Source organism: Giraffa tippelskirchi, chromosome 11 (genome assembly GCF_054371585.1).
Source record: "Giraffa tippelskirchi isolate mGirTip1 chromosome 11, T2T-mGirTip1v1.2.pri, whole genome shotgun sequence".
NCBI lineage: Eukaryota > Metazoa > Chordata > Mammalia > Artiodactyla > Giraffidae > Giraffa > Giraffa tippelskirchi.
The window spans coordinates 20115979-21236673 of NC_137285.1; the positions used below are offsets into that span (position 1 = coordinate 20115979).

General features: G+C 47.6%; 13 protein-coding genes, 3 long non-coding RNA genes, 3 other non-coding genes and 1 pseudogene across 95 annotated transcripts; 12 read left to right on the top strand and 8 right to left on the bottom strand.

Annotated features, from left to right (window-relative positions):
* The first annotated feature begins 695 nt into the window (after nucleotides 1-695).
* Nucleotides 696-4428, top strand: SNRNP35 (small nuclear ribonucleoprotein U11/U12 subunit 35). Of its 2 annotated transcripts, XM_081540501.1 has the most exons (3): nucleotides 696-784; nucleotides 1456-1620; nucleotides 3547-4428. In XM_081540501.1, exons 2-3 carry the CDS (start codon nucleotides 1615-1617, stop codon nucleotides 4285-4287), a joined length of 747 nt encoding a protein of 248 aa, XP_081396627.1. In that variant the 5' UTR covers nucleotides 696-784; nucleotides 1456-1614; the 3' UTR covers nucleotides 4288-4428. The 2 variants fall into 2 exon arrangements, with proteins under 2 accessions (XP_081396627.1, XP_081396628.1); XM_081540502.1 differs by lacking the exon at nucleotides 1456-1620.
* A 3609-nt stretch (nucleotides 4429-8037) lies between these two features.
* Nucleotides 8038-51103, bottom strand: RILPL1 (Rab interacting lysosomal protein like 1). Of its 18 annotated transcripts, none has more exons than XM_081540458.1 (9): nucleotides 50541-51103; nucleotides 43050-43200; nucleotides 33815-33933; nucleotides 32933-33151; nucleotides 20636-20808; nucleotides 18114-18206; nucleotides 11072-11159; nucleotides 10771-10794; nucleotides 8038-8883 (listed from the first exon to the last, which is right to left on the bottom strand). In XM_081540458.1, exons 1-8 carry the CDS (start codon nucleotides 50847-50849, stop codon nucleotides 10792-10794), a joined length of 1155 nt encoding a protein of 384 aa, XP_081396584.1. In that variant the 5' UTR covers nucleotides 50850-51103; the 3' UTR covers nucleotides 8038-8883; nucleotides 10771-10791. The 18 variants fall into 18 exon arrangements, with proteins under 18 accessions (XP_081396584.1, XP_081396585.1, XP_081396581.1 ...); XM_081540459.1 differs by having other exon boundaries at nucleotides 10767-10794; XM_081540455.1 differs by having other exon boundaries at nucleotides 32930-33151.
* A 15573-nt stretch (nucleotides 51104-66676) lies between these two features.
* On the bottom strand, nucleotides 66677-71673 carry LOC145525999 (uncharacterized). The gene is made up of 2 exons (XR_014068567.1): nucleotides 71481-71673; nucleotides 66677-67933 (listed from the first exon to the last, which is right to left on the bottom strand). It is a non-coding gene; the product is annotated as an uncharacterized LOC145525999 (long non-coding RNA).
* Nucleotides 71674-71790: 117 nt separating this feature from the next.
* Nucleotides 71791-81367, top strand: TMED2 (transmembrane p24 trafficking protein 2). Of its 2 annotated transcripts, XM_081540503.1 has the most exons (5): nucleotides 71791-72071; nucleotides 73778-73970; nucleotides 74391-74411; nucleotides 76403-76510; nucleotides 79841-81367. In XM_081540503.1, the coding sequence occupies exons 1-5, from the start codon at nucleotides 71892-71894 to the stop codon at nucleotides 79963-79965; spliced, it is 627 nt and encodes a 208-aa protein (XP_081396629.1). In that variant the 5' UTR covers nucleotides 71791-71891; the 3' UTR covers nucleotides 79966-81367. The 2 variants fall into 2 exon arrangements, with proteins under 2 accessions (XP_081396629.1, XP_081396630.1); XM_081540504.1 differs by lacking the exon at nucleotides 74391-74411.
* Nucleotides 81368-83317: 1950 nt separating this feature from the next.
* DDX55 (DEAD-box helicase 55) lies at nucleotides 83318-100575 on the top strand. Of its 4 annotated transcripts, none has more exons than XR_014068566.1 (14): nucleotides 83318-83452; nucleotides 86594-86644; nucleotides 86737-86823; nucleotides 88209-88300; nucleotides 88378-88440; nucleotides 91065-91214; nucleotides 92067-92256; nucleotides 95003-95085; nucleotides 96301-96432; nucleotides 97295-97387; nucleotides 98088-98202; nucleotides 98659-98827; nucleotides 99157-99436; nucleotides 99841-100575. XR_014068566.1 is itself a non-coding variant. In XM_081540442.1 (14 exons), the coding sequence occupies exons 1-14, from the start codon at nucleotides 83345-83347 to the stop codon at nucleotides 100012-100014; spliced, it is 1791 nt and encodes a 596-aa protein (XP_081396568.1). In that variant the 5' UTR covers nucleotides 83318-83344; the 3' UTR covers nucleotides 100015-100575. The 4 variants fall into 4 exon arrangements, 3 of the variants coding, with proteins under 3 accessions (XP_081396568.1, XP_081396567.1, XP_081396569.1); XM_081540442.1 differs by having other exon boundaries at nucleotides 98659-98831; XM_081540441.1 differs by having other exon boundaries at nucleotides 99141-99436.
* Nucleotides 93322-93394, top strand: TRNAC-GCA (transfer RNA cysteine (anticodon GCA)). The gene has a single exon. It is a non-coding gene; the product is annotated as a tRNA-Cys (tRNA).
* Nucleotides 100576-100694: 119 nt separating the features above from the next.
* EIF2B1 (eukaryotic translation initiation factor 2B subunit alpha) lies at nucleotides 100695-112964 on the bottom strand. Of its 2 annotated transcripts, none has more exons than XM_081540482.1 (9): nucleotides 112824-112964; nucleotides 111858-111959; nucleotides 110096-110232; nucleotides 109866-109982; nucleotides 106464-106576; nucleotides 105733-105801; nucleotides 104406-104481; nucleotides 102331-102456; nucleotides 100695-101643 (listed from the first exon to the last, which is right to left on the bottom strand). In XM_081540482.1, the coding sequence occupies exons 1-9, from the start codon at nucleotides 112834-112836 to the stop codon at nucleotides 101479-101481; spliced, it is 918 nt and encodes a 305-aa protein (XP_081396608.1). In that variant the 5' UTR covers nucleotides 112837-112964; the 3' UTR covers nucleotides 100695-101478. The 2 variants fall into 2 exon arrangements, with proteins under 2 accessions (XP_081396608.1, XP_081396609.1); XM_081540483.1 differs by having other exon boundaries at nucleotides 105733-105797; nucleotides 106460-106576.
* An 88-nt stretch (nucleotides 112965-113052) lies between these two features.
* Nucleotides 113053-134178, top strand: GTF2H3 (general transcription factor IIH subunit 3). 3 transcript variants are annotated; one of them, XM_081540480.1, is made up of 13 exons: nucleotides 113053-113123; nucleotides 116654-116733; nucleotides 120579-120685; nucleotides 121116-121282; nucleotides 124429-124491; nucleotides 125747-125784; nucleotides 125933-125961; nucleotides 128391-128465; nucleotides 129662-129715; nucleotides 131636-131704; nucleotides 132105-132240; nucleotides 132502-132538; nucleotides 132631-134178. In XM_081540480.1, exons 6-13 carry the CDS (start codon nucleotides 125766-125768, stop codon nucleotides 132698-132700), a joined length of 489 nt encoding a protein of 162 aa, XP_081396606.1. In that variant the 5' UTR covers nucleotides 113053-113123; nucleotides 116654-116733; nucleotides 120579-120685; nucleotides 121116-121282; nucleotides 124429-124491; nucleotides 125747-125765; the 3' UTR covers nucleotides 132701-134178. The 3 variants fall into 3 exon arrangements, with proteins under 3 accessions (XP_081396606.1, XP_081396605.1, XP_081396607.1); XM_081540479.1 differs by having other exon boundaries at nucleotides 125755-125784; XM_081540481.1 differs by lacking the exons at nucleotides 113053-113123; nucleotides 128391-128465; nucleotides 129662-129715 and having other exon boundaries at nucleotides 116647-116733; nucleotides 125755-125784.
* Nucleotides 134179-135352: 1174 nt separating this feature from the next.
* TCTN2 (tectonic family member 2) lies at nucleotides 135353-163715 on the top strand. 10 transcript variants are annotated; one of them, XM_081540437.1, is made up of 18 exons: nucleotides 135353-135549; nucleotides 135726-135833; nucleotides 136276-136352; nucleotides 137642-137841; nucleotides 139798-139898; nucleotides 144076-144266; nucleotides 145572-145698; nucleotides 146760-146901; nucleotides 147118-147183; nucleotides 148735-148869; nucleotides 149122-149199; nucleotides 153143-153223; nucleotides 153853-153964; nucleotides 157024-157130; nucleotides 160491-160647; nucleotides 161998-162123; nucleotides 162772-162860; nucleotides 163494-163715. In XM_081540437.1, the coding sequence occupies exons 4-18, from the start codon at nucleotides 137793-137795 to the stop codon at nucleotides 163595-163597; spliced, it is 1665 nt and encodes a 554-aa protein (XP_081396563.1). In that variant the 5' UTR covers nucleotides 135353-135549; nucleotides 135726-135833; nucleotides 136276-136352; nucleotides 137642-137792; the 3' UTR covers nucleotides 163598-163715. The 10 variants fall into 10 exon arrangements, with proteins under 10 accessions (XP_081396563.1, XP_081396565.1, XP_081396564.1 ...); XM_081540439.1 differs by having other exon boundaries at nucleotides 136276-136349; XM_081540438.1 differs by having other exon boundaries at nucleotides 135353-135547; nucleotides 137628-137841.
* Nucleotides 163716-168254: 4539 nt separating this feature from the next.
* ATP6V0A2 (ATPase H+ transporting V0 subunit a2) lies at nucleotides 168255-210194 on the top strand. Of its 2 annotated transcripts, none has more exons than XM_081540423.1 (20): nucleotides 168255-168798; nucleotides 173696-173774; nucleotides 176537-176634; nucleotides 178026-178163; nucleotides 179477-179565; nucleotides 180781-180907; nucleotides 189589-189671; nucleotides 191657-191750; nucleotides 192426-192638; nucleotides 195040-195190; nucleotides 195589-195725; nucleotides 196242-196429; nucleotides 196533-196623; nucleotides 197856-197974; nucleotides 198657-198867; nucleotides 199561-199680; nucleotides 201470-201589; nucleotides 203940-204057; nucleotides 206111-206282; nucleotides 207185-210194. In XM_081540423.1, exons 3-20 carry the CDS (start codon nucleotides 176629-176631, stop codon nucleotides 207282-207284), a joined length of 2277 nt encoding a protein of 758 aa, XP_081396549.1. In that variant the 5' UTR covers nucleotides 168255-168798; nucleotides 173696-173774; nucleotides 176537-176628; the 3' UTR covers nucleotides 207285-210194. The 2 variants fall into 2 exon arrangements, with proteins under 2 accessions (XP_081396549.1, XP_081396548.1); XM_081540422.1 differs by having other exon boundaries at nucleotides 168255-168588.
* On the bottom strand, nucleotides 171060-171364 carry LOC145525998 (small ribosomal subunit protein eS27 pseudogene; annotated as a pseudogene).
* Nucleotides 210195-210918: 724 nt separating the features above from the next.
* DNAH10 (dynein axonemal heavy chain 10) lies at nucleotides 210919-367897 on the top strand. 2 transcript variants are annotated; one of them, XM_081540402.1, is made up of 79 exons: nucleotides 210919-211187; nucleotides 216092-216178; nucleotides 218878-218978; nucleotides 220834-220942; nucleotides 223663-223778; nucleotides 229915-230131; nucleotides 231879-232036; nucleotides 232759-232989; nucleotides 236194-236384; nucleotides 238047-238245; nucleotides 240322-240516; nucleotides 241265-241435; nucleotides 243748-243924; nucleotides 245039-245164; nucleotides 246684-246856; nucleotides 247884-248035; nucleotides 250445-250609; nucleotides 251213-251420; nucleotides 251559-251715; nucleotides 255008-255484; nucleotides 255649-255807; nucleotides 257763-257879; nucleotides 257963-258065; nucleotides 259451-259629; nucleotides 261515-261726; nucleotides 263538-263691; nucleotides 264890-265123; nucleotides 266515-266637; nucleotides 268154-268387; nucleotides 271077-271300; nucleotides 273940-274209; nucleotides 274362-274545; nucleotides 275633-275767; nucleotides 276904-277056; nucleotides 279660-279848; nucleotides 281329-281475; nucleotides 282425-282616; nucleotides 284387-284505; nucleotides 286718-286876; nucleotides 287332-287467; nucleotides 288182-288304; nucleotides 290286-290420; nucleotides 290720-290936; nucleotides 295084-295203; nucleotides 296483-296628; nucleotides 300503-300655; nucleotides 301995-302255; nucleotides 304799-304971; nucleotides 306312-306405; nucleotides 306773-306940; nucleotides 307635-307823; nucleotides 312507-312678; nucleotides 315385-315588; nucleotides 316503-316583; nucleotides 320095-320292; nucleotides 320971-321132; nucleotides 324549-324723; nucleotides 331769-331950; nucleotides 333988-334124; nucleotides 335712-335929; nucleotides 338042-338263; nucleotides 338462-338609; nucleotides 349400-349679; nucleotides 350999-351228; nucleotides 351944-352217; nucleotides 354189-354293; nucleotides 354697-354851; nucleotides 355501-355655; nucleotides 357567-357750; nucleotides 358527-358727; nucleotides 359741-359950; nucleotides 360084-360179; nucleotides 361262-361433; nucleotides 362763-362894; nucleotides 363080-363291; nucleotides 363384-363551; nucleotides 364982-365162; nucleotides 366655-366800; nucleotides 367486-367897. In XM_081540402.1, the coding sequence occupies exons 1-79, from the start codon at nucleotides 210974-210976 to the stop codon at nucleotides 367630-367632; spliced, it is 13773 nt and encodes a 4590-aa protein (XP_081396528.1). In that variant the 5' UTR covers nucleotides 210919-210973; the 3' UTR covers nucleotides 367633-367897. The 2 variants fall into 2 exon arrangements, with proteins under 2 accessions (XP_081396528.1, XP_081396529.1); XM_081540403.1 differs by lacking the exon at nucleotides 241265-241435.
* Nucleotides 367898-368894: 997 nt separating this feature from the next.
* On the bottom strand, nucleotides 368895-403767 carry CCDC92 (coiled-coil domain containing 92). 13 transcript variants are annotated; one of them, XM_081540478.1, is made up of 6 exons: nucleotides 403642-403767; nucleotides 386935-387082; nucleotides 381040-381110; nucleotides 372885-373031; nucleotides 372219-372260; nucleotides 368895-370318 (listed from the first exon to the last, which is right to left on the bottom strand). In XM_081540478.1, the coding sequence occupies exons 4-6, from the start codon at nucleotides 373012-373014 to the stop codon at nucleotides 369543-369545; spliced, it is 948 nt and encodes a 315-aa protein (XP_081396604.1). In that variant the 5' UTR covers nucleotides 373015-373031; nucleotides 381040-381110; nucleotides 386935-387082; nucleotides 403642-403767; the 3' UTR covers nucleotides 368895-369542. The 13 variants fall into 13 exon arrangements, with proteins under 13 accessions (XP_081396604.1, XP_081396597.1, XP_081396601.1 ...); XM_081540471.1 differs by having other exon boundaries at nucleotides 380958-381110; XM_081540475.1 differs by lacking the exon at nucleotides 403642-403767 and adding an exon at nucleotides 403277-403474.
* On the top strand, nucleotides 387230-399829 carry LOC145526000 (uncharacterized). The gene is made up of 2 exons (XR_014068568.1): nucleotides 387230-387371; nucleotides 399267-399829. It is a non-coding gene; the product is annotated as an uncharacterized LOC145526000 (long non-coding RNA).
* ZNF664 (zinc finger protein 664) lies at nucleotides 403498-439857 on the top strand. Of its 13 annotated transcripts, none has more exons than XM_081540497.1 (6): nucleotides 403498-403596; nucleotides 404753-404889; nucleotides 418607-418694; nucleotides 419366-419679; nucleotides 435846-435908; nucleotides 436016-439857. In XM_081540497.1, exon 6 carries the CDS (start codon nucleotides 436525-436527, stop codon nucleotides 437386-437388), a length of 864 nt encoding a protein of 287 aa, XP_081396623.1. In that variant the 5' UTR covers nucleotides 403498-403596; nucleotides 404753-404889; nucleotides 418607-418694; nucleotides 419366-419679; nucleotides 435846-435908; nucleotides 436016-436524; the 3' UTR covers nucleotides 437389-439857. The 13 variants fall into 13 exon arrangements, with proteins under 13 accessions (XP_081396623.1, XP_081396622.1, XP_081396619.1 ...); XM_081540489.1 differs by lacking the exon at nucleotides 403498-403596 and adding an exon at nucleotides 404083-404167; XM_081540491.1 differs by lacking the exon at nucleotides 403498-403596 and adding an exon at nucleotides 404083-404167 and having other exon boundaries at nucleotides 419522-419679.
* On the top strand, nucleotides 403498-682601 carry RFLNA (refilin A). 3 transcript variants are annotated; one of them, XM_081540485.1, is made up of 9 exons: nucleotides 403498-403596; nucleotides 404753-404889; nucleotides 418607-418694; nucleotides 452736-452845; nucleotides 664271-664361; nucleotides 664850-665049; nucleotides 667469-667791; nucleotides 679167-679276; nucleotides 681020-682601. In XM_081540485.1, the coding sequence occupies exons 6-9, from the start codon at nucleotides 664899-664901 to the stop codon at nucleotides 681351-681353; spliced, it is 918 nt and encodes a 305-aa protein (XP_081396611.1). In that variant the 5' UTR covers nucleotides 403498-403596; nucleotides 404753-404889; nucleotides 418607-418694; nucleotides 452736-452845; nucleotides 664271-664361; nucleotides 664850-664898; the 3' UTR covers nucleotides 681354-682601. The 3 variants fall into 3 exon arrangements, with proteins under 3 accessions (XP_081396611.1, XP_081396612.1, XP_081396610.1); XM_081540486.1 differs by lacking the exon at nucleotides 418607-418694; XM_081540484.1 differs by lacking the exons at nucleotides 403498-403596; nucleotides 418607-418694 and adding an exon at nucleotides 404083-404167.
* Nucleotides 538383-538455, bottom strand: TRNAF-GAA (transfer RNA phenylalanine (anticodon GAA)). The gene has a single exon. It is a non-coding gene; the product is annotated as a tRNA-Phe (tRNA).
* Nucleotides 682602-688305: 5704 nt separating the features above from the next.
* On the bottom strand, nucleotides 688306-923878 carry NCOR2 (nuclear receptor corepressor 2). 15 transcript variants are annotated; one of them, XM_081540410.1, is made up of 49 exons: nucleotides 923587-923878; nucleotides 890520-890566; nucleotides 845580-845797; nucleotides 838636-838763; nucleotides 836356-836533; nucleotides 828922-829101; nucleotides 824365-824478; nucleotides 816221-816277; nucleotides 808616-808668; nucleotides 797190-797256; nucleotides 789045-789217; nucleotides 787798-787888; nucleotides 784524-784702; nucleotides 781003-781057; nucleotides 778481-778579; nucleotides 763815-763951; nucleotides 761897-762069; nucleotides 759915-759977; nucleotides 746206-746348; nucleotides 737667-737814; nucleotides 734133-734183; nucleotides 732384-733017; nucleotides 725025-725145; nucleotides 723686-723854; nucleotides 719027-719191; nucleotides 717776-717915; nucleotides 717006-717108; nucleotides 716697-716801; nucleotides 716294-716397; nucleotides 713055-713205; nucleotides 710276-710416; nucleotides 709821-709907; nucleotides 708896-709194; nucleotides 706736-707090; nucleotides 705451-705672; nucleotides 704629-704880; nucleotides 703581-703730; nucleotides 703295-703444; nucleotides 702974-703199; nucleotides 699832-700373; nucleotides 698522-698671; nucleotides 698207-698352; nucleotides 697513-697706; nucleotides 696506-696655; nucleotides 695733-695881; nucleotides 694258-694311; nucleotides 691376-691600; nucleotides 690047-690226; nucleotides 688306-689488 (listed from the first exon to the last, which is right to left on the bottom strand). In XM_081540410.1, the coding sequence occupies exons 3-49, from the start codon at nucleotides 845682-845684 to the stop codon at nucleotides 689307-689309; spliced, it is 7740 nt and encodes a 2579-aa protein (XP_081396536.1). In that variant the 5' UTR covers nucleotides 845685-845797; nucleotides 890520-890566; nucleotides 923587-923878; the 3' UTR covers nucleotides 688306-689306. The 15 variants fall into 15 exon arrangements, with proteins under 15 accessions (XP_081396536.1, XP_081396534.1, XP_081396541.1 ...); XM_081540408.1 differs by having other exon boundaries at nucleotides 723686-723857; XM_081540415.1 differs by having other exon boundaries at nucleotides 699946-700373; nucleotides 787798-787891.
* Nucleotides 905918-905990, bottom strand: TRNAE-CUC (transfer RNA glutamic acid (anticodon CUC)). The gene has a single exon. It is a non-coding gene; the product is annotated as a tRNA-Glu (tRNA).
* Nucleotides 923879-1061142: 137264 nt separating the features above from the next.
* Nucleotides 1061143-1080694, top strand: LOC145525628 (uncharacterized). The gene is made up of 3 exons (XR_014068333.1): nucleotides 1061143-1061294; nucleotides 1066219-1066322; nucleotides 1080159-1080694. It is a non-coding gene; the product is annotated as an uncharacterized LOC145525628 (long non-coding RNA).
* Nucleotides 1080695-1120695: the final 40001 nt, after the last annotated feature.

A 1120695-nucleotide genomic window follows, 5' to 3' on the forward strand; every position in this document is an offset into this window, starting at 1 on the left:
TATTAACCTAACAAACAAGAAACCTATACTCTGAACCACACATCTATCGGTTCTATACAGATTTATTGATTGCAAGACCTTCCCTTCTCTCTCTTACGCCCAGGTTTTAAATCTACTCTTCTTAACCGTAAAGGCAGGGGTCCTAAAACAACCGTTTGGGAACTTGCAAAAAAAACAAATTTTCAGAGATCGTTCAATTCACAGATCGCTATGGGCGCCAGGGAAAGGCATTTAAACCAGCTCCCAAGCGATTCTTAAATCAGTCTCCAAACTCACTTTCTTTTTAAAATTTAAAATTTATTTAATTGGAGGATAATTGCTTTACAATATTGTTAGAAAAACTCTGGCAAAAAAAATACGTACAACGTTTCCTTGTGAACAGGCACACGCATTTTCTGAGGGGGGAAAAACCGTAACATGAATCGAATTCTCAAAGTGGGTCTAAGAACTGAAACTCTCTCTGCGCTGAAACATCTCCTCGTACGGAAATCCAACGGCTCCCAGTCAACTAGCTGCACTTTCGTTAGTTGTTCAATTCAGCATTTCTTAATATTCATGAAAAATTTTAGAAAAGCGGAAAGTTCACTCTCTTCGGAGACGATACGCCTCTGATGCTCAATGCCTGTGATTAAATTTCCTACAATAAAAGGAAAGACGAAAATAGGGCCTGTGGCGAATCTGCTGCTTCAGATGTTAAGGTCCGGTCGGTCTAAGAAGAAGAATCTTCCGTCGCGACGAGCTCGGCACAGGTCTCGGTGGGAAAAGGAGACCGAGCTTTGCTGAGGTGAGAGGGAGCGGCTAGGTGGAGTAGGGCCCAGCCTGGCGAGAAGGACGAGGGGAATCGGCTTGGATAATGTGTCGGCTCGAGCGTGGGCCGCCATGTTGAAACCGGGCACGGCGGTGGCGGGGAACCTTTTGGGGTTGTGTTGAGGGGAGCAGGGGCGATAGCTGGGTTAGGCTTTCCTCCTGTGTGCACCCAAATGAGGGGCTGGCGGATCCAGGGCCGGCGGCCAAGACGAACGTACGTGCTTCAGGAGTGACTGGAAGTACAAGCTTTTTCACCGAAACTTCCGCCTTAGCGTCCAGGTCCCCACTACGCATGCTCTGACGGCTCAGTGAGCCAGCTGTCAAATTGTTTCCCACTTGGTGGGAACCGCGGGTAGTTTTGTTCTGTAGTTTCAACCTGGGGAGGCGTTCGTTGTTTATTTGCTTAAGAATAGATTTTACTTGCATAATAATTTGTAGTTATAAAGCGCTTTCAAAGACACTACCTTATCTTATTTCATATAAAACCCGGTGAAGAGGCATTTAGCAGCATTTAACAAATGATTTAAATTTTGCCCAAGAGAGCACTAGGTCTTAAACCTGGGTTTTCTGACTCCCAGTCCAGAGCCTTTTCAGTTTGTACACTTCTGTTTTTAATGGCTAATTGCCCAACCCACCTCCACCTCGCAGGATTCATCTCACATCCCATTCCCGTTTATGAAGTAATGACTGAGAATTGAAAAAGCCAGAATCTAAAAATTAGTAGGAAATCTCAACGTAATGTTACAACGGAGGAAATGAGAACCCGTGAAGTCCGCTGTTCGCTTGGTATTTAGTATTGATAGGAGCATGCAGGTGAGGGAGAAAACAAAATTCATCTTTTATACCTTTGTAATTCTCTCCAGATTTTAATTTGAAGAATTCTTACAGCTTTGAACAGGAGCTCTGACTGTGTACAATAACGTCAGGTTCATTTGGTGGATCTTTGCAACCTTTTCCTGTGAAATAGGGACGGGTTTCCTTCTCACTTGGTTGGGGTCATGGTCAGCCTTCAATACCTAGACCTAGCCTGCTTTTTCCTATCCCCATTTCAAGCTTTATATTTTATGATAGCCATCTAAGGAAATAGTTAAAGAGTTCAAGCTCTGGAATCAAAAAAGCCCTTGGTCCTAACTCCACAGCTGGGCTACTTCTGTGATTTGGGACAAAAGATAACCTTTTTGCATTTCACTTTCCACATCTGAAATGGCAATAGAAGTACGTGTGTCCTGTTATTGCTGAGAGGTGAAGGGAGATAAGTGCTTAGCACAGTGCCTGACACCTCCTAAGTGTTCTATACAAGATAACGATAATCATTACGTTTTTTTTTTTCCTCTGCAACCTTGTGATGGAGGCAGGAAGTAAGATTAGAATTTTAAGAATTTTAGGGCCATTTAGAGAATACCAGAGCAGAGATCAACCAAACAAGGCAACGATGGGACTTCCCAGGTGGTCCAGTGGTTTAAGACTGCTTCCCTTTCAGAGGGTGCAGCTTCAATCTGCCCTTGGGGAACTAAGATCTTGCAAGCCAGGAGGCAAAAAAAAAAAAAAAAAATGATATAGCCAATGAAGATCACCAGATATACTCAAAAGAGCCCTTATTTTTAAGTAACATATTTCAGCATTGGCTCTAAAGCTTCACAGAGGTGGTCACATTATTAGCAGGATATGATTTATTCCACAGATTCACATAAGTCAGTTATCAAGTGTCAGACTCAACCTTACCTATACTGTTAAAAAAAAAAGAGAGAGATCTTGTATCAGAATAAATGGATGACTGTGTGCTTGCTGGACTCAAATTACCATTGCAGTCAATACTCAACCCCTAAAGCATAAATGGATTATCAGCTAGGGAACTGAGAAGAAATTCCATCTTCCTTTTGAACTGAAGAGCCTGAGGCTGGGTCACTGTCATTTTGACTTTGCTACCTGTTTACTGCATTCAGAGCACCATTTTCCCTTGTAGCTTTTTTTTTTTTTAAGTCCTTATCCCTTAGTAATGCACACTGAGATATTTACAGATGAATGATGTAATATCTTGAATTAGGTTCAGAATAATCTGGGAGGGAGATGTGAGTGGGGGGCACAGATGAAATAAGATGGGTCAGGTGTGGGTCATAGTTGGAGCCGGGTGAGAAATTCATGGAGGGTTATGCCATTGTTTATGTTAGTATGTGTTTGAGATTCAGAGGTAGTCAGAGGTGTTTGTTTTCTTTTTTAAAAATTATTATTATTGGCCACTCTGCTTACAGGGAGGATCTTAGTTCCCCGACCAGGGATTGAACTCCTGCCCTGGCAGTCCTAACCACTGGACCACTTGTAAAGAGTTTCTTAAAACCCCCTTTTCCATAGAAGTTCCCAGGCTGGTTTTCCTAGGACCGTTTTAAAGTTTCTGAAAGGCAAGCCTGGATTTTGATTTTGGATTTTGATCCATATTGCCACATTAAAAGAGTTTGTACATGCCCTACTATGGCTAAGCTGGATAATAAATGTATGCCTCAGACCCCAGCATGTTGTCTTCCCTGGAGGGAGGGTGGGGGAGTAGGTGTGAGCACCCTGGAGACCCACTGCCTGGCTGTGATCCTGTCGCCCCTGCTTTCTAACTGGGAAGTCTCAGCCTTTGCTTCCTTCCCTATTGGAAGAAGGGATTTAAAATAGTATCCACTTCATGGGGTTGTTGGAAAGACTGAAGGCAGAGCTCATAGTAAGTGCTACATAAACGCTTGCTGTGCCCCTCCTTAGAACATGAATGATTGGATGCCCATTGCCAAGGAGTATGACCCGCTCAAAGCTGGCAGCATTGATGGCACCGACGAAGACCCGCACGATCGCGCCGTCTGGAGGGCGATGCTGGCACGATACACCCCCAACAAAGGTGTCACAGGGGACCCCCTCCTCACCCTGTTTGTGGCGAGACTAAACCTGCAGACCAAAGAGGAGAAGTTAAAGGAAGTGTTTTCCCGCTATGGGGACATCCGGCGGCTTCGGCTAGTGAGGGACTTGGTCACAGGCTTTTCGAAGGGCTACGCCTTCATCGAATACAAAGATGAGCGTTCTCTGCTCAAAGCTTACCGGGATGCTGACGGCCTGGTCATCGACCAGCACGAAATATTTGTGGACTATGAGCTGGAGAGGACTCTCAAAGGGTGGATTCCTCGGCGACTTGGAGGAGGTCTGGGTGGGAAGAAGGAATCTGGGCAGCTGAGATTTGGGGGGCGGGATCGGCCTTTTCGCAAACCCATTAACCTGCCAGTTGTGAAAAATGACCAGTTCCGAGAGGGGAAGAGGGAGAGGAGGGAGCGGTCTCGGTCCCGAGAAAGACACTGGGACTCCAGGATGAGGGACCACCACGACAGGGGCCGGGAGAAAAGGTGGCAGGAGAGAGAACCAACCAGGGCGTGGCTGGAAGGTGACTGGGAGAGAGAGAGGGACTTCAGAGATGACAGGGTCAAGGGGAGGGAGAAGAGGGACAGAAGCAAGTAGACCATCCCTCCCCCTCTTCCTCCCCAAACCCAAAGGAAGGTGCAGGACCAGTAAGAGTGCAGGGATACCGCATGGCCTGTGTACAAAGTCTAAGTCCAGTGGTTGAATAAAACTTACTGCTGAAATGAAAACAGAACAAAACCTTTCCAATGATAATGGGGTTGGGTAAGTTTTCTTTTGACTCTGGAACCCAGGTTCAAGCTGAACACGCTATTATATGAATTTTCTCTTCTTCATCTTACGTGTGTGTGTTAGTTGCTCAGTCATGTCTGACTGTTTGCAACCCCGTGGACGTAGCCTGCCAGGCTGCTCTGTCCATGGGATTTTCCAGGCAAGAATACTGGAGTGGGTTGCCATTTCCTCCTCCAGGGGATCGTCCCAACCCAGGGATCAGGCTTGGATCTTCTGCGTTGCAGGCGGATTCTTTACCATCTGAGCCACCAGGGAAGCCCCTCTTCATCTTACAGTTTTTTAGTTTTTATTATTTTTAAAAATCTTTTGCCACACCTCATGGTACGTGGAATATTGGTTACCAACCAGGGAACCTGGGTCCTCTGTATTGCCAGCATGGAATCTTAATCACTGGACTACCAGGGAAGTCCCTGTTTTTGTTTTTGGGCTTATAGGCAGCTTGTGGGGATCTTAACTCCCCCACCAGGGATTGAACCCGCAGGCCCTCAGCAGTGAGAGTGCAGAGTTCTAACCATTGGATCTCTAGGGAATTCCCTTCATCTTACAGTTTTAAGGACCTGTTAATTGATAAGCTTGAGAAACAATTTTATAGTCGCCATCATCTGTACAGAAGGACCTGTGTAAGGAACCATTACTCATTTAATTTGGTAGTAGACAGCTTTGTTTTGATTTTTTTTTTCTCCCATCTATTGGAAATGACCTTTTTGAAGGTGTAGCAAAAAGAGGTGATGCCTGGAAACCATTTGCATTGATCTGTGACTCCCAGGAACCTGAATCTGGTCAGGATCAAAGTTGTATCTTCCATCTTTATGTCCATAGTGCAAGGGTTTGGTTAAGTGAAATAAAAATAGGATAGAAAAGTGAATCCAAGGAGATTGTCCAGAGATGGAGAACCAAAAGCCAGTCCTCGAAGTGTTCTGGGTCAGTAGGCAGCTTCTCTTGAACAAATATAACTACATTCTCCAGCCAAATGCTGACTACTTTTTTTTTCCCTTTCCTTTTCTGGTGGGGTGGCTGGCATTTAAAATGAAAAACCAAAGTTGCAGGGCTGTGAGGCTATGGACTATGGCAATCTTCTAGCCCTTGGAAAAGAGAAAAGTTCAAGAGAAGTGACAGTAAAATCAAAGTGAAATCCACGAAAGGTCAGTATCTAGTTCTGATGGACTGACTTGCCTTTTCCCTCGACCATCTGGCCTCTGGTTTGTTTAAAAGCCAGATATATTGACCTTAACTTCTGAGGACTTTGAATCAGTGCCATACTATTCCTATGGTTTTCAAGAAAGTGACATTTAACATTTTTGTTTTATTCATGACTGTATCTTTGAAAGTTTAGTTCTTAAAATTCAGGATGTCTCATACAGAATAAATGCCTGATTTAGTATCAAGAGTCACACATTCATTACTAGGTTTTTGCATCAGGAGTATGAATCTCATTGTTACATTGGGGACCTACAATATCTTAAAATTACTGTTAGCACTGTTTTAGAAAAATATACTCTTTCTCAATTTCCAGTGCAATAATTTACAATCTCCCAAATCTCAACAATCTTACAGGAACACCTTTCTGATTTCACCCACATTTCATTTAAAACATCTGTTATGGGCTAGAGTTAGTTAGCAGGTATATTAGGTAAACGAGAGATCCCCATCCAAGAACATGAGTTGTGAGATGGCTTCAGAAGTAACACATCCAGTGGCAGTGTTTTGTTTAGTTCTAATTTTTATCTTTTGACTGCCACAGAGCATGTGGGATCTTAGTTCCCCAACTAGGGATCGAACTTTCACCCCCCGCATTGGAAGCACGGAGTCTTAAGCACTGGACCAACAGGGAAGTCTCCAGTGGCAGTGTGTACGTAGTCTAAGCCGGCATTTACCAACCCTGAGTACCAGAACATGAATGGGTGAAAAAAAACATACAAACTCAGACCCTGCCCCTGGACATTTGGGTTTAGTCTTGTATCAGCCCTGATAACTTAAAAAAAAAAAAAAGGAGGACTACCTCCCTTTCCCCCCCGCCCTACCCTGGCAGGGACTGTAGCCATTAACATGGCAAAGGCCGACTCCCTCTGACCCAGCAATTCTGCTTCTAGTTGATTCTGCAGGCCGATGCACAAGTATGAAAGCGTGTAGTGCTGTTTTAGGAAAACTGGAAGCCATCTGTCCACCCATGGGCCTGGACAAACATAAGCAAATTACACTCTGTATGGTTGACCAGGGTTCCTAAGTACTGGCACCATGGACATTTGGGGCTGGAATATTCTTTGGTATCGGGTGCTGGGTTATGCATTGTAGGATATTTAGCAACATCCCTGGGGCCTACCCAGGATGGATGACAGCATCCGCACCCACCCCCCACCCAGTTGTGACAACCAAAAATGTCTCCAGAGAGTGCCAAACATCCCTGGGGGCTAAAATCACCCCTGGTTGAGATTCAATGTCTCTTATACTGCTGTGGAGTTATATCCGGGGTATTCTAAGGAATGAAAGGTACAGAAGGAGATGCGTGTCATATGCTGCCATTTATGTAAAAAGAACAGAAATACATCTGTTTTTTACATGACTGCATATATATTTATAAATTATTTCAGGAAAGACACCTAGGAAACTACCAACACTGGTTACCCCAGGGAAGGGCAATCAAACATGATGGGGGGAGTTTGATAGGGGATCAGTTTTGTTGTTAAGTTGCTCAGCCGTGTCTGACTCTTTGCGACCCCCTGGACTGTAGCCCACTGGGCTCCCCCGTCCATGGGATTTCCCAGGCAAGACTGCTGGAATGGATTGCCATTTCCTCCTCCAGGGGATGTTCCTGACCCAGGGATCAAACCCGAGTCTCCTGCATTGGCAGGCTTTCATACTCTCTGAGAGTAAACTCCAATAGTTCTAATGGCAGTCAGGTTGGAGAACCACCACTCTAAACCAACATTATCCTGTCTGATTATTTTTCTTAGTGATCGGTAAACAGAGTTCATGTAGATTCTGTAAACCAACCTGATGATTTCTTAGCTGCTGCTGCTACTGCTGCTAAGTCGCTTCAGTCGTGTTCGACTCTGTGCGACCCCATAGACAGCAGCCCACCAGGCTCTGCCGTCCCTGGGATTTTCCAGGCAAGAATACTGGAGTGGGGTGCCATTGCCTTCTCCGGATTTCTTAGCACAACACAGTAAAACGTGTAGAAAGCAGCCCAGTCAGATGTCCTTGAGTGCTCTGTTGGGAAATGGTATCTCTCTCAAGCCTTGCACCCTAGGTGCCCTGTTGGGTGGAGAAAAAGCATTATTTGGGCAAACCCCCAACTTGCCAGTTACAGACAGGGCATCCAGCTGTCCACCACAGCCCCAGAAGTCAGCCAGACATCAGTGGTCCCCAAGCCATCTTTTTACCCACCACCCTCTCTCTGCCAAGTCTACCCCACCCACCATCCAGCATCCCTTAGGGCTCCACACCTCACTCTCAATCCACTTTGGGATCTTTGTCTTCTTCCCAGGGGACTAAGTATTTGACACAGTAAATGCTGAAAGGAAACAAGATGCCAACAAAAAAGAACACACACAAGAACCATTGCAGTGTCTCATCCTTAGCAACTTTGTTTGGTTAGTACTGCATAACTCACAGCAGATTCCAAGGCACTGGCCTTGAACATTGCTACATGCTCTAGGCATTATCAGTAACAAGGTGCAATAGAGAACCACAGGCTCTTGCAAACTTGTCTCCAGTTTCTGGGTGGGAGGACTGTCTTCCCTGTTTTCTGTTGCTTTGTGTCTCAGCAGGGCCAGTGTGTCCTGTGACTTCGGAGGCCCTCCCTGTCTAGTCAATGCATCCTATATATTCTGCTACCACCATGACAATATCATGAATGCAACTAATGAAAACCTACCACGTCCCTGCCTCCCATGTCAGTATGACAAATGTGATCATAAAATTTCTACACAAAGAATTTCATACAAAGCGAGTCAAACAGCAATTAGAGCAGCAGGTGATGTATCTGGCGAAGCTCGTGTTACTGAAGTTAATGCAAAAGTCGGCCTCTGCTCATGGCCTTATTAAATATATATCTTAAGGGATTGGAGTCATCTATTAGAAACGGTGGTAGCCCTGGTATAAATAAACGTCTCTTTCGAGTTTGGCATCAGTTTTTCAACGTGCTTCCTCGAAGCAGACAGTCTGTTGGAGGGATCAGTTTTGAGGGTGTGATACCCGAGGTGGCCATGTTCCATGGCAGCCCCTGGTGGTTCAGGTCCGAGGACAGAGGTGGGTCACGGTCACAGGTGCTGCAGGGCCTCCTGTCCTTGCTCCGTGTAACCGTCATCGCGGTGGCAGTTGGCCCACTGGCCGAAGGTCTCGTGGATGCGCACATTTCTCTGCGTGTTGGCCAGACGCTTCTTATCTCGGGAGAAGAAGCTAAACCTTTGGGAAGGGAAAGACGGAAATGAGAGGCTGCCCTTGGCTGTGCACGTCACAGGTTTTGCAATTGCCAGGGACGTACAGCAGCAAACGTGAGGGGAGTGAATCAACTCAAGGTGTGAAAGAAAAGGCTGGGGGTGCGGGTCAGAGTTATTCCGGAAAGCAGCGGGGGGTTGATTCTGCATGTGACTGTCATGGTACCTTGGAGGTGACACAGTGTGAGCAGAGCGTGCACGTAGGTGATGTGTGATGTACCTCCCCCCTTAAGCACTACAGGGGATTTCTTCTCCTTACCAGTGGAAATAAAAAGCTACTGGAAACATACGTCATGGGTTTCTTTACCTCAATGATGCAGAGAAAGGAATACTCAGAAGCCATATGAGATGTAAGATGATTCAGATGTAGAGAGATGAATGTTTTTAAAAGTAACTATGTATTTATGTGATGTGAATTGAGAAGCTAGATAAGTAGCACCTCAAAGTCCAAATTTCATGGACATTTCTACTGCTTAGAATGAGCTGAAAGTAGGTAGTTAAGAAAAGAGATTAAAATACATATTAAGAAATATATATCAAGTAATAGTACACATGTGTACTGATTAGATAAACACTGTGAATACAAACTGTGAAAGAAATTTGGGAAATATCAATTTGGACAAGTGACAAGAAGTGATTTAATGGTGAGAGCCTTTATAAGTTGTCACAGTTACTATCTACATGGCTACAGTAGACCATGAAGTCTTTTTCAAATAGCTGTGACTGTTGATCACTGATCAATCCGAGTGAACCATCAGATGCCTGAATGATAAAAGTGGAAATCTCAGGCAAAAAGCTGACAAAGCAGCCCACTTGAAACAAAGGCAGCTTAAACTCCACCTCAAGAGTCAAGGACCCAGGGCAGTCAACCCGAGCTGGCTCACGTTGAGTATTTCTGATAAGTCCTTTCTAAGCTGCCAACTGTCCTCCTGTACTCCCAGCTTCTAATTAAAGATGATTTCTATCCTTACTAAGTTTCTCTACTCTTGAATTTTGGTTTTTGAACTTGGTCAGAGTTATAGTAATTCAGTTATGTTTTCTGAGAGCAGGAATAGGAAGGAACCCCTGAAAAATCAAAGCTTCAGGTCAACTATTTTTAGTTCCCTCTGTCCGTTTACCTATTAGGTTTTGTTGTTTGTTTGTTTTGTTTCTGTTTTTTAGTGCTGTGGCCTATGGAGTTCAGTTTTAGTCACATTTGGATGAAAATGATTTTCCTATTCTGTGGTTACTGGATCCTACAATCACTTCCTACCAGGAATGAAGTAGTCTTTCATTGTAAAGCTGGGGCAAGCCAAGTCTCCCTGGAGAAATTCTCTCTACCAGCTAAAGTCTCTCTCTCTCTCTTTTAATGATGTCTTCTTGGACTGTTTTTGTTTGTTTGTTTCTAAACTTTTTACTTTGTACTGGGGTATAGCCGATTAACAATGTTGTGATAGTTCCAAGTGAACAGCGAAGGGACTCAGGCATATATGTACATGTATATGTAAAGCCTCTTTTTCTTCCTGCAACCAATATATGTACTGGCAAATGAAGGAATGACTCTCATTTTGGGAGCTCTTTCCATAATGTATTTGAAGCAATTAAGCTGGCCATAAATATAGCAGCATTCATCACTGATACATATCATGTCTGCTTGATTCAAGCAGGAAAGCCACTTGCCACTTCCTGTCCAAGTGGACGCAGAAAGAGGACTTTCTGTGTCCCCTCTTCTGCTTTTCCTGTTAACAAGCTCAAACGGCTTGCTGATGATGGCTTGGCAAAACAAAGCAGTTTAGAAAGCCAGGGTGTGAACATCGAAAAATACAGCATTAGTGTCACTCAGGGGGATGGGTCATGGTGGGTGTGGCTTACTGACCCGTCATTTAAAGGACCTTCTTTACTGGATCATTGACAAGGTGGTTTTAGAATGGAAACAGAAAAGACAAAAAGAATTATCGGTGAGAGAGCCCAGAATTCCAAGGCTTCACTCGTGCAGATGGAGCGTTCATGAGTGGCACGTTTGAAATCACACTCAACACCCACTTCCAATGGGAACACGCAGGGAGATGGCCATGCAGCTAAAGGGGCCAGAGGAGACAGGCCAGCCCCAGCGGTAGCCACAGCAGACATCGCAAAGGCACAGCTCAAAAGGAAACCAGAAAAAATCCAGTGCCTACGAGGGACACAAGTCGTCGGACAGGCTGCAGGGTGGGGTCATCTATTATCAGTCCGGCTGCTACCATGGGCATTATGGCTGTAAAGATCCTGGTTAGAAAAGTACAGATAGACACAGAGAAGATAAAAACAGGGGAGGTTGGGACTTCCCTGGTGGTCCAGTGGCTGAGACTTCTCAATCCCAATGCAAGGGGCCCCGGGTTTGACCCCTGGTCAGGAAACTAGATCCCACATGCTGCAACTAAGAGTTTGCATGCCTCCACTAAAGATCCCACATGCTGCAACAAAGACTCGGTGGAACCAAATTAAAAAAAAAAGGGGGGGCGAGGCATGAAAAAGAAACACACTCCACAGACAGGTCAGCTGAAAGGTTTGCTTATAGTTTACATGGAACTGTGCTGCCCACCTACCACCCCGCCTCCATTCATATTTTGGAAAGTCCTAACCCCTAGCTCAGAATGTGACCTTATTTAGAAATAGAACCCTTGCAGATATAACTAGTTTTGGTGAGGTCATACCAGAGTAGGGTGGCCCCAATCCAATATGACTGGTGTCCTTATAAAGGGGACATGTGGACACAGACATGCACACAGGAAGAAGGCCATGTGAAGATGGAGACCAAGTTTGGGGTGATGCTTCTATGAGTGAACAAAAGCCAAAGATGGCCAGCAAACCACCAGAAGCTAGGAGAGAGGCATGGTGAAGACAATCCTTCACGACCCTTTGAAGGAACAGACCCTGCCAAACACCTTGATCTTGGCATCTAGCTTCCAGAACTGTGAGACAATACATCTCTGTTGTTTAAGCCAGCTTGGTTTGTGGTACAGCAACCCTAGCAAACAAACAGCATGTGACAACCACCTAGAGAAGATAGGCTGGCCTTGAGGGCTGAAAACACAGGCCTGGGTGTGGAGAATGGTGGATCAAAACCTGCTGTGGGATTCAGTGGTGACATCGTGGGTATCTTCCAGCCCGTCTCCCCCAGCTGCCACAAGCTGCAGGCTCGGTACCCTGAAGGCAGCCAGGGGAGACCCAAGAGAGAAGATGAGGCAGCCAGGATGGGCCAGGCAGGAGAGAGGCTGCACAATCGCTCCCCTGGATAAGCCAGAGCCTACTCAGCAAGCTCCGGGAGACAGTGGACGACAGGAAGCCTGGCGTGCTGCAGTCCATGGGGTTGCAAAGAGTCAGACATAACTTAGCCACTGAACAACAAACAACAGTGAATGCTCATCGGTTCCTTGTCTGGGCAAGGAAAATGAAGAATAAACTCTAACCACGCCTCCAGAGCTTATTTTGAACAGCTTGGTTTTGTTTTTGTTTGTTTTGTTTTTTTAAAGAGGTTGGCTGGGGAAAAGATATAATAATACGATGATCTCAAATGAGGTTTGAGAATTCTCTGTGTCTGGATCACCTTTGATGCAACTCCCCAAAGTAGCTGGGAGCTGGCATCTCAGCAGAACCATCTGAACGGCTTCTCATGGTGACAGTGAGGGGCTTCCCACTGAATGGGCCCAGTCCCCAGAGGCCAGGGTAGCGGGCACCATTAGCTTCTTGGCCATAAGGCTCTGTACTCACCTTTATGCTCTCTCTAGCACAACAGGGAGCCCCCAAAGACACAGTCATTGTTTGGGGGATGGCCCCAATGCAGGCTGGGTATTTTGCCTGGACAGATGTTTGCCTACTGGGAAATGCTGGACTTCATTTGGGGCCCAATAGGGCCATATTGATGCATCAGAGCCTTGGGACACCTGGCTGGGAGGCAGGAGGGGGTTCTGGTTAAGCTACTCTCTGTAGGTCTTGCTGGGATCCCTGACATGGACAGCCCCCCTCCCCTCCCCATTCCAGGTGCCTCCCTGCAGAAGCCACCTCCTTCAGAGGGACAGCCACTGCCATGAAAAAAGACTGTTTTGGTCAAAAGTTATATCCTGGATACAATGTAGCTGGTTTCAAGCTTCCCCCAGCCCCCACCACCGCCCCACCCTGTGACAATTATTTCTGGAAGACTCAAAGCAAATGAGGTTCTAACAGTGGCATTTCAGGCAGTGCAAGGGTGGCTATGAAGAAGTTATTTCTGGGCTGCAGTGAGCAGGGTGGCAGGTAGGAGGACAGGGAGAGATTGCACCGTTGTCACTACCGTTGGATACTCAGGTGACCGCCTGCTCCAAGGCCAGCCTTTCCAGTGTGTGAGGCCAGCTGTTCTGATTTCAGCTTCCCCAGCTGAGCCTCTATGCCCACTGCCAGCTGCCTGCCTCCCTGGTCAGCCCCCTGCCTCTGTTCAGCAGCCCTGTGTGTGCCTGTCAGCCCGTGATGGAGAGCTGCGAGCGACACAAAGGGGGCGCTGGTGCCTGGTGTCCACTGGGGACGAGGGTGGAGCCACTCAGGCGCTCCCTCGTGACCTTCCCAGGCAGTGCCAGCCCAGACTCTCTGGCCAGCAGCTGCTCAATCACAAGCTATTCTTGGAACGTCCTCTGGGCACGCTGTTTGGACAGGCGGCTTGAGTTTCTGGTTCCCTCGACCAGTTCAGCCCAGAAATGTAGACTCTGGCGTCTCTGGCTGGTGGTGCATTTGAGAGATAAGGGAACTGGGCAGTCAGCCCACAGCTGGTGACTCGGGAAGTGGGGGAGGTAAAGAAAAGGAGGGGCACGGAGGCCGAATGAGGTGGTTGGGGCAAGCATGGGGCTGGGTGGCAAAAAAAGGCATGGGTTCCAGTCCATCCCAACTTTATCCTTCCCAGCAAGTGATTGCAGTGAAGTCAATGGGCTTCTCTGGGCCTCAGTTTCCTCATCTGAGAAATGGGGCTAAACGTCCCAGCTCTGAATCTCCCGACAGGGTAGAACCTCCAAAATATTAAATAGTTACTGCTTACTCATTGGTGGGTGGGGAAAGTGGTCGAGGGCAGGAAGTTGAGCTGGGGAAGGGCTGTGAGCTGCACTAAAAAGGCCGTGTCAGGACTTCCCGACACACTGGACACTGTGGTCCAGTGACTGGGACTCTACGCTCCCAATGAGGAGGGGCCTGGGTTCCATACCTAAGTCAGGCAACTAGATCCCAAGTGCAGCACCTAAGACCTGGAGCAGCCAAGTAAATTAAAAAAAAAAAAAAAAGCTGTATGACTAATATTCCACAAAAGCCAGGACAAAGGGACCAGACAGACCCAGATGGGTGCCTGAGAGTGAAGGATGGAGAGGGAGACAGGCGTGGAACCATCTTAAGAATGGCCACTCCCTTCCCTCATCCCCAGGGAAGATCCATTTCTGCCCCAGGCTCTGAGCTCGTGGTCGCCCTGATGCAGCTTCCGGTCAGTGGCCAAGGCGGACAAAGGCAACCGCTGTCCTGTCTGGGCTGGTCAAAAGCCTTTTGTGCTGGTTTGATCTCCCACTTATCCCCCAGAAGACCGGGGCAGCCATGGGACTAGCCACCTGCACTCCATGGAAGAGAGATTCTGAATTCTCTCTCCCTCTCTGTCTGTCTCTGGCTCCCAGATTCCAGCTGCTTCTCCAGCCAGGCTCAGAACCCCAGGTCTTGCTGAGCAACCAGAGGCCAAACTAAAGGGGAGATGGAGTTTGAGAACAGAGTCCTTTCTGGAAAAATCTGGAAAAAAGAGGACCAGACACCACAGCCAACTCACGTGTGGGTAGAACTAGTAGAAAAAAAAGAGTGTTAGCTAATTCTGATACCTTTCCTCTGGATTTTACCTAGTTTGAGATTTGCAAAAACCAACACTTAATTACCTGTTTTAGAGAAAGGGGGCTGGAGTGGAAAACTAGAAAGTCAGAACAACACTGCTTCAGAAGGAAGCCTTAGAATTACATGTGACTTGGAATTACAGTGCTGGAGATGCTGTAAATGCAGTACTGGTGGAGCAGAGATGATGGAAAGGTCTGACTGCTAAAGGGAAGGAACTGCTGAGGGAAGAAGATGCTGCTTTCTTGGTCTTATCCTTCCCTTAGCCAAGGGAGGAACTGTGTGAGCTCATAAATGTTTTCTCTAGTTCCCTAGGATTTAAGCCAAAGCATGTAAGATCCCTTCTGCTTGTCCTAGGGCTTCCTTGGTAGCTGAGACGGTAAAGAATTTGCCTGCAATGCAGGAGACCTGGGTTTGATCCCTGGGTTTGGAAGATCCCCTGGAGAAGGAAATAGCTACCCACTCCAGTATTCTTGCCTGGAGAATTCCATGGACAGAGGAGCCTGGCAGGCTACAGTCCATGGGGTCGCAAAGAGTTGGACATGACAGAGTGACTAACACTTTCACTTTTCACTTCCTGCTCATCCTTACATGCAAGTGGGGCTGGAGGACAGATCAGGGTCTCAGCTAAATGAATCCCACTTCTTACGAAGTGCTGAATGGGAAATCTTAACCAAGGATACTGAGTACATCAGAGAATCAAGACCAAAGGGCTCCTTCTCCCCGAAGATGAGGTTACAGTGGATGCTGGTTACTTCTCTCTGCTCAGCAAACTGATCTCGCTTGGGGCCTGTCCCTCCCTTAACTTCAGTCCGTGGGAACTGGATGCAGTTAAAGCTATTCCAAGCTTCAGGTATGAGAATGAGAGCAGATCAGACCTATGGATGCACTGCCCTGTGATTGGCTTAGGGGGTGGTCATGTGACCTGGTCAGAGCCAATGAGACTCAATTCTGTGACCCTGTGGGAGATTCTGTTTTCCAGCTAAAGTTTCATACCAGAAAGCAGAAGCCTGAGCTGATGGCGGCTGTACTGCCACCCAAGAATACAGCACACAGAAAGGAAAACCAGGGTAGAGGTTGAGGGAACGAGGCAAAGCCCTGATGACAAGGTCTGGATCCAGCTGAATCTAAAGCCAAGATGACCTGAAAATTGTTAGTTGCTTGACCGACAGTTTATTTTAAGTTACTTAGAGGTGCGTTTCAAGTGCCATCGTTAGATTACAAACTAATACATGGCCGACATGGTGTTGAGATCCAGAGGAGGCCAATTAATTAATAGTTCCAAGCTTCACCCCCAGGAAATATTTATCCCTAAGCAGAACTGGGGACCACACCCCCTCCCAAATCCAGCAGATGGAGGGCCAAGCAAACAACGTGTGAAGCTGGCCAAGAGCAGCTTGGAAGAAAACCACATCTTTAACCCCGCACTCTAGAGGGAGGCCAGCCTTTCCCAGGGCCCAGCATTTGAACAAGTCATCCCTTTCTAAGGGCAAAACAAAAACAAAAACAAAAAACAACCCAGGGACTTCCCTGGCGGTCCAGTAACCACTGGACTTCTAACGTGGTGGGTACAAGTTCAATCCCTGGTTGGGGAGCTAGGATCCTGCATGCCTCAAGGCCAAGAAACCAAAACTTAAAACAGAAGTAATATTGTAACAAATTCAATAAAGACTTTAAAAATAGTCCACATGAAAAAAAAATCTTAAAAAACCACTTCCAATGCAGGAGGTGTGGGCTCAATCCTTGGTCAGGGAACTAAGATCCCATACGCCGCCCAGCTCAATCAAAAACTAAAACCAAAACCAAATAAAACCAAACAAAAACTAAGAGCAGAAGGTCCAGCAGTTATACACACTGTGCATTCCCTTCCCATCCCCCAACCCTGAGGCTTAAGTCAATTCACTGGATAAGAACTAGTCGAGGATTTTCAAACATAAATGGGCTTTAAAGTTTGAGGCATTCAAGCAACACCCCAATTCCCCTCTCCAAACACTCCAGCTAGCTTTCCAACCCATGCCACTCGCTTTCACAAAGCTTCTACCAGGGTTTGTGTGGAAGAACTGAGGCCTCTTTTACAATAAGTTGTAAGGCTGAGAGCCAGGAAGACCCTCTTAGGGGACAACAGGAGGCCACAAGATAACTGGGAGTGGGAGGCCCTCCTGCAGTTTAAAATGGGAGCTCTGGGCCAGGTGCCTGGGTTTGAACCCTGACTGCCTCTTATTAGCTGTATGACCCTGGGCATGTGGCTGACTTCAGTGCCTCAGTTTCCTTAATTGTAAAATGGGAATGACAATGCCCCCACCTCACAGGGCTACTGGAAAAGACCCTGATGCTGGGAAAGACTGAGGACAGAAGGAGAAGGTGACGACAGAGCATGAGATGGTTGGATGGCATGACTGACTCAATGGACATGAGTTTGAGCAAACTCTGAAAGATAGTGAAGGAGAGGGAAGCCTGGCATGCTGCAGTCCATGGGGTCGCAAAACGTCGGACATGACTAAGCGACTGAACAATAACACAGGGCTATGGTGAGGACTCAATCTGCCGGGACAGTACTGGGCACATAGTACATTCTTAGTAGGTATTAGCACATAGTAGGTTCTTAGTAGCTATTAGCTAATGAGACTAGAGCTTTAACTCTTTATCTGAAGGGTTGCAGAGGTCAATGAACCAAAAACTGTTTGCAAAATTGTTTGATTTCCTACCCCCACCCCTCCAGGAAATGGTCTGCAACCTCTCATCCGAGTCTCAAAGGAGTCTTTTGATGCGAGGATCCCTGAAGTAGCTTTAAGTCTAGTTGAGGGCAACGACTAGGTTGCTCTTTTTCTTGTGTGTTCCCCACAGCAACCACGACCTGCCTCTGCATGTATTATGCACCAATGAATACTTAATAGAAAGATGGAGGGACAGCTAAAGTCATCACAGAAAAGCATAGATAGGGTGGACCTGCGGCCATTCGGACATCTCAGAGCTGGGGTTTCAAGCCCTTAAGATGCATAAACCTTCCCCACCATGCATTATTTGCTGTCTTCAGAGACATGCCCCACCTTATACACTCAAGCAAGCCCTGAGCTTCAGCCATAGGTCCCAGCCCTTTCCAGCCCCCTCAGCCTTCCTCAAACCTCTCTGCCCAGGGACCAACCCCCATACCCCTAGGAGGAACTCAGCCTGCAAGGTACAGAGGTGAACGCCAAGTCAAGGGCTAGGCCCAGAGTCCCCCAGGGTTAGGTCCATCTCAGTGGGAGGTGGTTAGTGACAAGCCCCAGCCTGGAGCAGGTGCCCAGGAGAAGTGAGAGGCCGTGTGAACCACCAGCTCAGCCGCCAACGAGAAGCTCCAGTCACCGGAAGCGCAGCACTTACAGTCGCTTGATCCCAGACTCGGGCTGGGGAGACATTCTCGGGTGGGCAATGGGTGGAGGTTGGGGTATTCGATTCTCCTCTTCGATTTCTTCACTGGAAGGAGTTGAGAGACATGAGATTAGAGAGTCAACAATTCCATGAAAGCTGGAATATTCCAAGGGCACTGTCTGGTGGTCTGAGAGGGCACATACTTTACAAGGGAGTGATAATAGGGGACCCAGGAGGCCAACAACGGTGGCCTCTGCCCCACAAGCTCTCTGCCTCAGGGGCTGGCTTCTGGAATGGCCAGTTAAGAGGAAGGATATGTCCTGGAGGCAATGCACACAGGTGCCTGCAGGTCCTTTGGCCCAGTTGGCCATGCGTGAGAAATTTCAGGAAGGTACCCACATCTCTATTTTAAGTTTACTTTGGAGAGTTTAGCCAAATAGAATGATTTCCTATTTCCTGTTCTTGCCAAATGTTTCCTTGTCTCCACGCCTTTGTGATTCATTCTGCCTGGAATATGCCACCCACAACATCTCCCATATCTGAAAAGTACCCTGTCCTTTAGAGAAGGCCCAGTTCAAATGCCACCTCCTCCATGAAGCCTTCCTGATTTCCACCCCATCCCCAAGCCAGAAGAGATTTCTCTCTTCTTCAAGCAGCCAGTGCACACACTGTCATAAAACTCTCTTACATGGCAGACCCGCAGTGGGTTTTCAATAAGCGTGTATGGCATTGTATTTTCTCTGATGTCTTATCTTTCCTATAAGGGCAGGGACCACACTGGTCCTTCCTTCCAGTTTTCTATTCAACAGGCACTTGTGCACCTACTCTGGGCTAAGCTGCATCCTGAGTGCTGGGAACTTAGTCATGAACAAGACATGTAAGGTTTCTGGTGCCATGATGGTGCAGTCTGGTGTGGAAACAGACAATAAAACCAGCATGTTTCTGAACAGGAGAATGTGAGATGGTGAAAAAAGCCATGAAGAAAGTAAAGCTGAGGGGGGTGTGGGACTTCCCTGGTGGTGCAGTGAGTAAGAATCCACCTGCCAGTGCAGAAGGACATGGGTTGACCCCTGGTCAGGGAAGATTCCACATGCTGTGGAGCAACTAAGCCCGCATGAGGGCCTGAGAGCCAAAACTACTGAAGCCTGTGCTCCACAATGAGAAGCCTGAGCACCACAACGAGGAGTAGCCCCTACCTGTTGCAACTAGAGAAAGCCCACACAAATCAATGAGGACCCAGCACAGCCAAAAAGAAAGAGCAAAACTGAGTAAAATGACAGACAGTGACTAGGACAGAGTACTCCTTTGAAGGGGTGATGATGGTCAAGGAAGGCCTCTTTCAGGACGTGACATCTGACCTGAACCCTGAGTGACCAGGAGCCAACTGTGGGAAGAGTCATGGGGAATGTTTTTCCACCTGTAGGAGCATCATGTGCAAAGGTCCTGAGGTTACCTGAACTGAGCAAGGTGTGTTTTGAGGAACCAATAGAAGGGCAATGTGTACAAAGCTGGGGCTTCCCAGGTGGCGCTAGTGGTAAAGAACCCACCTGCCAATGCAGGAAACATGAGACATGGGTTCGATCCCTGGGTCAGGAAGATCCCCTGGAGAAGGGGATGGCAACCCACTCCAGTATTCTTGCCTGGAGAATCCCATGGATAGAGGAGCCTGGCAGGCTACAGTCCACAGGGTCACACAGAGTTGGACACGACTGAGCGACTAAGCACATGTACAAAGCTGAATGAGTATGAGGTGGCATGGTATGAGATAGTTGTTTAAGTCAGGGAAGTGCTGTGCATGGAACTTTCCAGGAGAATGAGAATGTTTTTCTTCACTGTTCAATATGGTGGCCGTCAGCCACAAGTGCTGATGGAACACTTGAAATGTGGTAAGTGCAACTGAGGAACTGAATTTTACATTTTACTTAAGTTTAACGCGTTTAAATAGCCACACGTGGCTAGTGGCTACTGTATGTGCAAGGACTTCATTGATCACGGATGAACTAAATGATGAAAAATATTAGGCTGGGTAGCTCCATCATCTCTGTTATTTTTTTTCCTTTTTATCCCCCACCATCTCTTATCTGTAATTCCCAAATCCAAACAGCTCTAAAAACCAAAATTCGCCTTTTCGGTCATTCATTTGGTGGCAAACTCTGAAATGAAATCTCGTGAGGCTGTTTATCATCTTGACTGATCTCATTGATTCCGTATGAATGTTCACATCTTTTGCGGCAAAAATATTCTTGTGTTTGATTTGGGGGGAGCCGCCCCAGAACTCACATATAGTATAAGGTCATAAGGTAATACAGTATTTATAATATTCCTTTCTAACTGCGGGAAAATTCTGAATTGTAAGAGGAATCTGAGCCCCAGAGTTTCAGAAAGGAATTCGAGTTGGTATGTAAGTACTTCAGGCCAGCGACGATCCCCACAATGAACACAGATGCAGTCCTCGTCTTCCAGGTGTGAACTTGTCCCCCAACTCCGAACAACCTCAGAATGGAGCCAGCCTGGGAGCTCCGCGGAGCACTCACCTCTTATAGTATGCCAGCTCTTCTTGCAACAAAAACACTTTGGACTTAAGCTCATTCCTTTCATGTAGCACGTCCCGCAGCTCCTGCAGTGTGAACCTGGGGCGGTTGGGGTCCTTGAGATCCATGGCCACCTTCTCCGCCTCGGAGACACACTCTTCTCCACCCAGCTCTGCCTGGAGGGGGCAGAGATGCTGCTAATGAATTCCTGGCCACAGCCACTAGCACCCACTCTGCATCCTGCCGGAGTCTGAATTTCCCACCCTCCCGGGGGCCTGAGCAGCTTGCCCAGGGCACTATTTTAAGAACTTGCAGGCGGCCTCTGCTCACGTTCTGTGCAGTCAGCATTCATCCCTCGGGAGAGCACAGCCAGTGGCCACCTGCGCTGTTTGCCTTCTCAATACCCAGACCCACAGTCTTGTTGCCTCCCCAATTGACTCAGGGTTTTAATTACAAGTAACATTAAAAGGTTTCAGAGGAGAAGAAACTCAATGCTCCCCCAATGCCACCATCCTCTTAAGTCCGCCTGGTTTCCCTTTCCCATGTTCTTGCTTCATTTTCTAACCAATCGGCATTGCATGCATACTCAGTCCTGTCTGACTCTTTGAGACCCCATGGACTCTAGCCTGCCAGGCTCCTCCGTCCATGGAATTACCCAGGCAAGAATACTGGAGTGGGTTTCTATTTCCTCCTCCAGGGGATCTTCCTGTCCTGGGAATCAAACCTGATTGTCTTGTGTCTCCTGCATTGCGTCTCCTCTTGCATCCACTGCACCACCTGGGAAGCCCTTTCTAATGGAGGCTATTGCTAATTTGGCCAAAGTCGTTGGAATCAGATCCAATGTGCCATTCTCTATTCCTTTTTTCTTTGATAAGAAGTTGTACACAGTCTCCTATTTTGTTACTGGCCTTCTGGTCAAGCCCACCCCTCCCCAGTGGCAGTGGGGATCTTTTCACTGGAGTTCGGTGGAAGCCCTGGTAGGGGTGGACGTGGGAGGTTAACATCACAGCTGACGCAGGGCATTTACTTCTCTTCCATGTGGGTCACACAGATGGATCCTAGTCTGCTAAGTTTCCAGACTCAAATTCCATACTCCTGCAAGGAGTTTGTTTTTTTTTAATTGTGATAAAATCCACTTAACATAAAATCTCCATTTTAAAATGCACAATGGCGGTCCAGTGGTTAAGCTTCTGCACTCTCAGTGCAGGGGGCCCAGGTTCAATCCCTGGTTGGAGAACTAATATCCTACATACCACTTGGCATGGCCAAGAATTAAAAAGAAAATAAAATTCAATATAAAAAATCAAAACCCTATTAAAAATAAAATGCACAATTCCATGGTGTTAGAAGGCACAGTGGTAAAGAATCTGCCTGCCGATGCAGGAGACTCAGGAGACACGGATTCAATCCCTGGGTCAGGAAGGTCCCCTGGAGAAGGAAACAGCAACCCATTCCAGTATTCTTGCCTGGAGAGTTCCATGGAGAGGGGAGCCTGGCGGGCTACAGTCCATGAGGTCACAAAGAGTCGGACGTGACTGAGCATGCACGCATGTAGCACATTCATGGTGCGGTGCAACAACTTCTAACTAGTTCCAAAACATTTTCCAGAGGAAATGCCACACCCATCAGCAGTCCCCCTTCCCCCAGCCCCTGGCAACCATCTTTCTGTTTCTCTATGGGTCTGCCTTTTCTGGACATTTTCTAGAAATGGAATCATATAATATGTGGCTTTTGGTTTCTTTCACTCAGATTTTCAAGGTTCATCTACATTGTAGCCCGTGTCAGTGCTTCATTCCTTTTCATCACTAAATAATATTCCACTGACTGAACAGACCACATTTTGTTTATCCTTTTATCTGCTGATGGACATCTGAGTTGTTTCTACCTTTCCGCTATTGTGAACAATGCTGCCATGAACATCTGTGTGCGAAGATTTGTTCGAACACCTGTTTTCAGTTGCTTGGGGTATATATCTAGGAGTGGAATTGCTGGGTCATATGGTGACTCTATGTTTAACTTCTGGAGGAACTGCCAAACTGTTTTCCACAGTGGCTGCCCCCTTCTACATTCCAGTAAGCAGTGTAGGAGGGGTTTGATATTCTCCACATCCTTGCCAACATTTTTTTCTTTTTTGATAGCAAGGAAGTTTTTGCAAGCTTTCCAGGTCCAAGCTGGCCATATAGGCAGGTGGCCCATACTCTACAGGCAATGTACTATTTCTGACAGTATTGCGTTGCCAGTGTCCCATGATCGTCCAGAAGGAGTGGACAAAAGCTTAGGACAACAGTGGGAAAGCTTTGGACCGAGGGAAAGAGGGATTGAAATACAGAACTGGCTCCTCCCCCACCAAAACCGCACAGAAGCACAAGGAGAAAGGGACTCCAGCCTAGCTGGGCCAGGTGGCTGAAGGACTACAGGAGGCAGGGCTGAGATGCCTCACGTCCAGAGAGAGTCAGGGACGTGCTGTTCTGGGAGAGGACAGTTGAAAGGAGACACCACCCACCAGAGGAGATCAGGTGACAGCAGAGCCACCCAGCAGGCGTGGGATGGGAAGCGGGTCTGAGCCGGAGTCAGCACTGAGCAGGGGGCATCAGGGGGCATCAGGGGAGGTGTCTGGAGGCAGCAGGAAACTGAAACCTGACACACGCCGCCCACCTAAGCCGGCTGGGCAGCTGAGTGGGGCCTCTTCCTACCCAAGAACTAGGGGAGGAAATGGAGGAATTAACATCCCAAGAAGGCACTCTAAGGTGTTTGCTGATGCCACACCTTCAAAGGACTATGTTCTCAGGGTATATCTTCAATGGGTTTTTTTTTTGTTTTGGCTGTACCACTGGCATGTGGGATCTTAGCTCCCCAACTAGGGATCGAACCTGTGCCCCTGGCATTGGAAGCATGGAGTCTTAACCACTGGACCACCAGGGTCCAGTGAAATCCATCTTCAGTGTTTAACTCCCTCTGCAGAGCCTTTGGGGCTGCTCCTTGGACCACCTGATGGCCATACATTCAGACAGTATCCTCTACCCAAGATCATGTAGAACAAATGCTTAATACACAGCAGGCACTCACTAATGCCAGTTCTCTTCTCTTCCTCTGCCCAGGTTAACCACAGAGCATCCTGAGAGGGGTGTGTGTGTGTGTATGTTAGTTGCTTAGTTGTGTCTGACTCTTTGTGACCCCATGGACTGTAGCCTGCCAGGCTCCTCTGTCCATGGATTTTCCAGGCAAGAAGACGGGAGTGCATTGCCATTCCCTTCCCAGCCCAGGGATCAAACCCAGATCTAATATTCACTTAATATGACTGAGCACCAACTTTGTGCCTGCTGGTCACTGAGCTAATGAGACGAATCAGACAGGTGGAGGTGGAGGAAAGATACACACAAATAGAAAGGTATAAGACAATATAATGAAAGATGCAAGGACATCAATTCTGAGGAGGACCACAGAAGATGTTACTGCAGATGTGGTCTCTGTGCACAGGGTCTTGAGGGATGTGTGTTCACCAAGAACTCTGGGCCCACCCCAGTGGCCCCACTTCCACCCCACCCCCTTTTTATTTGGTTCTCACTGTGTTTTAAAACTCCTTTGAAGTAGTTGTCAATCGTTTTAGATCAGGAGATTTCACATTGAAGTTTGGGTTTAGGGCTTCCTTTTGGGAAAAAAATTGGAAAACTAGGTCACATGGAGTCTATATGGCAACACTGGGCTGATGCTGTGTAGTAGCTACATCCTTTTATGTGCTATTTCCATGGCTGCACACTCACCTCCCCTTTTTCCTTCTCTGCCTATATCCCATAGGTGTTAATGGCCATAGACTGAAATCTCAGGCTCACACACTCCCTTCCAGCCCTTCCTTCCTCAAACAACTTAGGCTCTTACGTTCGCTGGGCAAGTCCCCTGCCTCTTTCTGTCTCTGGGAAGTGCCAGCTGACAGATGACCACATGCCTGGGGAAGACGTAAAGCCCTTCAGGAGGGCTCCCAACCCCTCATGTTCTCAGAGAGCTCTGGGCAAGCTGCCTGCTCCTTTCCGGGCCACTGTTTCCCCATCGAGCCCTAAAAAACCCATTAATATTTCTAAGGGCTCTTCCCACCCCTACATCAAGGCATTCCTATGAATACAGGCTTCCAAGGTATGGTAGTTCCCTGCTCACCTCCATGGGTTGTCCTCACCCAAGACACCAAAGGGCTTGCTCAGAACCTGAGTTCTTTATCTCTGGAGAAAAGACAGCTCTTTTATCAGAGGAGCAACCTGATCCCCTTAGAGCTGAGACAGGTGTGGAAAAAAAAGTCCTGACTTCTGGGATTGCCACCTGGAAGTGCAGAAGAAGATGAGATTGGGGCTTCAACTTTTCCGGAGGCCACCGGGCACTGCTGCAGTGCCCTGGGCAGCCCAGTCCTCGAGAGACGTGGCCAAGGCTCTTCCCAACATGGCAGCAATCAGGTCAATCAGCAGCGAGCCTTCTAGACTTACCCCATGAGGGACCACAGAGGTGGCTCGGGTTATCGCCGATTGTCTGTGGTCCCCTGAGGCTCTCTGGGCACAGCTTGAGGGAGATGCCTGAGGTCCCAGGTACTCCCCAGGGAGGCCCAAGAGACCAGCCGACAAGCAACGGGGCCTGTCCAGAAGCCTTAGGAAGGCAATACCCTTCCATCAGGGCCCTCCATCCTGAGGCCTGGCTTCCTGGCTCCACCCCGCCACCACTGCCTGGATCTAGCAAGATCACTTCCTATGCTCCCAAGGCCCCTGGAACATACATCTGAGCAGCCCTGGCCCAGCAATGGGGAATGACTGTGCTCTGGGCACCCTTGGTAGCTCCAGGCTACCATGGATAAATTCAGCCCCCAAAACCCTGGTTCACAGGCCAGCCATCAGGCCCCTCTCTGCTTTTCCTGTACACTTAAAAACAAACAAACAACTAGAAACAGGCTCACAGACTTAGAAAACGAACTTACAGTTACGAGGGAGGAAGGATGAGGGGAAGGGATAGTTAGGGAGTTTGGGATCAACACATACACTCTGCTGTATTTAAAATGGATAACCAACAAGGACCTACTGTGTAGCACAGAGAACTTTGCCTTATGTCATGTGGCAGCCTGAATAGGAGGGGAGTTTGGGGGAGAATGGATACATGTATAGGTATGGCTGAGTCACTTTGCTGTGTACCTGACACTATCACAACATCGTTAATCAGCTATACTCCAATATAAAAGGTTAAAAAACAAACAAAAAAACTCCCCAACTTACTAAGAGATCAGAACTTAAAAGGAGGAGACACTGACGTCAAGGAGGTACTATTAACTTTAAGTTTTCTTACTGGTTTTATATAAAGTCTTTTAGACAAGAAGTCAACTTCATTTTCTTAAGGGTTTATATGTCCAACTGTCAAAGGCAGGACAACCATCAGTTAAACTATGAGAAGCTAGATGAACTAGAAAACATGCTGAGTAAGAAGGCAGCCAGGATCACATGGTGCACGAGTCCATTTCAACGAAATGTCCAGAAGAGGCAAATCCACAGAAACAGAAAGTAAATGAGTGGTTGCCAGGGGCTGGGGGAAGGGAGATGGGGAGTGACTGCTAATGCGTAGGGGGTTTCTTTCTGGGCTGATGGAAATGTTCTAGATAGTGATGACGATCACACAATAGAGTGAATATATTTAATACTAAAAACCACTGACCTGGGGACTTCCCTGGAAGTCCTGTGGATAAGACTTTGCCCTTCTGGGACTTCCCTGGTGGTCCAGTGGCTAAGACCATGAGCTCCCAATGCAAGGGGCCTGGGTTTGATCCCTGGTCAGGGAACTAGATCCCACATGCTGCAACTAACACTCTGTACAGCCAAATAAATAAATATTATTATTATTTTAAAAAAGACTTTGTGCTTCTAATGCAGCAAGTGCAGGTTTGATCCCTGGTTGGGGAACTAAGATTCCACATGGCACAGCCAAAAAGTAAAAAAATTTATCTGTACATTTTAAATGGCTGGATTGTATACCATGTGAATTACATCTCAATAAATGTTATAAAAATATACAAAGAGACCTGCCTACTGGAGACCACACTGAAATGACAGCGCTAACATCTCAGAAAGAATCATATGAATCAAGAGGCAATGTTAAGAACAGATTCCTCTAGGCATACACCCAGAGAAAACCTTAACTCAAAAAGACATGCACCCCAGAGTTCACGGCCACACTCTTTAAACAGCCAGGACATGGAAGCAACCGAAATGTCCATCAGCACAGGGATGGATAAAGAAGGTGTGATATGTATACACAATAGAATAACACTCAGCCATAAAAAGGAATGAAACAGGGTCATTTGTAGAGGTGTGGATGGAACTAGAGTCTGTCATACAGAGTTAAGTAAGATAGAAAGAGAAAAACAAATATCGTATATTAGCGCATATATGTGGACTCTAGAAAAATGGTACAGATGATCTTATTTGTAAAGCAGAAATGGAGACACAGAGAACAAATGTGTGGATACTGAGGGGGAGGGGGTGGAGTTTGGTATGAATTGGGCAATTGGGACTGACATAGATACACTATTGATACTATGTATAAAATAGATAAATAAGAACATACTGTATAGCTCAATGCTCACAGGAAATAAAAAAAGTGGGGGAATACATGTATACATATAGCTGGTTCACTCTGCTGTACAGCAGAAACTAACACAACACTGTAAAGCAACTATACTCCAATAAGGGCTTCCCTGGTGGCTCAGCTGGTAAAGAATCCGCCTGTAATACGGGAGACCAGGGTTCGATCCCTGGGTTGGGAAGATCCCCTGGAGGAGGGCATGGCAACCCAATCCAGTATTCTTGCCTGGAGAATCCGCATGGACAGAGGAGCTTGATGGGCTACAGTCCATGGGGTCACAAAGAGGTGGACACAACTGAGCGATTAAGCACAACACGGTACATACTCTGATAAAAGTTTAAAAGAAAAAGAATGGATTCCTCCCCGGCTCTGGATCCCTGCATAGCTCCCATCTTCCCTCACCGATCTGTTGCCAGGACTAACTACCACCCTAGCCTCACCCTGCACAGTCTCTAGTCTGGGTTATGCTGTTCCTCTTGCTCCACATTCCATCCCCAGACATCCTACCCAGCCCACAGACCCTTCTCAAGGCCCTGAAGCCCTGCATGGCCCTCTCCTCTCCACTCGGAATTCACTGTGCCCTTCTCTGATCACCACCCTCTATCCAGCCACGCTAACTTTTTTTATATTGGAGTATAATTGCTTTACAACATTGTGTTGGTTTCTGCTGTACAATGAAGTGAATCAGCTATATGTATACACACAACCCCTCCCTCCTGAACCGCTCTCCCACCATCCCCATCCCACCCATCTAGGTCATCACAGAGCCCGAGCTGAGCTCCTTGTGCTATACAGCAGCTTCCCACTAGCTATCTGTTTTACACGTGGTAGTGTATATATGTCAATCCTAATCTCCCGATTTGTCCCACCCTCCCCTCCCCCCACCCTGTGTCGACACGTCTGTTCTCTACCTCTGTGTCTCTATTCTTGCCTTGGAAATAGGTTCATCTGTCCATTTTTCTAGATTCCACATATATGCATTAACATATGATATTTGTCTTCTCTTTCTGACTTACTTCACTCTGTATGACAGATTCTAGGTCCATCCATGTCTCTACAAATGACCCCATTTTGTTCCTTTTAGTGCCAGCCATGCTAACTTTTAGATCTACTGAATCAAGTCAAGTTCGTGTCCCTCATTTGTCAGATAAGAACCTATTACCAAAGAGATGCACGGGCCCCAAGTCACATGGCAGCAGGTGATGAAGCCACCACTACCTGCAGCTTCCCTGTTTGAGTGACAAGCATCCTGAACGCCACTCAGCTCCAAGGGATGGCGTCAAGCCCCCAAAAGACGCCCTGAGCTCGGGAACAGACGCTGCAGAGAAGCTTAGTGGGTTAGTCATAACTGCTACTGGATTTTACTCCCCTGTTTCTGTCCCAGCTCCGTGGAGTCAGAAAGGAAACTGAAACCTACCAGCAGCTGGGCCAAGGAGGTGTGAAGTGTCCTTGTCCAAAAGAGATCTGGAGCAGGGCTCAAGAGTCTTGTGGCTAGGAGTGATGTCCTCAGGACCCAGGTCTGGACCAGCCAGAAACAGGCCTGAGCTCTCGTGGGGCTCAGGAGGCTGAAAGGGGGACCCGGGGAGGTGGGCGGGAGTGACCACCCCAAGCTTCGCCTGCTGGCTCCTCCCCTCCATCCCAAGGCTATCGACTTTGTCCAGCCCTCACCTTTCTTGCCCGGATTACTGCAAAGGGCTCCTGACAGCCATGGCTGCCATTGTCTCCTTGTTCAACTGTCCTCCATATAAACTCAGCTGATCTTGTCACCCCTTTGCTGAAACCCTGTGAAAGAATCCACATCCTTCACTGCTCAGAGTTTTGTGTGTGGCATTCTCAACTCTGACTCTCTGACACAGACAACAGCTGTTGTCCTGCCTGGCCTGCACATCTCTGGGCTGAGTCATGGCAGTTTTCCTCTGGAGAAACTCCTCTTTCCTACTCTCCATGCATGTGGCTTAGATTGGCACCATCATGGATAGCTATGTGCTCAGAAGTGGACAACATGTATAATCTAGACCTCAGACCACAATGACTGATTCAGGTGAGGTAATGAGAAGGTTCCTGAGACTTTTGCTGAGAATTTGAGAAAGAAGCAATTTCTTTCCACTGGGGTTGCAAAGCTGGTTGAGTACCAGGGGCCACTATATGGCAAGAGGCTGCTTGAGAATGACACCAACACAGAGAGAAGGGCTGAAACAAATTCCTGCCAGTGTCATTAGGGTACCTGGAACCAGCTATACCTGAAGCCATCAGTAACTCAAAGCTTTTAGTTACACAGTCCCAAATTCCTTTTTTTTTTTTTTAATCCTTGAACCATTTTAAGCTAAGCTTTTGTCACCTGTAGCCAAAAGAAGATTCTACTCCAGTTTCCCTTTTAAGACTTCTGTCTCTTCCTCCCTGTCTGCATCTCAGAGGTTCTTGTCCTTCAAAGAACCTAGTAGTGTATGGCCCAAATTCATAAGATATTTAATGACTCTGCTGGGACTTGTGCCAGCCTGATAGAAAGCTCCTCTATCTTACCTCCCTCACCTGGAACCCAAGAGACCAGCACAGTGCCTGCAAACTGGAAAGTCAAAAAATATGTGCTGGAAGAAATGGGAAGCTCTGAGCTTTTTCCTAACAGTTCACTACATTTTTCTGAAACAGTATATCCATCTTCTACATCTGCCTATCACAATCTTATCATTATTATAACTGACATTCAGCTGAAGCAACAGCTGGTCCGTGAAACTCCATGCCACCCCCATCAGGATTAACTGCCCCATCTCTATGTTCCTGGAATATCCCAGGGGCACATCTACGTGGGAGATACTTCTGGTGCCCCAGGTCACATACTGGGCCCACCCGGATTTCCGCTGCAGCTGTGGTGTGGTTCCATTCATGTGGACAGGGCCCCGCCTCGAGCACCCACTGGATGTCTTTCCTTTTTTTTTAAAAAAATATTTACTTCATTTATTTATTTGGCTGCGCTGGGTGTTAGTTGCCACACGTGGGATCTTAGTTGTGGCATGCAGGATCTAGTTCCCTGAGCAGGCATCAAACTCAGGCCCCCTGGATTGGGAGCTTGGAATCCTAGCCACTAGACCACCAGGGAAGTGCCCTATCTTTCCATTTTCCCCCAGTTTCTGCTCCATAAGTTCTGCCTGGGAGTATTGGGAGGGATAACACCCCTGGGAACTCCCTCCCCTTAGTAACTGGGGACAGGCATTTGTAGATCATTGCTCTAAGACTTTCTCCTCCAAGAAGACTGTTCTGGGAGGACTTCTCTGAGTTCCCAGAGGGACTAAGCTTCCCCATGGTGACCTCGATGACACACCCTCAACTTCCCTTTTCCTCTTTCCTTGTCTCAGTTCTCTGGTTTTTGCGATCAATCACCTCCCCAATTAACCTCCTGCCCATATTTTTCTTCTCAAGCTCTGCTTCGAGGAACCCAGACTGAAACAACTTCTTAGTGCTAAGACAATCCCCTCCCACCTTGAGTGTGGCTGCTGGTATCCAAGACTGTCTCCTGCACTGGGCTGTAAGCTCCTCAAACCCCACAGCTCCCAGCACAGTGCTTGCAAATAAAAGCCAAACTCCACTCTGTAGCACTGGCCCCTGCCAACCTCTTTGACCTCATTCAGACCCTCTCCCTCCCCGTCAGCTTGCACACCAGCCATCCTGGCCTTCTTTCTTTTTTTTTTGGCTGTGCCATGTGGTATGTGGGCTCTTAGTTCCCTGACCAGGGATCGAACCCTTGCCCCCTGCATTTGAAGGGCAGAGTCCTAACCACTGGAGCCCCAGGGAAGTCCCTCACCCTTGCTTTCCTATCCTTCCTTGAGTGCACTGCGGTTTCCCCTGCCTCAAGGCCTTGTACATGCCACCCCCTTCACCTGCTTCACTCTCATTCTTTCCATCACCTCCTCAGCAAAGCCTTGACTCCCTCAGACTATCATGGTAATAATAACAGCTAACACTCTGAATGAACTAACTCATTTAATTCTCATAATAGCAATCTGGGAATAAGTACTCTTGTTAGTATCCCTTTTTTTTTTTTTTGCCAAACCACGCAACTTGTAAGATCTCAGTTTCCCCACCTGGGATTGAACTCAGGCCACTGCAATGAAAGTGCCAAATCCTAACCACAAGGCCACCAGGGAACTCCCTAGTATTCCCATTTTAGACATGAGAAAACTGAGATGCGAAGAGGCTAAATAATTTTCTAAAGTCATGGCAGTAGCATGGAATAGGCTAGATGTGAACCAAAGCAGACTGGCTCTAGAGTCCATGCAGTTGGGGCATTCTGGCACTATGGCTCTCCTTTAACATAAATTGCTGGTTTGCTTTTTGGGATGTAATTCACATACCATAAAATCCACTCTTTTGAAGTATAAAAATCAGAATACATTTTAGTGCATTCAAGGCCGTGCAACTATCACCATTATCTAATTCTAGAAACACTTCCATCACCCTAAAAAGAAACCCTGTACCCATTAGAAGTCACACCTCATCCTCCCCTCTCCCAGTCTCTGCAACCATCAATCTTCTTTGTCTCTCTATGGACTTGCCTATTCTGGATATTTCAAACAAATGACTCATACAATATGTGGCCTTTTGTCTGGCCACTTTCACTTAGCATGTTTTTGAGGTTCATCCAAATTGTAGCATGTCTCAGTATTCCATTCCTTTTTATGGCTGAGTAATATTCCACGATGTGGACAGACCATATTTTGTTTATCTAGTCACCAGCTGATGGACATGTAGGTTGTTTCCACCTTTTGGTTGTTGAGACTAGTGCTGCTATGAACATTTGTGTACAGGTCTTTCTAAAAATATATTTATTTATTTGGGTGTGTTGGGTCTTAGATGCAGCACATGGGCTTCTTTAGTTGTGGCACAAGGGCTCCAGAGTATGCAGGCTTGGCAGCTGCAGCACACAGGTTTAGTTGCCCTGTGGCATGTGGAACCTCAGTCCCCTGACCAGGGATTAAACCCTGCATTGTCTCCTGCATTGGAAGGCATTCTCCCAACCACTGGACCACCAGGGAAATCCCTGTGTACAAGTCTTTAGGTGGACACATATCTTCAGTTTTCTTGGACATATACCTAGAAGTAGAATTGCTGGGTCATATGGTATATTAGGGCTTCTCAGGTGGCTCAGTGGGTAAAGAACCTGCCTGCAATTGCAGGAGAGGCAGAAAGTGTGGGTTCAATCCCTAGGTTGGAAAGATCCCCTAGAGGAGGGCATGGCAACCCACTCCAGTATTCTTGCCTGGAAAATCCCACAGACAGAAGAGCCTGGCGGGCTACAGTCCATAGGGTCGCAAACAGTCAGACACAACTGAAGCAACAGAGCATGCATGCATGCGTGGTATATTATGTGATTATCTAATGTCTGTCTCACATACTGGCTGTAAGCCCCATGTGGACAGGAACCAGGTCTCCATTTTATCCCCCATGCCTACAACATAGTCAATAATAGTTTGAATGAATGAATGAATAGCAGATGCCCAGTAACCACCACCGGGCTGGATACCCTGGGCTAGAATGCTGGGAGTCCTGGGTGCCAGGCCCAGCACTACCTCTGCCCAGCTGTGTTTCTCCTAGCCAGAACCTGGCTCTCTCTGGGCCTCCCATTTCCCTCAAGTGTAATGGCAAAAGCAAGGCAGCCTGGCCCACCTTGAGCCAGCCTATAGAGGCCGGCTTCCCACTCACCACAGTCTCCTCCTCTCCATTTTGGTTGAGTTCGCCTTGCAGCCTCTCTCGAAGCTTCCCAAGTTCTGCCCGCAGGCTGCCCATCTCCTGCTCCTTGGTTTGCAGGTCTGCCTCCAGTTCTACCTTCTGTTCAATCAAAGCCTTCCCCTGGGCCTCTACCACTGTGACACGATGCCGGAGGTCGTGGTTGATCTTCATCAGCCGGGTCTGCTGCTGCTGCAGCTGTAGAGAGAGAAAGCCAACTGGATGAGGCCGCCACATACAGTAGCTCATGTTGTGCACTGAACAAGGGCAAACCATCTACAGGCATGCCATTCATACTGTAGACGCTTTGATTTGTTTGAAATTTGTTCACATTCTTAGAACTCTGTTGATGCCAGAGATGGGCAATTTATATATTTACTATGATAATTTTATGACAGGTGGAAGATAAATGTCTTGTTAGTATATCATGACAATTTCCCAACAGATGGAAGTAACACGCTTTGAGAAAGGGGTGTCTTTTTCTAATTTAGGCAAAGACAAAGTATAGGTTCTTGGAGGGGCCAGGACAATGCTGGGGCATGAAGGGGGTGAGCTGGAGGAAGCCTCAGGGTCAGAAAAAGGCTGACCAGGCCCTGGAACTTCCTCAGTGTGTGTCCATAGTCAGGTCACTGGGCATTGCCATGTTCCCTCCTACTACTCCAGTGAAGACTTGGCCGAGGGTCCTACCCGTGGCGACTGTTTCAGGGCTGGGCCCACCAAGCCATGGGCAGGATCCCCACATCATGGAGCCCATGGAGGGAGACTGAGGGGGAGAAGGGGAGCTTTCGGAGGGGAGAATGGAGTCCCTTGCTGGTACCTACCAGCCAGGGGTGGGCATGGCAGGCAGGGCTCAGCACTCACCGCCTCAACATCCTCATTCTTCAGGCCCAGCTCCCGATCCTTGGCGCGGATCTCATCTCGCTGTTTGTCCACCACCTCCTTCAGCTTCTTCATTACCTGCCGCTCCCGCTCTGACATGCCTGGAGAGGGGTGAGAGGGACCAGCAGGTGAGTCTACCTCCCTCCCCTGCTTAAACCATTGGCAAGGATTTCCCTGATGGTCTAGTGGCTAAGGCTCTGCACTCCCAATGCTGGGGGCGTGGGTTGGATCCCTGGTCAGGGAACTAGATCTCACATTTCCATGTCGCAACAAAGAATTTGCATGCTGCAACTAAGACCTGACAAAGCTAAATAAACAAATATTTAAAAAATGTTCATAGCAGCCTTATTTGTAATAGCCCCAAACTGGAAACTGCCAAAATGTCCATCAACAGTAGGATGAATAGATAAACCTTGAGAGTAACAGGCCATGGAATGCTACACAGCAGTGAAAAACAGTGACCACCAGCTCCATTTGAAATTGATAAAGTCAGTTATTTCTCCAGACACTCCCTGCTCCTCAAAGGATACTCTTCAGCTGGAGTCCTGACTGACAGGCCCCCAGAATGCTGATGAGGAATCACAGGGCCATATGAGGATTCTGGGTACTGGGTATCCCCCTCTCAAAACTCCTGGCAACTGCTGTGAGGCGGGGCCTGGGCCTGGGATAGTGGAACAAGAAGACATGACTAACATTTCCAGAAAAAGCACACCTTAGATACAATGCAAGAACGAGTGTGTGTGTGTATCTGTGTCTGTGTAGGAGAGGAAGGGTGAAATCAGGAGTCTGTGAAAAAGCCACAAAAACATTTGCTGTCTGCTTTCTGAGCCCCCATCCTGCAAAGCCCCGGGGCAGGAGTATCAGGGGCTTAGCTCAATCAATTTAATCCTCAGCAGGGCAATTTAATCCTTGGAGGGGCAATTTAATCCTTGGAATCCTTGGTTCCACTCCAGAGAAATCAGATAAGAACTAAAGTGGGATGGGGGCAGGGGAGCACGAGATCCAGAGGAAGGAAATCTGTATTTGGGACCCACCTACATCTGAGTTCCCCAACCAGGGACTGAACCTAGGCCACCAGAGTGAAAGCGTCCCAACCCAACCGCTGGACCACCAGGGAATTCCCAAAGAAAGGATTTTTTTTTTTGGCCACACCTCATGGCTTGCAAGATCTCAGTTCCCAGACTGGGGATTAAACCTGGGCCATGACAGTGAAGGTCCAGAATCCTAACCACTAGCCACCAGGGAACTCGCCATCCGTCACCTTCATGGGTGTTGGTGGCTGTAGGATGGAGCAGTCACAGAACAAATGGTCAAGGGCTGGGAGTCTGGGGCTAGGTTACTTGGACTCATTCACAGCTGACCTGGTACCTGTTTTCTGACTTGCAAATGGGGGTCATGTGGCGGCCACACCTGTGGGTCTCTTGTGAGGCTGCATCTGTTAATCTACATGAAGTACTCACAATAGGCCTGGCGCAGAGTGAGCATCTCCAAGTGTCATTTTATCTATAAAATAGAAATATCAGTTCTCCCTGCTCCAAACACTCTGCTAAGACAGAGTCCAAGAGTGCTTGAGAAGTGGTTTGAAAATCTAAAAGGTTAAGTGTTTTGAAGAGATTCACAGACATAGGTAAAAGCCAGGAGTTGTGTTGTTACTCCCTCAGTCATGTCCAACTTTTTGTGACCCCAGGGACTGTAGCCTGCCAGACTCCTCTGCTCATGGGATTTCCCAGGCAAGAATACTGGAGTGGGTTGTCATTTCCTGCTCCAGGGGATCTTCTCGACCCAGGGATCCAATCTGTATCTCCTGTGCCTCCTGCCTTGGTAAAGGATTCTTTACCATCTGAGCAATTATTTAAGTCACCCAGCAATTCAAGACTCTGGGAGCTAAATTTACGAGACATTCAGGGGACTTCCCTGGCTCTCCAGTGGCTAAGACTCCATATTCCCAATGCAGGGGGCCTGGGTTCAATCCCTGGTCAGGGAACTAGATCCTACATGCCGCAACTAAAGATCCTGCATGCTACAATGAAGATAGAAGACCCCAAATGCCGAAACTAAGACCCAGTGCATCCAAATAAATAAGTAAATAAAAACATTTTAAAAAAGAAAGTGCACCCTTGTGCCCAAGGGCAGGGAGACTCTTAGGTGTAACTTATACTCCAGAGCTCACTGCCCTGCATGGATTTTATTTGGCTTCCTCCTTTCCCTGTCCTGATCCCTCCACTTCCCCAAAAAATCTTTTCTAGGGGGCACTTCCTTAATAAATCACCTGCAGAGGAACATCCTCGTCTCAGGGTCTCCTTACAGAAGATGCTGATATAAAGAGATTAGCTCATTCTATCTTCAGAATACTTTACAAAGTAGGACTCCTGCTGTCCCCACTGTACAGTTGAAACTGTGGTGCACAGTAGCTAGTGAACTTACACAAGATCACACAGCTGATGAGCGGCACTACCAGGATTCAGGCACTGTTCAGGATTCTAGACAGCATGTTAAAAAGCAGAGATATCACTTTGCCAACAAAGGTCCGTCTAGTCAATGTTATGGGTTTTCCAGTAGTCATGTATGGATGTGAGTGTTGGACCATAATGAAGGTTGAGTGCCGAAGAAGTGATACTTTCAAATTGTGGTGTTGGAGAAGACTCTTGAGAGTCCCTTGGACTGGAAGGAGATCAAACCAGTCAATCCTAAAGGAAATCAACCCTGAATATTCATTGGAAGGACTGATGTTGAAGATGAAGCTACAATACTTTGGTCACCTGATACGAAGGTCCGACTCATTGGAAAAAACTCTGATGCTGGGAAAGATTGAAAGCAAAAGGAGAAGGGGATCGCAGAGGATGAGATGGTTAGACTTAATGAACTGACTTAATGAACATGAATTTGAGCAAACTCTGGGAGACAGTGGAGGACACAGGAGTCTGGTGTGCTGCAGTCCATGGGGTCACAACGAGTCAGACATGACTTAGCAACTGAACTGCGACAACCAGGATTGAAACTCAGGTAGCCTGGCTCCAGGGTCCACACTCTTGCAACCACTTTGTCGCCCCTCAAAGTGCTGTAAATGTAAAATACACATCAGCCATCAACAGATGGGTGGATCAAAAAAGTGTGGTCTATCCATACAATGGGATATTCAGTTCAGTTCAGTTCAGTGCAGTCACTCAGTCGTGTCCGATTCTCTGCGACCCCATGAACCGCAGCACGCCAGGCCTCCCTGTCCATCACCAACTCCCAGAGTCCACCCAAACCCATGTCCATCGAGTCGGTGATGCCCCAACCATCTCATCCTCTGTCGTCCCCTTCTCCTCCTGCCCTCAATCTATCCCAGCATCAGGGTCTTTTCAAATGAGTCAGCTCTTCCCATCAGGTGGCCAAAGTATTGGAGTTTCAGCTTCAACATCAGTCCTTCTAATGAACATTAGGACTGATCTCTTTTAGGATAGACTGGCTGGATCTCCTTGCAGTCCAAGGGACTCTCAAGAGTCCCACAGTCCCACCACAGTTCAAAAGCATCAATTCTTTGGCGCTCAGCTTTCTTTATAGTCCAGCTCTTATATCCATACATGACCACTGGAAAAACCATAGCCTTGACTAGACGGATCTTTGTTGGCAAAGTAAGGTCTCTGCTTTTAAATATGCTGTCTAGGTTGGTCATAACTTTCCTTCCAAGGAGTAAGCGTCTCTTAATTTCATTGCTGCAATCACCATCTGCAGTGATTTTGGAGCCCAGAAAAATAAAGTCAGCCACTCTTTCCACTCTTTCCCCATCTATTTGCCATGAAGTGATGGGACCGGATGCCATGATCTTAGTTTTCTGAATGTTGAGTTTTAAGTCAACTTTTTCACTCTCCTCTTTCACTTTCATCAAGAGGCTTTTTAGTTCTTCTTCACTTTCTGCCATAAGGGTGGTGTCATCTGCATATCTGAGGTTATTGATATTTCTCCCGGCAATCTTGATTCCAGCTTGTGCTTCCTCCAGCCCAGCGTTTCTCATGATGTACTCTGCATATAAGTTAAATAAGCAGGGGGACAATATACAGCCTTGACGTCCTCCTTTTCCTACTTGGAACCAGTCTGTTGTTCCATGTCCAGTTCTAACTGTTGCTTCCTGACCTGCATACAGGTTTCTCAAGAGGCAGGTCAGGTGGTCTGGTATGCCCATCTCTTTCAGAATTTTCCACAGTTTATTGTGATCCACACAGTCAAAGGCTTTGGCATAGTCAATAAAGCAGAAACAGATATTTTTCTGGAACTCTGTTGCTTTTTCGATGATCCAGCGGATGTTGGCAATTTGATCTCTGGTTCCTCTGCCTTTTCTAAAATCAGCTATTATTCTGCCTTAAAAAGGAAGGAAATTCTGACACATACAACATGGATGAAAGTCAAGGGCATTTATGCTCAGTGAAGTAAACCAGTCACAAAAAGACAGATATCGCATGATTACACTTCTGTGAGATACCTGGAGTAGTCAAAATTATAGAGACAGAAAGTAGAATGCCAGTTGCCAGGGGCTGGGGAAGGGAGGAATGGAGAGTTATCATTTAACGGGACAGAGTTTTAGATCTGCAAGATGAGACGAGTTCTGGAGTTCGGCTACACAATGTGAATGTACTAGACCCTGCTGAATTGTATACTGGGTAAGATGGTTAAGATGATAAATATTATGTGCATATTACTACAACAAAACATATATACGACTGTCCTGGTGGTGCAGTGGATAAGAATCCATATGTCAATGCAGGGGACACAGGTTCAATCCCTGGTCTGGGAAGATCCCACCTGCCACGTAGTAACTAAGCCCGCGTGCCACAGCTACTGAGCCCAACCTCTAGGGCCTGCAAGCTGCAACTACTGAGCGGGCATTCCTAGGGCTTGTGCTCTGCAACAAGAGTAGCCCCCATTCAGAGCAACTAGAGAAAGCCCTAGCACAGCACTGAAGACCCAGCACAGTCAAAAATAAATAAATAAAAATAAAACATATATATAATATTGGAGAAGGAAATGGCAACCCACTCCAGTATTCTTGCCTGGAAAATCCCTTGGACAGAGGAGCTGGGTGGGCTACAGTCCATGGGGTCACAAAGAGTTGGACATGATTTAGCAACTAAACATCGACAACAACATATATGTATAACATTATATATAAATAAATAAGCTACCAAATTTCAAAGACTTGATATGAAAAAAAGTATGCAAAATATCCTATGGATAATTATTTATTGATTTGGCTGCATCATGCAGTTTGCAGGATCTTGGTTCCCTGACTAGTAGTGAACTCAGACCCTTGGCAGTGAAAGCATGGAGTCCTAAGCACTGGACCGCTTCGGAATTCCTCTACTGATGATTTTTTAAATCGATTACATGTTGAAGGATGATACCTTGGACCTATTGTTTTAAATAAAAATATTAATGAAATTACTTTCACCTTTTTACTTTTTTAAATCCCACCCCTAGAAAAATTATAATCATATCTGTGACTTGCCTACATTTTTTTAGTAAAAGATGTTCACGATTGAAAGAGTAACCAGAATATTGCCTTATATATATATTTTTGAACAGTGCTGTTCTCAGCTTCCCTTCAGAAAATGTCTAAGTAGTCAGTCTTCAGCCTCTCCTAGTGACAAGAGTTGTTTGTCCAGAGCCCAAGAGTTTTTCTCCAGAGGCCTGAGCATATTTTTGTACCCCTACCCCCAGTCCCAGCGCTTCCATATCTGTAATTCATCTCGGCATGTGTTAACTAGTAGTTTCCAAGTGCTGACAGGACGGTTTCCAAATACAAGAGGCAGTGAAGTGCTTTTTCATCTGGAGACTTTCGGGGAGCTGGAGACAAGAGACTGGTGGGTGCTCTGAGCCCAGCGCCCAGTATCAATGGCTGGGACAGCAGTACTGTTCCAGGCAGGGTGGGCTCTTATTTTTGTTTTTCTTTTTTGATGATTTATTTATTTATTTTTGGCTGTGCTGGGTCTTCTGGCTGTGTGGGCTTTTCTCCAGTTGCGGTGAGCAGGGGCTCCTCTCCAGTTGTGGTGCCTGGGCTTCGCACTGTGGTGGCTTCTCTTGTTGCAGAGCACATGCTTCAGTAGTCGCAGGGCACGAGCTCAACAGTTGCAGCTCCCAGGCTCTAAAGCACAGGATCAGCAGTTGTGGCTTAGTTGCTCTGCAGCATGTGGGATCTTCCTGGATCAGGGAAGGAACCTGTGTCTCCTAAATTGGTAGGTGGATTCTTTATCACTGAGCCGACAGGGAAGCCCTCTTTTTTTCTTTTCATAGTTTTTTTTTTTTTAATTATTTTTTGGCTGCCCTGTGTGGCCTGTGGGATCTTTGTTCTGCAACTAGGACTCGAACCCGTGCCCCCAGCCATGGAAGCCGGAGTCTCAACCACTGCACCGCCAGGGAAGTCCCAGGGCCGGCTCTTCTAAGCGGGCATCCCACCTCCCTCATCCCCTATATCTCCAGTTTGCCCCAAGTGGTGCCAGACACACAGTCTAACTTCATGGGGGCACCTCTCCCCAGGACCTCTCTGTCCTGTGTCTGTTCCTCTCCCAGGTGGAAGAAATGCTCTTGTCCCTGTTGCTTTCCCACGGCTTCCTGTGCAAAATAAAAATAACCATGAGAAGCATGCCTGGCATCCACCCAGTTTCTCCACTCGGGGGGGGCTGCTGCTGCGCAGAACACCCGAGCCTCCCTGAGCTCAGCCCTGGGAGCTAGACCCATGCGAGATGCCAATTAATTGGATCTCAGATGGCACCCATGTGGGCTGTCTGATAAAGAGCCCAGCAGGGATGCAGAGAGCCGAGGCACGGCCCTCCCACACTGAGGGTGCCGTGTGCACACAGATGCAACGAGCCCCGAGGAAGCAGCTCCGGGTGTTGGGACACATACCTGGCAGACCTGAGGCCTCCGGGGCATCAGTGAGGCAGACAGGGGAGTTCCCACATCACCCCTGGAGCCCGCTGGGTGACCTCCAGAAATGTCACAGACCAAAAGATGGCTAAGGGTGCCTCACGAAGTTCAACAGTTACCACAGGCCGCAGCAATTCCACTTTGAGGTATATACCTCTCAAAGCACCGAAAACAGGGACTTCCCTGGTGGTCTGGTGGATAAGACTCCACGCTCCCAATGCAGGGGACCTCGGTTCCATCCCTGGTGGGGGAACTAAGATCCCAAATGCCCCAGCTAAAGAAGCCCGAGTGCAGCAACGAAGACACAGGACAGCTACAATTTATTTAAAAGAAAACAAAAAACATCGAAAACGTTATGTCCACATCAAACATATACCAGAACCTTCACAGTGGCACTCTTTACAACAGCTGAAAGTTGGAAACAACCCTGCGTCCCTTAGTGGAGGCATGGATAAAAACAAAATGTGGTCCAAACAGACAAGGGAATATTATTAAGCCACAAAGAGGAAGGATGCACCCCCTCAGCCTGTTTTCCTCCTCTTTTTCAAAAAGGAGATTGGATAACAATAGCTCATAGTGACAATAGTTAGAAACTTTCAGAGTGTGGGCACCTGGTACTATTTTAAGCAGTTTACATGTATTAATGCATTTAATTCTCACAACAATCTGATGACAGAGACAGGATTATCTGCCCCATTTTCACATGGGGCACTTAGGCACACCAAGGTCAAATGACTTGAGCAAGGTCACTCAGCAGGTAAATATCAGGTTAGGAATCACGCCTGGTTAGCATGCCTTGAGCACTAAAGCTTATCACCACTAAGACTGTTCATGTTTCAACAAAGGAAACCCAGGGAAAAGAGGACAGCAGCACCTGGATCAAACATTTCCTTTCTCCTTGGTCCCTACAGTCCTTATACAGTGCGGTACTTGATACTCACAAGAGTTGTAACCTTTGAACTTCAGGTCTCCTCCCTGAAGTCCAGTCCCCTTCATAACAAACATGAGGAGGGGTTTGTGTTGGGACCCAAGGAGTTTACTCAGACTAAACAGATGGGTCTAGGACTTCCCTGGTGGTCCAGTGGTTAAGACTTCAAGCTCCTAATGCAAGGGGCCCAGGTTTGATCCCTTTTCAGGGGACTAGATTAGACATGCTACAACAAAGAGTTTGCCTGCTGTAACTAAAGATTTCAAGTGCCCTAAACTGATGCAGCTCATCAGGGACCAGACCAAATCTTTCTGTCTTTGCTTCCCCAGCACCAGCAGAAGGCCTGGAGTGAAGGTTCTAGATAACTGTTGGTAGGATGAATGATAGCTGGGGTGCTCCAGTGCCATTAAGATCTGGGCGGCCATCCTGGCTTGCTCATTGTTAAACATGTGTCCATGACATGAACCTCAAATCTCTTCCTAGCACACTTAGAATAAAATCCAAACCTAGGTCTCTAAGGAGCTATGCAATCTGATCCCTGCTGGACCCTCTGACTTCATCTTTAACCACCTTTGGCCTTGATCATCTTCTGTGATGCTGGCCTCCTTGGTTTTCCATAAACAGTCATGCCCCAGGGCCTTTGTACCTGCTTTCCCCCCAAGATATTTGCATGGCTTGCTCCATGACTTAACTAGGGCTCAGATGTCACCTCATCAGAGAGGCCCTCCTTGATCACTGTATCTAAAAAAGCTCCCCACCAAATCAACTCTATCATATTTCACCCACCTTTCTTTTCGGTCCTTCCACAACCTGGGTCAGAATCAGGACTGTTATCTGTTTACATATTAATCATCTATCTCTTCTGCACTAGAACATAAGCTTCACGAGGGCTGGGGCTTTGTCTTGTCCAGAGTATATCCCCAGTGCCTAGAAAAGAGTCTGGAAAAGTGAGGAACCTCTAACAGTTTATTAAATGAACCTCTCAGTTTCATCACCTGTAAAGCAGGCTACACAATTTCTCTCGGGCAGAGTGATGGTGGGAATGGCTTCCCCAGTGGCACAGTGGTAAATAACCCACCTGACAATGCAGGAGACACAGGTTTGATCCCTGGTCCAGCAAGATCCCCTGAAGGAGAAAATGGCCACCGAACTCCAGTATTCTTGCCTGGGAAATCCCATGGACAGAGAAGCCTGGTGGGCTACAGTCCACAGAGTTGCAAAAAGTCGGACATGACTGAGCACGCACGCCTGGCATGTGATAGTGTAAATGCACGTGATATGAGACATGGTGCTCGGGGACCATCCTCAGGACCATCACTGGTGATGCTGGTGATGACAATGAGAAGAGCCTTTCCCCTCACCTCCCATGCCAGCCCCTCCTCTTACCTTCATGTTTCTGGAACTCCTCCTCGGAGAAGCTGACGTCCTTGTGGGAGAGGTTGGTCATGAGCTGCTTGTTCTCCTCCTGCAGCTGGGCAATCTGAGAAAGGAGGTCTTGTGCTTCCCCTCGCCACACATCCTCCACCAGCTCCAGCTCCTGCAAGGGCGAGGGGCCGGCGTAGGGTCACTCACTGCCTGCCCAGGGCAACAGCCTCACCCACCCCACCCCCGACCCTCAGGAGCAGCTCAGAGATGCTGGAGCTTTGGGGTTGTTCCCTTCTCCATGAGAACCAGGCATCAGCAGGTGAGCAGTTCAGGCATCACTCACCCACAAGGCAACTTCACAAAAACTAGAAGGCACCCTTCCTCTGGGCAAAGCCTGCACTTACACGCTGTTAGGACCCAGGCAGGTTAGAACTGCCCTAAAAACAACCATGGCACCAGATCTGCACCTTTTAACAACCCAGACAGGAGACAGAGGATGGAGTGGCAGCCCCAGGTTACAGGGGCCTGAACGTAACTGCCCTCTGGGGAGGCCACATCCCTGATCCTCGGACAAACTTTCCATACCAGCAGGACAGACCTCTTTCTGAGAGAGAGAGGGCTGCAAAGATCCCAGGGATGCTCCCTGGCCCCGAAGCTCCTAGTATACCTGAAACAGGCACCTCTTCAAGTAGCCTGAGCAACTAACTTTAGAACTCTGAGGCTCAGCTTCCCTTAGCTGGGGAGCCCTAATATCAAGGCTCACAGTGAGAAAACAAAAACACTAATTTGAAAAGATACATGCACCCGTATGTTTACAGTAACATTATTTACAACAGTCAAGACCTGGAGGCAACCGGAGTGTCCACTGATAGATGAATGGATAAAGACGATGAGGTATATTTACACAATGGAGTATTACTGAGCTGTAAGAAAGAATGAAATCTTGCCATCTATGACATGGATGGACCTAGAGGGTATGATGCTAAGTGGAACGAGTTAGACAGAGAAAGACAAATACCATATGATTGCAGTTATTTGCAGAATCTACAAAACAACATAGATACAGAGAACAAACAGGTGGTTGCCAGAAGGGAGGGGGCTGGAGAGGGAGTGAAATACGTGAAAAGGGTTAAGAGGTACAAACCTCCAGTTACAAAATAAATAAGCCACAGGGATGTAATATATAGCATAAGGAGTACAGTCAATAGTACTGTAATAATTTTGTATGGGGACAGATGGTTACTAGACTTATCATGGAGATCGTTTCATAATGTATGTAAATGTCAAATCACTACACAGCACACTTGAAACTAATATATAATATTGTGTGTCAACTATATTTCAGTAAAAAAAATAAATAAAGGCCCACCGGTTGAATGTGAGGATAAACAAGATGCCTATTAAATTATTTTGTGGATGGCTGAAATCGGAGAAATGCGGTGATCAGAGAAACAGATAATAACAAGTATTGGCAAGGATGTGAAGAAATTGGAACCCTCCTGCATCACTGGTAAGAATGTAAAATGGTGCAACCACTGTGAAAAACAGTCTGGCAGTTCCTCAATAAGTTAAACATAGTTACCATATGACCCATCCGTTCCACTTGTAGGGTCTGAGAAATGAAAACGTGTCCACACAAAAACATGTACATGAACCTTCACAGCAGCATTATTCATAATTGCCAAAAGGCAGAAACAACTCAAACATCCATCAGTTAATTAGCAGGTACATAAAATGTGGTGTATCCACACAATGGAATGTAATTCAGACAAAAAGGAATGAAGCACTGACACAGGCTACAACTTGGATGAACCTTGAAAATATGATGCTGAGCGAAAGCAGCCAAATGCAAATGGTCACTCAGTGTGTAACTCCATTGATGGGAAACGTCCATGATAGGTAAACCCACAGACACAGAAAGTACATTGGCAGCTTGGCAGGGGCAGAAGGGTTGGTGGGGAATAAGGAATGACTGTTAATGGGCCTGGGTTTTCTTTCTGGAGTAATGAAAATGTTCTAAAACTGGGTGAAGTAATGGTTGCACAAATCTGGGAAAAAACTAAAAAAACATTGAATTATATGCTCTGAATGGGTGAACTGTATGGTATGTGAATTATATTCAATAAAGCTGTTGCCAAAAAAAACCCAGGTATTTTGTAAAACCATTAACTGTATAGAATGTTTGCTTAAAGCATGGATATCAGAGCCTGTTGACCTAAGCATGAATTTAATTTCTGCCACTTACTAGCTGATCTTGGACAAGTTATTCAATTTTTGGGTGCCTTGGAAATGAGGAAGATAGTGTAATATCTACTCCACAGGTTGTCATGAGGATTAAATGGTTAATATACGTAGATGTTTGGAATTATGCCCAGTACCCAGAAAGTGCTAAACATATGTCTGCTGATTTTTGGTCCTCCTACAACCCATCCCAAGCCAGCCCAGGTGGCCAGATGTCAGCATCGCCTCCGTTCATCTTTTAAATAAGTTCCTAAATCCCATCGCCTTCATCAGGAAGCCTGCTGAACAGGGGAAATGAGAGGTAATAAGTATTCCTACAGCTGGTTCAAGGTCACCGGGAGAGGTGAAGGGTGGGGCCTAAGGGCAGAAGCAGGGATTGAAAGAGGGAGTGGCCATAGGACCTTCCCACATGCAGGTAAGGACTGGAAGTAGAGTCAGGCTCTTCCTGCCCCAGTCCTCTCTGCTCCCACCTGACAAAGGCTGGGCACAGAGAGGGCGCCAGTGCTATCAGCATATCAATCAAGTGTAACTGGCTGGAGGAGGCAGAACAATGGCCCCCCAGAGATGTCCACAACCTAATCCCCCTGGAACCTGAGAATATGTGACCTTGTGCTGCAAAAGGGACCCTGAGATGGGGAGATGCTCCTGGGTTATCACAGGTGGACCCAATGTAATCACAAGGGCCCTTAAACATGAAAGAGGGAGGCAGGAAGAGCAGAATCAGCGATGAATGATGGGGGGACTTCCCTAGTGATCCAGTGGTTAAGACTCCATGATCCCACTGCAGGGGACATGGGTTCAATACCTGGTCAGAAAACTAAGATCCCACATACAATGTGGTGACAGAAGCAGAGATCAGAGTCAGAGGCCACAAGCCAAGGGATGCAGGTGGCCCCCAGGAGCTGGAAAAGGCCAGGAAATGGATTCTCCCCTAAGGTTGCCAGAAGGAATGAATTTCCTGACACCTGTTTTTAACCCAAGTGAGACTCCTTTCTGACTTTTGACCTCCAGAATTTTATCCGATATTCTTCATATTGATATTATTCATAGTATCATATTATCCAATGTGATAATAAATTTGTTTTTTGAGTCAGTAAGGCTGTGGTAATTAGCTACAGCAGCAATAGATGAATACAGTTCATCTATTATCCCTCAGTTCTTTTTTTTATTCTTCTCTCAGTGAACTGAACTTGATGCTGGGGGAGCTGGTTCTTGCTGCTGAGCTGATCAAGGACAATTTGATCAGCTAAAAAGGCTTTTCCCGGAAGTGGCCCCTGACCGATCATCTCCTTCACCTTTTCTCAGCACTGTTTTCAAATTCCTTATGCTGGCCAATAAGGCCCAGAGTTATCAGATCCCTGTACCTCCTTGAGGGATTCCCAGTTGGCTCAGTGGTAAAGAATTTGCCTGCCAATGCAGGAGGTACAAGAGATGCGGGTTCAATCCCTGGGTCGGGAAGATCCCCTGGAGAAGGAAATGGCAACTCACTCCAGTATTCTTGCCTGGAGAATCACATGGACAGAGGAGCCTGGCTGCTACAGTCCATGGGGTTGCAAAGAGTTGGACACAACTTAGCCACCAAACAACGTCTCCCTGACCTCTTCCACAACTTGCTCAGCTCTCATCATACCAGCCTTCTTTGTATTCCATGCACACACTAACCTCCTACCTCAGGGCCTTTGCACTTGCTACACTTCCTGCCTAGAATGCCCCTCCCCTATATCTCCCTACCAGGGTAGGCTGGTACCCACCCTTCATTCAGATCTCAGCTCAGATGGCACCTTCTCAGGGGAAGTGTTCCTGAATGCTCCATCTATGAGACCCCAATGCTGACCAGTCTCTTTTATATTTCCCCGTTTTATCTTCTTCATGGCACTTATGATAAGCTGAAATTTTTTAAACTGTAAGAAAAACCTATCTCCTCACGCTAGAATCATATCATTCTATTAGAGTAGCCATCAGTCATATGTCTACTGAGCACTTGGAATGCATCTGAAACATGTAGTGAGGGTTAAACACTCACCGAATTTCAAAGACATAGTAGGAAAAAAATAATGCAGAACACCTTATTAATAATTTTTTGGTAACTGTGTGGTGATGGATGTTAATTGACCTTAGGTGGTAATCATTTTACAACACACACATATATCAAAGCATAATGCTGTACACCTAAAACAATGTTATCTGTCAAGCACATCTCAATAAAAAGTATCTTTACATTGATTACATGTTGAAATAACATTTTGGAAAGCCTGGGTTTGGTATGTTATTAAAATTAACTTCATCTGAGGAATTTCCTGGTTGTCCAGTGGTTAGGACTAGGTATTTTCATTGTTCTGGGCCCAGATTCAATCCCTGGTCAGGGAGTTAAGAATCTGCTAGCCACAGGTGAAGTAAAAAATAAACCTTACCTTACCTATGTCTTTGTATCAATGTGACACATCACATTTATTTCTATGGGACAGCACTGCACTAGAAAGTCAAGCCCTTGAAGACAAAGACCTCATCTCTTGTGGTCACCGCTGTGGCCCAGAATAGTGCCTGGTACTTTGTAGGTACTCAATAAATATATCTGTTGAATGAATAAATGAATAATGTATGCTGTTTACATGATATGCATCTGCCACTGCTTTCTTAAGTCTCTTTCTGTGTTTTTCCTGTCTTCCCTGTTATGCACCCTCTGCCTGAGATGAGGACCTGGTCTTCCTTTCCTTTGCATCACCCATGTCACCTGGGAAGGCACTGTGCAAGCTGTGGTCGGTCAATGGGGTTGCAGACTGAGCAACCAGGTAGTACCTGATAAGACAGTGGCCTAGGTCTGAGTGATGAACAGAACTGAGTCTGAGGGTCTTTTGGGAGGAGGAGCTGAAGAGAGGGTGCAGGCTTTACTGGAGCCATATTTGCTTTGTTTTTGTTTTTCTGACTGCAGCATGCAAGATGTGGGATCTTAGTTCCCCAAGCAGGAATCAAACCGGTGTCCCCTGCATTGGGAGCTTGGAGTCGTAACCACTGGATCGCCCGGGAAGTCCCTGGAGTCAGTTGAAAGAGAGAGAAAGAAGAAAGGAAAGAAGGAAGGAAGGGAGGGAGAGAGAAAAGGTGGGAGGCAGGAATGAACAGACAGACAGATAAGATCAAGGACATGCTAAGAAGATTTTTGTGGAAATAACACCTTGAAGATCCTTTGAGGCTAATGAGGGGGTGGAGTGGAGGAGGGAATAAGAGGAGTCTCTCTTGATCTCAAGAATATGAAGTAAAGGGGACTGGAGCTGGGTTGGGAAAAAAAAAGGATTTTGTCCTCCGAATTATAAAAGATCATCCTCAGTGTTTACAAACGAGCCCTGGCTCTGAACACACGGGTGTTTACTTCCTGGCCAATAGCATTCCAGAAGTGACAAGTACAGCTGGCTGGGAATTCCACCTGACTCCAGGCCTAGTGGTCTTCGATGGCTCCCAAGGGTGTCTCCCAGCCCGGCTGCAGCAGAACTTAAAATGCTAAGGATGGGGACACAGGTGCTATGACTTCTTGTGTGACTTGGGCTAAGGCCCTTAGTCCTTATCACGAAGAAGCAGTTTGCATGCGAGCATCTCAAGATGCCTTCCTTTCCCGACCTTTTGGGAGAGATAGAAGGGGTAGGAGTCTGGGTACCTAGAGCGGGGGGAACATTTCCAACATCAGCCTAAGAGAACTCTGTGAAAGCCCCTCCTGACCCCAAAACAAAAGTCAACACTTGGGGAAGCCCTCAAAGTGGGCCAGGTTTTGTCCTGAGCACCGTAATCCTTGGAGATGGATACTATTTTATTATATTTTCCTATTGCATAGCCTATTATTAATATTCTCTATTATTAATATTTCCCTATAGCCTGGAAGCTGAGGCACAGAGAGGCGAGGTGATTTGCCCAGGGTCACACAGCCCATGAGTGAGAGTGCTTTAAACCAGGCTATCTAACTCCTAAGGCCCTGCTCCTGGGAATCTTGACTTTAATTACAGGGCAGGGGACATTTTCAAGCTCCCCGTGAGATCTTGGAAACACTGTCTAAGGTTTGGGAGCTTGAATTTCCTACCTGACCTTAGGACACAGGGACCTCTGAGGAGAAACACAATCAAACCTCCAAAACATGAGCGCTCTGAATCACCCAGGGATCTGCCCTTAACCTTAAGGTTAAGACTGTGAACACAGCCCAGGCCCTCTTCTTGAAAATACACAGACCTCAAAATGCACAGTAGGTTGATGGCTGGCCAGAGAGTTTCAGAGAGGCCAAGGGTATTTTCCTGAGGGCACACAGCGAGTCAGAGTCTGCTCAGACACCCTGAACCTCCAAGGAGAAGCGTTTCCTCTCATTCTCAGTCTCAAGGGTCTGACAGGAGCTTCCCTGGGCTGAGGTTGGGACAGGAAACCACATGTCTCCCACTTCCTTTTCCCCAGCCACCTCATGTGGACTGTGAGGAGTCCCTGATTCATGAGCCGGGAAGGATTCTTGGTCGCAAGCAGAGGCTTAGCCTTAAAGGTGCCCCAAATCATCTTCCTCCAATTCAAAGAGGGCGGGGAAGAGACACTAGAATTACTTCCACGGGGGGCTGAGAGCCTCAGCACTAACTTGGGGCAAATCCCTCCACGCAGATCCTCAGTATCTTCATCTCTAAAATGAAGGGAATTATCCCTACCTCACAGAATAAAGTCAAGGTGGGGAAACCAACTCAGGTTAATAAACTCGAAGGAACTCTGGAGAGTCATTGGCAATTAAGAGCCCAGAGACTGAGGATCAATGAACTCAGTGGCTGGAAGTCCCATCCCCGGGCTCTGAAAAGGTCTGGAATGGGATGAAGAAAGGAGCCCTGGGTAGCACTGAAAGGTGGGGGCGCTTATTTCATTTCTGGAAAAGAATAATATTATCTAAGCACTTTAGATACTATTCCATTTAATTCTTGTAAGGCGGGTCCTATTCCTATCGCCATTTGATACCTGAGGAAATGAAGCCCAGAGAGGTAGACTAACTTACTCAAGGTCACACAGCTATTAAATGGTAAAGGTGGGGTTGGAACTCAGGTCTGACTCCAACCAACTACCCTTAATCCCTACGGGTGGTACATGCCAGGTGCCCAGGTTGTGTAAGCGAGGGCCAGGGGCCTTGCTCCTTCCCTCACCCAGTGGCATCTTCTCTCATGTATTCCCTGTACACATACTATGCACCTACAGAACCCCAGTGCTGAAGGGCCCCCTCGGTCCCAGCGACCCCATTGCTCGGATGGGCAGACTGAGGCTACCGCCCACCTTCTGATGCTTGCGCTCCTTCTCAATGCGGTCCATCCTCTCCAGGCGCAGTCGGTCCAGCTCGAGGCGCAGCTCGTCCAGTTCGGGAGCGACGTGGTGGCGGCTGACGAGCACCTCCAGGATCTCCAGGACACGCACGACCTTGGGCATGAGGCGCGCGATGGCCTCGCAGCCGTGCTGGTCGATGACCCGCTCGAACTCGTGGCCCACGAGCGACGCGATGTCGTACACGTCCATGACCGTCAGCTCCGCCACGTTCTTCTCCAGCGCCGACTCGGCCGCCAGCGCCGACCCCCGGTCCTCCTCCATGACCCCTCCGCCCAGCCTCTCCCCCACCCCGCAAACTAGTGCAACTCCCAAACTTGCTGCTGTCGAGGGCAGCGCCGGGGCCGGGCCCACCTCTCGCCGCCGCCGCCGGCCCGCGCTTAGCTGGCCCTCGGGCGAGGGCGCACCTGGCGGGCGGCGGGCGTCGGCATGGGCGGAGGCGGCGGGCCGGGAGCCGGGGGTTAGCGATCAGGGTGCGGGTCTCGGCGCCCGGCTCGGCCCGGAGCCTGCTCCCCAGTGAGGGGAGGAGGAGGCGGCGGCGGCGGCGAGGAAGGCGCGCGCGTGCGCAGGCCCGCGGCGCCTCCCAAGTTGGGAATTCGAGTTGGGCGCAATGGAGGCGCAGGGTCTGGCTGGAGAGGGGGCTCCGCTGCCCTCTCGCAAGCAGTCCTCGCCCGAGGGCTTGCCCCCACGCCTGGGGCCTGAGAAGGAAGGGCGGCCGCGGCTCCTCCGGGAAACTTTGGCGGCGGCGACGCCGGCTGACTAGCTCCCCCCGCGGGGATGCCGCGCGCCCCGCCCCGATCCCGGCCTGGAGAGGGGCGCGCCCGGCTGCCGCCGCCCGAGGGCGCCCTGGGGTCCCGGCGGGCACCGCACCCCCACCCTCCGACTCTGCAGCCCCCCGCCCTCCACCCGCGGGACCTTCCTTCCCCGCCTCCAGCCGGCGCCCCCCGCGTGTCCGGAGGCGCCACCCCCGCCTCCGGCGCGATCCTGGCTCCTCCTCTCCCAATCCCGCCGCGGAGGGGTCGAGACTAGCCCAGAGGATAAGCGGCGGGGTTGCGGGGGTTGGCGGAGGCGGTGGGGCTGTGGGTCTCAGATCTCTTGAGACCACTCACAGCGTCGGGGGGACACCCGGCGTTGGAGACAAATGGAGGGCTCAGGAGGTGGACTCCGGGATGGGGCCCATCCCGGGGAAGAGTCGAGGACCCACGGCTCGCCTACCCTCCTCACCGACTGGGTCACCGGGCGGACCTGGCGGCGCCGGGCCCTGAGCTTCAGGAGAGGCGCCCAGGAGAGGGACAGGAAGATCGAGGGGTCCTCTGGTCCCTAAGCCTCCGGGCTGCCCCGCTTGCCGGTCAGCCATGTCCGTTAGCGGCTCCTTGTGACACCTACACCACTTCACAGAGGCGGTGAGAACAGGGTTTGAATTTCAGCTTTCTTGTCACAAGCCCCCTGTCTTTTTGACCTGTCTAAATCTTTTAGTCCATCAGACCACCCTTCCTCGTCCAGGTGAGCCTTCCCGGAAGCCACAACCCCATCCTTCACACCCCCTCCTCTGCATCCCCACATCCCACCTCAATACTCCCATAAAACTGCTCTTAGCACAGTGAGTTTTGACCAAGGTTACACTTACTTCCCCCATCAGAGCTTCTTGAAGTGAGTAAAAACCCTGAACGCTATTGTAGCTATAAAGTGCACCCTAACTTGACACACGTTATTTAAAACTAAAAATGCTTAAAGTTTATGTATATATATATATATATATATATATATATATATATATATAATTTTTATGTATTTATTTTTGACTGTGCTGGGTCCTTGTTGCTGCATGGCTTTCCTTCAGTTGCAGTGCGCAGGCTTCTCTTTGCAGTGCTTCTCTTGTTGTGGAGCACAGGCTCCAGGGTGCACAGGCTTCAGTAGTTGTGGTGCGTGGGCTCAGTGGTTGCAGCCTCCTGGCTCTAGAGCACAGGCTCAGTAGTTGTGGCACACGGGCTTCCTTGCTCCACAGCATGTTGGATCTTCCCAGATCGTGGATTGAACCCGTATATCCTGCATTGGCAGGCGAACTCTTTACCACTGAGCCACCAGGGGAGCCCTAAAAATGTTTAAAGTTTAAAATGTATCAAGCATTTGCTTTATATTTATTTTTGTTGTTGTTCTTTTTTTTTTTAATAAATTTATTTATTTTAGTTGGGGGCTAATTACTTTACAATATTGTAGTGGTTCTTGCCCTACATTGACATGCATCAGCCATGGGTTTACATGTGTTCCCCATCCTGAACCCCCCTCCCACCTCCCTCCCCATCCCATCCCTCTGGGTCATCCCATTGCCCCAGCCCTGAGCATTTGTCTCATGCATCAAACCTGGAATGGTGTTCTGTTTCACATATGATAATATACATGTTTCAATGGTATTCTCTCAGAACGTCCCACCCTCACCTTCTCCCTCAGAGTCCATAAGACTGTTCTATGCATCTGTGTCTCTTATTCTGTCTCACATATAGGGTTATCGTTACCATCTTTCAAATTCCATATATATGCATTAGTATACTGTATTGGTGTTTTTCTTTCTGGCTTACTTCACTCTGTATAATGGGCTCCAGTTTCATCCATCTCAATAGAACTGATTCAAATGTATTCTTTTTAATGGCTGAGTAATATTCCATTGTCTATATGTACCACAGCTTCCTTATCCATTCGTCTGCTGATGGACATCTAGGTTGCTTCCATGCTTTATATTTATTTTAAAAAAATAGTGTTTACCATGTGTCAGGCATTATTCCAGGTACTTTACAAATATTTCCTAACTTACTACTTCTTAAAGTGTGGCCTCACGACCATCAGGGTTCCTCAATGCCCAAAGGGTCTCTTTGAGGTCCCTTTGCTAGTTCTACATCAATGACAGGCTAGATGTTCTTCCTATAGGTAGTACAAATCAGCATATTATGATTGACTGAATATGCAGATATAGATCTTAGGGGCCAGCTCTCTGATAACGAGCTAGATTTTAAAGAGATTTGCAAAAATACAGAACAATGCCACTGTCCTCAACACTTGTTTGTTTTGGAGCATTAATTTTTATTTAAAAAAATTCATGTTAACATGTCATGTATCTATTTTAAATTAATCAATTTTTTTAAAAACAGCTTAAATTTCTAATTACAGTAGATATCAATAGATGTAACATGTTTAACAAGATCTCTTTAAGGTCTTCATTGGTTCTTAAGAGTCCTCGAGAGCGAAAAGTTTGAGAACCGCTGCCTTACTACTTCCTGAGAAGTATTATTATACTCTACAACAGAGGAAACTGAGACACAGAGAAGTCGAGGTCAGGCAAGCTGGTAAGTGTTAAAGCCCGGGTCAGACCTGTGCACAGCATCCCAATAAAGTGGATCTATGATTTGTAGTTTAGTCATTAAGTCTTGTCCGACTTTTTGTGAGTCCATGGACTGTAGCTGCCAGGCTCCTCTGTCCATGGGATTTCCCAGACAAGAACACTGGAGTGGGTTGCCATTTCCTTCTCCAGGGGATCTTCCCAACCCAGGGATTGAACTCAAGTCTCCTGCATTAGCTGGCGGATTCTTTACCATCTGAGCCACTTGGGAAGTTCTGATCTATGATTACCTCCATCCTAAATCAAGAACAGTGAGGAATAGGGAGGGACATTAACTTCCTGTAGCTACTGTAACAAATTGCTACAAACTTGACTTCAAACAATAGAAACATTCTCTGACAGTTTTGGAAGCTGGAAATTTGAAGTCAAGGTGTGCTACCTCTGATGGCTCTAGAGGAGGATCCATCCTTGCCTCTTCCAGCTGCTGGCTTCCATAGCTCGTGGCAGCATCACTCCAGTCTCTGCCTTTGTCTTCACATGGCTTTCTCTGTAGTTCTGTCTTCTCTGTGCCACAAGAACACTTACGGGACTTCCCCGGTGGTCCACTGGTTGAGACTCAGCACTTCTACTGCAGAGGGCAAGGGTTTGGTCCCTGGTGGGGAACTAAGATCCCACCCACATGCTGCTCAGAGCTGCAAAAAAAAAAAAAAAGGAACACTTGTCTTAGATTTAGGATCTACCCACACAAACCAGAATGATCTCATCTTGAGATACTTAATCACATCTCTATAGACACTTTTAAAAATAAGGTCACATTTACAGGTTCTGGAGATTAGGACAGAAACATAGCTTGTTTTTTGGGAGGAGAGGTGTCAGGAGGGGTGGCACCATTCAACTTGCCACAGGAGGTTAGGTAACTTGTTTAGGGTCCCACAGCTAGGAGGGATGGAGCTGAACCTTGTGTGCCCCCATGGTGAACTAAGGGATAAGTAATGGATGCTCAGATTGGGGCAACTTTGCCTTCCTCAAAGCAGGCAGCAAAGATGTACTGAGAATCTGCTGGGAGGGGACAAGGCTAGAGAGCCACAGTGTCAGCCAGCAGTTTGAGCCTCAGGACCAGGACAGGAAAGGGATGGGAGAGTGGAGGAGATGGAAATGACTTTAGGAAGGGAAAGGGGAGGCAGGAGCCCAAGGTGACCTCCCCACCCCAGATGATGATCCTGCGTTCTTCAGAGAATGTTTACAATCTTAAGAAAAGTAGGGAGGGGCAGTTAAGCTCTCTGATGGTTAAGCTTCCAGACCTTTCTACATTCTAACCTTGGTGCAGTCACTGACAGGGTATGTGGCCTTGGGCAAGTCACGTGACTCCTTGGGGCCTCAGCTTCTCACTCTGTAAAATGGGGTCACAAAGGGTAATTGTGATTATTGAACAAATCAGCATATGTGCCAGCCACACAAAGTTCTATAGAAAAACTAGATGAAGATGATGAAGATGAAAGAAACCTGGAGGCAGAAATTCCCTGCTGTCCAAAATTAGGACCCCATGCTTCCGCTGCAGGGGATTCAGGTTTGATCCCTGGTCAGGGAACTAAGATCCCAAAAGCCACATGGTATGGCCAAAAAAAAAGAATTCTGGAGGAGATGTCTGGGTTGGTTGCGTGTAGATGTCTGGTTGACAGGCGGGGACCTAGAGCTGAAACTCAGGACTAGAGCAGTTGATGTGGTAAGACCAATATTGACATTCATGCATTCAATAAATATTTAGCTCCTAATAAATTGCCACGTTCACTGCTAAACCTGTGGGCTATGGCAATATCTGAGAGACAGGATTACTGCTCTTGTGGGAAACAGATGGTAAACAAGTAAAACCAAAAATAAACTAATTTCAGATAGAACAAGAGAGGGTTGAAAAAGAGGAGGGGAATTAACAAATTACTGTGTCACAGGAACTAGATGTGTTAACACAATTCAATTTCAAAAAAGAGTTCCAGACACCATATTGTCTCACATACAAATATTTTAATATGTATTTCTAAAACATAATGAAATTATAAATCTACAGTATCATGATCATACTTGAAAAAATTAATAATTTCTTCATATTAAACATCCAGTGTTTGAAATGTTGTCTCATGAGTTTATTTTTTAAGTTTGTTTAACTCAAGATCCAAATAATATCCACATATGGCAATTGGTTGCTATGTCCCTTAGTCTCTTTAAATCCTCCTCTATCTCTTCTTTTTCTCCTTCCCTTGAAATCAATTTGTTGATGAAACAGGATTGTTTGCCTTAGAGAGATTCTCAGTCTAGATTTTGATAATTTTACCCCTGTAAAGTCATTTAATATGTTTGCTCCCTGTCTTGTCTTTAGACTGGTGTTGGACTGAGAGGTTGATCTGATTGGAATTCAGTTTATTTGGTGGTGATGTGTTCTAGCATTTCCTTTTGTTAGGAAAGATTCTTTTTTGTTTAGATGTAAACCACCTGCAGTGATACTGGCCCTTTTAATGCGTGCAGTTTAGTAGTTTTTAGTATATTCACAAGGTTGTACAACCATTGGGCTTGTGTGCTAAGTCACTTCAGTCGTGTCTGACTATTTGTGACACTATGGACTGTAGCCCACCAGGCTCCTCTGTTCATGGGATTCTCCAGGCAGGAATACTGGAGTGGGTTGCCACGCCCTCCTCCAGGGGTTCTTCCCTACCCAGGGATCGAACCAGTGTCTCTTACGTCTCCTGCATTGGCAGGCGTGTTCTTTATCACTAGTGCCACCTGGGAAGACCCATGACCACCCTCTAATCTCACATTTTCATTAACTGCCCCATAAAATCCTGTACCTATTAACAGTCACCCTCCGTTCCTCTCTGCCCGAAGCCCCTAGTCACCACCAATCTGCTTTCTGGATCTACAGATTTGTCTATTCTGAACATTTCATATAAAGGAATCATATACTATGTGACCTCATGTCTGACCTCTTTCACTTAGCATCATGTTTTTCAAAAATATTTCTATTTGCTTATTTATTTGGCTGTGCTTGGTTTTGGTTACGACATGTGGGATCTTTGATCTTTGTTGTGGCATTTAGGATCTAGCTCCCTGACCAGGGATCGAACCCAGACCCCCTGCATTGGGAGCACAGGGAAGTCACTGCACTGGACCACCAGGGAAGTCCCTTTAACTCATTTAATCCCCACAAAAATTGATTATTCCCATTTTACAGATGAAAAACTGAGACAAAGAATGATTCAATGCCTCACCAAATGCATATAACAAACAAACCTACTGCATCAAATATGAACTTGGACCCAGAATCAATTTCTGGTCCTCTCTTCAACCTCCCTCCCCCCTGCTCTCCAGTTTGCCCCATCCAGTCCAGGCTCAGCCTGCTGACTCACACTCAAACAGAGCACATTTGTTCCCTGGGCTTCACACACATGGCCTGTGGTCTTCTCTTATTCCCTCCGTATCATATGATTCCATTTATTCAGAATGTCCGGAATAGGCAAATGCACAGAAAGCAGGTTGGTGGTCGCAGGGTTGCCCCACCTGGCACACAAAAGGTACTCACTCAGTAGTTGTGAGCTTCTTGGTTGGATAAGGGCCTTTTCCCTTTTCCTACTTACCCTCTTCTGGAGCCTGGTTTATCTCAGAGAAACAAGGAGTTCTGTTCTTATGAAGTGATCTGAAGAAAAGTACTATTTAACCACAGGCAAAACAACACAGAAGGTGGAAACAACCCAGAAGTCCACTGTTAGATGAGTAAACAAAATGTGGTCCATCCCTACAATGAAATATGCTTCCTCTGTAAAAAGAAATGAAGCACCAACAATGGCTACAACAAAGATAAACCTTAAAAACGCAATGCTGAGCCTTCCCTCATGGTCCAATGGCTAAGACTCAGCTCTCCCAATGCAGGGGGTCTGGGTTCGATTCCTGGTCAGGGAACTAGATCCTAAATGCCACAATGAAGATCCAAGATCCCACATGCCACAACCAAGACCCAGCACAGCCAAATCAATAAACAAATAGAAATACATATTTTTGAAAAATATGTTGCTAAGTGAAAGAAGTGAAAGAAGTCAGACCTGAGGTCACATAGTATATGATTCCTTTATATGAAATGTTCAGAATAGACAAATCTATAGACCCAGAAAGCAGGTGAGTGGTGACTAGGGGCTTCAGGCAGAGGAGAATGGAGGGTGACTATTAATAGGTACAGGATTTTATGGGGCAGTTAATGAAAATGTGAGATTAGAGAGTGGTCATGGGCACAAATTCGATCCCTGGTTGGGGAACTAAGACCCCACATGAAAAAAAAAAGTTAAAACATGTGAAATGTCTAGATCAGAGGCTGGCATGTGGTAAGAGGTACATTAATGTTAGCTACTGCTCTTTATATTATTGTTGTTGTTACTATTACATTTGCTGTTTCTGTTACCACTGAAGCATTTCATTCAGAACAGTGACACCATGGAATCAACACTGTTCTCTTACTGTGGTGTTTGAAGCTACTAGAGGAATTAGAAATTAGGGCAACCTAGTCCTATCAATTGCACCTGCAACACATCTCAGAAATTCTTCTTCCTCATCTCCCTCCTACCACCCTAGCTCCACTTAATATTATTTCACCTCCTGGAAGGCTACAGTAGGCTTCTAACTGAGTTTTCTGCTTCATCCCTTCTTCCTTCTAATCTTCTACTCAACAGTCAGTAATCTTTTTTTTCCTCCACTACATGGCATGTGGAATGTTCCTGACCAGGAATCAAACCTGTGCCCCCTGCAGTGGAAGCATGGAGTCTTAACCACTGGACTACAGGGGAAGTCGGCATTCAATAATCTTGATAAATACATACATTGGATCACACCAGGTATCAATGCCAAGTTATAATATGCCCAAAGTCCTTCCCAGGGCTGACATAACCTTAATAGTCCATCTTCACCTCACACCTAAGCAGCTCACTGTCTGAGCACCAGCCACCCTTCTGTTTGTGCAGTCCTTCTATGTACATGGTTCATCTAGTCCAAACTCACATTCTTGGTGAGAGCGTCCAAATGGCTGAGCTTGGGTCATAGCCCATGATCAAGGGAAGTGAAGTTTAACTGTTTTTGGTCTTTTTTTTCCCCTTAAGTTTAACTTTTTAAACTTCCATAGAAGGAAAAAAACTCTGCTTTCATCAAAAATCACATAGGGATGGACAGCCCAAACTTAGAAAGCGAGTTTAGGTGCTGAGTGGGAAACAGCATATGACTTGTTGAGGAGGGCATGCAAATTTGAGTCAGAGCTGAATTGTTGGGAAATAATGGAAAGGTGATTAAAGGTCAGTCCACTAGAGGGTCTCTTTCTCCATCCACTCGACACACAGCACTCAACCTTCCCTCCCAATATCATGGAAAAGCTATTCAAAGATTATGGGCTTGTGCTTCCAATGCAGGGGATGTGGGTTCTCTCCCTGGTCAGGGAACTAAGATTTCTCATGCCATGTGACCAAAAGGTTAAAAAAAATAAAAAAATAAAGACTATGGGCTTGCTAATATATTCATGAATAAAATGATGTAATGTCTGTGATTTTTTTTGCTTTAAAATAACCCACTGGGAGATGGTTGGGAATGTGGGGAAGATGAACACTCGCCTTTTTGTTAGTAATTGTTGAAGCTGGGTGATGGATATATGGAACTCCATCATACTATTTTCTCTCCTATAATATTAGAACATTTTCATTAAAAATTAAAAAAAATTAATACAGACTGTGGGCTTGAGTGAATGACAAAATATTAGCTTTCCTGGGATGAGTTTTGCTTCAGCCATGGGTAAAAGAAGAGGGACTTGATGCCACCAACAAGAATAGAAGATCTGGAGTGGGGAGAAGGGTGAGTGGGTGCTGGGAGCTCCCATACTTAGCTGCAGGAGGAAGAACTGAGCCAGAGGCTCCCTGAGCCAGTTGCCTGGGCACGTGGCAGAGAGAAGCAGTGATTATGTGGAAGGAGAAGTTACTGCTTCCTGGAAAATCAGGCCACTGGCCCCTGAGAAACCACCGTAGGACCTGAGAGGGAACCTTGGGGCACTAGAGAATAGCTCCCTGTGCTGTTGCCATGGACTGTCTAAAAGACTGAAAGTCTGTGCCCCTCAAATTCATGTGTTGGAAACCTAACCCCACAATGTGATGATGGTAGGGGGAGGGGCCTCTGGGAGGAGATGAGGTCTTGAGGATGCAGCCCTCAAGCATTGGATTAGTGCTCTTACAAAAGAAAGAAATGCCAGGGGGCTTCCCTAGTAGTCCAGTTGTTGAGACTCCACCCTTCCACTACAGGGGTTGTGAATTTGATCCCTGATCAAGAAATTAAGATTCCACATGTTGCTAACCTTGGCCGAAGTTTAAAAATAAATGAATAAAAATTTTTAAAATGCCAGAAATTCCTTTTTCCCACCATGTGAAAAGACAGAGGTCTATGAACCAGAAAGGGGGTTCTCTCCAGACACCAAATCTGACAATGCCTTGATCTTGGGCTTTCAGCCTCCAGAACTGGGAGAAAATAAATTTCTGTCACTTATAAATTACCCAGCCTGAGGTACATTTTGTGGCTTCCTTTTTAAAAAATTGAGGTGTAGTTAACATACAACGGGCTTCCCTGGTGACTTTGACGGTAAAGAATCTGCCTTCAATGCAGGAGACCTGGGTTTGATCCCTGGGTGGAAAAGATCCCCAGGAGAGGGAAATGGCAACCCACTCCAGTATTCTTGCCTGGAGAATCCCATCGACAGAGGAGCCTGGTGGACTATAGTCCATGGGGTCACACAGAGTCAGACATGACTGAGCCACTAACACTTTAACATACAACATTGTGTAAGTTTAATGTATCAGTTCAGTTGCTCAGTTGTGTCTGACTCTTTGCGACCCCATGGACTGCAGCATCCCAGGCTTCCCTGTCCATCACCAACCCCCAGAGCTTGCTCAAAGCTCAAACTCATGTCCATCTAGTCACCGATGCCATCCAACCATCTTATCCTCTGTCGTCCCCTTCTCCTCCTGCCTTCAATCTTTCCCAGCATCAGGGTCTTTTCCAAGGAGTCAGTTCTTTGCATCAGGTGGCCAGTATTGGAGTTTCAGCTTCAGCATCAGTCCTTCCAATGAATATTCAGGATTGATTTCCTTTAGAATTGACTGGTTTGATCTCCTTGCAGTCCAAAGGACTCTCAAAAGGCTTCCCCAACACCACAGTTGAAAAGCACTCAGCTTTCTTTATGGTCCAACTCTCACATCCATACATGACTACTGAAAAAACCATAGCTTTGACTAGACAGACCTTTTTTGGCAAAGTAATGTCTCTGCTTTTTAATATGCTGTCTAGGTTGGTCATAGCTTTTCTTCCAAGGAGCAAGCATCTTTTAATTTCATGGCTGCAGTCACCATCTACAGTGATTTTGGAGCCCAAGAAAATAAAGTCTGTCACTGCTTCCATTGTTTCCCCATCTATTTGTCATGAAGTGATGGAACCGGATGCCACGATCTTTGTTTTCTGAATGTTGAGTTTTAAGCCAACTTTTTCACTCTCCTCTTTCACTTTCATCAAGAGGCTCTTTAGTTCCTCTTCACTTTCTGCCATAAGCGTGGTATCATCTGCGTTATCTGAGGTTACTGATATGTTGGCCAGCAATCTTGATTCCAGCTTGTGCTTCATCCAGTCTGGCATTTTGCATGATGTACTCTGCATATAAGTTAAAATAAGCAGGGTGACAATATACAGCCTTGACATACTCCTTCCCCAATTTGGAACCAGTCTGTTATTCCATGTCCAGTTCTAACTGTTGGTTCTTGACCTGCATACAGATTTCTCAGGAGGCAAGTTAGGTGGTTTGGTATTCCCATCTCTTGAAGAATTTTCCACAGTTTGTTGTGACCTACACAGTCAACGACTTTGGCATAATCAATAAAGCAGAACTTAAAGTAAGATTAAGGCATACAATGTGTTGATCTGATACCTATATGTGTTGCCATATGACTGCCACCATAGCATTAGCTGATCTCTGAGTGTCTATGGGTCTTTTTGTTATAGCAGCTCCCACTGACTAAAACAGACCATTTTACAAAGACTTATTTTTCAGGAGTCTGAGTAGTCTTCTGCTTTACTTGCCCTGTCTCTTGGGCTCACTTCCAAGGGCTGACACCCTGAAATAGCCTCAGATCCATTCTTCTACCCATGACAGCCTTGACTTCCCAAAGATGCTAATCTGGATTCTCATTCCTCTTTCTCACCCTGTCCTTCTCCTCCTCTTCCTTCTCCTTTTCCTCCTCGTCTTTCTTTAATTTGATAGACTTGAGAACAGTTCTGATGTCATCATTGCATCTTTTTTTTATTAATATTTTTAAAAATATTTATTTTACTTATTTGGCTGCACCTGATCTTAGTTGCGGGATCTTTGATCTTCCTTTCGGCATGCAGGATTTTTTTTTTTTAGTTGCATCATTTGGGATCTAGTTCCCTGACCAAGGATTGAACCCGGGCCCCCTGCATTGGGAAAGCAGAGTCTTAGCCACTAGACTATCAGGGAAGTCCCCTCCAGAAATGTCACAGGAGACTCAGTCTGTTCTGCTCAATAGTCACCCTCACTAAGTCAAAAACATTATATGGAAGATAATAGCATCCCCAAACCCATCTTGGAAAACAGGAAGATCAAACCTTAGCAACACGGTTGTTTGAAGTGCATTGGGCATGCTCTCTGAATTTCAATATCTATTTCACCTGAAGAGAGGTTACTTGTAAATACTGGCTCTGTGTAGATTTTCCATTACAGTTACATTCATTTGGTAGCACTTCTCTGCTTTCAGTGTCCTCATCCACTTTTTTTTTTTTTAAGATTTTTTGGATGTGAACCATTTTTTAAGTCTTTATTGTGTTTGTTACAATGTTGGTTCTGTTTTTATGTTTTTTTTCTTGTTTTTTGGCATGTGGGTTCTTAGCTCCCCGACTAGGGATCAAACCACGCCCCCTGCATTGGAAGGTGAAGTCTCAACCACTGGATGGCCAGGGAAGTCCCAAGTGGTTGGACCCTTAAAAAAAAATGTTGAAAGAAAGATAATTAAAATGTAAAAAAAAACACCACCACCCATTGCCTTTGTATGGGCTCCTTAAAAAGAATATGAGTTAATGCTTTGTTGGAGGGTATAAGACGAGGGAAGCAAGAGTCAGGGAAGAAGGGAAGTGAGGCTGAAAAGGAGGGAGACCAAATTTAAGGTGGAATATTGCTGAAGTTGGTCCAGCTTTGCAAGAATGCTCAGCTGGTTGCTTAATCCAATGGGCACTGAGGTGACCCTGGCGCTGCACAGGGCTCTGCCACTGATGCTGTTCACTCCACAAAGCCAAGTATCCAGGTGGGGGTAGGGAGGGTACTGGTGGGATGGATGGACCTGGGTTTTCCACACCCACAATCTGACCATTTACAAAATTATATATTTAGTAGGATTCTTCCTATCCCATTTCCACTCCTAGGTAACTACTGTTAAGAGTTGACTCATGCTCTTTCTGATTTTTCTCCTGAGAATATGCACATATATATATATATAAAACACACATTTATTTTTTATGGAAGCGTGACAAACATATTAGTGTACAATTTGCCTTTTCACTTCACATTACCCTGTAATCATCTTTCCAGCTCCAGCATATATACATCTATCTTGTTCTTTTTTCTTTTTTAATAGATAATCCCTGCCTCATTCTTTTAAATGATTGTATAGTTTTCTGTTTTATGAATGTCCTGTAATTTACCTGATTATTTCTTCCCTTGATAGACATTCATGCCATTTCCTGCTTTGGGCTATTTTAAACAACCTTGCTGCGTAAGTTGATTTTTGGTTCTTTCATTTTTATGGGAAGTGAGTGGCCAAAATATGTTACATCCTTGTCTGCCCAGCACCTCTGTTCCTGTGTATAATGAGGCAGTAAGGCCACAGCTCACCCACTGCAGCCAGACAGCCTCAGGCTGTGTTGGTGTTTTAGGGGCTGGGGCCCGGGGCTGGGGGCTGGTGAATTGGGGCTTTGGTTGGGTGGTTCTGGGGAGAGTTTAAGGATCTGGGAATTTGCTCTAGTGTGGGTGCTAGCAGGAAGCAGGAATGACTCTAGGATCGAGGCTCTTAATAAATCTCATCTATACGACCTAGACAGCACATCAGAATGCAGAGACATTACTTTGTCAACAAAGGTCCATCTAGTCAAGGCTATGGTTTTTCCAGTGGTCATGTATGGATGTGAGAGTTGGACTATAAAGAAAGCTGAGCGCCAAAGAATTGATGCTTTTGAACTGTGGTGTTGGAGAAGACTCTTGAGAGTCCCCTGGACTGCAAGGAGATCCAACCAGTCCATCCTAAAAGAGATCAGTCCTGGGTATTCATTGGAAGGACTGATGTTGAAGCTGAAACTCCAATACTTTGGCCACCTGATGCAAAGAGCTGACTCATTTGAAAAGACCCTGATGTTGGGAAAGATTGAAGGTGGGAGGAGAAGGGGACAACAGAGGATGAGATGGTTGGATGGCATCACTAACTCAATGGACATGGGTTTGGGTGGACTCTGGGAGCTGGTGTTGGACAGGGAGGCCTGGCATGCTGCGGTTCATGGGGTCGCAAAGAGTTGGACATGACTGAGCGACTGAACTGAACTGATACGGGGGACAGACTGGTGAGAAGCTGAGGCTGTAATTGGTGCAGAAGCAGCTGTCACTCATATTCTCCAGGAGAGGGTTGGATCTGGCATTCTGTGGCTTGGACCACGTTCACGTTTTGTCTTGTTCCATCATGATCCCAGAGTGGCCTCGGCTGATGCTGCTGTTCTGTGAAATTGTTATCTCAGTGGGAGAGCAGCAAGGCCAGCTGATGCCAGGTCAGCAGGTGGATGTCCGGCACTGCTCCCTCTTTGTCAAACTTGTGAAGGCTGTTTGGTATTCAAGATGGAAGTAGTTAGCTGTGCTCAGTTGCTCAGTTGTATCCAACTCTTTGCAACCCCACAGACTGTACCCTGCCAGGCTCCTCTGTCCATGGGATTTTCCAGGCAAGAATACTGGAGTGGGTTGCCATTTCCTTCTCCAGGGGATCTTCCTGACCCAGGAATTGAACCCACCTCTCTTGCATCTCCTGCATTGGCAGGCAGATTCTTTACCACTAGCTCCACCTGGGAAGCCCCAGAAGTAGGATCTAGGGGAAAACTCGACCCTGACCAACTTTGGAACCTGACCTAACCTCAAAGGCACCACCTCTCCTGACTGTCCTTTGTACCTGAACCTGGCTGTTTCTGGACCACACCTTGGCCAGCTGAAAATTCTTCCTTGTTTTAAACATATTTTTAATATTTATTTTTATTTATTTGGCTGCGCTGGATCTTAGTCATGGTATGCAAGATCTTCAATCTTCATTGCAGTATGTGAAGTAGTAGTTGTGGCATGTAGAATCTAGTTCCCTGACCAGGGATCGAATCTGGGCCGCCTGCATTAGGAGCACAGACTATTAGCCACTGGACCACCAGGGAAATCCCCCTTGTTTGTTTTAAATAGCTTATTGAAATATAGTTCATATGCCATAAAGTCCACACATTTAAAGGGTACAGTTCAGTGACTTTAGTATGTTCACAGATATGTGCACCCATCACTACTATCTAGTCCCAAGCCTTTGTTTTTTTTTTGGCTGTACCCCATGGCTTACAGGATCTACAGTTCTCCAAGCAGAAATCGAATCTGGGCTCAGGCAGAGAAAGCGCTGAGTCCTCATCACTGGACTACCAGGGAATTCCCAGAATATTTTCATTGTTCCAAACAGAAGCCCCTACCACGTGAGAAAGGAGTGGGTGAGGGATAAACTGAGAGACTGGGATTGACATATACACATTCATTGTTGTTTAGTCACTAAGTCTTGTCTGACTCTGTGTGACCCCATGGACTGAAGCACACCAGGCTCCTCTGTCCTCCATTATTTCCCAGAGTTTGCTCAGATTCATGTCCATTGAGTCAATGGTGCTATCTAACCATCTCATCCTCTGCTGCCCTCTTCTCCTTTTGCCTTCAATCTTTCCCAGCATCAGGGTCTTTTCCAATGAGTTGGCTCTTTGCATGGGTGGCCAAAGTATTGGAGCTTCAGCTTCAGCTTCAGCATCTGTCCTTCCAATGAATATTCAGGGTTGATTTCCTTTGGGATTGACTGGTCATATACACACTACTAAATATAACAGAGATAACTAGGGGGATTTGCCTGGCAGTCCAATGGTTAAGATTCCATGCTTCCAATTCTGGGGGCACAGGTTCAATCTCTGGATGGGGAACTAAGATCCCACATGCTGTGGAGTGCTTCCAAAAAAAAATAGGCAACTAATAAGGACCTACTGTAAAGCACAGGGAACTCTACTCAGTCCTCTGTAATGACTTACATGAGAAAAGAATCTAAAAAAGAGCAGATATATGTGTAACTGATTAACTTTGCTGTACAGAAGAAACTACACAAGGTAAATCAACTATACTAAAAAAAAAACAAAAAACCAAGCCCATTAGCAGTCACTCTGCATTTCCTCCTTACTTCTGCTACAGCCTGAGGAAACCACTAATTACTCTGTCTCCATGGACTTGCCTGTTTTGGACATTTTATTTAAGTAGAATCATACAATGCATAACTCTTTTGTGACTGACTTCTTTGACTTAGTTTCATGTCTTCAAGGTCCGCCTTGTTGTAGCTTGAATCAGTACTCTATTCCTTTTAATGGCTGAATAATATTCTATCATAGGTATAGACCACATTTTCTTTATTCATTTATCCATCAGTGAACTTCTGGGTAAATTGGAGTTTCCCTATTATTTGCTTGTGGTAAAGCAGTACTTTCCTTCTGGAAGCTCAGGTGCCTAAGTTATCCACTGCTGTGTAACAGGTTGTCCCAAAACTAAATGGCTTAAAACAATAATAATCATTATCTCTCATACTTTTTACAGATATGGAGTTCTGGAGCAGTTTGGCTGAGCAGTCCTGATACAGGATCTCTCAGGAGATTGCTGTCAAGATATCAGCAGGGGCTGCATCACTATCTGAAGGCTTGACTGGGGCTGGAGGAGCCACTTCCAAGATGGTGCCCTCACGTGGCTGTCAACAAGAGGCCTGAGTTTCTTTCCCTGTGGGACTGTCTCCCAGAGCTACTTGAGTGTCCTTATGACGTGGTAGCTGGCTTCCCTCAGAGGAGTGTCAAGAGAACACTGAAGCAACAATTCCTTTTATGACCCAGCTTCAGAAGTCATAGACGGTCATCTCACCCACATTCTCTTAGAGATCAGTCACTAAGTTCTGCCTCTCATTCCAGGGGAGGGTAATTAGGCTCCAAATTTTTTTTTTTTTTGGCTGCTGTAACATATGGGAATCAAGCCCATGCCCCCTGCAGTGGAAGCGTGGAGCCCCAACCACTGGACCACCAGGGAATTCTCTAGATTACATCTTTTAAAGGTAGGAAGATCACAGAACTCCTGGATCTATTTTGAAACCATTGCATCAGGCTATGGTAGAGCTGAGGAGCCAAACAGGATTGTGAGACAAAGGCATAGATTATCAACAGCAGAAAGGTATTAATCCGTTTAGGACTAGAGAAAGGAAGGGAGGAAGTAGAACTATCAGAGCCCAGGAGCCAGGACCATCCAGTAGAAACTGGACTTTCAGAGGATCTGGAGCCTCGAACATGCAGTCATCTCTGCTAGATGCTTCCCAAAGCAGCAAGGGAGACAAATGCTCTGGCTTCTTCCTTCCTCGGCCCTCCAATCTTTCGCCAGTGCCTGCGACTGGCTGAACCTACCAGGGAGCAGAGTGAAAGGGAGCCTGGGAAACAGATTTCCTTGTGATACAGAGCTGAGCAGAGTGGGCCAGGATGGGTGTGAGATGAAGGTCCCAGCACGGCATTTCCCAGGATGGCTTATTTGATTAGGTGGTGACATTATGGTTAAACTTGTCTTGAATTTTCATGATTTTTATATCAATATTGTTCTTCATAAAGTAACATTTGAAAACTGAAAATGAAAGAAAGAAAAGAAAAATGAAAGAAAATTCTCCAGTCTCCTTTATTCTTCCCTACTTTGAAGAGAGAACTTCCGTGGGACCAGAAAGGAAGGGGAATGTTAATACCCAAACAGCAGAAAGCTGATCTAGCCTTTCTGGGGAAACAGCCTTTGTTATTCCCTTTAAAACCTGTCAGCATCTGAGAACTGACTATGCAACTGATGCAAATGCCTCATCAGTGTCTAACCTAGTTTGCTGGTTTCTGCCACAACAAGCTTCTGATTCCCAGAAAAAATAATTTATCTTGTCCTCTCCAGGTATATACCCAAGAGAATTGAAAAATCTATATCCATACAAGAATATGTAAGTAAATGCTCATAGCAACGTTCTTAACAATAGCCCCAAAGTAGAAACAACCCAAAGTCCATCAGTGGGTGAATGGCTAAACAAAATATGGTCAGGGGGAGTGGGGAATGGGATATGACTGCTAATGACTCAGGATTTCTTTTAGGGATGATGAAGTGTTTTGAAACTAGACAGTGGTGATGGTTGAACAACTCTGTGGGTGACAAGTCCTGAGAACTTGTAGTTCTTTGAATTAATTTGTTTTCAAATCCTGAAATATTGTTGAAAGATACCTGATGACTAATTATGCATGCATGCATGCATGGGTGCTAAGTTGCTTCAGTTTTGTCTGACTCTTTGCAACCTCATGGACTGTAGCCCGCCAGGCTCCTCTGTCCATGGGAATCTCTAAGCAAGAATACTGGAGTGTGTTGTCATGCCCTCCTCCATGAGATCTTCCGGACCCAGGGATCAAACTTGTATCTCTTACATCTCCTGCATTGGCAGGTGGGTTCATTGGCAGTCAGGTTCTTTGTGGCTAAGGCCACTTGGGAAGCTCGAGTAATTATGACAAGGATGCTAAAAAAAAAAACCTTGGCAAAGAAGAAAATATACCAAATAGTTGACAGATTTTATAGTATTGTGATCAGAGTTACTTTTGTCTGTTTTCCAATTTTTAGATATCATTGTTACTTTTATAATATAAAAATTTATAGATGACTTCTGGTGTCGTCTTTGGCTTGGCCACCACCATGTTTTCAAAAATTAGAGTTGAATGTATTTATTTTATTCGCTACACTGAGTCTTAGTTGTGTCATATAAGATTCTCAGTTGTGGCATGTGGGATCTAATTCTCTGACCGGGAATGGAACCTGTCCCCTGTATGTAGAGAGCATGGAGTCTTAGCCATCGGACCACCAGGGAAGTCCCCTGAATGTATTCAGATACAGAATCTATGCTCCAGTTTGCCACAGTCCTTTCTACTCCTTATTGCCTTAAGCTGGTGCCATCTCTCATATAAACTGCCTGATCCCTAAAGTGAGTCCCTTGACTTACATAATAAAACTCCCATAATATACAATTCACTGTGGTCCACTGATATGATAAATATCCACATTTTATTTTATTTATTTATTTTTATATATTTATTGGACATGCAGCATGTGGGATCTTAGTTCCCCAACCAGGGATTGAACCCATGCTCCCTCCACTGGGAGCTTAGAGTCTCAACCACTGGATCACCAGGGAAGTCCCAATATCCACATTTTAAATCCCTGACAAGTGGGGTTAGAATGTTATTGAATCACTTTGAAAATGAAAATTAATATTTAATGTCTAGATAAAAACAGAATTGTTCTTGTCACTTTTCTACAGAGCTGGGTTGCTTGGGAAGTCAAAAAGATGATATTCACCAGTTTAATTCAGTTTAATAGGAAAGCTCTGATGGTATTATAAGCAAAAAGAGATTTACTATAGGGAAGTTGTTGGTGTTGTTGTTGTTATTTAGTCGCTAAGTTGTCGTGTCTGACTCTTTTGTGACCCCTTGGACTGCAGCCCGCCAGGCTTCTCTGTCCATGGGGTTTCCCAGGCAAGAATACTGGGGTGGGTAAGCCATTTTCTTCTCCAGGGGATGTTCCTGATCCAGGGACTGAACCAGCGTCTCCTGAATTGGTAGGTGGATTCTTTACTACTGAGACACCAGGGAAGCCCACTATAGGGAAATAGAGGCTTCCAAATGGATTGGTGAAGCTGGAAGAGCCGGCTCTAGGCTGAGCCTCCCTCCAGTGATGGCTGCCGGGATGACACTACAGAACTGACCTGCCAGGAGAAGTGGGGCCCTTGACAGTTTGCAAGGTGCAGAATCAGGGGACCATTATTAGAACTCTTGAGTTCAATAACATATCAGCCTAGCCAGGAAACTTCCATCATCACCCTAATTGTACCTATTTCTTGACACCTGCCCAGGAAATTGGATATTGGGCTACTACTGCCCCCTATTGCCTGCTAGTCTTTGAAGAAATAATTCCCCAAACTTGCACAGCACATAGTGTCATCTGATTTTCATGATAACTTTACCAGAAAAGCAGAGTGTGGTGTCATATTTTTTACAGATAGGGAAATTAAGGTTCAGAGAGGTGATGGAACATAAATAAGGTCACACAGCTATGTGCAAAGCTGGAGTAACAACCCAGATCTCCTCATGCTCAGGCCAGTTCAGTGAATTTGATATGTCAACTACCATGTCATGGGTGAGGTTTTTTTGTGGCCCTATGGTAGGGCCTGAGAGTACAGCACACAAGCACACATATGCCAAGACTAGTGCCTCGGGAGTGACAGAGTGGTAAATGACTGTAACTCAGTAGGCACAAATCTGCCTTGTAAGCACAGAGGAAGGGGCTAGTATTTCTCAGGAGGAGGTCTAGAGCTGACATTTGAGTTGGGTTTTGAGGGATGTGTAGGAAGGAGTACCTCAGGAGGCAAAGGGTGGGGAAAAAATTGTCTTAGTAGCTGGCAATATTTAAGGGGGTGCGAGGTGTCAGCAAGACTTTTGGGGAGGTGAGAGACTTCTAATTTTGGAGGATGTAGCCAAGGTAACAGAGAAAGCAATGGTAACCCACTCCAGTGTTCTTACCTGGAGAATCCTAGGGACGGGGGAGCCTGGTGGGCTGCTGTCTATGGGGTCGCACAGAGTCGGACACGACTGAAGCGACTTAGCAGCAGCAGCAGCAGAAGCCAAGGTAAAGTTTTTTGTGTGTGTATTTGGTTGTATTATAGACATACAGTAAAGCAAAAAATATGGAGCACTACTCAAGTATACAGCTTGAGTTTTCAAAAAAAGCATATGTAAACACTCGTGTACCCATCATTTAGTGACGATATGATAAAACATTTCCAACATCTTCCTGGAGTGGGTTGCCATTCCCTTCTCCAGAGGATCTTCCTGACCCAGGGATCGAAGCCGGGTCTCCCACATTATGGGCAGGGTCTTTACCATCTGAGCCACCAGGGAAGCCCTTTACATTATATCTACCCATCATTTAGTGACGATATGATATAACATTTCCAACACCGCAGAAGCTTCTCTCATGCTTGTTCCCAATCTATACCCACCCCCGCCTTTCCCCTGTCTTTTTTTTTTTTTTTTTTTTTGAGCTAAGAGGAGGCTAACATAAAAGTTCAAAGCCTTTCGCTTCAGCCCCATCTCCTCCTTACACTCCTATTGCTGCCTCCAAATCCTCCGCTGTCTTTATGGATAATCCTAAGAGCGTCTTGCACGAGGTAGAGGAGGTTTCTTGATACTACCGCTTCCTAGTATGGCCCGTGGAAATTTAGGTAGTACACGAATGGAGTTAGTGACGGAGACGATGGTTTCTGCTCCTTCTGAGCCACCGTCCAGGCTCGGGACGCGCGGAGCCTTCTTGTCCCTCGGCGGCCGCCGTGCGTCCGTTACGTGGCAGCTACGGGCGCCCGCCAATCCGCGGCGCCCGCATCAGTCCCTTCGGGTGGCGCAGCCGGAAGGGGCGGAGCTGAAGCGGCGGCGGCTGAGAAGGCAGCGGTGGCGGCAGCGACGACGGCGGCTCTGGAGGCCGCAGTCCCGGTCCTGGCTTCGGCCCCAGCCCCACCATGGTGACGCTCGCTGAGCTGCTGGTTCTCCTGGCCGCCCTCCTGGCCACGGCCTCGGGCTACTTCGTCAGCATTGACGCGCATGCAGAGGAGTGCTTCTTCGAGCGGGTCACCTCGGGCACCAAGATGGGCCTCATCTTCGAGGTGGCCGAGGGCGGCTTCCTGGACATCGACGTGGAGGTGCGGGCGCGCTGCCCGAGGCGGGGGCCCGCGACCGCTCGGGGGTTGGCGGCGCCCGGGGCCCGCGCGGGGCCAGCGTGGAGAGCGGGACCCGGAGGTCGCTGTCTGAGTCCTGGGAGGGGCCCGGGCCGCCACCCGGCGACCCCCTAACGGCCGTTTCCCTCGCACCCGCCCGGTTTCCGAGCTCCGCTCGGGAGACGGAACCGTTGCTTGGCTGTTTTGGATTCTCAGCTTGAACGGCTGGTTCCCCTTAGAACCTCTCGCCGAGCTTTGTCTACCAGGCGCCGCGTGTCATCTCCGGGCCCAGGAGGCGCTACACGGTCTTGTTTAGCTGATGGCAGGTCTCGATCCGGGCAGCAGCTACTTTCATTCTTAGCGCGAATTAAAGTTGGGACGTGGCATGGAAACTTCTGAAAAAGTAAATCGGAAACTGTTGAGGAATGCTAGGTAGACGTTCGCGTTGTGTTTGCCTTTATTTTCCGTAGAAACGACCCGAGTTAACCCGATCTTACACAGACCTTCGGATACCTCGTTTAGTCATCTCTGACAAAGAGAGTGGAGTTGGGTCATGCGTTTTAGAAGTGATAGCAGTGAAGTATCTATGGAGAAAACAGAAAATCGTTTTAAGAAACCAGCAGTCCCTAAATTTTGTCCTCTATCATTTTCTTTAAGCCAAAAGAATGACTCGCCTCTAACTTTTTTAAGGAAACCAGGTGGAATTAATATTTAAACTCACCGGTTAGCATGATTAATTTTTTCTATGGGTTTTTCCATCTAACAGTTACCATCAGCAGAGTTAGGCATAAAGTACACAAAACAAGTGAAGTTCAGAAATAAGGGGATAATGGAGGTAATAACTGTTAAAATTAGCTAAGCTGTTAAGAGATCAGCTCTTCCTGTCTGCAGGTGGCACGGGCTTCATAAGAGGAACTACTTGAGCAAGGTCTAACAACTGATTTGGAGCACACTGGGATGAGAACATGGGTCTCTGAATTTCCAATCTAGTCTTTTTCCCTAAGCCTTCAGGCATATAAGATAAAGCAGATTCCTTTACCAGTAGGTAGTAATCAGACAGGAAATCCTCTATGTGTAGGCTTGCTCAAAGTTCTTAGTTTTAAAAGAGATTTTTTTTTTGTTTTGATATTAATAGCTACATATTTGTCTGTCTGTTGGTGGTATTGGGCCACTTGAAGACAAGTGTATGGTGTGGTTTCTGTTTCTGATTGGTTTACTAAGTTGGAAAATTAAGACAAATGGAGTCAGAGTTGAAAGGTATTCAGAGAGCCTTGTTTCTTAAATGGGAGAACTGTAGCCCAAAGAGATTACTGTCACTAACTGAAGTGGATCGAAGTTCAGGTTACATTTTCCTAGCGAATATTTGACTGTCAATAGACATCACTTATGATTTTATTTTTAAAATTATTTTTTAATGAAGTATAGTTGCTTTACAATGTTGTGTTTCTCCTGTAAAGCAAAGTGAATCAGCTATAGGTATACATATATCCCCTTTTTTGGATTTTCTTCCCTTTTAGGTCACACAGTATTGGGTAGAGTTCAATAGGTACAATAGGTTCTCATTAGGTTATCTATTTTATAGATAGTATCAGTAGTATATTTGCGTCAATCCCAGTCTCCCAATTTATTCCCTCCTTATTTATGATTTTGAATCTTTTGAGTTATCTCATGAATTTCTCTTCTGCCTCCAGATTACAGGACCTGATAATAAAGGAATTTATAAAGGAGACCGGGAGTCCAGTGGGAAATACACATTTGCTGCTCACATGGATGGAACATACAAGTTTTGTTTTAGCAATAGGATGTCTACCATGACTCCAAAGATAGTGATGTTCACCATTGATATCGGGGAAGCCCCCAAAGGACAAGACATGGAAACAGAAGGTGAGATGAACATTCTAAAGATTTATATCCCTTTCTCAGAGTTAATATTAATCCTGTACATTTTCTCCACCTGAATGTAGTATTTTTTTGATGGCTTTATTAGGTTCACTGACTGTCTTTACAACCAAAAACCTTTTGTGAAATACACTTTTTATTTATCCAGATCTCCTAATTAACAAAGAGAAATTATTGGAGGTTCATGTTTATATTTTAGTTCTTTCCAGTTGCCATTTCTGGCAGCTTTTCTTAGTCACTTTATCCTCTTGTAAGCAGGTAGGTTACACGTATCCTAGGTTGGTTGTTCTGTTAATTTGCCTATTCTAGTATATGTATCTTTAGTTGCTCATTTGTATAAATGACTACTTTAGCTAAACTTCTTGTATTTGTATGTGTGTGTTTATATCTTACACTCTTCTTCAGGTGGTGGAGATACCTGGGATGGTATGTGGATTGCTTTCTGACAGTCTTTCTGCATATTTTTGTTGCCTACTGTCTAATTTCTGCTTTCCTTTCTAACCTCAGTCTGTTAGCATGACAGTGTTTTTTCTCCTAGTTTAAAAAAACCCTACAACTAATTTAGAGTTTTAGAGTGATTGTTTTTTGGTGGTTTTTATTTTGTTACACGAGATAGAGGGTACGTCATATGGAAACTTGGTTAGAGGTGAAATGCAGTTCTAGGAGCCATGTTTACCCTAGATAAGGTGACAAAAGCTTTGTCAGACATATGTTGCAGGTGGATTAATTTTTATTGCTCAGCTTATCAGCAATGAGCCCTAAATTGATTCTTCTGGATAAATCACTTACCAGGAGCCTGCATATAAGGATTTTTTGGCAGGGACCAGGGCGGGGGTGGGCGGGGGTGGGGGGGGCACGGTATGTTTCAGGACTTTTGGAAACTAGTAGTTTACTTCATAGTATTAATGTGATATAATTTGCCCTAGATAGTGAGCACTTCATAGAGTATTTACGTAAGCAAGGTGAGCTCTTTTTAGGTTTTGAAATCTATAGGATTTAGAGAATCATACTATTAGAAATTTCTGTGCTAGCTTTTCAAGGCCATTTGCAGTTCAGGATTTGGCTAATTCTCAAGGAGAATTAGTTTTGAAGGGCTTTGATTTTGTTCATTTTCTGGAAAATAGTCCTTTCTAAACAGTTAGCTATTTAAATGTTGGCTGGTGAGTGTGAATATTTTCCTTAAATAATCCTTTAACATGGTGTTTAACAGTCTCACTTTTGCTTGTTCATATTGGTGAATGACAGCTATAAAATCAAGCTTTCCTCTAAAGCAGTGGTTCTCAGGATGATTTTTGCTCCCCAGGGTACACTTGGCAATATCTAGAAACATTTTTGATTCTCCTGAATAGGTTGGTGGTTGTACACTGCATCGGACACCTTCCCACCACAAAGAATTACGTGGTCCAAAATGTCCACAGTGCTACTCCTGAGAAGCTCTGCTCTAAAGGTTCCATGTAGTGCATGGGCTTCTGACATGAAGCTGGTGAGGGATTATTTGTGATTCTAGCCCAACTGCCTTAAAATGGTAGAGGCTCTTGGCTTCTCATAAGAAATTTAGGATTATTCGTGGCAATTTGGAATTCTAGATGAGGCCAGATCTTGGGCAATAGTGAAGAGACCCCACTGATGGCAGTCTTCCCTTGTGGTATATTTTTTTCCTACCTGTTTGTACATTGCCATAATATAGCATTACCTATAAGCATACACTTAAATTCTTCAGAACTGTTAGTTTACTTTGCTAAAGAGAATGCCTGGTTCTAGACCTTGAGCAGTTGAGAACTTGTATTTTCACTTGCAGTGCTTGCTGTTCCCCACTGTAGTGAAATGATTGCTTTGACTATAGTACTAGAATGTTGAATTGGTATAGATTTTCCCTAGAACATCTTCATGTTTTTCTCTGCTTAGCTTCATAAAGATTAAAAGTTAGCTTTGATACTGCTCCTAAATTAACATTAGAGTTACATAATTTTTAAGACTAAATTTTTACTTAGTTTAAATACTGTTATTTGTAGAATTATTACTAGGATGTTATTATTATGGTTTTGTTTAATTTGTATTTTGTACCACTCCTCCATCTTTTCTTTTTAATCTCCACTATGGTTGGCAGTGAGTCTAGTGAACTTCATTTAGCAATTCCTTAGAAGACATTTCTTAGAACTGTGTTCCTTTAGTTAGTAAATGTTGTATAGTAGGTTTCCTACTCTGAAAGAGGTCTCTCTACTGGGAATGAACTTTTTAAAAATTCTTGGGGAATTAAATTGTCATCAGTGGTCCAAAATGATGTCTGAGTCATTTATGAAAAATTGCTTCTTTTGTATGCCTTCTCTGGCGGAGGTGTTTTTTTTTTCCTGGTTTTAAGAATTTTTCAAAAAGAGATTGCCAAATATGTTCTAATCCATTTTTAAATCCTTTTGTAGCTCACCAGAACAAGCTAGAAGAAATGATTAATGAGCTCGCAGTGGCAATGACAGCTGTGAAGCATGAACAGGAATACATGGAAGTTCGAGAGAGAATACACAGAGCGAGTGAGTAAATGCTTTGACTTTGTAGCAGCATCTGAGGGCCATGAATTGGTGATGTGTGTTATCCAAAAGCTGGGTTGTGTTTTCCCCATTTGGAAATTTTGGACACACAAACATACTAACGGATTGACTTTAAAAAAGCACCTATGCAAAGATATTTTTTGAGTATATACTTTTGTTTGTAGAGCTTTGTATTAGACTAATTTATTATTGGGACATTCATTCTAAACCAAACAATGCTGTTTAGATTGAGCACTAGCTCTGTGGTCAGCTAGGGAGTAAGCTAATGGTTTTAATAAAGCAGAAAGGAAAAACATAAAATGGGCATTGCGTTGGTTTTGAATCTGATATCTGAAACTTTTGTGATCAATAATGACATGCCAAGGCTTAGCTGTTCTTCTAAAACCTGGGGTGTGGTTTAATTAAAAAGCATTAAAACATGAATAGAGGTATTCACCAGGTAAAGATCAATTTGGCTCCCAAGTTTGCAAACCGGAAACTGTGAGTGTATTTGTCTTCAGAAACATTGATAATTGGAATCCCACCCTAGGTTGCAAAGCCTGTTTTAACCCATGGTATAGCACTAATTATGATAACTTTTGCGTTTAAAATTAAAGAGGTACCATATTGATCCACAGACCAGATGATCATATTTTAGACCCATGTCCACACCTGTTCAGTGTCTTCGTCCTTCAGGTCATCCTTGGGGATGGGCCTCACTGGGCGCAAGCTCGTCTGTAAATGCAAAGTGGCTTATGTCCGGAGTCTTTGTTCTGAAGGTGGGGTAGGGAGTGGAGAGAGGAGTGACTCAAATACATGAGAACAGGTTGAATTTCTCCAAGATGTAGTTTCCTTCCCACCCTCTAGTCTCCATTCTTACCAGTGATGGAAAGGCATCTTTAGGACCTAGAGCCCAGACTTTACCTCTCCTTGGGAGACTAATGAGTAGATGTGACTGACTGGACAGGTGCCTCTGTTCTTAACTTTTTGGGGTGGATTGGGGCATGAGATGGACTGAGGCTTATATGCAGCCTCTCTTGCCTCTTCCACCTGATTCCTTCTGGCCTGTGCTCTTAATCTTCTCACCTTCTAGGATCCCTACCTTCTCTCCATCACCTGTTGGTTATTTTGCTCCCAGGAGGGGGCCAACCCATTCTGTGATGAGGAAATTTCACTGCTTTGTAGCTCAGCTAGCACAGCAGCCAGAGGAGGCCCCCATCTCCTGGTCTCTGGAAGCATCCAACCTTTTTCTCTCATCCTTAATTTGAGCGGAGATACTCCTGAATTTGTTTCATAAACAAAATAGAATTTTAGACATTCAGTTTAATTTTATAAATCCAGTAGTTCCCACAATGTTGTTTTTTGTACATCCTCCTATAACACTCGCTCCTCAGAGATGGGTATAATGAGATTTGTTTTTCAACTACAGTGTTGTAATAGTACTAGTTTTAGATCAGGCTAATGTGTGAACCGGGCTTCCCTGGTGGCTCAGTGGTAAAGAATCCACCTGCCAGTGCAGGAGACTTGGGTTCAATCTCTGGGTTGGGAAGATCCCCTAGAGAAAGAAATGGCAACCCAATCCAGTATTCTTTTTTTTTTTTTTTTAATAAATTTATTTATTTTAGTTGGGGGCTAATTACTTTACAATATTGTAGTAGTTTTTGCCATACATTGACATGAATCAGCCATGGGTTTACATGTGTTCCCCTTCCTGGCCCCCCCTCCCACCTCCCTCCCCATCCCATCCCTCTGGGTCATCCCATTGCCCCAGCCCTGAGCATTTGTCTCATGCATCGAACCTGGAATGGTGTTCTGTTTCACATATGATAATATACATGTTTCAATGCTATTGTCCCAGAACGTCCCCCCCTCACCTTCTCCCTCAGAGTCCATAAGACTGTTCTATGCATCTGTGTCTCTTCTTCTGTCTCGCATATAGGGTTATCGTTACCATCTATCAAATTCCATATATATGCATTACCAATCCAGTATTCTTGCCTGGGAAATCTCATGGACAGAAGAGCCTGGTGGGCTAGAGTCCATGGGGTTGCAAAAGAATTAGACGTGACTTAGTAACTAAACAACAACAACAAATACGTGAACGACATGAGAACAGTGTCTTATGTACACATATTTTCCTCGATGATTGCTTTCCTATGTTATATGCTTCAGTGTGTTCTATTTAAGTTTAAAGATGCTTTTTTCTATTATTGAAGGGAGAGATAAATACTTGTTTTTATATGGTTAAGATGCTAGTCACTAAGTTATGCTAGAAATGGGTTATAAAGTTTGCAGCAGAAAAATTTCATGCCATGGAAAGAACATTAAAATTTCAGTGTTGGTGGTTTTTAGAATTCTAGTTAATGGTTTTGGGCATTTGTCTATTCTTACTCTGGGGGAAAAAAGTAATTTTGTTTCCTTGAGTAAGTATAACTTACCTGTCTGGAGTCATTTAATTGCTTTTCACTTCTTTCTGAGTGATCATCAGTCCAGCAGTTATTGAAATTCTAGTTTCTCTTTTTATAAATGATACATATACATCTAAAAATATGCCAGTTACTTATTCATCTCTATTACTGAATTGCTAATTATAACTGTTTTTAGTGTTGGCCACTTGCAGAAAAATCAGAAACTACCCAGCAGTTTTTAAAAGTTAAGGAATTTGATCAGGAACTTGAAAGAATGTGACATAAATTGAGTGCTATAAATTAATACAGCCATACTATTCCTTTGATCAATTTCTTAGCTTAAAAACGGGGTCAGTGCTGAAACTAGTTTAAGTTTGTCTGGTAATAGCTGCCAGCATTGGTCTGTGAAACTGAGAAACCTTTCGATGTAGAACCAGTGCCAAATACATAGTGGGTGCTCAGTAAATACTGAATAAATGTTTAAAGAAAAGGCACTTTGAAACATTTTAACTTAGTAGGTAGTGCTTCTTGGGTAACCTTTATCTTGAAAGAATAAGGTTGAATTTTCTGATTGAGCAAAAAGGATTCTAATATTAGGGACTTTCTATGTGTAAGAGAGAGAAGGTTGGATTGGGTTTTAACTCTAGAATGTGACCTTGGGCAAGTCGTTTCTTCTCTGTTCTGCATAAGCAGAGTGGACTTGACTGCTCCATTAATCTTTAAGGTCTCATTTAAAATGTAAAACTCTGTTTCTAAGTATGTTTAAGTGCTTGGGGACAAAAGACAAAGGTATTCCGATTACTGTGAATGTTGTGTGAAGTATTAACTTTCACATGGAGTTAAGACTGGGGGTAATTTTGGATGTCTGTGCTGTTTCTTTTGTTTCTTTTGTTTTGGTTAAATTTTGTTTGTTTGTCCTCAACAGTCAATGACAACACAAACAGCAGAGTGGTCCTTTGGTCCTTCTTTGAAGCTCTTGTTCTAGTTGCCATGACATTGGGACAGATCTACTACCTGAAGAGATTCTTTGAAGTCCGGAGGGTTGTTTAAAAGCCTTTTTCCCCATAATCCCAAATTCATAATTCACTGTTTACCAAACATCTTGGTCATAATAATGTCATTAGTTTCTGTGTTTTTATTTTCTGAACTGTATCTTCACAGCTTATGTTTCTTTGTGATTAATAGATATTGGGGGAAAACACTTTTTTAGGAAAGCTATAGTGAAAATTTGACATTTGATTGGCATAAGTTCATATTTGAATTCTGCCTCCGTTATACAGGCCCTCCCAAAACTCAAACACTGTAAGCTGAATATAGGTGTAGAGTCCTTAGTTTTCTTTCCTTTTGTTTTCATAATAAAATACAGTTTGTTCAGGATAGTACTTTACCGATAGATAGTACTTTACTAAAATGACTCTCTTCTTGGGATCCCTTATCCTGCAGTTCAAGTCATTAGAAAGATTCATTTTGTTGAGAAACAACAATCTGAATCTTGACATTTTCTATCCAGCTTGATGGTAGAGCTCTGTGACTAGAGTATGTGACCAGGTTGGTACTTTTACACTTTGTCTATCTTGTTTTTGCTTTAAAGATAAGACTTAAACCAACAACCTTTACCCACCTCCCCAAAGTTTAACTTGGAACCTTAGAACTCAATCACCTCCACTTAAAATTGTTGACACAAGCAGCTAATAACCATTTTTTGGTTTTTGTCTAACCCTGTAAGAAGTCTATTAAAGCCAATTCTCTGGGTGTTTCAGCAAATAGTAGCTCTTTTTCTTTCTATGCTGGCACATCCACCTTCTCTACTCTTGGCACGTAGAAGGTATGCATTCACGTAATTGGAAAAATCTGGATTTCCGATGCCAAAGGGTTAAAGCCTCTTGGATTTCTTTGCAGTGATATACAGCCACTATTTTATTTTTGATCAGTGGCATTTTGGCCACTGTTTAATTAGGGTACTGAACATCACTGTCAGTACTAGGGTTTTTGTTTTTGTTTTTCTTGGGTCTTTCTTTTTTGGCACATGTGAATTTTGTTTTGTATAGAACGGAACGACTTTCTTTTGGTCTCTGATGATGGGTTTAAAATTCAAAGAGCATCTGGTTTTGGTATGGGGATGATCCAGGATTATGTTGTGACTGATGTATATTGGTTACTTGTACATTTTTTTTGGATCTTTGCAAGGGGAAAACTACAAGTAATAAGTTTTGTATAATTAAATTTGTTACAGGTTTTCATGTTCAGGATAAACAATTTTTCAACCTTGGGTGAAAATACTTGCAACAGTTTAAGGTGACTGAGTTTTACCTTAGGACAACTGTTGCATGCCAATTTGTGTGCGCGTGTGTGTGCAAACACTTCAAAATTGAGTTAAAAGATGTAAATTTAAGATTGGTTGTGTATCTGATCTGCCCCAGGTTCAGTAAATAAACAGTTCTTTTAAAAAACAGTCTTGGTATTCTGTGTTTTATATATTTATGATTAATTCACATTTGTTAAATACTAGCTTTCTAATCAAAGCTGAAATGAGACATGTCATGTTTTCCCAGTGATGATGCCTGTTATAAACATCTGTTCCTTTTTATGTCTGTTAACTTGAGAATAGTAAACAGGAATCCAATTTTAGATTTCCCTGTGTGGTTTCTTTGAGGGGTCAGTATTAACATCTGAAGTATTTTTTTCTTTGGAACAAAAGTTTATTTTCACTCAGCCACCTGGTTTATGGTAGTGGGCAATAAATTTAGAAGGAATTAAATGATTCACCCAAGGCTCACAGATAAGTGACTGATGTGACCAGAATCTAGATCTCTGCCTTTAGGAACTGTTCCTTTTCCTCTATTACACTAAGGGCCTGCTGGTAATAAAACTACCGTTTATCCAGCACTGTAATGTCCTGTCCCCATGGTAAATGCTTTAGGTGGTCTGTGTCATTTATTCCTCAAAACATCCATTACCTTGGGTACTATTATAATCCTCATTATGGAAATAAAGTCTTGGAAAGGATCCCAAGATCAGAAAATTAGTAAATAGACCCCCAAATGCAAATGCAGCTATGCTGTTTCCCTCTGTCTTGGCTTTCAGACCTGCTTGGAAATAGCTGTGAAAGGCATTTTAAGGATGTGATGATCCCATTAAAGTGAAAGTGTTGCCTCAGGCTTTACCTTCTAGTTTGAGATGGCTGCAGTTTACACGAGTATTACTCCCATTTATTCATTCCCCAAATATTTGGGTGACTGCCTCGTGCTACTAGTTGTAGTCACTGAAATAAAATAGAGGAAAATCCCCTTTATCCCACTTTTAGTGGGGGAGATGAACCTAGTCAATATATAAATTATATGGCATATTAATAATGTGTTATGGGGGAAAAATTAAAAAGGGCAAACGGTTTTAGTGATTAGGAAGGGAAGGCATCACTGGTGACATTTCAAAAGTCCTCATGGATGTAAGGGAGCAAGCCAAGCTGAAGATACGGGCCCAAGGCATAATAGTCTTAAGCCCAACACTGAGTCGCGCCCGAATCTTTGCGACCCACCCAGGCGCCTCCATACATGGAATTTTCCAGGCAAGAATACCGGAGTCTGTTGACATTTCCTCCTTCAGGGGAGCTTCCTGAGCCAGGGATGGAACCCAGATCTCTCCCATTGCGGGCAGACTCTTTACCGTCTGACCCACCAGTGAAGCCCAAAGGCGCGTTCTTAACCACCAGGGAAGTCCCTAACTGGAGTGGGTTGCCATCCCCTCCTCCAGGGGATCTTCCCGATCCATGATAGAACTGTCTCCTGCACTGCAGGCAGATAACTTCACCGTCTGAGCCACTAGGGAAGCCCAGCCACTGGCGAAGCCCAACGTGTAATAGCTGGTCGGTAAAAGCTTCCTGAATAAATTGTACACGTGTATGAAACAATCCAGTGGTGAACACAGGAATAAGATACAGTGTTCTTATTTAGGTCTCTGACCTAACTTCATCTGAAGTAAATCAATATTTATTTTGTCCCAGGCAGTGGATCCCCACCATCAGTCTATTTTGCATATCTAGGGCTCCGGGATTGGGGTACATTTCTGTCCACTCCCTCCGGACCTACTGTCGTTTGGCCAGGACGCGGTGTTGTGCTGCCATCTGCTTCCGACCGGCGGGGAGAGTGTGAGAGCCGGGGCAAAATCCCTCCCGCCCAAATGCCTGCTCGGTGTGGAAGGGCGACCGGAGCCTAGGTGGCTACACTGGACGAATGGCACTACTCCAGTCGGGTTCCCGTCGCCCGCTTTTATTCGCCAGAAGTCGGCTTTCCACTGTCCTGCTGCAAGGGTGCCTTTCCCGCCCTCCGGAACTTTGCGAATGGAGCGCGGTTTCCGGTCGGCCGGGTTGGCGACCGGAAGCGGAAGTGCTCCCGGGAGGCGTCCGGGTAGTAGCTCGGTGGCTGAGCGCACCATGGAGCACGTGACGGAGGGTTCCTGGGAGTCGCTGCCGGTGTCGCTGCATCCGCTGGTGCTGAGTGTCTTGCGGGAGCTGGGTTTCCCGTACATGACGCCGGTGCAGGTACTTGGCATGGGTCGTGGAGGAGGAGGGCCCTCGGTGCGAAGGGGGCAGGTTGGGAAAGGGAGACTCAGAGCTGGGACTTGTTTGTCATGTCGTGTTTCTGCTTCCCCGACTTGGGTGATGCCAAGCTGGTTAATGATCGCCAAGCAGAGGCGGCAGGCGGCAGCGCGCCTGTACCAGGGTTTACATAACACTGCCCCTCCATCCGCTCTTAGGTGCTGGGACTTAAGTGCCTGGCTCGTTCAGTTCAGTTCAAGTCGCTCAGTCGTGTCCGACTCCTCGATCTCATGAACCGCAGCACGCCAGGCCTCCCTGTCTATCACCAACTCCCGGAGTTTACCCAAACTCATGTGGATTTATCCTACTCTTAAGTTAGTATCCTGCTCTTAAGTACCAGATTCGTATCCTGGCCCTGTCCTCTCTAGATCTGTGAGACCTTGAGCAAATGGCTTAACCTCTCTGTGCTTCATTTCCTTTCCGTGTGAAATGACAAAAATAGTATTACCTAAGAGAGGTGTTGTGAGGATTACCTAAGACAATGTTATGGACACTCAGTAAATGTAACCTGTTGTCTTGTTATGTGGGCTAAGTGAAGTGTCTTGGTCCAGGTCACTCATTTATTCAAGCAGTTTCTAGAGGACAAACTGTGTATCAGGTACTCTTTTAGGCTCTGGGGATTTTGCAGTGTTGGTCCCCACTCATGGGCCTTGCTTTTTAATGCAGAAGAGAGAGAAGGGAGTAAAGAAATAAGGTAATTTCAGCTGGTGATCAGTGTTGTGGAGGAGACAGTGACAAGAAAGTACAGGGCAGAAGGTAAGATAGAGAAGGCCTCTTGGAGGAGGTGTCAGTAAGCTGATACCTGAATGAGAAAGGAGCTGGCCAAGGGATGACTTGGGGGCAGGATATTCCCGCAGAGAGAAATGCCAGTACAAATGGAATGAGCTTGGAGGAACAGAAAGAAGGCCTTTGTGGCCGGGGCACCATGAGTAGTTTAAGAGGTGAGCAAACTGAGTGCCGACCATGCAGGGTCTTAGTTGTGGGATCTTGTATTTTATTCTGAATGTAGTGAGAAGCTGTCTTACATGGGAGGCTGCAGGAAGAGAAGGGCTGTGACTGCTGTGTAGAGAGTGGACTTTAGAGGAATAAGAGAAGCGAGGATGTCCATTAGGAGGCTGTTGTCAAGTTAGAGGTGATAGTGGCTTGGAGTAGAGAGGAAGTTGTGGATATTGAAGAGTTGCTTTTGAGATAGCTTTAGGGTTGCTGAGGGACCAGATGTGGGGGTCAGGAAAGAGGAATCTAGAGGGACCCTGAGGTTTTTGTCTTTAGTGACTGGGTGATTGGTGGTATCATTTACTAAGGTGAGGAAAGCAGGGAGGTGTAGCAGTCTTCAAAGGAAGAATCTAGAGTCCTGTTTTGAAATGTTGAGATGTGTGTAGGCTTCTCAGGAAAGATGTGGCGGAAGCAGGCAGTGCTGTGTGTCATGCCTTGGGACTGTTGGGCAGAGAGGACCCAATATTTGCCAATGGAGGCTGTGGTCTAAGTGCTGTCCACTATGGTAGCCACTCACAGATGACTATTGAGAACACTTGAAACATGGTGAGTCCACACTGAGATGTACTCTAAATATAAAAATCTATAATGGATTTTGAGAACTTAGGAAGAAAGACAAGTGAAAAATATCTCATTCACTTAAAAAATATCGCTTACACATCGAGCTGACGATATTTTGGATGATATTAGGTTAAATAAAATATATTATCAAAATTCATTTTGTCTATTTCTTTTTACTTAAAAAAATATACATATATATTTATTCATTTGGCTGCATCGGCTCTTAGTTGCATTATGCAGTATCCTTCGTTGTGGGCGCAGACTCCAGAGTGTGTGGGCTTCAGGAGCTGTGGTGTGCAGGCTTACTTGCTCCACAGCATGTGGGTTCTTACTTCCCTGACCAGGGATCAAACCCAGGCCCCTGCACTGCAAGGTGAATTCTTCACCAGGGGAGTTCATCTTTTTACTTTTCTTAATGTGGCTACTAGATATGTACGTGGCTCACATTAAGTTTCTTTCTTTCTTTCTTTTTTTAAAGTATAGCTGATTTACAATGTTGTGTCAATCTCTGCTATATAGCAAAGTGACTCAGTTTTATACATAGATACATTCTTTTTTAAGTATTCTTTTCCGTTATGGTTTATCCCAGGAGATTGGATATAGTTCCCTGTGCTATACAGTAGGACCTTGTTGTTTCTCCATTTCTAAATGTGATAGGTTGCATCTATCAACGCCAAATCCCCAGTCCGTCTCCTCCTTCCCCCACTCTTCCTTGGCAACCACAAGTCTGATCTCTTATCATATTTATTTCTGTTGGGCAGCAGTGGTCCATAGCAGAGTTCTCAGTCTCTGCGCTCTTGATATTTTGGACTGGATAATTCTTTGTTATATGAAACAGTCCTGGGTGTTGTGGGCTGTTTAACAGCATCTCTGGGCTCTACTTACTAGGGGCTAGAAACAAACCACCTCCAGCTTCTCCTGCCCTGTTCTGACTACTTAACAATATCTCCAGGCACTGCCACATGTTCCCTGAGACTTACTTGTGCCGAGGCAGTTAGGAAAGTCCTGCATGTGCTGCGATGGGTGAGCTCAATCCCTGGGACCCAGGAGTGGAGTCCTGGGCGGTGGGGAGGGGGACACTTTGAAGCCAAGATATGAGTGTGCTTCAGGTTCAGCTGCTTGTTGCTGCAATAAAAGGGCCAGGCCCCTGGTAAATCTGCGGGTTCTCGGTGGTGTTTATAATGAAAGAGTCCATTTGAATCATTTTGTGCTATGAGGGCCTGAAGGAACCTTAAAACCACTGTCTTCAAACCCTTCCTGGTCTAGAGAGGAAGAGTAGGCGAGGCAGGGCTAGAACTCAGGACTTCCACCTCCCAGCTCAACTTGCTTCCCCTGCACGCCATCTGCGTAGACACCACGCCGTGTTACCTGTGACCTGACCACACTGAGGTCCCTGGTGGTGACTGATCAGAGTCCACTTTGCGGTGGGATCCAGTGTGACCAAGGCCAGCGCTGTGTTCCTTGGGCTTCGGGCCTCATCTGTGGTGTCACGGCATCCCATAACTGGTAATTTGCCATCTCTCTTTTCAGTCCGCAACCATCCCTCTGTTCATGAAAAACAAAGACGTGGCTGCAGAAGCGGTGAGTACCTTATGTCAGTGCAGCCTGTCCTCTTGTTTGCCCTCCAGAACGAACTCAGAGGAAAAGCGAACCATAGCTTCCTTCCCTTTCAGGTCACAGGTAGTGGCAAAACCCTCGCTTTCGTCATCCCCATCGTGGAAATTCTCCTGAGGAGGGAAGAGAAGTTGAAGAAGAGTCAGGTGAGCAGACCAAGTGCTTTATTTTCCCTTAGTCATCAGAGAGGTCACGGCTGAGGAAAAAGCTAGTCAAAAGCTTGAAAAAAGAAAGTACAGTGTGTCCTCATGACTTGCAGATTCTGTATTTATGAATTTGACTGCTCCTTAGCATGTATCTGTAGCTCCCCAGGCAGCAGTCACCATGCTTTCGTGCTCATGCGTGGCCTTGCCCGGGGCAGCAACACTGATGGCACATTCCCAGCTGAGCCTGAACAGGGTGACACTGCCTTCTCGTTCCTGCTCTCAGACTGTAAACAGGGGTCCTTTTCCTGGTCCACGTACTGCTGTGATGGTTTTTGTGTGTGTGTGTGTGTGGTGACTTCACTGTTTAAAATGACCCCCAAACATAGTGCCGAAGCACCGCTGAGCATTCCTGAGCACGAGGAGGCTGTGATGAGCCTTACAGAGAAAATGTGTTACATAAGTATCGTTCAGGCATGCATGATAGTGCTGTGGCTCTGAGTTCAACGTTAATGAATCAACGGCATATAGTCAATGTGATACCTTTATTTATTTAATTGAGGTATACTTGACTTACAAAGTAAGGTGTCTTTAAACAGACATGTGTGTAAAACAAGCTTATGTACTGTTAGTTTGACAAAAACATGACCAGAGGCTCACAGGAACCTAACCCCACTTCCCTAGGAGCCATGGTTCAATATTTGCTAACATAGCGTTTGGCCACTTTGTAGAGAACTGACTGTAATTCAGACTACAGCTGACCCTTGAAAAACATGGGTTTCAGTGGTGCAGGTCCACTTAAGTGTGGGCTTTTTCAGCAGTGAATAACTATAGGTCTTTGCCAACTGATAGTTTAATCCCTCCATGTGGAATGGGGTTACAGAGGAACCAAACCAGTTATACCCTGTTACATGGAGGGCTGACTTTAAATTACAGGTGGATTTTCAACTATGCTTCTGAGGTGACACAGTGGTAAGGATCTGCCTGCCAATGTAGAAGATGCAGGAGGTTTGGGTTCAGTCCTGGGGTCAGAAGATCCCCTGGAGGAGGAAATGGCAACCCACTCCAGTATTCTTGCCTGGAAAAATCCCATGAACAGAGGAGCCTAGCGGGCTCCCGTCCATGGGGTCACAAAAGAGTTGGATACGACTGGAACACGAGCACTTTTTTGACTGTGCAGAGGGTTGGTGCCCCTAACCCCCCCACCACGCCCATCATTCAACGGTCAACTCTGGTTGATAACGCACTATGGCCACGCACTGCTGGAAAAGCCCAGGAAGTACTGTTTCTCTGGAAACTTTCCTCCATGAGGTGGAGGGTGCCAGTTGTGGTTTCAGCTCTGTAAGCTGCAGGCTCTGCTAATCATGTCCTTCCCGCCACGTGGGCAGGTGGGCGCCATAATCATCACACCCACGCGTGAGCTGGCTGTTCAGATAGAGGAGGTCCTGTCTCATTTCACGAAGCCCTTCCCACAGTTCAGGTAAGTTGGGGGAAGAGTCCTGAACTTTCAGCCATGGGCTGCAATCCCTCACCTCAAAGACCCTTCTCTCGTTTCAGCCAGATTCTCTGGATTGGAGGCAGGAATCCTGGAGAAGATGTCGCCAGGTTTAAGGAGCTTGGGTAAGTTGCCTTGCTGCTTTGCTTGCTCTTGATGTTGAACTTGATGCAGGATCAAGACCTAACCGGAAACACCCCCTTCAGTCACCCCGTTCCCTACAAAAGGTATTTTCTTCCTGCTAACCTATTTTGCTCATTAACCTATTTTGGTTAATGGTCTTGTCTCTCCCGAGGTGGTCCCTGACCTCGCCTCAAGCCCCAGATGATATCTGGGGCATCTGACTGGCGTCTCACAGCTTTTGCAGAAACATCTAAAACAGGAACTTGGAATTTTCATCCCTACACTTGTACCTCATGTGGAGTTTCCTATTCATCTTTGCCCTGTACGCTTCTCCTGAGGTCGGGGAGTTAGCCTTGACTCCTCACCGTCCCCACCATCCCTCCTCTCAGTTAACCATCACCAGATCCTCAGCATTTTCTCTCTGAAGCACATCTCTAACCGGTCAACTTTCCCATCACCACATCTCCTGCTCGTTTCTCCCCTGGACTCCTGTAGTAACTGCTCTTTCTCTCTCTTCTGTGTGTTTCTTTACCTTTTAAAAAAATTAATTTGTTTATTATTTATTTTTGGCTGCTTGGGATCTTAGTTGCAACACACAGGCTCTCTAGTTGTGGTTCGAGGGCTCTGTTGTCCCGCTGGCATGTGGGGTTTTAGTTCCCCAACCAGGAATCAAACTCATGTTCCCTGGATTGCACGGTGGATTCTTAACCATGGAGCCCCAGGGAAGTCCGTCTGCTGTATGTTTCTCCTGTTGCCTCCTGGTTATCCACTCTCCCTCCATGTAGCCACCAGAATGCCAGTTAGGTCGTGTCACTCATGGAAAGCTCTTTAGTGGCTCCTGCTGGCCCTTAGGATGGATCCTAATGTTGATGTCAGCACTCTGTACTGCCGCTCTCTCCCAGGCCGCCCTGCTGACATGGTGAGCTGGCTTTCTCCCAGGTATTGTACGTGCCTGGCTCCTTTGCATCCCCGAGCGGCTCACAAAAGTCAGGGTGGTGTTGGTCTTGCAGCGTTTTACCTTCAGGGCCTAACAAGGAGCAGAGCATACAGCAGGTGTTTACTAAACATTTAGAATAAATGTTTGAAAACATGATGGCAGTCAGCCTGTGGCATTTTATTGTCCCATTATGAATAATAGTTTGTAATAAGCAGCGATAGATTTTGTGCCCAGTTTATCAGTGAATTCTTGATAAAGAAAACTCCTTTTCTTGAGTACTCGCTGTGTCCAGCTACAATGGGAGACGCTTTGCAGCGGGGGTCACAGACTCGAGTTCCTACAGGGGTCGGAGGAAAATATAAACGTCTGAGTGCAGAAGAATTGATGCGTTTGAACTGTGGTGTTGGAGAAGACTCTTGAGAGTCCCTTGGACTGCAAGGAGATCCAACCAGTCCATTCTAAAGGAGATCAGTCCTGGGTGTTCATTGGAAGGACTGATGTTGAAGCTGAAACTCCAATATTTGGCCACCTGATGTGAAGAGCTGACTCATTTGAAAAGACCCTGATGTTGGGAAAGATTGAAGGCGGGAGGAGAAGGGGACGACAGAGGATGAGATGGTTAGATGCTATCACCGACTCAATGGATGTGGGTTTGGGTAAACTCCGGGAGTTGGTGATGGACAGGGAGGCCTGGCGTGCTGCGGTTCATGGGGTCGCAGGGAGTTCGGCACTACTGAGCGACTGAACTGAACTGAAGTGGGGCTGAGTGGGGATTGGAAGAAACTGGCTAGTTTATTCCCGAATACTCATCTCCAGCTGACATGTTGCTCACAGGACTCTGTATTGCCAGGTTTTGAATTTTTTGTATTCCAGATTTTTTTTTTGACGTTTGCATGTAATTCACATTAAAAAATAATAATAATAACTCCTGCAGGGACGCAGTCTGTGTGGGGGCCACATTTGGCCTTCAGTCTGCCAGTTTGTGATCTTTACATAAAATTGTCTCTAGTTCTGTTGACATTCACATTTTATAGATGAGTGACCTGGGGCCTAAAGCAGTCGAATAAAGCCAGGGTCCTTTCAGTAAAGGCCTGGATAGTAATTATTTTAGCTTCGTCAGCCACACAGTCTGGGTCATTACATCTCCTCTCTGCTGTTAGTGTGTGAAAGCCTCCAGAGGCAACCCATGAATGAAGGAGGATGCGGAGTTACGTGCCAATAAAATGTCACAGAAACAGCAGAGGCCCGATTTGGCCGAAGGGTGTTTGCTAAGCCTTGCCCTCAATCTCAGCCTGGAACTCAGACCTGTCCCCTCATGGCGCAGCTTTCTCCTCCCAGTCTGGTGGTCTCACTTCTTGTCTATGGGATTTTAGATGACGTTTTTGGAGGGATAGGGCTTCCCAGGTGGCTCAGTGGTAAAGAATCCAGGAGACTGGATTGAACCCAGGAGACTGGGTTCAATCCCAGGGTCAGGAAGACCCTTTGGAGAAGGGAATGGCAACCCACTCCAGTATTCTTGCCTGGGAAATCCCATGGATAAAGGAGCCTAGTGGGCTACATTTTATGGGGTTGTAAAAGAGTTAGACACGATTGAGCGTGCATGCACAGGGGGATACAGGAATTGTGTTTGGAATCACAAAGGTCCCTGAGAGTCATTGAGTGCAGTAAATGGTAACTTTCCTTTCCTAGTGGGAACATCATCGTGGCAACCCCAGGCCGCCTGGAGGACATGTTCCGAAGGAAGGCTGAGGGCCTCGATCTGGCCAGCTGCGTGAGGTCCCTGGAGGTCCTGGTATTGGATGAAGCAGACAGGCTTCTGGACATGGGTTTCGAGGCAAGGTACTGGAGTTTGGACTTAATGGGCGTTGGGTGACATAGGGTGGAAAGGACCCAAGGTGGAATTCCTTTATCGCTTGGTGACTAGGTCTCTGTTAGCTGCACGTGAATTTCATATCATTAGGTTGTTTGATCCATCAGATGCTCCCACACTGTTTAAATTTCAGTTGTTCTATCTTTGATGCATTTTCCTTCATGGCTCTGTAAAAGTTTTTGTGTGTTTTAAAGAATTAAATAGCTTTGCTGCTGCTAAGTCACTTCAGTCGTGTCCGACTCTGTGCGACCCCATAGACGGCAGCCCACCGGGCTCCGCCGTCCCTGGGATTCTCCAGGCTAGAACACTGGAGTGGGTTGCCGTTTCCTTCTCCAGTGCATGAAAGGGAAAAGTGAAAGTGAAGTCGCTCAGTCGTGTCCGACTCTTAGCGACCCCATGAACTGCAGCCTACCAGGCTCCTCTGTCCATGGCATTTTCCAGGCAAGAGTATTGGAGTGGGGTGCCATTGCCTTCTCCGTTAAATAGCTTTATTGGGATCCAATTCATATGTTACACAGTTTGCTCAATTAAATAGTGTGCAGCTCAATAGTTTTTAGTCTCAAAAAGTTTTGTCTTAATTTTACTCTTTTAATTGTCCCCCCATTATAAGAGTTCACTTATATGTTTATGTTGAAGAAACGTTGGGAATAGAAGAGTATAAAGAAGAAGTAAAGATCACCCATAATCTCATCTTCCAGTAATAGCTACTGTAAATATTGTGATGGTTTCCAGTCTTCTAAAATCCCTGTTTAGTATCATAAAACACCCTTTGTTCATTATGCTGATCAGTAAGGGGTTAAGGTGAGCCCTTCTCTTTTTAGCATAAACACCATCCTGGAGTTTTTGCCGAAGCAGAGGAGAACGGGCCTTTTCTCGGCCACTCAGACCCAGGAAGTGGAGAACCTGGTGAGAGCAGGCCTGCGGAACCCCGTGCGCGTCTCAGTGAAGGAGAAGGGCGTGGCGGCCAGCAGCAGCCAGAAAACCCCTTCCCGCCTGGAGAACCACTACATGGTGAGCACTGGGTGTTTGCACTGACTTCTGCCCGTCAGTGACGGTGATGACTGGGGTTAACAGTGTGATTTACTTGAGACTGAAATTTGCTAACAGTGGTTCTGAAGTGTTCTCACAAAAAATTCAAAAGGTGAAGTGAAGTGATAGGTGTATTAACTTGATTATGACAGTCATTTCACTGTGTATATGTAGGTTAAGTCATCACATCGTACACGTATATATTACTACATGTATATATTTTTACTATATAAATGTGCTTAAATATATACAATTTTTATTTGCCAATTGTACCTCACTAAAGCTGGAAAAAAGTAGAACCAGTATTGTTAGTCAAAGCAGTTTACTGAAAAAATCACCAATTTTTTTGACTTGTACTACTTTCAATAAGCTTAGTTCCATTTTTCCTTTGAAATGATCAGCTCTAAGAATTGTTTGAACAGCTTATTAGATTTTCAACTAAGTAAGTTTTTACTTACTTGAAAAATGATTTTCAAGTACTTTTTTCTTAACTGTCACTGTATGTTTTATCAATATGATATACTGTGTTGCCACTAATATGTGTTAACTCTTAGCAGTTAAAACAAAAAGCAAGCAAAAATTAATGATGAGTGCTCTATGGATTAGCTTTCAGTTTTCTAGGTAACTAAGTCTGTAAGATGATACCCTGAGGCACCTTTGAAGTGCAGCATTTGGGGAAAGGGCTGGGATACATGGTATGTGTGATGATACTTGTCATTCAGCAAGTAAATGAATAAACAAGTTAACACGGGCATAACTGTGTTTTAAGCATACTCTCCAGGGATGGTGTCCTTGGGCCTCCTACCCCCAAGTGATCAAACTGTTTGACATGTGCACAGGGTGTGCTGGGTACAGGCATGGGACACACTGGGTTCCCGGCCTGTCAGTATGAGCCTGAGTTAGAGAAGGGCACAGCCAGACAAGCAGCTGAAACACAAAATCTAACGATAGACTCTCTGAAGGAGCCCTTTTGGGTGACAGTGTTCTGCTCTGGAACCTAAATGTTTGGTGTGTTCGTTTTACAGCTAGGAGTTGCTCACTTTAGCTTCCCTGATGGCTCAGATGGTAGAGTGTCTGCCTGCAATGCAGGAGACTCAGGTTCAATCCCTGGGTCAGGAAGATCCCCTGGAGAAGGAAATGGCACCCCACTCCAGTACTCTTGCTTGGAAAATCCCATGGACAGAGGAGCCTGGCAGGCTACAGTCCATGGGGTCTCAAAAAGTCAGATGCGACTGAGCGACTTCACTTTCACTTTCTTTGAATTTGCAGCAGTAAATCCTAGCTGCTGCTGCCCTTCCTCACCAGGCAGCGGGAGGGCTTTTCTGAATGTGATTGTTAGTAGTGAATCCCCTCCTTCTGTCCTCTCTGGTCACTGGCTCAAGCCAGGAAGCATCTAGAGAGGATGGTCAGCCAGGGTGGCCAGGCCAGTGTCCCTGCTCGATAGGGCACCTCTATATCGTCAGCCAGGGAACAGGGTTTTTCTTTTGGCTGAGAGGGGCTCCCCAGCTCCTGAGCACGGTGATGTGTTTGCAGAGAAGTGGGCCATTTCCAAACCAGTGTCCCTAGTGCTGTGGACTGTAGGGCGATGAGGTCGTCGTTCTTTGTGTCAGTTCTTGGAGGGTCCGGGGGTAGGTGGGTCAAGGCAGAAGAGTTTGCAAATGAGAAAACTGCCTCTGGTGCAGCTGTCAGGAGGATGTTTTTGAAATCAGACCGGGGGTGTTATACTTGGTGTTGCTGTTTCTGCTTGCTGCCAGGCTGGTGAAGTCGGGTGGCCAGCTCTTCCCAGGGGAGAGAGGAGGCCGTGGACAGTGAGGTGGTTAAGAGCAGGGGTGCAAGGGCTCGGCCGCCCAGGTGCACAGCTCAGCTTTGTCCCTTCCTAACCGAACCAGGTGGACTTACCAGTTCATCACCAGTAAAATGGGGGCTCAGGGAGCACCCACTTCATAGGGTTGCTGTGAGGGTTGGTTTATTAAAACACATGAAGGTTTTAGGCCAATGCTTAGTATGTAGTATGTACTAATAAATTAGCTTTGGAACCCACTGTGGCTGCCGTTGCATTCTGCTCTTTTGCATTCATTTAAGCAATTGTATTTAGAAATGTCTGAGTGTGTGAGAAAGAAAGTCCCAATTGAGGATTTGGTTTTAGTATTAATAAAAATGGGGAGAATGCATTCAGGTAGATTGACATGTCTTCAATTTGGGAGCCTGAAAAGGAGCTCCAGTCTGTCTCCATGGAGGTCTGTGAAGTAATTCTGTACAGTCCATTCTGGAAATCTGTGTTCACCTTAGAGCAGTGATTTCTGAACATGGCTGTGCCTCAGAATCTCATGGGTGCTATTAAATGATAGTGACCCTTGGGTCCAATTCCAGAGCTGCAATCTGTGGTCTGTAGGCTGTATCCGAGGACCTGTATTGTAGAGCCCTCCCCTGGGGATGGTGTTACGGCCGGCATGGTGCTGTTGGCATGTTGGAGTTTGGGAGGTACTTACTGCACTGAGTGACTCGCTGTCCTCAGTTACATGATTATGTGATTTAACATGTGACAGCAGCAGGGGCGATGTTAATCCTGAGCTCAGTGGACTGAGTAACATCCTGGTGAAAGTCTTCCTCTTCATGGAGGAAGTTAGAGTCCTTAAAATTTAAGGCCCAAACTGAAAATAGCTGTGGGGTTGTTTTTATTGTCAGCAAATTTGTCTTTATTTTATTGGTTTTCCTTTTTATTTTGCAGGTCTGTAAGGCAGATGAGAAATTTAATCAGCTGGTACATTTTCTTCGAAATCATAAGCAGGAGAAACATCTGGTCTTCTTCAGGTAATCCTTCTGGGGTTCAACTACACCTGGAATGTGCATGTGTGTGTAGCCTTGAGGTTTGGAATTTCTTTTAGGTTGGTCCTGTTAGAAGTGTGTTTAACTGCAAGTAACTGAAAACCCAACTTCTGCAGCTCAAGCAGGAGGGGTTTATTTTTCTCCTGTAAAAAGGAGTCCAGAGGTAGGCAGTTGCTAACATTGGTTTCTGTCTCAGCAACGACAAGGCCAGTGTTTCAGTGACTGTCTTGGCCTTTCCTTCCTGTAGGTCAACTCTAACTTTGAGATGACCACTGTGACACCTTGTCACATCTGCACTGGAAGCAGATAAAAGAGGAAAGGCAGGGGGAAGGGCAGAACACCTGCCCCTGCCCCTGGCTGACTTCTGCTTTCATTGCATGGGCCAAAGATGGGCCACCTGGCAGCCCCTCACTGTGAGAGGTGGATAAATGAGTGGGTAGCTGTCCCAGCCTCTGTAGTAGAGGGAGATGAGGGAGGAAGTGGTTGGGATGGTGTTTAATCAGCCAGCCTAGTGTCTGTCATGCTGGGATATGTCCTGTTGTCAGAGTGCAAGAGAGGAACAGATGCGTGCATTCTTTGGGCTTTTTCCTCTGTATATACCTACAGTGGTGTTCTTTGGCATACCCAAAGAATTTCATGTTTCTTTTCTACCCATCATTTCACCAATAAAATGCAGTAACTATATTGACACATAGTTAGAAATACAACCTGGTTCTCTCTCTCTCTCTCTCTCTCTCTCTCTCTCTCTCTCTCTCTCACACACACACACACACACACACACACACATGCAACTGAAACAAAGATTTCACAGAACTGCACCTGACTAGGTGGGAGGCATTCTGATGCTTTCTTTTCTGTTCTGCTCTGATTTTTTAAAAATGCTGGTCCAGACTCACTAAATTGATTTCAGGACTCACCAGATTGCTTTCAGGATCTGTGCCTTGTGGCCTTGGTGTGTAAAACCACATCCTTATATACAGTGTGACTCATGGAAAACAGTGGGGAATCCAGCAGTGGTCACTTAGCACAGTCTTTAAAAATTTTTTATTTTGGCTGTGTTGGGTCTTTGTTGCAGCACATGGCCTTTCTTTAGTTGTGGCGGGCAGGCTTCTTTTATTGTGGTGCAGGGGCTCACTTGCCTTGTGGCATGTGGGATCTTAGTTCCCTGACCAGGGATCAAAGCCCTGTCTCCTCTCCCAGCACCTGCGCCTGCGTGGAATACTACGGAAAGGCTCTGGAGGCCCTGGTGAAGGGTGTGAAGATAATGTGCATTCACGGAAAGATGAAATACAAGCGCAATAAGATCTTCATGGAATTCCGCAAATTGCAGAGGTGGGTTGGCTTCCCTGGAGATGGCAGATCTCCAGCCTCTGCTCTTCTGCAGGTTGCTCTGCCTCCAGATCTTCTCATGTGTTGTTGGAACCCTGTTCCTTCTCTAGCCCGATTATCACGTCTTCTCCTGCCGCCCTTTGTGCTGAGCCCATTACACTTTGCTACACTGACTTCCTTCGTCAACTTCCCTGCTCAGTTGTAAGCTCCATAAGAACGGGAACCTGTGTGTTATGTTCATTTTTGGATTCCCCACTATCTGGCTCAGGTCTGGCCCAGGGTTTGGTAAGCTGTTTGTTGAATGAATGGGTAGACAGAGTGGATGGGAGAAACCCATTGAAGGTTCCGGGTTGACTACATTATAGGGAAGCTGTGTTTCTGGAGACTGTAACTTGACTCTGTTTGTGGATAGAAATAATACTTTTTTGTTTTTCTTGATCACTGAACATTCTGGCTATATTAAAAACAATCTTTTAGGCAAAGTGGTAGACTTGATGCTTACACCTCAGTATGAGAGAGAAAATTTCATTTGTTTTTTTTTAAATGGCTGCTAAGGATTAGACCAAATACAGTGTTTTTGGGGTTTTTCTTCCCCAAGCGAAATATGCTAATTAAAAAAATCTTTTCGTTATTTTTCATTCATCTTTTCATTATCTCCCCACCTCTTTAGAAATTTCACTGAGAACTTGTGAAGTCCTAGAGATTCTTAGGAGGAAGAAAAATAAAAATGTTATTACTATATATTTGCTTCCGTGAGAGATTCTGCAACTTGTTTTTACTGTCATCATCTTCAAATTAGTAACAACTGCTTGGTGGTGAGGAAATGGTGGTCTCCTTACTCAGATGGTGTTTTCTTATTTTCTAGTGGGATTTTAGTGTGCACTGACGTGATGGCCCGAGGGATAGATATTCCTGAAGTAAACTGGGTTTTGCAGTATGATCCTCCCAGTAATGCCAGGTACAGAGAATGTTACTTGCTCTGTGTAGGAATCTAGTCTAACGAAACAGGAATCGTGAGGAAGGTAAACATAACGATGGTTGTCAAAACATTATGAAATAGCAAACGTCGGGGAACTGGTGCATTATCACTGATAGGTCAATAGTGATACTGTATTGTATTTTCAGATACCTTTTTAAGTTCTTGCAGAAATGCACATGAATAGAGTGTTTAAAGGAAAACAATATATATACTACATATGGAGATTTCAGTTATTCTGAAAGCAAGCATATATTTCTAGAAAATACCTCCAAACGTAGGAAAATGCCTGCAAATACAAACTCTTAAGCAATACTAGTTAATTCTGGGTGGAGTCAGGGGTTGGACTCACAAATCACTTATATTTTCTTTTTTATATTATACTTTTCATTGTTTTCCAAAATTTCCACTGGGACCACGTCTTCCTACCTGTATCATTAGATGAGCATAAATTTACAAGTTTTATAGTTGACATTAAATGTCTAAGAGATTGTTCTCTGGTCTGCAGTGTGTATATTTAATTGCCAGCTCTTCTGTAACACTAGTAAGTGGCAGGGTTGGGACTGAGCTGTGGAGTCGGGCGGCTCCTCGTGTCATTTTAGGCGCGTCAGCTGCGTGGCCCGAGGCCAGTGCTCTGCTGAGCTGTCAGGTGGTGACTGTGCCCGCCCCGTGTCGTTCCCAGTGCCTTCGTGCATCGCTGTGGCCGCACAGCCCGCATCGGCCATGGCGGCAGTGCGCTCGTGTTTCTCCTTCCCATGGAAGAGTCATACATCAATTTCCTTGCAATTAACCAAAAAGTAAGCTGTCTTCCTTTTTTCTGTGGAATTCCCAAAGCCAGGGTAGTTGTAAAAGTTCTCTTCCAGAAAGTGGTCCAGAATGTAGATTAGGGTCCGGGCTGGCGGTGTCAGTGTGGGAAGCTGTCTAGCTTTATAAGGCTGTGGAGAGGCTCTGGGGGTCCACTGCTGGCCCCAGCTGAGCATCATTACTTGGGAACACAGACCTGTGTTACCATATTTTCCAACCAGAAATCAGGATTGTTATGTAAAATCTGATTTTAAACTTTGCTTTAACAAATTTAAAATACTTTCTGGACCAAGTGAAATACTTGGGTTGGATTTGGACTTCAAAGCCTCCACTGTATAAGATTAAAATGAGTGGTTTTGCTTTTGATTTTACTGGCACTGGCTCTGATGGGGTAGCCTTGGCGGGGGGAGGCGGTCCCAGCCAGAAGTGATGATGTGGTCCCTGTGCAGTGCCCCCTGCAGGAGATGAAACTCCAGAAGAACACAGCCGACCTCCTTCCAAAGCTCAAGGCCATGGCCCTGGCCGACAGAGCTGTGTTTGAGAAGGGCATGAAAGCTTTTGTGTCATATGTCCAGGCTTATGCCAAGCATGAATGCAACCTCATCTTCAGATTAAAGGGTAAGTTGGATTTGCTCACCATCTGAAACATTTGACGGTGCTTCCATTGCAGGGGGTAGGGGTTTGATCCCTGGTCAGGGAACTAAGATCCTGCATGCTGTGTGGCATAGCCCCCCCAAAATAAAAGTCTTCCTTGGGTTTGGCTAGCTACTGGCTGCTGAGTATTCTTTTAGTAAAAATTAATTATTTTAATTTTAATTAAAATGAGTCCATTGGATCACTTAGAAAAAATTACATTGCTATGAATATTCTATTGGTTGATGCTTACAGTCCTGTTTTGGGTGTGCTAACTCTGATGTTTTGGTTTAATCAGATCTTGATTTTGCTAGTCTTGCTCGAGGTTTTGCCCTGCTGAGGATGCCCAAGATGCCAGAACTGAGAGGAAAGCAGTTTCCAGATTTCATGCCTGTGGATGTCAACACAGATACCATTCCATTTAAAGACAAAATCAGAGAAAAGCAGAGGCAGAAGCAATTATTGGAGCAGCAAAGAAAAGAGAAAACAGAAAATGACGGGAGAAGAAAATTCATAAAAAATAAAGCTTGGTCAAAGCAGAAGGCCAAAAAGGAAAAGAAGAAAAAACTGAATGAAAAAAGGAAAAGGGAAGAGGTAAAGCGGGCAATTTTTAAAATTAAATACTCAACTTAGAATTCTGAACAAATCTCACAGAAGTGTAATGTATAGTGCCTTCTAATAGGAACTGCATAGGACTCTTAGATTTTTGTTCTGTCTTGGTGGCTTGGGTTGGGGAATGTGCTATTTGTGAAAGCTGATCTAAGAGCATGTAGTTCCCGATTGATTAAAAAGTGCTGGTTTGGGACTTCTCTGGTGGTCCAGTGGTTAGGACTCTGCACTTTCACTGCCGAGGGGCCCAGGTTCAGTCCCTGGTTGGGGAACTAGAATTCCAGAAGCCTCCCAGAGCGGCCAAAAAAAAACCCCCAAAATTTTGCTGGTTTCACTTAGAACACTGTTGCTGAGAAATTCAGTAGCTTGTTGGTCTCTTCTGCACTCAGGGTTCTGATATGGAAGATGAAGACATGGAGGAACTTCTGAATGACACAAGACTCTTGAAAAAGTTTAAAAAAGGCAAAATTACTGAAGAAGAATTTGAGAAGGGGCTGTTGACAAGTGGCAAAAGATCAACGAACACAGATTTGGAGATCTCAGATTTGGAAGATGACTGCTGATTCCCGCCCCTCAGGTGAAATGCACAGGAGTGGGGGATGCAGGAGCGGCCCCCACTTGGCAGACAGCTCGAGCTTCCTTCTACTGAACATCAGAACTGCAGCAGCCATTGGGGAGCTGCTGTTGCAGCAACGGCAGATGTGAGGGGTTTCACGCTTGCGAGCCTTTTACTAAAATCATACCAGCCTTGAAGTCTAAGAGAAGAAAACGTAAATTTACTTAACTGTAAATAATAGATGTCAATATTTATTTTGATGGGTTACTTAAAGAGCTCATTCTTTGGTGGCTGTTTTATACTTATTAAACTTATTTAATATAAAGGTACTGAAGTAGATTTGATTTGAGAGCTTTCAATAGTTCCTCAGTGTTTTCTGGCACCTGATCTCCCTTCCCTGGGTGTCTTTACCTCTGGACACTCAGTTCTCTCTTTGATGTACTGGACTGAACAGTCACACAGCCTGTAGTACCGTTTTATTGGTGAATATATGAAAAAGCAGCAGTAAGTCATTCTGGGAAAGAAAATGATTATACCTCCTGTTTAATAAACTGTAGTTCTAATCGACTGTGCCTTAGTATGTGAAGGTGGCTGCCCAGTGTCTTTACCAAGATGGATAATATATCTAGTGTCAGAGCCCTCTGGCTGGGCCTGGGGTCAGCTTGCAGTGCAATGCAATGCCATATCAAAATTTTTCATGTAATTTATTTGAAAAGATGCTGAATTTGTTCCCAAGAACAACTTAAAGAAGCTGTTCAGGACCCAAACATGTTTCAAGACACATCTTTTCCCATATACAGAATTTTAAGTTTGCAAATATCCTGGAAGGTATCTTCGTAACTGATGAGGCGTGCAGGATACTCCAGCCAAAAAAGGCCATTAATACCTGTTCTTGGATTCTTGCAGTAGTATCCACTCTCTTTGGCTTGATCCTTTTGTGGAGATGACGGCCCTCAGCTCGTATTCACCGTTGGGAGCCTGATTCAGTGAGTGTTGCCTGCCTTTTTCATCCAGCACTGCGTGGAGCCTGGTCCAGGGCAGCTGCTGGTTGCTGGAGGGGCACCTGGCTGTAGTTTGGACAACTGCCCTCTTGGGCCTGCTTGTCTTTCATGGATGCTTTTGGCAAATCAGTCTGGAGTGTGGGGAAGATGAAGGGAGGGGGAGTGGGCACATCTTCATCCCATTAGTCAAACAGCCAATAATCTTATATTCCTGGAAACTGGACATGAATGGAAGTGTCTGGAAATATATGGAAACCATAAGAGCACAATTTAGGCTGGGCTTTAGGGGAAACCATGAACGTATTTTAGATGGGACTGAAATGAATAAAAAATTTCCCAAGAGTTAGGATTTTAAGTCCTTAGTCCATAAAACTTCAGAAAAAAACAATTTCAGTTTTGGCTTGGCTCACTTAGGAGCCAAGAGACTACTCCCCATATAAGACATCCACCAGCAGGAAAGGACCCGGTGTTTACAGGTAGAGCTTGATGAGTTCGTCGCTGACGGCCGAGGGCGTCAGCACCCCCAGGTCTGTAAACAGCAGCGTGATTAAGGAAGGGGAGGTGTAGTCGACCCACGGGTGCTCCTCTCTGAGGTCCTGTCCAGTCTGTACAGACTTCAGAGTATCCGCCTTGTACTGAGGAGACAGGAAGCCAACGTTAGTCTGCCCCACAGACTGAGGGCTCTGAACTGGTGAGGCCTTAGCCTGAGTGATTGAGGTGCTCCTGCCTGAAAGTGCCCTCTGGAAACGGGGAAGCCAACTGTGTGGCACACTGGCCAGGGGACCGAGTGTGGCTTGGGTCAGCCAGGTCATTAGAGAAAACCTTAAGCCATGTGTCCCCTCATGAATGTGCTGGCGTAACCCCTCCAGACCTCTCAAGACAACTGTTTAGAGCAGTTACAGAAAGCTTACTAAGTGCCAGGTGCTGTGCTAAATTCCATAGATTATCTCTGAAGCATCACAACCCTTGTACAGATGACTGAAGTTCATAAACCTTACAGTGAAAGGACCTGCCCAAGATCACATGGTTAATAGGTGATGGAGGTGGCAGGTGAGCCCAGAGAGCTGACCCAAAACTTTTGACTATTACCTACCAACTTTGCCTGCCTGCTTGGCCTGTATCTAGCGCTAAAGTGAGACAAAAGACCGAAATTCTGAACACAAGTTAGACTGTTCAACAACCACCAATTTATCTTTGTATCCTGTATATTAGAAAAAATAGCAATGTGAAGTGAATAACTTATTGGAACATTCTTAGCACTGCGTTTTTTCAAAGGTTTCAGTTTAGACTCAAATACCCCTTATAATATGTAAAACTCTTGCCTTAAACTTATCTGGGACATCTTGCTGGTTTAGTGGGAAGAGTCGTACAAACTTGAAACTTTCCGCAACAACATAAAATGGCTTGTTCTGTGCTTTGGCGCAGACGGCCATCTGGTTAGTTCCAATCTGGGAAGTCAGAGAACAGTGGAGAAAGGTGAGATCTTATAGCACGTCTGTAGTGGAAGCAACAGAAAGTCTATTGAGTGAACAGAAAGCAACAGAAAGTACATGAGTAATATATGTACTGCTGGCTTTGGAATTAAAGAGGATCTTTTAAAAAAGAAAGCAATAGACATTTCTCCAAAGATCTACAAATAGCCAATAAACACATGAAAAGGTGCTCAAGAGTCTTAGTCATTACAGAAACACAAGTCAAAACCACAATTAGATACTGCATCACCCCTACTAGGATTGTTCAGTCGCTAAGTCCTGTCCAACTCTCTCTCCTAGTTTACTCAAACTCATGTCCATTGAGTCAGTGATGCCATCCAACCATCTCATCCTCCATTGTCCCCTTCTCCTCTTGCCTTCAATCTTTCCCAGCATCAGGGTCTTTTCCAATGAGTTGGCTCTACCCATCAGGTGGCCAAAGTATTGGAGCTTCAGCATCAATCCTTCCAATTAATATTCAGGGTTGATTTCCTTTAGGATTGACTGGTTTGATCTTGCTGTCAAAGGGACTCTCAAGAGTCTTCTCCAGCACCACAGTTTGAAAGCATCAGTTCTTTGGTATTTAGCCTTCTTTGTGGTCCTACTCTCACATCTGTATATGACTACTGGAAAAACCACAGCTTTGACTATATGGACCTTTGTCGGCAAAGGGGTGTCTCTGCTTTTTAATATGCTGTCTACGTTTGTCATAGCTTTTCTTCCAAGAGCAAGCGTCTTTTAATTTTGTGGCTACAGTCACCATCTGCAGTGATTTTGGAGCCCAAGAAAATAAAATCTGTCAACTGTTTCCACTTTTTCCCCATCTATTTGCCATGAAGTGATGGGACCAGATGCCATGGTCTTAATTTTTTGAATGCTGAGTTTCAAGCTAGGATGATTATCATTTAAAAAACAACAAGTATTGGCAAGGATACAGAGAAACTTGGAATCCTTATGTGTTTCTGATGGGAATGTAACATGATGCAGCTGCTGGGGAAGTTTGGCAGTTCCTCAAAAAGCTAAACACAGAAATACCATATGACCCAGCAATTCCACTCTTAAGTATATATGCCAAAGATCGAAAACAGAAACTCAAATAAGTAACTGTACACCTATGTTATTAGCAGCATTAGTCATAATAGTCAAAAGGTATTCATCAACAGATGAATGGATAGACACCTATGGTCCAAGCATGCATTGGTACGTTATGCAGCCATAAAAAGGAACGAAGCGCTGACACATGTACAGTGCAGGTGAGCTTTGAAAACACGCTAAGTGAAATAAACCGAACTCAAAGATAACTGTGATTCCAGTTACATAAGGTACCTAGAATGGGAAAAAATCATGGAGACAGAAAATAGCTTAGAGGATGGGGGAAGAGAAAAAGAGTTTTGTGACAGTTCTTTTGGGTGATGGAAAAGTTTTGAAGACAGTGCTTATGGCTGCACAACAATGTGAGATGTGATTAATGACACTGAACTATACACTTAAAAATGATTACGATGGCAAATTTTACATTATACGTACTTTATCAAACACAATAGACTATCATGAAGTCTTTCCATGTGAAGCAACAGATAAATTTTAAATATTATATTGATGTCAAATATGCTCCATTAAAAAGAAAAAACCCAATTCCAAGTAAAGCATGTTTTGAATAAGTATAAATACGTTCTTCTAACCTACACAGATCAATCTAACCTACACAGATCAATCTCCAAAGCAGAAAGAAATCTGACCAGAATCTGACTGACCCCACTGCAGTGGCTCAGGGGAACTGGGAAACCACTGGTTGCAATGGTGGAGTCCTGAGGCTAAGCAGGGTTAGAGGAATGAACCATAATACACAATGTGGTTGGGTGTCCGAGGTCATTAGTTGAGCTCCATGCCCTGAGCAAGGACCTGTGGAGAACTGATCCTCCTACCTTGTTAATGATTCCTCCGTTTTCAACAACTCCTTCAGCACCAACTATGACAAGATCCACTTTCTCCATGATGTAGCTACAGAAATGAAAAACAAATTTTTAATGCTCCCTTTCTTTGCTCTTGCAACATCACCTGCAAAGATTAATACTCCCATTTTCAGCAAAGTATGTGCCTCTCATAACCTTCTTCCAAAGAGCACTGAACACCTGAGACAGCCCCTGGCACTGTGACCGGTTCTGCTACAGGGGCGCCAAGACCCGTTTGGATGACACCATGATAAGATGTATAAGTCATGCTGCTACCCAGTAAGCACATGCGTACGTGTGTAGCTGAAGCAAGGATTTCATGACCCAGCGTTTATCTTTACTATATGTGGCACACTAATTTTTGTTCTTCGTCAATACAAACAAAACAAAAATTTAAACACCTGATGTGATCTGAAGTTGGAAAAATATGTAATTCAAGAATTTTGCAGGTCGGGTAGGGGCCAATTTACCTTTTAAAACTAGCAATTACTAGAATCATTCAAAATATTTACCCCCCCACACCCTTTTTTTAGCCACAGTGCACAGCATGCAGGATCTTAGTTCCCAGACCAGGGACTGAACCCGGGCCCATGCAGTGAAAGCACAGAATCTTAACCACCGGACTGCCAGGGAAGTCCCCAAAACGTTTATTCTGAAACACATTCCTAATTTCCTTAATCATCTCTTTATGTGTTTTCTTTCCAAGGGATTATTATTCCTGTTTTCTCTTATGAGCCACGCTGCCAACCCATGGAGCATGTCACCTCAGCTTTAGGACTGAAGTTGTACACAGGAGATGAAAAATTCTGGAGTGCCACTGATGACAGCCTGTGTCTTTAGATGAAGAGAGAACACTGATTAGGAGTGCTGACCCCTTCACTGCACCTTGCTCTTAAAATGCACCACGAGGGACTTCCCTGGTGGTCCTGTGGCTAAGATTCTGCATTCCCAATGCAGGGGGCCTGGGTTCCACTGCTGGTTGGGGAACTAGATCCCAAATGCTGCAATTAAAGATCCCGCATGCCATAACTAAGACCCAACACAGTCAAATCAATATTTTAAAAAATGCACCATGACACCACGTATCCGGCTCTTCCCAGCATCCTACAGGCCTGTCCTCTGTGTACACTATCAGGCTCTTATCATGAACTTGCTGGTTTAGTGCTGCTGTCAATTAGGAGGCAGGATGCTGCCCACTTTTGTTTTATGAATGAGACTGGGACCCTCCATCTGGAAACCCTGCTCCAAGCCAACCCTGGGAGTGGGTGGGTGAGGAAACGTAACTGTGCCGGGTGCTTACCCAACTGCAGCATCAAGGACCACAGTGACAGGGACATTGAGGTGGCAGAGGGCTTTGGCCATCTTCTTACTGAAAGTGATATTTTGAGAATGTTAGAAAAAGTCCAAGAAAGTCCCTATCATAGAGACTTGGTGAGTCACTTAATTTGGACAATGATAAATCACATTAGCTAGAAACTCAGTTATATATATTTTTTTAATGTGGGCCATATTTGAAGTCTTAAACCTGCACCCCCTGAATTGGAAGCATGGAGTCTTAACCACTGGACCACCAGGGAAGCCCCTTCAGTTAATGTTAATGGACTAAGGGGCTGGACTAAGGGGCTGAGCCCAAGATTCTGGACTAAGGAAATAAGCATTTGGGTTCTTTATGTATTTTAGGGAAACTGCTCTTGGGGCTATGCAGGGATATGTAAATTCAGGAAAAAAAGGGGTTTTATTATGTTCTGGATACATAAGAGATGTAACTATCTATTCCTTGACATAAACCTTTCAGTTGCTGTTTAAGTACTCTGATTTAAGTACTAAATAAAACCCCTAGACGCTGTACTGTGACCTACTTCAAATTCATGGTGATTTTTCTTCCAGGAGGAGGGATGGGTACTGTGAAAGGCAATGCTGACTGACAGATAAATCGGAGGCTTCGTCTGACTCCTTTTACAATGGAGTCTCATCCTCAATTTGCTCATGAAAGGGACTGCTGGGCACATGACCACATGGAAAGATACTTGCCCTGATAAGTCAGGCTGTGACTCTGTAATGTACACACTGAAACGCTTCTTGGCTGCCACAGCAGCTTCCAAGACTCTCAGGACCACTCTGGAGTAGGCGTGCGTTAATATTCTCTGTGGGTAGAGAAAGCTCCGTCAAAAGTGCAAACTTCCAACGATCACTCAGACTCTCCACCACTCCAATGCGTGTTCCTGGTACCCTAAAGCTTCCTGTATGCTTTTGCACAAATCAGTTGTAATCAGAAAGCAGATCCTTGATAATACACTGAGTTTAAGCCCATATAGTGATACTTTTGTTTTTGCCACACTGCGCTGCATGTGAGATCATAGTTCCTCAACCAGGGATCAAACCCTTGTCTCTTGCAAGGAAGCTTGGAGTCTTAACCACTGGATGGTCAGGGAAGTCCCTATTGATACAATCTGAAAAAGTTTTCTGCCAGAGAAATATATCATGGGTCTCCTTTTCCCACAACAAGCACAGAAGTGGCATCTCCACGTGGTGTCACTCAGATACAAAAGCCTTTATGTGTGAAGGCTGTTAGGTTCCTTTGGGTTGGCTTCCCTAATTCTAAGACCTAGTCTGCACACCTGGGCCTTCCAGCACCAGGCAGCTGGCATAAAGGGATGCAGAGGCTGGGGGGACCAGCAGCAGAGTGTGAAGGCTGACCTCTGGGTGTTGTCACATGGGCCCACTGTTGCTGGATCATCTGATTTTTCTGGAGGAGCTAAAATCCAGTATTACAACGTTGACTCATTTTTTAAAACTTTTGTACACTGTTTGGGGTAAACACAACCCAATTGTGGACTGGTCACAATTTGCAGATACTTAGATGGAATCAAGATGTTCTAAGGAACAGAGTGCAGAGGACAGAGTAAAGCAAGCTGGAGGGACCAGCTCCCTGGCTCCTTTCTGGGTCTTGCCTGAGAGCTTGTTAGAAATGCAGGTTCTCAGACCCCACCTGTCTCACTGAATCAGAATGTGCATTTTAATTTATATTTACACATTTATATTAAAATAGAAAAAAAAACATTTTGGCTAGGCTGCATGGCACGGGGGGAACCTAGTTCCCTGACCAGGGATCGAAACCATGCCCCCTGCATTGGAAGTGCAAAGTTTTCACCCCTGGACTGCCAGAGAAGTCCTAGAATATGCACTTTAAAAGATCTCCAGGTGGTTCACCTGCATGCTCGACTTTAAGCCGCTCTGCTCATAATTTACCTTAAATAGCTCCGATGCAGGTGGTCACTGCATTAAACTCCACGAGGACAAATGAACCTTGCAGTGCGACTGCTGGGAAGGCGGCAGCCTCGGCAAGAAGCAGCCACCAGCTCGCCTCCGCCTGGCCTCAGAATGGCTTTGTTTGAAGCTGGCTTTTGTACCAGTGCCAGCTGCATCTATTACGTCATTTATTTAATAACATAATTCAGAGGCTGGGAAGGGAGTAAGTAATAAAACAGAGGACAAGATTTCAGAGTCCAGATGCAAGTAAATACTTTTACAGTCGGTGGAGGCTTAGTTGGCAGAAAGGATGTGTGCTGGTAGAAAAGATGTCATAAAAGTTTTATAATCCCTTTGCTGGGAGACTGACTTAATCGGCTGCTCCTGTCTTTCCTCACTTAGGTTATCGACACCTGGCAGCTTTGCATCTCTGTGACTGCATTTGGAATGAAGATGAAAAAATCTCAATCCAGTGCTAACCTTCAGCAGGAAAAGAGTCAGGATGAACCAGTGACAAGAGCTGTGCTGATTTAATTTGGATCAGTTTAGTATATATCCAGTAAGAAAAAAACACTTCTTTAGTAAGCTTATCAAATCGAGAAATCCATGTTGTCCCAGGGTTTTCCTTTGCCTCTTTAAAATGACAACCACCTAGTAAAGTAATGCTTAAAATTCTCCAAGCCAGGTTTCAGCAATACGTGAACCGTGAACTTCCAGATGTTCAAGCTGGTTTTAGAAAAGGCAGAGGAACCAGAGATCAAATTGCCAACATCTGATGGATCATCGAAAAAGCAAGAGAGTACCAGAAAAACATCTATTTCTGCTTTATTGACTATGCCAAAGCCGTTGACTGTGTGGATCACAATAAACTGTGGAAAATTTTGAAAGAGATGGGCATACCAGACCACCTGACCTGCCTCTTGAGAAACCTGTATGCAGGTCAGGAAGCAACAGTTAGAACTGGACATGGAACAACAGACTGGTTCCAAATAGGAAAAGGAGTACGTCAATGCTGTATATTGTCCCCCTGCTTATTTAACTTCTATGCAGAGTACATCATGAGAAACGCTGGGCTGGAAGAAACACAAGCTGGAATCAAGATTGCCGGGAGAAACATCAATAACCTCACATATGCAGATGACACCACCATTATGGCAGAAAGTGAAGAAGAACTAAAGAGCCTCTTGATGAAAGTGAAAGAGGAGAGTGAAAAAGTTGGCTTAAAGCTCAACATTCAGAAAACTAAGATCATGGCATCTGGTCCTATCACTTCATGGCAGATAGATGGGGAAACAGTGGAAACAGTGTCAGACTTTATTTTTCTGGGCTCCAAAATCACTGCAGATGGTGACTGCAGCCATGAAATTGAAAGACGCTTACTCCTTGGAAGGAAGGTTATGACCAACCTAGAGAGCGTATTAAAAAGCAGAGACATTACTTTGCCAACAAAGGTCCGTCTAGTCAAGGCTATGGTTTTTCCAGTGGTCATGTATGGATGTGAGAGTTGGACGGTGAAGAAAGCTGAGCGCCGCAGCTTGATGCTTTTGAACTGTGGTGTTGGAGAAGACTCTTGAGAGTCCCTTGGACTGCAAGGAGATCCAACTAGTCCATCCTGAAGGAGATCAGTCCTGGATGTTCATTAGAAAGGCTGATGTTGAAGCTGAAACTCCAATACTTTGGCCACCTGATGTGAAGAGCTGACTCATTGGAAAAGACCCTGATGCTGGGAAAGATTGAGGGCAGGAGAAGGGGACAACAGAGGATGAGATGGCTGGATGGCATCACCGACTCAATGGACACGGGTTTGAGTGGACTCCGGGAGTCGGTGATGGACAGGGAGGCCTGGTGTGCTGCGGTTCATGGGGTCGCAAAGAGTTGGACACGACTGAGCGACTGAACTGAACTGAACTGATGATACTAACATCTACCTTTAGACACTGCTTAGTGTGTGCCAGGTATAGTGCAGAGTCCTCACACATACCCTCTCATTAATCCTTACAGCAGCCCTATGAGGTGTACTATAATTACCCTTATTTGAAAAGATGAGAAAAGTATAGCACAGAGAGCTTAAGTAACTTGTCCAAGGTCACACAGCAAGTAAGTGGCAGAGGAGGGATTTTACCCCAGGAGTCTGATGCCAAAGTCCTTGCTCCCGATCACCACCCACGATCAAGACATACTCACCGCCCCATCTTTGATGAAAGTATGGCACAGATCTGCAATTTTACTTCTTGACAGTGATATTCTCCTGAGGAAAATCTCTCCCCGCTCAATCATGATCTTTTTACATTTGGAGTAATCCTAGGAAAAAAAAAAAGAGCAACATGAGGGGAAGGGGAGGATCCAGGTCAAGCTGAGAATACTTGTGGCTAAACACAGAAGCAGAGTGGTGACTGGGGGAGGGCAGGGCTTACAGAGTATTCCAGGGAGGTAAGGCTGATGAAGCGCAGGAAGAGCTCCCCGCCCGACGACACGGCCACGGAAGAGTCCACGCCACACAGGGTTTCTATGGCACTGGTGAGATTCGCCCTCAGGCCCTGGATTGTCTCCCCTGGAATGATCACATGAGCAACATGATGTTCATTTCAGTATCACAGCCCCTTGATGGGTCTGCGATTCATTCACTCATTCAGCCAGTGTGGACTGGGTGTAGGCTGTACACCAGGCACTCTAATGGCTCAGCAGATAAAGAATCTGCCTGCAATGAAGGAGATGTGGGTTTGATCCCTGGGTCAGGAAGATCCCCTGGAGAAGGAAATGGCAACTCACTCCAGTACTCTTGCCTGGGAAATCCCATGGACAGAGGAGCCTGGTGGGCTATGGTCCATGGGGTCGCAAAGAGTAGGACATGACTGAAGCGACCGAGCACACACACACTTCAGAGATGCCAGAGATAACATCAGTGAATGTGACCAGCCCCTGTTCTGATGGAACTTCCTTTCTTTTCCTTTTCTCTTTTTTCTCTTGGTTGTGCTGCCTGGCTTGCAGGATCTCAGTTCCCCTGATCCCCCAGCAGTGAACCCAGGCCCTCGGCAGTGAAGTGCAGAGTCCTGATCACTGGTCTGCCAGGGAATTCCCAGGACTCTCTTTCTACTGGGAGAGGCAGACAGTAAAGAAGCACACAAGGAAATACACAAGTTATTCAGATTGAATTGAGGACAGAAAAAAGCAGAATGATGAAAAAGATGGGACTACTTTAGACAGAGTTAACAGGGATGATCTCTTGGAGTGCGGGCCTTTTAACAGAGACCTGAATAAGAAAGTATCCAGCTGAGTAAAGATGCAGTGGGCAAAGTCTCAGATGCAGACTATACCAACACAAAGGCCCCAAGATGGGAATAAAATTGGTATGAGAAAGGCCAGAGTGAAGCACAGTTCAGCGAGGGACAGCATGGAAGGAAATTAAGTAGTGACAGAAGAGGTCTGCAGGGTAGTGCAGGTAAGGCTTAGATGTTTGGATATTAGTATAAGTATAATGGGAAGATGCTGGAGGTTGTCTTAGAGACATGCATCTCTAGGTCAGCCCTTTAAATTAAAGAACACTTTATTATTTGTATTATTATTTTGTTTATACCCAGATGTTTACATTTAGGATGACTGAATTCGCAGTGCTCACAATGATGACATTAAAGCTAGAATTTATATTAGAACATTCTCTATGGCAACTGCAAAGAATATGTCACAAGACAGAAGCGCAATAAACACTTGTAAAGCTGAACGATTGCTATAATTTAAGCTTCACTGTTAACCTGGCATAATATGGCTTCCCTGACAGTCCAGTGGTTAAAGACTTCACCTTCCGATGCAGGGGGTGCTGGTTATCAAACAGCTCCCTGGTTGGGGAGCTAAGGTCTCATATGCCACACAGTCAAGAAACCAACACATAAAAACAGAAGCAACATGATAACAAATAAAGATTTTTTAAAAAATGGTTCACATCAAAAAAAAAAAAAAACTTAAAAAAACCCCACAGTATATTTCATTTGTGAAAAGAGACCCATTTGATCCTAACTTGAGGGCTCTGTCCACACTGAAAGGACTGAAATGAAGGGAGAAACTGAGATTGAGGCTGTATTACCTTACATCAGCACACACCCATCTCTCACTTTCTACACGGTTAACAGTTACAAGCAGACTTGCCTAACACCTGGAGTGATGGAGGCAGACCCTCTTTACCTGTATCTCTTCTCAAGTATTCCAGTAAAGTCCGGATGGCAGCTACTGCTGAGGCCATGTCAGGATCTTCTTTTATCTGAGACTTAAAGTATTCGATTAACTCTGGGAAGGGTGAAAAAAATGATTCAGAGAATTCATTTAGCAAGAGAGACAACCACAGAGCTTATCAATGACTGCTGACTTTAAAAAGCAAACTAATTTAAAAAATAGTTCCTTTGCAGGGTGTTTGTTTTCAGGGACACCGAAAATGTTGATGGGACTAGAGATGACATCACTTTACTATTTGCAAGCTCTTTCTCATTTTCAAAAAGCTAGTCCGTGTAATATGGAATAACATTTAAGCCCCACCAAATGAATGAAAGGTCATTCTCACCCTTATTCTTGACCCCAAGTCTGCAAAAAATCCCAGAGCCAACCTGCTTACTGATTTCTCCTGCACCCCTCCAGAGAGTCTATGCCAAGTCAAGCCTATTCACCTACATACACATGTATGTGATGTAGAAGTCTACTCTGCTTTTACTTTTTCACACGAAAGGTACTATATACATATTAGTTTGCCCTTGTTCTTCACTTAATAAAACACCTTGATAACCACTCTAGACAGGCACATCAAATACGCCTTTCTTTTGATTCTGGTACCAGTTTCAATAGGACAGGTTCAGGGAGTCTTACTCATACTTCACATATGAAGAAATCAAGACTTCGAAGACCTGCACATTCGTCCGAAATCTCACGTTTTTGGAGGGCACTGGAAAGCGTGGGCAGAAGGGATGTCTGGGGATACACCCAGGACCTGGATACATCAGCAGCCAGAGGGTTTTAGTTGTGACTAGAGGGACCACATCCGACCAAACACCCTGAGCTTGAAAACTGACCGCGCCCGGAGCCCAGTCTGGGCGTGGGAGGTGGAGGGATCCCTGTGCGGCTCCGCTTTAGGCCCAGCAGGCCCGACGCGTCCCAATTTACCCTTGTTGTCCATGGTGCCCTCTGGACCGCGGAGCCTGAGAGGCCCAGAGCCGCACAAGACGCGTGGACTGGTCCCACCGCGCGGACTCCACACCACACTGACTGACAGCGCGCAGCCACGCTCTACACCCCACTTCCGGCGCCTTGCGGGCGGGGCTGTGGGTAAGGCGCGCGGCCTGAGCCACGCCGTCTCTTACGTCACTCGGCGGCGCCGGAAGTCGGGGTTCGTACACTCCGTTAGGGCTGCTTGCTTGCAAGGGGCTGTTCGCCGAGGGACTCTGGTCGCGATGGCCTCAGACGGTGAGGGCCGCGCCGGCGGGAGCCGGACCCCGGGACTAAGCAGACTTTGCCCGGCGATGACCTACCAAATGGACTGTATTTGGGGGGCTGGGTGGAGCCTGTTTGGTCTTTAAAGGAGTAGCAAATGTATTCATTCGTTCATTCATTCAGTAAATATTTTTGGAGCGCCTCTGTGTGACAGGCGTTATTTCATGCCCTGGGAGATACATAGAGAACATGACATACTAGCGGAGGTTACAGTCTAGTGAGCGAGACAGACAGTAGGCAAGTAAGTAAAAATAATTTCGAAGGGTGACAAGAGCTGTGACGACAGTATAAAGTGATGATGGTGTCGATTGCGATTCGGGGATGATCCAGGAGGAGCTGCTTTCGATATGGATCCAGGGAAGACTAGTGATACTCAGACGAAGACTTGAGTGACTTTATAAAGGCTCTGTGAAGGCCTTGTGACAAATTGAGCCAATACATTGCAGTGAGAAGACGGAAAGGAGACACCTGCGGGTTGAGGAGGGTGGAGACTTGCGTTCATTAATAAACTACCAGTTACGAAGCTTGATGTCTTAAAGGGAGAAAAAAGAGGCCAGGGTGGTGGGAGCAGGGTGGGATAGAGGGATGAGATCCGAGAGCTAGCTAGCCAGGTGCAGGTCCCTTGTGGGACCGGATCTCTGTTTCAAGTGTAATACAAGCCGTTTTAGGGCTCCTAGCAGCAGCAGCAGCAGCAAGGAAGTATTACTGATATACGATTTATTTATTTATTTTTTTGCGAAGTCTTAGTTCCCTGACCAGGGATCCAGCCCATGTCCTCTTGCAATGGAAGCATTGAATCCTAACCACTGGACTGGCAGGGAATTCCCTGATTTACTGTCTTAAAAGATTACTTTGACTGCTGTGTGGGAAATGGACTGTGGAGAGGAAGAATAGAAATAGATCCTTTCAGGGGTGGTAACAATTGTCCATGCATCATTTATCTGTTTTAATATCACAACTCTGTGAGGGAGGCAGATCTGGTATGGCCCCTGTCTACAAATAAGGGGGTAGAGACCCAAAGAAAGAAATCCACAGGGACATTCCATGTGTATGGATTCACACCTCTCCTGACAGGCAACGCTTTGTTTTTCTCAGGCTTGATAGTAGCAAGGAATGTATGGCTCTGAGAATTGGGGAGTGGGACCTGATGGAGATATAAGGCCAAAGGCTTTTGGGCAGAGGAATGAGGGCTTGTGGGAGAGACAGTTATTAAGTGGCTCTTCTGTGCTAAACACTTTGTTCTGTGATTTACACAACATTCCTCATTCTCTAAGAAGTCCACGATTTAGAGGACTGAGTGGGGAAGAGAGATGAGAAGCACAGCTAAGTGTAAAATGAGGTCGTGAGTACTGTCATCAGAAGAGGGACAGCACTGTGGGTGGTCAAAAGGAGGCAATAGGGCATTGAAAAGCCACAGTGTTTATTTCAATTTTTTTGTTGGAGTATAATTGCTTTACAATGTTGTGTTAGTTTCTGCTGTACAACAGCATAAAGTGAATCAGCTATATGTATACATATATCTCCTCCTTCGTGGATCTCCCTCCCTCCCACCCCCAACCCCCCATCTAGGTCATCACAGAGCACTGAGTTGAGCTCCCTGTGCTATACAGCAGCTTCCCACTAGCTACCTGTTTTACGAATGGTAGTGCATATATGTCAGTCCTAATCTCCCAATTCATCCCCCCCAAGTGTGTCCACATGTCCCTTCTCTATGTCTGTGTGTCTGTTCTTGCCCTGCAAGTAGGTTCATCTGTGTCATTTTTAGCCACAGTCTTTAGAGTCAAGCAGATTTATCTTCAGAGTTGGGTGTTAGCTTTGCTACTTGTTAGCAGGCCATGTGACTTAGAGCAAGTTACTTTCTCTTGAGAAATAGGAATGCCATATTTCATCTAATCTAAGACAATATGATTATGAAATGTGCTTTCATTTTATCTAATATATCACTAAGAGAGAAAATGTGATCAGTCATAATGGTAAGATAACATCCTGAGTTCAGCAACTGTCAAATGTAAAAAAGAAAAAGGAGGGAGTACATCTTATAATTGGTGAAAGATAGCTTCCCTGTGTCTCATTGGTAAAGAACCCACCTGCCAATGCAGGAGACATGGGTTCAATCTCTGGGTCAGGAAGATCTGGAGAAGGGATTGGCTACCCACTCCAGTGTTCTTGCCGGGAGTATCCCATGGACAGAGGAGCCTAGCAGCCTACAGCCCATGGGGGTCACACAAGAATCGGACACAACTGAGCGACTCAACAACAACAAGCGAAAGATGACATTAAGTCCCTTTCTGAGCTGTCAGCAATGGGACAGGAAGATAGGATTACATGTGCTAGGTTTGACACAGAAAGGCTGACATTTCCTCTCTTCTGAGATGAGGGAGCCAGGACCTGTTGGAAGACCTGGGGAGGACTTTTGGATAAGGAGGTAGCAAGGTTTGGGACCTTGGAGAGTAAATAGGATATGGGTATGTAAGCAAGGCATTGCTGCTTTCTGCTATTAAGTGAGCATCCTGGGTTTTTCATAGCAATGTATGCTTACTGGTTCACATGTCTGTCACCTCAGAATATAGTCTCCCTGAGGGCTTGGATCCAGTATCCCCAACACCTAACACTGGTACTTCAGTGTAAGTGTTTGTTGAATTAATTAATGTGTTAGCCTGTTTTGTTGTGTCTTTCACTTTGTAGAGAGTAGCCTAATTTTTTTCACAATAAAGTCTTTACACAGCCATTGCTTTTCACTCTGGTTTTTACCTTTTGAAGATTGATTACTAATTATAATTAGCCTTTCTGGAAGGTGATTTGATGGACCTGGAGCCAAACTGATTCTGCGTCTCGCTTTAAATCTCTCCCCACCCACCCCTACCCCATGCCTGAAATTCTACTAGCGATTCTTAGTACTGGTTCATCAGTGCCTTCTGTCCTTGACCAGACATCTGTAATGCATGTATCTTTGGGTTCATAAAATATTTATTGAGCATCCACCCCATGCTAGGCATTGTATTTAGAGCAGAGGACAAACAGTGACAAAAGAGACAAAAATCCCACCGCACGATGTTCATAGTCTACTGCAGGGGTCCCCAACCTCCAAGACCTAATGCCTGATGATCTGAGGTGTAGCTAATGTAACAATAATAGAAATAAAGTGAACAGTAAATGTAGCGCTCTTGAGTCATCCTGGAATGAACAATCACCCCCCTACACACACAACTTGTGGAAAAAATTGTCTTCCATGAAACCCGTCCCTGGTGCCAAAAAGGCTGGAGGCTACAATTTCAGTGCATGAGAGGTATAAATGTGCAGAAGGCAAGCAAGAGCTCACTAAGGGCCTCCAGAGTTTTAAGTCTTTAAAAGAACTTGATCTTGTGTTGCTTTCATGATTGTAGCTTATATACATAGAAAGGCATGTAGTGGTTGGTGCTTGCTTTGGATTTAATTTACAAATTGGAAATGTTAGCTTTGTTTCACTTTTATGAGGCTAATTTTTTTTTTGTTAATATTTTCAGAAGATGAATTGAATCTTCTAGTTATCATAGTTGATACCAACCCTATATGGTGGGGAAAGCAAGCATTAAAGGAGTCTCAGGTAAGGCTGCTTGGGAAGGCTTTTGGATAGTTCTGATTTGACTGAGTATACATGTATATTGCTTTTTTATTAAGGTATAATTTCATACCATAAAATTCACCCATTATAATGTATAATTCAGAGGTTTTTAGTAAAAATCACAGTAAAGTTGTATAACCACCCCTACCACAATTCCATTTGAGAAAACTTCTATTTCCAGAAGGTTCCCTCGTGCTTGTTTGCAGTCAGTCACTGCTTCTATGCCCTAGCTGTTATTGTTGTTTAGTCAGTAAGTCGTGCCCAACTCTTTGCGACCCCATGGACTATAGCCCACCAGGCTCCTCTGTCTTTGGAATTTCTCGGGCAAGAATGCTGGTGTGGGTTGCCATTTCTTTCTTCAGAGGATCTTCATGACCCAGGGATTGAACCCACATCTCCTGCATTGCAGGTGGATTCTTTACCACTGAGCCACCTAGGAAGCCCTCCCCCCAGTTGTAGGCAACCACTTGTCTGGTTTCTGTCTCTCTGTTGCTTTTTCTGGACATTTCGTATATTGATTCCATATAATATGTAGTCTTTTTTTTTTTTTTTTTAATACTTTCTAGTTTGAAATAGTTATGGAATCACAGGAAATTATAGAAACTGGTACAGAGAGGTCTGTGTGCTCTGGCTACAGCTTCCCCCAGTAGTAACATCTTCTGTAACTGCAGTACAAAGAGCAAAACCAGGACATTGACATCAGTACCATCTCCAGGCCTTATTCAGATAACAGCAGTTTTGCATGCACCTGTGTGTGTATGTTGGAGAAGGCAATGGCACCCCACTCTAGTACTCTTGCCTGGAAAATCCCATGGACGGAGGAGCCTGGTGGGCTGCAGTCCATGGGGTCACTGAGTTGGACATGACTGAGTGACTTCACTTTCACTTTTCACTTTCATGCATTGGAGAAGGAAATGGCAACCCACTCCAATATTCTTGCCTGGAGAATCCCAGGGACGGGGGAGCCTGGTGGGCTGCCGTCTGTGGGGTCACACAGAGTCGGACACGACTGAAGAGACTTAGCAGCAGCAGTGTGTGTATGTTTAGTTTTTGCAGTAAGACTGTAAGCACATGTAAGATTTGTGTAACTGCCACCACAGTCAAGACACAGAGCTGTTCTATGCCAAGGAGCTCCCGGGTGGTCCCTCTTATGATTGTTGCGACTTTCTAGTCCCTGGTACTAATCTACTAATATGTTCTCCAGATCTCTAATTTTGTTACACAAATAGATCCTATAGTATGTAGCTTTTGAGGGTAGCTTTTTCCTCTTATTATCTTTTAAGAGAACTTGGGACTAGGCTGTTTTATTTATTTAATTAATTTGTTTATTTTGGCCATGACCCAGAGCATGTGGGATCTCAATTCCCCAGCCAGGGATCAAACCCATGCCCCCTGCAGTGGAAGTGTGGAGTCTTTAACTACTGGCCTGCTAGGGCAATTCCTGTCCTTTTTTAAAAAATTAATTAATTTCATTGATTTTTTATTTTTGGCTCTGCTGGGCCTTGTGCTGCATGCGGGCTCTCTCTAGTTTTGGTGAGCGGGGCCTACTCTCTAGTTGTGGTGTGTGGGCTTGTCTTACTGCGGAATGCCAGCTTTAGGGTGCACAGGCTTCAGTAGTTGCAGCCCGCAGGCTCAGTAGTTGTGGCACACTTGCTTAGTTGCTCTATGGCATTTGGAATCTTCCTGGACCAGGGATTGAACCCATGTCCCCTGCATTGGCAGATGGATTCTTAACCACTGGACCACCAGGGAAGTGTCCTGTCATTTTGATTATAGTCATTCTAGGGTAGGTGGTAGTACCTCATTGTGGTTTTAATTTGCATTTCCCTAATGACTAATGATGTTGAGTCTTTTGTTCATAAGCTTATTAGCTATCTGTATATTTTCTTTTGATGAAATTCATATAAAAATGTTATGTCTAATTTTTAAATTCTTAAATTGGACATGTTCTTAATTAAATTCTTAAATTGGACATGTTCTCACCATTAAGAACAAGTTATCTACTTAATAAAGTACAGAACTTTATCAAGTTGATGTACGATGAGCTGAACATATTGAAAGTGTTATGTTTTCACGTATGTATGCATTTATGAAATTATCACCACAATAAAAATAATCAAATATAGATCCATGGGAGTTCCCTAACGGTCCAGTGGTTAGGACTCAGTGCTTTCACTGCTGTGGCCTGGCTTTAGTCCCTGTTTGGGGCACTAAGATCCTGTAAGCCGATCAACATATCCAAAAGAAAAAAACAAAACAAAAACACACAAATTCATCACTCCCAGAGTTTCTTCATGTTCCTTTGAATTTCTCTCGCCCGTCTCTCTCCCTGTTCCCTCCCAGAGGTAGCCACTTATCTGCATAGTATCACTATAGATTAGTTTGCATTTTTAAGGTGTGTATATACCTGGAATCAAACAGTATATAGTTGGTTTTTTGTTATTGGGTTTTTTCTTGTTTGGTCTATTGGTCTGTTGTTTTTACTCAGCATAGTTACTTTGACATTTGTCCATGTTGCTACATGGATCAATAGTTCATTTCTTGTTATTGCTGAGTAGAATTCCGTGTGTGGCTCAACCAGCATATCATTATGTATTATCATACTCTCCAGGAAGACTGTCTTATTTTGAACTCTCATCAGTGGTGTATGAGGATTCCTTTTTTTTTTTTTTGGTACTAACACAAGATGCTCTGTTTCCTTATTTTATCTTTTGCCAGTATGATGTACCAAAAATTCTCTCACCTTCTTTTAGTATATTTAATGGCCCTTTGTATTTCTCCTTTGTATTTTTCTTTTGGGGAATTGCCCATTTTCCTCTTTGGGTGTTCCTTTTTTTTTTTTTTTTAAGAGATTGAGTGAGTGAAATTTATCAGTTTTGTCTTTTGCTTAAAGTATTTCTTTCTTTAGTAATATTAATACTTGTCAGAATGTAAATTCCATGAAAGAAGGGGTCTTTACATGGCACATAATAGGTTCTCAGCATATTTAGTGAATGAATTAATTGAAAGATTTTACAATTACCAATTTAATCAGTATATATTATTTATTCTATGTGTAACAATAGTTTGCTAGTAATTTTATCATAGAAGGTGTGACATGTTTACTATTCCCTGAATGTTATATAAAAAACATTTGTGGAATATTGTACTGATGAGGAAGTAGTCTCATACGTAAGATTAGAAAACTATAGTTTCTTTTTCAGATTTGATTATCCATATTTTTGCTATGAATACATTTATTTATGAACAAATAAGTTGTATTGATTAACAGTATAACAGCTGGAACAATAACAGTGAAAACGAATGTCTTTGCATGTCATTTCTTGTGTTGGTTGGAATTTTTGTCTTTCTTGAGTTTATATTTCAAATTGGACAGTTTTGATTATCGGGGAGGATGAAATTGTACCTGGTATACAATTCTGTATGGGAGGAGAAAGACAGGACGATTCTCAATAACTAGTATTAGTAAAGATTGATTCTACTGACTAAATTTTATTTAGGTCAACTGGAGCGCATATCAATCATCATGTTTGTAAAAAATGAACATATCTCTTCCCGCTTCCCCAGTTCCATCCCAGCCCCCGATAGCAGCTCTTCCTGCATTTCGCGCTCTTCCATGAGACCTGACCTGCCATGTGTTGTTTTTCTAAGCAAATCAGAAATGGGCAAGTCTTTGCTGTTCAGAATTAGAAAACTATACCTTTCCAATGTTTTGCTTATGATCTTGAGGAAGGGAACTCCATAGCAAATGTTTAGCATGAATAATGATCTGACATAGTGGTTTTGGGTAGCTGATTTAGATTCTTTTGTCTTCTGTATTTCAACAGTTTACTCTCTCAAAATGCATTGATGCCGTGATGGTGCTGGGAAATTCTCATTTGTTCATGAATCGTTCCAACAAACTCGCAGTGATAGCAAGTCACATTCAGGAAAGGTATGACCTTTATGATTACTCTTCCTGCTCAGTGCTTAAGGACCCTGAGATGAGATATTACTGGGGTAGATAAATATACCTCAAATAATAAACTAGTAGGAAATTAGAATTTGGTAGGAATTCTCTTCAGTTGTCATCTGAAGGATGAAAACCACCGTAAAGCGTTTCAAGAGACTGTAACCGAGTACCTTCTTTATTTCTCTCATTTTTTAAGAAAACAGTGGAATCATCAAAACATTCCATGGTGGTAGACTCATGTTTGCCAATTTGCCTGTTTTATACAATTTGTAAAACTGAAGTTTATGATGGAATCTTGAGAATTTGGAATTGGTGTGTTTTTGTTATCTCTGCTGAATTTTATTTTGATGTTTAGTGAGGGCACTGAGTCCCGGTGTAACTAGGGGGTTTTTTGTTTGTTTTTCTATTTCAGTCGATTCTTATACCCTGGAAAGAATGGCAGACTTGGAGACTTCTTTGGAGACCCAGGAAACCCTTCTTGTGAGTTTACTCCCTCAGGAAGTAAAGATGGAAAATATGAGTTGTTGACAGCAGCAAATGAAGTTATCACTGAAGAGATCAAAGATCTAATGACCAAAGGTAATTCCTTTCAGCTTTTTTTCCTTCCATTATTTCTATTTGCAGATGGAGTTGAATGTGGAAGTCCTTGAGGTTTTGAGTCCAAAAGTTTGAGATTCTTGATATTATCTACTTAATTTTCTCTCTCTCTCTTTTTTTTATTAAATCATGCCCACAAAAGCCTGTGTGATACTTGCCCGACCACTACAGCATGGACACTGTTCACCAGCCTCCACTTGAAACACTCTAGTGTCTAAAGAAAGCCTGTTTTGACCCACTTTTTCCTCTTTCTCAGGCCATTCTTTCTTCCATTTTTGAATTTTCCTTCATCTTGTTTCTTCATTTTTTAAAAATATTGATTTTATTTATTTATTTTCAGCCGTGCTGGGTCTTTGTCACTGCACTCAGGCTTTTCTCTAGTTGCAGTGAGCAGGCTTCTCATCGTGGTGGCTTCTCTTGTTGTGGAACACAGGTCTAGGTCTAGGGCCCGTGGGCTTCAGTAGTTGTGGTACACGGACTTAGTTGCCCTGAGGCGTGTGGAATCTTCCCAGACCTGGGATTGAACCAGTGTCCCCTGCATTGGCAGGCAGATTCCTATCAGGGAAGTCTATCATCTTATTTCTTTAAAAACTGTATTTTTTTTTTTTTTTTATTCTGCATGGTGTTTTTCTTCCTCTGTATGTTCTCATCCAACCTTCCCATTAATTATCATTTGTGTATGAACACTTCCCAATCTTTGTCTCTAATCCATCCTTTCTTTCAAACTGCAGATGTCTCCACTTAAGTGTCCCTCAGCCTCATTAATAAGCCCCATACCAGTTTCATTTTCTTTCCCCTCAGTTACACCACAACTTCCATTTCTGTCACCCCCATCCACCTGCTTTTCCAAAAGCTTTCATTTTGACTGCTTCCTGCTAAACCAACATCTAATCATTTATGAAATCCAATTAATTTAGTCTCAGAAGTACCTCCAAAGTCTGACCCCTTATTACCTGCCATCTAGCTCAACCTTGGGACTGCTGACATCTTGGGTAGGGGAATTCTTTGTTGTGGGGGGTTTCTTGTGCTTTGGAGGATAAGGGTTAGTTGCTCAGTCATGTCCCACTCTTCGTGCCTCCATGGACTGTAGCCCCCCAGGCTCCTCTTGTTCATGGAATTCTCCAGGCAAGAATACTGAAGCAGGTTGCCATTCCCTTCTCCAGGGGATCTTCCCAACCCAGGGATTGAACGCAGGTCTCCTGCATTGCAGGCAGATTCTTTACCATCTTAGCCACCAGGGAAGCCCTTTGGAGGATACTTACTTAGCAGCATCCCTGGCCTCAACCAACTGGATGCTAAAATATCCCCCAGCTGGGGCTTCCCAGGTGGCGCAATTGTTAAAGAATCTGCCTTGTAATGCAAGAGACGAAAGAGACATGGGTTCGAAACCTGGGTCAGGAAGATCCCCTGGAGAAGGAGATGGCAACCCACTCCAGTATTCTTGCCTGGGAAATCCCATGAGCAGAGGAGCCTGGTGGGCTCTAGTCCATGGGGTCGCAAAGAGTCGGACATGACCGAGCACGCATGCAGGTCCAAACCGAATGACCTTCTTGGGGCACAGTTGCCGTGGTTGAGAGCCTTTGCTCTGGATCATTGTAACAGCTTCTTACTTACTCCTGTCTCTCCCCGTTCAAGTCCTTCCACTCAGTCCTCTAGAGTTATCATTCTAAAAATCAGAGTTAGTATTCCTCAAAGACTTGCTAATTCCCTATTGCCTGCAGGCAGTGGTTTTAAAATGTCTCCTTTGTCCAAATCACTGGTAGGGAAAAGGCAACTCTAGAGACAGATTAGTGATTTCTCCTGGGGCAGCGGGGGGAGTAGGAAGGGACTGGGAATGGGCCTAAGTGATCTTTTGGAGTGATGGAAGTGTTCTACAGTTGGATCATGATGATGATTTCAACTCTGGAAATTTACTGGAAATCATTGACTTGTGCACTTGTGTGAATTTTGAGATCTGTCAGTTACACCCCATAACATGAAATACTAGGCGCCACTTCATCATTTCTGATTCAATGGGTCTAGGGAGGGCTCAGGGACTTCCCTGGTGGCTCCCATGGTAAAGAAACTGTCTGTCAATGCAGGAGACTAAGACCCTGGTTCGATCCCTGGATCGGGAAGGTCCCCTGAAGTATGAGATGGCAACTCACTCCAGTATTCTTGCCTGAAGAATTCTGTGGTCAGGGGAGCCTGGTGGGCTACACTCCGTAGGGTTGCAAAGGGTCAGACATGACTGAGCATAGCACAGCACCAGGGAGAGCCCAAGAATTTGTATTTTTCTTGAGTTCCCAGGTGATGTTCCTCCAGTGGGTTCTAGAATCACATTTTGGAAACCACTGGCCTCCGGCGTAAAGGCCCAACTTCTCATTACAGTGTTCCAGGCCTTTCCCGGACTGACCTCCCCGTGGGGCATCACCACTCCTGGACCAGTTGCAAGCCCGGTTCCTACAGGGTGTTAATCTGGACTCCCACCTTGTTGAACTGGATGTTTAGAATTTTGATTTTTATGAGTGATTTTTTTTTTTCCCACTCAAGTCTCCAGATAAGCTGTGAACTTTGTCCCTACCTCCCACAGCCAGGGGAATTTCTCCAGTCCTCTTTTCGCTGGTCCTTCGGGGCAGTGGGAAGGAGGAGGTAATAGGGAAGGCTCAGAGCCTAGCCAAGGACCTCTGTGCAGGCTGCTCTCGGTCACACAGACTTTTGTACCACTCAGATCATTGAGAAACCAGAACCTTCCCCAGTAACACCAGGATACTTTTTAGTATTTATTTTTTTGTAACATAAAATTTACCGTTTTAGCCATTTTTCAGGGTACAGGTTGGTAGCATTAAGTACATTCACATTGTTGGGCAAACATCACCATTATCCATTTCAAGAACGTTTTCATCCTCCCAAACTTAAAACTTTATACCCATTAAACAACCACCCCTCATTCCTCCCCGTTCAGCCCGCAACCACCAGGGTATTTTAAATTGAGAAAATGTTTAACAATTGCTTATCTGTGCTTATAAACCCAGTTTTGAAAATGTTATCTGATTTCCTTCATGAAGATGAATGCTTTGGTTTAAAAATGATTTTGGTTCAAGAAAGTACCTAAAAATTCTCTTTTTAATGTTTTTTGTTATTTACAGGTGACATAGAGGGTCAACACACAGAGACTCTGCTGGCAGGATCCCTTGCCAAAGCTCTTTGCTGTATCCTTGGTGTTTTTTTTTTTTTTTTTAATATTTATTTATTTATTTAATCTTGGTTGTGCTGGGTCTTTGTTGCTGTCTGCGGGCTTTCTCTGGCTGTGGTGAGCGGGGGCTCCTCTGCACTTAGGCGCTCTGGCTTCTCGTTGCCGTGGCTGCTCTTGTTGTGGAGCATGGGCTCTAGGGCGCACAGGCTTCAGTGGTTGCAGCATGTGGGCTCACTAGCTTCAGCTCAAGGGCTCCAGAGTGTAGGCTCATTAGTTGTGGGAGTGTAGGCTCATTAGTTGTGGCCCACGGGCTCAGTTGCTCCCAGCATGTGGGATCTTCCCAGACTAGGGATCAAACCAGTGTCCCTTGCATTGCAAGGTGGATTTTTAACCACTGGACCACCAGGGAAGCCCCTGCTGTATCCTTGGTGTTTTAATCATTCAGAAGTTTGTTTTGTTTTTTCTTTTAATAAAGATCCCTTAACTTGTGATATTTCTTAGAACCGTGGATGCCCACATTACTGGAAGGCATGAGTATTCTAAAGCGGTAGATAATAAAAAAGCTTTAGCATGCTTTTAGGAGAAGCTGTAAGAATGGGAAAACTCTACTTTCTCCAGTATGTCTTGCTCACAATGAATTATTCTTCAGGATGTTTCTCTGTTTGTCATTAGACAGATTAAAACTTTTTTTTCCTTCTCTCATGTTAGAAACAGTGTTTGATTTTAAAAGTTATTTACTGACTCTGGAACTTATTAAATGAGTAGCTGGCTTTCCCCAGGAGAATGAGTTACTTTGCCCACCTTTATAAGCATGTTGATAATCTATGTTTGTGTGACTTTTTTTTTCAGTCTTATGTAATTTAATTTGTTTTGTACAGTATCGAGTGATCCCTCCATCCCCAGACGGATTGGGGGTGTCTGATTGTCTGTGTATGGTTTACAAATTTGTCATCTAATTTGGTTGGCGTATTGATTTACTTGTGCCAGTATTCAAATGTAGGACATGATAGATAGCCGCAGAACAATCAAATCTATTAATTTTAGTTTTCTGGGAGAACGATCATATTTTGGTCAGGTTACAAAGCCCACTTGATTGCAGAGTCAGTAACTGGAAGCTCCCAATCTCTTTCATGTGTTTATTGTGAGTCATGGAGCTTTTCCTTTTTTTCAGGTAGGTGGATACTAAATTTATTTAACTCTGATTTGAATTTATTTCTTCTGTTTACTGTTATTATTTATGAAACAGCATTTTTAAATTCCTTAATGCTAAGAAAATAAGACATTCATAGAATGAACAAGGAAGTTAAAGGTAAGAGCCTGCAATCTTCTATGAGACTGTAATTCTTATTTTACTACTATAACTTTGAGGGACTGTTTTAAAATTGGTAAGAAAACTTTATATATAATATGTTCAGTGAGATTCAGTTGTAATGTAATCTGCTTTTATCTCTTTATAGATAATCAGGAAATGAAATCAAGGATATTGGTAAGATTAAAAGAAATCTGTGCTATTTTTTATACCAGCCAGAGCCAGTTAGAAAACAGACTGAGAAATAAGACCTGTTTATAATAGAAGCAATAAATATTAAGATTCTAGAGTTAATTAACAAGTAATGTGTAAAGTTGATTATGATGAAAAACTGAAATTCTGAGGGACATAAAAGTATTGAATAAACAGAGCCATATTTTTTCTTTTTTAATTTTTTCAGTTATTTTTATTGACGTACAGTTGATCTACAGTATTATATAGTTACAGGTATATAATATAGTGATTCACAGTTTTTTAAAGGTTATATTCCATTTATAGTTATTAAAGTATTGACTATATTTCTCATGTTGTGTAATATATCCTTGTAGCTTTTTTTGTCTGTAATATTTTGTACCTCTTAAATCTCTACAACTGTATTGCCCGTCTCCTCTTCCCTCTTCCCCACTGGTAACCCCTAGTTTGTGGAGAGCCATATTTTATTCTTGAATGTCAGTTTGTCCAAGATTAAACTGTAAGTTCAGTGCAACCTCAGAATATTAATCAGATTTTTTTTTTTTTTCCTGGCAGAGTGGGGGGATTTAAGAAAGTCAAGAGTTTATCTAAAAGAATAAATCAGTGGGAATAGCCAGGAGCTTTCTGAGAGGAAATAGTAAGTAGGCACTTGCTCCAGTCGACTTAAAGAAAAACACACAACATTACTGTTGTGAGTTTAAGTTTTATTCAGGGTTTTACTGAGCATTATGGCCCAGGAGACAGCCCCTCAGCTGTGAAGAAACTGCCCCAAAGAGGTAGAGGAGAGACCAGTTTATGTGGGGGTTTTTTTGGCTAGGAAATTCACACAGTCAAGCATACATCTTGGTAAAAGATGACTGCTAATCACAAAGAAGAGATATCTCAAGATAGTGATTTTAGTGCTTTTCTATTTTTTTCAGTTCTTGCCTACAAAGAGGCAAGAATCTGGGGTTGTTGAAATTCTTCCTGAGACACCCATCTGACTGTCTAAGGGCCTGTTTATCCAAAGTACTGAGTGCCTCATCCTTTCATCCTGGACTCCTTTCAGGGTGTGTGGTTGATGGGCAGCTGCAGTGGGTTCCCACTTAACCCTTGCAGAACTGGGTGGTGAGCAGTACTCTTGGTTCTTCTTTAGTCACACTCCTTTAGGCATTCAAACACATTATAAAGCTACAGTAACAGTGTGGTTCTGGTACAGTAGTAGGCAAACAGATAATGGGTACATAGTGGGGTTTGACACAAGATAAATGAAACACTTCAAATGCGTGGGAAGGAAATGGATTATTCAGTAAAAGATACTGGGATAGTTGGTTGGCTGTTGGGAGGAACACAAAGCTAGATCTTACTGCTTCCGCCTAAGCACATTCTAGTAATGATCAAACGTCAATGTAAAAATTTGAGTCGTAAAAGTGCTGGAAGAAAATACGTGTTTATCATCTTCAGTTGGTGAGTATCTTGCTAAGCATGATGTGAAACTTTAAAAGGAAGCTTAAGACCTCAAAAAAATAAAACCCCCAAAACAAGGATGGGAAAAGAAAAAAATCTATTAGGAAAAAGTGTTTTCAACATAACTACATGACCATCTATGGGGTCGCCCAGAGTCGGACACGACTGAAGCGACTTAGCAGCAGCAGCAGCACATGACAGGATTAATATTTCTAAAATAAAAAAGAGCTTTTGTAAGTTGATTTTTAAAAGTCAGGGTTGACTCCAAAGAAACAGGTGGGAAACATGAGCAGTCTGCAGAAGAGGAAATGCAAATGACCAGGCAGTGTTTGGAAATACGGCAGCCCTACTAGTGGTTCTTCTCTTGGGTTGCCCATGAGAGGATAAATAAATACAGCTTTTCTGGAAGGCAGGTTGGTAATATGTATCAAAATGAAATGTGCAGACACTTTAGTAATCTCACTGGTTACCTTAGGAGCTAATCAGTTGTGCAAAGGGTAGATGGGAGTGTCCATCAGAGCATTGTCTAAAATTGAGGTTTGAAAAAACACAAACAACTGAGATGTGGAAACTACTTAAATGTCTTCTGTAGGTAATTGGTTAAATAGTCAAAATCTAGAAACTTAGCATGAAGGATGATATACATCCATATTTATTGACACAAGGTTGTTTCCCCCAGATATTAGGGACTGAAAAACCAGGTTGCAGAATATTAGGGTATCATCCTGGGTGTGTGTGTGTCTGTGTCTCTGTTGGATGTGAATGTATACACATGTCCACATAGATGCTCTTTAGAAACCGTTAACAAGGATTATCTCTTGAATGATAGGATTTGGGGGAGATTTTTAATAACTACAAAAATAAATTGGAAAGATGATACTGACTGTAGTTTGTTGTATACTGTGATGACATTTGAGTAAGAGTACTAGAATGTGGCCGAAAGGTATTAACATGCATATGATTTTTAGGTGATTAAGGCTGCAGAAGACAGTGCATTGCAGTATATGAACTTCATGAATGTCATCTTTGCAGCACAGAAGCAGGTGAATTGAGAGCCTTCTTTTTAAAGAATATTGGTTTCATAATGAAGGAATTAATTTTACTGTTTGAATGGCCTGCTTAAAGAAATAGTCTGACTGAATACTTACTAAGGGATTGGGAATCTGGAATCCATGTTTTGTACTAGTCATTTTTCTATTTTGAGTCCTGCACCCTTGAGAATCTAGTGGATCCTCAGAAAAATATGCACTCAAACTCACTTTTGTTTATAGTTACATGGTTTAACTACATATATAGTTACAACCCTGTTTAGCCCATCCTTAGACTTCAGGCTAAGAATCCTGAGTTTTATAACAGTTTGCTGCATGTGTTGCCTCAATTTCTTTGTCTCTCTGCTTTAGGGAGGTTTTAGGTGGCTCAGTGGTAAAGAACCCTCCTGCCAGTGCAGAGATGCGGGTTCAATCCCTGGGTCAGGAACATCCCCAGGAGAAGGAAATGGCAACCAACTCCAATATTCTTGCCTGGGAAATCTTACGGACAGAGGAACCTGGTGGGCTGCAGTCCATGGGGTCGCAAAAGAGTTGGACACAACTTAGCAACTAAACAACAACAATAAATATTTGATATTTTTACTTTGCAAATAACTGACGTGTTCAGATGAGTTATCATTAATACATTTTCTTCTTTGACATGTTGAAAAAAAACTTTCTTAAAACTTTAGTTTAAAAAAAAACAGCACTTCAGTTTTGGGACATCTGTGGTGGTCCAGTGGTTAGGACTCCCTGCTTCCATGGCACGGGGTATGGGTCTGATACCTGGTCAGGAGACTAAGATCCTGCGTGCTGTGGTGGTATAGCCAAAAAACTTGAAAAAAAACAAGCTTCCGTTTTAACCTAAAATGCTGCTATAGTCACATTAACCTAAAATGCTGCTATAGTCACCTATATAATATTTTCCGTCTTGGAGTGGCAGCTTGATATAGTGAAAAGGCCATGGACTTTGGGGACAGGCAGATTGGGGGTGACAGCATTGTTTCCCCTTGGCTCTGTGACTACCACCAGCCAAGGCCTGGGTGTTTCAGTGTAAAATGCAAATCAGATATCTATCTTGCAGTGTAACCACGCATATTAAATGAGCCGTTTTAAGAATAGAGTCTGGCATATAGTAGATTCTATATAGTAGACTACTATAAGGTAGTCCTCATTATTCCTGTTAATATTTTTTGAAATGTCCATTTCAGAATATTTTGATCGATGCCTGCGTGTTAGACTCCGATTCAGGACTCCTCCAACAGGTATATTTTAAATGAATGCTTGGTGGTGGTTACAAAAGCATGGTGTGTTCTGTTACCTGTGGTAAATGCCTCTCACCCACCACTCTTCACACAGCTTTAGGGATTATCCCTTATGATGCTTTAGATTAGAGCACCAGCATCTTTCTGGTTCCTTTGAAATTTTTATTTATATTCTACATAATGATTTGATTGACTTTGTAAAAGTATTATAATTCACACATTAAAATGAATTCAAACAGCACAGAAAAGTATTTTTAAAAAGAGTAAAAAACAGAAAAGAAAAATCTGTTCAAATCCTTTTATCCCGAGGTTATTGTTAATGTTAGGTGACCAGCATGATCGCTCTATACATACAGATGGAAAAATAGATCACTAAGCAGAGAATTTTATAAAGATAGAATCCAGATCTGTGCTGTCCTTAATGGTAGCCATATGACTATTGAGCTCTTGAAATGAATCTGATCTGAATTGAGAAGTACATGAGTATACAGACTGAATTTCAAAGACTTAGGATGAAAAACAGAATGTATAATATCTCGTTAATGATTCTTATACTGGTTACATGTTAAAATGATAATGCTTTGAATATATTGAGTTATATAAAAGATGCTACTAAAACTTTATCTCTTCATTGTTCCTGTTTTATGTGGCTGGAAAATTAAAAATTACATGTGTTGCTCATATTATGTTTCTCTTGGACAGCACTGTTAGATGTTACTTTTAATCAAAACATGAAAATGAGTTTTACTTTAACCAAAAAGGAAAAAAAAATACTGGAAATAAGACTGAAGACAATGCTAAACTTTTGATAAATGTTTTTTGACCACAAGGAACATTATTTCCTAAAAGATCAGTTAAAGCATAAAATTGCAGAAAACTTTGAGTTTAGGTTACTGCTGGGGATTGAGTGGGGAAGAGGGATACAACCAGAAAGCACACCAGCCTCAAAAGTTCTAGGATTGTCCTGTTTCTTAAGCTTGATGGTAGGTGCATGGTGTCTATTAGAATGTGAAGTGGTACAGCCTCTTTGGAAAACGATCTGAAACTTCCTCAGAAACTTAAGCATAGAATTACCAGTTGAGTCTGCAATTCCATTCTTAGATATTTATTCAATGAAAACGTGTCCACACAAAATACTGTCCATGAATATTCACAGCTGTGCTATTCTTAATAACCCGGAAGTGCAAACAACTCAAATGCCCATCAACGGACAAATGGATATACAAACTGTGGTCTATCCATGTGGTGGAATATTATTTGGTCATAAAAAAGAATGAAGTACTGATACATGCTACAATATGAATGTACCTTGAAAACCTTATCCTAAGTGAAAGAAGCCAGTCATAAAAGGACATAGCTTGTTTGATTCTATTGATGCAAAGTGTCCAGAATAGGCAAGTCCGTGGAGACATAAAGCAGATTGGTGGTTGCCAGGGGAAAGGAGGGATGAAGAATGACTGTTAATGGGGATGTAGGGTGATAAGATGTTCTACAACCAGATAGCGGGGACAGTTGCACAGCTCTATGAATATTCTAAAAATTAGTAAATCGTACACGTTAAAAGGATAGGTTTTATAGTGTGTGAATTACATCTCAAATTGTTAACTGAAAAATATAATCAGAGTGAATAAGCATGGCCAGAATAAAAATTTACCTACCATCAGCAAACAAACAGGAAAAAGGACATGTAGTGGCTTATAACTGCAGGCTTCAAAGGGTGAAAGGGCGTGGACCAAGGGGAAGACACAAGCTATTTGAACATCTGGAGGGGTGGCTACAAGATTCCAGTCCTTCCTCCCTCTGGGAAGAGATGCCCTTTTAATTTGCTGTGTCATAGACCTGAAGAGTTGGTGGTAAGAATGACCTCCATCTGTAAAAGCTAGTGCTCGTGTGGTAGTGAGTCCTTTGTGTGTCTTACAGGCTTGTGACATCACAGGGGGACTGTACTTGAAGGTGCCTCAGATGCCTTCCCTTCTGCAGTATCTACTGGTAAGGAAACGTCAACAGTGAACCTAATGCCTTGAGTCAAGCGAGACCCGTGTTTCCTGGGGAATGAATGGGAACAAGATGGCTGATGCCTAGTAACTGGAACAAAGGAACAGAGGGGTGACCTAGGGAACTCCAGCTTCCAGTAGTCTTTGGACCCTGTAGGCTCTATGCAGAATGTTGTATGACTGTTTACAGCACAGTGCCTGTGTGTGGAGGTGCTCAGTAATTGCAGAATGAAAAATACACATTTCTCAACAGACATTCAAGGGAAACCCAGTTTAGTATTCTCAGTGTTTACTGGCTGATGTCTAATATCTGTATCTTGGCTTCTGGTTGTTTTCCCCCATGTTTTAAATAAAAATTTCTTGTTCATTTTTGTTTGTTTGTTTGTTTTATATAGTGGGTTTTTCTTCCCGATCAAGATCAGAGGTCTCAGTTAATCCTCCCTCCCCCAGTTCATGTTGACTACCGGGCTGCTTGCTTCTGTCATCGGAATCTCATTGAAATTGGCTATGTCTGTTCTGTGTGCTTGTCAAGTAAGTTCGTGTATTGAGTTTTTCTTTTTTACGTCTTTTTTTGGTGGGGGCCGGGGAGCACTGTGTGGCATGTGGAACCTTAGCTAACTGACCAGGGATTGAATGCATGCCCCCTGCAGTGGAAGTGGAGTCTTAACCGTTGGACCACCAAGGAAGTCCTTATACTTAGTTTTTCTATGTTGGAGGGGAGTGTGCAGAAAATACCTTCAACTGTGTTGCTTCTAAATCATCCTGGTGTTTTTTTTTGGTTTCAATTTACAGTATTCTGCAATTTCAGCCCGATCTGTACCACATGCGAGTAAGTATCTTTGGGGTTGTGTGGCTGGCTCCCACTCTACAGAGATTTAGAGCACTAAGAAGTGTTTTATTTTTTTCTGTGCATTATTTCAGGACAGCCTTTAAGATTTCTCTGCCTCCTGTACTAAAGGCCAAGAAAAAGAAACTGAAAATGTCCTCATGATAATAAAAATCATTTCCCCATCACTTAGAGCTGGTTATAGAAATTATATGGCAGAATCTTTGTTAGGGAGGCTCTGAAAAAAAATAGAGGTGTGTGTAAGATAATGAGCTTTCTTACAGGAAATACTGTGAAACATCATCCTTATCCTGTGCTTCTGGGGGGCTGATTTGAGGGAGTCATTCTATGCAATATACCCTAAAGTCTATTCTGGCTGGGTTTTGTCCAGAAATGGGGGAAGAAAGCACAAAATTTGAGACTTTTTTTAAAAATGAGATGATCATTTGTCAAAGACAGTCTGTCCTGGCTGATGGAAGGTGTCAGAACCTACCCAAGTCTGGGTCCTTACTATGAAATGTACAACATGAAATTTGAACCCAGTTCTGGAAAAAAGTGACTATTTATGGAGTAATGGCATTAATCAAGATAGAACATCTTACTTGAGTCAACACTTAGCTTCGACAGTATTCATGTAAATAAAATCCTTATTTTCTCGATTGAGATTTAGCTCCATATATGACCAGATATTTATTCTTTTGTCTGATAGTACATTTTTGGACAGTTACCCAAATGAGAGTTTGTCACTGAGTATCTCTAAAATCTGATTTTAAACGAGTATGGAAAGCGAGTGCAATAGTCAGAAAGGAACTTTTTCTTCAGAAACACTTGTGTGAAGAGCTTATTTATGAAAGCCAAAGTCTGGGCTCCCAAGGGGAGTTTGTTCGGGAGAATGGATTCTTTCCAGCTAAGTGTTGCCCCACATAGAATTCGTTCCTTTTTTAGAGGAGGGGAAAAGCATTAATACTGGAGAATAGTTCTCTGGAAACTTTGGGCTTAATACTGAAAACTTGTATCAATTCAAAAGAAAAATTATTTGTAATTTCAACAATAAACAACTTATTTTTCTATATAACCTTGAAGTTACTAAAAGTCCTTACAAAAAGTCCTTTTAAATTCCAGCATAGTGTAGAAAGGGTTTTCAAGAATGTTGGCCAGTTTGTTTTTGGAAAGTATACTGACAGAAACCTATATGTGTATACACCATTGTATATATAAATAAGATTTTAATTTTCTCTTGATATCGTCTCAAAAATTGTCTCAAATATTTAAATAATTGGGTATTTGGTTAGATTATTTCAGGTAGGTTTTATATTCTGGATTTACAATTTTGTTAACAGATACACAAAGATTTTGGTGGTCACTGCAAGTATTTGTTAATCTCTGAGTTTAAGAATGTCTTTTTAAAATAATATTTAATATTTCACAGCCTAAGTGTAATGGAGATCACTATTTTTAAGTCTAGAAAATAAAGCATCATATATCTAAAGATGACTAAATTCAAACAAGCTGATAAGGTTTTTGTTACTACTTTTTCATTTGAAATGTTTTATGAACTGGCTTAATTCTGTTTAAATTTTAACTGTTGTGTTTATGGTTTATTTTGTATAAATTTTTATAATAAAATAATTTAAATTTTCATATTTCCCTCAGTTATTGTTTCTTACTGGTTGTTTATTTCATGCTCATTCATCTTCAACTGTGTACTTTTTAACTGGATTTGTTCACATGTCAATTTTTTATTCAACTCTGAAGAACTTTAATTTCAATCTTGCTAAAACTATACACAAAAATATTGTTACAAATACTATACAATTATAGATTGGTATGAAGTTTTTAATAGATTTTTTACACACTGTACATGGATTCTGCCCGTGAATTGGTTTACTGCTCATCTGATAGCTGACAAAATGAGTGAACATTTATTGAGTACTTACTGTACATCAGGCATTAGGCTAAGCTCATTAGGTGTGTTGCCTCATTTCTCACACAACCCTATTTGGGAGGGACTATTACCTCCTTTAAAGATGAGGGGGGAAAATAAAGCTGAGGAAGCCCAAGCTTAGAGAGGTTAAGTGACTTTCCCAAGATCACTTAACATGGAAGGTGAGATTCAGACCAGGCAGTCCAACCTCAGACCCTGCACCTTTGAGTCACCGAGCTATGATAACGCTTGCGATCCTTTGAGGCTACTGACATAAGAAAAATGAATTTTTTTCCCAGGCAGAATTTTGGTAATTTCGCATCTGTTCTAAGTGGTGCTAAAACTTCACGTGTGTAGTTTGGGAAGACCTCAGAGATCTGAGAGCTCTGTGTGGTGGTTGGTTCAGTCGCTAACTCGTGTCCCACTCTGCAACCCCGCGGACTGCAGCACGCCAGGCTTCCCTGTCCTCCACTGTCTCACTCTGTGTGGTACAAACAAAACCTGAAAAACGGAGAATAATAAAAACAATACAACAGTACAGTGACAGCACTGCAGCCTCACCCCCTTTTTGTCCCTCCCCCTAAATTCTCATAAAAATCAAGTTTATTAAGTTGCTTGTTTAGAACCCAGTGCCTGCGGGCTCGCATTTGCATTAACTCCAGGTTGACTGAACTAACTCCATGTTGGAGAAACTCGGGGTTTTAAACTGGACACGGACTCTTTTTCGTGATCCTTTACATGGAATGATGCAGCTAGAGGGACCTAAGGCCTGTGGCAGGGATAGGCCGCTGCGGATGGGTTTGAGGGCGGGCTCTCTCTGCTGTTGGTCCAATCACGGCTCGCCTTTCGTCAGACCGGCGGCCGATTGGTGGTTGCCATAGCTCCAGGCTTTCGCTTGACAAGATGGTGGCGGCAAGGCCGCCCGGGCAGTGCTTCCCAGGCCCCGCGCTTCTAGTCTTCTAAGGCTGGCGCAGCCCTGTTGTGCAGGCCCGGCGAGCCCCCAGGCATGCGTTTGTCGCCGCCGGTCCCTTTGCTTTGGGGGCTTCTCCTTCTGCAGAGCGTCTTGAGGCCGCTGAGGGGAGATCTGGGTGTGTAAGGCGGGGCAGGGGCCTGCAGGACGGGGATGAGGGAGAGGGCGAGTCTTTTGAGGCCAAATCTGGGACTGCCGCCAGAGCTGCGGAAGATACCGCCAAAGAAAGCCACCACCCAGCGTAGACAGGGGTTCTGCAACTATTAACTCCTCCCTGTCTCTTTCTTCCCGCCTAGTTTTCATTCCTTCTGTCATCCGCATGTCCGGCCCTGTGGTCAGCGCGTCCCTGGTCGGAGGCACCGAGGATGTGACCGTGTCCCTGACCCAGCTGCGGGACGAGATGGGTAAAGAGTCTGACCTTTCCTATGGGGAGGGAGGAGGTTGGGCCGGCTTCAGGCCGCCCCAGAAGCCTGGCCAGGTGGCATCCTGAGTCCCTTGGCGCTGTCCCCTGCAAAGTCGGGATGGGGGCTGCTGCTGTGGACCAGAGGACCAACAGACAGGGTGAGTAAAAGAAAGCTTGAAATTAAAAGTTAGCATTCACTGAGCTATCCCATGTACTTAAATACATCACTTCATTTTCCTAATAAGAACAGTAATGTCTTTTAATTCCATTTAACAAATGAAGACACTGAAGTTCAGAGAGGTTGTCACTGGTCCAAAGTCACACAGCTTGTAAGGAGTCCACTCCTAGGCTTGGAAAGGTGTTCCATCCTGGAAAACCTGACTCAAGAGTGCACTACCTTGGTGGCTGAGCAATACTCTCTTGCGTTCTAATCTCTCCTGTAGGTTTATTACCAGTTCCCACCTGTGGCGAGTTGAACAATGAGACAGGAGACTGGAGTTTGACTGTCACCCCTACTGTGGTAAGGCCAGAGGTGAAAACCTTTTCAGTGGCATCTGCGGAGTCCTACATCTGGTGCTCCTGCAGTGTTGTTTTCTTTCTTTCTCTCTCTTTTTTTGACTGCGCCCAGCAGCTTATAGGGTCTTAGTTCCCTGATCAGGGATTGATTGAACTTGGACCAAGGCAGTGAAAGCGCTGAGTGCTAACCAGTGAACTGCCAGGGAACTTCCCCTGCAATGTTCTTTGAATCAGATAAGATGGAACTTCGTGCTTGGAACCACCATGAAACTGTGGGCTATCTGATCCTGTAGGCACTCATCCAGCCCAGAGATTCTTGGATGAGTTTCAAGAAGCTTGTGAGGGAATTCCCTGGTGGTCCCATGGTTAGAACCACATGCCGTCACTGCCAGGGGCCCAGGTTCATTCCCAGGTTGGGGAACTAAGATCTCACAAGTTGCATGGCACAGCCAAAAAAAAAGCCTGTGAACTCTCTAAAATTGTGTGTAAAATTATCTGTGTGTGCATTTTTTTCTGATGAGAGGCTTGTCAGCTTCTGTCAGATTATCAAATGAACCTGTGACTCAAAAGAGCTTCATGAATTGCTGGTCTCACCCAGCTCTGGGCTTATGTGTAAGGACACTCAAGCCTGGAGAGACGAAATATTTTCCACTTAATGGATGTTTCATTGAGTGCCTAGTATCTGCAAAACATCAACTCCTGACATAAAAGATGAGACAGACAAACTTTGCTTGCATCCCAGAAACCAGGGCCTGTTTCCATGGACTTTTATTTGTGTGTATTTAATCTGCTGGTTGGATAACAAAGGTGCCAGACAAATACCTTTATCAGACCTGTGTTCAGCTTTCTCTAAACAGCCAAAGGGCTTTCTGGATGGCTCAGTGGTAAAGAATCCACCTGCCAATGCAGGAGACTGGGCTCAGTCCCTGGGTCGGGAAGATCCCCTAGAGAAGGAAATGGCAACCCACTCCAGTATTCTTGCCTGGAGAATCCCATGGACAGAGGATCCTGCCTGCCTACAGTCCATGGGGTCACAAAAGTCAGACACGACTTAGTGACCAAACAACAGGCAGCCACAACTTGCTTGCTTGTATGTTCAGCTGAGGATTAGGAATCAGGGCTTATGTACTGCTGTAGGTTTACAGGGTAAAATTGAGCAGGATGATGTCATCCTTGGGTCCAGTTTGCCTTTTGTAAAATGAATGGAGGCAGATTGAGCTTCCTTACCCTTATGTGTTCTTATAGATGCTGTTTTGAGTCACCATAAAAAGTACAGCAGTATTTTCCTTTCAGAATTCGTTGGAAGTGACCGTGAGGTTGAACAGGGATCTGCAATCATGTTCCTCTAATGAGACAGATCCCTTCCCGGAGGTCCCGTGTATTGTCCAAGCTCTTCTTATTTCAGCCTTTCATAATACATCCTGTTTAGCACATCTGCTCATTCATGTGGAAATTTATGCCAACTCCTCTCTGGGCCAAAATGCATCAGGCAAGTAAAGTCTCCGACTATCAAAATGTTTACTGCAGATGTTTGATGGTAAGTAGGTGCCACGCAGTTTGTGTGCTTCACTCGTGAGTCTATCTTGCTTTCCTTATTTTTCTTTTGTTTAATTTTCTTATTTTAAAAGCTTCCAAGGAATTCCCTGGTGGTCCAGTGATTTAGGGGTCCTCACTTCCAATTCAAGGGGCACATGTTCAATCGCTGGTTGGGGAATTAAGATCCCGTAAGTCACATAGCATGGCCAAAAAAGAAAACTGACAGGAGGGCTTAATAGTAGCTATACCACTCAGAGAAGCAGCTTTTTTTTCTTTTAAAAATATGCTTGAATATAGTTAGGTAATATTTCAGGATGTCCTTGTACAAATAGCCAAACTTAGGAAAATTAGAGTCTCTGTATATTGGTAATTATGAGATGTCCACTTTGACCCCATGAAGGTACGAAAAATTTTGTACCTAGTCAGACAGAGATCAGAACAAGAAAGAGGATGGGAGGACAGCCAGGAGGTAAGCAGTATGCTTGGTAACAAGGAAGCTAGCAAACAATGTGGGAGGCGTATAGATAGATTCACAAACATCTATCTATATATCACATAGTAAAACCCTATTCTAAAATGCCTTGCTTATGTGTCATGGATTTGATTATACTGAGGGTCAAACCCTTACTCTTGTGACATGGTCTCTTATTGGGACTTTCTTGTTCTTGATACCACTGACATACTAGGGTTCTACTATAGTATAGCATAGAATATATAATAGTTGTTCTTTAGAAGCTGCAGTTATCCTGTCATTGAAGTTGACTGATACAGAGTTTACACAAATAGTCGCTACATAGCTTTCCAACTGTTAGTCTCTGGATTCCGAATTAGGAGGCTAAAATGTAATGTAACATATTCCTTTTCCAATCAGTGTGAAAATTACTAATTTGCCCCACACTTGAACCGGAATCAGGATGTGAAGATTTGCATTCACAGTGTGATGGGAATTGAGGTTGAGTGTGTAGCTCAGTTAAATGAGATCTTGGGGTCAGATGGCTTCCAGATAAACTGAAATGTCACCGTGGCTTCAGATTTTTTTTTTTATTGTGGTATAGTTCCTTTACAGGGCTGTACCGCAAAATGAATTAGCTATATGTATGGATACAATCCCTTTCTCTTGGGTCTCCCTTCCCACTCATCTAGTCACCACAGAGCACCGAGCTGAGCTCTCTGTGCTTTATAGCAGGTTCCCACTAGCTATCAGTTTTACTCATGGCGGTGCACATACCCACACCCAATCTCCCAATTCCCCCACCTTCCATGTCCACACCTGTGTTCCGTTCATCTTAGTCTCTGTTTCTGCCCTGAAAATAGGTTCATCTGTATCATTTTTTTAGATTCTACATACATGCGTTCATATACGATATTTGTTTTTCTCTTTCTGACTTACTTCACTCTGTATGACAGACTCTAGGTCCATCCACATTACTGCAAATGACCCCATTTTGTTCTTTTTATGGCTGAGTAATATTTCATTGTCTATAGGTACCACGTCTTCTTTCTTCATCTGTCGATGGACATTTAGGTCATGGCTTCAGGTTTATCTGTTGAAAGAGATGATGAATTTGGAGGAGTAAATGCTTACAGTCTGTATTATGAAAAGAGTTGTGCAGTGTATTGAAAAATCAGTGCATTGCATTTGTCTTTAACTTGCAAATCTTAGTGACTTGATCATCTTCAAGATCAACTGTGACTTCTTCAGTTTGTTATCTAGGACATTCTCTTCTATTTGGGTTTTTGTTGGAGGAGTAGATACAGGCCTCAGTAGTATTACCCCATCTCAGGGATACCTTGATGTGGAATACTGGTAATGGTGATTTGTAATACAACTCAGCTTTCTTTGAGTGTCTAAAATGTGGCCATGTCTCATCAGTGTTTCACAGCTGAACTTCTCTGTTGTTTGTACTTTTCAGAAAATGTGACTGTCATTCCTAACCAGGTGTATCAGCCCCTTGGTCCTTGCCCTTGCAATTTGACAGCGGGGGCCTGTGACATTCGCTGCTGCTGTGACCAGGTATGGCCTTTCTGATTATTGGGTGCAAAAACTGTGGTACCTGATAGCATGTGGGGGGCACCAGCAGCTCCCCATCAACAGCTTTTTAGTGCGTGGTCTTTCAAAAGCTGAGATTGTATGTCATGTTTTCCAATTGACTATTTTCTTATCTAGCCTTTTCAGCCTAGTTTATGGACAAAGGGCTTTCCAGGTGTGACAGTAGTCGTAAAGAATCCCCCTGCCAATGCAGGAGATGCAAGAGACACTGGTTCAATCCCTGGATCGGGAAGATCCCCTGGCATAGGAAATGGCAACCCACTCCAGTATTCTTGCCTGGAAAATTCCATGGACAGAGGAGCTTGGCCGGCTATAGTTCACGGAGCTGCAGAGAGTCGGACACGACCGAGTGATTAAACAGCAATTATGGACAAAAAAAATGTGTCTGTTTGGGTAAAGTCCTGATTGTGATGCTACTGAGAGGGTGATTTTAATGTCTTACTTAGGAAGCCTTTAAGAAAATATAAAAAGGAGAGAAAAATAGATGTTTTCAGTGATTTTTTTTTTTTTTTTTTAGTAAATTTACAGGATTGTATAACCATCTCAATAATCTAATTTGAGGATGTTTCCAACACCCCTGAAAAAAAGCCATATGTCCATTTGCAATCGCTCTCATTCATGCTCATCATCCCCAGACTATTTATTGTTTGTTTGTTTTCACTAGAAATGAAGTATATTTGTTTACCTGGGTATAGTTGATTTGCAAATTATGTAAATTTCAGGTGTATAACAGTTACAATTTTTAAACATTATACTCCATTTATAGTTATTATTATAAAATATTTATAATTATTATAACATTTATAGTTTTTTTATCATTTTTTTGGGCTATATTCCTTGTGCTGTACAATAATATATGCTTGTAGCTTATTTATTTTATACGTAGTAGTTTCTACCTCTTCATCCCCGACACCTGTGTTGCCCCCTGCCCCCATCCCTCTCCCCACTTGTGACCACTAGTTTGTTCTCTGTATCTGTGAGTCTGCTTCTTTTCTGTTATTTTCACTAATTTGTTTTCCCAGGTCACTGTTAATCTACTTTCTGTGTCTGGATTTGTCTCTTCTGGACACTGCATATAAATGGAATCCTTCAGTCTGTAGAATTTGTGTTTGGCTTTTTTTTTTTTTTTTAATATTTATTTATTCCCCTGTGCCAGGTCTTGGTTGCCTCATGTGGGGTCTAGTTCCCTGACCAGGGATTGGCCCAGGCCCTCTGCACTGGGAGCCTGGAGTCTTAGCCACTGGACCACCAAGGAAGTCCTGTGTCTGGCTTCTTTTTCCTAGCATCATGCTTTCAGGGGTCACCTGTGTGTACCTGTGCGTGCGTTAGTGCTCCATTCCTTTTTATGGCCGAATCATCTTCTGTTGTGTGGATATATTACAGAGCGCTTAACCATTTATCAAGTGAGGACATTTAGATTGTTTTGACTTTTTGGCTACTATGAAGAGACCTTCTATGAATACCTGTATACAAGTTTTTGTTTGGATGTGTGTTTCCATTTCTCTTGGTTATGTTACCAAGAGTGGAATTGCTTTGTCACATGGTAACTGCATGTTTAACCTTTCAGGGAACTGTTTTTCTTCTTTTTGGCTGAGCCACATAGCTTGTGGGATCTTAGTTCCCTGACTGGGGATTGAAGCTGTGTCCTTGGCAATGAAAATGAGTCCTAACCCCTGGACTGCCAGGGAATTCCCTTGAGGAACTGTTTTTCAAAGTAGCTACATCATTTCACATTCCCATCAGCACTGTATAAGGGTTGTAACTTTCCATGATGTCACCAACAATGGCTATAATAATCTTGATTACAGCCTTCCTTGAGGGTGTGAAGTGGCATTTCATTGTGATTTTGATCCGTATTTCTCTACTGGCAAATGATACTGAACATCTTTTCAAAGGCTTATTGAATGTTTATATGTCTTCTTTGAAGAAATGTTTGTTGAGACCCTTTGCTCAGTTTTTAATTCGGTTGTCTTTTTGTTGTTAAATTAGATTGTCTTTTTGTTGTTCACGTTCACTATGCACTTTGGATTCTAGTCCCTTATCAGATATATGATACACCAAAAACTTCTCCTATTTGTCTAGGAAGTCCATTTTCCAGTTGGTGTTCTTTGAAGCCCAAAAGTTTTAATTTGATCAAATCCAGTTTGTGATATAATTGACACAGCCACTGTACGAGTTTAAAGTTTAAAGTATGATTATTTGACTTAACATACATCATGAAGTGGTATCACAATAAGTTTGGTGAACATCCATCATCTCATATAGACACAAAATTAAAGAAATAGATGGAGGAGAAAGTGGCAACCAACTCCAGTATTCTTGCTGGGAAAATCCCATGGACAGAAGAGCCTGGCGGGCTGCAGTCCATGGGGTCGCAAAGAGTCAGACAGGACTGAGTGACTGTACACACGCCCATGCATTCTAGAATCCAGTACAGACCCATTTAGATATGTGTATATATGTCTGTGTTGTAGTGAGGAACCTTCACTCCTGTTATAGTTTACAGAATACATGGTTTAAAATAGGTTTCTAGAATTTAAAAATATTTTTAAATCAATTTGGAGAGGATTCAGTTTTCTGAAAACAAAACATCTTTTTCTCTCTTGACGTTGCACTACTTGAACTCTATGGTTTTCCAGTTCATTTACCATTTTGAGGAATGTGGCCTAAACACACTGCTATATTTAAAAAGGATAACCAACAAAGACCTGCTGTATAGCACAGGGAACTCCGCTCAACGTTATGTGACAGCCTGAATAGGAGGGGAGTTTGGGGGAGAATGGATACATATTTATGTATGGCTGAGCCCCTTTGCTGTCCACCTGAAACTATCACAGCATTGTTAATTGGCTATACTGCAATATAAAATAAAAAGTTTTTTTAAAAAAGGACAAAAAGAAATAGAAAATTTTACTTGTGATGAGAACTCTTAGCAACTGGCATATGTAGTCTACAGCAGTGTTAATTATATTGTTTTTGTAGATTACATCCTTAGTGTGTACTTATAAGAGGAAATTTGTACCTTTTGACCTCTTTCATCTAATTCTCCCTCCCTTTATTCCAGTTTTTGGTCATTGTTGTCGCTTATGCTTTTGGTGTCATTTCTAAGAATCCATTGTCTAATCCCAGATCAAATACATATTTTTAATTTTTATTTTTAAATTAATTTTAATTGAAGTATAGCTGCTTTACAATGTTGTGTTGGTTTCTACTGTGCAATATACATACATCCCCTCTTTTTTGGATTTCCTTCCCATTTAGGTCACCACAGAGTACTGAGTAGAGTTCCCTGTGCTGTACATAGGTTTTCACTGGTTATCTGTTTTATCCATCGTCTCAAAAGTGTGTGTCAGTCCCAATCTCCCAATTCATCCCACCTCTCCTTTTCCCCATTGGTGTGCATATGTGTGTTCTCTATGTCTGTGTCTCTAGTTCTTCTCTGCAAATAGAAGAACTGTGTCTTTTTTGCAAAAGATCATCTGTGTCTTTTTTCTAGATTCTATATATGTGCATTAATATACGATATTTGTTTTTCTCTTTCTGACTGACTTCACTCTGCATAACAGGCTCTAGGTCTATCCAGATAAAGGACTTCTTGATATCAATTGGGTCATGATATAACAAGAGTGATTCAAGGATTCTTCTGGAATATAGACTCTGCCCTCTCTCTCCATGTCCTTAGATTTCTCTGGACTAGGAATTTGAACGCTGCTGCTGTTGAGTGACTAAGTTGTGTCCTACTCTTTGCGACCCCATGGACTGTAGCCCGCCAGGCTCCTCTGTCCATGGGATTTCCCAGGCAAGAATACTGGAGTGAGTGGAGATGCCAGTTGAAAATTCTCCACCTGTGGTCTATTTCATATTATCTGTTCTTTTTCTCATCTTATTTGTAGGCATATCTTAGGTCCCCATTTAAGATGTAAATTCTATGAAGGTTCAAAGTCCCTGACTTGGAACCTCGTAGGGAGCTGACTTGCTGTGAGCGTAAACACTCTCAGCCTGGAGGCCAGCTGTTTGTTTCCTGCTTCCTCTACAGTGTCCTGCTGGTCTCCAGCAGCGAGTGCATCACGCTGGCCAGGAGATCCTGACGGTGGGCAGAGGAGGGATTTAATCTTCTCTATGCTCCTCTACGTCTTTCCAGGAATGCTCATCAGATTTAACAGCGCTGTTCAGGGAGTCCTGTTTCCCTGGTGTTTTTGGAGGAGATGTTAATCCTCCCTTTGATCAGCTCTGCTCTGTGCAGATGGCACGTGGAGTCCCTGACTGGTTTCCATTCCTGTGTGTGCAGCTTGCCAACTCGCCCTTCCTCGGGTACTTCTACCATGGTTCTGTGTAAGTGTCCGAAGGGCTGCCTGGGAGAGGGATGTGCACCCAGGTGGCCCTGGAATGTAGCCATGTCCTCCTCGGGACCCCTCCAGAGGCTCCATGCTTCAATCCCTCCATTCTAGATTCAATTCTAGGTTTCACATAGTAAGTTTATTTTGTGTTAAGTATTTGAAAGAACTGGTTGTTCAGTCGCTAAGTTGCGTCCAACTCTTTGCGACCCCATGAACTGCAACACACCAGGCTTCCCTGCCCTTTACTATCTCCCAGAGTTTGCTCAAACTCATGTCCATTGAGTTGATGATGCCGTCCAGCCATCTCATCCTCTGTCACTCCCTTCTTCTGCCTTCAATCTTTCCCAGCATCAGGGTCTTTTCCAGTAAGTTGACTCTTTGCCTCAGGTGGCCAAAGTACTGGAGCTTCAGCTTCAGCAGCAGTCCTTCCAAAGAATATTCAGGGTTGGTTTCCTTTAGGATTCACTGGTTTGATCTCCTTGCAGTCCAAGGGACTCTCAAGAGTCTTTTCCAGGGACTTCCCTGGTGGTCCAGTGGTTAAGAATCTGCCTTGCAATGCAGGGGACTCGGGTTCAATCCCTGGTCTGGGAGCTAAGATCCCACATGCCACAGAGGAACTAAGCTCACGAGCCACAACTAGAGAGTCCATGTGCCGCCTGACTCAGTGAAGATCTGGGTGAGGAAACTCAGAACAAATGCAACCAAATAAATAAAATAAAAAATAATAAATTTAACAAACAAACAAACAGACAAAAAAGAGTCTTTTCCAGTACCACAGTTCTAAAGCATCAGTTCTTATGTGCTTAGCCTTGTTTATGGTCCAGCTCTCACATCCATACGTGACTACTGAAAAAACCATAGCTTTGACTATAGGGACCTATGTTGGCAAAGTCATGTCTCTAGGTTTGTCATATCTTTTTTTCCAAGGAGCAAGCGTCTTTTAATTTCATGGCTACAGTCACCATCCACAGTGATTTTGGAGCCCTCACTGAAAATAAATTAATTGATACCACAAATGGTTAATAGTGGTTCTCTGGATTGGGGGAAAGAGTGGTGGGCTCATGGGGAGCTTTAACATTCTGTCTTTTACATTTCTGTCTTGTTGACATTTTAAAGCAACATTATTATTAGCATTGAAGTAAAACTCATGGAACGTAAATTAACCATTAACTACTTTAAAATGCACAGTTCAGTGGCATTTAGTACAAATATTATTTTGATGATTAAAAAAGCAGAGAAAAAACTTAAAAGAAGAATTGCTTTTAGCATGTTAATGATGGTCTCTCTCATCAATTTGCAGTTCCTCTGGACATCACGCTTCCTTTGACATGTATTTGCATACTGATCTAAAAGACTTTTCAGACTTTGGTTACAAACAAGGAGACCCCGTTATGACCGTAGATAAGGCATATTTTACTATTCCACAGGTAATCATTTCAATTTTAATATGCTAGAAGCTTTTTCTCACTTTCCCCTTCCTCTTACTAATTTAACTCATGTTACTCTAAAAAAAAAAAATCTGTTCCTGAGTTACGTATTTTTCTCCTGTGGACTTTTCAGGCACTCAGCCATTTAAGGTCTCTGGATTGTGTTTTCTTCTTTTGATAGTCATTGTTAAATCAATCTGTCTTTGCTAAATCTCAGCGTGAACTTACTAAATAAAAGCAAAAGACTGTCTAGAAGTTTCCATGGAAGTAACTATCGTTTCTCACTTGTATTAGTTTAACAGCCAATGTCTAGTAAGTCATAAATACTTTAAAAATTTTATTTGTTTATTTTTTTATTGAAGTATATTTGGCTTAGGTGTTGTGTTAGTTAAATATTTAATATAATAGAATTTTGAAAACTATTTTAAGAGTTGAGTTTTATGTGAAATCTTAACTTTATTAAGTTCAAAATTATGAGGAAAAAGTATTTATGGGGAGAAGACATGGGAGGCTAAACTGTTTCTCTTTACTATCCACATGAATCCATTCTTATGGCTTTAACAAAAACGCATTTGTAATGAGGGAGAGAAAATGAAGTTGAGGGAGCTCCCTGGCAGTCCAGTGGTTAAGACTCTGTGCTTTCACTGCAGGGGACACGGGTTCCCTCCCTGGCCGGGGGAGCTAAGATCCTGTATGCTGCATGGAGTGGCCAAAAAGTGAAAAAACAAAAAACAACAACACAAAAGAAACTGAAGCTGAATGTAATCATGTTTCTGCAAAGTAAATGATGCAGAGCAGGGAATTTTCCTTAGCAATTGTACTTACTGTGACCCTGCAGCCAGTGGCCTCCAGAGTTTGATTAGCAAGTCAAGTAGATACTCTGCTAAAGTCAGTTAACTAGTGAATGCCCTAGCCATTGTTGGAGCTAACCCAGCAGTAGAAGCAGGGTGCAGAAAGGATGCTTTTCCAAGACACTGATCTCTTTTTTTTTATGATCAGAAAGGAGGTCATAAATCTGTCGCATTTCCCGAACCCCCCCCCCCCGCCCTCGCGGCCCTCAGGTGTCCCTGGCTGGGCAGTGCATGCACAGCGCTCCTGTGGCCTTCCTGCAGAATTTTGATGTTCAGTGCGTTAGTAGCCTGGAGGAGTACCTAGAACGAGACGGAATTACCAGTGCAAAGATAAAGAATGGTGCTATGGGAGGTAAGTTACATCCACTTGAGCAAAGAACATGGATCTTAGATGCCAATTAGATGCCAAGAATAGTGGGTTGTTTGATGGCATTTGGGGAGTGGAGGGGAGCTGAGTGGTTGGCGTACAGGGCAGGCATAGGCACTGTATTTGGCAAACTTTCATTTAAATGTGAGTATATGAGGTTCGTGTTCTCCTATGGAAGTTCATTTATGTATGTTTTTTCAGGCATAGTTACACCGAAAGTAATCTATGAGGAAGCAACTGACTTAGACAGATTCATCACCAATACAGGTATTTTAATGTTATACTTTTATACCATTTCTATGGGGATATATATCATTTCTCACAAGGAATATATACAATAAGTCCCTATATACGAACCTTCAAGTTTCGAACTCTGCAAGACGCACACATGTGTTCCACCACTGTCAGGCCTGAGTGAAATTTCATCTCGTCCTCTGTCTCCTATTGCTGACGATCCTATAGCTCTACCACCTCCCAGCTCCTCTTCCCTCCTCGCCTCTTCACTCGATGCTAGCCCCTGTATGCCAGCTCTGGTACTGTACTTTTCAAGGTCCTGTACTGAAGGATTAGAAATGTTTTCTTCATTTTTTGTGTTTGTTTTTAATGTATTATTTGTGTGAAAACTGTTATTAACCTATCACAGTACAGTACTATAGAGCCAATTGCGTCAGTTGTGTACCTAGGCTAACTGTGTTGGACTTACGAACATGCTCTTGGGATGAAACTAGTTCGTGTGCAGGAGACTTACTGTAGTCCCAGAGTAGAACACATTTTCATTAGGAATTTTAGGAGATTTGTAGTTGTTAGAGAAATCTCCCATTAGCATTTTGCTTGTTCCATCTTGACTTACTGTGGAGTAACATCTGTGACCTTGAACCCAATCCTTCTCAGTCCTGGATTATATGGGTTCCAGGGTCTCTCCTTGTTCTCTGGGTGTGTGGGCTTTTTCTTAAGTGTTTTTCAGAGAGTTAAAGGGTTCTTTAGGACCCAGCATTTTCACTTCTTGCTTGCTTTTCTTTTTCCAGTCATTAAACTCTGTGATTGTAATGCAGCCAACAGTACATAGAATTTGGCCAATATTACCAGGACTTCTGTTTTTCCATGAAGGATACTACTTGTGTTTCTTTTCAATGTGTTATAATTCTCGGAACTTATTCTTTCCTTCCATCAGCTACTAGTACAATATAGTAGTGAATAGACATCAGGCCCCTGCTCTTAAAGAGCTGACATCCTGTAATCTTTCCTTTAACAGGTGTAATCTTTACCAGATGTAATCTTTCTGTAATCTTGCATTTAACAGATACTCTTCCAAGCCCATGCTCTGCATTAGGCTATGAGCTGGGTACCAGGGATGCTGAAATAAGAGGACAGGGGCAGGGACTTTCCTGGTGGTCCAGTGGTTAAGACTCCATGCTCCCAATGCAGGGGGCCCATATTTGATCCTTGGTCAGGGAACTGTGTCCCACATGGTGCAACTAAGAGTTCCCATGCCACAACTAAGACCCAAAGCAGCCAAATAAATGAATGAATAAAAAATAAATGTTTTTTAAAAAGGGAAGGGATGGAGCTCACTCAGGATATTGGGATGGTGTGGAAAGAGGACATAGCTAATGCTGACTTGGGTGGAGATCTGAGGACGGCTTCTTGAGGAGGTGATGACCCTGCTGTGTAAGGGAATTGGGTCTGCAGGGCAGGGATGGGGGTGGGGGATGGCCACCCAGGCAGAGAGAACCATCAATAATAGACTTGAACCCAAGGAAGGTCTTTAATTTTTTTATTTTGGGTCTTTAATTTATGGAAGTACTCTCTTATTTCCAGAAACACTTTTAAATGCTGGACCAGCCCCCAGGAATGTGAACGTGGAAGAACATTATATTTTCAGGTGGAATAATAATACAATCAGTGAAATAAACGTCAGAATTATTAGAGCAGAAATTAATGCCCAGCAGAAAGGTAACTTTGTGAAGGGCAGTGAGAATGCTTTTAATTTAAAGTGTTTTTTTTCTTTCTTCACGATTCTCATAACAGATAAACTAATTCAGACCTGTTTTTCTTATTTGTGTTTATGAGTTAATCAGAAAACAGTGGGTTTTTTTTTTTTTTTTTTTTTGCATGTCAAAATGCAATTATAAGGTAAAGAAAACTACACTCTGGTAGATAATTTCTTAGCGAATTGGTGACATTATATTTTTATTTTATTTCTAGGAATCATGACACAGAGATTTACAGTGAAATTTTTAAGCTATAACAGTGGCAATGAACAGGAATGGTCTGGAAACCCAGGTGAGACAGTGCATATCAATCACTGATCTTACAAACACATTTTAGTTTGATGCTCCTGTGCTATAATGATGATTGTAAATAACTGTTTCCAATTTTAGTTTGTGACTCTGACCTTTCTCTTTTTCTTTTGTGACACTGTATTCTTTTCCTGCTAACAGCTTAATTTTTTTTTCATAAAGTGTTATATATAGTCACAGTTGTAAAGCTAAAACAGTCTTTCTCTTTAGCTACTGGTCTTTTTTTAAATAAAATAATTTATTTGATTGATGTATAGTTGATTTACAGTGTTATGTTAGTTTCAGATATACAGCACAGTGACCCAGTTATACACACGTGTATATACTCCCCCCTCGTATTCCTTCCCACTATGGTCTAGCACAAGACGCTGAATCCCTGTGATACACAGTAGGTCCCCACTGTTCATCTGTTTTATGTATATAATAGTTCGTATCTCCTAATCTCAAACTCCTATTTCCTCCCTCCCTCCCTCTTTTTTTTTCTTGGTTGGGGCGGGGGGAGGCTGTGCTCCACCGCTTCTGAGATCCTGATTCCCTGATGAGGGGTTGAACCTGGGCCTCAGCAGTGAGTGTGTGGAGTCCTAAACTTGATCGCCAGGGAACTCCCTTACTATCCTTCAACATGCAGTAATTAATCGTGAAGGAACAACATTTTTAAACTTTTTAGTAACTTTTTGCTTTGCATGATCCTCAATATTTATGTATACTGATTTAATTATACACAATCCTTTATATATATATATATATATTTTTTTTTTTTTCTTTTAAATAGGATTTTAATGTTAGGGTTTATTGTTGGCTTTTAAGAGCAGACTCCTGGTTAAGTCAAGGTACTGTATAGAAGTTATGTAAAATCAGTATGGAAGTTCAGTGTTGCTTTTTCTACTCGGTGATTTTGAAGAAATGAAGTAGTTCCAGTGTGATTTTTTTTCTTTATTTTCTAAACTGCCTGCCTATGGCCGCCTAAGGCATGCCTCTATGTATTTATTGGCTACTACAGTATTTCAAGAAGTGTTTGGGACATTTCTTTAAATTATGTACAACCCAAAATGTTGATGTTTTGTATGGATCACAAGTGCAGCATTCCTTAATTATTTCTGTTGTAAGTCACAATTGTTATTTAAAGAATAACGTATGTACTGCATGAAAACATTATGACCTTTTTCTCTTCGTTTATGTAAACTCCAAGGTAACTGGGGGGAAGAAAGAAGAGACCAGGCTCCTGAAATTTAAGAATTTTTATGTCACTGACTTAATTTGACAAGATTTCTGAGAAAACCTGTCAGAATATATGAGAAATGTTGATGCTCTCATCAAAAAAGAATACATCAAGAGCCAGAACCAATCAGGCAGAGACACAGCTTGTATATAGAGAGACACTGTCTCTCTAGTACTTTCTGAGGCTGGACAGGGTTTTTGGAGGACTATCTCACATGGGCCCTGTCTTCAGGGGCTCTCTTATTTGGAGTGACAGCACTAAGTCACAGGAAACAACAGTGAACAACCCAAGATAATTAATAAGTGAGGTCAGTTACTAGGGTCAGTTACTCCAGGATTCAGAAGAGTAGAATGTTGACCATTCACCCAGACTGCATCACTAAGGAACAGTGTTGAGTGTCCAGCACGTGTTAGGTTTTGTTTTGTTTTTTAAAAAAATATTTATTTATCAGGGTGTATTGGGTTGATAACGTGGGATCTAGTTTCCCTGAGGCGTGTGGAATCCCGACCAGGGATCAAACCCAAGTCCCCTGCATTGGAAGGCGATTCTTAACCACTGGACCACCAGGAAAGTCCCCATGCCAGGTTTTGTTCCTAGGCTGGAGGAAAAGCACCAAGCAAGTCAGAACCCTGCCCTGGGTGTGTTTCCACTCTGGGCTGCGTGGAGGAGACTGTGCCTTGCTGCTGCTGCTGCTGCTAAGTCGCTTCAGTCGTGTCTGACTCTGTGCGACCCTGTAGTCGGCAGCCCACCAGGCTCCCCCATCCCTGGGATTCTCTAGGCAAGAACAGCGGAGTGGGTTGCCATTTCCTTCTCCAATGACTGTGCCTTGAGAAGCAGATAATTGGAAAGGGTGCTGGGGATAGGAATAACCTGGGGGAAGCCGAGGAAGCAGACATGAGCATGAAGCGTACTCTGGCAGGATTAGACCCATGGCCAGAGGGGAGGCCGCTTGTCGGGAAGGGTGGGGCGTAATGCAGGAAACACAAACACCAGGCAGGAACCTCGATGGTATCCCAGTTTATATGAACAAAGTGAAAGTGAAAGTCGCTCAGTCGTGTCTGACTCTTTGCGACCTCATGGACTGTACAGTCCATGGAATTCTCCAGGCCAGAATACTAGAGTGGGTAGCCTTTCCCTTCTCCAGGGGATCTTCCCAACCCAGGGATCGAGCCCAGCTCTCCTGCATTGCAGGCAGATTCCTTACCAGCTAGTCACAAGGGAAGCCCAAGAATACGGAGAGGGTAGCCTATCCCTTCTCTAGCGGATTTTCCTGACCCAGTAATCAAACCAGGGTTTCCTGCATTGCAGGCGGATTCTTTACCAACTGAGAACAATGCTACTGTAATATGCATTTTTGGAAGGGACATAGGAAATATGCATATGAACTGGATATGATATGGTATGATTATAAGGGGTTATTATTAATTTTCTTAGGAGAGATATTGACATCATGATGATGTAGGGGAATATCCTTAATTTTGAGAGATGTCTGATGAAACTTTCATGATGTGAATGTCACGATGCCTACACCTTATTTTCAAATAGTCCTGCCCCTCTCACCCCAAATATATATGCTTTTATAGTAGATAAGACAAATATCTATTATATTTTTATATTAATATAAATTAATAGATTGTGCCATTTTTATTGGAATTTGTGTTTTGATGTTATAAAGCTTCTAAAAATGGGAAATATTTTATCTATCCTGAAGGAAAGATCTTTGGGGTGCACATTAGATATGTGAAGATCAGAAGAGCAGTGGCCCCTGAATGGCTCACAGTCTAGCAGTCAGAGGTGCTTTACAAAGGAGAGGAGCACCCCAGTAATGAACAGGCCCAGGGGTTCCCTTGTACTTGAGGCGTCCAATTCTAATTTTCCCTACGGGAGCCCTGGAGAAGGAGATGGCAACCCATTCCAGTATTTTTGCCTGGAGAATTTCCTGACAGAGGAGCCTGGCAGGCTACAGTCCATCGGATCGCAAAGAATCGGACATGACTGAATGACTAACACTTACTTAAGAAGAATACAGCTAAATATTAACAGTTGTTGAGTGTTAGGTGGTGGCTGTATTGAGTGAGATTCATGGTATTACTTTTAACTTTTCTGTGCTTGTGAACTTTTTCGCATTAAAAAGGTGGAAACCATAAGCTGGATTACTAGGAAATGGATGGGAATAGGATTTAAATCAGACCTTGGGGTTGAATTAGTTTACTGGAAAAAGGCTACATGGGAAAGTTACTCTGGTTTTAAGTTTCCTTTATGAACCCCTGTGATAAGCCGTACTAATCACTCAGTAAGTATTCATGAACTGGCCTGCCCAGCAGCTTATTGTTCTCCAAGGTGAGAGGTCTAAGACTGACTCCTGCCTAGTTTTCACTTCTCAGATTTCACTTTAAAAGTGTCTTCAAAAAACCACACTAACATCTGTGTTTTATAATCTCAAAAAGAACATGTCTATAACTGAGTCTCTTTGCTGTACACCTGAAATTAACACAGCATTGTAATCAACTATACCTCAGTAAAAGATGAAGCAAATGAAAGGAGTGATGTTGATGTCCTTCTCCTGAGGGTATTCTGAAAAAGAGCTTTGAGTGCATATTTCCTTTCGTTGTGGATTCCTTCCTTCTGTTATTTGACGAGGTAGCGCCTGTTGCTTTGAGATAAACTCAGAGGGAAAGATGCTCATTCTCCTGTGCTGTTTGTCTAGGTTACCAACTTGGCAAGCCTGTTCGAGCTCTAAGCACCAACGGAATGAATAATGTCACGACTTTACACCTTTGGTATTCTGGTAATCTGATTTGATGATAATATGACTAGCTCTCTGGTGAACTAGAATTGGAAATATTGCCATATTTTGAATCTGATTGAGTAACCAGTTACTTTAAAGCCTGGTGTGTTTATTTAGCCTAGGGGTGGTTGTTTTCCATGCTTCTACAGCTTCCTTTTCCTTTTTCTTTCTTTCCATAAAAAATGTTAACATTGTTTTCACTTGAAGTGCTGATTTTCAGTAAGAGAGATAGATTTAAATAAGAAAGTGGCTGGAGAGTCCATTGTCATTGTTGTCACTGATTAACCCAAGATGGTGCTAATCAGAGACAGGAAAATAGTTTCATTCCAAACTATGGAAAATCTTTGCATCAGTGGTGATTACCCACAGGTGCCAGAAGGCATTAAATTTCAGGTTCAGAATAAACCCCTGATCCCTGTCCAGGTATTTCCATACAGAAAGACGCCTTTGTTCCGCTTTCAAAGGATTAGAGTAACAATGACCTCATTTCTAGAGAGCTGGAAACTATTTCTGCTTATTGTTCTCTGTTTTTTTGGTTTGTTTTTTTTTTTAAGAAAAACTTTGAGGTAAATCTTTTACTTACTTTTGTTTTGCAAAAATAGCAAGAGAATAATCTTTTTATTTTATAGCCGGAAGGAGTTTGTGTTCAACAGCAACTCTCAAACCCATTTTATTTGGAGAAAATGCACTATCTGGGTGCCTTTTAGAAGTTGGAATTAATGAAAACTGTACTCAGCTTAGGTGAGTGTCTCACTGATGGAATTATCTACGTTTTGAGTGGTTTGCTTAAATTTAATTCACCGCCCTCCCCCATGAGTATTAAAGACAGCATGAAAAACTTCAGTCTGAATGAAAACTTATATGAAAGTGATAGTAAACAGTACAAACTTCGATGGACTTCCCTGGTAGTCAAGTGGTTAGTAATCCATCTGCCAATACAGGGGAAACGGGTTTGATCCCCGGTCCAGGAAGATCCCATATGCTTCGAAGCAGCTAAACCCTCAGGCCACAGCTAGTGAGCCTGTGCTCAAGTAAGAGAAAGCCCGCATGCAGCAGCAAAAACCCAGTACAGCCAAAAAATAAATAAATTAATTAATTAAAAAAAAAAAACAGTACAAACTTCCAATACAATTTAGAGTTGATTCAAACATCAGTATAAGTGCAAATAGACATTCTCGGAAGTTTCGTCCGTATTTATGCAAATTTTTCTGGGAAGTTTGTTCATATCATTGGAAACCCCATATTCCTAGAAAATCAGAGAAAGGGTTGGAGCCAAGTATCATTGGTGATTAACATTTAAAGAATTTTTAAGCTTTGTTACATGATGTATAAAGAATTTCCCATTTAATTAGCTGGGTGGTGTTTGGAAAATTCATGGATATTCATATGCATTCTTTTTTTTTAATTGATGCAAAATTCACACAACATAATCATTTTAACAGTTGACTGGCATTTAGTACATTCATAATGTTGTACAACTACCACCTCTGTTTACCTCCAACACATTTTTGTCTCTGTGACATGAAACCTATACTTTTTATTTTTTAATTAAAAAAAAATATTTATTTGGCTGCAGCAGGTCTTAGTTGCAGCATATGGGATGTAGTTCCCTGACCGAGGATCGAACTGGGGCCCCCTGCACTGGGAGCTCAGAGCCTTAGCTGCTGAACCACCAAGGACATCCCTGAAACCTGTGCCTTTTAGAAGTCACTCTCTATTCCTCCCTCCCCTCAGCTCTGGCAACAACCAATTCACTTTCTGTCTCTATGGACTTACCTATTCTGAATATTTCATATAAATGGTCTCCTATACTTTGTGAATTTTTATATCTGACTTTTCTCACTTAGCATTCTGTTCTTGAGATTCATCTATGTTTGTAGCCTGTGTCAGTGCTTCATTCTTTTTCATGACTGAATCATATTCCATTGTATGGAGAGAGATACATATATACGCTGCTGCTGCTTCTGCTAAGTCGGTTCAGTCATGTCCGACTCGGCGACCCCATAGACGGCAGCCCACCAGGCTCCCCCATCCCTGGGATTCTCCAGGCAAGAACACTGGAGTGGGTTGCCATTTCCTTCTCCAGTGCAGGAAAGTGAAAAATGAAAGTGAAGTTGCTCAGTCGTGTCCGACTCTTAGCGACCCCATGAACTGCAGCCCGCTGGGCTCCTCTGTCCATGGGATTCTCCAGGCAAGAGCACTGGAGTGGGGTGCCGTTGCCTTCTCCAATATATATATATGCGATATTTGTTTCTTCATTCCTTAGTTAACGGATATTTGAGGTATTTCCATCTTTTGTGGAATAGTGCTTTGTGAATTGTGTTTTGAACATTCTTGTATCACGTTTTGTTTAAACACCTGTTTTCAGTTCTTCTGGGTGTATACACATGAATGGAATGGCTGGATCATAGTATTTTAATTTTTTGAGAAATTGCCATGTTGTTTTCCACAGAGGCTGTACCATTTTGCATTCCCACCAACAACGTAAAAGGGATCCAATTTCTCCACATCCTTGCCAACCCGTGTTTGTTTTTTTGGCCATGCCATTCAGCAGGAGGGATCTTAGTTCCCTGACCAAGGATTGAACCCTCACCCCCTGCAATGGAAGCTTGTAGACTTAACCACTGGACTGCCAGGGAATTTCCCTTCGCCAGCACTTGTTATTTTCCAGTTTTCTGAATAATAGCCAACCTAGTAAATGTGAGGTGGTATCTTCTTATGGTTTTGATTGCATGTATTGGAGAAGGAAATGTACTGGCAACCCACTCCAGTATTCTTGCCTGGAGAATTCCATGGACAGAGGAGCCTGGCGGGCTATAGTCTATGAGGTTGCAAAATTTGAGCAACACGGACACAACTGAGCAACTAACACTTTCACTTTCATTCTTACACCCATCTCATCTGAAATATATCCCAAGTGGTGTACTTCTTTGGGGAGCAGGGAAAAGGTGGAGGTGACATTGAGAAGGGAAGAAAAAGTGTGGGAATAAGTTACCCACGGTGGCTCCTGTTGGAAGGGTGCGAGGCCTGAGTCAACACTCAGAGTCTCTCCCTTGTGGTTCATAAGATTTGTACCTCCCGTGAGGTCACTGGAACAAGAGAGATGCTAAGTTCTAGTTCTTAATCTTAAACCTAATTTAAAAAAAATGTATTTGTTTTTGGCTGCACTGGGTCTTTGTTGCTGCATTTGGGCTTTCTCTAGTTGTGGTGAGCAGGGGTGATTCTTCATTGCAGAGCATAGGCACTAGGCACACGGCTTCAGGAGCTGCAGCACGTGGGCTCAGTAGTTGTGGCACACGGGCTTAGTTGCTCCTCGGCATGTAGCATCTTCCCAGAGCAGGGGTTGAACCCTGTCCCCTGCATTAGCAGGTAGATTCCTATCCACTGGACCACCAGAGAAGTCCTCTTCACCTCATTTCATAGCTCAAACTTCTAGCTAATTATTTAGGTTCCTTTTACTATGGGGTCACTCTGGCCCATGAACTTACCCTGGTAACTTGGCATGTGATCTACCCACCTGCCAAGTTCTGTGACACTCAAAGGAGCCTGCTCGTGATTCTAATATAAGTTACTAATGTCCTAAGTCTGAAGTGAAAGATTGCTTCCATATGTCCTCCCCTTGACAGCAAGGGAAGACCTTGCTCAGGAAGACCATCCTCAAGGGGTGAGTCTCTCAGCCTAGATCCCCTGGTGGTTTTTTTTTTTGTTTAGGCATCCAGCAAGCACAACCAAGTCCTCAGAAAGGACTTCAGGACAAGACCTGCTGGCTAGGAGCTGAGACATGTCTTCCTCTCTTGCAGGGAGAATGCTGTTGAACTGCTTGATTCATTAGTACAAGTGACTCATGTTGCAATGAGAGGCAACTCCGATTACAACGATCTCAGTGATGGCTGGCTTGAAATAATACGTAAGTCAAAGCTGCATGCGTGTAAAAGATGTACCTCGGTTGCTCTGACTATGTAGCGTCAGGTATGGCATTAAAGCCTGACTCAACAGTCATCTTTCTTTGCTGTGATCCAACAGACATTTGTTTAGAGGTTAGCTCTACCAGGTAGAAGGCTTTTCATGTCTTTTACCTCTTATTCACAATGGCTTTTTTTTTTTTTTTTTAAAGAGGAAATCTACAGGAAGTTCAAATTGCCCAGTTGTTTTACAAGCTAACAGTCTTTGGAAAAGGAAGTCTTAATGAAGTTTAAGGATTTTCAGTGCGTGTCAGTCTGCATTCCTATTTTTGATTGCCAGGAAAATGGACAGTTGAGAACTGGTTTTATAATTTACAAAAGCAATTTTGTTAACTTAAAAGAAAATTAAAAGGTGATAGAAAACACTGTGCTAAGTGAGAGAAGCTAGATACAAAGGAGCACATACTATAGGATTCCATTTATAATGCAGTGTCCAGAAAAGGCAAATCTATAGACACTGAAAGCAGATTAGTGGTTGCCCAAGGCCCAGGCTGTTGGAAGGAAATGAAGGGTGATTGCTAGTGAGTATAGGATTTCTTTTGGGGGGTGATGAAAATGTTCTAAAGTTGAATCTGCTGCTGGTTGCATAACTCTGTGAATATAATTAAATTGAATTGTACATTTAAATTTAAGTAGGTGAACTATATGGCATATCAATAAAGCTATTAAAAAAGAAAGAAAGAAATTAAGGTGTAACAGAGCTAATAATAGCAGGGTCACCAAGGCCAGAGAAAAAGATTTGACGTTCCAGCGTCTTTGGTCAGAGGCATTTGCTCTGAGTGTTGGGGTCAGAGGGGTTTGGTGTGTGAAGAGGAGATACACAGGGGTTTGGTGTGTGAAGAAGAGATATACCACAGGGAGTACATGGAACGGACTTAGCCCCGATAAGCCCGATTTCCACTCCAATTACAGAGTGTCCATCTGGTCACTGAGCTGTGGCTCACAGGGGTGGTCTAAGGTCACAGTTTGTTGTGGGAGAGCTAGAGCTAAACCCAGGGTTCCTACCTCTTCCTCTCCTCCCAGCCAGCAAGTCTGGTAGTGTTGCTCTGATTTCTCAGGGAGTCTTGAATGCATAAGGGGCTTCCCAGGTGGCACTAGTGGTCAAGAACCCACCTGCTAATGCAGGAGACATAAGAGACTCTGGTTCGATCCCTTGGTGGAGAAGATCCCCTGGAGTAGGGCACAGAAACCCACTCTAGTATTCTTGCCTGGAGAATCCCATGGACAGGGGACTCTGGCGGGCTACAGTCTGTGTGTGTGTGCTAAGTTGCTTCAGTCATGTTCGACTCATTGCGACCCCATGGACTATAGCCCGCCAGCCTCCTCAGTCCCTGGGGTCGCAAAGAGTCAGACAGGACTGAAGTGACTGAGCATGCATGCTTGAGTGTATAAAGGCACTTTGAATAGAGAGAGAGCTTCTTTTCTTCCTCTGCTTCCTGGGATTGCCTCTTGGGGCCTAAATGAGCTGTCTGACGCTGCAGCATCTGCTTTCTTAAGTCCCCTCCCCTCCCTGTGGATGCTGCTGGGAGTGCAAACCCTCCCCCTGCCCCCGCACACTGAGTCCTGTCTTTACCCTTTCCACACCCTCCGAGGCCACTTCAGCTCGTCAGGCTGGAATTCATACAAAGGACCAACCAGACACATGCCCCTGCACTTTCCCCACCCCTTGTGATTAGGGTCTGAATCATTACAACCCCCTCTGTCCTCTCCCCTGGGGGTGGCCAGGGATCACGTAATATGTATGCCTGGCCGAGGTACTGCTGACCACTCTCTGACTCAGGCAGTAGGGTCTGGCCAGCCACGCGGTTTGCCTGTCCCACCTGTGCTCAAGACCCTAAGCCCAGAGTTAGGTCCTCATTTGGAAGTAGAACCCTGGGGTCGGGGCTTGTCAACTCCTTGTTAACCTGTTGGCCAGCGAGGTAGGCCGTGGAGGTGCCTGTGGGATGCAGGGAAGGGGTCAATATAGCACCGGAGAAGTAAAAACCATGGGAAATTTCAAGACAGAAAACCAGAGTTGGGAAGTCAGAGGTGATGGCATTGTGTTGCCTTCATGGTGGAAGCTCTTAGCTTGTATTTCACGTCTAAGCTGCAAGTCAACCCTGATCCTTGTTGATAAACAGAAGAGAACAGTGCTGACCCCGTGTATCGAAGAGAAGGAAACTGTTGGTGACAACCTTCCAGATACCTGAAGGAACAAAGAAATCCCCTCTGGAGTGGCCCTAAGACTTGCCATCCACATCCAGCGAGTGACCTTGCTCATTCTTCTCCTCCTACCCCTACAGAGGCCAGTTTTCGAGATGAATGAAAATTCATCTCTTTTCCAGTTTTATCCTCTTCCATTTGTATTACTGCTATGGCAGCAAACCAGGAAATTGCTTTTGAACTATTTAATCTGTAGCAACTAAAGTTGTTAGTATGGATTCTAAATGTCTTACACAAGCTTTTACTAGAACAGTGACTGCGTAGAATAAGTCTCATGGCTTTTTACTGCAAGTCGATATTTCTGTTCAAGCTCTGGGTGGCTGTCAATGAAGAGCTTGGGAACTGAATCGTGATTTATGGTTTTCTTAGGTGAGTCAAAGATTTTAAAGTTCCAATGACTGAGTTAACATACAAGGGGACACTCTTCTTCAAATCTTTATTTTTTTAAAAAAAATTATTTGACTACGCTAGGTGTTCTCATTGTGGTGGCTTCTCTTGTTGTGGAGCACGGGCTCTAGGGCGCTCGGGCTGCAGTAGCTGTGGCACGTGGGCTTAGTAGATGCAGCTCCCAGGCTCGAGAGCACAGGCTCAGTAGTTGTCGTGCATGGGCTCAGTTGCTCCGTAGCATGTGGGATCTTCCTGGATCCGGGATTGAACATGCGTCTTCTGCATTGGCAGGTGGATTCTTTACCACTGAGCCACAAGGGAAGCCCAAGGAGACATTTTGAACACGAAAAGTGAAAGTGCAGTCGCTCAGTCGTGTCCAACTCTTTGCGACCCTGTGGACTGTAGCCTACCAGGGTCCTCCGTCCATGGGATTTTCCAGGCAAGAGTACTGGAGTGGGTTGCCATTTCCTTCTCCAGGGGATCTTCCCAACCCAGGGATCGAACCCAGGTCTCCCGCATTGCAGGCAGACGCATTACCGTTTGAGCCACCAAAGAAGCCATGGGAAGCATATAACTAGAGCCTGTTGGAGATTAAAGACTCAATCCTCTGATTCCTGCCTAATAATATTTCCAATTTGGGGAGTTACATTACAGTACTGTAGGAAAACTGCAACTAAATTCTTCTTTCCAAAATGCACAACTTAATATCTCTCCAGGTGCGGATGCACTTGATGCAGGCGCAGACCCACCTGACAGCAACGTGAGCGGCATCTGCCTGGATGTTCCCGCGCAGCTGAACATCCGCATCCTGTTCTCGGATGCTGGCGCCGTGGAAGGGATGACTCAGCAGGAGATACTTGGCGTCGAGACTAGGTATGATGGCATCGAGGCTAAGTGTGCTTTAGAGAGAGTCAGTAAAGTTGAGGGTGTGCCGAAAAACCAGGAAATAGTCATTTCGAATCTGATTGCCTTATTTACAAATTGCGATGATTAACAACATGATTACTTGTATAAATGGAATATGGATAAACTGGGTTTGTAATGGAAACTCATTCCCACTCCACTTTATAGTATTTGTAAGGCTATGTAGAAGGGATTCTGCCAGGTATTTCAGGGCTTACAGAGATGAATAAGGGGCTGCTTAGTGCTCAGCATATTTTGAGATTCATGAATATCAGCATGCCGATCAGGGAATATTGCCCTGTGGGTAGAGATTTTGGTGACAAGATAGGTGGGTTCAAACCATGGCTTTTCCAGTATGAGCTGTGTGACCTCATTGGTCAGATGGTGATAACACCTTTATATGTCAGAACTCTCACTTTTCAGTGACTGATTCCCAGTTGACATAGACTTAAGTAAAAGGAGATTTTATTAGTTCAAATTGTGAAAAGTTTGTATACAGTTAGTTCATGGTTCCCATGTGGTCAAGGGTCTTTTCCTCTTTATCTCTTGGCTCCTCCTTCCTTTGGATGGGCTTCATTCTCAGGGAAGTTTCCTCAAGAGGTGGCAAAGAAGAATACCAGCAACTTCAGGCTTATATCAGATTAGCAAGTCCAGGGGAAAGAGGGTGCCTCCTTTCCTCATCGTTCTCAAAAATGGTCTAGGAAGACTTTCGTTGGTTCAGTTTCAGTCATGTGCTCCATTCTGAACCAATCACTATGGCCATGAGAGTAGACAGATTTGATTGACCGGGTGTAGGTGATGGGCACATTCAGGTGAGTCCCCTCTGGTCTGCTCAACTGAGAGTGGGAGAGGGTTTGTTCCCCTAGGGAAAACTGGGGCACAATTACTAGAAGAAAGGCAAAGGGCTGCTGGGATAGGCAAAAAGGGAGCAATAACATAGAAAGCCCTCAAAAGTCATTAGCTACTGCTGCTGTTTTTACTATTACACTATTGTGTGAGACAAACAAGTGATAAAACAAATAGACTTTAAAAGCACCAGTATGAAATGAGATGATGGGGGAGAAGAGAGGAAGCAGAACTGGCAAAATGCTGGTAGTTGTTGCAGCCTGTGATAGGTCCACAAGGGTTCATTATACAGCGGTCTCAGCTTGTGTGTGCATTTGAAAATTTACATACTACAAAGGGGGAAAGGTAGCACCAGTAAAATGTGAAACGTGTGTAGGAGAATCCCAGCTCACGTTGTTGTGTCAGTTACCCAGTGTTCTTAACGGACCAGAAGTGAGTGGTAGCTTTGTTGCCTGTGTGACCTTTCCCTCCCAGGTTCTCCTCTGTGACTTGGCAGTTCCAGTGTGGACTGACTTGTGAGGACAAGGCTGACCTCTTTCCCATTGGCGCATCGGTCCAGTTTATTAAGATACCCGCACAGTTACCCCATCCACTTACAAGGTAATCTATTTGCTGACCTCAGTGACATGATCAGGAAGCAGAAAAATATATGTTCAAAACTAAGAAGTTTAGGGACCTCCCTGGTGGTCCAGTGGTTGAGACTCCATGCTTCCACTGCAGTGGGCATGAGTTTGATCCCTGCTGGGGGAAGTAAGATCCCACATGCCACGTAGTGCTGCTGAATAAGTAAAAGACAAAAGCAAACAAAAGCTTTATTTCTTTAATCAAGTTTTAAATGAGTTTTTTAAAATAGTTTTATTTATTTATTTTTGGTTGTGCTGGGTCTTCACTGCTGCTCCTGAGGACTTTTTCTAGTTGCAGAGAGTAGGGGCTACTCTTTAGTTTTGGTTTGCGGGCTTCTCATTGTAGTGACTTCTCTTGTTACAGAGCACAGGCTCTAGGCATGTGGGCTCAGTAGCTGCAGTTCTTAGGCTCTAGAGCACAGGCTCAGTCGTTGTGGCACACGGGCTTAGTTGCTCCATGGCACATGGGAGTTTCTCTGATTAGGAACTGAACCCACGTCTCCTGCATTGACAGATGGATTCTTTACCACTGAGCCACCAGGGAAGCCCTTTAATCAGGTTTTGATGCAGCTCATCAAAAGCATGCTTTGCTATAGCTATTGTAACCTTCTAAAATGTTTTGTAGATTCCAGATCAATTTTACCGAGTATGACTGTAACAGAAATGAGGTTTGTTGGCCACAGCTTCTGTATCCACTGACCCAATATTATCAAGGTAGGTAAAGCCCTTTTCTGAAATGGTTATCATTATGTTACGTCAATTAAAAAACTTTTGAAAAAAAGTATAAATGTCACAGAAAAGTTAAAACATATAGCAAAGTTTTCAAAAGAAAACATGTACTGATGTTGCCATTTAGAAATGATCACTATTTATGTTTTGGCTTATTTCTACCTAGTTAGCCAAAAAGTTAAAAAACAACAACATTCCTGGATATTCCCTGGTGGTCCAGTGGTTAAGACTGTGCATTCACTGTAGACGGCATGGATTTGATCTCTGGATCCCTGATCAGGGAACTAAGATCCCATAGGCTGTATGGCTCAGCCAAGAAAGCCCCCAAGACCAAAAACACATTGCTTACACTGTTGTATTTAAAATGGATAACCAACAAGGACCTGCTGTGTAGCACAGAGAACTCTGCTCAATGTCATGTGGCAGCCTGGATGGGAGCGGAGTTTAGGGGAGAATGGATACATGTATATGCATGGCTGAGTCCCTTTGCTGTTCACCTGAAACTATCACAACTTTATTAATAGGCTATACCCCAATACAAAATAAAAAGTTTAAAAAAATAATAATGATGATAATGACAAAAACAAAAGTTGCTTAGTTTGATTCACTGTCTTGCAGGGGAGCCTTACTCTCAGTGTGTTGCCAAGAGCTTACTACTGGTATCCTTCATCATATTAGCTGTATTCCTCAGTAACCCCTGGATCAGAATACACAAAGCTTAGAATTCAACTACCGTCTGACTTCTTACAGATCATCAGCTTCTACGTCAGGGATTTGTTGTCCTCCTGTGTGCCTCTCTGTAAAATCTTAATAAATGAAATGTTTTATTTTTATAGAAAATTTTATTAAGTGCTCCACAAATTAAATTCACACATGTAGCTATCCAAACGTTCAAAGCAATTCAGAGTGGGTGTTCTCACCGATGGAACAGAATGAGCAAAATGCATGAGAGGGTCAACTGTGTCAATAAGTGTAATTAGGAACGTTAGTTCATCACAGATTATGAAAGTCATAGGAGTTTTGGTCCAAATGTTATTCCTACCATAGAGAGTCAGTCTTTGAATTTTTTATATATTTCTGTTGAAATGATAAGTTTCCACTATTCCAAAGAAAGGATTAGAAATGCATTAAAGTCTGTTGACTTAAAAAATATTCACAACCTCTAAGTTGAGAGTTATGTTTTATTTGGTGGGAATTTTTAGGACTTCAAGCCTGGGAGACACCATCTCAAATGACCCTGAGAGAACTGCTCTGAGAAGGTGAGGAGAGGAGTCATGTTATATAGAAGTTTTGCAACAAAGGGCAAGTAGTTTGAACATCAAAAGATTATTGTTAATTAAAACCAGATATCCCAAGTTAAGGGATTTTGCACTTTTCTGTGTATGGGAAGATGCGGGAGTCTGTGCCCACTGAAATCATTCCTTTCAGATGTACCTCAGCTATATAGAGCCACTCTCCTGTGTTTTCAGACTTCCCCAGGTGACTCAGTGGTAAAGAATCTACCTGCTGATGCAGGAGACACAGGAGACATGGTTTGATCCCTGGGTTGGAAAGATCCCCTGGAGTAGGAAGTGGCAAACCACTCCAGTATTCTTGCCTGGAAAGTTTCATGGAGAGAGGAGCCTGGTGGGCTACAGTTTGCAATCCACTGGGCTGCAAAGAGTTAGACATGACTGAGCATGCATGCACATTCTGTGTGTTTGCATCCTAAGGTTGCTTTCTTCAGGGCTTACCGTAGGGAGTGGCCATAGTCTGATGACTGCTGGATTGCAGGTGTTCTGCTCCTACCTGAATTCCCTTAAGGCTCACCATCTCACATTGGAGGGCTGCGATTGCTGATGACTGAGATCCTTCTCCAGGAGATCTTTGATATGGCAGGAAATATTCCATTTCTGAAGTCTTAAAAAGTGTGTATAATACGAAAATCCAAAAAAATGGATGAGGCAAGATGTAGGGGTTAGGGGAAAGGACCTAACGTAGGAGCTAAGTAAAACAAAACCAGGAGTGAACATAAGCCCATGAAAAAATATGCCAACGACCTTCATTTAGTAAAGGTAGGTCCCTAATATAGTCTTCAGTTTGCAAAAAAATCTAAAATATGATTAGGTATAGGAATCATGGGGACCATTGATTAAAAAATAATCTGGATTTCAATGAAGTACAGTTTTTCCTAGTTGAGTCTTGAGAGAAATCCCTCCTGGGGTGTCTTACAAAGGGACAGACAGCACGATGCAGCATGGGGAGGGAGGCAGAGCGGATGTCTCCAACCACAGCCGTGTGGCCACATTGCCACCTCCAGTGAGGTTTCTTTGTGGGCTAGATAAATTTAGTCATTGTTTCAGAGGGACTTTGTGCACCGTGGGTAAATGGAATTTTCTAAAGCAATTCTCGTCTATCTCTGAGTTCTGAGCATCTCTTGACATCCTGGTGCTATGTACAACGTGTTGTTGTGTCTTTTTTGTTGTTATTGTTCACACCATGTGGCTTGTGGGGTTCTATTTCCTCAACCAGGGATCAAACCCATGCAGTACAAACTGTGTTTTGTAATACAATGAGAAATGGAATATTTTGTGCCATATCGGTAAACAAAGGATGTCACAGTGATCAGTGATTGCAGCTACCATGACTGGTGAGCTGGTGAGCCCCAGAGGAACTCAGGAAGGGAAGAATACCTGCCACCTAGAAGCTGTCAGATTGTAGCCACTCACTATGGTGGAGCCTTGAGGAATCTCAGAATATGATGTGAAATAGAGTCTTTCCTGCCATATCAGTAAATAAAGATGTCACAGTTAATAGCGGTTGTCACAGCTTGGTGTGAGCTGTTGAGCCCTAAGGGAATTCAGGAAGAAGGAGAATACCTGCTATCTAACAGCCAAGACTGTAGCCGCTCCCCATGGTGAGACCGGTGAGACCGAGGAAAGGATGCTCAGGATGTGAAAACAGGATACTGGCCCCAGACAGGTGAGAGATGCATATGAAAGGAATGATTTCAGTGAGCCCAGACTCTTGCATCTTGCCATACATAGAAAATCACTAAATTCCTTAACTTCAGATATGTTTTTTCTTAATTAACAATAATCTTTTGATTAAACTTCTATATAACTTCTATATAACCTGATTCCTCCCCCTGCTCCTCAGAACCATTCTCTCAGGGTCACTTGAGACGCTGTCTCCTGGGCTTGAAGTCCTAAAAATTCCCACCAAATAAAACATAACTCTCAACTTTTAGGTTGTGAATAGTTTTTTAAAAGTCCACAACATCATGGAAACACTGAATTTCTCCCCACTCTGCTGCACTCTTTCTTGGATGTGGATCTCTGTGGGTTGAGGTGATTACACCCCCTAGGAATTGAAAATTGTCTTTTATTAAAAAACCAGGTAGTTGAACATCAAAAGATTACTGTAATCACAAAGAACGGCCATCACAAGTTAATGGTTTTTAGTGCTTTTGTTGACAAGTCCAAGCTTGCTCTGCTTGCCTCACGGCAGGCCAGTGAATTGGAGACAAGGTTGAGGCAAGGAATATGACTATTCGGAAAGCTGGCTTGTGGAGAAGATGGCAGACTAATGTCTCAAAATAACCACCTTGTCCAGGTCTGGATGCCAGGTTCTTTTATAGACCAGAGAGAGAAGCCATAAGGAACTAAAGTCAAAAGGCAGAATAGAGAAGGAGAAGCAATGAGGAAGTAAAGTAAAAAGGGCCATCAAGCTTTCAGTACATGTCCAGGAGTGGCCAGCCTCAGGAAGGGATGTGTTCATCTCTTTTTTTCTCACAGCCATTCACAGGTGCGCAGGGTCAGAGTCTCTCTTTGAACTGAACAAAGGCACTTTAGTTTAACAGGCAGAGCAGCAGCATCCTCTGAGGCAGGCTATTTTGTATGATTATAATAACAACACCAATGAAAAGCAAGTCAAAGAAACAGTTGTAACATGGAGTCAGAATTGGTTCTTCTCTGCAACACTTTTCCAGGCATGGGAAGGTGGAAGAGTCTGGGCTCATGGAAATTATTTCTTAGATATGCATCTTAACTATTTAGGACCGGTAACTTGTTTTCCTCCTTTCTGAATCCCCTCAGGATGAACCCTTGGGGGTGGCTGCAATGGCTAATGGCTTGATGGCTGTGACATCCTTTGCTTATTGAAGTGAAGTGAAGTCGCTCAGTTGTGTCCGACTCTGCGACCCCATGGACTGTAGCCAACCAGGCTCCTCCATCCATGGGATTTTCCAGGCAAGAGTTCTGGAGTGGGTTGCCATTTCCTTCTTCAGAGGATCTTCCTGACCTAGGGATCGAATCCAGGTCTCCCATATTGCAGGCAGATGCTTTACCATCTGAGCCACCAGGGAAATAGCAGGCAATTTTTTTTTTGTCTAGGAAGTTATACATTCTAGTAGGGGAAAACTGGCAGTAAACATAGACAAGATAATGTCAGACAGTGGTAGGTGCTATGGAGAAAATAAAACAGGACTGCCTGGGGGGGTGGTAGGGACACTTATGCTAGTGGTGAGGACCAGCTTCTTAGAAGCAGTGACACTCGAGCTGAGACTTGTAGGAGCTAATCTTGAGAAGGTCCTGGAGAAGGGTGTTCTAGGCAGACAGAAGGGAAGAGTCAGCAAGTTCAAATGCACCGACCTGGAAAAAGAAAGAAGGCAGGTGGGTGTGGTGGAGACCAGGGCTTGGGGAAGGCAGAGGTTAGACCCGGTGGTGTGTCTGCCGGCCCTGGTAAGAAGTTTGAACTTTATTCGGAACGCAGTGGGAGAAGTCAGGATTTTAAGTAAGCTCACATCTGATTTTCGTCTTGTCAGAGATCTCTGTAGCTGCTGTGTGCAGGATCCTAGAAAGAGCAGTCTGGCACCAGACCCTGCTTTGTCCGCACAGGGTCCAGGACCCCAGAGAAAAACACCACACGGGGTGTAATTCTGTTGCTAAATGTCCTAACAGACAGATCTATGGAGAAAAGGTGGTTTAGTGGTTGTCGGGAGCCAGGGGATGAGAAGGGGACTGACTGCAGCTGAGCAGGAGAAATCTTTATGGGGTTGATAGAAACGTTCCCAAATTGATCCCGACGCTGAACTCTGTAACTTTACTAAAAATCACAAAATTGTAATTCTCTAGCCGGGTGAACTTTCTGGCACGTAAAATCAATAAAACTCCTCCTAAAAAGCTGTGAACGGCAGAAAGAGGGGCAGCTTTTGGTCAGGCTGGGTCTGAGTTCCTGAATCCCCCGCATTGACGCGGGGTTAGCGCCAGTTGGCCCCGCAGCCGCCATCGACCGTAACTCCTGACGCCATTGGTCTGCCGGCGGGGACGGGTGCGCGCGCCGGCGCGCGCGTGGGGGCGGAACCGGAACCGGCTGTAGCCGAGGGGGCGGGGCCTGGGCGGGGCCTCGAGGGCGGCGTTGGCGGCGGCTGGAGTGGCGGCCGCGGTGGTTGGATTGGGGACAGCTGCTGTAGCCCGGAGCCCCATGGTTCGGAGCAGCGGCCAGGCCGCAGGAGAAGCTCGATCCCCGGGTCACCCAGGCTGACCGTGCGGGCCCGCGCAGCCCGGAGCCGCCGGCGCCCGTCGGGTTCCGCGGGGGGGCGCGGGCCGGCCCCGCCATGGGGTCCCTGTTCCGGAGCGAGACCATGTGCCTGGCGCAGCTCTTCCTGCAGTCCGGCACGGCCTACGAGTGCCTCAGTGCCCTGGGCGAGAAGGGCCTGGTCGAGTTCCGAGACGTGAGTGTCGCCCGGGAGATGCGGGTTGTCGCTCCCCGCCAAGCTCCCTCAATGCACCTTTCGCTCGGGCCTCCTTCCCCGCGGGCACCTGGACAGGGACGCCCGTTTCCCAGACGGGAAAGCTGAGGTCCACCTTCCGGCCAGAGCTTCCGCAGAGCGGGGCCCGAGCCCAGGGTCGCCGGATGTCTGGTTCGCGGCCGCCCTGCCTGGGTTAGTTAGGAACGCTTGTCTTCATCAGCTCGGGTCGTGCCATCTGATGCTTCGGAGCCAGGCACTGGGCTAATTAAGCGAGAGAACAAATCTGTTAAGGCCTCTTGAAGCCCTTCTGGAACTTACGGGGGGGGGGGAGGAGGGGAGGAATAGTAAGTAATGATACGTAAACAGTAATACGTTTGCTATACTGAAAACAAAAGGGGATGGTGAGATGGTGCCTCCGGTAGGGGCGGTCAGGGAAGCCTCTCTGAGGAGGTGTCCTTGGGCTGAGACCTGAGTGAGGAGTGAGCCAGCCCTGGGAAGTTCTGGGGGACACGGACCCAGGTGGAGGGAACAAGAAGAGCCAGGAGACTGAATTAGGAATGAACTTGGTGTAAGCTCGCGGGCGGCGGGATTTTTTGTCGTTCACGGCTACCTGATAATGTATTGATACATAGCACTATCTCGTACGGGATAGGAGTAGAGTCAGAATTTGTTGAAAGGGAGCTGTCCCCCCAACAAATAGAAATGAACACTTGTTTTATATATCTGTTTATTTGTTTATTGTTTGTCTCCACCATGGACTGTCAACCCCTGGGGATAAGAGTCTTGTTCATTCCTGATTCCTAAGTACAGCCCCTGGCTTTGTGGGCATTAATAGGCATTTGTGGAATGAATGAACAAGCTTGTATCAAGTGCTTGCTGAGTTTGGTGCTGGAGACTCAGGGGTGAGCAGGATGGACAAAGTCCCTGTGTTTTTGTTGCTCACAATCTGGGAGGAGTTAATAAACATACTCTGATTATGAGCTGTAATAAGTGCCATGCAGGAAAAAACAGTGTGAAAAGGAGATTATGAAGCAGGACCTGGCTGATTGAGCTCCAAGTCACTTGACTGAACACTTTTTTTCTTGGGACCCGCCTTTCATCGCCTGTGGTTTCATTTCATCTTTCTGAGGGCGCTTTAGTTTCAAAAGGAAACTCTTCTACCCAATATTTGATATCAGCGATCCTTGGGTTGGTTGCAAGGTCAGAGAGAAACTCTTGAATGACAGGTGAGGCTGCAGAGAGGGCCCAGCTTGTCCTGGCTCTTGGAGCCACTTGGGCTTCAGCACATGATGCCCACTTTCCTGGCAGGGGCTGTGCTGAACTGTGAATAAGGAGCCCCCAAGAGATTCAGGAAAGAGTTGTTTGAGAAAGAGGCTCCCTTCTTTATAATAGATTTCTTCCATCCTGTTAGTCCTCAGGCCAAGAGATTCAGTCAAGCTGAAGTCTTAGAGGTTTGAACAAATGCTCCAATTACTGTGAAGATTCAAGTTTCGTCGAATGCTATTACATTAGGTAGTAGAGGATGCTTGAGATTCTTCTAAACTGAAAATCAGGGAAAGAAAAAGAAAGTGCTGTTCATCTTTTTCAGAAGTGAAATAAAGTGGAAATGCTCACATTGTGTGATGCTCAGTGTTCAGAGCTCAGGGGTGTATGTGGGTGTCTGTCTTCGGGATGACTGTCAAACAGCTAGAGCAGAGAGCTCCGTCATACCTGACCCTTTCTGTTCTCTTCTGGAGTTTCTTCCTGACTCTGTGGTCACTGGGTGGGATCACTGATGCCAGTCTTTTCTGGCTTGCGCGGGTGGGAGCGTTTCCCCCTTTTCTTTTAGTGATCCTTCTAAGGGAGGAGAGGCAGGACCAGAGTTTCTGCAATGATAGCCAAAGAGAAGACCTGGAAAAGAAAGGTGATTCAGCTCACCAGTAGGACTCAGTGAGGGGCAAGGCCATCCCACTTTTCTAAGGATCTGGAATCTGAAGACAGTGTTTATTTACCTTTTGTCTGTTAGCTGCCGGAGTGGGAAGATTGCAGGTGTGGATACTGGTGAAAACAGCACCAGGCAGCCTCTGCAGGTTTTTCTAGATTAATTATTAGTCTTAAAATGAATCTGTGTTAAAATGAACTTCATAGCATTAGCCTGGAATTAAGGTCCTGTTGCCACCTAAAAAGAAAATAGAAGCTAAACTTCACACAAGAAACCACACAATAGAAAAAAACAGTTACCATGCTGTGTAAGCCGGCGATGGTGGATGTCACATCCAGTCACGTGTGCGTTGTTGCCGCAGAAATTTGCCTCTTCATGAAGATCCTACTATTTGTGGAACCCTGGTGTCCAATTTGAGTTCACTAGTGTTTGATAGTGAAGAAAAAGACATCAAAACTGAGAAGCCGTGTCATTTACAGACAGCTTTTGATGGGCGGCGTCCTCTGCTCATTCTTAGTTCTTTTTTTTTTTTTTTAATCCAAAACTTGTTTATTGGGATGGTTTCCCGTTCATCTTGATACAGGGTACTTTTGGTGCTGCTTCTGTCTGAAAGAGCATCCTTCTGTAAGCCTTGCTTTTCCTCCTGTAGGCTGGCAGAGGACAGTAGAGCAGCCAACACACAAAACTACTGTTTGTGCATGGCTAAAGACGGTGGTGATTTTATAGCATCCTGGGCATTTTACATCCATGAAATAGGAATTGGGGCTCTGCACCAGGTGCTTCTTCTTGTGTTTCCTCTTCTGGAGAGGGATGAAGAAGATCCTTTGCGAGAGGCATGTTCTCGTGAGGAGGTCGTCACCGCCGGAAAAGCTCATTCTTAGTTCTAACCAGACAGAGGGTATCTGAATCAGTAGGAACTTGAAAGTGGTTACTAGTTTGGAATAGTGCAACTTCCAGAAATGAGTGCAAATGTGACAAACAGAAGTGAGATTAGAATTTTTGTCTTCTGGCTAGTTCTTTATAGAAGTTTGGAAAACTGAACAAGAACTGAGGCTTTACGGTAGATATTCTCAGGTTGTTCAAGCAGCTTCATGCCACGCTGTGTTCTCCTGTTTGAGAGCGCCCCATGCCATATGGGCTTCCCTTGTGGCTCAGCTGGTGAAGAATCTGCCTGCAGTGCGGGAGACCTGGGTTCGATCTCTGGGTTTGAAAGATCCCCTGGATAAGGGAAAGGCTACCCAGTATTCTGGCCTGGAGAATTCCACGGACTGTGTGGTCCATGGGGTGGCAAAGAGTCGTACACGACTGAGCAACTTTCCCTTTCCACCCCGTATAATGCTGTGTGGAGTAAATGTAAAATTCTTGCCCCACATGCCTTTCAACATAAACAATTACTGTAATTTAAAAAGTTGTGATGGTAATATATGTCCATTGTGGGAAATTTGGAAAACCTAAGATAATAACCTCCATGATCCCATTAGCTAGAAATGAACACTTTACCATTTTGGTTAACATTGGCCAAACATTATTTTTCTAATAATATTTTAATGTACATGCATAGATATTTTTATATAATTGGAGCCACACTAATAATGTGTGCACGCGTGTGTGCTCAGTCATGTCTGACTCTTTCTCACCCTATGGACTGACTGTAGCCTGCCAGGCTCCTCTGTCCATGGGATTTCCCAAGGAAGAATACTGGAGTGGGTTGCCATTTTCTCCTCCAAGGGATCTTCCTGACCCAGGTATCAGACCTGCATCTCTTGCGTTGGCAGGTGGATTCTTTACCGCTATATCACCTGGGAAGCCCCACACTGATAATATGTTTAATCTCCTTCCCACACACAAGTTGTGATTAATTTCCTCATTTTATTAAATATTCTTTTATAATATTTTTTGTTGTTTTAAGCTTTGTATGATAAGATATTAAGTAGAGGGAAGAGTATATGGAAACAGTGAATTCCTATATACCCATAATATAAACCCATAGTGGGAATTCCCTAGTGGTCCAGTGGTTAGGACTTGGTGCTTTTACTGCCATGACCCCAGAAAGCCATATGGTGCAAAAAAGAAAAAAAAAGAAAACTCCCATCAGACAAGATCATTTTGAAGCAAATCCCAGATATATTATTTCATTCATAAATATTTCAATAAGTACCTCTAAAAGGTAAGGACACTAAAAAGATACCATTATCATACCTAAAATTTTTAATAATAATTTTTTAATATAATCAAATACCTAGTCATTTAAAACATCATTTTTAATAAATGTGTAGTAATCAATTGTGTTACTGAACCATAATTTTTATACAACTTTATTGATGTGTATCATAAAGTTCACCTGCTGCAAGTTTTTCTGAGTACTGTGTCCATTGCCACAAGCCAGTTTTAGAACATGACATCATCCCAGTAAGGTCCCTTATGCTCATTTACAGGTCATCCCCCTCTTCACTCTAAGACCCAGGCAATCACTCATCTACTTTCTGCCTCTAGGTTTTCCTTTCCTGGACATTTCATAGAAATGGAGTCGCACAATATGTGGCCCTTTGTGTCTTCTTTCATTTACATCATGTTTCTGGGTATCTCCTCCCTGATATTGATGTGTTAGTGGTTTTTTCCCCCTCTTTTTACTTCTAGTATTCCAGTGTGGATGTAGACTATGATTTCCTTAGCCAGTTTTCCATGGTCAATAGTTTTTTCTCTATCCTTGAAGTTGATCCTCTTCTTCGTACATTTTTGTCCGTATCCATAGTTTTTTCTTTTAGGTTGAATTTCTTCATGCGATCGTTCTGGACTAGAGGATATTTTTCAGGCCTTTTTTTTAATCTGTTTTTATTTTTTTGGCTGAGCTGGGTCTTTACTGTGGTGCCTGCACTCTCTAGTTGTGGCGAGTGGGCTTACAGTTCCCCCGCCAGGGATCGAACCTGTGTCCCTTGCATTGGAAGGTAGATTCTTAACCACTGGTTCACCAGGGAAGTTCCCAGACTTTTTTGGATAACAGTTGCCAAATTGCTTTGCAGAAAATATGTGTCAGTTTATACTCCCACTCAGTAGTATACAGGGATATGCTTTTCCCTTAAACCCTTGGCAGTCGTACTTGATTTATAAAATCAAAGTTGTTTTTAAATTTTAGAAAATTCAGAGCAAAATTTTCATCCTTCTTCTCAGCTCAACCAGAATGTAAGTTCTTTCCAAAGAAAATTTGTTGGTGAGGTGAAGCGATGTGAAGAACTGGAGCGAATATTGGGTAAGTTTTTTTAAACAACTTAATTAATTATTTTATATAATTGAATATATAAGCAAACCTGTTCACTTTAGAAAAATTAGAAAATCTAGACAGGAAAAAAGAAGTCATCTGTATTCTCACCATTCATGTAATCACTGTTATGTAGATTTATATTATTGTTCCACACTTTTTACTGTTCATCTATAAAAGTAAGGATTCACATATATAATGATCAGGTTATTTTGTTATTAGCTTTGTTTCTCATTGAATGGTACTTTAACATCTTTTCATGTCAGTAAACAGATTGACTCATCATTGTTTTTAATGGCAGCATAGTTTTTTATGATATTAATATACTATGAGTTATTTAACCAATCCCTTGTAGTTTGTTATAACTTACAAACAGCATATACATATTAATATATTACTTAAAATTAGATCAGAGCACAAGGGAGGTAGGAAGTGGTAGATAGATTGGTTAATAATTTCCTTTTTCTCAAAGATTATTTCCTTTGCATACATCAGTGTTCTCTGACTGTTAACCGTTAAAACTCAGCAGCTCAAGGCTACTTCCTTTATCTGTAAAACTTTTAACATCTTAGCCTAAAATAAAATGTTATTGTTGTCCAGTCACTCAGTCATGTCCGACTCTTTGTGACTCCAAGGACTGCAGCACTCCAGCCTTCCTTGTCCTTCGCCATCTCCTGGAGCTTGCTCAAACTCATGTCCATTGAGTTGGTGATGCTATTCAACCATCTCATCCTCTGTCTTCACTCAGGGTCTTTTCTAATGAATCCACTCTTCACATCAGGTGGCCAAAGTATTGGAGCTTCATCTTCAGCATCAATCCTTCCAATGAATATTCAAGACTGATTTTCTTTAGGATTGCCTGGTTGGATCTCCTTGCAGTTCAGGGAACTCTCAAGAGTCTTCTCCAACACCACAATTGAAAAGCATCAGTTGTTTGGCACTCAGTCTTCTTTATGGTCCAGCTCTTACATCCATACATGACTACTGGAAAAACCATAGCTTTGACTAAAGGGACCTTTGTTTTCAAAGTAACGTATCTGCTTTTTAATATGCTGTCTGGGTTGGTCATAACTTTTCTTCCAAGGAGCAAGCATCTTTTAAAATAAAATAGTCTTTATCAGTTCAGACCTTGAAGTTCTGATTGAAATACAGAGAGGGGAACAATTCCAAAGTCACAGTCAGAAAAACCTGAGGATGAGAGAGTTGAGGAGGGGAGATAAGATGACTTTTGGAATGATTTCTAATAGTTAATTATTGTGGATTTTATATTTTTTTTAACTGGGATTTTTAAGATCAAAAGAAACCTTTGGGTCGTCAGCAGCCTAGTCCTCTGCATATTGTTTGAGATCCCAGTCATTTTTGTGAATCGTGAAAGACAGGGCAATATCACATTTCCTTCTTTGCCACGTATATGAGTCACTGTACAGGTTGTATATTTGGAATGAGTTTTCAAAGACAGGGCAGGATTGACAGGACATTAGACATGCCCAGGGCTTCCTGTAGCTTAAACTGTTTCATCAAGAATCCAGACTTAAAAAGAAAATGAACCATCAGGTAAATTTAGGTATGTGCTGTGCTATTCTGTGCTTAGTTGTGTCCTGCTCTTTTCAACCCGATGGACTGTAGCCTGCCAGGCTCCTCTGTCCATGGGGATTTTCCAGGCAAGAATATTGGAGTGGGTTGCCATGCCCTCCTCCAGGGGATCTTCCCAACCCAGAGATTGAACCCAGGTCTCCCACATTGCAGGCGGATTCTTTACCTTTTGAGCCACCAGGGAAGCCCAAGAATACTGGAGTGGGTAGCCTATCCCTTCTCCAGGAGATCTTCTCCATCCAAGAATCGAACTGGGGTCTCCTGCATTGCAGGCAGATTCTTTACCAGCTGAGCTACTGAGGAAGCCCAAATTTAGGTAAAATAGGTTAAAAAAATTTACATCCATTTCCAAAAAGCTCTTAAACCATTGCTTCCTTTGCTCTTATTGGTAAGACATTGTTCTCTTCCTGCCTGTTTTCCTTCCTTCTCTTTCTCCCTCTCTCCCTCCTTTCCTCTCCTTCCTTCCTTCCTAGTAAAATAACTAGTAAGACTTCTCCAAAACATTGTATCTGGTGATGATTTTTTACCAGGTGTTATGACTTTTATCCTACAGAAAAGGATGCTTCAAGGAATTGAAAATGTAAACTAAAGAATTTAAGTTATTTTTGGCTGTTTGCGTATTAGTTTCATGAATCTAGTGTAAGTCGTCCTAAGTCAAAACGTCACAGCTAACTGGTGACTCAGGAGAGCCAGGCTCTTTGCCCTGAGGTTTCTCTTTTTGCTGAGAAAGGTGGTTGTGTTTTTCCTGATGGATGTATATTTCCTCCTAATGGCATCTGCAGGGAGTTCACAGTGACATCTCTGGTGGCTTATTCCTGCACTTCCAAGTGTGTTCTTAACTTTCTGCTTCATCTACAGGTGGCAGAGGCAAGTGTGACTCCAGAGTTCTTTAACTAGAGTTTTAGTAATGAAGGACGGGGAATTTCAGCATATATGTATATAGATTACTGTCACTCTATGCTGATCTCTCTAGGCAGAATTATTTTACAGATCTTCAGAAGCAAGGTGACAAAAGTCATCTATCAGTCAGTTGGGACAATCAAGACTTTCGTGCCTTTAGACAGTTTTTAGATGATCTGGGAAAAGTGGGGACATGAAGTGTTCTCACTGAAATGTCCTGGAGTAAGTTTTTCAGTCTAATTTGTTTAACTTTTCCACAGCATACTTGGTGCAGGAAATCAATAGAGCTGATATTCCCCTCCCCGAGGGGGAGACCAGTCCTCCGGCACCACCTCTGAAACAAGTGCTGGAAATGCAGGTAACTTGGTTCTGAAGGAGGGTTTTAGGTCACTAACCTCAGATCAGGCTTATTCACTTACTTTATATTGTCTATTGCTTTTCTACCTTTCTTCTCAAGACTGTGGGATGAAAGTCAAAGAACCATATTATGGTTAACTCTCAGTAACAGATTATCTGTGATACATTTTAACTAGAATTCAGTTGTTGTTTTTTTTTTTTTTTAGTATAAGACAGGTGGTATTGAACAGAGATTGACAAGAATTAGATCCTGAGATCTGGTCATGTAACTTCTGGGCTTCTGCAGGCCGTAGCATGCTGCTGCTACTGCAGGTCATCGAGGCTTCAGGCCTGTGCCCTTCACATTCTCCCTCGATTCACTCTGACCCTTTCCCCTCGAATTACCAGAAGCTAGTGTGAAAGTGGTTCCCCATGGTCAGCCAGCAGGATTCCTTCTCTTGGAGTTCAGTGTCAGGGACACACTGTGAGAGCATGGGACCATTCATTCATTAGCATCCCCTTCCACCCCCATGAATTATCTGTTGAGATTTTGGTCTTCTCATCTGAGCGTTCATCACACTCGGAAATAGACTAGAGCTTTTACAGCCCTTCTAAAACAATTAGTACTGTATAACTAGGACCATTCCATTGCTGACTGCTTTATTTGTTTTACTGGGAGGAAGTCATTTAGCAGTTAGTATATGAATGGACTCTGGAGACAACTATACGTCCAATGAGAGCAGTCAGCTGGTTTGGCCTGTTTGGTGTGTTGGTTATGACGTAATTACAAATACAGTGATTGCTAGCTGTTTATCATTTCTATAAAGCAAAGCACAAGTAATAAATGTAGTGTGTCAGGGGATTTGTTTGAATACAAGTTTTCATTGAGTCAGTGGGTAAAACAACCCACAGATTTCTGCTTCTACTGTTGTAAAACTTAAAGTATCAGTAAGGATGCTTGGTGTGCAACTAATTGTTAAAGATTTGTTCTCAAGTATTTTTATGCCTAATTAATTGAATAAGTGCAAGTGCATAGAAACTCAGGCTAGAGACTAGGAATAGGTATGTTTGGGAAAGAGTGTTTTTCTGTGTTACAAATAAAAGGAAATGTAGTCTTAAAAGAGGAAGACTCTTTGGTGTATGGTAACGTGTAAGCAGGTGAAGGGAAACCAGAAGAAATGATAAGACCTGAGATTAGCATGCAGAGTCATCGTGGCACCCAAGTGCTTGCCATCACGGGTACCTGCATTAATATGAAACAGTAAATGATGAACTTTGAAAACCTGTGCATATTTTCATACCCCTGTCAAACTCTCATATGTATTCTGGCTATTAAAACTTCTGGTTCTGGGGTGCTGTGAAAAGAGTATTAGAGCCAGACTTGGAAGTAACCCAACTGTCGTTTCATTTCAGGAGCAGTTGCAGAAGCTGGAGGTTGAGCTGAGAGAGGTCACTAAGAACAAGGAGAAGCTGAGGAAGAACCTGCTGGAGCTGATTGAGTATACCCACATGCTGCGAGTGACCAAGACCTTCGTCAAGCGCAATGTGGAGGTACTGGTGATGCTTGGGAGGAAGTGCCTTTCTTTCTCTTTCTTTTGGCTGCACAGCATGCAGGATTTTAGTTCCCTGACTAGGGAGTGAACCCAGGCCCCCTGCATTGGGAGAGTGGAGTCTTAACCACTGGACCACTGAGGAAGTCCCAGGAGTGCATTTCTTTTATAAAAATCTCATTCCCGTAAGGTTTTCGGATTTTATTATCAACTTCTATAGAGATACTGCTTTTTAAAAGAGATACATCTTTAAAAAGTGAAAGAGATACATTTTGATCTTCGCTTTATTTTTCAATTGGATTCCCATGTTGGTTTTAACCATTTGCTGTTGTTTAGTAGACGGAGGAGCCTGGTTGGCTACAGTCCCTGGGGTCGCTAAGAGTCAGACAAGACTGAGCGACTTTACTTTCACTTTTCCCTTTCATGCACTGGAGAAGGAAATGGCAACCCACTCCAGTATTCTTGCCTGGAGAATCCCGGGGACAGTGGAGCCTGGTGGGCTGCCGTCTATGGGGTCGCACAGAGTCGGACACAACTGAAGCGACATAGCATAGCATAGTTTGCTAAGTCGTGTCCAACTCTTTGTGACCCCATGAACTGTAGCCTGCCAGGCTCCTCTGTCCATGGGATTTTCCAGGCAAGAATACTGGAGAGAATTACCATTTCCTCCTCCAGGGGATCTTCCCAATCCAAGGACTGAACCAGAGTCTCCTACTTGGCAGGTGGATTCTTTACCACTGAGCCACTTGGGAAGCCCCGGTTTTAACCATAACTACTTCCTATTTGTAAAATGCTTTCGTTTGCAATTGAAAAAAAGACTTTTTATGATCATGAAAAAAAAAATTGAACAGTGGAAATCAAACGCCAAAATTTCAGTTTTGTTCTTTCCTTCTTCTCAAATTCCTAAGAGTAATGGAAGTTAAAAAAAAGAAAATCTGTATAGGAATAAAGAACAGCCTATGCGGCAGTACTGTACTCAGCTGAGCACCAAAGAGGGGCAAAGTATATTCCTTCTGAATTTTGTTTCACTTCCTGTGGCAGGTGTGACCTCTGATACAGTTACTCTGTGTTTGGTAAAGGCAATGACATACGTTATAACCAGACTTTTATTATATGTAATTGTGATCAAGTAGTTTACAAATAAGGGATGGGGAGGTTATCCTCTTTGTTTATCAGAGCCGACTCACATGTCTGAGTTACCTTGGCACACAGATCTGAGTAGTTCTAATGCCCTGCAGACTTGTTTGGAAACAGGACTTGGGAATTAAAGTGTCACTTTCAGTGAGATACGCTTGGTTTCATGTCTCTTTGTAGTTCGAACCCACTTACGAAGAATTCCCTCCCTTGGAGAACGAGTCTTTGTTGGACTACAGCTGTATGCAGAGGCTGGGAGCAAAACTGGGGTAGGTGACAACTGGCCTGGCGAGCTTCACACTGTCCTTCTTGTCAGTGGGAGATGAGAGTAGATGAGCAGCCACCATCTGCAAGCCTGTGTGGAATGAAAGAAAGTGAATATTTGTATAAGAAAACACTGTGCCCTAGTATTTGTTGAGTTGAATCACTCAGCTGTATTGACTTTTTAAGTAAATATGATGGGGATTTCTTCTTTTGGTATCGTAAACTGGAAAGAAGGAACATTTATGCCATTCATCATTACTCCATAAGCTTCAAATAGTTGGTCATTGAAGCATCAAGCCCTGTTGTGCTTGGTGGAGACACAGGGGCTAAACTGAATTGGGTAATTTATTAATCATATTTTAAGGGTCTCTCTCTACTGTTTATTCTCTCTGTTTACTTGAACTAATGGTAACTTGTTTCCTCATGTGATTTGTAATCTCTTTTTACTATGAACTTTGGTTCCTTTGCTCCTTATCTGTAGGAATTCGGTGATGTTTAGTGTGAGGCCGTATTCCTTCAGAAGGAACTTATTTTTACATATGTCAGGTACTTGGGAGCACTCCATCTGTTTGAAATCATTTTACATTAATTTCTCTGCTTGAGTTTTTTTTTTTCCTGTTTGTTTACTCACCCTGCACATAATATGAATTTCATCCATAAATCCGAGTACATTCTAATCTGTGGTTTTAAATCATCAAGGAATATTCTCCCCCTACTCCCCAAAATCGAACGGAAATAAACAAGTTTGCATGTAGGCTCCTTTGCAAGATGGATTTTTTTCTAGTCTACCTATTCACTTAAGGTGTAGTCCTTTGTTGAGGGGGGTGAGAGTCCCAACTTTGAGGGGATTGTGGGGCTTTAATTCCAACTCCTCCTCACCTGATATAGACCCAGGGCTCCTCTGCCATGCTGGCCTTGAAACTCAAGGCCTTGAGATACTGGCTACATATGGATACTGGCTCCGTATAATACGTCAGGACATAACTATGAGGTCCTGTTTTATTTTTGGATTCCAAGAATTTCTCTAAATTATGAGCTCAGCTCTACATTGAAGAGGATGTTTCAAAAATATTTCATCCAGCATTTCAGATATTGTTCAGTTGGAGAGCTTTCAGGGTATCTTCCCCATTTTGCCAGGAATGAATGTCTTCATCATCCTTTTACTGCAGTTTGATAAAATTCATTGCTTTTACTTGACCACAGCCTTTATTGTTTCATAGATTTGTATCTGGCCTAATTAACCAAGGAAAAGTTGAAGCATTCGAAAAAATGTTGTGGAGGGTCTGCAAAGGGTACACCATCGTGACCTATGCAGAGCTGGATGAGCCCCTGGAAGACCCTGAAACAGTGAGTAAATGTCACCATCTCCTTTCAGCAGTGACAGACTTGCCCCAGAGCTGGAGGCACAGTCCAGAGTGAAGCATTTGAGTCAGTTGTTCACCAGATCCCTTCCTATCCTTGGGTACGTTTGGGGGCAGTTCCTGAGAATAAGCACTTTCTCCTGTTCTACCGAAGTACAATAGGGGCATTAACGTGGATACATCACTACCTTCTGAGCTTCAGATACAGTTTAGGTTTCAGCAGTTGTCCCAATACTGTCTTTTACAGCAAAGGATCTAGTTAAGAATCACACTTCGGATTTATTTGTCATGTCTTTTTTTTCTTGGTTGCCCTGCAAGGCCTGCAGAATCGTATTGAATAGATCCCCGACCAGAGATTGAACCCTGGGCCCTCAGCAGGGCAAGTGCAGAGTCCTAGCCACTGGACCACCAGGGAATTCCCACTTGGCATGTTTTTTTGGTCTCCTTCATTCTGGGGTAATTTCTCAGTCTTACCTTGACCTTCATCGTCTTGGCATTTGAAAATTATATTAGACCAGTGTTTTGGGTAGAATGCCCCCCTGTTTGGGTTTGTCTGATGTTTTCTCATGATGAGATTCAGGTTATGTGTCTTTGTCAAGAATGTCCTGGAAGTCTCACTGCTTCCCATCAGGGGCACACGATTCCTTTGTCCCATTACTGGTGCTGTTTACTTTGCTCTCTTGATCAAGATAGTGACTCCTAGTCGTCTCTGCTGTGAATTTGTAACTCCTTTTCCTTTGTATTTAATACGTGTTTTTGAGGAAGTGCTTTGAAACTCAGTAAGTACTCAGTTCCTCATCAGATTTTCATTCTGTTAATTTATTTCTTGTTTTATTCAATGAGTTATACTCTGTTACTTTAATTTTTTATTTTGATATTCAAATTCTCTAGATTTGGCCAGCTGGAGCCTATTCAGCTGGCTTTTATATTCTTTTTACATGTTCCCATCATCTTTTGAATACTTCTTTGCTTTCCTGATAACAATATATCCAGATTCATTTTGTAATTTCCCTCATACAGCTCTGGAATTAGCCATTTCTCTAAGGAGCTTAGTTCTCTTTAGTGGAGAATGGTCATTAGAAGCCACACGGAGGTTTCTGGGTGTGCCCATTGTGAATGAGGTGATGCTGTTCCCAGCTCTGTCAGTGGACAGAGGGTGCACACATGCAAATGGCTCTCCCACTCACAACTTATGTCTGTACCTGTGTGTGTATGTGAAAACTATGACTTTACATCCAACTCTCCTCCAGCACCATAGGGTTCGTCCTGATTTGTAGAGTTCATTTGTAGGGTTCATTTCTAGATTTGTAACTCCTTTCTTCAATGGGGAGAAACTCAACTCCCATTATTGTTAATATACTTATTTGATCAGTCCCTTTGTATGTGACCAGTCTGCCCACTGATCTCCTATCTCTGCTGCCCTGCCCTTCTCTCCATACGGAGCTTCAAGTTCTCCAGCCCCTAGACTGAGTGGCCCCTGGTGTGGGTGCCCTGCTCACCCTACCTGGGTGGCTCCCCTGCAGCATGTTTCCTCACTTTGCTTGGGCTCTGATTTTGCCCTGGGCCCTTATTGCCCTTACCTTTCCCCTCTCCAGTTCCATCCCCAAACGCACATCTAAGGCTTCAGGAATGAATTATTCAGGAAGGGAAGCAGAGGAACCAGAGAGGAAAGAGCCATAATTACCTTTTAAAATAGCTGTGATTTTTAAATTTTTTTTAAGACTTCAACCATAAAAATCCATGGGATTCTCCAGGCAAGAATACTGGAGTGGTTTGCTCTGTTCTTCTCCAGGGGATCTTCCTGACCCAGGGATTGAACTCAGGTCTCCTATATTGCAGGCAGATTTGAGGAAATAGTTTTGACACATAAAGTAGTTTGGCTGTGAAATGATTTTTATAAGGTTTAGCCCGAGTAAATCACACATGTTCGGTTCAGTTCAGTTCAGTTGCTCAGTCGTGTCCAACTCTTTGCGACCCCATGAATTGCAGCACGCCAGGCCTCCCTGTCCATCACCAACTCCCGGAGTCTACCCAAACCCATGTACATCGAGTCGGTCATGCCATCCAACCATCTCATCCTCTGTCGTCCCCTTCTCCTGCCCCCAATCCTTCCCAGCGTTAGGGTCTTTTCCAATGAGTCAACTCTTTTCATCAGGTGGCCAAAGTATTGGAGTTTCAACTTCAACATCAGTCCTTCCAATGAACACCCAGGACTGATCTCCTTTAGGATGGAGTGATTGGATCTCCTTGCAGTCCAAGGGACTCTCAAGAGTCTTCTCCAACACCACAGTTCAAAAGCATCAATTCTGCGGTACTCAGCTTTCTTCACTGTCCAACTCGCACATCCATACATGACCACTGGAAAAACCATAGCCTTGACTAGACGGACTTTTGTTGGCAAAGTAATGTCTCTGCTTTTAAATATGCTATCTAGGTTGGCCATAACCTTCCTTCCAAGGAGTAAGCGTCTTTTAATTTCATGGCTGCAATCACCATCAGCAGTGATTTTGGAGCCCAAAAAAATAAAGTCTGACACTGTTTCCACTGTTTCCCATCTATTTCCCATGAAGTGATGGGACCAGATGCCATGATCTTAGTTTTCTGAACGTTGAGCTTTAAGCCAACTTTTTCACTCTCCTCTTTCACTTTCATCAAGAGGCTCTTTAGTTCTTCTTCATTTTCTGCCATAATGGTGGTGTCGTCTGCATATCTGAGGTTATTGATATTTCTCCCGGCAATCTTGATTCCAACTTGTGTTTCTTCCAGCCCAGCGTTTCTCATGATGTACTCTGCATATAAGTTAAATAAGCAGGGGGACAATATACAGCCTTGACGTACTCCTTTTCCTATTTGGAACCAGTCCGTTGTTCCATGTCCAGTTCTAACTGTTGCTTCCTGACCTGCATACAGGTTTCTCAAGAGACAGGTCAGATGGTCTAGTATTCCCATCGCTTTCAGAATTTTCCACAGTTTATTGTGATCCACACAGTCAAAGGCTTTGGCATAGTCAATAAAGCAGAAATAGATGTTTTTCTGGAACTCTCTTGCTTTTTCGATGATCCAGCGGATATTGGCAATTTGATCTCTGGTTCCTCTACCTTTTCTAAAACCAGCTTGAACATCTGGAAGTTCACAGTTCATGTATTGCTGAAGCCTGACTTGGAGAATCTTGAGCATTACTTTACTAGTGTGTGAGATGAGTGCAATTGTGCGGTAGTTTGAGCATTCTTTGGCATTGCCTTTGGGATTGGGATAAAAACTGACCTTTTCCAGTCTTGTGGCCAGTGCTGAGTTTTCCAAATTTGCTGGCATATCGAGTGCAGCACTTTCACAGCATCATCTTTGAGGATTTGAAATAGCTCAACTGGAATTCCATCACCTCCACTAGCTTTGTTCGTAGTGATGCTTTCTAAGGCCCACTTGACTTCACATTCCAGGATGTCTGGCTCTAGGTGAGTGATCACACCATCGTGATTATCTGGGTCGTGAAGATCTTTTTTGTACAGTTCTTCTGTGTATTCTTGCCACCTCTTCTTAATATCTTCTGCTTCTGTTAGGTCCATACCATTTCTGTCGTTTATCGAGCCCATCTTTGCATGAAATTGTTCCCTTCATATCTCTAATTTTCTTGAAGAGATCTCTAGCCTTTCCCAATCTGTTGTTTTCCTCTATTTCTTTGCACTGATCACTGAGGAAGGCTTTCTTATCTCTCCTTGCTATTCTTTGGAACTCTGCATTCAGATGGGAATATCTTTCCCTTTCTCCTTTGCTTTTCGCTTCTCTTCTCTTCCCAGCTATCTATAAGGCCTCCTCAGACAGCCATTTTGCTTTTTTGCATTTTTTGCATTTCTTTTCCATGGGGATGGTCTTGATCCCTGTCTCCTGTACAATGTCACGAACCTCTGTCCATAGTTCATCAGGCACTCTGTCTATCAGATCTAGTCCCTTAAATCTATTTGTCACTTCTACTGTATGCTCATAAGGGATTTGATCTAGGTCATACCTGAATGGACAGTGGTTTTCCCTACTTTCTTCAATTTAAGTCTGAATTTGGCAATAAGGAGTTCATGATCCGAGCCACAGTCTGCTCCTGGTCTTGTTTTCGCTGACTGTATAGAGCTTCTCCATCTTTGGCTGCAAAGAATATAATCAATCTGATTTCGGTGTTGACCATCTGGTGATGTCCACGTGTAGAGTCTTCTCTTGTGTTGTTGGAAGAGGGTGTTTGCTATGAGCAGTGTGTTCTTTTGGCAAAACTATATTAGCCTTTGCCCTGCTTCATTCTGTACCAAGGCCAAATGTGCCTGTTACTCCAGGTATCTCTTGACTTCCTACTTTTGCATTCCAGTCCCCTATAATGAAAAGGACATCTTTTTTGGGTGTTACTTCTAAAAGGTCTTGTAGGTCTTCATAGAACCATTCAACTTCAGCTTCTTCGGCGTTACTGGTCGGGGCATAGACTTGGATTACTGTGATACTGAATGGTTTGCCTTGGAAACGAACAGAGATCATTCTGTCATTTTTGAGATTGCATCCAAGTACTGCATTTCGGACTCGTTTGTTGACCATGATGGCTACTGCATTTCTGCTAAGGGATTCTTGCCCACAGTAGCAGATACAATGGTCATCTGAGTTAAATTCACCCATTCCAGTCCATCTTAGTTCGCTGATTTCTAGAATGTGGACGTTCACTCTTGCCATCTCCTGTTTGACCACTTCCAATTTGCCTTGATTCATGGACCTAACATTCCAGGTTCCTATGCAAAATTGCTCTTTACAGCATCGGACTTTGCTTCTATCACCAGTCACACCCACAGCTGGGTATTGTTTTTGCTTTGGCTCCATCCCATCATTCTTTCTGGAGTTATTTCTCCACTGATCTCCAGTAGCATATTGGGTACCTACTGAATCTAATTGGTCAAGTTGTTCATTAACCATACACTTATAATATTTTTCGTGGCTCCTGAAATTGCCAGTAGCGTTATGTTAATTATCCATCACCTGTAACCACTGAGACCTCTCCATGTCAAGCTGAAGATTAAAACTGTTCTGAAGAAGCATTTACATATTCTTTGAGTTTTTTCTTTATTGAGAACATATCATTCTCGTGCAAAACATAAAATTTTTTAAAAAATACAATTTCTAAGCTCTTTGGTGCTGAGTTTATACCAGTATGTTAAAGGGCATTAAAAAAAATAAATAAATAAAGGGCATTAAATGTCTGTGAAGAAATACAGAGACATGGATAGACATGGATAGAGATGTGTGTGTGTGTGTATACACATATATTTTTTTTTTTTTTTTAATTTTCTTTCAAAAAATTTATTTCTGTATTTTTGATTGTATTTGGCTGCGCTGTGCTGTGTCTTTGTTGTTTTGCATGGGTGTTCTGTAGTTGTGGCAAGTGGGGTCTACTCTTTAGTTGTGGTGTGCAGACTTCTCATTGTGGTGGTTTCTCTTGTTGCAGAGCACACGCTCTAGGCTCATGGGCTTCAGTAGTTGTGGTACATGGGCTTAGTTGCTCCTTGGCATGTGGGATCGTCCCGGACCAGGGATCGAACCCGTGTCCCCTGCATTGGCAGGCTGATTCTTACCCACTGTACCATCTGGGAAGTCCCGTCCCCACTTTCACTTGTCTCCTTGCAGACCTTCTGAGAGGAAGCCATGGACAAGTGTCCATTGCCCATCACAGGAATGCTGTTTTGGACTGAACCCCACCAGGCTCCTCTGTCCATGAGATTCTCCAGGCAAGAATCCTGGTATGGGTTTTCATGCCCTCCTCCAGGGGATCTTTCCCAACCAGGGATGGAACCACGTCTCTTATGTCTCCTGAATTGGCAGGCAGGTTCTTTACCACTAGCACCACCTGGGGAAGCCCAATAACCATGATACAACCCTCCAAATGAGAAAAATGGACATGGATGCAACACTTTGGTACAATACAAACATGCCATTCAGGCTCCTCACAGTTTGCCTTGTTTCCTTGCTGGTCCACTGCCCTAGTGGAGACTGTGACTTGCATTCGGGACAGACATCGTGGTCTGTGGGCTGACCCCCCTTTGGGTCCATTCAGTGCTTCCTCACGACCAGGCTCTGAGCGCACGTTGCTGATGGGAACATGGATGCTCTGATCCTCTCAGCACCTCCCACCAGGGGACATGTGATGGTGGCCTGGTCATGTAGGTGTCCGCCAGATTTCTCCACTTTCATGTCACCCTTCTGCCCTATTTAACTGTTAAGTGGTTGCTGAGGAGGTAGTACAAGGTTATTGGTTACTGGGGCCTCATTCCTCACCAAACTTCTACACACCAGCCTCAGCCTCCGTGGCGGCTCTCTGGAACTCGTCACCTCTGTCGCAGTTGCCAGCATTTTCCCTTCTGGGCTCACTGGTTACCGTCCAGCAGAAGGCAGTGCTTTCCCTGCCCTCGCAGTCACTTACTCATTCATCCACAAACTCAGACCTTCCTCGTTATTTGATGACATGTATTCTGTTACAGTCCTTTTTTGTTTCAACGCCCGAACTGTCCCAATGTGCACTGGGAGTCCCTTTGTTCATGCTTCCCTGGTCTTTGGCACGTTCTCAGCATTCAGCAAGCAGTCCCTTACTTCCTGTCACCATAGGATGGTCCTGGTCTCCGCCTGGAGTCAGCCATTCCTTCAAGGACCCCCGGCACCTTTTAGCAGAGGATGGAATTTAGAAACCAGCATCTGGGTGTTCGAGTTTTCATTGTGTCCTGGAGCGCTGTTGTTTCTGGGCCCTTTCAGCAGTGACAGACACACACACACGCGCACACACACACACACACACACAGCTGTAACCACTTCTGCAGCTACCTGTGCACATTTATTATAGACCATTTGCGTTATTTCAAGGCTTTAAAGACCATCTCCCAAGTGGATATACTGGCTTGGACCTCTGCCCCAAATATCAGATTTCTGTTGAACTGGCTCCTCCATAACTTTGAAGTTCCCTGAAGACATTTCCACAGGACGCTTAAAACTGAACTCCCGAGCTTCCCCTGCCTCCCAGACCTGACCTTCCAGCTTGCCTGTCTCAGTCAGCGACAGCTCAGCTCTCATCCTTCCAGTGTCCAGAATGATTCCTGTGAAACTAGTCAAACTCCCCCTACCACACCCCCAGCCTAAAACCCTCCCTTGGCTTCCTGTCTCAGCCAGAAGCTCAGAGCGTCACAGTGTCCCATCCGGTCACCCCTCTGGCCCTCAGTCTGGCCATTTCTCTTCAGGCAGGCTGGCCTTCTCACTGCCCCTCATCTTGCCTCTGACTGAGCTTTGTCTTTGGCTCGAGAGGCTTTTCCCCAGGATTCATGCAGCTTGCGCCTCACCCCTTCACTCCTCTAGACCCAGATGTCACCTTCTCCCGGAGGCCTTCCCTGATTGCCTGGTTTAAAATGGCAGTCCCCAGCCCGCTTCTCCCTGTCACCACCCCCCCAGCTTTATTTTCTTTTTTATAATTATTTTTGCTTTTGGCTGCACTGGGTCTTTGTGCTGCATGGACTTTTTTCTAGTTTCGGCGAGTGAGGGCTACTTTCTGGTTGTGGTCGTTGGGCTTCTCTTGTTGCAGAGCACGGGCTCCCGGGCTCAGTAGTTTTGGTTTTGGGCTCTAGAGTATAGGCTCAGGAGTTGTGGTGCACGGGTTTAGTCGCTGCATGGCATGTGGGCTGGACCAGGGATTGAATCCGTGTCTCCTGCATTGGCAGGCAGATTCTTTACCACTGAACCACCAGGGAAGCCCAGCTTTATTTTCTTTATCACCCTTACCTCCACTTGGCATATTATGTTCTTTCTTTGTCTCTCACTGCCAACCTGAATACAAGCTTCCCTCCCCTCCTAGGTCAGGAACTTTCGTCTCTTTTGTTCACTGCTATATTCCTAGCACCGGGAACAGTGCCTGGCAAATAGGCCAAAAACCTATTCATTGTTAGTTGTAGAATACTTGTAAATACAGTCAGTTCTCATTATTTATATAGTTATGTTGTATAGTCTCCATGAGAACCGAGCCATTGATCCTAGGAGAAGCATAGGATTGGGTTCCTTTGAGCTTCTGGTCATAGTGTTTTTGTCAACTGATGAGTCCATAACCTCGTTTTATATGTGTTCTGTTTAAAGACACCTTACTTAATATATACTGTTGATTCATTAGCATTGAACTCACTGCCAACCCACGCTAGCATGCATGTCTGAGCAACTCATATGGGACACACTTAAGGGCAACTCACAGCCTTCCTGTGCTCAGGAACACTAGGCAGCACTTCAGCACCACCCCTGAGGACCGTTTCCAATACCGAAATTACCAACAAAAGGCACAGAAATGCGAAAAACTTGGAGCTAGACAAACAACAAAAAGGACACATGTTTATAGTATGAACTAATGGTCACCTTGTTTGACCTCAACGGGAATATGCACTTTGGGGAACTCAAAATTTTTGTCACTCTGCATGTCTGCAAATGAGTGAAAAAAATGCTACAAGTTTTGGTTTTGGGGGTTATATCTGGAGTGAATTTGCAGCTGTGGAATCTGCAGATAATAAGGACGGACAGTGTTTGTTGAATGAATGAACACGTTAATGAACTAACTGGCAGAGTATGAGCTGCCAGGGTTTTCAAAGTTCTACCTGCAGAAGTAACAGTCATCTTTATCCTTTGTAGGGAGAAGTCATAAAATGGTATGTGTTTTTGATATCCTTTTGGGGAGAGCAGATTGGCCACAAGGTTAAGAAGATATGTGATTGGTAAGAAAAAGAAATATTTTATTTCATTTATTTCTTCATTCTCAGTAACCTCTAGTTTTCCTTAAATAGGTCTCTGAAGAGTAACACAGCGGTTGCAGAGGCTGCTGGGCTTTGTTACATGATTTCTTTGCTGTAATGCCATGTTTTCAAACATTTAATTTGTCATCTGCCTTGCCAGTGTAATACTTAAGATAATTTAAAAGTAAACACATGTTTTTAACATTCCCAGATTTGATTTCTTTCTTGGGAACTAAGGCTTAAGATCAATCAGGGAAGGAATCCAGGTTTACTATTTGCTGCCTTTCTGTTGCTGTGAGCCATGCATCAGCTGTCCTCCTGCAGCAGACGGCTCATCCTTTGTCCAGCCCTCCACAGTTAGCTTCTTTGCCCTGGGGAAGGGGGCCTGGCAAGTGGTGGAGAGGGTGGGCTCAGAGGAGCCCGCCTGCCAAATGAGGTGGTACAAGTAAAAGGCTCTCGGACCACATGAACCTTCAAGAAACGCAGAGCAGTGTCCCAGCAAGACTCAGTCTGTGACTTAGTTTTGTCACTAGTGGGGAAATAAACAAGGCCACACCAAAACTCAAAAGAATGGCCTTTTGTTTTCTTATACTCTCGGAAATTTTAGCTGGCCTTGCTTCTTGCTGGGATAAGGGTGAGACTTGGTTATTTCCTTTGGGTCAGTGTTCACCAGAGTTTGATACGCAGTCACTGGTGTTATGAAAAGTAATTTTAGGTGTTACATGGGCAACCTTGTTCTTACTTTAATAGATGTACATTTATTTTTATGTAGATGACAAAAACTATAGCCAAAACACAAACCCCTGACTTCACAAATATCATTGCTTAAGATAAAGCTAGAGTAAGAATTTAATTTTGATGGTCAGAGCATAGAGAGAAATAGAAAGCATGGCATTCAAATACTGAGGCAGTGTGAGAGACCTTGAAGCTTGGGAAGTGTGGCCCTGCCTCCTCTCTGACCTGGTGTCAAATGGCCCCAGGGGATGTTTACTGTGAAAGTGAAAGTGAAGTCTCTCAGTTCGACTCTTTGCAACCCCATGGGCTGTAGCCTGCGAGGCTCCTCCATCCATGGAATTTTCCAGGCAAGAATATTGTGGGTTGTCATTTCCTTCTCCAGGGGATCTTCCCAACCCAAGGATTGAACCCCAGTCTCCCGCATTACATGCAGACACTTACTGTCTGAGCCATCGTAGCTCGTGTCAAGGGCAAGTGCCCGGAATCCAGAACTTTTTTCTGCCTTGATTTTCTCTCTTTTTTTACTTCAAAATTTTTTTAAAAAATTGGATTATAATTGCTTTACAATATTGTATTAATTTCTGCTGTAAACCCTGTGAATCAGCCATATGCATATGTATATCTCCTCCCTCTTGAGCCTCCCTCCCTCTGCCTCATCTCACCCCTCCTGGTCATCACAGAGCACTGAGCTGAGCTCCCTGTGCTGTACAGCAGCTTCCCACCAGCTGTGTGTTTTACACGTGGTAGTGTATATATGTCAATGCTGCTCTCTCTCAATTTGTCCCATCCTCTGCTTCCCTGCTGTGTCCACAAGCCATTCTCTGCATCTGTGTCTCTTATTTCTCTCTGCTTTTTTTTAAGATGATTATTATATGTTCTTTGACTTTGATTTATGTTATACACTTACTGATTCCCAGCTCAAGGGTCATGGTGAATTTAAAACGTTGAAATTGGGAATGAGCTTATAGGAATCATTGAGGGCAGAAATGGAATTTGGAGCCAAGAGAGAGTTGACTAAATCTGTGGAATTCAGTGGACATTTATCCAGTGTCCGTCTGCAAGGCCTTAACACGGCTAGGTGCCTGTGTCTGCACTTTCTTCTCCCAGAGGGCTGCTTTTATTCTGGTTTGGAGGAAATATGCCCAGACGGTGCATTAAATTTACCTCTAGTTTTCTACATAGCTTCTTATAGTTCTGACGGCTGCGGCGCTGTCTTGAATCCTGTCTTCTAGTTACCACTGCCACGTTTACCCCTACCCGAACACGGCCGAGGAGCGCAGAGAGATCCAGGAGGGACTGAACACCCGGATTCAAGATCTTTACACCGTGAGTGAACCAGAAACTCGCCTCCTTATCTGAGGGTTTGTGAAATATTTACACATCCATTTAGTTTCTTTTTTAATATGGAAAATTTTGGTTGTGGACAAATCAAGATGTTTTAGGGAGACTGGAATGTCACCTCCTTCCTCTTTGTGGAAGTTTCATTTTAGCAGCCTGTTAGAAACCTAGATGGTTTCTAAATGATGGGGCTTTAAAAAAAAAAAAAAAGAGCCTGGTTATCTTTGATCTGCTGAAGTGTAATTCTTCATCAGACAGGATAAGTGAGCCCCACCGGCACTGTTTTAAGTCATCTTTCTGCTTAGAAGTGCACTCTGACCCATTTGAGCAAAAGAGGGTTTCTTGGCAGAATGAGGTGGGAGTTGGTGACTCCTGGGGTTGACAGGAAGTGGGATAAGGCTGGAGTGCGTAAGAACTAGGGACCTAGGTCTCTGGGCCCAGCCAGGCCATCATGCTGCCCCAGGGACCACGACATCTCACTGTTTCCTGTGCCCTGAGCTCCTGTTCAAGAGAGGCAGCTCCAGGCCTGGAGGAGGAGGACTGAACTTCCTTAACTGTCCCCAGAGGCCGGTGCCTGGAATCCCCCCAGAGGAGGTCCCCCTAGAGGAGGTCAAGTGCCTGGCAGACGCTGTGCTGAGATCCCGTGTGTTTGTTCTCACCCAGGTGCTTCACAAAACCGAGGACTATTTAAGGCAAGTGCTATGTAAAGCCGCTGAGTCGGTCTACAGCCGTGTGATCCAGGTGAAGAAGATGAAAGCCATTTACCACATGCTGAACATGTGCAGCTTCGACGTCACCAACAAGTGCCTCATCGCCGAGGTCTGGTGTCCTGAGGCTGATTTGCACGAGCTGCGCAGGGCACTGGAGGAGGGCTCGGTGAGGCGGCCCTCCCCTCTCCACCCTCCCCTCCTCTTCATGCTGGCCCTTTTCTGCCCAAGGTTGGAGTGTATCTTATCAAACTCTGGGAGATGAGATAGACAGGAGAAGACACCATGTCAACGCTTTTGAACTGAAACTGCAGAGTCAATCACTGGAAGCTCTATGCACATGCATTCTTTTTTTCTTAATTGAAATTTAGTTGCTTTACAGTGTTTTCCTGTATACGGCAAAGTGATCTGCACAGGCTTTTTAAAACAAACTTTTCATTTTATATTGGAATATAACCGATTAACAGTGTTGTGATAGTTTCAGGTGGACAGGAAAGGGACTCAGCCATACCTATACAGGTGTCCATTCTCCCCCAAACCCTCATCCTAGCCAGGCTGGCACATAACATTGAGCAGAGTTCCCTGTGCTGTGCAGTGGGTCCTTGTTGGTGATCCATTTAAATATAGCAGTTGCAGTGGCATTTTTAATTTGCTCATTTGAGTAAGGAGTTCAGTGACATGTTTTAAAAGTCAAAAAAATACTAAAAAATATTAAGGAACCAGTGAAGGGACTTCCTCTTACTCAAAGCCTCAGTTTTGTTCAGTTCCCCTGCTCAAAGACAACCCTTGTTTTAGTTTTATTATGTCTTTGAATTTCTTAATCATAGATAAGCAGATAGGAATACATAAAATGGGAGAATTCCCTTCCTTCACAATAGATTGTGTGCTATTTATACTTTCTTTTATTTTGAGAAAACTTCCCTGTTTTTATAGCTATTTAATATCCTGCCAGAATGGATGTTACATGGTTTATGGAACTAGTCCCTGATCATTTAGGTGGTTTCCAACTTTACAAATACCACCAGCACAGAGACTAACACTTGACCTTTGACAGTTCATACTGTACAGATTTGCCTCTGGGTAAATTCCCAGGGTGGAATTGATGGATCAGTTTTGCCAGATACTTGCCAGATGAATGCAACCAATTGTTGCATTTCCCTTATTCTGAGTTAGGGTGAATATCTTCCTTTCATTTAAAAAAAATTTTTTTTAATTTATTGTATTTTTGGCTGTACTGGGTCTTTGTTGCCGCTCTCAGCCTTTCCCTGGTTGCGGCGAGTGGGGGCTGCTCTCTAACTGTGGTCTGCGGGTTTCTCACTGCGGTGGCCTCTCTAGTTGCAGAGCATGGGCTTACTTGCCCCTCGGCATGTGGTATCTTCCCAGAGCAGGGATCAAACCCAGGTCCCCTGCATTGGCAGTTGGATTTTTAACCACTGGACCACCAGGGAAGTCCTGAATATCTTTTGTATGTTTAAGAGCCTTTGAATTTTCACTTTCTGGTGAGCTCTCTGTTCACATGCTTTGCCCATTTTTCACTTGGGGGTTGGTCCTTTTCTTACTAATTTCCTTAGCTCGTTGTGATACAAGAACAAATATTCTCCCCCATTCTGTCACTTGTCTTAATGGTGTTTCTGTTTGTTTGCTTTGGTCGTGCGGAAGTTTTTGGTTAAATATACTTCCATTTATTCAACTTGGTTGAACCCATTAATCTCAGTTTCTATGGTCTCTGAACTTTGAATAATAGGTTATTCTCACTTTAGGACTATGGGCTCTGTCTCCCATGTTCCTGTGTGAGTTTTTTTTTTAATTGGGGTATAGGTAGTTTACAATGTTGTGCTAGCTTCTGCTATACAAGAGTTTTTTCTGTATCAAACCTTAGTTCTTTACTGAAAATAACAGGGTTACATACTTTAATAGACAAACATGTTTTCTTATGAGCTTTTGGTTAATCACCTTGTTTCTTTACATAATTCTGTGATGGTACAAAAACATCAAAATAATGATGGCATAAAAATAGTTATTTTGGAGTATGGGGCATCTATTGTATTTATTTAAAGATCTAGATGATTCTTGTTTATTGAGGTAGCATCAGTTTTGAGAGACATGACTGATACGCTAGTGCATATGTGTGTATATAAGTAGCCCCAGGGTCGCCAATATAAAACTGGAATTTAGTGGTTTATCTCCTAAAAATGTTCGAGAAAAATTTAGAGACAGCTACAATATTACCTAATAAAACTGAAATATAGGAAAGAATAAACCAGAATGTCCATATGGCAACATTTTGGTTTATTTTTGTTACACTCATCACTGACCACTTCCCGCCACTCATCCTTGCTAGAGTAAGGCTTCTGTAAGACCACAACCCCCAGGCGCCCCCCCCCGCCCCCCCCCCAGGAGCCTTCCTCAGTTCCCCCTGTCACTCCTGCTATACTTGAACCTCTTGGCTGGGGGTGATTAGTACTTCCCCACGTGGCCCTGCACAGGGCCTTGCCATAGCAGGCCATCAAGGTTTGTTGAAAGAGCTCTTGGGTGGTAATTTTTTCTTTTTCTTTTTTTTCATGTGAAAGAGAGAGAGAGGTGGTACGATCCCCTCATTCATGAACACAATCCCAACAAAAGAAACTCCCCCAACTCTGATCCGCACCAACAAATTCACTGAGGGGTTTCAGAACATCGTGGATGCCTACGGGGTCGGGAGCTACCAAGAAGTGAACCCAGGTTAGAAGCTTGAATTTGCCAGTCTTTGTATTTTATACATTCTATATATCACTGCTGCTTTTTTTCCCCTATAAGAATGTAATAGATATTTGGAAAAATAGGCTCACCAGTAACTGTTTTGTTATTTAGTATAAGCCGTTTGTTTTATTTTTGAATGTACCTGGCGGCATGTGGAATCATACTTCCCCCACCCGGGGATTAAACCCATGCTGCTGCTTTGGAAGCATGCAGTCTTAATCACTGGACCACCAGGGAAGTCCCTAAAGTGTTCTTTTTAACCTGTCAATTCTCTCCTGAGAATTTGGGAGAAAGTCAAGATCATTATATGTGGTCGAGTTTGCATTAACTAGAAATTTCTACCTCTGCTGCCAATCAGAAATCTCTTGCTTTTCCTTCAGCTCTCTTCACCATCATCACTTTCCCCTTTTTATTTGCTGTGATGTTTGGAGACTTTGGACATGGCTTTGTGATGTTCTTATTTGCCCTCCTGTTGGTGTTAAATGAAAATCATCCCAGACTGAATCAGTCACAAGAGGTAAAAACATAAACCTTCCAGCTCATTATTTCCAGTGAGGTAGCATTAGTAATGATTACCTTCTGTTTGACTAGAAAAAGAGACATTTAAAAATGTTTCATTTTTGGTGATAACCGTAACCCACCTGACTGAGACCTAGGTTGGGTGGGTCTTCATTCTTGTGTGACGGGAAGTTCTGTGCCATGAACTTGATTTATATATATATATATATTTTTTTTTTTTCTAAGTGTTTATTTATTTGGCTGTGCTGTGTCTTGGTTGCAGCATGCGGGATCTTTAGTTGTAGCGTGCAAACTCTTAATTGCAGTGTGGGGAATCTAGTTCCCTGACCAGGGATCAAACCCTGGTTCCCTGCATTGGGAGTGCAAAGTCTTAGCCACTGGACTGCCAGGGAAGTCCCCATGGGCTTGATTGTGAGCAGCCCGGAGAGGAGTTAAGAATGTGCCCAGACTAACTCGATCACTTCGGCTCCTGTTCCCTGTGGTCCTGTCGCTCACCACACTTCGCTCCCCACAGATCATGCGGATGTTCTTCAATGGTCGCTATATCCTCCTGCTGATGGGGCTGTTCTCAGTGTACACGGGCCTCATCTACAACGACTGCTTTTCCAAGTCAGTCAACCTCTTCGGCTCCAGGTGGAACGTGTCTGCCATGTACAGCTCCAGTCACAGCCCAGAGGAGCAGAGGAAGATGGTGCTTTGGAAGTGAGTGTCTGTCCGGCTGCCAGATGGTGTCTAAGGTGGAGGGCGTTGCTCCGAGGCTCCCTCCCCCATCACAGGAGGCCCTCACCCTTCTTCTGTGTTACAGTGACAGCATCGTCAGGCACCACAGCGTGTTGCAGTTGGATCCCAGTGTTCCCGGAGTGTTCCGAGGTCCTTACCCTTTTGGCATTGATCCCGTGAGTATACTCCTCCCCTTAATATCTCGAGTTTCTCGATAGTACCGCCTAATTTTTCAAAGAAAAATGTTTTTAGTTTTGACCACTCTGTGTGGCTTGTTCCCTTAGAAATTAGGGTCAGGGCCTTAGTTCCCTGACCAAGGATGCAGCACTTGCCCTTAGCAGTAGGACCTCAGTAGGATCCTAACCATTGGACCCCCAGGAATTCCCAGGATCACCTAGTTTTAACTGTCACAGAAGTTTCACAGACTGTTCAGCACGGTTCAGGTGGTTTTACCCGAGGGGTTGGTTCTCGGGGGTTTCTGCCTGGACAACAGAGGCTCACCATGTATTCGAGTCAGGCAGGTGTGCAGATGAAGCCGACAGTCCGTTTGAGAAGCCAGGATCAGTGCCTGAATACAAGTCCACAGAGAACTGGGGTTACAGTCTGTCCTGCTCCCTGACCCGCTTTATTCTAGTGAAAAGTGCCATGAAACATGTGCTACTTCTTCCATTTCTTCTTTGTGCACATTAATTGTTTTTTTATCTTTTGTTTTAGAAAGAAGTAGTGTGGAATTTTAGAATGGGAAAGGCAGTTTAAGCCTATCATTGTGCTTATTGAGGTGGTTGTTTGAAAGGGGAAAAGTGTGGGGAGAAGGATAGAGAGGCCGTGGCTCTGGGGCCGGGGCTGTCCCCACCTACCCGCCCCGCCATGGAGCTCGGCAGGCGGCTGCTTGTGAGGCCCAGGCAGCGTCTCTATGGACTCAGGGGTCTTCTTGAGGAATCTCAGCCTTCAAAGAAGAGCTTAGAAACTACCTTAAAGGACTTCCCTAGGGGTCCAGTGTCTCAGACTCCGCCGTCCTGATGCAGGGGACCTCGGTTCAATCCCTGATCAGGGAACTAGATCTCACATGCCACAACTAAGAGTTCACATGCCGAAAGTAAAACTGGGTACAGCCAAATAAATAAAGCTGCCTCAAAATTGGTTTGGAGGGAGGTGATACAGTAATGAAAAAAGCTCACTGACAGAAGTCTATCATCCCCTAATCTGAGCTCTCCAAGGTAAGCTCTCTCCTAATTGTTTATTCTTGTCTCTAAACATAATTTATATAATTGAATATTGTTGCCTCAAGTCTTAATATGATGGGAAACTTCAAAAAGCTTGACCACGGTTTCCTTAAGGAATAGCACTTTTATCCTAAGGCAGATGAAGGAGGTCAAAGATTTCTTTTTTGGTTCTGTTTTGTCTTTAGATTTGGAACTTGGCCACCAATCGTCTCACTTTTCTGAACTCGTTCAAAATGAAGATGTCTGTGATTTTAGGGATTGCTCACATGACTTTTGGAGTCATTCTGGGAATATTTAACCACTTGTAAGTACAGATTTTTTTTTAAACCAATATTTATAAGCCAAGTTTTTGGTATTGTATTTCTTAAACTTTGCTTGATGATAGATTGCCTAGATCTTAAAGGCAGCCAGTATGGGGGTATGTTGTATTCATATGATCCTGTTTTGATGATCAGTTTTTTGGCAGCTTCTTTGATTCAACAAATATTTGTTGAGCACATATAACGTGCCTGGCACTGTTCTAGGCTCTAGGAGTTGAACAGAGAAGTCAGAAAAAAGTTTTCACCCTCGTGGAGTTTACGTTCAAGTGAGGGAGACATGCCACATGTTCATTCACATTTATTTCCAGAGGTGATTTTTGTCGTATTCTTTTTTATTTTATAAATCAGAAAACTTTTGGTTTGTTTCTTATAGCTGGTATATTAGGAGTAAGAGATGATGTCTTTTTTTTTCTAATTGAATCTAATAGGGAAATACTAGTTTTCTCTCCTGTCCTCACATCTTTTCTTTGTGGTTATATCTGAATCATAACACAGATGATGTGATTCTGAGATAGACTTTGTCACGGAGAATTTAAGATAAATTTACTTTTTACTTTTTATCTTAGTCCATCTGCGTGCTGTTGCTAAGACTCGGTGCAGCCAAATAAATAAATATTAAAAGAAAACATTTGTTCATGGGTTAATCAATTCTGTTTTTGGCCCTAGGCATTTCAGGAAGAAGTTCAATATTTATCTGGTTTCCATCCCAGAACTGCTCTTCATGCTCTGCATCTTTGGATACCTTATATTTATGATCATCTATAAGTGGTTGGTTTATTCAGCCGAAACCTCCAGAACTGCTCCTAGCATTCTGATTGAATTTATTAGCATGTTTTTATTCCTGGCTAGTGATGCAAGTGGTCTTTACCCAGGGCAGGTAAACAATCTTTTTTTTTTTTTTTTCCCTATTCTTAGGAACTCAAGGGAAGTCCTCATGAGAGCCTTTTTGTTTCAATCAGTAGAATGATTAAAGGTGCTTTTCTCTCTGTTATCACAGTGGGGTGTCATTCTGCCGTGAGTGCTGTCTCCGGGGCTCTGGTCAGACCATAATCCAAACTTGCTGCTACTCCTTAGCTGTCAGAAGTGGAGGGGAAAGAATGTGTTACTTGAGGGTTCCCGAGTACTGTTCATTCATCTATCTTTCCAGTTTTTTTCTTTTTAAATAATTTTATTTATTTATTTATATTTAAATAATACCACTGAGCCACCTGGGGAAGCCCCTCCAGTTTCTTTAAAATCAACCTCTGACTAAGCCAGGCTCTCAGAAAACTGGCGCTTGGACCATGGCACATGGTCCTCTCCAGGAATGACTTTTCTATATAGATGCACATTTGTGTGATGCCACCCATATCAGCAATAAGTTTAAGAAACAAAAGGTGGATCTGACTGCCATGATGGATCTGGCATGGTGGATCTGACTTACCCTCTGACAAATGTAATTTAGCTTGCGTTTACTTTATGTTCCTTGCCAGTAGACATTCTACTTGACTGTCACTAGTCTCAGTGTACCAGTGACACTGTTGGTATGTCTTTGCGTTCCAACTGGCCTCCTCCCCGTCTGCACCAACAGGAGCACATCCAGAGGCTGCTGCTGGCTGTCACAGTGCTGTCGGTCCCTGTGCTCTTCCTGGGAAAACCATTCTTTCTGCTGTGGCTGCACAAGGGCTGCAACTGTTTCGGGGTCGGCAGGGTAAGTGTGAGTTCGGATGCACATTTGTTGATGTGAGCAAAGTCTGTTTTTAGCTGTGAAAAGTTTTGTAAGGAAAACACCTTCTGCGAATTCCCTGGTGGTCCAGTGGCTAAGACTCCATGCTTCCTCTGCGGCAGGCATCGGTTCAATCCCCAGTCGGGGAACTAAGGGCCCACTTGCTGTGCAGTACAGCCGAAGAAATAAATAAATAGATTTAGAAAAAAGGAAAACACCTTCCATAGGATGCAGGCTCCGATTTAAAAGCTAAAGCTTCCCTCACTGAGCACTCTGGTGTTGGCTGTTCTGCAGAGGTGTGGTGCCAGGAACCTGCACATCTGAGCGTGGGAAACTGGTCCCCCTTTAATGAACCCCAAACCTAGCAGGAGGTTGAACTGAAATCTGTCAGTGATGCTGGTCATAACTGAAGTGCTTTTGTTCCTTGTTCTTGCCTCTTCATTTTTTAAGGTGCTTTTTAAATTTAATAGTAACATAATTAAAGGAAAGGTGGGAAATACAGAAAATAGTGCCTTGAAGTTTTCCTATCCAGTTATAAACAGTGTTAACCATTTGTCGAGTTTCTTTTCAGACTGTTTTCTTGTTTGTCTAGTTTCTCTTTTTATTTCATTTTTTTAAATAATGTGGGGCTGGTGTGGGGGAAATATTGTGGTAAAATATACGTGACGTAAATTTTCTGTCTTAACTGGTTTTAGGTGCACAGTTCAGTGTACACCTGAAGTACACACTGGCATTAAGTATTTCACACTGTGCATCCAACCTCCCACCCGTCTCCAGAACTCTTTCATCTTCTTAAATTGAGACTTCATATCCATTAACACTAGCTCCCCATTTCCTCTTCCCTGTCCTTGGCAGCTACCCTTCTACTTTATTTGTGTATGAATTTGACTGCTTTAGGTATCTCATTACAAGTGGAATCAGGTAATATTATCCTTTTATGACTGACTTATTTTATTTAGCATAGTTTCCTCAAGATTCATCCATGTTGTAACCTGTGTCTGAATTTCCTTCCTGGGAATTCCCTGGCCGTCCAGCAATTGGGACTCTGTGCGCTCACTGCTGAGGACTTGCCTGAGTTTAATCCCTGGTCAAGGAACTAAGATCCCACAAGCTGTGTGGTGCCCCCCACCAAAAAAAGGAAGGAAAAGAATTTCCTTCCTTTTTTTTTTTCCCCCACTTTTTGACTGCACTCCATAGTATGTGGGATCTTTGTTCCCTGACTAGGGATTGAACCTGTACCCCTTGCACTGGAGTCTTAACCACTGGACCACCACGGAGGTCCCTTCCTTCTTTTTTAAGGCTGAATAATATTCCATTGTGTGGATAGACTACGTTTTGCTTCTCAGTTCATCCATGAATGGGCACTTGGGTTGTTTTCACCTTTTTAGCTGCTGTGAACAATGCTGCTCTGAACGTGGGTATATAAATATCTATTGGAGTCCTTGGCTTTCAGTTCTTTTGGGTATATACTAGAAATGATTGTTCTTTGTTTAATGTTTTGGGGAACCATTAAACTGTTCCACAGTGGCTACACCATTTTGTGTTCCCATCAGCAATGCACAAGAGTTCCTCCACACCCTAATCAACAGTTACTTATTCTCTGTTTTTTGAACAAGAGCCATCCTAGTGGGTATAATATGCTCATTTTCTTTTAAAGGGCTTTTTATTCCTAAAGAGCTGAATCTTGAACAGAATCGAAGAGGTTCTGACTTTGATGTTGTCACAACCTTGTGATTTTAAAGGCACTGACTCTGTTTTCTTGGGTTGTTTTTAGAGTGGCTACACACTTGTAAGAAAAGATAGCGAGGAAGAAGTTTCTTTGCTGGGAGGCCAAGACATAGAAGAGGGGAACAACCAAATGGAAGATGGATGTAGAGAAGTGACGTGTGAAGAGGTAACCTTTTCAGTTACTGTTGTTGATGTGAGGAGCCAGACTTGCACAGAGATGATCGTCACAATGACGGTGAAGAGAATTACCTTTTTTTTTTAAATTAATTTTTACTGGAGTCCAGTTGACTTATCATCTGTATTAGTTTCAGGTGTACAGCAAAGTGAATCAGTTATACATACACATATCAATTAAGTTCAGTCACTCAGTTGTGTCTGATTCTTTGTGACCTCATGGACTGCAGCATGCCAGGCTTCCCTGTCTATCACCAACTCCCAGAGCTTGCTCAAACTTTGTCCATCACGTCTGTGATGCCATCCAACCATCTCATCCTCTGTTGTCCCCTTCTCCTCCTGCCTTCAATCTTTCCTAGCATCAGTGTCTTTTCCAATGAGTCAGCTCTTCGCATCACGTGGCCAAAATATTGGAGCTTCAGCTTCAGCATCAGTCCTTCCAATGAATATTCAGAGCTGATTTCCTTTAGGATGGACTGGTTGGATCTCCTTGCAGTCCAAGGACTCTCAAGAGTCTTCTCCAACACCATAGTTCAAAAGCGTCCATTCTTTGGATGCTCTGCTTTCTTTATATAGATCCATTTAGATTCTTTTCCCATATAGGTCATCACAGAGTATTGAGTAGAGTTCCCTGTGGTATACAGGAGGTCCTTATTAGTTATCTGTTTTGTATATAGTAGTGTGTATATGTCAATCCCAATATCCCAGTTTATCCCTTCCCCCACTTCCCCTTGGTAACCATTAGTTTGTTTTCTGTATCTGTGACTCTGTTTCTGTTCGTTGATTGTAATCATCTTAAACATCAAAACCCAAAACAAAACAGCTGTTCCTCAAAGCTTTCCAAATACTATTCTCTTCATAGAATTGTCATCATAACATAAGGATTTGGGGTTAACATTTTGTGGTGCTCAGTCTTACAATGGGATTTATAGTGTTAACATCACAAGTTGTGATATTAAATGATTTAAGGTGCTGTGAACATTGCTTTCAGAAGATTCTCATCTCCATGAGAACTTCTCCATAGTTGTAAGAAAGCCAGTTCACACTGGCTTCAGGGGGAATCTGCTGGCCCAGGTCAGGACAGGGGTAGTGGGCATCAGGATGGTGGGCTTTGGATTCCAATCCCAGCAGGTCTAACTTGGGTTTTTTTCACAAGTTTGCTTCACATTCTGAAGCCAGTTGGCCCCACGATGTTGGAACTGTGGCTATAGTGAGCACTGGGCTCACTGGGCTCTTTCAGTCAGAGAAAAGCACTCTTACCTGCTTGTTACCGTGAGGAAGAATCCCAAGGAAGTGCTGTGATCGGCTTGGCTGGCGTCACTCGCCATCCCCAGACCAGTGACTCCTGTAGTTGTCTGCACCGGCTGCCATAACCACACACTCGGGGGCTTCAACTGAAGAAGTTTATTTCTCACGGTTCTGGAGGCGAGATGTCCCTGGTCAAGGTTTGGCAGGGTCAGTTTCTCCTGGGGCCTCTCTTTGTGGCTGTGTCTCTTCTTATAAAGACATCAAAAAGCCTCAGTTACCTTCTTAAAGGCCCCATCTCTAAATACACTTGTTGGGGATTAGGGCTTCAATGTACGACTTTTGGAGGGGACACATTTTATCTAATAGTAACTGTGGCTAAGGATCCAGGGTGAGATGGGAGAAGCAGCATTTCCTCCCAAGGAAGGGAAGCACAGTCCTGGCGGACAGAACCAGCATGTCTGCTGCGCTCATCTACTTTATTTTCTTGGAAGCTTTTTTGGCTGTTCAATGAGAACTAAAAAAGATTTCTTACAGTCAGCCTTTTGTAATTATTATGTAATTTAGTGCTTTAATTTGAGACAATTAATAATTAACTTCCTAAGGTCATAAAAAAGCAAAAAGCAGATCTGGAAGAATGTGAGAGGTATCTTGCCCAGTGTTCTACAGGTTTTTCACTGTTAGGGACTCTTTTTATAATTTCTCATTCTCAGTATTCAAATGCTCTTATCTATTAAACACACACATGCATTCACAATCTTCTAATCTTGTGGTTGGTGGATGTCTGGTTTTTCATTATACGTTTTATAATTACTAAGAGTAGCTCAAGAACCTCATTGGGCTGTCTGAGGGTTGTGGCATCAGAGGCCCGGTCCAGCGCCCTCAGCTTACCTGTGGGGCCACATCCTGGGGACAGGGGAGTGGGAGCTCCGTAGATCGAAAGCTGGGTAGTGGCGGAGCTGTGAGCAGAACTCAGGTCTCGTGACTCCCTGTCCCTCATGCTCCAGCACGTGCTCGGCAGCATTCTAGAAACCAGTCCTGTCACTGTCATGCATGTCATGTACAGAATCTAACCCAGGTTGTGTCATCTCTTGTAGTTTGAGTTTGGAGAAATATTAATGACCCAAGTAATTCATTCCATCGAGTACTGTCTGGGATGCATCTCCAACACTGCTTCATACCTGAGGCTCTGGGCACTCAGTTTAGCTCACGCACGTAAGTTTCTGCTTCGACCTGCAGTTCCCAAACTCTGGGCAAAGACACCCCGCAGCACCTCAGTTAACTCATGGGGGCACTGTGGGACACTAAAAAATTTTGATGGAAAGGGCACTGTCTACGATACTGTGTGAATGGGGACTGTTAGGTTGTTTGGACTTGACTACTTACTGCCCTGGTCTCCTGTGTATTTCTTTTGACTTCAGGGTGCTGTGAAAAAAATCACTGGGACACGAGTTGTTTTGAGGACCGAGAAGGCTTAGGAACCTCTGGCATAAGCGTTTTACTCCCTCTGCTCTGACCATTATTGTTTTTGTTTTTACTGTTATTTTAATTCAACCCTGCCTCACCAAGTGTGACGGTCTAGTAATGTCAAGCAAGTCCTGAAACAATGCTCATGAATAGTTTTGATTACAGACAGTCCTCCTTTTGCATGCTCTGGTGATGCATGGATTTCAGTTACCTCTACTTACTTAAGTATCACTAGTTGCCCAAAAACACAGTTGAAATTTCAGTTTCTACAATAAAATCTGAGTATATGGGTACAAAGCACAGGCTTCACTGCTGGCCTTTTAGCCTACAACTCTTAAGTAAATAATACACATGCACATCCTGACCAGAGACCAGCGAAATCACTTTTTCAGAGCCTGCTGTGATTGGTCCCTGTGTTTTTTCATTTCCTTATGCATTTATAAATAAGAATAAGAGAGTGTTTTCATGTTTTGATAATTTTGAAAGGTCCCAGAACAATTGTCATTTTCCCCATTGGTCCCTGAACCTGCTGCTCAGCTCGTGCTCAGACAGCAAAGCGCATGGTGGTGTGGCCTCCTTGTGGGCCAGTGGTAAACTTACCTGGCATTTAAAAATGGATCACTGAACTGAGGGAATTGGCCAACAAAGATGAAAAAATGCACCAGAGAAACAAACAGGGATATGTTGGAAGTGAAATGCAAATGGAATGTAACAGGAGTTCAGGAGAAAGAACTGATGTGGAGGTGGTGACACTGCTGCTGCTCGAGAGTGAAATTTGCAGCCAGAGGAACTTAGTAACGTACGGAAGATACCGGTGTCCCAGAAGTGATGCCGCAGAAACTCCAGGAGGTATTTCAGGACTTGGAAGGCGCAAAGCACACTGTAGAAGCCGATCCAAACTTGGAAAAGAGCAGGACAGCATGCTGAGTGCAGGACAGCATGCTGAGTATTAGGGAGGATGCTTGCTCTGTTTCCAGGCCCTGGCTCTCCCAGGTCATATGAGAAGAAGGCTGTTCAAATCACCCTTGATAAGTTCTTCTTACCAAAACCCCCCAACAATTTAATACTCAATGTTTCTAACATTTAAAAGATAGATTCGCTCTTTTTTTTCATTTCCTTATGCATTTATAACCAAGAATAAGAGAGTGTTTTAATGTTTCAACAGTAATTTTGAAAGGTCCCAGAACAACTGTCATTTTCTCCATTGACCATTAAGGATGCTTTTTGCTGGTCACCGTTCTGCCCCTGCTCCATTGTGCAAAGACTATCTGTACTTGTGAAAATCACCAAGTGATAGAGGTGTTCTTTTGCTGGTTGCTACACTGATATTTTTATAAGCATAACCACAAGTCGAGACTTTTCTGGTTGGAGGGGACGCTGTGGTCCACCATCTTCTATTACAGAGGAGGAGACTAAAGCCTAGTGAGGTTCGGTGCTGGTGCTGGATCACCTACCTGATCAGTTAGTGGCCGAGTCAGGACTGATGCCCAGCTTCCCACTGCCTGACCCAGGGCTGCACTGGGACTGAACCAGCCAGACCCCCATCTGGGTCAGGATCTCTCCTTGGCAGGCAGGCAGACCTCTGATTTCTCTGGAATGTCAAGTCATTCTCCACATTTGAGATGATCAAGTTGCTCACATAATTTTTACGTGAGGAGCAGATTATATCTTTTACGGGTGTTTATTTATTTTAGGGATAACAATTCAAAATTTCTTAGAAGGAAACCCAGTCTAGCTAGCTAATGGGAGTGACTCACTGAAGGTCAACAGAGGTTAACTCTGCAAAATGCTTCCCACACAGAGTTGTCTGAGGTCCTGTGGGCCATGCTGATGCATGTCGGCCTCCGGGTAGACACGACCTATGGGGTCTTGGTGCTGCTCCCGGTGATCGCTCTCTTTGCAGTGTTGACAATTTTCATCCTTTTGATCATGGAAGGGCTTTCTGCATTTCTTCACGCCATCCGCCTCCACTGGTGAGTTTGGAATTGAGCTTCGGAACTGTTATTCAAAACAATTTAACACCCACCTCCGCAATGTATATACACATAGAATGTTTCCAATAATATTTATGTGTACGTACATTATTTAGGCTAGTTCTTTCCTTCCCAGTATTGAGATCTGTATTCTGATCCCCTGAGTTAAAATTCTATTTTGTTTCTGAGCTGTTGTCCCTGACATGTAAAAAACAAGTTTATGCTTGATGAATAATTATGTGTATTTAATATTGTCAACTCACTTTGGGTCTGACAGGTTACTTTATCTCATTGTAAACCATATTTCTTAATGTTTTACAATATATGTCAGATTACTTGTCTGTGTGTCCAGTTACGAGGAGAGAGAGCTTCCTGATTCTCCTGTGAATGTCCATAGAGTGGGCAGTAACATGCTGCTGCTAAGTCACTTCAGTCGTGTCCGACTCTGTGCGACCCCATAGACGGCAGCCCACCAGGCTCCGCCATCCCTGGGATTCTCCAGGCAAGAACACTGGAGTGGGTTGCCATTTCCTTCTCCAGTGCATGAAAGGGAAAAGTAAAAGTGAAGTTGCTCAGTCGTGTCCGACTCTTAGTGACCCCATGGACTGTAGCCTACCAGGCTCCTCCGTCCATGGGATTTTCCTGGCAAGAGTACTGGAGTGGGGTGCCATTGCCTTCTCCGGGAGGTAACATGAGGTGTCAGCATTTCCTTCATGAGAAACCCAACAAAGGGTCAGTGTGTGTGAGTATTTTATCTCAGTAAAAGTACTTGTGCCAAGAGCATATATGGAATGAAGCACGTTTGGAAGTACAGGAACTTTTTTTTAACTTAGTAAATGTTGTTTTAAGAAATGTAGGAAATGTTATTCAGAATCTTTCATTAATACTTTTTTTTTTTTTAGGGTAGAATTTCAGAACAAATTCTACGTTGGTGCAGGCACCAAATTTGTTCCTTTCTCATTCAGATTACTTTCTTCGAAGTTCAGTGATGACCTGGCGTGATCATATTGTCATATCCAACAAGCTTTCAGATTTATGGAGAATTATCATGTTGTAGAATTCTTTATGTTAAATTGATGATAGGAAAAATTCCATCTTCATTAATTGCCTTATGAGATAGCCAAATCTGTAAGATATACCTCTCCCTCATATGTTAAGTATTTTGTAAACTTTCTCAATTTCAGATATATAAATTTCTTTCAGTTTTTATGATGAGCAAATGTAAGTTCATGCAAAAGTTATGTTATGGTTGTTTTTAAAAATACAGGCGTGAAAGAGAAGCCAGTTTTGAATGGCGAATTGAAAATAGTCTTAGATATTTGATTCCTTTTCATTTTATTAAAAAAAAAAAGCCAGCGTTATTCTGTCACCTGAAGTTGTCAGATAATATTTTCCAACAGCTGAAGCTAAGTACTTTAAAAAAAAATTAATGACGGATAATCAAAAGATTCACATTTATTATATTTTGCTTAATTAAAAGTATGCAAACTTTTTTATTGTATGCTATCTAGAATTACAAGTAGAATTGTTTCTACAGTTTTGTCTTGTTTTAATAATTGGAGAAAATGGGATAAAATAACATGCAACAAAATGGTTATCCCACTTGTATATTTTTTTAAAGACTTTTATCCTGTTATCTTTACATAAAACCAATTATGATAATTGTATATTTGAGAAGATAAACTGTGTACTGAGCCTTAAAATCCAGTGTGACTTTAGAAGACATAATATGGATATGATTTGAATTTAGTTGGCTGATGTTCCTGAACCAAAAAGGGTTTATACTAAGTGAAGAAGGAAAGGTAAAAAGTAGTATTTTGTGTATTTTTGTAATAAAATATAAATTAAGATATTTTGCCATGAAGAGGTTGCACCTGTCCTTGAGAACAGTATAATTATAATGTTCCACTTTCAGACTAATTCTAAATAAATGTCTGATAAAGGCACTTAGAGTTAAACTTTTAAAAACTACTAAGATCAGTTGAAAACCAATTCTTACTAAGCCATTAATGTATAATCTTCAGTTTAAATTCATCTTTTCACTTGACATTTGCGTCAGTCCAGTTGAACATTTTGATCTGTCCTGTATTATAAGTTATGTTCATTTTTCATATTTTACTGTAATGGGTTTTAGATATTTAATTTCAAAAGGGAACCTGCAGTGCTTTCCCTTTCTTAACATTTTGAGTTAAGTCACATGAAGAGACCTGCTTGTCTCCTTCACCCTGGCTGGTAGGAGAGAGTCTGGGACTCTCATTACAAGCTAAGATCAGGTGGCCCTGAATTTAAGTGTATCTTTTCAGGTGATTTCAAGGCCTGTTTGCTGAGGGGCATGAACTGAACATCATGACATAACTGTGACTGTAACATTAAACCTTTTTAATTGTAGTCAAGATTCCATGCTACTCCTCCATGAGATGTTGTCCCTCATTTTAAAGTATCAAACAAAGTGATGCTGATGAAACTTAAAAATGATTTCTGCTCTCAATGTTAAGTTTCCCCAGAAAGATATAAGGTTGGACACTTCTATTGGGTGAATACAAAATGTGGTTAATACCTTGCAGGCTTTCACAGGTTCTTATTTTTATTATTTTACTCCAAGGGTTTGTTGTAATAAGATAACTAATTCATTTTTAGGAAACCAACAATTTCAGGGCACTGTTAACTGACTAGTAAACAGAAAACCTACAGGATCTGCCAGAATTCTTTTCCACCCCCACTGGCAGTTGTCAGGGGGACCACTTTACCTTTATCAGGGCATAGAACAGAGAGTGAAGAGTCACTTTTCAGTTGAAACCTGTGTAGTAGTTCTGTAGGAAGTAATGGTATTATTAAATACAAATATTTAGTTCTAATTTTTGTGAAAGAACTCTGAAGAATTAGAGTTTGATGATATCTTGTAGGCTTCAGGGTAAATTTTCTTTCTTTATAAAGTTACTGGTTCTAATGTTGTGTTACCAGAGCCGTTGCTCTGTTTTGTTTGCAAGTGATTTGGTAGAAGTATTATGTATACGGTTGTTAAGATGTAACTTTGTTCCCTTGATAGCAAACTTCCAGAGGAAAAACAGTCAATTGTCTGGATGATGCCAAGTATCTGTTTATTTTGCTAACTCGAAATGTCACTACTGCCACATTCTCCACTTTCCATTCAGCTGTTCATTCTAAAATAAAAATCCAAGGGATTTCTTCAGTAAAATAGAGGTTGATTTTTCCCTGCAAGGATGAAGAGGGTCCTTGTAGTGGTATGATTGTGCTGAATCAAGGAGTGCAGAGAGGGTTTGTTGGAGGTCATGCTGAGCCTTGGATTGGCCATTGATCATGGCTAGGACTTTGAAGGGACTCACCTTTCACTGAATGCACCTCTGTCCTCATTTATGGAATGAGTATTTTATAACACTCTGATCTCAGTTTTCATTCTGCAGTAGTTTAATAAGGCATAGATTGTGTGTAGCATTAGGTAACTTTTATGTTTATGAATTAAAAATTCAGACACTTTAGGGCTTGATTCATTTTGGAAAAGAGAACAACATCAACTGTTCCTCAGCCTGCATTTACAAACAACCGTATTAAATTTAAAGCCAGGTTTGTTTGCATGCCATCTGGTGTATCTTCAGCAAGAAATCTTAGTTCAAGATGATGAAAATAAGACAGTCCGGAGTAATAATTTTCCAGCACCCAGGCTGAACTTTGGTTTAGAATTTTAATACTTAGAACATTCCACTTGTTCCTTGATGGGAAAATCCAGTAAGAAGGCTAGATTCAGCCTAATTCTGAATCTAGGGCCTCAATTCTGTGAGAGGAAAGGACTGAACAAGTTAAAAGATCCACAAATGCATGAAAGGACAAATTTGCATCTTCCTATCAGTATTCAACTTCCCTTTACTAATGAAAAATAAATATATCTATTTTTGAGACTGCGGGTGTTTTGCTTTATTATGCTTTGGCTTGGCTATAAGGCCAAAGCACTGGAAGCTTCTTTGATCCTGTAGCCAGTTTCCCTTCTTGGGGCTCCCCACTTCCTGACCCTGGTACACCAGAAGGAACTTGACCCTTATTGGAAATCTTCGCTATGTATTTGCTCTTCTGACGCCCTTTGATCCAGAGCGACCGAGGGCTCAGACTGAAGTCCTTTTGCCTCCCGTCCAATTTTTCCTCTACCACCTCCGAGATGCCGAGGCCTTGTCTGTCACCTGTCTTGCCCGTTTTCTTGTCGACAGTGCGGGCGGGACGCTCCCAGACAGGCTGGCGGTGGAAACGTAGGAGGCCTTGCGCATTCAGCACCTACAAGGCTCCTAGAGCACTTCCAGGCCTGCAGACCCTGGCGGCTGAGATTGGCCCTGGTCGAAGTCTTTCACTCCCCTTGCATGCGGCCGCCCTGCGCACCTCAGTCCTCCTGGAAGGAAGGGGGCGCCAATCCGGGAGAAGAGCACCGACCACCCTCCGCGCGCAGGCTGGGGCGCCCCGGCCCTTCCCCAGGGGCTCCGCGCCACCTTCCCGAGTCTCGGCTCGCGCCTCTGTGAGCTCTGGGCCGCGGTGCTGGCGCGCGCTGGGACTGCGGAGCCCGGGGCTGTGCGCCCCCGCGCCAGCGGCGGCCGTTGCCGGGGCGCAGGTTGCTAGGGGCGCCGTTGCCACGGACGCCCGCCGGGCGCTCAGCTCGCTGAGCGCTGAGCCGTGGTCGATCTTGCCGCGCCATGGACGACCTGAGAGTGCTGTGGATGCGCGACCGCGTGTACACCGCCTTCGGCATCACAGACCCTCAGCTCTTCGAGGAGCTGCTGAACCGCAACGACGGCCAGGCAGAGGAAATCATCCTGCACTTCCTCAACCAGACCAGCGACGAGGAGGGCGCCTCGACTCTCTTCTTCTACCGCAAGGTGGTGCCCGAGGAGGTGGAGGTGGAGATCGGTGAGCCCCTCGGCCGCCTTCCCGCCGCGCCCCCTTCGGCCCTGTTCGTTCCCACTTCACTCCGGCGAGGAAGACAGATCCCCGCCCACCCGCCGCTCTTGGCCTCCCGGGCAGTCCGCAAATGCTTGTTGCCGCCCACCCTGTCCAGGCACAGTCCAGGCACTAGGTGAACCGGACAAGCCCACTTAGAAAGTCAGACTTTGAATAAGTAATCACAGCAAACACTTATCGCTGAGTACTAGGTACAGTTCCTAACGCATATGTGTGCGTGCAATGTCGCTTCAGTCGTTCCCAGACTCTTTGCGACCCCATGAACTGTATCGCGCCAGGCTCCTCTGTCCATGGGATTCTCCAGGCAAGAATACCGGAGTGGGTTGCCCTGCCCTCCTCCAGGAGATCTTCCCGAACCAGAGATTGCCCCTGCGTCTCTTGTGTCTCCTGCATTGGCAGGAGCGTTCTTTACCGCTAGTGCCACCTGGGAAGCCCCCAAACGCGTAAATCAACTATTAACCCTACGAAGTGAATGTATTTAGTTCAGTTCAGTCTCTCAGTCGTGTCCGACTCTTTGCAACCCCATGGACTGCAGAACGCCAGGCCTCCCTGTGCATCACCAACTCCCAGAGTTTACTCAAGCTCATGTCCAGTGGTGTATTATTATCCCATTTTACAGATGGGCAAGCCATGGCACATAGAAGGTCAACGAACTCATCCCCACAGGTCACATAATAAAGACTCAGAAAAATATAAGTCACTGTCCAATGTGGCCCAGGGGCTGAGAGGGACATGCCACGCTCACTCGGCCAGATGATTACAGGATCCACCCTGGTGGAGAAGAGCACCCCTTCCTTTCTTCCTAGGCTCCCACCTGCCCAGCACTTGTAAAGTAACATCAAAACAAGGCATAAAAACAAGGTGTTAAAACATTACAGCAGATGTAAATGTTTATGTTGAACAATTGAGCATTTCAAAGAAAGATAGTAACAGTGACTGATGCCCAGAACTCTCCATGGAAGTGGCTGTTCCAGCCCAGGGACATGGAGAGGGCCTAGGGGTGGGGACAGGGGGAGACAAGACAGAGGGCGAGGGACGCTTAGAGAGGTGCTTGTTGGGGAAGGAGACTGAGAAACACGCAGATTCTCTCCCAGCAGGAGTATCGGCATCAGTGCAGTTGTCATGGACTGGGTTTGTGTGATGTGTCTCATTAACCAAGGGCTTCCCTGGTGGCTCAGTGGTAAAGAAGCTGTCTGCAAAGCGGGAGCCTCGAGAGACGCAGGTTTGATCCCTGGGTTGGGAAGATCCTCTGGAGAAGGAAATGGCCACCCACTCCGGTATTCTTGCCTGGAGAATCACAAGAACAGAGGAGCCTGGTGGGCTACCGTCCATGGAATCAAAAAGAGTTGGACACGACTGAAGCGACTTAATAGCACACACGTCTCATTAACATCGATGTCAGCCTTCTGGCTAGTGTCGCATCTTCAAGAGACTTTCTGGATCTCCTACAGGGCCTTCCACTGGGTGGGAAGGCAGAGCCACACAGAACTTTTTATTTTCTTAAAAGGTTGTAGTCACATTCATATATTTTAAGTATACCCTCTTCACACAAAATAACACACATACTCACTGTAGAAAAGTCCAAGCCCACACATAAACAACAATAACGAATTGTAAATGACACCCAGAGAGATGACTCTCATAACATTTGGAATCTTCCTTATTATCTGCCTCCTTCCTTGGCAGACCTTTGGATCTGGATGTTTCATTATAATAGGACCTCGAATTTAGACTTTTTCATTATCACCAAGTGAAATTATGGATACAAAGATAAATTAACAGGATTGACTATTTCACATGTGCCACAAAGTTCAGTAACTTTGATTTTGTGTAGTTAAAAAAATATATATATATATAAAAGCATAAATTTTAAGTATACTATATATATCCTTAAAAAATATGTATATATATATCCCAAGACCCTAAGAAATGGGTGTGACTTATGCAACTTGGACTTCTTGTGACCTCTGAGGGCTTCTGTTCATAGTTCGGTGGCTGTCTGTTGTGCTGTATATACTCACATATGTTTAGCCCATTGCCTCCTGGCAGGATGTCCCTCTTCTATGCAGGAGCCGATTTTAGACTCACTTCAGAGGGCCCCACTGCTTAATTCCTCCAAAGGGTGCTCAGAAATCTCCCAAGAGCTATGTCTGTTTCTGGTCTGTCTTTACAACCCCTCCCCCTTGCCCAGCATTCTTCCCCTCCTTTTCTGGGTCTTCTCATTGTCATTATATGTTGAGAATGCAAATATATTCCCTGCTGAGGATGCTGTTCCTGGAAACTCAAAGTTACTGCTCCTGGAGACACCAGGATGGTATTGGATGTTGGGTCCTGGGCAGAGGTGGGGAGAGGAGAGCTCTCCCCAGCTCAGGTCTCACACTGTCACTCCCCTTCTGCTCATTAAGCCTGCAGGCTCACAAAGACCCTTGGACAGTTTTATTGGATCCTTTATGGCAGTGGTCCTCAACCCCTGAGCCTGTTAGGGACCAGGCTATACAGCAGGAGGTGAGAAGCTGGTAGCGAGTGAATCTTCATCTGTATTTACAGCCGTTCCCCATCACTCACACGACTGCCTGAACTCTGCCCTTTGTCAGATCAGTGACTGTATAATAAATGTAACTTGCTTGAATCATCCCATAACCAGCCCCCTCACCACATGGGGAGAAAAATTGTCTTCTATGAAACCAGTCCCTTGTGCCAAAAAGGTTAGGGACCACTGCTTTATGGAGTCAAAACTTCTCTCTGCTCTTAGTTAAAAATTCTTTGGATGGAGACAAATAGATCGTGGTTGTGAGAAAAGAGGGGTGTCTAGACCAGCAGCATCTAGTTCAAGATGCTGTTCTAATAGCTAAACATGTGTTGTTTCTTGAAATAACAAAATGGAATCATACTGTCCAGATCACTTAATAACTTGCTTGCATTTTTACATCGTAATTTTTAGAAATTGCAGAGTTATGCAGTAATCTAAAAGTTGCACAGTATTAAGTAATGAATATTTCCAGCAAGTATAACTGGAAGATATCCTCTTAAAAATTCACATAACGTAGAACTTAGAAACATAGAAAGTAAAAGATAATCCCTCACTTGCCCCCAGGCCCTGCTCCCATTCCTATGTTGTTGCTGTTTAGTTTCTTAGTCGCGTCTGACTCTTTGCGACCCTATGGACTGTAGCCTGCCAGGCTCCTCTGTTCATGGGATTTCCTAGGCAAGAATACTGGAGTGGGTTGCCATCTCTTCTCCGGGGGGATCTCCCAACCCAGGGATCAGACCCACATCTCCTGCTTGGCAGGTGGATTCTTTACCACTGAGCCATCTGGGAAGTGCATCCCATTCCTATAGGTAACTATTATTGGTAGTTTGCTGTACATCCTGCCAGATCTTTTCTGAAATCAATTTATCTATATTCAACATCATTATCATCTTTATCTTTATATATAATGGTATGTATATAATGATAAGGCTTCCTTGGTAGCTCAGCTGGTAAAGAATCCACCTGCCATACAGGAGACCCCAGTTAGATTCCTGGGTCGTGAAGATCCGCTGGAGAAGGGATAGCCTACCCATTCCAGTCTTCTTGGGCTTCCCTAGTGGCTCAGCTGGTAAAGAATCTGCCTGCAATTCAGGAGACCTGGGTTCGATCCCTGGGTTGGGAAGATCTCCTGGAGAAATGATAACATATATTGTATAGAGAGAGCTCCTATAATCATAAATAAGGTCATACTATATATAGTATTTTGTGACTTGTCCTCCCTCAAAGATACCTTGGAGAATTTTTCATGTCCATACCTATAGATCTATGTAACTTTAGAGTTGTACCATATTTTATTTACTCATCCCCTAATGAATGGAGATTTATCATGCCACAGTATTTTATTTTACACACAATGACACAATGTGTCCTTTTGTACAATTTGTACACTTTCTTTATTTTATGGGAGAGACTTATAAAAGTGGAACTGGAGGTGTGGTGGGTGTGTGAATTTGTGGTTTGAATGAGTCCTGCCACACTGGTCTCCAGAAGGGCCCTGCCAGTCCACACCCGGCAGTGGTGATGGGGTGCCTGTTTGCCAACATCCTTGCCAACACTGAATATTATCATGAAAATTTTAACCAGTCCCCTAGATGAAAGGGGATTGGATGCACATTCTAATGTCCTCATTCTATGTACATTTTGTGATAATTAGTGGGGTTGAGCCTCTTTTTGGGTGCATGTTGGGCACTTATATTTCTTCTGGGCTGCTTGTAACCGTGTGATCATCCCGTGTAACCTTCCTCTCCTGGAGAATTTGCACAAATCTTCCTTTTGTGTCCCTTAAGGTTGTCTCCAGTAATTGGGATATTTCTGTGGGACTATGTGTTGGTTTGCAAACCACCCCCCATACACAGAGGGCAAGGAGAGACCAGAGAAAGATGCAGCCTCTCTGATCAGTAGGTGGCGGTCTTGGGTGTGGCTGGATGAGTTTACTGCCCGCTCACCAGCATGTAAGAGTTTATAGAGAGGCCTTCCCGGGATTCAGGCACCCACAGCACCTTGAAGTTCCCACCACAGCTGATCTATCCAGGTGCATCCTTGAAGTGGCTCCCAGGGTGGGCATCCCCAGGAAAGGGCAGGGGCGAACAGGTCCCGATTGCCTGAGGCCAGCACTCGGGTTGAGCAGTGGTCCCTCCTCCTGGTAACCTCCTTCAACAGACCATAATAGGGTATGGCCTTCAAGAGATTCTATGGCCTTCAACAGACTCTCCCGCGGCCACAGTCCAACCCTCAGCACCGAGGAGAGTGGTGATTCCCTGGGGCTGGCACAGTGAGACAATTGCGTTTTATTTTTCTTCTTTCGCTTTATGTGGCTGTAAAGATGATGACATTCCTGGCCTGTCTGAAGAGGAAGAAGAGGAAGAAGAGACTGAGTTTCAAAAAGTGGAGTCGATCGATAGAGGATCAGGTATGGAATTGGGGGTGAGGGAAACTGGGGGGTGTTCGCCCGTAGGGAGGGGTCCACTTGCTCAGACTAAAATGAGTCTCTGCTTTTTACTTATATGAAGCTGAGACTTAGTAAGAAGTTTTATACAAGGAGAAAATGCTGAGTGTTAATAGGTTCATTATTAGTTAGCCGGGGCTGCCATAACTAAGGGCCACAGACTGGATTGCTCACAACAACAGCACAGCCTCCTTTGCCAGTTCTGGGGGCTAAAAGTTCAAGATCAAGGTGTGGGCAGGACTGTGCTCCCTTGACACAGGAGGACCCAGCCCCAAGTGCTGGTAGACCCTAGATTGAAATCCTGCTCCAGACCATCATGTTGCCAGCAGAGCCAAACAACCGATTTCCTCCCCATTCTCCCGTAACTCACCTTCCCTTACAATAACAGAAGTTGTAGGTTAGTCGTGGCACTTTACCAAGATACTGAGTGTTTGAAAATCAGAGGGGAAGGACTTCCCTGGTTGTCCAGTGGCTAAGACTCTGAGCTTCCAATGCAGGGGGTCTGAGTTTGATCCCTGGTCGAGGAACTAGATCCCACATGCTGCAACTAAAGTGCCTGCATGATACTTTATGAAGATTAAGGATCCCGCATGCCGCAACTGAGGCCAAGTGCAGCCAAACAAATACATGCAAATAAATATTAAAAAAGAAAACAACTTGGGCTTCCCCGGTGGTCCAGTGTTTAAGAATCCGCCTTGCAATGTAGGGAACATGGGTTTGATCCCTGGCCCAGGAAGATTCCACATGCTGTGGAGCAGCTAAGCCCATGTGCCACGACTACTAAGCCCACATTCTAGAGTCTGTGCTCCTCAACAAGAGAAGCCACCCCAATGAGAAGCCTGCCCACAGAAGAGTAGCCTCTGCTCACTGCAACTAGAGAAAGTGGCAGCAACAAAGAGTCACAGTCAAACGGAAAAAAATCATTTAAAAAAAACCCTTAAAAATTAAAAATGAAATCAGAGGAGAAAAAGGATTGTGCACAACACTGTGATGTGCAGTGTTTCCTGTCATCTTAATTTTTTCAGAACAATTTGTTTTTAACCAAAACATAACCCCCTCTTTAGTGAAAATTAGGAGTGTTAGAGGAGAGGAATACAAATTTAGAAATACAGGACCTCCATTCTTACTAAGGTTTGTGTAGGTTGGGTTTTGATCAGACAGACGGTGGTCGTGAGGGACACAGTTGTGTTTACTGACGGCCTCCTGCTTTGGTACCAATAAATCCGTAATCAGGAAAGAATTGGGAGGGAGGAGGCTGCTTGGAGAGAAGGATTAGGACAGTCTCCAACAAAGCAAATTAATATTCCTTCTAAGTGTGTTTTTTTTTCCTTTTTATCGTGGTAAAACATATGCAACATCAAACAGCATTTTATCCACTTCTAAACATATAGCTCTGTGGCACTGACTGCACTTGGCAGTGTATTTTTTTTTTTAATCTCTTTTTTTTGGCTGCATTTCATGGCATGTAGAATCTTAGTTCCCCGACCAGGGATTGAACCCTCACCCCCTGCAGTGGAAGCATGGGGTCTTAACCACTGGATGGATCGCCGGGGAAGTCCCTCGACAGTGTATTTTTGTCTGTGGGCTGTTGCTCTTGCTCTGATAATGCTAGTTCTCCCAGCTGCAGACTGTTTCCTCTGCTAGCCAGCATGCTCGATACTCAGCCAACCTATAATCTAATCCTCCCAAATCTCACCCCAATAGATATTATTGTCCCGTTTTATGGATGAGAAAACCCACTGCTGAGAGGGTTCAGACCACACATGTTGATTTGTTCCAAAGCCTGGACTTTGTCCAGTGCCTTTTGGAGAAAGAGCCAAACAGTTTGAGAAAGCTCTCCCTTCTCTGTGGGCTTCTTCAGAAACTCAGGGTTGTGACTGGTAGGCTGTGAGGTTTTCAGACCCCATCAATAACAGTAGACTTGGGAGACATACGTTCATTCTATTTACTTTTCTTTCCATCCCCCACCTATTTCAAGTTTTATAGTGAAAAAGGAGTAGATGTTAACATGTTAACTATAATCTCATCCTAAGGATAAAGCCCCCCCTTTAAGTAAAAATCTCAGAGAAGTCACTCATTGGACACTGTAGCTGAAACAAACTTGTACACTCACACACATAAATTAAAATCCCAACTGAGGACCAATCAAAACCACAACACAATTCTTCTAAGTAGAACGTGAGTCAAGGCTACAGTAGGATTCATTTGTAAAAAAAAATGTACATCCAGCTATTTTTTTAAATATAGTTTTACTTTTTTATTTAGTAGTGGGGGTTACTCTCTAGTTGTGGTGATCAGACTTCTCATTGCAGTGGCTTCTCTTGTGAAAACAGGCACTAGGGTGCATGAACTTCAATAGCTGTGGCACTTAGGCTTAGTAACTGGCTCCTAAGCTCTGTGGCACAGGTTCAGTAGTTACAGGGCACAGGCTTTGTTGCTCCATGGCTTGTGGGATCTTCCTGGATCAGGTATCGAACCTGTGTCTCCTGCATTGGCAGGCAGATTCTTTACTACTGAACCACCAGCGAGGCCCAACACCCAGCTTTTTGATAACATGCCCACTGAGTGAAATATACTAACGTCCAAGATGCAAGTCTGATCTAGGTGACCAGAAACCTCATTTTCCAAGTATTTCATCTTGTGCATTGCATCATGTTTTGCAGGTAAGAATCTGCAGCTGAGAATGTATTCTGTACCTCATCCTCGCATCAGCCTTGAGGAGGAAGAGATGAACCTTGAGAGTATAGAGAACCTCCCCGTCAAAGTATGTGTGGCTCTTTCTCCTCTTGGGTGGGGTAATGGGAACTTCATGTCCTTGGATGAGTCTGGGTAACTGACACAGTTCATACAAGAAATGTATCCTGTTGGACTTCCCTGATGGTCCAGGGGTTAAGACTCTGTGCTTCCAATGCAGGGATTTCAGGTTCGATCCCTGATTGGGGAACTAAGATCCCACATGCCAGACAGTGTGGCCAAAAAAGAAAAAACAGAAAAAATGTTAAGGAACATATCGTGTTGGAATAGAGATAATGGAATCCTGTGTTGGGGGTCCCCAAGGTCCCCCTCAGATTAAAAGATCTGCCACAGTGACTCACAGGGCCCAGAAAATCTTTTGTACTCATCAGTTCAGTTCCGTTTATACTCATGGTTATAGTTTATTTCAGTGAAAGGATGCAGATTAGAGTGAACAGAGAACAAGGCATACAGGGCAGAGTCCAGGAGGAAAAAAGAACAAGTTGTCCTTTCCAAATGGGGCTGCCAGGGCAGCATTCATTCTTCTTCTTTTTCAAAAACTATTTTCCTTTATTTATTTGGCTGTGCCAGGTCTTAGCTGTGGCACATGGGATCTTTAGTTGTGGCATGTGAGATCTAGTTTCCTGATCAGGGATTGAACCTGGGCCCTCCTGAGTTGGGAGTATGGAGTCATAGACACTGGAGCACCAGGGAAGTTCCCAGTATTCATTCCTGCAGCAACCATGTGAGACACACATAGGAGGTTGTGCCAGTCAGAGGAGTTCACCTAAGCCTTGGTGTCCAGGGTTTTTAGTGGGGATCAGTCATGTCTGCATGAAGTCCGCACAGTTAGTCAGCAGCCCATTCCACTTTGCAGAGGTCAAACTGAGGGAGTGTGACCAAGTTCCCCAGGCAAACAAAATTAGTTCACCATAAATCACGTTTTTAATATAAATTCTCCAGCATGACCCAAGGGCCTAGGTCTACAGAGATGCTCAGATTAGCCAGGATGTTCCAAAAGCTTAAAGGTCATCACCTGGGAACTGGTTCAGGGCTAGCCTTTTCCTTTTTTTAAAGATTGTGTGTTTTTTTTTTTAATGTCAACCATTTTTAAAGTCTATTGAATTTGTTACAGTATTGCTTCTGTTTTATGTTTTGGTTATCTGGCTGCAAGGCATGTGGGATCTTAGCTCTCCAATCAGGGATCAAACCAACACCAACCGCAATGCAAGGTGAAGTCTTAAGCACTGGACCACCAGGGAAGTCTCAGGGCTAGCCTTGAGTGCCTTTGGAGTGTGTAGGGTTTGGACAACCCAGGCCTGCTGGGTCAACCCTTCACTGCACAAACCCCAGGGAGAGTTCATAAAGTTAGGATGGAAGCATTTGGCCTGAGCTGTGCTAATTGAAATTATGCTCAGTTGCCCTATGAATATGCCTCCCTGCAAAAAATCTGAATTCAAGACGAGTTTGTTGCAATTTGTGGTCCAGAGAAGCTTGATTAGGACATTGCCCAATTCAGTTTATTCAAGCGTACCTGCAGTGGCCATTTGGTGGAAGAGTCAGGCTTAGAGTTCAGCATATGAGTGAATTTTATTTTATTTTTTAAAGTTATTTTTTTATTTGGCTGCTCCAGGTCGTAGTTGCAGCATGTGGGCTCAAGTTTCCTGACCAGGGATTGAACCTGGGCCCCCTGCATTGGGAGCATGGAGTCTTAGCCACTGGACCATCAGGGAAGTCCCCCTGGATGGATTTTAGCTCATGTCTCTGGTCCACTGGGAAGTGAGTTCAGCCAGTGCATGGAGAGAGAGCTCAGGTGTACGCAAATATTAGGTGATTTGGGTGGGCGGATATATCTCAGTGTGACTTTTTTGGTCCCTATGTTTCAGAAAACTGTTAAGCAAATGGTGGAAAAGACATATCTCCAGGTGCTTTGTACTCCTGTTCCTGAGGAGTTTATGGACCAGAATGTGGTGTTTTTTCTCAGAAATACAAAAGGTATGTTTCCAGCGGGAGTGTGTGTGAGTGTGGGTGTGTATGCAAATGCATGTGCGTATGTCTGAGGCTCTTAATTTTTACATGTTCTTGAGAAGATACCTTTTTATCAGTACAGTCAATCCTCATTATTCACGGATTCTATATTTGTAAATTTACCAACTTGCTCAAAATTTTTGTAACCCCAAATCAGTACTTTCAGTGCTTTCATGGTCTTTGAAAGACACGTATGGAGTGGGGAAAATTTGAGTCACTAGCATGCACGGACCCAGCTGAGGTCAGGAAAGGCCATGCTCTGCCTTCTCATTGCATCACACACTATAGACAAGTGTCTTTATCGTGATCTCTTTAGTACCAGGGTTTTTTAGTTTTTGTGGGGCTTTGGGGTGATTTCACTGTTTAAAATGTCTCCAGGGTGGGGTGCTGTACTCAGAGTGCAGGAAGGCTGGGATGTGCCTGACGGAGAAAACTCGTGTGTGATGTAAACTTTGTTTACACGTGAGCAATGGTGCTGTTGGCCATGAGTCCAATGTTAGTGAATTGGCAATTATGTTAAATAAGGTGTCTAAACAGAAACACACATAAGGTTGTACAGTAAGTCCCCTACGTACAAATGAGTTCTATTCCAAGAGCATGTTCGTAAGACCAATTTGTTTGTAAGTCCAACAAAGTTAGCCTAGGTACTCAACTAACACAATCAGCTATATAGTATTGTGCTGAAATAGGTTTATAATACTTTTCACACAAATAAGACATAAGAAGACAAACACAAAAACTAAAAAAATTTAATCTTATAGAACCTTGAAAAGTATAGTACTACAGCTGGCATACAGGGATTGGCACTGAGTGAAGAGGCAAGAAGAGTTCCTGATGGAGAAGGGAGAGGAGGTGGGAGATGGTAGAGCTGAAGGATCATTAGCAATAGAAGATGGAGGGTAAGCTGCAATTTTACTCACGCCTGACATTGATGGGACAGGTTCTTGTTTCTTGCTGGATTCAATTCTATCTATCCTCTTGTAAAAAGCATCCAGTGATGTTTGGGTAGTACTCTGTATCAGCTATATCACCGATGCTATATTTCATGCTTGCTTCTGGACATCCTGGGCTTGAAATAAAGATACAGTTCGACTCTCCGCTATACAGTACTCTATAGTAAAGTACACAACACACATGATGTTGCTTTTCTTTTCTTTTTTTTAAACACTGATGGCCCTTTGGATCATGACCTCACTGCTAAGTTCTAAGTTTCTGTACTTTGTTCTTTCCAAATGAGAGGAAACATAACAAGAAGGAGGAAAGTTGACCGGCAGAGGCTTAGCATGAAACAGCTACTCTCGTTACAGTTCTTGTTTGAGGAGGGACCAATCTCAGCTCAGTGCTTCCCTATTTAACAATAATCACAAGCCAGGAACAACAATAATCAGCCTTAGCCAGAGGGTATGGTGTTTACCCTGGTTTATTACTATTTACTCTCATCATATATACGTATTTTTTACAGGTATCTTTCATTGATGTCAAGCTTTCTTTTTCACACTTGGTTTTTACATAATTTCCCTTTAAAATAAATTTATTCAGTAAAGAAGCATTTGATAGAAAGAAACCTATCAGGCAAAGAATAGTGTGCACATCTATACAGATGCAGGGAAAGGCATGCAGACTGAAGCTTGTGGTGTGTCCCAGTAAGACTCAGAGAAATGTCCCAGGGCCCTCTGAAGTGTTTACAGAGCTGATTGGTGGTGATTAATTTTTTGATGGGGTGGGGTGGAGTCGAGGGAGAGGGTGGGAGCGAATACACATCAAAGAAAACCTGGCCAATTCCGTGGTGACTCAGCGGTAAGGAATCTGTCTGCCAGTGCAGGAGGCATGAGTTCGATCCCTGGCCTGGGAAGATCCCACAAGCTGCGGAGCAATTGAGCCGGTGTGCCACAACTCCTGAGCCTGTGCTCTAGAGCCCGGGAGCCCCAAGTATTGAGCCCACGTGCCTTAGCTACTGAAACCTGCATGCCCTAGAGCCCATACTCCGTATAAGAGAAGCCCCTGCAAAGATAAGCACCAAAGCTAGAGAGTAGCCCCCTGCTCACTGCAACTAGAGAAAAGCCTGTGTAGCAACAAAGACCCAGCACAGCCAAAAATAAGTAAATAAATAAATAAAAGAAAACCTGGTCAAGAGAGAGACTGTTTCCAATGTGTCTTAAAAAAAACCCATGACTTGGGAATTCCCCGACGATCCAGTGGTTAGGACTTGACGCTCTCACTGCTGGAGCCCAGGTTCAGTACCTGGTCGGGGAACTAAGATCCCACAGACTGTGCAGTGGGACCCAAAAAACCAAAAACAACGACGCACCCCTCCCACTCCCCAAACGCTGTGACTTGAAAGGTACTTTGGCGATGAACTGGGGAGGGTTACTGGGAGTGGAGAGACAGACCAAGCCAAGAGCTCATCAGATGTTTCTAGAAGACCCAAAGTGTTTCTGTCCTTGTCAGGCTGTACACACTCCAACCAGATCGGTTCATCCACGTGGCCCTCGGGCGCCACCCGTGTGAACCTCTGAACCACAGTGCGACCCTCAGCGTTTGTTTCCTTCTCAATGAGCACATATTCTGATCTGTGCCTGGAACATTCCTTTGTATTATTGGAGGAGGAGCTGGTTCCCACACACTTGGAAATGTTAGCTGTGTCCACCTCCCTCCTCATCTCACTCCCCAAATCTGTTCCTGTCTAGAGACCATCTCTGAGGCGACTGACATGAAGGAAGCTATGGAAATTATGCCCGAAACGTTGGAGTATGGAATTATAAATTCACGTGTGCTTGCTTTCCTGAGGGATGTTATATCTCAGGTAAATATGGATGGAAAAAAAGAATCTCAGTACTTTTTACAAGTAAGGCCATCTGGGGATTCCCTGGTGGTCCAGTGGTTAGCACTTGGTGCTTTGACTGCCAAGGGCACGAGTTCAGTCTCTGGTCAGGGAACTAAGATCCCACAAGCCGAGCAGCTCAGCCAAAAAAAAAAAAATGAAAAAAGAGTAAGGCCATTTGATTCATTGATTCCATAAAGAGGTGGTTGGCAACTCTTAGGTTCCAGACACCGTCGTGGAGTTTGTTGGTGGAGCTGTGAGCAGGACCGATGACATCCTTGTGTTCTGGGTTATACTGGTGGAAAGACACCAAATATCAACACAGAAACAGGAAACTATGAGGTAGTGACAGCTGGCTTGAGGAAACTAAATCCTTCCGATGTGATAGAGAGGGCTTCGTTGGTGACTCCGTGGTAGACTCTGCCTGCCAATGCAGAAGATGTGCGTTCAATCCCTGGGTCAGGAAGACCTCCTGGAGGAGGTCATAGCAACCCACTCCAGTATTCTTGCCTCGAGAATTCCATGGACAGAGGAGCCTGGTGGGCTACAGTCCATGAGGTCAGAGAATCAGACACGACTTAGAGACTAAACACCAACAGCTACGTAATAGAAATGGCCTGTGTGAGTATGTGTGTGTTCAGGGGGTGGCGGTTAGGGACACCTTGCTGGAGAGGTGACATCTGAGCTTTAGACAGCCAATAAAAATGCCCATGCTGCTGATGCTCAGTCGCTTCAGTCGTGTCCGACTCTGTGCGACCCCGTAGACGGTGGCCCACTAGGCTCCCCCATCCCTGGGACTCTCCAGATAAAAACACTGGAGTGGGTTGCTAGTTCCTTCTCCAGTGCATGAAAATGAAAAGTAAAAAGTGAAAGTGAAGTCACTCAGTCGTGTCTGACTCTTAGCGACCCCATGGACTGCAGCCTACCAGGCTCCTCCGTCCATGGGATTTTCTAGGCAAGAGTACTGGAGTGGGTTGCCATTGCCTTCTCCAAAAAAAGCCCATAAGCTGGCTAATTCACTAATGATAAGTTACTAGGAAAATGTAATAGGGTGGGAGTGAGGTGATCAGGAAAGACCCCCTCTGAGGAAGTGACACTGAATTGAGAGGCGGATGAGGTGAAGGCATCAAGCAAGTGAGGATCTGGATGAAGAGCATCCTGGGCAGAGGAAACAGCATGTGCAAAGGTCCTGAGGTGGGAGCAGACTCCGTTTAGTCTGCAAACAGAAGGATGACCAGTGCAGCTGGAGCATACTGGGTGAAGTTTGGAAAAGAAAGTACGTTTGAAGCATATGAGTAAAATGATCTGGTTTGCATTTTTCTTCTCATCATTGTGTGTATAACATATTGCAGAGGCAAGAGCTTAAGGGACCAGTAGACCTAATAGCAGGCTATGGAAGCGTCCAAATGGTGCATGATAATTGTTTAGGCTCCAGAGTTTAATCAGGGGAGAGAGTGGGAAGCAGACAGCATCAAGAATACGTTAGAGATGGAGTCAACAGGACTTATTGATGATTTGGATATGGAGGTTTCAGAAAAGATCATCAAGAATGACTCCTAGGATTTGAGTTTGAGCAACCAGGGGGATATTAGGGTCATGGACTTCCCTGGTGGCTCAGACGGTAAAGCATCTGCCTACAATGAGGGAGACCCGGGTTCAGTCCCTGGGTCAGGAAGATCTCCTGGAGAAGGAAATAGCCACCCATTCCAGTATTCTTGCCTGGAAAATCCCATGGATGGAGGAACCTGGTAGACTACAGTCCATGGGGTCCCAAAGAGTCGGACACGACTGAGCGACTTCACTTTCACTTTCACTGAGATGGGGGAGTGGAAGGATCTGGAGGAAAAAACCCCCAAACTCTGTTTTGCACATATTAAGCTTGAGATGCCTCCTAGACACCCAAGATGAGGTGTGAGGCAGGATGAATGTCTAGAGATCAAGGGATTCCAAATATATATATTTTTTCATTCTTTTTTTTTTCCGGCCATGCCAAAGTGCCTTAGTTCCCTGAGCAGGGATTGAATCCATGCCCCCTGCTTTGGGAGTGTGAAGTCTCCACCACTGGACTATCAGGAAGTCCCTCCAGCAAGTTTTTATTGAACACCTACTGTATCCCATAGCAGTGATCACCATAGTCAAGGTCTGTATCTCACGGACCTTACATCCCAGTCAGGAAGATTCACATTAAGTGAGATCAATGAGAAAATATACAGTATGTTAGACTATGATAGGAGTTAAGGAGAAAGATGAAGCTGGGAAGGGGGTTAGGAAATGTTGGCAGGTGGTAAAGATAGGACTTTTGAAATACTGGATAGGGTAACCAGGAAGACTTCAGTGTTGTCTTTTGCTGGGACTCTTGCAGTTGGCTCCTGATAGATTTCTCAGCTTCTGCTCATGACCCTATACTATATTCTTCACATGTCAACCAGAGAGATTCTTTAAAAATATGGGAGTCACCAACATGGTGTCACCGTTATTTGTACTATCTCAGTTCAGTTCACTCGCTCAGTCGTGTCTGACTCTTTGGGACCCCATGGACTGCAGCATGCCAGGCTTCCCTGTCCATCACCAACTCCCAGAGCTTACTCAAATTCATGTCCATTGAGTCAGTGATGCCATCCAACCATCTCATTCTCTGTCATCCCCTTCTCCTGCCTTCAATCTTTCCCAGCATCAGGGTCTTTTCCAATGAGTCAGTTCTTTGCATCAGGTGGCCAAAGTGTTGGAGTTTCAGCTTCAGCATCAGTCCTTCCAATGAATGTTCAGGACTGATCTCCTTTAGGATTGACTGGTTTGATCTCCTTGCAGTCCAAGGGACTCTCAAGAGTGTTCTCCAACACCACAGTTAAAAAGCATCAATTCTTCGGCTCTCAGATTTCTTTATGGTCCAATTCTCACATCCATACATGACTGCTGGAAAAATCATAGCTTTGACTAGAGGGGCCTTTGTTGGCAAAGTAATGTCTCTGCTTTTTAATATCCTGTCTCAGTTGGTCATAGCTTTTCTTCCAAGGAGCAAGCATCTTTTCTTGCTTCGTGATTTTGGAGCGATTTTGGAGCCCCCAAAAAATACTCTCACACTGTTTCCATTGTTTCCCCATCTATTTGCCATGAAGTGATGGGACTGGATGCTATGATCTTAGTTTTCTGAGTGTTGAGTTTTAAGCCAGCTTTTTCACTCTCCTCTTTCACATTTCCTCTTTAGTTCTTCTTTGCTTTCTGCCATAAGGGTGGTGTCATCTGCACATCTGAGGTTACTGACGTTTCTCCCGGCAATCTTGATTCCAGCTTGCACTTCATCCAGCCTGGCATTTCTCATGATGTACTCTGCATATAAGTTAAATAAGTGTGGTGACAATACACACCGTTGATGTACTCCTTTCCCAATTTGTTCCATGTCCAGTTCTAACTGTTGCTTCTTGACGTGCATACAGATTTCTCAGGAGGCAGGGCAGGTAGTATGGTATTCTCATCTCTTGAAGAATTTTCCACAGTTTGTTGTGATCCACACAGTCAAAGGCTTTGGTGTAAACAATAAAGCAGAAGTAGATGTTTTTCTGGAATTCTCTTCCTTTTCTATGATCCAATGGATGTTGGCAATTTGCTCTCTGGTTCCTCTGCCTTTTCTAAATCCAGCTTGAACATCTGCAAGTTCACGTACTGTTGAAGCCGGACTTGGAGAATTTTGAGCATTACTTTGCTAGTGTGTGAGGTGAGTGCGGTTGTGTGGTAGTTTGAGCATTCTTTGGCATTGCCCTTCTTTGAGATTGGAATGAAAACTGACCTTTTCCAGTCCTGTGGCCACTGCTGAGTTTTCCATATTTGCTGGCATATTGAGTGCAGCATTTTCACAGCGTCATCTTTTAAGATTTGAAATAGCTCAACTGGAATTTCATCACCTCCACTAGCTTTGTTTGTAGTGATGCTTCCTAAGGCCCACTTGACTTCCCATTCCAGGATGTCTGGCTCTAGGTGAGTGATCACAGCATCGTGGTTATCTGGGTCATGAAGATCTTTTTTTGTATAATTCTTCTGTGTATTCTTGCCACCTCTTCTTAATATCTTCTGCTGCTGTTAAGTCCATACCATTTCTGTCCTTTATTGTGCCCATCTTTGCATGAAAGTTTCCCTTGGTAGCTCTAATTTTCTTGAAGAGATCTCTAGTCTTTCCCATTCTATGGTTTTCCTCTATTTTCTTTGCACTGATCACTGAGGAAGGCTTTCTTATCTCTCTGTGCTACTCTTTGGAACTTTGCATTCAAATGGATATATCTTTCCTTTTCTCCTTTGCCTTTAGCTTCTCTTCTTTTCTCAGCTATTTGTAAGGCCTCCTCAGGCAACCATTTTGCCTTATTGCATTTCTTTTTCTTGGGGATGGTCTTGATCACTGCCTCCTGTACAATGTCACGAACCTCCCTCCATAGTTCTTCAGGCACTCTGTCTATCAGATCTAATCCCTTGAATCTATTTGTCACTTCCACTATATAATCATAAGGGATTTGATTTAGGTCATACCTGAATGGTCCAGTGGTTTTCCCTACTTTCTTCAATTTAAGTCTAAATTTGGCAATAAGGAGTTCATGATCTGAGCCACAGTCTGCTCCCGGTCTTGTTTTTGCTGACTGTATAGAGCTTCTCCATCTTTGGCTGCAAAGAATAAAATCAATCTGATTTCGGTATTGACCATCTGGTGATGTCCATGTGTAGAGTCTTCTCTTGTGTTATTGGAAGAGGGTGTTTGCTATGACCAGCGCATTCTCTTGGCAAAACTCTATTAGCCTTTGCCCTGCTTCATTCTGTACCAAGGCCAAATGTGCCTGTTACTCCAGGTATATCTTGACTTCCTACTTTTGCATTCCAGTCCCCTATGATGAAGAGGATCATCTTTTTTGGGTGTTAGTTCTAGAAGGTTTTGTAGGTCTTCACAGAACCATTCAACTTCATCTTCTTCAGCATTACTGGTTGGGGCATAGACTTGGATTACTGTGATATTGAATGGTTTGCCTTGAAAACGGACAGAGATCATTCTGTCAGTTTTGAGATTGCACCCAAGTACTGCATTTCGGACGCTTGTTGACTATGAGGGCTACTCCATTTCTTCTAAGGGATTCTTGCCGGCAGTAGTATAAATAATGGTCATCTGAATTAAATTCGCCCATTCTAGTCCATTTTAGTTCACTGATTCCTAAAATGTCTATGTTCTCTCTTGCCATCTCCTATTTGAACACTTCTAATTTACCTTGATTCATGGACCTAACATTCCAGGTTTCTATGCAATATTGTTCTTTACAGCATCGGACTTTACTTCTATCACCAGTCACATCCACAACTGTTTTCGATTTGGTTCTGTCTCTTCATTCTTTATGGAGGTATTTCTCCACTGATCTCCAGTAGCATATTGGGTACCTACCGACCTGGAAAGTTCATCTTTCAGCGTCATATCTTTTTGCCTTTTCATACTGTTCATGGGGTTCTCAAGGCAAGAACACTGAAGTGGCATGCCATTCCTTTTTCTAGTGGACCATGTTTTCTCTCTATTATGCTACAAATACACTCAAAGCCAGAGGCAACTTAAATGCATGAATTAATGAATATGATGTTGTGTGATTTGTTTCTTTTTAAAACATTTTTATTGGATTACAGTTGATTCATAACATTAGTTTCTGCTGTACAGCAAAGTGACTCAGTTATATATATATACATATATCCACTCTTTTTATATTCTTTCCCATATAACTCACTACAGAGCTCTGAGTAGATTTCCCTGTGCTATACAGTAGGTCCTTATTAGTTACCTGTTTTATATATAGTAGCGTATGTATGTCAATCCCAGTTCCCAATTTTTTAATTTATCCCTCCCCTGCTCCCTGCATTCCTCCCTGGTAACCATAAGTTTGTTTTCTACATCTTTGACTTTTCTTCCATTTTCAAGTTCATTTGTACTCAGGCATAAAAAAGAACATAATAATGCCATTTGCAGCAACTTGAAATGGACCTAGAAATTGTCATATGAGTGAAGTAAATCAGACAGAGAAAAGCAGCTATCATATGATATCACATATATGTGGAACCTAAAAGAGTGGTACAAATGATTTGATTCTTAAACTTGGCTTTTCAGGTTTTCTTGCCAGCCTTGTCCTTCAGTCAGCACAAGGATGCCAACCTGGGACTCACATCTGGAGAAGTCTTAGACTCCTTTGATTATGACATAGACCTACCTAGCATGCCTGGGGAAGCGATAGAATATCACAGCATTCAGTTAATACGAGATGAATTTTTAATGAACATCCAGAAATTTGCAAGTAGTATTCAAAGAACAATGCAGCAACTTGAAGGTAAGGCTTCATTTTTTCTCCTTGGTTAAGCAGGATGTTTGCATTGAGAAGAATTTACTTTTGGACACAGTGGGGGATGGAGAGGTGGGATCATCTGACAGAATATCACTGACACATATACATGACCATATGTAAAATAGAGAGCCAGTGGGAATTTGATGTATGATGCAGGGAACCCCAAACTGGTGCTCTGTGACAGCCTAGAGGTGTGGGATGAGGAGGGAGGAGAGGAGGGTTTCAAGAGAAGGGGATATATATATATATATGTATATATACACACACCTATGGCTGATTCATGTTGATGTATGACAGAGGCCATCACAATATTGTAATTACCCTGTGATTTAAAAAAAATTCCTAAAAAGAAGAAGAATTAAGAGTTCAGGAGATTTTTTGGTTTTAATTTATGACCGTTCTTTTTACCTGCTCCTGATGTGAAAGACACAGGCTGGCCTTTGTAAGAAACATAAAGAAGAATGAAGAATGACAAATCCTTGTCTTCAAGGATTTTATAATCCAGGGCCCAAGGAACTATGGCAGAAAAAGTAACTTGAGATAGATATTAGGGTCCTTAGGACTTGGAAAAGTGAGACCATTTGGGAGAAGTGGTGAGAGAATCAAAGAGGACTTCCTGAAGGAGGCAGCATTTGACCTCATCTGAAATGATGAGCAATGCATTGGTAGGCGGAATTGGGGAGCAAGGGCATTTCAGTCAGGCAGAATGTGGACCTTTGTGAGGTTCTTTTTGCATTCATTTTGCTAAGCACTCTATGAGATTCAGTTTGCTAAGCACTCTGTATTTTCAGTATGAAGATCTAGCCTTTTAGTATGAAAAACTCTCTTGATAATTTCCTCCACTATTTGTCTGTTTTCTTTTGCTAATATTCCTGTTGGATGTGGGCTGCTGATTCTGTTACTTATCTTTTCACTTGCGTTTTCCATCTCTTTCTGTATTCTACACAGACGAAGAGTGCCTAAAGAGTGCCTAAAGAGTTCCTCAACTTTTACCTTCACAACTTTTGATTAGACTTTCACTTATTCTGTGACTGTACCTTTTCCATAGCATTCTGTTCTTGTTTGATGGATGCTATATTGTCTCAAATCTCTAATAGTTGGAATTAAAACTTCCCCCCATCTTTTCTTTTATCTCAATGTCCTCTGAAATCATTGTTGCTGACTTATCTTGGATTGTCTGTTTCATGCTGGAGACATTCTTGAATATCTGTTGAGATCTGGTTGTTTGTTCAGTTTTTAAATTGACATTAGGTTGTAAACTCAGGAATTCTTATTAATAAACAGCTAAGTCATTTTGATGGAGCTTGATGCTGCTATGGTGATCTAATTATCTAAAATGTTTTAGGGACTTCCTTGATGGTCCAGTGGTTAAAAATCTTCCTTCCAATGGAGGGGATGAACATTTGATCCCTGGTTGGGTATATAAGATCCCACATGCCAGGCGGGGGTGGCAACTAAGTTTGCATGCTGCAACTACTTAGCCTATGCCCTGGAGCCTGTGCGCCACAGATAAGATTCCACATGCAACTGTAAGACCTGATGCAGCCAAATAAATAAATAAAATGTTTTAGTACGTTCTAATGAAAGAGAGTGATATATAGAAATATGAGGATCGTGAGGTACCAGGCTATCTACTAATGTGTGGAGAGAAGATCCAGAATTACCTTGAAGATTATTGTCTGTAATCATTTCCCCCAAACTACTGGCTGACTGACCATTTTTATTCTACTAGGTGAGATCAAGTTAGAAATGCCGAGCATCAGCGTAGAGGGAGAGGTATCTGATCTGGCAGCTGACCCAGAAACAGTTGAAATTTTGGAGCAATGCGTGATAAACTGGTTGAATCAGATATCTACAGCCCTTGAGGGCCAGATGAAAAAGACACCACAGGTAATGTGCGCCATTCTTTTGCAGATCCCTAATCCAGTTCATGCTTGCCATCTTGAGAAAGAGCCAAGAGTCTGGGAATCTGTGTGATTTAGCCTCTTTCCTTACTGTTTTGTGACCTTCTTAAAAATATTAAAGTAAACATACCTGAGATATCATTCTTGGGCTTTCTAAGGTTAATGTGCTACCAGATAACTCCCTGATATTGATAAAGATAATACTATATATCAGTGAGAATGTTTGAGCTGAAAAAAAAACAAAACAAAACAGGAAATCTAACTCAGCTGGCTTAAGCAAGAAAGAGGATTTGTTGGCTCATTGAGAAGTCCAGAGGGCAATGCTGGTTTCAGGTACAGTTTGATCAGGACTCTAGCAATCTAGCTGGGTTTCTCTGTAAATTTCTTGGTTCCAATCTCCTCTCTGAGAGGGCTTCCTCCTCGGGCTGGTCTCCTTCATGGTGACAACTGGTAGCAGTTTCTGACTCTACATCCCCACACCACTTTGTCCAGAGAAAGATGGACAGCTAGACAGTGTCTAGCGTTCCCAACTGGAGTCCTGAGATCCCCTCTGATTGGACCATCCTAGATCAGGTGTCTGCCCCTGAAGTCTTTGCATGGGTTAGCTCCTAACTATAGAGCCTTTGGGAAGAGGGGCATGGATGCTGGAGGAGCAACCACAGTGTCCATTCCCCACTAATGATGATGATGTTTGTGTGCTCATTGCAGGGTAATGGTCCTCTGGCTGAAATTGAATTCTGGAGGGAAAGAAATGCCACCCTAAGTGCTCTGCATGAACAAACAAAGCTTCCAATAGTCAGAAAAGTCTTGGATGTGATCAAGGAGTCAGATTCGTTGCTTGTGGCTAACTTGCAGCCTGTCTTAACTGAATTGTTCAAGTTCCACATGGAGGCCTCAGACAACGTGAGGTTTCTTTCCACAGTGGAACGTCATTTCAAGGTAGGCTGGGTACACTGTACTTTGGAAAGTCAGCCACACGGATTTAACTTCTGTTTGTTTATTCAGCATTTAAAAAAATTGCAGTAAAATATATATAACATGATATTTATTATTGGAACACTTGTAAGAGTAAGTTCAGTAACATTCAATACATACCCAGTGCTGGTTACCCATTGTCACCTCCTATATGCAAAACTTTTTCACTGTCCCCAACATAAACCCAACATACCTTAAACCCCAACTTCGATTTCCCCCTAGCCCCTGGTAACCTCTATTCTAATTTCCAACTCTATGAATTTGCCTGTTCTAGGAATTTCATAGAAATGGAACCATACCCTGTTTGTACTTCTGTGTATGGTTTATTTCACTCAACATGTTTTCTTTCCTTTTCTTTTTCTGTATTTGACTGCACTGGGTCTTAGTTGCAGCATGTGGGATCTAGTTTCTTGATCAGGGATTGAACCCAGGTCCCCTGCATTGGGAGCTGGGAGTCTTAGCCACTGGACCACCAGTGAATTCCCAACATAATGTTTTTGCGATTCATCCATGCTATAGTATATGTCCGAATCTCATTCCTTTTAAAGGCTCAATAACTTTCCACTGTATACAACACATTTTGCTTATCCATTCTTCTGTTGATGGACTTTTGGGTTGTTTCCCACCTTTTGGCTATTGTGAATAATGCTGCTATGAATCTGGGTGTACAGATATTTGTTTGAGTCTCTGCTTTCAATTCGTTTGAGCATATACCCAGGAGTAGAATTGTTGGGTCATGTGATAATTCTGTGTTTTCAAAAAACCATTTCTTTATTTACGGCTGTGTCAGGTCTTAGTTGCAGCACACAAGAGGGGTCTTCGTTGTGGCTTGTCAGCTCCTTAGTTGTGGTGCAGAGGCTAAGTTGCCCCAGGGCATGTGGGATCTTACTTCCCTGACCAGGAATGGAGCCCTTGTCCCCTCCATTGAAAGGCAGATTCTTAACCACTGGACCACTAGGGAAGTCCCAATATTTCTATATTTAACTGTTATATGAACATTTTATATTTAACTCTTTTCCACAGGGTGTGCACCATTTTATTACGTTCCCACAAGTGTAATTTCCTTTTTCACGATTCCTCTCCCCTCTGATTTGTCATGTACACAGTACAGGATTCCAAGGCCAGGAGTCAGTATTATTGTTCTAGTAATGAGGCCAGTAAGAGTCCTGTTTATGTGGTTGAAGGGGTGCTCTGTGTGTGGTGAAGTACTGTGAATGTGTTGATCCCAGTCCTGAATATCCCACAGCTGCATATACAACCTCACTGAGCCTGTTTCCTTCTCTGGAAAACTGAGCTCATGAGAGAACCTACCTCAAACGATGGCTGGAAGGTTCAAGTTAACTTATGCGTGCAGAGCACGTAGCCTGTCAGGAGCAGCATGAGGGAAGCAATGTACAACCACATTGCAGTGGTACCTGGATAAGGATCTACGTGGTCCCCTGTAAGCGATCAAACAGCTGGTCAAATCTGAGAGCTTGAGGCCCAAGTGCAATCTGCCTCTAAACTGATGATGATGATAACATGTCCTTGCTTGAGAATTATTTATCATCTCTGCAAAGTAAGTGGCTTGCAAAGACCAGTGAGAGGCCAGCTTCTATCACTCATGAAATTGCTTTTGTGGTTTTTTGCCATCCCTTTGTGAGTCTGAAACTTACTTTTCTTTAAGTTGACTTTAGATTTATTCATATATTTTTGTGTGGGTAATATAGACTCATCTTAAACAATCAAGTCTGTGCAGGTATAGGTTTGATATAACAGTTATTTCTGATGTACACTAAAATAAGTATATATCTTCTCTTTCTTAAGTTTTAATCAAATATTTAGAAAACTGGAAATGAAGTTAATAGAAGAAATCAAGATCAGATGTAGCAAAACACTTCATGCATTAACAATCTTGAAAGTTCCTTAAAATAAGTATATATTTATATATTTTTTTTCCTTAAAATAAGTATATTTTTTAAAAGTTCTGTTGTCAAAAATCATCTTACTTGCCAAAGGACGCATACCCTGGAAAATACTGGCATTGGATAAAACTACCTCTAATGCCAGTTTGGATTCACTCAGTGGCGCTCTTGCCACTAAATATAGAATAATTACGTATGTATACACACATCCATACTCCGTATACATATCTGCAAATTGTTTTATTTATTTTAATTGTAAATCTTATCTTTCCATGTCAGTGCATACAGACCTACCTATTTCAAACTTCTTTTGTCTGTTAAACACTTTATTCCATGATGCGAACTTTTTTTTTTTAATTAAGAAGAATGTCCTACACTATTGGTGGGAGTGTAAGCTGGTGCAGCCACCATGGAAAACAGTACAAAGGTTCCTCAGAAAACCAAAAATAGAATTGCCATATGATCCAGCTATCTCACTCCTGGGCATATATCGAGACAAGACTTTAATTCAAGAAGATACAGGCACCCCTATGTTCGTAGCAGCACTGTGTACAGTAACCAAGACACAGAAACGACCTAAATGTCCACCAACAGATGAATGGAGAAAGAGGGGGTACATGTATGCAATGAAATATTACTCATCCATAAAAAGGATGAAATAATGCCATGTGCAACAGCATGGATGCAAGTAGAGATTATCATACTAAGTGAAGTAAGTCAGAAAGAGAAAGACAAATACCGTATTTTATCACTTATATGTGGAATCCAAAATAGGACACAGATGAACCCATCTATGGAACAGAAGCAACAATCAGGGGCATAGAGAACAGACTGTGGTTGCCAAGAGGGAGGAGGGTGGGAGAAGGTAGAAGTGGGAGGTTGGGGTTTGCAGATGCAAACTGCTATATATACTATAGACTGGGGAAACCACAAGGTCCTACCGTATTGTACAGGTAATAATATTCAATATCCTGTGATAAGCCATCATAGAAAAGAATATGAAAAAGAATGTAAAAAAATTTTTTAAACTTGAGAGACCTGCAATAGAAGCATATTTTTTCCCCCAAAACTAATAAAATGCAGAAATACATTTAATAATTGGGTTGGCCAAAAAGTTCATTTGAGTATTTACTTACCGTCTTAAAATATCTTTTAAATAAAAAAAGATGACACTTCCTGCACACTACTTGTGCTCTTACACCGTTTGCCCTGAGGCTGAGCCAGCTTGCCTTGCTCTTTCTTTTGCACCCACATCTCTGGTTAGAACATAACCCATGGATCTAGCTTTCACGTTGTCTTGGAAACAATCCCCTCCATGATGAGCGCCCTGAGGATGGTGTGGATCATCTCCCGCCACTACAACAAAGACGAGAGGATGATTCCGCTCATGGAGCGTATCGCCTGGGAGATTGCCGAGAGAGTCTGCAAAGTGGTGAATCTGCGGACTTTGTTCAAGTAAGGCTGGGCGGCGCTACGTGTCTCTTAAGCTCTTAAACAGCTTTGTGTGTGTGCTAAGTCACTTCAGTCGTGTCCCACTCTTTGCGACCCGATGGACTGTAGCCCGCCAGGCTCCTCTGTCTATGGAATTCTCCAGGTGAGAATACTGGAGACGGTTGCCATGCCCTCCTCCAGGGGATCTTTCCAACCCAGGGATCAAACCCCTGTCTCTTTATGTCTCCAGCATTGGCAGGAGGGTTTCTTTGTCACTAGAGCCATCTGGGAAGCCCTAAACAGCTTTATAAAAACATAATTCATACACTGTACAAATCATCCATTTAAAACATACAATTGAATGCTTTTAGTACAAAGTTGGTAAAAAAGTTCATTCAGGTTTTTCCAGTAGATGTAATGGAAAAACCCCAATGGACTTTTTGGCCAGCCCAATAGATTCAAAGTTGTGCATCCATAGTCATCAGTGATTTTAAAATGTTTCCTTCATCCCAGAAAGAAACCCTGAGCCCTTTAGCTGCCTCTCCCCTTCCCCCCTTGCCTCCTAACCACTGATCTACTTTCTGGACTTACCTCTTCTGAACAGTCATGCAAATGGAATCAGACAACTTGTGGTCTTTTATGACTGGCGCCTCCCACTCAGCATCATGTTTTCACGGTTCCTTCGTGGTGTAGCCTGTATCAGTGCTTCATTACTTTTTATGGCCAAATAATACTCCACTTGTGTAGATTAATCAGGATGGTCTTCCTTAATTAAGGGCTTCCCTGGGACTCAGACAGTAAAGAATCCGCCGGTAGTGCAGGAGACCTGAGTTCAGTCCCTGGGTTGGGAAGATCCCCTGGAGAAGGAAATGGCAACCCACTGCAGTATTCTTGCCTGGAGAATCCCATGGAGAGAGGAGCCTGGCAGGTACAGTCCATGGGGTCGAAAATCATCCTTGGAGAGACCGAGGCACGTGGTCTGAGGGAACCTCACTCCTGGACCATGGATCCCCTCAGGTGGAACAGCCTCTGAGGATCAAATCTGGATGGGGACACTGATCTTTTTTTCTTTCTTTTCTTTCTTTTTTTTTTTTTTTTTACTCTCTCTTTTATTTTGGCTGAGCTGCATGCGGGATCTTAGTTCTCCAACCAGGGATCGAACCCATACCCCCTGCAGAAGTGCCGAGTCCTAACCAACAGACCATCAGAGAATTCTCTCTCTCTCTTTTTTACTTTCTTAAAAAATAATCTATATAAGTGAAATAGGTACCAAAATCTCCCTACCATCATTTTGCTCCAGTATTACAGCCCCCTCCCCCCTCCCCTCGTGGACCCAAGGCCACCAGCTTCCCTTCAAGCTCAAACAGAAAACTTACTGGGTAAACCACAGCTTTGCCTATTGAGGGGCAGCTGCGGTGAAGGTCAACCTTGGCCGTGGCTTGGAATCCTGCCCACACCGCTGCAAATCGGTGCAAATTTGCAAAAATTCCTGCAAATTTCTTGGCCGGACAGTCTCTTGCCTGGGAAGCTTTTTGTGATGAGGCTATATCATCAGAGGCTCAGCTCCTTGCTTAGGATTGTCCCCTTAGAACCTGCCCCTCTCCACCAGGGAGCAGCGTGGCTCCAACTCCCTGCCTCCCCGCAGCTCTGCCCTCCTGCCCTTCACAGTATCTCTTTGCTTCCCAGAGAAAACCGAGCGAGCGCACAGCACAAGACCTTGGAGGCCAGGAACACCCTCAACATGTGGAAAAAGGCCTATTTCGACACCCGGGCCAAGATTGAGGCTTCAGGGAGAGAAGCTCGGTGGGAGTTTGATCGGAAACGGCTGTTCGAGAGAACGGATTACATGGCCACCATCTGCCAGGACCTCTATGACATCCTGCAGGTAGGGAGGCTGGGTCTTCAATGCATGCAAAGGCGGTCAGATCTGGGATTTGCTCCATGGAAGGCAGTTTGGCTTTTTGATGATATGGATCTCTCCGTGTCAGTTGGGGGCAGGGAGGATGGGAGGGTCTAGCCAGGAGAGATGCCTGCAGAGCAAACAGAATGTTCCAGAATGTCCCAAAGCACACCCGACCTTTGCAGCTTTCCCTTCAGTGACATCCTCCTTCTCCCCTCCCACCCCTCTTATTTTTTGGCCTCAGTGCTCAGCTTGCGGGATCTTATTTTCCAAACCTGGGATTGAACCCTGGCCCTTGGCAGTGAAATCGCAGTGTCTTAACCACTGGACTGCCAGGAATTTCCTTGGTTTTCTTGTTTTAAACATTTGTTTTAGAAAATTGAAATGTAGTTAACGTACATTATATGGGTTACAGTTGTACAGTAGGATTCACAGTATTAAAGGATATACTCCATTTATGATTATTATGAAATATTGGGAGCTAGCTCTGCTTCGGAGGGAAAAGGTGGCCTCTGAGCTGTCATTGTTCTTGTTTACTCATCGCAGCTACAACGTGTTGACCGGTAATGGCTGTGAGTCTCCCTGAACTCCTGTGCATTGTGACTCTGCCGGGAGTCTCAGCTCACAGGGCCTCACAGGCTGCCTGTCGATGGGGTGTCGGGATAGCCCACAACGAGCTTTTGCCTGTCTCCTCTGCTCACACACGTGCATGATTGCCTCCCTCCCAGACTTCATTTACAAAACACAAGCTCAGAGATAAAGTGATCGAGAATTTCAGGATGGTAAAATAGCAGAGCCTTCAATCCAGCCCAGAGCCCTCTGGAGCCTGGGGCCCTGTGTGCCTGCCTGAGTCCCACAGCTATGAAGCCTACCCTGTATGTACATCATCTCTGCCTCATGGAGCTCACAGTCTAGTGGAAGAGAAAGAAGGGGGACATGCTAATCACACAGAGGGACTTCTCTGGTGGTCCAGTGGTTAAGACTTCGCATTCCAATGCAGAAGGTGTGGGTTCCATCCCTGGTTGGGGAACTAAGATCCCACATGGTTCTCGGCCAAAAGAAACCAAAAACATAAAACAGAAGCAGTAATGTAACAAAATCAATAAAGACTTTAAAAATGGTCTACCTCAAAAAATTCTTATGAGAGGAAAAAAATCACTCAGATCCATAGCTACAGCTGAGATGAGTGCCAAGAAAGGGGAATAGAGGGGGTTCTGGAAGTGTGTGTAGGGGCCTGAAAGTGAAAGTGTTAGTCACACAGCCGTGTCTGACTCTTTTTGACTGCATGGACTGTAGCCCACCAGGCTCCTCTGTCCATGGAATTCTTCAGGCAGGAATACTGGAGTGGGTCGCTGTACCCTTCTCCAGGGGATCTTCCCGACCCAGGGATTGAACCCAGGTCTCTCGCATTGCTGGCAGATTCTTTACTGTTTGAGCTACCCGTGTAGGGGCCTACCCTGTTCTAAAGGGTCAGACAAGATGGAGGCATATTTAATAATGAGTAGTAGGTACCTGGGCCTTCCCAGGTGGCTGTAGTGATAAAAAACCTGCCTGTCCATGCAGGAGACATAAAAGATGTGGGTTTGATCCCTGGGTCGGGAAGATCCCCTGGAGAACAGAATGGCAACCCACTCCAGTATCCTTGCCTGGAGAATCCCATGGGCAGAGGAGCCTGGTGGGCTACAGTCCACGGGATCACAAAGAGTCAGTCATGACTGAAGTGACTTACCACGCACACACACACAGTGGGCACCTAGGCATTTTACACTGTATGTGCAAAGGCCCTGAGACAGAAAGACCATGGATCTGAAAGAGGCCTGGAGTGACTACAAGGCAGCAGGGGACAAGCAGGATGGGAATAGAAAGAGGGGATAGGGTCCTGAGCCTGCAAACTTTGAAAACTGTGTCAGGGCATCTGGGACTGGTCCTTTGTGCAGTGGGTAACCCAAGGGCTTAGACTGAGAGGAAGTTACCTGTGTGACATAGTCCATTTATTAATAGCATCAGAAGCATCATGAGAAAACCAAATGGTCACCTCCCTTGTTTTGTTTGATTGGACAGGTTGTGGAGGAATTCTACAACATATTTGGTCCAGAGCTGAAAGCGGTGACCGGGGATCCCAAGCGCATCGATGATGTCCTGTGCAGGGTGGACGGCCTGGTCACCCCCATGGAAAACCTGACATTTGACCCCTTCAGCATCAAGTGCTCCCAGTACTGGAAATATGTGATGGACGACTTCAAGATTGAAGTCCTGGCAAGTAACACATCCTTTGATTTGACCTTGGAAGTGGATACTGTGATTCTTTTGGGTTATTTAGTTACGTTTAGGTGTTGTTTTTTTTTTCCAAATCATAAAAACGGATCCCTGCTTTTTTTTGGTGAAAAATGAAAACAGTGTAGAAGAGCATAAGCTAAAAGTGAACATTTCTCAGTGTCCTCTGTCCCCACTCCTACTCCGCAGGTGGAATGAGTTTACCTGAATTATCTCTGCTGTTATGTCCTCTCCCCCTTTTTTTTTTTTTGAGTTAATATTTTAAGAATTTCCTTTTCTATCATTTTGACTAGTAGAAGGGAGAGAGCAGAAAACCGATGTAGCAGCTGATCTGCTATTTTTATTTGAACCCCAGCTTCCACTAAGGGAAGTCCTGGTGGCTCAGATAGTAAAGAATCTGCCTGCAATGCAGGAGGCCCAGGTTCAATCCCTGGGTCAGGAAGATCCTCAGGAGAAGGGAATGGCAACCCACTCCAGTATTCTTTTCGGAAGAATTCCATGGACAGAGGAGCCTGGTTGGTTACAGTCCCTGGGGTTGCAAAGAGTTGTACCTACCTGTACTATAGCTAACACACTATAGCTTCCACTAAAGTGCAATGGAAATCCTTCTCAAGGTACCCATTTGGTTTGTTTTGCTTCTTTCTTGACATTTTGCTTTTTGTGGGATAATTGCAGGGTCATAACAGTTTTCTTCCTTGGCTTTTTTTGTTTGTTTGTTTGTTTTTGGCAGGTTATTGAAAAAGAAGCAAAAAATTTTATTGATGAATCTTTTAAGACGCTTCGATCAGCTGAAGCAGCATTTGATATGCTTTTAAAATTTAAACATATTCGTTCACGGGAGGCCGTTAATCGACAAATGATGATGAAATTTAATGATATCCTTGCACAGTATTGTAAAGAGGTAACTGAAAAACAGTCTGTGGCTGTTGTAGCAGTGAAAATACACTTGGCAAAATGTAAGCAATTGGACCACACTGTTGTCTTTCTCATCTAAATTCAGAGAAACTGTGGAATTTTCCCAAAATAGCATGTTGTATAACCAAAACCGGTAACCAAAAGGAAGTGGGTTTATTGAGTTAGTGGAGAAATTCAGTAAAAACTTATGAAGTACAATAGTATATGCCATCAATCTTATATGCCATTACATTGTGATGGGCCCTGAATGAATTAGTTATAGTAATAATCATAGTAACAAGAGTGGAGTAGTGTGAAGGTCATGTGTGTGTTCATATATACATTCCTGTTGTAAGGATACTCATTATACATTGGACCCACCTAGACAATCCAGGATCATCTCTTTATTTTAAGGTCAGCTACTTGGCAACCTTAACCCCATCTGCTACCTAATTCCTCCTTATCATATAATGCATTCACAAATTCTGGGGGTCAGGAAGGATCATTATTGGGGCAGATCTTATTTTACCTCTGACACCTAATTATTCACATGAGAGTGTGGCATGCTTATTTTATTTATTTTTAATTTATTATTTTTATTGAAGTATAATTGCTTTACAATGTTCTATTAGTTTCTGCTGCACAACAATGTGAATCACTTGTAGGTATAGATATTAATATATCCCTTCCCTCTTGATCCTTCCCACCCTTCTCCCATCCTACCGGTCTCAGTCAACACAGAGCACCAGACTGAGCTACCTATGCTATACAGTAGCTTCCCACTCACTAGCTATCTATTTTATACATGGTAGAGGTCAGTGCTACTCTCCCGATTCATCCCACCCTCCCCTCTCCTTGCTGTGTTCACGTGACCATGCTCTACATCTGCGTCTCTATTCCTGCCCTGTAAATAGATTCATCTGTACCCTTTTTCTAGATTCCATATATATGCATTAATATATGATATTTGTTTTCCTCTTCGTAACTTACTTCATGTATGAGAGACTCTAGGTCCATCCACATGATTACAAATGACACAATTTCATTCCTTTTCATGGCCGAGTAATATTCCACAGTATATATGTACCACAACTTCATTATGCATTCATCCGTCAGTGGATATTTAGGTTGCTTCCATGTCCTGGCTATTGTAAACAGTACTGCAATGAATGTTGGGGTACATGTGTCTTTTTGAATTATGGTTGCAAGATTTTATTTTAAAGTGTAAGCCCAGGCCATATGATTCAGCAGTTGCATTTTGTGCATATACACAAATAATTGAAAGCAGAGTCTTGAAGAGATATTTGAACATTGATGTTCATAGCAGCACTATTCACAACTACCAAAAGCTGGAAATAACCCAAGGTTCCATTGATAGATGAGTGGATAAACAAAGTGTGGTATATCTGTACAATGGAATGTTATTCAGCTTTAAAAAGGAAGGAAATTCTGCCATATGCTATTAATACAACATGGATAAACCTTGAGGGCTTTGTGTTAATTAAGCCAGTCATAAAAAGACAAATACTCTATGAGTCTGTTTACATGAGGTACTTAGAGCAGTCAAAGTCATAAAGACAAAGTAGAAAGGTGGTTCCTAGGAGCTGGGGGAGAGGGAAATGGGGAGCTACTGTGTTTCATGGGTACCCAGAGTTTCAACTTTTCAAGATGGAAGAAGTTCTGGAGATGGATGGTGATGATGGATGCACAACAGCATTTTGTTGTTGTTCAGTTGCTAAGTTGTATCAGCATGAATACTTAATTCCACTGAAATGCACACTGAAAAATGGTTAAGATGGTGAATTTTGTCATGCATATTGTACCACATTTAGAAAAATATTACATGATAAACAGTTATAAAACCTCAGTGGCATGAACACACACACACATACAATGCAGGAGGCCCGGCCACCTGTCATGTCTAGAACAGATTTCAGAATTTCCATGGGGAATTCCCTGGCGATCTGGTGGTTAAGATTCTGTGCTTTCACTGCCGAGGGCCTGGGTTCGATTCCTGGCTGGGGAACTAATATCCTACAAGCCACATGGCAAGGCCAAAAAATGGTCCACCGAATGATTATACACAGTTTGTAAGTACAAGGCAGTCTGGATCATTGCATATGTTAAACCAAACAAGAAATTCCTGCAGAGTATAAGAAAAAGCAGTAGACACTAAGTAGTAAAAGCACCATTCTGTACCTTAAAGTATTTCTTGACATTCCATGTTCATTTCTTTAAAGATACACACCTCAGTTCAATCTTGTATGGGCTCGCACGCTGATACCGCTCGCTCATGGAATATGTCTGATTGCTTTGCAGATCGACATAGTTAACAAAATCTTTGTTCAGAACCTCGACAACCCCCCGTTGTATAAGAACCATCCTCCCGTAGCAGGTGCAATCTACTGGGAACGGTCCCTGTTCTTCCGGATTAAGCACACCATCCTCAGATTTCAAGAAGTAGAGGAGATCCTAGACAGCAGTGGAGGAAGAGAAGTACGTTATGTCTGCTGCAACGGTCCCGTTTTGAGTTTCACGTTTTAAAAAATTATTCATTTATTTATTTAGACTGCTCTGAGTCTTGAGTGAGTGCTGCGTGTGGGCTTTCTCTAGCTGTGGCAAGCAGGGGCTACTCTCTAATTGTGGTGCATGGATTTATTGCGGTGGTGCCTCGTGTTGCGGAACACGGGCTCTAGGGCATGCAAGCTTCAGTAGCTGCGGCATGCAGGCTCAGTAGTTGTGGCATACGGGCTTAGTTGCCCCCAAGGCATGTGAGATCTTAGTTCCCTGTCCAGGGATCAAACCCATGTGCCCTGCATTGGGAGGTGGATTCTTAACCACTGGACCACCAGGGAAGTCCTGTATTTCATGGTTTAATTGTAGATGGGTAGCCTCCTTGAGCGTGCCCAGGTGGCTCCTTCAATCCAGGTGACCCCCGAGCATGAGCTGGCTAGGCAGAGGTGCCTGTATGAGAAGCAGCTCAATTTCAAATCCATGCCTGCAACTTAGACAGTCTTTCCTGCGGTCCCTGGGGACCACTTCTCCATGTGTATGACATGATATATCTATGACAGCTTCCAGGTGACAATCACATGACTTCCCCCGATCTTGATCTTCAGTCTCTCCAGAGGGTGACCATGCTCTTTTTGATAATACTGTCCCTCCTCTTCATGTCTGTTATATCACAAGGGCTGGGAAAGCTTTTCTTTAACCGTCCAGAGAATAAATGTTTTAGGCATTTGTGGGTCAAACGGCCCCTGTTGCAACTATTCTACTCTGCCTTTCTAGAAAGAAAGTGGTAGATAACATGTAAATGAACAGGTGTGTTCCAATAAAACTTCATTTATGGATGCTAAAATTTGAACTTCATATGGTCTTCACAAGTCATAAATCACGTCATTCTTTTTGCGCTCCCAGCCATGGGCTGAGGTTTGTGAGTCCTACTAATCAGCCTAGATTTTAAGCCATACCATGGCAGGCAAACCATCCAAATTTGTGCAAATCTGCCTGCTTCCTCTTGCATAAAGTGTTAAGTGATTTTTTTTTTCAGGAGAGAGAAAAAATTGTTATTTTCAAGGACAAAGTGACATTTTCCTGACTTCTCTGATAGGTCAAACAAAAATATTTGGAATTGGGTAGGATGATGAAAGACTATGAAGATAGAAAGTATGAGCAGTGGAAAGAGACGACAGAACAGATCCTGCCAACTCTCATGAAGAAGAGTCTGCTTACTAAGGTGCGTCTTTTCAGATCTGCAACAGTGTTCTTGCCTGGAGAATCCCAATGACAGAGAAGCCTGGTGGGCTACAGTCCACGGGGTCGCAAAGAGTCAGACGTGACTGAGCACTGACATGCGCGCGCACACACACACACACACACACACACACCCCAGACTATGGTGGCCGTGTAAGATGATGGTAACTTCCATTTCCTTGAGGTCTGATGTGTTGACTCTCACGAAGTTGAGAGGTATTTCCAAAATCAAAGGCAAAGAAGGGCAGAGGTGGCAGGGGTTGACCAGGGAGAAGAAGAGAGGCAGGAAAGGAAAAGATGGAGGTAGCAAAATGTCATGATCAGGGAACAGGCAGGGATCAGGCAACCCTTCTGACTCCTTGGCTTAATTCTGAGCTTCAGGGAGCCAATTTGTAAAATGACCTGGATTAGATGACCATAAACATGCAAAGTATTTGTTGAACCGTGTATGAAACAGGTTCAAACCGCTGACGGTTGATTATTTTTAACTTACTGGCAAGTGTCACTTTGATAGCAACCAGGGTTCTTGGCCTTACCTAATCAATAGAAATTGACTAGCGGCCAGATAAGCAATTCAAAGCAAGGCTTTATTGGGGGCCCCTGCTGCAGCAAGGGAGAGTCAGAAGTAACACATTCCCTTGCTCGTTCACTCTCCGAGTATCGGGTGCTGAGCTTATTCATTATATGGGGTGAGGGTAGGAGTGTGTCCAGGGGGTCTGGCCAGAGGGGTGGCTTTACGTAATTTGCCCATCCACTCGGTGGTGTTGAGTTCAAGGAGCTTTGGCTCCGGACACCCTGTTTTTGCTATGGCTCTTCAGAAGTGGCAATAAGGATTTTTCAGTCTTTTTGTATCTTTTGTCTAGAATTTGCTCCAACTGCAAGTGTGTGCAGCTATTTTTAGTTCCATATAATTTCTTTGTATTTTGTTACTGAAGGAGAAGTGTGTCCGGGTGCAAGCATTGCAGCAAAGGGTCCCAGGTCCCAGCCTGTCTCAGTTTCACGTGATTCATCCTCATCTTTAGCCCGGGGCCCAGCATATAGCAAGTGCTCAACAAATTAAATATTAACAGTAAGGAAGGAAAGACCTGGGCCTGGCAGTTTCAGGTCTTTGGTCTCCTAAGTTCCAAAGTAGGTACTAAAATGAGCAAAGAGGCCAGGTAGAGCTTATCGGGAACTGGATGGCTTGTGTCCTATTCAAAAGGGACAGCCACTCCCCAGCTTCAGTCTGTTCTTGTCATTTATCATCAGCTTTTCCAATTTTTTGAGGGAAGCCAGATTTTTGGATTTTTTTCATGCAATTGCTCAATTTTCAAATGTGAGTGCTAAATCAAATTCTTTAAAAACTCTGTTCACCCAAGTATGTATTCTCCCCGCTCTGTCAGGGCAGCAAAACCCCTCCACTGTTTTTTTTTTGAAATTTACATTTATAACTTGGGTTGCGTTGATCTGATTGCTTTGTGGACAGCCCTTCCCACGCTTATGAAACATCGTCTTCCCCATAGACTTCTGCCGCTGGTGAGGATGCCACAAACACTGACAGAGCGACTGCTTTCTCAATCAACTTTTCACCTGCTCTCAGGGAGATTATTAATGAAACAAAGTACTTGGAACAGCTGGGCTTCCCTGTCCCCGAATTAGCAAGGAACGTTGCCCTCCAGGAGGACAAATTTCTTAGGTAAAATGATTCTTCTTTTAAGTCAACGGTCAGCACTTCTTATCTTGGGACCCCTTTACACTCTTCTAAATTATTGAGAACCACCCCCCTGCCCATGCCAAGGCTTCCATTTTTGTGGATTTTATAACTATCAATGTTTGCTGCGTTAGAAATGAAAACTAAGAAATGTTTAAAATTTGTATTAATATATTTGTCTAAAATAGTAAAGATAAACTTATTTCATGTTAACTTAAATAGCACTTTTATTTTTTTAAATTAATTTTCATTGGAGTATAGTTGATTTTGGGGCTTCCCTGGTGGCTCAGATGGTAAAGAATCTGCCTGCAAACCCAGGGTTTGATCCCTGGGTTGGGAAGGCCCCCTGGAGAAGGGAATGGCAAACCCACTCCAGTATTCTTGCTGGAAAACTCCATGAACAGAGGAGCCTGGTGGGCTACAGTCCATGGGGTCGCCAAGAGTCAGACATGAGTGAGTAACTTTCAATATCACTGTAGTTGATTTATAATGTTGTGTTAATTTCTGCTGTACAGCAGAGTGAATCAGTTATACATACCTGCTTCCCAGGTGGCGCTAGTGGTAAAGAACCCACCTACCAATGAAGGTAGACGGAAGAGACATGGGTTCGATCCCTGGGTCGGGAAGATCCCCTGGAGGAGGGCTTGGCAACCCACTCCAGTATTCTTGCCTGGAGAATCCCATGGACAGAGGAGCCTGGCAGGCTGCAGTCACAGGGTCACAAAGGGTTGGACACGACTGAAGCAACTTAGCGTGCACACATACATATGTACTCTCTTTTTTAGATTATTTTCCCAGATAGGTCATTACAGGGTGTTGAGTAGAGTTCCCTATAAATAGCATTTAGAAATTAAAAGTAACTAATATTTTCCAAAAAGGAAAGTTATTGGAAAGAGTGACATTCTTTTAAATTTTTAGACTGGTCATTGGTCTTTTGTAATGTATTATAAGGTTATTAAGCTTTTTATGAACTCCATTTTTCTAATGTCAGTGACTTTCCTGTAATGTACAGGTACACAGATGGGATACAACGTATCTTGGATCATTATCACATGCTCACAGGAACGTTAAATGAGGCAGAGTCTCTTCTTCTTGATGACCATTCCCAGGAATTATTAAGAGTGTTTAGATCTGGATACAAGAGGTTGAACTGGAACTCACTAGGTAATAAATTTATCTGTCTATTGCCTTTTAGATTTTGGGATGCAGTCATTCTTTTAGATTGTCTTAGTTGAATTACAATTTTTGTGTGTATGTGAAAGTGAAAGTCGCTCAGTCATGTCTGATTCTTTGCGACCCCATGGACTATACAGTCCATGGAATTCTCCAGGCTAGAATACTGCAGTGGGTAGCCTTTCCCTTCTCCAGGGGATCTTCCCAACCCAGAGATTGAACCCTGGTCTCCCGCATTGCAGGTGGATTCTTTACCAGCTGAGCCACAAGGGAAGCCCGCATGTACATAGATATGGTTAACAAACCATGCTTTTAAAAAATATTTATTATTTATTTGACTATGTTGGGTCTTAATTGCAGCATGCAGGATCTTCATTGCCTCATATGGGACCTTTTGTTGTGGCACATGGACTATCCAGTTGTGGCTTGTGGGCTCAGTAGTTGTGGCTGGAGCCCTGGCTTCTCTGGTTGTGACGTGTGGGCTAAGTGGCTCCACGGCATGTGGGGATCTTAGTTCCTTGACCAGAGATCGAACCCATGTCCCCTGCATTGCAAGGCAGATTCTTAACCACTGGATCACCAGGGAAGTCCCTAACAAATATGTTTTGAGCATGATGTGCAGGGTTTTGTGTATGCTTAGTTGCTCAGTCGTGTCTGACTCTTTGCAACCCCATGAACTGTAGCCCACCAGGCTCCTCTGTCCATGGGGTTCTCCAGGCAAGAATATTGGAGTGGGTTGCCATTTACTTCTCCAGGGTTTTGTGTAGTAATTGCTTTTATTTGTTCTTTTTTTGAAGTTTTAAAATTACAGATTCCGTTTCATTAATAATTATAGGACTGTTCAAGTGATTAATATCCTATTGAGTGAGTCGTGTAGTTTGTGCTTTTCAAATAAGTGATCCATTTCATCTAACTTGTCAGATTCATTGTGAGTTTTTCTTATTGTACCCTTATTTTATCTTTACGATACCTGTCTTTAGTGATCCCTCCTATGTAATTCTGAATATTGTTAATTTGTGTCTTCTCTCTTTTTCTTTTCATTCCTGCTAGAGATTGTTTTATGGAAGCCCTTTGTTTCATTGATTTTATCTGTTGTTTTCCTGTGTTCAATTTTATTAATTTCTGCTCATCTGTATTATTTCCTTCTGCTTGATTTGGAATTTATTTTACTCTTCTTTTTAAAGGTTCTTGAGGTGGGAACTTTAATTGATTTGATATTTTCCCTCTTTTCTAATGTATGCATTTGGTACTATTTCCCTTTCAGCACTGCTTTAGTTATGCCCCACAGATTTTGATAGTTGTATTTTAATTTTTATTCAATTCAATGTATTTTTAAAACTTCCTTTATGACTTCCTCCTCGACCCATGGATTATTTAGAGTGTGTTATTTAGTTTCTAAGTGTTTGGAGATTTCCTTGTTATCTTCCTGTCGCTGATTTGTAATTTGAGTCCATTGTGGTTGGAGAACGTACTGAGTATAATTTCAGTTCTTTTAAGTCTGTTGAGGTCTGTTTTATGGCTCAGGGGATAGTCTATTCTACTTGGCTGTCTCTCCCTCTTTCAGAGTCTTATGCTTGTTTTATGGATAATGTTCATGGTCTTAGCTGTATTTAGCAGGAAGAATAAGGAACAGTACATTCTTCTTCCTTTACTTTTTAAAAAATAAACAAGGCATTTTTGTTTTTCCTTTTTTCCCCTTCCTCCTCCTCCTCTTCTCTTGCTCCAAGTCTTCTTTTTCTTTGTCATTTCCTTTTCTCCTCTTTCTCCCTTTTCCTTTGTACAGAGAATATGTGTGTTTGGACCGTGGACTCCAGAGCCAAACCCCTGGGTTAAATGTCTAGTTTCCACCCACGTGACTCAACCTTTCAGGGGCTCTGCTTCCTCATCTGTAAAATAGGCATAATCTTAGTACCCTAGCCATAGGTTGTTGTAAGGATTCGATGATGTAATAAACATCACAGGCTTAGGCTGTTGCCAAGATTAATCATAAATTCTTAATTCGGGTTTACTATGCATGTTCTTGCTGTTTACTTTTCTAAGCAACAGGCCAGAGGAGACTGTAGGCAAAGTGGAATGGGGTGGAGGGTTCAGGTTGCCATGGCAATGAGAGGACAAGAGGGTTGGACTTCTTCTTTATCCTCATGGTGCTTCAGATACAATTATGCTAAAATGCGAACAGAAGAAATGTATCATTTGGTTGATTCTGAGCACCAGCTGTTTGTTCCAGTCCCCAGGGACCAAGTGGATCTTTGGCACTTCCAAGGCCCAAGGGTTTGAAAGGAGCAGGGTCCTTCCTGTGAAGGGATGCGGTATTAACATTACAGTTGTTGGTGGGAGGGATGTGGAGGAAGCGTTGAGAGCCAAGTACCTTTCTTTTGTTGTCTCTCTATCTCTCCAAAGGTATTGCTGACTACATAACTCGGTGCAAGCAGGCCATTGGGAAATTTGAGTCCCTTGTCCACCAGATTCATAAGAATGCAGATGACATTTCTTCCAGACTTACTTTAATAGAGTCCATAAATCTCTTTAAATATCCAGCACCTAAAAGTGAGGACGAACTCCCAGGTAGATCTGACTTCTTTTTTCTTTTGATTATGGGAGGAAAAGTCTGTCTGGTTATGATTGTGCACACACACACACACATTGTATTCCACAAATGGAATAAAACCGTGCCTCATGGTTTTACTTGAAAAGTAAAGGCAGTTACTTGAAAAGATAATGGGTAATTCTTACTTTTTGTCGCATTTTATGTATTGCTTAGTTTTACAAATTCCTAAGTCTATGAATATTAATGGTTCTTTTGTCAATAACTCTGTAACAGTAAGGTAAACTGTGTTTTTATGGAGTCACATTAACTTGTTCAAATGGTATTTTAAACGTTCTTGGACTTAGTCAACAAGGAATTCAGGACTAGTTAACAAGCAGTTGAAGGCAAGCAAGACTGCCCAAAGACATAGCATGCACAACCAGCATTCAAACCCATGTTGTCATGTATTTTTTGCTTTGGATGTGTCTTGCTTTGGATGGTGTTGACTTGATTTCTGCTTTTGGTCAAGATTAGAGGCTACTTTTGTATTTGTGAGATACACAGCTCATGTTTGGGTTGCCTTTTGAGTAGTGGCCTTTCCTGTGTCCGTGAAGAGCTTTAACAGATGCCTTCCACTGCAGGCGTCAAGGAGTTCTTTGAGCACATTGAACGAGAAAGGGCCAAGGATGTGGACCACATGGTCAGGTGGTACCTTGCCATTGGGCCTCTGCTGACCAAAGTTGAGGGGCTGGTCATCCACACCAACACGGGCAAGGCCCCCAAGCTGGCCTCCTATTATGAATACTGGGAAAATAGAATCTACGAGGTCCTGACAAAGCTCATCCTGAAGTGAGTTAATCTTCGTATTATATGTTGTAAAGACAGTGTGTGTGGGGAATTCCTTGGCAGTCTGGTGGTTAGGACTCTGTGCTGTCAGATCTATTTCACTCGGCTGAGTCCTGAGTCTGTTTTATTAACCCCTCCTAGGAATCTGCAGTCTTTTAATTCTTTAGTCCTTGGAAACGTCCCTTTGTTCCAAACGGAAACCATCTTAACGGCGCCAGAGATCATCCTGCATCCCAATGCAACTGAGATCGACAAAATGTGTGTCCACTGTGTCCGAAACTGTGTGGAGATGACCAAGGTAAGGGCGGAAGTGTGTTATTTCCCAAGTGGTCCCTGGTTGCAGAGAGTTAGGCCCACCAGCTGTGGACAGCATGTGACTCAGAGTTACCGAACCCAGGTCTCACTGCTCGAGTCTCAAGAGCTAAAGAGGCCAAGTTGGTGAAAAGCAAAGTTTGTTTCATTTTGGATGCTGGTAATGGGGATGAGGGGTGAGTGGTGGAGGGTGGACACCTGTCCAAAGGCCTAACCCCCCTCCCCACTGACAACCAGTGGGCACGAGCTTTTATGGACAGAGGGAGGGGGCTACATGCAGAAACAGCACAGTCAGCTCTGACAGTCATTTTGAAATTGTCATCGGTGGTCTGGCTAGTGTCATCTTGATTGTTTTAAGTATAGTTAGTTAATCTTCAGTTCCACTGTCAGTTTGCTCCCATTTCCTTGAGGCCAGTTCTCAGAATTGTGGCAGCTCATGTCATGGCTATAGTCTGGTCATCATGTTGTTAACTTCTTCCATCTGATGGGGGTTTCATTATCTATAAGACAGCTCACAGAATTGTTATTCAGTTGCACAGTCGTGTCCAACTCTTTGTGACCCCATGGACTGCAGCATGCCAGACTTCCCTGTCCTTCACTATTTCCAGAGTTTGCTCAGACTCATGTCCATTGAGTTGATGATGCCATCCAACCATCTCATCCTCTGTCACCCCCTTCTCCTCCTGCCCTCAATCTTTCCCAGCATCAGAGACTTTTCCAATGAGTCGGCTCTTCCCATCAGGTGGCCAAAGTACTGGAGCTTCAGGTTCAGCATCCAGTGAGTAGTCAGGGTTGATTTCCTTTAAGATTGACTGGTTTGATCTCCTTTCAGTCTGAGGGACTCTCAAGAGTCTTCTCCAGCACCACAGTTCAAAAGCGTCAGTTCTTTGATGCTCAGCCTTCTTTATGATCCAACTCTCACATCTGAAAATGGCTGCTGGAAAAACCATAGTTTTTACTCACTGGATCTTTTTTGGCAAAGTGGTGTCTTTGCTTTTTAATACTGTCTAGGTTTGCCTCTTTTAATTTCATGGCTGCAGTGATTTTGGAGCCCAAGAAAAGAAAATTTGTCACTGCTTCTACTTTTTCCCCATCTATTTGCCATGAAGTGATGGGACCGGATGCCATGATGTTAGTTGTTTGAACGTTGAGTTCGAGCCAACTTTGTCACTCTCCTCTTTCACCTTCATCAAGAGTCTCTTTAGTTCCTCTTTACTTTCTACCATTAGAGAGATATCATCTGCATATCTGAGGTTGTTGATATTTCTTCCAGCAATCTTGATTCCAGCTTGTGATTCACCCAGTCCAGCATTTCACATGATGTGCTCTGCATATAAGTTAAATAAGCAGGGGGACGGTATATATCCTTGACATACTCCTTTCCCAGTTTTGAACCAATACGGTTCTCATTGTTGCTTCTTGACCCACATACTGGTTTCTTAGAAGACAAGTAAGGTGATCTGGTACTCTCATCTCTTTAAGAATTTTCCACAGTTTGTTGTGATCTGCAGAGTCAAAGGCTTTAGTGGTCAATGAAGCAGAAGTAGGTGTTTTTCTGAAATTCCCTTGCTTTCTCTATGATCCAACAAATGTTGGCAATTTGGTCTCTGGTTTCTCTGCCTTTTCTAAACCCACCTTGTACATCTGGAACTTCTCGGTTCACTTACTACTGAAGCTTAGCTTGAAGGATTTTGAGCATAATCTTATTAGCATGTGAAATGAGCACAGGTGTACCGTTCAGTCAGTACAGTTCAGTCGCTCAGTCGTGTTTGACTCTTTGTGACCCCGTGGTCTGCAGCATGCCAGGCTTCCCTGTCCATCACCAACTCCCAGAGCTTACTCAAACTCATGTCCATCAAGTGAGTGATTCCATCCAACCGTCTCATCTTCTGTCGTCCCCTTCTCCTCCTGCCTTCAATCTTTCCCAGCATCAGGGTCTTTTCCAATGAGTCAGTTCTTCACATCAGGTGGCCAAAGTATTGGAGTTTCAGCTTCAGCATCAGTCCTTCCAATGAATATTCAGGACTGATTTCCTTTAGGATGGACTGGTTGTATCTCCTTGCAGTCCAAGGGACTCTCAAGAGTCATTTCCAACACCACAGTTCAAAAGCATCAATTCTTTGGCTCTCAGCTTTCTTTATGGTCAACACCACAGTTCAAAAGCATCAATTCTTTGGCTCTCAGCTTTCTTTATGGTCCAACTCTCACATCCATACATGACTACTGGAAAAACCATAGCTTTGACTAGGTGGACCTTTGTTGGCAAAGTGATGTCTCTGCTTTTTAATATGCTGTCTCAGTTGGTCATAGCTTTTCTTCCAAGGAGCAAGCATCTTTTCTCACTTCATGGCTGCAGTCACCATCTGCAGTGATTTTAGAGCCCCCCAAAATAAAATCTCTCACTGTATCCATTGTTTCCCCATCTATTTGCCATGAAGTGTTGGAACTGGATGCCGTGATCTTAGTTTTCTGAATGTTGGATTTTAAGCCAGCTTTTTCACTCTCTTTCACTTTCATCAAGAGGCTCTTTAGTTCTTTGCTTTCTGCCATAAGGTTGGTGTCATCTGTGTATCTGGGGTTATTGGTATTTCTCTGGGCAATCTTGGTTCCAGCTTGTGCTTCATCCAGCCCGGCATTTTGCATGATGTACTCTGCATATAAGTTAAATAAACAGGGTGAAAATATACAGCCTTGATGTACTCCTTTCCCAATTTGGTACCAGTCCGTTGTTTCATGTCCAGTTCTAACTGTTGCTTCTTTGGACGCTTTCTCACCTGGGAGGCTCATCTTCTGGTGTCATATCATTGTAACTGTCCATGGTTCCTTACTAGCAAGACTTATTGCTGAATATGATATGTACTGTTTTGTGTGCTGTGCTTAGTCGCTCAGTCGTGTCTAACTCTTTTCGACCCCATGGATTGTAGCCTGCCAGGCTCCTTTGTCCATGGAGATTCTCCAGGCAAGAATACTAGAGTGGGTTGCCATGCCTTCCTCCAGGGGATCTTCCCAACCCAGGGATCAAATGCAGATCTCCACATTGTGGGCAGATTCTTTACTGTCTGAGCCACCAGGGAAGCCCATGAATACTGGAGTGGATAGCCTATCCCTTCTCCAGGGGATCTTCCCTATCTAGGAATCGAACTAGAGTCTCCTGAATTGCAGTCGGATTCGTTACCAGCTGAGCTACCAGAGAAGCCTCTGATATGTACAAAGGGAGCAAAATAGATACTAAAGGACTGTCTTTCCCCCCCGCCCCACCCTGATTCTTATTTTGTCAGCATTTTGTTCGCTGGATGAATGGCAGCTGCATAGAATGCCCCCCACAGAAGGGAGAGGAGGAAGAACTTGTTACCATCAGCTTTTACAATGATATCTCTCAGAACCCTCAGATAATTGAGCAGGCTGTTATGATCCCTCAAAACGTCCACAGGATTCTGGTCAATCTTATGAAGTACCTGCAGAAATGGAAGCGCTACCGACCTCTCTGGAAACTGGACAAAGCCATTGTGATGGAGAAATTTGCTGCTAAGAAGCCTCCCTGTGTTGCGTACGATGAGAAGTTGCAGTTCTACTCCAGAATCGCCTCTGAAGTGATGCACCACCTCTTGATCAAGGATGAGCATTGCATTCGCCTTCAGCTTGGACCCCTGGCTAACACCGTGCAGGAAAACGCCAAGTCCTGGGTGGTTTCACTCGGGAGACTCCTCAATGACTCAGCCAGAGAGGAACTCAATAACCTGCACGAGGAGATAGAGGTAGTGGATCCCAGGTCTTCTCTGAAAGTCCAGTGCACTGTCCATTGTGGGAAAGAGCCCAGGGTTTCTCTAAAACTGCTTTCATTTCAAGGCAGTCAGGGCTTCATTCGGCACTGTATTTTTCCCCCATGCTTATTTAGTGTCCCTTTGAACTTTCTTTATAGTCCCTAAACAAAAACCTGAAGAAGAGCCCCAGTACCCTTGAGGATCTCAAGTTTGTGCTTGCAACCATCGCAGAAATCCGAAGTAAATCTCTAGTCATGGAACTCAGATACCGGGACGTGCAGGAGAGGTACCGCACCATGGCAATGTATGGGCTGTTTGTAAGTAAACTCTTCTTTATTTCTTTCCCTTTTTATTTATTTGCTTTTCTCTTTATTTATTTATTTTTTGGCTATGCTGGGTCTTCATTGCTGCAAGAGCTTTTTCTAGTGGTGGCAAGCAGGGGCTACTCTCCAGTTGCGGTGCTTGAGCTTCTCATTGTGGTGGCTTCTCTTGTTGCAGAGCACAGGCTCTAGGGCTTGTGGGCTTCAACAGTTGTGGCATGTAGGCTCAGCAGCTGTGGCTCCCAGGCTCACTAGTTGGGTGCATGGGCTTAGTTGGCCCGTGGCATGTGGGATTTTCCCAGACCAGGGATCGAACTGTTGTCTCCGGCATTGGCAGGTGGATTCTTTACCACTGAGTCACCAAGGAAGTCCCGAAGCCCCTTTCTTTTTTATTGATGTTAATTTTCTTTAGTAAATAAAGGGCTGTAAAGTAATTAGCCCCCAACTAAAATAAATAAATTTATTAATAAATAAATAAATAAATAAAGGGCTGTTGCAGAAATGAAAAAAGTGGAGGAGAGAGATAAGACAATAAGAGAAACTGGTAGAAGATGATAGTTCAGTTGTCTTTAAGTTTGTTAAACATGGGTTTCAAAGACTTTGGAATGAGTTTGAGGGTTGAGGGTCTCAATCTCCTTGAAATTATATGTGAAATTTTGCATGCCACACATCACATGATACACAAAAAGGAGTCCACTGGAAAAACAAAGTAGAAGGGAGAAACAAATAGCTGTTATAAGCCAGCATTTGCATAAAATCTGTATTTCAACATTTACATCACTTGAGTGCTTTTATTACCCAACTGCACCTTAGCCTTGCCTGCAAGGTAGAGATTCTCTCATCAGAAAATGCACAGTGGGGACTTCCCTAGTGGTCCAGTGGTTAAGAATCTGCCTTTCAAAGCAGGGGACACAGATTCGATCCCTGGTAAGGGAACTAAGATGCTACATGCCTTGGGGCAACTAAGCCCATGCCCCATAACTACTGAGGCTAGACACAGCAAGGAAGATCCCCCATGCCTCAACTAAGACCCAATGCAGCCAAAAATAAACAAATGAGTTAAAAAAAAAAAAAGAAAATGCACAGTAGTGGTGATCACTTTGTAATGTATAGAAATAATGAATCCCTATGGTGTGCACCTGAAACTAACATAATATTGTAGGTCAATTATACTTCAATAAAAAATGATAAAAACAAAAAGAGGAAATTTTCCTTAAAAATTATCTGTTTATCCTGAGATACAATTTATCTACTTAGGGTAGGTTAAATCCTTGATTCTTGACCTGTATTTACATGTTTTCAGAATAATAATTTGGTTCCCTAGTGCCCTCCAAAGGAAAAAGAAAATTGCAGAGTGTGCAAAATTTATATTTTTATAATTGAAGTAAAAAATTTCAATTCTGTCTTTTGTTCTCTTTATTAAGTAAAATCATTTAAGATTCTGCATCTTAGAGCTCCATTACTCTCTGCTTATATTGTCTGTGTGTCTCTTGATTTCCTCCAAGTCATTTGTATCCTTATCATCCTGTTATTTCTGATTGAATTCTGGACATCATTTATGAAAAGTTGTGAAGAGAATCAGAGGCTTCACATGATGCTATGTTTCATCAGAGGAGATTTATTTTTGCTTCTGAAAGCAAAGCTGGGTGTGTTAATGGGTCTAGATAACCTTATTCAAATCAGATGAAGTTGATTTGAAGCTCAGTTTTACTTTATGAATGACTTATCTCTCTAGGTTATCTCTCTACCTACCTGTGTTATCTATCTCTTTTAAAAATTGTATTCTCCTGATTTTTATTTGGATTATAAATATCTCATTTGTATAATTCAACCAACATCTGTTCAAATGGCCTATTCTACTATTACCCAGATCAGAAATCCCAGGACAGTAGCTTTGACCATAAATTTCAGTTCCAAACATGCTTGTCATTTATTATTATTATTTTTTTAAGCCTTCTGATGCAGAGAAAGAACTGGTTGACAAGATTGAGAGCATGTGGTCAAACCTTTTCAATGATTCATTGAATGTGGAGCATGCTCTGGGAGGCATAAAGAGAACATTCACAGAGGTACCTTTAAATGCTTTACCTCCTTAGTAAAGAAGTTGAAAAATACCCAGTGGGCTAAATTAACATAACCCTTCTTTCCTCAGATTACTCGAGGTGAAATATTAAACTACAGACAGCAGATAGAGGATTTTGCAAAACGTTTTAATCGTGAAGGCCCTGGTTCTGTAGGTGAAGATCTTGATAGAGGTAAGGATATCCACACTGGTCTTGCCGAGGCATTTGAAGACATTCTGCTTAAGAATATTAATGGGAAGATGCGATGGAGTGGTGGTTTGTAAGCTTGCCTGTACACTGGGTTCCTCTGGGGATCTCTAAAGATCGCTGCTCCCTGGGGAGCAGGTCCACATAGTCTGATTCCACTGATCTCAAGGGTGGTTTGGACATCAAAGTTTTTTAAAAAATTTGTAATTTATATATTATTATTTTCTAATTTTTGGCTGCACATGAGTTTTCTCTCTAGTTGTGGTGAGCGAGGGCTACTCTTGGTTGTGGTGCTTGGGTTTCTCATTGTGGTAGCTTCTCTTGTTGAGGAGCACAGGGTCTAGGTGCACCAACTTCTATAGTTGCAGCATGTGGGCTCAGTAGTTGTGGTGCATGGGCTTAGCTGCTCTGGAGCATGTGGGATCTTCCTGGACCAGGGATCGAACCTGTGTCCCCTCAATTGGCAGGTGGATTTTCAACCACTGGACCACAAGGGAATCCCCTGAACATCAAAGTTTTAAAAAGCTCCCGTGGGGATTCTAATCTGCAGCCCAAGTTGAGACCACTTAGAGCGAGAATGCTTAGGAGACAGAAGTTTCTAACTGGAGAAGCTTGTAACAGGCCCTCTGGCTTTAGTCAGAATGATGGAGAGATAAAGTCTGGTCATTCTACATTTGTCTTCCCAGTTGGCTTTTATGGCTGACATGATAGTTTTGCATATTGTTCACGATTTCTTATTCAGTTTTGTATACCTTAAGATTGTATGTATTCCAACACTTGCCTGCCTGCTTGTGAATTTTATACAAGCCTCCTATGCTAAAAATCACTTCTTATCTATCAAAAAAAAGTATGTATTCAAAACGAACTTATTTACAAAACAGAGTCACAGACTTCAAAAACAAACTTATGGTTACCAAAAGGGAAAGGCAGTCAGGGGAGGGAGAAAGTAGGAGTTTGGGGTTGTGTTCACTGCTATACATACAATAGATAATCAACAAGGACCTACTGTATAGCACCGAGAACTCGACTCAATATTCTGTGGTGACCTGTATGGGAAAAGGATCTGAAAAAGAATAGATAGATGTGTAACTGAATCATTCTGCTACGCACTGAAGATTACACAACATTGTCAATCAGCTATGTTGTTGTTAATTAGTCACTAAGTCGTGTCTGACTTTCTTGCTACCCCATGGGCTGTAGCCCACCAGGCTCCTCTGTCCATGGGATTCTCCAGGCAAGAATGTTGAAGTGGGTTGCCACTTCCTTCTCCAGGGTATCTTCCCAACTCAGGGACTGAACTCGAGTCTCCTGCATTAGCAAGTGAATTCTTCACTGCTGAGTACGAATTTATTTATCTACTTATTTATTAGGAGTAGAACTTTTGTCCACTTTCGAAAAAGAGCTGATGAGACATGAAAAGAACCGTCAGGAGCTGGCTAATGCTGAGAAGCTTTTTGATCTTCCAATCACGATGTACCCAGAGCTCCTCAAAGTGCAGAAGGAAATGAGCGGGCTGAAGATGATTTACGAGCTCTACGAAGGACTGAAGGTAAGCGTCCGCCCACAGGTTTGGTCTCCATGGAAGGACTGCAGCTCAGCAGACTTTGAGGTCATAGTCATAGAGAGGCTGGGGCAGGTTTCATAGAAACTCACACTTTAGATCTTGGGAGGAGGTGATGGGGGGTGACTGCTAATGGGTGCGAGGTTTCCATCTAGGGTGTGGAGAGAGTTCTGGAACCTGATGGGCATGTGATGGCTGCCTAACACTATGAATGTCCTGTTTTCCACTGTACATATTCCTGGCAGAAAGCAGGTCGGTGGTTACCCAGGGGTGGGATGGAAGGAGAGGGGTGGGAGGGGGTGATTACAGAGCGGCAGGAGGAGACCACTGGGGGGATGGTGATGGATACGTTCATTGTCTAGATGGAGCTGATGGTGTCACAGGTGTGCACACATGTCAGTTGTACACTTGAAATACATACAGCTTTATCGTACACCAGCAAACTCTCCATAAAGCTTCAGAAAAATAGAGTGGGGAGAAAGGCATTAGAAACGCCAAGTATAGATGATGTTTCCAGTGAGTCTTGCTACAAAGAGAAGCAGAGAAATGAGGACTGGTGGGTGAAGGGAACATGAGGTCAGAATAATTAAAACATTTTTCTCACTTATTTATTTTTTGGCTGCCCTGAATCTTTGTTGCTGTGCACAGGCTTTCTCTAGTATCTCTAGAGAATGAACATATGGGCTCAAGAGGGAAAGGAGAAGGGTGGGATGAACTGGGAGACTGGGATTGACATATATACACTGGTGATACTATGTATAAATCAGAAAACTAGTGAGAACGTACAGCATAGCACAGGGAACTCTACTCAGTGATCTGCGGTGACCTAAATGGGAAGGAAATCCATAAAAGAGGGGATATATGTATACATATAGCTGATTCACTTTACTGTACAGTGGAAACTAACACAACTAAACAACACAACTAACACACAAATATAACACAACATATACATCATAAAGTAACTATATGCTAATAAAAATTAAAAAAAGAAATCACTATACATATTACATGAATTAACACAACTTCCTGTCAAATGTGTTTCATGATTCAAGCAACTCTGTCAAGCCTGGATGTCACAGATTGCAAATGCCAGCTACCCAAAATGGTAAATTGTAAGACAGTACTTTTTACATTCAGTCTCAGGGAGCTACAACACAAAGTCTTTTCTTTATGATAACTAAGCAGGAGTATCTAAGTTGCTGGTATTTTGTAACCTTAGCTCCTTTTGTCAGAAAAGGACAGTGCTTGAATGAAGTGCATATTTTAAGACCCCCGTGATTCCCTGAGTTAAAAACACTGATTTCTGACATCCTGCTTTTCTGTTTTCTCTGAAAGAAAGAGAGGCATATTTTTGGATTCCACACATTCTCAGATACAGCCTTATGTTTGTGTAAGCTTTTTTAAATTTTGTGTAAGCCTTATTTTTAAGCCTTTTGTGAAGGATTAAAAAAGTTGGAATGCTTTTGTTTGTGTTCGAGAGCCTTAGAATTAATCTTTCCTTTGTGAATTAGAGGTTGTTGTGGGATCAGTGCTGTTGTTTAGTTGCTCAGTTGTGTCTGACTCTTTGCAACCCCATGGACTGTAGCCCATCAGGTTCCCCTGTCCATGGGATTTCCCAGGCAAGATACTGGAGAGGGTTGCCATTTCCTTCTCCAGGGGATCTTCCCCACCCAGGGATCGAACCTGCGTCTCCTGCATTGACAGGTGGATTCTTTACCACTGAGCCACCAGGCAAGCCTCCTGTTGTGGGGCAATGGATGTTAATATTTGGAGAGAAGTGAGCATGCCCAAGGCTTAAGAATGTGCTCTCAACCACCTTCAAGTTCCCAGACCACTCTTGTGGATGGGACTATTTCTTGTTCATTTCCAGGTTGCGAAGGAAGAATGGTCTCAGACACTCTGGATCAACCTGAATGTTCAGTTTCTCCAGGAAGGAATTGACAGTTTTCTCAGATCCATCAGAAAGCTGCCCCGTCAGGTCCGAAATTTGTCGGTGGCCTACCACTTGGAATCGAAAATGAAGGCATTCAAAGACTCTATTCCTTTACTTCTTGACTTGAAGCACGAGGCTCTAAGAGACAGGTTGGCGGAGGAGCTTTTACTTTGAGATATGTCTTTGCTCAGATCTGATGACAAAGAACAAGATTCCAGCAGCAACGCAGGGCTAGAAATACACAAGTAATATTACTCTATATAATATTGCTTCCATGTAAAATTCCCATTAAATTATCAGCTACAGGAATTCTTCTATATCAACTCCCACGCTAGACCTGGGACAAGAGAAAGAAAAACTGGATTCTCCTTCCTGACCATCTCTTTGTACGACAAAACCCAGTGATTCTATGCTTACTGCTGGTATGCTGGGTACCTGGCATTGTGCCAGTCCAGAGCCACGTTTAGCCGCCTTATTACATTCATTCCATATACATTGGACCATAAAAATGGGCAGATGTGGACCTTCAGAGGAGGCCAGATTGGGTTAAGAGCAGCGCTGCTTGGTGCTGTGTCTGTCTTGTTCCCTCTGTTTGAAGTAGCCACTTCTTTCTTTATCATGCTGTGTTTTTTTCATAATGCTTGAAACAGTTGGCGGTTATTTAATTTGTAGGTTTTTTGTATTGATCACTGCCTGTCTCCCCAAGTTGGTAGCAGTGTTCCCGAGGGCAGGGGCCTTACCTTTGAGCCACTCTGAACCCCCAGCTGCCAGCCCACTGCCTGCACAGAGTTAGTAATTGCTGAATCTTTATCAAACACATGCATGCTCATAAATTACACCAAGGTATCAAATAGGCTGAGTGATCCAGAGAGGCCGGGATCACCCATCTAGAGACCATGCAGAAACAGTTACCGATAGATGAAAAGTTGTGTGCTTTCTTAGGTGGTAGTTAAGATGAAACATCTAAGAAAGTATCTTCTAGATTAGGGGTCTCCCAAGCCCTGGGCTATGGACCAGTACTGTCCCGGTCCACTTAGAAATCAGGCTGCACAGCAGTAGGTGAGCAGTGGCGAGCGAGCAAAGCTTCATCTGTATTTACAGTCGCTTCCCATTGCTCGCATGACCACCTGAGCTCCGCCTCCTGTCAGTTCAGCGGTGGCCTTAGATTCTCGTAGGAGGGTGAACCCTACTGTGAATGGTGCATGTGAGGGATCTAGGTCTTGTGCTCTTTATGAGAATCATCTTCAAACCATAACCCACCCCCACACCCCAGTCCATGGAAAAATTGTCTTCCACAAAACTGGTCCCTGGTGCCAAAAAGGTTGGGGACCTCTGTTCTAGATGTTGTTTGCTGGGTTTAATTCTGGCAGCTAATGGGATTTTGGAAAACTGTGGACATACATGTAATTCCAATAACATCTTCATGTTTCCAAATTCCATTACAAGAAATGTTTATAATGGGATTTATCCTGTGGTTGAAGAAAGAAAAGTGAAAGTGTTAGTTGCTCAGTCTGTCTGATTTTTTGCGACCCCCAAGGGCATCCCTGGTGGCTCAGCTGGTAAAAAATCTGTCTACAATTCAGAGGACCTGGGTTCAATCCCTGGGTTGGGAAGATCTCCTGGAGAAGGGAAAGGCTACTCACTTCAGTATTCTGGCCTGGAGAATTCCATAGTCCATGGGATTGCAAAAAGCTGGACATGACTGAGCTACTTTCACATGGACTGTAGTCCACCAGGCTCCTCTGTCCATGGAATTCTCCAGGCAAGAATGCTGGAGTAGGTTGCCATGTCCTTCTCCCAGGAATCTTGCCGACCCTGGGATCAAACCCAGGACTCCTGCATTGCAGGCAGATTCTTTACCGTCTGAGCCACCTGGGATGCCCTTGGTTGAAGAGGGAATAATTAAACCCATCACTAAACTCAGTAGACATAAAGATTTTTGATGTGGATGCACCTTCAGGCATTGGAAAGAGCTTATGGAGAAAACGGGTGTGATTTTTGAAATGACTGAAACATTCACCTTGGAAAACATGTTTGCTATGGAGCTTCACAAACACACGGATGTTCTCAATGAGATTGTGACGTCGGCCATTAAGGAGATAGCCATTGAGAAGGTAGGACTATCTTTAGTTATAAAACAGCCTAGAAAAAGAAAAGAATTTTTTTTTTTATTCAAAGAGAAAACCTGTTTGTTCTGGTACCTGTTATATTTTAATAAGAAAGTATTATTTGTTCTAGAAATAGAATTTCTGCCTCAGTTAAATATTTTAATTGTTCTTATAGTTTCACTTTCAGCTTATTTACTAAAGAAATAATGTGTTCAAGGTAGAAAACTGAGAAAATAAACAAATCACTCATAAATTTTACCACCTGAAGATAAATTATTAACGTTTCAGTGGACATTCTTTAATGCTTTGAGATGCCTATGCAGGAAATTCCCTGGTGGCCCAGTGCTTAGGGCTCTGAGCTTCCACTGCAGGGGATGTGCGTTTCATCCCTGGTTGGGGAACTAAGATCCTGCATGCTGCATAGCATGGCCAAAAAAATGCATATACACATATATACACATATGTGCACATGTAAACATATATCCACACATACACATACACATACACACTACAGACATGTAAAAATACACATACACACACCCACGTGTACATGAGTACTATGCCCATATACATACATGCTCTCACATATGCACACATATAGGTGTACATAAATACTAATGCATCACTCATACATGCACACACATGCATGTACATGTATGCACACACATATACACATAATGTACACAGATACACACACATGCACATATATACACACATCTGTATATATATACACATACACATAATTATCGACAGGAGGTTTTTGAACACGCCATGAAAAATAGACATATTTTTTGTAATTTGATCTTCTTGCTAAATGGTAAACACAGAGGCAGGATCTCATGAGCATGCAGATTGGAGGCCAGTTACAGAATTTAGACCCTGGCTCTGGCACTCAGCTGAGTGAACGTGGCAGGCCGACCCTTCTCTTGCCCCAGTTCCCACCTCTGCTAAAGTGTGGATAATAATAATCCCACCCTTGCTGGGGTGCTTTGAGGACTAGAGGAGATGGTGTATAGCATGTGCTTACCTGGCACAGAGCAAGTACTGGGTAACTGACAACTAGAATTGCCAGCTTTTTTGGAACACTGACCCAGAACTCTGGGTTGAGGAGCTGATCCATGGCAAACTCAGGAAGCTGCTGTTGGGTTGGGGTTGTTTTTTTCAGCCCATGTGCCTGAACCATTCTTTTCATATTCCTGACTAGGCTGTGAAGGAAATCCTGGACACATGGGAAAATATGAAATTTAATGTGGTCAAGTATTACAAAGGCACCCAGGAGCGAGGCTACATCTTGGGGTCTGTTGATGATATCATCCAATGCCTGGATGACAACACTTTCAACCTGCAAAGCATCTCAGGAAGCAGATTTGTGGGACCTTTCCTGCAGACAGTTCACAAATGGGAAAAAACGCTTTCTCTCATAGGGGAAGTCATTGAGGTGAGAAAAAAGACAAACAAAAGATGGAAAGGAGCTGATTCATAGAAAGAAACTTTGTATGAGACAATTTTGTGCTCAGAAACTAATGATCCTCTTTGTTTTATTTTGAGGGGAGGGATGCATAATTAGAGGAGTGAATCTGAGTTTTTATTTCAATGAATGCGTTTTTAACTAACGGGACTCCTCACTGATGCTTCTTCATGTGCCCCTGTTCTTGTTTAATACTGTCCTGCTCTTGTTGGAAGAATGCTTTCATCTCCTATATTACATTGAAGAATTTAAATATATTTAAAACACTTTTCTGATTTCCTTCTACTTTTTATTTTCTCAAACTAGAATTTTCCTCTTTTCGGGGGGTAGTGGGTTTTTCTCTGTGTGATTTTGATTTTTTTTAAGTCTATCTTGCATACATTTTTTTTTTTTTTTTTGGCCTGTGCTCATTTCACTTTGATGTGTGTTTTTGCAGTTTTCCCAACCTAGTCCATCATGTTGGGAAGCACCCAACCAGGTCTTATGTTAGTTGGTTTGGGGCTTTCCTGCTTTGTGTCCAGACCTCTGTGAGCAAACTAGGCTCATTTCACCAGTTTTGTGTGACAGCCTTGTTTTTGTCCTGAGACCACAGGCAGGCACCTTGTATTACCAGTTCAGTTCAGTTCAGTCGCTCAGTCGTGTCCGACTCTTTGCGACCCCATGAATTGCAGCACGCCAGGCCTCCCTGTCCATCACCAACTCATGGAGTTTACCTAAACTCATGTCCATCGAGTCGGTGATGCCATCCAGCCATCTCATCCTCTGCCGTTCCCTTCTTCTCCTGTCCCCAATCCTTCCCAGCATCAGGGTCTTTTCCAATGAGTCAACTCTTTGCATGAGGTGGCCAAAGTATTGGAGTTTTAGCTTCAACATCAGTCCTTCCAATGAACACCTAGGGCTGATCTCCTTTAGGATAGACTGTTTGGATCTCCTTGCAGTCCAAGGGACTCTTAAGAGTCTTCTCCAACACCACAGTTCAAAAGCATGAATTCTTCAGTGCTCAGCTTTCTTCACAGTCCAACTCTCACATCCATACATACTATTAAATAGCCACACCCTAAAGCTTGGGGTAGGATGAAGCCAGGCCTGGTTCACTGGCTAAAAGTGTGGTCAGGCATGGACTTCCTTCACTTGCTTTCTTTTTAAAAAATATTTATTTATTTATGGTTGTGCTGGGTCTTTGTTGCTGTACACACACAACTTGGCAACTAAACCAGCATATGCACTTACTCTGCCCTCTTGCCTGGAAAGTCTTTTGACCTGAATTGATTTAAATCTGTCTCGTGTTAGGGTGGGATTTTGCCATACACACCTTGAGGCACCTGGGAACCTGTGTTGATGATAATGTTGTGCATTTACAGATTTGGATGTTGGTTCAGAGAAAATGGATGTATCTAGAAAGCATCTTTATTGGTGGAGATATCAGATCACAACTTCCAGATGAAGCAAAGAAGTTTGACAACATCGACAGAGTATTTAAAAGGGCAAGTGACTGGCTTCTATTTTAGTCTTGAAAGATGGACAGTAATTGGAAATACTTTCACTTATGTATTTACATATAGTATTTGGTCTATTTGTAGCTTCTGAATTTTTTCTGTCATTGTATGTGAATTTAATCTCTTCAGTAAAAATTTGTTTGATCTTAAGCCACCAGCATAAGGCACTAGAACTTTTTTATATTTACTTTTTATTATAAAAGTACTAGTTATTTAAAAACCTTGGGGAAATGTTGATGATTAGGAAAAGATGTGAGTTCCATAGTTTCATCATCTTTAATATGTAATATTTTTTTCTATGTATATGGGTTTAAGAACACAACTGTAATGGTATTTTGTATATGTGTGTGCATACTCAGTCTCTTAGTTGTATCCAACTCTTTTCGACCCCACGGACTGTAGCCAGGCTCCTCTGTCCATGGGATTATCCCGGCAAGAATACTGGAATGGGTGCCATTTCCTCCTCCAGGGGATCTTCCCAACCCAGGGATTGAACCCATGTCTCCTGTGGCTCCTGCATTGGCAGGTGGAGTCTTTACCACTGAGCCACCTGGGAAGCCCAATACTTTGTGCAATTTCATCTTATAATTTTCTCTTCATATTGTGAGAAATATAGTGCATATGATGAAATCATCTGATAAAATATTTCAATGACTTTATATAATGTCCCAGTGAGTGGACTGACGTTAGTTTAGTTGATTTATTGTCTAGTAACTGGACATCTTGTTTGAAGTGAAACTCTTTGCAGTCAAAAATAATTTGTCTGAAGTTTTTTTGTCCATTTTTAGGATGAGTATCTTATTATTGTTTATAAGTGAATTACCCATGGAAGACTATGGTCATTTTAAAGTCCTTTCCAGAAAGGGTGGTACCAGTGGGCACTGCTGCTAGCAGTTAGTGGGGTGAGGATTGTCACCCAGCCCACCTGACCTCAAAGCCCAGGTGCTTTGCTGCTCAGTGATGCTGTTGTATTCTCTGGTTATGAGCGGCCAATTCCTATTTGGGGCTTCCCAGGTGGTAAAGAACCCACTTGTCAATGCAGGAGACATAAGAGACCCGAGTTCGATCCCTGGATCAGGGCTTTCCCCTGAAGAAGGAAATGGCAACCCACTCCAGTATTCTTGCCTGGAGAATCCCCAAGGAAAGAGGAGCCTGGTAGGCTATAGTCCATGGGGTCACAGAGTTCGGACATGACTGAGGTGACTTTGCATGCACACATAATACATCTATATCATTTCTTTTTAGATTCCACATATAAGGGATGTCATATGATATTTCCCCTTCTCTGTCTGACTTACTTCACTCAGTATGACGCTCTCTGCTGCTGCTGCTAAGTCGCTTCAGTCGTGTCCGACTCTGTGCGATCCCATAGATGGCAGCCCACCAGGCTCCGCCATCCCTGGGATTCTCCAGGCAAGAGTACTGGAGTGGGGTGCCATTGCCTTCTCTGATGACACTCTCTAGGTCCATCCATATTGACACTTGTCCTCTTGACTTGATCCAGATCATGGGCGAGACTTTGAAAGACCCTGTGATCAAGAGATGCTGTGAGGCTCCCAACCGCCTCAATGACCTGCAGAACATCAGTGAGGGCCTGGAGAAGTGCCAGAAGAGCCTGAACGACTACTTAGATTCCAAGAGGAACGCGTTTCCCAGGTTCTTCTTCATTTCCGATGACGAGCTGCTCAGTATCCTGGGGAACAGCGACCCACTCTGTGTCCAGGAGCACATGATCAAGGTTGGCCCTGGGGGCTCCCGTGGGAGTGTCCCCATAAGCTCTGTAATTGCAGCTCATCTGAGTCCGCTACACAGCTGGGTTCAACTCAGAAGTCCAAGACTGTGGAACCCTGCTGGGGTTTTTATTTGAAACATAAATCTGATGAAATCCACTGTACTCTAAAGTCACACCAGCACTGAGCTGCTATTTGTTGTGCTTTTTCCACAGTCCCCCAAACAACATTTTTTGAGAAACTAAAACAATGCAGAAATATACAAGGATGAATATAATAACCAGAGAGACCATACAGGATAGTGGTTTGGCACATCCAGCCAGATTGTGTGGGTTCAAATCCTGGCTCTACATGGATTTGCTGTGTGCCCTTTGGCAAGTGATTTAACCTCTCTAGTCATCAGTTTTCTTACCTGTAAATTCAGATAACTCCAATTCTACACATTTATAAAGATAAAGATTAAATGAGTTAATGTTTGTAAGGTACTTTGAACAGTGCCTGCCTTATGATGTTGGTTAAAGAACCATATCTACTACCTAGAACTGACACCCTTGTTACCAGTTAGTCATATTTGTTTTGTCTCTTTTTTTGTAAGATAAAATTATGGAGATAAAGTTGACATACTCTTTGTTTCATCCCCGTTCACAATTCTTCCACTTTCAAAAGGCAGCCATTATCATGGCTTTGATGTAATTCCTTCCAGCCTGTGTTTTCATACTTTTACATAAATGTACGTGTATCCGTGAGTGATACTGAAGGGCAGGAAACACAACAGACAAAAAACCATCTCTTATGACAGAGCATCAGAGCAGTGCCAGGAGTAATCTTTGGTCAGCTCATCAAAGCTCTATGTTTAGTATCAGCCTAGAGGTTTCTCAGCCTTGACACTATTGGCATCTTGGTTGAGATATTTATTTTTTTACTATCATGCAGTTGATTCACAATGGTGTGCTCATTTCAGATGTACAGCAGAGAGTCAGTTATGATACACATTTAATGACTCTTTTTAATTGATTAATTAATTTTTGGTTATACAGGGTCTTCGTTGCTGCTTGCAGGATTTCTCTAGTTGCAGCAAGTGGGGGCTACTCTTTGTTGCTGCGTGCAGGCTTCTCACTGCGGTGGCTTCTCTTGTTGTGGAGCACAGGCTCTAGGCACACGAGCTTCAGTAGTTGTGGCTTGCAGGCTCGGTAGTTGCAGCTTGAGACCTCTAGAGCATGGGCTCAGTAGTTGAGTGCAGGCTTAGTTGCTCCGTGGCATGTGAAATCTTTCTGGATTCTTATCCACTGTGCCACTAGGGAAGTCCATCCACTCTTTGTTAGATTCTTTTTTGGGCCAGACAGTTTTTTTCTCTCTCTCTGTGTATGTGTGTATGTCAGGGGTGGGGGCTGTCTTGTGCATTGCAGGTTGTTTTAGAAGCGTCTCTGGCCTCTACCCAGTAGATGCCAGAAGCATCCCTCTCCAGCTGTGAAAACTGAAAACGTCTCCAGACAGTGCTGAGTGTCCCTGGGGGTAAAATCATCCATGATGGAGAGCACTGTAGAACAATTACTTTATTTCAAATAAACAAAGTACTGAGAATCAATTGCTTAATACACTGCATACATGCCTGTGTGCTAAGTTGCTTCAGTCGTGTCTGACTTTGCAACCCCATGGACTGTAGCCACCAGGCTCTTCTGTCCATGCGGATTCTCCAGGCGAGAATACTTGAGGTTGCCATGCTCTCCTACACAGGGGATTTTCCCCACCCAGGGATCGAACCGGAGTCTCTTACGTCTCCTACATTGGCAGGTGTGTTCTTTACCACTAGTGCCACCTGGGAAGCATGATTAATACACTATGTTTTCTTTAATTAATGCTGATTTCCTTCTCAAGGTATGAGTTATAGTTTTGATTGCATGTTTTCCTTTCTCAAAGGGAGGAGGCTTATATTCTGTTTCTGCTTTCATAAACACATATTTTACCGTTGTATAAAAATGTGTTGTTAGAAGTACTTTGGCTATTGGTAGCTCCTTTTGAAAACCTCTGATTTTATTTTTTAGAGCTTGTTGCCTTTCTGTCTTTCTGTCTGATTTGCAGAGTGCTTTGTCTTATCTAGTGAGCCCTAAAAGACTCATTTTCCTGAATATTACTCTGATTAGTAACAATGAGGATAGCCAGCAAATGCCAAGCGTATGAGGGACTGACGTTTCATGCACGTTGTTTAATTTGATCCTTTGACTTCATTTTGCAGGTGCCGTAATTGTTTATTTCAGGCTGAGAGAGGAGAAGCAACTTGGTCAAAGACACTTGATTGGACAGTGGGAGTCTTCATTCCTCATTCCTGGGCGGTCTCTAATTCTTCAGCCCTAGAGTGTTTAATCACCATGCTGTTCCGCTCATCCTGTGTTCAGCTGATCCATGTGTCCAGATATCTCTCCATCCCAATGTACACCCTAGAATCTCAAGTGTAGGGAGAGAACCTATCTTCTCTTTATTTTTGTTCAACCCACCTTAGACGTTTGCACAGTGCAGGATAAAAGGAAGTAGCCAATGAACGTTTGTCATTGGGTAAAGAGATATCTATTTGGTGTGTGGTCTCTGATGCTATTGCTGGCATCCTGGCATCCCTGATGTGTGATGAGGCACTGCAGGCTGTTCTTTGATTCCAGAACCCAGTGAAGGTATTACAGGGTGGACTCTCCCACTGTATTGCAGATGTACGACAACATAGCACTGCTGAGGTTTCATGACGGGGACAGTGGAGAAAAACTGGTATCTGCCATGATATCCGCAGAAGGAGAAGTCATGGAGTTCCGGAAGATCATCCGGGCTGAGGGGCGCGTGGAGGACTGGATGACCGCAGTTTTGAATGAAATGCGAAGAACTAACAGGCTAATTACCAAAGAGGCTATTTTTAGATACTGTGAGGACAAAACCAGGTAGGATTGTAAATGTGATTATGTGTTACTTTATTATACTAATGGTAATATGGGATCAATTTTCAGGGTGTGGAGTAGATTGACTGACATTTCAAATGGTTTTCTTTCCCTGCCATAGCTAAATTAGCTGATGTATATCTGTGTCCTTTAAGGATTACTGTGTACAGCACTTCTCAAAGTGTGGTCCATGAACTGGGAGCATCAGTGTCCCTGGGAGCCTGGTAAAAATGCAATTTCCTGGGCCCCACCCCAAACCTGCTGCATCAGAAACTCTCAGGGTGGGGCCTCAGGAACTGGATTTTCACAAGATCCCAGGCGATTCTGAGCTCAAATGTGAGAACCTAGTGACTCACCAGAAACCAGGTGTTCGTTAAGATGGACTCTATGTGTAGGTTAATAGCAAAGTTGATTCTAGAATAGTTGATGAATTTCAATCATTCTTTGATTTTGTGGTCTTGGAGCTTCCAGGCACTGAGCTGAACCATGCCTAGCCCTAGTCACTAAGAGGGCTGGCTTTACTATGTGGCTGAACCCAAAGTACATAGAGCATCTTTGGATAGCTTCCCAGGAGAGTTGTAGTATATTTGGCAAGGCCTTTATGCCAATACAAAGTCTTTATTATTATGGGAACACTGTCCTTTTGGTTTTGCATGCTGCCCTTTTGATTTTGCAAACTGAAAATGTCTATTTAAATGAGTTATTAGGACAGAGCATAGTATTTGTCTGACTAGGATCTGGCTTTTTCTTGGTTCTGTGCCACATAAAAAATGAGTTTACCTCTTTATGTAATTAGGAGAAGGCAATGGCACCCCACTCCAGTACTCTTGCCTGGAAAATCCCATGGATGGAGGAGCCTGGTAGGCTACAGTCCTTGGGGTCGCTAAGAGTCGGACACGACTGAGCGACTTCACTTCCACTTTTCCCTTTCATGTACTGGAGAAGGAAATGGCAACCCACTCCAGTATTCTTGCCTGGAGAATCCCAAGGATGGCGGAACCTGGTGGGCTGCCGTCTACGGGGTCACACAGAGTCGGACACGACTGAAGCGACTTAGCAGCAGCAGCAGCTTTATGTAATTGGGTGTATATAGATATATTCAGTGGTGTATTGGTAAACTAGCTATCTGAGAAGAAAAGCTTTGATTTAGAGCGTTTTTCAATTCCCATGGCATAAATACTCCGCATGTCTAACTGAGACACAAGCCCATTGGAACTAGTAAATGAGAGAAGCAAGGTGCAGTGTAGCTTGTATTGCCTGATGCCAGTTTTGGAGAAGCAGCCCTCACACCCTCTTCTCCCCATTTATGTGTCTTTATACAAGTTTGTATGAGAATAGAAAAGAGTGCCCAGTGACACTCAGGAAATTATAGCAAGGAAGCATGGGAGGTGTGGTCAGAGATAATCAATTTTTTTTGATGGAATTTTAAAAAATTTAAAAATTCTTATAATATGCCTATCATACTAAATAACTTTTAAATATCTCTGAAAACATGTCTTTCAAGCAGATCACTTGGCTTCTTTTACACAGTCATGCCCCGTAACTTTTCGTGTGCGTGTCTCCTTTGGCCTGGTATTTTATTATCTAATCAGAAGAGGTTTATTCTCCTTTGTTTATTGGCTTCTCTTACTTTGTCTTCCCTATTCCAGATTAAAGAAAATGTTTTAAAAAATTGAAGTATAGTTGATTTACAATATTGCATTTCAGGTGTACAGCAAAGTAATTGTTATATTAATATGTACATAAATATGTGTATTTCTGATTCTTTTTCTTTATAGGTTATTACATGATGTTGAATATAATTCCCTGTGCTGTACAGTAAATCTTTGTTGCTTATTTCTGTGTAGTAGTTTGTATCTGTTAATCCTATACTCCTGATTTATTCTCCCCTACCTAAGTCCCTTCCCCCTTTGGTAAGCATAAATTTGTTTTCTGTGTCTGTGACTCTATTTCTGTCTTACTTCACTCAATGTGATAATCTCTAGGTCTATCCATGTTGCTGTGAATGGCAATATTTCATTCTTTTTTATGGCGAGTAATATTCCATTGTATTAGGTTGTTTCCATGTCTTAGCTATTGTAAATTGTGCTGTGATGAACATCAGGGTACATGTATCTTTTTGAATTATAGTTTTCTCTGGATATATGCCCAAGAGTGAAATTGTTGGCTCATAGGGTAATTCTATTTTTAGTTTTCTGAGGAACCTCCATACTATTCTCTATAGTGGCTGCACCAACTTACATTCCCACCAACAGTGTAGAAGCGTTCCCTTTTCTCCACACTTTTTCCAGCATTTATTATTTGTAGACTTTTTGATGATGGCCGTTCTGACTGGTGTGAGGTGATACCTCATTGTAATTTTAATTTGCAGTTCTCTAGTAATTATCGATGTTGAGCATCTTTTCATGTGCCTGTTGGCCCTCTGTATGAAACAAATATTCTTTTTTGTTTTGGTTTGGTTTTGGCCATGCTTGTGGGATCCTAGTTCCCTGACCAGGGATTGAACCCGTGCCCCCTTCCGTGGAAGTGTGGAGTCCTAACCACTGGACTGCAAGGGAAGTCCCAGAAGAAATAGATTCTTAACAAGACCATTTTTAGTTCCGATCCTGGGAAAATCTCATAAAGGCACACTTTTCCTTTAGGGTCGACTGGATGCTCATGTACCAGGGGATGGTGGTGCTGGCCGCCAGCCAGGTGTGGTGGACCTGGGAGGTGGAAGATGTCTTCCGCAAAGTGCAGCAGGGGGAGAAGCAGGCCATGAAGAACTACGGCCAGAAGATGCACCGGCAGATCGACGAGCTGGTCACCCGGATCACCTTGAACTTAAGCAGGAACGACAGAAAGAAATACAACACCGTGCTCATCATAGACGTGCACGCCCGGGACATAGTCGACTCTTTCATTCGGGGCAGGTGGGGACCTTCCCAGGGCACTGGCGTCTTGAAACCTGTCCTGTGTCATCCTCTGGCCTCTCTCAGCATCTCTCCTTCCTGCCCCCACCGTCCACCTCTCGTCCATCTCAGCTCTCTCCCTCCTCACTTATCCCCCGTTGCTCACCTTCCAGCATTCTCGATGCCCGGGAGTTTGAATGGGAAAGTCAGCTGCGTTTTTACTGGGACCGGGAACCAGATGAGCTGAACATCCGCCAGTGCACGGGGACCTTCGGCTACGGCTACGAGTACATGGGTTTGAACGGGCGGCTGGTTATCACGCCCCTGACGGACCGGATCTACCTGACACTCACTCAGGTGACTGGTGGCCTGGCTCTGGTGGGGATCATTCACCTGGGGTTATGTGTTTTTTCTCTAGGTGTGACGATAGTAATAGTGATGTGTACTGTGTTGAACAGGCTTCCCAAGTGGCTCAGTGGTAAAGAACCTGCTTGCCAGGGTAGGAGATGCGATTTGATCTATTGGTCAGGAAAATCCTCTGGAGGGGGAAATGGCAATCTGCTCCAATATTCTTGCCTGGGAAATCCCATGGACAGAGGAGCCTGGTGGGCTATTGGGGTGGCAAAGAGTTGGACACGACTTGACTAAATAACAGCAACAACAGCAACATGGTTTTTATAGCAAATGGACACAGATCAAATTCAGCAATGGGAGAAGGGAGACCTAGGTCTAGCAATGGGACTGGGTCTAGGAGAGACCAGATCTAAGCTTCAGTTTCCTGTTCAATTCAGTGGTCCAGACAGCATCATTTCCTCCAGCAACTATGTGTGAAGTTCTGCTGCCCAGGGAAGCCCACCGAGCCTTGGATTTTAACTAGGGGCTTGTCATGCAGACAAGACTGACCCCTCTAAATGACTGACCTTAGTCTCCAGACCTTCTCAAAGTTGACCTGCTGATGCCATGTCATCCACTATAAATCACATTGTTAGACTGTCCGACGTGGCCCAAGGTCCCCAGATAGACAAGGATACTCTTCTGAGGCAGAACATTCTGGGGCCTTAGAGGTCAGCTCCTAGGATCTAAAGACAAAGGGCCAAACCTTTCTTTGGGCAAAATGAATCCTTCCCTGCACATATGTCCATGTTCCCATGAGCTTCAGCTCTGAGAACTGCTAGGCATTGTCCTCAGGGTGGGTACAGAGGCCAGCATGTTGCAGAGTCCTTGGTTCACTGGTCCCTGTATAGCAGGTGGTGGGGGTGGAGTGGTCAATGGAGGTTAGGAGAAACACAGAAAAGAAAAGTTAAAAATGGTGACTGTCAAAAAAAGTGAATGTGAGCTGGTCCATTGCTATTTATATATTCCACATAGATTGTTACGAACTGGTCATTGACACCTCTTTCCTTCCATGGCAGACAACACATGTTTTGCATTTGACTTCTGACAGGCACTGTCCATGTATCTGGGTGGGGCTCCCGCTGGCCCAGCAGGTACCGGCAAAACTGAGACCACCAAGGACCTGGCCAAAGCCTTGGGCTTGCTCTGTGTTGTAACCAACTGTGGAGAAGGCATGGATTACAAAGTAAGGACCTGATGTCACTTCTTCCATCCAAATACTAACCAGGCCCAACCCTGCTTAACTTCCAAGGTCAGATGAGATGGGATGCTTTCAGGATGGTATGGCCGTTGATACCCTGGCATCACTTCTGGTACCGTCTTCCTAGGCCAAGTGCTCAAAGGAGGACATGGGTGAAGGCATTTTATCTCATATACATAGTGATAGCTGGAGGAATATAGTGGAAAACCTTTCACCATCACAGTCTGGGAACTTGGATGTGTTTCTTTGTTAGCAGCATGTAGAGCAAGTGTCTCAGACTAAATGCCCACTGGAGTCAGGTGGATAATGTAAATGAGTAAACAGCAGACATACAATAGAGAGTGGTGGCGACTGTGGCCAACTGGAAAGCAAAGCTCCATCTGAAGGAGGTGCTGGTGTTCAGGTTAGGTCAATTGTTGCCAAGAAGAGAGGACCCAGTATTTCTGGGTTTGTCAACATCTCAAAGGAAGCCAGAAATCTGAGTTTTTTTGCAGTAAAATGCTTAATTTTTGAAATCTTTGAACTTCTTTACAAAACAGAAATACTAGAGTCACAGATGTAGAAAACAAAGTGATGGTTACCAGGGATTATGGAGGGGGAGGGGTAAATTGGAGATCAGAATTGACACATACATACTACTGTATATAAAATAGATCACTAATAAGGGCCTACTGTATAGCACAGGGAGCTCTACTCAGTACTCTGTAGTGGCCTACAGGAGAAAGAATCTAAAAAACAGTGGAGATACGTGTGTGTGTGTGTGTGTGTGTGTGTGTGTGTGTGTGTGTGTGTGTGTGTGTGTGTGTGTGTGTGTGTGTGTAACTGATTCACTTTGCTGTACAGCAAAAACTAACACAACATTATAAATCAACCCTGCTCGAATAAAAATTTTTTAAATTAAAAAAATCCTTAACTTGTGAAATCCTGTGATTGGGAGCTGGCCCACAAGAGGCCTTGGAAATCTTGCCAGGAATATCCACTAGTAGAGTGGCTGGCGAACGCGTCTCTGCCAATCTGATAATCATCGTTTGCTTTTAATTTAGAAAATTGTATCCATACGTGGATCGCTTGTGTTTTTGAAGATGAAAATTGCCCTTGTCCTGACATTCCTTTCGTCCTAGGCCGTTGGGAAGATCTTCTCGGGCCTTGCTCAGTGTGGGGCTTGGGGCTGCTTCGACGAGTTTAATCGCATCGATGCCTCTGTGTTGTCAGTCATCTCGTCCCAGATTCAGACGATAAGAAATGCTCTGATCCATCAGTTAACCACGTTCCAGGTGAGGATAAGTGTGAAGCTGGCCCAGATCTGCCCCAGGATGGGAAAGTGCGATGGTGGACAGTCATCTATCCAGACCAGGCTCCCCCTGGATATAGATTTGCCTGACTTCTGCTTTCATGTGGAGATAATTGGATTTCCCCAAATGATCAGCATCTTTGATAATTAAGTACTATAATAATCTAAGAACATCAGACATGGGACTCCCTGATGGTCCAGTGGTTAAAACTCAGAGCTCCCAATGCATAGCACTGGTCCAATCTCTGGTTGCTGCTGCTGCTGCTGGGGAACTAGAATTTTGCATGCTTCATAGGGTGGCTAAAAAATAAATTAAAAAAATAAATTACAGACATATGACTAGTAGAGATGGGTAGGGCCATATTCTCAAGTAAATGAAGTATAAGGTTCCTTTTCAATATCAAAAGATGTTTTTAATGACTTTCCAAATTTAGGAAAAAGTGACTTAAGAGAAATCAACATTCCATTGAATCAGAATGTCTTCAGTAGAAATTATTGCAATGAACAAGAAATTTTGCCTTCAGACCCAGTAAAGTTAGAGCATTATAATGACCAAGTTGTTTTTTTTTTTTAATGTCATTTTGGATCAATAAGAACCATTTCTATGGACCTTTATTTATTTTTTGGCCACACCATGAAGCATGTGGGATCTTAGTTCCCGACCAGGGATTGAACCCACACCCTTTGCATTGGAAGCATAGAGTCAACCACTGGACCCCCAGATAAGTCCCATGACCAAGATTTTTAAGGTTGTTATTAAAGTGAAAGGGCAATTTTAATTTTTTTGAGATTATACTAATCTCTCCTTGTCTAACAATACATGTGTAGACTCAAGTTTGGGACATCTACTTTAAGTTACATCAGATGAAAATGGATCAGAGTTTGGAGAAATGTGATCTTATGTAATTTAGGTGGCCCAGGGTGCATTCCCTGACAACAGGGACCAGAGTAGCTGAACCATTTCCCTACCCTGAGGCCCTCTATGGTCCCAACTTGCTCTACCATTCCCCTGGCCCCTGTCCTTGCTCCTGCATGCCCCTGCACACTTGTCACTTTATGACACTTGCTCTACAGACATATCAGACCCTGGGACACCAAATGCGTCCCTATCGGCCTGAAATTGTCCTTTTTTTCTTCTTCACCTGTAAACTCCTATACATCCTTCAAGACCCCACAGAGCCTCATTGAGAGATCCAGGAACCAAATTCAGCTTGAGTTGTGAGGACTCTGTTATGGGCACCTCTGAGGCCACCTCACCTGCTTTTTCGCTGGACCTCAGTGTTGCTGGTGGTCAGAGGATTATGTAAAGTGGGTCCTGTTAAACATTTCAGGATTCCAGTGAAGGTTCTAGATGGATTTCTATTCATTAGTTCTGAAACCTTTTAGGACTGAGCTTACTACTGCCATGGGAGACACATTGAACCTGCAATGCATTTGGGTTTCTAGAAGCTGTGTGTTTAAGAGCAGTCCTGTCTGTCATCTCCAGAGGATGCTCTGGGACTCACATGAGACACTGAGGCATGGGTGACAGTGGTCTCAGTGTAGACTTGGGAGATAAGACAGCGGCCTCCATCCTTTGGGGAGCAGCAACTACGTGCTGGGCTGCCCTCCTGTCAGAGGCAGCCTGGGCCTCATAAAAATAAGAATTCTGTTTTCTGTCTGTCTGATGGGCCATTAAAAGAAATCAAAACAGTAAAATCTTAGTAGAGAGGAAAGTTGAGACAGTTGAAATTCACTGTAAGCTAAAGAGACTCAAAATATAGAGATTTCTGTACTTTGTCAGTCCATGGAGCACCTGAAGGACAAAGGCTGGTTTCTTCTTTTAAAATATATATATGTACATGTATATATATATATATATACATTTATTTATTTATTTGGCCATGCCAGGCCTTAGTTGTGGCATGCAGGATCTTTAGTTGTGGCGTGTGAACTCTTAGCTGTAGCTTGCTGGATCTAGTTCCCTGACCAGGGAACGAACCCCCAGCTCCCTCCATTGAGAGCTCAAAGTCTTAGCCACTGGACCACCAGGGAAGTTTCAAGGCTGGTTTCTCAAAGGATGGTGAGGTGGGATTCTGGTGGGAAAGGTCTGGGTGACACCCAGGCAGCCAGTTGGGGACATAGGTGGGGATGGGAAGAGAAGTGACAATTAACATGAATAAAAATCCACATTGTGTGAAGTGATGGGCTGGGTGCTCTTGACTATGTTGTCTCATTTAATCGCTACAACCTTGCAAAGAAGGAAACAGAGACTCAGAGGGAGGGAGTGATCCGTTGGGGGTCACGCAGCGCCTCGAATCAACCCCAGGCTGCACACTTTCCCAACATTAGCTACTTCTTAAGTCGACAGACCTGGATTCAGATCAGAGTTTTGGGGTCAACTAAGGCTTTCCCCCCAGAACATGCTTATGAACAAGGTCATAAGCATGAGGGCTCTGCATTTATCACCGGGAAAGGGCAAGACACAGACGGTGATATCTGCTTTTTATCCACGAAAACTAATAGCCACATGGCTGCCCAGGCCACCTTTCCCCTGGTGGGCTGGCTGGCGGCATAACCCTTCCTTCCTTTGCTCTTGTCCCCTAGTTTGAAGGGCAGGAGATCTCCCTGGACTCCAGAATGGGCATCTTCATCACCATGAACCCTGGCTATGCGGGCCGCACGGAGCTGCCCGAGTCGGTGAAGGCTCTCTTCCGGCCGGTGGTGGTGATCGTGCCGGACCTGCAGCAGATCTGTGAGATCATGCTGTTCTCCGAGGGCTTCCTCTGGGCCAAGGTGAGGCCCCCCCAGTGCCCCGTGGCCCTGAACCCCATCTGAGTCTGCGCTCAGACTGGGCCTGGGCCATTTTCGTTCTGTGTGACTCTTCAAATGGTTTTGCTTGGTTTCTCTCCCTCCCTTTTTATTTATTTATTAAACAATGAATGATAGATGCTTTGGGAACAATTAATTCTTTATATTCATTTTATTTATTAGGCTGCACTGGGTTTTAGTTGTGGCATATGGGATTCCAATTCCCTGGCCAGGGATTGAACCTGGGCCCCCTGCATTGGGAGTGTGAAGTCTTAGCCACTGAACCACTGGGGAAGTCCTCTCCCTCCCTTTTTAAAATGACAATTTTCATTTTGGAGCCATTTGACTCACACGAGGTGGGGGCAGGAGTCCAGAGACTTCCAGGGACCCCTCATCCAGCACCCTGCCCCCAACTTTAACTCACAACTGCCAGTCATTCTCTATCACTACAGTTGCATCACTTCTAGAATGTTCTATGCATGAAATTATACAGCATGTAACCCTTTGATGTGGGCTTTTTTCACTAAGCCTCATGCCCTATGTGGCTTTAAAAATATATTGCTATATTTAAAATGGATAAGCAACAAGACCTGCTGTGCAGCACAGGGAACTCTGCTCAATGTGATGTAGCAGCCTGGATGGGAGGTGGAGTTTGGGGGAGAATGGAGACATGTGTATGTACATCTGAGTCCCTTTGCCTTCCACCTGAAACTATCACAACATTGTTAGTTGGCTATACTCCAATATAAAAATTAAAAGTTTAAAAAATAAAGTAAGCTTATGAGCAAAAAAAAAAAAGCTTTTCTTAACAAAACCAAAAATATATAGAGATAATGCCTTTATCATGTCTTAAAATGTATATAAAAAGATTATACACATACATTTCCACAGAAGGTTCTGGAAAAGGTTCAAAATAGCAAATATTTTTAAAATAAAGGATTGTTAGGTTGCTTCTCTGCAATTTTTTGGTGAAGGCTCTTACTGACAATCCTCTTGTCTAGGTTTTGGGCCAGAGAGGAGAGATCTCTGGTTCTCGGTTTTCATGTGCAAACTCCCCATGCCATCCCTAGGGACAAGCAGGTTTTGAATCCTTGATGTAGACCAGATGAATGACTCGTCCTCAAAAATGGTTACAAGAAAACCTTAATAACACGCCTAGGTCAAAGGAAGCCAGTTTCTGAGTGTAATCGCCATGATTTAAAACATTGGATGAATTCTGTTCTTCAAGGTGCTTAAGATTTTCCTTGGCACTCAAGGACTGTCATCCAACTTTGCTAAGGCTGGTGTACTTTTCAATTAGGTCCTAGTTTGTCACTGGGAAAAACGAAGGTCCCATCCTGGGACTGCCTGTATCTGTAGAGCAGCTTCATCTGAACATCTTTATGTCACTTTTCTTTGTGTCATGATCTTCCAGTGTTTTCAGGGCATTTCCTTCTTGTATTTTTTCAATATCTTTTATCACAAGACTCTGGCCAAAAAGATGACCGTCCTGTATAAGCTGGCCCGGGAGCAACTCTCCAAGCAACATCATTATGATTTTGGACTGAGAGCCCTGAAATCGGTATTGGTGATGGCTGGTGAGCTGAAGAGAGGTTCTTCTGAGCTTCGGGAGGTAGGGGCCATGTACACTAGGTTCTCTGGGTTTTTATTTGGTTCACGGGTATTGAACGAATGCTGGGATGGAAGTGCCAGGGGGCACAGGTCAATCAAGAAAAAGCTTTCCTTTTTTTATATAGTTTTATTTGTTTAAGTCTTTCTTTTCTTTTTTTTTAAACTTTAGTTTTGGGTGTTCTGGGCTTCATTGCTGTACGGGCTTGTTCTCTAGTTACGGCAAGTGGGGGCTACTCTCTAGCTGCGGTGTTGGGGTTCTCATTGCGGTAGCTTCTTTTCTTGTGGAGCACGCGCCCTAGGGCATGCAGGCTTCGGTAGTTGCGGCTCCCAGGCTCTAGAGCACAGGCCCAATAGTTGTGGCACATAGGTCTAATTGCTCCATGTTAAGTGGGATCCTGGACCAGGAATTGAACCCGTGTGTCCTGCATTGGCAGGTATGATTTTTACCACTGAGCTACCAGGGAAGCCCAAGAAAAAGCTTCATGCTTAGCTGTCACTTCATTTACATGCCTGGCCTTCATTTGGTCTCTCCTTCATTATATTGTTCTCTTCTAATTTGACTTATTGTTGTCAAGTTCAGTGTCTTCACAGCACCAATGTTTGTAACACTTCAATGATAATAATCGATCTACAATTGCAGGGTGGTGAGATGGAGGGGTGGGGATGAACAAAATTCTCAAGACAGCATGAACATGAGTTTTTTTCCTCTTTGCAATAAAAGCCAGAGGAACAGTCATGTTTCTTTCACATGGGGCTTCCTCCAAAACAGAGCTCAGTGGATGCTGCTCTGTGGGCACCAGACTCATGTGTTTCTCCAGAAACTCTACCTGCAGTGCTCTATGTTTTATATTTCATATAAGATTTCATTGTCTATTTCATAAGACTATTTCTAGACTAGCCCTGGGGTCTTCTGGAAACATCTCTGAAGACATGTGTTTCGTTTCATACAGGATGTGGTGTTGATGAGGGCCCTTCGAGACATGAACCTGCCCAAGTTCGTGTTTGAAGACGTGCCTCTCTTCCTTGGTTTGATCTCTGATCTGTTTCCTGGACTAGATTGCCCTCGGGTTCGCTACCCTGATTTCAATGATGCCGTGGAGCAGGTGCTTCAGGAAAATGGCTACATCATCTTGCCTGTCCAGGTAAAGTGGTGCTGAAGATGAGAGTTCATTGACTTTCTCTGGGTCCTTTCCATTTTTTTTCATTAAAAAAATTATAAAATGCACATAAAATTTCCTGTCTTAACCATTCCCCACTTGATTTTTTATTGTGACAAAGTACATACAACATAAGATTTACCATCTTATCTTACATCTTATCCATTTTTAGTGATGTTAGGTATATTCATGTTGTTGTAAAACAGATCTCCAGAACTTTTGCATTTTGCAAAAGAGAAACTCTGTTCTCATTAAATAATAACTCCTTATCTGCCTCCCTCAGCTCCTGGTAACCTCCACTCTATTTGACTCCTCTGGGGATCTTATATGAGTGAAATCATACAGTATTTATCCTTTTGTCTTTGGCTGATTTCACTCAGCATCATGTTCTCAAGGTTCATCCATGTTGTACCATGTGTCAGAATTCCCTTCCTTTTTAACGCTGAGTGATATTCCAATTGTATGTATATATCACCTTCCACCTGGCGTAATATGATCAGATAAGTATTTTTTGGGGGGGTTCGATTATCTAAGGTTTTCTTCCTACCCTACCTTTTTTTCCCCCAGAGTGATACTTACAAAAAAATTAAATTAGATATTACAAATGGAATTTTGATCACCTGAAACCTGTGAGGTTGTATATGTTGTCTGTAGGCCCAAGTGTTCTGCTGAGGGTGTCAACTCCCCAAGCTGCAGGCTCGGAGTGACTGCCTCTGGATGGGCCACCTTGGGGCATCAGGCTGCCCAGAAGCCTCAGGCAGGGGCAGTGGGTACCAATCACAGATGAGAGAGCCCTCTGCAATTTTCCTGGCCTTGATGGTTTCCTCTACAGGGAGTTGTTTAAAGAGATGTGTTTTTTGGTGGAAATGTAAAATGGTGTATCCACTTCAGAAAAGTCTGATGGTTCCTCAAAAAATGAGTTACCTTGTGTGCATGTGTGCTAAGTCACTTCAGTCATGTCTGACTCTTCGCAACCCCATGGACTGTAGTCCGCCAGGCTGCTCTGTCCGTGGGATTCTGCAGGCAAGAATACTGGAGTAGGTTGTCATGTCCTCCTCCGGGGGATCTTCCTGACCCAGGGATCGAACCCAGGTCTCTTACATCTCCTACATTGGAAGGAAAGTTCTTTACCACTAGTGCCACCTGGGAAGCCCAGAGTTACTGTATGATGCAGCAATTTTATTCCTAGGTATAAATTCAAGAGAAATGAGAGCATATTTATCCACATGAAAACTTGTCCACAAATGTTCATAACAGTGTTATTTCATAATAGCCAACAAGTGGAAATAATACAACAGATGAAGAGATAAACATAATGTCGTCCATCCATATAATGGAATATTATTTGGCCATAAAAAAGAATGAAGCACTGACACAGGCTACACTAATGATAGTTTATAGCATGATACTAAGTGAAAGAAGCTGGACACCCAAGACTACATACTGCATTTCTATCATTCCATTTACATGTTGAGAATGGGCAAATCCATAGAGACGGAAAGTGGGCGCTTGGAGCTGGGGGCAATGGGCTTGGTAGACATGACTAATGAGCACGGGGGTTTTATTGGGAGGGTGATGAAAATGTCCTAAAATTGAATGTCATAATGGTTTCACAAACTTTCAAACATATTAAAGCCACTAAATTGTTGAAACACTTTAAATGGGTGAATTGTATAGTATGCAAATTCTAGCTCAATAAACCTGTTTTTAACAAGAAGGTATGTTTTAACTCAGCTGCCAATGTTTGTCCCCCAGGTGGATAAGGTGGTTCAGATGTTCGAGACCATGTTGACTCGCCACACAACAATGGTGGTGGGGCCCACAGGAGGGGGCAAGTCCGTGGTCATTAACGCTCTGTGTCAGGCCCAGACCAAGTGAGTAATGGTGTCCGTGGGGAGGGCTTGGTTGCCAGGGTGATTTCATGGTGAGATCGGTAGCGTATTACTTAGTCCCACTTTGTTCTCTGATTTCCTGGGAGATTACATTGGTCCCAAATAGCCCCCTTTAAGCCCTGAGCATCCTTTTTTTTAGGGGGAGCATGCCTCAGGGCTTGTGGGATCTTCGTTCCCTGACTAGAGATGGAACCCATGTCCCCTGCAGTGGAAACGTGGGGTCCTAACCACTGGATTACCAGTGAAGTCCCCAAACCAGAGCATCTTAACTTGTTTCATTGCTGATTTAGTTGATATATTTTAGAAGGCAAAACGGTGAGCCTTTTGTTCATCAGGCTGTAAATAGGTTTATTTATGAAATGAACATTTCACCAGTTATCTTATAAGAATGTTTTGAAAATTAACTTAGGTTGTATTTTCTTGACGTTCAGATTAATTTAAAGTCAGCCAGGACCCACACCATTATGTGACACAGTTATGGTATCAGAGTGGCCAAAAAGAAAGCCGCCTTCCTAAATGCCTTGTCATCCCAGCCTTGCAAGAGCTGTATCTCTTGAAGGAAAAAGTGACCTCACACTCCTAATATAGAATGTCACAAAGACCTGTGGTGCATCAATCAATACCCTTATACTGAAAATGAGTTTTCAGATTCTCACTTTTCTCCTGAGCAATCACTTCCCAGGTGGCGCTATTGGTACAAAACCCATCTGTCAATGCAGGAGACATAAGAGACTCGGGTTTGTTCCCTGGGTCAGGAAGATCCCCTGGAGAAGGACGTAGCAACTCACTCCAGTATTCTTGCCTGGAGAATCGCATGGACAGAGGAGCCTGGTGGGCTATAGTCCATAGGGTCGCAAAGAGTCAGACACGACCGAAGCAACTTAGCACGTATGCAATCACTACATTGCAGAAAGATTTCAATACATGCTGATATTCAAGCAAAAATCTAAATCAAGCCTTATATTTTTGTGACTTTACCCGTTGTAGATAGTCTATAAAATCTTTTATAGTTTATAAAAGTTTATAAAATGAGTGTGTCATTTCTTCATATTTCTTCTTATATTTTTCATGAGAAAACCATTGGACCCTGCCTTACTGATTGTAAGGATTTTATTCCATAGCCATACTGTATTTATTCTTTAATTAATTCATTGTTAGATCATTTATGAAACTATTATATATAGATGTGAGTATCGGTATGCCACTATTATTTTTATTTACTTACTTTGTTAATTATGAACTATAGTTTGTGTGAACTTTAGTTTTCTGTGGATGAATTAATCCCCCAGCACCATGGGAGTTTACAGGCATTGTAGTGGGAAATACCCCTACATACCCCTACATATAAGTCTAAGTGATTTATAAAAAAGCAACTCAGGGACTTCGCTGGTATTTCAAAGGCTAAGACTCCAAGCTCCCAATGCAGGGGACCCAGGTTCGATCCCTGTCCAGGGAACTAGATCCTCCATGCCTCAACTAAAAGAACCCAAGTGCTGCAACTAAGACCTGGCATGGCCAAATAAATAAATATCTAAAAAACAACAATGCAGAGTGGATGTCATTCTATTAACACAAGGAATTGAACATCATGAGTTCAAAGGTTTTATGTTACCCTGATGACTGTTACCTCTTACACACTAGTTTTGAAATGTTTACATAAATATGGCATATGCATGAATATATAATTACACAGAGATGAAATATACATGAAGGTTAGCATCTGTTGCCCCCAAAAATCAAAGCCATGTTATCAGTTCAGAACTCACTTATATTGGGGCCACATGTCCAGTGAAAGGCGATTCCCTTGCCTTTGTTAGTCGCTCAGTCATGTCTGACTCTTTTCAACCCCATGGACTGTAGTCCACCAGGCTCCCCTGTCCATGGAATTCTCCAGGCAAGAATACTGGAGTGGGTTGTCATTCCCATCTCCAGGGGATCTTCCTCATCCAGGGATTGAACTCAGGTCTCTTGCATTCACAGGCAGATTCTTTACCATCTGAGCCACCAGGGAAGCCCTCCCTTGACTTTAGTAAAAGCCATTAACAGAGAATGGGAAGCCCAATGCAGGGTTTGGATGGTTTGCATGTTAAATTTTGGATCGGATCCAAAATCTAACCCCCTACATGAGTGGCCTGGATTATTCTAATGTTTTGAGTCTGCCTGAGCCCTGGCTGAGGCTTTTCCTTCTATGTAGGCTTGGGCTGATGACAAAGCTATATATCCTGAACCCCAAGGCTATGAGTGTCATAGAGCTGTATGGCATCCTGGATCCCACCACTCGAGACTGGACAGATGGGGTGCTGTCCAACATCTTCCGGGAGATCAACAAGCCCACGGATAAGAAGGAGCGAAAGTGAGTGTCTGTGTAAGGAGAGGAGAGCCTGGGTGGATTTGTAATGAATTAGCCAAAACTTACAAGTAAAGAAGTAATGTGTAGTATTGTAGTTTCATGCTTGGAGGCAGGTAGACTCAGGAGGCTCTGCTCGTGAAGCTCTAGGTACCACTTCAGCACTGTTCCTGTCTTATCTAATTTCTTCTCCTTGGCTGTGTTAGTCCCCAGCTTACCATGGAGGAAGCTGAGGCCCAGGGAAGGGGAGGGAAGAGCTTGCCTCAAAGCCAGGGATTTGAGCTTGGGACATCATGGTTATCTTATTAGGTCAAATCTCTGGACCAAGTAGGGTGCTCTGTCTCACATTCTGGTTAGAAAACCCTGGGAAAAGATGTTCAACATGAATGGAGAGGCTACACCAAGTTGCATAATGGGAAACCTTCCAGGTGCCATGGCTCACTTTTTTCCGGTTGCCACAGGTATATTTTATTCGATGGTGATGTGGATGCTCTGTGGGTGGAGAACATGAATTCTGTGATGGACGACAACAAGCTGTTGACGCTGGCCAATGGCGAGCGTATTCGGCTTCAAGCACACTGTGCCCTGCTCTTCGAGGCAAGTAATGATGAAAAATAATTTCAAATAGAAGTCTTTCTTTTAATTACAATTTAAAGTGCTTATTTTTAAAAACTTATTTTATTGAAGTATAGTTGATTTGCAGTGTTGTATTGATTTCTGCTGTACAGCAGAGTGATTCAATTATACATTTATATGCATTCTTTTTCATATTATCTTGCATTATGGTGTGAATATAGTTCCCCACACTATACAGTAGGACCTTATTGTTTATCCATTCTGTATATAATAGTTTGCATCTGTTAGTCCCCAACTCTCAGTCCTTCCCTCTCCCTACCCCTTCCTCCTTGGCACCCACAAGGCTATTCTCTCTGTAAGTCTGTTTCTGTTTCGTAAATAAATTCACTTGTGTCATATTTTAGATTCCACATATAACTGATATCATATGGTATTTGTCTTTCTCTTTCTGACCTATTTCATTTAGTATGATAATCTTTAGGGCCATCCATGTTGCTGCAAATGGCATTACTTCATTCTTTTTATGGCTGAGTCGTATTCCATTGTATGTATGTACTACATCTTTATCCATTCACCTGTTGATGGAAATTTGCATTGTTTCCATGTCTTGGCCATTGTAAATAGTGTTGCAGTGAACATTGGGGTGCATATATCTTTTTGAATTGTAGTTTTGTCCAGATATATTCCCAGGAGTGGGACTGCTGTAGATAACACTGATTTTGTTCATTTCTCCAGGTTGGAGATTTACAGTATGCCTCCCCTGCGACTGTGTCTCGATGTGGAATGGTTTATGTAGATCCTAAAAACTTGAAATATCAACCATACTGGAAAAAATGGGTTAATCAAATACAAAACAAGGTGAAAATTATTTCCAAAATGAACTAATAATCATTAGTATTGGTGGCTAATTGGATAAACATAACTCAGAGGGATGTTTGTCACTGAAAGCCATGACCTTGACCTTGACCTGCCCGTGATCTTGAGCACTAAATGTTATCAGTAAGTTGGGTGACAGCACGGAAGATACCCTTATTAGATCTCCAGCAAATTCATAGCAGGTGGGATAGATAGTGATTTTGATAGTCTAGACCAGGGGGTGACAAATTTTTTCTGTGAAAGACAGTAAATATTTTAGGCTTTGGGGGCCATATGGTTTCTTTTGCAACTACTCAACCCCACCATTATGGTATGAAAGCAGCTATAGTACATGAATGGGCATTGCTATGTACCAATAAAACTTTATTTACAAAACAGGTGACAAGCCAGATTTGGCTTATGGATTGCAGTTGGCAACCCCTCATCCAGCCAAGTCCAGTGGTTGAGAGATTTGTCTCTAGGAGGTGTCCGGCTCCTCCTGTCTTTCTCAGTTGGTTGAACACAGTGTGTGAAGGACCTAGTTTGTTACAGAATTGAAACTCAGTGGTTTCAGTTGATCTCAAACACTGTGATATGTCATAAAGCTGCTTAGACATGTGTACTCTCTTTTTTTTTTGGCTCCAGTGGGTCTTCATTGCTGCTCATGGGCTTTCTCTAGTTACAGTGAGTGAGGGCTACTCTCTAGTTGCGGTGCAAGGGCGTCTCATTGTGGTGGCTTCTCTTGTGTGGAGCATGGGCTCTAGGACACATGGTCTTCCTGGTTTCAACTCGTCGGCTCTAGAGCACAGACTCAGTAGTAGTGCACAGGCTTAGTTGCCCTGAGGCATGTGGGATCTTAGTTCCCCAACCAGGGGTTGAACCTGCATCCTCTGCAGTGGCAGGCAGATTCTTAACCACTGGACCACCAGGGAAGAGCCATGTATTGTCTTAATGGTAGACTTCATTGAAAGATTCAGAGGTAAACGTGACAGTCATGTGAAGGCTGTGGCTTGATCACACCTGGGACATCATGACCATACAGGATGCAGCTCTAGAAGGACCACTAGGCTGATGGAAAATTGGAAACTAGGACGCAATTACCCCAGAGAAGAGAGGAGCAAGGGGAACATGTTAGGACCATTTGAGGCACACTGTCATATGGGAGGGGCTTCCTAGGTGGCGCTAGTGGTAAAGAACCCACTTGCTAATGGAGGAGACACAAAAGATCCCTGGGTCACAGAGATCTCCTGGAGGAGGGGGTGGCAACCCACTCCAGTATTCTTGCCTGGAGAATCCCATGGACAAAGGAGCCTAGTGGGCTACAGTCCATTAGGTCGCAAAGAGTCAGACACGACTGAAGAGACTTGGCATTCATGCATGCCATATGGGAGATGACCGCCCATACAAGCCCTTGTATTCATCAATGCCTCTATAGGGAGAGGGACCTTCCATTGCTTTATACTCTTTGTTCAATGGCTGTGGCCACGTTACTTAAATTCTTAAATAATCAGCTCTTTGCCTGTCAGGTGGGACCTTTTATAGCACCTCCCTCCCAGGTGGTGGGATAGATTCTATAGCAATGAAATGAAAGGTTTTGTGATGAAACAGAAGCATATTATAAACGACAAATTTCTCTACAAATATATAGGTGAGTTATCAGAGTTTACTCACCTGATCAATTTTTCATTCATCAGAAAATGTTTCTCGTCCTCTCTTTTTACAAGCACAGCTTCCCATGAACTTCTGTTTGAATAAAGAAACCCTTGGGAGTTCCCCAGCAGTCCAGTGGTTAGGACCTAGCACTTTCCCTGCTGAGGGCCCAGGTTGGATCCTTGGTCAGTGAGCTAAGATCCTGCAAGCAGCATGGCACAGTCAAAATAATAATAATAATAAAAATAATAAAAGAATCTGTGATAGAAGAAGCAGACTGAAAATTAAAATAAAGGAACCCTTGAGAATGCTTTGAATTTCTGCTCTTTTATAGATGGAGCAAGGTTATTTAGAGAGTCTGTTTGAGAAATACGTACCGTATCTCATTGATGTGATAGTGGAAGGAATAGTGGATGGAAGACAAGGAGAGAAGCTGAAGACGATAGTTCCACAGACAGACCTAAATATGGTAAGAAACTATCTTTGTTAGCAAAAAGAAATTCTTCCCTAAAGAGGTTTCAAAAGGGAAGCAAAGAGGTCAGATGGGTAAGATCTAACCTTGCCGGTTACTGACAAGGGAGACTCAATACTTCCTTTCGTGACCACGAGCAAGACAAGATACTGGGCTCCATCTGCCCAAACCAATATGGTGGGCGATATAATTCCCATCGTTCTGAGATCTGGGGTCCCAGGATTTGTGACCAGAACTGACTCTCATGGGGTTGTGTGAAATATATGGGCTCACCCAGGTATTTTCCCGTGAACCAGGTAACCCAGTTAGTCAAGATGCTGGATTCATTACTAGAGGGAGAAATCGAGGACCCCGATCTTCTGGAGTGCTACTTCCTAGAGGCTCTGTACTGCTCTCTGGGCTCTTGCCTCCTCGAGGATGGAAGGGCTAAATTTGATGAATGTATTAAGCGCATTGCTTCTTTGCCTACTGCTGATACAGAAGGGATATGGGCCAGTCCTGGGGAACTGCCAGGTAGGAACCAAACATAATCTGTTTTTTTGCTCAGAATGCTTTTGGTTAGGTTTTTAGAGGACATGACCTTGCTTTTCCATATGTATGCCTGTATGGGTTTCCTAGATTGTTTGCTTCTGTAGAAAAATGCGCAGAGCACCTAGTGGCACCCTCAGGAGAAGTTCAAATGCATAAACTTCAATAGCAGAAGTCTGGATCTTAGTTGCAGCACGTGGGATCTTGAGCTGAAATCTTGAAACTCTTAGTTGTGGCATGTGGGATCTAATTCCCTGACCAGGGATTGAACCTGGGCCCCTTGCGTTGGGAGTGCAGAGCCTTAGCCATTGGACCAGCAGGGAAGTCCTAAAGCCCAGCTCTTTTGGGTGGCCTTTCTTGATGAATCTAACCTTTCCCCGCCTAGCTTAGATGCTTGCTTCCTTCACTCTGTTTAAGCTCTGTAAAATTTTCACATTGTGCTTGTCTTAATTTCTTCTCCTTTTAGCTTCTCTGTTTTTTTTTTTCTCTAAAATTCCACAGCTAATTCAGAGACTTTACATAGCAGACAATCACATGTGGACCCACAGATCGTTTATAGGAAATCATTATATTAAGGTTTAAGTGTTTGCATGAAAAAATGTGCACCCTCAAAGAACCATATATGGTGAAAAGGTTGCATTCTCCAAGAACTATAGATAACACTAGGATCCTTCTTCATCTGTCTCTTAATGACACTTGAATATGACTTGGCAGGGAGACCCAAGTTTTATTCTGTAATCATTACCTGGGCTGTTGATTTTAAAGCTCAAAGTAAAATGATCATAGGTCTTTCTACTAGATAGTCATTGAGCAAATGAAAGATGTTTTAAAAGTCTGTGGTCCTTGCTGGTCATACACACTGAGGAAACCAGAATTGAAAGAGACACATGTACCCCAGTGTTCATCGCAGCACTGTTTACAATAGCTAGGACATGGAAGCAACCTAGATGTCCATCAGCAGACAAATGGATAAGAAAGTTGTGGTGCATATACACAATGGAATATTACTCAGCTATTAAAAAGAATGCATTTGAATCAGTTCTAATGAGCTGGATGAAACTGGAGCCTATTGTACAGAGTGAAGTAAGTCAGAAAGAACAACACCAATACAGTATATTAATGCATACATATGGAATTTAGAAAGATAGTAATGACGACCCTATATGTGAGACAGCAAAAGAGACCCAGATATAAAGGACAGACTTTTGGGACTCTGTGGGAGAAGGCAAGGGTGGAATGATTTGAGAAAATAGCTTTGAAACATGTATATTACCATATGTGAAATAGATGACCAGTCCAAGTTCAATGCATGAAACAGGGCACTCAAAGCTGGTGCACTGGGACAACCCAGAGGAATGGGATGGGGAGGGAGGTGGGATGTGGGTTCAGGATGGGGGACACATGTACACCTGTGAATGATTCATGTCAATGTATGGCAAAACCCACCACAATATTGTAAAGTAATTAGCCTCCAATTAAAATGAATTAATTAATTAAAAAAAAAAGTCTGTGGTCTTGGGACTTCCCTGATGACCCAATGGCTAAGACACTGTGCTCCTAATGCAGGGGACCTGGGTTCAATCCCTGGTCAGGGAACTAGATCCCATGTACTGCAACTCAGAGTTCTCATGCAGCAACTGAAGATTCTGCATGCTGCTGCTAAGACCTGGCGAAGCCAAGTAAATACATAAAAATAAATAAATAAATAAATATACATATATATATATATATGTATATGTATATCTGCTTTCTCCCCAGAAGGCAAGTTGTAGTTTAAAAAAAAAGTCTGGGGTCTTTTGGGGGCTAGTTTTCTTGTACTTTTTCAGAACCCTGAGTCTCCTTTCCGGGGGGAACTTCCCAGTTATGCTGGCTGCATGCTCCTGCCACTTGCAGCTTCACCCCTCGCTCAGAGACGATGCTGATCCCGGTCTGGTCTTTCGCCTTTAGTTTGCCCTCAGCTTGAGGACTTGAAATGGCCCTGTAGGCGACCCATTTCCAAATGCCTTCTGCATTCAACTCTAGCATCCGGGTCCCTTGACCTCATCCTAGCCCATAACACTCAATACTGTTCTGTCTACATCATAGTTATACCTTCCGCTCCCCACCCATCGTCAGCTTCTGTGACTCCTGCCACATATGTTCTCAGTTGGCCTCGTGGGGACTATCCCCTGCCCCTCCCTGTCTTCCTACCACCTTCTGAACCTTCTAAATCCTTTTCTGCTGCCCTGTTACTTCAGTCTCTCTTGCCTAAATTTCCTGGTCCTCTTGCCTAATTTTGCCCTTCTGTCGAATCTGTCTAAGATAACCCAAGCCTGCCTTCTCTGCCTCCCCAGGGCTTGAATGGTACTGAGAAAATCACTATGAAGACTGAAAGTGAAAATATTAGTTGCTCAGTTGTGTTTGACTCTTTGTGACCCTATAGACTGTAGCCAGCCTCTTCTGTCCATGGGGCTCTCCAGGCAAGAATACTGGAGTGGGTTGCCATTCCCTTCTCCAGGGGTTCTTCCCAACCCAGGGATCAAACTCCTGGCACCTCCATAAATTCAGTCTTGAATTTGAACTCCCTCTCCTATCCCCACAGGGGTAATTCATTTCCCTTTTCTCCAAATCTCCACCAGGCCCTCGCCCCTATCTCTGCAGATGACCTTCCTCCTTCTTTGAACAGGAAAAACCCACACTGTCAGATAAGAATTTTTCCAGCCCCTATCTTCTCTTGCTTCCTTTCTTAGGGGCAAGGAGACCCTCCTCTTGGCCAAGCTGAGCGTGCCCTGAGCTTTGAGATCTGCTGCCTTCCACCTCCTCAGGCTCCTGGCTTCACCAGTTTTCTCCTCTTTTATATTTTCATTCTGTCCATCTCTACCAACCCCGTCCCACTGGCTCTTTGACATGTTCCAGTAAAGCCTTCCTAATCCTAGCCCCTTCTAGAGATGTCTCTCTGCCTCTTCCTTTTTTTAAAAAAAATTATTTGGCTGCACCGGGTCTTAATTGTAGCATGCAGGATCTTTAGTTACAGCGTATAGGATCTAGTTCCCCAGCCAGGGATTGAACCCAGACCCCCTGCATTGGGAGCTCAGATTCTTAGCCACTGGACCACCAGGGAAGTGCCTGCCTCTTCCCTTTTAAAGCCACATGTCCTGAAAGATTGTCTTCGAGCTACTTCCTCTCTCATCCCACTGCTTCTCAACCATCTGCCTCCCACCTCCCTTCTGCACATCTCCACCCAAACTGCTCCCAGCCAGCACCCGCACTGACTCCTTGTTGCTGAATCTGATGGCCTCTTCTGATCTTTGCCTGCCTGACCTTGCCCCAGTATCAGGTGTGGTGCTACTTTCTGCCTTCTTGAAAAGTCTTCCTCCATCCTGCTCCATTCTGGCCACACCTGCGAAGTTTCCTTTGTTGAGTCCCCTACCTTGGCCCCTCCCTCACATCAGGATTTGATCCTAGACCTTCTTTTCAGTCTTTGTGTCCTCACTGAGCCCTTTTCACCTTGCTCACATCTCTGACTTCCAGAGCCTGACTTTCTGAGCCTTCTTCTGGGTTCCCTAGTTTGGTTATATGTAAATCTATCTTTCTTCCTTTCTTCTTTTTTCCATCCATCCATATTTATCTATCTCTATTTACCTATCCCATTGACAGAGGAGTCTGGCAGGTCTGTGGGGTCACAGAGTCGGAATGACTAACAGTTTGGGCTTCTCTGGTGGCTCAGACTGTAAAGAATCCGTCTGCAATGCAGGAGACGTGGGTTCGATCCCTGGGTCAGGAAGATCCCCTGGAAAAGGATATGCTACAGATTCCAGTACTTTTTCCTGGAGAATTCCATGGACAGAGGAGCCTGGTAGGCTACAGTCCATAGGGTCACAAAGAATCAGACATGACTGAGTGACTAACACTTTCACTTTTCACCTATCCATCCATCCTTCCATCCATTTGTATCTGTGTATCTATGTCTATTTATATTTATTCATCCATCCATCTTTATCTATCTCCATCCATCCATCTGTAGCTATCAGTTTATCCAATTAAGTTGCTCTCCAGGGAACAAATAGCATTAGTTCATTTCAAGCATGAGCCAGAGCTGATTCTGTATTTCCATGTCCCTGATCAAAACAAAACTGACCACTTTTTATTACAGGTCACCTTCCAACCTTGTATGACTTTCACTTTGATTCCACACAGAAGAAATGGATACCGTGGAATCAATTAGTTCCGGAGTATGTTCATTCCCACGAGAGGAAATTTGTTGACATCCTGGGTACGTGAGAACTGAAGCCTCGGTTAAGCATATATGGTTCTCATTCTGTGTGGAAGGGTAGAAGATCCTGCGGTCCCAGTGGAGCTCTCAGTCCCACCCAGAGTGCTGGTTGGGAGAAACTGGGGAACGTGAGCCATGGGTTTTGCCAAGAGGGTGGCACTTTGGATTCCTTTTATGTGCCTCTGGTTGTGAGCATCTTCAGATGTCTATACCCCTCAGCTCTTTCACCTGGCAGGTGGATCCTCCCTGCCAGGGCGGGTGGCAGGGCTTGAGGTGGGTAGGGTGCTCCTTTGCTTCTGCTCACTTTGCACAGGCTCCCTTCTGCCCCGTAGAGCTGGCTGGGCTTGGGGAGGGACGCAGGAAGGAGGGAAAGAGGAATGACTGAGGCAGCATTTTGTAAGAGATGCTGCCTTGAGAAGTCGTGTACTATTGATATTGTGTATTGAGCTGTATGTAACATGCACATCTCTGGCTATTTGGATATCATGGAGGCTCAAGATATTCCACAAAACGAATATCTGATTTTGGTTGGTATAGAGTTCTTATAGAATGAAGCATACTTGTTTTCTCAGGAACCAATCAGGATTTAAAACTGCCAGTGTAGGAGTAAGCCAGACTTGACTAGGAGGTTTGATACTCTCTTCAGAGGAAGCTGAAAAAAGTGAAAGTCTGTCACTAAGTTGTGTCCAACTCTTTGAGACCCCATGGACTATAGCCCCCCAGGCTCCTCTGTCCATGGGATTTCCTAGGCATGAATACTGGAGTGGGCTGCCATTGCCTCCTCCAGGGGATCTTCCTGACCCAGGGATCGAAGCCACGTCTCCTGCTTGGCAGGCTGAGCCACCTGGGAAGCCCTCAGAGGAAGTTGTTGGTCAGGAAACAAGTCTTGATAAGTGACTTATGCAGCAGAGATCCTGGGAGTTTTCAATATCCTGAGTATAAGTCAGAATTGGATATTGAAACAGTTTGGGTTTTCTACACTTGTATGCGATGATGACACAGCTGTATAAATGTATCAAACTCCTCAAATTATACACTTAATATTGGAATGAATTTTATGGTCTGTGAATTATACCTCTGTAAAGCTATTAAAAATAATCATTAGGCATAGTGAACTTCTCCAAAGAAGATTTCACTCATACATATGTTTTCAAGGTCACCTCTTGGGATTTTGCTGATGATTCTTATGGGATTTGTGGGATCCTGGGAAACTTCGGGCTGCCCGATGGGCACCTTCTTGGTGTTTCTGTGACGCTCTCATTCTTTATGTGTTCTTTAGTTCATACAGTGGATACAACCCGTACTACCTGGACACTGGAACAAATGGTTAAGATTAGGCAGCCTATTCTTTTGGTTGGTGAATCTGGTACATCCAAGACAGCCACTACCCACAACTTCCTGAAAAACCTGAATGAAGAGACTAATGTAAGTCATTATTTGTATCTGTCATCTATGGGCAAATAACAAATTACGCCAACACAAAGCAGTTCATACAACTAATACTATCTCACAGTTTCTGCAGATCTGGAATCTGGGGGTGGCTTAGCTGGTTGTTCTAGCCCAGGCTCTTTCATGAGATGGTAAAGCTGACCAGGGCTGAGGTCATCTGAAGGCTTGACTATGGCTGGGGAAATCCTCTTTTGAGATGTTCGGTATCAATTCCCCACCATGTGAGCCTCTCCAAGCACTGCTGGCATACTCTTTACTTTTTCCTGAAGATTATTTATTCATTTATCTATTTAATGGCTGCACTGGGTCTTGGGTGCTGCACACGAGCTTTCTCTAGTTGTGGCAAGCAGGGGCTACTTTCTAGTTGAGGTGCATGGACTCCTCATTGCAGTGGCTTCTCTTGTTGTGGAGCACAGGTTCTAGGATGTGCAGGCTCGGTAGTTGCAGTGCATGGGCTTAGTTGCCCCACGGCATGTGGGATCTTAGTTCCCCAACCAAGGATCGAACCCGTGTCCCTTGCATTGGCAGGCAGATTCTTAACCACTGCACCTGCTGTTGTCCTCTTGACCTGGCAGCTGACTTCCCTCAGAGTAAATGTCCAAGGTAGAAAAGCAGATACTACAATGCTTTGTAGGATCCAGGAAAACACACACCATAACTTTTGCCACATTTTGTGGATCACAGAGACACTACTGTGGCCCACTCTGATGCAGCATAGAAGGGGGCTACACAGGGTGTGGGTACCTGGAGGTGAGGATGATTGGGGGTCATCTTGAAGGCTGGCAGTTACATTCCTCATCATCATTTTGTGGTTATTCATTTCCTTCCTCCAGCCATGTGCCAGACGTGGGAGGGTTTGGGTACTCTGGAGCAAACGACAGTGAACAAAGCTATTAAGGTCTGCCCTCATTAAGAGGGGAGCCAGACATGAAAATGAACCATGCACGGAACATGATCATGCAGAACGTGCCAGGTGCACTGAGATGTTAGGAAGGAGGGTGGTGTTTCTCCTTTCTGTGTACTCCGAGTGGTCCTACATGGCCCACCTGCTCACTGTTGCAACTCTGCTGGTTTTAAACAATTTTTATTTGATTTTTTTTTTAATTTGCAGCATGTGGGATCTTTTGTTGTGGCATGTGGGATCTAGTTCCCTGACTAGGGATCTAACCGGGGCCTCCTGCATTGGGAGCTGAGTCTTAGCCAGTGGACCATCAGGGAGTGCTAGTGCTAAGTCGTGTCTGACTCTGTGACACTGCGGACTGTAGCCCACTGTGCTCCTCTATCCGCGATATTCTCTAGGCAAAAATACTGGAGTGGGTTGCCATCTCCTCCTCTAGAAGGTCTTCCCGACCCAGGGATCGAACTCACCTCTCTTACTATTGGCAAGCGGGCTCTTTACCACTAGCGCCACCTGGGAGACCCCATTCCCTGCTTGATGTTTTATAACCAAGTAAAGACTCTTATCTCCTCCAAGAAGCTTCCCATGATTTTTGGGATGTCCAGCTGTCACATACTTGTCCCCAGTCCACGCACTTACTCAGTTCCTTGTTAACGTTGTCCATCTTTGAGGTTCTTGACTCCGATTCTGGCCTTCTGGAACCTCCAGGCAGAGAAAAGCTTCCCACTGCTTTCCTCTCTGACTCTTCCTTACTCCTGTGCTTTGTGTGACAGAGGGGCTCCGGGAAATCTCGTGACCCTCTGGGGTAGGGAGTGGTCAGCCTGGGTTTGCGTTGGGCACATAATGGATGAGGACAGGATTGGGCCTTGCTGCCCCCAAATGGATGGTCAAGCTCACTCATGTCCTGGCATGTGCAAACATGGTTATTTAGCTTTAAGAATGCCATTCTGGAGGGCGCTCAAGGAATGTTTACAGCCAGAGGGGCCTACAAGTTCATGGAGTCGGGCAAAGAAAATCTGACTTCAGTAGCCCCACCCCCACCAGCCTCTGCGCCCCTCTCCACCGAGACTCAGCCGCTGGTGCTCATAGGCCCAACAAGACACATCCAGGGACTTTCTGGGCTGTCCAATGGTTAGGACTCCATGCTTTCACTGCGGAGGTTCAAGTCCTGCTCAAGGAACTAAAATCCTGCAAGCCTCAAGGTGAGACCAAAAAAAAAAAGACACATCCCAACATATTCACAATAAAGACATGCACGTTTATTCTCAGATGTTCAGGTCAGGTGTACCTGCACTCGTGGGCACCGAGTAAAAGGGTGTTATCTAAGGCAGTGGTTCTTTTTTATTTATTTATATTTTTGGTTGCACTGGGTCTTTGTTGCTGCGTGCGTGCTTTCTCTAGTTGTGGCAAGCAGGGGCTACTCTCTAGTTGTGATACACAGGCTTCTCATTGTGGTGGCTTCTCTTGTTGCAGAGCATGGGCTCTAGGCACATGGGCTTAATTTCCCTGAGGCATGTGGGACCTTAGTTCCCTGACCAGGGATCGAACTCATGTCCCCTGCATTGGCAAGTGGATTCTTAACCACTGGACCCTCAGGGAAGTCCCACAGGGCTTCTTAAAGTATGGTCCCTGGACCTGCAGCGTAAGCATCACATGAAAACTTGCTTAAACTGGGACCTACTGAATCAGAAACTCTAAGGATGGGAACCCATTGGGCTGAGGGGCAAGATCCCTCCAGGTGGTTCTGATGCATAATTAAGTATGGGAGCCACTAATCAGTGATCTGTCATTAATTGCTCCAAGAAGGGGTGAGGGAAAAACCCCAAGTACATGTGCATGAAAATGTCTACCCCACAGAGGGATCAGGGGCCCTCCCTCACCTTTCTCTCAGCAGTTACTTCCAAGGACTGATGAGTGGTTTTTTGTGTTCTCTTTAAAAAAATTTTTTTTTATTGAAGTATAGTTTATTTACAATGTTGTATTAATTACTGCTGTAGAGCAAAATGACTGTTTTATACACACATATATAGTTTATATGTGTTTATATACACACATATATATACACATGTATAATTTCTTTATATAGGCTTCTCTGGTGGCTCAGACTGTAAAGAATCTGCCTGCAATACAGGAGAATTGAGTTCGATCCCTGGGTCAGGAAGATCCCCTGGAGAAGGGATTGGCAACCCACTCCAGTATTCTTGCCTGGAGAACTCCATGGGCAGAGGAGCCTGGTGGGCTACAGTCCATGGGGTAGCAAAGAGTTGGACACGACTGAATGATTAACACACACACACACACATATATATATATGCACTTTCTTTTTCAATACTCTTTTCCACTGTGGTTTAATCACAGGATATTGAATATAGTTCTCTGTGCTGTATAGTAGGACTTTGTTGTTTATGCATTCTGTATATACCAGTTTGCATCTGCTAAACCCATGTTTGTGCTCTCTTTGACTTATTTATTAAGATGTAGCAGGCATGATAGTAATTTATATTTGAATATTGCTTTGTCATTTTGAAAACACTTCGGTATGTTCCATTTGACTTGATAAAAATCACTTGTGAAGTAGTCCAAGTAAATGTCATTAAAATCATCTTTCAGATGAGAAAAAGGAGGCTCTGAAAGCTTAAGCAATGGTTCTGAGGTCACCTGGTTAGAACTGTGTAGACCCAGTCCCTCCCACCCCAACTAATCCACATTGCCCCCCAGTCCACACTGTTCACCTGGCAACTAGTTATTGCCTCCTACAACCCGTCATAAGGGAAGAGGAATTCTTGCTTTAGTGTTAAAATATATAATGAACTTCAGACTCGTATTGGGTTGCAAAAAAAATTAGTTCAGATACCAGTGAATCTGTAAAATAGATGGTAGCTTACAATCAAATATTTCATGTAGGTACCATGAAAAAAGACCATGTTTTGGAATAATCTCTTTCTGTTTCAGATTGTGTTAATGGTCAGTTTCTCCTCCCGTACCACGTCCATGGATATCCAAAGAAATTTAGAAGCCAGCGTGGAAAAACGAACCAAAGACACTTACGGCCCACCCATGGGGAAACGCCTCCTGGTGTTCATGGATGACATGAACATGCCAAAGGTTGGTGAGGCCGAGGGGGTGGGGTGGGGGGGCAGTGGTGGGGCCGTGTAATGGGTCTGTGCAAACATGAAAGCATCTGTTTTTATTCTGCACAATATCTGTAGGGCCAGGTTACAGCGAGCCAGGTTAGGGGACCATGTGACTGGAGGGACTCTTTCCTTAGATGCATTGCTTAGTTTCTCCAAGGATTAAAGCAGGTAGTAGGCAGCCTCTGAACTATATTCAGTGTACATAGTTCAGTGTATGTTTGAGTAAGTGGTTCCAGATGAGCTATACTTTAGATAATAATTACTGTTCTCAGTCCTGTAGGTGTCCATGGGGTCATAAAAGAGTTAGACATGACTGAGTGACTGAGCATGCACACATACATGGGAAGTGTAAGGGCAGGCACTTCCTAAGAATTCCTCTAGATTTACCAAGGAAAGGGAATGTCCACAGGCACCATGAGTTTGTTTCTGGGGCCAGAGCCTAAGAGGTGCAAAGTTTTCTTAGTACTGAGATTGAAATTTATTATCATGTCTGCAGAACCATTTCCCCTACCAAAACTGTATCTTCCAGATGGACTGTTTGCAAAGCCAGGATCCATGCGTCCATCCATGCATACATGCAGGCATCCATCTATCCATCCATTCATACATCTATCCGTGCATCTATCCATCCATGCATCCATCCATCTATCCATCCATCCATTCATCTATCCATCCATTCACCCATCATCTATCCATCCATCCATCCAACTCTCCATCCATCCATGCATCTATCCATACATACATACATACATACATCTATCCACCTATGTTTATATCCATGCATACACCCATCTGTCTATGTATCTATCGATCTATGCATCCAGCCAGCAATCCACACACTTTTTTATCCATCCATCCATCCATCCATCTAATTGGCATATTTATTGAGCATCTCCTATGGGGACTGGTGCTGTGAAGTGATGAACAAAATATATGTAGTTCCTGCCTTCAGGGAGTTTATAATCTAGAGAGGGACACAGATTAAAAAAAAAAAAAAACCAACTACAAATGAATATACGGAACTGCAAACTTTGAGAAGCCCAGTTAAACCCAAACCAGAGTGCTCTGAGGGTGAAAGGAGAGATGGGATTTAGCTGAAATGAAAGTGAAAGTGTAAGTTGATCAGTTGTGTTGATCAGTTGATCTTTGTGACCCCATGGACTATACAGTCAATGGAATTCTCTAGGCCAGAATACTGTGGTGGGTAGCCTTTCCCTTCTCCAGGGGATTTAGTTGAGATGGTCAGCAAAGTTATTACTGGGTTCTGCTTTACAATATCACTCTTCTTCCTTTTCTTTAAAATAATTGAGGTGGATGAATATGGCACACAGCAACCAATTGCCCTGCTGAAACTGCTGTTGGAAAAAGGCTACTTGTACGACCGGGGGAAGGAGCTGAACTGTAAAAGCATCCGAGACCTCGGCTTTATTGCGGCAATGGGGAAAGCCGGAGGAGGCCGCAACGAAGTCGATCCGAGATTTACTTCACTCTTCAGTGTCTTCAACATTCCCTTTCCTTCTGAGGCATCTTTGCACTTAATTTATTCCTCCATCCTCAAAGGCCACACCTCGGTAACTTTTTCTTTTTTTTTACATATAGAATGAATCTATTCTTTTTTTTCCTTTTATTTTTAAAAATTTTTCTTTACTCATGTATTTTTGATTATGCTGGGTTTTCGTTGCTGCATGCAGGCTTTCTCTAGTTGCAGTGAGTAGGGTCTTCTATTGTTGAGGAGCATGGGCTTTAGGGTGCATGGGCTTCATTAGTTGCTATGAGGCGTGTGGGATCTTCCTGCACCAGAGATCAAACCTATATTCCTGCATTGGCAGGCAGATTCTTTACCATTGGACCACCAGGGAAGGCCTATTCTTTTTTTTCTCCTTCAAACTTTTAACTTTTTAGTTTGTATTGGGGTATAGTCGATTAAAAATGTTGTGGCAGTTTCAGATGAACAGTGAAGGGACTCAGCCATACATATACGTGTATCCATTCTCCCCCAAACCCTCCTCCCATCCAGGCTGCCACATAACATGGAGTAGAGTCCCATGTGCTATACAACAGGTCCTTGTTGGTTATCCATTTTGAATATAGCAATGTGTACATGACCTAGGGAAGTCCTATTCTTTTTCAAATTCTTCTCCCATTTAGGCTGTGGGTAACTTGACTTAATTAGAAGTCTAAACCAGAGGGCCTGGTGTTGGGTAGAAACTTGGTAGCAATGTATGCATTTGGCACAGTAAGCACAAGGCCTAGAGCCCATGGTGCTTTTAGAGGCCCATGAACATGTTTTAATTTCTCTCAAAATCAGAAGAAAGGAATCAATCTAATCCAGCCTGGATTATATTCATCTTTATACCGAGTTAATCACAATATATATAAGGTAATATATTTAGTTATAATTAAGTAATAAAAGAATATGTAAGTATATATTTATATATAAGTAATATATTTTTATGGAGGAAGTGGCCCATGAAGGCATAAGTGCCTAGAGTGCATGGAAATCATGGTGTGGCCCTGAGTTACACAGACCACCTTGAGTGACAGCAGTGAACCAACTAAAGGATGTGGGCTCTGGAGTCAGTCCCCATTCTGCTCCTTGGGCAAGTCCCTTGAGCTCTCTCCTATGCCTACCCTCATCCAGAATAGGGAGATAATGCTGGTACCAGCCTCCCTGAGGTTTTGAGAGAATGAAAGGAGAAAATGCATGTAAAGTGTGTGGCACAGTGCCCAGCACACAGCCGATACTCACTAGAGACTAGTTACCGCTGTTACATCACCATGATTTACATGACCTCTACAAATGGGCTTCCCTGGTGGCTCAGACCCTAAAGAATCTGCCTACAATCCAGGAGACCCTAGGTCAGGAAGATCCCCTGGAGAAGGGAACAGCAACTCATTCCAGTATTCTTGCCTGGAGAATCCCATGGACAGAGGAGCCTAGTGGGCTATGGTCCATGGGGTCACAAAGAGTCAGACATGACTGAGCAACTAACATTTTCACACTTTACAATGGAACCCCTTCATTTAAATAATGACCTCTGATCCTGGCATTTCTCTTCTAAAGCAAGCTTGCTCACTCAAAGTCTTGAGGGACAAGGCAAGAAAGATAAAGGTATGGGAAGGCCAGATGTGATTGGTGAGCACCTGGCATGTTCATGCCCTACCGCAAGCCATTCGCTTCCAAAACTGTGAGGTCTGTGCAAGTCACATCAGTCTCAGATGGAAGGTTGGTTTGGGGATTTGGTTTCATATCATATTGACTTGTCCGTTAATATGAAAATCTGGGGAAACAAAAGCAGATCAGATGATTAGTTTCTCTGGTCCTTACATTTTTTTTTTTCTTACCTCCTCACAAAAAAATTATGATGGGTTTTCCCTGGTGATTGGTCCAGTGGTTAAGAATCTGCAGTGCAGGGGACATCGGTTCAATCCCTAGTCTGGGAGGATCCCATATGCCACGGAGCAGCTAACCCTGTCAGCCTCAACTGCTGGGCCTGCGTGCCTGGAGCCTGTGCTCAGCACTGGGCGGGGGGTGTGTGTGAGGGGGAGCCACTGCAGTCGGGAGCTTGAGCACCGCAGCTCAGTCGTCCCCACTTGCCAAAGCTAGGAAAAGCCCCAGTGCAGCAACAAAGACCTAGCACAGCCAATAAGTAAAATAATAAATAAAGTATGTTTTAAAAATTATAGAAAAATTCATGCAATGTAAGGATAGCTATTAAAACTGTTTTAAGTACACAGTTCAGTGACACTTAGTACTTTTATAATGTACAACTATCACCACTGTCTAGTTCCAGAATATTTTTATCACTCCCAAAACAGTTGTTCCATTCTGTCCTTCAGCCCCTGACAACCACTAATCTGCATTCTGTCTCTATGGACTGTCCTATTCTGGACACTTCTTATCAGTGGAATCATCCAATATGTGGTCTTTTGTGTTTGGCTTCTTTCAGTCAACATGATGTCTTCAAGGTTCATCTACATCGTATCCTGTGTCAGTGTTTTGCTCCTCTTCCTGGCCAAATCATATTCCATGGTATGGATGGACCACATTCTGCTTATCCATTCATCCATTGACAGACACTCGGTGTGGGGGGCGGGTCTTTTCATTCTGTAGGTGTTTCATGAGAGCATCGTGGCTATGAGTGACAAGCTGACATCCTGCACGTTGACTCTTTACAAAAACATTGTTCAGGATCTGCCGCCCACTCCATCCAAGTTCCATTACATCTTTAACCTTCGAGATCTCTCACGGATTTATAACGGTCTTGTCCTCACTAACCCGGAACGGTGAGTTTCGTCTTATCTTACTGAAAGATGCCTCATCGGTATGATAGCTTCTCTTATTCTTTTAAGACAGAGGAGCTATCAGGAAATGCGATGTGAATCCGTGTGTCAACTAATTACCCAGTGTCTTTTTGTTTATGTTAAATGGAGAACAGAGTCAAATGCTTGGTTAAGACTTGATGCCTCTTGAGCCCTTGAGTTGAAGGTTGGGGAAGCCAAGAGAGGCAGGTGTGTGGCCAGGTGGACAGGTGTGTTCAACCCAGAGGTGGGGATGCTGTGCCGACCATTTGTTCTCAGTTCTAAAGGTGGAATTTGCCCAGTGGAGCCTTTCACTCATACAACTGAATTGTTTCCAGTTGCCAACTGGTTATATTTTATGTGTCTTTGGGAGAAGTTAACCACAGAGGACAGAAGGGATTTAAGTCTTGGTGTAGAAATTTACTCATAAAAACTAGATGAATTGTGTATTTACATTAATGTATATTTCATCTATGTAGATTTTCAGGAATGTCCCAATTTTGTGTATTTACATTATGAATCCACAAAATATTGAAAAATGAATCAGGAACTTTCCACGTGCCCACAGTGACTCTCAGTGCCCTTGAAAGGTTCAGAATGGCAGTTCAGGAGGGGGCAGGTCTGGGTATTTAGGAGTGGAGTGAGGCCTCTTTGCCAGAAACCAGAGAAAGACCCAGAATTGGGGTCAGGTAGAGCTGGTTCTTAGAAAAAGGAGCTGCCAGTGGCTCTGCAGCTGATGTTAAATTCATAAATTCCAGTGAAGAGGAGTCCCATCAAGTTCTCAAGTCATTTACATCACTTGTAAATAATGTTCTTTTTTCTCTCTGCAGCAGGAGGAGCTATAAATGACAACCTTATAGTCTTTACATTTAAATTGTTAGTGTCCATCAAGTTTTGGGCTTCCCTGATAGCTCAGTTGATAAAGAATCTGCCTGCAATGCAGGACACCCTGGTTCAATTCCTGGGTTGGGAAGATCCTCTGGAGAAGGGATAGGCTACCCACTCCAATATTCTTGGGCTTCTCTTGTGGCTCAGCTGGTAAAGAATCTGCCTGCAATGCGGGAGACCTGGGTTCGATCCCTGGGTTGGGAAGATCCCCCGGAGAAGGGAAAGGCTACCCACTCCAGTATTCTGGCCTGAAGAATTGGACACTGAGTGACTTTCACTTCACTTCACTTCACTAAGTTTCAATTAATATGGAACCAGGGTGGGTGGGTGCGTGGGGGACTATAGATATGTCCTTTTCTGCACCCTGTATAATCATCTGAAAATAGTAGCATCCAGCCTGCTCTTCTGTGGCTAATATTGCCCCTTCCATCCTGTAGATTCCAGACGGTGACCCAGATGGTGAGAGTCTGGAGGAACGAGTGTCTGAGAGTCTTCCATGACCGGTTGATCAATGAAACAGACAAGCAGCTGGTCAGTACATTGAAAATGTACCAGCAAATGCAAAAAACAAACAAACAAAAACACCCAGAACTCAAAACAAACAAACAAAAAGCAAAACTCTAACCACAAAATTTGTCTCTGGGAGAAATGAAAAAGTACAAAACAAAAACCCAATATTTTTTTAATGTATTTTTTTATATGGTACTTTACAGAAAAATAGAGACTAACAATGGAAGGCAATAGATAAAGGAGGGTGGATTGTTAAGTACTTTGCAGCAAAGGGGAAAAAAATCAAATGCAAATGACTTCAGATAATCCTAGCTTATGCTCTTTTTCTGACAAGTCTTAGCACATGTGTGGTGTGAGTTTGGGTCCTGAACTGGTCTTGTGTTGTAAGGTCCAGGAGCACATAGGAAACTTGGTCACGGCACATTTTAACGATGACGTGGAGGCGGTGATGAGGGACCCCATCCTGTTTGGAGACTTCCGGACAGCTCTTCATGAAGAGGAAGCACGCATTTACGAAGATATTCAGGATTATGAGGCAGCCAAGGCTTTGTTTCAGGTGCGGACAGGGCTCACTTCTCCCAGGATTACGTTACTTGGGTGCTCAGGAGGTGGAGCTGGGGAGAACGCCGTGCCTCTGTCTGTAACTTGGGGATGTGGGCTTGTGTCTAATCCAGTGGTGTCCACGTCCTGTGGTGCATGCGAATGACCTGATGAATTTATTCATTCAGACCCCTGGGACCCATCCTCATGCGTTTCCCTTCATCAAGCCCACGGAAGGTGCCAGGGTTCCGGTGCACACCCAACTTTGGGAACCCCTCATCTGACCCCCTAATGTTCATTTTCATCTTAATTCATAAGGCCAGCTTTGTGGTCATCTTTGGCTTACTGCTGGCCAATCACAGACCAGCAGATTGAAATCTTTTTAAAATGTATTCAATTTAATCAATTTATTTATTTTGGCCATGCTGTACAGCATGAGGGTTCGTAGTTCCTCAATCAGGGATTGAACTCATGCCCCTTGCATTGGAAGCTCAGAGTCTTACCCACTGGACGCTTGGGATGTCCTGCAGATCAAAATCTTGATTGTGAAAGCTAGTCTTGTGAACTTGAATGATTTAATCATTTCAACCACTATGGACATTCAAAACAGTCTCTCCTCCATTTTTAATCTCTCCTGCACCGAAGAAAGAGTCTGTCTCTTAAAAGTCAGTGGTCCTTAAAAAAAGTGTTTTTTTTGGTCTAAAATTCAGGAAATCCTTGAAGAGTATAATGAAAGCAACACCAAAATGAACTTGGTTCTCTTTGATGATGCTCTGGAGCACCTGACCCGAGTGCACCGCATCGTTCGAATGGACCGAGGCCACGCCCTGCTGGTCGGGGTCGGGGGCTCCGGGAAGCAGTCTCTGTCCAGGCTGGCTGCCTTCACAGCTGGTTACGAGGTGAGCCAAACTCTCTGCTAGAAAATGGCTTTGCTGTGCCAATTTCTGCGGTTAGTAGTTCCTGCAAAAATTCGAATAATCTATTACAGATCATAACATGATGCTTTCACGGAGTATCAGATGGTTTTTTTTGGGGGGGATCGATATTATTTTAACTGAATATTCAAAGCATCTAACTATTGTATTGTTTTTGGAATGAAAGTTCGAGAGTCAAAGATGAGCAAGTCTTGTGATGTGTAATGTGTGATATGTGCTCGTGTAGAGAGGGTCTTGGCCCAAACCTTCATGGACCCAGTGTTCAGGGTTGGCGATGTTGCTAGCTGTTGTTTCAATACAACCACCATGCACAGTTCTGGGCCATTCTTAGAATCTTCAAAAAACAATTAAACAAACAAAAAAATATTTTTATTGCAATACAATTCCAAGATCATATAATTTATCCACTTAAGGTATGCAATTCAATAGTTTTTTTATGTTCAAAAGGCTGTGAAACCATCACATTCAATTTCAGCACATTTTCTTCATCCCAAGAAGAAATCCCAAGCCCCGTATCTTCCTGTTCTTCCAACCCCTCAGCCCTAAGACATCATTAATGTTTCTTTCTCTCTTGACTTTCCTATTCTGGGTTTTTCATACAGTAGGATCTCAGAGCATGTGGTCTTTTGTGATGCCTTCTTGCACTTAGCATAATGTATCCAAGCTTCATCCCTGTGTCAGTGTTTCATTCCTTTATGTGGCTGAATCATGTTCCATTGTATGGTAGACCACGTTTCAGTATCCATTCATCCACAGACAGTCATTTGGATTATTTCCACCTTTTGACTACTAGAAATTATGCTACTATAAACATTCATGTACAGGATTCTGCAGGGACATATATTTTCATTTGTCTTGGGTGGATGCTAGGAGTGTAGTTGCTGGGTCATAGGGTAGTTCTCTGTTGATCCATCTGAGAAACTGCCAGATTGTTTGCCCAAGAGGCTGCACCATTTGACATCCCCTCAGCACTGTGTGAGGGGGGGCCCTGTGTCTCTACACCATCCTCAGACTCTTACAGATAGTCCTGCAGTGCCCACAGGTAACTTGCCAGCCTGGCCCATCACCGTGGAGACATGCGTCCTGCAATGAGACTCAGTTTTGAAGAAGAGTCAACTCTACTGCTCACCATCCCCACACACCCTCCTTAGTTCTTTGGTATCTGAGTCTGTTCGTAACTCGGGTCTTGCGTTATCCTCGATGCCTCTGCTTTTGCCTATTGTTTTGCTCTGTTTTTATGATCATTTTCTTTTGAAATTGGGAAGTTAGAGGGTTCAAGGGTATATGTTTTTAAAAGATTTTTGACCCATCACACTAGATTTCATGTTAGAAAGGTGAATTCGTGGTGGAGTGTGCCTCCTTGAAGTGGAAGTAAAAAGGGCCAAGGGACTCCCCTGGTGGTCCAGTGGTTAGGACTTGGCTCTTTTACTGCAGGGGCACAGATTTGATCCCTGGTAGGAAACTAAGATCCCACTCGCCTCAAAGGAGGGCCAAAAAATGGGGGGGGGCCTGGGGATGGAGGAGCAGGGGAGAAGCAAAGCACTTTTAATTTTGTCCATAACTTTGTTAAAAATAGGTTTGAAGCATATATATGAGTTTGGGGTTTTTAGCAAATGTTAAATATGGGTGGTGGGTGCAGTGGCATTCTATTATTCATTGTATGTGGTTTATTACTCTTTGAAAGAATTGAGAGTCTTATTTATTTATTTATGGCTGTGCCGGGTCATCAGGCTTTCTCTAGCTGTGGTGAGTGGAGGCTACTCTCTAGTTGCAGTGCATGGGCTTCTCATTGTGGCGGAGTTGTTTGTTGCAGAGCACAGGCTCTAGAGCACATGGGCTTCAGTAGTTGCCACTCGAGGGCTCTAGAGCCTGGGCTCAGTAGCTGTGGTGCATGGGCTTAGTTGCCCCACAGCATGTGGAATCTTCCTAGACTAGGGATCTAACCCAGGTTCCCTGAAATTGGCAGGCAGGTTCTTAACCGCTGGACCACTGGGGAAATCCTGTATTTGGTTTATTTTTCAAAATGTCCTCTTTAACAACCAGTCAGTCTCACAACAAAGGATTAAACTGATTTATTCTACCAGCAATGGCCATTTCTCCCTACTCTGCCAACACTGTGTACTGTCATTCTGATATCTGCCAATATTATAGGTGAAACATATCATAGTTTAAATGAGGCTTTATTTCTTTGGCAAATAGTGAAGTTTGAATAGCCTTTTAATACATTCGTTAGACATTTGTCTTTTCCCTTTAGGGAGTTGTCTCTTTATGTGCTTATTGATTTGTGAGAACTCTTTACATAGAAGAGCAGTCACCATTAATTCAATGAATCTCATTTGTGGTATTTCAAAAATATTAACCTTTTGTTGAAAGTATTTCTAAACTAACTTGTTGAAAGTATTTCTAAACTAACTTAGAAATATAAGTTAGTAAAATTGTTTTTTACTAAACCAACTTAAACTCTAAACTAACTTAAAGGTTGGTGTACCTTTAAGATTAGATAAAATACGTAGTCAAAATCATCCATTATTCAAATGTAATTGGTTTCCTGATATTTTCTACATTTTTCTATAAGCTAAGACATTAACCTCTGGGCAAGTTGACTTTTCTGTTGATTTGTCCTGGTAAAACTGGGTCGTGGTTGTGCATCTTGAGTTCAAGAAATGGCAGAGAGGATATTGGAGGGACAGAGAAGGAGCAACAGGATGTATTGGGTCATCTCTGTGTCCTGGGAAGTGGAGGGGCAGTTGGGTAGGGGGACCAGAGAACTGCTCATGCTAGGGGTGCCCGGAACTGTCGAGGCCGTGTGAAAGCTACACTTGGGGAGGTTGAAGGGGGTCTGCAGGTGGCGGGTGGAACTGGAGGCCAGATTACATTTGGCTGAAGGGCATCCAGGTTGCCCTGAGTTTGTGTGTGTGACTGTGTGTGAGAGTGTGCGGATGTGCAAGTTTATGTAACTGTGTGTGTGAGAATGTGTGTGAGTGACTATGACTGTGAAAGTGAGTGACAAACTGCCTGTGTACCCGTAAACATAAAAGTGTGTTGAGTGTGTGAGTCACCATGTGAACATGTGTGGCTATGAATGTGCATGACTGGTTGTGTAAGTGTGAAAGAGGCTTTGTGTGTGTGTGTGTATGTGAATAGAGGGAGAGAAGAGAGAGGAAATGAAGGATTTTTCTGCTACCATAAATCTGAGCTGTTTTAAAACGACTGCTCACAGTTAAACTTCTACACATATGAGCCGGAGGAAATGCTTGAACAGAAAATACTCGGCTTATGTGTGTGTCCTTATTTCCATTTATATCTATTTTGTGTTTTCTGGGCTCCAAAATCACTGCAGATGGTGACTGCAGCCATGAAATTAAAAGACGCTTACTCCTTGGAAGGAAAGTTATGACCAACCTAGATAGCATATTGAAAAGCAGAGACATTACTTGTCAACAAAGATCCGTCTAGTCAAGGCTATGGTTTTTCCAGGGTCATGTATGGATGTGAGAGTTGGACTATAAAGAAAGCTGAGCGCTGAAGAATTGATGCTTTTGAACTGTGGTGTTGGAGAAGACTCTTGAGAGTCCCTTGGCCTGCAAGGAAATCCAACCAGTCCATCCTAAAGGATATCAGTCCTGATTATTCATTGGAAGGACTGATGCTGAAGCTGAAACTCCAATACTTTGGCCACCTGATACGAAAGCTGACTCATTTGAAAAGACCCTGATGCTGGGAAAGATAGAGGGCAGGAGGAGAAGGGGATGACAGAGGATGAGATTGTTGGCTGGCATCACCGACTCAATGGACATGGTTTGGGTGGACTCCAGGAGTTGGTGATGGACAGGGAGGCCTGGCGTGCTGTGGTTCATGGGGTCGCAAAGAGTCGGACACGACTGAGCGACTGAACTGTGTGTCAGAGGATTTTTGAATTTAATATTTTTTTAATTGCTTCTTGTTCAGTCTTTTTTCTTTACACATCTTCTCACAATTTATCTCATTTTAAATGAGCTCACGGTGACTGTGGTGGTGGTTTAGTTGCTAGGTCGTGTCCAACTTGCGAACCCATGGACTGTAGCCCGCCAGGCTCCTCTGTCCATAGGGATTCTGTACCCACACCCCTTTCCTCTGTTGCATGTACCATCTCTGCCTTATCTACTTCCCTATAATTCAAATGACTCTTTTTTTTTTGCCACATCTCATGGCTTGTGGAATCTTAGTTCCCCCACCAGGGATCGAACCCGCGCCCCCTGCAGTGGAAGCACGGAGTCCTAACCACTGGACTGCCAGGGAAGTCCCATCCAGTTAGTCATCTTAATGACTGAGGCTGTCCTTTTCACCACCCCCACTCCCTTATTTTCTGCCTTGTTCATAATCCACCTGCAGGAGCCTTGTTCCCTGCACACACTCACCTCGCCCATGTGCACACCTGCACAGAACTTCCCCTGTGGTTTGTTTGACAAAAAGGAATGTCAGCTTTCTGTGTCTTGCCTTTCTCACTCAACCGTATTTTGTGAAAATGGCCCAGGTCATCTGTTTCTGTGGTCGCTGGTCCCTCTTTGATGGTGGCTCAGCTGGAAGCTGTCCTCTCCCTCTGCACTTACCTGGAGACCCTCCCTCAGGCCAGGGGTCTCACGGGGATGCTGTGCTCCGTGTCGGCAGGTCTTTGAGATCCTCCTGAGCCGGGGCTACTCCGAGAACAACTTCCGGGAAGACCTGAAGAACCTTTACCTGAAACTTGGCATTGAGAACAAGATGATGATCTTCCTGTTCACAGACGCCCACGTGGCCGAGGAGGGTTTCCTGGAGCTCATCAACAACATGCTCACCTCAGGTACCGGGACGCTGGTCTGACCTGGGGTTGGCTGGTCTCTGCGGCTCAGCTTTCCGTGGAGGCTGTCTGATAAGCATTACCTTTTAAAAGCACTTCCTACCTACACAGGAGGTATTATTCAAGCTCTCACAGGTGGGGAGGAGCCGGCAGGTGCATCCCAGGCTGAGGGTCCAGTGTCTATGGCGGGTGATGCAGGATGCTGACTGATCATGCCTGGTGTACTGTCAGAGCCACTCCCAAACCACGTCCAGACTTAGAATGAACACAAAGGGATTCGCCAAAGGAAAAGAGGGACCTGTGACTAGAAAGCGGGGAATGGACAGGGGCCAGGGAAACAAATAGCAGAACTCCACTTTCCAGTCTGGCACCAAGGAAACCTTCCCCCAGATTTTAGTTCTGGTGCCTTGCTGGTCTCCCTCCTCTGAGAGGCCTCCTTGACCGCGGCAGTTTCCTGTCTCCTGAGTGCCTGGGGCGTCTTACCATCCAGCCTATTTATGTGGCATTTAGCACATGTGTCCTTGGGTTGGCAGTAGACTTTCTGTGCGTGGGTCACAAACTTGTAATCCAGATGTGAATGTCAGTCCTGTTCTCTATCTGTAAACCCAATTGCAGGGCTCGGGGTATATTTTCTTTGGAGACTGAGTGGGGTCCCCGGGGATCTGCACCCCATATGAGGCAGGTCAAATAGGTCTGAAGCCCTTGTGCTTTGCTGCGTCATGAAGACTTTGCATCTCATCCTTGACTCGAATGACAGGGGCGGGGATAATTCTATTCTTTGTTGTGGAGGCTGTTCTGGGTATTATGGGATGTTAGCAGCATTCCTGGTCTCTACTCACTAGATGACATTAGTACCATCCCCAATACACACACACACACTAGACAACCAAAAACGTCTCCAGACATTGCCAGATATCTCTTCAGTTCAGTTCAGTCACTCAGTTGTTCAGTCGCTCTTTGCAACTCCATGGCCTGCAGCACACCAGGCTTCCTTGTCCATCACCAACTCCCAGAGCTTACTTGAACTCTTGTCCAAAGAGTCGGTGATGCCATCCAACCATCTCATCCTCTGTTGTCCCCTTCTCCTCCTGCCCTCAATCTTTCCCAGCATCAGGGTCTTTTCAAATAAGTCAGCTCTTCGCATCAGGTGGCCAAAGTATTGGAGTTTCAGTCTCAGCATCAGTCCTAATGAATATTCAGGACTGATTTCCTTTAGGATTGACTGGTTGGATTTCCTTGCAGTCCAAGGGACTCTCAAGAGTCTTCTCCAACACTACAGTTCAAAAGCATCAATTCTTCGGCGCTCAGCTTTCTTTATAGTCCAACTCTCACATCCATACATAACTACTGGAAAAACCATAGCTTTGAGTAGACGGACCTTTGTTGGCAAAGTAATATCTCTGCTTTTTAATATGCTGTCTAGGTTGGTCATAACTTTTCTCCCAAGGAGTAAGTGTCTTTTAATTTCGTGGCTGCAGTCACCATCTGTAGTGATTTTGGAGCCCCTCCAAATAAAGTCTCTCACTCTTTCCATTGTTTCCCCATTTATTTGCCATGAAGTGATGGGACTGGATGCCATGATCTTAGTTTTCTGAATGTTAAGTTTTAAGCCAACTTTTTCACTCTTCTCTTTCACTTTCATCAAGAGGCTCTTTAGTTCTTCTTCACTTTCTGCCATAAGGGTGGTGTCATCTGCATATCTGAGGTTATTGATATTTCTCCCAGCAATCTTGTTTCCAGCTTGTGTTTCTTCCAGCCCAGCGTTTCTCATGATGTACTCTGCATATAAGTTAAATAAGCAGGGTGACAATATACAGCCTTGATATACTCCTTTCCCGTTTTGTAACCAGTCTGTTGTTCTATGTCCAGTTCTAACTGTTGCTTCTTGACCTGCATACGGATTTCTCAGGAGGCAGGTCAGGTGGTCTGATGTTCCCATCTCTTGAAGAATTTTCCAGTTTGTTGTGATCCACACATCAAAGGCTTTGGCATAGTCAATAAAGCAGAAGTAGACGTTTTTATGGAACTCTCTTGGTTTTTTGATGATCCCACGGATGTTGGCAGTTTGATCTCTGGTTCCTTTGCCTTTTCTAAATCCAGCTTGAACATCTGGAAGTTCACGGTTTATGTACTGTTGAAGCTGAGTTGGAGAATTTTGAGCATTACTTTGCTAGCATGTGAGATGAGTGCAATTATGTGGTAGTTTGAGCATTCTTTGGCATTGCCTTTCTTAGGGATTGGAATGAAAACTGACCTTTTCCAGTCCTGTGGCCACTGCTGAATTTTCCAAATTTGCTGGCATATTGAGTGCAGCACATTCACAGCATCATCTTTTATCTCTTGGAGATATCTCTTGAGGAGGGCAAAATTGTTCCCTTGAGAACTTCTGCTCTGATGTTGAGAACTCCTGTTCTGATGCTCATGTTAACCCGCCCAGGTAAGCAGCAGGCATCTGTTATTTCCATTTCAGGGATGAGGAGACTGAGGCCCAAAGGGATTTGTACACACGGTGAGTGATCCTTGGGTCTCAGAGCCGGGACCCAAGTCCCGCTCTTCAGACTCAGTAGCTACTGCTGTTTGGTGACACTGCGTGTGTTCAGCTGTTCAGGCATGTCTGACTCTTTGCGACCCCATGGACTGTGCGCCTGCCATTTCAGTGCCTCGAGAGGTAACCTGAGACTGAACAAAATGCTAGCCTTTGTTTTCTAGGCATTGTACCCGCGCTTTTCCCAGAAGAGGAAAAGGAGTCTATCCTCAGTCAGATTGGGCCAGAGGCTTTGAAGCAAGGCACGGGCCCAGCCAAGGAGTCCGTGTGGCAGTACTTCGTGAACAAGAGTGCCAACAACCTGCACATCGTCCTGGGCATGTCGCCGGTGGGGGACATCCTGAGGACCCGCTGCAGAAATTTCCCAGGTACCCTGGAGCAGAGCCTGCAAATCCATTCTTCCCCCTCAGTAGGGCACCTGCTTTGGGGGAGAGAGTGACATGCATCTGGAGGCTCCACAGTTCCACCAGCCAAGGTCACTTGACATGGTCATTAGGTTGAAAGTTGAGTCCTGCCGTGTAGGTTGAGCCTGGAGCCGCCACTTAACAATCACCAACCAGCTCTTGTGTTGCGGATGGATGGCTGATGCCCTTCTTTTTTTACTTTAGATTTTCAAAAAAAATTAATTATTGATTTATTTTGGCTGTGCTGTGTCTTTGCGGCAGTGCATGGGTTTCTTTAGTTGTGGTACATGAGGGCTTAGTTGCCCCACGGCTTATGGGATCTAAATTCCCCCACCAGGGATTGAACCCTCCTCCCCTGCATTGGCAGGTGGATTCTTAACCTCTGAACCTTCAGGGAAGTCCTGGCTGATGTCTTTCTGACATGAGGAAAAGCTCACAGCCTCAGCCTTGAGGCCCATAATGTGCACAATATAGCTCTTTGCTCCCTTCTATTTGGGAAAATTCTGGCAGCCTCATGGAAGGAGCAGAAACTGTCCGTAGAATAGGGGGCAGTTTTGCTCCCCAGGGAACACTTGTCAATGCCTGGAGACATTTTTGACTGTCACAATTTGGGTCGGGGGAGCTACGTATAATTGGTATCCAGCTGATAGAGACCAGGTGTTGCCAAACACCCCACAATACACAGACAGCCCCACCACTGAGGATTATCCGATTAAATGTCCATAGTGGTGAGGCTGAGAAACCCTGTTTTTGATCGTTATTTTTTGAACACGTCCATGTCATTCACCAATTTGTTGGGTCCCAAAGACTATATCCATGTTCCCGTGGGTCTCAGAGTGGCAGAGCGATTATCTCTTTTATCTCTCTTTCTTTTCAAGGTCTGGTAAATAACACTGGTATTGACTGGTTCATGCCCTGGCCTCCTCAAGCTCTGCATGCGGTTGCTAAGTCATTTTTAGGTAAGTGGCAGCTAATACCAGGACCACATTAACAGTATGTGTGTGTGCTCAGTCGCTAAGGCGTATCCGATTCTTCCTGACCCCAGGAACTGTAGCCCACCAGGCTCCTCTGTGGCATTCTCCAGGTAAAGATACTATACATTAACGGTATAACAATTTGTTATCCTTTTTCAGACTCTGAATTTTGGTCCAGTAGGTTCCATGGTCACAAATGATGTTTGTCAATGTGTTTTGGTTCATATTGTGTTTTAGTCCAAAGAGACTTCAGGGGAATTACAAAGATAATGAAGGATAAGAATTGATTAGGTATCATAGAAAATAGTGGTCAGCAAACCATGGCCTGCAGGCCGAATTCAGCCCCTTGCTTGTCCTAATAAATGAAGTTTTATTGGAACACATGTAATAAACATACTGTCTATGGCTGCTTTTATGCTACAACCACACAGTTGAGTAATTGCCACAGAGACTGTATGGCCCACACAGCCTAAATATTTACTATTTGGTTCTCTAAAAAATGTTTTTATTGAGTATAGTTTCTTTACAATGTGTTAGTTTCTACTGTAGAGCAAAGTGAATCAGCTATACATATACCTATACATATATCTTCTCTTTTTTGGTCTTCCTTCCTATTTAGGTCACCACAGAGCATTGAATAGAGTTCCCTGAACTATACAGTTGGTTCTTGTGGTTCTTTAGAAAAAATGTGTGCTGACCCCAAGGATGTCTGAAAAACCTTTTGGTAAACTGATTATCCATCAGTGCGGAATTTGCTCTACAGATTCAAACCCCTAAGGCCTTGGTTATTAATTTTAATCTTCAAAATAACAAAGTGTTAGTCACTTAGCCGTGTCTGACTCTTTGTGACCCCATGCACTGTAGCCTGCCAGGCTCTCTGTCCACAGGATTCTCCAGGCAAGAATACTGGAGTGGGTTGCCATTCCCATCTCCAGGGGATCTTCCCAACCCAGGGATCAAACCCATGTCTCCTGCATTGCAGGCAGATTCTTTACCATCTGAGCCACCAGGGAAGCCCTCAAGCCAGTCAATTCATCCTCTGGGAAAAACTTTTTATCTCGACCCAAGTTGAGCAGCTTTATGACACTGGGTGACCTTATAAATAGCTTTAGCCTTATAAATATATATCCAATAAACAAATAACTAGTCCCACTTTACAGACAGATTGCAGTTTTTTGGAGAAGGGGGCTAAGAGAATGAATCTTTTCTGATGATATAACTCAGAGATCAGCAAACTTTTTCTGTAAATGACTAGATGATAAATATTTTCAGCATTGTGCGCCATATGGTCTCTGTTGCAATTACTCAGTTTCACCATTGCATCATGAAAGCGGCCATAGACAATATGTAAGTCAATGGGCATGGCTGTGTGCCAATAAAACTTTATTTACAAAAATGGGCAGTGGGCCAGATTTGTCCTGGGGGCTGTAGTTGCCAGCTCTGATATAGATGTGCCTTAGCTTTCATTGGACTTCCCTTGTGGCTCAGACAGTAAAGAATCTGCCTGCAATGCAGGAGACCCAGGTTCGACCCTGGGTCGGGAAGATCCCCTGAAGGAGGGCATGGCAACCTACTCCAGTATTCTTGCCTGGAGAATCCCATAGACAGAGGATCCTGGCAGGCTACAGTCCATGGGGTCTCATAAAGAGTTGGACACAACTGAGTGACTAACACTTTCACTTTCTTTTCACTTTAGCTTTCATAGGCTTTTTAGCCATCTCTGCATTAGTACTTAGCTGCTTTCAGTATTTAGTGGTTAAGCATCATAAATAATGGTGCATGGAATTTACTTAGAATTTTTCTCTTAGGATATATTCCCGGAATTGGGATGACTGTGCCCAATAAGTATGGATATTTGTGAGGCAAAGCTTTTCATGCATGCTGTAAAACTGGCCCGTGAGCTGTGGTTTGTTGACCCCTGGTATAATTCAAGATCAAATATGCAGAATCTGGATGAATGCCTACTTTTGGTCATACTTCCTTCCTTCATTTTTGAGGTGAAAGTATTTTGTAATCTGTGAGATAGTTCTAGTGATGTGGTTTTGGCACTGGAAGTGTTTATTAATTTTTTTAGCAGACATAGAGGAAGGCCTGAGCTCAGATGCTCAGTCGTGTCTGACTCTTTGTGACCCGTTAGGCTCACCTGTCTGTGGGATTCTCCTGGCAAGAATGCTGGAGTGGGATGCCATTCCCTCCTCCAGGAATCTTTCCAAGCCAGGAATCAAACCTACTTCTCTAATGTCTCTTGCATTGGCAGGTGGGTTCTTTACCACTGGCACCATCTGGGAGGCCCAATAGGAAGACCTACCTTATGCCAAATATGTGTTGGGTACAGGGAATACAGCAGGGGCACTGGGTGAATTTCTCTCCTGGAATCTCAAGCTCCTCTCCCAACACTGTGTTAGCCTTTAGCAAGATAAATCTTCCTACATAGGAAAAGAAAATTGGCTTTCTGTGTTCTTAGAGAAATTGCCAGAGCATAAGTCACTTCAGTTCATTCACTCAGTCGTGTCCAACTCTTTGCGACCCTATGGACTGCAGCACACTAGACTTCCCTGTCCATCACCAACTCTTGGAGCTTGCTCAAACTCATGTCCATCGAGTTGGTGATGCCATCCAACCATCTCATCCTCTGCCATCCCCTTCTCCTCCTACATTCAATCTTTCTCAGCATCAGGATCTTTATCAATGAGTTAGTTTTTTGAATCAGGTGACCAAAGTACTGGAGCTTCAGTTTCAGCATCAGTCCTTCCAATGAATATACGGGACTGATCTCCTTTAGGATTGACTGGTTTGAAAAACCAGAAAAGCCACTGATAAGTGATAACTGCTCTATTCTTTTTTGTTAAAACATTTTTATTTGGTATTTTGTTGTGGTAAAATATATACAAAATTTGCCATTTTAACTATTTTAAATCATTTTAAGTGTGCAATGTTATACTTTTTAATATTCACAATGTTGTGCAATTGGCATCACCATCTATCTCCAGAACCTTTTTCATCTTTAAAACAGAAACTCTGTCCCCATTAAACACTCAATCCCTGTTTTCCCACCCCCAGCCCCACCCTCAACCCCTGGGAACCTCTGATTTACTTTCTGTCACTAATTTGCCAACTCTAGATGGTTCATATAAGGCAAATCATGAAACATGTGTCCTTTTGTGGCTGGCTTCTTTTACTTTGCGTGTTTTCCAGGTTTATCCATGTTGCTGCATGTATCAGAATTTCCTTCTTTAAGGCTGAGTAATACTCCATTTATGGACAGGCCGTATTTTATGCATTCACCCATCTTTTGGTAGACACTTCTGGCTACTGTGAATAGTACTGCTATGAACATTGACGTACAAAAATCTGCCTGTGTCTATCTTTCACCTCGTTTGGGAATGTACTTGGGGGTGGAATTGTTGGGTCACATGGGAATTCCATGTTTAACTCTTTGAGGAACTGCTTGTCTCCTTTCTTTGTGAACCACCCTTTCCCACTCCTTCCTCTTCAGGGACTAATCAGATGATCCCAGCAGAAAATATAGAAGATCTGGTAGAACATGTTGTTTTGGTCCACGAATCCGTGGGTGAATTTAGCAAACAATTCCTACAGAAACTGAGGCGCTGCAACTATGTAACTCCCAAGAACTACCTGGATTTTATTAACACATATGCAAAATTACTGGATGAGAAAACTCAGTATAACATAGGTAAGACTTGGGAGGGGGCCGGGACGATTCATAGAAATTGTTATTCCTTACAAGCCAGGATCCAAGTGCTGATGTTTTCCTTAAGCAGATGTTTTCTTAGCAAGATTGAGCATACTTGGGACTGAGGCAAAGCTGAAAAGCACATGTTGGATTTTGCAGCTCAAAATGATGTGTGGGTGGACAGAGCCCTCGCATGCATTTATTTTTGTTTTCTTGTGTTGGGCCATGCACTCTAAGCTCTAAATTTGCATTCCATTAGAGATACTGTTTAATGAGAGCAAGCATTTCTCTGTTGGAAAACTTTAAAAAAAAAATTCTCTGGTTCTGGCTGTTGGTCAAACGAAGCACTGTTTTCAGAAATATATTCATTTTGGAAGTCAAAGTGTTAGTTGCTCAGTCACATCTGACTGTTTTGGAACCCCAAGGACTGTAGTCCACCAGGCTCCTCTGTCCATGGCATTCTCCAGGCAAGAATACTGGAGTGGGTTGCCATTCAGAGATGCCACCCCCAAAATGGCAATGGAGGTGCTGAGAGATGCTTGACATCTCATGAAGATGATTTTATTTTATTTTTTTTCCTGTGATCCCAAGTTGGGTGAATCTCATTGCATTGTGTGTAGTTGGGTGTGTTGAGAACAGAGCCCCCTCAAGGTGAATACCTGTGTTCCCTTTCCTCAGCTCAGTGCAAGCGTCTGGAGGGAGGCCTGGACAAGCTGAAGGAGGCCACCATCCAGCTGGATGAGCTGAACCAGAAGCTGGCCGAGCAGAAGATCGTGCTGGCGGAGAAGTCGGCTGCCTGCGAGGCCCTACTGGAGGAGATCGCCACAAATACGGCCATAGGTGAGTGTGGGGCCAGCTCTGGGGATCTAGACTGCCCCCTTCCCACCAAAAAACCTCCAAACAGGACAGGCCTCCATTGCATGACAGCCCTGGGAAGCCACTTGTAGGAACTGGCATGCTTTGACGTACACATTGCTATTTTTTTTGAAGATTTATTTTTTTATTCTTATTTTTTGGCTGCACTGGGTCTTCACTATGGCACACGGGCTTTCTCCAGTTGTGGTTCGTGGGCCTAGCTGCCCTGCAACATGTAGGATCTTAGTTCCTCGACCAGGGATCAAACCCACATCCCCTGCATTGGAAGGCAGACTCTGAACCACTGGACCACCATGGAAGTCTCAAACTGGGTGCTTTAAAACAGAGACATTTATTTATTCTCACTGTTTTGGAGGATAGAAGTCTGAAGTGAAGGTCTTGGCAGGACCCTGCTCCCTCCAAAGGCTCCGGGGAGGACCCTTCCCGGCCTCTTCCAGCTTGTAGCAGTGGCCAGAAGTCCTGAGTGTTCTTTGGCTTGTGGTCGCATTCCTCCAGTCTCTGCCTCCACCATCACGTGACTTTTCCTCCACTGCGTCTCCGTGTCTTCACATGGCCTTCTTATAAGGACACAGTTGTTGGATTTAGGATCTACGCTAACCCAGTATGACCTTGTGTTAACTAATTATATCTACAAAGACTCTCCTTCCAAATAAGGTGACATTCTGTGGTTCTGAGTGGCCATGGATTTTTGTGGGGGCACTATTCAAGCTGGTACACCGACTCCAAGCCAAGCTTTGTTCTAAATGTGGGGTCACAGCCCCTGGAAAGAAGCTTACATTCTAGTGAGTGGAGCCCATTCATGAGCCAAGAATCAGATGAAATTTCAGATTGTGGTTAGTGTCACAAATAAACCAAGATAAAATAAAGCAAATAAACAGAGTGATGAAACTGAGAGTGACCTGGGGGGAGGGTGACTTTTGGGCTGGGCTGAATGAACGTATAGAGGAAAGCAACAGAATGGGAAAGACTAGAGATCTATTTAAGAAAATTAGCAATACCAAGGGAACATTTCAAGCAAAGATGGGCTCAATAAAGGACAGAAATGGTATGGACCCAACAGAAGCAGAAGATGTTAAGAAGCGGTGGCAAGAATGCACAGAAGAACTGTACAAAAAAGATTTTCATGACCCTATTTGGGTGATCACAATGGTGTGATCACTCACCTAGAGCCAGACATCCTGGAATGGGAAGTCATGTGGGCCTTAGGAAGCATCACTACGAACAAAGCTAGTGGAGGTGATGGAATTCCAGTTGAGCTATTTCAAATCCTGAAAGATGATGCTGTGAAAGTGCTGCACTCAATATGCTAGCAAATCTGGAAAACTCAGCAGTGGCCACAGGACTGGAAAAGGTCAGTTTTCATTCCAATCCCTAAGAAAGGCAATGCCAAAGAATGCTCAAACTACTGCACAATTGCACTCATCTCACACGCTAGTAAAGTAATGCTCAAAATTCTCCAACCCAGGCTTCAACAGTACATGAACCATGAACTTCCAGATGTTCAAGCTGGATTTAGAAAAGGCACAGGAATAAGAGATCAAAATGCCAACATCCGCTGGATCATCGAAAAAGCAAGAAAGTTCCAGAAAAACGTCTACTTCTGCTTTATTGACTATGCCAAAGCCTTTGACTGTGTGGATCACAACAAACTGGAAAATTCTTCAAGAGATGGGAATACCAGACCACCTGACCTGCCTCCTGAGAAATCTGTATGCTGGTCAAGGAGCAACAGTTAGAACTGGACATGGAACAACAGACTGGTTCCAAAATGGGAAAGGAGTACATCAAGGCTGTATATTTGTCACCCTGCTTATTTAACTTATATGCAGAGTACATTATTTGAAATGCTGGGCTGGATGAAGCACAAGCTGGAATCAAGATGACTGGGAGAAATATCAATAACCTCAGATATGCAGATGACACCACCCTTATGGCAGAAATTGAAGAAGTACTAAAGAGCCTCTTGTTGAAAGTGAAAGAGAAGAGTGAAAAAGTTGCCTTAAAACTCAGCATTCAGAAAACTAAGATCATGGCATCCAGTCCCATCACTTCATGGCAAATAGATGGGAAAACAGTGGAAACAGTGTCAGACTTTATTTTTTTGGGCTCCAAAATCACTGCAGATGGTGACTGCAGCCATGAAATTAAAAGATGCTTACTCCTTGGCAGGAAAGTTATAACCAACCTAGACAGCATATTAAAAATCAGAGACATTACTTTGCCAACAAAGGTCCGTCTAGTCAAGGCTATGGTTTTTCCAGTAGTCATGTATAGATGTGAGAGTTGGACGGTGAAGAAAGCTGAGTGCCGCAGAATTGATGCTTTTGAACTGTGGTGTTGGAGAAGACTCTTGAGAGTCCCTTGGACTGCAAGGAAATCCAACCAGTCCTTCCTAAAGGAGATCAGTCCTGGGTGTTCATTGGAAGGACTGATGTTGAAGCTGAAACTCCAATACTTTGGCTACCTGATGGAAAGAGCTGACTCATTTGAAAAGACCCTGATGCTGGGAAAGATTGAGGGCAGGAGGAGAAGGGGACAACAGAGGATGAGATGGCTGCATGGCATCACTGACTCAATGGACATGAGTTTGGGTAAACTCTGGGAGTTGGTGTTGGATAGGGAGGCCTGGCGTGTTGTAGTCCATGGAGTCACAAAGAGTCGGACATGACTGAGCGACTGAACTGACTGACTGAATGGACATAGGAAAAGCTGACGAAGAGGCAGAGAGATCTCAGTAAGCCAGAAAAACTTCGAGGGCAGCCCTGGTGTCCTCAGCTAACAGTGGCCAAGCAGGGTTGGGGTTGTCTCGTGGGATGGAGTGGGCGGGAGACATAGGTGGGCTAGTCAGGGAGGGTCAAGGTTGCAGCAGCTCTCCCGGTGTTAGGGACCCCAGGGACCGTGAGAACACTGGTCCCACTGGGAACACCCAAGGCTACCATATTGGCCAAAGCTCATTTGACCCCCTCCTCCCAGTGCCATTTTTAAAAAAAATTATTTTTTAAATTTATTTTTTGTTGCACTCGATCTTTGTTGCTGCAGCCGAGCTTTCTCTAGTTGCAGCAGGTGTGAGCTACTCTTTAGTTGCGGTGTGCAGGCTTCTCGTTATGGTGGCTTCTCTTGTTGTGGAGCACAAGCTCTAGGCACGAGGGCTTCAGTAGTTGTGGCGCATGGGTTTAGCTGCTCTGCGGAGGCACATGGGATCTTAGTTCCAGACCAGGGACCAAACCTGTGTCTCCTGCATTAGCAGGCCGATTCCTACCCACTGCACCACCAGAGAAGTCCCAGGGCCCACCTTTGAGGGCTGTGCCGCTTTGGCTCAGGAGCAGTGGTCCATCCTCCCTGCCTTCGGTGGCTTCATCTCCCTCCCTCTCCCCCCACAGCGGAGGAAAAGAAGAAGCTGGCAGAGGAAAAAGCCATGGAGATAGAAGAGCAAAACAAGATTATCGCGGTGGAGAAGACGGAGGCCGAGACCGCCCTAGCCGAGGTCATGCCCATCCTGGAGGCCGCCAAACTGGAGCTGCAGAAGCTGGACAAGTCGGATGTGACTGAGATCAGGTAAAGGCTGGCCATCCCCAAGAGTGCTTGGCCACCAGCGTCACCCCTGACAGCAATGACAACATAATCATGGCGGTTTGGCATTTCTGTGCCTCCCACTTTCCATGGTGGGGACTGTCATTGTCTTCATTTGCAGATGAGGGTCCTCAAGCCCAGAGAGGTGAGCTGACTCAGCCCACTGGCCTTGAACCCTGGCCACTCACGGAAGTAGATTGGGTTCCAGAAGGGGCTGGTGGGAGAGGTGGAGCCTTGTAAATCAGTCCTCTTTAGGAGAACATGATTGGGTGTCTGTCCTGAAAGAGGCAGGGCCCTGGATGCAGGCCCGGTGTGCCAAAGGCTGAGAGCAGATGGAAGATGCCCTCATCCATTTCTAGACACATGATGGACTTTTAGAGGTGGGAAGGGTGTTTTTTTTTTGGCTGCACCTGCGTGGCTTGTAGGATCTTAGCTCCCCAACCAGGGATTGAACCTAGGCCCAGGCAGTGAGAGCGGTGAACCTTAACCACTGGACTGCCAGGGAATCCCCGGGAGAGTGAGTCTTTATTGTGGCCCCCAGCCACTCTGAAAATCAATGTGTGAAATGACTCCAACCCCTGCAGCCAGAGGGCTCATTTGCTGTCCAGAAGGGGGACCTGGTATGGCGTTTTCTTCCTTCCCACCATGGGGCCCTGTTTCCGTAGGGTTTCGTTAGTGGATCTCAGTGGTAAGTTTGGCAGCACCAGTGAAGCCAGGAAGAAACAGCGTCCTGCCTGCCCCACCCCATTCCCTATCTTCGTGCTGCGTGGTCCCACTCGTGTGTCCCCGAGTTAAGAGCCTCGGCTCTCTCCTCTCCTTACTCGCCATCATGTCCTCGTTTTCAGAAGGGGCGTTGTCCTTCTGGCTGCACCATCAGTGAGAGAGACTCCTGTTTCCAGGCTGGACGCTGACCTGTGTTTCGTGTGCCTGGTGGGATGTGCTGCTTCTCTGAGCTCCTCTCTTCCTAAGGGCCATGTGGCGGCCCTTGTCCATGGCCGTGCTCTGCTTGATGGCTCTTGCCTGGAAAACCCCATGGACAGAGAGAGGAGCCTGGCAGGCTACAGTCCATGTGAAGCACATGGATGCAAACAGAACATTCAGCTCGTTCCAGAGCAGGAAGCCCAAGTGACTCCTGGGCAGGGGTTGGGGGGTGGGGTGGGGTGATCTAGAGATAGTGCTGCAGTTAGCATGAGGTCCTGATTTCAGAGGTTTGCAGTGTGATTGCAACGAAGGTACAGGATGGATGTTTCATAATTTTATTTATTTGGTTTTGGCTGTGCTGGGTCTTTGTTGCTGCACACGGGCTTTCTCTATTTGCGGCAGGTGAGGACCACTCTCTAGCTGTGATGTGCAGGCTTCTCATTGCCATGGCTTCTCTTGTTGTGGAGCAGGGCTCTAGGGCAAGCAGGCTTCAGTAGTTGCAACACGTGGGCTCGGTAGTTGCAGCTCCTGGTCTCTGGAGCACAGGCTCAATAGTTGTGGTGCATGGGCTTAGTTCCTCAGTGACATGTGGGATCTTCCTGGACCAGAGATTGAACCCACAACTCCTGCATTAGCAGATGGATTCTTTACCACTGAGCCACCTAGGAAGCCCCAGGATGGATGTTTTAAAACTGCAATAGCATGTGTTTGAAGTTTAGACTGAGTTGTGAGAGAGACCATGAATATGTGCATTTTCAAGGGAAACATCCAACCACTGGTTAAATGGATTTGGGGCTCTGCTCTGCCTGGTGGCTCAGATGGTAAAGAATCCGCCTCCCAATGCAGGAGATAGATTTGATGCCTGGGTTGGGGAGATCCCCTGGTGAAGAAAATGGCAACCCGCTCCAGTATTCTTGCCTGGGAAATCCCATGGACAGAGGAGCCTGGTGGGCTATAGTCCATGGGGTCGCAAAGAGTTGGATACAACTTAGTGGCTAAACATCAACAACAACAACAACAACTCAGGTCAGCAGCATAAAAACATTCTGAGGACAGAGTTGAGAAGGCTCTTTGAGGGGGATTTATCTGGAAGGAGGAGGAGGTTGTGAATCCCCTCAACAATCCAAGGGGCTGGTGAGAGGGGGTTTCCATGGGACCACATAGAGAGCTTGATACGTGTCCCCTGTGGTTAGACGGGATGCCTGTATCACCCCTGAGATAGTAAAAGCCGCCTATGGCCTAAAAGGAGTAATTTTTTAAAATGTAGTTATTGGAACAGGTGATTTGTTCACACGTGGCTTTGCTTCTTCCCAGCTGTGTGACCTTTGGCAAGTCACCTAACCTCTCTGTGCTGGAGTTTCCTCATTTGTAAAATGCAGATGATAATCACTGTCCCCACAGCCTCAGGGTGGTTGAAAATGAAAGTGAAAGTCACTCAGTTGTGTCCGACTCTGTGACTTCCAGGCCAGAATGCTGGAGTGGGTAGCCTTTCCCTTCTCCAAGGGATCTTCCCAAACCAAGGGTTGAACTCAGGTCTCCCACATTGCGGGCAGATTCTTTACCAGTTGAGCCACAAGGGAAGCCCAAGAATACTGGAGTGGGTAGCCTTTCCCTTCTCCAAAGGATCTTTCCAACCCAGGAATCGAACTGGGGTCTCCTGAATTGCAGGCAGATTCTTTACCAACTGAGCTATCAGGAAAGCCCTGAAGCTCAGGATGGGTATGAGGGTCCAATGAGCTATTATGTAAAGATCTCTCAGAACTGGGTTGAGCACGGGGTCAGTGCCACGTATACATCAGCTAGGTCCTGGTTCCAACATCAAAATGACATGCCATGAAAAGCCCCCTCTGACCTGCTCCTCATCAGCTTAGTTCCCCTCCCCCTATAGGACAGAGAACTATGGTATGATTATGTATATCTCATATACATTTCCCATATATCCATCCAGAGAGATGATTGGTTTTCTTTTGGCCACATCCCACGACATGCAGGATCTTAGTTCCCTGACCAGGATTGAACCTATGCCCCCTGCAGTGGAAGCTTGGAACCCTAACCAACAGGACCGCTAGGGAAGTCCCATCCAGAGTTTTTGCACATGCTCAAGGCAACCAGATGTACCAGTGTCTCTTCAGTGCCTGACGTTGAGCTCTAAGGGTTGTAGAACAAGGGATACCCATATATTCTCTTTTCTTTCCTTTTAAAATATAATTGGTAATACACATCATTTTCTGCATCTTGGCTTTTTCCATTAACAAGACATTTTGAAGATCTTTTGCATGTTGATGTATGGGAACCTTCTCATTACTTAACAATAAGCCATCACATACCTTTGGATGGCTGTACCATCATTTATTTAATCAGCCCCAATTTATGAATTTTTACCTTATTTCCAGTTTTTTTGCCTTTCCAAACAATGTGGCAAAGAATAAGGCTTACTTCACTATGCCCATGTCCACTGGAAGGATACACCTTCAGAAGTGGAATTGCTGGGTGCAAAGTTGTGTGTGTTTTCGTCCATGAGTGCATGCTCAGTCGCTCAGTCATATTGACCCTTTGCAACCCCATGAACTGTAGCCCTCCAGGCTCCTGTGTCCATGGGATTATCCCAGACAAGAATACTGGAGTAAGTTGCCATTTCCTCCTCCGGGTTTATGTCTATAGCTGTTGCTTAATGCGCTCCATAGTTGTGGAACCGATTTGCACTCCCATTGGCAGTACACGCGAGTGCCTACTTTTTCATGGCCTCACCAACAGAGGGCACGACTAAACACTTGGGGTTTTGATCACTTACAGATGAACAATGATACTTGTGTAGTTCTAATGTGCATCTCCCTTTTGATGAGAGAAATTGCTTTTTTTTTTTTAATATGTGAAAAACGTGTGTAAGAGTCTGTATAGTTTGTTTTCTGTGAACTCTTTATGTGCTTTGTCCATTTGTTGAATTGTTTTTGTTGCTGTTGCTTTTCTTTCTTTTTGCTTCCCTTACCCATTTCCAGGGGCTTTTTATATTAATAGTGAGATTAGCTTTTTATGTGTGATGTGAGTTGCAAATAATTTTCCCAGTTTGTCATCAGCCAGTTGACTTTAAAAACAAAATTGCGTTTGATGTGGATCATGTTTAGAGTCTTTATTGAGTTCGTTACAATATTGCTTCTGTTTTCTGTTTTGGTTTCTTGGCTGAGAGGCATGTGGGCTCTCAGCTCCCTAACTAGGGGTCAGACGCCCACCTCCTGCATGGGAAGGCAAAGTCTTAACCACTGGACCACCAGGGAAGTCTCAGCCATTTGACTTTGTTTAGGTAGTTTGTGTGTGTGTTTGTGTTTGCTGTGTACAAATTTTTATTTTTATGAGGCAGATTTTAGTGATATTTCATTTTGTGGCTTTTTGCTATGACTTCATATTTAAAAGGCCTTGCAACTGGAAGACTGTAAAGTAATCTCCCCATGGTTTCATCCTATACTTTTATAGTTTAGTTGTTTACCTTTAAATCTTTGATCTCTTTGGGATTTTTTCCTAGGATTTAATAAGTTTGGATCCAGATGACTACAATCTGGCTTTGTTTAGGCCATTTAGATGTTAAGGGTGATGAGCCAGCACTTAGGTCTTGACATTCCCTAATCCTTTAATTCTTTAAAGAGCACTTCCTCTCTGTAATGCTCAATCCCCTTTGCAGAAATCATTAAATGTTAAGGCAGGAAGATTAGGAGTAATGAAGATTAGTAGTGGATGTTTCTCTCCCTTTGTTACTGGCCTGAGACTTTGCTTTTCTTCCTTTTCTTCATTCAGTACCATCGGGTGCCTACTGCCTGCCCACCCTGTGCTGACATGGGGGCTGAGAGACAGCGAGCCAGCCTAGGGGGTCTTTACCACATGGACCCCCCAGGGAGGGAGGCACGAGTGTGCACATGGGAATCGCGTGAACAATAAAATTACCCAGGAAGAGGTCAGGGAGGCAGGGTTTTGGTTGCTATGACTTTGGATAATGGGGGACCCGATCTAGTCTAAGGGATCAGGAAAGGTGAACCCCAGGAAGTGATATTTAAACGAGACATGGGATGGAGGGTAGAGGAGGGCTGGAAGGAGTATGGCTTGAGGGAAAAGCAAAGACAGTGTCTGGGGTAGAGTGAAGGGAGGTGGGGAATAAAGCTTGTAAGTGGTGTTCTCCTCCAGGGAAGGCAGCATGACTTCACCTCCATCTATCTGTCTCTCCCTGAGTTTCTTTCTTTCTTTTAAGATTTATTTATTTACTGGCTGTGCTGGGTCTTCCTTGGTGCACTTGGGCTTTCTCTACTTGCGGTAAACAGGGGCTTCTCATTACAGGGGCTTCTCTCAATGTGGAGCACGGGCTCCAGGGCATGTGGGCCTCAGTAGCTGCAGCATGTGGGCTCAGTAGTTGCGGCTCCGGGGCTCAGTTGCTCTGAGGCATGTGGGATCTTCCCAGACCAGGGATTGAACTGGTGTCCCTTGCAATACAAGGCAGATTCTTAACCACTGGACCATCAGGGAAGCCCACCCTGAGTTTCTGTTGTGGTAGAAGAAAGGAGTCAGATGAATCAGAAACACTTTCATTTCTCAGACTTGTGATCTTACTTTTTCCCCTGTTTTTATACCATTTTATATAGCTCATAAAACAGTGTTTGGTAACCTTACTATTGCGAACTCCTTGGTTACCTGGCACGCCACAACACTGTGTTCTGGATAAGTGAGGTTCCTGGGACCGGTTCATAAACTGATCCCAGAGCACTTCCCTTTCATAGATTCAAAGGCTTTGGGGGCTCCAAGTTTCCGGTTCTGCTTCCCCATTTTACAGATGAGAAAGCTGAGAACCTGGGACCAGTCCAAATGGCTCAGGACGCTGCCCCGAGGCACTTTCCCACTTGCGTCTGAGAACATCTCACTGACCCCCTCCTCCTCAGATTATTCAGAGAGCAGTGGCCAGGGCCTGGTCTTCATCAGCCCTGAAGGGAACCTTTTAAAAACAGTTGACAGCATTGCGCTGTCGTAAGCGCCTAACGCCGCATAATTGAGCCTTTCCCTGGTGACTCAGGTCCATTACTTTAATGGTTGGGTTTTGTGCTGGAGCATTGCCCTGGCTTGTCCCTGTGCTGCGAGCGTGAGTGGGTGGGGGGTCAGGAGGGGCTGGGGGTATGGTTGCCGGGAGTCTCCACACTGCTGTGTGGCTCAGATTGTTCTTTCTCTGTGTCTCTCTCCCCCCACACCAGCCTTCCCTGCCCCCCTCCTCTGGGGGCATTCTGGCCTCTCCCCAGGCTGCTCCTTGCCCTTGGCGGGGGGGCTCTTCGTTTTCCAAATCATTTCCTTTCCTTTTTCTTCATCATTTTCCTTCTGCTTCTGTCTCTCTCTACGGCTTTGGTGCCTGCACGCCTCGTATGATGTGTAGAGACATGGTCAGGCAGCAGGCAGCTGAGCGGGCCCCCTGGGTACCAGCAATGTGCCACTCGTTCCTTCTTGGGTCTTCCTTCTTGGGTCTTCATGCGCCGATGCTGCCTTGCGTTCGCTGGAGGGTCAAGGGTGCTGGACCTGTAAGTGTCAGAGCAGCTGAGTGATGGTCTAGCTTTGTCAAAACCAGAGAACAATTTCCACAGCCTGAAGGAGCCCAGGGTGAGGGGACCTCAGACCCCGCGGGCATGTAGACACAGGCAGGCCATCCAAGCACTGGAGCCCCGTTTCTTCATCTGGTAAATGGAAAATAGATTGATGATGATTGTGACAATAATGACTCTACCACTTAGAGTCTGAGGAGTCACCCTAGGGTGTAATTAAAAACTCAGATTCTCAGGCTCCACCCTGCCCTGCCGATTCAGGGGTGACCTGGGTTTGCATTGAATGATGCCCTGCTGTGTTCCTGGTGCCTGGTCTGAATCCAGGACCCTGAACTGGCACCTGATGGAGGAGACTGAGTCCTGCCCTCGGAAAAGCTCATCCCCAGGAGCCCAAGTCGGTGTTGGGATATGGTCCCCTTTGCCTCCATGCAGTATCGCCTCCATGAGACGGTTCTGGGTTGAGCCATTTTTTTTCTGGAACCTTTCTTTGGGCCGGATCCTGGCCACATCCTGCGTCCGATCCTCATACATGTCTGTTTCTCCCCCAGGTCCTTTGCTAAGCCCCCGAAGCAGGTGCAGACGGTCTGCGAATGCATCCTCATCATGAAAGGCTACAAAGAACTCAACTGGAAAACCGCCAAGGGCATGATGTCCGACCCCAACTTCCTGAGGTCTCTGATGGAAATCGACTTTGATTCCATTACCCAGAGCCAAGTGAAGAACATCAGAGGTGAGCACAGATGGATGGAGGGGACACCAGGCTGGTTCTCAACCTGGCAGTTCAGTCTTTAGGGCAGGGAGGGAGGGCGAGGAGGGGGCTTCTCGCCAGCACACCCTCCTGTGGTGGCCAAATGGTGTTGCCGTGGCTGTGCCGTTGGAAGAATGGGAACGATTGTCCCTAGAGGAAGATGGCGACATAGCTGCATGAAACAGAGGGTGGTGGCTGGATGGGCAGTGGCAGTGGATGTCCCATGAGTGTGTAATTCAGCATCAGCTCTAGTTCTCCCTAGCAGGAAACACAGCTGTCTTCCGGAGTCCACTCAACCTTGTCTTCTGTGCATCTTATCTGATGGGCATAGTGGTGCCAAGAATCGGTCTAATGGGCAAAAGACCAGAATAGACATTTCTCCAAAAAGGATAGACAGATGGCCAGAAAGCATATGAAACTATGCTTAATGTTGGTCACTAGGAAAATGCACATCAAACCACAATGAGGTAGCATTCAGATCCACTCGGATGGTGTAATTTAAACAAAACCACACAAAACAACAAGTGTTGGGGAGGGTGTGGAGAACTTGCAACCCTTTTACGTTGTTGGCAGAAATATAAAATCATGTGGAAAACAGTTTGGCAGTTCCTCAGAAGGTTAATCATAGAATTACCATGTGTCCCAACCATTTCACTCCTTATGTATATACCCAAAAGAATAGAAACTATATATTCAAACAAAAGCTTATATGCAATGTCCCTGACAGCATTACTGACAATAGCCAAAAGGTGGAGACAACCCAGCAGATAAATGGAGAACAAGAACAAGCATATCCACATATGGAATATTATTTGGTCATGAAAAGGAGTGAACTTCATTTATGTTTTAGCTGCCGTATGCTACAACATAGATGAACCTCAAACATGTGATGCCAAGTGAAAGAAGTCAGGCACAAAAGGTCACATATTGTAACTCCATTAATATGAAATATCCATAGGTGAATCCACAGGGACAGAAAGCAGGTCAATGCTTGCCAGTGTCTGGGAAGGGGAAATAGGTTTTGATTGCTGAATAGCTGTGAAGTTTCCTTTTGAGATGATGAGAATGTCTTGCAACTAGGTGGAGATGAGGCCTGCAGCATCTTGTGAATCTACTAAATGCCACTGATGAGTATACATTTTAACACAGTTCATTTTATGTTATGTGAATTACAGCTCAATTAAGTAAAATGGATATTCAGCGGAGAAGAAAAAAGAACTGGTCTAACCTTGACTTCTCTCCTTGTGCCTCTTGCCCATATGAAGTCTTCTGCAGGTCCCTGAGGGATGGGCAAGGAGGAGGAGCCAGCACCACCCACCCCAATCCCCCTTTTCAGTTACAGAAGCCACGCAGTCCCCGCTAAACCTGACTCCTGATCCGCCCCAGAGCTTAGCCAGTGGGAATGATGTTAGTCTTTGTTCAGACATATACAAGTTCATTGTGTCACTGTTTATCATGATGGCTTATTCAGAACTTTATCATCAGTGCGTTTCTTCAGCCACTTAAAAACAAAACTAATTAAAACTGGAAGGATAACAACAACTACAGAAACCCAAGGGGCTCTCTTTACCCGATCCTTGGATGGGTTTCCATTTAGGTGAAGTTACTTCCAGAGTGAGGGGGCAGGTGGAGGTGATGGTGCCCCCATAATGACAGTTAAATGAACCCCAGTTAACTGCCAACTCTGAGCCACCTTGGTGCCCAGTTGGGAGTCCTCACTGATGCCTTGGGTCTCCAGGGCCTTCTGGGTGTCACACAGAGGTGTCTGTGTCATAGGATGTCCTGGCTGGCAGTAACCTGTGCCCCTTACTCACATCTTAAACATCCATTCACAAAGAACTCATTTAAGGTTGGATCCAGCTGTTATCTGTGGGAGAGCTGTCCGATCTCTCTCACAGGATTACCAGGGAGTAAGAAACTCGTTACATTTGCTTTGCTCACAGGTAGCTTATTTCTCATTTTATTTTCCCGAGACAAAGCTCACTGCTCATTGTGATCATTTGCGTCTTTGACCTTTAGGCCTCTTGAAGACCCTCAATACCACGACCGAGGAAATGGAAGCTGTGAGCAAGGCAGGCTTGGGGATGCTGAAGTTTGTTGAAGCTGTGATGGGCTACTGTGACGTTTTTAAAGAAATCAAGCCCAAAAGAGACAAGGTACTGCCCATCTGTAAGCCCTGCTCACTTCTGCCAAGAGATCATTTTGGAGTCAGAATGAATGTGTCCACAACTTTCCTGGAAAAATTCTGGCAAGGTTCTGATTTTAAACCACATAAACATTTTCCCCCAAGTACATACAGCTCTCATTTAGATGTAATGTGAAATGACAGAACCAAAGGCTGAAAGATTTTTTTTAACTTTTAATTTTATATTGGAGTGTAGCTGATTAACAATGTTGTGATAGTTTCAGGTGGACAGCAAAGGGATTCAGCTACACATATATATGTATCCATTCTCCCCCAGACTCCTCTTCCATATAACATTGTGAAAGATTTTTGAATAAAAGAGGGTAAAAATCATTCTCAAGGGAGGGCTAATGCAGGGTTTCTCATCCTTGGCACGATTGCCATTTTGGATTGGATCTTTATTTGTTTTGTGGAGCTGTCCTGGGCTTTGTAGGATGTTGAACAGCATCTCTGGCTCTACCCACTAGATGCCCCCAAGTTTTGACAATCAGAAATGTCTCCAGACATTGCCATGTGTCCCTTGGGGGAAGCACAATAAGTCCCTGTTGAGAACCACTGGGTCAAAGTAACAGAGAGAAGACACAATACAAAAAGAATTGTATAAGGTTGATTCCATCATTTTGAGACATATTTTTATTTATTTATTTTTGGCTGCATAGGGGCTTAGTTGTGGCATGCAGGCTTCTTTCTGATTGTGGCTCAGTGTGGATCACAGCACTCCAGCTTAGTTGCCCCAAGGCATGTGGGATCTTAGTTCCCTTACCAGGGATCGGACCGGTGTCCCCTGCATTGGAAGGTGTATTCTTAACCACTGAACCACCAGGGAATGCCCAAGACATATTTTGACATTGCTTTTTAATTCAAGATTTTGTCACTCAGAAAACTTAGAACCCATAATAGGACTGGTAGTATCTTCAATGCAGGTCTTCCCCAGTGGTTCAGCAGTAAAGAATTTGCCTGCAGTACAGGAGACACAGGAGACGAAGGTTCGATTCCTGAGTCAGGAAGATCTCCTGGAGGAGGAAACGGCAGCCTACTCCAGTATTCTTGACGGGACAGTCCCACAGAGAGAAGAGTCAGATACAATTGACATGATTGAACACACACACACACAATCTTCAATGCATTCATTTGAATTTTAGACTTAGATTTACAGGGTCGTCTTACTGGGACCTTAATTCACATGAAAATTAAGTTGTCTGCTAACTCAGTACAGGACATCTTTTTTCGAATGGGATGTGGGATTTTGCATTAAACCATTGAAAAGGTTCCTAAGAGGAGAAGCCACGTGCCTTGCTATGGGTGGCCCCAGAGGATAGCGACAGTGATAGAAATGCAGGTGGAGGAATTCCCTGGCAGTTCAGTGGTTAAGACTCAGTGCTTTCACTGTCATGTGCCTGGGTTCAGTTCCTGGTCGGGGAACTAAGAACCCACAAGCTGCATGGCACGGACAAGAAAAAAAAAAAATGCAGGTGGACTTAAGCCAGGTGTAAGACTGTCTTATCCCCACCTCACGACTGTCCTTTTGCCTACTGCTTTGGGAATTGTCTTCACTTAGGTGGCCAGGCTGGAGCGGAATTTTTACCTTACCAAACGTGAGCTAGAGAAGATCCAGAATGAGCTAGCAGCAATCCAGAGGGAACTGGAAGCTCTGAGGGCCAAATATGAGGCAGCCATACTGGAGAAGCAGAAGCTGCAGGAGGAAGCCGAGATCATGGAGAGACGGCTGATTGCAGCCGACAAGCTCATCTCGGGGCTGGGCTCGGAGAATGTCAGGTCAGCCTGAGTAATGGGCCCTCCTGCTAAGTGGCTCTAAGCCACACTTTGAGGGGATTTTTTAAAATTAATATTTATTTGTTTGTTTGTTTCTTGGTTGCACTGAGTCTTAGTTGTGGTATGTGGGATCCAATTCCCTGACCAGGGATCGATCCAAGGCCCCCTGCATTGCAAGCATGGAGTCTTAACCACTGGACCACCAGGGAAAGTCTGAAAGCTTTGTGGTTTGTGAGTGTACATCAGCAACAGAAGTTCTTGCCATGTGGAATCTTTATTCCCCACTGCATTTTGAGCTGAAAACCATGTGAAAAAGTTCTGATTTTACTATTATCATGTCTAAGGTGGATAATGCCTGTTTTATAGATTCTTTTTTTTAAGATTTTTTGATGTTTAAAGTCTTGATTGAATTTGTTACAATATTGCTTCTGTTTTATGTTTTGGTATTGTATGTTTTGGCATTTGGTATTGTGGGATCCTAGTTCCCTGACCAGGGATCGAACCCCCTTGAAAATCAAAGTTTTAACCACTGCACCACCAGGGAAGTCTCCTATATATATATTCTTTTAAAGTTAGGTCTCTAGTGTTATTTACTAAATGACTGTTAAGGAGAGGCAGTGCAGCGGTGGAGACAGGGAGAAACTAGTGCCCTGGAGCCTGGGAATGTTTGTTTCTTGATGACCTTTAACCCCAAGTCCCTTCTGAACTGGTCCGGAGAAGAACCTTCTCTGTTGCTGGCGCCCCCTGTGGCTGGTTCACTCTTGCTGCTGCTGCTGCTAACTCGCTTCAGTCGTGTCCGACTCTGTGCGACCCCATAGACAGCAGCCCACCAGGCTCCGCCATCCCTGGGATTCTCCAGGCAAGAACACTGGAGTGGGTTGCCGTTTGCTTGTCCAATGCATGAAAGTGAAAAGTGAAAGTGAAGTCGCTCAGTCGTGTCCGACTCTTCGCGACCCCATGGACTGCAGCCTACCAGGCTCCTCCGTCCATGGGATTTTCCAGGCAAGAGTATTGGAGTGGGTTGCCATTGCCTTCTCCGACCTTCACTTTTAAGCAGGTGGAGCTGCTTGATGCTTACGGGCGAGAGGATCACTGGGCCATAGATGGTCCACTAATGTGATGCACTTTGTAACCTGGAACCTGTAAAAATGTATGGAAAACGCTGGAAAATATTGTTTGCTTGTGGGAAATAAACCATTTTCAATATGTCTAATATGTAGAAGGGCTTCCCTGGTGGTCCAGTGGCTAAGGCTCCGTGCTCCCAATGCAGGGGGCCCGGATTCCATCCTGCGTAGCTCAGTCGGTAAAGCATCTGCCTGCAATGTGGGAGACCTGGGTTCAGTTCCTGGGTTGGAAAGTTCCCCTAGAGAAGGAAATGGCAACCCACTTCAGTATTCTAGCCTGGAGAATCCCATGCACAGAGGAGCCTGGTGGGCTACAGTCCATGGGGTCACAAAGAGTCAGACATGACTTAGTGCTATCTTTCTTTCTTGTGGGTTCCATCCCTGGTCAGGGAACTAGATCCCATGTGCCACGAACTGAAGAGTTCCCATGCCCCAGCTAAAAAATCCCATGGCCCGACAAAGAGCAAGAAGACCCCACGTGCTGTAACGAAGACCCAGCACAGCCAAAAAACACTAACAAATAAAGTCTAGAAGACTTTGGCCGCTTACCAGAAGAGGCCAAATGAAATACCTGCTTTCTTTTATCTTGGCCAGGATTTCGTCACTCAGTAGGACAGGGGCTCATGCTCTGCTGGGCATGTTTATAAGCTATTGGTTGGGTGTTTGGAAACAATTTGATTACTACCTAATGCATATCTTTAAGACAAAATGTACCCGCAAACATTTATTGAGGCCCCTGTTAGATGCTGGGTTCTACTGAGTACCTGGGATTGAATAAAGCCTTTGAAAACGTGGGGCTCGCTAGGTGGGGAACTGGCAAAGTGAGCCAGTGATCTCTGTTCTTAACAAGAAAAAAGTATCTCAGGAAATGTTTCCTTCTGGTGAGCCCCCTCCCGGCCATATGTCAGGCTGGTTCTTCTAGAAGATTCCTTTGGGTTGTGCTGGAAGGTGATGGCACAGGGCAGCCCCTGCCTCCCGTCTCCCGCTCCAGGTGGCTGAACGATTTGGACGAGCTGATGCACCGGCGGGTGAAGTTGCTGGGCGACTGCCTGCTGTGTGCAGCCTTCCTGAGCTACGAGGGTGCCTTCACGTGGGAATTCCGGGACGAGATGGTCAACCAGGTGTGGCAGAATGACATCCTGGAGCGGGGGATCCCCCTGAGTCAGCCCTTCCGACTGGAGAACCTGCTCACGGATGACGTGGAGATCAGCAGGTGAGGGCGACCCCGAGCTGGGAGGACCAGGGGAGCCTCAGGGCAGCGTGCAGAGCTGGCGGTGTGCCTGCCTGACCCGCCTTCACAGAAACCGCAGGGGGTACTGACCGCCCAGCCCTGACCCCGATGTGGATGCTCCTGGTCCGTTCACAACTCGGCCAGAAAAGTCCCCATTTCCCCTGTCGTTGTCCCTTCCAGGTGGGGCTCCCAGGGGCTGCCCCCCGACGAGCTCTCAGTTCAGAACGGCATCCTCACCACCCGGGCCAGCCGCTTCCCCCTCTGCATCGACCCCCAGCAGCAGGCCCTCAACTGGATAAAGAGAAAAGAGGAGAAGAACAACCTGCGGGTACGGCCGCCCCCTCCTTCCATGTCCTCGCCCTCCTGTTGCCCTGGGGCACAGCCCTGTTCTCCCCAGTATTCCCTGGGCCTCCAGCAAGGCCGAGCTGAAATGCCACCGGCCTGAGCCCCAAGCAGATTCTCCCCCTCCTGGGCCCTCCACCCCATTTAGTCTTGGAGGGTGGCTTAGGACCACCTTGAATCTGACCCTGCCCTTTGCCCTGGTGGCTCAGATGGTGAAGAATCTGCCTGCAAAGCAGGAGACTCAGATTCAATCCCTGGGTCGGGAAGATCCCCTGGAGGAGGGATTGGCAGCCCACTCCAGTTTTCTTACCTGGGAAATCCCATGGACAGAGGAGCCTGGTGGGCTACAGTCCATGGGATCACAAAGAGTCGGACACGACTGATTGACTGACACTTTTTTTGCCCTGTAAGTTTCCTCCCAGGCTGTGAGCAACCTAAAGGCAAAGTCAGTTCAGTCAGTTCCATCACTCAGTCGTGTCCTACTCTTTGGGACCCCATGGACTGCAACACACCAGACTTCCCTGTCCATCACCAACTCTCAGAGCTTGCTCAAACTCATGTCCATCGAGTTGGTGATGCCATCCAACCATCTCATCCTCTGTTGTCCCCTTCTCCCCCTGCCTTCAATCTTTCCCAGCATCAGGGACTTTTCCAATGAGTCAGTTCTTTGCATCAGGTGGCCAAAGTATTAGAGCTTCAGCTTCAGCATCAGTCCTTCCAGTGAATATTCAGGACTGATTTCCTTTAGGATGGACTGATTGGATCTCCTTGCAGTCCAAGTGACTCTCAAGAGTCTTCTCCAACACCACAGTTCAAAAGCATCGATTTTTCGGTGCTCAGCCTTCTTTATATTCCAACTCTCACATCTATACATGACTACTGGAAAAACCATAGCTTTGACTAGATGAAACTTTGTTGGCAAAGTGATGTTTCTGCTTTTTAATATGCTGTCTAGGTTGGTCATAGCTTTTCTTCCAAGGAGCAAGCATCTTTTAATTTCATGGCTGCAGTCACCATCTGCAGTGATTTTGGAGCCCCCCCAAAATAAAGTCTCTCACTGTTTCCATTGTTTCCCCATCTCTTTGCCATGAAGTGATGGGACCAGATGCCATGTTCTTAGTTTCCTGAATGTTGAATTTTAAGCCAATTTTTTCACTCTCTTCTTTCACTTTCATCAAGAGACTCTTTAGTTCTTCACTTTCTGCCATAAGGATGGTGACATCTGTGTATCTGAGGTTATTGGTATTTCTCCTGGCAGTCTTGATTCCAGCTTGTGTTTCATCCATCCCGGCATTTCACATGATGTATTCTGCATATAAGTTAAATAAGCAGGGTGACAATATACAGCCTTGATGTACTCCTTTCCCGATTTGGAACCAGTCTGTTGTTCCACGTCTGGGCAAAAGCGGTACTTTATTCATCTTCGCATCCCCCCAACACAGTACAGGGCTGGGAGGCCTTAGCTGCTTGATCACTTTCTTTTTGGAGAGCAGGGGAGGGGCTTGGTTGAGATAAAATTTGCCTACCATACAATCCCCCCACTGGAAGCGTACAGTTCCATGGGTTTTAGTATATTACACACTGAGTCGAGTAACAGTCACCAGGACCAGTTTTTATCACTACCCCCCTCTCCCGCCAAAAGATACTGTGTCCTTTAGCCATCACCACCTCCAAACTTTCATTTTGCTTCCTGCCTGATCACCCACCCTCAGCCTCTGACGACTGATATATTATCCATCTCTATAGATTTGTGTATTCCAGACATTTCCAGTGAATCGGATCATACAGCCTGTGGCCTTTTGTGACTGTCTTCTTTCACTCAGCAACATGTTTTTCAAAGTTCATTTTCCCTGCTTAGCAAATCCAACATTTTTAAAAGACTTTGTTCAAGTCCAGGGCTCAGCAGAACCCAGCATCTAACAGGGAACTCGATAAATGTTTGAGGGATGCATTTTGTCTCCAAGATATGTATTAAGCAGTAACCACAGTGTTTCTAAACGCTTAATCAATACGTATTGTAGTGTGTAATAGTACTTCACTCTTTCTCAGGGCTTAATAGTAGTCCATTGCAAGGATGGACCACAAACTGTTTATCTACATATCAGCTGATAGACATTTGTGTTTTTTCTACTCTTTGGCTGTTCTGAATAGTGCTGCTGTGAACATTCACGTGCAAGTTTTTTGTGGGCATGTGTTTTTAATTTTCTTGAGTGAAATCGCTGGGGCCCAATTACTGAAATAATTAACAAATTCATGATTTTTAAAAATCTTTTCCTTATTTCTTCTGGCCTTGCTTCCTGGTATGTACATGCATTTAGAAGAAGCATCCCAAGGTCAGGGGAACATCTGCCCCTAAACTTCACATATAGCTATTGTGGGATAATATCATTAATGCAGGAATATTTCTTGACGTCCCTTTTCCCTGAGCCTGCCAGAAAGTTCTGCAATTGCCAGCGTACTCTTAGCCCCCAATCCTACTCCTATTCCCATACTATCTCTTTTTTAAAAAATAGATATTATAACTCTTATTTATTTATTTTTGGTTGCACTGAGTCTGTTGCTGCTTGAGGGCTTTCTCTGGATGCGGCAAGTGTAGGCTACACTCGAGTTGCGGTACGTGGGATTTCACTGCGGCGGCTTCTCTTGTTGTGGAGCGCAGGCTCTAGGGCTCGGGGGCTTCCGTCATTGCCACTTGCAGGCTCTGGAGCAAGGGCTTGGTAGTTGTGGTATGTGGGCTGAGTTGCCCTGCGGCATGTGGCATCCTTCCAGGCCAGGGATCAAACCCGTGTCCCCTGCAATGGCAGGTGGATTCTTTTGCACTGGACTACCAGGGAGGTCTTCCATCCTTTGTCTTCAAGAGGGAGGGTTCAACTTACGGGGTGAGAGGCTAAGTACACCAATGTAATAAAAGAGGATAGAGAGGAAGGGAAGAGCAAGCCCCAGGGGCTGGAATAGAGGAAGAGTTTTTACAGATGTTTTGAGGGAAGAGATCAGGAAGCAGTTGCAGGTTTGGAGGGAAGTGAATAAGACGAGAGAAGATTAATGCAAACATTTTTTTGTGGGCTCAGTGTTTGGACTCTTTTCGAGGTTTTCTGAGAGATGTGATGAGATTCTCTCCTGATCATTTTTTTCCCGTAAATTTGTGCTATGCTGGGTCTGCATTACAGGATTCAAGCTTTTCTCTAGTTGCAGCTCGCGGGCTTAGGTACGACAAGGCATGTAGGACCTTTGTTTCCCAACCAGGGATCAACTTTGAGTCCCCTGCAATGGAAGGTGCATTATTTTATATATATAAACATAAATATATAATATAGTATATATAAATATAGCTATATATAAATATATACTATAAAAATATTTTATAATGTATATTTATATATAACATATTATTATATTATATATAATATATAATATTATAGTTTATATTACATATATTTTATATAATATATTTGCATATTTATACTATATAATTTTATATAATTAAACTATATCAAATATTAAATTTATATAATATATAGATATAATTTTATATAATATATATTTATATATAGCTATATATCCTTATGTTTATATAGCTATATATCTTTAATACATATATATTAGATATAAATATATTATAATATGTATTATATAATATATTTATATATGTATTATGTTTATATATAATGTATATATATTATATATGACTCACTATATATATAATACAGTATATAATTTATATTATATATTACATTATATATAACATATATACATAATATATATTATATCATATATAATATATCTATTACATGATATATATGTATTATATGTATATATATTATAAATGTAATATATATGAATTATAATATATATTATATATTATATTGTTACAATGTTATATTATGCATCATATTAATTATATATATTATAATTTAATATAATATATATTATATAATTTTATATTTATATTATATTTTTAGTATTTATATATATTTATATATATTTATATATATTTATATATATATTATATTTATTTTTTATATTATCTATATTATTATGTTTCATATTTATAATATATTATACATATATAATATATATAATATATCATATATATTACATATATAATATATATTACATATCATATATATTACATATATAATATATATTACATATCATATATATTACATATATAATATATATTACATATCATATATATTACATATATAATATATATTACATATATAATATATATTACATATCATACATATTATGTTATGATAAATTATATTATATATATTATATGTAATATAATATATGAAAATATAATATATATAAATTACATATAAAATATTGTATTATATTATAGCATATATATATTATATATATTATATATGGTATATATATTATTATATATATTATAATTATTATATATATTGTAGTATATATAATATATTATTATATATTATATATGGTATATATACTATATATATTATTATATATAGTATATATATAATAACATATTATATATAATATTATACATAGTATATAGATAATATATACTATATATTATATATAATAATTATAATATATATTGTATATATATTATATATACTATAATTATATATAGTATATATAATATATAAATATATCTAATGTATATTTATATTATATATTATATATATATTATATTTTTATATACTATATATACAATATATAGTATATTATAGTATATATAATATTATATAATATAATATATTATATATAATAATAGTATATTATAATTATATATAATATATATTATATATATAATTTATTATAATTATATATACAATATATATATAATTATAATATATATCATAGTGTATATATACTATAATATATATTATATAATTATTATATATAGTATACATATGATACATATGAATATATATAATATATTATATTTAATATATATTATATACATTATATATAGAATACAGATCATATATATATAATATATATAAGTTATAATATAATATAACTTATATAATGTACATATTATATATAATATGTCATATATAATATATTATACATATCATATTATATATAATATATTATATTATATATAATGTATTATAATATATAATCATAATATATATATTATTATATGATATAATATATTATATATAATATATTATAATATATAAAGTATATATTATATTATTATATATAATCATATATATATTATTATATATAATAATGTATTATATTATATGATATATATTATATATAATATTTTATAATTACACTATATATAATTGTATATTATATTATATATAATGTATATGATATGTATATTGTATATTATATATGTATTATATATAATATATGTAATATATATATAATACATATATTATATAGTATATAGTATATATATATTTTATATAATAAGTGTAATATATATTGCAGTATATATATTATATATATACTATATATAATATGTATATATACTATTATGTTTTAGTATTATATATTATAGTACTATAATAGTATATAGTATATACTATGCTGTATATATACTATATATACTATATAAATACTTTATATAGTATATATAGTATTATATTATATTATATATAGTATAGGATATAGAGTATTATATTATATATATACAGTGTATATATATTATATATATTATATAATATTATAAATATAGCATATAATATATGTAATTAAATTATGTAATTATATATTATAATAGATTTTATTATATATAATGTCATATAATATAAATATTATAATATGTATATATAATATATAGATATATATTTATACCATTTATATTATAATATCTTTGATATACATATTATATTTTTATAGTATAATATATAATCTATATATTATATAGATATGTTACATATAATTTATTATTCATATAATATATAATATATTTTCATATATAAATATTAATAAATATTAGTATATAAATATATAGGAACCTGGAATGTTAGGTCCATGAATCAAGGCAAATTGGAAGTGGTCAAACAGGAGATGGCAAGAGTGAATGTCTTCTAGGATCAGTGAACGAAGATGGACTGGAATGGGTGAATTTAACTCATATGACCATTTTATCTACTACTGTGGGCAGGAATCCCTTAGAAGAAATGGAGTAGCCATCATGGTCAACAAGAGTCCAAAATGCAGTACTTGGATGCAATCTCAAAAACGACAGAATGATCTCTGTTCGTTTAGAAGGCAAATCATTCAATATCACGGTAATCCAAGTCTATGATCCGACTAGTAATGCTGAAGAAGCTGAACTTAAATGGTTTTATGAAGACCTACAAGACCTTTTAGAAGTAACACCCAAAAAAGATGTCCTTTTCATTATAGGGGACTGGAATGCAAAAGTAGGAAGTCAGGAAACACCTGGCGTAACAGGCAAATTTGGCCTTGGAGTACAGAATGAAGCAGGGCAAAGGCTAATAGAGTTTTGCCAAGAGAACGCACTGGTCATAGCAAACACCCTCTTCCAACAACACAAGAGAAGACTCTACACATGGACATCACCAGATGGTCAACACTGAAATCAGATTAGTTATATTCTTTGCAGCCAAAGATGGAGAAGCTCTATACAGTCAGCAAAAACAAGACCGGGAGCGGACTGTGGCTCAGATCATGAACTCCTTATTGTCAAATTCAGACTGAAATTGAAGAAAGTAGGGAAAACCACTGGACCATTCAGGTATGACCTAAATCAAATCCCTTATGATTATACAGTGGAAGTGACAAATAGATTTAAGGGACTAGATCTGATAGACAGAGTGCCTGATGAACTATGGATGGAGTTTGTGACATTGTACAGGAGACAGGGATCAAGACCATCTCCACGGAAAAGAAATGCAAAAAGGCAAAATGGTTCTCTGAGGAGGCCTTACAAATAGCTGTGAAAAGAAGAGAAGTGAAAAGCAAAGGAGAAAAGGAAAGATATTCCCATCTGAATGCAGAGTTCTAAAGAATAGCAAGGAGAGATAAGAAAGCCTTCCTCAGCTATCAATGCAAAGAAATAGAGGAAAACAACAGAATGGGAAATAGTAGACATCTCTTCAAGAAAATTAGAGATACCAAGGGAACATTTCATGCAAAGATGGGCTCGATAAAGGACAGAAATGGTATGGACCTAACAGAAGCAGAAGATATTAAGAGGTGGCAAGAATATACAGAAGAACTGTACAAAAAAGATCCTCATGACCCAGATAATCATGATGGTGTGATCACTCACCTAGAGCCAGACATCCTGGAATGTGAAGTCAAGTGGGCCTTAGAAGGCATCACTACAAACAAAGCTAGTGGAGGTGATGGAATTCCAGTTGAGCTATTTCAAATCCTCAAAGATGATGCTGTGAAAGTGCTGCACTCAATATGCCAGCAAATCTGGAAAACTCAGCAGTGGCCACAGGACTGGAAAAGGTCAGTTTTCATTCCAATCCCAAAGAAAGGCAATGCCAAAGAATGCTCAAACTACCGCACAATTGCACTCATCTCACATGCTAGTAAAGTAATGCTCAAAATTCTCCAAGCCAGGCTTCAGCCATACGTGCACCGTGAACTTCCACATGTTCAAGCTGGTTTTAGAAAAGGTAGAGGAACCAGAGAACAAATTGCCAACATCCACTGGATCATCGAAAAAGCAAGAGAGTTCCAGAAAAACATCTATTTCTGCTTTATTGACTATGCCAAAGCCTTTGACTGTGTGGGTCACAATAAACTGGAGAATTGTGTGAGAGATGAGAATACCAGACCATCTGACCTGTCTCTTGAGAAACGTGTATGCAGGTCAGGAAGCAACAGTTAGAACTGGACATGGAACAACAGACTGGTTCCAAATAGCAAAAGGAGTACGTCAAGGCTGTATATTGTCACCCTGCTTATTTAACTTATATGCAGAGTACATCATGAAAAGCGCTGGGCTGGAAGAAACACAAGCTGGAATCAAGATTGCTGGCAGAAATATCAATAACCTCAGATGTGCAGATGACACCACCCTTATGGCAGAAAGTGAAGAAGAACTAAAGAGCGAGCCTCCTGATGAAAGTTAAAGTGGAAAGTGAAAAAGTTGGCCTAAAGCTCAACGTTCAGAAAGCTAAGATCATGGCATCTGGTCCCATCACTTCATGGGAAATAGATGGGGAAACAGTGGCAACAGTGTCAGACTTTAGCTCTTTGGGCTCCAAAGTCACTGCTGATGGTGACTGCAGCCATGAAATTAAAAGACGCTTACTCCTTGGAAGGAAGGTTATGACCAACCTAGATAGCATACTTAAAAGCAGAGACATTACTTTGCCAACAAAGGTCCGTCTAGTCAAGGCTATGGTTTTTCCAGTGGTCATGTATGGATGTGCGAGTTGGACGGTGAAGAAAGCTGAGCGCCGAAGAGTTGATGCTTTTGAACTGTGGTGTTGGAAAAGACTCTTGAGAGTCCCTTGGACTGCAAGGAGATCCAACCAGTCCATCCTAAAGGAGGTCAGTCCTGAACATTCATTGGAAGGACTGATGCTGAAGCTGAAACTCCAATACTTTGACCACCTCATGTGAAGAGTTGACTCATTGGAAAATACCCTAATTCTGGGAAGGACTGGGGACAGGAGGAGAAGGGGACAACAGAGAATGAGATGGCTGGATGGCATCAACGACTCAATGGACATGGGTTTGGGTAGACTCCAGGAGTTGGTGATGGACAGGGAGGCCTGGCGTGCTGCAATTCATGGGATCACAAAGAGTTGAACACAACTGAGTGAACTGAACTGAATCATATGTATTGTGTTATAATATAATACATATAATATGCTGCTACTGCTAAGTCGCTTCACTCGTGTCCAACTCTGTGCGACCCCATAGACGGCAGCCCACCAGGCTCCGCCATCCCTGGGATTCTCCAGGCAAGAATACTGGAGTGGGTTGCCATTTCCTTCTCCAGTGCATGAAAGGGTAAAGTGAAAGTGAAGTCGCTCAGTCGTGTCCGACTCTTAGCGACCCCATGGACTGTAGCCTACTAGGCTCCTCCGTCCATGGGATTTTCCAGGCAAGAGTACTGGAGTGGGGTGCCATTGCCTTCTCCGACATATAATATATATTAATATTAATATATATAAGTGTTGCATATAATATATTAATATTAATATAATTGATAATATTAATGTTAATATATTAATTAAATTGATATAAGTATTATATTTTATAAATATTATATATAATATAAATATAGTACATTATATGTATAATATATATTAAATATATATCCATAAATTATGTATAATATATAATTATATAATATTTTATATTTTATATTTTATATATATTTAATATATATTGTATGTAATATATATTATATATAACATATATAATATATAACATATATATTATATATTTATCATATTGTACTATATTTACTAATATTATACTATTTTCTAATATACTATATTTATATTGCATATAATATATATATAATATATATACTATATATAGCATGATAATATATATCATGCTATATATAGTATATATAATATGTTATATATACTATATATATTATAGACTATATCAGTAGGTATATTATATATAAGATAAACATAGTATATATTATAATATTATATAACTATATAATTATATTATATATTATAATATTATAATATATACTATGTTTATATAAAAATATATTATATAATCTATACAATCATATATAGATTATATATTATAATATATAGACTATGTTATAATATATATAATATAAATATGGTATATAATATATATAATTATATAATATAATTATATAAAAATATATATGTTATATAATATATCAGTATATGATATAGATATATAATATACATTATATATCATATATGATATACTGATATATTATATAGTATATCTGTATATATTATATTTTAAATATATTATATATACATGATTATGCATATATTATGTATTATATCATATATTATATATGATATTATGTTATATATATTATATATATCATCATATATATTGTATGTCATAATTATTTATATATTTATGTAATTATATGTTTATATTATATTATATGTATTAATATAATCTATATTATATATAGATTATGTATATAATATATATATATATTTATGTATAAATATATAAATAAATTTATATCAATATATTCTTGTATATATATCATTATTTATTATTTTTGACTATGCCTGGTTTTCACTGTTGCATAGGGTTTTTTCTAGTTGTGGCAAGTGGGGGCTGCTCTCTAGTTGTGGTACATGGGCTTATTGCAGTGAGTTCTCTTGTTGCACTGCACCAACTCCAGGGTTGTGTGGGCTTCAGTAGCTGTGGCACATGGGCTCAGTAGTTGTGGCTTCCAGGCTCTAGATCACGGGCTCAGTAGTTTTGGAGCACAGGCTTGGTTGTTCCGTGGCATGTGGGATATTCCCGGATCAGGGATCAAACCTGTGTCTCCTGCCTTGGCTAGTGGATTTTTACCACTGAGCCATCAGGGAAGCCCAGAATGTGGATTCGTAACCACTGAACCACCGGGGAAATCTTCTCCTGATCATCTTTGGCTGCTGAACTGTGCTTTCGAATGAGAGGCTGCTCAGAGCCTGAACCTCATGGATTTCTGGGTTTATACAGGTTCCACATCCCACTTCTCTCCCTGTTCTGTTTTCCCTTCTACCTCCCTTCAAGGTGCTCACACATCCACTGCCACATTCAAGGATTTTTTTTCCCCCTTGAATTTGGCGAGTGAGCTGATTCTTAACCTCTGCATCCCCTCCCTTGCAGGTGGCATCCTTTAATGACCCCGACTTCCTCAAGCAGCTGGAGATGTCCATAAAGTATGGGACTCCCTTCCTGTTCCATGATGTGGATGAGTACATTGACCCTGTGATTGACAACGTCTTAGAAAAAAACATCAAGGTCTCCCAAGGACGGCAGTTTATCATTCTGGGAGACAAGGAAGTGGACTACGATTCGAATTTCAGACTGTATCTGAACACCAAGCTGGCCAACCCCAGATACAGCCCTTCCGTGTTTGGGAAAGCCATGGTGATCAATTATACTGGTAAGGATGTACAGAAGGTCAGTGCCAAATTTAGGTGGAGACACAATCTGAGCTGGAGGCTCTCAGGGGACTTCATTTCATTGTGAATGATTCTCCGAGTCACATCTTTCATTGTTGGTCCATCAGTTCTTGGGCTTCCCCGGTGGCTCAGCAGGTAAAGAACCCACCTGCAATGCAGGAGACCTGGGTTTGATCCTTGGGTTGGGAAGATTCCTTGGAGAAGGAAATGGCAACCCACTCCAGTATTCTTGCCTCGGAAATCTCATGGACAGAGGAGCCTGGCCAGCTATAGTCCATGGAATTGCAAAGAGATGGACATGATTGAGCAACTTAGCACAGACACCCAGAAGTTCTTAATGAGGAAGGAACATCTAGAAAGTTCTGGGGCCCTGAAGAAGGCAATGAGTTATGTGTCTTGAGATGTGATAAATCTGGACCACAGGACTTAGACATTCACACTCGGAGCCAGGAGAGACCCCGCTCTGCTGGGGCAGAAAGCTACTCTCTATTTGTGTATTTAAATATATGGCTTGGTTTTGGGTTTCCTTCTTCCTCTCAGTTGAATTCTGTTAGGAATCAAACATCACCTTCCACATTTTCTAGATGATCACACAGGTTCCTAGATGGGTTAATCAAGTTTACGTAGGCTTTAGGGGATTCCCTGGCAGCCCAGTGGTTAGGACTGGGCGCTTTCAGTGCCAAGGGCTTGGGTTCGATCCCTGATTGGGGAACTGAGTGCCTGCAAGCTATGAGGTGGGGTTATGCTTTCAGCAAGGGTCCCCCCAAGTGTAGGAGCCCTGAATTGATCTTAATGCATCATCTCTCTTGCTGTTCACCTCTCCATGTAACAGCATCTCTGTTTCATTCTGTCCAATATTTTTTACCTTGGGCTTTATAATGTTTTTTTAAATTATTTTTTAATTGAAGGATAATTGTGTCAGTTTCTATCAGACATCAACATGAATCAGCCATAGGTGTACATATGCCCTTCCCTCTTGAACCTCCCTTAAGAATGGTGGGGAGGGAGGTGGGTGGGGGGTCCAGGAGGGGGAACACATGTAAACCCATGGCTGATTCATGTCAATGTATGGCAAAAACTATTGCAATGTTGTGAAGTGATTGGCCCCCAACTAAAATAAATAAATTTATAAAAAAAAAAAAAAAAAAGAATGGTTTTGATAGAAGAGTGAGTCCTCATGTTCCTGAGATGCTGGGCCCACCCTCCTATCACCCCAGGGACCACCGTGTAGGGGAGAACACACAGGGACCAGTTTGGTGGGGGGGATGGCAGTAAAGGGCCTCCCCCTGTCCCCCCACAGTCACACTGAAAGGCCTGGAGGACCAGCTGCTGAGCGTGCTGGTGGCCTTCGAGAGGCGAGAGCTGGAGGAGCAGAGGGAGCATCTTATCCAGGAGACGAGTGAGAACAAGAACCTGCTGAAGGACCTGGAGGACTCCCTCCTCCGGGAGCTGGCCACCTCCACGGGGAACATGCTGGACAACGTGGAGTTGGTGCAGACCCTGGAGGAGACCAAGTCCAAAGCTACGGAGGTATGAACTGCAATGGATGGAAAATGCTTCCATCCTGGCCCTGGAGTCCCAGAGGTGTTCCCAGGGACCCCTGTGCCTCAGGTAAACCTCTTTTAATCAACAGTTATAGAAAACCCAGCCCCACTTGTCTTAAGTCCAAAGAGAAAACAGGAAAGTCCATGATGGCTTCAGGCAGGGCTGGATCCAGGACTCCAAACATCATTAAGACACAGTGTTTCTCCATTTCTGGGCTGGACTTTCTGCTGTGTTGGCTTCCTTCTCTGCCTCTCTGTGGAGCCAAGCTTCCCTCATGGTCACAGGCTGGGTCTGTGCCCATACTTTCCCCAAAGAGAAGAGTGAGAATCTTTTACGTCACATGCTCACCCCAAATCACTCCCATGGCCTTGGGATGCCACGTGTGGACTAGTGGGACCTGAGTCACAGGCTCCTTTCCTAGAGATGGGGTTGAGCCCCACATATGAATGAAAGGAAGAAACCGTAAGTCTCGAAATCAAACCCAGGGACTGTTATTAGAGGAAGCGGGCACCGGGCCAGGGGAGTCAAGCCACAAATACCTGCCTACACCTCGAGAGAGGGTGGGCACCCTTCCTGTGAGCACCCCGCGGGCTTCTTTACTGACACCCTCTCCCTCCCTCCCGACTTCTTACCTTTTGCCCCTAGTTCGTAAGTCTTCTTTGGTTATGGCCTTAAGTGGCAATGTGTACCTCTTCTTTAGGTGTCAGAGAAGCTCAAGCTGGCGGAGAAGACAGCCCTAGACATTGACCGGCTGCGGGACGGCTACCGGCCGGCCGCCCGGAGGGGAGCCATCCTGTTCTTCGTGCTGTCGGAGATGGCGCTGGTCAACTCCATGTACCAGTACTCCCTGACCGCCTTCCTGGAGGTCTTTGGGTTGTCGCTCAAGAAGTCGCTGCCTGACTCCATTCTTATGAAGCGATTAAGGAACATTATGGACACGTTGACCTTCAACATCTATAACTATGGCTGTACAGGTGAGTACCTCTTTGCAACGATTGGGACCAATGTGCCCTGTGTATCTGTCTGTGTGTCCAAACGTTTTCTTCTTATAAGAACACCAGTCAGATTGGGTGAGGACCCAGCCTAAATGCCTCATTTTATTTTTTAAATTCATGTTTATTGGCATACAGTTGCTATACAATGCTGTGTTCCTTTCAGGTGTACGGCCAAGTGAATCAGTTGCATATATCCACTTTTTATGATTCTGTTTGCATATAGGTCATTACAGAGTATTGAGTAGAGTTCCCTGTGCTAGACAGGAGGTCCTTATTAGTTATCTATTTTATACATGCCTGTGTGCATGTTAAGTTTCTTCAGTCGTGTCCGACTCTTTGCCGCCCTACTGACTGTAGCCCTCCAGGCTCCTCTGTCTGTGGGGATTCTCCAAGCAAGAATACTGGAATTGGTTGCCATTCCCCCCCCAGGGAATCTTCCTGACCCAGGGAGCAAACCCACGTCTCTTATGTCTCCTGCATCAGCAGGTGGGTTCTTTGCTATTAGCGCCACCTGAGAAGCCCTGTTTTATAAATGTATGTATATGTCAATCCCAATCTCCCAATTTATCCCTCCCTACCTCCTTTCCCCCTTGGTAATCATAAGTTTGTTTTCTATATCTGTGGCAAATGTCCTGATTTGTAAATAGGTTCATTGGTACCATTTTTTAGATTCCACATAGAAGTACTGTCATATGATATTTGTCTTTCTCTGTTTAGCTTACTTCACTCAGTATGACAATCTCTAGGTCCATCCATGTCACTGCAAATAGTGTTATTTTGGTTTTTTTTTTAAATGGGTGAGTAACCTAATCATCTCTTAGAAGTCCTGTCTCCAGTTCTGAGGTATGGGGGATTAAGGCTTCAACTTACAGATTTTCAGAAGACACAATTCAGCTCATACCAGTTGGGCAGGAAAATCGTTGAGGAAAGTTGTTCCTATAGGTCTCACTTAAGTAACCAACCCTTCTAACACATATAAAGTAGAATTCAAATCTCACATTTTGACTTACACTTTTTTTTCCAGGACATATTTTTTCTGGTTAAAAAAAAAAAGAACTCTATTGTTTTGCATCTTCCTATTCATAAAGAGTCTGTTGATGGAATGAACTTACTCTATAATAGAGACTGGCCAAATCTGGCCCACTGTCTGCTTTTGTAAATAAAGTTTTATTGGCACACAGCCATGCCCACTTCTATACATATCCATCCATGGTGGCTTTCACAGTATAGTGGCAGAGTTGAGTAGTTATGACAGAGACTGTCTAGCCTGCAGAGCCAAGATAATTCACTCTCTGACCCTTTATAGAAAGTTTGCTAATAGCTTCTTTTTTATTGTAAGAGCTTTTGCTTTGAGTTGGGTAATTGACTAGCACTTCATTCAGAAGGTGGCTCTGAACCTCCATCATACAGCCCTTCATCAGCTTGGGGCCCCCCTCCTCTTCCCAGGAGGGTGTGGTAAGTGCTGCCCAGAGACATGACCATTTCTGATACATACGAATGAGGGTCACTGCCCACTGCACTTTTGAGCATGACGTGTCAGTTGAGCGCATGTGTTTTTGTTTTTTGGCTGTGCTGGGTCTTAATTGCGGCGCAAGGGCTCTTCACTGTGGTGTGCAGACTTCTCTAGTTGCAGCGCATGGACTTCTCTCTAGTTGTGATGGGTGGGCTAGGTTGCCCCATGGCATGCCAGACCCTGGTTTCTTGACCGAGGATTGAACCTGCATCCCCAGCATTGGAAGGCAGACTTCCAACCCCTGGACTACCAGGGAAGTCCCCAAGCTCAGTTTTTGCACTCAGTTTTAGCCCCAAATGCAAAGATGGCTAAATGCACCTGAATGTGCAGTTGAGGTGTTTCATCTCATTTCTCTGAAATTCAAGCAAGTCGTGCATAAGAAACCCAGTGTTTAAATGCATTTATTTTATCTAGACCCATCTGTTGTTTCTCTTCAGGGTTGTTTGAGAGACACAAGTTACTTTTTTCTTTCAATATGACTATCAAGATAGAACAAGCAGAGGGGAGAGTCCCCCAGGAAGAATTAGATTTCTTCTTGAAAGGTAATAAGCTTGTCTCGTTTCATGCTTTCCAACGCCCTGGACCCACAGCGCACATGCATATGAGTTTGTTCGCTAAACAACAACAGAAATTTTCCATCCTTAAAACCTGACTTCCAGTAGCACTGCTTTAGTAAATATCTCAGTTGACAGTTCCAGCCTCAGATATGGTTCGAGTTAATTTAGAGCAACCAGGCTCTGCATTAAGGCTACCCTGAGACTGGAAGCCACTCAGAGCTTCCTGGCTGGAGTCACAGAGAGTGATGAGGAAGCCAATGCCCTCTTCTCTTTCCAACCCCTTTGGAGAAGTGAATTTCCCCCAAAGTGATAGACATCCCCATACAGAGCTGCTTACACTTCCTGGTGTGTCGATGTCAGCTGTTTACGTCTCTCCTGTCGTCATTAGGAAACATTTCCCTGGAGAAAAGCAAACGAAAGAAGCCCTGTGCTTGGTTGTCTGACCAGGGATGGGAAGATATCATTCTTCTATCAGAGATATTTCCAGACAACTTTGGGAATCTTCCTGCTGATGTGGAGAAACATCTGACTGCCTGGCAGGAGGTGAGCTCATGTTCCCTTTCTGCTCCTTCCGTTCCTTGCGTGTTGGCAATCTCCATGCTTAATCTGTAGCCTAACTCCTTACAAGTGAGAAGATATGTCTCTGAGTGACTCATGCAGAGGATAGCCAAGGCCCTCCATCTCCCTGATGGAATCCTCCTTTATCTGGTTCAGCTAATTTTGTGGGAGAACCATCCATCTTTCTGTCCATACGTTTATCTCTCTGTCCATCCACCCTTTCATCTATCCATCCACCCATCTGTCCATCTGTATACCCATCCATCTATCCATCCATCCATCCATTTATCTATTAATATCTGTCCATCCATCCATCCATTTGTCTGTCTGTCTATCTATCCATCCATCTGTCTATCTGTCCAGCTATCCATTCATCCAAGACATTTTCTGAGCCTCTGTGGATTGACTGTGTCCATTGATGGGCACTGGAGACTCAACGACTCAACAGTGAATAAGACTCAGTTCCTTTCTTTCTCAAATTCATAGTTTTGGGGGGTAAAAACAATGACAGAGCTACCGAAAATCGCCTGTAAATTTCATCCCTTTACAGAGGCCTTTGGGACCTTCACCTAAAAGGGGGGACCTATCTCATTTCTGAGTTGATGCCACCATGCATATTCTTTGCTTTCCCCAGTGGTATGACCTGGATTCCCTGGAGCAGTTTCCGTTCCCTCTGGATTACGACGTCAACATCACCCCTTTCCAGAAGTTGCTTATTTTGCGCTGTTTCCGTGTGGACCGGGTGTATCGGGCCGTGACAGACTACGTGACTGTAACAATGGGAGAGAAGTAAGTGAGCTTGTGTCTGCTTGGTCCTTTCTGTGGCGTAGGATACCTAATGTTATCTCCTCCTGGGCTCACGGTGGGCAGGCGTGGCCAGCTCTGGAGAGGACTGTCTAGGAGCACAATTTGGTAGCCATTGAAGGAACAGCGCCATTGAAGAGAAATACAATGTGAACCACTTTTGTAAGTTCAAGTCTTCTGGTGGCCACACTCAAAAAGGAACAGGTGAAATTACTTTTAGTAACAGTTATCATAAGCACGTAACTATAGTACATTACTATATAACAATGTTATATATAAATAATAAGTATTAATAGTAAATATTTGTATGAACAGGGGAGCCTGGTGGGCTACAGTCCATGGGGTGCAAAAGAGTCAGACATGACTTAGCAACTCAAAAACAACAACAATTAATAGTAAATAAGTGAATTTAATTATTAAATGATACAAATGGACATATTTACAAAACAGAAGCAGACTCACAGACATAGAAAGCAGACTTACGGTTACCAAAGGGGAAAGGTGGGGAGGGAGAGAGATAAACTAGGAATCTGAGGTTAACATATACACACTATGATATATAAAATAAATAAACAACAAGCACCTACTATATAGCACAGAAAACTATATTCAATATTTTGTAATAACTTAGGTGGGAGAAGAATCTGAAAAAGAATATATATACTATAACTGAATCACTTTGCTGTACATCTGAAATGAACACAACATTATAAATCAACTATACTTCAATAAAAATTTTATAAAAAAGAAACAGGTGAAAAGAATTGAAATAACAATTATAAGTATATAAAGTCTACTATATTAATGTATAGCAATATATAATATATAATATTACTTTTAATAATACATAATTGTATTTAACTCAAATATTAAAATCTTAACATGTCATTAGTGGAGATATTTTGAATTTTTTTGGAATCAAGGCTCTAAACTCATACAGCACAATACACCACATTTCAGTTTGAACTAGCCACACTTCAAGGGCTCAATAGCCACACGTACCTGATGGTTACCATATTGGAAACTCTGGAATCAAGCACAAAGCTGGATGGGTAACTTAGGGTATGTGTGTACTCAGTCGCTTGAATTATGTCAGATTCTTTGCGACCCTATGGACTGTAGCCTGCCAGGCTCCTGTGTCCATGGAATTTTCCAGGGAAGAGTACGAGAGTGGGTTGCCATTCCCTCCTCCAGGGGATCTTCCTGACCCAGGGATTGAACCCAAGTCTCTTAAATCTCCTGCATTGCCAGGAGGGTTCTTTACCACTAGCGCCACCTGGGAAGCCTGTGACAAACTCAAATATGCCTCCATGGCTGGCAGGTGATGGAAATGAGTGAACGAGACTGCACAGGGACAGGGGCAAACTGGAGTGGTCATGCCCTGGCCAGTAGCCCCTTAACCTCTGCTGACTGATGCCAGGTGGTGGTGGGGACTCAGATCTCTGACTCTTCAAAGGAAACTAGAAATTTGCATTTCTATACAAAATCTCCCAATCTTTATGTGCTGGCAACTAATTTTTTAAAATCTTGATATATGGGCCATTCAGGACATGCCTGTGAAGCTGCTGATGTGGGACCTCTGGGTTCAGTGCCAAGGGCACGTCCACCTGGAAGGCTGGCCTGTCACAAGGCACCCAGCTCAGAGCAGGTCTCCTGAACCCAGCCTGGATGTATTGGGCTATGCAGAGAGGTCCCTGTGATCCAGGAGCTGACCATACAGTGAGCAAGAGGTGTGTGAACACTGGATACCTAACAAGGAAAGCTGAGCAAAGAATGACACCTGAGGAGTAGTCAGAAAGTTCTGGATGCTGCCAGGCAGAGCGCTGGTCACACTGGCCAGTCCCTGCCTAGGGCTATCCTCTCGGGAGCATTTTCCAGTTGTGTTTCTTTCCCCAGGTACGTGCAGCCCCCAATGATCAGCTTTGAAGCCATCTTTGAGCAGAGCACCCCCAACTCGCCCATCGTGTTCATCCTGAGCCCCGGCTCAGATCCTGCCAGTGACCTTATGAAACTAGCCGAGCACAGTGGTTTTGGAGGGAACCGCCTCAAATTCCTTGCCATGGGTCAAGGTCAAGAAAAGGTAAATCATTGTTGGAAGCAACAAGCCTTAAACATGCTTGAGGTCCCCGGAATGAATTCACGAATGCCTGGTTTTAAGCCAAGAGTGCCACCCACACACCAGCACCATGCTTTTCCAGTCTAGGGAGCAGAAATCAAATGTCACAGAGATGATGACAATGTGAACAGTAGTTAGTTCTAGAGCTGACCTGCTGTGATTGCCTGGGCTTGTACCTGTATGTTGCAAACAGTATGTTCTGCTGTTTCCAAAGCACATTCTTTTTTAAAATAATTAATTAATTAGGCTGTGCTGGGTCTTAGTTGCGGCATGCAGGATCGTTAGTTGTGGTATGTGGGATCTAGTTCCCTGACCAGGGCTCAAATCTGGGCCTCCTGTATTGGGAGCTTGGAGTCTTAGCCACTGGACCACCAGGAAGTCCCTCCAAATCTGGTCATCATCGCATCTGGTGATCATCTCCCTCAGGCCTTGCAACAACCCTGTTTTGGATCAGGCTGTCACTGGTGGCTGCTGGTGGTCAGGCCACCAGGTCAGGGGGCAGGTGCCACTGTGTCCGAGGTTGGAGCTTTGGGGGCCGAGAGAGGCCAGTGAGTGGAGTCCAGTGGACCTGGGTGACCCTGGAGGAATGCTCAAGGATTGTTTCTTCAGAGACTCCCTCTGCAGCTCTGGGACCACCGGCTCCTTTGTGTCTTCTGCTGCAGTGGCCAGCAGGTTATGGGGGCTTGGGGGTGGTGCAGCTTTGGGACGCCGAGGCTTCCCTTCTGTCTCCGTTGGAGCAGGTGGCCCTGCAGCTGCTGGAGACGGCGGTGGCTCGTGGGCAGTGGCTGATGCTGCAGAACTGCCATCTCTTGGTCAAGTGGCTGAAGGATCTGGAGAAGTCCCTGGAGAGGATCACCAAGCCCCACCCCGACTTCCGCCTGTGGCTCACCACGGACCCCACCAAGGGCTTCCCCATTGGGATCCTGCAGAAGTCCTTGAAGGTCTGGCTGTAGGATAAACAGACATGCCCACAGCTCAGTTCCTCAGTTCACCTTCCAGTTTTGCTACATCTGTGTGTGTGTGTATAGGATAGAGTTGGGACCCCATGCACCCATCTTCCCCAATTCCATATCTCTCTTCAGAGATAAGCACTGTCCAGAATAAGGTGATGATCAATGGGTGACAGTGATGATTCCCAGGCCTGTCTTTATCCCTTCTGCATGTCCCCAAAGCATGTGTGGGTTAGTTTTCACAGACTTCACATTTATTAACCTCCTTTTTATCTCTAATGATTGGCCCGCCCACAGCCCACAGAACCTGAGTGCTTGTGTGCAGAAGTTTCAAGGGGTTTACAGGCCCTGTTTAACTTAGTCTCCAGGGACATTTTGGGGAAAGGTTTTGTCATCTCTCTTCTGCCTCTGGGATGGGTAGAGGGAAAACGTATCTCCTTCTGTTTTACATTTGAGGATCCCATGAATCAGAAAGAGGTTTAAAGAGCCTTCCTGGGGTCGTTTGATGAGTTAGGGCAGAGCTGGAACAACATCTAGGTTGGGGTGTGTGTGTGTGTGTTTGTGGCTGGGTTGGGTCTTTGCTGTGGTGCACGGGCTTCTCTTGTGCGTGCTCAGTTGCTTCAGTTGTGTCCGACTCTTTGCAACCCCATGGACTGTAGTCCGCCAGGCTCCTCTGTCCGTGGGATTCTCCAGGCAAGAATACTGGAGTGGGTTACCATTTCTGCATGGGGTTAATTGACCTGTGGCATGTGGGATCTTAGTTCCCTGACCAGGGATCAAACCCTTGTCCCCTGAATTGGAAGGTGGATTCCTAACCACTGGGCACCAGGAAAGTCCCCAATATCTAGGCTTGTTTTTGTTTTTAAACTCATTTGCCTGGGTCCTTGACTTTCACTGTTAGGGAAACAGGGAAGACACCCCGTTAGGATGGAGAGAAGGCCATTCTTCAGCGCCCGGCTCCTGGGTCTGGGGTCTCCGTCCCCATCTGTCTCCCTTCCTGACAGGTCGTCACTGAGCCTCCCAACGGGCTGAAACTCAACATGAGGGCCACGTACTTCAAGATCTCTCCTGAAATGCTGGACCAGTGCCCACACCCTGCTTTCAAGTCCCTGGTCTACGTGCTGGCATTCTTCCACGCAGTGGTGCAGGAGAGGAGAAAGTTTGGGAAGATTGGCTGGAACGTGTACTACGACTTCAACGAGTCTGACTTCCAGGTGAAGACACGGCTGCTGCCTCCGCCCGGGGACTCTCCTCCCTCAGTGATTCCTGCCCACGTTTTCAGAAAACAGTCAGAGCCCAGACGGCCATGGGTTTGTGGATACCCAGGCCTGTTCCTCCTCTTTTAAGGTCTGTATGGAAATTCTGAACACATACTTGACAAAAGCCTTCCAGCAGCATGACCCTCGGATCCCGTGGGGCAGCCTCAAGTACCTCATTGGAGAGGTAGGAGCATCCTGGGGACCCTCTGTGCCTTTCCACCCTCCACCCCCACAGGGGCAGGCTGGGCTATGGCCTGGCACCCCTGGTCCATGGCCTCTGAGCCCTCTGGTACTCCCTTCTTTTAAAAAAAGAAAGATTTATTTTTGGCTGTGCTGAGTCTTCGTTGCTGCTTGGGCTTTCTCTCGTTGCGGAGAGTGGGGGCTACTCTTTGGTGCAGTGCATGGGGTTCTCATTGAGGTGGCTTTTCTTGTTGTGGAGCACAGGCTCTAGGTACACGGTTTTCAGTAGTTGCAGCGTGCAGGCTCAGGAGTTGCAGCTCCTGGGCTCTACAGCACAAGCTCAATAGTTGTGGCACACGGGACTTAGTTGTTCCATAGCATGTGGGATCTTCCCAGGCCAGGGATTGAACCTGTGTCCCCTGCTTTGGCAGGCGGATCCTTTATCACGGAGCCACCAGGGAAGCCCTGGGACTCTCCTCTTGCTCCTGCTGCCCGTCAGTCAAAGGCCCCTGGGTCTCTACGAAATACCTCAGTTCATCACTCCATTATTCCTCATTCTAAGTGAGCAACCTTCACCTGGGGCCCTGGACTCATTGTCCTAGGGACTCATGTTCCCCACCTAGGATGCCTCAGGCACATCACTGGAGCCCTGCTCCTGTTTAGCTGGCCTGGAGGTCCACTCTGGAGGCCACGACCTTATACAGCGCTTGTGGGAAAGCTTCCCGGTGGCCTGCGCGTGGCTCAAACAGAGACATCACCATTCCGGAGACAAAAGGGGCTGCTGGCTCCCTGTGTTGTTTTGTTGCTTATTTGCTGTGCTTTGGGGAGTTTGGCCAATTGCACACTGGCTCCCAGCATTTCACAAGAACTGCTGTCACCTTGCGCTCTATGAGTCTGCACACAAGACCTCTTGTATATAGCGGCCCAAAGGCACTGTGGGTGAGTACGGTTTGAGCTGCACGCTGGCCAGACAGCAAGAGTCTCACTGAGGATGCATCTGGGCTTGACCCTGGGCTATCTGCTGGGACCTTAGGGTTCACCCTGGAGGTCTGGGTTCCCACTGGCTCTCACTCTTTTTACCGTCAGGTTATGTACGGAGGACGGGCCATCGACAGCTTTGACCGGCGTATCCTGACCACATACATGGACGAGTACCTGGGAGACTTCCTCTTCGATACTTTCCAGCCATTCCACTTCTTCCGGAACAAGGAAGTGGACTACAAAATCCCCCCGGGGGATGCCAAGGAAAAATTTGTTGGTGAGATTTCTCAGTCATTAGAAAGGATGCTAAATGTTTTATCCTAAGGGAGCCCGTACATTTCAGCTGTTCTGGTTTCTGCGGTTGGCTTGATGGTTCTTCTGACCCCTCCCCTGGAGGGGTTCCTTGTCTGGTCGGGGGTGTTTTCTTATGCCTTTTAGGGGGAGCACAGCAGGCTCTTCCTAGCTTCAGAGCTGATGGAGTTAGTTCAGACTTCCTGTCCTGGAATGATGGTACATATATCAGATTCTCCCTGGAAGGGCAGAGTGGCCCCTGGGAAACTCATGGAGCCATTTTCTTTTCTTTCTTTTTAATTTTTTAAAAAAATTTTATTTTATTTTTGAAAGCAAAGCATTTTATTTTACTCAAATACATACATATTTGTACATATCTCCTGAACATACTGATAAGGGAAGGCGATCAAAGATATATATGTGTGTGTGTTAGTCGCTCAGTACTGTCCATTCTTTGTGACCCTGTGGACTGTAGCCCACCAGGCTCCTCTGTCCATGGAATTCTCCAGGCAAGAATACTGGAGTGGGTTGTCATTCCATTTACCAGGGGATCTTCCCAACTCAGGGAGTGAACCTGGGTCTCCTGCACTGCAGGCAGATTCTTTACCACCTGAGCCATCAGGGAAGCTTAGAATTTATATAAACTTTTGAAGAATACATCTGAATAACCCAGTTTATTATAATTCATATATTTGTTGTTAGAATATATCTAATGATCCTAAATGTTCTTTTTAATATGATTTATATATTTTTGTTTATTTAAAAAATTTATTCATTTATTTGGCTGCATCAGGTCTTAGTCACAGAATATGGATCTTTATTGTTTCATGCAAGATCTTTTGTTGGGATGCACGGGCTCAGTAGTTGAGGCACATGGGCTTAGTTGCTCTAAAGCATAGAGGATGTGAGTTCCCTGACCAGGGATCGAACCTGCATCCCCTGCATTGGAAGGCAGATTCTTAACCACTGGACCACCAGGAAAGTCCCCTCACTGGGCCATTTTCATAAAAGCTGTGCATAGAGGGAGTTCCCTGGTGGTCCAGTGGTGAGGACTCTGGGCTTTCACGGCTGTGGGCCTGGGTGTGATCCCTGATTGGAGAATTAGGATCCTGCAAGGCATGGCAAAAAAAAATAGATGCACCTAGAATTGACTTGAACATGGTAGTGTTGAATTCTTATTTTAAAAGCATGTACCCCTTTAAGAAGTGGAAAGTAACATAACGTGTCTGGGGAGGTTAAGGCTGTGGGTCTTTAGAAATCGGGGGTGGGGGGTTGGCACATTGGTGTAACCGCTGTATGTTCTCTACGTTTATAGAAGCCATTGAGGCCCTCCCACTGGCCAACACACCTGAAGTGTTTGGTCTTCACCCCAATGCTGAGATTGGATATTATACTCAGGCGGCTCGAGACATGTGGGCTCACCTGCTGGAGCTGCAGCCCCAGACGGGTAAAGTCCCTTGCAGACGACCGTGCTCCTAGGATGGGGGACCAAGGGCGTTGGCACCAAGTGTGCTGCTTTGGTTTCTGGTAGTTTCCACATCGCTGGTGTCTTTCTGAAAACCAGAAGATGCTGGATGCCCCAGTCTCGTACTCAGGTGCCTTGCTCTCTCTAAAAACAAGTCCTGGTTTCAGGGGAATCGAGTGCTGGCATCAGCCGAGATGATTACATTGGCCAGGTTGCCAAGGACATAGAAAACAAGATGCCCAAAGTCTTTGACTTGGACCTGGTCAGGAAGCACCTCGGGCCAAGCATCTCCCCCACCTCGGTGGTCCTCCTGCAGGAGCTGGAGCGCTTCAACAAGCTTGTCGTACGGATGACCAGGTCCCTGGCTGAACTTCAGAGGGTAAGCCCTGATCCTCAAGTGCAGATATCTGCCCAGGTGGAGTGCCTGGTCTTCCCCTAGTCTTGCCTGATTGCTCTTGATTCTGTCAACAGGCCTTGGCCGGAGAAGTTGGGATGAGCAGTGAATTAGATGACGTAGCCAGGTCTCTCTTTCTTGGGCAAATCCCTAACATCTGGAGAAAGCTTGCTCCTGACACCTTAAAGTCCCTTGGGAACTGGATGCTCTACTTCCTGCGGAGGTTCAACCAGTACACGACGTGGGTGAGTGAAGGCAGTGGTCTGCTCACTGGTTCAAGGCTTGGCCGGGACTCCCTCAAAGCACCTCCCAGCTTCTCCTCCCATCCCCGGCAGTACCTCTGTCCGGAGCTGATTAGGTGCTCTGGAAATGGTCCCTGACTCTGCAACATATCTGTATTTTTTTTTCCCCTTTTCTTTCTTTCTTTTAAAGACTCTGAAGCATACTGTGCACGACTTATTCATTTAAGAGTCTGTCTTGGCAATTGTTCCATCTAAGTATTACACTGAGATCTCTCTAGGCAACTCCAGCTCACAGATATCCTGTATTCTTTTCCCTGATGGACATTTAGGTGGTTACTATTGGAGTTTTTTTTTTAAGTCAACTTGTAAAATTTGGCCGCACTCAGTCTTAGTTGCGGCATGTGGGATCTAGTTCTCTGACCAGCGATGGAACCCTGGCCCCTTGTGTTGGGAGTGTGGAGTCTTAGCCTCTGGACCACCAGGGAAGTCCCGGTCTTTTTTTTGTTTGTTTTGGTTTTGCTGGTACAGACAATATTCTGTTGCACGTGCCTTTGGAGACTCATATGAGTATATTCCATGCGTACAATGGAAGGACTGGATCTGGGTGTGTGCATTTTAAATTCTGACAGCTCTTGTCAGATAGAGAACTTGGCATCACAATGTACAAGAATGATCATTTCCTCGCCTCTCTGCCACATGGTGTGTTCTTAATATTTTGGACCTTTTTCTCCTTCATAGGTAAAAAATAATATCCAACATTTTGGAAGCGTGTTCCTTTAATTATGGTGAGGCTGAATGTCTTTGACATGTTTACAGACCTTGTGTGTTTTTCTGTGACTTGACTTTTTGTATTTGGATTTTATTCTGATTGAGTTCTCCACCTTTTAAAATTGATTTTTAAGAGCTCTTTGTACATCAAAGGGATTCACCCTTTTTGTCTGCTGGAGTTGCAGATACCTCCCCAGCTTGCCGAAAGCTTGTTGATTTCGTGATATTTTTTCCCATGGGAGAATTTTACATTTTAATGTAGTCAGATAGACCAGTCTTTCCTTTCATGGCTTCTGAGTTTTGTATTCCCCACTCCATGATTCTGAAAACATTCGCTGGAGATCTCTTTTGTGGTTTATTTATTTATTTATTCATTTTTGTTTTGCATTTGGCTGTGCCATGGCACATAGGATCCTAGTTCCTCAACCAGAGATTGAACCCTCGACCCCTTCAGTAAGAATGCAGAGTTTCAGTGTGGTTTATTGTTTATATTTAAGTCTTTGCTCCACCTGGAGTTAGGCCATCCAGCTTGTTTCCCCAGTGGGCAGACAGCTGCCCCAACACCGTCTTTCTCCCTCTAAGGTGAACTGCCTCTTTTGTCAGCTGTGACCCTGGCACTTGATGGCAGCCCCAGGCTCCCACCACCTAACCGCCTCCCTTTCCAGGTCACTGAGAGTGAGCCCAGTGTGATGTGGCTCTCTGGGCTGCACATCCCAGAATCCTACCTCACAGCCCTGGTGCAGGCCACCTGCCGGAGGAACAGCTGGCCACTGGACCGCTCCACTCTGTTCACCCAAGTGACCAAGTTCCAGGATGCAGACGAAGTGAATGAGCGGGCGGGACAAGGTACGGCCAGCTCCCTGTAGACTCACAGTCTCTCCCGTAAGGTCTCCCTCCTGGAGCTGAAGGGGTGAGCACAGCGTGGGCCCGGATGGGCCAGGAAGTGTTTGAAGGTCAGACCGTTGCCAACACTGGCTGTGTCTGTGCGCTGTCCGTGTGGGTCCTGGCATTTCTGAGGGTGTGTCTGGATGCTTCTTGTCTGGTTTTTCCTTTGAGATGCAGGCTGATGTCAGGCGAGAGCTGAGCCACACTCACCCTGCTCGTCTATGGGAAATGGGCTCCTAGGGTTAGAATGTGAGCTTTCAAAGAATTGGATCGCCAGGTGGCTCCCCAGAACCTTGAGAACCCAGGGGCATGGAAGCCAGGGAGTGGGATAGGCGAGGTGCGGACCATGTAATTGTGCTGTAACTTCAAGTCCCTTAGACACTGGCTACAGCCTGCAAACTACAGCTGGAAACTGCTGTTTCTTGGGGGAGTCACGTCTTAGAACAGTGGTCTCCAACCTCTGGGATTTATCTCTGATGATCTGAGGCAGAGTTGATGTAGAAATAAAGTGCACAAGAAATGCAGTGCGCTTGAATCGTCCCGAAACCATCGCCCCAAACGTCGCCGCTGACTCCCAGCCCATGGAAAAATTGTCTTCCACGAAACTGGTCCCTAGTGCTGAAAAGGTTGGGGGCTGCTGTCTTAGAGGACACGTCACTGCAAGCACAAAAGCCCTCTTGAGCTGTTGATAGCTCGGGGAGCAGAGATTTACAGTGAACATTCAGGAATGCTCCATCCGCTTTGTAGAAGACCCAGAGAGGTCTCAGAGGGACTGGCGGTGTTGGGCCACCACCCTCTCTGGGCCAAGTGGCCGTCCTCTTCTCCACTCCTGGGCAAGTATGCACTGTCCTCCTCCCCTGAGACCACTTCTTCTGCGAGGCTTCAGCTCCCTGCTTTTCTGTCACTTCGGCTCTGGGGGGACTCGGGATTGCTGTGGTGCCAGCTGACTCTGGGGACCCCAGGCCGCTAAGTCTGGGGTGCCAAATCGCTGGGGAGAGATGACCACCCCTCCTCCATGGCACGGTGGCCATAGGGAGGGTCATGGGGTCTCTGGGGCATCGCATCTAGGCTGTTTCTCTACGAAGGGAAAGTGGGCCAGGTAGAAGTGGTGGCCACGTCTTTTGGGAACAGGTGTGGGCTGTGTCTGGGGAAGGAGAATCGGTTAGTTACTTTTTTGTTTATTGATATGCACATCCCCTAAGAGCCACACAGTAGAATTATACGTGCCCCTGCCTGAGTCCAGGGCTTCTCGCACGGCTCAGTGGTAAAGAATCAGCGAATTTGATCCCTGGGTTGGGAAGATCCCCTGGAGGAGGAAATGGCAACCCACTCCAATATTCTTGCCTGGGAAATCCCATGGACAGAGGAGCCTGTGGGGTTGCAAAAGAGTCAGACACAACTGAGGGACTAAACAACAACTGCCTAAGCCCGGCTCTCTTCCTTGTGCCTCTAGGGTGCTTTGTCTCAGGACTGTATCTAGAAGGCGCTGACTGGGACATAGAAAAAGGATGTCTTATCAAGAGCAAACCCAAGGTGCTGGTGGTTGACCTGCCCATCCTGAAGATCATCCCCATTGAAGCCCATCGCCTCAAACTGCAGGTGAAATGCTGATGCCCGCCCCGGTTCTCCTCTTGTGGTCTCCTCTGACTAGAGTTAGACACTAGGCAGTTTCCCACACTCTTGCCTTTTAGCACAGAGCCCTTCACCTTTCAGGGCTGGGGGAAGCCCTTGAGCCCGTCCTCGGGAAATGTACTTGTGTGCATGCGTGTGTGCAGAGCCTTCCTCCGGGGGGCACTGGTTCAAGGTTGGAGGCTGTGGTCCAGGCCAGCTTCAGGAGTGACTTCTCCCTTTTTGTGAAATTCTGTGGGCACTGCTTGGATCAGAATGGAGTTACATTTGGTGTGGACAGCAGGTGCCTCCCGCTCTGCCACCTACCCGCTTTTAATGGGTGTTTGCAGAGCCTGGGCATGCCACACGGGGTTGGGGGGAGCCCTCTGCATCCTTAGCTCTTCCATGAGCCTTCCGCCCTCCCACCCACCCTCTGGGACTAGCGCTCCCTTCTGCCAGCTCAGCTGGTAAAGAATCCTCCTGCAATATGGGATACCTGGGTTTGATCCCTGGGTTGGGATGATCCCCTGGAGAAGGGAATGGCTACCCACTCCAGTATTCTGGCCTGGAGAATTCTGTGAACTGTATAGTCCATAGGGTCGTAAAAAGTCGGACACGACTGAGCAGCTTTCAATTTCACTTTCGATTCTGCCCTCACACCCTTTTTCCTGTGCAGAACACCTTCCGGACGCCCGTCTACACCACCTCCACCAGAAGGAATGCCATGGGGGTTGGCTTGGTTTTTGAAGCCGATCTCTTTACCACGAAGCACATTTCTCACTGGGTCCTGCAAGGGGTGTGCCTCACCCTGAATTCTGATTAACCCTCTGGCTGAAGAAACATAGCAATGGATTCTGAGTCTGTGGTCAGCGGTGGATATGCTGGGAGTTAGGGAAGACTTGATCATCTGCTGTCACTTCTTGGGACCGCTGGAGGAAGGAGGGGGATTGACACTGCTTTTTCCTTTCATTTGAAATCAGCCATTTTTATCTTTTTCCATATAAGTTAACCTGAATGGTTTTTTCAAAAAAACTATTTTTTAAAGGATTCTGTGTATTCAAAAAGTAAAATCAAAAAGAGCCTTTTAAGATGTGTTGAATTCTCTTTCCCTTTTCAGGCGGAAATCTCTTTCCTTTCTCAACAAAATTGGCTGGCGTGTCAATGGCACAAGTGAGAATTCTAATGTAAATTGTCAAAGGTGGTTTTTTTGTTTTTGTTTTTATTATTTACTTATTTACTTAGTCATTTATTTGGCTGTGCCAGGTCTTAGTTGCAGCATGCAGGATTTTAGTTTCAGTATGTGGGATTTAGTTCCCTGACCAGGGATCGAACCCCAGCCCCTTGCATTGGCAGCAGGGAGGTTTAGCCACTGAACCACCAGGGAAGTCCCCCAAAGATGGTTTTCTGATAATCCAGATCTCTTTCAGCAGCTGCCTCTTTGGGGCAAGCACTGTGTGCTAGGGTGTGGGGTAGAAGGCGGGGGCTGCCCTGTGGGGTCAACAGGGGCCCCTTCCCTGGGCTGAGATGCCAAGGAGGAGCAGAGGTGGACAGAATCACCCAGGGCCTCTCCCTTCCACAACTCTCCAGCCCAGTTCTTGTAGTGCAGACCTGCCAGCATGTAGGTGAAGGCAGTGGGCCTGATGTTTAAGCCCTGTCTGAGCTCCTGCCCCCAACTGTCTGGGTTTTTGAGGGTGCAGACTTAGAAACTTCCAGGATCAGCGGCTCCTGGGCAACCCTTCCTTCTGTGCACCTGGACCCCTGGCCAGGCCGGTCTGGGGACGAGGAGCGGCTAAACTCTGCATGGGAGGGACAGGTCTGAGCTGAGCGCTAGCAGGACACGAGGGCAGGGCCGGAAAAGCGACTTTTGCCAGAAACGCAGAACATTCTAGGGACTAGCTCTGGGTAGTGCGAGCTAACAGGGGCTCCTCTTTCCGGAAGCGAACCCCACCCCGGGACCTACCCTGGGTGAGCCCACTGTCTGAGCAGCAGTACGGGTGGGGGTATGCTATTTCTCCCCCTCCCACTGTCTCTCCCCTCCAGGCCCACCCTGGGGTGGTTTAATAAAAGACACAAAACAGAAAGAAGGCAGGTTTAGAAAATAAAGTTTGTTGGGATCTTGAACATTTTGGATAAAACTAACAACAACAAAAAATATGAACACACATTCAGGTCGTGGTGATATGAGGAGTAATGTCATCTTATTTAGTTCCTGTGACATAACATACATCTGCTCGGTTTATCTGTGCCGCCCCGGGGAGGGTGTGTCAGGGGGTCTCCAGGAGGGCGCAGGGCTGCTCCAGAAAGGCCGCCCCGGAAACCGGAGGCGTGAGGACAAGGCCGATATGCGTTGCTCCGACTTTAGAATTAGGCGTGTGACTATCGGATAATTTCGTTAACGTCGAGCAGGAACGCGGCCTGCGGCCCGTGCTGTGCGCGCGCGCGTGCGCGGAGGTTCCGCGGAGCGAGGCTGGAAGCAAGCTATTGGGCGCGCAGGTGTTTGGCCTCAGCGATTAGTAAATACGGATTCTGCGGCAGGGGCAAGATCGTGTTTCGGTGTCAAGTCAGAGGGCCAGAGGAGCAGGAGGAGAATAATCTGTTGACAGTGTGAAGAAAATTTGGCATGCATGGGAATTAAAAAAAAAAGACAGAGCAAAAGAGGAGGTGCGGATGAAGTGTTTTCCGAGTGGTGATCACAGTGCCTCGACAGCGGGGTGGAGGGTCGCCGGGGGGCGCTCACACAGTTCTGTCCGTCCCTGAGTGCTTCCTGACCACCTTGCCTCCGTTCACCTGGTCCACCGCCAGCGTCTCCACCTCGGGCGGGGCCTGCGCGGGGGCCACGTGGTGGATGCGGTGCGCCACGCCCACGTGCGCCTTGTGCGGCTTCTCGCGCGCGGGGCTCGGCTGCTCACCGGCGCTGCGGTCCGAGGCGATGGGGGGGATGACGAGGGGCCGCTCCTTGATCAGGTGGACCTCGGCCGACTCCCTGGCCAGCAGGAACGGGGTGGGGTCCGGCATGGCGTCCACGGGCTCCCGCAGCAGCAGTTTCCGATTCTCGGCCCCGAATCTGTAGACCTCCTCGAACTCCGGGTGCAGCGGGGCCGAGAGGCTCTTCTTCATGCGGCGCCGGGGCGTCTCGGGCAGCCTGTCCTTGGGCGGTGCCGGCTTGTAGCTGGCCAGCGCGGGGCTGCCGGCCGGGCTGCCTTCCGAAGTGCCGCCGGAGCTCAGGAGCTTCCTCTTGGTGGCGTGCAGCTGCGAAGTCAGGTAGGCGATGGTGCCGGCGCGCTGCTCCAGCTCGCTGGTCAGCACGCCCAGCTTGTGGCTCTTGACCTTCAGCTCCTCCAGGTACTTGCGCTCGCGCTCCTTGATGGTGTTCTCCAGCACGGTGATCATTGCGTTCTTCTGCTCCAGCTCCTTCAGCAGCTCCGTGTTCTCGTCCTCCTTCAGTTTCAGCTGCGCCTCCAGGTCTTCACATCTTTTCTTGAGTTCACTGCTTCTGGAAGCTCCGTCCCCTGGATGGACAAGCCGAGGGGGCAGAGTGAGAACCCAAGGGCAGGGCGGCTAGGTGCTGGGGGACGGGGGCGGGGGCAGGGAGGCCTTCCCTGCAAGGATCGGGGGTCTAAGCTGGCCTCGCCTCCCCATGGGAGAGCGGTACGCCTGCCCAAGATGGGTGTGGTACCCACAGGCCACAAGGAAGGCAGGACCCCACCCCTCATGCCGCTTCAGTGTCCTCTCCTCCCAGGAAAGGGTGGGTGATCAGATCTTTGAGGCCCCGTCCAGTTCAGTTCTGTGGCTTAGTGCATGAAAGGGTGTCTCCAAATTTAAAAAATGCTGATGTTAAAACGGGCAGTTTCAGAGTGTTGGTTGGTTGTGGTTTAATCGCTGAGTCCTGTCCAACTCTTTTTGCAACCCCGTGGACTGTAGCCTACCTGGCTCCTCTGTCCATGGGATTTCCCAGGCAAGAATACTGGAGTGGGTTGCCATTTCCTCCTCCAGGGGACCTTGCTGACCCAGGGATCCTACCCAGGTCTCCTGCATTGGCAGGCGGATTGTTTATCGCTGAACCACCTGGGAAGCCTTAGACCTTTCCAAAAGCATAGGATTACACTGTTAGCAGAGCCATCTGTCTGCTCCACTCAAAGCATGGTTTGGAAAGACAGACATAGACGTTCTCCATGTCTAAGCCACAAAAGCTCTCGGGGAAGACGCAGTGCCAGGATGCCACCTTTCCCCTGCCTCAGGTCCCCTCTCGGCATCTCTCAGAGCCTGAACCGTAACCCTTGGGGGGAAGGCCTGTTTAGAAAAAGCCGTCTTGACTCCAGTGTGGTTTCTGCACTTTTAAACGTCACCCTGTTCTCTGGTGCAGCTATTTGGGACAGGCCATAGCAGACCTGGCTTCTGTCCCCTCTGCTCCAGCTGCCATCAGGCTGGTAGCTTTGGGGGTCCTTGAGGATTCTGGCTTCAGGGGAACATTGCTGGGACGAGAGTCCAGAGAGAGGCGTTCAGGGCTTTTCTGGAGGCCACCCAATAACGTGGCCCCTCGTTCAACCAGTCTGTAGAGAGCACACACACCGTGCCAGGTCCTGTGCTAACTCCCTGGGCACAGACGGAACCCTGCTCCATCTCCTCTTTCTGGTTTATATCACATCTCGTTCTTGGTTACAGAGGAAACACATACTCACTGTGAAAAAAACCAGAGAACCCAGAAAAGCAGAGAAGTGAAGTGAAAGTCACTCAGTCATGCCCAACTCTTTGTGACCCCATGGACTGCAGCCTGCCAGGCTCCTCTGTCCATGGAATTCTCCAGGCAAGGATACTGGAGTGGGTTGCCATTTCCTTCTCCAGGGAATCTTCCATCATGCAGGGATCGAACCCTGGTCTCCTGTACTGCAGGAAGATTCTTTACTGACTGAGCTACCAGGGAAGCCCGCGGAGAATGGGCATTCTAAATGAACGTGTTGGTCGCTTCAGTTGTGTCTGACTCTTTGCAACCCCATGGACTGTAGCCCCTCAGGCTCCTCTGTCCCTGGAATTCTCCACACAAGAATACTGGAGTGGATAGCCATTCCCTTCTCCAGGGGATCTTCCCAACCCAGGGATCGAACTTGGGTCCTGCATGGCAGGTGGATTCTTTATGGTCTGAGCCACCAGGGAAGCCCATTCTAAATACATGTGTCAATCAAACAAAAAAAATAAGAGCGTGCACCCCTCCTGCCCCACTGACAGCCCCTCATCACACCTAGGGAGTCCAGACTGCCCTCTGCCTCCTCTCGGAGAGCTCTGATCACATGTGCAACTCTTCACAGCAGATGTGTTTTCTTCTACATGTGTCATTAGTGAAAACAGGTGGCACCAACATCTGCCACAATAGGAAACAACAGGGGCATCAAATTTGGGGAAGGGAGTTCTTACCTGTCTGATCCGAACTCTTGACTGTCAGCTCATACGTTAAATCTAAAAAGGAGATCATATACAATTATTGCGAATGATTACCGTACCTTCAGAACCTTCATCTGCTCTGAAAATGCAGAACTGATTCCCACGATCAGCCCAAGGGTCCTGCCCAGACAGGGCAGGGATTGCCAGCATTAGACGCAAAAGTGACAACAGAAACCATCAGTAGCCACTGTCCTTACTAGGGTTCAGAGGGGACACTTCTTTCCCCTAATACGTACCCCAACATCCACAATTACCAAGAAGCTTGCTCTGTGTGTTACACTTTGGTCATTGGTTCCAAGATGCATTGTATTAATAAACTCTAACCATTGCACTTGGATCCTTCAAGTCCTCAGTAAGCTGAGAACTGGCTTTCCAGCTTTATGCTTGGTGCATGTGGCCTCGGCAAAGAGGATGAGGTAAGGCATTCAGAGGGACTCCAGCGATGACAGGGTTAACCACCCAGAGAAGGGAAGTGAAACCCCCTTCTCACTCCCCTGGTGCAGCTCTGGAGGCAGCCAGTGTGAAATTGTCTTGATGACAGGTTCTGCTTTGCTCTGCAGCCCTAGTGGGCAGGCCTGGGACTGCCCCCCCAACCCAGCCCTGGTCCTTGAAGGTTGCTGGCCGTCCCCACCCCCATACCTGTGCAATGTTGCTGCAGCCGCCTAATCTCTGCGTGCAGCCCCTTGAGTGTGCTGGCGTGCTCCCGCTGAAGGAACAAGAGGTTCTTCTGTGCACTGTGTAACTGGTTCTCCAGGTTTGTGGCTGCCATGCTGACATGCAGATGACCTGCGGGGGACACAGGGCCTGGTGGCAGGAGGGTCACGGGGTGACAGGCAGGAAAAGGACACTGCCTGCCACCTGTCTCCCCACCTCCTGCCCTGTGGCTTTGTGGGGTAGAGGGTGGCGTGAGGCCCGGCTCCGGATGCAGAGGGTTCCCTGATTCCAAACCCTGCCCTTGCCACGGGCTACCCGACTAATTCAAGACACCTTTGCACAGCACTGGAAAATGCTAAGGATGAAATGTGGATTGTTTGTCTATAAGTTATTCCTGTGAATACAGAGCCTCACGGTGCTTTTTTCCTAGTCTGCTGGGCCAGCAAGCACCCCCAGAGGAAACACCACCTCTCAGGGGGCTTCCAGTGGGTGGGTGTGTGGTAGGGCAGCAGTGTGGCTCGAGGGTCCACTCTGGAGGTGACAGTGCAACGGGTGACACAAAGCTCACTCTGTTACCTCGTAAGTCCCGTGGTGAAATTTACACCCCAACTCTGGAGCTAAGAATGGGGTGTATTTAGGACCCCAGGACATGCGTTTTTATTCACAAGAGAAAGCTCCTCCAAAGGAAAGCGAAGATGTGCAGGGAAGGACGGAAGATGCACCAGACAGAGCCTGGGAGGAGGATGCTCACCGGCACATCCTAGAAAGACGTGCCTATCGGGAGAAGCTGGTGAGAGAAAGCTGTGACCAAGAGGAAACTGAGGGGCTTCCCCGGTGGCCCAGTGGTAAAGAACCTGCCTGCCAACGCAGGAGACGTGGGTTCAAACTCTGGGTCGGGAAGATCCCCTGGAGAAGGAAATGGCAACCCGCTCCGGGATTCTTGCCTGGAGAATCCCACAGACAGAGGAGCCTGGTGGGCTACAGTCCACAGGGTTGCAAAGAGTCGGGCAAGGCTGAGCGCACACGCAGACACACCAGAGGAAACGGAACACGCAGCTTTGGGTGGGAGTGTTCACTGCCCCTTATTACAGGAAGCGATCTGGGAAAGTGTTGCCTGGAGCCTTAGAATTTATCTTCCCTCTGACTTAGCAATTCCATTTCTAGGAATCCACCAGGGGGAAATAATAACCTCTGTGTGAGGAAGATGGAGCTGTAAGGACAGTCACTGCACTGCAGTTTACGGTCGGAACTGAGTCGGGAAACAAACTCAAAATCCAGCAAGAAGGAACGGGTTGAATAAATAGAGAGTCATCTCTATGGGAGGAGGATCAGACCTCCCCAGAGGCCTGGAACTCTACCTAAGGTCTGGCCGCGGCCACTGCAGAGTGGAGTCTCCATCCACCAGAGCTGCCCTCGGAGGAGCCGAGAGCAGCCTGCCTGTGGGAGCAAGGAAGGTTTCTGCCGCCCCCGGAATTGTCTCCCTGCTGCAGCCACAAACTTCTTGTACAGGACCGCCGGGCCAGACACTAGTTCTAACTGGAGCCCATGGTGCCTGAGATCCTGACGGTGTGGTCAGGATGTGGCCTTGGGAAGAGGACGCTGACCTAACAAGGCGCCAGCTCCGAGCAAGGCAAGTACAGGGTGTGAGCCATGAAGGGCTGCAGAGCGTCCCAAAGCTGAATGGCCTGGATGTCAAATGGATGCAAACGCAGGGCCACTCCTGGAGCTTTTGGTCAAGATGCCCAGGTTTACTTCTCAGCAGACCTGAGTCTGTCACTGTGGCATCAGTTCCTTCATCTCACTGGGAACATCCACTCCTAGGATCTACGGTGGGCTTTGCATTTGGCAATTCCAGGGGAGACGCGTTGTTCTCCTCTTTAAAATGACAGACCTGGGACTTGCCTGCTGGTCCAGTGGTTAAGACACTGAGCTTCTAGTGGAAGAGGCACAGGTTGGATCCCTAGTTGGGGAACTAAGAGCCCACATGCAGCGCAGCCAGAAATAATTTAAAAGGACAGACCTAAATCTGTGCTAATGTGGCTAATGGAAAAAGCAGAACCTGTGTTTTAGGGGTTTGCCATTGACGAAAAAGAACCATTTACATTCCATCCAGACCTTAGTGAGTCTAGGCAGGTAAAGAACAGACCGGGCGTCCAAAGCCCCTTTGCTCTCCATCTGCTCTGCCACCTGGAGCAGCCACGGCTGTGTCTCGGTGACCTTACTTCGAAAACAGTTCTTGAATCCACTTGCTTTTCTCTGTCTTACGCCTAAGCCACATCACCCTCACCTGGATTGCTATAGAACCTTCCCTTGGTTCCCTCTCACCTCTTTGATTCCGTCCGCACAGAGGAGCAGAGTGATGTTAACAGAACCTTCCACGGCTCTGAGTGGGGTGGGTTCACGAAGTCCTGGGACCAGCCCTGTGGTCTCCGCGCCCAGCAGCTCAGTGAGCCTTCAGGGCCTCGGCCTCTGCACCATGGGGGCCTGTCTTGGGTTCCTCTGCCCAAAAGGCTCCTCTTGTGTCCTCCCTTTGGCCCACCGTTCCTGTGAGCTGAGGTCCGCATGTCTTTACTTCTTGGCTCAAGTTCACTTCTGCCCTGGCCCCAGGCTGGGCGAGGTCACGCCTCCCGCCCTTCACCGCCAGCCCACAACCAGCCAACTATCTCCTGCCTCCACGCACAGACTGCAGGTTTGGTCACCGCTGGATCCCAAGCCCTTGCTCAGAGCCTGGCACCCAAGAGGCCAGCTTTCAGCACTTGCTAAACCAGTGGGCCCCAGCGCCAGGCTGTCGAGCGTGGGTGCAGCACCAGGGGAGCTTGAGGCCTTTGGGGCTGAAGAGCCTTTGTTTCCATGAGCTTCTGACTTCATTTACAGGCATGCCTTGCACAAAGAAAGCACAATATGCTAAAATTGCAAAACGGTTTTGTCCAGCGCTGATGGTACAAATGAGATGCCCCGAAATAAATATGTGCTTCTATGACATACCATCAGGGACAGGGAGGGGAGTGGAAATGTGGCCTCTGCAGGCACCCCTTTTCCACATCACAGTGTGGGGTTCAGTTTTACTTGTGGGGATGTCCCTGGTGGTCCAGTGGTTAAGAATCTGCTTTCCAATGCAGGGGATTTGGGTTCAATCCCGGGCTTCCCTGGTAGCTCAAGTGGTAAAGGATCTGCCTGCAATGCAGGAGACCCGGGTTTGATCCCTGGGCCAGGAAGATCCTCTGGAGGCAGGCATGGCTACCCACTCCAATATTCTTGCCTGAAGAATCCTATGGACAGAGGAGCCTGGCAGGCTACAGTCCACGGGGTAGCAAAAGAGTCAGACATGACTGAAGCGACTAGCATGCACGCACGGGTTCAATCCCTGGTCGGGGAACTAAGAATCCCACATGCCACAGGGCAACTAAACCCTTGCCAAAACTAGAGCAGCCCCTGAGCCACAACAAAGACCTGTTTGCCACAACTAAGACCAAGGCAGTCAAATAAATAAATATTAAAACATGTTTTACTTGTAACAAATTTAATGATTTAAAGAAGCATTTGCATTCTAGCTGCCTTCATGAGTCAGCGACTTGAACTGCACTAAATCTGTTATTCATTAATTCATCACCATAACTACAGAAATAAAAGTGTGCCCTCGAAGCTTCCCATTCACGCAGGCAGGCAATCTGGAGAAGAAGGAACACAGGACAAACGGGAGTGTGAGTATATGATGTGCAAAGCCCGCTCTGTTTGGAGCTCTGACAGTTGGAGGACAAGGGTTTTTCAGCCCTGTGCCACTCCATCTGGATGCTGGGGTCTTTTCTTCCACAATCTACACTGACTTAAAAGGCCCGGAAGAGGAGATACCATCTGGGCAGGGCATCCTCTGGTGGTTAGATGTCCATGAGAAAGACAGGTTCACTTAGGTCCAAGGAGACAAGTCTCATCTCCAAATGGGATCCAAATTACTGTCAATACATTATTTGCTCATCAGCGCAAAGAGGTAAATAGTATCACTGACTTCTGGAGAACAGAGAGTTGCTGCTGCTTAAAAGAAGGTGATGGTTTGGGACTGCCCTGGTGGTCCAGTGGCTAAGACTCCGTGCTCTCAGTGCAGAGGGTCTGGGTTCCATCCCTGGTCAGGGAACTAGATGCTACATGCTGCAGCTAAGAGTTCATGTGGTGCAGCTAAACATCTGACGTGACACAACTAAGATCTGGCACAGACAAATAAATAATATAAAATAAATATTTAAAAAGAGAGTAGGTGATGGTTTAATGTCATCTCCTTGGCTACTGATGACATGGAATCACCGCAATGACTTAATCCTTCCAAGAAGCTGACATGAATGAAGCTACAGAAGCATCCTGTTTAGATCAAGGAGACGCAGCTGAGAGACGCAGACAGTCTGGAGGAAGGGATGGAATCGGTCCTGGGAGGCATCTTTGAGGCACTACGGGATTCAGAGACATGAAGGAGCATTCGTGACCCCTCTCTGAAAGGGTCAGCAAGATGGATGAAGGGAAAACGCAGGCGTCGGCTGCAGATGAATAATGCATCCGGCTTGAGCAAAGGCACTCAGGCCCCCTCAGCTGTGTCAGCCAGTAATGGAGGGTGACATCCATAAAGCGTGGTTGACAAAACACTGCACTTTTCGGGTCAAAAGAGCACATACTACATGTTGTGGGCTCTTTGTGCTGTAGCTTTTTGTCTCGAGGCAATCCTGTTTCTTCTCTCAGTGTTACCAGGAGCCATTGGCAATTTTACAGTTATTTGCTTGGTCAAAGGCAGCATGGCCTGGACACGGGCCCTCTTCTCCCCTGGGAGATGCAGTCCTCTCTGTGGAGGACTAGGTTTCAGCTGGGGTAGCAGTCAGAGGGCAAGCCCGCCCTTCGCCCACGTCTTCCCCAGGGAACCCTGGCAGAAGCAGACGCCTTGGGCATCTCAAAGCGGACCCACCTGTGGAACTGGTTACCTTAATTGTATTTGGAGGTTAGGCCACATCCATGTGTTTTTTTTCTGTGGCAAATTCCCTAGGAATTAAATTTCTGTGAATTTACTGTTTGCTCTACATGTTCAGAAAATTAACACTCTAAACGGGCTGAGTTCTATAAAGGTGGGCACCTGGCCGCGATGGCTTCCCAGAGTGGGGAGGGACACTAACATCATCTCCTGGTGACGACATGCTCTCCGTGACGGTTCTCAGAGAGACGTGAGGACCACGACCTTGCTGGGTCTGCTCTGTCTCGGCCTGAGGACAAATGGCCTGTCAGTAGCTCACGTCCAGTTCTCAACCTAACTCAAAACTAATGTCCCTTCCTCCCTTTCGGGGCTTTACTGTATAAATGATGACATGAGGATCTTATTTTTGGAACTGTCTCCGCTCACAAAAGCACAGAGTGCTTTCCCATCACTTATGTCACTTCACAAACACCCCTCTGGGGAAAAACAGGAACCTCCTACCCACAAGCCAAAGGGTAGTTCGAGAAATGCTGCACCCGAGCCTTGCTCCTCGCCCTTGGGTCCTGTGCATGGATCTCAATTTCGTTCAGGAATTCAGATGCTCTCCACAAAGCACGTGTAGTGCTCTGTGGCCGAGGGGGAAAGAAGCACCCTATCCGTCGCAGGAGCCCCTTGGCCGGGAATGGATGCAGTGCCCACCGCCTCCCCCCACCAGGATGGGCCTGGAGCACCACAGCTCACGCAGGCAGGATTCACCACTGCCTACAGTCAGGTGAGACAGTCAACGACCGAGAAGGCTCTGCTGTCCATCTAGTACAGCAGAAAGACTCACCAACAAGTTTTTTTTTTTTTTTTGGCCACACCACTCGATCCCTTATCCCACACCCCCTGCATTGGTGGTGAGGAGTCTTTAACCACTGCACCGCCGGGGAAGTCCTGGGGAAGTCCTGACCTTGCTCTCAATACCAGCCAGGGTTTCCAGGAAGCTGGGCGAGGGCATTCTGGGCCTAGCCAGCCTTTCTTTGTAAAACAGCCAGGCAGCACAGGAAGAGAGGACGAGGTACTGTCACATGACGCGTGCGTCCTGATCCTTGGCCAGTGGCCAATCCAGGAGCCAGGGCCACACTCCGTCTCCCTGTCCAAGGCCAGGCTCACAGGAGCCCTCTGGGGGCTGAGCCAGCATGGAGCCTGTTCTAGGGCCAAAAGCAGTGCCTCAGCTCAGCCACCAGCAGCCAGAAACGGCCCCGGGACTCCAGTGGCAGAGGCGTTCGAGCCAGAATCATCTTTTCCCCTTTTAAACAGGTACCTTGCTTTTGCTTTGACGGCTCTCCTAGGCACACTCAGATCTTGCCTATGTTCTCCTCTCGAGGCATAGCCCCGATCACGTCATATCCCTCTGACGTTCCTGGGGTCCAACTCCACGTTCCCAGAGGTCCTGCCTGCCAGCTGCCTCCCCTCAGCCTCCCCTGGCAGGCCTACACTGCTGGCCTCTCACCCTTGGCGTCTGCCCCCCTCCCCTCCCCAGCACGGGGCCTCTGCACACCGGTCCTGCAATCTACACTGCTCCTGGCAAACCACCGCCCACCCCTCTGTGCCCACTCTTCCTCCATGTCTGCACTCCTTCCCACATTACGTACGAGCTTCGGATACTTTTCTACGGCTTCCCGAGGGTGCCGACTGGGGAATCTCAACAAGAATTACAGGGCATTAATAAAAAAGCACTACCACGGTGCTGATTCGAACATGACCTCATCTCGTAATTTCTTCACATGCCAGAAGCAATATTTTAAAGTATCCCTGGACCACACTTCTTAGACTAAAAGAAATGGAGTATCTTTGTTAGGGAAGGGTCTTCGCCGTTTAAAAATGGGACATTTCTTTGTTCCTGGGTGATCGAAAGTAGACCTATCTTTTTGCTTGACACAAAGCTTGTGGAAATAGGGTAATAATTTTAGAATCTGAAAAAAAAAAGAGCACACCCAGTACTCACGTGGTGTTGTGAATTAGTTATAACAAGCTATTTTAGATTCTAGTCATGAATAAGTTATAACCCATTCACATCTGGTTTTCAGGCCGCAAACCGTCAGAATGACGGGGGTCTGGCTGCCTCTGCAGGTGCTCAGCAGGGCCTGGGACCCAGCAGGAGCTGCCTGGCTCTGTCCAGACCCTCGGTGTCCAAGCCTTTTGTGCACAAGGACCTCTAAGGCTTTTCTTGTGGGAACTCTCTGTGCGGCTCTGGTGTCCTTTAGCTGAAGCACTGTCATGGTGAATATGAAGGGTGGCCAGAGGACAAAGGTGGCGAGTGTTGTGACAAAGTGTAAGAGGAGAAGAGATGGTTTCCAGCCTTGAGGTGGTGCCCTAAGTAGATTCATGCACTCGGGAAAGGCTGAGGGTGGAAGAGACCTTCAAAACCAGCTATTCTGTATTTCAAGGTCAAGTACCTGCGGCCCAAAGAAGATTTGCTTTGCAAAGTGGGATTAAAAAAAGAGCAGAATGGCAAAAGTCCTGAGGTGCTGGAGTGTTTAGGGGTTAAATCTAACCTTATCTTGTCACCGAAACCATCATAATATCTAACTTAAAGAGCCAGTCCCAGTGCTGGGATTTTGCTGGTAGTCCAGTGGCTGAGTCCAAGCTCCCAATTCAGGGGGCTCGGGTTCAATCCCTAGTCAGGGAACTAGATTCCACATGCCACAACTAAAGATCCGGCATGACTCGACGAAGACTGAAGATCCCATGCGCTGCAACGAAGACATGGCAAAGCCAAATAAACAAATCATAAAAAGGGTTAAGTGCTCAATGCAATCACTTATGGTGTCTGGCATGTAGTAAGTCCTCGTAAACGTTAGCTATATTATTTTATGTAAATGTTGGTCAATATATAGATATTGTTTACTTGGTCCCACACTAGGGTATGATGTTTCCTGAACATCATCTAACTTTGAAAAGGAGCTAGCAAAGGGTTCGAGTTCCTTCCAAAAAGGAAAACATAAAAGCAGATGGGCATTTTCTGATGGCCTTTCCCATTTTCACTGGAGAGAAGCCATTCAGGGAAGTGAATAGAGACAGGCAGGCAGGGCCAGGCACCCTAAGGGACAGTAAAACCTACTTCCTACCTTGAATCAATCTATAGTACTCTGCGAGAAGCTACAAGAACGTCAAAGGCTAATTAGGCCGTCAGCTCTCAATCCAGGATACCTGCTTGTAGGAAAGGAAATGTACCATCTCTGAGAAGTGAATCCTGACGTTATTCTGCATTCACAGCCATCCTGGAGAAAGACACTGTTGTGAGTTGCATGACCCTGTCATTTCTACTTGCACATATTATTTAAGAAATTCAACCAATAAGTTATCTCAGAGTCCTCAAGAGTTGGGGCACCAAGAAAAAGGACGGCATTTCAAGGAGATGAAAGCATTCAGCAGCCACTTCAAAAATATTCTGATAAAAGGAAGGAACACCATTAAAAAGTGGAAGCAAAAAGACACTGAAAATAAAAGGTGCAACTGTTTTTTAAAGTGACAAAAAATCTTGTTCGTTAATCGTTCTTAAGGAATTGGGATTTTTTAAAAACTAATACAACAGGTGGGTCGAGAGCTTAGCACACCAATCAGAACCTTGGGTTCCAATTCAGACTCAGCCACGTTCTAACTGTCGCCTCTGTCTGCCCCTACTGTGTCCTCCCATGACACAGGGAACAGTAACAGTACTCACAAGACATAGTGACTGGGGGATGTCTCAGATAAAGCACTTAACCTATGTCTGGTTTACTGTGATAAAGTGGTAACTGAACTAAATTTGCACTCATCCACATGAGTGGAAACTGGATGGACATATTTTGTGAGGTCTCTTCTCTGTCGAGGTGGAGAGTGCATGTCATCTTTTAATAGATGGTCTGTAAGCTTCCCAGGTGGCACAGTGATAAAGAATCCACCTGCCAGTGCAGCAAACGCAAGAGATGTGGGTTCGATCCCTGACTTAGGGAGATCCCTGGAGTAGGAAATGGCAACCGGCTCCAGTTTCTTCTTGCCTGGAAAATCCATGGACAGAGGAACCTGGCAGGCTACAGTCCGTGGGGTTGCAAAAAGTCGGATATGACTGAGCACACAAAGCTTAAATGATGAAAATATATTACTTTATAGTCAGAGAAAAATATAAAGCAGTTTCTCTTAAAAAAACATAACCACTAACTATCCACTAGCAAAGTGGTATCATATGTTTTAATTATGCTGTTTCAGGGTAGTCTTGGGTTGCTTTACCAGAACAGAGAAAAATTGACAGGAAGGCAGTTTTTATAAAAGCAACAATTTAGTGTCCCCGAGACATGCAGAAAATGATTGTGACGAGCCCTTGAGTACTACCCCACCCCCACGTGTTATACCTTCCTGTAATTCTCTGACATTATCCATCATAAAATATAAGGCCCATCAATAGTTCTTTAGTCACTGACAGCCATTTCCTCCTTGAAAGAATGCACAGCCTAACATGAAAGCTGTAATAGATGTGATTAGAGGGATCTGCAATTAGGTGGGGAAATACGATACATGGTCATCTGGGAAGTCTGCAGTCACTGGAGGCCTACATGATGGATTTATGAACCATGTTTCTCTGCAGTCTGATTAGCTCATAGTTTAAGGGGGGGCAGGTTGGGCTTCTATGTAAAAAATCCTATGTCAAGTGTTTGTACACTGGTAGGGGCTCAGCCCTTCCATGTGAAAACGTCTCAGGAATAAAGTAGGTCTGTGTTTCAGGTTGTCTGAAAGGGCCTCCAAGTGGGCAGCGCAGACTGGGTAAAGACAAGCACATGCACTCCCATGGTCTGAAACCATACGGTATCTTCCAGGAGTGCCTGGGGCCTCCTGGAAAACTGGGTGACTTCATGGCCGCAGTGCTCACCCCCTGCGGCAGACCCCACCCCAGGAGGCAGGGGCATCAGCACCCCATCCCCCCGGCCAGGAGGGGCCGCACTCAGGGCATCGGCACCCTAAGTCAGCACACACTTAGCCCAGCGCTGCTTGTGTCAGGGAAGGTGCTTCTAAGGAAGGAGGTGGCCAAGGCTGGTGGGGCTGTGATGGCACCACTCAGCCCTTCCTGTTCTCCTCCCGCTCTTTCTGGGCAGCCTCCAGCTGACTTCCCCCGAGGATGACCCAAATAGCTTCATTTCAGAAGCTAGAGCAAAAAACATTTGCAACTAAATAGAGATGCCATTCGTGAGCTTCTGACAAGCTTGTGGTTGAGCCAACAATCTGCTGCTGCTGCTGCTAAGTCGCTTCAGTCGTGTCTGACTCTGTGCGACCCCATAGACGGCAGCTCACCAGGCTCCGCCGTCCCTAGGATTCTCCAGGCAAGAATACTGGAGTGGGTTGCCATTTCCTTCTCCAGTGCATGAAAGGGAAAAGTGAAAGTGAAGTTGCTCAGTCACGTCCGACTCTTAGCGACCCCATGGACTGCAGCCCACCAGGCTCCTCTGTCCATGGGATTTTCCAGGCAAGAGTACTGGAGTGGGGTGCCATTGCCTTCTCCGGAGCCAACAATCTAGGGACATATAAAAACCTCATGGCTCACCACACACCTGGTTCTACCTAGTGATATTTGCCTTTAAATGGAAAGGAAAATTAGCAGGTCATATCTGATGAGTGGTTCCATTTCTACATCTGACTGTGACTACTGCAGATTTTAATTGTCTGCAGGTTGATAACTCTAAGCTATGGTGACCCAAATGCCAAACTGTCTTTTCATACTAATGAAATAGGAGATACTTCTTAAATGTTACTGCTTGATGATCACTATCCTAAACTGTATTTCTGAGGCTCTGAAATAGTGTGTTCAAGTGAACACTTGCTTTAAAAAAAACTCTCTCTGTGTGTGGTTTGCCAAACAGATGAGCCATTTCAATGGATTTAGCTGATAGGGTTTTTCTTTTATCCATCTTGTGGGCCTGACTAATAAGAGTATAGGTTTTAAGGAAAGAAAGGCATCATTAATCAAATCTCTATACACTTTAATTTAGCCATACTTTTCTTTTATTACTTACAATTATGTAAACCAGTCAATTGTTTTAGTAGTGCTAATAGAACATATTCAGCCAAACTCTCACTGGCCATCTAAGAAGATGATCATTGATATATAAAAGCACAAACCTTTATCCTTGTGCATATCCTGAGATATGCAAATAGTACCACTCCAATGGCAGAAAGCTCAGCAGTGGCCACAGGACTGGAAAAGGTCAGTTTTCATTCCAATCCCTAAGAAAGGCAATGCCAAGGAATGCTCAAACTACCACACAATTGCACTCATCTCACACACTAGTAAAGTAATGCTCAAAATTCTCCAAGCCAGGCTTCAACAATATGTAAACTGTGAACTTCCAGATGTTCAAGCTGGTTTTAGAAAAGGCAGAGGAACCAGAGATCAAATTGCCAACATCCGCTGGATCGTTGAAAAAGCAAGAGAGTTTCAGAAAAACATCTATTTCTGCTTTATTGACTATGCCAAAGCCTTTGACTGTGTGGATCATAATAAACTGTGGAAAACTCTTCAAGAGATGGGAATACCAGACCACCTGACCTGCCTCTTGAGAAACCTGTATGCAGGTCAGGAAGCGACTATTAGAACTGGACATAGAACAACAGACTGGTTCCAAATAGGAAAAGGAGTACGTCAAGGCTGTATATTGTCACTCTGCTTATTTAACTTTTATGCAGAGTACATCATGAGAAACAATGGGCTGGATGAAGCACAAGCTGGAATAAGATTGCCGGGAGAAATATCAATAACCTCAGATATGCAGATGACACCACCCTTATGGCAGAAAGGGAAGAAGAACTAAAGAGCCTCTTGATGAAAGTGAAAGAGGAGAGTGAAAAAGTTGGCTTAAAGCTCAACATTCAGAAAACTAACATCATGGCATCTGGTCCCATCACTTCATGGGAAATAGATGGGGAAACAGTGGAAACAGTGGCAGACTTTATTTTTCTGGGCTCCAAAATCACTGCAGATGGTAACTGCAGCCATGACATTAAAAGACGCTTACTGCTTGGAAGGAAAGTTATGACCAACCTAGACAGCATATTAAAAAGCAGAGATATTACTTTGCCAACAAAGGTCCATCTACTCAAAGCTATGGTTTTTCCAGTAGTCATGTATGGATGTGAGAGTTGGACTACAAAGAAAGCTGAGTGCCGAAGAATTGATGCTTTTGAACTGTGGTGTTGGAGAACACTCTTGAGAATCCCTTGGACTGCAAGGAGATCCAACCAGTCCATCCTAAAGGAGATTAGTCCTGGGTGTTCATTGGAAGGACTGATGTTGAAGCTGAAACTCCAATACTTCGGCCACCTGAAGCAAAGAGCTGAGTCATTTGAAAAGACCCTGATGCTGGGAAAGATTGAAGGTAGGAGGTGAAGGGGATGACAGAGGATGAGATAGGTGGCTGGCATCACCGACTCGATGGACATGAGTTTGGGTAAACTCTGGGAGTTAGTGATGGACAGGGAGGCCTGGCGTGCTGCAGTCCGTGGGGTCACAAAGAGTTGGACATGACTGAGCTACTGAACTGAACTGAACTGATGAGGGTGAAAGAAGAGAATGAAAAAGCTGGCTTAAAACTCAACATTCAAAAACTAAGGTCATGGCATCCAGTACCATCACTTCCTGGCAAATAGATGGGGAAAAAGTGGAAACAGTGACAGATATTATTTTCTTGGGCTCCAAAGTCACTGTGGACAGTGACTGCAGCCATGAAATTAAAAGACGCTTGCTCCTTGGAAGAAAAGCTCTGACCAACCTAGACAGCATATTAAAAAGCAGAGACATCACTTTGCCAACAAAGGTCTGTCTAGTCAAAGCTATGTTTTTTCCAGTAGTCATGTATGGATGTGAGAGTTGGACCATAAAGAAGACATAGCGCTGAAGAATTGATGCTTTCGAAATGCGGTGGTGGAGAAGACTCTTGAGAGTCCCTTGGAAACTCTCAAAGAGATCAAACCAGTCAATCCTAAAGGGAATCAACCCTTAATATTCACTGGAAGGACTGTTGCTGAGGTTGAAGCTCTAATACTCTGGCCACCTGATGTGAAGTGCTGACTCACTGGCAAATACCCTGATGCTGGGAAAGATTGAGGGAAAGAGGAAAATGGGATGACAGAGGATGAGATGGTTGGATGGACATGAGTTTGAGCAAACTCAGGGAGATGGTGAAGGGCAGGGAAGCCCGTTGTGCTGCAGTCCATGGGACCGCAAAGTGTCGGATATGACTTAGCAACTCAACAACAACAATCCTTGTGCTATTGGAGAAAGCTCTGCTCAGTCCCAGTCCTGTCGTCCTTTGTTGTTGTTCAGTCATGTCCAACTCTCTGCAACCCCATGGACTGTAGCACGCCAGGCTCCACTGTCCTGTGTGTCATACTGGACAGCATTATAATTGAGCTGGGCAATGAAGCAAAAACAAGTCACCTCCCAGCTTACCCTTCTACAAAATGGGCCTCCATGGGTTATTTCCAACAAGTTTAAAGGATAGTAGAGATCTTTGAAATCATTAAAATAGTCCAACAATAGTCAAGTCAATGACTAAAGGCACCAGGGCCAAGCATTCAGTTTCATTAATTACATATCCTCTGGTGATCACTAATAAAATATTTTTATGGGACTTTTTTCCTTAAACACACCTTTTTGAGTTTTTCTTTTTTTTTAATTATTTTTTATTGGAGTATAGTTGCTTTACAATGTTGTGTTAATTTCTACCACATGTGTGCAAAGTCGCTTCAGACTCTTTTTGACCCTATATACCATAGCCCACCAGGCTCCTCTATCCATGGGATTCTTGAGGCAAGAATACTGGGGTAGGTTGCTGTTCTCCTCCTCCAGGGGAACTTCCTGACCAAGGAGTCGAACCCACGTCTCTTATGCATCTCCTGCATTGGCAGGCGGGTTCTTTACCACTGGTGCCACCTGGGAAGCCCAGTTTCTACCATACAGCAAAATAAATCAGCCATACATTTACATATATCCTCTCCCTTTTGGACTTTCTTTGCATTCAGGTGAGTTCAAATAGTTTTAAAAGAAGATAAACTTATTCTTTTAAAAAAAGCATTTACCTAGATCTTCATTCTCTAGAACCTTTTTGACTGGTGCAGCATGTCCACCTAAGGTTGCTTGACCTCTTGATTGACTATCTACTGAGCTGACAGGTCCAACATAGATTATCCACGTCTTCAGAAGTGTCCTTTCTGTGAGCTTCCTGTGCTGTGTAGAATAAATGAGGCACGTTTATTGATGACATTTAGGGCTTCTCCCATAAAGTTCTTTCTACTCACAATGATTCTTTATTGTGTCAGGGATGAGGAGAATTCTCAGAATCCTATATTCCATTTCTTTAGTAGGTTGCTCATTGAGTTCCAGGGGGAGAAGTAAAACTCCGCACAAAACACTGATCTATTAAGAAGATCTGGCATTTAAAACAAACAAGCAATGCTGAGATCTGGATGAAGCTGACGCGCGTGAGAATGAGGCAAGGGAGGCAGGTGCTGTGCAGGTAATTTAGGGTTTGTCTTTGCAACAGAATTTGGCTCATTTTAGATAAATAAGCCATCAGTATCAACCATTATCCCAGTAGAAATAAATAAAAACAAAGAAAGGTAAAATAAGAGGACGGGCCACTGTATTTCATAGATTATCTGTCAGCTGTGGGAGGAGAGAAGAAGGAATTAGGGAAAGAAAACAATCACTACATTTTATATTCATTTGGATTTTCCAGAGAAGGGGATGCAATTCAGTATTTTCTCATTCTTCCTGTCCTTGACCTTGATGCTATTTTCTTGTGTCCCTTTTTCAATTTGTACAACGACCTTTGTTTTGTTTTCCTTTCATATTTGACCTCATGCTTCCTCCATGGGGTTAATAATAATCCTCCATTCATGGCACTCTTTCAGGGCTCACTTTACCAATAGATACTTTCAATAATAAGCATAAGATGTAGCCACATGTTTGTGTTTTTTAAAATACTTATTTGGCTGTGCTAGCCAGGTCTTAGTTGTTACACGTGGGATCTTAATGTTGCAGCATTAGGACTCTTGATCGCGACCTGTGGGAACTCATTCCCTGACTCGGGATTGAAACTTGGCCCCCTGCATTGGGAGCATGGAGTCTTCATCACTGGACCGCCAGTGAAGTCCCTGTATCCACATTCTTGGAACTTAGCAATTTTGGTTTAGAGTGCCCAGATTTTCCATTTGAAGTCCAAAATTCTTGGGTGTTTCAGCTTCTTCTGGTTGGACCAAAATATGGTGGAGTCTATCGGTCATTTGGGAGCTGGTGGAATTTGTTTTTCCTCCCTTTTTTTCGTAACTGGATGGTCGCCCTCGATCATGTGGGGCACTTCTTTTGCTGGTTGTGGGAGGGTGTGAAGCAGCTCCTGTCTCAGTGAAAACAGATGCCCAGAGATGCTTTTCCACTGGCTTTACTCTGCTTTTGTAGGGGGTGACCACCGCAGAGTGAAGCGAGCTTGCAGACAGTGATGGTGCCAGTGAGTCTGTTCCGTCTCCCCCAGCTCTGGCCCGACACAGCCTCTGGGTTGGTCTGAGGCACTTGGGGCAAGAAAATACTCAAAGGCATTTTTTAATCGTGTAAAGCTGAACATCATTCACAAAAATAGTCATTATGGCTATTATTTACTATTTATGTGCCAGGCTCATAGATAACCACATAATTCTTTTTGAATTATGGCTGTGCCAGGTCTTAGTTGCGGCACATGGGATCTTCAATTTTTGTTGAGGTATGTGGGATCTTAGTTCCTTGAGCAGGGATCAAAACCGGGGCCCCCTGCGTTGGGAGCATGAATCTTAGCCACTGGGCCACCAGCAAAGTCCCTCTTTTTAAGGAAGGGGAAACTGTGCTAACACTTTTAAAATCAGGAAAGATCTAACCCTTAGCTTAGAATTCATTGAGCTGAGCTGTAAAGCACTCAGGGATAAGATTTTACCAAGATGTAAAATCCTGTTGGCGGTGGTCTGCAGAGGGGAGCTGTAGTTGAGGATGAGCTACAGTGATGTGGCAGGTAGGGTGAACCCCCGGGCTCTGGATCCGGAGCTTGGTGGCCCCGGTTTGAATCCTGGCCCTGCCACTTGTTAAGTCTGGGCCTTTGGATGAGTTATGTATAAACTCCCTGTGCCTCACTTTCCTTATCTGCAAGATGGGAAAACAGTATCTACTTTAGTCAGTGAAGATTGAATGAGTTACTCTAAGGAGCCGCTATTCAAGAGACCTTCCTGCGGTGGTAGAAATCCTCTCTTCTCTGCTGCCCAACAATGTGGCCACCAGCCACATGAGCCCCTGCCACACATGTAGCTGGTATGTCTGAGGAAAGGAAAAGTTTTTATTTATTTATTTTGATTTGAATTAATTCAAACTTAAGTTGCCCTACGTGGCTAGGGAGAGCTTCCCTGGTGGCTTAGTGGTAAAGAACCCACCTGCTCATGCAGGAGATGCATGTTTGATCCCTGGGTTGGGAAGATCCCCTGGGGGAAGAAATGGCAACCTACTCCAGTATTCTTGCTTGGAAATCCCCATGGACAGAAGAGCTTGGTGGGCTACAGTCAGTCCATGGGGTCACAAAGAATCAGACATGAGTTAGCAACTAAACAACAGTGTGACTTGGGGCAACCATACTAGGCTTTACAGATTTAAAGCATGAACAACTGTGCCTGGAACTATGTGCTGTCTGCCATCACTACCCTGACACGGAGCACCATCCACGCGTGTTCCCCCAGCTCCCAGATAACACCACTGCAGAGTCTGCCATGGCCTGCTGTCCCTCTGTACTGCAAGAACACTTTAACAATTTTTAATACAATTTTTTTTTTAAGTGGACAGGTTGTATTCTTATTTTTATTCAGTTCAAGAAAATGTCTTTTTTTGGTTGCCCAGCATGCAGGATCTTAGTTCCTGGACCAGGGATTGAACCTACACCCCCTGAAGTGGAAGTGTGGAGTCTTAACCACTGGACTGACAAGGAAGTCCCGACTATTTTGTCATTATCATCATCCCATCCCATCTTGAGTCTTTATAGCACTTATCACTATCTAAAATTAGGTCATTTATTGATCTTTCTTACAGGACTAGAATACAAGCTCCATGGGAACAGGGCTTTCTCTCTCTCCTCCTGTTACAATACTAGCATTCAGAGCATGGAATGCCTCCCTCTAGTAATCTGAGCTGGCCCTTTAATAAGAAAGGGTTCTCTCTAGTTGAGAATTAGTGGTAATCTCAATCTCTGGTCTGACTTCCCCCCAACCCCCCACCACATTAAGTAGTGTATATTGTATTAGTGACATGAGAGGACTTGGAAATATCAATACTACCTTGTCGGCCATGGGGATAAGGCAGAGGAGGAAGCAGTGCTAGTTCACGCGGGCCTCTGGGAAGTTTGCAAATAAAAATGCCAGAAAACTCTCAAGCCACGTACAAAGGAAATATAGTTTAATTTCAGTGGGAGGGAAAGGGGGGCTTGTTGAGGATGCTCTGCAGAGCCTGTGACATACAGGATCCCACTGGGCACAGCTTAGTGACACCTGGACAGTTAGTTCTGTTAGGGGCTGACTGTGTGTGTTCAATAGCACTGACATGGGCACAGTGCCAAACCCGAAAGGTGGCTCTGCCCGTGGGAACTGAGCTGGCCTCATGCTTTCTCACCTCTCCAGTGGAGGCAGAAGCCCAGAAATTCAGGAAATGCTCATGCCGAGCTTTGATGATGGTTTTTCTGGTCCGTGATGGAATGAGAGAAAAAGGACAATGCAGTGACTTTTCCATAAGGCTAAGTTTATTTGGTTCAGAGGGTGAGTCTTTATTTTCATTTTAGAAATTCCCAATTGAAAAATGCACCGTTCCATGAATTCTGCAGGCCTAGAAACCATTTGAGTCACCAAGAGGTTTATGGTGATGGCCAGGAGCTTAACATCATCATCAACTTTTTTTTTTTTTTTAATTCAGTATTATGGAAGTTCACTTTATTTAATTAGCTGCCTTGGGCCTTAGTTGTGGCACGTGGGATGTTCATTGCATCAGGCTGGGCTTTTTGTTGCTGCACGCAGACTCACCAGTAGTGGCTCATGAGCTTAGTTGCTCCAAGACATGTGGTATTAGCTCCCTGACTAGGGATCGAACCCGCATCCCCTGCATTGCCATTCAGATTCTTAACCACTGGACCACCAGAGAAGTCCCCTTAATTTTGTCTTCTAATTTTTCTTTTGAAGTTTAGGAGGCCCATTACAACAAGTCGAGCAACCATGCTTCTTTTTACATATGCATCGAGGCTAAAGGTCAAGCCAGCATATGTTCTAAAGTGCTCACTGTGTACTCAGTCCTATGCCTACAGCTTACTGGGGATGTGAGGCTCAGCTGCCAGAGTACAAAGAAAACAGAGTGTAATTAAATCCTTGTGAGGATGCCAAGTCAGGGGCCAGGGGAAGGGTAACCCAGCACAGCACCTGGAGCTCTCATTTACCTGCCTGTCTACCATATGAGGCTTTGTGAATCCCAGACCGGTGGGGGCCACATCCCCATCATTTTAGTGTTCCTGGTACCTTACAAATCACCGGGCACGTGGAGCTGCCTGAGAAACATCGAGTGGCTAAGGCTGCAGTGACCTAGGTGGTCTCAAGAGGCCAGGACTGAAGCTGACCCTCAAGGATGGGCAGGGTTTACACAGGATGAGGTGAGAATGAAGTTTTGAGAGTCACAGAGAGACCACTGTAATGTCCCACATGGAAAGAGCATTCGGGGAGTGGTGGAAAATAAAGTCAGGTAGAAAAGTGAGGGCTGGATTTGAGCTGCTTGTTAAAAGTTACTCTGAAAAGCTGAGCTGGAAGAGAGAGGAAATGGGGGAAAAGTTGAGTTTTTACCTATTAGAGCCAAAGTGCTACCAGAGGGAATTGAATCTGGTGGGGATGATGCAGCGGGCAAAGGAGGGGACGAGAAGGGCAGCAGCATCCAGCCTGAGGCGCCAGGGATGCAGGGTGAAGAAGGCCAATGGCAGAACCGCCTTGTACCGAGGGCTCAAGTGCCAGGCGCTGAGCTACCCTGAGCGTTACAAACATTCTGAGGATTAGAGAGCCGCCTCCTATCTCACAGGGCTAGCAAATAAGCCAAAGGGGTTAAATGAGTTCCTTAAAGTCTCTACTAGCCAGGGGCTGGGTGGGGCTTCATCCCTCAGACTCCACAGTCACACCCTTAGCCGGGAGCTCCAAGGTTCTTGGCAGGTGAAGGTGAAAAGTGTGCATGCCCTGTGGGGGCAGAACATCCTTTGCCCCATATTCCACTTGTTAAGACTCCTTCTGCTCTTTTGTTTTCCGATGTTTTAAGCTTCTCTAGTCTACTCTTTTTTTTTTTTTTTTTTACTCTTTTTTGGCTTGGGCTAACCAGCAGAATTCCAGTGTTTTTTTTTTTTTTTAGGAGTGTTTTGAGTGGACCATTTTTTAAAAAGTCTTTGTTGAATTTGTTACAATATTGCTTCTGTCTTACGTTTTGGTTTTTCTGGCTGCCAGACGTGGGGTCTTAGCTCCCTGACCAGAGATGGAACTCACATCCCTTGCATTGGAAGGCAAAGTCTTAACCATGGACCACCAGGAAAGTCCCCAGTGCTTTTTCTTGATGCTCATGAAAAAAGCATGTTTCTTTGCTCTGAAGGCTGCAGAAAATTCTGGACTATTCTGGACTAAGAAGCTAGTTCTATTAAGGAACCACAAGCTTACTCTGCTCTTCAGTGTGGAAATGTGTGTAAAGGTATATACTTCTTTGGTTATCAAACAAGTGTTTTAAGACAGCTAGACTTCTGAGACTGTTGCTGACTCACTTAAAATGTAACTCCTAATTTCTAAAAGTTTGCTTTTCTAATTGTTTTCCTTGATAATTTATCATCTTAGTGATACAATTTAAATCTTTATCTCTGTTTTACTGACATAGAATATTTTAGGGTTTCCTGATTGGTTAGAGGAGGGGCTTGGGATTTCTCTCTTCATACAGAAGGTTGAATTAAGTGTAGATTCTAACGCTTTCTTTATTCAGATGGAGATTGAGTCTGCCTGTTCAGATCAATAATTGCATGGCTAACCAGCCTGGGGAGGGGAGAGAGAGGAGGATGGGGACTCCTTCCTGAGACAAATACAATCCAGCCAAGGGCACTGAAAGTAACACCCCTTGGGTCTCGCCGAGGAGCTGGTCTGCTTCTGCAGTCTGACTGACCTGCTTGGAACACCCTCTATTGAAGATTTTCTTCTTCCTCAGAGAATCTACACAGTCACTATTTTACAGCTGAGGCAAGATACTGTTGGTCGTTTTGGTCCAAAATTCCTACACAGAATAGGCATGTAAATTTTATGACTTGAGACATGTGAGGGCAATCAGAATTCGAGGGGGAGCATCCTCATGGTGAACCCCATTTTTGAGTCTGACCAAGTCAGGCAGTGGTGCTCCCAGGGGAGACCGGCCAGGTCTGGAGACCTTGTAGGCCATCACGGCTGGGGAAGGGGCACTGCCGGCATCTGGTGGGTAGAGGGTGGGGTGCCACTAAACAGCCTATGACACACAGGATGCCCCTCCTCAAGGCAGAATGCTCTTGCCCTGAAGGTCACAGCACTGGGTTGGAGGCAGTCTAATCCGAGGCGGGCCTCTTCCCCCTTCTGACTTGAGGTTTATCCTGCTCTCCTTGGGGTTCTGGGATTGCTAGTAAACTGTGGGTGACGGAGCGCTCAGGAGGGACAGGTCCCAGCCAAGCAGCCTCCTTCCTATAACAGAGGGCTCCTGACCTGGGAAGAGAGGCAACCGTCAGTGAGAGACACCAGGCTGCCTGCTTGAGAGGGTTTCTCCACACCTTCAACTCTTGGTGAGGCAGGTGTGCAGAAAGGCACTGCTTTACACATCTCATTGTTTTGCGTCAGAATATATGCATTTCCTTTTGCTCAGAAGAAAGGAGCTGTATGTAAAATTTGCATAAGAATACAATCATTTTCTTCCCATTATCGGAACAGTTTGAGATTTTGTTTTGCTGTTTGAATGCTTCAGTGAACTGGGAAATGGGGAGGGTGAATGTAACATAATTCTGGAACCCCCAAAGGGGACTCCAAATTTACAGTGATAAAGCTGCATATTTCTGCAGACATTAAATGGATATATCCAAGTGGACCCAATATATACTTTCAACAGGAGTACTTTGATCTAAACATTCAGGGCACCCCTACGAAATGTTGATGTTTAGAGGCTTTAATGTTTCTTGAATGCAAAGGAATTCCTGTTTTAAAGGAGACCACTTTTTGTTACTGTTTTTAGTCACTAAGCTGTGTCTGACTCTTTGCGACCCCATGGACTGTAGCCCACCAGGCTCCTCTGTCCATGGATTCTCCAGGCAAGAATACTGGAGTGGCTTACCATTTTCTTCTCCAGGGGACTGTCCTGCCCCAGAAATTGAAACCACATCCCCAAGCCCAGGAGACTACTAAATACTTGCATATATCTTATGAGGGTTCTAAAGACTCCTAAGAAATTTATGAAACCATACCCAAACTCTTAATCTTTTACATGTGGTGGCACTCTTAGAAAAGATTTCCAGGCTGGGAGAAATGAAACTACAGACTCCATGGCCACCAGGAAACCCTGTTTACAAAAAAGGGCCATAATTTAAACTTTGTAGTTTACACAAATATACTGGAGAAGTTAAAGAAATGTGTTGGGCTGGTAATTTCAAAAATGGTCTTCTACTTGAAAAAGGTCAATTCGAAAGTACAATTACTCTGGTTATAAAATCCCAGTTTAGAAATAAGATACAGGTGCAAACTGAAAAGCTACTTATCTTCTTTAAAAAGCTTCTGTATTAAGTACAGGAAGGTATTCCAACAGAACACAGAAGATGCATGAAGAATTATTAAAATACTCTTGAGGCAAACTCTTTCATACATTGTTCAGTGACTTTGGGGATGTAAATGATGGTTCTGTTTCCCTCTGTTGGGGGATATAAAATAACCCTGTGCAGTCTTTCAGTGGAGAAACTACCTTTCTCTGAGCACTTCTCTGAGCGAGGCACGTCTCGGAGGACAACTGGGAAACGCCAACAAGTAAAACAGATGCGAACCCAGCCACTACTGGAGCTTACATTCCTGAGGGGGGAGAGACAGATCATCCTACACATGAATTTGATATCAATTCATACCAAAAAAGCAGGATTTCTGCCAACAGGCTACATTAAACTGAAGTTACTAAATTCCTTACTGACCATTATTTAAGAGTAGATAAACCTAAACATGAGCATACAAGTAAAATGAGCTATAATGTTAGAAACTGTTATCTCTATCATTTGCTCTTAAAAACTCTTAGACAATATTACATTGTGTTAACCTATAAAACTGCTCTACTTCCATTAGCTGAGTAATTTTTTTTTTTGAGTAATGTTTTAAGATGCCATACTTATCTGACAAATTCTTAGTATCAACAATTGCAGTATCCTTTAATGCAACTTATAGTAGTAGTTATTTTCTAAAATCCCTAATTCTCTTTGGACTGATAGTGAGGCAGTTAGCTCACTTTTTACCTCAAGATTTGTAAAGAAACTAAAATAGGGAAAACACACCTTATCACCTCAGAATTCCTGTGAACCATCTGCTCCATATTTGTTGTTGTTGTTGTTACTGTTTGGTTTTTTAAATTTTATTTTTCAAATTTGAGGATAATTGCTTTACAATGTTGCATTGGTTTCTGCCATACAACAACATGAATCAGCTCTAAGTATACACATGCTAGGTATTTTTGAACACTTATTTTTAAAGCCCAAATTAAGATGGTAAAATCAACTGATATATAATTGGCTTCTGATATGTCTGGTAACATTTGAAAACTACAATGTAAAATCTCTAAATAATATATTGTCATTTAAATATACTGTTTAAACGTACCTTCAACCACGTGTGTGTATGCATGGGTGAATCAAGGTATATTAAAGTAAATCAGTAAAAACTTGTGTATAATTAAGCAAAGAAGACTAGTAGCTCACAGAAAAGGACATTAGTCCCTGGAAGGCAGACTGTTCTCAACAAAGAAGGATCTGTCTTCGTTTTGCCTCAGCATGGTCTGTCCACAGACAAGATGTATTGCCCTCACTGTAACATGTGATTCTGCTTTTCCTTCTCTTTTTTTTTTTTTCTGATTCTCCTTCTGACTGTGGTCAATTGTGAAAATAGTGAGGGCGCCTCACTCGGGGAGGAACTCACATTTCTAACGGTCTTCATGTTACCCTATGTTGGGGCCATTTTAGAAACATTCTCCCTCTGATGAATAACATGGTCAAGGCTGTCTTTGGCCAGGCATCCTTTATGGACTGACCAGTCCCTCAGTCCCTCTGTTGTTGTCGTTTTCTCGCTTCACTGGGTTTTTGTTGTGGAGAGCAGGCTTAGTTGCCTTGCAGCACGCGGGATCTTAGTTCCTCGACCAGGGATCAACCCTAGTCCCCTGTGTTGGAAGGCGGATTCTTAACCACTGGACCACCAGGGAAGTCCCTGACCAGTCCCTTCTGGCAGCTCTTCATCATGCTGTACTTGTCCCCGATCAGGTAACCCATGGTGCAAGGGCCTTCAGAGGCTGTCAGGGGTCCCCGTAACTAGACATTTTGGCCTTCCCAAGGCAGCACCTTGGCAGCTCCTAAGGATTTAATTTGCTCATCTTGCTCCTGTGCCCCTGGCCTCATACATGCACATGTAAAGGGCTGCAGGGGATAATTCAGCAGGAGTGGTATGCTCCAATTTCAGCAGTTCAACAGCACTGTATGAGCTACATTATGCGTCAGGCTCACATGGGCAGGAGGGCGGGGGCATGTAGACCAAGAGAGTGGCTTAGCTATCTCCCCTTTAGAGGGAGTGGGATTTGTAAGTATATTCAAATTTGTCTGATTCAAACAAGGAAAATGATTTTCATGTCACCACTTAGTAATTTCACCAGATGTAGAGGGTACCCACATACAAAAGGCTGACACAATGACCATCAAAAAGACTTCTAAAATATTTTATTTCTGGATTTGGCACTTTAAATGTGTCTACTTATAATGGGAATCTACAATTTACAGGTTGGATTGTAAATAAAGCTGTAAGGCCCTACACATTCACTGTATCGTTCAGAATCAGAAGAGGCAGTTAACTGTCACGATGGAATTGTAGGAAAGAAAAAAAAGAAAACCTGGCAGGATTTTGCAGAACTGGACGGAAGCAGCCAGGTGCCCTACTTACAGATTGTGAACACGAGGGCTTTAACAGACAAAAAACTGGGACCTTCATCTAAAAAACTCAGTAGGCTTATGAGACTTCTTTTTTCTAAGATTTTTTTCTTTTAATGTGGACCATTTTTTAAAATCTTTATTGAATTTGTTAACAATACTGCTTCTGTTTTGCATTTTGGTTTTTTGGCCCTGAGGCACATGGGATCTTAGCTTCCTGACCAGGGAGCGAACCAGCAGCACCTGCACTGGAAGGCGAAGTCTTAACCACTGGACCACCAGCAAAGTCCCTTATGAGACTTCTAAAGGCAGAATTTTAATGTGCTAGATGAAGTTGTGCTCTTGTCACTGGGCAGTCCTGATAAAGGGCATCCAAGCATTTCATTCACAGGCCTAAGAAGCCTAGGTGATGAGGTTCACTTGAGGGTTCAACAGTTCGCACTGCTGAACAGTTCAACCTTCCCACAAGGGTTTATACTTCTGTGGGCCACTAATACTAATGTACCAAGGCCTCACAGCATCTCTGGTGGAAAGACACTGGCCCCAACTGCTTAACAACTCCTAACTTCACTTGGTTTTCCTTTGAGGTTCAGAGATGGATAATCTGTTTCCCACTTGAGTTTCAGACTCAAGATGAAAAGCCACCCAGGAAGGTCCTACGGGCCTCTGGGCCTACATGGGAAGGCCCTCTACTGTGCCCATAGCCTGCTGGTGGGCAGAAGTCAAGGTGCCATTCCAGACTTAGTCAATGAGGATCAAACTGCTGAGTTCCATTCTACAAATGAATGAGACACAAGAACACCGCCGAACACACAGCATGCTCAACCTGTCTTCAGGAAGGTCTCACCTCTGGCCATATTTGTTCCAATTTAGAGTCTACCCACCCATCCCCCACCCCCCACAAAAACCCCATGTCTTTGCCCTCAGACAGTTACATTGCACTTTGCTCATCTCTGAGCCAGGTCCTAATACCACAGCCTCACTAGACGGAGAAATCTCTTTCTGTTGAAAACTGACTCCAGCACTTTCTTGATGGGAACGGATTCCTCACTTGAAACCCATCACACAACTCAGAGGCCTAGAAGGAGGACATATCTTTTCCCTCTGTCATCAAAGACTATGTCCTACCTGCCTCCCCCAGCCCTACCCCATCCAGTGCAATAGGACATGTCAGTGAGCAAGTATCTCAACGGCCGAAAGCTGCTGCTCTATTCCCCAGGGATTTTCTAGTCCACTCACCATGATTCAACCAAAAGATAAAGATGACTCACTATCAAAGACAAGGATTGACCCCTCCTTGAAAAGGACAGGCTCTGCCTAATAACTTCTGCTATATTCCCAGAACAGAAAATTAAAAAAATAGCAAAGCCTTTCTTCATCTTTCTCATCAATGTGCGAGACAGATATTTCTAAAAACTGGATCTCCTCCCACATGCTACAGCCACTGAGGGAGACGTGACACCAGTGTCCTTTACCTGAGTTGATGCTTGTGATAGTTGGAGAAACGGGGATTCCTTCGATGTCTGAAGTGTGGCAGGAACCTCATTGCATACACTCATCATTGTAAGAGAAATTACATTAGAAACCATTAGAAAAATATGGCGGCCTCGGGATGATTAAGCCAGGACAGGGATGGACCTGTACCTTGGTGAGCCAGTGTTTTTACAGTGAGGTTACACTAAAGGTGGCCCTTTCAGAGTGTGGTGCCACTCATTTCCAGGTGGACTGTGTGACTTTAAGAAAATCAGTACTGTAATAATCCTGGGAATTAATAATATGTGGCAGCAATGTCACATAAGAAATGCCTCAGATGGACTTTCCTGGTGGTCCAATGGCCAAGACTCCCAATGCAGGGGGCCCAGGTTTGATCTCTGGTCAGGGAACTAGATCCCACGTGCAGAAACTAAGCAGAAACTAAGACGCAGTGCAGCCAAACAAATAAAAAAGAAATGCCTCATAAATCCTCTTACCTATGTAGTAAATAACAGGGGTTCAGCCTGCATTTAGAAACAGGGTGAGAAGGAACTCTGAAGAGCAAAGCATCATGGATCTTACATAGGTCTAAACGTAACATCTTAAGGGTTGTCAAAGAGGCAACAAAGAGAAAGATTGTAGCAGCAGAATATTGTATGCCTAGAATTCCATTATTAAAAGCATTCTTCTATTTTGTTTTCTTTATTGTAGCTTTTAGCATCTCAGGCTTGTTCTTGTGTGCTAGCTGATGGAATTGCACTGCTCACTCCCAAGAATCAGCTAGTAGGAAGGATCTCGAAAAGAGGACAACACTTATTCCCTCTTCCCTTACAGGCTCTGAAGAGTAGAGAATTCTTGCTTCAAACGGTTATTTCTGATAAAGTGGTATACAGGGAGAATCATAAAAGTATTCATTTATCTGCTCCCCAGTGTGGAAACTTGAGTAAAAACATAAACTCTGGTTTTCTGATTAACAAAGAGGTCTTTTAAGACATCTGTGAGGTGCCTTCAGAGATTATGGCAAGGTTCTGTAAAATGTAACCTTTCACCTACAAAAAGGCTGCTTTCTAACTGGTTGCCTTACTTGATAATTTGTTGTTCTGATCATAATATTTAAAACAGCATCTGCAATTTTTTTTTCCCCTCAAGGAATAAATCAATACTCGTAAGGTGTCCTTATTTGATTTTTTGGTTGGCCAGAATAACTTGGTATTCTTCTCTTTTCCTTTCATGCATAAAGTATAAATAAACAGTGCATCTCTGGTTCAAGCAAATTTTTAAAATCTATGTTATTTAAATAGTCACACTCAAATCCAGCTGGTGGATAACAGGCACAAAAGCATGGGACAAACTCATCTGCTAAAGAACAAAAGAGAGGAACTGTTTTTCTAACTTTTTTTTTAAAATTAATTACACGTATACATTAATTCAGAGCTGTTTTTTTTCCCCTCTAACTTCTTCCTAAATTGGAGAGCTCAGAATCTGGTCTAACTCAATTGGCCTCATTACCATCATGTTCCACTAAATCCTTGTGCAGACAGTATTTATTGGGTTCTCTACTGTTCACAGGAAGCTCTAGCTCTGCTCCTGGGCCACAGACAGAGTCCTAACCCCACTGATCCACTTAATACAAGTACTGTGATTGACAGTCAACAGCCTCATCTTTGTTGTAATGGACAGAGCATCATTCTTATCGTTGACAAATTATCATTCCCAGGTTTGGGCTTAGTACAAATGGGACACATCTTTTCCTTCTTCAAACACAAACTCCAATTCGCCTCATCTTTTTGGACCACTGTGATTCTGCTTCTCCTCAGCTGTGTTTTACCTGCCAACACGTATGAGGCAGACATATGGAAAAAAGTCCAGTGCAACTTACTGTTGGTGGATATGACTGGACTTCTGGCTGTGAAATTTGAGTCGTTTGAGTAATGAAATAAACAAACTAAAATGCAGCGCAAGCACAAGAGTCAGCCCTTAACCAGTATCTTTCAAAAAATAATTTCAGCTAAGAAAAAAAAAATCTATTCACCTTCACAACCTGCCGACTCTTGAAAGAATGACTGACATCATTCCATAAAAAAAAAAAAAAAAGCTTCTCCTGCTTGTTCTCCTAGAAAAGGGTAATTTTCCTCTTGATTAAATGTTTATTATAGAAAATAAACGCCAAGAGAAAAAAATCATGAATAATTAAGAAGAGTCTTTTAAAATAGGACATGGGATGTGAGAGTGCTTTATTACCTGTAAAGCCCCACACAAATGCAAAGAAAGTAAGCTTAGAATCATCTCTGGTATCAGGTAGGCCTCTGCCCTGGTAACAATCTTCTGAGGATGGAAGTAGGTGTCTGGGGTGTTGTTATGCCCAAACTGCAGAAGTCAGAGTAAGAAATAAAAAGACACCACGATGCCCTCCAATCAGGCTGCCACTGCAGTCCCTCGGCCTCCCTCAGAAGACCTCTCTAATGCCAATGGGGGAACCTCCTAGCAGTCATTCCTGCCCATCGGGGGACCAGATTATCCAGAAACTCTGCAGGGAAAGAGCAGCCTCTTCTTGCCACTGGACGTTCATAAGCAACTTGTGCTCTTTATGTCAAAGTGAAGTCTGTCTTCCTGCAAGTACTACTTGCCTTCGTTGGAACTCATGGAAATAACTCTAAAACACACAAAATCCCTCTGCTGCCTGACAGACCTTGAATATTTGAAGGCAAATAGGACACGTTCACTCCCCTGCCCAACCTTTCTGCTGGTTTAAACATCAAAGCTGGAGATGTGAAAATTGGTGTCATTAAGCTAGCACCTACCTAACTAGTCTGGAACGGTTAATCTGAGTCAAACATTTATTGCACACTTGGTGAGTGAAACATATAAAGGTGCCTAGTTTCTGCCCTTTAAGGATACCCAATCCAGTAGATAGAATTAATCTCAGTTAACAAACAGAGTGTGTCCACTATGTCTTAAGGACTTTTTATGGCTGACCTTGTTCCAGATAAAAGAAAGGCTTTTTCTTTTCTTGCCATATGAGAAAATGATAAATAAATATAAAAATAAGTATGTCTTAAAAGTCTCAGTGTTGTTAACATCAGTATTGCCACAAACGCACTGTCAATTAAGTAATGATGATGCTAAAATGAATTTATCCAATGAATGACAGATGAAAGAGTTATGCACCCACAAGAGTGATTTTCTGCCATAAGTAAAAGGATTCATTTGTTCTTTTTGAAAAGAATCAACAATAAAAATATCTAATTGCCAAGAAATCTGTTAGACTGTTGTATCTACAAATGCTACAGTAAAAATCTCATATACACAAATTATTGTCCAGTACTTTAGATATTAAGTATACCTAAATTTACTGAGGAATTACATCATGATGCAGAGGAATAATAAAAACTATTTTATCTTAAGGTTTTCCAGTAGTGTCTATGCACATGTAAACATACGTATAAAGACACACACATATAAATTTATCACAAGCCTTAAAACCTTCTCCCAAAATATATTTCACATAAAATGAACATTTAGCCAAAAGAAATAAATTCAAAACATCTTAAAAGTCACTTTAAATGTTAGCATTATTTTCCTTGCAATTCAATGGTAAGACAATGCAGGGGAATTCTTGATTGTGCAAAACAAAACCCATTTAATAAAGCAATAATAAGGCTCTTGAAATACATTTTAGACTTAAAAGTCTTAAAACGGCAATTCTAGTATTAACACTCTTACAGGTAGGTTTCTGGAAATGGGTAATACATTACGGTAGGACAGCCGGGCAGCTTGTATTTTGTTAAGACTGATTGCTGCAACTTAAATAACAGAGCGCGATCATACTTCCTCTTAGGCCACTTCGTTTCAATATAGAAATAGATAATACTGCCCAATCCCAAAGCTTGTAATTAATACAGGTCAACATGAAAACAGGTAAGTTAGATGAACTAGAGTAACTCGCCGTAGCAGACGGCGGCTCGGTAGCCGAGTCTGGAGCCCTGCTGCATATTTGCATTCCGCTCAGTTTCATGAATCACAAACAAATCGTTATTTAGGGTAAACGAAAGCCCACACCAAAGCTTCAGAAAAGGGCTGTAAAGGTAGAGTACTTACGTAAAGGGTTATCAGGACAGGAGACAATGCAACTTATCTGGGAGGGTCTCTAACGTCCACGGGGTGGTAAAACGCATTTGAAAGGCGATGTGGATTCGGATGGCCGCCTCCCCACGGCATCCCAGACAAAGCAGGGCCAGGCCCTCGGGCGCTCCTAGTGCACCTGCAATGCGGATCCCTCACCCTACAATCCCACCCCTGGGCTGACAGGAGCGGCCCCTGGGCCGCCCTCTCCTCCCCCTTCGGATCGGCTTCGTTACGCGGTGGGTTCGCACCCCAGCCTGGACTGTAGCCCTGGCAAGGGCAACCCCCTCCCTATAACAGGCTGGAAGACCCTGCAGGCAGCCGGCGCGGGGTCGCCGCGCCTCACTTTTGCCCTCCTTTCCACCTATTCGTTCCTCACTCCCCGCCCCCTCCCCCGAGATGTCTCCATAAGGGGACACCCTTCCCCACCCCGTGGGTCTGGAGGACCCCTCTCCTTGCAGTGAGGGCTTGAAAAATTATCTAAATGAGTTCCCGCTGCGACAGGTGCCGCCGTCCCCCGCCGGCACCCGCAAAGCCTCCCTGCAGGTACCGCCAGGTGAGCGGGGCTGGACTCGATCACACCTCGGGCCCCGCCTCACCTGCGGGCGCAGCCGTCGCGGTCCTTCAGGCGGCTCCCCCCCTCGCCGCGTTCCTCGGGGCGGGAGGCTGCGGGGGCCGGCGGCCCATGGGCGGGGCGGCGGGCGGGGCTGGCTCTTGGCTCCGGCCCTGCCCCGGCCGGGCCGCCAAGGGAGGTCAGTGGGCACCGCCCGCCGAGCGCATCTCGCCGGCTCCCACCCGAGCGCTAGCCGCGGTGCACGCTGGGAGCGGGGGGCCGAGGCGGCGAGAAGGCCTGGCCGCGCTGACCCGGCGGGCGGCCGAGGCGCCGGCGCGGCGGCGAAGGCGGCGGCGGCGGCGACGGGTCTGTGTCTGAGGGGAGGGGCGGGGGAGACCGATCGATACTCACTTCGCGGGGATGGGGTAACGCCCCGCCCCCACTCTCCCGCGGCTGTGCGGGGCTGGGGAACCGACCAAGGGGAAGGGAGGGTCTGGCCGGTGGGACGCAGGCGCAAAGCTCAGGTGCGGCCGCACTGCGGTTGCCCAGGGTAACGCGGCCCCGGGTGGGGCGGGGGGGAAGGAGGAGGAGCGAGGCGGGCGAGCGGGAGCGCGCCTGCTGGGCGGTGGGGGTTGTGGGGGTACCCTTGACAGGCCCGGGATTGGGGCAGGGGGAGGGCGCGCGCGGGCAGCCGACGGGGGCGGGGGCAGAGGCGGGGGGGAAGGGGCGAGGGCCGGGCGGCGCGCATGCGTGCGGCCCCCGCTCCCCCGGGGCTCGCCGGCCTCGTGCGTGCGCACGCGCGCTGTCCCCCGGAGGCGTCTGGGTGTTCGGAGCGCGCGCGCGCGGCTCGGAGGCGCACCTGTGAGGTGTCCCTTGAGGAGAGGGAGGGTGGGTGCGCGGAGTCCGCGGCCTGGGGCGCTTCAACCCCTCACTTGGAGTGAGTTCTGGGGTGGCCGGGCTGTAGTGCCTTTATTTCTTTTCGGGCTCAAGGCAGGGGCGAGGGGGGGTGGCCAGGGAGCGGGTTCTGGGTCGGAAGGAGGATGAGTGGATTAAAGAAAAGAAAAACAACCCATTACTTAGGATGGGCCTGGAGCCGGGGCAAGCGCCCGGGCACCAGGTGGGAAAGGTCGGAGCGACCCCGGGCAGCCGGGCGGCCCGGCGGCCACCCGGGTCGGCCCGGGGGAGGGCAGACTGGCTTTGGGCCTCGGCTAGCCGGCGTGGGCCCGCAGTACCGGGGAGCGGGGGTCACAGATGGCGGCCAGGGCGAGCGGCAGCGACCGGGGCGAGGCCGGGCGGAGGCCCCGCGGGAGTCGGACTCCCGAGCTGGGCTCCATTGTTGTTGGAGCCGAGGGAAGGGGGAGCAAAACAGCTTTAGAAACCCGTGAAGCCGCGCCTTGGAGCCTTTCCAGGCGGGTCCCCGGAGAGGCGGTAATGGCCGCGCCGTGGGATCAAGGGAGCCGGGCTGTGCCGCGGAGAAGCCTGGCTGCATGGTGTGATGTTGTGCTTTTTTTTTTTTTTTAAGAGCGCCTCGCGTCCCAGCAGAGCCAGCCAAGCATCCTACTCAGGTGATGAGGAACCCTCTGGGCACCCAGCGCAGATCGCTGCTGCCGCTGGACGCCTCCATTGTTTGACCATAACAAGGGCCGGATTCTCACCCAGGTAAACTGGATGGCAGCGCAGTCGAGCTCCCTCTAACCTCCCACATCCAAAGGAATCCTCTTCTCCTCTTTCAGGACTTTACTCCAGTTTTCTTACTGGGCCCTGCTTCTGATTAACTCAGTATATCCACTTCCCTGGCATTTCCCCATCTGGCTTAGTCTTCCCGCATCTCTCTGCCCAGTCACCTCTCATTTCCCTCAAAACTCAGCTCCTTTGTGAAACCTTCCTTGCCCAACTCTTAACAACTAAATCTCTCCCGGAGAAGCCTGTTCCGGACTCTCCTAATTGATAGTTTATTGGTTGTCTTATTGCAACAAAGGAGACTAGATATTTTTTAAAATTCTAAGCTATTGCCTTTTTTTTTACAGGAAAGTTTTGTGATAGTTTATTGTTTTAAGAGAATCGAACTGTTTTTGTTGCTGTATATGTATTTTTTTTTAGCGGGGGTTCCTCCTTCCTTTATAGATGCACAGTTTTTTAGACCCCAAAAAATGATCTTCTTGTTCAACCCACAGATTGATTTAAATCTTAAGAATTACTTTTAAATCAGCAAAGTAAAACCTTTTCTTTGTAAAAATTAAAACATCACAGAGATGGCTGATGTCTTTGACTACAGACCTCTGTTCCCAGAGATAACAACTGTGTATAACCTTCTAGATCTTTAAAAATATTTTCACTCCAGTGTGTACTTGTATTATCTTCGACTGTTTTAACAAGTATGAGTACACTCTAGCTTTCTGTTTTTAGCATAGGATGCATTCAATCATTTTGCAGAACTGCTGCATCATGTTCCATAGTTTGAGGACACCATAGTTTATTTAGCCATTTCCTGAATTGATGGCAATTTATGATTTAACTTTACATTTAAAATAGTTTTTTTGGTTGTTCTCTACTGAAATTTTAGTGAAGGGAGCACAAGTCTACACTTATTACAGAGACTAAGTGTTTATGATGGACGTTCTCTTTGGTTCAGAAATTTACATGTGGGGACAACCCCCTCCCCCTTGTAATTATGACTCTGTTTTAATTGTGACTCCTGTTTTAAAGTCCTGTGACCTTGAGGAAGACATTTAATCACTCTAAGCCTGAGTTTTTTTTTTCTATAAGTAGCGATAATATCTGCTCTATTTACTCTACCAAGTTCAGTGATATGATGTGTGTTAAAGTCTTTGAGAGTATAAAGTAGTATATAATGTTGATTTTGTGATCTGAAGGGATTTTTAATTTGCACTACAATTTATATTTCCTTCTTTGGCCAGATATGTATGTTGTAAAATACTACAGATAGCCAACTTTGAATGCTGTTTAGTTTCTGATTTTGTCATACTTTTATCAAGTACTCTTTAGGCTTCTGAAAGAGTATTTTACAAAGCACATTTTTCATAGTGCTTTACATGCTTTGAAAAATAAGGCATAAAAATTAGTTGACTGTGAATAAAGCATCAGCAAATTGAACAGTCCATAAAACTCGCATAATATGTAAACAGAACTTCCTAGTGATGTAAATTTCTTTGTGTTTTTCTGTAGCAGCAACAGATTCAGGTTAGTTTTTATGTCCTTTAAGTAAAATGGATTCTTACTGAATTTGCCAGAGGTATCAAGAGTTTTAACAGTTTACATATATAGTCAGTAATGTGATGGTTATCATATTAAGATGTAAAAGGCACAACTAAGAGGTATGTAGGTATTTTTTTTTTCTTTTATTCAGATGTATATGAATGTTTCTAGGATGGCCACCAAAATCGGCTTGCCGCTGTTCTCTTCTAGTTCACGTATGGGGGCAGAAGGGATCAGAAGTTAAACACAATCACGCAGCTGCTCGTATAATCACAAACCGATATCTGCTATGAAAGTGAGGTAGCATTGGCTGTGAGAAAGTATTAAAAAGGGGACCAAATTTTAGATTGCAGAGAGAGGACCCAGGAAAGACTTTTTTGCAAAAAATAAGCTTTGAGCTGAGATCTGAAGGGTGAGTAGGCGTCAGTGTAGAATGAGATGGGGGATAATTTTCCAGGCAGGGGAACGGCATGTGGGAAGGCCCAGAAGAGGGAAAGCTTTGCCCATTCTGGGAACTAAAAGAGTGACTTGTGGATAGATTATGGTGGGTGAGGGGCAGGTGTGGCTAGGCAGGGGGCCAAATCATGTAGGGTCTTGTAGGGCAGGTTAAGGATGTTTTATTTTACCCTGAGTAAAGTGGGAAACCGTTACAAGGGTTGGGTTTTAAACAAGGGAAGGACTTAATCAGATTTGCATTTTTAAACAACCATTCCAGCTGCTACCTGCAGAATGTGGGAGTGGAGAGTGAAAGTGGGGGAAACCAGGTAGGCGATGTCAGAGGTCTTTCTGTAAGAGAGATGGTTTTTCCCTTCTAGTTCACATTGACTTCAAACTACCAGCTAAACTAAGGTCAAAATAGATATTTGTTTGTAAAAATAAATAATTTTTTATTTTCAAAAAGTAAGCATAAAGATGCACTTTTTTATGCAAAACACACATATGTTAAACTAATTATTCATACTATGCTTAACAGAATAGGATCAGAGGGCGTCAAAATTTGGGATATTTAACATATTTTTGGTAAGTTTTGTCAAAGCAGAAATACATGAAATAAGAGTGAGGTGAGGTTCTAAAATGAAAAGAAGGGAAATATTGTAAATGCTATTGGCTAAAAAAAATGAGACTAACAGAAAAAAAGTGCTAGACAAAAAAATTGAGAAAGCAACTGGGCACACAATGAGTATATAATATTTATAGCTTTCTGAATACTAATAATAACTTTTTCAGAAACTAAAATGGAAAAACAAAAAAGCAGGCTCTGATCACAATGCAACAAAAACCATGAAACAGGTAAACACAGCCTCATCAAGACAAGTGCGACTGACCTGCCTGGAAGAGACCAAACAATACCCTGAAAGATAAGAAAGACTGCCTTAAACTGAAGGATAGGTCATATTCCTGGATGTGATGTTTAAATGCTATAGAGATCCACCTTTTCAGGTGAACTGGACAGAATAGTGAGTAATAAGCTAGAACAAGGTCTATCTAATTGTTTAAACATACTGTAGAGCCAGTTGTGTTTAAACAGTATCACACTAGCTTCAGAGTATCTGGACAGGTCACTGGAACCTATTCAGTACCCCAAAGATAAACTGTATATGGAAGTGTAATAAGTGACAAACCATAATGAATGCCCTCCAAATCAGAGAAGATTAAACATCTGGGCTGAACTTCCCCGATGTTCCAGTGGTTAAGACTTTTTCTTCTAATGTAGGAGGTATGGATTTGATCCCTGGTCAGGGATCCCACATGCCTCAGGGCCAAAAACATAAAACATAAAAACAAAATATATAACAGAAGCAATACTGTAACAAATTCAGTGAAGACTTTTAAAATAATGCCCACATTAAAAAAATCTTTAAAAAAATAGATGAACATCTGGAAAAAGGAGTTCTGCATGCCGAGGTGAACAGAGCACAGGCTTAGCAATCAGACAGACTTGAACTGGAATTTAAGTGAGGAAAATGATACCCACTGTACAGGTGTTGAGAGAGAAAGAGGTACAGGGCCGGGCACCCACGAGACATTCAAATCTGTTATTAGTTAAAATCTGTATTGGGCTACATAAATATTTAAAACTTCTTTAAGAAGAAAGGAAAAATGAAATCCTAGGATCAAAAGCCAAACCACAAAGTCGAAAAATAGTTATGACAAATATAAGTGAAGAGTTAATATCTTCAACACTTAAAGAACTCACACAAATCAATGAGAAAATGAAAATGTACCCACATGGTTGCAGGATGTGGCTCGATAGTTCAATGGATAGAAATATAATTTATTTGACATTTAGAAAGATGTGTAATCTCACTAATAATCAAGTAATTTGTGATTACTCCTGTAGAAAAGTAAGACTGTATTCTCAATAGCAACAAAACCAGAAGACGTTTAAGAGGAACACACAAATGTACAAAAGCTCTGTGAAAAAAGTAGAAACCTTTACCTGAAGAATTTAAAAGCTAACCCAAATAAGTGGGCAGACATTACATGCTTTGGAAAGGGATGGCATCTTTGTAAAGATTGCAGTACTCTACAAGTTAAACTGTAACTTCAATGTAATTCCAGTTGAAATCTCAGTGAGACTTACTTTTGGACACTTGATAAATTGCTTCTAAAATTTGTCCAGAGGACTAAATGTGCTTGAGTGGCCAAGAAATGTTTCAAGTGGAAAATACTGGTGAAGGATTTGCTATGCCAGATAGCAAAACACACTGTAATGGTACAGTTATGTAAATAGTGAGTACAGGAATAGAGAGGTTGGTACATGGAACAAAGTAGAGTCCAGTAACCCATTTATATAGAGAGGAATTTATTATATAATAAAGTTGGTATTTTGAAGCAGTTGAGTTGGGTACATTGGATATAATGTTGGATACATTGTAGAGGGATAAATGACTATTTGGAAAGAAAGATTCTACTTCCCCATATTCAAAATGACTTATTTGAATTAAAGAATGAGCTTAAAGACAAAAACACCTGTAAAAGTATAAGAAGAAAATATAAGAGAATTTATTATGTTGGAAAATAAGTTTCTAGGGTAAGCAGTTTATTAATAGGTAAGACCAAGGCCCCAAATCATAAAGAAAAGACTGATAGTTTGAACATCATCAAAGCTGATATTTCTGTGTGATGTAAAAACATTATAAGTTGACAGACTGGGGGAAAAGTTCTGGTAACATGTACAAACAAAAAAAAATTAAAAGCCACTTCCCTGATGGCTCAGATGGTAAAGCGTCTGCCTACAATGCGTTTGAACATAATCAAAGCTGATATTTCTGTGTGATGTAAAAACATTATTAGTTGACAGACTGGGGGAAAAGTTCTGGTAACATGTAGAAACAAAAAAAAAATTAAAAGCCACTTCCCTGATGGCTCAGACGGTAAAGCATCTGCCTACAATGCGGGAGACCCGGGTTCGATCCCTTGGTCGGGAAGATCTCCTGGAGAAGGAAATAGCAACCCACTCCAGTACTCTTGCCTGGAAAATCCCAGGTCAGAGGAGACAGAGGAGCCTGGTAGGCTGCAGTCTATGGGGTTGTAAAGAGTCGAACACAACTGAGCGACTTCACAAACAAACAGACAAAGGATAATAGAATTGACATAGTTAAGAAATGAATGGAGGATGTGAATAGTTCTCATTTAATAGTTCTCACAGAGAAATGAAAGTGTCAAAGCAATGACAGAAAATTCAGCCTCACTTGTGATTAGGGAAGTAGAAATTAAAACGGTGAGATTTTGTAGAGGAGGGAATGGGTCTCAGGCAAATTAAAATGCTATCCAAGTATGTAGAGGAAAAGCTACCTGATACAGCCTTTGTTGTTGTTTGGTTGGTAAGTTGTGTCCGACTCTTTGTGACCCCATGGACTGCAGCACGCCAGGCTTCCCTCTTTCACCATCTCCCAGAGTTTGCTCAAGCTCGTGTCCACTGAGTCGGTGATGCCATCCAACCATCTCATCCCCTTCTCCTTCTTCCCTCAATCTTTCCCAACATCAGAATCTTTTCCAATGAGTTGTCTCTTGGCATCAGGTGGCCCAAAGTATTAGAGTTTCAGCATCAGTCCTTCCAGTGAATATTCAGGGTTGATTTCCTTTAGAATTGACTGAAATTAGTTTGCCCTTTCCCAATGACAATTTGGTTAAACCTATCAAAAATTTAAAAACACCCATATGCTTTCATCCAGCAGATACACTTCAGGGAATTAGGGATATTCTAATAAGAGGATACAAGTTAAAGTTAGTATGAATGAAGTCTGTCACAGTATCACTTATAAAGAGGAAAAGCTGAAGATGAATGCAGAAAAAGTTTGTTGTCTCTACACTATGGAATGTTAGGTAGCTTTTAAAAAGAAAGGGAGATGTGTATGTATTGACATAGCCTGGATGGATATCTAGAATATATTTTTGAGCAAGTTTAATTCCATTTTTTGTAAGATAGAAAACAAAATAATGTATGTGGTTGTGTGTGTGTGTTCTGAATGAAAATAGAGATAGGTCTAGAAAGATATGTGGAAAATGTATTGTGATTACTTCTTCTGAGGGAAGGAGAATAGGGGAGATTGAATTTTTATTTCTGGGACTGATTTTATATTTGTTTTACATGCTTTTGGATTGTTGCAGGTTTTTTTTAAACAGTATTTACTTCTGTAATGAAGATGTTAGAATTTCTCACTTAATAAAGGCCCAAATTTAGACAGAAAGTTTTAAGACCTAGTACTTACGTGGGTGTAGCAATAATGTCTCACATTTATGTTCCATTGGCTATATGTATCAAGAGCCTTAAAAATTATCATATTCATTGATGTAGCAACCACCTAGAAACCATCAAAGGAATATTTTTAAATACAGAGAGGCTTCATGTATAAAAGATACATGCTGCTGCTGCGTCGCTTCACTCATGTCCGACTCTGTGCGACCCCATAGATGGCGGCCCACCAGGCTCCCCCGTCCCTGGGATTCTCCAGGCAAGAGTGCTGAAGTGGGTTGCCATTGCCTTCTCCAAAAGATACATATTATAGAATTATTTTTAAGGGTGCATTTGCAGGCTGGTTAAGTTATCCACTGGGTAATATATTATTGGCTCTTAAAATATTTATGAAGGAAATGTATTGAAGTGCTTATGACAGTGTTAAGTGAAGAAAATCAGGATACAAAATTGCATACGTTACATGATTAAAACTCTTATTAAACAGAAGTCCCAACAGCCCTCCACAAAAACCTATGATGGTAAAATATCTGGAGGAAATTAAATGAAAATCTTAAAAATTGTGGACTTTGGGTAGTAAGATGTTGGAACATTTAAATTTTTTTACCTTTTCATTTTCCAGGATTATATGTCATTGCATCTATAATTTGATATTTCATTTATAATGGAGCATTTACTTTTTAAAAGTACATCATATCTAGGACATTTGTTAGCTGCATGGTTAATAGATGTGTACACTTTAGAAAATACATCTGTCATATATTAAAGTATCATCTAAAGTGAATGTTTTTTGAGTGATATATTTGTTGCTCCCAGCTTTTGGAGGCTAGTTTTCTTCTTAGCAATATGCAGAATACAAGTAGTTCTCATTTCTCATAACTGTAGAATAAATGCAGAAACTTAAACGTGGGCCCTGGGATTTCCTAGTTTGACTCTTGTTAACTCTTTGTGTTTCTAACATGCACGTCGGGTTGTAAAGCATGCTGCCTTTCACCGAGTCAGGGTGAGTGGGACTTAGCCACGGGCCAGGGGCAGAAGCATGGGGAGCCTGATTATTATGCAGGGCCTGCAGGTGACTCGGCAGGGTGGAGCTCAAGGTACCTCGGGCCATGCAGTGTGGATGAATTGAAGGGGTTATGCCAAGGGCAGGTAGATTTGCTCCCTTGCCAAGTGTTCTGTGGACCTGCAGGATTCTGTGGATATGACGTAGCGTGGGGCTTAGTGGAGGACAAAGCTGAAGAATTGTGATAGTGGAGATGAGGTTGCGGACTTGGAAGGACTCTGGGAGCACAAAAGAAGGGGTCATACAGAATCAGAGGTGAAGGTAAGTTTTCTAGAGGCAGTGATGTCTGGTGGTGAGACCCGAAGGTAAATGGAAGGAACAGCAAATGTGATGGGTTGGAGGTTGGGGGATGGAGGTAGTGGTTGAAGCCTAGGAGCAGACTAGATCTGGGGAGCCTGAAGAAGTTTGATTTGGCTGGAAGTAGAATTGGAGTGAGCAATGGTGAGAGATGAACCAGGAGAAGTAAATAGTAGCTCACACTGATCAGAGTTTAAAAGCCATATGAATAAATTTGAAAACTACACTGAGAATTAATGGAACCCATTGAAAAGCTTTAAGCAGGATAATGAACATCCCATTTTTGCATTTTAGTAAGATTACATGACAGTGGATAATGGATTAGAGGAAGTCAGGCATGGAGGTTTTGTAGTGTCCTGGGGGAAGACAGTGGCCTGAATGACAGCTGAGTGTAGGTGAGGTAGGTGGATAAATTCAAGAGCAGCTGGGAAGATAGACTTTGTGAGCAGGAGGAGGGTTGATGGTAACCAGGTTCTGGCTTAGGCCGTTGAGTGACCAGTGGACCCATTTATTACAGCTGAGAACAGAGTTGACTTTGGTGAGGAGATGCCAGACTGAGTTTCGGATGTGCTGACAGAACAATTCATCCGAGAGGAGGAGGATGTCTTCACCAGAGAGTATTGGTCAAAAGAAAGAAATGTGTTTGAAGTGGCCTAAGTGCAGGGGAATCTCTGAGGAGGCTGCCGTGGCACCCCACGCTGTATCTTGGCTGAGGCCCGCTAGCGTCTGGAGCGTCACAGGAGCCAGTGCAGCTCTCTCTGCCCATGTCTCTCCCGAGTCACTGTCCCTCTCAGTTCACTTTGTAGACCCAGGCTTTCCACCTCCCAGTTCTGAACTCTCAGGGAAGAGCATCTGATTGGTTCAGTTCAGCTGACCGGGTTCCTGTTGCAGGGCCCACAGGGGCCGATTCTCCAGGTGGTGAATGCAGGTGGGAGGCTTCGGGAGAGGGCGGTGCCCTGGCAGCTGAGGAGAAAGTTCGACAGTAGGTTTTAATGGCTCAGAGATGTGAGGAAGGGATAAGGAGTCAACCTAGATTTGGCAAATCAAAGTCATTTATCCTAGATGTAAAGAATTACCACAGCTAACCCACAGCTATGGTAGATACTCATTTATCCAGAGGTTGGAAGAAGGGAGATTTTAAAAAAATGAAATGTAACTTTGGAGTTGTATCAGCAGAATTCAAAGTTTAATTTGAAAAAGCAGTAATTTGTGTTGCTGACACTAAAGCATTTCTACAGCTTTATTCTAACTCTAGAATATGCAGTGTCTCTTGTGTCACCTGCTATAAGAAATTCAATAAAGCTATTCTAGAGCTCATTTATTTTTTATAACGTGCAAGTTGATAAAATAGTCATAGCTTTTTTCCACAGCTTATTTTGCATTGACTTCCATAGTAATGTGCCAAATCTTCTGAGGAAGCCCTTGTTCCAGCTAGAGTAACCCTCTGTCCCGAAGGTTATAAATTCTGCCTCTTTAGGTAAACGATAAAACAATTCATAAAAAAAATCTGAACCCTCTTTCCTCAGAGTAAACCCCATTATGTCCCTCTGGCTTTCAAAATTATTTTTAGATATGCATTTCAAATGTGTAGGATTAAGCTTGATAGGATTTAAGAATGTTTTAGTGATTCAAAGTACTTGGCGTCGGCCAGCAAACACAAGTCAGGTTTTTAGTTAACCAATATTCAGTAACTTACTACTGTATCTCTCTATCATGATAGAATTAGGACCTTGTGATAAGCCCCCAGACTCACAATTAGGATTAGGGAACCTGCAGAAAGCCGGCTGTACCAGTCTTCATGGTGCTTAGTAACTAGTTAGAGGTAGTAATCAACTGTGAAATTCACTGCAAGTTCAAATGCCTTAGCCTAAATATCCATGAAAATTTATGAGCAAGTGTTTGAGTGCCCTCTGGAGGCCTTATGAACAGTAACAAACACAGACTCCTACAAAAGGTTTTCTTTAACAGCTAGAATTAAGAACCAGAGGACTAGATAGATAGTTGAACTGGTCTGGGTGTGAGGAGGGAGCAGAGGAGAGCCAGGATGGAACCCACAGGAATGCTAGTACTTGGGGGAGGGGCAGGAGTCTCCAAGCGGACTGAGGATACCAGTGGATGTAGCAAGAGTGGAGTCATAGAAGGGAGTGTCCAGCATGAGAAAGAAGGTGCCAGGAGGAACTTGAGCGGTGTAGTGGTGGGTCGAGGAATGAATGGGAAATGAAAGGATAGAAATCAGGAGAGTAAGTCTCTTAAGAAGCCTGGATGGGGAAATGGAGAAAATATATGGCAGCTAGAGACGGCTAAGTATGGTTTTCCTTAAGGTATAAGAGAGTTTGCGTGGGTTTAAATGCCGAGAGTAGAAAATAAGCAGAGATCAGATGCAGTGGAAGGATGTGGCGGGGGGGGGGGAAGTTGACTTCAAAGTTCCTGGCTTAGAAGGGTTGTTGGGGAAGATGTTGCCTTTTACAGGGTCTTGGAAGATGGTGAATTAGTGATTTTCAGTTCACTGTGGGATGATAGGGAAAGATTTCTGCTATGAAAGAATGTGGAATTGTCATTATGGAAATGGTTCTCATTCAAGCCAAGCAGAAGGTTGAGCTTAAAAAAAATGGAGTGAGGACATACCTTTAGCAGACACTCATTTAGAAAGAAGGAATAAAAGAAGAAATCAAGGCATGAGGAGAGGTGAGAAAGTGCAGGGAACTGGGGATCAAGGAGATGCGTGTAAATTAGAGTCAAAGAGTGAAATGTGAACAAGGGCCTTGAGCTCTGAAGGGGAGGGGAACAGTTTTATTTTGTTTTGTTTGGCTGCCCTGCGTGGTCTCTGGGATCTTAGTTCCCCAACTAGGGGTGGAACCTGGGCCCTGAGCAGTGAAAGCACAGAGTCCTAACCACTGGACCGCCAGGGAGTTCCTAGGGAACAGTTTTGCAGAGGAGGCATTGTGGGGGTGGGATGTAGCCGGGCAGCGGGTGTGTGGAGGGCAGGACCAGGAGGCGTAGAGTGTCCGGGCAGAAACAATGGGGAGGGGGAAATGGTCACAGCTTGAACAGACGGAGAGCTTGTCTGTGCTTACCCAGTAAGAGCCCAAGGAAGCAGTGATTGCAGAAAGAGAATTATATTTGCCTTTGTGCTTTTCAGGTGTAAGATTTAAATCTTGTGTAACTTCTGTGCTCCCTTCTGTTTTTCTCAAAGTGAAAGTGTTAGTTATTCAGTCGTGTCCGATTCTTCGCGACCCCATGGACTGTAGCCTTCCAGGCTCCTCTATCCATGGGATTTTCCAGGCAAGAATACTGGAGTGTGGTGCCATTTCCTTCTCCAGGGGATCTTGCCAAGTGGGACTGAACCTGATTCTCCTGCATTGCAGGCAGATGGTTTTTTTTTTTTTTTTTTTTTAACTGAGCCACCAGGGAAGCCCAATGAGAGGGAGAATCTGGCCAAATGGAAGAGAATATTCGGATCTGTTCCTGACATTTGAGGGGGACTCTTGCACAAGAAGAGAGTACCTGTGATCAATTTTTGATTTATTATTCTGACAGATGGCCTTTAAATGTACATGATCATTTGCAACCTGAACAACATTATTTCCCTTCTTTTTGGTAAAACTCATAGGACAGCTACTAGAAGTTGTTTGGTTTCATTTTTGTAAAATATTTCATTAAGAAAAAATAATAGACTCCTAACTCAGGAGTGCTAAAATTGCAGTCTGTTTAAATTTGGAAGATGAGGGTTGATTTCTAACTTCAGACTGCTCAGTTTTGAATAGTAAAGCATAATATTTAACATGTAAACTTCTATAGAGGGTACGGTGGGCGGGCTCCAGCTTACGCCCAAGCATGTTTGGTTCTGCAGGACTGGTTTACAGGCCTCTGAAGGCCTCAGCAGTCTTGTCTTTGGCAACCTTTAGCATGTCACGTGTCAAACAAAAACATGTACCCATGTCCCATGCAAAAGTAGGTTATACAGAACTGAGAGTTAACCTTCATTTGACTAGTTGTAGGCATTAAACATTTATTAACTTTGATTTTACTACTTCCTTTTCATATTTTACATCCAATAATTATTTTTTCAGGTCTCAAAACATTTTCATGGGCCATTAAGATGCTCATAAACTTTGGGGCCTGTACTGAAGGTGCATAGGGAATGAGACACCCCTCTTCTGCTGAGATGTTGAGGCACGTCTGGCTAGGGTGGACTTGCCAGAAATCTATTTGTTGGAGGCATTGAGCTACCTCCTGGGAAAACTCCATTCTCAGGGGAACTGAAGTACTTTTAGTTAGTGCCTTTTTGTTTGTTACAAACAGCAGAGATCCATTCCATTTTAGGAAATGGGATATGACGTTAAGGATGCGCCTGGACCAGAAAGCTGTCCTCAAAGACAGCTCAGAGAAGCAGTCTTTCCCATCGACAGTGGGGTCTCAGGGCTGCTCTCTTTCCTCTGTGTTTTTTTCCTCTTAATGCCATCTGGCTTATCCTTTTCTCTTATCCCATCAGGCTTTTTTCTACCTTACTTAGAGTTTCTACTCCCTCATGACTTTGGTTTGCTGTGATTGTGGGTGGCTACTCCAGCTCCTTTGTATATCCTACCCTTTCAGCTTCATCCCTCGTGGCTCATCACCTGGTTCTCAGTATTGTTTAGATTCCTGAGGGAGAGACTGAGAATGTGACTTTGTTGCAGCTTTTACTGTTATTCCAGGCCATAGCAGAGGTCGCCATTAAGCTCGTGGGTCAGGTGTCTACACCTGCTCTCAGAAGCTGTGGTGACGTGAGATGGAGCGGTCCTGTGGTCCATAGCAGCAGGACCTACCCTTAAAGCTGAGGCAGTTGCTGTTAGTAGGATTTGCAGGCCAGCAGGCACCATGATTGGCATGTATAGTTCAGCAAGGAAGAAAAAACCTGGCCACCTGTCAACACCATTTGAAGTCTCTATCCTTTAAAGTATATTCTATTAACAACCTTCATTCCGAGGCAACGCTTTGTTCCTGTAGAGAAACTGAAATCCCTAAATATATTGAAAGCATTTTCAGTTTCCCCTTTTCTCCCTATTTTATTCAGTCTCAGATATTGCAGGGTCAGTCAGGGCAACCTGTAGGATTCCATTTCTTGTATTAGTGATTTCTGCTGAAATGATAGAGCTACTTCAGATAGCTGTTAGCAGAGTTGGGTAACTCGAACCTCATGTCAATCACATGTTTCTTTCCTCTTAAAGTTCTGGGGAGCTATATAGACATATAGTAACTTAGCACCAGCCCCAGAGTCTCCAAATGAGGTGTCCCATCTGAATGTCGCATGGCTGCGATGATACCTGACTTCCTCAATATGCCATCAAACTTCCCAAGGAAAAGCGATTTCCCCAAACTTTAAAGTAGGTCTCGGAATCTACACCCAAAGTACTCTTAGCACTTCTAGAATATAGCAGAGGGGGAGGGATCGGATGGAATAAATAAGATAATGATAATGATAGCTAACTGTGGTTCAGCCCTTAACATTTTCTAGGCCCTATTTTAAATACTTGTCATACATTAACTTATTTAACCCTCCAACTACCTTATAATGGTCCCTTACAAGGTCAGGTGCTTTGTCATATCTTCATTAACCCCATTCTTAACCTCTGAGGTGAAGGCTGCTCAGCTAGCATGTGGTAAAACCAAGATATGAACCGGCTCAACCCGCCTTCAGACCCTACTTTAATACCTTCTCACCTGGAAAATAAGTGAGAAAAACAATATTGATTTACATACTGATTAAGACTCTTTAGGATTCCAGCCAATCCCAGTCAGTTATTCGGTCTCTAGCATGAACCTAGAACTCAGTGTAGATAAATTCCTAACAAGAGGCTATTTATGATACTAGGGTTCTTGTGTGTTGAAGTGAAGCTGTGTAGACTTGCCTGGCTTTTCCTTTATAGAGTTTCTCGGGTTTTCTCATCCTCTGTTTGGCCCTGCACGCCTTGAATTCCACATTTTAGTATAAGTCCTGATTATAAGAGGGTCAGCTGGGACCCTGTATTTAGAATACCCAGTTCTTTGAGAAGCCTGGTGATCCTCAGTCGTCCCTGATACACACCTTCTCCTTTTCTCTCCGCATGTTTCTGACCTCGCAGGATCCCGAGGCTCCTGTTGCCCTTCAGCCGCAGTGGGCCCTGCCTCTTCCTCTGGAATGTCTTTGGGGCTTTGACTTCTGTAATTGTGGTGAGTGTTCCCCTCGTTTCACCATTTTTGTAGATGGAGAATCCCCCTGAACTTTTCTAAACTGAAACTGTCTTTGAAGTTCTATCATGTTCCCTTTGGGGCTCAGTGAGGAAGCACGTTTCCCTGACTTACGGTTTTTCTTACACTCTTGCCTGGATCTGGCTTTGACTTCTGTAGACCTTAGGCACCCTTCCTTAACTCTGAAGTCAGCAGAAGCATCTTTGTCCCATCTGGGATTCCTCTTTGTACCTCTGGAGTCTAATTTTCTCAATTTCATGTGAGCCATTAGTTATTAAAGCTTTCCTTTGCCTGTTCCACTTCCCTCTGCTGTCCTGAAGGCCTCTGGATCAGAAACCTGGCTTCTGGACTGATGGTCTCTTGGTTGTCTTTCCTATTGTTCCTGCCTTCATTGAGATACCACAACTTGCTTTTGAGATGAGTTTGTTACTCTGTGTTTCTGGTATTTTCTTGTTTACAAAGCCTGAACATCAGCTTTCTCCTTAAATATGAGTTCCTGAAAGTCTTCTTACCTTGAGCAGGATATTACATCAGTCTCTGTGCAGACATAATTCTGAGAGCATCACATTTCCAGCATAAGCATTTTTTCCTTCATTTTCTTTTGAACCTGTGAATTTGTGATCGTTTTTTAATAATTTTTTTTCCTTCTTCAGCTCAACTCAAGAAGACAACATGTATTTTACATAGGACCGGTATTTGTTGCTCTTTATTTGGTCATTGTTGAAATCCAAAATGTTCCAGTTGAACCCACAGTCTGGATTGCTATGATTCACATTCATGAGAAAACTGTATGTCCTTGCTATGCACAGCTGGGCAGCAGGAGGAAGGAAAACCCTGTCTTGGTAGCTGTTGGCCTGGGGCACGTGGCTTCTTGTGTTCTCCCTTCACTGCCAGAGACCGAATTCTCAGCTCTAAGCCACTCCCAGCCCTGACTTCACTTCCCAGCCACACGAGGAGCACTGACTGGGTGAGATAAAGGAGTTTCAGTGGCCTCTGTCCTAGTGGGTGTAGTTACTGTACCCGTTGAGAAGATTAAGCCCAGGGGGAGGTGTGGTGTCTTTCTCTTCTTGATTCTGCACGGCTCAGGTGGGAAGGCGGGGGCTGCTCCTGACCAGCTCGCTCTCCTCCCTTTCCCCAGGTGCTGGATTGATTGCCAGGCGCTGGCCCTGTTTGGAAGCCTGGGCAAATCTGCTTGGGCACGGCGGCAAAGGAGTTTTCTCTCTACTCTGTCCCTGTCTGTCTCCTTTCTCTCTGGTGCTGACTTGGGTGGCCACAGCCAGCCTTCTTCGTTGTGAGTGGTCAGACCGGAGATACAGGCCTCGGTTTATATGAATTCTTGTTCCGTCCATACTGACTTTGGTCTCAAGTTCAAGATTTCCACTAACAGAGGGAAAAGAAGGTCTCCATGTGATATAGTCCCACTGTGAAATGCCGCATCAGGAATGGGCTTCACAGGCCTAGCTAATGATGAAGTGTTCATGTGTGTGTATTTCCAGTTCAGTCCCGTGCTCATTTCTGCCTAGAGTACCCCATGTTGAGGAGTGTTCGCTGAGACCACTGGCCACATTTGGTAGTCGTCTGCTAGCACACATTTCTAAAGTGACACTGATCCCCCTCAGGCGTCAGTCTTCCCATGTCAAAAGCCTGAATGTTGAAGCTCTGTGCTGTTTGTTGTAACTGTTCTTGGGAGTAGGGTGGTGATGCATCTCTAGCCATGCTAGTCCTGAATTCTGGCTGCCAGAGAGCATCCAGCCTGGGATTATGGCAACAGCTAAGCCGTGAGCTGCCTTCAAGGTTCGTGCTTCTGAGGGAGCCTGCTCCACAGACCTGTCTCCCCCAGTCACACTCACCTTGGTTTCCCAAATGAAACAAGTTACAAGTAGTGACCCAGGTGTAAAAGTAGCCAGAATCTGAGATAGTTAAAGTAGGCAAATTCATAGAAACAGAGCAAAATGGAAAGGGGAGTTGTTCATTGGGCACCGAGTTTCAGTTTTACAAGAGGGAAAGGTTCTGGAGATGTTTCACACTAATGTGCACATACTTAACACTGCCGTGGACTCTACATTGAAAAATGGTAATGATGGTATGTTTTATTATGTGTTTTTTTAACAATTAAAAATTAGAATCCCAAATCTGTAAACTCTTTGACCTGCCAACTGCTGTGGCACTCCCAATCCAAGTGTCACTCGAGACAGGCCTGTTAAAAATCGACTTTTCATTTCTCTCAGGTCCCATGGGTCCAGGCTGTGTTTCTCCTTCCTTTACTTAGATGGGCCCTTTCGGGCACTGAGTGTCCTCATTGTGTCCTGAGAAGGTTTTCAGTCCCCCCATCGGTACTGCTCCTTCTCGAGGGCTAACTGAGATTGAGGCCTCTAAGCCCCATGATGTGAGTGAGAGTGAGCACTGGAGTGACTAATGCCAGGTCTTACCATCCATTTCGTGGATGAGTGAGCTAAGGCTGAGTGAGCAACCTGTGGTCACACAGCTATTTAGTGATGGATCAGGAATTTGAACTTAGAACCGCATGCAAGCCCAGTGTTCCACCCACCAAATTATTATGATTCCTAATGTACAGAGATGTTTACACATTTACCAGATAGATAAGATGAACTTGAGCCTTGTATGTGGTACTCATGTGATACATCACTGAAGCAGGTCACACTCTGTCCTGTCTCGTGGGCATTTCTGTGTAGTGTTCAAGAGCAGGAAAGAGGTGGTGGAGCTCAGAGTGTGAGGAGATGTCACTGCAGTCAGGTGGATTTTAAAACGATCCTTTGAATAGAGGGTCAAGAGGGCAAAGTGCTGGGAGACACAGGAGAGAGATGCGAGGGTGTGAAAGCAGGAGAGAGATGCGAGGGTGTGAAAGCAGCGTTTGACTCTGAGCGGAGGAGGAACCCTAATTACAGGGAGAGGCACCGCCGGGGCTCGGGAAGCCTCTGCCTGTGAAATGACATTCTTGGCAAATGAATGCGTGTGTCATGCATTAATTAAAATAAGGGAAATAAGGAAACTCATATTTATTTGGCTTCAGCGAGGCTGCGGGCACCCTGATAAGTACTTTCACACTTATTATCTTCTTTAATTATCACAGCCGAGTGTTGTAGACATTAATATCCATATTTTTACAGATCAGTCTGAGATCAGCCAGGGTCACATAGCGAATGGCAGCACCAGGCCCACACCCTGCTGTGTCTCTTTGTAGGTGATTTTTGTGGGAGGACTTGGCTGGAGGGGAGCGGAGGAGTGTGTCCCTATGTCATGCTCTATCACCGAAATCACACAGGCAGTTGTTCTTTGCAGACTTAGAAGAAAACTTGGCATCAGTTGAGACTTCTTTCTCAGACTCAGAAGAAAACTTGGCATCACTCCCTCCATACTTGTTGCCCTTCTCCAGACCTCATTTCATAGTCTCTGAGATAATTTCTAGTTAAAGAAAAATCTGGCATGGTTTCTTTTGTCTTTTATCTTTTTTTCCATTAGGAGTCATTAGGCCAAGTCACACAAAGAGCAGTCATCCCAAGGACAGGGGGAAAGCGGCTCTCTTCCCTACAGCTCAGTAAAACCCAGAGCTCACGTCCTTGGCCACTGGACTTTGTTAAGGGCGAGTACAGGGAACCTAGAACTTTTAGTGTGTAGGGCTTCGGGACATGTGGGCGAGAATAGCGGGTGGGGACAGAGGAGCCGACACACCTGGGGCCCCAGGTAGGAAAGGGGGACGGGGCGGGGACAGAGTGGCCTCCCTGGGAAAGCCTGGCCACATGGTGGGAGGGCAGCAGCATCAGGGTTCTCCTCGAGTGCTCAGGACTCATACTGGAGCGGAGTCTTTTCTCACCAGCTGGAGGGAGCGAAGCAAGAGGAAGGCAGCCAAAGTGTCCTGAAATCCACTGTTGTTGTTAAAGTTGAGTTGGAGACTCCTGCTCAGTCAGAACCTCCTTTGACCGATCTGAAAAGTTGGCCTCACTACCCTTGGGGAAATTGTCGTTCTAAATTACTCAGGCTACTGATGATCAGTGGTGTATTCAGGAAGTGCCGCTCTGGTGCCAGGTCAAGAGTGTGAGAATACAGGTGAGGGTGTGCTGCTGAGTAGATGCCGCACCAACAGCAGCCAGTGGCCAGTAACTGACAGACTAGTTCAGGAGCCCTGCTCCGAGGTCATGGCACTGCAGTGACAGGATGCAGTGTGTAAGCCCCTGCACGGGCCCTTGGGTGGATAGACGCCCGGCCCGTGTTCTGAGGCTGTAGAGGGATTTGACCACAGGACATTTAGGCCCAGGAGAGAGATGTGCGCTTGAATCACTGTAAGTGAAGCTCCGCTCTCAGCTGAAGTTAGCCTGGAAAGACGAGGAAGCCTACATCTACCTGTGTGAGTGAGAGCACCACCTCAGAAGAGTGGCCTGGCGGTTGGGCCTTGGGTGAGGGGATTTGTCAGCAAGGGCAGGTGAAGACGTGTGGGGAGCAAACCAGATGGAGGCCTTAGTGGCTTCTGTAGAGTGTTAGGGGAAGTCAGCCCCAAGGTGAGAGGTCTAGGACCTTACAAGGTGGGGCTTCCTGTGACCTGTTGCCATTGAGGCAGCCCAGGGCATGTACAGAGGGACCAGAATGAGGAAAAGTGGCCTTGGTAGCTTAGGAGTGAAGTACTGGGAGAAGTGTGGGAAATTGGAAAGGCTTTCTGGGGACATGAGCCTGCCCTGGGCAGCCAGTGTGGATGTCCTCCAGGCTGCTGTGTCTTCCGTTCGAGGACCGATGGTGACATAGAAGCAAAATAGAATGAGTGTGGCATTCACGGTCCTGATCAATGAGTGACGAGTGACTGCTTAAGTTATTCTGAGGTAGATAGCTGAGCAAAGATGAGGTGGATTGGGCCCATGCAGCTTGAGTATCTAGGTTGACACTACCTTGTGTGTTGTGTAGTTTAGACTGGAATTTTCTGAAGGTGTAGTGGGGTCAGTGAGGAGATAGATGCTGCCTCTGCTGTCTGCCCAGATCTCTGTGGCATGCAGAGAGGGGTGACCTTGAACTTCTTAGCCCTGTTCCTCGGCAGTATGCAGACACCAGGCACCCGAACTGCCTTTCCATTTATCTTTTGTTCCAAGACTTGTAGAAAAGGGTCAAGTAGAGGTACCTTGGTGTAGTACTGTGGCCAGAGTAATGTCTGAGCTAGTTGACTTCTGGGACTTCTTGATGGCTGGGAGTTCCTAGCCACGCTGGGGACAGGTTCCATGTTCTCTCTTCACTAACAGCGGCATCTGGCATGTCCGGGGGGAACCGTGTAAGACAATAAAAAATCACAAGGCCCTTGGGCCAGAGATCAAGGTCTTACAGGAACACATCAGGGGTTGCTGCCTAATGGGATAATTTCTGAATCCTTTAAAAAGCGTCTCTCTGGGTAGAGAATTATTTCTTGTAGTGTTCATTTTTCCAGTCTTATGGGCAAAACTTGACTTTGGGGTTACTTTAGAGGAGTATCGTTACATCTATTGTATCTTAAATCCAGAATAATGATGGCTGATGGTGGAAATGACTGACTACAATTAATTGTTCATCTTACAGTTTGTTCCCATACTTTCAACTTTAAAAAAAGTGAGTTTGAGATAGAATCTCAATCCCTTTTTGGGCTTTGGATCTTTTTACACTTTAAAATTTTCCACAGTTTATTGTGATCCACACAGTCAAAGGCTTTGGAATAGTCAATAAAGCAGAAATAGAGGGGGTTTTTTTGAACTCTCTTGCTTTTTCAATGATCCATTGGATGTTGGCAATTTGATCTCTGGTTCCTCTGCCTTTTCTAAAACCAGCTTGAACATCTGGAAGTTCACGGTTCACGTATTGCTGAAGCCTGGCTTGGAGAATTTTGAGCATTACTTGACTAGCGTGTGTGGAAAATTCTGAAAGAGATGGGACTACCAGACGATCTGACCTGTCTCTTGAGAAACCTGTATGCAGGTCAGGAAGCAACAGTTAGAACTGGACATGGAACAACAGACTGGTTCCAAATAGGAAAAGGAGTACGTCAAGGCTGTATATTGTCACCCTGCTTATTTAACTTATTTGCAGAGTACATAATGAGAAACGCTGGGCTGGAAGAAACACAAGCTGGAATCAAGATTTCCGGGAGAAATATCTATAACCTCAGATATGCAGATGACACCACCCTTACGGCAGATGGCGAAGAAGAACTAAAGAGCCTCTTGATGAAAGTGAGAGAGGAGAGTGAAAAAGTTGGCTTAAAGCTCAACGTTCAGAAAGCTAAGATCATGGCGTCTGGTCCCATCACTTCATGGGAAATAGATGGGGAAACAGTGGAAACAGTGTCAGAGTTTATTTTTTGGGGCTCCAAAATCATTGCAGATGGTGATTGCAGCCATGAAATTAAAAAACGCTTACTCCTTGGAAGGAAGGTTATGGCCAACCTAGATAGCATATTTAAAAGCAGAGACGTTACTTTGCCAACAAAAGTCCATCTAGTCAAGGCTATGGTTTTTCCAATGGTTATATATGGATGTGAGAGTTGGATGGTGAAGAAAGCTGAGTGCTGCAGAATTGATGCTTTTGAACTGTGGTGTTGGAGAAGACTCTTGAGAGTCCCTTGGACTGCAAGGAGATCCAACCAGTCCATCCTAAAGGAGATCAGTCCTGGGTGTTCATTGGAAGGAGTGATGTTGAAGCTGAAACTCCAATACTTTGGCCACCTCATGCAAAGAGTTGACTCATTGGAAAAGACCCTAATGCTGGGAAGGATTGGGGACAGGAGGAGAAGGGGACGACAGAGGATGAGATGGTTGGATGGCATCACCGACTCGATGGACATGAGTTTGGGTAGACTCCGGGAGTTGGTGATGGACAGGGAGGCCTTGCGTGCTGCGATTCATGGAGTCACAAAGAGTCGGACACAACTGAGTGACTGAACTGAACTGAACACTTTAAAAAGTGTTAAGGACCTCAAAGGGCTTTCTGTCTATGTGGATTATAGGCATCGATACTTATAATAGAAATGAAGACTAGAATTTTACAAAAGTATTAATTTAAAAATAATGACAAACTCATTACACATTAACACAGATTACATTTTTTTGAAAATAATACATTTTCTAAAACAAAAAACATTTAGTAGGAAGAGTGGTATAAACATTTATGTCTGCTTCTGTGCTCAGTCTCTTGCAATATGTTGTTTTAGCTGAAGTAGGTGAGGACGTCCAGCTTCACAGACAAAGGAACTGAAAAGGGGGTTGCAGTAGCCTTTTCAGGTACTTGTGAGTTCCTTTGTGACCTGATACCAAACTTGACAAGTGGTGCTTTGCTGCAGATTATTTGCAGTGTGCAATCTGAAATCCTGTGTTAAAATTCCCGGTCTCTTCCTGCACTTGGAATAGATGTTTTACCCACGCTGATGTATTACCTGACACGTGGGTCATTTGGACATCAGTTCACTTTTTGCAGAGCCTGAAAATGTTCATACATTTCATTATGTGTAATATCAGAAAACTCATGGTTAGTGTTGCTGTCGGTTTCATCAGGACAGTCTTCAAGTCTCAGGAAGCTAGAGAGCCCATGGTGACAGACAGGAGTTTTCCCAGATCCCAGTTTTCACTTGAAAGCTCAGATTTGACAGTTGGTGATAAATGCCATCAGTTTCCTGTTATCTGAGAGGTCTGCCCAGCACCCCAGTCTGCAGAGCAGGTGTATTGTCACTCAAGTAAAAATGACATTCCGTCGAGAAGAGGCCGGTTGAGTTTGCAGCTCAGACAGTTAGACAAGCGTTCTTCCTTGAGACAACCACTGCGCTTGAGTACGTGACCTGATATGGTTCCATTTTAACCAGGAATATGATAAATATACATTAAAATATATGTGTGTGTATTTCATATCAATAAATAATGAACATGATTTGTTTAACATAAATGTTATAATAAAAGGGTGTAGATTTAAAGAATTATTTTTTGTTGCTTCTTCAAGGATATTCTTAAGTGAAGCTTTTTTTTTTTTTTACTGTGAGCCCCTGGAGGTGAAGAATCTTTCAACTACTTGTGCCTTTGCCACGGGGTTTTGTGTGAGGAGCCTAAGGAGTGGGCACCTTGGCCAGCCAGTGCGTTTGCATCCTCCCGGCAAATGTCAGCACAGTGAAAAAAGCAAGCAATGTTTTCGTATTATCTTGAAAGTCATTTTGATATTGTTTTGTAAGGGTTGTGGAATCCTCAAGAGTCTTGGTTTTTGAGAACTGCTGGTCTAGGACGGCAGCTGCAAAGAACTGAGCCTCCCAGGGTTGGATGGTGGTTTGGTGTCCCAAGCTCACAGGTTGGGTTTTTTGCAAGAGACTCAGCTTGTAGCTGGTGGACCACTTTCAGCCTGATGAGCCCAATGACGTTGTATTTGTAGGAGTGAATGCTTCTAAGGGGGAGTAGGTGGGAGGGGCCCACTCCCCCCTGATGTCTTCAAGTGGACAAGAGCACATGGTTCTATTCCCTACCCAACTCTGAAGGCATCTGACCTCTTGCCTGTTGCTGGAGCATGGTTGTAAGATGAACCAGGCCGTTTGTCAGGCTCTTGGCTTAATGTGTTGGAGGAGGAGCCTTAAACCTGGAGTGAGTGAGGAAAGCAGAATGTGCAGGGCATATTTTAGAGCACACTTTTAACATTTCTGTGGATAGCAGAAACACAGAGAAAGGGGGAAGGAAAGAGATGGATACAATGACCAAGCCTTATTCTGAGCTACCAAATTGGATACAAGAATTTTTAGGGAAAAGAGTTTCTTTGTCATTCTACAGCCAGTATTGATGAGCATTTTCCCCAACTCAAGAGGGAAAGATCTGGGGACTTGTCTTTCACCCTGGGAGGATAGAGCACTGAGTTTTTGGCCCCTCAGTGCTGCATCGACAGGGAGAGGCGATCTGGAACAGGGATGAGCACGTGATCCGGAGAGGGAACAGACGCAGGGAGGTGACCGGACGCTGGCCAAGCACCGCAGGCTCCTGAAGCCGCCCTCCAGTGAATGGCAAGCCTTCCTGACGTGCAGCAAGCTGAGGTCAGAGGGGAGTCCACATGGAGCCTGGGCATGTGCACGGCCTCGTTTCGTGTTTGTGACAGCCCCAAGAGATGGAGGTGTGAGTATCATTTCTCTTTTACGTTCAAGGTCATTGAGTCTTAGGCTTAAATGACTTGCTTAAAGTCACACTGTGAATAAGCGGGAGAGCTGTGAAGTGTGTGTTTTGCAGAATGACAAAGGGCAGAAAGTGCCGTTCTTGGGTGAGAGGCGGCTTTCAGTGGGCTGAGTGTAAAGGAGGGTGGGCAGCTAGGGACACAGGGTCGGGGCCGCACGGAGACTCTCTCTCTCAGGACCAGGCTGTCGGATGGGTGGTGGGTTTCACAGGCTTTGATGTCTGTAGAAGAGTGGAATCTTTCTTCTTTCTGAAATGTTTTCTTGGCGATGAGGATGAGAGGCTGGAGCTTCTTCATATTCTTGGCCCACTAGAGGGTGTGCAGTCTTAAGACTTCGCTAGCAGATGGTTCCCTGGCAGGGTTTGTGGTGATCTGGGGGGACGTTAAAGTCACGGCTGCTGTGGAAAGGGATGTGGCGGGGATGGATGAGTGGAGGCGTGTACGCTCCACACCCTGTTCTGGCTGTCCACACAGGCCAGCTGTGTCTTAGTCCTGTGACAAGGAGCCTCTCTCTCTCACTGACCAGGCTCTGAGGACGGATTCCTATGGTATCGGAGGCCATGTGGCCACGGCAGAAGCTACGTGTGAGTTAGAAAGCCTCCCCTCCTGTTTCCAGACAGAACATTATTGCCTATTGCTGCCCACTCCCCTTCGATTTCAAACCTTAGAGTTTTATCCTAAGAAAGCGCCCTTTCCTATCACACAGGAAACCATAATCTGGTAGAGCTGAGAGGGGGGCAGAGCTGTCCCCCCCACCCCCTCTTCTGCCTCCCATGTGCTGAAGTGCGCTCCTAGGGCTGGTCATCCTGGCTGTCTCTAGACACTTGCCCTTTCCCAGGGTGAGTTCTTGCGAAAGGGTTCCTCCTTTTGGTTTCAGTTTAAAAGTAGAGTTTATTGGACGTCTTCCTTGTGATGTGAAACTGGTTGGGATGCCCCTCAGGCATGCAGCTGTGTCCCCAGGGCCCTGCTTGGCCACAGCACCACTCACACAGCGCTGGGCCCGTCGCCTTCCCCTGCTAGACTGTCAGCCACACAAAGGCAGAAGCCACGGCTGTGGTGTTCATCACAGGATCTTCCAGAGGGCAGCCCACTGCCCGACAAGTACTGGGGGCTGAGTGTGGAACGTGTGCCTACACTCTCGCACAGGGTGATCCTGCGTCTGAGTTCAGTTTCCAGGACTGTTGGCATCAGGGACACCTTTCTTCTGGGCCTGCTTCTGGATGGGCTGGATTCTCTGAGTATCACTTAGATATCAAACACTCAACGGCATGGCATGAGCCAACATGTGTTAGGGCAACTGGGAATACTGGAATCTTCCTGTAAAACACTTCCCAGTAATTAAGAGACTGGGAGTTGATTGAGATTCTTTCACCCTGACTAGTCTGGGGCATCCTCATCTGAGCTACAGCCCTTTGATCGTCTCTGAGAACCTTCTCCAGGCCTCGGGACACAATTGCCTGCTCTGCATGTGGGAAGGAGATGAGTCACGTGGCCGGTGCAGCCGACTGCCATTGGTAGTAGGAGCTTTGCTTGATGCTGGAGGCATCGGAATGTCTTCCTTCCAATTCTTTTTTTATTCATTTTTATCTTTCCCAGGAAGGGTGCCCTTGTCCCTCTGAATGTCAGAACCGTAAGCCCACATGTTCTGACAGGTCTGGTTCTGGATAGGAAGTTGGTTTGATTTCTGTTGAAGTAGCTTTGACTGGGGTATTAGAGTTGGCTACTGTAGAGTGGGATTATCTATACTTAATGCATGATAGGAACCAAAGCACTGTATACAGACCTGCAACACAGCGTACCACAGCAGCCGGCTTGATGTGGAGTCTGAGGGCGAGGCTTCTGTCTGCTAGCTCCTTGCCAGGTGTGCATGACTTTCTCTCCTACTGAATCAGGAGGTTGGTCTTGATTTCACAACCAGCCTGTGCTGAGTGTGTCCAGGTCCGAGTCAGTGTTCCGGAGCATCCACTCGTCTCCTTTCCCAGTCTGTGCCTCTCTGCTGGGGAGCTGGCTGTCCTCTGGACACGGCCACACTGGTGCCTTCCGCTGGCCCGGTACTGGGCCCTGTGGGGTGCTGACTCTCAGTGTCCCACTCACTCCCTCTTGCCTCCAGCCCCTGCCTTGTGGAGCCTGGGTCCTTCTGTAACCACTGGATCATTTTAACAAGAAATCCATGAAAAATGAGTTCACTGTCTTCTCCTATGTAGAATCGTATTTTGGGGACAGCTGTGTAAAAGACAGTAATATATGAAAGGCACACACAGAAGTGTGTTTAAATAATCCTGTTTCAAAGTCCACATCCAGTCTTCCCTCCCCAGCACAGTCTCATGAACTTCTTCCCAGGGCAGAGGGGCTGTTACCTTTGAGTTCTTCAACAAATTCAGGCTGAAATTTGGAGAGAAAATCAGTGTCCCCACTCTGTACCTGCCTCTTGACCTTTGCCCCCTGCAGGTCGGACCAGAGTGGGCTCCTTTCCACTCTGGAGCCCACTAACCATTGTCAGCAAAACTCCAAGAGAAATGAGCAGACCCTGTGCCTCCTCCCCCAGCCCAAGCCTGTTGCCATAGGAAACAAGCGTGCTGCCTGCAAGGAAGGTCAAGGCCGCTGCCGTAAATGCCGGACCTCAGCCCACAGTCCAGCAGCAGTGCTGCCTCCTGGTCACAGTGCCAGTGAACTGTGTCTAGACTTGGGAGCACGTGGCCCGATCAGCCCTCCAAGGGCAACAGCTCCGTCCTGGCCTGTTAATCCTGCGTCTCCATCTCCAGGTGACCCTTATCCTGTGCCAGGGCCCAGACCTTTTGTTCTTTCAGGGCGTAGTTTCTTTGTATTTAAGGCTCATTTGTTTTTTAACTTCCCTGTGTTTCAGCCACGGTTGTTTATTCACCTAGATCCCTTACTTTTAAGTGACCTGGGGGACAGGTATTGATGAGGTGTTTTTGGGTCACACAGTTGACATGAAGCAAATCTCCCGATGGACAGACTGCAGGGAGGGAAGAAAATCCTTTTCATGAAAGGTGGGGTTTGGGGCAGTTGGGCTACTTAAAACCCTTTTCCTCTCACTTCTCTGCCGGCCTGCACCTTTCTTATTTGAAAAGGTCTCCTCACATGCAGGTTGAAGTCACGGACTTGCTGATGGTGCGCCAAGGTCTTGTGGAGAGACAGGACGTGGTCTGTGGTGGTGCCTGGCGACCTCAACTGCAAGCCCCCTTCCTCCTCTGGTCTCCCACGTGGCCCCCAGTCATACACACTGTCCCCGGGACACTGGATAGGAAACATGCTTCGAGGGAGAGATTCTTGGGAGCATCATGCCCTTGCAGTGTGTAGAATTCTGTGATTCCTCCCTGCTCTCTTGGTCTGCCGTCTCCTTTGTGAAGAGGCAGTGAGACAGGTGCTGTTTTAGGAAAGGCTGCAGTGGGGATCCTTGGTGCCTGTTTGTCCTTCTCTTGTTGGTTACATGGCAAGTCTGCTGGAGGTTCTTTGCCTGGCCTTTAACCTGCAAAATATGGCTTGCGTTCAGCACATTGAGACTTATAGCTGTGCCCAGGCCTTTTACGTGGAAGGCACGGCAGTACCCGATTTCCCCATCCAGAGGCCCTCTGGTGGAAGGTCATGCACGATGACTCCAGGAGTTTCACGTCGCCAGCAGAGCCAGTCTTTCCGAGGCCAGCCTGGATGGATACCCTGACCCTGGCCGCTGCCTCTCCAAGGGAGGCCACCAGGGGAACCACACGGCTCTCGGCTCTCAGTTGAGGAGCTGGTGAGGGAAGGAGGAGCCGAGTGCAGCACTGCTCCCCGTGTCCCTTGCTCATCCCCAGCAGCCTCCCTCCGCTCCCCAGAGACGTCTGCAGTGCGCACACACTCAACGCGCTCAGGATGGACTGCCAAGGTCACAGTCGTCGGAGGATTGCATCTGCTTAGTTCACGTGCACCTCTGTTCAATGTTCCAGGTTCGGGGGTCAGTTTGTCATTGCGAGAGGAGCAGGAAAAGAATATTTCCCAGTATTAGCCAGTTTTGTTATCATGAAAAATGACAGACATACACAAAGGAAGAGATTGACTGTCTTATTATTTATCCATCACCTAGATTCAATAGTTAACAACAGTCCTCCCGCATTTGCTTTGTCTGTTATTTTTATTTAGCCCAAGCATTTTGAGACACATCTCAGACATCATTTCATTGTTGCAAGCCTCAGTATACATCTCTAAAAATACAGACATTGGTTTACACAACTGCAAAGGCATCATCACACCTCATACGTGAGCCCAGTTCCTTGTGTAATCTGATACCTAGTCCCTAACGGGCATCTCCCCAGTTGTCCTGTTTTAGCAGCTGGCTTATTTGAATCAAATCCTAAGAAGGTAGATCCTCAAGTTACATTGATTGTTATATCTCAGGTGTCTTTAATCTAGAGCAGCCCCCCCCCCAACTTTTTTTCCTTGGTTTTTTTTGGCCATGGCGTGTAGCATATGGGATCTTAGTTCCCTGATCAGGGGTCAGACCCAAGCCCCCTGCATTGGAAGTGCAGAGTTTTAACTACTGGACCATCAGGGAAGTCCACCCCACCCCCCAACCTTTTCTATACCATTTGTTGCAGAAATGGGCAGTTGTCCTGTGGACTGGCTCACATGTTGATATTTTTCTGCTTGTATCCTGGTAGTTCCCTAGCCCTCCTAGTTCCCTCAAATAAAAAGGAGTCCAGGAGGCGTGTTTGGCAAGAATGTTTCAGGTGACGCTGTGTGGTTCTTGTGGCATCAGGCCAGGAGGCAGGGGGTGTGCTTGCTCCTCTTGGAGTATGCTGACATCGATCAGGGGTCAGGGGTTGATAGCTGGATCCTCAAAAGTGTAAGAAGTTCTTGATCAGCCTTTCATCTGATGTTTTTACCCATTTCTTGCCATGATCTGAATCATGCATTTTGTTACAATTGCACATTTACTAGCTGGCCTGTTGCATTCTCTTGAAAGATAGTTCATAGAGGAAGAATTCTTCCTTCCTTCTTTTTAATTGCCATGTTTCAAAAAAGGTAAAAGTTGATATCCTGTAACTTTCAGTTTAGTCTCGTGCCTTGAGTCTGTCTCTGTCTCTGTCTGTCCCTCTCTTTCTCTCTCCGTGTCTCCCCACCCCTTGTCATCACTGTGAATTCGGGGATTTTGCATATTTGGTGTGTTTCAATGGATCGCATTCATCATTCCTTCTGACGCTCAGTTGTCCCAGTTTTGGCCAATGGGAGTCTATTTGTAAGTTGGCATCTGTATTCTTTGGCATAACTCCTCGCATTCTGGCGTAACGAGGTGTCCCAAGGCTCACTGTGTAAAGTGCTCCTCTGGCCTTGAGACCAGCCACTCTGCAAAGATCCCTGTGCCATTTGGTGGAGAAGGTTCCGTAAGAGAAGGGACCACTGCTGTTGGTAGTCATTGCTTACAGGCCTTTTTGGTGGATACCCTGAAAAAAAAAGAGGGAGCGAAACGTGAATTCAAACTGATATTTCTACATCAAATTTTACATGATAAGATTTTTTTCCTTAATTTTGATTTTATGTCAGTATCTCTCTTCTTTCGCTTCGGGGCAACATTACCATAATGAGTTATTTGCATTATCTTACTTTATGAAAATACATTTGTTATAACTCAGTTAAACTATGAAAGCAGTTTAACTTCTTTGCAGCTTTATTTATCAACAGAATTTCCCTCTAAGTATGGACACTCAGTCTCTTGTACTTAAAAATTTTTTGTGGATAACGGGAAAGTTAAGGTTCATTTTCTTCATTCTGTTTTAAAATTTTAGGGATTGCTTTTCTCGTTTTTTTAATTTCGTTTTTTGAATATATAAACATATGTTTCCAAAGCCAAAACAACATAATGTTACATTCAGAGAAATTTTACTTCATCCTTTTCTTCTTCCTCCTGTTTAAATTCATTTTGTATTAAACAAAAACAGACTTTCAGATACAGAAAGCAAACTTAACTGTTACCAAAGAGGATAATAGGAGTGGGGGAGATAAAATAGGCATTTGGGATTAACATATGCACACTACTGCATATAAAATAGAAAGTAGCAAGGGCCTACTGTATAGCACAAGGAACTATACTCAATATCTTGCAACAACCATAATCTGAAAAGAAATATATATCTAAATGTATAACGGAATCACTTGTTGTACACCTGAAATGAACAGAGCGTTGTAAATTATACTTCAATAAAAAATTCATTTTGTATTATCTTTCTCCATGTTTACTTTTATACATCACGTAAAGATATATGTAAATAATTCACATTCCCCTCCTTTTTTGCACAAAAGGTAGCAGGTTGGATATATTAATCTGTGCCTTGTTTTTTTTCCTAGACAGTATTACCTGGGCTTGGAGAAGGGAATGGCAACCCACTCCAGTATTCTTGCCTGTAGAATCCCATGGACAGAGGAGCCTGGCAGGCTACAGTCCATGGGGTTGCAAGAGTCGGACGTGACTTAGCGACTAAACCACCACTACCAGCACCTGGGCTTACTCGTGTCGGTACATCGTGCTCGTCCCCATTCCCTCTTTTTGATGGCTGAGCAGTAGTTCACTGTAACGAAGCCCCATAGTTGACTCGGGCCCTCCCCAGTGGGTGGGCCTTGGGCTGCCTGCAGTTTTGCTGTGACAGGTACCGCATCAGTGAATAAACTGGTCATCCCCTATTTTGCCAGTATATCTTGGGATAGATCTCTAGAAATGTGATTACTAGATCAGAGGATAGATGCATATATAATTTTTCACACACTGATTATATTTTCTTTTGCTGAAAACCTTGGTTGTTTAGATGAATTACATTATCCTGAAACTTCCATCTGTAAACAGTATTGTTTATTTTGCAATTTTTTTTTTTTTTTTTGCCATGCTGCTTGGCATGTAGGATCTTTGTTCCCCAACCAGGGATTGTACCTGCATCCCTTGCATTGGAAGCTTGGAATCTTAACTGCTGGACCACCGGGGAGGCCCCCTTATTTTGTGATTTTAATGTTAAAGAAACGCCCTCAAGCCCTTGTGTACCCTGTCTTTGTATTGAACATATTATTGAGAATGTTATTCTAAGATGTTTATTTCATTAACCAAGTAACTGAAGTATCACTTGCTGAGCATAATACAGGACATGAAAATGTAGCTAAGGCATCCTAAACCTCAAAAGATTTCAGAATGAGTACATAGGGATTTTCTTCTGTGTCCTCTCCTTCTATTTGGTGTATATTTTGTCCCATGTTGGTTGTCAAAAGTGTGGTAATAAGGCACTGGAAAATACACCTTTTTCTGCTGTACCAGAATGAAGCAGGACATGTCTGCAGGAGAGAGGAGGTGTTATTAAGAACCCTGTGGATGCATCCAGTAGGTATCCATTGAACACCTTTGCTTGGCCAGAATAAGTGAGCAACATACTAAGTTCTTCCCTCCTGGCATTTACTTTCTAGCACAGGAGACAGAACAAAAAGCAAGGAACAATTAGATAATTACAAGTGTTCTGTACTTTGAAGGAATCAAATAAGAGATTTAAATAGAGTCTTAGCCAGGAGCCTTCTTGAGGAAGAGAGAGGCGGCTGACACACCCAACCACATGTGAGGTTGGGGCGGGTGGGGCAGGGCCACGCAGGACCTTGGCTTTCTAAGAACATCAGGATACTATTGGGACAGTTAAGTGAGGGAGAATGACTCTTGATGCCGACATGTCATATATTTACTTTCTCTGGATTGGAGGGCTCCTCAGTGTTGTGTTTCAGCTCCAGAAGCAGCAGCATTGTTCCTTCTGAGGTTCCAAGTGGAGCGAGTTTTCCTTCTTGCTCCTTTGTGTAGACAGCTGCTTCTCATACTCGCATGTAGGTCTTCTGAGGATTTCTTCTCTTTCTCAATAATATTAGCCCTTGGTGTTGCTCAGATAATTACAGTCAGCGGTTGTAATTGGATTAGGTACTTGGGCTGTGAACAGGAGCATGATATCTACAAATTCTCTTCTTCAGACCTGCAAATCCAAGAGACACATCTCTGTGGAAGATAGAGCTCCTTCCTCAAGATCACAGAAGGTCTGTGTCACCGCTGTCTCGCTTATTGGAAATTAATTATAGAATCCATGGCAATTTTCTGGACGAGACAGGAGTTTTCAGTGTTTGTATTTATGTTTCTATTACAGGAGACCTCCAGAGCGACAGCCGTGCAGGGAGGCCTTACGAGGAAAGATTGACACACCTGGACCCACTGTGCTTGCTTCCTGGGAGGCTCCTGTCTGATGCGAAGGAGGCAGGATGTCATAGTGACTCTGCAAGGGGAGGCTCCCGGGGACCGAGGCCAGCACGCAGGATCGCGCCCTTGGCCGCAGGGGACACTGGGCAGGCCTTTCCCTGCAAGTGAGACGAACGAGATTATTCTGCAAGAGGAAGATTCCAGAGGCTTTAAAGCGCAAAGGTTTGCACCTTGGCAGCCTCTTGGAATGTTGACAGCTCAGGATCTAAAAGAAAGTGCTGTGTTAACGAGTTCCAGATTTGATGTGGATGTACATGTCACTTTATAATCAATAATAATACTGAGTGAGGAACACTATGCAGGAAGAAACCTTCCATAGAAAGACAGGCAGGGAAAAGCTTAGGCCGACCTCAGACCTCCCGCATAGAGCCAGCTTGAGATAAACGCCAACATGGCCAAATGAGAGACTCTGAGACAGCCGCCTGTAACTGTAGTCGTTGTAAGGAAATCTCTAAATCACGATACCAAATAGGAACCATGATCTACAAGTGCCCCATGTGCAGGGAGTTTTTCTCTGAGAGAGCAGATCTTTTTATGCATCAGAAAATTCACACTGCTGAGAAGCCCCATAAATGTGACAAGTGTGACAAGGGTTTCTTTCATATATCAGAACTTCATATTCATTGGCGAGACCACACAGGAGAGAAGGTCTATAAATGTGACGATTGCGGTAAGGATTTTAGTACTACGACCAAACTTAACAGACATAAGAAAATCCACACAGTGGAGAAGCCCTATAAGTGTTACGAGTGTGGCAAAGCCTTCAATTGGAGCTCACACCTGCAGATTCACATGAGAGTTCATACAGGTGAGAAACCCTATGTATGTAGTGAGTGTGGAAGGGGCTTTAGCAATAGTTCAAACCTCTGCATGCATCAGAGAGTGCACACCGGAGAGAAGCCCTTTAAATGTGAAGAGTGTGGGAAGGCCTTCAGGCACACTTCCAGCCTCTGCATGCATCAGAGAGTCCACACAGGAGAGAAGCCCTATAAATGCTATGAGTGTGGGAAGGCCTTCAGCCAGAGCTCCAGCCTCTGCATCCATCAGAGAGTGCACACTGGGGAGAAGCCCTATAGGTGCTGTGGGTGTGGGAAGGCTTTCAGCCAGAGCTCCAGCCTCTGCATCCATCAGAGAGTGCACACCGGGGAGAAACCTTTTAAGTGTGATGAGTGTGGGAAGGCCTTCAGTCAGAGCACCAGCCTCTGCATCCACCAGAGAGTGCACACAAAGGAGAGAAACCATCTCAAAATATCAGTTATATAAAGCGTTTTGCTAAGAGTTAAAAAAAAATTCTTAAAACCCATAAGTGCCACTAGGAAGGAAAAACCCTGTAAATACCTACATTGATCCAAGAAATTTTTACAGCAGGACCCAGCAGAACATTGTTTTTCAGGAGGCATGCGTGAGGGTGAGGTTTTGGATTCATGCCAAGTGTGTTCCACAACTTGTGAATCTGGAGCTCTTGTGAGTGTGCGCCCAGGGCAGGCTGTGAGGTCCCAGTCGTGGGTGTGTGTTTCCTGGGATTCACAGGAAACCCTGGTCGTTGTGCAGCCTCCCAAGTCACCTTCTGTGTACACTTTACCCAAATGTTACCCCCAGTACTGCCCCATTTCAGGAACTCAACGCCCTTCCTTCTCTTGATCCCAGCATACCGGTGAATGCATTTGAAAACGGCCAGCTCCCACCAAGTAGTGTTCTGGTACTTCAGAGGTTACCACTTGGTTTAGCCTCTCCATATCTGTCCATGTACCCCATTACTTCTGCACTCACTTTACCCGTGTATCCTCCAAATGCCCATAAATATCCACCCCTTCCTAGATGGCATCAAATTTCATTTTAGGTTTTAGGTGACTCATGATGGCCACTTACTTTGCCTATCAGAGAAAATCATTGGCAAGCATACATGCCCTTGAACTTTAATTTTGTGAATTCTGCTAATCACTGTGTCACTATGTTAGACTTAATTTTCTAGTGGCTACATCACATATTTTTAACTTGAATATTTTTGGGGTTTTTTTTGGGGGGGGAAATAGCTGAATGTAAATAGGGAGGAGGAAGTGAGCGGAGTTAGGACTTTTCTCCATCCAGAACTGCCCTCTGGGGCTCCTTTAGTAACATGTGGAGCCACTTTCCCTAGGAGAAGTGGATGGTAGGAGGCATCCCTAATAATAGTTTCTGTTTCTGTAATTTTGGGCAATAACGTGTAGGATTACATATCCGTTCCTTTGTAGGCAGGAATGTCTCTGTTCACCTCTCCTTTTCTTTATTCATTCATTGGACAAGTATTTATTGAACACCTCCTATGTGCCAGGCACTGTGCCCCTTGCGGGGGATACCACTGAGTAAGACAGACAAGGGCCCTACTCGTGGAGTTGACTTCTGGTAGAGGAGACCGATAATAAGCAAGTAAACAAATACCGTAGTATGAGATAGTGATTAAGTGCTATGGAGAAAATAACCTAGGGTGATGATTTAGAGGGGTGGGGGTGGGGGGCGGCGGTAGATAGCAGTCAGGGAGGCCTTTGTGCGGGCAAGGGTGGCGCAGGGGCAGCTGCGGAGCGCAGGTGCCCACAGTTGGGGCGGCTGTGCGTGCGCATTGGGCAGAGCAGAAGGCGCGGCCCGGTGGTGAGTGTAGTGAGCAGCGGGGCGGGGGAGATGCTGAAAGCTCAGTATCCTGACGTTTATAGGCCCTTTTTTTTTTTTTTTTTTTTTGGCTAGATTGATATTAAAAACTCATGTGGAGGAACTCCAGGAATGTTTAGAAGACCAAAAGTCCCCAATGACAACAAAAAGCAACTAATTTTGAACTTTGTTTCTCTCCTCATTCCTGTTTTCATTGATTTCCCACATGTAGTCCTTTTTGCTCAGGAAGTCCTTGGGGGAAATTAAGGCTTTTTGAAAGCTCTGAACTGGGTGATCAGGTTAGCAGTGTCCACTGTCTTGAGAGGTTGGAAAATGAACTACCCGAATAGGCACCGAAATAGGAAACAAAGCTTGATTTTCTCTTCATATTTGAATTAATTTCTTCTGTTTGACTGGAAGGGGTTTTTGTATAACTAAAACTTCAGTGCATAAAGGAGATTTAAAAGGAGCACATAACTGAGTGGGTGAAAGTAGAAGATGGGATTTGGGGTGGGGGGGTACATGTGTTACCATCTGAATTTTCATCTGGATAGCTCTGTCAACCAGCCTTTGGGAAGTCACTTCACGTAATTTTCCTCCTTTTTGCGAAGAGAAGGCTGTCTTAGTTATTTGATAAAGCCCCTTCCAGGCCTGAATTCCTCGACTACGATTTACTGTAGTGTCTTAACACTCTTCCATGTCACAGTAGTGTGGAGCATTAGAGAAAAGCCTAGACTTTTAGTTGATAGCGAGCCAGTTGAAATATCATTGATAGAATTTTAGTTTTAGGAAAAATTGGTTTGATTTCTAGCTTTATTACTATTAGGTATGTGAGCTTGGGCAAAATCGCTTAATCTTTGAGTCTAGTTTTCTCACTTACAAAATGAGGACATTAGGCTAAATGATTTCCGAGTTTCCAGCTAGTCCTAGAGTTCTATATTTCTACATAGTTGAATTATTTTATCATGCCGTTGCTGGGGAATATGACTAACACTTTTGAAGCTACTAATTTTATGTCGAGCTTTAAAGTCCATAATTGTTATCTTTGGAAAATATTATTTGACCTACAGTATGTCCAAATCAATTTAATAAAATCACTTTATAACAGGGTTCTGTGCTTGACATATGGTGGTATGAATTTGGTGGTCTGTGTGTGTGTGTCTGTATGTGTGTGTATGGTAGGGGTGGGCTTGTGCGTTATGTCTAGGTGACCATATGATATAGTGAGGAGGTTGCTGTTAATACTCAAACATGGACAAGCCTAAACTGGGACCATCCCAGCAAACCAAGTTGTGAGGACACCCTGGCCCAGGGGACAAGCAGTTGACCAAGGAGTCATGAGGTCTGTGGCAGACTGGAGAAAGCCCACCTTCCTGAGTGGATGGCCTGCTCAGCCATAGCCGTTTGTTTCCATGGTGGAAACGAGGCCTCAGGGTCCTGCGTGGTCTGCTCTTTTAAGGAAAAACCAACAATCCAGATTTTTACTTAAAATTTAATTATTTTTAAAGGTTACCAATGAATTCACATTTCCTGTGTGACCCATTTTGATATTTGTGTTAAGGAAATGGCAGCCCACTTCAGTATTCTTGCCTGGGAACTCCCATGGTCAGAGGAGCCTTGTGGGCTATACGTCCACGGGGTCGCAAAGAGTTGGACACGACTGAGCAACTAAACAGCAGTTATCTGAATGCTGCCCATAGGCTTCTGTTTCACTTTGCAAGCCCTGCGGTGGCTCGTGATGGCTGTCACTCACCCCTGCTAAGGCCCGACACCTCTCAGCTAAGCAGTGGTGGCCCAGACCCGAGCCACGGTCTCCGATAGTGGATCTGGCATCCATCTGCCTCTTGGGGCGAGTCTGTGCTCCACTTCTGGTTGAGGCGGAAGTAATCCAGACAACCCTTTAAGTGTGAGTGGGGTGGGGCAGAGAGGTCCCACTTGCAGTCACGTTCACCCATCAAGTCACTCCTGTGCCTGCTAGGGGTTCCAGTATGAGCGCGAGAAGTCACGGCTCACTTCCCAGTTTCCTAGTGCCTTCCCAGGGGCCTTCCAACTCTTGGTTCAGTTATTCCCCCAAATTTAAATTATTAAGCAGTGTTTTCTGTACGGCTTGCTGTTATCCTCAGCAGTTTGAAAATAATTAAGTGAAAGCAAATATCATAAGATAGAAAAAGTACTCAATGGTGAAATCAATCCCTGAGGAATAGGTGAGAGAGAGGTTGATACCATCACAGGGCAGGAGGCAGATTATCAGTATAAGTAGTATCGCCGAGTTGGTACACGGATTGAGATGAAGAGGGGCGGGGAGCCTGAAGGTGATAGAGCCCTTACTCGGTGACCTTGAGCTTAACTTCTCTGAACCTCAGGTTTCTCATTTGTAAAATGGTTTTGAAAATAACCTAACCTGGGAGATATTTGAGAAAATGAAATAAACACATATAAAGTACTTGTGTGCTAAGTTTCTTCAGTCGTGTCTGACTCTTCGCAACCCTATGGACTGTAGCCCGCCAGGCTCCTCTGTCCATGGGATTCTCCAGGCAAAAATACTGGAGTGGGTTGCCATGCCCGCCTCCAGGGGATCTTCGTGACCCACGGATAGAGGCTGCATCTCTTACGTCTCCTGCATTGGCGGGCAGATTCTTCACCACTGGTGCCACCTGGAAAGCCCGTGAAGTGCCTAACCTTTAGTAATATAACATAATTATTATTAATCCCAGTTGCCTATTAAGGAAGATGAGTCATGTTATCCAGAGTTCTTTTGTCCTGTTGAGCACTGTGATGGGTCTGGACATCTGCATTTGGGGTGGGACCTGGAGAAGGCTGAATGGCTCCACGTGGTGATAAAGCAAAGAACTCGAGTGTCCCAGTATAGTCTGAGATGAGAAGATACAGAGTGGACTTGGGAAGGGAGTTGAAGAGAGGGACCCAGCGGAGTAGGATGGTGTCTGGTTGCACGCTGTCCTGTATGGACCCTCGCAACCACAGAATCCTTCCCCCTGAGGTCTTGGGATGCTCAGTCTGAGCAGATTTCTTATGGAAACTTAAAGAGGGCCAAATGCTGTGTCCAGCCTGAAGTGGGGCAGAACACCTAAGTACCACACTTAAGTAGTTCTGAGGCCGGGGAGGGCAGCTCTGAGACACACACTCCAAGGGTCTCAGAAATTCCGGGAGAGCTTCCAGGTCCCACTAGCTAGTGTCATCCAAACCCTGCGGGCAGGTAGGCCTCCAGGTGTTACCACTTGGTTTCCCCTCCTGGTATGCATAAGGTAGAGCAATTCTGAGGTCAAAAGGACACAAAGACATTTTAAATAAATCATTCTCCCCCCATGTTTTAAAATATTAAGAGGCACATGAGCAAATCTGGAGATTTCAGGGCCTTGTGTTTGTTACATGTGTCAGCAGAGGTCTTGGTGGACTGTGACCCGTTGAACCAAAGCGCTTTCATTGTTCAGATGTAGGTATAATATTGGAGAAGGAAATGGCAACCCCTTCCAATATTCTTGCCTGGGAAATCCCATGGACAGAGGAGCCTGATGGGCTATAGTCTGCAGGGTCACAAAGAATCAGACGTGACTTAGTGACTAAACAGCAAACAGGTATAATAGATGCAAATAAAATACATTTTTAGAATAAGATAATAGCACAGGTATGTTGCTCTTTCTGATTTTCAGATGAATTTACACAATTTATAGCCTGTTTTGCATGTACCCCATCAGTCCTGCTCCCCCATACTGCTTCAGATAGTGGGTTCACCCTGACTTGGCCTCCTCTTCTGTAAAGCTGGTCTTGGCCCAGATCTTCTCTGCATCATGAATTAGAGTGGGAGTGTCATGTTGAGTTTTTAAACCCAGGATCTATAGATGGGTCTCAAAGAGATCTGGAACCTTCTTAAACTGTATGCAGAGCTTTGTGTACCTGTGGGTATAGGCGTTTTTCAAGGAAGGCAGTCTTTTCAATTTCACTTGTGACTCTAATGGATAAAGAGCACTGACTGAGAAGAACTTTCTGATTGGGCCACACAGTTATTTGTTGTGCGGGGACCTTGGGCAAAGTGACACCTAAGAGGTCAGAACAGCGGTGGGTCACTGGGATGAACCGAAAGCCGGGTAAAAAATAGTTTAAAAAAAAGGAACCCTGTGCTGTGTCGTGAGGAAAGAAGACACTGTTGGCATAAGGTGAAAGGTCTGCATGTCCCTGTCACAGTGGGCGCGGTGCAAGCCTGTGTTACAATATGGTGTCCTGTGCTCAGGAGAAAAGTCCTGTGAACAATGTGAGGGAGTCTGTGTAGGTGAGAACAGCTAGGTCCTTCAGAAGGACTGGCTGGACACGTGAGGAGTCAGCTCCATGTATGGAAAATGCTGGAGCCACAGCTGAGTCTGGCTCTTAGTTGCAGGAGAGGCAATTCCTGATGTAAAATTGGAGTGAGGGCCCCAGTGCTGGGATGGGTTGTACTTAGATTCAAATAAACCTATTCGCATCACTTGGTGTTGTGTCCTTCCATGTTTAATTCCTGTGTCCCCCTTCACTTGCTTGGTGTACCAAATTAAGGAAATATCTCCCTATTCATGGTTAAAGCGATCACCTTGAGCCTTCAGCCTGTCTGTTCACCAAAATGTCCTTTCTACCCTGGTGCTCCTCTGTCCTTGCACATCCCCTCCCTTTCTGAAATAAGCTCAAGACCCACAGGGGCTTAGTCCAGAGGGTAAGTCCTCCCCCTAACATCTTGTGAGGAATTAGCTGGAGATTTCAACTAGCCATCAGCAGGCCACACAGCGTCATTGTTGCCAACAGTGTTTGGAGAAGAATCAGTTTTCTACGTACTGTATGCCAAGGCAGCTCACTCGATCCAGTACACATCAGGAGAAGAAATCAAAAGAAAGAGAAGTATAAAATAAGATGGCAAGGGACTTCCCTGGCAGTCCAGTGGTCAAGACTTCCTTCCAACACAGGGGTTGCAGGTTTGATCCCTGGTTGGGGAACTAAGATCCCACATGTCTCAGGGCCAAAAAGCCAAAACATAAAACAGAAGCAAAATTGTGACAAATTCAGTAAGGACTTTAAAAATGGCCCACACCAAAAAATCTTAAAAAAAATAAAGATAGCAGGAGTAGATGTCAACATAGTATTCACCATAGTGAGGCCCTGATGGCTCAGACTGTAAAGAATCAGCCTGCAATGCAGGAGATAAGGGTTCAATCCCTGGGTCAGGAATAGCCCCTGGAGAAGGGAATGGCAACTCACTACAGTATTCTTGCCTGGAGAATTCCATGGACAGAGGAGCTTCGTGGGCTATGTAGTCCATAGCATCACAAAGAGTTGACTGAGCGACTAACACTTTCAGTTTTCATTATAATATGAATGGATTAAATTTTGCTGTTTCTGGACATTTTCAAGTTGAATGGTAAACTTCACCACAAATAGGTGTACAGGTTGATTATAACAGACCACGTACAAGAAAGAAGTGACACAAAAGGTTGAAAATACGGAAGTGAAAAAACATACCAGGAAAATATTAACAGAAAGCCAGTGGTACCAGCCTTGCCAATAAAATGCAAGGTAAAAAGCGTCCATTTATGCAGGGAATAATTTGTCAAGGTAAATAGTTATGTACCTTTATTCAACTAAAAACATAGCTTTGAAAGAGTTTATGTGTTTAGAGGTACAGTGAGAAATTAATTCCCGACCACAAGAGAATATATTAATCCTCATATCTCAGAAATCTGCAAATCAATTAGACAAAAATCAACCATCACTGTTAACAAACTTGATCTATCAGCTGTCTATGAACTTTGTGCCGACAAACCCTCTTGGAGCATTCATAAAAACTCACCATGTTTTATGCCAGAAAGAAAATCTCACCAGATTCCAAAATGCATAAATCCCGCAGGCCACATCCTCTGACTGTAAAACATCTTACAAATCAAAGGTGCTGAGAAGGAGACAAAAATCCTATCCACTTGTAGATTTACAAAAAACTAGCAAAACATCCCCTTCCCCTTCAGGTTGACAGCTAACCAGGAAATCAGTGCACGTACAAATGATTTAGAGATGGATGGCAGTGACAGTACCGTGTAACGTATCTCAGTTGTGATGGAAATGAGTAAAAATTTTTATAGCCTTAAATTCATCTATTAGGTAAGAAACTTTAAAAGTGAACTGAGCCAGGGACTTCTCTGGTGGTCCGGTGGCTAAGACATCACGCTCCTAATGCAGGGGGCCCAGGTTCGATCCCTGGTCAGGGAACTAGATCTCACATGCTGCACCTGCCACAACTAAAGAGTTCACATGCTGCAACGAAGATCAAAGATCCCACGTGCCACAACTAAGACCTAGCACAGCCAAATGAATAAATATTAAAGAAAAACCATAAACCAAGCCTTTGAACTCAATATGCTTGATCTTTATCAAGACCATTTTTTGTTCTTGTTCATTTCACATATCCTTGTGCTGAGTCATTTTGAAAAAATAAGGATTACCTGTAGCATGCAGCAAAGACCCCAGGGAGTTGTGGGGGGGGCAGAGGAGGGGCCCCCTGGATCCCGAGGAGCCACCCTTAGATAAGGTTGCCTAATGAAGTGCAGAATGCCTGGTTACATTTGATTTTCAGATATCTTACTTACTGATGCTAAAACTTATTCATCGTTTGTTCATTAAACTGAGATTCACATCTAACCAAGTGCCTTCTATTTTCATTTGCCAAACTTGGCACCCCTGCCTGAGGAAAGGAGGGGAAGGGGCTCTAGTGTTCAGGGGAGGGGTGTCATAGGGGAGTGAAGGAGACCCTCGGTAGGGTGAGTGGACAGCCCGTTGGGCTGGACCGGAAGCAGGGAGACCTTTCTGGTTTCTGCAGTAAAGAGAGGCTGCACACCTGGTGACATGCTCCCCAGGCAACGGGGAGGGGGAAGGTTCCGGGTTCACAGAACAGTCCGACCCAGGACTCCTGGGCGCCTGGACCCTGGGAAAAGCCTGTGTGGGCCCAAGGACTGAGGCCGGGGCTGTTGGGGGAGAAACCTCCGGTAACGATGAGGGCGGGGATCCAGGTGGGCACATACCCATGCCCCCCAAGAGGGTCCAAGTGGGGCTGTCTAAAGCATGGGCCCTAGGGCAGGGGCTCCTTCTGACCAGGTCCCAGGGTGGTCCAGACTGACCACACACCTACAGAGACTGAGTTTGGGATGATATCAGGCCAGACCGGCCCAGTAGAAATTTCATTTAAAAAAAAATGTATATTTAAATATATATGGCTTTGATATGAACCATTTCTAAAGTCTTTATTGAATTTGTTGCAACACTGCTTCTGTTTTGTGTTTTGTTTTTTTGGCCACGAGGCACGTGGGATCTTAGCTCCCCGACCGGGGATGGAACCCACACCACTGGAAGGTGAAGTCTTAACCACTGGACCACCAGGGAAGTCCCCCAGATGAAATTTCTGCCCCATGTGAATACACAGAAATAATATTTACAGAACAGTCATTCTGAGGAAAGGAAGGGCAAAAAACCAGAGCCCATGAACTCGAGCCATCTTTGATCACGCATCCAGGGCATTTGCTAGTTGACATTCTCGGGTCTCTTCCTGATTTCCCCTGTGTTCTAATCTCACGTTCGCCAAGGTGCAAACCTGACGACTCAGACCAAGTGGCAGGGAGATGTGTGAATAACTCTTTGCGGCATTAAGTGTTTTCCACCGCAAGAAAAGTGCTAATCAATATCTTCAAGAGATCCTTGTACTGCAAGAAGCCAGGGAAACAGATTGTTGTCAACCTCAGCGCTCAGTGCGGAGCATCCTCGAAGGCTTGAGAGGCCAGTGTTGTCAGGGACCCCTGCAGGGAAGTGGCTTGTGATCCTCATCAGCTCTGAAGCATCACCTGGGGTCTCTTCTCTTCTTTTCTTCATACTCTCAGAGAACACGCACTACATCATGTGTGTTCAAGTTTCCTGAAGTCCTCGGGCCCCTCTGATCACTGCCTCTGAGTACTGACACAATTTTAGTGCAATGGTAGATGGTGTGTGTGTGTTGTTGTTGTTGTTTAGTTGCTAAGTTGTGTCTGACTCTTTGAGACCCTATGGACTGTAGCCCACCAGGCTCCTCTGTCCATGGGATTTCCCAGGCAAGAATACTGGAGTGGATTGCCATTTTCTTCTTCAGGGGATCTTCCCAGCTCAGGGATTGAACCCATGTCTCCTGCATTGGCAGGCAGATTCTTTACCAAGGAGCCACCTGGGAAGCCCCCAACACAATTTTAATATGCACACCAAAGGGGTGAAGCAATCACTCAGTAACCCCCTTGAGTATGGAACAGTAAAATAGATACATTTGCTTTGGAGTTAATTATATTTCATTTGCCTTCATGATTTAGTCTTGAATAATATAATCAAATTAGCTGACATTACTTAAGCAAACGAGTTATGTGGGTAATTGGGAAAGAGCCAATTATTTGATGGAAAAAAGCCAAGCTGGCATTCTTTTTTTTTCCTTTCTCCTGGGTAAAGAATAGTCATCTAGAAGTTGCTGACTCACTCATGTTGTTGTTGTAGCCGTTCAGTCACTAAGTCGTGTCTGACTCTTCAAGACCCTTGGCCTCCACTATCTCCTGGAGTTTGCTCAAACTCATGTCCTTTGAGTCGGTGACGCCCTCCAACCACAGTTGAGTATTAATCATACAGTAAAAAGTTTATGTTCTCTGCATAGTTTGGGGTATTTGTTAAGACCATGAAGTAGTGAGAGATGTTCATTTTCCTTTTACAAACAAAAAATGCTCTCAGGGAACCTCCCTGGCGGTCCAGTGGCTAAGACTTCACCTTCCAATGCAGAGGGTGCGGGTTCGGTCCCTGGTCTGTGGGCTAAGATCCCACATGCCTTGCTGCCAAAAAGCCAAAACATAAAACAGAAGCAATACTGTGAAAGTGAAGTTGCTCAGTCGTGTCCAACTCTTTGGGACCCCGTGGACTGTAGCCTACCAGGCTCCTCCGTCTATGGGATTCTCCAGGCAAGAATACTGGAGTGGGTTGCCATTTCCTTCTCCAGGGGATCTTCCCGACCCAGGGATCGAAGCTGGGTCTCCTGCATTGTAGGCAGATGCTTTACCCTCTGTGCCACCAGGGAATGCCAGCAATACTGTAACAAATTCAATGAAGACTTTAAAAATGGTCCCTGTCAAAAAGAATGTATCCTCAGACTGAAGAACAGTTTGCTTTATTATTTACTTTTTACTAGAAATAGTGTTGCTGTTGTCTTTATTAGAGTTGATACATCCATCCATCTATTATTGAAGTATAATTTTCCTGCAATATTGTGTTCTAGGTGCACAACATAGTGATTTGATATTTCTTTACATTACAAAATGGTCACTAGGCTAAGTGTAGTTACCATCTGTCACCATACACATCTTTTAAAGATATTATTGGCTCTATTTCCCATGTTGTCCATTTCATTCCCCATGACTCATTTATTTTGTAAATAAATGGAAGTTTGTACCTCTCAATCGCCCTCACCTATTTCTAGAGTAGATACATTTTAGAATAAAACTAAATAAAACCGCCCAGATCCATTTTATTAGCATGGCAGAGTCAAATGCCAAAGTCATTCTACCTAAGGAAATAAGAGCTGTTGAGCTCTTAGAACCTGACAGTTCCATGTCACGTGGCTAGAGAGATCAAAAATTAAGTCCTTGGTTATTTTGGGTCAAACAAGTTAAAAATCAAATCATTTCACTTGGAAAAATGAAGTGCTGTGGCTTTAAATGCATGGATAGCCCCCTCTAGTGGTCAAAAGGGGTGGGTCAGGGGCTATGATACAGGTTCTTTGCTCTTAACCATCTGGATTCCCTACCTCCCTGCATGAGTGCATGCTAAGTCGCTTCCATCCCATATGACTCTTCGGGACCCTATGGACTTGTAGCCCACCAGGCTCCTCTGTCCATGGGTTTCTCCAGGCAAGACTACTGGAGTGGGTTGCCATGCCCTTCTCCATCTCTACTTCCCTACAACTTTCTAAACATTTTTTTCCCTCTTGGAGAGGGGGAGTGCAAAGACTTCCATTCTACACCTGTTCTCTGGATTACTTTAAGAATATTTTTGTTGTCTGTAAAGCATCTTTTTGGTTCCACCCACCCCAAATGCTGTGAAAGCAACTACTATGAATGTTACAAAACTTCACAGTCCTGTTTTAACCCCTTCTCTGTTCAATTTATGCCTTTCTTATCTAAGTTAAATGTTGACTCTCATGCCCCTCTGTTTCATATGTTTAAGTTCTTCGTTAATTCTAAGTTTTATTAGCTATGTCTAGGCTAGTCCTTCAATGATCACTCATTTAAAAGATAAAAAGATACAATTAATTAGGCTTCACTGGTGGTTCAGTGGTAAATAATCTGTGTGCCAATGCAGGAGACACGGGTTCGATCCCTGGTCCGAGAAGATCCCACATGCTGAGGAGCAACTAAGCTTGTGTACCACAGCTATTAAGCCTGTTCTCCACAACCCGAGAGCCACAACTACTGAGCCTGTGTGCTACGTCCACTGCAGCCCGAGCACCCTAGAGCCCGTGTCCGAAACAAGAGAAGCCACCGCAATGAGGAGCCCTTACTTTGAAACTAGAGAGTAGCCCCTGCTCTCTGCAACTAGAGAAGACTCATGCAGCAACAAAGACCCACACAGCCAAAAATAAATTTTAAAAATTATTTAAAGATACAATTAATAATGCTAAGAAGACTTTGTGGTTTAGTTTTGTGAGAGGTGCATGCCAAGTCACTTCAGTCGTGTCCGACTCTTTGCCATCCCATGGGCTGCAGCCTGCCAGGTTCTTCTGTCCATGGAATTCTCCCGGCAAGAATACTGTAGTGGGTTGCCATGCCCTCCTCCAGGGGATCTTCTGGACCCAGGGATCAAACCCATGTCTCTTACATCTCCTGCATTGGCAGGCAGGTTCTTTTCCACTAGTGCCACCACAGGTAGTGTTATGTAAAAAACAGAAGCAGGATATGAGTTCATCAGGCAATGTCTTTGGGATAATATAAAATGAAAATTAAGAGTCTAGCTTATAAATCATTGAGTTACAAACCATTACTTCACTTGTGCTGTGGCTTGAAAAAACAGATTTCCTTCCAAGAGCTCAGACCATTGCCTGTAAATCATACCACGGATGATAATGTTTTTGAAAAAGACTCTTAAACAACTGCTTGGTGAAGCATGCCAAGTGTTTCTGATAAGACAGCCTATTGATGAAGCAATTCTTTTTGGCTCTACACATCCCAAGCATGGGTGCCAGCAGATTAACATTGTCTTCCCTTTTCATTTTCCTGTGGGGCTCATCAATGACCATTATCTGACCAAAGAAACTTCCGTTAAGTGTATAAGAGTGCTCAAAAGATGGTTGAACGGCATAGCAGCCCAGTAGGGCGTATTTTAGCTCAGAGACCAGAAAAGCTTATGAGCTTATGGGTGGTTAAAAGATATTCCTTCTTCTCTGCCTCCTTTTCCCCCTCTCCAGGCAACAACATGGGGAACTTATAAACCACTTTTATTATTTTTTTATAGCTACCCTTGGAAGTTTAAGATCATCATTAACTCCATCTTCTTCTACTGTATTTTATTATATTATATATATTAAAATATATATACATACTTTAATTTTGACTGCACTGGGTCTTCATTGCAGTGAGCAGGTTCACTTGCTCCACAGCATGTGGGACCTTGGTTCCCCAACCAGGAATCAAACCTGCTTCTGGACCACCAGGGAAGTTCCTATAAAGCCACCTTTGTAATTTATAGAAGCTGACATCTCCGTCTTAACATACTTATCATTGTCATGGTTATAGTAACTCAAAGGGGGAAAAGATTTTCTGTCTCCATGTTATGCACAGGACACTGGAAAGGGTGTTGGGTGACTTGCAAAACTGAGGGGGCAAAGCTAACCAAGAAACCCGGTCTCCTGGAATCACCATCAGATCATGCAATCCCACTTCTGGGTACAAACCCCAAAGATTTGAAAGCAGGGACTCCAACAGATATTTGTATGCTTGTGTTCATAGAAGCAGCATGATTCATACTTGCTAAAGGGTAGAAACAACTCAAGTGTCCATTGGTGGATGAACAAATAAGCACAATGGCGTCTATCCACACAATGGGATAGTACTCAGCCTTCAATAGGAAGGAAATTCCTACACATGCTGTGAATACAACATGATTGAATTTGAGGACATTATGCTGAGTAGCATACAAATATTGTATGATTCCACTTACATGAGCTACCTAAAGTGGTCAGATTTACAGACGGAAAGTAGAAGAGTGGCTGCCAGGGACTGGAGGAGGAGGAATGGGGAGTTAGTGTTTAATGGGGACAAAATTTGTTTTGGGGAAGATGAAAAAGTTGTGGTGACAGATGGTGGGGATGGTTGTATAACATTTGAATATACCTGATGCCGCTGAACCATATGCTTAAAAATGGCTAAACTTGGGACATCTCTGGCCAGCCTGTGATTTAGACTCTATGCTTCCAGTGCAAGGGGTGCAGGTTCGATCTTTGGTCAGGGGACTAAGATCCCATGTGCCGCGCGGTGAGGTCGAGAAAAAGAAGACTAAAATGATAAATGTTATATCTATTTCAACACAATGAAAAAAGAGATCCCAAAAAGGGAATGGCATTTTGGAGAAATATTTAGAATGCAGAGTCAGGGAAAAAAAATCATAGTGGAAGCAGATTTTGAAGGACTTTTCCTGGCTTTGATTTTGGTCCCCTGTTTCCTAGCTGTGTGATTTTGAGCCAGTTGCTTGACCTCTCTGTGCCTCAGATTCCTCATCTGTAAGACAGGCATAAGATTTGTACCTATGGCAACTGGCTCTTGTAAAGCTGAAAGGAGATGAAATAGGAACCTTGCAGGGGGGGCGTACCATAAATAATGGCCATCATTACTGTGATTAGAGTTTAACCTGGCCAAGGACTCTCCTCTAATAAATAGCAGCACCTCCTGAAAAAGGCATGTTGGCCAGTCTTCTCCACTGTTAGGCTGTACCCGTCACACATCATGTTATTTGTTGGACTGGATTGAAAGCAGAGTGCTATCATCTTTGGAAGGAAATCACTGCAGCTTAAAGATGATCAGAAAATGCATTTAAGAAATTTAAAGGTGTCACAACACTGTCAATACTGGACTCTTCCTATAAATGAAATCAAAGAATGGATATATATGATTTTCAAATAAAATAAATGTACACTTAAAAAAACCACCACCACCAGGTATCCTGAATGGCAAACTGGTGCTCTATCAATCAGGGAATTTCCTCCTTCATCTGGATAACCTGCTGCTTGAGGCAGCTCAAGTAGGTGAACTTGAGTGTCTCCCTGAGTGAAAGGCACCTTGCTAAGGGCTGAAAATACAGAGGATGATATCAGACACACTCTTTAGTTATTTGTTTAGCCTAGTTGGAGAGAAAGACTTCCAGGGGGACTTCCCTGGCAGTCCGGTGGTTAAGTCTTCACCTTCCAATGCAGGAGTCATGGGTTTGATCCCTCGTTGGAGAGCTAGGATTCACACATGCCTCTCTGCTAAAAAAAACAAAACAAAACATAAAAGCAATATTATAACAAATTCAATAAAGACTTTAAAAATGGTCCACATTAAAAAAAAAATCTTGAAAAGACTTCCAAACAAATCACGATAACACAGGGTCATAGAACACCCACGGAAGTCTGATCAAGGCACAGTGTGAATGCAGAGGTGAGCATGAATAGCCCTATATTCATGATCCAATGAATAGGTCTACAGATCCAAGAGAGGCTTCCTCCAGGAGGGTTTTAAAGGATGTGTAGGAGTTTGACAGGGATGATGAAAAAGCGCACTTCAAGCAGAGGAGACAGGATAACCCAGCAGTTCTCAAAACTCACTGTGCTTCAGAAATCACCTGGAGGGCTCGTGAAAAGAGATCCCCGAGCCCCACGCCCAATTTCTGATTCAGTGGGTGCGGGGCGGCACCTGAGAATTTTTGTCTCTATCAAGTTCCCAGGGGATGCTGGTGCTGATGCTGTTGCCCTGGTGACCACACTTCGAGAGCTGCTGACTGACATGAAGACCTGGAGCATGAAGTGATGACATGCGTTTGGGAAAGTGTAAGTAAGACCATATTACTGGAACTTGAAGCATCTGAGGGATGTGGTTAGAGAGCTTGGGAGAGGCCTTAAGTTCCAGGGAGGGGTGAACAAGGGAGATAAACACAGTTGTATGCTCTGGCTACCACAGACACACTGTGCTATAGTATTGGATCCTGGCAACAACTCAGGAAGCAGGTGGCATCACGTTCATTTTACAGACAAGGTCATTGAGGAGCACAAGGTTAACTGATTGGAGAGAGAGGTGTAGGAGACAGAGGACCCTGGACTTGGAGGCTCATGAGATGTGGATGAGCAGTCTCTCGGTCTTGACTTTGGAGGTAGATATGAGGTGATGCCAGCGACCAAGACAAGAAGTGTGGGGGAGGGGCACATTTGCAAATATTCTGTCCAGAATTATGGGAACAGGTAAATATCCTCCTTCCCACACTTACCTGTCCTCTCCCCTTTCATTACATTCTTTCTGGTTAATTTTGTCTTTTATCTTCTTGTTCACTCATCCTCTTTACATTTTCCTTCTTATGCGATGCTCATCACCAGATTACACCTGATTAACAGATTTTCTTCATCCTCATATAGAACTAATTTTTAAAACAAAAAACATAAGGATGCAACTAGGTGAGGAAAAAGGCACAGAACTTTCACTCGATGTTGAAGTCTAAGTGCTTTGAGAGAGCACGTCTTCTTTTTATTATGAAAAATTTTAAAGAGGGAAAACAGAATAATTGACACCCCTACATCTATTACGTGGATGTAACAATTATTAACAGTTTGCAATTTTACCTTCATTTCCCTTCGGAGAGCATTTTAATGTGTTTGAGATATTACGACACTTCACCTGTAAATACTTGAATATTTGTCTTTGAAAATAAGGACATTTTCCTATGAACCACAGCAGCACCATCATTCATAAAAGATGAGCAGAATTTATTCAGTCATATAATGCTCAGCCTCTATTCAAATATCCCCTCAAGATTTTATCATGAATTTTTTCAAACATGGAAAGAATTTTAGTGACGATCCATACACATATCCACCGCCACTAGTTCTGTAGTTAACATCTTGCTTTTTGCTTTGTCATGTACCTATCCGCCTGTGTGTCCATTCATCCCTCTTAGTTTTTCAAAGCATTTCAAAGCATTTCAAAGCAATGTGCAGATCTCAGCATTCTCCTTCCCCAAAACACTTCAGCAGGGGCATCATGGATAAGCGTTCAGTAATTTTGTTGTTGTTGTTTTTCCTGTTGGGGTAAAATTTACCTGTGTAATGACACACTTGTTTTAAGTGTAACATTTGATGAGTTAAGACAAATGCGTACATCTGTGTAACCCAAATCCCTATCAAGTTACACATTATCATCACCCCAGAAAGTGCCCCCAGACCCCTTTTGCAACCGCAACCCCAACCCCCAACCACAGGCTACCCCTGTTCCAATTTTTCCTACCATCACCTCTTCTGGAACTTCATTTAAATAGAAGTGTACAATGTGTACTGTTGAATGTGGGGTTTCTCTAACGCAGGACAGTGTTTAATACTCACCCACACTGTGTGCATCTCAATAACTTCGGCCTTTTCCTTGCCGCGTATTATCCTGTTTCTGGTTGGTGGACAGTTGGGCAGTTTCCTTTTTTCCGTTGCTAATGAATAAAGCTGCAGTGAACATTTGTGTACAGGGTTTCCTGCTGTACAAATGACTGCTGGTTTGTTTTAACCACAGTCCAATCAAGGACCGCATGTTATATTAGTCCGTGGGTTTTTTATGTCTCTTTTCATTTTCAGGGGGAGGAATCAAATTCCCTGATGTATCTACAGCTCCTGTTACCTGGTTGGCTTGAGGAGAAGCTAAATCCTCTGAGTGAGCTACTGAGTCACCTATTTGTCGACCTTAGCTTTCTGACTGGAATGGTTTCTTGTGCCCCTTGCCTGTCGTCAGGAGGGAAAAAACCTCCAGGCAAGAGATCTCAGAACTCCATAATCGAAACTCTTTTCTGTGATGTACTGTCAGCTTGTGGCCACAAGAGGGCGCTTGCTCACTTTGAATGGTTTAAATTCATCAGGCCCAGCAACCAGGGATAAAATATTCTTCCAGAAAACAAATCTTTTAAGATTTTCTCTCCGTGTTTTCAGTCCTGTTGAATTCAATAGTGACGTCTGTTCAGCTGCTCAATGAGTATTTACTGGATACCCACCATGTCTGACCCATTGAGCTGGAACCGTGGGTGGCAAAGGAACGAAACATTTTCCTGGCTGGTGGCTCTCCCACCCACGGCAGGAAGATAAGATAGCCACAGAACATCTCAGTGTGAGCTTGACGTCAGGAGTGTCAAGCTGAGACACGCAGGCGGGTGTGAGCTGGCACTGGGCACATCCCAGGCAGTCATGCTGTCCAGAGCAATGGTGGAGGGGTGGAACGTTCTGGAACACTGGATATGTTTAGGAAGGTTGGAAAGGATTGGGTGGCCCAGAGCTAGGAGGTTTGGAAGACTATTCTGAATGCCACTGGGGGAGTTGAATGATGAGTGGCGGTGGATTGGAGAGGAGAAGGGGGGCGGGGCAATGGGGAAAATTGGGCAGAAGGATTGGTTGGTCCAGTTGGAGGTGATGGCACCTGTGTTGATGATGACGTAGGGAGAATGGCTGAGAATCACCTCTGAATTCTGTAGGCATGAACAAGACCACCTGGAAGAGTAGAGGGAAAAGGCATGTTCTGGCATGATCTCAGAGCACTCTTTTTTTTTTTCCAAATTATTTATTTGGCTGTGTTGGGTCTTAGTTATGTTATGCAGGATCTTTTGTTGGGGTGAGAGGGCTTAGTTGCCCAGTGACAAGGGGGTTCTGAATTCCCTGACCAGGGTTCGAACTCACGTCGCCTGCATTGGAAGGCAGGTTCTTAGCTATTGGACCACTAGGGAAGTCCCAGAGCACTCTTGTTTTGAATATTGGTTTTTAAAATATGGGTTTGTAATATATTGCGTTATATTAATAATACTCTTTAATATATGAGGAGAGAGAGATATATTAAAGAGTATTATTAATATAATGCAATAGTGGCTCAGACGATAAAAGCGTCTGCCTACAATGCGGGAGACCTGGGTTCGATCCCTGGGTTGGAAAGATCCCCTGGAGAAGGAAATGGCAGCCCACTCCAGTATTCTTGCCCGGAAAATCCCATGGACAGAGGAGCCTGGCAGGCTACAGTCCATGGGGTCGCAAAGAGTCGGATACGACTGAGCAATTTCACTTCACTTCACTAATATATGGGTTTTTAATATATTGCATTATATTAATAACACTTTTTCACCCAGATGGTTTCAAGTGGTGAGATGTTTTTTGCCCTCCCCCCCCCTTTTTTTTAAAGTTACTCTGAGGAGTTCCCTGGTGGTCTAGTGGTTTAGGATTTGGCGCTTTCACTGCCACGTTCCGGATCAAGGAACTAAGATCCTGCAAGCCATGCGGTGCAGCCAAAAAGAAAAGTTATTCTGACACTTGTTATAATGGTGGTACAGAAGGCTTTATTTAGGATTGTAGGTGTCAAGACTCAAGATACAGGAGAGACCAGGCTCAACTCTGAATACAGCAAAGACAGCTGGGGATTTATAATCAATGGTGGGGGTAGATTGGCGGATGGACAATTACCAAGAGGATACATTGAGGGTAGGGAATCTTGCTAAACTGACTTGGCAGGATTCTTGCTGAAGACAGGACAAGTGATCAGATATCAAGGGTAAGGGATCCTTTCTAAAGGGGCTTAGTCACAGCCGGACCAGCTGATGGAAGTCAGTGCCCAAGGATGAGGCCTGGGGAGAAGAGAGCTCAGAGGAGCTGGACTTGGGTTTGGACAAGGAGAGGCTTGGTGTTCTGTCTCAGGCATTAATGGATCTCTCATGAATGCAAATTTCAATATGTAAATTGGGAAGTATTTCTAAAGCTGAAAGCCTAAATATATATTGTTTAAAGTGGGAGGTATTCGTGTTATTTAAATAGGAGGTTGATCATAGTGAATTGGAAAAATGCATGTATCTAAAGCAAGATAAAACCTGAAATCATTTCCATACAAATATCAAGATTTTGTTGACATTCTAAGTCAGTGGGAGAAGTCTGTTTCATTTACAAAAGTAAATGAAGCGTCAGATAAAGAAAGGATTTGTGATCTTTTGTTTATACTTTAGAAAAAGATGGTGTTGATGAGTTAAAATAGATGTATTAAATAAAATGAAAATAGAAAATACTTTTGGTCCATTTAAATAAGGTGGTGTGTTAGGTCATGACTAGATCCCCCGTTAATAGGCTAATTTGTACACACATGCTGATTTGCATAAATATCCATCCATCATCCCACACACTTTACTAAGTTTAAGGTACAAAGGTTTCCCTGACAATTTATATTTTTATTTTTCTCCCCTCATTCTCCCTTAAACTCCCCTTTTCATCACCAAGGGGCAGCTAGATGCATGGGTTCTGGAGTTGAATGTAGCACCGCCATCTCACACTGTCCATCTGGCTTTAGTTTGCCCGACAATATAATGGGGTAATAACGCTGCAGCCTCTCAGGAGAGGGGCGGGGCTGCCACAGTTCCTGGCTTCCACCCAGGCACGATCCTTGTATCTGGTTGAAACTGTCTTGGACCCAAGTTTAATGTAAGATGGAAATCCAGCCAATTCTCTCTGCTTTGTGAATTAAAAGGGAAAGCACTTTTCCAACTTGCCCATGGAGTTTGATGCTTCCCTAAACTTCTTGTGGTACATGGTTAAGGCTGAGTTAGCAACTTATAGTTGATCCAAGAAACTTCAGTAGACCCTGTTTAATGCTTCTTTTTTACGGGATCGTCCAACTTTAAAAATCCATTTCTCTCTTATATATAAGTTTCTGTCCATGGGATTTCCCAGGCAAGAATACTGGAGTGGGTTGCCATGCCCTCCTCCAGAAGATCTTCCTGACTTAGGGATCAAACCCTTGTCCCTTGCGTCTCCTGCATTGCAGGTGGATTCTTTACCACTGAGCCACCAGGGAAGCCCGGTATATAAGCCCATAGATATTAAAAATAGAACGAGGTGTATACACCTAGGATACAAGTTCCCTCTTCAACACAACACTTGCAGAGATCAGATGAGCTCAGGAAGAGGCTGGGAACTTGGCCCCAGAGCCCAGAGTTGAAAGTGATCAGTTATGGTTGGTTTCTCTGCCATGCCCACTGAGCCCCCCGGCGAGCTGGCCCCATGTGGGTGTGCAGTAGGGCAGAATGATCTTACCCTCTGGAAAGTATCCATACCCGTGGAACTGGTTTATCAGGGGGACTGAAACTCTGAGAGAATGAAAAAGGAAAATGGATGAAACCATCCAGATGTTGTTTGCTCCTGATGGGGCAGGAAAAAGAAATAGTAACCAAAAGTTTGTATAGTTTTTTAAAAAAATTTTTCAAAGAATTTTTTTGATGTGGACCATTTTTTTTAAGGCTCTTTTATTTTTTAAAGCTTTTGGTTCTGTATTGGCATATAGCTGATTAACAATGTTATGATAGTTTCAGATAGACAACAAGGGGACTCAGCCATAGATACACATGTGGACCATTTTTATAGTCTTTATTGAATTTGCTACAATATTGCTTCTGTTTTGTATTTTGGTTTTTTTGGCCACGATGCATGTGGGAACTTAGCTCCCCAAGCAGGGATCGAACCCACACACCCTGCATAGGAAGGTGAAGATGAAGTCTTAGTCACTGGACTCCCATGGAAGTCTCAAAAGTTCACATCATTTTACCTGGTCGGGCAGTCCTCTGACACTGGGCTCTGTGTCTCACCTTCAGGGTTCAAGGTCCCAAGCAGGGGTATCTGTATAAGTGTCTGCTGTATTTCCAATAAGGTCACACTCACAGGTTAACGGTGAACATGAGTTTAGGGGGACACTGTTCACCCCAGCACATTACCCAGGTGGTCATACCTTGGCCACATGCCTCACCTGGGCTACCAGGGAGCAGGAATATGAGTGCCTCTACCTTTGCTAATACAAGTGAGCTGCCTCGAAGCAAGACCCACACGATGGGGGTTCCCTCCAAAGAGAGGGATGTGTGGAAGCTTGACGGTCAAAAGGGGGAAGCTTTTCCCAACCATATGACCTGATGGCAGTAATGAGTGCAGCAGCTCCATCAGCATAAACCTAAAAGTTAGCAGTATCTCTAGCTCTTGTCTAATTCTTGTCTTCTACTTTTGTTATCTTTTCTCTCTCTCTTTTTAGGTTATTTATTATTTATTGGCTTCACTGGGGTCTTCATTGAGAAGCATGAGGGCTTTTTCTAGTTGCATCGAGCGGGGGGCTACTCTTCGTTGCAGTGTGTGGGCTTCTCATTGCAGTGGTTTTTGTCGTGGAGCACTGGCTCTAGGGCATGGGCTCAGCAGCTGTGGTGCACGGACTTAGTTACTCCTAAGTATGTGGGATCTTCCTGGATCAGGGATCGAACCTGTGTCCCTTGAACTGCAAGGTGGATTCTTAACCACTGGACCACCTGGGAAGCCCTTGTTATCTTTTCAATCATCAGTGAATACAGAGTGAATGTACAATTGATGGATTCAAACTGAGTTGAGTCTTTCCCTATTTTCAGGCACTCAAGGCAACCCAAACATGTCTCATTTCTCTGGTGGGGGCTCTACAGTTGTCTGATGGATATGTTCTGTCTTTGCCCTCATCAGGATCCAAGAACACTGCTCACAGAAACACTGATCTCCATGACAATGAACACAGGAGACGGCCCTGAATATCAGCTCACAGGCATTTCTTCGTCCCTGGCCCGTAGATTGGCAGAGGTTTCCCGAATCCCTGAGTGTGACCACTGGATCTGCCAAGATACCAGTTCCCCTTCCTTAGCACATCCTAAATTCTCAAAGAGCAGAGACCATCTAAGTCAAGGAAAAGTCAGGGACTGCCCTCTGCCTACCTCACCAACCTCTGCCCCACACACTGTGCAGCTGTTCAGAGGAGTACTACTTGCAGGACTTCCCTGGTGGTCCAGAGGTCAAGAATCCACCTTGCAATCCGAGGGACACTGGTTCAGTTGCTGGTCCAGGAAGGCATGTGGGATCTGAATTCCCTGACCGCTAAGCTAGTGTGCCCAAACTACTGGGCTTACATGCGCCCTAGAGCCCATGTTCCACAACAAGAGAAGCCACCGCAATGAGAAACCCTCGCATTGCAATGAGAAAAAGCTCAAACACAGCAACAAAGACCCAGCACACTCCTCCTGAAATAAATAAATCAGTAAATCAGTAAATCTTAACAAAAAGTGAAATAAAAAAGGAAGAGTAATACCTGCACCCACGTACCCTAAGCGGTAATCATGCCAGGTGCTCATCTCTACACCACCACTGTGTATTATGTACAAGATCCTTGACATGAAGAGTGAAAAGCCTCTTGAAAAACCAGCACCCCAGTCAACTTCTCTCCAAACTCGTAGCCAGGCTCCCAAGGGATCCAGGAGGCAGCCCAGATACCTCACTCAGAGGTCACCCCCAGCTTCATCATTCTGCCACTGGCCACTGTCATCTTGAAATGCCACAGGCATGAGGGCCAACTTAAAGGCTTCATCTTCCAGTGGATGTGTGTTTTGTTCTTTGCATCATTAAGCTGAAGAATGCGATAAGACAGAAAGATAAGATGCTTCCATATACTGTATTACTGGAGGCCAGGGTTTCTTGGCCTCAGAGCTATTGACATTTGGGACTTGTCATTCTTTGCTGTGGGGCCATCTCGGGCCCTGCAGGATGTTGAGTGGTATCCCTGACCTCCACCCACTAGAGGCCTGAAGCATCCTCCCAGTTGTGACAATCAAAAATGTCTCCAGACACTGCCGTACTTCCCCTGCAGGGAGGAGGGCGGGCAGAATGTCCCTGGTTGAGAACTGCTGTTCTGGGCTGTGATTAGGATTCAAACCTAAAAATAGGAGAGGACAGAGTTATACGTGTCCATCCAGGATTTGGAAAACTTCGGTGCTTATTTGCACAAGTCGTGATTTTTCTCCGTCTCTGCTCCCAGCTCTTTATCAAGGGACTAGAGAGGCTGATCAAATCCATGAGCAAGTTGCTGTGGATGACAGCCCTGCCCCAGAAACAAAGGAACCAAATGTTCTAAAGCTAAAGAGAAGAAAAAAAAGAGCAGCTCACCACGTTGTTTAATTCATATTTTTATTGGAGATGCCTCGGCTCTTCCATGAAACTTAAGTATTAGGGGAAGAGTAGAATTGATTCAAGCAACATTTGAAGTCAGGTTCTGCTGCAGGTTCTTTGAAAAGACGAATGAACAAAGGGAGACAGAAGTCTGCTCTTGGAGGGGCTTGTCCCCCAGCCGTGATGAGCACGGTGTTGTGTATGATATTACAAAATTACTATTCAGCTCTCCTCCCAAGCTCTTACATCTGCCCTCTCTTTTATCTCCTTTCCTTGGCTGCACATTCTAAGTTTGCAAACAGCAGAGAGCACGTAAGTAGTGCACAGTTCTGTGCCTGTCAAGCACCTGGGGAGTGCCCTGGCGGCTCCTTGGTCCTGGGAGCATCCACTCCTGATGAGTAGGGGGCACTGTGCTTCTCTGTAACCACTGCAACCGGAAGTTGTGTCTGGGCTTCACTTGGAGGCTGCATGTGTGACCTTTCCCACGCCCTCCTGGAATGGATCTTGCATTGGGGATTTTTTTTAACACATGGGTGAAGGAAATAATCATGGAGGCAGATTAGAGATAGTTTTGCAAAGTATCAGTTTCTCCCCTTTTAGGATCTGAAGGATCTTGTCTCCCAGTGACTCCTTTACTCCAGGGCATGTAGTGAAGTTTGGCACAGACTTCGTGAGTTTATGTCACAAAAAACCAAAATGATGGGGTTTCAATGCTGTAGCTCTAATTTTTTTTTTAATTAATTAATTTATTTTTCATTGTGCTGCATCTTTGTTGCTGGACATGGGCTTTTTGGTGAGCTGGGGCAAGGCGAGGGCTTCTCATTGCGGTGGTTTCTCTTGTTGTGGAGCACAGGCTCCAGGTGCAAAGGCTTCAGTAATTGCGGCGCATAGGCTCAGTAGTTGTGACTTGTGGACTCGAGGGCACAGGTTCAGTAGTTGTGGTGCACAGGCTTAGTTGCCCGGAGGCATGTGGGGTTTTCACTGATCAGGTACCAAACCAGTGTCCCCTGCATTGGCAGGCAGATTTTTAACCACTGGACCAACAGGGAAGTCCACAGATCCAATTTTTAACAAGCAAATGCAAAGAAAAGATCAGCCCCCCTGCCTCTAGACTGTGTCCCTTTTCCTGACCCTGAAGCTCATGGGGTCTAAGAAATAATCAGCAGCTGAACACTCAAGCAGGAGGAGGGAGATGGCTGTGTGCACAGGGCTGTCTGTTTCCTAGGGTGTCACACACGCACACACACGTGTGCATGGCCACTGTGGCGGTGCATGCTCAGACCTCCCTCCAAGAAAGATCTTGTCCCGCTGCAGGAGTCGTGATCAGACAGCTCCAGCTGTTACCTGTGCATCTAGTCTCCATCTCTGCTTTTCAGCAGAGGCAGCCCCCAGGCAGTGCCCAAGCATGGCAGGGGCACAGGGCCTGGCCATGTCTGTCCCACATGGGATCCTTCTAATGGGCAGTCTTTGCTCTGGAGCTCGGGGCTGGGGGTTGACTGAGACCCTCAGATCTGCCTGCCCCAGTCCTGCTTCCTCTCCTCTTTGTCACAGGCATCACCCCCAGTGAAACTCTTGCCCTCCTAACTCAGTGTCCACTTCCCAGAGGACCCGACACAGTGTTTATGTTGTTGCAGGAAGTGGGGGCCCCTTCCAGGGCCTGAGAGTGGGCTGTTGTCTAACACTCAGAAATGAATTGTCCCAAGAGACACACGTGCTGACAAAGCAAGAGAATTTATTGGGAAGGGGCGCCCAGGTGGCGAGCAGGAGGGTGAGGGAACCCAGGAGAACTGCTGGGCAATGTGGCTCTCGGTCTCGGGTTTTATAGTGATGGTGATAGTTTCCGGGTTGTCTCTGGCCATTCACGCTGACTCAGGGTCCTTCATGGTGGCCCACACATTGCTCAGCCAAGAAGGATTCCAAATAGAAGGATTCTGGGAGGACATATGGGCTGGCGTCTCCCCTCTCCTTTGGACTTTCCTCGAATTCTAGACAGTGGTAGCTAATTAGTTCCACATTCCTTACCAGGACCTCCTGTTGCAAGACAACTCATGCAAGTGGCTACTGTCTTGTGTGGCCAGGGCAGGTGTTTCAGCCAGTGTTTCCCCTAACAATGTGGTTCCCTCCTAGGAACGTGTGATTAACAGTACGTGGACCTCTTGTTGGAGAGGGTGCTGTCCAACGGTTTTGAGAGGAGGGAGGGCATTGAAGGGCTTCCCTGGTAGCTCAGAGGGTAAAGAATCTGCCTGCAGTGTGGGAGGCGCAGGTTTGATCCCTGGATCAGGAAGATCCCCTGGAGAAAGGAATGGCTACCCACTCCAGTATTCTTGCCTGGAGAATTCCATGGACTGAGGGGGTTGGTGGGCTACAGTCCGTGGGGTTGCAAAGGGTCAGACACAACTGAGCAGCTAACACAGTCACAGTCAGGGGGTTGAGACCAGTCCCTGGCTCAGATGGGACCTCGCTTACTCACCTCCATGTACCAGGTAGGGAGGGAGGTGATGTATTCACTCCTTTCTGGATGCAAAATCAGATCTAGGAGTTTTTGCTACCTTGGCATTTTACAGCCCAAGAGGCAGTGAGCTCGCCTCCGTATCCATGCTTGGGGAGTTTAGTGAGCACAAGAGTAGGCTGGCCTGTTTCCAAAATGGAATTCATTTATTTATTTTTTGGTAGATTAGGATCCCCAGAACCTCAGGAGGCAGAGGGGAAAGCCTCTCTTTGTCTTTTTTATTTCCCACTGGCGGCTCCCCCTTTCTGGAGCTGCTGTGAGAATGTAAAAAGCTACTGCAAAGACTCTGTCTGTGCTTTTGCAAAAATGTCTGTCCGAAGTGCCAGCTGCCCTGGAAAAAGCCCCTGAATTGCTCTTCCTTTAAAAGAAAAAAAAAGATCTCTGCTCTTCATCTGTTTAAGAGGTTGATATGAGGCCAGTTAAAGGGGCAGTCACACCAGACTTCCAGTCTCTTCTTTCTCAAGTTTTTCCAGTAATGCAGCCCCTTCATGCTATTTGTGAACCTCTCATGCTTTATGAGCCCTTGACCTCATCTCCTTTCATCCGTGTCAGTGACTGGCCTCCTCTGAAGGTTTAGTGAAGTATCATTGCCTGACCCTGGGATGCCAGTCTGAGTCGCCCAGAAAACTGAAAGCGCACTGACCTCTAACACCATATTGCCACCTAAAACATCCCCCACCCCCAGCCCCCATCCAAGTCACCTTCCTAACAGCCATCCTTCTTCCTTCCTTGCTACCCTCAAATCCTGATTTAGTTTTGGTAGCTAGTATCTAGTCCTGAGGTAAGATGAACCATGACTGGGATAAGTCAGTAAATCCATGCTGTTCCCTTTGACGGTGACTCGTCACTGGGGTGGGCGTGTGACCCAGCCCTTAGCCAATGAGACATAAGGAAAATTCTGATGGGAGCTTATGGGAACAGTTTCCCTTCAGGACACAAGGGGAGAACAGTTATGAGTCATTCTCATAACTTCAGCTACCTATGAAGCTCTAATGAATCCCCCAACTAGGCTGAACCATATGAAACTGCTGATTTTGACCTATACAGAAATGACAGTTTTGTACAGCCTGCTTTTGTTGTCGTCTTAGTGGCTAAGTTGTGTTCAACTGTTTGTAACCCCACGGACTGTAGCCCACCAGGCTCCTCTGTCCATGGGATTTTCCAGGCAAGAATACTGGAGCGGGTAACCATTTCCTTCTCCAGGGGATCTTCCAGACACAGGGATCTATTCAGCGTCTCCCGCACTGGCAGAGTCTTTACCCCTGGGTCCCTAGGGAAGCCTTGAGCCCCAGTTATAGATTGAAGATTCCGGTGATCCCGTCCTTGGGTTCGGTTAATTTGTTACAGCAACTAGCAGAACTCAGAGAAACATTTTAGCTACTAGATTACCAGTTTATTGCAAAGGACAGAATCCAGGAACAGCCAGATGGAAGAGAGGCAGACAGCAAGGGCTGCGAGAAGGGCAGGGCCCTTGCCTACTCTGGGGCATGCCACTCTCCTGGCGTCTCCATGTGTTCACCACCCTAGGAGTTCTCAGAACCCTGAACTCTGTCCTTTTGGGTTTGTTTGGAGGCTTCGCTATATAGGCATGATGGATTAAATTACTGGCCGCTGGTAACTGATTCGGCTTTTGGCCCCTCTTTCTCTCAGGATGGATGTGGGAGGGGGTTAGGACCTGAAGTTCCAGCCCTCCAATCTTGTGCTCGGTTCCCGTGGCAACCAGCCGCCACCCTCAGGTGCATAACAAAAGACACCTTCCTGGCTCTCAACACCTGAGGAAATTCCAAGGGTTTTAAGAGCTCTGTGCCAAGAATGGGGCTGGAGACCAAGTTTGCGCATGTGAAAGCTGAATCCCAGTCCTGCACTAACAAGATGGGATGGACAGACTTTGGCAAATTATTTCACCTCCCATGGATTCTGGTTTTTTTTTTTTCAACTGAAAAAAATATCTGCCCTCTGTAAGGCGAGTGCAGAGAAAAAGAGAGCAAGCCGGGCAGTCAGGCAAGGAAACGGAAATTTATTAGAGGGAAAAGAGACGGTGACTGGCTCATAACGAGAACCAGCGTCCTCCCTTTCTGATGGAGTCTTTCTTACACCCCATCAACGAAAAATTCTCTGAAGGGATGGTCACGTAGCCAGAGGTCTGGAATCTGGTGGTCTCACAACTTTGAGAAGATAGGCTCCAGTGAGAAAACAGCATGCCATTTGGGCAATTTGGTCAGTCTCACGGGTCACTGTGATTTTATTCTTTGTTTGTGAGGTTGACATAATGAGCCATCTTATCAGTGAGACCCCATGTGGACCCTATCACCCTCCCTTATTGGAGTGGGAGGAGATGAGATGTGCAAACAGTCTGAAAAGTAAAGGGCATCGTGAAATGCATGTGCAGGCCCTTCAAGTGTCATGTCCCAATATCCAGAGCCCAGAAGGCACCTCACTGCTCCAGCGGTGCCCTTGGTCATGTAAATATTGCCTCAAGCTTAGGAAACAACCTCCACGCTCAGAAGTCTGTCTCTCAGGGGCTCTGGTTGGGAGCCTTTTCATGAATTAGATTCTGCAGTCCTGCATTTTAGTTGAAAATCCTTAATGGAAGGTCTGAAATATAAGAGGAGAGGAATTACAAATTATTGATTAGTCTCCTCCCAGCTCGAAAAGTCGATGTCTGCAACTGTAGAAGCCAGGATGGAAACAAGTCTGCCTTAAAGGAGAGAGTCCAGGGACAGCTTAAGGGTGAGAGAGTAGAAGTGAGCAAAAAAAGCCTTCTCTCAGAAAAACAAAGGCAGATGTCAACTACAAATTGGCGCTTGCCATCCACCTCTACAAGGATTAAATTATGTGCTGCTGCAGCTGCTGACCTCCAATGCTCCCTGAAGGAGTTCAGGGTGGAGAGCAGAAATGAAGCACTCTGTTCTCTGGGAAAACTGGCTGGACAGGTCTTCAGATAGATATTTTCAGGAGCTGATCTTATGAGCCCAATTCTCATTATCTCCTCATATCTAGAAAAGCACTAAAATTCTTCATAGTGATGACTGCTCCTTGTGACTAGCAGAAACCTTCTGAAAAAAACACATGCTTGATTGCATGTATCCCCCCTTCACCAAAGTCACATATATGTTGACCTCCCCCGCCCCCTGCCCCACCTCTTTGGAGCAATTTCTCAGAGTTTTCTGAGGTGCTGTCTCCTTGGGCTGCAGTCTTCATTTTGCCCCCAGTAAAACTTAACTCGAGACTCTCCCACTGTGCAATTTTTTCAAGTTGACACTGGCTACAGAGGAAGGAGAGAAGGTAGTACACCCACCTCCTACCCTGAACAGGGAAATACGATGGACCACATTCCCCACGTTGTGTCTGCTGAGAATAAACTGGATCCGTTCCAGATGTCTCTCTTCTCCTCCTCCCTTTGTACATATTTCCTGTGCAGACAGCTTCAGGAGGCATTTCCTGGGAAGGTTATTTCTTCAAAGCCACCCTCCCTCCCTCTCTCTCCCTCCCTCCCTGTCTCAGCTAGAATAGGAGACTGGTGACATTGCTGCAGGGCGCGTCAGCAAGGGGGCGGCCAAGTACAACACATACGACACAAGGACCCCGTCCGTCCTCAAGCTGGCAAGACAGCCACGCCATCCACTTCCTTTGAAGTGTTCCTCTCTCTCTCTCTTTTTTTCTATGATCAAGATGTTTCCTGTAATACACAGGCCTATTTTTAAATCCACTTTCCATTGGCTGGGAGTAAAGAGTGGAAAAATACAATAAATTGTGGAAAGAAGTGGGACATAGGTCTGTGTCAACGATGGGCTTTCAGAGGCACACAGAAACCTCCCCTTGACAAGCCATCATGATTATTTTTAGAATTAGAATGGGTCTCAGGGTTCTCAGGTGGCTCAGCAGTAAAGAATCTGCCTGCCAATGCAGAAGACGCAGGTTCAATCCCTGGCTTGGGAAGATCCCCTGGAGAAGGAAGTGGCAACCCACTCCAGTATTCTTGCCTGGAGAATTCCATGGACAGAGGAGCCTAGCGGGTTACAGTCCACGGGGTCACAAAGAGTTGGACACAACTGAGTGACTTAGCACGCGCACGCGTGCCGTCGAGTGGTTATATCCCGTTAGGCAGGAGCCGACAGCCCACAAATGGCTATAAAGGGAAGTTAAGCCCGTCACATTTACCAGGAAAGTGCACACCAAGTGTTAAGAGGGAGAGATGACATTCTGCAGGGCGGTCAGGAGGTGCTTCACGGAGTTGATTCAGGAATGACACTTAGCACTCCTGCATGTATTTCTTTGGCCAAAGCAGTAACTCATGTGACCAAGGCTATTATCCATGGGGCAAGAAAGTACAGTTCTCCCTCAGGGAGGGACAACAGACATTTTTTGACAATAATATAGTTTGCCACCATTGGTAGGTAGAGAGCACTGATTGTGTGGTTGGAGAGTAACCTGCTGTTGTGAGGACCAGCTGATTCTCTTAAGGGGCTCTTGGGGATGTCCTGAGTAACAACTTTCTTACTTCTCCACCAGGAGAAAAATCAGTTATTTACCAGCTAAGCAATGGGCAGACCTCGAGAGTAATAGTGGGAACAAGAAGACATGAATGGGTAGAAAAGATGTTGGAACTGAGTGGGACCCTGTGGGGCCTTCCTGAGGACAGACACCCCTCCATATCCCCCCACTCCCCTCCTCCAACCCACTCACCTCTTGTTTGTAGAGGAGCTTTAGCCTCCTTGCCCTTCTCCAAGTTCCAAAGAGTAGATTTAATCCGAGAAGTGAGAAAACGGAGAAACAAAGGAAAACAGTGAAACACAACAAAATAACAATAGTTTAGTCATGAAACAACATCAAGGACCCCTAGTTCCTCCTCAAAGGCTATAGATAATATCCTGAGCCATATCCTTGAGCTATTTTGCAAAAACTGAAGCCCCAGCAGGTGGAGGAAGTTAACTGCATGCTGACCACCAGCACATCTCCCCAGATGGGTTGAAACCAGAAGGTTGATGACTGAGATTCCTGAATCATCACCCTGTTACCCCAACACCAGCCAGAGAATTGTGCATGAGCTGATCAGTCATCCTACAACCCTCATTCCTGGTGTTGCCTTTAAAAACCCTTCTCTGAAAGCCATCGGGGAGTTCGGGTCTTCTGGGCACTAGCTGCCCATTTTCTTTGCTTGGCACTTGCAATAAACACTGTACTTTCCTTCTTCACAACCTGGTGTTAGTTGATAGTCTTTGCTGCTCTTCAGGCCAGCAGACCCAAGTTTGGCTCAGTAACAGGATCAGTTGAATTAATTAACTTAGAGTTTTAGGAAGCTTGACTAAATGATTCTGAAACTTCTTAGGAAGACTGAAGACAAGATAACTGGGAGTTTTTGATAAAAATAATGGAAAGAGACTTACCCTACCAAATAGTAAATACATTATAAGGCTATAATAATTAAAAAGAATGGCATTAAACCAATAATATTATATGCAAGGACTTCCCTCATAGTCCAGTGGTTAAGAATCTGCCTGCCAATTCAGGAGACATGGGTTTCATCCCTGATCTGGGAAAATCCCACATGCTGGGGGCATCTAAGCCCATGAGCCACAATTACTGAAACCTGTGAGCCCTAAAGCCTGTGCTCTCCAACATGAAAAGCCACTGCAATGAGAAGCCAAGGCATCACAACAAAAGAGCAGCCCCTGCTCACTGCAACCAGAGGAGGCACCCCGTGCACAGCACCAAAGACCCAGCACAGCCTAAATAAATAAACTACTTAAATAATAAATGAATAAATAAAAATTTAAAAATAATAACAGCATATTTTTAAAAAAGAATAAATATGCAGATCAAGGGACAAAATAGAGAACTTAAAAACAGATCACTTGATATGTTTAATTGCATTAAAGGAAGCACTCCAAACAATGGAGGAGGGAAAGTTTGGTGAAGAAATAGTTAAGAAATAGTTTTGGAGAAAATGGACTCTGGGGAAAAAAAATCACTTAACAGTTTCACCTTATCCCATATTCCAAAGAAATTCTAATTGCATCAAGGAAATACATATGTAAATAAAATCAAGGATACATTAGAAGAAAATATGGGTGATGGTGTTTAGGTCCTCTCTGAATAAGGAAGTTCATTCTTTCCAAGTATAAAAACAATAGAAAGAAATCCCTAAAGAGATTAATTGATTGACCACATAGAATTTAAAATTTTCATATGTATGCATACTTTTTCCTATAGAAAATGAAAAGCCAAATATGAACGGTGAAAATAAATGCTTGTTCAAATACTTTAGAGTCATAACCTTAAATGCACAAAATATGCAGACTAATAAGAATAGGACTAGGATTCTAAAAGAAAAATGAGTAAAGACTATGAATGGGCAATTCATGGAAGAGGAAATAACTGGACAGTAAGTACCCCTTTGGGCTTCCTAGGTTGCACTAGTGGTAGAGAACATGCCTGCCAATGCAGGAGACATGGGTTCGATCCCTGGATCAGGAAGATCCCCTGGAGAAGGAAATGGCAACCCACTCCAGTATTCTTGCCTGGGAAATCCCATGGACCAAGGAGCCTGGTAAGCTACAGTCCATGGGGTCACAAAGAGTTGGACACGATTGAGCACTTGCTTCTTCTCGGTATCCACAGGGGATTGGTTCCAGGACCTCCGATGGATACCCAAATCCACAGATATTCAAGTCCTTTATAGAAAATGGCATAGTTTTTGCACATTATCTATTCACAATCTTCCATATACTTTAAATCATCTCTAGATTACTTATCATGCTTACTACAAAGTAAATGCTATGTAATTAGTTCCTGGCATGTAGGAAACTCAAGTTTGACTTTTTGGAACTATGTGGATTAAAAATTTATATTTTTTCCATCCATGTGGTTGGTTGAATCCATGGGTGCAGAGTCCACAGATACAGAGGACCAACTGTAATAGCAAATGAACAATTGAACAACTTGTCAGCCTCGGCAATAACAAGAGATGCAAACGAACAGCACGAAACCACGTGTTTTAACTTATTAAATGAACAAAGATTGAAAACAGGCAAACTTGAGAGACTGTGTGGGGGAAACGATTGCCCAGGGTTTCTATGTTAGCATGTCTGCAGGGAATTTGGCAGCAGGGATGCAAAGCCTCTTTGACCCAGTAATTCACTTTTAGGAACCTGTGTGGTGGGTTGCTGGCTTTCAGCTATTTATTCTCAGAAAATAATCCGAGCTGTGGGAAAAAAAAATTGAGCATGAAGAGGGTTTTATGACAGTCGTCATAGTGTCAAAAAATTGGGAAACATAAAACATCTAGTGCCTGGGATTTGATTAAACACATGGCGTTCCAACCAAGAATAGAACAATATGTGACACATGAAAAACGATGTCATTGAAGAAAAGATCTCCTGGGGGCTGCTTGTGAAGGGCTGGGAGCGTGGAATGGTACCACTTGCATAGGTCCAAGACGCGAAAGGTAGTAATTTCCCACCATCCCAGGACAGCACAAAAGCTTCCCTCTCCTGCCCCCAGCCCTCCAACCTTTTCCAGAGGCAACTGACACCTCCATGTTCTTACAGTCCTTCCACAGAAATTTTGTGCAGGACTGTTAGTTGGAAAGGATGTCCGGGTAAAGAGACATGATTTCTGGTTAGAGAAGATCTGAGGATGTTCTCGGGCTGAGGAAAGAAATCTGCAGGTCAGGAGAGACTGAAAAGAAAGGAGAGGGACTCTGTGTGGCACCCACAAGAGAAAGGAGAGAACTGTGTGGTGGGGTTGCCTACACGTAGTGGAGGAGGGGCAAAGGAGAGAGGAGGCGGAGAAAGTTGCTGGGAGGGAGGCCAACAGGAGGCGACCCCACGGTTCAATATGTGAGTGGTTGGACACACGGTAATGAAAAGGATAAACACTAGTATTCCATTGTAAATGTATACCACACCTTCTTTATTCATCCGTCTGTCAATGGACACTTAGTTTGCTTCCATGTCTTGGCTATTGTAAATAGTGCTGCTGTGAACACTGGGGTGCACGCATCTTTTTGAATTCGAGTTTTCATCTTTTCCAGATGCATGCCCAGCAGTGGGATTGCTGGATCATATGGTAATTCTGTTTTTAGTTTTTTAAAGGCAAGTTCATGAAATATTGCCATTTGTAGCAACATGGATGGACCTAGACATTATCATACTAAGTGGAGTAAGTCAGACAGAGAAAGACAAATACCATATGTTACCACTTAAATGTGGAATCTAGAAGAAATTGTACATTGCACAATCATTGTATGCATGAAGCCTCATTTTATATGCTCCATCAAAATCATGGATCGTCTTTCCTCTGTGTCTTAGTATCTTCATTCTAATGGAGGCTTAATTCCATGACTTCCTCTCCATCCCATTCTCCTGTGTACTTTTATCTGACCTGTATCTCATCTTCTTAAGATCTACATTATCAAATATTTGATCTGATAAACTGATGCAAAATAAGATAAATGTTTCAAGTGAAAGCTTTATACACATCTGAATCAAAATACTTCATTATAACAACTCTTGAATAAAATAATCTTAATATTAAATGATGCAAAGGAACTTATTTACAAAAGAGAAACAGACTCACAGACATAGAAAACAAACCTCATGGTGACCAAAGGGGAAAGAGGAGGCTAAATTAGGAGTTTGAGGTTAGTAGATACAAACTACTATAAATAAAATATTAATATATAACAAGGACTCACTGTATAGCAGAGGGAACTAGAGTCAACATCTTGTAATAACCTATAATGGAAAAGAATCTGAAAAAGAATATCTCTATCTGTCTATGTATCTATGTATCTGAATTACTTAGCTGTTCACTTGAAACTAACACAACATTGTAAATCAACTATACTTCAATTAAAAATTTTTTTAATAAAATAAAGAAGCAAATACTGGTGTCTGAAACATCCTAGATGAACCTCCAGAGAACTGCACTTTGTGGGGAAAAAAAAAAAGTCCCCAAAGTTTACATACTGTATGATTCTGTTTGTATGACATGATGGAAGTGGAAGAAATACAGACTTTAGAGAAGGGATCAGTGGTTGCCAAGGTTAAGGACGGTTAAGATGGAAAGGAAGAGAGGAATGTGCAGCATCCTGGTGATGGACAGATTCTATATCTCGACTGTATCAGTGTCAGTCTCATAGTTGTAACATGATTTTGTAGGGAATTACCATAGGAGAAACCAGGTTAAGGGTACTAGTAAATCTCTGCCTTATTTCTTCTGTGTGGGGCTCTACAATTATCCAATTATCTCAAAATAGAAATGTTTAGTTAAAACATTTATATGTCAAAACAAATGCCAGTTCTTATGCCAGTTTTGAAGCTGGAAGTGCATTTATTCATTTATTTTTCATCACAGGCTGTCTCCTTGGTTGACAGTTTTCAAAGGCCTAGATTTTTTTATTCTTTAATAGCTGTGGCCCTAGAGAGGCGCATGTCTGTTATTTTCTTCCATCCGCAGCAATACGGGAGCCCCGACTGTCTTGAGGAAAGACAAACAGCTCAAAATAAATGAACTCCTGCTCGGAGAGAGACTCTTCTCTCCCCACCCACCCTCATCCCCGCATCATTCATCTAGTTTTTTAAAGGATTTTTTTGATGTGGACCATTTTTATCTTTAAAGTCTTTATTGAATTTGTTACAATATTGCTTCTGTTGTATATGTTCTGGTTTTTTTTTTTTGGCCTTGGAGCATGGGGATCTCAACTGCCCAACCAGAGATTGAACCCACACCCCCTGCATTGGAAGGTGAAATCTTAACCACTGGACCACCAGGGAAGCCCCTCATCTGTTGTTTTTTTTTTTTTTTAATAAATTTATTTATTTTAGTTGGGGGCTAATTACTTTACAATATTGTAGTGGTTTTTGCCATACATTGACATGAATCAACCATAGGTTTACATGTGTTCCCCATCCTGAACCCCCCTCCCACCTTCCTCCCCATCCCATCCCTCTGGGCCATCCCATTGCCCCAGCCCTGAGCATTTGTCTCATTCATTGAACCTGGAATGGTGTTCTGTTTCACATATGATAATATACATGTTTTAATGCTATTCTCCCAGAATGTCCCACCCTCACCTTCTCCCTCAGAGTCCATAAGACTGTTCTATGCATTTGTGTCTCTTATTCTGTCTCGCATATAGGGTTATCGTTACCATCTTTCAAATTCCATGTATATGGAATAGTATACTGTATTGGTGTTTTTCTTTCTGGCTTACTTCACTCTGTATAATGGGTCATCTGTTATTTTTAGACATGGTTGTTGAAATGATATAGCAGAAGTAAAAGATGAACTTTGGAGTCTGAGTATCTGGGTTTAATGCTGACTTGACTGGCTGAACTGTATCAACCATGCCAAGGCTTGGTTTCCTCATCTGTAAAAATGAGGATAAAAACAGCACCTCTCCATCACTGAGAACATTTAACTTAGGGGCTGACTAATGGTGGTCCTGGGGCCAAAGCCTACTCCCAGTTTTGTGAAAGCAGTTTTATTGACACACAGTCATGCATTTCAATGTCCATTCATTTACCCAGTGTCTGCAGTGCTATCACTGTCCTAGGACAGAGCTGAACAATTGTGACAGAGACTGTCTGACTCATAGAACATTTAGTGTCTGTCCCTCTACAGAAAGAGTTTGCCAACCCATGACCTAAATGATATAATGTATGTACGTGAAAATGCTAAAAAATACTAGAGCATTGGTCAAAGTTTTCATTATACATCTTTAACAGACCTTCTCTTTCCCTTAAAAAGAAATCCACTAGGTGGACTTTTTTCATGCAGGGTCAGTCTGAGCAGGCAGATTTCAGACGATCTTGAATACCATGACTGCTGATAAGAGTCTCACGTGCTCAGTCCCTCAGTCCCATCTGACTCTTTTCAACCCTTTCAACTGTAGTCCTCCAGGCTCCTCTGGCCATGGGATTTTTTAGGCAAGAATATTGGAGTGGGTTGCCATTTCCTTCTCCAGGGAGTCTTCCCAACCCAGGGATCAAACCTGCGGCTTCTGCCTTACAGGCAGACTCTTTAGTCACTGAGCTATTGAGGAAGCCCCAAAAGTCTCATCGTAGATATTATCAATAGTTTTCCTTGCTGGAAACAGAATCTCACAAACACATACATTATCTATCTATCTAAATATGTATATATATATATGCAGGTAAATGCATCTACATACATAGGTGTATGTATACATGCATAGTTATGTATATATGTGTGTGTATGACCCTCTTATCAGGGGTCATGTTATCCAAGCCCTTCTGAAATCTGCCTGCTCAGACTGATCCTCTGTGAAAAAAGTCAGCTTATTCAAGTTTTTTTAAGGGAAAGAGAAGATCTGTTGTTAAAGATGTATGCACATACACATGCATATATATACACATATCTATTTATCTATGTGCTTTTAAAATTCTTTTTCAGCAAGGAAAACTATTCATATATATACACTTACACACATTGACATATATGTGTTAAATATGTATATGCACATATAAACATGCGAGTGTATATCTGTTATATACATGGATATATGTGTATATACATATATACACACTGACCTGGGTTTCCCTGGTGGCTCAGTGGTAAAGAATGCGCCTGCCAATGCAGGAGGTGCAACTTTGACCCCTGGGTCTGGAAGATTCCCCTGGAGAAGGAAACGGCAACTCACTCCAGTTTTCTTGCCTGGAGAATTCCATGGACAGAGGAGCCTGGTGGGCTACAGTCCATGGGGTTGCAAAAGAGTCAGTTGCAACTTAGCAACTAAACAACAGCACACTGACCCAGGGAAATACCCTCCTGCTACTCTAGGCCCCGCCCCCCATCCATACTCTTTTTAATCCTCCAGTGTTCTGAGTTGGAAATTCATTATCATTTTTAGGAACCCTCCTCACTTTTGGAGGGTTTGGAGATAAACGAACTTGGGTCTGTTTGGAAAGAGAAGATACCAGGACAGGAGAGTTTGGGACTTTCTTATCTCAGCTCTCACTTCTTTTCTATCACCTGTCTGCCTTTGGTCATTGCATTTTCTCCATTGGAAGAGTCTTTGGATTCTTTTCCTATATTAATTAGAACATTCCAGGAAACTTGGAAATGGCGTCAGGACATTTGTGGGTCTTGAATATCTAGATCCTCTTGCATATCTGTGGGTCTAGTCAACAATGGGGAACATCCACCATTGTTTACTTGGAACCTTGTAATACATAGAATTAACATTGTATGTTTTGAAGAAAACCTTAAAATCAGGTCTCTGCCCAGTGTTTTGAGCACTGAGGAAAGCAGGAACTTTTGACTTGATGCATTGAGCTGAAAGCCCTTGCCTTTCCTCACAGCCAATAGTAAATCTTTCCTGGAAGTCCCAGTGTGAGCTGGTTTCCAGCCACTGGAGCAATCTTAAAACAGATTGATCAGTGTAACATAGAAGTAAAATGCTGCATTTCTGGGAATGTGGGAATCACAAGGGAATGCTACGTTGACTGAAACAATTAAAGGGGAATGGAGAGAAAACAGAGCCGAGCTTGGACGGTGGGCCAGCCTAAGGCTGAATCTCCTCGGGAGTATTTTAGTTGTCTTTATGTGAGATCACACATGGCTCAGAGAAAAAGCCAGATGATGATGATGACGATGGTGATGGTGATGATGGTGGTGATGATGGTGATGGTGATCATGGTGATGGTGATGACGATGATGGTGATGATGGTGATAATAATTCTTGAGCATGCCTAGTGGCCCAAGAATCTGAAGCACTTTTACATATTTTGTAGCAAAACCCATGTTTCTGTAATTGGTAACAAGAGACTATTCTTTATTAAAAAAAAAAAAAATCCCTGATTTTCTGGCATGAGCTCTCACCTCTGATGCTTCTTGATCTGTCTCCCCTTCTTCACATCTCTTAACTCAGTGTTGCCTTTTCAGGGTGGCCTTGCTCTACCCCATAGATTAGTGCAATTCGATCAATGACTGCTCTTGAAGCCCCCACAACCTGTGACAGGTTACAATTGAACTTTGATTTATTTCTCCCATCTGGAAGCTCTTAGGGGCACGGACACCCTTGTGTCTCCATCTACCTCTGGGGCCTCCCACTCCACCTGGCAAAAAACAGGTGTGCTCCCATCAGGAATGTTTTAGTGGACGTGCAAATGCAGGAAAAGAGAAATGCACCAAGGTCTCTCTATATAAGTGAGCCAAGAGTGTAGACAATTGACAAACAGAAACCATGGAAAATATGGAAAACACCTTTCATAAGATCACTCTCATATTTAAAAGCAGAGACGTTACTTTGCCAACAAATGTCCGTCTACTCAAGGCTATGGTTTTTCCAGTAGTCACGTATGGATGTGCTAGTTGGACAGTGAAGAAAGCTGAGCGCCGAAGAATTGATGCTTTTGAACTGTGGTGTTGGAGAAGACTCTTGAGAGTCCCTTGGACTGCAAGAAGATCCAACCAGTCCATCCTAAAGGAGATCAGTCCTGGGTGTTCATTGGAAGGACTGATGTTGAAGCTGAAACTCCAATACTTTGGCCACCTCATGTGAAGAGTTGACTCATTGGAAAAGACCCTGATGCTGGGAAGGATTGGGGGCAGGAGGAGAAGGGGACGACAGAGGATGAGATGGCTGGATGGCATCACCGACTCGATGAACATGGGTTTGGGTAAACTCCGGGAGTTGGTGGTGGACAGGGAGGCCTGGCGTGCTGCGATTCATGGGGTCGCAAAGAGTCGGACACGACTGAGCGACTGAACTGAACTGAACTGAAGGTCAATCTTCCCAGGTGGCACTAGTGGTAAAGAAACTGCCTGCCAATGCAGGAGACATAGGAGACGTGGGTTTGATCCCTGGATTGGGAAGATCCCCTGGAGGAGGGCATGGCAACCCACTCCAGTATTCTTGCCTGAAAAATTCCATGGACAGAGGAGCTTGGTGGGTTATGGTCCACAGGGTCACAAAGAGTAGGACAGGACTGAAGGGACTTAGAATGCAAGCACACAAATTCTATTCAAAGAAATTACATTTCCCCTGATTGAATCAGTAGAGAAGAAAATAAAATACAATGTAATACTGTTGCAGTGAATGAGATTCTAATTAAAGTGTGTTCTTTTTGATCTAAACTTTAGAAACAATCTAGCAATAAGTATCAGATCAGACAGGAGGCTAATAGTAAATAGAGTAACAATCCCAGTTATAAGAGCTCACACTTGCTGAGGCCTACTCTGCTTTTCATAGCGTCTTGTGTATGTATATCATCTCATTTCATCCTCACAAGGTAACAATCCTATGGGTAGGCCTGTTACTATCACTCCATTTTATAGCTGAGGAAATAGAGGCAGAGAGAAGTAATTTGCAAGATCACACAGTTAGCAGCTGAGGTGGGATTTGAACCCAGGCAGTAGTACAAAATCTATATACTTCACTAGGCTACCTAAAAGAAGGTTTATGCCCTTTGGGCTTCAAATTTCATTTCTGAGAGTCTAGTTCAAGGAATTATCTTAAAGATTATTATGCACACACGTTTGTAGAAACAATATTTATTAAGATATCTGTTACATGGGTTATTCTGTTGTCATTTAAAAAGGTGTTTGGGACTTCCCTGTGGGGTCCAGTGGTTGAGAATCCACCTTCTAATGCAGGGGACATGGGTTCTAACCCTAGTCCAGGAGCTAAGATTCCACATGCCTTGGGGCAACTAAACCCTTGTGCCACAACTAGAGAGTCCTCATGAAGTATCGAAGATCTAATGTAGCTAAATAAATAAATAAAATAAGCTGAATGCATTAAAAGGTGTTTATGATGGATAGATATTATATATCACAAAAATTTTTCTGAAGAATTTTATGTAGTAACAAATGCAGACTTGTGCCTTTTATGACCTCAGACTGCACACTAGCCACCCTAACCATAAAACTTAACCTCAGAGATATAATATTAAGGGACAAGAGCTGGATACTCATAGCATGATCGTATTGGTTAAAAAAAATTCCACCCAGCGATCCCTACAAGAGACTGAGAGGAAATCCACCAGCCTGAGAACTAACAATGATTGGACTTCAATGCTGACTAAATGGGCAAGTTTCATTTCTTCTTTGCATCTTACTATAAGTCTCTATATTTTCTTTCACAAACACCATGACTTTTAAAACTTAAAAAATGTCTTCAAGGGACTTCCCTCGTGGTCCAGTGGTTGAGAGCTACCTCTCGGTGCGGTTGGATCTCTGGTCAGAGAAATGGGAACCTCATGCTGCTGTGAAAGATCTGCATGCTGCAACTAAGACCCGCCCGACACAGCCAAATAAATAAATTAATTAAAAAAAAAAAAGACACAAAGTCAAGAAAGACAAGGACTGTGGGAGGAGACAGTTGGGGGAAGCAGAAAGTAAGAATTAGATTAAACCTTAGAGGAAATGGATTTATGGATATTTCAAGGTAAGCTGAAATCAAAGAGGTTGAGGAGATGTAGATCTTGCTGGATATATGGCTCCCGGTGAGTAATGTTTGGGTCACGTCACCTGAAAGGCATGCGTGGTGAGTGTTTCGGTTTCTGGTTGACTGCTCACCGAGACGTCCCATAGGGTTACTCTTGGGAGAAATATCCTAGCTGTGAGAAATGCCAAGAAAAGCTTCCCCACCGCTAAATAGGTGAAAAAGAGCAAACAGATCATTTTAGAGGGCGAATCTGTTGGACACCTGCTAACCCTGTAAAAGAGGGGTGCCTCCTCTGTCCCCACATGCAATTCACGACACAGCAGGGGAGACAGATACATACAGCAAGTCCCCTACATACAGACCTTCAGGTTTTGAACTTTCAAAGATGCAAATGTGTGTTCGCATGTGCAGTCACATCAGGCCTGAGTGACACCACAGCTTGTCCTCTGTCTCCTGTTGCTGACTATCTTCAGCTCTACCATCTCCCACCTCCTCTCCCTCCTCCATTAGTAACTTCTCTTGCCTCTTCATTCGATGCCAGCCCCTGTATACTGGCTGTTGTACTATACTACTGTATTTTTCAAGGTCCTGTACTGTAAGATCAAAAATGTTTATTTTTTGTTTTGTTTTTTAATGTATTGTTTCTGTGAAAAGTATTATAAACCTGTTACAGTACAGTACTGTGTAGTTGATTGTGTTAGTTGAGTACCTAGGCTAACTTTGTTGGACTTATGAACAAAATTGGACTTAGGAATGTGCTCTGGGAATGGGACTCATTTGTAGTTAGTGGACTTACTGTATTTAGAAAATTGTCATCCAGTACAGTGAGGGCCATCACAGAGACAGCACATGTAAGATGATTTTTATTTCAATATGCAGGGTAGGGTGTTGTCATTGCCATCTTTGAGTGGTCTTAACAGATAATTGGCTCCTCTCTGTAATTTGTTCCAGAACAAGCCAGGGTAGAGTTTCAACTTTTTTTTAAGCCCATGTTATTAACTTTGGTGGGTGTTTTCCATCTGATCTGTGCATGAATGAGGATGCAGAGTTATTTATTTATCTATTAAGATTCTTTTTTTAATGTGTGTGGACCATTTTTAAAGTCCTTATGGAATTTGTTACCATATTGTTTCTGCTTTATGTTTTGCTTCTCTGGTTTGAGGCTTGTGAGATCTTAGCTCCCTGAACCAGGGATCGAAACTTCACCCCCTGCACTGGAAGGCAGTCTTAACCACTGGACCACCAGGGAAGTTCCCAGAGTTATTTTTAAAGATCATCTTGGCTGTTCTCCTCTCTCACTGCTGAACTGGAGTATATTGGTTCCTAAGCAGGTACCTGTCCCTGTCAAGATTCGCAAGGTCAAACCACGATGTTGGCTCAGGCATGTGATACCATTTATAACTGTCAGCATTGAGCAGTGCAAGCCAGGTTGCTGCCAGGTGATATGGTGTTGAACTCACAACTGCTCCAAGTCTGTTGGGAACTTCACTGAGCATAGACCTTCTGGAGGACTGACTTGAAGAGCATATGGTCCTTCCATTCCCTCTAGAGCAGGGGTTGCATGGTTTTCTGTAAAGGACCAGATCATAATATTGTGTTTTTTGAGCCAAACAGTCTGTTGCCAACTACTCACCTCTGAAGCAGTTACAGACAATATACTAAAGAATGGGCATGACTGTGTGCCAATAAAACTTTATTTACTAAACAAGGCTGTGAGCTGGATTTGGCCCAAAGGCTATAGTTTGCAGACTCCTGCTCTAGATAGTCTGAAATCTGGGTGGATTAAGCACAGGGTGCTTTCTGGGGACCGAGGTGTGCCAGCCGCTATAGAATTAATTATCTCAGATAACCGAGTGTAGGGGGTTGTTGTTCTTTAGTTGCTAAGTCGTGTCCAACTCTTTTGCAACCATATGGACCATAGCCCACCAGGCTCCTCTGTCCATGGGATTTCCCAGGCAAGAGTACTGAAGTAGATTGCCATTTCCTTCTCAAGGGAATTTTTCCAGCCCAGGGATTGAACTCTAATCTGCTGCCCTGGCAGGTGGATTCTCTACCACTGAGTGACCAGGGAAACTCCTAGGGGGTTGCTGTGTATTAACCTGTGATTATTGCCTTGGCTGAATTGCAGGGAGTAGCTTGCACTGAAGACAAGAGGGCTTGACTAAAAAGCTATCCAGACTTGGGATATTTGGGGGGATGTCAGCCCTGGTATTTTGAGTCATTTTCTTTGAGAACACCTGAGGGTGCTGAGCAAATTCACCCCGTCTTTTCTTAGGGGCACTGAGTTGGCTGTATAATCAGATTTTTGCTTTTACTGCAGCTTCTAGAAAACTCCAGTCAAATTCATGCATCTGCTAGTTCCAGTTGGCAGGGTGATTTGGGCTACAGTCTTGAAGGAGCCTCATTCTCAGACCAGTTCTCTTTTTCATCTTCTCATAATCCACCATGATGAACTGTACAATTGCCTCATAATCTGCCTCAAATCCCCTTTGAAACAAGCAGGAAAGAAAACAAGAGAAGGGAGTGGAGGTGGGAGGGATGTGCCTGAGCATATAGCATATGAATAGCATATTTCTCTTTCATGTCCAGTGACCAGGTTGGGCTACCAGGTGGCCCTAATGGTAAAGAACCCGCCTACCAATGCTGAAGACGTAGGAGACTAGGGTTTGATTCCCGGGTGGGAAAGATCCCCTGGAGGAGGGCATGGCAGCCCACTCCAGTATTCTTGCCTGGAGAATCCCATGGACAGAGGAGCCTGGTGGGTTACAGTCCATAGTGTGGAAAAGAGTCAGACACGACTGAAGCAACTCAGCATGGTACAACCAGCTTGAGGTCCTATTCACTTCACTCAGGAAATCTGGTCTTATACTAGGTTCTGCATTCTATCTGTTTCTGGGAATTCCCAAGGAACATTAGCAGGTACCACAAATCCTCCCCTGCAGACCCTGGAGGTTCTCTCCAAACTGGGACTTTGTTCTTTAACAGATTCAGTTCAGTTCCATTCAATCACTCAATCATGTCTGACTCTGTGACCCCATGGACTGCAGCATGCCAGGCCTCCCTGTCCACCACCAACTCCTGGAGTTTACCCAAACTCATGTCCATTGAGTCGGTGATGCCATCCAACCATCTCATCCTCTGTCATCCCCTTCTCCTCCTGCCTTCCATCTTTCCCAGCATCAGGGTCTTTTCCAATGAGTCAGTTCTTCGCATCAGGTGGCCAAAGTACTGGAGTTTCAGCTTCAGCATCAGTCCTTCCTATGAATATTCAGGACTGATTTCCTTTAGGATTGACTGGTTGGATCTTCTTTCAGTCCAAGGGACTCTCGGGAGACTTCTCCAACACCATAGTTCAAAAGCATCAATTCTTCAGTGCTCAGCTTTCTTTATAGTTCAACTCTGACATCCATACATGACTACTGGAAAAGCCATAGCTTTGACTAGATGGACCTTTGTTGGCAAAGTAATGTCTCTGCTTTTTAATATGTTGTCTAGGTTGGTCATAGCTTTTCTCCCAAGGAGCAAGCATCTTTTAATGTCAAGGCTATAGTCACCATCTGTAGTGACTTTGAAGCCCCCCAAAATAAACAGTCTCTCACTGTTTCCATTGTTTCCCCATCTATTTGCCATGAAGTGATGGGGCTGAATGCCATGATCTTAGTTTTCTGAATGTTGAGTTTTAAGCCAGGAGGCTCTTTAGTCCTTCTTTGCTTTCTGCCATAAGGATGGTATCATCTGCATATCTGAGGTTATGGATATTTCTCCTGGCAATCTTGATTCCAGCTTGTGCTTCATCCAACCCAGCATTTTGCATAATGTGCTCTGCATATAAGTTAAATAAGCAGGGTGATGATATACAGCCTTGATGAACTCCTTTCTCGATTTGGAACCAGTCTGTTGTTCCGTGTCCAATTATAACTGTTGCTTCTTGACCTGCATACAGATTTCTCAGGAGGCAGGTCAGGTGGTCTGGTATTCCCATCTCTTGAAGAATTTTCCACAGTTTGTTGTGATCCACACAGTCAAAGGCTTTGGTGTAGTCAATAAAGCAGAAGTAGATGTTTTTCTGGAACTCTCTTACTTTTTGATGATCAAATGGATATTGGCAATTTGATCTCTGGTTCCTCTGCCTTTTCTAAATCCAGCTTGAACATCTGGAAGTTCATGGTTCACATACTGTTGAAGCCTGGCTTAGAGAGTTTTGAGCATTACTTTGCTAGCGTGTGAGATGAGTGCAATCGTGCAGTAGTTTGAGCATTCTTTGGCATTGTCTTTCTTTGGGATTGGAATGAAAACTGACATTTTCCAGTCCTGCGGCCACTGCTGAGTTTTACAAATTTGCTGCCATATTGAGTGCAGCACTTTCACAGCATCATCTTTTAGGATTTGAAATAGCTCAACTGGAATTCCATCACCTCCACTAGCCTTGTTCATGGTGATGCTTCCTGAGGCCCACTTGACTTCGCATTCCAGGATGTCTGGCTCTAGGTGGGTGATCACACCATCGTGGTTATCTGGGTCATGAATATCTTTTTTGTGTAGTTCTTCTGTATATTCTTGCCACCTCTTCTTAATATCTTCTGCTTCTGTTAGGGCCATACCATTTTTGTCCTTTATTGTGCCCATCTTTGCATGAAATGTTCCCTTGGTATCTCTAATTTTCTTGAAGAGATCTCTAGTCTTTCCCATTCTGTTGTTTTCCTCTATTTCTTTGCATAGATCACTGAGGAAGGCTTTCTTATCTCTCCTTGCTATTCTTTGGAACTCTGCATTTAAATGGATATGTCTTTCCTTTTCTCCTTTGCCTTTTGCTTCTCTTGTCAGCTATTCATAAGGCCTCCTCAGACAACCTTTTTGCCTTTTTGCATTCTTTTTCTTGGAGATGGTCTTGATCACTGCCTCCTGTATAATTTAACAGATTGCTTCTCACCAACTCACCCCTTGGTTGGGGTGACTGAGTGGGGCTTATGTGGCCCCCTAGAATTCCCTAATGGTAACCTGCTTGGAAACACTTTCTGAGCTACCCTCTCTTCTCTGTCTCACTTCCTGCTCCCCGCCTGGTGCTTTCTGGGGTCACTTCCCGAATAAACCACTTACATTCACCTTCTAGCCTCAGTGTCTCCTTCTAGGGGAGCCCACACCAAGAGGGAGATTTTGCAGATGGTGGATGGACAAGGCTCATTGGATGGAGTGAGGGCACAGGAGAGGCTGAGGGAGGCTTGAGGTCAAGGGCACAGGTAGGCCAGTTGCTTTGAGGAAGAACCCTGGATTAGAGAAAGGAATGCAAAGGTGGCTACAGGTGTAGGTAACTTGAACACCAAGAAAACCGAGATAAGAACTTCAAGGAAGAGAAATCCAGTGGAATCAATGTTTTTTTTTTACTCATTTCTAAAAAATCGCTATCAAAGTAATAGATGCACATAATTAAAAAAATCAGATAGTCTAGAATACTGTTCAAGTGGTGAGTGACAGCTTCTTTCCCGGCCCCTCGCTTGGCCCTGGAACCAACCTCAACTGAACAGTTTTGGGTTTTAGTTCTAGTGGGTACCCCACGCCTCTGAATGACAGGCTTCTGTGGTTTATTTTGGGTTTACTGACTTTAGGCATTTTCTGTTGACTTCCGATTGTGCTGGATGGTATAAGATGATGGAGTAGGCAAAATTATAAGATGGCCCCAAGATTCTGGCCCCAGGTGTACACATACCTTCTCTTAATTGTTCAAAAACTACTCTGGATGCAACTGTATAATTAAGATCCTTGATCAATTGACCTTACCATAGGGAGATAGACAGATGGGCCTGACCTAATCACAGGAGCACTTTATATCTCATCTAGAAGTCAGAGTAAGTCAAAGGTTCAAAAGCTGAGGGAGATTTGACGTTGGAGAAGTACTCCTTTGCTAGAGATGGCAAGGAACTTTGGGTGGCCTCTGGGAGCTGTCAGTCAGCCCTACGAGCCCAAGGAACTGAATTCTGACACAGCCACATGACCTTGGTAGAGGACCCCAAGCTTCATATAACAGTGCGGTTTATTTTTTTTAAATGTTTATTTTATTTATTTTTGCCTGTACTGGCTCTTAGTTGCTTTGCACAGGCTTTCTCTAGTTGCAGTGAGTGGAGGCTACCCTCTAGTTGCTATGTGAGGGCTTCTATTGTTGTGGAGCTCAGCCTCTGGGTCACTCGGGCTTCAGCACTTGTGGCTCGCGGGCTCTAGAGTGCAGACTCAGTAACTGTGGCACATGGGCTTAGTTACTTAGCATGTGGGATATTCTCGGACCAGGGGCTGAACCAGTGTCCCTTGCACTGCAAGGCAGATTCTTAACCACTGGACCACCAGGGAAGCTGGGTAGTGCAGTTTTAAGCCAAGCAAGACACTGAACAGAAACTCCAGACTGCCTAGCTACAGAGCTGTGGGCTGGTAAACTTCGAAGCCACTGAGCTTGTGATACTTTGTTACTCAGCATAGATAGCTAATACAACCAGTTTAAGATGGTGTGAGGCTTGAGCTCTGTCCCACCACTCCTCGTCATCCCTGTGACTTTTCCCAGCCTGGCTATTGCTGCCTTAGTCCCTCTGCTGGTTACTCTGCCACATCAAACCATGATCTTCCATGTCGTTTCCTTATTCCAGCCACCAAAGGGAGTGTCGTTTCAGCACCCCATTTTGTAAGCTGCAGACATCTTCAGTTTCACAGGCCATGTGTTTTCTGTCACACCTGAACTATGCCTGAATAACAAGAAAGCAGGCATAAACAGTATATAAAGCAACAAGCGTGGGACTTCCCTGGTGGTCCAGTGACCTGGACTGTGAGCTCCCATTGCAGGGAGCCTGGGTTTGACCCCTGGTCAGGGAACTAGATCCCACATGCTACAACTGAAAAAAATATCCCGAATGCCACAGCGAAGATCGAAGTTCCCACATGCTGCAACTAAGACCTGATGCAGCCAAATGAAATTTTTTAAAAAAGGAACAAGCATGAAAGCATGCACACATGAGTACTGGATGCCAATAAAACTTTATTTACAAAAACAAGCTGTGGGCCATGCTGCCCTCAGACCCTGTTTCCCCTCTGGTCCTCTGTCTGATGAACTATATTACTCTCACCAGATCAAGGCTGCTGACTTGGGCATCTTTCTGCTCCTTCCTTAGGAGTCTATTTCAACTTATAAAAAGCAGGGTTTGGGTTGATGTGTCATTACAGAATGCCTTGGGAATATCTAGGCTTATCTCTGCCTGTCAGGGACTTTTGAAATGCTTTGCTTCTATTTGGTTCCATTCATGTGAAAGGTAGAGGCCCCTTGAAGCATGAAGATGGAGACACAACTCCATTCTTTATAAACAAACTCAGATCTCGTTCAACCTGTGCATCGCAAGGTAGGGGTCACAGCTGGAAGCATTTTCCTGGGAAATTCAGGGTTGTCAAAGGCATTTATCCAGTATTTTATTGTAATTGGTTAATTTATGTTTTATTTACCTTGTGAATATGATCTGAAAGTTAGCACTGGGGGAAGGCTGCCTTTTTCTGTTCTACATTGTCAGAAAAATATATGTCTCTTCGGTTAAAAAAAAATTTTTTTTTTTTAAGTGAGAAACAGAGCTTTGGAATAAATTTTCCACTGCTTAGGCTGAGGCCCACCCCTACCCCCAGCACCCCTCCAGCCCCATCTCCCTGCCCCCGTCACCATGATCTGTGTTCCTTTAAGTCAAACAAAACTAGTTTTTGCCAAGCACATTCAAATGTTTCACCTTAGATGGCAGAACTTGGAACTAATCTTCCGGGATCAGTGTTGCTGCGAATCAGGCCAAGAGCCATTGGAATAACCCACCTCGTGGTTGGAAAACGCTGATTCCTCCAAGGAAAATAACACACAGACCCAGTAGCCCGCTTGCCTTGTTGACGCAGCGAGTCCAAGCCTGCGCCTCGTCCTTCCCGCACGTGGGCCCACAGATGGGAAATGCATCTCTCCCGCCTCCGTCAGGGGGGCTGCCAAGGAGAATTTGCATGTTAGGCCTCTCATCATTTCCAATTGTTCTCCAAATAAAACAGGCCCCGGAGCTGAGGCAAATGCCTTCCAAGGCACTTTTCCACTGGATATGGGTCCAGAATAAATATTAAAGAGAAATCTGCCCCTCCAAGCACTTCTCGGAGATAGTTTTTCATTCAGAGCAGTCAGAAGCCGAAGAGAGCAGGGTGTGTCCAAACCAAAGGTAGTACACTGCCCCTCCACCTCCTCCCCTGGCCAGACCCCATCATCTGTTACCTGGTGATACCCGGCTGGGACTCTCTCTGTCTTCCTACTCTTATCTCTCTCTTCCTCCCCCCTCTCTCCAGCCTTGCCCTCTCTCCCACCCACCCACCTTTTCTTTCAGTGACAAGCCCATCCCTTTTTGTAAAAAAAAAAAAAAAAAGTTTTTATCTTGCCATAAGGATAGACTCTGAAGAAAGCTGTAAAAATATTAATAGTATAGACCATCCCGGGTACCTTGTATTAGGCTTTCCCCTATAGTTTCATCTTCCATGACAGTAGTGTGAAAGTGAAAGTCGCAGTTGTGTCTGATCCTTTGCAACCTCATGGACTGTGGCCTGTCAGGCTCCTCTGTCCATGGAATTCTCCAGGCAAGAATACTGGAGTGGGTAGCTGTTCCCTTCTCTAGGGGATCTTCTTGATCCAGGGAGCAAACCCAGGTCTCCTGCATTGTAGGCAGATTCTTTACCATCTGAACCACCAGGGAAACCCATGACAATAGCACATTATCAAAACCAGGACATCAACACCGGTACAATGTCTGTGTCTAATTCCATGTCTAAGACCTTCATTTTTTTCTTTTTTTTAAAACTTGTTGGTCAAGCCACATGGCATGTGGGTCTTAGTTCCCTGACCAGGAATCAAACAGACACTCCCCTGCAGTGGTCCATGGAATCTTAGCCACTGGCCCACTGGGGAAGTCCCTAAGCCTTTCATCTTTGAATGCTCACTTTTTCCTGTAAGTTTGTTCCATTTTTTAGGTTTTTTAAAATTATTGTTTTATTTTGGTTGCAAAGGCTGAGCAGCACATGGCCTTAGTTGCCCTGAGTCATGTGAGATCTTAGTTCCCTGAACAAGGATGGAACCTGAATCCCTTACGTTGGAAGGCAGATTCTTCACCACTGGCCCACCAGGGAAGTCCCATTTTCAGGATTTTTAACTTACTCAAAGAGCACACATCTAATGTTTATATTCTCCTTGAGGTGGGGTGCTGTCTTTTCTCATCTGCTCACTTCTGGGGCATCCCAAGGGGCCTGGGCCCTCCTGCAAGGCAAGCCTCCCAGGGGAAGAATTTGTAGCCCAAGTTCCAGATCTTGCTGGGCAACCTTGGAAGTCCTCTCACACACTTTGTCTCTTTTGGTTCTCCATTTATTTTCATTTAATAAGTGAAAGGAGATGAAATTGAAACAGGTGCACCTTACTCCTGGGGAAGAGCTCTGATTGCAGATTTGATGAGAAAGCTGTTCAAACTGTGGCCTGAAATGAGTTTTGTGGGCCATCTGCATGCGTCTGTCAGATGTGCAACCTCCTGTGATATGGGTGACAGTAGGCGAGCTGCATGCAAATAGGCAGGGGCTCCTGCAGGTGCTAAGGGGAAGCTCAGCCTGATCTTGGGGCCAGAAGTGGACTCCTAGTCCCAACACGCCTGTGACCCAGTGTGGGTGGGACTCCCCCAACAAAGAATTCTCCAGCTCCCTGACACCAGCTGGGCATCCTGCAATTGATCTCACCTTCCCACTCTGTCTACCAGAATATAGTGGTGGATCCCACACGTGAAGGGCTCAGTCTCACAAGACTGCTCCCACCCCAGCTTCAGATGCCAGTCACAAGTCCAGGTTGTCACCTGTGTTACCAAGTCCAAGCTAGCTCTGCTTTCCACCTGGCAGGCCGATAAATCTGAGATGAGGTGTTGAGGCAAAGAATTACGACTTTATTCAGAAAGGTGGCAGACCGAGAAAATGGCAGACTAATGTCTCAAAATAACCATCTTGTTGGGGTATGGATGCCAGGTTCTTTTATAAAACAGGAAGGAGGAGGAGGAAAGGAAGTAAAGTAAAAAGGTCATAAGTTTTGCAAATATCTCCTGGAATGGCCAGCCTCAGGGAGGGGATGTGTTAATTTCTTCCTTCTTATAGCCATTCACAGGTGGACAGGGTCAGGATGTTTCCTGGAACAAAGGCACTTTGGTTTAATATTCAGCAGAGGGGTAGGGTTCCCTGAGACAGGCCATTATGTATAGATAGTACCCTTTTAGTGAACCCAAGCAACAGAAGGAAAGGTTAAAGTGAAAGAAACAGACCCAACATGGAGTCAGATTCTGTTCTTGCCGGTAACGCCTGTGCTTCTGATTGGCTCTTTTTTTTTTTTTTTTTTTTAATGTTTGGCTGTGCTGAGTTTTTGTTGCTGCATGCAGGCTTTTCTCTGGAGCAGGGGCTACTCTTTGTTGCAGTGCTTGGGATTTTCATTGCAGTAGCTTCTCATTGCTGTGGAGCACAGGCTCTAGGTTGTACAGGCTTCAGTAGTTGCAGCTTGTGGGCTCAGTAGTTTTGATTTCTGGGCTCTAGAGCACAGGTTCAAGAGTTGTGGCACACAGGCTTAGTTGCCCCGAGGCATGTGGGATCCTCCCGGACCAGGGATCGAACCTGTGCCTCCTGCATTTGCAGGTGGATTCTTTACCACTGAGCCATGAGAGAAGCCCTCTGATTGGCTCTAAATGGAAGGTTTCCACAAACCCCTGTTGAAGTTTGATGATTGCTAGAATGACTCACAAAACTCAGGAGAACAGTGTGCTTACTAGATTACTGGTTATTATAAAAGGATACAACTCAAGATGGAGGCACAGGGCAAGGTCTGTGGGAGGGGACCTGGGGGCTTCCACGCTGTCCTTTGTGTGCCATCCCTCCAGTATCACCAAACCCAGAAGTTCTCTGAACCCCATCCTTTGGGGTTTTTACTGAGCCTCCATTACACAGTCATCATGGATGAAATCATTGGCCATTGGTGATCAGTTCAACTTCCATCCCTTTCCTCTCCTTGGAGGTGGGAGTTCAGGAGGTGGGACTGAGTGGTCCAAGCCTCTAAGCATGTGGTTGGTTCCCCTGGCAACCAGCCCACATCCTGAGGGGCTTCCCAAAGTCTTCTCGTTAACATAAACCATGGTCAGAAGGGGCTTGTTAAGAATAGCAAGCATAACTTTATCTCTCTTATCACTGAGGAAATTCCAAAGGTTTTAGGAGCTCTGTGCCAGGAACAGGGACGAAGATCAAATACATATTTCTTATTATAAATCACAATATCATGAGATGGAATCTAGTTTTTTTACATTCTAGTGAGTATAAAGTGGGTCTGTGAGTTCTCAGGAATTTAAGCAGCTGTAGCTTCTGGCTCCTTCAACTTTAAGAGTGAGCTTTATTTTTTTTCAAGTATTTCTTTTAAAAAATTAGTTTATTATTCTTACAGTCATTTTATCTATTTTTATTTTTCGGCTGTGCCACGGGGCATGTGGGATCTTAGTTCCCCAACCAGGGATTGAACCCACACCCCTGCAATGGGAGCACAGGGTCCTAACCACTGGATGGCCAGGGAAGTCCTGTGACCTTTATTTCTGAGTTAAGTTTGGGGCAGTATGTAAGGAGACAGGACCAAGGACCTGACCTGACCATTTGGGTGGATTCAGGACTGGCACTGTGGCCACTCTTTGCTCTCTTTCCATGGGTCTCTGTGTCCTTCACCAGCAATTAGCCAGAGGCGCCTGGAGTGGGGTGTGGGGGAGCTGGGTGCGTCATTCATCCATCTCTATGGGGCTCAGGGGGCTTCCGAACTGGGGGGGGGGGGAAGCTGCAGAGGCTGGAGAAGCCTGCGGGTGATTTGTCCCAAACTCACCTTTCCAGAACGTTCAGCTGCAGCGGGTGAATGGATTTGAGGTTTTTCTCTCTCCTCCTGAACAGTCTGTATATAAAAGCGAAGGAAATCAGGCTACTGGGGAGACAGTGCTTAATGATCTGAAAACAAGCACTGGTGTTTTTCTTGGCTAGGGCGAGAATGGTTACCTTGATTAGAATTAGTCTTTCTGAAGCACATTTCAATCAAGGCTGCCTTTGTCTAGGTGGTGCGAGGGTGAGGTGATGGACCTGATCACCCCCTGTGTGCACAGCCCACGAAGAGCATGATGTTGAATCTGAATTTTTGCAAAAGGCTCTATTTATTTTTTTTAATTAGTTTATTTATCTATTTTTTAACTTTACAATATTGTATTTGTTCTGCCATACGTTGAAAAGGCTCTATTTCAATGGGATAATTCTTCAGAGAATCCATCTTTCTTTACACTTTCTGATTTAATCCATTCCCTGGTGGCTCAGACAGTAAAGAATCTACCTGAAATGTGAGGGACCAGGGTTCCATCCCTGGGTCAGGAAGATCCCCTGGAGAAGGGAATAGCAACCCACTCCAGGATTCTTGCCTGGAGAATCCCATGGACAGAGGAGTCTGGTGGGCTACAGTCCATGGGGTCGCAAAGCGTTGAACACAACTGAGTGACTAGCACTTTCTTTTCACTTTTCTTTTAAGTAACACAGCATAAGGTGCCCAGGAAACAACAGCTGTAAACAAGCCTGGGATTCAGAAGGAAAGGCTTTGGTGGATGGATTGGTGCCTCCTGAAGTCTAAGGTCACTGATCCCACAAGAGGATGCCAGCAGCGGGAATGACAGGGGAGGTCAGGGTCTGAAAGATGTCAAAACCTCAAAGTCGGGGGAGTTACAGCTGTGTGATCTTGTACAAGTTACTTAACCTATCTCTTTCCACATCTGTAAAATGGAGTGTGTGAGGCAGAATAACACCCTTCCCTCAAAGATGCATGCGTGCATGCTAAGTTGATTCAGTCATGTCTGACTCTTTGCAAATCCATGGATGATAGCCCACCAAGTTCCTCTGTCCATGGGATTCTCCAGGCAAGAATTCTGGGGTGGGTTGTCATACCTTCCTCCAGGGGCTCTTCCCAAGCCAAGAATTGAATCTGCATCTCCTGCAGCTCCTATATTGCAGGCAGATTCTTTACCTCTGAGCCGGGGAAGCCCGCCTCTCCTAATCCCTGGGACCCGTGATGATGTTAGATTACATGGCAAAGGGGAAGTAAGATGGCAGCTGACTTGAACGTGGTGAGGTTATCCTAGATTTTCCAGGTGGAACCAACCAAAAGGGAGACAGGAGAGGAGCTTGAAGTGATGCGCTAGAGAGAGGAACCAGCTCGCCGTGGCTGGCTGGCTTTGAAGACAGAACAAGAGGGAACATAAGCGAGCGGATGCAGGTGGCCTCTAGGAGCTGGAAAAAGCAAAGCTATGAATTCTCTCCTAGAGGCTCCCAGAAGGAAGGCACCCTGCTGACACTGTGATTTCAGCCCAGTGAGACTGGGTTAGACTTCCAACTACAGAACTACAAGATAATACATTCTGCCACTTTAAGCCACTGAGTCTGTGGTCATTTGTTACAGCAGCAAAAGGAAACTCCATCTGTTACAACAGCAAAAGGAAACTCCTTTTGTTACAGCAGCAAATGGAAATTATCTCTTGATTATTATGGGGGATAATTGTAGTACTCCTTTTGGAGTAGCTATACTGGATGAATTATTACATGGAAAGTACTTGGAACAGTGCATGGGTCAGTATCACATTGATGGTGATGATGATAATGATGGAGAAGATTGTTACTGGCCTAAATATACTTTTTTTTTTTTTTTTTAATGTATTTGGCCACGTTGGGCCTTAGTTGCAGCACTTGGGATCTTCATTCCGTCATGTAGGATCTTGTGTTGAGAGTTACGGCCCCTCTAACTGTGGTGTGCAGGCTCTGGAGCACGTGGGCTCAGTAGTTGTGGCTCACAGGCTTAGTTGCCCCATGGCATGTGGGATTTTAGTTCCCTGACTGGGGATGGAACCCACACCCCTTGTGTTGCAAGGTGGATTCTTAACCCACTGGACCACCAGGGAAGTCCCTAAATATACTTATCTTGAGGGATGCCCACATTTGGAGTGTGAAGAGGAAGGGAGAGCCACAGCCGAAAGAGGGATACAAAGGAAAACCAGAAGGGTGCAGTGTCAGGGACATCTCAGGTGAGAGCAGGAGGTGGTAGCGCCCAGTCACATGGTGTGGGATGCGTGACAGCAGAGACCCCAGGGGCCTCGCCTAGCTGGGCGTGGTGGAGAAAGCCCTGGAACAGGACCCTGTTCTGTGGAGCTCTATAGCTGGGCCTTTCAACCTGGTAGGTATCCACCACACGTGGCCCCAGAGTGCTGAGGAGGCGGTTCGTCTGAATCTAGACGGGCTGCAAGTGTAAAATGCATACTGGATTTCAAACACCTAGGATGTGAAAAAGCATGTAGATGATCTCATTAATAATCTATGTTGAGGGACTTCCCTGGTGGTCTAGTGGCTAAGACTCCATCCTCCCAATGCAGGGGGCCCGGGGTTCAATCCCTGGTCAGGAAACTAGATCCTACATGCCGCAACTAAGAGTTCACACACTGCAACCAAAGATCCTGCATGCTGCAACAAGGATCAAACATCCTGTGAGCCACGACTGAAACCCGGCACAGCCAAGTAAATAAAATAAATTAAAAAAACAACAACATGTTGATTACATGTCGAGATGGTAAGATTTTGGAAATGTTGAGTTAGACAACACCTAGTTTTTAAATTAGTCTCACAAAAAAAATGTAGCTGCTAGAAAATTAAAAACTGCATCTGTGGTTCGCACTAACACAGGGCTAGGATAACTATGTCACCAACTAGGGGTGTGAGCTCAGGCAAGGTTTCTCTCCCCTGTGGGTTCTGTCCCTTTGTTTGTAAAACCAGGTGACTCCAAGGTCTGTTTTGGGTGTCCCAGGGTTTGGTGGCCAGAAGATCGCCGGGAAGCATAGATGGAATCATTTTGCAGAAAGGTACATTGCAAGGGATGAGGGTCAAGGAGAGGCAAAAGGGAAACTGAGGCCAGGACTGCATTTCTGTGAAGGTGGATGATGCAGGCTAGGAAAGAGACAAGCTGAGAATCATTGCTCATGCTCTCGCAGAGACCTGGGTAATTTATATCCAAGGAGCGGGAACAAATGTATGGGGAGAGATTAGATCGACAGGAGAGAGGGTGAATTGATGGAGGAGCCTCATCGAGGGAGGCGAGAAGAAGATTTAAGAGCTGGGCAGGAGGTAACCTTGGAAGGGGCCAGGAGAGACATGAGCGGGTGAGAAATAAATTAAACAATTAGCACGCTCATCCAAACCGTGCCTCAAAGGGCAAATGAAACAGAATTGGGTGCCTCACAGGAAGAGACAGCTAACAGGTGCTGGAGGGAGTCAGGAAGGGGAGAAAGTGTTTGCTGCGAGAAGGAAAATTAGAGCTGCCTGAGGAAAATGAACGCAGTGGGGCAGAAGGCAAACAGGAGCAGAGCCTGGGCTCCCGCAGAGAAGACACAGGCCTCCCGAGGCAGCATTTTGAAAGGCCCCACATGCCAAGATAAAGGTAACTGCAACCCAGATTCCAAAGGAAGGCAAAAATCAAGGACGAAAATAAACGTGTTTTGCTCTCTGACCCTCATCAACCTCTTTTTCCAGTGTTTGTTCCTGCTGAACCAGAAAGGATTCACAGTCTCTTAATTCCTCCCAAATCTTTTTGAGGCCAGAGCATCCTTTGCAAATCATCAATTCCCATATCAGGGGTGAGAGGTACCTCCAGAACACCATCTCCAGCCAATACACAGGGAGAGGTTTGCATCTCCTGTTTGAAATCTTACTTCCTGCCTCATTTCTTCTTTTTTTTTTTAAATTAATTAATTAATATTTATCTAGGCTGGGTCTTCATTGCTGCACAGGCTTTTCTCAAGTTGCGGTGAGCAGGGCACTACTCTTAAGTGCTTCTAACCTCGGTACTTTCTCTTGTTGCAGAGCACAGGCTGTAGGCCACACGGGCTTCAGTAACTGCTGCACCTGGGCTCAGTAGTTGCAGCTCCTGGGCTCAAGAGTGCAGGCTCAATAGTTGTGGCACACAGGCTTACTTGCTCCGCAGCATGTGGGATCATCGCAGATCAGGGATCAAACCTGTGTCTCTTGCATTGGCAGGCGGACTCTTTACCACTGAGCCACCATGGAAGCCCCTTGCCTCAGTTCTTAAGCTCACTGTGAGAAATCATTATTTTTTTCTCATGTTGTTCTAGCTTCAGACACGAGACTTAGTAAAATCACCACCATTGCTTTTTTGTTTTTTGGGGGAGGAGGGGGTTTTGGCCATGCTGCAAGGCATGTGGGATCTTAGCTCCTTGGCTAGGGATTGAACCTGGGCCCCCTGCATTGGAAGTGCAGAGACTTAACCTCTGAACCACCAGGGAAGTCCCATTGCTTTTTTATTTTTGACCCTTCTGCTCATTCTTGTTCACCCCTTGGGGAAGCACTTCATCTTTGTCTCACTTGGAGGAGGAGAGGGGACGTGGTTGGTTCCACATCCCTGGGGTGATCTGGTGGGATAAATCAGAGACTGCACAACCTCCTGTGACCATCTCTTCCATTCTGTGGCTTCGATGTGGAATCCCCTTACACTTTATTTTGGGCGCTAAGTCTTCCTTGCTTTGAGTGGGCTTTCTCTAGTTGCAGCGAGCCAGGGCTACTCTCCAGCTGCGGTGCTCGGGCTTCTCATTGCGGTGGCTTCTCGTGTTGCTGTGATCGGGCTCTAGAGCTCAGGCTCTTTCTTGTGTTGGGTGGGCTGAGTTGCCCAGTGGCATGTGGGATATTCCTGGACCAGGGATCCAACCTGTGTCCCCTGCATTGGCAGGTGGATTCTCAACCACTGGGCCACCACGGAAGCCCCCCTTACACTTTCTTAATTGGGGTAACCAGCCTTCCAGTCATTAACACCATATAACAGTTTTTCCCAGCTGGGAACCTTTTCTTCCTTCCATCTCCAAGAAAGGCAGGGAAGCCTCAGCCCTATTTCCTTTTCCCTGCACCTCAAAATCTAAACTCCATCTTTCTCCTGTTGCCATCACAGTGAGGACAGATGGTCAGTGTTTCTTTTGCTGGCTTCTGACTCATCCCTCTGGCCAATAAGATCTTGGCATTTGGGGGGCCAAACCTGGGAGGTTTCTCTTCTCCAGCCCCACACCCTGACTTTTTAAAAAAGTCACTCTCTGAAGTGTTGATTTTCCTGCTATTTTTAAGGTCAATCAGATTGGATTTCATTTCAGGAAAATACCTCACCCGTTCTGTTCCTCTTTTTCTCCCCACTGTCCTTCTTTCTGGTGTCGCTCCGTCTGCTTTGGCTAAGGAGACCAGCCGAGGACTGAAACAATGTATTACTTGGAGCCAGGCATGTAAAATGAGGACACTTTTCTTTCCAAAACACCTTGGTGCCCCCAAATGGAAAAATATAGCTCTCAAAACACAAGCCTGTTGGCTGCTCTCTGGCTGAAAGATGCTGCCCGTGAGGAAGTAAGAGAACGTGTGTTATTTTGCAAACACCAAAGGTTCTTTCAGAGGTTTCTTCTGTCTTCTGAGGTGGGAACCGGATGCTGAAAGCCAGTGACAGTTCATAACGGCGGCACCTGCATTTGCCTCCTTGCCAAATCAGGAGAGTCTCTGACAAGTGTCGTTCATGGAAACACTGAGGAAACTGGACCACAGAGGGTTGAATGCCCAGTGTCACATGGCAGCTTGTCACAGTGATGACACCAGCAGCCGGGGCTTCTGGCACCTGGGCACACCGGCCTGGGCTCTCTGGACTCTTCCACTGGGAGATGGGGGAAAAAGGAAGGAAGAGCTGGCTCATGGAATCTGGTCCCGATTTGCCTGGAACCCCCTGGTTTTCCACTTCTCATATTTTGGTGCTGCCTGCTCCAGAGTCAGCCCAAAAGCAAAGGTCTCCCCAACTGGTCTGTATTCTTCTTTCTTTTTTTGACGCCATGCTACGGAGCATGCAGGATCTTAGTTCCCCAACCAGAGATTGAACCCACGTCCCCTGCTTTGGAAGCATGGAATCTTAACCACTGGACCGTCTGGGAAGTCTGATGGCCTTTTTGATGTTTGCATTACCCACCTCTGTTGCAGGCTCTGTGAATGGGAAGGCCATCCATCTTAGATCTTGACCCTGGCTCTCTGATGTGAGGATAAATCTGGGGTCTTTGTTTCTTACCGACCTTCCAGGACTTCACGTAGGAGTAAAGCCCTTGGAGCATCCCATCAACTCCCCGCAATGTGCCAGTTTTTGCCCAGGGTCCTCTGTAAGAGATGGACATGGTTCCACTCAGCACTCTGACCCACTGCTCCAAGGTCCCCATTTCACAGCAGACTGACATCCCTCTGCCACTTGCTTGGTTCTTGACTCAAGTGTTGCTCTTGCTGATGAGGCCAGTTGTCTCACATTCTTTGGGTGCCTGCCTCTCTCGGATGCTGGTCCTGGATGGTTCCGGCACGTGGGCTCTGCTGGTGCTCAGCCTCCTCCTGACTCACTGTCCCTCTCCTCCACCCCCAGGACCAGGACGTCTGCCCGTGACGCCGCCTGCTGTTGGCCACATTGCATTGCCTTCAGGATAAACATCTCTGGGTGATACAAGATTGATGCCTCCTTAAAAGACTTCCTGTAGCTCGCACAATGCCCCCTTTGTAGGAATTCATGTTTTACTGCAGGGCGATGGCTTGCTGAGACTGAGCCGCTCCTTACCAAGACTGTGGCCCCCCCTCTCACCCCAAAGCTTTCAAGAATCAGGAATTTGGAGCAGCCATGGTGCCTGCTTCCCAGCTGGATTTCTGCTCTGAGTTTGGACAGAGTCCAGATTGGAGCCCAGAGCTGGGGTGTTCAGACCCCTTACAGAGGACTCTCCCCCAGGAAAGCCATCCAAGACATGGCCCCTAATCTCTTACTTTGGAGCCAGGAGCTCCCATCCCCATTAGCCTCAACTCTGCTCAAACCTCCAATGACACAGGCAGCTTGGACAATCCCCATAAAGTAGCCTGGGCATCAATATCCAGGCAAGGAGGTGGGTCGTTGCTTTTCCATTTTGCATGGAAAGTATCTGAAAGGTACATTTCACCTTATTCTCTGGTGGCCTCCGTGAGACAGAAGGTCGCTATGGGCAAGGGCAGGTCTGTCACCCAGTGCTGTGACGGGTGGCAGGGAGTACATATGTAAGATGCAGGAGAGCAGAAAACACTCACTACATTCATCTCCTTTGTGCCCAGAGCTCCCCTGGGAGTTGGGTCGTGCAGGAAAGCTGGCTCTGCTTCTACCCTCTCAAACTCCCGAATGTCGCTGCTAAAGATCAATTGCTTAGTTATCTCATAATTATAAAGCTAATGCATGCTCACTGCAAGAAATGCAAAGGGGATAATAGATGGGAAGGATGATAAAAATGATCACTTGACATCATCTCTCTATCATCCCTCCCCTTGGACATGACCATCATTAAATTTTTTTTTAATGGAAGTGAAATTCACATGATGTAAAATTAACCATTTTAATGTGAGCAATTCAGGGACTTCCCTGATGGTCCCATGGCTAAGACTCTGAGTTCCCAATGCAGGAGGCCTGGGTTCAATCCCTAATCAGGGAACTAGATCTCAAATGCCCCAACGTAGATCGAAGAATCTGCATCCCACAAGCAAGACCAGGTGTGGCCAAACAAATAAATAAATAAATAGTGAGTAATTTCTGTGGCATTTACTACATTCATTGCGACCAACACCTCTATCTAGTTCCAAAACCTTTCTATCACCCCATGAACCATACCCACCAGGCTCCTCTGTCCATGGAGTTTTCCAGGCAAGAATACTGGAGTGGTTGCCATTTCCTTCTCCAGGGGATCTTCTTGATCCAGGGGTCAGACCCATGTCTCCTGCATTGGCAGGAGGATATTTTACCACTGAGCCACCTGGGAAGCCTCTAGGGGTTTATGGCATATTAACCTGTAACTGTGGGCTTCCCAGGTGGCACTAGTGGTAAAGAACCCACCTACTAATGCAGGAGATGTAGGAGACACAGGTTCAGTCCCTGAGTCGGGAAGATCTTGTGTAATCCTCAAGGACCAAGGAGCCGGGTGGGATACCGTCCATAGGGTTGCAGAGTCAGACACGACTGAAGTGACTTTGCATGTACACACAACCTGTATATTGCCTTGACTGAATTTCAGGGCGTATAGTATACTCCAATAAAAATTAATTTTAAAATGTATACATTAATATACATTTAAATGTATACATTTATATTAATTTTAAAAAATGTATGTTACAAATATAACCACCTGTGTAACCTCTATCACAGTCAAGCTCTGGACTATTTCCAGCACTCCAGAAAGGTCCTTTGAACACTTTTTCAGTTAGTCTCCCCTTTGTCCAATCCAAGCAACCACTCTTCTGATTCCCATGTCTTTTATTATCAGTTCTGAAGTTCCAGTAAATGGAATTGCCCAGTGTCTTTTCTTCTTTGTTTATCCATCTTTCACTGTGCACTATCTTTTTTGAGATTCATCTATGCTGCTTCATGAATCAGCAGGTTTTCTTTATTGTTGCTGAGGAAGTACAATTCAATGGTATGAATAAAAAATAGCAGCATGAATATAAAATTCTATGAGTAGATAATTTATTCATTTGTTCTCCTATTGATGGATGTTTTACTGAGTTCTATTACAAACTATCTCTGACCTCACAAGCAATTTTGAAATACGTACAATCTAGAAAAATGGTAGAGACCAACTTACATGCAAAGCAGAAACAGAGTCACAGACGTAGAGAACGTAACCTCACAAGCCGTTTTCAATGTCTGCCTCATGTCACTGGGTGGTTCTAACAGTTTGCACGTGTGCATGCTCAGTTGCTTCAGTCGTGTCCGACTCTTTGCGACCCTATGAACTGTAGCCCACCAGGCTCCTCTGTCCATGGGATTCTCCAGGCAAGAATACTGGAGTGGGTTGCCATGCCCTCCTCCAGGGGATATTTCAGACCCAGGTATCGAACCTGCGTCTCTTGCATCTTCTGCATTGCAGGTGGGTTCTTTTCCACTGAGCCACCAGGGAAGCCCTCTAACAGTTTCCTGAGCAGTTTTATTATTTGTGGGCATTCATGTTCTTCTGTTGGAATGAACATCCTTAAACACAAAGTTCTCTCCAGGATAGATGCTTGCCACATTGAAGTTGAGAACATTTTAAAAGCCTTTCACATTTCTGTCTCAGCACCCCATATCTGTATAAAGAACCTACGTACCGGGTGGTCACATGACTCAGTTCTGGCTAATGAGCTCCAAATGGAAATCCAATGGAGACTTCTGAGATTGTGTTGCTTTTCTTATCTAAGTACCACTCCTCTACCTTGTTATTTTTTTCACCTTGCTTCCACCAGGGACTTGAGGCTGGAGGTGGAGTAACCACTCTGAGGCCTTGAAGGGATGTTCCCCAGTAAAGATAAGGAAGCAGAAGAACATTCTATCTGAGAGGCTGGGCATCTTCCACTGGCTTCAGAGGCTGAATCTGGGACCAATAAATGGAAACTTCAATAAAGAAGGTATCATTTGTAGAAAGAAGTTATTCCAATGAGGAAGTCAGTGAGTTCCTTCATTATCAACAGAGATATTTCCACAGGAATGGAACACCCATTTGGGGGATGGGGGAAGGGGCTTGTTGCTGTTGTTTAGTCACTAACTCGTGTCTGACTCTTTGCAACCCCATGGACCACCAGGCTCCTCTGTCCATGGGATTTTCCAGGCAAGAATTCTGGAGTGGGTTGCCATTTCCTTCTCCAGGGGATCTTCCCAACCCAGGGATTGAACCCAGGTCTCCTGCATTGCAGGCAGATTCTTTACCTCTGAGCCACCAGGGAAAGGGGTACAAGCAGAAAATAGTGTGACCTCTGATGCTCCTTTTACTCTGAATTTGATTTTATGACCCAACTCTGATGGGTACATTTTCTGCCTTTGAGTCTGTCAAAGCAAAGTGGCCATAAGACACCTTCCTTCCCTCCTCATCTTAAAAAGGACATTAGAATCCATCTTATTTCTTATAAGACTTCAGAAAGTTGATGTATCCTTTAAAATTAAGCCCAGATCCCTCTACCTCCCCCAAGTACACACTCATCAATCTCTCTTCTGTGAGGTTTTATTAGAAGTTCTTTCGTGAGTATTAAAAATGCAAAATATCTACTCAGTGCCAAATTCCAGAAATGCACAAACATGAAAAGGTTTAGTTTGTAAAGGTTTCTTATGACAGCTGCCACAGTGGTCATTAATATGTAAATTCCATTGGCTGAGAAGGTTGACTTTCGGTCATAAATCGCCTGTTTCCTCCTGATAATCCTGTCTGACAGCTACAGCTGTCTAGACGATGGAAAAATTAACACCATGAAACTGAATAGTTTAGAAACCTTTGGAGCCAAATACTTAAAAACAAATTTTAAATGTAGGGTAAGAAATGTGAGACCAATTAGTTAATTATTCAAGGAATCCCTCCAGAGTACCAACTTTAACTAGTAAGACCTTATGCTTGAGAAGCATTTTAATACTTTGACAAAGTACTTTTCCCTATGTTATTCTCTTTGATCCCTTGGAATGTGTGACTTTATTTCTGAGACCTTCCTCCATGGTTGTAGAGACCAGCAAAATGCGACACCGCAGCTCTCAGCATCACCATCACCTTCTCTTCTTTAACAAATTAGTCTTTGGGAGAAAATGCAACCTCAGCTCATTCAGATATGTCAATATGGGACCTACTTGAGAGAAAAGAAAATTATGTGTAAATCTTTATTTTTTTTCTCCTTAACTCTTAAAATCCTTCTTTGGTTTTCCATTGCTCTGAGGTCAAAGCTCCTCCAGTTTTAACATGATTACCAAGAATCGCATTATTTGGCCATAGTTAACTTCTTCTCAATCTCATTTCTTGCTAATTTCCCTTGATCCGTTTTCCCTCCGTCCAAACTGGCCTTTTTAAAGTTCTTCCAATGATGCCTCCTCTTTGACCTGTCTCCACCATCTTTTTGTATATCCCTGAACCTGGTAAACACCTCCTTATTAAAAAGGCATTTCCTCGGGGAAAGACTCTTCTCTCTTCTTCCCATACCATAGTAGATCAAGTTCTTCCAGATTAGAGGTAAATAAACCACAGCTTTGGGGCCAAACCTGGCCCTTCATCTGCTTTTGTAAATAAAGTTTTATGTGCACACCACCACGTTCATTGGCTTATGTATTGTCCATGTATTGTCTATGGATGGTTTCTTTACCCTTTAACAAAAATGTTCCCCAGAGTTACTGAAGTATGACTGACAAAACTGTATATATTTGCAAAACAACATGATGTTTTGCTATCTGTAGGCACTGTGAAATGAGTACCATAATCAAGCTAAAGAACCTATTCATCCTGAAATAGTTACTCTTTGTATGCGTGTGGTGGGAACACACGAGATCTACTCTCTTAGCAAATGTCAAGTATACGGTATGTTATTGTTAACTATGGTCACCATGCTGCGCATTCGAGCTCCAGAACCACTCTCTGACCAGCATCTTCACTTGCCCCTGATCCCCTGGTCCCTGGCAAGCATCATTCTACTCTCTGTTACTGTGACTTCGACTACTGTTTTAGATTCCTCATATACTTGAGCTCATGCTGTCTTTGTATCTCTATACCTGACTTATTCCACTTAGCATCATGTCCCCCAGGTCCATCTCTGCTGTTGCATATGATGAGATTTCCTTCTTTTTAAAGACTGAGTAATATTCCATTGAGATATATATATATATATTTGTTTTCATTGACGCACGCTTAGGCTGTTTCCATGTCTTGGCTACTGTGAATAATGTTTATGGCTGTTTTCTTGATACCATGGCAGAGCTGAGTAGTCACAACAGAAACCATGAGGCCTACACAGCGTACAGAACTTACTATCTGGCCCTTTATGCAGAAGTTTGCAGACCCAGACCCCTGCTTCAGAGCACTGATCTCACTTTGCAATGATATACTTGTTATTAAGATCATGTGGCAAATAGATTCAAAGGATTAGATCTAATAGAATGTCTGAAGAACTATGGATGGAGGTTCATGACATTGTACAGGAGGCAGTGATCAAGACCATTCCCAAGAAAAAGAAATGCAAAAAAGCAAAATAGTTGTCTGAGGAGGCCTTACAAATAGCTGAGAAAAGAAGAGAAGCAAAAGACAAAGGAGAAAAGGAAAGATATACCCATTTGAATTCAGAGTTTCAAAGAATAGAAAGGAGAGATGAGAAAGCCTTCCTCAGTGATCAATGCAAAGAAATAGAGGAAAACAACAGAATGGGAAAGACTAGAGATCTCTTCAAGAAAATTAGAGATACCAAGGGAACATTTCATGCAAAGATGGGCACAATAAAGGACAGAAATGGTATGGACCTAATAGAAACAGAAAATATCAAGAAGAGGTGGCAAGAATATACAGAAGAACTATACACAAAAGATCTTCATGACCCAGATAACCACGATGGTGTGATCACCCACCTAGAGTCAGATATCCTGGAATGCAAAGTTAAGTGGGCCTTAGGAAACATCACTATGAACAAAGCTAGTGGAGGTGATGGAATTCCAGTTGAGCTATTTCAAATCCTAAAAGATGATGCTGTGAAAGTGCTGCACTCAATATGGCAGAAAATTTGGCAGTGGCCACAGGACTGAAAAAGGTCAGTTTTCATTCCAATCCCAAAGAATCCCAAAGAAAGACAATGCCAAAGAATGTTCAAACTACTGCACAATTGTATTCATCTCACATGCTAGCAAACTAATGCTCAAAATTCTCCAAGCTAGCTTCAACAGTATGTGAACCATGAACTTCCAAATGTTCAATCTGGTTTTAGAAAAGGCAGAGGAACCAGAGATCAAATTGCCAACATCGGTTGGATCATCAAAAAGCAAGAGAGTTCCAGAAAAGAATCTACTTCTGCTTTATTGACTACACCAAAGCCTTTGACTATGTAGATTACAACAAACTGTGGAAAATTCTTCCAGAGATGGGAATACCAGACCACCTGACCTGCCTCCTGAGAAATCTGTATGCAGGTCAAGAAGCAACAGTTAGAACTGAACACGGAACAACAGACTGGTTCCAAATCAAGAAAGGAGTATGTCAAGGCTGTATATTGTCATCCTGCTTATTTAACTTATATACAGAGCACATCATGCAAAATAATGGGCTGCATGAAGCGCAAGCTGGAATCAAGATTGCCGGGAGAAATATTCATAACCTCAGATATGCAGATGACGCCACCCTTACGGCAGAAAGCAAAGAAGAACTAAAGAGCCTCTTGATGAAAGTGAAAGAGGAGCATGAAAAAGTTGGCTTAAAACTCAACATTCAGGAAACTAAGATCATGGCGTTCAGCCCCATCACTTCATGGCAGATAGATGGGGAAACAATGGAAACAGTGAGAGATTTTATTTTGGGGCTCCAAAAATCACTGCAGATGGTGACTGCAGCAATGAAATTAAAAGACACTTGCTCCTTGGAAGAAAAGTCATGACCAACCTAGACAGCATATTAAAAAGCAGCGACATTACTTTGCCAACAAAGGTCCATCTAGTCAAAGCTATGGTTTTTTTCAGTAGTCATGTATGGATGTGAGAGTTGGACTATAAAGAAAGCTGAGCACTGAAGAATTGATGCTTTTGAACTGCGGTATTGGAGAGGACTCTTGAGAGTCCCTTGGACTGCAAGGAGATCCAACCAGTCAATCCTAAAGCAAATCAGTCCTGAATATTCATTGAAAGGACTGATGCTAAAGCTGGAACTCCAATACTTGGGCCACCTGATGCGAAGAGCCATCTCGTTGGAAAAGACCCTGATGCTGGGAAAGATTGAAGGCGGGAGGAGAAGGGGACAACAGAGGCTGAGAGAGTTGGATGGCATCATCGACTCAATGGACATGAGTCTGAGCAGGATCCGGGAGTTGGTGAAGGACAGGAAAGCCTAGCATGCTGCAGCCCATGGGGTTGCAAAGAGTCAGACACGACTGAGAGACTGAACTGAACTGAAGATTATGTGATTATCTCTTAATTCTTCTAGACTTTGGCCTAGAATTGGACAGTTACTCAATTAAATATTGTTGAATGAAAGGAAAAAAAATAACTGGAGAAAAAGAGGAATTTAAAAAGGAGAATGAAAGGAAGAGAGAAAGAGAAAGAAAAGAACAATAGTTGGGCATATTATGAACATCTGTGATGCTACAGATCAGTTCTTTTAAGTATTCATGCTCTGTTTTCAGAAATTCTCATTCAATGGTTCTGGCTCTTTAAAAACAAATTATTTATTTGGCAGCATAGGATCTTAGTTGTGACACGTGGTATCTTCACTGTGGCATGTGGGATCTTCTGTTGTGGCATGCAGGCTCTAGAGTGCAGGCTCAGTAGTTATTGCACTCGGTACTAATTGCCCCGCAGCATGTGAGATCTTAGTTCCCCAGCCAGGGATTGAACCCAAGCCCTTTGCAGTGAAAGTTATGTGTCCTAACCATTGGACTGCCAGGGTACACCCCAAATGGTTCTTTTAAGTGCCATTGTTTTGGACCCGCTTACTACTCAGCAGTAACTCACTGGAAAACACCGTGACTGAGCTAAGTGACAAAAAAGGTATCTCATGAAGGTTGGCTATTTATGGAAAGTCGTTGAAATGGCCTCTCTGCTTCCCATGCATTTCTGCATTGGCAAGGTAAACACTTTTATGCTCATTTTTCCAGATGAGGAAATTCAGTTCAGTTCAGTTGCTCAGTTGTGTCCGACTCTTTGCGACCCCATGGACTGCAGCACGCAGGCTTCCCTGTCCATCACCAACTCCCGGAGCCTAGTCAAACTCATGTCCATTGAGTCAATGATGCCATCCAACCATCTCATCCTCTGTTGTCCCCTTCTCCTCCTGCCTGAGGAAATTAACACAGTTTAAATTACTTCAATGAATGTATCGGGGACCTAACATGTGCATTGTTTTGTCACCGTACAAACTACAGAGCTACTTTGTTTTATAGCTGGCGGGGACACATGCGAATCTTTTATAATACAATAGTGGGATGATAAGAATCTTTTAAAATATCTCTCTCTTTCCAGGCTGGGGAAGCTGTGACTTTCTAACATTTAAGTAGGACATGGAGAGTGTTTTAAAGGAAGTTTCCAAAGACAGGACAGGACTGTATTCCTGGTGGTGGCTGCCAGGGAACACTAGTTGTGGAGAAGGATGACTTTGACAAATATATGGAACAGTATGAAGGGGCCAAGCTTCTGTTCCAGAAAATAGCAACTGTTGGCAGTATAGGTTTAAATTCTACCTTGACTTTCCCTGTCTCCACCTCTTTCCCTCTCTCCAAAAAATTCCTTTCCTATTTTATATTTTTAACAAGGAAATGAAAAGAGTTGGCATGAAATGAATTATGTCTTTCCCAGCATACACTTGTCTTCTGCTTGACGGTGGCCAGGATTCATCCCAGGTGGCTCAGTGGTAAAGAATCCCCCTGCCAATGCAGGAGATGCAAGAGACTTAGGTTCGATCTCTGGGTTAGGAAGATCCCCTGGAGTAGGAAATGGCAGCCCGCTCCAGTATGCTTGCCTGGAGAATTCTACGGACAGAAGAACCTGGCGGGCTGCAGTCCATGGGGCTGCAAAGTCAGACACAACTGAGCAACTAAGCGTAAGACTCATCCCAGCCATACTTTCTTGTGGAGATGTCCTGTGTTGATGGGTGATGGGGGACCATGGGGGCCAGTGATTGGCAGTCTGTGAGTTTCTGTGAGGGTCTGTGTTTGGAGGCTGACAGAGGTTTGTCTACTGTCTCAGGGTTTGAAGTACGTGCTGATCTGAAGAAAATGTAATAACCCACCACGGGGCAGTCATACAACTTGTTCCTCCCCTAAAACACACAGCACCCTTGACTTGAGTCGGAGGAACAACTGACTGGGGGACAAATGTGTATATAGACACTGGTACCCTGGACATCTCAATGAGAATTTATACCCTGTAAGTCCATAAATAGCGACAAAGGTCTAGGTTGTTAAAAAAAACAGCTTGTTTTTTTAAACTTTTTTTTTTGGCTGTGTGGCATGTGGGATCTTAGTTGCCTGACCAGGGTTTGAACCAGCACCATCCTGCATTGGAAGCATGCCATCTTAACCAGTGGACCACCAGGGAAGTCCACAACAGTCATTTTTTTTACACAGTCGAAGTATCCGATGGAAGACCTTCAAAGGGTAGATGTATCGTAAATTCCCAACAGAAGGATAATTTTGCAACAATAGTTTGGAGCCTGAAGGGGGAAAGATCTGGAGCTAAATGCAGAGGAAGTTGGCAGAAATGCAGGCATAAACATTCAACCTGAAAAGGCCACAGGAGTTTTCCAACCGAAGAGTGATTCTGAGCCGAAGTGAATGAACCAGAACTGAAAGTCTCAATTTCCTTCCTGCTTTGTAGGAAAATTGGGAATCTCAGTCCTCTCTGGGTTCCAGTGGAAATAATTGTCTGCTCCGTTTCAAATGGTGAAACCCAGAGTGGGACTATTTCGTGCCCGGGGCTTTCTCTTGTGTCTCCTCCCATATCTTCTCATCACAGCCTTTTTCCAAGCCAAGCATCACCTAGCCACCCCCGCCCTCACCACTCCACGGTCACAGGACAATTTTAAGTTCCGTGAAAGGGACTTTGGTATTTGGTTTAGAAAAAAAATGGCTTATTTAACACAATTTGAGCCTCCCCCAGGACAGCCCATGAAAAAATGCCAGAGGAAGGTGGGTCTCTGCCTTGACACACAAGCAATGCAGTCCTGCCCCCTCAGATATGACAGTGCGTGCCAGACACATGGGACATGAGATTTGGGGTCTGCTTCCAGTCTGCCGTTAAAAATGCCCTATCCTGGGGCTTCCCTGGTGGCTCAGTAGTAAAGAATCTGCCTGCCAATGCAGGGGACCCGGGTTTGATCTCTGATCCAGGAAGATCCTACATGCGGCAGGACAACAAAACCTGTGTGCCACAGCTACTGAGCCAGTGCTCTAGAGCCTGGGAGCTGCAACTACTGAGCCCATGTGCCTAGAGCCTGTGCTCGGCAACAAGAGAAGCCGCTGCAGTGAGAAGCTTGTGCACTGCACAAGAGTAGCCTCACTCGCCACCACTAGAGAAAGCTTGAGCACAGCAATGAAGACCCAGCACAGCCATAAATTAATTAATTAAAAACACAAGCGATTCCTTTAAAAAAATTGCCTTATTCCCTCATCTGACAGATGTGCCAGTAGATGAGGTTAACAGAGAAGTAAGCTCTGTGTTCCTGGGAAGAATGGAAATTTACAAACCCCGGGCGCCATGATTAGTTGCATTAAGGTGGGAGCCATGCATGGCAGGCGTCCCCCAGACCCCCATCCCCTCCTCCTGAAACCTCAGTTCATGTCAGCGCAAAGCAGCAGAGGGCTCCTTGCCAGCCTCTGAGAGGGGTCAGAGGGGCCCCAAGAAACAGAGCTCTGAAAAGAGATTCGGATAGAGGAGATTCAAGTGCTTCTCTGGGACAATTAAGGAAGTCCTGGAAAAATCAATTTGTCCCCATGCCTTTGAAGCTGGCTGTGACAGAGGAAACTGAAATTCTGTTCTTCCAAGTGGTAGGAAACCTCTGTGCTCTGGGTGTCTGGTCCTGAAAGAGGCTGTATTTGGGGGAGTACAGGGGAAGGGGGCTGCCTCTGCTCAGGGAACCAATAATAGGGCTCCCAGAGTGGGTGTTTTAGGGATGCTTGGGGGCCAAGGATTGACATATATACTTTAGGGCTGTGGGCTTTCTTTCTTTCTTTCTTTTTTTTTTTTTTTTACTTTTTAAAGTCTTTAATTGAATTCGTTACAATATTGCTTCTGTCGTTTTTTGGTCATAAGGCATGTGGTATCCTAGCTCCAAGACCATGAATTGAACCCGTATTCCCTGCATTGGAAGGTGAAGTCTTAACCACTGGAGCACCAGGGAAGTCCCAGGGCTCTGGTTTTTAAGTGATGTTCTATGATGGTCCTAGGAGGGAGGATGGGGTGCCCTGGGGCCAGTGATGCCCTTAAAGTTGGATGTGGGAGGTAGGGGGACTGCCCTGGGTCTGGGACTTAGGGAGCTGACTCTGGCCAGGCTCTCCCCTCAGAGGACATGAGTCCAAGGGTGGGTTTGAGAGGAAGCCCCTCCCCTGCCCCACCCTCATCCCAGCCCTGGCTCCAGACAACTCCTGGCACCTGGGACCCCAGAATTCCTGGTGGTACCCAGGACCTCAGAATCCCTGCCCAAATATCCTGGGCCTGGGATAGAGCACCTTGCTGGTGTGTGGGTCTCCAGATGTGAGGGGTGGCCCACAAGCAGCTTTCAGGGGATGTGAGTGGGGCTGGGTGTGCAGAAGGCTCTTTGTGGTCCAGAATATATAATGTATACCTGCCATCCAGTACAGGTACATGCTGTGTGTGTGTGTGTGTGTGTGTGTGTGTGTGTGTGTGTGTGTGGATATGTGTGGGTGGATATGTAGTTGAGAGTATATCATTCTATTTCCACTTGCCTCTGTTAAACGTTTTTTTGAAACTTTCTGTATTTTGGAGTATACTTTATTAACCATATTGTGTTAGTTTCAGGTGTACAGCAAAGGCATTCAGTTTCCATTAAAATTTATTTAAACTGGAAGTTGGGTTTTTCTAACACGCTGTTGGCATCTTTGGAGGTCATTCTATGCATCTCAATGATTTAAAAATGAACAAGTGTTAGGATTAGAGTTGGTTCTACAAACATGACCAGGGGTAGAAACGCCAGAAAGCACTTGGAAAGACGCTGGACATCACCCAGATGCAACGTGCTTCGGTTGCTGCAGTGATTTCCTTGCTCATGAAGGAGGACTCTTTTTTTTCTTGAAGGTTCTTTAACTTTCCACAAGGGCATCCCAGGAATTCAAGTATGGAATGCTGTATATGCACATTTTCTGTTCCTCCCATGGGCATTCTAAGATGTGGTTGAGGGGTTTGTGTGGGTTTAAGCAAGTGCTGCCTCAGCTTTTGTGCCCCACTTTCTCTGCACCACTGTGGGGTTCAGGGGGGCACCTGGTCTTTAGGCTCCAGAGAGAAGTGACTCCTATAAAGGAAGACTGAGTAGTTTGTGGAATAAGGGGTGTATTGGGGAAGAGACTTGTGTGTATGTATTTATATTTATGTGTATCTGTGTATGCATGTGTGTATCTGTATATGTGTCTATGTATATGTGTGCATATGTATGTGAGTATATATGTGTGTGTGCGTGCACATGTGTAGTATCATGAGGTTTGTGATTTCTCATCACAGTCTCTAAAATCATAGATCAGACCATTCTGGATGTGGCATTTTATTTCATTTTAATGTAATTTTTATTTAGTTTTAAAAAATTTAGACCCAGGGCAGCCAAAAATAAATAAATAAATAAATAAATTTACAGCTTTATAGTTTTTTGTTTTCCCTTTAAAATATATTATTTTATTCAATCTTTATACGTCTGTAGATAACACAGTATATTGCTTTATGGTTTTATAAAAAAATATTGATTTGGCTGCGCTGGGTCTTAGGTGTGGCACACAGAATCTTTGCTCTTCATTTGGCATGCAAGATCTTTAGTTGTGGCCTGCAAACTCTTAGTTGCAGCATGTGGGATCTAGTTCCCTGACTAGGGCTCGAACCTGGGCTCCCTGCATTGGGAGCATGGAGTCTTAGCTACTGGACCACCAGGGACGTTCCTTTTAAAAAAATACTTGTGGAGGTGGCATTTGAAAGACCACCTTATCCACTTCCTCATTTAGGAACTAAGTACCAGAGTGAGGAAGTGACTGTCCAAAGTCACCCCTGAATCAGAGGCCAGAGCCCTTACCACAACACCCCCCATAACCCTGAGAGAAGCCTCACAATCCTTCACACAACATCTATGGTTGAAGAAAGGAGTTGACATAGCACATCTCAGGAGTAATTTTTAACTTACTAGGGCCTTGCTTTGTTAATTTCCCAGACAAACTGGCTTCTGTCTCTTTTGGTTGCAAGTGACAGAAACTCCAACTGGGTTAAGCACTAAAAATCATTTCTTGTTTCATCTCTCTGCAACTGCTGACTTTGGGCATAATTGGAAATACGCGTCTAAAGTATGTAAGTAGGATGCTCTTTTTTCCCCTCTCTTTTTCTTTCTAATTCTTGGCCCCATCTTTTCCTTGTTGAGTCCATCCTCGAGCTTTTCCTGGTGGCCGCTGACACTTTCACCCCTGACGGTCACAAGATGGCAGCACCAGATCTAGTGCTTCAAAAAAAAAACAAAACAGAGGAAGTTCCTTGGTCCCAGCATTCCCATCAACATCCCAGTGGCTTCTCATTGGCTCCTATTCAGTCACATGACCATCCCCTGAACCAATCACTGTGGCCTTGGGTCCCTGGATCCCTGCATGAAACCCCATCTGTATCCTTTGTTATTGGAGTTAGTCAGGGACTGACACCCTAGAAGGAAATTGAGAGCCTTTCCAAAAGAAAATGCATGAAAGTTGGGCAGCAAAAGCATCAGCTCTCTGCTTGATCAAATCCTATTATGATAAAATAAGGATATTTAAAGGCTCTCACATTTACCTAAGCCGGAGGGGGGGGCAGTGGGGACAGCCCAGGCCTTTGTTCATTGATCTACCTGCATGAGCGATGACCTTGATTTCCTAGGTCCACAAGATTGACCCCATGTCTCCACGTTCTTCGAAATTTATAAAACATTTTCACATCCAGGGTGGGGCCTGAGGGCAAAAAATAAAATTGCTTGTTTAATTAAATAAATTGCTTAATATTCTAAAGCTTTATGATGATGTAAAGGACAAGTTTTATATACAGGGCACAAGAGGTTTTAATAGACTCGACTTATGTTCCAAATTAAAACAATGTTAAATTCTTGAGTAACCCTAGCAGGGAGAAAGAAAGAAAGAAAAAAAGAAAAGAAAAACCCTCTTATTTCCAAATCACTACCAGTGGAATTTTAAAAATTATTTACACACTTAGCCATGAGTCCCTTTATACATGATGGGTTTGGCAGGAAGGTCTGAAGCAATAATTTAAAACAGAGGTTGGGAATGTATATAAGGAACTCCCCCTCTTTTCCAAAGTAAATGTTCCGTCAGATCTACAAAGAGGTGACTTTTCCTAAGAAAAGACCATAACTCTGGGAGCCGGGGGCCTGTAGGTGCTGTCTGAGTTAAGCTGACAGCACAGTGTGCTTACTTTCTGTGGATTCTAGAATGAAGGGAACGATGGTTCCTTGAGGTATAGTGGAAACAAAGACTGATCCCTTGTCACAGATTATTTCGTTTGAATTTAGTTCGGACTTACATGCTTAGATGGAATTGTGAATACATGGCGGTGTTTTGTGGTTTATTTGCTTAATTCACCAGTCATTCATTATCTTTTGAACTTTTAAAAAAATGACAAGGTATGTGGAAACGTTTTTTTAATATTTATTTCATTATTTATTTGGCTGCGTCAAGTCTTTGGACGTGGCATCTTCATTTCAAAGAGTCAGGCATGACTTAGAGACTGAACATCAACAACAACTCTTCACTGCAGTGCAGGCTCTTTGTTGGGGTGAACACTTTCTCTAGCTGTGGCACTTGGGCTCTAGAGTGCATGAACTCAGTAGTTGCAAAGCATGAGCTTAGTTGCCCTGAGGCATATGGGATCTTAGTTCCCTGATCAGGGATCGAACCTGAGTCACCTGCTTTGGAAGGTGGATTCTTAACCACTGGACCACCAGGAAAGTTCCTCTACTGAACTTTATATTGAGTTTTGTTCTAAAATACCAAGAAGACTCCATTCTCTGCCCAAGGATGTAGACATCCCAAAGACAAAAGACTGTGTCACTGATGAAGGTGCTAGGTCACCAGGTCCCTTACAGTAAGGGAAGGTGTCAGTGTTGAATGGCTATTTGGTTATACAGAAGTGGGTTGGAAAGACTCTGCCAGCAGGGAAGGAAGAGATGGTACCTAGTCTCAAAGCCCCTAAAATGTTCGTTGTTGCCTCTCAGAGTGAACATCTGTAGGGGATGCTGCCCGGGGCCCCACCTGTGTCTCTCAGTTAGCCATTGGCTCTGCTAACCTTCCAGCTGCCACTGCCTGAAACCTCTTCCCTGAAACCTGGAAGGTCTCTTTGCCCACCCTGCAAGCTGGAAGTGCCGGGGGATCTCCACCCAGCCTGGAAGCCCTCAATCAATGTCTCTGGGCAACTGATGTATAAATCCTTAGTTCTCTCCCTCCTCAGGTAGCCTAACCCTTCTTTCAAAAAAAAAAAAAAAGAACTTTTCTATTTTGGAATAACTTCTTTAGACTTACAGAAAAGTTGCCAAATAGCACAGAGGGTTCTCGTATACTCTTCACCTAGCTTCCCCTGATATTGAAATCTTACACATTTATTCAAAGATCAAAACTAGGAAATTGACATTGATAGGATGCGATTAACTGAACAACAAACCTTCCCCGATTTTCACAGGTTTTTCCACTGATGTCTTTTTACTGTTCCCTGATCCCTCCTGGGGGCAGTGAGCTGGGAGCTCTCTCTGGTCTCTCCTAACCTGTGACAGTTTCTCTGTCTTTCCTGATCTGGCCCGACCTTGACATTTTTGAAGAGTGCAGGTCAGTGATTTTTGAGAACAGCCCTCGGTTTAGGTTTGTCTGATGTTTTCCCATGCTTAAAACAGAGATACATTCAGTTTAAATGTATTTAAAATGTGTCTCAACTTAAATTTAGAGATTTAAAACGAGATACATTTAATTTTTATTCATTTATTATTATTATTTTTTTATTGGCTGCACCATGTGGCTTGGGCGATCTCAGTGCTCTGACCAGGATCAAACTGGTGCCCCCTGCAGTGGAAGCATGGAGTCCTAACCACTGGACTGACAGGGAATTCCTTAACATGAAATTCACTACATTTTCATTTATTTATTTTTTAAGAATATTTATTTGGCTGCTCTGGGTCCTAGTTAAGGCCCACAGGATCTTTGGTTGTGGCATGCGAACTGTCAGTTGTGGCATGTATGATGTAGTTCCCTGACCAGGAATCGAACCCCAGTCCCCTGCATTGGCAGTTCGGTGTCTCAGCCAGTGGACCACCAGAGAAGTCCCGAGATACATTTTAAAATGAGATACATTTTTGGCAAGAAAGCCAGAGGGACAGTGTTGAATTGCTCTCTGTGGCATCATAGCCAAGGCAAATGTGGTCGATAAATCTTCCTGCTAGTGATGTTAACCTTGATCCCATGGTTAAGGTAGCACCTTGGTTAAGGTAGCAACTTTCTCCCCTGTAATATCACCATTTTCCCTTTGTAATGAATAATGCTACTGGGGGAAACCCTTGGAGACCTTGCAAATATCCTGTTTCTCCTCAAACTTTGGCCCAATGATTGTAGCATCCATTGGTGGGTCTTGGCTGTGGCAGTCAGGATTTGGGGAAGAACTCTGTAATAGCACATTATTTTCCACAGTAAGTTGTGGGAATAGTCACACTGTGCTGTGCTGTGCTTAGTTGCTCAGTCATATCTGACTCTTTGCGATCGCATGGAATGTAACACACCAGGCTTCTCTGTCCATGGGAATTCTCCAGGCAAGATTACTGGAGTCGGTTGCCATGCCCTACTCCAGGGGATCTTCCCAACCTAGGGATCAAGCCCAAGTCTCTTGCATTGCAGGCGGGTTCTTTACTGTCTGAGCCACCAGGGAAGCCCAAGAATACTGGAGTGGGTAGCCTATCCCTTCTCCAGGGGAACTTCCTGACCCAGGAATCTAACTGAAGTCTCCTGCATTGCAGGTGGATTCTTTCCCAGCTGAGCTACTCAAGAAGCCCAGTCACACTAAGCTGGATAAATAAAAACCATGTCACATTACAGCAACCTGGCTCAGGTTTTGCTGCAGATGAGTGATGAGAAAACTTTTAGTGTTCAGACCTGTTTGGATTTCAGATTTGTGGGTAAGGGGTTGTGGATTTGTACCTTTCTTCCTGACATTAGAAGTGAGACTGATCTGAGAAACTGGCTGTATGATTCCTGCTTTGCTGAAAAGTGTGCATCTGATCTTTGGTCAAATCAAGCAGAATCTGGTACAAAATGTTGCTTCTCTGTTTCTTGGAAGCCAAGTTGTGCTTTTGGGGAGAGAAAGAGGAATGCCTTTGTGGTAGGGGATGTGGGTGAGCTGGAGAGATACAGAACCAAAAGTTGAAAGTCATTGCAGGTTTTTCCTCCCTCCTCCCAGGGTCAGGCCAGATTCCCTGGAGCTGGTAAAACCTCCCCTCCCCCAACCACCACCACCTTTATCACCCCTCTGGATTTAAGGCATCCAAGGTACCCTAAAATGGCCCTGTTTCCTTGGAGGGTGTCTCAGAAACGGAGAAGCAGTTTGGCAAAGAAAGGGCTACTTCACTGCAAGGAAAAATAACACACCCGCTGTCAGTTTCTTTTCATTTAACCCCACAGTCCTCTGAAGGTTGTGCACTGGGGACTAAAATTCATTCGGCACCATTTAGAGAAGAATGGACTTGAAACATGTAAATGGAACTTTGAAGATATAATGGAACACAGATCCTTCTCTTGCAGAAAAGACATTTTAAATAAGAGGTCTTTCAGGTTCCCCCCTTGCCTCCATCTGATTTATAGGTTTGTGATTAACCATGACATTGACCAGTCAGATCCAAAGTGGACGCTGCTGGAGGTTCATCAGGGCCAGGTGGGCAATCTTGTCACAGAATCAGCAAGTCAGCGCTTGTATTTGTCCCCTGCCTCAGCTGTAACAAATTGCCATGACTTAGAGGCTTAAACCAACATGCATTTATTATCTTGCAGTTCTGGAAGTCCGCAGTCTGGAAATGGGTCTCACTGAGCTAAAGTGGAGGTATTGTCAGGGTTGGCTCAAGTTCTAGGGGAGAATCTGTCTCTTGACTCTTCCCTCTTCTAGAGCCTGTCCTGTCCCTTGGCTCATGGCCCCTTCCTCCATCTTCAAAGCCAGCAATGGCCCTTTGAGTTTTTCTCATTCCACGTCCCTCTGGCCTTCTCTTCTTCCCTTTTCCAACTTTTAAGAACTCTTATGATTACAATGGCCCCAACTGGACAGTCCAAAATTATGTCGTTACTGTAAAGTCAGTTGGTTAGCCACCTTAACTCCACATGTAAGCTTAATTCCTCTTTGCCCTGTAACCTAACAGATTGACAGGCTTGGGGGAGTACGCCATGGACATCTTTGGGAGGCTGCTATTCTGCCTCCCCAAGGTGGAGTGAACAAGTCACACAAGAGGACATGAAAGCCTCAGGCAAGGAGGTGAGAGACTACTATGTACCCAGTAAAGTTCACCAGAATAATAGCTAACATTTATTAAATGCTTACCATGAACTTGACCCACTACAGACTTTATCTCATTTAATTCTGTGAAGTGGATACTATTATTCTACCCATGTTACAGAGGAGGAAAAGCAGAGGCTTATGAAATCAAATAAATCAGCTAATTCAATGTTAATAGTCACATGTGGTCCATTGACAGATGAATGGATAATGATGTGGTACATATATATGTGGCTTCCCTGATAGCTCAGTTGGTAAAGAATCCACTTGCAATGCAGGAGGTCCCAGTTCAATTCCTGTATTCCATATACATGATGGAATGCTACTCAGTCATAAGAAAGAACAAAATAATGCCATTTGCAGCAACATGGATGGACCTAGAGGTTATCATACTGAGTGAAGTAAGTCAGACAGAGAAAGACAAATACCAGATGATATCACTCATATGTGAAATCTAAAAAAGTGATACAAATGAACTTACTTAAAACAGAAATAGACTCACAGACATAGAAAACAAACTTATGGTTACCAAAGGGGAAAGGAGGGAGGGATAAATTAGGAGTTTGGTATTAACAGAAACATACTACTATGTGTAAAATAGGTAAACAACAAGGACCTCTGGATAGCACAGGGAACTCTCCCCAATATCGTCCAATAACCTATAATGGAAAAGAATGTGAGAAGAATATATATAAATTGTAAATCAACTATATTGTTGTTGTTCAGTTGCTAAGTCCTGTCTCACTCTTTGAGGCTCCATGTACTGCAGCACACCAGGCTCCTCTGTCCTCCACTATCTCTTGGAGTTTGCTCAAATTCATGTCCACGGAGTTGGTGATGCTATCTAACCGTCTCATCCTCTGCCGACCCCTTTTTTTACTTTCAATCTTTCCCAGCATCAGGGTCTTTTCTAATGAACTGGCTTTTCACATCAGGTGGCCAAAGTACTGGAGCTTCAGCTTCAGCATCAGTCCTTCCAATGAATATTCAGATTTGATCTCCTTTAGGATTGATAGGAGGAGCCGGTAGGCTACAGTCCACGGGGTCACGAAGAGTCGGACACGACTGAGCGACTTCACTTTCACTTTTCCCTTTCATGCACTGGAAAAGGAAATGGCAACCCACTCCAGTAGTCTTGCCTGGAGAATCCTAGGGACGGCGGAGCCTGGTGGGCTGCCGTCTATGGGGTCGCACAGAGTCGGACACGACTGAAGTGACTTAGCAGCAGGATTGATAGGTTTGATCTTCTTGCAGTCCAAGGGACTCTCACGAGTCTTCTCCAACACCGCAGTTCAAAAGCTTCAATAAAAAAAGTTACATGTGGCTAGAGGCTACCATAAACAGCAGTGCAGCTGATAAACTAAAATTAATTAAATCAAAACTGAGCATACATTAATTAAAGTGTGGGCTAGTCAAGTGTCTCAAGTGCTCCACACACAGCCCAACCTGGATGCAAACCGTTTCCTCGCCTGCAGAAAGTTCTGCCAGGCAGCACTGCTGGAGAGGGTAAACATCTTTCCCAACATCACATGATTAGATAATGGGAGAGTCGGAGTTTGAACACAGTGCCTTTGGCTCAAAAACATGAGCTTGGAACCACCGTGTTAGACAGATACCTGGCGTCCACTTCTGTCATCGGGCGTTGAAATGCCTCGTACACTGGGTACAGATTTTCTACATCTTTATCCATCTGCATTGAGCCCCTTCTTGTGAATACACGGTTTCTGGTTCAAATGCGTCTTGGCATTTTCATTCAGCCTTTGAATACTTGCACCTGCTCAGGTTCACTGCAGAAACCAAGCTCCGGTCACCAAGGCTGTTCAGCACCCCCATTAGCTGCGCAGCAAGCTAATGGGGGCACCGCCAGGCTAAACTGGGCAGCACCATCTGTCCCTTGCCCTTTTTCTTTGTGTGTGTGTGTGTGTGTGTGTGTGTGTGTGTGTGTGTTCCAGTGCTGGATATTGTCAGGTGTTTTTATTTTTATTTATTTTGCTGCATTGTCCAGCTTGCAGGATCTTAGTTCCTGGACCAGGGATCAAACCCAGGCCCCAGGCAGTGAGAGCGTGGAGTCCTAACCACTGGAGCACCAGGGAACTCCCTCCCCTGCTCTTTCATTAGCCTTCCAAGGGTGGGTGGAAGCCTTCCAAGGGGAAGGACATAGAGGGCCGAGGAGGATCACATCCAAGGAAAGAACAAGTTTTTGTCAGTCTCTTTGCCCTGCAGTGTTGGCTATGTCAGAGGTGCTGGTCTGCTGAGCCCAGTGTGGACACTCATCCAATTTTCCTCCGACTTTTTCAGTGGAACTTTGCCAAAGAAGATGACCCGTTTGACTGTAAGAATAGCAACAGCTTGTACTCAGAGGACACCTAGAATGTACCGTGGCTCTAAGTGTGCCCATGAATGAAACTGTCACCCCCTGAGGCAGAAGTTCCATCTCCAGTTTCCAGATGGAGACACTGAGCTTTTCAGCCCCCTCTGGGGTCACAGCTAGGAGTGATGGTGTAGGATTCAAACCCAGACTGCCTAGCTTCAGATTCTGGGCCCTTCACCCTGTGCAATTTTTCCTCTATATCTTTTTTAAAAATTAATCAATTAATTCATCTTATTATTATTATTATTTTTTGGTTGAGCTAGATCTTCATTGTGGTGGCTTGTCTTGTTGCAGATCACAGACACTAGAACTCAGGCTTCAGTAGTTTGCAGCACCCGGATTCAGTAGTTGTGGCACACGGGCTTAGTTGCTCCATGGCACGTGGACTCTTCCCAGACCAGGGATCGAACCCTTGTCCCCTGCATTGGCAGCTGGATTCCTATCCAGTGTACACCAGAGAAGTCTCCCACTGTGTCTTGAATGTCAACCAGAGGTCATTTTGTTTCCTTTCTCAAGTGCCTGGCACTTGGGATGGAACCAAACGACCTCCAGTCTGCCTGGTGTTAGTGAGGGTGCTCCCCTCTGCAGGTGAGCTGGGCTACAGAAGGCATGGCAAGTGAGCCCAGGCCTGTCCGCTGTCTCAAGGGGCTCACCATCCCTCCCTCCTGGGTCTCTGCCCTGGGCCCCTGGAGGTCTCTGGGCAGGAGCATCCTTGTCTGTGCCAAGCTCCAGGTTCCAGTGGAGTTGATGTGTTTCCTGAATCAAGGAGGAAAACCAGAGCTGGAAGGAATGAGAGGTACTGTGTCCCACCTAGCCCCTCATGCTCAGAGCCTTGGACAAGTGGGGACCAGATAAAGGCAGACTTCATCAGGAAGCTCCCACACTGGGCCACCCAACCCCAGGGCTCCCAAGGATGCAACCCAAATGACATGCATGTTATGGGTACCTCATGCTTCCCAGGTGGCTCAGTGGTAAAGAACCCATCTGCCAATGCAGGAGACGCAGGTTCGATCCCTGGGTGGGGAAGATCCCCTGGAGGAGGAAATGGCAACCCACTCCAGTATTCTTGCCTGGAAAATCCCATGGACAGAGGAGCCTGGCGGGCTACAGTCCATGGGGTAACAAAGAGTTGGGCACAGCCAAGTGACTGAGCGCATGCGCGCGTGCGCGCGCGCGCACACACACACACACACACACACACACACGCTGCTTTAGCCACTGGCTTCATTACCATCCCCTGTTATCCAGGCCTCTGGGATATTTCTCTTCACTCCAAGAAAGCTCCTTTTGTGCTGCTGTGAATTCCGAACCACAAGGGCCAGTGTACAGAACAAACAAATCAGCCTGAGGCAGACAGAACCTTCCCGAATTCCTGGCCTGGCCAGACCAGCTCCTTCCTGAGCAGTGCAGTGCATGCCACATCTCACAGTTTACAAAATGACTTTTTTTTTTTTGGTTTTCACAAGGAAATTTTTCCAAGAGAGTTTTGAGAAAGATAAATGATGCTCCCACAGGATTTCATGGAAAATGTTCACCCGACTTTCTGAATTGCCTCTGGGAGTCCAATCGGGGCTGGCAGGTCCCTGTGGGCTGAAGGACAATTGTCCAGCCTCCGGGGAAAGTTTCCAGCTGCCTGACAGGAACTGAAATGCTGTCCAGAAGGACAGAAAATATTTATTTTCAGCCTCGGGCGAAAATCTTAAATTCATAAATGTGTGAATTCCAGAGTCACGGAAGCAAAGTGTAAATTATTCAGGATTGTCTGTATTCTGCGGATAGATTGTGCAATGAGAGTGTTGAGACCAGAATGATAGGAATGAGAGAGATGCAGTTTATCTTATAAGAGTCATGCTTAAATAAATACTGGGGAGCGTTCAGGGCTATTTAAAATGAGACGTGGAGTTCTACCATGCAGCCACCTGACACTGACTCCCACTGCTGTTTCTACTTCCACTCTTGCCGTGTTTTGGCTCTGCTTCCATTTCTGGTATTTTCTTTCAGTTCATTTACTGTTCAAACAGCCCTCGATTTTCAGGTCACTTTCCATATTTAACTTTAACCCTTTCTTCCCTCATCTGTTAATCCAGAAAGCGCTTCACTATTGCTCTTTTTCCCTACTTACACTGAGCTGAATTTTTTTTTAATCTTAAAAGATGTCTTTAACCGTTCAAAAATGTACAAAAATGACAAAGAATTAAGAGGAAAACAAATCCACAGCAATGGTCCAGTTCTCAAATAATTCCTGCTCACATTAAAAAAGTCCTAAATTTTATAAACACCTGAAAATTCAAACAGTACAGAGAAGTGCAACATGGAAGATGAACATCTCTCCTCTTTTGTGCAGACCCTCCTTTCTTGGGCTGTAATCCAGTTAAATGTGAATTGCAGATAAACAGTATTTTTTAAAAATTTATTTATCTGATAGTTGTGTCATGTGAACTCTGAGTTGTGGCATGTGGGATCTAGTTCCCTGATCAGGGACAGAACCTGTGCCCCCTTGCATTGGAAGCACAAAATCTTAGCCACAGGACCACCAGGGAAGTCCCATAAACAACATTTTTTTTTAGTATAATTATATCCTGCATATTGCCTGGGACACACTTATGCTAAAAGTTTTTTTGTTGATCTGAAATTCAGTTTTAACTTGGCACCCTATCTTGTGCCTGGCAATCCTATCCCTTCCCCGCCTAGACCCTCTCCCCAATGCACATCTGTGGGGTATATCCTAGCAGTAGGATTGAGGGTCAGAAGAATCTAGAATTGAGACTGGGTTGGAGAAATTTACTGGAGTAAATTGAGCACTGCAGTGAACTTTATCCTGCTCATCTTCCTGGGAAACATTTTTTTCAAGTGCTGGCAACAGCTGGATCCTTATAACAAAGGAAACAATCGAAACACTGAAAAGACAACCTAAGGAGTAGGAGAAAGTATTTGCAAATCATCTATCTGATAAAGGGTTAATATCTAAAATATCTAAAGAACTCCTACAGCTCAATAGCAAAAACTCAAATAACCTGATTTAAAAATAGGCAAAGGTCTCAACTAGATATTTTTCTAAGGAATATATACAGTTGGTCAATAGGTACATGAAAAGATCTTTGCTCAGCATCACTAATCATCAAGAAAAGACAAATTAAAACCATAATGAAGAACCACCTCACACCTGTTAGGATGTCTATCCACAAATGTTGGTGAGGATGTGGATAAAAGGGCTTCCCTCATAGCTCAGTTGGTAAAGAATCTGCCTGCAATGAAGGAGACCCCAGTTTGATCCCTGGATTGAGAAGATCCCCTGGAAAAGGGAAAGGCTACCCACTGTAGTATTCTGGCCTGGAGAATTCCATGGACTATACAGTCGATGGAGTTGCAAAGAGTCAGACAGGACTGAATGGCTTTTACTTTCACTTTGTGCATTGTAGGTGGGAATGTAAAATGGTGCAGCCACTATGGAAAACAGTGTGGAGGTTCCTCAAAATATTTAAAATAGAACCACCATATGATCCAGCAATCCCACTTCTGGGCATATAGCCAAAGGAGTTGAAATCAGTATCTCAAAGATGCAGCATTATTGTTATTATATGCTCATGGCAGCATTATTCACAGTAGCCAAGACATGGAAGCAACCTAAATGTCCATGGACGAAAGAATGAATAAAGAAACTGTGGCTTGTAATTCGATGAAATGGTATTCAGCCATGAAAAAGGAGGAAATCCTGCCATTTGTGACAACGTGGATGAACTTGGAGGCTGTTACCCTAAATGAAACAAGCCAGATATATAGAAGGGCAAATATTGCATGATACCACTTATATGATGAATCTAAAAGAACTGAACTCAGAAGCAGATGGTAGAATAGGGGTGGCCAGCGGCTGAGGGGAGGAGGAAACAGGAAAGATTTGTCAAAGGGCACAAAGTTTCAATTATACAAAAGGAATATTAATTCCTGGAGACTTCCTGTGCACCACAGTATCTGTAGTTAACAATGCTGATTTGTAGGTTTAAAACTTGGTTAAGAAGATAAGTTTAATAAGTGTTGTTATCACACCCCAAAATAAAAGAGTAGGAAGACACTTTTGTTAAGTGATGGATATGTTTATGGCATCTAATTGTGGAGATGGTTTCAAGGGTGTATACTTATTTCCAAACTCATCGAGAGTCGATGTGAAGATCAACAGTTTTTTTTTCTTTTTTTTAAGGGGGTGGGGACTTCCTTGGTGGTCCAGGGGTTAAGAATCCTCCTTCCAGTGCAGGAGACTTGGGTTGAACTCTGGATGGGGAACTAAGATCCACATGCTGAGGGGCAACTAAGCATGTGCTTGGCAACTAAAGATGCTGCTTGCCGCAGCAAAGATCCTGCGTGCTGAAACTGAGACCTGACACAGCCAATAAGTAAATAAACATTAAAAAAGTTAAAAAGGGGGTGGATCATATTTAAGTGAGTGAGTGAAACAGGAAGACAACAAGTCACAAGATGGTAGTGAAATGGATTTTATTTTATTTGGAGTCTAAGGTTTGAATGATATTGTGTATGTGTGTGTGCAAACTCACTTCTGTGGTCTGACTCTTTGCAACCCCATTGGACTGCCAGGCGACCCAGGCCTGTCTCCTGTGGCTCCTGCATTGCAGGCAGACTCTTTACCACTGAGCCACCAGAGAAGCCCTTGAATGATATTGGCCACACTGAATTCATGAAATGACTAGCTCTTACTGAATCTCATCTCAAAATGTAATTAAGATTTATTAGCATTTGAAGAACTGATGTATTTAAAATTCTCATCAGTCCTGGGATTTGATCATGCTGGTTTAGTGGACCAGGGAAGCAGAATCTCTTTTCCATCTTCTCAGTTTCCTGCCAATCTCTGGATAACCTCTGGATCCTCTCTGGACGGTGGGCAGAAACCGCATGTCATTATCATCTCATTCGATCTGGTGTTCTCACCACCTGCTCCTCCTATGGCGGGTCTGGTGTGTGTATTTACACACCTTCCACTGTTTGTTTTCAGATCAAATATGCGCGAAGGAAGCAAAGGCCATTCTTTGTTTGCTTTGCCTTGTGAGGCCCGGTCAGGTGATGGGCTGGACTCAGCACCTGAATGCACTCTGTGCCCCCACCCCACCCTCCCTTCCCCAGGACTCACTGAGAACCCTTGGCCCCTTAACCATGCTTTTCAAACTTTCTCAATAATCACAGTCTATTTCAATATTCCAATCCATTACACTCACACACATGTACAGAGGTGAGAGTCAAAATATTTAACATCTGGTGGGCCAAGAGGCTGACCCATCAGAATTTGATCTTAAAGTGGAGCCAGGCCTTGGAAACCCCCTGCTGTGCCAGAAGTTAACCCTTTTGTTGCTGAATCTGAAAGGGGTTGTGGGGAGAGGGTATCCCAGGGCAGCAGGAAGAGGACATGGTCAGGCAACAGTTGTCCCCCAACTAGTAAAATGCATTTGAGTATTTTAACAATGGGTTTAGTTGTAATGCTGAATGCTAGCTGAATCTCAGCTTTGCATATATATACATACCTGAAACAAAAGTTCCATAATGCAATGCTCACCTTTTCTGCTGTGACGCTCTCTGATGTTGTTCTGTTTCATTCTGTTTTGTTCCACTTCACCCTAGCCCATTCTTTTGCTTAAAAAAGTGCTGACCCAGAGCTTCTAAACTGATTTCACAATGCACTGATTGCTTGGGACCCACAGTTTGGAACACTTCTCTTTTCTGGTAGTTCTCAAACTTCATGCCTAAGAAGTAGCTGGGAAGTGTGTTATAGATGTAGATTCCCCGTTCAAACCCTGCTGAGCTGCAGCCTGCATTTCAGAAATTGTCCAAGTCCCCTAAGTGATGCTGATGAGGATGGTTTAAGAACCACTCTTGCAGAAACACATGTCCACCCTGGGATGTGAAACACAGGCACACAAACATACACACACACACAGACATATACACACACACAGATACACACACACACATACATCCTTTTCTGGATTCTCTGTGTTTCTCTATTTATCTATGTGTCCAATCTGTATTGAAGAAGGGAAGATATTTTTAGTTGCAAGGAAAACTCAATTGAAAGTGATTAAAACAATGCAACGGATTTATTGACTTATACTTGAGAAGTCCAGGGCTTCAGGCAAGCCAGGATCTCACAGCCCAGATGACACAGTAAGGACCAACTTTCTCTCTCTGCTTTCATCAGCTCTGCTTTCTTTGTCTTGGTGCCACCTTGATCTGAATCCAGGAGCTCCAAGATTACATGCTTCCTTGGTCACATCCAACAGTAAAACGAGAGTCTACATAAACAGGCCCTCTGGAATTAGGCTAAGTCGTCCTTCTTTGATCTGATTTAAACACAGCATTGGGGTAGGAGAATGGAACATGGCTTATGCCAATCAGACTCCATCCTAGAGCTGAGAATGAAGTCGGTCCCACATTAACCCTGGCTATTCAGGGTGCTCTTTGGGAAGGGGAGGTTAGATGCTCTGGATTGCAAACAATCAACAGTTGCACCTCCATCTGCTGAGACCATATCTCTTTTAAAGAAAACTTTTTATTTTGTATTGGGGTATAGCCAATTAACATGTGATAGTTTCAGGTGAACAATGAAGGAACTCAGCCATACATATGCATGTATCCATTCTCCCTCAAACTCCTTTCCCATCCAGGCTGCCACATAACATTGGGCAGAGTTTCATGTACTATATACAGTAGGTCCTTTTTGGTATCCATTTAAAATATAGCAGTATGTACATGAGACTACACCTTTTTGATGATTACAGCTTTGTAGTATGTTTTACCATCTTGTTACTGTCTTTTACACAATTTCATGGTTTTTCATTTTAGATGAATTTTAGCATCAGCCTTTCAGTTATATTAGGAGGTTGCTTGGAATTGCATTGTAGTTCTGAATTAAAGTGGGGGTGAAATCAGCATCTTTATAATGTTGAGCCTTTTTACCCAAAGAATAAGATAGCACTTTCCATTATTCAGGTCTACTCATATTCTCCAGTGAAGTTTTATAAGTGTTCTCACATTGGTCTTGGGCATTTCTTCTAACTTCATGCCTCAGTATTCTATGATTTTGTTTTTGACATAGATGGATCTTTTGGCCCCCTGATATTGTGTAATTGGTTGAGGCTGTCATAAAGGAAAGTTGTTGATGTTTGTGTGTTTATCTTGTATTTGGCCACCCTACCAATGCTTCTTAGTTATAACACTTTTTCACCTGGTTCTCCTCATGGGAATCTTTGCCCCCTTTCTCTCCTCAGATGTGCTACAGTTTGACTCCCTCTCTCCTCCCAGGAGTCACAAGTGGTTTCTTTTATTTTTAAGGTAACATTAAAAAAAACTTTAAATTTATTGGCTGTGCTGGGTCTTCATTGCTACACTCGTGCTTTCTCTAGTGGCAGTGAAGGGGGGCTCCTCTCTAGTTGCAGTGCACAGTCTTCTCACTGCAGTGGCTTCTCTTGTTGTAGGGCTCAGGCTGTAGAGCACAGGCTCAGTAGCTGTGGTGCATGGGCTGAGTTGTCCTGCAGCAAGTGGAACCTTCCTGGACCAGGGATCGAACCCATGTCCCCTGCATTGGCAGGCTAATTCCTAACCGCTGGACCACCAGGGAAGTCCCACACGTGGTTTCTTAATCTTTGGTCCCCTCCACATCTTCTTAGAGCTTGTTCCACTTTACTTTCCCTGTTTCATCCCACACCATCCACTCCCTACCAGAACCCCTCTATTCCACGAGTCAAAACCATATTCAGCATCTTCAGATTTCATGGGTAGTGTGAAGTGGACATTTTCCCCTAAACCTCTCTTAATATATAAAATTCTTTGTGGGATACCACTGAGGGCTATTATTTACAAGCTGCCAAACTTTGGGTAATAATTGTTCTCATACTTGGCATCCAGTTTAACTGCCTAATGGGGCCAGTGGAAATACCACTGTGTGTCTGGAGAGAGGAACTCTTTCAGAGGTTGGGGGAGGTTGTAATTTGGCCCTCCTCATTAAAGCTCCAATAAATATTTTCCTGCCACTGCTTTTAGAGATAGAGGAGCAAGTATTTCATCCCCAAACTATTAGATTTTTTTTTAATTGCATATTTTACTCTCTGCAACAGGTCATATAGCATAAAAACAGGTAGTTGCAGAAGTTCAAGTAATGTAAAGGTGTTAATAATTCCCTGTTACAGGTAATGTAAGATGTTAATAATACCCTTCCAGGTAGCAAGTAGTAACAGTTTAGCGTGTGTCTTTCTATGCCATGTTTGTACTTATGAGCTTGTTTAGCATGTTTTTTTTTAATCAATGTATAGTTAATTTACAATATTGTGTTAGTTTCAGGTGTACAGCACACTGATTCAGTTATACATATATGTGTAGATCTATATTATTTTTTCAATTCTTTTTCCTTTATAGTTTATTACAAGATATTGAGTATAATTCCTTGTGCTATACAGTAAATTCTTGTTGTTTATCTGTTTTATATATGGTAATGTATATCTATTAATCCCATATTCCCAATTTATTCCTTTCCTCCTTCCCCTTTGGTAAATATGTTTGTTTTCTATGTCTGTGAGTCTATTTTTGTTTTGTAAAGAAGTTCATTTGTCCTATTTTTTAGATTTTGCATGTGTGATATCATCTAAAATTTCTTTCTCTATCTAACTTACGTCACTTATTATGATCATCTCCAGCTCCATCCATTATTGGTTTCAATTTTTAAAAAACAAATTTGTTGTTGTTCAGTTGCTCAGTCATGTCTGACTCCTTGTGACCCCGTGACTGCAGACTTTTCTTTTCTTCACCATCTCCCGGAGTTTGCTCAAACTCATGTCCATTGAGTCAGTGATGCCATCCTATCATCTCATCCTCTGTCGTCCCCTTCTCCTCCTGCCTTCAATCTTTCCCAGCATCAGGGTCTTTTCTAATGAGTCAGTTCTTTGCATCAGGTGGCCAAATTACTGGAGCTTCAGCTTCAGCATCAGTCCTTCCAATGAATATTCAGGACTGATTTCCTTTAGGATTGACTGGTTGGATCTCCTGGCAGTCCAAGGGACTCTCAAATCTTCTCCAGCACCACAGTTCAAAAGCATCAATTCTTTGGCACTCAGCTTTCTTTATGGTCCAACTCTCACATCCATACATGACTACTGGAAAAACCATAGCTTTGATTAGACAGACCTTTGTCAGCAAAGTGATGTCTCTGCTTTTTAGTATGCTGTCTAGGTATGTCGTAGCTTTTCTTCCAAGGAGCAAGCATCTTTTAATGTCAAGGCTGCAGTCATTATCTGCAGTGATTTTGGAGCCCAAGAAAATAAAGTCTGTCATTGTTTCCATTGTTTCCCCATCTATTTGCCATGAAGTGATGGGACCAGTTGCCTTAGTTTTCTGAATACTGAGTTTTAAGCCAGCTTTTTCATTCTCTTCTTTCACCTTCATCAAGAGACTCTTTAATTCCTCTTTGCTTTCTGCCATAAGGGTGATGTCATCTGCATATCTGAGATTATTGATATTTCTCCTGGCAATCTTGATTCCAGCTTGTGCTTCATCCAGCCTGGCATTTCACGTGATGTACTCTGCATATAAGTTAAATAAGCAGGGTGATGACATACAGCCTTGACAGTCTCCTTTCCAAATTTTGAACCAGTCTATTGTTCCATGTCCCGTTCTAACTGTTGCTTCTTGACCTGCATACAGGTTTCTCAGGAGGGAGGTAAAGTGGTCTGGTATTCCCATCTCTTTAAGAATTTTCCACAGTTTGCTGTGATCCACACAGTCAGTATTCTAGTCACATTATAACCTGTTATTGTTTTTAACAGCTTTCAATTTTGGAATGGTTTTAGATTTGTAGGCAAGTTGCAGAGCTTTCATATAGCCCTTACCCAGTTTCTCCCATGGTACATTTGCCAAAACCAAGAAACCAGCTCCAACACATTACTAGTAACTAAGTGAAGTGAAGTGAAGTCGCTCAGTCATGTCCGACTCTTTGCAACCTCATGGGACTATTTCCCTCCTCCATCCATGGAATTTTCCAGGCAAGAGTACTGGAGTGGGTTGCCATTTCCTTCTCCAGGGGATCTTCCTGACCCAGGGATTGAACCCAGGTCTCCTGCATTGCAGGCAGACGCTTTATTGTCTGAGCCACCAGGGTAGCCCCCATGTAACTATTTTACCACAGCCCCATTTTGCTATTAACTGAACTTCACTCTTTATTCATATGTCAGCAGTTTCCCCCACAAAGCCTATCCAGGACACTACACTGCATTCAGTCATCATGCCTGCTTAGCCTCCTCCAATCTGAGATGGTTCCTTAGTCCTTTTGTGTCTTTCATGACCTTGACACTTTTGAAGAATACTGGCCAATTATTTTGTAGAATGCCCCTATATGTGTCTTTGATTTATTTCTCTTGCTTAGACTGTGAATGGTTTTGAGGGAGGAAGAACACAGACAAATTCTTATCACATCATGTCAGCAGTGCATATGATCAACCTATTACTGATGAGGTTAACCTTGATTACATGCTGATTTTTTAAACTTAATTTTTAATGTAATTAAAAAAAACTGACTGTACCAGGTCTTTGCTGCAACACACAGGTTCTTTAGTTTGCAACATGTAAGATCCATTTCCCTGACCAGGGATTGAACCCGGGCCCCCTGCATTGGGGGTGAGGAGTCTTAACTATCAGGGAAGTCCTTGTTTTTTTAACTACCTGTTCAGGTCAACATATGTGCCTTGTGCATTCATTTTAACAGCTGCATAATATTCTAAAGTGTCGATGAAACATGGGTCATTCAAATCTTCCAAAGTTCTCATATAATCGTGAAAACTCTCAATACCTGGATGAGTGATTCTCAGTAAGTGTGCTGAACTGGAAAGACACCCGTATGTTTACTGTGGGTGAGATTTAAAATTGGGGGAGTAGGGTGGTCCCAGTGCAGGGGGGAAGTGCTAGACAGTAGCAGGTGTCCCCAAGGAGGGGAAGATGAGTCCACAGAGGTCAGTGGAACCAAGAAGGGAAACCTCCAAGAAGTACATAAATGGCTGTGAGAATGGTTGGGTCATAATGATGTCTTGAGCCCAGACAAGGAAAGAAAATTATTATAGATGGTGGGATGCAGAGAGGGTCTGGTGGGGTGAAGATGGACCATGCAGAAGACTTTTGAAAGGACCAGGAGAAAGCATAGCTTGATCCAGGCGCCAGAGGTAAGGCAGCGATGGAAGAAGGAACCTATGGAGGTCAGGAGGTCTCTGCCTTTTGTTGCATCATCGTGTACCACCTCCGAGGGGATATGCCAACCTGTTGGAACATCCTCTTGGACAACATGCATGCTACTCCTGGTGGGTGGAGGGTAGGTCCTGAAGAAGTGATGGATCCATATAGTTTCTAGATGTTCTTTGTTTCGTGTGTAGGGCTGGGATTCCCCCTTCCCTTCCACTAGATGGAGGCCATCTATCCCACCTCTTATGGTAAAGCGTCTGCCACAATGTAGGAGACCCGGCTTCGAAACCTGGGTTGGGAAGATCCCCTGGAGAAGGAAATGGCAACCCACTCCAGTATTCTTGCCTGGAAAATCCCACGTACAGAGGACCCTAGTAGGCTACAGTCCATGGGGTTGCAAAGAATCGGACACTACTGAGCAACTTCACTTATTACTTAATAATATTCCGTCATGACTTTGTCACTGAGATGTGTTTTCATGCACAGTTGACAGTCATCCCTCTTTGGAAAATGAAAAGTTGAGGGTCACTGCAATTTCCTCTTTCTCAACCAAAGAGGTGCCTTGGATGCTTGTGGCCGGAAACTCCCTCTGCCAGCCCCGTAGCTACTGCCTGGTTCCTTTTCTTCTCCACCTGGCCCCACCACTCCCGTCCCAAGCAGACAGAAACCAGATCCCGACCCCCCCACCCCCCACCCCCACCGCCCCCACACAATGACATTTCAAATCAGGAACACATGAGACTTTGTCTAAAAGGTAACCGATGTCAGAGGAAGCACCGTGCCAATTCAGTAATCTCCATCCTTCCTGGAGGACAAAGGTGATTTCAGACCTAGCAACTGCATTTTTCTCTAATGTGTGGATTTCATAGATGTTTCCTGAAGGCAAACCACCGTCAGCCAGCCTTTCTGATGTGCAGTCAGACCTCTCAGTGGTGGTGTTTTGCTGCTTCCCCGATCTGGTCCTGCAAACCTTCTGCCAACGGAAACATATCCTGGTTTCTTAAAATGTTCTTACATGGCTCCATGGGGCTACTCTGCACATCGCCATCGGACTTTATCAAGAAGCCTCATGCCTGAGTGGTTACTAGCTGCAGCATCAGCGGTTCTTGGACTATCGGCTCTCACCCTACCTGTTGGAAGGAGAGCGTCTGTGTCCCTTTCAGATGTTGTGATGAGAATGTGTTAGTCACTTAGTCGTGTCCAACTCTGTGATCCCGTGGACTGTAGCCCACCAGGCTGCTCTGTTCATGGGATTCTCTAGGCAAGAAAACCGGAGTGTAGCCATTCCCTCTTCCAGGGTATCTTCCCGACCCAGGGATCGAACCCTGCATTGCAGGTTCTTCTGCATTGCAGGCGGATTCTTTACTGTCTGAGCTACCAGGGAATAGCTTATTAGGCAGATGGGCTTAGGTTAAACTGGTTCTGCCACTTCCTAGCTAGGGAGCCTCAAGTGGCTTCCTGAGCAGCCTCACCAAGTTGTTAACATATAATAGGCACCTGAAAAGCCAGTATTAAAAACAACACCCACCTTCCATCATTCTTGGGAAGATCAGATGAGATGAAGACTATAAAACACTGAGGACAGTCCTTGGCATGTGGTGAAAGCTTATCACTTTTTTTTTCTTTTCTTATTTTGTAACAGTTCCAGGTTTGGGGTTGGGATCTAAGCATATCCAGTTCTGTTCAGGGCCAGCTGTGAGATTTTGTGCAAGTGGTCCTGTGGTCTAGGATTTAGGACTGATTATGGGATGATATGGTGACATTATTTGGGGATTCTATGAGATGTTCTGCGTCTTAAGGGCTCAGATGTCTGTTTCTGCGGAGCAGTATCTCCATATCACTGCATGGGAAGGAGATGAAAGAAACCTAGTACAAGCTCTCTCCCTGTCTGTCCATATCTTTCTGTGTTGTCCATATGTCCATCTCGGTCTCTCCTGTCTCTGGCTCCCTCTTTCAGACCCACTGCTGAATCAGCCTAAACTTTCCCTGGCCCCGTGTGTCTTCTATGTGACACCAGTCTTTTCTAAGCCCAGGCAGAGCTCAGAGTTTGTTACAGAAACACCCCAAATGTCTGCACGTGCTTGTCTCTGAATTGAGGCAAGCCAGGAACTTGGGCCCATTATTGTTTTAACTGTATCATTATTGATGTTTGATCAAATACAGACTGATCAGATACAGGCAAGGCAAAGCTCTGTGTATCAAGGTGAAAGAACTGGTAAAAGATGAAAGTCACATATTTTGCATTTAGAGCAGGTAGTTTACCTAGGCTCCTCTGTCCATGGAATTTCCCAGGCGAGGATACTGGAATGGGTTGCCATTTCCTTCTCCAAGGGATCTTCCCAACCCAGGGATTGAACCCGCGTGTCTTACATTGCAAGAGTATTTACCGCTGAGCCACCATGGAAGAGGACCTAGCCTGCAAAGAAGCTGAATATTGAACTCGTTGGCACAAAAGTTTTTAAGGGTAGGGTAGATGGAACGTGTCACTAAGGAAGATGCCTGAGGCAAAACATACTAATTTTCCACCTAATAGCTGTGTGCCTCTTCCATGCCCACCCTTCCCCCACCCAGGGTGGGTAAATCCTGATTCACTGATGCAAACATGTGGCTCCATCCCGTTTGCCTGTTTCTGGTTTAGACATGGACATGTGACCAGTTCCAGCCAATGGGTGTGAGAAGTCTCCTGGGGGCTACTGGGAAAGGGTTTTTTGCTCCTATAAAGAGACACAAGAAGGAGGCAGCCCCCTTTCCACTTCTGGATGTTGTGTGTGGATGTTTGCCTGGAGCTGTGGCAGCCACCTTGAGACCATGAGGGGTGACATTGAGGATGACAGTCAGAAAGATAGAATCTGAGTCCTTGATGCCATCAATAAGCTATTGAATTAATCTACCCTAGAACCACTCTACCTCTGGATGTCTTCCTCAGGGAGATGTTCAGTGTCTCCAACATTGAAACACTTTTGTATGGGCTTCCAAAGACATTCAAAAGTAAGAGGTGTGACAACTGGTTAGCCGGTTGTGACCAAGTAGAATCCCATACTAGTTGTCACCCATTATCATCTGCTGCATCAACCTATGTGCCCATAGAATAAGAAGTCTGCTGCCTTTAAAATTAATATTTATTTGGCTGTGCCTCATCTTATTTGTATTGGAGAAGGAAATGGCAACCCACTCCAGTGTTCTTGCCTGGAGAATCCCAGGGATGGGGGAGCCTGGTAGGCTGCTGTCTCTGGGGTCGCACAGAGTTGGACACGACTGAAGCGACTTAGCAGCAGCAGCATCTTATTTGTGGCATGGGGGGTCTTTAGTTGTAGCATTTGGGATCCGGTTCCCTGACCAGGGATTGAACCTGGGCCCCCTGCAGTGAGAGCAGAGTCTTAATTGCTGGACCACCAGGGAAGTCCCATCCCCTGCCTTTTTTTATAGCCTGCTCATAAGCACATGCCTTCCCCAGCCTCCATGAAGGAAATGAGCTTCTTCACAAGGACCCCATGGGGAGTTTTAAGAGGAGCTCCCCACAGAAGCAGGAGAATGGAAAGAAATCACTCAGTCTCTTTCCTCAGACCTTCTAGTCTGAGGGCCACCTTCTCTGTTCGATGGAGGAAACATAAATACCAGCAACATGAGATTGTCTTGGGGAACCAATGAGCTAACGATTGTTAAGTGCTGAGAACAGTGTCTGGTACATAATAAGCAATCATGTACGGGATTTCCCTGGTGGTCCAGTGGTTAAGACTCCATGCTGCCAATTCAGGGGGCTCGAGTTTGATCCCTGGTGGGAGAACTAAGATCCTTCAAGCTACATGGAGCAGCCGGAAAAAAAAAAAAAATTCATAAGCAATCAGTAAACATGGCTGTTGCTATGACTAATCCTTCTCTTTGACATGCGACGTCTTAAGCAGAAATGCATTTAGTCCTACACATCACTCAGTCAACCTGTAATGCTTGAGGCCAGGATCACTGGGGCCATACTGGAGACTGGCTGCCACCCAGGGACTCTATTGGCCACTTATATATGTTGTTTCTAATCCTCATTGTCAAGTATTAGAGGGATGCCTTCTAATCCTGGCATCCCTCAAGGGAGCCAACTTGAGGGATGTCTCCTAAGAGGACTAAAGACCTTGACAAAGGAGGGGAAAAGGGTAATGGGACAGAGGGAAGAAAAAGTAAAAAGAGGAGGAGAGAGAGCAGGAGGGAAGGAAGGAGGGGAGAAAGAAAAAGCAGCCCATGTCCAGGAGAGGGGAGCAGTGGGTCTACGGGGGCCATCCTTGCTCTGGTTTGCAGAGAACATTCCCTGGGGTGGGGGTGGGGGCTGAGTTCAGATGTGGTCGTCACTGGTCTTTAATTCCTGGCAGGCTTCCTGCCCTAGAGACAAAGGGGTGTCCTAATTGAGAGCAACCGAGATGCAAAGGCTTTGCCACATATATTGTTTCCAGGGTCTCCTTCTTCCTGTGGCTTCTGTTTTTCTTATTAAACACTGCTTCTAAATTGGTAGCGGAAAGAAAGACAGTGAGGCGGCCCAGGGAAAGCATGAGTCTTCCCAGTCCTGGGCTCACACCCTGCGAAGGAGAGCCACAGGTCTCCGCATCCAGAGATCCTTTCTGGCCATGTAGCTTAGAAATGGCCTGGCATGCAGAGCTGGGCCTTTCATCCAAGTGTCCAGATTAATGTTACCTCTGAGTGTTCGAAGGAGCCATGAGGTCTGACTTACTCACAGCCCTTTCTTCCTGGCTGAACCTCCTGTAGGTCTCTCTGTTGTTCTATCCAGGGAGCTTCTCAGCAGGAAGAGAGAAGCCTGTTGTAAAAAATTCCATGAATTGATGTCAGCTCAGGAGCCACGAGGAATATTGGGCCACACAAGGCATGTCCTGGGACCCTAACATCTTTTCCACCATCTCTTGAGCAGGAAAGTAAAGAGAAGAGGTAGGAATTTACATTCTCTAACAAAGTGCAGAGGCTGCAATGAGATAAAACACACCAGCCAAGGCAGTGGGAGCTGGCCCAGAGGCTTGGACTTGCTGCTTGCATCCTGGGAACAAGTCCCTGGAAAATCTAGGACCACCCCACCACCACCGCCCACCCCGGGCATTCAAGGGTTAATGCTACAAGGCCCAGGTCTTGCACTTTGGGGTGCCCTGGGGAGCTGGCAGCTAGTCTGTGAGGGTCATCACATTCCCAACAGTAGCTGTGTCTCCACCCACACAGAGCTGTCACATTTAAATGTGAATTTTCTGTCTTTTCCAAGCTCAAGATCAAGGCTCTCTGCATTCTGCCCCCCTCTCTCCCCTGGGGTTGGTCTGAGGTTAACCTCCATATTGGTGATGAAGCATCATTTGAATGACTCTGGGAAAAACTCTCTGAGTCAGTGACATCTAGTTGCCTACCTAAATAGCCATTCTTTCCTTGTTCCTCAGGAGTCCGGATAGTGTGCCCAACCACAAACTGCATTTCTTGGCTTCCCCTGTGGCTGAGTCTGCCCTTGAGACTGAGTTCTGAACTAGTGGAAGTGGAAGTGTGGCATGGCATTTCCAAGAAGTCTTCTTAAAGAGAGCTGACTCAGCTGGCAGGAGAGCCCTATCTGGTCTTTCTTTCTATTGCCTGGAAGGTAGACTTGATGGCTACAGCTCCAGGAGCCATCTTGGACCATGAGATAACCTTGGGGATGGAAGCTACATATTGGGAGAATGAAATAGAAATATAGAAGGAGCTTGAGTCCCTGATGGCATCATATTGCCACCATGCCAGTCTTTGGCTGCATATTTACAGGCTTCTTTTAAGTAAGGAAGAAATAAACTTGTATCCTGTTCAGTCTACTGATATTTTGGATTTTCTGTTATTTACAGCCAAAAAGTATTCCTAACTGATGTACTTATCAAATTTCCCCTCTCTTATCCAGGTGCCACTGTGCATGGAATTCACATATGAGAGAAGCATCCTTTTCTGTTAAGTTTTTCCTTTCTGGGAACATCATCTCAGATTAAAGTAGAAGCAGGGGAACCAATGAAGTTCATCTTTGAACCTGTTGAGTTTATTTCTCTCCTCCCAGGCTTTGGTCTCTTCCCTTTCCTCACACATTTGTTTGCTTTTAGTTTGCTGTCAAGGAATTTCCCCCTAGCTGGTAAGTCACTACATCTTATGGGATATTTGTTTTCAATCAATTTGTTGTTTCCTACTAAGTCACTCCTATTAGTGACAAACTTGTCATTATAAATCCTATTTTGAAAAAAATTCTTCCTTGATTCCGAATCCCCTTATAACTATTGCCCAATTTCTCTGTTGCCCTTTATAGCAAAAATTCCAGAAAGATTCATCTGTACCAGGACTGCCCATCTGGGAACTCCAAGAAGCAGCGTTCATATCATGGCCTACATCAGGGGTACCTCTGTGTTGTGCAGTGTACAACTTGTAGATCTGTACATGGGAGGCTTGGATGATACTCATTGATTCCACTGCCTTAATTACCAGGCTCTTTTGAACCTAATCTTATTGTGCATTTCTTTCACTACTCCAGATAAACAGCTCTTGTCAAGGTTCTCAGTGACATCCATCTTACCAAATCCCAGGGTAAATTGTCAGTCTTCATATTACCCTGTTTAGTGGCAGGCAGTGTTTGTCAATCACACTTCCTTCTTTTTTTGTTTTAATATTTATTTATTGTATTTTTGGCTGTACTGGGTCTTTGTTGCTGCCCACAGGTTTTCTCTAGCTGTGGCAAGTGGGGGCTACTCTTTGTTGTCATGTGCAGGCTTCTCATTTTGGTGGCTTCTCTTGTTGTAGAGCATGGGCTCTGGGCACACAGGTTCAGTAACTGCGGCTTGCAGGCAGGTTCTAGAGTGAGGTCTCAGTTGTGGTGGCACACGGGCTCAGTTGCTCTGTGGCATGTGGAATCTTCCCGGGCTGGGGATCAAACCTGTGTCCCCTGCATTGCCAGCCGGATTCTTATCCACTGCGCCACCAAGGAAGTCCATACCTCCTTCTTAAAACGCTTTCTTTCTCTGGCTTCCAGGTCTCTGTTCTCTGAGTTTTCCTCCTACTGCACTAGTTGTGACTTTTCGGCCTCATTGTCTTCCCCAAACATCACTGTTTTGTTTATTGCTAAATTCTCAGCATATAGAATAGGGTCTGGCACACGGCAAACCTTCCGTCAACATGGCAGGCATTGAATGAATGAATGCATAGGGGATTGTATCTAAAGGAGTGAATGTCAAATAGTGGAATTTCAGGCACTGTGATGAGAGTGCTGGTATTTGGGGGCAGGATAGTTATTTTTACTAACTTCTAAAATAAGTTAGTAAACAGAGGGGGCACAGGAAGCTGTTTTTTTTCTTTACATCAGAATAATAGGTCAGTTCTTGTGTCTAGGTGCTGGGTTGAAAACACAGGAAATACATTTTTCACAATAGCCTGGATATAGAAACAACCTAAATGTCCATCAAGGGATGAATGGATAGAGAAGATGTGTTATATATACTCAATGGAATATTATTCAGACACTAGAAAAAAAGGAAATCCTGCCCTTCGTAACATCATGAATAGACCTTGAGGGCATTAGGCTGAGATAAGTCAGATAGAGAGAGATAAACTGTATAATCTCATTTGTATGTGCAATCAAGAAAAGTTGAAGTTTGATGAGTTTTATGAAGCAGTGGATAGAATGGTGGTTACCAGGGGCGGAATTAGGAAGACGTTGGCCAAAGGGTACAAACGCCCAATTATAAGACAAATATGGGGAATTCCCTGGTGGTCGTGTGGCTAAGACTCTGTGCTCCCAATGCAGGGGGCCTGAATTCAATCCCAGGTCAGGGAACTAGATCCCACATGCCGCAACTAAGAGTTCATATGCCTTGACTGAAAGATCCTGCGTGTCGCAACTAATACCTGGCACAACCCAATAAAGAAAGAAATACATTAAAAAAAAAAACAGGGGATCTAATGTACAGCATGGTGATCGCATTATATACTTGAAGTTGCTGAGATAGTAGATCTTAAATGTTCTCACTGTGAAAACGAAATGGTGGGACTGCCCTGGCAGTCCAGTGGTTAGGATTCCTCGTTGTCACTGTTGAGGGCCCAGCTTGCATCCTTGGTCAGAGAACTGAGATCCCACAAGCCTCGTGGTGTGACCAAGAAGAAAAGAAAAGAAAAGAAAAAATAAAAAAAAGAAATGGCAATTATGGGATGGAATGGAGGTGTTGGCTAATGCTTTGGGGGTCTTGCCATGACATTGGGCTCACCCAGATAATTTTCCCATCCCAAGATCCTTAACTGAATCACTCCTGCAAAGTCCCTTTTGCCACCTAAGGTCCATGTGCTGTGCTTAGTCTCTCAGTTGCGTCTGACTCTTTGTGATCCCATGGACTGCAGCCCGCCAGGCTCCTCTGTCCATGAGGATTCTCCAGGCATGCATACTGGAGTGGGTTGCCATGCTCTCCTCCAGGAGATCTTTCTAACCCAAGGATCGAGCCCAGGTCTCCTGTATTGCAGGCAGATTCTTTATCAGCTGAGCCACCAGGGAAGCAAAGGGTCAGAAACAGTTGCCGAGACCCGGGATTGAACCAGGGACCTTTAGATCTTCAGTCTAACACTCTCCCAACTGAGCTATTTCAGCCACCCATTCATAGGTCCTTACACAATGCCATTTACAGGTTTTGGGATTGGGATGTGGACATCTTTGGGGAATTATATATCTGCCATACTTCCTGATCCTGAGTCTTACAAAAAAATATTTATTTGGCTGTACCAAGTCTTAGTTATGGCACGCAGGATCTTTGATCTGCATGTGGCATGTGGGATCTAGATCCCAGATAGGGGACTGAACCCAGGCCCCCTGCACTGGGAATTTGGAGTCTTAGCCACTGGACCACCCGAGAAGTCCCCTGATCCTGGATATTTAGTCCAGTGTCACCTTCTCATTGAGGCTTATCCTGTCCACGCAGGCCTCCTGCTCTATCTTTTCTTCTAGCAAAGTATGCAATTGACTGCTGCTGCTGCTGCTAAGTCGCTTCAGTTGTGTCTGACTCTGTGCGACCCCATAGATGGCAGCCCACTAGGCTCCCCCGTCCCTGGGATCCTCTCCAGGCAAGACTACTGGAGTGGGTTGCCATTTCCTTCTCCAATGAATGAAAGTGAAAAGTGAAAGTGAGGTCGCTCAGTTGTGTCCAACTCCTAGCAACCCCATGGACTGCAGCCTACCAGGCTCTTCTGTCCATGGGATTTTCCAGGCAAGAATACTAGAGTGGAGTGCCATTGCCTTCTCCATGCAATTGACTAATACCTGATGAATATTCCGTTTCCCTCACTAGACTGTTAGCACCAGAAGGGCAGGAACTTGATCATTTTCTTCACTGCTTCCTCTCTAGCACCTGCCATATAGATGATGCTCAGTAAATGTTGGTTAAATAAATGATAGAAAGAAAAAAACCCCAATAACAACAGCCAACCCTTTTTAAACCTCAGTTTGAGCCCCTCAATGGAGAGTTCTCTGGGTTAAACTGGGACAGGGAATTGATGCAGCTGACCAGCCCTTTAAACCTCGTGTTGGGAGACTGAGAACCTCACCCAGGGTATCCCAGGCTGCCACAGAGGCACAGAAGAGTCACAGTAGCACAGTCAACAGAGGCTCAGAGGAGCTGAACAAGGGTGCTCTTCACTGAAAGAGACCACGAGAGCGATTAGCCAATGTTACCCACAAGCGCACCTAGCTCAGTCCCCCAACAGACGATTCTGGAGCTGACCACCCTGTGCAGCTCTGGGATGCACGCTAACCTTGGAAGCAGTAAGCTGGGTGGCCCTGAGCAGCTGGCCCCGGGTCCCTGGCTTTCTCTGGTTCTGTTTTTTCTAACTTTCAGCTTGTGGCTTGGGACCTTTTTCCACTTTTCCAATGATAGTACCAGGAAATTCCTTGAACTCAAGTGATGATGTGTTATTTTCTTTCAAGAAGTAACTCTCAAAATCTCTGTTCTCTCCATTTCTGCCATCTCGGGAGCATTTGGCCATTTTTTAAGATGGAATCTGTTTTATTAGTATTAATCTTGTGCAGTTGTTTCTTCCAGCTCAGCACTAGACTGTGAGGGCATCCTACAAAGGTTTGGCGGGACTTCTAGGGAAAACGCCTGCTGATGATAGAATAACACAGTGCCTTGGCCAATTGGATTCCCAAAAATGCACCCTCTGACAGGGCTTCCCAGCCACTGAGGAGCAGCCGCTGGGGGCTCAGCCTGCAGCTGACTCTGGAAAGAGAGAAGAGAAAAAATGGGAGGAGTGAGGTGGGTTCAGGGCAATTTTTCTGCACAGTTCCTGGAAGCTAAGTTTGGGTGTATCTGAATGAGATGGTTCATGTTCAAATCAGGGGAAGAAAAAGAACTCAAAAGACAGAACAGCCACAATGGAAAAGCAATGAAAAGAAACAGTGAACCCTTCTAATGAGAAACCCACAAACACCCTGAGAATTCATTTCACCCTCCCCACCCCCTGGTTCATCATTTTGCTGGCTTTCAAATTGTTTTTTTTTATTGGTCAAGGTTTTATTTTGACCCATAAATTCTTCTTTTTTTGATACATATATATATTGTGAAATGATTATTACAATCAGGTTAATTAACACATGCATATATCTCCTCCCTCTTGAGCCTCCTATTTGAGCTTCCCACCCACTGCCCCAGCTTCCCACCCCTTTTAAGTCATCACAGAGCACCAGCTGGCTTTCAAGTTTTGGGAGCAGTGAAAAGTATATCACAGGATTGGGAGGCAGGACACTCAGGATCTAACCCAACTTTGCTCCAAAGATGAGCCATGTGAGTTTGGGGAAATTGCTTACCCTTTCATTGTCATCTATACAATTAAGGACAGATAATTATTCTGGCTTCTGAGGTTAAGGGGAGACTCAAATGAGATACTATACATCATCATCATCATCACTATTGTTGTGATTCTAATATCAGAGATGGGGAAATGGGGCTGGCTGGGGAGAGAGCCTGGAAACTTGTTATCTTGGGTCTTTATTCTAACTTCCAGAAGTCTTGCTGCTTTCTTCCTTTGAAGTGTCTCATCTAAGTTAAACTTAATACATTTAGGCAGTTGTGTAGAATTTGGAAGAGATTCACCAATGTAGCAGAGCTTTCATACCTGAATCAAATAATGCCTTCTTTATAAAAGTTTAACTCCTCCAGGAGTACAACCTCTAACTTCAGGAGGTTCATGTCTTTATAAAGATGCAGATTTGGATATAAGAAAAGGATTCTTAACTAGGGAGATGTTTAGAATAAGTATTTCAGGGTGTTCAAGTACACAGCTGGTGCATTTTTTTCAGTGAATGAGGAAACAGTTTGGCCAAGGGGAAAGCAATATTTCACCACTGAAGGATCCAACTAGAATCTGACCCTCATTGCTCCCCACATCCCAAATCCATGCCTTTTGTCATGTGACTTTGGAGTCCCTCCTATAAAGGTGACATTTATCATTTGGAACTTTCTGCTCTAGGGTAAGATGCTTCACTACTTCGATTAAAATTTTTTTTTTAAATATAGAATATTTATTTATTGGCTGTTCTGGGTCTTTGTTGCTGCACTCGGGCTTTCTCTAGTTGAGGCAAGCGGGAGCTACTCTCTAGCTGCAGAACATGAACTTCTCATTGTGGTGGCTTCCCTTATTTTGGAGCATGGGCTCTAGGCGTGTGGGCTTCCATAGTTGTAAAGCATAGTTTTAGTTACCCCTTGGCATGTGTAATCCTCCCAGGCCAGGTATCAAACTCATGTCCTCTGCATTTGGCAGGCAGATTCTCAACCACTGAACTACCAGGGAAGTCCCAAGACACTTAATTACTTTGGGGATGTTTTTTTATCCATTCAGTGAGGACAAAAAACCCAACCCATAGCAGTGTCGTGAGGATTAGAAGCAATATTTATAAATGGCCAATGGAGTCCCTGTGTGGCCGCCAGCCTCCAGTATGGCTCCAGTATGGCTCCAGTGATCCTGGCCTCCTGGTGTTCCCCTCTCACACGGACTAGGGCTGGGCTGTGTAACCAGTGTGGAAATGTCGATGTGTGACTTCCACCGTTAGGTCACTAAAGACACTGCCGCTTCCATCTTGTTCTCTCTTGGATCCTTTTCTCTGGAAAAAGCAGCTGCCATGTCAGGAGGACACCCAAGCAGCCCTATGGGCAGGTCTACAAGGCGAGGAGCTGAGGTCTCCTGCCAACAGCCAACACAATTTGGCCAGTTGCATGGAAGAGCCAACTTGAAAATGGACCCTCCAGCCCCAGTCAAGCCTTCAGATGTCCACAGCCCTGGCCAACCTCTTGGCTGCAGTCACGTAGGAGACACTGAGCTACAACCACCCAGTTAAGCCACTCCCAAATTCCTGACCCTCCCAAACTGGGTGAGACTGTATCAGTTTTGTTATTTTAAGCTTCTAGGGTTTAGGGTAATTTGTAACACAGCAATAGGTAACTAATATGCCCTGGCACATGGTTTATATAATAAATGATTGGTGATACCAACTATTTATTGAGTTTCCATTATGTGCCTCACATTCAGCTTGAGGCTCTAGAAATGAACCGTAGATATTGGGTTGGCCAAAAAGTTCATTTGTGTTTTTCTATACGATGTAATGGAAAAACCCAAATAAACTTTTTGGCCAACCCATTACATCGTCCCTTCCTTTAAGGTACTTAGATTAGCAAAGGGAAGAGTAATGGGCTCCAAGGTGGACACAGGTACCCTTGGTACTGAAACCTGTCCTCTGGAAATACTGTTGAAGGAAAATCCTCTGGAGATCCCAGGTAGAGGAACTATAATACCCGAATTGAGTTTAACGTCTTTATGTAATGACAACGTGTCTGCTTCTCTTACAGAAGAAAATTAAGAACAGAATTCCTTTCATTAAGCAAATTCTGATATCCTGCAATCTGACCAGGACAACACCCACCCACAGAATGTGCTGGGGTGTTGTTAGAGCCAATGAGGCTGATTTAAATGATGCACTTGAGTTTGAATTACAAATGAGAGCTGTGCTGAGGTATGTGCTTAGGGTATAATTTCTGTCACCACCAGGTGGCACCCTGGAGGTCTTGGCTTCCTCTTGGGGCTGTTGCCATCTGCAGTGGCTCTCTGGGTGTGAACATTTTTGGTATTTTTTTGGTCGTGCCAAGTGGCTTGCAGGATCATTGTTCCCCCTATCAGGGATGGAACCTGGGCTCTCAGTAGTGAAAGCACGGAGTCCTAACCACTAGACAACCAGGGAATTCCTATGAGTTGGATTGGCTTTAGGGGCAGGGGGAGTCTCCAGACTCAGTTTCCCTGAAGTTGGCTTTACTGGTCTCTGGAGGTTCTACTTCCAGTGGTTTCAATAGTAATAACAACAACACAACGAGAAGACAGCCCTTTGTAGACCAGACACTAATATACATAATACATACTATATATATAATATAGCACAGTTGACTCTGAAACAACATGGGTTTGAACTGCATGGATTTCTATCAATGATAAATACTGCAGTACTACATGGGCTCATGGTTGCTTAAATCTGCCAATGTGGAATGGCGCATATGACAGTCCAGTATAAGTCATATGTGAATTTCTGACTGCATGGAGGGTCTGGTATTCCTAACCTCTGCTATGGTTCAATTTATATGATATATAATATTTAGCGTAGTGTGCTATATAATTCGGAGAAGGCAATGGCACCCTACTCCAGTACTCTTGCCTGGAAAATCCCATGGATGGAGGAGCCTGGTAGGCTACAGTCCATGGGGTCGCCAAGAGTCGGACACGACTGAGCGACTTCACTTTCACTTTTCCCTTTCATGCACTGGAGAAGGAAATGGCAACCCACTCCAGTATTCTTGCCTGGAGAATCCCAGGGACGGGGGAGGCTGATGGACTGCCGTCTATGGGGTCGCACAGAGTCAGACACGACTGAAGTATAATTGGGCTTCCCAGGTGGCGCTAATGGTAAAGAACCCACCTGCCAATGCAGGAGATGCAAGAGATGCGGGTTCGATCCCTCGGTCAGGAAAATCCTCTGGAGGAGGGCATGGCAACCCACTCCAATATTCTTGCCTGGAGAATCCCATGGACAAGGGAGCGTGGTGGGCTATATAGTCCATAGGGTTGCAGAGTCGGATACAACTGAAATGACTTAGCATGCATGCACTATATAATTATGTATCATAAGTATACTGTATATAATTTTATATATACTATATGTAGTATGTAATATATAATATGTGCAATAAGTGATTTCTGAAGCTATGAAATATTTATTATATTCAGTTTTTTCACATAATATTATTTTATTAAGGCTTATTCATGTCCTTAAATACTCTTTGGAAACTTGATTTTAATTGATATTTAATATTCAAGCACATGGATATACCACACCTTATTTGTTTACTATTCTTTTTTGGGATACTGAATTATTTCTCCTTTTTTAACATCACTATGTTGCAGTATAATTCCCCTGTGTGAACCTTTGCTTACGTCTCTGATTATTCCCTGACACTAGATTTCTAGAAGTGGAATTACTGGACCGAAGTGTGAGGATATTTTCAGGGCTTCTTCTGTTACCACATTTTTTCTAACGGAAAAGCCAAATTATAACCCCACCAGTGTGAGCACCCATTGTTCTGTATCCTCACTAATACTGTTTTTTTTTTTTAATTGTTATTAAAATTTTTCTTAGTTTGGTGAGCTTTTAAAATATATTGTCCTATATGTCTTTGCATATCTTTAATTATTCAGGTGAACTTTTTTCATTCATCTATTAAACATGTGCTTCCCTTTTTCTACAAAGGTCGTTTATTCTCTGTTAGAGTGATTGCCTGTTTTCTTATTTTGTGTATGTATGTGCTTTATTTATTTATTTTAAATTGGAGGATAATTGCTTTACAATATCGTGTTGGTTCTTGTTTGTTTTTAAGAACTTTTTATATGTGAGGGATATTGATCATTGATCCATCATCATTATTGCAAATATTCTTCCTCAGTGTGTTTGCTTTTTAATTTTATTTGTGACATTCTCTGGTGTTCTGAGGTTTTGCTTTAATATAGCCCAATCTATCAATCACAGATTCCTTTCATTGGTGCTTAAAAAGCTCTGTCCTATCCAGAAATCAAATAAGCATTCACCTTTACTTATTCCCTGCTTATTTCGGAGATTTATCATTATTATTCTTTTGAATTTGCTTCTTTTATCCATCTGGATTTTATTTAGGTCTATGATGTTGAGGAGTCAACATTATTTTTTTCCTGAAGTACCTAACCAATTGTCTCAGCACCAGTGACTAATCTCTTCTTTCTGCATTGATTTGTAATGCTACATTTATGGTATATTAAACTTTTATACAAGCTGGATCCTAGTACATATAAAATCTACATTTTTTGTACTGTTTATTCCTCCAGAGAGATATTTTTAATATACAGAGTGGTCCATGCCATTTTCCTTCCATGACACACCCAACTCACCTCCTTTAGTATAAAATCCAGACTGCCTGCCCCGACCCCGTCCACCAGTCTCCCCCTGCTCTGGAGCTCTTGTCCCACCAGGAGGGCCCAGTAACTCCATGATCCACCCACCTCATCAGACCTGGTCCTTTTCTCTTCTCACGCCCCTGGCGCCCTACATCCAACCACTCCACCATCCTTGGTATGACCACTGGGCTTCTGCCTTGGAAATAGCGGCTTCCCAGATACCCCTCTGCCCAAGCTCCCTACTCCCTACTTTTACTTCCCTCTAGTCCATCCTCCACAGGCAGCCACATCCATCTTTGTATAAGCAAGCATCATGTGTGTGCATCCCCTAAACACATTCCTTGAACAGAGCCTGGCAATCATGAGCTACTCATAGAAGAAAGCAAATGACCCCGAGCAATGCCCTGCCCATGTTGCAATGCCCAGTGAGCATTCATGAATGCACGCTGGCAGGACCCCGAGTTTGCTCCAGGTGCCAGGTGTCCCAGCACCCCTGCCCCAGCCCATGTTCGAGCGTCTTCCTCTCCTGGGAACACCCCCACCTCTCTTCCTGACACACTCACCCTTCCAGATTCAACCCTGGCTCTCACCTCTCTAGAGGCTTCCCTGGGGTAATCTGTGCCCGCTGTGTGCCTCCGGGGCCCCCCGCAAGCTTTGGTGTCACAGTCACCTCTGTTCACGGCTCTTATACTGGGATGTGAGAGGGGCCTGTGTTCTCCCAGCCATAAAGAGCATCATTCCGGGACAAACCATAGCTCCACCATCTGTGCCTCTGTGACCCAGGGCAGGTTACTCAACCTCTCTATGCCTCACTCTGTAAAAGGACAAGGGTAACTTTGAGGGGTTATCCTGAGGATTAAATGAACTAATACCAGCAAAAGGCTTTGAACGCTGCCTGGATTGCTAAGTGCCTTGTACTCTTGGGGTATTATTCTTTTTTTTTTATCATTAGTTTTCTTCTTCCCACATCTTCGGGGCAAGTACACAGCACGTAGGTGTTAAGTAGGGGAAACAAGGAGGGCAGAGGGAAAAAAGGAGGACAGCAGAGAGTCAGTCGGCGGGGGGTGTTGGGCTTCCCTGACCACCACCCCCCTCCTGGCTACTCCTGTACATCCCTTCCCTGGCTGGTCACCCATGCCGCCCTGTACTGTTAACTCTTTTTTTTTTTTAATTTGAGATTTACAGTAATTAATTAATTATTTTTTGGCTGCATCGGGTCTTAGTCACAGCATGAGGGCTGTATCGTGGCGCTCGGGTTTAGTGGCCCCGCGCCTTGTGGGATCTTAGTTCCCCGACCAGGGATCGAACCCCCACCCTCTGCACTGGAAGGAAGATTCTTAACCACTGGACCCACAAGGGGAAGTCGCCTGTACAAGTAATTCTTGGCACCTTATCCCCTGGTGGGAGGCGTCTTCCGCCTGTATCTTCAGTCTGGCTGCCATGGGTACTCCATAACGTTTGCTGAATTGAATCAAAGCCAAGAACAGAGGTGCCACGTATCCAGTAGGCGGCGCTCACTGCCGGGGATGCCCAGTTGGGTCTACTCTCTAGGAGTGGGACCCAGAGAGCTGATGACAGTAACAGCTGAAGAGCTTTGGTGTCGCGGTTACCTCGGTTCACTGCGCCTACATTTTGCTGTAGGAGGGGCCTGTGGTTTTCCAGCTGTAGAGAGCAGCGTTTGAGCCCTCACAGTGTGTCACACCCTGGGTTAGTCCCTCACCTGCTGTCAATCCTCACAGCAAGCCCAGGAGCTGGTTACCGGCACAATCTCCTTATATGGATGAGGCGACAGAGGCACAGAGAGGCAGAGTAACTTGCCCAAAACACACAGCTAGCATGTGTCAGAGCTGACATTCCCAAGCTTTTCCCTTCCTAACGGTGCAGGACGCCTCAGTTGCGTAGACCTACCTACCCAGGCAGAAAGAGAGCCGCCTCCCTCTCCCAGGGCTTTAGGATTCACTCCCGAGGTGGACTTTGAAACCACTGCAGCCTGAAGGTTTGAGGGCCCCAGGTCAATGCCTCGTGGCTATGTGGAGATCATAATAGTGCCTGGGGTCCAGTCTCAACAAACACTCAGTTGTATTTATACTACATAATACAGTAAGTCCCCCATGTATGAATGAGTTCCATTCCAAGAGCACGTTCATAAGTCCAATTTGTAAATCCAACGAAGTTAGCCTGGGTATCCAACTAACACAATCAGCTATATAGTAGTGTACTGTAATAGGTTTATAATACTTTTCACAAAAATAAATCATTAAAAAAACAAACATAAAAATAAAACATTTTTAATCTTACAGTACAGGGCCTTGAAAAGTACAGTAGTATAGTACAACAGCTGGCATACAGGAGCTGGCATCGACTGAACAAGCAAGAAGAGTTACTGACTGGGGGAGGAAGTGGAGGCGCAAGATGGTAGAGATGAAGGATCATCAGCAACAGGAGATGGAGGGCAAGCTGCAATTTCACTCATGCCTGACATGATTGGGCATGTGAACGCATGTTCGCATCTTGGAAAGTTTGCAACTGGAAGGTTCGTATGTAGGGGACTTACTGTAGTGACTAAATGTTGGCTACTACTGGCATGATTTTTGTGAGGTTAAAGTGTTCTCTGGAGAGACCCTTCACTCTCCAGAGACCCTCTTGAGTTGATCATTCTGTCTTTACAAATAAAATGAACCTGTGGTGATGCTCTTTCCAGAGGGAAACCCCCAGCTCCAGACTTCAGACTCCTCTTCTCAGCAAGCTTCTGGGTGAAAGCGTTCTGTTTTCTTCACTTTGCACTTCACAAATGAGCGATACCCCCTTCCCTCGCTGCCTAATTTATGCCCCGTTTCAAATTGCCCAGGTTCCACATACCAAGCTGTATTTCCTGATACTCATTTCATCCCATGGGGTCCGTCTAGACCCCAGGATTACTGAGAATCAAGAGACAACCCTGAATTTTTTTTTTAAACTTCCCTTGAAAACCACACGGTCTTCCCACATGCTTCTGCTGTCCCTTCATTCTGGCTCCTTTCTGTAAGTGGAGGGAGAACCTTCTAAAGAAAAGTCATTGGATTTTTTTGGTTTGGGATTGTTTTGGTTTTTTTTTTTGGTTTGATTGTCATTCCCTTCTCAGAAAACATTTGAAATCCACTCTGACTCTCAAGTGTGTTTTGAGTCGAGTTCAACTTTTAACATTCTGTGAAAATTTGGATTTAATTAGTTTCTCTTGAGTTCTAAAATTGTGTGATACTTTTATTTTCTGTTTCCTGGACTGCAGCCTTGCCACATTCGTGGAAAAACTGAAGGGGGGAATATTTTCTCGTAAGAATGAATGTGAAATGGATTGAAATTGTTGCTTGAGGGGAAATGACTGATTTCTGGCCTCCAGGCCAGGCCCGCAAGACAGGGCGCTCTGACTCCACAGCACGCTGCTGGTGAATTGGACTGGAAACATTGGACCCTAAAGTGGGACTTGTCACGTGGTCTCATGGAGCCGACACTGGCGATCCCTTTCATGGGTTTGTTGCTGTGGAGACCCAGCCTGTGAGCTTGGGAGAATGTGGCTAGGTTCCACCTGTGATGCCAGGAGTGTGTTTGCTATTGTTGTTGTTGTTCAGTTGCTAAGTCATGTCTGACTCTTTTTGACCCCATGGACTGCAGCACACCAGGCTTCCCTGTCCTTCCCTATCTCCCAGAGTTTGCTCTAATTTGTATCCATTGAGTCAGTGATACTATCTAACCATCTCATCCTCTGCTGCCCTCTTCTCCTTTTGCTTTCAATCTTTCCCAACATCAGGGTCTTTTCTGATGAGTCCGCTCTCTGCATTAGGTGGCCAAAGTGTTGGAGCTTCAGCTTCAGCATTAGTCCTTCCAATGAATATTCGGAGTTGATTTCCTTTCAGATTGACTGGTTTGATCCCCTTGCATTGTTTTTGCTATTGTTTCTGTACAAATTACCACAAATTGAATGGCTTAAAACACCATGAATTTATCATCTTGCATGTCTGGAGGTCAGAAGATGAAAAATGGGTCTCATGGGGCTAAAATCAAGGTGTCCACAGGGCTGTGTCCCTTCTGGAGGCACTAGGGGAAACCTATCCCTGACGTTTTGGCATTTGGAGGCTGTCCACATTCCTCGGCTCGTGGCCACATCACTTCAACTTCTGCTTCTGTCCACATATCTCCTCTGTGACTCTGGGCCCTCCTTTCCTCTTGTAAAAAGTCTTGTGATTACATGGGCCCATCCGAATAATCCAAGGGCTTCCCTGGTAACTCAGTTGGTAAAGAATCCGCCTGCAATGCAGGAGACCCTGGTTCAATCCCTGGGTCAGGAAGATCCACTGGAGATGGGTTAGGCTACCCACTCCGGTATTCCTGGGCTTCCCTTGTGGTTCAGCTGGTAAAGAATCTGCCTGCAATGCGGGAGACCTGGGTTTGATCCCTGGGTTGGGAAGATCCCCTGGAGAAGGGAAAGGCTGCCCACTCCAGTATTCTGGCCTAGAGAATTCCATTGACTGTATAGTCCATGGGGTCACAAAGAGTCAGACACGACTGAGCGACTTTCACTTTCACTTTTCCCTTTCATCCAGATAATCCAGGAGTGTCTCCCTGTTTCAGGGTTCTTAACTGAATCACAATCAAATCACATGTTTGCCGTGTAAGGTTGCATATTCTCAGGTTCTGGGTATTAGGTTGCAGACATCTTTGGGGTCCATTATTCAGCCTTCCCCACCATGCTTGTCACCACTTGGGGTTGAGACATCCCAGTAAGTGCTGTCAGCATTGGGAAATGGGCCTTTCCTGGTTCCAAATTCCAATTTACAGCCTCAGTTTTAAAAAATATTTCTTTATTTGGTTGTGCTGAGTCTTAGCTGCAGCTGTGAAATCTTTAATTTTCATTGCGGCAGGTGGGATCTTTAGTCACGGCATGTGGGATATAGTTCCCTGAGCAGGAATCAAACCCGGACCCTCTCCATTGGGAGTGTGGAGTCTTAGCCACTGGATAGCTAGGGAAGTCCCCGCAGTCTCATTTTTAGGGTGAGTATAAGAGCTATCTGTTGGGACAGCAGTGATCCTTGAGGACATTTCCATAGCATTTCTGGAAGACAGGAAGCTGGCTGTGCCCAGATCCCAGAGCATTTCCTGGAGAAGGCCCCCCGGGTCTTTGGAGCTTTAGAGACCACAAATTGAATCCCCATTTAGTCAATTCACCAGAATGGCTTTGAACTTCAGCTTCTTAGAGACCTGGGTGAAAAGCACTGTCTCTCCGGGTCCTTGTGTGGATTAATGGAGATGAGTGTGAACATAATAAAGCACTTTGCATATGGAACATGGTCATGATATCACTATCAAAGAATGATTATAATTGAAAGATGGAAAAAATTGGTCTGTATTACACCCTTCGTTATGAAATGCAGAAATAATCAACTTTTAGATTCTAGTTAAAAAACTAAAGCAAGCAAATCTTAGGAGCCAGTTAGCCTGGTGGGAAAACCCAAGGATTCTCTACTTCTTTTAGGCCCTGATGTTGTTGACCACCTTCGTACAACTTTGCTTGTACAGGATAGATTTTCAGTGCCTGTAGGGTCAGTTTGAAAAATGGCATGGGAAGTTGGGTGGGACATTTCTACTTGGCTCTGTGGCAGTCATGACATCTCAACTCCAGGCAAAGATCTGAACCTCAGTGACTGGTTTATTAGGCCTGCCTACTTTTCTATTTACTCCTTTCATCTCCTTTCTCCAAAATCCATCCACCTGGAGACCAGGTGGCTTAGGAAGAAAGCATTGCATGGTTTAGACATCCCTGTGGTCAAATCCCATCCCTATTACTTGCTGTGTGACTTTGGGCCAGTTACTTAACGTTTCTGATCTTTTGAGTTCTAACTTATAGAAAATGAGAACTGGTAGGAAAGTGCTTATTGGTGCTCCTAAGATATGGAAGGTGACCAGTGAGTGCTAGTTTTCCCTCTGTCCTGTTGAGTGGCATTTCCCTTACTCAGCATAATCTCAGCAGATTTGAGTCGTGGTGGTCTGAGAAACTGAGTCCTGTTATGAATCCTAGGGATATATGTTCTATCCTGGCTTTCATCCTAAATGGTTACATATTCTTGGATGAGCTATTAACCTCTCTAGGCTTCAGTCTTCCTATCTGTAGAATGAGAACCAAACTGCCATTCTGCCTGTCTTATTCAGCTCAGGCTGCTATTACAAAATAGCACAGAGTGGGTGATTTAAACAATAGACATTTGCCTCTCACAGTTCTGGAGGCTTGTAAGTTCAAGATCAAGGAGCTGGCAGATTCCATGTCTGGTGAGGACCTGATTCTTGGCTTGTAGACAACTGCTTTCTCTCTGTGTACTCATACGGCCTACACTTGTGGGCTTGAGGAAGAGAGAGGAAGAGCAAGGGAGAAAAAGGGGAAAGTGAAAGAGAGAGAATGATTTTGTTTCTTTTTTTATAAGGCCACTAATCCCCTCATGAGGGCCCCACCCTCAGCTAACCCTAATCATCTTCCAGAGGCCCCACCTGCAAATACCATCACATCGATTCTGGGGGAACACATTCAATCCGTAGTAGTCATTTCATAAGGGGCCACAAGAAAATATTCATTGGAAGAACTGATGCTGAAGCTCCAATACTTTGGCCACCTTATGTGAAGAGCCAACTCTTTGGAAAAGATTCCGATGCTGGGAAAAATTGAGGGCAAAAGGAGAAGGGGGTGACAGGATGGGATGGTTGGATGGCATCATTGACTCAATAGCATTAGTCTGAACAAACTCTGGGGGATAGTGAAGGACAAGGAAATCTGGCTTACTGAAGCCCATGGAGTCACAAAGAGTCAGACATGACTTAAGCAACTGAACAACTATACTAACTACAAGAAAATAAGGCAATGGCTTTTGGAAAATAAAGTATAATAGAAAACCCACTGTTGAAGCAAAGAAAAGTATCAGTTTTCTAAAGCATTCAAGATACCCACGCATTATACATTTTCTAACAGCATTCATTTTTGCTGGAACGGAAATGAAATATATTGCTTTTAATTATCAACTCCAATATCCATCATCTGTCCATCAGTGAGTGATACACACCCATCAAGCAGCCTGGGGAGTACGCCAGCTACTCAGGGAGTGTGAAGGCCCACACCATTCACGCCCCCAGCCTCCACCTCTGCGGCCAGGCTCCCTTCTGCATAGACAAGCGTTCACCAGGGCGTTCTGGGCTGGGAGCCTGACTAAGGAGGAGAAAAGGTGGCTGGTTGGCTGGTTCACCTCACCTGGTTCCAAGAAGCAGGCACCAGAGTGACCAGCTCCTGTGGGAAGATCTATCCCTGAGGTCACAGGGTGGACCCACCCTGACTGCATGGTCCTGGAGCATCTTCTAACAGAGAGCAAGAACGGGGAAGAGGGAACAAACCTGACACAGTGATGGGCTGAGCCAAGATGGTGCTGACTTGGGAGGGTACCACAAGAACAAACTAGAAGCTGGCAGCTGCCACCATGCTGCCATGGCTGAGAGCAGGCTGTCCTGGTAACATACCCTTGGGATCCGACACAGATGGAGTGTGGATGTCCTGGGAATGGGGGGGCAGTTTGGGGCTTCTGTTTGAGTTTTTTTAAAAAAAATAGAACAAAAAAATACACTAGCTTTGCTTGTGGAATCATCATAAGTTGGTTAGGCTGACAGGAATGGGATCCCAGAATAGGAACCAGTTGGAGATTCATATAGAAAAAAACAAAGGTCCCGGTGATTTATTTATTTGTTTTTTCCGCTGGCACGTTAGCAAAACAAACAAGCAAACAAAGGGGGGAGAGAATGCTTCGATGCGCTATTGAGAAATAAAAACTAAAATGCATGTGGAGTCAAAGGGACCAGCTTTGCCCTTCCTAATTAGGAAGAACTGCAAGAGTCCTGACAACTAGGAACAGGGGCTTCCGTCTGTCACACCCAAGGGAAAAAGCATCTGTGCCACCATCAAATGTCAGGATGGTGAGCCAAGCAGAAAGGCAGTAAGCGGGTCCCATCATAGCGTGCATTGTTTCAGTGACTTAGGGCTATTTCCCACCATGGAGAGGGTAGCCACCCCCGGCTGCACAGAGGCTGTATGCTGGGGGTTCCTGTAGACATTCTACACCTCACTCCCCCGTTGGAACCTCCCTTTCCTGCCCAATCCAGTGCTCGAATTCCCAGCAGTGAGCCTGGCCTGAGGCAGTAGTGGGTGGGTGGTGGTCCTCGATTTCTGGGATGTCAAGTTAGAAGAAAGAAGGGTGAAGACAGGAACAGTGGTGGGAGTGCTACCCTTGGGGGCTTGTAGATTTTTTTATGCACTCTCTCTGGCATTGGGAGGACTTCAGACTGTTTCAAATTATCTATGAATACATTTCCCTTTGGATTGTCAGGCAGCCAGGCAGAGAAGTGGAAGATGCCTCCTCAGCCAGCACAGCCCCTCCAGGAAAATCGCTGCCAGACGCAGGGAACTTGGCTCCAGGTTGGGTCTTAACAGCCAAGGCTCGGGCTTAAGCATCTGAAATGAGGGTTCTAATAGCAACCAGGTGGACTGGGAGGGGGACCAAAAAAGCCAGCACCCACCAAACACCAAACCTGAGCAGACATCTGATCCCAGGAAGGCCCCAGAAAAGAAACCCTAGTATTTGATGAAACCATCCTACCATAGGAAGATGGCGAACTTTACCTTCAAGAAGGAAAACACTTTTGAGAAAAGATTTACGGCAGGAATAGGAAGTGAATTGTAGAAAGCCTCTGTCTTGGGTTCACAATAGTGGCTTCCGGAATCTTAGTTCCCTGACCAGGGATCACACCTGTGCCTCCTGCAGTGGAAGGGCAGAATCCTAACCATCGGACCACAGGGAATTCTGAAGGAAATATGATCTTAAAATAAGGTAAACATGATATGGCACTGGATTGTAATAACATGGAGAGAGCAGAAATAGTAAAGGAACTGGGTGTGTCTAAAAAGATTGTGAGGGAATTAACAGTACATCCAAAGGATGGACACTGACACTGGAAGCATCAGGAAACGACGGAAACAATAGAAAACTGAATCAGTGATGTTCAGGAAAAGGGAGGAAGCTGGTGGTTGTTGGCCAAGATCCATACTCCCCACCTCTTCCATGCGAACAAAACCTTTATTACTCTGTCTTCCTGGATCCCTGTGCACTTTTTGAGGGGCAGGCACTGGCCCCTCCAAGACCCAAAGAGGTGGATCTTGGCTAATGGAAGTCAACCACAGGAGTATCATCCCCCTTTGCCAATGATTGTCTTAAGCCTGGTCCTGGGTGCCCCACGGGCCAGTGACTCATGAGGTGGTCTCCGCAGGGGGATGGTGGACAAGCAGGAGGCACGTGGAAAAGCTCGCCCCTCTCTTCTACTGGACATCACCTTGTCTGCATGTGATGCCTGGAACCATGCCCTCCGTCTGTCCACCAAAGATGGTGGAGAAGAGAGGGAAGAACTTGGTTCCAGGCACTGTGCACTGATTAAGCAAGCCCGGAACTACCTACCTCCCACCTTCTTACTAGGAGACCACAGATGTTCTGATTGTTTAAGTCACTGGTAGGGGGATTTCCTGCTCCCTGTTGCTAAAGACACCCATCTAGATAAGTTTGAGGAGCTCCCCTAAGTGCTGGAGGAAAGAACACATGCAGAAAAGGTGATGAGACATGAATGACAGAAAAGTGACTCAGGTGGTGAGTGATGGCTGTCCCGAGGAAGAAGCCAGAGCAAAACCGAGGAAGACTCAATACAAACTGAGAAAAGACCCCGGTCTGCAAACTGACGATGGCATTCTGTTGTAGGTCAAGGTCTTGGACAGATCCACAATCAGAGGACATTGGCACATTGGGAAAAGGACAGAGGACATGGACAGAAGCCACAGAAAAATGCTGTTCAAATGGCCCATGTGCCTGTGAAAAGATTCCCAGCCTCCTTCAAAGTAGGAGAAAGGCAAAAATGGAACCAAGATTGTGATGTCATTCCCATACCATCAAGTTGGTAGAGACCAGAAGTAAGAAAGCATCCTTTTGGCCGGATGGATGGCAGGGATGCTCCTGTATTACTGGTGGAAATGTAAGGGGTCTTCAGCCACACATGGGGGCAGGCAGATTGTTAACATTTGTCATCGTGATGAAAGTGCACATCCCTCCTGGGAATTTATCCCACAGAGACACGCACCGGTGGGAAACGGTGCATAAATAGATAAATGATAGATAAAGCTGCACAGGGCAGTTTACCCCTAATACTTAATAGCAGGATATTGGCAACAACTTCAAGTCCATTCATAAAGGACTGGTTCCATAAATTACACTACATTAAAAACTAGACAACTGTCTATATACTAGTGTGGATACGTCTCCCAGATAGATCTTTAGAAAGCAAGATGTGAATAGCACACTGCCATTTGTGAAAAAGGGTTTCCTTGGTAGCTCAGATGGTAAAGATACTGGCTGCAATGCAGGAGACCCGGGTTCAATCCCTGGGTCGGGAAGATCCCCTGGAGAAGGGAATGGCAACCCACTCCAGAATTCTTGCCTGGAGAATCCCATGGACAGACCATGGGGTCACAAAAAGTTGGACACAACTGAATGACTAACACTTTCACTTTATTTGTGGAAAAGGTGGGAAAAAGACACACACACACACACACGTACACGTATTCATATTTGTTTGTTGTCGTGGACTCCAAATTCATATGTTGAAGTCTAACCCCCAATGTGACTGTATTTAGAGAAAGGACCTTTAAGGAAATAATTTAAGTGAAAGCAGATCCTGAGAGTGGGGCTCAATCCAATATGACTGATGTCCTTATAAGAAGAGGAAGACACCAAGGATGCACGTGCATGCAGAAGGGCCATGGGTGGGCACGGAGAAGAAAGCTGTCTTCAAGCCAAGGAGAAGGGCTTCGGGAGAAACCAACCCTACCCACATCTTGGTCTCAGACTTTAGCCTCCAGAACTGTGAGGAAACACATTTCTGTTGTTTAAGGCACCTGTTTCATTATCACAGCCCTAGCAGACTAATACATGGGAGCATGGAACATCTTTAGAAAGATGCCAAGGAAGCTAGTAACAGAGGGTGCCTGTGAGGAGGGAGACTGGGGGGTTAAGAAAAGAGGAGAAATTTCTCACTGTATATTCTTCTATGCTCCCTTTCATATTAAAAACTGTTACCAATAAAAAAAACACACCACTAGGAACAAATTAAATTTTTCTTAATATGATAAAGATGATTTACATAAGCTTGACAGCTGGTATCATGTTAAATGGTGAAGCCATAAAGGCATTCCCATTAAAAATCAGGAGCAAGACAGGAATGCCTGGTAGCACTGTATTATTGAAAGTTCTGGATGGGCCAAGTAAGCCAATGCAATAAGACATGACTATTAGAAAGGGGATCCAGTGATGGAAAGGAAGACACCTGTATCATTATTTGCAGATGATAGTGTTTATTACTATTATCATTTTTCAATATGGTGGCTGCAGTGCATCTTTTATATATTTTTGTGATTTAGGTCCATTTTTAAGGGGATCTTCTGTCATTCATTAATAAGTACAGATATAGGGAGGTGAATATAGGCAACATTTAAACTTAGGCAGCTCTGAATCATATTTTTATACGTTAACTGCAATGATGCCTATTTGGGGGAATTTTAGACAGTGATTTAAGGAGACCGTATTTATTTAAAAAGAATGTTGGCGTTAAAGGGCGAATTCACAGGAGGCTGGGCCATGAGATTAGTGAGAGGAGACCTTTACTTGACTGCTCGCCCATGAATTTCTCCCACCTCTAAGAGGCTTTCAACAAGCTGGAACCTGAGTATTATATGCTAGGTAATTGACTATAATTAATTCCACAACCTTGGGCCCCTCACAAGATTGCCTTGGCAAAGGAAAGCAAAACACACCGAAGCAAACTCTTCCCTCCACCTAACTCCACTGAGTGGGACTACAGGCCTCTGACAGTGGGGCTCCCACTGCCAAAAACCCATTGACAGACTGTGTAATGAAATGCCCTCGCTGGGGAAGCCCTGGCCCGGGAAGGGAGGGCTGACGCTGCTCTTCACGATTGCTGTGTTCTTGATCCCACGGGCCCAGCCACAGCCATGGAAGCCCCGCTGGGGCCCAGGTGGCCAAACCATTTTCATACTTTCTTTACTTTGCTCCCAGTAGAACAAAGAAGTAGCCCGAGGGCTTTGTTCCAGGTACTGATTCTCATGAGCTGCTAGGAGAGTGTGGCAGTGGAGGTGGGGTGAGCAGTGAGGTAGGGTGGATGTCTCAATTCTAGTCGCTCAACTCCTGTGTCCCAGCCCTACCTGATCAGCCTCCCAAGATGCTGATCCCAAAAGATGGCAATCAAGTTCCCCTATAGAGACTTGCCTCTTGGCCCAGTGGTTAAGAATCTGCCTTGCAATGCAGTGGACATGGTCAGAGAACAAAGACCCCATATGCCTCGGAGCAACTAAGTCTGTGTGCTGCAACTACTGAGCCCTCGTGCTCTGGAGTCTGTGCAACACAACTAGAGGGTCTGGGCAGCTCAATGAAAGATCTTACATGCCAAAACTAAGACCCAGTGCAGCTAAATGCATAAATATAAAACAGTTGCCCCATAATCTGTTCTACTCACTGTAGTCAGAATGATCTTTCAGAAACATAAATAGCATCATCCTCTGTTTAAAATCTCCCACTGGCTTTCCTTTGCTTTTCGCATCAAGTCCAAACTCTTCTCTGTGGTCTCCAAAGCTCTCCCCAATCTGCCCTTGTCTATCTCCTTAAGTTTATCTTGCATCACTCACTTCCACCTTGCTGTTCCATAAATGCAGAATGCTTGTCCCTTCATGTCCTGTTCCCTTCATCCAGAAGTTCTTCTCCTAGGGTTCTACAGGGCTTTCTGTTTCTCATCAGAAAATCTCATCTCTGAACCTGTGCTGAGTTATCCGCTAATGACAGACCTCTCCGCGCTTCTGTATAATTTATTGGTTTGCGTGTTTATTTCCTGTCCCCCAACCCCATCCCAAGAAAGCCCCTCCCATGAGAGCAGGGTCTTTGTCTTGATCACTGCTATGCTTGACACAAAGTAGGAAATAAGACCTGCTTAATTATTGTAACTGATTAAGAAAGAAATAGATGGCCAAGGACTTCGTTTATGTATCAGTATATAGGAAAAGGAGTACGTCAAGGCTATATATTGTCATCCTGCTTATTTAACTTATATTCAGAGTACATCATGAGAAACGCTGGGCTGGAGGAAGTACAAACTGGAATCAAGATTGCGAGGAGAAATATCAATAACCTCAGATATGCAGATGACACCACCCTTATGGCAGAAAGTGAAGAAGAACTAAAGAGCCTCTTGATGAAAGTGAAAGAAGAGAGTGAAAAAGTTGACTTAAAGCTCAACGTTCAGAAAACTAAGATCATGGCATCCGGTCCCATCACTTCATGGCAGATAGATGGGGAAACAGTGGAAACAGTGGCTGACTTTGTTTTTCTGGGCTCCAAAATCACTGCAGATGGTGACTGCAGCCATGAAATTAAAAGACGCTTACTCCTTGGAAGGAAAGTCATGACCAACCTAGATAGCATATTAAAAAGCAGAGACATTATTTTGCCAAAAAGGTCCATCTAGTCAAGGCTATGGTTTTTCCGGTGGTCATGTATGGATGTGAGAGTTGGACTATAAAGAAAGCTGAGAGCCAAAGAATTGATGCTTTTGAACTGTGGTGTTGGAGAAGACTCTTGAGAGTCCCTTGGACTGCAAGAAGATCCAATCAGTCCATCCTAAAGGAGAACAGTCCTGGGTGTTCGTTGGAAGGACTGATGTTGAAGCTGAAACTCCAATACTTTGGCCACCTCATCCGAAGTGTTGACTCACTGGAAAAGACCCTAATGCTGGGAAGGATTGAGGGCAGGAGGAGAAGGGGACGACAGAGGATGAGATGGATGGATGGCATCACCGACCTGATGGACATGGGTTTGGGTAGACTCCGGGAGTTGATGATGGACAGGGAGGCCAGGCATGCTGCGATTCATGGGGTCCCAAAGAGTCGGACACGACTGAGCGACTGAACTGAACTGATAAGATCTAAACCGATGGGTTTTACTAGGCAGGTAATTGAACTTCAGGCTTCTCATGCAAACATCCCCTTGCCCCAAGGAGTAATTGAACTTCAGACTTCTCTTGCAAACATCCCCTTACCCTACGGAGATCTAATTTTTAATTTGCAATTTTTGCTTTTTCCTTTGAAAGAAGTCCTCACTAACATCCATCGGTCACCCCCAAGTCAATACTCGTGACGTTTTCTCGGTCATTGGCAGACACATGCAGAGCTGTGGGGTGTGCTTGTTCTAGCTGAGGGCAAACAGGGCCATTCTGTCTTCTTGTCTCACCTCATGCTGTAAACAAGTATCCTTTTTACAGTCTCTCTCTCTCTTTTGTTGCATTCTTGTGCTTTTTATAGGCAACTGCTATTTAAAATGGCCCCATGTGTAGTCCTAAAGCATTATTTAGTGTTCCCGAGTGCAAGAAGGCTGTGATGCACCTTAAGTAGAAAATACCTGTCTTACATAAACTTCATTCAGACATTAGTGACAGTGCTGTTGGCTGTGAGCCCAGTGTTAATGAATCCATAATATATAGTAATCAAATCATCTTTAAACAGAAACAAAAATTGATTCTTTCTAATTGTGGTGCTGGAAAAAAAGACTCTTGGGAGTCCCTTATAGCAAGGAGATCAAACCAGTCAATCCTAAAGGCAATCAACCCTGAATATTCTTTGGATATGATGCTGAAGCTGAAGCTCCAATAGTTTGACCATCTGATGCAAAGAATTGACTCTTTGGAAAAGACCTTGATGCTGGGAAAGACGGAAGGCAAAAGGAGAAGGAGGTGGCAGAGGATGAGATGGTTAGATAGCATCACCAACTCAACGGACATGAATCTGAGCAAACTCTGGGAGACAGTGGAGGACAGAGGAGGCCGGCTTGTGGCAGTCCGTGGGGTTGCAGAGTCGGACGACTTAGCGACTGAACAACAGCAACATATAAAACAAGTTTATGCTTCGACTGGTTGATGAAAACGTTGTGACCATAGGCTCGCAGGAACCCAACCCCAGATCCTCCCCTAGGTGCAGTGGTTTGGTACTTGCTAATTCTGTGTTTGCAATGACTTCATAGAACAGAACTTCCAGGAATAATGACAATCAACTGTATTTCTTTCATGCCCCAATTGAATTACAGGTTCTCTGTGAGCCCGATCTGCAGTTTCTTCAGCTTCAGGATGCCCAAGTGCAGGGTCAAGTTCAAGGGTCTAGTGCTCAGTAAGCACCATTACTGACTGTGGGGTAGCTCCTTGGGCCGCACAGGTGCCCACAGTCTCTGGGCAAACCTGTCAAGAGTTGAGACTCCAAGGCTGCGTGTGGTTTGGTTTCTGGGGTGGACTGGAACATTCCATGTCTGCGAGTGGCCTTTCTTCCTGCGGGGATCTGGCATCATTCCCCGCCTAAGAGGGAAGTGATTACACAGCGTACCTGTGGCTAATGCTGGGCTGTTAAGAGCCCCGTAAAACTAAGGTAAAACTAAGGCACAACTCGCCTGTTAGGCCACGCGCCTGAATGACTCTTTGCAAACATTTGCTGCCGGCTGATTTAGAGAAAGATCCTTACTGTTTTGAATCAAATTCCTGTTAAAAGCAGAGGCTCAAGTTTCCTTCTCTTGGTTTCTCCCTGCCCCCAGCCCCTGGTCGCTTGTTAAACACTCCTCCCCACTCCCCTCCCCCACACAGCCTGCTTGGGGGCCACATCCTTTTTTATGGGACTTTGGTGGCTCCTAAGGGCTTACATTCTCTCTCTTGTTTGCAGTAGGCTGCTGGGGGAGGGGGCCTGGGAGGGGGCAGAGGCCCAGAGGACTCACTGGGGCCACGAAACCAGTGAACATAGGCTTGGCTTCTCTGTTGTCCACCCAGCTGGGAATGCCAGGTCAGCTTGTTTACAAGCAGAGGTTGACTGACTACAACCTTCTTTCTAGTGGGAGGGAGCCAGGAGGCTTAGCAAAAGCTGGGGGGAGACTTGGAGGCGGTGGAGTTGGAGTGGGAGGAGGGAGGTGGGGAAGGCTCATTCTGGGAGCTGGAGTTTCCATTGGTCCTTGGAGGGAAGGACCTGTGCTTTCCACCTGTGTGTAGGTATGTGCATGTACACGTATGAGTGTATATGACTCTGTGCAGAGATGTGCACATAAGTATGTGCATTCAGTATGTGATTGTGTGTGCGCTCTGCTTAAGTGAATGTGAGCATGCCTGTATCTGAGGGTGTGTATGAGTGTATCCACACTCTATGCACGTGTGTGTGCATGTGCACTCCAGTGTGTGCGTGTGTGTATGTATGTGCGTTGACATGTATGTATGTGTGTGCTTATGAGTACAGAGGTGTGCATTAGGCACATGTGTATCTTCAGTGTGTGTGCATGTGTGGTGTGCACTCCTGTGTGTGTGTATGCATGTCCATACATGCATGTGTGTGTGTGTGTGTGTGTGTGTGCGTGCGTGTCTGCGTTTTGAGCGTGTTGCTGGGGGTGAGCTGGCTTGGGGAGCAGCTCTTTGGAGTGGTAGGAGAGAAAGGGTGTGGTGGATCCAGGGAGTTCAGCCACAGAAAAGAAAGTCGATAACCAAAGAATTTTGTTTGGATTCTTACGGGGCAGGGAGGAAAAACGCCCCTTACTGTAGGCTCTGCCTTCCTAATATAAAACAGAGACCAAGGGGTCCAGTTTCGTAAAAGTGGGCTGGGCCAAGGCCTATGCAAGAGACCATTTTCCCAGTAACTAAAGTCATAAAGACACATAGAATGAGTCAGGTCTTTTTCTCCCAAGACTCCCCTTTCTCTCCAGAGTCTCCGAGCCCTGTGCTGTGGTGTGGCCTGTCATCTGTTTGCAAAGTCAACTCTGATGGACAGCTGCTGGCCACTCAAACTAATAATGCCAGACCCAATGAGCCTCAATGAGTGATAAGCCTTATTTGCTATGTCTGTCTGTCTAGACCCCACTTAAGGATCCTTTGGGAAGATAATCTGTGAGAGATTTGGGGAAATTTGAATATGGACTGGGTATTAGATGCTATTAGGGAATTTTAAAAATATTTATATATTTATTTATTTGGTTGCGTCGGGTCTTAGTTGCAGCCTGAGAACTCTTAGTTGCGGCCTGTGGGATCTAGTTCCCTGACCAGGCATGGAACCTGGGCCCGCTCATTGGGAATGCTGAGTCTTAGCCCCTGGACCACTAGGGAAATCACCATATTCAGGAATTATCATTAATTTAGTTATGTATGATAAAGGAACTTCAGATATGTGGGTGAATCCTCTTATTCTTCTTGGAGATACATCGCACAGTATTTAGTTGAAGTGCCGTGTAATTTATCTGTAATTTACTTTAAAATGGTTTAGCAAGAGAGAGAGAGAGGACAAAATGTTAACAATCGTTGACTCTGGGTAATAGATGTATTTCTGTTTCTCTTTGTGCTTGAGAATGTCAACAGTAAAAAAAAATTAATGCTGTGGGAGAAAACTACTTAAAAAATACATCTAACGTGTTGCACGAAAAAAAATTCTTTGGTGTTTTCTAAAGCAGAGCCTCAGGATCAGAGAAGCTTCTTGTCTCTCCTGGTGCCAACGTGGAGTTGAGGCAGGTGGCAGGAATCAGCTTTGAGAACTGGATTGGTCCTGTGAGGACAGTGTGGGCAGCAGGCACTGCCTGGGTTCCTTATCTCTTATACCCAAACACATCGCAAATGTTGAGTTAGGAGAGTGGTTGACCTTGACGGTCAACACAGGCTATGGTCTCTTCCGTATGTCTGGGAACCATTTCTCCTTAGAGTACAATATCACTCTGCTTCAGAAATTTCATCTTCCCCAAGAAGCCGGATCCCAGATGGAATTCACTAGGAGCAGAAACTGCTTTTTATCAGTCTTGACCTGTCCAAGTCCAAGCATGGCAATGAGCTTGCTGTGGGCCAGGGAGACAAGCATTATCGCATTCAAGCTCACCCCGACCCTATGAGATTGACACCATTCTAACTCCCACTTTACAGACTGGAAAACTGAGATGTGAGAGATCATTTACTTATGTGAAGTCACCTGGACAGGTGGAGCTGGCATTCACCTGTGGGATCTGGTCTGTGGAATCCAGAACCAGCCTTCTTGCTGCCAAACATGTATGGTGGCTGTAGTGGCAGAGGTGGCTTAATTCATGGAATACATGGGTCATTTTTCATTGGACTTTCTCATAATACAGTTTCTTGAGAGCTGGAATAGCATCATCTCCACGAAAGAGTCCACACCCTTAGGCTCCCGTCTGCCCTTTTTGGTGCCCCTCCTTTTTCCCTGGGCACAGAAAAATAAAGTCTCCAACAAGTTCGAGAAACTCCCCTTTATAAAACACACACCTTCCTCTACAAAGGCAAGTAGTCTCTTTGTTCTTTTGTGATTTTTTTCTCCATTTTAAGGCTTCCATGGTTATTTCTTTGATCTTGCTTAGATAAAAATGTTCCAAGGGTGTGCACATGTAATGGTGTGGCAGGCGTGGAGCCTTGTTTAGGGACCCTAAGCCCCCAGAATGCCACAAGATCTCCCCTACAATTTTGTTGACTCCCACGTGCCCCAGACCATAACACATGTGCCATCAACACATTTTGATACATCTCCCAGGACCTAGTACTTTGCATATAAGCGGGCTTTCAAAAAACATTTGTTGAAGCAACACATACTGGTTAAAATGCCCGACAGTAGAAGGAATCATCAAGACGATGTCTCAGATGCCACCCTGGAGACAGCGTGAAAATCTGAGACCATCTGTTGGGTTTCTGGAAGGCCCAGAAAAAAAAAAGCCATCAATTTTCCCGAAATAGTACAAACAGGATTTCCTGGAGGGAGCCAAACCGAGGAGCAGGCTGCATTTTGGAAATGGAAAATGCAACCTTTGCTTGCCATTTGGGGCTGACTGGGTGGATTTCTGCCAGCAGCTGTGGAGGCTTCCTGTGTCCAGTGGGGCCCCCGGTCATTCAGCGATGACCTCTGAGCAGGTGGGCACAGGAGAACTGACAGACAATTCATCCACCTGAAAAGACCTGGATGTGAATATCGGTAAAATTGCCCTTTACCGCAGGGGAGCCAGGATTTGCCTGCCTCTGCCTCGGTGCCCCCTCCCTCTCTGCAGAAATGAGGTTACACAGTTGGGGTTCAAATCCAGGCTCCTCCAGTTACCAGATGTGTGACCTTGTGTGGGATATGCTTTTTTTTTTTTTTAATTTATTTATTTGGCTGAGCTGGGTCTTAGTTGTGGCATGCGGCATCTACTTCCCTGCCCAGGGATCAAACCTAGGCCCCCTGCTGCGTGAGTGTGGCGTCTTAGCCACTGGACCACCAGAGAAGTCTCTGACATTCCCTTTCTGTGCCTCAGTTTTGTCATCTATACAATGACCATTAGACTAGCACCTGCCTCATGACGCTGTTCGGGGATGAATGGAGCTCATAAAAGGAAGGCATTTGAAACAGTGCCTGGCGCACTCCCGTGTTTGCCAGACATTAGTTGTTTGTGTTTCCACAGTCATGCTGCCCCTTCACTCCTGCCTGGAGCCTCTCCACCCCCACGGTTCCTGGTCCAGCCCTGATGTCCCCCCTCTGCCCACTTATCCACCCTGAAGCCCATGGGTCTGCTGACCACCCAGATCTAAGAGCCCAGTGTCTGAGTTTCCCAGGAGCCGTTGTAACAAATTACCACAGATCTGGAGGCTTCAAACAACAGAAATGTCTTCCCTCACAGTTCCGGAGGCCAGCAGTCCAAAATCAAGGCGTCCACAGGGCTGTGTCCCCTCTGAAGGCCCCAGGGAAGCATCCTCCATTGCCTCTTCCAGCTTCTAGTGGACCCGGGTGTTCCTTGGCCTTAGGCTGCGTCACTCCAGTCTCTGCCTTTGTCTGCACAGTACCTTCCCCTCCTCTCTCTGTGTCTTCCTTAGTGCCTCCTTTCTCTCCTTCTTATAAAGATGGTTGTCATTTTATTTATTTATGTATTTTGCCATGCCAAGGCACATGTGGGATCTTAGTTCCTTGACCAGGAATTGAACCGGAGCCCCCTACAGTGAAAATGTGGACTCTTGACCACTGGACTGCCACGGAAGTCCCTTGTCATTGGATTTAGGGCCCATTTGGATAATTCAGGATCCTCACATTTCTAGATCCTTAACTTAATCACATCTGCAAAGACTCTTTTTTCCAAATAAGGTCACATTCACAGCTTCTCATTGGGCACATCTTCTGCGGAGGCCATTGTTCATCCCACTGCAGCTGTCAACCTCCATCTCAGGAATGTCACTGGAATATGTCACTTTCTCTGCATCCCAGTGGTCCCCAGTTCAGACCTGATCATTTCTGTCTGAGCCTCTCAGAACTCCGTACTTTTTCATCCTGCCTTTGGTCTCTTTCTTTCCAAGCCATCGTCCAAATTTTGGAAGTTGTGTTTCCAATACAGCAGCCACCAGTCACATGTGACAACTGAGTGCTTGAAATGTATCTAGCTGGACTTGAGCTGGGCTGTAAGTGTAAAGTACACATCCATTTCTTCAAATCAGTATAAAAAATAATATAAAATACCCAGTAAAATTTTTAAATGGATCATGTATTGAAAATGATGATATTTTAGATATATTGGGGTAAATAAGATATGTCGATATAATTAAAATGAATTGCACCAGTTTTTTTTTACCTTTAACCTTTTTTTTTTAATTTTTGCAATTTTTATTTATTTATTTGGCTGTACCATGTCTTAGTTGCAGCTCGTGGGATATAGTTCCCATACCAGTCCCCTGCATTAGGAGTGGACCACAGGGGAGTCCCTCATTTTACCTTTTTTAACACGATGATTAAAAAATTTACAAAGACAAATATGGCTTGCCCTACATATCTATTGGACAGCGCTGGTCTGAAGTGTATCAGTCTCTGATTGTCTATCAATCTGTGTCATTGTTGTGTAATAGGCCACTCCCCTAACTTAGTGGCTTAAAAATAACACATTTCTTGTGCTTTGGGAGGTTGGCTCAGAGGTTCCCTGTTGGTGTCACTTGGATTCACTGTAGTGCATTCTGTTGGATGATCTATTGGGCTGGTAGGCCCAAGATGGCCTTGGGTCATCACAAGTAGCTGGCACTTGGCCTTGGGTCTCCATCCCGTGGCCTCCCATCTTGTAGTTAGCTAGCCTGACTTTCTTGAATGGCCTTCTTAGGGTAGCATTCCAAGAATACGGAAGCTGCGAAGACTCTCAGGACTTAGTTTCCAATATGGCGTCACTTCCGCCAGATCCTGTTGGTTAAAGCAAGTCCTGTGTTCAGCTCAGATTCAAGAGGGTGGAGAGGCAGACTCCACCTATGGGAAAGAGGAGGGACAAAATCACATTGCAAATATTGAAAAGGTGCATGTGTACTGGGAGAGGGAAGAGCTACACCTACTGAAGCCTGTGCACCCTAGAACCTGTGCTTCGAAACACAAGAAGCCACCATAATGAGAAACCCGTGCACCGCAATGAAGAGAAGCTCACCACAACTGGAGAAAGCCCGTGCTCAGCAAAGAAGACGCAGTGCAACCAAAAGTAAATAAATAAAATTAAGTAAAAAAAAAAAAAGAGTAGCCGTGTCTCTCTCCATCTGTTGTGCACCCCCTCCATCCACCCATCCACCCACCCTGCAGAGTCCAGAGTGTCCGGCATCCTGTCCCCATGATTGAGGCATATTCATGGAGTTTTCTTTTTGAATTGCTTTACCCACAGAAGGGCTTCCCAGGTGGCACTAGTGGTAAGAAACCGCCTGCCAAGGCGGGAGACATAAGAGACGTGGGTTCAATCCCTGGGTGGGGAAGATCCCCTGGAGGAAGGGCCTGGCAACCCACGCCAGTATTCCAGCCTGGAGAATCCCACGGACTGAGGAGCCCGGCGGGCTACAGTCCATGGGGTCTCAAAGAGTCGAACACGACTAAAGCGGCTTGGTACACACGCAGACACATAAATGCATAGCACACCCTCTCCCTTCCCTGGCTGCAGGGTTAGCCCAGTCTCTTTCAGGGAGACTCAGAGATGTTTGATAAATGCCCATTTGCAAATTTTCAGACAACAGTCCCTTCAGATTCGCTTTAGAATAAACACGGCGGCGAACTGGGTTTTCTCCGGCTGAGCGAAACTGGAGAGACATTTCTGTTTGTAGCTTTGAGTTGGCTTAGGGCTGAAAAGAAACACAAAGCGTCCAAAGTTCTGTCCCCAGGTTTGAGGCACATTCGTGGGGTTTTTTTGGTTTTTTTTTTCCCGCTTTGGATCACTTTATCAACATGCCGCAGGCACGGTTCCTGCTTTATTTTCTCAGGTGTCATGTAAACCCATCAGACTTCTAATAAGAAGGAAGCTGGCAGCCTTGCCTTAAAAAAGCACCCCTAACCCACCTTCACATACAGGGCTTTTCATAAGAGTATGAGGGTTATTGATGCAGCGTCCAGACAGACCAGCCGGCGAAGGCTTCCAACCTCAGAACATTCACAAAAATCACTTCTTTTTCTTGGATCAAAGGAAGGGGCTGAGGCGAGCTTTCAAGAAGATTTTAAGAAGGAGCTGGCAGGATGTGGTGGCTTATTCTTTCAGACAGGAGGACACACAGGAGTAGTGTGATGGTGTGAAATGGCCAAGAGGAGGGGGGAGGGGCGGAATCTGGGTTTCAGAGCAAGAGCGGGGGAGGAGCCTGGCAGCTGAGGGTGGGCGCAAGGAGTCGAGGTGGCACCAGGGAGACGAAACAGGATCCGGAATCAGGCAGATTCATTGGTTCATCCATTCAGACCAGGGATCAGTGTTTCGATCACCTCTTTTTCACCCCATTGGTGAAGGCGGGATTCCCAGCCACAAACGGTATGAGATGGCAGAACACAACATCTGCCAACCCTGGACAGATGGAATCGGCAGAAGTTTCTGAACCGCCCACGCTCACAGCCTCGAGGAGGACACCACCTAGCACCCAGGGGCAATGGGAACCAGCCAGGGCTGTGGGTGGTAGACTTCATGGTAACAAGAGGATGAGATGCGCCACGGCTTCCACAGGAGACTGTGATGGCTCCTTTGAATCCTGTCAGAGGTTGAGGGGGGTGAGATCATTAGAGTGAAGACCAGATGGCTGGGTGAGGAGCATATCTGATAAGAGGAGGGACAGGCAGGCCTTCCAGGCTCTCAGGCTCAAAGCTATCAAGGCAGCACTTGAAAACGTAGGTCTTACGAACACTGTCAGCAAACTTTCTTTGGTAAAGGGGCAGCTAATAAGTATTTTCGACTTTGAGAGCCAAGAGTCACCATCTATGATGCAGGTTCTTATGCAATAAGAGATAGAACACATTTCCACAAAATTTTTATTGATAAAATTCAAAAAGTAATCATCACAATTGAGTGCAATTTTTTTTTATATTATTTATTTGGCAGCGTCGGGTCTTAGTTGCGGCATGAAGGATCTTCATTGCATCACGTGGGTTCTTTCGTTGCAGCACACAGAATCTCTAGTTGTGGGTCGAGGGCTCAGTAATTGTGACTCGAGGGCTTACTTGCTCTGTGGCATGTGGGAGTCTAGTTCCCCGACCAGGGATCGAATCCATGTCCCCTGCATTGCAAGGTGGGTTCTTAACCACTGGACCACCGAGGAAGACCCCTTGAGTACAAAGTTTTATGATGTAAATCTAAAAATGAGAAGAATGGAGTTCTTTTTTGGGGAAGGACAACATTTTTGCCCAACTAGAGTATAAAATTAGTGTTCCTTGTCACCAAATGGCTGGTACACATTCATCTGTAAAATCCATTTTTAGCTCATAGGCCACACAAAAACAGGCCGTGGGTTTGGCTGGATTTGTTCTGTGGGCTGTGCTTTGCAGATCTCTCACTTAAATAAATCTTTACCCTATGTTGATGCTGCATTAGGCTATGGATGAATGAGGCAGTATCTCTGACTTTAGGAGGCTCACAGTCTGATTAATGGGATGGACTCACAAATAAAGAGCGGAGACAATATGATCAGTTCTGTGATACAGATACATTGGCAACTCTGTTTAGGGGATCCTAATGCTTCTTGATGATATCTAAGAAAGCTTCCCAGGAGAGATGACGTTTGATGAGGTGAAGGCGTGCATCCCAAGGCAAAGTGGGGGAAGCCTTATGCAAACATGAGAACCAGTGGGAGAGCCTGACTCACTTGGGGACCTCTGGGTCTTCAGAGTAATCTCAGCCCTGTGGAGAAGTGGGATAAGGGGGAGGGAACAGTAGGAAGGAAATTTTATGGGGGACCTTAGGGATGCACTGGTGTTTGTACCCCCTCAGAGGTTCACATTTGGGCCTTAGAGAGTGCACACTCACAGCTGTGAAAAAGCCAAATGGCAAGGATCGGAGATAGAGGTAAGTTGCTGCAATAACCCCAGGAGAAATGAGGAAGACTTGTCCTAAGGCGGGGTGATGTGAGTGGAAAAAGAAATGAGAGCAAAAAGGTTTATAAAGTGCGACCAACAGGAGTAGTGTTGCTAAGGCTCTTAGGGCCTTGGAAGGGTCAGGTGAAAGGTCCACAAAAGAAGGAACTGAAGGGACTTCCTTGGCAGTCCAGTGGTTAAGACTTTGCCTTCCACTGCAGAGGGCATGAGTTTGATCCATAGTTGGGAGCTAAGATCCGACACACCTTGTGGCCAAAACATCAAACATAAAGCAGAAGCGATATGGTAACAAATTCAGTAAAGACTTTTAAAATAGTCCACAACATAAAAAAAAAATCTTAAAAAACTGAAGCAATGAAGGGACAGAGAGACAGAGGTGATGGCCATCAAGCAGACACTCCAGAGGTGGGACAGATCTGGATCCCACCACAGTCAGGTACGTGGACTCAGGAAGGAGATGCTGCAGCAAGTTGGAAGAGAGGACCCTCAACATGAAAGAAGTCAAGGAAATTTGACCTGAAAATATTAGATGTTTGGTTACATGCAACAGAAAGCTGACATAGCCCAACGCAGTGGAAAGACTTGAGTGGGAAGCAGATTCTGGACTAGGTACTGAGCTCATTTTGGTTTTTCTATTATCTACTGCTGCGTAACAAGCATCCCCAAGCTTGGTGGCTAAAAACAATGATTTTCTATTATCTCCACAGTTCTGTAAGGCCCCTGGGCTCACGTGGGACACTCGTCCCCGGATATTCATGTGGCTCCGTCCTTGGACTCTGGGCTGAGATGTCACACAGTGGGGCTCACTCTGACCAGCCCCTCCTTGCCCTGCCTTGTTCTGCCCCAGCCCTTAGACTTGGTATTGCAATCTCATTTCTCTTGCCCCATGTTTTCTTGTTTTATTTCATTTCATCACCTTCTAACATTTAGTATAATTTATTCATGAAGTAGTTGTTTTTTCCTTAATTCTCCTCACTCCCAGTACATCAGCTCCATGAGGACAGAAATCTTTGTCATTCATTCATTGCTATATTCCAATATCTGGTGCCTGGGCAGTACCCAATAGACATTGGTTGAATGAATGAATAAATCCTCTAGGTTGCAGCCCACTTGTCATCCAGTCAGAGAGGCTGTCTGTGGCCATTCCACCAAAACTCTTTTGCATTCAAATCTTTCTCGTGAGATAATTAGTTCAGTTCAGCCACTCAGTTGTGTCCGACTCTTTGCAACCCTGTGGATTGCAGCATGCCAAGCTTCTCTGTCCATCACCAACTCCTGGAACTTGCTCAAACTCATGTCCATCGCGAGTCGGTGATGTCTCATTTCATTGTCTCCTAAGTGGTACTTACTATGCTCTAATAATAATCCTGTGTATTTTTTAGGTTACTTTTATTCATTTAGATTTTTATAATTTTATTTACATTTATTTGTTTTTGGCTGTACTGGATCTTTGTGGCCACTCAGGCCTTTGTCTAGTAGTGGCAAGAGGGGTCTACTCTCTAGTTGTGGTGTGAGAGCTTCTCATTGCTGTGGCTTCTCTTATCGTGGAGCACAGGCTCTAGGCTCAACAGTTGTGGCTCCCAGGCTCTAGATCACAGGCTCAACAGTTGTGGTGCACGGGCTTAGTTGCTCCACACCATGTGGGATCTTCCTAGGTAGGGGATCGAACCCATGCATTGGCAGACAGATTCCTTACCACCGAGCCACCAGGTAAATGTGACAGTTTATTGATTTACTGGTTTGCTGTCCATCCCCCTTGCTGGAATGTGAGCATCGTGATGCCAGGAAACTTCTGGGTCTGTTCCACACTGGATGTCTGCTACAGCACCTGGCACATAGCAGATACACAATAACTATTTTCTGGAAGTTACTACTGAATGCCCTGTACTATTGCCTGCCTCCCAATAAACCTTGAGACTATGCTCTCAGCCACACCTAATACAGGACCTTGTGTACACAGGCGCTTGGTCAATATTTGCTGAATGAATGGTATTTCCATTTACCTGCCTGGAGACTGAACTGGGGTGGAAGGGTGTCAGTCGGACTCTGTTTCAGCCCAGTGGGTCTTTTGGATCAAGAAAGGACGAAGGCAGGGACCTGAGGTGCCCAAAGCCCCTCCTGCCCGGCCTGTCCACAATGTTGCTTTTCACATCTTTCGGATACAGCCATGTGCCAGCCCTTAGGAGCGGTGTGGCTGGGCCTTCCCACATGGCGAGACCCACAGTGGAGCCTTGTTCTCCTCCGTCCTCTGCCTGAACCCTGCTGGCTGGGCAAAGCCTGCCCTGGGGCCAGCTCAGCTCTGTTGCAGAGATTTAGATGCCTGAGCCTGCTTTCTGTCTCATGGTAGTTTCATGGGAAGTGATGTGAGGCTGGGAGCCGTTGGTTCATCACAGTTCCCCAGGAGAATAAGTCACATGTCCCTGAAGATGCTGCTGCAGTCTGCTCCCCTCACTCCATGCACCAGTTATTCTCAATTTCCTATAGAACCTGCTCATGTGCTCCAAACACATCCCTTTTTATCCTGGAGAAGTGTGACTCAGTGCTTAACATTCAGCTAAGAAGCCACCTCCTCCAGGAAGTTGTCCCTGAATGCTTCCCCTGCATTCAATGCCTCTTTTGTGACTTCTCAGGGCTTGCACTTGTCTATTTGTATATGTTCCACTAGATTATGAGTTCCCCCAGACAGGGCCTGGCATCTCCAGCCCCTAGTACAGTGATCCCCATACAGTGGAAAGCCAATGTTTGCTTGTGAATGCAAGAATGAGTGTGTGATGCTCTTGTAGCTGCCATATTGGCATATTCTTTGGGGGCCTTGATTTGCCTGTTTGTTCTATGAGGGGCTGGTCTTATGGTTTTTCTAGAATCCTTTAGCCCAGTGGTTTTTAGCTGAGGGTGATATTTTTACTTCCCAGGGGACATTTGTCAATGTGTGGAAATGTGTTTTCTTGTCACAAGTTGGGAGGGAGACATGTTACTGCATAGAGGCTGGGATACTGCTAAACATCCTCCAACACACAGAATGGCCTCCACCACAAAGAATCACCTGGCCTAAAACATCAGTGCTCTAGGCACTGAGGTTGAGAACCCTCTACTAGCCATTTGTCTTTTCAATTCTGAGGTTCCCAGATGAGACTGGCACCAAGAAATAGATGGTATCACCGAGGTCCTGGGAGTGTGAAGGAAGGTGGCAGGAAAGGATGAATAGTGTTTGTGCACATGGGTGACTTATTCTTTTGTGTATAACATTCCCAAGTAAACAAGCTGTATAGTACAGGACCACCCCCACCCCCACTTATTTCCCAGAGTGTTTGTATCAGTCACACAGGCTGTGTAACAAAACATTCCAAAACATCATGGTTTGAAACAACAGTCATTTGTTATGACTCATGAGTCTGTTGGTCAGCTGGGCAGTTCTGCTGATTTGGGTTGGGCTTAGGTGACCTCTGCCTATCTGTGGGCAGCTGATACCTCAGCAGGGGGCTGGCTGGTTGAACTTGGCTTCAGCTGGGATGATGAGGCTCAGTTCCATAGGTCTTTCCTCCTCCAGCAGACTAATACCATCACTTCTACCACATCCTGTTGGCCAACACAAGTCACATGGCTGAGCTCAAATCAACAGAAAAGGAAATAGATTCATTTCTTGAGGGGAGAAGCTGCAAAGTGTTTTTGCCAAGGTGTGTGGATAGGAAGTGTGGCTAGGAAGAGCTGTTAATCAACTACAGCCTGTTTTGTTTATGCCCATCCCAACTCCTAACTTCCTTAACTCTACTAACAGTCTAGGGATGCACTGAGCCACTTTTGAAAGTGGCACTTATATTTCTTCAAGCCTTTGATATATTTATTCTATTAAATGATGACCAGTATGATTCAGGCCATCTTCTTGACATCTAACCCCCTCCCTCCCCAGATGAAGAATCCCACTGAAACATACATATACACACATATTACACATCTCCACCTGGCTGGCTGGATATAACTCAATATATATCAAAACAAAGTCATCAGCTTTCCTAAATGCCAATTTCAGTTCACGGCATCACCAGCCAGAAATCTCAGAATTATCCAAAATCCCTCACTCTCCTCTAACCCCCACTGCCAATTCAGCTTGTGTCCCACCTCTGCTAATTTTACCTCCTAAATATTTTTCAAACCTATTTTCTAACACTGCCCACATTTGAAAGCTCTTCAATCTCTCAGCTGGACATTGCAACAGCCTTGTTCTTTTTAAATTATTTATTTATTTTTGGTTATGCTGGGTCTTTGTTGCTGCGCTTGGACTTTCTCTAGTTGTAGCGAGCAGGGGCTACTCTCTAGCTGCAGTGCGCGGGCTCCTCATTGCAGTGACTTGTTGCAGAGCACAGGCTGTAGGGTGTGCAGGTTCAGGAGTTGTGGTGCACGGGCTTAGTTGCTCCAAGGCATGTGGGATCTTCCCAGACCAGGCATCAAACCTGTGTCCCCTGCATTGACAGGCAGATTCTTAACCACTGGACCATCAGGGAAGCCCCTGAAGCAGCCTTTTAATTGTGTTTCCACCTCTAGTCTTGTACCCTTCCTCCCACACCCCGCATTAAATCAGTAAATCCATCCTTTACACCAGAGAGATATGCACATAAGACATAACCTGACAATAGCACTTGATAAGAAATAAAGACTTTTATGACCTTAAATGGACTTATAACCAAGAATGTCTGGATCATGTCCTGGGAGTCACTTCTCCTATCCATGGGTCATACCCCAGGGGTGCTCTACATATAGGATATGATATTAGAGAAGGAACTAACATCAGCTTTGTTGTTAGCGGAGTCAGTGCTTGTGATCAGATCAGCAGCTCCTTCTCCCTTGGAAAGGGGGATGGGGGTGGGCCTGGTGTTGGGAGAGAGGCTGCAGTTGTCTCCTTTGCTACTTTTGTCCTCACTCTGCCACTTACAGAAAAATGGCTAAACTCTGTAGCCCTCTGTGCCAGTTACTTTTGCTGCATAACAAACCACCCCAGGGAATTCCCTTGCAGTCCAGCTGTTAGGACTCGATGCTTTCACTGCTGGGTTCAATCCCTGCTCAGGGACCTAAGGTCTCGCAAGCTGCTCATTACCACCCCCAAACACAAACAGACACAACAGAACAACAAAAAAACAAAAATGGCTCAAACCACTCCAAAGAGTAGTTCACGGAATTAAAGAGAAGATAGCTTACCTCTGCTCCATGGTGTCTGGGGCCCAAGCTGGGAAGACCTGAAGGTTGGTGGTGACTTGATGACTCAGGTCTGAAATAACCTGAAGTCTTGCCCCCTCACACCTCTATGAGCTGACGCTGCTTCTTGGCTGGAACCTCAGTGGGGACTGTGAGCCGGGACACTTTTATGTGGCCTTTCCTTGTGGCTGCTTGGACTTCCTTACAGCATGACAGCTGGTTCCCAAGAGCAAGCATCCAAAGAAAGTCAAGTAGAAGGTGCATCCTTTCATGACATAGCCTTGAAAGTAACAAAGCATCACTTCTACCAGTATAAGAACTCCTAATTTTCAGCTAGGCATATGGACATCTGAAATAGAGACTACATTTCCCAGCCTCCCTTGCAGTGGGCAAGGGATTAAGTTCTAGCCATTGATTCAAGTGGAAGAAGTATGTGTGATTTTCCGGAAGTATCTTTCAAAGGAGAGGGCACTCTGATATTTGTTCCTCCCTTCTTGGTGACTGGAATGAGGATATTATGGTTGGAGCTTTAATAGTCATTTTGTTTCTTGAGGAAGAAGTCCAGTGCAAAGAATGGCAGAGAAACAAGATAGAGAGAGTATGGGTCTTTGACTTAATCCTGAATTGCCCGACTGCAGATTCCTATTACATATTTATGTTATTTAAGGCACTGTTGTTTAGAATTTCTCAAAATAAGTATCTTAGAATGTAAATTTTGCAAGTTACCAATGTAAATCCTCTTTAATTAATCTCACTGCTATAAACTTGGCATAGAGATATATGGTTTGGCATTTGCACTTGGTGATGCTGTTTCTGTGGGAAAAAACACCCTCCATCTTCTGAGTCTCCTTATCAGGCCCCCAGGGAGTTACCCAAAGGGAGTAGGGTGGGTTCTTGAGTCCCGCAGAGGTTACCTCCTGAGTTGCTCTGAGCTGGGCTAGAAACAGAACAGCTATGTCCTTAGCTGGAGCCCTCCCTTCCTGGGGCATTGCCCAGGCTGCACTGAAGACGCTGGCCTCCGCCCTGCAAACACAGACCGTCACCTTGTGAGCCACGGCCCCGTGCAGAGGACACACTGCCCAGTGGGAAGTCCTCAGAAATGGCACCAGAACTATTGACTGCAGTAACTTCCAAACCCAAGCCAGTCACCTATTCCAAGTTCATTTCCATTCCCCACACCACTAAAGCTTTCGCTCGTCTTGCTCCTATGTATAATCACCCTGAGATTCAGACCAATCCCCCAGTTTGCCTCTCAGGCCCCAAGAGAACACACGGAAAGTGGAAAGTCATATTCTCAGATTTGACTTTCTCTTGGGCTTAGAATCCAAGTGATTCTCTTGTCTACTTCACATGGCTCTTCTGACTTTCTTATTTTTTTCCATCTTCAGAGGACAGTGAGGCTGTTGAGACCAGCTACAGATATCAGGGAAGTTAAAAGGCTCTGAGAACAGCAGGTCTGCACTTAAACTCAGTACCCACTTTCAACCAAACCGTGTGCATTTTCCGAGGCGTTTCTAACAGCCCAAGAACCAGGGACCCATCTCACTTTTCCCCTTTGCTCCATCACTACCCACGTTCCCTCAACCTGCAAAGAAATGTTTTAGGCAAACATAGTCCTACACTGAAACTTGGGATCCGAGCCTTGTTTCTTTTGGCTTTGAATTCCTTATTAACTCGTCCACCCAAACCCAGAAAAGGAGGTCCACTTAAGGAAGGATGGGGCTTTGTTCTTCCTCTAAGCATTGTTCTCCTTTCAAAGGAGATGAAAGGCAACCTGCATAATGAAAATCAGAAAGATTCATGCAAAACAAGAATTTAACGCCATCAATATTCAGCTTTGGATGTCATCCTTGTCACTTGGATATTGTGAATAGTCTGTTTGAACTGAAGCTGACAAACATTTTTAGAAACATTTAAAGCTCTTGTTTTGTTTCCTTTTTCTCAGTGGCTTTAAACTTTTTAAGCACTAATGGGTCCAACTTGGGGAACCCAGTGTTTATGAAGTCCAAATGAGCATCCTCTATAACAGTAGCTCTAAGTAAAAATCTTCTTGATCTTTCAAAACTGTTGGGAAGGGAACCTAAAGGGACCTTTTCGGAGTTAAATGACTCGAAAGGGGAAGCACCTGCAGCAGGAAAGCAAATTCCCAGGTTAATAATTTTCCAACATTCCTCTTCGCTATCTCAGGCCTGGGTATTTCTAAGCATGCGTGTGTGCTGAGTCACTTCACTCGTGTCTGACTCTTTGTGACCTTATGGACCGTAGCCCACCAGGCTCCTCTGGGAAGCCCAGGTATTTGCATAGAGCTGTGCTCATACAGCAACCACTAGGCACTTGTGATTCTCTACATTTAAATTAAATAAAATTTAAAATTCAGTTCCTCAGTTCCACTGGCCATATTGCAAGACCTCAAGAGCCATGGTGAGGGGTAGCAGAGGTGGAGGCAAGTGGCTACCATATTGGACAGCACAGAATCAGAACATTTCCATCACTGCAGAAAGTTCTGTGGGTCTGGGACTTCCCTGGTGGTCCAGTGATTAAGACTTTGCCTTCCAATGCAGGGGTGTGGGTTTGATCCCTGGTCAGGGAGCTAAGATCTCACATGCCTTGTCGCCAAAAAACACAAAACATGAAACAAAAACAATATTGTAACAAATTCAATAAAGACTTTAAAAATGGCCCATATAGGGCTTCCCTAGTGGTTCAGTGGTTAAGAATCTGCCTTGCAATGGAAAGGACACTGGTTTGATCCCTGGTTCAGGAAGAGCCCACATGCCATGGAGCAACTAAGCCTGTGTGCCACAACTACTGAGGCAGTATGCTGAACTGCTGAAGCCTGTGTTCCTAGAGCCTGTGCTCTGCAACAAGAGGAACCCATGCACCACAACTAGAGAACACCTACATTCAGCAACAAAGACCCAGAATAGTCAAAAAATAAAATTAAAATAAATAAATAAATCTTAAAAAAATCGTCCACATAAAAAAAAAATTCCATTGGTCAACACTGGTATATAGACAGTCTTCCCTTAACCAGTTTTCTTTCCCAATTATTCAGTGCTAATTGCATTTTTATAGAACCTTCTGTTCAGGAATTTAAAAATATATATTTATTTTTGTTTATTTGTTTATTTTGCTGTGCCAGGTCTTAGTTATGGCATGTGGGATCTAGTTCCCTGCCCAGGGGTTGAACCTGGGCCCCCTGCCTTGGAGCACAAGAGTCATAGCCACTGGACCACCAGGGGAGTCCCTCCATTCAGGATTAATTAAAGTCCTTACCATGTAGACTTGGGTCTACGCAATTGGGTGGCCTTGGAGGAATCTTATGTCATCCCACTGATAGATGGATCAAGATGAAGAAAGTGTGGCTTCCCTGTCTGTCTAAATTCTTTTCTGTGAACCCTTCAGGGAGATCACCTAGCCAGACTCTCCAAATAACCCTTCTCCTCCATGTGGTTAGCAGAAATCTGTGGAAATAGAGTTTCTTCTAAGATCTACCTCCCCATAAAATGTCTGTAAGTGAAAAACAAAATGACGTGATACATACCAGCAACTTAACAATGAATATCTCTGGAGGATAATGTGGGAATCTTATTTTCTTCTTCAAGCTCTTATGTATTTTTCAATGTATGATTTCCATGTAACTGCTTTTAAAATTAGAGAAAAACCAACAGCATTTTTTTTTTCTGTTTTAAAAGGATGAAATAACCTATAAAATAATAAATCCACACTTTTGAACAAATATATGAAGTCTTTTAACTCAAACAAGTGTTTTCCTTCAAAGGAATGACCTTGGGTTGTTTTATGCTTATTCTAGCAATGGCTGTGCTATTAATATTACCTTTATAAATTCCTTTTCAAGGCAGCCTGTAAATTACACATGAAAATCAATCTTACTGAGGTATACCTGCTTTAATAATGACATCATTAACAAGATAAATTACCACATTTATTCACTACACGGAGCTCTGAATTACTTTAGGCAGTTTGCAAAAAACCAAGCTCACCTCTGTTGGAGGTTGATTTGTCAGAATCACAGATTTTTCACAAGAATAGACAAAGGTTTTAAACATTGTTCCAAAAAACAGTGGCTGCCAGACATGTGTTTCTTTTCTTCCTCTTACCCCCTTCACCTCTCTACTGTCTTCAGGGAGCATAACCTTGTAAGCAATGTCAAAATAGCCACACGTTCCCTTTTTCCAGAAGTAACATACATTTTTCATTGTCTTCCCTGTAAAGTTGTAATCTCTTCCCAATGGGTCAACAGTTCCAGGGAACCTTCTCTGTCCGCATCACACTCTCTGGTCTGCCAAATGGAATCCAAAATGAGCTTCTTAGGGGGGGATTGAAGAAGAGACTTCAACCAGGGGTGTGGATACAAAGAAACAGAGATCCTTTCCTGTCTGTGCCCATGGGTGCGCGCACGCGCGCACACACACACACACACACACACACACACACACACAGTGGGATGCAGGAGAGCAGGCTGAGAATATTAGCTTGGCTTAGACACTAAGTCATGTCCGACTCTTGCAACCCCATAGACTGTAGTCTGCCAGGCTCCTCTGTCCATGGGATTTTCCAGGCAAGAATACTGAAGTGGGTTGTTATTTCCATCTTCCAGGCCCAGGGATTGAACCCCGGTCTCTTGCACTGCAGGCAGATTCTTCACTGACTGAGTTACCAGGGAATTGGAAGGGTCCTCAAACTACTTGGGTCGCTAGATTGGAGGAAATGGATGTCCTTCTCTTTGCACCTTTTGGTTTGGGATCTACTAAATCGTTTAATTTCTGTCCCAAAGGAGTATTTATCAGCAAGTTTTGACCCTATCCGAATGATAAAAAAAATTCTAATTATCCCTTGTGCCGAAACCTTATCCACATTCAGGTGTTTTATAAAATATTCAAAAACTTACTAACAGGAGAAACAATCTGGCAAGAAAGTTCTATTTTCTTTTCCCTGGATTTTTGCCTTATTAATTTTTTGATGTATCTTGTATCTTTTTTAATTGGAAACCAATATAATGATAACATTCACATAGTAAAGCTGCAATAATCTGATCATTCTATGTAAAGCTAATAATATTTTTTGACATTTTCTTTCACTTGCTATGAAATAAAAATGTCCATAATATTTTGTATTCATACATTAAAAAGTATTCATACATTTTTAACTTGGCATGGTAAACATGTCCCCATGTTTCCACATAGTCTTCAAAATACCTTATATAGCTCCATAATATTTCATCATGATGCTGGACCATGAATTATGAAACTATTATTCTCATGCAGATGGTTTCTAAGTTTTTACTTTGTAGATTATGCTGCATTGAATATTTGTGAACATGAATATTTTCTTTCTGTTGCATAAATTGCGTCTTTGTGGATAATTTTTATGTAAGAACTATGAACTCTCAAATGAAGGTCTAATTCTTGCTTATGTAGTGTAAGTTTGGCAAGTCTGTAAGTTCTATGTAGTCAATTCATTGTTTATTTCCTTTATTCATGAGCTTGCAGATCCATAATACACTCCCTTTTATTAATTTTCCTTATATTACTACTAGTTTTTATTCTATTCATTTTATACTAATGTTATTTAGTTGATAGTTTATGAATCCTTATCTTGATTTCATTACAAACTAACTTTTTAATAAGAGTCAATTTTATCTTGATAAGTATTTTGCTTTATACATTGTGTTCAGTTCAGTTCAGTCACCCAGTCATGTCCGACTCTTTGTGACCCCATGAACCACAGCACGCCAGGCCTCCCTGTCCATCACCAACTCCCAGAGTTTACCCAAACTCATGTCCATTGAATTGGTGATGCAGTCCAACCACCTCATCCTCTGTTGTCCCCTTCTCCTCCTACCCTCAATCTTTCCCAGCATCAGGGTCCTTTCAAATGAGTCAGCTCTTCGCATTAGGTGGACAAAGCATTGGAGTTTCAGCTTCAACATCAGACCTTCCAATGAATACCCAGGACTGATCTCCTTTAGGATGGACTGGTTGGATCTCCTTGCAGTCCAAGGGATTCTCAAGAGTCTTCTCCAACACCACAGTTTAAAAGCATCAATTCTTTGGCGCTCAGCTTTCTTTATAGTCCAACTCTCACATCCATACATGACTACTGGAAAAACCATAGCCTTGACTAGATGGACCTTTGTTGACAAAGTAATGTCTCTGCTTTTTAATATGCTGTCTAGGTTGGTCATAACTTTCCTTCCAAGGAGTAAGCATCTTTTAATTTCATGGCTGCAGTCACCATCTGCAGTGATTTTGGAGCCCAGAAAAATGAAGTCAGCCACTGATTCCACTGTTTCCCCATCTATTTGCCATGAAGTGATGGGACCGGATACCATGGTCTTAGTTTTCTGAATGTTGAGCATTAAGCCAACTTTTTCACTCTCCTCTTTCACTTTCATCAAGAAGCTCTTTAGTTCTTCTTCACTTTCTGCCATAAGGGTGATGTCATCAGCATATCTGAGGTTATTGATATTTCTCCCGGCAATATTAATTCCAGCTTGTGCTTCCTCCAGCCCAGTGTTTTTCATGATGTACTCTGCATATAAGTTAAATAAGCAGGGTGACAATATACAGCCTTGACGATATTGTGTTATTGAGTATCAATCCCTTTTCTTTTACATGAATTTGACTGAAGATCATTTGCCATTATATTCTGCCTTTCTATTTGCTTTTTGCGTCTCTTCTGAATGACCGGTTTCAGACCCTATGCTTTTAATAAATAAATCTGGACTATTTACATTTATTGTTATAACAATTTTGCTTTTCTTTTTGATTAATTGAGTTTCTTTTCTCTTAGCTGGCTTCTATAGTCTCACATTCCTAGAATGAATTTAATTTGTGAACATTCTGTTTTCAATTCTAAATAGTATGTTTAAAAGTCAAAGAACTGTATTTGAACATCATCCATGAGAGCTAGGCTCTTTTTTGCTCTCAGTTTTTCCTATTGTTGGTTTAGGATTTGGCTTTTTTCAGATCTGCTAAACTGGTTATGACTCATCCCATTTACCTCTCAGCTTCTAAAATATTCTTGCTGTTCCCTCCTTCCTTCTCCTCCTTTCCTTGAAAGTTTCAGCTTCTAAATAACCAAAACCAAAACCAAAAAACTGCCTTTCTTGTAGTTTTAGTGAGGTTTTGGGAGGGAACAAAGTTAGATATATATGTTCCATCAACCATCTTAACCCCAAAGTTCGCCATCCCAATTTACATTATTTATTTTGTCTAAAAAACTCTGTTCATCACACATAAATTTTTCCATAACAGCAAGAGTTTTGAAATTCCTTTCCTCTTTCTTTAGTCCTTGGAGTTCTTGACAATGTCTTCCCTACTGATGTCTGACAAAATGATACCTAGGTGGTAAATTTTGTGACAGTTTGTGAGCATAAGAATATCCTTCTGAAGCAGTCACATTTGAATAATACAACTTGGACCACTTTCTTAGCTATCGTCACTTTCTTTAATGTTTTTGAAGATTGACTTCTGGTTTGGTCCTTGCAGCAGGAGGGTCCCCAGAAATATCCTGCTTTGGGTGTCTTTGAGAGAAATCTGTCTTTTCTACTTGGAAAGTTGAAGAACTTTTCATCCTTTCTCCTGTTCTTCTTATCTCTGTAAATTTCTTCCTGAATCTTTGTCTATGCTTTTAGGATCTTCCATTTTACTGATTCTCTGCATCTTTGGTCTCATGTGTTTACTGTTTTCTGTAATGATTTGAATGTCTTTATTTTGGGAATACTACCCTGGTCTGCTCCTTGTCCTACTGTGATCATATCCTTGTTAATGCAGTAGTGGAAATTCTGCCCTCGGGGGCCAGATTAAGTAAGACACATACAGCATTTAGAACAGTGCCTGGCATGCAGTCAAAGCTCCTGAAAGGATTGTAATTCTTTCCTAAAACTGTTGGGTCTTCACTCTGGATGGATTGACCTCTGGGCATTTTCTGAGTCCTTTCTTTTTTCTTTTACTGAAAAACCTTTTCATTAGGGTCACTGTCCTCCTCTTTCCCCAATAAAGTCAAATTTCCTTGTAATCAATATGCCGATCTCACAAGATGAGTTCCACTAGGGTTGAGTTAGATTCTTCCGCATGCTAGTTTGATGGAAGGTCATTGGCAGGTTTAGAATTAAGAGAGGGTTTGCTGGGGTGTTGAATAGCTAGATCTCAGTCAACTTGAGATCAAGAAAGCCAACCACCTGGGAAAACTAGAGGTCCCCTCTCCTCTCTTTAATGCTTTTGCTGTTAAAGGTTTGGAATCTGAGGCAGGTTTTAGCAGAGACAGGATACCAAGCAGAATAATTCTGGGTGTGAGGAGGGAGCCGCAAGCTGGTTTGGTTCTGTGCCATATTACCCTCTTCCCTATTCCCCTTCCTTCCCGGAGCTTCATCAGAGAGACCACTCGCCAAAGATGAGTTTGACATCCTGATCTCATCACAACTTGAGTATGGCTTTTCCAAAAGGAATCCCATGTCACAAATAGGGTCAACAATACCCATGCAACAGAACTATGAGTGAGCATAACCTTGGGTGCTGCTGGGTTGGTAGGTTGGATCTGGAAGAGCATATTACTGTGATGCTGGTGCTGATTTGCCTCAGACAGCTGGGTGGAAGCCCAGGACTCCCAGGTGGGAGAACCGGGTTTGTAGGAGGTGTCTATTTGCATGTAATTTACATACATTTCAACACCACACCTGGTGCTCCCTTGCTATCACTGCACCCACGTGCATGGGGCTCCACATATGTTTCTGGGAAGAAGGGAGGGAGGGGTTTTTCATTTTTTCATTTCTCCCTTGTCTTCACTTCCTCAAGACACTTCAACATATTTTATCTCATAGGATTCTTGCAAGAGGAAGGAGAAAGGATGATTTGTCACCAGCCTTATTTTATGGATAAGGAAACCAAAGGAGAATGGCTTGATGATTAGTCCAGAGAGGGAAAATAACCAACACAAACCAACAGGGAAACTTGGTGTCACTTATTACGGATTGAAAACGGGAGCCTCATCTATGTGTGGAAATGCTTGTGGTTTCGAATGCCCTTTCACCTCTGTATCTCAGGGGTCCTCTTGCTCATTCAGTGGGGGAGAGAGGGCAGGCGTTGTCAGTCTGTTTTGTCATGGAGGGCACTCCAAGCTGCCGTGTTTGTTGCAGAAAGGGGGAGGGCCCAAGCATGGGCTCTTGTCTAACATTTGGAAATGAATTGTCCGAGGAGACACACGTGCTGACAAAGCAAGAGACTTTATTGGGAACGGGTGCCCGGGTAGAGAATGGCAGGGTGAGGGAACCCAGAAGGACTGCTCTGCCATGTGGCTCACAGGCTCGGGTTTTATGGTAATGGGGTTAGTTTCTGGGTTGTCTCTGGCCAATCACTCTGACTCAGAGTCCTTCATGGTGGCGCAGGCATCACTCAGCCAAGATGGATTCCAGCTAGACGGGTTCTGGAAGGACATATGGACTGGCATCTCCTTTCTCCTTTTGACCTTTCCTGAATACTTCCCTTTGGTGGCAGTTTGTTAGTTCTACTTTCCTTTCCAGGACCTCCTGTTGTAAGAAAACTCATGCAAGAGGTTACTATCTTGCTGACTCAGGGCGGGTGGTTTCAGTCAGTGGTTCCTCTAACGCTGTTTTTGTTGTTCAGTTGCTCAGTCGTGTCTGACTCTTTGTGGCCCCATGGATTGCAGCACACCAAGCTTCCCTGTCCTTCACCGTCTCCCAGAGTTTGCTCAAACTCATATCTGTTGAGTCAATGGTGCCATCCAACTGTCTCATCCTCTGCTGTCCCCTTCTCCTCCTGCCCTCAATCTTTCCCAGTATCAGGGTCTTTCCCAATGGATCGGCTCTTCACAGCAGAGACGAAGTATTGGAGCTTCAGCATCAGTCCATCCAATGAGTATTCAGTGTTGATTTCCTTTAGGATTGACTGGTTTGATCTCCTGGTAGTTCAAGGGATGCTCACGAGTCTTCTCCTACACCACAGTTTGAAAGTACCAATTCTTTGGCACTCAGCCTTCTTTATGGTCCAACTCTCAGATCTGTACAAGACTACTGGAAACCTGGAATACAGCTCTCAACTGACCACAGAACCCTCAGCTGCCCTGCCATGGGTAGCAGAAGGTTGCATAAATCATTAGTCTTGGCATCAAAGCAAAAACAGGACTTTCTCTATCAGAATTGTGAGAGGAAAAACACCCTCCCCCTTGGCTGGGGCTCGGTGCCTGCACTCTTCCGTGGCAGGAGGGTGAGAAGGGCTTTGCCTTCAAACCAGCAACGTTTTCTTCCCTTGGCTTATCCAGGTCATGTAGAGGAGTCTTGGTTTCTTCTTTTTCCTTTCACTTCCAGCTGCTATCACATTGATTCTCAAAGTATGGCCCAAGGAACCCTTGAAGGAATGCTTTTCAGGGGTCCACAAGGTCAATACTATTTTTATAATAGTGCTAAGAGAATTGCCTTATTGCTCTCATTCTCTTGTGAATGCCCAGCGGAGTTTTCTAGAGGCAAAATAACATATCCATGATTATTTAAAAAGGCTGGTACAATTCTGCTCCCTCCTTCCAACAATCTATCTATGTGTGGCAGGATTTTCTTCATGTGCTTCAAACAAAATGATATATCACAACAGGTCAGATGCAGAAGCAGAGGTAAGAATCTAGCTATCTTTGGATTCCAGAAGAAATTAAATACATCAAAGAAATTTGCAAAATGTGAACCAGTGCCACTCTTCTCGCTGTATTTTTTGTTTTGGGAAAAGTTACTCCTTCTGAAATAAAAAAGTATTATTTGTGTCAACATTGTAATAGATAGGTTACTGTTATTTTAAAATGTATTACTACATGGATATTTGTTAAATTTCTCAATTTTAATTCTTTTTAAAAAAATATTTATTTGGCTGCGCCAGGTCTTAGTTGCAGCATGTGGGATCTAGTTTCCTGACCAGGGATCAAACCCGGGCCCCCTGCATTGGGAGCCTTAGCCACTGGACCACCAAGGAAACCCTTCAATTTTAATTCTTGATACAGTGAGTATCAATAGATACAGTGCATGTGGAACACAAAAGGTCTTTAGGAATCCTCAGTAAGTTTTAGGAATGTAAAGAAGCCCTGTGTATTAGTGCCCCCAGGGCTTCCATCATGGATAGCCACAAACTTGGAGGCCAAACACAACAGAAATTTATTCTCTTAGAGTCCTGGAGACCAGAAGTCCAAAATCAGTATCACTGGACCCAAATCGGGGTGTCGGCAGAACCACACTGCTTCCGAAGGCTCTAGCAGAGAATCTAGCTATGGTAGCTCCTGCCTTTCTTTGAATCGTGGCTACATCACTCCAGTCTCCACCTGCAGCTTCACATGGTCTTCTCTTCTCTGTCTCAGATCTCCCCAGGCCTTCCTCTTACAAGAACACTTGTCAGGACTTCCTGGTGGTCCTGTGGCTAAGACTCCAAGCTCCCAATACAGGGGGCCTAGGTTTGATCCCTGGTCAGAGAACTAGATCCCACATGCTGCAACTAAGAATTTTCACACCACAACTAAAGAAAAAAGATCCCTCATGCTACAATAAAGATCAAAGATCCTGCATGCTACAACTAAGACACAGTATAGCCAAATAAATAAATATTGAAAACACACACACACTTGTTATTGGATTTAGGGTCAACCTGGACCATCCAGCATGATCTCGTACCAAGATCCTTAACTTAATTACACTTGCTTAGACCCTTTTCCCAAATAAGGTCGTATTCACAGGCTCCAGGTATGTGGATGCTGACATATCTTTTGAAGGGCCACCCTGCAAATCAGGATGCCTTGTAACCAATCCATCTGAGAGCTGCTGTCTCTTCTTCATCTGATCCTCAGCCTCTCCAACCCTCCATTTGTTGATTTTTAAAGACAGTTAGGAATAAAGATCGCCCATCCCTCATGTGATCAACAAGCAAGAATTCCACTCCAGACAAGTCTACCTTTTCCCCATACTCCTGCAAAATAGATACAATCTTTTAGCCATCTACCATCACTCTGGTTTCCTTAGAATTTTTCTGAAAATACTCTTTCTTCTCCTGTCATTTCTGAAGCTGCAGTGGTTGGAGGAGTGGATGGAGGAACTCTGCTGTCAGCCTCACCCCTGGAACCTGCTTGGGTCACTTTGCTTCTAGGCAACATCTGATATTCTTTTATTGAAGAAAAAGAAAGAATGACCCAGAAGTTTCTCCAAATATCAAACTCTGTCCAAATACAGTTAGAGTGGCTTAAGTGAAGGAGGGTCAGAAACATACGGAATAAATTCCTTTTAAAATAAACATGGGTTTTTAGCAACAGTGGATTGGAAAGAGACTCAGTTTTAGGTTTTTGCTAGGACCCAAAATGTCAGTCAGGATTAGAAAAAAATATAGGTTGACTCCTTCCCCAGAGTCCCATGATGGAGTGGTTAATAGTGCAAATTCTAGCTTCAGCCTCCTTGGGTTCAAGAACCTCTCTGGGTATCACTTTCCTCATTTATATTGTGAAGAAATGAATTATTACCTACATTATATCAGTCAGGATATGCTAGGTTATGCTGCAGTAACAAATGGGCCCAAAATCTCAGTTGCTTATAACAAAGGATTATTTCTCATATTTACTCCACAGCCTTCCAGGGAGGTAGAGGGTTTTGCTCCATTTCATCCTCAGTTCAGAACCAGACTGATGGAGCTTCAATCTGGAACACTGCCAGCCTCCTGAAAGAGGGAATAGATTGTGAGAAAAAACACTTACTGTCTCTTAAAGCTTTCACTCAGAAGTGGAAAACAACCCTGATGCTCACATTTCATTGACTAAAATGGGTCATATAGCCACACCTAAGTACAACAGGGTGGGAATGTATTGTTCTTCCTTGGAGGGGTGGGGGTAAGGATGGGGAGTCAGGGAACTGGAGGGAGGAGCAGCATATGCTACAGTGATACACTCTTCCATGGGCTTTATAAGCTGCTGTAGGGATCACGTGAGATAATGACACATTCGGAGCCTCAGTACAGTGCTTCGCACATAACTGCCTGCACGCATAGTCACTCAGTCATGTCCAACTCTTTGTGACTCTTCGGACTGTAGCCCACCAGTCCCCTCTGTCCATGAGATTTCCCAGGCAAGAATACTGGAGTAGGTTGCCATTTCCTCCTCCAGGGGATCTTCCCAACCCAGGGATCGAAGCCAGGTCTCCTGCATTGTAGGCAGATACTTTACTGCTGAGCTACTGGGGAAGCCCCTGAATGAAGTCAAGGGGGTGAGTATTTATCCCCCATTTTCATATTGTGCATCTCTTTAAAAAGCAGGCTCTCCTTCGATTCTTTGAGACCCAACATCTAGCCCAGTATCAAGCATACAACAGATACCTGATCAGGGTTTGTGGGCTGAATGAATAAATGGATGAATGAATGAATGAATGAATGAGTTAGTCCTAAGAATGTGCTGGTAAAACTTAGTTGAATGACTGGCTCTATTGGGAAAAAAACAAAAACAAAAAGCCTTGGTTTGTAGCATTTACCAGTTTCCGTGGTATAAAAACTCTCACCATGACTGATCTTAAGCCACACATAAGATGTCATGGTGGGGCTCCCCGGGTAGCCTTAGCAGTAGAGAACCCACTTGCCAGTGCAGGAGACAAGAGATGTGGGTTTGATCCCTGGGTTGGGAAGATCCCCTGGAGCGGCGCATGGCAACCCACTCCAGTCTTCTTGCCTGGAGAATTCCAAGGACAGAGTAGCCTGGTGGGCTATGGGCCATGTGGTCACAAAGAGACACAACTGAAATGACTTAGCCTGCATTCATGAGATGTCACTGCATGTAGCCCTGGGGCACAGTATAGCCTCCAGTGAGTTGCGGGAACCAGCTTTAACACGTCACTATTACCCTCCATGATATCCTTGCTCTCTATCAAGGAGGCACTTACTGAATCAAAAAGCAGTCTGTTCCATATCTGAACTGTTCTCATTATTACCAGACTCTTACATAAAATACAAATGATTGATGTCCTCCTTAGAGAAGAAGGATTCCTCCTTCCTTAGAGCAGAAGATCAGAATTAGGAAAGTATGCAGATTGTTTTGCTGTGTGACCTCAGACAAGTCCTTTACCCTCTCTGGGGCCCAAGGCCTGAGAATGACGAGAACATGAAAATCGCATAGGCTCAACTTGACACAGAGAATAAATAGCAGCCTGCTTCCCTGGGGGCTCAGACGGTAAAGAATCTGCCTGCAATGCAGGAGACATCCCCTGGAGAAGGGAATGGTTCCCACTCCAGTATTCTTGCCTGGAGAATCCCACGGACAGAGGAGCCTGGTGGGCTACAGTCCACAGGGACACAGAGAGTTGGACACGACTGAGTGGCTGACATTTTCACCTTTTTCACATGTTGGATGGTCTGTGGGACATGCTCTGTGGTTTGATTCAGACAAATGCCCAGCCTGAGCTAGGGAGGACCCCCCTGGCATGAAAATTTCTCTCTTGAGCACATCCATCATCACCACAAACCAGAACTGTGACACGTGCTTAGAAATCCTTTTACAAAAATTCCAAAACAGCCCAGCCCAGGGACCAAGCAGCAGGTAACCAAGAAAAACAAAAGAGAAAAACAATAATCGCCTTATTCTGGAAAGTTCAAATGTAGGCCAGAGCCTGTAAGTATGATTTTTAGGGCAATGAAAGGAATGGAAAATTTCACTTGCTCACGTCTTTTTGTGAAAGCTCTCCTGGCGCCATTGTTGGCTCCGGGGTGGGGTGGTGGGGGGTTGGGGAATGGGGTTGGGGCAGTCTCGTGTTGCAGGATGAATGTGAAAAGCACACGCAGCCCTCACTGGCTTCCTAATCTCCAGATATTACAGATGATAGATGATGGTTGGATTCTATCCACGGTCCCTGCAGGGGCTGGATAGCCATGCTGGCTCTCCAGTCTATGTCAGATGCTTTTGAAACTCAGGGGGTGTGCTCAGCACCCTCCTTGGCATGTGAAGGGGACCTAGTTCTGCCTGGGGATGGGGATCTGTCTGTAACCTTGGGAGTGAATGCCAGGCTCCAGTGGGGACAGCTGAGTTTCCTAGTTCCCAGGGAGTTAGTGAACTAGCAGGCACTGTGGACACTCTAGAGACTTCTCTCCCAGGAGGTCTACTATTGTTTCCTTCATCTTATCCCTCTCCTCTTGCTCCAGGCATCAGTCCTGGCATATGGGCTGCAGTATAGGTTCATGTCCACCCCTGCTGCTCTCAGGAGTCACCTGGGACCCTCTCCCACACCTCTCACATCAGGAAACCTTGCAAGTGTTCTGTCTCCTATCTCCCACTGCCATCTTGCCTGCTACTACCAGGAGCAGCAGCTACACAAGGGATAGGCCTCCTATTCCACTGGGAAAACCCAATGAGGAAATCAGGCTTCTTACCTATCTGTGTCACACACAGGCAAAGCTATGATTTTTCACCAAAGAGCAGCTTTGGATGAACTGGTAAGAGCTAGAGTTAGACCCTCAGCATCAAGCCCCTGGGATTTGGAAATGAACTTGCAAGTTATTCTCGGCCCAGAAGATCCCAAGAAACAGAAGCATTTGCTCCTAGCCCTCTCCTGAAAGTCACCATCACTGCTCACTGGGGTGGCAGTGACAGCCTCTCATAGTCTCCCCACTTCCTTTCTTGCTCCCACAATCTATTTATTCTCCTTCCAATCACTAGAGTGATCTTCAAAAGGTATAAATCAGAACAGAAAGGAGGCCAGAGTAACCAAGTGTCCCCTGTGGGGGGGACAATCTCCCTAGATGAGAACCACTGCTCAATGAAATGTGGTCTTTGCCCTCTTTTTTCCTTTCTTCATAGCAGTTGCTATGATCAATAATTCTTTTGTTTATTCATTTGTCTTCTGTTTATCGTGTGTAAAAGTTAAGTGAAAGCGTTAGTCACTCAGTCATGGCTGACTCTTCGTGACCCTATGGACTATAGACCACCAGGCTCCTCTATCCATGGAATTCTCCAGGCAAGAATACTGGAGTGGGTTGCCATGCCCTCCTTCAGGGGATCTTCCTGACCCAGGGATGGAACACAGGTCTCCTGAATTGCCAGCAGATTCTTGACCGTATGAGCCACCAGGAAAGCCCTTTATTGTCTGAGGAGGTTTTAACGCATGGCTGCATATTCTTTGACATCCTCTCTTTTCTACTTCCTCATCCCTTCAGATCCTTCTCCTATGCTGCCCCCTGCCCCTTCCCCCGCTACAGCCGTTTCCTCCTCTTCATAAATGCAGAGAGAAGTGATGGAATAAAGCAAGCTGAAAACCAGAATTAAGACTCAATTTTTTGGTACCTTCTCAGTCCTCATCCTGGGCTCTGTGCACAGGTTAGATTCAGTTCAGTTCAGTTCAGTTGCTCAGGCATGTCCAACTCTTTGTGACCCCATGAACCGCAGCACGCCAGGCCTCCCTGTCCATCACCAACTCCCGGAGTTTACCCAAACTCATGTCCATTGAGTCGGTGATGACATCCAGCCGTCTCACCCTCTGTTGTCCCCTTCTCCTCCTACCCCCAATCCTTCCCAGCATCAGGGTCTTTTCCAAAGAGTCAGCTCTGCGCATCAGGTGGCCAGAGTATTGGAGTTTCAGCTTCAACATCAGTCCTTCCAATGAACACCCAGGACTGTTCTCCTTTAGGATGGACTGGTTGGATCTCCTTGCAGTCCAAGGGATTCTCAAGAGTCTTCTCCAACACCACAGTTCAAAAGCATCAATTCTTCAGTGCTCAGCTTTCTTCACAGTCCAACTCACACATCCATACATGACTACTGGAAAAACCATAGCCTTGACTAGATGGACCTTTGTTGGCAAAGTAATGTCTCTGCTTTTTAACGTGTTATCTAGGTTGGTCATAACTTTCCTTCCAAGGAGTAAGCGTCTTTTAATTTCATGGCTGCAGTCACCATCAGCAGTGATTTTGGAGCCCTGAAAAATAAAGTCTCTCACTGTTTCCCCATCTATTTGCCATGAAGTGATGGGACCAGATGCCATGATCTTAGTTTTCTGAATGTTGAGCTTTAAGCCAACTTTTTCACTCTCCTCTTTCACTTTCATCAAGAGGCTTTTTAGTTCCTCTTCACTTTCTGCCATAAAGGTGGTGTCATCTGCATATCTGAGGTTATTGATATTTCTCTCAGTAATCTTGATTCCAGCTTGTGCTTCTTCCAGCCCAACATTTCTCATGATGTACTCTGCATATAAGTTAAATAAGCAGGGTAGCAATATACAGCCTTGACATACTCCTTTTCCTATTTGGAACCAGTCTGTTGTTCCATGTCCAGTTCTAACTGTTGCTTCCGGACCTGCATACAGGTTTCTCAAGAGGCAGGTCAGGTGGTCTGGTATTCCCATCTCTTGAAGAATTTTCCACAGTTTATTGTGATCCACACAGTCAAAGGCTTTGGCATGGTCAATAAAGTAGAAATAGATGTTTTTCTGGAACTATCTCGCTTTTTCAGTGATCCATCAGATGTTGGCAATTTGATCTCTGGTTCCTCTGCCTTTTCTAAAACCAGCTTGAACATCTGGAAGTTCACGGTTCACGTATTGCTGAAGCCTGGCTTGGAGAATTTTGAGCATTACTTTACTAGTGTGTGAGATGAGTGCATTTGTGTGGTAGTTTGAGCATTCTTTGGCATTGCCTTTCTTTGGGATTGGAATGAAAACTGACCTTTTCCAGTCCTGTGGCCACTTCTGAGTTTTCCAGATTTGCTGGCATATTGAGTGCAACACTTTCACAGCATCATCTTTTAGAATTTGCAATAGCTCAACTGGAATTCCATCACCTCCACTGGCTTTGTTCGTAGTGATGCTTCCTAACGCCCACTTGACTTCACATTCCAGGATGTCTGGCTCTAGGTGAGTGATCACACCATCATGATTATCTGGGTCGTGAAGATCTTTTTTGTACAGTTCTTCTGTGTATTCTTGCCACCTCTTCTTAATATCTTCTGCTTCTGTTAGGTCCATACCATTCTGTCTTTTATTGAGCCCATCTTTGCATGAAATGTTCCCTTGGTATCTCTAATTTTCTTGAAGAGATCTCTAGTCTTTCCCATTCTGTTGTTTTCCTCTATTTCTTTGCATTGATGGCTGAGGAAGGCTCTTTTATCTCTTCTTGCTATTCTTTGGAACTCTGCATTCAGATGGGAATATCTTTCCTTTCCTCCTTTTCTTTTTGCTTCTCTTCTTTTCACAGCTATTTGTAAGGCCTCCTCAGATAGCCGTTTTGCTTTTTTGTGTTTCTTTTTCTTGGGGATGGTCTTGATCCCTGTCTCCTGTACAATGTCATGAACCTCTGTCCATAGTTCATCAGGCACTCTGTCTATCAGATCTAGTCCCTTAAATCTATTTCTCACTTCCACTGTATACTCATAAGGGATTTGATTTAGGTCATACCTGAATGATCTAGTGGTTTTCCCTACTTTCTTCAATTTAAGTCTGAATTTGGCAATAAGCAGTTCATGATCTGAGCCACAGTCTGCTCCCAGTCTTGTTTTTGCTGACTGTATCGAGCTTCTCCATCTTTGGCTGCAAAGAATATAATCAATCTGATTTTGGTGTTGACCATCTGATGATGTCCATGTGTAGAGTCTTCTCTTGTGTTGTTGGAAGAGGGTGTTTGCTATGACCAGTGCGTTCTCTAGGCAAAACTCTATTAGCCTTTGCCCTGCTTCATCCTGTACTTCAAGGCCAAATTTGCCTGTTACGCCAGGTGTTTCCTTACTTCCTACTTTTGCATTCCAGTCCCCTATAATGAAAAGGACATCTTTTTTGGGTGTTAGTTCTAAAAGGTCTTGTAGGTCTTCGTAGAACCGTTCAACTTTAGCTTCTTCAACGTTACTGGTTGGGGCATAGGCTTGGATTACAACAGGTCTGAAATCTTCTGGAGTTTACAGTCCAGCAATGCTCTGCCCCATTCCAGTAGTGATACTCAAACTTGAGCATGCATCAGAATCCCCCTGGAGGGCCTGTGGAAACACAGATTTCTGGTCCATGCCTGATTTAGCAGGTCTGGGTGAGGCTAGAGAAGCTGCATTTCTGTCAAGATCCCAAGAGAAGCCGCTGAGCTGGGGACCACGCTCTGAGAACCGCTGGCCTGTTTTAACTTGTGAGCACCAATGGTTTGCATGCTGGACTTCCTCAGTCTTAACTGCCTGCTTAATTTTGCGGGGGAGAGGTTGGGATAAAAGAATAGCAACCTTGGGAGTGTGAATGGAATTGCGGGTGCTACTTTTTCCCCCTGGGGTGAGAATTGAGATGCTGCAGGAAGAGGGGCAGCCTGGTGGGAGTCCGTGTCCCTGCTTTGCCAGAGGAAATGCTGCCCATGGCCTCACTTGGTGAGAGGTATCCCGACAGGCAAGGGCTCATTAGCAGGTCCAGTGATGGGTTCCCCAGCTCTGGAGAAACATCCCAGCAAAACCATACAAACGTGGGAGCTTGTAAGAGACCTGGGTAATTACACTGCCATTTGAAGGAACATAATCATCCTTGCAATGGAGAAAAATTACAGGTTACCAGGCTGTCAGAGGTAGCTGTCAGCCTGAGCACGAGCGACTTTTTAATTGAAAACGGTTTCTGTTCTGCTTTGCTGGGTTCACGGTTCTGTTATAGAAGGGTCACGTCACTCTATTGGAACACAGACGCCACCCAGGGAGGCGGTGTTAGGAATAAAGTGGGCTTGTCTCAGTCCGCAAACAGCAGCAAATGTCAGGGCATGGGTGAATTATGAGCTATTCCAGGAGATATATTTGTTTTCCTTTCTAACCCCAAAGCTAATTGTAAGAAATGAAATTCATGTTTGTTTTTCTTTAGGTGTGTTTGAATTTACAAGTCTTAAGTCTTGTGGAACTAGGTCAACCAGACTTTGTATATGCTTATACTTTGGATGAAAAAGTCTTTATTTACATCTTTCTCCACTTCTTTCCAAAAAAGGAATGAGACTACAGCTTACAACAAAGGATCTCATTAAAAAAATTAAAATGAAAGTGTTGGTATAACAGAAACAGTATGTTAGGTCCAGTGAAAGAGGGAGTAACTGCTGACAATAAGGATGAACCATTTCTATGATGAAGCGTATGACTCAGCCCTGAGCTTCCTGGTAGCCAGGTCAAAAAGGGAAACACAGGATATCTCATCTCTCTCATAATAGAAAGAATGAAACAGCAATTCTTTATTTCTGATACCAAATTCTAAAATAAATTTGATATTGGGCTTTATATAAAGGATATCAAGTTACCATGCTCTGGATAACCATTTTTGAGCAAATGCAAATAAAGATTTCCCATGAAGGTTTCTTGAAATAATCTTGGATGAAAGCCAATACAGTGAAGGTAATTCCTCAAGGAGCTAATCTGACATGGTTCTTGTGTGAAGACTCCATGTGACTTCATTTGAGCTGAAAATGGATCCTTCTTGGGGAGTGGAGGAAGGATAGTAATACTCTAGCAAACTGTGTGCTATTTTAGTTGCAAAGAAAAGAGACTTGCGCTGGTTATTTCAAGCAATGGGACCACTGCAAGGCTATGATAAAAGCTAACGTCTTCCAAATGCTTTTCATCACAACGAGAGTAAATCCTGTAAGGTCCTATGTGAGCAGGCCCAGTCTGGGGCAATTCCTGCTTCAGGGCCTTTACACATACTGTTCTTCATACAGAACACTCTTCTCTCAGTTGTTTGAGTGCTAGGCTGACTCATTTTTTAAATATGTGTCCAAATGTCCCCTCCTCCAGGAGGTCTTCCCTGACCACCTAACTAATACAGCCTTTCTCCCCTTCAAGTCATTGTCCATCATATTTATTTCATTTTGTCTTCGAAGCAGTTGTCACTCTGAAATGATTTCATTTACTTGTTCATTTTCTTTTTCTTCTCCTCATGTGATCAGGGATCGTGTCTCTTACTCCCTAGACGGTGCCAGGCAGTTAAAACATACCTGAAAATGATGTGTTGAATGAATGAATGAATAAACATACAATGGATATTTGGCTGTCTCCAAATGCCCAGAGAAAGCAGTGGCACCCCACTCCAGTACTCTTGCCTGGAAAATCCCATGGACGGAGGAGCCTACCAGGCTGCAGTCCATGGGGTCGCTAAGAGTCGGACACGACTGAGCAACTTCACTTTCACTTTTCCCTTTCATGCACTGGAGAAGGAAATGGCAACCCACTCCCGTGTTCTTGCCTGGAGAATCCCAGGGACGGCGGAACCTGGTGGGCTGCCATCTATGGGGCCGTACAGAGTCAGACACGACTGAAGCGACTTAGCAGCAACTTAGCAGCAAATGCCCAGAAAGTGAGCCCTGGTCAAGATTGTCATGTACAGTTGCAGATGTTGTATACTGCACAACTGCAGGAGGTACATGGCACCTTATGTACGGCACATTCAGTGTACACCCTATACAGCTATGTGCAGCAACTATGGGGTATTGGGTCCTCTTGGAGATGGCAACTGGAAAACCCAAATTCCCAAGAAAGTGCAAAGGCCCCAGCTGCAGGTCCCAAGGAGCTTCCCTCCAGGGCGCATCCACTGGCAGGATTCTACTAGTGTCTTTGTTTCAACTTTTCTCTTTGTGTCTTCTTGAGTGTCCTCTCTCCATCATTCAGACACCCTGATCTTGGTCATAGCTTTGTCTTGCTCACGGCTCTCTAGCACCCCTCCTGCCCACATTGTCTGTCAACCTCATGCCTTTTGGTTCCTGTCACCAACCACCTAGTCCTCTCCATATTCCCAATTCAGATTCCCCAGAGGGAAAATCTTTTCAGTCTCCGTTTTCCTATTTGGGTAGAATCTTCACGCTCAGCCTCCTCACTGGTTGCCAACCAGCCAATGACTTGGCCACTGACACTGGGTTGTGCCCTCTGTTCAATCACCTGCCCCCATGAGGGGAAAAGTCTACAGTACAGAACAGACTTCACCCTGGAAAAGGTGTGTAGGTGGGGTAGTCTCTCCCTCCTTGAATCAAGGGTAGTATCACTGACTTGACCTACACTTTACCTCTCTGAGAAGAGCCAGGAAGAGGCCATGCGATGACAGACAACAGATTTGTTTGTCTGAAATCCAAACTGACTAGGGGCAGGACTCCTATTCTATAGTGAAAACCAAACCAGGGAATTAGACATTTCATGCACAGGGAGAGAGATGAATTGTCACCAAAAAGAGCAGCTTTGGATGAACCAGCAAGTGCTCGATCTAGAACCTGAGCACCACGCCCGTGGGACATTGGTTTACAGGTTTTCTCAGAAGGGGATTTTTGAAATCATCTTGCAGTTTATTCTGTTCTGCCTGGGAGTCCCCAACCAATAGAAGCATCTTGGTAAGCAAGAAAGCTGCTTTCTCCTTCTGAGCCTCAATTATGCCAATTTTCCCGGTGGGCATAGCCACCCTTAAGCCCACTTGAGAAAGCTTGGAGGCTTTGGGCTGGGCCATGAGCATGGATCCCAGCCCTGCCCCAGCTTCAGTCACTGCCGAGGACAGACTCTTGGGAAGCAACTGTCTCTCCTGCTATGTCACGGTCCTCTAAAGAGACATCCTAGAATCAGGCCTTATGGCCCACTCAAAGTGAGGACTTCTCTCTTATTCCCCATGTTAAGCCTGAGGAGAGGGGAGTCCAGAGAGGCAGAAGTTAAATGATTTGACCAGGGACATCCAGCACTCACAAGGAGGCTCCAATCTCCCTTCCTCTCTGAGCAGTGTTCTTTTCATGACATCATACTGTCTTTCTCCCTCTCGTTTAAAAAATATTTATTTATCCATATGTTTATTTATATGTATGTATTTGTTTGGCTGTGCCAGGTCCCAGCTGTGGCATGCAGGATCCTCTATCTTCGTTGCGATGCATGGAATCTTTTAGGTGTGGCATGCAGAGTCTTTTCATACTGTTCATGGGGTTCTCAAGGCAAAAATGTGAAAGTGGTTTGCCATTCCCTTCTCCAGGGGACCACGTTTTGTCAGAACTCCCCACCAGGAGAAGGGGACGAAAGAGGATGAGATGGTTGGATGACATCACTAACTCAATGGACATGAGTTTGAGCAAGCTGCGGGAGTTGGTGATGGATAAGGAAGCCTGGTGTGCTGCAGTCCATGGGGTCGCAAAGAGTTGGACATGACCGAACGAATGAGCAACAACAAATGCAGAATCTTCAGCTGGAGCATGTGAACTCCCAGTTCACGTGGGATCCAGTTCCCTGATTAAACCCAAGCCCCCTGCACTGGGAGTACGGGGCTTTCACCACTGGACCACCAGGGAAGTCCCCGTACTTTCTTTCTCATTGTAAGCTTTCCTTAGCACCACCTGTAACTTCCCAGAGAGAGAACTGATGTTGCTTATCCCTACAATGCTTGGCAAAAAAGCTGGCTTAAAACTCAACTTAGTTCAAAAACTTAGTTCAAAAAACTAAGATTGGCATCCAGTCCCATCACTTCATGGCAAATAGATAGGGAAACAATGGAAAAAGAGATTTCATTTTGGGGGGCTCCAAAATCACTGCAGATGGTGAGTGCAGCCATGAAATTAAAAGACGCTTGCTCCTTGGAAGAAAAGCTATGACCAACCTAGACAGCATATTAAAAAGCAGAGACATTACTGACAAAGGTCCATCTAGTCAAAGCTGTGGTTTTTCCAGTAGTCATGTATGGATGTGTAAGTTGAACCATAAAGAAAGCTGAGCACCAAAGAATTGATGCTTTTGAACTGTGGTGTTAGAGAAGACTCTTGAAAGTCCCTTGGACTTCAAGAATATCAAACCAGTCAATCCTAAAGGAAATCAGTCCTGAACATTCATTGGAAGGACTGATGCTGAAGCTGAAACTCTAATACTTTGGCCACCTGATGTGAAGAACTGACTCATTGGAAAAGACCCTGATGCTGGGGAAGATTGAAGGCAGGAGGAAAAGGGGATGGCAGAGGATGAGATGGTTGGATGGCATCATCAGCTCGATGCACATGAGTTTGAGCAAGCTCTGGGAGTTGGTGAAGGACAGGGAAGCCTGGCATGCTGCAGTCCATGGGGTCACAAAGAGTTAGACATGACTGAGCAACTGAACTGACTGACTGACAATGCTTGGCGTTGGTTTCCAAATAATGATGATTAAGGTTGGTTGAGATGAAACCAATCAGGGTATTGCTTCCTTAAAGCATTTTGGTGATAGCACCTCCCCACCCCCCAGGGCCTTTGCACCTGCTGTGCCTTTTGCTTGGATTATCCCATGGCTTGTTCGCTGACTTTATTTTCCTTTTCAGATGTCATCTCTTTAAAAGGTCTTTCTTTAACCTTCTCATTTAGTTATTGCCCATCCTGCTTTCTTCCTTCACCATGTTTACCTTTGTGTATCAGCAGTCTATTACCTGCTGCTGTAATATTTATTTGTTTATTTGCTCATTGTCTACCTTGTCTGCTGGAATGTTGACTGCATGAGGGCAGCTGGGACATTGGTTTCTTCTCTCCTGTATTCCCAGGTCCTTGAACAATGCCTGACACAGAGCAGAAGTTAATAAATGTTTACTGAATGAATGAATGCCTAATCAATATTTATTTCCTCATTTGGACTTTCTGTTGAAGTAAAGAGATGGGTCCCTGCTGGTTCATCCAATGACAAGGCTCTTTAGGGTGACTGACTTGTCCCAGTTTGCTGGGACCTTCCGGGGCTTAGCACTGAAAGTCCAGTGTCCTTGGTCTCTGGCAGACAGGGAGGGTTGGCCACCGAAGGGCTATGATTTCATTAGCCCTGTCATCCACGCTGTTAATAATAGCCACTAACTCTTATAGGGTCCTTACTGAGTGCCAGACTTTGCTGTAAGCACTTTACATCAATCACTTTATTTAATCCTCAGGGTGGCCCCATTTGGCAGATGTGGAAACTGAGGCACTGAGCTTTAGGTAGTGGGGAGAGGCTTTGAGTCCATGTACTTCACCTCAAAGTCCAGGCTGTTAGCCCCCTTACCAGCCTGCTTCTTGATCAGTCTCTCAAATCCCCAATCTCTGTCCTGCTGGCCATCACTGGCCAGAGAGAGGACCTCAAAGAAGCCGATCAAGGCAGGACTGCCTGTCAGCTCACAGTCCCCAAGGCCCCAGTGGCTGCCAAGACTCCTTCGGCCCCATGAGCTCATGTGTATTTCATTTTCACCACCTCAGTCCCTGGTAAAAATATATGTCTGTATAAATAAATAACTAAATAGAGTGGATAGAGTAATAGTAAGTGGCACAGACCATAAATAATTCTGTGAAATGAGGAACTTGGTGAGCGGTTGAGAGGACTCCTTTATAAGATCAAACACTGACTGTAAATGCCAGGGAGGGAGTTTATGAGCTGAGAACGAGCCTGCCCTCCCCTGGCCTGGGAAGGCTCCCCTGCTCCCAGTAGGATGGGGCTGTGGCAGGGTGCCCTGGCAGGAGCTCACCTGACCCACCTGGGTGGGCTCTCCAGGGAGACAGCAATTGCCTGGGTCTGGGAGCCTGGGGATGGACAGAGCAGGGGTGCTGGTCCACCCCTTGCTTTACTCAGAGACATGTCTCTTTTTTTTGCATATTTAAAAATTTTCTTAAATTGGAATATAATTGCTTTACAATGTTGTGTTAGTTTCTGCTGTATAACAACATGAATCAACTATGTGTGTGTGTGTGTGTGTGTGTGTGTGTGTGTATAGGCTTCCCTGATAGCTCAGTTGGTAAAGAATCTGCCTGCAATGCAGGAGACCTTGGTTCCATTCCTGGGTTGGGAAGATACCCTGGAGAAGGGAAAGGCTACCCACTCCAGTATTCTGGCCTAGAGAATTCCATGGACTGTATAGTCCATGGGGTTGCAAAGAGTTGGATACGACTGAACGACTTTCACTTTTACGCTTTCACATGTGTATGTATCTCTTCCCTCTTGAGCCTCCCTCCCCACCCCCATCCCACCCCTCTTGGTCATCACAGAACCGAGCTGAGCCCCCTGCGCTGTGCAGCAGCTTCCCACCAGCTGCCTGTTTCACACACGGCAGTGTGTATGTGTCAATGCTAGTCTCTCAACTTGTTCCACCCTCCCCTTCCTCCGCTGTGTCCATAAGTCTGTTCTCTACATCTGCGTCTTTATTCCTGCCCTGCAAATAGATTGATCTGTACCATTTTTCTAGATTCCACAAATATGCTTTAATATATGATATTTGTTTTTCTCTTTCACTCAGAGACACACCTTATTCAACATACTCCTGTTTCTACTTATCCAGGTCCAAGTGACAATGAGTATATTAGCCACTAGAATAAATTAAGAATTAAAAACAAACATACAAGAAAAACTTCTGCATGCATCTTTCTAACCCCCTCCCCACAAAAAAAAGGAGTCTTGCCCTCCCTCAAACTTTCCAAGTTCACGGACTTTTTTATTATGGATATTGAATATTCATACCCACCAGTGCATAAGTGGAAAGGACCAGCCATACCAAGTGTTGGTGAAAATGTGGAACACTCTCCCACAGGTGTGGGTGGGAAGGGAAAAAGTGCTGTCACTTGGGAAAGCAGTTGGGCAGTTTTTCAAAATGTTCAACACACACCAACCCTATGATCCAGCCATTCTATGAACATGCATATATGTTCACCAAAAATCACGTACTAGAACATGCAGAGCAGGACTCTTTGTAACTGCCCTGAACTTGGGGCTCATCCAAAGTTCCTTTGGCAGGTGAACAGGACAAGTGGGGTCTCTATGTGAGGGGCCATATGTGAGATCGACAGACATGCGCTATACATAACATGGAAGAACCACACACGTGGTGTTGAGCAGGACAGGGAGCGGGACGCGCTGTCTGATTCCTTTGACATGGAGGCTGAGAGCTGGCTCGCATCCTCGAGTTGGGAGGCAAGGATGGCGGTTTCCTTGGGTGTACGTTGGGGCGGGGCCCAAGGCGGACATTTGGGGAACTGGGAAGATGCTGGTCTTCCGTCTGGGTGCTGGTTATGTGGGTGTGTGCACTTGGTGAAAATCCAGTGAACTGTGTGTGTCTGATTTATACACTTTTCTGTGTATGCTATGCTTCAATTAAATAAAATAAATAAGATTTAAAAAAAAACATTTTTATTTACTAGACCCAGGTTCAACCCCTGGGCCAGGAAGACCAGATCCCCAATCAGGGATCATACCAACGTCCCCTGCATTGGAAGGCAGATTCTTAACCATTGGACGACGAGGGAAGTCCCTCAATGAAACATCTTTAAAAGTTAGGGAGTGTTGAAAAGAGGGAGACAGAGTGCAGTGGTGGCCCGGTGCTGTCCCGTGACTTGACTGGGGTGATGTCCTCTCTCTGCCCGCTCTCAGTCACAGATATGACAGCTCACCTGTTTTTCCCTCTGGCCTCAGGGGAAAAGTTTCCTTTGTCTCCATGTGAAATCTGGCATCAATTCTACCAAAAAGCTGGCACACTGGCTTGGCCTGCGAGGCACTCACATCCCCACGGTGGCTCGGATGTCCCAACGTTGGACAGCAGTGATTGTTTGGCTGCCCAGAGTGGGCCTGCTTGCCCTGAACGCTGCCTTAGACCCCTGGTCGTGTCCTAGCTAGAAACTGCTGGCTGCTCCCTGTGCCCACTGGCCAGGGGTGGCCAGCCCAGAGTCAAGGACAAAGACATTTTTAGAAGAGCAGCTGAGAAACATTTGGCAGCTTCTCAGGGTGTGCTCAGGCCTGTAACTTACCTCATGGTCTAACTGGAAGGTATTTGCAGCCCGTAAAATTGACATGAGTCATCTTATTGCCAATGTTATTCTTGGACTGAAATTTCATTTCGAAGACACTTGAAGCCCAGGTATAGAATCCCCTAGTTCAGCTGTCTTCCTCCGGCTAGCCTGGGGAACATGTTGCAGGAATGTTACCTGGCTGGTCCATAGGGCCAGGGATTCACAGGGCACGTACAAGTTAGTTCAAAAAGATGCATTGCGGGGGCAGGGAGACTTCCCTGGTGGTCCAGTGGTTGAGACTCCATGTTCCCAATGCACGGGGCCCAGGTTTGATTCCTGGTCGGGGAACTAGATCCCACATACCGCAACTGAGAATTTGCATGCCTCAACTAAGACCCAGTGCAGACAAATAAATAAAAATAAATATAATAAACATTTTAAAAATGAAGGTGCATTACGGAGTTTGCCAATTTTTAGGTGTATGGGAACGCTTTCCGGTCCTGAGCCTTGATTAGAGTCAGCCTAGTGTGACTGAGCTTAGATTCAAAGGATGGATAGAAGGTACTAGTGGTGAAGGAAAGGAAGGACATCTCCAGCAGTGAGACAGGCACGTGCAAAGGCCTTGTGGCAGGAATAAGGAGGAAAGAACCCCAGCATGGTCAGGGCACAGGGGCTGAAGGGAGTATGCAAAGGTGGGCAGGGCCCAGACCCCACAGGGCCTTGTAGCCATACTGAAGAGTCTCACTTTATCCCAAAGGCAATAGAAACCATTGAACAATGTGAAAGGAAGACAGAGTTGGGGTTGGGAGAGATCCGCTCTTTGAAAGATCACTCTGCCTAAATTTCCATCACCTGCAAAGCTGCTCTGTGCTGAAAGAAGGAAAAGTGAGAGACTTCCTGTCTCTCAGGAAGTTGACAACCCAGGTAAAGAAACAGAAGGGAATCCTGTGCTGTCCTCTAGAAAAAAGATGTGAGCCACAAATGCAAGACAAGTAGTTTAAGTTTTCTAGTACCCGCATGTTTTAAAAAGTGAGAAGAAACAGGTAAAATTAAAAATTAAAAATTTTTGAATTAATTTGGCTACCATACATGAGATCTTCACTGCTGTGCGCAGGGTCTTTAGTCACAGCCTATGGGATCTAGTTCCCTGACCAGGGATCAAACCCAGGCCCCCCACATTGGGAGTATGGAGTCTTAGCCACTAGACCGCCAGGGAAGTACCGAAGTTAATTTTAATAAATATTTTTAACGCATTTTCATCAGTATATTTAACACGTTTCCATCTCAATGTTATTGATACAGAATATTACCCTTATTGTTAGTGAGATATTTCACATTTTCTCACACTGCATCCTTAAAATCCTGTGTGTATCTTATGTTCACGGCCCATCTCAGTTTGGAGTGGCCGCAGTGTGAGCATCTTACAGCCATGTGAGGTTAGTGGCAGCAGAATTGGACAGCATGGATCGAAGTCATGGATGCTGGCTCTCCCTGACCACTGCCTCAGATGAACCCATCAGACAGGAAGGATGTGGAAGGTGGGAAAGATTCTCCCAAACGAGGGCAGGATAGGGCAAAATCCAAAGTGAAGAGGCACAGCGGCTGTCATGTGGGAGAGTGTTCACAGCACTGCGGTCTGTAGCAACCCCAACTCAGAAAGACCCTAAATGTCCATCAGCAGATGGGAGAGATTGATTGACAGATCCATACAAAGGAATACTAGCTTCCATACCCACATCCTAGCTAGATGAGAAACACAGAAAATAGCAAGTGTCGGTGAAGATGTGAGAGGAATTGGAACCTTTGTGCCTTACTGCTGGGAGTGTAAAATGGGGCAGCTGATGTAGAAAACAGTCTGGCAGTTCTTCAGTGGGTTAAACATAGAGTTACCACAGGAACCAGCAATTCTGCTCCTGGGTATACACTCAACAGGTCTGAAAGCAGGTGTTCTAACAAAAATGTGTACACAGATGTTTACAATAGCATTATTGCCAATAGCCAAAAGGTGGAAACATCTCAGTGTCCATGGAGAGTTGGATGGATAAACAAAACATGGTTCATCCACATCATGGAATATTATTCATCCATCAAAGGGAGAGAAGTACTGACAGAGGCTACCACATGGATGAACCTTGAAAATGTTTTGCCACATGAAATCAGCCAGACTCCAAAGGCTGCGTATTATATCATTCCAGAATTGGTAAATACATAAAGATAGAAAGTAGTTTGGTGGTTGCCAGGGGCTGGGGGAAGGGAGAATGAGGCATGATGGTTTAATGGATATGGGGTCTCCTTTGGGGATGGTGAGAATATTCCAGAACTAGATAGAGGCAGTGGCTGCACACCATGGTGAAGGTACTAAATGCCACTAATGGTGAATTGTGTGCTATATGGATTTTTAAAATTATTTATTTATTTATTGGCTGTGTTGAATCTTCATTGAGGTGCTTGGGCTTCTCACTGTGGTGGCTTCTTTTGTTGCAGGGCCTGGGTTTGAGGATTCGTGGACTTCACAGTTGTAGTGCACTGGCTTAGTTGCCCTGCAGCGTGTGGGATCTTCCCAGATCAGGGTTCGATCCCTGCATGTCCCCTGCATTGGCAGGCAGATTCTTAACCACTGGACCATCAGGGAAGTCCCTATATGCATTTTTAAAGGCTAAAGAAAAAAGGATGTGGGAGGGTGAATACTGGGGCTACATCTCACCAAATGTGAATGTATTTCATAGAACAAAGAAGGGAAAGCCAAGTTGTGGGAGAACGAGGAACTGATGCTGCTGACAGTAGCCTGACTCCCCTTGGCCGCCCCCAGCCCTGCCCCTTGGCAGAGGCTCGCTCTCACCCGTGCCTATTGTTCCCCCTTCTCAGGCACCTGTGTGCTGTGCTGTGCTTAGTCGCTCAGTCGTGTCGGATTCTTTGTAAGCCCATGGACTGTATCCAACCAGGCTCCTCTGTCCATGGAATTCTTCAGGCAAGAATATTAGAGTGGGTTGTCATGCCCTTCTTCAGGGGATCTTCCCAACCCAGGGACTGAACCCAGGTCTCCCGCATTGCAGGTGGATTCTTTACCTTCTGAGCCACCAGGGAAGCCCACGAATACCAGAGTGGGTAGCCTATCCCTTCTCCAGGGAATCTTCCAGACCCAGGGATTGAGCCAGGGTCTCCTGTATTGCAGGCAGATTCTTTACCAGCTGAGATACCAGGGAAGCCCCAGGCACCTGTGACCCTTTTGCAAAAACTCCCTCTGCCTGCAGGAGGAACCCACCCACAGGAGTGGGAGGGCACGGGTACTCCAGCATCCTAGCCCTCAGCTCATGCTCTGAGGGTCGCCCTATACACTCAGGGAGCCCGGGAGACACAGCCTAACCACCACAGTCCCCCCGCCACCAGCTCACTGCCTCTTCTCCTGCTTCCTGACTTACCCCTGCCTCCCTGGCCTCACCTCCCACATAAACTGTGCACCAAACCCTCTTAGCCTCTGCTTTTAAGTGAACCCAAACTTAGACTAGAGATCTCTTCAAGAAAATCAGAGATACCAAGGGAACATTTCATGCAAAGATGGGCTCAATAAAGGACAGAAATGGTATGGACCTGACAGAAGCAGAAGATACTAAGAACAGGTGGCAAGAATACACAGAACTGTACAAAAAAGATCTTCATGACCCAGTTAATCACGATGGTGTGATCACTCACCTAGAGCCAGACATCCTGGAATGTGAAGTCAAGTAGGCCTTAGGAAGCATCACTACAAACAAAGCTAGTGGAGATGATAGAATTCCAGTTGAGCTATTGCAAATTCTAAAAGATGATGCTGTGAAAGTGCTGCACTCAATATGTCAGCAACTTTGGAAAACTCAGCAGTAGCCACAGGACTGGAAAAGGTCAGTTTTCATTCCAATCCCAAAGAAAGGCAATGCCAAAGAATGCTCAAACTACCGCACAATTGCACTCATCTCACACGCTAGAAAAGTAATGCTCAAAATTCTCCAAGCCAGATTTCGGCAATACGTGAACCGTGAACTTCCAGATGTTCAAGCTGGTTTTAGAAAAGGCAGAGGAACCAGAGATCAAATAGCCGACATCTGACAGATCATCAAAAAAGCAAGAGAGTTCCAGAAAAACATCTATTTCTGCTTCATTGGCTATGCCAAAGCCTTTGACTGTGTGGATCACAATAAACTGTGGAAAATTCTTCAAGAGATGGGAATACCAGGCCACCTGACCTGCCTCTTGAGAAACCTGTATGCAGGTCAGGAAGCAACAGTTAGAACTGGACATGGAACAACAGACTGGTTCCAAATAGGAAAAGGAGTATGTCAAGGCTGTATATTGTCACCCTGCTTATTTAACTTATATGCAGAGTGCATCATGAGAAACACTAGACTGGAAGAAGCACAAGCTGGAATCAAGATTGCCAGGAGAAATTTCAATAACCTCAGATATGCAGATGACACCACCTTTATGGCAGAAAGTGAAGAGGAACTAAAGAACCTCTTGATGAAAGTGAAAGAGGAAAGTGAAAAAGTTGGCTTAAAGCTCAACATTCAGAAAACTAAGATCATGGCATCTGGTCCCATCACTTCGTGGCAAATAGATGGGACAACAGTGGAAACAGTGAAAGACTTTATTTTCGGGGGGCTTCAAAATCACTGCAGATGGTGACTGCAGCCATGAAATTAAAAGACGCTTACTCCTTGGAAGGAAAGTTATGACCAACCTAGACAGCATATTGAAAAGCAGAGACATTACTTTGCCAACAAAGGTCCGTCTAGTCAAGGCAATGGTTTTTCATGTATGGATATGAGAGTTGGACTATAAAGAAAGCTGTGCGCCGAAGAATTGATGCTTTTGAACTCTGGTGTTGGAGAAGACTCTTGAGAGTCACTTGGACTGCAAGGAGATCCAACCAGTCCATCCTAAAGGAGAACAGTCCTGGGTGTTCATTGGAAGGTCTGATGCTGAAACTAAAACTCCAATACTTTGGCCACCTGATGCGAAGAGCTGACTCATTTGGAAAGACCCTGATGCTGGGTAAGATTGAAGGCAGGAGGAGAAGGGGATGACAGAGGATGAGATGGTTGGATGGCATCACCAACTCAACGGACATGAGTTTGGTTGGCCTCTGGGAGTTGGTGTTAGACGGGGAGGCCTGGCGTGCTGCAGCTCATGGGGTCGTAAAGAATTGGATATGACTGAGCGACTGAACTGAACTGAAACTTAGACAAATGCACATGACATTATATCACATAGGTAAGAATTTGAGCTGTGCAAAACAATACAGAGGTGTTGCTTGGGGAATTCACACCCAGGTAGCAAAGTGGCTAAGACACATCTAGGAATGATCAGCACCAAATTCAGGGCACCTGGCACAGCCGGAGAAGGGGAGGGGCAGGTAGGATGGAGCTGCCCTCTGAGAAGGGTACCCAGAGGGCTTCAAGTGATTGGAAACATTTTATCTCCTAAGCATGGGTTGCAGGCACAGAAAGGCTTGTTATATATGTATATTTCTTGAATGTTTGAAATGTATCATCGTCATTGTAAAAGAAGGCATGAGTAGGTGTATTTAGCAGCCAAGGAGTTGGAGTGGATGGGGACATTTTAAGTGAAGAAATGCTGGACGATAAAGCCGAGTCTGGACTCTGGTCCAGGTGGCAGTGGGGAGGTCAAGTGAAACTGCTGTTTCGTGTCATTCTGTTTGTGATCCGAGGACCCAAGGCAGCGAGGAGGACCTGGTTCGGGGAAGCTCCCATCACGGCTGGAGTAAGACGGTCTCGGTGGGGGCCGAGTCAGGAAGCAAAAGGCCTGGGAAACATTTGAAGGTGGGAGGCAGTGGCCAGCTCTGCTCACTGGAGCAAGTGAGGAGCTGGGGTTGCAGCTCTGCGGGACAGGGGGACGGGAGGGCCCCTGCAGGACTCTGGATACCCAAAGGTTTTTACTTATTTGAATTGATCAGAGAAGGTGGCTGGGATAGGTTTGTACAGATCTGCACAGCATTTGTACTTGCTGGGGAGGCAGGTGGAGGCAGGAAGACTTCTGACCTCAGCACCTTGGGTTTTCAGGTAATGACAGGGCTCTGTGCGCACCCCCTCTCTGAGCCCCCTGCAAACTGGCCAGCCCCTGCCTACAACTCACGTGTGACCACTGCTTCCGGGACCTCGGAGGGTGCCTGCCAGAGAAGGAGAGAATCCTCAGTGGCAGGCTCTTGGTGGAGGGCTGAGCCAAGCCTCCACAAAGCCATTCTGTTCTGGGGCTCAAACACTCGCGGGAGATCTTGGGGTCTGATGCATCCCCCGCTCCCTGGTGGATTGCTTTAAAGGCACCCATTCTGCCTCTCTCTTTGTAGCCACACTCTGTGCTCTGGACCTTCTTTTCACAGCTTTTTGGGGATTTATTCAGAGTACAGTCTGATAGATTTTGGTAGTTAAATTCCACATTGGTGTCATGATCTAGAACTTTCCAATCATCCCCCAAGCTCCCTTGTGCCCCTTTGCAGTAAACCTCAGCCCCAACGTCTAACTCCAGGTGACTCCTGATGTGTTTCTGTCACTATGATTTCACCTTTTCTAGAATTTCATATAAATAAGTTCATTCTATATGAGCCTTTATGGACTTGAAAAATTATATTCTTTTTTTTTCAGTTTTGTTGAGATATAGTTGGCAAATAACCATGATATCTCTTTAAGATGTACAGTGTAATGCTTTGATATACATTATGAAATATGGCTTCATAAAGCTAATTAACACATTCATCACCTCCCATAATTCCTTTACGTGCATGTGGTGAGAACACAAGATGGACTCTCTTAGCAAATCTCAAGTATACAATACAGTGTTATTAACTGCAGTCAGTTACCACGCTGTACATTAGCTATCCAGAAGTTATTCATAAGTGAAAGTTTGTACCTTTTGACCAACATCTCCCCATCTCCCCCACCCCTCAGCCCCTGGCAGCCACCATCCTATGCTGTTACTATGAGTTTGACTATTTTAGATTCCACATGTAAGTGAGATCACACAGTATTTGTCTTTCTGTGTCTGACTTATTTCACTCAACATAATGTCCTTTAGGTTCATCCATGCTGCCCCACATGGCAGATTTCCTTCTTTCTCATGACTGAATAATATTCTGTTACATGTTTTTATACCACATCTTTGTGGGCTTCCCAAGTGGCACAGTGGTAAAGAATCCGCCTGCCACTGCAGGAGCCTCAGGAGACACAGGTTTGATCCCTGGATTGGGAAGACTCCTTGGAGGAGGAAATGTTAACCCATTCCAGTATTCTTGCTTGGAAAAATCCCATAAACAAAGGAGCCTGGCGGGCTACAGTCCACAGGTTCACAAAGAGTTGGACATGACTGAGTGACTGAACACACACATCTTTATCTGTTGACAGAAACTTAGGTTGTTTCCAGATGTTGGCACTTGTGAATAAGGCTGAAATGAGTGTGAGTACAGATATCTTTTGGAGATAGTTTAGATATATTCCCTGAAGTGGGATTGCTGGATCATTTGGTAGTTCTATGTTTGATGTTTTGAGGAACCTCCATACTGTTTTGCATTGTGGTTGTACCAATTTACATTCCCACCAACAATGCATGAGGATTCCCTTTTCTCAACACCCTCATCAACACTTCTTATTTCTTGTCTTCTTGATAACAGCATTCTAACATGTGTGAGTTGATAGCTCATTGTGGTTTCAATTTGTATTTCCCTGATCATCAGGGAGGCGGCTGCGACGGTCCGCGCAGAAGCGTGGCCGAGAGGAGCTAGGAGATCCAACCACTCCATCCTAAAGGAGATAAGTTCTGGGTGTTGATTGGAAGGACTGATGTTGAAGCTGAAACTCCAATACTTTGGCCACCTCATGCGAAGAGTTGACTCATTGAAAAAGACCCTAATGCTGGGAAGGATTGGGGGCAGGAGGAGAAGGGGACAACAGAGGATGAGATGGCTGGATGGCATCACTAACTCGATGGACATGAGTTTGGGTAAACTCTGGGAGTTGGTGATGGACAGGGAGGCCTGGCATGCTGTGATTCATGGGGTCGCAAACAGCTGGACACGACTGAGCGACTGAACTGAACTGAGCTGATGATCAGTGATGTTGATCAGCACCTTTGAATATACCTGTTGGCAATTTGTATGTTTTCTTTGGAAAAATGTCTACTCAAGCCTTCTGCTCATATTTTAATCAGGCTATTTGTGTGTGTGGGGGTTATTTTTTGCTATTGAGTTGATATGCTGCTGCTGCTTAGTCGCTTCACTTGTGTCCGACTCTGTGCGACCCCATAGACGGCAGCCCACCAGGCTCCGCCATCCCTGGGATTCTCCAGGCAAGAACACGGGAGTGGGTTGCCATTTCCTTCTCCAGTGTGTGAAAGTGAAAACTGAAAGTGAAGTCACTCAGTCGTGTCCAACTCTTCGAGACCCCCATGGACTGCAGCCTACCAGGCTCCTCTACCCATGGAATTTTCCAGGCAAGAGTACTAGAGTGGGTTGCCATTGCCTTCTCCACTTGAGTTGATATGAGTTTCTTATATATTTTGACTATTGGCTCCCTGTCAGAGCTATATATCAATAGTTTTCAAATATTTTCTCCTACTCTGTAGTTTGCCATTTCATTGTTGTCAATTCTTTCCTTCGCTATTCAGAAACTTTTTGGTTCATGGATCGGAAGAATTAATATTCTTAATATGTCCATACTACTGAAAGCTATCTGTAGACTCAAAGCAATCCCTATCTCAATTCCAGTGGCATTTTCACAGAAAAGGAAAAAATAATTCTAAAATTCATATGGAACCATCAAGGACTCTGAATAGCCAAAGCAATCTTGAGAAAGAAGAACGAAGCTAGAAGCATCACATTTCCTGATTTCAGCTTGTTTTATAGAACTATAGTAACCAAAACAGTACAATAATGGCATGAAAACAGACCCTTAGACCAATGAAACAGAGTAAAGAGCCCAGAGATAAACCCACACAGATATGATCAACTAGTCTTTGACAAGGGAGCCAAGAACACACAATGGGAAAGGAAGGGTCTCTTCAATAAAAATGATGTTGGGAAAACCAGACATCCACATGCAAAGGAATGAAATCAGACCCTTATCTTACACTGTACACAATAATCAACACAGAGAAGCTTAAAGACTTAAACATAAGACATATGTGTGCTCAGTTGTGTCCGACTCTTTGTGACCTCATGGACTGTAGTCCGCCAGACTCCACTGTCCATGGGATTCTCCAGGCAAGAATACTGGAGTGGGTTGCTATTTCCTTCTCCAGGAGATCTTCCCGACCCAGGGATCAAACCCATGTCTCCTGCATCTCCTACATTGCAGGAGGATTCTTTACTGCTGAGCCACCTGGGAAGCCCTAACATAAGATGTAAAGCCATTAAAATTCTGAGTCAAGGGTGTGGAACTTCCTTGGTGGTGAGTGATTAAGACTCTGTGCCTCCACTATAGGGGGCAAAGGTTCAATCCCTGGTTAGAGAACTAAGATCCCACCTGCCACACAGAGTGGCAAATAAATAAATAAAATAAAAATACCTTTTAAAGAAAGGATTTGAGTACCAGGGGACAAGGATTCAGGAATCAAGTCCAGGAAGCAACCAGAAGGAAGTGTGCACAGTGAGATGGGGACAGGAAGGCAGCGGAAAAGGATGCATTTTCAGGCAGGTCACTGCTGGGCTACTGAGGTTCAGTAACCCATAGGGGAGCCCCAGAAGCCAGAATGGAACACGCCTTCAAGCCACCCCACTGAGGGGCTACCCTGGTCACACCATCCTCTAGGGGTGGGAGTGGGCATGAACTCCCTGGCGCTTCAGCCCAGGATCGCTGAGGGATGAATATGTAGCATCCAGAGAGGCTGATCACCTCTTTGTCCCCTTCTGTCCTTGAGGATACGGAAGCCCCAGGATGCCGAGTAATCAGGAACCCTGCTTGTGCCTCAGAGTCCTCAGGCCCCATCCCTACCACCCTTGGATGTCCTCTGCCAACTTCAATATCCGGTTTCACAAGCCCCACAAGGCCAGTAGGAGCCTCCCAGGCTCCGGGCAGGGTGGGGTCTAGCTCTGGTGCCCACGTGTCTCCACGCCCTCCACCTGCACCTCCACCTGTTCGTGCAATGCGTGTGGCTGAGTTGGTCTCTGAATCAGGTGTTTGACTCACAGTGACTGCGGCGATAATTCCCAAGCTGGCAGCATCCACTCGGCTGGCTCCCAGGGCTTGTTGGTTTGCATCCCTAGTCTATTACCTCTGATAGGTTGGAGCTTAAGAGCATCAGGGCTGCCTGTGGAAAACCCCCCTGGTCCCTCACACCCTGGGATCAGCTGGGTCCCCAGGGTTCAGGCTTTTACAACCTCTGCTGCTGGGTTACCACCTCCCACGCGGAGGCCCCTGGCGGCCTGGAGATGAGCTGATGGCCGGTTTGGTCCTGAAAGCAGTGCTGCCAGACAGGGCGGGGCTGGATGAGTCACGCTGGACCTTGCTTGGTCATCCAGGTGCCAGGGCGGCCCGTCCCTGGTCACCCTGGGGTGGGGGGAGCTCCCCAGCAGGGCCTCTCCTGGGTAATAACCCAGCAGGAGGGCTTATTTGCCTTCTCTGCAAGAGATCAGGGAGGGTGGAACCTACACTGCAGCCACTACCCAAGGGAGGGGCCGGCTGTCCTCCTGGGGGGCTGACTGCCTCTTGGAAGATAATCAAACTTGATGGTTTGGGATGCTGCCTTCCGTAAAGGTGGGGTTCTCATTGTCAGAGTTGAAGAGCAAACAAAACCAGAGTTTCTCAGAAACAGTCACTGCTGGGGAGCAGATGACTTCAGGTGGAAAATTGCATGGACTTAAATGAGATTAAGTCACATGATGAACAAGTTATCTCCCTTCCAGGGCTCTTTAATCCAGCTGATTCTTATCAGGCAAAAAACTGAGCCTGGCACTAATGAGTCTTCAACGCCTCTCTAGGACTTCCTAATTTCCTTTTTTTTTTAAAAAAAACAAGGAATGTCAGGCCTCAAGCTGCAAGTCTGACACAGTCCATCCTCCTGGTTAGAATTGAAAAAGCTTGTTTTGTTTTCATTGAATTCACTTTTGCAGTTGTGTATGCATGGTGTAGTTTTCCATTTAGAGGATGAATATGAAAAAAAAATAAAATTAATTTATTGTACCCTTTTTTTATTCTTACAGCAAGTCCTTAATATATTTTATAAATAATAGTATGAGTTGGGGTTGGCAGATCCTGGCCCTGGGCCAAATCCAGTCTGCAGCCTGTTTTTTGTCAATAAAGTTTTATTGGCACTTAGCCAGGCCATCACTGACAGGTTGTATGCTCTGGTTGCTTTAACAGCAGTTTCAACAGAGACCATCCAGCCCATGTTGCCTAAAATATGGACCGTTGGGCCCTTTAGAAAAAGTTCACCGATCTCTGATATAAGTGATACACTGAAACAACAACAAAAAAGGAAGTGACAAAGGGCTAAAGTTTGGAAATTATTGATGAGACTAAGTATGAATTTCAGGGCCTTGGGTAATCATAGAAAATTGCCATCCTTCTGCTTGTCTAATTACTTATCACTCTGAAGTACCACTATGATGACCAAGGGAGCTGGAATTCCTTGTGTTATGTGTTCTTCCCTAGTTCTGGGCAGACTGTGGTTGGATGAATCAGCTGGGTATTGGGAACAGGGGTGTAAATGTCTAATTTCTTCCTCTCTTTTCCTGCCTGGTTAGACTTAAATTTTCTTTCCTAACTTAAGGCTTTAGACCTATGCCTGATTTCCCGTTTAGTCCTGTGGTAGTTCTGAGCAATACTCTTTCTTCAGTTAATTATTTAAGTACAGTATCCTGTCTCCCATGCAATAAGCATTTTTGAGCTGAATTCTGAGCTGGAGATGCAAAAATGAAAGACTTGGGGCTTCCCTGGTGGCTCAGTGGTAAAGAATCTGCCTGCCAATGCAAGAGACATGGGTTCGATCCCTGGTCCAGAAAGATCCCACATGCCACAGAGCAACTAAGCCCTTGTGCCACAACTATTGAGCCTGTGCTACTGAACCCACTCAAAGAAACTATTGAAGCCTGGTGCCCGAGAGCCCATGCCATGCAACGTGAGAAGCCACCGAAATGAGCAGCCTGCACAGTGCAACTGTAGAGTAGTCCCGGCTCACTGAAACTAGAGAAAGCCTACACAGCAACAAAGACCCAGGACAGCCAAAAATAAATAAATACATTAAAAAAAAGAGAGAAGACACTATCTCGCCTTGTGGACAATTCACACCTTGTGGAACTCACCACCACTACCATCTTTATCACCATCACTGCGGCCCTGATCACCCCCATCACCCCCATCACCACCCCATCACCACCCCACCCTCATTATCATCAGCACCATCACCACCCCATCACCACCCCACCCTCACTATCCATCACCACCATCACCACCCCATCTCTATCCCATCACCACCATCATCACTCTCCCCCCCACCATCATCTCCTCCACTACCACTATCACAGAAAAGAGCCAACTTTAAATTGCCTAATGCTTAAAATACCCCAAGGGCAGCACAAGCAGTATCTGAGGTAAAGTTTCTCAAGAACAGCAGGGGGCCCTCTATCTTGCTGAAGCACCCACCACCCCTCTTCTGCAATGCCCACTAGGCTGGAAACAGACAGGTCAGGGCTGTCCCCTGTCAGGAAGATAAATCTTCTTATGGCTTCGCTCAGCTTCCCCTACACAGGAAAAGTAGTCATGGCTGAGCAGTGTGTGTTTTCTATTTGAGTGGTTCACAAATACGTTTTCTAAAACTCCCTTTTTCCTTTTATGTATTTGCTGACTCTAATTTAGACACTTAGAAAAGACCCAGAATTCAGTGAGTCCTCGTCAGGCACCAAGAATAGAAGCATGACCAAGGCTCAGAGGGCGCTCGTCATCCAGACGCCAAGACAAACACACTCACAGCCCTTGCCCGGGAAGCGGTGGCTTGTGGTTCAAGTGCCAAAGTGGGGGTGGGGGAGGGGTAATAGGAAAAACAATCAAGAGATCAATGTAGAGAAAGATTTCCCTCACCAACTTCTGTGCTGAAAATGCCCGTGGCATTGCCAAGTGCTCCTTGTGTGGGTGGAGGACCTACAGACTGCCTCAGGTCCCTTTCTCACGAGAGCCGAGGCCAACCAGGACCTAGAGAAACAACGACATGGCCTGTCCCAAACGAGCCTCCTTCTCTGAAGTGGAAGCTGTTGACTTAAGCCAACCTTATTGGCAAAGCCTTGCCTGGGTGAAAGGTAGAAAGCAAGGAAAGAAGAATAACGAGAAAACCAAGCCTGAGTGCCTGCTTGGGATGGTGTTAGAGGCTAGAAGGCAGAGGTGAGAGCAGAGTAAGCATTGGATGGTGACAGGAGATGCCATAGTCATTGTCCAATATGGTAGCCTCTGGCCATGTGTGGCTGGTGAACACTTGAAATGGAGATAGTTCCACCAAGGAACTGACTTCTGGTTTAATTTAATTTTAACCAATTTATTTATTTTCTTCTTTATTTACTTATTTATTTGTTGTTACTTTTTTCCATTATGAGTGTGTGTGGGGTTTTTTTTTTGCCACACCACACATCATGTGGAACTGTCCCACTCAGGAATGGAACTCAAGCCCCCTGAACTGGAACCTCAGAGTCCTAACCACTGGACCAGCAGGGAAGTCCCATTATGGTTTATCACAGAGTATTGAATATAATTCCCCATGTAATACAAAAGGACCTTGTTGTTTATCCATCCTGTATATACTAGTTTGCATCTGTTAATCTCCCCGTCCCAAGCCAATTTAAATTTAAACACAAATACTTAGTGTAGTTCTATCACAGATACTTAGGGCTTCCCTGATAGCTCAGTTGGTAAAGAATCTGTCTGCAATGTGGGAGACCTGGGTTCGAACCCTGGGTTGGGAAGATACCCTGGAAAAGGGAAAGGTTACCCACTCCAGTATTCTGATCTAGAGAATTCCATGGACCATATAGTCCATGGGGTTGTAAAGAGTCGGACAAGACTGAGCGACTTTCATTTTCCACTTAGTGCAGTTATTAGAAATCTTAAGTATGTTTGGAACACCTTTGGTAGATGAATTGAATTTGTCAACTGTATATTTTTATGAAATGTGCAACTTTTTTTCTTACAAATGGTAAAATTTACAAATTTCCAATAAAAATGTAACATCCAAATCAACTTGTACATAAGTTCAATACGCGTCAAATTTCAAACTTAATACCAAAGACAGAAAATAGCTCATTGATAGTTTTTCTTTGTATTGCTTGTGTAGTTGAAATGATACTTTAGATATACTGGATTAAATAATACTTGTTAAAATTTGTTTCACTTGCTTCTTTTTAGTTCTTTGATGTGGCTACTAGAAAATTTTATTTATTTATTAATTTAATTCTTCGGTCAAGTTGCCGGGCATGTGGGATCTTAGTTCCACAACCAGGGATTGAGCCCACTCCTGCATTGGAAGTGTGGAGTATTAAACCACTGGACCGCTAGGAAGTCGCTAGAGAATTTTAAATTACACATGCAGATTGCATTCGATTTCCCCCAGATGACTACCACCGTCTGTGGAAAGCGGACATACTCTGCAGGCCCCTCCAGAGCAGCCGTTGATGGCTGGTTGGTTATTTTGCTTCCCTCTGTCCTCTGCCCCCTCCCCAGCCACACCTCAGGAGTAAATATTTGCCAACAGTTGCCCAGAGAGGAAGTGTGATATAATTAGAAAAATGAATCACGAGTTAGAAATTGTACAACTCCCAGTGTTATCATTGACTCCAGACCATTCCACAGAGTCTCAGTTCCTGCAGCAAAATTTGCAGGGAATTTTGATTTAGATCACCAGAGGAATCGATCAGCTCATCCTAGATCTGTGCCCTGAATATACTGGACACTGTTGACCAGATGTTGGGGTTCAAGATTCATAGTGATGCAACATCTCTGTCGATCTCAAGTTATTTAAGTTTAAAAGTTTATTTAAAAAAAAATCAAGTCTTGGACTTGAAACCAATCGGAAAACTGATTTTATGTCCTCGACGTGGGGCTTAGTACTTTCTAAAGGTGTCATTCTCTTGTCCTTGGGTCATCGACCTGGTAGCTATCGGCCATGGGTGGCTATTGAGTATTGGATCCCTACTGCAAACTACATCACGTTTGAAAGGCTTAGGATGAAAATAAATAACATAAAGTGTCTAATTAATAATCTACCTAGGTTGCATGTTACCCTGTTTATTTAACTTATATGCAGAGTACGTCATGAGAAATGCTGGGCTGGAAGAAGCACAAGCTGGAATCAAGATTGCCGGGAGAAATATCAATAACCTCAGATATGCAGATGACACCACCCTTATGGCAGAAAGTGAAGAAGAACTAAAGAGACTTTTGATGAAAGTGAAAGAGCAGAGTGAAAAAGTTGGCTTAAAGCTCAACATTCAGAAAACTAAGATCATGGCATCTGGTCCCATCACTTTATGGCAAATAGATGGAGAAACAGTGGAAACAGTGGCAGACTTTATTTTTTTGGGCTCGAAAATCACTGCAGATGGTGACTGCAGCCATGAAGTTAAAAGACGCTTACTCCTTGGAAGCTAAGTTATGACCAACCTAGACAGCATATTAAAAAGCAGAGACATTACTTTGCCAACAAAGGTCCATCTAGTCAAGGCAATAGTTTTTCCAGTAGTCATGTATGGATGTGAGAGTTGGACTATAAAGAAACCTGAGTGCCAAAGAATTGATGCTTTTGAACTGTGGTGTTGGAGAAGACTCTTGAGAGTCCCTTGGACTGCAAGGAGATCCAACCAGTCCATCCTAAAGGAAATCAGTCCTGAATATTCATTGGAAGGACTGATGTTGAAGCTGAAACTCCAATACTTTGGCCACTTGATGCAAAGAGCCAACTCATTTGAAAAGACCCTGATGCTGGGAAAGATTGAAGGCGGGAGGAGAAGGGGACGAAAGAGGATGAGATGGTTGGATGGCATCACCAACTCAATGGACATGAGTTTGAGTAAACTTCAGGAGTTGGTGATGGACAGCGAGGCTTGGCGTGCTGCAGTCCATGGGGTCGCAAAGAGTCGGACACGACTGAGCGGCTGAACTGATGGACTGACTGACTGATTGGGTTAAATAAAATATATCACAGTGAATTTCCCCTGTTTCTTTTTATCCTTGTTAACATGGCTACCAGAAAATTTGATCTACACATGTGCCTCACATTTGTGGCCTGTGTTTGCAGCTCACATCCTGTTTCCCTTGGATGGCGCTGCTGCAGAGCATCCTTCCTCCGTCCATGGTGGGTGAGATGCTACCCTCCTGATGTGTGCATGTGAGATCCCATTCTGAATTCACCCAGTGTGACCACCGACAGGCCCCTTGACCTGTGTGAGCCTTGCTTTCCTCATCTGGAAAATGGATATTATAATAGTGTCCACATCGTGCATAGTATCCACATCAGGGAACCCTTCTGAGGATTAAAAGAGGTGTTCTAATGTAAAGTGCTTAGTGCCTTGTCTACCATATTGTAAGCCTTCAGGAAATAAATAAAATGTTACTTCTCATCTCAAAACTCCACCCTTTCACCAGTTGCTCCTTGGCATGTGGGATCTTCCCAGATCAGGAATTGACGCCGTGTCTCCTGCATTGGCAGGCAGATTATTTACCACTGAGCACCGGGGAAGCCCTCACTTACTCTTAAGTCTGACTCCTTTTCCTCTCCTTCAGAATTTGGTTTTCTTTCTCATCCCTTCTTGGTAGTGCCTGGTCCTATTTCCCTGTAAACGCTTCCATCTTCCAAGATGATTGATGCTTCCCCAATTCTCAAACGAAAAACATCTTTATTTGGACTTGTTTTATGACTCATTGTCCGATTTTTCTCTTTTGCCCCTCGTGTGAGTGCTACATTCCATTCCTGTACTTTTCTTTTACTTCATTTTTTAGAGCAGCTGTAAGTTCCCAGCAAAATTGAGGGAAAAGTACAGAGATTTCCCATATGCTTCTTGCCCCCTACACGTACACAGACTCCCACATTATCAACATGTGTGCATGCTTGGTCGCTCAGTCATGTCCAATTCTTTTGAGACTCCATGGACTGTAGCCTGCCAGGCTCCACTGTCCATGGGATTCTCCAGGCAAGAATACTGAAGTGAGTTGCCATTTCCTTCTCCAGGGGATCTTCCTGATCCAGGGATCGAATCTGTGTCTCCTGCAGCTGCTGCATTGGCAGACAGAATCTCTACCACTGAGCCACCTGGGAAACTACATTATCAACATCCCCCACCAGTTGGTACATTTGTCACAACTGATGAACCAACATTGACACAGCTGTCTCACCCAAAGTGCATGCTTCATATTACAGTCCTCCCTTGGTGGTGTATGTTCTGTGGGTTTGGACAAATGTATAATGACATGTATCCACCATTATGGTCTCATCTGGAGTATTTTCACTGTCTTAAAACTCCTCTGTGCTCTGCCTACCCATCGCTCACTCCCCTTCAACCCCTGGCAACCACTGATCTTTTTACTGTCACCATAGATTTTCCTTTTCCAGAATGTCATAGTTTGGAATCTTCCAGCACACAGCCTTTTCAGATTGGCTTCTTTTCCTTAGTAGTCTGCATTGAAGTTTCCTCTGCGTCTTTTCATGGCTTCATAGCTTGAAAGCACTGAATAATATTCCATCGTCTGGATGTACTAGGGTTTATTTATTCAGTTACCTACTGAAGGACATCTTGAAGGCTTCTAAAATTTGGCAATTAAGAATAAGCTGCTATAGGGCTTCCATGGCAGTCTAGTGGTTAAGTCCACCTGGCAATGCAGAGGACACTGGTTTGATCCCTGGTCTGGGAAGATGCCATGGGCAACTAGTCTTGTGCCGCCACAACTACGGAAGCCTCCAAGCCTAGAGCCAGCGCTTCGAAACAAGAGAAGTCACCGCAATGAGAAGTCTGTGCACTGCTACTACACAGTAGCCCCCCGCAACTAGAGAAAGCCCATGTGCAGCAACAAAGACCTAGCACAGCCAAAATCAAATAAATAAAATAATTTTAAAAATTAGAGCAAAATAATAAAGCTGGTATAAACATCCATGTGCAGGTTTTAGTGTGGACAGAAGTTTTCAGCTCTTTTGAGTAAATATCACAGAGTGAAAATTTGGATGATGTGATGGTCCCTCCACTTTTGAACCCTCCACCCCTTTCCACCCCTTTCCAGATCCCTGGCAAACTCAGCTTCTGCCCACACCCTTGGGCCAAAACCATCTTAAAACTTAGCCAGTGACTTACATCTCAGCATGGCTCTTGCCCGGTCTCATCCTCCTCAATCCTTTAGAATAAAAAAAAATAAGACAAGAAAACAAACAGGGATTTTTTTTAAGTACTTTTTATTACAGTGATCCAGCTTTCTCCCAATTGGTTGCATCTTCCTGGAGATGGATGGGGGAGGTTGCCTCCATTTTCGTATCTAACCTCCTTGCGTTTGTGGCATGAGAACAGCCCTGTGTGCGAGTGGCTGTTCTTAAATGGATGGAGTCCTTTCCATTGAGCTGGAGGCAAGAGGTGCCCTGTGGTGGGCAGAGCCCCGTCCTGGTTCTCCTCCAGCCCATGGTCCCTGGAGAACAACGTTAGCGTCTCCAGTCCAATCATTTTTTTCTGCCACATGTGCTAAGGAGTAAACAGCTCTCTGGGACCCAAATAAAAAGATCTTTATGGAGAGAACAAACACAAGTAAATGCCAGAATCCAATTTAAATGAATAAATAAACCCAATTCCAAAGGCTGCAGGCCACAAGGCTTCAGCAAGACGAGCCAAGCGAGTTGCTTTCTCTTCAATTGGCTTCTTAACGTGAGGAAGAACCATTCCACGCTGTCAACAGAGCCCAGCATCTCCAAATCTGAGGTTCCAAGTCCCCTAAGAAGTGAAAGCGTACAGCGCCAGTTTTCTCAACCAACCCCTAAGCCTTGCAAATTTTGCATTTAGAAATAGAGGCAAGTTGAATCTCAGAGACTTGGGGTGAGAGGACTTTCCAGCCTCCTGGAACCTGCAGCAGGGAGGGATTCCTGGAAGGTGATGCTGGCCCCTGGGATCTGTGCATCTTGTCATCTCAGGAACACTGGCTTGAGTGTCCCCTGCCGGCATGGGGAGGGGGCCCTTTCCTGGTCTCCATTCACTCCATCAACACTTGTTAAGCATGTTGGGTGCTGGGCAGTAGACAAGGAAACTCAGGAGAATAAACCCTGTCTTTTCCTCACAGGAACTCTCAGCCTGGAGATAGAGAAGCAGAATCACCATCAAATTCTAAGACAATCTCCTCCAATGAGTGAATGAGGTGGAGGAGGGGGGCGCTGGGAGTGAGGGTGAGGGGGCAGGGGAATCCCTCTGAGTGCCGGGGGCCAGGTCAGAGGGTGGCTGGACTGCGCTGTGAGGGAAGAGAGGCTGAGAGACACTTCTTGAGTGTGGGGAAGTGTCAGGGATATTGTGACCGTAAACTATAGAGGCAAGACATGGGTCAGGAGGGACTCTGATGCCATTTTTAGAAGGCAGGTCAGCATCCAGCAAGTGCTAAGAGTCACTGAAAAGTGTCCTGTCCATCCTGGCATCTTCCACGAGTCACTCGGTGGCGTGGAGGGTGAGTCTGAGGGCTCGGTGATGACAGAGACTGCCAGCTGCCCCTATATCCCTGTGCTCCTTTCCTTCCTGGCCACGCCCAGGAAACTACATTTCCCAGAATCCTCTGCCCCACTAGGTGAGATCATGTGACTAGTTCTGGTCAAAGGACTGTGGACAAGAATGATGCCTGCACTTCCAGACCCGGCCTCTAATACCTCCCTAGAGAAGCCCCGAGCTCTTTCTGTCTCCCAACTGGACACAGAGGATCCAGTGGAGGGTGCTGGGATGGAGCCACAATATGGAAGGAGGCTCGCTTGCCAGTGCAGTCGACATAAGAGATGTGGGTTTGATCTCTGGGTCAGGAAGATCCCCTGAAGGAGGACATGGGAAACCACTTCAGTATTCTTGCCTGGAAAATCCCGTGGACAGAGGAGCCTGGTGGGCTATAGTCCGTGGGATCGCACAGAGTTAGACACGACTGAAGCGACTTAGCAGCCTTTCATGCATGCACTGGGTCCCCAGATCACTATAGCAAGGACCAGCCTATGTCAGCATGAGTGAGCAACACATTTTCATTGCCGTCAAGCCACTTTGATTTTACGATTGTTATTGAAACCGTGAGCTAATCTCATACATTGCCTGATTCAACATCCATGATTGAGACATGATAGGAGCCTAAGTCAGCAGATGGAGACCGGGAGGAGGAGGAGAAACAGATTCAAGCCACATTGAACAGTGAAGTGATCACCACCTGATAATGAAGTAGACGCAGGACGTGACAGAGAAGGGCACATCTAGGTGGAGGCTGGTGGCCTGAGAATCCAGGAGGAAAAAAAGTCTTTAGAAGGGAGGTGATGCATGTAAATTCACACTTGATAAACCTGCAGGAACCCCATGGGGGTGCCTGGGAGACCACAGTGAAGAATTTGTGCCCAAGATGCAGATAGATGGGAACTGGAGCCAAGAGAGAAGTTAGACAAGCATGAACAATGCTTAATCATGGTTCCATCCATCACAAGAGGTAGTAGTAGACACCAGTTATTTTCCTTCACCTGGTCAAAAAGAAAAATTGCAAGGAATACTGTGGGTAGAAAAGAAAGTTCACATATAATCCCTAATCTATAGAAGTATAGGCTCTTAAGAGTTGGAATCAATCTTTTGCAAAAAAAAAAACAAAACAAAAAGCAAAAAACACAACTCACTGTTTCACCAACTAGAAAAACACTAGTTAAAAATGAGTGTTCTCAGCTGAAGCAAAATTTTGAAGAGAAGAAAAGTCTAGAGCTCTTCCCCGAACTCTTCAAATGCTCCCCTGGGTAGCATTTCTAACCTGAGCATGGGTAACAGATCCTCAACCTGGTGAAATCTGGAAAGTTGCTGGTGAGGTCAGTGGATCATCTGTCTCACTCTAGTACAGACACAATGTGGTATTTTTTGAGGGCAATGGGGCATCTTTGCCACTCCAGGCCATCAATTACACCTCTGGTGTGGACCTACAGTTTGGCTTTTCGGGGAGCAGTGGGAGCTGTAGCTGCCAGCATGGGGAGAAGCCCAAAATAATGGTATCTGTGTGTTTGCCCCCAGACGTCCAACCCACTGACACTGAGCCCTTGTGTTAGAGACTTGGAGCAAAACCGACAGGCCTTGGGGGCCTCTCTGGGCTCCCTGAAATCCTAACACTATTTTTCGAACACTGGGGGGATTGGTTAAAATCCAAAGTCAGTTTTTCCACATTATGCTTTTTTTCCTCCTCAATTTAGCTGTCTTCATAACTCCATGGACTTTTTACCCTTTGTGTGGGTATGAGTTTGTGTGTGTATGTGAGAGAGAGTAGGTACATATATACATGTGTGTGCATGCATGGGTAGGTGTGTCTGCACACACATATTATAGGGGAATTGTTCAGAGGTTAGGAACTTGGAAACTTAGCATTGTAGAGAATTGTAAGTCATGAATTCATCTCAATTTCCATGGCCCTCTGGCACTCAGCAAAGGTAAGGTGAGGGAATTCCTTTGTTAGAACTCTGTACTTTCACTGCCGAGGACCTGGGTTCCATTCTTGGTCGGGGAACTAAGATCCCACAAGCCATGCGGTGCAGCCAAAACAAACAAAAATAAGGATAAGTTGGAAAAACTAGTTGAAGTTGACACTACGTTATTCTGTAGTAAAGAAGAGTTGTGATGGGTTAACTGTGTCTCCCTCCCCAAATTCATAGGTTGACATCCTAACCCCAGCACCTCAGAATAGGACCTGATTTGGAAGTGGGGTCCTTACAGATGTAATTAGTTGAGGTGAGGTTACACTGGAGTAAGGTAGTGCTAATCCAATATGACTGGTGTCCTTATAAAAGGGGGAAAATGGGCTTCCCAGGTGGCGCAGTGGTAAAGAATCTGCCCGCCAATGCAGGAGACCCAAGGGACTCGGGTTTGCTCCCTGGGTTGGGAGGATCCCCTGGAGTAGGAAATAGTAACCCACTCCAGCATTCTTGCCTGGAGAATTCCATGGACAGAGAAGCATGATGGGCTGCAGCCCATGGGGCCTCAAAAGAGTCAAACGTGACTGAGCGACTGAGAGTGCTTGGACACAGACGTGCACACAGGGAGATGACCCTGTGAAGGCTGGAGTTACGTTGCCACCAGCCAAGAAACTACCAGAAGCCAGGACGGGAGCCTGGCAGGGATTCTTCCTAGAGTCTCCAGTGGCAGCAGGGCTCTGTCAACGCCTCGATCTCAGACCTCTAGCCTCCAGAATTGTGAAGCAATGCATTTCTGTTGTTTAAACTGGTTGGCTTGCCATTTGGGCAGTTCTCGGGCTTCCCTGGTGGCTCAGACGGTAAGGAATCTGACTGCAATGCAGGAGACATGAGTTTGATCCCTGGGTTGGGAAGATCCCCTGGAGAAGGAAATGGCAACCCACTCCAGTGTTCTTGGCTGGAGAACCCCATGACAGCAGAGGCTGGCGGGCTACAGTCCATGGGGTTTCAAAGAGTCGGACACAACTGAGCAACTAAGCACAGCACAGCACACAGTCCTGTATTAGGAGACTAATGCAGGAGTTATGATGTTGATATTCAAAGATGAGTCACTAAAAAGGCGTTCTTTTTGGTTCCTTGGGATGTATTTTATGAGTTTCTTTTCTAACAGATTTACTTTCCTTTTTTGTTTGTTGGGTAAATGCAGGCAAACAATGAAACTGCATTTACTCACGATGTACTAGAACACTATCATTCCTTCCTTCTTTCTAAGGAAGAAGGAACTTTATTTTATTTTTAATTTTTTATTGAAGTAGAGTTGATCTACAATATTGTATTAGTTTCAGGTGTACAGCAAAGTGGTTCAGTTACATATATATATATATGTACACATATATATATATATTTTCAAGTTTTTTGCCATTATAGATTGTTACAAGACATTGAATATAGGTCCCAGGGCTATATATTAACAGTAAATCCTTTTTGTTTATGTACAGTGGTACATATCTATTAATCTCAGACTCCTAATTTATCCCTCCCTCTCCCTTTCCCATTTGGTAACCATAAGTTTGTCTTCTACATCTGTGAGTCTGTTTCTGCTTCATAAATAGATTCACTTGTATTATTTTTTAGATTCCACATGTAAGTGATATCATATAACATTTATCTTCATCTAACCTAGTATGATAATCTCTAGGTCCATCCATGTTGCTGCAAATGGCAATATTTCATTTTTATGACTGAATAATATTCCCTTGTGTATATATACATCACATCTTTATTCATTCATCTGTCAATGGACAATAGGTTGCTTCTCAATCCTGTTATCTTTCATTTGATTTTTGAAAAAAATTAAAACTGGAGATGATCAAAAAGGTTTAAAGAGGAGTATAACAAAAGCCACTGGGTTAAGAAAGAAGACATCACTAAACAAGCAACTGAAATCCTGGTGTCTCACCAGAATTAACAATTATCCTGAGTTTGATGTTAGCTATTCCTATGCATTTTTTTTAAATATTTCTACATATGGATGAACATCTCCTTAAACTCTATACATTGTATGCTCTTAAGCATATGTGTATATACACATGGGCTTCCCTGGTAGCTCAGACGGTAAAGAATCTGCCTGCAATGCGGGAGACATGGGATCAATCCCTGGGTTGGGAAGATTCCCTGGAGGAAGGCATGGCAACCCACTCCAGTATTTTTTCCTGGAGAATCTCCATGGATAGAGGAGTCTGGTGGGCTACAGTCCACGGGGTCACAAAGAGTTGGACACGACTGAGCGACTAAGCACAGCACATGTATATATTTACATACATAATATGTAACATAAATGTTTAAGATCTTTATAGACTGCACTGGGTGTATTCTTCCCTGACTTGTGTCTTTGACTCATTATTGTGTTTGTAAGTTCATCCACATTGATACACGTTATGCCAGTTCATTCATTTTCACTAAATACAATATCCCTTTGTGTGAATGTAGTACCATGTTTTTATCCATCTTCCCTTGGTGGGTACTTAAACTGTTCCCTGGTTTGGTTTCATGTGGTCTAGTTTTGTTTCCTATCATGAATGAAGCTTCTAAGAATACTGTTGTCTGTGTGACCAAATTTCTCTAGGGCAGTCTTTTTTCAAAATGAGGGTGGTACCTAGTAATGAGAATTGAAGTCGATTTAGTGAGCCAGGTCAGCTGTGCCATGAAAACAGGAGGTGAGGAAACAACCTATTAGAGTACGTCACACATAGTAAGACTTCACACCGTTTCATGAAACTTTCATATCAGGAACGTGTGTATATGTGAGTGTGACTGTGTGCTGCCTTGATTGAGATAGAGAGCTCCTAAATGTGAGCAGTTTGAGAAAAAGTGCTGTCTCATTCCAGGCTTCTATAACCAAATCGACTGATTTTACAACTGATGATGCTGAGGCTTTTTAGCGACATACCTGAAGTCTTGAATCTGATAAATTACAGAGCAAAGATTATGAAGCTAAGGGGTTCGTCCTCAGAACCACATATTTTCTCTCTTTTTTTGGCTGTGCCAGGTCTTAGTTGCAGCACTCAAGTTCTTCGTTGCAGCTTGTGAGCTCTTAACTGTGGCATGTGGGATCTAGCTCCCTGATCAGGGATCAAACCCAGGCCCCCTGCATGGGGAGCATGGAGTCTTAACCACTGGACTGGCAGGGAAGGCCCTCAGAATCACATTTTGACTATCAAGACATAGTGCTTCATATGGTTGCTTCCTACTTCATAGGGTTGAGGTGTTTTTTTTCTTTTTTAACACAATCAAGGAAAACAATAAGGCAAATGTGGGTTAAATATATAGTTTGGGCAAGGGTAAAGAAAGTTCTTTCTAAGCAACGTAAGAGTTCATCAACAGATGAATGGATAAAAGAAGATGTGTGTATATATATAAATACTATATATACACACACACAATGGAATACTACTCAGCCATGAAAAAGAGTGAAATAATGCCATTTGCAGCAACGTGTGTTTGTGGCTCAGTCGTGTCTGACTCTTTGCAACCTCACAGACTGTAGCCTGCCAGGCTTCTCTGTCCATGGGATTTTCCAGGCAAGAATACTGGAGTGGTTTGCTGTTCCTTTCTCCAGAGGATCTTCCCAACCCAGGGATCAAACCCTGGTCTCCTGCATTGCAGGCAGATTCTTTACTATTTGAGCTACAGGGAAGTTGGATGGACCCAGAGGTTGTAATCTTATGCAAAGTAAGTCAGACAGAGAAAGACAAATACCGTATGATATCACTTATGTGTGGAATCTAAAATATGACACAAGTGAATTCATTTACAAACAGACTCACAGATGTAGAAAACAAACTTACGGTTACCAAAGGGGATAACAGAGGGGTAGGGGAGATAAATTAGGAGTTTGGGATTAAAGATGCAAACAACTGTATATAAGAGATAACCAACAAGGACCCACTGTAGAGCACAGGGCACTCTATTCAATATCTTGTAATAACTTATAACAGAAAAGAAAAAAAAAGGTAACAGGATGGAGAACCTGGCGTCCGTTTCTTTTCTGGCTGCCGAGTTGCCGTTTTGCCTGCGGTTTGAGTAGTTTCTGCTGCATTCCAACCTTTATTAACCAAGAATTTGCTCCAACCCTTTATACAATCTTAAGTTACAAATGCTGCGTGGAAGAGCCGGCGAGCTCAGCAGCTCTATCGTGTTCAGTTCACGTTGTGGGTTATAATGCAGTAATTTATAAGGGAAAATCTACAGCACGCCCCTTGGCCCTGGGCCCATAACTAAGAAAGGTTGCTCAGAAACATGCAGTCTTTAGTGCTTTTATATACTTAATGGCCCAAGGAATGAAGGAAGGGGAGGGGGTTGGGGGAAGGGAATCTCAACTTGTGTTTACTACAACTCTACCCTCACCCCTTTATTCCTCCGAGAAAGTCTTTCCAGTTCTCTTGTAAAAGGCTTCATGGTGAACCAAGGAATAAAGCTGCCTGAGCAGGCTGGCCTTTATAAACAACACAACTAGGCTACTGTGGAGTAAGCCGTGGACTTGGCCACTAAGGTACCTGAGGAAGGAAACAGGGAGGCGAGTGGTTATAATTGGGTCTCGTTGGAGAGCAAGTTAGGTCTGGAGGCATCACGTGACCCACTGACCCAGCTTGGGAGGATTCCGGAATGTTTGCAAGGACAGAAGTAAGGCCCCAGGAGTGTGAAAAACTAGGGGATCAGAGAGTGGATGAAGGCAGGAGCCACCTCACTTTTAACTGGTCCCATCTCTGCTCCCATCTTGAGCTGGCTTCCTCGGGGCCAGTCAGAGTGACCCGCAGGAATGCCGCGATTTCCCTAGGACACTGCATGGGCTCTTCGGCAGATATCTCTGAGTGCCTGCCCTCTATCCTGCCTCTATTCCTAAATTTGGGAGAAAGCTAAGTCCATCCTCATCCTATCGGTTGTCTATAGGATGAGGATTGACTTCACTTTCTTCCCAGAGATGGGAACCTAGAGACTAGCACAGGGAACCCCACTGAATGCTCTGTGATATCCTACGTGGGAGGGAGCCCCCAAAGGGGGGGATACATGTATACGTATGACTGACTCTTCTGCTGTGCAGTAGACGCTAACACAACATTGTAAAGCAACTGTGTGTATGTGTGTGTGTGTGTGCTCAGTCGCTCAGTTGTGTCTGACTCTTTGCGACCTCATAGACTGTAGACCACCAGGCTCCTCTGTCCATGGAATTTTCCAGGCAGGAATACTGGAGTAGGTTGCTATTTCCTTCTCCAGGGGATCTTCCCAACCCAGAGATCGAACCAGCGTTTCTTGTGTGTCCTGCATTGTCAGGCGGCTTCTTTACCACTAGCACCACTTGGGAAGCTCAAAAGTGACTGTACTACAGGTAAAAGAAAAAAGCCCTCATCCTATTGGAAATCTGAGTCTGAGGTCTTGTCTTCCTGGATGGGTGGTGTGAGAAATCTTGACTCTTGGAGATCCTATCCTCACAGGCACAGATGCTGAGACCCTGGTTCTCATCCCCCGTGACTGATCACAGGCAAAGTTTCGATCTTGCTGAAATTGTCACATCAGCTCTGGGACAAAGCTTTCCTCCCATAATGGGTTGAACTGGGACCAGGACCTCCATTGAGAACGAGACAGGAGAGGTTGGGGTCCCTGAGACAGCAAGGAGAGGTGGATACACAGGGTGAGGAAATAGCTAAGAAAGGAGATTTGAGATGGAATGCCACGCCCTGGCAGGATGGCCTTGGTCAAGTATGTTGTTGCTCAGTCATGTCTGACTCTGCGACCCCATGGACTGCAGCCCGCCAGGCTTCCTTGTCCTTCACTCTCTCCTGGAGTTTGCTCAAACTCATGTCCACTGAGTTGGTGGACATCCAACCATCTCATCCTCTGTCGCCCTCTTCTCCTTCTGCCCTCAATCCTTCCCAGCTTCAGGGTCTTTCCCAGTGAGTCAGCTCTTTGCATCAGGTGGCCAAAGTCTTGGAGCTTCAGTGCCAATTCCCTCCTCCAGGTACAACCTTGGGCATTTACTGCACTCCACGACTCCGTTCCCCTCCTCTGTACAGTGGGACAATAATAGTACCTATCTCAGGAGCCAGAAGAGGATTTTTAAAAATTTATTTATTTATTTATTTTTGGTTGCGCGGGGTCTTCGTTGCTGTGTGCAGATTTTCTCTAGTTGTGGGGAGCAGGGGCTACTCTCTAGTTGTGGTGCATGGGCTTCTCATCGCTGCGGCTTCTCCTGTGAAGCATGGGCTTTAGGCACATGGGCTTCAGCAGTTGCAGCTCACGGGCTCAGCAGTTGTGGCACACAGTTGCTTAGTTGCTCCGAGGCATGTGGAATCTTCCTGGACGGCGGATCAAACCTGTGTTCCCTTCACTGGCAGGCGAATTTTTATCCTTATCCACTGCACCACCAGGAAAGCCCTGGAAGAAGATTTTAAGTGAAATCTTGGACTTGAAGCCCTGAGCAGAGCACCTGGCTGTACTAAGTGCTCAGTAAAGACCAGCTTCATCATCGCTGGAAGAGAACAGAGAGGGCTCTGTGGCTGAGCAGAGGTTGGGGGGCCCCAGGATCAGCAGGGAGTGCGCCCCTCACACTTGAGTCTGTGCCCAGGGGTGGGGGTGGAGTGTGCTGTTTTTCTCTGAGTCCTCTTCCTGCTTCAACACAGTTCAGCATCTGACACATACATAAGCCACATTGTTTTGGGCTCATTCCAGAGTTTACCTCCCAGGAGAATCCAAGTCCCCAAGCATCAGCATTTTAAAAAAAAAAAAAAGAACAAGGTCTAGGTCTTTCTTTCTGCATATCCTTCATCTCAAGAGCAGACACATTAATGTTTCCTCCACGTAGCAGCCCAGGTTGCCCTCTAACCCCCTGCATTTGTTCCTGATGGGCTGTGTTTGGGTTTCCCAGGTAGCACAGTGGTAAAGAATCTGCCTGCCAATGCTGGAGATGCAAGAGATGCGATTTCAATCCCTGGGTTGGGAAGATCCCCTGGAGCAGGAAATGGCAACCCACTCCAGTATTCTTGCCAGGAGAATCCCCATGGACAGAGGAGCCTGGCGGGCTATGGACTATGGGGTCGCAGAGTTGGATCTGACTGAGAGACTGAGCGCGTGCGCGCGCACACACACACACACACACACACACACACACACGCACACAGGCATTGTTAGGGTGGATGTGAATCTAAGGAATCCAGGCATCAAGTGGCTGAAGCCTTGAGTAGGGCTGGGAGGCTAGGAAAGGAGGTGGGTCTGGCCAAAAGCCAAAGAGAGAGACTATTTCTCACCCACTAGGGCGACTGGTGTTAATAAGACGTGAGGAGTTGGAACGCTTTTTCTTGGCTGGTTGGGATGCAATCCCACTGGTAGGTACTGACCCAAGAGAAATGGAAACGCATCCACCTGAGGACTTACACCTTTATGCTTAATAGCGCCACACTGGAAACAACCCAAATGTCTGCCAGTCGAGACACGCTTATACTAAAAAAGGATTCACTGATTATTTGAAATTCAAATTGAATCAGGGGTCCTGTATTATCTGGCACCCCTTCTTCAGAGATGGGCTTCCCATGTGGCTCAGACGGTAAAGAATCTGCCTGCAGTGCAGGAGACTCGAGTTTGATTCCTGGGTCGGGAAGATCCCCTGGAGGAGGACATGGCAACCCACTCCAGTATTCTAGTCTGGAGAATCCTCATGGATGGAGGAGCCTGCTGGGCTACAGTCCATGTAATCGCAAGAGTCGGACAGGACTGAGTGACTAACACATACTCACTCCTTCAGAGGCACTGCCAGGACATTGGGTTGACCAAAAAGTAAGATGTTATGGAAAAACCCAAACCAACTTTTTGGCCAACCCAATATATATAGTTACCCTTTGTTGCTAAGTCACTTCAGTTGTGTCCGACTGTCTGTGATCCTATGGACTGTAACCTGCCAGGCTCCTCTGTCCATGGGATTCTCCAGGCAAGAATACTGGAGTGGGTTGCTATGCCCTCCTCCAGGGGATTTTCTTGACCAAGGGATCAAACTCGCGTCTCTTACATCTCCTGCATTGATAGGCAGGTTCTTTAGCACTTGGTGGGACCTTTTGGTGCCTCTGTCTCCTCATCTGTGAAATGGGTGTAACTGTAGCCTCACAGAATGGTTTTGAGGTTTAAAAGAACTGATGTAGGTCGATCACTTGGAATCCTGCTTCACACATAAAGAGTACTCAAAAAGTTCAGCTACTATTAATATTATGGTTGTTGGCAGTTTCATGTTAGCCAAAGAAAACCAGTATCAATAAAAGTTGCTTGAAGCAATCTCCTTAAGCCAGGAACCAAATTTGATAGAGAAGGGCCAAGGGGTTGGATTTTTGCCTGGGACTTCATGTTGCAAAATGAAACCAGGTGATAAACATGTATCAGATGATAATTGCACTAATGCACTAAGTCTTAAAATGAACCAAGAAAAACTCTACAGGAGTTGAGGGTGTATGATTTTTCCGGCAAAACCACGTGGTTGCAGAATAAAATGTCCTTCTCTTCGGCAGCCTCCCAGCTGGTCCCTCTCCCCCACTTCATCTCTCCTCTCCTTTTTAAAAACATTTATTTATTTATTTCAAATTTGTTTGCTGCACTGGGTCTTCGTGACTGCATTCAAGCTTTCTCTAGTTGCGGGCAGCGGGAGCTGCCCTTCACTGCAGTGTGAGGGCTTCTCATTGCGGTGGTTTTTCTTGTTGCGGAGCACGGGCTTAGGTGCTCTGTGGCATGTGGAATCTTCCCAGACCAGGGATTGAACCTGAGTCCTCTGCATTGGCAGGTGGATTATTAACTACTGGGCCACCAAGGAAGTCCAGTAGCTCTCCTCTCCTTAAATTGTGCATCCCCACCACAGCCCCCAGCGCTCTGTAAAACCCAAGTCGCTTGTGTCCTCCTCCTTGTAAGAGCCATCTTGAGCCAGTGGCCTACAGGAAATAATCCAAACTCTAGCATAACTCACAGGACCACACTGTTGATGAGAAGAAGTGAAACACAAGACAACGAACCAAGATGTCAAAAGGTGACCTGGGTAAGAGAAGTGGACGTTTTAAGAAAAGAGAGACTGCTCTGACTATTTAAAACAGTGTTTTGGTGGGAATTCCCTGATGGTCCAGTGATTAGGACTCTGGACTTTTACTGCTGTGGCCTGGGTTTGATCCCTGGCCAGGGAACTAAGATCCCTCAAGCTGTGCAGCAGGGCCAAAAGAAAAAGGAAAATAAATAATAAAACGGCGTTTTGGAGAAATCAAAGGAGAGACAGCATCTGAGACAGAGAACGAATAAAAGTTTGCCCAGATTGCAGAAGGAAAAGATAAACAGATAAGAGAATGTCGGTAGAGATGAAGGACAGTGTCTTAGTAACCGGCAAAAGTACAGCTGCCAACAAAATTAGACATGTCGGTCAAAAATGGTCACTGAAAGAAAATCTCGTGCTGTTTAAAACTAGAAATAATATTCTAAAATCACCGTTCACATACACACAAAAACTAGGAACGGGCAACAGAAAGTGGAAACTAGTTTAATGTTCTTTGTCTCATTTTACACAGAGACCATTTCATTCCTGATCTTGATAATTACAGAGAGACTTGAATCCTCTTTACTGAAAGGCTCACATTAGTGAAACTAAAACCATTTGACATCTTTCACGTCCCTAGAGGGAAAAAGAAGACTCTGTCTTCTTTTTCACATATAAAGGGTATGAAAGAGTAGAAATTGTAGAGATGACTGAAATAGAACCTAAAACGAGAGAAGGGACATAGTGTGTATTTGTTGTAAAAACAAATATATAAGTTGGTTCGACTGCACTAAAACAGATTTTAATTGCTGATTTGAAAAATGAAATCCAACTACATGCTGTATACAAGGGACTCAACAAAGTGATCAAGTGAGGTTAGAAATGCAGAGGAACAAAAATGTGGGGGGGCAAAAGCAGAAGAGAGGACAAGATTGAGAGAGGTGGAGGGACACAAAGCAAGCAAAGGAGGGACCTCCTTGGTGGTCAGTGGTTAAGAATCCACCTTGCCACACGGGGGATGAGTGTTCGATCCCTAATCAGGGAACTAAGATCCCACATGCCTGGAAGTAACTAAGCCCATGCTCCGCAACAAAGGCCCGGCACAGAAAACAAAACAAACGAACAAAAGACAGAAAAAAACAAGTAAAGCAGACGAGGCACTGAATTCTTCAGAGGATGCAGGTTTTAAAGGGCAAAGCCTCAAGTAGGTCACTCCATATTGATAACATCTCTTAGCACCAGATAACTCCGCTTTCGGTCACACTCCGGAGAAGATAAAGCAGAAACCAGCCTGAAATATGATCTCTATCCTCGCAGTTCCCTCACTCTCCCCAACCCCCAGCACAATTTCCTGGTCCTCCATTCTGACAGCGAGATAAATATTTTTCAAGAGTCTTTTACTCAGAGACCTCCCTTTCTCTCTCTCCAAGGAGCTGATATTCAGAAATCATTCCAGGCATTTGGAATTCAGAACATAAACATCTCCGAGGCAGCCCTTGGCCCCAAACTCCCCAACACACCCTGTTTGCTCCCTGACACCTGTCTTCATGCCTCACTCCTATTTTCCCCAAGCTCTTGGCTCTCGCCCTGTCCCAGGCTGTTCAGTTCAGTTCAGTGGCTCAGTAGTGTCCGACTCTTTGCAACCCCATGGACTGCAGCACGCCAGGTTTCCCTGTCCACCACCAACTCCCAGAGCTTGCTCAAACTCATGTCCATTGAGTCAGTGATGCCATCCAACCATCTCATCCTCTGTCCCAGGCATGTCATGCTTATCCATGAAGAGGCAGCTTTCTCTGGGGACCAGAAATAAATTCATCCTTGTGTGCACTGTTTGAAACCAACCAACACACCGTTTGAGGATTCGAGAATGCAGAAGTGTTCAGGGGTATAGCGTTCTTTTTGCAACAGCCCCAAAATGGAAACAATCCACGTGTCCATCAACAGATGACAACTTCTAAGCTAGTTTCTGTCTCTATGAATTTACATATTTGAGGCGTTTTCTATAAATGTCAATAGAATCATACAATTTTTGCCCTTTTGGGTCTGGCTCCTTTCACATAACATGATGTTTTCAAGGTTCATTCATATTGTGGCATGTGTCAGGGCTTCATCCCTTTTTATGGCTGAATCATACTCCATTGCATGCATGGACCACACTTTGTTTATTCATCTGTTGATGAAAAGATTCCTGGGTTGAAAAGATCCCCCGGAGGAGGAAATGTCAACCCAATCCAGTATTCTTGCCTAGAAAATCCCATGGACGGAGGAGCCTAGTGGGCTACAGTCCACAGGGTCTCAAAGAGTCAGACACGACTGAGCACGCACGCAGCCCACTACACCCGTCTCTGTGTCTATACTGTGAAGAAACTTCCGTGAAGTGTGTGGTTAGGGGGACAGAAAAGTCAATGGAGATTTCCAACTTCTTGAAAGCCCCCAACCCGCTTCCTACTGGTTTGACTAAATGTGCCCAGAAGTGGGCAGGGGTTAAGAGTGAGGTGGGGGGAGCTGCCACTGCAGAATCAAGGGGAAACTCACTGTTCTGGGGGGGCCCCCAGGAAGCAAGTTCAACCCCTTCGTTGCAGAATCCAAGCCCCCTGCCCCAGCCGGCAGCCTCAGTCCTGCCTGCGAGGAAGCACCCATCTTAGTTCCCAGAGCTGAATCCACAGCTGTTCCCGACTTGGTCCTACCTGTTCCCCTGAGCCATCGGGTGGTGATTCCAGCCTGGTGCCCCCACTGAGGTGGCAGGGGGGTGGCTTGGCCCTGGAGGGGACCCCATCTCCCCTCTCCCTGGAGGCTCCCCACACAAAGCTCCCTTTGATTCTCCATGGCCTGGTTTTCTGGTTTTTTAACACGAGGTGGGGATTTTTTCTTCTCCTTTGGCAGCATGGTGCCAAAATGTTTACACTTGCAAGGTGGAGGGAAGGGGCTCTGCGCTGCTTCAGGGCCTGCACACATTCCTGGGAGAAAATGAAGTGAGCGGAGATCAGAAAAGGTTGCCTCTGTTCAGAGACCGCGCTCTCACTTGGTCTTCATAGGTCTACAGTGAATCTGCCCACAAATATAGGGACCAGAAAGGGACAGGGACTAGGAAAAGACACAGCCGCCTGACAGCAAGGTTCACGTTCCAGCTCCTCTACTTCTTGATTGACGCTGAGCCTCAGTTTTCTCATCTGTGAAGTGGGAGCAATGACAATACCTAACCACGGAGTTGCTGAGGGGTTACATGTGTTCCCAGTGACCAGGGCTCCCCCCAGCACCTGCCACACAGGGAGGACTCAATACAGCATCACTTTATATGTGAGAATGCGTGTTTCTTGGGTAGATTTTACATTTTCTCAACTGACTAGGTGTTGCTATTATATCAGGGAAAAAAATTAGAAAGGGGGAGGTGCAGTGGGAAGAAAAGACAAGAAGGGTTGGTCGAGGAACTAGATCGCAAGTGCCAAGGAGCAACTGAGAGTTTAAAACCGCAACTAAGACCTGGCACAGCCAAATAATTAAATATTAAAAAAATAAGAAAAGAAGAAGGGGGAAAAAGTTATGAAAGTAAATTTTTAAAAAGGAGTCAATTCAACCCCACCAGAGACCAAGGAGGCAGGCACTGTTGGCACCCACTTTGCAGATGAGGAAACTGAGGCACAGAAAGGTTAAATAACTTGCCCAACCAAGGACACACAGACTGTAAGCCATAGATATGAGATTCAAAACCAGGCAGTCTGGGAGCCCGTGCACAAAAAGCCTGTGTTACACGTGTGCCAAAATACTGTACTTTCAGACTGTGGAAAGGCATGGAGAAGCACACCCCCTGGGCAGACAGACAGTCAAGCACACACACTAATAAAACTGACTAATAAAAGATTCCTTCCTTGGACAGCTTGCATGGCAGGAGCCCAGAGATTCTGCTGAGGCTATTTGCTTTTTTCATTTTATTATGACTCTTAATTGTAGTGTAGGTTAAGACTCACCAGAAGTTGCTAAAAAAAAAAGTACAGAAAATCCCTTGTACCCTTCACCCAGCTTCCCCCCATGCTGACCTCTGACACCCAGAATTCACACAGGTAAGACATTACAAGCTCAGGCACAGACCTTACTCAGATTTTAGTTTTTAGAGGAGGGAAAGCAGGTAAAATAGCTCAGCCTTTTGGTTTGAAACTGAGGAGCTGAACTCACCAAAAGTGGTGATCTAAAAGGATTTTAAAGTTTATTGTGAAGAGACTTCCCAGGTCGTCTGGTGGCTGAGACTCTGTGCTTCCCATGCAGGGGGCCCAGGTTCAGTTCCTAGTCAGGCAACTAGATCCCACATGCTGCAACTGAGGGTTCACATGCTGCAACTAAAGATCTCACGACTCAGGCTGTAAGGAGAGGGGCTGCCAAGGACCTCAGGGCAGCTGGGAGCAGACCCTGCTCAGGGTTTGAAGCTGATTTCTGCCTCCCAGTCTGTTTAGGGCATCTCCACAGAGTTGGAACAAGAGCCTGGGAGGAGAGCAAGGGCCAGGAGGTGGGAGCTGGGGGTGTGGGCGAGTCACTAAGAACCAGAGCTCCACTTGCTTGCAATCAGGTCCTGACACGTAGTTGTGAGCAAAGGCTCAATCTCGGGGAAGGTTGTGGTGACCTGGGGGCTTTAGTGTCTGAGGTTTCCTCTAAATTAAATCTCGAAAAGAGCTTTTTAAAGTGAGGCGTCATCTACATATAATGAAATGCACAGATTGCAGGTGTGTTTGACACACGTCTACGCCTGAGTCACTAACGCCCCAGTCAAGATCTGGAATATTCCCTCACCAGGCAGAGAGAGTCCCGCCTCTTCAGGTTAATACCCCCAGAGGTAACCGCTAGGCTGACCAACCTCACCTAAGCACAGTCTCATCGGCTCCAGAATTTCCCATGAAGGGAATCGTGTGGTGTCTTTGCATCTGGCTTCTCCCCCTGCGCACGGTGAATCTAGGACTCATCTGCACAGAGTGTTTCCTGTCCATTTGTGTCGCCGGCTAAGCTCTTTGCTGTATGAATAGAACACCGTTTGTTGATCCATTCACCTGCTGACGGGTATTTGGCTTGTTTCCAGATCCAGTCTGTTACAAACAGAGCTGCTGTAAACTTTCACACACAAAGCTTTGTGTGACCATCCGTGCTCCATTCTGTTGGGTAAATACCTGGGAATGGAGGTTTGGGGCTCGGGGTAGAAGCATGTTGAACTTTGATGGAAAGCACTCTGGAGAGAGCTATTCTGGTGGCTCAGTGGTGAAGAGTCCACCTGCCAATGCAGGAGATCCAGGTTCGATCCCTGGGTAGGGAAGATCCCCTGGAGAAGAAACTGGCAACCCGCTCCAGTATTCTTGTCTGAGAAATTCCATGGACCCAGGGGCCTGGCTGGCTACAGTCCATGGGGTCACAAAGAGTTGGACAGGACTGAGCGACTAAACAAAGGTTAGATAGTGACTACTGTTCTAAGCCACCCCATTCGTAATTGCTTGTCACAGCAGCCCCGTGAAATGAATACAGCCATCCTTTCCAAGGAAAACTGAGGCCCAGCACAGGACGTGACTGGCATGGGGCGTTCCTCCTGCAGCCCACCCGAGTAAGGACAAGTCCGCATTTCAGTCCTTTCAGCAGACCTGGGGGAAATAAAGACCCGCCCTGGGCCTCGCGGAGGGAGTCTTGGTAATCAGCCAGCCGCTTTCCCTTCCCCTACAAGCTTCTATCAAGCACTACTCTGTGCTCTGCCTGAGCAGCTGAGCACTCCGGAGGGATGGGGAACATTGATTCCGGCATCAACAAACCCTGTGGAGCACCTCTTTGAGCCTCCAGGGGATATGGAGATGAATAAACTACTGTTTGCCCTGTAAAGCCAGTAGCCTGATGAACAAAGTGGAGTCAGCGAGAGTTAAGATGCTGCATTCTGAGCACCTTAAGAAGGATGGGGCCTCAAGGAGGTGGGGGCAGTAGGGGTGACGGTGAGGGAGGGACATGATCTTTGGGCTAAACCTTAGAAGACTGATTAGCCAGGTGGGTTTTGGAGAAATGCATAGATTTGCTTTCGAAAAAGAAAAAGAAAGAAAGAAAATCGCTACAGCACAAAACAAAATACCATGATGTGAGTAGAGGCTGGCAATGTAGGGTGGTGGTTAGAGAACAGACCTGGGAAACAGCCTGGGTTTCCATCCTGGCTCTGCCCTTTACTCGTTATGTGATCTCGAGCGAGTTTACTTTCAGTGCCTCAGTTTCTTTATTTGTAAAATGGGAATAAAATTAGTATATTTGTTATAAGGTTATGGGGAGGCTTGGAAGAGTTGATACCTGGAAGGTTTAGCAGCCACCTGGCACATGGTAAGAGGTGAACAAATGGGAACTATTTAGAGAAGAGAATTGGAGTCATCTTCCGGGTGAGGTGTGAGGGTGGAGCTACAGCAGAGAGTAGAAGTGCAGAAAAGGGGGCGTGGATCAGGTCTGGTGACCCTGCTGACATAGGAGGGCATGGAGAGCAGGAAGAGAGGGGTTTAAGATGACTCTTAGGCTTCCCTGTCGTTGGCTACCCTGCCTCCCCTGCCGGATCCCAGAAAGTCTGCATGGACTGCTACCCACTTCCACATGTGCTGGATTCTGGAAAACCTTGCGTGGCAATTTATTGAAAGACTAAGAACCAAAAAACTGAAAGAAGAAGAGGTCATCAGAATCACCCACTCCCCACTCTGATGAGCAGGCAGACGCAGCCTCCAGTAAGCAGGCACCCGGAGGTGGTCCAGGCCCCGCAAATCTCCAGCCTGTTCCCCCAGCAGCATCCTGATGAGTGCATCCCAACCCAGTGTCCCTGCCTCAGTGTGGGCCTCACATTGGGAAAGGGATGGGTTTGTAAGAGCAGGCTGGCCCGGCTAAAGGGATGTTCAGCCCTTCTTTCTCCCAGGTGGGGACTGAAAGAGGAGATAGTACAGGAAAAATGGGTTCCTAAGCAGAGAAACAAAGAGAGAGAGATGACCATCACCACCACTGTCAACTGTGTCCCCTCCTCAACTAGTTCCTGGACCAGGCTTCCGGGACCTGAACAGGGTAAGCACAGCCTCTGTATTGATTGCATCACAGAGAAAGAGAGATAATTCCTTCTCTGTGTAATCTAAGCACGAGGTCAGCTTTCTTGAAATCATGATCTGTCCTCTTTGTCACTGAGACCCTGGGTCAAATTTTGGAGGCAAATTGCAGTTCCATGATGCTTGAGAATTTGTGTTTCTTGGGGCTGGCATGTGTCCTGGGTTGGTGGTGGTGGGTGAGGGTATCCTGTGCTCCTTGGGACAGGAAAATAGCTGGAACTTAGCATATTCTGGGAGAAGGAAATGGCAACCTACTCCAGTATTCTTGCCTAGAGAATCCTGTGGACAGAGGAGCCTGATGGGCTGCTGTCCATAGGGTCGCACAGAGTCAGACATGACTGAAGTGACTTAACATGCATGCATGCATTGGAGAAGGAAATGGCAACCCACTCCAGTATTCTTGCCTGGAGAATCCCAGGGACAGAGGAGCCTGGTGGGCTGCCATCTATGGGGTCGCACAGAGTCAGACATGACTGAAGCGACTTAGCAGCAGCAGCAGCAGCAGCATATTCTGAATGTGTTGGGCAAGCAGAACCATTGTTGTACCTGTTTCAACAAAACCCTCATGAAAAAAGTTCCTAAGATCCTTCCAAATCACTTTCTTAGCTCAGAATCCATATCTCTACCTCCTTTGCCTGATATTTTCCCTAGAAAGGGATTTCTAACGATTTTCCCCTTATAAACATCTGCGGAGGGTCTCCCTATTTTATGCATTATTTTGGTGTCTGTCTGTCCATATTCCTTCCAATGATTCATCTGTAGATTTCCCTTGCAGTAAAAGGTGAGCTCAGATCTCTCTGGGCTCCAGGAAAGTGTGCCCCTGTTTCTTCCCTGACAACCCCATTACGTATTTCTTATGATTGCTACGGTTTCCAGTCCTTTGGGTTAAGACTGATAAGGCTGTACCAGTGTCTCTAAGAAATTCTATCAAATGGCCTGCCACATTACCACCCAAGGTTCAATGTTAGTTATGTAGATAGTATCTCTAGGCAGAGCCACTTTTGACCTCGGGCCCATAGGTCTCCTGATTGTGAAACCATCAATGGCTGAGCCCCATAACATTGGGGTTATTAATGATATTATTGATAATAATATAATTGATATTATTAGTGATAATATTGTATTATTATCAATGACATTGATGTTATCAATATTATTGATAAATTTATTATATTACTGATATTATCAATAATTTTATTGATGTTATCAGTATTATTGATATTATTCTCAATAATTGACATTAATATCAATGTTATTAATATTATATCAATAATATTATTTATATTGTTATCAATATTATTGATGTTATTGTCAATAATAATATTAATGACCAGGGTAGCAAACATTTACTGAGCATGGGCTTGGATTTGCTCCAAGGAGAACCTTTGCATCATCCCACTGATACTTCCCTTCCCAAGTCACCCCAATAAATCTAAGTCTCAGCAGTCAGCTTGCCGCCTGTGATGAATAACTGCCCCGCAAAGACATCTACATCCTAAGCCCCAGAACCTGATTAGTAAGAGGGCAGTTGGCTGGAGCAGCTCGAGTGAAGACCAGGGTGGGTCCAGATCCTGCAGGGCCTTCTCGGGGTTGTAGTCATGACTTTGATGTCACCTCTGAGGGGAACAATGTAACCCTGGTGCCCAGCGTAGGTCCAGGCCTCTGGGCACGTGCCAAATGTTTAGGCAGATAAATAAATGTTTGAGCGCAGGGGACACTGGTGAAATGAAAGTGGTTCAAAGGCCAGTATGAGCTAAGGCAGCAGGAGATGGGAGGGGTTTCTTTCTTTTCCTGCCCCTCCTCAGGCCCTGTATGTGCCTCCTGGGGCGGCTGTAAGAAAGGACCACGATGGGGAGGCTAAAAACAGCAAACATTTATTTTCTCACAATTCCAAAGGCTAGAAGTCTGAAATCCAGGTGTGGGTGGGGCCGCTCCCTCCGGCCTCCAGAGGAAGATCTGTCCCAGGCCCCGCCCCAGCTTCCGGGGACGCGCGGCCCACCTTGGACCCCTCGGCTAGTCAACACCTCGTGCCAGTCTCCGCCCCCATCTGCGTCTGCGCACAGCTGCCTCCTCTGTGTGGCTGCCTTCTGACTTTCTCCTGAGGACGCCCATGGTTAGGGTTAGACCCACCGCACTCCAGGGCGACTTCATCTTCATTTGATCACATCTTTTGTTGTTGTTGTTCAGTCGCTCAGTCGTGTCCAACTCTTTGCGACCCCATGAACCGCAGCACACCAGGCCTCCCTGTCCATCACCAACTCCCGGAGTCTACCCAAACCAATGTCCATCGAGTCAGTGATGCCATCCAACCATCTCATCCTCTGTCCTCCCCTTCTCCTCCTGCCCCCAATCCTTCCCAGCATCAGGGTCTTTTCCAATGAGTCAACTCTTCGCATGAGGTGACCAAAGTATTGGAGTTTCAGCTTCAACATCAGACCTTCCAATGAATACCCAGGACTGATCTCCTTTAGGATGGACTGGTTGGATCTCTTTGCAGTCCAAGGGACTCTCAAGAGTCTTCTCCAACACCACAGTTCAAAAGCATCAATTCTTCGGCGCTCAGCTTTCTTCACCGTCCAACTCTCACATCCATACCTGACCACTGGAAAAACCATAGCCTTGACTAGACGGACATCTGCAGAGACCCTATTTCCAAATAAGGTCTGATTCACAGGTCCCTGGGGGCTTAGGACCTATCTTTGGAGTGGACACAGTTCGATCCACGACAGGCCTCTTCTTTCCTATTATTGGTCCCCCTGTGTCTGTGCACATGCGTATGCACAGGTGTGAATGTGTATTAACTCGTGGGGAATTTATCTCACCAGCTTGCACTTACAAGAACGTCTTTCTCAGACACCTGGCCCCAGGAGCTCACGCTGATGGATACGGTCCAGGCTGCGTACCACAGGACCCTGCGGGAGCATCTCCGCATGAGGCGTGAGCGCGGACCACCTGGTCTCTCCCAGTTTGACAGCTACAGCTCTGAATTTCTTTTCACTCTTTCCTTTCCCAGAAGACAACAAGCCCACACTCGTTGTCCTCAGGCAGGACTCAGAGAGCCTCTCTCGAGTGCTCCAAAGAGCTCCCTTTTGCCACCAGCTTCACAAAGGGAGGGTTCAGAGCCATGAAGGTAAGCAGACAGCAGAGCCTGTGATCAAGCTGTCTGTCCTTGGGGAGGAGAATGGACTGGTTCACAAGGCAGATGGAAATCAGATCAGATCGACAGAATCCAGGGGAGTGGAGAGCAGGGAGCCAGAATCGTGGATCCCTGGGGCCTCTGGGACATGGTCCCCCCTGGAAAAACAGAGACCCAGGCCACACCAGGGCTCCACAGAGTGGAATAAAAATGAACACAGCTTCAGGACTCGCAACTGCGGGTCCCACAGCCAAAAGGGAGGTCCAGTAACCCTGCAGTGAGTTCTGAGGGCATCTGCTTCCTCCTTCCCAGGCAGTTAGTGGAGATAATAGGCTTAACCCCTCAAATAATATAGACCCTCTTAGATGATTTGCTTGAAGGATCCAGGCCCCCCACTTTTATCATGACTGCTATGAACTGAATGTTTGAATCCCCCCAACATTCATAGGCTGGAACCCTAACCCCTAAGGTGATGGTGTCAGAAGGTGGGGTCTTTGGGGGTGAGGAGGTCATGAGGGTAGCACCCTCAAGTTGAGGTTGGTGCCCTTAAGAGAAGAGACACAAGACAGCTTGCCTCCTCTCTTTCTCTCTCCACGATGTCAGGATAAAGCAAGAACAGCCAGGAGGAGGCTTTTACCCAGACCCAGACCATGCTAGCGCTCTGATCTCAGATTTCTGGCTTTCAGAACTGTGAGAAACAAATGTTTGCTGTTTAAGCCACCTAGTCAATGGAATTCTGTTACAGCAGCCGCAACCGAGTAAGACAATGACTAGAAAACGAGTGAGCCTGTCCCGCAGTGCAGTCATAATGTAAGGGGTGCCTGTCTAGGTCCCGAGGTAGATTATAGAAGCAGAGAGGTCTGTACTCTGCAGATGTGTGTGAGGGAATCTTGGGAGGAAGTGCCAAGGACAGAGCATGCGTGGGGTTACTCCAGGTGGTGTCCTGGGTTGGGGAGCAGAGTGCAGAGGAGCACAGCTCTGGAACCTCCCTGTGAACCCCAGCTCTGCCATTTCCTCACTGAATGACCCCAAACACCTTGTGCACTGGTTCCCCCTAACTGACCTCATACAGTTGCTGTGAAGGCTAAACAGACTAACTTATATCAGGGGCTTAAAATAGTGCCTGGCCCAGGTAAGCACACAAATATTATTATCATATTACGATCTTCTATGATCTGAGATGTCAAAATTCTCTGTGTGGCTTCCCTGGTGGCTCGGTGGTAAACAATCTGCCTGCCAGTGCAGGAGACGCAGGTTCTATCCCTGGGTCAGGAAGATCCCCTAGAGAAGGAAATGGTAACCTGCTTCAGTATTCTTGTCTAGGAAATCCCTTGGACAGAGGAGTCTGGCTGGTTACAGTCCATGGGGTCACAAAAGGGTCAGACACAACTTAGCGACTAAACAACAGCACTTATTTGACTGTATAGGGTCCCAGACACAGCCCACGGCATCTTTGATCTCCACTGCAACACATGGGATCTTTTTTAGTTGTGGCATGCAAACTCCTAGTTGCAGCATGCGGGCTCCCAGTTGTGGCATGTGGGATCAAGTTCCCTGACCAGGGATTGAACCCAGGACCCCTGCCCTGGGAGCGTGACGTCTCAGCCACTGGGCCACCAGGAAGTCCCTGTTTTCCCATCTTGACTTTGAGGCCTCTTGCTCCACCAGCCCTCACTCAGGCCTGCAGGCCCTTCTAGGGGAGGGTGACGGCAGATACCACACACAGATTCTCAGATGCTCTGTCACCAAACCCTTCCACCCCAAGGACCCCAGTGGGAAGGAGTCTGGGCCTGACCCCCACTCCCCAGAGTGCTGCTTTCTTGATACTGCATAGGCAGATTTAGTGCCTGCTGAGGGCGCCCTCTTCCAGGTTCATGGATGCCCACCTTCTCACTGTTCTCACATGGTGGAAGGAGTGAGGGGGCTCTCTGGGGCCTCGTTTATAAAGGCACAATCCATCCTCGTGACCTACTCACCTCCCAAAGGCTCACCTCCTAATAGTAATACTATCACATTGGAGGTTAGGATTGCAAGTATGAATGTTGGGGAAGGGGAAACACACATTCATTCAATGGCAAATGGTTAAGCAAATTACAATGTAGCCACTAAAAAAATTACTATACAGTAAGGAAAAAGAGCAAGTCACTAATACCCCTGATAACATGGGTGAACCTCAACAATATTATGCTGAGTGAAAGAAACCAGACACAGCAGAGCCCATATGATATGATACCGTTTACACGTTTTTTTTTTCTCTTTATTTTAATTGGAGGCTAATTACTTTACAATATTGTGGTGGTTTTGCCATACATTCACATGAATCAGCCATGGGTGTACATGTGTTCCCCATCCTGAACCCCCCTCCCACCTCCCTCCCCATCCCATCCCTCAGGGTCATCCCAGTGCACCAGCCCTGAGCACCCTGCCTCATGCATCGAACCTGGACTGGAGATCCATTTCATATATGTTAATATACATGTTTCAATGCTATTCTCTCAAATCATCTCACCCTTGCCTTCTCCCACAGAGTCCAACAGTCTGTTCTTTACATCTGTGTCTCTTGCTGTCCTGCATATAGGGTCATTGTTACCATCTTTCTAAATTCCATATATACGTGTTAATATACTGTATTGGTGTTTTTCTTTCTGACTTACTTCACTCTGTATAATAGGCTCCAGTTTCATCCACCTCATTTAAAAGTATTTATTTATTTAATTTATTTATTTGGCTGTGCCAGGTCTTAGTTGCAGCACGCGGGATCTTTGATCTTCATTGTGACATGCAGGATCTTTACTTGCGGCATGTGGGATCTTAGTTCCTTGACCATGGATCGAACCTGGGCCCCCTGCATTGGGAGCACCAGGGAAGTTCACCATTTACATTTTACCAAGTTGTTCTATTTCCCTGCCTTGAGGCAAAAAGATGAATCTTAGTTGATCTTTAGGCAAAAGTCATCAGTGATGATCCAAGTCCAGGTGGAGGATTCTCCGGGGTTGTTGGCTGGGAGGAGGCGTGAGGGAGCCCTCTGGGTGATGGACATCTTCTACACCTGGACCTGGGTGTGGTCACATGGTGTCCATGCCCATAAAAATGGATGCACAGAGCTGGTCATTTGAGATGTGTGCTCCCTACATGTGAAAACTGTACCCAGTAAAAATGAAGATAACGCCGAAGCTCCAATACTTTGGCCACCTGATGCGAAGAAATGATTCATTGGAAAAGACCCTGATGCTGGGAAAGATTGAGGGCAGGAGAAGAAGGAAACAGAGGATGAGATGGTTGGATGGCATCTCTGACTCAATGGACATGAGTTTGAGCAAACTCTGGGAGGTGGTGAAGGACAGGGAAGCTTGGTGTGCTGCAGTCCAGGGGTCACAAAGCATTGGGACATGACTCAGCGACTGAAAAACAACAGAATGAAGATGCAAAGAAATGACGTATTCTACACCCAGAGCTCACTGAAGAGCACACATGAATAAATGCTCTAATGAAGGAAGGAATCAAAGGATGCTGGCTGCTTCCTGGGGTCCCCCGAGAGCTGAGGTCTGGAGCCTCTGAGCCTCCAGGTGCCCTTTCCAGCTCCCCTGAGCAGCTTGTGTCCCCAGTGTCCTCAGGTTTGTCCCAGGAGGAAAAATACCCTGTGAGTCAGCACTGTCAACTCCCCAAAGGACTCTCCCCACCACCAGTCACCTCGTTTTACCCGCCCTCGACCATGAGCAGGCTGGGACCATGGCGCCTCTTATATCTGCGCCCACCAGGGCTGGGGCACACCCTCCATGGACTTGGGGCCCCACGGCAGCTTCTCCTGCCTGTTTGAGTTCAGAGATTAGGGGGAGTCACTGAGTCAAGCCAGCCTCCTCCTGCCCCAGAGAATGTCCAAGTGTCCCACCCCCGCTCTGTCCCTGGCCTCCCTCAGCATCCTAGAGCATCTGTTGCCTCCATGCTCCAGTTAGGACTGCTGAGCTGAGCGATTTCCAGAACGGATGGTGCTAGAGAAGGCTCACGCCACAGCGGGGGTTTGTAACGCCCCCTCCTAGAGCTCTCATAGCACCTGGGGTCCCCACGTGGCCTGCCTGAGTCCACGCTTTGGGGTCACGTGCTTTCCCCCAGGCCAGGTGGGACCGAGAGACCGCGGCCATGTAGGGATACCCTTCTGCACTCCAAAGCTCCTTCTGAACCTCCCCTCGGCTGGTGCTGGAGATCTCAGGGTTCACCCAAAGGCAGCTTGCCAAAGAACCCTCTGGAAAGCAGCCTCAGCATCCACTCATCACCCAACCTGGAGCCAGGCATGAAGAAACGATGGAGATCAGAGTGGCAGCTGCTGTTGAGCTGACTTTGAACTTGAACTAGTTTGAAATCCAGCTCCTAAATCTCCAGCTCAGCCTGGGGCACTCACATTCAGGTCGGGGTGTGGAGTTTGCAGGAGAGACCCGGGGTCCCCAGCACAATGCGACATTGACAGGGCCGCCTGGGGAGTGTGTGTGGACCTGGGGACGTGGTGCTGCGGACTGGTGCCAGAGGGAGGGCTGGGTACATCTGGAAAGTGTCAGGTTTAACGCGCGAAGCCACGGGGCCCAGGTCAGCTAAAAGTACATGTTTGCTTCCAGCCGCAGCTGTGCAAACTCCCGCTGCTTGGCCCTGCTGGGCTCACGTCAAGTTCCCTCAAAGACAGTGGTCCCTTTGTCAGATTGCCCTCCAATCCCCCTTTTCAAAGTCACTGGCCTGCCACGGGGCCCCCGCCACAAACAGCTGCAGGGCAGCGTCTGTCTGAGGCTGCATTCATTCAGCCTCTAGAAGGAAAATATCATAATTTAGGGGTGCATGTCTGCGGCCCCTCCACCAGACAGCACCCCTCCCCTCCCCTGAAACCTCTGTGTCCCAGCTCACGGTGCGCCCACCCTCTCGGCTGCTGTTCAGGCATCACAGACAACTCATAGCATGTCCCCTGGGGAGCTGGTTCCTTTGGTTCTTCGTGGCTGTTAGTTGCTCAGTCGCGTCTGACTCTTGGCGACCCATGGACTGTAGCACCCACCAGGCTCCTCCATTCATGGAATTCTCCAGGCAAGAACACTGGAGTGGGTTGCCACTCCCTTCTTCAGGAGAGCTTCCCAACCCAGAGATCCTGCATGGCAGGCAGATTCTTTACCATATGAGCCACCAGGGAAGCCTGAAGGAAGAGTGGCTATTGCTTGGGAAATCCTTTCCCTGTAGATGGGTTTTGGGAGGGTGACGGGAACACAAGAGTGTGTGTGTGTGTCCATGCATGACAGATGGGAGTAGATTAGGTGTCATCTCCAGACAGCCGATGTCTTAGCCTGGGTTGAGCCCTAAAGCAGAGCTTCAGACTTGCAAGAAGTTAGTTTGTTTGCAACTGTGGTCCCAGGTATCGGAAGTGAGGGAGCAGGGCAAGAAGGACTCGGTCCTCCTCTGTCGGAGCTCCGTCTTGTAGGACCTTCTTCTGAGATGCAGCTTCAGATCTGTCCTCCTGCGGGATGGGAAGGGAGAGCATCCCACCATCGGCAGCTGCCCCCCATTGGTGGCTCCATGGATGTGAATCCCTCCACACTCAGCTATGCATGTGCAAGGGCCAGGAAGGTCCCTGCATGTGGGGAAGCAGCCAGAGAGGTCTGAGGGGTGCCCTGAGGTGGGAGCAGTCCCACTGTGCCTTTGTGGAGCTGGATGAAGACTGTGAGGGGATGTGAATCGTTGAAGTGATGGGAGGTGACAGATAGGAGGGGTGCAAAGGAACCAGCTTGGGTCGTGGTGCCTGAGCCCACCTGTCTTGCATCCTCCTGGGGTGCTGATCAGTCCAGTGGGAACATCACTATGAAGTGACCAAGATCTTGGTGCTCTTTAGCCAAAGGGAATGGGGATGCTGGGGCTACCTAACCACAAACCTTCTCCCCAGAAGGACTGAAAAAGCTTGACTCTCTGGAAGAAGGCTTCCCTGGTGGCACTACTGGTAAGAATCTGCCTGCCAATGCCGGAGATGCAAGAGACATGGGTTCGGACCCCTGGGTCGGAAATTTCCCCTGGAGAAGGAAATGACAATACACCCTAGTATTCTTGCGTGGGAAATTCCATGGACAGAGGAGTCTGGAGATCTACAGTCCATAGGGTTGCAAAGAGTAAGACATGACTCAAGCAACTGAGCACACACTCCGTCTCCGCATATAGCCTCCCCTGTTATCAACATCTTGCATTAGTGCAATACCTTTATTACAATTGATGACCTCTTATTATTAACTAAAGCCCATAGTTTACTTTGAGTCGCTCTTTTTTGGCAGAGTTGGGTCTTGTTGCAGTGTGTGGGCTTCTGTAGTTGTGGTGCACAGGCTTAGCAGTTGCAGCTCTCAGGCCCAACTTATTCTTGAGTTAAGCTTAACTTAACCTACACTGACTGACACAGTTATTAACAGGATTGTTTTGAATTTATATATTAAAAAAAAGAGAGTGATCTTTGGAAGCCAATATGGGTTCACTTAGGATAAGTCATGACTGACAGATGCCTTTTACTTATTTGATAGATTATTCTGGGTTGCTAGAGTGACAAATCAGAGGAATTCTGTAGCTATAAGTGTAACTGCCTTTCAGCAAGGCATTGATAAGATTATTTCTCATAAACAATATGGAGAAATGTAAGCTCACTGATAGCATGATTAAATGATTTTATAACCATCACAGTGATGAACTAAGGGGAATGCTAATTAAATGCTGCAGATGCCAACCTACAGAAAGGTCTCTAGTGGTATGACACAGGACTCTGCCCTTGTCTCATTCACATTAACATTTTTATTAATGATTTTTCACAAGGCCTTCAAAGATGTGCTGATCGCATTAAAAAATGATACGAAGCTGGGAAGAATAGTTTGCTGAATGATGAAATATTTTTGGCAGAACATAACAAGATGAATTGTGCAGAGATCAAACCACATCTCAAAAAACCAGGAGGACGGGAAATGGAAGATATGGATTTATAACGGCACGTGTGGAAAAGACAGAACTTGGTGGACCTTGAGCTCAGTATGAGTTATTATTAATTGCCAATATTCACTTAACACTCACGATGTACCAGACACTCCGTTAAGTACTTTACACAATTACCTCATTGTATTCCTCACAATGACCCTGGTTATTTCATGCCATGTTTTGCACAAGAGTTGCATTCATTGAATCTCCCTATGGAAAAAAATATATGCGTATATTTTTTTTTTTCCTGTAAAGAAATTTCGAAGAAGTAGGGTCCAATCATTCTGGAATGCAAAGTTTTCTATCCTTTCTTCTTCAATGTTTCTAACTTAAGGATTCGATTTAATTCAACAAGTGTTTACTGAGCATCTACTATGTATCCAACATTTTTCCAGGGGCTGGGAATTGATGAGTGAATAAAACGGGTAAGCTTCCTTCCTCCATGGAGTTGCCCACTTGCGTGGGAGACACAAAACAGTGAGCCTCATGATTTTAGGTGGCGATATATTCTTTAAAGATTGCAAAACAAGGTGTTATTGCATGCATGATCAGTCGCTCAGTCGTGTCTGACTTTTTGCTTCCCATGAACTGTAGCCCACCAGGCTCCATGGGATTCTCCAGGCAGGAATACTGGAGTAGGTAGTCATTCCCTTTTTCAGTGGATCTTCCCAACCCAGTTATCGAACCCAGATCTCCTGCATTGCAGGCAGATTCTTTACTGTCTGAGCTACCAGGAAGGGGCAAACAGACAGAGTAATCAGGGCAGGCGCCCCGAGGAGGTGAGCAGAGCCCTGAATGACAAGAAGAAGCCAGTTGTTTTTTCCAAGGAAAACATTTCCTCTCCCTCCACTTCCTCTTTGATTAGAAACCAAGGCACTTGGGGAGAATGGATACATGTATATGTATGGCTGAGTCCCTTCCAGTGGTGTTCACCTGAATCTGTTGGAACATTGTTAATCGCCTGTACCCCAATACAAAATAAAAGGTTAAAAAAAAGAAGAAACCAAGGTACTTGAGACGTCCAATGTAAGGGGTGTGGGTGTGATCCCTGGTCCAGGAGCTAAGATCCCTCATGCCCCGGGGCAAAAAAAAAAAAAAAAAAACAGAAAAAACAAACAAACAAAAAAACCCCAGAAGCAACATTGTAAGAAATTCAATAAAGCCCTTAAAAAATAGGCTAATGATAATTTTAAAAAAGAAAAAAAGAAACCTAGGCACCAAGAGTGACTATAGAAAAGCTACTTTTTGAGTCAGGGCAAGAGGAGAGATTCTAAGAAGCTTCCAGATGTCCAGCTTTTTGTCCAGCTGGCTTCAGAGCAGAGCCTTCCCTGAGCCCTCAACCCCGGCAGGTGCCAGGAGCCTCGTCCTGGGCCAACTCTAGCAAATGTACAGAAAGCAAGCAAGCAAACAGACAAAAAATGTACAGAAAACAAATCTCAAACGAGGGTAGCTTTCTCCAGCCTGGATTATTTTTGCAGGTTTTGAGATCTCCTTGTACGATCAGGAACCCTGGGAAATGATTTGCTTAACACGAGCATTCGGAATTTCTCAAAGTCTGTTTTTTTAATAAGCGGCTTTGCCTTTGCCCTTGTTTTTCTCTCTTTGTTTGGCTTTTGAGCAAAAACTTCCTACCCACTGTGATATTTTCCCCATGAATAACTAAGTAGGCTAGAAAAACAGTAGTCGGAAATAGGGTGGATAGCCAGGAATCAGAGTAAACAGCAGCCTGGGAACCTCCCAGAAAAGCCAGGATCAGCATTCCAACCTCAGTTCACGTCAGCAAGTGGCTCCAAAGCCAAGGTGGCCATTTAAGTTCCACAGAGGGGATCCCCTTGCAAGATGCCGCTTAGCTCTGAGTCCCTCCGATGGGACAGTGGCAATGGCAGAGGCCTTGCTTAGCATGTCCTGTAGGGAACCAAGAGAGACACACTTTTCGGAACCATCCGCTGTGTAGTTGGTTATAAAGCACCTTGTATCTGCAGTCACTTGAGGGACAGTGGCCGATCCAAATTCACCCGGCGATACATCTTGCCTGCATAACAGTGACTTGAATTTGAAAGGATTAAAATAAGCTGATAGAAATGGACTCTTTTTTTTCTTTTTGCTATTTATTTATTTAGTTTTAAATTTTTATTGGAGTATGGTTGATTTACAATGTTGTGTTGATTTCAGGTATACCACAAAGTACATCAGTTGTACACATACATATAGCCACTCTTTTTAAGATTCTTTCCCCATATTGGTCATTAAAGAGGACTGAGTAGAGTTCCCTGTGCTATAAAATAGGTTCTTATTAGTTATCTATTTTATATATAGTTGTGTGTATAGGTCATTCCCAATCACCCACTTTCCACCCTGGCAACCATAAGTTTGTTTTCTACATCTGTGACTCTATTTCTCTCTTGTAAATAAGTCCCATTGTACATTTTTAAGAGTCCACATAAGAGCGATCTGTCTTTGCCTGTCTGACTATTTCACTCAGTATAACAATCTCTAGGTTCATCCATGTTGCTGCAAAATGGTATTATTTCATTCTTTTTTATGGCTGAGTAGTATTTCATTATATATATATTGAATATATATATAATATATATATAATATATGTATATATTTCATTATATGTATATATATATATATATATATATATATATGATCATATCTTCTTCACTCATTAACCCAGTGATGAACATTTTGGTTGCTTCCACATCCTGACTACTGTAAATAGTGCTGCAGTGAACTGAAAAAAAAAATCATCTCTGAACCACAAGGGCTATGAAAGGTCAAATGTGAAGGGAAGCATGTCAATCATGTTTTTAGACAATTTTGAGGGGAAAAAACATGGAAAGTCAAGGAAAAAAATCATTATTGGTTGTTTGTCTATTCTAAGCATTAGCGCAGTTACCATATTTTGGTAAATGAAAATGAACTTATCTTATTTTTAGTTTTTATAATTTTAGACTTATGTTTCAAGATGGAGTTCCAATCAAACCTCTTAGTTTTTTCAACTATTAATCTATCATCCTTTTTTCCCCTCTTGTTTTTAAAATATGGAATTTGCAATCCCTACGTCAAGTGGCTTGACTTCAGATGCCCCTGTTTGGGTACCTGATGCCCTGGCAAATTAAGCCCTTTTGCCCTTCCTTTCCTGGGCTTGTGGACCACCCTGGTGTCACAGAGAGAAGAATTTCACCCCCCTTGGGCTGTGTTCCCATAGTTGACATCTAGACACCACTGAGTGGAGATCTCTGTCTTCTGGATTCTTCTGTGCAAAGGAAAGCCCTACTACTTCTCATCTTCTCCATCATTTCTATATGGGTCAGGTTAGGCAGCATTAGCTGCTATAACAAACAACCTCCACTTCTCAGTAGCTGCAGAGCTATCAACAAGGAGGCTCTTCTCTACACAGTCACTCAGGAACCCAGGCTCCCTCCATCCTGTGGCTCCTCCCTCCTTCAGGCCCTTCGAATCCCCTCCCTTCAGCCAGTTTCAGGAGAAGGAATGCAGGAGTCCTATGGATTGGTCCTAGACGTAGTGCACAAGGATCCCATCCACAGTCCAGTGGCCACACCTAACTGCCCAGAAGCCTGGGGGATACAGTGCAGCCTCATCCCCTGGAGGGCATCCCGTGTGGCACTAGTAAAGAACTCACCTTCCAATGCAGGAGACGTAAGAGACATGGGTTCGATCCCTGGGTAAGGAAGATCCCCTGGAGGAGGGCATGGCAACCCACTCCAGTATTCTTGCCTGGAGAATCCCATGGACAGAGGAGCCTGGCAGGCTATAGTCCATGGGGTTGCAAAGAGTCGGACACAACTGAAGTGACTTAGCACATACAACTCCTGAAAGGAGAGCAGAACTTCAAAACCGGTCAGCCTTAGCAATTTGGCCACACTTACCTATATTTCCATCTTCTTTTTGATATCTCCTCCCTGTTCTTGTTCATCTCAGCTAAACACTGATGTGTCTAGCTCAGGCATCCATGTTCACTCAGATGTAGCAGGTAATCCTTGCCTCGTCCTAAACCTCTGTTCAGTTTGCCAACTTGCTGAAGGTCAGAGACAATTTTAAAGCTAAGTGACCTTGTGTCCCACCTGGGCATATCTATGTGCACAATATTTATGCAACCTGAGCAAAATGTAAACAACATGGCTAATTGCAGAGAGACACAGTCTAGCTTCCCTTGTGGCTCAGTTAGTAAAAGAATCCGCCTGCAAAGCGGAAGACCTGGGTTCAATCCCTGGGTTGGGAAGATCCCCTGGAGAAGGAAATGGCAACCCACTCCAGTACTCTTGCCTGGAAAATCCTATGGACGGAGGAGCCTGGTAGGCTATAGTCCATGGGGTCGAAAAGAGTCGGACATGATTGAGTGACTTCACCTTCTTTCAGTCTAGTTTGAGAAGCTATCCATCCATCCATCCATTTGTTTAAACAATAATTAATGAGCCCACCATATACAGAGCCTTGTGGTAAGTGCTGTGCAGAAAAGAGGGAAACAGTATAAGGCATATGCTCTGCTTTTGCAAAGTTTGTAATCCAGTTGGGGAAATAAGAACTAAACACACAGGAAGCCAGCAAAAATTCCAAGTCCATGCATGTAGAGACAAGAAGGGATCATTCAGAGCGAAGGCAGTGTGGGCCTGCTTTGCACAAACCCTGTCTCCCTCTCCCCACGTGCACACAATTTGTTTTTATAGGCAGTGGCTTTCTTCCCCATCCTCTCCATGAATTTTCCTGTCCTTTACCTCCAGTCTTTCACAACTGGTCTCTTTCACTTTTTGTCTTCCAATTCCTTTTCTTTCTTTTTTTAAATTATTTTTTGACCTTTCTGCATGGCATGTGGGATCTTAGTTCCCTGACCAGGGACTGAACCATGGAGTTCTTAACCATGGATTTGGAAGCATGGAGTCTTAATCACTAGACCTCCAAGGAAGTTCCCCCATCTCTTTTTTTCTTGTCTCCCTTTCTCTGTTTATTTCCACCACCACCCTACTCCTCTCTCTCTCTCTCTTCATTCTTCCCTATATAAAGAGCACCTCGAGATTTGGTTCAGCTATTTCCAACAAAATCTACATTTCACTTAGTCTAAAACTTACTAAAGGCATGGATAAGAACAGGAAACTCAGAATAGACACATGGTTTTAATTGTTGGTTCTGCCACTAACCAGCTGAAAGGATATTACATTGTAATTTTTTATAGAAAGTGTCTTCTATTTTGAATTGGATATGACCCTTACTGCTAATAAATCCTGTGTTACATTATTAAAAAGAGCACCTCGACTTTGTGGTGGCCTCAGGGCCTTTGCACCTTCAGTGTCTTCTTCAAGGAATGCCCTTTCTCAGGCTCTACTCAGGGCCAGCTCCTTTTCACCATTCAAACCCACCTCCAAAGGAGCTTCCTTGGCTCCCCTCACCAACCCATCAAGAGCAGATCCATCCTGGTTATTCTCTTCCCATAATCCCATTGTATTTGTATAATATTCACAAGTCTCTGAAATTATCTTGATCAGCTGTTTTCTCTCCCACTCATCTCCAGCCATGAGTGGAAATTCCATAACCATGGGGACCAAGCTTGGCTTGTCCATGGCTGTATCCCCCATGCCATGCATACAGTTGGTGCTCAGTTAATAACTACTGATTGAAGGAATGGGTTTCCCAGGTGGCACTAGTGGTAAAGAACTCACCTGCCAATGCAGGAGGCCAAAGAGACAGGGGTTTGATCCCTGGGTAGGTAAGATCCCCTGGAGGAGGACATGGCAACCGGCTCCAGTATTCTTGCCTGGAGAATCCCATGGGAAGAGAAGCCTGGCGGGCTACAGTCCATAGGGTAGCAGAGAGTCGGACATGACCAAAGTGACTTAGCACGCATGATAGCACGACTGAAGGGATGGCAGACAAGAGTTCCTCTCCCTTTCCCTCAGTGTCTTGAGACTACGTGGAGAGCATTGCAGAACCTCCCTCTGCCCACAGCCACACCCTCTCTAGAGTCTGGTACCCAGACTCTGCCTCCCCGGAGTTCCTGGGGCATCATGCCAGGAGCCCAGAGTCTTTCTTTGGCTTCCCACTCAATGCCCTTGCTCTCCACTGTCAGCTGCAAACCACACAACCAGAAAATCTGCCCGGACTTGTGTCTTCCTTGAGAAATGAATGCAAACAGTATTTGTTTGCCCTGCAATGCAGTGTGTTCACCCCAGGGCCCTCTCGGAGGGGAATACCGGGCCCCTGGCAGCTTCACCTCCACCCTCAGTCCCCCTGAGGCACAGAGAAATAGCCTGGAGTTTGGCAGGAGCCAGGAAAGAGTTTGTTCTCTCGTCTGCACGCCTCTCGGCTACTCTTGCCTCCTTTTGGCTCCACCCAGGCTAGACTTACTCTTATGTATGTTGTGTTTTTTTAAAAAAGGAAACTTTCATCTTTATTTTTTAAATTAAAAAAAACACTTTTAATTTTAAGTTTTGGCCGCACCGTGCAGCATGAGGGATTGTAGTTCCCTGAGCAGGGATCAAAACTGTGCTCCCTTGCATTGGAAGACAGAGTCTTAACCACTAGACCACTGGAGAAGTCCACTTATGTATATTTAATGCACACAGGTGTCCTTTCTACTTCTTTATTCAGATGTAGAGAACGACTGTCCAGTTAATGAGTTTTTGTCATACTGGCAAAGTGAAAAGCCATTGTGATTTTTGGAGGAATTTTCTCAGTATAACAACTTTTTCATTCCCACTCCCCCCAACCGTGTGTCTGCGTGCATGCGTACTAAGTCGCTTCAGTCGTGTCTGACTCTTTGCGACCCCATGGACTGTGGACTGTAGCCTCCCAGGCTCCTCTGTTCATGGGATTCTCTAGGCAAGAAAAAATCGAGAAATAATGTTTAGGCATCATGGATCTGGGCAGACATATCCACCAATTCACGTAACATCATGCTTTCTACTCAGAGAAAATCATTTGAAACCGATTTAGATGGTGTACCATGTTTGGGACATTTTGCCTCTCACAGATTCGCCAAGTGAGAGGCATAAAAAAAGGGGCGGCTTCCACAGCTTTTAGTCCGCTGTGCGTGCGCCCCGGGTCCACATGTGTCAAACCCTGAAGATGTTTGTGTTTAATTTTAAGCGCAGCTTGAGAGCAGGAAAACCATGAAACCTTAAAAAAAAAAAAAAGAAAAAGCCGGAAGAAAGTGGTAACAAAACTGGTACAGAAAGATGAATATATGGGGGGGATTCTCTGGTGGTCCAGTGGTTAGGACTCCAAGCTTCCAATGAAGGGGGCATGGGTTTGATCCCTGGTCGGGGAACTCAGATCCCTCAAGCCATGCAGCTCGGCCAAAGAGAGAGAGAGAGATGAATGTATTAGAGGAGATTTACTGATGGTAAGTCCTTGACTGACAACTCTGCGTCCATCCACCACCAGCCACTCTTGCAGGGACAGCCAACTTTCCCTACAAGGGGCTGGGTGGGAAACGTTTTAGGCTCTGCAGGTCAGGTGATCTCAGTTGCTGAAGAAAAGCACATTTGCCGTGGTATCCGTGGGGCTGCCTCTCACGGATGAATCGACTGGAGTTTGTGGAGGTTAAGGCTTGTCAGGGACAGGATATCTCCATGGGCTCAAAACATCTTTCCACGGATTCCAGATGAATTACAAAGAGAAAGATAATTTTGGTTATACACCACCTCGGCCAGGTGACAAGATGTTTGCCTGATCGACAATGGGACAAGCTGACCCGATGTCCCTTCTGCTGTTAGTGCCACCACAACACCCCTGTGAATCTCCTGCAGGAGCGTTTATGTGGAGTCTAATCATCAGGGAGCAATCAAACTAACGCCAACTGTGAGACTTCCTACAAAACGACTGGCCTGTATGCTTTGGAACCATCAAAGTCTAGACAGACATAGAAAGACGCGGGATTATTCTAGAACAAAGGATGAAAGAGAAATGACTATTGAGGGTGTGAAGTGACTCACTCTTGTCTGACAACGATGATCAAAGACTAGAAAGGTCTGAGATCTCACCCTCCCAGCCAGCTAAGAAGTTAGCGTGCCCCTGTTACCTGGGTCCTGGCAAAACACGGAAGACCCTGGGGTCAGGGACAGGGGATGTTATTACTCACAGCCCTCGAAGTAGCCAGAGTGCCAACATTTTCTTGTGCCATTTTTCCCAAGCCCCGGGTCCCACAGGGCCACTCAAAGAAGGCCAAATGTCACCTGTACACATAGTGCCTTGCTTGTCTTATAGTAGAGGAACCCTGAGTGGGAGAAGCCCAAATGTTTTATAATGGACAATAAGCCTGCCCCGCCCTCCAAAAGAGGTTATTACCTTTCTTTTTCTTTCTTTTTTTTTTACTGCTCCATATGGCATATGGGCTCTTAGTTCCCCGACCCGGGATCGAACCTTCACCCTCTGCGTTGGAAGCTCGGAGTCCTAACCACTGCACCACCGGTGAAGTCCTGATATTATCTTTCCTACACTGGATGGTAAACATGCCTACACTTTGCTTTGGAGGGAGACACTGTCTTTACCTTTTGGAGCTGTACTCCTCACAAACATCCTAGAAATGACAGTCCAGGCAAAGGGCAGCCAGAGCGTCTGCTCCTAAGATGTGCAGAAATACAAAAGACCCATGGAAATGGGCCCCCAGCAGTGACAGCTAAGAACACCGAATGCTTGGGCCCCAGATTGAAAAAGAAAACAGTTCTCCAACATCATTGGGATCATTGGGGGAATTTTTTTTTTGACATATGCACACTGCTATATTCATTTATTTATTTTAAAATTTTATTTAATTTATTTTTGGCTGTTCTGGGTCTTTGTTGCTGCATGCGGGCTTTCTCTAGCTGCAGCGAGCAGGGGCTGCTCTCTAATTGTGGTGCACAGGCTTCTCACTGTAGTGGCTTCTCTTGTTGGGGAGTACAGGCTCTCAGTGCTCGGGCTCAGTAGTTGTGGCACACGGGCTCAGTTGCCCTGCAGCACGTGGATCAAAGGACCAGGGATTGAACCTGGGTCCCCTGAATTGTCAGGGGGATTCCTATCCGTGGATCGAAGGACCAGGGATTGAACCTGGGTCCCCTGAATTGGCAGGGGGATTCCTATCCACTGCACCACCAAGGAAGCCCAATGGGGGGAATTTTGAGATGAATCGAGATTCTGTAATATCACTGCATTAATGGTTGAGGTGTGGTGGAGAAGGATGTTTGGGCTTTCATGATATTATTCTTTCAGCTTTACAAAACAAAAATTGGTCAGGGACCTGGCTTCCCCAAGAACGCGCAGCTGGCCTGGGGCCGCCCGCCTTCTCCTGACTTAAAAGGCTGTGTTTTTACTACACCCTGTCACCGATCTTATCCCTGCCCTGCCTTAATGAAGTGCTCTGAAGACATAAATAGTTTTTTGTTTACTCAAGCTTGGGAGAAGCTGGCAGAAAAGGCCTTTTCAGCTAAAAGGCTCCTTAAAGCCTGAAGGTGTGAACCAGTAAGTTAACAGCCGTGAAAACCCTTTCAACTGTGGGCGCCTCTGCACACGAGTGTGCAGTGATGCAGTCAGCTAGAAGAGAGGCGAGAGCTTCTAGAAGGAGAGAAGCGAAGAGCAGCAGGAATTGCAAGCCAGAAAGGCAGCCCACAGACCCTTAGAGCAGTTTTAATCATCTTGCTTGAGGCACTGAGCATCCTGAAGCTAGACCAGACTCATCCGTTCAGAGGTCAGCAGAAGGATGCAGTCCCGGGTCCAGATAGGCTCTGGCTGTGTTTTGTCCCCAGGTCCCTCGTGGGGCCGGTTGTCAAGAGCTGGGCCTGGCACAGACGCTGGTCCCTGCCCTCTGTGCACGGACCTGAGGGCAGTGAGGCCGGCACAGTCCCTGACCCCCAGACAGACAGCTGCTGGGCCGACACAGCCCCAGGCTCACGGGATGCACTAAAAATTAAGAAGTGAGTCACTGGTGAAGCTATGTCCCAGCAGGGACGCCTGTGGCCTGAGCTGGGCACTGAGCAAGGGCGCTATGGAAAAGCCTCTCAGGCCAGATGGCCGACAGGGGCGGACAAGGCTCTGCTAGCCGGGCTGGGCCGGGCTGTGGCCCAGATGTCATTGTCATTGCACATTCAGCCCTGGGCCTCTCACTGAAAGCCAGTTCCATTGGATCCCATGCCCTTGGGAACAAATCGAATGGGAGAAACAGGCTTAGACAGAGAATAGACTTGCAGTTGCCAAGGTGGACAGGGGTGGGCCAGATGGATTGGGAGTTTGAGCTTAGCAGATGTAAACTAATATATAGAGGATGGATAAACAACAAGGTCCTACTGTGGAGCACAGGGGTCTCTATTCAATATCCTGTGATAGGCCAGAATGGAAAAGAATATGAAAAAAAGTGTGTGTGTGTGTATATATATATATATATACACAGCTGATATATATATGTATCACTGAATCAGCAAAAATTAACACAACATTGTAAATCAACTATACTTCAAAAAAAAAATCTATTGGGAGTTGTCTAGAGCTTATGATAACAGAGCAACTCTTTCTCAACCTCTCTGCCCTCTGCCTCTTTGCTTTTTTTGTTTGTTTTTCGGTTTTTTTGTGTATCTTTTGGCTGCCTGGCATGTGGAATCTTAGTTCCCCAACCAGGGATCGAACCTGCATCCCTTGCATTAGAAGCTTGGAGCCTTAACAACTGGACTGCCAGGGAAGTCCCCTTCTGCTCCTTCAAACTCCACTTAGAGTCCTGGTGGCTACCTTCTAAACACCAAATAATATCTGATTACTGTCGTTTCCTGGATTCCCTAAAGATAGACAACATCTATGAACTCTGCACGTAAAAGATAAGGATTTAGCTCACATTTCACCTCCTTCTCTTAAATATAAATATATACATATATATATGTGTGTGTATATATATATATATTTTTTTCTTTTTTGGTAAAGAATCTGCCTGCCAGTGCAGGAGATGCCAGAGATGTGGGTTTGATCCCTGGATCGGGGAGATGCCCTGGAGGAGAAAATGGCAACCCACTCCAGTATTCTTGCCTGGAAAGTTCCACAGACAGAGAATCCTGGTGGGTTACAGTCCATGGGGTTACAAAGAGTCAGACACGACTTAGTGACTGAACATGCATATATTAATATATATGTGTGCATGTGTACGTGTGTGCTTATATACATATACACAGGTATTTAATATTGATTGTATGTTGATATACTGATTATACATATACACGTACATATTTAATATGTTAATTACTTTGCTCACTTTAACTAGAGAGCAAATGAGGTACTGTGATTAAGAGCAGGGGAGGGCCAAGCCTGGAGAATTTTCGCTGGCTTTGCACCGAGGGCTCAGCCTGGCACTGGCAGGCCTGGAAGCTGACTCTAGTTAGGCTTACACTTAATCCCAGTGGATTTAATCCTCATCTAATTCCTGTATTAACATCCTCACTTTATGGGTGGAGACACTTAGGCACAGAGAGGACATGCAAATTACCCAAATCACACAGGACTGGGATTCCAACCCGGGCAGCCAAGCATGCTGACAGTGAGAAGATCCCTTTCCTTCCAGTGGGAGCTCTCCTGGAAGTGGGGGGAGGGGGGTTGTAGTAGTACAGCTGTGACCACACCCAGGGGTGAGGAGAACCTGTGCCCATGGGCCCCATTGCCCCACCCAGGGGTGTACCCCATTCCTGCCAGCAAGAGCCCCTCATCTAGACTTTGATGGAAGCTCCTGAAATAAGAGCAGACAAGCTCCGATCTGCCCGTGGGAACCAGATCCTCTTTGGAGGAAGAAGGGCACTTCTGGGTGGGTTTTGACTTCGACCCCTGCAAAGGGACAGCTCCTTGTTGCAGACAGACCCCTGAATAATAACCAAGATGGATCCCAGATGAGAATCTGAAGAATGGGCTCTGCTGTGTGACTTTAGGCAAAACACTTACTCTCTCTGTTTTCTCATCTCTAAAGGTGATATAATTCTCCATATTCTGCCAGTCTTTCCAGAACATGATGTCAATGATTGAGGAACTATGGGGAGCTGTGTGTGTGTGTGTGTGTGTGTGTGTGTGTGTGTGCTTAGTCACTCAGTCCTGTCCGACTCTTTGTGACCCCAATGACTGTAGCCTGCTAGGCTCCACTGTCCATGGAATCTCCAGGCAAGAATACTGGAGTGGGTTGCCATTCCCTTCTCCAGGGGATCTGCCCAACCCAGGGACCGAACTCGGGTCTCTTGCATTGCAGGCGTATTCTTTACCATTTGAGCCAACCGGGAAACCTGGGGAACTATACAGATCTGATTAAATGAACTGGCCACCGCCTCCCCGGGGACTGCTATGCAAGTGATTAGGGCCCTTCTGATTAAGTACAATTACTCAGACTTGCTGTGTATGGTTGCACAGCCCACCAGGAAACAGGAGTGCCAAGCCCTGTCCTCGGGGAACTTCCAGGGCAGTTGGCAAGCTGGGAGGTGATCTATGAACAATCACTATGTCACATAAGCAAAATCTTTGCTTTATACTCACCGGGCCTTTGGGGTCTTCAACATGCTCCCCAGATGGGCTGTTTGCTTTGGTGTTCTCTGTGCAGGTCACAGGAATGCCTCGTTGTCAGGCACTGGGACCTCAGTCCTGCCTCACCCATTTCACAATACATTGGGACCCACTGACAACTTTCCCCCATACCCATCCTCAAGGCCTCTGCTTTGCTTTCATCTTCACAGCTGTGTGACCTCAGGCAAATCACTTACCCTCTCTGAGCCTCCACAGATTGAGCTGCTCTATTTTAAAATGGAAGGAATGCACGCTCATCTGGAGTGTCAGGGTAGTTTGCATGGTTCCAGGGTGAGACAGCGCGTGTGCAGGGGCCTTTGTCAGCTATCCCAGAAGGCACAGCCCCACTTCATGAATGTTGCTCACTGCTGCTTGGAACAAGTGGGTCATGGCTCTCCATGAAAAAGCCTTTTCTCCTCTGTGCCCTTCCCCTTCATCCGCTGGCCTTTCCCTCTCCCAGCATTGAACTTCTCTCCCTTACAAAGCAGCTCCAAGGAAGTCCCCCTGAGGCTGGAGTGCTGGGTGAGCCCCATGGAACTTGGGACCACCCTAGGTCACCTTTCTTAAAAGTAGGTGACTGCCTGAGCTGCTGAACAAATCTCTTCCTTCCTGAAAGTGTGTGGTACCTGGGTCTCTGTCTCTCCAGTATTGGATATCCACTTCTGGACCCCTTGTCGGGGTACCCTAATATTTCTTTTCTGTTAAATATCGACTTTACCCAATTTTTCTCTCTCTCCACTCTCCCCTCTTTACTCCAACTTCAGAAGCAATTTGCATCAGCTCATTCTTTTTTTGTTTTTAGTATTTCTTTATTTCTTTGGGTGCACCAGGCCTCAGTTGTGGTGCGCAGGATCATTGATCTTCATTGTGACACGCAGGGTCTTCAGCGGTGGTGTCTGGAATCTAGTTCCCTGACCAGGGATCGAACCCAGGCCCGCTGCATTGGGAACTCAGAGTCTCAGCCCCTGGACCACCAGGGACATCCCATATCATTCTTAAAATCTACATGTTCCGCATCCCCAGGCAGATAAAGTCCAAATCCCTTAGCCCCACATAGGTGTCTCTGCAAACTCGATCTTGGCTTCCACCCACAGCACCTGGCCCAGAGCATTTGCTCTGATCTGGAGAGGTCCCTCTTCTTGCTCTTTTGGCCTCCTGTGACCGAGATTCCAGCCCCCTTTCCTCCAGAGACCAGCCAAGACAGCCAGCCAGCCATCTACCGCTAGCCCCTGGCTCAAGCTAACTTATGGAAATTTCGGCCTTTTCTCCTCTCTTTGACATTTGCAGACCATCTGGCACAGCGAGAGACAGAAGCTTTTTACAGTACCGGCTTTCAGTGGATGGACAGCCCCTGGCCTGTAGCAGTGGACTCGAATAGGTCAGAGGTCATGGTCACCGGGGTCATTTATGTGGGCTGCTCATTGGGTGTTTGACATTTGTAGTGCGGTTATGTTTTTCCTGCTGCTGGGTGTATACACATCCCCAGTGTTACTCCATTTCAGGGGAAGTTGTGTGTGGGTGCAAGGAAACTTCCAGAACCCAAGTGGGCACAGTCATGAAGGCACCTCTAATAAGCCTGAATGGCACAAGAGAGCCAGGATTAGGGGAAAGAGAGTGGGGCACTTGCCTGGAGAACAAAATGTAAGGATATGTCCCAGGAATTTCCCTGGTGGCCCAATGGTTAAGATTCTGAGCTTCCGATGCAGGGAATATGTGTTCGATCCCTGGTTGGGAAACTAACGTCCTGAATAGTACATGGCCAAAAAAAAAAAAAAGGAAATGTCCTATACTCAGAAATCATGACAAATACTATTTTATTGCAATGTTTTACAATACAAAAAATTTTTACAATACAAAAAATTCCAGGTGAGCAACAGAGCAACACTTTAAAGAAAGTCAAGATAACTCTTCAAGGATGCAAGTCTGCCCCCTATGCCGGCCCCAGCCCCTCACCTGCCCTCGGTGGATGCTGCTGCCTGGGATAAGAAGCAGTCAGTTCTTGTCAAGGATTTTTCTCCAGAGCAGCCCAGCAGTGGATGCACGCTCTCTTCTGTGGACTCAAGTGGGTGAGCATTTGGGGAAAGTGCATCTTGGGACTTCCCTGGCCATCCAGTGGTTAAGATTATGAGTGTCCTTTGTAAGGGATATGGGTTCCATCTCTGGTTGGGGAACTGAGATCCCACATGCCTTGTGGTGTGGCCAAAAAAAAAAAAAATGAAGAAAAAGAAAGTGCGTCTTAATGTGTTCATGTTCTGGAAGGCACAGTCCCCCCACTTTTGTCCTGTGAATGATAAGTCACCCATGTGTTTCTGGTCAAGGAGCCCAAGGCTGAGGAATTCCTGTCTTGTCCAAGAATTGAAGCAAACAGTCAGCTGTTCTTTTTTTTTTTTTTTTCTCTAGAATGCTCCAGATATTCAAAGTTCTGTTTGGGCAGCAGACTGCCCAAGATCTTCCTGGCTGATATGGAAATGGGCTGTAAATTCATGATAACACGTCCCTCTATGTACCCCCCCCCCCGAAGGAAGCTACCCCACCCTTCTGTGCCTTCCTGGAATGAACCTCATCCTCACTACTGACAGCACCTTTGTCCTTGGTGTCCTCCACCTGAAAGGCTCACATGTGGTTATTCAGGACTCATCTTAAAATGTCACCTTCTCCGAGTCAACTTCCATCAGCACCCCAGCAAGAAACTGTCCTGCTGATGGTTCTTGCTGGCAGTTCCTTGTTAATTTCCTCCCTGAAACTCACAGTGTTGCTTCCCCCACTCATCACACTGGGCACCCCAGAGCTGGACTATCTTGCTTGTGGGTAGTTCTGAGGTTGAGCCAGGGCTGGGGGCACAGTGGGGGCTTGATCAACCCTGATGGGATGAACATGCTTGAAGGTGGTGCCTTCAGTTTGGGGATGTCTGAAGAGCAGACACCAAAGAGAAACTAAATTAGTGTGTCTGTGAGCACTCTCACACCTTCCCTGCCACCTCTGTCCCCTTAGCTAGAATATGAGCCTCTCCCACATTCCTTTGGTCCTTTCAAAGTAACCTGCAGGTACTCCTGGGTTCCCTGCTTTTAGAATGGAAGCTTGGATCACATGGAGGTGTTGTGGAGTGGCTGAGTGGGTGGGAGCTGAAAAGGTAAGGATCTCCTTTATCAGTCATCTGAAGTCCCCACTTTCAGAATGGAAGGCTGGCTCACCTGGGGATGATGTGGGAGTGTTTGTGTGGGTGGATGGGTGGGTGGGAGCTGGAAATGTAAGGACCCCCTTGTCAGTCACCTGAAGAAAGGGAAGCAAGTGCCTTCTCCCTTCCAAGGAAGGAAAACAGGAGAAAGATGGGTGAGACCTTTGTCAGCGAGCAAGAACCTGCTTGGAAGAAACTAGGCACACAGCGAAATGCTGGAGGATTCAGGACATGTTTCTCATCTCCTGCTCACCTCCCCCAGCCCCATTTTCACTCGGTGCTTTGCACCCGCAGAGGCCCAGGGTGTTGGCCTTGGATGATGGATGACGGAGACACAAGCACCCCTGGCCACTCGTTCCTGTCTTAGAACTTAAACAGAGGGGCGGACAGTCAGGTTGTAAAGAGAGGAGCCAAGGAACAGGTCTTGAGGCCTGGTGAGCGTTTAAGCATCTTGTTTTCGCCCCTTCTGTTGTAAGTTACAGACTTTCTAAAACAGAGATCTCTGAAGATTCTTTTACTGGGACTCTAGTGAGCGGGAGGAAACCTCGAATGGTCACATCAGACACGACTACTACTACAGCTGTTACTTAGGATGGCTTGAGGACCCCATGAATCACCCCCTAAATAAACACTGGGGTGTTTATTCCGGAGGCTTGTAGGGCTTCTCGGGTAGCTCAGATGGTAAAGAATCTACCTGCAATGCAAGAGACCTGGGTTCGATCCCTGGGTTGGGAAGATCCGCTGGAGCCGGGATGGCAACCCACTCCAGTAGTCTGGCCTGGATAATCCCCATGGACAGAGGAACCTGGTTGGCTACAGTCCATGGGGTCGCAAAAAGTCAGACACGATTGAGCGACTAAAACACACATAACGTCGAGCTGTGCAGTCCCCCTGGGCGCGGGCTAGTGGAGGCGCCGGCCGGGGCGGTTGCCCACCACGGAGGAGGCCGGGGGCGGGGTGGGCCGGGAGGAGGAGAGAGGAGGGAGGAGGAGGCGCCTAGAAAAGGAGGCGCGGCCGGGAAGGTGCGGAGAGGGCCCGGCGGCGGCGTGCGCCTCGGGCTGGGCCGGGCCGCGGGCTGTGGAGCGCAGAGACGAGGCCGGGCCCGGCGTGGCTGGAGCTCGGCCAGGGGCGGCGGGCAGGCGGCAGGCCCGGCGTGGCAGCGCGGCGCGGCAGCCGCCCCGAGCGCGCAGAGCCGGGCGCTCGACCGCCGGCCCCTCCTGGACGCGGCGCGCACGGCCCGGCCGGTCGGGGAACCCGGGGGCTCGGGGAGCCCCGGGGCCTGACGCGCCGCCTCTCTGCTCTGCCTGCAGGTCCCGGGCGCCCGCAGCCCTCGCCCCGCCGCCGCCCGCCCGCCGGCCCCGGGCCCCGGAGCGCGGTGGAGGAGCCCCCCGAGGAGCCGGGGGCCTGCGCCCCGCGCCCCCCAGACATGGTGGGCCACCTGCATCTGCAGGGCATGGAGGAGAGCCTCAAGGAGAAGAGCCGGGAGGGCGTGCTGGACAGCCCCGACTCCGGGCTACCCCCCAGCCCCAGCCCCAGCCCGCCCTTCTACTCGTTGGCGCCTGGCATCCTCGACGCCCGCGCGGGGGGCGCCGGCGCCTCCTCCGAGGCACCCGGACCCGGCGAGGCCAGAGCGGTAAGCACGCACCTTCGAGCAGAAAGGGGGGCAGTGCCCGCCCCCCCCTTCCCCCAAGGAGACGGGGTACTTCAGGAGCCGGGCCTGGGTTCCTCCCGGCATCCCCCCAGCCAGGAAGGTGTCCCAAGTGACAGCCATGCTCCCCGGGTGGGGATCGGGGCGCCTAGGTGGGGGTGGGCCAGCCTCGTCCCTGCAGACCTCTCCCTGGCTGCCGGCCTCTCTAAGGAGTCTTACTGTCAGCAGTAAAAGAACAAGGGGTGAGGACCGTCTGAAATTCTCAAAGAGGTTGGCTTCCCAGAGGTGAGCTGGAACCCCAAGCCGCAGCAATGGACCCAGGTTCCCTGTTTACTGTTCCCCTTGTGCTGCCAACGTGAAAGCCTTTTTTTTTTTTTAAACCAAACCCAGACAGGAACCCTTCCTCCTCGGGATTTTGAGGGATGTTGACGTGGAGTTGAGGCGGTGCCTGGGGAAGGCTGGAACCCCAGGTCCGGAGACGCAAGAGTTTTACCTCTTGCCAGAGGTGGTGGGACCTTCAGGTGGACTTCAGGGGTCTCCCCACTTGGTGGCTGGGCTGAGACTGGGTCCCCCCTACCCTACCCCTTCCCCGGCAGACAGGAGCCAAGCGGGCAGGATTGGGCGCCTTCTGATTTGGGGAATGACAAACTGGGATCTGGAGGCTGCTCACGGTCCCAGTGGCATCTCCCCGCTCTCGAGTTCTCTGCATGCTTTAACGGGTGTACTAGCACGACTCCAGCCTGGCACCACCTTCCTGGGGCCCCCTGCAGTGCCTGATCCCTCACAAGGCAGTAAATGCATCCTGCTCATTGGAAAATCTCCCCAGAACTGAAAGGAATGGTTATCCCACCTCCCGCCTACAGACAGGAATGTCACTGGTCACTTGCTCTTTGCTCTGGTGGGTCCCAAACTTGAGAGGGCATGGGAATCTCTGGGAGATTAAAAAAAAAATTCCCATACCTACCTCGTACTTCCAGACATTCTCATTTGATTTATTAGAGGCTGCGAACTGGACATCAGAATTTTTAACCCCAGCCCCCAGGCGATCCTAGTGCAGCAAAGTTTGGGAAACCCCTGTCTTAGACCAAAATCATGTGTTGAATTTGAACTTTGGTCTCTCTTTGTGGGTGAGGGGGTGGGAGAGGCGTTCCGGACTTCCAGGGATGGATAGGTGTGACCCCGGCTGTTGGCAGTGAAACTGATCCTGTTGTCCGAACGCGCCAACTTTCCTGCACGAGTGTCTCAGACTTGGCACGGTTGAATGGGGGTTATTTGGGCTGCTCGGGTTGGGACTCAGTCCCTCTGGTGTCCTACACAATGGAGCTTGGACGATAGAGGCAGAGAACCAGGCTTCCCCTTTACTCTTTGGGTCACCCAGAATTTGCCTTATAGAAGGTTTTCTGGATGCTTTTCCTGCCAGCCAGGGGCAGCCATAGGAATAGCGTGCCTGGCTTACTTGTCTTGGCTGTCCTGGTTGATTTTATTTTTCCCTCTCCTTGCTAACTAGATGCCAGGTATGGAACTGACCTGTGTCTCTAATCTTTTTAATTTGGCTTGAGGGCAAGACCTGGGGCTGTGTCTACACAGGTAATGACATCTGCGTTTAGACAGCCTTCCCAGGTGTTAAGAACTGTCCTAAAGCTCTTTACTTCTGCCAACTCATTTCATTTTCATGATATCCCTATGAAGTATGTAGGTGCTCTTGTTAGATCCATTTTCCAGAGGGGGAGACTGAGGCACAGAGAGGTTAGTGACTGCTGGATTAGAACCCAGGGAATTGGGCTCCAGAGTCTCTACCCTTAAACCTTGCATTATCCTACTTTTCATTGTGTGACTAATTATCTGTGTGGGTTTTAAAATTTTATTAAAAAATTTTTTTAAGCATACTTAATTTTTTAAATATTTTTTTTGTTTTTAAATTTTTTATTGGAGTATAGTTGATTGGGGGTTTCCCAGGTGGTGCCAGTGGTAAAGAACCCGCCTGCCAATACAGGAGACATAAGAGATGTGGATTTGATCCCTGGGTAGGGAAGATCCCTTGGAGGAGGAAATGGCAACCCGCTCCAGTATTCTCGCCTGGAGAATCCCTGGGACAGGGGAGCATGATGGGCTACAGTCCATAGGATCACAAAGAGTCAGACAGGGCTGAAGTGACTTAGCACACACACGCATGCACTGAGAATGCTTCCCAGGAGCAGATGTAGGCAAAAATACCAGCTGCCAATCTTGCACTAAAGGACAGAAACCTCTCCTGCATTTTGGAGCCTATGGTTTCAAATGCCCAGGAAGAGGCTGGCTGCATGCAGGGCTGGGTTTGCTTTGGCACCCGTGTGGGCCTGGGGTTCAGCCTGGGGTAGACATCTCTGTTCTGACACCCTATTCCCGGCACTGCCTTCCCGGTCAACATTGGTGCCACACGCCCCAGCGGGTGCAGGGGGGGTGGAGTGAGCTGCAGTTTTGTCCCCACCCCAGGTCACTGAGGTCCTCACAGGCTTGTCACTGTGTTTATTATGCTGGATGTGCATGTTAAATTTGCTCACCCTCTACAAAGAGGTCCCCTCTCCCCCTACTTTTTTGTGAATAAGTTAAACTTACCTTCTGGACAGTACCCCATGGATGTAGGGTAACTGGCTGGCTGCAACATTGCCCCCCAAGACCTAAAAGGCACTGGGGACCAGGCTGGGTGTGAGTGAACCCCCAACCCCCACCCTATCTTGACCATAGTGTTTTCTTTTTTCTTGCGCACTCTTTGAATCAAAGATGGTAATGTTTCTAGTAATTCTCAAGCCAAAGGAAGATCTGGGAATCATTCCACCAATACTTACTGAGCACCTACTGTATGTCATGCAGTTTTGGGGCTCGTGGGTGACACAGTGGTGAACAAGATGTTCAAAGCTGGTCCCTACCCCCATGGAACTGGCATTCTAGAATGAGAGAGACACTCACCAACTTAAATACATGATACAATGCTAGACAGATTGTTAAGTGCCCTTAAAACAAAGAGCAGGGTGCGAGTGGACAGGAAAGTCAGGGAAGTGACAGTTAATGGAAACCAGAAAACTGAGAGTGGCCCTGGTGTGTCAGTCCAAGGGAATGGCCAGTGCAAAGGCCCTGAGGCAGGAGCAAGCCGGCCTGGTCGAGTTGCCGCGGTGAGGCCGTCCGAGGCCATTATGAAGACTTGTAGACTCAGCTGAGGCCAGAAAGTAAAATTCCATTTGGTCTTTTAGAAATGGACTTGTGACTGTTTTATTTTCATTTTTTGAGAGCCTCATGAGTTCCCAGACTCCCCCAGATTTAGAAACCCAAATCAGAGACTTGACTGAGAGGGGCCTGTGTGGAACAGGCTCTATGGAGGGTGGAAGGAGGTCTCATCTCCATGCGGTGGGGCCCCGCTCACCTGCAGGACACCGGGACAGCCGAGGCTGCCTGCTGGGCCAGCCAGGCTCTGCCTGTCAGCTGCGTTCATCCTTCGAATATTTAAGCCAGGCGGGGTGAGGGATACAGCTAGGAACAGGACAGAAGCCGTCTGTACCACCTTTAAGCTCCCAGGCCCTGGCCCGCCAGCTCTCGTGTACTTCCTCCTTCCTGTCCTCCCTCCTGCTTCCTGCTCCCTGTCCTGCCTGGAGGAGCTGGGGGACTCTGGGGGCATCGTGGGGAGAGGCTTATGTCGCCAGGAGGGCTGAGTGAGTGTGTGTGGCAGACACCCACCCCTCCAAGTTAACCTGGGCAGTTCAGGCAACTAGCCCTGTCCCCTCTTTACCACCCTTAGGGAGAGCTCATATGGCATTGGGATCTCAAGTCATGATCTCTGGGTGCCCACTGGAGGGGACAGCCACCATGGGGTGGGGGAGATGAGAGATTACCCACCTGTGGCAGATGAAGGGCTCGCCCCTCTGTGACCAGAGGTGGCGGTCTGAGCCGTTACCCCTCAGATACAGATGTGGATCCTCCAGCAGCCAGTGTTGTGAGCCCCGTCACCCTCATCTCATATCCTGGGGTCTGTTTATACATCGAGTGTATGCCTGAGTGGCCTGCTGGAGAATTTCCCGAAGGACGAGGTGCTGGTTCCCTGGCTTCTGAGGGAAGCCCCTGGGGCCAGATGCAGGTAGAATTGGTGTTGGGGAGTGGGCTGTCTTTGCCCCATCCTTGAAAATTTCCTGGGGCTGCCACCCTGCTCTTGGAAATCTTAGTCACAGCCACCTCTTAGGATCTTGGCTGTGTGCCCCAGAGCCCTCCACCCCAGGACACTTGGATTTTCTCATTTCTCTGTTTCTGGTCTGTGATGATGAAACCAAGGATGAGGGCAGAGAGGGAAGGGAGTTGGGAATTTCGGCAGTTAGGGCCCAGGATTGGGAAGGATGTATGGACAAATGAATGGATGGATGGATGGATGGATGGACAGATGGGAGGATGGGCAGATGAGTGCATTCGTGGACAGAAGGATGGATGGACAAATGGATGGATGAATGGATAAATGGACAGATGGGTGGATAAATGGACAATGGGTAATAGATGGATGGATGGACACATGGATGGATAGATACATAGACAGAAGGGTGGATGGGTGGATGGATAGATGGATGAATGGGATGGACAGACAAGTGGATGGACAAATGAAGAGAAAAATGGAAGGTTAGGTGGATGGACAGGCTGACTGCGATGACAAGGTTAGCCTCCTGGCCTCCTAGCAGGCCCACAGGTGTGTCCCTGACCAGCACGGTTGCCTGAGCAGGATCAGAGGAAAGAGATCCAGGTGTGTCAGGCCACGGAGGGAGGAGCCTGTGTGAAGGAAGAAAGGCTGTGAGGAGCCAGAAACCCTGGCACCTCCTTTCAGCCCCCATCTGCTTAATCCTGGACAAAGCGGCCTCCAGTGGAAACCCAGCGACCTCTCTGACAGCCCCGCTGCTCTGTGAAAGGCTCACCTGTCTGAGAAGCTCCGCTTGGAGCTTTAGTGTGAAAAGAAGACAAATAAGCCCTCACCCTGCCAGATGCTCTGGGGGTGAGGGAGCGATCAGGAGCCACCATCCTGGGAAAATGCCACCAGGCGGAGGGGGCACCCGGAGATGGATCTGTCCTTTTTGCCCTTGGGACTCCTGGCCTCCCTGTCGGGGGAGGGATATAGTACAAAGGGGCTACAAGTCTGAGACCGAGGTGTCAGCAGGTCCACCGTCCCTCCAAAGGTTCTAGGGAAGAATCCATCCATGCACCTGTCCCAGCTTCTGGTGGTGGCCGCTAGCCTTGGTGTGCCTTGGCTTGTAGACACACGGCCCTGGCCCCGTGTGACCTTCTTCCCTCTGTATATCCTGTGTCCAAAGCTCCCTCTTTTTATAAGGACACCAGCCGTAGTGAATCAGGCCCCATCCCCACCCAGTGGGACCTCATCTTAACTTGATCTTCCTTACTTAAAGACCCTATTTCCAGAGAAGGTCACACCCCCAGGTCCCAGCAATTAAGACATGAATACACTTTTGCGGGGGCTCCCTGGTGGCTCAGACAGTAAAGAATCTGCCTGCAATGCAGGAGATCTGGGTTCAATCCCTGGGTTGGGAAGATCTTCTCGAGAAGGGAATGGCAACTCACTCTAATATTCTTGCCTGAAGAATCCCACGGACAGAGGAGCCTGGTGGGCTACATACAGTCCATGGGGTCGCTGAGAATCGGACAGGACTGAGTGACTCATGCACACACATACTTTTGTGGGGGTCACAAGCCAACCCAGCACCCTCCTGCTTGCTTGGGCCCCTCTGGTCACTTGTCTTGGGGAGCAGGCCCGGCCTTCAGCCCCACCTCTGACCTGTGATCTATGGCTTTGCTCAGGTTCACTTTCTGAGTGTCAGCTCCTGGACCATTTGGGGTCTCCTTGGCTCCCCCGGCCTGGCCCCATTCACTTCCTCTGTTGTGCCATGTTGTGCAACTAGCCCCGTCCCACACCACCAATTGACCACCAATCCCCAAGGCCTTTCATAAAAAGGATGAGGATTCTTGGGGCATAAATAACCCCTTCTTGAATCGCTTTCCTCATGGGTGAAGGTTAATGTCCACCTTAGCCCACCATGGGAGGTTTTGGTCTCAACTCCCCAAACACGCTGAAGATCATCAGTTTAATTCTGATCGCAATAGAAACCATGGCCACCAGTTAGGTCAACAGCCTTGAGAAGGGCCATTTCAGCCCTCACAAAGGTTCCCCATGGCTTTGATGAGGATGCCCCGCCTCCATGCCAGTGTGGGGTCTCCCTGGGCCCTTCCTCCTGCCACTCACTCTCCACTGATGGGGGCTTGATACCCCGTGACTGAGCAGAAGGTTTCGTGGGACACATGTGGCTCTAGCCACATTCCATGCAGTGGCGGGTGGGGGACCGCCACGGGTCACCCAGGCTGGGGACAAACAGCCCTGTGCTGTCCCTAGCTGTCCCTGCCAGCCAGGCTGGGACCCCTGGTCGGGCTGGGCTGTCGTCACACCACATGGAGCTCTTACAGCCCTGCAGCGCTTATCTTTCGTTGCCGTCCTGTGGGCCGTGCTGTGTATAGCAACCAGAGACGGGGAGCGCTCCAGACGCCTATGTGTATTTTTACTTCTAGTATTTATCCTCGCACATGAATCACTGGGCGAGGCGGGTGGGGCCTGGTGGGCAGAGGGCAGCCGCGACCCACTGCTCTCTGGGTCCTGCTTTCTCTGAAGTCCTCCCTGGTCCCCACACAGACGCCCTGCCTGCCCAGGAGACCAGGGAGCCAGGCCGGCCCCCTTCCCAGGCTAGAATGGGGCTCTTCTGGTCCCCAGAAGGAGTTGGGGGCTGGTCCAACTGTGTTACCTTCCTAGGGTGGGGGGTGTGGTGTCTGGGAGATGCAGATCCAGCCTTCAGCCTCTCTGCTCCTCTGCCCCGAGACTCAGCTGCTTTTCCTCTGGCCCTGCCCCCCCAGAGCTTCAAAGGACCCTGAGGAAACTAGCCAGCCTGCACCCAGGCACCCCAGACTGTGGGCCTCACAAATGGCACCATCCCATTATACAGATGAGAAAGCTGAGGCACAGTGAGCAGGTTCCCTGGGTGCAGGGGTCTCTTGGTGGGTCCTCTTCAGAGTGGAGCAAGCACCTGGGCCTTTGGGGGAACAAGCTGGCCTGTGGCTGCACCCAGGGCTGGGGAGTGGTGAGGGGAGCAGGGTGCCTGAGAGTGTTCTTCGCTCCAGGTGGCCTGGGCCAGGCGAGCAGGTGCGGCAGCAGAAGGGGTCCCGTGGGCCCATGAGCCCAGCCGTCTCCGAAGCCCACCCTCACCCTGGTGGCTCCCATGGGAGTGGTCGGGGGATGGGGGGGTTGGGTGAGCTGCTCTTGCAGGGTCAGCGGCAGCTTGCCTTCCTGGCCCGCTGCTGTAGCTGCAAGACTGAGCCCCGAGCTTCCAGGGCGAGGCGGGCAGCTGTGGGGCATCTAGGAGCTGCACAGGTCCCTGGAGCCCTGCGAGGGTGGCCTTCAGCTGTCCTGTGGCCCAGGTTGGTGGATGCCAGCCTCCATGTGGGTTTTCAGTGGCTTCCCCCAGCTCTTGTATGGCACTCCCGGGTGGGATGGATTTTAGCTGCTTTTTACCGTGGCCCTTGGGACAATGATGCCCAGAGCACCAGCTTCCTGGCCCAGCCTGTGAAGTCAGCCTAGTCTCCTCTGCTGGCAGCCAGTCAGGGAGTGAAATCTGGCCAGAATAGGGCCCCAAACATGCACTCGGCTCTCATCAGGAGGCTTGAGTGAACCTGAGAGGGATGGTGATACCTGGTTCTTCTTCTGTTGCTGCTGCTGCTAAGTCGCATCAGTCGTGTCCAACTCTGCGCGACCCCATAGACGGCAGCCCACCAGGCTCCTCTGTCCCTGGGATTCTTCAGGCAAGAACACTGGAGTGAGTTGCCATTTCCTTCTGCAACCCGGTTCTTCATTACCTCCCAAAGAAGTACTCCCTGCTTCTGAGCTTAGGAACTGTTCTTTCGTAGGGGTGGGAATGGGGGTAGGGTAGGGGTGGGTGATGAAAACCAGTAGCAGGCTACCCCTTCCTCCCTCTACCCTTCCACCTAGACGCTGCCGAAAACCTTAGCACCCACATCCACGGCCCCTTGCAGGCCTGCATCATCCTCTCTCCTCTTCTGTGTCCATAAGACGAACCCTGGGAGGCACTGTGATTCACCCAACCCACACAGGATCTGGCTCACAGTAGGGTGTTCATCACATAGTAGGTGCTCGGAAAACCACTGCACACATTGTGGAGAGTGCCATACTTTGAATAGGGAATGGCTCACCACTCCAACGTTCCTGCCTGGAGAATCCCATGAACAGAGGAGCCTGGTGGGCTACAGTCCATAGGGTCACAAAGAGTCAGACACGACTGAGTGACTAACACATTCACCTTCATACTTCAGAGAGTCTTGGGGGGAGAAAGTATGATTTTTATGAACATCAAATCATGGAGTTTTTTAGCTGCGGTCAGTGCTGAGTTCACAGAGCCATGGAGGACACCAGAAGTTCCAAAATCTTGTCACTTTTTACATTATTTTCTTTCTTTAAAGTGTTGACTGTGCTGCATAGCTTGTGGGATCTTAGTTCCCCGACCAGGGATTGAACTCGGGCCCTTGGCAGTGAGTATGGAATTTTAACCACTGGACCACCTGGAAATTCCCATCACTATTTTATTTTTAAACTTAAATCTGCTGAATGATGCGTGCTTGCTTCTGGCAGGTTGGAGCAGGGTTGTCTCAAGCTTAAAAAGGGGGCGTGGCTTGACCTCTCTCTGGAGAGGAACCTCCACCCCTGCCTCTTGACCCTTTATGAAAAGCATTCAGAATACAAGCCCACTCTTACACGGAGCTTCCTCAGTGCCAGACACAGTCCCACTCATTTACACACTTTGAATCCTTCAGTCCTCACTACAGCCTATGAGGCAGGTGCTCCCGTCACCCAACTTCGGGGACCAGGAGGCTGCAACCCTGAGTGAGGAGGTGCTTGCCAGGTCACATGATGTATTGGCCCCCTATCGCTGCTCTAACAAATGGCCACACACATAGTGGCTTAAAACAACTCGGACTTTATACCTTACAGTTCTGGGGACTTCCCTGGTGGTCCAGTGGTTAAGAATCTGCCTACCAATGCAGGGGACATAGAGTCTATCCTTGATCAAGGAACTAAGATCCCACATTGCCATGGGGCAACCAAGCCCACACGCCACAACTAGAGAAGACAGTGACACAATTAAGAGCACGTGTGCTGTGAGAAAGACCCAGCACATCCCAAAATAAATAGGTGAAATCAAAATAAATTTAAAGAATACCTTACAGTTCCAAAGGTCAGCCGTCTAAAATGGGTCTCACAGGCTATTAATAAAAGCAAGGATTTGGGCAAGGCGTCCTTTCTGGGGGCTTCCCAGCTGGCACGAGTGGTAAAGAACCTGCCTGCCAAAGCAGGAGATATAAGAGATGTAGATTTGATCCCTGGATTGGGAAGATCCCCTGGAGGAGGGCACGGCAACCCATTCCAGTATCCTTGCTTGGAGAACCCCCATGGACAGAGGAGTCTGGCAGGCTACAGTCTATAGGGTCGCATAGAGTCGGACACAACTGAAGCGACTGAGCACACACCCACACATCCTTTCCAAATGCTCTAGGGGAGAATCCTCACCTTTCCCACCTTCTAGAGGCTGCCCACATTCCTTGGCTGGTGGTCCCATCCTCTGTCCTTAAGACAGCAGCATAATGTCCTCAATCTCTATATCTCTGACCTCCTCCCTCTCTCTTTCGCTTATAAGGACCATTGTGATGATGGGAGAGGAGGAGTGGGCACTGGATACTCCGTGACAGTCTTCCCATCTCAAGATCCTTAATCACACCTACGAAGTCCCTTTTGCCCTGTAAGGTTGCACGTTCCCAGGAACTGGGCATTAGGACCTCACATTTTGGGAGACATTATTCCACCTGCCACACCCAGCAAAGGAGAGATGGGGCCACCCTGAGGACAGCTGCTGGGTTCCTGTGGGGAACCCCTTCTTCGTCCAAGTCTTGGGTATTTTCTTCCTGTGGTCCCTCATCGGCCCCTGTTCTGAGGACACTGATCAGCTGAGGAGGGGGCTTCGGTGACCACATCCATAGGCAGATGGCAGATTAAAAGACAGGCGTGGGGCTGACTCAGGGGCTCACAAGTGTGTGGGGAAGCGGGGTGCTGCTTTGCACGTGTGAGATCCCACCTTTGGACAGCACAGGGTCTGCAAGGTGCCAGGCACTGGGGGCAGAGTGATCCTCTGGTCCTGAATCTTAAGGAGCTCATGGTCTGGGCGTGACAGACACACAAAGGGGTCACAGCAATGGAGACCAGCAGGTGGGAGTTCCAGGGACCCCACAGAGGACGATCAGGAAGACCGGAAGCTGGTTTCTGAGTTGTCACCTTAGGCCAAGTGAGAGAGAAAGGGAAGAGCGTTCCCATTAGCAGGAACAGCATAAGCCAAGGTGCAGAGGCAGCCTGGGGCGTGGCCAAGGCTAGCGGAATATGGGCCTGTATGGGAGGCTCTGTGATCCTGTGCATAAGGGCAAGCTTGCTCTGAGCACAGGGTGACCGGTCAGGTCTTGGGGCTGCAGCGCCAGTCGTGTGGGCGTGAGAAGCAGTGGGGGAATGTGGGCGAGGGAACAGGCTCTGCAGCTAGACCACCAGCTCTGCCCTTTCCTAGCTGTGTGGCCTCAGGCAAGTTACTTGGCCACTCTGGGCTTCAGTTTTAGCATCTATATAATTGGGATGCTAGTAACAGCTCCGTCCCATGAGTGAATGAATGGATACGTGGGGGGCTCAGGGCAGTGCCTGGTACAGTTTGCACTCGAAGAGTGTCCACTGCCGTGATCCCTCCTCATCCGGGTGAGGTCAAAGAGGACCTTGCGAAGGATTTGAACGAGGGACCCACAGCCATGCACCAAGAAGGGCTGGGAACTCTTGCCTTGATGAGTGCGGTTTTCAGCCCATCGCAGAGCTCTGTCCTGCCATGTCACCCTGGGGCACAGCTCGCATGGCTTGGGCTCAGGGGCTCCTTGAGAGAGTTCTACAGGGCTCTGAGCCTGGCTCTTGGGGCTCAGGTGGGCTGGTCGCTGTAGAAAGAGGCCATGACCACGTCCCCTTATAGTGATGCCTGAGAACCGGGTGGTTGGGGGGGCAGGCCCGTGGGTGAGTGGGCATCAGAGTGCTTGGATTCCACAGAGGGAGGCTGGGGTGGGCTTCCTGATGGACCCCGCAGAAGCAGGCTTCCAGAAAAGCCAGGACTGGAAGGGTGTAGGGAGCTCCTCTTGTGTCCAGCAGGGAGCTGAGGCCATAGTGCCGAAGGGCTGCTCACATGACCCTGCGTCCCTGGCTCTCCCCACAGCCCCCCACCCACCCGCCGAGCACCCCGGCGCGAGAGATGAGGCCCCGGATGCTGCCTGTGTTCTTTGGGGAGAGCATTGAGGTGAACCCAGAACCCACACCGGAGATCCGGTGAGTGGGGCTGCTGGGCTGGGTAGGAGTGGGGTGGGGGTGGGGGTGGGATGGGTGGGGGGCCAAGATGGGGGTCTCGGCAGGTTCCCCTCACTCTAGGCAGCCCTTCTGGGTGATGCTCCCTGAGGAGGCATGGCTGTGATTTGGAGAGACTCTGCGGCCTTTGCTGTCCACACCCTCCATCTCCCCGTCCCAGGCCCACATTTGGCCATTTCCACACTGACCTTCACCTCCAACCTGGCTGATTGTTATTTTAAATTTGCCCCTTTATCCCCCAAGGAGCCATTGCCCTGAAGTGTATTAGGTGCCCTCCCATGCACAGGATATCTCAAGTGGCACCTGCACTTCTGAGTTAAGGTGACCAAAGACCTTGATGCTGGGAAAGATTGAGAGCAGAAGGGGGCAACAGAGGATGAGATGGTTGGATGGCGTTACCGACTCAATGGACATGAGTTTGAGCAAACTCTGGGAGATAGGTGAAGGACAAGGAAGCCTGGAGTGCTGCAGTCCATCGGGTCACAGAGTCGGACAGGACTGAACAACAACCCCACCCCCAGGAGCTTTTCTCCAGCCATCTGCCCTCCTGGGAGGGCTTCTGGGGCTCAGGCTTCCAGAAGGTGGAGTCTAGGGTCCGTGGGTCTGGCCCCCGTATCCACGGGATGCTCAGATGGATTTGTTCACATCACTCTAGCTTGGCCAGGGGTGTGGGACCCACTGCCTCCTCCAGCTCTGGATATGATCTCAGCCTGAAAAGTTCTCCCTTTTAGTTTTTATTATCAGAGGCCCCAGCCAGGGTGGTTGTGGACTGCCTGGGCTCTTGGGAGTCTGCTTCCCCCCCCCCCGCATGGATCACCTGTGGGATCCAGTGGGGAAGGAGACATGTGAAGCCCCTCTACTCCGCACCATCCCCCCCCCCATCTCCCTGGAGATTTACCTTCCAGTGTGATGATCTGGGAGCAGAGCTGGGGGATGCTGAGCAGTTGGCCACTCATAGAGGGGTCACCCCTGGAGGAGGGCATGGCAACCCATTCCAGTATTCTTGCCTGGAGAATCCCATGGACAGAGGAGCCTGGCAGGCTGCAGTCTATGGGGTCGCAAAGAGTCAGACACGACTGAGCGACCAAGCACAGGGCAGGGCAAGGGGCTCACTCATCTAGATGAGCCGACGCTACTCTGGGGGAACTTATTTTGATAAAATTTCAAACGTAAAGAAAGTTGCAGTGAGAGTATAGGGGACCCTGGTTGAACTGATTCCTTATTGTTTCCATGTTGCCTCATTGGCTTGAATATCCACACGCTCTCACTCATTCTACATAAAGGAAACTTTTTTCTGACCCGTTTGAGAGGAGGATGACGACATCCTGACCTCGAACCTCTAAATAACTCTGGCCGGTGTCCTTCCTGAGAACAGGGACATCCTCTCACATAATGACGGCCCGCTTGCCAAAATCGGACCAGCTAAAGCTAAAAACACGACCACTGCCTAGTCCAATTCCGCCCATTGTCCCCAAATATCCTTTTATGGCCTATTTTTAATCCCAATGCAGGATCCCGCCAGGGGCACGTGTGGCATGTAGTTGTCCCGTTTCTTGAGTCTCCTCCGAGTCGGCAGGGTCCCTTCTTTGTCCTTTTGACCTTGACATTTTGCAAGAGCCCAGGCTGCTCCATGTTCACATTGCCCTCCGATCGTGACCTGATGACTGCCCGGCCCTGAGCTCACCCCCTTGTCCTCCCCTCCACCAGCTGCAATTCTGAGGTCAAGTATGCATCGGAGAAGCACTTCCGGGACAAGGTCTTCTACGCGCCGGTGCCCACGGTCACGGCCTACAGCGAGACGATCGTAGCTGCCCCCAACTGCACTTGGCGCAACTACCGCAGCCAGCTGACCCTGGAGCCACGACCCCGCGCCCTGCGCTTCCGCAGCACCACCATCATCTTCCCCAAGTGCGCCAGCAACTCCTTCCGCACCACCCTGCACCTCAGCCTGGGCCAGCCCCGCTGCTGGTTCACGGCCAGCGTGCAGCTGCGGCTGTGCCCGTGCCCTGGGCCTGGCCTCCCGGGCCCCGTGCCGCTCTGACCCACAGCCCAGCCCCGGTGGCGGTGGCGTCGGCGGCGAACCAGGGCCATCCCTGGGGTGGCCGGAGGATGGACTCCGCTATCGGGAGGGACCCTGGGCTGTGTCTTACCCTGGCCGCTGGGGCTCACCCAATAAACACATCTATTTTATCAGCACCTATGTGGGGAGGCAGCTTGGGCCTGGCTCTCGGAGGAGCAGGGGGCAGGGGCAGGTGGACAGGCAGCGATGGAGAGAAGAAGGCACGTGTCCTTGGCTGCCCCTGAGGGGGGGACACCTCGAGCATCGGCAGGATGGAGGCATCTCAGCCTTGGCCACACGGGAGGGAAGAAGGGGGCCATTCAGACACCCAGCGGCCCTGGAGGGGGCTGTTTCCAAAGCGAGCCTTTCAAATGCATGCAGCTTAATGCCCAGAATCTTGGCTGGCAACCTCCAGCGGATGGTGGGCCAGGAGGCTGGGTGAAAGCTGGAGGCCGATGCCAGGGCTGGAGTGGGCTGTGTTTGGGGAGCCGCCAGGAGGAGCCCTGCCTACTCTGTCCCGGTGCCTGTGCCCCAGGGCAGAGGATGGAAGGCCCAGCCCATCTGCACCGCAGCCTTTCAGCTCCGTGTTCAGAGCCTCACCCGCAGGGCAGCCTGCTAACATCTGCCCACCGACACCTTCAGGACCAGGACTTGGGAACATCAGAGCTCTCCAGCCAGGTGCCAAGGGGAGGCATCTAAGTGCTTGGAAATCACCACCACCACCTGCCAGCCGTCAGCTTAAAGGGATTCTGTGGGGCCTGGTTGCCCTCGCTCAGGCCTCCGGCTCCTAAAGGGATGACTCGGCAATGGCCGGCAAGGGCTCGCTGCACACGTGCAAGGTCAGGGAGGAAGATGGGAGACCCCTGTGCTCCCCGGGAAGAGCCAGGACATGTGGGGGCCGAGGCCACGACCTGGGGCTGCTTGGCACCAGTGCCCCAGAAGCCCCCCAATGTGGCCGCAGCGATGCCTTCAGACTGGAGGTGCCTTCAGACTCCACTTAGGTGGAGGCTACCCTGACATTCCCCTGGCTTCCCCCCTAAGATGGGGTTTTAGCTCCCTCGCTGGGGAGAAGGGCAACTGGGAGCTCACGTTCAGGAGAGGAAAGGTGACTGATGTATTTTTGTATAACTACACAGACTGTGCGTGGTCTCTCCACAAAGATGCTTTCTGATTAACAAAGAAATAACTTAAGAAACGACTGATTATCTTAATAAAATGTGCAAACTCAAAGAGGTTCCCTCTTCCATGCTTCCGAGACCTTTGGATCCCCCGGGAGCGGGTGGTATTCACAGGCCCACGGTCCCTCCTGGCTGCTCACAGGAACAGGAAGGTGCTCGGAAGGGTCAGAGCCCTATGCTAGCATCCCTTTCCCCATAGAGAACTTCAGGGTTCACCAGCTCCACCTAGGAGCTAGGAAATTAATGCAGAGGCTCAGGCCCCACGCTGGGACTTGGTCTGGGGGTGATTCCAAAGAAATTCCTGGCAATCTGAATTGATGCTTCCATGCTTTACCCTATATGCCAGCCCTCAACGCCCACAGACCCCCAGAGCCGCTGTATCCCTGGAGAAGGGCCCATGCTGCCTCTGCAAAGCAGGTCTTGACCATGTTACATCTTCTCCCCATCTGGTCCACATCCTTAGAGGGGCCTCTGAGGCCCCAGATTGTGAACGAGGAGGGCATTCAGCAGCCTTAGGATAGTGTTCTCTTTTGAGTAGGGGAGTGCTGGTGTCTTTGCAGTGGGCTTTCCCGCTGGCTCAGCGGTAAAGAATTCGCCTGTAATGCAGGAGACCCAGGTTCGATTTCTGGGTTGGGAAGAACCCCTGGAGAAGGAAATGGCAACCCACTGCAGTATTCTTGCCTGGAGAATCCCATGGACAGAGGAGCCTGGCAGACTACAGTCTGTGGGGTAGCAAAGAGTCGGACATGACGGAAGCAACTGAGCACGCACACTTGGTGCCTTTGCAGGGGCTCCAGCCTTGATGGAGGATGGTCTCTAACAAGGAGGAGGGGTAAGGCAAGAGGGCAGGGCCAAGGGACAAGTTCATGTCACCCAGAGAAAGAACCTTGAGGCCTCGGCTGCTTGGGGAGGACAAACAGGGCGCAAACACAGCGTTGGGGCTTTGTGCAGACACGCACGTGTGCTGAGGTCGCATTGCTGGCACCAGGCAAATTCAACTGAGTTCACTTTCCAGTCACAACTCTGATCTCCCCACTTGGAAGGAAAAATGGGTTGGGCTTCCTGACATGTGCAATTATGGTGCCAACAAACCTGGTGACCTTGGAGATGTCCCAGGGGTCGCCGTTCAAGAAACAGCTTCCGGGGTGTGTAGTTAGCTGACGGCTTCCAGTCACAGAGCACAGGGACAGGACCCCTCCGACGGGTGTCTTGGCTCTTGGTTGACTGAGGCTGGATCCCTGCCAGGTCCTGCTTCCTGCCTTTGTCTTTCACAAGTGTCACCCCCGATAGGCCTCATACCCCCGCCCCAACCATCTCAGTACCTCCCCAAGGACCTGGGTAGCACTTGTGTCTCTGAGAATCAAGCAAGACCATCTCCTTGGACCATGCAAACAGCTTCCATGTTCCCTGATGACCTTGGAACTCCAGCCTGCTTCCTTGTATGGCCGGGGTTCCAAGAGGCCCACCCTGTGGGAAGGAGTAAGAGGGGTGCAGGGGTTGCAGCCATAAGACCCTCAAGCACACCCCGATTTTCCTCTAGAGAAGCTGTGTGTCCTACCAGAACCCAGAGGACTTGGAGGCCAGCAGAAAGTGGTGCCCGCTTCATCTGGGACCTGACCCAACCCTTGGGACTACTACCCCCGAAATAGAGCCTGGAGGCTGGTGTCCCCGCTACCTAGACTCAGCGTGCTGCCTGCAGAAGGCGCTTTGGTCTTCTGTCCTCCCCTCAATGCTCCCCGGATCCAGGTGCACTGGGCAAGCCCTTAGGGGTGGGCAGAGTTTGGTCACTAAGCCCCCTGGGAGGGGAAGATCGACATGGAAGGGCACGGTGGCTGGAAAGAGTCTCTTGCTTTACTTCTCTGAGCATCTGCAAAATGGGCACGTGATTTCACCTCCCTGGTGGCTGGGACAGTGAGAATCCATGCTGGTAAAGCTTTGGCTGCAATTGAATCAAGCTGGGACCATCTTGGGGGCGGGTCAGGGCGTCCATCTCTCATGCAGGCACAGAAACACTCCCCAGGTTGGAGGACTGGCTCTGGCCCCACACACCCATCCTGACCCCCTTCACTCGGCTTCTTCTGCTGTCACCCCAGCCAGTCTCTGGGTTCATCACACTCACAGGCCTCAAATCCAACTCGGCAGCCTCTGCCCACCTACAAACAGGTGCCCTGTCGGCAGTCTCAATCCCTCCCACCCTTAGTGATGCTACCAACAGCGGCCCTGGCAGCCGACATGTACACGGACCGCCTTCCCTGCCTGCAGACGGCCTGATCCTGCTGTCAGCATTTTTTTGCATTTAATCTTCCCAAGGAGGCTGTGAGGTAGCTGGTTAGACATTCTAATGAGGAAGTGGGACCTGGCCAAACTCCAGAGGGGTGAGATGGACAGACGTGTGACCTGTCGTGTGACCGTCACAGCTGACCCTTCCCCGGCTTCCCGGAGAAGGCATGAAGACAGACACATCTCCTTTGATGGCCCTCCTTGTACTTCTAAGGGCTCCCTCCCACCAGCTGCCAGCGATCAAGTCAGTCACACCCCGTCCGGGTAATATGCAAATAAGTCACTGTCTCTTGGACACCTGGTGTTTGCCCTCCCCTCTCTCTCCTTTCCTCACAAACCCGTTCATGTCTTTTTTCATGGCCTTACCCCACCAACTCCTGTTCAGGTGGGTAAACTGTGTCTACAGAACTACATAACCCATCTCTGAGTTATTCCTCCCAGCAATATCATTATCCCATTTTACAGGTGGGGAAACCAAGGCACAGAGGGTTCAAATGGCGTGGCCAGGGTCACACAGCCATTAAGTGGCAGCTGGGCCCACGGTCCATCCTTACTCGCAGGCTACACCACCTCCCTCTTGCCTGCCTCATAAGTGGCCTGGCCCCTTGATGGGGGCCGTTCCTGAGGCAGTTGGTCTCTGTCCTGGCCCCACACTAGTCTCCTGGCCTGTTTTCCCCTCAGCACCCAGTAGCCTCACAAGCCAATAAGCTCCACTTTCAGAAAATCAGCCCATCATCTTACAGGGCGTTGCTTGTTCTGTCTCAGAAATTCCAGGGCCCCCACACTGTCTCCACCCACCCTGGCCTCCTAAATGCCTGGGCTGGATCTCACCTCTCAGCCTTTGCCTGCACAGGTTCCTTCCACTCAGCACATCCCTTCCCCAAGAACCACCACCTCCAGGAAGCCGCCCTGATTGTTCCAGGTCAGTTGTCACAGTGTCTGCGTCACCTGGGCCCAGGAAGGCATGTCCTGAGCCAATCTGAGTACCTTGGGGACCAGCCCATTCCTTCCCTCCCTGTGATGGCAGCTCTTCAGGCTAGTGGGCTGGGCCTTCCTCTGCAGAGCCGTCTGTGGTCTTACTAGAGACCACCTGGCTTGAAGGAAATGAAGGGACTGGGTTCTAGCTCCAACCTTGGGTACCATCCCCACCATCAGGAGGGCTGCAAATCACCTGCATCAGGAACAGCTGGGCTGCTGGATGAATACAGATTCCCAGGCCTCACCATGAACCTAGAGAATCATTCATATCCACTAGGTGGGGCCCAGGAATCTGCATTCTAACCAACCCCACCCTGAGACACAGGGATACTAGCCAACAACTCTCCCCCACTTTACAAACCACGTTCTTATTTCCCACTGAATCTGATCCTCATGGGTCAGTTCAGCTCAACAGTCACCAGGGGGCTTGGTCAACAATAGGAAGAGAAAAGCAAGAGCCTTGCTCTCCACGGGTTCTGTCCAGTAGCTTGCGGTGTGTTAGCAGAGATCCAGAGGAGAGAGGACATGGGGAGAGACAATGGGTTTCTTGGAGGAGGGAACGACCTAACTGGGTTTTGAAGTGTGTATAAAAGATTCCCAGGGAAATAGGGGTCAGGGAATGGTATGACAGTGTTAGTTGCGCAGTCGTGTCCGACTCTTTGCGCCCCAATGGACTATAGCTTGCCAGGCTCCTCTGTCCATGGGATTCTTCAGGCAAGAATACTGGAGTGGGTTGCCATGCCTTCCTCCAGGGGATCTTACTGACCCAGGGATTGAACCCAGGTCTTCTGCACTGAGGGCAGACTCTACCAGGGAATTAATGCGAACAGCATTTTAAGATGGACCAGTAAGAAAACTGAACCAGAGGGGAGTGGGGTGAACCCTCTGGGGGCTGAGGACTGGCTGGGTGAGCCTGAAAGAGAGGGTGGACCCTCTGTAGGCTCCAGGAAGACTTGAGCTCTCCCTGTGCCCTGCCAACATCCCAGTGTGGGGTCTGTGCTACCGGCCCTGAGAAAACAGAGGTGCCTGGTGATGTCAGTTCTGAGGTTCTGGAGACAGAGGGCTGGCAGAGATGACCCTGTGGCTTGACACTTGTGTTACCCCCCATCCCCACCCCTATGTCACCCTGGTCTGACTACAGCTGAGGGAGGAGCCATGGGATCCTGAGTGACACCAGCATGCTTGGCTCACCCCTGGTGGCTGGTGTGGCCAGCACAACCTGACCCACCCTGGATTTGGTGGCCCAACACTGCCACCTGCCTGTCAGCACCAGTACTGTAGCCCAGGTGCCAGGCTGCGCCCTGTGGGGCTCAAGCCCTCTGTCCACTCCCTTCCACGGCAAAGGTTCTCAGGGTAAATGTGGAGTGCCACCGAGGCTGGGCAGAGTCCCCTGGGGACGCAGACCTCCCCCCATGCCCCGGTCTACACCCTGGGGAGATGGGGTGCTGGGTTGACCACCAGGTTAAAAGTTGGGCTGGAGATGGCAATTTCTCCCTCCAGTGGCCCTGGTTCTCTCCTCTGCCTCACACCCTGAACCCCAATCCCACACGCATGTCCCCTGCAAAGAACTGCAGCCTCTCTGAAGCGCTGGCTCTGCTCCTGAAGGAACATGGCAGGCGTGAGAGCACACAGCTCCCGAGACTGTTTTACCAGAACTGCAAGTCGTTAATCGGCAGGTGTCTCAAGACTCGAGCTGGGAGGGCTGTTCCCTCTTCTGCCTCATATTCAAAGCCAAGGATCTGTTTTCTAACGAGGTGTAGGTGGAATAATTTTTAAAGTATTTATTTATTTGGCTGTGCCGCGCCTTAGTCGGGGCACATGGGATCTTCACTGCCGCGCACAGGCATAGTTGCCCCGCAGCATGTGGGATCTTAGTTCCCCGACCAGGGATTGAAGCTGTGCCCCCTGTGCTACAAGGTGGATTCTTAACCACTGGACCACCAGCCAAGTCTCAGAATAATAACTTTTAAGGTATTTAACAGTTCAGAGCTGATGATGGCTGTCTTGGACACTGTCAGCATGGGTGTGAATTTCTGATACCCTCCTCCCCTCCTCGTGGGTGAAAATTCAATACTCCCACCATGGGTGTGATGGTTCAATGTTCACACACTGATGTCCTTACCGTTGGTATAAATACTTGCCTGCAGAGGAGCCGACTCACTGGAAAAGACCCTGATGCTGGGAAAGACTGAAGGCAGGAGGAGAAGGGGACAAAGGATGAGATAGTTGGATGGCATCCCTGACTCAATGGACATAAGTTTCAGCAAGCCCCAGGAGATAGCAAAGGACAGGGAAGCCTGGATTGCTGCAGTCCATGGGGTTGCAAAGAGTCAGACACGGCTGAGCAGTTGAGCAACAACATTCACCTGCAGATGGGACGAGTCTGGTGAGTCAGGGGACGTGCCCTTGTCCCCCACAGGGTTACACTCCCACCGTCCCATTCTGTGTTGCCCACCCTCCAGGCTGCAGGTCCGAGATAGAGAAGGAGCCTCTGTAACTCGAGTATAATTTGCTTTTTAATGAGAAGAACATGTGTAAATGACAGGACGCCACCGCCGTGCGCAGATGGCGGTCACAGAATACCCATCAAATTCATTCTGCCCAAGGAAGGGAGGAAGGGAGGACACAGAGGGGTAGCTCGGGGCCCGGCAGCCCCCACCCCCCTTGGTCCTGCGGACGATGGGGTCACCAACTGTCGGCCTGCGCACGCCTCTTGAACGGTAAGCAGAGATCGAAAGCACAGCAGCAATAATACTGGGTAAGTCCTTCCTTGCTTAAAACATCTGAATTAATTCATTGAAGGTATCAAAAATATACCCTGTAAACCAATATATCATTTACACCTGCCTTTCCTTCCCGCCGCTGCGGCAATGCTGCATGAACGAAACAGTCCAGTTCCTCGGAGCAGCCGCTTGCCCCAGGCCGCACCTGGCCCTGTCGCCCGCCTGCCTGGCCTGACTCGGTTTCCCGCGGTCTCACCGGCTGGGGCAGCCCCTGGGGCCCGGGGACAAGAGTGCTGGGGCCTGGACAGGGCCCGTGTCCGTCTGTCCAGAGTGCTAAGCGGGAGGGGGGTGGGGGGCGGACGGGGCTGAGGGTGCGGGGGCTGCGAGCTCAGTTTAGACTTTGGTTCCAAATGCGTTAAGGGGGGAGGCAGTGGCGTGGGAGGTGGGTGGTCGTCCTGCTTTGGGTCCCTGGCCGCCCCAGCTGTACGTGTGTGGCTGCCACACACGCCTGCTGCGCCCCCTGCCCGGCCCGGCCCCTCCCCTCCCGAGCACCAGGTAAACATCCCCTGAGTAAGGTCACTGCGCGGGCCAGCCGGGGCGGGAGTCGTAGTTAAGGCTTTAGACAGGCAAGGATGCCGGCTCTGGACGGACGGACGGATGGACGGGTGGGCGCACAGGCAGACTCAGGGGCTCCTTCCTCGGTGCGGGGAGTCGGTGGCCGCCCGCTCCTCGCCCCGCTGCTCCGGCTACTTGCTGCCCCCTCCCCGCTCTGACCGTCACTCGCTGTCGGACAGCGTCTCGTACTGTGAGCAGAGCAGCGGCTTGGGCTCCTCGTCCCAGGCGTGGTGGGGGCCGGCCAGGGGCCCGCTGCCTGCGGGGAGGCCGGGCGGGGGCGGGGAGGCCATGACCCCCGCCTGCAGCCGCATGATCAGGGGGTTGTAGGGGAATGGGGTGGACCCTGCCAGAGAGACCGGGAGAGACGACACGGTGAGCCAGGCGGTCCCTGTGGGCCCCACCCACCTGCCACCCCAGGGCCTCGCCCTCCTGCCTCCACTGCCCCTTCTATCTCCTGAAGGTTCTCAAACTGCCCGCCCAGACTCCCCGCCACCACTCCCACCCCATCCATGCCCGGCAGCCTGTCTTCCAGCCCTGCAGGAGCCTCCTTGCTGCTCCTGCCCTTGCCCCCAGGGCCTGTTTTGCAGCCAAGGGATCTCCTGAACCTCCCCCAGAGACCTCGCACTCACAGAGAAATCGGGAGTAGGGGGCTCCCTTGCAACCCCCCTGCAAATCCACGGGACTGGCCCCTGCCCATGAGCCTCTCTCTTCACTTCCGGAATCCTTCTTCCTCTCTAACTGCGCCCTTGCCCTCCAGCTGGGCCCTTATAGGGAGTGTCCTGACCATGTTCGAGCCTGAGTTTAGCTGGGCAGGGCCCTGGGCGGTTTTCTCAGAACAGGCCTGACCACACGCTCTGCACACGGTCAGTGCTCGAGCAGCTGGCCTGGCCCCCTCGCCCACCTGCGGACGAGGGCCGGTCCTCCCACACGCGGTTGGTGAGTGGAGTCCGGCGGTTGCAATCTCCCTCCGAGTGCACCGAGGAGACGGAGGGTGGCCGGTCCCCAGACGCCAGGCCCGGGGCTGGGGACTTGGCTTTTCGGCTGCTGGGTCTGCCGGAGACTTTGGCCTTCCCACCGCCACCTGCAGGGGGACACACGGAAGGGGCCGTGTTGGACTGTGAGGACAGGTCTCCTACTGTGGGGACTGGAGGATGGGTGAGGCCCTGACCCCCTGCTTCCTGGGCCCCCCAGGGAGGGAGAACAGCAGCTCAGGCCCCTGGGAAGCCAAAGAGGTCAACCAGACGTCCAGACCCAGCCATGCGCCTGGATGTGCAGGGGTTTCTACTGGGGCAGTGGGTAGAACTATGTGCAAAGCCCCCTCAGGCTGCCCCGAGGCCCATCTACCCACTATGGGCTAATACTCCAAGCACAAAGCCTCAGGCCTCTGGCTTGACCCTGACCATGGCCCCAGGACTGTGCTGGGGCCTGGCGGGCTGCAGGCCCTTTGCAGAGAAGCCAGGAGCCCTGAGGCCAGGCCTGGGCTCGTGTTAAGTCCAGAAACTTCCTGGGGCCACAGTGTCCAGGTTAGAAAAATGGCTCAAGCGCTCTCCTTGCCCAGCCCTTGCTCTGATACGTGGAGTGTTGATTAGGGACCCAGGGCTGAGGGCAAGCTGGCCCGTGTGGTTTCCCTAACTCATCTGGGTTTGGGTCTGGCACACAGACCCTGGTCTCCTCCCCATCAGGCCTGAGGGCCAGCCGTGGACACGCATGGTGGCCACCGCAGGCACAGAGCCCACTGGCCTGGTTGCCCATGAGCCCAGGGGTCCCCTCAATCCACACAGAGAAAGTAAGGTCCTCATCCAGCCCGATCGCCCCCAAGGAGACACAAGAGGGGCCGGGACGCGGGCATCCGGGGACCTGTGTCTGGCAGGGTTCGAGGAAGGCGGGGCAGGGCTCGGGCAGTGGCGTGAGTGGTTTTAGAAAAGCGGCAGCTCCTTCGTGCCCAGTGGGCAAAGGTTGACCCGGGGCAACTCGGACACCTGGGGGTGCCCGCCCAGCTTAGGGTTAGCCAACTCCAGGACCACGTCAAACACGCACAAAAAAATCAAGTCACAAGCTCCAAAGCTGGGGGTGGGGGGTAGGAGGGGGGGCGTTGGTCAGAGGAACGTGGAGGAGGAGGAGGAGGAGGAGGAGGAGGAGGAGGCTGCGGGAGGATTAATGACACCAGGGTGGGGACAGACGGGGTGGGCGGGCGGGGCTGGAGGGCCGAGGCGGGAGGAGGCCTGCAGACCTGGCGAGGTGAGTGCGTGTTCGCTCCGTCCGTCAGCAGCGGTTATGGGCATAGCAGCAGCGGGCAGGCTGGCACTGGCATTCAGAGGGTTAAAAGCATTGGCGCTGAGCGGGTGCTCTTCCCACTGATCATATTTACCCATGAGCGCCTTTCTAATAATAGCCTCCAGCCCCATGTTGGTGCTGGCATGCTCCTGCACCGCCTGGCTTCTGCAGGTCATGAGGCCTGGGAGAGAGACACACACACAGAGGGGCCAGGAGGGGGCCAGAGGGGGGAGGGAGAGAGAAGCACAGAGGGAGAGAGGGAGGAGAAGAGAGAATACACAGTGAGCACATTTCGGCAAAGCATCGTTCTGGTTTCCCTGTCTACCCCGCCCGCCCTGGTTTTCCCTGCAGGGCGATGGGGCGGGAGGCCTCCCTCTGACTAGGACCCTGGAGACTCTTAGGGATTCCCGGAGCGGGTGAGGGGGCGAGGTGGGCTTTGGGGAAGTTACATGGACCAAGCCTCACGGCCACTCTGCCCTCTGGGGAGTCGGAAGCCCCTTCTGGCTCCGTAACCCCAGCTGGGGCTGCGTCATTATTTAAAATCCAAGTGGCTTTAAAAACAGGGAGTGGGGTGGAGGGTAGGATCAGAGGTCCCCTTACTGAGGGGAAAGGGCTGCGGGGAAACTAAGCCCAGCCCGAGCGAGTGCTGGGCATGGGGGAGTCCTTCCTTGGTTCCCAGGGTATGCTGGGGAGAGGGACGGGGGGAGGTGACTAGACAGTCCTCCGGCTGCCCCCATCTGGGAGCCCCCAGCCCCCGGCCTGCCCCCCGCCTCCCCCGCAGCTGGGGCCTAACTCTCCTCCCACGCCTTCTCCCCGCCCAGGGAGCCACGAGGAGAAAGAGGTGCAGAGACGGACGGGGAGGGAGGGTCGCAGCCATGCAGTTACCGTGCGTGCGGGGATCAGGGCAGAGCTGGAGACAGTGGCCTGGCCTCGCCCGCCCAGCCACCCCAGCCCACAGTGGTCCAATCAACAGTTGCCCCCCCACAGATCCTTCCAGACACCCACTGAGAAGTCAAGCCAGTTACTCCTCTTTTGCTGTTTACCAGGTTTTCTGACCCTCTCGTGTTTCCTTGTGAACCATCCTAGGGACGTTTTGCAAACCCCGGGGAATGTGCCTCTTTGGGACATTTTGTTGTTGTTGTTAAACCAGACTTTGCTTTCAAAACCGCGGACGAAGCTCTCTGCCTGCCACCAGGCAAAATTTTTCATGAATTTTAAAACTTCTGCTCTGAGCCAACTGTATGATTAGCAAGTCTGGCTGACCCCTGACTCATCTGTAAACTGGACTGCTGGCTCTGTGACACAGCAGCTTCTAAAATCACATTTCTAAAGCAACTATCTGCTGTCCACGTTTTCTTCCTTTTACTTTCAAACTCATTCACAGCCACAGGACCCCTTGACTTTTTTTTTTTTTTCCAAGCTGGGTTTTGGCCATGTTTCATCAGCACTTCAAATAAAAAAAGCCATATCCATCATGAAAAAGCAAATTTTCCAACAGGGTGGAGAGGTGGGAAGAGCATTTATGATCCTACAAACTAAAACACTGGGAAGTGGAAAAAAAACATGTGAGGGATACAGGTCATGATGGTTTCTCGGGAGGTTAGCATCCTACGATCACAGATGAGCCTGACATCAAGGTCATGGATATGTGGTCTGACTGGTGCTTAGTCAGGAAGCTGACCACCGCCAGTCCTGAAGCAGGAGCTAAAGCAGCAGAGACTGGGGTCTGGGGGAAATTCTTTTGTTTGGATTAAACTGCTTCAAAAAAAAAGTTGAATCTCATTTATATACAAGTTTTCACATAAATCTTGGTTGTTGCACATGAATCTCTACATCCACATGCACCTGTATGTCTCAGTGTCTTGGTCAAGGTTTGGAACATTCTGAAAACATCCATTTCTGACCATCTTGTTGTTTCTACCAAATTGCCTCCTCCCTGTTGCCTAAGGCTCAGCATTTAGAGGCCCCGTGGCCCCCTGATAAAATCCAATAGTTGTCTTTTGCTCACCCCATTCCTAGAGCTGTGATGGCCCCCAGAGAAGGTCAATGTGTCCCCCCGTGTCCCCCCGCTACCGAAGATGCACTTGGCAGAGGATCAGTCCCATCTGCTCTGGGCTCAGTTGTTTCATACCAGACACAAGGCCCTTCCCCAAGGCCCCACCCAGTCCTACGGAGGAAGCAGAAATGCACAGTGTGGCCCCTACTGGAGGCTGGGGGATCCAACCCCAACGGCCTTCAAAGCACATCATAGAAGGCTTAAGTTTCAGCTTAAAAACACGTGTGGATTTTACACTCCTCTCAGAATACATCTGTGGTGTTCCCCTAGCCTCCTGGCTGGTATTTTCAAGTAAAACTGATGCTCTATCTATATAAAATGCCCACCTGGACCCCGAGGGCAGCCTGTATGCACACAGGCTAACTCTCCATCCGCAGATTCGAGTCTCCATCTGAGACCCCAACAGACAAGCCGGGTAAATTTCTGGACAGTTGTGTGTGATTCTAACACTGTCCTAAATGCACCAGGAGGCGTCGAAATTGAACTCCAAATAGAGACTCATTGCAGGCCTCCCCCCTCCCCCGCCTCCGGCCTTTTATGTTCATCTGTATCCCCACTGCAAGGTTTGTTTGGACCAGAGGAGGGGACACATTTGAACCAGAGGAGAAACGCCGCTTGTCATCACGGCTACAGCCGATGTGGGGCCCAGAGACCTCCATGACCTCACTCCCGAGTCTCCTCCTGGGTCCAGACACCCAGTGTGACCTCCCCAGGGTGAACAGTGACGGGGGTGGGGTGGGGGGACAGGCACAGGGCTGGCGGCCCCTAGGATGGATGGTTACCTGCTCCGGTGATGGCGGGCATGTTGAAGATCTCTGTCCCCGGCTGGCCGATATCTGGAGGAGGACGATAAGAAGGGTGAGGGCGATGGGCCCACGGATCCTGGAAATCATCTGCCCCGACCCCTCATTGCCCCCGCCACCCGCCCTGCTCCCCCGTCTGGTCTAGGCAAGGTGTGCCAGCCAGGAGCTTGTGCAACGCAGCAGGGCTAGTCTCTGTCCATGGGATTCTCCTGGCAACAATACTAGAGTGGGTTGCCATGCCCTCCTACAAGGGATCTTCCCGACCCAGGGATCGAACTCGTGTCTCTTGACATCTACCTGCACTGGCAGGTGGATTCTTTACCACTAGCACCACCTGGGAGCTTTATGCAATGGGGCAGCACTTGAGAGTCTGTATTTCTTTTTTAAAAAGGCAGCCTGCCACACATAACACCTCACTTGGCTATGTCTTGAGTCTTGGAAGCTCAACTACCCCGTGTGTGTGTGCTAAGTTGCTCAGTCATGCCTGACTCTTTGCGACCCCATGGACTGTAGCCCTTCAGGCTTCCCTGTCCATGGGATTCTCCTACAAATGGACCCTGAGAGCTTGTGTGGAGGTTCTAGCACAGCTAGAGGGGAGCACAGAGCTACTCGTACATCCTTGACCAAAGAGGGGAAGGTCATCCTCTTCAACTGAGCGCACAGCTCTGGGAGGCACACGCGTGGAGCAGTGAGGGGGGAAGGGGACACCCGCCAGTCAGCAAGGTCAGCCGAATCAACCCTGGTGATCAATGGGGTGACAGAGGTCACAGCCAGATGGCCCTGACATCTGAGATTTTGCATTCTGAGTCAGCTCTCAGAGGCTGCTCACCCGCTGGCCGGCGTACTGCACTTGACAAGGTTTTGGACTTAACAGCCTGGGCCAGGGAATGTCTGCAAGGTTGTGACACCAGCCCCAGAAAAAGAAAAGGCTCTGCAAGGCCCTCGAGCTCCCCCCAACTAAAGAGCTCTTTGAGGCTAGGGATGTGAGGACCCTTCATTCATTGGTTTACCAGCTCATAGGTTCTCATAGGTTCTCATAGGTTCTCTCATAGAGCATCTGTTACGGGCCGGGTGCTGTGCTAACAGGGGTGGGGAGCTGAGCTAAGACTGACATCCAGGAACCACATAAATAGGGGAAAATCACAAATGTGAGGAGCTCTGTGAATGGGAGACTCATGGAGCCCTTGTATGAGCGTGACCCCAATCTCTGGTGCCCAGCGTGAACTGGCCCATTCATGCAAATATTCCCTAAGAGCCCCCTGTGTGCTGGGCCCATTCTGGGTACTGCATTCTGTGCCACCAGATACCTACAGCAAAAAGAGAGACCACCCCGGGCTCCTTGAACATGAGGTGACGGGATAATGGGAGAGGTGGTCGGAAGGTCCACCTGGTTGTGCTGGCCCCCAGCCCCACCCCGCTGTCATCCCACTCCTGGGGAGCGGTGGGCCCCTTACTGTATTCTGGCTCGTTCCGGTTGTGGGTGTTCAGCTTCTTATTGATCTCCTGTTTCTTAGATTTGACCATGGCCGAGTTGCTCTCGGTCAGCTTGCTGAAGAACGCCGGCGGCTGGCTGGTGTTGCCTGGAGATTTGGAGCCCATCCTGCTGCGAGGACAGACATCCCAGGTCAGTTCACTTGGCGCTGAGCTTGCACACCCTTGATGACGGGGCGCTCACCACCTGAGCTGCCTTAGAAATTCAGAATGATGCTTCTCCTACCCCCGAGCCTGCTTCCTCGGTCTCTTAGGGACTATGTCTCCTGAAATCTCCTACCCTTGGGCTCAGGGTATCTCTGGAGAGCCCCAGCTGTCCTGGGGGGCCATACTTGTCTGCCTGCCACAGCCAGACGCCCAGAAAAGGGCTTGGGGAACCAAAATGGGCTCAGATCACACCTTCCTCTGAGATCAGGGGGCTTTTTTCTCTGCCTCCATCCCACCCCTTGGTCCAGCACATTTAGCTCTTTAAATCTCAGATTCTCAAGTGTCGGCAACAGGGGCCCAGCCTGAGCTGAGAGACCCCAGCCTGAGCTGAGAGACCCCAGTCCAAGACTCTGGAAGCTGCCATGGAGGTCTCCCAAGTTTCAATCTTGTTTAGTAGGTCTGAGGTCCTCAGTTGCACCCCGAGGCCCTTGTGAAGCCCCCAATTGCACAGCGGTGGACCGAGGCCACAGGTGGGCAAGGGCCATATTCCTGAGCACCCCAGGAAGGGGAGGGGCCGCCGAGAAGATACCTGGGCTCCGCTTGCTCCCCGTCCCGGTACAGCAGCGGGTACATGGTGCCCCGCGGATGCCCAGGCTCCACCATGCCCTCTGGCGGGGACACAGGTTCGATACCATCCTCGCCACTGCCCAGGGCTGATGTCTTGCTTGGCTCTGGAGACCTGGGTGGAGAGAGGGTCCCAGCGGTGGTCAGAGCTCTGAGCTCTCCCCCTCAAAGAGGGTGCACCCTTCCCTCCACTCCCCTGCAAGCCCTGACTCACTCTAAACCAGTGCTTAGCACACTTTTCCTATAAGGGGCCAGATAGTAAATATTTCAGGAGTGATGGGCCAATTGTGGTCTCGGCTGCATTCTTCTTTGTTTAAAAAGAATAACCCTTTAAAAATGTAAAACCATCTTCAGCTCATAGACTGTGCAAGAACAGGCTATGGGTGGGATTTGGCCTGTGGGTGGCACTTTGTTGAACCCCTGCTGCACCCCCACACCAGGGACCCCACTGTTCCCCCAAAGACATCCTGCCATCTCCTTTCCTCTGTGTGCCATCCTGAATGGCTCCCTCATCTTAGTGGAGGGCCCTCAGGGGGGCCCTCCCCTCTCCTCTCTGACCTGGGGCCCCTAGGGGTAACCAGGAGTGTGAAGTGCTTGTGTGCCTGCTAGGAGGCTGCTCTCACATCACACAGCTCTGTTTCGAATCCCAGCTCCGCCACTTAACTGGCTGCGTCCCTGTGAGCAAGTGAGTTCACTGCTCCATGCCTCAGTTTCTTCATCTGTGAAATGGGGTAACACTGCCTACACTTCCTGAGGCTGTGGGAGGATCCTGCTTGACGTATGTGAAGGGTTTAGCTCGGTGCCTGGAACCCCCACAGAATGTAGTGTACGTATCAGCTAGGGGTCCAGCTGCTCTGTGACCTTGAGCCAACTTCCCCACCTCCCTGAGCTTCACCCTTCCCGCAGCAGACGTCTAACAAAGCTCCTCAGTGGGGACCAGCAAGGGACACCCTGTCTCCCATTCCTACTCACCTCTTGCCCCCTTCACTGTGGGGTGAGCCACGGGCCTGGGCACCGTGGTCCGGGGGTGGGAGGTAGAGGTCGCTGGGTGGGCGGCGAAGGTCCAGGACAGGGCAGCTGGCTCCGGGGAAGGAGTAGAGGGGGGCGGGGAGGGGCGCGCTGAGCTGCTGCGGATGGTGCCGCGTGTAGTCTTGCGTGATGACCTCCTGCAGGCCAAGGATTGGGGGAGACATGAAGGGTCAGGTGCCAGCCAGCTGCCAGAACCTTCCAGATGGGGTGAGGGCTGAGCTGAGCTTTGGGGGCAGAACCCTGGGGCATGGTCCTCAGCTCCCTGGGAGCTTTGAGCCTGCCCACAGCAGCTCAATGCCCCCAGGTGCGTGGGGTGAGGCCAGAGGTCACCAACTGGGCCCCAAGATGGGTCGGATTCAACTGGCCAGCGTGTGTGAGGTATGGATCGTGGATGGGCTTGTGCACCTGATGCCCCATCAGCGGAGGAGGAGGCAGGGACAGCTACAGCACCTGAGTTGGAGACTCTGGGACACCCGGCATGATGTGCCCTTGCCAACCCCCAGATCCCTGGTTTGCCCCCCACCCCCACCCAGGACTTAGTTTACCCATCAGAGGACTTGTGGACCCTCCTCCCCTCCCTTTCTCGGGACCTAGTCCCGCCCCAGGTGCAAAGGCAATGACGAGGCAGGGTAGTTACACTGATGTGCTGTGCCAGGGTGACCACCCGCTGGTGACCTTTGACCCCCGGGGTGGTCTGGAGCAGCGGGCTGGACGATGGCTGGCTCTCGGGCAGCGGCCGCAGGTGTGGGAGGTGTGCCGCCTCGCCGCTGAGCTTCCCCGGACCTGCAGGCAGAGCAGGGCTGGTCAGGGCGTGGCCGGGATGGGCAAGGCTGGTGGCCCCCCAGGGCTGCCGTCCTCAGATCCCGGCTCCACCCTTTGAGCTGAAACACGGGGCCGACTCCACCACCTCCGAGTGCCTGGGCCTCCCGGTCTGTGCGGCGCCGGGCCCCACCTGGCTGCTTATGCCGCAGGTCTCCCTCCAGGTGGCTCTTGTCGAGCTCCTCCAGGTGCTTGGGGAGCCCCTTGTCGTGGGTCAGGCTGGGCGAGCTCACGGGGCTCACGGGCTCCACCCCGTCGGGGCTGTAGCTGCCGCCGTGGTAACCTGCAGCCGGGCGAGGCCCTGAGTCAGGCCAATGCCAGGGCCAGGGCTGCCCTTCCCAACCCGCCCCTCCACGCTGGATGGGTCCCCCCACCGGGCCAGAGGCGGGGAAGATTTGGGCGGACGGAGAGCGGGGGTGAGCCGGCGTGAGGGCCGCTGGCCAGGCAGGGGTGGGGACATGTCGGGAAAGGAGGGCGAGACAGTACTGCAGAGAGAGGTGGACGGAGAAGAAAGGCAGAGAAGGAGACACACAGGCAGGCTGGTGGAGGGAGAGGGAGAGAGACGCAGGGAGAGTGAGAGGCGGACAGCAACAAGGTGGGGAAAGGGGGACAGAGACAGACCCAGCCGCTGGGGGCCGGGGGTGGGCACTGAGATGGGGCAGGATGAGTTTCAGGGAAGGGAGTGTAGAGGCAGCGCATGGGTGGGGAGGGTGTGAGGTCAGTGTGGCGGCGAGTGACACTCAGATCCCAGGGCCCCCCCCACAGCCCCCTCTCCAGCACAGAGGAGCCCTGAGCTGGGGCTGGAGGCGGGAGACAGGCACAGAAGACTCCCCTCTTCCCTGGGGAAGCAGGCTGGTGGGTCGGTAAGGGAGACACAGGGCCCGGGGCCCAAGCATCCCCAAGACCCCCTCACAACCTGGGCGGAGGACGCAGGGGCCAGGTTCCCAGCTCCTCCTGGGAAGCGGGGGGCGGGGTGCTCCTCTTTCCTCCCTGACGTCCCCCCCACTGTACGCCTCAGGGAAGTGGGGCGGGGTGGGGGAGGCGTCCTCCCAACCACACACAGCAGCAGGCAAAGGCGTAGGCCTGCGCCTCTCCGCAGCCCCGTTCCCCAGACAAAGGTGCAAAGGGGGAGATGGGAGGCGCGGCTGGAGTCAAAATCACAGATCCATTCATTAAAGGAAAAAAAAGCGAAAATCCAAAAGAAAAAAGAAAAATCATGATAAAAACGATGTGCAAATGATGAGGTGCTCCCCCCTCTGATCAGAGGGGTGGGTAGGCGCAGCTTGAGGAATCATCAGAGCGTGCAATCGACGAAGACGAGTTTCAAAACAAAATACCAAAACCAACAAAAAATGGGGGGAGGGGAAAAATAAAAAGCAGAGATCTGAAAATATCTTTAGGCCACAAGACGGGGTGGGTGGGCGGTGGGGCCGGAAGTCTTACCATCGCGAGGGGAGTCGTTGGCCAGCGAACCTCCTTCTCGCGGCCCTTTATCGTGAGCAATTTGACGCATGATTATCGCGTCTATGAAGGTAGCCGCTGTCAGGGTGGTCTTACCCAGAGAACGGAGTTCCAATTCCTGGATGGAAAAGGGTTTACTTTGAGTCTTTTCTCGGTGCAGGTCCGCGGCCGAGGCGGGTGGTGCCGGCTGGTCCGGGCTGGCGTGGTGGGATGCGAGGCTCTTCGCTGGGGCGCGGGCGATGGCCGCGTGGCCGGAGCCGGAGGGCGCCAGGGGACGGGGCTCGGAGCCCTTGCCGGGGGAGGAAGCGGGCTCCAGCCCGGCGCGGGCCGGAGGCTTGGCGAGGAACGTGTGGCCAGCGTCCGCGCGGGGCCGCTCGGGCCGGGCAACCCGAGGGGCCTCCTTAGGCAGCAAGACAGGCTCTATGAGGGTGGGGTAGACCCCGTCGAGAGTGCCGCCCAGCGGGCAGTGGGTGGCGGGTGGGAATGTGGCAGCTGGGCGGACAGGCGAGGAGGTGGAGGTGGACCTGGGGGAGGAGAGAGGGAGGGTCAGCGGCTGCAGGAGCCACAGCTGGGGCCCATGAGGCCGAGGCAGGGTCACCCCCTCACTATGACACCCTGAGGGGTCGCCACTGCCCGGAATAGCTCCCACGTTCCCCAACGTTCTCAGAATAAACCCTCCCAACTGTGGTCTGCGAGACCCCATGCCACAAGGCCTCACCTACCCCATCCATCCATCCATCTACCCATCCATCCATCCATCTACCCATCCACCCATCCATCTACCCATCCACCCATCCATCCATCCATCCACCCATCCATCCACCCACCCATCCATCCATCCATCCATCCATCCATCCATTCATCCATCCACTCACCCATCCATCCATTCATCATCCCATCAACCGCAAACCTGTTACTGAGCACCTACTATGTCACGCTCTGTTCTAGACAGCAGGGATATGACAGTGCACAAAAAAGACAAAAGTGCCTTATGTTCAAGGTGAGGAGACACACTACATACAGGCTCATATATATCCCGCTCATGATAAATTAAACTCCTATTATTGTGGCAATTGCTTGAAGGTAACAATTCTGGGTAGAAAACAAGGAAACAGCAAGGGAGCTCTCAGTTATGGGTTGGGGAGGTGTCTCTCTGAGGGGCTGGCATATGAGCTGGAGAGGAAGTGAGCGAGCCTGTGAAGAATCAGAACGCCAAGGGCAAAGGCCCTGAGGGTAAGCCAGGGTGAGTGGTTAGAGGAAAGGGCAGGAGCGCCCTGTTCTTCCACCTCAGCCACCACGGGCCACACAGGGCTCCTTGCTGTCTTCTCTGCCCAGAGTGCTCTCCTCACTCCAATGGGGCTGGAGCCGGCTATTCGAGAGTCCCATGCCTCTTCCTTCAGGCAGCCTTCCCTGATTGCTGACTTGGTCTAGACCATAAGCCCTAAGAGGGCAGGGCTTGCATCCCCATGTCCCCCATACCCAGCACAAAGCAGGAGACCCACTGCAAGCCCACCAGGAGGAAGAAATGCACAAATGCACTCCCTCTGACCTTCAAGGGCTAGAATAATTATCCCCATGTTGCAGATGAGGAAACAGGCTTGGACATGAGCTGGCCCGACTCTCTCTCTCGTTGGCCTCTCTCTCTAGTCCAATGTTTCCATGAGGAAGTCTTTCACTAGCCCTCACCCTCAAGGCGGAGAAGGCAATGGCACCCCACTCCAGTACTCTTGCCTGGAGAATCCCAGGGACGGCGGAGCCTGGTGGGCTGCCGTCTATGGGGTCGCACAGAGTCGGACACAACTGAAGCGACTTAGCAGCAGCAGCAGCACCCTCAAGGGTCTTCCTCAGCTGTCACTGGGGAAGGCCTTGATGTTCCTGCTCCAGCTTCCCCCACTGTCGCTGGTGGGAGCTCATGTCTGGGCACTGCTCTTCGAGTCAGGTGTTCCTGTTCTGTGAAACTGCTGGGACCTGACTCGGAGGACAACAAGACGATGCTTCTGGTAAATGATGTTGTCATTTTTTGTAATTGGAATTGTGGTGGGGAGGGCGTGATTTAGAGCAGCCAAATGCCGGGAGACTTGCCCAGAGGGAAGCTTCATTTTGGAAGAAGCAGCTGCCTCCACACAGGTCCCTGGGCAGGGAGGGACCCTGGGGAAACTCCTGCCCCCATCAGGCAGCTCAGTCCACAGGCCTTGGGCAGCGGTAGGAGGTGGGTCACCAGCGGGGACTCGGGCCTGTTGTGATAGGAAGTGGACTCCGGGGACCAGACACATCTGGGACCTCTGCAGGTTCTCCGGTCTCCAGCGAACTTCTGGACTTCGTCCAGACAAGAGGCACCAGATCTCCTCCTCCCTGTGGGGCTCTGTTGAATCCTTGGAGGAGCGGGAAAGCCTCTCCTCACAGCCCTCACCCTGTCTCTCCCTCTCTGCTCCACAGACTCCATTCCTGAACTTGACAACCTACCCAGCTACTCACCTATCCACCCACCCAACTCACCATCCACCTACTTATCCATCTATCTACCTACCCACCCAACTATCCATTCATCTAGTCTGCCATCCATCCGGAGAAGGCAATGGCACCCCACTCCAGTACGCTTGCCTGGAAAATTCCATGGACGGAGGAGCCTAGTAGGCTGCAGTCTATGGGGTCGCCAGGGGTCAGACATGACTGAGCGGCTTCACTTTCACTTTTCACTTTCATGCATTGGAGAAGGAAATGGTAGCCCACTCCAGTATTCTTGCCTGGAGAATCCCAGGGACGGGGGAGCCCGGTGGGCTGCTGTCTATGGGGTCGCACAGAGTCGGACATGACTGAAGCGACTTAGCAGCAGTAGCAGTAGCAGCCATCCATCCATTGCCCACTGACCCACCTACTCACCTGTCATCCATCCACATAAGTGGACAATATCCACTTATCCAAATCAATTACTACCCACCCATCTAACTGAATCACCCATCAATTTACCTCCTCACCCACCTCTCTGCCCACCCATCCTCACCCTCCCATTTATCCCTGCCCCATTGGTACCCTTGCACATCCCTCCACCTGTATCCAGCGACCAGCACCCCCTTCTCGCCCCTGCCCATGGGCCTGTCCCCTCCCCTGTGCCAACCTGGCCCACCTCAGGACCGTGGGAGTGCTGGGCTCCACGGAGGTGATGATGCTCTTCATGCCCGTGTTGTGCAGCACGCTGGGCCTCTGCTGGATGGCGTCCTGGGTCCGCGGTGAGATGGGCGAGTGCTGGTGGGCGTGGGAGTGGGAGGCGGGGCGGCTGCTGCTGCCGCCCCCACCCCCGCCGCTGCCTCCGCCGCCGCTGCCACCACCACCGCTGCCGCTCTGCTCCGTACCTGGCAGAGACAAGCTGTGCTATCAGAGACCTGGTGCGGCTGCGAGGACCCCACCCCCGCCCCTGGGGCGCGCGCTGGGGGCTCGGCTGTCCTACCGGGTCTCCAGATGGGCGCGTGCTCTACTGTGGTGGTGGACGTGAGGATGGACTTCTCCCGCTCGCGCTCACGCTCCCGATCACGCTCCCGTTCCCGCTCCCTCTCGGTCGAGGACGTGGCGGTGGGTTTTGTCAAGTGAGTGGGGCCTCCTGGAATCCCAAAGGCCTGCGGCTCAGCGCCCCAGGAACAGGAAGCTCCCTCACCACCCCGACTCATCTTCCAGGATGGAACAGAGAAAGCAAGGCATCTGCCCAAGGAGACCCAGCACTGGGGTGGGGGCATCACCTGGGGAGAGTGGAGAGCTGCTGAGCCGGCTACTGAAGTGCTGGGGTGCGGTGGGGAGGTAGGCGAGGCGGTCCATGGCGGTAGCTGGCGTGCCTGGTGTTGGGGGCACCAGCACAGGCAGGTGTGGCACTTGAGACAGGTCGATGATGCCTGTGAGAGACGAGGTGGGGCTGGGGGCTACAGCCACGTGGGGAGGAGAGGCGCCAAGCTGCCTGCTGGCAGGAGTGCCCCACCCGGTGGAGCACCACACACCCTCTGAGAAGCAGCACCGCCAGGTGCTCCCTCCTTGGTCCATGCCCGAGGTCTGAATGCCAGCTGCTCACCGCCCCTCCTCCCTTTGCTCCCAAGCCCTGAAGTAGACATAGCTTGCAGGTGGCACCACTGCATACACTGCTGTGCCCCTTTTGCCTGTGACCCAAGGCCACCAGTTGCTTGTATTCAATCCTCACTGTTGGAAATACCTAGTGTGACCAGTTTTAACAACTGGACCCTTACTAGGACTTGGTTGTTCCAAAAGAACATTCCAGAAGTGTTTCTAGAGAGCGTAATATTCATGTGCAAAGTAACCACAGGCTGGTTGCTCATCAAGGGAACCAGAAGTTCAAACAGCCTTCCATTTCCATGTGTTTTTTTTCAAAGGATGCATACACCAGCAGGATACACAGGCACATGCACAGCCTGTGTGTCATCCAGGATGCAACCACACACAACGCTACACCACTGGCAGTGTGGTGGTTAAGACATGGGCTTTCATTGCCGTGGACCTGGGTTTGATCCCTGGTTGGGGAACTAAGATTCCACAAGCCGCGAGGTGCAGCCAAAATATATTAATAAGTTAAAATAAACCACCCGCTGGGTCTGTGTGTGCTCTCAGCAAGGTGACACCACCCAGGCCTCTAAGGTGACCACTCTCAGCAAGGACAGGTGTACAGGCGTGGGCACACACGTGTCCTGTGCTTTCAGGAACCTGGGCAGACCAGGGATAAGGCCGATTCTGGGTAGAGGGTCCTGCCCACCCGTGTGCCTGGCAGCGCCCTGCCCCACCCACCTCGCGGGCCGGTGGCGTAGTTGAGGGCCAGCGAGGACTCTCGGGGCGACAGGCCCCTCAGCATGTCGGCTCGCTGGGCCATGGCGGTGGCTGCATTGTGGTGCATCTGCTGCGAGGTGATGTAGTCATTGATGATTGTCTGGCGGTTCTCCAGTGCCGCCGTGTCGGGGTAGCCGCGGATGAGGTAAGGCGGGTACAGGTGTGGGTAAGTGGGGTTGGGAGCCAGGTGCCGGGGCAGGTAATAGGCAGCGGCTGCCAGAAGAAGGGGAATAAGTTCAGGCCGGCCCACACCTCGGCTATGAATGCCCCTCTGCCTGTCTTAATGCCCCCACAGCTTCTCCCAAACACTCCCACAAAACAGAATTGAGAGCCTCAAAATAGAAAAACCGTTGCTCCTCAACATACATGAGGGTGCCTCTTATTGATAATATTCTTGGGATGAAAATTCACCCAAACACAGGGTATCCGAAATGTGGGTCACAAAAATACCTAAGGGCTGTGTCCTTTTACACAGATTTTCAGATCATGTCTGGGAAATGCACACCCTTGAGCCCTCTTTTGATACATTTACAATTTTCAAGGTGCTGATAAGTCTCGCAGTTAAAGAAAACCATTGAAAAAATGTTTAACCCAGCACGTCCCTGAGACCCTCCAAGAGAAATTCTTTCTCACCTCAACTGCTGACATGACTGCAACGTTGGGTCCCTCCCTCTACCCGCCCCGCATGCCTCAGTTTCTCCTTCTAGTGGAGCCTAGTTGATGCCTGAGAAGCCCTTGGGCTGACACTGATGCTACAGGGCTCCTTGGGTCTGGGACAATCACCTGCATCCAGGGGGATTCCTCGGGGAATGGAGGTGGGGTCGAAGGCCAGCGGGATGTGGCCGCGGTACAGGTCCACGCCGCTCACCCCCCGGAGCAGGTGCTCGTAGGGAGAGATGGGGTGGGGGTGGTGCTCAGGCACACCGCTGTGCGGGGACTTGGCGATCTCCCGGGGCGTGGATGTCAGCTTTCGGTCCTGGGATGCCTTGCTGGACGAGAGACTGCCTGTGGGGATGAGCCGGGTGCAATGGTGTCGGACCTCAGACACGGGTGTCCCACCCCCTACATGGGGGCTGCTGAAGCTAGTGCTTATGGGAAATCGTTTGAGGGTAGGGTCTCTGGGGTCCCAGGAACCAGGCCTCTTTGTCCACCCATTTGCCTCTAGTTCATTTGTCCTTTTATTTACTCATTCACTCATTTGCTTCTACTTTTCATTCTTTTAAAAAGCTCATCCATTCTTCTGTTCCCTTTTCTGCTCATTCAATCAACCAAAAATATTTATCATGTGTCTACGATATGCCTAGTACTTTCTAAGAGCTGGGGCTCCCCCACTGAACAAAACAGGAACACCCTGGCCCCCATGGGGCTGACATTCAGTGTAGGAGGCAGATGATCAACTAGCCATCAAAAAAGAATTTCAGAGTAGTAAATGCTCTGAAGAAAAATTTAAACTGTGACAGAATGTGAGCAGAATAGTGAAGGGCTATGGTGACCGTAAGAAACCTCCCTGACAATGTGACATTTGAACAGAGTCCTGAAGGGCAAAAAGAAACCAGTTAGGTAAAGATCTGAAGGGGAGAGGGTGCATTTCAGGCATAGGGGAAACTGCACGTGCAAAGGTCCTGAGCAAAGAAAGCTGAGTGTGGTCAAGTAACCGTGAGATAAAGCTGTGAGATAGAAAGGCGGGTGGAGCCAGATCCTGAATGGCCATGTCGGAAAAATGGTGATTTTTTTTTTCCCCCTAAGAGCAGTGAGAAGTCACTAGAAAGATTTAAGCAGAACAGTGGCATAAGTGATGTAAATATTTCAAAAAAGTATTCTGGCTGCCGTTTTGGGGAGCAGATTATAGCAGCACAAGAGAGTAGTCAGGAAAGCCAGGTGGACTGGAGGCGGCAGGGAGATGCAGAGAATTCTGAGGATGGTTTGAGGCAGAATCCACAGGTTTGGCAGGTGGGCTGGATGTGGTGGCCCTGAGTATGCTCCAGAGCTAAGGAGTGGATGGTGAGAGATTAGAGCCCATGGCGGCCCCGCCCCCACCCAGCCTCTCCTTGAGCCCTGCCCCACGCACCCTCCTGCAGGCGCGGGGTGGGCTCCCGTGTGGTCACTGGTGATCCGCGGGGTAGGTGGCCGGCGAAGGGCGCCGCGTGGTCCTCGTAGGTCAGGGGGCTCTGTCGCGGCTTTCCCAGCTCAGGCACAATGACCGGGGCCCCCCGAGTGATGGAGCCCCCTGAGCTGCTGACGGCACCCGACCGGCTCTTCAGGCTCTCCTCGTAGCAGGCGCGCTCCAGTGCCCGGGTGTCGGCCATCACGTCCAGCGGGTGCACAGCCGGGAACGTCCGGCCCGGACTGCCGATGATGGAGCGCACGTCGTGCTTTTTGGAGCCAGTGGAGGACGTGCTGGTGTCATACTTGAGCGGGGTGCCCTGGGTGGGGGGAAGGGGGAGGGAAGGGGGGTGTGACCACCTGCGGAACAACCTCTCTGAGCCTCAGTTTCTCCGCTATGAAATGGGAGAGACATCTCACGCTTCAGGGGCAGGGGTGAAGGGCTTTGCTAAGCCTAAGATGAGCCCACCTGCCCTTGCCCTGCCCACCCCTGGCCCCCAGAGCAACCTTGGGGGCTGCAGAAGGAGGCACAAAGTGCAGAGGTCAGCCCTTACTGGAGCAAGTGGGGGACCCTTGGTTGGCCCTTGGGGTTTGCTAGAAAGAAACTTAACAACCCCATGAGGGCAAATGCCTTCTTTCCATCAGTCTGGGACCCTCCTTGACCCACCCAAAGCCAAGCCAGAAAATCCAGCCGTAAAATCCAGTTCCACCACCCTGAGGTTCAAGTCTCAGAGGTCAGGGCTGAGGTTATGTCTGCTCCTGAGCCAGAAAGGGCCGCTGAAGGAACAGGGATCATGGATGAGACTGCAACCTGGCTGCCTGGGAGAAGACGCCCCCTGTCTAAGCAGGCCTGGGAAACCCAGGACACAGTGGGCTGGCTCTGCAAGTAAGAGAAGTCTGCTTTTATTCAGGAACGTTTTACTTATTTTCTTAAGAAGGGGAAATGCCTTCATTTTAGAAAGAATATTCTAGAATCAGACTGGCCTCCCTTTTGGATCTATAGTGGACTCTTGCCAGTGACTCCACAACTGCCTGGAGGCTGAGGGCCAAACCCGACCCCTGGCCTTCGACGGCCTTCCCACCGCTCCTGCCTTCTCCCTAGGCGCTTCTGAGCCTTGAATCAACTGTGAGGCCCCCTGGACACCTCCCTACCACCTCTCAGTCATGCAGTTCCTCATGGAGCTCATTCTCCTTCCTTGTTCACATCTCTGACCCTGTGAAGAGACAGTGGCCCTTAGGGCCTCTAAGGGACCAGCTCCTCACAGAGTCAGAACTCATCTTCCCCTTACAGGCTGGGGCTTCTGGGGGTCCCAGTGCCACAAGCAGTGGTTAGTTGCAGGGGTGGGGTGGGGATGCAATCTGCTGGAGGAGGCCAAGATGCAAAGATGTTACAGATATAAAGACAACTGATTTGAGACTCACAATGGCCATTTACTTGCTGTGTGACCCCGGACAAGTTGTTTAACCTCTCTGAACCTGTTTACTCACCACTAAAATGGGGACACCTCACAACACTGTTGTGAGGGATACATAAGTCATGATGCCAAGTGCTCAGGCAGTGTGCGCCTGGCTCACACTTACGGTGCAATCAAGCTTTATCACACCTAGCTCTGGGCTCTCAGCAAGCTTCTTGACCTCTCTGGGCCTCAGTTTTTCCATCCAAAGAATGGGGGTGATGGGTATGACTTCATGCTCAGACGCTTCAGTCGTGTCCGACTCTTTGTGACCCTATGGACTATAGCCTGCAAGGCTCCTCTGTCCATGGGATTCTCCAGGCAAGAATACTGGAGTGGGTTGCCATGCCCTTCTCCAGGGGATCTTCCCAGTCCAGAGATCAAACCCATGTCTCCTGCATCTCCTGCATTGCAGGCGGATTCTTTACCCACTGAGCCACCTGGGAAGCCTGGGTATGACTCTCCTGGGCTATAAATACAACTGAATGAGGTCATGAGTATAATATAAAGCCCCTGGTATGGACTGTGGAATGGATGTAATAACAGCTCAGTAGTGAGCAGCTGTGTGACCTTGGGTGTGGCACTCAACAAGTACGGGTCTCAGTTTCCCCATTTGTAGGGGCCAGATTCATGCCTATCGGTATCCTCTGCCCCGACCTTGGTCCCCGTACCTGCGTGATGGAGCCCTCCTTGAGCGGCCGGGGGGCCAGGGGCAGCTCGGGTGTGCGCCGCAGCTCCTCCCGTGGAATCTCATGGATGGAGCGGCCGGCCTCCTTCACTGTCGCCACCAGGCCCTCGTGGGCCGGCTTCAGCTTCAGGGGACCCAGGGCCTCCAAGGGCCGGGCCTTGTAGGCCTCAGCCAGGTCCCGAGGGGGCGGAGGTGGCGGTGGTGGCGTGCCCTCGCGCTTCAGGAGCTTGGCCTCCCGGCGCTGGTAGTCTTCCTGGGCCTCCACGTAGGACCGTGGGATCCCTGCCAGGGAGGAGGGGGAGCTGACCCATGTGCACTTGCCTCCCACCTTGCTCATCCTAACCTGGGGCCTCCACACTGGCAGATTCTGAAGCCTGACTACCTGGGTTCAAGTCCTCACTTGCTATATGACCTTGAGCACATGACTTGACCTCTCTGAGCCTCAACTTCTTCATTTATAGAATGGAAGTATTAACTGAAGCACCTCACCAAGTCACTCACATTCAGTGGGATGATACAGATACAAAGCATGTTGAAAAATACCTGGCTTGCCACTGACCAGCCAGGAGAACGTGGGTGTCTTCCTTTCGGAGGCTGTTCCATAAGATGATGAACAGAGAGCACTTGGGGTACCACCCAGCACAGAGCACAGGAAATGCTCAGTAAATGACAGAGTGAAGGGTGATGGGTAGTAGTTTGCTTTCAATTTTTGTTTTCATGCCTTGCTCTGCCTTTCAACCTGCACCCGTACCTGTCATGTACATGTGTGTTACACGCCTTCCCTGGGTGTCCACGGCACTCTGCTATGCCTCCCCTCCCCTGCCCATCTTGACTGTTAACCAGAGGGCTTGTTGCAGCTACCATGAGAGTGCGGTGGCTGGGCACACCGGGAGCAGATGGCAGCGTACCTTGCGTGATGGAGCCTCGGATATGGTGCTGCTCTTTGAGGTGGTGGGGGCTGTGTCGCTCAGGTGGGATGGCGCGGCCCATGAGACCTAGAGGGGACGGGCGACAGCATCGTCTCACGGCTTCCTGACCCGGCCTTGGGCAGTGACAGGCCAGAGTCTACAGCCCCCACCTCCCTCCAGTGGGTCTCTCCAGCCACCCAGTCCCCGAGATGATGGTGGTGGTGGTGGCGACAGAGGACCCAGATGGCAAGAGGCCCGTTTTCTGGGCCCTGTGCTACCTCCAGATGGAGCCTCAGAAACACCCAGTCTCAGTTTTCCTATCTGTAAGTCGGGTTAACTATTCCCGCACTCCGTCCAGGGGGAGCTGATGCAACCCAGCAAGTGGGGAAGCCCCCGGGGCAGGTCCTATGACCCCCGCTCTGCCCCCAGAGTAGGGAGCTGGGCAGGGCACACACCTTCGATGCTGGCTGAGGAGATGGCCCGGCTGACGCGGCCCTCCATCATGTCGTAGGTGCGCTTGGGGGCGGCCGTCTCGTGGGGAGGGCCCGAGCTGCTCCTGCCGTCCTCCTTGGAGCACTGGGACACGGACATGCCACCTGGAAACCAGACCACGCTCGCGATGCAGGGCAGCCCCTGGGAGGCTGTGTGCACCGAGCCCAGGACCAGCAAACTGGCAGGGCCAGAAGGCAACAGCAGCTCAGACAGACTCCTGTCACGAGGGCCCGTCAGTCACATGGCTGAAGCCGGGCCTAGCTGAGCCTTCCCGCAGGAACCCCCAGCCGGCAGTCCAGCCCAGGGCCTGCTCTGCTGGTTGGTAGGTCTGTACCTTTGACTGTCTGTGGGCACGTGAGTCTGTGCACAAACGAGCACTTGTGGCAGCGGACATGTGACGTGAATGGGCGGAACCACATGCATGTGATCAAAGATGCTCACATGTTCACGGATGTGAACACACAGGGTTGGCACAACCATCCGTGTGTGTCAGTGTGGGTCTGTGTGTGTGTGTGCACATGTGTGACACTATGTGTGTGTGTGCCTGTCCACAGTGAACAAAGTGAGGCCAGGTGCAAAAAACTATGTGCATCTGTGTCCACATGGGGAGAGTGTGTGTCTGGTTGAAGGTGGGAGGGACAAGGAGGGTCCACAGCACAGGTGGCCTCATCAAGCCAGGCTGAGCCCAGAGGGCGGGCATGTCAGGCTGGGCACATGGGTGCCCGACAGGCCAAGGGTCTGAACAGCCAGGAGGGGGGCCCTGAGGAGGCCATGGTTCGGTCTTGCCCATTGGGCTGGGGGCTCCTGAGTCGGCCTCTCCTTCCAGGGGTGGCTGAGTCCACGGGTATCAGAAGCAAGTCCCTCACACCCCAGGCCGGCGGCCCCTTAGGATAAAGAGCGCCCTGGCTCTCATGGATTTCCATCACGACCCCGAGGGATCCTCAGAGCAGGAGCTCCTCCATGGGGTTACAAACTAGTGGCCGGCAGATAGACGGTACTGCCGCTCCTAATTTTTCTCAAAATTGACTGCTGATGTTTAAACACCAGGAGATGTCAGATAAAAACGGACAGATCAGAAGTCTGGCTGGCGAGTTCGCACTTGTTACAGGGCGACAATCAGCTGTCGGAGAACAGAGGCAGGGGCCCCTGTAGACACGGCCGTCACTCTCAGGGTTGCCGCAGTCTCCTCCCCGCCATCTACTGCCTGCCACTGGCATCACCAGTCCTCAGGCCCCAGGAAGCACGTTAGAAATGAAAAGACTTGACGGACACCCATTCTGTGGATGCAAAATCTAAGGCCTGTAGGGGCTCAAGAACTGATCTGGAGGCCTGAGCCGAGATGTCATCCAGGTCTCCCTGCTCACAACACCTCGACTGCCTCTCTGTCCGCCCTTCCCAGGGCCCCTGGCCATCTCCCAGGGCACTCAGCCGGGTACCGAGGTTGGCACAGAATGCAGCTGACAGCCTGTCCCCAAGGCTGTCTCCACCACTTGGCAGGAGAAAGAGGCAAGTGCCTGAGCCCCACGGTACCACCTCCGCTTCCCAGGACCTGGGGGGCCATGGGGGCTGGGGGCTGGGCCGGTGGAGGTGGGTAGTGAGGAAAAAGCACCTGCCCATTGGAGGAGAAGCAATTTGCGGCTCTACGGCTGCCAGCGGCTGAGAGGGGCGCCCATTAGCGGCTTTTATCTCTGCACCCCTGGGTGCCCGAGGCTGCCAGGAAACACATCTCAGCCCTTGATTCCCTTAATTCCTTCTAGGCAGGGCTCCCAGGTGGGGAAGCGGAACCCAGGGGAGGGTGAGTGGAGTGAGGAGCACTGAAGTGGGGGCCCCAGGGCGTAAGAGGGCAGCGCGTCACTGGTTACCACCCCTGCCTGCCACCCTCGTGCCGTCAATCAGAGAGTACAGCCTTTGCCAGGAGCGCTGGGCCAGAGGCCTAGGGGTGTGAGCTGGGGGCTTCTGGTCCCTCGGTCTGTTCTCCCACTCACAAGGCTAGCCATAAATCTGCTTCCTAAACTGTAAAGAACTAGGCAGAGGTGGGAGGCAGCTAAGGCTGATCTTCATGTGCTCTGACTTACATACCTACAGGGGCGGGGAGGTCACCACCTGTCTGATTGTGCTTCCTGGTGTCACCCCAGCCCTGCCTCGCGAGGAACCCACCTCAATGGGCCAAAGACTCTCCCCACCCCCGTCCCAGGGCTCCTGTTCTCTGAGGGGTACAGAAGAACCACTGGACACCATTGTACCTCAGCTCCCACATCTGTAAAATGGGAAGACAGTCCTTCATCTCGGCTCTCAACCACACATAGCTGATAGGAGGGCAACACACTCCCCCAGACTTGTTCTCTGAAGACACCTGGCTGCCCTTTAACCCCAACCATGTTTTCTGGAACCTTCTCTCTTGACCAGCTCCAGAAACACCAAAGTCTGGGGTCTGGTGAATAAGCTACAGTGGATACAGACAGGTTTAATGACAAGATTAACAAGGTGACTTCCTATTTGCACCTGGGGAGGGGGGGCTGTCCTGAGAGCCTTCTGAGGGGGCTTCGTCTGCTAGACCCCCAGCCCCTGGCATATGGGTGGCCCCCAGTAAACATCAAGTGACCAGATGAACAACCACCTCCAGGTCCCCACTAGTCCTCTACCTCGGGAGTCCTTGCCGGACATCAAAGAGCTCTGAATGGGCCAGCCTGGCCAGCCCCTGCCTGCCCACCAGCTCCTCACAGCCATGGCGCCATCACTCACCCTCGTAGGATAGCACGTGGCCTTTCTTGCCCTCGTAGATGACGTGGCCCTTGGGCAGCCCATCTTCCCGGCTGCGGTCCAGGCGGCTCGGGCTGTCCTCGCCAATGATCCTGGTGATGGTTCCCTTGTACAGGACATCGGCCGGCGTGCCCTGGGGGTGCAGAGGGGGTGAGCACCTGCAGGCTCTGGCCAGGGACCCCCCCCCCACTCGCCAGAAATGACCAAGACGTGTGCCTTCCAAATCCACACAGGCACACATGTGTATATCACTGCATATGTGTTCATACACATGCGGCTTCAAAAGGGAAGGCAGAGGGAATTCCCTGGTGGTCCAGTGGTTAGGACTCCATGCTTTCACTGCCGGCACCCAGGTTCAATTCCTGGTCGAGGAACTAAGATCCCGCAAGCTGCCGTGTGGCCAAGGGAAAAAAGAAAAAATGGGGGAGGCAGAGCCCTCCAGAACACAACCACACGGAACAAACATCAGTGATATTAATAATAAGTTCTGAACCCTGTACAGGTATCGACTCACTTAATCCTGGCAACAGCCCTGAATCAGGTACTACTGTGCCTACTTCAGATGAGGAAACCAAGGCACCAAGACACCAGGTAGCTTCGCCCAGGGTCACCCAGCTAAACGAGGGCAGGCTGGGAACCCAGGCAGTCTGGCCCCGGGTCTGTGCTTCTACCTGTACTATGTGAACTGTACTTTCTCAGAGCCTGGATGCTGGGATGTCAGTCCACGTGCCTATGACCACGTGTCTCACCCCAAACGAGAATGGGGACTCACATCAAGGCAGGACACCAGAAATCTGAGCTCTGACCCAGGGTTTCTCAACCTCGGCACTGTGACCTGTGGGGCCAGATGCTTCTTTGTGGTGGGGGCCACACTGGGCACTGCAGGACACTTAGCAGCACCCCCTACCCCTGCACCCTGGGCTCTACCCACTAGATGCCATTTGATCCCCTCAAACTGCCCCTCCAGATATGACAGTCAAAGACGTCCCCAGACATTGCCCAGTGTCCCCTGAAGGATAAAATTGCTCCCGTCAGGAACTACGGCCTTAGAGGGAGTGCGCTTCCTATTGAGGGGTGTATTCAGGCAGACAGAAGATAGCCCCATGGGGTAGCATCCTGCTTTGGGTGACTTCCAAGAACATGAGTGTGGGGGTCAGAATATGAATCTGGAGTCAGACTGCTGGAAGGCAAACAGCAGCTTTACCAACGAGTTGCTGTGTGGCCTTTCTCAAGTCACTTTGCCTCTCTGAGCCTCAGTCTGTACATCTGCAAAACAGACACAATCTCTGTCTATGATTCTCGAAGGCCCTTGGCACAGACAAGCTGTCCCCAGATCAAGACATCTCTCTTCTCTTTCTATGAATCCAAGAGCCGATTCAAAGATGTGAGTTTGACCGTGTGCCAAGCCCGGGACTGGTGCCCTTCGAGTCTCCCCATGCGAGCGTCTCTGCCAAGAAACATTCTTCTGTAGGGTAAGGGCAACAACTGGCACCCCCTGGGCTTTTATCCCAAATCCTGGTCTTCAAGGAGGTGAAAAACAAAATGCCCTAACTCCAGACAGGTCTCCCCAGATGTCTCAAAGCAGACACCCTAGATAGGATCTCCTGGTTACACTTCAGAAGACTTGTGCACAAACAGCATAGAATAAATGGGCTTCAGTTTGGGTGACGGTCCAGGGGTGGGCAGTCACCTCACTCCTCAAAACAGCACAGGGCAGAGAAGCCAACTGCATGCCATCAGGAAACGCCTCTCCAGGGGCAGCTGACATAAGCGCACCCATTATAAGTCTATGTGTGTACGAGTTTGTGTGTGTGTGTGTGTTTGTGTACATGTGAGTCTGTGTGTTTGTGTTCCCTGCACTGATTTCATCAGCACCTGGTCAAGAGGCTATGGGAAAGTCTGACCCTCACACATTTGGCAGCTGCCACCCTCTGCCAACAACCATCACAGGGGTGTGAATGACCGACATGGCTCGGGTCAGGGCCACCTGGAAAGCAGAGGCCGATGGATGCCCAGGCACTTCAGATGTCGACCTTTAATTCCAAACCACTCTATGAGAATGACTCAGCAGGACTTCCCTGGCTGTCCGGTGGTTAAGACTCTGCACTTCAAACGCAGGGGGTGCAGGTTCAATCACTGGTTGGGGAGTTAAGATCCCACATACCCCCCCAAAAAAAGATTTAAGAATCCCTACTCTATATGAGTACTGATACTGAAGCTCCAATACTTTGGCTACCTGATGCAAAAAGCCGACTCATTGAAAAAGACTCTGATGCTGGGAAAGATTCAAGGCAAAAGGAGAAGAGGGTGACAGAGGATGAGATGGTTAAATGGAATCACTGATTCAATGAACATGAACTTGGGCAAACTCTGGGAGATAGTGAGGGACACGGAGGCCTGGTGTGTGCGTGCTACAGTCCATGGGGTTGCAAAAAGTCAGACACAACCGAACGACTCAACAGTAACAACTCAGTATGAGAATGACTCAGCGAGAGACATTTTTACCAAAGGGGTTTCAAAACTAAGTCAGGGGGCATCGGTCCCCTGCCTGGGTGAGTGTGTGGCAGGGTTGCGACTTGAGTGTCTGTGGCCTGCCTTTGGCCCTAGGTACCTGGCAGCTGCCTTCATAAGCTGGTGATTTCAAAACTGACAGGTCTTAGAGAAACATGAAGTGTGAGGGGCCCCCCTCCATGGTGTGATCTGAGGCCTCTAGGGTGCAAAGACACCTCACTGTCAGAGCCTGCGGCCTGAAGTTTCATCATTAAGACACATATGGGAGGGGCTGCTCTTCCCCGGGCCCAGAATGCTGTTCCCTGAGGTTCCTGCAGGGCTCACACCTCTGAGAGGTCTCCCCCAGCTCCCCTGTCTATGTAGCCTCGGCAGCATTGGATGTGTTTGACTCAGAGTCTGAAATCACTGCTCAGTTTTCACCTGTCTGCCTCCCTCCGCTACCCTGACAGCTCCTCGGGGGGCATCGAGGTTTTTGCTCAGCACCTTAAATGCCTGGCTCCCAGGAGAGAAGATGAACGCTCACAGAATAAGTGGGTACCCCCAAGAAGCCACCCCATCCACTGGGGCGGGGGCCGTGCAGGGATGCCAGGGGGGAATGGGTGGGCTACCCACTGCTTGGTCTATAATCAGGGCCACGTCCAGAATGCCGCCTGCGAGTCCCACCCTGGACCCACACCCTGGACCCGCATGCTGTGGCCCTGGACACCTACGTGGGTGATGGAGCCGCGGTACGTGATGGGGCTCTCGGAGGGGACCCGCGTGCTGGGGGTGCCCTTGGTGATGCTTCCGCCTGGAACCGAGCCCAGAGACGTCCCTGGAAGACACAAGATACAGGGCTTAAGAGCCGGGCCCAGAGCCACCCCGACTCTGCTCCTGGTGACCTGCAAGTCCCACCCCTTCCAGTCGCAGTGTCTCCATGCAGAGTCCCCCTGCCCCTGAATGGAGAGATAGACACTTGGGAAGAGAGGCTGCCAGACCCTCTGGGAGCTGACATTTCACAGTGGGTTTTGGATAAGGGGTCCCATTCCTGCCTCGACCCTCCCTGGGATGGAGGGGCAACCTCAGGGATGAGGGCAAGACACCGGGCCTCATGCCCAGCTCCCATGCTCTCACCTCTCAGGACGGACGTCTCCTGGGCTGTAGGTACCCCCAGGCTCTCAGGGGGTCCGGCCTGGCCCCGTGGGGACAGCTGCTCCTGCTTCACTCCGCTGAACGGTGCTGGGGATGGGTGAGAGCGGTGAGCCGAGCCACAGGGCAGGGATTCGGAGGCATGCCTCCCCTCTCCACCATACCCAGGGGCTGGGGGTCCTCCCCCCATGCTCAGGCCAGAGTCCCAAAGGCCAAATTGCCCTCCCTCACCCCCTGACACAAAGGGTGGGAGACTAGCCCCGGCCATCAAGGTTAGGAGCCCTGGATCCTTACCCAGCTTCTTGGGGTCCATGGCCAGGGGCAGCCCCATGGCGATGGGGCCCACGGGGGCCTTGGCGTGCTCGGAGTACGGGACATGGAGCTGCACTGACATTCCCTGTGAGGGCAGAGGTCATGGGTCCCAGAGGCTTCAACCAGGGCTTCCTGACACCCGCTTTCACGAGAGCCCAAGAGGAAGGGAACCTTGGGACTACACACGTCAGAGAGGCCTGGGGCTCAAGTCCCAGCCCCGCTGCCCCTCTGAGCAACTGTGGACAAGTCACTGCCTCTCCTGAGCCTCAGGGCCCTCACCTGTGTGGTGGCCATCATGACCTGGTTTAAAGGAAATGGTGCCCACGAGCATCTGGGCAAAGCGGAAGCCTTGCCCCTGCCCTGCAACACAAGGCGGCAGGTCAGGGAGACGAAGGGGCAGGGAGACCAAGGCTTTGCACGTGCTGGTGCTGGGTAGTGAGTGTGTTCTTCCGTTTCACAGGGAGGCGCAGAGAGGTCAAGTAACTTGCCGAAGGCCGCACAGTCTGGATGCAGTGCCCCTGCTCTTGAATGCCCCATGGGGTGACCTCCCAAGGTCCTGAGGCCTGGGGCAGACTGCAGCCAGCTGGGACCCAGCCACTTGGGTGCCTGGCCCCCACCCAGACACCGTCGGTCCCAGTGACCCCTCCCCCAACTTTACAGATGGAAAGGCCAAACCCCTGAAAGAGGAAGGGGCTATTCTCTGGGCACCAGCTGGCACGGGTGTTTCTGGGGGGCTGGCCCTCCCACCTCACCTGGGAGATGGCCCCCATTTGCCTCTCGAGGACGCTGGGGTGCTTGGTGGAGGAGATGAGGGGTGGCGGGTTGGAGATGGTGGGTGGTCGTGGCAGGACGGGCCGGGCGCTGTCGTGGAGGCCCAGGGGCAGCGGGTGACCTGCAGGGCACATGTCTGTTCTTCATGGGGCTCTGGAGCAGTCAGAGACACAGCCCCCGGGGCCACTCCCCACGCTGTCCCTGTCCTGTCCAGGGGCACATGCCCCTCTACTGCTCCTCTCCCACCTCTGCCCTGAGGAGCTGTCTACATCCTTGGTTCAGACATCACTACTTCCACCCACCCCACCTCCCTCCATCCACCCCACCTCTGGGTCCTGGACCAGGTCCCTCCACTCTCCCTAGATTCCTTAACTGGTCTCCCCATCCCTCCTTTACCCTCCAATAGTTCATTCCCCTCACAGGAACCAAAAGGATCTTTTCAAAGTCTACTGGTTCTCCTGCTCCCCCCACCTCCCCTGCTGTGAACCTTCTATGGCTCCCCACTGCCTTCAGGTAAGATCTCAGCCTGTGATACAGCTTTCAGGCTCACCTGACCTGATGTGTGTGGTCTCCCCAGGCTCACTGGGGACCGCGCTTCCACCATGGCAGCCTGATTCAGTGTCTCAAGCTTCGCCTGCTCTTTCCTGCCTCCAGACCTTTGCACATGCTGTTCCCACTGCCTGGCATACCCTTCCCTGTTTTTTTGGCTCTTTTGGCTCACTCATCCTGCAGGATCAGCTCTGCTGAGGATGACCTTTGCTAATTAAAGTCCTTATCCACCTCGAGCTGTGCCCCTTTGATGGCCGGTAGGGCCCAGCAGGACTGGGAACCTCAAGAAAGATCTAAATCCAGCCTGACTATATTTGTAAGCCAAAGCTGTCTCCTCTCCTCCTTACACCTTTCGCTCAACCTGCTCATTCTCCAGCTCTAAGTCACTGGTGGAAGTTGCCACTCCCACTCCAAACTTGCCTCTCTCATCATCAGCTCAAGCACCTCCTACAGCTTCCTAGTACCAGTGCTTCTGTTGTCATCCTGGAGATTCCTCAAATCTCAACAGAGCCCCCTTTCCCTTCACTGACCACACCATCCCTCCCGTCAGGACCTGTCAGGTTCTAAGATCCTTCTGCACGCAGTTCCAAGCAGTGCCCAGTGATTGGTGGGTGATTGGTGGTACCCAGTGATTGCCCACTGGCTGACTCATGGAGGAGGCCAGGCTGGGGTGAACTACTCACCAGGTGGGGCGTAGGAGAAGGTCAGGGGGTCAGGGGCATGCGGAGAGGCCTTGATCACCTCGCGAGGGGGCACGGGGAAGGGCAGGCCTGACGTCCAGCACGAGGGGTCCGCGGGCAGCTTCTGGCCCTCAGCCGCAAAGGCCGGGAAGAACACAGGCTTCTCTGCTGAGGGGTGAGGCAGGGCAGGCAGTCAGCCACGCTCTGCCAGCCCTCAGGCCCCCTCCCCTTGCCTGCAGCACCGGCCTCAGCCAGAGGAGGGTCCCGGCCAACAGTGATGGGGAGGAGGGGTGCTCCTAGGGTGGAGCTCCCCCAAGTCTGCAGACCAGGCACCACTCTGACTCTGCTAATGTCCTGCCGAGCACTAGTGTACCCTGGGAGTGGGCTGGGGGGCTCTCAGCGACCCTTGATTTCAGCCCGGGAAAGGCACAGGCACTCACCTGGCCCCAGGTGAGCAAGGGGCCTGGACAAACCTCCCAACCAGGGGACAGAGGTGGCGGCAAGGGGCCCGCCCACCACCTGATTTTGCATGTACACTTGTACAGAACGTGGTCACGTCTACTCGCTTATTTATCATCTACGGCAGAGCTGAGGAGTTGCGACAGAGACTGTCTGGCCCGCAAAGCCTGAAATATTTACTATCTGGCCCCTTCCGGAAGAGGCTTGCTGATCTCTTCAGATGATGAAGGTGGTCGGGACAGTTTGCCGAGACCCGTGTACGTGTGCTCTGGCGGGTGCGGCTGGGAGCCACATGCTTGGGATGACAGCACGCACACGTCAGCCTATATACTAGCACATTCCACATCCGGGCACTGGGCTGGGTGTTTCGAAAGCACGAACTCAACGAGCCTCCTCGCAGACTTGGGAGGAAGAGAGCACCCAGGCCCGGCGTTGTGGAATGGGAGCTGAGTATGGACACACTGACGGACTTGGAATGGGACACACTGACGGACTTGGAATGGGAGCTGAGTACGGACACACTGACGGACTTATCTAGGGTTGCCAGCAAACATTTGGCCAAGTCAGGGTTTGACCCCTTGACCTCACGGCCGCTGCAGCAGCAGATAACAGAACAGCCCTCCCACGGGGGTTCCAACTAAGGGCACTGTATGGACTGACTTCTTTATCCTCCTAACACCCTTCAGGGAACTGATGAGGATTATCCCCATTTTGCAGATAGGAACACAGAGACTTGGAGAGGCGAAGCCACCAGGTCAAAAGCTCACAGCCAGAGAGCAGGAGCCTTGAGCCCAGGCAGATGGGCTGCAGGCTGTGACCTTAACCTTCGCAACATACACTGAGCACCAGAAGAGGAGCAACGATTGACCCTGGATTCTCAGGCCTGAGGACTGCCTGCAGACACGGCCAAAGGCCAGGCCATCTTCACGGTGTCCTTCTGCGGCCTCTCGCTGCTGAAATCTGCCCTAAGCACTGAACCTCTCCCTTGAGACTTGATGTCACGCTGGAGGACCCATGGGAGCTGGGGGGTAACCAGCTGCTAACAACTTGGGAACGCCGGGCCTGGGATGGGAACACCAGGCAGGTGTCCTCCCTGGGGCCACTTCCACATGATGAAGGGAGGAGGTTCTGAAGACCCAGCCGGGCGAGCAGGAGCGTGTTGGCAGCGATGAGAGGTGCCCGCTGTGGGCCCAGCAGGTGGGGTGGAGGCTGTGCGTGCTGTACACCCTCCATGTCTCTCCTGGGAGAGACAGAGCTCCTCCTGGACCTATGTGCCTGCTGGCAGGGGTAGCCAGCAGGAGGGGGGTCACACGTGTGGGCAGTAACCCAGGTAGGGGTTCTCACACTCAATCTCCTTTAATGGAGCACCTATCTAGGGCCTGCACCAGGCCCAGAAAAATCCCCAAATGCCCCAGAAGGGGCTCATCCAGCAACCCGACCCTGTGCGCACCCGGGCTGCTCTCTCCAGCTCAGCCCCGGCTGCGGTGGGAGGGGGCGGGAGGCCTCCGGTGCTGGAAGGGAAACTTGGGCCCCGGCCAGTCTGGGCGGGCGGCCGAGAGCCTGGAGAGACAACCTGTTCCTCCAGCTGGGCCCAGGGAGCCCGAGGGGTGGGCAGAGCCAGGGGGCAGGGGAGGCAGGAGAGACCAGAGAGAGGTTGCACTGGGTGTCAAGTTCACGCATGTGCCTAAGGGTGCTAGCTGCAGGGCAGGCTGCCGTACCCGATGCCAGGTGTACCATCTCTGGTGCTGCTGAGCGATTCCAGGAAATGGCGCGGCCCTCTGCCGTGCCAACGGGCCAAACGCCAGACTCAGAAACTAGGGGGTTGGTGGCTCACCTTCTCCAGGGACAGGGCCTGTGACCCGTCCCAGCAGGCTCTGCCTGGTCCTGTGCGGTGTCCAGCCACCCAAGCGCAGCCTGACCTGGCTCAGATCTGGCGCTGGCCAAGGCTGTGTGGGCTCCTGATGTTGCCATGTGGCTACCCCGCCCTGGGCTAGTGCCCTGGCCCCTGAATGTCCTTCCAGACCAGACCCCACGTCTCACACTATACTTTCGCCCAGCAAACCGCACCCCCACCATGGGGAGTCCCGGGCCCAGCGTGGGTGACTGGCAGGGTCCCAGGAGGCAGCTGACACCCTGCTTTCAACCCCACACTCGGGTTCATCAGCGGGTCCCACTGGCTTTGCCTCTGAAACAAAATCCCAAGCCCCGCCCCCCCCACTTCCTTCCATCTCCATGGTCACCCATATAGTCCAGACTGCCACCACTGCTGGCCAGGAACAGCACTGTGCCCTCCTTCATCTGCCCACAACTCCCTGTAGCCCTTTCTTCCCAACAATGGTCAGAGAAAAAGAGATCTTTTCAAAACAAATCAGATTCCCTGACCTCTCCTCAGTCCCCAACACACATACACCCTGAAAGTTCCTCTTGCAAAGGCTTTTTTTCCCTGCACCCGAGACCAAACGTCCATAGCGCCACAGCCTACAAGGCCCTACACAATCTGGCTCCCATCCCCCATCCTACCCTCCCCTCTTGCAAAGGCTTTTTTTTCCTGCACCCGAGACCAAACGTCCATAGCGCCACAGCCTACAAGGCCCTACACAATCTGGCTCCCATCCCCCATCCTACCCTCCCCTCTCCCCAGCCACCGCAACCTCTTGGCAGCTCCGCCGACACACCAAGCTTGTTCCTACCCCAGGGCCTTTGCACATGCTGTTCCCTGTGCCTGGAAGGCCCTTCCCCCAGATCTTCCCACCACTGCCTTCTCCTGGTCTCGGAGACCCCTTCCCTGAGCCCCTCGTCACTCACCCCGTTATGTCCCGTTTGTTCCGTGAACTACTCTGAGGTCATCTTGCTTCCTTACGTGTTCCCTTGCTTAACATACTCTCCTTCACAAAAAGGGCAGCTGCCCAGAGCAGGAAGTCCATCCTGCTCACTGCCAGACCCCCACTACCCAGGGGTAGTGCTTGGCAATGGTGGGTGTTCAACACATGTCCTGATCCCCTGGCAACACACTGGATGGATGCATGCCTGTTCGTGTGGGTGGCATCTGAGACTTCCTGTGGCAGGTGAAGGTAGCCGCAGGGAGACAGGTGGGGAGTGGGCCGATTAGCCAGGGAGTGTCTGGCAGACCCCTGTCACTTGTGACATGTGGAGCTGGCCTCCTTTAGGGACAGCCTTGCTTTCATCCTCAGACACACAGCACCGCCCTCAGGGAGGCCCATGGCTGAGGGCCAGCCTGACTTTCTAGAGAAGGCAAGATGCCGTACCAGAAGTTGCTCGAGGTGATGGCGCGGATGGCCCTGGCCGCCCAAGTCTGTCACTGGCTGTGTTGGACAGGAAGGGTGGCCTGGGGTCCTGCTGCCCTCAGACCCCTAGAGCAGCCTTCAGGAGCCTGGGCTAGCATAGCATGGGGGGAGTTTCTGTGGGGAGGGGGTCAGCCACCAGTGCCTGTGTTGTGACAGGCTGATCTGGGATAGGTGTCCCTTAGGGACACAGGCTTGAGACTTCTTGGGGCCGGTGGGGAGTGGGGCAGAGATAGAAGATCCAGAGAACAAGAAACCAGACCCCACCTGTCTCCTGACCTTGAACTTCGCGTGGTGACAGTAAAGCACGCCCCGGGCAGTTGCTGCAACACAGCTGCTAGGGGAATCACTCACTGGCTCCCCAGTGAACCCAGTGACCTCGGCCTGGAATAAGGTCAGGGTGAGAGCTGGAGAGGGCAGTGCTTCCTGCCCAGGCCCAGAGTTGTTGCCAGCTGGCGCTGAGCCTCATGGTTCCAGAAGCTCACGTGTGGACTGAATCACATGGAACCAGAAACAGCCACAGACGTGTTTTCGTATATGCACAAAGCTTGTGGAAATTTTGAGAAGTTGCCAATGTTGAGAAACTCTAAGATTTCACATGAAAAGATGGGTTTCTAGCTTCTCTGAAAGAACAACCCACACCTCCAGGCCTGAACTGCCACATGGTGACTCTTGGCTGAGGCCAACGTGAGCCTTCTTCAGAAAGAGCATGAGCTCTCCAATTTGCTGCAGTCCCCACCACCCCCTACTGCCTCACTCCCACGTTTCACTCATTAACTTGGCTTGTCCTGCCACCACAGCCACGGAGTTGGAAACAGCTGCTCGGCATACACAAAAGGCCCCTTATGCCCTCCCATCAGCCCCCTCTCCCTCTGACTCCCTCAGCTGCTGACACACTTACCCTCTTTCTCGGCAGGAGGCACAGGACTCCTGCTTTTGCCTCTAGGGCTGCTGCTGGGCGGCTGGGGGGTGTCACTCTCTGGCTGCAGGTGCTGTGATGGTGGGGGGGCAGGGGGAGCTGGCTTAGGGGGAGCTGCTTCCTCCCGGGGCGGCTCGTGGACTTTGGTGACCTGCTGGGGGAAAGCCAGGAGGAGAGAGCGTCGTTACAGGCTGTCTGCAGGTCCCAGAGATCAGGGAAAGCCTTCCAGGCCCCTGCGTGTGACCAGCCTCGAAGCTGAGGCCCAGGAGAGGTAGCAACACGCCCAAGGGCACACGGCTTGAGGGCCAGGAGGGTATGGCTTTGCGCAAAGTGTAGGGGGTATGCCCACCCATCCCAGGTGCCTGGCTGTGGATGGGGAGCCCTCGTTACCCTCCCCCTAGCCCCTTCTCCCTTCCCCAAATTTCTTGGCGTCTCAGAGAGATCGAGGCTGACAAATGGGACAGTGCCCAGCTGTGGGGAACAGGGAGCACAGCCTGGCACTCCTTGTGCCCCTCACCCAAAAAGCCCTGGTCAGCTCGGAGTCTTTGAGCCCACAGCGCTCAGGTGCATTGGAAGGCCAGGCTCACGTCCTGGGAGAGGGACAGCTTTGGCAATGACTATGTGAGTGTGCTAAGTCGCTTCAGTCGTGTCCAACTTTTGGCCACCCTATGGACTGTAGCCCGCCAGGCTCCTCTCTCCGTGGAATTTCCCAGGCAAGAATACTGGAGTGGGTTGCCATTTCCTCCTCCGGGGGATCTTCCCAACCAGGGATGGAACCCGCATCTCTTATGTCTCCTGCATTGGCAGGCGGGTTCTTTACCACTAGCACCACCAGTGACTGAGCCATTACAATCAGGGACACCTCTGAGGGTCCTCCTGCTTGGCCTGGAGAATCTTCTGGACAACCCCCCAACCCCTGCAGAGGGTCTCAAGTTAACTCGTGGGGCCCTGCCCTCCTTTCTGAGGTGCTGTGACAGTGGGGGGCTTCCTGCCTGGTCTGGGGGGCTCTGGAGAACTCTCGGCAGGCGGGGGTGGCCGTGGTGAGAGCTGCCAGGCTGGGAAGCCAGAGGGAGGAAACCTGAAGGCTGGGTATTCTGGGGGCCCCCCAGCTCCCCTACCATTCCTGCCTCTCTCCATGGAGATTTCTACAGGAAACAGGAGGCGATGGAAAGAGGGGGACTGCAGGTGCCGGGCCTCCACCTCCCTGGCCTGTGATCAGCCTGATTTATTGTCTCCCCAACAGGAAGTGAAGGTCATGGGGGCTCTGGGGGTCCTGGCTGGGTGGGGGTCCTGGGTCATGGGAGGTGGGCCCGGGACTCACAATTGGGGGGATGGCGGCTGCCCGCTGCTTCAGCTGCTTCAGGTCCAGCGGCTTCTGGGGCGAGGCGTTGGTCCTGGTGTCGCTGGTCGGGGTGAGGAGGCTGGGCCGCGGCGACAGGAGCCTGGTGCCGGGCAGGTCGGGGGAAGGGGGAGAACAATGTCAGGCCCACCGGCTCACAGCCTCTCCTGGCTCCTGTCTGGATGATGTGGCTGGTGGGGGGGCCACCAGAGGGAGGTGAACGTCCAGGGTCACGGGGCCGGGGCCGGGGAGACCTGGGGTCGGGGTGGGGGCTCCTCCCTCCTCTGCTCCACGCAGGTCCCGCAAGGGACCAAGACCCCTCCCACCCCAGCCCAGAGGATCAAACGCTCCCGAGATGGCCTGGGGCAAGGAAAGTCCCAGAGAAGCCCACATTCAGGGCCCGCACCACTCTGGGCCCTTGGGAAGCTGCTGGGAAACCCAAGAATCAACCTGATTAAGGCTTGGGAGGCTTAAGAGATTCAGGGAGATGACTCATCATCCAAGTATGAGAGGCTCAGGCCCCAGGGTAGGGGCCCGGGGTATGGTGCTGAGTGGACCCTGCTGACTGGAGATGAGGACTGGGGCGTCCTCCCACTCAACCAGAATGCGTGGCTAACCGAATCTCACCCGCATACCAGGCGGGCGCAGGCTCTGCGGGCGCAGGGTCAGCGTGTACACCGCCCACCCTGCAGCCATAAGTGGGGCTGTGGTGCTGAGCTGGGCCTGCAGGTGGCTTGTCCTCTAAAGCAAGGTCACGTCTGTCTGCTGCTGACATGCAGAACAGGGCAGCAACCTGCTAAGCGTGCAGAGAGTGTGTGTGTGTGTGTGTGTGTGTGTGCAGCAACCTGCTAAGCATGCAGAGAGTGTGTGTGTGTGTGTGTGTGTGTGTGTGTGTGTCTGTGTGTGTGTGTCTGTACACGGGTGCACGGAGGCAGGCAGGAAGGGCAGGGGGCTGAAACATGGTGGGATGCTAGGGCTGGGGTCACCCCAGGGTAGAGCTGCAGTGTTTTGGGTGCCTGGGGCAGAGGCTGCCCTGGGGCGTGGCTCCAGAGCTGTTCACCAGTGTCCCCTCCTTGAGAGGTCTTCAGGGATTTCCAGGACACAACAGCCCTGGCCCAGTGCCACACCACAAGCCCCGTCTGGTTCACCAGCTGGCACGAGGTCTTGAGGGCAGAAGCTCAGAGCCCCAGTCTCAGAGCCCCTCACCTTCACACTGGGGCTGCCAGATTCCTGCCCAGCTCTCGAGTCCCACCTGGGACCACCACTCACTGAATACACAGCGGGCCTGGGGGCCACGCTGGGGGTGGACGGTGGAGACCCGGAATCTGTTGTCTGCCTGCAAGGCGCCAGAGCCAGCTGGGGGAATCAAACAGTGTGCACGCACAAAGGCACTGGCCGTGGGCTGGATTCAGCCAGGAGGGAGAATCCCAAGACAGGTCAGCAAAGCCTGAGGGTCCTGTGGGCACAGCCCCTAGTGTGCGCCGTGACCATCCTGGCTGACACCATGTGCAGACCGTCGGCACAGCCCCTGCCTTCCAGGTAAGATCCATGACAGCCGGGGTGCAGCTCACACCACCCAGAGCTGGCTGCCGGATGCCAAGAGTGGATCATGTGCCTTCCCGCCAGCGGTGCAGGACAGACGCGTGACGTGCAGCCGATGGGCACCCCGCTGTCTGTAGTGATGGGCCCGCAGCCCGTGACAAGCCAGTCCCTTGTGTGCTGACCCCCTGCCCACATCTGCCACACGCTCAGCTGAGCAGAGACTGTCTCGGCGACACCCCCTGGGGCTGCCCACGGCATGCAAGTGGCGCCAGGCTCCGAGGTCGAACTGACTTCATGCTCAGCTGGGCTTCACAGTCCTCCTGACCGGCTCACCCCGCCGCCGTCCTTCCCTCTCTCGACCTCTCCAGATCCTGCTCAGGCTCCCAGGACCACTGGAGGCCTCTCCTCAGCTGGCTGCCCATCTTCACTCCCCCGGAGACCCAAGCCCAGCCTCGTCTCGCCCGCTACCCTTGGGCCAAAGCACCCTGACCAGGTCCAAGAACCGATGCTCTCACTTTTCCTGTACTCCTCAAGGCCAGCTTCAAATGTCACCGACCCAGCATCGCTCCCCTCCTCTTGCAACTAATTATCACTGTCCGCTTAAACCAACTTGTATTTGTAAACTTAAGAGTGAATACAACGCAGCCCTTCTGGAAAATGCTCTGGCATTTCCTCAGGAAGCGCATTAGAGTCACTGTAGGGCCCAGCATTTGCACTGCTGGGTGTACACTTGTGAGAATAGACACACACACACACACACCCACACACCAACCATTCACAAAAGATCATAGCAGCCACGATCTGCAAAAGCCAAAAGGTGGAAGTAACCCCCACATCCCAAACCAGGTGAAATGGATAAGCAAAATGTGGTATGTCCATACAGTGGAATATTACTTAGCCAAAAAGAAGGATTCCAGGCTACAACTTGGATGAACCTCAGAAACGTGATGCTGAGTGCAAGAAGCCAGTTGCAAAAGGCCACATACTGCACGATTCCATTTACACGAAATTCCCACAAGAGGCAAATCCATAGATACAGAAGATAAGATGGGCAGGTGCCAGAGGCTGGGGGTTGGGGGATAAGGACTGGCTGTTAATGGCCTGGGGTTTCTTTTGGGGGTAGTTGACAATATCCTGGAATTAAACCGTGCTGATGATTACATAACTCTGTGAATATACTAAAAAAATCACACTTCAATGGCTGAATTGTATGGCTTGTGAATTATGTCTCAGTAAAGCTGTTACAAGGAAAAGATAAAGAATATACTCCTTGCTGGTCACAAAATCAAGGGTTTGATATATTAAGTATATTGTTTCAATGAACAATAAAATAATAATGTTATACTATTATCTATTATAAGAAATACTTGAAAATGCAAATTTTAAAGTTAAAATATAAACTTTTATATCTATGTAAATATAACTTTATAGGGACACAAAATATGCTTTTATGATACAAATAAAAAGCCAAGTGTACTATAGGGACACAAAATATGCTTTTATGATACAAATAAAAAGCCAAGTGTCCGTGTCTCGCTCTGATAGTCAGCGAACTAGGGCCTTTGTCCTGCCCTGGTTTCCCTGTGGTTCCTTGTCCAGGCAGGGGGCAGTCAGATTGGAGGGGAGCAGGGATCACCCTCAAATGCCCTCAGCAGGCACCAGCTGGAGGTGTGCATGGAGGTCCAGACCCCTCTCTCTTGAGTCCCCCCGACCCCACCCAGTGAGGCAAGTGCTCAGCAGGGGCTGCAGCCACGGGCACAGCACTTCACAGTTGATGAGATGATAGTAGCTCACTGTAAAGAGGGCAGCATCCAAGAGCAAGGGCCTGAATCCTGATCTTTAACAAGCCCGAGGGGCCTGAGCCTCCCCGCCACCCCTGAGGGTCAAGAAGATGCCTGGCGCTCACATGGTCCCCAAACTGCCTCATCCCACCTCCACAGCGGCAGGAGCCACCTCCAGGAGCTCTCCTCACAGTATCACCCTCCCTCTGTTCTCTTTCCTTTGTTTTCTTGGAAGACAGGGCATTTATTTTCCTTCCCAGAGACCGGGGCAGGGTAGGGGCTCTCGGAGCCTGGCACTGTGCACGTGACCTGGGCTGGGAGGGGCGGGGGCGGGGGTGGGGGGAAAGCCAGCAACTCGGCTGGGAGCAGCCGGGGCCCTGCCCCGTAACCCTGAAGTTCAACACTCCACCTCCCAGTTCATATCCCACCACTGGCCAGATGACTTGACCAACTGTGCCTGACTCAATTTCCTCATCTGTAAAATGGGTATGAGAACAGTCGCTCCCTCCAGCGACTGTCCTGTGGGTAGGACACGGGAAGGCACAGGAAGCCGTGACAAGAACGCCTAGTGCTGAGTGACCTGGGCATCTTCTTATCCCTGAGGGTTTTCTTCCCACCCCAGAAGACCAGGGCTGTGGAGAGGGCAGGGCCCCAGGGGACTCTGGGTCGGCAACAGTATGTCCCTTCTCTGCTGAGCCCCCTCCCCAGATTCCTCATTATCATTGGGCTGGGATAATCCCAGCTGCCAAGCTGGGGCTGGGAAGGCAGGATTGTGAAGATCCACAAAGGCATGGTCATGCTGGTCTCCCACGCCCCCAAGATAAAACTCCATTCCTTGCCTCAACCCCCAGGGCCCTGTGGGGCCGGGTAGAGCCAGGACCCTGCCCACCTCTGTGACCTCCTCTAGTGCCCTCTCCTCCTTCCCTCACTTGCTCCACTCTCTGCCACAGGCCTCTTTGCCGTCTACCAAACATAAGCTCATGAGGCCATAGGATCTTTGCACTGGCTGTTTCCTCTTGCGACTTTCCCTCTGTGTCTCATACTCTGTGTTCCAATTGTCCTTCAATGCCACCTCCTCAGGCAGGTCTCCCTAACTGCCCCTCACACTCCCCCCATGCCCAATCTCTCCCTCATCCACTTATCACACGAGCATTCCCTTTATTCCATTGTTGTTCCAATTCTGTACTAATTGCTCCCAGTGAAATGTAAGCTCCCTGGAGCCAGGATCTCATTTGTCGCTGCTCCCCTTGAGCCCAGGATGGTACCTGGCATAGCCTGGTGCCTAGCTAATCATTTATGGAATAGAGAAATAAAGGAGAAATTGCTGTTACATTCTTTTGAAATTCCAGGGGCTCAGCGGAAGCGACTACATTCCAACCTCCTCGTGGAGTGAACTTTGGGGGCTCCTGAAGCAGTTTCAAAGGAAAGGATTAACTCTTTTCATTGAGCATCTTACTGTGGGCTCGGAACTCCATCATCCTCCCAAGCAGCCTGTAAGCGGGGATACCCACACCCATCTTGTGGGTGAAAAAACTGAGGTCCAGGGCAAGGCACTTCTGAAGGCCCAGCCCTGCCAGAAAGTGCCCAGCACCGTCTCTGGGAAACGGAACAGGCGGGGGCAGGCGAGCTCAAGGCTGTGCAATCAAAGCCACTATCTCTGGCTGCTGGCCAAGAAAACTCCTAGGCGGAGCTGTCTGGCAGAAAGCAATGGAGAGTAAAAAGCAGGATATGATTTTCTCTCCCAAAGCCGTACGGGCATGGGCCAGAACGCAGTGCATCTTGTGTCTTGTCCAGGGACGCACAGTGACTTGTGCTGAGACTGCCAGGCAGGAGGCAGGGCTGTGGGCAGGAGGCCAGGACCTGGGGTCGCCTGGGGGGGCCCATCAATCTCTCCAGGGCGGTGCGGGGGGTGCTGGCTACCAGGGCGCACTCTGACGCATCTCGCCTGCGTCCTCCGGCGCCCGCCTGGCCCCGTGCGGCCGCAGCCGGGGCAGGAGGGAGGGGTGGCAGACTGCCAGCCAGGAAGAGGTCAGGAGGCTGGCCTGAGTCCAGCCTCACCCTGAGGGCGGGGGACTGGCCTCGGTCACAGAGGGCGTGACAAACCAGGTGTCCTGACTCCCAGCCCAAGGCTCCTGCTCCCGAGGGACTGAAGGCTGGACGCTCAGGCAGGAAGAGTGGACAGGAGCCAGACCCAGCTGGGGGAGAGAAGGACACGTCCCTGGGTGGGGCTGAGGTTATGGGGGGAGAGGCTGAAAGTAGGCTGTGGGGCTTCAGGCCTGGCCCGAGAGGTCCAGAGGGAAGCTGTTGGGACCCCGGCCAACCCTCCGAGCTGTCCAGCCCAGGCAGGCCATGTGTACCCAAAACACAGACTCCAGGAGGCCGCTTATCAGCGTGGCTGTCCCATGAGCTCAACGCTCTTCCCGCTAAGAGCAGAAACGTGTGTTTCCATGACTCTGTTTCTGTGGCCAGCAGGAGTGGGGTGAGGAGCCGCCCACCCTGACCCCATTACCCAGGCACAAAGAGTGAGCCAAGTGGCCAGATTCTGGCCCAGGGCCCTCCCCGGCAGATTGGGCCACCGAGAACTCTTGTTTTCCGAGCTGCACCCACTGGGCAGGAAACTCAGGATCTCCGGGCCCCCAGAAACCTGCTGACCAAACCTCTACTTATCCAAGAGCCATACAAGTGGGCTGAGGGTCCTGCCAGACACCAGAGGTAGCTCACCAAACAGGTGGGGACCCAGCGAGCTCTGACCAAGTCCGGTTTTCACACGAAACGTTCTAGAACTTGCCATCTTTGCATGCCCCAAGGTGAATCACGGAGCAGAGGAAACGGCTCCCAGTGAACCGGTCGGATTTGAAAGTCAGATTTTCCTCCCTCTCGCGCTGCCCAGAACTTTTCCGAGAGACGTGAAAGGAGCGAAAACAGACTGCACTGTTTTCAGTCAAAATAAAAATGACCGGCCTGCCTCACTAGAAAACAATTCCTTAAGCCGCCCAGATGCAAGCGGGCGTGGATCTCCGCAGCCCTGCCCTTTGCTGCCCACATTGGGCCCTGAGTGGGGCCTGCAGGCTTCGGCTCTGGCCAGGGTCTCAGGGACCCTCAGCGGGCAGAAGATGAACCAGCCAGGATCCCAGGAATCTGCCACTTGCCCCCATGTCCAGCACCACCAGCCTCACCAGCCACAGGACACCCCCAAGGCCGCCTCACAAAGTGCATCCCTCTGCCCCTCCGGCCCCCCATTAAATCTCCCCCTTCACACAGCTGGCAAGTTTCAGAGCCTGAGACACACCCCAGGTGTCAGGCACAAGCTGCCGAGGTCTCATCATCCTGAGAACAAAATGCAGCCGCCCACCCAGCTCAGAGGCCCTGCAAGGCGGGCTGGTCTGCTGAATTGTGCAGGCTCAGTCCCACCTCCGGCCTCTGCACTTGCTGATCCCATCGTGTTGAGGGTAGAACTTTGTCTCCCCAAGTCTCTTCAAGTCCTAAGAACCAAGTACCTGTGAATGTGAACTTCTTTGGAAACAGGCTCTTTGCAAATGCGATGCAGTTAAGAGGAGGTCCTGAGGGTGGACCCTCATCCAAGGACTGACGTCCTTACGGCGAAAGGGAAATGTGGGCACAGGGACACATGGAGAGAATGTTATGGGACCACAAAGTGACGCATCTACAAGTCAGGGATGGCTGGCACCACCAGAGGCTGGAGGAGGCAGGAAGGAGCCTTCGGGGGGAGTGGCCCTGCCGATGCCTTGACTCTGGGGTGGCCCTTGGTGGCGGCAGCTCTGGAAGCTAATCCATGCTCACTGTCACCCTACTTCTCCCCGCCCAGGCTCAGCTCAGAGGCCACTGCTAAGGGGGCACCAACCCCATTGATGCTGCCCTGTCCCAACATCGGAACTCCTGCCAGACGGAGAATGCTTAGCGGTGGCCCCCTCTCCCCGAGGGCAGGCGTGGAATCAGCCTCGTGTGCCACGTCTCAACAAGCGCTTACAGAATGAGACGGCAAAGCTGGCTCTCTCACCTGTTCTTGTCGCCGCCCTCCGGCTCGTCCACCTCGTCGGCGCTGCAGGTGGCACTGGAGTCACTGTCCTGGGGGGCGCCTGAGCCCTTGGCCACGGGGCCTTTGCCCCCAGAGCCGCTGGCCTCCTTCTTCTCCACCTTGAGCGTCCCCTCGGGCGCGGCCTCCACTGTGGCCTCCGGGCCCGCCTTCACCTTGTCGGGCCCCTCTCCGGCGGCCTCCTCCTCGCACTCACTCTTGACGGGCTCCGCGGGGTGCGCCTCGCCCGGCTCCTCCGTCTTGGCCTTGCCCATGTCGGCCGCCTGCTCTGGGGCCACGGGGGGCTTCTGCTCCTCTCCCTCCTCGGTTGAGGGGGCGGCTGTGGCCTCTTCCTCCTTCTCCTCCTTGGGGAGCACGGCAGGGGGTGTGGCGGGCGACTGCGGTGCTGGCAGGGGTGTGGGCGGGCCAGTGGCTTCGGGGGCCGGGGCGGGCTCGGTGGGGGCCGGGGCGTCCTCGGGCGGCGGGGTGGGCGTCTCGGGAGGTGGTGCATCTGTGCCCGGGGCGGGCGGGGGCTTGGGCCCGTTCTGCCCCGTGTCCTTGGCGGCCTCGGTGCGGGGTGAGGGGACGCTCTCGGTGTCAGAGCTGTTGTTGACGGCGGCTGCGGGTAGAGAGCAAAGATGGAGTGAGCGGTGCCGGGGGGCTCAGGGTCAAGATAGGTGGGGCCCTGCTCACGCTCCCCCCACCACCCGATGACCCTGACTATGCAGCCTGGCTCTGGGTAGGAGTTCAGGGGGCCACAGTCCCATCCCTGGACACCAAACAGCCCCGAGGCTCCTACACACCTGGGCAGCCAGCCTGACCCCTCCCAGACCTCTGTCCTCTTCTGGCGGCCCTCTCCACCTGCTGACCCTGGGGGAGCCCAGGAGCTGTTAACTTGCAATCCCCAGAGTGGCCGGGTGGGTGGCCAGCACCCTACAGAGCCAGGCTAGGGGCAGCCAGGGGTGCCGGCTTTTGTCCTGGGGTCTCCTTGTTCTCATCGGAGCTGCAGCCCTGGCTCTGCCCCTGCTGGCGGCCTGGCCACGCTGACACAGTGACCTCCCGGCCTCGCTTCCCCATCTGTAGAGTGGGGAGAACAGTTCCCACCTCACAGGGGTTGCAGCAAACAGGGTGACACCTGGTAACTGTTGCTGTTGTGTCATCACTGTCATCATCATAACATCTGGCTAGTGAGCCTGGAGGAGCTCATGGGGAGAGGGTCCACACCAACCACAGCCCCTGGCCACTGTTCACAGGGCTGGTATGCAGCAGGTGCACAATAAGCGCTGATCGAATGACAATGTGCACAGATGAAGGGAAAGGGGACCTCAGCTCCAGACCTGGCTCCTTAGCCTTAACCATGACTCCTGTCACTTCTTTGCGTTTCAATTTTCCTCACTTTCTACAAAACGGGGACATTTGAAACCTCCCTCCCCCACACTTGCTGTAGGGGAAACAGAAGTGGGTAAGAGTCACAGGTGGACACACTAGTAAGAAATCAACAGTCGAGTCGAGTGCACTGATCTGCAGGTGTGAGCCAGGGAACAGCATGGGGAACAGACACTGTACTGAGGAGGGGGGACAGAGGTGGTGGTGGCACCAGCAGTGGTGCCCACAGGCAGAGGTGTGCTCACAGAGGTGGGGCCTCTCGTAGACAACAGGAGACCTGGGGGTGCCCCCCACCCCGGCTTGGCCCTACCCCCACCCCCCCCCCAGGCCAGCTGGCCACATTCGTACCTGGGCCACTGCATTCCCCTCTGGGGACCTCGTTCCCAGAGGCGTGTAAGGCTGGAAGGAAGTGAGAGAAGGGTTAGAAGCGAGGTGGCATGAGCAGCAGGTGGGGAGGGAGGAGGATTTGGGGCCAGGCAGGCAGGGAGGACCTACAACCCTGTCCCGAAAGCCCGCAGCCCAGAACACTCCTGGGTGTCCTTGGACAAGTTACTAGGCTCCTCCGGTTCCCAACTCCAGAGTCCTAGGGGTGGGGTGCTGGCCTCAGAGCGGGGCAGGGCTGGAAGGAGAGGCCTTTGGGGCTGTCCGGCCTTGTCTCACCCCTCAGACGCAGAGCCAGGCCAGCAGGGGCTGCCAGTGCCCTGCAAAAACACTTCCTTCAGCCTTTACTGCCCCCAGACTCCCGTCTCTTGTCACCCTTCAAGGCCCAGAGCAAAGGCCACTCCTCCCAGAAATGATCATCCCAACAACAGCAACACAGGCTTGCCCTGTGGGTGTTGGGCTCTGGGCAAAGCTCTTCACACACACACCTCATCCTCAATAACTTCTAAGTTAGAGACGATCATCACCACTCTGCTTTGCAGATGAGGAAACAGAGAGGTTGAGTCACTTGTCCCAGGCCACACTGCATGGGGGCAGGAGAGGGTTGACCCCAGCATCTTATATCCCTAACCACGGGGTTCCTGACCCTGTCTCCTGACTCTAGCAATGTCACTCCCTCCTTTCACATTGTCAGACCACAGGACGAAGGGGGCCGGCACTGAGGTCCTCTGGACAAATGGCTTAGCCCCAGAGTCTGTGTGTTCATCTACAAAAGGAGTGGTTTACGCCTGGCTCTCTCCCTTACCCAGCAGCTTATCTCTGTCAGGGATTCCCAGGCATGAGCGTGCCTGAGGGTCGTGAAGACTCAGATGGCTGGGCCTACTCCCAAAACATTTCTCACTCAGTAGGTCCAGGTGGGGCCTGAGAACCAGTATTTCTGACAAGTTTAAAGCTTGGTCCCCGAACAGGCCAACTGGCTTCCTTGGATAAATTCCCTGTGTCTCAGAGTCCTTGTCTATAAAAGGGGATGACGGCAGCACCCATTGGGCTGTTGTGATGATTAAAGGGAATAATTCAAGGCTGATATTCTTATTACAACCACTATCTTTACTGGAGAAACTACAGGGTCAAATGGATCACTCCTCCCTTCCCTGGACTCATCTCCAGCCTGGATACAAGGCCCTCGCTGCCTACCCTCTGGAGGGGTCTGTGGTGCTGTTGGGGCTGGTGGGATGTTCTAGACGGTTCCATTGGAGAGACCTCAGGCCCTAACCCGGGACCTACCTCCCCTCCCCTATCCTGGTCACAAGGGACAGGTTTACACAGCAAATGCCTGTTGGATTGGCAGATTCCAAGTCAACTAGCTACATGACACCCTGTGTGAGTAATTCTCCTCTCCCTCCCCACGAGGGCTCAGTTTCCTCATCTGTAAGATGGGACCATCACCCGATGCCTTTGGGCAGAATCTTCTCAACTGCCTCCCTTGATGTGCTCAGGACCACCTGAGGTGGTCACAGAAGCCCCAGGTTCAGAAGACCAGCCAAGAATGCCCCTCCCCCATCCTTGATAGGGAGTGTGAACCCTACAGGGGACAGGGAACTCACTACCTCAAAATTCTCTCTGGGCAGCATCTGTTCTGCTTTTAATGCCGAGCCAAAGTCTGGCTTCCTTTAACTTTCCCACCAAGCCTGCATCCTGCCCACACACAGCCGGGAGGATATTTAAAGAGGAGAGTGGGTTCCTGCTCCCCAGGTTCCCTTTTCCTGGTTACAGACCCAGGACTCAGAATTCAAGGACCTGAGGGATTTGGAGCGCCTTCCATCAGAAACTGGTCAGGCCTCTGGCCAACCTGAGCTGAAGAGACCCAGGGCTGGCGAGGAGGCCAGACTCAGCACCCCAGGTCACCCCCAACGTAAGACAACAACCAAATGGGCCGATTCTCCATTTTCAACCTGGAAGTAGGATTCAGGCTGGTGAATGCACTGCAGGCTGGCACAACTTGAATTTATTTGCATGTCTTGCTTACAGAGCTGTGGGTGATTCACACCTTCCTTGCCCACGCTGGCAGAAGTTTGGGAGTTTAAATGCAGGGGCAGGCAGATAGGAGCGACAGGAGGGAAACCTGGGCAGGAGACGGGATGGGAGGAGAGGAGGGTCCCTTCACCAAGAACCTGAGGCCCCGCTGGGGAGTTCTGGCAGGTGGGATGGCAGAAGGAGAAGCAGACACATTTAGCGAAGCAGGGAGTGGAGGGGTCTTCAGGGCTGTCATGCCTTGGGGGACTGGTGTAGACCAAGCAAAAGGGAGAGGGCTGGGGGCCAAAGGCAGAGTAATCAGTGACCAGGGATGCAAGCCTGCCCTTGGGCAGCCTGGTGTGACTTCCACGTCTACAAATGCTATTTGCATAGCGGAGCTGGGTGTTACATGGGGGCCAGGCCCCGAAGTTGAGTGACCATCTTGTGCAGTCGAAATCCTCCTTTTGAGAAGTGGGCAGAACCGAGAGCAAAATTTAAATATTAATTCTCACTCTCTCTTTAGCAGCCCTCACCAGGTGGCAGAATTCATCTAAGATCCAGGCAGACGACGCAACTCTGGGGTGCCTGATGCAATTGCCCCCAGCCTCAGGGCCCCCAGGCAGAAAGCCAGGGGCTGGGCAGTTTATCATCCAAATTCGGACACTTGGGAGCAAAATGAAGCATAATTACCTAACTTTTGAATACTTATTGACCAATGGTATTGGTTCTGCTTACTTTGGTCAAGTTGTAAAATAGTGTATACTAGTCGCTCAGTCGTGTCCTGACTCTATGCAACCCCATGAACTGTAGCCCATCAGACTCCTCTGTCCATGGGATTCTCCAGGCAAGAATACTGGAGTATAAAATAATGGTTCAGGTCAGAAAACTATTTTTATGGACTTCTCTGGTGGTCCAGTGGTTAAGACTCCATGCTTCTACTGCAAGGGGCATGGGTTTGATCAAAGAGCTAAGATCCTGCATGCTATGTAGTGTGGTCAAAAAGAGAAAAAAAAAAACTATTTTCAAAAATAAATAATTTTTTCCCTAAAATGTGACACCAGCTATGCTGGCAAGATAATAGGTGTCACCAGAACTGGATATGTCCTGGATGTGTAGGGTCACCAAGCACAAGACTGAACTCACAGGGGGCAGGAGGATAGAATGAACAAGTGTCCTGAGAGTGCAGAGAGGCAGATTACCATGATTATTGTTGCCACTGTCACCACCATCATCATTATCACCATGATCATCACCATCACCACCGTCACCATCACCATCATCACCATCATCATCACTATCACCACCATGATCACCACCACCACCACCACCATCACTATCACCATCACTGACGTCATCACCATCATTGTCACCATCACCACCATGATCATCACCATCACTACCACCCTCTCCCCTTGGGGCAGTCCAGGCCCCTTCTCAGTAGGACCCAGGCATTTCTGGAAGAGGTCAGCTCCCACCACCCACCCTCACCTTCCGCCTCTTCTGCCATCTCCTCTTCGTTTCCACTCACGCCCGACGCCTCCATCTCCTCGTCCTCCACTACGGGTGGGAAGGCGGCCTCCTCACTGGCAGCAGCTGGGGCTTTCTTCTTCTTCCTCCGTGCATTCCTCTCCTTCTCCTAGGGCACAGGGATAGCGGCAGGTCAGGGCCAGCACCAGGGCCAGGACCTGGGCTGTCAGCCCGGGGACTCCCAGAGCCAGAAGCCTGCCATAGCTCCTAGGGACAGTGATCCCGGCCACGTGGTCCCAAGGGCGCTCTTCCCCGCTCGCGCCCCAGCTGCACGGCCAGACATGCCAGTGGTTATTTTTACCCAAAGCTTCATTCTTCCATCGTGTCCCAGATACACCAGGGTGCAGCCTGGCCTATGGGCTGCCCCGACATCCTTCCGGAACAGGTGAGGAAGGACTGCCTCTGCCTGGAGGCCCCCCACGATTGCTCCAGCCCTGCTGGCTGTCCAAGCCAGAGCGATAACCACACTCCCTGGAGGGTTCACTGCCAGGTGGTGCAGTCAGTACACTGGAGGGAATGAATGAATGAAGCATCCCCTTGCGGCGCCATCTGCCCCCAGGTTAGCTTGGGCGGCGTATCATTTCATCCCACCAGTCTTCACAGTACACCAGGGGACAAGAAAGCACAATGAATGAGGTAGACAGGGTCTCTGCCTCCCCACAGGCCAGCTAGTCAGGGAGACAGCAATAGACACATCAATTAAAAAGAAGACTCAGAGGTGGAAGCACGGCAGCTCATGGGGACAGGCAGGGCGGGAGCGAGAGTGCAGGGGGGCGGGGCTCAGGAAAGACTTCTTGGAAGAGGAGACATCTGAGCCGAGTCCTGAGAAGAAGCTGGCCAGACAAGGCTCTGGACGAGAGTGGCCCAGGTGGAAGGAACTGCAAGTATGGAGGCTAGAGGTGGAATCAGCTTGGTGTTCGAGGAACAGAAAGAAGGCCCTCACTTGGCAGCCTTTCACTTCCCTCCGCGCCTCCTTCCGTCTGGTCCCCAGAAGCCCTGCTCCCCACTCTGGAAGCCAAGGGCCCACCCCAGGCCTGGGCACAACCATCACTCCTCCTTGATGGCTCCCGTCTTTGCACCTCATTGTGCCAGGTGCCCCAGGAGGATGTCTCTTTTACCCCCAGGCTGAGCCAGGCAGAGGTTCAGAAAGCGTTTGTTGATTGACTTACTGAGTGACTGAATGGGCAGCATTGGGGGCCTGAACACACAGTTGGCAGAGTCGGCATGTGTAGAGGCAGCGTGTGCTAGGGATCCGAAGTGACCAGTGACTCCCAGGGGGTTGACTGGCCCCTAAGAGGGGACCCACCCCAATACAGCCAGTGTGATGGGAGGGATCGCAGCCTGAACCCTTTGGGGTTCCCAAGGAAGCAGATGGAACCTAAACGCTCCTAGATGTGTCAACAGCTCCCAGCGAAGCCCCTTACCCTGGGTTGACTAGGTTTCTCCCAGAATAAACGTCCACCTGAACCCTAGAATGGGACCTTAACTTAGAAATGAGCTCTTTGCAGATGTAATTAGGTGAGATGAGGTCTTATTAGGTGAGAAGAAGAAGAAAGAAGAAGGTTGCTCAGTCGTATCCGACTCTTTGAAACCCCATGGACTATACAGTCCATGGAATTCTCTAGGCCAGAATACTGGAGTGGGTAGCCTTTCCCTTCTCCAGGGGACCTTCCCAACCCAGGGATCAAACCCAGGGATCAAACCCAGGTCTCCTGCATTGCAGGCAGATTCTTTACCAACTGAGCTATGAGGGAAGCCCAACTGGGCTATGAGGGAGGACCCTAAATCCAAAATGACTGGTGTCCTTAGAAGAAGACAGAATCTTGGACACAGAGGCACCCAGAGCCACTAGCCGAGGAAAGTCTGGGATTGTGGACTGGCCCCAGAAGCAGGGAGAGCAGGGCGGGGGCCTCCCCTGGAGCCTTTGGAAGGAGCAGGACCCTGCCGACACCTTGATTTCAGACTTCTAGCCTCTAGGATTGCAAGATAGCAAGTTTCTGTACCAGTTTGTGGTATGCTATTACAGAGGAAAGGGCACTAATGCACCTCCCCTCTGGCCCCATGCAGCCCAACTCACTCTCGGACAAATGCCCCATCACCTCCAGGTGCCAGCAGGCCCTGTCCAGCCTGGCCCCTTACCATGCAGGGCCACAAGCAGGTCTCAGGGGTCCCCAAGCCCCAGCCCCTGTCCAGGAGTTTGATCACTTCCTGTCCTGTCTCCTTCCTGAGCAAACGGGGCTCCTCGGAGTACAGCAGCTCAGAGTATAGGGAGGAAGAGGGAAAAGTCCGTTTGCCCGTTAGTCACGGTTTCCGTCACCAGCACTCGGCCAGGGCTGCAGCCCCACCCTGCCGAACGTCCACCAGGCCCCTGGGCACGCCCAGCTCCGCCGCCATCCACCCGCCTCCAAGGGCTGGCGCAGCCCGGCCCCAAACCCCGAGCTTCCCCCGGGAGGGTCCTCCAGCTGGAGCTTGCGAGGACACGAGAAAGTTGTGTGGCGTGTGGGTTCTGTGGGTGCAGCTGAGGGTTCCCACTTCTTCCCCAATCTATTTTTAGCAGACGGGGACCCACTCGAGTGTCTGGGGCTGGGTGAGGGTGAGCAATCAGCTGCCCGGGGGGCTGGGTGGGAGTGGGTAACACTTGGAGCCTCACAGGGAACAGGGGCTTCCTGTGGGCCAGGCCGGGAGGCACCTTCTGGGGAAACTGAGGTCCCTCGGACCCGCAGCCCAGGCCACATCGTCCCAAGAGGGGTGAGTATGACGTCAAGACCAGAATCTCCCCAACACCAGGTCTGAGAGGCTGGTGGACTTCGTGTCCCAGGAATCATAACAAATCCTTCTACATGTGGCCCCAAACCCCAGAATTCAGAGTTATATGGAACAGGAGATACTGGCGATACCAGTGTTAGCGATTACAGCTGATGTTTATTAAGCACCTACTACGTGCCAAGCCTTCTCTACTTACAAATTTCCTGGATCTGCCCATCTACTCTGCAAGTCAGAGAATTCTACTCCCTGCTTTAAACTCTCCAGCCATTCCAAGAACCCACAGTATAAAAACTCAAGTCCTCCCCACTCCATACAGTCCAGTGTGATTTCAATCTGGACCCCACTCAGCTCTCTAACTGGTTTACCCTCCAGGTCTGCTACAAACACTGTCCTTCTTATGCAGATGGCCTCACAATGCCCTGGCCACAGGACCTTGGCACTGGTCATTCTTCTGGCTGAACATCCTTCTCCCAGACACCCACAATGCCCGCCTCCATCAGGGTTTCACTTGTACATCACCTCCCCAGAGAGGTCTTCCCTGATTACTCTGCCAAAATGAGCTAATCTCACTCCTCATCAATCACTTTCTACTACTATCCCTCATCGTACCATCTTCAGACCACAATCGGAAATTCTCTGTGTTAATTTGTCTCTCCAGCTAGAACCAACTTCTCGAGGGCTGACACCTTTGTTCTCAGCTGAATTCCCAGCACACCTAGAACAGAAGCTGGTGCATAATAGGCACTCTGTATCTACTTCTTTAGATGCATGAAACTGATAGACAAAGACACTGGCTCAGAGAGGCAAAGACACCTGCCCAAGATCACACAGCTTGTGGGGTTAAGAAGCCCAGACTTCAGTGCAGGTCAGGTTCAAGTACTTCCCTGCCTGACCGTCTCTCTCGCTTCAGGCCTGTGCAGCTTCAGATGGAAGAGGCAACAGAGGAAAACAAGGCAAGGCGGGGGATGGGTTGAGACGGACAGAGACAGAGAGACAAGGAAGCTGAGCCCCAGGGCCTGGATTCACAGATGGGAGGAAAGGGTAACCTTCGGCCATTAGGAGGGGGAGGGAAAACCTCGGAGAAGTCACCAGTGCCAGATGTTACATAACTCTGGGACGTGCTCCGCCTGCCCACCCGACCCTGCTTCCTGCTGACGTTGTCGGCGGTCACACTCAGGCCAGGTCTGGCACAAGGCAGGAGGGGAGACCCCTTGACCCCCTGCTTCCCCCACTGCTTCCTCTGCTGGCCGAGGGTGACATGTCTTCCTGAGCTCCAGACGGGGCCTGGCCGGCAGCCAGAGGTGGCTGCCCCTGCTTCAGGAATCATAAGGACCTGTCTCCCTCCTGGGGTCTGGAGGGTGAAGGGCAGCATCTTGTGAGGCCTGCTTGCATTCTCCAGTGACAGGGAACTCACCCCTGCACCCTGGGTGGCCACTGTCAGGATGGATGGACCCAGGGCTGATGGGTCCCCAAATCCCTCAGTGCACTTTCTCCGCAGCCTTCAATGTAAGTCCACTCCTTCGCAGTCAGCGGGGAAGGAGAGCCAACCCCATTCTCCCAAACAGCCCTTTCTCATCCACAAGTGACCAGCCAGGTTCACCCATCTGTTGGTCTCAGAACATGGCCTGCAGGCCCCCACCTTCTGGGCCACTGCTTCCCACCAGGACCACCTCTGCTGCGTTCCATGGGAGTCCTGGAACACAAGGAGGGGTCCAGAAAGGGAAGCTAGGGGCACCTACAGATGTGAGTTCAAACCCTCTCTGTGGCCTCACCAGGCCCCTCTCCCATCTGACCTCAGCATCTTCACATAAGGATGGGGTCAACAGTGACGACCTCAGGGGTCTGGGGAGGGGCCCAAGCTGCTCACACTCCCCTCCTCCTCCTCAGCCCACCAGTGATGCCGCCCATCCACCAGCAAGTCCAGGGTCTGGGGACAAGGAGGGCGACCATCTCTATCAGCTCTGGCTGCACTTTGCTGGGACCTGCACAATCTACCTTGAGCCCATCCCCCACTGGGTGGCCTCTCAGCTCACAAACCTTCGATGGCTCCCACTGTCCATTAAAGAAAGACCCAGCTCCTCAGCCCAGCAGGAAACCCACCCACATGTATATGGATGGCACCTGCCATTTCTTCCCTGGCACATAGTACGCACTCAGTAAAGCTGTGCTGAGTGTGCAATGGGGGTGAGGTCCAACACTTAGTAAGCACCAATCAAGGGCTGCACCCGGCCCTTTACAAGTACGACAGCCTCTGCAGCTCACAGCAACCCCACGAGTGGGGCCGGTCTTACCGCCTTTAAAGCAAGGCCGAGTGCCGAGGCCACGAACCCATGGGCACCAGTCAGGAGGCTGCAGAGCTCTGTGTGCCCTTTCACCAAGGGCCCCACTCTATACCATCTGGCTAGGCTGCCTCTTTGAATGAGTGAATGAATGAATGAGCCAATCGATCAACAAATCAATTCCTCAAGCAATCCGGGAGTGGACATACTCTATACCCAATTAACAACCAAGGGAGATGCGACACCCCATCTCTCAGTGCACTCTCCGCAGCCTTCAATGTAAGTCCACTCCTTCGCAGTCAGCGGGGAAGGACTGCACCTACATTATCCAGTCATCCCAGCTACCACGCACCGGGAGGACACGGGCAATTCACAACTGAACCCCCCAGGGCAATTCACTACTGAACCCCCCAGGGCAATTCACTACTGAACCCCCCAACACTGCCACCGCCACGTGGCTCTCAGTGAGGGATGCTCACGACACGCCAGGAACACTTCTAAGCACCCCACACCCATTTCACTCAAACCGTTCCCACAGCAGCCCTTTGAGGTGGACATGTGTGTGCTCAGTCGTGTCTGACTCTTTGTGACCCTGTGGACTACAGCCTGCCAGGCTCCTCTGTCCATGGGGACTCTCCAGGCAAGAATACTGGTCTCTTCGAGGGGATCTTCCCCACCCAGGGATCGAACCCATGTCTCTTGTGTCTCCTGCATTGGCAGGTGGATTCTTTACCAACTATGCTACCTGGGAAGCCCACTTTGAGGTGGGAATTATTCCCATTTCATAAGTGGGGAAACTAAGGCCCAGAGAAGACAAACCACTCGCCCAAGGTTGGATAGCTAGGAAGCATCAGAATCTGCATTTGAACCTGGGTGTCTGGGGCAAGTCCCTACCATGGCTGTTCCTGCACATATTATTCAAGAGAGCACCTCAAACATCCCTGAGAAGAAAAGGGGGAGCCAATGGCTTTAAAATAAAAAGGATGCTGATACCACTACTAGTAGTTAGGGCAGCCTGAGTTTTAGGAGTAAGGGTTGTCATTATCATTCTCCCACTTTACGGATGAGGAAACTGAGGCTCGCGGGGTGAAGCCGCTACCCAAGGTCACAGGTGTCAATTCATGAAACCAGGGCTTGATTCCACTTTCTCCCAGAGGACAAGCCACACCACCTATCCAGCTAGTATCTCTGGTTCTCCAACCCACCCTCTCAAGTTCTGGGGTCTTCAGGGGTGCAGCAGGGCTGTGTCCCAAGGAAACCTGGAAAGTGAGGCTGTGGGCCAGCAAGCTGTGAGAGGAGACTCCTGTAACCCAATAGCCTGGGGAAAGCACGCTGGTGTGTGGGCACTGGGCTGGGCTGAACAGGGAATGGGAGGGGGAAGGGAGAGACAGGGAGGACTGACAGGCCAAAGGGAGAAGGGGAGGGAGCAGGAAGAAGACTTTTCTGCCCCTGGGGGATGCCAGGGCCAGCCCCTGCCCCCAGCAAATCCCGAGTCAGGGTGTGCAGGTGGCCTGCCACCCCCCACTGCCTTGTGTTGCAAGATCTTAGCAAGAGTTGTGTTACAGACCAGATGCCCCTCAGCCTCGGCCCTCACCATCTTCCTCCCTGCAGAAACCAGAGTCCTGGAAAATCTAGAAGACCCGCAGAGCTCCTTGTGTTCCAGGGAGCCCTGCCTGAAGCTTGAGGAGGAGCAGAGGAGCACAGGGAACCAACTGCAGAGCAAGCGGGGGAGGGGCAGGGGGCACAGCCCGACCACCGGACACAATGGGGACACAGGATGCAGGCAGAGGCCTGACCCAATGAAGCCTGCAGGTGGCCCTCAGCCCTGACCACAGGGCCATGGCAACAGCATTCTCCTCCAACCAAGAATACTCAGGAGGCTGGGTAGTGGGTGGGCTAAGTAAGTCCTTCAGCCGTGTCAGACTCTTTGCGACCCCATGGACTATAGCCAGGCTCCTCTGTCCGTGGGATTCTCCAGGCAAGAACACTGGGGTGGGCTGCCATTTCCTCCTCCAGGGGATCTTCCTGACCCAAAGATCGAACCCACCTCTCTTATGTCTCCTGCATTGGCAGGCAGGTTCTTTACCAATTGCACCAACTGGGAAGCCCAGGGGGCTGGGGAAAGATGTCCTCAAATTCGACACAGCACTCCAGGAGCATTCAAAGAGAGTGATTCTGGTCCCTGGTCTGCCCACCATGCTGTGCGACCACAGCAGCCTGCTTGCCCTTTCTGGACCACGGTGGGCTGCATGAGGAGCAATTCAACCCTCACCCCCTAGACAGGCTGCACATACTTCAAACCCAGCAGAAGTGGCCTGATCGTGCAGAACTGGGGGGTGGAGAGCTGTGCGACCCCCTCCTGTGCCCTCACATCTACAAGGAACAATGCAGCCTGCCAACCAGAGGCATGAGTCCTCAGGTCATGTAGTTGTGGGTTCACCCCCAGGTCAGCTGTTTATGAGCCTGGCTGAGTCTCAGTTTCCCCAGATCTGAAATGATGACAGTGCTTGACATATCACAAGTGTGCCCAAAAGGGGAAGAGAGGAGGATGGAGGGAGGGAGAGAGAGAGAAGGAAAAGAGTGAGGCAGAGAGAGAGGGAAAAGAAAAGGGGGAAAAAAAAGAGAGCTGTTTATGAGCCTGGCTGAGTCTCAGTTTCCCCAGATCTGAAATGATGACAGTGCTTGACATATCACAAGTGTGCCCAAAAGGGGAAGAGAGGAGGATGGAGGGAGGGAGAGAGAGAGAAGGAAAAGAGTGAGGCAGAGAGAGAGGGAAAAGAAAAGGGGGAAAAAAAAGAGAGAGAAGAAAACGATGCCACCCCCAAATGGCCCAGTAACAGCTTCCCAGTAACAGCTGTGGAGGAAGCGTGCAGACCATTCATAGGAGCAGTGAGGCGAGCCCGCCCCTTCTGTGCTCCTGGGGGAGGGAGAGGTCTCAGCTGCTTCTCCAGTCCCCTGGAGGACAGGGCTGGGCCGGCTGCTCCCCGGGGTGGCCCTGAGACTGTGAGTTCAAACAGGGGTGGGGGGAGATGCTGACTTAGGGTTCATCTGCCCCGGGTCTTCATTCCAATGTGCTGACAGCCCCAAGTCCCTGGTGAGTCAGTGCCTTAACCCACCACACTCCTTCCTTCCTCCCTGCCCGGTGCTCAAGGCCCTCAGAGGGGTCTGACCAGGGAGCACTAGCGAGAAGGGGGTGGGGGGTGGTGGTGAAGCCGGGGAGGTGGGAGGGTGGGCCTGCCCACTGAAGTACCCAGGAGGGATGCTGACGGCCCGGGATCAATCCCAGCAGCATTCCAGGGGGACCGCTGATTAAGAACCGGGAGGGGCTGAATCCTGAGCGAGACCTGATTGTCAAGACCCCTCCTCGCCCAGGGCTCCGGGGCTGCAGCGCCCAGACAAGCCCACGGTGTGACCCCAATGGGGGCGTGGGGGGAGGAGGTTGGTGGGGAACTCACCATCTTCAGCTTGTGCTGCTGTAGAATCTCATCCAGGTTCTGCCTCTTCTTGTAGTTGAAGTAGAAGTTCTTACACTGGGACACCGTCTTGGAGCCCACCATCCGGGCGATGGCCGACCAGTTCCGGCCGTGTTCCAGGAGACCTATGGGAGGAGGATGGCACGTGAGGGGCGTCAGGGGGCTGGAAGGGCAGAGAGGGCCTGTGTCTGTGGCATGGAGAGCAGACAGAGCACTGGGCCGAAAACAGCCCTGATCCCGGGCCTCAGGCTCACTGCACCGCTCCAGGGTTTCTGGAAAGAGACACAGATGGGGATTGGGGCGGGGGGTGGGGCGGGGGAGGAGGGGGCTGGGCTCCCTGGGAGAGGCCTGGGCTCCAGGAATTGGAAGGGCAGGTGGGAACAGCCAGCGTGCACCCCCGCTGAAGTCACCATCAAGGGTTCTGGGGGCTGAGGGCTGAGGTCAGGGGCACAGACCCCACCCGGGTCCCCACCTCTCCTCCTCCCCTGCCGGTCGTGACCCGGCACTGACACTCGCTCGCAGCTGCAGACGAGGCCTCGGGAGACCAGGCTGTTTTCCGGCCGCACCGGGCCAGGGAAAGGAAGGAACGAGTGAGCAGGGGTGGGAGGGTGGAGTCCGGGTAGGGGTGAATCGGGCCAGGAGCCTCTGCGCCCAGGTTACCCGGGGCAACCCCAAGCTTCCCCGGGACACCTAAAGGCCCACCCTGGACTCGGGCACCACCAGGCTGGTTCGGGATCTGGGGTGGACTTGACCCCACAAATCACAGTCATCCTCATTTCCATGAGCCTCTCACACAGCCTCACAGACTCCTGATGTGGGGAGAAACCCCTAGGAATTGGCAGGCGCCACCCCAGACTCACCTAGGGCAGAGAAAGCTCCCTCCATGCCCACAGACTCGGGCCAGAGCTGTGCCTCCAGCCCCTATTCCATTTTCAACACCGTAAACACCAGGCTCAGCAGAAATGCAGTCCCCCCCGATCGCCCCCCCGCAAGCTGGCCCTGAGTCTCAGCCCATCTGCCCGCCATGCTCCCAGTACACAGGCTCGCCTCACATCGGCCAGTGCCTCTATGTTTTTATGTCTCACATCTCCTGCTGAGCAGCGTGCCTGTGCGCCCAGGTCAGCCCGAGCAGGTAGGGCCTGCCCTCCTCCTGACAGCTGCAGGAGGGGCTGAGAGGAGGTTCCAGCCTCCAGGGGCTGCGGGGCAGGACTGGGCCCCCAGAGGGCAGCAGGAACGAAGCCTGAGTCACGTTGCTGGGAACAGAGCGGCCTCTGAGCCCCAGAGCTAGACTCCTAACGACTAGCGAAAGATTTCCCATAAAGAAGTTTGAGGTTGTTTTCCTTGAATCAAATCAAGCTGCAAGCTAGGAGGGCTATATTTTGCAGAGGTGGGAGCCTGAAGGGCTGACAATCTGCGTGTCGATATTTTCTGCCTTTCATTCATTCATCCATCCATCTCTCCATCCACCCATTCATCCAAACATGTGCCGGCGGCTTGCTACATACAAGGCTCACACAGAAATAAAACAGCATCAAAAACAACATCAACAAACCACCGTGTCACACGGCCGAGCAACCCGGAGTTTGCAAAGCCCTTCAAAGACTTGGTTCCCTCTTATCCTTGCTGTCGAGGCCACGGCCGTTTTCACATCCCCTGGACAGGAGGGAAACCAATGCTCCGGAGATCAGAGCAACTCACAAGCTCATGGGGTGGGCCACGGGGCCGAGTGGATGTGGGGACCGGGGCTGTCCGCTCTCCCGCCTGTAGGCCCAGCGGGATGGGGGTGGGGGTGCTGGACTGACAGGCCACCTGCTCCCCTGCGGAGGCCACTGGGCCACGTGGCTCTACGGCCGCTGCTCAGGGTTCCTCAAGGACAGGCACGGGGCAGGGGTGGGGGTGGGTGGGTGGGGGAGCCGGGGCGTGGGATCAAGTGTAACCCAGCCCCCTGACCTTTCCCGCCGCCTGCGCCAGCAGCAGCTGCCACTTCCAGAGAACCTGGCGGAGGACGACGGGGACGCGTTTATTTATATTTCCCCAACCGGGGCCAAGAGAGCCCAGGCAAACACGTTGGGCCGGAACCCCGGGAGGGAGAGGGCGGGTCTCCCATCTGGGCCTGCTGGGGGGGTAAGTATGTGGGGGGTAGGAAAGGGGGTGGACAAGGACCCAGGGGGTGACCGGACCCCAGGGAGGTTGACATTTACAAACTGGACACATAAATAAGGAGATGGCGTGGAGGTGGCTGAGAGGTTGAGGTTCTAATTAACTCCACCCGTGGCAGCAGCAGGGGCCTTGGGGGGGGGGGGTCGCCCAGCCCTGCCTGAAAGCCGCCTGGGAAGGAGCACTGGACCGAGCCATCCTGAAGCCCTGCCCAGACTTGCTGTGTGTGGTCCCCGCCATTCCCTCTGCTCTCTGGGCCTCAGTTTCTTTAAGTGCTGTGCAAAGGGCTGGGGTGAGTGTCCTAATATTACCAGCCAGGACACCTGAGGTGGGGGTGGATGGGCATGGGCTGTCTTTTGGTTCTGAGAACCCAGACCAAGGGTGCTGGGCACAAGGAGATGCCCTGTAGACCTCACCATGCCTCGGAGACCACCTGACCTCGACGTGGCGGAAAGCCTCCCACCCCTAGACCTGGAGAGAGCACGTCTGAGCACACGCTGTCCAGGACCCCTCCCGGATCCGCCTCAGCACAGACCTCCTTCCCGGGGAGCCCCCACCCGACAGCCAGAGAGGCAGGGAAGGGGCCCTAGAAGAAAGTGGGGCGGGACCCCACGGTAGAGAAACCCCGAGCCCCCTCCCCCCCGCCTGAGGTCCTTGTCACCCCTGGGGTCCCTGTCACCGTGGCCCAAAAGCCCCCCCCCATCCCCAGTCCGCTCCCCGGAGCCACTCACTCACATCCTCTCATCTGCGTCTCCCCCTCGGCCAAGTTTTCCGGAAACATACGGCTTGGAGGATGCTCCAGGGATCGGAGCTGGGAGCAGCGGGCTGGGAGGCGGGAGGCTGGGCGGCCGTGGTGCCGGCTCCGCAAGGCTTCTGGCTGGCGTCTGCTGGCGGCTCAGCTCAGCCTCACATCCTTCTCGTCCAACGGCGGCGCGAGGGAGGAGGGGGGAAGGGAGGAGGGAGGAGGGAGGAGGGAGGAGGGAGGAGGGAGTGGCCGGGCGGTGGGAGGGGCCGGGCGGTGGAGGGCGGCAGGCGGAGGCTGGCTCCGGGGAGGGCGGGGAAGCAGCTCCGTGCTGAGCGCGCCCGCCCGCCCGCCCGTGGTGGCCCAGGGCGCCTCCGGCAGCGCTGCCACCCCTGAGCCGTCCACCCCTCGCCCCCCCCGCAGCTGCGGGCATGCGAGGTGCCCTTCGCCTGATGGGGGAGGGCGGCGGGAAGTTGTCGGCTGTGCTCGGTGCCCCGTGCCAGGCGTCACCAGGGAGCACCGCGTCCGCGCCTCCTCCGGGCACCGACGTGCCCAACGTGGGCGCTCAGCCCCCGAGCCCTGACGCCCCCACCGGGCAGAAACCAAAGACCCCAGCCCCACCCCCACCGCCTGTCCGGCAGCCTCGCCGCGGCGCGCAAGGACTCGGCCGATCTTCCTGCTGCTTGACCCAGCGAGACGCGTCAGGGCTGAATGTGACCTCCAGACGGAGGCTCCCGGGAGCGGGCGGGCGGGGGAGCGTGGCAGAAGCCCAGGTTCAGAAGGGGGCGGGCCAACTTGGCACTGGCCTCCCCCTCCCTCTCTCCCCATCCGTGGCGGTGGCGGCGTCAGCAGCGGTAAGAACAGATGAGGGTTCAGAAAAACAGAGCTTCTCCACCCCGGCAAGCAGCCGGGGAGCAAACAGCTTCTTCCGCCGTCATTCCCCTGTGCGCTGCTTCCACCTGTGGTCTGCCCCCCTTCCCGCCTGACTGCTGCCAGGGCGACCAGGCCCATCGTGGGGGACTTTAGAAGACTGGGTGGGCTGGAAGGGGGCGGTGGGTGGGCAGGGCTAGCTTCGCCTTCCAGGAGGAAACTTAGAATCTGAGGGGATTCTTCCAAGTGCAAATGAGACCTCCAGCCCCTGAGGATGGGAGAGGGAGGAGGGTCTGGAGTCCTTAGAGGGCTCTCTGCTCCCCGAGGGTCTTGGGGCCACGGCTACCTTTTTCTTCCCTCTCTGAGACACCCAGGTCAGCCTATGCCCCATAAAAAACACCTGCTACAGATGCCCCAGGCAGCTCCCAGGGAGTTGAAAGTTAACTGAGTTGAACTTTGGAGCGAGATCCAGGTCACGACCGATTTCTCCAACTCTGGGGTCATTGACCTGCTCGTCCCTCCTGCCCTCAAGCCTTTCCATCCTGCCCACGAAACCCAAGGAAAAACGGTCCACCCCTGTCCCACCACCTTACCCCCAGACCTCACCCTGGGTCCTGGGGCACACTCTCAGGCAGGACAACAGAGCCCAACCGTGTTGCGGAGCCAGACGTTCCACCTGAGTCCCACGATCCTTTCTCTGCAAGGGGGGCCCAAGGGGGCTTCTAAGGATTGCCAATCCAGTCGGGTCACTCCTCTGCTTCAGATTTGCCAATGATGACCCAATGCTCTTGGAATAACACCCAAAGGCCTTGGCGTGGTGTGTGAGGCCCCGCAGACTCGTCCCACCCCCACTGCCCAACCCGATTCCTACCTCCCCTCCAGCCACCCACCGGGACCTTTCCTGCCCAACCCCTAGGTGTGCCCCAGGACATCTGTACTCACTGTCCCCGCTGCCTGCATGGCTTTTTCACAGATCTCCTTCTGCCTTCCTTCACTTCTCAGCTTCAAGCGACAGCTCCTCAGAGAAGCCTGCTGTGACCACTCTTTCCAAAGCTGTCCTCCCGGCCACCCTGCTGTCACGGGGTTTTGGTATCTCCAGAGCACTTATCGCTGCTCCCTGAAATTAGCTCCTTGGCTCCGCTGCTCACTGAGGGCAGTGTCTCTGCACCCACAACTGCTAGGTGTGCAGGAGGCACCCGACAAATGAATAAAGCTACAAATACCCTAGGCGTGTGGGTTTGGGGCCTCACTGGGCATCCCCCAGGCACCTCTGCTACCTCCCTGAGGGCCCCAGCTTCAAAGAGAGGAGCAGGCTGAGCGTTTATCCCCACGGGGGGGTCCTGAACCCTCCCCAGAAGAGAAGGGAGGGAGTGCCCCCCCCACAGAGTGCCGGTGCCCCAGACGGCAGATTCTGCCAACATCCCCTGTGGTTTGGATTCCCCGACCTCACTTCTAATTTCTAAGGAAGGAGTTTCGTTCTGAAGCGTCGGGGAGGCAGGAACTAGGAAGTGAAATTGACCAAGACAGGAAGTCAAGCCAGGAGGTCTGAGTCACCAAGCGCAGAAGGAGGTGAAGGAGCAGGGGGTAGCCGCAGAGGTGACGGTGAGGGGGGCTTCCCTGTGTGGGGGCTTGGCCTGGCCGCTCTGGCTGCCCTGGTTACCCTCAGCAGGGAGCTTCTCATACACTGTCTGGGGGCCTGAGACGAACTGTTCTCACAGGAGCAGTGTCTAAGCCCCCATCAACTCAAGTACACTGGCCCCCAGAAAGACCTTGTCCCTGTCATGTCCTTCTCCAAGGTGCTACCCTCTTAGTGTCCCCACTGCAGGCAGCTCTCATCTCTGGGGTCTGCAAACTACACCCCCCAACCCCACCATGGGCAAGTTCTGATAACCTGGGGGTGGAGGAATCTTTTCAGCACCTGCGGGCAGTACCACACTGCCATCCATCATGTGTCCTGGGAATTTCATAGCTGTGCCCCGCCCCGGAAACTAGCATCCCCCCTAGGAAACACTCACTTCCCACCACCCCAGCCAGCCCCATCCAGCCCCATCCAGCCCTGAAGTTTTCTATTCCCTCCGTGAAGCAACACAGGCCACTTGCAAGAAGGACATGTCCACAGCCCTCCCACCAACCGCTGCTTTCCAAGAGAAACTCTGGTTTGCAAAACAAGCTTTTTTGCCTATAACACTATCAAAGGAGCGGGGAAAAAAAAGAAAGAAAGAAAAACCAGCCGATTTAGTCCTGAGTCATGCCACTTCCTTATTTCGGAAACTCCAAGCCCTGGGCGGGTTTGACTTGGACTCAGCACAGGGTTGGCGACCTTGCCGGGAACCTACTGTGTATCTGAGCCTCAAACACACCTCCCGCCAGTTCCCGAGGGGACTCGGCCAGACAACCTCACACCTGAACTTAGACTTACCTTTCTACTCTTTTCAAAATAAGCCTCGGTGCCTACATTAGCTTCAGCTTCAGCTATTATATCTGCAAATCTTAGGGACAATGTGGTCTCCCAACACATGATCAAAGATGAAAAAATATCACCTGTGTGCAACCTGGCATCCTACCATTTTGGGAAATTATGCATTCAATGTCAAGTTTTCCAATAGAGTACAGCCAAGTGGTAAATTCTGGGGCCAAGCAACTCCATGTTATTTGTTGTACAAGCCCCGGCTCATCATTCAGCCCCTTGGGCCTCAGTTTTTCCATCTGCAAAGCAGGTGTGTCTGTGTGCATGTGTGAGTGTGTGCACACACATGTGTGTCCTCAAATATGGAGAAGCTGCCTTGAGGGTCCCTTGGAGGATTAAGTAAGATCATTCATGCAAAATTCAGGGACCAGTGAGCACCTGCCACGTGCTAACAGGCATTGTCATTACTGTGTAACCTGCCTTGGGTCTCTTTCTCTGAGGAAGCACCAACTTGAATGCCCATGTGTAGATTTTGCTCCTGGAAGTTTGAGTGGGCTGGGAGATGCTTGACTTTACTTTCAAGGGTGCTGACAAGCAACAAGAGAAGGGTCTGGAGATTACTCTGGTATCTGGCTTGGTCCCCCAAATTCAGGCAGAAACCCCAACTCTCTCCTCCTTCTGAACACCAGAAGAATCCAAGTTTGGGGGACAGTGCACCCAAGATGAAGTTCAGCTCCGGCTGGAGGTGGTAACAGCTCCCCACTGATGCCAGCCTCGGGATGCTGCAGGCTCTCTTCTAATGATCTTTGAGGTCACCCAACCCCTGTCCAGCAGCTGTCCTCAGTCCCCACTCGGCATGCTGGCCCTGTCTCCTGCTGGACCCTCACTGATCTGCCTACTCAGAAGTGACCCAGCGTCCTGAACCTGGGTGCATCCATCAGCTGCCAACCCTGTGCACTGACCATGGTGCCACGCTGCCGATTATAAGCCCCAGTGGGCATGTGCATGGCTGTCCAGGCCAAGCACACCCGCCGTTGCTCTCCCATGGTCCCTGCAGGGAGGACGGCAGGAGGCTTTGATGACAGACGTGTGGAAGCGGAGGCCCGAGCTCCCACGCTCCGAGGCTGGGGACTCACACCTCCCCTCCCCAAGCCCTCAACTCTTCATGCATAAAAACTAATTAAACCAGCCAGTGTGCACAGCAAGCACTTTGGAGGTGCAAAGCAATTAGTTGTTTCTCCCTCACTCCCCATGAAAGGAGGCGAGTCCTGCGGGCAGAGCAGGCCTGGAGTTACTGGGGGAAGAGCTCTGGGACCCACCTGGGCTCCACCCAGGCTGATAGGCTTTGCTTGGGGCCACCAGGGCCTGGTCTCTGCAGGGCCCTCCCCTGGGTCCATGCACCTTGCACTCACCCTCCTCACCAGGCGGGCCACTTGAGGTCAGGGAGAGGCTGGCAGTGCGGAGCTGGGCCAGTGTCTATTTCTGGTCTTGGGAATGGTGTGCCTGGGGGCTTCCCCGCCCTCCTTACACCTGGCACCCTGTCCACCAGAGAAGGGGGCTGGGGACCAGGAGGGGTTGCTGGCTGAGCCTGGGGCCTCCCACTTAGTTGGGTCAAGACTGCAAGCCAGGCCAGGCTGACCTTTCCCAGGGGAACCAGAGCTTCACATCCCAACCCAGTGCCTGCCCAGCATGGCGGTGGGCCTGGGGGCGGGCAGCCAGCTCCCTGGGGCTGCCCTGCACTTGCTCAGTCCCCACTTGGTATGAGCCCCAGGGCACACAGCCCTGATTCCACGTACAAAGGAAGGGCAGGTGCTCACCAGCTACCTGGAACCCTGCAGCTCTCCTGTCCCTGGGCCACACCTCTCTACATTATGGCCTTCCCCCGCTCTAGTGCAACCACCGAACTCTGGCCCACAGCTGGTCGGGCCGGCAGGGGTGGGATGGGGGTAGCCCTGCCGATGGCCTCTCCATCCCTTGCCTCTCTTTCCCTTGCTCTCTGGGTTTTTTTGGTTGTTGTTGTTTTGTTTTATTTAACTTTTGGCCACACCCTGCAGCAGGTGGGATCTTAGTTCCCTGACCAGGGGTCGAACCTGCACTCTTTGCACTGGAAGGTGGTGTCTTAACCAGTGGACCACCAAGAAAGTCCTGCTTGCTGGGTTTTAACAGCCTGTTACTTGACTTCACTGCCCTTGCCCCAGGGCCTTTGCACATGCTATTCTTTTACTGGGAGGTGCTCCCCCCACTTCATCATCGATTAATAGTAGCCAGGTCCATGGACTCACTTATTCAAACCTCATATCAGCCCCATTCCCATTCTGTAACTACGGTGCCTGGGTTTGAATTCCAGCTCTACCAGTTAACAGCTGTGTGACCTTGGGCAGGTCACTTAACTTCTCTGGGTCTCAGTTTCATCATTTTGGATAAAGAAACAAGAAACAGCATCTGCCTCATAAGGTTGGTGGGATGAAGTGACTTAACACACAGATCGCCTTTAGCAATACCTGCTACACGGAAGTACTGACAAATACTTAATAGTATTACTTATTATTCTGTGCTTTGGGTGTCAGCCCCAGGGCCCTTTCCCAGTGCCATGAAACTACCTCCAAATGCCATCTTACAACACCAACCCCCTGTCCTGCTGTGTAGGGAAGGGGCCGAGGCCCCCAGAGGTGCAGACACTGTTCAGCGTCACCCACAAGGGTCAGAGCCGGGACTCACACACAGAGTCTGTGTGCCGAACTGCAGGCCTGCCACTTCTCTACCAAGGAATGCACAAACAAGGCTCACATCACCCTTCTAATGCCTTTCAGTGATGGCATCCCTGTCTCATTTTGGAGGACAAGGGAAAACGAGGCTAAGACAGGGATGGGCCAGGCCAGGGTCACAAGGCTGAGGGGCTGGTTATCATTCCAAATGGTTGATGGGGAACTCAGTGTGTCTAAGTCACCACCCTCCTAAGCGCTTCTGCTTTCTTTTACCAAATCCCCACAAAGGGGCTTCCCTGGTGGCTCAGTGGTAAAGAACCTGGCTGTTAATGCAGGAGACATGGGTTGGATCCCTGATAGCAGAAAATTTCACATGGTTGCAGAGCAGCTAAGCCCGAGAACTGCAACCACTGAGCCCTTGGGCTGCAACTACTGAAGCCTGCACACTTAGACCCTGTATTCCACAACAAGAGAAGCCACCGCAATGAGAAGCCTGGGCACTGCAGCTAGAGAGTGGCCCCTGCTTGCCGCAACTAGAGAAAAGCCTACGCAGCAAATGAAGACCTAGTCCAGCCAAAAATAAAATAAATAAATAATTTTTTTTTAAAAAGTAGTCCTACTGGATTAGTGTCCCCCGCCCCTCGTCAATTTCATGTCCACCCACCTGTAACCTGCGAATGTGACCTTATTTGGAAAAAGTCTTTATAGATGCGATCAAGTTGAGATGAGGTCATGCTGGATTAGGGTGGGTCCTTATAAGAAGAGGAAAATCTGGACACAGACATGCAGAGGGAAGGCAGCCATGGAAGATGGAGGCAGGGACTGGAATGTCTACAAGCCGAGGAACGCCGACGACTGCCAGCAACAGCAGAGGCTGGAAGAGGAGAGGCAGGATCCTCCCCCAAGGCCCTCGGAGGGAGCCCAGCCCTGCTGACACCTTGACTTCGGACTCATGGCCTCCAGAACTGTGAGAGAACACGTCTCTGTTGTTTTTAAGCCACCTAAGTTTGTGCTTTCTTACGGCAGCCCTAGGAAACTAATACAGTGGGTGAATCTCGAGTTTCCATGGTACAGATGAGGAAACCAAGGCACGGAGAGGTTGACTGGTTTGCCTGACATCACAGAGCTAAAAGATCCTGACGCTGAGGTCCAGTGTCTCTCTGGGGATGATGGACCATCTGCAGCTTATCCTACAAGGCCTGACTACTAGAAGTCCCTCAGGATGCTCGGGGCAGTCTCAGTGGTCCCAAGACCTCGGGGACACCTGGATGCTCACTTCCTGGGCTCCCCGAGGGAGGGACCAGAGCTGGCTCATTTTCTGGTACGCTTGCCCTGCACAGGGCAAAGCACTGGGTCGATGTTGATGGGTAGAAGGACGGGTGAGTGCCATCCGCCTCGGGCACAGCTGGGTTTGCAGTCTTTCCTGGGATTCTGAGGGCTGGGGGCCTTGGAACTGCCCCCCGGCCACATCCCCGCCCACTGTGGAGAAAGAGTCCTGGGGGCTGCCAGCACCTGCCTCCCCGCCCTGACCCCCTCCTGCCGCCTGGAACACGTTGCCTTTAGCAGCCACCCTGAGCGGTAATTGTGCAGATTGCTGTAATTCACGGCAGACGAGCGCGCTGGTGCTCGTCACATCATCACAAATGTCACTGAGCAGGGCCTCGGCATGCACTGTCCCCCGGGGGGACTCGCGCACCGCCGTCTCTGTGGGCTGGGACTCAGGATGAGATCACTGCCGTCCCTGAGGACCCAACCTTGAGACAGTGGGGCACACTCCCGGCTCAGCCAGTGAGTCATCCCCAGCCGTCCTCCCAACCCCTGGGTCTGCCCTTCCCAAAGGGAGAGAGAGGGCCGCGCAGCCAACTCCCCATTCCCGGGCAACAGGGAGGGAGCCAGGGGTGGGGTTGCCATGACAACAGAAGACGCAGCTCAGGCTGGCGGCCCTGGGACGTGCATGTGGAGCCCCTCACAGCCCTGGTGGTGGTGGTGGGTCCCCTGGGGCAATATCACTGCCAATGGCTGAGATCTCAGGGTCTGATGTGTGGTTTTAAAAAACCATGCAATTCTACACAAATATTCACAGCAACACTAGGCACAAGAGCTCATAGGTGGGAACAACCCAAGCATCCATCAACTAACAGACAAATGGATAAACAGAATGTGGCATGTCCATACGGAGGACTACAACTCAGTCATAAAAAGGGATGAAGTGCTGACACAGGCTAGGACATGGATGAACCTCGACAGCATGACGCTGAGAGGAAGAAGCCAGATACAAAAGGGCATTCACTGTTTGACTCAATTCATGTAAAACTCCCAAATAGGCAAATCCACAGTGACAGAAAGCAGACTGGTAGATGTTGGAGGTTGGCAGGGCTTGGGAGGATGAGGAGCGGCTGCTAATGGGTACAGGGTTTCCATATGGGGTGATAAAAAGTTCTAGAGTAATGGTTGCACCATACTGGGAATATACTTAATGCCACTGAATCGTACACATTAAGATAGTTAAAACGGTAGATCTGATGTTACGCGTATTTCACCAAAATTAAAGGCAGGGGAGAAAAATCACTCAGTTTTCAAATAAAGTCTCTGTTACACCCCACGGCAAAATCCATACCAGAAACCACAAAATAAACACATAAGACAGAAGGAAAGGATGACACGGCCCCCTTAGGGGGCTGACAGCACCCGCTGTGCCCTAGCAGCTAGAGACCATGTCCACAGGCCCCAGCTAGTGCTCCTCTGAGATGCTGAAAGCAGGACCTCTCCCACGACAGGAAGCATGACTGTCCTCCTCTTATCCACGATGCTGAGGGCCAGGTGCGCCCTTCCTCCTGCTCCATCTCACCTGAGGGCTGGGAGCTTGGAGGAGGGAGGTCTGGAGCCCCGAGGGGAGGGGCTGGGTCCCAGGTGGAAGTCCTGACCAGGTCTGGGGCTGTTCCTGGTCAGTTTCTCTCTTCTTTCTTTTAATTTTTACTGGACTAAAGTTCCTTATAGGAGTTTCCTTGGTGGCTCAGTTGGTCAAGAATCTGCCTGCAATGCAGGAGACCTGGGTTATATCCCTGGGTCGGGAAGCTCCCCTGGAAGAGGGCATGGCAACCCACCCCAGTATTCTTGCCTGGGAAATCCCATGGACAGAGGAGCCTGGTGGGCTATAGTCCATGGGGTTGCAAAGAGTCAGACACGACTGAGCGACAAACCACACCACCACATAGTTGCTTTTCAATGTTGTGTTAGTTTCTGTGCTCCCGTGTTCAATTGCTTCAGTTGTGTTCGACTCTTTGGGACCCTATGGACTGTAGCCCTCCAGGATCCTTGGGATTTCCAGGCAAGAATCCTGGAATGCATTGCCATGCCCTCCAGGGGATCATCCCGACCCAGGGATCAAACCCGGTCTCCTGAAATGCAGGCAAATTCTTTACCACTGAGCCACTGGAGAAGCAATCTGGGTTAGATTCTGCTATATAGCAAAGGGAATCAGCTGTGTGTATACATATATCCCCTCTTTTTTGGATTTCCTTCCCATTTAAGTCTCCACAGAGCACAGAGTAGAGCCTGAGCTATACAATAGGTTCTCATTAGTCATCTATTTTATACATAGTATCAATGGTGTATATATATCAATCCCAATCTCTCAATTCATTCCACCACCCTCTTTCCCGCCTTGGTGTCCATATGCTTATTCTCTACATCTGAGTCTTTATCTGATCAGCTTCTGAAACACCAGGACCAGACACTCAGGCCCCTTGGCACCCCTACCTGGGGCAGAGGGTGGGAGCAAGGCATTCAGCCCGCAGTCCAAGATCTCAGCCTCCAGGCCCGGCTGTCCTCACACATGACCGCCCCTGTGCACCTGGGTCCCTCATTAAAAAGGCCGTTTGTTCCCTCCCTGAGTCACGACCTGGTGCTCTGGGCACAATGAAGCTGCACATCAGCAATGGGGCCTCAGAAGGACCTCAGGGACAAGAGCTGGGGCGGCGAGGGGGGCCAGGTCACCAGCTCAGGATCCCAGCGTTCCCTGGCCTCTGCTCCTCCCTTCCACGTCGACAAAACAGCTGAAAACGCATCTCAGGGCTGGGGTCAAGATGAATGAGAGCAAGCCTGTGAATGGGGCTCAGATGCCCCCCCACTGACCCCACCAGCCTCAGCCTTCCTGCCGGTGCAATGCTAGTCCGATGGCTCCCGAGCATCACCCAGAGATGGGGGCCGGGGCATCGACACCAACATAGCCCCGACAGTGCTGGGCCCCTCCTTGAGATCCTCTGTGCCTGTTATCTCTGGTTTCTCTGGGCCCATCTGGACACCCCTCCCATTTCACAGATGGGGAAACTGAGGCTCAGAGACAGTCCACTGAGCGAGGGAGGCAAGGGCCCAGCCATTCAGGCTCTAATGAACAATGAGGACACGCTGGTGGCTTCTATGAAGAACATGGGGTCGGCATCGCAGCACAGGGAGACGGCGCAGCTGACGGGGGAACAGGTTGACACCGTGACCCCACAGCGGTGGCTACCAGCAGGCTCCGCCCCTCCCCTCAAGGCGCCTAGGAGCGCTGCCAGCACTCTGACTATAAGGCCCCAGAGGCCACGGACGCTGTCCTCCAACAACACGGTCACACAGACCCATTTTCTGGAGGACAAAACTGAGGCTCTGAGAAGACGAGGCCAGTCTGAGAACACCTGGAAATGGAGCCTGGCCCCTGCAGACCACACCACAGCCCCGATAAGGGCAGGGGTCAGCCTCCTCCCCACCACACGAGCTGCAGGGCCTGCACACACATAAAGAACTATGAGAGAGGCCAGAAACCACTCACCTTTCTTGGCTGTCTCCATCTCTTCTTCCGTCCAGCGAGAACTCTCGTTCATCTCCATGGAAGCTGAAAAGGAGGACAACGGGTGTGTTGGCAGCAGTCCGCAGAGGGGCAGTTTCTCTGCCTCTGGCGGCGTGGGGCACCTGCTGGGGTGGGGGTGTGTGTGCAATCACCCCATTTCACAGATGGGGAAGCTGAGGTGGTCCAGGGCCTCTGCATACACCTGGCGGAGTGTGGTGACTGCGTGAGGGCGGGGAGACGAGGAGAGACACGAGCTTCAGATGGGCAGGGACCTCATCTGAGTGTGGACTCACAGGGGCCAGATGAGTCTCTGTGGTGGGGGCTGCCCCATGTATTGCAGGGGCTTGAGCAGCAGCTCTGGCTTCTACCCAGCAGAAGCCAGGAGCCCCCACTCCAGCTGGGACAATCCAAAATGTGCCCAGACATGGCCCCCTGTCCCCTGCTGGGGCACCCTGTTCTACAGGGTGGTTATTAGACTCTGCTCCAACCTGTAAAGCACACGGAGGAGGCGGCTCGTGTTCTTGAGAAGTAAGGCAGCTGCCTTTGGGGAGCTGGCCGAGGGTCTGCTTTGGCTGTTTCTGAGCCTCTCCTCTGAGATCCCCTAGGCGTGAGCCCCGGTCCTTCCCTGAAGGTCGCTTAAGACGTCATGAGAGGGGTGAGCATGAGGGACATCAGCTTCATGGACTTGGTGCCTGGGACAGCGCCAGGCACAGAGTATGCGCTCAGTAAAGGCCGCTGACCCTTGGGGGAAAGTTCGGGCAGCTTCCCAGCTCCCTGCTGCTTTGGCCAACTTCCCGCCTACGGGACCCCCAGAGGAAGGCTCTGGAAGCTGAAGCCCAGGATGGGGAGCCTGTCAGAGGGACCAGGCTTGTGTTTTCCACCCCACCACCCGGCTCCAACATCAGCTTGAGGTCCAGAAGAACGACCCTAGAAGTCAGGAGCACCAATACCCTTCTGAAAAAACCCTCCTGCCCTGAGCCTCCGGGCACGCCAACACCAAGGGGCAGCCGGCAAGAGCTTACAGGAGCTGAATGGGATTTGTGGCCAACAGGCTGGGTTCGAATCCCAACTGACTCCATGACTTTATGGACGCAATGTCCCTTCTCTCAGGCTCAAACAGCCCATCTATGAAATGGGTACAAATGATCTCTCGCAGGGAGAAGGGAGAGGAGCCTTGGCACAAACCTCGGGTGTGGACAAGGAGGGCACCTGTGAGACAGAAACCATCCCTTCCATCAACTCCCACCCTGGGAAGACATCCAGGTGGTTGGGGCCTCAGCCTGAGCACTTAGGCCTTGGGTGGGGGTTCCCACAGACAGGAGAGGGCAGGCTCCAAACAGCCAAAATGGTACAGACAAGCACACATCGGCTGCCCCCCTGTGGCCAAACTTGGGAACTGCTATGCAATTCTTTTTTCCCCACCTGAGGTTCAGAGCACCTGGGGGTGGGCACCCATTGAGCAGGAGAAACTGAGGCCCACAGAGGTAAAGGTACAAACCCAGATGCCTCCCAGGGCTGGCAGGGACAGCAGCACTCAGGCCCTTCTGAAAAGGGGTGGGTTTTTTGGCCATGCTGTGTGGTTTGTGGGATCCTAGTTCCCCAACCAGGAATTGAACCCAGGCCCCGGCAGTGAAAGCCTTAGGAAGACCCGAGGGCAGATATGATTGAAAAACAAAACAAATTGGTGATCTGGGTTTGTAGGTGAAATCTCCAGCTCTGGAAGGATCACAGCTGACAGCCAGCGAACCTGCCCTAGGCACTGTTCTAGGCACTTCGTACACACAAAGCCACTGAAACACTCAACCCCACAGTTACAGGCATTACTCACAACCATGGTGCTAATAAAGCCACCAGGGCACAGAGAGGTTAAGGAACCCACTGCAGGTCAAACAGCAAGTTTGCAGCGAATGTTGGGATTCTGAGCCCGCTGGGCCTCAGCGCCCCTTCCCCAGCCCAAGACTCACCCAGCTCGGCGCTCTGCTGCGGGGTGACGGCCTCCTCGCTGTTGGCCTCGTTGGCCATTGAGCGGGTGATGCGGCCTTTGCGTCTCCCCTGGCTGTTGGCGGTTTTTCGGCCTTTGGAGGTCACTGCCTCCTTCTCATCGTTGTCTTCCCCAGAGGTGTCGTCCGTCTTCTCCCTAAAGGCCAGAGAGGGGAGACAGGGATGGTTTCACCCGGGCCAGGAACCTAAACGGCAGTTTCAAGAGACCTGCTTTTCTTTAGCAAGATGAGTGCTGGCTGCCAGCGATTTTCTACTAATCAGGGAGTGGAAAAAAGGGGGAAAGCTCGGGGTGACGCAGTAGCAATCTGCAAGGCTCCTTTATTCACCAGATGAGGGAATGAGGCTGGTAGAGGTCTGCAATGCCATCTTATTTATCAAAAGGGAGGTGAGAGCTGGTAGCTGTCATCTGCTTTGTTCTCCTAACAGGGATGTGGGCTTTGGCTTATTTTATTCATCCAGTGTGAGTATGGGCTGGTGACTATCTGCAAACCCATTTTTTTAAAAAATTATTTATTTGGCCAGGGTAGGTCTTCATTTCTTCAAGGGCTTTTCTCTAGTTGTGGAGAGTGGGGGCTACTCTCTCGTTGTGGTGATCAAGCTTCTCATTGCAGTGGCTTCTATTGCTGCAGAGCACGGGCTCTGGGGCACATGGGCTTTCAGGATTGGCTCCCAGGCTCTAGGCTCGTAGGTTCAGTAGCTGTAGCGCATGGGCTTAGTTACTCCAAGGCATGTGGGATCTTCCTGGACCAGGGATCAAACTCGTGTCTCCTGCATTGGCAGGTGGATTCTTTACCACTGAGCCTCCAGGGAAGCCCTGCAAGCCCATTTTACACATCAACTAGAGATGCTCTCTGCTATCCGTTTGCAAGATTACTGGAATAACTGCATAGGAGTGCAGGCTGCTACACCCTTCAGTCCACTTTACTCCCCAAAGAGGAGATATCCCCCTACAAACAATGCTAACTTTGCCTTCTGTGTTATCACGGGCCACTGTGTCCTGCAGAAAATGCGAGAGGAGAGTTTCGCGCTGGCCTCATGCGGGCTGAGTCAGGTGTATGGGGAGCATGTGACCTCAATAACTGGGGCTGGGACTTTTCTCAGAAGCCGACTCAGGGGAGTTTACTGCAGGGCCGCTCAGATTTATCACCACCGCCTTCCATTCATCTTTCTGAAGGCCCTCGCAGGAGCGTCTGGGAGACGGGGGTAACAAAGCCAGATGTTCTCAGAAGCCACATTCCTGAGCCCGCTCCAGGTACCTGGCGCTAAGCTGTGCCCGCCCCACCCCCCCCACCCCTTGCTTGGAGTGAATCTCCAGCTGGCGGTGCTCCGCCCCTGGCAGGCACGGGAGGCCATCAGGGGCCCTGAGGCGAGGCTGTGCCTTGATCTGCAAGAACTCACACTGACAGCGATAATTCTAAAGGTGAGGGCCTGCGTGTACCTCGTCCTCTCAGATACTCCCCCTCCCGCTCTCAGCATCTCCGGAGACTCAGCTGAGGAAAGGGGAGGAGACGGCGAGGTGGGGGGCGGCGAGGCAAAGAGTTCCAAAGTCATTGCCTGGATTTATTAGCTCAGGAGTAGAGCTCAAATGAGCCATCAGTCTCTAAGGTCTCCAGAGGCTTCAAGAGAAAGGGTGGGCGGGTGAAGGGAAGAGAAAGGAGCGGGCTTCCGGGAGGGGGGCGGCGTGCTGCCGGGGGACCAGCAAAGCAGAAAGCGCTTCCCTTCTCAGCAGGCAATCTGCTGTAGATAGATGGCAAATGCTCACACACCTTTACGGAGGGCGGGCGGCCTGCAGGCTGAGTACCGACCACGGCCCCCCTGCCCGCCGGCCCGCCAACTGGGGGTCGCGGCCAGGCCCCCGCAGGGCGGCCGAGCTGGCCTTACTTGATCAGCTCTTCCTTGTCATTCTCCACGTCGGGCTTCTCTTCCTCCTTCTCAGCCTCCTTCTCCTTCTCCTTCTCATCTTTCTCCTCCTGGCTGCTGCGGGGCATCTGCTGCTGCTGCTGCTGCTGCTGCTGTTGCTGCCAGGCCCCAGCGGAGGGCAGGGGGGCAGTGGGGGAGAGAGAGAAACAGCGAGGCAGGTGAGGCTCTGCACCTGGACTGAGAGAGCTGGAGGGGACGGGGAGTCTGGGGGAGCCCCCCTCTCCAACACCTGCAGTGTGAGCTGGGCAGAAAGCCCCACGGTCTGGGGCACTAGGAGGCAGGAGTCAAAGGGCGAGGTATAGAAAGTGCTCATGTCAGACACCTGGCCTCTGGCACTTGGTGACTGCGTGACCTTGGATGAGGGTCTTAACCTCTCTGAGCTCCGAGTCTTTCCTCAGAAAGCATGCCTACCCCTCAGCCAGGCGTGGGGAGGCTGAAAGGAGAGAACGCTTACAGAGTTGGCATCTGGCACCAGTATTTAAGTGGAGTGGGAGCCCCAAGGCAGGAGGGTGGGGCCCTGGTCAGCTTCAGGAAAGAGCAGGGTGAACACGGGCAAACCTGGGTCACAGCCTGAGGCCCCTGCCTGCCTGCCTGTCCGCCCCAGACAAAAGGTCAGGCCAGCTCTCTAGGCCTCAGTCTCCATGTCTGTAAAATGGATAGATGGAAGGGCTGTCCCCAGGCTCATTTGAGGGTGGCTGCAGCTATGATGAGGGCCTGCTTTTGCTGCCATGGGCCTGGTCTTCCTCTCCAGTCAGTCAGCCCTCGAAGGGGAAGAGAGCAGGTCTGCTGGACAGGAGAGATCAAAGAGGCTCACGGCAAAACCAGCCCCCTTCCTGCAGGCCTGTTCCTTTCATCTCCTTCCCGAGTGAGTGAGGCCGGCAAAGGCCAACCTGCCCCCGTCAGCTGGGCTGCTGACCCTGCCCTCACCAAGACAGGGAGGGCAGGCAAGCTCCTCCCCACACCGCCGCCCGACTTCCTTTCTGTCCTGCCTGATTTCTTTTAAGCCACACACTGATTCTCTTGGCCACCCTCAAAGTGCTCCATGCGGGCAGCTGCCAAAGCAGACCATCTATCTATTCCCCTGAGTCAATGAAATAAAAAAAATAAATACTCTTACACTGTTGGTGGGAATGCAAACTAGTACAGCCACTATGCAGAACAGTGTGGAGATTCCTTAAAAAACTGGGAATAGAACTGCCATATGACCCAGCAATCCCACTGCTGGGCATACACACTGAGGAAACCAGAATTGAAAGAGACACGTGTACCCCAATGTTCATCGCAGCACTGTTTACAATAGCCAGGACATGGAAGCAACCTAGATGTCCATCAGCAGACGAATGGATAAGGAAGCTGTGGTACATATACACAATGGAATATTACTCAGCCATTAAAAAGAATACATTTGAATCAGTTCTATTGAGATGAATGAAACTGGAGCCCATTATACAGAGTGAAGTAAGCCAGAAAGAAAAACACCAATACAGTATACTAATGCATATATATGGAATTTGAAAGATGGTAACGATAACCCTATATGCGAGATAGAATAAGAGACACAGATGCATAGAACAGTCTTATGGACTCTGAGGGAGAAGGTGAGGGTGGGACGTTCTGGGAGAATAGCATTGAAACATGTATATTATCATATGTGAAACAGAACACCATTCCATGTTCGATGCATGAGACAAGGGCTCAGGGCCGGGGCAATGGGATGACCCAGAGGGATGGGATGGGGAGGGAGGTGGGAGGGGGGTTCAGGATGGGGAACACATGTAAACCCATGGCTGATTCATGTCAATGTATGGAAAAAACCACTACAATATTGTAAAGTAATTAGCCCCCAACTAAAATAAATAAGTTTATTAAAAAAATAAATTAATTAATAAATAAATAAAAATAAAAATGAACTGCAAAGCCTTTCAATGTGTGCCGAGGGGTGTGGTCACACCAATATTGAAGCCAAGGAGAAAGAAACCCAAGCAGATGGAGAAGGTGAGGGTGGAGGGCGGGGCGCTCTTTCTCCCCATCTTTCCTCCACACCAGGAACACACGCTCATCCTCAGCACACGCTGCCTTGGCCTGAGACCCCACCACCCCCAATCCCCCCGCCCTCCTCTGTAGCTTTAATTTATGATTCACGATGCAGCTGAGCACAGGGGTCAGCTACAGGCGATCTGTACAGAGCGGGGGTCTGGGTATTCATGGGGAACTGTGGGTTTTCCGAGACTGCAGCAGTGTGAACCCAGGAAGCTCTTGGCTCGGGTCTGCCCACCTTCCCCAAGAACCTCCCTCTGTTCTCCAAGAGGAGGGGCAAGGGGGCAGAAGAGCCTCCTTCCACCCACTGCTATGTTGCTGTCAATTCCTAATGGGTGGCCCAGTGTCCTTGAACTAGCCCATCCCTCACCACCATCCCAAATCCTGAAACACTAAACTTCCAAACGCTGGGGAAGATGGAGTGGGGGGTGGCGGAGACCAGGACCCAGAGCGAGGGGAGATGGCATGGCTGACTGGGGCGGGGGGGGCCCTTGCCCCGTGGGCTGCTCAGCATGGCTGCTGTCTCCACCTGTGAGACCTGTTCGGCTTCTGCACACTCAGGAACCTGACGCCCAGGGCCTGGAAGGGCAGGGCTGGGGCTTTCCAACCTCAGGGAGCTTGATGTCTCCTGAAACACCATCGCTGGACTTTGTGCCAAGAATGCCCAACTGGGCTGCAGCTTCACTCCGAAGCTTTATCTGCTGTCCCTCCCAGTGGTTGACTTCAGGAGCACCTGTCATTGTTTCCTGGGTGTAGGCTGGGGGCAGTGTCTTCAGGCCCCCCTGGAATCTCACCCTTGGGCCACAAAGCAGGCCACTGTCTGCCCCCAGCACGGCCAGCAGAGGCAGCTCCCGAATCGCTGACCCAGGCGGCAGCGTGCTGCAGACGTCAGCCCTGCACTAACACAGTACGAATGACCGGGGCTGCTCCCAGGAAGTCTGCGCCTGCGCCCTCCTGCCCAGGCCCTCCTGACTCAGCCCTCCCCCACATCCTCCAAAAGCCCCACTGAGGAAGAGGCTCACTACCCGCCCAACACTGTGCTGTGCACGGTCTGTTGATCAGCTCCTGGCCCCTCTGAAGTCCTGAGAATAAAGATAATGAAAAACCAACAGTAATGGTGACCTGGGGTTCGTCCACCGTGGCCGCTCCTTCCCTGGACCATGCCTAACACCATGCAAATACTGCCTCGTTTACTGCCCTAGCCTACCTCTGTCAGGAAAGGACAGGGACCACTGCTCCCATTCTGCAAAGAGGCAACTGAGGTTCAGACAGGCAAAGCCTCACCGTCTCAGAGGGAGGGAAAAGGGAGCTCTCAGAGAGGGGGAGCAGGCCTGATCCTGTCATCCCCAAACCCCCTCTGAGGGTTTCACCTGACTCTACACCCTAGTTGGCATCGTGGGCTCAGGTGGGGCTTCTATGGGCATCCTTGCCCCTTTTCATCAAGGCTACCTTGTCCCTCTTGCAAGATTCCACGAGCCCCCACCTGGGCCTGGGCCAGCTCGTAACCACCCATTTCCCTGCATAACCATCCATATCACAGCATTAATAATAAAAGTAGCTCCCAGCATCCCGTGCCCGGCACATGTTTTATGTACTTCCTCATCTCCTTTACCAACCTCCATCACATTCCCATTTTACAGAAGATGACACTGAGGCACAGTGAGGATGACTGACAAAGCTGGGAAACAGCAATGGCAGGATTCAAACCCGGAGGCTGAGCTGACTCCGGTCACAACCAAGCCCCTCTCCTGTCATCTCCACCATGCCACCCCACCCCCTGACTTCCCCAACCCTGCCAGTCTCAGGGGGAAGCTCTGAAATCCTGATCCGCACCAGAACCTGGTCATTGTCCCTGCTGCCTCCCACCCAGGTGTGTGATCCCACTGCCACACCCCGTGGCCTCCAACTTGACACTCTTATCAAGCCCCCCAGGGTGGGGGTGGGTGACTCCCACATCCCATCCTCTGGGAGAAGTGACTCTGGAGCCAGGGCACAGAGCCCCGTGGATGGGCTCCCAGTTTCCTGGGGCCTGAACTTCATCTTCCTCGGAGGAGGTATTCCTTTTCCCCAAGCTGAGTGATGTGAGTGGAGGGGATGAAACAGAGAAACCCCAGGTCAGTCTCGGCCTGAAACCTGGTTTCCACTGGGAGGGACTGTCGGGCCCAATAGTGACCATCTCCCTGGGACATGGAGGAGGCCAGCAGGCTGGCATCCACTCGCTCCGGGAGCTTGATGGAGCCAGAGGGAGGCCCCAACTCCCAGGCCAGTCCCTGAAAGCCTTCGAGGACAGCAAACATGGCGACAGCTAACTCTGGGACGATTCACACCTACTAGAGCTCCGCTTGTAATCTTAGGCCCATCATTGATCGAAACCGCACTTGCTGGGTTTCAAGGGCAATTTAGAGCCACTGTTCTCACAGCTGCGCACTCTGGTCATCTGGGGAGCTCTGGGAAGTCCCGACGCCCAGGCCCTACCCACACCAGTCATATCAGGACCTCAGGATGACAGCCTGCCAGCAGCGTGTTTAAATTCCCAGATTATTCCAATGGGCAGCTAGGTTTGACAATCAGCAAACTTTTTCTGTAAGAGCCAGATGGTAAACACTTTAGGGCCATCGGTCCATCAGTCTCTTTCGCAATTACTGACTCTGCCGTTTATAGTGTGAAGACAGCCAAAATGTAAACAAGTAAGTGTGGCTATGTGCCAATAAAATTTTATTTATAAAAACAGGTAGGGGGCCAGATTTGGCCTGCAGGCCATAGTTTGACCATCCCCGTCCCTGACAAGCACTGTTCAAAAAGAAATGCACACACAAAGCACCTGGGGATGTTGGAGAAATGCAGATTCTCGCTCAGCACGCCTAGAGCAGGCCTGGGAGTCTGCCTTTCTAAGTAGCTCCCAGGGACCCCCAATGCTGCTGGTTCCCAGACCACACTCTGAGGAACGAGGCTTCTGGGGTGGGGGGGTCCTTGTTTCACAAAACACACCCAGGACCCTTGCCACTAGCAGCTGGTGATGCCTGTGGACCCGGGAAAAGAACTGGAAGCCAGACTCCACCATCTCAAATGATTCTGAAGCTCACAGTGAGGTCCACCTTTGCTTTCCATCGGTCATGCTGACAACGGGCTTTGTGCCCAGTGCTTGGTCGTGAACGTCACCTCCCAAACCACAGCACAGCTCTGCGGAAAACCTGACCGGATCTAGGGCTAGCCAGAGCCCTCAGTTCTAATCCCTGAGAGACCCCTGCTTACCGAGTGCTGAGTGCTGGACAAGCAGCCCGTCACTGAGCATGTGCTATGCTAAAGGCCCAGACCGGAAGCAGTACAGAAAACATTATGAATAAAAACAACAAATGCAGATGAAGCACAACGAACATGTGATGAGGCCTTCTCTTCAGTTCATACCTGTAGTTAATAACAGCCTCCCAACAGTCTGTTTCACAGAAGAGCTCACGAAGACACAGAGAGGTTAAGTAGCTCGCCAAAGGTCACACAGCATTTTCCTAGCAAGATCCCACAGACAGGTGCCCAGCCTCTCACCCTGGACTGGAGGAATCACAGGCTCCTCTCACTCCCATTTAAGCCTAAGTGTGCCTACTCCCCTTGTTTATTCCCTCCACAAACAGACAGTGAGACCCCATGGGGAATACCAAATTATAGAAAATATCATCCCCAACCTTACGGAGCTAGCACTTCAGTTGACAAAGACAAGGAACTATGACAGGACGCATGGAAGCTGCAATGTTAAGAAAATTTTTAAAAGGTCCAGCACTTTGCAGAGGCAACAGCGATTTACCCTGATGAACAGGGAGGAGGGAGGAGGCCTCTGAGCTGAGCCTCCAAAGGCTTTTGGTAAAGAAAGGTGAGAGAAGATGTTTCAGGGAGGGGGCCCGCTTGAGCAAAAGCAGGCCGAGAAAACGCCCACTGTCCTTACCGAATGATATACTGGACGTGGCAGCAGAGTCTGGCCAGCCTTAACGCCCTGGCTCAGAAATATGGAAGGTGGTTACTCCCCCAGTGGTCCCGTGGTTAAGAATTCACCTTGCAATGCAGGAGATGACGTTTCAATCCCTGGTTGGAGAACCAAGATCTCACATGCCCGGGAGTAATTAAGCCCGTGTGACACAGCTAGAGAGCCTGCGTGCTCAACTACTGAACCCGCATGACACCACGAAGATCCTGTGTGCCGCAAATAAGACCCGACGCAGCCAAATAAAAACAAATAAACAAACATTTTAAAAAGAAGAAAAAGAAAAGGAAATACAGGAGGCGCCCTGATAGCAGTGAACAGCCACTGAGGGCTTTTTCAGAAGGTGGAGGCGGGGAAGGAATGACGTGTTCCATCCCACGTTGCGGCTGATGCAGTAGCTCATCAAGGGAGGAGTGGCCGTCGGTCTGAGCTATGAGAGGAGAGTTCAGTGAAGAGGCGGTAGCGACCGTCCAGGGAGGAGTTGGTGAGATTTAGTTCTCAGATGACAGGTTCTCCCAATACCTGATGAGAATTTCCCAACACCCAGCAACACCGACTGCAACACAATCTCACTCATTCATTCAACAAACATTCTGCTGAGCATGAACTATGTGCCAGTGAGCAAATCCGGGAGGGGCCTGCCCTTGAAACACCCTATCTCCTGCAGAGTGAAGGGACATGCCAGGAGTCCAAGGCTTGGTGGTAGGAGTGAGGTCAGGGGTCAGGACCAAGACACAGCAGAGTTTTCTGTGGCTGGCAGGCCCTCCCTGACATTCGGCCCCCACCCTTCTAATCCAGTTCACGTGTCTGGAAATGAAACTCAGGCAGGGGATGCCTTGTTGGCCGGTGAGGAGCGTCCTTTGTAAGACACACAGATACAGGTGTGCTGGGTCGGCTTGTACCAGCTAACAAATGCAGACTAGTTTCCAGGGATTTTGCAGGTTAGCTGTTAGAAACAGCCATTCTTAAAAGTGGAAACACATAACTTTGTAATGAAAGAAATTATAATAAAAACAAAGGTAGTAAGTACTCAAAAATGCACCCCTTTCTCATTACTTGACTGCACTGGCTATGGTCTGTGCTTCCGTATGCAGCCGTACCTACACGGTGCAAGTAGGATAGGATTGCATCCTACCAGGTGCCAGGCACGCCCCTTTCCAACTCCACATTCAGCTGGTAGCCTGGAATCAGCGGGGTAGGAGTATTTCCACCATGGCAATCAGCACGTGCTACAATCGGGGCTTCGCGCCCAGAAAGCTGGTTGCCAGACACTCGCCAGCACTCCACCGCACATCGATGCGTCTGCATAACCTGAGCAACATCCAACACCCACACCCGTCACGTCTGTTCTGCCTGCTAGGAGATGCCTGCTTGAGGTGGCCAAGCCTCTGCTTCAACTGTCAATCAATCTTGTCCGGCCACTTGGGATAAAATCAGTGGTGTACACCTCAAGACCGGGTGATCTAGCTCCTCCCCTCCACACACACCCCTCCTGGGAGATGTCACACCGGTTCCTGCCTCCTGCCTCAGGGCCTTTGCACTCAGGGTGCCCTCTGCCTGGGAGACTCCCCCTCCTACTCTGCCTGACCGGTTCCTTCTCATTGCTCAGGTCTGAGCCCAAAGGATACCTCCTCTGAGAAACCTTTAGGATCCGCTCCTTCAAAGCTGCCTTCTCTCCTATGTCAGCTGCCTTCTGACCCCGGCTCACCGTCTGTACCCCTGGCCACCCCCTCGGATAACCACGTCATTTACTTGGGCACTGTCGATCTCCCCCAGGCGGCGTGACAGCCCTGGGGACCTGGTTCGTCTCGTTCGCTGTGGCATCACCTAGGGTGGTAACACCATGAAGGAAGGACTAAACGGACTGGAGCTTGGCCACTGTCTCCCCCCACCCGCCCCCGCAAGGTCCCCTCCTGTGGTGACCCGAGCTGGCGCAGGCCCACATGAATGCTGCTCTGCTGGGAACTCTTTCCTGATTCTTGGCAGCCGAGCCTGAAATGCCCGGATGTGAGGTCTGTCAGCCCCCACCCCTCTCACCCCCCGGGGGGTCGGACTGATCCCTGCTCACATTTGCCATGTCTTCCTGTCTCTTCGGTGCGGTCTGCCTCAAATAGTGCGGAGGGGGAGCTGGGTCTCCCCTGCCACTGTGTCATGGCTGGTGAGAAGGCAGTGTCTCTCTTCCCCAAACGGCAGCCCAGCTTGTCAGGTCCCTGGGGCCTGGCCTCTCCTGCCGCCTTCGTGGGAACCATGTGCCCCAGGCGGGGATGTGTCTGGGAGACCATGGGCCTGGACAAGCCATCCATAGGTCTCTGCCCACAAAACCGGGCAGGGGATTAGGGTTATCTGCTTGCTAGAGCCCTAAACCTGGACACGATCTCGCCCAGCCCAGCCTGCCCCCAGCAGAGCGGAAGTGGCCACCTCCTGCAGGCTTGGGCGGCCCCGGAGAGTCAGACTGACCCCCAAGCTGGAGTCCCATCCGGCCGGGGTGGCGGTGTGGGACCGGCCCCCTCAGGCTCACCAAGTGGGCAGGGAGCAGCACAGCCCAACCTGGAGGCAATGTGGCCGCAACTGGCGGGCCATGTGTCCCCTCTGGACTTCACCAGGCTGAGCCATCCAGTGATATCATCCGCCCAGGGGGGCAGCCAGGGTCTGGGAACCAGCACCGACTGCATGGTGGCCGCCCCCTCCCTCCGGGGATGGCGCTTGGCTGGCCCTGCCCTGGAACGCCATCTGGTCATGCTGTCCCCTGTGCGAGTTACCCGCGGCGCGGGAGTCTCTGGAGTGCAGAGCAACTGGGAACAAGGTCACCTGTCCGCAGGCAGGGAGCTGGGCGAGGAGGTGGGGGAAGGGAAGGAGGCTGGAGGAAGATGAGGGATACGGGGGAGGGGCGGGTGTGGGGGAGAGACAGATCCAGAGAGAGAAGAGAGACGGGGGAACAGGGCTGCAGGCCAGAGAGAGGAGGGAGGACGTGGCGCCCCTCTCTCTGGACATCCTCTCTCAGCTCCTAGGAGCGGAAGGCTGGGCGCCCTGTCCCCGTGCCCATCTACGATGGAAGAAAAGACAGACCACGTGGCCTCGAGGAGACCACGACCAGCCCAGCTCCCAGCTGCCCACTTAGCCCTTAGGGGTGGAAGAGGGGAGGCCACACACCCTCGGGGAGAGGCCCCCTCCACGGCATGCCCCCCATCGCCAGGAGTCTCCCCAGCAGAGCTAGGCCACTGGTCTCAACCTCGTCTCCCCAACAGTTCGCATAGTTAAGTCAGGGAGAGACTTCTGACCGCAGCATTCCTGGGCTCCAGCACTGCATTTAGCTGGGATAATGTGGCCCCTCCGTCCATGAATCATGAACTATAAACCACAGTGCCGTCACTGGTGCTCTGAGCTGGTCCCCGCCTCGGCCGGTGACTCACCTCGAGAAGAGGACGCGGGGGCCCTGGCCACAAGCTCACCAGCCACTCATGGCTAGATCTTGGGGGCTGGGGTCCCGGGGGGTGAGGGCTCCTTGCCAAAGCTCAGGTGTGTGGGGTTGGCAGGGGGTGGGTGTGAAAGGGTTGGAATTCCTGACTCTCCCTCTGTCATGATAGGAGAAAGCTGGAAAGTGGATGGCACCCTCTCTCTCTGGTGTTTTTTTTTTTGGCCGCGCTGTGCAGCATGTAGGATCCAGTTCCCCAACCGGAGATCAAATCCGGCCCCCTGCATCGGAAGCATGAAGTCTTAACCACTGGACCGCCAGGGAAGTCCCCAGGATGGCACCCTCTCTGACATTCCAAATGGCCAACAGGTGTCCCTGCCTCCAGCCGCTGCAGGGCCAGGCAGCCTCGCAATGGACGCCAGGGCAGCCTTGTGTTCTCAGGTTATCGAGGGTCTGAGCCCAGAGACATCTGTTGGCCGAAGCTTTTCATCCAGGAATTTTGTATCTGCTTTTGTAATCATCCCCGCTTTTGAATGGCAACCACCGCCATGACGAACCAGGGGCCCGGCACTGGATGTGCAGAGGCCATCACAGGGCAGGTGTCACCTGAACACACGAGGTGACATCTTGCTGCCCACTGTATGGTTAAGCATCACAGGAGGTCAGGACCACCATGGAGCATAGTTTCAAACATGCAGACATGTGGGATTTGTCCCCAGGATGGAATGACCAGGTTCCTTCCTAGAAGAGGCCTGCTGCCTCAGCTGCTAAGAGTGCACTCAGCCTTTATGGCCCCTGGGCTGAGACCTGGCCCTCTCTGCCCACCTGGGGAACCTGGGAAGGTGTTAGCCCACCAGAGAATCTTCTGTCCATGGGATTCTCCAGGCAAGAATACTGGAGTGGGTTGCCATTCCCTTCTCCAGGGGATCTTCCTGACCCAGGGATCAAACCCTCATCTCCTGCATTGGCAGGTGGATTCTTTACCATAAGCCACCAGGGAAGCCGGATGACCACACAGTGTCATACATCCAGCACGGGCGCGGGGGGTCAACTTTGGAGAAATGGAAGCAGGAGGGCCCGCCCACCTGAGGGGCATCTGAGGGCGGACAAGTTGAGCGGCCCCTAGTGGCCGTCCTTAGCTATGGCGTGGCCAGAGAAACATCAGGACCACAGCCTGTGCCAAGGTTCTGAGCTGCCAGGGTGGGCCGAGTGTTGGTCACACACAAAGAGGGGACACAGAGCTGTCACCTGAGCACCTGCTGTGCCTCTGGCAGACGGTGACTGCTCCCTAGCCCACGGTGAATCACCCTCCAGGCTCATTCCCACCTGGTGCTCCCAGCTGTACAGAGCAGAGGATCTCTGCCTGCCTTACCACTCCTCCCCACCCCCATCTGCTCACAGTATCAACCCACGGGGGTCGACCACCACGGGCACCCATCCGTCCATCCACACATAGGCGCCCAAACAGATACACCTGCCCGCAATCCATGCCAGGCTGGGGCACCCCTGCCCACCTCCTGGGAGATTTATCAGCAGGATCACAGATTTTATAAAATCATGGAGAGAGAAAGCAGCTCAGGTTCACTCCAATAAGTGCATCTTGAATTAAGAAGAGGGGCTGCAGGGCCTGTGTCTGCCTTTTATTTCGCTGTCACGGGGCCAAGAGATGAGTTATGACCACAGAGTCAACACCTGGGGTGACCCATTTATCCTGTATTTATGAACAGGGCTGGCGGATGGTGGTGAGGGCGGTGGATCTGCCTGGCACAGGAGCCCTTCTGGGTTTGCCTGTAAATCTCTGTCCCCAGCAAGGCCGGGACCACACCACGCCTCCTTGCAGCCTCCACTGATCAGAGGGAGGGGAGAGCCCCGAAAGAGATGGAGGCCTCCTGCCCTGCCTTCCTCTCTCTTTCTGCATCCCTGTTCTACGCTGGGAAGCCCAGCCTGAGATACCAGCTTGAACCTCACCAGAGAAGCCCCATGACCCCAGCATCACAGCCACAGCTGACCCAGGACGACTCAGATGAAAAGAGGAAGCAAACATTTCTCCTATGGCCATAAAGCACTCCAGGGCCCGCAGTGCCTTGATCCTGGCCTCTGTCACAAGTCACACACACTCTCTGTACCTCCTCCCCGAGCCTTATCAAACTCTACCCCACAGGTCCTGAGGGCTGAGAACAGATTTCAAGAGCAAATATGAGTTGTCTGGCCTATACAGAGTATTGTTGTCATTGCTTCATACGTGACCTAAGATTTAAAAATCAGGCAGTTTCACATAATTCCAGATCTCCAGGTCATCATTATAAAAAAAAAAAAAAATCAGATCTGGACTTCCCTGGTGGTCCAGTGGTTAAGAATCCTCCTGCCAATGCAGGGAATATGGGTATGATTCCTGGTTCTGGAAGATTCCACATGTTAGGGGGCAACAACTGTGTGCTGTGAACCACAAGTACTGGGCCCACACGCTTTACAGCCTGTGCTCCGCAGCAAGAGAAGCCACCACAATGATAAGTCCTCGCACTGCAACTAGAGAGTAGCCCCCGCTTACTGCAACTAGAGAAGGGCCAAGGGCAGCAATGAAAAACTCATCCCAACCAAGAATTAACAAATAAATACAATTTTAAAAAGATAAATTAGCTAAAATTTTAAAAAAAATCAGATCTGACAATACAGGGCCAAGTAGTCAGCTGGAGCTGATGAGGTACAAGCTAGCTAGTTAATCCCAGGCCTCACCATTCCCTATTGTATCCCATGGATTGTCCATCTCTTCATTCATTTAAGACCCTGGAAGGTACTCAGACTCCTGCTCCTAAGACTCTCGGGGCACTGTGCACTCTCTTATGCCCTGGTGCTCTAGTACCTGCTGTTCCCTCTGCCCAGGTCACCCTCACCTCTGTCCTTGTCCTCCAGAGGGGCTGCTCCTCAACCTCATCTTTGGGGCCCCTTACTCGATGGAGCCTCTCAGGCAGACCACTGGCATGCTGACTTGGAACCACCCCTGTACACTTGGTCTAGATGACTGGGCACGGAGCCCCCTGCATCAGCACACAAGCGTCCAGTGGACAGATGAGTCAGCAAGCAAGGCATAAACACCACAAAGTGAAAAGCATGGCAGCCAGGACCAGGGGCGTCAGACACTGACAGCCCCCCACCCCTCAGGACTCATCTGGAGATATCCCCTCCCTAAGGTGACACCAACACACAGTCTTTCTTTGCCTCCCTCCATGCAAATGTGGCTTTCAGCATAAGGTGAGGAGAATGGCCCTGTCTCTCCCCATCTGACTCAGAACACTTTCCTCTCCTGAGCACCCAGCCCAGCCACAAGAAAGGGCCTCATGAGCCCACCCACAAGGTCCCTACAAAGGTAGGGGAACAGGGGTTCTGGTACACAGGAGATGCTCAAAAAACACCTGACGATGTTTTTTAAATCAATCTAGAGGCCTTATTTCCCCCTTTGTTTAGCCACAGTTCACACCATGCCCTACTGCCTCTTATGCCAGCATAGTTAAGCTCTCTGCCTGGCATTTATTTGAATTCTTGCCTCTCCAGTCTAGAAAAGTTCCTAAACGCACTTCAATTTCTAACACGCAGCCATTAGGTCTTTAGAACTGACTCGCTCCAAGCTAGTACACCTCAGTTTTAAGCATCTGTTAGATGGGCGAGCAGGCTGGCCATTTGTGGCCGTGCTAAACCTAGAAGAAAACCCTATCCTCAAACCAATCGTAGCCACCCTTCAATGACTGGGCCCACAACAACCAATGCTCGGTCTCAATCATTTTGGCCTGATGTTCAGGATGCAGTAAGGGGTTGTCTATTACCCTCTGCCAACAGACTTGCTTCCCTACTTATACATGGTTTAGCCAACAGGGGAATGGACTCACAGTCCTGAAGCACAGTTTCCAGAAAGCAAGAAAGGAGACAGGGGATATGTAGACCAACCCCTCAAAGGCTGTGGGCCTTGATCACAGAGTAGCTGCTTCACAGTGGACACTGGAACCCTATGGGAGATGGCTGGACTTGACACCCTCAGGGTCCTGTCCCCACTGGCCTCGGAAAGGGAAAATGCCAATGTCAGGGAGTACTCACCTACCAGAACCTCTGAGTCCTGCTCTTCTGTCCTGCTAATTCTGACCTTCGTCCCTTTCCCTTGTCCGATCTCCCAGGCCAGAGGCCCCAGAGAAGGATATGCCTCAACTAGTTCCAGTCCAGCATGTAGCAGCAGTGCCCAGTGCCTTCTGCAGGGCCCCGCCTACCTCCCCCTGCCTGCAACACAAGTCCACTCTACTATCTCTCCGCCTTCCCCCCACCCCCACCGCCCCCAACCTCAGTACTCCCAGCATCAGCTCAGGGCTGATTCTCATTAGCCCAAAAGTAAGACTAATCCATCCCCATCCCTCTGTCTCCCCAACGCCAAACACTCGTGAGCCCCCTTAAAAATGTGTGCCACTGACCCCCAACACCTTTAACATATTTACTAATTTCTTTTTAAACGAACAGCCTTTTCCTCTAACTCAGTGGTCAGCAGACTTTTTCTACAAAGGACCAGATGGTGAATATGTCAAGCTTTGCAGTTTGTCATGACTATTCAACTCTGCTGTTATAACAGAAAAGCTGCCACGGTTAATTCCTCAACAGGTGTGTGTGGCTCCCTGTCAATAAAACTTTATTCACAAAACAAGTGGCTGGCCTGACTCACCCGAGCCTTAGTTTGCCAAGTCCTGCTCTAACTTAAATCATCCCTCAGTCATATCCAGTGATGTTTGAAATACGGCAATTTCAAGTACTGGCTACTCTTTTCCTTCAAAAATGCGTGACACTAAATACCAAAAACTATTTAAAATTTTTAAATGTTAAGTTTGTGGACCAGTCCAAGTCATCCTGGAAGCCCAGGCCTTGCTCTGGGAATGTGACTCTGTTCACCCCAGAGCCTATGGGTCATCAAGTCAGCTGTTCTAGAATTTTCCAGGCTGAAGATGGAAATGGCCATTTCTCCCAGCTCTCTTCTCTACTGTTGGGGTAGGACAAATACCCCCAGAGAGGGTTTCCCAGCTGCCACTGAGAGGACGCAAAATGAGGGACCCACTGCTGAGAAACACGTGGAAATGTCACCGCAAGCGGCAGTCAGGCCTGCAGCTGCTGAGCATGCTGGGAGTCAGCCTCAGAGCATGCTAAGAACTCATCCAGAAGCCCGCTCTGCCCGCTTCTCACCTGGCTTTTGCCGCGGCGGCGGTAGCTCCGCCTCACCAGGCTCTTATAGTTCTCATTCTTCTTGGTCAGGTAGTAATAGAGGACACACTCAGCCACTGTCTGCAAGACAGAGAGAGAGAGAGAAAAGACTTCTCAGGAGTGTGCAGTGTGGGCAGTCGGAGCAGGAAGCCTGGGTTCAAATCCCACTTCCTCCACACACTGGCTGGGTGATCCTGGCTAGTTTACTGAACCTCTCTGGGCTTTGGTTTTCTCACCTGTGTCACGGGAGTACTATACCACATACTTCATAGGTTTGTCATGAAGACCAAGTAAGTTAATATACATGCATATAAAGGACTTAGGACCACAGAGCACGCGCTGCAAATGTGTGACCTCTTCGTATGGTGGGTGCTGCTACTATTAGCAATCGTGACAATAAAGCCGTCACCTGCCATCCACTTGAGGAGAACAAGGCTTCTAGCTCCCTAGCTGGGGTCTGGGGTCTCCTTTCTCTCACTCCAGCTTCCTCCTCCCTAATATTTGGGGCCCTGAGTAACCTCTTCCAAGCTTCGTGCATCCAGCCTGACTAATGTCCCCATGCGACTCTTCACCTCTTGGGACATTTGTCTTTTCTCTATTGTGGTTTTTTCCACGTGGACCTGACACCGCCACTTGCTGAGTAAGTGGCTGGTTCTCTCTGAACCCCACCATCTCCTCCTTGTCCATATGAGACCAGTAAGAGGGCATCATCCACAGAGAGCAACTAGAGGACAGAATGCGATGATGCCACCACCTGGGCCCACTCCAGGTGACAGCTCGCTTATGCTGGCAGCCATTACTGACATGATGTAAAATGTTTCTGTGATGCTCCGAGCTAGTGCCAAGCCAGGAACTGGCCTCTGAGGGGCAATCCATGAGGGCTGCTGGGTGCAGAGGCGGGCTGGGCCTCAAACCCCTGTGTCCTCATCCACTTCCTGGAATGGACTGTGAACAGAGGTGGCTCCCAGGCTAAACCTGACCACATGCACAGCCCGCAAAATAGTTCGGAATAACATTTTATAATCAGATGCCAGTATCTGCAAACTGGGGGATATGGGTGTCTGACTTCCCCTTGAACAATTCATGAAAGTGCCTTCCTGTGTTGGACAACCAATGGGCTGGCCCTAAGCCTTAGGTGCCCCTGTAGGTGGGCATGAGTAGGTGGGCATGTGCTGGCCAGTTCACTGGGCTCCCACCCTACTATTGGCCTCATTCAACATCAGGACACACCAGTCCCCAGAGGCACAGCAGGCGGCTCCAGCTTAGACCCTTCTGGAAGCTCTATTTGAGTCTCAGCTTGGGCTGCCTCTTAGCCAAAGAACACCATAAAGTTTATTTTCCAGCATAGAGACCTCTGATTTCCTCATTCAAACAGGGCTGCTCAATTACCAATGTCTGAAACCCCTGCTTGAATCTCCAGGGAGCCCCAACCTAGAGTCTCCTGCCTTGTCCACACCCCTAGTAAGAAGCTGTCACTAACTCAGAGGAGAGGCTATTTATGGGCTTGCGTATCCACACTGGTTTTTCAGGCCGGGAGAGATTTCGCTTCCCCATGCTGCCCCATCTGCCTCCTTCTATGGGTATCAGTTCATTAAGGGCAGATGCTGGGAACAACTGCTACTCTTTAAAACACCCGCCTGGATCATGCTCCAACTGCCCTCCCGAAATTAGGAAGCGTGAGGCCTCCACTAGCAGGGTATTTGCAAAGCTAGGGGTGGGCAGACACCCCCACACTGAGAAACAAGATTCGGGGAAATGCCGCTTTAAACACCCAGACAAGCAGCTCCAGAAAGTAAACCTTTTCAGGAAGCTTGTCTGGCTCCGCCCCGATGATGCTAGGGTCCAATGGCAGACTCTGACCTAGGGCCACGTCCAGCCCAGCCTCGTGGGTGCACAAAAGGGGGCGTTACCATTCTCTAGGAATGGTCTGTGTCCACCTGCCAATAGGGAGCTGGAGCAGAGAAGGGCACCGCCCCTGTGGAGCTCGAGTGTCAGTTCTCCATCAAGTTTTATCCAAAGGGGATGAGGACTTTGCCAGCCACATGCCTGGCTTGGCATAAGGTGTGTCAGCATAGAGTGACCATCAGAGGGACCTAGAAAGGTCATTCCATCCAGCGCCCTGGAAGACCAGAACTCTTGCCCATAAAGCCTTAATTAGGATGCCAGGCACAGCACAGCTTCTAGAACCCAGGTCCAATCTGCCAGGATGCTCGCTGCCACGTCGGAGGAGGAGCTGGTGCACACAGCTCTCCTGGGGTTTCCCAGCCTGGAGCTCCGCCCCCGAGGGCCCGGGAGGCTGGGGCGGGGCCTGTGGCTGCTCCCAGGAGGGAGGAAGGAGAGAAGCGCTGTCAGACACAGCAAGGAGAGCAAGGGGCCGGCGGGCAGAGGCCTCGTGGGTGGGGAGGGAGGGTCCTTCACCAGCAGCCCAAGCGGCTACCCGCAGGAGTGGACGCCAGAGGGGAACGAGGAGGGGCGGCCGGCGCTGCGCTCCTGGGCAAACTCACCTTCCTCTCCAGGAATGATGCGATCAGGCCGAAGTTCTTGGGGTGCTGCATGAATCTGCGGGGAGAGAAGGGCGGGCCTGAGACCAGGCCGAGGGGGGCTGCCTGGCTGGGCGGCCGCCGAGCTCCCGGGCGCCTGCCATCTCCGCGGGCCCGGCTGGACGGGCGCCGCCCCACTCGGAGCAATTAAGCCCAGGGGGGTGTGGGAAGGGCCGCGGCGGGCGGGACCGAGGGGTAAGAGAGGGCGTTCCTTGGAGTGAGTCACTGGTTTTAGCGCCTTTGAAAATACATTTGTTTGTCCTGCTAGAGGCGGGTTCCAGGAAAAATGAGGACATTACATGCAGCCCTGTGGTGGGGTTCCCCCCCTTTTAAAAATCTGCTTTTGTTTCTATCTCCGGCTGGGCCTGGGAAGCTGGGCCTCGCCCGGCCCACACGGGGCCCCCACGGGCGAGGTCACGGCGCAGAATCTCGAGGCTGCCGGGCCTCCCCCGGAGAGATGGGAGCAGAGGCTCCGAGTGCCCGCGGGGAGGCGGGCAGGAGGCAAGCCAGCCCAGGAGGCGGCAAGAAGGGACCGAAGTTGGAGGGGTGGCGGGGGAACTGGCGCCCCACCAACTGGCTTCCTGCGAAGCCGAGAGAATTACTGGGAAAGAGCTGGGCCAGGCTGAAATGTCAGGGCCACAGGAGCAGGCGGACGGCGGGGGTGGAGATGTGGGTCACGGCGGCTGGGGCCCCGGGGATGCTGGGCGGGGCCTTGGCCGGCCAACCCACCCCCCACCCCCAAGACGCACCACCGCCCCGCGGCCTCCCTGGGGAGGGAAGAGGCTGCTGGGGAGGCAAGGGCCCCGGGTCCCCCACCCCCACCCCCAGGGAGTCCGGGCCAGGGCTGGCGATCATCCTGCCCAGCCCTCCAGATGGTTGGGCTGGAGGCCAGCCGGCCCCTCCCGGCTCCCCAACCAGACACTGGAGAATCCAGAACAGCCTCTTCTGTCTTCCCAGAGGAAGCCTCGAGTCAGACAGACTTCCCAGCCTGCAAGCCCGCCTTAGGCAGCTTGCAAAGCTGGAGGCGGCCTAACGCCCTAATTTTCCAGACAGAATCTTCCCTTTCTCTCCCTGCCCCCGTGACACTTCCTTCCCCCACCCCTAAAAAAATATCCCTTCCTCGGGGTTTCCCCAAGATGGGGCCCCCAGGAGACCAAGAAGCAAACTCAGAGGATTCCCTTAGGTCAACTGTTCCACCTCCTTCCAACCTACACCTGTATCCTCTGTGGATGTTTACTGAGAATTTACTCTGACACAGGGCACCTCGACAGCCACACAAGGAGGCACTAAGGCTATACCCATTGTACAGATGTGGAAACTGAGGCTCAGGGAGAAGTGGCTGTTCAAAATCACGAGGCCACTAAGTGAGCTCTACGCCACTGACACACGATTTTCAAAGGCCCTGAGTGCTATAACTTCCGCTGAAAAGGAGAGATCACCCGGGACCCTGAAAGACACAAGCTGCCAAATTGGGTCTCAGCACACATCAGCCCAGCCTGGGTCCCCCATTCTTCAGCTACTGTACCAACAGTATGCAATCATTAGGTCAGAACAGGAAAGCTCCAGAAAGGCCAAAACACAGAAAGCACCCCCCGAAACCTCTTAAAAAAAAAAAAAAAGGCATAAATAAAAATAGGAAACATATTAGGGGGATTTAAATATCTAATACAACAGTAATTCTTGGAATCCATGACCATACTGTAGTTGGTTCTTAAAGCGTAAAACACCTAATACGGAGGACTTGATTCAATGGCAGGGCAAGCACGTCTGTGAGCGTGAGGACCTAGAAAGGAGCCACTAAGTACCTGGGTTTCCTGTCTCTGAGCAGTAGTCCTCAAACACATGTGGAAATTGCTCCCAAAGCCCTCTTTCCTGTGGAAGACTGCTGAATCTGTGTTAGGTGCTCAAGGGGGCATTATACCATCCCTCTATTTTTATGTATGTTTTAGAATTTCCATAATCAAAAGCCATTACAAAAAAACAACAAAAAACCCCACAATACTTTCCATACAAAAGCCTCTTCAGTCGCTTCTCCTGCATTTCTAAGTCCTGGTGACTGCACTGGTTGACGCACCCCAGCCTTGCCTGTGATCCAGAAGCATCCCCATCTCGGGAGCCTAGTTTGGCATTTTGGGGTCACTTGACCCTGGCAAAGGGCAGAGACAGCCCCAGCCCCTATGGCCTGGAACCACAGCGGGTAGCTAGAGAACACGGGTCATCTCTTTTGAGGAAACTCTCCTGGCGATGAAAGAGGTGGTGGGCATGGACGTCCAGCAGCTAAGCCCCCAACACCCTCCTGGTTGAGTGCTAAGGTCTCCACCTGTCCCTCAGTTTCCCCCCCTTTTGCTTCACAGGGGTCCTCAGTCCTGTGAAGGTGCGATGTGCTCAGGATGGGGTTCCCTGGGACACACCTTTTGAATTTGGTAGGGGAAAGGAGGGCTTTCTCCATCTGGCCCTTCACTCATCTCCCCAAAACAGTCATTCTGCTCTTCCATTTTAGAAGCCCCAGCTTCACATCATCCAGATCCTGCCTCTGCTTCCCAAAGCACTCCCTACTCCCTGGTTCCATCTTCCCTCTCCTCTGACAAGCCTCTCAGTTGCAGCTGAGCCCCTGACCTGAAGCTGGGGGATTCTGAATCCTGCCTCCACCCTTTGCAAGCTGTGTAAACTTTGTTAAGTGTCTTAACTTCTCTGAGCCTCTGTTTCCTCATCTGTGTAATGGGGATGGGTAATGCTGTTATGGGGGATAAGTGGGACAAATGCACAAACCCCAGAAGACATCTGTCTAGTGTCTGTGATGAAGGAGGTGCTCAATCAATAGTCACTTTCCAAATAAAATGAAAACCAAAGTTACCGGCCAGCCACATATCCCTGCTCAAGCCTTCAGCCCAACCTCGAAGGTCCTCCTGCCTTGTTCTTCTAATACACACTGACTCATTTCACATAAAGCTTCCCTGACACTCTGTACTGGTCTGAATAGTGTCCCCCCAAATATCTTGTCCTTCCAGAACCTCAGAATGTGACCTTATTTGGCAATGAGATCTTTGTGGATATAATTAGTTAAGATGAGGTCATACTAGAGTAGGGTGGGCCCTGAATCCAATGTGACTGGTGAATTTATAGGAAAAGGAGAAGACACAGAGAGACACATGGGAAACAAGACCACGTGAACACAGCTGAGATGGAGGGATCCACCTGCAAGCCGAGGGGTGACAAAGATCTCCAGCCACCACTGGGAACCAGGCTGGAAGGGACTCTCCCTCGGAGCCCCTAGAAAGAACCACCCTGCCCACACCTTGATCTTAGACTGCTGGCCTCCAGAACTGTGGGAGAATACGTTCCAGCTGTTGTGAGCCACACAGTTGGTGGTCACTTGCCTTCACAGCCCTGGGAAGCCAGGGCAAACCTCAACAGGACAAGCTTCCCAGGATAGGGGAGGGCAGCCTTGGCCAGGCCCGCCCCCCCCCCCCCGACAGGGGACTCACTTCTCCCGGAAGGTCTCCTTCTCCTGCTCACTCCACATGTTCATGACCTGGCGGTCTTTGTACACTTTCATGGGATCATCCATGAGCCCATTCATGTTGATGAACTTGATCCGCTGCTGGTCGGCATCGTACAGCATGGGAGGGATTACAGCCAGCTGACGCATCTGCTTCTCCAGGTTCTGGAAGGAAAATGGAGATGACGGAGGGTACCCCCCTGATCGGAAAATGCAAGAAGACAAGGAGCTGGGGACCGGGCGGGGGAGGGGACAGGGTGCTCCCGCCAGCACAGGGGAACCCAAGTGAGTGAGCAGAAGGTAGGGATGATCCAAGTCAGAATGGGAAAACATAAAACCAGAGAGAAAGCGCATGATGGGTTAAAAAATAAAAACAGGCCCGTGCAGGGGGAAGGGAGAATTTAAAGGCAGCCCCAGACAGGTTTATGGTGGGCAGGGCTGTAAATTCAACACAGAGAGCAGCAGTCACCTTATCTGCAGTAAGAGGGGAGCGATGAATCTTCCCTTTAGAAATGCAAGTGCCACAAAACACTGCAGGGAAGATGTGTAACCTGGCTGGCTCAGGGGACAGGGCTGCCCCCACACACACCTAGTTCAGAGGGCATGCAGGGTGGGGCGAGGGGCTGCCTTGCTCTGGGAGGGCCCGGCCAGGCTGCAGAACCATTTCCTCAGCAGCCATCTACCTCCAGCCCCGGATCTCGCTCCTTCAAGCGCGCCCACTGGGGACCAAGCCTGCCCAGCTCTGTGCACAGCAGGAGTCGGGCGGGCTCGCTCCTAATGCATCGGGGCAGCTATTAAGAGGCTCAGAGCCGCCACTCAGCTGGACTCATTTCCCCAAATCTCTGCAGCCAGCCCATTACTGGCGATTAATTACCCATCTCCGGAGGCAGGCGAGGGCTCCGGCCCAGCCAAGGTCAGCCGGTTCAAAGGATCTGCTGCCCAGCCTCCCACATCTAAGCACTCCATTCAGTGCTGGGGATTCCCAACAGAAGCAGGGGAGTGCAGCGGGGGCACAGCCCTGACCTTGGCTGAGAGGAATCCCAGGGAGGCCTGAGCCTCCCAAGCACTTGAGCAGCCCTCCAATACCATCACCTCCCTGTCTCCCTCGCCTGCACGAGACACACAGTCCTGGCAGATCCAGGCTGAGTTCCTCCTGGCAGGAACCCCCACCCTACTCCATGGTCCCATCCACAGTGGGCTTGCACCCTGGACTACTGCAAGCTCCCCCCAAATCACGAGCATCTCTCTTCCTGCCCAGTCCCCTCCTTCCCACCCTCCCAGGGAACCTCAGGTTGGCCTGGACTGGGTGAACAGTTGCTGCCCTGAATTCCCTTTCCGACCATCACCCCTATACGCTGTGCCTTCAACCTCCCCGAGGACCCTGGTGGCTGCATTCTCATGTGGCCAGGAGCTGGGGAAGTGGTCCTCTGGGATGGGGGTGATGCTGGACACTGAATCAGCTGAGATGCCATGCACCCTGCATCAAGCAGGGAGCCTGCAAGAAATGGTCACCCTCTTCCTGCTTCCACGTGCCAGTGCGGGTTGTGGACTTGGCCACCATCGGCGGGACAGGAGCTGGAGCAAACCCACAGGTGTGGACAAAGGCGTTCCGAGTTCTGCTTTCTGCCGACTGGAGGGTGTTCAAAACAGGGCCACATCATTTGAGGTTTTAAGACAAAGGCTTGGACTTCGGCTTCCCTAGTAGCTCAGATGGTAAAGAATCTGCCTGCAATGCGGGAGACCCAGGTTCGATCCTTGGGTCAGGAAGACCCCCTGGAGGAGGGCATGGCAACCCACTCCAGAATTCTTGCCTGGAGAATCTCATGGACAGTGGAGCCTGGCAGGCTACATGGGGTCACAAAGAGTCGGACATGACTGAGCAACTGACACTTTGACTTTCACACTTTTCCCTGGTGGTCCAGTGGTTAAGACTCCTCCTTCCAATGCAGGGGACACAGGTTCAATCCCTGGTTGGGGATCTAAGATCTCACATGTGGCCAGGTGTGGACAAGAAAAAATATGTATTTTTTTAATTAAAATTTATAAAAATAAAATGAAGGCTCTTATTTTTAATAGCCAGATAGTCCGAACTACCTATGTCAGACTCGCATGACCAGCCTGGTGAAAATGCAGATTTCTGAGTTCTGCCACCCCAGACTGGCTAAATCAGAACTGCTGGGGGCAGGGCCCTGGGAAATCACAATTTAAGCTGGACGTCCCCTCCCCAGGACTCTCAAGTCTGTCCCATATGAGACTCAGTGGCCTAGGGCAGCACCACCCAATAGAATGTTCTGCAGCGATGCAGGTGTTTATGGCCTGCTCTGTGCAGCACGGGGCCACTAACCACACGTGGCTTCTGAGCACTTGCAATGCGACTGGTGACACTGAGGAACTGAGTTTTTAATTTTATTTCGTTTCTGGTCATTTCCATTTAAATAGCCACATGCAGCTCGTGAGTGGTGACTGCACTGATCTGGAGTTGTAATACCTCCCAGCTGCACAAAAGCTCTCCCTGGACACAAGGCCCGGGGGAGGAGGAATGTGTTCCCTTCCTTTTGCAAGGCCCCCTCCTTTCCAGTGACGTTGGGAACATGGAAGGGGGGGATGGGGAACTGACACATGAGATGCTTTTAAGACCTGGGAAGGGACAGGCCTGTGCCAGCCCTGCCCCAGGAGCAAACACCTCCTCTCTCTGCTCCCTGGCCACCTCTGGGCTCCAGTGACCACAGCCAGGGTCACCTAGCTGATAGAAGGTCACATGGGAACTCTTGATAGAAGGTCCCCAGCTTGGTAAACAGGTGGTGAGCTGGGAAACCCCCCTCTGACCCCAGTTCTGGACAACCAGGAGGCTGACCTACAAACCACCACCCTCAGGCTCTTGTGCCCTCTGGCTTCTGGTTGGGTTCAGCCAATGGGAAAAGCACGGAAAGTAGACAGGGAGCGGGGGAGGAGTGAGAGGCCAGGCTACTTACTCGCCATGGTGTCATGATGGGGCCCTGGCTGTGACCCTTCCTGGCCATGTCCTACCAGGCAGCCCCTCCTCCACGGCCCCAGGAAGGCCCTTCTCCCCGCTCGGCCTGCAGGCCTGGGGACAGCCAATGGCTACTCCCCTTGGGCCTCCCCATCCCACCTCGGTTCCACCCACATTCAGTAACAAGCCCCTTGATCTCAACCATCCAGGTGAATTCTGTTTCCTGCTGGACCCTCTCCCTGGACAGGGGACACAGCGGGTGGAGCTGAGGTCGGGGTCAGAGACTTACCTCCTGCTCCGAGAGGCCATCGATGATCTCGGACACCTCGTGCTCACTGCGGGCGGCCGACATGGAGAGCCCACTGCCCCGCTGACCCACCCTGCTGGAGATCGAAGGCACACACTCAGGACCGGCCCCTCGCAGCCAGCGCAGCAGCACAGTCCTGAGCCCACAACTTCCCCAGAGGCGGCATGTGGGCAGCGGGGAGGAGCCAGGCCTCCCACACCGACACGGATGGCCCCAAGCCGAGGGGTCTGGGGAAGGGATGGCGTACCCCCACTCTCACCCAGAAAATGCCAGAACCCTTTTTCTCTCCTAAGATGCCCCCCTAAAAGACCAGCTACACAGATCCATGTACAAAGCCCAGCCCTGCCTCTTCACAGCCTCTGCCTCCATGTCCTCCTGTGTAACCTGGGGATAAGGTGGTGCCCGGCTCCCAGGACTGGGAGCAGACATTCAGTGAGATACGGGCTGTGAGCATCCAGTAAAGAGTGAGATCCAGAGACTTCACTGGCGATCCAGTGGTTAAGACTCTGAGCTTCCACTGTGGGGGGTACATGGGTTCGATCCCTGGTCAGGGAACTAAGATCCCACATGACATACGGTGTGGCCAAAGGAAAAAAAAAAAGAACTATGGCAAATAATCAAGGGCTCTAATGGAAAGAGGAGACAACGTGCAGGAATAACTTAAAACTAAGAATCATACAATAATAAATTTTCATATATTTGTTTTTTTTTAAAAAAGAGTGAAGTCCATCATCCCTGCTCACAGCCCATTGCCTTATCTGTGTGACAACAGCAACTGCACTCACATGCCACCAAGCACCTGTGTGCTGGGCACTCCAACACAGGATTGCACCCAGTCCTCACTGCTGCCATGTGTGACCAGCATCCTTTCCCTTTGACCTACACCAGGGATCTCACACTCGGGGGCCACATAAATGAACAAAGCTGGGGTGGGTACCAGCCCATGGCACACCGGAAGGAGAGCTCACTCCATCAAAATGGATTTAAGTTTCTTTCCAAGAAGTGTTAAGGCCAGGCAGGTGCTGAGTGACACAACCAAAGACTTAACTCGGCCCTTGAGGTGCAATTCGAGACCCTGCTGTGCTTTCCTTTTTCATGCCAGCCAGGGCTCCTCTGTGGACAGTGCCGCAAGCAGACCCAGGTCCTGGGAGGTTGGGAAGGAGGTGGTGGCGGGGGTGCGTGGAGAGAAGGAGGGTGAGGGGCTCGAGTGGGCCCGGCCCTCAGCTCACCTCTGCATGCGCTCCTGCAGCTCCCGCTGCTTGCGGATCTCGGGGAACTGCTTCTCGTAGTACTCGCGCACCTTGCTCTCCTTGGCCCGCCGCCGGGGGTTGTTCTCGATGCGCTCCACCTTCTTCTCCCAGGCCTCCATGAGCTGGTCATAGCGCTGGCAGAACTTCTGCTCCTGGGAAGACGTGGGGGAGCCCTGTGGCAGCTGCTCCTCCTGCATCCGACATTCAGCACCGCCCAGCTCCCCGCTCTGCCGTGCGCACGGGCAGGTGTGTGATCACACAAGGGCGCACGGGCAGACACACGATCATGCAGACACTGGAGCAGACCCAGGCCAGAAAACCCACAGTCTGCCCTAAGGATCCGGCTGCTTTGCTCCTTGGGGTGTGGGCCACCCCCACCCCCAGCCTTCCTCTAGAAAGGCCTTGTACTATAATGAAGCTTCCAATCACATGTGGCCGTTAAAGCTGAATCACGTAAAACTAAGTCGTATTTAAATTCAGGTCCCTGGTCCCCCTGCCCTGGGGCCAGGGCTACTGTCTGCAGTGGGCAGTGCACACAGACCATTTCCATCACTCTAAGTTGTGTCAGACGGTGCAGCTCTGGGGTGCCCGTCAGACCTGGGGCGGCCCCATGGAAAGCATTCTCTTTCTGAATAGTTCCTCATCCCCCAGCCTCAGGCCCAGCCATGCTCCCCAGATCCAAGGACTGGGTGTAAAGACTCAAGCTGCCGTCCGTCCACGACAAGGAAGTCCCTCTCTGAGTCTAACCACAGTGCTTCCTGCTGTATGCATGTCCTTCCTTAGAGAAAAGACCCCTGCCCGACCCAGAATGTAAGCTGCTTGGCTTCTGAGTCTCCAAGGTGACCCAGACCTCAAGCAGGCAGGCAGCGTCCGGCTGCTCTTGAGACCCAATCTCCCCATCTCTAACAGCTGCCATGGACAGATGGCACGGTCTGGGAGTCTCGCTTGAATGCCTTCTCGACACTTCAGCATAATCAGAAAGCCCGTCTCTGGTCTTCGTGCCCAGACACCCCACCCCATCCTGAATTTCAGCTTCTGACCAAGGCAGTCTGTGACCTTGGTCCTCAACAAACCCAGCAGCGTGACGGTCCCTTGGGGGCTGTCAGGCCATCTATGAGGAAGGGCAGAACTTGACCTCCAGCTACCGGGGTTCCCACACATACTGGGCTGCCCCGAGAACCCTTGGGAGGTCAAGTTCTAGTAGCACGCAATGGCCACAAGTGTTTGTCGCAACGTGCTGCAGACAGCACTCCTGGAGTGGGAACCAGCGTGAAGGACACCCAGCCCATCGTCAGAGCAGGGGACCCGCCCCACACTCTCAGCCTGGCCCGGGAGGCCTTGGTCTGATGGGTGAGAGCAGGAAAATGTCAGATGGGGAAAAGGTGAGAATGTGCTCACCCAAAAACCAGCAGAGGGAAACAATGCAGTTACCAGCAAAGACGAGCAAGAAACCTGCGGGGCCACCAACCAGCTGCCCAGTAGAGGGGCAGCCGGCAAGATGACTCAGCCCTGCCTGGGGCCCTTGTAGAGCAAAAGGGACAGGAACGGCCATGAGGGGACACCCAGCCACGCTGCCCAGCCCCAATCACCACACACAAAGAGGCGAGCAGCTTCTGAGGACAATTCAACATGAGGAAGTTCCCCTTCATATCTGACCACAGTGCCACCTGCTGTCACCTGTGTGCTGGGCATGCTCTGTCCACTGAGGGCCAAGGGCACTGGGCACGGCAGGACAGCCAGTGGCAGTGGTCACAGCCCCTCCTGGGGCAGCAATGACTCTGCCAGGAGTTTCCACCTGGGTGGTCCTGCTGGCCAGGGGAGGATACGGATCACACACTCACATACACACATGCACTTACACACACACACACACACACACACACACACACTGATGCACATACATCCCCACTCATATACACATGCGCACACACACACACACTTTCTTAAATACACACACACTCATATTGACAAATACATAACACATATTCTCACTCACAATACAAACCACACACACCCACTCTCAAGCAAACATGTACTCACACAGTCTCACACATTTCAGAGGCTGGAGCACCGCTAAGCTAGCCTGCAGGTGCCAGAGGCAAGAATATGCACAGGAAAAGGAGGACGGCCCCTGTGACCACAGTTTGTCACCCTCAGCGAGAATTCTTTGCACCAGCACCATCACCATCATCATCTTCTTCACCATCCTATCGTTATCATCATAAACAGCATCATCAGCATCACCATCAGCATCTTTACCAACACCATCATCATCATCACACTATCAGCATCACCACTGACACTGGCCTAAGTACCACTGCGTCACATGCGAGGCACAGAGCTGAGTCCTTCCCGTGACTGACTCTCCCAAACCCTCCAAAAGCGGTGACCACCATTCCCTCTGCACAGGTGGGAGTTCAGAGCTTGGGGGCCATCAGGCCTGGATCACACAGTCCAGACAGGAGGTCAGGATCCTGACAGGTATTCTGATAAAGTCCAGTGTGTTTACTTTTCCTTTCACTGCTCATGCTTTTGGTGGTCGCACCCAACAGCCACTGCCAAATCCAAGGTCATAAAGATTCACCCCCAGGGCTTTTCTTGATTGTATGGCTTTAGAGGTTTTTGTTTTTTCAGGATTATTTTATTTATTTTTGGCTGCGTTGGGTCTTCATTTTTTTTTAGGATTATTTTATTTATTTTTGGCTGTGTTGGGTCTTCGTTGCTGCATGCGGGCTTCCTCTCGTTGCAACAAGCAGGGGCTGCTCTCTAGCTACGGTGCACAGGCTTCTCACTGCAGTGACTCCCTTCGTTGCGGAGCACGGGTTCTAGGAGCAGGGGCTTCAGTAGTTGTGGCACAGGGGCTTAGTTGCTCCGAGGCATGTGGGATCTTCCTGGACCAGGGATTGAACCCAAGTCCCCTGCACTGGCAGGTGCATTCTTAACCATTGGACCACCAGGGAAGCCCTGGCTTTCGCTCTTGCATTTAGGTCTCTAACTCATTTCGAGTGAGTGTTGAGTGTTAATTCTGTGAGGTGGAGTCCAACTCCATTCCTGTGTGTGTGACCGTCCTGTTGTCCCAGCACCATTTGTTGAAGAGACGGTCCTAACTCACTGAATGGACTTGGCCTCCTGTCAAAAATCCACCGGCCACAGATGTGAGGGCTTAATTCCAGACTCTCTATTCTGTTTCGCTGTCCTCCGTGTCTGTCCTTAGGCTAGAATCACACTGTGCTGATTACTGCAGTTTTGCTGGGTTTTTTAAATTTACTTTCTAATTTTGGCTGTGCTAGGTCTTCGTTGCTACCTGTGGCCTTCCTCCACTTGTGGCGAGCAGTGACTTCTCGTTGTGGAGCATGGACTCTGGGTGCTCAGGATCAATAGTTGCAGCTCGAAGGCTCTAAATCGTGGGCTCAGTAGCTGTGGCACATTGGGCTTAGCTGCCCTACGGCATGTGGGATCTTCCCGGAGCAAGGATCGAACCTACGTCCCCTGTGTTGGAAGGTGAATTCTTAACCACTGGACCGCCAGGGAAGTCCCGCAATATGTTTTAAAATGAGGAAGTGAGTCTTCCAACTTGGTGGTTCTTTCTCAAGACTGTTTTGGCTATTTGGGGTCCCTCTGAATTTGAGGGTCGGCTTGCGGCTGACAGTTCCAAGCACCCACGGTAGTCTGGGTGTTGCCCCAAGCATGCTGCTTGCAGCCTCTCGCTCAGTAGCTTGATGAGGTGGGTGTTCCTACAGTCCCCACTGAATGAAACAGGAAACTGAGGCCAGGAGTTCAATGATTTGCCCCCATCACTGAGCAGGCCCAAGGATTTGAACCCCTCCTGTGCTGCCAGGTGTGGCAGGATGCAACTCTACAATTAGGGAGGAAATAAGAGATGGGGTGCCCAGGAGGAACCCCCTAAACTCAGGAAGACAGTCTCAAACCAACAGAGAACACGGAGGGAGGTGATACGGAGCTGACTGGAGCTGGCTGGCCAGGGAAGCTGATCTCTGTGGTCACCTAGTGACCTGGCATCCTCCAGACCCCCAGGGAGCCGGCAGCCTCACGTTAAGGCTTTCTTCCGCTGGGTTCAGTGGCTCAGGCGCCACAGAGTCGCAGAAATGTTCCCCCACTGGCTGTCCTGCGTGTTCAGCAATAGGTGAAGGGGAGAGGCCGGGGCTCTCCCAGCCTCTGTCCTGTGGCCTATCACTCAGGCTGCAGAAGCGGATGCTGGGCCGAGTCAGGACAAAGCCAGATGTGAAGCATAAGGACATCAGAGGTGCAGGGGATACAGAGTGTGTATCCTTTAGCCATCTCTTAAAAAAAGAACTGATGCTTTCGAACTGTGGTCCTGGAGAAGACTCTCGAGAGTCCCTTGGACTGCAAGATCAAACCAGTCCATCCTAAAGGAAATCAACCCTGAATATTCATTGGAAGGACCAATGTTGAAACTCCAATACTTTGGCCACCTGATGCAAAGAGCCGACTCGTTGGAAAAGACCCTGATGCTGGGAAAGATGAAGGGCAAGAGGAGAAGAGGACGACAGAGGATGAGATGGTTGGATGGCATCACCGACTCCATGGACATGAGTTTGAACAAGCTCTGGGAGATGGTGAAGGACAGGGAAGCCTGGCGTGCTGCAGTCCATGGGATTGCAAAGAGTCAGACACGACTGAGGGACTAACACACACACTAGACCCCAGGACAGATGTCCCTGTAAGATAAGAGAGGGGAAAGGGCATGTGAGGATGGAGGCCAAGATGGGAGTCCTGTGGCCACAGCCAAGAATCGTCTAGAGCCACCAGGAGCTGGAAGAGGCAGGAAGGAGCTTCCCCTAGGGCCTCTAAAGGGAGCACAGCCCTGCCCACATCTTCATCTTGAACTTCTGGCCTCCGGCACAGAGAGAGAATACATGTCTGTTGTTCTCAGGCACCTAGTTTGTGGCCATTTGATACAGCCGCCTCAGGAAGTGAATACACCCACCATCCAGGCTGGGCTCACCGCTGACTAACCCATCCTGCACGGCCACCATCAATCACACCCACTCTCCCCGCCAGGCACTGCGCTTCCTGCAGTGCCACCATGACCCCATTTCACAGATGAGGAAAAGCAAGGCTTGGGGCCAGACAGTTATCCCAGGACCACTCACAGCAGGTATGGTGGATGGGGTTTGAACCTGTGCATCAGTGACTCAGTCTTACAACCCCCTCCCCGAACACACACACACACATGCACAAACACACACACAATCTGGCTTCCAGGGTCGTGGGGTAAGCTCAGGGAAGGATAGGGCAGGCCCGGTGGGGGTTCCTGTTGGGGCTGGGCATCCCTCCGGGAAAAGAGCCTCAGCTCTCTGGGCAGAGCAGGCGTGCAGGGCAGCCTGGGCTGCTAGGTCGCAGTCCCAGAAACCTCTGAAAAGTGAGAGCTCCGCCAGAGGAGAACTGACTCAGGTGGAGGCGGGTAACACACAAATCTGAAGGCGCACATCTTGACCAAGCCCTCTAGGTCCCGCCTGACAACAATGAACAGGACTTGGGGCTCATTATATAAGAACTAGAGCAAGATCATTCCTGATGCCCTCCTGTCATTTCTGTGGTTTCCGAATTCGTTTTCACAAGAGCCTCTCTTAAGACGGGCTCAGCTTGGCCACAAAGCCACCCAGAGTTTCTTAGAAGTCTCCAGTTCCTCTTCCTCTATCTTTAAATAAGCCCATTTCCCCTCCATCCCCTCAAAGGACCTCCAAGGAGCCCTGGGAGATTTCTTAAGAATGTATGTCCACCCAACTTTACCCATAGCAGTCACCAGGATCCTTTTAAAATGTAGATCAGATCTCCTTTCTCCCCAGCTAAAGGACCTCCCCAACCATGCCCTTCACCCAGGCAGGACTACTCGGGCAAAGCTGTACATCCTTAGGTGTGCTCCTGAATTTCCTTCATCCAAGAGAGAGACATGGAAGCATGACAGGCGAGGGTCTGGGCATCCACATTTACTTTCTAAGAGCTCAACACAAAAACACTCATACTCACACACAGAGACACATACACACGAAGTGAATGTAAAGAAGAAATGTTGTGCATGCACATTAAGTCACTTTGGTTGTGTCTGACTCTTTGCGACCCCACGGTCTGTAGCCTGCCAGACTCCTCTGTCCATGGGATTCTCCAGGCAGGAATACTGGAGTGGATAGCCATGCCCTCCTCCAGGGGATCTTCCCAACCCAGGGATCAAACCCACGTCTCTTCCATCTCCTGCATTGGCAGGCTGGTTCTTTACCACTAGAACCACCTGGGAAGCCCAAAGAAATGTTAACCATGAGGAATTCTAGATGGTGGGCATATAGGTATTCACTGTATTCTGTCAAACTGCCTACATGACTGTCAAGCTTTCTGAATCACTAAAAATCCTTACATTAAAGACTTTGTATTCTTTATTAAGAATAAATTGTCTCACTGTATTTGGAATAAAATCCAAATGTTCCATCCTAGTGCAGAATGGTTTTCCACCACAGTCTCCTCACTCATGCTCTGCAGTTCAACTTGCCTGTTGCATTCTGTCCCATGTTACCCCAGGCTGGTTCCTACCTCACGGCCTTTGCACTTGCTGTGCCCTCTTCTTGACACTCAGACCCCCAGATATTCCCACAGGTCGTCCTTTCTGGTCATTCCTCTCTCAGTTCTGAGGTGGGACATCCAGACTGCCCCCCACCCCACTTCTCTGCACGGTACTTGTCCCTCTGTCTCCTCCACTCAGCATAACACAGCTCAGCACTGCACCAGGCCCACAGCAGGTGTTCAGTAAATATTTCTTAATTCAATGAATAACATAGGATGCCCTGTTTCATGAACCCCATCTACCCAGTTGGGTGCTTCTGGTCACCATCCAATCAATTTAGGAGTCTGAGAAGGTCAAGAAAGGAAAGGTTGGGAAGCCCACCACTTCTCACCCCATGGGTCCCCAGAGTCCAAAGGTGTTGCCCAAACCCCCCCCCCCCCAGCCTCTCAGTCCTTCAGCATCTGAGACAGAAGTATCTCCCTTCTCTGAGGGTCCAGCTGACATTTAGGGCCAGAGCATGGTGGGTTCGGAAACTGTTTCAAAGGGTCCAGGGCCCTCAAGTGACATAATCCGAGCTTTTGTGAGATGGTCTAAGAAACAGTAGTTCTCTCTTTCTGGCCTCCAAGCCTGTAGCAGAAATTCAGGTCCCAAATGAAAATCAGTTTGTCAATGTGCTAACACAGAATTAGGAAAAAAAAAAAACAACAACCAAAAAACCGCATAGACTTCAGGTACATCAGATCAGGCACAACCTGATCAAACCACTCCTGAACTCCACTCAGTAGACTTTGTCAGCTACAGAAATTCCTTGACTGGTTAAGCCCATCTGAGCCAGCTTGTCTTCCTCTCACAGCTGAAAGAATACTAACGGTTAACACTCCCTCCATCCCTCAGCCCTAACCTCCTCCAGCGAATCAGTGATGTAAACGACCACCCTAAACCACAACTAAAGGTGTTCTCTGGCGTGTGCTCTCCCTGCTTTGGGGCTGCCTCCCAGCTGAGACTGGAGTGTGCATGCAGCAGAATGCAGGAGTCGTACCACTGCCTAAGCAAGGAGGCCTCACTGCTTCTCTGGGTCCTGATTTTCCTGAGCCCAGAATGAGCACAGTGGGCTGGGAAAGGCTCATTTCTCAGGGAATCCCCTGCAATCACCACCACCCAGCACACAGCCTACCCCCGTCCTCCCCCTCTGCCAACAGACCTCTCTCTGCCCAAAATATCCACAGTGGGTCCTCTGACAAGGGACTAGTTTTCCCAGCTAATGTTATGCTTTCTCCTCTTCCAGGTTGGAAAAGGAGAGGCAGCGTCCCCAGCACCCCCTCCTGCCCACACCCCCGCCTCCTTGAGGCAGCTGAACCCCGAACCCCCGGCTTCACTAAAGCAGCTGCTATCTTTTCCTCTTTCTCTTGCTGTCCTTGGCTTTTCTTCATGCCCCAGACACTCAGGAATCAGGCTCAGAACCCAGTGGTCCTGGGGGCTGTGGCCTGAGTGGCGAGGACCGTTTCAACTCTCCAGGAAGCCTGGTCCACGGAAGGGAGGGGGCGGCAGAAGAGATTCCAGGGCTGGGGGCCCCGGTGATGACTTACCCATTGTTTCCGGGCGTGATTCCTCCTCTTGAAGTACAAGATTAACTTTTTCCGCATCGCCTGGTTTCTAAGTAGGAAGGAGACAGCCAACAGGGCAGGTCAGAAAGGCAGGGTTTCAGGAATCTCATCCCTCGCTGAAGTTTGCCCCATGACTGGCTCCCGGTGAGGGAAGAGACCCCATAGTCCCCCAGGGCAAGCCACGTACTGCCAATGTGTATCTTTCCTCTGCCCTGTACGAGGTGCCCCCCACCCACACTCTGGCTGAGCATGGTCTGCAGGAAAAGAGGGCTCCGAAGGGGGGACAAGGTCCTGCGACTTCCTACCCTCCCCGGAGCTGCCATCACCCCTACACACACCCAAGCTCCCCTCTCTAGTCAGCCATGGGAAACCAGCCACAGAGAAAAAGCCACAGCCTTAGACCAGGAACGCAGGCTGGGCGGACTAAGCCCCTGAAAGCTGCAGCCACACAGAGGCAGGATCTGGGGTCTGGCCTCAGTGACCCCAAGCCACCTCCAACCAAGAAAGCCCCTGCTCTGCCCCCCTGGGGTGGGGGAGATGTGGATAGACCAGCGACAGGCTGGTGGGAGCCAGTGCGGCAGGAACTCCAGGAAGCACTTGAGGGGTCTCATGCCTCAGGTTGGTGAAGCCAGACCCCTTCTGCCATCGGGGTTCTCAACCAAGGAGGCCACACACAGCACCGTGGGCTCAGAGGGGAGCGGGCACTTCCAGGGGGTGGGAGGGATGTGGGCGGTTCAGGGAGAAAGAAAGGCAGAGAGAGAGACACCGAGACCAGGAACAAGGGAGAAAAGGAAAGCAGAAAGACAGACAGAGCCCCAGAGAGAAGCAAGGGGAGAGAGAGAAGTGGATAAAATCCCAAATGAGGACAGAGCCCCAGAGGGGAAGGAGCCTGGCAGAGAGAGAGAGAGACAGAGAGACAGGAGCGGAACAGGCCTCCAGGCAAAGGAGGACAAGATCCAAAGAAAGGGTGGGGGGACGATGGATAAACAACAAGGACCTACTGTAGAGCACAGGGAACTATGCTTAATATCCTGTGATAAACCATAAGGGGAAAGAATATTAACATTCTTATATGTAAAACAGAACACCAGAGGGAATTTGCTGTATGACTCAGGGAGCTCAATGACAACCTAGTGCTCTGTGACAACCTAGAGGGGTGGGACGGGGTGGGAGGTGGAAGGGAGGTTCAAGAGGGAGGGGACATATGTATACCTATGGCCGATTCACGTTGATATATGGCAGAAACCAATGAAATATTGTAAAGCAATTATGCTCCAATTAAGAATAAATAAAGGAATGGAAATGGTATATAGGAGGCAAAATTTTAAAAAGGAATATTAAAAGAACGTATATATTTGTATATATATATTTGCTGTGCAGCAGAGTTGTACAGCCCAACACCACATTGTGAATCAACCATACTTCAATCAAATAAAATAAAAGTGAAAGAAAGGGAGATGGAGCCCTAGAAGGAGGCAGAGGGAGAGTCAGAGATGCGGACCGATACAGAAAATGGGGGAAGACACACCCAAGGACCCCCTTCCCCGGCCCCCTCCCCACAACCTCCAATGCACAGCAGAGTGCAGCAGCTGGGGTCTGCGGGGGTCACAGACAGGCCCCGGGAGGCCATCAGGCCTGTGTACTTGCTTGCCCCCATCCGGGTGTACAGTGGGATCAATTTTTCTGGGGCGGGGTCCCTCGACTTGCTCATAGCCTCAGCTGCACCCAAAACCCTTGCGAAAAGCTCACAAACCGATGGCTGGGAGCCATGCATGCATGGATCTACCAGCACGCCTTATCCCTGGGCGAAAGAGTGCCCCCAGACCCTGCAGTGATTTCCAGCATCCTCACTACCGGGTCTCAAGTCTGAGATGCTGACAGGCCTGCACGGACCCTCTTCATTTATGGACCCCAGCCAGGCTTAGAGCCCTGTCTCCACCCATCTTCCGACAAGGAAAGGCCATGCTCACTTCCAGGAGGGTCGCTGGTAAGAGACCCTGGGCTCCCTGGATCAATCTGATTTCACCTCCCGCCACGCAGGCCTCCCACCTCGACGACTCACTACTTAACATCAATCTTGCCCACCCCCCAGCAGGGTGGGCACCGGGGGTCCTCAGCCACAGAGGCTGAGACCAGAACCCCTCATTCCATGGCAGGGTCTCTCTGAGCAAATCTCAGAAGGTCCCTCAAATTCAGTTTACTCATCCGAATAATGGGAGCAATGGCATCATGCTTCCATCTCCTCAGTCACTCAGCAAAAGTTCACCGAGCACCTACTATGTGCCGGGCACTGTTCTGGGCCCTTGGGACGCAGGGGTGAGCAACACAAAGCCCCGAGTCCTCACGGAGGCAGGCGACACATAGAGGGACCACACTGACAATAAGGAAGATAATCCTGGGGACTTCCCTGGTGGTCGAGTGGTTAAAAATCCGCCCAGCAATGCAGAGAACATGGGTTCAATCCCTGGTCAGGGAACTAAGATCCCACATGCCCTGAAGCAACTAAGCCCATACCTCATAACTAGAGAGTCTGTGTGCAGCAACAAAGATCCTGCGTGCCACAACTAAGACCCGATGCAGCCAAGTAATAAATATTTTAAAAAATGATAACCTTAGATTCAGATTGGGTCGTTTATTTTTCTGGAATTCAGCTGCAGGAGTTGCTTGTATATTTTTGAGATTAATTGTTTGTCTGTTGCTTCGTTTGCTATTATTTTCTCCCATTCTGAAGGCTGTCTTTTCACCTTGCTTATAGTTTCCTTTGTTGTGCAAAAGCTTTTAATTTTAATTAGGTCCCATTTGTTTATTTTTGCTTTTATTTCCAATATTCTGGGAGGTGGGTCATGGAGGATCCTGCTGTGATTTATGTCGGAGAGTGTTTTGCCTATGTTTTCCTCTAGGAGTTTTATAGTTTCTGGTCTTACGTTTAGATCTTTAATCCATTTTGAGTTTATTTTTGTGTATGGTGTTAGGAAGTGTTCTAGTTTCATTCTTTTACAAGTGGTTGACCAGTTTTCCCAGCACCACTTGTTAAAGAGATTGTCTTTTCTCCATTGTATATTCTTGCCTCCTTTGTCGAAGATAAGGTGTCCATATGTGCGTGGGTTTATCTCTGGGCTTTCTATTTTGTTCCATTGATCTACATTTCTATCTTTGTGCCAGTACCATACTGTCTTGATGACTGTGGCTTTGTAGTAGAGCCTGAAGTCAGGCAGGTTGATTCAGAAACTTACCCAGAGGGATGGGGCAGTGACTGGGGGAGGGGAGGGCATAGGTATTTTAGATTCGGGGTGCAGAAAAGTGTCTCAGAGTTTGCCTGGACATTTCAATCACCAGGCGGGCCCAGCTGTGGAACGATCCACAGGGAGACGCACCCCAGGCAGAGCACACTGGGTGTGCAAAGGCCCTGAGGTGGGAACAAACTCAAGTGTTTGCAGAACAGACAGAAGAAGATCCTTGTGGCTGCATAGTGCTGAGGAGGGACAAGAAGGGAGGAGAGCAACTAGGTGAGCAGGGCCCACTGTGCAAGGCCTCATGGGTTAGAACATAGGAGAGGGTCTGGACCTAAAGGCAGCAGCTGAGAAGGCCAAGAAGCCATGACAGCACCGAGCAATGAGCCCACCAGCTCTGAGGTCTTGGTCTCTAACACCATTCTCCAGTAAAATGAGCCATTTCTCAGAACTTCTCCAGCAGTCTAATGGTTAAGACTTCCACTGCAGGGTGCACGGGTTCAATCCCTGGTCGGAGAACTAGGATCCTGCATGCAGAGGGACATGGCCAAAAAAAAAAAAAATAGAGCCATTTCTCCCTGGAGGAATGACTGAGTCCAGCGCTGGGGCAGGAAATATACAAGATGAGCCCAGAACATTTTTAAGTAGAGAAGTGTTAAAAGGGAAGGAAAAAAAAAACTGTGGTGGGAGGGGAGTCAAAAGGACACAGGACCCAACCTAAAAGAGTTTCTGACGGCCAAAGCTGGAACAATCTGAGAAGCAAAGTAAATAACACTAGTGCTAGATTATAACCCGAAGAATAAAATAAATATCCACACGTCTACACAGATGTAAATAAATGATAGAATAAATAAACAAAGGAGAGAGAAGGGACACATGTTCTTTGTGTGTGTGCATGCATGCTCAGTCAAGTCCAACTCTTTGTGACCCCATGGACTGTAGCCCGCCAGACTCCTCCGTCCATGGGATTTCCCAGGCAAGAATACTGGAGTGGGTTGCCATTTCCTTCTCCAGGGGATCTTCTCGATGCAGGGATCAAACCCTGTGTCTCCCGCACTGCAGGCAGGTTCTTTACCACTGAGCCACCGGGGAAGCCTTACAGAATTTCAATTACTAAACGCAGAAGGACTGAGGGAAGTAGAAAATCACTATTAGATACCACGGTGCTAATTGTTACAGGCAAGACACTTCCATGAATGTTAAACTGGTTGGCGAAATGTTGAGGAAAGATGAGAAATTGGCATAGCTGCAAAGCATTTTCCCCAAATATTTACTAAGCATTGTGGCGGCTTTCACTTGAGTCTACAAAGTCTTTGATATTCGCCCTTTAGGAGGTGCAGCTGGACTCCCCTCCCCTTGACAGTAGGCTGGACAGCGACTTGTTTCTAAAGCACAGAGTGGGGACTTCTCTGGTGGTCCAGAGTGGTGGTTAAGACTTCACCTTCCAATGCAGGGGGCACAAGTTCGATCTCTGGTCAGGGAACTAAGATCCCACATGCCTCCTGGCCAGAAAAACCAAAATGTAAAACAGAAAGAAACAATATTGTAACAAATTCAATAAAGACTTTAAAAATGGCCCACATCCAAAAAAATAAAAATAATGCACAGAGTAGGGACGGGAAAGACAGCAACTTGACAGTGGAGACACAGCTGACACTTCCCTGAGCAAGGGAGCAAAGTCAACACCACCTGTAGTGACATAAACACCCTCAGTCAGAGTGTTGGGTGCCCCTGATGTATCATGATTGGAAGGGCACCCCCTCACCTCGGGGGAACTCTTCCCCCAAATCCACAAGCCCAGCCTCCTCCTATGAAAATATCAAACACACCCAAATCGTAGGGCATTCTGCAGATTCCGTGAGCAGTCCTCTTCAAAAGTGACAAGGTAAGGAAAATCAAGGAAGACTGAGAAATGGTCACAGAGCAAAGACCAAGGGGTCACGAGGATGAAGTACAGAGAAGGATTCTGGATCAGATCTTGGACCAGAAAACAGGCATCGGTGGGAAAATGGAAAATCCAAAGAAAGTCTGTGCAGTGTTCCCCAACCTTTTGGGTACCACGGACAGGTTTCACGCAAGGCAATTTTTCCATGGACTGGGAGATGGTTTGGGGGTGAAAAGACACAGGAAGAGGGCCATGTGAAGATAGGGTTGGAGTGAAGCATCTACAGGCTAAGGATCGCCAAGGATGCTCAGCAAACACCAGAAGCTAGAAAACGCATAGAAGGATCCTCCCCATAGCACCTGCAAGAGATCACCCTGCCAATCCCTGGATTTCGAACTTCCGGCCTCCAGAACCACAAGAGAATGAATCACTATAGTTTCCAGGCAGCCTGGTTGTTGTGACAAGTTCTGGCAGCCTGAGGAAACTCACACAGCCTGGAACAGTCTACCCCAAGCACGGTGCTGTGGCTTCGAGCTGAAGAGGCCTCGGTGAGAACAAAGGCTCGCTCACAGGGGCAGAGGCCAGGCAAGCAGCCATCTCCATTCCCCACAGCTACTGGAGGGCACGTGTCCTCCCCAGCTGATCTGGGTTTCCTTCCAGAGCAAGCTGGTATCCATGGCAGGTATCCATTCGCTGACTGCCAAAGAGGACCAGTGTCAAGGCCACAGGTTGCAAACAGGTGCAGTTCACCAAGCAGGGCCAGTTCCTGAGACTGCTGTGTTTGGGCTGTGGAGCTTTCTTGCGTTTGTTGCCATCACTGACAACCAGAAGCTGCTGCATAAAAAGCTGAACAGAGAGCTTCTCTTAAAAAAAAAAATCAGGCAGCCTGATCACACTCCCTTATGGCCACAGACTGGGAACTGAGGTCTGACTGCCCCCCGCTACCCTTTTTAAATGTTTATTTATTTGGCTGTGCCAGGTCTCAGTTGTGGCATGTGAACACTTAACTGGGCTGCGTGGGATCTAGTTCCCTGACTAGGGATCGAACCTCTGTACCCAGCACTGGACGATTGGAGTTCTACCCACTGGACCACCAGGGAAGTCCCCTGATTGCCCATTTAAAAGAGTGACAAGCTCACCATTCACCCTAGTCCCCACACTCCCTAGCACCTCCCACCAGCCCTTCCCTCTCTAACTTTGTTCCTGCCCCAGAGGCATGCATCTGGGTTCACAAGCTTCTAGACATCTGGCTTGGGGTGTTCATTTGTTTAACACTCTTCTGGCAAACTTTTTTTATTTTTTTTTGAGTGTTTATTTTGTCGCAAGAAGTGTTTAGGTACTGCAGCTGTAAACAGCATACTGCAGACAAATCTTCTCTGCCGAGATTTTGTCTAGCAAAAATAAGAAGCAGAGTCTCTCTCCAAGGGTTCTGGAAGGACCGACAGACCAGCAATGTGATGAGTTCATTGGTGGAAGCATTTTTAGGGTGCAAAGGATATCTAAGTCTCCTGGAGAAGTCAGGGTTTAAAAAAGCACAACCTGTCAAGAAATACAGGCTTTGTTGGCTGACAGTGAACTAGGAGAAGGGGAGCTAGGAAGGAATGAAAAGTCTGTGGATGTTCGGGGAGAGTCTGGCCAAGCCCTGGGGTCTACAGGATTCTTAAAAAGGAAAGCATGCGACAATCAGAGGAGGCTTCCTGAAGGAGATGAGGTTTGAGCAGAGGCTTGGGAGAAGCAGTGAATGGGTGGGCAAAGAGAAATGAGGTGGACACCCTTCCAAGGGAGGAAAGGAGGGGTGTTCAGGGAGAACCAGACCCCTTGACTTCAGGGGAAGAGTAAGACGGAGGCAGCCCGTGCAGGGCCCTGAATGCCTTGGGAAAAGCTTGTCAGCTTGGGGTGACTGATGGTCCAAAACATGCTCACTGGGGGCCAAGCACTTTTCCCACACAATGTGACTTCCAAGGAGACCAATTTACTGACAAGCAAAGTGATGTGACTTGCCCAAGGTCACTAGGCTAGTGAGGGGAAGAGCCTGGATGCAGACACAGGCGAGGAAAGCAGGGTGGATGTGCACACTGAGCTGGTCTAAAGAGTGTGGCTGTGTGGCCCTGGGGGAAGTTACTCAACATCTCTGAACCTCCAGAACAAGACCACAAGGATCAGTTAACAGTAACCTGGGTCCAGAGTGCCCTTCCCACCTGCATGGCCCTAGGGCATCAGCCAAACCCCAGCAAGGCAGGAGAAGGGGAGAAATCAGTCTGTAAGACAAGAAAATCCGGAAGGAAAAGCCACTAGGAGCTAGCAGGCTTCCAGCCTTGAGGGGAGGAGAGGAAAAGGCTCAACACCAGGTGAAGGGGTGGCCCTGGCAGAGCACACAGGAACTGCAACTGTAATCATTGCATCAAACCCACAACCTTTCACCGAATCACCGTAGGCTCCCCGACCCAGAGAATTCAGCCCCCAGCTCTCCCCATGGGTCCAGCCTGCAGAGGGCAGGGAGCCCCTCCACGGAGCACCCACTGATGCCGCTCTGGGGTCGACCCCCACCCACCCCCGGCCCCTTCCCCTGCTTCCCAAAGCCTGGGAGGTCTGTGGAGTCACTGCCATGGACTGGGGCTAAGACCAGGCCGCAGCCAGTCTCCCGCACCACCCCCGCCCCCACCACGAGCATGGGCAGCCGCCCCCACGCCTCCCGAGGAGGCAGGTGGCAGAGGACGGCATCGAGGTGGGTACAGGTGACTTCAACACGTCTGAAATTGCCAGTGCAGCAGGAAGTCAAGCGTGAAATTAACTTTAACTCAGAGGCCCCAGCACGCAGACAAAGAGAAATTAAAGTGACAGGGCAAGGTCCTTGGGGAAGGGATAACCTTCCACCTGGTGGCGATTACAGAGGCGGGAGGGAGGGAGCCTGGGAGGAGGCCCAGTCAGGGTGAGCTGGCGAAGCTTTGCACTCTGAGAAAGAGAACGCCTCACCCCAGCCCCAGCCTGATGTGTCTTCTTGTCCTTATCAAGCTATCATTATATCACAGATGTATTTCTTTATGATCTGTCTGCGCCACCAGAATGGCAGACCTCCTCATTCACTGCTCTCTCCCCAGGGCCCAGAACAGTGCCTGACACAGAGCAGGTGTTCCTAAATATCTGCTGAATGAATGAATGAGTGAATGAATGAGGGAGGATAACTCTCTTGGTCTCTGTTGATGAAGTGAGAAAAATCACAGAACACTTCCTACATGCCTGACTCTGAATAGCTTTTAGGGATTCACTGAATCTTCAACCCATCTCACAGATGGGACAACTGAGGCACCGAGAGTGACTGGCCAGGCGAGCCAGATGCTTGTGGTCCTCAACCTGCCCCCCAGACCGTAGGCTCGCAAAAACCCCATCACATCACTTAATGTAAACCTCATCACTAGCCTCCTTTAGCACAGAAAATAAAACCCCAAACTCGTCGCCAGCCCTGATTTGCCTAGCACCTTCTTTTCCCTCACCTACCCCTTTGGGACACGCCTGCCTTCTCTGTGATCCCGCCAGCTCAGTCCAGCCCCAGGGCCTTTGCAACGCCTGTTCCACCTGCCTGTGTGTGTGTGTGTGGGGGGGGGGGGGTCTACATGCCAGCTGCTGCTTGGTCTCTGAATGTTCTCTCAGCTGTCAGGCCCTGGCCCTGATCCCCTTGGCTAAAGTCACCCCTTACATTCTCTCCCATCACCCTGTTTGCCATCTTCATAGCATTTTTTCTTTGTCTTTTTTTTTTTTTTGGCCATGCCACACAGCATGTGGGATCTTAGTTCCCGGACCAGGGATCGAACCCATGCTCTCTGCAGTGGAGTCTTAACCACTGGACCACCAGGGAAGTCCCTTCATAGTATTGTTTAAAGTAAACGACCGCACTGATTTAATCACGACCACACTGAAACTAAAATTACAGAAGTGATGATGATTTCAGCGGCAAACTATGGGGAAAAAAATTTAAATTCTAAGAAGAAAGCAATTCAAATAATTTGCTTACAGATACATTTTTCTAACATGAAACAGACAACTTATCACTGAAGAAATCTCAAAATTATTTACCTCTATGTTTTAAACTTAAACATGTTCATCTGTGACTTAGATTTGGAGTAAATTTCACTAGACAGTTACCTACTTAGCCAAAATGTACTCTAGTAGAGAACTGTCCTCTGATGAAGATTATAGGATATAAAAATTGGGCACTGGTTTCAGTAAACTCATAGTTTTATTTTACTTATATGTAGCAGTATCTTATCAGTTAGTATTATTTGTATGGATACCTTTTGCCTTTGTTGTTTGGATTCTATGGCCATTTTTATAACCTGAAATCATCCACGCTATTCAGCTTAGAATATCAGTCATTTGTAGTCTAGTGAAAAAAATGTATGCAAGACTTCTAGTGTAATAATATTGCTATCAAAAATTGTTATGTTGAAAGGAAAAATACAACTCGGTATATTAAAGCATAAAGAGCTTAAGACAGCTATGTGACCGCAGTACTTTTAATTCGCTGATATTTTCCCCTTTACTTAACTTGTTTTCTGTCTTCACTGCTAGATAAAGCTTAATGAAAGTATGGGGAACTTTGTCTTGTTCACAGCTAAATCCCCAGGTCCTAGAACAGGGCCTGGCACATAGTGAGTGTAATAAATGTGTACTGAATGATTGAATGTTCCCAGCAGGGTCTGCCCAGCTGAGAACATGCCACTCTCATCCCCTAAACCAGCCATGAGAGGTCCTAAAGGGCCCCATGCCCTCACCCAAACTCCATATGGGGCTCCCACACCCCCAGCAGTGGCCTCAGGGAGGTCCTGGGAAGCTTTATAAAGGACTAATATGGCCTGATTGGAAAATAAACCATGTAGTGTTGAGAGGGATTTGGTACCTGAGCGATGAACACACTCTCAAGGCCAAACAAAAGCACAGGCCACAAAGGACACGGAAAACCCAGGGATACCCCAATGCTCCCCTGGAGAGGACACCCCATAGCCCCTGCCAGCCATAGGCTGAGTGACAGCCAGCAATGAAGGTGAGGCAGGTGCTCCCAACCCCAAATAAGCCAAGGACCTCGGTGGCAACAAGAGATTTTTCTAGGTTGCTCCATCAGCCACTGGGAGCTGCAAGGGGGGTGGCCGTGTTGGGTCACCAAAGCCTAGACTAGTCATGCGGGTCCAAAAACTACAAGAGGAAGGACCTCCCCAACAAGTAGTCCAGCACCAGCAGATACTTGAAAACCATCAGGAGGTTCGCATGCCCCCAGGGATGGGAGCTCACTGCTGCACATACACCCTGCAACTCCACCCCAAGGAAGTTCGGACAGTCAGACCAAATTGGACTGCCCATTGGACCAGCTAAGCAGTGCCCTCCTCAGGTCACACAAAAATGAAGCTTGAACAGTTCAAAGATTGTGATCCCAAAGGACCTACCTATAACCTAACATCCCTGGAGCATTCACAGCCACATGTTCTTCAACAGGCAAGACCCCCCTGACCTTTTAGACTCCTGGATAACAACATGAGGCAATAACCCCTCCTCGGCCAAGGAGGCTATGCTCCTACTAACGCATCCCCAGAAAAAAGCCAACTTCTTTCTGACAGCCACAGTTCCTCAATGCCTGGTGCCTAGCTTGAACACATAAAGACACTGGCCTGCAGCACCGTCCTGGTGCCCCTGCTCTGCCAGCTCGGCCCACGGCAACTGTGCGTGGCACTTCACTGATATTTTTCCGCTTCTAGTGTTCATCTGGGAAAAGGCCCCTCCACTGGGCTATATCATACTGGCCATTCCAAAGCCTCTGGGTCTGGGTGAGTGCTCCCAGCTGCTCCCACACTGGGCTGTGTCACAGATGGACCCCCTGTGTGGACCACAGACAGTCCTAAGTATGCTTACTTCAAAGCCCAAACCACAGGGTCCCTGCTTACTCCATGGCCACTCCACAAGCTCACACTCCTGCTCCTGGTAACAGATTCCTCCAGCTCAAACAGGAAGAGGACCTGCAGCCCTCCACCTCTGTCTCTCAGAAGTTATGCATGCAGCTTGCCCACCCTCCCAAACCACGGTCTGTCTCCCAAAGCTTCATAGGGCCACTCCCTTGGCCCCTCGCCACCTCTGCCTCTCCATCCAAGGCCCTGCCTGGCCCAGAATTCCTGCCCAAATCACCCCCTTCTGTCCCCTCCTCCAGCACCTGGCCCTAGCTGGGAGCCCTGATGGGAACTGAGAACCCACATCCCATCCCGGGCCCCCCACCCCACTGTGCGTCTGCACGGCTGCCCTCAAGTACTCACATTTTGATGTTCTCATGATACTGCCTGGTGTCGGAGGGCTGGTTGTACAATGGCTGCAGGGAAACAGAGAGGGAGGCAGGTCAGAGCCGGGCCAGGACTGTGGGCAGCTGGTGTGGGCTGGGCTGGCCACTGCCCTGTTGCGGCGCCCCAGGCCCTGGCATCAGGGAGCTGCCACTGGTGTGAGAACCAGCTGCCGGCAGGCATGAAATGGAACATGGGGACCCAGCCCACAGCCCCAGCCAGGAACAGACTGTGACCTCTGGACACAGCGATGGGTACTATGACCCCCTCCCCTGGGGCCGCCATGGCTGCTCTGCAGGACACAGGGCAGTGCTGGCAGGAGCGCCCAAGGACAAGCACACACATCCCAGGTGAGCTGAGATCAGCAACAGTCTTGAACAGAGAAAACTGCCCAAACACGGTGAGATACCCTGTCACCACCAGGGACTGGCAGAAAAGGAAACAGCCCAATAGTGCCAAGGGTTGGCAAAGACGTGGGGAGATAGGAAGGCATGCATACAGCCGATGGAAACATACACAGGTATCTGTGCCCCAGAGATGAGAAGAGAGGGGTGCCCAAGGACCCCCTCCCCTCCTGCAGGTGCCCTGGGAACAGGCACTGTGTCCCACCAGGAGATGGACCCCAGAATGCCCGGAAGGCACTGTTCATAACAGCGACACGTTAGAAGCAAGCCAGGACTTCCTTGGCGGTCAAGTGGTTCAGACTCCGCGCTTCCAATGCAGGGAGTACGAGCTCAATCCCTAGTCGGGGAACTAAGATCCTACACGCTGCATAGTACAGACAAAAATGTTTTTAAAAGAAGCAAGCTAAGTATCCACCTTCAGAAAAAGGAATAAGGAAGTAAGCACTCATTTACACCTCGAAGGCTACACAGCAGTGAGAAATGAATGAACTGGGTCCACATACAACAACAACAACAAGTGTGCAAATCAAAAGGAGGAAGTTGCTACAGTGTCTGTGATGGGGCAAGAGCTGAGCTAGATGCTGTCTGTTCTCTCGCCTGGACGGCAGGGCTGCAGTTAGAGGCTAACCACCCGGGCTCACATCCCGGCTCTGGCATCTTCCAGCTGTATGTCTCTGGGAGAGCAACTTCAGCCCATCTGTGCCCCAGGTTTTCATCCGTAAATGGGGTTAAACTCGGAGAGTTGTTGTGAAGACCCAACGAGATAATGAATGCAAAGCTCTCAGCCATGCCTGGAAGACTGAGAGGTCCAAGAAGTATCAGGGTCATTATCAACATCAGGGTACAGTGACTATATTCATGGAAGCAATTTTTCCTGCCCACCTTGTATCCATACACACCCAATGTTTTTTTTTTCTGTTTGTTTGTTAGCCACTCAGTCACGTCTGACTCTTTGCAACCCCATGGATTGTCGACTGCCAGGCTCCTCTGTCCGTGGAATTCTCTGGGCAAGAATACTGGAGTGGGTTGCCATGCCCTCCTCGAGGGGATCTTCCTAACCCAGGGATCAAACCTGGGTCTCCTGCATTGCAGGCAGATTCTTTACTGACTAAGCCACCAGGGAAGCCCCAATGGGACAGATGCAAACTGTGAAAGCAGATGAAGCCTTTCTGCTCTTTCTTCCTCTCTTGTTCACCTGCTCCCCCTGTCCCTCACTGTCAAGAAACCAAGTGTAGCCTGGCCTGCTGGAGGCAAGAAGCTGGCACAGAGGACAGCAGCACCATCCTAGCCAAAAGCTAGAATCACCAGCTGACTTTCCAGCTGCCCAAGGATGTGAGTGGGCTGAACCCACATCAAGAGAAATTGCTCAGCTGACTTCAGTACTTGTGGGAAATATCAACTTGTTGTTTAAATTTGGGGCCAGTTTGTTACACAGCAGTTACTGACTGATATAATTACCATCCCCATTTTACAGGTGAGAAAATCTAGTCTCTGAGAGATTAAAACATTTGCCTCTGGCTGGTAAGAGATGAGCTGATACTTGAATCCCACCTGTCAGCTCCAGCCCTGGAGGGAGGGGCTTGCCCTTTCTCTGCCTGTACCCCTCTTTGTGTGTCTCCTTCTGTATGTCTCTGTGCATCTCTCTTTGTGTTGCCCTCTCTTCCAATCCCTCTCACCTCCTTCCCTCTCTCTGTCTCACACACTCACACAGGCAGCCATGGATGACGGTGGTATAAGACTCAGGTACAGAGGGTGATGGGTCAGGCTGGGCAGGCGAAGATGGAGATGTGGTGTCCTGAAGCCTCAGGGTAGGGCCCTGGGGTGAGGGAGGGTGGCATATCAGGCCCCGCCCTTGAACCAACCCCTGAAGATGGAGCTGAACACACCTCCTGACATCATCCCAGCTGATGGGGACCACCCCACCACCCCCAAGCAGCATGGTACAGGTCCAACCTGTCACTTCCCCAGGGACAGGCCTCCTGCCCTCCGTGGACAGCCTTGGCCGAGGACACTTCACCATTCCTCAGGAAATTCCAGGCCCCAAGCTCAGCTACTCTCCCCAGGATGGAGACACTGCCCCATGGCTGGCACAGGCCATCTCCCCCCACGCTGGGTCAGCTGCTCTTCCAGGGGCTTGGCTCTAATCGGGGAGGTTTCCCCACCCCCACTCTGTGTATCTGAACATCAGGGCAGCAGGAGAGACCACAGACAGACTCAGTGCAGAACTTCCCAACCAGAGAGGGTGAATACGTTACTGCACATGATTGAGAGCCCACATCTCAGGACGGCAAGGAGTCCTACAAAGATGCCTGTGCTGAATTCCAGGGTATTAAATGCTGTGCTTAATCCCGGGTGACTCTGCATCAGGTCTTTTATGTTCGCCACAAGCTAATAAAACACAAGCTTGGCGGGAGTGGGCATGCCTTACATGTTCACTTCGGGGAGCAGGTGGGTCCTAATTTAAGTGATGGCGCTCCCGTTGCTAACTGTCAGACATATGCCTTCAACAATCAGGGCCTCAGCGTCCTCATCTGGACAATGGGCATAGAGCAAATAGGAACTACCTTACAGGGCTTTCGAGAAGCCCAGTATTTGGCGACTCAACTGCCTTCTTTTGGTTTTAAAGATGGCAGTCCCCACAGTCTAAGAGGGCCAGGAGGGGCTGAAGGACAACATAGAGAGGCCCCAGGTGACAGGTAAGAGGCGGCGGGGGGGCCCGTTTCTACAAGGTGGGATGGGCCAGAAAAGAAGAGACGGACTTCTGGGAGGGCAGTGGGGTCCCAGCCTGCCTCTGACCTGCCAAACCCGCAGGGGAAGGATCACTTTCACACTCCGGCCCTGCTGGACAGGACGAGGACACAGCACTCTGCCCCTCCAGGTGGCCTTCATCAAGAGGCCGGGAAATATCAGAGAACACCGTGGGGTGTGCTGCTTCTGACCAGAGGGGCTGTCCTCCAAGAAGGCACACTGGCTGGGCACTCTGAAGTAAAGAGACCTGGGCAGGAAGGAAACACGCTGGCCTCAGGAGGCTATTCGTTGCCCTGTCATGGGAGTAAGGAAGGATCACAAGGCAACTTTGGCCGGTACACTGCTAGGGGGGAGGCGGCAGGGCCAGAGGTGGGGGTTCCCCCCAGCGCCCCTCCTCACCACCTGCAGGGGGCTGCACAAGGCCAGGCAACACCTGCTTCTGTCCTGGGAGGCATGTCCTTGAGCCTTGTCCATGAGGCCACCTTGGCCATCATACCCACAGCAGCTTTCTCTGCTACTGCCCAGGTCTCACCTATTGCCAGGGCGACACAAGACCAAAGCGGTAGGACGTTTCCTGGTGGTTCGGTGGTTAACTATCCACCTGCCAGTGCAGGAGACACAGGTTCAATCCCTGGTCGGGGAAGAGTCCATAGGCGGAGCAACTAAGCCTGCCTGCCGCAACTACTGAGGCCCACGCACCCAGAGTCAGTGCTCCGCAACAAGAGAAGCGACCGCCGTGAGAAGCCTACACATCGCAGCTAGAGAAAGGCTGCCCACAACAACAAATACCCAATGCAGCCGATAATAATAATAATAAACTTAAAAAAAAAAAGATTTAGAAGGGGAAATCTCTGTCTCGGACCTCAGAGGAGCGAGGCAGGGCAGGAGTGGGGGAGCGGCTGGGGTATCGATAGGAAGGCTTACCCCCTCCACGCCTGCATTTCCTCCTTTAGAAATGGGGGCACGGCTGAGCAAGGAGGGAGAAAGAGAGCACACAGCAGAGGACATGCCAGGCTGGAAGGCCTGGGACAGAAATGACTAAGAAAGAGGAGCTAGATCTTGGGGAGAAGGAAGGGGCTCCCCGAGGCCTACTGGCAGGGAGCCGGCGGGTGGCCGAGAAGAACCAGGTGGACGAGGTGCTAGAAACGAAGTGTCAGCACTGGCCCTGGTCCTCTGGTGACACCGCATTCTTAAAATAACACCTCTGAACAGGAAGGAAACCAGTGACTCAGAGCAGTATGGAGAGGAGGTGGGGGCTGGGCTGCCCCTTCCTCTGGTTCAGGCCTGGTCCCCAGGGCGCAGGGGTGGAGGGCCGAGCCCGCAGGGCCCCACTTGGAGCCACCCCCACTATTATCTCTCTTGCCCACGCACGTTTCTGCAGGGACCAAGACTCCCCCCAGGCCACTGTCTTCCTCGGCTGGCTGCTCCCTGGCTGCAGATGGGAGAGAGCCCCGGGGGACTGGACTCCCCCTTGGTGCCACCCAGTGACCCGAGACCCGGGGTCAGCAGCACCAGGCCCCCTTCCCAGCCTGAGACAGGAATCCCGGGTGGCACAAAGCAGCTCTCTGCAAAGAGTGTGCCTCTGAGCTGCCTCTGCTTGGAGGATATCTCTGGCCACTCAGGCCTTGTGGTACCCAAGACAGAGGGCAGACCTGAGAGGAATTGGCTGGTGGCAACCCCCTGGGCTCAGCACACCTCTCCACCTCATCTCTTGCTGTGTGACCCTGGGCAAGGCACTGCCCTCTCTGAGCCTCACCTAGAAAATGGATGGTGACATCTCCACAGGCCTGATATGGTAGGTGCTCTGTCAGCATGAGTCCCCTCTGCAGCCCCCCTGAAGGCCACTGAGCCAAGAGCCTATGGACTTCAAGAGGACTCCAGTGACAGCCACGCAGCCCCACCAGTCACTCCAGACCTCCGCCTCCTGTGCCACCAGCCTTAAGGGAGCCTCCTCTTTGAGAACCCCAAGCAGAGGATGACATCCTCACCCCCGAAGACCCAGGGAAGAATCACTGAGATTGTGAGCCCCACAGACACCCTGCTGCTCTCGGCAGAATTCCTCAGGCCTCCAGACCCAGGGATCTCCCTTCAGGTCCCCACGGCCTACTCAGGAGCCCCTGGGAGTAAATGAGTCAGGAAGGGGGAAAGGAAGGGCCTCCAGGTCTAGAAATGGTTGAGGGGCCAAATCTAGTCCCGGAGCCCCCCTGGCAAGAAAGGGGAAACCAAGGTGAGCAGCGTCTGACTGGTGGGGATGGAAAATGGTGGAGTGACTCTTGAAAATCATCTGGCAATTAATTCCTCAAGAGGTTAAACACAGAATGAATATGATCCAGCTGGGTGAATGAGACAGTAAAAAATCTGCCCACAATGTGGGAGACCCAGGTTCAATCCCTGGGTCAGGAAGATCCCCTGAAGAAGGGAATGGCAACCCACTCCAGTATTCTTGCCTGGAGAATCCCATGGACACAGGAGCCTGGCGGGCTACAGTCCATGGGGCCGCAGAGAGTTGGACACGACTGAGGGACTAACACTTTCACTTTCAGCAGGTCCAGGCTTAGATATCCACCCAAGAGAAAGGGGAACACATACCCACATGGAAATCTGTATGTTCATGTTCACAGCGATTCATTTATAATGGCCAAAAGCAAAATCAGCCTAAAGGCCCATCAATGGATAAATGAATAAACTAAATGTGGTCCATCGTATAATGGAATACAATTCAGCCATAAAAAGGAATGAGGCGGCCAAGACACAAGCTACCACTTAAGAACAGGAAGCTGAGTGAGAGAAGCCACACACAAAAGGCCATGTGTTATCTGATTCCACTGATATGAAATGTCCAGAACAGGCAAATCCATAGAGACAGAAAGCAGATTGGTGGTTGGGGGGGAAGAAGGGGGGAGGTGAGGAGGGGGAAGATAAGGAGGTGATAGTTCAGGGAACAGAGTTCTTTCTGAGAGGGTGAAATGTGCTCAAGTCAACTGTGGAGACGCTCACACACATCTGCTAACATACTAAAAACCACTGAATTGTACTCTTTAAATGGGAGAATTGTATGGCGCGTGGATTACGTCTCAATAAAGCTACTTAAAAGCTTTTCTAAAAAGAGGCTGCGAGAGACATCTCAGAAATCATGCCCAACAGGAAGCAAGAGCTCAGGCGGGGAGCTTGTCACCCATCGCAGGAGGAGCATTGGGCCCTGTCCTTGAGCCATAGGAGCCCCTCTCCCCACCCAACTCCCTGTCTGGCTCTGCCCCCTGCGAGGACCTGGGGACAGGAAGAGGCCAGCTGCTCACAGCTCCACAGTGGCCCATCAGCAGCCGGCCCCCTAGGCTGGGGAGCAGCTGTCACTGCAGAAAAAACTCCAGGGACAACAGTTCCACCCTCCCAGGCAACCACGACGCCGAGTGCCCACCGCGGGCCAGGTGCTGTGCCTGCGAGCCTTTGACGCGCACGACTTCATTGGTCCCTCATCAAGATCCACAGCGTCCCCATTTCACAGATGAGAAAACCAGGTCCTTTTCCCACGTGGCAAATGCAAGGTGGGGCCAAGTTTAAAATTAGGCTCCGAATGCATAAAACTTTATTTCCGCCTCCCAGCTGGTACACACACGCACCATCCAGCAGGCATGTCCCCTGTGCTGCCCCCCGCGCTGCCCCCGGCAGCTCTGCACCTACCCGCACCATGGGACACTGGTCCCAGGCAGGCGGGAGCTCTAGCCATCTCTCCCAGGACCCCAAAGCCACCGGCCAGGAGTTTCCACGCTCCTGTGCTTCCTATCCTTGGTGACACAGAGGGTGACAGGTGCCTGAGAGAGAAGAGGCCTGGGTCTGCTTCCAGGCTCTGCTGCTGACATGGCATCTTCCCATTAGCAAAATGACACTGACAGTGGTAATAATAACAACTAACACTCCACCCTTACTGTCTAAGTGGTGGTGTGTTCAGGGCTTGCAAAAAGCTGTATGGTTCATCTTCACTAATGAGTATGTGTTATTATTCATCCCAATTTACAGATGAGGAAACACAGGGCACAGAGAGGTTAAGACATCTGCTCAGAGTCACACAGCTATGAAGTAACAGATCTGGGAGTTGAACCCAGATCACCTGGCCCGGAGCACGGGCTTTCCACGATCAGCCAGACCACACAGGTTGGACACCAACTGGTCAATCTTGCAGCTCGACTGGCCAGGCTTGGGAGCAAAGCCAGAGGACTGACACACCCCCACCTCGCCCCCAGCGCGGCCCGGCCCACCTGCCCACTGTTATCTGCCTGTCCCTCTTATCAGAGGGTGGATTTCCTGCCTCCTCCAGAGGACAGGGCAGCACTTGGCAACAGACAACTTCCTCCTTGCCTCCACACCCACCTGCTGCCCTGTCCACCTCTCCAGCTACCCCCCTTCCCAGAGCACCCCACCCTGTTCCCCAGCTCACCAGCTCCACCTGGGGCCCCAGGCCTTCCAGAATCCGATGTGCAGCCTCGGCCTTCTTCTGCAGGGGGACGGAGAAGAGGAAGAATTAAAAAAAAAGACACCCAACGCGCACGCACCCACACACACACACAGAAAACAGATTATAAATAGAGGCCTCCTCCTGGAACACCAAGCAGCTGCCCAGCCCAGCACGCCCATCCAGGCCCCAGGGGCGGGGGTGGAGGGCGGGGAAGGTCCCCCTCGCCAGCCCTCCCTGGGCTGGAGATCAACACAGAGAGGCCTGAGCATCCCCACAGCAGCCCTGGCAAGCCCGCCAAGTTTCGATTCAAACAAACACACCCTGTTCTCTGGTGCCGGCTCCCCTGAAGCCCCCAGCTTGACGCCCCCCACCCAGGGCCCAGAGTGGGCACAGATCCCCAGCCAGGCCTTGAGATGCCTTCCTCTGCCTTGGAAGCCTGGAAGCCGGCTGGGTGTCTCCAATTACCTCGGAGCTGGTGCCGCCAGTGAGGGGGGAGGAGGCGGGGGAGAGAGGGCGAGATAGAGGCGCGGGGAAGATACCCTTTCTAGGATTCTTCTATTTCACAATCATGTGACTATTTCTGAGCTGCCCTGGGGCCTCCCCGCCTCCCTCCCCACTCACAACTCAGGACTTATTAGGAAAACAGGAACATATGGCAGAAAGGGCTAGGTGACTGCGAATTCAACAGGCTGGACCCTGACCATAAAGGTGGACATTGTGTTCTGGGACCGCAGGGCCCACTTGGTTGGGCCAGCTGGGGGATGGGGTGGGCACAAAGCTGGGAAAGGTGGCTTTGGGGGATGTCTCTATCTGATGGAAAGCGGGGTGCCCACAGCGCACACGTGGGAGACCTGAGACCCTCCCATGACCCAGGACAGGCTGGGTGCTCATGACTCAGCCCAAATCAGGGAGAACAGCCAGGACTCGGCGTGGACTGGCAGGACAGGCCAAGCAACTCACCATCATCAGATCGAAAGCCTCCCCCAGTGATCCCCCAATTCAGACCCACCAAATGGGGGTGACCCAGAGCCCTGGAGGACATGGCTGACAACAGAATTGGAGGCCCAGGTGTCACAGCAGGGAGGAGGTGTGCTGAAGGCCAGCCTCACCCCTCCCCCAGCCCCCGTGACAGAGGGCAGGTATGTAGGTGGGCTCAAGCTGGCACTGAGGACAGCTCTGCCTAGAGCCCTGGGCCCAGCCCACCCAAGAACAAGTCATGATCTCGGCCCCATTTGTGCAAAGCCAGAACCCTGAGAGCAGCAGCCTCAGAGTGTGGCTGGGGGCCAGAAAATCTTGCGGGGGGTGGGGTGGGGTGGGGGGAGTGTGCAGATGATTATCGTTAATGATGGCCATTTTATTGAGAACCTACTATGAATCAAGCATTTGGTACACGGCATGCATTATTAGTATTATTTGAATCACATATAACACGGAGTCAGGGAGATAGAAGTATCCCCATTTTACAGATGATGAAACTGAGGCACAGGAAAATAGTATAAGAAGTCTTTCTTCTGATCTCCAGGCTCCAAGAAGGGAGAAAGACAAGAGCCAGTCCTATCCAGGGCCTCCACTAGACTTAGGTCCCACATCTTCTTTGAGCTGTGGCAGGTACCAGTCTGGCAGTCACCGCAGACCACCCCAGCCCTGGTCACATCACAAAGCCAGAAACTGTCAGCCATGGGGGACCAAAGATGGAAGAATTCCCTAGCTGGACCAGAAGGATTGGGTATAGGGTGGCAAGAGGACAGAGTCACTTTGCCAAACTTTTGAGCAGCCACTCTATATTAAGCACCACGGCATGAAACAAAATGAATAATATCGGCCTCTGCCTGCAATAAACTGAGGCTAGTGGGCAGTTAGTCATGAGCACTGATGGCAGGTTAGTATGCTCAGGCAGGAGAGGTACGTGAGGTATACGAGGGAGTCATTAAGTGGGTCAGAGTCACTCTCTCCAGAAAGGTAAAAGGAGGGAGACACAGTCGGGTTTTGAGGAATGAATAGTTTGTGTGTATTCATGAGGCTCTGTGGAGATGGGCAACTGCCCATTGAGACAAAGAGGTGATGTCAAACACAGGAAGGGCAGGACTAGAGCGACTGGGACACTAGAACTGCCTCATCACATCCCTTGGGCCGGATCTCAGATCCGGGACCCATACGGGGGCTCAGGAAGCCTGTGTCCTATGAACCACAGAGGATACCATCTTCTACCACATCCTCACTGTCTCGGGAACACAAGCACTGGGAAGGGGCCTTCCTGGAGCCCCTGCAGAAGAGAGCAGGGAGGAGACCCTTCCTGACCTCCAAAGCCACAAGGAGCCCAGGTGACAAGGCACAGCCCAGGGCGGCCAACTCTCTTGTCACAAAGCCGGTGTGAGAGCTCCTTTGCTCCCTAACAGGCCTTCCCCCAGGCTCTGCGCTGAAGCCCTGAGCAGCTCTGGGGCCTTTTTAAGAGAACTCAATTTCCAAAAGGTCACCAGGGGGAAAAAAAAAAACCTGTCATGGAGCAGTCCTAAAGATGTTGCAACGCTGGAACACAGGACAGCAAGGTGGTCAAGAGCAAGGCTACACGGGTAGCCGGACTGGGCTCTGATCCACTTGCCAGCTGTGTGGTCCTGGACAAGTCCCTTCACCGCCTCCGAGCCTCAGTTTCCTCATCTACGAGATGGGGACAAGAGCAGCACCACCCCAGCAGCTGTTGAGAGAATTAAATGAGCCGACACACATTCCGAGCTAAGATCAGGATCTGGCATGTGGGGAGCACTAGGTAAGGGCTAGCTGTTATTACTGCTGTCAACAACAATGACAAGGCCACGGCTCACACCAGGTGACCTCCTACACGTGCCAGGCCTGGATCCCTTATAAGCCCTGTCCGTTTGGATTCCTGCAGGTACTCATAGCGGAAGCTTCTAGCATCAGCCCCATTTACACACAAGGAAGCCGAGGCTGGGGTCACACAGCTCAAGAAGCCAGTCGAGGCTGGGACAGGCAGGCCCTGAACTGGCACCCCCACCTCCTCACGTCTTCCTGGGGGCGCTTCTTCCACCTCATGCTACACATCCCGGCTCCCAGCCTCTCTGGTCCAGTTTTCAGGGCCAGGGCGGTGGGGGCAGGGGGGAGGGGGTGCCATTGGGAATCTGCTTGGTAGTTTCCAGCGAGCTGGGGCAGTCAGGATGGGGGTGGATGTCCTGCCTACTGGGCCCCTCCCCCAGGCAGGCAGGGCTTTTGAGAAATACACAGCTGTCCATCAGGGACCCACGTCTGGGAGTCTGCTCTGCTTTAACCCTCAGCAAGTCACTTCAGCCCCACACGTGCTAACTCAAACACATGTGTATCCACACACAGTTATCCCACTCGAACACACACACACGTGCACAGACATACAAACGCATAGGAATCACATGCTCTGCACATGCTGAGTCACACACAGGCGCACACACACACACAGAGCCCTCAGTAGGTCTGCCCACGTAAACAAACACATACATGTGTGGGCTACAAGTGCACACATGTCCCCCGCAAGGTGGCTCCAACACACAATTTGCACACATGAAAACAACTGTCCACTGTTACACATGTACCCACACACATGCACACATGAACTGCTCCCCCCAAACACACACACACAGTCCCAGTTCTTGGGAAGGAGGGCCAGAGCCACACCCTGACCAGACCCCTGGCCAGCCCCCCACCCCTTGAAGCCCCCATTCTAGCTCCTCCAGCCGGAGCTCCAAGCCTCACCCTCTTCTTCTGCAGAGAGGAGGCAGCACCAGGAAATACCAACCTACCCATCCAGGAAGTCTGGGACCCCCGCACCCCGCTCTAGGCTGCACCACCCTCCTCTCCACACCACGTCCACCTGGCAAGTGTTGCAGCATTTCAGGGGAGCAGTTACCCCTCCCTGCAGGCTCAGCTGCTTCATCTGTAGCTGCAGCCTAAAGACCCCGTCCAGAGCCCTTTCCAGGTGCAAGACAGAAGTGACCGAGTGCTGAGGCAGAATTCATGGGCTCGTGTTAACAAACTCAAGAGCACAGCACTCTCTACGTGCACAGAATCTGGAGGAAGCCTTGGACTCCAGGGCTAGTTATGACGGACAGACACAGAGGCAGAGGCGGGGCTCAGCCTGGGACGCCCGTATCACAACTCAAGTGGGAGGGGAGTCTGAAGCTGGGCATTGGGGTGCCTGGACCCCAAAATGCTCCACATTCTTGGTTATTACCGATGGAATTATTCATCTTTGTCCGGCTTAGTCCTAACCACCCTGTATACACACTTTACTAGGAAGATGCCTAAAATCTAAGACAAAAAAGGACTTGGTCCTTACTCTCTGATTTCCTCCTCATCCCTTAGCAATCGGAGGGCCCTGCCTCCATGAATTCTGCCTCCTCACCATCTTCGGAATGGGCTGTCATCCTCTCCACTGGAAATATCCTTCTACCTTTTCCCAGTGGTGCCCATTTGTGCAGACCTAGCTCAAGTCACCTCCAGGAAGTCTGCCTGGATTGCCCACTGCCTTGAACTTCTACAGTGCCAGCACCATGCAAATTGTCCCTTAGTTGTATAAGGATGTGTAAACATCCTTCGCTAGTGCTGTGTGTGTGTTTGTTGTACCCAAACTCAAAGTATGAGCCTTTTCCCACACCCGCCAGACCTCCACCTCCAACCCCTACACATCCACTCCCTTTGAAGATCAAACGAGAGCCCGTCCCCTCGGTGAGCCTCCACCTGTGCTGCAACCCCTACAGAAGGCCCTCCTCGGGTCGATGGCCCACCCACTGCTTCCAAGAAGCCTTCCTCAATCCCGGCCCTGCCCCGCCCTGCCTGTTCCTGCCCCTTGGGGCCTGCAGCAACCCTGCCTCCTGTTCTGCCATCTGTGTGCACCTGCTCAGCCCCGCCCACACAGGCAGCTCCCCCCATGCACGCTGGCGCCTCGTCCATGTGCCCCGAATGGATAATGAACCTGAGTCCAGTCTGCAGAAGAGCCAGGCAGGCTCTGCCCGGCAGGAAGCCACGTCTTCCAGCCGGTGTGGCATTTAGAGATAGACCCTTGTGTCTGCCTCTCAGAGGAACCCACAGAGAAGGAAGGAGGATTAAAATTTAATCCGATTGATCCCCCAAGGGGCGGTAAGTCCTGACTGCTCCTGCCCACCCGGCCTCCAGCCCCTGAGGCTTGGCCCAGGTAGGGGGTCCCCCGCTGACCTCCACTGGGGACACAGGTCAGTCCCACCCAAAACTAGAGGACTCTTTGGGGGGAGAGTCTCCCACCTCTCTGGCATTCATTCATCTGTTCAACAGATACTTAATAAGCACCTACTGTGTGCCAGGCGCTGGAGATACAGCTGGGAAAAAAAGAATCCTCGCCCTCATGGAGCCTCTATTCACAATAAACAAATAAAATATAAATTATGTCCAGTGGGGACAATTAAAGCCAGGGAGAGGAGGTGTTGATGGGTTTTTAGGATTAAACAGAGGATCAAAATGGACCTTGGCTGAAAAGGGGAGATTTGAGCAAACAGCTGAAGGAGTGAGAGAGAGACAGCCCAATGGGGAAAAAGGAGCTCCAGGCAGAGGATGCAGTCAGTGCAAAGCCCCTGAGGCAGAAGCATGCCTGAGTGTTCAAGGAAGTACAAGGGCCATGAGGCTGGAGCAAGGGGTGGGGGTAGGTGAAAGGAAAGAAAGAGGGACTGGGACAAGGAGGGGCAAATTCTTCAGACCCGTGGTGTGCCTGGGGGGGCGGGGGGTGAGGGGGTGGGGAGTGGTTTGAGTGTGGTTACGTCTCCTCCATCAGAAAGCCACTGTGAGTGGGCAGGAGGCCAGGGTCCCTGCTGCGCCCCCAGAGCCTGGAACAGTGGCAGGCCCAGAGCAGATGTTCAGTTACACAGCTGTTGAATGAGTGAATAAATGAATGAATGAACAGGACGAGTGTGATGCATCCAGAGCACCTGAACTTCCCAGGCAGGGGACTGCTCTCAGAAGCTCAGGATCTAGGGTTTGAGTCCCAGTCTGCCACTCACTACCTGTAAGGCCTTGGGGAAATTACCCAGAGTTTCTGTTTCCTCATCTGAAAATATGGGGTGGGGGGCTGGGGGAAGGCCAGTGTCTTTCACCTACTGTCAGGACCCCATCAGGATGAAATCAACATAAATGGGCATAAAGTCCCCAGCCTGAGGTGCTGTTGGGGTGAAGAAAGGACAATACCACCCGAGGATCAGGGAGGGCAGGCAGAGGGGATGCCTGGGGTGACAGCTCCAGGAGCTCTGCCTTTGTCCCTTCTGCCACAGGCTCCTGGAGCCAATTCATTCTTGGCTCTGATCCCCAGCCTCAAAACTCACTTGCTGTGCAACCTCAGGTAAGTCACTTTCCTTCTCTGAGCCGTGGTTTCTTTATGACTAAAACAGAATAATAGTACCTATCTTATACAGGTCTGGAGAGGATTCAGTGAAATCATGCAAAACGTAAACAGTAACAAGAAGAAAAGAACAACGATGACAACAATTAATAGCGCCAGCTAGCACCTACATGGTGGCAGGCACTGTTTCAAGGATGCTACATAATGAACTTACTTAATCCCCACATCCTGGTACAAGGTAGGTGCCATAATTATCATCATTTCACTGGTGAGGAAGATGGGTTACAGGGAGGCTTAAGAAATATGCCCAAGGTCACAGAGCCAGAAAATGGTAGAGATGGGATCTGAACCTAGGACATCTGGCTAAAGTACACATGGCTCCTTTAGTTCTCCTATCATTGATCGTTACTGGTGTCAACTGGGTAGGAAGCCAGGGTGCAAGAGGTGACCAGCCCTGACAGGCCCGGCACACAGTTCCCAGGCTCCCAGCAAGTTCAGTCTCATCCTGCATCTATTGCAGCTTCAAGAGGTGATGGCATAGCCAAACCAGTTGATCCAATAGTTTCCCCGCCTGGAGCTACAGCCACAGGCACCAACCACATGTTCCCAGGCTCTAGAGTTAGCCATCCGGGCCATGGGACACCATGGACTCTCCAGCCCCTGCCTGGACTCTGAGCACTGATCCAGCAGCCAGGGGCAAATCTCATAGCAGAGACAGCTGAGAAGCATGGCCAGGAACCAAGGACAGGAGTGGGGGGAATCACAGGAGTCCATCTGTCACACTTCCCTGCATGATCGCAGACAAGGGACAACCCCTCTCTGGGCCTCAGTTCCCTCTCCTGTAAAATCAAGGAGGGGACTCAACATCCACAGGCCCTGAGCACATTTGAAAAGAGTCAACTACAAATCACTGAAGCTGAGCTCTTAGTGGTTTGATTGGGAAAAATGGGGAGCTCATCACCTCACCAGATACCAGATTCCACTTCAGTGCAGCTCCAGCCTGGGGGTTCAGCCCCCTGGGAGATGCTCTGCTTTGGGTACCTTGAGACCCTTCCCCTTCAGACACCCAACAGCTGCCCTCCACAGATCCCTAGGAGGCTCCACAGTCTGCTACAGACTCTATGTTCAGCCATCCCAACAGCCCTTTCCAGGGCTCAGTGTAAACAGAGGCCAGTGCCGACAAATAAGGCCCTGGGATCTGACAGCTCACAGGTTCAAATCTCAGGCCCACCACTTCCCAGCTGTGTCATTTTAGACAAGTCACTTAATGTCTCTGGGCCTCAGTTTCTCCCTGTGTTAACTGGAAACAATCACCATACCTACTCTCTGAGGACTGCTATGTAAAAAAACTTTGCCCATCACCTGAAAAGAAGGAGCTGTTCAACTAATGTTGCTGTTATGACAAATAATACTACTACTGTCTTTGCATTACAGGAATTTCTTCTGAGTACCTAAAGGACTGCCTATCCCCTCCACTGATCAACTGGCCTCTGAAGCTCTCCTATGACCTAATGCCTGAATTTTCATTTGCATCCCACAGGCCAGCCACAGTCCAAACCACAGCCACACCAAGATGGGTCTCCCTCCATTGGCCACCCCTTCCCCCTCCTACTCACAAACCCAGATCTGTGGGAGGGTGGTCACAGAGATGCCCATTTCACAGATGGGAATACTGAGGCCCCAGATCCTTCACAGTGACACCTGCCTCCCACCTGGTGGCCAGCACAGGGCAAGCAGGAGAAGGTGGGGCAGGGGCTATGAAGGACAGGATGGGGCATACCCGGTTCTCGTCGTAGATGATCTGCACCAGGCTGCGATGCTTAGACTCGATGGGTGGTGGTGACACGGGCTTCTCGGGCTCCGGCGGCTTGGCAGCCTCCTCTTCCAGCTGTTGCTGTGGGGAGCAGGGAGAGTGTAGTGGTAAGCACGCCGTCAGGCGGAAGGAGAGGCAGCTCCCCCAACAGCGGGGGCGGCCCCCCGTTAAGCCAGGCTGGTGGCCCCACACAGGAAGTCAGGCTGCTAACCATTTCCTCTGAGTCACCCGCAGGGACTCCAAGCCCTGGAGAGGCCCCAGGTCCCACAGGGAAGGGCCCAACCAGGGCTGGCTCCAGACTCTGCTGCCAGCCTACCTGGGTTTCAGCCTACCTGGGTTTAAGTTCAGCCTTGGTGATTTACCAGCTAGGTGAGTATTAGCAAGCAGTTTAACCCCGCTGTGCCTCAGTTTTCTCATCTGTAAAGTGGGACTCATGGCCATGCCTCCTGGATGAGTTAATTTACATACAGTCAGACTTGGGGCTCACTGAAGATGACCCATTATCCATCATTACCAACACATGCACCATCATCCTGAGGAGAGGCTATGGAGACTCTGGAGCCAAACTGTCCATACTAGAACCCTATTTCTACAACAGTAAGTTTCCTACATGTGAATCTTTGAGTTGCAAACTTTCAAAGATGCAAGCATGCTCCTGTATGCCAACTGTTATAATGTAATTACTGTAATTTTCAAGGTCCTATAAGATTACAAATGGTTATTTTTTGTGTTTGTTTTTCATGTATTATTTGTGTGAAAAGTATTATAAACCTATTACAGTACAGTACTAGATACCCGATTGTGTTAGTTGGGTACCTAGGCTAACTGTTGGTTGAGAGTTAGTTGTTCATAGTGAAAGTCACTCAGTCGTGTCCAACTCTTTGTGACCCGGTGGACTGTAGCCTGCCAGACTCCTCTGTCCATGAAATTCTCCAGGCAAGAATATTGGAGTGGGTAGCCATTCCCTTCTCCAGGGGACCAAACCCAGGCCTCCTACATTGCAGGCAGATTCTTTACTGTCTGAGCCACCAGGGAAGCCCAAGAAAATTGGAGTGGGTAGCCTATTCCTACTCCAGAGGATCTTCCCAACCCAGGGATTGAAGCAGGGTCTCCTGCATTGCAGGTGGATTCTTTACCAGCTGAGCTACGAGGGAAGCCTGTGTAACTTTGTTGGACTTAGGTACAAATTGGACTTATGAATGTGCTTTTGGAATGGAATTCATTCATATGCAGCGGACTTAACTGTATTTACTTGCTATGTAACCTTGAGAAGTTGCTGAACTCCCCCAAGCCTCACTTTTCTCATCTGGAAAATGGGGATGATAAAAGGTTCTATCCTAGAGAGTTGATATGAGGATTAAATGAGCTGGTGAACACAAAGCACTCAGCACCTAATGAGCAGCTTCTCAGCATCATTATTATCATTGTCATCTGCCCTGTGGTCTTCATACTAGACCCTCCTCCTCCAACCACCATAAAAGACCTCCCTGCATGCTGTTATCTGCTTTATACCAAAAGGGCAAAGCAAAAACCAGAGAGTTTAAGACACTGGCCCAAGGTCACACAGGAGGCCAATGCCCAGGGAATACAATCTGACAGGGCATCTTGAGGGAGATGAGAACACTGTTCTTTGCTCATAAGGCTCACACTTCCTGCCCATGACCACGAAGCAAACCATTATGAACTCAAAAACACAGCCAAGAGGGGAGCCATGCAGAAAGTCTGAAGCCAGGCTGGTTGAGCCAAGCTGCCTCAGTCCCACAGTGACCCCTAGTGGTGGCTTTCAGAAGGACAACCAGCCCTCAGAAAAACATTGAAATCCCTCCAAAAAGTGTGAAAGAAACTAAGCCAAGAAATGGAAGGCATGCATAGCCTGGAAGAAGATTCTCACCAATCAGTGAAGGGGACCCTCCCTGAGACACTAAAAATTAAACAGAGTTACTGTAGGACCTAGAAACTTCATCCCTAGATACAGACCCAAAGAACTGAAAACAGGTGCTCAAACAAAAACATGAACACAAAAGCTCATAGCAGCACTATTCATGATAGTCAAAAGGTGGAGACAACCTAAATGTCCACCAACTGATGAATGGATAAACAACTGTGGACCATTTATCCATACAGTGAAATACTGGCAACAAAGGGAACTGAAGTGCTGGCATAGGCTGCAACATGGATGAACCTTGAAGACATGATACTGAGTGAAAGATGCCAGACAAAAGAGGCCACATAGTGTTTGGTTCACGTACAGGAAATGTCCAGACAAATCCACAGAGACAGAAAGCAGATTAATGGCTGGTGGGGCAGGGAGAAAGGGAGTGACTGCTAGTATGCACAGGGGTCTTCTTTTGGGGTCATGAAAATGTCTTGGAACTAGATAGAATGGGTGCCTGTACAATGCTGCGAATGGACTAAATGCCGCTGAATTGTTCACCTTACAAAGAGGCATTTTATATTTTGTGAATTTTATTTAAAAAATAAAAATGCCCAATATGGAATTTTTTTTTTTTAAATCTGGCTATCGAGGGCTGCCCTGGGCCACCTGGCTTCCAACCTTAGTCACAAACGTGTGCACACGGCCTGTAGCTTCAGCCTCACCCCAAAGCCAGGCCTGCGGGACCTAAAGGCCAGCACTCCGCTGGCCTTGGCAATACCTGCTGACTCCAATCAGGGCCCGGCCTCCCCACATGGTGTGTTGCCATCCTGGAAACCCACCCACTTCCCGCAGTTGGCCAAGTCTCACTGACTGGCCAGGCTGCTGGACCATCTCTTCAGGTGCCCCCAGGCAAGCGACAGTTCCAAGGTCTCTTGGAATCAATGTTCCCCTCCCCCTGTATATCTTTCAAAACCTGTCACACTGCCCTAAACTGGTCTCCAGGAAGTGTCTCTCACCAGCCTCCCTTCCACCGCCTATGGTGGCCAGAATGAGTCCTTAGATCCTTCATGGAGCCCATGCATCTTACCTGGAGGGAATCAGGTGTGATCCTGCTTCCCCCAGGGTCAAGACAGGTGTCACAATGACTCAATCCACAGTTTTTAAGGAGCACCTACTCTGTGCCAGTGTTGCTAGGAGCACAGCAGGGAACAGGAGACAAGAACCCTGCTTTTGAACTTCCTTGGTGGTCCAGCGGTTGAGAATCTGCCTGCTAATGCAGGAGACATGGGTTCAACCCTTGCTCCAGGAAGATTTCACATGCCGTGGAGCAACTACGCATCATGCACCACAACTACTGAAGCCCATGCAACAAGAGCCTGTGCTCTGCAACAAGAGAAGCCACTGCAGTGAGAAACCCACACGCCACAACTGGAGAGTAGCCTCCTGTTCACTGCAACTAGAGAAAGGCTGCATGCAGCAACAAAGACCCAGCACAACCGAAAACTAAATTAAATAAATAAATACACGTTAAAAAAAGAAAGATCCTGCTTTTACACTGTAGTCATGAGAAGACCACAATGTCACAAAACAAACTACACATTCGTTCAAATGGTAACACCATTCAGCAGGGTGACGGGATTGGCCAACTTCCTATAAAGGCCCAGAAAGTAAATATCTTGGGCTTTGCTGGCCACACCATCTCTTTTGTGACCACCCAGCTCTGCGGTTGTATCATAAAAGCAGCCACAGACGATGTGTAAACAACTGGATGTGGCTGTGTGCCAATAAGGCTTTATTTACAAAAATAGGCCTTGAGCCACATCTGGCTGGATTTGCTGACCCCCAGGATAAAGAACGGGTGGGGATGAGGACTCCTATAAAGATCAGGGGGGTCTCCTCTGTGGAGGGAACATCTGAGCAGACACCTGAAGATGCCAGAGAGAGAAGCAGAAGAGCCAAGAAAAGGTAAAAATAAAATTATAAAATTAATATTATTATCCTTTAAGTTAACTTTTTCTCGATTTCAATGACAATGATGATTTCTTTTCATCACATGACTCTGTCCCTTCCTCACAACCCTATGAGGTAGTGTCATGTCTGTGCCCATTTTACAGACAAGCAAACTGAGGCTCAGAGAGGTGAATGCTCTGAGGCAGAGATAGGAGGTCCAGCTCATCCAGATTCCAGACCCAGGGCCAGAATCATGTGAAATTTTCCTTTACATTATAGATGAGGAAAGGGAGGCACAGAGAATCAACTGCCCACCCCACAGCTGTTCATTCCTGTGCTATCCAGTACAGTAGCCACATTTGGTTATCCAAGTGTACATCTCATTTAATACAAATTAAATTAAATATTCAGTTCCTCAGCTGCACTAGGCACATTTCAAAAGCTCATCAGTCACATATGGGTAGTGGCTACCATTTTGGACAGGGCAGATCCAGAACATTTCCATTAGGAAGTTCCAATAGACAGCACCACACAAAACAGCTCTCCTGTCTAGTAAACGTAAAGGGCATAAAAATGAGCCAGCACATAGGCAGTGCTCAACACATGTTAACAACTGCAATTACTACTATGTTATCTTCTCAGCTATACCTGCTGCTGGATCGGAAACTGAGATCCACCATCCCCCCACCCACCCACACCTGCTTCTTCTTCAGTTTGGAAATCTGCTGCTCCACCATGGTGATCTCCCGGTCCACCCGGTCCATGTTCTGGATCAGCTCCTCCTTGGAGAGCCGTGGAGGTACCAGCTCCAGCTCAGGGTCAGCATGCGGGGGGCTGGGAGGAGACACCGGCTCCAGCTTGCCTGTCAGGCTGCGGTCCTGCAGGGGAGGAAAAAACAGGCATGGGATCTGGACAGGAGGCACCCCCACCCCCAATACACTGAACATTTCCAGCCATGACTTCAGGCATCAACACACCCGGCATCTGTTGTGCCGGCCCCTACGTCCCAGATACAAGGTTGCTTACTGATCCCACCTCCCTGCCTTTGCCCTCACTGGTCCCCTGCCAGATGTTCCCTCCCTGGCCTTCTCCCAAGTTCAGATCCTTTCTATTTTCCTACATGCAAGTTTTCCAAACCTCCCTGCAAGGCCTCCCTCTTTCCTTTTCCCATTATACACCTCTCTCCTACCCTGTTACCCTGTCTATGTCCTCCCAGATCAAACTTCTCGAGAACTGGCATCAAAACCCACAACCTCCAAATACCCAATGCCTGGCCTCAGTTGACCCTCCATGAACACATATTCACGATTCTCAGGCCAAATGAGCAAGTTATAGAATATCATACACAATACAAATCTGGTTTTGTAGAAGATATACACAAACATACAGGAAAACTATAAGCATGGGAAACAGAGAAGTCAAAAGTATTTACTGGGGTAGTGGGAGAAAAGGGGGATATTTTCCCTTTCCTTTTTGTAAACTGAGGTATTACTTGCCTTTACAGTGTTGCATTAGTTTCTGCGGTACAATGAAGTGAATCAGCTATATATATATATATATATATATATATATATATATATATATCCCCTCCTTCTTGAACCTCCCTCTCACCTCCACCCCCCATCCCACCCCCTAGGTCATCAAAAAGCACTGAGTTGAGCTCCCTGTACTATATAGTCTGTTCCCACTAGTCATCTCTTTTCCACATGGTACTATACATATGTCAATCCTAATCTCCCAATTCATCCCACCCTCCTTCCTACCTCTTCTTTTTATTTACCAGTGTTTTTCTGCTTTTCCTTCACTGAGTGTTACTCTCTGTATAATGAAGTCATTTTCCAAAATGTGCTAAAAAAAGCAAAAAAAAAAAAAAAAAAAAATACACCTTGGGAATTCCCTGGTGGCCCAGTGGTGAGGACTTCACACTTTCACTGCCGAGGGCCTGGGTTCAATCCCTGGTCAGGGAAATAAAATCCCACAAGCCACAAGGTGTGGCCAAAAATAAAAACAAAACAAAAACGTGTTAAGCAAACAAGGGAGTCAGTGGCTCCGTTTCACCAGTGAAAGTTTATTGAGCATCCAAGGTTGCTGAGAGCACAATGAGGAGGAAGTAAAATAACACCCAGTCCTTGCCCCCAGAGCACTCACCTATGTGGCCCCGGGTTCAAATCCCCACCCAGGATCATCGTGACCACAAGCATATCACCTGCCTCCATTTCCTCATCTGTACAATGGGACCATCCCCACTTTCTGGCTGCCGTGAGGCTTGAATGAGTACCTATGTGCAGAGTGCTCAGCTCAGAGCCTGGCGCACTCTCAGGGCTCCACAGGTACCGGCTGGAGCCGTCCTCCCCAAAACCTGGCCCCCGCCCTGTGCCATCCTCAAGGCCAAGCCAGCAGCTGCTGGCAGAGGAGGCCCCAGGAGGAGCTCCGGGCGGCTGCCTCTCCACCCCCACAGCAGCTGCAGCCGGAGGACAGAGGACACACTATTCCCGGGGACAACTGCAGCCCCAGGGCTGCCAAGCGCCACCCTCCCCTCACCCCCACCCCCCAGCTCGAGCTGAGCAGAGGCTGTGCCATCTTATGTGTATGTTAGTTGCTCACTCATGTTCGACTCATTGCAACCCTATGGACTGTAGCCCACCAGGCTCCTCTGTCCATGGGATTCTCCAGGTAAGAATAATTGAAGGGGTTGCCATTCTCTTCTCCAGGGGATCTTCCCAACTGAGGAATTGAACCCAGGTCTCCTGCATTGCAGGCGAATTCTTTACCATCTGAGCCACCAAGGAAGCCCTCTGGTGCCACCTTAAGTCCACCCTTTCTATCCTCAGGGTCTTGGTCCTACACACACAGACCTCACTGAAGCCCACAGGGCCCAAGGGTCTGGGGATCACTCTAGCCTATCGTTTCCATCTGAGACGGGGGGGAGAGCAGGTGTTGAGACTCTCAGGTCCTCCACACACCCAGAATCCTTGAGGAAAAGGCAGAAGAGGCCCCAAGTCCTTCAACAGGGCCGAATGTGTCTCTGACATGGCTCTGATGTGGCCCTCCACGCTCCTCAGGGACACCCAGGAAACTGAACCAGGCATTCCACTCAGCACACCCTACCCCTCAACTCTGACTGTGGTTCTCCCAGGGGGCTGCCACTGCATCCCCAGAGCACAGATGAGAGGACAGGGAACTGGCAAGCACAGGTCTGGCATGGCTCTAAGCCAGCAGTCAGCACACTTTCTGTAAATAGTCAGGTATAAAAACACTTCAGTCTTTGCAGGTCAGACAGTCTGTGTTCCAACCACTCACCCATCATTGCAGTGGGAAAGCAGCCAAAGACAGGACCCCCAGGAATGGACATGGCTGGGTGCCAATAAAACTTTATTTACAAATCCAAGCTGAGGGCCAGGATTGGAGCTTGCTATGCCCTTAACTCACATAGTTGTCACAGCCCACACTGGAAGTGGAAGTACACTTTTCCCCATTTTCCAGATGAAACTAAAGATTCAGTGAGGTTCAATGACATGCCTGAGGTCACCAGTCACAAAGTGATAGAGCTTTGGCTTGGAGGGCTCAGAATGGGAGAGACCAGGCCTCAATCAGAACTCTCCAGAAGCAGACAGAGCACGCAACCAGGTGGCAGGGGCTTCTACAGCAGAAACAAGGTCCCCACCACACATTCATTCATCCCTCAGAACCATGTGGCTGGGCAGGAAAGCAAGAGCGAGGTCCCTTTCAGGGTCCCTGACTCCCTGAAATTAGAAGCAAAACTGTGCACGGAATTAACAACCTCTACAGAAATACTCAGAAGGGATGTGTGTGTGTGTGTGTGTGTGTGTGTGTGTGTGTAACTGCTCCCCAGTAGGAGAGATGAGTTGGGGGACACAGGGATTGTAGGGGTCTGACCCCACAGATGCCAAACCAGAAGCTGCTCACGTACCCTGGCAACTTCGGGCCTTTACACCAGCTGTGCCCTTTCAGGACTCAACCTGTGTGCCACCTCATATCAGACTCACCATCCATGCCCCCACCCCCAACCCTTATCTGAGCTTTGCCCCTTCCCTCTGTGTGCCATGGCACTTGGCTGGTCTCCCCCAACAGCCTCCATCATTTCTCAGGGTTCTTGAGATGAAAGGTTTTGGTGACGTGGTTCCCAGAGCCCAGTCCTATTACCTGCGGGAACAGGATGTAGGAAACATCTCTCCTGCCTAGCTCTGATCTTCTACCAGGACCAAGAAGGGAGAGAGAGGAGCAGAGGGAGAACGAGGACTGTGGACAGGAGGCTTTCAGGGCCAGGACACCCTGAAACAGTTCATCTAATTCGGGGATAATTCTCAAAACGACATGAGCGGGACTGGTGGTCCAGTGGTAAAGAATCTGCCTTCCAACACAGGGGACTTGGATTCGATCCCTGGTCGGGGAAGTAAGATCCCACATGCCTCAGGGCACCTAAGCCTGCACACCACAACCACAGAAGCCTACACACTGCAATAAAGAGCACACACGCTGCAACGCGGAGCTCAGGCAGCCAAATAAAGAAATAAACTTTTTTAAAATAAAATGTCATGAGGAAAAAGATTTCCGTCCCCAAAGCTGACAAGGGCAGCAGAGGGGTTGGGTGAAGCAGTTGGCAATGACCAGGAACTATTGGAAAAGTTGCTGGAAACTTTTTCTTAAATTCTTGATGGGGAAAAGCTGTCTTCTTCAATGGTTTCTTCCTCAAGGTGCGGGCTTATCTTTTATTCTCAGCAAAACTGCACAGATGGGTCCATCAACTGACAAAGTGTGGTCTCTCCATATAATAGAATATGATTCAGCTATAAAAACGAGTGACGTACAGACCCATAGTACAACACAGATGAACCTTAAGAACGTGATGCTGAATGAGAGAAGCCAGACGTAAAAGGCCACATATCGGATGATCCCATTGATGTGAAGTGTCCAGAACTCGTAAATCCATAGAGACAGAAAGCCGACGGGTGGTTGCCAGGGGCTGGGGAGGAGGAAGTGGCTATTGATGGGTCATGGTTTCTTTCTGGGATGATGAAAATTCTCTGGAACTAGACAGAGATGGTGCACAACTCCGTGAATGTACTAAATGCCACTGAATTGCTCACTTCAACCTGCTTAATTTCGTATTATGTGAATTTCACCTCCATCTGAATAGAAGATACACACCAGAGGGCAAAGAGTGCTTTCTGTGGGGCTGAGTTTTCCAGGAATGAGACTGGGGGAGCCCGGCTACTAGGCCTCCAGATGGTTCTCCCAATGGCGGCTGGCCTTCATTTCAGTCCAAACCCGCAGGAGGAAAATAACAATCCAATACCCTCACCAGTCACTAGGTAGCAGTTGGCACCATTTTTCCCATCAGATGCCCTTGGTGTAAAAATTCAGGCCAACGTGAAACAGAAAAGCTCATTATGTGAAATTACAGACACAGAGGTAAGCAAAAGCCTTGAGAGCTGGAGAGGACCCTCTGGGGCACCCCCTGTCTCAGACCCAGCAGGGCCAGGCTTGGGCACCCACAGTCCACTCCGCCAGTCACCATGATGGATTCCAGGACAGGCAGGGGCTTACCCAAAGGCAGGGAGATAAACAGCTCTAGTCTGGAAATGTGGAAACACAGGGAAAGCTCTTTTTGTTGACCTTGAATGTGGGAAGAGGAAGGCCTGGAATCTCATTGCCTTCTTGTTAACAAGACCACATGCAAGATGGCAGAGCCAAGAAACGGACAGAGACAGGAACCCAGGGACATGTCACCTGGATCAAGCTGTGCCTGAAGCCAACAATCCTGGGATTTCAGTTATATGAGCCAGGACTCCTGCCTAAGCCAGTTTTGCATGGGTTTTCTGTCCCTTTCAGCCAACAGGGCCCCAAGAGACAAAGAGACTTTCAGAAATGGTGCCTTTTGTGTTTCTAAAGTCCCCAGAATCAAGTTTGGTGAATTTCAAAGGAAGCCTCTGATGCCACAGGACTCCAGAGGCTCCAGGGCCAGGAAGCATTATAAAACAGAACATTTTTATATGAAAAAGGAACACAGCCGGAGGGGAAGGGGGCAGTGCTATTAAAAAAAAAAAAAAATTCCTGTCTCACGCATCCAGCTAAATTCCACACAGCAGACGCAAAAAACATCTGAACTCCTTCAGAGTTGTGTTTCTCCCCTGGCTTCTTCCTTTGCCCAAAATGCGCTCATACTTTCCAAATGCTCTTAACAGCCTGGAGCAATTACAGGAGTTGGTCCAGCCAGGCCCCAACACTGGGCCCATCACTCCCCCGCACCCATGGGGTCCAGGAAGGGAAGAAACAGACAGAGACAGAGAGAGAAACAGAGAGACACACAGATACACACACACATCCAGGCAGAGAGAGACAGAGACACAGGGACAGAAGCAGAGACTGAGAAAGACTCACAGAAGGAGAGGAAGCACCCCGGGGCACTCTAAGAAGGAGAGGGATAAGCAGAAGGACTCACAGAGCCCCTGTCAGGCCCAGAGACCCTCATAAGGACCCGCAGGCCTGAGGGCTTGGAGCCCAGTTCTGCAGAGCCATGAGGCAGGCAGCAGAGGCCTGATGGGGGCTGGCCAGAGACCCACATCAGCCCATTCTCCAGGCAGAACCAGATGTGAGCACAGGGACATGGCCCACTCAGGGCTCTGGTCCCTCTGGGAGGACATCAAGTCTCCCTGGTATGGCCCTGTGTCCCCCATCACATGCACCCCGCTCCCCCACTACCCAAGACCCCCTTCAGGGAATAGCTTTTCCAACAGCAACATCCCTCCCAGGAGGCTGAGGGGTCACGGAATCTAAGAGGAGGATGCTAACAAGGGGATGGCAGGTTCGAAGGACCAGGGGGGCAGCCCAAGACAGGGACAGCATGCTGGGCAGACCTGGGCTGTGTGGGCTTCAATGCCTACCTCCCACATTCCAGTGATTGTGGGCGAGTGGCTCTCTCAGCCTGGGGTCCCCTATATAAAAGGTGATTACAGGAACTTCCCAAGTGGTCCAGCAGCTAAGACTCTGTGCTCCCAATGCAGGAGGCATGAGTCCACTCCCTAGTCAGGGAATTAGATCCCACATACCGAAACTAAAGATCCCACATGCCACAACTAAGACCCAGCATAGCCCAATAAAAATATATACATTTTAAAAAGATGATCGCAGATCAGTCTTCATCCAGCTGAGATGGCACAATGGAATTGACACTCAAATGTACCCGGCCCACAGGCAGAGACTCCATCCGTGTTAGTTTATCATCATCATCATGACCAACTCAAGAACCCCGTTTCCTGCCAGTCCCCCTATTAAGGAACCTGCCTCAGCCTGAAATCTCACCATTCAATCCCATCCAGTGTCAGGCAGAGAAGAAGATCCAGCAGGTCGGAGTGGACCACTTCCCTCCCCTGGCCTGGCTCCCAGTCCCCACCCGCTGGGGCTGCAGTAAAAAGAGCACTGACCTCACTCAGCAGCTGAGCAGCCGTTGATGAGCTAATGTGTATCCCCATGGTCACGAAAGACCATGATGACACTGCTCAGCACGTGCAGAAAGGACATCCATCATGCAGCCGGCCAAGGACAAATAAGTCACCTGGCCACAGTCCCTGTTGCACCCTAGGCAGTGACAGGGAAATGAGAGCCTCTGAGGCAGCTGGGTGACCCTGGGAGACAGAAGCATCTGAACCACTGGCTGTGATTCCTCCATTTAGATGGAGACTAAATGAGCTTCTAGGGGTCGGTCCTAAGGTTCACTGGAATGGCAGAAAACCTCTCCCAGCAGCAAACTATGGGTGCTTTATCTATGCACATTCTCCCCCTCCATCTCAGCTCGACTCTCTGTTTAAAGAAGAGTGAAATGCAAGAGCCCTCCAGGGCACTATGGTCCCCAAGGGCTGCAAACACTTGGGGGCGGAAAACGGGGGTAGGGGAGATGTCCCTCTCCAGTCAAGAAACAGCCCATGGAGCCAAGCTTATCCTTGACCCTCCTCTCACTGCCCAGCCTCTGCACACCCTGTTCTCAGTCCCTCCTCCCAGCCTTCACCCAAGCTGTACCCAGCCTGACACACCCACCCATTCCCTTGCACCCTGCCCAATCGCAGCACCACCCAAATCCTCAGAGAAGCTCCCAGCTGGGGGCCAAGCCTTACCTTGGACAGGTCCTCGGAGCCCCCGGGCTGGCCAGCGGCCAGCAGGGGCGAGGGCCGTAGCAGAGGGTCGGGCAGGAGCTCCAGGCGAGGGCGCTTACTCTCCAGGAACTCCATCTCTGGCTTGCCCAGCTCAGGCAGGTACGAGTGGGACTCGGGTCGCAGGTGAAGCTCCTGGGACCTGTGGGGGGGGGGAGGGGGGCACATGACATGACATGACATCTGCTGCCCTGCCTACTGAGCACGGCCATGAGCCACGCCCTCTTCCACCCTGCAAGGAGTGCCCATCTGCTCAAGGGCACACAGCGAGGCAGGACTCAAACACAGATTTGTCTTCCTCCGAGTCAGCATTCACTGACAACATTTACAGCAAGAGAAGGTCCTGGTGACTGCCTGCTCCCGAGTGTGGTCCCCAGAGCAGTAGCATCAGCTCCTCTTGAGGCTGGTTACAAATACACAACCTTTGAGTCCTACCCCAACCTGCTGAATCTGACTCTGCATTGAAACAAGATCCTGGCTGATTCATAGGGAAAGTCTGAAAAACACTGTGGGTCTAACACAGATGTTAACACACGTGATGCTATTTGCACATCACTCACGCAGAGCAGATTATCACTAGTCAATCCCAGCACTCTGGCTGTTCAACCTGGCCTTGCCCCCTTCTCAACTCAGCCCAGCAGTCTTACGCAGAGCTAGGAGCTGTCCAGCCTAATCACTCGTGACTAATTCTCCTTAACCCTCCTCCCTAGTGGACTGAGAGGGAAACTGGCCCAGAGAGGACATGTCCTTGCCTAAGCACACACAGGAGACCCAGGACTCTTAGCGTCCACCTCCAGCCACTGTTGCTGACCAGACAGTCCAAATAATGCTGCCCCTGCTGAAATGCTTTTCAAGTTCATGCTTTTTCCCCCCAATAAACTCATAATAAGAATCCAGATGCATTCCCCCCACCCTCAGGCCCTGCCTGATCTGGCCCCTTGCCTGCTGCATTCCTGCCCCAGGGCCTTTGTACTGGCTAGGCTGGACCACACACACACACCAGCTCTTTCCTTGTTAGCTCTTCCCCTTCCTGTTTCAGTGCATGGGGCATCTCCTCCTAACAGCCATCTCCCTGCCCAGCAAAGCTCAAAACCCTCCCATTGGTTTCTGTGAAGTTTACCCTCCGGACCCCCAATCATCTGTTCACCCCAGCCACCCAACCTCCTTGCCTTTCTGGAACATTCCAAGGACATTCCCCTCTCCAGGGTTTTGCACATGCTATTCCCTTCACCTGAAATGCCTTCACCCTGCTCTCCCAATGGCTGGTCACTCCGTTCTCCGAATGGCTGGTCACTCCGCTCTCCAAATGGCTCTCTGAATGACTGGCTACTTAGTGTAGCCAAGTGTCTCTCCCCTGAGAGGCCTTTCCCAGCCACTCCAGCCAAATAGCAGCCCTTCTCCACCCAGTAGGAAACAAGTCACCTGCCCCATTTTAAAGTCATCTTGTGTGTTTGCTGTATCTCCCCTGCTAAGACCATGGGCTCCCTACAGGCAAGGCTGTCTGTCTAGGTGCCTGTGGGCAGCCACAGCCTATAATAGTTCATCACGTGTTAGAAGCTCAAGACTCTCAGGAGTTCCCTGGTGGCCTAGTGGTTAAGATTCCAGGCTTTCACTGTGTGGCCCAGGTTGAGTCCCTGGTTGGGAACCTGAGATCCCACAAGCCACAGCAAAAAAAAAAAAAAAGCTCAGGACTCTTAGCAATGAGTGCTATTACTGTCTCAGGCATCTTCAGGTTCTCCCAGGGCTCTGGCCTGTCCTGACAGCCTCAGCCTTGCCCCTACTGGGTCCCCACCTGTCACATGGCCTGCTCCCTCCCATCTGGATTTCACAAAGGCAAGGCAGGCCCAGAGGACCTCGTCTGCCAGCTGAAGAATGGAAGAAGACTCAGAGAAAAAGGGATGATGACAAAGGTGGGAGGGAGGGGGAAAGGGGCTCCCCGTGTGAGGACAGCTGCAGGCACATCCCTCTAAATCAGCAACCCAGCCCTGCTCCCCCACTTCTAGGTGGTCATCCCCTCCTGTCTGGGCTGCACACTCAGAGACCCCTGCAGGCCCATGGCGGGAAGTCCAAGGGGCCACGTGGCTCTTCCCTGCCCATCTCCAGCCCTGCCCCAGTCACAGCCACACGAGGACAAGAGCACAGCCTGACACCCCCTCGTTTAACACTTCCCATCCCCTCAAGCTCCCCACCAGCACAGGCCTCCACTTCCCCATCTGAGCAATAGATGCGCAAACCCCTCCTCACCTTTCATTCCCGGGCTGAAATTCAGACAGCAGGGAGGGCCTCCTCCGCTGGGGCTGGATGATGGAGCCAGGCGACAGGTGTGAGGTGTAGTCACGGGGGTGGTGTGGGTATTCGAGCAGCCCAACGTCCTGCAGCAGAAGACAGGCCAGTGAGGGCCCACCCCACTGCAGTGCGACCCACACAGTGACCCAGGGCCAGAGCCCCCTGCCCAGTGCTGCTCCTCCACCCAGGGAGCCTCCCACGTCCTCTCCCGGCCCTCAGTCCCTATCCAGCCAGAAGGCATTCCTGGGGCCAGTGGCCACCAAGAAATGACCGGTTCGGCTAAAGGGCACTCCACCCTGTCACAATCTCCCAGTCCTGCCTTCTTTCCAGATGAAACGACCAAGCCCATGTGTCAGCAGAGAAAACCAGAAAAAGGCACAACCTGCGTGTCTGTCTCCAGTGCAGGTGACATAGCAAAACACGGGTACAGCAGACACAGCAAGACACAGGTCAGGGGAAGTGGGTGACGCAGCAAACACTGACAGTCTGCAAGGCTCAAATGCCAGGTTCCAAAACAAAGCGCCAATGTGGGAGTCCCCCATTTGCAGAGGGAAAACCCACACATGTGTGTCGCATACACAAGCACAGCTCAAAGTCAAAAGGATAAACTCCAGGCAAAACCCTCCTTCTTCAGTAATGTGCCATCATCACCCATTATCATCTGGGGGAAAACAAAACACTAACAAATTAGATGTGCTCCGATTAGCAACTACACGCTGACTGGAGACACATTAAAATGTTTAAAAAAAAAAAAAAGATTGAAACAAGAAGTCTTTCAAAGGAGAAAACAGGACAGGCTTCCTACTCGTACCAGTCCAAATCGATTACTTCTGTCTGCTGAGAACAATCACGCTGTGGGTGGCAATCAGTTAGTGATGTCTGGCAAGAGTAAGGCTTGGGAAAGCGTGGGATGGTAGGTAATTTATTTTCTTCTTGGCACTTTTCTGAATTCTCCCAATCTTCCATAAAAATCTAGTCATTCTTTTGCTGTCTGGCTTATTTTTTTAAAGCTATTATTTCTGCAAAGAGAATTAGATGATACCACGTACGTGTGTTGGGAATGGATGTGTTTCAGACCCTCCAAAACAACAAACAGCATGTAAGAGGCTGGGAGGCTGGGAGGCTGGGAAGCTGGAGGGGATGAGTAACTAGAATCAAGAGGGATCCTGTCAACTTCAGAGGCTGGAAATGTTGAGGGAAGGGCCTTCCTGGGCAGCCCAACGTGGAAGCAAGAAGCTACAAGGCCTTAGGCTAGAGGTATGTGTCCATCACTCAAACCCTCTGAGCCTCAGTGTCTTCACCATTAAAATGTATGCCTGAACTCCCTGGTGGTCCAGTGGTTAGGACTCCACTCTTCCACTGCAGGAGCACAGGCTCCCTAGTCCCTGGCCAGGGAACTGAGATTCCCGCGTGCCACATGGCATGGCCAAATAAAAGAAAAGAAAACTGCAATGGATGCTTGACCTGGACTGAAGGAGGCCTCTATGCCTCCAACCACAAATCCCCCTTAACTCTCCAAGGATTTCCCCCAAGACTGACGGCAGCTTCCAGGAGGCAGAGGAGGGCTCAGCCTCCCCCGAATTTCCCCACACTCCAGGATGTCTACCAGGTGCTCTCAAAGGAAGAAGTAGAAAGGGCTGGAGGCAGTGGGTGGCAGCCTCTGGAATCCCACTGGTGAGGCTGCCAGGCATGGATCTGGTGTGCACATGCACGCAGAGGTGTGAGAAGAAATCAGCAAGCACTGCAGTCTGCCAGGAGGAAAATTCCCTCTCACACAAAAGCAAAATGAACAAAGCGGCAGAAAGGCAGACAGTCCAATCCCTCGGGAGAGGGCCCAGGCAGGATGGCGTGCCTACCGCCGCCAACTGAGGCAGAGAAAGGCAGGTGGCGCCTGGGGCCCCTGAGGCAAGGGCATGAGGTGGCCACTGCATGAACCCTTCTGGCCTCAGTTTCCCAGTTTAAGAGTCAAGCGGGATGAGCTTAGAGCACAGTCCCTTCAAAGACCATCTTGGGGGCCACCCACACTGATCTCCACCCTAGGGCTCTGAGTCCAGGGACACCCGAGGGTGCCTTGATCTTTACAGGAAGGCAAGAACTGGGTAGACCCCAAGAGGGGGCGAAAATGAGGCTCACTGTGATCCCAGGAGCCTGAAGACACCAGGCACGCTGGCCAGAACCTTCCAGACACGTCTCGGAACATGAGAACCCTCCACGGGTTTCAAACCATTCCAGCCCCGCCCACTGCCCCCTTACATGTATGTGGCCCAAGCGGGCTCCTGAGTCCACGACCCTTGGTCTGGGGGGAAGCGCTGAAGATGAGCAGATTCAGATCCTTCTTGAGAGCCTGTTGACAGGACCATGGCATCTGAGCGCATGGCCAGCACGGTCCTGCCGGCCTTGGCTTAAACCCGTCCTCACACCCACAAACTGGGTCACGTGCAGAAGGCCCATGTATCCGTTTGTGACAAACTGGAAATGAAACAGACTGGTCCTTCCCACAGAGAGCCTGATAAGCACTGATCTGGGGCCAACGAGGCCCAAGGCCAAAGCCAGGCTCGGCCTGTCTCATCTAGTGTCACTGGCACACGGCCACAGACACTCTGGTACGTGTTGGCTGAGCTACTTTTTGCGCTGGGACATCAGCAGCCACGAGTCATTGTGACAGAGACCGCATGGCCCGAAAAGTCTGAAATATTTACAGAGAAGATTTGCCAACCCCTCCTCTGGAGGAAAAGCCTGCCGTGTACCCTGGGGGTCACTTGGAAAAGGATGCTAACGGGCATGTTGTTGTCATGACAGCAGCAGCATCAGTCATCAACACAGTACTGTGTCAGTCACACTAATCTTCCTGGGTATTGTGCAGAAGAAGCCTCTGCACGTATCAACTAATTTGATCCGCAGAGGCTTAAAGAAGCTGCCTGCAATGCAGGAGACCCAGGTTCGATCCCTGGGTCAGGAAGATCCCCTGGAGAAGGGAATAGCTACCCATTCCAGTGTTTTTGCCTGGAGAATTCCATGGACAGAGGAGCCTGGAGGGTTACACTCCATAAGGTTGCAAAGAGTCGGACATGACTGAATAACACTTTCAGAGGCTTATAACTACCCTCACTGAACGGATGGAGAAACCAAGGCAAGGGGTGGTCAGGCCACCAAACTAGAGTTTCACAGCTAGGACATCACTGAGGCAGGACATGAATACAAGGGGTTTAGCTTGAGAGCCTGTGCACTTGAACGCCCTTCTAACACTAAGGTACAGAGAGGTTAAGTAACTTGTCCAAGGCCACACAGCAGGAAGAAGTGGCACTGGGATTCAGACCCTGTGTCTTTGGGCTTTAATGCATTCATTCAGCACAAGGCTTGAAGGAACTTAAGAGAGCTCAAGGGGTCCCAGGGGACCTGAGGGAGCCGGCAGAATCGATGTGGCTTGTAGAAAGCAGGAAAAGAGACAAGAAGGGGAGAATGTGTTGGGACCCTCAATCCTGGGAGACTGTCAGACTCCAGGACCCTTGGGGAAAAATGTGGGGTCCTGATACTGTAGGGGAGGAAAGCCAAGGCCACAGAGATGGTGACAACAGGACAGAGAGGTTGTGCAGGAGAAGCAGGTGGGACTGAGCAAGCCACGTGCACAGGACCATGGAGAGAGGCTCGAGCACGCCTGACGCCAGATAGGAGAAGCACACCTGAATTAAGCCCTCCACCTGAACCAGGCATAACACACCAGGCGGCCTGGAGATGACGTCTGTCGAAGCACAGGCCAGCAGAGGAGGCTGCTCCCAGCCCCCTCTCAGAATCCAGACCCTCTTCAGTCTCCCGCCAGCCTCCCAGGAGGAAAGAGATAACTTCTATGTGCAGACATGGCCCTAGGCACCTTGCAAATATCTGCCAGTGATGCTCAGACCTACAACAACCATATCACAGATGGGAAAACTGAGCCTGCCCCACGCAGCCCAATGTCACTCAGCAAGTTGGGATGAACAGGGATTCAAAGGCACATCTAGGAGTTCTTGCCCCGCCCCTCATCCCAGCATCCCTGCCTCAACTATTTTACAAGGCGCTGGGACCCTGGTTCCCCATCTGGCCCTTGGACCGGGCATTTGTCTCTCTGTGCCTTTATTCCCCTTTTCCTTCGCCATTTGTCTTTCAAAGACTCGGGGTGGAGGGGGGAATTCTCAAAAACTCTGTACAATCGCCTGGCGGTAAGGGGTTAGGGGACTCAGGGCTGCAGGGGGACCCCCAGATTACAGTCCCAATGCTCACCTCCCACCTGCCAAAGAAAAGCCCTGGACTCATGCCTGGGAGAGCAAGACCCCATCGCCTGCCATGGACATCCAGAAATCTTGCTTTTAAAGCCTTCCCAGTAACAAGCAGGGGCCCCCAGCTGGGCCGCCCCAGCACAAGGCAGGGTGGTCAGGAAGCGGGGCCCCACTGCGGTCACCACACACGATAAGGATGTCCCACCTTGTAGCTGTCCAGGGCCCCTGCCCACGCCCAGCCTCAGCCTCCTGCCCGGAGGAAGTGACCACTTGGTTCTGCCCAGCCACACCCTGTATCACTAACAGTCCAGCAGGAAAAACAAAGAAAGTGTCTGAGATCAGGTGGTGACTCCAAATGACTGCAAGAGGGCTGGGCTGGGGCAAAGGAAGGGGAGGATGGCAGGATGGCAAGAGCCATGGGGATTCGAGGACTCACCAAGGCTGGGCCCAGGGTGGGGATGGGGGGTGAGGGGGGAGGGCCCCCCCAACCCACTCAGCTCTAATGACAGTGACAATTTCGCAATTGGACACATGTGCCATAATGATGTTCCACAGATCATCACGTTTCATCCCCAGGAGAAACCAGGCAACAGATGCTCTCATTATCCCATTTTATGGATGAAAAACCAAGGCTCAGAATCATTACATAACCCATCCTATTTGCTCACCTGCAAAATGTTCCCCCTGGAGCAAGGGCAACTGTATACATAAAGAGCATAAACAAAATGCTCACCCTAGGGACTTCCTTGGTGGTCCAGTGGCTACGCCTTTACACTCCCAATGCAGCGAGCCTGAGTTCGATCCCCAGTCAAGGAACTGGATCCCATATGCTGCAACTAAGACCTGGCACAGCCAAATAAATACTAAAAAAACAAAATAAAGCCTGCCCTGCAAGCACTCAGTGGATGAGAACACTTATCTTTACTATTGTGATCACAACAAAGCTAATGACGATACATAATAATAAATGAGCCCCAGGAGCATAGTCCTGGGCCCTGGGCACACAGTAGGTGACCAATAAATAGAAGCATCTGTTTCACGGGAGCTCAGAGTCCTTCTCTGGTGGCTCAGTGGTAAAGAATCTATCTGCCAATGCAAAAGACGCAGGTTCAATCCCTGGTCTGGGAAGATCCCCTGAAGGAGGACATGGCAACCCACTCCAGTATTCATGCCTGGAAAATCCCACGGACAGAGGAGCCTGGCAAGCTACAGTCCATGGGGTCGCAAACAGTCAGACACCATTTAGCGACTGAGCATGCATGCACACAGAGTCCTGGAGCTGAAGCCGACTCTGCCTCCTCACAGTGATTGAACCTGAGGCCTATTATTTAACCTCCCAGCCTCAATCTCCTCATCTGCAAAATGGGAGGATAACGTGAGGTGCTCTTTCATTAGGTTGTTTGTGAGAATTTGACCACTCCATCCATAATGTGCCCGTTGATCACAGCCAGCTCTCAAAAGCATCTTGGGGCCCAAATTCTCGAGAGGCCACTGTGTTTGGGACACCCTCAGGCTGGGCCAGTGGGCTCACATGCAAAAACATCTTGCTCCCGGAGAATGGAAAAGCCCTCCCATGCCATTTCTTCTCAGCGTCTCAGGAGGAGGGACCATGCCACCCGAGCAGAACAGACACAAGCATGTACACACTGGAGCCAGCAGGGCTGGCTTCGACCCCGGCTGTGACTGCAAACCCTCACGGCCCCTCGCTGAGTAGCTAGGAGGTCCAACAGGGGAAGCCCAGGACTCTGAGGGCCCTCTGGCAAGCCCCTGAAGATGCGGTATACAGTAAGTGCCCAATAAGTGCCAAAAGAGCAAAACCAAAGCCCATCCTCAGCACCACAGGCAGCTACAGGTGAAGTCAGGAAAGGGGGCCCCCATTAGGAGGTAGACAGTCAGGTGCAGCTCAGAAAAGCTGACCGAGGAGACTTCTCTGGTGGTCCAGTGGTCAGGACTCTAGGCTTCCAGTGCAGGGGGCTCAGGTTTGATCCCTGGTTGGGGAACTAAGATCTCACATACCATATGATATGGCCAAAAAAATTTTTAAAAAGCTGACAAAGCTGCTCCCTCCCCAGCAGGCTACCACCCCCAACATTGGGGCAGCTCTCCCACGAGCAGAACCAACCCCTTGGACCTCCCCCCACAACCCGCCCGCCTGCTCATGTCAGAGATTCAGAGAATGACACGTGCTGACCTTGTCATCTGGGAGCTCTGAGCATCACTCAGTGAATAGGCTCCAGGCCCTGAGGATTGAGGAGGGTCTGCGAGCCACAGCCCCCAGGAAGTCACTCCAATCCTAAAGCAGGGGAGCCTGGTTGAGGCTGGGCCAACAGTGTATACAGCAGGAGCTCCACATCCGCATGCAAACCCCACAACAGACCCAGAGGCAGGGATTGCAGCTCAGCCTGGCCCTGGGCTCCACCTTCCCAGCTTTAAAGTGGAAGCTAAGATATTTTCCCAGATGTCCCAGGGTCTGGCAAGGCCGCAGATGTCAGTGGTATTTGCCCAGTCATCCCACTTCCCCACGGGGGACAGTGAGCCCTGGCTGGACACCATCGGAGCCACACCAGCGCCAGCTCCAAGGAGAAACAGGAAGCCAGTGACAAAAGAAAACTCTGAAGGTGACCCCAGGCAAACATTTGTGCCCCTTACTGTGTGCGGCCGGGCGATCTGAACGGGGTAGGAGATGCCGTGGGGCGGGTAGCGGGGTTCCGTGGCCCGCCACGTCTGTGCCACAGGCTGCGTGGATCCCGACATGGTGGTGGGTGTCCAGGGGGGCTCTTGGGCCCCTGTAATCACCCTCTCAATGGTCAACAATGATTAAAAGCCAGTCTTCGTCATCTGCTCACAGACCACCCTGTCCAAGGCACCTGTGAGAACAGAAAAGAAAGCAAGATCAGCCATGGGGCAGCTGCTCCTGGAGGACCTTGAAGGGGCCCCAAGTCCTTCCTGTGGCCCCTGTGAGGGAGTGAGAGCAGACAGGGGTCTTCCAGGACCCTCCTCCATGCCATTGGCACGCTCCCTGCCCACTGACAGCAGAGGGAGACGCCAAGTGGTGTTTGAGGCCCCTCCAAGCCACAGGCCAAGCCAGCAGCTGCTGCACAAGCCATGTGGATGGCGGTCGTGCCCTCCCCCACTGCCAAGGTCCTTGCTCAGCAGGCATGGGAACCCCAACTCTACAGGTGCTGCCCTACCTCCCTTATGGCCCCCAAGCAACCTCAGCCCACCCAACTGCACCCCATGGAACTCCGACTCTGAGGACACTGCCCCCACCACCCCTGTGGCCCCCAGGAACCCTCAGTCCACCCAACCTCACCCCACAGAACCTCAACTCTGCGGACACTGACCCCACCACCTCAACGGCCCCCAAACACCCTTGACCCACCCAACCTCACCTCAAATCCTCTGCCACTCTGAGTCACCAGGGCAAAGTTTCCCAAAAGCACCTGGCAGCTCAGTCAGGCACTAGCGGGCCTGTCCCAGGAGGGGACAGGTCCACACGAGCTTGTGGGGGGCGGTGATGAACACGGTCAGCTCAGGCAGAATACAGGTCACATTGTGACCACAGGCAAAGCTGGGCCTGCCTGGGCCTCCTGGTGATCCTCAGGTGGGGGGAGTGTGATACTAGGACAGGGGACAGGACAGACATGAGGTTGGCCAGGATGTGAGCTGAGAGTGAGGGCATCAGGAACCTGAGGGCCACACTGGGGAAACAGCCGAGGACACGGACCCAAGTGGGCCCTAAGCGGCCCCTGGGGGGCAGGCAAAGGATAACCTCCACAGGGGGGAAAGCACTCCTGTGTCCGCAGTGGAAGGAATCTCAAGAAACAGTCCACTGGCTTTCCAGATGGAAAAACTGAGACTCAGAAAGAAGAAAGGACTCTAGCCAAGAGAGCAAGAGAGCCTCTGGTCAGAAGAGGCCTTTGCCCAGGAATCTCTGGGGGCCCCCCACTCTCCCCAGGACCCTTCTCTCCCTTCTTTGCTGGCCACTGCTGCAGGCAGCCTCCCTAGGATTGTAACTGGTTCCTCCGCCCAGGCCAGGATTGAGAGCCTGGCAGGTCCTGGGCCCCTTCCACACTGGGCCACTCTGAAAGGGAGTGTCCATTCAGAAACAACAGCACCACACACAGGAGGAGGATGTGGTTAACAGAACAGAAGGAAAGACCTAGGAGGTTGGGGGCAGCTCTAGTAATGTGGAATCTTCTGCTTGTCCCTGTAGCTAAAATGACAATGCCTTCTGAAAGGGGAAGGGAGGGAGACCATGGGTTGTTGCATTTGTACTGTTTAAGAGCCAAATAAATCATACCCAACATCAAAAGTAAAAAGAAAAGAAACAGAGAAAAGGGCTGTCCATCAGGCCCCCGCCACGTGCAACGCCCCACTCACAGCCCTTACTCAGAAGCTGAGGAAAATCCAAGATGGCGCAAGCACTCAACACCTGGATGTCCCCAGGTAGAGCTGGGGTTGCACCTCACGTGTACTCCCCAGCTCCCTGTAATTTCATCACAATGTCCCTCATCGCCCTGCTCTCCACTGATGACCATCCTTCTCCAAGGGCACGGATGCCCTAAACCCTCCACTGGTGCTCTGCCCAGTGGAGATCTGATGTGTGCAGGGATGTTAAGAGGGAAGACGGAGATCATGGTGGTCAGAAGAGGAACAAACCCCTCTCCCCTCCATCTGGAGGCCCTAACCACTTCCTGCTCTCCACCCCCATCTCCTGCTACAGTAGACTTGACTTTCCTTTCAGGAACCATCTTCCCTCTCCACACTCCAGGAGTGATCACATGATCGAGGCCTGGCCAATCAGATTCCTGCTTCCCCTGGACCAGTGACTGGCTCAGGGATTGGCATGTGACCCAATATGAGCCAATGAGAGTCATTGGGTCTTGAGACTTTGAGAAGGAACCAGAAAGAGGCACTCTCCACTGGGGCTGTAAGCTAGGAGGATGAAAGCTTGGGGGTCTTGCAGGGCCACTGTGTGGCAGAAACCTATCCAAGAACATACCCACAGAAAGGCAAAAGTGAAGGGTGACAAGAGAACAGTCGGGTCCTGATGACAGCCATGCCTAAAGGCAGCTCAAAGCTTGCCTCTTCATTCAGGGAAGTCAAGGCTCTCCTTCTATGCATTTTGTTTTGGCCAGCCCAACCTGGGTTTCTGCCACTTGCCATCAAAAGTTCTGACTCCTCCAGAGCAGGAAGGAGCCTTGGAGCAGGCAACCCTTCCATCAGGTGCTGTCCAGCCTTCCACCACTGCAAAGCCAAAGAATTCAGAGCCAAAACTGCTACCCCTACAACTACCGCAGGAGAAAAGCCTACGTGGACTTCTCCCAGCCATCAAGACAGAATAAACCGTGTAATTCTTATGAACGTGGGAACAAGTCTCACCCAGCAAACTGGAGCTACTACAATGACAACCACTAGTACTGTCACTGCAGTAGCTGCAGCCTGGTCACAGCGATGTGGAAGGGAGACCAAGCTGCCCCTGACAGTCCACACCAAGAGCAATTTGGCCTCTGTTCTGCAGCCCAGAGAAAAGAGACTGGCCTCCGGAGAGGGGTCAGTTGTGGCCACCAGTGCTGGACCCTGTTCCAGAATTCCTTTTGTCCCAGCTTGTCACAAAGCCCAGCAGACCCTGGTGGTCCGATGCAGCAAAGCCAATTCTATCCCAAACTTTCTCTGGGTTTTAAACCCAGAGAGGCCAGCAAGAGGATGAGGCCAGCAGCTGGGCAGGTAGAAGCTGGCTCTGCTTGCCTTTCCTCCAAGAGCACTATGGGCAACTTCCAAATTGCTCTGTGGCTTTACGTTGCACAAGGTGGTGAGAAGTGTGATGTACCCACAGCTTTTCTAACCTTCTTTGTCTAATGAAATGCCGACTAGGGATGGCAGCCCTGGACAGATGCTCACATTGTGCACTGCACACGGGCTCCAGAAGCCAGGGAAGTGACACCTTTTCAAACCAGCCCTGGAGAATCCCTGGCCACCTCCCGATCCTCCTCAAGCCCAGCCTGGCTGGCTACCCACCCCCACTCCATCAACACTCACAGAGCATCCACCACTGAGCTTAGGAGTCGATACCCCTGCCACCCACCTGCCAAAGCCACTCCACCAGCTCCCTGGTCCAGCATCCTCATGTGCAGGTTGTCCCCAAAGCCAGGGGACCCTTGGGATCTCACACTTCTTACATTCACCACAAGCTTATTTTAATAAGCTCAATTTCCATTCCTCCCAACCTCAGCCAGATTTTTTTGCCAACTTGGAAAAAAAATTTTTTTTTTTTTTTAGGAAAATAGTCTGGCAATTCCTCAAAATGTTAAACATAGAATTACCATATGACCCAGCAATTCCACTCCTAGGCATAGACCCAAAAGAATGGAAAACAGAGATTCAAACAAATCAATGTACACACACGTATTCACAACACCACTATTCACTATAGTCAAAGGTGGAAACAACCCAAGGGTCCGTCAATGGATGAGCGGATAAATAAACGGAACATGGTCTATCCCTATGATGGAATATGATTCATCTCTAAAAAGGAACGAAACACGGACACCCGCCACAACGTGGATGGACCTTGCAAACAGGATGCTGAGTGACAGAAGCCAGACACGAAAGGACAAACACTGGATGATTCCACTGATGTGAAATGTCCAGAACAGTAAATCCACAGAGACAGAAAACAGATTTGTGGTTGCCAGGGGCAAGGGGTGGGATGGAGGTGGGGAGGGTGCTGATAGATGTAAGGGTTACTAGGCAAGTTTTGAAACTAGATAAAGGTGGTGTTTGCATAACATTGGGGGATTAAGTTTTGACTTCATCAGCAATGTTGGGAGGTGCAGAACAAGAAAAAGTGTGACATTGCTTCACCAAAGATAAGGGTGCAGAGAGGACTTTCCTGGTGGTCTAGTGGCCAGGACTCCACGATCCCAATGCAGGGGGCCCAGGTTCAATCCCTGGTCACGGAACTAGATCCCACATGCCGCAACTAAGAGTTTGCATGCCGCAACTAAAGATCCCACGTGCTGCAACAAAGTTCAAAGATTCTGCGTGCTGCAACTAAGACCTGGTGCAGCCAAATAAATTAACGTGAAGACAAGGGGAGGAGAGGATGAGAGACACCCATGGGGCAATGTAGGGGGTCTCCTGAATCTGGCCTTGGCTGAACAGGGTTCTGAGAACAGGATCCAGGTTAGAGCAGGAAAGCAATGCAGTGGCCCCAATATCACTGCAGGTCTGGGGCTTTGGGGTCAGGAGAGGATGGTGGGCATCCATTATTCTCCAGACACTTTGGGGTCCCCACTCAGAGCTCAGCCCCAAGCTGAGGCAGGGTCCAGGCCACAGACGGTCTTGGCGCTCCGGCAGGGTGCGGCAGGGAGCAGACAAGCAGTAAATAGTGACCTCTGAGTGCAGGTTGGGGGCTCTGCAAGCCTTGAGGAGGGCAAGAGGGAGCCGGGGAGAACCTCCTGGAGCGTGAACAAGACACAGCCAGGGGAGGGGGAAGTAGACAGGGCTCTAGGCAGAGGCCACCAGCTAAGCAAGAACCCAGAGATGAGAACAGGCATTGTGTGCTTGAGAAATTCCTCGAGTCATTCAAGGCCCATGGGCCATGGAAAGGGTGGATTTTGTTTGAAGGGCAATGGGGAGCTACAGAAGGTGGCTGATGAAGAGAGGAAAGGGCCGGAGTGTTTGACAAGCAGGCGCCATGAAGAGCAAGCGTGGAACCAGGAGGCCAGGGTAGGGGGTGGGGGGTGGTTGTCACAAGATACGTGAGATGATGCTGGTGGGATCGGGGCAGCAGGGACAATGAAGCAGGAGCAGGCTGTGTGGAAGTCGGGAAGGAGACTGCTGGCCTCAGAAACACCTTGCTCTGGGGGTGAAGGAGGCCATGCATTCCCCCAGGGATGGGGGCTGTGGTTTCCCTCCTCTAGCAACATGCCTTGGGGCTCTGATCTTCCATTTCCTCAATGGCAGACGGGAATCATGCGTGCTCCTGCTCCACGGACCCAGGAGGATAGCACGCTTATGAAGTGATCCCTGGTGAACAGAAGGTGCCCAATAAGGCAAACTCAGCCAGGTCAGGGTTCCAGGGAGAAGAGGGGGCGCTCTGGTGAGGTTAAGGGCTTGCTTCATCAGGCAGTGTAGGACACTCCTGAGCCCCATGGGACGGGGACACTGCAAGCCCCGCCGGGCCTCGCACATCCAAATCACAAACCATGGTGGGGGCACCTGCCCTGCTGCCCTGCAGAATCAGCCCGAGGAGGGTTACGAACTGGGGGCTCCCATGCACACGGCAGGGACCCCCACCACACCTGCCCCAGAGGGGACTCCCGGCCAGAGCCAGGCAGCCGCCCCAGGAGAGCCCTATAGGCTGTGGCTCTGATTCGGCAGCACCCCCACAATGCTGCCAACCCCATGTTCCGCATCCACAGAGTGCTCGCCACTGCCTTGGATTCTGTGTCTGCCTTGCCCCCTGCAGCCTCCCGGGAGGGCACAGCACCGGCCACACAGAAGGTGCTCAACAAATGAACCTCTGGGGAGAAGATGAGCGCCAATAACACAAGGTGAGGACAGAGCCCACCACACCTGCATCCCTGTCCCCAACCCTGCTGGGGAGAGGTCTCTTTCTTTGGGTGGGGGGGAGGGTAAGTTTCCGTCCTACCCCGACATCCCTCTTAGGCCCCAGGCAAGACGGCCAGGGAGGCCATACCCAGTCACAGTCCATGGACTTTCCGTATCCCGAGCAGCCTGGCTCATAGGAGGGTGGATCACGGCTGCGGGGGCTGGGATGTCTCTGAGAGCTCAGGAAAGTGGGGGGATTGGGTGTTAAGAGCCCGGAACTGAAGCTGAAATGTGCCTGGGACCCTTCAGACCTGAGCCTTGGAAGATGAAAGGGGAGCTGTCTGCACCGCACGTGCCTGACATTTTCTTGGAGCTAATGGGCACCCACGCTGGAGGAGCCTCAGAATTTAAAATCAGCTGCCAGGCAGGAGCGAGGAGGCCCCCAGCACGAGCATATGAGTGCTCGTCAGAACCCTCCACTGTGCTCAGAACAGCCACCATCTCACAGAAGGGCCCTGGTCTATGACACCCCCATCCCCACCCAGACTGTCTCGGGTCAGAGACACACAGATGATCTGGGAGCCTGTAGGCAGAGACATCATCAGTCTCTTCGATGTCTGACACACAGTAGTTCAGTCGCAAAGTCCTGTCCGACTCTGTGATCCCACGGACTGTAGCCTGCCAGGCTCCTCTGTCATGGGGATTCTCCAGGCAAGAATACTGCAGTGGGTTGCCCTGCCCTCCTCCAGGGGATCCTCCCAATCCAGGAATCGAACCTGAGTCTTCTGCATTGGCAGGCAGATTCTTTATTGCTGAGCCACCAGGTAAGCTCGTCTGACACACAGTAGCTGCTCCATAAACGTTTGTTTTAAGTGACTGCTGAATCCCCCACAAGGGGCATGGTATACACAGTAGGTGTATTGCTTTCCTGGACCCACTGTAACAAATCGCCACAAACTGGATGGCTAAAGACAGCGGAAATGGATCTTCTCACTGATCTGGAGGCCAGAAGGCCAAAATCAGGGTGTCAAGAAGGCCACACTCCCCCCAGAGGCTCCAGGGGAGGACCTTTTCCTGGCTCTTCCAGCTCCTGGTGGCTCCAGGTTTCCTTAGCTTGTGGCCCCACCACTCCAATCTCTGCCCACCTTCACATGGCCTTTTTTTCTTTGTGTCTATCTTCATTTGGCCTCCTCTTCTTTTTGGCCATATCATGCAGCATGCGGGATCTTAGTTCCCCGACAAGGGATTGAACCTGTGCCCCTAATGTTGGGAGTGCAGTCTTAACCAGGAAAGTCCATGGCCTCCTCTTCTTATAAGGATTCCACTTATATTGGACTTAAGGCCTAGCCTCTCCAACTTAACTAATTACATCTACAAAGATCCTCTCTTCCAATAAAGTCACACTCATAGGTTCCAGGTTCAGGTGGACATGAACTTGAGGAGGACACCACTTAACCCAATACAATGCACGCTAAATCACTTCAGTCATGTCTGACTCTGTGCAACCCTATGGACTGTAGCCCTCCATGTGCCTCTGTCCATGGGATTCTCCAGGCAAGAATATTGGACTGGGTTGCCACGCCCTCCTCCAGGGGATCTTCCCGACCCAGGATTTGAACCCACATCTCTTATGTCTCCTGCATTGGCAGGTGGGTTCTTTACCACTAGCGCCACCTGGAAAGCCCCAACCCAACACAGTGAGGTGCTCAATAAATATGTGCTTTGTTCACTGCTTTATCTCCGAGCCTGGCACAAAATAGGCATTCAGTGGCCCAAGGAGAATGGAGACCTGGAAGCCAGCACTGGGGCGGGGGTGGAGAGATGGGACAGGACTTGAAGATAAAAACAGTTCTGGAATGTGAGGTGAAGATGTTGCAAAACTAGAATGAAGCTGACTCTTCACACTTTGTGTTTCTAGCTTTTGACATACAGTAAAAATTGGGAACCGACCATCTATTTGAAGGTAGCCTTCAGCAGGGGCTCATGGTGCAGAATGGATGCCCAGAAACCTGACTCTGAACTGAGTCATGAGAGGAAGGTGGGAAGTGGTGTGGGTTAGCCTCACCCGGCCTGGCCTCTAGGAGCCGGAACAGCCCATGTGGATGGAGGCAAAGTCAGAGATCCTGCCTGGTGCCCTGGCCACCCCCTACTGTCAACTATGATTTAGAGACACCGCTTATTGGGCTTCCCTGGTAGCTCAAATAGTAAAGAATCTGCCTACAATGCAGGAGACTCAGGTTCAGTCTCTGGGTCAGGAAGATCTCCTGGAGAAGGGCATGGCTACCCACTCCAGTATTCTTGCATGGAATATTCCATGGACAGAGGAGCCTGGCGGGCTACACTCCACGCAGTCCCAAAGAGCTGGACACAACTGAGTGACTAACACTTTCACTTTCACTTGTGGGACAGGTACCAGCATGCAGCAGCGAGTGACAGCCTCAAACTCCCCGCCCACCATCTCAGAACTGGCATTCCAGGAGGTGACACGGGAATAATTATAGGATGGCGGACAGCGTCTGTGCTACGGAGAAAAATACAACTGTGAGGTAGGTAGGCAGGGAATGGGGGCTGTGTGCAGTTTTAAAGTGGGTGCTCAGGGACAGCCTCACCAGAAGGTGTCCTTAAGCAAAGATGTGGAGGAGGAGAGGGAGAAAATCATGTAGATGTCTTGGAAGGGTATTCCAGGCAGAGGGAACAGCAAGTGCAAAGGCCCTGAGGTAGGAACAGCAGGAGACCCATATGATGAGAGTGGAAGTCACACAGGGCTTTCACTCCAAGTGAGATAGGAAGGATGACACCCTGTGGGCTGGGGTAATGAGAAGGGTTTCCTGCACCAAGCCTGCCCCCATCATCTCTATGCTCAAAGAAACTTCAACTGTGCCCCCTGTCTATAGCCATGAGCGCAGGCCTCTGTGCATTGGGTAAAGGTAAAAAGGCTGGCTCACCTGTAATCTTAACACTCTTAAAGCCACCACCCAGGGACTTCCCTGGTGGTGCAGCAGTTAAAACTCTGTGCTGCCAATGTAGGGGATGGAGGTTCAATCCCTAGATAGAGAACTAAGATCCCACATGCCAAGCAGTGTAGCAAAAGAAAAAAAAAAAAAACACCATCCAGGATCCTACAGAAATGGGCCCCTGCCCACCTGGGCAACCCCAGCAGGAAGACCAGCCTCTCTGGTCCTCACCTGGCAAAGAGGTCACTGGGCTCCCTAAGGAGGAGCCAGGACCCCAACCACAGCCTGTCCTTGGTCCTGCCCAAGGGGCGGTGGTCCAGAGTGGCCAAGGGTCACCATTCTCAGAGTCAACTCAATGTGCCACCCATAGGGGTGCCACCTGCCCTCCCCCACCAATCTGGTACCAGGTTAGACAAACCCATGCCAATGGGAATCTCCACACATTTTGGCCAATCAGGAAATTATTTGGGTGTCTACAATGTACAGGCAGTATTCCAAACACTGGAGCTCAGCAGTGAACCAGTCAGACAAGAAGGCCTGCCAATCAGAGGTGACATCCAATGACTGACCTGTCCCAATAGGGAAAGCTCCCAGCCAGGTACTCAAAGGAGATGGATGGATGGATGGAGGAGGAAGGAGAGGTGAGTGGATGGATGGAGGGATGGGTAGATGGGATAGAGGGGGGAATGGATGGATGAAGGTGATGAATGAGATGAGTGATGGATGCATGGAGGGTAAGATGGATGAGTGAGGGAGGGGAGAGGGAGGAAGGAAGGATGGATGGAGAGGGGATGGATGGATGGATGGATGGATGGATGGATGGATGGAGAGGGGATGGATGGATGGATGGATGGATGAAGGTGATGAATGAGATGAGTGAGGAATGGATGGGTGGATGAGGGAGGAAGGATGGACGGAGGGATGGATGAAGGGGGGTATGGATGGACTAATCAACCAATGGTTATTAATTTAACTGTTCCACTTTTCAGAGGTTACTTTTTTAACCAACCCCCAGAGCCAAGCTGTTTTTATTCCACTAATATCCCCACATGTCAGGCTTCCTGCCAGCCACCATGGGGGACACAGATGAGCACCATCATCCCCATGAACCCCCTCCCAACCCCACACAAGTGCTCCCCAAGCCCCAGGATGCTGGGCACAGAAATCCAGGGGAAAAGCTGCCTCTGATTCCAATCTCCAGAATCCCAATGAGATGGATTCAAGGCCCACCCTCTCCTGGGTACCACTTCTCCTCAACCCACAGCCAGCACCCCTTCCTCTTGGGGAAGAGGAGAAAAGAAAAGCCCATTGACTGCAGCCTCAGAAACATCTTCCCTGTGGCCAATGGGATTTACAGCCCTGAGTATCACGACGCATCATGCCACACTCAGGCACCAAGCAATAGCCAGAAAAACAGCTTCCAGTGGGCCCAAAATGTGTTATATACCCCAGATCTGTTCCCACCAGGTAGGTTTCCAGGGACCTGCTCCCCTTCTCCCCATCCAGCAGAGCCAGGCCTCAGGGACCAGCTCAATACGAAGCATTACCAAGAGGGAGTTCACAGAAGCACCCCTAATTTCTGGCTTCTCTGAAAACTAGGGACTCACACACGTCGCAGGCAGGGATATAAAATGGTGCAGTCTCTGCGAAAAACAGTCTGGCAGCACCTCACTAAGATAAACACAGAGATACCATGTGACCCAGCAATTCTACTCCCAGGCATACAGCCCAAAAAATGAAGGCAGGTGATGAAACAAAACAAACATGAATGTTCAGAGCAGCACTATTCACAACAGCCAAGAAAGAGAAACAACCCAAACATTCTTCAACTGATGAGTGGGTAAATAGACTGTGATGGATCCATTCATTGGAATATTATTTAGCCATAAAAATGGACACATAGGGCTTCCCTGGTGGCTCAGTGGTAAAGAATCCTCCTACCAGTGCAGGAGACTTGGGTTCGATCCCTAATCCGGGAAGATCCAGCATGCTGTGGAGCAACTAAACCCATGCGTCACAACTACTGAGCCTGTGCTCTAGAGCCTGGGAGCTGCAACTACTGAGCCCATGAGCCACAGCTACTGAAGCCTCAAGCCCCAGAGCCTGTGATCCAGGAGAGAAGCCACCGCAATAAGAAGCACCAGCACCATAACTAGAGAGTAGCCCCCACTCGGTACAACTGGAGAAAAGTCTGCGAAGCAATGAAGACCCAGTGCAGCCAAAAAGAAATTATTTTAAAAGGGGAAGGGGGTATATAAACCATGAAAACATTATGCCAAAAGGAAGAAGCACATGTTGAATGATGCTATTTATGCAAAATGTCCAAAAGAGGCAAATCCACTGAGTCAGATGCAGGCTGGTGGCTACCAGAGGCTGGAGGAGAGGAGGATGGGAAGTGACTGTTAATAGGTATTAGGTTTCCTTTGGGATGATGAACACATTTTAGGATGAGACAGTTGTAACGGTGTGGCACTCCACTGAATCTATTAAACGTCCACGAACCATATACTTTAAAATGGTTCAAATGGTAAATCTTACGTGTATTTTTCTGCAACAAAATCATTTAGGGGCATGACCAGCTGGAGGTAGGCAGGGGCTACCCACGTGGGATGGTCACTCCTCTCCTGGTTGCCATGTCCCCTCGCAGTTGCTACCTTTGTTTATATCCCCAGCCTGAAACAGGACTCGATGACCGAGTGCTCAGTTCCCCTTCTCCTTCGGGTCTGGCTGCACGGATGGAGCCCTCACCTCCATCAACACTTCCCAGGAACCCTCCCCAAAAAGAGCCTCTCTCTTCCTGCCACTCCCATGGGCCCAAAGCCATGCACCGCTGCCATCTGTTTGCCCCCTGTTTCCCAGCCCCCGGACAGAGCTCCCAGCCAGCAGTTTGAGCCCTATCTTGGATCACCTGCATAGCAGGAGCCCTGGAGGCTGTGGGCCAAGTCACAGCCCCTCAGGCACTAAGGGAAAAGGTGGTACCCTGCAGTAGGTCACCCTCATCCTAGAGATTCACCCTCTCGTCCAAGCCACCACCTGCCCACACACTGCCAAGTGTTGAAAGTGGCCAACTAGGTTCAACTTCCAATTCTGCTACTATGTGGCTGTGTGACCCTGGGCACAGTACCAACCTCTCTGGGCTTTTTTTTTTTTGGTTGGGGTGGGCCCTCACTGCTGTGCCTGGGCTTTCTCTAGTTGCAGCGAGCAAGGGCGACTCCTTGTTGTGGTGCATGGGCTTCTCACTGCGGTGGCTTCTCTTATTGTAGAGCACGGGCTCTAGGCACACAGGCTTCAGTAGTTGCAGCACTCGGATTCAGTAGTTGTGGCTCGAGGACTCTAGAACTCCGGCTCAGTAGCTGTGGCACAGGGGCTTTAGTTGCTCCAGGGCATGTGGAATCTTCCTGGATCAGGGATCAAACCCGGGTCTCCTGCGTTGGCAGGCAGATTCTTCTCCATTGTATCACCAGGGAAGTCCTCTCTGAGCTTTATTAACACCCCATCTGTCAAACTCTCTCCCTACGGCCAATGGAAAGATGACTCTTTGGGGAAAGATCTATGGAAAGCTCAACGCCCATAAATGAGTCCCCAGGGACATCCTTTGTGGTCCAATGGTTAGTTCAGTTCAGTTCAGTCACTCAGTCATGTCAGACTCTTTGCGACCCCATGAATCGCAGTACGCCAGGCCTCCCTGTCCATCACCAACTCCCGAAGTTTACCCAAACCCATGTCCATCGAGTCGGTGATGCCATCCATCCATCTCATCCTCTGTCGTCCCCTTCTCCTCCTGCCTCCAATCCTTCTCAGCATTAGGGTTTTTTCCAATGAGTCAACTCTTTGCATGAGGTGGCCAAAGTAATGGAGTTTCAGCTTCAACATCAGTCCTTCCAATGAACACCAAGGACTGATCTCCTTTAGGATGGGCTGGTTGGATCTCCTTGCAGTCCAAGGGACTCTCAAGAGTCTTCTCCAACACCACAGTTCAAAAGCATCAATTCTGCGGCGCTCAGCTTTCTTCACCGTCCAACTCTCACATCCATACATGACCACTGGAAAAACCATAGCCTTGACTAGATAGACCTTTGTTGGCAAAGTAATGTCTCTGCTTTTCAATATGCTATCTAGGTTGGTCATAACCTTCCTTCCAAGGAGTAAGTGTCTTTTAATTTCATGGCTGCAGTCACCATCTGCAGTGATTTTGGAGCCCAAGAAAATAAAGTCAGCCACTGTTTCCCCATCTATTTCCCATGAAGTGATGGGACCAAATGCCATGATCTTAGTTTTCTGAATGTTGAGCTTTAAGCCAACTTTTTCACTCTCCTCTTTCACTTTCATCAAGAGGCTCTTTAGTTCTTCACTTTCTGCCATAAGGGTGGTGTCATCTGCATATCTGAGGTTATTGATATTTCTCCCGGCAATCTTGATTCCAGCTTGTGTTTCTTCCAGCCCAGCATGTCTCATGATGTACTCTGCATATAAGTTAAATAAGCAGGGTGACAATATACAGCCTTGACATACTCCTTTTCCTATTTGGAACCAGTCTGTTGTTCCATGTCCAGTTCTGACTGTTGCTTCCTGACCTGCATACAGGTTTCTCAAGAGACAGGTCAGATGGTCTAGTATTCCCATCTCTTTCAGAATTTTCCACAGTTTATTGTGATCCACACAGTCAAAGGCTTTGGCATAGTCAATAAAGCAGAAATAGATGTTTTTCTGGAACTCTCTTGCTTTTTCGATGATCCAGCGGATGTTGGCAATCTGATCTCTGGTTCCTCTGCCTTTTCTAAAACTAGCTTGAACATCTGGAAGTTCACGGTTCACGTATTGCTGAAGCCTGGCTTGGAGAATTTTGAGCATTACTTTACTAGCAAGAATCCACCTTCTAAGGCAGGGGACAAGGGTTCCATCCTTGGTCAGGGAACTAAGATTCCCACATGCCGTGAGGGAACTAAGATCCCACATGCTGCGAGGCAACTAACAAGCGCTTGTGCCAGACAATACTCCGCAATGAAGATGGGGAATGCTGGAACTAAGACCCGAAACAGTCAAATAAATAAAAAGTTAAAAATATATATTTTTAAATAATAATGAGCCCCCCAAATTTGAGCTAAGGCTGTTGCCATCCTGCATTACTCCAAATACTAGGGGGAGGAAGGGAGGCAAGTTAACAGCCATGATGGTGCTGGTGTTACCGGCAGAGGTAGTTACCGTGACTGTCTCCATGCTGCAGATGAGCAAACTTAAGCTGGGGAAAGAGAGCCGACCAAATGGTGGAGTGAGTCTGTAATTAGGAGGTAGGACGGGACAGGGGAGCCCCACACCTGATGACGGAGAAAGCAGAGGGCTGATTCCCCGGGGTGAGCGGGGCCTCCCACAGTGTGCAAACAAGGAGGAGGGGGCTGCCCTTCTCCGACAGCTTGCTTACTCAACACCCTCTTGCTACAGATGGGAAACTGAGGCAGGAAGAGGGTCAGCAGGCGCCTCATGGCCAGACTCCCGCTCTCCTAAACTGGATCACTCCGCCCTCCTGGTGCAGGTGTCTGGGGCAGGGGCAGGGGAGGGAATGGGCTGAACTGAGTGGTCTGCGCCCAGCCCAGGGGCCAGGCAGGGGAAGGGCTCCAGTCGCACAGGATAACCAGGTCCTGAGACAGAAATGCCTCTGCAACCTGGCTGGGGGACCATGGATGAGATCCCTACCCCCACCCCCAACGCCACATCCTGCATCAAACCTTCCAAGGAAGGGACTTCCTGGCAGTTGAGTGGTTGTGCAGTGCTGTGCTTAGTCGCTCAGTGGTGTCAGACTCTGCAACCCCGTGGACTGTAGCCAGCCAGGCTCCTCTGTCCATGGGGATTCTCCAGGCAAGAATACTGGACTGGGTTGCCATACTCTCCTCCAGAGGATCTTCCCCACCCAGGAAACGAACCAGGGTCTTCTGCATTGTAGGCAGATTCTTTACCAGCTGAGGTACCAGGGAAACCAGGATTCTGATTTCCACTGCAGGAGGCAAAGGTTCGATTCCTAGTCAGGGAACTAAGAGCCCAGAAGCCTCACTCCCACAAGTGCAGCCAAAACAAAGAAAAAAACTTCCAGGAAAAACACACCCCTGGCACCCGTCCCACCTCTTACCTCACTGAAAAAGGATCCCCAGCTACTGGGAGAACTTCCCACCGGCACTCCCTGCCACTCATTCTGCTTGGAGAAGCCCTCCCAGGGTCCTCATAGCTGTCCCTCACTACCGGCAGTTCTGCCTCATCCAGCGGCACCCACTCACCAGAAGAATCCGATTTCCCACATCAAACACGACTGTCCCCATTCAACAGAACAGGAAACGGAGGCTCAGAGAGGTGAGCTCACTTGTCCAAGGTCACACAGCAAGGAAGCAGCCAAGCTTCATTCTGATCCCTCAAACCGCCAGCCCAGCCACCGCTGCCCCCCGCCCCCACACACCCCGCACCCCCTCCCAAAGCAAGCAGAAGGGAGGCGGTGCTGGTTGGAGCCGTGAAGGAGGCCCATTTCTGTTTCCAATTTAATTGGTACATTTGTGTCCACTGGGCTGCGGCCAGCTCGGCCGTCCGGCACTGCTCCCCTGCCAGGGCAAGATCTGCTCAAAATCACTTCCTCCTCGACCCTTTTTCTTCCCTCCCCCCCTTTTAATTTTAAAAGGGAGAGAGAGAGAGGGAAGCCACAGTCCTGACAAACCCTCCTGGCACCCCAGGTCGAGAACCCTTGCCGGGCGACGCGCCCTCCCTCCGGGGTATTTCACAAACATTACGCTGGATTTTTCCTGGCTCTTCCTCATTAAGTTCTGGGCGCCCCAGGAGGGAAGTGGTTTCCATTAGACCCAGCTCCTCCATCTGGCCTTCCAAACGGCAATTTTCTCTGCAGAGAGGCGGGGGGTACACACAGAGAAGAGGCTGGTGTCTGGGCAGTGGGGGAGGGGGTGCTGGCACCAGCTGTGTGACCCGGGGAAACCGATTAACCCCCTGCCCTGAGGCTGGGATGGGGATGGGGGGCTATGGAGTGGGTTGCAGGCACAAGACAGGGTGTGCTACGTGGGGCTCAGCATCATGCCTGCTGGTGGTGAGATGCTGCGACCCGGTTACTAATTCTGGGAGGACCCTGGCATGCAAAGGATGAGGGGTTCAGGGTCCTGGGTCCGTCTACTTGACTTCAGCCTGGATGGGACTGAACCAACAACCGAGGCAAAAACAGGCCGCAAAACACAGCTCTTGACATTCTGCTGAGTGAAATAAGCCAGACACAGAAGGACAAACACTGTAGATTCCACCCAAATGAGAGCCCCAGAGTAGTCAAGAGTCACAGAAAGTATAATAGAAGGATAGGTGCCAGGAGCTGGGGGAGGCAGAAGGGAAGTTCGTGTTTAATGCGCACAGAATTTCTCTTTTGCAAGATAAAAAAGTTCTGGTGATGATGGTGGTAATGGTTGCGCAATTGTGAATGTACTAAAACACTACTGAGCTGTATATTTAAAAATGGCTGAGGGACTTCCCTGGAGATTCAGTGGTTAAGACCCCGAGCTTCCAAAGCAAGGGGTGCGGGTTCAATCCCTGGTTGGGGAACTAAGATTCCCACATGCTGCGCAGCATGGCCAAACAAACAAACAAAAATGGCTGAGATGGTAAACTTTTTGTTAAGTGTGTTTAAACTGTGCCATAGTTTAAAAAAAAATTTTTTTAACATACACACACCTCCCCCAGAGAGGCCTCCCTGATTGCTAGCTAAGAGCACCTAGCTGCTCTATGGAGGTTCCCACTGTCAGAGCGGCCCCATGAAAAGAGAGTATTGCCAAGAATGCTGCCAGGGGTCCTACCTCTCAGTGGACCCTCAGAGCCAAGGGCTGAGTGGAACCACAGTCAAGGGCTGATGGCAGGATCTGATGGCCACACAACCCAACTGGGCCTGCAGACCAGTGCCTCACAGCTCTGGTCCCTCAGCAGTGCCCCATAAACTGAGCTCTCCACTGAGACCAGTTGCTTCTACCCAGATGGCCTGGATGCAGGCAGGGGCTGACTAGAAACTCTATGCCTCTTCAGATGGGCCCCTGGGCCCTGAAACCCGAGGCCAGGCCCAAAGCCACTCTCTCAATGCCCGCTGGTCTGCGGTCACCACCCCGTGGCTCATAGCCCATGCAGAGACCCCGAGGGTGAGGCGGGCAGCCCCTGAGTTCCCACCGACTCCCCGGCACCAACATCTGGCAAACGTGTCCACAGCTGTGCAGCTGCCGGAAACGCCTGCTCCCAGCCTCCTCCGCGCACACAGGCCCTCAAGGACAGCTTTCCAAGGAATTTATGGGGTCGCCTCTAATATTTCAGGGCAGATCTCTAGGGGATGTCCTCCACCACATGTGAACAAGGACAAATGTTTCTGCTGCTAAGAATAGCTGCTCTAGGCCAGGAGCCCACCCACTCATCACCCGCCCTTCCATATATCACCTCTCTCCCCAGCCCCCAGCAAACCACCCGTCTGGACTCTGACGGCCCACCTCCCACAAGCCTGGCTGCGAGACCCCCTACTGCCACCAAGAGGCCCAGGCCGAAGGGCAAAGGACCCACTTTGATCTGATCCGTTCAACTCTCAAATGTGGATGCTTAACGGGGCCACTGAAATAGCCTGAGGGCGTTGGCTGACTCGTGAGTGTCTGACGATGGAGAAATGATCAGGAATCCAAGGTCCTCCCGCCCTGCAGCCAGGAGTTCCAGATGGTGAACGTGCTTTCAGTGCCCAGGAGTGGCAAGAGTGCCCCTGGGATTTGATTATCCCTTTGGGGAGAAAGGAGAATCAAAAAAGCTCCAGGCAGGACGTCCCTGGTAGTCCAGTGGCTAAGACTCGGCACTTCCAATGCAGGGGCCCCAGGTTTGATCCCTGGTCTGGGAACTAGATCCCACATGCTCCAGCTAAAATCCCACACACTGCAACTAAGACCTGGTACAGCCAAATAGATAAATAAATACAACTAAATATTGAAAGGAAAAAAAAATAAAAATACTCCAAGACAGAGGGTCCCAGGCCAGAAGTAGGGAGGGGAAAAGAGAAAGGGGGGCTGTGGACACCCACCCACCACCTGCAGTACCTCAAGCCAGGCTGGAACCATGACAAGGAAGGACAGGTGGGGCTGTGTGTGTGCATGTGGGGCACAGGAAGGGGCCGGCCCAGGCCATCACAACTTCTGATTCCTTCAAGAGAAGAAAGTCTGGGGATTCCCTGGCAGTCCAATGGTTAAGACTGCGCCTGCCGGTCAGGGGACACAGGTTTGATCCCTGGTCCGGCATGACTTCAAATGCCACGGAGCAACTAAGCCCTGTGAGCCACAACTACTGAGCCCGTGCTCCACAAGAGAAGCCACAGCAATGAGAACCCCGTGAACCACAACTAGAGAGGAGCCCCCACTCATCGCAACTCGAGAAGGCCCTCACAGCAACCAAGACTCAGGGCAGCCAAAAAATAGATTAATTTTTTAAAAAGGGAGAGAGAAGAAATTCTGATTTTGAGACATCCCTCAATTTGAAATTTTTATTTTAAAAACACTGGACTGGAAACCCAATGCAATAAATCAGCCTGACATCCAAATACAGCCCATGAGCTGCCAGGATGTGACCTGTGGCTTCTGACATGTGGTCAGCTGGGAGCCACAAGAGAGGGCCTGCCAAAGTCAGGGGAGCTTGAAGGAGGAGCGGGGGCCAGAGGACCCCTAATTACAACAGGGAGTGGGAGGGACAGGGCCCACTTACCCACCAGCGACACCATCCCAGTCCCAACAGGACACACACTGGATGTGAGAGGAGGATGGGCTCATCTCCAACCCATGGAGTTGTTTATGGCAAACCACATCCCAGTGTTCTTGAGGTCCCTCTTGTACTCCCAGTCCTGCTCTTGGGGTAGGCTGATCCCGCCTTTCAGGTCTGGCCAATTAGCACCAGTTGAGGCAGCATTTGCTGCAGTGATTGGTTTGGGTGGGGCTTTCAACTCTGAGCTGATAAATCTCATTCCCAGGACTTTAGCTGGGATATCAGGAACAACATGCTTACCTTCCACTGGGGCTACTGAGCTGGGATGAGTCTGTGCTACCAGGGACTGGGTATGAAAAGCACTTTGTTACCTGAGCGCCTGGATCCAACAGTTCCTGAAGCTTACCCCGAGCCTTCTGTAATAAATACAGGAGGAGCAGAAAAGTCTGCCAGTTGCAATGAAGAGACCTACGATAGCAACACCCTAAAACCCAACTTGCAAACATCATGAAATCTCTCGGGAATCAGATTTCCTCCACCCTCTGGTCCCCTCACCTGTACAGGTAGTGAAAGTGAAAAGTGAAAGTGTTAGTTGCTCAGTTGTGTCCGACTCTTTGTGACCTGCCAGGCTCCTCTGTCCATGGGATTCTCCAGGCAAGAATATCCGAGTGGGTAGTCATTCCCTTCTCCAGGGGATCTTTCCAACCCAGGAATCAAACCCATGGCTCCTGCATTGCAGGCAGATTCTTTATCCCTGAGCCACCAGGGAAGCTGCCCTGTACAGATTGGGAGAGGTCTAAAAACAGCCAGAAGAAGGAAAGAGAACTGAGATGGAGCCTGGGACAGATTCAGTGTAGAAGCAGCCAGGCAGAAGCCTGGGATCCATTTGCCCTGTTTCTCACCCGACAGAAGTGGTGTCTCCCAGCCCAGCCTGAACCATCAGTGGTTCTAATGGGGATACAGCAGACAGTGGCTTTGCTGATAAAGGTGCCTTTCCTGGCTGACTCAGATCTGGGTCATTCCCCAACCACAAGCACACCCCACCCACACTGCCCCAGGCAGTAAATACAGCCCCCAGCCTTGGTTTCTGGAGTAACATCACGAGTGCACTTTCTCTCTCTCTCTCTCTGAACATCTGCTATCCTGAACTAAACATGCTGATAAACAGAGATCGGCTTAAGCAGGCCCCAGCAAACCTGCTGGGCCAGAAGGCAGGTATTGTCTGCAGCCAGGAGGCTAAGGGGGTGCAGCCACCCACGGGTGCACCCTGGGTCCCAGTCACGCCAGGGCCTCAGTTTCCTGGGCTGTAAAACGGGCAGCTGCTGCTGGCTGGGAAGGTGGTCAAGGCTTGAACCAGCAGATGGAGATCCTGGCCCCACCTCCCCTCAACTTCTCCCATCATCCCCTTTCCTCCTCGACCTCCATGTGACCACAGGCTTGTAGCAGGTCCCATTTCACAGACTGAGCGTCTGACAGCAAAGAAGCCTGTCCAATGTCCCCCAGGTAGGAATGGGGCAGCGGAAAGATTAACAAACACGACTTTGGCTTCCAGGTTCTAAGCAGTCACTGTATTAGGTCCAAAAGTGAGTGTCTTGCACTCACGATCCCAGCTAATCCCTAACGCTGATGTTTGCTGGCATCAGTTAAATGAATTATCCCAACATCCCTGGGAGCAAGACTGAGGCACAGAAAGGATAAGTAACTCGCCTGAGATCATACAGCCTGGATGCAAAGCTCTCTCTAGCATTCAACTCTTATCCACTGTGTCATCACCAGAGTACCCGTCTTTCTTCCTGGACTGGAAGAGACCCATCCCCCCAACCAGGCTCCGGGTCTCACACCCAACATCACTGCTCATGGATTCAGGCCAAGTTTTGCCAGCTGGAGGGGCCCACGGATCTCTGGAGAAGGGCCGCAACCATCTTCATGTCTACCCAGTCAGCCCCCAAAGCTTGCTGCAAATCCCTGACCCCAAGCCCCGAAAGGAGAAGGCAGACAACATCCTGGCCCCCACCCCAGCCCTCTTCCTTCCCTCCTCAGGGCCTGGAATCCTCCTTCGCAAAGCCCTGCTGCCTTATTTCCCATCCCCCTACAAACCCAAATATAAGATCCATGAAAGCAGGAGCCACCTCTGCTTTGTCTATCTCTGAGTCCCAGCACGTCACACACAGCAGGCAATCTATAAATGCTTGTTAAATCCACAAACTTTCTAAGAGCAGAATTCCAGGCTCTGAGCTGAAGATCAAAGGCCACTTTGCAAACAGAGAAACTGAGGCCAAGAGTGTCTACTTAAAGCCAGATTTCAGGATGTTATCTACACTGGGCTAGCGTGTCCCAGAAACTAATCCACATACACACTGCCGGCTCCACTGTCAAGGTGGCCCAGGACTCTGATCCCTCCCTTCCGGAAGCCACAGTGCCAGCCCATCCATTAGCCATGACTGGGTCTCCAAAGGCTCTCACCACCACCAAGGGACTGTGCAATTTTCCCCAGGTAGCCTGTACTCTCTGAGCCTCGGTGTCTCCATTCATCAAGGGCACCTGACTAATGAGGCAGCTTCCCAGGGAACGGTGACAACTCAGGCATATGGGGAATAGGCATTCTGGGCTTGGGGAGGGGTCTGCCATGGAACCAGGGGGCCTCCTCCTTAGAGATGGGAGAGGTTAGCAGCAGGCAATGGTCAGGTTCAAGAATTTGTAGATTTAGGGACTTTTCAGGGGGTCTAGTGGTTAAGAATCCGCCTTCCAAAGCAGGGCATGTGGGTTCGATCCCTGGTTGAGGAACTAAGATCTCACATGCCGAAGAGGAACTAAGACTGTGAGCTGTAACTACTGAGTCCCGCGCACTCTCCGGCCCACAAAGCACAACTAGGGAGAAGCACATGCTGCAGCTAAGACTTAACACAGCCAAATACACGAACATTTAAGTTTTAAAAAAACTTCTCCCCTGAGTCAGGAAGATCCCCTGGAGATGGAAATGGGGCAACCCACTCCAGTATTCTTGCCTGGAGAATCCCACAGACAGAGGAGCCTGATGGGCTATAGTCCAGGGGGTCGCAAAGAATCGGACTGAGCGATTAAGCATTTAAAAAAAAAAAAGGGATTTATGTTCTGGATGAGGGAAGTGGGTTCCAGACTCTTCATATCGGGCTCCTCACACCACTGGGCACTCAATTACCTCAGCTGGTCCTGGGCCCTCAGGCTTGGGTGGGAAAAGACATCACACAAACCCCTCCCAGGGATTGCTCCCCCCATCCTCCAAAGATTAGGGGGGGTGTCACCAGCTGTATTAGTTTCCCCAGATCCACCGTAAACAAATGATCATGATCCGGGTGGCTTAAAACAATAGAAGTTTATTCTCTAACTGCTCTGGAAGCCAGAAGTCCGAGATATAGGCTCCTGCAAGGCCACGCCCTCCGAGGGCTCAAGGGGAGGATCCTTTCTGGCCTCTTCCAGCTCCTGGAGGCTCCAGGTGTCCCTCGGCTTGTGGCCACATCCCTCTGGTTTCTGCCCATCTTCACATGGCCAGCCCTCTGTGTGTCTTCCTCCTCTGTCTGTCTCTCACAAGGACAGTAGTCTCTGAACTTAGGGCTCACCCAGATAACCCAGGATCACCTCATCTCAAGACACATCTTCAAAGCAGGTCACGTTTAGACACAGGCACATGCGTTTGGGGGGCTACCGTTCACCCGACTGCACTGGCAGTGGCTTTTTTTCTGTTCGCCCATCTACTGAGAGCTCACTCCCCGCTTGGCCCCACGGGCAAGGTCCAGCACAATCCCCATGAAGCAGATGAGCAAACTGAGGCGCCACACGCCCAGAGTTTGAATCTTCTTTCTCTGAGCAGCGCACAAGGGCCTCCTTCCCACTTAGAGGAAGCACAAGATTCTCACATCCATGCCTCCAGGAGAAGACCCAGGGGTGATGACTCACCCCCCACCCCCCCACTTCACAGGCCAAGAAGTGGTTCCACGGTGGGGCAGGGGGGACAGGAAGGGGAGGGGGGAGGGGGAGGGGGGAGGGAGGAGGAGGATAGAAGGGGAGGGGGAGGACACAAACCTCAGAGTCTCAGTTTGCTCCTGTGTCAAATGGGAGCAAATCCCACCTGCTAAAGGACCAAAGAGGATCCTGGAAGGAGAGAGCCTCTGCCCCCTGAAAATTACCACCCCCCTTATTCCCAGCCCCGGCCAGGCCCACACAGCTGCCCACCCAGCCTCCCACTCTGCACAGAAAGGGCCCATTATGACATCACAGGCCTGGAATTATGTTATTAGCCTGGGAAGGAGGCAGGACCGAGGGACAAAGGGCTCATTGTCATGCAAATCCATGACCGGGGGGGGGGGGTTTGGGGGGGTGGGCAGCTCCTCCTGCCTTACAGCTTCAGAGCTATGCTGACAAACCAACTCCCTGCCTTCTAGAAGCATATGGGCATCTCCCGTCCTCAGATCTGGTTCCAACAAGGCTCTCAGACTGGGAAGTGGGCCCTTCCCCAGGTTGGAGCCAGATTCCCAGAAAATAGCACCTGCTCTGAGGAAGGTAGCCAACAAAACCCAGATCCAGAGCCTGTCTTCCCTACAGCTGTGCCACTGTCCTCTGAGACAGGGACACCAAAGGGCCTCCTGAGGATGAAATAAGATCATCCTCTTAAAGAGCTGAGCAGCGCCCGGGGGCATGGAAACAGCCCCATAGGAAATGCCACTACCTATTAATCATGCCTCTCAGTAAGGTGCCCGTAGCTGTGTGTCTTTGGGCAAGCTGCTTACCCTCTCTGTGCTTCATCTGGAGAGGCTGGTGGGCAGGACCTGATACACGAAGGTGTGAAGAATGTTCACTCCACAGTGTCAGTCCTCAACACACAAAGCAGATGCTGTCAGCACCCAGCTCCCATACCCTGAACCCCTTGGGGGGAGGGAGGGCACTTTCCTTGTTCCCCAGCTCCACCTCCTTGACTATCCAGGAGGTGCAGACTTTCTGAGGATGCTTGGCAGGTTCGATCAAGGCATTCTTCAGTAAACGTACAATAACTGCTTTTTCCAAAGACTCTAGTTTTCCAAGAATACTCCCCCACCCCAGTGCATTCTCAACCCTTGGGAGCAGTCGTCCTGGGGTGCAAGGAGGTGGTTTACCATGAATTCCAGCTCGAGGGACCCAGGTCTCCCTAGCCAGAACCCTTGCAGATGTGCACATCTGTCCCCCGTGGACCCTGAGGGGACAGACCCAGGTCCACAGTTTGTGGGGAACACCGAATCAGGTACAATAATTTTCTAAGTGAAAGTCGCTCAGTTGTGTCTGACTTTTTGCAACCCCATGGACTATACAGTCCATGGAATTCTCCAGACCAGAATACTGGAGTGGGTAGCCTATCCCTTATCCAGCGAGTCTCCCCAACCCAGGAATTGAACCGGGGTCTCCTGCACTGCAGGTGGATTCTTTACCAACTGAGCTATCAGGGAAGCCTATAGTGAAGTCGCTCAGTCATGTCCGACTCTGCGACCCCGTGGACTATAGCCCGCCAGGGTCCTCCATCCACGGGATTTCCCAGGCAAAAATACTGGAGTGGGTTGCCATTTCCTTCTCCAGGGGATCTTCCCAACCCAGGGATCAAACCCGGGTGTCTCCTTAATGCCTGACCTACCAGGGAAGTTTTCTAAGATCGCTTATTATATGCCCAGCGCCGGGGACACAGTGGTGACCGAGATGAACAAAACCCCACAGGGAGAGGCTGGGGGGACATGGCATACAGTAAATTGCACGTGATGAGAGTGGCAAGCTAACAGAAGTGATGATGGGGAGGTGGAGGCCTCTCTCAGGACATGACATTTGAGCAGAGGCTCAGTGAGGGGAGGGTGTGAAGATCTCAGAGAAGGGCATCCCAGGAAGAGCAGGGCAGGTAGAAAGGCTCCAAGGCAGAACCCTGATTGGAGCTTCTGAGAAACAGCCAAGAGCCTCCCAGGGTTGGCATGTCCCTAAGCCCCCACCCTACTCCCTGCCCCTCCCGGCTCTGCCCGGCAAAGCCAGAACCCGAGACCCTGAGATGTGATCAGTGTCCCCTCCCCCAAAACACAAGCCTGTATCACTCCATCATGATCGTCATCATCACTCCCTCTCAGCAGCTAATACCCTCACCCCGGGCACCGCAGGCACCCATGTGTCCCAGCCTGGGACACTTTGAAACTCTCCAAAATCCTGAGGCACAAAACCTGCCCTGCCTGGATCTCTTGGGATGCCCCAGGGCCCATGCTAACTTACTAACCAGCTGTACAGGGCACAACCATCTGATGACCTTTCCCAGGAGCCCTGTAGAAGTACCTACCCTCGGATCAGCTTTCTCATGCTAAGTGCCAACAAAGGTAACCCAGCTCACTCTAGGGTGGGCTTTGTGTCTGTGTGTGTGTGTGTGTGTGTGTGTGTGTGTGTGCGCGCGCATGTGCGCGCGCGCTTAGTTGTGTCCAACTCTTTTGTGACCCCATGGGCTGTAGCCCCCCAGGCTCCTCTGTCCATGGAATTCCCAGTCAAGACTACTGTGGGTTGTCATTTCCTCCTCCAGGGGATCTTCCCGACCCAGGGATTGAACCCACATCTCCTGCACTGGCAGGTTCTTTACCACTGGCGCCACCTGGAAAGGGTGAGCTAGTTACACCCGAAAGGCTTTCTCGCCACTGCTAGAGGCAGGAAGGAGCCTGAGGGAAACCAGTAGCTGCCGCAGGGAGCAGCAGGAGGTAAAGACTGCACCCAGCGGACAGAGTGAAGGGGTCAAAGTGCTTGGAGAGGAGGCCAAGGTCAGGAGTGAGCCTACAGACAGAACTGAGACCCAGCCCCACCTTGGGGTTGCAAAGAGAGGCTTCAGAGGACGTGGCTGAGAGGTGCGAGCTCTGGGTGGGCCCCGGAAGTGAGCAAAGGGGCCCAGAGTCTAGGCTTCCTGGTTTTCACAGGTTACGAGCCCACCCCGTTGTCCAGCTGACAGGTGAGGAGAGGAGGAGAGGACTGAGGTTCAGAGAGGGCAAGCAATCTCCCCAGAGCCACCCAGCGGAAACTCCACACACAGGCTCTGGCTTGGGGTTTGAGTTCCAGCTCCGGTCCTTACAAACTGTGTGCCCTTGTGGGGGGCGGGGTTGGGGGCGGCACACAGCCAAGCCTCAGTTTCCTCCTCTTAGAAGTGGGGATCATGCAGCACCCTCCCTTCCTGCAGCTGATTCGGGTATGAAATTAGACAGCACAGGGCAAACCGCAGCCATCCTATCAGGATGATAAGAGTACCAGTGACAACACCCCTCACCCCTCAACACGTGCCAGCAGCTTCCTAAGCACTTAGGACGAACCAGCGCATCCAATCTTCAAGCGAGCCTGACAAGGTACCTGACACTACCCGCCTTTCACAAATGAAGCGATTGAGGCAGCCGGGTTAAGCCACCTGGTGTAATTCACACGGCTACCAAGGGGCACGAGTGGATCAAACCCAGGACAGCCAGTACTCCGAGTCTGTGCTCTCTTTCCTTTTAAGATCACTGTGAAGAGCCGACTCATTGGAAAAGATCCTGATGCTGGGAAAGATCGAAGGCAAAAGGAGAAGGAGGCGGCAGAGGATGAGATGGTTAGATAGCATCCCCCACAAGACGGACATGAGTTTGAGCAAACTCCCAGGGATAGCGAAGGACAGAAGAGCTTGGTATGTTGCAGACCATGGGGTCACAGAGAGTCAGACACGACTTAGCAACTGAACAAGATTCATGTGCAGCTGTTAAGAAACAATATAGCTGGATCGCGTGGACCCTTTAGCCAGCTTCCTCTAATGGCATCATCCTTATAATACCTGCAACCTGGAAACTGATGCTGATGTAACTGATCTTATTCAGATCTCAGGGGTTCACATGCGCTCACTTAGTGTGTGTGTGTGTCTGTGTGTGTGTGTGTGTGTATGTGTAGATTTATGCACTTTTATCTCAATGTAGATTCCTGTGGCCACCGCCATTGACGCAAGACAGTTCTACCACAAGGGTCTCTTGTGCGACCTCTGGTCTGAACCACCACATGTGACTGTCTTTCTCAGTAGATAGGGGATCGAGTCACTGGGACCTTCAGGGCAGGACAAGGCAGGGACAGTACAGCTCTGTGGCTGACCCACGTGGCTACCAAGGGCTTACGGGCAGCAAGGGGACATTCATGGGGTCCCCTGCTGCACCAGCCTTTCCTGAGGTCCCCAGGAGGGGCCTGAGGACAATCGGACAGCAGGCAGCTGGCGAGGGCAGCCTGGACACCCGGGGAAGTCCCTGCTGGCTCCCGCTGGCCCCAGAGGAGAGGGCCTGAGCCAGCCACCAGCCCAGCATCCGGTGTCACTTACAAACACAGGACAGTTGCCACCCTCGGCAGGACAGCCAGCCGTGTGTGCCCTACCCCCAGGCCACACCAATCGCTGTTGGGGTGCCTGGCCCAGTCTTGGTGGCGGACAGGGCAGAAACAGGCATACATGGGGTGGGGGTGGGGTACCCAGGGACCCCAGCGCAGGTCCAAATGCAGACTGAGCCTGGGGCTGGGGAGGGACCCTTCTTAACTCACTAGGGTTTCACATCTATAAAATGGGATGGCTCTCAATAGGGAAAAGACAAACCAATGGAGTCCAAGATATATTAAAAACTAACTTAAATGCAACCTTGCGGTCTACACTTACAGAATCTCTCCACATCAGCCCATTTGAGGCCCCTGCAAGTGTGTCTCGGTTTTCCCCAAAGTACCTTTGTGGGCAGCTCTTCCTGGATGGACAGGAGAACCGAGGCTCCGTGGGGTTCTATGACTTGCCCAAGATCACTCTGTCCATGAGAGGTGGGGCAGGAACCATTCATTAGCCCTCTTAAAGCCATTCAACAACTTAGGGATGGAGAAAGATGGAGTGTTCATTTGCCAGATAGGAAAACTGAGGCTCAGAGCTCTGAAGTGACTGGTCCAAGGTCACACAGCTGGGATATGAACCCAGGCAGTCTGGCAACAGAGCAAAGCAGATACCTCATCCTCACGCCCCCATCACGGTCCTATTTGACAGGCAAAGAAACAGGCTCACACTGGGAGGCCCAGTGTAAAAAGGGACAGAGCCAGGATTCAAACCCAGGTCCGCGGCCACCAAGCCCTGCCATCTGGAAACTCAGCCCTCCCTGGCCTGTGCTCACACGCCCCACAAGACGGCCCACTGCCTCCCAACAGCCCCGGCGCACCCAGACCTCAGGACAAATCGCTCCCTCATCCCCTTCACTTGCAACTGAAGGCTCCTTGTGAGCTCAGGAAGCCCTTCCAACTTTCCAGTGTTTATCCCAGCTCCTCTCTGCCAGGTCCCTGGGCAAGCCTGGGCCAGTGGCGCTGATTTCAAACCAGACACAGGCACCCAGCCAAGCGCCACCGCGGTGGGAGCCGGGCGCCAGGGCAGCCAAGGCACTGCCTGCACCTGGCCCCCTCCCCTGCTCCATGGCCACTGAGGCGCCCGCCCTCCAAATCCCCAGGCCCCCAGTACACCCCCGGGGCCAACACGATGAATGAATGCCAGATCCCTGGTCTTGCCTGCTTCCCTGCAGGGATGAGGTACAGGGGCTCCAGAAAGCAGCACCACCACCCCCCACCCCACGCATCCACTCCAGGGGGCAGCCTATCCTTCTGGGGCACCCGCCCACCCAGCACCCATTCTGGGGCTTCAGCCACTCTGATAAGGCATTGGGGGCCACTACCTCCTGGCCATCGCCAGCCTCCCTGGACAGACCCAGGGAGCCAGAATGCGAAATCATCAGCCCCCATACAGGGTCCCCATCCCACATCCAGGTCCTCCTACGATCTGTGGCCCCCAATTTCTCTGCCCACCCTTCCTCAGCCGGGTGACCGGGCCACACCACATCTCCCTGCCCACCACCAAGCCTGGAAACTTCTCTTACCCGAGCACATGACCAGCCTCTCACTCACGTCAGCTCCAAACACAACTTGAAGTAACTCTCCCACAAAAACAAAAAAAAAAAGAAAAGAAAAAGAAAGAAGTAGAAGGTGCCAGCAAGTGGGTCAGCGGAGTCCACACACACAGACTGGGCTGTTGGCTTCCAGAGGACACACAGCGTCCAACCTCAAACCCATCCTTCCTCCGGGGCTGACCCGGGAAGAGGGGCGACTCCACTGAGCAGCCACGCTTGCCTTCCCGCGAGACTGCGGGCTCCCACCCCGGCTCGGGGATGGGGTGGGGGGGGCCTGCAGCCGACTTGGCCCCCCAGGCTCCCGGCCCGATGCCCCCCCTTAGATGGGGCGAGCAGAGCACCCCCCCTCCCGCCGGGAACAACCAACAGGGTCACCCGACCCACAGCAGGGTGAAAACGCGGTATTGGGCCACAGGATCCCTGCTTGCCTCCTGCCACTCCGGGCCTATAAACACAGGGAATTACATAAGTCCACTCCTCTTGTTGGGAAGCCAAAAGTACGAGCTTTCTCTCCCAGCCTTGGCAGTAAGTAATAATTCCTCATCGCCATGGTAACCCTGGCGGGCTTCCAGCCGACACTCGGGAGCTGAAACACGGGGAGGCCTTTTTTTAGCTCGGTAGAAAAACCTCCTCACTGTTCACCACTCCCAGGCGAAAGCGAGCTCCCCGCCGGCGTCTCCTCCTCAACCCAGTCTCCCCCGCCGAGCCGAACCGTCCACCCAGAGGGCAGCATGGCCGCCCCAACCCGGACCCAGCGTGAACCGATGCCTCTACTCCCATCCCTTCTCGGCCCTCCGGTCTCCAGGGTGACATGGCCACTGGGCAGGCTCTGCCTTTAAAATATTTCTGTCCTTGTCCTCCCAGGAAAAGCAAACATGATCCCTTCACATTGGTATTCTGAGCCAGGGTCATCACAGCTGACAGGCCCAGAGGGTTAAAAAAGATACAGTCACACACACACACACACACACACACTCACACGCACTCATGCACACTGGCCAAAATGGGTGACTTGGTGGTCAGCCAGGGGTCTGGATCTTGGCTGCAGCTAGCTGTGTGACTCAGAGACAAGTCTGAGCTTCTCTGGGTGTCAATTTCCCCTCTGCAGCCGGGCAGGCTCCGATCGGCTTCCCCTCTGCCCCGAGCAGCAGCGACGAGGTGTCAGGAGAAGATCAAGAGGGATTTCTAGATTCGCTCCCCTGCCCCCAGCAGCCAGGAGTCGGGCCCAATGCTGTTTGCCCGAGATGGCATCTTGAGTGATGCCAAGGGCTCCCTCGGGATACGATGTGGGGAAAGGCGGCGCAGGCAGGAGGCGCAGCAAGGACGAAGGTCTGGAGGCCGGATCAACTTGGGTGCGTCGCAAAAGCAGAGAGGAAACTGATGTGGCCAAGTCCAGTGGGGATGCGGCAACAGCATTAGAAGTCGAGGTCAGGGAGTGATGGGAGAGGAGTAGGGGAGGGAGAGCATGAGAATTCTGGGCAAATCACCTAACTCCCTGGGCTGCAGACACCCCAGAAAGTAATAATGATGATGAGGGGACTTCCCTGGTGGTCTGGTGGCTCCCAATGCAGGGGGCCTGGGTTCGATCCCTGGTCAAGCAACTAGACCCCACATGCCGCAACTAACAACAACAAAAAAAAGATCCTGCCAACTAAGACTAGGCGCAGTCAAAGCAAAAAATTTTTTTAAATAATGATGACGATAGTAACAGTAACTCACCCTGGGTCCCAAGCGCTTTGTAAGCACTTCACCAGTTAATCCATCTGTCCTCAGGACAGCACAACAAAGGGCAGGGGCACCCAATATACAAAGAAGGAAACGGGCCCAGAGAGGTTAACTGCTTTGCCCAAGGTCACACAGCTGGGAAGTGGCTGAACTGAGGTTTGAACTGTGAAAATCTGGCTTGTATCCACCAGCGGAGAGCCATAGAAGGTTTGCAGCAGATCAGATTTGCATGTGACAAAGGTTTGTGGCCACTGAGCCAGCTGAGGGGCCAGAATGGCCACTAGGAGACCCCCTGAAGAGGCCACGGGAAGGCCACATGTGTGCCGACTTTCATCAGCTCACCCTTCAGCCTCTCCCAAGAAAACACTCCGGAGGATTATGGAAGAATTCTGTAGATCTGCTTTCTTTTATTGGTGGGGAAACTGAGGCACAGAAAGACATGAGCGATCGAATGCTGTATTTTTAAACCAAAGATCCCGCCCATCCACTCTCACCCTGACCATCAGAGGAACTCAAGAGCGAGCCAAACTAGCCCCACCAAAACACGAGCAGGCGGTGGAGCTCGAAGCAGCCGGGTCAGAAGGCATGGGTTTCTTTTGTTCTTTTCTGTTTGTTTTGGACACAGACCTGCCCCCAGACTTTCTCAGAGGCTGGCCCTGGAATCAGGAGTAACACCCCAAACCCCCACCAGAGGGATTTATGCTTCGGGCAGGTTCAAAGCTGGGCCGGGTCATTCCACGGTCACTTCTTGTTTCTGCCCCACAAGGAGCCAGGGAACGAAATGGTTTGCTGAGTGGCTCTGTGGAGGTGGCAAATCATCACAGACCAGAAACAGCCCCAGGCAGTCCCCTCGAGATAGAGCCAGCCACCGAAATCAAGCTCATGTTCAGAATACATTAGTGTGTGGCCGTCTGCTTAGCAAAAGAAGTCCTCATTCCCCAAGACTCTGATGGGTGAACATCCCTCAGTATTCTAAAAATCCAAGATTCACAAGCATGTACTTCCAGGAACCTGTCTGTGGGCAAAGCTTTGGACAATCGGAAAGATCAATGACATTACAGAATACACGGTAATGGGGACCACAGAAGCAGGAGGGGTCCCTAGGCTGAGTGGCCCTGGGCAAGATCTCAGCCTCTGTAGACATCAGTCTGCTCAGCTGTGAAATGGGGGCACACCTGCCTGCTGCCTTTGTTAGGGTCGCCAGAAACTACATCTGTTTTGGGAGGAGCCTCAGGAGACGAGAGGGGACCCACAGTCATGGCGCCCATTCAGCCTCCAGCCCAGAGTGGAAAGGGATCCTCGCTCACTCCCTCCCCTCGTGGCTGCTTCCTGATCCGGCCAGGCTCTAAGATAAGGTTGGGAGCAGAGGGGGGCTGAGGGACCAGAAAGAGAAAAATGAGTTAGAAACATCTGGCTGGGACTTCCCTGGGGGCGCAGTGGATGAGAATCTGCCTGCCAATGTTGGGGACACAGGTTTGGTCCCTGGTTTGGGAGGATCCCACGTGCTGAGAAGCAACTAAGCTTATGCGCCACAACTACTGAAGCCCACGTACCCTAGAGCCCATCCTCTGCAGCAAGAGAAGCCACCGTGATGAGAAGCCCACTTGCCGCCAACTAGAGAAAGCCGGGACACAGCAATGAAGACTCAGCGCAGCCAAAAACAAACAAATAAAACTTTTTTAAAAAAGAAACATCTGGCTATTTTTACCTCTTCCTTTCCTTTCCTGAAGCCCAGGGCTCCCAGATTTGGGCGGGTGACTACTGATCAACTACTTGGAAGGTGACTTTGTGGATGTCCATCCATACAATGTGATATTCTTCAGCCGGAGAAAGGAATGAAGTACTGATTCATGCAACCACGTGGATAAACCTCGAAAACATCATGCCCAGGGCAAGAAGTCAGACACAAAAGGTCACATTTTGTATGACCCCATTTATAGGAAATATCCAGAGCAGGCAAATCCAAAGAGACAGAAAGCCAACTGGTGCCTGCCAGGATTTGCGAGGAGCGTAGAGTAACTGCTGATGGGTTCAGAGGCTCCTTACAGGGTGACGGAGCTGTTTTAGAATTAGACAGTAGTATCGGTTGTACAACACTGTTTACATACTAAACACCAATGAGTCATGCACCTTTTTTTTGGCTGCACCACACAGTATGTAGGATCTTAACTCCCCAACCAAGGATCGAACCAGTGTCCCCTGCAGTGGAAACACAGACTCAACCACTGGACAGCCACGGAAGTCCCTGAACCGTGCACTTTCAAATGGTAAATTTTACACAATGTGAATTTCGTCTAAATTCAAAATAAATAAAAAGGTGGTTTGGTTGAAAAGACTCCATTCCAATCCAGTTTACTGACCTTCTGAAAGCTGTGCCCATCTCTAAGAGTCCGTGACCCCAGGCCTGGAGACGCCAGACATTTAGGGAGCGCCGGTGATACGCACCAGGCATGAAGAATACAGCAGGAACAAGAGAACGATCCCCGCCCCCGTGGGGGTGACTGGGGAAAAGGTGAGGAAGTCAGCAACAGAAAAGATGTGATGACATCAAGGAACGGCAGCGGCTCTGGACGGGTGGTTTCTGGGGAGGTGACAGTTCAACAGTGGCTGGATGGTGTAAGAGAGAGAGAGAGAGATGTGGAAACTTCTCAGGGAACAGTGTCCCAGGCCGAGCAAACAGCCAGGGCAGAGGCCCTGAGGCTGCCACCCTTGGTGAGTTCTGGGAGCAGCCAGGTGCCCGCAAAGCATGGCAGGGGAGGTTGGCCTGGAGGGATCATGTAAGGCTTCGCAGTCCACAAACAGATCTCTAAGTGTGATTTAAATAAAATTCAGGCAGATGAATGGATAAAGAAGTTGCAGCACATATGTAATGGAATATTACCCAGCCATCAAAAGGGATGAAACGGGGTCATTTGCAGTGATATGATGAATATGGAGTCTGTCATACAGAATGAAGTCAGAAAGAGGAAAAACGAACATTGCATGTTAACGCATATACATGGAAGTCTAGAAAAATGGCACTGATGAACCTATTTGCAGGGCAGGAATAGAGATGAAGACGTAGAGAACGGACACAGTGAGGTGGGGCCTGGCGAGGGGAGGATGAACTGAGAGGGTAGCACTGACATATATACACTTCCATGTAGAGTAGATGCTTGAGCATTTTAAAGAAATCATCCCTTCCCCCAGGGCTCCCCACCCAGGCTGAGCCAGACGAGAACAGACCCCAAAGAACCCAGACACCCTTCCCTGAAAGAGGGATCCATGAGCCACTCATAGACAGCTGTCAGGAAGGGGGCCTCCCTGAGGGGGAGACTTCCCCAGAGCAAATGGACTGCACTTCTCCCTTCTTCCAGGCACAAAAGCATCACATTAAACCCTTGGCCGTGCTGGCTAAAGGCAGTGAACTGGCCCCTAGGGCTGGTTTCCTGTGTGCTGCTTTTATTTTAAAAAGGGGCTGCCCCCACCGGCAACAGCTGTGAACTGGCCTCGGGCAGGGCTAATGGCTGCACGTCAAAGAGCAGAGACATCCTGCAGCCAAGGGCACAGAGCAACTGGCAAGGATCGCTGGGGGAGGGGGACCCACACCCAGGAGCAGAGGAAGGAGGTGTCCAGGAAAGCTCTTGGCCACCACCAGCCCCAGATGCCAGGACTCAACCCAGGAAGGACAAATTATACCAGCCCAGGGACACACACGCTCCCAACCTGCCAGGCGCTGGGAAGAACAGGCTTCCCACATGTTCCTTGATGCCTCTGCTGCTAAGTCGCTTCAGTCGTGTCCGACTTTGTGCGACCCCATGGACGGCAGCTCACCAGGCTCCGCCGTCCCTAGGATTCTCCAGGCAAGAATACTGGAGTGGGTTGCCATTTCCTTCTCCAGTGCATGAAAGGGAAAAGTGAAAGTGAAGTTGCTCAGTCGTGTCCGACTCGTAGCGACCCCATGGACTGTAGCCTACCAGGCTCCTCCATCCACGAGATTTTCTAGGCAAGAGTACTGGAGTGGGGTGCCATTGCCTTCTCCGCCTTGATGCCTCACAACAACCCAAAAGGATATTGTCATCCTCGTTGTACAGATGGGGAAAACCAAGGAACAGAGAGGTGAAGTGACTTGTCCGAGGGCATACAGCTAGGAGTGGCAAAGTCAGGATTTGAATGCCCCGGTCACTAATCACTCGGCTAGACTGTCTCTCAGACCAGGTTGAGCTCCTCTGGAGAGCTGTGGGATAACTTCTACAGCCTCAGGCCTCCACTCATGGAGATGGCATCTCTCTGGAGGCCTAAAACGTGACTTCCCAAGACTTAGGACCTTCTGTGACATTCCATGGACCAGTCTGCCTAGATCATGGAGGGCCAAATATTTTGAAATGAAAGTCACAGCTAAGCACAGAGGCCACAGAAGGATGATGGGCAGCTGTGGCCAACAGGGAAGCTCTTTCTGGCACACACAATGTTTTGTTTTGTTTTTAAATTAGGGCGTTACTTATAAAATCCAGATTTCTAGCTTCTCTTGGAAAAAAATCAGAATATCCAGCAGGCTGGTTAGCCACAATCCCCACCCCTCCCGTTTGCCTCATTCCTTTCCTTGACTGCATCTGAGTTGGGGACACTCATTCCCCTTACCTTGGCCACCTCCACCCAACAGTAAAAATAGCTGCACAAACATTGAAGGCCTCAGTGAGGAAAGTAAGGAAATAGCAAAGAGCAAGGAGGGCTGTTCTTGGGGCTTCGGGCAACTCTTCCTCCTCCTGGTTTGCTGTGCTGGTGGCATGAATTTGCCTGAGAACAAAGCCCACACAGAAGGAAGCAGAACGGACACAAAACCAGCTCTCCAAGGTGTGGTTTGAGCCCCTGGAACCAGCCATGCCTGAACTTGCCCTACCCTGGACACTCTGCCATTAGGAGCGCCCATCGATTCCCCCTTGTGGCCTAAACCAGCCTAAATGTGTTTCCACCACGACTCAGGAGTCCTAACGAATCACCCCCAGGTCTCGCCTCCATTGACACTTGTCTAAAGAAGCCTGTCCTGACCCAGAGGCAAATTCGAAACTTGTTACACTCCACTGATGGTCTGAACTCTGTCCGTGTGACCCTTGATGTCACTTGTTTAACTGACCCTCTCCCTCCGGACACTAAACTCCTCAAAGGCATGAATAATGCCTGACTTTTTCCACCATTCTGACTCTGGAACATTCCATGTGCCCAGTAAATGTAAATTAACCAGCTAGCAAAAGAACAAAAGAAGGAAACCAAAGCCATGGATTTCTGCCTTGAATGCAATAAAGGGCCTAACTCTGCGGCCTACAGAACAGCCTCAGATCCAGAGAACTAACCTGGTGCCTCTGACTCTGTTTCAGCCAGGGAGGCCTCCTCAGCATTCCTGGGACATCATGACCCCAGGGCCTTTGCATAAGCCGATCTCCCTACCCAGCTGGCTCATCCCTCTTCCTTGCACAGGTCTGGTTCCTTCTCTTGGTCCAGGTCCCAGTTCAACTGCCACCTCCTTGGACACTACCTGTGATTCCTTGACCTAAGACAAGTACCCCCCCACCCCACTCCCCCACAAAGCAGAATTGCTCCACCCTGTTATTCTACAGCCAGCATTTCCCTGCCTTGTAAGAGCATGTGTGTTTACTACACTGTCCATCTCCCCATCAGCCCATGGGATCCACAAGGCAAAGGCCTGGCGTCTTGTTGGCTGAGTATCACAACCCACCCCCTCTTCCAGGAGGCCATGGGGACACCAGGCTGGCTGTACGGAGGCAGGAAGCAGACCCTCTCATGTCCTGACCAGTCCTGCCCAGCCCAGAGCAGCTGCTGCATGCCTGAGGGCCCTACGTTACACATGGAGCCTGGCCCACCACCGCTGCGGCTCTGCCAAGAGATTCAGTCTGGCTCCAGGCTCAGGGAGGGCTGCAGGTGGTGCCTGCACGGTCCCCACAATTAACAGCAGGTGCCATGGAGTCAAGCTTCCTGGGTTCAAATCCCAGCTCTGCCAGCTGCCAGCTGTGTGACCTCAGGCACATCACTTAACCTCTCTGTGCCTGCAGCATCCTTCCATATAAAACAGGGCTGGTAATACTAGCCCTTACCTTATACGGCAGCCTTGGGGAGAACGTAACTGGATGTATATGACATGATTTAGAACACAGCCTGGCATAAAATATGTGAGCAGGAATCATTAGGAACTCTAGGGCTCATAATAATGATAACAGCAAACACTCACATAGCACCAAGGCAAGCAAAAAAAAATCAGGAAGTGTTAAGTTGAGTAATAAATGTAGCATTTTCTCTGTGCCTATTTGAGGTGCTTTACACATGAGTTCCTCCAAAGCATGTTTCTTATTCAACAAAGGTATGTTTGTTCTTCATTCAATGGGCTTATTCCAGCTCTTCCAGGTAGCCTCCCCAGATTGCTCCAACCCTCAGGAACAACATGGACACACACAATTCCTTATGTGAGTCTGTCCTCAATTCCCCTTTCCATCCCAGGCTACAGAGAGGGACAGGAGAGCCCCCAAACCCCACCAGACTAAAGTCAGCACATGCATGCTGCATACTAGCCCAAGCCACAGCTCTTGCTGGACTCTCAGAAATGCAGGCCCCATCAGGCACCCCAGAAAGTGAAGGGTGCTCCTTCCCTGCAGTGTGCAAAGGGGCAATTCCTGGTGGAGGCCTAGGTGTCCCAAGGGTTCAAGGCCCACTGCCCCTGACAGGGTCACATGTCCAAGACACAGGACACACCGTGAAAGAACAGGCAGTGACTTTGGCTGGGGGGTCTGGGGTCTCCAGAGACTGCAAGTGAGAACAACAATGCCCCCACAGCCACTCCCATCCTTTCTGTCCCCCAAATGAGGTAGGCGCAGCTGATCTCCTGGCTCCCAAGCACAGCAAGGGACCCGGTGAAGCCAGCCTTTGGTGTGCATGGCCCCTCAACTTCTCAGACAGGAGAGGCACCCCCATTCATGCCAGGGACCTGACATGGCCCCAAACCAGATGGTAAGAGCTGGTTAGAATGCCAGCTCCAGCACATCACTCAAGTCCCTCTACCTCACTGAGCCTCAGTTTCCTCATCTGGAAAATGGGCTGAGTCTAATGATCATCAGCACAGTACCTACCATAGGCAGGACCAGGAGGGTCCAAAGAGCGAGCAAATCAAAGCCACAAAAAGAGAAAGATCTAAAAAGAAGTCATTTTAATGTCTGCAAATGGGCTTGCTTTCTCATACACGAAACATAATTTTACGTGTCATGTTTCAGAATGGTTTCTGTTCGGATTTACAGCAATTGTGGAAGGCATGACCTGATCTTTCCAGCACTTAAACCTCCTGGGGCCTTGACCTCTCTAAATTAGCACCTCCCTCTGAGGGCACAGGCCTAGCAGAGACAGCTCTCCAGGTGTGTGTGTCCCACACAAGACGACCTAGAGGCTAAGACAGGAGACCCAGAAGGATGCAGGCTCTGGGGCAGACGGTCTGGGTTCAAATCTCACTGGCTGTGTGACCTCAGGCAAGTCACTTAACCTCTCTATTCCTCAATTTCTTCATCAGCAAAGTAGAGATGACAACAATCTCTACTTCACAGGCAGGGCTGGAAAAGTAAATAAATTATAATAGGGGAAGTACAGCATGATTACTATGATAAACCCTGTTCTTGTTACTGCTGTCATTTGCTGCAATTTCAAAAGGTTTAGAAACCTGACTGCAGGAAAAAGACAAGTACACCTGGATCCGTGGGGTCTGGGGGACCCCACCACCACCTAGGCTCACCAGGAGCCCCAAAAAGCAGGGCCTCCCTCCTCCCACCAGCTGAGGGCAGGAAATCCTATCAGATGAAAGGAGACACATGTCAGAGCCGAAGATTAAAAACAGTACAATTATCGGGCAGGCATCCATCCATAATTATGAATCTGATGTAATTAGGCACCCCACTAATTTCATTACTTATTTATTTACGGGATTGCTTATTTAATTTACAGGCCTCCTTCCCCGAAAAGTCATCTTAGCTCACACTCCTTGGGCAAGGAAGGAGGGGACCCTCTACTCTGTCTCCACCCCAACTCCTGGGCTTCCTCACCCCAAAACCGCTCCCCAGAAGGTCTCTGTGACTGAAACACAAAGCCTAACATTCACTCAACAGTGCTCGGTGCCCACAAACAGCGTGTGACCTGAAAGGCAGAAGGTACAATATGTCCTTTATACCTTCATCTCTCCAGCAAAGGAAACCCAGGGGGAAAGAAGGGTGATTCTAGGTACCCCTGCCCGGCCACTGATTTCTGAGGTGACCTTCTGGACCAGCAAGCACATTGGTAGAACAATGGGACTGGTACTTCCCAGGTTGGAGATGGAGCAAGAGCACTCCACTCTCACCGAATGACCTTCCATAAGTCACCTGACCTCTCAGAAGCTCAGTTTCCTCATCTGTCAAATGGAAGTATTTAGGACAACACCCACAGCCAGCTAACCCTAAAACCCCCAACTGCTGCTAATCAGTGCTACCCTGAGGCCTCCCTCAGCCAATGCAATAATGCAAGAGAAAGCAAAGTGGCTTAAATACTTTCTAGCTTCATTCATTAAAAGCCAAGAACTGGATACAACCTAAAGGTCTATCACCTCATGAATAAACAAATGGAATCGTATATGCACACAATGACAAATGAATCTCAAAAACTTCACACAGAGTAAAAGAAGCCAAACACCAAAAAGTACATACTTTAGGATAATTTTAATACAAAAACCTACAAGATTCTATAACCTCTATGACAGCAGATCAGTGGGTGCCAGGGGACAGAGATTCTTTTGAGGGTGATAAAAACACTCTACGTCCTGAAGGTGGTAGTCATATCAATGTTTACATTTTGCCAAAACTCATGGAACTGAACTCTTTAAAATGGGTCTATCTTATTACAAGTTAATTTCATCTCAATAAGGCTGTTTTTCTTTTTAACTGTAACAGAAAAATATATACATATATTAACACCACTAACTCCTGGGGATTCCCAGGGACTATATTCTCATTTCCAGCTCAGGTCTGCTGGTTCCTTTACTGTCCCTCAAGTTTCCCCAAAGGCCCTGATTTATAAGCCCTGGACAAGGCAGATCAGGGTTGAATCCCAGATTTATCCCTTCCTTCCTGAGTCATTTATGGAAAATCACTTTTGCCTCTCTGCTTGTCAGGTTCCCCATATACCAAAGCAGGGTTATAAATAGCATGATCGTTGGAGAGTTATTGTGGAGTAAAACAAACCAAGGTGAAGTACCTGCTGCAAGCCCTGGCATACAGCAGGGGCCTCATTACTGCTGCTGCAAAATGATGAACGAGCAAGGACCTGGCCCATTGTGGACAGGGTTGGCCAGGATTCTTGCCCCCTAGACACACACAAGCCCCTCACTGCCAGACAAGACTCCAGGTCCAGGTAGCTGCCCCCATCACTGAAGGTTCCAGACTGTCAAGGTTCCAGCATTTAACGGATGCCTGCTGTCCAGGACAGGACAAGCCTCCTTGACTGCACCCAACTCAATCCTCCCAGGAGGGCGGACACAAAAGGATAAAGGCCATGTGGGGAGGAGCTCGCCCTGAGGGCGGTGTGGTACACCCTGAGAGGTCATCTGGGGACAGGAGCTGGCTGGTGGAGAGGACCTCCTGGTAGAGAAGGATGCCTTGGCAGTCAGGCCATCATGAATACACTAACTGGGGCAGGACAGGGTGACCCCGGAGCCTGCTCATTTATGCAGGAAAAAGGATGATGGGAAAAGAATGACGGGGAGGGGACTTCAGGAACTGAGGTGCAGATGCTGTGCCGGCCTCCCGTGTGCCTGTCTGAAGGCGACTCCGGCTGCCCTGTGAGTGATGGAGCGGGCAGGCAGCGCCTGGGAGCCTGGGCGGGAGGGATGTCCCCCGGGCCCGATTAGAGGGCCAGCCGCAGGCAGACACGCTCAACTGTCAGCCTCGTCCTCCCAGCCGCCATCAGAGGCACCATTAATTGCTGTCATTTGAGGGTAGCCTGTGGAGAGAAGGAGGGGGGCTGTGGGAAGGGGAGGGGAAGGAAAAGGGAGGAGGAGCAGGGAGCAGTGAGGGCAGCAGGGACGAGGGGAAGGGGAAGGAAGGCGGGGGAAGGACAGCTGGCTAGGGCTGAGCACCCTGGACTGGAAGGAGAGAGAACCACCCATGCATTCTCCTCCTCCACCCAATGGAGGGACCAGGGTCCCCCCAGATAGGGACTTGCCCATCGACCCACTGCCCAGGTGGAGCAAATAGAGTTCAGACAGGTGTCATTCTGCCTGTCCCAGTCCCTTGAACCTCCCCTCATCCCCGCCACATATAACTGGCCACTTGTCTGCCTGGGGGTTGGTTGGTCCTGATCTTCCTCCCCAGGAGATCCAGAAAGCCCCCCTCCCGCCCACCTTCAGCCTCCAGCCACACTCGACTCCTCACCCCTCATGTCTACACCACCAGGCACCACACTGGGAGAGACTCAAGGCTCAGGCAAACCCTACTTTCCCACCTATACCCCGCACTCAAGCAGTTCCCTATCACGGGGTCAAAACCTACACCTAGCTTAGGGGCCCAGATGGCACCTCCTCCAACACATCACCTCTACTGACTCAGTTTCCTCATCTGTTGAATGGGCATAAGGACAGCAGAGTGTTGAAGCAGAGTGCAGCTGCTGTTTCATGATCATTCAGGACTTCCATCCCCCTTGACCTACACACAGCTTCCCTTCTGCCTCTTATTGTGGTTTTTTTCTTAGAAATGCCTGTTCCCCTGAACCTGACTCCAGCCCCACCAGAACCCCCGCCCCAGCCCCCGATGGTGGGGTGAGGAGGGTCTCAGAAGGCCCCTGAGCTGCCAACTGAGAGCTCCTGGGCATGGGAGGGGAGCCCAGAGCATCCGCCCAGCCTCCATGCCCCCTGGGGGCCTCCCTCCCAGCTGCCCCCTCCTGTCCCCAGACAGGACTCATCTCTGGGCTGAGGAGCCACTTGGGTCCTGCCATGGGGGCTCCTGGGAGCACTGGCTTCCTCGGCAGGGGGAGGGACCTCCCCTCTCCCTCCCTGCTGTCTGCCTCTGCCTCCCTCACACATGATGGATCGCCCCAGAGGAGGAAGCTAAGTGCTTGCAGACAAAAAGCCCTTTTATCGTCCTCGGGTGGGCCACTGGCGTGACAAGCAGATAACTCAGCCACAGGAGGAAGGCTCTCCATTAGGCCTGTGATGGGGATTGATGGAGGACCGAGAGGCAGAGGAGGAGAGGAGGGAAAAACACCCCAGGCAAGGCCGCCTGCCTTCCAACTTCAAAGGCATCAAGAAGGCCAGGTAGAAAGCCAGGCTGGGCTGGTCACCTCTGTGGGGACCACCACCTGCATCGCCCATGCTCCCTGGCTCCAAGATGAAACCTACTACTGCTGTGGGACCAAAGGCCTGGCTCAGGAAGCAGACAATCTCCAAGGCTGTCCTTCCCTCCTGCCTACTGGAAAGCCCCAAAGGCTCAGGAACAAAGGAGTGAAGCCTGACTCAAGAAAACCCCAACCAGGTGACTCATACAGACTCCTGCAAACCAGGAGGCCCATTCCATATAGCCTCAGGGCCTTTGCACAGGCTGTTCCCTCTGCCTGGGTCACCCTTCCTCCAGAGACCTGCACCCTTCCTCCAAAGACCTCCTGCAGGTCTTTGCTCAAATATCACCTTCTCAGGGAGGCCACTTTGACCCCCCCATTTGAAACTGCAACCCCCAGACCACTTGCACATTCCCCAGACACCCTTCCTGTTGTTTCTTCACCCCAGCGCTCCCCACTGAAGGACACACAATGTATCTGACTTGTGAACTGTCTGTCTCACCTAAGGAGGACAAGATGCTTGTCTGTCTTACTCCTAGCTCTAACTCCAGCCCCAGAACAGGGCCTGGCACACAGTAGGTGCTTTAGAAAGAATCGTTCAATGAATGAATGCATTTAGAAGAAGAATAAAATCTCCCAGTAACAGCCAGGAAGTGCCCAGCAGTGCCCTCAGCAACCCTTGGAGGACACCCATTTGTCAGATGAGGAAACCAAGGCATGAAAGTGTCTCAGCTTCCTGGGACTTGCCAGGTCTGCAGGAGGTTTCCCAGGTGGCACTAGTGCTAAAGAATCTGCCTTGCCAATGCAGGAGATCCCTGGCTCAAGAGGATCCCCTGGAGAAGGGCATGGCAACCCACTCCAATATTCTTGTCTGGAAAATCCCATGGACAGAGGAGCCTGTCGAGCTACAGTCCAGGGGGTCGCAAAGAGTTGGACATGACTTAGCACACATGCACTGCAGGAGGTCCACCCACTGCAAAACCACCCCAGAGACTCAGGATGCCAGCCCAGAGCTGGATATCACAGACGAGACAACCAAAACTCACCCTCAATCTGCCTCTCAGTGTTTTAGCCTGAGAGAGACCCTTTCCCATCTCTCGGCCTGTTTGCTCCTCTGCAGAATGGGGCTGCATAAGTGACCACACCCCCGCTGTCCCTCCCAGAACACTGCCCCAGTCCCAACTGCACCAGCGTGGCCCTGATGGGGGAATAGCAGTGACCACCGGTACTCAGCAGCCAGAGGAGAAGGTAACAGATCTTGACCCCACCGTGAACACCGAGGGCCAGAGTGGGGGCTCTCCAGTCCTGGAAGAACGGCTTCATCACTAAGAGGTAATCAGAAAGATGCTGGAGGGACTTTCCTGGTGGGCCAGTGGATAAGACTCCACACTTCCAATGCAGAGGGCACGAGTTCAGTCTGCATTCAAGGAACTAAGATCCCACATCCTGAGCACATGGCCAAGAAAATATATATTAAAAAAAAAAAAGAAAGAAAAATACTGGGGGTGCTAAGTGAGTGCTTCCTGCCTGCTGAGAACTGGTGCCTGCGCCCTATGTCCCAAGCCCCAGTGGCTGAACACCAATCCCCATCAGTGGCACAGAGCTGAGAAGGGGCCAAGCTGACATCTGCAAAGGGTCAGTGCCTGCTCCCCAGCAGCCACACCCACTGACCAGCCCTTCCTCACTGGCATGGATTGGGTGGGCACCCCACGTACCCTCCAGGATGTGTCTCTGCTTCTTCCCGGAAATTCCTGACTCTAGAAGAGCTGGGAGTTGGGGAAGGGGAGGGAGTGGCATTTCCTTATCATACCCATAGGGGTCTCCAGGGGACAAGACTGCCTCTCCCAGGGCTGGGACAGCTGGCAGCCCCCTGTCCTGGGAGCCAAGGACAACACACAGGGAGGGGACCTGCAGATTCAGCCCCTCCTCTGCTAGGGCACCTGACTGCTTCAACAAAAATACAAAGCACCAAGATCTTAGCAACGATCTGTTCATCACCAGTTCTATGGGGGCATTTGATTCCATCCCCATTTTACAGATGCAGAAACTGAGGTATGAGGTAGCTTGGGGCCTTGCCCAAAGTCACACAGACGATAAGTGGCAGAGGGCAATATGCACTCAGGCAGTCAGGCTCTGGGGTCCCTGCTCAGGACCACTTGCCTCCCCTGGTTAAAAAAACAAAACAAAACATAAAATAAAAGATGCCTCCCTCTCTGGCTAGCCAGGCCAGTACCTGAATCCCCTCCTCCAAGCCTGTGCTTGGATTTCCCTGGTGGTCCAGTGGTTAGGACTTTGGTGCTTTTCACTGCCGGGGGCCTGGGTTCAATCCCTGGTCAGGGGACTAAGATCCAACAAATTGCACTGCACAGCCAAAGAAAAAACAAGCCTGTGCCCAGCACACTGACCCACATCTGGTCTGCCTTCTCTTTCCCCTGAAAGAGGGGAAGAATCCGCTGGGTTCCCTGGGAGGGTCAAAGAATTAGTCTCAGCCAGTTCTTTGCTTCCAGCTGAGACATGGAACAGGTGATCTATGCGTGCCTCCCTTTCCTCATTTGTTAAAATGAGGATAACAGTCCGTTTTGCAGCATCACCATGAGGGTGACAAAACGGGGTCACACGAAAAGCCCTAAATGGTGATGGACTTTTGAGCACCTCCTCTGGGCCAGACGCTGTCCCACAGCCGCCCGCCCATTGAATCTCGTTACAGCGACCCTCGCTGGGGACTGCTCATTACCCCTGGTTTACGGAAGGGGAGATGCAGACACAGGAAGGTGAGTGACCTGCCCTGGGTGCTCGGCATGAAAGTGGCCGAGACTGGGACCCAGGTCACTCCTTCTCCCACTGGGCACAGTGACCACAGCGGCGCACCGGTGTCCAGCCCCGCACCCTCCTCCAACATCCAACGTCCTGCTCAAGGGCCTGCGCACGGGCCCCGCCCTCTCTGAGTCTCCACACAGGCCCCGCCCCTCTGAGCCTGCGCGTTGGCCCCGCCCTCTCTGAGCCTGCAGCCCACCATCAGGTCACAGAAGCCACGTGCCCGTGAACGCCAGAGATGGAGAAAATGCACAGTCCCACAGCTGCACTGTCGGGGCACCTCCTTCTCCCAGGCCCTTTCTGAACAGCACTGCATCCGGTTAGAAAATATTCCATTCTGGAGGACCCCACAGCCTTCACAGTGGGCAATGGTGCTGCCCATTCCTCACCCCATGAAGCCACACGGAGCGCCACCCCCACCATAACCACCCACCAGTAGAATATGGCAACCCATCAACTTCTGACCCTCCACCCCGAGGAGGTCCCAGCAATATGCTGGAGACAGCAAGTGGGGACAAACAGGAACCTACCAGAAAAAGCCGCCAGCAACTCCGATTCCTCAAAGACTCCCGGGGACCTGCAGGGGAAAATGCGGGTCTTGTTAGCAAGGATCCCAGCCTCCACGCATGGCCCAGGGCATGACCACATCAAAGTGCAGGTAGATGGCAAGGCCCTGGCCTGGGCCTGGGGCCAAGTATTTCTCTATGACAACCCTATGAGGCGGTACTGCTATCTCATTTGACAGAGAAGGAAACTGAGATTCAGAGAATCAAAGTCTCAAGCCCCAGGATCCACAACTAGGAAGTCATGGAGCTGGGATGCCAATCCAAACTGTGTGGTTACAAAGGCAGCCCACACCCCAGCAAAGCTCCCCCAGGGACCCCGGGCCTAGATTAGAGTGTTGCCATGAAAATACCCCATTAACTTCCCAGGGGACCCCATAAAAAAGTCAGTAAGGGACACCTGAAGGAGGGGTGGGCCTACTACTCTCATTCAAGAATTCCTGAGTAACCCTTCAAAGTCAAAGCCAGCACAATAAAAACAAGTGTCCAGGATATAAAAAGCACACTCACAAATAAATAGGAACCAGTCGACCCAATAGAAAAATGGGCAAAAAGACTTGATAGCATTTTGCAAAAGTGGATATAGAAATGGCCAAAGAGCACACGAAAAGATGCTCAATATCATTAGTCAGCAGGAAAGTGTAAACTAAAAACAAGAAACCAGCAACTTCCCTGGTGGGCCAATGGCTAAGACTCCCCACTCCCAATGCAGGGGGCCCAGGGCTTGATCCCTGGTCGAGGAACTAGACCCCACATGACAAAACTAAAAGATACCGTTTGCTGCAACTAAGACCTGGCACAGCCAAACAAATAAATATTTTTAAAAATAAGAACAAGAGACACCCTACACATCCATCTGGATGGCCAAAATAAGGCAGACAATACCAAGTGTTGGTAAGAATGCAGATCAACTGGAATTCTCAGACATTGCTAGTGGAATGCAAAATGGTGCAACTACTTAGGAAAACAGTTTGGCAGTTTCTTAACAAAGTTAAACATACATTTGGGTGACCATATGACCCAGCAATTTCACTGCTGGGTATTTACCCAAGAAAAATGAAAGCGTATGCTCACACAAAGAGTTGTACCAATACGTGAATGTTCATAACAGCTTTATTCATCGTCACAAAAAAAAAACTGTAAACAATATATCCATCCATAGACAAAGGAATAAACAAACAGCGGTACATCCATACCATGGACTACTACTCTACAATAAATTCGAACAAACTACAGACACACAACCACATGGAAGAACGTCAGACTCAGATACTAAGCTCGCATTAGGATTCCATTTATAGGATTCTAGGAAAGGCAAGACTCCACTTTCACAAGAGGTCTGCAGAAGCAGTCACCCTAGAACAAAAAACGATGTTTCCCACAAAAATTAGAACACTGATCACCTATCTCCTTAACAATTATTCATTAATCTGCATCCAGGTGTTTCTGCCTTCTTTACTGTGTTAGCCTCAGCATACACACACAAAAAGAACAAGTAAACAAACAAGTGGGCTTCCCTCGTGTCTCAGATGGTAAAGAATCTTGCCTGCAAGGCAGGAGACCCGTGTTGGATCCCTGGGTTAGGAAGATCCCCTGGAGAAGGGAATGGCAACCCATTCAGTATTCTAGCTTGCAGAATTCCATGGACAGGAGTCTGACGGCTATAGTCCACGGGGTCACAAAGAGTCAGACACGACTGAGCAGCCGACACACTTCAGACAAATAGTAATGGGCAGACCACTGGACAGAGATCAAAAACCTGGCTGTGGTCCCAATTCTTCTACTAACGGCCGTGACCTTGGGCAAGCCCTCAGTTCTCTCTGACCTCAGTTTTCCCATCCAGAAGACGGGCCCACTCCCCAAGGCCATCTCCAAGACCCGTCCATTCACAAGTATCTCTGCCTTGACTGGACCTTCAGGGAACCTCCTCTGCAGCAGAGGCAAGTGGAGCTGAGGCTACCGGCGCTCACAAGACCACTGCATGTGGGTCTCAGGCTCTAAAACCAAGCTCCCTGGGATCAAATCTGGGCTCTGCCCCTCCTAGCTGTGTGCACCCTGGGACAAATAGCTTCAACTCTCTGAGCCCCAGTTTCTTCCTCTCTAAAATGGGGATGAGGGAATTTAATTCCCTAGCGGTCCAGTGGTCAGGACTCTGAGCTTTCACTGCCGAGGGCCCAGGTCTGACCCCTGGTCAAGGAACTGAGATCTTGCTAACCATGCAGTGCAGCCAAAAAAAATTTTTTTAATTAAAAAATAAAATAGGAAAGACGAAAGATAAAAACACTGACCTTACAGGGACACCGTGGACATAAAGTGCTTGCAGAGCCAACGAGGACTCAGTTCCTGCTGGACATTACATTATCCCGATGCAGGGGCTGGCAGCTAAGCTCCAAGACCCAGAAGTCCTAAAAGGGGCCGCAGCCACCAGTGGCTCAAGGCGGAGGATCCTGCCCCTTCTCTCTTATTCTTTTAAGTTTTTTTTTTCACTATGATGCCTCCAGGCTAGGTACTTGTCCTGGGAAGCTGCAGAGACAAAGCCTAGCGGGAAGGAAGGAAGTAGGGAAAACAGGTACATCTCCATAGCCTTCCTGGCCCCAGGCTCCCAGGAGCCTCGTGACCAGTCCCCTGCAGCAGGTCCTATGAAGAGTTCAGGCAGGGTCAGGTGGGTGAGCGCTCTCCCCAGGCACCACCTAGGAAGGGCGGCTTGGAGATCAGATCCCACCTGCTTCCCACCTTCTCCCAGCTCCAGCCAGTCTCCAGATGGAACCCTCTGATGGTGTGGGGTCAAGACCAGCCTGGGCCAGCCCAGGGTCACAAGCCCCAGGAGGACAGACGGAGTTCTTTCAGCAACGCTGGCAACATGCAGGTCCAGAGAGCGGTTCCCAGCCTGGAGAACTTGGGGACTTTCCGAGAGAAGCCACGCCGAGCCCCAAGGAGAAAGGTGTGCTTGGCCTGAATCGGCATGGGGAGGAATGGGTTGGCAACATGAGAAGATGGGGGGGCGCAGGCAGAGAACAGCTGATCTCAGTGCAGAGGTTGGAACAGAGTGAGTGTGTGAACGCTGAAGAGACAGAGCTGATCACACTGGGCCCCACGGATTGGGGGCTTCATTCCCCGGGACAGGGAGCCCCTTCGGAGGGTTCTGCATGCAGAGAAGGGACAGGTCCCATTGGAATTTGGAGAGTGCATTCTTCGGGCTGTGGAGTAGAGGATGGGTGGAGGTGGAAGTGGGACAAATGGACAGGATGGAGAACATTTTGCAAGTAGCATCCACACAGACGAGGGATGAAAGAGGAGCCATGGTGGCCATGCTGGGCTCCCACAGCCTCCTGGCCTGGACACGGCTCTGGGTTGGGGAGGGAAGGAGAACCACATACACTTCCTGTAGCCTTTCCAGGTTCCAGCTGCTTCCCCGTTACCCAATATAATTCCCACAACTAACCTGGGAGAGAAGGAGGTGGGGGTGGCCTCTGTTTTCAGCCCAGGAAGTTGATGCTGAGGGTGAGGGTAACTCATGCAAGGTCATCCCACTAGGAAGGGAAGGAGCCAGGATTCAAATCCAGATCCGAGCTCTTTAGGCCACGGGAGCCAGGTTACTGGGTGGGGTTGGGCAGAGGGGTGTGCAGTGCAGTAAGACCTTCCTTGGGTGGTGAACAGGAGGAGCGGGAGGAGGGAGGTGGCTGCTCCAGACCCCAGGTTGACCTCAAGCTGCAGGAACTTCCCACCAGAGCCACACACATTGGGACCTCCCTGAGCCTGGAAAGGTCCCCCTGCCCTGGTCCTCCTAGGAGGCAGGCAGCTCTGACCCCTGTGCAAGGGAGTCCAGTCAGGGAGCAGACCCCCTCATTCAAGGTCTCAGTCACACCTGTGCTCGCACACTCAGCTGTTCGTGCACACCCTCAGTCACACACACACACACGTATTCATGGGCTCATGTACATGTGCTAGGTTGCTTCAGCCGTGTCAGACTCTGTGCAATCCTATGGGCTGTAGCCCGCCAGGCTCCTCTGTCCATAGGATTCTCCAGGCAAGAATACTGGAGTGGGTTGCCATGCCCTTTGCCAGGGAATCTTCCCCACCCAGGGATCAAACCTGCTTCTCTTATGTCTCCTGCATTGATTGACAGGGGGGTTCTCACCACTAGCACCACCTGGGAAGTCCCAAGGCACGACCAAAAGTTTAAAAGGAAAAAGGAAAAAAAAAAAGAAAAGAGCAAGATGACATCAAAAGGCAGTGACTTAAGTAACAGACATAAACCAGGGTAAAGTGAAAGTGAAAGTTGCTCAGTTATGTCCGACTCTTTGCGATCCCATGGAATTCTGGAATTCTCAGGCCAGAACACTAGAGTGGGTAGCCTTTCCCTTCTCCAGGGAATCTTCCCAATTCAGGGATCGAACCGGGGTCTCCTACATTGCAGGCGGATTCTCTACCAGCTGAGCCACAAGTAAAGCACAAACCAGGGTAAATCTGCAGTGAATGACAGGAGTGATGGCAGGTGAGGAAGAAAATGGGAAGACAGCAAGGGTGTCCCAGGAGGTGAGGGTTTCATCACTATTTCCAGGGTGAGGCCACAGGAAGGGAGTAGCACATTCTGAACTGACACATCACCAAGTAGAACGATGTGAGGCAGGGCCAGGGAGACACCTCCAGGTCAATCCCTGAGGGCTCCATGGAGGTGGTGTCCTCTTCCCCAAGCCCACCTTCTCCCTCACAGGCGTCTCTCCTAAGGTCAGAACCTCAGGGCTCCAGCCTCAATACCAGTTAAGTGCTTGGTAGCTGAACCTCAGGACCTCCAGGACTTTCTCCCCAGGCCACCCAGGGGCAAGGCCCTGACTCTGCGGGCCCCCTGAGGCCCTGGCAACAGCTGGCCTTTGCCTCCACCTGTTCCTTGGGCAAGTTGCTAAAAGCGATTGCCCAAGCTAGGGCTCAGAACAAATCCTCTCTCCCAGCCCTGCCTCCTCTGGGCCTCCAGCCATGCGGGCTGCAGGCAGGGCCCCCCGGGGGCACACTTTCCAGATGTTGATGGAGCCCTTGCCGTGTCTGCAACCTACAGGGAAGCAGTGAGAAGTTAAGGTTCCAGTCCCAGTCGGCTGCTACCGCACTGGGCTCCCAAGTCACTTTATTCCCTGGGCCTCTGTCTCCCCCTCCCCCCATCTGACGGGTGGTAACAGTGTCCCCTCAGAGGGTTGTTGTGATGATTAAATGAGTCAATACAGCTCAGCCTCTTGGAACAGTGCCTGGCACAGTGTAGACCTCAACAAGTCCTTTCGTTAAATTTATTTGGCCGCACCAGGTCTTAGTTGTGGCATGTGGGATCTAGTTCCACAACCAGGGATCAAACCCGCGTCCCCTGCAATGGAAGGCAGATTCTTATCCACTGGACCACCAGGGAAGTCCCTCAGGTGGGTTATTTATTATCCCCATTTTACAGATGAGGAATCTGAGACTTGGGGAGGTTCAGTCATTTGCCCCAGGCTCATATGGCTGGTCAGAGAAGTCAGGACAGGTGCCCAGGCTGCCTTAACTGCACACATGGGGCTGAACGCTGTTACTGTTAGTGGTACCCTCCTCTGTGTTCTCAGACCCTCAGTCTAAGGGCAGAAGTAACCTGACCCAAGCCTCCTGAGCTGCTGCTGCCCATCTCCCTGATGGACAGACTGAGGCTCCAAGAAGGGACTGCACAGCCAGGCTGCCATTCACCTCAGTGGTCCGCCCAGTGGGCGGCTACTCCACGATTCTCTCCCAATCAGTGCAGAGGCCAGAAGCCAGCGCCCAACCAGAAGCAGGAGCCACAACTAACCACTGTAGCCCCGCCCAGTCATCACCTCCTCCCGGGGCAGGTTCCCCGCCCAGGCTCTGCCCATCCAGCCCCGGACCCTCAGTAGCGCCCCTCAGAGAGGAGATGCTCCAACTATAGTCCCTGTCATTTCATCTCAACATCCTCAGTGGGCACAGGTCAAGTTCAACGACTCTGCCAATGAGCTTAGGGGCTGGGACAAGGTCCCCAGCCAGGACCCTCAGGGCCTGAATTAGGTCCCCCTCTGAGTCAACCTTGGAGAACAGACGCTCCTTCACCAGCAGTCCCTGCCTTCCCACCTCAAACTCCTTCAGTGGCACAAGTCATGTTCCACAAAAATCACCCAGGGCCTGGGGACCACTGAATGCCTGCTACTTTGAGGAAGGGGAAGTGACTCCCACATGAGCCTCCACGTGGCAGTGTGAACTTGCTAGGCCAAGATGAGCCAGTCACGAAACGGTGCTCTACAGAGGCCCTAAACAGGACCCTGTAGATCCGGGCACTGCCCCCAAGGAGCAGGCATAACTTCTGGAAGCTGTCCCTGCAGGCTGAATTTGGGGACTTCAGGTGCAGTGTGACCCAGGCGCCCAGGGCGGGAGCAGGCCAGGGCCCTGAGGCATTAGAGGGTGGCAGGGGGTTAGGGGGGTACCTAACACCCCTCCCAGAACCTCCTGGGCCTGCCAGGCACATCTCTTCACACTAGATGAACAGGGAAGTCTCCCCTGTCCCCTGGGGCCAGGTGTCGCCCTTCCCTGTCACTGCAGTAGTAAGCAGGCCAGACAGCCAGAGCGAGAGGGAGGTGGCCCCTTCCATTTAGAAGCCACTAGGGTATTTTATTTTCCTTCTCAAATGACAGCTGAGGCTGGCTCTCCTTGAAACTGCAGAGAAGCAGTCACCAAGAGTTCACCCAGGTCTCTGATTCCCCACCAGACTGCAGCAGTCAGTGACAGCCGAGGGGCGGCGGGTGGGGCGGCGGGGCAGCCAAATCAAGACCACGGCCAGCATGGATGTTGAGTGGACAGGACCTGGGGAGGACAAAGTGGGGAGAAGGGGCTGTGGCCCAACAGAAGGGGATGCATGGCCCCGCCCAAAGGGGACACAGCCCACCTAACCATGGGGGGCACCATGCCACTCCACGGGGCTTGAGGGCCATCCAAGGGAGGCACACAGTCAGGAGGAGAAGGAGGAGTAGCCCTGACCCCTGCCCATGAGTGCCCCAGCCTCCAAATCACCCACCTGGGCTCCCTAGAGACCTGCACTGATCACAGGAGAAACAAGCACAGCGGGTCACCACAGCAATAATAATAGTCTCCTCCAGTAAGTGCACTCATGGTATGCCAGGTTCTGGGCCATCTATCCTGACCCCATTTCACAGATGAGTAACCTGAGACCCAAAATAGTTCAGCCATCTGCCCAAGCTGGCACAGCGGGTGAGGGGCAGAGAGATTGGAGACCCGGGTGACTGCCCTTGGCCACCCCATCCTCCACCCCCTCCACCCTCAATTTGACCTCGGAGCACACTTTTCAGAAACCTCCCGCCCATCTTCTCACTACAGGGTGTGGGGCCATCTGCGGAGACAGCAGCCAACAGGAGCAATTAAGACGCCAGGAAGGAGCTGGGATATCAACCCATTTCTGGAAGGAAGGGGGGATGGGAGGTGGCTCGGGCCACACCCAGTGTTGGCAGCCTGGCTCCTGGCCAAGCCCAGGTCAAGGCAAAGCAGGCAGCACAGACCAGGCCAGGATGGGGGCTGGGGTGGGGCGGGGTGAGTGACTTTGCTTCAAGGCCTGTGGAGACCCAAGAGATGCCCTCTGTCTGCCCATTGCCAGCACCACCAGTGGCAGACACCTGGAACCCCCCGTGGCTTCCTCTGAGTGGGCACCATGCTAAGCCCTCTAGCTTACTAACTGGTTTAATTCTTACAAGCATCATACGCACGAGTTACCATGACTCTCCCCGTTTTACAGATGGAAGCAATGAAGCAGAGAGGCAAGAAAGTGTACCCAGGGTTCCCACAGCTAAGATTTGCATCCAGGCGTACACTTTAACCACACATCACCTCTGCATGGGAGTCCCCTGAGGGATGGGAGATAAGAGAGAAGGCTTTCTGGGAATGGGGCACCAGGGACTGAGTGGGGTGGAAACTTCCAGAAGCCTCTGGAAGTCCCTCTGAGGCCCCATCCTGGACTCTCTGTAAAGATAATTCAGTTTCTACCCTGTAGGAACACAGGGCAAGTGCCCTAAAGTGTTAGCTGCAGGGTTCCCTGGAGAAGAGCCTGCCTAACGGTCAGCCAGAAGGGAAAACCACTGCAACTTCCCAGGCCTGGCCCCCAAACCCTGGGCTTCTCTGCCCTGGAGCAGGGTCTGGGCCATTAGCGGCTGCAGGTCAGGGAGGGAGGTGGGGAGTGTGGGGGCTTGAGGGCAGCAGGCTGGGAGAACAGGGGGGTCATGGAAAGGTGGATGGATCGCCAGAAGCAATTAATTGTCTGGGTCAAGAGATGGTGAAAGAGATTTGTCACCCCGGGGGCCCAGGGAATATTCCGAAGAGTCCAGCGACCCGGGGCGGGAGGGAGGGGTGGTCCCCACTGACCGGTACGGGAGGGAGATCAGGACCTCTAGAGCTCTCCATTCCCCCTCCCCCACCCCCATCCCCTCTACACACTGCACACTGGCAAAAGCTCATGTCTCCACGGTAATCCCTCCCCTCCCCAACACCAGCCCCTGACTCACCCCGGCGTCCACGACCTGCACACCAAGGAGACCAGCCCATCCTGCACAGAAGGGGACAGAGATGCCGGGCAAGCGAGTCCACACACAGAGTCCTGGCAGCCCAGGATCCAGCCAGAGACCCAGACCCAATCCCAACCGCACCAAGTTCTAGCTAGGTGACTCCGCGCCTATTGCTTAAACCTCTGAGACTATTTCCTATGCTTTTACAAGAGGGAGGTAATAAGCAGGGGAACTAAAACCAGGCTGGCCCAGGCACAACTGCCACATGTTGTTAAGTCCTACCATGTTGTTAAGCCTGAGGCTGTCACTTTGTTTCTCTGAGCCTTGGTTTCCTCATCTGTAAAATGGGGGGTGATGCCAAGGGTTACTTTGAGTGGAAATACACAGCCTGGCACACAGCAGGGGCTCAGGGCAAGCTCGCCCTCAGAGTTCACCAGCCCGCCACCCCAAGGACCCAGGCCCAGCCCCCGAGAACCTAGGACACCCAGGCTCAGGCCCCTAGCCTGGCCATGATGACAATACCTGGAGCACAGACCCCCACCCAGCCTCTGCACTAGGACCCAGTGGGAGAAGGCCACCATCCCTTGACCAGGCTTGGCCTGTCATAGAGAACAGAACGCCCTGGACATACACAGCCCTCCACCCAGACCCTCCGAGGACAGATATGGAGCTGGTACGGGGCGTGGGTCTCCCCCGTGTTGAGTCCCCCCAAGGAGCTCTCAGCTTTCAGCCCTTCATGTCCACACCAAAACCCTCTACGCACACCCTGGGTACATGCGGCCCCTGGGATCCACTGTTTGATGCCAGTAAACACCCCAAACACCTCCCTCCTGCCCCCACTACACAGATGAGAAAACTGAGGCCCAAGCACCCAGCAAAGGGCAGCCTCAAAGCCGGCGCTTTGTGATGTCCCGCAGGTGCTCAGAAGCCCAGGTCACTGGGGCAAGGCGGCGGGGGCCAACACTGAGTCAGAGTGAGAAACTCGACGGAAACTGAAAACAGCCCCGGAGGCCCCACGAACTCTCCAGAGTGAGTCGCGCTGATTCACAGCAGGGCGCTGTGTTGGAAAGTTCCTGCTTCTGTGGTGGAGTGGGGGTGGGGGGCCAGGGGCACAACACAGCCACTAGGCAAGCAGTGAACTGCCCCAGGGCCTTTGTATCACATCCAGCCCTGGCCCCCACCCGGGGCCCCATCAGGGAAGTGCCCGCAGGGGTGTTCCTGGCTGGAGGGCAGGCAGGCAGGAGAGACCAGAGAGCACAGCCGTGGTGACCTGAGGATCTGGCCTGAGACCTAGCTTCAAATCCAGGTTCCCCTGCTTTCCCATGGGGTGACCCCGGGTGTGTTGCTTAATATCTCTGAGCCAGTTCCTCATCTGTGAAATGGAAACTCTCATCTCACAGGACTCAGAGACTCAGTGAAAGTATGCACACAGACTGCTGAGCATACAGTAAGAGCCCAATAAAGACGTATCTTTTTCAGTTCCCAAATGGGTTTTTTTATTGAGGTGAAGTTCATACAACATAAAAGTAACCATTATAAAGTGAAAAATTCAGTGGCCTTGATTACCTCACAGTGCTGTGAGGTCACCAACTCTAGTTCCAAGCATTTCCAACACCCGAAAGAGAAAAGAAAACCCCTACTCACTGAGCAGTTTGCCTCCACGCCCCCTCCCCTCCCCCCAGCCCCTGCTTTCAGTCTCTTTGGATTAACTATTCTGGACATTTCATAGAAATGGGACCACACCATATGTGGCCCTTTGCATCTGGCTTTTTTCACTCAGCCTCATGTTTTCAAGGTTCATCCACATTACAACATGGATCAGCACTTCATTCCTTTTTTATGGCTGAATAGTATTCCGTTGTAGGGATGGACCAACTATTTATTTTTTAAATAAGAAGAATAAATGGGTCCTGAATAATACAGAAAAGCAATCTGACAATATATATAAATACACACAGACGTGAAATACTTTAAAACTTGCAATGTTATAAAATAACCATAATGACTGTAGTGATATAGTGTGGAATCTGGCCGGAAGGAAGAACCAGTTGGCTGGAGAGAGGGGACCATAGTAGCCCCAGAGCTAACAGTCCCTCCCTCAGGGCCTTTCCTGCTCAAGCATCAGGCCTCCCATATCCAGGCTGTGTTGTGCTGTGTGACCCTGGGTCAACTCCTTACCCTCTCTGGGCCGCCACTTCACCATCTGTAAACAAGGGTACTGGAAAGGCCACTCTCAAGAGGGATTTCCCACCAGAAAGGCGAGAGACTGTGGCAGCCAGACTGTGGAACCCAGCAGGCATGGGGCATGTCACTCAGGGAATTGACAGGCTTCCCTGTGCTGGTGACAGCTAGGAAAAGCAACTCTGGGATGTTCAGAGTCCCTGTAGAAGCGGGGGTGGGGGGATGGGGTGCGGAGGGCATACTCTGGGCCACAGAAATACAGACACAGCACGAAGAAAAGGGAACCTAGGTGTTCCTGCTCTCCCCTGCCTAGGGCAGAACCAAGATGTGAGTTTCTAAGGCCTGATGCCAGGTCCTCACACTAAAGACACTTGGGTGTGATAGACAACCCATTCTAGTATTCTTGCCTGGAGAATCCCAGGGACAGAGGAGCCTGGCAGGCTACAGTCCATGGGGTCGCAACGACTCGAACATGACTGAAGTGACTTAGCACGAACGCCTGTACACTATAGGATGTTCACAGCATCTCTGGCCTCGATCCACTACACCTGTTACACCTCCCCCAGGTTCGGACAAATGAAATGTCTTCAGACATTGACAAATAATCCTGGGGGCAATGTCACCCTCCTGACCCCATCCCCGCTATGGTCCCCGCTAAGAGCCTCTATTCTTGGGGAGGAAATAGCAGTGAGTGATACCCACCCCTCCCCTGGGCTGGCCCTCTGGTCTGGTCAGTTCCAGACAAGGTAGAACCCACTGAAAGGACAAGGACCCTGTGTCCAGGACCCATCCTCCTTCTTCTCCAGGTCAGGCCGGGCCTGGTCTCCCTGCCAAAAAATGCATCAGCCATCCACACTGAGAGCCGATGGATTCCTTGGCAGGAAGCCCCTGTCATGTCCTGACGCCATTCCAGGCACTGGGGGCTCTGCTGTGGATGAGACAGAAGCTTTCTTGGAAGTGACCTTCTGATGTGGGAAGGCCAACAACACACCAAGGAATGGAATCAACTGAGAAACTTCATTGATCAACAACTACAGTCCTGAGTGAGGGGCTAGGATAGTGGCTTGGGGTGGGGGGCAGTGCTTGACTGGGCAGCCAGGAGGACTTCCTGAGGCTGACATGTGACCTGAGACCTGATGACAGTTGCCATGCTGATCACAGGGAACAGCATTCCTGGCAGGGGAACAGCAAGTAGAGAGGCTGAGTGCAGAGGCCAGGGTGGGGAGGGATGTGGCTGGAGATGCATCAATGCCAGGGGTGGCATGCTCAAAGCCTCTGGTTTTATTCTCAGAGGAGGAGGAAAAGTAGGGAGGGAAGAATGTGAGACCAGGAGCTGAAGATTCTCATTCTCCTTTGGAGAGCATGAAGAAAATGGTAGGAACAAGAATAGATGGATTCCAAGGCCAGGAGAAGGCTGGATGGGTGCCCAGGTCAGATAGTGGAACAGGGAGGGGGACCACAGTGCCTGACCTGCTGTTACGAAAGCAGAGAGGGTCTCAATCACAGTGGTCCCGCACCCCACCACTAACAGCAAATCGTTATTTTTGTGCTGTTAGAGGGTCTCCTAGGCAGGGTCCCCACCCTGGAACATCTCAGAAACAAAGATGTTTTGGGCTGTCTTGTGACTGGCCCTCAGCCAGTGGGATGGTCCCATGCCGTGAAAGGCACCCTCCCCACACAATTTTCAAATAACCTGGCCGTTAAAAAAAAAAACAAAACCTGCCAGAACTGATCCAAACACTAGCCTTTTCTTGAACATCACTTTCATGTGTTTCCAGAACCGAAACGCCTCTGATCTCACTTGCCTCGAATCGACACTTACTCATGCTGAGTAGGAGCCAGCAGCAACTTCCTCCCATTTCCTCTTATACTACAATGGGGCATACACTGATTGTTGTTGTTCTGGTTAATTCTGTGCAAAGTCAAGACTGTTTTCAGGAGGAATCTCAGTGCCAAGGAGTAAAGGGGATTTTCCAAGATTATGCTGGAAATATCGTCAGGGGTTGTCAGGACGCTGTGTGGCTCTGGGTAAGTCAGCCAACCTTTCTGAGCCTTAGCCATTTGCCTGAAACACAGGGAAAGTGATGATGTGATCCTCTCCAGCTCACGAGATGGAGAGGACCGAATGAATGAACGCGGCGAGTGCCTGCTGCTATTCTACACAGAAAAGCACACGGCCCCGGTTCACCACGTGCAGCTTGAAGGGGCTGGAGGCGGATGGGGCAAAAGCCCCCCGGCACAGGCCCCAGATGGGCAGGGGGTGGAGGAGAAAATCCAGCACTCCCTGACTGGGCCAGGTGGCTCCGCGCCAGCCTGGCTTTCATCTCCAGGAGATAAGCCGCCTGCTCAAGTTCACGTTCAGGATCAAATGAACCCACTTAATCGCCTTAGGGATCTCCACTGAGCCGGCTCCTCAGGGACTCTGGGAGGAGGGGAGCTGAGTACCCTCCAGCAAAGACCCCCACTCGCACAGCCAGGCACGGAGAGGACACTGTTGCAACCCACCCACACCTCACTCACACCCCCAACCCCACCCCGGCAATGCCCACTGCAGCGACCCCCAAAGGCAGATGTGTGCACACTGGCCTTGTGAGTCTCTGCATACATCATCTGCTCACCATCACAAAGCATCTTGTGTGCCCTGTGCCCGGGGAAGTGTTAGTGTTAGTTGCTCTGTCGTGTTCAACTCTTTACAGCTGCATGGACTGTAGCCCGCCAGACTCCTATGTCCATGGGATTTCCCAGGCAAGAAGACTGGAGCAGGTTGTTGCCATTTCCTCCTCCAGGGGATCTTCCCGACCCAGGGATTGAACCCGCATCTCTTGTGTTTCCTACAGTGGCAGGTGGATTCTTTACCACAAGCGCCTCCTGGGAAGCCCACAAAGGTGACAGGGTTCCCTGTAGGATCAGCAGCAACCCTTAGGACAACGCTTTCTCCATTTAACAGATGGGGAGACTGAGACAGGGACGGGGCTCAAGTCACCACCATATCCCGATGCCAAATCAGGAGTGGGTGAGCAGAATGTCCAGCTAACACCTTGGTAGAGGGGGAGCAGCCAGGGTGCACTTGCCTGACATAATCCCAGCCACATTTAAGAACTTGGGACAGCTCCTGGCACCCAGTAAGTAGGTCCCCTCAGTGAGAGCATCCGAATGAACAAAACCTACACACTGGACACAGACTCCGAGGAAAACTCCCTGACAGGACCTCTATGCCCTCCTAAGAGCCCTCGTGTACCACAGGCATCCTGGGGGGTATTTGTGGGCCCCCCCTCAGAGGACACTGGGCAACCTCTGCCATCATTTCTGGTTATCATGATGGGTGGAGGGTACTGAGGGTAAAGACCAGGGATGATGCTAAGCATCTGACAGTGCCCAGGACGGCCCCCAAAGAGAAGCATCCACCCTGAACATCAGCAATGCCCAGGTGAGAAATCCTGCGGCATTACATTCACTCATGCATTAATTGAGCACCTACAGCATGCACAAAAGCCTGCAGGGAGATGAGGTCACAGAGGCGAGGTTTTGTGTTCAGTGTCACACAGCGACTGCAGGGCAGAGGCAGGTCCCAGGTCCAACTGACTCAAAGCCCCATCCCAGAGCCACGAGACACCCACTCTATTCCTGAAAATTCTGACCCAGGAGGTCTAGAAAAGGGGCTGCAGAATCTAGACAGTTCCCCGTCCCCTCTCCCCATGGTCACGTCCAGGCAGCAAAGGTCAGAACTGGTCCTTTCTATCCAAACCCACAGACACTAAGATGCCAACTGAGGGATGGGAATGTGGTTGCACTTCTCTTTTTTTTTTAATATGCAGGCTCTTTTGGTTTCTTCATTTTCCAACTTATAGAGAACACATCTGTTCTGCTTCTGAAAACCAAGAAAGAGACTTCTCTGGCCCAGTGGTTAGGACTCCATGTTTCCACTGGAGGGGCCGTGGGTTCGATCCCTAGTCAGGGAACTAAGATTTGGCATGTCACTCGGCACCACCAAAAAATGTAAAAAAGAAACCAAGAGAGTCTTTTTTGTAAGGTAGCTGTCAAACCACATGTCTTACCCAAGGCCTTGGCTGCTGGGAGATCTTACACCCCAACACAGAAGGCCAGCCAGGGCAGCCCCCTTGCAGAGCCTGCCGGCATCGTCTAGGAGAGCCACAAGCTGGCGGTCTCACTCCCAGGAATACACAGAGGAGAACAGGGCATGAGCACCTGGAGGCACTTGGAGAAGCTCCAAACACTGCAACCCACCCTAGCGGCATCTAGGGAATACACCGCTCACGTGTCCTGTATCACCATGACAAGATGCTATCTCTACAGAAGTTAAAATTCATCAACGAGATCTAACTGCATCAAAACGTTACAAAGCACACACTGCTACATTTTAAATGGATCACCAACAAGGACCTACTGTATAGCACATGGAACTCTGCTCAGTGTTATGTGGCAACCTGGAAGGGAGGGGGGATGGGGGAGAATGGATACATGTATATGTATGGCTGAGTCCCTTTGCTGGTCACCTGAAACTATCACAAAATTGTTTGTTAATCGGCTATACCCCCGTACAAAATTTAAAACAAAAAAAATTTTTTTTTTAAAAAAAGCCACAGAATCCTAGTTTTTTATTTTTTTGACCATGCTCTGCGGTTCATGGGATCTTAGTTCCCTGACCAGGGATTGAACTTGGGCCCTCAGCAGTGAGAGTGCAGAGTCCTAACTGCTGGACCACCAGGGAATTTTTTTTTTAATAATAGTAATAGGTACACAGGCTTCACTGGTGGCTCAGTGGTAAAGAATCTGTCTGCAATGCAGGGGCCGTTGGAGACTTGGGTTTGATTTCTGGATTGGGAAGATCCCCTGGAGGAGGGCATGGCAACCCATTCCAGCATTCTTGCCTGGAAAATCCCATGGACAGAGGAGCCTGGCAGGCTACAGGCCATAGGGTCACAAAGAGTCACACACAACTGAAGCGACTTAGCACACAGTAGGTACACAGTCTTGTGTATTACATTTTTAATCCTCAGAACGATTCTAGAAAACACATACTACTTCAGTCCCTATTTTACATAACGGGCAACTGAGGCACAGGGCGATGCCTCGCAGCTGGTAAGAGGCCATGGGGGGGGTGGGAACCCACACCATCAGAATCCCTGCTCGGAACCACTTCAGTCTGCTTGCCTGTCTCAGCGCGGAGAGGAAATTACTAGGCTGAGTTATACAAAAGCTGTCGATATTCGACCACTTTTGACCTACAAAACTGGCAGAGTCCCACAGCTCGTTCTGATAGCAAACTGCAGAGCGCACACACAGAAAGACTTGACCACGTACATCTTTTCTGCCTGGAGATGAGACAGGGCTCCTAGGTCCTTCGGGAAAACATGCAGAGGCCCCTGCAAGTGTGACAACATTTCTAGAAGAGCGCACGATCAGTGGAGAAGTGGTCATCTCCGGGGGAGGGGACTCAGGAGACCAGAAAGTCATCTGCAATTTTTTTTTTTTTGGAAATAAAAGGCAGCCACCTGGGACTTCCCTGGTGGCCCAGTGGCTAAAACTCCATCCTCCCAAGGCCTGGGTTCGATCCCTGATCAGGGTACTGAACACCACATGCTGCAACTAAGACCCAGCACAGCCAAATAATTTTTTTTTTTAACTTAACTGGTGGCCTGGAGCCCAGCCTCCTGGACCAAGGCTGACTAGAACATTCCTAAGCTCTCCCCTCTCCCCGTGGCAGCCTTTTTTGCCCCTGGACCCCACATAGCCCATCCACGAGCAGCCGGGTCCCCAGGACCTGGTCTCCAGCGCCTCCGCCCCCAGGTTGGAGAAGCTCTCCCCACCTAAGGATCCAGTTTCATTTAATTGCAGGCTTCAGGTTTCTGGACGCCGGCCCAGAGGCCTTTGGGGCTGAAGGCGTGGGTCATTTTCTTCCTCTTTCCAATAAAGCCGAGAAGGAAGCGGTGTGTGGCATCGCCCGTCTCCTCGGAGAAGGTTCAGCACCTGCCCCTTGGGAGACCCCACCCAGGAGAATCATCTGTGGCTCAGCACAGCGGGGGGACAGGCTGGGGACACAGAGTTTTCTCTGGCCATTCATCTGAGCCAGGTACCCCCATTGGATTGGAAGGAATGAAAAAAAAGAAAGAAAGAAAGAACACACAAACATCCCTACCTCGCACCATTCCTTTTCTGCTCCAAAACCTCTGGTCATCTCTGTGGTTCTAGACGTTTTGTTTTTTTTCCAATTTTTAAATATTTATTTATTTGGTTGCAGCACATGACCTTCTCTCTAGTTGCAGTGCTCAGGGTTCTCTAGTTGTGGCACTCAAGCTTAGTTGCCCTGAGACACATGGGATCTTAATTCCCTGACCAGGGATCAAACCCGCGTCTGCTGCATCAATAGGCGGACTCTTGACCACTGAACCACCAGACTTCTTTTCTTCTTTGCATTTTATTTTTTCCTCCAGCACAGCCTTTTTATGGTTTGCAGCTTCCTGTCTTCACTCCATGTCCCTCAGTCTGATTCCAAGGTTACTAGTGGCCGGGGACACACGCGACCTAAGTGATGACCGGGCTGCATCTGGCTGCTGGGGTTCTCGGAGAAGATGCAGGCTCCGTTTGAGCTTCCTCTTGCTGTGGTAACAAATGCTCACAAACATGGTGACCTAAAACAGCACAAATTCATTATCTCATAGTTCTGGAGGTCAGAAGCCCGAAATGGATCTAACAGGGAAAAAATCAGGGTGTTAGCAGGGCTATGCCCCTGCTGGGGGTTCTCGGCGAGAATGCACTCCTTGTTTTTTCAGACTCTAGAGGCTGCCTGAATTCCTAGGCTCTCTACCCCGCCCTTGATCCTCAAAACCAGGAACACAGCATCTTCAAATCTCCCGCCTCCTCCATATAAGGACACCTGCGATTACTCTGAGCCCACCACGACTATCCAGAATAACTTCCCCCATCTCAAGGTCAAAGGATGACTGACATCCTTAATTCCATCTGCAACCTTAATTCCCCATTGCCATGAAGATGAGATGGTTGGACGGCATCACCAACTCCATGGACATGAGTTTGAGCAAACTCCAGGAGATAGCGAAGGACAGGGAAGCCTGGCATGCTGCAGTCCATGGGGTGGCAAAGAGTGGACATGACTTAGCGACTGAACAACAATGTGACCCAAAACAATCACAGGTTGTGGGATTTAGGGTTGTGCAGATCTTTGAAGGAGACCATCATCTGCCTTACCATAGGCTCCAAAAATCTCTGGGGCTCGAGGGAACCACTCCAAAGGCCCACTCTACAAACCCTGAACTCTAGGAGGCAACTGTTGAGTCCACGTGACTCAGTCTCTCCACACCTATACAGCGAGAGAAGGCATACCCCTTTATGTCACCTGGATGGTGAATACATATCCCAAGGGTGCTCAATCTAGCCTTTGACGAAAATGTGAATCAAGCAGAGCCCTATGGCTTATCACTAGAGACTTCTCTAAGACAACAAATAACTCATCCATCTATTTCCTCAGGCAACTTTTGTGGGTTTGAGGGGGACCAGTCATAAAATCAACCTATTGTACATCTCCCACTCCAGCAAGATCCATAACAGGGAAGACGTCCTGTTAAACGTTCTTCTTCACGTCCCTGCATTCTAGGTCAAGAACACCACTGGCACTAACAAAGCACCTAAACCTCTGGGAAAACGGAAAGCTTTGCAAGGTACAACTGACCTGTAGCATGATACTTAAACTTGGAAAACTGCCCCAAGGACCAAGCCCTCACTGCATAGCTGGTATCAGCCAGAGACAGGGGTGGGTAGTGAGGAGGGACCCAGGAAACACAGGCCACCCAATGCACCCAGCAGCATGACCAATTGGGGCGGCCCTGGAGTGAGTCAGCACCCTTTCCCCATTGCTCCTGATGACCACAGCTCACTGACCCCACCCTGGAGCCAGGTCTCCAGGGACCTGGCAGTGCAGACACAGACAAGGTGAACCCTCTCCCATGACCCAACATAATGACATTAACATAGTAGCCATCAACGTGAAAGATGGTAGAGGACACAGTGACATAGTCTCCTTGCTTCAAAACCTTTGTGCATCTCTTTCCTGCCAGATAAATCTGGGAGGATGATACCAAGGCCCAGAGAGGTTGTATAAGAATTACACAGCAACCCAAGATGGGTCTCAAGCAGTCAAGATGGGTCTCAAATGCCCAGTGCCCACGCCCGTGGTCCACCTCCCAGTCCAGGACCCTCCAGGCAGCTCCACTCCATCTCCCCCTTCCTCCCTGCGTTTAAAAAGGGCCCATTTCCCCTCTCCAGGCTCCATCAATGCCCTCCTCCCACTTATCTCCCCTCCAAGGAAAAAACTACCCCCACCATGTCAAACCACCCACCAAGCCCTCCACACTTTCCTGGCTGCCATCCAAACACCCGGGAGACACTCTTTATGGCCCAGGGAGCTCAGAGGCATCCCAGACATATGGCCAGGGGCTCAGGGGCACAGAGAGGGCATGGAGGGCCCAAAGGTCACACAGCAAACCTGCAGAGCAACGCCTAGGGTGCACACATGCTTCCACCTTGGCATTTCCAGCAGAAGCTCAGTTCCAGGAGGCACTGCAGCAAGGGGGCGGCAGCCGGAGCACAGGTGCCATGAGCAGCTTCCTGCGGCTGCTATTCATAGTCTCAATAGTGGGGTCAGCTTCCTGCAAGGCAGAGCCCAGGAGCCGGAGGGGAGGGTGACCTGGGAGGGTGACCTGAGAGGGTGACCTCAAGGGGGACGGGCCAGGCCAAGCCAAGGCACCCAGGGCCAGCCCCCAGGGTCCGCAGTCCAGGGGCGGGGGGAGGGAGACAGAAAGAAAGGCCAGATGTTCCCAGCGACAACCACACACCAAGAAAGGGGCTTACAGGCTGTGTGCCCTGAACCAATGACATCACCCCTCTGTGCCTTGACTTCCCCATCATTAAACAGGGAAATTAACAGTTCTGACCACAAGTGTGATTGTGGTCATTGTGAGGCTCTCATTATCGTGAGGCTTAAATAAGCTAATATGAAACAGCATGCAGTGAGCTTGTCTGGAAAGCCTCTGTCAACTCAGACTCCACCTCCAACCCCCGAGCCCTGCACAGAGACCAAACAAGGAATTCGAGGAGGGAGATGGCGAGCACACCACCTGTCCAGGGAAGGTCACCATCACTGAGGACACTCTAGGTGCCCTAATCTCCCCTAACCCTCTAGGAGGCAGGGAGGACATTTACTTCCATTTTTCAGATGTGGAAACTGAGGCTCAGAGCAAAAGAAGAATCCAGCCCAAGAAAGGGAGAAGGGGTCCTTCTGTCCCTGGGTTTCGTGGAGTTACTTGGGGTCTTCTCTCTCACTGAACAGCAGACAGGTTTCTAGGCCCTGGGAATGCTCCCCTCACACCTCTCCCATCCCCACCCCTAAGCACAGGACTCCCTTTCCTGGGACAGGTTGCGGGGTGTACAGAGCCAGAAAGGAGCTGTCCCAGGTCACAAGAACATCCAGAGGCCACCCACCCAACGGAACACCAGCTTCAAGTCCCCCAGGCACCTGGAGTCATCTAGCTATGATGTTTCACCCTTCCTCCAAAAAACAGCAAAGGGAACATCCACACAGCAAACTGAAAATACCAACACCACCAAATACCAACTGAACTGAAGTCTTTCTCTGAATTCTCAGTGCCAGACAGTGAGCCCCTGCATGTGTCACCTCACTTAACCCTCCCAACAGCCTTGAGAGACCAGTGATCTGATTGTGCCCATTTCATGGATGGGGAAAACTGAGGCCTGGAGTAGCCAGGACCTTATTATCCCAAACCCCGGCCTCTCCAGAGCAACCAGCTCCGCTCTGCCGAGGACCATCCTGACCACCCACAAGAGAGACAGGGAGGGAGTAGCTGAAGGCCCAGGGACCTGGGTGGCATCCTGTGGTGAGTTGGAAGGGGGTCTCAGGTGAGGGCAAAGGTATCAGATGCAGGGACAGATAGACAACTTCGGGTCCCAAAACATCCTGCAGTGGGATGCCAGGTCAGGCCATACCTAGCAGCACCTGACATTCGACACATTTATTGAGCACCTACTGTGTGTCCAGAGGTGTTCTAGAACCAAGATGCAGCAGTGAATGTGGACCAAAGTACCTGCTTCTGGAACATGTCTTCTAGCAGGGGTGACAGACAACAGCACTTTGAACAGATAAAACCACAGTTCATCAAAAGGAGACGTGCTAAGAAACAACTAAAGGAGGAGAGGAGAGGGCTAAAGGTGGAGAAGGTGCAATTTTAAATAAGATGCCCAGAGAAGGACCCACAGTAAAGGTGACAGCTGAGCGAAGATGGCAAAGGAATGATGCCAGCCGCACAGACACCTGGAGGAAGAGTGTTGTAGGAAGAGCATGTGCAAAGGCACTGAGGCAGGAGCGTGTCAGTGAATTACAGAATTTCAGCAAGGAGGCCAGTGTGGCTGGTTTCAGATCAGGGGAACAGATCTGAAAGGGAATGGGGAGGGGGGAGCAGACTGTGCAGGGACCTGTAGGCAAGATAGAGTTGGCTTTTGGAACTTCCCAATGGCCCAGCGGTTAAAGCTTCCAGTGCAGGGGGCACAGGTTCACTCCCTGGTGGAGAAACTAAGATCTCACATGCTTCATGGTGCAGCCAAAAAAGAAAATAAATAAATAAGAGTTGGTTATGCTGCCTGAGATGGCAGGGCTCTGATCACAGGAGGGACAGGTCTAAAACAAAACCCTCTGGCTGCCATGTGGAGAACACGATCAGGCTGACTGGTGAGGAGGCTACTGCAATAGTCCCAGCAAGTGATGATGGGAGCTCTATTAGTTTCCTGGAGGTGCTCTACCAAATGATCAAACACTAGGTGGCCTAAAACAATACAAATTTATTCTCTCACAGTTATGGAGGTCAGAAGTCTGAAATCAGGGTGTCGGGTAGGTTGTTTACTTCCTCTCGGGGAGTCTGTTCCATGGATCTAACTGGCAATCCTCAACATTCTTTGGCTTGTAGATGGATCACTCCAGTGTCTGCCTCCATCTTCACATGGCTTTCTCTTCTTACAAGGACACCAGTCCAATTATTGCATGTAAGGTCACCGTACTCTAACATGACCTCATCTTAACTAATTACCTCTGCAACAACCCTATTTCAAAATAAGGCCTCCCTCTGAGGTTCAGGGAAGCACATGAATTTGGCAGTGGGGCAGGGGTGGGGGGGGTGCGGTATGCTGGTAGGGGACCCTCTTCCACCCAGTACAGTGGCTTAGATGGAGTAGGCAGCAGAGGTGGGCCAAAGTGAAATGGTTAAAAATACTCAAGAGGGGGACTTCCCTGGTGATCCAGTGGTTAAGATGCTATGCTTCCAATGCAGGAGAGGCGGGTTCAATCCTCGGTCAGAGAACTAAGATCCCAAATGCCTCAAGGCGTGGCCAAAAGATAAATCATAAAATAAAACAGGAGGATGGGAGACCGCGTTGATGGGTATATGCAGCAGGGAAAAGTGAGCGCCTCTCAATATCTCCCTGCAATTTCATCCTCTCCTGGTTTAATTGGTCACAGGAGTTACCACCACACATAATTCCCACCAGAACCCCACCCTGCCACCAAGCCTGAGCCCCCAGGACCGTGGAGGACCCCTGATCCCACTGAGCTCTGCAGCATCTTCCAGGGCCTGCTCCACTCCTGGCCCAGTGGCTTGGCAGACAAGACCCGCCAAGCCCTGGGGCAGCACGTCCCCGGCCCCCCACCTCGGCCCAGCAGGCTTGCCTCGTTAGCCTAACGAGCAGGGCCCCGGTGCCAGGCGGTTGCCATGGCCACGGAGACAGCACCGCAGCGCTGGGCGATGCTCCCAGAGGGTCTGTGGCGGGCACCGGAGTTCAGCATGAGGACAACCAGGGGCCCTCGAGGCACCCCCCTTCCTTATGGGGTCCCTGCCATGTGCACCTTTGGGCCTGGCCTCAGGGACTTCTGACTGCCAGCATCTCCCAGAGAGGAACCCCCAGGCCACAAAGAAAAATTCACTCCCCTGCCACTCATCCCTCCAGACCTGCCTGGCTAGAACTGCCCCACCACTCCAACATAGCACACAGTTAATTGCAGGGGTGGCCAGCCAAGGGTAGGTCAGAGGTCAGTGGGCAGCTGGGAAGACAGGACTCCAAGGCAGTGAGAAGGGCCTGGATTTCAGGCAAGCAGTGCTGGGAAGCCCTGCGGGCTCACGGGGCTCTGAGGAAGGTCAGGGCACTGCCCCAGCGGCCCCACCCCGCAGCTGCTTACACAGGACAGACTGTGGGGGCAGGAAAAATGGAGGCTTCTGCAGGCACTGGGCAGGTGAGAGGGCAGCAGGGATGACCCCCAGGTCTCTGGCCTGGCCCCACACTCCGGGAGTAAGCTCAGGCTGGGAGTCTGGGGCAAAGGGAAACCGTAGGTCCATTTTGGGACAGAGGAGTTCTGCAGCCCCTTTAGGACATCCATGAACAATGTAAAGGAGGCTGCTGGATCTGCCTGCCTGGCCCCAGGGTGGGCTCCATGGCTTTATGAGCTGCAGGCAGGAAAGTGAGGGGCAAGGATAAGGCCTGCTGGACTAACTCAAGCCTCCAATGGCCCCTTAGCTCCCTTTGCCTCACCACATCCTCTGAAGTCGTGTGCATTCATCACCCCATTTTCCCTGGTGGGTAAACAAAGGCACTTCATATAGAGGCTCTGTAACTTGTCCTAGGTTGCATCGCACAGCCAGACACTGGACTCTGCCCTGTGGCTCATTCGAGCTCTCATTCACAAGCCCTAAAACCTAAACACAAGTCACCGAAAACCAAGCCAAGCCCAGGAGACAGCAGGCAGAGAGTCAGTCCTGTGGGTCCCTAGGAAATATACCCACACGTGCACTCTGGCGGGCAGCTGTCTGTGGTCTCGTCTGATTCTACCCGTGGCTTACTTTTTTCCCCACTTCCTTTCCAGCTCAGAGAAATATCCCAGGGTCAGCAGAAGGAAGCAGAAATATCCAAAAGCATCAGCAGAGCGCCAAGGTTGGAACAAGAGCCCAGAGGCCCCTAAGTGTCGACACACCCTCAGCATTGCCACAGCAACAATTCCAAAATTCCTGGGCCCTGGCTACAGAACAGAAATGACACTCCACCCCTGGAGTGCTAAGTGTCACCTATCCGATTCCAGGGCCTTCCTTCAGGCCAAGTGGTTCACAAGGGCCCCGGGGCCTCCGATAGGGATACTTCACCTTCCAGGTTACTGACTGTCATCTTCCTAAGTCCAACCCAAGGCGTGTGTGCTAAGCTGCTTCAGTCGTGTCTGATTCTGTGCAACCCTATGGACCGTAGCCCACCAGTCTCCTCTGTCTATGGGATTCTCCAGACAAGAACACTGGAGTGAGTTGACATACCCTCCTCCAGGGGATCTTCCCGACCCAAGGATTGAACCCAGCTTTCCTGTGTCTCTAGCATTGACAGGCTAATTCTTTACCACTAGAGTCACCTGGGAAGCCAAAGCCCCAACCCAAGATGGACACCCAACGACCCAGGTTCTTGCCCAGGGTATGACCTTTGTTAAGACACTCCATGGGGCCAGGCCTTGGCTTCCCCTAGAATTATCCATCAGGAAATCACCCACCCCACCCCTACTCCCACAGGCACTCAGGAGGAACAAACATGGAAACATCTTGCAAGTGTTTTCCCTTTACATTGCTCCTGTCTGCTCCAGCTCATCCCTCAAGAACTGAGACAACTTTTAGGAATGCATATGATAAGATAAAATTCAGAGAGCAAGCCCAAGAAGAAAACTCAGGGATGAACCAATCTGAAATCAGGATGAAGTCCAAAACACAAACCAGATTAGACTGCTGAAGGAAGGCAGCAAAATTTGGCTCTGAGCTTCCTTGTGGCCAAAGCAAAGAGGGAAACAAGATGGGTTCTAAGTGACTTTGCAAAAAGTGTGAAAACTATGTAGCACCAGGTGTATAGCAATTCTGCAGCCCTGGACAGAAGAGATTATAGCCTCAAACATCATCTAAGAACCCCAAAATCCATGCCAAAAGTCAGCTACCTTAACCATCCCAACTTTCCTATTGCATTCTACAACAAAATCAGCATAACTCAGGAAGAATAGCGAGCCAGGCAAGAATAACGGTTGTTTGTTGTTGTTGTTGTTTTAAATATTTATTTATTTATTTGGCTGTGTCAGGTCTTTGTTGCAACATGTGGGATCTTTTGTTGCAGTGCACGGATTCTCTAGCTGTGGCACAGGCTCAGTAGTTGTGGCATGTGGGCTTAGTTGCTCCATGGCATGCAGGATCTTAGTTCCCTGACCAAGGATCGAACCCACAGCCCCAGCATTCTAAGGCAGGATTCTTAACCACTGAACCACCTGAGAAGTCTCCAGAACAAGAAGTTTTAGGGCCCACTTGGTGTGACCCTTAAACTCACAACCCTCTTAAGGGTCCCAGTTTCCCTGACATGACCCTGGAAGATCATGCTGAAGTTAAAAAGAACGTGGTAGCTCTCTATCAGGGGTCGGCAAATGTAAAGGGCAAGAGAATCAATATTCCATCTTTTGTCAGCCTTCTGTCCTCTGTCATAACTCCTCAATTTTGCAGCTGTACCCTGAAAACAACCACAGACTATACACGAATGAATGAGCATGTGTTAGTTGCTCAGTCATGTCCTACTCTTTGCAACCCCATAGACTGTAGCCTGCCAGGTTCCTCTATCTATGGGATTCTCCAGGCAAGATACTGGAGTGGGTAGCCATTCCCTACTCCAGGAGAATCTTTCCTACCCAGGGATCGAACTCTGGCCTCCCACACTGTAGGCAGATTCTTTTCCACCTGAGCCACCAGGGATAGCTGCATTCCAATGAAACTTGACAGCAGACACTGAAAATTGAATTTCACTTACTTTCACATGTCACAAAATATTCTTTTTTTTTTGCAACCATCACAAAAATGTAAAAACCATTCTCAGCTTGGACATACCAAAACAGGAGGTGGGCTGGATTTGGCCTGCGGGTCGTAGTTTGTGAACCCTGGCTCTTTATATATTTCAGAATAAATCAAGATGTATTATAATTTAAAGGAGGAAAGTAAGACACAAATATGGTGTGATACCATGTGTGTGCTTGTTTTTAAAGGGAACACACACATCTATGTCCCTGTGAGGCAGACATATGGCCGGAGTATCTCTGAGAGGAAACCGTATCCGTGTGTATCTCCCTCAGGGGACACAAACAGAAGGCCAAGAACAGGAAGGAGACTTCCCTCGACACCTCCTGTATTCTGTTTTAATTTTTTTAACAGGCGCATGCTTTTTCTTTTATTAAAATAAGTTTTTACAAAGCCCAAAGCAAGTGGCAGGGCTGGAGTACACTATTGTTGCTTAGTCACTAAGTCCTGTCTGACTCTTTTGCAACCCCATAGACTGTAGCACACCAGGCTCCTCTGTCCATGGGATTCTCCAGGCAAGAATACTGGAGTGGGTTGCCACTCCCTTCTCCAGAGGATGTTCCCAACCCAGGGATCAAACCTGTGTCTCCTGCATTGGCAGGCAAATTCTTTACCGCTGAGCCACCAGGGAAGCCCTAGCAGTGTATCATTTTTGGGGTTTTCTGTATTTTTCAAACGACAAATAAAAAGCAATGCTGTCTCCTCACCCAAAGTTAATCTAATTGTTATCAACATGGAAAGACATCCATAATGTGTTAATTCATAGCAGGAAAAAAGTATAGACCATGACAGCCCCTATGGGAAGCAGGCCTGCTCAATGTATCTGCAGGTGCGGACACAGACAAGGTAGTGGTTGGACCATCATCTCTACAAACCTGAGATTCTTCTGAGCCTGAGTCCGAGACTCATGAACCTCAACTCAGCCCCCAGTGGGAGCTGCCCACACTTTGCACAGACCTGGAGCTACCTTCTTGCTGCAGAAATGACAGTCAGGGGAGGAAGTAGGGGACACTTGAGCCAGCTCCCCAGTCTCAGGGATGGTGGCCTGGTAGGACCAGAAAGGGTGATAATGTCCAGCCAGTGGCCTGAATTCTGGCATTTGGCCCTGAGTCAGGAAAGAAGAGGAACTTCCCTGGCAGTCCGGTGGTTAAGACTCTGCTTCCACCGCAAGGGGCCCGGGTTCAATCCCTGGTCGGAGAACTAAGATCCCACGAGCCGCAAGACAAAAAAAAAAAAAGAGAGAGAGAAGGCAAAGCTCTACCGTCAGGCTGCCCAAGAGGAACAAAGCCCATTAGTCATTTTGTGTGTGCGTTCTCAGTCATTCAGTCATGTCCGACTCTACAGACCCTTCGGACTGTAGCCGCCAGGCTACTCTGTCCATGGGATTTTTCAGTCAAGAATACTGGGTTGCCATTTCCTTCTCCAAGGAATCTTCCCGACCCAGGGATTGAACGCGCGTCTCCTGAATTGGCAGGCAGATTCTTTACTGCTGAGCCATGGGGAAAATCACATTTTAAACGTATTAAAATCAAGCAGTAAATAACATTTCCGATCCTAGGTTGCATGAGCCTCACTTGAGGCGCTCAGCGCCACCTGTGGAGAGTGGTTAAGGTGCTGGGCACACAGGGCAGGTCTGGAACATTCGCACCATCACAGAAAGGTCTCCTGGACAGAGCTGCCCCGGAGGCTGGTAGGACAGGAGGGGGTGGGGACATGAGGGAGGTGCGGAGGGCTGTGGAGTCCAGGCCAGCACCCGGGAGAGCTTCAGGCTTTGCTGGGAAACAGGATCACAGAATGTGGAGTGTCCCTCCAAGATGACAGGGCTCCGGTTGCTCCAGGCAGAGAAAAAACACACGGAAGAAGGAAAAAAATCAGCTGCTGAGAGTCAGGCCCTGCTCTTATGCACTGAATCTTGTTTCATCATCCAGTCTTGGGCCTTCTGATCAGGGCAGCCATCAGACACAGCCACATGTGGCTTTTTAAATGTAAGTTAATTAACATGAAATAAAATTACCAGTTCAGTCAGCACTAGCCACATTTCAAGCGCTCAAAAGCCACACATACCTAGTGGTTGCGCACGTGTATGTGTGAACTTAGTCGTTCAGTCATGTTCGACTCTTGGTGACCCCATGGGCTGTAGCCCACCAGACTCCTCTGTTCATGGGATTCTCCAGGCAAGAATACTGGAGTGGGGTGTCATTCCCTTCTCCAGCAGATCTTCCCGACCCAAGGATCGAACCCGGGTCTCCTGCATTGCAGGAGGATTCTTTACCATCTGAGCCACCAGGGAAGCCCACCTCACGGTTAGGGGACAGCAAAGGTCCAGAACGTTCCCCACGATTACCAGGAGTGCTGGGACAGTGCAGCCCTAGATGGTCTTCCCAGGGGTGTTATTTTGCACACCCCACTCCCCCATTTAAGGATAAGAAAATTGAGGCCAAAAGGCTTTTAATGGAGGGGAGCAGGATTTGAGCCAGGTCTGATTCAAAGGAGCCCTTTTGAGAACCACCCCCCACCCCCAGGGGTAAGGGGAAGCTCAGTCCTGCCCCAGGAGGCTCCCTGTGTCCTCCCCATCAGTCTTCCCCCCACTTTCCAGGCTGCCTGAGCCCTCCAACTTCAGTTCCCAGCAGGCATTAGGGAATTAAAAGCAGAACAGAAACCTTGGCCTTCAAGGGCCCAGGTCTCCCTGGGCAGATCTGGGAATCACCAACCAGTCGGACAGGAGAGGAGCCTGCCGCCTCCAGAGGGCAACAAGCCCAGGCACGGGGTTCAGGTGAAGAGACTATTCCATAAGCTCCTTCCCAGCAGCCTTTTAGAAAGAGGAATAGCTTGCATCCAACCAGCCCATCAGTGAGGACCTAGGCTGAACAAAAATTCTACAGGGGGAAGCCTCCCCTCTTCATCGGTGGGAGCAAGAGGGAGGGGCAAAATAACAACAGTCCTTGTGATATATCATGACATCCATCGAGTCCTCATAAAAATAAAACCAGAAGTAGAATCATCATCATCCCCATTTTAGAGATGAGCAAACTGAGGCCCAGAGAAGTTAAATAACCCATCCAGAATCACACAACTTGAAATTGCAGAGCTGAACATTAAATCCAACGCTCTAGCTTTCTTCCCTTTAATCCTCTCTCCCTACCCCACGGCCCTAGTGGGTAATATGCCCATTGTACAGACCAGGGCACCCAGACCCTCACGGGGGCAGGGATCAGTCCCAGGGCACTCTGCTTGCACATGGCTAAGCCAGGATGGCAACTCACTGGAACTTTGCAAGGATTAGTGGTGCAAATCTCAGACAAAACACTCCCAGACTGTCCTCTGCTGTTGGTTTAGGATGATTCTTTACGGATCTATGAACTGAAAGTTCCCAAGATCCCTCCCCCTGGGCGTGGTGGTGGGGAAGTGCCCCGACAGAAAAGCCTCACTTTCGACTAAAAGAAAGACAGTGATGATGATTTTGGTCATCATAAGAAAGGCACACCACCATGTGACCTTGGGACTGGCCTGGCACCTCTGACCTGCGCCCTCATCTGTAAAACAGGAAAAAAGCTGTCATCCGCCCCAGGATTTCTCAAGGTCTCTAGCTACAAAGAACCCCAGGGCTGCCCGCCAGCGAGCAGGAGCCCATCTGATGCAGTTTTCTGGAGTCCCGTAATACGCCATGCTAAATAATTCAAAACCATGTTTTCATTTCAAAATAAACACAGCCCTGTCGCCACAGCGAATGCCAAATTTTCATGAATGTTTAAGATAAAATGAGACTTCAAAGGAACTTCAGACCTGCTTCTGGCACCGTCCCCCTCCCCAAATCCTGGGGAGAACAAGTTCTCAGTCTCCAGCCCTGTAGGGCAAAGATCTATAGGTGCTGCTCAAATCAGAAACATCATTTCTTTCTTCCTGTCTTCTATGGCAGCTCCACTGAGCAGGTCTACAGTATGTTCATTCTTGCTGCACCAAGGCGACCATGAGTAATCCCAGGTCTTAATTCTTAGTTCCACTAAGGACTAAGGACTAAGACTAAGGACTAAGGACTAAGGACTTAATCCTTAGTCTCAGGCCACCATCCCTGAGACTGGGGAGCTGGCTCAAGTGTCCCCTACTTCCTCCCCTGACTGTCATTTCTGCAGCAAGAAGGTAGCCCCAGGTCTGTGCAAAGTGTGGGCAGCTCCCACTGGGGGCTGAGTTGAGGTTCATGAGTCTCGGACTCAGGCTCCTTAGATCCTCCAAAGATGCCAAATGACCTTTCCTAAGCATCACTTCCTCGGGGTACTCTGCATACCCACTCATGGAATAAGCCTTTTAAGAGGCCTGACCCTGGGCAGCCTGGCCCTCCCCAAGTAGGCAACCCAGGCTCCCATCTCCTCCTGGCCCCCTTCCCTGGGGGCCCAGGGCAGGAATGACCAGTTCCTCCAAGCTGTTTCCGTGGCAGGGAGTCTGGTCTTGAAGGTATCACCTGGGGAGGCTGCTGTTGGCATTAGAGAGATGAAAAGGAAATAGAGGAGGAGGGAAAAACACACACAAATAAAAGCTCTCAGCCCCCTATTGTCATAGGCAGCATTTGATGTGGGGGATTTACGGTTCAGAGAGCTGTTGGAAAGATGGGGTGAGAGCTCCAGGTCTCTTGCTGGAGCATCTCTGCTTCTTACAGAAGGCAGACCCCTCCAGCTGGGTTATGCCTAGCAGCATTCCCCCCACCACCCCCCACCCCGCCTCGCAAAACAAAAAAAAAAATCTCAGAGTGAACCAACTTTTCCACCCACTGCTGGGTTGGGAACACAGCACAAGGTACCCCACCACCACCACCTCGCAGTCAGAGGGGATCGGAGCCAGGCAGCCTCCATCCAGCCTGAATGGCAAGAGGCTGGGGGCAGGGACTCCTGGGGCCTCTTTCCAACGCCAGCCAGTGGGCCAGTGTGAGCCCGGCCAAACCTGCCAACCCCCATGCCCGGAGAACAATCAAGCCTTCCCCGCTCGGGCCTTTCATGCAGCTAAATTCGTGTTTGCAGAGCCCTCAGAAATCTTTAGGAGGTGGTATGAGTATTATTAATTGGGGAAAAAAGAACGGATTATGCCAAATAAATCCTTCCCACGTAGCCAAACCCTCGCTGAGGGAAGGAGGGAGGGTGCGCGCTGCCCCATGAGGGGGTCTCCATCCCTCCCCGGGGCCTGACAGCCACATTACCATTTACATGGCTTTATCAATAGTATTGATTCCAGAGCAAGCGTAAATAGCTCGGTGGGAAGAGGCGGGGGCTGGGGCCCGCTGGGTACCCGCCCCCACGTCTGGGCACCGCAGACTCCCCGGGCACCCGGCGGCGGCGGTGGTAAATTTCCAAGCAAAGACAAGGCAGCCGGCGCGAGGAAGCCAGACAGCGCCCAGGACGCCCTGGCAGCCGCCGCCACCGCCGTCTCCGATTCCCGGCTCACCGCCGGCGGCCGGCCCCAGCGCGAATCCCACAGCCGGGCTCAGTCTGTACATCTGTTCAGTGGGCTGAAGGCACCACCTGCCCTTCTCTGTCCTCATGGGAAAAGTCAAGGGGTTGGGGGGTGGGTTGCAAAGAAGGTCCCCTCCTTTCACCACATCTCCTGGCAAAATGCACGGCCGCCCCTTCTCATCAAATTTCCAGGCCATTGGAGTAAAGACCAAGTTTTAGAACTCAGGAATAATAATAACAACAGTAACTGATGATACATATACAAGCACCTTCTATGTATTTCCACCCTCAGTTCTCACAACAACCCTCTAAACTCGGTATTATTATTATCATCCCACTTTGCAGATGAGAAGCCTGAGGCACAGGGAGGTAGAGTAATTTATCCAGAGTCACACTGCCAGTAGTGGCAAAAGTGTGATTCCCACCAAATGCGATAAGTTGCAAGAGCCGGCTCTGAATGGCTCAGCTCCCCGGGTTCAAGGTCTCTTACTTTCTCAAAGGGCTCTCCCCCTACACCTCAATCCAAAAAAAAAAAAAGGCCACCCACCACGAGGTACACAACAATGCCCAGGGACGTCCTCCCAGCTCACTCCAGGCCCGGAGAACCCCTTCTATCAAAGCAACCGCGGGGACCCAGATCTGGTTTAAAAAGGGCAAAGTCAAGGCCACGGATAACACAACCCCCAACAAGCCCAGCACTCCCTCATTCAGCCCGCAGGGCTCCTCTCCCCGTCCCTCCTCCCTGCCTCCCTCACACATCCTTCCTCCAAATCTGCAAAAGGGAAAAAAAAAAAAATCATAATAAAACCAGTTCTCACCAACAGGGGGGGGAGGAGGAGGGGGAGGAAGCGAGGAGGCTGAGCCGACAGCACAGATCCGCCTCCGCTGCCTGCACCAGACCCTCAGAGAGCCGGAGCGCGCGACAGGCGGCTGGAGGGCCCTCGCTTCCAAAAAAATAAACCTACAATGTAAAAATAACGCCGGGCGCCCCACGCTAATTGGGCCCGGGCGACAGCAGCTCACAGGTACAGCGTGTCTCGCCCGCCCGCCCGCCTAGACCTCTCTCGCTCCCTCGGGCTTTTTCCTGCAAGCGTCCGGGGTGGTGAAGGCGCGCCCCACGGGTCTCCCCCCCACACTCCCCGCCAAGTCTCCGGGGATGCTCCCCCAGCACTAGGACCGGGGGCCTCCGGGTCCAGCCCAAGTGGGATCAGTTCTGAATTCCAACTTCCCAAACTAGTGGCATCCCAAGTATCCGCACAGCCCGGGGGAGGGACCAGGAGGCGGCCCCATGAGGCGTCACCAGCCGCGGGAGGCAGGCCCAGACACCAGGAACACCGGCCCACGGGGGCGGAGGGAGCAAGGGGCGCCTCTCCCCGGGGACCCCGACCCAGAGCCCTCCGACCCCTCGCCCAGGAGCGACGACGCAGGCAGCCCCCCGCCCCCCGTGGCGGGAACCCCTCCCAGGAGCCTTCCACAGCAGCCAGGCCGGGGAGCCGAGGGTGCCATCTCCAGGGGCACCCCGGAGCCGCACTGCCCGCTGGAAAATAAGGCGCAGTGTCACCCCCCAAGTCCAGGGCTGCTTGGAGAGGAGGGAGGCGCATGGCGGCCATGCCCCCAGGGCTGTGGCACACGGTGGGGAGCTGTCCTGCGCAGTTCCAAGACACCCCCCTGCCCGCCCACCCCCCACGCCACTTCCCTCCTTCCCGTCCCCTCGCAGGGGAGCTGGAGTTCCCCTAAGTTCCCCGGCACCCCCACGCACGCGGGCCGCAGTGTCTATGGAGCGCCTTGCTCCCCAGCAGGCCACCCCCCAAGAGCGCCAACTCGGGAGTGCAGGGGCCCCGCCAACTCCGCCGCGTGCGCCGACCGATCTTCCCCGATTTCCCCGGAAGCGCGCCCCGCGCCTCACCCCGGCCCTCCGCGGGGACCCCCAGCCCCAACTCACCTCGCGGAGGTGGCGGCGGCGGCGCCCGGGCTCGGGGCGCGCTCGGGCCGCCCGGGCGCTCAGGCAAGTGGCGGTGCAGATCGGGCTGGGGGCGCGCAGCAGGCCCGGCCTCCAGCCGGGGCGCGATCCTCCCGCCGCCGCCTCCTAGGGCGCTAGCCCCCGGCCCCCGGGCCGCAACTTGGCGCGCATCGCGGGGGCGCAGGGCGCGGGCGCACGGCTCGGGCGGGGCGCGGGCGGACACGGGTCTCCGATGCAGCCCGGCCTGCCCGCGGCTCCGCTCCCCGGCGGCGGCGGCGGTGGCGGCGGTGGCGGCGGCGGCGGCGGCGGGAGGGGGAGGAGGGGGCGGGGCGGGAGCCCGGGAGGCGGCGGCTCGGCCTCCCGGCTTCTGGCTCCCCGCCCGCACCGACGCGCCCCAGCCCGGCCCCCTCGGGCTCCTTAAAGGGCCCACGTCGCCTCCCCCGGGCCTGCGCGCACCCACTCGCGCGTGCACACCCTGCCACACAGACACACACACGCTTGGGCGCGACGCCGAGTTTCTTTTTAGCAGCTCCCTGAAGGAGGAAGGAGGGGGAAAGCGCCTCCCCACCCCGCCCCCTCCTCCTCCTGTGGGCCGTGCGCCCTCCTCTTCCCCAGCCCCAGATACTTCACTCGAAGTATAATCGCGTTTCAGCTATTAAATTATCAGTCTAACTCTGGAGTGACCAGTGGATGGGGAGGGGGCGTACGAGGAGGGCCACACACAGGACCTTTAAGGGACCCACACAAATGCGAGGGGACACACGCGGTGGAGCTCGCTCTGTGGGTCTGGCACACAGTAGGGCGCAAGACTCTCACCAGTGGACCTTCGCACACTGGGCCTCTGAGAGGAGAGCTAACCCAGGTGGACACTAGGGAAAACTCGCAACCACCCCCCACCCCCACCCCGCAGACGTGAGCGTAGCCTGAGACATGGACTCCTAAGACATAAGGTCACCCACAGATAAACAAACCCCGACACAGGCAGGAGTTCACGCACGCGGGCGGACACACACACACACACACACACACTAGAATGTCCGTTTCTAGAGGGCGAGGATTTCTGTTTCCTGATCTTTCCCAGTTAGGGACGCAATGTGTTGCAAGAACTCCCAGTTCGGCACTTTCAGGGACACAAACGCAGACACACGATGCTGCAAGTGTGTAGTGGGCACGAGCGGGCAGGGTCACGGACGAGCACACATGTGGACACTCGCCCGCGCACACGCAGGCGCTCACCGCTCCAACAGGAACCCCACTGGCAGCCCTGACAACCGGTGTGTCCTCATTTACCCCCTCCTCCTGCCCCTCCCAGGTCGCTTTCTCAAAGCCGGGGAGATCTTTTTAAACAGCAGAGGGCACCGGGAGCCCCAGACCGGGACCCTCCCTCCTCCTCTGCTTTCCCCTAAGATGTAAGAGAGTTTGAATTTTTTTTTTTTTTTTCGGTTCAACTTTCCTTTTTTGGAGCGACGTCTCAGCAGATTCAGTTCTGCCATCTGCCAACATCTGAGAACCCCCAGGGGGAGTGGGGAATGGCTGCGGTGGGGAGGCGGCCATGCGGTTTCCAGGGGCAGGGCGGGCCTCCGCCTCCAGCGTGCCTGCAGGGGTTCTCGGCCTCCCTGGTAGCAATGTGCCCCTCTTGGCCCCCTCAGGCTGCTCGGGCTCTTTTTTTTTTTTCTGGGAAGGGTGCAGTGGGGAGCACCTGAGACTGACAAAATCTGGAAAAAGGGAAGTGTCTGTGGAGGGGCTGAGGGATGGAACAGAAGTAGGGAGTCTCAGGTCAGTGTATGTTCCCTCGCTTCCCACCCTGGCCCCACCAGCTCCAGAGGCGCCCAGCCAGACCATGGGAATCCACGGGCCAAGAGCCAGACCTAGGGAAGGAAGGACTAGCCCTCCAGAGGGGCCTGGAGGAGAGGATGAAGGGGGGGAACTGGGGGCGGGCCCACCCCACCAGGCAGATTTGGAACCCCCCACCCCACCCATGTGTCACCTGGGAACACTCTCTGGGATTTGCATTTCAATGAGATTTGGTTCTGGGATTTGGCACCGTGGGGTGCGGAGGGGAGTGCTGGGGGTAAATTCAGGGGTTCCTTCTCCAAGCTTCTGCCTCCGAGGGTTGCCATTGGGCTTTGACTGAATCTGGGGGAATAAGAGGGTCAGGCAGGCAGGGGGACTGTCAGCTTTGTCATGTCCCAAGGTCGGGGGGGTCACTTGGAAACCCCTCAAAGAGTCAAGCAGAGACTCAACCATCCTCTACCCTCTGGACCTACCAAGTTACAGATGGAAATGCCCAGACCCCAAGAAGGGGCAGCATTTTTCTGCAGAGGACCTGCCTCTTTCTTGCCCACTCCTGTCTCTCATGATTATGAATCCCATCCCCATGGACAACAGGAAGCAACACAACTGCTTGTTCCGAGAGTTCATGAATTCCCCCCAGAAATCCTCAGATGGGGGGTCGGAGGCTCCTGAGATGGGTCCCACGATACAGATGGGGAAACTGAGGCCCTGAGAGATTAAGAACCTAATTAGCTGGACTCACTCAGCTAGCGATTCCAGATGGGTGCTCTGAACCCAGGCTCTGGAGGGATGAGGGATGAGCTGGAAGAGATCTCTACATCCAGCCCCCAACAGATTTCATCCCATGCCCTGATTGCTACTCTGTGTTCTGTATGTTTCACCACTGGATTCTGAGGGGCAGCCCCAGGGATCCACTCATAACTAACAAGAATAGCAGCTTTGAAAAACCGCCAAACACTCTGGCCCCCAAACAGTCTCTCTGGAGGGCCCCCACACCCCTTGGGAATGAGGGTTAACTAAGAGCTTCCCAAAGAGTTCATTAAGCCTTCGTGAGGGAAAGACTTTCCATATACCCATTTCATGGGTTGGGGGGACTGAGTTAGAGAAGTCACCGGAGGACATTGTAAGGACATCCACTAAGTGACCAGGGCCAGATTAGAGCAGGTGAAGAAATGTTATATGCATCGAGGGAGCTCTGGCCCCAAGGGAACCAAATTCTGCCTTAGGCTTGGATCCCGCTGTTCCCTTCCCAATCCTTCGACATTTCCCTCCTAAATACCTGGCAAACTATTCAGCTCACCCCTGCCTCAGGACCTTCTCACTCACTTTTCCCTCTGCCTGACACAGGAATCTAACTTCTAGTTCCAGGTTAATACCACCTTCCCTAGCGAGGCCCTCACTGACCCTCAATCTAAAACTTCCGAGGCACTCACTAACCTACCCCCTATTCCTTTCCCTCATCATTTTTCACCACCTAAAATTATCCTGGACATGTCACTTACATATTGTCTTGTCATCAGAGTGTTCGCTCCATGAGAGCAGAGACCTCATCTGTCTGCTCACTGCAGTACCCCCAGCACATAATAGGCACTAAGTTAAAGTGTACTGAGAATGAAGGAACAAATGAATAAATGAATACAACCCAGAGGAAAATGGCTGGGTGTCAGACTTGGTCCTGGAGAATCTAGAAGCAATTGGGCATGGCTGGCCTGTTTTCTAATACTCACTCCTCTGGGATATTTCAGAGTTGAATCTTTACTTCCCTCTGTCTATCTCATCCTCTAGGTGGGGGGTGGAGGGTGGGTTGGTTAGGGGGCCTCCCTGAACAGGACCCAGGGCCTGACACCTAAAGATATCCCATTCAGGGTCACTGAGTCCATATGGGCAGCTTCAGTATAAGATCAAACTTCCAGCCTCTCCAAGTGGGTCTGCCCTGAAAATATGCCCCCCTGGGCAAGCCTGGGGAAACCAGGCATTTAGAGGGTCAGATTGAAGGCTGCAGCGCATGGTGCCTTGAGCCGCCTTTTTTTTTTCCTTTAAGTTTCTATTGCTTTTATTTTATTTTATTTTTGGCCGCACCTTGCAGCTTGCAAGATCTTATTTCCCTGACCAGGTATTGAACCCTTGCCCCCAGCAATAAAAGTATTGGGTCCTAACCACTGGACCATCAGGGAATTCCCAGCCCTAAGCTTCCTTGACTCCAGTGGCCCCAAAAGCTCCCCAGGCTGGCCATCTGAGCATCCACGAAGGAAACCCCTCATTCTCGGGACCTCTGTCAGTGACAACTCAAAAGATGCCCGGATGAGCATCACAAGGGCAAGCCTCCTGTGCACATCAGAACAGCGTACACATAGGAGATCTTACACACCCTTTTCATACTTTTGTTGTGCCTTAAAATGCAGTAGTCTTGCCTGGAGAATCCCATGGACAGACGAGCCCAGCAGGCTACAGTCCATGGCATCACAAAGAGTAGGACACAACTGAGCGATTAACACACACACAAAATGGGGAGAGTGGGAATTCCCTAGTGGTCCAGTGGTTGGGGCTCGGTACATTCACTGCTGTGGTGGTCCTGGGTTCGATCCGTGGTCAGGAAACTAACATCCCACCAGCTGCACAGCGCCGCCAAAAAAAATAAATAATGATAAATAAATAAATAAAAGGGAGAGGGCAAGCATAAAAGCCCGCAGGGCCTGGCAAGACCAGCAGGCCTGTGACTGGAGGAGAGGTGAGTAATGGGGTGGGTGGGGCCTGCGGGCACACCCCCACGCCTGTCCTGAGGCGCTCAGAGTCACCCTGGTTAAAGCATAAGCATGGCCAAGCCAAATACCAAATGCCTGGGTGGGCCACAGTCTGCAGGGGCCAGCTTGTTTGTGACCCCGGCAACACCTTAACTCCCCGGGCCGGTTTTCTACTCAGTGACCCATGCTTCCCACCCCAAGTTGAGGGGCCAAGTAGGGGCAGGAAATAGAAACTTCCTAAGGTAACAGGAGACCCTCTTCCGTAAGTGTGGGTGGTTGTTGAATCGCTAAGTCATGTCCAACTCTTTCAACCCCATGGACTGTAGCCCGCCAGGCTCCTCTGTCCTCCACTATCTCTGGAGTTTGCTTAAATTCATGTCCATTGAGTCGGTGATGCTATCTAACCATCTCATCCTCTGCCGCCCCCTTCTCTTTTTGCCTTCAATCTTTCCCAGCATCAGAGTCTTTCCCAGTGAGCCGGTGTGGGTAGGAGGAGGGAAAGCCTGGTTTCAATGCACGCATCCCAGTTTTGGTCATTCAGGATGTACTTTATTTTGTTTTAAATATGTATTTATTTATTTGACTACAGTGGATCTTGGTTGCAGCTTGCAGGATCTTAGTTCCCTGACAAGGGATCGAACTCAGGCCCCCTGCATTGGGAGCTCGGAGTCTTAGCCAGTGGCCCACCTGGGAAGTCCCTCAACGTGTATTTTTGTAAGCGCTTCCAGTATGCCGGGCACTGTGAGAGGGAAGAGCAAAGGAGATCAAGCCGAATCCTCAGGAACTGGCATCAGGCAGGGAGTCAACATTCAAAATACAAAGTTATGTCACTGCCTGTGTGCTAAGAGCCCTTTAAAGGGAAGGAAAAATGCCCTGGTGCTCATAGGAAAGTTAAATTTCAGGACACAGAGGATTTTGGAAGGGAGCAGATTTCCCCAAATCCCATCCTCTCCTGCACAGGGCAATCCAGAGTTCCTCTCCAATCTCACAGTCTGACAAAAATATCACTGAGAATGTCACCCAGGGCCCCCAGCCACCTTCCCCCGCCTTCGCTGCAAGAAACTGCCGTGTCACCCCCGGCTTCCTCTGATGTCTGCGCTTTTATTTATGACACTGTGCATTTCAGAAAGAAGGAAGCAGGGAATGAGATCAAGCCCCTGTCTGATAGGCCTGATTACCTCTGAAGATAAACAACTCCCTTTCTCCCAGGGCTGCATTTCTGGGGTATTTGCTATCCATCTGCTTGCGTCTTTGCTCTCAGGAGCCAGTGGGGTAAGAACAGAGACATCCAAGGAGGACGAAGGTCCCCCCAGCCTTGCTCACGGCAGCCCCAGGGCGAGCTGCCTGAGTGGACGTCAGTGGGGCAGGCTGTGTGGAGCCTGGGCATTCTTCCAATGGAACAGTCGGCAGCCGTGGATGAGCACAGAACAGGCTGTACATTCTGATGGGGGCAGAACTCCAAGATACATTGTTTAGCACAAAAGCAGGTGCAGACCTGGGAGTGCAGTGGGGTCCCTTTTGTGCACAGAAGAGCGAGGAGAATCAACTGTGCAGCCACGTGCTCATCTGTGCATGGCTACTTCCAGAAGGATATTTATAAATTCAGGAGTACCTACTGTGTGCTGGGCACCATGTTAGCTAGGCTCAGGGAATTCGGCAAAGTGACCAAGACAGGCAAAGTCCCTGCCCTCCTGAAGCTGACATTCTGAAGGTGCCGATGTATAAGGAAAACTAAATAAATGTATCATATGCTGTATTGACAGGTGGTACGTGCTCTGAGAAAAAGTCAATCAGGAAAGAAAGACACCATAGACGTGAGGGAGGGAACCATGCATGCAGTATCTGAGTAAAAGCAGGAGTGCAGAGGCCCTAGGGTGGGAATGTGCCTGCAATATTTAAGGAACAAGAGTGAGGCCAGTAGAAAAATGAACGAGTGGGCAGTGAGGATGGAGGGATGTCCTAGGAGCTTGGAGTGGTTAACAGGACACATGAGAGATTGATACCAGGAGTTGCCTCTGGGTGGAGGAGGGTTGCCTAGGAATTGGGGTTCAGAGGCGGGGGTGGGGGTGGGGGTAGGGGGCAATTTGCTTTGACCACATCCCCTGTGGACTGTTTAAAGTTGCATAATGAAAGTTCTTTTTTTTCTTTGTTTTTTTCCTTTCTTTTTTTTTTTTTTTAGTTTGGACATCTGGTTTTGGACATCCCCGCGTGTGCTTCTGGATTTTTTTTCTTGAGATTCAAGGAGGTCTCCTTTCCGGCATCTTTGCACCACATTTGCTGTTTTTCAGCCTCCCAGAGAATGTTAGGAATTAGCCCCTGGGTGGCCTGACCTCCTGGTTGGGCCTGGGAAGCCAAGCAAAAGCCCCAGCCTTCCCATGGTGGCAGCAGCACGGATGTCCGGACAGTATAAGAATCCACATTGCAGTGGTTACCACACGTGGTTCTCAGAGCAGCCCTGGCCTGATCAGCCCCACAAATGGGCCCAGAGCACAGGCCCCTGGTCGAGGCGAGATCAGAACCCAGAGGCCTGTCCACAGCTGGCGAGGCTCAGTCTTGTGTGTCCCTCCTGTGTCCTCTTTGGCTTTTACCCAACAAAATCAATAATAATTCTCATTTTAAAAATATCAATGTGACGGGTTCAACTGACTGAGAAAGGCCCTCCAGGCCTCTCAGCACCCTCAGGAGCGCCCAGCACTGAAGGCCCAGCACTGTTTGTGCAAAGGGTGCAGAGTTCTACAATTCCGAGGGTGGGTCCATGTAACAAGCTAGAGCAAGTTGAGATGGAAGGGATCCATGTTTTTCAATCAGACAGTTCTGGGTTCAACTTCCAACTCTGACACCTCATTAAGTCACTCAACAAACATGTTAATAGACTGGCCCCAGGATCCAGCTCACATAGAGCTTCCTGGCAGGGCAGTATTCATCCCTCCCTCCTCTTGGCATGCCTTCTGGATGGCATAAACCAACAAGTATGCTTTCCAGGGGCTTCCCAGGCAATGCTAGTGGTAAAGAACCCAACTGCCAATGCAGGAGACGTATGAGAGGTGGGTTCAATCCTTGGGTCCAGAAGATCCTCTGTAGGAAGGCATGGTAACCCACTCCAGTATTTCGGCCTGGAGAATCCCATGGACAGAGGAGCATGGCGGGCTACAGTCCACAGGGTCACAAAGAGTTGGACATGACTGAAGCGGCTTAGCATGCATGCATGCACATACTTCCCAGACTCCCTTGCAGTGAGGGTTCTGTGTGGATCCTGGTTTCGGCAATCCATAGGTAGCATTAGAATTCAGAACATAGTTCATGGAGTAGAGAGGGTCTGGCCACTGAGCTGGGTGCACTGCAGCAGGGGGGCCGCACCTCACTCAGAGGGTGGCTTCCTGCCTAGGACAGGGGACAGAGCTCCCTGGCAGCCCAGCTCTGCAGTGTGTTGCTGAGTGTCCTGTCTGGAAGCTCTGCCTCAAGGACATAGGCAACTCACTACCCTGACTGGTATTAATACCCTTAATACTCTTCTGTGCAAGATTTAGGGACTCAGAAAACAAACGAGCAAAGAAAGAAGAAATACGGTAAGTCCCCTACATATGAACCTTCAGGTTGTGAACTTTCAAAAAGATGCAAATGTGTGTGCCAGCTGTTGTACTGCCGTACTTTTCAAGGTCCTGTGCTGTAAGATTAAAAATGCTAGACTTCTCTGGTGGTCCAGAGGTTAAGAATCTGCCTGCCAATGCAGGGGACACCGATGCGATCCCTGGTCCGGGAAGATCCCAAACGCTGTGGAGCAACCAAGCCTGAGTGACATAACTACTGATTCCCACCACAAAGGAGAGTAGCCCCCACTTATCGAAACTAAAGAAAGCCCACACACAGGAACAAAAGCCCAGCACAGCCAAAAATAAATAAATAAATAATTTTAAACATACTTTTTCTTTTTTAAAAAATTTATTTATTTTTAATTGGAGGATAATTGCTTTACAATATTGTGTTGATTTCTGCCCTACATCAACATGAATCATATACATATGTCCTCTCTCTCTTCAACTTCCCTCCCACCTCCCACCCCATTCCACCCACCCCTCTGTTTTCTTTATTTTTTATGTTTGTTTTTTATGTACCTATTCTTTGTGTGAAAAGTATTAGAAACCTATTACAGTATGTTGTCTACAACCGATTGTGTTAGTTGAGTACCCAGGCTAATTTTGTCGGCTGCTACTACTAAGTCGCTTCAGTCGTGTCCAACTCTGTGCGACCCCAGAGTGGCAGCCCAACAGGCTCCGCCGTCCCTGGGATTCTCCAGGCAAGAATACTGGAGTGGGTTGCCGTTTCCTTCTCCAGTGCATGAAAGGGAAAAGTGAAAGTGAAGTCGCTCAGTCATCCGACTCTTAGCGACCCCATGGACTACAGCCTACCAGGCTCCTCCGTCCATGGGATTTTCCAGGCAAGAGTACTGGAGTGGGGTGCCATTGCCTTCTCCGACTTACAAACAAATTGGACTTAAGAACATGCTCTTGGAACAGTAATCTTGAGCGAGTGATTCAACCTGCTTCCTAAACTGTAAAATGGGGAAGAGTAACAGACCCTCCCTCCCAGGATGACTGTGAGAATTCAACGAATTAATGTGCATAGATCAGGCAGTGTCTGGTACATAGTGTTATAAGCATCAACTGTTCACAGTATTTCACTGAACCTCCCAAGAACCTGGTAAGATTGGGACTGCTACCATTCCCACTATACAGATGAGAAAACTAAGGCACAGATGAGGAAACTAAGGCTCAGAGAGGTAAATCATCAGCCCCAAGTCATCAATGGGAAGCAATTCACACTTAAGCCCAGCTCCATCTGATTCTGGAGCCTTCCCTGTACCATCCCACAAGACCCACTTGGCTCCTTTCTTTGACTGTAATTTCCACTACTCACAGGAGACATTCATACCAGTGATGGAATGGGGGTGCAGGATTGACATCCCCATACTCAAAAATATGACTGCTCACTGTCTGCACCATGGTCCCCTGTTCATTAGAACATTACCCAGAATCTGGTTGGTAGGAATCATCATTGTCATTGCACCTGCCATGCCAGAACAATCCATTTTGCTAGACAATGTTGAAGAGGCAAGAAAAGCAAGAGAGACAGCAGCAGGGGAGGGAAAGACCCTGGGAAGACCATCCTGGTGAGTCTCCCTCTCTTGAACTCTGCTCCACCACACTGGCCTCCTCAAATACATCCATGATGCTGCCTCAGGACCTTTGCACTGACCATTCCCTTCACTTGGAATGCTTTTCCCCAGATGGCCATGACTTGTTGTCTCATCTTTTACACGTCTTTGATAAAATGTTATCTTCCTCGTGCATGCTAAGTCACTTCAGTCTTGTCCGACTCTTTGCAACCCTGTGGGCTGTAGCCTGCCTCTGTCCATGGGATTCTCCAGGCAAGAATACTGGAGTGGGGTGCCAGTCCCTTCTCCAGGGGATCTTCCTGACCCAGGGATTGAACTCAGTTCTCCTGCATTGCAGGTGGATTCTTTACCGTCTGAGCCACTAGGGAAGCCCTCTTTTTAAAACAAGCCCCTCTCCAAAGCTCCCAATCCTCCTCTCCTGCTTAAGTTTCCTCCTAGTGCTTATCACCTAGAGACCTGAGACACACTTCCTGATTTCACAGGGGCTATCTTCTGGTGAGCGGCATCAGACAAAGAAACAAATCCGTACATGAGGGCATGTTCTGCCAGTGCGGGAGACACAGTTTCGATCCCTGGACCGGGAGGATCCCACATGCCACAGATCAGCTACTCTAGAGCTGGAGAGCGGCAACTACTAAGCCCACGTATAACAACTACTGAAGCCCGCGAGCCCTAGAGCCTATGCTCCACAACAAGAGAAGCCACCGCAATCCGAGAAGCCCGCACACCACAACTAGAGGGTAACCCTAGCTCACCACAACTGTATAAAAGCCAGCACAGCAACAAAGATCCAGCCCAAGCACAAAGATCCAACACAGCCAAAAATGAATAAATAAAATTATTAAAAAATATATATAATGGCATGTTGTAATGCCAGCTAGTATTGAAGGAAGAAGAATAAAGCAGAAGGTGACAGAGGGAGGTCAGGGAAGTCCTCTTTTTTTAATGTTTAGTTAATATTTATTTAATTAAATACATTTTAACATTTAATTTAATAAAATTTAGTTATTTATTTAATATTTATTTTTAAATATTTAAAATCGTATTTGGCTGCACTGGGTCTTAATTGTGGCATGTGGGATCTTCGATCTTTGTTGCAGCACACGGTTCTTTAGTTGTGGCATGCGGAATCTCTTAGTTTCAGGATGCAGGATCTTGAGTTGTGGTGTGCAAACTCTTAGTTGTGGCATGTGGGGTCTAGTTCTCTGACCAGGGGTTGAACACGGACCCCTGCATTGGAAGCGTGAAATCTCAGCCACTGGACCATCAGTGAAGTAAGTCCCTGGGATGGCCCCTTTGAGTGAAGGGAGAGAGTCAGCCACAAGGATATCCCTGGAAAAGGCATTTCAGGCAGAGAATACAGCAAGTGCAAAGGTCCTGAGGTAGACTAGACGAGCCTGGCAAATCTGAATGGCCACACAAGGCGTCCAGACTTCCCCCTGTAAGCACTGAGGAGACCCAGGAGGGTTTTCAGTGGGACTGCGGTCAGGTTTCAGAACAGCTCTCCCTTTGAGCAGCACGAGGTGGGAGGCCTTGCAGTGAGAAATGATGTGTCAGGTCAGGGGCAGCGAAGTGGGGAGGAGGAAACAGATGTCGGGGAGGTTCAGCAGGCAGGATGTAAACCACCCATCCCCCCACCCCCAGCATCCCAGCGCAGAGAGGAGACCTGCAAGGCTGGGTGCAGAGACAAGTCTGGGCCAGGTGAAGGGAGTGGAGCCCGTTTGTACCTGTAAAACAGTTTGTTTTGGCAGCCGCGTGGAGAAAAAATTTCAATTTATGCTCCCTGCAGTTCCTTTGAAGTTATTTATGGAAAGGCTTACACCAAGGCTTCAAGGCCCATCTTGTTCTCAAGGCCATCAGTGTCTAAGTCAAGCCAGTGAAGAGTGTGCAATGTAGGTGGATCAGGCCTCCTCCCCTTCCATCGCATGATCCTTCTTAGCTTCTGTATGCCTTAGTTTCTTTCTCTGTGAAATGGGTATCATACAAGCCCTTTCCTGTTGGAGTGAGAAGCCCTTTCCTCTTGGGACTGAAAATTAAATGAGATACTGATGTAAAAGCTTTTAGCATAGTGTTAGAACCACAGAAATGTCAAGCATTATTATTGGTTATCAGGAAGGGGAGAGGTGGGTGTGGGCTGGAGGAATCAGGATTGACTTCCTGTCAGAGGCATGACTACTGCTGGGACTGGTTAATAATGGCTAGAGCTGGTCGGATGTTCACGCTTGAACTTCCTAAATCCGTGCAAGAATCCTTGGAGGTAAATGCAATTATCAGCTACTTGGTATAAATGTCCTTGTCGCTGCTATAATGAATTGCCACCAACTTAGGGGCTTGAAACAACATAAACTTATTACTTTATCCTTCTGGACATCAGAAGTCCAAAAATGAGTCTTACAGAGATTTACAAAATCAAGGTGTCTGCAAGGTTGGAGGCTTTGAGAAGAATCTATTTCCCTGCCTTTAGCAGCTTTTAGAAATTGATGATCCTGCATCACTCCAACCTCTGCTTCACCATCACATCTGCTTCACTGACCCTCACCCTCCTGCCTCTCTCTTATAGGAATTCTTGTGATTACACGGGGCCACCTGGATAATCCACGGGGATCTCTCCCTCTCAGGGTCCTTAACTGAGTCACAGCTGAAGTCCCTTCATCATGTAAAGTCACATATTCACAGGTTCCACAGATTAGGATGTGGACATCCTTGAGGAGGTCATTATTCTGCCTATCACTTCCATCTTATGCACGAGAAAACAAAGATGTGATCATCAGCCCAAGATCACACGGCTTAAGAGTAGAGCACTGGCCTTGAACCAGGTCTGTCAGACAGCAGAGCCTACAGTCATCACCCTTTCAGGATGCTGACTTTTGCTGTGTTTACTATTTGAACCTGCATTTGGATGTTCCAGACACTCTGCTTCACCAATTAGTCAGCAAATATTAATTGAGCACCTATTTTGTTCCGGGTACTGATGATAAAGCGGTAACCAAGACAGGAGAACATCCCTGTCTGTAAGAAGATGATCGTCATTCAGTTATATCCATTACAATCCAAGTAACAAACCCAGGCTTCCCACGTGGCTCAGTGGTAAAGAATCTGTCTGCCAGTGCAAGGAGATTCAGGAGACTTGGGTTCGATCCCTGGGTTGGGAAGATGCCCTGAAGGAGGAAATGGCAACCCCCTCCAGTATTCTTGCCTGGAGAATCCCATGGACAGAGAAGCCTGGTGAGCTACAATCCATAGGGTCACAAAGAGTCAGACATGACTGAGCACACGTGCATTATCACTACTTAACAAATCCTAGCACAAATCATCTTGAACAACGAGATCATTTGTTATTTCACAGTGCAAGAAATCAGGAAGAGGAAGTAGTACTGAGCTTGATTCATTAAGTGCCATTGTTATGGACCCCCAGTTTCTTTCCAGGTTTTTTGTTTCTCATCCTCAACTTTGTTCTCATCTCAGATTCCTTCATGATCACAAAATGGCTGTCACTGCTCCAGCCAATACATCCAGACACAATAGCCAGTGCATGGAGAACAAGAAACCTTTCCCCAAAACCCACTGCAGTCTTTAGTTCATGTATCGTTGGCTATAACTGGGTCCCATGCCCATGATTTAACCAATCTCTGGCAAGGGAAATGGGATCAGATAAATTGAGATCAATTTGGATTTTCTTCAGAGCTGGGGGTGGGTCACACTTTCCTGTGTCACATGGAGAAGCATGTGTCTTTAAATAAAATCAGGTCTCTCACAGCAACAAAGGAATAATTACTTAGGCATCCAGTGCCCTGGGTTCAAATCTTGACTTTACCATGTTCTCTCTGAGTAACTCTCTGAGCCTCAATTTTCTCATCTGTAAAATGGATAACCTAGTTCATAGGATTGTTAGGACAATAAAATGAGTCAATGCCTGCAAAGCCCAGCTACTATTACTTTCCCTTCAACCTACTTCTCAGGGTGGGGCCCAGAACATCAATTCTTATTCCACTGCCCTGACTGCAGATGTTTTTTCTAGTTTCTCCCCAAATTAAAATGAAAAGCTGCTCAAGATGACTGCATTTCAAGACCCCATCCTAGAAGCTGGTGGGGAAAGGACCCATGTGAACCCTATTCCCAGAACCAATGATAATTTGAGAGGTACTCACTAAGATCAGGGGGCTGGCTAAGTGTTTGGCAAACAGGACTTCTCTCAACCTCATCAGCCACCACTGAAAGGTGAAGCCCAGAGACACACAGCAACCTGGCTCAGGTTACCAAGAGCAGACGCAGAAAAGCAGGATCCCAACCCAGGTCTGACAGGCCCTGAGATCCAGGCTGCAGACAGACCATCAGTGTCCCCCATGCAGAGTTTTAAACACCTTATCAGCCAGCATTGGGTCACATCCCCATTCCTGAACCACCCCAGACAAAGCGGATTGGTTCACTCTCACACTAGTCAGATCCTTCTCTGGAGCTGGGGGTAGGGCTCAGCTGTCCCTGGGGTCTTTCAGCTGGTGGAGAAGCCATGTAAAATCAGGGTTCCTCCTGCTGGGTAAGAACCAGCAGTACTGCCTCCACTAGTCTTTCCAGAAGTGTGACATCTGTACTGCTTGATGGCAGTGTGGTGACTTTAGGTGATGAAATATTTAACAGATTTTAGGTGAACCATTTTAATAGTTACCAGTTTTTACAGTAATTATTATTACCTCTTTGTTTGTGGCAAGTGATTCTGATTTTTCTTCTGTGATAGCTATACAGTTGCCTTTTAAAAACAAGTTTAGGGACTTCCCTGGTGGTCCAGTGGTTTAGAGCTCACCTTGCAATGCAGGGGACATGGGTTCAATCCCTGGTCAGGGCACTAAGATCCTAAATGTCGCAGATAAGCCCCAAAAGCCACAACTACTGTGTAAAATCCCGCATGACTCGATAAAAATCTGATGCAATCAAATAAATAAATCATTTTTTCTTTTAATCACTATCTAGGGAATTCCCTGGCAGTCCAGTGGTTGGGACTCAGTGCTTTCACTGTTGAGGACCCGGGTTTGATCTCTGGTTGGGAGACTAAGATCCTGCAAGCCGAGCAACCAAATAAATAAGTTTATATCCCACCATTCTGACCTTTGAGATAATTACACACAAGTTAAAAATAAATAAATAAACAAAAAACCCAAAGTTTAACCAAATTTTCACACACTTGGGTAGGAGTGTCAAATGGTTCAAACACTTTGAAATCTCTGTCTACTGGATCTGAACACACACCTGCTTATGACCCCAACACTTTCTAGCCCAGGTATATACCCTTTGGGCTTCCCAGGTGGTGCAGCCTGCCAAAGCAGGCAGACACAGGAGACACGGGTTCCATCGCTGGGTCAAGTCGGGAAGATCCCCTGGAGAAGCAAATGGCAACCCACTCCAGTATTCTTGCCTGGGAAATCCTATGGAGAGAGGAGCCTGCCAGGCTACAGTCCATGGGGTCACAAAGAGTCAGACACAACTGAGCGACTGAGCTCACATGCATACATATAGAAAAGTGTCCGTGTGTTCATAAAAACACACGCACAAGGATGTTTATACAAGGTTTATTTATTACATCCCAGAATAAAAACTCTCCCCAATACCCATCAACCTAGAATGGATACATAAATTGTGGTGTATTTACCCCATGGTAGGCAACACCACAATTACACAAGACAACGTGGATGAAACCAGACACAAAGAAGTCAAAACTGTAAGATTCTATTGATTTAAACTTCCAACTGAAGCAAAATTAATCTGTAGTTTAAAAGTCAGGACAGTGTAGTGGTTGTCCTTGGGACTGAAAAGAGGTCTGGGCAGTGGGAGTCATGTGGGGGCTTAGGAAGGTGGTTTTCCTTGAAGAGATTGCTGGTTTACACCAATGTGTTCATTTTATGAAAATTCTTTAGGCTGTACATGTAAGACCTGTGACTATGGGATGTCCCTGGTGGTCCAGTGGTTAAGACTAGCACTTCCATCGCAGGTAGTATGAGTTTGATCCCAGGTCAGGGAATTAGGATACCACATGCTGTGCGGTGAAAAAAACCAAAATGAAATAAAACAAACAAACAAAAAACCCCATGACTTTTTTGTATGTCTAATATACTTTGATAAAAAGTTCTAGAAAGGTAAAGCACTTTTAAAAAAAACATTAGCTAGACAATAGAGTCAATGGTACACTGGCTTATGAATATGTGAAGGTTTTCAGGAATGACTGAAGTCTTAGAAGCTGTCTTATTCTGTCGTTATTGTCATGCCTATTTTTGGTGGTTGGAGTTGAATGAACAGCAAACACCTGTTGTTGATAATGCAGACTAAGAAAAGAGGCTTAGGAGAACAGACGGTGCATAGAGCGTGCTGTTTGCTTAGAGATTATTTCATTTAGCGTTCAGTGGAAGTAAATCTGTCTTCACTTGCTGGGATGACCTCTTGACATCCCCTTTCTTTGGAATAGCCTTGGGAAGACCCAACCCAGTCTCAGCAAACTTGAGGCCAGCCTACTATCCCTGCACGTTCTGCTCCCAGGACAGGCATTGCTAATCGATCCTCGAGCCCTTGTCCATTGATTCCAGGTAAAGCCTTTAATCCCTTGGAACACAACGTCAAAGGGAGTTGCTTGCAAACAATTGCAGCTGGCACTTGAATGACATTTATTTGGCATTCCAGATCTAAAGCTCTGCTCTGTCTTAATCAGGAAGGTATTAAGTCACAGGTCCCACTTCTGACCACAGCACACCCAGGAGACTCACGGAGCCCAGCAGAGTGTGCAGAAGAGGAAAGGTTGACAGCTTCTGCCTGAGACTGTAGTTCACACTGTGTGTTTCCTGGACACCATCTTCTCTGCTCTCAGTCCTACTTGCCCAGCCTGCAGCTGCCTTTTTGTAACCCCACCTCTGCCTCTCCTGCATAGCCTTCACTTCTAGACAGAAGGACCTCACATGTAGTCACCTGTATGACCCAAATACAAACAGGTCCCCCCAAATCACCATCTAGTTTTCATCAGCCAGGGTACTATCAGTTAGTTAGCTCTTATTTTCTGTCTTAATGAAGGCATGGAGCACAGGGAGATAATAGCAGATTCATTTTGACCTTGGGATGAGAGTTAGGACTTTCTGCCATGCACAATATTTGCATAATTAATCATAATTTGATTAGGCTGTGTTTTTGCTTGACAAGCATCCATTCCTTCTCTTCCCAATAATAGCATCTCCTTTAGGGAAACTTTCTTTCCCCGCCACTAAATGAAATAATATCTAATGTGATTTGGATAGAGGATATGGCCGAACTTTGGCAGACTCACGGTGATTGTTTCAGGAATGGGTATAAGAAATGACTGGGCCAATCAGAGCTGGCCCAGTAACTGGAGCTTTCAGGCAAGAAGTGCTCCCCTGCTGCTCAGGTTGCCAAGGTGATAAGAGGTAACTGTACAGCTGTTGGCACAGTCTTTTCTCCACTTGAAGAGCTCCAACCTTAAAATGAAACCAATACAAAGGAAAGCAGACCCAACATATGACAGGATACAGATTCCCAATTTAAGCACCTGGATCCAGCCATACCTGAAAGCATTTCTGCTTAAGGCTATTTGAATTGGATTTCTTTTCCTTGCAGTCAAAAGACTCTTGACTAGCACAGGTTCAAGTAAATAAATAAATATTCAAATAAATCTGAGTAGCTTATAAATAGACAAACAACCATTAAGAAAAATGTCCTAAAAACACGTAGGAAAGGAATAGCATTGTCAGATAAAGTAAATGCAGAAGAAACAAGGCAGACAATCAAGGGCTTGATACCAATTCCCATTGTAAAGATAATGAAACCACTATTCAACAGATCCTTTAGGAGGGTGGGGCCCTAAGGGGCCATCTGTTCTTCCAGGGTAGTCTCCCCATGAAAACAGGAAATTGACATCAGTCAACACAAGGTAGCTTAGTGAACCTGTGTTAACTTCTCATGATTATCATATTTTCTTCTAAATAGTCACGAGCCATCTGTGTAAAGCTCTGTTCCAGAATTCTGCTAAGAACTCTGGCTGTCAGACATACCCCATCTGGGGATTCCAGACTTCATATTATTTTTCCCTTTTAGAAAATCCAGGTCTTTGCCCATCTTCAGGCTCTTTTCTTGTGTCTTTTTTTTTTTTTTTTTTTTTACTGTCTCCCAGCCAACCATGAATTCAACTCTCTCTGTAGAACTTGTCTTCCTCCCGTGGTATTTGAAAGAACATTTGTCCTCCGTGGTGAAGGCAGAGGCTGCAACAGGGATGCGTGATTCAGTGTCCTTACTGCTGCCTGAACACACTACCCCCTCGCCCCACACAAGGGATCCATCTTTTAACATCTCAGTATTTCCCTTGAATTTCTGACATTCTTCATCTTGCAAAATTCACCTGAATACCTTATTACTTGTTAAAAGTAATACACACATATGATAAAACAAGTTCTGACAGGTCCAAAGATCTCCTCCCCCGGACTTCTGGCTCCCTGACTCCCCCTCCCCTAGAACAGCCACAGTTATCAGCTTTTCCTTCCAGAGATATTATGTACATTTCTCAGGATATATGTTCATGTGTATGTATGAGTTTGTATACATCCTCTTCCTGACATTATTAGTATGTGTGGTAAAGTATCCATAACATAAATTTATCACCCATGACATTTTGCATATTCACAGTTACCACCACTATCTAGTTCTAGACCATTTTCATCACTACAAACAAAACAGGTACCCATGAAACAGTCATTCTCCATTTCTCCCCTCCCCCAGTCCCTGGTAGCCACCAACCTGCTTTCTGTCTCTATTTGCTGTGCTGTGCTACGTCGCTTCAGTGGTGCCCAACTCTTTGCGACTCCATGGACTGTAGCCAGACTCCTCTGTCCGTGGGATTTCCCAGGCAAGAATACTGGAGTGGGTTGCCATGCTCTCCCCCAGGGGATCTTCCCCACCCAGAGATAGATTTACCTATTTTGGACATTTCCTATCAGTATGTGGCCTTTTATGACTGGCTTCTTTTTTTTATGATTGGCTTCTTTCAATTAGCATAGTATTTTTGTGGTTCATCCATGCTGTAGCCTATGCCAGTACTTCATTCCTTTTTATGGCTGAAAAATATTCCACTGTATGGATAAAACCATAATTTGTTGGTCTTCTCATCTATCGATGGACATTTGGGATGTTTTACCTTTTGGCCCTTGTGAACAGTACTGCTGTGAACATTCACGTACATGGATTTGTTTGAATCCCTGTTTTGGGTTCTTTCTGGACATACACCTAGAACTGGAATTGCTGAGTCATAGAGTCGTTCTGTGTTTAACATTTCAAACTGCCATACTATTTTTCACAGCGGCTGCACCATTTTACATTCTCACCAGCAATGTGTGAGGGTTCCAATTCCTCCACAGCCTCACCAACATTTCTTTTCTGTTTCTTTTTTTTCCTTTCCAGTACTCATCCTGATGGATGTGAAGTGGTGTCTCATTGTGGTTTTGATGTACATTTCCTTGATGAGCAATCATACTCTCCTTTTTTTTTTTTAACACAAACATAGACTTCTATACACACCATTTTGCTTCTTGAATATTCACTGAATGCTCTACAATTGGAGCTTATTCTGTATCAGTTTCACATCACCTCCATGTTCTCCCTAGAGCTACATATTAACCCATACTGTCCAGATAAATCCTGCCTCATCAGCCAGTCCCCTACTGAAGGGCATAAGAATGTATCAGTCTGTTCATTCCACGTAATGCCGTAACAAACACCCCCCAGTGCACGTCTTTGTGAACATTCCTCTGATTCTCTTTTTTGTAGTGTTTATTTTCTTTCTTTATTTATTCAACTCCACCAGGTCTTAGTTGCAGCACACAGGATCAAATAGCTGTGGTATGTGGGATCTAGTTCCCTGACCAGGGATTGAACCCCAGGCCCCTGCGTTGGGAACATAGAGTCTTGGCCACTGGACAACCAGGGAAGTCCATTCCTCTGATTTTCTTAATTTTATTCCCTGAAGTCAAGGGCAGCTCCCTCCCACGAGGCCTTTCTATCTCCACGAGGCCTTCATCTTCATCTCCCACAATCGGCAGGCAATGAGGAAACCAACAAAAATGAATGCTATTTCTGAACCGCACTCTATTCCAGGCACTTACGTTTCCATGCGTTACTCCATTGACTTCCCCACTGATTCTTTGACTTGACTTTTCCCGCACCCATTTGTCAGGTGGGAACAGATGTGCTGGGGTTCCCAGTTGGCGCAGTTGGTAAAGAACTTGCCTGCCAATGCAGGAGATGCAAGAGACGTGGGTTTGATCTCTGGGTTGGGAAGATCCCCTGGAGAAGGAAATGGCAACCCACTCCACTATTCTTGCCTGGAGACTCCCATGGAGAGAGGAGCCTGGCGGACTTCGGTCCACTGGGTCTCAAAGAGTCAGACACGACCGAGCATGCTCACAGCAGCAGTAGCAGACTGATGTGTAGGAGGGTCACTGGTCCTACGTTTCACAGGATCAGTGGAGGCAACAGAGTCCAGACCCTGATCTGTCTGACTCTCAGGCCATCCCCATCACCTCAGGGCAGCTCTCTTGCTTGGGACATCTGGAATAAGGTAACCAACCACGCCAGTTTGCCCGGGACAGAGGGGCTTCCCAGGACGTGGGAGCTTTCATGCTAAAACCCAGAAAGTCCCAGACAAACCACTGTGGTCTGGAAAGTTGTCCAGCTTGTGTTGGGGACACATGGCCATGAGTCATCTATGCCTCTCGTCCTTCCTCTGTTAGCTTGGGGCCCAAGAGTCATAACCCAGGGACTTTGGTGGGACTTGAACCCACAACCTTAACTCCTCATTTCCCTCCCTGTCCCCCGCCACACACACACTCAGGCCTCTGCAGCCTCTCCCCCACATTTCCCCTTCCACACAGTTCCAGTGAGACATGGGGGCCACAACTCACAGTAAGGCAAGCCAAAAGCCTGTCCATCAAGGGAGAGAAAGCAAATTCCTGGTCTCACTGCCAAGGTTACTGAGTCAAGGAAAGTGGAGACAAACCCAGCATCGTGTCTCCTTGGGTCTCTGCGTTTTCCACAGTTCCTTGAGGTCCCATCACACATCTTGGGCTAAAAGGAGGCATTCAGGGCTGTGGAGTTTAAAGACACCTGTCTGAGAATTGGTGCCCCACCAAAAGTGCCAAGTAAATAAGAGCTCTGCAGCACAGCTGGCCAGCGATGGCTTGGTGACACCCATAATCATTCAGAACCGTTCACTCAGAGGAAACCCGGGGCCCGGGTTGGCCTCTCCTCATACCCCTGATCTGCCGGCACCATAATTAGCTTATTACCAGCCACCTCGTGTTAATAACCTCTCCTTTTATGACTGCGAGAGGAATTAAAGAGAACTAATAGACCGAGGCCGGTAATCCATTTGTAACCTTGCATTTTTTTTCCCGGGTGCCGAGTGAAGAGAGAAGTCAAGGGAACTTCCACCCCCACCTTCTCGATATTCCTGTTCTTTTTGGACAGATTTTTGTGATGGGGGGCGGTGAGCAATGTTGACAGGACTTCCCCTTTCAGTGGGTGCATTTCAAGTTCAGTTGGCCCCCACCCCTCCAGGCTGGATGAATCCGGCACTGAGTGGGTCAGAGAAAGCCCCAGGTAGTCCCCCAAAGGATGGGGAGAGGGTGCTCGGCACCCCGTTGGCCTGGCCATAGAGGCCAGCTGAGGTCAAGTGTGGTCCATCTGGCGGTTTGATCTTATGGTGATGCTGTTGTTTGCTCACCCAATGGCCATTCTCCCTGGATTTGCTGTTTTATTTCCCCCTTTGGCCTCCTGTCACCTCTCCTTAAGGATAAGAGACTGCGTTTTCTTATTTATTTATTTTATTTTTAGCTGCACTGGCTCTTCAATGTTGCACGCAGTCTCTCTAGTTGTGGCGAGCAGGGACTAATTTTGTTGGAGTGCGTGGGCTTTGCATTGCTGTGGCTTCTCTTGTTGCAGGGCACAGGCTCTAGGCACGCAGGCTTCAATAGCTGCAGGGCTTAGTTGCCCCGTGGCATCTGAAATCCTCCCAGATCAGGGATCGAACCTGTGTCCCCCTCATTGGCAGACAGATTCCTAATCACTGGACCTCCAGGGAAGTCTCAGACTTGCTCTCGATGAGGGGGGCTGCCTCCCCAGCAGAGGCCGAACACTCCAGCTCCTTCCTGCCCCGGTGCAGAGGACCCTGTTGGTGTCCTGCCCTGATCCCCAGGAGGCCTTTCACAGGATCTGTGCCTCCTTTCCCAGGTTCTGTGAACTTGACCTCCGATGGCCCGCACCCGGGACCTTCCTCTGAAGGCTGACTTGGTGCTAACCAGAGCCTGCTCACCTCCTAGTCTGAAGCAGACAACTCCTGGCACTGCTGTCTGCCTGTACTGGCTGGAGCAAGGGACGAAAATCCAGCTCTCTGCCTCCAGGAGGGGCAGACTGCTGCTCCTAGTGCTCTGAGATGCCTGGTTTGGAGCCATTCCTTAATCTAAGCATCAGGATTCCCTGGAGGGCTTGTGAAAACCCTCCAGGTGGAGATTGCTGGGCCCCACCCCCAGATGTCTGATTCAGTGGATGTGGGCTAGGGCTGAGAAGCGCGTTTCTAAGTTCCCATAGAGCTGATGCTGGAGGGTGAGGACCACACTTTGGGAACCACTAGTTTGTCATATCAAAATTAGCCTCATGGATCTCAGCCTGGCTAGATATTAGAGTCATCATTTTAGAACTGTAGATGCCTGGGGCTTCCACCTTCCAATACAGAGGACACAGATTCAATCCCTGGTTAGGGAACTAAGATCCCACATGCTGTGGGGCAACTAAGCCCTTGCGCCTCAACTATGGAGACTGGTGCTCTGGAGCCCGTCGGCACAACTACAGGGAAGCCCTAGCACTGCAACGGAAAGATCTCGAGTCTCACAACCAAGATTCCACATGCATACGTGCTAAGTCGCTTCAGTTGTGTTTGACTCTGTGTGACCTCATGGACTGTAGCCCACCAGGCTTCTCTGTTCATGGGATTCTCCAGGCAAGAATACTGGAGTGGGCTGCCATGCCCTCCTCCAGGGGCTCTTCCCAACCCAGGTGCTGAACCTGTGTCTCTTACGTCTCTTGCATTAGCAGGTGGGTTCTTTACCACTAGCACCACCTGGGAAGCCCCTATGACCTCCACCCCCCCCACACACAGCCAAATAAATAAATAAATATCTTTTTTAAAAGAAAGAACTGCAGATGCCTGTTCCCCACCACCCAGAATTTTGATTCCATTGGTTTTTTGGCGGAACCCAGGGACATCCATGTAGGTAAAGACGTTCCCCCAGGAGATTCAAAATAAACCACCAAGTGAGAACCACAGCCTCTGCCTGAAACCACCTCAAATTACGCTGCATGGAATTCTTATGTCATATCCCCAAGACATTTATTCAGAGAGAACGCCAAGAAATTTAATCCAATCTCGCCATTATGTTTGCATTCATAGGTGTTGGATGTCACTATAAACAAACCTTTTAAAGGTCACTTTAAAAAGTAATATAGGAAGCGTTCCTTGCTGGAGCTCATCAATAATATACAGCACAAAGCAAATGAAACAAGCAGTGTCCTAATTTATGCAAAAGGGTATTCGTGGCCTGGGATAACATTTCCAGTGGCTGCATCATATGCAGATTCAAAATATGCCGTGTCTGAAAAGTTCTAGACGTACAGGGAGCAGATGGGCTTGGCCAAACTCTACTTGATGATTCAACACACAGTGTCAAGGGTACAGGTGGAGGGCTCAAAGAACATTATTTCATGAATGTAAGCCCGGAACAGAAAGACATATTTCTTAATGTATTATATTACTTATTTAACACGTGACTTTAAATAAATGTAATTAGGCATGGTTATTACTCTATTACTAATATAAATGTGCAAATAAACATTTGACTATTTAATTTGTACCCTGAAACTTTTATACTTATCAAAAACATTGGGAGAGAAACCCTCTCATTGTATAAAAGGGAGTCACCTTACATCGTTTGGAGATACATATATATATGTATTTTTTTTTCCGGTATAAGAGTAAACAAGACAGATGAGGTCAGGTCTCTGCCTCTAGGAAACTGACTAGAGGGAGAAAGACAACAAACAAACAAATACAATATCATAATGAGTACCATGATGAAAACTAAAGTAGGGATTGCCCTGGTGATCCATGGGTTAATGCTTCACCTTCCATTACAGGGGGTGCAGGTTCGATCCCTGATCAGGGAGCTAAGATCTCATGTGACTTGCAGCCAAAAAACCTAAACGCAAAACAAGCAATATTGTTAACAAATTCAATAATGACTTTAAAAATGGTCCACATCCAAAAAAAAAAAAAGCAAAGTAGTACAGAAGGAAAGGAGCACTGGGGAGAGGTGCTGCTGCATTTGAACAGAGATCGAGATAAAGAGAGGAACTGAGTCTAGTGAATATCTTGGGGAAGAGAATAGCTGGTATTGGAAACAGTGAGTGCAAAGGCCCTGAAGCGGGTGCACACTTGCGCAGTCAGGGAATAGATGGGAAGCGGTGGGAGGAGGGGGGTGGTACAGATCTTACAGGGCCTGGGGGGGGGGCGGTGTGTATCTTATTTAGTCTGATGGATCAGGAGTGCCTGGTTCCTGTGGGGCTGAGCAGAAAGTAATCTCTCATCATTCTAGATCTGGGACCTCTGTCCACAGCTGGATCCAGCATTTTCAGGGCCTCTGGGATGAAAGTATTCACGTTTCTTGCTTCTCCATTTACCTCCTACTTTTCTCCTTCTCCAAACACTCAAGGGCAGGGAGGGGCCACAGCAAGTCCCAGAGGTTAAGTATGGGCTGTGGCATCCCACCTCCAACTGTACAATGCAACTCAGTTGTGAGAACAGGCACTTAGTCAGCACCTCTTGGATGCAAGGCACTGACCTCAGCTGGCGCCACACGCAGCCAGGCACCCCACAGCACCTGCTTCTGAGGCTTCAGCTAGGAGCCCGCACAATCACCCTTTGTTTTTTTATGGCCTTGGAGAGTTTACTTTGCTTTCCTGCCAGGCCTTTGTCATCCCCTAGGGAGTCAAGAAGACAGAATTGATGGTGACAACTTGGTAGCTTAAGAAAATAAGCAGGAGGCAGAGAAACCCCAAATCTCCAGAACCCAGCAATCCTGATTCCCATCCCTGTCTGGCCAACTCAGAGATGCACGAATCCAGGCACATCTGGACTTTTTGCACCTGCCATCTGTCCTACTGTGTTCTCTGGCCACAGGGGGCTGATGGGGACAGGGTCAGTTTCCTGAGGGAGCCACTGTACAGCCACACAGGAAGCCATACTCAGAAGGGCCCAAGCTTGGTTTAATGCTCTATAGTCACCACCTTGAAATTCTCAATCGTTTTTGAACAAGGGATCCTGTGTTTTCATTTTGCACCAGGACTCAGCAAATGATGTGGCTGGTCTGGACCAGGACCCCATTTGAGATGTACATACAGGGTCCCTGGCAGTCAGTGGGGATCTGAGATGTAGCCTCAACTCAAGGTTTCAAATGCTGTGGCCTGTGGATCCCCCCAGTGACTCTTCAACCCCAGTGTTGTATGGAAGAATCTACAGAGATGTCAGAGCTGCTCTGAGCAGACATCTGTGATGTCATTTGAAATCACAGACATCTTTTGATTCAAAACTGAGAGTCACTCATTAACTTGCCCCACAAGCAAACTTGGAAGCCCTCCTGATATAAACCTCCACCCATACAAACCTGCCACCCACATCTGCTGCTGGAAACCAGGAGCCCCTGGTTCAGGAGCTGTGAACCCAAAGGAGGGGAAAGGCCAGTAAAGCCTGCATCTTCCATAGTGCAAGGACTTCTCCACCCTGCTCTCTCCTCTCCTGACTGGGGTCAGAGGCCATTGTTTACCTGGTACCAGGGATCCAGGAGGGCATCCTGCCTGCTTTGGCCACTAGATCTAAAATTCCATCAGAACCAATCCTTTTTCCCTGGGTGAAACCCATACCTTGAGCTGTTTTGCATTTCTCACTGCAATTTTTGCAATGATTTATTTACAAGTTTGTCTCCTCTCCAAGCCAGAGCTTTGGAGAGAAAAGTCTATGCCCTAATCATTCATTCTTCAAGAAACCTGTCCCAGAGCACCCCCTGTGGTGAGATGTTCACAGGTACAAGGACTCTAGAACAGTCTTTGGATCCAGAACACTAGGCAAAAGGCCTCCCCTGCTTGGGGGCCTCTTAGTAGTTGATGAATGCATGAATGCACTAATTAAAATTATGACATATCAGGCTTCCCTGGTGGCTCAGTGGTAAAGAATCCACCTGCCAATGCAGGAGACACGGGTTCGATCCCTGATCTGGGAAAATTCCGCATGCTGTGGGCCACTAAAGCCTGTGCGTCAGTACTACTGAGCCTATGCTCTAGAGCCCAGGAGCCGCAACCACTGAAGCTCAAGCACCCTGGAGCCTGTGCTCCACAACAAGAGAAATCACTGCAATAAGAAACCAGCGCCCCTCCAGTTAGAGAGTAACCCCTGCTCACCACAACTAGAGAAAGCCCTCACAGCAATGAAGACACAGCACAAAATAAATAAATAAATGAGATTATTTGTAAAAATTGTGACATATTTGTACGTCACCTATCAGGCTCCAGGCACTGTTTTAATCAATTTGTATGTATTTTCTCATTTAACTGTCATAAATGCTATTTCGTGCTATTCTTGTCCCCATTTTACAAAGAAGACTGAGGCACTCAGAAAAGACGCTTTCATTTAGAGGGCTTACAACATACATACACATACACTTATACACACGTGCACCTCTGCAAGCCAGAAACTAGTCAATTTACAGGCAGGCAGGGTTCAGAGCCAAATTAGCAAAATATATTGAGATGGTATTTATTTTCTTTCTAATTCTCGAGTTCTAATGACTGTTTATTCTCATAAACATCTAATTTGTGTACTCAGCCTACCAGCCAGAGTGCAGCGCCAAGTGGCTCGAATGTTTGCTCTCTGCTGGGGTATCATGCCCTTCCCTGCTTTTTGTATAAAACAAGACTCCTCAGAGCCTGCACATCTTACTGGCATCTCACAGCTGGGACGTGCTATCCTCTGCAGTATCAGAGACCTTGCCAGGCCAGCAGAAGCAGGCTGAAAGGGAGTGAGGGTTCCCTGCCAAGATGGCCACCAGCAACTCTTCCTTTCCGGGCAGGTGCCTGAAGCTCCTCCCACCAAGAGGCAGAATGTCTTGAAAATGGGTGGGCTCTGTGAACACTTTGACTAATAGAACGCAGCAGAAGTGATTCCATGCCAGGTCTCGAGAGACCTGCTGATTTCTGCTTTCCCTTTCTTGAGACCCAGCTGTGGCCATGGTAAAGAAACTCAGGCCATCCTCCAGAAGAACAAGAGATCACATGGACAGAGTGAAGCCTGAGGAAATGAGAGACCCTGCCATCTCCAGCCCTTCCAGCCAGTGGCAAACATTATGAGTCAAACCCCACATGGATCATTCAGCTCCAGACACTATCCCAGCCCACACAAAATGAGGCAGACTATGCAGCTAAGTCCTGACGGTCAGCCTTGCCAGCAGCCCATCCCCAAGCACTCCCTCTTCTCCATGCCCTGGGAGCATGTCTGCTTGTCTTCCCAACAGGTGTTAAAATAACGACCTTTGGGCTAAAGAGGAAACGGTGTGCAGGGGTGATAAGAGTGCCTAGCTGCCTGAACCGGAAAGAGAGAGGGAGGAGGAAAGGAGAATAGGGGCAGCCTGGGGAGGTGGGAAATTGGCAAATTTCAGGGAGGGCTGTCAATGAACTGGGGGGCACAGAACTTCCTTTCTCTCCCCCTCAGAATTCAGCCTCTGTCTTTTCTTCGGGAACAAGATTTGCAGGAAAACCAGGATCTGAGAGGGATAGCCCTTTCTCCTGCCTCAGGGCTTTGGCACTTAAAATTCCCTCTGCCTGGAATGTAATCCCCCTACCCCTACCCTTATTTGGAAATAGGATCACTGTAGATGAAATTAGTTAAGTTAGGATGTGTCCAATCAGGGTAAGGTGGACCTTAAATCCAACATGACTGGTGTCCTTATAAGAGAGAAGAAGGCTGTAATGAAGACAGAGACACCCAGGAAGAACAATGTGACAAGAGAGGCTGACATTAGAAGGATGCAGCTGCAAGCCAAGGAACTGCAAAGATTGCTGGCAACTTCCAGGGAAGGAGCTAGAAGAGGAAAGGGGTGGGGGTTGAGGTGGGGGGCGGGGGAGAGTTGTCCTTCATTAGAATCTGTATAGGGATTGGGACTTGCCTGATGGTCCAGTGGCTAAGACTCTGCACTTCCAATGCAGGGGGTCCAGGTCCTATCCCTGGTCAGAGAACTAGGTCCTACATGCCGCAACTGAGATTGCATGCCATAACTAAAGATCCCGCATGCTGCAACAGAGATAGAAGGTTCCTCTTGCTGCAACTAAGACCTGGTGCAGCCAAATGAATAAATATGGAAAAAAAAAAGAATCTGCACATGGAGATGACCCTGCTGACACTTTGATTTCACACTTCTAGCTGCTAGAACTGTGAGAGAACACAATTCTGTTAAGCCACCCAGTTTGTGGTCCGTACTTGTTACAGAGGCCCTAAGAAACTAATATACTCCAGCTGTGCCTTGCCCTAGTACCCCAGGACTTCAGCAAGTGCAGTTGACTCTGCCTTGAAAATGCACCCCAGATTGTACCCTTCTCCCCATCATCATCTTGTCTTGTCTGGACTATTGCAATAGCCTCCTCTCCAGTTTCCCCACAGTTACTCTGCGCCTTCTCCCCTAAAGCAACCAGAGGGGTCTTTACAACCCTGTATCAGGCCTGCCACCATTCCTTAGAAGTTCCCAATCCCAGGACTTCCCTGGAGGTCCAGTGGTTAGGACTTGGCACTTCTACTGCAGGGGACATGGGTTCCACCCCTGATTGGGGAACTAAGATGCCAAGACGTGGCCAAAAAAAAAGAAAAAAGATTTTGAAAAAAGTTCTCCATCTTGCTCACAATACAATCCCAATTCCCCTCCATGGCTGCATCAGGACCCCAGGATCTGGCCTCTTCAGTCCCCATGATCTTCTCTCCCTCCACCCACTTTGATCCAGCTCATTGTCTTTCTCACCGTTCCTCAAACATACCAGAAATGGCCCCACCTCAGGGCCTTTGCACATACTATTCCCTCTGCCTGAATCCCTCTTCCCCACACATTCGCATGACTCTGGCTCTCTCTTGTTTATCTCTTACTCAAATGTCATCTTCCTCAGAGAGGCTTTCCCTGACCACCCTCAAAAAAACCGCTAAGCCCCCTCCCTCTCCCAACCCTGCCCTATCTCCCTGTACCCGCTTTGGGAAGAAGATCTCTTCCGTGATGTCAAAGCCCTACCTCCTCCTGCAGGCACTCTTTGAGGCCACTGGTCTGTTTCTGGGACCTGATCCTGCAGAGAGGCTGGCACGAGGCATGGAAGCTTGGACAGACAAAAACGTACTCAGCCAGGTTGCTGACAGCAGGAAAAGCCTGACAACAAGGTTGGTGTCAATCCACAGGGGACCGTTATATCAGTTACGAGATGGCCTGACGATGAAACACGATGAAACACGATACAGCCGTTACAAAGGGTGAGGCTGCCCCAGAGCCAGGGCACAGAGCAACCTCTTAGATCTGCATTCACACATCACTTCTGTTTTGTATTTTTTAACTGTGGGATGATATACACAAAATAAAGGGCATGAAGTGAGTTAGCCTTTGGTGGACAACTCAAGGGATTTTTTAAAAATAGATCCTTAAAAAAAAATACACTATTTTTGGCTTCCCTGGTGGTCCAATGGTTAAGAATCTGCCTGCCAATGCAGAGGACACGGGCTTGATCCCTGAGTCAGAGAAGACGCCTCTTGCGGGACAGCTAAGCCTGTGCGCCACAACTACTGAAGCCCCCACATCCTAGAGCCCATATTCAGCAACAAGAGAAGCTCCCAAAATGCAACCAGAGAGTAGACCCCGCTCTTTGCAACTAGAGAAAGCCCCACGTGCGGCAACAAAGACCAAGCGCAGTCAAAAATAAATAATTTAAAAAACAGTTTTAATAAATACTTTATAGAAGGCACCCCACTCCAGTACTCTTGCCTGGAAAAATCCATGGACGGAGGAGCCTGGTAGGCTGCAGTCCATGGGGTCGCGAAGCGTCAGACACGACTGAGAGACTTCACTTTCACTTTTCACTTTCATGCATTGGAGAAGGAAATGGCAACCCACTCCAGTGTTCTTGCCTGGAGAATCCCAGGGACGGGGGAGCCTGGTGGGCTGCCGTCTATGGGGTCGCACAGAGTCGGAAACGACTGAAGCGACTTAGCAGCAGAATGATTTTAGGTTTACAGACAAGTTGCAAAGATAGCACAGACTTCCCAAACATCCCACACCCAGTGTCCCCCCAACCCCATTCCTTTTTTTTAATATATAGTTTATTTATTTATTTATGGCTCTTCGCTGCTGCTTGCGCTTTCTCTACTTTCGGCAAGCAGGAACTACTCTAGTTGCAGTGCTCAGGCTTCTCATTGCAGTGGTTTCTCTTGGTGCTGAACATAGGCTCTAGAGTGCAGGCTCCATAGTTGTGGCTTATTGCTCCAAGGCATGTGGGCTCTTCCTGGATCAGGGATCAAACTTGTGTCTCCTGCATTGGCAGGCGGATTCTTTACCACTGAGCCACCAGGGAACCACCCTCTCCAGCTCCATTCTTAACATCTTCCATCCATACAGTGCATTTCCCACAGTTAAGAAATCTATATTGATACATCATTATTAACTAAAGTCCGTACTTTTTCAGGTTTTCTCTCTGTTTCCTAATGGCCCTTTTCTTTCCAGTGTCCCGTTCAGGACAGCATGCTGCATTTAATCCTCACTTCTCCTTAGAGCTTTCCCAACTGTGATGGATTCCCAGGCTGTCCTTGTTTTTGATGAGCTGGGTGGCTTGCAGAAACCTCAGTCAGGGATTTTGCTTGATGCTCCTCCGTTGGGATTGGTCTGATGTTTTTCTCAGGCTTCCACTGGGGTTACATCTTGAGAAAAATTTTAAGCTCTATTGTTCAAGGTAGAAAGCTAGGTGGGTACAGAAGACCAAGGGAGGGCCCTCCCACTGGTCCATTAAGAAATAATTTCACATTTTTATTTGTACATTTCTCTATGTGCATCCTTTGGTCACCTCTGGAAGAACACACAGAACTTGGTCTCTGCGGAGGCTTCAGGGGCAGAGAAGTGGATACCCAAAAATTAGATGGGAGAGAGATATCCTTTACACTGTGTCATTTGAAAAAAGCTAACCTTATGTATATGTGATTGAAAAAACCCAGAGAGATAAATGGAACAAAAGAGAACACCCTCCCTGCCCTGGGCCTCCACCTCTTCCTCAGCAACCCTGAGAGGCTTGGCAGGAGTCCAGGAGGAAGGTGAGATGGAGAAAGAGGTTGTTCAGGCGGCTGGCTGGGGCTTCAAAAGACTTCAAAGGAACTGCGCTGCCTGAAAAGGCGCCCCTGAGGCCAGGATCATTCACCTCTCTGGAGGGAAAGAAATGTCAGCCCCGGGAGCCATCTCAGAACATCTCCAGGGAGCAGGATGTGTCTGCCAGGTCACCTGAGCAAGCAGTTTCACCTCTCTGAGCCTCAGCCTGTTCATCTGTGCGTTGGGGGTGTCGAGTGCTCCTGATCTCTAAGGCTGGTGGGAGGATGGATATAAGCATGAACATCAAGAGCTTGGCTCACAGCTGAACTTAGGATCCGAGTTCTTCACACTGAAAATAAAGTCAAGGTCCCCTCCCTTTGCTGACAAAGATCCGTATAGTCAAAGCTATGGTTTTTCCAGTAGTCATGTATGAATGTGAGAACTGAACCGTAAAGAAGGCTGAGAGTCGAAGAATTGATGCTTTCGAACTATGGTGTGGAGAAGACTCTTGAGAGGCCTTTGGACAGCAAGGAGAACAAACCAGTCAATCCTAAAGAAAATTAACCCTGGCTATTCATTGGAAGGACTGATGCTGAAGCTGAGGCTCCAATACTTTGGCTACCTGATGCGAAGAACTGACTCATTAGAAAAGACTCTGATGCTGGGAAAGATTGAGGACAGGAGAAGAAGGGGACAACAGAGGATGAGATGGTTGGATGGCATCACAGACTCGATGGACATGAGTTTGAGCAAGCTCCTGGATTTGGTGAAGAACAGGGAAGCCTGGCATGCTGCTGTTCATGGGGTCCCAAAGAGTTGGACACAACTGAGCAACTGGACAACAACAACCCCTCCCAGTGGCCCACAGGATCCTGTTTGAGTTGCCCTTGCCCAGCTGTGAGATCCCATCTGCTTCCTCCTCCTCCAGTGGCTGGAGTGAGAAGGCTGGGAGGTGTGGTCATGGCAGGGGTGGGGTGCAGACCCTGAAGGACTAGGGCGTTGAGAAGACTTGGGATTTCACTCGAAGTGAGAAGGGACCCACTAAGACTTGGGAGCACAGGAATACCAGGACCAAGCTCCCTCTGGCTGCTATAAGGAGAACTGGAGGGCCAGATGGATGCCCAGAGAGCAGGGAGGAGGCTACTGCAACAGTCCAGGCAGGAGCTGAAGGTGACTCAGAACAGGACAGAGCCCAGTGGGGGAAGCAGCTGGTAAAGCAAGGCTCAGACTCTAATCACACGTGGATTCCAACGGGAGCAGGAGCTCATCTGGTGTGTGCTCGGTATTACAGTTCACCTGTGGATCCATCATTCTGGGGCCAGCCCTAGAGAATGGGACTTCCTGGCCCCTTACCCACAAATTTCCAGGTCCCAGGGACTCTGTCCCACACTCCCCTGGGTTGTTTTTAAGGATCTGGGTCCTGATGACCCAGCAGAGCATCCTTCAGTCCCCCTGCCATAGGCAGGTGAGCACACTGCCCACAGGCACCTCTCTCCTTGAGCACCCACCCTTTCCAGAACCACCATGCAGAGAGCAAGTGCTCTGGTTGCTACACCTGTTTTCATTTGGACACAAGTGCTCAGAGCAGACCTCTTCGTCCCTGGTATAAGCCAGAAGCATCCCAAATGTCCACCAGTGGGCAGATGGACCAACAGGTCAGGACATGTCCATATACTGGGGAATGCCTTGCAGCATTGAAAAGGAAAATGAGACACAAATTCCTACAGCAACACATGAGAATCCCAAGTGCATTCTATTGAGCAAAAGAAGCCAAGATGCAGAAAAGCACAGGCTGTACAATTTCACTGTGTGAAGTTCAAGAATGAGCAGTCAGCCTAGAGGGACTGAAGGCATATGCATGGTTTCCTGTAGTGGTGAGGGCGGGGAACGCAGGTAAACGGAAGGTGATTAGCAGGGGGGCAAGAGGGTAGCAACCAGTTTTTACTGAGGTATGATTCACATTCTATGAAATTCAGCCTTTAAAAAAATATATTTATTTATTTGGCTGTGCCGGGCCTTAGCTACAGCATGAGAACCTTAGCTGTGGCCTGTGGGCTCTAGTTCCCTGACCAGGGATTGAACCTGGGACCCCTGCACTGGGAACAAGGAGCCTCAGCCACTGGACCACCAGGAAAGTCCCTGAAGTTCTGTCTTTAAATGTACATTTCAGAGGCATTTAGTACATTTACAAGGCGTGCTACAATTCATGGGGTCGCAGAGTTGGACATGACTGAGCGACTGAACTGAACTGAACTGACAAGGTTATACAGCCATCACCCCCTATCCATTTCCAGAACATTTTCTATACCCCTAAAAGAAACCTTGTACTCATTAGATCACCCACATTTCCCCCTGCCCTAAATCCCCAAGCACCCACTTAGCTACATTCTGTCTCCATGGGTTGGCCTATTCTGGACATTTCACACAAATGGAACCGTACAATCTCTGACATGTTGCATCCTGCTTCTCTCATGTAGCATCACGTTTTCAAGGTCCATCCATGTGGTAGCCTGTATCAGTGCTTCTTTTCCTTTTTAGGGTCGAATAACTTTCCATTGTCTATCTCTTTACCAACGGATGGTGTTCAATGTGGTGTCCTTAAAAATAATACTGCTATGTGCAAGTTTTTGTCTGGATACACGTTTCTGTTTTTCTTGGGTGAGTACCTGGGAGTGGATTGCTGCCGGGCCATGCGGTGGTTTTCTTCTTAACTTTTGAGGAACTGCCAAACAGTTTTCCAGAATTCCTGCCAGAACTTTGACATGAGCTAATAAGCATCTGGAACAATCTGGAAGCTTCTATTCACCTCTTTTCCTCTTTAAAAAAAGGTATAATAAATGATCTGTGATGTTCTAGTGTTCTAGGAATGGAGTGATGGATGCTATCGATATGTGCCTGAAGAAGGGTTTAGGTGGCTCGGGAGAGGGGTAGTCCAGGAGGGGGTGCTGAGCCTGTGGGATTCTGGAATCAGGATGCCTGCTTTGGAACCTCCCCATCACTTACTTACCATGGCCTTTGACGCGATGCCAGCTTAGCATTGCTTCAGACCCAGAAAAAAGAGCAGGGAGAGAAACTAAAGTGCCACCCTGTGCTCAGGGCCCTGGAGCCACCCTGCTCTGCCCCCACCCACCGTGCCCTGGGAGCACGTGACTGTAGACAGTTTAAGGCCATGATCTGGACTGGTTTCTGCCTCTAGGGTTCAAATCGCAGCTCTCCCACTTCTTTGTGTGACTCCAGGCAAAGTACAGAACCTCTTTGGTCTCAGTTTCCCTCTGCCTGAAACAGAAAGAATAACAGAACTTGCCTTGAAAGGGTTAACACGAGTCCTTCTTGCATTCCAGACCCGAGTGTGTGTCTGGGTGTGACCCTGGGAGTGTGTGCCACTCTGCAGCTGTTGGCAAGGGTGCATGCGAGTGTGGACATGCCCCATCACTTTTCTTCTCCGTTGGGCAGACTGGTTGGCTGCCCGGAGGAGGTGTCATTGGCCGGTTTTCCTGTGGTTCTCAGGAGCCTGTTTCATCGGAGCCAGGCTCCTTCAGGGGCCAGGGAGAAGCAGTTTCTCTCCTGGAGCTAATCATTTAATGGACATTTATTTAACCAGACCCAGCAGGTCTGTTGTTTCTCCATGCTGTCCCACGCAGGAGCTACCAGCCATGATACTTGGTATGCTGGCATGTGAGTCTCAGGCCTCCTGGCCTGCGCCCTGAGACCCCTTCTGGAGGGCTTGGTGGTCTCATGGCCCCCTCCCCACTTGGACCCCACATTGTTGATTCACCTTATTGTGTGGATCCCAGTTCTGTCGGGGCCTCCCTCAAAGAGACCCACACCCCAAACACCTGTGACTTTAACAAGACAAACTGTTCCTGAAAGTTGGGGTCAGGGCTGGTGGCAGGGGAAAAGGGGAGGTCCATTCTGGAGCAGTTTCTATTTGTCTGTTTGTTTCTCCTCCTGCCTCCTCTCAGAATCAACCAGAATCCCTCTTTCCTCCAGCCATGCAATTCCAAGAGCAACATATCTTGTTTCTGGAACATTCTTTGAGCTAGAACTCCCACCCAGTGGCTTCCCCTAATGATCCTTCCAAGCAAAGGGAGGTCAGCTGAGGGTCCAGCCCGGGGTGGAGGCAGGCTCAAGAGGAAGAAGCACCTGGGCTGGAAGCTGTTGTCCTCAAAACAACGAATGTTGGTTGAATGAACAAACAGTTGCCTTCAACAAGGCTGCAGGGAGGTATTGATGGTGACACTTTTCAAATAGAAAAACCGAAGCTCAAGGTCACACAGCTTATAAACAGAGGCGCCGGGACTGAAACCCGTATCCACCTACTCTCTCCTCACCCAGAGCTCCTTGGAAAACAGGATAAAAGTCTGTAGGAGGCTCTGCCTGCCCTCCTTTTGCCCCCTTGGGAGAAGCAGCCAGCCAGCAGGGAAGGCGCCAGGCAGCTGGCCTTCCCTGGGAGGCACAGAGCCTGCAGAGTCTGACTTGTGATGGCAGAATTAATCTGCCCTTGGGCTGCGCTGGCTCTGGTCCCAGCCTGGTGGTGACTGTCACTCTAGATAGAAGAGGGCGCCTCTCGCCATGGCAACGGGAACGTCACCGGGGATGTATTTGCACAAAAGGGGGTGTCAGGAAACACCCACATGCTGGCAGCAGGAACATGGTGCCATGGCCTCTGTCCCTGCCCAGGGACAGCTGCTGGGAGGTGGCTGAGCCTCTCTGAGCAGCCACCGCCTCCCCCAGCCCTCGTGTCTGCCCTCTGAAGAACTGGGCTGTTTTCTATTCTTTGCCGAAGTGGAGAAGGCAGGAGAGATGCTGCATCTGCTTTGTGCCTAGTGAAGTGCTGGCGTTTTCACACCACTTTGAATCCTGACCATTGCACAAACGAGGTGCTGCTCATAGTTTAGTCGCTCAGCCGTGTCCGACTCGTGCGACCTCAGGACTGTGGCCCATCAGGCACCCCTCTTTCCTTGGGATTTCCCAGGCAAGAATACTGGAGTGGGTTGCCATTTCCTTCTCCAGGGTCACTGAGTCTCTGAGTCTCAATGTTCTCATCTATAAAACGGGAATAGTGAGTTTCCAAAACAGTCACTCATTTTCTTTTTTTTTTTTAACGCTGGGGCCAAGGCTGGGGCTGGGACTGATACTCATCTTTTTTTAAGACTAGGATTCAGTGATTGTAGTATATTCACATGGTGGTGCAACCATCATGTGTGCTTAACCACTCAGTTGTGTCAGACTCTGCAACCCCACGGATTGTAGCCCGCCAGGCTCCCCTGTCCATGGGATTTTCCAGGCAAGAATACTGGAGTGACTTGCCTTTGTCTACTCCAGGGGATCTTCCTGACCCAGGGATCGAACCTGTGTCTCCTCTGTCTCCTGCATTGGCAGGCAGACTCTTTACCACTGAGCCACCTGGGAAGCTCCCGTGCAAACATCACCATTATCTAATTCCAGAACATTTTTCATCAGCCCGAAAGGAAAACCCCAACCTTTAGTAGCCATTCCCATTCCCTGCCCCCAGCATATAGCAACTAGCAATCTGCTTCCTATCTTTATGGATTTGCTGACTCTGGACATTTCATATAAGTGGCATCCTATGATATATGACTTTTTGTTTTTGACTTCTCTCACTTAGCATGTTTTCAAGGTTCATTCACATTGTACCAGGTATCAGAACTTCATTCTTTTTTATAGCTGAAAAATATTCCAATCTACTAATAGACCACAATTTGTTTGGCCATTCATTAGTTGATGGACCTTTGGGTTGTTTCCTTCTTTTGGCTGTCGTAAACAATGCTGCTATGAACATTCATATACAAGATTCTGTGTGGATGTATGTTTTCATTTCTCTTAGTATCTACTTGGGAATGAAATGACCAGATCATATAATAGGTATATGCTAAACTTTTTAAGAAACTGCCAAACTGTTTTCGAAAGTGGTTGTACCATTTTGCATCCTCACCAGCAATAGGTTTTGTTTTTTCCACATCCTCAACAGCACTTAGTAGTCTGCTGTCATTTTATCATTGAAGATGCTGATAGTAACAAAAGAGCCCATGCACTACTCCTAATACTCAAATGATGGAAGCAGCCCAAGAGGCTGTCAACAAATGAATGGGTAAACAAAATGTGGTATATACATACAGGAATACTATTCAACCTTAAAAAAATTCCCTCTCCCACTCTGGATACCATATGCCATGTAGGCTGAGAATGCCCCTGGAGGTTATTGGTGCTGTCCTTGCAAACAGGAGCTTAGCATGACTAGCTCACAGAGATGGTAAGGCACTGAAATAATCAAATCAGTGTTTTGTATAACATACCCACCTGGCATGACCACTGGCATAACTCCTGATGACATGGGATCCAAGCAAATAAAGTGTCCAAATATTTTTTTCTCCCCAGTTGTACAAAAAAGAAAAGAAAAGAAAAAGATGGAGATTCTAGCACTAGCTACAACATGGATGAACCTTGAGGACGTTATGCTAAATGAAATCTGTCAGTCACAAAAGGACAAATACTGTACAATTCCATTTACATGAGGCACCTAGAATAATTAAATTTATAGAGACGTAAGGAGAATGGTGGTTGCCAGGGGCTAGAATGGGGAATGGGGAGTTAGTGTTTAATGGAAATAGAGTTTCACTTTGGGAAGATGAAAAAGTAATGGAGATGGACGATGGGGATGGTTGCCCTGCAATGTGGATGTACACAACGTCACTGAACAGTACTCTTACAATGGTTAAAATCATGAATTTTATGTTATATATGTTTAACAACAAAATTTTTTAAAATACAGCATCCTTTATATTTTGTCCGTGGGTGAACTGCTTTTGATTTCAAGTCATCCAGTCTACCACGTAGCCTTTAGCCCACTTTCCTTCCTGCTTTTGTATATCATTGTGTGAGCAGGTGATGTCTGGAGCTGTGGCAGTCACCTTGTCACCATGAGGGGACAACTAAGACAATTTCAGAGATGTCAACCCTACATTATGATGCTGAGGAACTATTGAAGCCACCTGGGCATTGCCAACTTCCTTATGTCCTCTTATATAAACAATGAATGACTTCAAGATTTAAGTCACTCTTCACCCAGGTTGCTGTTACTTACAGCCAAGTGTATTCCTAGAGGATTCAATACACACGTTCTTCTATGGATTCAAGGTTTGAGTCAAATGACCTGGAGTTCATCCCAACCTGGGCTTGTATCCCAGCTCCAACTGGCCGGCTATGGGATCATAGGGAAACTGCTCCACCTCTCTGGGCCCCCAGTTTGTCAACTGGAGACAGTAGTGCTATGTCCTTCGGAAGGTAGATGGTGTGAAGTTAGTGCACGACAGGATGTCAACATGTGTCTGATACACAGGAGGGGATTATTCAGCTGTTCCCTGGGAAGCAGGATGATCCTTGTACCGTGGGAACAAAATATAATGGCAGGGCAGGACTGTCTGGGTAGAGATGGCTGTCCCCAGCCGCAGTCTTGCGGCTGTGGCATTTTTTTTTTTTTTCTGGCTGCCTGAACTGTGGAAGCTGCAGAGGCCTTGGGCTGCTGGCTGGGGAAAAGCACATCGATCCAGTGTTGATTGGGGGTTTTACTTTCCCTTCTCCCTTAACAAAAGCGCTGAGCATTTACTTAGAGCAGGCTCATAAATTCCCAGCCATTGCACAGCCTTCCAACTGGAAAGAGTCAAGCGTTCCTCTTTGCTGAGTTCAAGGTTGGCCTCCTCCTGTTGTGCTGGCACTCGGGATCCTGTGGAATGAGCTGAGTCGTTGCAAGGAAGTGGTGGCTGGAAAGAGCAGCACTGCCCCTCCCAGGAGGGATCAGGGAATCTAGAGACAGGCAAGATTACCTAACAGGGTCTCCATTACCCCAGGAGGAGTTGGAGAGCAAGCAGTTAAGATAAACTTGCAAGTGGTCATGAAGCAAGTGTGGTGTGTTCCCATGCCCCCTAAGGGAGGAGGTGGTGTCAGCTTTGACCTCATTAGCAAGGCTGAGCTCATCTTTCAACTGTCCAGAAACTGCTTAACAATCTTACACTCATTCCCCAGCTGCCTCGCCTGAAGCTGTTCCCATGTTTGGATCCCCCTCCTCCCCAGTTCTTATGTTGAAACTAACCCCTATGTGATGATATTAGGAGGTGGGACCTTTGGGAGGTAATGAGGTCATGAGAGTGGAGCCCCACTTATGGTATTGGTGCCCTTAATAAAGAGGCCCCAGAGAGCTCCCTTCACCACATGAGGACACAGACAAGACCAGGGACCAAGGAGACACAGAATCTGCCGGCACCTTGATCCCAAGATCCAGAACTGAGATATTAATGTTTGTTCAATCTGTCCCACTGATGGTATTTTCTCATAGCAGCCTGAGCTGATAAGACAGGCCCAGAGAGATTTGAGGGATTCCTTGGTGGCTCAGATCATAAAGAATCCACCTGCAGTTCAGGAGACACAGGAGACCCGGGTTCCATTCCTAGGTCAGGAATATCCCCTGAAGGAGGAAAGGGCAACCCACTCCAGTGTTCTTGCCTGGAGAAGACCATGGGCAGAGAAGCCTGGTGGACCTGCAGTGGACCTGCCCCAGGTTGGTGCCTGCAAAGTGGCAAAGCACTCTGGCAGTGAGCATTGTGGTACCCCTCACTTTGTTCATCCCAGCCTCACTCAGTCTCCCCCACCTTCTCTCCCCCAGCTTTTCTTTGACAGGCCCGTCTCTCGAGGGCTTCTTAGACTAGCTGCTGTTCCTACTTCCCTGCTCAAGGGAGTGATTCTGAAAAATGTTCCCATCCTCAGGAATGCAGACTCACTGCTTCTTGTTTAAAAAATAATGGCAAATCCTAACACAATATTAGCAAAAGCTAGGCTGCAAGAAACCTTGGGGAGGCCACAGAGTGGGGAGGTGTGGCAGGAAGGTGGGGGTACCAAGTGCCCGGTGGAGGACTTTGGGCTGAACCGGGAGGCAGCAGGGACCTATGGGGTGGGGGAGGGGAGAGCGCTGGACCCTCTGCTCCAGCCATGCAGGGCTTCCTTATGGGACCTTGAACATGCCTGGTTAGGTCCTGCCTCGGAACCTTTGCACCTGCAGTTCTCTCACCTGGAACATTCTTCCCCAGATTTGGCACATGCATGCATGCTTTCACTTTAGTCATGTCTGTTTGCAACCTATGGACTGAAGCCCACCAGGCTCCTCTGTCCATGGGATTCTCCAGGCAAGAATATTGGAGTGGGTTGCCATACCCTTCTCCAGGGGATCTTCCCAACCCAGGGACTGAACCCAAGTCTCCTGCAGCTCCTGCATCACAGGTGTATTCTTTATCGCTAAGTCATCGAGGAAGCCCAGATCTTGGTTTGGGTCAAAGATCACCTAAAAAAGCAGTTCCCAATGGCCTTTCTAGAGTAGCCACACTCCTTCTCCCTCACTCTCTTCTTCCTCATCTCCTTCTATGGACTTCTCTTCCCATTGCCCGGAGTTTGGAATTTCTTTGGTTGTTTATGGTCTGTCTCCTCTACTGCTGTACCCCCGTTGCTAGGACAATAGGATGAAAGAATAGGATGACCAAATGGATGGATGGATAGATGGATGAATGAACAAATGAATAATGGAGACTGGTTGGGTAGGGGGTGATTGTGGCAACATGCACAGTGATGTCTTGAACCTACAGGGTGCTCTCTCCCCGCTGCAATCCCTAGCACCAGCCTTGGCCTCACTCAAGGCTTGGGAAAGCTTGCTGATGGCCCTGCCCCTGGGGCTCCATTCTCCTGCCATCGCCATTGCTGTGCAACAGCAAAGCTTTGAAGCTGCCATTCCCTACCGGGTCTGCAGGTGGGAGCTGCCTGACATTTCTGCTGGGGCAGCAGGCTGGGGGCAGGGGAGGGTCTGTAAGGCAGCCAAGCTCTTGGTTTCCTTCTGGAGAACTCTGCAGGAAAGCAGATTTTTTTTTCCCCCCAGAATGCCAAGATCAGTCTTTCTCTAAGGCACCAGGCACCATGCATAGTGAGCCTCAGGGCTGCTCCTGGAAGCGATCAGACTCCTCACAGGGCAGGTCGGGAGAAGAGAAGCCTGTGGGCTGGAAGGCTCTGTTGAGAACTGCAAGGAGAGCAACCTTCAGAGCCTGAGGGATGAGACAGAAGTTTCTGAGAAGCTAACAGGAAACCGTGGGAAGGACCCAGGCCTGGAGGAGGGGTATGGCAGGAGTAGGTTTAGGCCCTTAGGAACAGATTGTAGTTTTCAGAGATGGCTACTGAAATATCCCCCATCCCATGTGGTCTTCTTCCCATAGGACCCTGACACTCCTCCCGACTGAGGGGGTGATTTATATCACCTCTCTCTTGAATCTGGGCCTGTTTATGACTTGTAACCTACAGAAAGTGGTAGAAGGAATGCTGTGTGGTATCCAAGGGCAGGTCACAGAGGATGGTGCAAGTACATTCATGCAACAGCCCAGAGATGCCACGTAAACGGTGCAATTGCTGGGGCTGCCATGTTGTGAGGAAACCCAAGTAGCCATGAAAAGAGGCTGTGTGTACCTGTCCTGACCCCTGGTCCAAATGAGGTCCTAGTCAGCCAGCTCCAAGCACTAAATAAGATGGCCTGCTATGCCCTGCACAAATTCTTGACCCACAGAAACTGTGAATATAAGAGGACGACTATGGGAATTCCCTGGTGGTCCAGTGGTTAGGACTCCACGCTTCCACTGCAGGGAGCATGGGTTTGATCTCTGGTTGGGGAACTGAGATCTCATAAACCACATGGCACAGCCAAAAATAGTAATATTAAATAATAATAAGATGACTGTTAGATGCCGCAGAGTTTCGGGTGGGGGTTCATCATCCAGAACTAGTAACTTCTACCCTGGCATGGGGGCTTTGCCTCAGCATTCTTACTGGTCTCCCCACCTCCACTCTGCCCCACACAGCCACCCATCACCTAGGCACCAGGTCAGGCCCTTCCCCTGTTTAGAACTCTCCTTATCGTGCAGAGGAATGGGCAAAGAAGGTGTACATATATACAGTGGAATATTAGCCATAAAAAGGCGGTGACAGGGATGGACCTAAAGACAGTCATACTAAGTCAGAAAGAGAAAAACAAACATCATATATTAATGCATATATATGGAATCTATAAAAATGGTATAGATGATCTTATTTGCAAAGAAGAAACAGAGACACAGACATAGAGAACAAATGTATGAACATCGAGGGGAGAAGGAGGTTGGGATGAACTGGGAGACTGGGATTGACCTACATACACTACTATGTATAAAACAGATAACTAACGAGAACCTACTGTATAGCACAAGGAGCTCTACTCAGTGCTCTGTGATGACCTAAATGGGAAGGAAATCCAAAAAAGAAGAGAGGTATGTATAGGTCTGACTGATTCACTTTGCTATGTGGTGATTGCAGCCATGAAATGAAAAGACACTTACTCCTTGGAAGAAAAGCTATGACAAACCTAGACAGCATATTAAAAAGCAGAGACATCACTTTGCTGACAAAGATCAGTAGAGTCAAAGCTATCGTTTTTCTAGTAGTCATGTACAGATGTAAGAGTTGTACCGTGAAGAAGGCTGAGTGCCAAAGAATTGGTCCTTTAGAACTATGGTGCTGGAGAAGACTCTTAAGAGTCTCTTGGACTGCAAGGAGATCAAACCAGTCAATCCTAAAGGAAATCAGTCCTGAGTATTCATTGGAAGGACTGATGCTGAAGCTGAGGCTCCAATACTCTGGCCACCTGATGCGAAGAGCTGACTCATCAGAAAAGAACCTGATGCTGGGAAAGATGGAAGGCAGGAGGAGAAGAAGGCAACAGAGGATGAGATGGTTGGATGGCATTACCAACTCAATGGACAGGAGTTTGATCAAACTCTGGGAGATAGTGAAGGACCAGAAAGCCTGGTGTGCTACAGCCCAGGGAGTCCCAAAGAGTCGGACATGACTTAGTGACTGAACACAAAAGCAAAGAAACTAACACAACCTTGTAAAACAACAACACTCCAAAAAAATTAATTAAAAAAAAAAAGAAATTACAAATGGCACACTTTAAAATGGTGAAGAAAAATTTTACCACACAAAAAAAGAGGACTCCTCAGTGTGGGTATGAGTTTACCCCTTTCTCTGAGGGTAAGGAATGTACCCATCTTTCATCAGATTTTGTCACCTGACTCTTTGCAGGCCTCCCACAAACCCTGAGGAAGAAATTAAATCTTAGAGAGATTTCAAGAAGTCCCCTTTGCTTCCCGAGGTCAAATGGTTGGAGTAGACTTACGCCTTCTAGAACGTAGGGCAAAAGTTCCCATGTTTTCCCATCCATATGGTCATTGCAGATGGTACTCACAACCACAACAGCAATAACAGTGATAGAGGGCTTGCTCTGTGCCAGTCACTGTTCTAAGCATGTCTCACATATCACCTCATCTGGATTTGCTCATCATCCAAGCTGGTATGATTCTTTTAACTTTTAACAATGAATTCATAATTTGTTTGGCTCTGTCAGGTCTCAACTTCAGGACCTTCACTGCAGTCCTTAGGCTCTCTAGTTGTAGTGTGCTGGCTTAGTTTCCAGGAGGCACGTGAGGACTTATTTCCCCAGCCAGGGCTAGAACCCACATGCCCTGCATTGGAAGGCAGATTTTTAATCACTGGACCACCAGGGAAGTCCCTAAGCCAGTATGATTCTTGGGCAATTTCTTACCCAGGTGGTTGGGCACAAGAGTTTGTAATAGTCAGGACAGGACAGGTTATGCTGTAGCAACAAACAGCCCTGCAAGGTCAGTGACTTGACACCCAAAGGTTGACTGTCCCTTGTACTACACGTCCATGGTGGGTCACCTATGGACTCTGCTCCATACTCTCCTTACACCAGGACCCAGCTTGTTGCATGGCATGTTAGAAGGGAAGAGAGCTCTGGAAGGTCTCATGCTGGCAAATGAATGTGCAGCCTGGAATCATCACTTCCACTTACACTCATTGGTTGAAAACAGTCACATGCCTCACCACCACCACCACCAGGGGCCAGGAAGCACCCAGGAAAAGGAATATATGAGCAGCTTGTGCTGCCCCAGAGTCTGCAGAGCACAGTGACTGGTACCTGGGTCCAGCATCCCCGAGGGTCCCACGCAAACCTCCCTCCCCTCCAGGGTCTATCTCCCCCTGAACCTAGTGAGGGAGGGGCACTCACTCTCACAAATCCACCTGCAGAGGGCAGAATAACACCCCTTCCCCAAAAAATATGTTGTCCTGGGATTTCCCTGACGGTCCAGTGGCTAAGACTCAGAGCTCCCAAGGCAGAGGGCTTGGGTTCAATCCCTGGTCAGGGAACTAGATCTCACATGTCACAACTAAAATCTGGCAAGAGCAAATAAATTTTTTTAAAAGTTATCCTATGTTACCTAACATAGTGTAAGGTACGTATACTTTAGCATATGCTATCTTACAAGGCAGTTAGCTGAGGCTCCCTTGACACATTCTGTGGGCTTACATAATAGACATTTATTTCCTCATGGTCCTGGAGGCTGGAGTCAAAGCTCAAGGTGTCGGCAGGGCAAGTTTCTCCTGCAGACTGTCTCCTAGGCATGCACAGCCACCTTCTCACTGTGTCCTCACACAGTCTGCTCTCTCTGCGTGAGTGCGTGCATGCCTCTTGGTCTCTCTTTGTATCCAAATCTCTTTTTATAAGGCACCAGTCTTTTTGGATGAGCTTTAATGACCCCATTTTAACTTAATTGACTCTTTAAAGACCTTATTTCTGAATACTGATGTTCTGGGCATCACGGCTTCAACATATGAGTTTTGAGGGGTCAGTTCAGTTCAGTCGCTCAGTCGTGTCCAACTCTTTGCAACCCCAAAGACTGCATAATGCCAGGCTTCCCTGTCCATCACCAACTTCCGAAGCTTACTCAAACTCATGTCCATTGAGTCAGTGATGCCATCCAACCATCTCATCCTCTGCCATCCCCTTCTCCTCCCACCTTCAATCTTCCCCAGCATCAGGGTCTTTTCAAATGAGTCAGTTCTTCGCATCAGGTGGCCAAAGTATCAGAGTTTCAGCTTCAGCATCAGTCCTTCCAATGAATATTCAGGACTGATCTCCTTTAGGATGGACTGATTGGATCTCTTTGCAGTCCAAGGGACTCTTAAGAGTCTTCTCCAACACCACAGTTCAAAAGCATCAATTCTTCAGGGTTCAGGTTTCTTTATAGTCCAACTCTCACATCCATACATGACTACTGGAAAAACCGTAGCTTTGACTAGATTGACTTTTGTTGACAAAGTAATGCCTCTGCTTTTTAATATGCTGTCTAGGTTTGTCATAGCTTTTCTTCCAAGGAGCAAGCGTCTTTTAATTTCATGGCTGAAGTCACCAACTGCAGTGATTTTGGAGCCCAAGAAAATAAAGTCTGTCACTGTCCCCATTGTTTCCCCATCTATTTGCCATGAAGTGATGGGATCAGATGCTATGATCTTAGTTTTCTGAATGTTGAGTTTTAAGCCAGCTTTTTCACTCTCCTCTTTCACTTTCATCAAGAGGCTCTTTAGTTCTTCTTTGCTTTCTACCATAAGGGTGGTATCATCTGCATATCTGAGGTTATTGATATTTTTCCCAGCAGTCTTGATTCCAGCTTGTGCTTCATCCAGCCCGACATTTCACATGATGTACTCTGCATATAAGTTAAATAAGCAGGGTGACAATATACAGCCTTGACGTACTCCTTTCCCAATTTGGAACCAGTCTGTTGTTCCATGTCCGGTTCTAACTTGCTTCTTGACCTGCATACAGATTTCTCAGGTGGCAGGTCGGTGGTCTGGTATTAGTCAATCCCTAACACGTGATAAAAGGGACCTTACAAATGTGATTAAGTTAAGGATTTTGAGATGAAGAGATTATCCTGTATTATCCTGGTAGGTCCAATGGCACCAAGATGGCCCCTGTAAGAGGAGGGTCAGAGTCAGAGAAGGAAACATCAGGATGGGAGCAGAGGTTGGAGTGATGTATTCACAATCAAGGAACACAGGTGCCTCTAGAAGCTGGAAAAGGCAAGGAAATAAATTCCCCCTCAACCCCACCCACAAGCCTCCAGAGGGAATCAGGCCTGCCAATACCTTGGTGGCAGCTCCATAAAATCATTCTGAGCTTCTGCTCTCCAGAACTGTCAGATGATACTGACAGTTTGTGTTGCTTTAAGTCACTAAATCTCTGGCAATTTGTTACAGTGGCAACAGGAAACTGATATGGCTTTAAACCCCCATCTTTGTTGAAACTGCCCCCAGAGGTACTGTACCCCCCGGCAGAGGGGCCCAAAGGCCCAGGGCCACCACCTTGGATGATGGGGGACTGGCCCGCAGGAGTCAGTGCCAAATACAAAGGACCAGTGACCACAAACTGCCCAATAGCTTTCTCTCTACCCTGAGGACAAAACACCTACACTCTCAGGCACCCCCTGACCTCCCTGACCTCCTCTCTGGCCACACCCAGCTGCTCTTTTCACCCTCACGCGGGCCCTTCCCACCTCCCAGCCTTCGCCCAGGCTGTTTCCTCTTCTTGGTGTCCCTGTGTGCCTGACTCATGGTCAGGCTCCAGTGAACATCCCCCACCCTCAAGGCTAACAGCCTGTCCTTCCTGACCCCGCCTGGCCCAGCTGAATTAATCTCATTTCATTCACTCCATGGACGTTTAGCAAGTGTCTCTTCCATTCTCACCAGGCGGTGAACAGGACGGACACAGCCCTGACCTCAGAGCAGATGGTACCAAGAGTGCCTCTCTGCCCCAACCCCCACCGTGGCACACAGCTTCCTCTTTATTATTAATATCTGGTATTAGTGTGACACATTTGTTACAGTGAATGACTCAACATGGATGTAATTTTTTTTTAAGATTTTTTTTTTTATGTGGACCATTTTTTAAAGTCTTTACTGAATTTCTTACAATATCGCTTCTGTTTTATGTTTTGATTTATTGGCCGGAAGACATGTGGGATCTTAGCTCCCCCACCAGGGATCGAACCCACACCCCTTGCATTGGAAGGCGAAGTCTTAATCATTAGACCACCAAGGAAGTTCCAGGTACATCATTTTTAACTACAGTTCACGGTGTACAATAGGGCTCACTCTTGGTGTTGTGCAGTCTATGGGTTTTGATAAATGTTTTAATAACAGGTATTTACAATTATGGGGCTTCCCTGATAGTGCAGTGGTAAAAAATCTGCCTGGAATTCAGGGGACGTAGGTTCAATCCCTGGGTTGGAAAGACCCCCTGGAGTAGGAAATGGCAGCCCATTCCAGTATTCTTACCTGGAGAATCCCATGGACAGAGGAGCCTGGCGGGCTATAGTGCATAGGGTTGCAGAGTCAGACATAACTGAATCGACTGAAAAACGCACACATCTACCATTATGGCATCATACAGAATTATTTCACTGCCTAAAAACCCCCCTGCTCCACCTATTCATCTGTCCTTTCCCCCAAGCTCTAACAACCAGTGATCTTTTTACTGTTTCCCCATAGTTTTACTTTTCCTGGAATGTCATAGAGGTGGAAACATACAGAAGGTAGCCTTTTCAGATTGGCTTCTTTCACTTAGTAATATACACTTAAGGTTCTTCCATGTCTCTTCATGGCTTGATAGCTCACTTCTTTTAAGTGCTGAATAAAATTCTATGGTCTGGATGAACCACTGTTTATTTATCCATTCACCTACTGAAGGGCATCATGGTTGCTTCCAGTGGGGCGATTATGAGCAAAGCTGCTATAAATATCTGTCTGTAGGTTTTTGTGTGGACAGAAGTTATTAACTTCTTTGGTAAATACAGAGAAGCATGATGGCTGGATCATATGGTAAGAATGCGTTCAGTTTTGTAAAAAACCACCAAACTGTCTTCCAAAGTGACTGTACCCTTTTGCATCCAGCAATGAAGGAGAGTTCTGGGTTTTCACATTTTTTCTTTCATGGTTGAAAAAAGTTGAAAGAAAAGTAACACTGGGAATTCCCTAGTAGTCCCTCCATGCTCTCGTCGCTGAGGGCTCGGGTTCAATCCCCTGGTTGGGAAACTAAAATCCCCAAGCCACACTGTGCAGATAAAAAAAGAAAAGAGTAGTATTTCATGACACATGAAAACGACATGAAATCTAAATTTCAAGGCTCATAAATAAAGTTTTATTAGAGCACAGCCATGTTCATTCATCTAGGTATTATCTATAGTTTCTTTCATACTACAAAAGTAGAGTAGAAGGCTGCTATATTTAAAATGGATAACAGTAAGGTCTTACTGTATAGCACAGGGAACTCCGCTCAATGTTATGTGGCAGCCTGGATGGGAGGGGAGTTCAGGAGAGAATGGATACATGTATATGTATGATTGAGTCTCTTTGCTGTCCACCTGAAACTATCACAACATTGTTAATCAGCTATGAAAAATGAAAGCCGCTCAGTTGTGGACGACTCTTTGTGACCCCATGGACTGTAGCCCACCAGGGTCCTCTGTCCATGGAATTGTCAGGCAAGAATACTCCAGATAAGAATCCCCTGGAGAAGGGATCTTCCCGACTTAGGGATCGAACCTGAGCCTCTTGCATTATAGGCAGATTTTTTACCATCTGAGCCACAGTTCCAAAATAAAATTAAACATTCTTTTTTTTAAGTAAAGTAGAATTGTTGAGATGGTAAGCCCTACAAAGCCAAAAACATTTCTGTTGATCCTTTACAGAAAATGCTTACCCACCTCTGATTTAGTCATGATTTTGAGATTCATCTATGTTGTTGCTTGAGTCAATACTTCATTCCTTTTTATTGCTGAATAGGATTCCATTATGTAGGTACACAACAATTTATCTGGTCACCAGTCGAGGGATGTTATGTGTCTCCAGTTTTTAGCTCTTATGGATAAAGCAGTTATGCACATTTGTGTATGAGAATAGATGGGACACAAATCTTCATTTCTCTTGGGTAAATGTCTATGAATGGAATGGCTGGGCCATGAGAGCAGGATGCTATTTCTAACCAATGTGCATTCTATTTCATCTAACCCAAAGAAGGGTTCCTTCTTTGCCATTGGTCCCCTGCCTTCTGCCAAACTAGACCATGAAGCATTCATTGCACAGAAGAATAAGAGAGTAGAAAAACATAAAAAAGGCCAGTTAGTTTCAGAAGCCAAAGCTTTTGAAGCCTGGGCTTTTGAGCTGCAAAGCCAGAGCTATGGAAATATCAAGTTGATGCCCCAAACAATAGACTGGAGGGGCAAGTGGAATGTAAAGCCAGACTCAGAGCCCAGGAGGAGATGATTGCTCCTGGGGCTGGGAGACAGAAGACAGTAGATGGACAGACACCACTAGTTGCTCATCAAATCTGTCCTCATCTCCTTTGGTCAAGCAGCAAGATGGCCTTCCCAGCATCCCTTGCAGCTAGCAGTGGCCATGTGACTGAGTTCTTGCAGGCTGACTCTCCAAACCTCCTCTGTATGATTTTACTTTACTTTTAAAAAATATTTATTTATTTGGCTGCACCAGGTCTTAGTTGAGACACATGAGATCTTTTAAGTTGCAGCATGCAGGATCTTTAGTTGTGGCATAGTAACTCTTAGTTGTAGCATGTGGCATCTAGTTGTCTGATCAGGGATCAAACCTGGGCCCCCTGAATTGGGAATGCAGAGCCTTAGCTACTGGACCACCATGGAAGTCCCTCTGTGTAATTCTTGATCCCTTTGTTTTCCATCAGTCGTAAGCTGCTGTAGTGATGAAGCTCAGGTATGCGGTACCATAGGAGCTTGAAGTGTGAATGGTTAAGCAAAGAGAGCTCTCCTCCACCTAATTACCCTGAATCCTGAACCATTATGTGAACAAGAGACTCATATCTTAGTCAGTAGGCGGACTTTTTCCAAATCAAGAGTACCTAGCACGAATGCTCGAGGAGCCAGATAGGTAATGTAGAGCTCTGTGGTTGTGGTGAGGCAATAGAGAGTGGTGGAGACTGTGGCAAGCTGGAACTCACACTCCATCTAGACTGAGCAGCCACATTTCATCTCTAACTGTTGTCACAAGGGAATATGACTCAGTGTGGCCAGAAATCCTAACTTCTCTAAGACCTTTCTAGAAGCTGAAAATTTTGATACATGTACAATATCTTCCTCATCAAATGGCAGCCAATTATTTATTCTGGCTCATTTCAACCTATCTATGGCTGGATTTGACCTATGGGCCACACTAGTAGCTCAGCCGATAAAGAATCTGCCTGTAATGAAGGAGACCCCAGTTCGATTCCTGGGTCAAGATGATCCCCTGGAGAAGGGATAGGCTACCCCACTCCAGTATTCTTGGGCTTAGATGGTAAAGAATCCTCCTGCAGTGCAGGAGACCTGAGTTTGATCCCTGTCTTGGGAAGATCTCCTGGAGAAGGAAATGGTTACTCACTCCAGTATTCTGGCCTGGAGAATTCCATGGAAAGATGAACCTGGCGGGCTACAGTCCGTGGGGCTGCAAAGAGTCAGACATGACTAAGCAACTTTCACTTTCACCACCAGTTTGCACTGTCCATTTGTTCAATTAATAAGCATTTTTGAAGCACCTATGGTGTGCCACGCACAGATAAGGCACAGCATAGGGAACTGGGGAAGGGAGAGTAATTTCCCCAGTGGAGACCCAGAGGGACAGGCTGTTGGAAGTCCCCAGAGTGGTTGCTGGTCCTGGGCTGGGGACCGGACAGGGGTTTCCTCCCCTCAACCAGCCTGTGTGCATGTACAAAAGCCCCACCCTCCCGAGGCTGAGGGGCTTCGTGGGTGGCCCAGTAGCCTCCAGGTTTTTCCAAAGATTTACAGGAGAAAACTTTCCCTCCCAGTTGCTCAGAACTGTTAAACTCCCAGCCGTGCACTAATTACTGTGCCCTTGAGCAAAAATGTTAATCTAAAAAACGTAAAAATTATAACGGCTTACTTGACATAATTGGAACAAACAAGATGAGCAGGGAGGCAGCAAACAACAGTGTTATCCGCATCAGCCCCCTGTCGGCCTGCAGGGGTGGGGGTGGGGGGGGGCAGGGCCCTCCTGGCAGGAGGTGAGGGGCAGACCACTAGAATGGGCCAGCCACTGGGAAGGAAGACCCGAGTTGGAGCCCTGGTGGGAGGAGAAGATGTATGGGCCTCATGTGCCCCTCACCTTGCGATATGGCTGAGCTCATCTTTCTTTTTTAAAATATTTATTTATTTGACTACACTGGGTCTTAGTTGAGGCACACAGGATCTTCTTTGCTGCTCAGGGGCTCTAGAGTGTGTGGACTCAGCAGTTGCGGCACCGGTTTAGTTGCCTCAAGGCTTGTGGGATCTTAATCTTCAATCCCACCAGGGATTGAACCCAGGGCCCCTGCACTGGAAGGCAGATTCTCAACCACTGGAAGTAAAGTCGCTCAGTCGTGTCCTACTCTTTGCGACCCCATAGACTGTAGCCTACCAGGCTCCTCCGTCCATGGGATTTTCCAGGCAAGAGTACTGGAGTGGGTTGCCATTTCCTTCTCCACTGGACCACCAGGGAAATCCCCGTGAGCTCGTCTTTCTGCTGTGGGTTTCTGGCCCGTGTTGGGTGCGGAGCAGTCAGCATGGATGTGCATCCCACTTTCCGCTGTGTGTCTTGGGAACAGTGATTCCCCTCTCTGTTCGCCCCTCTCTTCATCCATGAAATGAGACTAATAAGAATGTCCACCTTCGAGAGTTCTCCATGGGACAGGTTTGTGAACGCTGAGCACAGAGCATCAAACGCAGCAAGAACTGGGCACACAATCATCACAGCTGTTGATGAAGGGAGCTTCGCAGGCTTGTCTGAGAGAGGGGAGGAGGAGCTGCGAGTCTCTGGCTTTTGTTCCTCTCCTCCTGCAGGGGTCTTGTCCCACATTTCTTTAGCTATAAAGGCCTCATCTGGGGAACACTCATCTTCCTGCCTGCCTGCCTTGCTGAACATCCAGTAAGGAGGATTCCAGTGATTCTAGAATCAGCAAAGAGGAAAGAAGAGAACTGGTAATCTCCTGATAAGAGATGCTCAGAGAGCCCTTAGTGAAGGAACAGCCTGGTCCTTCTTATCTGAGCGCACCAGGGCCCCTGCACCCACACCAGTGAAGTGAAGTGTAAGTCACTCAGTCGTGTCTGACCATTTGTGACCCCATGGACTGTAGTCCACCAGGCTCCCCTCTGTCCATGGGATTCTCCAGGCCAGAATACTGGAGTGGGTAGTCATTCCCTTCTTCAAGGGATCTTCCCTATCCAGGGATCAAACCCTGGTTTCCCACATTGAAGAGCCCAAGCTATACCACCAGAGCTTGTGCATGGACACCCAGAGCCCACGCAGGGCTAACACTTAGCCCCAAGCTCTCTCTGGATAGTTGTAACTACCCAGAGATGCTCTGGGCTGCAAGTAACAGAAAAATCTAACTCAAAAACGGCTTAAACCATGATTCGGCAAACTGCTGCTCATGTGCTGGCTCCCTGCTTTCGTTAATAAATCTTTATTGGAACATAGCCATACCTATTTATGGATTGCCTCTGGCAGCTTTCAGTCTCCAGCAGCAGAGTAGACTAGTTGCTACAAAGACTGTCTGGTCTGTAAAGCCTAAAGTGTTTACTATCTAATCCTTCATGGAAAAGTGTTGCCAGCCCGTGGCTTAAACAAAAAGGGGACTAATTACATCTTTTGATGAATGCTTACAATGAAAGTGGTGCATTACTTATCTATGACTGGACAACAGGTCATCCCCAAATTTAAAGGCTTAAAGCAATAATAATCATTTACTAGCTCACAGTTTCTGTGAGTCATGAATTCGAGAGTGGCTCTGCTGATTGTTTTGAACTCAAGGTGTCTCAGAAGTTACAAGTGGAGGTGTTAGAGGTTCATGCCAGATTGTGAAAATGCCATCTTTGTGTTTGTGTCTGGTACCTCAGGTATCTCCCTTCATCTTTTTTGTTGTTGTTGTTGGCCCATGCCCTGTGGCGTGTGGGATCTTAGTTCCCGGACCAGGGATCGAACTTGCTCCTCTGCATTGGAAGCACAGAGTCATAACCACTGGACCGCCAGGGAAGCCCCCCTCCCTTCATCTTTTTGTGTTTTTTCCAGCACGACAGCCTCAGAAAAGCTGGATTTCTTACATTGCAGTTCATGGTTGGATATCCCAAGCATGTCCCAAAAGAGAGCCAGCTGGAGGTCATTTCACCTTCCTGTGAACTCACCATTCAGAGCCATCACAAAGGTTCAAGAAGAGAGACTCACCTCTACAATGCCTCAATATGGCCACTATGAATCCAGGATCCTTCCATTTTCTGTTCTACCAGTCTTGCTCTGCTCTCAGCTAATAGTCTCATGGTCACAAAATAGCTGCTGAAGATCCAGCATTTTAAACAAATATAGCAACATCCATCAGAAGAGGAAATGGTCTTGATCCTGTATCTCTCTTTTGTCCTCAAAATTTTTACTGAAGTGTAAGATACAAAAGAGTGCATAGATCATAAGAACACAGAGCAATAAATTTCCAGAAGTGTGCACATCTGTGTGGACAACACTCAGACAGACAACATGACCAGAAGCACTCAGAAGCCTCTTTACTCTCCCTTACCCACCATTTTCCTCAAAGGTGATTGCTTTCCTGACCCCTATCACTGCAGCCGACTCTTGGCTGTTTTTGCCTTTTCTTTTATATGAATGGAATTACAACTACAAGTGCTTGTGTGTTCAGCTTTTTTCACCTGATATCACTTTTATGAGTTTCTTTCACAATATTGAGTGCAGTGGCAGGCAGTTCTTTTTCATTGTTGTGTAATATTTCATTGTGAGAACCAAACACCCCCCCATTTGTTTTAATATTCTCTTGTTAAGAGACATCTGAGTTGCTGGAGTAATTATGAAATGAGCTACTGTTAGTATCTTTGTAGGTCTCCCTTTGGAAATTGGAGTGCACTGGCTATAAAACAGGGAAGAGAATTGCTGGGTTATAGGGCAGGTGAGTGTTAGTCACTCAGCTGTGTTCGACTCTTTGTGACTCCATGGACTATTGCCCATCTGGCTTCTCTGTCCATGGGATTTTCCAGGCAAGAATACTGGAGTGGGTAGCCATTCCCTCCTCCATGAGATCTTTCTGATCCAGGGATCAAACCTAGGTCTCCTGCATTGCAGGCGGGTTCTTTACCATCTGAGCCACCACATGAATATTCCAATACTTTGGCCACCTGATGCAAAGAGTTGACTCATAGGAAAAGACCCTGATGCTGGGAAAGACCGAGGGCAGGAGGAGAAGGGGGTGGCAGAGGATAAGATAGATGGTTGAATAGCATCACCAGCTCAATGGACATGAGTTTGAGCAAACTCTGGGAGATAGTGAAGGACAAGGATGCTTGGTGTGCTGCAGTCCATGGACTCGCAAAGAGTCGGACATGATTTAGTGACTAAACAACACAGTAGGTGAAGTCTAGCTTCAGTAGAAGTTTCCAGACTGTTCCAAAGTGGCCAACAACATCCCAGGCCCCAAGTTCATGAGCCCCAGCACTCCACAGTGAGTGACCCATTATGTCCAGTCTCCTGCCTCAGCATCAATCAGCCCTCCCCCACCCATTTCTTTTCTGTCTTCCAGGGTCCAGAGCTATCAACTCCTAGGTCGGCTATAAACACAAGACCTGGTCACCACCAGAGACAACAGGGGCTGTAAAAGACACCTCGATATAGAACTTTCCAATCTGAAGGTTTCAAATGGGGATTTTTTTTTTTAAGGACAATGACTGCTTATTTTTAAATGTTTAGAAAAAACAAGTCTAAAGGGAAGAAAATAAAAGCTTCCTCTCATCTCATTGTCTTGCAATAATCTCCATGTATATTTTAATGTATTTCTTTCCAGTCTGTTTTCTATACATTTATTGGACTTCTGTGATGGCTCAGTGGTAAAGAAACCCCCTGCCAATGCAAGAGACCTGATTCGATCCCTGGGTTGGGAATATCCCCTAGAGAAGGAAATGACAACCCACACAGTATTCTTGCCTGGAAAATCTTATGGACAGGGGAGTCTGATGGGCTACAATCCACAGGGTCACACAAGAGTTGGACATGATTGAACAACTAAACAACTCAACATATGGACATAGGATTGTAGCTAACTTTCTTTTTTTTTTTTTTTGGCTGTACCAAGTGGCATGCAGGATCTTAGTTCTCAGATCAGGGATTGAACCCCTGACTCCTGAAGTGGAAGTGCTGAGTCCTAACCACTGGACCTCCAGGTAAGCCCCTGTGGCTAAGTTCCATAGCACACTTACTATATGCTAAGCACTGTTTTTTAAGCATTTAATATATATTAATTCATTTAGCTTTCATAACAATTTATTTAAATGGTATTATTAATCTCTACTTTCCAGATGAAGCAAGCAAGGCCCAGAGAGGTGAAGTGACTTGCCCAAGGTCTCTCAGCCTTGCATCAGCACAGCAAAGACCCAAACTCAGCTTTCTCACCGCGGTTTTGCTTTCAGCCACTGCAGAGTCGTTCTCCTGGCCTTGTTCTTATTCACCTGGAGTCAGAGGGTGCAGAGTGGATGCTGATCGTGGATTTAGGAGTTCTGATCCCAGGAGCCCCTGTCCTCCCATCCCTCTGTGGTCAGGTCACAAAAGGCACCTCCTGTCCTCTGTTCACATGTCTGACTCTGGGGGGTCCAGCCCTAAGACAGTGGTCACGGATAGCCAGCTTGACCTTCCTGTTTCCTTGGCTCCGGAGCCTCCGCAGAAGGCAGACGTGTTAGGCGTTTACCTGTCCACAGCCAGGTGCTTTCGTCTCCGCCTCTGACGATAAAAATCTACTGGCCTCTGAGTGGATTTCTGGGGAACACCAACACATTATTCACGCTACCCAGGGCTGTGCCCGCCCCAGTGCATGCTGGGTCCCTGATGCCTATGTGGCACTTCCCAGGTGCCCCAGGGGAATTCTGGCACCTGACAGCTCTGACTCACGGTGGGCAGGAGAGTCAGCTTCTCTAATACTAGTGGCAGCGGGAGCTGCCCCGCCTGGCACTCAGGTTCCCCCACTCACCATGTCATGCTCTTGAGCAAGGTCAGCCCCCCTGGGCATCAGTTTTCTCATCTGGAAAGTGGGTATGATCATACCATCTTTCATCACAATGAAGCTGACATCAGTGTATGCAGCAAAGTGACATTTTGCACTATGAAGCAGAAACTGTTGCCACTTAAACTGTGGCAAACCACGGGTTGTCAGAAGTGTTTTGATTTCGGCGATGAGGGAAAACAGGCTTCTGAGTGACAGACTCACATCAGTTGACTTCATAGGGACTGGCACTGGTGCTGCCATGCTATCATTGCCACCTTTCTTCTCTTTCTTCAATTTTGTGGCAAGGGGTGAGAAGCTGTGCTAATTTCACCAAGAGTAATCAACCTCTGGATCTGCCCTCCTGATCTTCATAGTGGACTCCCAGAGGCCACTCCACAGGCTGGAAACCTGGCGTTTTGTCCTCCACCTGCAGGTGCCCATGGGGACTGCCACTTGGTGACACCATGGGGTCTCTCTGCTGTGATAAAGGGCACACAGGCGGCAGCAAGAGCTCCTCATTGGGGAGGGGGTCCTCATGGAGATGACCTTCCAGGGCAGGGAGAGACAGGCAACCAGTAGATGAACAGGAAACACTCCACTATCATGTCAGGGAGACACGAGGGTCAGAAGAAAATAGAGCACCATGAGGGGTCAGTGAGCAATGGGGAAGGTCCAGGCTATTTAGATGAGGAGGTCCGGGAAGGCAGTTGACACGAGTGGTGAAAAGTGAGAAGGAGTCAGCCAGGCAGACTTCTGGGGGAAAGGCATCAGGTGGGGGGGGGGGCACAGCAAGTGAAAAGGCCCTGAGGCAGGAAAGTATCCATGTCTGAAGAGAAGGAAGGCCGTTGAGGATGGAGCAGAGTGAATGGAAGGGAAAGGAATAGGCCATGACATGAGAAGAGGCAGGGGCCTTGAAGGTCATGTGACATGCATGGATATTCTTCTGGGAACAATGAGAGCCTCTAGGGGTAAAGCCGAGGGGTAGCAAGTGCTGGGTGATGTTTGAAAAGGTTACACTGGCATCTGTGAACCACAGAGTACAAGGGCAGTACTGACTTCATAGGAGCATCCTGGAGGTTGCAGGAAAGAATCCGCACAAAAAGTGCACCCACCAAACTTGGCATACACTAAGTGCTCAATTCATGGTAGTCAATGTGGCTATTGCTGATATTTTATTATATTTAAAATTTCTGTATCCCAAAGTTGTTCACCAAGGAAAGTGGCAGTATTTTTTTAAAATATATTTTTTTTAATTTATTTTGGCTGTGCTGTATCTTTGTTGCTGCATGTGGGTTTTCTCCAGTTGTGACGAGCAGGGGCTATTCTTCATTGCAGTGTGCACCCTTCTCATTGCAGTGGCTTCTCTTGTTGTGGAGCATGGGCTCCAGGCGCCGGCTTCAGAAGTTGCAGCACGTGGGCTCAAAGTTGCCCCGTGGCACATGGGAATCTTCCCAGATCAGGTATTGAACCATGTCCCCCACATTGGCAGGCAGACTCTTAACTACTGGACCACCAGAGAAGCCCTGTTGTTATTTTATTATTATCAAGATTGCATTTCCATATGCCAACAGAGACCTCAATCCTGACATGCATCCTGTCCCTGAAAGCTCAGAATCTGTCTGGGATGATCAATTCTGCCAAGTCAGGGAGCCCTGTCCTCAGGCCCAAAGAAGGTTCTAGGACCTCAGGGGAAGGAGGGTCAGCAGGGACTACCCACCTCTGATGTCCCATCTTCCACATTTGAATGCTTCCCAGTCCAAAATTTGGCTTCCCAGGTGGCTCAGTGGTAAAGAATCTGCCTGCTGATGCAGGAGACACAAGAGACACAGGTTCGATTCCTGAGTCAGGAAGATCTCCTGGAGAAGGAAATGGCAACTCACTCTGGTATTCTTGCCTGGAAAATTCCATGGACAGACAAGCCTGGCAGGCTACAGTCCATGGGGTCATAAAGAGTCAGGCACAACTGAGTGCAAATACACACACACACACACACACACACACACACACAGAATCCAGAATGGGCTGAATCAACCTTCCAATTCACTCCCCACCTTCTCTCACCTCTCCAGAAAAGCCACCATCTGTGTGATCTGAACATGCTTGCTGACTGGAAAATCTCCCTGGCCTCGGCTATTGTTCCTTGCTCAGAATTCTCTGTGGATCTTGGCTGAAGCAGTCACCTGCTTAACATCTGAGTTAACATTCCACGAGTTTCCCCAAGTCAGAGATGATCAGAATTTGCAGGAAATTTTGAGATGGCTAAGCTCAGGGTTGGTGAATACACAGCATTTCTCTGTGCCACATCTGAGCAGACATCACTAATAGATCTCAGATCTCTCTCTCTCTCTCTCTCTCTCCCACTAAGCTTGAACATCACCTCTTCATCCTGGACCTTCAGGGGGCCATGCCTGATTACTAAGAATCAGCACAGGATGAAAGCTCTTTGCTTCTCTTAGTCTAGCACAAAGCCCTCACTGTGTACTAGGAAAACTGAGGCCCATTTAAGAAAAAGAACTAGAATTCAGGCCCCCTGACTCTCAGCCTATAGTCTCTCTTATGAAGGGCGAGCAGACAGCTGTCATTTATGTCCTTCCCAGAGGACCTAAATATAGCGGATATTTGTTCACAAATCACAGGAATTAGATAAATGAAAACCAAAGAAAGAAAGAAGAGTTTCAGCTGCAGTGGATGAAAAGTAGGTTGGATATGAGGAAGAAATTCATAACATCAAGGGTTGCTAGATGTTTAGAAAAGTTGCTAAGAGAAAATTTTAGAGGATCTTTCCTTGCAGGACTTTAAAAATAGTGCTGAAAAATGCTCTAATTAAGTACCCATCTGCCTGGGAGACTCCCACAGAATTCTGAGTTTTTTGTTCATTCATCATTGATAAGTGTTTGCTGAGCACCAACTGTATGCCAAGCGTAAGTCAGTTGTCGAATTAAAAAGCAAAAAGAACAGCTAGAATCTGTGTCTCAGTACCCATAACAGATCTTAGGCTGTGTGTGCCAAGGAAAGCCTGGGGGCTATTAGCAGATATGGCTCCTTCCATGGCAGGTTTATTTGTTAGCTACAGCTGCATAACAAAGTACCCTAAAACTTACTGGCTTAAATCAACAATAAATACTGATTGTCTCACATAGTTTCTGTGCATCAGGAATTTGAGATCAGCTTATCAGGTGGTTCTGTGTTGGAATCTCTCATGAAGCTGTAACCACATGGTGTGGCAACATGTTCTACTTCTTGCCCTGAGTGCTGGTACCTGGGTGCTAGCTTCATAATTATACTCTCTACTCTGTTAAATGTACTATTCCTTACTGGGCTCTATTTCGGGAGGAGAAAGTTCATGGGCTTTAGTGCTCATCATGCATTAGGTATTTATTTCTTGGGCACCTACTGTGCATCAGACCTGATGCTAAACTATTAAGGATACAGGGAGACCAAGACAGACATGACCTCTGTCCTCAAGGGGTTCATGGACAAGTGGGAGAGACAGATATTAAGCCAATAAATACGTGTGTGGTTGCAGTTTGATTATGTCTGTACCAAGTTAATGAGAGAGCTTTAGGAAGGATGGCACATGCTGGTACCATGGAGACCTGTGTGAATGGATCAAGAAGTAATACTAGTAGCCAATGCTTCATGCTCCTTGCCTTCCTGTACATATAAAGGCATTTTTCTATCTTTTTTTCTTAATTCCCTCACTCAATCCTTTTAGCAATGCTATAAGGTAGATGCTCTTTCTGTGCCCACTTAACAGATAGTAAAAATGAGGCATAGAAAGCTTCAGCAATTTGCCTAAGGTTATCTAGTTCAAGCTAGGATTCAAACCCAGGTGGTCTGACTCCGAGAGCCCTTGAACTTGACACTAGTCTGCACCTAGAGGAACTTTAAGGTCTTTAAGATGAGACCTGAAAGATGAACAGGGTCAGCAGCAGCTGTCATCAGGAAAGCAGGGAACAGCATTTTCACCAGAGGGACTAGCATGTGCTAAATTACAAGCTGGAAAGCAGTAAGGGGTATGGGAGGGGCTGAAGGCTGGAGTACAGTGAAGATGGCAGAATGGCTGAAAAGGATCCTTGTGGAGACCCAGGGCCAAGTACAGAATTTCAGAGTAGCTCTAGGTCCCAGTGTGTCTCTCACCCTCTGCTGGGTGTAATGGGATCTCCCTGGTTGCTGCAAGGGTGAAATGCAATCACATGCAGTTGGTCCTCAACTGCATTAAATCTTTTCTTTCCCCCTGCACTTTAAGTTCAAAGAAATAGCCTCCAAAACACAGAGCCATGAAACGCAGAGTTGTAACACTACCGATATAAGAAGTCTGGCACTTCCCACTTCACAGAAGACCCATCAGTGCACACACAGCCCTTCTGCTATGTGGCATTCAGCACTTCCATGGTCTCCGGGGACCAATGCAGCCCTACAAGCATCTGGGCGCCCACACCAGCCGCCCGCCCGGGGAGGGAGCAGCAATTTCATGTTCACACTCTGAACAGCACAACCCCTAATTAGACACAGAGGCACTGCGAGCCAGCGGAGGTTGCGGGATATGTTTCCTGTTTAGTAAAAGTGTCATTTCATCTTTCTCTTGCTGCTTTTGAAATTGCTGGTGATAGCAGAGATCGGAAAAAAGAGAACGCCCACAGAAACACACGCCCGGGGGCTGAGGCGCACTGGGTGGGCGTGCGAAGCAGCAAATGCACGCGCACACACGCAGGCCATGTGCTCACGCGGCTGGGCTCCCAGCACAGACACCACGCTCTGCTACCCAGAGTTGTGGTGGAGAGTGGTGCTCGGAGTCTGGGTTCAAATCCTGGATCAGCTGCTTGTTAGCTGAGTGTCCTGGAGCAAAGAACTTGACCTCTCTCAGCCTCCTATTCATCAACTGTAACACATAGCTGATTATTTATAATGATCTCACTTGCCCTCTTCCTCCTGGTTCTGCGTCTGCAGGGGCTGAGTGTGCAACACAGGAGCTGTGCCAACAGACATGCCCCTCCTCCACCCCACCCCCGAACCTCCCACCCCCCACCCCCGAACCTCCCACCCCCCACCCCAATACCAACGGGAGGTATCAGAACAGATTGGAGGGTGGGGGAGAGGAGAAGGAAGTGGGGTTACTTATGCCCCTCGGTCCCTGCCTACAGGGCTGAGGTTTGGCAGTGGTTTGTCCCCATACTGAAGGTCACAGCTCCTGGTGGGCAGCACTTTCTGAGAGCTGCCTGTAATTGCCTCCTATTACTGCCCTAATGACCCCAAATATTCATTGGAAGGACTGATCCTGAAGCTGAAGCTCCAATACTTTGGCCACCAGATGCTAAGAGCTGACTCATTAGAAAAGACCCTGATGCTGGGAACTATTGAGGGCAGAAGGGGACGACAAAAAATGAGATGTTTGGATGGCATCACCGACTCAATGGACATGAGTTTGAGCAAACTCTGGTAGATAGTATAGGACAGGAAAGCCTGGTGTGCTGCATTCCATGGGGTCGCAAAGAGTCAGGCACAACTTAGCAACTGAACAACAACTGTACTAACAAATGAGCACACACTTAGTGACTTAAAACAGCACAAACTTACTTTCTATTATTATTATTATTATTATTTTAATTTATTTGGCTGTGCTGGGTCTTAGTTGTGACATTAGGAATCTTTATCTGTGACATGTGAACCCTTTTCTTCTTCCTTTTTTAGTTGCAGCAGATGGGATCTAGTTCCCATCTGGAATTGAACCCAGGCCCCTGTAAGTCCTCAAACTGACTTTTTTAAAATCTGGAGGTCAGAAGTCTGACACAGGTCTCACTGGGCCAAAATCAAGGTGTTGTCAGGGCTGCGTTCCTTCCAGAAGCCCTGGGGGAGTATCCGTTCCTTACCTTTTCCAGTTTCTGTGTGTGTGTATTACTCACTCAGTTGTGTCTAACTCATCTCGACCCCATGGACTATAGCCCACCAGGCTCCTTTGTCCATGGGATTCTCCAGGCAAAAATACTGGAGTGGGTTGCCATTTCCTTCTCCAGGGGATCTTCCCAACCCAGGGATAAAGCCTGGGTCTCCTGCATTGCAGGCAGATTCTTTACCATCTGAGCCACCAGGGAAGCCCAACTTTCAGTTTCTAGAAGTCATCAACCCCTGGGGCTTCCCTGGTGGCTCAGTCTCTAAAGAATTCACCTGCAGTACAGGAGACTGCCTGTAGCACAGGAGATTCAGGTTCATTTCCTGGGTCGGGAAGTTCCACCCATGGATTCAGATTCCCCTCCTCCATCCTCAAATCTCCCTGAGCCCCTGCCTCCTGCTTCCACTTTTAAGGACCCTTGTGATGACCATGAGCCTGCTGGATAATCCACAATAATCTTCCCATCTCAAGATCATCCAATTAGCAACCTTAATTTCACCAGCAACTTTCACTCCCCTTGGTCATGTAACCCAGTACATGCACAATTGCCAGGAATCCAGTTGTGGATGTCTCTGCAGGCCATTATTCCATCTCCCATGCTACCCTCCCTGACTCCAGGCACTGCTCTGGTCCCTGACCCTTCAATCTAGGAACAGGAAGTGGTCCCCATGATAGCAGCCTCAGGGTGCTACATCACCCTGTGGCTTCCATTAGCCTGCCCACCCCACTGTCTGCATCCCTTCATTTCACGTCCCCATTGACTCCTATTCCAGCTGTCTCCTGCAGGCACCCGATGGGTGTCTTTTGAAGTTTCTTGAGGATAAAATGGGCCATCGTGTGTACCTGTGACACCCTCAGCCTGGTGTCTGGTGCGTGAGAAGCGCTCATCACATGTTCATGATCATTATTATTATTTTGTAAATTTCCCTCACTAGATGCAGAACTTTGAAGGTGGGAACTATATATTTTTATCTCATTTTCCCTAGTCCAGCTGTTCTCAATGACTAGGTGATCAATTATTCATTTAACAAACATGTATTGAGCACTGGCTAGACTCTAGGGAGACAGAGGTGAGAAAATTTAACCCTAGAAAGCTTCTGTTCTAGTGAGGGAGCCAGCAGCTATGGCTGTCATCAGACAAACACATGATTGTTGTTGTTGTTCAGTCACTAAGTTGTGTCCGACTCTTCGTGACCCCATGGAGTGCAGCACCCCAGGCTCCTCTGTCCTCCACTATCTCCCAGCGTTTGCTCAAATTCATGTAAGTTGAGTCAGGGATGCCATCTAACCATCTCATCCTCTGCCACTCCCTTCTCCTTTTGCCTTCACTCTTTACCATCATCAGGGTCTTTTGCAATGAGTCTGTTCTTTGCATTAGGTGGCCAAAGTATTGGAGCTTCAGCATCAGTCCTTCCAATGAATATTCAGGGTTGATTTCCTTTAGTATTGACTGACTTGATCTCTTTGTAGTCCAAGGGACTCTCAAGAGTCCTCTCCAGCACCACAGTTCGAAAACATCAATTCTTTGGCTCTCAGCCTTCTTTATAGTCCAACTCTCATATCCATGCATGACTACTGGAAAAACCACAGCTTTGACTAGATGGACCTTTGTTGGCAAAGTGACATGACACCAAAACCGGGATTTGGATAGTGGAAGTCAGTATGCAGTAGAAAAAAGAGATAAAGTGTCCTGAAAACATAGCCATGTGCAGACCAATGGGTGCTCGAACAGATCTACTTAAAACTCAGCTTCCTTCCATTTTACATTTACACGTATCTTTTAAATAGCCTCATTTTAAGTATTTCAAGTACCGCTTCAGACATTCCCTGCTCTGTGCATCAGGAGGCTGACTCTGTGGACTACATTTCCCAGGATCCCCTGCACTCTGGTTTCCTCCTAGATTCAGCCAATGGGAAGCACCCAAGGGGAGACCAGGGGCGGGAGAAGAGAGAGGTTGGGATATTTCCCTTACTTCCCTTCCTGCCTCACTATGATTGGAACCGGGCCTATGTTGTTTTGCTGAAAGTCACTCCTGTCAGATTAGCCCCTCTCTTCCAGCAATAGGTCTCTCTGGGTTCTAGTAGCTTCTCCACCCCTTCCAGCCTAAGGGTACTAACAGCTCCTTATTTTTGCTAGCCCTAGGCATCACAGTGGCAACCCACTCCAGTATTCTTGCCTGGAGAATTTCATGGACAGAGGAGCCTGGCAGGCTACAGTCCATGGGGTCGCAAAGAGGCGGGCACGACTGAGCGACTAACACTGACTCACTTACTTACTTAGGCATCGCACCATTTCTTCTTGATTTCTCTACACAGGCCCTGCCTCCACCTTTGTAGAGTGTCCCTTCATTACCTCTCACTTATCCCATTTGAGTGCTGGGACTCAGACAGATACACTGCACAACGATATTTGTGACATTGCAGGTTTGATATGCCTGTCACAACATTTGAACACAAGTTAAAATAAAGATGACTTATTAAAGAAAAAAGTACAGTGGTGTTCTACTTAAAATCATCTCACATAATATCATTGGTATTCATGGAACTTCCCTGGTGGCTCAGAGGTTAAAGCGTCTGCCTCCAATGCCGGAGACCCAGGTTCGATCCCTGGGTCGGGAAGATCCCTTGGAGAATGCTACAGGATGCTACACTCCTGTCAGAGAAGGAAATGGCAACCCACTCCAGTACTCTTGCCTGGAGAATCCCATGGACGGAGGAGCCTGGTAGGCTACAGTCCATGGGGTCGCAAAGAGTCGGACACGACTGAGCGACTTCACTCACTCCACTCACATTCATGACACTTGGGAACATTGTCATGGAATAAGCCCTATTACAGGAGTAATACAAACCATGTTTGGCCTAACATGGGAACCACATTATCACACATCTTTAGGGAGTGGGGTGCAGCTTGCCAAGGTCAGACTGCATGAGGAATATGGACTGGGGGAAAGAGCACTGAGGAGGATGAACTCAGCGTAAGTACTCGTTCAGTCACTCAGCTGTGTCTGACTCTCTGGTGGCCCAGATGATAGACTCCGCCTGCAATGCTAGGAGAACTGGGTTCAATCCCTGGGTGGGGAAGATCCCCTGGAGAAGGAAATGGCAACCCACTCCTGTATTCTTGCCTGGAGAATTTCACGGACAGAGGAGACTGGCAGGCTACGGTCCATGGGGTCGCAAAGGGTCGGACATGATTGAGTGACCAACACTTTCACTTTCACTTTGTGACCCCGTGGACTGTAGCCCGCCAGGCTCCTCTGTCCATGGGATTTCCCAGGTAACAATATTGGAGTGGGTTGCCATTTCCTTCTCCAGAGTATCTTCCCGATTCAGGGATCAAACCCACATCTCCTGATTGGCAGGCAGATTCTTTACCACTGAGCCACCAGGGAAGACCTTGTGGGTACCATCTACAATGGTAGATACTGGTATGTCAAATGGGAAACTTGCCATTTTTGTAAATAATTACTTGTATGACTCCATCTCTATTGTTCAGTGCTGTGACATAATACACATTTCTTCATCTGATAAGCTATTTTAAATCAGAGTTCCTATTATCTAAATGACCTATAAGTCCTGAAGTAAAGAAACCAGTTTCCTTTTTGTTACCCAATATTTCTCAGGCTTCTCTGAGAAGAAAAAACTTTAAAAGAATAGTTCGATAACACCTTTTGATTTTCCTTTTTAGACAATTAGCAAATGTAGCAAAAGCTGAGACATTTGACCATGGCGGGTTCAAATATTGTTCCCTTACTGACCAGTGCTGTGACCTTGGACAAGCCCTTCTCCCAGGAAAGTTCCTGGGCAGGGACAGATAATTATCTTCTCAATATCCACTCTCCCCTTCTTCTTTAGCCTCAAAAACTCGATTTTTAGCTGGACAATATTTCCTAGCCTCTCTCGTGCTTAGGTTTGGCTGTGTGGCTAAAGCTGGCCAGTGAGATGAAGGCAGAATTGTCTCATGGAACTTCTAAGAAAGCTCCTTAAAGGAGGAAGGTTCAGCTGAAAAATGATCTCTTTCCTTCTTCCAGCTGCCTAGAGTGCAGATGTGATGGCTGGAGCTCAAGGAGCATCTTGGACCATGAGGTAACTTGGAGAATGAAAGTCACACACTAAGATGTGGAAGAGCCCAGGGCTTGATGCATAATAAGTGCTGAATAAATGGGAGCTGTGATTTTGTCATTAATATTGCCAGGACCCAGGTTTTCCCCCCAGTGTATTCAGCAGAACACAAGATGTTCCCCCCACCAAAAAACTGATACAACTGGGCTAGGCCTCCTACAGATGCAGAATGTTAATTTGACTATTAAAAGCTATAATAAGTCCTGCACTTTCTCTTTGTTTAACCCTGCACTTCCCAGATTGATTTTGGACTAAACAACACCCCCATTATCTTTTCTTTAGATTATACCTACTCCCATTTTCCTGAACAACCTCCTGGAAATTCTAAACTAGCCCAGACCTTCTTGAACCTTACTATGCCCACCGATCACCTGGGGAGATTGTTAGACAGATTGTGACTCAGCTGGTTTCTAGTGGAGGCTGGTATTCTGCATTTCAACAGCCTAATGCTGATGGTCGACCACTTTGAGAGGCAAAGAGTGATAATCTCTCTGATGGCATGTCTCATGACTTTGTCTTATTTCTCAGGCAGCCCAGATGTCATGGGGATGAGATGGGTTTAGCCTGGCAAAGTCAGGTTCAAATCTCACCTTACTCTTAGACCCATGGGCTTTTTGTTCACATCACTTTGCCTCTCAGAACCTCCATTCTGATGTATGGTGGTGGTGGAGTAGTCATTAAGTCGTGTCCACCTCTTGTGACCCCATGGACTATAGCCCAGCAGGCTCCTCTGTCCATGGGATTTCCCAGGAAGGAATACTGGAGTGGGTTGTCAGTGCCTTCTCCAAGCAATCTTCCTGACTTAAGGATTGAACCCTTGGCTCTTGTGCCTCCTGCATTTCAGGCAGATTCTTTACTGCTGAGCCACCAGGGAAGACCATTCTGATGTATAAAATAACCCAGTTCTCAGACAGTGGCTGAGAAGGTCAAAGGAGGGATAAAATGAACCAAGTAACAAAAAAAGTCAAGTAAACTCTCCCTTATGTACAGATTAAGAAGCAGGTTCAGAGAGCTTAGGCAACTTACTCAAGGCCACACAGCCAGCAAGTAGCAGAACTGACTCCAGATAAACTGCCTTGATTTTCTCATCAGAAGATTATAGTGAGATCTGGAGAATAAGGCAAACATTTTAGGGAATTCCAGGTGGGAGATGGTGTCAAAGGCCATTTTTCTGTGGTCCTGGGCTCAGCAAGCCAGGGTTCCGGGCTGTCTGGTTGTCTAAGGATTGATCTCTACCAGGAGATCAAGGTGTCTCCACCCTCTCTGGGTCACCGGGATCAACCTGTCAACCACTCTGGAGTAAGAACAAGGCATGAAATGCTCTCTTCCTCTTGGCTCGGGCCACCTCCCCCATCTGCTGGTGAAATCATCTTATTAAAATCCTGGGATGAGAAAATGAGGTCATTCTGGCAGGTCTGAGCCAGTCATGCCTGCGCCCACGCAGCCCTGCAGCTGCCCATTCCACCCTGCAGCCCCCTCTCGGACCAGAGGATCTGTTCTGACAGCCTTGGGGTTTGGGAACACTGGAGTCGGCCCCCACTAATGAGGCACTGTGGGGCTTTGTTCAAACTCCCCTTTTCCTCTTTCATCCCAGACTTATGATGGGAAATCGCAGTGCCACGAGGGCAGAATATCCAACTCCATCCTGATTTGCTAATACTGTCCCAGGAGTAGCACCAAGAGTCCTGCATCTCAGGAAACTCTCAGTTTGGAGCCAGCAGGGGCAACTGGTGACCCGTCCTCCCATGGGGGGCTGCTTTCTTTTCTGTTCTCATGAGGACAAAGCCTGTCCACCTGCTTTGTTCCCTTGCAACATGCTGTTTCTGCGATGGCAGTACAGGGGAGTGTGTGTCTTCCTGCGTGTGTGTCTGTGTAAGCACCCTGCCTCAGTCTTGTCTCCTGTAGAATGGGGATAAGGATGCTACACTCCTGTCAGAGCTGCCGAGAGGCTTAAAGGAGGTAAGGCCCATAAGGGACTCAGCAAAGATTGTAAGCACCCGTAGGAGGCAGCACTTTTATAAACAATAATAACACTGGGGGCCCTTGCTGAGGAGGCAAAGTGAGTCCTGGGGAAATTTCTGCAAGTCAAGAAGACCACAGGCCAGAGTTGGATGTGGGTCACATGCCCACAGAGTGTGGGGCCCCTGCTTGGCATGGGCTTGATTCATTCTGAGAGCTACATAGTGGGGAGTATTATTGCCCCATTTTATAGATGAGGAAACTGAGGCTCTGAGAACAGTTAATAAGAGTGGCTCCTTCTCCCCCTCTCAGCTATAATTCTCCCTTCCTGAGGCCCTGGGAAGGGAAGAGACTGAGTCATCTGTCCCCTGGCCCAATGTCCATCCAACATCCCAGAGGTCCCCATGCTGGGAGAGCAGGACCATCCTGATTCTGCTGGGGGCTGGCCCCCAGCTCTTTTGCTGGCCCCAGGCCTGGGATGCCCTCCCAGACTCTGCCACCCCCATCCATGACTCAACTTTGTGGGGCAGGAGCCTCAGTTTCTCCCTCTGTAAAGTGGAGATGATGAAGCCCTGAAGGCTGTTGAAGGGAACTTTCCTGACTCACTGAGAGCCAGTACTGAACAATCCAAGCCCTGGGCACATTGGGGTTCATACAAGGGGCCAGTATGAGGATTCTGGTTATTGGGGACCCCACCTCCTCCCCCAGCAGGGTGGGGTGTCTCTGACATGCTGCCCAATGGCCTTCCCCCCCACCCCCATATCCATTCTGGATTATAACTCTCGGCTTAGGCTTATTTGCTGGCCTCACCCATGGGTCTGTGACATCAGACAGGGCAGAGACCTGCCTGCCTCTCACCCCACAGAGTCTCAGCACCGGCACCTCCAAGCCGCGGCAGGCAAGCTGAATCCAGACACTGTTTCCTAGGGCCCCATCCTCACTCTGCACTTCAGAGGGACAAATTCACACTTGAACAGCCCCCTAGACCACACTTTCTTGAAGTGTGGCCTAAGGATCCCTGGGGGTCTGAGACCCTTTATTGGAATCCACAGGATCCTCCTTTTCCAGCCGCTTGTCTTGAGCTGCCTTTGCTCACTGCCCTCCAGCAAGGAGACCAGGGTCAACAGGTGCACATGGAGCAAATCCAGGGGTCCAGACCCCAGACAGTAAAGAGATTTGCACAAACTGAAAACAAAGCCACTCTTGTCACAGACTTTTTCCTTTTGACTTGAGACAAAATCATTTTTTTTGGTCATAAAAATACGTTATTGACATTGGCATATAATAAGTATATTCTCTTTCTTTTTAAGTGAATTAATAAATGCAGGCTCTTCTGTCCATGGGATTCTCCAGACACGAATACTGGAATGGGTTGCATTTCCTCCTCCAGGGGAAATTCCTAACCCAGGGATCGAACCTTCGACTCCTGTGTCTCCTGAATTGGCAGGCAGATTCTTTACCACTGAGCCACCTGGGAAGCCCTTCTTCAAAATATGACCAGTCTCCATCTCTAATATGATAAATACTGAAAAATAGAACTTTTATAAATGAAGCCTCTTTGGTTGGGGTCCCTGATAATTTTTAGGTGTCTCAGGGCCTAGAAACCATAAAGTTTGAGAACTGCTCTCTTAAGCAACAACCTTACTTTGGGACTTCCCCGGTGGTCCAGTGGTTAAGAATCTGCCTTCCAAAGCAGGGGATTCGGGTTCAACCCGTGGTCGGGGAAACTGAGATCCCACATGCCACAGGGCAACTAAACCTGTACACCGCAACTACTGAGCCTGTACACTCGAACCCATGCACCACAATTGAGACCCAATGCAGCCAAATGAATAAGTATGTTTGTTTTTTTTTAATGGTCTTACTTTGCCCCTTAAATCAAAATGGCTAACCGTTACATAGCACTTTCTATGTGCTGAGCATCTGTCTAGACATTTTGCATAGATATGTTTATAGAGGTGTGCGTGTAGGTATTAATTTAGTAGCACAACAATTCCCTGAGGCGAGTTGTAGTTGTTCCATTTTACAGATGTGGAAACTCAGGCTCAAAGAAGGGAAGTCCTCTGTCGGAGGTGAGGGGTGGGGGGAAGTGTGGACTGGACTTGAACTCCATGAGGCTGGATGCTTAACCTCTGGAGAAGCCACACACCGCCCCACCCCTGCCACCAGGAGCACCCAAGCTAGCCCAGAAGAGGCTGAGAATTGGGGCTCTGAAATTCTCAAAGTTGGGTCCCACTCAGGAAATCCCCCAGGTTTCACTGGCTGGATTTCCCAGAGTCTAAAAGGTCAGTTTTCTTCCCAATCCCAAAGAAAGGCAATGCCAAAGAATGCTCAAACTACCGCACAATTGCACTCATCTCACATGCTAGTAAAGTAATGCTCAAAATTCTCCAAGCCAGGCTTCAGCAGTACGTGAACCGTGAACTTCCAGATGTTCAAGCTGGTTTTAGAAAAGGCAGAGGAACCAGAGATCAAATTTTCAACATCTGCTGGATCATCGAAAAAGCAAGAGAGTACAAGAAAAGCATCTATTTCTGCTTTATTGACTATGCCAAAGCCTTTGACTGTGTGGATCACAATAAACTGTGGAAAATTTTGAAAGAGATGGGAATACCAGACCATCTGACCTGTCTCTTGAGAAACCTGTACGCAGCTCAGGAAGCAACAATTAGAACTGGACATGGAACAACAGACTGGTTCCAAATAGGAAAAGGAGTACATCAAGGCTGTATATTGTCACCCTGCTTATTTCACTTATATGCAGAGTACATCATGAGAAACGCTGGACTGGAGGAAGCACAAGCTGGAATCAAGATTGCAGGGAGAAATATCAATTACCTCAGATATGCAGATGACAACACCCTAATGGCAGAAAGTGAAGAAGAACTAAAAAGCCTCTTGATGAAAGTGAAAGAGGAGAGTGAAAAAGTTGGCTTAAAGCTCAACATTCAGAAAACTAAGATCATGGCATTTGGTCCCATCACTTCATGGCAAATAGATGGGGAAACAGTGGAAACAGTGTCAGACTTTACTTTTTTGGGCTCCAAAATCACTGCAGATGGTGACTGCAGCCATGAAATTAAAAGATGCTTACTCCTTGGAAGGAAAGTTATGACCAACCTAGATAGCATATTTAAAAGCAGAGACATTACTTTGCCAACAAAGGTCCATCTAGTCAAGGCTATAGTTTTTCCAGTGGTCATGTATGGATGTAAGAGTTGGACTGTGAAGAAAGCTGAGTGCCGAAGAATTGATGCTTTTGAACTGTGGTGTTGGAGAAGACTCTTGAGAGTCCCTTGGACTGCAAGGAGATCCAACCAGTCCATCCTAAAGGAGATCAGTCCTGGTTGTTCACTGGAAGGACTGATGTTGAAGCTGAAACTCCAATACTTTGGCCACCTCATGCGAAGAGTTGACTCATTGGAAAAGACCCTGATGCTGGGAAGGATTGGGGGCAGGAGAAGGGGACGACAGAGGATGAGATGGTTGGATGGCATCACCGACTCGATGGACATGAGTTTGGGTAAACTCCAGGAGTTGGTGATGGACAGGGAGGCCTGGAGTACTGCGATTCATGGGGTCGCAAAGAGTCGGACACGACTGAGTGGTTGAACTGAACTGAACTGAACTGAAAGTAGAATAGGGCTCTACCTAGGGTACCCCAAACCCAGACCTGTTCAGATCACGTGTGTGTTCAGTTGCTAAGTCATGTCCAACTCTTTGCAACCCCCACTATAGCCTGCCAGTGGGATTACCTGTCTGTGGATTTTCTAGGCAAGAATACTGGAGTGGGTTGCCATTTCCTTCTTCAGGGGATCTTCCTGACCCAGGGACTGAACCCTCATCTCTTGCATTGGCAGGTGGATTCTTTACCACTGAACCACCAGTGAAGACCTTGTCCAGATTACCTGTTCCAAAAAGGCCAGGCCATCCCTTCCTCACTCTCTCCTGCTACATGGGTATTTTTGCTGCCCCCTGGACACACCAGCTTCCAGCCTCAGGGCCTTTGCACCTGCTGTTCCTTTCAGCAGGCACGCCTTTCCTCCACCAGGGAGGCCCTTGATCACATTCTGGCCTAATGGGTCTGCCTTCTCTGTCCTCTGGTATGAAATAGCAGCACGCCCTCCTCCCTCATCCCTCTCCATCCCCTTTCCCTGCTATTTATTTCCTTAGTAACACTGATCACCATGTGACATTATATTACATATGCCCTGGTTTAGGATTTAGCGTCTGTCTTCACTGTGAGAATCAAAGCGTGGTATAAAGAACCAGGCACTGTGACAGGTTCCCAGTGCTATTGAATGAGTGATGAATGAGCTGAGGATTGGAACAGAAAAGTCAGGCGAGGTTTAAGGGACAGCCACTCTCTCCATCCCCTCCCCCCACAACACCCTGGCCTGGGCTATGCTGATGCCAAAGGCTTGCTAGATTTTTAAATTTTTCGCAAGAAGCTGAACATCCAGATTTTTATGTAGCATCTCTTATTTTTTTTTAATGTACGTTAGCAACTTATTCAAATTACCAAAATGAAAAAACAGCTTGGTAAGCCAGACCTTATGTAGATAAACGCAGTCAAGTTTGGCAAAGCGGGCTCACCTCCCATTGTAAGGGGAAGTGATATTTGAGCAGGGTGGGGAGATTAAAGAGGGGAAATTTGGGCACAGGTCAAGCAGGGGGCTGGGGAAGAGGAACCCAGGCCCAGTGAGGGAAAAGGCGGCGGGGGGCACTTTGAGCTGTGCCCACCCCCTGCACAGGCTCACAGCCCTCAACCTTCCCTTCGGAAGTACCCCGGGTCCCAGCTGGCTGCAAGCCATGCACTTGAAGCATATGTGTGGAGTGTTTTGAGAAAGGAACACACAATACACAGCAAATAAGGCTGCTTCTCCGTCTGGCCCGGACATGTCCCTACACCCCGCCAGATGGTCCCCCATCCGCCTCCCCAGCTGAGGCCGGGGCTTAGTGAGGCTTGGTAGAGACTCCTCTCCATCTTGCAAGGGGCGGCTGGGAACCTCTTTCCCTGGGGTGGCTGGGAAGATTTTTCTTGGCCCACAGACAGGAAGGCTGATTCAGCTGGGAATCTTCTGGATTTATAACCCCCACCGCTTCATCCCCTGGTGACCCGGAGCCCCAGTGTGCTGGCGTTTATTGCTAATTGTTTTCAGACAGATGGCATGGCCCAGGGTCTAATTCCCCAAGGGTTAGGGGGCGGGGATGCTGGAAGAGGAGGCCATGCCCTTGACCACTGCTTACATTCTTGAGGAAAATGTTTGGGGTTGAGGAGGGGGGCGGGGCTGTGGGCAGTGACCATGGTGAGGGCTTATGAAAAGGAGGCCCATTAAGGCTTTGGAAAGAGAACAAGGGAGGAGGAGGAGTTTTTGAAAGGCTGGAGTCAACCCTAGAGTTAAAAGGACTGATAAAGCTGGCTGGAAAATGTGCCCTTCTCCAGGAAGTCCTCCTGGATTGAAGTCTGTGTGGCAAGGAAAACCCCTCTTTTAGGGTTGGATTTAGGGATGGAAGAAAGTAAGGGATTTATTGGGAGGGTGGAAGACCCACCCACAACCTAATAAGTAGTCCTCACTTTTTAATATGATCATAACATGATTCAAGGACTTACAGATTCATCCTCATTTCATTGGATCTCATGAATGACAGGCATGAATGAAGATGCCAAATTAGAGTGAGAAAAAGAAGGTAGTCTTTGAGACGGTAAATGACTAGCCTGAGGTCACACAGTCAGCCCATAAGGATTCACTAGGGACTTCTCTGGTGGTCTGGTGGTTAAGACTCTGTGCTTCCAATGCAGGGGGTGTGGGTTCGATCCCTGGTCAGGGAACTAAGATCCCATGTGCTATGTGACACTGTCAAATTAAAAAAAAAAAAAAAAAAAGGATGCACTGAGTACCCACTGTGCTGGGGATACAACACACAGCAGAGGGCAAGCCAAAAAATTCCCGCATTCACAGTTTCTAGGTTTGTGAGAACAGACAGATATTAACGCACAAAAAGTAAGTTCAGAAATAATAAGGACGGAAAAGAGATAAAATAGGGAGATGGAGGAGTCAGGGAGCTTAGGAGAAGGTCAGGGAGGGCTTCATGGAGGAGGCAACTGTTGAGCTGAGCCTTGAAGATGGAGCAGAACCCAGATGTGCCTAATCTCAGGGAGGAGCATTTCAGGCAGAAGGAACAGTAAGTCCAAAGGCCCTGAGGTGAGAATCAGCTTGTTGTGTGCAAGAAACCAAATAAATAGCCAGTGTGACTACGTCAGTGTAAGAGTTATGGGAGGTGAAGTGTGGGACCTGGTGGGTTTTATAGAACAGCTGCAGCTATAAATCACTGGACACCAAGTGCACCCACAACTGAGTGAAACTGATGAGCCAGAGATTATAACCCTGTTTCAGGTGTTGAAACCAGGGCCCTCTCTGAGAGGGCAAATGACTGTCCCAAGGTGACCAGCTAATCTGCAACAGAATTTGAGATTTGAGTAGGCCTCCTTACCCCTTCACCAAGTCTCAAGGCAGAGAGAGTAAACCTGGATTCCATGGAAGTTTCTGCAGAATTTCTGAAATGTGTACTAATTTTCTGTGTGTGACAATTAGATTGAACAATGGACAGGAATCTCTTGAGCCAGTAGCTGACCAGTAAGAGAAAACACAACACTCCCTGGTATAAACAGAGAAGAAAATTTATTGGATCATGTAACTGAAAAGTTTCAGGGAAAAGTGGCCTTCAGGAATGGTTGGATCCAGGGATTCAAAGATCCCAGGAGTCACTCTCTCTTCATCTCTCAGTCCTGTTTGCTTTGGCAGGCTCTCCCCAAAAGATGGCAGAAGCACTCTCAGGAGCACCTAGGCTGCTGAGCAGCTCAGCGTACTCCACACAGACAAAGCTTCTGTACTCCAGTCATTTCAGCAAAAGTTGCAAGGCTGGCTCTCATGGGTTCATTTCAAGTCAGATGGCCATCCGTGAGCCAATCACTATGATCATGGGAATGCACTTTGCTGATTGGCCATCCCTAGAACTTGGGATGTGGAAGCCCCCCTTCTTCTTATGGGCTGAAATTGGGAGAGAGATGGTCACCAAAGGAAAATGGAGATGCAAAAGCCAGAATGAGACGGAAAAGATGCCGGGGAGGCCAAAGTAAAGCATACCCACTGCAGAGTTGGAGGATGGCTCCATCTGCGTGCCTCCCACAGCCAGGTCAATGCCAAGAGACTCTGCAAAACACAAAGACAATGCACTAGCAGCCCACACAGCCCCTGCCAAGTGGTTGCCCCTCCACCCAGAAGGCTGGCAGGAGGGGTGGGTTGTAGAAGCCTCCCAGAGTGACTGTTCACAGGCTGTGGCCTCCTTTATCACTGACATCTGGGCTTGCTGTGGGACCTCCTCTCTTTATTCAGTAAATATTCACTCCCCACCTACTTGGTGCCAGTCACTGCACTCAGCCCCAGATATATAACCCTGAATGAAACAGAAAAAGAAATCCTTCTTTCTGTTCCCCAGATAAACCAAGTGAGGGCTTGCCTTGGGACCTTTGCATGTGCTATTCTTTCTTCATTGCCAACTACTTCCAACTTGACCTTAATCCTACTCACCCATTAGGTCCTAGTTAACGGGAACCCTCCTCTACACCCCTGGATGAAGTCATTCCCCCCTCCCCACTTATGTTCTCCCCATCTCTCCCTGGAAACTCTCTTGACCCTCATCCCATTCGAAGGGAGAAGCAGAAATGTGCAGTGGTTAGAACACAGAGTCTAGAACCAGGCTGAGGTGTAAAGTGAAAGTGTTAGTCACTCGGTTGTATCTGACTCTTTGCGATACAATGGACTGTAGCCCTCCAGGCTCCTCTGTCTGTGGAATTCTCCAGGCAAAAATACTGGAGTGGGTAGCCATTCCCTTCACCAGGGGATCTTTCCCACCCAGGGATTGAACCTGGGTCTCCTGCATTGCAGGCAGATTCTTCACTGTCTGAGCCACCAGGAAAACTAAAACCAGGTGGCCTGAGTGCAAATCTGAGCCTCTCACTGAAGAACAGTGTGACCTTGACTAAGTCATTTAACTCTCGGCCTCCTTTTTAAAGTGAGAATAATAATAATCCCACCCATGGAGGATTATATGAGATTTTATATGCCAGGAGCCTGGGACAGTGCCTGACATATTGTATGTGACCAATAATTGCTATTGTCATCATGCGGAATTACTTGTCGACTGAGCATCTTCCCTGCCAGGCTGCGGGGGTGGGGGTGGGGTGCAGGGAAAGGTTTGCCTTGGGCGTGGTCACACCTGGTTTGCAGGTGTACCTGGAGCTCCGCTGGAGGTCTGGACTGGACGGGAAAACTCAATCATCACATACAGACTGGATGGATGTTTGATCTCTGAGACCTGTGGACCCTCCATCCTACACCCCTATAGTTCCCCTCTCCCCTCCCACAGCCCCTACCACCAGGGCTCATCTGCCCCACTCCCTCTCCTCCCAGCCTCCTCTAACCACCCAAGTGCAATTAAGCCAAACTTTTGATTTAAGATATTTATAAAGACCCTACGAATGCCCTCTAATATCAGCTTATATATTTTTAATCTGCCGTTAAAGTGATTTAAAACGGAGCTCGACAGACGGGCGTGATGAAAATTAAAAGTTTCCATCACCTCGCGTCTGGCTGTGGCGCCCGTGCCGACAAGGACGTGGGGGCACCTCCAGCCCGCTCAGTTCTTGGGAACCGCAGCCTCGCCCGGTTCCTTCTCCAGGGCTGGGGCCGCAAGGGCTCCTGCGTAATTAAGTCAGGAGTGCCAGGGGCGGGGGTCTGGGGAGGGAGCCACCCGGTCGCGCTGCGCACGCGGCCTAATGAACGGTGACATCTGCTCGTCTGTTTAATTAACGAGGCCCTCGCGCTGTGGCAGGACACAAGAACCACGTCCTTTGTGCCTGCGGGGAGGGGTGGGGCGGGGAAAGCTGGTGGAGAGAAGACTGCAAATTTGCAGCAAGATTCCACTCCGCCCCCTCACCTCCCCGACCGCCTCCTTTTAGAATCCAGAGAACGAACCCGGTGCCTATTTTTCCTTTTCTGCGAGGCAATCTCCTGGGACTCATTTTCTGCGTCTTCTGGTGGGTGGACCAGCTTCCCGGCCCATTCTTCTCCCTCCTCCCCACCCAGCCCCTTCCCAGGAAAGTCTGAAATAAATGAAGGCAGCGAGCACATGGGTCCGTGGCTTCCTCCAGGCCCACCATGAAAAGGCGTGAATCAGCAGCGAATTAAATCTCTCCATAGTCAATTCACTCATTCCCGAATGCCTCTTGGCTCCCCTCCACCCACTGATAATGTGCTGCCCCCTAAGGAGACACCAGCCCCGGGGGCGAGAGTTTTTTGGGGGGCGGGCAGGGGATGGATTCCGACATCTCGGGGTACAGGACCGGACCATCAGGTGGTGGCCCTGGAGAGCACAGCCCCATTTGCAGGAACATTTGCTGGTGGTCTTTGGGGGTCGACGCGGATGGATCTGCCGTCATAACTCCCCATGAAATCTGCCCCCAAGATGGACAGTTCTGACCACACCCAGGAAGATGCGCAGAGAAGTTTCTCCCCTCAACTCCATGGAAATTCGGGCCCGGAGTTCAGGTGGGAGAGATGGCTTTGGACGCACCCGAGTCCCTTTGAGACATCTGAGTGGCAGCACTGAATACACGCGTGGGGAGCTCACGCAGAAGAAAGCTCTGGCTTCGAGATGTAAATGTGGGAGTCACAGACACGTGGGTAGGAGACAGAGTGGGGCTTCCCAGGTGGCTCAGTGGTAAAGAATCCACCTGCCAAGCAGGAGACGTGGGTTCAGCCCCTGGGCAGAGAAGATTCCCTGGAGAAGGGAATGGCTACCCACTCCAGTATTCTTGCTTGGGAACTGCTATGGACAGAGGAGCTTGGTGGGCTGCAGTCCATGGGGTTCCAAAAAGAGTCGGACATGACTTTGCAATTAAAACAACAACAACGTGAAGCCAGAGTAGTGGGGGAGGGTGGAACTATAGAGTGGGGAAGGCGTGGGTTTCTGACAGTCTTGGGGACCGCTCACAGAGGGGGAGAAGGAGCCCGGGTGATGGATGGACCCTAAGACGCCCCGCTACGGATCCCTGTCTCTTTCTGCAGTTGGAGTCCCTGTGAAATCCTTTCCCCTTGACCGTGGGCAGGTCCTGAGGCTTGCTTCTCCCCAGCAGAATAATTCTTAAGATTTACCATCTGGAGGGCACTTAAAAGCCAACCGAAAAGATCTGGCTGGGCAGAAGCAGTTCAAATCCCAAGAGGAAGAAAAGAAAATGGATTTGAGCGATGGACAGGAATGCCAGCCACATCCCAGGCTGAGGGAGGGTGGGCACCGGGCACACGTGGGAATCCCCCTGTGAGGCCTTCCTCCTTTCCAGGCAGCCTCCTGTCGTCCAGGATGGTGGGCCTGGGGGTGACAGGCAGCGAGCCGAGGAGACTCCCACGCCACACTCCATAGCTGAGCCGAGAATTCTGCCCTCACAGCTGGGCTGACCTCCTACAGGCGGGCCTTCCTCTAAACAAGGGCCCAGTGTGTCTCCCTAGGCGAGGATTTGGCTGGGGTTCGCCCCGGAGCCTGGTTCAGACAGGAGCCCTTTGAAGGCAAGATGAATTGGGCTCAATGTCTCCATCCTGCTGAGGGCAGGGGGTGAGGGGCAGGGGCCCGGCCAGAGCAGCTTCCAGAAGGCCTCTTGTCCGGGGATGGCCAAGTCCTGCGGCTGCATCCTCACGACCCAGCCACCACAGCAGCGATTCCCACAGCCTTTGCCAGGGTGAGCCCCGAGCAGCACAAAGATGGCCCTGGACAAACACGTCTGACTGTAATACTTGTGGATTTATTTTAAGGTACACTAGATAAAATACAGCTGGCTCATCCAATCACCGCGTTCTTGGGTTTTATTGCTTTGTGCAAGGTGACATCTACTGATGTTTTAAAAGGGGCATGAGACTTCCCTGGCGGTTTGGAGGTTAAGAATCCACCTTGCAATGCATGGGACTCGGGTTCGATCCTTGGTCTGGAAACTAAGATCCCACTTGCCCACTGAGCAACTAAACCTGGACACCACAACTAAGACCGAATGAAGCCAAGTAAATAAAACATTTTAAAAGTGGAGGGGCGGTGCTCACTGGCAATGACCCGAATGTCCACCATGGATAAGTGAATTGTGGTATATCCATACAATGGAACGCTGTACAGCAATGCAAAGTAATGCCATTCTGGTCTGCATACCATGTATCCACAATATATGTAGAGGGCTGGGGATGGATGCTGGTTTTTTTGTATTGTTTTGTTTGTCCATGCCACACAGCTTGTGGGATCTCCGTTCCCTGACCAGGGATTGAACCCAGGCCCTTGGATTGAAAGCACTGAGTCCTAGCCACTGGATCACCAGGAAAGTCCCCTGGATGCTGTTCTTAAAGGAGGAAGATCCTGAGCCTGGATGTTGCTTGGGACAGGGGCCAACACACGAATTGCTCTAATGTTCCACCCCTGCTGGCACCCAGTCTGTCTCTACATCAAGGGGATTGTCCCCCAGAATGTCCCCTATCACTCCTAACTCACCCATTGCCTGACTCTTATTCAGATGAGTGCATTTCTCTCTTGGCTTCCTTTGGCCCTGCCTCTGGCCTCTTCAAACCACTCCCCTCCTCCCCGACAGCACAAATTAATCTTCCTAAAGTGCTGCTCTGATTGAGGCTCTCCCTCTGCTCAAGCGCCTTCAATGGCTCCCCATTACCAGGAAAACAAAGATCAAATTCCTTAGCCTGGAGTTTCACAATCCCAGAATCATCTGAGCAAGCTTCTGTCCTACATCAGTCACCATCCACAGCAGCTAATTTTAAGCCCTTTCCTGAATGAACCCCACAAATTCTCACATCTTGGTCTGTTCCCTTCACCTCAAAGGCCCTTTCCCACATCTCTGTCAAATCCTGCCTTTTTTTTTTTTTTTTTAACTTGAAGCTTAAATGCCACTTCCTCTTTTCTGGTCAGAGACAAATACATCCTTCTTCATTATTTCACTCCACCTTCAGTTCAGTTCAGTTGCTCAGTCGTTTCCGACTCTTGGCGACCCCATGATCGCAGCACGCCAGGCCTCCTTGTCCATCACCAAATCCTGGAGTCCACCCAAACCCATGTCCATCAAGTCGGTGATGCCATCCAGCCATCTCATCCTCTGTTGTCCCCTTCTCCTCCTGCCCCCAGTCCTTCCCAGCATCAGGGTCTTTTCCAATGAGTCAACTCTTCACATGAGGTGGCCAAAGTATTGGAGCTTCAACATCAGTCCTTCCAATGAACACCCAGGACTGATCTCCTTTAGGATGGACTGGTTGGATCTCCATGCAGTCCAAGGGACTCTCAAGAGTCTTCTCCAACACCACAGTTACATGTCCCAATCCATATTTCCTTGGACGATAGTGAGTCAAGTTCCACTCTCAGGGAATCAAGATTTTAAAACAATCACTTGACAATGGCAATGCTTAATCCAAAGGAATGCTCTTCTGCTAGTGAAACTTCAAGCACCTGTGATTACAGAAGACTACGTAGTATTGGTCCAGGGGGCTCCCTGTAAAGCACATAGACTAAAGGCCACAAACACCAACAGAGATGAGGAGAGATGCTCTGAGCTAATGTTAGCAGAGAGGGCATCATGGAGAATTGATCTGGACACTGAAGGTAGATAGGACTCAGGGAGGTAGCATGGTTCTGAGTAAAGAATTTGGACTTGCAAGGCAGATTCTTAACCACTGGACCACCAGGGAAGCACCACTATGTGACTCCTGAAGCTAAGTTATAGAAGGTGACACAGCATCTTCCTGGCCCTCCTGGAACATTTCCTGGAGTCGCCATGTTGTGAGGAAGCCCAACCTGCCCAAGGAGGCCACAGAGCCCTCTGAGGTCCTGGCTGACAATCAGCATCTATTGTGTGAGTTGCAAGATGTGTGAGTGAGCAAATGTCAAGATGACCTCAGCCTCAGGGACCATGTGATTGCAACGGAATAAGAGACCCTGCCTGGGATCACCTAGCCAAGCTTACTGGATGCCAGAACTGTGGCATAATGAAGTTATTGCTTTTGCTTTATGCCACTAAATTTGGGGTGGTCTGTTACCATAGCAACAGATACCAGGAAGCGTGGGCTAGTGGGGAGATTGTGGGCAGAGGCTCTCATGGGGAGTTTTACTGGTCTGATCACACAACAGAATCTCTCTCCAAAGCTCACTCACTCCCATGCCTGGGTTAATGCTAGTCTGTCCAAGAGAAAAAAAGGAGAGGCTACGCTTACGACCCTCGAGTCCCCTGAGCTACACACAGCCCTGTGCCCTACTGGCAGAAGCTGGCCCAGCCACACCTCTGGGCACATGCTATGAATTTCCCAGGACAAAGTGGTGGCCCCACATGCTTTGGGAACAAACTCTACTTTGCAGCACTGGTCCTTCCAGAAACTCTGGCCCAGCCAGCTCTCACCGACTCGTGAATGGCACTTGTCACCTTCTGAAAGTGGAGAGAGTGGGAGTGGGGGGTGGGTGGGAGGGAAAGGAGGGAGTGAAGAGGCAAATTAAACCCTCGAAGGTGAACTTGCTAGATGTTTGCATAACCCAGGAGATGGGTTATGCAAAAGGAGAATTTCCTTTTGCTGAGATTGGAAGAGGCAATGGGTCCGCATTTATCAGCTCCATTCTGGTCTCAGCCCTTTCATTCAGGTCCTGTGGCATTTCCTGGTTCCCATTCTGTCCCGCTGTCCTGGGTAGGTCACCTCTGATGAAAGAAGAGTGCATGCATGTGTGTGTGCTCATTTTTCTCTTTGTGATCCCACGGACTGTAGCCCTCCAGGCTCTTCTGTCCATGGGACTCTCCCGGCAAGAATACTGAAATGGGTTGCCATGCCCTTCTCCAGGGGACCTTCCCAACCCAGGGATCAAACCCTCATCTCCTGAATCTCCTGCATTGCAGGCGGGTTCTTTACCACTGCGCCACCTGGGAAGCCCCCGTGAAGGAAGAGAGATGATGTTAAATGTGAATGGTACGCAGGTGGTGTCTACACAGATCAGGAGATAATCCAGTTAATTGGATTGTTTGAAGCTTACAAGGAAACACTCCACTTTGGACCTCAAACTCCCAGGCAGCTGCCATCCCCCCTTCCCGGGACGTCCCCATGCAGCTCTGCCCCGGTCCCCCTGTAGCACCCAGGGGAACGGATCCTGCCCTCTTCACGTGGGAACTGCCATTTGCTTAATTCTTTAACATTAACCTCGTGCCTTCTCTTTCAGAAAACTCACTGACTTCAAAAGGACAGCTTAGATCACCCCATAATTGGAAAAGCCAATATCACATGTTGTAAACAGAAGGTGACTGTGAAAACAAAAGCAAAGGACATGAAGGGGTTCACCAAAATCTGACTCCCAGCCCGCCGCCTGACCTGACACAAAGGTTTTTTCGAGATGGAAACTTTTCTCCTGATTTGTTGTAAAGGTAGCTGAGGCAGCCTGAGTGAGGTGTCCAAGGCACATCAGCACCCCGCGGAGACTTTCTCCTTGAAGTTGGCAGAAGAATGGAAAGAAAAAAGGGAGTGACTTTCTTGCCGTTGAGGGTTATTTAATGATGTGTCTGCATCCCCTTCTAGGTCCTCCCAACAGTTGGGGAGACTCGGTAGACTGTGAGGATGGTGAGCGCTGGAGGAGAGCTTGCTGCGGGCTTGAGGCAATGCCAGGACATTCAGTGCACCCTCTCATGTAATCCTCAACAACCCTATGAGGTAGAAGCAGGTGCCATTATCATCCTTACATGGAACCCAGAGAGGATGGGTAACTTACCAAAGGTCACACAGCCAGTGAGTAGTGAAGCAGGGATTGGAACCCCCATCTCCCCACCTAACTGCCTGGATGGCACAGGTCTACACTCATTGGGTCCCAGGATAACTTCCTGAAGTCTCCATTCTGGGTTGAATAGTGTCCTATCCACCCACATACCCCACCCCCTTCCAGAATTTATGTCCATCTCTGAAGGTGACCTTATTTGGAAATAGGTTCTGTGCAGATCAAATTGAATTAAGAATTGAATTAAGATGAGGCCATACTGCAGACGACTGAATAAAGACAATGTGGTGTATATACATACAATGGAATATTACTCAGCCATAAAAAGGCATTAAATAATGTCATTTGCAGCAATGTGGATGGACCTAGAGATTGTTTTACAAAGTGAAGTAAGTCAGAAGGAGAAAGACAACTATCATATGCTATCACTTAGAGGTGGAATCTAAAATATGACACAAATGAACTTATTGACAAAGCAGAGACAGACTCACAGACATAGAAAACAAAGGGGAAAAGGGGTGGGGGAAGGATAAGTTAAGAGCTAGGAATTAACAGATACAAACTACTACTATATATAAAATAGATAAACAAGATCCTACTGTATAATACAGAGAACTTTGTTCAATATCCTGTAATAAACCGTAATGGAAAGGAATATATGTGGTACGTGCATGCTCAGTGGTGTCCGACTCTTTGCGACCCTATGGACTGTAGCCCACCAGGCTCTTCTGTCCATGGGATTCTCCAAGCAAAAATACTGGAGTGGGTTATCACTTCCTACTCCAGGGGATCTTTCTGACCCAGGGATAGAACCAGGGTCTCCTGCAACTCCTGCCTTGGCGGGCAAATTCTTTTATCACTGAACCATGTGGGAAGCCCAAGGAATATATAAAAGTATGTGTATATATATTTTTTGTTGTTGTTCAGTCTCTTAAAGTCGTGTCTGACTCTTTGCAACCCCATGGACTGCAGCAGGCCAGGCTTCCCTGTCCTTCAGCATCTCCAAGAGTTTGCTCAAACTCACGTCCACCGAGTCGGTGATGCCATCCAACCATCTCACCCTATGTCGTCCCCTTCTCTTCCTGCCTTCAATCTTTCCCAGCATCAGGGTCATTTCCAACGAGTTGGCTCTTCACACTGGGTTGTCAAAGTATTGGAGCTTCAGCATCAGTTCTTATATATAAACACTGAATCACTTTGCTGTACATCAAAAACTAACACAACATTGTAAATCATCTATACTTCAATTTAAAGAAAACGATGAGTTCACACTGAATTAGAGTGGTCCAATGACTGGTGTCCTTATAAGAAGATGGAAATTTGGACACAGTGATACACAGAGGGAAGACAGCCATGTGACCATGGAGATAGTGATGGAAGTGGTGGGGCCACACACCAAGGGATACCAAGGAAGCCGGCAGCCACTAGGAGCTGGAGGCAGTGTGGAAGATTCTCCCCAGAGCCTTCAGGGAGCAGAGCCCTGCTGACCCCTTGACTTCAGGGTTTCAGCTTCCAGAACTGTTAAGAAATTAAGTTTCTGTTCTTTAAGACACCCAGTCTGTGGTCATTTTTACGGCGGCCTCAGGAAATGAACACAGTCACCTTGGCCCATGTTTGGGGGGAAACGTTCTCAAGAGGGTGAGAGGCTCGTGGGAAAGGGGTCTGGAGTTCACTGCAGGAGGTCTCTTATTTGTTGGAAAGGCTGAATTCCCACCTTGCCCTGCCTGCTTGGGCACCTGCTAGGGCAGTCTGACTTTCTCTGGCCTCTGCTTCTCTTGCTGTGTGACTTTGGGCAAGTGACTTAACTCCTCTGAGCCTCCAATGCCCATCTTGTATTTAAGGAGAAATAAACCCCCAGGAGGCAGCTCTTATATCTCAGTTGATTTAGGCTTCAGGAGTTGTCACCATCTGGAGTTTCCTTGCCTATTGGTTTGCCTGCTTGTGTTTGTCTAAACCAGTGTGGCCCAACAGAGCTTTCTATAATGAGCGAATGATGGCTTTTGAGCCCTTGAAATGTGGCTGCTGCGACCAAGGAACAGACTTTTAAATTTAATTAAATGTAAACGTGAATAGCCACAGGTATTAGATTTCTCTTGCTGCTGTAACCAACGACCACAGACTTCAAACAACATAGATTTATTACCTTATAGTTCTGGAGGGCCGAGGTCTGCACTGGGCCTCACTGGTCTGCAATCAAATTGTTGGCAGGACTGGGTTCTTTCCTGGAGACTTTGGGTGAGGTGTGGGGGGAGCAGAATTTGTCTTCTTGATTTTCCAGCTTCTAGAAGCTCAAGGACCCATATCACTTGGACATCTGCTTCCATTGCTGCATTTTCCCCGATTCTGACCCTCCTGTCTCTCTTTGCTGAGGACTCTTGTGATTATGCTGGGCCTCCCCAGATAATCCAGGATAATCTCCCTTTTTCGAGATCCTTAACTGAATCATATCTGCGAGGTCCCTTTGTCATGTCAGGTCATGTATTCACAGGCTCCGGGATTAGGACGTGGACAGCTTTGGGAGCCACTGTTCTGCCCCCCGCCACAGACCTCCCATGGCTCGTGGTTACCATCCTGGACAGCGTGGGTCGGGGCCTTCTGACACCGATGTGTCCCCTGAGCCAGGCACACGTGCGTGCTAAGTTGCTTCAGTCATGTCCGACTGTGTGCGATCCCATGGACTGTAGCCCACCAGGCTCTTCTGTCCATGGGATTCTCCAGGCGAGAATACTGGAGTGGGTTGCCATGCCCTCCTGCAGAGGACCTTTCTGACCCAGGGATCGAACCTGCATCTCTTATGTCTCCTGCATTAGCAGACAGGTTCTTTACCACTAGTGCCACCTGGGACGCTAGGCACAGAGTAGGTGCCCAATTAATGTGTTCAGTTGATGAAATTTGAGTATTGCCTCTCCAACACGTGTTGAAGAATGTGCCAGGTTTTAACTCCAAGTCCTAGCTAACCTTGGCAAAATGGAGACAGAATGTAGAGCTTCTAACAGAGCTCAGGCGAGGCCTCTGGAAATGGTTCTTTTCCCAGCTCTACCATGTGACCTTAAGCAAACCTCTGTGCATCTCATCACTGATGCCCTCATCTGTACGATGAAGGGTAAGGAGGGAAGCGAGCCATGAGAAACAGCTACCAGCAGCCTCACGAGAGAAAAGAAAACTGAAGGATTTCCCCTGTGGTCCAGTGGTTAAGACTCCACGCTTCCAAGGCAGGGCGCCTGGGTTCCATCCCTGGTTGGGAAACTAAGATCCTAGATGCCCTGTGGTGCAGCCAAAAAAAGAAAAAGGAAAATTGAGGCAAAGAGAAGCCAGGGAGCAGACCCAAGAGCAAGGTGATGAGGAAGGGGAGGAATCTGTCCCAAAGACCAGAATGCACTTCAGAAAGAGGGTGTGAGAAACCTGCAGAGAAGCTTTCTGTGCCATCTGGGAGAGTGAAGATGGTAGCCTGGACCAAGGATATAATCAGGGACTGACTTCTTAAATGCCGTGATATCTGCCTGGATAGGTCCTCTAAACTTTTTCTGATTGTTGAACTCCTACTTATCCATCAAGACCCAGTTCAAATGTCCCTTTTTAAAGGAAACTGTCCATGACTCTCCTAACTCACCTCTGATCCAAGAAAAAGGGCCCAGGATCTCTGGACCTTCCACAGAAGCTGTGCTGCCCTATCACATGACCTACTGAAAGTCACATGGGCTGGTAAGTGACAGATCTGGAACGTGACCACAGGTGATCTGGCTTCAGTGTCTATGCTCTCACATACACATCCCTAAATGCACACATACACACACAGGAGCAAACTCTGGGAGATAGTGAAGGACAGGAAGCCTAGCACACTGCAGTCCAAGGGGTGGCAAAGGTCGGACGGGACTGAGTGACTGAACAACAGTAATAACAAATACATGCACATGCTCACACAATCCACACACACTTATACACACATTTATAAATATATTCACATACACAACACACAGATATACACAATCTTATTCTTTTGCACATGGGTGACCACTGAATGCATGTGTGCACATATATGCACACATGCATATACATGCAGTCAGACCAGACACATTGCCCCTCGCTCAAGCTTGTTTCCCTGCACACACACAAACCACATGCTGGCCCATACACCAGCCCACAGATGTGTACACTCAGATGCGCAGGAAGTCCACCTGCCCACAAACCCCTCCATAGGGGTCTAGACCTAAGAATAAAGTCTACAGGAAGCCTGGCAGGCTGCAGTTCATGGGGTCACAAAGAGTTGGACACAACTTAGGGACTGAACAACAACTCACCAGTGGGACAGCACATGTAGGCATACACAAATAACAATGTGTATCTTCACACAGCTGAAAATTCACATGTATCATGAATACGATCAGGCTTCCCTGGTGCCTCAGACAGTAAAGAACCTGCCTGCCAATCAAGAGACCCGGGTTCAATCCCTGAGTCAGGAAGATTCTCTGGAGAAGGAAATGGCAACTCACTACAGTATTCCTGCCTGGAGAATTACATGGACAGAGGAGCCTGGTGGGCTACAGTCCATGGGGTTGCAAAGAGTCAGACACGACTGAGCGACTAACACAGACACACACACACAAATTCAATCACGAACAGAAAAATGTCTAACTCAAATATGTGAACTGGAGTATTCAAAATTTCATCTTCCCTTCGTGCACCCCTGACATGTATATGCATACTCAGGTACACACACATGCTCCTGTTCTCTGTCCCCAGGCCCCGTCCTGCCTACCCTGGGCTCCATCTCTGCTGTAAAGCCTGGAGGCAGGTATCAATGCCCTCTGGTCTGAGATGACCATCGGAGGGAAGAACAGTCAGCTGCCTGGCCTCACCTGCCAGGCTGGGAGGTAGCGGGCAGCACTGCGCAGGTGCTAGGAGGAGGGATGGGTCCAGCCCCAGCCCTGTCCTCAGAGCCCACCTGCCTGGTCCTTGTCGCCCTGATCACACTCCTCCTGACCCCTGAATGGTCCGGTCCATGCTGGATCATGGGGCCAGAGGCAGACCCAACACACTCCAGGAGGCCCAGATGAGAAATCTGGGAGGGGACAGGTCCACCCTGGAGCCCCCCGCCCCCTGCCACCACTGGCACTTCTGAGCAGAGAGGAAGATGTACCACATGGTCTGGTAGGAGGAGGGGAGAGGGCGCCTGCCGGGACAGCCTCCTACGTGTCCAGATGGCCAGCCATCTGTAGTCCTCTCCTCCTCTGGGGTGGCCGGGCCTGGTGCCGGGGCAAGCCGCCTCGGAGCTGGTGGAGCACACTGGAGCCAAGTGTCACCTGACAGGCTGGGGGGATGTTCCTTTGAGGGAGGCGTCCGAATGCACAACCAGCCAGGCATGGGCAGGCCTGCTGTGCCTGGGTGCTGTGGCCCAGCCTCTCACCTCACGGTGCAGGGATTTCTGTTCTGGAAGATTCTGGGGTTTCAGAATCCAGCCCCTTCATCCAATCATTCATTCACTCATTCCCTAAATACCAAGTGCCTACTAAACGCTGGTCCTGGAGGTACAATGACAAACAAAACAAGTATCTGCTGAATACCTATTCTTCTTTCTCTCTGCTCAGCAGGGCCAGTGGGGGGCTCCAGGGTGGAGTGAGGGGTCTCTGTCTCCTCTCAGACTTCTGGGTCTCATCTGGGCTCCCTGCAGTATGTTGGATCTGGACTGTGCATGTCAGTCACTCAGTCGTGTCTGCCTCTGGCCCCAGGATCCAGGCACTTTTCTAGGAATCGAGGATACAGTTGTGAACAAAACAAATACATATTAGACATGTACTCTGTGTCAGTCATAAGGCTGATGACAACAGTGAGTGAACTATTGAGCACCTACCGTATGCCAGGCACTGGGGAGACAGTGGTCACCCCCTAGGTGACAGGTGTCTGCCCTAACTGAGCTTGCAACTTCTGGGGCAGAAAGGACAGATGAGCTATAGTGAAAAACAAGGGGTGAGGGAAGAACAGTGATATTCTCATCCATTTGATAATTTTATCTTTTTTTTTTCTAATATTTTATATATTTGGCTGCACCAGGTCTTAGTTGTGGCATGTGGGCTCTAGTTCCCTGACCAGGGATCAAACCCAAGCCCCCTGCATTGGGAACGTGGAGTCATAGCCACTGGACCATCAGGGAAGTCCCTATCCATTTGGTCATTTTAGACAGACAGTCAGGGAAGGCTTCTCTGAGGAGGTGACATGGGACAAAGACCTGGATGATGGGAGGAGCCAGCCCTCAGACTCCCTGGGGAAGAATGTTGTGGGCCAAGGGAATAGTCAGGGGGAAGTCCTGCATCAGGAACAGGCTCTGTGCGCCCGAGACAGCTATGGGGAACCAGGGCCCTTGTGCCAGAGCAGATGAGCCTGGGAGATGAAGGGGAGGTGGAACCATGGTGGGGTTCTGGGGAAAGTAGGGCCTGGGAAGAGACCCCAGGGCTTGCAGGGTTGGAGGCAGAACGGGCATGTGAGGTGACAAGAACATTCTGTGTAGGAAGTTCTCCCTGGGGCCAGCCTCCACGAGGGCTGTATGTGCATGGGTCCCAGTGAGTCTGGGAAATGAGCACCAGTATGATTCCCATTTCACAGACAGGAAGGTGGAGGCACAGGAGAAAACTGCAAGTCTGGAGCCAGTATCTCATTGGGTGCTCCCAATCCTTCCAGAGCAGGCAAAAAGAGGTGCTCTGAGACCATATGGGCCCTATCCCACCACCCCCAGAGGCTCCAGGCTGGCCCAGCTCCCAGTCAGCACTGCCCCAAGCATGGGCTCTGAAGACAACGTTCCCAGCCAACCCCTCTGCTGGCACCTGAAGCTGTCAGCCCCGGTTCCCTGCGGGCTTAGTCACCCCGCACAAGTGACATTTATTTATTCCCTTGCACGGGAGTGTGGCGAGAATTAATTATTTAGCGCCGAGGAAGCACTTTGAACATGAAAAGTGCTGAGGATGACCGTGACATTACAGAGAATAATGTTCCCTCCTCACGCCTGCCTGCAGCTCTGCGTGGCTGAGCTGTTGCCTTCCAGGGTCTCCGGATCCCTGCCCATGATGCGGGGGGTGGGGCGGAAACACCCCCTGACCCCCCACACCTCCCCATGGGGAAAAAATGATCTGAGCTCAGAATGTCTTTTCTGTTCAAGTAGGAGGGTAGAGAGGGAAGGAAAAAGAGGAGGAGGGGAGTTGTGGTGTGGGAGGGAGGGAAGGAGGGGGAGGGGAGAAGAGGAGGAAGGAAAGAAGGAAAAACAGGAGACAGGAAGAAAGGAGGAAAGTTTCCAATGGCTCCACGCCTCGTCAGTTAGGAAGGTGGGACAGAAATGAGTCACGACAATACAATTCCGGTTTATAAGGCACTTTCTCTATGTTATTTTCATGAGGTCTGCAAAACAGGGTGGTTTCTCAGAGCAAAGCAAGGGTTGCAGCCCCACTTTACAGATGAGTAAACTGAGCCTCAGAGATACACAGCAGGTGTCCAGGTTCCACAGCCTGGCAGCAGTGCAGGAGCGAAAACTGTTAGAAAGAATGGGGGGGGGCGGCACCCCTGGGCCCTCTACCCCGAGAGTTCTCATCTCTGGCAGGACAAGTCCCAGCTCCGGGATCCCCTGGGCTCCCTTGAACCTGAGCCACTCCCTCTACTGCCCTGAGGGTCTCTGTGTCCCCCATCCCCCAGGTGGGAGGGAGATCTTGTTAGAGTGGGGAGTGAGGTGGAGGGAGACACAGAACAGCCCTCCAGGGAACCTGAAGTTTGATTTGATTTCATATTTACCCTCAAAGAAATCCCATCAGGCAGAAGAGTCAGCTGGAGACCGGAGTTTCTATAATTGCCAAGTGAGACTGTCTTTGTTCCTACCTTCAGAGGGAAAAAAAGCTTGCAGGCCGCACTTGACCCCCCTCCTCCAGGCCAGAGCTGAGACATTCCAGTGGAGGCGGAGAACTCGGGGTTTCTGGGCTGTCTGCACACTTCTTTCTAGGGGTCCCAGCTGTGCCTTGATTCATCTCCACTCACTACAGCAGCCAGAACCATGCCTGCATTCAGCCCAGTTCTGTTGCTCAGTCATGTTCAACTCTTTGCGACCCCATGGACTGCAGCATGCCAGGCCTCCCTGTCCTTCAGCAACTCCCGGAGCTTGCTTAAACTCATTTCCATCGAGTTGGTGATGCCATCCAACCATCTCATCCTCTGTTGTCCCCTTCTCCTCCTGCCTTCAATCTTTCCCAGCATCAGGGTCTTTTCCAATGAGTCAATTCTTCACATCAGGTGACCAAAGTATTGGAGTTTCAGCTTCAACATCAGTCCTTCCAATGAATATTCAGGACTGATTTCCTTTAGGATTGACTCGTTTGATCTCCTTCCTTTAGGATTCACTGGTTTGATCTCCTTGCTGTCCAAGGGACTCTCAAGAGTTCTCTCCAACACCACAGTTCAAAAGCATCAGTTCTTTGGCTCTCAGCTTTCTTTATGCATTTAGTAGAGGCCCAGTAAATGTCTGCTTATGTGTCCTGGGTGTTATCTGAGGACCGTGTTCAGGGAAATAGAGCAGGACAGGGATGGGGTGGGGTTGGGGGAAAGCAGAGGCCTTGCTGGGACAGGTGACTTAGCCTCTCTGTGCCTCAGTTTTCCGGTATATATAACAGAAGCAAAAATGCTAGACCAACATCACAGACTAGTGAGGATTCAGGGACTGGTTCCCAAAGTGCTTGAGATGGCACCTGGGGCTTCCCTGGCAGTCCAGTGCTTAAGACTCTGGGTTTCTACTGCAGGGGGCACAGGTTCAATCCCTGGCTGAGGAAATAACATCTTGAAAGCCTCAAAATATGGCCAAAAAATAAAAATAAAGTTAAAAAAAAAAAAGACAGTACTTGGCACGCAGCACATGTTCAGAGCTACTAGGAGGGACTGATCCAAGCAGAGCCCCTGGCAGACATGTGGTTCTCACAGCTAGATTTGAAACCTCTATTCCAACTCCTGGACAGATAAATGGCATAGGAAAGGGGGTGAGGTTCCTGGTGGGAAAGGGTTGGCCTCAGCCCTTCCCACCTCCCACTCCCATTACCCTACCCCCACCCTGTTCAGACTGCAGGAGGCTCTTTATACTAATCAGGCCTCAGGGGTGGCCCTGACGTTTCCCTGTGTGGCCCCCCTCACCGGTCATAACTGAGTGGTGTGTGCTTTGAACCAGAAGACACTCTGGCTGTAAATCAGGAGGCTGCCCATGGGCTCGGAGGCCCTGCAGCCACCTGGCGGCCCTCAGTCAGGGAGGTGGGTGGAAGCCCCGCCGGCTCCTTGGACAGCTGGGAACCTGCTGGAGCCTGCTGCCATGGCAACATGCTGGCTGCCCTCTCTCTGCGTGGGCCCCATCCTGCCTCTCCTGGCACTGTGTGAGCTGGGGCTCAGCTGGTTACTTCTCTCTCCTCCTCCCCCAGGGGTCACCCAGGGGTCCCCAGGCTCCCCGCCCACTCGCTTCCCCAGCAGGGTAAAGCCACCTCTAAGACATCCCTCTCTTAATAATATCTAACACCAGCTGACAAGTATTGAGTACTTAGTCCTTTACAAGAATTAATCACTTAATTCTCATGATAACCCATTCAATACATAAAAAAACTAAGGTCCACAGGGGCTTCCCAGGTGGTGCTAGTGGTAAAGAACCCGCTTGCCAATGCAGGAAACGTAAGTGACACAGATTTGATCCCTGCATTGGGAAGATCCCCTGGAGTAGAAAATGGCAACCCCACTCCAGTATTCTTGCCTGGAGAATCCCATGGACAGAGGAGCCTGGTGGCATACAGCCCATGGGGTCACAAAGAGTCGGACACAACTGAGGCGACTTAGCAGGCAGAAGGTTCAAAGGGGGCAAACTGGCTGCCCAGATCCAGTTGTCACATCCCACTATGATGAAGTACAGTCTAAGATGAGCCAGTCAGCTCTTTTTTGTGTTTCTCTTTTAAAGAGCAAGTCAAGACCCCCACCCCAGAAAGCCTCTACTGGAGTCCCCCTCCATATCTCATTGGCTAGCAAAGTGCAAAGCTAGGGCTTGAACCTGGGATTTTGGCCCCAGAGTTCGATTGCATAGTATAATGCAATGGCTAAGGCGCAGACTCTGAAGACTTCCCTGGTGGGCCAGTGGTTAAGACTCCATGCTCCCAATGTGGGGGGCACAGGTTCAATCTCTGGTTGGGGAACTAAGATCCTACATGCCATGCAGCATGGCCGAAATATTTTTTTTAAAGAAAGATGCTGACTCTGGAATGAGACAAGCTGTGTGATCCTGGACAAGTTACTGAACCTCGCTGGGCCTCGGTTTCCCTTTCTGCAAAATGGGATAATAGTACCTGCTTGGGAGAGTCCTTGGAAGGATGAGATCAGTTAATACGTGCAAAGCACTTAAGAGCAGCAACGGGCCCATAGTATGTGCTGGAGCTTACCTAGGCTTCCCCCAGAAACAGATGCTAAAGATGAGGATTGGGGCCAGGTCCTCCAAGGGAGGCCAAAAGGAGAACAGGACAGAGTGAGAAGGATGCTAAGCCGAGGTTATCACTGAGGCACTGTCCCAACGCTGATCTGCACAGGGCTCTGGAGCGTGAGTTACACCTCAGAGTTTGCCCTGCCTCCCGGTCAGGGGACAGGACCTTCACACTGTCAGAGGTTGCCTAAGGGCTGCCCCAGGGGGGATGACAGCTCCCAGGCAGTTCAGGCTTTCTGGGCCCAGAGCCAAAGAACTTCCAGTCGCCCAAGAGCTGTGCACAGAAGTGAGGCAAGAGTTCAAGTAGTCAGGAGGAAAACACACAGAATTGCAGAATCACAGAATTGAGGAGAGACCAGGACTTGTGGGTGGAACCCTGTCTCCTGTCTTAGCTACTGTTGTTTATCTTCCTAGGATCTCACCACAAACCTGTCTGACCAGTGGAGCTGCCCTCGTTTTTACAGGTACAAGGCCACTTGGTTTGGCCACGGACACACCGATTTGGGGCAGGGAGCCAAAACTCTAGATTTTCAATTCTGTACAGGTTTCACTGTGCCCTGTGGCCTGGGCATGGGTCACTGCCTGTGGCACCTACAGAAGAGGATGCTGCAGGAGGAAAGTCAGCTCAAAAACCTGGGGCACCTGGAGGAGGCTGTACTAGTTGGAATGTCTTAGGCACCAAATAACAGAAAAATCTCAATTCGAACAGCTTTAATAATGAAGAAGATCTCTATTTTTCATGATAAGAAATCCTGAGGTTAAGGAGCTCCTGGGTTGGTTGATTCAGCTCAGTGGTAGCATCAGGACCCAGCTCTTTCCCGTTCATCTCTTTTTTGCCATCCTCAATATAGATCATGCCCTTCAAGGTCCCAAAATGGCTGCCCAGATCCAGTCATCACATCTCAATAGGATAAAGGACAATCCAAGATGAGCCAATGAGCTCTTTTTTGTGTTTATCTTTTTCAAGACCAAGTCAAGATCCCCCATAAAGCCCCTGCTAGAGTCCCCCTCCCATATCTCATTAGCTAGAGTTGGGTTACATGACCCCACCCAACAAAGGGACATAAAGACCATGATTGGCTTAGACAAGGGGTCTATAAATTACAGCCCATTGGCAAAATCTGGCTCCAAGCCTGCTTCTTTAATAAAAGTGTACTGGTGCACAACCTTGCCCAATTTTTTTAACATATGGCCACTTTTATGCTACAAAGAGTAAAAAAAAAATCTTTGTAGGTTGGGTCATGTAACCCAACTCTAGCTGATGAGATATGGGACAGGGACTCGAGTAGGGGCTTTATGGGGAGACTTGACTTGCTCTTATTTCATGCAAAGATGGGCACAATAAAGGACAGAAATGGTATGGACCTAACAGAAGCAGAAGATATTAAGAAGAGGTGGCAAGAATACACAGAAGAACTATACAGAAGAGATCTTAATGACCCAGATCACCACGATGGTGTGATCACTTAACTAGAGCCAGACAGCCTGGGATGCGAAATCAAGTGGGCCTTAGGAATCATCACAAAGAACAAAACTAGCGGAGGTGATGGAATTTCAGTTGAGCTAGTTCAAATCCTAAAAGACGATGCTGTGAAAGTGCTGCACTCAATATGCCAGCAAATTTGGAAAACTCAGCAGTGGCCACAGGACTGGAAAAGGTCATTTTTCATCCCAATCCCAAAGAAAGGCAATGCCAAAGAATGTTCAAACTACCACACAATTGTACTCATCTCACACGCTAGCAAAGTAATGCTCAAAATTCTCCAAGCGAGGCTTCAACAGTATGTGAACTGAGAACTTTCAGATGTTCAACCTGGATTTAGAAAAGGCAGAGGAACCAGAGATCAAATTGCCAACATCTTTTGGATCATCGAAAAAGCAAGAGAGTTCCAGAAAAACATCTACTTCTGCTTTATTGACTACACCAAAGCCTTTGACTGTGTGAATCACAACAAACTGTGGAAAATTCTTCAAGAGATGGAAATAGCAGACCACCTGACCTGCGTCCTGAGAAATCTGTATGCAGGTCAGGAAGCAACAGTTAGAACTGGACATGGAACAACAGACTGGTTCCAAATTGGGAAAGGAGTATATCAAGGCTGTATATTGTCACCCTGCTTATTTAACTTATATGCAGAGTGCATCATGAGAAATGTCGGGATGGATGAAGCATGAGTGGGAATTAAGACTGCTGGGAGGAATATCAATAACCTCAGATATGCAGATGACACCACACTTCGGCAGAAAGCAAAGAGGAACTAAAGAGCCCCTTGATGAAAGTGAAAGAGGAGAGTGAAAAAGCTGGCTTAAAACTCAACATTCAAAAAACGATCTGGTCCCATCACTTCAAGGCAAATAGATGGGGAAACAATGGAGACAGTGACAGACTTTACTTTCTTGGGCTCCAAAATTACTGCAGATGGTGATTGCAGCCATGAAATTAAAAGACACTTGCTCCTTGGAAGAAAAGCTATGACCAACCTAGACAGCATATTAAAAAGCAGAGACATTACTTTGCCAACAAACGTCTATCTAGTTAAAGCTATGGTTTTTCCAGTAGTTAGGTATAGATGTGAGAGTTGGACCATAAAGAAAGCTGAGTGCCGAAGAATTGATGCTTTTGAACTGTGGTGTTGGAGAAGACTCTCAAGACAGCAAGGAGATCCAACCAGTCAATCCTAAAGGAAATCAATCTTGAATATTCATTGGAAGGACTGATGCTGAAGCTGAAACTCCAATACACTTGGCCACCTGATGGGAAGAACTGACTCATTGGAAAAGACCCTGATGCTGGGAAAGATTGAAGGTGGGAGGAGAAGGGGACGACAGAGAATGAGATAGTTGGATGGCATCAATGACTTGATGGACACGTGTTTGAGCAAGATCCCACAGTTGGTGATGAACAAGGAAGCCTGTCATGCTGCAGTCCACAGGGTCACAAAGAGTTGGACATGACTGAGCGACCGAACTGAACTGATGCTACAAAGGTAGATAGTAGCAATAGAAACAGTCTGGCCCACAGAGCCCAAAAGAATTGTTATTTGACTCCACAGAAAACCAGTTTCTTGACCTCTGGTTAAACTAATTGGGATTCATCCCATGCTGGGCTGAGTCATTGTCTCTGATGGATGAATATGGAACAAAATGATGCTCCATGAGTGACATAGGACGGTTTCTGGGCTGGCAGTTAAGTCATCCTCTAGGTCTTTGCTGCTCAAAGCATTGTCCACAGGCCAGCAGCAGCAGCAGCCTCACGTGGGAACGGAGCCTGGACGCTCCTCCCATCCTTCACCCCAGACCAACCGAGCCAGGACCTACACTTGACCACATTCCCAGGGAGATCTGCGTACACGTGAATCGCCTTAGCCCTGGAGACAGGTGAAGGGACAGGTTGGGGGATATGGGAACTGCACCAGATTGAACTAAAGCAGCCTGAGTTCAAGTCCTCACTGAGATCTTGACCAGCTATGTGGTGGTGGGCAGGTCTTGCCCTCAGAATCTTAGCACCCATACCTGCTAAGTATGGCATCCTGGGCTACCATAACAGAGTTCCCCAAACTCTCAGCTTAGAACAACAGTTCTGGAGGCCCGGAGTCGGACATCAAGGTCTCGGCAGGGCTGCACTCTCTCCAAAGGCTCCCGTGGAGGTTCCTGCCTGGCTTCTTCCAGCTTCCTGCAGCCCAGCGTTCCTCGGCTGTGACTACATCTCTCCCATCTCTGCCTCCATCCTCCCGTGACTTTCTCCCTCTGTATCTCTCCTCTTCTTAAGGACACTAATCTTATTGGATTAGGACCCTGAATCTGCTCAGTCGTGTCCAACTCTGTGACCCCGTGGACTGTAGCCCACTAGGCTCCTCTGTCCATGGGATTCTCCAGGCAAGAATATGGGAGTGGGTTGCCATTTCCTCCTCTAGGGGATCTTCCCCAACCACGGATCGAACCTGCATCGCTTGTGTCTCCTGCAGTGGCATGCAGATTCTTACCTCTGGGAAGCCAGGACCCTGAACAACCCCATCTTAATTGTTTAAAAATATTTATTTATTTGGCTGTGCTGAGTCTTAGTTGTGGCACACAGGATCTTCAATCTTCCTTACGCCTTGCAGGATCTTTAGTTGCAACATGTGGGATCTAGTTCCCTGACCAGGGATGGAACCCTGGCTGGCCCCCTGCATTGGGAGTGTGGAGTCCCAACCACTGGACCACCAGGGAAGTCCCCCTGAATGATCCCATCTCAACCGGATTACATTTGTAAAAATTTTATTTCCAAGTCAGATGACATTCACAGGTTCTGGGCATTAGGACTTCAACACATCTTCATGGGGGACACGACTGGACTTGCCGGTGGCACTACTCACACGTGACCCACAGGTGAACGGGACACACGTGCTTACGTCTAGGGGGAGAACGGGGCTGAAGGAGGAACAGCTGGCCAGCTTGCTGGAAGCTTCCTGACAGTCGCTGGTCCAAGGTGGCCTCAAGGAGACCATCTTTACTCTCTCAACTGCTGATGGGCGGAGATGCTTCGGGGACCTCCTGAGTCTGTAGCAACCAGGCCCAAAAATCCTCAGCAGTTTCCCAGAGGAGAATGAGGCAAGCGAGGCGGCCAGGTGCAAGCTTCGCGAAAGCTTTCATTTGTTCTCAGGGGTGGCCAAGAAGGGCGCACCGCCTTCAACTTGGCACTGAGCGCCTCGTTCGCCCCATCCAGCGCGGGTCCTCAGTTCCATTCCTCTGTTCTCAACTGTGGCTGGGAAACTGGTGGACTCTGCCCCAACCTCCACTGTGTGAACAGATAAAAGTCTGTTTAACTTCACAGATAAATTGAAAACATCCAAAAGTGTACCCTGAGCACCTAACTGGTGTTTGAAAACCACATATGTTAAGTGAAAGAGGAATTCAGTTCCCAAATCCACATTCCTCACCATGACCCACAAGGCCCAGCATGGTCTGGTCTTACTCACTTCACTGGCCTCATTCCTACCATTTTCCCCCCAAACCATTAGGTTCCAACTGCACTTACCTCCAAGCTCTTTCCAAAACATGCCAAACTCTCTTCAACCTTAGGGCCTTTGCATTTGCTGTGCCCTCGGCCAGAATGCTTTTCTCCAGATGCCCAGGTCTGACTCTCTCTCTTTCTGTTTTTAATAACAGAAATGCCTACTTTTTAAATTTTATTTTTATTTTTGGCTGCACTCTGTGGTATGCAAGGTCCTAGTTCCCTGACCAGGGATCGAACCCAGGCCCCCTGCATTGGGAGTACAGTCTTAGCCACCGGACCACCAGGGAAGTCCCCTGGCTCTCTTATTTTACTCAGATTTCTGTGCAAATGTCACTTCCTGGAGAGGCATTCTCCACTACTCAATGCTCGCAGCTCCCTCCTGCACCTCCATCGCCCCTCCCCCCACCCAGCCAATACCCAGTCATATTCTAGTCCATCAAACTACTTTATTGTCTTGATAGAACGCACAACTGGAGTGTGGAATTCTCACAGGCATTTATTTATCCATTGGCCACATCCTCAGTGCCTAGGACAGTGGCAGCACACAGTGGGTGGTCAGGAAAAATTTGCTACTTGACTGAATGAACCCCTTTTCCACCCAAATCCAGTCGACCGACCTAGTCTCAGGGAACACTAAGGCAACCCCAGGCCCCTGCACTCAAGGCCTGACAAGCCTCACCCTGCAGTGGAATTTTCCAGATGAAGCTGTTCCTTTTGTGTGTCAACCAGGCCTTTAATCTCAACTCATCACTGGGCAGGAAGGAACCTGCTTTACAAAAGGACTAAAGCTTTCAGGTAACATAAGAGAGACTTCTCAAGAAGAAAGCACCGCTCGCCACCCCCACCCCTGATGAGCATCCAGTGTCCCCCTCGCCTTTTCCACCCACGGACCTGACCACAGGCTGAGCACCCCTGTGCCCGCTCCCCGGCCCACAGGCTGCTGGAAGGCCCTTCATTGGGTCAAGAGGTCTTTAAAACTTCCTGTATAATAGCCCTTTAAAAATAGCATTACTCATTTTCTTTTTTTTCCCCATGTTAAAAATTTACACATGTAATCTACATGTACTGACAATGAAAAATTTCTAGAACACAGTGGGAAGCAGTAAAAAAGGGAGTGACTTTCACGCCATTGAGGATTATTTAATGCTGTGTCTGCATCCCTCCCAGGTCCTCCCAACAGTTGGGGAGAGATGGTAGATTGTGAGGATGGTGAACACTGGAGCAGAACTTGCTGCGGGCTTGAGGCAATTCCAGTACATTCAGTGCATCCTCTCATTTAATCCTCAACAACCCTAGGAGGTAGAAGTAGGTGCTGTTATCATCCTCACATGGGACCCAGAGAGGTTAAGTAACTTACCAAAGGTCACACAGCCAGTGAGTAGTGAAGCAGGGATTTGAACCCTGAGCTCTTCAGCTCACTGCCTGGGTAGCACAGGTTTATACACACCAGGTCCCAGGATAATTGCCTGGAGTCTCAGCTCTGGGTTGAATAGTGTCCTATCCACCACCCTCCCACACACAAAATTCATGTCCACTTGTGAAGGTGACTTTATTTGGAAATAGGATCTGTGCAGATCGAGTTGAATTAAGATGAGGGCATGCTGCAGATATCACACACATACTGCAGATGAATAAATAAAGAAGATGTAGTGTGTGTGTGTGTGTGTGTGTATACACACACAAAGGAATATTACTCAGCCATTAAAAAGAATGAAATAATGCCATCTGCAGCAACACGGATGGACCTAGAGTTTGTTATACTGAGTGAAGTAAGTCAGACAAAGAGAAATATCATATGACATCCCTTATATGAAGAATATAAAACGAAATGATACAAATGAACTTATTTACAAAACAGACTCACAGACTTAGAGAAGGAACTCATGTTTACCAGGGAGGAGGTTTAGGGGGAAGGGATAGTTAGGGAGTCTAGTCCTCTAGGGCTGTTATATTCTTACCCCCATTTTACAGATGGAGAAAGTGAGGCTCAGAGAGGGACACAGCTAGCCAATGGTGGGATCAACAGGTATACACTGCTGTATTTAAAATGGATAACCAACAAGGACCTACTATTTAGCAAAGGGAACTCTGCTCACTGTTATGTGGCAACCTGGATGGGAGGGGAGTTTGGGGGAGAATGGATACATATATATGTATTGCTGAGTCCCTTTGCTGTCTACCTGAAACTATCACAACATTGTTAACTGGCTATACTCTAATATTAGACAAAAAGTTAAAAAAATTTACACATGTAATCCACATGTGCTGACAGTGAAAAAAATGCCAATATTTCTAGAGTTTGGTGCAAAGCAAATCATCACTTTCCAGATTCCAACCCCCAGGGCAGAGATGAAAACCATATTCAAAGGTAATGGGTACCCTTGGGAAGGCCTGGATTCTTTTATTTAACACGTTCTTATATGGAGCCCCTAGCAAATCCTCTAGGGTTGTTATATTCTTACCCCCATTTTACAGATGGAGAAAGTGAGGCTCAGAGAGGGACTCAGCTAGCCAATGGTGGGGCAGCAGTGAACTTGGATGGTCTGTCTGGCTTTGATCCTCTCTTTGACCTCTACGTCATATCACCACCTGGCAGAAAAGTTCTTGGTTTGGTTTTTAACTTTTTTCTTTTTTTCCCCTTTTCTGTTCCATGTTGTTCTTTAACTTGCTTTTCTCATATAATGCTTCCATGTCTGGAACATCAATCCATGGCAGACACACAGAGGTCACCCCATCTTTTTTGATGTCTCTGTTGTATCCCAAGTTCCTGATACACAGCACAGGACTATTAATACAGTTTGGGTCAAAATGGTCCATTTGTAATCATCTTAAGTTCTCAATGCATAATTTATTCGAATGTGAACTATAGTAAATATGTGATACAGTGAGCACTTCGGGGGAAAATCAATAAGATCTGTACTTATAGGGCAGGAGAAGGTCTGAGTTTCCCTGTCACCCACAGACTCTAGGCTAAGTCTGAGAGATGGTGTTGGTGGAGAAAGTAAATGCTCTATGATCCAGAATGTTCCTAGCCCCAAAGAAGCCATAAGGATAAAACATCCCTTTTGCTGATCAGCTACATGTCTAAGGGCTCCAGAAGGTCAAGCCTTCAAAGTGTGGTGACTCATTCGCTGAACAACAATGCCTGGTAATTCACAAAACAACCTTCATCACATCACAGTTTGTCTGCATCTCCAAACAAAGTCCTACTCAGAGTCTCCCCTGAGCAGATCAAGAGAAAGCAATCCTCTTTCCACTTCAGACACTGGATGCTTTCAGGGGGCTAGCATAAAGAGTGGGTTTCCCTAATGGCTCAGCAGGTAAAGAATCTGCCTGCAATGCAGGTGACACAGGAGACTCCAGTTCGACCCCTGGGTCAGGAAGATCCTCTGGAGAAGGAAATGGCAACCCACTCCAGTGTTCTTCCTGAGAAATTCCATGGACAGAGGAGCCTGGCAGGCTACAGTCCATGGGGTCACAACAGTCAGACAAGACTTAGCTACTAAACCACCACCACCAAAGAGAGGGAGAATGAAGGGCATAAGCTGTCATAAAGTCAAAACGAAACTGCCAACAACACAGGTTCTCTGTCTCCCAAGACTGACTCACCCGGTGAAAACTAGAGTATTTATTGTTCCAAGTGTCAAAATCTGCAGAACTGCCTCCAGGATTTGGGTCTCATCCAGCTTCAATGAACCAAACATTCCAGAGTCTTCCTTCGGTACCTGTGAACAGTGCATTGTCTTCTCCCTGTGGCTTTTGTTTTTGAAAGCTCATAAAGAGGAACCCAGGAGGTCAGGAGACAGCAAGGTGGCCATTTCCTTCCCCAAGACAGCCTTCGGACAGTTTCTACATGCCTCCCAGTGATTGCCTCTTGCCAGGGACTAAACTGGTGCTGTTGGCACCTAGGCTGCCCCGGAGGGCACAGAAAACCAGGACCCCGGCTGGGGGCTGAAATGTACTCCATTGAAGAATCCTCTGGCCTTCTCAGCACTGGAAGGACCAGCCAGCAGCAGGGAGAGTTTATCATCATTTGGAGCGAGTTAACTTCAAACAGGGGAGAAATGCTTTTGGAGTAATTCTATTAGCACTGGATTCTGGAATGCTTTTTCTATTCTTCTAAGTAATATTCTCTGCAGCCCTGTGCCCTCCATAAAGGAGGAAGAAATTGGCAGGTTTGTAGATGGGGAAAAGGCTGAGCCATTTCTATCTCCTGGTTTTATTTATATGAGGGAATTCACAAGATAATCTCAGAACACTTCAGTTTGCCTTGTGGGGTTGGCTTGATCTCCGTTGTCCTACTGAATATATTTTTGGTGCATATGTTAATTCGTAATGTGTTATATAGAAACCAAGATAATGTGACCTATGTCAGTTTTCAGCCTCGATGGGGACTGGAACAAGAAACAGAGGGATAATAGTTAACACCTATAAAGAACTTTGTGCGACTTCCCTGGAGGTCCAGAGGATAAGACTCTGTACTCCCAATGCAGGGGCTCAGGGTTCAATCCCTGGTCAGGGAACTAGATCCTGCATGCCACAAATAAGAGTTCACATGCTGCAACTAAACATCCTGTGTGCCCCAACTAAGACCTGGTGTAGCCAAATAACTTTTTTTTTTTAAAGTTTTGTATGGGCTGGACACTATCCAAGCACTTTGCATGAATCAACATTTAACTCAGATAATGACCCAACAAGAGAGGTACTAATATGATCGTCCTTTTACAGATAAGGAATCTGGGGTACAAAGAGGTTAAGTAACTTGCCCAATGTCAAATAGCTAGAAAATGGTCAAGCTGGAATTTGAACCCAGACCTGCCTCCATGATTTGTGCTCTTAACTCTATGGAGCATTATGTGATTGTATCAGGTCTAAGATCTGGAAATAAATGGACTCTCTGTGACAGACACCATGACTGACCCATCAACCATTCCCAGCCTTTTCTCCATCCCCACATCAACCACCAGGTCCAGAAAGACTATTTGCTTTCCCAGGATCCTTTAAAGTTCTGGCCAATGAGATGGAAAGGAAAAGGAAAGGAAAGGGAAGTCGCTCAGTCGTGTCCGACTCTTTGAGACCCCGTGGACTGTAGCCTACCAGGCTCCTCCGTCCATGGGATTCTCCAGGTAAGAATACTGGAGTGGTTTGCCATTTCCTTCTCCAGGGGATCTTCCCGACCCAGGGATCGAACCCAGGTCTCCCGCATTGGAGGCAGACGCTTTAACCTCTGAGCCACCAGGGAAGTCCAATGAGATGGAGGCGGAGGCCAACTGGAATAACTGTGGGAATGGCTTTGCATTCCCTAATAAAAAGAGCAAAGGTAGAAGATGCCCTTGTGCCCTTTATTCTTGCTTTGGAAGTGGATGTGATGCCTGGAATCATGGCAACCACTTTGTGAGCTGAGGGAGAGGTCAAGAGAAGCACAGTGACCTGGAATAGCCTGAGCTTTAGAACTGACTTCCCTACCCTCCAGGCATCTTTTTGTATGGGGAAATTAAACCCTGTTTGTTTACATCACTGAGCTAGGTTTTCTTTACTTGCAGTCAAAAATCACATCTAATATTCTTTTCTCCTTTTCTCTCTCTTAATCCCACTTGAAAGTAACTGCATTTTAAAAGTCAGCATCTTAGAAAGAGTGAGGGACAGTGAGAAGCTTCTTCCTGAGGATATTTGACATAGAATTAAACCCTCCTGCAGACTTTCCAGTGCTCATTTACTGAGCACATACTGTATTGCATGTGTATCATGGGCTCCAGGTTATTTTCCCCCAACACTCTTACAGCCTAAGAGGGAGGCCATATTCAGCTCCATTCTACAGACAAGGACACTGAGGTGCTGGGCCTTAAGAACTTGCCCAGTGGGTGGGCAGCAGACTCACCCAGGCCAGTCAGACCTCAAGCCCAGGGTCTCCCTGTTCTCAGCAGTGGTCACTCCAGCCCTTAAGAGTTTCTCCAGCTCCTGGGGTTCTTTGCTGGGAGTTGCTTTAGGCACGTAATCTCTTTTGAAGATAATGCCCTACATGCGAGACAGAATAAGAGACACAGATGCATGGAACAATTTTATGGACTCTGAGGGAGAAGGTGAGGGTGGGACGTTCTGGGAGAATGGCATTGAGACATGTGTATTGTCATATGTGAAACAGAGCACCATTCCATGTTCGATGCATGTGACAAGGGCTCAGGGCCGGGGCAATGGGATGATCCAGAAGGATGGGATGAGGAGGGAGGTGGGTGGGGGGTCCGGGAAGGGGAACACATGTAAACCCATGGCTGATTCATGTCAATGTATGGCAAAAACTATTACAATATTGTAAAGTAATTAGCCCCCAACTAAAATAAATAAATTTATAAAAAAAAAAAAAAAAAAAAGAGTTTCTCCAGCTCATCAGACTCCAGGCTTCTGTTCCCTCCTGTCCTCTCGGGGCAAGCACCTCGCCCTCAGTGCCTCAGCGTTCTCATCTGTAAAGTGGGGATGATACTGGGACTCACTCACAGGGTTGCTGTGCCAGTTCAGTGGAATAATCCACTTGGCATGGAGCCTGGCACCTGGGGAACTCTCAACAGACAGCGTTATTATTATCATCACTATTATTAAATACCTAGAGTCCTGTCCACAAGAGCAATTTCCCAGAGCAGCAATGAATGGAAAGAAGAAGCCGAGAGAAACTGGGGCCTGATGTCTATTGAGTCTGACGTGATTTCATGCTCGCCCAGTCTGGGCGCACGTGCACCCTTGGGTGACATCTTGGGAGGCTTTTTGTGCAGAACTGCCTGAGGAAGAAGGCTCCTGCCAAACACCCTGCCTGGAAAGGAGCACACATTCAAGGAAGCCTGTCTCCTGCCAGGGGCTCAGGGGCTCAGGGGCTCAGGGGCTCAGGGGCTGGCTGTTAGCATCACTGGAAGGGCTGGCCAGTGCACAGGGCTTGGAATTCGCCCTTTGGCTCAAGGCCAGGGTGGCTGCCAGCTGCAGCAAGAGGGAGGGAGAGGGGGAGGCAGGGAGATAGTGAGAAAGAGAGAGGAGACATCTCCCTGCTGAGCCCCAGGCCACAGCAAATGGAGTCAGCCTCCAACAGCAGAGGGGAGAGGGCTCTGTTTAATTAATTAATCCTTTAATGACAATGTATTCACTGCCAAGCATTTGGATACACAAGCTTCATTGAAACCTCATCACATCCCTCTGACAGAAGTACTATTATCATCTTTATCTTGAAGGTGAGGAAAATGAGGCACAGAAAGGTTAAGCAGCTTGCCCTAGGTCACACAGCTAATAACTGGAGGAGCCAGGATCCTAGCCCAAGTGCCCAGACCCCTGAACCAGTGCTTCTAAGCAATAAAGAAGTGATAAGACCTTTAGTTCTAATGGGGCTGGGAGAGGAGAAATAGACTATAAACAAATCAATAAATGATGAAATAACTCTGGATGGTGACAGTAATTGATTAAATCACCCATATCTGATGAATCTGGTGGCATAGGGGGAGCATGTGGAAGGCTTCTAAGAAGAAATGGAGTCTGGGGTCCTCCTTATAGGAAGGGTGGGATTTTAACTGGAAACTAACTGGGAACTTGGGCATGAAAGGCATGTCAAATAGTGGGATGGGCATGTTCAAAGGCTAAGAGGAAAGAAAGCACATGGGAGAAAACTGTGGAGCCAGAATTTGGTATGGGTAAAAAAGTAGACATACAATTGGCGCTCCATAAATGGTCATTGTGGGCTTCCCAGGTGGCTCAGTGGTAAAGAATCCACCTGCCAATGCAGGAGAAGCGGGTTTGATCCTTGGGTCGGTGAGATCCCCTAGAGAAGGAAATGGCTACCCACTCCAGTCTTCTTGCCTGGGAAATCCCATGGACAGAGGAGCCTGGTGGGCTACAGTCCATGGGGTCGCAAAAGAGTTGGACACAACTTAGCGACTAAACAACAAACGGTCATTAGAAAGAGTATCTTGAAGGTTAAACCATGGGAGGCTTCAGAGAACTAGAGGAATTGTTTCTAAGTTCTCTTCTGGGTCTTTGTTCCAGCATCTGCATCCTCAGTGGTACTGGAGAGTCACACCCAGGCTCAGTCCCAAAGCCTGAGTGCTAATTGGTCCAAGATGTTCACGCCCCTACCCAGAGATTGGGCTGCTCGTGATCACGTGACACAATCTGGCCGACAGCAGGCAAGTTTCTAGGAAAGGTTTTTTTCACCCTCAAAACACAAAACTTCATCCAAGATGGCCCTTGTATTAGTGATCTATTGGTCACAACAGAATGCCTCTAAACTTAGCAGCTTTAAACAATAAAGTATTATCTCAGCTTCTATGGGTCAAGAATCTAGAAGTGACTCTGGGGGTGATTCTGGCCCAGTTGCAGTAAAGATGTCAATGGTGGTTGCCATCCTCAGAGGGCAATCTCTGTTCAATGTCTCTTCAGGTGAAGGTGAAGAAGGGTGTCAAAGGTCAGCTCATCCAGTCCCAACCTGCAGACACCCAGTCCTTGACTTTTTCCCAACACACAGATCCCAATTTAAACATTACCTCCTCCAAGAAGCCTTCTGAGATCAACTTTTAGAAAGCAGCTCCTCCCTGTCCATTCCAGAGAGTTTCCTAGTCCCTCTGCCTAGCTGCCTGACACTCTGCTTTTAACTTACCATTGTTCGTCCCTTCTTGGTTATTTTCCTTTTTGGATCTCTCTACCTGTTTGGATTCTCTACTAGAATATATCCTCCACGAAGCATCAGATTTTTGTCTATCTTGTCCTCTGCTAGATTTCCTAGAGTTTAACATGGGCCCTGCTATGTATTAGGTGCTCAATTAAATATATGTTTATGGTTTATGTCAAATGAAGAAGTGAGTGGATATTTCACAGCTGTGGAAGTGATCTGGGATATCAGAGAATTCTGAAGAACCAAGAAAGAGGCTGAACCAAGAAACATGCACTTTTTCTTCCAACTGCCTGCATCTAGGTTGCCCTCATGCTCACATGCAAAGCCCCCAGATTTAGCCCTCTCTGATCTGCTTCCCAAATTGGCTTCTCCACTCCTATACCACCTCCTCCATCTTGTTCCTACCAGATCTGTGAGGCCACCTGAATAACAAAAATTACATGGAATTTGGAGTCAGACAGACCTTGTCTACATTTGAAACCTTCCAGCTGTTTGAACTTGGGTGGCTCACTTCTCATTTTGAGTCTCAGTTTCCCCATCTGTAAAATGGGGCACTGCCTGCTGTCTCTACAAACACTAGTGTGAGGTTACTTCCAACACAGAAGGGCACTGGGCTTGCCTGGAATAAAACTCTTCTCTCCACAGCCCACAGCAGCTCAAACTCTCTCCAGTCTGACCCAGCAGTCGCCCCTCCTCTCGCAGCTTCTCCCCAGAGAGTGTGAAAGCTTAACTGGCCGATATTTTCCCAAGCTCAGCACAAAGCGCAGTCATTGCAGGGCAGCCAAGAAAGGCTGTTAGCTTGATTGGGTCCTTTTTTCATCTCCATGTCAGCTGGTAGGCAGCTCAGCTCACACAGGGCACCTGCTCCTTTTATTACCAGCCCTGGAGTGGGGTGGGTGGAGCCCTTAACATATAGCAAGAATGTGGCACCACTGCATACCGCCCCAGACAGCAGACTCTTGAGACACTTCATCTCCCTATTCAAAAACTAGAAATAGCTCCTCATTCCTACGCAGAAATCAAGTCCAATCCCACCCTTCCACCCATGCTGAAGGTTTCCTAACCTGGCCTCACCCTTGCTTCCTCCTTTCTATTTGGCCAGGAAACACTTTTTTTTCAAAGTCCTCCAGGTGCGCTAAGCTTAGGAGAATGATTACTTTAAAACATATGGGTAACTACTTCTGCCTCCTATGGGAGGGGGTACAAAACATTTGATTCCTGCACCATCTCCTCTTAATAATAATATAACAAATGCTTATAGAGCAATCTCTATATGCTAGGCACGGCTCAGAGTGTTTTCCATAAATTCACTCAATTAATCCTCTCAGCAACCCTAAGAAAAGTTCATTATCCATATTCCCCTTCTACAGACCAGGTTATGGAGTCACAGAGAGGTTAAGTAACCTGCCTAAGGTCCCACAGCTGCTGAACAGAGGGTTTGGGACTCGAGTTAAGATTTTCTGGTGCCATTAACCTACTCACTAAAGGAAGGGAAAGTGGATATGGCAAAGGCCAAAGCTCGCTTGACTGTGACTGTGAGGCTGGGGTATGGGGAAAGTGTGGACGACCATTTCCTTCCTAAGACAAAATGATGAAAGTTTGGAGTTTGACCTTGATAGTAGGCTGCATAGGAATGTTTAGATAACAGAGTTTCCTGGGGAGTCAGAGAAGGAAAGGACCGGAAAACATAAAAGCAGGGAGTCTTAAGAGAAAATGGAGTCTGAACAGCACAGTGCTGCCAGACCTCTCCCTTGCTCTCCGAACCTTAGCAAAGTCTGCTGCAACCAGAAATCATCCAGGCTGGGGGATGGGGAGAGGGAATCATAATAATGTCATGGTCAGTGCATTTGCATAGCCAGAGACAGACCTCTAACTCTCAGATTTCTAGTTTCATGTAACTGAAAAGTCGAGGGTGGATTTCAGGCATGGCTGGATTCAGGGGTGCTAGTAATGTCATCACTTGTCTCTCCTTCCCGGTGCTTCTTTTCTCTAGGCTGATTTCTTTCTCAGACAGGTTCAGTTACATCCCACCAGCATGGCAACTCAGTGGAAATAGAGATCTTTTCCCCAAGTGGTTTCAACAAAAGTCCCAGGGAAGGTTCTCATTGGCCCAGCCTGAATCACATGGTTGGGTCACATGACTATCCCTGACCCAATGGCTGTGGTGATGGGACAGAGTTTGACTCACTCAAACCACATGGGTGAAGAATAAGGGAGGGGTGATTCCTCAGTGGGACATGAGAGGGAGAAATTTTCTTCCAGAAGTAGAGGACCTAGACAGGAGGGCCACAGACATCCACTGTGGGGCCATGAGGTGAAGAGGAGGCAGAAGAGAACAGCTGTAGGACAGTATCCACTAGTGAGACTAGGGGGTTAAGAGAGAAGCTTCAAGTGATCAAAACACAGTCCCTGCTGTCTGCTCTCTCCTGGAATTGCATAGAAATCACGCCCCAGGTACAGTAAGTGTTAGTTTCTCAGTCGTGCCTGACTCTTTGCGATCCCATGGACTGCAGCCCACCAGGCTCCTGCGTCCATGAGATTTTCCAGGCAAGGATACTGGAGTGGGTTGCCATTTCCTTCTCCAGGGGATCTTCCCAACCCAGGGATCGAACCTGGGTCTCCTGCACTGCAGGCAGATTCTTCACCAACTGAGCTACAAGGGAGGCCCCAGGCTGCCTGTAGAATGAGCAATAAGAGAAATGACTCAAAAACCAAGAACAAGACTTCCCTGATGGTACAGTGGAGCAACTAAGAATCCGCCTGCCAATGCAGGAGACACAGGTTTGACCTCTGATTTGGGAAGATTCCACATGCCGTGGAGCAACTAAACCCATGTGCCACAACTACTGAGGTCCAAGCGCCTACAGACCATGCTCCACGACAAAAGAAGACAGTGCAGTGAGAAGTCCACAGAAGGAAGCGCAGATATTCGTTCAATGGACATTCTCTTCTACTCCTGGCTGCCAGTCCAAATGCCACCTCTTCCAAGCAGTGTTTTGCAATTACATAGCTCTGATGCCCTCTTGGCCTCTCCTCTTGCCTACACACTGACTTCTTGGAAGTTCAGATCAGTGCCTTTGGAGTCCCTAGTTTATCTGGCATGTGGCCCTATAAACAGTGGGTATTGTAGAGATTTTGAGATTGATGATGATGAAAATGATAATGATGATGGGCAAAAATGTCATTTGAGACCTCCCAGGCCTTCTTAATTCTTCTTCCAATTTAATTTCAGTTTAACTTGATTCCAGAAGTCTTTTCAAATCCATGTTTGCAAAGATGTAGGTATAAACAGACACATAAAACCAAGCATCTGCTATACCCAGCGTTCTCTGTACCCAGCATTCTCCCAGGCCAGCCTTTTTTCCAGTTTCAAGTGGTGTCTTTGCCTTTAATGATGAGGCTTTCATGCAAACAGAGTTTCATGGCCTGCAAGATGACTTGGAGTGATGCACAAAGATGAACACTTTTTATTGTCCTAGTTATGTATTTATTTTAAATAGGAATTGCATTTGGCTACATATAACTGAAAATCCAAATCAGAGTAGCTTACTCAAATAAGGGACTTCTTTCTCTTTGTTAAGAGACAGCTCCACCTTGCCATTAAAACTCCAGCCCCTTTCTAAGCCTTTTATCCTAATGCTCACCTTATGGTCACAATATGGCTGCTCTACCTCCAGCATTGCATCTAAATTCCAGGCAGGAAGAAGAGAAAGAACAAAGACAGAAAGATAAGTTTTAGTTCCTTCTGTTCCCCACCTGACCCTTCACTTTTTAAAGAACTTTGACAGAAGTCCCACCTAATCACATCTAATTTAAATCTCACTTGGCTAGGTGTGGGTCATGAGCATCACCATTATGAGCAACTCCTACTTGCAAAGGAAGCTGGGAAAGGTGGAGTTTACACTGGATACACTGTTGTCCCAAACACAACTAGAGTTTTAATAGGAAGTAAGAAAAGAAGAACAGATATTGTGAAAGCAATCCATAGCATGGACCACACACACCAAACCTATTCACAGGAATTATTACTTAGAACAGCAGTTCTCAGGCTTGAACATGTGTCAAAAATTCCCTGGAGGGCTTGTGAAAACACAGGTAGCTGGGCCCACCCCTAGAGTGTCTGACTCAGTAGGTCTGGGGTAGGGCCCAAGCATTTGCCTTTCTAATGAGCTCCCAGGTGATTCTAGGCTGCTGGTCTGACACCACCCTTTGAAAATTGCTGTCGGCAAGGCAAAGTCAGTACTCAGATAAAAATACATTCCCTTTAAATACTATTAAAGGGAATAGTAATGAGAACATAATGGTTTGGCTATTTTATCATTAGGATCTGAATAGAAAACAGAGGAGGGCACACTCAGATGGAAAATTGAGAAAACATAGCAAAGCGACTATTTTTAAAAGCCTAGGCAGAGAGTGGTTACCCACCATCCAATAGCAATATGGGGAGTTGTCACTGTATATGAAAGGGACAAGGGTGAGAGCTTTACTAGAACCTGAAGCCAGGAGCTCTCACAGAGGACCACTAAATAGGAGCCTTATCCTTTTTTCACTGCCCCATGTAGCATGCAGGATCTTAGTTCCTCCAACAGAGATGGAACCCATACCCCTGCAATGGAAGGCAGTGTCTTAACCGCTGGATGGCCAGATAAGTCCCAGGAGCCTTATGCTTTATTGAAGGGACACAGCCAACCTGAGGCAAGGCAGAGAGAGAGCTGGGGAATAAACACCCTGGCTTCTTTTTCCACCTGCCTCTAGCTTCCAGCTGATGCCTCCCACTGGCTGGATCCAGCTGGATACCAGAGGTCTGGGAGCTCAAGAGAATGTAGCCCACATGGGTCAGCCTATACAGAACAGAATGGAAAAGGGGTGGAGAGCAGACCTGCAGAGGAAAACGGAAGATGTCCAGCACAGACAGTGAAAATATCATGACATCATGATATACAGGAGCAACTGAGTTTGGCAAATCACAGTTTAAAGTAAGCAGTTCACCCAGCTCATTCATTCATTCATTCAATTATTCATTGAGCACCTGCCGTGTACCAGGCAATGTACCAAGTGCCAGGGATTTAGGCCTAAATTAATCATGACTCCTGCCCAGAGAGGCTGCTGTGTGCTAGGGTCAAGGCACTGTAGTGGAGGGTAGATGGAATCCTTTTCCCCCTGCCTCTTTGCTGCCGCAGCCCACCCAGACAGACTCACTGTGCCTTCCCCTGATCTCATTCACTTGTCACCCACAAGAATTCTGGTGTGATTTAGGCTTTCATTAAAGTTTAACTACAGGGGAAAGCCTGCAAAAAAAATCACCTGCTCTGTCACAAATCACAATGTTATTATGTGCTGAAATAGGGGCCGTGGGGATATATTGAGCTGGGGGTGGGGTGGGATTTGGGATAAGGGGCAAAATGGATTTAAACCACTGGGTGCCCACACGCCTCCCATGGCAACACCCTGTAAACTTTTATGCATATAGATTTATACCTGGCCAATTGTTGATTATGATTGGTTTTTTCCCCCAGCCCTCACCAGCCCCTCTGCTGTTACACCAACCTTACACAGAATGTCTGTCTCCATGCTCAGTAGCCAATAACAAAAATGATGAAGAATCTGATGCAGACGTGGATAATTGCTCCGGCTTCCTCCCGTGAATTTAAATAGCTTTCTTGAATTACTGCTTTTGCCATGATCAATAAAATTGAGCTATTGCTGTATCAGGCCTTTCAGCAAATACACAGGAAGCCGTGCTCCTAGGGATGGTGGTTCAGAGACTCCAGCTGTCCCGGTGGGTGGGGGCAGGGTCTTAGGGGCAGTTGATGGAGTGAGGACAGGGATGTGCTGGACTGACCGGAAGCCAAAACAAGAAAAGCAGATGAGCTTCAGCATTCTGCCTTCCAGTTGACCTCAATTTTCTTATATCCCTTCCCCTACCGCTCAGAAACACAGCAAAACTTCCCTGTCACACATCCCATTCCCTAGGCTGTTCAATAAGATGCCCCTATCCATGCCCAGGTGTTATTAGCTCAGCACCTTCCAATAAGGGAAGTGACCCCAATGGGGGCACTGACCACACCTCAGGACCAAAGATTGGGACCTTCCTAGTGGTCCAGTGGTTAAGAATCCTACTTCCAATACAGGGCACGTAGGTTAGATCCCTGACTCAGGAACTAAGATCCCACATGCTACAGGGCAACTAAGCTTCCACGCCCTGCAATGAAAGATCCCACATGCCACAACTAAGACCAGATGCAGCCAAATAAGTAAATATTTTTTTAAAAAATTGAGACCAAAGATTAACTCCAGTGGTGAGATTTTAGATAAAGAAGTGATATCAAGACAGGAAAAAAAATTTAGGTAAAATTCTCATGACACTAAGTTAACCATGTTAACATGTACAATTCAGGGGCATTTAGCACATTCACAATGTTGGGCAACCACCCCCTCTGTCTGGTGCCAGGACATTTTCATCATCCCAATAGGAGACCTCATCCCCATTAAGCAGTCACTGTACATTGCCCTCTCTTCCCCAGCTCCTGGCAATCTGTGTTGTCTCTAAGGAATTGCCTAGAAAAATTTCTCTTTTTTTTGGCCCCGCCGCACGGCTCGTGTGATCCCAATTCCCTGACCAAGGATTGAACCTGGGTCATGGCAATGAAAGTCCAGAATCTTAACCACTAGGTCACCAGTGAACTCCCCTAAAAAACTTTTAATGCCTTGTATCCCCAATATTGCCTGGTTGGGTCCATGTGTTTTGAAAGAGTCTCTAAAACCCAAGTGCCTAGAAGAAATAAGCCTGCAAGATTGATCATTCTTTTTTAAAAATAAATATTGGCATGCTATTTACCTTTCCATATCTTGTTTTAATAGTTATTTATTCATTTGGCTGCACCAGATCTTAGTTGCAGCATGTGGTATCCAGTTCCCTGACCAGGGACTGAACGTGGGCCCTCTGTGTTGGAAGTGCAGATTCTCAGCCACTGGACCACAAGGGAAGTCCTGAGAGTGATCTTTCTTATCTGGGCTTCTCTTGGACTTAATATTTACTAGGCGTGCATGCTCAGTCACTTCAGTTATGTCTGACTCTGCAACCCCACGGACTGTAGCCCACTAGGTTCCTCTGTCCATGAGATTCTCCAGGCAAGAATACTGGAGTGGGTTGCCCTCCTCCAGATGATCTTCCCAACCCAGGGATTGAATCTGCGTCTCTTATGGCTCCTGCATTGGCACGTTGGTTCTTTACCACTAGGCCAGAGTCTGTAAAGGTTTGGACAAGAGAGAATCCTCAGAGTCAAAATGACTTGAGTTTAAATCTCAGCTCCATTATCTTTCCAGCCATGTGACCTTGGGCACTTGCTATGTCACACTTTGAGCCTCATTTTTCTCATCCACACAATGGGAATTTTAACGGTACTTGCCTCGTGAGTTGCTGTGGGGATTAAGTAGGGAGACACAGAAAGTTCAATCCAGTGCAGGCCCTTGGGGACTCCACTGGGTTAACAGTGTCCTCCCCAAAGTCATGTTCACCCAGAACTTATGAGTGTGATCTTATTTGGAAATAAGGTCTTTGCAGATGGAGTCAAGTTAAGGTGCAGTCATGTTGGATTAAGGTGGACCCAGAATCCAACAACTGGTGTGAAGACACAAGGATCCAGAGAAAACACAGCCTGCGAGGCAGCTGCGATCCAGGGAATGCCAAGGGTTGTCAGCAGCTGCCACAAATTAGAAAAAACACAAGGAAGGACCCTCCCCAAGAGCCTCCAGAGGAAGTGCAAACCTATTATCACCTTGATTTTGGACTCCTGGCCTCCAGAACTGTTGTTTTTGTTGTTCAGTCACTCAGTTGTGTTCAACTCTTTGCGATCGCATGGACTGCAGAATGCTGGGCTTCCCTGTCCTTCACTTTCTTCCAGAGCGTGCTCAAACTCATGTGCATTGAGTCAGTGATGCCCTCCAACCATCTCATCCTCTCTTGCCAGCTTTTCCTCCTGCATCAGCATCTTTCCCAGCATCAGGGTCTTTTCCAATGAGTTGGTTCTTCGCATCAGGTGGCAAAAGTATTGGAGCTTCATCTTCAGCATCAGTCCTTCCAATGAATATCCAGGGTTGATTTCCTTTAGGCTTGACTGGTTTGATGCCCTTGCTATCCAAGGGACCGTCAAGAGTCTTCTACATTTCTGTTGTGTTAAACCACCTACTTTGTGGTGTAATGAGTTACGCCAGCCTGAGGAAACTAGTACAGGGACGGTTTGGCAGGTGGAAGTCTCTGTGATCTCTGCTGGCTGATACAGGATTCGCTCAGGAGGGCAGGTGGGTCAGGGGACCCACGGGGCTAAGGAAACTCTCTAGCAGCCATCCTGAGACTGGCTGGGACCTGGGACCCTTTTCTGCAGTGCTTGCACCCGGACACACCTCTCCTCCAGCAATAAAATACAAAGTAATTATAAGGGACTAAAAATAACTGCACCAACCCCTGGCAGTTGGGACAAATTCTAGACAAAAGATACAAAAAGACCAAAAAATTCAACTGCCATTTCTGAAGAGAAGGGAGGAAAAACAGGGTACTGTGCATGCTCCCTGCACTCAACCCCATTAGAGGGGTGAGCAAACCACCTAAACCACCCCTCTGACTTGACCCCTGGACACACCCCTATCCTCTCTCCGTTATAAGGAACCAGCTTGCTCTCCCATCTCGGGGAGTGAGCAGGCAAGAGAAGTTGTTACTTGTTCTGGCTCCCCACTGTGCAGTGGGGAGCCCCAGTAAAGCCTTGCCTGAATTTCTTGTCTGGCCTCTAGTCAATTGTTATTGACTGGAGAAGGCTAAGAATCTAAGAGTCAGACTTAACGTCCAGCTGTCCAGGCCTCCCAGGAGGGTAAGGTCAGGGTCAAGGATGTGTTTTAGTGGGTCAAGGCTGGAGGCTACATGAGGGCCAGTCCTAGGGTGAGTTAAGGGGTCGGCTTGGGGGTAGAATTCATAATTAGAGAAAGCCCTGGAAGGGTACCCAGGCCTCTAGACTCAACAGTCAACTGCAGAATGGAAAAACAAGTAGCTTCTAGAGGGGGGCTCTCTGCTCCCCCCCCACACTGGAATTTATCCTCTGGTCTGTTTTTAATTGAATATAATTGATTTACAGAGCTGTGTTTATTTATTTTAAATTTTTGGCCACACCCTGCAGCACGTGGCATCTTAGCTCCCCGACCAGGGATTGAACTTTCATCCCCTGCATTAGAAGGTGGAATCTTAACCACTGGACCACCAGGTAAGTCCCTCCACACCTCTGTCTCTTTCTATCATGGTGGAACCAGGACACCAGGACGTAGATTAGCCAAGTCCTCCAGAGGAATGTTGACATCCCAGAATAGGAGATGATGTCAGGTGATCCCCTGGGGTAGTGGGGATCAACCCCAAAACTGCCTTCTCACCCAGCCACCCATGACTCTGAGGCTCTCCCCAAAGTGCCGGCTACTTCCAGAACAACAGCCACCAAAAGGTCCTATTCCAGTTCCCTGCACCCTGAACTCGACTCTGGGAAACCCCATTCTCACAGAAAATGAGCATTTGCCCAAGACAGCCCAGAGCAGAAGGGAAGAAGCAAAGCCACGGGGGGAAACGGTCATCAGCATTCATGCTATGGCTTTGCCCATTTCCACCCGATAAAATCCACACTGAAAGAACCCCAGGGAAGCTGGGATGATGCCGGCTGAATTTCTGAGACGACAGTTTTGGAGTTCCCAGCCAGTGGTTTGACAAAGACAGCAGGAGGAGAATGAACCCTGGCAGCTTGCAACATGCTATCGTGCCCCGGCGGCCCCCAGATAAGAGCAGATGCTTCTTAAATCTTGCTTAGCTCAGGTTTCACACCAATATACAGAGGTTCTGGGTGCCTGGGGGCTGGGTGACAATCCCCTAGGGTTGGTAACCACGTCCTTGTCCCAACTCTGCACATGTGCGCAAGGCAATCACTTGGTTTGCATTCCCTTGGAAGTCTCTGATTGCGTGAATGTTATTGCAAATCTGGTCTCTGACCTGCAGAGATACCAGCCGAGCCATGCACGGGGCCCAGAGAGCGTTCAGAAGAACGCCAGTTTGAATTTCTGAAGCCAAACCAAACACTGGGCCAGAAAACGTTTTCTTATTATCTCATTCTCTGACTATGGAACAATCACCCCATTGAAAAGCCATGAGCCCGCCCAAGTTTTAAATTAAACCTTGTGAGTTTTCCCTCTGAGAGCAGATAAAATCCTTCCAGCTTATGTTTTGAGGAAAGAATTTGGTTTGTGTGTCTGGGTGTGTGTGTATGTATGCGCGCGCGTGCGCGCGCAAGTGTGTGTATTTCCCCTAAAACTCATTTTCTTTTGTTGGATTCCTTAAAGCCCTGTTTAAATATTTTACTTGGGGAAATAATTACGTTTGATGAATGTTGAAATACCCTTCCAGGAGCAAGTCCTTCAGGCTGCCTAGATTCCAGAACGAAGCTCTTTTTGAAAGGAGGCGAGGCCCTTTTCCGAGAAGTAAGCCCCCCAGCGTGGCTTTGAAGAGCTTTGCTGACATTGTTACAAGAGGTATTTATCCTCCACCCATCTATTTATTCCTTGGATGTCAACCACAGACTCTGAAAATCCACTGTGTATAAAAGCTCAAATTGCAGTGATGGAGTGCAGAGAGAGAGGGTTTTGTTCCTTGGCTGCTGCCAGAAGAGGCCCAAACCCTGATGCCGGCTCCACCCTGAACAGCTGGGCAAACGCTGGCCAATTTCTTCTCCTCTCAGCATCTTAGATGTGTCACCCGCAAAGGAAGGCTAATCCTAGGAGCTCCTGTTGCGGAACTGCCATTCGCAAATGCACAGAAGTGCTTGCTGCTGATATGCTGTCATTTAGTCATTCAACAAACATTTGCCGAGCACCTACTATGTGCCAGATTCTGTTCTAGCCACCAGGGAGAACAAGACAGACAGTATCCCTGCCCTCGTGGAGCTGATGTTCTAGAAGGTGGGAGAACTTATCCGTTTCAGACTCTGGGAGTAGTTTCTGATTTAGTTTGAGAAGTTACACAGGGCTTTGGGGAGTACCTGGTACTTAGGTCAATACTTCTCTTTTTCCTTGTTGTCATGAAATGCATGGTAAATTACCATTCCCAGAAGGGAAGGGCCCGGGGATAGTGTGTGCAGGAGGAGGGGTGTCGGTGACTCTGGGTCAGGAGGTTGCAGCCACTGTGGTGATCTTGGGGTCCCCATGAAGAATCTTTAGCCCAGCTGAGACAATGCTGACCACACCACCCTGACAAGTGAGCAGAAGCCAGGATCCCCCACCCCATGCAGCCTGACTTCTGCTGCCAGTGACGAAAATCTAGCTTTAAAGTCAAGGGCACAACCTAGCAACACGGTGGGGAACCTAGCCTGCTGACAGATTGGGGTATTTCACGCATACCCTAAATGTCTGGCTTCTCTTAAAACATCAGAAATTTAGTCACATTGGGGCAAATTCTTGCCTGGCTGTTCTGAGCTAAGGCCTCTGCCCTCCAGGTCACTCCTGACCTCTCCTTTATGTACCCACACAGCCTCTGATGACACCTGTGTTTTCAATCCCTTCTCTACATAGAGCGGGCAGGAGTTTTGATGAGGTTATAGGTGGCTTTTTTTTTTTCATGGGACTGCGCTGGGTCTTAGTTGTGGCACATGGAAACAGTCAGTTGTGGCATGTAGGATCTAGTTCCCTGACCAGGGATGGAAACTGCCCCCTACACTGGGAGCATGGAGTCTTAGCCACTAGACCACCAGGGAAGTTCCTATAGGTGGCATTTTAAGTGATAAGAAGCTTTCTCCACCCTGGTTGGTGCGGACTTGGGATGGGGTGGAGCAAACACAGGACTGGGAACCAGATAATCGGTGGTTCAAAATCCTGGCTGTGCCGTTCATTGACTGTGTGATCTTGGGAACTTCAGTTTTTTCATCTTGAAAATGGGAAGCTGTGTCCCACTAGACTGTTGCAAGGAATGAATTAACACAAAAGGTCTTCTATGCACCAGGTAGAGTCAGGGGCGAGGGGCACAGAGGACTAGGCAAGAGGTTGAAACCCAAAATCTATAGAGATCAGACAGGTAATGCATATGAGTAAAATAGCTCAGGTGTGGGGCAATAGGGATTGGTGGAGAGTGGGGCGAAGTGAACAAATGAACACCTGCCTTGTTTAAAAGCCATTTCCAGCCAGTTGTCATTGTGTCAGAACGTAGGGCCCAAGGTCACCAAATCTTCTGATATTTTTTTTTAACAAAGGCCAAAAATCTAGAGTTTTAATGTGAAATTTCTTAACTTTAAAATGATGCCAATGGGACTTCCCTGGTGGTCCAGTGGCTAAGATTCCAGGCTGCCAAGGAAGGGGGCCCGGGTTCAATCCCTGGTCAGGGAACTAGATCTCACATGCCACAAATAAGAGTTCGCATATAGCAACTTAAAAACAAAAAAAACCCCTCACATGTTGCAACTAAGACCCAGCACAGCCAAGTACATACATATGTATGTATGTATTTAATGATGTTAATTTGTTAAAACTGATAAAACTCTATGCAAGGGCAACTAAACCCATTTGTGGACCACCCACGGGCAATATCTGGGTTAGAAACACAGGATTTCTGCTCTCATTGACTTTGCAGCCTGGGGAGTGCAGGGTGGGGAAGGTGGCTACAAGGAAATAATTTCACAATTCTGGATTTACCACTTGTGATAATTCTTTAAAGGGGAAGCACTGAAAGCTGGGAGAATGTATTCCGAGGAGAAAGGGGAAGTGTCTTGAAGAAGCCATGGTTCAGCTGCCACCTGAAGGCTGAGCTTGTGGAGTGATGGGTGATGGGCAGGAAGCAGGGGAAGGGCAGATCCAGTGGAGGGAACAGCATTGGCAAGTCAGCATCGGACGTTAACCTGCCCGTCCAGGAAACTGAAAGGCGCCCAGCACAATACAGCTCCCTTGCCAACACAAGAGGTGCTTGTTACATCTCTCACCCTAGTGGGAAAAAAGAGGTAAGCCTTCTAGAGAATTCTGTGCCAAGCTCAGGAATCACCAACCTGAATGCCAGTGAGTTGAGTGTCAGGCTGCCCTGGAGACCCTCTCCCCATGGACTGGCTGGAAATCTGAACTGCGGGAGCCTCCTTTGGACCTCCCTGGGCCTGATCTTATCCCCCCAGGTCTTAGCTCCCAGGAGCCCTGCCCCAGCCCCCTTGTTCCTGCAGGAGGGAACCTGGACACACTTCAGATTCCTGTGCAATTATGCACTGTTTGGGGCATCTGGGGCGAGACCTGGCACATTCCAGAACAAATGGAGTTGGCAGGTGGAGGGGTGGGGAGTTGGTACAACTTCAGCAGGGATTAGGGGACCACGAGCAGAGGAAGCAGTTGGAGACCACTGACCTGGGTCTCACTCTTCTCTGCTGGGTCTGGATCCAGTTTTGAACTTCACTTTTTTTCTTTCTCTGGCCTCAACCTGTTCCAGCTCGCCATGCGGTCTTGGAGAGGTGCTCTATGTCAGCAGGAATTTCTTCAGGGTCAGGCTCAAGGTCATACTGATTTGCACGTGAGCACTTGCTTCAGGCTGAACGAGACTGAAGCGACTTAATATGCATGCACCTGCTCCAGGCCAGGACTGGGTTTACTTATAGTGGAAAAAAAAAGTCAGTCGTGTCCAACTCTTTGTGACCCCATGGACCGTAGCCCACCAGGCTCCTCTGTCCATGGGATTCTCCAGGCAAGAATACTGGGGTGGGTTGCCATGCCTTCCTCCAGAGGATCTTCTCAATTCAGGGATCGAACCCAGGTCTCCCGCATTGCAGGCAGATTCTTTACCGTCTTAGCCATCAGAAAAGACAGCAAAGGCTCCACCACCCTTGGGGGCAGGGCTGTTTTGGAGGCCAAGTTGAAGGGACTCTCAGCGCCCCTAAATCCCTTACAACAACTGTCACATAGAAGCCTAGAACCTCTTCTTCCCACAAATACTACACCGAGAATGTTAACAGCCAGAACTGGGCATAAACTCAGTGCGCAATAAATGCACACCCAAAGAATGTTAGCGCCAAGGCTGGGCACACAGTCAGTGCTCAGTAAATACACACCCTGTGCTCAATAAATGACCTGAAAAGGGACAGAATACGTCTGCTTTCTGTGACCACACTCCACAGCATGGGCAACATGCGCACTCTCATGCCCATCTCTCTTCAACGACCACTGGGAAGGGAAAATATTAATATGTTCCACCCTAATCAAATCTGGATAATTTCACTAGAAACCTTTCCATAATTTCATCAGCATTAAAGGATTACAATAGCAACAAATTAAACCAACAGGCATGAATTTAGTTGCTCAAGAGGAAAATGTAGCTTGATTTAGAAACGGATGTTACAGTTTATTAACCAATCTAAATTAATTCGATTTTGAGCCCCTGTTAAATATACATTAGGATGTATCACCCAGTAGCATAGCTGGCAGGGGGAGAGAAGGGCAAGGAAGGAAAAGAAGCAAGGCCAACATGAGCTTGGTGCCTGCACAAAAAATGGCGTGTTGCTTCTGCAGTTTCTGGCTGGGTATTCAAACCTGGAGAAGGGAGTCCCAGCTGGGACTCCCAGTAGCAAGAATCACAAACTCAATTCAAGCCAGCTTAAGCCAGAAAGGGGATTTATTATCTCAATATCTGAAAATTTCAGGGCTTGTGAAGCTTCAGGTACAGCTGAATCCAGGTGCTAAGGGTCAATAGGAACTGATCTTTCTGTTTCTTAGTCTGTTTTCTTCTCTGGAGACTCTACTCTCCATCAAGATAACCATCAACAGCTCCAGATTTTTGTTCTACTGGCTTAGCCACCTTGCAGAGAGCTCACCCCACCCCCCAGGTCCCAGGTAAAGCTCTCATTGGCCTGGCCAAGGACATGAAGCATTCTGATGGGCTAGACTTGGGCCCCTCACTCATCCTTGAGCTAGAAAGGAGAAGAGAATGGTCAGATCCATGTGGGGCAGGTGGACGAAGAGCAGGTGAGGGCCAGTTCCCTAAAGAGAAGGGACAGAGGAGCAGTTACCAGTTCTGAAGATGGAGGAAAGGGCAATGTTCCTTCTAGAATGCAGGCCTCCTCCAGAAGCTGAAAGAGGCGAGGAACAAATTCTCCCCAGAGCCTCCAGGAGGAACCAGCCCTGCCGACACCATGATACTAGTCAGTAAGGCTCATTTCATAGAGACATTTTTAAATTTTTATTTATTTTTGCCTTCACTGGATCTTCATTGCTGCGCACAGGGTTTCTCTAGTTGTGGCAACTGGCGGGGGGCTACTCTCCCGTTGCAGTGCAGGGGCTTCTCATTGCAGTGGCTTCTCTTGTTGTAGACCACAGGCTCTGGGATGTGCAGGCTTCAGTAGTTGTGTTACGCAGGCTCAGTAGTTGCAGTTCCCAGGCTTTAGAAAGCCTAGGCTCAACAGTTGTGACACTTGGGCTTAGTTGCTCTGCGGTATGTGAGAACTTCCGGGATCAGGGATGGAACCCCGGTCCCCTGCATTGGCAGGCAGATTCTTAACCATTGGACCTCCAGGGAAGTATAAGACTCATTTTGGACTTCTGACCACCAGAATGGTAAGAGAATAAACATAGACTTTGTTAAGTCACTAAGTTTTGGTGACTAGTCACAGCAGTGAGAAGAAACATTTGTGTAAGAATATGCACTCCCCTTGGGCATGAGACATCAAACCCACTATGAAGGAGAGGAGACTTCAAAGACAATAGAGAGAAAATACTTTAGGTTGCAACAATTTCAGATCTACTAGGGTCCAGAATGCAAAATTTGCTTGAATGGCTACCTTAATATATAAGCCGTCAAAGACATCCCAGGCTGGGACTTCCCTGGTGGTCCAGTGGCTAAGACTCCACATGCTCACAATGCAGGGGGCCCGGGGTTTGATCCTTGCTCAGGGAACTCGTTCCTCCATCCTGCATCCTGCATGCTGCAACCAAAATACCCCACATGCCACAACTAAGGCCTGGCACAACCAACTAAACAAATAAAAATATTAAAAAAAAAAAAAAACAAAATCCCAGGGTGCACGCAGGCTGCTTTTTGTTTGTTTTATTGGAGTGTAGTTGATTTACAATGTTGTGTCAGTTTCAGGTATACAGCAAAGTGAATCAGTTATACATATCCATACAGCCACTTGTTTTTAGCTTCTCTTCCCATATAGGCCGTTACAAAGCATCGAGTGGTGTTCCCTCTGCTATACAATAGGCCTCTATTAGTTATCTAACTTATATATAGTAATGTGTATATGCCAATCTCAATCTCCCAATTTATCCCTCCTCCTCTGCCCACCCCCTGGCAACCATAAGTTTGTTTTTTACATCTGTAACTCTATTTCTGTTTTGTAGATAAGTTCATTGGCACCCTCTTTTTAGATTCCCCATCTAAGTGATATCACATGATACGTCTTTCTCTGTCTGACTTACTATGCAGGCTGTTTTTAGCCATGCCTTCACAGATCAGGGCACCTACTAGCAGCCACGGCACTGTCACAGCTTTGACCATCATCCCCTGGGGTCTCCTACTGCAGGGCACATGACTGACTGATTGACAGCCCACTGCTGGGCTCTGAACCCACCCTGTGCCCCATGGATGTGCCAGCCAATGACCCAGCATGGCAGGGAAATGAAGGGAGGCCCATCCCGGTAAGATGTGGGATGCCTCCAATAGTGACCTTGGCTCCGGTGCTTCCCATCAGCCTGCACAAAAAACTTCCCTAGAAGTGTGCTGAGGCCTGAGCCCACTCCTGCCTGACCCTCCTTGCTCGCCTCACTCCTACACAGAGGCCAGACCCACATCTCAGCCTGAAGCCTTTCCCACCTCCTCTTTTCCTCTTGGAGCTGTTTTTCCCAGCCACCGTCTTGCATATCTAATCTCACCCTTGACATCCTTTTTTTTTTTTTTGCTTGTCGTGCCATGTGGCTGGCAGGATCTTAGTTCCCCAAGCAGGGATGGAACCCACACCCTCAGCTGAAATCCCAGAGTCCTAACCACTGGACTTTCAGGGAATTCTCTTGGCATCTTCTTAAAGGACCCAAACTGACCTAGCACTGTGAGAAAGAGAGCCCCGGGTGGATGAATTACAAAAACCAGATGCTTCTTACAGGATAAGCAGCTCAGCAAGCAAGCCAGGCACAGACTGAGAACACCCCAGTCACCTCTCCAATGGGCATCTTTGTGCAGTGCATGACATATACACTGTGCATGGCAGGCTGCTGCAGACCGCTTGGCTGTAAGGGGATTTTGGAGGGAACGCTAACACAGGCAGTCCAGGAAGCTCCTATCTCACTACTCGGGGCGGGGGAGGGGGGCAGGAGAAGCCCAGGCACCCCCCTACACACACACACAGGAGCAAACACTTATCCCTACCCACCCCCCTGGGCTGTGCCCACTATGGGCACTCAGTAGCTGAGTGCAGACACTGTTCTCAGCAAGGACCACTTTGTGTGGCCTACACTGGGTTTTTGAGAACTTTGAGTTGCTAGATGGCACTCTTTACAATGGAGAAGGGAATGGCAACCCACTTTAGTGTTCTAGAATCCCATGGACAGAGGAGCCTGGTGGGCTACAGTCCATAGGGTCGCAAAGAGTCTGACACGACTGAAACGACTTAGCACGCACACATGCACGCACCTTTTACAAAAGAGAATTTTAGCTTTAGCTTCCCTTGAAAACTCAGCTGACCTGGTACACAGAGTCCATGTCCCCTACATGGGCAGGGCCCCTTCACAGTGACTGAGTGTCCCAGCCGGCCACAGTCCTCCCCACACCCACCCATTCTAGCCCGTCACCTGCCAGGGTCCTGGGAGCCCTGGGGATTTGCCAGTCTGGTGATCCCACTGACTTGCTGTGTGACCTTGGCCCAGCCACTGCCCCTTTCTGAGTCCTGCTTGCTTGTTTTTGCAACCAAGGGGGAAGGACAGGCTCTTCTCATCTTCAAGGGCCCTCCAGCTCCACACACTGACATTGCTGGGGAAGATGGAGAGGGAGATAAAGAGAGAATAGTTTTGCCTAATTGCCTCATTAAGCCCTCCTTGTTGGAAAGCCAGAAGTGGAGCAAGCTTCCTCTATTTCATTGCTTGCCTGCATCCTCTCCAGCTGAATGATGCAGCTGAACGCTGAGGGGCGGGGGAGAAGCCCGAACACAGAGGAGGGTCCTTGGGAAGGGGCAGGACCTAGGCAACCTCAGGCACCATGAGATTCCCATCCCTATCAGGGTTCTATTTGCCTGCACAGAACAGAACCCTCTCCCCAAAGGCTGCTTTTTTTTTTGGCCATGACTCGAGGCTTGATCCCCAGTCAAGGATTGAACCCAGGGCCCCGGCAGTGTAAGCACCAACTACTAACCACTGGATCACCAGGGAAATCCTGCCCCAACAGCCACTTAAGCAGCGTGGGATTTATAGTTCTTTAGTGTACCAGTGATGGTAACAAATGTTACTATGGAACATGACCTACGCAGGTGCAGCCCTAGGGCTGTTCTCAGCATGTTGTGAGATTAACTCACAGTAAAACATGTCCCGGAGTGAATAGCATCTCCTCTAAATTCACATCCACCTGGAACCCGTGAATGTGACCTCATTTGGAAAGAGGGAGTTTGCAGATGTAATCAAGTTGAGATGACGTCATACCAATTGGGGTGGGCCCTTAGCCAGTGACCGGTGTCCTCATAAGAAGAGAGAATGTTGATCACAGAAGCACACAGAGGGAAGACGGTCGTGTGTTGACAGAGACAGAGATTCAAAGAATGCCTCTACAAGCCAAGGAATGTCAAGGATGGCCGGCCACCACCAGAAGGTGGGAGGGGGCATGGAACAGATTCTCCCCCACTGATGCCAGAAGAAACCAACCTTGCCGACACCTTGATTTCAGATTTCTAGCCTCTAGAACTATAAGTGATTAGATTTCAGTTGTTTTAAGCCACTAAGTCCATGGCACTTTGATGTGGCACCCCAGAAATGACTACATTCCAAGCTGTGGGTTCTGTCATCATCCCTTCACAGATGGGAAGCTAAGGCACAGAGAAGGTAAGTAACTAGTGCAAAGTTGCACAGTCTATAAGTAGTAGAGTCAGGGTTTTTTTTTTTGCTGCACTGAATCTTAGTTGCAGCATGCAGGATCTTTGTTCTTGGTTGCAGCATGCAGGATCTTTAGTTGCAGCCTGTGGGATCTAGTTCCCTGACCAGGGGTTGAACCCAGGGCCCCTGCACTGGAAGTGCAGAGTCTTAGCCACTGGGCCACCAGGGGAGTCCCAGAGTCAGGCTCTGTCTTAAAGAATTTCTGCCAGAGAGAGAAGCGTGTGTGCAAGTCGACAGGCATCTGTGTGCACAGATGTGGTCAGGAACCTCTACAGGGTCACCTGTGCATGCGACAGGGTGCACATGATGCTGAGACAGGATTCAACCGAGTCCACAGAAAGTGTGTGTGAAGCGATGATGGACGAGCCGTGGGACCCGAGCCTCCACTGCATGATCACATGGTCACATTACCAGCCCAGCTGGAAGAAGTATGGCCAGATTGATGGATGAGATGTTGCTGACTGGGTCGGATGAGATTTAGCAAGTCAGAGTCTTTGCTGATGGGATAATCCCCAAGCGACTGTGCATGGAAGGAACGCTTGGGCTGGCCATCAGCATGGACCCTCAGGGACAGTGCTCACACAGAGAATGGGACCTCCTGGAAGACCAGGGGCTTCCCTCTGACCCCACCTCCCTTAGCCTGTCTGAACCTTTGTTTCTTCCTCTGTGAAATGGGGCCATGCATACGCATGAGGTGGATGATCTCACAGACATTATGTTGAGTGGAAGAGGCTAAACACAAAAACAAGCACCTTCTGGATGAGGCCATTTTAAAACATTTTTATTTATTTATTTTTGACTGCGCTGGGTCTTCATTGCTGCATGTAGGCTTTTGCTAGTTTCAGCAACTGGAGGCTCTTTTCTGGTTGTGGTGTCTGGGCTTCTCGTTGTGGCAGCTTCTCTTCTTAGGGAGCATGGGCCCGAGGGCTCACGGGCTCAGTAGTTGTGGCACTCGGGCTTAGCTGCTTCTGAGGCACATGGGATCTTCCCAGACCAGGGGTCAAACTCCTGTCCTCTGCATTGGCAGGTGGATTCTTAACCACTGGACCACCGGGGAAGTCCATGGATGATGCCTTTAGTATTAAATTCTGCAGTGAAACTCATCTACGGGGAGAAACGCAGAATAATGTTTCACTCAGCAGGGTGGGTGCCACTGATACAGCAAGGACATGAAGGAGCATTCTGGGGACTGGAAATGGTCTCTATCTTGAGCTGGGTGGCAGTTACTTGGGTATATAATAAACACATAGGAAATTCATCAAGCTGCACCATCAGGTTAGTTCCTTTTACATACATGCAAATGCACAGGTATGTACATTTTGTTGGAAGGAAGGAAGGCTGTTAATTTTTGGTTACTAATGTTCTAAGTGTTAAATCCTATAAAATGGATTGACAACCTTCTGGGGCTGGTACAACTTTTATTCCCACTTTACAGTGAGGCAGTGCCTCCAAGGATGTGCAGTTGGAATCTGGCAGATGGGCTCCAAGCCTGACCTTTTGTCCCTACTCCAGGGTTTCCTCCAAGTACCACATACTTTTTATACTACTTTGTTATTGTTCAGTCGCTAAGTCATGTCTGACTTTTTGCAACCCCATGGTCTGTGGCAGTCCAGGCTCTCTTATCCTCCACTATCACCTGGAATTTGCTCAAACTCATGTCCATTGAGCCAGTGATGTCATCCAACCATCTCATCCTCTGTCGCCCCCTTCTCCTTCTGCCCTCAATGTTTCCCAGCATCAGGGTCTTTTCCAATGAGTCGGCTCTTCCCACCAGGTGGCCAAAGTATTGGAGCTTCAGTTTCAGCATCAGTCCTTCCAATGAATATTCAGGACTGATTTCCTTTAGGATTGACTGGCTTGATCTCCTTGAGTCCAAGGGACTCTCAAGAGTCTTCTCCAGCACCACAATTCAAAAGCATCAATTCTTTGGCACTCAGCCTTCTTTATGGTCCAACTCTTACATCTGTACATGACTACGGGAAAAACCATAGGGATTTCACATTATGAATCCTTCCAAATACTGCCCTAATCCTCGCCAAGAGCTGTGTGGAGTTGCCCTGATGAAGCTTCATGGCCATGGCCCCCAAACCCTCACCTGAACTCCAGGAGAAAAGGAGGTAATTGGAGGGCAACGAGCCAGGACCCTTCTTTAAAGGAGGGCTCCCCACCCTGGCAGCACTGCAGCAGAGAGTGTTCTAGTTGTCCTCCCAAATCCAGTGGCCCCTTCTTCCTTAGTAATAGGAACTCTGAATTTTAGCTGGGTGCACAGCTGGCAGGAATAAAGACAACCCTCTCCAGCCTCCCTTGCAGCTAGGTGTACTGGAACAACTCAGTCCTGAAACAGTCCCCCTAAAACTGAGTTCCCTTACTGAGTTTATGATTAATATCTCTACCCCAAACTTTATTCCCTTTCTTGTCCCCTCTGACCTCAGTCTTGTGCTCTAATTGAACACTAATCACCCAAAGTCAGATGCTAAAATTGCAGTTTTTAACATCATTAATGTACTAAAAACTGCTCTTATCTTATAGATCTCATCATTAATGTACAAACTCAGGTTTTTTCTCCAGGGCAAGATGAGCTCACAAATCCCCAAGCCATGGATCACTTGGCCAGAAAATTGCAAAGTAGAGACATTCTGACTGTGATTAAGAAATGTCACAAGATGATGATTAATCTCAGCCTCTTTTGTTCTTCCCCTTTAAAAACAAACAAACAAACCTTAATTCAAAGACCAAGGTGGAGTGGATCTGAGGCTTGTCTCCCACTCCTTTGCTTGGTGCTCTCTGATAATCTTTATATTGCTGCAAACTGCCACTGTCAGAGTCTGGCTTCCTACACTGCAGGTACACAAGCCCTTTGTTCCATTTCAGTACTGGCTACCAAGATGTAACTGGAAGTGATATCTTTGATGTCTGGGGAGGATCCTTAAAGGATAAATGGTTATCTTCTGGATTTTTCCTTTCTGCTGACTGGAATTCAGATGTGATGACTGGAGCTGCAGCAGCCCTTGTAGTCCATGAGATGCCAGCCATGACTCCCCCCTAATTTTGTTTTCTTCTGGGAAGTAAACTTCTATCTTTTCTAGGAGTTCTCTGTCAAATGTTTTTCTAACTCATAATGACAATAAAGTGTCCAAGCAGTCACAGGGTTCCAAGGTTTTTGGGATAGCCTCCAAGTAGCCTTGTTTTGGTTGAAAGGAAATGAGATTTTTTTTTTTTTTTTTTTTGAGGCTATTCCTGAGGCCTTAGCACTGATCGCAGAGGTGGCACTTGGAATGACAGAAGGACCCCACCATGCTTGTATATGAACTCATATGTACAGGCAATCTGATTTAAATTTTTCTAACACATCAAATGTTTCCTACCTTGTGGCAAAATAGTTCAAATAGCAAACTAGACTCCAGCAGCTATTACATTATCCCTATTCCAAATTCACTTTCTCAATATCTTGTAAATTGCAAACTATTTCCAACATAGGGTAATGTTATTAACAGTAACAGATTGTATATCCCCAACCACTCAAATTAAACAGATATTAACATGTTGCCAAATTTGCTACAGATCTCTCTTTTTACAGAATTAAAAGGCTGCAGATCCAGCTAAAACCTTCCTCCTCCCACAAGTACACAAAGCATCCTCTCCTTCTACACAGCCCCCCGCCCTGCGACCGCCACCAGCCTCCAAACCCAGAGTTGGCAGATAACACTCCTATGTGTGTCTTAATACTTCTACACAGAACGTCTCCATAAACCACAGGCTGTGGTAAAAACCACTTTCTTATTCCAACTAGTTAAAGTCATTTGCTCATACATAGTTGAAGCCATCATTTTATGACAATTTATGTAAGACTACTGGGCCCATTGGGAGGATATAGGTCTTTGGGGAAATTTTATTCCACAAATATTGCCCAAAGACATATGTGCTATTTTATTTTTCTCTAGTCCACGTTACAGTAAATGTGTAAGTTATTCAAATGAAAAGAAACAGCTGAACTGTATACCAGCTAAAAATATCCTGTGCACCACCAACAGTACACTATCAATTGGGAATACAGTCTAACCAGTCCCACAAGAGCTAACTTCTGTGATTCCAGTCTCCTCTGAAGGTCAGCCAAACTACAACGTTCCAGACACTTCTGATTGTACCCTGTGACAATAAAAATAAAATTTGAGCACCAACCTCCGTGATAACGAATATTTCTTAACTTGTAATTTATGCATCTTGTATAACTTGGCCGTTTTCTTACCACTTACCTGTGTTACTAGAATTATCCTCCATCTGCCGCTTCTCTGCAGGGAGATGTTTAAGCCACTTGTCCATTTCGTGAGGGTTGCTTCAGTTAATCCCTGTTGCCTTCATCTTAAAGTCGCTAGCCCAGGCTTATTCACGCTGCAGTTGTGACCAGTGTGGAGAGCACCCCTCCAACCCCAGGTGCTTGAGGAAAAAAATAAGCATTTATCAAATGCCTACTGTGTTCCAAGCCTGTTCTAAGCTGCTTTCCTCCGACTAATTTGTTTAATCCTCACAACAGCCCAAGAGGTGGTATTATTGTTATCCTCATTGACAACTGAAACTCAGAGAGGTTGAGAAAAGATCAAGGTCACAGAGCTGTCCAAGGGGAGGTGGGAATTAAATCCGGGTGGACCAGTTTTCAGCCCACACACTTGCCAGTGCCCTTGGGTCTTCCTACGGAAGAACTGGCCTGCCAATGCAGGAGATGCAAGAGAAGCTTGTTCGATCCCTGGGTCAGGAAGTTCCCCTGGAGGAGGAAATGGCAACCCACTCCAGTATTCTTGCCTGGAGAATTCCATGGACAGAGGAGCCTGGTGGGCTATATAGTCCATAGGGTCGCAGAGAGTCAGACACGACTGAGTGCCTGAGCATGCACTGTTTTCTAAGCATCTTGGGAAGGGATATGATGTGAGACCAGCCAACATTTGGCCTGAGCGAGGGGGCACCCATAACAAATCAAACTTAAATACTATAAAGAATCTTTACCTGTAGATTATGTTCTAAAGTGAACCAGTAAGAGACTTCCCTGGTGGTCCATGGTTAAGAATCCACCTTCCAACGCACGGGACATGGGTTTGATCCCTAGTCCAGGAGGATCCCACATGCTACAAGAGCATAACATTTGAGCACCAACCTCCGTGATAACGAATAGGGCAGCTAAGCCTGTGCACTACAATTACAGAAGTCTCTGCGCCCTAGAGCTGGTGCTCCACAATGAGAAGCCACCGCAATGAGAAGCCCACTCACCTCAACTGGAGAGTAACCCCTTGCTTGCGGGAACTAGAGAAAGCCTGAGTGCAGCAACAAAGACCCAGTGCATCCAAAAATAATAAATAAATAAAGTTTTGAAAAATAAAGTGAACCAGTGAATATTAATAAAAAATTAATACAATCAAAGTTATCCTTAAATCACCCATAAGATAAGTAGTAGACCATGTCATGGGAAGTATAGCACAGTAAGTGATTCCTCTCTTGTGTGTGGGTCATTGCCTGCTTGCTCCACCCTAGATAGCTACAACCTTTATTTGCTGAGCTTTCAATCAGCTGGCTTCCTCCCAGGGTCAGCCAATGGGATGCATTGGTTGGAATTGGAGGACCGAAGGAAGGAAGCATCCAGAGTATTTCTCCCCATCTTTCTTATTTGACATTTTTTTGGCTTTGCAGCTTGTGGGATCTTAGTTTCCCAACCAGGGATTGAACCCCTGCCCTTGCAATGGAAGCAGGTGTCCTAACCACTGGACTGCCTGGAAATTCCTTCCTTTGGTGGTTTTCTCCAGCAGTGGCTACATCTCTATTGTGTCTCTAGCTCTTGCCAGATGATCCTGCCAAGACTCTAGTTCCACTGGGTGACCCAAGCTCCTAATTTGGGTACCACCATCTCCTCCATCTCTCTAGTTTAGCAATGGCAGTGGCTTCCTGTTGTTACTGACTGCTGGGATTCTCAGCTTTTCCATCACCTGTGTGACCAAATCCTTGCATTAAACTCCTTTTGTTAAAACACCTAGAATGGTTTCTGCTTTCCTGATTGGACCCTGACAGATACACATTGAACAATGTCTGAGGGCCAATCATATCAAAAATATGTACCTTTGGATGGCATGCCAAGTATAGACAAGTGGAGCAAATGGAACTCCCAGATATGACAGAGGGCAGTGAAAATTGGAACAGTTACTTTGCCAAACTGTCAGTAGCTACTAGAGCAAGCCCATGCCCAGTCTATGATACAGCAATCCCCATTCCAGACATGCACCCAAGAAAAATAAGAACAAATGACCATACAAAGACATAAACAAAAACATCCACAGAGGCTTTCTCTGAAGTAGCCCCACACTGAAAACAACCCAATGTCCATCAGCATTAAAATGAAAAATAAATTTTGATCTATTCACACAAGTGAAAACTGCACAGAAATTGTAAAAGATCAAAGAGTCGGTTTACATGTCAACATGAGTGACTGTCATTGCCAACGGAAAGCAGAAGCCAGACATTGTGGCTTTAAGAGCTCATACTCTGTCGTTTCACTGCAGTGACATTTGGGAATGAGTGCAAGTTATCTATGGTGATGCAGGTCCCAGTAAGGGTGACTCTGAAGGGGAGGGGTGGCTCTGTTGAGCCAACTCTGGGTGATTGAAATCTTCCACATCTTGATGAGAATGCTAATGACATTGGTGTAAAGATGTGAAATCCATCCAACTACACACTTAAGATCTGTGCCTTCCTGTATATTATTCTTCTAGTCAAAGCCATGATTTTTATGGTAGTCAAGTATGGATGTGAGAGTTGGACCATAAAGAAAGCTGAGCGCTGAAGAATTGATGCTTTTGAACTGTGGTGTTGGAAAAGACTTCTGAGAGTCCTTTGGACAGCAAGGAGATCCAACCAGTCAATCCTAAAGGAAATCAGTCCTGAATATTCATTGGAAGAATTGATGCTGAAGCTGAAACTCCAATACTTTGGCCATCTGATGTGAAGAACTGACTCATTAGAAAGACCCTGATTCTGGGAAAGGTTGAAGGCAGGAGCAGAAGGAAATGATAGAGGATGAGATGGTTGGGTGGCATCACCGACTCGATGGATATGAGTTTGAGTAACTCCGGGAGTTGGTGATGGACAGGGAAGCCTGGCATGCAAAGAGTCAGACACGACTGAGCAACTGAACTGAACTTAACTGGAGTGTTTAAAAATTCTTCACTTTGAACATGAAGTTCTCTTTTAGCATAACAATATAGCCAATGAGTGACATAGTCAGGGCGGGTGGGTACAAAAGTTAGTCTCTCCCCTTCCATTTCCACAAGCAGAGACGTGAACAAATGCTTACATACACACGTTCAAGCAGCAGTAGTCACAATAGCCAAAAGGTGAAAACAACCCAAGGGTCCTCCAGTGGATGAACAGAATATTGTTTGGCCATAAAAAGTAATGAAGCTGCTGTGAACCTAAAAAATAAAGTCTATTTAAATATATATATATATATAGAGAGAGAGTGTATGTGAGGTGGGGGGAAAGGAATAAAGTACAGATCCATGCTATGGCATGGATGGACCTCGAAAATGTGATGCTGAGGCAAAATGACAAATATTTTATGATTCCAACGTATGAATTTTGTGGGGGAAGCAAACATGCAGCCAAGAGCATATAAGCTCTCAGTGCTCAGTGGTGTCTGAATCTTTGTGACCCCACGGACTGTAGCCCACCAGGCTCCTCTGTCTATGGGATTTCTCAGGCAAGAATACTATAATGGGTTGCCATTTCCTTCTCCAGGGGATCTTCCCGACCTAGGGATTGAACCCACCTCACCTGGATCGAATCCAGGCAGATTCTTGATCTCTGAGCCACCTGGGAATCTCATAGCATGGTATATTTTATATATACATTTATATTTACAATGAAAAACTAGAGCAAAAAAAAAAAAAACAACCCACACTGTATAATAAAACACAAACATGCACAAACCCTGACCTGCCTGGCTGAAGACAGGAATGACCTTGGTGCAATTTATGCTCCAGAGCCCAGAGCCCTGCGTGGAAGCAGGCTGAGACCACATGCTTATTTTCCCTGTGTTTTTCATGTGCTCCATCCTGCCTCCCTTTGTCACCTTTTCCTTCTATAAATCACTCCTGTAAGAATCCCTCTCTTGGGTTGTAATTATAAGGTGATCCAGGAAGGCCTTGCATGAGCCCATCGGCGTCAGAAACTTTGAAGAGGAGAAGTTGAAATCTCTTGTTTCAGAGAAAAGGGAACAGAGGAGCAGAGAAGAGCCTTGACTTGGCCAAGATTCTGCAGGAGCAGGAGACTACACAGGGCTCAGACCCACAGCCCTTGGCATCCTGCCTCTCCATGCCCTTCCTTACTTGTGGCAGGTTCTGCGTGGCCATTTAGGTATAAAGCTGGTGCAACATCAGCCTGTCCCCAGAGGGCCAGAAGTCCTTCACAAGCCTGTGGAAAATCTGGTTTGAGAGCTAACGGCCAGGAACGGCCAGGAACAACAGGCTCCTGCTCCCCGGGACCTGCCCTGGGGCCCCGCTCGCCGGAAGCAAACCTTGTCCTATTAAATCCACAGTCGGCTCGTTTGCCCCGGACTCTGACCTCAGGAGCATGGCCCCTTGACCTCACCCAGGGGTTACCAGCTGAAGCCAGGGCCACAGAGCACAAGCGGAGGAAGGGTGAGGGAATCAAAGGGCCCAGGACCTGCAGTGGGAAGTCTCATTTCTGGGTGGCAGAGATCGAGAAATTGTCGCTATTGTTTAGTTGCTAAGTTGTGTCTGACTCATTGTGACCCCGTGGACTGTAGCCCACCAGACTCCTCTGTACATGAGATTTGTAGCTCAGATAGTAAAGAATCTGCCTGCAATGGAGGAGACCCAGGTTCGATCCCTGGGTTGGGAAGATTCCCTGGAGAAGGGAATGGCAATCCACTCCAGTGTTCTTGCCCGGAGAATTCCATGCACAGAGGAGCCTGGCAAGCTACAGTCCATAGGGTCACAAAGAGTCAGACACGACTGAGTGACTACTACTACTAGGCAAGATTACTGGAGTGCATTGCCATTTCCTCCTCCAGGGGATCTTCCTGACCCAGGGATTGAACCCACATCTCTTTCATCTCATTGGCAGCTGGGTTCTTTACCACTGAGCCACCAGAGAGCAAGCAGGGGGTGGTTCTCAAAGACACACACAAGTCCAGGTTGAAATCTCCACTTTCTGCGCCAAAACAGGCACTGTATACAAACACAAACTCCTGTGTCCCCAGACAGCACTAACTGAAAGGACTGGTGACAGGACAGTGCACTAAATTAATTAAGGCTTTTGCAGAGGGAGGGAAAAGAAGGGAGCAGATCTTATTTGATTATAGTAAATAGCACAGGACTTCCTGGTAGCTCAGATGATAAAGAATCTACCAGCAATGCAGGAGACCAGGGTTCCATTCCTGGGTCAGGAAGATCCCCTGGAGAAGGGAATGGCCTGGAGAATTCCATGGACAGAGGAGCCTGGCGGGCTACAGTCCACTGGGTCACAAAGAGTCGAACACAACTGAGTGACTAACACATACACAGTAAATAGCAGGAGATAAGTTGGATAAAGAGAAAGCATGCCGGTTTTTCTTTTTTTAACAGAGAGGAGGGCAGCCACTCCTGGTTAGAGCTGTGAAGTGATTTACGGCCAGACTCGAGCTTCTTAGCCATGGGGGAAACAGACCTTGCCAGACAAGAATTTGAGAAAGATGGGCAGGCTTTATTTGACCAAGGGCAGCCCTAAGGTGGCTAGTGGAATCCGGGTCTCCTTCCATCATAGTCAAGTGTGAACACTGTAAAGGTTGCAAAGATGTTCCAAATATAGTCCTCCATAACCTACTACTGTTGAGAAAAGAAAGCATGGGGAGAAGGGAAGACCACGTGTTAAGCACCTACTATGTCTATGTTGGGTGATTTATCAGGATGCCTTTTATTGCCTGTGGCTGTATGTTCAGTAAATCTTGAGTGAATACCTACTATAAGCTGCAGAGCAAACAATCACAGGAACTCAGTGCAGAACACAATAAACATCAACTCACCTGGGTACTAAAGCTAGGGTAAGCTTCAGCAGTACATGAACCAAGAACTTCCAGATGTACAAGCTGGGTTTTGAAGAGGCAGAGGAACCAGAGATCAAATTGCCAGCATTCACTGGATCATGGAGAATGCAAGGCAGTTCCAGAAAAACATCTACTTCTGCTTCATTGACTATGCCAAAACCCTTGACTGTGTAGATCACAACAAACTATGGAAAATTCTTAAAGAGATGAGAATACCAGACCATCTTACCTGTCTCTTGAGAAACCTATATGCAGGTCAAGAAGCAAGTTAGAACTGGACATGGAACAACTGACTGGTTCAAAATTAGGAAAGGCTTTCAAGTAGGCCTATAGGTTGTCACCCTGCTTATTTAACTTATATGCAGAGTACATCATGTGAAGTGCCAGACTGGAATCACACGCTGGAATCAAGATTTCCAGGAGAAATATCAACAATCTCAGATATGCAGATGATGCCACTTCAATGGCAGAAAGTGAAGAGGAACTAAAGTGCCCCTTGATGAGGGTGAAAGAAGAGTGCAAATTCTGGCTTTAAACTCAAAATTAAAAAAACTAAAATCACAGCATCCAGTCCCATCATTTCATGGCAAACAGAAGGGGGGAGAATTGGAAGCAGTGACAGATTTTATTTTCTTGAACTCCAAAATCACTGTGGATAGTGACTGCAGCCATGAAATGAAAAGGCACTTGCTCCTTGGAAGGAAAGCTATGACCAACCTAGACAGCATATTAAAAAGCAGAGACATTACTTTGCTGACAAAGGTCCCTATAGTCAAAGCTATGGCTTTTCCAGTAGTCATGTACGGATATGAGCATTAGATCATAAAAACGCTGAGCGCCAAACAACTGATGCTTTCTAATTGTGCTGGAGAAGACTCGTGAGAGTCCCTTGGACTGCAAGGAGATCAAACCAGTCAATCCTATAGGAAATCAACCCTGAATATTCATTGGAAGGACTGCTGCTAAAGCTGAAGCTCCAATACTTGGGCCACTTGTTGCGAAGGGCCAACTCATTGGAAATGACCCTGATGCTGGGAAAGACTGAAGGCAAAAGAAGAAGGGGGGTGGCAGAGGAGGAGATAGATAGCATCACCCACTCAATGGACATGAAATTGAGCAAACTGTGGGCGATAGTGGAGGACAGAGGAGCCTGACGTGCTGGAGTCCATGAGGTCACAAAGAGTCAGACACGACTTAGTGACTGAACAACACCCACAAGGGTGGCCAGGACCAGCTGCTCTAGGCTAGCTCACCTGGCAGGCTCTGGAGGTGTCACCAGGACAGGCTCGTGCCTCTGCAGGTCGCCTAATGGACCAGCTCAGAGGCTCAGCTCTCTTCTCCTCCCTCTGGAACCAGCATCTTCTCCTCATGGGGATGAAAGATGGGCAAAATCGCATGCAAAATCAGGCAAGGACAAGCTAAGACCTGGCACTAGGTTAAAGCCAAAATCAAGCGGCAGAAAAGCAAAAATGGGCTTTCCTGATAGCTCAGTTGGTAAAGAATCCGCCCGCAATTCAGGAGATCCCGGTTCGATTCCCGGGTTGGGAAGATCCCCTGGAGAAAGGAAAGGCTACCTATTCCAATATTCTGGCCTGGAGAACTCCATGGACTGTATAGTCTCAAAGAGTTGACACGATTGAGCGACTTTCACTTTCACTTTCCGCCCCTAGAGTGGGAGGGGCTGGACAGTGGGCGGGGCCAGGTGAGTGGGAGGGGCTGGGCAGTGGGAGGAGCTGGGGAGGCATGACGACAAGGAGGCCAAGGAATGGGAGCCAAAGTCAAAATAGGGCACTTGCGCATCCTCTCTGCCAGACTCTGTGCCGTTTGCTTGAGGAGGCCATTGTTTATTAGACACTGAATGGGCCACTTATTCATACATTCCGCAAATGTTTAATGAGTGCCTGTCAGCCAGCCTTGTGGAACCAGCACGGTGGAGTGCTGGAGAAACACTTGTCAACAAAAACTGATAAGTCACTGCCCTGGTGGACTTCCCAGGGTGTGTAGGGGGAGGAGGTCAGGAAACAATGCACCCAGTGCGTGGCCGTTGGCTGTGATTAGCATTCTAAACAAGAGGCGCTTGTGCTAGGGGCGCCTCTATAATAAGGGACCTGACCCCGCCTTGGGGGCTGAGGGAAGGCTCTCCCAAGAACAAGATGATGGCGCTGAAACTTGAGAGATGTGTCGTAATGCCCTTGTGAAGAGGGAAGGGGAAAACATCCTGGGCTGGGCTCTCAGCAGGCGCAGAGGTCTTGCAAGGAGAACTTTGTCTGCAGAGGCAAAGAAGGGTGGGGAGGCCAGTGGGGGACACACGAGGGCAGATGACTTGCTATGAACACCAGGGCATGGTGGCTGCTGGGCCCTTGGGCACAGCACCCTAAGCCCGACAGCTCTAAGGGCTGGTGACAATGTCCAAGGACATTAAACAGAGCATGCACTGCCACTAAAATAGAAAAGACAATGGCAGAATCCAAGTTAATAACTGTCGACTTGGATCGTGACAGGACTTATCATTCTGTTAACAACAACAACAAGTCAAATACAACTCAAAAGAGCTCTGCTTTTAAAGCACAGTATTGGTAGGACTGGCGCTTTGGGATATACTTTCCCCCTCTTCCTCCTACCGTGTGTGTGTGTGTGTGTGTGTGTGTGTGTGTGTTAGTCACTCAGTCGTGTCTAACTCTTTGCAACCCCATGGACTGTAGCCCGCCAGGCTCCTCTGTTCGTGGAATTCTCCAGGCAAGAATACTGGAGTGGGTGGCCCTTCCCTTCTCCAGGGGATCTTCCGGACCCAGGGATCGAACCCAGGTCTTCTGCATTGCAGGCGGACTCTTTACCATCTGAGCCACCAGGGAAGCCCCTTCCTCCTACTGCATGTAACTAAAGAACATAGTGCTGGCTCACATTTATTTAGTCTTTTCCAGGTGCAGGTGCTGTTTCAAGTACTCTATGAAGACCCATTCGATTAATCTCATTAACCTCCCCCATGTACTAAGTCAGATGTTGATAAGTGTTAAGGACAAAAATTAAAGCAGGGCAGGGAACCTAGGAGGTGTATCTTTGTTGGTTTTTTTTTGACCACACCACATGTGAATCTTAGTTACGCAACCAGTGATGGAACCACCCTCTTCATTGGCAGCTCACAGTCTTAACCACTGGACTACCAGGGAAGTCCCTAGGAGGTACAATTTTAAGTGGAGTAGCAGAGGCCTTGCCACCGGAAAGGGGTCGGTTCACCTGAAAGAGGAACAGGGCACAGCCGGTGCAAAGGCCTGAGGCTGGCAAATTTCAGGAACTGGTAGGAGGCCAGTGTGGCTGATGCTGAGTCAGTGAAGGGGTCAGTATTGGGAAATGAGGGCAGAAAGGGCATGGGAGGTGTGCTGAGAAGCCCGAACTGGTGTATTGCATTAAGAATATGCAGACTAGGAAACTTCCCTGGTGGTCCAGTGGCTAAGACTCCACACTCCCAATGCAAGGGGGCCCAGGGTTTGATCCCTGGTCAGGGAACGTGATCCCACATGCCGCAACTAAAGATCTCATGAGCCACAATAAGGATCGAAGATCTCGCGTGGTGCAACTAAGACTTGGCACAGCCAAATAAATAAATATTGAGGGGGAGGGGAAATGAATGTGTGGGTTGAGAATACCCTGGCAGTCCAGTGCTTAAGACTCTATGCTTTCACTCTATGGGTTCACATTCAATCCCTAGTCAGGGAACTAAGATCTTGGGGTCAGAGACAGGTGGCCCTCTCAGCATCTAAGCTTCCATTTGGGTTAAGTGAAACCCACAGGGTTGTTCTGATGGAAGATTCAACTTCAGTACACCCCCACAGAGGAAGCAGAATCACAAGATTTCTTCCACACATCCCAGAAACAAGGGGGCGCAATGCGTGGGGGAGAGCAGGGTGGGCCTCTGTCCCAGATCACCAGGCTAAGAGACAGAGAACAGAGTAGCCAGCACCGATCACTTACATGGTGGTTGGAAGATGCTCCGAGAAAAATCAAAGTGGGAACTGGTGGTGGGCAGCCTAAATTCAAGCCCTTATCTAAATGTCCAGGCTCTGGGTGTGAGTAGGGTTGCGTGTATGCTACACCGATTCAGCCGTGTCCAGCTCTTTGCGACCCTGTGGACCATTGCCTGCCAGACTCCTCTATCTATGAGATTCTCCAGGCAAGAATGCCATGAGGAGGGTTGCCATGCCCTCCTCCAGGGGATCTTCCCAACCCAGGGATGCAACCCACATCCCTTATGTCTCCTGCATTGGCAGGTGGGTTCTTTACCACTAGCATCACTTGGGAAGTCCACGAGCAGCGTTATCATACCAAAAATTGTCTGGGCAACAACTCAGAAAAAAAAACGTTGTTTTTCTCATCACAGGAGGTGAGAGCATATGGAGCTTTGAGGCCACATTGAGAACTTTGAGTTTTACTCTGAGGGAGGAGGGAGCCGTGGAAGGCTTTAGAGCAGAGGATTAGGGTTTGTCTGTTTTTACTTTATTTTTGGCTGCACTGGGTCCTCATTGCTGCTCAGGGGCTTTCTCCAGTTGCACTGACTGGGGGCTATACTCTCTAGTTACGGTGCACAGGCTTCTCATTATGGTGGCTTCTCTTGTGCAGCACAGGCTCTAGGCATGCCGGCTTCAGCAGTTGCAGCTCGTGAGCTCAGTAGTTGCGGCTCATGGGCTTAGTTGTCTTGTGGCATGCAGGATCTTCCTGGTCCAGGGGTAGAACCCATGTCCCCTGCATTGGCAGGTGACTTCTTAACCCCTGGACCACCAGGGAAGCCCAGGAGTAGGCTTTAAGAGGATCCCTCTGGCTGCCATGGGAGGAATAGGTTCAGGGGTGGGGCCAGGGTGGCAGCCAAGATTCCAGGAAAGTGGCCACAACAAAAGCCCAGGTTGGGACCTGGGTAGGAGCAGTGGTGGTGAGGAAACGCGATCAGACTCTGGATCTACTGTGACCAGAGAAACAACAGGATTTCATAATGAATTGGAGACCTAGAATGACAGCTTCGGGTTGCCACTCAGCAAAAAAGAGGGGTCAGAATGACTCCGAGGATGTTAGCCCAGCAACCAGAAGATAAAGTTAGCATCCAGGGAGATGAGGAGACAGCAGCAGGAGTGGGTCTGAGGTCGATTTTAAACACCATCAGCTTGAGCTGCCCACAAGGCATCTGCAGCCAGCCAGGTTTTCCTCTAAGGACACAGCAGCAGAAAATGTAATGTACTGTCTGGTTGAAGCTTCTAAAAAATCTTTGCTCGTCAGATTTGTTCTCCTCTGGGGATAAAACAAACCGACCAGATCTTTCTCCGCCGTCTCTCCTGAGCGCGGCGAGCCTCCAACTGGGTCGGCCTGCATCGGCGGGGAAGCTGGTGCCATAAATCACCGAGTGATGATACCAGGGCCTTCACAGGACGCCTGCTGGTATGAAGCTCAGACAATAGAAGGGGATTCGCCTGAGCTCACGCAGCAGCAGGCACATTAGATTTACCACAAATTATTACAAAGTAACAGGAAATCACAGTGATTTCAGCTGAGCTGCAGAAGGAACAAGCAGAGGGTGCAGGGACCCTTGCAGTCCCCGCATCCTTCAACTCATCACCCTGCTGTGTGTGTGCACATGTTTGTATATGTGTGTGTGTGTATCCCAGGGTAGGCCATCAACAGACTCAGCATGAATGAAAAATGTGAAGGTTTTCTTGAGAACATCAGAGGATTACTTTGCTTAGCGACTTTAAAGCTGTGTGTCCTTGAGCAAGTTACCTGACCTCTCTGAGCCTCGGTTTTCTCATCTGAAAGATGTAGATGATAACTGGACCTACTTCGAAACACAGCTGGGAAGGATGTGTGAGCCATTCATCCCTAAACCATTCGTTGTCTTTCTGGTTCTCCTCCCCAGCACACAGTAAGATTGCATTTCCGCCCCTTGAATTTAGGTGAAGTCATGTGACATGCTTCCACCTATGAAATATGAATAGATTGATAGTATTGCTTTAAGATCCCATGCACAGTACACCATGATTCACTGCAGTCATGTCCCTTCAAATACTCTGTTTACCAAGAGACAGCTGCTCAAGAATATATATATATATATATATATATCCCTTTTCAGTCTTTTCCATTATAGGTTATTACAATATATTGAGTATAGTTCCCTATGCTATACAGTAGGTCCTTGTTGGTTATCTATTTTATATATAGTAGTATGTATCTGTTAACCCCAAACTCCTAATTTACCCCTTCCCCCTTCCCCTTTGGTAACCATAAATTTGTTTTCTATGTCTGTGAGTTTATTTCTGTTTTGTAAATAAGTTTATATGTATCATTTTTTTAGATTCCACATATGTGTGGGTGTGCTCAGTCCCTCAGTCCTGTCTGACTCTTTGCGACCCTCTGGACTGTAACCTGCCAGGTTCCTCTGTCCACAGGATTCTCCAGGCAAGCATACTGGAGTGGGTTGCTGTGCCCTCCTCCAGGGGATCTTCCCAACTCAGGAATCGAACCTGCATCTCCTGCGTCTCCTTCATTGCAGGCAGATTCTTTACCCACTGAGCCACCTGGGAAGCCCTTTCCACATATAAGGGATATCATATATTTGTCTTTCTCTGTCTGATTTATTTCACTCAGTGTAATCATTTCCTCTTCTTATAAGGACAGCAGTCCTGTGGGATTAGAGCCACACTAATGACCTCATTTTAACTTAATTACCTTTTCAAAGACCCCGTTTCCAAATACAGTCACATCCTGAGATTGACAGGGCTTCAACATACGAATTTTGGAGGAGATACAATTCATCCCATGGTGGTTGGTTACCCTACCTAACAGCCCACAAGGAATTGAAACCCTGCCAACAACTATGTAAGCATATAAGCCAATTGTCCCCAACCTTTTTGGTACCAGGGACAAGTTTTGTGGAAGACAATTTTTTCCATGGTCAGTGGGGTGGGGATGGTTTGGGGATGATTCAAGTCTTTATATTGATTGTGCACTTTATTTCTATTATTATTACATCAGCTCCATCTCAGATCGTCGGACATTAGATCCCTGAGGTTGGAGACCCCTAATACAACCTATCCTCCCCAGCTGGGCCTTCAGATGAGACTGTCCAGCCAACACAGGGCTGCAGCCTTGCAGAGGACCCAACTAAGCCACGTCCAGGCTCCTGACCCATAGAAACTGTGAGATAAGCAGGGTGGGCCATTTTAAGCTGCTCACTTTGTGGTGATTTGAAATGCAGCAGTACACAATGAAAACACTGAGTCATATCAGCACACTTGTCCAACGTTGTTGCTTTCTGCTGATGCCCAGCACAAAAGCCTCTAGTCCCATATTCTCAAGATGTTCTTTTGGAAGGACTTCAAGTACTTATGCTTCAGGTTCCTCTTCTGTTTAACCTGATAACTCATCCCATTGGGCTCCTAATCCTTCGCTGAAGGGATGGAATTTTGTTTTATCAAAGAGCTTTCGTATGCTTTGTTAATCAATCCGTTCTTTTGCTTGTTGAGTTTTTATCATCTCTCCAGTCACACAAGATAGCTGTTGCCTCCTAAATGCAGCTGGGAAGGTGAAGGTCAGAGAGGTGATGTAATCAGTGCAACAGACTCCATCCTCTGGGTACCTTTCACATCACTAATCCAGATTGCTCTGCAGCAACCCTGTTGGAGCACAAAGATGCTCTTTGAAAAGGGGATTTCACGGACAGCCAAATGTTCTCTGCACTGCTTAGAGATGCACTTTGGGCATATTAAAGGCACTGATAAGTCCAGCATAGGAAGAAACCACCAATGCCTTTTGACAAATGCTGCTGTGATGCACACGGTGACCTTGCAGGGTAGGTAAAAGTATGCCTACTTTACAGTAGAACTTTGAGACTTATTCTAGTGCCTTGCCCAAGGTCCCCCAGTTAATATAGTCAGGCTGGGAGTCAGACCCAGGCTGGGTACACCAAAGCCTGGTCCCATATGACTTCTTAAACCAAGCAACAAATTTAATAAGGCTTTGGTAGATCTTAAGGGGATGGTAAAGGTTAAGAATTTGCTGGAACAGGGACTTTCCTGGCAGTCCAGTGGTTAAGACTTTGCCTTCCAATGCAGGGGGCATGGGTTTGATCCTTAGTTGGGGAAACTAAGATTCCACATGTCACTCTCTGCCAAAAAATTTGTTGGAACAAGGGCAGGGACTGACTTGGGGGCCAAGTGGATGTTTTGTCGGCTGAAAATGTCCTCTGGGTGAAATTCCAACTGTCTCCTCTTTAAGAACCACAAATTCATCTATATTTTTAAAATTTTTATTCTCTTTAAAATGAGATGAAATGAAGGAACTCGTCCGGACTCTGGTGCCTATTAGACTAACACGTGCTTTTTCCTCCGGAGGTTTTGCTGGGAATAGTCATACCATTATTAGTAATAGCTCATAGCTATTGAGCCCTCGTACGTGCGTGGGGTGCATGCTGTGCTAAGCATGGTACAGTAGTGTCTTACTTAATCCTGACAAGAACCCTGTGAAGTGAGGGGTGTTCATATTTCATTTCGCAGATGAGGAAATACTGGGCTAAAAACAAGAGGCAAATGGCCTTCAGACACAGCAGGAGGGACATCCGTGAGATTTCATAGAGAGCTGCCAAGAGTATGAGAGATCATGAACTCTGCCAATATTATAATAACATTGACTACCGGGCCTTGGTTAGCAACAACAGCTGTTTTTACCACGTGCCTGGTCCTGTTTTCAAGGCTTTGTCTAGCTGCAGTTGTTGAGTTCCCATGACAATCCAAGAAGGGAAGAAATGTTATTATCCTCCCCATTTTTCAGATGATGAAACTAAGGCACAGAAAAGTGGAGTGCCATGCTTAAGGTTCTGTGGCTAAGAAGTGCAGAGCTGGGATGCCAGCCGAGAGCCCTGTGCCCTTAGCCTTGCACTCCACTGCCTCTCTGGGCCTTATTTCCTTTCTTTCCCATCTTAGCCCATTTTGTAGAGGCAGAAACTGAGGCTCTGCAAGGTGATGCAGGTTGCACATGACCACACAACTACTTGGAAGGAGACCTGATACCTATCTCACCCAGAGCCAGTGTTCTAACCACCAGGCACCCCCCATCACTTCCCTGCAGCACCTGATGCCAGGCCTGAGATTAATGGGTTTCATCTTCACTGTGCCACATCCAGCTTGGCTGGACAGGTCCTGATGGACCCCACCCTGTCTAGGCCCATCGCCACTATCTGCTGAAATAATGCTAACCCAAAAGATCACAGGCAGACGATGGCTTGGTGCTCTCCACATCTGCCGCTTGCTCAGCATTCTTGCTGAACTTCAAAAAAAACAAAAAAAAAATCCTTCAGAATGCCAGAAGCAGAGCTGTTACTCGCTTAAAATGAAAAGAAAAGAAAAAACTGATAATGTCAGGAATCTTTCTTGCAAGCCGATGCAAATCAAACCAACTTCAGCAACAGGGGAATGCACTGGTTCAAGTAACTAAAATTCCAGGAATAGTTTCAGCTTCAGGCATAGCTGGATCCAGAGGCTTAGATAATGTCATCAGCAACAAGTGTCTGGCTGTCTATATGTCGGCTTCATTCACAGATGCCACATGGTGGCAAAATGGCTGCAGGAGTCTTACGCCACATCCCCCGGGTTGGGGTTTAACAGCAAAGACAGTCTGCCCCAACAGGCAAGTCTCCAGGATCGGCTCTAATTGGGCATCCTGGACCAATCACAGAGGCCAAAGGAATGCAATAAGCTGGTTGGCTTAAACCAGGCTCCTCCTCCCTGGAGTTGGAGGTGCACCATCTTCGGACCGAGAGTGGAAAGCTGTTTTCCCGAAGACGAATATGGCTACTGCCAGAAGGAGGAAGAACAGGTGCTGTGAAGACAGACACAGGTGTTCACTAGACTAAAACACGAATCAGACCCTGTGTGCCGGCATCTTCTGTTTGCCTGCCTCACTCTCCTCCTTCCTGCCCCGGGCTCTCTGCCTGGAGGCTGACCCACACCACCCGCAGCCCGCTGCTCTCTGCGGTATGGATAGACTTGGCCGATTCGGAGCCCCTGCAGGACTCTGGAGGAGACCGAGGTCAGTGGCTCCCCAGGGCCGGCTGTTTGCTTCCACTGAAGGACGCCACGCCTCTGCAAGCAGGAGATGTTAACATCCTCTCTCCTGTTGGTTTCTGGAATTTTCCCTCCCTCCTCCCTTCCAGCCCCCGGTGATAACAGCTCCTCCACGTCTAGCCCAGGATTTCCCCTAGGTCTGCCCACGCCCTGGCAAATAGCCCCTTTATCCAACTCTCCTGGAATTACCCTTCTGTGACTGCGCCTACATTTCCTGAAGCCTGGCTCCCAGAGAGATGCCAAGAAGAAATCCATTCCCGGCTGGGACACCTGGCTTCTCCCATGATCCTCCAGCACCAGCCCTGCCCCCAGGCACCCCATTCCCACCCGACCTTCTCCCAAATCTGAAAAGCCAGTGAGTTGGGGAAGACCGAAAAGTTCTGGAGGCTGATGGTGAACCAGTGTGAATGGAACTTAATGCCACTGAGCTGTATGCTTAAATATGGGGGAAATGGTAAATCTTATGTTCTGTTTTACCATAATTTGTTTAAATGCTTAGGGAGAAAAAAAAAGTCAATACACTCAGAGCCTTCTCCACCCAGTGGCCCATTTCTGACCCCCACCTCCCCAAGCTGGGTGCTGGAGAGTTCCTACTCCGAGGCACTTGATGAGGGAGGCGGTCTCCTCGGAATCAATGCCGTATTGATTCTTGTTTTGTGGAGAGAACAAGGCACAGGCTGATTTCCTTACAGTGGATCTGAACTTCAGATGCCCCCAGGCCTCGGGTACAAAATGATGCAAACCGTTTCCGCAGCCAAGTGGGAGGCGTCCCAGCGGCTCGGTCGTGGCCGTCCGGGGGCGGCGGGCAGGGAGAAAGGCGTTTGGCAACCGCGACTTGGGAAGGAGCCATGGTGACAAGGTCTCAGCAGACGCCCAAGTTCCCCTTCCCAGCGCAGGAACTGAGTCACCCTGCCCGCGCCCTCCAGCAGCTGCTCTTCCTCCTGTGGGCTGGGAATGCCCTGGTTCTGAGGACACACGCCCACGGTCAGCAAATCAATGTTGATCCCTTCCGCTGAGAGAAACGGGAACCCAGAGCTCAGGGCAGCCCAGACCCGAGATGTCCCTGATAAATAAGTGAGCCCGGAGACCAGTTGCTGCCTTCACCCAGCTGGCATTCCAGAGCAGCTGGGAAAAGGCAGTGAGCCACACGTACAATAAAAAACTCCCTATAGCCACGTTAAAAAGGGAATAGAAGCATGAAATTGTATAGCACAGGGAACTCGACTGAACAGAATCCACCTGCAATGCAGGAGACACGGGAGACTCCGGTTTGACCCCTGGGTCAGGAAGATCTCCTGGAGAAAGGAATGGCAACTCACTCCAGTAGTCTTGCCTGGAGAATCCCATGGACTGAAGAGCCTGCCAGGCTATAGTCCAAAGGGTCCCAAAGATTTGGGCATGACTGATCGACTAAGGATGTGTGCATGTGTGCATTTGAGAATCTAAAAAATAATGAACATGTGAATCACTTTGTTGTACACCTGAAACGAACACAACATTGTACATCAACTATACACCAATGAAATTAAATTGTAAAAAGAAAAGAGATGAAATTAAGTGTAATGTTTTATTTAACCTAATAGATCCAAAATATTCTTTCTTTTTTTTTTTGGAGGGGAGGGCCCCCCGGGCCCCATACCACGCAGCACGTGGGATCTTAGTTCCCTGACCAGGGATTGAACCCACACCCTGCACTGGAAGCAGGGAGTCCTAACCACTAGACTGCCAGGGAGGTCCCCCAAATATTATATCAGCATCCAAGCCACATGAAAACTTATCAGAGAGATATTTACATTCTTTTTTTTTCTCTCTCATATGAACTCTTTGGAATGCCCTCTATATTCTGCATTTGCAGCCCATCTCACTGTGGACCGTCAGTTCCCATTGGAAGTACTTGATCTGTATTTCAGTTTCATAAAACGGACAGTTAGAAAGGTGGATGAACCCGCCCAGGTTGTCCTGCAGAGACTTAAGTCATTGAAGCACTGAGTATTCAAAAGCCCTTTTGCTTTAATATTTGTGACCACATTTGTTGAAACCAGCTGGATTTTTTCATTTAAAATTTAAATGGATTAAAATTAATTAAATTGAAAATTCACTTCTGCAGTCTCACCAGCTGCAATTCAGGTGTTCCAATAGCAGCTATTATTGGAGGGCAAGGCAGGAGAGAGACATTAATATATATATATGAATAGAATCATTTCATGTAAATGCAATCACACAGTAGGTCCTCCTTTTGTATCTAACTTCTTGTCACTTAACATAATTATTTTGAGAGTTATCCACGTCGCTCCTTTGTGTGTTTATATACATATGAAAGTGTTGGTTGCTCAGTCATGTCCAGCTCTTTGCAACCCCATGGACTGTAGCCTGCCAGGCTCCTCTGTCCATGGAATTCTCCAGGCAAGAATACTGGGGGAGGGGGGCTGCCATGCTCTTCTCCAGGGGATCTTCCCAACTCAGGGATTGAACATGAGCCTCTCACACTGCAGACAGATTCTTTACCATCTGAGCCACCAGGGAAGCCCTTGTATACATATAGTCTTAACCAAATGGAGGTTAGCGCTAACAAGGAAATAAAGCAAAAGGCAAGACAGAAGAGGAGTCTGGAGTTCTTTTAGACAGAAGAGATTTGTGCAGGCCTCTCTGCGGAGGTGACCCTTGGAAAGAAACTGGAAGGCAGTAAGGGTCTGAGCCATGTTCGGCTCTTGGGGAACAGAAACGAGGCAGTGCAAAGGTCCTGAGGTAGGAGTACACCGGGTGGATTCAGGAAGCAGGGCAAAGGCGGGCAGGGGAGAAAATGAAATCAGAAGGGTCTCAGGGCAAGATCTTGTGGATCTTGTGGGATTCTGTAAGGACTTGGGCTCCTACTCTGAGAGCCACAGTCCCCTCACTGGTGTCCACTGCCCCCTAGCCAGTGCATTCTCAACCCAGTTTGCCCTCTCCTTGTCTTTCTTTGCTGCATAGTTATGCTGAGAGTTTTCCGTATAGTTATGTGTATCAATAGTTCATTTCTTATTCTTGCTGAACAGTATTCTGCGGTGTGGATAAACCTTTGTGTGTTTATCCATTCACTTATTGATGGACCATTGGTCTATTTCCAGTTTTTGGTTATCACAAAAAAGTAACTCTGAACGTTCATGTACAAGTCTCCATGTACACGTTTTCATTTCTCTTAGGTAACTACCTAAGAGTAGGATTGTTTGGTTCTATGGCAGATATACGTTTAATCTCTTAAGAAATTCCCAAACTGTTTTCCAAAGCAGCTGCACCATTTTACTCTCTTTCCAGCTGTGTATGAGAGTTCCAGTGCCTCCATGTTCTCATCAACCCTTGATACTGTCAGTCTTTTTAATTTTAGTCATTCTAGTTGGTGTGCAGTGGTATCTCATCATGAGTTTGGACTACAAGATCTTTCAGGTCCAGAAACATTCACTCATGCATTCAGCAAGTATTTGCTGAGGGTTCACAAAGCCCCAGGCACTGTGCCTGTGCTATGCACAGCTTTTATGCACAGCAAGGACAGTCTTATGGCATACTCAGTTTTGTGTATAAGACTGACATTTACCAATTATTGAACTGTGTGCTCACCCTCTCACTCATGTGCGACCCTATGGACCATAGCCCACCAGACTCCTCTGTCCGTGGGATCCTCCAGGCAAGAAAACTGGAGTGGGTTGCCATTTCCTCCTCCAAGAATTGTTGAACTACAGGGGCTTTAAAGGCACATGATGCTAGGAGTGTGTGAAGCCAGGAAGCACGATCTGCTCTTGGGAGGAGTGAAACAGGGCAAGCTCCTCTGAGAAAGTGGCATTGGAGCTAAGCTCTGCATAATGAGGAAGAACTACTTAGTTGAGGGGAGAGGAGGCCTATGAATGAGTTGGAATGTTTTCTGGCTGCAAGTAACAGCTATGAAGAAATTTAATTATCTCATAATAAATAAGAAGCCTGGAGAGCATCACTTTCAGCATGATTTTGGTTCCACAATCAAGAACCTAGGAGCTTACCAACTTTCTGCCCTACTATCCTCAATAGGTCAGCCAAGTTAGCCTCATAGTCATAAAATAGTTGCTGCGGCTCCAGGCAATGCTCCCTCACACAACAGTGAACCAAGCAGGAAAGAAGGATGAGACAGCAAGAGGAGCTTTTTCCTCACGTGCTTCTCTCTTCTTAAGGGGAAAAATCTGTTCCCAGCAGAGTTGCCCTAACATCTCATTGGCTAGAGTTGATTCTCATGCCCGCTTAAGATCAACAAAAAATAGGATTTCCTTAGACCTATCTGATTGGTCTCCCGGGAGAGGGTCACTCATCTCCCAGGTAAAATCCACGCTCTGTTGAAAAAGTAAAACAGGGAACAGTTGCTGGCACCAGGACCCACCTGGCTCACAGATTACTGTTTAACTGAACTGGCTGCCATTTTAGGAATGTTTAGGTCGCTGGCCTGAGAGAATTCATCCAAGGTGACATGGCAAAAATTGAGGGATGATCCAGGTGGCATGGCTGGAAGCAAGGGGTGAGTTACCAGAGCCCACTCCTGAGGTTTCTGAATGAGGGTCCAGGGCCCCCTCTCTCCATGCCCCACTGAGACATCTGGAGTGGAACTGGGAGCTGGGCTGGGTGGCAGCTCAAATCCTCCTTGGCACAGATCCCAGCCCAGCCAGCTGCTGGCACTCAGCCAGTCCCCTCTTTCTCTCTTGGAAAGCTCTTTGTTTTTTCACTTCCCTATGGGAAACATCTCAGCAATTCCATAGCGCAGCTCTAAAGAGGAAGGTCAACCTACAACAGGGCTCATCAACCCCTCCCAGGTGAGGGGAGCCCAGCTGCGTTTGTGTACAAGAGTCTGTCCACATCTGCAGTTGTGTGTGCACAGGGGGAGTGGGTCTGTGTTTGCCGGGGGCATGGACTGCACTTGACAGGTATGTGCTGCTACCTTCATTCATTTGGCCAGGGTTGACTAACAACCCACTATGAGCCTGGTGCATCTTGGAGTTTCCAAGAAAATAACAGAACAAGATTCGCCCCAACTAGCAGGCTTACCTTCTCCAAAAAAAAGAGATACAATATATAAGAAAATAAATGGGGTCATTTTTAGATAACACTTCTCCATGCTGGGATGCAAGGAGAGCCTGACAAAGTCTTGGATTCTTCTGCCTAAAAGGCCAGAGCAGTCCTCTCTGGGCAGCTGACGTCTGAGCCAAAAACTAAGTAAGAAGGAGCCAGCTGTGCTAAGAGCTTGGGGAGGCTGGTTCCAGGTGGAAAGTACATTTAACACAAGAGCCCCAAAGTAGGAAATTAACCAAGGGGAAAAAAAGGAAAGCCCGTGAGTTTAGGGGGCAGTGTGTGTGCCCCTCTGAGGCTCTGTGTATGATTGGAGGGTCTAGACATTAAAAGTCAGATCAGGCCAGGAGGACTCTGTGGGCTTTCTTAGTGGAAGTTCACTCTTTCTGGAAAACTTGGAGGCAGGTGGAGCAGTTAAGAAGCTGTCTTTGACTGTGGTTGCTGCATCAAGTGTCAGAACCATGATTTTTTCCTGGGATTGGGGGTGGAGGGGGGAGTACTTGTTCCTGGCTAGAATTCCTTTTCCAGCCTCCCTTGTGGACATAAGTGGTGAGCAGAACTTGTTAGGAGAGGCTTCTCAGAAAACTCTTTTTTGAAGTCAGGTTTATTGAAGCATAATTTATATACTGTATTCAGTAGCATTCCACCAATTTTCAGGAATTTTGTGCAGCTGTTAAACTGTTGGCTTTATGAAAGCTGCAGTGGTGGGAGTATTTACACCATAGAAATGGGCAAACACTATACATCAGGACTTCCAGCTACCCGCCCTACTTCCCCTACACCCCCAAAAAATTTTGACTTAAAAATGCAATTAATACATTTTAGCCTATTTTGAACAGTTCAGTAAATTTTGGCAAATGCAGAGAATTTGTATATCCATCACGATCAAAATACAGAATGTGTATCATCACCCTCCAAATTCTCTTATTCCTTTGTAGTCAACCCTTTCCCCACCCTGGTCCATACCAAACACTGATATGTCCCCTGTTCTTCTAGTGTTGCTTTTCCCAGAATGTCATGTAAATGAAATTACATATCTTCTTTCATTTAGCAAAATGAATTTGAGATGTACCCATATTGTCGTATGAATCAGTGTCTTGTTCTTATTTAACACCAAGTAGTGTTTCATTGTATGGATACATTATAGTTTATTTATCTGTTCACCTATTGAATCTGCCCTTGCCCCTTTCACCTCCTTCCTACCTTCATATAGACATGATGACTGGAGCTACAGCAGCCATATTGTCACCATGAGACAAACAGAGAGAACAATAAGAATGGTAGTATAAAATGGTAGGAGAAGCCTGAAGACAGCAGCATTCAACTGTATTCCAGTTGAGCCCCACCTGCCTCCAGAATTTTTTTTTCTTAAATAATTTATTTTTATTTATTTATGTATTCTTTTGGTTGCACTGGGTCTTCAGTGCTGCTTTTGGGCTTTCTCTAGTTGCAGTGAGCAGGGGCTACTCTTTGTCACAGTGCATGGGCTTCTCACTGGGTGGCTTCTCCTGTTTTGGAGCACAGGCGCTAGCATACATGGGCTTCAGTAGTTGCAGTGCACCAGCAGTAATTGTGGCTCATGGGCTCTACAGCATGGGCTCAGTAGTTGTGGTGCACAGACTTAGGTGCTCCAAAGATGTGGAATCTTCCTGGACCAGGGATTGAACTTATGTGCCTGCATTGGCAGGCGGATTCTTATCCACTGTACTATCAGGGAAGCCCCCAGACTTCCTATGGTAAAAGTTCTTTTATTTAATCAACTCTTAAATGATTTTCTACTACTCACAGCCAAATCTAACTCAAACACCAAGCAAAGTCTAAACTTCTTTCCTCCCTCACCTTATGAATTTCTCCAGGAAAAGGGAGGGATGTTGGAGGGATATACATTTTAGATAGGGAGAGAAGACCATTACCTGAGACAGATTCAAGAGTCAGAGTACAAAGGACCCTCCAGCCAGTTGGCCATTCCTTCTCGCTCCTTCCAAACTGGGATTCCCCAGAATTCAGAGAATGTATTAGTTTCGAAGGCTGGGTAACAAATCATCACAAGTTTATGAGCTCACAACACCTAGTGATTACCTCACTGTTTCTGTGGGGCAGGAATGGAAGCCCAGGCTAGCTTGATCCCATGCTCAGGGTCTCACCAGGCTAGAAGCCAGGTGTCAGCAGGGTTGCCATCCCATCTGAGACTCTAGTTCCTCTTGCAAGCCCTTCCAGTTGGCAGAATTCACTAGGACTGAAAGCCTCACTTTCTTCCTGGTAGTGAGCTGAGGCTGGCTCTTGGCTCTCAGACACCCTGCAAATAGCATGCAGTTTAATTCCTCAAAGCCAGCGGGAGGGGGTCATCTCACTACTATCTGCTACTATAAGATAGATTTTTATATAACATAACTCTGGGAATGACTGTGTGCATGTGTGCTAAGTTGCTTCAGTCACATCCGACTCTTTGCAACCCCCTGGACTGTAGCCCGCCAGGCTCCTCTGTCCATGAGATTCTCCAGGCAAGAATACTGGACTGGGTTGCCATGCCCTCCTCCAGGGGATCTTCTCGACCCAACGACTGAACCCAAGTCTCCTGTGTCTCCTGCTTTGCAGGCGGATTCTTTGCTGCTGAGCCACCGGAGGAGCCCCAGGTGTGATTATACCTTTACTTTTTTTTTTTTTCATCTGTAACATAACCTGATCAAGACAACGTCTGTCTCATCACATTCACATCCCAGCAGTGGGGATCACATGAGGCATTCACACCAGAGGAGGGATGATCTTAGGCCTATCTTAGAATTCTGCCTACCTCAGAGGACAAAGCTTTTGACGGAGGCCTGGCCTGATACAGATGCCAAACCTCAAGTCCCAGGAGGGTGCAGAGACAACCACCCCCTCCAACACAGGGTGGTGTCTACAGTCTCACTGGGAATTCTCCACTGGCCAATTTCAAGCAAGAAATTGCTGACTCTTCACCCCGCATGACCCAGACACTCTTGAGTAATCCAGGAGAGGTTAAGGAAAGCAGGGAGAATCCAGGAGAAAGCCAGACTGAAGAGAGCCTCAAGAGAAGTGGGGAAGGCAGCCAGCAGGAACCACCCATGGAACCAGAGGACAAAGGACCAGAGAAGAGTCATGCTAGGAGTTAGAATTAGATTCGGTTGCATGCAATAGAAAATCTATTTACTGAGCAGGGTGGGGATCTGCAGGGAATTCCTAGTGGCTGCAGCCTGTATAAGTATTAATAGAAAACAAAACCAGCTGCCCACAGAAGGTTACCTCCATTTTTCAGATTAAGAAACTGACACTCAAAGAGATTAAGTAACTTGCCCAGCATCACACAGCGATGAAGTGGCAGAATTTGGGATTTGAACCCATTTGATTTGGCTGATTTTTATTTTTTTAAAAAAAATCAGCCCATAAGTCCTAATTAATAGATCATGCAACCCTTGACCCACTCTGAGTCAAACCAGGGGGTGAGCTGGCCCTCATTGAGCCCCTTCGTTCTCAACAAACAGGCCAAAGTCCCAACTTTCCTCTGACAGGAACCCCTAGTAAACAAAGATGGCCGGCTCCCATGCCAGCAAGAAAAACCTGCAGAGGGGTCAGGAGTCATGAGACCACAAACGGAAGAAGCCACATTTCTTTCTCCCACACCATCAACAGACCAAGGAAGATTTGCCGAGAAGTTCAATCTCCTTTGAAGTCTGAGTCACGAAATGAAGATTCCATTCCAAAGCCCCGATAAAGCAAGACCACTGAGACCACTGAAGCTTGAGCACACCAACCATCCAGGACCCTGGGGTTGGTTTGACAGTAACTGAGGATAGATCAAAGCTGGCCTGTGACTCAAGAGTGATCCCACCCTGAGGAAGTCACAAGGCTGTGGCAATCAGTTCCTGAGAAAACAGAAGATCAGAGAAGTTAGGCCACCTACCTGAGAGCACACAGCTCATGAGACAGAAAACTGGGAATAAAACCCGAGTCTCCCAATGCCCCCCAGTGCTCTTTCCTCCTTCTTTAGAACTAGGTGAGAATTTTCCCTCCTCTGTTGTAGTGAAAGGTTGCTATTTTTAGCTATGTTGCATTAATTCCCATTTCTAACTGGAGCAGAACCTGAATTTCCTTCACCTCCCTAACCTGATTCTTAGTTCAGGATGTTCCTGTGGGGCTCCACCCCCTCAAGGGGAGGAGCCTTGGCCCACATCTGGCCAATCAGAGCATTGCTTGCCAGGTGATTGGCTCGGAGATGGGCATGTAACACAAACTGATCCAATCAGAATAATGACTTGTGCAGGAGTTACCAGGAAGAAAGCGTTCCATCTTTTCTGCTAGACTTGAAGCCAAGGCAGATGTGGCTTTAAGCAATATAGATTGATTATCTTATGGTTCTGGAGCTCAGAAGTCTGAAATGAGTCTCACCAGGCTAAAATCAAGGTGTCTGCTGGGCTGCGTTCTTTCTGGCGGTTCTAGGAGAGAGTCCATGGCTTGCCTTTCCCAGCCCCTTCTAGAGGCTGCCCACATTCGGCACCTCAGAGCCCCTACCAGAAATGGCATCACTTCTATCTGATCACTACTTCCATAGAGTCACATCTGTTCTCTGTGATAGATTCTCCTTCCTCTCTTTCACTGATAAGGACCCTTCTGATTACTCATGTGATATTCCAAGATAATCTGCCCATCTCAAGATCCTAAACTGAATCACATTTGCCAAGTTTCTTTTACCATGTAAAGTAACAGTCACAGGTTCCCTGAAATTAGGGCATGGACATCTTTGGCGGGGGTGGGGAGGAGTCCATTACTCAGCCTACCACAGAAATCAAAACCATGAGTTCTGAGCTGGAAAGAAAGTAAATCCTGGTAAAGGTTTCTAGCCCCTGAGTCAAGCTGTACCTGAAGCTCTCAGTTACATGATGACTGTTGCCTTTCCTTTGCCTTAAATGCCTTTCCTTCGTGCCTAACCAAGTTTGAGGTTTTTGCTTTGTTTTATCACTTGCAAACAGAGCCTGACTAATCCAATTCTCAACCCATAAGAATGTCACAATGAGTAATTACCAGTTTCCATGTCTCTCTCCCGTGAGGCTGAGATTCTTTGAGAGCAGAAACAATACCTTATTTAACTTTGCCTCCTCAGACCTCGCAACAGAGCCTGGAACAGAGGAGGTACTGAACGAGCGTTTGTTGATTGAATAACAATTTGCTGATTGAACGACTGAATAAACACCCTCCCTCAGCTGCCATCGCTAAAACACGAGGATGGAGAGAAGCCTCAGCAGAATTTTCCAGGGGTGAATTGCAGGCCAGTCATTTCCTCTCTGAGGGTGGCAGCTTCCTCAGAGAGAGGCCCTGGGAGTGACCCAGACAGAAGGCTTGGAGAAGGCCTGACCTTTGTGGGCAGCCAGCAGCCCTGCCATCCTGAGGCAGCAGTTCCAAATTAATCCCAGGATGGCAGCTGCAGTCCTCCACCGACAAATCTATCTGAGTCATTTCTGGTCAGGAAGCGCCTTGCTCTTAAATGAGAATCACAGCAGGTCCCTTTGGGCAGCCGGAAAAGACAGACTCCTCGTTTTCCAGGGCTGCAGGGCCAGCTGGCCAAGGCCTGGTAAGGAAGGTTTTCATGAAAGGAGGAGAGAAGATGAGAAAATAAAAACCTACCTGGCTCTACCCTCAGAACTGAACTATCTTTTTTTTTTTTTTTTAACTATTTTTAAACAATTCATTTGGCTGCAACGGGTCTTAGTTGCAGCACTCAGGATGTAGTTCCATGACCAAAGATTGAACCCTGGGCCCCTTACATTGGGGGCACAGAGTCTTAACCATTGAACCTCTAGGGAAGTCCCTGAGCTATTATTTTAATCAACAAAGCCCCTGCCATTTTTGTTCCCCCCACATACTTCTGAGAAATGACATCTGAGGGAGTGATCCTTCCCTCTCCTGCACCCCATCCCAGACACATCTGCCTGTTCCTTTAGCATCTCACTTTAGAGGGTATGGTTTATCCCTCTACAGGAATTATGGTGAACTCTCTATGGTGAACTCCAAAGGGCAGGGCTCAGCCTTTGCTGCATCTGCACTGGGCCCCGTACTCAGTTCATTGTGCACTGAAGTGTAGCAAAAATGCAAGTTTTTGCACATGCTGTTCCTGAGACACTGTTCCCCACACTGGTTATGCCTTTGACTGGCTAATGTCTTCCATGGATGCTTGAAGTCTGAGAAGATATGTCACATTTGTTTATTTAATCAATTGAGATTGATGCAAATAATTAATGACACTTAGGGCTTCCCTGGTGGCTCAGTGGTAAAGAACCGGCCCACCAATGCAGCAGACATGGCTCGATCCCTGGGTCAGGAAGATCCCTTGGAGAAAAGAATGACAACCCACTTCAGTCTTCTTGCCTGGGAAATCCCATGGACAGAGGAGCCTGGTGGGCTAGAGCTCGTGGGGTCACAAAAGAGTGAGATGCACCTTAGCAACTGAATAGCAACACAATACAGTACTTAGGATGTACCAGACTCTGTTCTATCTATTATAAATGTGCATAACTTACTTAACCTTCACCACAAGTCTAAGAGATGAGAAAACTGGCACAATTGGTGAGTGGCAGACAGATGGAGCTGTCCACAGGGGCTGACTATTCAACCCCTGAGCTATACCAAGCTGAAGACTTGTGGTCCTCAGGGCAGATCCCCTGAACCCAAGGATTTTGGCCAAGTCCTCTGCTGTGTCCACCCCCAGCCCCCATCAGATCCTGTGCTCCATGAGGACAAGTACTGCCCCATTCACCTCTGACCCCCAGCACCATCACTGGATGGATGCATAAATACATAAGTAACTGAGTATGCAGTCAAGCTATGTGACCTTGGGCACTTAACCTTTGTATGCCTCAGTTTCGCCTTTGTGAAATGGGAAGGATAATAGCACCCACCTTGACAAGGATGGACCTGGGTATCTCCTCTTAAGGGGGGCTCTCAGAAGGAATTCAAACAAGAGATTGGAGGTTGGTCTCAATACATCTTCAAGTCTGTGATTGAGGTCACACCGCCCCATAGAGGCCCAGGGGTGATGTTGTAAATATTTAACAGGTTTGTCAGCCTGGGCACCTACCATCAGAATGAAACCAGCCATAAACTGCACTCAGGACGGTGGACTGGCATGGAGCCAGGTAAGTAGGCCCCCAGCCAGCTCTGACAGGTGGGTGCTTCGGCCTCCGACCAGCCCACACTTGCGCTGGGACAAGCCAAAGGGATCTCACAGGAGCGGGAACAGTGCCCAGCATGAGTGAGTCACGGGGGCCCTTTGTAGATTCCAGGGGTGGCAGCCAAGCCTGGAAAAAAAACTGGAGGGGGGACCCCTCCACTCTCCACCCAGGTTGTCCTCCCCACACCCAGGGGAAATTCTGAGACCTGTCTGACCCTGATCCCTGCTGAGATCTGGCTTCTCCCCTTGGCTCAGGCAGGGGAGTGTAAGTGGCAAGGGGAGCCCTGTTGGAGGGTCTCATGGATGGCTTGGGATTTTAGACATCCAGGCTGAAGACTTACTTGCTAGTCCAGTGTTCAGTGCAGGAGTTGCAGGTTCAATCCCTGGTCAGGGAGCTAAGATCCCACATGTGGTGGGCACAGCCAAAGAAAAGTCCAGGCTGCGGGAATTCACCAAGCCAGGAGTTCCATAGAGACCTGGGACCAGAGAGAACTTACGAATCCACGTGTTTCTCTGACTCTGCTTGACAAGTATAAGATCACAGGATAACTCCTGGCAGCCCCCTGATCCTAAAGAAGCCAGATCTGGATCTCGTCAAATGATAGTCAGGAGTTCTCAAGCAGGCCAGGATGTTGTGGGCATCCTCTGACAGAGGAGCAGCCTACTTTTGGGGTCAGGAATCACATCTGCAGGCTGGCCCTAGTGGGCAGCCAATTTCCACTTACATACCCCCAGGGACGGGGAGCTCACACCTTTCTGTGTTCCTGATTCAGGATTATGAATTGAGTTCACCTCTGCAGAGAGGACTCCAGCAACCACCTGTCTTCCCAGTGCTGTTTACACAGCTGCCAGTATACCTCTGTACTTTTGTCAGGTTCATCACACATCTTTGCTCAACCCCATAGTCATTAAAAATCAGTCTGAAATTGCCAGAAACCCCCAGGCCCTGGGCCTCCTGGGGCTTTCCTTGCTCATGGAGCTTATATTCTAGAATGAGGAAGCAGACATTCCAAAATAATCAAAGAAATAAATCTATAGTTACAAACTGTGATAATTTCCATAGAGAGAAATGGCAGGCAAAGGAGACAGGGGTTACTTATAAATATGACTTTTGACACCAACGTATTAGAATGTCCAGGATATTCCCTGGCTTTGAAGAATGAGATTTTTTTCTTTTTTTTAGATTTTTTTGATGTGGACCATTTTTGAAGTCTTTATTGAAGTTGTTACAATATTGCTTCTGTTTTATGTTTTGCTTTTTTGGCTGTGAGGCACATGGGATCTTAGCTCCCCAATTAGGGATCAGACCCACACCCCCTGCATTGGAAGACGAAGTCTTAACCACTGGACCACCAGGGAAGTCCCTGGATCCACTTAGATGTAAGCTGTCACATGCCTATGTTCTTAACACTGTTTTCTCTTTTTTTCTTCTCCATTTTCAGTTTTCGTTTCAGGTTCAGTTGTAGTGTGGTTAGTCTTTTTTCAAGTCATTTCCCTAGACGGAGACCTGGAAGTTATATTCTCTGAATCTTCGACTATTCTCCTTTTGCTGCAAAAGATGGAAAGTACTAAAATCACTGTGGATGGTGACTGCAGCTATGAAATTAAAAGACGCTTGCTCTTTGGAAAGAAAGCTATGACAAACCTAGACAGCATACTAAAAAGCAGAGTCATTACTTCGCCAACAAATGTTCATATAGTCAAAGCTATGGTTTTTCCAGTAACCATGTACAGACATGAGCATTGGATCATAAAGAAGGGTGAGCGCCAAAGAACTGATGCTTTTGAACTGTGGTGTTGGAGAAGACTCTTGAGAGCCCTTGGACTGCATGGAGATCAAACCAATCAATCCTAAAGAAAATCAACCCTGAATATTCATTGGAAGGATTGATGCTGAAGCTGAAGCTCCAATACTTTGGCCACTTGTTGGGAAGACAACTCATTGGAAATGACCCTGATGCTGGGAAAGATTGAAGGCAAGAGGAGAAGGGGATGGCATAGCATGAGATAGTTAGACAGCATCACCGACTCAATGGACATGAATTGGAGCCAACTTTGACAGATAGTGGAGGACAGAGGAGCCTGGCATGCTACAGTCCATGGAGTCATAAAGTGTCGGACACGATTTAGTGACTGAATAAAGACAACAGATTTTGAAAACTGGATAGAAGATTCTTGAGTTTGCGTCCTTTCTCTCTCTTCTCTGTAGATACTGTTCCACTGTCATCTTTCCATAGCTTAGATGAAAATCCAATTCCAGTCTGTTTTTTTTTTTCCTTCGTGAATATCTTCTGCTTTCCCCTTGACACTTGTAAGATATTTAAGAATTTTACCAGATTATGCCCACATAGGACTCTTATCTCATCAGACCAGTCTGGAACTCAGTGAGCCCTTTTTGAAAAAAATTATTAATTGCTTAACTTATTTTGGCAATGTCCCACAGCATGTGGGATCTTAATTCCCTGACCAGCGATCAAACCTGCGTCACCTGCAGTGAAAGCACAGAGTCTCAGAAGACTCTTGAGAGTCCCTTGGACTGCAAGGAGATCAAACCAGTCACTCACAAAGGAAATTAACCTTGAATATTTACTGGAAGGGCTATTGCTGAAGCTGAAGCTCCAATACTTTGGCCACCTGATGAGAAAAGCCAACTCACTGGAAAAGATGATGCTAGGAAAGATTGAAGGCAAAAGGAGAAGCGGGCAGCAGACAATGAGATGGTTAGACAGCATCACTGGCTCAGTGGACACAAATCTGAGCAAACTCCGGGAGATAGTGGAGTCCTAGACCTCCATGGAAGACCCAGGAATGAGGATTTTTGTCCCCAAAAAATAAAGAAAGAAAAGTGGGAAGGAGAGAGGGAGGAAGAGGGAAGGAGGGGAAAGGGGAAAAAAATAAGGAAAGGAGAAAGAAGAGATGTTCATGCCCCATAACTATAATCTAATCCAGGAATCAACCAACTAGAACTGTGAGCCAAATCCAGCCTGTTTTTGTGCGTCCTGAGAACTAAGAATGATCTTTTTACATTTTTAAAGGGTCATAAAAAAATGAACCAAACCAAGAAACAAACAACACATAACAGACCTTGTGGCACACAATGCCTAAAGCATTTTCTGTTTGGCCCTTTAGAGAAAAAGTCTGCCGCCTCTGGATCTCACCAGTTTCCGCTCCTGTAAAACGTTCCCAGCCTGGACCAGCTGGGAAAGGCAGAATGAAGGGACAGACCAGACAGCAGAGAATTTTCCATTTCTGCCCACGAGGCCAAGCACGATCCATCATAAACCTTTCAGAGCCAAGGCCCAGAAGGTTAAGTGATTTCTGCTCCAGCTCAGTGAGGCGAGGTCAGGGGCCGCGGGAAAATGGATGTCCTCACACACCAAAGAGAAAAGAGTGGTCAGGTGGCCTCTCCCGTTATCCATTTCTCATCAGCTTTTTAGAAAGCAAGGAAATTAATTTTCCCTGTTCTGCACATAGGGAGGTAGCATTTCTGTTTTAGGAAACAAAGGAAGACAAAAGGCCTAGTTATGAGTCAGGTCTCTTCCTTCCAAGTGATAAAATCCCAATTCAGAAGGACTGAAGCAACAAAGAAAATTTATAGGACCGTGTTACTGAAAAGTCCAGGAGTTGCACAAGCTTCCGGCATAGCTGGAACTACAGGCTCAAAATGGCACCATCAATATTCATTCTCTCCATTTCTTCTGGGTTGGTTTTGTTCTCAGGGAGGATCTCCCCTCATGAGGCAAGATGACACCACCACATCCCCTCCCTTCCACTTGCCATCCCCAGCCAAAAGAGGTTCTGTCTTTGGTGTTCCAGAACCAAATCTCACTGGACCCTGCCTGGATCATGTGAACCTTCCCAATCAATGACTGTGGTTGATAGATGGGACGATCTGATTGGCCAAGTTTGGTCATGTGCTCCTTTGGGAGTGGTGAGAGGGATCAGTCAGCCCCACTTGAACCACAGCCAAGAGAGGCGAGAAGAGAATTGTTTCCCCAACAAGACTGGGGGCCGTTATCAGAAGGAGACACAGTTGCTGAACCTTAAAAACCAACTTCTGTCCCTACCGAAGCCAACTGACCTTTTGTTTTTTAAGCCACACCACACAGCTTGTAGGATCTTAGTTCTGGGACCTGGGCCTTTGGCAGTGAAAGCAGTGAGTTCTAACTGCTAGACTGCCAGGGGATTTCCCAGACTGATATTTCTCAGCCCCCTTTGCTAAGTTTCACCACCACCCATATGATAGTTGAAACATATCCTGGAGGTAAAGTCAGTCTCTCAAGGAGACAAACCTAGTTCATGTGGGAGATAGGATTCTAATCTTAATCTGAGCCTGACTCATAACACCTACTGCCCACATGGACCATAATGCACCTCCAATCCTGCCCTTAAAAAGCCTAGGAAAGCTGCACATAGTTGGTGTGCAACAAATGCACGTCACATCCAACCATTGTTGAGTGGCCGCCTCCCCTCTAGACCATAAGCTACCTGAGGGCAGAGACCATGTCTGCTTGTTCACCACAGCGTCCCACCACCTGTACATAGTAGGTGGTCCACAGACACTTGGCAAATCTATGCATACAGCCTTAGCATTTAGCACCTAGGAGGTGTTCCATAAGTAATTGGTGAATAAGTGAATGAATCTCAATAGAAATCAAGCAGCCTAGCAATTCAAACATTTTCAGATCATTAATAGATTGATGATCAGTGAACTAAACAGATGGAAATGGGCAAATTTAATTCAGGTGACCATTATATACACTACTGTGGGCAAGAACCCTTTAGAAGAAACGGAGTAGCCCTCAGAGTCAACAAAAGAGTCCAAAATGCCGTTCTTGGGTGCAATCTCAGAAACAACAGAATGACCTTGGTTTGTTTCCAAGGCAAACCATTCGATATCACAATAATCCATGTCTATACCCCAACCACTGATGCCAAAGAAGCTGAAGTTGACCAGTTCTATGAAGACCTACGACACCTTCTAGAACTTACACCAAAAAAAGATGTCCTTTTTATCATGGGGATTGGAATGCAAAGTAGGAAGTCGAGATACCTGGAATAACATGCAAGTTTGGCCATGGAGTACAAATGAAGCAGCCAAAAGCTAACAGAATTTTGCCAAGAACACATGCTGGTCATAGCAAACACCCTTTTCCAACAACACAAGAGACGACTCTACACATGGACGTCATCAGAAGGTCAATTCCGAAATCAGATTGATTATATTCTTTGCAGCCAAAGATGGAGAAACTCTAGACAGTCAGCAAAAACAAGACCTGGAACTGACTGTGACTCAGACCATGAGCTCCTTATTGCAAAATTCAGGCTTAAATTGAAGCAAGTAGGGAAAACCATTAAGCCATTCAGGTATGACCTAAATCAAATCCCTTATGATTACACAGTGGAGATGATGAATAAATTTAAGGGATTAGATCTGGTAGACAGAGTGCCTGAAGATCTAGGGCCAGAGGTTGATGACATTGTACAGGAGGCAGTGACCAAAACTAACCCAAAGAAAGAGAAATGCAAGAAGGTGAAGTGTTTGTCTGAGGAGCCTTTATAAATAGTTGAGGAAAGAAGAGAAGTGATAGGCAAGGGAAAGATATACCCAACTGAATGCAGAGTTCCAGAGAATAGCAAAGAGAGATAAGAAGGTCTTCTTAAATGAACAATGCAAAGATATAAAAGAAAACAATAGAATAGGAAAGGCTAGAGATCTCTTCAAGAAAATTGGAGATATCAAGGGAAGATTTCATGCCAGGATAGGCACCATAAGGGACAGAAACAGTAAGGACCTAACAGAAGCAGAAAAGACAAAGAAGAGGTGGCAGGAATACACAGAACTATACAAGAAAGGTCTTAATGACCCAGATGACCACAATAGAGTGGTCACTCACCTAGAGCCAGATGTCCTGGAGTATGAAGTCGAGTGGGTGAAATATGACTATGAACAAAGCTAGTGGAGGTGACAAATTCCAGCTGAGCTATTTAAAATCCAAAAAGATGATGCTATTAAAGTACTGCACTCAATATGTCAGCAACTTTGGAAAACTCAGTTCAGTTCAGTCGCTCAGTCATGTCCAACTCTTTGTGACCCCATGAACTGCAGCACATCAGGCCTCCCTGTCCATCACCAACTCCTGGAGCTTACTCAAACTCATGTCCATCGAGTAGTTGATGCCATCCAACCATCTCAGTAGTGGCCACAGAACTGGAAAAGGTCCATTTTCATTCCAATCCCAAAGAAAGGCAAGGCCAAAGAATGTTCAAACCACCCTACAGTTGTGCTCATTTCACATGCTAGCAAGGTTATGCTCAAAACCCTTCAATCCAGGCTTCAGCAGTATGTGAACCAAGAACTTCCAGATGTACAAGCTGGATTTAGAAAAGGCAGAGGAACCAGAGATCAAATTGACAACATTCTTTGGATCATGGAGAAACCAAAGAAATTCCAGAAAAATATCGACTTCTGCTTCCTTGACTAAGCTGAAACCTTTGACTGTGTGAATCACGACAAACTGCGGAAAATTCTTAAAGAGATGGGAATACCAGACCACCTTACCTGCCTCCTGAGAAATCTGTATGCAGGTCAAGAAGCAACAGTTAGAACTGGACATGGAACAACGGACTGGTTCCAAATTGGGAAAGGAGTATGGAAAAGCTGTATATTGTCACCCTGCTTATTTGACTTACATGCAGAGTACATCATGCAAAATGAAGGGCTGGATGAGTCACAAGCTGGAATCAAGATTGCAGGGAGAAATATCAACAAATATCAGCAAGATATGAAGATGATACCACTCTAATTGCAGAAAGTAAGTGAAAGTCACTCACTTGTGTCCTGTGTGTACAGTCCATGGAATTCTCCAGGCCAGAATATTGGAGTAACTAGCCTTTCCCTTCTCCAGGGGATCTTCCCAACCCAGGGATCGAACCCAGGTCTCCCGCATTGCTGGTGGATTCTTTACCAGCTGAGTCACAAGGGAAGCCCAGAACTAAATCTTAATGAGGGTGAAAGAGGAGAGTGAAAAAGTTGGTTTAAAACTCAACATTAAGAAAACTAAAATCACGGTATCTTGTCTCATCACATCATGGGAAATAGAAGGGGAAAACGTGGAAGCAGTGACAGATTTTATTTTTTCCGGGTCCAAAATCACTGTGGATGGTGACTGCAGCCATGATATTAAAATGCTTGCTCCTTGGAAGGAAAGCTATGCCAAACCTAGACAGGTATTAAAAAGCAGAGAAATCACTTTGCCAACAAAAGTCCAGATATAGTCAAAGTTATGGTTTGTCCAGTAGTCATGTATGAATGTGAGAGTTGGACCATAAGGAAGGCCGAGCGCCAAAGAATTGATGCTTTCGAACTGTGGTGTTGAAGAAAACTTCTGAGAATCCCTTGGACTGCCAGGAGATCAAACCAGTCAATTCTAAAGGAAATCAACCCTGAATATTCTTTGGAAGGACAGGTGCTGAAGGTCAAGCTCCATTATTTTGGCTTCCTGATGCAAAGAGCTGACTCACTGAAAAAGACCCTGATGCTGGGAAAGATTGAAGGCAGGAGGAGAAGGGGATGACAGAGGACGAAGACGGTTGGATGGCATCACTGACTCAATGGACATGGATTTGAGCAAACTCTGGGAGATCATAGAGGACAGAGGAACCTGGCATGCTACAGTCCATTGGGTCACAAAGAGTCGGATATGACTTAGTGACTGAACAACAACAACAGACAGATGCAAGGACTTCCCTGTCCAGTGGCTAAGACTCTGCACTCCCAATGCAGGACGCTTGGGTTCAATCCCTGGTCAGGGGACTAGATCCTGCGTGCCACAACTATTAGCTGGCATACTGCAACTAAACATTTCAAATGCCGCAAGTAAGAAAATCCCTCCTGCCATTGCAAAGATGGAAGATCCTGCATGTCAAACCTAAGACCTCGTGCACCCAAAATCATTAATTAATTAATTATTTTTAAAAAGATAGATACAGATAAGGAGATGGAGGAGAGGTGGACAGGATGAATGAATGAATGACAGAGTCTTTTCTAGAGTCTGGAACGCTCAGAGCAGAAATCCATAGATCTTGTCCTAGACAATGAGAATGTCAAGGTTACTTGGAGAGTGTAACCAAGTTTTGACAGGGATGCTGAGTCTTTCTGAGGCAGGAGAGGGGGTGGGGAGGCTGGTTGGAAGAAGCCAGGTCAGCCGAGACCCAGCCAACCGGCTGTGCCAAGGACACTGTGCCCCAGGCAGGACTAGTGCCCTGCTCCATTGCCCGTGACCTTGCCTCATCCCACAATAGAGCATCCATTGTAAGTGGATAATTGGGTTCCGGCGTATCCCCTCCCCAGGCTGGGGGTGGAAGTGAAGGGAAATGCAATCTGTTTTCTATTTGTCACAGCTGCCAAGATGCCACTCCCTCCTCTGCTGCCCACCCTCGCCCCGCTGTGTGACAGCCGCTGTGACATTCCTTGGCCGGGGCTGAATGTGGAATAGAGCTGCCGCCCAGGCCAGCTACCCTAGGAGAAACATGACAGAAACCTAAAAACAGCCTAACAGGCCGCCTGGCCTTGGTTTGTAGCCTTACCTATGGGGAGCTTAAAATATTGCCCTAATTGGAGTCTCTCCATCCAAAGGAGGGAGTTCACATCTCCTTTTCTTTGTGGCTGTGTGACCTTGAGCCAGTCACCTAACTTCTCTGTGCCACGGTTCCCTCAACTGTAAAATTCAGGTGATGATGATAATACTAGGAAAGACTGTAAGTTGTCTTGAAGGTGTTCATCTGTCAGGGTGCTGGGCATGTAATGTTTGGTACCTGCTGGTAGTCATTGGATTTACTGTTTAGGAAGTTGGAGACTCCCTGTTTCAATTTAGTTTGCAAAGTTGAACATCTCTGACCCAGACCACTCTGAGGTGAGGGATTAAAAGGCGAATAGCTCAGAGAGGGTCCTCTGTGTGAGCCCCAGGGTCACCTCCTTGCTCCACACACTTATAACCAGATTTTTGGGTGGATGCATCATATGTGAATTACATCTCAATAAAATTGCTATTAAAAATAATAATAAGGGGGACTTCCTTGGCGGTACAGTGGATAGGAATCCACGTGCCAATGTAGGAGACACGGGTTCAATACCTGGTCCGGGAAGATTCCACATGCTGAGGAGCAACTAAGCCCATGTGCTACAACCACTGAGCCCACAAGCCGTAACTAGTTGTAGCCCACATGCCACAACTGCTGGAACCCACATGCTCTAGGTTCTGTGCCCTGCAACTAGAGAAGCCACTACAATGAAAAGTCCATGCACTACAACTAGAGAGTAGCTCCTGGTCACAACTAGAGAAAGCCCGTGAGCAACAATGAAGACCTAATGCAACCCATAAAGAAATAAATAATAATTAGGGACTTCCCCAGTGCTCCAGTGGCTAAGACTCTGTGCCTCCACTGCAGGGGACACAGGTTCGATTTCTGGTTAGGGAACTAAGATCTCACATGTCACATGGTCAAAAAAGAAAATATTAATCATAATAATGAGAAAAAAAATGTCACTAGTGTCAGAGTTGAGAAATTCTGCCATACACTCTTACTAAGATTCACCCTGTGTGGCCCTCGGATTGCTGCTTACTCATTTTCACTGCTGTATAATACTCCACAGTGTGGATATACCACAGTGTAGTTGTTCTTCTTCCTGCCAGTGAGTATTTGGGTTGGTTTCAGGTTTTGCCACAGTGAACAGAGCTGCCGTGCATCTTCTTGTACCCACCACTCAGGGTGCACATGCAAGAGTTTCATTTTGTCATGGACATAAGAGAAAAATGACTAAGTCACAAGGAATAGGAACATATACCAGAAAACACCAGCCATTTTATTAAGCACTTTCTAACTCAGGCCAGGCAGGCTTCCCTGGTGGCTCAGTGGTAAAGAATCCATCTGCCCTCTTGCACTGCTGGTGAGAATGCAAATTGACACAGCAACTATGGAAAAGAGTATGGAGATTCTTTAAAAAACAACTAGAAATAAAACTACCATATGACCCAGAAATCCCACTGCTGGGCATATACCCTAAGGAAACCATAGCTGAAAAAGATACATGTACCCCAATGTTCATTGCAGCGTTATTTACAATAGCTAGGACATGGAAGCAACCTAGATGTTCACTGACAGATGAATGGATAAAGAAGTGGTGCTACATATACACAATGGAATATTATTCAGGTATAAAAAGGAGCACATTTGAGTCAGTTCGAATGAGGTGGATGAACCTAGAGCCTATTATACAGAGTGAACTAAGTCAGAAAGAGAAAGACAAATATCATATATTAATGCATATATATTGAATCTAGAAAGATGGTACTGATGATATTATTTGCAGAGTAGCAAAGGAAATGCAGACATAAAGAACAGACTTTTGGACACAATGGGAGAAGGAGAGGGTGGGCTGATTTGAGAGAGTAGCTTTGAAATATATACATTACCACATGTAAAATAAATAGCCAGTGGGAATTTTCTGTATGATGCAGGGAACCCAAAACTGGTAGAGGGGAGGAATGGGGAAGGAAGTGGGAGGGAGGTTAAGAGGGAGGAGACATAGGTATACCTATGGCTGATTCATGTTGATATATGGCAGAAACCATTACAATATTGTGAAGTAGTTATCCTCCAATTAAAAATAAAATAAAAATTTTAAAAATCCTCCTGCCAATGCAGGAGATGAGGGTTCCATCCCTGGGTTGGGACGATCTCTTGGAGAAGGAAATGGCAACCCACTCCAGTATTCTTGCCTGGGAAATTCCATGGATAGAGGAGCCTGGGGGATCCTCTACAGTCCATGGGGATCACAAAAGAGTCAGGCACAATCTACTGATTAAACAACAACTGCTATTCCAGGCACTGGGCTAAATAGTCTACCTGTTTTCTCACCCATTTTCGAGACAAGGACACTGAGGCTCAGAGAAGTGAATGAACTGGCCTGGCCCAGAATGAGCAGATCAGACATAAGTGTCAGCCACACTTCCTACAGTGAACTCCCCTGCACGCCTGAGTGACAGGCTTCCCCAAGCTCTGTGCTTCCAGCAGCATTGGGGTGGGAGGAACGGGGAACTTGCACAGAAGCCACTTTGAATAATTCACCAGCTGCTTCCAGCTCAGCCTGGGTGCAGAGATGACAGCAGGAGACAACTTGTTTAGAAAACAGCCCACTGCTTCCGAGACATACATATGGAAGAGCCTCCAAGAGGCTTCCCAGGCTGGGGCCTGCTGAACTTTCTAGATGGTGCTGGCAAACCCACATCACACATCACAGCCCTTTCCTCAGGCACCCAGAATCCACACAACAATTTCGACACACATGTTCATCATAGCATTATTCACAATAGTCAAAAAGTTTGAGCAACCCAGATGTCCATATGTAGATGAATAAACAAAATATGGTCCCTTCATACAATGGACTATCATTCAGCCATAGAAAGGAATGAAGCCCTGGCACCTGCTACAATGTAGATGAACCTGGAAAACATGAAGCTGAGTGAAAGAAACCAGACACAAAAAATCACATATCACATGATGCCGCCACCCCCATGCTTCTCTCCTGTCTTGTGTCTCAGCTCCAAACAGTGCTTGCATGCCAAGCAGAACAGGAGGGTGCAGCAGGGATGCCCGTGGGATCTGCTAACCTCATTCCAAATCCCACTTTTCCCATAACTTGCTGTGTGACCAGGGGACAGTGACTTGACATCTCTGAGCCAGTCTCCACTAAAATGGGGACATTGATGCAGCAGGTGGCATCATTGGTATACATCCCAAATCCAAGTCTTCAAGATGGAACCAATTTTACTTCTTTCCGATCAACACAGAGTCAATTCCAAGCCCATCCATATCCTCCCAAGATGATAAAATAGATAGATAGAGAGAGAGAGAGAGAGAGAGAGAGATAGATAGATATAGATAGATAGATATAGATTAGATATAGATATAGATACAGATATAGATATAGATATAGATATAGATATATTCTCAGTCTCAGGATTGGAGTTCCTCCATGCTGACTCAGGTCAGAGACCAAATCTGAGAGTCCCTCTGGCCACTGGCTCCCACTGAGAACCCAGGAGATCCAGGACATGCAGCCTCTTCTGGTGGGAAATCTTCAGCATCCATGTGGTGGGGGTGGGGGGAGGGAGCTTGTCTGCACTAGGACCTCTTCACTCAGGGTGCCCTCTTCCTGGTACACAATTCAGCTTCTAGATTCTGACACCTCCCAAGAGCACCGCCACCAAATGAAGTCACCGGGCCGGCCTCCCTGCTGCCACCTCCAACCTATGCAAATTTCCCGCCATTGCTCGCTCTCCCTCCAGAACCAAGAGCAACTTTTCAGCCAGTTCCAGGATGCCTCCTGTCCTCCAGGAAGAGAACTTCTGCTGGGATCTGGCTGCTGAGCCAGAGACACCATCTCGCAGCCCCTCTTGCTCCCCTTTGAGGGTGAGCAGGAATGGTTTTTGTGGCTTGCACACCACTTGCTTAACAGGAAGTTGCCTGCCTCCACTTTCTCTCTCTCTCTCCATTTCTGAGAGCTGGAACATGGATCTGATTTTGATGCTGCTTCAACCATACTTAGAGGGAACATCCATATCCTTTGTTGTTGTTGAGTCACTCAGTCATGTTTGCCTCCTTGTGACCCTGTGGACTGCAGCATGCCAGGCTTCCTGTCCTTCATTATCTCCCAGAGGTTGCTCAAACTCATGTCCATTGAGTCAGTGATGCCATTCAACCACCTCGTCCTCTGTCACCCCCTTCTCCTCCTGCCCTCAATCTTTCCCAGGATCAGGGTCTTTTCCAATGAGTTGGCTCTTTGCCATCAGGTGGCCAAAGTATCGGAGCCTCAGCTTCAGCATCAGTCCTTCCAATGAATATTCAGGGTTGATTTCCTTTGGAATTGACTGGTTTGATCTCCTTGGCATCCAAGGGATTCTTGAGAGTCTTCTCCAGCACCTTAGTTTGAAAGCATCAATTCTTTGATGCTCACTCTTCTTTATGGTCCAACTCTCACATCTGTATATGACTGCTGGAGAAACCATAGTTTTGACTATATGGACTTTGTGGGCAAACTGATGTCTCTGCTTTTTAATACACTGTCTAGGTTTGTCATAGGTTTTCTTCTAAGGAGCAGATGTCTTTTAATTTCATGGGGGTTGTCACCTTCTGCAGAACAAAATCAAAGGATCTGGGACCCCGATGGCTGCAGAGCTGAGCCTCTAGCCCTCCTGGCATACCCCCCACCCTCAGACCTCTTATATAAGAGATATACAAACTTCAGTTTTGTTTTGATTGATGTGGGTTTTTTGAGGGGAATGGGGCCCATGTTACAGAGGCTGAGCTTATATCCTAATACACGAAGTTTTCACAAAAGACTTGTGATGATTAATTTTACATGTCAATTTGACTGGACCATGGATTGTGCAGATATTTGGTTAGACATTATTCTGGGTATGTCCATGAGGATATTTCCAGTGGAAATTGACATTTGAGTCACTAGACTGCATAAAGCAGATTGCCCTCCTCAATGTGGGTTCAGTTCAGTCGTGTCCGACTCTTTGTGACCCCATGGACTGCAGCATGCCAGGCTTCCCTGCCCTTCACCAATTCCCAGAGTTGCTCAAACTCATGTCCATTGAGTCGGTGATGCCATCCAACCATCTCATCTTCCGTCGTCCCCTTCTTCTCAATGTGGGAGGGCCTTGTTAAATCAGTTGAAGGCTTGAGTAGAACAAAAAGATGTGGAAGGGAGAATTCACTCTCTCTGCCTTATTGTCTTCAAGCTGGGACATTGATCTCCTGTCTTGGGACTCAGACTTGAGTTGGAAATCAAACCATCAGCTTTCCTGGGTGTCCTGCTTGCAGATGGCAGATTGTGAGACTTCTCAGCCTCCATTACCATGTGAACAAATTCTTTATAATAAATCTCTTTGGACTTCCTTGGCGGTCCAGTGGTTAAGACTGTGCTCCCAATGCAGGGGGCATGGGTTTGATCCCTAATCAGGGAACTAAGATCCTGCATGCCTCATAGCACAGCCAGATGAAAAAAAAAAAAAACTCTTTGTAAGTAGATAAATAGAGATGATAAAGATAGAAATATACGATATCCTATTAGTCTCTGTCTCTAGAGAGCCCAGATTAATACAAAGCAAGGAGACTATCTTCCAGAAACTTCTACCCTCTGCTTGGGGTGAGGGGTGGGGGACATAAATTAAGAAAATACAAAGGGCTGAAGTCTGTCTTGGAATCCAATGAAAGAAAATTACAGGGTGAATAAACATGAATGAATAGTTCCATAAAGAGTCCTGCTTATTGTTAACAATATCATATATTTGAAAGTTGCTAAGACAGTAGATCTTAAAAGTTCTCATCACAAGAAAGAAAAAGTTGTAACTATGTGAGGTGATGGATGTTAACTAAATTTATTGTGGGGAACATTTCACAATGTCTGTGTGTGTATGTGTGTGTGCTTCGTCACTCAGTCGTGTCTGACTCTTTGCAACCCCATGGACTGTAGCCTGCCAGGCTCCTCTGTCCATGGAATTCTCCATGCAAGAATGCTGGAGTGGGTAGCCACTCCTTTCTCCAGGGGATCTTCCCAACCCAGGGATTGAACCCAGGTCTCCTGCACTGCAGGCAGATTCTTTCCCATCTAAGCCACCAGGGAAGCTGTTCACAATGTGTACATATATCAAATCATCATGTCATGTGCCTAAAACAAATACAATGTTGCATGTCTACTATATTTCAATGAAACTTGGAGAAAGGAGTTAAAATTCCAAATAAAGAATCCTGTCACAGTAACGCCTACTATCATCCCTACACTCAGGGCAGTTGGCTCATGAGGCCTGGCCCTCAGCTAGTGCCCAGTAAGTGGCAATGACCCCTAGGTCACCAAGCACGTAGAATCCTCCCTTTGACGTTTTCCAGGGCATGTGATGTCCAGTACATCATTTCACAACTGCAACGAGTAATTATTGAACACTTGCTGTGGGCCAGGCACTGTGGTAGATTCTGGGGCTACAGTGGGGAGCGGGGGGGGGGTGGGGGGTAAGAAATACCTAGTCCCAGTTCCCTCTGAGCTAGATTTGGGGCCCTTGAGAGATGCCAGCGTTAGGGGTTCTTAAATGCCAGGCTGCCCAGCTTTAATGTTCGGCAACATATATGGAAGTTCACAGCAGATGGAGTGACATGGCAGAAATAGGGGGGGAAGGGTGACGAAGCTGGCCAGAAAAAGCATAATGGATTAGACTCAGATAATTAGCATCTCCAGAAGGGAGAAGAAAATTACTGACTTCTATGATAGCTCAGCAGAACAGCTCTCTCTAATAAATACTAACCCTTCTGGCTTTCCGGCTAATGGTCACATGGTAAGGTCTCTCTTCTCCACTCCCACCGCCCCACCAGGAGGCATGGCCACATGACTTGCCTAGACCAACTCGATGTGAGTGGAAATGATGTAAGTTGCTCATGAGAAGAAGCTTTAAGAAACATTGCACGACTTCCCTGATGGACCAGTGGTTAAGAATTCTCCTGCCAATGCAGGGGACATGGGTTCAATCCGTGGTCCGGGAGGATCTCACAAGCCCCGGAGCAACTAAGCCCATGTACTACAATGAAGAGTAGCCTCCACTCTTCACAACTAGAGAAAGACCAGGCATAGCAACGAAGACCAAGCACAGCCAAAAACAAACTAATAAATAAAAACCAGCGCACAATTTGCCCCATGCCCAATGATGGTCATGTTGCAGACGACATGTTCCATCAATCTGAGTCCCACAGTGAGGAGGTGTGGCAAAGGGTCACCCGCCAACCCACCATAGCCATGGAGCATCAGTGAGATACAAGCTGGTTGTTTTAAGCCATGAGATTTGAGGGGGTTGTTTGTTACTGCAGCATAACTGAGATGATGCTGACCCATACATCTCCATTTCACAGATGGGGAAACAAAGTCTGGAAGAGGTCATGCAGCTTACCCAAAGTCAAACTTGGGGGCACAGCCAAGATTCAAAGCCATGCCAGCCCATCACTGTGACCTTTCCAGAGGTGGAGTGTCTCTGCTCTCAATAGATCCAGTCAAACCCCTTACTTCTAACCCCTTCAATTAAAGCCAATTTCAAGGTCTTCTGGTTTCTAAATAAACAGCCCTGATCATGTTCGTTAAAGGTCCTGTCTGCTCAGGCTGCTCATTTTATCAGAAGCCGCCAACAAGATAAATGGCCCTGTAACTTATTGTTCTGCTGCAAAGCACCTCACAGGCAGTGGCAGCACAGATGCCAGGAATAAATCACATCTGATCTTCTGAAAGTCAGGGCTAGCTTCCGCGAGGGACATTGGAGAGAGGGGAGTGGCCTGGAGGAGCTGCAGACGCTGGGGGACTTCAACGAGGACCACAGAGCTGCTGGGAGGTCTTCATCTGGACCCCAGAGGTCTGGAGTGAGCATCATTTTTTTTTTTAATCTTCCCAGCATCTATTTCCCCTTCTTAAAGTTTAACAGCAACATTTTTTCTTTGGAGAAAATCCTCTCTCCTCCACTCTCAGTCCATATGGGTCAGGTGGGGTCATCACTCCCCTCCAGCTACAGAGAGTGAACACGAGATCTAGCCCGGCTGCTCACAACCCACGTCCTGTCGCTGCCATGAGTGGTTCACAGTGAGGATATACCCTGAGGTGATGGGACTTGATTTTCAGACTTCTGTTGAAATCCTCAGAAAAAGAGAAGTTCCGTTTTAACAGACCTTGCTCACAGAAGGAATATCTTTTTCATTGAGCTGTCTGTAGCTGCTAGCACAATTCCATGTGTATAGTCAATGCTCAATAAACATGGGTTGAATGAGTGAGTAGGCAAGCTGGAGTCAAGATAGCAGGGTTCTTGACTGGACTCAGCCACATCAGCTCTGTAACATCTAAACACTCTCTTCACCTCTTTGGGTCTCAGTTTCCTGGCCTATGGAATGGAGTTAATAATTACACTTACCAGTAGTTGGTTGTATTGGTTAGCTATTGCCACAAACATGTTGCGTAACAAATAATCTCTAAATTCTGTGTCTTAAAACAACAATCATGCTTTATCATTCACATATCTGTCAGTGCATCTTGGTGGAGGAGTTGCCTGATCCAGAGTGGGGTTTGACTGGTTAGCTCTGCTCCACCACAATTTCATTCTCTTGAATTAGCAGACGAATCCAGGGTGTTTGTCACACACCATGGCAAAGGTGCAGAAAAGCACAAAGCCTCTCAAGGGACAGAAGTAGCCCAGCATCACTTCCATTTCATTTTTTAGCCAAAGCAAGCCACACAAGTTGAAGTTCAGGGTCAACTCTATGGCAAAGAGCATAGATGCAGGGAGAGGTGAAAAATGGAGCCCACATGTACATTCTCCCACACAGATGAGACCGTTTTTGTTTACCTGTTTCCTTGTTCAAAGTCAGCTGCTCTCCTGGAATATAACTTCCCCCAACATGTGACTCTTAACCTGCTCTGCTCCAGGTGGTGGTGGTAGCTCCAGCCCCCTAGAACAGGGCCTGGGACAGCGTCAGTGTTCAGCAAACTTTTGCTGAAAAGCTGAAAGGCTGTCCTCCTCTCCCTACCTACACTGTCACAAAGACTAAACCAGGTCAGAAACACAAGCAACACTCTGGGAGTGATAGAAGCCGCCCCCCCACCCACCCACCCAGGAACTTTCCTGGTGATGTAGTGCTTAAGAATCTGCCTTCCAATGCAGGGGACATGGGTTCGATCCCTAGTTGGAGAACTAAGACCCCACACGCCGCAGGGCAACTAAGACCGTATGCCGCGACTACTGAGCCTGTGTGCCACAACTAGAGAGCCCATGCACTGCAACAAAGACACAGCACAGCCAAAAAAAAAAAGGAGCCATTCCAGAGTCGTGAGTCTCACTTCACCTGCATGTTGAATCTCTGCAGGGGACAGGGGTAACTGTCCCATCTCTGTCCCCCTGATAAACCGGTGCGGGCGTCACACCCACCCTTGGTTAGTTTGTGTCTCTCAGTCTGGCCTGGTGGTCCTGGAGAGGCCCCTCCCCCTTAGATCGGGAAGTTCAGGTTCAACTCTGCGCTGAGAACACAGATCTCTCTAGAGTGAGAAGGAAGTGGCCCAAACGGCCCCAGGAGAGACAGCCCGCTGTGGCCACGTGCTTGGCCCAGAGCCCCTGCGGCCACGGTGCCGCCCTGTGTGGTTCCCTCCTGCCCTCCCTCCTGTCTGCTGGAAACAGCAAAGTCACAGACCCTCTGTCCCCTCCGCGTCCGCCCTCTCCTGGGGGAGCTGCCCGCCCCTTGCGTCCATCTGGCCTTCAGCGCCTCTGTCCCACCGGGCGGACTGGGCTCCCACCAGCCCCACACACAGGCAGCGTCTCCAGTCTGCCCCTGTGCTGCACACTTCAGCACAAAACCCTTCTCCAGGCCCAGCCCGAAAGAACCAAATGTTCCTCTATTATGCAAGCTCATTTCTCTCTTCCTGCCGGGCCCAAATTGCAATCTGCGCCAGGGGAAGAGAGGGAGACGGAGGCCTGAATTGGGAAGCTGAACAGCTCTGGCAGGAAACCTCCCTCCACTACCCTGCCCAAGGCCCCAGCCTCTCACCCTGCAGCAACACCGGTCCCCTTGGCCCTCCAGGTCCGAGCCCAACACCCCAGCAGAGGGGAGCTGTGCCAGCGCCTGTCACCCAGAATTAACACAGCTATTCCTGGGGTCTGCCCAGGACAGATAACACCTGATTGTGTTCAGAAAGGGCAGAAAATCATCACTTTGTTTTTGACTGCTCTGGGTCTTCGTTGCTGTGCTCGGCTTTCTCTAGGTGCGACAAGTAGAGGCTATTCTCTAGTCGAGGTGAGGGGTCTTCTCATTTCAGTAGCTTTTCTGTTGCAGAGCATGGGCTCTAGAGCACATGGGCTCAGTAGCTGTGGCACACGAGCTCAGTTTCCCTGAGGCATGTGGAATCTTCATGGACCAGGGATAGAATCCATGTTCCCTGCCTTGGCAGGCAGATTCTTAACCATTGGACCACCAGGGAAGTCCCAGGAAAGCATCACTTCTAGCCGTCCACCAGGACAGGGTCAAAAGCAGGGTCTAGGGCAAGAACTTTGCACAAAACAACATGTGGGTGTCATTTACTCTGTGTCAGGCTCTGCTCTAAATCCCTTCTCATGTAATCTCGAGGAGAAGGCAATGGCACCCCACTCCAGTACTCTTGCCTGGAAAATCCCATGGATGGAGGAGCCTGGTAGGCTGCAGTCCACGGGGTCACTAAGAGTCGGACAGGACTGAGCGACTTCACTTTCACTTTTCACTTTCAAGCACTGGAGAAAGACATGGCAAACCACTCTGGTGGTCTTGCCTGGAGAATCCCAGGGATGGGAGAGCCTGGTGGGCTGCCGTCTATGGGGTCGCACAGAGTCGAACACGACTGAAGCAACTTAGCAGCAGCAGTAATCTTCTCGCTGTCTGAATAGATGCTCATATTACCCCCATTTCACTGAGGAGGAAACTGAGGCTCAGAGGGAGTGATCTAGCTGAGAAAACACAATTAGGAAGCAGCAGAGCTGGGATCCAAACCAAATAGTCAGGCCCCAGGATAGAGCTTGTCCAATCAACCGCCGCTCTGTAAATGTGTGGATCTCTGTTCCCAAAGGGTTTGCCCACCAGGCTAAAAGTCATACCACTTGTGGGACTTTCCTGGTGGTCCAGTGGTTGAGACTCCATGCTGCCAATGCAGGGAGTGAGAGGTTTGATCCCTGGTCAGGGAACTAAGATCCCACATGCCATGAAATGTGGCCAAAAAAATAAATAAAAAATTTAAAAAGTCACACCACTTGAGATCCAGCCATCCCAGTTCTGGGTATATAGTTGACCTTGAATGATATGGGTTCGAAATACACTAGTGCACTTAAATGCCTATTTTTTTTTTTTTCAATAAATGTATCATGTATACTGGGCTTCCCAGGTGATACTAGTGGTAAAGATCCCACCTGCCAATGCAGGACACATAAGAGATGCGGGTTCAATCCCTGGGTCGGGAAGATCTCCTGGAGGAGGGCATGGCAACCCACTCCAGTATTTCTGCCTGGAGAATTCCATGGACAGAGGAGCCTGGTGGGGTACAGTCCACAGGGTTGCAAAGAGTCAAACAAACCTGAAGTGACTTAGCACACACGCACATACCATGTATACGACTAGGTTATTCAGTCTGAGGTTGATTGAATCCATGGATACAGGTTGAATCTTAGATACAGAGGACTGACTACAAACTTATACTAAGATTTAAGATTGGGAGTAGGGGTCCACCCCCACAGCCCCCACATTGTTCAATGGTCAACTGTATACCCCAAAAGATTGAAAGCAGGGTTTTGAAAGATAGCTACACACCCATGGTCCTGGCAGCATTATTCACAATTGCCAAAAGGTGGAAGCAATCCAAATTTCCATCAATGGATGAGTGGATAAGCAAAATGTAGTCTATCCATACAATGGAATATTATTCAGCCTTAAAAAGGGGAGGAAATCCTGTCACATTAGAGCATGGATAAAACTTGAGGACATTATCCTAAGTGAAATAATATAAGCCAGTCCCCCAAAGATAATTCCACTCCTATGAGGTCCTGGAGGAATTAGATTCACAGAGATAGAAAGTAAAAGAGTTGTCACCAGGGCCTGAAGGAAGAGGAAGGGGAGGCAGTGTTGATTGGGTACAGAGTTCCAGTTTTTCAAGATGAACAGGTTCCTGCTTGCCCTCTGGCCCCTCTGCCCTCACCGTGGGTCACGCCTGGGCTAGCCTTCTGGAGGAGACAAATGTGAAACAGAGCTCGCGCCCAACAATCCCAACTGAGGCTCCCCAAGATCAGCCAGTAGCCATCGGGCCCTAGATGTGTGTCTGAGACCAGCTGAGCCAGAAGAACCACCCCCACCCTCCAAGCCAAGTCTAGTCCCAACCTCTGACCTGCAGACTCATGAGCCACATAAATTCTTATTGATGGAGGTCATCCATATTTGGGGCAATTTGTTATGCATTATTCTGCCAATAGATGACTGATACAAACTCACATAAAAGGCTTCCAGCCCTTCAGTCATTTATTCAGCTGCTCCAACACATAAGTACTAAGCCCCTATTCTGTATCCAGTGACACAACAGCTGGCAAGGCCCTCTCGGAGACCACCGTTGAAAGCTGGGAGACAGACTATAATCCAAGTACTTCATTGTTGTTGTTCAGTCACTCGTGTCTGACTCTTTGCAACGCCATGGATTGCAGCATGCCAGGCTTCCCTGTCCTTCACTATCTCCTGGAATTTGCTGAAACTCTTGTCCATTGAGTCAGTGATGCCATCTAATCATCTCCTTCTCTGTTGCCCCCTTCTCCTCCTGCCCTCAATCTTTCCCAGCATCAGGGTCTTTTCCAATGAGTTGGCTCTTCGCATCAGGTGGCCAAGGTGCTCACAGTGGTATAATTAAGTGCTGTGAAGGGCCTAAGTACAGGGTCTGTGGGAGAAGCACATGAGAAGGGCACATGGGCTCGGGAGGTCAGGGAAGGCTTCCTGGGAGAGGAGTTGTTGAAATGGAGGCCTGAAGAAGTAGGAGAGGGCCAGGTGAGGGTTATGTGAAGGCAGGAGCAGAGGAGGATGTCCCAGGCAGAAGGAACAAGAGTCAAGGCCTGGGCTGGTTGCGGAGACAGAGCCTGGCTGCTTGGGAGAAAGGCAGGAATGCTGAGAAAGTTGTGCTGGAGCCATTTCTGAGCAGGGACTTTATCCTGAGGGCCTGGAGCAGGGGGGCGGTGGCTGGGGTTGGGAGGGTGGATTTCAGCCGTATTGCTGCGTGATCAGAAGTGCAATTGAGAAAGATCACCCGGGGAAGCAGTGCAGAAGGGACGTTCACATGCAATTAAGCCTGACTGTGAAGGCTGCCTGGAGAGTCAGGGGTCCCTGTGCCAAAATGTGGTGCAGACGGTGCCTGGATCATCAGGAGTCACCAGCAGTTGGCTGTTTCAGCTGCCCATTCCCTGGTCTGGCTCCCTCTGGGGTAAACGTGATGCAGAAACTGAGGTTGTCCCCAGGGACGATGCAGAGTCAGAGAAGAGGCCTTCTGCCAAATGTCCGCCCTCTCCCCACCCAATCAGCAAGCCACCACCAGCTGCAGAAGACGCCCTGTCCAATCGGGAGCCAGGACACCCCCACAGGCCACCTCCAGTGCATCCTTGGGGAGTGAATTGCCTGATTCTGGGCAGAGACAGAGCAGCCAGCAGCCTCCTGCCAACCCCATGCCAACGTGGCCACCTGGCCCTGCCACGGGCACCTCTGCCCCAGCTGGCCTCCCCCCTGTACTGGCAAGACCCCACATCCATCAAACAGCACCATCCGCTGGCATCCATCATCATCGGAGAAAAGAAATAAAGACGTTACCCTCTCGTGGTCCCAGGATTAATGTCCCTGCTGTGAAAACAAACGTGGCGTCTTCCCGCCAACATTTATTTTTGATAAATGCTGTGACTTTGCCTTGACATTTCGGAAGCAGCGGGAGACCATTACCCGGTGACAATGTTCTATTCCACTGACATTATCTCTTAATTATAATATGCAAGTAATGCTGAAAAAAATGGCCCATAAATAGCTCGTTTGGAGTTGCTGCATTCTCCTGTCGGGGAAACGCTGAAGGATTTCATTCAGCTCTTGCAAATGAGGAGAGACAAATGGATATCGGGGGCTCTGTGTGTGTCCTGCCTCGTCAATGACAAAGCTCCCAGGGTGGCGGGAGGTGGCAGGGAGGTGACAATTTCAGGGCATCAGCTGGACTTTCGCCTCCCCCCACCGCCCCCTCCCATACATCTCCATCCCCCCAAATCAGAGGGTGCTTCACCCCATCACAATTAATAAGCCTTCAACTCTAGTCCTGCAAAACGATTTGCTATGTCACATAAAGGAGACAGGCAGTGCTTTTTTTTCCCCAGGAAATTAATTCCGTTCAGGGGCAGGGAGGTCGAGGGAAGAGCTTCTGGAGGAAATCCCATTTTGCAACTCCTCTGGGTCCTCAAGAGCGGAAGAAACATCTGCCAAAATTCAGAGTGAACAGGGTTCTGGGGGGGGAGGGGTTGCTTGGGGACAGGGCAAGCAGAGGCTTTGAGATGGCTCAGAAAAGCAATCTGGACACCCTTTTGGAACTAGTGGACAGTGGAGAGGGGTCAACCAAAAGTCAGAGTCATAACATTAACATTTATGCAAACCTGACACTTTGGGAGCAAGAGGGGCCAACTGAATCCATGCTTTGAAAGCCTCAGTGCTCCAAACCCAAACCAGTGAATACTCAAGGTCTAAACCAGTGGCTCTCAATCAGAAGTGACTTAGCTCCCCCACTCTGGGTGGGGGGTCATTTGGCACAGTCTGGAAACCAAGAGTTGGGCACTACTGGCATCTAGTGAGTAGAGACCAAGGATGCTGCCAAATGTCCTCCAATGACCAGAACGGCCCCCACCACAAGGAACCATCCAGCCCAAAGGTCAACAGTGATGCTTGTGAGAGAGGAAGGGGTTGGTGAGTTTGTTGGAGAAGGCAAAAGGCCTTGATGTGGTTGAGAAGAATCTAGAAATACTGCATAGCTGCCCACTTTGCGAAGAAGATATACAGATATGTAGCTTAAACATCCGGGGGTAGCCAGTGAAAGGATGGAATACAGCCTACAGTGAAAGCCTATCTGGGGACTTCCCTAGTTGTCCAGTGGTTAAGACTCGCTGTGCAGCTTTTGCCAGCTCATTCAACCTCTCTCTGAGCCTTGGTTTCTTCATCTGTAACTTAGGGTGAATTCCTCCTTGAAGGAAGAATTTGTAGGAACAGATAAGCGTAACATAAAGCAAGCAACGGAGAAGGAAATGGCAACCCACTCCAGTACTCTTGCCTGGAAACTCCCATGGACAGAGGAGCCTGGTAGGCTGTAGTCCATGGGGTCGCTAAGGGTCGGACATGACTGAGCGACTTCACTTTCACTTTTTACTTTCATGCATTGGAGAAGGAAATGGCAACCCACTCCAGTGTTCTTGCCTGGAGAATCCCAGGGACGGAGGAGCCTAGTGAGCTACCGTCTATGGGGTTGCACAGAGTCGGACAAAACTGAAGCGACTTAGCAGCAGCAGCCGCAAAGCAAGCAAGTGAAAAGGCACTTGATGGCTGCTCCCTGGCGGTCCAGTGGTTGGGACTCTACCCTTCCACTGCAGGGACACAGTTTCGATCCCTGGCTAGGGAACTAAAATCCTGCTTGCTTCATGGCACACCCCAAAAAAGCCTATCCTGAAGTATAACCACAAAAACCAACCCTGTCTCAGTTAGGTTTTCCCATCTGCCCTTTGAGAATGTTATTATGTTTCCTCTTTATTTTACAGACCAGGAAGTAGAGTTCCTGGGGTGGGCTGCCCAGTCACAATAGCAGCTAGGGAGACAAAGGGGTCAGGGAAGAGAGTGGCCTGGGCTCAGAACCTGGCCTCATCCTTTGCCAGCTGGTCATGTTACGTGAGCAACTCGACCTCTCGGGGCCTTTGTTTCCACGTCTGTAAAATGGGCTCATAAACCTGCCCCATGAGGTTTCCCCGGGAATGAGCTGGGATAGCCCTTGCTGTGTGCTGTGCTTAGTCACTGTCGTCCAACTCTTTGTGACCCCATGGACTGTAGCCCACCAGGCTCCTCTGTCCATGGGGATTTTCCAGGCAAGAATACTGGCGTAGGTTGCCATGCCCTCCTCCAGGGGATCTTACCAATCCAGGGATCACATCCAGGTCTCCCACATTGCAGGTGGATTCTTTTCCATCTAAGCCACCAGAGAAGCCCAAGAATACTGGAATGGGTAGCCTATCCCTTCAACAGGGGATCTTCCCGACCCAAGGTCTCCTGCCTTGCAGGCTGATTCTTTACCAGCTGAGTTACCAGAGAAGCCTGAGATAGCCCTTAGATGTAAGGAAATAGAATCCAAGTCCAGTGGCTTAAGGGATTTTAATCAAAGGAAGTATGGACAGAGACGTGGGCAAGGGCACTGAGGTACCCAGAGGTGGGCACCGGTGGGAAACTGTTGCCAGAATAATAGGGGAAGGGGCTGGGGAATAAATATTATGCCTGGAGGCAGGGGATTGACCAAGCCAGGCTCTGGGAATAAGGACATGGACATCATGGCCTGGGGAGGGGAGGGGCAGAGCCTTCACTGTTACCATCCCCCATCTTCATTTGGTTTGCTTCCTGCTGTTCCACGCTGCTTCTCAAGAGCAAACCTGGAGCATCAAGGGGTCACTTGCAAGGCGGCAGCAAGATGGAAATGAGGGACTGCCAGGCTGTGGGTCCACACACCACTGACGGGCTCCTCGGAGTGTGTTCCGGAGCTCTGGACAGCCCTCATCCAGCTTCAAGAAGTCTGTTCCAGGAGTTCAGGTTCAGTGCAAGGTTGCCAGCTCAGATGCCACCAGGGCACGTCAGCATTTATCAAGCGTGGCTGACCTGGGCAGTGATGTGGAGAATGTGTGTCCCTGCTCGGAGCAGCCACCAGCCCAGGGGAGGGGGTGGGGACAGCTGCCAGGCAGACATGAAGGCTCAGTGTGGCCAGATGCTCAGATTTTTGCGAAAGTAGCTGAAGTACAGATTTTTCCATGAAATCCCTTGATTTTTCAATATTGGCCACTAATTCAGGTTTTTCTTCCCCCTTCAAACACTGTGTAAGCCAAAGTCAACAAGTCTATAGGCCACTGGTTTGCACACTCTGGTCTGGTCCACAGCCATTTCTCTCCTTTGGGAGATGATGTCACGCTTGCATGGAGTTATCCTAGAATTCACCCTGCTCGGGGTCACAGCCAGAGACACAGCCACGGTGGCTCCAGGGGACATGCACCTGAAGCTTGCGGACCCTTTGCCTGCCCCTGACTTCTCCCTTTGCCCTCAGAGCTCTGCGCCAAATCATTTCCACAGAGGCCCTAGGCCAGCGGGCCACGTGGCTAAATCAGGTCCCTGAGCCTCGGTGGCCCCATCTGTATAATGGGCCTCTGCGGAGCCTTGTGAGCGTGGAGAGGGAATCCAGATGGAGCACTTGGCCAGGCCCATCACAGTGGTTCTCAGTCATCAGGGCAAAAACTATCAAAACCAAAAAGAACAATAAAAGATGGCCTTGGCTGGATTCTCCTGGAGAAGGGAGCCCAAGACTGTCTTGTCTGTATTTTCCTCTCGTTCCCAAGAATATCATGAGAGGTTAGGATAGGAACTGGGGTCAGAAGACCTGGGTTTGGATACCACCTGCCCTATTACCTCACTGTGCAGCTTTTGCCAGCTTACTCAACCTCTCTGAGTCTTGGTTTCCTCACTTGTAATCTGGGGTGAATTTCTCCTTATAGGATAAATTTGTAGGGACTGAAAGCATAAGATAAGGCAAGCACTGGGGTGTGCTTAGTTGCTCAGTCATGTCCAACTCTTTGCAACCCCGGGGACTGTAGCCCACCAGGCTCCTCTGTCCATAGGGATTCTCCAGGCAAGAATACTGGAGTGGGTTGCCATGCCCTTCTCCAGGGGATCTTCCCAACACAGGGATTGAACCCAGGTCTCCTGCATTGCAGGCAGATTCTTTACCATCTGAGCCAACAGGGAAGAAAGCCAAGCGCTAAGCACGTGAAAAGGCACTTGATGGGAATTCCCTGGTGGCCCAGTTGTTGGGACTCTGCCCTTCCATTACAGGGGGCCCAGGTTCAATCCCTGGTCTGGGAACTGTGTGGGTGCTAAATTGCTTCAGTCGTGTCCGACTCTTTGTGACCCTATCGACCGTAGCCCACCAGGCTCCTCTGTCCATGGGATTTTCCAGGCAAGAATACTGGAGTGGATTGCCATGCCCTACTCCAGGAGATCTCCCTGGGTCTGGTAACTAATATCTCACAAATCAGAGTGCAGCCAAAAAAAAAAATTTTAAGAGACTTTAAAAGATTACCCTACTTTAATATTATTCCAAAATAACTTTTGTAGGTATTCCCTGGTGGTCCAGTGATCAGGACTCCACACTTTCACTGCTGAGGGCCTGGGTTTAATCCCTAGTCAAGGAACTAGGAATGTGGTTTAAAAAAAAAAAAAAAATAGTATCCTTTCAGAAACTCCCCGCATCCTCTTTTCACCCACTTCCTGGTTTAAGTGTCGAAGGGGGCAGAGCTTGAACAGAAAGCTTTTACACCTTCAGGTTTTCTAAGATGTGCGGTGCCTTCCTCCCCAACCTGGTGCGGATGTGTCTTGTACCAGCTCTGTTTTCCTGCTCCCCAGGGAAAGTCAATACTGACCTCTGCCCAAGGCCCGGCTGTTACTGACGTCACCGTGGGCAGGCTGGGGTGGCCTGGCCTGGAACATTCATGATTGCCACAACCTGCCTGCTGCCTCCTCCAAACAGAGAGTTTGCCTGCCACCAATGGTATCTTCCCCCAGTCCCTGTTTGCCTGCCACCAATGGTATCTGCAGGCTTGCTTTCGGTCCCCCATGGGCCCAGAACAAAAAAAATGATTCCATTTAACTCATGCACCCAGCTGAGAGAGGAAACAGCCACCAGGTCACTAGAATGGAAGTTTGGTGGGTCGAGGATTTTGGTCTGTTTTGCTTACTGCTCTATCTCCCAGGGCCTGGCAAGGTGTAGGCCCTCGGTCAATATTTGTTGAATGACCTAAGAGGAATCTACCTTCCATGGAGCCCTCATTCTGTACCAGATACTGTTAGGTCCCCTCAACGCTTTGTTTCATTCAGTCCTCACTACGTTCCCCAGGAGGCGGTTTGTATCAGTCAGGATGGCTTAGGTTATGCTGCAGTAACAAACAATCCCCTAGATCCCAGTAGTTTAAAATAACAAAGGTTTATTTCTTGCTCATGTTATAGAAGTCAACGTGGGGCCATATTTTGTGGAGTCTTCATTCTGGGACCCAAGCTGATGGAACATCCAAAATCTCAGACATTGCCTGTCACCAGAGAGTATACAACCTCAGAGAGCTTAAGTGACCTCTCTGAGAGAAAAGAGAGATTCTCACCCCTGCAATTAAATGCTGTAGCCCAAGAAGTGATACAAGTGATACTCCACCCTCATTTTATTGGCCAGAGTGATCCCAACCAACCACGTGGGGGTCAGGAAATATCTTCCTCCCAGATGCCCAGAAGGTGAAAGTTAAAAAGATTTGGTGTACAGACCACTAATGGCTACCACAGTCGTATTTTTGTTATCCCTGTTTTTATAGATGAGGCTATCAAGGCTCAGAGAGGTTAAGTGACTTGCCTGAGATCACACAGCTAAGAAATAGCAGATCTGGGATTTACACCCAGTTCTTTCTAACTCTGGGAACTACTATCTCGGCCATTACCACTTATAAACCGCGAAGTATGACCTGTTCAACCATAAATTTGTACATAAGTCAAACACATTCTGGGAGTTCCCTGGTGGCATAACGGTTAGGATTCCAGGCTTTCACTGCCATCAGCCTGGGTTCAATCCCTGGCTGGGGAACTAAGATCCTACAAGCTACTTGGTGTGGCCAAAAATAAAAGTTAAAAAACAAATGTGTTCAGGGAATTAGGCTGATACAGGATACCTTTCTAAGGGGCTTCCCTGGCGGTTCACACAGTAAAAAATTCACCTGCAATGCAGGTGACCAGGATTGATCCCTGAGTCAGGAAAATCCCTTGGAGAGGGAAATGGCAGCCCACTCCAGTATTCTTGCCTGGAGAATCCCATGGACAGAGGATCCTGGTGGGCTACAGTCTATGGGGTCGCAAAGAGTTGGGCAGGACTGAGTGGTTTAGCACGTACACGCAAGACACCTCTCTACACACCTCCAGAAAGGGGCATATCACCACGGTCACTTATACTTAAATTACACAAATAACAAGCAAAGGCAAATACTGAGCAAAAAACAAATAGACCAAGTCCTATTCAAGACATATTTGCTTCAGCCCACACAGTATTTTATTTAATTGGGATATGTTGCCAATATAAAAATCAGGAGATTTCACTTTTTAAAAAATTCTCTTGAAACTTAAAAAAAAAAAACAAAACATTGAAAGACCTGGCAACAAGAGCCTGCATTCCCATCAGATCAGGCAGTCGTTAGCGTGACTGAAGACAAAGCCAGGTTCTCAGACGACAGAAAGGCAGCCTGGACTGGAGTCTGGAAGGCAGGGTGTCAAATAACCCAGAACCCCAGACACAAAATGACGTTCTCTTTAACTACAGGTGTAACAGCCTCACTTTCACACTTTAACATAATTTCATCAAAGTCTTAGCAATAACAGTGTCATCTGTGTACCTTTAAAACATGTTGAGAAGGTGTCACTTTGGGAATGCATATACCCACTAGCTCTCTTATTAAGTTTTGGGCAGATAAAACCTTCACCCACTAGCTACCCTACTACTCAGAGACCAAACACCAGGCCTTCTAGGCACATTGACATTGCTGCCTGGTTCTGTGGGCATTTGAACTTGCCCCTGGTGGCTCAGACAGTAAAGAATCTGCCTGCGATGCAGGAGACCTGGGTTCAGTCCCTAGGTCGGGAAGACCCCCTGAAAAAGGGAACAACAGCAATCCACTCCAGTAGTCTTGCCTTGAGAATTCCATGGACAGAAGAGTCTGACAGGCTACAGTCCACAGGGTCCCAAAGAGTCAGACACGAGTGAATGAGTAACACTTCCACTGATCTACACATACCATTTAAAGAAGCTAGTTTTACACAATAGTTATCCATCCAATGATTCACCTGGAAGAATGCCCATGCCAGGTGTGACAGCAACACCTCCTGGTGATGTATGGTTTTACAGCTCACCTCTACTAGACCTTATAGATACTTAGGTAAACTGCATCCTGAATGTTTAATCCAAGAGTACTTTGTGACATATTTGAAAGACTTTTTAGGACTTCCCTGGAGGGCCAGTGGTTAAGATGTTGTGCTTCTACTGCAGGGGGCATGGGTACAATCTCTGATCAGGGAACTAAGATCCTGTACGGCATGTAGTGCAGCCAAAGAAAGAAAGAAAGTCCTTCTGTGTGATCATCATGAGGACCTGTGAAATCAATGCAATAGGAATTGGAGTGTCTTTTGGAGAGAGGAGCGCGGGGCACCAAGGGGTCAGAGTGACTTGCCTGCAGAACACAGCATGTCAGGGCCTCTTCTGCAAACAGCTCTGGCTTCCAAACTCCACTGGCTGCCTAATTTCTAGGTCTGATATCATGGAAGAAACCATGTCCTTCCCCCAAACAGTTGCAGCTGCCACAGCCAGAGACCACAGCGGCTGGGTCACCACGAACAGGACCAGAGACTCTTAGTGTCTCCTCTGGGAGTTTCTGTCCCCTAAAATGGAAGAAATTCCAGCAGCCCAGGGAAGAGCAGATGGGGCGGGCCATGGGCACAGATGGAAGATCCCAGAGACCAGAACAACGTTCCACAGTTCTGAAAGCCTGCCACAGGCCAGGCCACCACAAGGATGCCTTCCACACCACATTGTTCCAGCCCATCTGCTGAGATGTCTTCCCTGGGGGAGCGGAAGTCCCATTTCATCATGGAAGTTGAGGGGGTGGATGAGAGTCAGTGTGCAGAAATGTGCATCGTGACTGATGTTGCTCAAACATCTGTCACTTAAAGTTGAAAACAAACATCTCCATCTCAAAGGACCCCCTTCGTCCTCAGCTGAGAACCTCTGGATGTTGTCAAGTTTGCTGCGGCTCAGGCCTCATGGCAAAAGTGCCTATGAGATCTGGGAACATTCATGACTCCAGGCTCCAAGACACGGCCACTTGGCCTTCAACCTCTGGGGAGGCATGCCAGGCCTGGAACCCTCAGAAGCTGGCACCCGAGCCCTGGGAGAGAACAGTCTGAGAAATAGCCCCCACCGAAGCAGTGGCTCTTAGCCCTCCCTCTGGCAAAAGTCCTGGACGGCTTCCTCCAGTCTCCTCTGCCCTCCCTTTGCAGTCTTGTTGTGGGTCTGAGAGAGCCAAGCACTATTTTTAGCAATGTTTATTCTTACTCTTCTCCTTCCCTCCCATTCTCGACCTCTCTGGAACGAGCCTAGATGTTCCCCCGTAAGGGCTTTTCTGGCATCGCGGGGCATGTGCTGGTGTGCGGGGCCTCTTTCTGGATGGAGCTGGGATTGAGTTGGGAGTAAACGAACTTTTCAATCTCAGATGCTCCAGAATCAGGACCCGTCTGTATATTTGCTTGAAAATGACGTTCCTCAAGGCTGGTTACCCCAGCATGATTTCCAGAAAGTATACAAGACAGCAGGAGTCTCTGGACTTCCCTGATGGTCCAGTGGTTAAGACTACACACTTCCAATGTAGGGGACCTAGGTTTGATCCGGTCAGGGAAGTTCCACATGCCACACGGTGCAACCAAAGAAATAAATAAAATAAAAATAAAGACGCACATACCTTTAAAAGCGGCTTCCCTGGTGGCTCAGATGGCAAAGAATCTGCCCACAATGTGGGACACCTGGAGTCGATCACTGGCTCAGGAAGATCCCCTGGAGAAGGGAATGGCTACCCACTCCAGTATCCTCGTATGGAGGATTCCATAGACAGAGGAGCCTGGCAGGCTACATACAGTCCGTGGGGCCGCAAAGAGTCGGACACAACTGAGTGATTAACACTTCCAGTTTACTTTCATACTTTTAAAGGTGGGGCGGGGGGGGGTACTTTCCTGGTGGTCCAGTGGTTAAGACTCTGCCCTCAGAGTTCCCAGGTTTGATCCCTGCTCAGAGAACTAAGATCTTGTATGCCACGTACTACCTCCAAAAAAAATACATTTTTTTAACTAAAAAAGAGAGAGTAGGAGTCTCTGACGGACAGCAACAGTCATGAGTCTTGGTTAACTGACCACAAGGAGATGCGCTGGGTGACAGCTGAGCACGCATGCCCTGGACCCAGCCGCTGAGCTTAAAATCTGGACTCTGACACTTACCAGCCATAAAACTTTGGATGTTTACTTTTCCTGTCTGCACCTGTCTCCTCATCTGTAAAAAGATGGTGATGATAAGAACGTTTACCTGGGTTATGAGGAAAATGAGATGCCCTCGTATGAAGAGTTTAAAACTGCATGGCACATAGGAAGTATTCAGTTAATGTTAGCAACAACCTGTTTTAGGAGAGGAAACCAGCCCACCAAAGCTGGGCTCTGGCCTCACTGGGCCAAGAGTCCCCAGCATCTGCGATTTTGATGAGGCTCAGGCCCATCTTTGGGGGGGTGGGGGGCGGGGGCGGTCAGCCATGCAGCCTGGAGTCACCAGGAGCCACTCTCCAGACCAGGTTGAAGGCACTGTCCTGGAACCCGGCCACCCAGATTGAAAGAATCGTAGTTATTACCCGTCAGCCAATCCGGCCCTCTGTGGACATTGCTAATTAATAACTTTACAGACCCTGTAACTTCACAGGAGAATACTGCAGAGCATTTTTTTATGCGTAGAAACTCTTCATATGTATGATGGAGAAACACAAGGAGCATAGGTTATGCAGCGCTGATCTGTCGATCTTTCTTCTATTTTTTTTCACTTTGGAATGAAAAAAAAAAAAGAAGAAAAGACGTGGCTCAGGCCCCTCTAGAGCCAGAAAGGCCCAAGTTGAGTCCAGGTCTTTGAACACCGAACCAGGAGCTGCCCTTCAGAGGGCGGGCCCATGGCGCCCCCTGGTGGCCAAGATGTGCACTTCCAGCATCTGGCGGGGCCCTGGTCGGGCTCTGGGGCTTGAACACAAGGTGGGGATGGGAGAGAGGAGAAGGGAGGGGTGCAGAGCGAGACAGCTGGGCGTGCGCGGGCTCTGCACTCTGTCCTCCCTCAATCACATCTCCTACGTTCACCACTCCCCCTTCATTCGTTCATTTATTCCCCAAAGCCTTTGCGCACTCACTTTCCTGCCAGGCGCTGTGCCAGGCTCCAGGGATACAGCCGGTACCCCCTACAGACCCAGTACATGCCCTCAGGAGCTTAGAGTCTAAGGAGGGAGGCAGAGCATGATCAAATGCTTACACACACACAAAAAGATCAAACTGCAAAGGGCAAGGCCTTGAGAGTGAAAAGCCAAAGGCAGACAGCCTCCCCTCAAGGGATCACCCAGGAAGCAAAAAAGATATAGAAGTAAAGAATGTGTTTCAGTTTCCCCACTGGTAAATCCGGCCTGATTATCCTGCCCCGGCCATTCCACGAGCGCTCTAAGGGTTCCATGGCAAGAGCAGGGGGGCAAGGGAGGTTTTATAAACTGTAGCGTGCCTCCTGCCACCTGTCTCTTCACCCACCCGTAATTCCCCACACAGCCAATCAGCGATCACATTGCTGCCCAGCTTAAAATGCTCCAATGACTCCCACTATACTTAAAATCCAAACTCCAGGGCCCTGCCGGATTTAGCCCCTGCCCAGTTCTACAACCTCCTCTGCCTCTGTGTTGAGTACACTCCAGCCATGCCCCACTCATTTCCTGTCTGCATGCTGCTAACTCAGGGCCTTTGCACGTGCAGTTCTTGGTTCTTAAAGGGCTCTTTTCCTGATCCCTTCAAATCCTTTGGGAAACAGCATAATGGCCCTTCTCAGAGCACATCCAAGTAGCACCCTTCTCATCTAAGTAGCACTCCTGCCACCCCACACACACACCAAACACTTCCTCTCCTCATGTCACCTGTTTTACTTCTTTCCTGGCACCTATCACTGTCTGGTGTTATCTTACTCATTTACTTGTTCACTGTGGCCCCCACTAGAATATAAACCCACAAGGGCAGGGACTTCTCCTGCTTTGTCCACCACTATATATATATATATGTATGTATGTATACACACACACACACATATATATAATTTTTGATTGCCCTGGATCTTCCTTGCTGGCTTTCTCTAGTCGTAGGTGGGCGGGGGCTTCTCTTTTGCAGAGCACCAGCTCTAGAGCACGTGCACTCAGTAGTTGTGGTGCTGTGCTTAGTTGCCCCACAGCATGTGGAATCTTCCCCAACCAGGTATCGAACCTGTGTCCCCTGCATTGGCAGGTGGATTCTTATCTATTTTACCAATAGGGAAGCCCCTGACCACTGTGTTTCTGATAACACTGGTACTCCACAGATCCAAATAGATCCCTTTTGACTGTTTCTGCATTCCCCCTGGTTTCTGGGTACTTTCCCCCCAAAGCCCAGTGCCTGCTGATCTTCCTTGAAAAACTACCCTCTCTGGATGCTGGACCTGTTTGCCCTCCTGGGACACCCCTTGGCCGGAGTCTCTGTGTCAGCATCTCCAACCCAAGACAACTCCTAATGTGTGTACCCAAGCATCTGACACACCGTTGGCACCCAGAAAATATTAGGTAAATGAATGGGTGCATCTACACAGCCCTTTGAGTTAGACTCCCTCTCAGTGCCCACCCAGCGCTCTGCACACAGTAGGCATCTAATAAATGCTTGCTGGAGGCTCAGTATCTGAGATCTTTCACAATAGTCCCGGACCCTGTATGTTCACACGTTCATTTCTATTCCACCTTCATAAGGCTTCTCAGGAATTCATAGAGCAGCAATCTTCACTCCCAAGGGCAGGAAACTCAAGGTTCAGAGAGGCTACAGAGCTCTCCGAGGCTGCCCAGCAACTGGTACAACTGGATTCGTGTGCAGGTGACCTGCCTCCAAGATCAGAGCCCTTTCCTTTTCATGTTAAGGAAGCATGAATATCCCATGAAGCTAGTTTTATTTTAGGAGTCTCATTCTTGCCCAAAGAAACCTTGGAGAACGTCAAAACCCCTTTGAAAATCTGAAGAATATTAAGGAAATTCTTCCCAGAAAATATGCAGACCGTCTAGTCAAAGCTATGGTTTTTCCAGTAGTCAGGTATGGATATGAGAGTTGGACCATAAAGAAGGCTGAGTGCTGAAGGACTGATGCTTTCGAACTGTGGTATTGAAGAAGACTCTTGAGAGTCCCTTGGACTGCAAGGAGATCAAACTAGTCCATCCTAAAGGAAATCAGTCCTGAATATTCATTGGAAGGGCTGATACTGAAGCTGAAACTCCAATACTTTGACCACCTGATGCAAAGAACTGACTCACTGGAAAAGACCCTGATGCTGGGGAAGATTGAAGGCAGGAGGAGAAGGGGACGACAGAGGATTAGATAGTTGTATGGCATCACTGACTCCATGGACATGAGTTTGAGCAAGCTTCAGGAGCTGGTGATGGACAGGGAAGCATGGCGCGCTGCAGACCATGGGGTCACAAAGAGTTGGACACGACTGAAACTGAGGCATAAAATGAAATTTCTTGAGGCCGCAAGTTCCTGAAGCCAGACTGTTACCCCCGCGTTTCTCCCCTTTCTATTTAAAGAATTTAAGAGGTGATCTCAGCACCTCTGAGAAGGAGGACCTCTGAGAACCAAGAACCCAGACCTCGTAACAACCTGTGTGCGCAGCTCGCCCTCCAGTGGCCAAGCCTGTAATTGCCCAGAAGCCCAGCATCGCAGCCTGAAAAGGGGAAGGATTTTCCCATCAGCCGGCGAGAAGGGGGTTGACCCTGCAGGTTGGGAAAAACCGAGTAAGGATTTAAACAAAAGATAAGCCTGGTGATAGTTTACATTTCAGGAAGACCTCTCAGGACCTTGCTTGAGGAAAGGCCCGCATAGGACAAGCGTGGGAGCCACATGGACCAGGCTGCCAGAGCCTTCTCCAGGCGAGAGACCCCAGGGGTATCAATTAGGACAGCCCTGGAACTGTGGGGTTGAACGCAGGGTCCCCAGCCCTGAACCCACCAATCGGTCCGCCCATTTTTTTGAGCTCCTCACTGACTTTGCCAGGCAGGTATTTTTTTTTTTATATACTAGCAAAACCACCCTGGTAACTTCATTCTCAGTGTGTAGCAAACACTCCATAAGTATTGGTTGAAAGAGTGACCATCTGAATGAGCAAAGGAATACATATGAATGTGAGTAACCATCTTAGTTAAAACTAGTTTCTGGTGCAATTGCAGGTGGCAGGGGTTACATTACAGGCCCTTGGGGTTTAGGGGCTCCAGTAACTGGGGTTAGGACTTTCAGTATTCTAGAAGATCCTAGTATCTTCTAAGGTACAGACACAGCAACCCAGGAATCCCAAGCAGAGGGTTGAGGGGGGAGCTGAGTGAGCAGAAGAGATCAGAGAGGCTTCCTGGAGGAGGGGACATGGCTGGAATTGAGTCCTTGATTATGGCCAGGACTGAGCCAGACACTTGTTTCTCAGGCAGAGTGGTAAGAGGAGGAAGTGGAGGACACAGTAAGGCACAGTACAGAGTTCTTGAGTCGGGCAGGTCTGGTGGTACCTGGATGAACACCTTTAAGCTTTAATAGTTGAGTATTTTTAAATATTTTTTTCCTTTTTTATTGTGGTACCGTTGATGTACAATATTATGTAAGCTTCAGGTGTACAACACAGTGGTTCACAATTTTTAAAGGTTATATATTCCATTTGTAGTTATTATCAAATATTGGCTATATTATCAAACATTGGCTATATGTACAGTATGTCGCTGCAGCTAGTTTTTTTTATACATAATAGTTTGTACCTCTTCGTTCCCTACCCCTATCTTGTCCCTCCTCCCCTTCCCTTTCCTCACTGGTAACCACTAGTTTGTTCTCCACATCTGAGGGTCTGTTTCTTTTTTGTTATATTCACTAGTTCGCTTTATTTTTTAGATTCCACACAGTTACGTCTTTGTTGGTGGCTCAGAAAGTGAAGAATCAGCCTGCAATGCAGGGGACCCAGGTTCGATCCTGGGTGAGAAGCTCCCCACTCCAGTATTCTTGCCTGGAGAATTCCACAAATGAGAAGCCTGGCGGGCTAAGGTCCATGGGGTCGCAAGGGGTTGGACACGACTGAGTGACTAACAACAACAGCAAGAGAAGTGTAACTTGCCCTTGGACCCACAAGTTCAGATAAAACTGCTTTTTAAAAAAAAAAAAAAATGTTTTTTAAGAAAATTTCTTTTAAGTCAAAAAAGTGGATCAAATTGAAGAAAAATATTGTTAGCTGAGTCACATCGTAGGTGGGGTTGCAGTGTAAAGTGAGAGGGTAGGAATAAAGCCTCAGAGTCAAAGGTACTCCAAGAACTCCAGAGGCCAGGGCCGTGTTAAAGCCTGATGCCGTGTCTCTTAAGGTGGCCTCAAAGCCCATCCTTACCCTGTGAGGCCAGAGGGCAATTCCTCTCTGAACCCCCAATGAAGTCAGTGGCTGGGTTTAAGGACCAAGCTTGTACCAAAAAGACAAATTAGCTTGAACTTTACCAAGATACTCAGAAGCAAGATGTTCACATAATGACATACCTGGAGGCTTAATTCACCTCCTCCATACTCTGATCACTTGGGGACACACACACACACACACACACACACACACACACACACACACACACACACACACACACATACATACACACAGCAGAATGGTTTGAGGAGGCTGTCTCTTTTTTCCTGTATGAGCAGGCAGGGCTGAATGCAAAAGTTGCAAGTGTCTGTGATGGGGCTTGGACACGGGGAAGTCAGCAGTCTTCTCAGTGGTCCTCAAACTCAAGCTGAGGAACACTTGTCACCTGTGAGTCTCCCCAAAAGCAGGCAGCAAGCTCTCTTCTCTGGGCCCCTTCACGAGCCCCCCACTCTGAAGCAGGCAGGTGTAGCCCTCCCCGGCCATCCAGCCCCAACCAGAGGGACACTCCACAATACTGGTTTCGAGAACTGATCTAAAAGACCGTGTAATCCTTTTGCAAGTCTGTGGTTTCCACTTTGTGGCCTTCTACGAATGTGAAGAAAGGTCAGATGGAGGTGGCAGTTGATAGATCAGTAAAAATACTTTTTTGATGATAGATCACCACCCAATTTTTGCCCATTACTCAACAGTCTAAAAATTGAGTGAAGGACCTCCTGTATAGCATGAGGAACTCTGCTCAATACTCTAATGATCTACATGGAAAAATAATTTGGAAAAAAAAATGCATGTATGTGTGTGTATAAACTGAATCACTTTGCTGTACACCTGAAACTAACACAACATTGCTAATCAACTATGCACCAATCTAAAATAAAAATACCCTCATCTTTTAAAAATAAAAAAATTTAAAAGAATTGAGTGACTCTGCTATCAGAATATTCCTTCTACTTCCAGCTATTTATTCATGTAAACAAGGCTTCTCTGCACTTATGCAAAACAAGAATAGGATTGATGACAAAATTGGTCACATTCTGGCAGTCACAGTCATTCATGGATACATAAATTAGCTGAGAGTGAAGAGGAAACCACCATCTCATTAGCAAATGCACTTCCATGCAAATAAAAAACACACAAAAATGTGATACCACTACAAATGATAACAATTTTTTAAAAACCTGAAAGTACCAAGGTATACCTGGATGGTGGGAAAGTAGAAGGGCGCAGCTACTGTGAAAAAGGTTAAACTCAAACTTATGTTATGTGTTACCATATGACCTAGCACTCTCACTC

Bases quoted from the DNA above. Each gene is read 5' to 3' on its own strand.
- RILPL1 (XM_081540445.1), bottom strand. From the start codon at position 50,849: ATGGAGGAGGACCGGGGGTCGGCGCTGGCGGCCGAGTCGGCGCTGGAG. The intron at 43,201-50,540 runs GTGGGCGGTAGC...TCGCCCTTGCAG, and splicing joins AGGAGCGCAAGCATCAGAAG to GAGCTGGAGCTGGTGGAGGA. The intron at 10,795-18,113 runs GTAAGTGCTGCG...TCAATGATCCAG, and splicing joins GAGTCTGGGATCAAGCGACT to TAAAGAAGGTCCTTTAAATG.
- TMED2 (XM_081540503.1), top strand. From the start codon at position 71,892: ATGGTGACGCTCGCTGAGCTGCTGGTTCTCCTGGCCGCCCTCCTGGCC. The intron at 72,072-73,777 runs GTGCGGGCGCGC...TTCTGCCTCCAG, and splicing joins TCCTGGACATCGACGTGGAG to ATTACAGGACCTGATAATAA. The intron at 76,511-79,840 runs GTGAGTAAATGC...TGTCCTCAACAG, and splicing joins AGAGAGAATACACAGAGCGA to TCAATGACAACACAAACAGC.
- DDX55 (XM_081540441.1), top strand. From the start codon at position 83,345: ATGGAGCACGTGACGGAGGGTTCCTGGGAGTCGCTGCCGGTGTCGCTG. The intron at 97,388-98,087 runs GTACAGAGAATG...TGTCGTTCCCAG, and splicing joins GATCCTCCCAGTAATGCCAG to TGCCTTCGTGCATCGCTGTG. The intron at 98,203-98,658 runs GTAAGCTGTCTT...GTCCCTGTGCAG, and splicing joins TCCTTGCAATTAACCAAAAA to TGCCCCCTGCAGGAGATGAA.
- EIF2B1 (XM_081540482.1), bottom strand. The intron at 110,233-111,857 runs GTAAAGAGGGTC...TGATCATTCCAG, and splicing joins ATACTTGAGAAGAGATACAG to GGGAGACAATCCAGGGCCTG. The intron at 105,802-106,463 runs GCAAGTATCTTT...TATCACTTTCAG, and splicing joins TCACAGCCTGACTTATCAGG to TAAGAAGATGGCCAAAGCCC.
- GTF2H3 (XM_081540479.1), top strand. The intron at 124,492-125,754 runs GTATCCTTGGTG...TAAGAAAATAAG, and splicing joins CCTTGCCAAAGCTCTTTGCT to ACATTCATAGAATGAACAAG. The intron at 131,705-132,104 runs GTAAGGAAACGT...TGTTTTATATAG, and splicing joins CCCTTCTGCAGTATCTACTG to TGGGTTTTTCTTCCCGATCA.
- TCTN2 (XM_081540430.1), top strand. From the start codon at position 135,466: ATGCGTTTGTCGCCGCCGGTCCCTTTGCTTTGGGGGCTTCTCCTTCTG. The intron at 137,838-139,797 runs GCAAGTAAAGTC...TGTACTTTTCAG, and splicing joins TCTGGGCCAAAATGCATCAG to AAAATGTGACTGTCATTCCT. The intron at 153,224-153,852 runs GTAATCTGATTT...TTTATTTTATAG, and splicing joins TTTACACCTTTGGTATTCTG to CCGGAAGGAGTTTGTGTTCA.
- ATP6V0A2 (XM_081540422.1), top strand. From the start codon at position 168,472: ATGGGGTCCCTGTTCCGGAGCGAGACCATGTGCCTGGCGCAGCTCTTC. The intron at 173,775-176,536 runs GTAAGTTTTTTT...ACTTTTCCACAG, and splicing joins AGAACTGGAGCGAATATTGG to CATACTTGGTGCAGGAAATC. The intron at 206,283-207,184 runs GTGAGTTTGGAA...TTTTTTTTTTAG, and splicing joins CACGCCATCCGCCTCCACTG to GGTAGAATTTCAGAACAAAT.
- DNAH10 (XM_081540402.1), top strand. From the start codon at position 210,974: ATGGACGACCTGAGAGTGCTGTGGATGCGCGACCGCGTGTACACCGCC. The intron at 287,468-288,181 runs GCAAGTAATGAT...TCATTTCTCCAG, and splicing joins ACTGTGCCCTGCTCTTCGAG to GTTGGAGATTTACAGTATGC. The intron at 358,728-359,740 runs GTCTGGCTGTAG...CCTTCCTGACAG, and splicing joins TCCTGCAGAAGTCCTTGAAG to GTCGTCACTGAGCCTCCCAA.
- CCDC92 (XM_081540469.1), bottom strand. From the start codon at position 373,014: ATGGCAGCCACAAACCTGGAGAACCAGTTACACAGTGCACAGAAGAAC. The intron at 372,261-372,884 runs GTATGGGGGTGG...TCTCCTTTTTAG, and splicing joins GCTGCAGCAACATTGCACAG to ATTTAACGTATGAGCTGACA. The intron at 370,319-372,218 runs GTAAGAACTCCC...TTGTCCATCCAG, and splicing joins CAAGAGTTCGGATCAGACAG to GGGACGGAGCTTCCAGAAGC.
- ZNF664 (XM_081540497.1), top strand. From the start codon at position 436,525: ATGAGAGACTCTGAGACAGCCGCCTGTAACTGTAGTCGTTGTAAGGAA.
- RFLNA (XM_081540485.1), top strand. From the start codon at position 664,899: ATGCAAGTCTGCCCCCTATGCCGGCCCCAGCCCCTCACCTGCCCTCGG. The intron at 667,792-679,166 runs GTAAGCACGCAC...CTCTCCCCACAG, and splicing joins GACCCGGCGAGGCCAGAGCG to CCCCCCACCCACCCGCCGAG. The intron at 679,277-681,019 runs GTGAGTGGGGCT...CCCCTCCACCAG, and splicing joins GAACCCACACCGGAGATCCG to CTGCAATTCTGAGGTCAAGT.
- NCOR2 (XM_081540405.1), bottom strand. From the start codon at position 845,684: ATGTCGGGATCCACGCAGCCTGTGGCACAGACGTGGCGGGCCACGGAA. The intron at 781,058-784,523 runs GTGAGTCCCCTG...CTCTCCCCGCAG, and splicing joins AAGGAGACCTTCCGGGAGAA to ATTCATGCAGCACCCCAAGA. The intron at 698,672-699,831 runs GTAAGACTTCCG...GCCCGGCTGCAG, and splicing joins CAACGACTCCCCTCGCGATG to GTTACCACGGCGGCAGCTAC.